The sequence below is a fragment of the Odocoileus virginianus genome, chromosome 26 (assembly GCF_023699985.2).
Source record: "Odocoileus virginianus isolate 20LAN1187 ecotype Illinois chromosome 26, Ovbor_1.2, whole genome shotgun sequence".
Taxonomy (NCBI): Eukaryota; Metazoa; Chordata; class Mammalia; order Artiodactyla; family Cervidae; genus Odocoileus; species Odocoileus virginianus.
Window position 1 is genome coordinate 42358662 of NC_069699.1, and position 1145460 is coordinate 43504121.

Here is a 1145460-nt window from a genome sequence, read left to right on the forward strand (position 1 = left end):
ATCAGATACTCTTGCTTGGGGTCCCACAACTGTGTGGTGAGAAGTGCTCCAGATTATGTGATGATGCTGATGCCACTGAAGTCTGAGAACTACTGGCCTGCTTCGTTGGGTAAACCCCAGGGCCGTTTCTACTGACACTATGCTTCCATTTATGGAATGCTTACTACCCTTTATGTACTTCATTTAGTCCTTTCTGCAACTTTTGTGGTTGGCACTAACATTTTTCCCGTTTTACAAATGAGGAAACTGACATCACAGAGGTTAAAGAGATGACTCAAGATCACCCAGCTAGTAAGTGGGAGGGTCAAGGTTTAAACCCACATCTGTCTAGAGTACTCTTCGCATGCATCACGGTCCACTCAGCACTGGAACTCCTGTCCCATTAGAAATACCCTCTTTGTAAAAGGGAACTGGAAGAATAAAGTAAAGCCTAACACAGAACATCAGACTGCAGACTTCAAACTTTAGTACTCACCCTTAAGCTTATGTATAAACTCTTTACAGCAGGGCTCTCCAAAGTGTGTCCCAGCAACCACTGGTTTCACAGAGTATTAATAGGTAGTTTTTGTTCCACAGCAGTTAAGTTTAGTAAATAGTGGTTTAAATTTTCCCAAATCAGTTTCTTAGCAGCAGGGCTTAGTACTGCTGAAGAATGCGGTTAGGTACAAGGTGATTCTCCAAGGACACAGAGTGTACGGCAAGTCTCGTTCAATTAGGTATGGAATTATTTTTCTGCTGGAGCATTTCTTGGGTCTAAAAGGTCACAGAACAAGACTTCAGAAGCCCCACTTTACAGTATGCTTTGGAAAGCAGCATCCAGGTGACTCTTGCTTGCAGGTTCTCAAGGCTGAGTGGAAACCTCCTCCTCGCTGGCTTTCTGCCATTGTTACTGATGCTTTCTTTGGCAGGACTGAGGGACACCAGTCCCTCTTCCACATCTTTGCTGTCTGGAGATAGGAAGACCAGTTCTACGTTTCCTACAAAGACTTGTTTCTCCAGGATTCAATTCCCAGGGCTTCCAGACATGCACCCACGGCTCTATTGCCATCCCCTTTAGGCTGGACTGGTGCAGTAGCCTTAGAGCTGGCCTTTTCCCCTCCTGATCTGGTTCTTCCTCTAACCCCACAGCAGCCAAAGCAAAGATACAGATGCTTGTTCTCTACATCTGTGTCTCCATTCCTGCTTTGTAAATAAGACTGTGTACACAAATTCTTTCAGTTTTCACATATATGTACTAGTATATAATATTGGTTTTTCTCTTGCTGATTTACTTCACTCTGTATAACAGTCTCTGTGGTGGCCTAAAATGGGAAGGAAATCCAAAAAAAGAGGGAATATATGAGGACATAGAGCTGATTCATTTTGCTATACAGTAGAAACTAACATAACATTGAAAAGCAACTATACTCCAGTGGAAACTTAAAATATATATAACAAAATATGTATATATATAATAAAATATGTATGTATATATGTGTGCATGATAAAATGCCTTTAAAGCCAGAAAAAAAGTAAAGATACAGAATGACCCTATCTTGTCTTGGCTTAAAATCCTTCAAGGGCTCTTCACTAAACTTGGATTGAAATCCAACTCCCTGCCCTGCGGCCTTTTCCTCCTCTTTACCCCAGGCCTCCGCCCTTCCTGTTCCCTCTGTCTTGATTGCTCTTCATCTCAGTTGAAAGGCTGCTTCCCATGACCTGTCAGGTCTGAGTTTCAAGTTTCTTTCTCATAGGCCATTTCAGAGATCCAGTCTACCTAAGAATCTTGCTATACTCTACATCATCACTGTGTCCTTTCCCCTCATGGCACAACCATGCTTCCTCATTCCATGTTTGTGTAATCATTGATTTAGTGTCCGTATACCCTGCTCAAAAGTAAAATCATTTGCATATCCAACAAAGACCATTATGCCCTGTATATGGTAGGTTCTCACAATTTCTGGACCAGCTGTTGATCTCCAGACCTTTCATATCCTTTATTTCCACCTTCTCGGATCCTGGCGTGTTCTTCCTGGGTCCGGTTACATGGAACTGTCACCTCCCATGCTCTGGATATCATACTTCCAGCTAATGTGAAGCCAAAGACCAAATTAGCTTTTCCAGTGGCCGTCTCCACACTTGGGCTCACATCAGACTTACATTAAGTCTTCAGACACACCCTTCTCTTTCCATATGTGTTCTCCTGTGGTATGATGTTCCCAGGCTAAACATATGCTCTAAATCCCGAGGCCTCAGCACATGTCCTCCATCTCAACATCTGTCATGCACTTCTGTTTTTTTCAAGCATGAAGTCAGGCCTCACACCTATCAGAGCACAGAAGTAGGCTGAGGACTCAGTCCTGGGGCGCTGTGACCTAGGTCCTCAGAGGCATCCCACTGGCTTAGCACCATCCTTCGGTGATAGTTCTCTTTCAGCTGAGGGCTAATGGTGGTGTTTCAGATAGTGTGTGATCTGATGAAAGGCGAGCTATTCGGGCAGACCATCTGCATAGACAGACACCGACGGGACCGGTTTGAACTGAGAACATCCCTCTACCATCACTGGCACTTCATTTCACCCATTTTTAGGTTGCACATATCCTTTTCTGCTGCCTATCTTGGGACATATATCCTGATCTGGACCTTTCTGAACTAAGTGGATTTTCTTCTTCCTCATAATCTTTCTAAAATTTAAAATACCCTCTGTATTGCCTCTAGGATTTACCATAGGAATTGGATTAAACTGAAAAGGAGGAATGTAGTGTGATAGCTAATGATTCATACTTAAAATTGTCATCTTTAGATCCAAACAGAACTGGGTTAGAATTCTGGCTTCATCAACCATTGACATGTGACTCCAGGGAAGGTGTTTAACCTCCTACAAGCCTCAGGATCCTTAGATACAAAATGGTCAGTTCAAACGCACCTTTTAGAACTGGGGCAAGGATCTAATTGGCACTATGCTTGGCGGGATAAAAGGGAGCTGGAACTGTTGTTGTTTCTTCTTATTATTCCTGATTGATCTCTGATATGTCTGTCTTCCATAGCTAGCTGCTCTTCAAGAAGAGTCAGTAAACTTTTTGTGGAAGTCGAGGGCTAGTAAATATTTTAGGTTTTATGGGCTATACCGTCTCTGTTGAAACTACTCAACTCAGCCAGTACAAGACAAAGACTTCCACACACAACACATAAACAAATGACCATGTCTGTGTTTCAGTAAAACTTTGCTCACAAAAGCAGGATGCAGGAGGAATTCGGTCTGCAGGTTGCCAATCCTTTGCCCTAGGACATCACTTTAGTTGCCTATCTGATTGCTTTGGAGATTGGGACTCCCAACTTCCACACCACTTGATCTTTGGGCGTGGGGGGAGGTGGGAATCCTTGTCACCATGATCATGCAATTTTCAGTTTTAACAGATGAAACCTCTGTGCTGTTGGTGGGAAAGCATGCAGATAGTCCAGGAAGAATGATTCCAATCAGCCAAGAAAATACCCTTCTTGGGTAATATCATGGAGGCAACAAAACCAGTCTGTGGAAGGAGGATAGGAAATCCGCCCACTCAGTTGAAATGATAAGGATAAGGTCCTGCAGCAAATGCAAACTAGAAGAGATTCTAACAAGTAGCAGTTTGTCAAGAGGAAGAAGTCTGATGTAGCTTGTTACGTTTCTTCGTGGCTCTAAATTCTCTCTATTAATAATGAGGGCTGTTTGTAGCTGAAATCTGATTATAGCAGCTGAATTGAATAGAGATTTAATACTGATAACCTAATGGGAAGTCTGGATGTAGCAGCCCAGGGACGTATAGCTGGACAAAATTTCAAATATCTTGGCTCCCCCTAGCTTCCTCTCCTGTGACCCTTAGAATAATGACTTGACTTCATAGTCACAAGAAGGCTGCTGTGCCTCTAGGCATCAACTTCAAATTCCAGGCTGGAGAAAGGAAAAAGAGCAAGGAGCAAAGGCCTGTTAGAGCTGCCTGTTCCAGGGGCCTTATGCTTGTGGCAAGGGAGTCTGGAGCAGTGACGGATTCTAACTGGATACACTGATAACTCAAACAAATCTAGGATTCTCCTAATGAGGAGAAAAGAAGGGTGGATTTGAGGAAGACAACAGCAACTGTTTGTCAAGCTCTCCAAAATGGCAAGTCTGGGCAGCCTGGTGGCCAAGAGCATGGCTTTAAATCAGGTTTTCTTGACCAGGTTTCCTCATTTCCAATGGGGAATCACAGCATCTCCCTTATAAGGTTGTTCTTAGGACTAGAGAAAACAATTCATGTGAAGTACCAAACATTATTATCATTATCAGTCATATTGCTGCTACCCCACTGCCCTCGAAAAACTGCATTTTTATTTGAAGTAAATTGTCTGCTTCTATCATAGCCCACCTATGAACCTATTTAAGGAGACAGTACTGTCATCACATAACCTCTTAGCTGTCATGACTTTCAATATGAAACAATAGAGAATGCCTGAAAACACTGAGTAATTCTGTTTACAAGAGACTCAAGGAAACACTTGAACCGGGTTCTGAAAAATGAGTAAGAACTTGCCAGGCAGAACGGGAACCAGAGAGAGCATTCCAGAAAAAAAGGGAACATCATGTGCAAAAGCCTGGTATCAAAAAAGAGCATTCGGCTTCATTCCATCACCAAGCGGCAACCATTTCTAACTGCAGAGTGTCAGTGGACTTTTCCCAACGGTCCCAAAGGCATGACTAGAGGGTTATTAGGCAATTACACTGTCTCTACGATCAAAGATGAACTTTTTACGAAAGGCTTATGTTTGTCAAATGGAGATAAGCATAAATTTGGGACCACCCATTCAGAAGCTTTTAGACCGCATTTTATTCTGCACTTGCTATTTCTGTCCTGGAGTCAGTTCTCTACAATTACCTTCACATTGTGCCATTTTGATAACTTCTGAAGTAGGTGTTATAATCCCCGTTTCATGTGTGAGCAATCTGGAGTTCAGACAGGTTAAACCATTGCCCAATTCACCCAAGTAAGAGCATTTGAACCTCTGCCCATTCTCTCAACCACAAATCTGTCATCTTTCCAGGCAAGCCACCTACCTCTTCTGTCATCATTTTTTATCTTTGTGTAGGAAATGGTAGCACGGTTTCTCAAGATTTAGAACTTTAGGGCTACAAGAGCCCAGAGCTGCCCTCTCTAATAGGATGGCTAACTAGGTATATGTGATTACAGAGCACTTGAATGTGGCCATGTGGCTAAATTTTAGTTTAAAAACTGACACTCATTTCAGATACTGGAAAACTTTTAAGTTTGGAAAAACCTGGGTATAAGAATCTACTTTTTCACCCACAAAATTTATGAAATTAAAAATATATAAATATGACTGAAGAAAATTTAGCCTCTGAATTGAGGTGTGCTCTAAGAATAAGAGACACCCTATATTTCAAAGATGTAGTGCAAAACACAATGTGTCATTAATAAATTTACATTGATACCATGTTGAGATGTTAATGTTTTGGATATACTGGGTTAAGTGGAATATAGTATTAAAATTAATTTAATCTATTTTTTTTACTTGTTAAAATGTGACTACTAGAAAATTTTAAATTACTGACATGACTTCTACTATAATTTTATTGAGTAGTATTGTTGTAGAGAATACATCTCACTTTTCAGTTGAGGAAAGCTGGCTTGTCTCTGTTTCAAAGAGGAGTTGACCCCTGGACAAGAACAAACTCTACTCACACCTTTGTCTCAAATAGCACGACCTTAGGAAAGGCACCATGCTTCCACAGACCCACTTCTCAAAAACTAATAGAATTCTTTCACACTCCAAGTGTCTATGATTCCATGAAAATAGAGTTCCATAGGTATTAATCATCACAGGTCTACATAAAGAAAGTCAGAATTTAAGACGTAATATAGAAAACTGTCTGGTAATGAGTTATGCTAGTATTACAGACTTGATTCAAAAGCTAAATCCATTATTAATTATCCTTATTGCATACACACACAGACACACACAGACACACACACACACACACACACACATACATGTTACATATGACTCTGTTCTTATTTCTGCATCTTAGATAGGAAAACTGATTAACTTGCCTATAGTCACTCAGATAGTAAGGGGGTGGGACTGGGACTTAGGTTGTAGTCTGTTTGATCCTAAAGGCTGTACTGGTACCAGATACCCTGTCATGTCAGCAAGAGATCCGACATAGCAAGCCTCTTCAAAACACCCTTTCCGTTTAGTATTCAGCTGTGCGCCAAAGGACCACAACTGGGTCTGTGCCAACATGAGTCTGAATGCCCTGAAATCCGTACAACAAGGTTTCAGGGAATTTCGAGGTGGGAGGTTATGAATTAGCCTCTCAGACCAAAGGAAGGGCTGCCCATTTGTTAATTTGATTTTGTTTAGGTTACTGAGCCATGATTCATCCTTAATTGCATTGTTTCGAATGACTAAATTGTCTAAGTATTAACCAACTGCTAAGTGGTTGCCCAGCCTTAGTTTAACTAGGACATCTTCAGTTTAGGACTTATTAAAATCAAAACACTTTTGGCCCTCCACTGGTACTGAGTAATCTGACCACCGGCTGATGGCCCTGGACCCTCGGGCAGCAGAGCTCCAGCAGACAAGGAATGCATCCTTTTGGTCACTTTGGTCCTCCCCCTTCATCTGGGGTTGAAGATTCCCACAGAAGGAATGCCAGAGGACAAGCTTATATGATTCAACAGCTAGACCTTCCTTTGAATTGCGGACATATGCAACATGCTTTGCCAGAAACGTTTTGAAACATGACAATGCATAGCTAGGCTTCCAGATTAAAGGTATACTCTCAGAACACACTCTACTGGGCCTCGGATTTCTTACTTATCAAATGGGAATAATGAAGTTAGCTCTACCATTTATGCCTCAAAGTATATGAGCAGATAAAATGAAATAATCTCTTAAAATGGGCTTTTGAAATGTTTTTCAGACAGCTTTTCAAAACAAACAAAAAATATGATTGGCTGAATATTAGTCTTTTCTAGCACCTTTGTAGATGTCAGTCTTTGAACATGGAGTTCATCTATGTTAAACTCCATATCACATTTCCAGCCCTATATTTAAAATAAATAATTTCAAAGTATCCCAGCAACGTGTTAAAGACTATCAGGAACTGATAAAGGATGTAAAATTGGGCTCCATTTATGGTTAAGTTTCCAGAACACATGGGTTGAAGGGGAAGGAAGTTATCATGGGAATGATGGTACCAGATCAACAGCCAAGCTTGGCTTTAACGACAGTTTGAGAGGATGGCACACCCCACATCTTAGATCAATGCTTCTCACACTTTATTGTTGTTGTTCAGTCACTAAGTAATGTCCAACTCTTTGCAACCCCATGGACTGCAGCACGCCAGGCTTCCCTGTCCTTTACCGTCTCCCGGAGTTTGCTCAAACTCATATTCATTGAGTCAGTGATGCCATCCAACCTTTTAACACTTTAGCATGCATTAAAACCACCTGGAAAACGTGATAAAACAGATTGCTGGGCTTGGTCTGAAGCCTAATGCAGTGGGTCAGTGCTGATGCTGGAGAAAAGTTAGGATGACGATGCCGTCGGTTCTCAGACTGTACCTTGGATAAGACAGTTCCAGGTGAGTTATTCTAATCAGCCTCAGACCATTTATCTACCTGGACAGCTGGCTAATGCCCCCCACGGTGCTCTTATCCCAGAAATAGCCAAGCTCAAACTTCTCCCTTTCCATTTTTCTCGAGCGAGTGCAACGGCCCCTTGAGTAATCTCCCTGTCTGTATGCTCTTACGACCACACATAAATTTACTTAAAAATAAGCACAGGCGCGAACATGCAAGAACCCGTTTAACAGGAAGACTGACAGATTTCAGAATAATGCCCTTGTACTACAAATGCTCCCACCCCAGGATGGATTGTGGAGGGCTTAGAAAGGGAAGCTGGGATGGATAGTCACAGCTGTGAGCAAGAAAGGGAGAAAGCCTCCGTCACTCCAACAGTTCACAATCTTTCGCCTGCACATTGTGAAAGGGCAGTGAACTGAACAGCGGATCTGTGAAAAGAGCCCTTTTGACTCCTTCCACATTCTGACTCCTGAGTCAGACGGCTGTGCCGCAGACACAAGACTGTTCTTAAAGGCAGAACATCTGAATGGGCAGGAAAGGGACTGACCACATGTACGGGTGGCCTGCTCCAGTTGTCTCGTAGGATTGAAGACATTTCCTTCTGGAACATCATTGCAATCTGAGCATCATGCAAAATCAGTTTTATTTTGAATCTGAATACAAGCAAATGTCCTTAATTTAAGTTGGAAACATGACTTACCATCAAAAGACTATGACAATAAAACTTGATGAGGAGGGTGGCATCTAGGGGACATTGCAGTAAATTATAATTGTGTTAGCAACATCAAGCAAGCTTGTGGTGGAGCATTTGGCTATCGGTTGTTTTAATCCAATAAGTACTAATATGCATATCGAAGTTCATTCACTATCCGGATTAGTGCAGTATCGGATTAGCCTAATACAGCACTAGACTAATTTAATACAGAAGTATTAACTCAGGGGATTTCTTTCAAGGCGAGGTACATATCCATAGCAATTTAATAGGTTATTGGTCTGAAATAAGTGAATGTGGCACCAATATGCTACCCTCCAAAAATGCACCCTAATAAACATGGGCTTCTTTGATTGCTATGGATGAAGGGCAGCCATTGGACAGACAGGGGATAAAGTCTTGGTCCCCCACAGATGAAATATTCTGTGTCTCCATCACTGTCAAGCTCCCTGCTATTGTTGGTGATCTGTTTTGCATACGTTTCTCTCTTGCCCAAGGGGAGTCAGATGGAATAGTTAAGGTCCTTCCCAACTCCCAGAACCTAGGATTGAAAAAAGCTGTAGTGTGCCCATTATATTCCAAGACAGGAGACGATTTCACCCTTCTGGGCTCCCTGGGATACCTGTGGGACTAGGCCTGGGTTTCAATTAAATGGAAAAGGACAAGCATGACGGAAAGAAAAATGTTGGTTGGGGTCAAGTCAATGTCAAGGTCCTAGAAGAAGACAGGAGGCCGATACAGTTTTCCTGAAACAGAAGCTTGCTGACATGTTCCCTGGAAGGCCTCTGCCCTTCTGCCGCTACCAAAACACAGTGTGGGACTGAGAGAGAGGCCTCAGAGAGAGGCCGTGCTGGCTGTGACGATGCGACAAGGCAGCTCCTGCAGCACCTGCCTCCTGGCAGCTTCGTCTCCCACACAGACCCCTGCACATCTCCTTCTTCCAGGCCCCTGCCCCTGACCTTGGTCAAGCCTTCATCAGCTCCTGCCCGGGCTTTTGAAGTAGCCTTTTGATCGGGTGTCTCTGCCTCCAGTGCTTTTCCTTACAACCCAGCTTCTGCCCTGCTGCATAATAACCATTTACTAACACAGTTCTGGATTCCATATATGTGTGTTAATATACGATATTTGTTTTTCTCTTTCTTACTTCCCTCTGAATTCTCTAGGTTCATCTACCTCACTAGTGTGTGTTTGTGTGTGTGTGTGTGTGCGTGTGTGTGGGTGTGTGCATGCATGCTCATTTGTGTCTGACTCTTTGTGACTCCGTGGACTATAGCTCAGCAGGATCCTCTGTCCATGGAATTTTTTGGGCAAGAATACTGGAATGGGTTGCCTTTTCCTCCTCAAGGGGATCTTCTGGACCCAGGGATTGAACTTGCATTTCTTGTGTCTCCTATCTTGGCAGGTGGTTGTTTTTTTTTTTTTTTTTTTTTGGCAGGTGGGTTCTTAACCACTGAGCCACCTGGGAAGCTCCCCCACCTCACTAGAACCAACTGAAATTCATTCTTTTTAAGGCTGAGAAATATTCCATTGTGCATATGTACCACATTTTCTTTTTTTTTTTTTCACATTTTCTTTCTCTATTCATCTGTTGATTGACATATAAGTTGCTTCCATGTCCTAGTGATTGTAAATAGTGCTGCTATGAACACTGGGGTACATGTCCCCTAATTAAAAGTAAATGTAAAAAATGAAAATATAGTTTTGAACATCTTCCTCCACTCCAAATCTTTCCATGGCTCCCCACTGCCTATAGGATGAAATCCAAATCTTTATGATTTCTAAGGCCCCAATTATGTTTCCAGCTCTCTCCTCAGCCTCTTATCTCCCTCCTAGATACACATGTGTTCTTCTGCTTTAGTAAATCCAGAGGTCTTCCAATGTACAAATGACCTGACCCATGTCTGGGCCTTTGACTATCTTGGTTCCATGCCAAAGAATTCTGTCTTGTATGCCAATGGACCACTATTCAAACTTCAAACCTAAATTCAGATTCTCTCTTCTCCAGAATATTTTCCCTACACTACCCTTTTAGTCACTTTCAGCCTTCTATTCTGCTTACATATGTACTGGTCTGGCCTGCCCCATAGACTCTGTAGTCTTATGGAAAGGGCCTTGTCTGGGTCATTTCTCAGCAAATCTGGCACATAAAAGGCTCACAGTAAATGCATGGAAGTGCAAAGCCCTATATCTGCTTCCTAGAAATTATTCCTACATGCCTTGTATGGGTTTCAGTTACTTCCCATGATCTGGACATCACCTGTGTTGAATATCAAAATCGATTAAGGCAGTCCCTGATGGCTGTTTAGAGGTATTCAATCATGGTTAGGCAGAATCTCTGAGATTATGAAATGAAAAGTTTTCTGTTATACAGAAAATACCTCAGGATAGCTTCCAACATGAAAAAGGCTTTATAGTCACTGTGTATTATTATTTATTATCAAAACATTGACCTTTGACTCTATACGAGACATGAGGGCAGTGTAATATTGTGGCAAATACTGAAAGCTAGGTAGGTCATTCCCAGTGAGACTGCCTGATGTTAAACCACAGCTTTGCCATATCATTCTACCTATGTGACCTCGCCAACTTAATTCTACCTCTATAAGCCTGTTTCCTCATTTTAAAAACGGGGCTATAATAGTATCTCCTTCAAGAGTTTTTCTGAGGAATAATGATATCATGTATACATAAAACAGAAGAGGGCTTGCCACCTAAGTGATGCTAAATACTAGTTGTTGCTGCTACTGTTAATTATTATGGCTACCATCATTAATAATATTTTCAGCTCATTCTAAACTAATGCTCACACATATATGACTATCTTAGCATGGGTAGTTACAATACTCAATTAGAAATATCCCCAATGGGCAATTTGCTAAATATCATACCACTTGATTTATTTCTAGTCTCTCATACCACTTAATTACTTGCAATCTTAGTCTTTTCTATATTTGCATCTTTGAAAAAGTTATCAGTTGTTTCCAAATAATACTTTTGCCTCTGCAGACCCACACAAGTTTAAGTGAGAGGAATGTTAGCAACACTTGGTGGCGAGTGTAGGAGATGGCATCTGGCCCTACCTCCCTCTCTGTACCCAAGGCAGATACTGGTAATCAATCATGGTGCCCTTTCCAATGACCCCACATGCAACTTTCCCATCCTTCCAACCCAGTGCTCATCAATCAGAACTGACACCTGTTTTCCATCCCCTTTCCGGTTCTCAGGGCTTCCCAGATGGCACTAGTGGATCTTCGGGGAGATCCCCTGGAGGAGGGCATGGCAACCCACTCCAGTATTCCTGCCTGGAGAATTCCATGGACAGAGGAGCCTGGTGGGCTATAGCCCATAGCATCATGAACAGCTGGACATGACTGAAGCAACCACGCACATTCCAGTTCTCAGCCCTCATGTTCTAGTTTCCATCCCCTTCTTTTTCATGGCTGGCATTGCACAGAACTTCTACTGGTGGCCCTTGGGAAAGGACCATGCTGAAGACTGAAGTTTTCTCTTCTCCTTTAGAAGTCTTCAGGAGCTAAACATAATAGATTAGACTTTCAATAGAAGACTGACTTTCTTCTGTTGAGATGATATATCTGTTTCTCCTTTCACTCAAAGAAAGCTCAGAGTCTAGTTCAGCCACTTTTCTTCATTAATGAGTCCAAAAGGAGATGGTTTGGGCTCATTTTCAAGTTTATGAGGTGGACTTGAGACCATAAATGCCATCTTAACCCTTAAAACACTGGAGACTAGGAAGCAGAGTTTTCTCCCTGGGTATGAAATTATCAGGTTTCTAATAGAGAAAGAAGCCTGTTTAGAAGAATTTTATACAAATGTTCCTTATCTTTTCTGAAAGTTTTATCTCCATGTGTGGAAAAGCCCAGTGCTCTGAAAGAGTCACTGATATCTCCAAGCACTCGCCCCCACAAGTCAGAGCCACCAGGAGGTCTGGGCACACTCACTGTTGTCCTGTTGCCTCCGAAAGTCTCCATGAAGCCAAGCTCTTTCAGGTAACATGACATGAGTGAGGCCAAAAAAGGAATATTCTCCCAAATACAGATATTCAGCCATGACCTGTGAACTGGGCTTAGACAATTCTAAAAAAAATGGCTTCCCTTTGCTTTGGCAAACTTGACAACCAAGAATCACACTCTGACTTCACTGTTGATAAACACTACATCGATTCATGCTACTTGACCCTTTGAAAGCCAGACAAGGTTTACGTGTGGGAAATATGGCGCTGATTTGCTCTAGAGAAATCCCTGTCCATGGAGAACCATGCATTCATGGAAATGAATACACGAGTAAGTGACACTGACATTCAAGGTTTCCAGAGAAGCACGAGGATGGAGGGATTCTAAAACCACTGCAATATTGCTTCCCACTGAGAGTGCATACGGGACCTTCTCTGCAAGCACGCTGGTTGGCTTCTCCTTCCCTTCCCTTCCCTTCACTCACTCTGGCTCATCTCTAAGAGTCACTCCCTTCATACCTCCTCCACGTCAGCTCCTGTTACTTCTTGCTTCCCAAAACTGGCAAGTGAGCTCTTTCCAGCCTTATACTTACCCTTATCTGCAGACTCCTCACTCTCCTTGAAATAGCACCTGTCCAGCACCCATCCTGCTGACTCTTGTCGCTCCATCACTAATAGGTTGCTGCTGAAACACTGAAGTTGCTCAAGAAATAAATCGTTGCTGGGTGAATGATTTGAGTTAAGATACTTAAAGATAACTTGAACTTTGGGGGGAAATACTAGGATGCAGATCATTGAAATATCATTCAGTTCCATCTCCCTGTAAAAGAAACACAACACAGAAAAGAAAACAACTTAGAAACACTTGACGTGAAGTCCTTTCAGAACTTTACAACGTGAATCTTGTCTTATTGCCCTTGGTCAGAACAGTCCTCTACCCTTACACAGTTTGTCTGGCCGTCTGTACCAGGCTGTGGGTTCCTCAAAGTCGGGGACTGGATACTTCATTTCACTCACAGCACCCTCTGAAGGTAAATGATCACATGTCTTTTGCTACACAGTTCCTGCATCCCTCTCTCTCCCCCTTGTCTGCACGAGGATCTCAGTTAAAAAGCAAATAAAATGTGAGCCTGCAATCCTCTGGCTGGACCTGCTGACTATGTGGTGCCAGGCAAATGGCTTGGTGGTTTTTCAGATTGGTTTTGTCTTTTGTTCTCTGAATTTAGCATCATGTGAAGACAGAGCATAGCCTAAAGGTGTACTTAAAATGTCATCCTGTTCCTGAGCTTACTCAGACAGGCAATAGAATATGGTACTCTTGATAATTAATGCCCTTGAAGAAATTTAGCAGAGGCTAACAACTGTAAACAGTAAGTTATTAGTCAGGGAACATGCTTACAACATGAGCATGAAATTCCCATGCATCTTCAGAGGGCAGGAAAGGGAAAATGCAAGATTCTCTGGATAATTTTATTACCATTTTTGCTTAATTATTTTATACACAAGCAGACTGTTCATCACTATCACCCTGATCTCTTTTGCTAGCTTGAATTCCTCAATTCATTTATAAAACAAAATTGGAGTGTTGACTGCAACCTTTAAATTAAGTCCACATCTTTGTTTAATTAGATTCTATATAAACTATTCTAGAATTACTGAAGGTACGTAAAGAAAGGATAAAAGATTATTATCTAATTAAAATGTTAATTAAAAAAAGTTTTTAAAAAATGTACATTCACATCACAAAAAGAGACTAGGTTGTAGTTGCCCAAATTCAAAAAACATTTTAAGAATGATGCCACTGTATCTGTAGAAAGCAAAAGACAAAACTGGCTGAATTTGAACATTAGATGTGAGTGGTTGAAATATGGTTTAATTTTTTTTTTCTTCTAGCCCCTTCCCCCCTCTTTGGAAACTGATGAAAGATTTTGTATTTTCTAAAGAAATTGACCTCATTTTTAGTTTATTTTCTAGAAATAGGGATGTCTTTACATGTGTTTGAAAGCATGTCTGTCAAACTTTTGGAAGACTTCAGAACGAAGAAATCTACAGTGCATATCCTACCAAATTGTTTGGGGATTTTCCACTTTTATGTGTTTGGGCATTTTTCCCTCTTAAACATCAAAACTTAATAATCGTGGTGGAAGGTTAAATATTTTCCATACTTTGTTTCTGAAATTTATTCCTTACAAAGAGCATATGGAGAGAAAACTTACATACTCAATCAATTACTAATGGTTACCCTTGGGGTCAGGGAATAGGATTGGGTTTGAGGGCAACAGAAGAGGGCTCTCACTTCTTTCTCTAAGAAGAAAACACTGTATTTGGAGGGAAAAAAAATACTTACATGGGTAATTTAAAAAGTGACATGGTGTCCTAGGATTGAACACTGCATATAGGGTTCCAGGATGGAAAGAGTAGAGAGGAATCACTATCTGCTCTGCTGGTAGCATTTACTCTCTAGAACATTTCCGTACAGAAAGATTAAATAAAAATGGGGAAGGGGAAGTGAGCAGAAGTAGAATGAAAAAATCCAATGCCTACAATGGAAGGTTTCTATTGGGAAAGCTTTAAGAATTAACACTTCGATTAGTTAGACTGAGATCACATTGAATTCATTTTCCCTAATGCTCATTTGCTTTAACTCAATATCCTTAAATGACAACAACAACTATGCCTTTATGACCATCAGTCCGTTTCTTGCAGCTTTGAAACAGAAACTTAAAAGTTAACATGTCACAACCAAAGTTCTAGAGAGCACCTTATTTAAATTCCCAAATCTCTTAGGAGCTAGGAATGAAATGTAATGCTAATTTAATTTACTAACTTGTTCTCTTTCCACCAGAACACACAATCATTGCTTGTGAAATCCTCACCCCCTTCCTTTCTCTTTTCGTCAGTCTGTGATGGGATTAAAAATTGATTTGAAGAGCAAAGTCCTAGAGGTGTCCCAGACCCTGGTTTCCAAACATTCAGGGTCAAGGGACATTTCATGACCATGGTGTACCTACCATTTTATTTTTCAAACATGATCTGTGGAGGCTGAATGGGGTGGAGCTCTTTATTCTGCCAGGATTGAAAACCATGTATACATAAAGCAGGCAGTTGGCACAAGTCTTCTCTGTGCATGTGTGTGTTAAGGAGAAGGGGTTGGATCAAATGAGTGATTTCCCGTTCAGAGCAGGACATTTCCATGAAAGGAAATATAATTGGTTCCACTTCCAATTAGTACATCAAGAGGATAGCCGGTAACTCACTTCCTCCTGGTCCCAGTTGGGGGATGATGTGACCCAGGGGAAAGGGACCCTTCACCAGGCCTGGGAGGGACCCTGGCTGGTAGGGAAAGCATACCCCCATGGCCCCTTGCCTTTCAGGGTCCCCCTGGAGCCTGTCAAAATTTGAGTTCTGTCCTTTCTCCCCTCCTGGGAGGACACACGACGTCCCTTCAGGTCCTACAGTCTGGGTTTGATTAAATAATTATAACCTCCCCGCAGCAGATCTATCATTTATGTTCCGAAACATGCCAGCATGTGTCTTTTGTGGCCATGCCAGCCAATCATCAAGCCACTCTTGTTATTGTCACTGAGAACTCAGTGGTTCAATGTTTGTGCTAGTTCCTGGGTTTTGGCGATAGAATGCTGCCCAGCAGTGTGCTGCTGGTGCCAGCATCACTACGGAGCTTCACAATAAATCCTTTCTGTATTTACTCAGTCTGCCACTCTGACACTGAAATTGCCTTTTATGAGCTTATGATCAGCGGCTCCCATTTTCCACTTCTGACTCTGGGTGACTACATATTCTAACAGCAAAGACATCAAGGCCTGTTGTCTGTATGTGCAGCGTGGTGCAGCGCCTGCTGTCTGGCTGGGGAAGGCAGGAGCCTGGAAGGGTGTATGGGCTGATCGTTCATCCCACACAAAGGAAGCACAGAGACTATCTCTTTAGTCTGCAGGGTTAGGTGTCTAAGATTTTCCACTTCCTCCACAGCTAAAGTCCAAAATAAAGCAGCCATATTTCATATTAATATGTTATCTCTTACAAATGCACAGAGAGAGGTGGGTGACCCCTAACTGAGTTTAAAGAATGTTTAAGGAGATATTTTTGGCTCTTTCCTCAATTGAGCTATAAATGATCTCTAAATTACCCTCTTTTAGAATGTGTACTATCAGCTATCACTTGAAAAATAACCAAAATACCTGAATAGGAAGTCTCTATTTTATGTATACATGAATAATTATACTAGCAATAATTTCCATGGCCAGAATTATCTTTCTACCCCACGACTCCACCAATGATAACACAAGAAGGAGCTTCTAGAAATGATGATGTATACAAAATTAGTGATGAGACATGAGCTATGTTTTGGAAATGGAAAGATGTGTCTTCTTTTGTTTGCATAATTCTGTTCAGAGGGGGTCCGAAAAACACTGATACACATGTCTCATGGGTGTTTTCATCTTTGAAAAATGGTCAAAGTCACTCATCTATTGAAAGGAGTACAATGAAACGAGATAATAAAGATTAGTAGGAAGAAACTGCATAAGCCGAGGCGAGAGTGCCAGAATCACAAAATCAAGCTCACCCATCACTAGTCCCTCAAAACTGCCTTTCCTTTGCCTTTACATGCCCTGAAATGCCCTGGACTTGATTAGTACATACAGCAAATGTGAATCTTAAAAGAAGACTTAACTTTATCCAAAGGTAGAACTGACCGAGGGTTATGTGTTTTTCGTTTTACTGCTTCCTTTTAAAGGAAGATTAAGATGTTTCCATTTAACGCAGAAGTACTCTGTCATCACAAGAACAGGAAATGCTTTAAGAATTTAATTTTTCAGGGAGTGGATTTTAGGAAAATATTAATATAAGATATTTAAAATATGTACATTTTGACATCATTTTTCCCTAATGAAAAGTCCTATTTTTAAAAAAATACATATTATATATATATATATATATGTATATAAATTGTTATTGTAGCTTTGTTGTTATGAAGATTTGAGATGTAACATTTTTCAGTGACTTAATTCCTGGTGATATCACATGCACCTCAATGTTCCTCAAATAATGATTTAGTATTTTTGAAAATGAAGCAAATTATTCTTTTAAGTAAACTTACACTTCAAAATAGATTATTTCCAAATAAAACTTAAACTATGTTACCATTCAACTGAGGCAAACTCAGATTGGAGAAAAAATGGATAATGAAGACATTCCACTGTGAAATATGTAGTAATATATCACAAGTTCTTTGGGTGAGAGTCCCTGGAGGAAAGAAAATGGTTAGGAAGAAGCAAAACCTCCAAACAGACTAGTAGTCAAGAGAGAAACAGAAATATGGTTTTGTTCTCTCTTAGCTACATAAGTAGGAGTTCTTATGTTTGTAAGCATAGAAAAGACAGAGAATTATTAAAAGAGACTAAATATTTCAACTGCATAAATTTCAGCCATTTATGAGAAAAACTGGTTTTTAAAAGTGCTTCTGACTAACAATAGTGCTTAAATAGAAATGCAGGACTGTTTCCAGTTAAGCATTTTGGATGTACTGATGAGGGAGAAAGAAACAGAATTGGTAACTGGCCACTAGGGGGCCTTCCTAGTGGTCTTTCTTTAATACAGGGAAAGTAATAATAAACTGCAGGATGTGCCACCAATATTTTCTATGATACACAGAGAAAAAGCTGGCTGGGAAGTAAAAAAAAAATCCCATAATATGGCTATTCAGATAGTATGAAACTATTGATTGATTTCCCCTCCATGGAACAGACTTTTTTTTTTTTTAATCAACTGCTGGGATTTTGTTTTTCAGTTCAAATAATGGTTGTTTTATCACACTCAGACTTTGTGGTGTCCCCTGTAATGTGTGGATGTTAACAGTGCCTGCTCCTTCTCCCTCACCAGATTTTGGGAGGATCAAATGAAGTGATTTATTTGAGAATCCTTATAAAGGGATATTCAAAAGTCATGTGATTGATTCCTCCGAACAATCAAAGAATTTTGAGTGAATTCTTGCCTAGAGTACTTTGATGGATAGGAGGCATTCTTGTCGCCAGGTTTTAACATATATAATGATTTATTAGTCTGAAGAATGTTTTGGTAAATTAAATTTAAAAAGTTTTTGCAAAACAGTATCTTTTTTTTGTATTATTTGAGCAAACTCTGGGATATAGTGAAGGACAGGGGAGCGTGGCTTGCTGCAGTCCATGTGGCCGCAAAAAGTCGGATATGACTTAGTTCCTGAACAACAACAACATATGCATAAGAGGGTTGGCAAAGATGCAATCCAAGGTTGCTACTGCTATTTGAATTATGAGGATTTAAATTTTTCCCTAACTCCCTTACTTCTTCAATTTCTATGACTTCTGGTTTTCTGCAGTGATCCTGAAATGTTTTACAGTAAAATAATATTGTAATAAACAAAATAGTAGGGAAAAGGAGATATTGCTAGGTTGGTGGAAAAATTCCATTTTCAGCCAATGTGAAATTTTTCCTAGTAAATATTTTGTTAAACATTCATGTGAAGAGACTTTCATTAAAAATATTTAGATAATTTATAAATCCCCACAAAAAACATTAGTATCAAACTATTTAAAAGATTTTAACGGAATTATCTTTTTATAACATAAATATATCTTTCACTTGTCTATTCATTCCAAAAGGGAAATTTATAAAAATAACAAGCTATTTTTGATTTAAATATGTATCTATTTGTTGGCATCCGTTTTAAAGCATATTACTTTAAGATCTATATTTAGAATAGGTAACGCTTCCAAATTACTCTGCTTCCACATTGCATTTGGTGCACATTAGGGTGACTTCTGCTAATTTTTATCACTTTCCAGAGTACATTTGAAAAATGCCCTCAATATTACCCTTTCCACATCTCTCTGATCTCATTTTAAGAGGCATTTTGTGCGTTTCCACCCCGCCTTCATAAGCCACGAAACTTTGATCTATCTCATTTTTTGTTTTAATTCTTCAGATGGCTTGAGAATTCTTTGACCTTCTACTTTAAGAACACGAGTACTGAATTAATTGTTTGGTTGTTAAAAATACAAACACATCAGATAAGCTGAGGTTTATTCCCTCCATTTTACCCTCTCCCCAGAGACTGCACAGTCGTCAGCATGTTGAATAGCCTCTAGAATGTTGCTGCTGTTGATTTTCTGTCTATTCACATTCAGAGATCTATACCTAAGGAAACAAATAATTTGGAGGTTGCTTTCTTTTTAAAACAACGTAAGTGGGATCAAATTGTAAATACGGTTTCACATTTCCTTTTTCTCAAGATTGTATCTTAGAGATTTGTCTCAGGACATATAGATCTACATAATTTTAAAATATTCTTACATTTTAAAGACTAAATCCTTATCCTTCTTGGGGTAGCTCAGGTTTGTAAGGAACTTAACTATTCAGGGATCAAAACATGTTATTTCAAATTACGTCAGAATATACTGAACTCCCTGCTTCATGCAGATCCTGAGGGGAACCAGGTGCTATCTCTGCCCTTGAGAGGAATCCAGGGTGTTTCTTACAAGCACGAAAGAGGTAATAAACCCTAGAACCATTCATTCTTCTGCCAGATCATACATTTCATAGTTGAGAAATAAGTAATTCCACTGAAGAACAAAACTTAAACACTGTGCCCAAAGACTCAGAGGCTGGAAGGAACTGCAGAAGAGGATCCATCCTCTATATTTAGACACCCTGGGATAGAAAATTAAGTCTCAGGAAAAATGAACACCCAGGTGAAACTGTGTACACAGCCCACGGGAATGTAATATGTCGCCACAAAATTTGTTATTCTGTTGGTACCATTTCTTTCTTCTGCACGTGTTTGGTATCTTCAATGTTCTCCATAGCTTCAGTAAGGAAGAGTTCTATGTTTTCCAAGAAAAGGCGTGGTCAGCATCAACCAGTTTGTGGAAATATCTGTTAAGAGTTAGAAGCTTCTGTGCTGAGAGGCCAGGCAGGGCTCTGAGACCTGCCTCACGGGGCCTCAGCGACATGCTGCCACAGCTTTAGAGGCCTGAGGTGAGTTCCCACTTTTCCCTTCAGCTGAGTCTCTGCTCACCCAGGTGTCCACATTTCTCAGGACGCCGGGTTTAGTTTTCTCTGCGTGAGACCTGCCTCACAGGGCCTCAGCGACATGCTGCCACAGCTTTAGAGGCCTGAGGTGAGTTCCCACTTTTCCCTTCAGCTGAGTCTCTGCTCACCCAGGTGTCCACATTTCTCAGGACACCGGGTTTAGTTTTCTCTGCGTGTATGTGTTCAGTCGTGTCCGACTCTTCGCCACTCCATGGACTGGAGCCCGCCAGGCTCCTCTATCCCTGGGACTCTCCAGGCAAGAACACTGGAGTGCGTAGCCATTCCCTTCTCCATGGGATCTTCCAACCCAGGGATTGAACCCAGGCCTCCTGCATTGCAGGAAGATTCTTTACTGTCTGACTCACCAAGGAAGCCCTAGGAATCCTCAAAAATGATCAAACCTTGTGGGCGTTCAATGTTCTTCTAAACTGGTTTGGTAGCAAGAGGAAATAGGACGGATATTAGACTCCAGGTGAGGAAGAAAACTGAGTAGAACCACACTCTCCATGGCAACTGTTAAAGCCCTGTAAGGAGCAGGCAGCTCCACTGTGCTCGAAGCCAGCGCGCTGGGACAGCCCAGAGGGATAGGGCGGGGAGAGGGGCTCAGGATGGGCGACACAGTATACCCATGGCTGATTCAGGTCAATGTATGGCTAAAACCATCACAGTACTGTAAAGTTATTATCCTCCAATTAAAATAAAGTAACTAATTAAAGAAATCTTATGCCTTGAAAGTCCCTAGATCCAAGCAGACCGACAGACGGTGTCTAGACCACAGCAACAAGCTGGGCAGAGATTTTTGAAAAATTCGTATCATTTCTCCAACAAGCGCTGAGCTTCAACAGAATGATGACTGGAATAAAGGAGAAAGTTTTCTCCTAGAGACAATGAAAGCAAAGTTTTAATAAGATGGTACTATCAAATAGGTTTAAAATGCAGCATATCCTAGTGCAGTGGATCACAAATGTCTGAATTACACAAGCATAAGAAGGATTTCTATTTTTTATTATTAAATTCATTTTCGATACAAGAAAATGAGTTTTTTTGGGGAAAAAACAGAAACATCAGGAACTGATTATTGACATCACAGAAAGATCTCCCAAGGGTTGCTTTAAAATATAATATCCCACTGATGCCCTTATAGTTTTTATTTAACTTTTAAAAAGTCTACACTTTTTTTCCCCAGTTGTGTTTAGGAAAATAATTTGTCCTTAGGATCTCTGAATCATAAAATATTAGGTTCTGTGGCAGGGATGTAACAGGACATCTTAATAGTCCTGGTAATTTAAGATACTTTGTTAAAACACTTGTCAACTAATAAAAAGAGGGTAGAATCCATCTCTGGCTGAGAAAATTATCTGTGAATCCATTTTTGTCTTGTTTTGTTTTAATTTGGACTTTTCTATAAGCAAGCAACATTTTTAGTCAATGCCATACTATTTGTATGCATAGTTACATTTTCGTCCTACACCAGAGACATGAGAAATCCTAATGAAAACCATGCTCTAAAGCTTACTGCAGCTCTCTTGCTTATTATGGCCCTTATATCTGAGTGCAAATGTTCCACAGACCTACTCTAGCCTCCAACCTATTCATACATATGATATGTTTTATCAAAATCAATTACTCTCATTTACAAACAATAGTATTTTTTATTTTAATTTATAAGCAGATGGTATTTATGAATTAGTTATATGCAAATAAAGCATTACTAAAATTTTACTCAAAAGGGACGATAGCTTGGTGAATCAGAAAACTTTTACCAAAATCATGTCTGATAAATTTGTTGGAAAATATGACTCTCCTTTTGACAAATCAACCCTCCAAATCAAAGATTTACAAATATGTCAGTTTGAATTTTAGCACCTCTTGCTTTGTATGTAACTCACTAAGAATTTGTTAGATACAAAACATGTTCTTGAAACAATTAAGAGTTTAATTTGAAGCAACTGAGCATTTAATCTGCATCACTTTTCAAGAATAGGGAGTGAAGCGTCAAGTGATTTTACTCCCCAGAATGCCAATGGGGCTTTCTTTAATTTGGGTTCAGCTTACTTCTCTCCGGTAGTGACCTAGGAGTTTGGAGTACGTATCTGGGCTCACACCCAGCCACCCCCTCAGGAACGGCACGTGACCCTCAGAGCCTCAGTTCTCCAAACCCCAGTTGCAGCCCTTTGGAGATTCACACAGTGCGGACAACGCCTAAGCGACCTTGTCCAGCAAAGGCGGGATTGAGACCACATGCACTGAACCACAGTCCAGGCCAAGGTGCCCTTGAGGGAGAAGTGCTAGTACAGGACTTTGATGGCTGTGGAGAATAAAGCATCTGGAAAACGCTTTGGAAAAGAGCAAAACAGTCTACAAAGATTTGAGTTTTACGTGTGTTTAGGAAAGGCCAGACAGGATGTAACTTGACATTTAGATTTAATTCTGTTGCTGATCTACAGCATTGGGAACATGCATCCTGGAGCAAGCAGTGTCACTGGGAGCTGGCTCTATGCGAGAGTTCTACTAGCTTAGAAAAGACGACCTAGCAAAACAATCCGCTGCATTTTCCTACCCTGGGTCTCAATGAAAACATCGTAGCAAGTTTGCCCGATAAAAGAATGCAAGGTTAAAAAGTAAATCGACCTAAGTTTCTGCCTTGTATCTACCACAGACAAGCTGTGTGACCTTGAAGAAGAGATCTAACTTCTCTGGTCCTGTTTCCTCAACTACAGCATGGTGTTGATATTAATAATAATGGCTTTTTTCATGAAGAGTTTAATACATGCCAAGCAGTGTTCTAGAAAGATGTATATTAACTCAGGCTTCACAGGAAGTTTTTGAGTTTAAAATCTCTACTATCTTTTTTGTCCAGTTGAGGAAACAGACTTCAGTGGGTTAAGAAAGTGACTTCAGGGGCTTCCCTCATAGTTCAGTCTGTAAAGATGTAAAGAAACTGCCTGCAAAGCAGGAAACCCAGGTTCAATCACTGGGTCAGGAAGATCCCCTGGAGAAGGAAATGGCAATCCACTCCAGGATTCTTGCCCACAGAATCCCATGGACAGAGGAGCCTGGCGGAATACAGTCCATGGGGTCCCAAGAGTCAGACACGACTTAGCAATTATATGTATGTATGTATGTAAGTGACTTCAGCTCATATAGCTGGAGTGTGCATGGTCAACCTCCAGATGAAGCTGCCTAGATCCAGAAACTGTGCTCTGAACCCCAACACTGTGAGAGGCAGGCGAGTTTCAGGTAAGGACAGGACCCTGGTCCATCAGGTCTCCGTCACTTACCATCACCTTGCCAAGGGGCAGCCTCGCTGTGCCTCACAGCACCCTTCCCTCCCCATGTGAACAGGGAAGGAGGTTTACACAGCATCTGCTTCTTGGCATTATTGTGAAGATTAAATGAGTTGATATTTGTTAAAAACTCTGCACAGTGCATGATAAGGACTGGCTAGGTGTGTGGGTGCGTGTTAAGTCGCTTCAGTCATGTCCGACTCTTTGTGACCCTATGGACTGTGGCCTGCCAGGCTCCTCTGGCCATGGGATTCTCCAGGTAAGAACACTGGAGTGGGTTACCATGCCCTCCTCCAGGGATCTTCCCAACCCAGGGACTGAACCCAGGAATCGAGGCTAAGTATCCTGCCGTGCAGACAGATTCTTTCCCCACTGAGCCGCCTGGGAAGCTCCTAGCTAGGTAGTTTCGTGCTATTATATCAGGACTCATACTCTTCAATGATGGACTGGAGTGAAGATTAAATAATACGTGTAAATTACCTGCCTGTACATAATAACCACCCAAAACATTATTCCTTTCCGGAAATTTAGTGCCAAGTGAGATGTGATTTAGATGCTAGAGAGATGCCGAGGGTAGGGCACAAGGCCCCGTGTCACAGAGCTCACAGTCTAGGGCAGGCCAAGTTTAGTTTTCTCACCTCGTGTCAGAACACTGTCTTTAAGCAGCCTAATTTCTCACCTGTCTGTGACAATGGTTCGTAACAGGATAAATGGGCTGAGAAGTGTTCATAGGTCCATCTTCCATCCCAGCCCAGAGGAGAGAATCCTATGGTGGGTCTTCCATTGCTCCCCACCAGCATCCTCTGTGAGCAAACAGAAACTCAGTTAGAAGGCAGAAGAAGCCGAGTCACTCTCCGTTACAGTACACCCAGTGTAGGGGGAGGAGGAGTGAAAAAAGGCGCCCCTCAGCGCGTGTGCATGTTGTGCCCGCATGCATGTGTCTGTGTTGTGAGTGTGTGTTTCTGTGTGTGCTGGGGCGGTGGTTCCAGTGTAGCCGCAGGGACTGGGGAGGTATAATAGAAGACAAAAAATGGGATTGTAGTTAAGTACTGTAAGGACTTGCATCTTCTTATTTTCAAAATACAGGAATAAAGGAACTCTGTTCCTTTTTATTACTTTGGATTCATTAATTGTGTTTATGCAAGGCATGCCTCTTGGAGACCAAACAGCCATGTGGTTTTATGGGGTCTGGAGCACCTCTATTTGCCAGGAGAAGGCAATGGCACCCCACTCCAGTACTCTTGCCTGGAAAATCCCGTGGACGGAGAAGACTGGTAGACTGCAGTCCATGGGGTCGCTAAGAGTAGGACACGACTGAGCGACTTCCCTTTCACTTTTCACTTTCACGCACTGGAGAAGGAAATGGCAACCCACTCCAGTGTTCTTGCCTGGAGAATCCCAGGGACGGGGGAGCCTGGTGGGCTGCCGTCTGTGGGGTCGCACAGAGTCGGACACGACTGAAGCGACTTAGCAGCAGCAGTGCTGGGTCCATTGGTTCAACAGAGGCAGTCAATTCCTGCCTGTCCTTGAACCTGCCCTCACAGCAAATATTTCAGGCCTGGCTGGCCGGGTCTCAGAGAGGCCACAGCCGGCAGCCAGAAGGACTGGCCAGGGAAGGCGGGGTGAAGACTGACAGAAGAGAGCTCAGAAGCCTAAAGAGTTTTCCTTGAAAGTCAGGCTTCATCCTCTGCTGCCTTGCAAGATCACATGGGGCTCCCTCCCTTCATGGTTCTCCTGGTAAACGCCAAGTGGGGGGGTGAGGCGCTTCTGCTGGCTCTTTCCAACAGAGATGTCACTCGGAATTGGAGCAGGCTGACCCACATGAGCCAATGGTCTTATTAGGGACAGTGGTTAGTGGAGAGGGTGGAGGATTGATGAGGAAGAACAAGAGGACAGAAGCCACGATAGAACCAGTCTGACTGGCTCCTGACATGACCACCTGCCACCTCCAATTAGAGAGGTGAAGACTGCAGCAAGGGGAACGCTACTCTCTCATGTGGTACAATCGGACACCTAGAATCACACGTATCACCTTCGTCCTATGCTATTGAATGAAAGCACGCCACAGGCCTTGCCCACATTCTAGGTCACAAACACCAGGAATGAGGATCATGGAGTCACCAAATGAGTCTGTCTTTCACAACAGTGGTGGCCAACCGGTAGGTCTGCTCAGCCCCAAAATAACAGTCTTTCTCTAAGAACAGTCCACCTTGGCAGCCGTGTGTGCACCCTGAGAAACGACACCCTGATAACACTGTCTGACCTGTAGGTAGAGATCTGGCCCCAAGCAAAACAACCCTATTCTTTCCAGGATTTTGACACTGGGATTCAGACAGCCAGTTAGTCTGGCCTAGTTTCTTTCAAGGAAGAGTGAAAGTGTTAGTCACTCTGTCGTGTCTAGGTCTTTTATAACCCCTTGACTGTAGCCCGCCAGGCTCCCTTGTCCATGGAATTCTCCAAGTAAGAATACTGGAGTGGGTAGCCTTCTAGGGGATCTTCAAACCCAGGGGTCAAATCTGCATTGCAGGCAGATTCTTTATCATCTGAGCCACCAGGGAAGCCCCTTCAATGAAAGGAGAGATTTTATTAATAGCTCTTGGGTGGCCTTTTTCCAACTTGTGCATCTGGGACACAGGAGAATGAAGTTGAACCACAGCAGGAAGAATGGAGATAAGAGGTGGAGGAAAACATTGTCTGCTTCTCCAAAAGCTATTTAGTTGCTGGTTCTTTATTTTCTCACGTCACCCAATGACTTTCAAGTTTCAGAGTTCTGCTGATATCCTGTCCATAAATTCTTTATTTTGTGTTAAGTTTGCTCAAGTTACCTCCTGTTACTTGTCAAGGTCAAGAACCACAACTAAGTAGAGACATCAGGGTGGGTTTTATTTATTCTTCACTTAGAACCTCTGTGTCATCCTTCCATCAACCTGCCATCCACTAAACAATATTTCTCTGCTTTCATCATGCACTTATCATCTAGGCACTGTCCTGGGTGCTAGGCTAGACAAGCAAACAAGATTCAGAGTCCCCACTCTCACTAAGCCACAATCCACGGAACCACTGGGCATATAAACAGAGTTACAGACGGGAGGTGCTGAGAAGCACCAAAAAGGGGCATACACATGAGCCAGGGAAGAGGTCTTCCAGGAATGCTTCCTGGAGAAGGTGCCCAAGCTGAGATCTAAGAGGTAAAGAGGAACTAACCAACTGCAGGGGAAAAGAGAAAATTATTCCAGATAGTGGAAGGGGCTGGGAGAGTGACAATTCTGAGCAGAGAGCCAACTGTTATGTGTAGAGATCTTTATGGAGATGGTGAGGAAGCTAACATTTTACAGGTCTGTCCCTGAAACATTACCTTCGTGAAGCTAGGGGCTATATTTTTAAATTATTATTTTGAAAATCCAGCTTGGCACTTGGGGATTTATTAATTAAAAATTGTGTGTGGACATATTATTTATTTTTTATTAATATATATTAAAAGTAACTCTATTTATGTATAGAGCTATGACTTTTGACAAATGCACAAAGCTATGTGTCCACCACTACTGAACAGAACCATCTTTATAAAAAATATCCTCATGCTTCCATTTTGTCACAAACCCCTCTCTCTACCCTCTTCCCTTACAGGTATTCTCTATGTACAGTAATTTGTTTAATATTTGTACCCACCTACATGATGTATATACTGATTCTTCCTTCTTTCTCTGCTTCATTCAGGAAGTTGAGCAATTAGTGTGTGTGAACATAAAGCAGCCCATTCTCTCAGATCACCACGTTAAGACACTCAGGTTTCTCAGATAAGGCACAGGAAAAATCAGTTCAGTCCTGAAAACCGTACCCTGCTTCTCAAGACTTGGGTTCTGTGCTGAAAGGATTTAAGAACAAAAAAACAGCGTTATCTGCGGGTCAGGTCTGCCTTTCCTGGCCTTTTGCTAAGGGGCGAAAGGCACAGGTTTCATGGAGCCAATAAAATGCACCTTCTCAAGAAATGTTACGACAGCTGGCTTCCAGATCCTCTGATTGTTATGTCTTTTTCAAGAGGGATTCATTAATTATTTTTAATCATGTCTTGATTTTACCAAGAAGGTCATGATTTCCATAGGCAGCTCACTGATAAACTGGGGAATGTCTTCATGTTGTGTTTTTCCTGGGGTATGGTGTAACTTTCTTTGTCATCAATGCATACGTCAAAGCAGGCTAACCAGAGTGTTTCCACAGACACAGCATATGGCTGGGTCATGCACACAGCCATCATAAATCCTTGACAATGGCACCAAATGATATCGTGACCTGGTCCTGTTGGAATCCAGATTTATGAAGATCTGAATGTGAAAACTGAGTGTTAGGAGCATGGATTTTTAAAAATGTGCCACGTGAATAGGTTTGTCTCTTATATGGCTACTTGCCTCCATATGTGGCAAGTGAATGAAAAAATACATGCAGAGGTAGTTGAAAAATTCTTGAGATGCCTCAATAAGCTTGCCTAGAGCCAGCACAGAGTAAGCACCCAATAAATATTCATGAGTGAGTGGACGAACAGATGGATGAATGAAGTGGAACTGGAGTGAGTTATAAAGTCATCTCATTTTTCTAGAGAGCAGCTCGTCCTAGGAAGCCGTTGCCTTTCCAACACCTTTTTCCCCTTTTCCACTTGTGACTACATGTTTTACTTTTGAAACCCCTGGAACCTCAGCCTCAGGGGCAAGTCCATCTTACTCCAGTCAATCAGAGGAAGGGACATTTCATGGAGATTGTGATTAGTCTGGTCATGGGCACATGACCTTTTTCAACCCAATCAGACTGAAAGGGATGAGTTTAAGTTCATGGCATGGGGAGAAGCTGCCGATTTCTTCCGACAGAGATGGGTGAGGATGCGTGTTACTCTATCTGCTGCCCTAGAGTTTTCCCTTCCCTGCCAGCAAGACCCTGCCAGGGCTGCCCTACTTATCTTATGACTTTTGAGGGGACTCACCTTTGGTTTGATGCTCTACAAAACAGAGTGGGCAAGCATCTCATCCTTGACAATATCGTTGAGCTCCTGGATCTTCCTGGAGAACATCCAGATTCCAGACCACCTATTATTTGATAGTCATTTCATTCTGGCCTCAGTCAGGATTTCTTCTGCTTTCCCTTGAAAACAAAAACAAAATAAAATAAAAGTCTAAAGTTGAGAACAGAATAATAAAGAAGGATGGGCTATTTTGTGTTGTTTCCAAAAGCAGTTAACACCAACCTTTGCATGTAGAGCACACATAAAGATCACTTCTAGATCTTGTCTTTCATTGCATGTACCCTGGGGTGTAAGTATTGTTATGCTGGTTTTACTTGCTCCCGTCAGGTAAAATTTGCCCATCTGAAAAAGAAGTCCTTTTCCTTGTCCAGTTGGGGTAACTGCACATGATCTTTCCCTTATTGGTTTTTCCTGGTTCCTCTGGTAACACAGATAAAAAGAGCTTTCTGTTATCTCATATTCCATGACTCTCCATATTTTCAGCCACTCATACCATTGCCCATCTCATTAGTTCACGAAATTCGGAAAACACCTTAGCAAATACTCCTTTTACAGTTACTATAAGCAGGGTGCCAGGCAAGTTACACACATAAAATATAAAATAATTCTTGCCTCAAAAGATCTTATCTTCTAATTGGAATGCCAGAGAAGAGCATTTCAGACAGTGATAGGAGACCTGAAAAAAAGAGAAATACCAGATTGTTAATCATTATAAATAGCATGTTATTAATTCTCGGATGAGAGGAATATAATAATAGCTCTCAAACCCAAACATTTTCAGTCTCTTTCCCCAACACTATCTTTTGCCTATAAGGTTGTGGTAGTTTTCAGATCTATCAACTTCTACCCTGTGTAACATCTGATCAAATCTCTGCATGGAAGCCTAGAGGGCTCATGAAGAAAAACAAACCTTGACATTCCTCCGATCTTTGTTTGGTGCCTTAAGAACTATTCACCTTCCTTCCAATTTCAGCTCAAGGATTATGTCCTCAGAAAACTCTTTGCTTACTTCCCCACTGTGGTAGGAGAAAACCCATCACAGACTCTCAGAGCACAGGACTATTTCTGTTGGACTTACCCCACTGGAATTCTGCAGTTGTTTGTGTCATCACTGAAATATCACCTGTCTCCTCACACACCTCTAGGTGGGCAAGGGTTTTATCTGTGCTTACCCTCTATTGGATCTCCAGGGCTTGACAAGGTGCCTGGAATGTGGTAGATGCTCAATAAATACTTATTGGAAGAATGACCGTATACATAGACTCCACACTCACTTTGAGCTAGGCATCATGTTACGAACCTAACCACATGGTCATTTACTTCTTAGAACTACCCTCGAGAAAACTGCTGTTGTGTTGCCCCATTATACAGCTGGAGCACATATTTAGATAAAATAACATGGCCAAGGTCACATACAGGTGACAATTTAGGGGTTCCAGCTAGGCATGTGACATTAGAAACTGAACTCTTTATCACTGGCCTCTACCATGTCTCATAGATGAAGAAAGTTCTGGAAGTTTACAGGAGCAAGAAGCTTAGTGAGTCAGCAGGAGTCTGGGCTAGGTTCATAAGACAAGATGGCTTTGGCCAGGGAGGTAATAAGCAGGCGGACGGGCACACAAGGATACTGCTGGCATAAGGCACCTTTGAGAGAGGTCCCTCTTCTATGCAGAGAGTTATAAAAAATGGCCCATCCCCCTGTAGATAGAGCCCAGCACCAGGAAATGAGAATGTTGGTAAGTCAAGCACTGGCTCAGCTTCTGATCTTACTTTCTCCTCAGCTGGGCAATTTTTTTCACAGTGCACAAACCACATGGCTATATGCAGTACCCTGTAGACTTTAAGGTTTGGAGGGAAAAAAGCAAGAGGTGGAGAAATTCATTTGGTTAGAGCAGATGCTTTTGGAGGGAAATGCAAAAGTCTAAGACTTGCCCTGTCTAATATAATTAGCTGCCTGTGCTGATTTAAAACTAAACTAGTTTAAATGAAATATAATTTACAATTGTGTTTCCCAATCATACTCCTTTTTCAAGTGCTCAGTAGCTATCTGTAGCCAGCGGCTACCATCTTGAAGAGCACAGATAGAGAACATTTCCATTATTACACAGCACTAGTGTAGCAAGCAAGCTAAAGCCACAGTTTGCACACACACAAAAAAAAGCTCAGTCTTTATGCCACAGGGAGTCATGAAAGGGTTGTAATCTGGGAAGCAATGGTGCTAGGAGGAATAACAGTTACCATTTACTGAAGAATTCAGATGTGCCTGGTAGTATACTAAGGCAATATCTCATTTAATCTTTACAAGGGTCCTACAGGGGGATAATATGCTTATTATCCTCAATTTATAGGTAAGAAAATTGGGATCCAGTGAGGTTAAATAACTTTTACAGTTTCAGGTCTGCCTGATTCAAGAGGTTCTACTTTATATCATGCTCTTTCTGCTCTATATCCAAATTAGTCTAATGATGGGAGTAAATTATTCAACAAATCACAGACTGAGGTCAGGGAGGCCCTCTCAGCAGCCTCAGAAATATTCTAGGCATGAGATGATAATGTCTTCCACTGGAGGGTCAGGAGCTTCCTTTGCAGAAATCTTCAGAAGGTCCTTGTTCTTTGTCCCCGGCCTGCAGTTTGCCTCCCTTCCTTCCTAACCATTCATCGCAATGGGCTGCGTTTTCTTTGGAATCATCTTTGCTTATCTTTTTGCTCCTTATGTTGGTGTTTCCAGAGAAAATTGTGTTTGCATTAGATTTTAACCTAATAAATTTTTATCCCTGGGAGGACATCTCCCGCTTCATCCTGCTGCTAGGCCTCCCTCTAGAGATCTCAGGACACAGCTGGAGAGCCTGTGTGGGCCCCACCGCAAGCCAAGCCCAGAAATCCCATCTGGAAACGTACGTGGCAGAAGCCTTCCCGCTTCTCCCCCGGTAAATGGAAATGCACCGAAGGAACCCACTTCCTGCTGGGATACGGTTTCCTTTTTGCTTCTTAGGCCTCCTGGTGTTAAAGGTAAACTTTTCCTTGGAGCAGTTCTGTCTACATTGTGAGCTCCAGCAGTCTGAGTTTGTGGCTGATTCAGCTTTAGATGAAGCCTGTCAGGCGATGGAGATGAACTGACCCTCCCCCAGTCTGGTAAAGAAAACTGGTCTCCAGTATGTGGTTTCGTGACTTATGGACAAGTGGATCCCCACTGACTCCCCTGAGGAAGTCTGCGAAAGAAACCAGTGACTACTGGTCTGTGTGTGGCAGCTGGGGAAACTGAGGCATGGGAGGATGGAGAGAATTTCACATGGGTCAGAATTAACTAGAACAAGAAAGAAAACCATGACAGCCAGGTTGCCTGGTCATGCTTTAACCACAACCCACACTTGCCTATTTAGTTACAACAAACACAAAAGAGATAAACATAGATGGAAGTTAGTCTAAACACCAAATTTTAGAAGTTTTTCCTCTGATGTCTAGTCAGCCATCCTGACCTTTATTGGAGGATAAACCAGCTCACAACAGCTGTGGACAATTATTTACTGTAAGTCAGAGACGAAAGAGCTTGGATAATGAAGGGAATTCAGCATGAGAAGGAGAGCAGAGTGCTTGGTACCGGAAAGTTATCTTTTAACTCAATTCTTGAATTCCAAAGATCAAGCTACCAAGCTCATGATAGAAGAGGTCCCGGAAAAGCCTAGGACGTGTGGGGCGGTGGGCTTTGCTCGCAGTCAAGGGGTGTTATGAAAGTGCACAGCCACACCTGGCCATTCAGCCTCCGATGGTCCAGGAAGATACTCCACGCAGATGCTACTGAGATGACGTGTCCCTTGCCGTCCATTAAAGTGATCTATAGCTGGCTGTGGAGTCACCCAACCATCTTGGCTACTCAATAAGAAACAGATTTGGGTTCCCTCACTCAGGCTGTCAGATTTTACAGCCGCCGGATGATCTCCGGCAGTGTGGCCTCTCAGCGAGACGCTGCTGAAGCGGGCTAGGAAACATTTGGCAGTCAAGAGAGGGACAAAAGCTTTGCATAATTCAGGGGTGAGTTCAAAGCCAATAACATTTACACTCTATGCCAAGAAAGATTTTAAAGCCAGTGAGGTGCCTCTAAGCCAATAAGGTGTTATTACCTTTAAGCATATCCCTTTCTACCCTTTGATAATAAGCGCTGTTTTAACATATTTGAAAATACCATCCTCAATTTAAAACAGGATATGTCACCTCTGCACTTTGAACTTCCAAGAGGACAAGAAGTCTTGCTTGAAGCTGATGCACTTTATTACAGGCACACACACACACACACACACACACACACACACACACACACACTCCCTCTCTCTCTCTCATTCTTACCTGTGATGCAAAATATATCTGGCCACCTTGAGTGTGACAAGATCAATGAGACTAATGAATGAATTTCCTCTTCAGGGGCTTCTGGCCTAGAGACCCACCCACAGTACAGAAGAAATTTTCCTGTAAACACTCCCATATTTTGAATGGGGTTCAGCCCCATGTGATGCTTTTCAGAGCAATCTCCTATCCTGAAAGAAGAAAAGCTGAAGATTCTGTGTTCTAGAATTTTAACTAAACAGACCAGAAAACCCACTTGCTCCCAAACTAAATTCTAAGCCTGAATCTGAGAACAACTGCAGTCCTTAAGATACAAATTAACAACAAGCAGGGAACATTATACTTGTCCTTGACAGAACTGTTGGGCACAAGAGCATAGAGACAAGAACAAGGCTTTAAAAAAATAAGAGCAAAGCCTAGGACTAGATGGCTTTGGGTTCAAATACTGGCTCAGCTATTTGCTCAGTATGTGACCTTGAACTTATCACTTCCTTTACATGGCTGGTGAATCCCTGTGGCTTGAAATTGTGAGTCAGAACTGGAAGAACTCTGGAGACCATCTCGTTCAACCATCATCTCACTAGTCTTACCCTGACACTCCAGAATTCCCAATTCTCAGCCCTTCATTTCTGGAATCAGAGAAGACCATGAAGGTGTCTGCAGGCAGAGAAAGAGGAAAGACGGGAGGTCTACTGACTCTTTTGCCAAATATCTTGGTCTCCTTTGGAAAACACCTGAGAGTTGCTGAGGTTTTGAGGGTGGACAATAAAATGTAAAGATTAGGAGCTCAGGAGGTTAACTGGCAGCTAAGAAACTGCTTATTATTTTCCACTCCTCCCTCCCCTCCTCAATCCAGGATTCCATCCCCTGAAATGACTCCAGGTCATCCATGCTATTCCTTCCACTTGCAGTGTCCTTTCCCCCTTTCCACCTGGGAAATCTCTACTTATTACTCAAGGTCAAGGCCAAGGTTAACTCTCCTGTAAGGTTTTCTCAGACAGTATCACTAATTCTAATGATAGAAAAGTTGAGTATCTACTAAGTGCTGAACACTGTGCTCAACACTTTCCATGATGATCTTATTTCATTCAGGAATCCTCACTACTATTCTATGAAGCAAATACTATTGCGACCCCCATTTTAAGACGAGGAAAGAAAGTCTTACTAGAGTTAAATAACTTGCCCAAGGACACAGAGCTTGTTAGTGGCAAGGCTAGTTTGAAGATCAGATCTGCCTGGTTCCATAAGCAAGCTCTTCCCCATCTGTAGGTGCGACTTCCTCAATGAACTCATGTATTGGCTACATCACTTTCCCCGTTTAACTTCACATCTTTTTTCTTCTCTACTAGATTAAAAGTCAGGCGGTGTGTTATTCTGCTTTAAATCTCTAATAGTTAGCTCACTGCTTGGCTCACAATAGACGCTTAACATAAATGTGTATACATGTGTTGAATAGAGAAATGGATAGATGGATGGGTGGAAGGAGGGAGGGAGGAAAGGAATCAAGGAAGACATTTCCAACTTCTTCAAAGGTGAATCTTCTAAACAAGCTAAACTCTTTCAAGTACACCAAACACTGTGTTCCATGAAGAAGACTGTTAGTGCTTTCTGAAAAATGTATCTAGTCAATACATATTTCACATTGACCCTGGGCCTTACTAATGGCAGAAAATTCAAAGGAAAGTCAAACCTCTACTCTGTACACCTATGGCCACAGAAAAGAAGCCTGGAAATGTTGGACAGAGTAGAAAACATCTGGACCAGGTCATAAGCTTGAAGAATGAAGATATATGCTCTCAGAGTTCAGTCTTTTTACTTACAAAAAAAACAAAACAAAACAAAACAAAAACCCCTTACGTACTTCTCATGACTTCATTGCCTTGCTTTTTGATATGTCCTCCAAGGAAGAAGTCTCACTCACAAACTTCAAATAGGTAAGCCTGAAGCTGCTACAAATTCAAGTGTTTAGACTACATCAACTTGCATTTATTAGGGATGCATAAAAAAAAATCTAGAGAAAATGAGAACAGATCTTAGCCTTGAGCAAAAATATATAAGGCGCCAAAGAGACACATTAGGAGAGGTTCAGAAGTCAGTACTTGTGGCTCAGCATTCAAACTGGCCTGCCGAGAGTGCAAGTCTTTCCTCAGAGTGCATGATCCAGAGTGGTCACCATTTGGTATTTTCAAAGCCTGAAGGATGCAACCTGAGAGGCAAACATGAGTTTCCAGGTAGGAACAGAAGTAGAATCCGAATCCTGGGTGACATGTTAAAATACAGTCTCATGGTCTGCAAGGTCTAAGTGCTTTGAAGCAGCATCACGGTTGGGACCTCACAGTCAGGCTGTGATGGGAGAGCATCCCAGGGCCCTCTCTCGAGGTGCTCTCAGTGCAGAGAGGCTGGCTGCTTGCATGATTGGTGGCAGAAGGTAGGTTTGGAAGCTGGATTAAGTGAAAGCTTCTGCCATCTGTCTTTGATCCCAAAGGGCTAAATCCAGATGAGCTCCTACAAAGAACTCAACGATTTCAGTTTTGCAACCCCTGTAGGTATCTCAGCAAAGGGTACTTTAGCTCTAAGCAGATATTCTTGTTTTGGGTGGACATAAGAAACTGTTTTCTACCTTGATTTTGCACAACTTCATGTTGGAAGAAGGGGCTTTTATACATGAGGGTGATGCCCTGTATGTTTCCACATCCTAAACATGAGAAACAATCACTGCTTCCAGTCCTGAGGTGATATTAAGTGTAAGAGACTCTGATATGGCATTGTCTCACTTAATCCTCACAAGCAGTCATGAGAGAGAGGTCCACGTTCAACTGTTCTACGGTTAGGATCATGAACCTTTTTCTGGTTATTTCACCGCAGACAGAATTACCTGGGGGCTTCCTTTCACACCCAGCTCCACTCTTGTGCTGATCAGTGTACAATGCTACCCAACTTTTCATAGTCATTCAAGTCTCCCCTAGGTTCCTGATGACTGGAACTGTGTTTCAGCCTCTTGTGTGCATCACAAAGTACAGTGGACACATGAACAGCTCAATGAGTTGAACAAGCTTTTTGTCAATGAAAAAGACATACAGAATTTTTCAGATACGGAATTTTTCATGCACTGAGTCTAACAGGAATTAATTAAGAGAGGAGTGATGTCAACAGGAGAGTGGAAGACTCCGGGGTGCAGCTGAGGTTGGAGGGACCATCTCATGTCAAGATAGGGTGAACCTGGGAGCCAAACAAAGGGTGTCTGTTGCTGGAAGATAAATGTTCTGTTCACTCGGGAACGAAGACCACTTCAAAGACCATTTGTTGGCTTGGTGAGAAGCTGTTGCCAAGGTGAAGAGTCCCTGTGTCCCAACTGCCCATAAACATGTCTTCGAACAGCAGGAAGGAGCTGCGCAAAATGGCTGTGGTTGCCAGAGCAGGGAGAAGAGCCTCAGGAAGCGGATGCGTCTCCCTCAGTAGCACCGACTGAGCCAGGAAGGGTTCCACGTGCCGATCGGCCAAGACAAACACGGCGCAGCGCTGCCGGGGGTGGGAGGGTGGCCAGGGGCAAGCAGCTGAGCCACCACAGTCACGCAGCCTCTCGAAAGCCTGTGGCTGCAAGAGCGCAACCAGGGCCTGTGGTTTCCGGCCGCCTGCCTGGTACACAGCTCGGGCTCCCTGTGACTCACGGCCAGTGACGTGCCAAGACTTCACGTCCCATCTCCAAGGGAGCTCAACCCGCACAGGGCCATGGTCATTCCCACTGTTTCGTCCTCTCAAGCAGCTTAATGGGGGATGAATGATGACCAGGATGTGAGTGGACAGCATCATAGGAGCAGCCAGCTGTAAATGTGCCCTGCCCAGGCACGCGAGGACACAGCAGAAAGCCAGGACCCGTCAGCTATGCTCAGCTAAGGCTGCTATGTCTCAACTCTGCTGGTAGAGAGCTGTGTGTGGTGGGGGGTGGGGGGGGGAGGCGGGGAGGGGGGACACATGAGAGGGAGGAAGAGAAACTAACATTTATTGATGTCAGGCCTCTAGAGAGATGGTGTGGTTGGGTGGTTAAGAGTGTAGGCATCGGATTGCATCTGGCTTCACCACGCATTAGATGAGTGATCTTGGAAAGTGGCTCAGTCCTTTGAACCTCAACATTCTCATCCAGAAAAGAGGGAAAATAGTAGTAGTCCACCCCATCCAATGGTTCTAAAGATCAAATGGAGATTATAATTGCAAAGTTTGGGAGATATTAGCTTGGTAGCCGTTAGCTTTTATCATTGTGGAACTAGGTGGTGGAGCTGAAGAACAGAATATATTATTTCAGAGGGAATTAGTGCCCATGACTGAGTAAAATGCTTTGCTTATGGAGGTTGAACACTGGGCTCCAGTTCTAAGCTGGCTGTATAGTGTGCATTCTTAAGCTTAAAGACCCTTCAGGAACTATATGAACATCGGAAGAAGTAGACTGATTAGAGTGACCATCTCACTCCCCTCTGGCAACATCGTTAACCATCCAAACCCTAAGCAAACACAAGTCTGCTATTCGATTCTGCCAAAACATACTGAAGAACTGTCACATGCCAGACATTGCACTAGGCACTGAGGTGAGGGTTGGGAGTATAACAGAGAAGAGTTGAACAATAGTCTGTTCTTGAGACACAAGTGAGAGAGACAGACGTATGTACACTCAGCTAATACTAGGGCAGGCAGATCACCATCCTGGTGCTGAGACAAACTACACAGAGGGCGCGTGGGGGAGAAATGGATGCCAAGTGGGTCACCTGTGAAATCTTTGGGAGGTGTATGCTTTTATATAAACCTCAAAGGTTGATATAATGGGAAGGAAAGCTGTAGAGAGAAAGGGACTATATTTTGCAAAAGTGGTCACCTAGAGTGAAAGGAACAGATAAACTGGAAACTAAAGTTGGAAAAGTGGGCTAAGACCACTTTTTGTAGCATTTTGACGATCAGACTGATATTTATGTTGGGAAGCAATATGGAAAGGGGATGTAAGCTCAGGCATTGGCACTCAAATGAACTTGAGCTGTGACTCTTCCTCTGATCCAAGATGTGACCTTGGAAAATATTTTACTGTGAACTTCTGTCTCCCCCTTGTAAAGTGGGGATCATGGCAGTGGCTGATTCACAGTGCTGGGTTATTCACAGACTGCTCAGAACTGTGCCTCAGCACAGTGCATGCATACGTGCCAAGTCAACTCGGTCACGCCCAACTCTTTGTGACCCTTTGAACCACAGCTCTTCTGTCCACGGGATTCTCCAGGCAAGAATACTGGAGTGGGTTTGCTATTTCCTCCTTCAGGTGATATTCCCAACCCAGGGATTGAACCTGTGTCTCTTATGTCTCCTGCATTGGCAGGCGGGTTGTTTACCACTAGTGCCACCTGGGAAGCCTGCCTCAACTAGGCTCTCATAAAAAATTAGCTATTGTTATCATCGTCAGCAATCGAAAAGCTGTGACAATAGTGAGAAATTATGAGCATCTGAACTAAGACAGTGGAAAACAAAAGGAAGGGTTATGTGTACCTTTAAGAGGCAGAATGGGGAAGTTAAGAGGCTATTGGATGTAAGAAGCAAGAGAGGAGGAGTCAGTGATGTCTCCAGGATTCATGCCCAGGAGATGAATTGGGATGGTGTTACCAAGATGGAGTCATGGAAAATGATCTCGGTTTTGGGTGTAGTGAATTAAAAGTGGCTGGTACCCGGGACCCCGTCCTGTCTCACAGGAAAAAAAAAAAAAAAGTGGCTGGTAAATTCTTCAGTTTGTTCTTTGTCAGAGGAGTTTCATATGCAAAGACTTAAATTTCAGTACAATTTTAAGGACAAGACTCAGATTAGGGTATTATATATATCGAAGTGAAAGTCAAGCCTTTGGAATGACAGGATGGTCCTCTAAGGGTATTTATAAGCAATAAAGTTTCTAGGAAATAGACTTTGAAATGTGTATTTACAAAAGAGGATAGAAGAAGGGAAACAGAAGAACTAAGCAGTTACTGTGTTCCAGAAACATCATTTGATGGGGGTTTCAAAAAGGTTATGGTGGTCAGCTCTGGAGACAGAGATGAAGTCACTAGTTTAATGATGACCATGATCATCTCTTGAAGTCAGAAGTCCAGGTTAATCATAACCTCATGAAATCTTAATAATCTAACCTACAAAAAGAGAATGCCCAATCCAGAGGAGAGACTGGGCTCCAAGGAGACGATCTATGGGCCTGGCTTTGTAAAACTGATTTGTAATTAACTAGAGTTTATTATTTTTCTTTATCATATTTGTTCCTAAATCTGTTTTTGGAACTTTGTGTTGAGTTCCAAAGTTTCAGAACTTTGACTTGAAGAGATGATGATGTCCAGGACATGAGAAAACAAAGTTTGTGCTGTGATTTATTTGTGCTCTAAGTACACAGTATATGATGTAGAAGAGACCAGGACACGTCTGGAAGTCAGCCTCTGTCAAGTGCTCTGAGAAATGTGCCACTATAACACTGGGGTGGGGCAGGGGTGGTTCATGGACTTCCCACTAAGAAAGGCCCCTTCTCCCTCAACTTTTTTTCCAGTGATGTCTCCAACATGGTTTTGAATGACTCAAGTTTTGGGCCTCCTACCACTTCCCTTGTTATGCACGTTTGCCATTTCCCAGATTTCATCATTAGGGCATTTCCTGAAATTCAGCCCAATGCATTCTTTTTTTCTGATTTCAAAAAGGATTCTGTTTCAAGCCTCAGCTGTCAAATAGGGAACCCAACTGTGAACGGTAGCGTATTTGACTGTGACATCAGAGTTTCCAATGGGAACCCGACTTTCCACCCTGAGTTCCAATTTCCCTCTTGGTTCAGGATTTCAGAATAATGCAGTCTTCTCCAGACCTCACCGAGGTGCCACTGCTGGAGCCAATAGCAGCAGGACCCCAAATTGCCTTTGAGGCTGGCAGCCTGCAAGGACTGTCTGCCAAGAACCCCCTTGGAACCTCATCACCTTTCCAAGACCCTGTTTTTAAGCAGATCAAAGTACTTTTCTCACACTGGTGAAAGCCAGAGGTCCAGGTCAAGGTGAATGAGTGTGGGATTCTGAAGGAAGCTGGCAGAACATCAAAGAAAGTTGGGCGGGGCCTGAGTCCTTTCTTTGAAAACTCTTTTCCATTGTTTCCCAGACTTTTCTAGTTTGACACATTGCTGAACTTGCCTCTCTGTTCCCACCCCAAGTCCTTTTAACTGTCCATTAGTTCAATCATCAGATGATTACATCCCTTCGGCACTTACATGTTCCAAAAGCCAATAAACATACATATGTATTGATCCATATATGTGAGTAAATGTCCATATTCACCCACACTTACTAGCCATCTCATCTGAAACCCTGAATTCCCAATTAAACTTTCTTTCTATTTCATTCTGTACTTAGTTGTAGCCCCATAGCTCTGCGGCTTCCTGCCAGCCTGTGCACAGCCTAAGGACAGCAGTGGGGTCCTCCTAGTCATCTCTGTGCTGTTCCTCAGGGCTAATGCAGGGCCTGCCAAACTTAAAATACTTGAAAATGGCCAGTGATCACCACAGGTAGTCTCAAACTTCCTCCCAATTTTAACAAGTATCTGTTTATACCACAGCAAGAACTTTTGGGGAGCTGAGCTGTCACTCTTGAAGGGCCAGGAAAAAAGATATATTCAAGGTCATCGCTTCTCAACTTAGATGGATACAAAAACCAGGCAATATGGATATAATGAACAAAATAAAAAATATAGCCATCAGAGGTAACACGCACTGAACACTGACTATGTGTCACACATGAGCCATTTGCGCTGGGCTATATGTTATCTCATTTGGCTCTTCAGACTGGAGCATCCAGGGCTCATTTGATTCTCACCTCTTCTCCGTCTGCAGTCCCCTTGGTGGTCCCACATGTCAACCATGTGCCACTAACTCCCAACTTCTCCAGACCAGACTTCTCTTCCAAACCCCAAACTCACACACCCACTGCCTCCACTTGGATGTCACAAACTCAGCACATCGAAAACTCTCTCCTGATCCGCCTGCAAAAGCTGCTCTACTTTCCACCTTCCCCAGATCAGCCTTCCCTTTGCTCAGGCCAAAATTCTTTCAGTCATTGGAATTCTACTTCTTCTCTTGTATCCCACATCCAATACACGGGAAAGCAAATACTGGTGACTCTCTCTTCAAGACAGATCCAAAATTCTGTAATTTCTAACACTTTCTCTCCATTGCAGTCCAAGCCATGACTACCTCTTTCTTAGGCTGGAGCTCTAGCCTCTAACCACGGCTTCCTTATACCCTGTGCCCTATGGTTTGATCCCAACAAAGTAACCAAAGAACATGCTCTATCAGATTTCAATGACCCTCCCTCTCAGAGAAAAAGCCAGTTTTCCCAACATCTGCATCCATCCTCTGACCCCATGTCCTAGCACTTCTCCACTGCTCTCCTGATTTCTGCTGCAAGGTGCTCCTTGCTGTTTCACAAATGTGCCAGACCCACCTCTGGGTCTTTGCTCCAGCAATTCCCTCTGCCTGAAGCATTCTTCCTGCAGATGCTCTTGGCTAATCCCTCAACCCTCTCAAGTTTCACTTAGGTTTGCCCAAGTGAAAGTGAAAGTCACTTAGTCGTCGTGTCCAACTCTTTGCGACCCCATGGACTATACAGTCCATGGAATTCTCCAGGCCAGAATACTGGAGTGGGTAGCCTTTCCTTTCTCCAGGGAACCGTCTCTAGCATTGCAGGCAGATTCTTTACCAGCTGAGTGACAAGGGAAGCCCAGGTTTGCCCAAACTACCTTCTTGATGCTACCACTTGCTCACCTTCAACACTCCCAATCCTCACTCTGCTCTACCTGTTTTTGTCCACAATGTTTCTCATCTTCTAAGATATTACATAAAGTTGGTTACATATGACTTGGTTATCTTTCTTTTCCTTGTATAATGTAAGCCCCATGAGGGTACACTTTTTGCCTCTTTAGTTTGGAAATATCTGGTTCACAGAATAGGCACTTACAGTTGAATGAATGAGTAAGAAAAAAATAGATGCTCTTGGAATCAAGATACTCAAGCTCCCTGCCTCAGAGCGCTAAGTGGCTTTAACAGCCGAAACAGAGTGCATGCTTACATCTATCATGCTCCATCTCAGACTCAAAGTCCTACACCCTCCAGTCCTCTAAATTCCCTCCCCAGAGCCTGAATCTCTGCCTTGAGAAACCATTTCCACTTGCCAGAGAGTGGCAAGGCACCATCCCATTTGCTTGAAACCAAGTAAGGATGGGGAGCCTTCTGTGTGACAAATAACTTGTTGGTGAGTGGAAGCTAATAAAATATGACCACCATGGGCAGCTCCCTTGGCAAGCAGTTCCTTGAGGAGGGAATCACAGCCTGGTGCAGCTCCTGGTAAGTGGTTCTCTTCTCTGGTGCTCACTGAAAAGCAAGCTGGGACCTGGGGTGGGCTTCCAAAGCTCTCAGGGTCATGATGGGAAAAGGATGCTTGCTTTTGGGGAGCATAAAGGAGTGTTTCCACTTTTGAAAAGAGGGACTATCCCCTATTCTAGTAACTAGAGTTCCATTAATTGGCTACAGTATTCTCTAGCAATCTTGATTAAGTAATATCAACTGAACTCAAAGACTTTAAATTCATTCGGGATGAGAATCTTCTCACAAGCTTCCCAGTAGCCTCAGAGACTCTCAGCAGACAAATTCCAAGATGAGAAAATGCCAAACCTCAGGTAGAAATTTCCGCGGTGGCTGCTACTTCTTGCTTTCTCTTCTCCTCTTACCTGCCCCTTCCCCAATCCTCCTTTTTCTCTTCTTCTTCCTCTACATACACCTAAGCATTGGGTATTATCATCCCGGTGACTTTCCTGAACAACCTGGATAGATGGCAGGGGAATTATGCTGAATTTTATTAAAAAGCCAGTTTTAAAAGTTTGCACATTTAGTTGCACATCATTGTAAATATACTTAATGCCACTGAATTACACACTTCCTAAAGAATGGTCAAGGTGGCACATTTTATGTTTTCCGTATCTTACCACAATAAAAATAATTAAATGTTACATCTTATATGCTTCCATTTACATATTCTTAAAATGGCAAATGTATAGCTATGGAGAGAAAATTAGCAGTTGCCAGGAGTTAGGGAAAAGGAGGAAAGGAGGGGGGTGACTGTGGCTATGAAAGGGTAGCACTCGGGATTCTTGTGATGGTGCTGTTCTTCATCTTGATTCTGGTGGTGGCCACACAAATCTCACAAGTATAAAATGTCACAGAACAAAATAACATGCACAAGCAAGCACAAATGAGTGCACATACAACTGGTGAAATCTGAATCAAATCAGTGGATTTCATCAACGTATATTTCCTGGTTGTGGTACTGGTTGTAGTTAAGTAAGATGCTACCACTGGGGAAAACCGGATGGGGGGTATGTGGGGTCTCTTTGTACTATTCCTTACAACTGCATGTGAATATACAATTATCTCATAATAAAAAGTTACGCAACAACAACAAAGGATTATTTCTCACTTGTGCCACATGTCCTACTTGGTATGGCTAGGCGTTCTAGTCTATGTGGGTGGCACAGGCTATTAGAGCTTCCACCATCTGGAACATCACCAGTCACCTTGTCAAGGGAAGGGAACATAGCAAGTTTCTCCCTGGCTCTTAAAGGTTTCCACCTGCAAGTGACACATCATTCTCCCTCATGTCTTGTTGGCCAAAGCAAGACCTTTGATTTCACCAGCTTCCAGAAAGTAGATAAATTCAGTTTTGCCAATTATGTGGAAAAAGGACAGGCAAAATATTGGTGAGCACAGTGGTTCTTTAAGAATATCTAAATAGTTAAATATTCACAAAGTATTTTGCATTTACCTCAGCTTCCCCAGTAGCTCAGTGGTAAAGAATCTGCCTGCAATGCAGGAGATGCGGATTTGATTCCTGGGTGGGGAGGATCCCCTGGAGGAGGGCATGGCAACCCACTCCAGTATCCTTGCCTGGAGAATCCCATGGACAGAGGAGCCTGGAGGGCTACGGTCTACTGGGTTGCAAAGAGTCGGACATGGCTGTAGTGACTAAGCACACACACACCATCACGGGACCAAGGAAGTAAGGGTCTCCTGCTTGATGATAAATCAAATGTAGGAAATGCAAATACAAATATTACACAGTTCATTGTGGACAAAACTTTGTGTTGGACTGGGTTTCACTTTTTAGAAAGAGAGCTTACTGAAAGGATAATTAAAATGCTGAAGTATAATTTTAAATGCATTCATGTAATAAAAACCATTTCTCTTTGGCTTTTGTTTTACTACCAAGTATACGTGGAAAATAACTGCCTATTAAATTTTCATGGAGGTAGTGCTTGCAAATAACCTTTAACTTTGCCATCTGAAGATACAAATAGCCAATTTAAAATGTAACTCAGGTGTGCATGAAAATTTCTGCATGGTAAAGGGAGGACATGTGGAGGGCATGGGAAAGGGTAGGCACGGGTGGGCAGACTGATAGATTTCAAAGAACATGAAGTATGGGAAGGATACCAGAAAGGCCAGGAATTTGCTAAGAAACAGGATACCACTAATCAAAAAATGACCTGATTACTCAAGGAATGACCAACTGAATGTGTGGTTCTTAAAAACTGAATCAGATATTTGCTACTTGAAAATATATAGAAGATATAGCTTTTAACTTGTACTCTGTAAGAAGATAATTATATTGATCAAAGTTGCTTAGAAGTGGAGACAAGGGCTAACCTACCCTGTTGAGCATCTATTATATGCCAGTCCTTGTCTATGCCAGTCACCTTTAAGAGGACCCTGCTCTTGCACTCTTTTAACCATTATTAGCACCCTATTTTACAAATGCATAAATAGTTAGAAATGTGAAATCATGTATCCAGAGGGGCCATTTGTGCCCAGGACCACCTGACTGCAGAGGGTGGTTCTCTCCGGTTAACGGTGCTGGATCTCTCATTCATCAGGAGCTTCCTTGGGGTGGGACAGTGAACAGCCATCCCATGACTGGACTCCAGCCCCTTTTCCAGATTCTGTTCAACTGACAGAACAGACCCCTGAGCTCCAGCCAGAGAACACGTGTCACACCTCCCCAAGTCCAACCTTCAATGTCCAACCTCTGTGCCTTTGCAAAAGCTATTCCTCTTGTCTTTTCTTCATGACCTCTGTACTCAAAATTTACCTATTCAGCAGGTGCCAGCTCATCTGCTTGATCCTTCAAGTCTTCCTACATCCTTGACTTAATATCTTTCAGATACAAGGCAAGAAAAGAATGACTACTTGCATGAACTGATGAACAAATGATATCTTCCCCTGGAGTAATGTTCCATTCTTTCTCTCTTTCCATTGCATGTATCACTGTTGTTATAGTCTACCAGAGGTTGGTAGCTATTTCTTTTCAATTCAGAAAACACTGAGTTCTTCATATCACAAAGCTCATGCCAAGTAGGGTGGGGAATACAACCGTGGTTAAGAACCAGCCCAGCCCCAGCCCCTAGGTGCTCACAGTCACACAAATAATACAAACTGTTTGTGAAATGAACTCAGATATACATGAGTTCCCCTGCCAGACTCTCAGCTCTTTGAAGAAAGAAGCACATTTTCAGAGTGGGGGACATGACTTCATGCCTGTTCGAAGAAAAGTCTGACTCACACCAACATACTTCATCAAGAGCAAAGCCTAGTGCAGAATGATCCCATTCCTGGCCAAGGCAAGACCCACCAGGCTCCATGATGAATGGCCTCATCAACCAGGATTGCAAATGCAGCTCCAGCTGGTCTGAAATGATAAGGTTAGAAAACCAAATGATATTGTCCTGAGCGTTCATAAAAATAGGCAGAAATTAGAGAAGTTTTAGAATTCTCAAGAATTATCACTTATTATTATAACCTTGTTTGTTTCAAGAGTGATCCCAGAACATTAAAAAAAAATTATGATAAAATAAGATGGTAACATAATACTATTATTTAAAATAAAATCATAGACTAATACCAGAAAACTCAAGACTATTCCATTTAACTTCGTATAGGGGAGTCTTTGAAATTAAGTTAAGTGACTCCAGGCTTTTTATTTACAGAAACAACTTGGATGTTGGTCTGAGAAGTGAGATATCCAAGTTTTCAAATAAACTCAAGTCATAGAGAATTGTAAATAATGAAGAACCATGAGGATGAAAAATAAATCTTCTAAATACCCTGTCTAATTGATAGGAAAAGCATTTCGTATTAGATAAAACCCAATAAAAAATTTAAGGACAGGATGTAGAAATTACACACACACACAAAGAATCACAAAATCTGCACCATCATTCTATATCCTGAGGGGAAAAAACGAAGAAAAAAAAGCAAATGGGAAAGACAGTTGCATTGCTACAATAAAAAGAAGGAACACCCCCTCCCCCCAAAGAGGAACTATAGAAATGAAGCTAGAGCCTGGCTGAGTGCCCAGCTAACCAGTAGTGTTCCTTTGTTTGAATAAGCAAAAGGCGCCCCCTCTGGGTGGATGCAGCATTTTGAGCACATGACTTGGCATGTGAAGGGTCTTTGTGCTATGGAAAGGTGCCTGGCCGCCCAAAGAATGCAGTCTCATTCAGGGACTGAATTTCAGCTCCCAGCTCCCTCGAGGTAGTGGATACACTGGCAGCTGACCCTACCTGCCCAGCAGCATTCTGCATAAATCGCCTGGGGAAAAGGCATTGGGTTGTAGTTCCTTCTAGTTTCTGGGCTAAACTTTACCTCTCTGAGCTCAGTGTCTTCTGCAAAGTGAGAAGGCAATGCCCACTCCGACCTTTCATGTAGGGATCAAATGAACCTACTTGTGGGGAAAGACTGGCTGAGCTGCCCCTCCTCAACACAGGAATAAAACTCTTTATTACATAAGCAGTGTCCCATGTACCTTTCAGGAAATGAAATATTTTCCCCTTTCACCTGCTAATGTATTCTTACTTGACATTTTGAAGTATATTCATTTTCACATTTGCCTTCATTTATGTTTCTTTATTCAAGTAAAAATAATAATTATTGTTATAAGAGCAATGAACCAAAACATATAAATGAGTACCATTGATTGACTACTCTCCTGTATGCCAGTCACTGTACCAAGTACTTCCTATACCTTTATGGTCTCATATAATCCTCACAGGTGGCAGTGTCATTTCCTCCAGTGCATAGATGCAAAAACAAAAAACCAAACGTTAAGGAAGTTAAAGAAAACAAAAACAAAAACAGCACAACTCGGGCTTAAATCCATATATTTATCATTCAGAACTTCTTGGCCAAACAAATCATCTCTCGATCTATTTATTGTAGACAATTTGAAAAGAGGTAAACAAAGAAGGAAATAGCAATCACCCTTCCTCTGTCATCTATCCATTAACATAATGTTATTCATTCTTGTGATGCTGCTCTGATTTTGGAGGATGAATCAATCGAAGAAATTTTTTAAATATTCAAGGATATGGCTGTTAGGAGCAGATGCAACCACCAGTTTAGGAAGAAGGGAAAAGACTAATATTGCCTGCACTGTAATTGTTTTCTCTTAGCCACTCCAAGTGCCATTATAATTCCTAATATCAAAAAAATAATAATAATTCCTAATATCATTCCTCGAATCATTTATTCACGTTAATAATTGAAGCAGTAACCATTCAGAATTTCTGCAGCTTTAGTGAAGACAGTCAAGGAAATATACAGTGCATTTAATTAAATCTCTATTGAGAGTAAGTGGCAGGTACTTAATCATGTTCATGGACCTGTAAATACTCTTTCTTATCAGAGACTCCACTCAGGAGGCCCTGTAGCTCCTTACAATTGACAGGCTGCAAACTGGGCCCTGAAGTGCACTGCTGCTGCCTTTGACAATTATCACCAGCTACTTCTGCACACCATGCCTCCAAATATGGGCTGCACTTGTAGAACCCATCATGTACGGTTTGTCCTGATTTCTGAAAAATCTTCCCATTATCAGAACATTGGCATCCTTCTTGAGTTGAAAATATCTGATTCCCAGAGGTGGGAGCAATGCAAAAAGGGGCTCGCCCAAAAGCCAAAATGCTTCTCCAGTGTTTTTTTTTTTGAGTGGTGACCAAGAGAATTTTTGAGAGATGATGGGGTGCCAGGTAGTGGATTCGGTATTTCAATTATCTATTTTAATGCTCAGACCAAACCTATGAGGTAGTCAAGACCCTCATTTTATAAACTAGAAAACAATTAGGGTGATTAAGCATTTGTCTAGAATTCCATTTCTCTTAAGCACATGAGAATCCTAGTTGACTTGACTTCTGCACATTTTTAAATGCTAAATACTATTACCTCCCAGGTTAGGCATCAGCACCAATGAGAAATAAATGGCAGAGCCCCTCCTCGATCATGCCCCACTCTCCAGTGAACACTTGGACTCCAGTGAATAAAAAGAGCACTTTTTCAATAGCATTTTCCACAGAAATAGAATAAACACTCCTAAATACGCATGGAACTACAAAAGAACCTGAATAGTCAAGGCAATCTTGAGGGAAAAGGTAGCAAAATTAAAGGCATTTCACTTCCTGATTTAAAGCTATATTACAAGGCTATCATAATCAAAACATCATGACATTGACATAAAAACAAACAATGGAATAGATCAAAGGAACGGAATAGAAAGCTCCAAAATAAACCCCCACATATCTTAATTAATTTACAACAAAGGAGATAAGAATATATAGTGTGTAAAGGATAGTCTCTTCAATGAATTATGTTAGGAAAACTGGATCTCTATATCTTAAACTCATAAACAAAAGTCAACTCAAAATGGATTAATCATTTGAATGTAAAGCCTGAACCCATAAGACTCCAAGAAGAAAATATAAGGGTTAAGCTCCTTGTCACTGGCATTGGCAATGATCTTTCAGAGTTGACAACAAACGCTAAAGCAACAAAAGCAAAAGTAAACAAATGGGACTACATCAAACTACAAAGCTTCTGTATGCCAAAGGAAACCATCAACAACATGAAAAGGCAATCTACTTAACGGGATAAATATTTGCAAATCATGTATCTTATAATATTATGGTCAAAATACATAGAGAATTTATATAACTCAATAGAAAAAGAACCTGACTAAAAAGAGGTCTGAGGAGTTGACTAGCCATTTCTCCAAATATGACATAAAAATGGCCAACAGACACATGAAATGGGGCACAATATCATAATCATTTGTTGTTGGTGGTGTTCAGTTGCTAAATCGTGTCCAACTCTTTGCAACTACATGAACTGCAGCATGCCAGGCTACCCTGTCCTTCACTATCTCCCAAAGTTTGTTCAAATCCATGTCCATTGAGTCAGTGATGTTATCTAACAATCTCATCCTCTGCCACCCCCTTCTCCTTTTGCTTTCAGTCTTTCCCAGCATCAGGGTCTTTTCCAGTGAGTTTGCTCTTTAAATCAGGTGGCCAAAGTATTGGAGCTTCAGCATCAATCTTTCCAAGGAATATTCAGGGTTGATTTCCTTGAGGATTGACTGGTTTGATCTCCTTGCAGTCCAAGGGATTCTCAAAAGTCTTCTCCAGCACCAAAGTTCAAAAGCATCAATTCTTTGGAGCTCAGCAAAAGAATTTGATTCAACTCTCACATCCATACACGACAACAGGAAAAAACATAGCTTTGACTACATGTACCTTTGTTGGCAACATTCTGATTCTGTTTTTTTTAATATGCTGTCTGTTTGTCATAGCTTTCCTTCCAGGGAGCAAGGGTCTTTTAATTTCATGGCTGCAGTCACCATCCACAGTGATTTTGGAGCCCAAGAAAATAAAATGTGTCACTGCTTCCACTTTTTCAATCTATCTGCCATGAAGTGATGGGACCAGATGCCATGATCTTAGTTTTTTGGATGTTGAGTTTTAAGCCAGCTATTTCACTCTCCCTTTTCATCCTATCAAGAGGCTGTTTAGTTCCTCTTTACTTTCTGCCATTTTAATTATATCATCTGCCTATCTGAGGATGATATTTCTCTCAGTAATCTTGCTTCCAGTTTGTGATTCATCCAGCACAGCATTCCACATGATGGACTCTGCCTTATAAGTTAAATAAGCAGTGTGACAATATATAGCTTTGTCCTACTCCTTCACCAATTTTGAACCAGTCCACTGTTCCATGTCCGGTTTTAACTGTTACTTCTCGACTCACAAAGACAATCATTAGGGAAATGCAAATCAAAACCACACTGAGATATTACTTCAGACATGTCAGAATGACTCTATCACGAAGGCAAGAAATAACAAGTGTTGGCATGGATGTGGAGAAAAGGGAACACTTGTGCACTGCTGGTAGGAATGAAAATCGGTGCAGCCGCTAAGGATAACAGTATGAGGTTCCATCAAAAAATTAAAAATAGAACTACCGTATAATCCAGCAATTCCACTTCTGGATATTTATCCAAAGGAAAGGAAATTACTAACTTGAAAAGATATCTGCAACCCTATGTTCGCTGTAGCATTATTTACAATAGTCAAGACATGGAAACAGCCTGAGTGTCCACTAGTGGATGGATGGGTGGATGAAGAAAACATGCAACATGCACACACACACAGATATTCACACACATATAGGGAATGACACATCATTCGGCCACAAAAAGAAGGAAACTGTGTTATCTGTAGCAACATGGATGGAATCTGAAGGTATTACACTGAGTGAAATAAGTTAGAGAAAGGCAAATACTGTATGATATTACTTATATGTGGAATCTAAAAGAAACAAACAAAAAAATGAAGATCATAGATACAGAGAATAGATTGATTCCCAGAGGCAGGGGGTTGGGAGTAGGGGAAAATGTATGAAAGTGGGCAAAAGTTACAAACTTCAAGCCATAAGATAAATAAATCTTGGGGATATACTATATACAGCATAGTATAACAATACTATATTGTACATTTAATAAAGGTACTAAGAGAGTAGATGTGAACAGGTTTCATCACAAGGAAAAACGTAACTATGTGTAGTGATGGACATTAATTGAATTTATTTTGATAATAATTTTGCAAGATATACATATACCAAATTATTATGTTGTACACTTCAAACTGATACAATAACATATCAGTAGTACCTCAACTTAAAAAAAAGTCTCTCTTTCCAATAGAACCCATATTACTCTATTAGTTGAGTCCATTATCTTGATATATTTCCATTCCAGATCTGAGCCATAATTCTGTGCCATACTCTGAAGGCATTTCAGGAAGTAAGAGAGGATTCACAGAACAACTGCAATCAACACAGCATGGGTTGCTAAACAGTTAAAGGACTTGGAAAGTTGGTTTTCTGCTTCCCCTCTTCCACAGTTCTGTGCTACTTAGGAACACCACCACCAGAGAGTAGGTACAACTCTACTACAGGAAAGTGGCCCCCGGCACCATTTTTCACCCTGAGAAATTAGAGTTAGCTTCTGTAACAGTCTCATTTGAGCTGACTCCAAAGGGGACAACTGGGAGACCAGGAGGTTTGCTCTTGCTTGCCTGGTCCTCCTAGAGGCAAGCAATGCTCAAGTCCTTGCGGGGAATTCAAGTGCTTGCAATTCCAGCTGTGCAACGGTGTCATTCTCACTTTGTCTTCCACTGGTGTAGGATAGCTGAGGAAATGCTACACTCGTTATCCTTACTTTCAAGAGAAAATATACGTCTCGCTTACAAGACTATCCATGGTTTTCCAATGTTTTCTCAAAGAAGGGAAAGGGGACGTGCTGAAAGACATGGCTGCTTGCGGACACTGCTGAGTAAATTTTGGCCAGTTCAGCGCAGTCATGAAGCTCCAATAATATTTTTTTTTTCCTGGTTCAAGAGAGAAGGAAATAGTTCTCCCACTCTACTAAAGAAGTGCTTGACTTGACAAAGGGGAAATCTATTCTTGCCCTTTGCTCTAACGTGTTTCCATAAGCCCAGAGTTCTAGGTAATTTTTAAGTATTATGCTTCAACTTAATTCCTTACATTCAAATTTACATAAAAAATGCCTGATCTCGGCAATGGAAAATAACTAACTCATCAACCTACTGTTGAATATTCAATAGCAAAGATCCATTAGCTTGAATGTCAATGCTTAATTACGGTATTGTTAGGTCTGCAATAAATTTTTTTTTTATTTGGAAGGTCACAGAAGAATGACCGAAATTCTAGGGATGGGATGACCAACTAAGCTCCTGTCATATTTCACTCTTTAAGTTCCTTGCCTTTATATCCTGCCCTTCATCTTCTCTAGTAATCTTCTGCTATCTTGTGAATGAATTGATTTTGCCAAATTTGAGGATCCTCGTTAGTAATCTAATCAATATGTGCATTCCCTTTGGAAGAAATATAGTAGTCTTGTGTGCATTTGCTATCTGCTCCTAATTTCCTACACTGTGAATTATGTCATCTAGTTTTCGTGCTGTTGCCTGTGGGAAAAGGCTGTCTACATGAATTTGGTCAGACTGCCTCATACCCCTAGAAACACCAGTTTGATCACCACAAAGTTGACTCATGCCCAAGAAGACCAACCCCAATTTCCTCTACCGTTTCTCATTGTTTAAACACTTAGCCTTCAGAAGGCTCTTGGATGAGTCATTTGACCCACAATGCTTCATGCAAGATCTAATACCATGGCGAGTCAGATCTGTACACATCTTGCAAAAGCAATGGAAACTGCTGAGATACTAAATCTAGGTGATCTATTGTGGTTATGGAGAGTGGACCTTGACCCAGGTGATATTTTGATTCTCACCCTCCTGAATTTCCTCAGAGCACCTTCAGATGAAGTAGGAAACTTGTGATTTACAGGTTGAAGTAATTGGGTAAGAGGTAATGTAATGTTCACATTTACAAAGCAGGGAGGAGTAAAAATACTTTCACATTAGATTACCAGGATAATTGCTTCTATTGTTCAGTTTGATATCCACGGGCAAAGCACACACTATGAAGATTTTGAGAAGTATTTTAACCAAAATCTTGTACTTTTGGTAGAAATCTAGCTGAGGGGACAAAAGATTGATTTCCAAAGCTTCCTCTGTATCGAATTTCCTAAGCAGGCACATCCACAAGCAGTCACACCATCCAGGAGAGAAACTCTGATTGCACGGGTGTGAAGAAAGAATGTTCAGACACACTCTGAAGATGAAAAGTATTTCCTTTCCTATGTCTGCCCTACTCTGTGTTAATCATTCAGTTGTGGATACAGGTCCATTAAACATTAGACTCACATTTTTAAGTTTTTGAAGGAGGAGGGGGAGAAACGTGTTTGGTTGTCCAACAGGAATTACGGAAGCTGGTAACTGCCACTCCAGTCTGGGGAGAAGAGGCACAGACATGGCCTCTTTGTGTGCGACATGAGCAGCCAGCATTCCTTATACCTCTGGTTCCAGAGATCCAGGGATGAGAATCCTGCAATTCCTGTGCCCAGACACTCATTACAGAAGCTCCTATCAATGTTCTGATCTCAGAAACCAAATCTAATGCAATGAACAACTATGGTCCCATTAATTTAAGGCTAAAGTCTGCTTTCATCTGGAATTACTGGACAAACTTAAGTTGTACCTGCAACAAGAAAAATAATTTGTTCCTGAACTGTTTCTGGGCTGTGATAAATGAGACCCAATGGTTGAGTTATTTTTACTTAATTATCCCTAACACCTAATTCTATATACCTTCTGTTCTTGTTTTCAGAGTCTCTGGTTACCATCAGGAATAAATATATTCAGTGGCTAACACAGAGTTAATTCTAGAATGATCAAAGATAACTATCTGCATACACTAGATGTCCCAGCGCACATAAAAGATGTGAGGTGCCCCCATTCAGAACCACCACTGTCATGTTTTTTTTTGCCCAGTTTAATGAGCAGGTGATTTGCAATTTGCTGGATCATAATGAGTAATGCAGAATAATAACAATCATATCAAAACCATTCAATATTAGGAATGAGAAAATCTTGGTCCCTGCCTGTGGTAGGCAGAATAATGCTCCCCTAAAGATGTCCATACCCTCATTCCCAGAACCTGTTAATTTGTTACCGTCACAGCATAAAGGGGTTTGAGGATGTGATTACAGCTTTGGACCTTGAGTTTTGGAAATTATCCTGGATTCTGCAGGTGGACTCAGCCTAACCACATGAGTCCATAACAGTGCAGAGCCTTTTCCAGCTTCATACAGAAATGAAACATGAGAAGGACTGGCATTTAGATGGAGGAAGGAGACGACTAGTCAAGAATCTGGAAGTCTCCAGAAGCTGAGAAGACCACCAGTCTAGTGGTAGCCACTAGCTGTATGACCTCAAGGAACAGAAATCTGCCAACAACCCACAGAAACAAGGAACACCCTAGCTTAACAATGTTAGACCAGTGAGACCCTACCAGACATCTGACCTCCAAGATGCAAGATAATGAGACTTGTGCTGTTTTCAGTCACTAAGTTTGTGGTAATTTGTTACAACAGCAATAGAAAACTAATGCACTGCCCTCATGCAGTCTAAAGGGGGAAGGAGAGAGAAAATCAGCAGTGACGGTAGAGCAGGGTATAGCTTATGGGGTACAAATGTTTTGACCCTCAGCTCTAAACTTGGCTTTGTTGCCCAGATGATGATTTTATGGCCATTGCATTACCATAATTGTGTGTATTAAATAAACCAATTTAAGTTTCAATAAATGATTATGTTAACCTTTTGAAGCAATTCTTTTTTTTTTTTTCCTTTTTGACACATTGTAGATCTCAGACAGCATGGTCTGAGCCTCTCTCCTAATCTCTTGGCATCCATCAGGAAGGTGTGGCTCTAGGCACGGGAAAGGATGCAGGTTTGAAAGGAGCTGTGTGAAGGCGTGTTGATGGTATCTTCCACAAGAAAGGAACGTCGCATGCCAAGGTCAGCGGTAAAGACAAAAGTCATGGGCACTGAGGGTCTGAGCAGAGACCACAGCGTCTGGGGAAGTAATGGGGCAAGGAGGCCTCAGGGTGCCTGGAGAAGCAGGGAGAGCTTGTGGGGGCTGTGCTGTGAGTTTGAATTTCATGTTATGAGCATGTTACGGGAAGTTGTGACAGGTTCAAGGGGTGAGGGGAGGGGAAGCTTATGCAATGGACACACTCAACTGTGGCCCTTCTGGCATTACTCCCCAGTTGTAAGATGTATGTTCCCATTATCTGTGGCTTTCCTCTCTGCATCTCAATCCTCTTCTGGAAAATGCTCTTATTTTTTCCCGCTGTTTTGACTTTTTAAGACTCAGACAAACAGAAAAGTAGAGCATGAAATAATGAACATCCACAAACCCATTTTCTATATTTAGTAATGTTAACATTTTGTAATTTTGAGTCATTTTTTTCCCCTGATGTTAAAGTAAATTATAGACATCAAGATGTTTTATCCTAAAATAGCTCAGTATGAATCCCAAAGAAGACCATTATTCTACACAACCACATGTCAGCACCACGACTAACAAGACTAATAATTGCCTGATATCATCCAAACCCAGTCTTTGTCCCCACTTCTCTCATTGTCCCCAAGTATCTTTTAAAAATTTTGGTTTAGTCAAAAATGAAAAACTCATACATTTTATTAGATTATTATTAATTTTGAGTCTCTTTTCACAGATCAGGCCTTCACCACCATCCTTACTTCATTTTCCTAAGGCAAAGAGACCAGGTTACTTGTCTTTTGGAATGCCCCACTTCTGGATTTAATTGGCTCTTTAAGGTGTTCATGAACTTGCTCCTCTGTCTCCCCTCCCCTGTTTGCTGTAACCTTTGTGTTAGAATCCCATTAGTTTTATTGGTTTATTTTTTGGCATGAATACTTGGTAGTCGAGGTTAGGTACTTCCCACTGCCTTCCATTAGGGACATGTCATGCCTGGTGCCACATATGTCACCATTACATATGTCAAGATCAGTCTCTACTTAAGGTCATGACAGCGATAGGTTTTTCTTTTATGAGCAATAAGTATCTGTAGGATCATATATTAGCCTCATTTGCATATCTAGTACTTCATCAATAGTCTGCCTAAAGATTTTTGTATTTATTCTTAATTTTTAGCCAAATAGGGTTATTTCATAGGCATTGCAAACTGGTCATTTGCTTTTTGATGCATAGAATGGCTAAACCATGAGGGTGATCAAATTATTTCATTTGGATCAACCAACGTGGAAAACCTCTCGTGTCCCCTATTTCCCTGTCTTACAGTTCTACCTCTCTGGGTGTCATCTGAAAGGGGTATGTTCAAGGCTGTCAGACCTCATCCCCCCCTGCAGCCAATGAACCCACACATATCACACACATACCAAGCCAACAAGTGAGGCTGTCTTTCAATTATTGACAGAACTGCTGTCAGACAGCCAGTTTCCAAGAGCACAAAGTGTCCGAGGTGGCAGGAAGCACGGGGCCCCCAGAGGGCCTCCTTTTGCATGCACGGCCCTGTCACGAGGGCAGCCAATTGCCTATCTCTTGTTTGCTTTATGGGAATCACCCAGCCGAGGAAGAACAGCGGTAAGAGATTCATTCAGCCTCAAAGTTACAGCAAGGAAGGAAGTCCTAATTTGAGACTGCAGAGATTTCTCATGACAACTAGAAATGTTTCCATTGAAAGGCAAAGAAAACTGAACTGGCAGTTCCTTCTCCTACTGGACTCCTCACCTAGTCAATGTCCTTGCCTCTCCTCCATGACACAGGCTCTTGGCAGAGCTGCTCAGCACTTGTCTTGTGAATAGAGACTTTAAACGCTACTGAGCTTCTGGGAGACAATTTCTAGGCAATTACTGACCCCCCATTCAACCCGGTGGAAATGTCCCCACATTCCTGGGAGACCTCCCTGAGACGCCAGCCTTTCCCCCAATCTTTTTTCACTTTATTTTTTTTTAACCTTCCTTGTACATTTGGATATTATACAATCCTCTAATAAAACTGAAATGAAAATAACTGGGTTCCTTGGTGGTTTCAAGTATTTGTTCCTTTCCAAAAGTGGAGACACTTTATAGTATTGGCTGCTTTTATCCTCTCTGTAAATTTAGATGTTGTACCTATTGGCTATTATTTTCTCTAGTCCCCAACCACTAAACAGTTAAAAATACAGGATGCAGCTCATGGGCTTTCATGTGGCTCTTTTCTCTGGAAAACCACTGGCTTGGCATCCATTGGCTCAGCATGTTAGTCTAATATTCTGTCTGCTAAGGTAACATTGTGGTTTAGCAAAGGGAAGGAAAAAAAATATGGGCGGAAGTGGAATGCCACACTATGGTGTAAAGACTTGTTTTGAAAATCATTAAAGATACATCAAGGTTCAGGAGGTCTTTGATTTCAGAACCATAAATGGGGGTCAGATGTCTCACAAACCCCTAGACACCATATACACCGTTTTGTGGGTCTTTGCATTTATAGTTTCCTGAGAAGAACAGTCATGACTTTCACTGGATCCTTGGAGGGGTTCAGTATTCAACAAATTAATATGATTTTCAGTGCTCAAAAAGACACAGAAAATGGGAAGGAATTAAAGAACTAAGTGAGCCCCACCATATGACCTCATCAGACACAGTCCACATTTAGCCAGTTGCCCAGGCATCGTGAGTAACACATCCTTTCACTCTCCGCAGAATCCTCCTTGGGATGTCTCCCTGTCTAGAACCCTGGTACCCACGCTGTTCGCCTAACATTCTCATTCCCCTCTGCAAACTGCTGGCACCCCCCCCCACCCCGCCTTTTTCCAGTACATCTGCTTAATGGGAGTTTTAACTAAACACAGGTCATGTCTTTTTGGCTAAAATTACCTGTGAAATAGTGATAATGCTACAGATTATCAGATTATGAAACTTGCAGGGTGAGTTGGGCTCAGGACCTGAAGCACAGACAGGATTATGGGAAGACTGTTGTATAATGCTGTCCTGCCCAGAAACCCTCTAGTGTGGGTGCAGGTCAGGCCTGTCTTGGAGCAAGTGAGAGTCAGGGATAGGTCAGAGGGAAATGAGGACTCTGGACAGGTCTGCTATTCACAGAAGGTGGCATATTTAGACCTTTACCACCATTTCTAGCGACAACCTTAGAGGCTAAAAGGGAAATGCAAGAGACTTTATGATTTCCTTTGCTGTGCAGAAGCTTTTAAGTTTAATTAGGTCTCATTTGTTTGTTTTCATTACTCTAGGAGGTGGATCAAAAAAGCCTTGTTGAGAATTCCCTGATGGTCCAGTGGTTAGGACTCTCTGCTCTCAATGCTGAGGGCCTGGGTTTGATCCCTGTTCAGGGAACTAAAATTTGACAAGCTGTGTAGTGCAGCCAAAAGAAATAATAATAATAATAATAACAATCTATGTCAGAGGGTAGCGTTCTCCCTATGTTTTCCTTTAAGAGTTTTATAGTATCCGGTTTTACATTTAGATCTTTAATGAATTTTGAGTTTATTTTTTTGTACGCTGTTTGAAACTGTTATACTTTCATTCTTCAAATGAAAAGATAACCCACAGAATGGGAGAAAATATTTTCAAACAAAGCCACTGACAAGAGATTAATCTCCAAAATATACAAACAGCTCATGCAGCTCAATATCAAAACAACAAACAACCCAATCAAAAAAATGAGCAGGAGATCTAAATAGACATTTCTCCGGAGAATATGTACAGATGGGTAAAAAGCACATGAAAAGATGCTCAACATCTTTTGCAATAAAAATGCAAATCAAAGCTACAGTGAAGGATCACCTCACACTGGTCAGAATGGCCATCATCAAAAACTCTACAAGCATAATGGGAAGCTGCAGTATAACACAAGGGCCCAGTCCAGCGCTCTGGCATGACCTAGCGGGGGGTGGGGGGTGGGAAGGAGGGTCAAGAGCAAGGGGATGTATACGGCAGAAACACAACACTGTACAGCAATTTCCCTCCAGAAAAACAAATACACTTGTAAAGAAAAGGGGAAAAAAAACTATAAACAATAAATGCTGAAGAGGGTGTGAAGAAAAGAAAACCCTCCTACAGTGTTGGCGGGAGTGTAAACTGTTACAGCCACTATGGAGAACAGTACGGAGGTTCCTTTAAAAACTAAAAATAGAGCTACCATATGATCCAGCAATCCCACCTCTGGGTTAAATATGGAGAAAACCATAATTCAAAAAGACACATGCACCCCAAGATTCATCATAACACTATCTACAATAGCCAGGACATGGAAGCAACCAAAATGTCCATCAACAGAGGAATGGATAAAGAAAATGTGGCATATATACAATGGAATATTACTCAGTCATAAGAAAGAATGAAATAATGCCATCTGCAGACACATAGAGGGACCTAGAGATTATTGTACTGAGTAAAGTAAGTCAGACAGAGAAAGATAAATATCACATCACTTACATGTGGAATCTTAAAAAATGATACAAATGAACTTATTTACAAAGCAGAAATAGCTCAGAGATGTAGAAAATGAACTTATGGTTACCAAGAGGGATGGAGGAGGAGGGACAAATCAGGAGATTGGGGTCGACACACTACTATATGTAAAATCAATAACCAATAATGACTTACTGTATGGCACAACATCTATTCAGTACTCTATAATGACCTATATGGGGAAAGAATCTAAAAAAGAGTAGGTCTATGTGTAACTGATTCACTTTGTTATACAACAGAAACTAACACAACATAAATCACCTGTATGCCAGTAAAAATAAACTAAAAAAAGAAAGAAAGAAACTATGAAAAGTTCTCAGGTGCCATGACAATCTTTTTACATTTCCAATATAAAGGAATCTGAAAAAAAATGAAAACATCCCAGGTCATGCTCAACCTCTGGAAAGCCCAAGACCCAAGGTATTTATTCACTTAGTCACTCAACAAATATTATTAAGCACCTATGATGTGCCAGACACTGGGATTTTATTGTGAGCAAAACAGATTCTGAGTCCTCAGCCTTCCAGAATTCATGGCTTGTATTTGTGTAGGGTGTAAATAGGGCTTTAGAGGTACTTCCCAAGGCCAAGGTCCCAGAGCACTGTAGGCATTCAATAGATGGTCATTATTGACAATATGTGTTCATGAAGTTAACACAGACTGACTCATTACTTTGAATACAGGCTAGTATTGTTTCTTTTATTTTTATGATCAATAATAACTGATACTTAATTACTGATGCACCTTTTAAATGAGAATTATCATAGAATTACAAAGGATTGTTTTTGCAATTGCTATGATGATATATTTAACAGGCTAATTTCCATCCTTTGACTATTCAGACAAATTAGGCATTAAGTAATTTCCTTTAATACATATAAAAAGTCAATTACAAACACACACGTACACATATGAAACAAGAGAAAAGAAGGAAAGTCAGACACCCACAAAACATTTTTGTAAGGAATATTAGCTGAGGCTTGTTTCTCTTAAAGAATGTTACAGTTACTTAAAAGAACTTGACGGCCACTACCATCAAATACAATAATTCAAGGATTTCATCCGATTTTGTTAGAAGTAACTGAGGCTGCTTAATTTACCTTCACCTTTTTAAACCAGAAGTGTCATTTTGAAAAATGGATGGACAAGGTTTTTGAGAGCATTATTCTGTGCAATTTATCTTTCTCTTTGGAAAGAGTCACTTCAATAATAAACCCAATCTGAAACGCGTTGTCTGCACTTGGTGAAAGCACTTTGGGGGGGGGGGCCACAGATTTCACAACTCTCTAATCTCCTGGAACTGCAAGATCTTTCCCAGCCCAGTGTGATAAATCAAATTAATGTCTCCAATTACAGCCCAGGAAAACAAGAGACAATTGCTTCAGAATGAGCTGGCCCCTTTGCAAATCACGACCTTTTTATTTATTGTGTATATCATGCTTGCCTTTCAGGCGTTTTTATTTGAGGTGACTGTAATTAATGATATGGTTCATTAGTTGGAGAACAGCTCGGGCAGCGTCACAGCACAGTAGTTCACGGCATTGTGGGACTTAAGTGATTCCACATGGCCCCAAATAGCTCCCTAATAGGGCCTTAGTGGGAATGGCTTGATGTGTGCATGGCAAATGACGTATTTCCAACCAGGAGTACACAGCGGAGGCATGGTGTGCTGAACAGTGTTATTTTTGGCTGATACGTAATTAATATCACAGGCTCCTTCTGTTCCGTAGGCTTCCCCCTGCCTTTAACTTCTATCAAACTTAGTTGATACAGCATTTTAGGTTCTTGATTAGAATGGCTTTGTGCTTGAGATTCAGAGAGTTAATCTAATACCTGCACCACTATGGGAGGTCTCAGTTAATTGTTTTCCTTTGTATTAAAATGTCCCCCGACCAGCAGGAGGAAAAAAGCCCACCCAGGTGTCATGCTGTGAGAGATCCATTTTTCTCAATGAATCCCAGCTCTGGCTACACATGAGAATCACCTACAAAGTGCCCCCAAATACACCTCATCACAGAGATCCTGCTTTAACTAGTCTAGGACAGGGCCCAGGCATTGACATTTTTAAAAATCTCCCCAGGCTTAAGAGCTTCTTTTGTATCTTGACCCCTGAACCATCTTTTTAAAACATTAGTTGGATTAAGCCTTGATGGCTTCTCACGTGCCCCTGAAACTCTGAATGACCCAGTCCCTGACATGTCTTCTAACTTGCCTATATCTTCCATGAAAGAAAACAATTTATTACCCTAGAGCTTTGAAGAAATTCTTGCCCCCATCTCCAGGTACCTCAGCAGTCCTGAGTCTATGTGAACATTACAGTAAAAATAAGAATTATTCTTCCTAACAATCCATGGTTCTATCAGAAAGGTAATGCATACGCTTGTCAAGGTTTTAAGATGTGTTTGCTGACTTGCATTACCCTTCTTCAGAGCTGGTACAAGTTTCCTAGAGCCCAGTACAAGGCTGACCTTACACTAGATGTTCACTGTTTCTGAACACCTAGATGTTCACTAGATGTTTACTTGTTTAAGCCTCAAGTGGCGAGTAGGCTTTGGTCTTCTCCAGCTGGGAAGAAGTGAGCGACCCTAACTCTGGTCAAGTCTCCTATTCAGCTGGCACAATCATTAGCACTCATGTAGTATTTATTTTTTTCAGATTTGAAATCTAGACTGCCTCTGACTCTCATCCTTAGCACAGTAAACAAGGTTGTTTTATCACATCCTCGAGTTTTTGTGATGTCCCCACACCTGGACATGAATAGTGTTCCTCTGTTTCAAGTTTCCCCCTGGTTTGAGTATTGATAATTGTAGGGCTTCTTCTTTAGGCATTATTAATAGCAATTACTATGACCAGTGTCATAGTAATGACATAGTAAATAGTAATAGTTCTCTTGGCAAAACTCTATTAGCCTTTGCCCTGCTTCATTCCGTACTCCAAGGACAAATTTGTCTGTTACTCCAGGTGTTTCTTGACTTCTGAGTTTTGCATTCCAGTCCCCTGTAATGAAAAGGACGTCTATTTTGGGTGTTAGTTCTAAAAGGTCTTGCAAGTCTTCACAGAACCGTTCAACTTCAGCTTCTTCAGCGTTACTGGTTGGGACATAGGCTTGGATTACTGTAATATTGAATGTTTGCTTGGAAACAGAGATCATTCTGTCATTTTTGAGGTTGCATCCAAGTACTGCATTTCGGACGTTTTGTTGACCATGGTGGTTACTCCATTTCTTCTAAGGGATGCCCGCACACAGTAGTAGATATAAGGGTCACCTGAGCTAAATTCACCCATTCTAGTCCATTTTAGTTCCCTGATTCCTAGAATGTCGACATTCACTCTTGCCATCTCCTGTTTGACCACTTCCAATTTGCCTTGATTCACGGACCTAACATTCCAGGTTCCTATGCAATATTGCTCTTTACAGCATCGGACCTTGATTCTACCACCAGTCATATCCATAACTGGGTATTGTTTTGCTTTGGCAAAACATGATCTGTGGCTTAGATCATGAACTCCTTATTGCCAAATTCAGACTTAAATTGAAGAAAGTCAGGGAAAACCACTAGACCATTCAGGTATGACCTAAATCAAATCCCTTATGACTATACAGTGGAAGTGAGAAATAGATTTAAGGGACTAGATCTGATAGAGTGCCTGATGAACTATGGATGGAGGTTCGTGACATTGTACAGGAGACAGGGATCAAGACCATCCCCATGGAAAAGAAATGCAAAAAGGCCAAATGGTTGTCTGAAGAGGCCTTACAAACAGCTGTGAAAATAAGAGAAGTGAAAAGCAAAGGAGAAAAGGAGAGATATTCCCATTTGAATGCAGAGTTCCAAAGAATAGCCAGGAGAGATAAGAAAGCCTTCCTCAGAGATCAATGCAAAGAAAGAGAGGAAAACAACAGAATGGGAAAGACTAGAGATCTCTTCAAGAAAATCAGAGATACCAAGGGAACATTTCATGCAAAGACGGGTTCGATAAAGGACAGAAATGGTATGGACCTAACAGAAGCAGAAAATATTAAGAAGAGGTGGCAAGAATACATAGAAGAACTGTACAAAAAAGATCTTCATGACCCAGATAATCATGATGGTGTGATCACTTACCTAGAGCCAGACATTCTGGAATGTGAAGTCAGGTGGGCCTTAGAAAGCATCACTATGAACAAAGCTAGTGGAGGTGATGGAATTCAGTTGAGCTATTTCAAACTCTCAAAGATGATGCTGTCAAAATGCTGCACTCAATATGCCAGCAAATTTGGAAAACTCAGCAGTGGCCACAGGACTGGAAAAGGTCAGTTTTCATTCCAATCCCAAAGAAAGGCAATCCCAAAGAATGCTCAAACTACTGCACAATTGCACTCATCTCACACGCTAGTAAAGTAATGCTCAAAATTCTCGAAGCCAGGCTTCAGCAATACATGAACCGTGAACTTCCAGATGTTCAAGCTGGTTTTAGAAAAGGCAGAGGGGCCAGAGATCAAATTGCCAACATCTGCTGGATCATCGAAAAAGCAAGAGAGTTCCAGAAAAACATCTATTTCTGCTTTATTGACTATGCCAAAGCCTTAACTGTGTGGATCACAATAAACTGTGGAAAATTCTGAAAGAGACAGGAATACGAGACCACCTGACTCACCTCTTGAGAAACCTGTTTGCAGGTCAGGAAGCAACAGTTAGAACTGGACATGGACAATGGACTGGTTCCAAATAGGAAAAGGAGTACAAGGCTGTATATTGTCACCCTGCTTATTTAACTTATATGCAGAGTACATCATGAGAAACGCTGGGCTGGAAGAAGCACAAGCTGGAATCAAGATTGCCAGGAGAAATATCAATAACCTCAAATATGCAGATGACACCACCCTTATGGCAGAAAGTGAAGAGGAACTAAAAAGCCTCTTGATGAAAGTGAAAGAGGAGAGTGAAAAAGTTGGCGTAAAGCTCAACATTCAGAAAACTAAGATCATGGCATCTGGTCCCATCACTTCATGGGAAATAGATGGGGAAACAGTGCCAGATTTTATTTTGGGGGGCTCCAAAATCACTGCAGATGGTGATTGCAGCCATGAAATTAAAAGATGCTTACTCCTTGGAAGGAAAGTTATGACCAACCTAGACAGCACATTAAAAAGCAAAGACATTACTTTGCCACCAAAGGTCCATCTGGTCAAGGCTATGGTTTTTCCAGTGATCATGTATGGATGTGAGAGTTGGACTGTGAAGAAAGCTGAGCGCCGAAAAATTGATGCTTTTGAACTGTGGTGTTGGAGAAGACTCTTGAGAGTCCCATGGACTGCAAGGAGATCCAACCATTCCATCCTAAAGGAGATCAGTCCTGGGTGTTCATTGGAAGGACTGATGCTGAAGCTGAAACTCCAGTACTTTGGCTACCTCACAAGAAGAGTTGACTCATTGGAAAAGACTCTGATGCTGGGAGGGATTGGGGGCAGGAGGAGAAGGGGACCGACAGAAGACGAGATGGTTGGATGGCATCACCGACTCGGACATGAGTTTGAGTAAACTCCGGGAGTTTGTGATGGACAGGGAGGCCTGGCGTGCTGCGATTCATGGGGTTGCAGAGAGTCGTACACGACTGAGTGACTGAACTGAACTGAATAGCAATTAACTGTCATGGTCCCCAATGTCATTTATGATCCAATGGCCCTCGATGAGTCTCTCATTAATTCTGGGAGCTTTCTTTTCAGGGAACAGCGTTGCTTCCATTGTCCCCGTAGGCATGGCTTTACACCCTTGTGAGAAAGCTAGTCTTCTCTTTCCCTTTATTTTGGGGTCTTTATCTTTCCGTGATGGTAATCCTATGATGAATATCTTCCTTTTGCTGAAGAAAACTAGCTTCTGGGCATGTAGCATTTGTCTCTGTTTCAAGGTTCCCCACCCCTTTGCAGTAATCTTTTCCAACTGAATTGGCAATATTCTTATCGTCAATGAAAACAACAAAGATTAATCATTGGTCCCTTCATGGTCTTTGGTCGATCATTAATCATCTGAGCTTCTGCATTGTGTAGCATCGTTGGACCCAACCTACCTATTTCCATGGGACAGATCAATCACTACTGCTTAGTGAGAGCACACTCGATCTTCCACAACAATGTGACTCACACGTAGCCATCTGTTCTAGGTCTGACTCTAATCTGAACAATCTCTTTCATATAAATATTCACTTGCTACCTGATATATCCAACAGAAAGAGCATGCTTTAGGAATGAATGAATGAGACACCTTTAGTAGTGTCTGGCACATGCTGATTTAATTTGGAGTTATGTGTCCTCTATGTTAGGCTTTAAGTCTTCTTAACTTTTAGACCAATTCTATTATTTTCAACAACAAGAATAAAAAGAGCTCCTATAAGGGAGGGCTTGCGACTTGCCCTTCCTCTACATATACATGTTACATTTGTTTCTGTTTTTCATGGCAGTCCTGTGAAATGTGTACCCTATTGTGTCCAATCTGCCTAGGGGGGAGTGAAAATTATGAAATGGCAAGGTGATTTTCTCCAGATCATGGAATTAGTAGTGTTGTATTTAGTTGTTATTGAAACAACAGTGATTCACAAAACATTACAACTGAAGCTGGACATTCCATGGATTGACCTATATGATTAAGGCAACTGTACTGCTCTCATATATTCCTGACCACTCCTCCCTCCTTCCTTCCTGAAGCTCATAGAAATAGCTCTTGACTCTCTCCTTAGTCTTGATGGATATCACCCTTCTCAGCTAAAGATACTAACCTAGCTGATTCTGGGCCATATACTCATGAAATTTTGTCTACTGCATTGGGCAGAAATCTTACGCACAACTGTTTCTCAAGACTTTAAATTTCATAGAATGCAATGAACTTCAAGGCTCATTTAGAGCAGCTTTGATCCAACTGTTCATATACAATTAATGCTGGAAACGGGCACCAGTCCATGAGTGCTGAAAAGCTGAGAAGATGCTTATGTGGATTTCTTTAACCCTTTTCTACTAATAAAATTTTTCATCTGTGATCAGTTTAATACTGCAATTTTTCCTTCCTTTTTTGCAAAGTAAAACCGGTAATAAAAAGCTGAAATGTCATCCGGACAATAAACTCTTTGAGCAGTCTTCAAAATCACCCAGTAAGTTAAGGAAACAGTTAATGTATTAAACAGAGTGTAGGAAGTGGACATAAATTAACTAAGCTTCTGTACTTTAACTTTAAATGATATTATGAAGGCTGTAAGCACCCAGGAAAGAAAACAGCCTGGTGAGGTCCCTTCCCCTCTATCAGCTCTGAGACCCGGTCCTGGAAGAACTTAATTAAACCCTTTTGTATGATTCTCACAGATGCTGCTTCCACCCTGACTCTGTTGAAAGAAGTTCTGCCCCAATGGTGGGTCAAGGCATGAGCAGGCATAAATTAAAGGGTAAGCCAGCCCTGGGCTCTGGAGCCTGCATTCTTATCTTCTCCTCTGAGATCTCTACTGCTTCCCATGAAAGCCCATGACATTCCAGGTAAAGTCAGCACCTGGAGGGGAAGTATAGAGTGGGGGGACACAAAGTGTGTTTGGAAAATGGGCCTGCAAATCTAGAAAAGGATGGCAAACACCTGACATCAGGCTGCCACACTCCTTCCAGACCACATGGCACTCTTGCTTCTGAAAAATGCATCAGCCCTAGACACTATCTCAATACTTCCCTCCAAATAGTGCAAATCAGAAGTTATGTTATCCTAGGACCAACAGAAGTTCTTCACCTGAGTTTCAAGGATTTCCTGGGTCCATGTTTAGAGATGACGATAAGAATATGCACTTGTACAAATGTGTCATTCTGGGGAGACATTTCATGGCTTTCATCAAACTCTCAGCAAGATCCCTGGTCTAAGGAAGATCCAAACCATTAGTGAGAAATGCTGGAGAAGGTGTGGTAAAGAAAAGGGACACTTCCTATACTGTTGGTGGGAATGCAAATTGGTGCAGCCACTATGGAAAACAGTATAGAGGTTCCTCAGAAAACTAAAAATAGAACTACTGTATGATCCAACAATCCCACTCCTGGGCATATATCCAAACAAAGGTATAATTCAAAAAGATACATGTGACCCTATGTTCATAGCATCACTATTCACAATAGCCAAGACATGGAAGCAACCTAAATGTCAATCAATAGATAAATAGATAAAGAAAATGTGGTACATATATACAATGGTATACTACTCAGCCATAAAAAGAATGGAATAATGCCATTTGTAGCAACATGGATGCAACTAGAGATTATCATACTGGTCATGTGAAGTAAGTCAGTCAGAAAAATACACATATGATATCACTAATATGTGGAATCTAAAATATGGTACAAATGAACCTATTTACAAAACAGAAACAAACTTACAGACATAGAGAACAGACTTGTGTTTAACCCTCTCCCTCAACCCCTTCCCCTTGGCAATCACAAGTCTGGGGTTGGCAGATGCAAATTATTACATTTAGAGAGAATAAACACAGTCCTACCATACAGCACAAGGGACTATATCCAATTTCCTAGTATAAACCAGAATGGAAAAGAATATAAAAAAATGTATATATGTGTATAACTGAGTCACTATGTGATACAACAGAAATTAGCACAGCATTGTAAATCAACTATACTTCAATAATTTAAAAAAAAAAAAACACTAGCTAGAATTGAAGAAAATTCTGGGGTGTATCAAGAGACAGCTGCATCCATAGTGGGTTAATCTGGAGCTTTACTCATATGCAGACAAAAAGAATGGTTTTGTTGCATGGAATTGTCATGTTGTATGTCATCGTTATGTGGTATGGTCTGTATCTGTTTTTGTCCCATAGAATGGCGTTAGCAATTGCCCATTCCCAGAAACATATCACATAAAATTTCAAGGTGTATGTTTTGATTTATATCTGGGACAGGGCAATGGTTTCTTCAAGCGAAATGGTGGTACCATCCAGCTGGTGGGATAAGGAAACATCTCATGCTGAACCAAAGTCAGAATTATGGAGGCAGAAAACTCTGTTCCTTCTGAGCCAGAATGATCGCTCATACCTATTATCTGCACTGAAGCATGTGAACATATGTTCATGCAGGCTTATGAAAGAGACAAGAGGCAATGCTGTCTGAAAATAAGTCACCTGTCTATAGCACTAATATGAATAAATAGATAGTGGTATACTTATAAAACAGAGGAATACATAGGAAAAACACTCTTTGATATAAATCACAGCAAGATCTTTTTGACCCACCTCCTAAAATAATGAAAACAAAAACAAAAATAAACAATTGGGACTTAATTAAAGTTAAAAGCTTTTGCACATCAAAAGAAGCCATAAACAAGATAAAAAGACAACCCTCAGAATGGGAGAAAGTATTTTCAAATGAAACAACAGAAAAAGGATTAATCTCCAAAACATACAGTTTATGGAGCTCAATATCCAAAAACAAACAAACAAATAAAAAAAAATCAGCAGAAGACTGAAATAAGACATTTCTCCAAAGAAGACAAACAGATGGCCAAGAGGCACATGAAAAGATGCTCAATATAACTAATTATTAGAGAAATGTAAATCAAAACTGTATATTTTAAATCAAAAGTGTGTATTTTATCAAAGGCTATATGTTGTCACTCTGCTTATTTAACTTAAGTGCAGAGAACATCATGCAAAAAGGTGGGCTGGATGAAGCACAAGCTGGAATCAAAATTGCTGGGAGAAATATCAATAACCTCAGATGTGAAGATGATACTACCCTTATGGCAGAAAGCAAAAAGGAACTAAAGAGACTCTTGATGAAAGTGAAAGAGGAACGTGGAAAAAGTTGGCTTAAAACTCAACATTCGAAAAACGAAGATCATGGCACCTGGTCCCATCACTTCATGAAAAATAGATGGGGAAACAATGGTAACAGTGACAGACTTTATTTTCTTGGGCCCCCAAATCACGGCAAATGGTGACTGCAGCCATGAAATTAAAAGACACTTGCTCCTTGGAAGAAAAGCTATGACAGCATATTAAAAAGCAGAAACATTACTTTGCTGGCAAAGATTCATATAGTTAAAGCTATGTTTCCTTTCAGTAGTCATGTATGGATGTGAGGAGAGTTGGACCACAAAGAAAGCTGAGTGCCAAAGAATTGATGCTTTTCAACTGTGGTATTAGAGAAGACTCTTGAGAGTCCCTTGGACTACAAGAAGATCCAACCAGTCCATCCTAAAGGAAATCAGTCCTGACTATTCATTGGAAGGACCGATGCTAAAGCTGAAACTCCAATACACTGGCCACCTGACATGAAGAACTGACTCACTGGAAAAGACCCTGATACTGGGAAAGATTGAAGGCGCGAGAAGGGGACAACAGAGGATGAGATGGTTGGATGGCATCACCGATTCAATGGACATGAGTTTGAGCAAGCTCTGGGAGTTGGTGATTGACAGGGAGGCCTGACATGCTGCAGTCCATGGGGTGGCAAAGAGTCTGACACGACTGAGCGACTGAACTGACTGAAATCAAAACTACAATGAGGTATCACCTTACACAGTGATCAGAACGGCCATCATCAAAAAGTCTATAAACAATAAATGCTGGAGAGGTTGTGGAGAAAAGGGAACCCTCTTACACTTTTGATGGGACTGCAAATTGGTACAGTCACTATGGAAGGTTGTCACTATGGAAGTCACTATGGAGGTTCCTTAAAAAACTAAACAGAGAACTACCATATGACCCAGCAATCTCACTACTGGGCATATACTTCGAGAAGACCATAACTCAAAAAGATACTTGTACCCCAATGTTCACTGCAGTACTATTTACAACAGCTAGGTCATGGAAGCAGCCCAGATGTCCATTGACGTATGAATGGATAAAGAAGATGTGCTACATATACGGAATGAAGTATTACTCAGCCATGAAGAGTTGAAGTTAGTTGAAGTAATGAGTAATGAGCAAATTGAGTCAGTTGAAGTAATGTGGATGAACCTGTCATACAGACTGAAATAAGTTAGAGAAAAACATGTATATTAGCACACACACACATATATATACATGGAATCTAGAAGAATGGTACTGATGGACCTATAGGCAAGGCAGGAATAGAGGTGCAGATGTAGGGAACAGACTATGGACACAGGGGTGGGGGGAAAATGGGGCTGTGAATTGAGAGTAGCACTGCCATATGTATCCCACCAAGTGTAAGACAGGCAGCCAGCAGGAAGTTGCTGCATAGCCAGGGAGCTCAGCTCAGGGTTCTGGATCTACATGCGTGGAATGGGGCAGTGAGAGGGAGGCTCAAGAGGGAGGTGACACATGTATACATATGGCTGATTCACGATGTGGTATAGCAGAAATTAACCGCATTGTAAAGCAATTACATTCCAATTAAAAAAAAACACTTGGCTTAGAGCAATAGCAACGATTTTTGATCAGGGTTGCATCTACTATATAAATCTTTAATATTAACCTCTGTAAATATTGAGCCTTCTGATCTATAAAACATGTGTATTCCTCAAGTTATTTAGATCTCCTTTAACTTACATAACATTTTATGATTTTCCACATGGATATCTTGCCTGTTGTTTATTTCCCCTGGCATTCGATGTTTCTTAATGCTACTATAAATGTAACATATTAAAAATTCCTGTAAAGGTTGTTTTTGTTTGTTTTGTGGGGGTTTTTTTTTTGGCCTCTCCATGAAGCACGGAAGTTCTCACTTCCCTGACCAGGAACTGAACCCGTGCCCCCTGCAATGGAAGCGTAGTCTTAACCACTGGACTGCCAGAGAAGTCACTATAAAAGCTTTAAATGTTATTTTGGTAATTTTTAAAATTACTTCTGTAAAGTTTTAAATTATTTTTTTTCAGTATTTCAATAATTTTATATAGAAAACAATGCATTTCTTTCCTATCTTCCTTGTATCCTGTGATCTTGATAAATTCGATATAACAGTGTGAACAATAGGTTCTACTGGATTCTATACAAGCGTACATATTTTATCCAGGAATAATAGTAGATTTGTTTTCCCTGTCACTCATTATACATTTTAGTTTTTTACACTGCCATTTTCCACTGACCAAGACACTGTAAAGAACAAGGATACAGATAAGGTACAGTCCATTTACATTTTGATAGATTAATTCCCAATTACTAAGTTTAGTTTTTTTTTAATCACTCAGTTGTGTCCAACTCTTTGTGACCCCATGAATTGTAGACTACCAGGCTCTTCTGTCCACGGGATTTTCCAGGCAAGAATACTGGAGTGGGTTGCCATTTCCTTCTCCAGAGGATCTTCCCAACCCAGGGATCGAACCCGGGTCTCCCACATTGTAGGCAGACACTTTCCCATCTGAGCCACCAGGGAATCAGGCCCAATTACTAAAATGAGTGGGAATTAATCCTGTCTGGCTAATTCCCACTCATATCAGGGCTGGATCACGCTTCTCTACTCTCATATTGCCACTTATTCCTCCTTGGTAGCACTTACCACTATTATAAATTTTAGATTTATATGGGGGTTTCATTGATTGATATGCATTTTCAGTGCCACCTTTATGCATTAATAGCATTTTAAAATAGGCCACAAGGATTAAGAAGGCAGCAGCTGGACTGTGGAGCCCATACTGTATCCTCTTCTAAATCAGCACATGACTTGCAAAATGTATACTAAATGCCAAAGGAGTGAAAAATAAAAATGGACATATGGCCAACCTTGTGAGGAAGGTACCATCATGTATTCCCATTTTTCAGATGACAAAACTGAGGCCCAGGGAGTTTATAGAGCTGGTCAGTGATAGCTCTGCAGTCTGTTGTATTGTTAAACCATTGCTCTTGGATACAGACCCCTGCTGCCATGAGGGCACTTCAGGGGTTATGTATTTGGTAAGAAGAAGGTCTGTTTAGGTGGGCACTTTCATATTAGGCTCATTTGTGGATTGAAATTGGATCTGTATGAGAGATAAGATATTTGAACCACTGCTGGCCTAACAACCACTACACAAGTCCTTTAAATGCTTCATTTTGTTTTGTGTAGGCAATACCAGCTAACAGATAAACTAGATTTATTACCTTTGTGTCACAGGGGGCAGAAAATGGCCAATTTGTCATCTCTTTCTTCTTTTTGACTCACGAACGATTGCATGTGGCAGGGGCAGTTTACATTTGAAATTTCCCTTTCACACCTGTCAGGTCAGTTTCTCAGGGTCATTAATCCCTACCAACCCACGGCAGGCACACACTGACTGCTCACTGGCGCTGTTCACAGGATGAAGTCAGTGGGGGACACGGTGAGGGTGGCCACAATGTGGCCCGGCTGGCCAGTCAGAAGGTGACAGAGCAGCTGCCTGGCCAGGCCTGATCCTAAAGCCCCCCTGACTGAAATATTCTTTCACTGAGGTTTGGCTTTGGAGTCAAAAGACCAAGCATGATCTGTGGCCATGCCTTTTACCAGCTGGGAAACCTTGAGGAAAGTTACTTAATCTCTCTGAACCTCCATGTTGTCAACTGTAACACTGGGATGGATGATAACTAATCCATCAACCTCCGAGGGCTAATTTACAGAATCATAAAACATTAAAGTTCTTGGTCTAAAGGACGGCTGTTTTAGCCTAACAAGCATCAATTCTCTCTTCTTCAGGGAACAGTGCCCGCTATTTCCTTGGAGGAGAAACATTATTCCCTGACACTCAGGCTATGGGTTTCAGCTTGGCCTCCGTCCATGGCTCCAAGGTAGAATATGTGTTTCGGGCCTGGCCAATCAGAAAATCCCATCAGCCTGGCCACATGCTAATGTGATTGCTTCCTAGACAGGCTTGTGACCAAGTATAATCAGAGTGAATCCTGGACTTAAAACTCAAAAGGATGGAAGTGGGGAGCTGCTGTCTGCCATCTTGTGATCATATGGACTCTGGTCATGAAACCAGTGGAGATGACAGCGAACTTGAAAATGGATGGCATCAGGTCCTGCTGACACTATTTAAATCCCTGAATTAACTAACACCTGAAAGCTATACCTGGACTTTTATTTAAGCCAAAAAAAGCTCCTTCTCAACTAAGCAGTGCTAGTTGAAATTTTTCAAGGAAACTTATTGTTTGGTTGGATGTAAAATATCCATTTTGGAAATGATAAAATGAGGTTCAGAGATGAGACATGTATCTAAGTGTGTGGTGAAATGTGAACTTCCTATATAATAGCCGACTGCATAATAAAATCATCCGCATGGCTAAGTACCTCTGTTCTCTCTGGCCCCTGTCTTGCTTTCTGTTTCCCTTTGTTCCTCCAGTTAAATCCACCCAATCGTATAAGTTCAGTGCAAGTTCTATTCTCTCAGGATGTCCTCACTGACTTGACTTCATGATGTGTCTCCTGCAGATCAGCCTTTTCCACAAATGCACAGCTTTCTCCCTGACCTGTTTCTCTTTTGAAGTCTTGGTGTCTCAAGGGGATGGCCAGACTTGCTCAGATATATGAAGGAGATCTGGAGACTATAATTCTTGGCTTTTCACTTTCACTTCAGGCACCGTTTCTTGCTGATGGGTCGAAATAAATCAGTCACTAATGTTAAAGTGATTCGTCTACTTCCCTGGTGGTCCAGTGGCTAAGATTCTGCGCTCCTAACACAGGCGCCCTGGGTTTGATCTCCGGACAGGGAAATAGATCCACATGCTGCAACTAAGATCCATCACAGCCAAATAAATAAATACATAGTTTTTAAAAGTGATTCTTAGCATGAAGAGTCATTCATAAATTAATTCATAAATTTAATTCATAAAGTTAATTCAGTTAATTCATAAAGAGCATAAAACCTTACTTAGCATAGTAAAAGAGGCATATTCAGCCTGACCTCTTTCCCATTACAGTCATCCTAGTTTCTCTTTCTTTTTCTGCTAGAAAGAGAAATGGTTGGACTCTGTCTTGCCTTTTGGACTTTGAAATTCCACAGAAATTCAAGTACCTTGCCATTTTTGCACTTAAAAAATATTAATGGCAAAAAAAGACTCAGGTTAATTAAACTATAAAGTATTTTCAAAGATGGAAGAGATAATGATGACCCTCTGGCCTCAGGACAAAGGAAGTTTTCCTCAGAACTGGGACATATACAGAGAAATGTTGAATTACAAAGAGGTGTATATGACCTCAGATTTTTTAAAAATGCTATAAGCAGAAGTAAATGACAATTGCAAACACATGTGAAAGGTGAAGAGTATAACTTTCTAACCAATAAGTTCTCTAACCAATAGGTGAGGAAAAAAATTGAAAACAAAATTTACAATAAAGGGAGACTATAGATAGCCAACACACAGTCAAAACATATTCATTTTCATGTGGATGCTGGTGAGGCAATCAGAAAGGCAATGTGTAGTTTTTTTTTAACCTCTAAAACTGAGAAAAATATACTAAAATGATATTTTATATGAATACAAAGGAATGAACCCACAAATAAGTTCCTGGTACAAATTGTGAAGGGTAAATGTCATGATCAAAAATGTACATTCCCTTTGACCCTATAATCCTACAGCAATTTATCCTGATAATATAACCAGAAAAGACTACTGCACAGGAATTTTACTTTCCTTACCTCAGCCCTCCATAATACCAAAAACTGAAAGTAACTTAGAAGTCCACCAATTGCACATTGCTTAATTAAATCAGGATACATGGTACATTCAAATGATAGATAAAATTATCAGAAGTGATGAAATAGACCTATATTAATTGATTTAGAAAGATGTTCATAATACTTTAGTGAATGAAAAAAAAAATCCCCCAGTAAAATAGATAATGGATGAGAATCTACTGTATAGCACAGGGAACCCTACTCAATGGTCTGTGGTGACCTAATGGGAAAGAAATTGAAAAAAAGAGTCTGTCTACATACTGATTCACTTTGCTATACAGTAAGAAACTAACACAACATTGTAAAGGAACTATATTCCAATAAAAATCAATTTTAAAAAGAGCTCCCAAATCTGCAGGATTTCAGATTAAACACATGAACAAAAAACCCTTGTATTAAATATTTGGAGAACAGTGGAAACATTGATAACAAAATGATAATAGCGTTGATTTCTGGCTTGCAAGATCAAGTGGTGATTTTTTTTTTTTTGCTTCTGTATTTTCCAAATTTCTGTAATAAATATGTAACTCAAAAAATGAGAAATATTTTAAAATTGCAAGCAGCATGTCTTTATACTTATCTTCACCAATGCATCTGATACCTGTATCTGATTGGCAGCATCCCCAAGAGGATTTATGTGCCATTGAGTTTGCGTCGTATGCCAGTATATGGACCACTTGGACCTCCTCTTTTTTACCAGGACTGGTACGTTTTGGCACAGAGAGAGATTTGTTTACTACCTACTCCATCCATTCACCAACAGGGCGCAGGCGCCATAAACATTGTCATTTCCCAAATGGAAGAAGGTATGGCTTTGAAGAGCGGAGCCTTTAATCAGACAAAACATCTCACTTTGCCCCAGTCATTAAACTGACTTCAGAGACAAAGGCCCAGGGCCTTCCATCTGTTTAGTTTGTATAAAGACAGTCAAGTGATGCTGAGCACTGGGGATACCATGTGTTTATATTAGGAGTAATGAACTGAAAGCAGGGCATCTAATCCTTTCCCTAGCCAGGAGGTACTTCCAACATTTTAAAAGTCTTTTTTAAAGAGTAATAGAACTTTATAAGCATATTGGTCCTTTCATCTCCAAGAAAGTATACTCAAGGCATAATTCAGACCTTTACATTAGATCGTATTAAGCCTAATTTGGTTCTTCAGCTCAACAAAGAGCCTGGGGGTCTTTAGGAAGTTGTAAGAGTCAGAGATGTTAAAGAACCTGCCATTTTAAACAAACATGCATCTTTCCTATATGATAATGAACATGCTGAATGTACTGCCTGGGGGGTCTTGCCAACGTACTGAAGGGTGAGCAGTTCCAGCAACAAAGGAGTGTAAGGGGAACAGCACACCCAAATGATGTCTCCCACTGAATTTCCATTCTCCTAGAAGAGCTCATCTTCCTCCTTTTTAGTTTCTAGGCAGTGGTCATGCTGAGGCTGCTCTTGGTGAGCCAACAGTATAGGGAAACTGATGGGCCCCAAATCCTCAATTGGCTTGCTCCAGGGACCTGACACTTGACTCTTAAACTGGGATGCTTCCTTTCATAATTTTGGTTTTCAGCCACATCTGGGGTCACAAATGATAGTCAGGATTCAGTTCTTTAAAATACAAATTTGATGGCATAGACCTCACTAACCGATACATCATGCGTGGTACAGTGGGCTTGTGCTCCGGTCACAGGCCTGTGTAAACCCCAGCACTACCATTACCTAGTTTGGGACAAGTTGTTAAACCTCTGTGAGTCTCAATTTCCTAATCTCTGTGGGGAGATGGGAATACTCACTCAGTCAGTCTCACAGAGTGGAGACAAGTGAGATTATGAATATGGAAATACCTTGTGAACTGTAAAAAGCTATGAAGCATGATGACAGTGCCTGAAAGTGTTAGTTTCTCAGTTGTGTCTGACTTTTTGTGATCCCATGAACTGTGGCCCACCAGGCTCCTCTGTCCATGGAATTCTCCTGGCAAGAATATTGGAGTGGGTTGCCATTTCCTTCTCCAGGGTATCCTCCCGACCCCGGGATGGAACCCGGCTCTCCCACATTGCAGGCAGACTCTGTACTGACTGAGCCACCAGGAAAACCCAGTTTTGTTGCTTTCCTAGCTTCTTATGTAGTCGGGTAGCTTCAAGTCTCAAAGGCTGGAAAGTAGTCATGAATTCACCAGAAGGATGCTCAGCTCTAAGGCTGCGAGCCCCCAAGAAGCATCCAGAGTATACAGTAAACCTAAGTCCCACCTGCTGTTGGAAGTCATCAGTCGATTTCCAAAGCAGCATATTCCTAGGAAAATGTGCTCTGTTGCATGACCTAGAGTTTTGCTGCAGTAACTACTGGTCAAGTCCACAAAAGCCAGCTGCTCCTCTGGGACAGGGACACCTCAGAGCGATTCTGCTGGCTAATGGGATCTTCTGAAGGGGTTTTACCAGCAGCCACCCTCTTCTGCATCCCCTCCCCAGGCTGACTTGGCCTCCACCAGCACAAAGAGTGGAGAACTGATTGGGCTTATATCATTCACAAGGTTGCTTAGCTGCCTTGGGATCATCTCTCTAGTGCACATATTCACGAACCCAAGGGAGGGAGGGAGGGTTGCCATTCTCTTTTCCAACGAGGTCATCTGCCCTGTCTGCAGCTTGGATATCTGGCTGAGCAGGTCTCTCACCGCAGGCTGCATGGTAGCAGAGAAAATAGCTTTTCATGTAGAAGTGACAGGTCAACTTTGGGCCTTCCTTCTTTCCCAAGTCTGTGTTCTGTTCTCTTGGGCTACGATCTCTGCTTAAGCCCAACCCTTAACCCCCAAACGGAGGCACCTTTCTTGGCTCTGAGATGCTCTTCCCCTGCATGGGCCACCAAACAGCTCATTTTGAAGCTTTGTTTCACATGTGGTATGGCTGACAGAAAGCTTTTCTTTCATTGATGGGGCTGCCTGTGACTCTCAAATGAAAACATAGGATCTGAACGAATGGGATGGTCAGCTAAGGAACCTCTGACGGCGCCATTCAAAACCAATGGGTAGAGAGCCTCACAGCCCCAGCCCTGCATGGCTCACAGACATTGCTGGGATTTTTATTTATTCACTTAACTTACATCCACTGAGCATTCTATGCCGGCACACTTCCACAGCCTGGGATATACATAGCATTGAACAAAAGAGATCAGGTTTCAGCAGAAATGAACATGCAATCACACACACAAAATTTCAGGTGCTAGTTGGGGCTTTAAAGCCCCTACAGTGAGGCAATTTGATAGGAAAGAACGGCAAGCTGGCACAACTCCTTCAGCCAGGGTGGTCAAAGCTGCCTCTGAGAGGGGACAGAGATCCTAGCCCAAGGGTGAGAAGTTAATTTAGCCATGCCACTGTCCACAGACAGCCCAGCAAACACAGAGGCTCCAAGGACTGACAGAAACAGAGAGGAGGTGTGTGGGCATGCCATGGAAGCAGGGCCCAGTGGGAAGAGTTATATTTGGAAAGGTGAGCAGAGGCCCCACCATGCTCCTGCAGTCTACAATCAGGTGCTTGCATCCTCTTCTGAGTGGGAGGGGACACCATCTCGGGGTTCAGAGTGGACCTATCTCTTGTTCTAAAGAGATCACTATGTGAGTAGGAGAGACTGATAGTTTAAACCAACCTAGGCTTGCTCCTGGATTTTAGAGTTGAGTCAACTCTTAAGCTACTAGGCAGACAATGGGAGAGAAGTGGTTTCTCAAGGAGAAACTAGGATATTGTTTTAACAGTAAAAGGTGAATGAACATTAGACAAAAAAGATAAACTAGCGGTATGTTACATTAGGATAGACACAGATACTACTTTCAAGGAGTTTACTGTATTTTAAAAAAAAGCATTGATGCCAAAGAGCATGGACTGTGTCTGGCTTGTTAATGGCTATACCTCCAGTACCTAGAAGGTGTTCAAAATACATGATGGAAAAACTAAAAGACTAGGAAAATACAAAAAATTCATATCAAAAAGTGTTCACAATCCATGGTCCAAAGATAATCTTATTATTCTTAAAATGTTGGGATCTCACCTTCTCTTTTTCCTTCCTATGTAAATACGCTTTCAGTTATTTACACTCACCAATATGTTTACTCATACTTTTTACCTTGCTTTCACTTCTCCACTGAATATTGTATCATATGCATATCTCAAGTCTTCAACATCATTTGAAAACACAATTTTTAACAACCATTTAATGTTCAATCATAAGGATTTCATGTAATTCATTTAAATAATCTTTGATTAAGAGGCATTTAGTTTGCTCCTAAAGTTTCACTACAATAAATAATGCTGCGAGGGACACTTACTGACTAAATGTAATGTGTGTGTGTGTGCATGTTTAAGAAATGATGAGTGATAGGTGAACTTTTTTGTTAAGTATTCATAGCCTTGCCTTCACCTTGCATTCTAAGGTGTTCATGGCTTGATTTATTGTTCTTGTGAGGATAATAGAGAAAATATTTAGAAGAAGAGAAAAGAGATAAACCAATTTTTTTAAAAAATTTAACTTCTGTAAAAAGTAACTAAAAAAAGAAAAGTGGCCACTCAAGAGGGAAAGTTGGGAGGAGTTGGCTGAAAGGAGACGTTGGTTTTTACAGAAGATTTGGGTGTGAGTTGCTAAGGTGATGCATAAGATTTTAGAAGATGGATGCCCAAAGGGGATTCATAAGTTTTGTTGTGTATTGCATAGTACAATCTCCCCTTTTCCATCTGTCCAAAAGGCTTGCAAACGGCAACATGTTACAACTCAGTGCTTTTAGAGATGAACTTATTTTTCTTTGGGAAGTGTAAATTTGGCTAGGAATAAGTAAAAGTTGAGAAATCACCCTCTCTGGCCCCACCTTTTCCAGTCTGATTTCAGTTTGGTACTGTAGGAAGGGTGTAAAGGGTGTCTCACTAGAAGAAAATAAAAGTGTGTTGTGTGCTCTTTTGATAAAAGCACTTAACATTTTGGGAAAGCAAATACCCATGTGAATTTCTTTCCAGGCATTCTGGTGTAGAGGATAGATTTTACTGATGGATGGTAAACTCTAAAGTAGGGCAATCACATGTTTCTTGTAGGTCTCGCTCGTCTTGGTTTGGGCCAAGATCAAGAAGGAATGTTGAGAACATATTATGGCTCCCATAGCTGATCTGAACCTGGACTGCACTGCCTTACACACTTGGGTTCAACTACTTTTATTTCCTGGGGACATTCTGGATGCTTTCTCTAAGAAGAACCACATGAAAGCAGCTTTGGGGAGGTTTTTCCAAGAATACAATATGGATATATTCTACCAGCTGTTCTCATAGTAAGAATGCAGTAGGAGGGCTACAGGGAAAGTCTCCACCTGCTCTTCCAAGAGCTCAGGGACATTTTATCATGAGTGCGCTGGTGCTGAAGAGCACAGAGCATTCTCTGAAACAAAGGCAACCACAGAAGCATCCTGAAAGTTTGCCTTGACTTGTTTTTCTGTCACTTCCATCACCTGCTCTTAAACCCAGCACACCCGAACGGCCTGATGACACCTACATATCCTTCTGTTTTTGAAAAAGGCTGAACAAGACAATATGTTCCATTTTGCTGCCTACAACATCTGCGTCATTAAATATTTTTCTAAAGTAAAACCCAACTAGCAATGTAAACCCGCTTCTAATCTGAAACAGCTTCAACTCAAGGCTTCCATCTTGAGACAAAACGCTTTGGTGCTCCTGGAGCTCTTAGCCAGGGTTCTTCTTCCTGAGTCTGCTTCTGAGCCTTGCTTACCACTAAATGCTTCTTGTAAAATATGGTAAATGTAGGGCCTCAGAAATGCATTCCTTGGGGAGGGAAAAAAAAAAAAAAGTGTTGTGCAAGATAGACAGCTGAGCACACATAATGATTGCCATATGTCAAAGGATTTCAAACCTTTAAAATGGACTTGGGCAGTACTTTGCTAAGTGTTCCCATAAAACAACTGCTTTTATAGGTTTCTGAGGTCTTAGCAATGGAAAACGGATTCCTGATCTTTCTGTATCTTGTTTAGTTTTACCATTCTTTTGTTTCAACAGCTTGGGGACTATCTCCCTTTGGCACCAAGCAGAATCTGATCTGGATCTTCCAGTAATGGCCCCTGAGTTACAAGGAAGCATTTTTCTCATGATATTCTCAATTTTAGTTAGCCTTTAAAATGTAGGGAAAATGTGAACCTCAGAGTCCTGGGAGAAAGATTGATTAAAGTCATGAGCAAATGAACCGTTTATCTGGCTTCCCATGTCTCTCTTCTCCTTTTAGTGGGAATATGAAGAAATTCATTTGATAATAAGGCAAAAATCCTTAGGTAGGGGGAATGTACATAAATTAGTAACTTCCTCTGTATCTAATTCTTAATCCTAGAAAATTCCGCATGAAGGCCTACCCACAATCTAAAATGTTTCAGGTGGCTTCTGTATCTTAGAAAGGAGCAAAGATTCTTCCAAAGGCCCCGAGGAAGAGGTTTAAGTTCTTCAAATCGAGGAAACTGGGCACTCGGAGTGCCTCCAAGCTCTCTCCACATACCTCTTTGCACATTGTAAAGTGCAGTTTTCCAGATAACAAAGACTAAGACAGGTTTTGTGTGTGTGTGTAAGAGAATCGACAAAGTCCTTGTTATCCTAAGACTTATGTCCTGGACTCAGAAATTGGAAAGTAGACCAATCAGATCACTATCTCCTTTACTAAGTGCTATTAAGGAGAAAAACTGGAGGTTGTGTAAAGGGTGATTACAGGATGACATGGAACGGTCATTGGAGGTCTCTTTCAGAAGCTCATATTAAACTCACATCTGAAACATGACTTAGCCGCGGGAAGAACATTCAAGACAGAAGGAACAAAAGGACTGAAATTCATAAAGGGCTTGGCAGGTATTAAAGAATGCCAGTTTGGCTAGAGCAGAGTGAGCAAGGAGGAAAAGCATAAGATGAGGACGAAGATGCAGAACTATGGGGCTGCTGGTGAGACCCTGACGGACTTGTTGGCCACAGAAACAAAACTGCATTTCACCAAACTCTAACTAACATTAAAGACTTCAAGGTAAACTGAATCCAGTATGGATCTCTGTGTCTGGGATTTAGAAAACCAGATGACAATAATGCAAATTTGCATCACTAGAGGTGTCAAAATTTTGAGTTTGCATAAAAAAGCAAAGGCATAGCATAAAAATACCATTTAAAATTGTCCCCTCTTATACAGTCCTCTGTTTAACATTAGCTCCTGCCCCAACCCAACTAGTCAACATCTTTGTTGGTCTGTCTCATGTTGATTGTGCAGTGTAAACACTGGACAACACAAAACATATACAAGGCAAACTGATTAGAAAATGAAATTGCAAATTTGACAAAGGATGGAAAGTTGAATCAAGTTAGCTACACTCAAAGACATGGACCAAGGAGGATTGGGCAGAGTTAAACCAAAAGAGAAAATCACTGAGGATATAATTGGAGCTTTAAGTGAGAATGACTTGAATATCAAAGAGTGAGAGAAACCTTCAGAAAATTTGTAAAATCCTTCAATAATTTTGAGAGAGATAGATACTTTATGACAATATTACAGAAGTTCAAGGAAAGCTGAATTTTGCTATTAAACAATTTTGTCAGAACTGAAAAAATATTCAATTCATATTATATTTTCTGAGAGAGTAGAGTTTTAATCAAGCCCTCTCTTTTGATCTATTTTGTTAAATATTAAATAAAATAAGCTTGTTTTCATAATTGCTGTCTTTGTTTTTAAAGCCTCAATGTTTTTTACAGTTTATTTTGAAAATCTAGTCCCTATTTTTGATGGATTTATGTTAAGTAGTAGTTTTCCAGCACAGCAACAATTATCTTTGGATAATGAAGACCTCCTGTGCACACAGTTAGGAATGTGCTGTCTCTGCATATAAAGATGACAGCCTGAGTCACTCACCAGTGCCTGAGTACCTTGAGTTACTTCTTGAAGAAGGAGATGACTTTCCTAAGTATTCATATTCTCCTCTGATCCTTCACCTTGTGTGAGGAGTTGTCTAGGAAAGGAAGAAAGCTGGGTCTAAGATCCTTTGGCTTCAGCCAAGTGAGTTAATTGACCATAGTCCAACTAGCAAATGAAAGCACTTACCCCCAGTGGAGGGATATTTCCGCTAAGCAAGAGCTTTCAGAAGCTACATTAAAAATGTCCTTGTCCTAGGAATTTTCAGATGTCTGGATAACATTGTAAAGACTTCCAGATGGAAGATGTACCCCATTCAGGAATGACAAGTATGATACAAGTACTCAAAATTCTTTCCAACACTGCCTTTGAGAATGTCTGTCTGTGGATACCTCTTCAGACACTTCCTCAAGCACAGCCAAGAGCTTGCAACATGATGTTCAAGAGACTTGGAACCATACTCAGGTTTCTCTCCTTCCTATTTGTGTGATCGTGGACAAACAGATTTACCATCTTATTTACCTCAGCTATGAAGCTGGGCATAGCAATACTAACCCCCTGATAAGGCAGATGTAAGAGTTATGGTGGACAGTGCATAGAAAGTACTTAGTACTCTGACTGGTCGGGAGTAAGCCCACAACACATGTTCTCCAGTGGTTGCAAAGCAATAATACCTTGAAAGAAGTTACACCTGACAATTCTAAACTCAGTATCACATTTTGAAAAGTGAAGGTATAAAACCACAGCTAGGATCATGTCCTCAAAGCTTTTTCTCAGCTTATATTGCACATCATGGAGTGCCTTATGTACCAAAGAAATGCATTTCAATTTTATCTAGTAGGTGAGAAAAGCCTTGGTAAAGTTTTAATTAATGGTTAAAAAAAGAACTTCAATTGCAATAATAATAGTAGCTGCCACAAATGCTTATTACATTCCAGCAACTGTTTATACCATTTTACAGATAATAATTCATTTAATTCTCACATAACCCTGTGAGGCAGGGACTATTATCATTCCCTAGTTTATATATGAGAAATTGAGGAACAGAGGTCAAATGAAGGAGTCAGGATTTGAATTAGGAAAGTATGATTTCAGAGACAGTAGTTGTAATCACTAGTATCCCATGGAGTTTAATCATTGATTTTGGACTTAGAAGAGCCAACCTGGAAGGCAAGGATATGGATCTAGCTACTAGAGAGTCCAGAAGAGACATGATGAAAACATGATCTAGACTTTGACAGTAGATGAGCAGAATTTCAAACACCTGGCTGCAAGCAGAAATGAAACATTACTTAGGTCACAAGAGGACCTGAGGTGGATAATAGGAAAGAAGATTTAACAACTTAGTGTCTGCCTTGGTTGACCAGTTGGCTGAATAGGAAAGATGTTCAAAGAAGCAGATCTGGGATAAGGGGAAAGAAGGTATGAAGTTCAGTTATGGACAGGACATAAGAGGTCTGGAATTCTTGGAAACATCCATAGAGAAACAAGGAATCATTTTGTAAGCTGGACAGATGCCAGAAATTTAAGAGTGAAGCAATATAATTTACCATTTAAAAAAAATTAAGACAACCCACAGATTGTGAGAAAATATTTGCAAATTATTTATCTGAGAAAGGATTTGTACCCAGGACATATAAAGTATTACTGCAATTCAACAATGAAAAGACAAATAGTCCAATTTCAAAAACGAGCAAAGGATCTGAATAGACATTGTTTCAAAGGAAATATACAAATGGCCCATAAGCACATGAAAAGATGCTCAATATCATTAGCCATCAGGGAACTGCAAATCAAAACCACTGTGAGATACTATTTCACATCTGCTAGAATGGCTACAATACTAATTTTAAAAAAGATAATAATAAGTATTGGAAGGACATGGAAAAACTGGATTACTCATACACTGGTGAGAAAGTAATATAGTGCAACCAATTTGGAAAACACTGTGGCAGTTCCTCAAAATGTTAAATGTGGTGTTACCATATGATCTACTAATCCACTCCTAAATATCTATCCAAGAAAAATGAAAATATATGTCCATATAAAAACTTGTACACAAAGGTTCACAACAGCACTGTTCATAATAGATGAAATGAAGGAAAAAACCAAATGGCCATGAATGGATGAATGAATAAATATGGCCAAGTCACACTGGAATATTATTCACCAAAAAAAAGAAAAGAAGTACTGCTACATGCTATGACATTAATGAACCTTAGAAATAATATGCTAAGTGAAAGAAGTCAGACACAAAAGATCATATATGATTCCATTTTTATGAGATGATTGGAAGAGACAAATCTATAGAGACAAAACCTTAGGGAATGCCTAGGGATGGGAGCAGAAAGAGGAGAAAAGAGAAGTGACTGCTAATGAATATGGGATTTCCTCTGGGGTGATTAGACTGTAGTGATAATTATACAATTCTGTGACTATACAAAAATGTATTGAATTGTACACTTTAAATGTGTGAATTGTATAGTATGTGAATTAATATTTCAATGAAGTGTTTTTAAAAATTCATCGGGTCCAACAATAGAACTAAAAATAGCATCTACATGTCTAACTGAATTATGGTGCTTAGACTTAAGTTTAATCAACACACCAAGGGCTAATTTTATTTCATCTTTTTTCCCTTCTCTCTATTATCAACTACAGTCAACTTTTGTTTTCAGCAATGGGTATGCTGAGTTCTACCCTATAGTTTTTCCAAATAAATCCTTTAAAAGATTCATGAATGATATGTATGATTACAGAGAAAGCTCCAACTCTTGTAAGTTGTTGGCAACTAGCAAGCAAATAAGTCAAATTAATTTTTAAACTAGCAACTTCAAATATTTACAAAGTTGGTCTAATTCCCATCGTGTTTGGAAGTCATGTTATGAAGGACTTACTGAGTCATGATTGCATAATGGACCCAAGTTTTAGGTTACTGGTAACTGAAAAGGACTCAGGTTGAATTAATTCTAAACCCATAATCTTATAAGTTTACAAACAAAAGGTTGTATTTTAATTCTGGTAGGTTTAGGCATTTTCTTCCAAAGGCCTTGTCCTTTCAAGAATAGCAGCACCTTTCACCTCCCCCACACCAGCTGATTTTCTATCATCAGATCTTACAATAACTTTGTCCTTTCTAAAACCAAAAGCAGTTCTAGTTCCAAACTGCAATTCATCAGGGGAGGGTCCACGGTGCTGGTCAAAGCCTTGTGGCACTAGCTTTCATCCAAATGGGTTTCATACGCTTCCACAGGGCAATGTCTGCATTCACTTAAGATGCCTACCACATGGCTGGGAATTTTTATTTGAGATTTGCAAAGGGAGCAATGTGAGGTTCAGACAATGCCTTCTCTGCTTGTACTTGTGTCTGCAGAAAGCATGGATGGGTAGCACAAGAGCTGCTTCTAGGATGGATCCCGGCAGGTTAAGGTGAACTCGAATGAAATCACATGCTAAGATTTTTGAGTTTTATTTGGTGAATCCAAGGAAGTCCCTTGATGTTTTCAAACTGAAAAAAATGGAATACTCCAAGATAGTTGTTAGTGAAATTCATTTTGATTACTTCAAGTCTACACCATGACTTCGAGTAACTGATGATATCAGTGTATGCTTCCTGTGAGCCAGGAACCATCTCTACACTTGACCTACACAAAGACATTTACTGCCAACAATCACCCTTTTATTATCCCTGTTTACAGGTGAGAAGATTACATTTCAGACAGGTTAAGAAACTGACCCTTAGTTACTCAGTTACTCTCTTTCTCTTCACCCATCAAGCCATCTTCTACTTTTATGCATTTTGAAAGATATTAGAGTGATCAGTGCACTTCCAGTGAAAAAAATAAGCAAAGTGATAAAACTTGAAATGGATCCATGTAGGAGGTGGTGGTGAAGGGCAGCACAAAGACCTCTGAGTAGGCTACTCCAGTCGTTCTGCAAAGAGAGTCTCAAGGTTTGTACTAAGGTTGGTGATAGAGATAAAACACTGTAGGAAGATTTCAAATATGTTTTGCAGGGCTAGTCTTCCTAGGGGACTGGATGCGGAGTGAGGAAGAGAAGAGTCAAAGGTGGTCCACAGCATTTGGATTACACCACTGGATCATGGTGGTGGGGCTGCTGAAGCTCTCTACCAAGATGAGAAAAGAGGGAGTGCAGGTTGGAGGAGAAAATACAGAGATATACCTGGAGTTTATCAAGATAGAGATGCATCTAATACATCCAACTGGGATGTAAAATTAAAGTAGAACAGTCTGTAAGTTAAGCTATATAAATACCTTTTTTGTGCTTTTTTGTGCTTGACAGCAAGCACAAAATGACTCAATTACAGATTGTCTGTTGTAAGCAGTAATGTCTCAGAACTACCATTGTTAAAGGTAACTTAGGATAGAATGGTATAAAGTTGTGAGCAAAAGAAAAGAGTTAAAATTACCATGTCGTTATTGTGTTACACTCAGTCGTGTCCGATTCTGCGACCCCATGGACTGTAGCCCACCAGGCTCCTCTGTCTATGGTTCTTCAGGCAAGAATATTGGAGTGGGAAGCTATTCCCTTCTGCAGGGGATCTTCCCAATCCAAGGTTTGAACCCTGGTCTCTGGCATTGCAGGCAGATTCTTTACCATCTGAGCCACCAGGGAAGCCCCAAGTTACCATAAACAATATCAAAGCAGAAGAAACTAGAAGATGTCAATGCAGCATAGGATAAGATGGCAACTTGCTTTCACAAAACTGGTTCAAATAGTTGACTGCATATTATATAGTAATATTATTTCTAAGTAGCCTACTAGTAGTAGTATTATCAGAATGAGTATGCAGTATTAACGTAATAGTACAAATAATTAAAATAGTAGTAACTAATAATTATCCAAATCACTGCATCATGTTTGATTAGAAGTATTCCTCATTTAGATACTGTCTCATTTAAACCTAAAGGCAATACTGTGAGTAGGGTTCTGTGATTAGTTCCTTCATATGGCTGAAAAACTTGAGGCTTACAACTACCAGGTATTTTGAGAAAAATCACATAAGGATTAAGTTGTGAAGCTATAACTCAAATTTATGTGTGATTCTGACTTCAAAGATTGTGCCTTATATAATAGCCACATATTCCTCTTGGTAGTGTCAGAGAAATACGTTAAATGTGACCTACTGTAGTTATAGCAACACTAAAACTAATACACTGAAAACTAAAATAACACTGAATTTTTAGCACTTTAGTGTTATTGCTACAAGTTAAGAAATAGTACATGTTATATTTTACCAGTAGCAAACTGATGCTAAATAATTGCAAAACAGCTCTATCTAATTTAACTGTTTGTTGATATACATTTTGGAGATAAGAGATTTATTATGGTATCAATGTTGGTTCTAGATCTATGGGAATAAAAGAAAACTCAGTATAGATTATTATTTACCCTGGTATTAGAAAAAGTACATTATAGAACATTAAAACATACCTGATAATAATGTAAAACAATGTAGAGCTCTTAGCATGGCACAGCATGCATGCATTATTGAGCGGTGTTTACATGCACTATATCTTACATGCACTGCATTTACAATAATAAAGAATAATAACATGGATGATGTTAAATATTGGCAGCAAAGTATGTGATACTTATTTAAAACTACAAATTACAAATATTAGGACTCACACTGTGGTGTTGGAGAAGACTCTTTGAGAGTCCCTTGGACTGCAAGCCAATCCAACCAGTCCATCCTAAAGGAAATCAGTCCTGAATATTCATTGGAAGGACTGATGCTGAAGCTGAAGCTCCAAAATTTTGGCCACCTGATTCGAAGAACTGACTCAGTGGAAAAGACCCTGATACTGGGAAAGACTGAAGGCAGGAAGAGAAGGGGAGGACAGAGGTTGAGATGGTTGGATGGCATCACCGACTCAATGGACAGGAGTCTGAGCAAACTCTGGGAGTTGGTGATAGACAGGGAAGCCTGGCAGGCTGCAGTCCATGGGGTCTCAAAGAGTCGGACACGACTGAGCAACTGAACTGAACTGAACTGAAAATGTATGGTCTTTGAGGATATTGTTTTATTACTGTGCTAAACCAAAAGACATTACAGTACCTCAATTCTATAAATATTTGTGCAGTGTATCTCTTCAGTGAATACTTACTATTTAAGTGCTAGACTGTGTACTTTTGCTAAAATTATAGATATTACACACTAGTTATTGTAGTGGCAGAATTGCTTCCGAGTTGGAAACAAGTGTGACATGGCTTAGCAATAATATCATAACAATGCTAAATTATAGTTCTACCACGTAGAGTGATGCAGCAAAGACTATTCTCAATATCAGAGCTGGCACAGAACCCAAGCGGTCGCCAAGTGCGTTGGGCAAATCACAAGCTTTTAGTGATGTGAAATGAGGAAATATGACTTCCCGAGAAGCAGGATGCTTCCTTAACTGTTTCTCTGAAAACTTGGCAGTCACAATGGTGGTTTTCCAGATGTAGGTTAGAGTCCCATATAGACCACCGGGCTCCCTATTAGCACTTGTGTTGTTTCAACTAAAACTGCAGGCTGCACCAGCATAGGAGCTGCATTGTTGTCATAACTAGAAGCAATGTAGGACTATGGACAAGGAGAATAGCCTTACTGTTGGAAAAAGTATGCATAATTGTGTTATTGTGACTTAAATGATAGTAGAGTGTCATCACTGCACCATATTGTGGAATAATTATACTGTCAAATTTCCTGTAAAGACAACATACGGGATAATACAGGAGTAATGCCAGAGCCAGCATTACCAACAGCATAATTAATATGGCTGGTGGAACTGTTCTTTTCTGGGTCTCAAGAATAAGCACGTGGCAGGAAAAGAAAGTGACAAGGGGAACGTCAACAAGGTGGAAAGTATACAGGGCCTTCCTTCTCCATCACCACCTGTGTGACTTAGCCAAGTCATCTCTGAACCTCACATCTGTCGTATGCACTGTGCCCCTTCTCACAGCATATTTTGCTTTACTACATATAATTATGGGAACATAACTGATCATATACTGTGCTGAATTACATTATGTCAGCCAGTACTCTCCCCTTACAATCTGAGAAGCACTAATGCTTGCACACTATCATGAGTTATGTTCTTTTATGTTTTTAGTTATACACATATAAAGGCATTAGATTATACTCAGGTACTTACAATGTTTTAAACAGTGCTAGGTCGGGTGACATTAAAGTCAAAATCACATGGTCATATTTGTACATTAGAAGCTCCCATATTGACAGTGCTGACACCTTCTAGCATGCATGCCTGTAAGTTGCAAGGAGATTCCTAATTTATCACATTATGAAAGCCTTAAAAATTGGCAGCAGCAATCTTCTAAATCAAGGGGTTGACCAACTATGGTCTAAGTGTCAAATGTGGCCCACTTCCTGTTTTGTACAGCTTTCAGCCTGAGAGTGATCTTTACATTTTTAGATGCTTGAAATTTCTAAAGAATAATAACATTTTGCGACATGTGACAGTATATGAAATTCAGATTTCAGTGTCCTTTAAAGAAAGTTTTAATGGGACACAAGGGGCTTTTGTGCTATGATGGCAGAGTTCAATAGTTGCAACAGACACAGACGACATGGCCCACAAAGTCTAAAATATTCACTCTGGTCCTTTACAGAAAAAACTTCCTGACTCCTGGTTTAAATCATCCTGCATTACCTAAAATGTGTGTATGAGTAAGAAGTACTGTATTTTCAATACACTACAGATATAGCCAGAGTGCCATATTACTCTGCTGTTTCTAACCACAGTTAACAAAAAATATCACTATAATCTACTATCTTATATTGCCTTTAGTGTGTCCAAATGCTGCTGAATTATAGTATCCTAAACTAGGAAGTACTGCCATCCTGACTTCGTACCCGTCTGCGGGGACTGGGGTCTGCCGCCATGTACTATAGTACATTGTACTGATGCCTATGGTACATAGTATCATAACGACGAAGGCAGAAGGTCCTGCCTCTCATCGGCTCTAGCAATCTGGGTAACTTGCTTGTCAAGTCCAGTTTCCTCATCAGTGAAATGGGAATAATAACAGGTGTAGGAAATGATGATGGAAATTCTCTGCACAGTAACTTGTAAATAGAAGGCCTCATAAACAGAATCGTGGAGATGGTTTATTCATTCCGCAAACACTTGCTGGGTGTCACTGATCTTGAGAAGTAATTAAAAGGGTGGGGAATTCAGACAGTTGAGCTCCCTCCTACAAGGTGTGGGAGGGGAGACTTGAGAGTGAACGGGGAAATGCCAGCACCCTGTGAGTACCTTGCTCTGAAGGAAACGGCAGGCGGTGAGCGAGGATTCCCTGGTGTTCAGTGGAAGACTGCTGAGGCCTGAAGGACAAGAAGGACCCCATCATCTGAGTATTTTAAGATATGATATACATGGATTGCTACTGAACTGAATCTGTACTTTAGTAGCTTACACTATGTAAGGGATTCCTAGCATTGGCGGAGCAAAGGTACACAACTTAGATGTCACATGGGAATCCAGAATGTCTGTGGCATCTATTAATTTGTTTTAAACTTCCTCTTGCCTCAAACTGTAACAACCAAAAACTGTTTACAGATATTTCCAAATGTTCTCTAGTGGGCAAAGCTGCCCAGGACTCGTAATTACTGGATTAGGAAACACTTCCTAATGGAAATGATGCCTGCAAAGTTCCTAGTAGGAACTGCAGCTGCTAAGAGCTAGATATGTAAGACAAAGTCACATAAGTAGAAATGCCCCTAACAGGCTCCCCAGCATAGGTGTGCTAATTAGAGGCATCTTCACAAAGCTCCCAAATCACACACACTGCAAATGGCCCTCGAGGGTCTGCTAAATTATTATGACCTCTAATACTGAGAGTAATAAAACTGCGCTCTTCTGCCTATTATTTTAATATTTTATTAAACTATGCAGACTCTTATAACAAGAGAAATATTATCCTCTGCAGTGCTCCACTTCTCATAATTTGAGTAATAATGCTACAGTTCCTTATTTTACAACTGCTTCATGCTTTGCCTGTCATTACTATCTTATTTTAGTGTCCTATATCATCTTAATCTAATGAATGTATAGCATGTAGAGTTGTCCTGTTGTTATTTTAGGACAGATAAAGGCATCACACAAATATTCTTGTCTATACTGTGATTTATCAGTCTAACTTCAATAACTATTACAAGTGTTCTACTATATTTTTGTGAATGTTCACATATACGAAAGTTTTCTACAGTTTAGGGAGAATACTGCTACAGTTTAGGAAGAATACTGCTAGCTCCAGGTGACTTCTGAATCCATTAACCTATTATATTGAATGCCAAAGCTTATAATTTTAGTAACTGTGCCATACAATTAGATTTAGCTGTATCATTTTGAAGTTTATCTTCTTAATTATAAGTAGCAAACCAAACATTTTATAAAACTTTCTGTGATAGGATCCCTTTGGAGACAACTGGCATCTATCATCAATACTGTCAATAGAAGTTTTCGAAAACTGGCAATGGCAGGGTAATAGAGGATGCTCTACGGCTCCATGCTCTCTCCAGTAACGCTGACCTTCCCACAAGGCGCTATGCCATGGGGACAGGAACACACCACCACCCTCTGTGCTGGACCTGCAGCTCTGCCTACTACTATCACTTGCTTACTTGCTTAAATGTTTATGGAGGGTCTGCTCTGAGCTGGACACTCTACTCTTCTCTCCTTGGAGAAGAGCATACAGCAGTGACAAAATAAAAAACAACAAATAAAATCCTTGCCTTCTTGGTGTTTATATTCACCTGGGGAGAGACAAACAATAAACAACTCCAATGGCGATAACTGCTATGGCAGAATATTGAGCAGGGAAGAGAGAAGGGGTGAAGGGGTGTGGAAGTTACAACTATAACAAGGAGGTCAGTGTGGACTGCCACAAAAGAAGGACCTGAAGAAGGTAAGGGAGGAAAGCATGCAGATATCTGGGAGAAACAGCATCCCATGACGAGGGAATAGCAAGTGCAAAGGCCCTGAGGCAGGTGTCCACTTAGCATGCTTGAAGAGCAGGAAGACTCTGTGGGTTGGAGAAATAGTAATTGAAAGATGCGTAACAATGCAGTACTGTTATTCTTATAAATACTGGAATCATTATAGTATAAAGTAGTATGATAACATCAGTTTTTTAAAAAATATCAATAGGATAATGCAGCCTTTTTTTAAAGTGTTTGATTTCTCCACGTGACTTTTAGATGTTTGTACTCTAAAGAAAGGCATTCTCATTTCTACCTAGGCACAGAAATTATTCCACTTGGAATGGTTATTTTGGAATCACAATCCAATGGAATCTATTTTCTTTGGTTCACGATCCAGTGTTTTAATGCTTATGGGTCTGAGTAGTTTCACATTCTGTAACATATAAGACAGAATTTCATCTCTTGTTTATGAGGAAAGCTAGAAGCCAAATTCTCAAGCAATAAGGTTGAGTCATTTGTAGTCACCATTCTTTCCTCCTTCAAGTCTTCTCAGAACAAATTCCTAGGGTTTATGACTTCTTTATTTCTATTCCCAAATAGTTCAACACTTAAATATTATGGAAGCTTGTGTTCTCATCCAAATTATGATTTCTATTGAAGTTTTGCTCAACAAAATTCAGGATTCTGTGTAATAAATTCTTCTGATGTAGATGATATTTTGATTTACTTCTGTAAATATTTTTAAAACAGAGTACGGCATCTAAACAATTGTTAAATGTTTGTCTAGAATCTGCTTTAGAGTAAAGTCTCTGCCAACAACCATTCTTTCTTGCTGTCTGGAATGGGTGACTTTTTCATGCACTTTTCAGTCTGTATTCTCAGCAATAAAATGATAACAAAACCCAAACCAGGAGATTATGATTTTAACATACTTTATTTAAAAAGTACACAGTTTTAAATTGGTTTCAATGGGTTTCAAGCAGAAGGGATGCTGCCCACTTGCAGTCCCATTTCTGATGAAGGATGATAATAATGTAGCAAACTCACATTTGCATGACTGGCAAAGTAAAAAGATAACTTTTCTGTCAACATATTTTTAAGAGTTTGTATCACGCACAGTTTAAAATCATGAGATGCTGATGGTTGGACTATATTTCATGTCTCCTATGTCGCACCATAGTTTGGTTCACAGTTTATCCATAATTTAGCATGCCAAGAGAACATCTCCATCAGTGTCACCTTGAGAAGAGCATCAAAAGCAGAGGGAACAGGATAAGGACCATCTTGGCCTGGAGATTCGGTGCACCCCCACACTCCCTCGCATTCTCCTACAGGGAAAGGCAGGGTTGGTTAGAGCAGAGACGGATTCCAAGATGCCTTAAACTTCCCAAGGTATGTGGCGTCCCCAGATTTCTCCCTGCTGTCCAGCATGTGAACAAAATCATGTGGAATCTAGATAGTGTCTGTGAAATGGACTTGTGTACATTTCATCACATTAGTAAAGACAACCTCTGACTTCACTTGTCAATGCATAAAATACTCAAGATGACTTTTTGCATACTACAATGCGGAACACTCAAGAGGTAAAGGACTGTTGGTAGAGATGTCTGTTGTGATTATTTTACAAAAGCAAAATATTGACCTTCTAAGTAAATGATCACATCTCAGATCATTTCAGAGACTTGGCTATGGAAGGTTTTATTAACACGTGACTTCTTTTTAATTGCAGGGAAGGGAGGTTCTGTTTTACAAAAATTAAATCATATTATTTACTCCTTTCTGTACCATGATTTTCATCCACTAATTGACAGACATTTCTCCATGTCCATTATTCTAAGTTTCTTTTATTCAGTCTTTTTTTTTCTCTTATTGATTGTTGCTCATCTTCTCATGTGTTCTCTACTGTTACAAAGAGTGTTGAATGCAAGTCCTTCCCCCAAAATGATATTTGTTCCTGCTCTGGCCTAAGGTAAAGATGTCCAGGAACAAGAGTGCAGAGCTAAAGGATATTTTTGCCTTCAAGGGCTATTGCCAGATAGTTCATTGGTACCTGTATTTTCTGATCATCCAATGACTTGTATCTTTCATGTCCTTGGTTGTTTCTTTTTTTTTAAAGATCTTTATATATATATATATGTAGTTCATTTTTAAAGTCTTTATTGAACTTGGTAGAACATTGCTTCTGTTTCTTAAATTTTGGTTTCTCGACCGTGAATCATGTGGGACCCCAGTTACCCAACCAGGGATTGAACTCGCACCCCCTGCATTGGAAGGCAAAGTCCCAACCACTGGACCTCCAGGGAAGTCTCAGAGCTTGATCTATTTTCAAATGTAGTTTTTGCTTCATCAATTTAAAAAGCTCTTTATACTTTGATTTATAAATGTTTTCAGGCTCTATAAATTGGATACTGACTCTCAGTTATCTTTTTTCATCAAAGGTTATAATTTTTATATAGTTAAATAAATCTGTTTTTCTTCCATATTTTTTTGGTCTTGGATAGGAAGGTCTCTCCAATACCTAGAATTTCTTTATTTCTTTTAAAACTTTCATTGGTATATAATTGATCTACAATGTTGTATTAATTTCTGTTGTACAGCAAAGTGTACTATATATATATATATATGTTCCCATTTTATTTTCCATTATGGTTTATCACAGAATACTGAATAAAGTTCCTTGTGCTATACAGTAGGACCTTGTTGTTTATCCATCTCATTTATAATAGCTTTCACTTGTTAAAATCAAATTTCCAGTCCTTTCCCCCCACCTCTCTGTGAGTTTGTTTCCGTTTTGTAGACATGCTCATTTGTGACATATTTTAGATTCCATATATAAGGGATATCATATGGTATTTGTCTTTCTCTTTCTGATTTGGTTCAGCTAGTACAGTAATCTCTAGGTTCCTCCATGTTGCTTCAAATGGCATTATTTCATTCTTTTGTATGGCTGAGTAATATTCCATTATATTTATGTGTGTATATATATATATATATACATACACACACTACACATCTTTATAGATTCATCTGTTGGTGGACATTTAGATTGTTTCTATGTCTTGCCTACTGTAAACAGTGCTGTTGTGAAGATAGGGGTGCACATATCTTTTCAAATGATATTTCTGTCTGGATACATGCCCAGTAGTGAGATTGCTGGATCATATGGCAACTCTACTTTTACCTTTATGAGGAACATCCATATTGTTTCCCATAGCGGCTGCACTAATTTACATTCTTATCAACAGTGTAGGAGGGTTCCCTTTTCTCCACATTCCCTTTAGCATTTGTTATTTGTACACCTTTTAATGATGGTCATTCTGACTGGTATAAGGTGGTATCTCATTGTAGTTTTGATTTGCATTTCTCTAATAATTAGTGCTGATGAGTATCTTTTCATGTGCCTGTTGGTCATCTGCATGTCTTTTGGAGAAATGTCTATTTAGGTCATCTGCTCATTTTTCAATTGGGCTGTCTGGCTTTGTTTTGTTTTTTAGTTGTATGAGCTGTTTGTATATTTTGGAAATTAAGCCCTTTCAGTTGCATCATTTGCAAATATTTTCTTCCACCCCTTAGGTTTTCCTTTTGTTTTGTTTATAGTTTTCTTTGCTGTATAAAAGCTTATAAGTTTGATTAGGTCTCATTTGTTTATTTTTGCTTTATTTCTATTGCCTTAGGAGAATGACCTAAGAAAACATTGGTACAATTTATATCAGAGAATGTCTTGCCTATGTTTTCTTCTAGGAGTTTTATGGAGCCATGTCTTATATTTAAATCTTTAAGGCATTTTGAATTTATTTTTGTGTATGGTGTGAGGATGTGTTCTAACTTCACTGACTTACATGTGACTGTCCAGCTTTCCCAACACCACTTGTTGAAGAGGTTATCTTTTTCCTATTGTGTATTCTTGCCTCCTTTGTTGAAGATTAATTGACATAGGCATGTGGGTTTATTTCTCGGCTTTCTATCCTGTTCCATTATGCATGTCTGTTTTTGCGGCAACACCATGCTGTTTTGATCACTGTAGCTTTGAGGCACTGTCTTAAACCTGGGATGGTTATGCCTTCTGCTTTGTTCTTTTTTCTTAGAACAGCTTTGGTGATCCTGAGTCTTTTATGGTAACATATAAACTTTAAGATTATTTGTTCTAGCTCTGTGAAGAATGTTGTGGGTATTTTGATAGGGATTGTATTAAATCTGTAGACTGATTTGTGTACTACGTCCATTTAATAATGCTAATTCTTCCAATCCAGAAGTATGGGTCCAATCCCTATAATTTCTTATGAGACCATCATTTACCATTTAAGTCAATTCTATGTTCTCTCCTTTGAACTGAATTTCTGTCATACATAAGAGTATCTGTTCTGTTCCACTGACTTCATCCTACTGGATCTAGAACCTTAAAGAAGAAAACTGTTTTGTTTTGTTTTTGTCATTGTTGCTCTTTTGTTTTTTAGTGTGTATCATGTACCTAGTTTCCAAAGCAATTTGTCTTATTAACTTTACAAGATTTTTACTCTTGTGAATTTAGTGCTAAGTATGCAGTTCTGGGGAGAAGGAAACAGCGACCCACTCCAGTATTCTTGCCTGGGGAATCCTGTGGACAGAGGAGACTGGTGGGCTGCTGTCTGTGGGGTCGCACAGAGTCGGACATGACTGAAGCGACTTAGCAGCAGCATGCAGTTCTGGTTTCAAATGAAGTGGCTTAATTGTTTTGGGACAATTGTTCATATTTCCATTTTACATAGACCTTTTATTAGAGGTGATCATTGGACTTTATTAAAAGCCTTTACAGCATATGTTGTTACTGAACTCTCCCTTGAACACAGAAGCAAACATTCTCAATAAACTCCAAATTCTTCTTAGTACTACACTGACTTTAAAATATTTTCTAGTATTTGGATAGTTTAAATAACATTAAAATTATTTTCTATTGACAGGTGACTTTAACACTCAGTGGGCTATGGTGGCATTTTACAAAAAATGAATATCTTCTCTGTATCCCTATAGTAATTGGTCTAGGCAAGTTTTCTATTTTTCAAGATGGAGGTGGAGTATTTTTAAATTGTAACATTTATGCTATATTTAAATTTTTTTGTCCTTTGAAGGACATAATTTACCTACATCTATGATAAGTTCACTTTTCTTAGTACAAGCTTAATTTTTTCTCTGATCATCACTTTTGGTGTAAATGTAGTGCCTTTATAGTTGTGATCTCATGTGTTATAGGGGGTTTAAAGGCTTATCCCACATTTAGATATTGTGACTCTTAATCTAACATTAGTATTGAGACTTTTCCTTTACATGAATTTTTTATAAGTAAAAGGCTGTCTAAAAGTAAGCAAGGAAAAATAAATAAATAAAAGTAAGCAAGGGAAAATAATTTTAACTACATGTTAAAATAAGTAAAACAAGATGGTTAGAGCCACTTTATGTGTAATAGTAGAAAATGGTAAAACTATAGCACATTTGTAAAAGGGAAGATAGTAAAGAGGCTTTTAAAAAATATATGTGAATATAATAAGAAAAGACTATTAAGTATAGACTAAATAAGAAGGCACTGAGAGGCCGAACGTAGAGTACCATTAGCTTTCCTGTATATTATTTCTTGGTTTGCCTGAAAGGGATGACTTTCTCAAGAGTAAACTGTTGAGCTATAGTTCTCTGATGGCTGTGAGATCCTCATGGAGAATCTGATGGGAAAAGAGTAGGAGGGGGTGTCAGATTACCTCAGGATGGAAGCCATGACAAGATTCCGGACGCCTTCTGATCTTCTGGGCCTTTAAACGTTCACACTTAAGGGATTCATTATGTTGACTGTAGTTAAGGCATATTTCCAAGATGCTCCTTTTCCTTATTCTGCATTTCAGACGTCAAAACCTGGCACTTAGCTCCCTTAACAACTTCTCTCTAACAGTGGAAAGAACATCATCTCTCCGTCTCTAAGATTTTTCCCCTAAGTCTCCCCCTTACCAGCTTCGTTAGTAGCGGCTAGACTGACACACAAAAGGATATACCTGATTTCAATGGGCGCCATGGTGATGGGGGCCACAGACTCACAGAGGCAGCTGCTGTCCACCACCACCATGAACAAATTGCTGCTCGGAATCTGCTGAATGACAAAGGACCTGTTGGAACAAGAGGCAGAGAGATGGTGAGTGGTCATTTACCATCCTGCAAGTTAATAGCCATGAGGAAAACTTCCTCCAGAGTGGGATAACGGCTATAGTATTTTGGAAAACAAGTTTCAGAGACTGGTTTACCACTCAAGTTGCCTCTTCCATGAGGCTCTTCATTTCAAAGCTGAAGCTTCACTCAGAAGACAATAGCTATGTCCATACATAGCTCATACAACTCATCTCAGAAAGACTAGACTTTTATGTGCATGAAGCAGGAGAGTCAGAGTTGGCTAAATCGCCTCAGTTTCTAAGCTCTAAGAGGTTAGACTTTTCCAAGACTCATTTCTTCTCCTAGGGCTTAAACACCATTGCAAGTTGCATTTGATGTTCTTCTGAGTATATTTTTCTCCCCTCCTAACCTCAAGGATAGACTGAAGCCATGTCATAGTAATCATAAAAGAACATGAACTTCCTAGACCTTTCCCTGAATCACTTTGCACAATGTCTGCCCATAACAGAGGTATATTGTTTAGAATGAAATCAATGCTAGTTGGTTAAGGAGCTCCAATATTCTCAGAGACCAAGTTATGCTGGCACTAAGGCCATATGGCTAGTCATGATTTTGGTGTTCTCGCAGGAGAAGATGAGTGCACATACTTCGACTCTGCCATCTTGGGCTTTCCTTCCTCACTTTAAAAAAAAAAAAGTCTTCTGGGTCAATCTGTACAGTTAGTCCAACATAAGTAAATTTAATGATACCTCTTTCTCATCTGACCTACTACACTGAAATGACAAAGTAATGTCATCATAATAATACTCCTTGAACCAGAAATATCGGACCGTTGGAGGAACAAGTTGGAGAACAAATCCCATATTCTTCTAGAGCAAATAGATTAACTGAATATTTAGTCCCAAGTCCAGAATCCTGTCACATAAATTTTTCATGATATTTTTACCAAATTCAGTTTAGTCAGTTGAACTAGACTATAATCTTAAAAAAAATGGCCAATTTCTCTATAAGTTATCTTTATTCATCTTTCTCTCAATAAATACATTCTATTCTTTAAAGTATATATAGTATAATAAGATATGACATGAATTTTTATGATCATGATGTACAAGCTGATAGAAATACCAAAAGTATTTGATGGACACATGACTTATTTATTAATAAAATTGACAGCAAAAACTTTTCAGACCTAAGTAATACAGAATATGCTATTTTCAAATGCAGGGAACTGCAACACATTCCAAAGAGCAGAAAGCATCAATTACATATTCTTTTACAGTTGGATAAAATTAGAAATTAATAGCAAAAAAATATAAACAGTGGAAATTAATATCAAAAATACATGAATTTGAGAACAGCCCAGGCTCAAACCTGTGCAGTATGACCTTAAATATTTTTTATTGGGAAAAAAATCTGCAAATAAATGAACTGTGTTTTTGAAACAAGAAGCTGGAAAAGTAAGAACATAAACCTGTACCTGTATCCTACCCTCAGTCCCCCTTGCGGTATACCAGGACTAAGGACTAATGCCCCTCTCCAAAGTCCAGCCCTCAGGCTCCTGCAAAGATGTGACTGATGGGGGAGGAAAGAGGTGATCATTGCATGTATAAGTAGTTCCTCCCGTCTTTCTAGCCATTCTCGTCAGTTTAACTTACCTTTAGCTACTACCCTGTTTCCCTGGCCTCATTTATAATACAACTCCTAAGAAAAGGTACTAACAATTGCTCTCTCTTGCTCTCTCTCCCTTTTTTCTCATTCCCTCTCTTTCAGTTTCTCTACTTCTTCACTTCTTTCCTTTCACAAATCCACTCCAATAAGGTTGTTGTCCTTACCACACTCTTGAATTGGTTCTTATCAAGGACAGCAAATAAACAACCTCATTGCCTTTCTTCTCAAATCTCTTTGCCTCCACTTCCTCCTTACCTGCTCACTGTCTGCCCCCTGACAGCAAACTGTGGTTTCCATGGGAAAAAAGTTGCCTGTGTCTGCCCATGGTCATCTTTTATCCCCAGAACCTAGAGTTATGACTGTGACAGAGCAGATGCTCAGTAAATATTCGCTGAGCCAATGACAGAATGAATTTATAAAGATAAAAGAAGAAGAAAATGCAAGTAAAAATGTGAAGATAACTACAAGAATCAAACTCAGACTTAAAAGAACAAGGACATAAGTCCACTTCTGACACTCCTAATCAAGAAAAAGAAGTTACAAAGTTACATTAAAACCCAAAAGAGACAGAGGTATTGTAAACTTTTTAAGTGAGTATTATGTATATCATTACAAATAATTTGAAAACTTAGAGCAAACACAAGTTGGAGGATAATGTATAAATTATCAACATTTGGCCAGGATATAAAAACACAAGCAAACCAGTTGCATGAAAAAAATCTGAAATGCTCATTGAGAATCTACCCACAAATGAAAACTACCAAATCACCCAAAGAACAGATATCACTGTGTTTGTAGAAAATCCATATGAACCCACTGACCAACTATTAGAACACAAAAAAGAACCAAGCAAGTTAACCAGTTACATAATCAGCATATAAAACCACAATCTTTCCTTGACACTGGCAATAACCAATGAAAAAATATTTATGAAATAAAGAACCATTGATAGTATCAATAATTACTATGAAATGCCCAAGAATAAATCTAGTAAAAGATGTTTCTTTATGAAGAAAATGATTAAACTTTACTAAACATAAAAAACCCCTAATTCCACAGTGGTAGTGAAAGGGAACAGTTATATATTAAAGGTGTCATTCTCCTTCAAGTAATCGTTTAATTCAAAGTAATCTCAATAAAATCCCAACAGGAATTTTGATGCAATTTGAGGTGATGATCCTAAGATTCCATATAAATATAGTCTGGAGAACTGTATAAAATTGAGTTTATAAGAAAAAAGAGAGAAGAAGGAAATTGTTTGTCCCTAATTAGTATTAAAACCCATGAGATAATTTACAGAAGAGGAAACCCAGATGGACAACTGATATGTAAAAGGGGTCCAATCTCACTAAAATTAAGTATGTGTAAATTAAAATGAAATCGAAATAATCAAACTCATTTTTTACCATCAGAACGGCAAAACTTTATGGTAATATCAAATGACTGAGAGTTTGAAGAAGTGACTATTATTTTACACTGTTGGTGGGAAAGTAAACTTTTATAGGCAATATATGAATAATTTGTTACTGTTTCACTGAAAATGATTTAGATCCTACTTTTCCAGTAGTTTTACTTCTCAGTAAGAGAAATTATTGTTCAAAAACCCAAGACGACATATAAAGATGCTCTTGGTAACCTTGTTCATGGAGAGGAGGAAAAAACAAAATCCATCTGAAAGTCCATCAGTAGAAGAATGATTAAATAAGCAACAGTGTATCTGTTCTATGGTTTACTTGGCAACAGATGAAAGGGTAAAAGATGTCTATTTAGTATTATGAAAGATTATCCAAAACATAGTAAGTGGGAAAATAATGTTGAAAAACTATACATAAATATTTTCAGGAATATTTCAAAATACTCATCTAACAGCATTTGATTCTGCTACAGAGAACAGGAAAAATAAATAGGATGGATAAGACTTATCATTTCCGTTAGGAATAACATGAGATAACATAGAAGGAATAAATGTACAAAACGAGTGGAACACATGTGGGTAGAACACAAAAAAGAACAGAACACATGAGGTATCTTTCTAGTGATAAAAGGAATGGAAGGACCAAGTGAAATTAAATATTTTTTAAGGCACAAATCATGTCATCTCCAGACTGACAGCTATCATCTATGTTCTCCTTCAAGTCAACCGACTGGCAACTCCCTTTCTCTACCTGAGACACACAGATAGAAGCCATGGCTGCTCAACAGATTAGGGGCAGTTTAAAAACTTGACCTTTCGTCTCTCCGAAAAGCAAGCATGTATTGGCTCCATGCACGTTCTGCCTACTGAATCCCCATCCCTATCCTCAAGTCTGATCCTCCTATCATATCATCAGTGGGAGAGAGAGCAAGGGAGGAGGAGATGGCAGGGAGAGAACAGGATGGCAGTGGTGGGAAAGAGGAGAAGCCTGGGAGTAATTGTCCACGGAAACAAATGCAATCTGTTACGCTAGAGTTCTCCATAAGGAGAATGTGTAACAGGTATTTTTCAAACATTTATAAAATGGAATATTGTGCTGGGAGCAAAGAGTACTGATTTTTTTATTTCACAAAAGAGAAAACTGGGACCCAGAGAGCACAAGTAAGCTTCTACAGAAGCTACATGAGAAAAAGACGTGATTGTGCCCATTTCAAAGAAGGGGAAACAATAGATTAAGTGACTTCCTGGAGAAACACAGCAGAGCTGCACACCCCTGGAGCCCAGGCCTGTTGGGGGACTGCAATCATAGGCAACCAGCTCTCTGTCTCATACCTGAATTACTAGTGCTCAAGCCTCTGGAGGGCAGACCCAGACTCAATAGAGATGCTTAATGATGGCCAGTATAGGACATTATTCCTTTTAACACATGACCCCGTAAGGTGAAGACTCCCCAAGTGTGCTCATGAAGCTCCACAGAACCCCCCACTTATACCTCGAGTCCTAGGAGATGAAAATCTTTGCAGGCGGCTATTGCTGCAGTGGAGGAAAACAACCCCCTGTGAAGGATTTGCCAGCGGAAAGATTAACTGCTTTTCCATATTTTAAAGACTTACTGTCTGCTTATTAACATGGTTCTTTGGAGGGGTCTGGCCAATGTTAGCTGTACATTTATGTGCACAATGTGTATTTATGGCCCAGGGTGCAGGGTTGAACTTCATAAAACACACCTCCACCCAGCTGGGCCCAGCAGTCAGACTGACATCACTGTGCAGAGGAACTGTGGCCTGGGGGGTTGGCCTGTGGGCCAGAAAAGGCGGAAGGGAAATGCCTCAACAGAGAACCACAGTGGTCGTTTCCAAGCAGAGATAGGTCAAAATGCGTGAAATAAATTAGGTCCTCAAGGGAAACAGAGTAGGGAAAAGGGAAGCAATTTTGATGTGTCCATTGCCGGAACTGAAATAACCCAGTCCTCCCTCTTCCATTCACAGCAGACAGAGAAAGAACTACAGGAAAAATGATGATGCAATTTTAAGACAGCCTTTCTTGACAAGAGGGACTGACTATCTGCCAAGGGGCTTTGCTACCCAGATGAGGAAAGCAGTTCCACTGCTCCCCCCAAATGCTGCCTGACAAGCGTGTGTGACAGTGGTGGTGGGGGGAACCTATGGCTAAGTTCCCAGAGGACCCCAGGATGCACGCTTGGGGAACTTGGTTGGTTTGCTTTTGATTAATTGGGTACAAAATAATGGCTTAAAAAATAATTGGTTAGGACAGAATCTTAAAACCTTTTAAATGTTTTTTAACTTTTTATCTATTTTTATCATTTACACATTTTCCATATTTTATCCAAAGATAAAGGACAATGAGTAAGTCACAGGGAACTGATTCGAATCTGACAATGATCATGTTCTAGGTTGTACTATTCTCTGAGTGGATCAGGTATGTGGATCTCCAAAGGACCCTACTCTTTGGAGGTGGGGAGATGCTCATTTTCTCCCAATGTACCCCTAAATGTCCTACACTGACCCAGGCCCATGCATTGTGGAGGGCAAGCAATGGGTGACAGATGGCTTAAATTTAAACTAGAAATTAAATATTGAGGCTGTCTTCCAAGCCATAGCCGTGGTATCCTGTGGCATGGAAGAAGTATAAGGGGAAGGCCAGCACTTACTCACGGTTCAGTTCAAACAAGGTGAAAATGAAGAGCAGGGCCTTCCCTGCTGACACTCAAAAGTGTCAGGGAAATTTCACAGGTCAATCACATTAGCATGTCAAGGCACAAGTAGTTCTAAAATATTTAAGCTGCTTCAGAGCACAGAGAAAGAAGAAAATACTTTGAATTCCTTTTATCAAGGTCCTTGATATAAAATTTGACCAAGATTATACAAAAAAAAACAGAAAGAAAAGCTATAGGATAATCTCTTTTTATGAATGTTGATGCAAAGATCTTAAATGAAATGCAGCAAACACTTTGGTAGGACACTAAAATATAGCACACAGCATGAGGATTAACCCAGGAATGCAAATGAACAAGCTTATTGAGTTGTCTCAGCTTAATAGAGATAGCAACATGAAACAATTTTTTTTTTTTTTTTGGCCCCATGGCACAGCTTGTGCGATCCTAGTTTCCTGATCGTGGATTGAAGCTGGCCCTTGACAGCGAAAATGCAGAGTTCTAGCCACTGAACCACCAGGGAATTTCTGAAACAATTTTTTGTCTCTATTTTCACCCCCACTGTATTGAATTATTACTTTCTCAACTCTAAATGATACTGCGTATAGATTCTCTAACTTTCTGACCACTTGAGGTTAACAAAATTAGTCCAATCAAGTTTACGACTTTAATTTCGTATCTAGTTTGAAGCTCTACACTCGTCATTCCTTCAAGGTTCTATTTTCTAGCTACTTCAGTCCTTTGGGGAAAGAAGGGGAAAATGGAGCAGCAGAGAAGCAAGTTTCTCCTATTCACCAGGCCTTGGTACAATCTCTCACCACAGCCTTTGTAACAGCTTGGCCTTTGGTGTCCCCCATGTGGCCCAGCACCCCAACGGTGGCTTTTTGTGTGTGTGTGTGAGGTCATCGTGGATTCTCCTGAGAGCCCAGAGCTCCTCAACACAGATCCGACATGACCATCCATGCAGTTCTTGCCGTCAGCACTCGCCCCACAGCCTCCTTCCCTTAGTGCGTACCTCACCTGGAGAGCCACCCTTTGTTGAGTTAAGCAAAATGGTGACAATCTTCCATACTGTCCACCTGTCCCCTGGGAAACAGGTATCTTTGCTGGCCGAGCTGTGGGCCACTTGCTCTTTCCCCTAGCCTAGGCTTCTCTCTCCAGATCTCTTTCTCCTGCTCAGACAGGACACATCATCACACCTGCCACCCAGCAGACACTTGGCCAGGGCTGAACTTGCCTTCTTTCAGATACTCCCAAAACACAGAAGACTCTTAGAGAATTTCCTACCACCCATCTGGACCCTAGCAGGAAAAAGTATTCCCTGGAGGAAAACACCTCTTTCTATGAACCCCAATCTCCTTGCTAGGCCCCTCACTCTCTTCTTGTGGTAGACTAAAGATGGACCAGTTGCTAACCTTCAAATAAACTTGAGGGTGGGGGTTGGGGGAGGGCTTCCATTAATTAGAGCCAGCTAAGTGGTTTTTCCCTTTAGAAATTGTGGTGCTCACATCACTTTGTCCTCAGTCTGGGGCGACAAGGAAAGCCCCACTTAACCTTTCCACATCCTTCCAGGAAATGTACTCATGTAAGACATCCTATCCAGAGTTGGAAAAGAGCCAGCACTGTGGATCTGTCTAATAGGTACCTATAAGACATTTGACAAAAATTCCATCCCTGAGAAAAGTCCTCAAGAGAACAGAAATAGGCACTTGATTGTGAACCAAATTTAGCATCATACTGCAGGACAGAACACTCAGAGCTGTCTAGAGTCAGAAGAAGGCATGGAGGCTCATTCTCCGCCTTTATTATTTGCCACTGTTCGAAAAACATCAACCTCTGCAATTAAACCAGAGAACTGAGGGATGATTAAATGTTGTAACAAAGGAAGTATTCATAGGTACCTAAAACATGCCCTTATCCCCATTTTCAATAATTATTCCCCCTGGTTCCCTTTATCTCTTACTGGTGCCACCATCTAATGAGTCACACAGATTAGAGATCTTGAAGTTATTCACAGGACTTTCCTCTTTAACATCACCATGCCCTGATTTGACCATTTCCTCAATACCTCTCAAACCCATCCTTTCACCTCCCATCCCCAGGGCCAGCTTCATGGGCAAGTGGTCAGTGCAGTTACACAGGGAGACAGTGACAGAGCGGTTACACTTAGAGGCCTGGCCAGCACTTCAGGTTTACCGCTCTGCAGACAGGGCTATCTTGAATTTTTTAATCTTTGAACCTGTGTTTTATAAGTGAAATCCAAGGGAGAATGGGGCCTGCATGAGGGGCCTGAAAGGTGAGAGGTTCCTAGTTGCCTGGCTCCTGCCCTGGACCACCAACCTTATCACCCTCCAGCCCTGGCGAAGTGCTGGGTGCAGGAATGGGGAGCATCAAGGCCTGGGGGGTGCGGAGGGGAGGGGGCTGTACCATAGCATACATACATAGTACCACAGCATTTTCAACCAGAGACCTAACAGGAGTAGACCTCTCACTTACCCCCTTCTCCAGGTACTAAATGTGTCTTGATGCTAAAATGCAACCCCCCCTGGGGATAGCCCATCCACTATGAGATGAAGTGGTGGGCCCATGGAGGGGAGACTGAGTCCTCTTGTCTAAGCAGGACATGCACCTCAGTCCTGCGCTGGTGGAAAGGACCCCCAGCACGAGCTGCACATCCCACTGAGTGACAGAGACAGAATTCAGGATGTCTGTGAGGACCCCACCTACCCAGCGAATGTCCCTGTGCCTGAAGGAGCAGGATATTAGATAGGTGATTAAAAGTGTCATGACAGGTCAAGAAAGACCTCGGAAAAAAGGAAATGCTTTTACCTTTCAGAACTTTAATAACACCATTTTCCTGGTTTTTGAACAAGCAGCCCATGTTTTCACTTTGTACTGTGCCCCATAAATTATGCAGCTGGCCCTGCCACCCTGCCTGATTTTTAGCATACCTTCCAAGCAGTTTCCCTGACATAGCCTCTTCTCCATTCTTGAGGTGGTGGAATCCTTCCCCCTCTTCCCATCTACCCATGGCCCCCTCGCATTGAGTCAATGGTCTACAGTGGAGTGAAACAAAGCCCTGTTTGATCCAGTGTACTCTCTCTCCATCTCCATGTGTTAACTGCCCTGGCATGTAAGTTAGCGTGCTCCTTCCCAGCAACCAGGCTTGCTGACCTACCATGGGTCCTTGAATGCACTTCCTTTCCTTCAGTACTGAGATCGAAGCAAAGCTCTATTAGTCTGGATGGCTTGCTGGAATTTCCTGGGGGAGCTTTTCACTTCACTTTAAGTGCATGCCGAGACTGCACCTAAACTAAATTACATTAGAATCCCTCAATGTAGTACCAAAGCTTCTGTATTTTTTAAGCTACTTGACTGATTCATACTGGCCTGGATAAGCATTCCTCAAACTCACCATGCTACAACTGACTTGAGGATCTGGTTGAAATGCAGATTCTGTTCAGCAGAACTAGTATGGCACCCATGATTCTGCCTTTCTCATCTGCTCGCAGAGGATTCAAAAGGCTGAGTGTTGCAGTCACTTCTTTCCAAACCCTTGGAGAACCCTGATTCATTTCTAGATGACAGACTGTTACTTTTCCTATGAAGTGCTCCTTCACACGAGGAAGTAGGTCCTCCTTTGTTCTCCCATGACCTGTTGCAGGTACCTGGATCACCCATACACAAACTTCTACATGTATGTGGAAGTGGAATCGCCTTTCCCCCCCTTGTACCACAACACCCAATAAGGCTGGAACATAGACATCAACACTCTAGGCTACATTTAGAACCATATGAACACTGTAAGTTATAGAAAATTCTCTTTTGGTAATACTGGCAAACACATGGAAGAGTTACCCTATAGAGTAAGTAAAGATGAGGTTCAACAAGAGGTCCCTCTGGCTGTCAGATAGGAGGCATTCTGGTTAAAAATGCGTAACCTGGACCTAATCATGGATAACATCATACAAACCCAAACCCAGAAACATTCTACAAAATGCCCAGCCTGCAGATGTTAAGGAAAAGTGAGGCATCTCCTCTAGATGGAAGGAGTCTGGAGAGATGTCACAACTCAATGCAATATGTGGTCCTAAATTGGACCGTCTAGTACAAAAGGCATTCCCGAGACCATTAATGAAACTTGAAGGGAGTTTTCACATAAAGGGTACGCTGGGGTTCTTTGTACTGCCCTTAATATTTTCTGCCTTTTGAAACCATTTCAGAATAAAAATATCTGGGGTTGGCCAAAATTTAACATCTTATGGAAAAATCCAAATGAACATTTTGGCCAACACAAGAGAAAGGAAAAACAATGAAATGTTTTTTTAAAAAAAAAAAAGCCATGAACAAAACAAAGAAAACAAACAATGAATCCCTATTATAAGCTCAAATCAAAAGTCATGACAACAGATGCTTCAAATTTCAGGAGTTATTTGGCCACCAAGATGCTGCTCCCCTATTGGCCCCATGATATAGCTTATTCCTGGAGTAGGAAATGGCAATGCATTCCAGTATGCTTGCCTGGGAAATCCCATGGACAGAGGAGCCTCGTGGGCTACAGTCCATGGGGTCTCAAAGCTTCAGACATGATCTCAGTGACGGAGCACACATACAAACACACACAAGGTTGGTGGCAGGAGGGGCTGATTTACTTAACAATACAGTAGGTGAGCAAGCCAGCCAGAGTCTTCTCTCCTTTCCTCCCTCCCTTTCCTTCATTTCTCTCTTCCTTTCTTTCTTCCTTCCTCTCTTTTCCCCTCCCTTCCTCATCCCTCTATCTCTGTTCATAACCAAAGTTACCTTTTTTTTTTTTAATTTAGATAATTTGGTCTCCTAGACTTCTGAGAGTGAGGCATAGATCTTCATTTTTGTTTTCTATGCATCAGCTCAGTACTAAAGCTTACTGACTAATGATGGAAAAAGAATGAAAGACAAAAATATAATCCAAAGCAGTACAAGCTCTGAGGCAAATGAGTTGTGCAGAATAAAGTACAAGGTTTAGCAGACCAGAACTGTTTATTTGAACAATTGTTCAAGATCCAAAATCCCTTTACTTCTAGCTGATTTCAGAAAAAAAGAGGTCCCCGCCCTACCCGCTAGAGCAGTTTTCTTTGATATTCAATCTCCCTTCTTTGGTACCAATACCTACTCTTTGTGCAGGAATCCACCCTTCCTCCAGGCAGTTCAGGTGCTTCTGAGGAGCTAACCTTGCCCAGACATGTTACCTGGGCCTGAAATGATTGGGACAACTTCCTCCCCTGAAAAAAGTAACTGATTCAGAGGTGGGCACTGGACATAAGGGACTCCAATCAGACTGAAAGCCTAAACTCTTGTATTCTACTCTCAACACATAAGAACAAGGAAGTTTTCAGCCTTTGGAGAAATGGGCAGCCTTCTTATGCTCATGGATGGAAAAAAGGCAAGGAGACAACCTGGGTCTTGGTCGTAACCTGTGGGAAGCTTCAGTAAGCCTACACCTTACTTTTCTGTTGAAGCTTGCTTGAGATGAATCTTCTGTTATTTGTAAATGAAAGGATAATAGATAGTGCACTCTTAAATTCCTTATGATGGTCATTATGTTGCCTGATCAAATTATAATTGGAAAACTTAGGCGCCAGGGAACTGAGCCTGAGCACACATCATGATCGCTTCTGCCAGGTGTTCCCCAGACGGCCTGCCAGGAGCCAGACTGGTTCAGGCCTACCCTGCATCATTTCACTAGAGTGGGAAATGTGCTGTATTTTCATAGTTAAGAGCTGAGATTAAATGGGACAAGCATATTGTCTTTGTTATACTTATTTATTCAAAAATGTATATACAATGGACACATTATGGCATTCCATTTGTGACTCGCTGATGGGAAGTGCACACAAAGAAGTCAAATGATGCTTTGTCTGCAGGGTAGTGTCCCACGGTGGTATTTATTATACTGTAGACAGAATGAGTCCAAAAGACCCATAATAATGACTTTCACTCATCCTCAGCCCCACCAAGGATTTGTTGAGATTTATGGTGCCAACTCAGAGCCTGAAAATCACTTGGGCAGGAAGTGATTCTTTGGCATTATCAGCCCAAGGCAGGTGGCAAGGAAAGCTATTTTGTGTTTGAAATATGGGGGAAAGAGCCTCATAGAGAGAAAAGTAAAAAGGACTCAATTTTCTTTTCTCATCTCAAAAGAAGAAAATCTCAAAAGAGCTGACAACAAAAGATATTTTTAAAACTTGGCTATTATTTTAGCTTTTTGGTCTTTTATTTATTTATATATTTTTTTGGTACTAGCGTCTTCAGTAAATCCTCTTAATTATGACATGAACCATTCTCTTCTAATCCCTTAAGAAGAGTAAGGAATTTGTTAAATATTTTCACTGGGACTATTAGTGTCTTTTCTTATAAATAATGAGAATAAGGGCTAACATTTATGGAGTATTTATCTAGTGCCAAGCACTTTTCTAAGCAGTTCCCCTTTAATCTTCACACCAACTCAAAGAATTATCATCTTAAAGATGAAAACATATATGCTTTGATAACTTAAACAATTTCTCCAAATTCTAAAACCTGTCAAATATCCAAGTATCAAAACTCTATACAATCAAACCTATTTGACTCTAAGTCTTTATTTTGATGATTACACTTTAATCACCACCATCATCATCCCTACTGTCACAGTCAACACCATTTACCATTTATTGAGCCCTTACCATGGCAGTCATTGTGTGAAGCTTTTTTTTAAATTTTATCTAAAACTGGTTTATTTCACAACAGCTCTAGGAGGCAGGTCATATTATTCCCAAGTTATAGAAAAAACGCCTGAGATTTAGCGAACATAAGTAATCTGGCCCCATCTTGCTTTAAGATAGCACAAATAACAGGTATCAGTGCCAAGTTCGGGATTTAAGCTATCAGACTTTACTCCCACCATCTTAACCTATAAAAATCAAATATTACACAGAAAAGTATATTGGGCAAATTTCACTGATAAACTGAGAACAGAGAACCTGTCTCTTGATTGAAGGATTCAAATCGACATTACCTTGGATTCATAGTTACAATCTTCCACTTTCTAGCTTTACACTATCTTCTACAATCTTCAGGTGAATGGCTGGTTTCATTCAGCAAAATAGAACAACATCATAATGAACGATCAGGAGGTCTAAATAGACTCAGAAGTAAAAAGAATTCACGAGGGAGTCAAACATCTAATTTTAACTGGAAAAGTCATATTTTACCATTAATAATTGCTTTCTAAAATGTTTGACATCTTGCATTACATGGGAAAAAAGCATTTTGTCCACCACATTATGTTAAGAGAAAATAAAACAATGAGGCTAAGTGTAAGTCTTGCATAGAAAAAAAAAAAAAAAAAAGCCTGGAAGGAAATACTGTCATTGTTATTTAGCTGCTAACTTGTGTCCAACTCTTTTGTAACCCTATGGACTGTAGCCAGCCCGGCTCCTCTGTCCATGGGATTTCCCAGGCAAGAATACTAGAGTGAGTTGCCATTTCCTTCTCCAGGGGATATTCCCAACCCAGGGATCGAACCTGCATCTCCTACTTGGCAGGTAGATTCTTTACCACTAAGCCACCTAAATACTTTCACTTATCAGAAGTTTACAGATGAAGGAACCAGGTAACTTGCCTGAAGTTACTGAACTGATAGACATGGAGTTGAGATTCAGATCCAGACTATTTGGCTTTAGAGTGTAAGCATCAACGTCTCTGCCTCAGTTCTCAGTGGTGAAATTGCAAGTGATTTTTACTTTATTCTTTCTGTATTTCTCTACTGTTAAGTTTTCTGCAATGAGTAGAAATTACATTTAATGGGAACCAGAACCATGGAATAATAGCTTTCTATTTTTTAGACTACAGACATACATATTTAGAAAACTAAATCTCAGTAATCAGCATCTGCTTTACAATCTCAGTTGCTAACAGAAAAACTAAAATCAGGTGAAATTCCTCTAAAATCATTAACTGAAAGAACACAGAAGTAACCCCTTAGTGGTCTTGCCAGTCTCTTCTATGTGACCAATTTGACTATATATCGTCGAGGTAAGTTCCCATGAAAGAACCCTCTCTGAGCGACACTATAATATCATCTTTAACACTGCCTGATCTACAACTGAAACTCAATATATTTTCACTGACTGAAATAAAGGCTGAACCCATGCTTTCCTACTATGATGCTTTCTGAATAATATATTTTGTAGCATTGAATTAGTTTCCCAGAGAGTCCGACAAGTCATGTAGTTTGGTATACTTTGAGACCTGACTTCTGAAACCAATGTTGCCCATCAGTCCCATCACTATTAAATAGTTCCTTATCACAAAATAGCACACTTATTCATTTTGAAGAATGTAAGCACTGAAGGTAGAGCCATCGGGAAATCCCAAGAGATAAACATGTAATTCAGAAATGCTGTAGCAAAGGCAATGTTGTAGGTTTGAAACAGTGTTCACAGAGATTTTTGTGACTACTGGCGAGATACTCCAACACAGAAGAAAAAAAGGTATCCCAGAATAAAAATGAGAACTATTCTTCCATATCCACATAAAAAATATCAATGTGGAGTAGATATGAAGAATAAAATGAAGGAGGGGAGAAGAGCAGAGGGTACTAAAAGCTGACTGGTTCAAAAATCAGTGGAGTTGAATCAAGCTCCCAGAGTGAAATTAATAAGAAAACCACCTTGGGAATTATCCCCTTTCCTCTCTCAGCCTAGTTTTCCTATCTCAAAAGTGATTTCTACGGTACATTCCCAGTCTAACATCTGTTAAAGTACTAGGCTTTCAAATCATTGATTCCTCCTAGGAGAGAAACTCTCAACATTTCTCTAAGCTGATACAACAGACTTTGATTAGTTGTTATTATCATGTTTTCTTTTGTTTAGCTCCCTCCACTGCAAAAACTAAAATGAAATAGATCTACATTTTTTTTTCATTAAAAAGATGTTTAGTTAAAATCCAAAAATTCTAAATGCTATATTAACCTAGGGTGACACTTATGATTCTAACTAGCGCAGAGAAATTCTGTACATGATAAAGGTAAAAAAATTTTAATGAATAAATACTACATTCCAGGACTAGGGGCAAAGATGAAATAGAGTAACCTACTAAAGCCTTAAAACCAAACCTCCCAAAGAGCAAGGTGATCCAATGGTAATTTACACTGTAATGTACAATCAAGCTTATTCTCCAAAGGAAGATAAGCAAACTCCAGGGCATGTACAATGTACCGTCCACAATACTGTATGAAAAAATAACTGTGAGTGTGTGTGTGTGTGTGTGTGTGTTTTAATTGCTCAGTCTGACTCTTTGCAACTGTAGCCTGCCAAGGCTCCTCTGTCTATGGAATTTTTCAGGCAAGAATACTGGAGTAGGTAGCCACATGAATAAATAATAAAACATGATAAAACATTCAGGAGAAAAATCAGTTAATAAAAAGACCAAGATATGACTCAAATGTTAGAATTTGTAAATGTGTAGATGCAAAAATATATTTATGTTAATGAACCTAAGACCATAGATATATTGGCAAAGAATGAAGGAATTCCAATAGAAATATGAAAACTGCATAAAATCACTAAATATAAATCCTAAAGCAGAAAGAATACAATACCTGAAGCCTAAAATACAGTGAACTTTAGCTGATAAAGAAGATGTGGTTGACATATACACATATATAAAAGAACATTAATCAGCCATAAAAATAATAAAATTTTGCCATTTGTAACAACATGGACAGATGACGGACCTGGAGAGTATTACAAAGGCAAATACTATAAGTCATCACTTACATATGGGATCTAAAAATAAAACAAATTGAATAAATATAACCAAACAAAAACAGATTCAGATATAAAGAACAAACTAGTGGTTACCTGTGGAGAGACAGAAGGAGGGAGGGGCAAGATAGGGGTAGGAGACTAAAAAAGTATAAATTACTATACATAAAATAAATAAATAACAAGGTTATATTGTGCAGCACAGGGAATATAGTTGATATTTTGTAACAACTATGTATGTATGTAATCACTATGTTGCATACCTGAAACTAATATTGTAAATTTATTACAGGTCACCACCTCCCCTCTACTACCATGGTGGTGGTTTTTAGTCAATAAGTCCTGTCCGACTCCTGTGACCCCATGGACTGTAGCCCACCAGGCTTCTCTGTCCATGGGATTCTCCAGGCAAGAATACAGGAGTGGGCTGCCATTTCCTTCCCTAGGGGATCTTCCTGACACACGAATCAGACCTGGGTCCCCTGCATGGCAGGCAGACTCTTTACTGACTGAGCTATGCGGGAAGCCAATTATATTTGAATACAAAAATAATAAAATGAAATTCATTGAAAGACATTAAAAACTGATTAGGCACAATAGAAGAAAAGATAAATAAATGTCAAGCCAAGTTAACAGCAACCACCAAACTAGAAGACAAAAAGGGGGAAAAAAGATGCAGGCAAAAATGAACAGCATCTCAATAAGCAATGACACAGTACCAAGCAGTGTAACAAACCAGAATTTGGAATCTTAGCTGAGTAAAGAGAGACTGGGCCAAAAAAATATAGATAAAAATACCAGGTTGCTTAAAATGAGAGAGAAGAATTGGGACTTCATTTTCATAAGGTATGTACATCACACACAAAACAATATTATTTGAAGATAAACCATGAGAAATTAAAGATGTATTAATATGTTGTAAACCTTAATATATTCATTAAAAAATCTACTTGAAAATCGTGTAATAAACCTGTAGCAGGAAAAAATGGAATCATAAAACATTAAATATAAACAAGGCAGGAGAAAAAGAGGAGAAAAGAAACAAAGAAGAACAACAAACAGAATACAACTAGAAGGATGGTAGCTTTTAAGACAAACATGTCAAAAGCTAAATTAAAAATTAATGGCCTAAACATTACCAATTAAAAGAAATTGACATACTGGAGTAAAAAGTGAAATACATCTATACACTGTCTATAAGAAACCTTGTAATTATGAACACATAGATAAGCTCAAAGTAATAATATTAAAACAGGTATATCATGAAAATACTAATTGTAAAAAGGTACAAAGACTATATTAATATAAAGAAGGATATCACAGAGAAATTAAAAAGTTAATTCATCAAAATATGTAATAACATATATACTAAATGCTGTTAATACCTTTAGGATTATTGTGCATGAAGCAAAAACTAATACATCCTGAAAGGAAAAATAGACAAGTCCACAATTATGCTTGGAGACTGTAACAGTCCTCTTTTGGTAATCAATACAGATAGCAGAATAAGTGGGCAGAAAATTGTTCAGGATATAGAAACAATTTTACCTAACTGACATGTATAGAACACTGCAATTAACAAGAGCAAAATATACATTTTAAAAGAATGGAAACCCTCACCAAGTTCAATCATGTTATATAGGTCATAAAGCAAATCTTTGCAAATTTAGAAGAACTGAAATTATACAAAGAATGTTCAAACCATAATGAAATTAAATTATACCCAAAATAAATTATAGAAAGATTTCTGGAAGACCCCCAAATATTCTGAAATTGAACAACACATTTCTAAATAACCTGAGGTCAAAGAGAAAGTTCCAGAGAAAATAAAATCATTATGCTGTACACTTAAAACTAATGTAATGTCATACGTCAATTATATCTCCAGTTTTAAAAATTGGCACAACAACTAAATAGACATTTCATTGAATAAAATATATGGAGGGCAAACAGGCACAAAAAAAGAACTCTAAAATCATTATCCAGGAGAGAAATGCTAAACTACAACGACATGCCAGTGTGCTGTTCTCAGAATGGCTAAAATAAAAATAAATAAATATAAATGACAATATCAAAAGCTGGCAAGGATGAAGGGCAACTGAAACTGTCATACACTGTTGGCAAAAAGGCAAAATCGTACAGCCATTTTTAAATTTAATTTGGCAATTTCTTATACATTTAAACATACAGTCCTGAAATTCAACTCCTAGGTATGCATTCAAGTGAAATGACAACTTAAGTTCATATAAACGATGTGAATGTTTACACTGGTTTTATTCATAATCATTAAAAATCCAAACAACCCAACTGTCTGTCAACTGGAGAATGGATAAACAAACTGTGATACATACGCTGGCCTACTATTCAATAATAAAATGGAATTAACTGCCGTTGTAAGATATAACAGGCTTCCCAGATGGCCCAGCGGTAAAGAACCCACCTGCCAATGCAGAAGACGCAAGAAATGTGGGATTGATCCCTGGGTTCAGGAAAGGGCAACCCACTCCAGTATTCTTGCTGGGAAGAGGAGCCTGGGGCTACAGTTCATGGGGTTGCAAATAGCTGGACACAACTGAGTGACTGAGCACACACATGAGATATAACATGACAAAATCTCAATTGTATCACATCAAGTAAAAGAAGTCAGATTTGAAAGGCTACATTCTACACGATTTACCTTACATGATATTCTGGAAATGACAAAATCATGGGGACAGAAAACATCACTGTTTGCTAGGAGCTGTGCTTTGGGGATGGTGTTGACCACAGTGGGGTATCTCAGGAAAATTTTCTAGGGTAATGGAACTGCTATTAATATATCTTGACTGTGATGCTACATATACAACTGTAAGTATTAGTCAAAACTGATAGGATTCTATGCCAAAAATAACAAATTTCATCATCAGTTTCAGTAAGTCAGCTTAGTCGCTCAGTCACATTCAACTATTTGCTACCTGATGGAGTGCAGCACATCAGGCTTCCCTGTCCAATTTTATCATATATAAATTAAAAATATGAAAAAATGCAATGAATTATATCATAAACTTATATGCAGAGCACATCATGCAAAATGCCAAGCTGGAATCAAGACTGCTGGGAGAAATATCAATAACCTCAGATATGCAGATGACACCACCCTTATGGCAGAAAGTGAAGAGGAACTAAGAGCCTGTTGATGAAAGTGAAAGAGGAGAGTGAAAAAGCTGGTTTGAAACCCAACATTCAAAAAACTAAGATCATGACATCCAGTCCCATCACTTCAGGGCAAAAAGATGGGGAAACAATGGAAACAGTGACGGATTTTATTTTCTTATTTTCCAAAATCACTGCAGATGGTGACTGCAGCCATGAAATTAAAAGACACTTCCTCCTTGGAAGAAAAGCTATGACCAACCTAGACAGCATATTAACAAGCAGAGATAATACTTTGCCAACAAAAGTCCATCTAGTCAAAGCTATGGTTTTTCCAGTAGTCGTGTATGGATATGAGAGTTGGACCATAAAGAAAGCTGAGCACCAAAGAATTGATGCTTTTGAACTGTGGTGTTGGAGGAGACTCTTGAGAGTCCCTGAGACTGCAAGGAGATCAAACCAGTCAATCCCAAAGGAAATCAGTCCTGAATATTCATTGGAAGGGCTGATGCTGAAACTGAAGCTCCAACACTTTGGCTACCTGATGTGAAGAACTGACCCACTGCAAAAGACCCTGATGATGGGAAAGATTGAAGCAACAAGGAGAACGGGATGACAGAGGATGCAATGGTTGGATGGCATCATCAACTTGATGGACATGAGTTTGAGCAAGCTCTGGGAGGTGGTGATGGACAGGGAAGCCTGGCATGCTGCAGTCCATGGGTCATGAAGAGTCAGACATGACTGAGTGACCGAACTGACTGATACCATAAACAACATCAAGAACAAAAAGGACTAAAAAAGTAAGACCAAAAATGTATGCTGCTTCCACAAGGTGCACTTAAAAATAAACACACAGATGAGTTGAAAGTAAAACAATGGTACAAGATACAACATGCAGAAGAAATCTGGTTTGGTACATTAATATCAGTTCAAGACTGGTAATATCACCAGGGATTAAGATAGCCACTTCCTAATAATAAAAATTAGATAATTAATCAACAGGACATAAAAATCCTAACTATGTGCATCTAATAAGAGATGTCAAAATAATGAAACAAATATTTATGGAATAAAGGATTTTTATGGAATATAAAATATTTATGGAATATAAACATATAAATCCACAATCACAGTTGGGATATTTCAGCAACTCTTTCTCAGCACTTGATAAAACAATTAGACCATAAATCAGGTAGGACATGGAAGATTTCAACAATGCTATCAACATCTTGACCTGACTGACATTTATGAAGTACTTCAACCAACAAGTGCCAAATACAAACTCTTTTCAAGTGCATGTGGAATATTCACCAAGATGGCAATATATTGGGATATAAAATGTTTCAGTACATTTAAAAGGACTTAACTCATACAGAATATGATCTCAAGCTGCAGTAGAATTGAAGTAGAAATAAAATATATTAAGTAATCCATAAACTTTCCAAATATTTGGAAAACTAAGCCACACACCTTAAATAACACATAAGTCAAAAAAGAAATCACAAATTGTATTATAAAATATTTTTAAACTAGAAGACAGTAAAAAGGCAACATATCAAAGTCTGTGAAATATATACTATTATCATTCTTAGAAGAAAATTTATAGATTTAAATGTTTATAGAGAAGAAAAATTATTTAAAAATAATGATTCAGGCTTTTATCTTAATTAGAAAAAATGTAAAGTAAAACCCAAAAGAAACAGAAGAAAATATAAAGTTAAAACAAAAATCAAAGAAATATAAGATGAACAATAAAGGAAATTTCTAAAAAAAAAAATCAAAGAATAGTTCCTTGAAAAAGTTAAAAGGCAAACTCCAGAAAATTATTTGCAACGTGTTTTATTTAAAAAGACAATATTTCTAAATACAGGTTTCCCTGGTGATTCAGTGATAAAGAATGCACCTGCTAATGCAGGTTAGATCTCTGAACAACCAAAATACCTATTAGTAATAGAGAGTCATGGGGATAAACTCTCATACATCCATACAGTAGCATACTATGAAGCTGTGATAAAAAAACAAAGACAATCTCAATCCCCACTCTCTGCTGCTTACCACAGTGTCTGCCACCACATGTGTGCGGAGAGAACAAATAATCTCATAAATAAATGCATTTAATAAACTATACTTACTTTCATTTAAAAACAGTACTGCTATACTCCATAGTTTTTGCTTTAAAATGTATTTAATGCTAGAAGGGGGGAAAGAAAAGACTGCTTCAAAAGAAAAAAGTCACATCACAGAAGGCAAACTATAAAAAGAAATAGGATATATAATAAAATGAGAAGAAAAATGTATGTCATGATACACTCAACAGTTAATTTGCCTCATTCTTTAAAAATCACTATGGTAGTAATGTGGGAACTCCATTCCTGTTTATTTTCTCCCCTTTCTAAACTGATGGAAGTAACTTATTGCATGCATCTTAGCTTCTGTTCATAGTCTGGCACACCTTCTTACAGGGAGGTATTTATTACCTGCTTTCTCCAAAATTCTGTAACACAAGCTCTGAAATCTCTCCTTCCAAGGTGCCAGTGATGCCTGGGTGGATTCTGTTCAGGTTTTCCTGAAGCCCTGATTCACAGTTCATTTATGATTACTCATCCCTTTTTAACTGTCAGTCATTTTCCATAAACTCAACTTGCAATACTGGGATAGCCATTTTTCTCTGAACCTGGCTGAACTATAGCCACATCTCCCTGTTGCAGCCCTGAACAAGCAGTGGTGATACACCGCCATGAATAACCTCTGAATCTTCGGGGAGGAGAGATGCTCATGTAACTTCTGGCATTGCCTTACTCTCAGTTTTCTTCTCCTTTTCTTTTCTGCTTATTTCTGATTTCTCCCCCGAGTTTATGCCAGTAAACTTTATACTGAGTTTATGCTTCTGGCAATGAAGTCCAAGAAAGTCTCTCTCATCTGGAAAATCTGGCCAAAATAAAGATTCCCAGACCCTGCTCATGGAGCCTGGGAATCAGTAGGTGCAGTGTGAGGCCCAAGAACATACATTTTCACAAGTACCACCAGCTGATTCTGATGAGCCTTGTCCTGTGTTTCAAAACAACTGCTAAATATTCGGACAGAGAAAACAAAGTAGAAAAATGACATCATTTTAAAAAATCAAATTCCTTTGCTCTAAGTGATTATCTTAAAAATAAATTACAGGACCTTCCTGTTGGTCCAGTGGCTAAGACTACATGCTCCCAGTGCAGGGGGCGTGGGTTCAATTCGTGGTCAGGGAACTGGATCCCCACATGCTGCAACTAAGAGTTCACATGCCACAACTATATTCCACACGCCACAGCTATATGAGAGCTGGCACAGCCAAAAATAAATAAATCAATCATGAGGGATATTCTAATAATCTAAGATGGGAGGTAATCACCAGATGGCCAGCTGACTTAGTATATGGTTAAGAGTCTTAGACAAATGGTTTAATGAAGCTGCTCACAAGCACAGGTGACAAGAGAACAGCCATTACCTTGACCCTAATTTACTTCTTAAACCAACTTGAGGCCATAGTTTAGGAAACACCTGACGTGACCGATGCTGTATCCACAGAGCAAGGTTAGGTGCAGAATTCAAGCTGATGTGTATTCGAGACCTTTCTTTTGAGTCAGCTCTATCACTGGCACTAACGTATTTTAACCTCTACCTAACCCATCTTTAGTAGACAGTTATCTGAATTCACCACTTTATATAACATGTAGAGACCTAGCTTGAAAGTACTGTTAGAATTGTCCAAAGTAACCTAACTGTACAACAATTCCTTTTCTAGCCTTCACAGTTTCAAAATATAGAAAACAAGTCTCTGGTTTCTTTTTGCCTCTTTGTTAAAAAACAATTCCATTTTCAGAGCTTCAGAGGCATGCATCTGAAGCCCAAGTCCTTTATAATGGACAAGTGACATAAGAATAGATGAATAGGACAGTCAGGAAATGTTTGGAATCAATAGTATTAACATAATTAATTTGAGAGATTTACTATAGACTGAGATCAGCATTCTGAAACACACAGACCTGTAGAGAACTGTGTGACTTTATACATCCTGAGACTTTATCCTGTTTTAATCAGCAGTCATTAATCTCAACGATTTTTCATATTGTTTTAATTTTCCTGAATAGTTATAGCCAAGCTCACACATTCAAAAAGTGTTTCCGAAGCTCACTTTTCTGTGACTCTCAACAAGTCCATGTGATGTCATTTCAGATGTTGCTTATTATTAAGTTGAAATAATTAACTGAACTTGGGACCCTGCTAGTAACTGGCAATAACTTTTGTTAAAACTGAACTTTCAAAAATAATGTAAGGTGATTTATAAATAACTACTAACAAAAGCACTAAATGTATAAACCTATCACTAATGTATTTTCTGTTTTTCTTATGTCTTAGGCTAAATTACAAACGGGCTTATCCTACCACCTGAATATGAGAAATAAAAACTCACACCACCGAGGTTTCTACTCTCAGTTGGCGTCATATCTTCCTGAAGAAAGTTTTTCTTGAAAATAACTTCTACCTAGTATCTGTTCTTTATAAAAGTTATAGCTTTTGTTCAAAAATAGTCGAGAGAAAAAGGAATCAAAAGAAAAATAAACATTTTTTACTTACACTATGAAACTGATTCTTACCAAGTTTTATTTTAACAAAGAATGGTTCCTAACTATTTTATTGTACTTGTAGGAATTGATATTAGAATAAATTGTTACATAAATACACACAGTTTTAGGAGTAAAGATATTCATGTATGGTGGCATTTCTTATAAAGCAAATATTACAAACAGCCTAAGTGAGGTTGCTTAAAAAATAGTAAATCTATATATTGTGTGGCTATGTTTAAAAATTGTGTTGCAGAAATATTTAAGGGCAAGAAATATATTCATGACATTTCAAGTAAAGAAAAAGCTATGTCATCAGTGTTTAAAACATAATTATGATTCAAAAAGTGTTTAAAACATAATTATGACTTTTTAATGCAATACATAGGATAAATAGTTACTCTTCTTACTATATGAGCTCAATATAAAAGAAGAGACCAACAACATAGGACTAAAAACTTCAGAGAAAAATAGAGGGGGGGAATTTATATATATATATAAATATATATAAATTATATATATATATATATATATATATATATATATATATCGGCTGTGCTGCATGGCTTGTGGGATCTTAGTTCCCCAACTAGGGATTGAATCTGGGTCCTCCACAGTGAGAGCATGAAGTCCAAATCTCTGGACTGCCAGGGAATTTTCAGCAGAAGTGAGAATATAATTAGAGTGTATACAGAAAGGGAAATATAAATGGCTTTAAGACATATGAAATGTATTCAACATACCTCATTAAAAGAAAACTCACAATGATATTCCATTTTTCGGGTATCAGAATGGCAAGGGGTGAAACATTTTGATAAGATACTGTGTTGCTAACAGTATAACGAACATATAGTCTCCTAAACAAGTAGAAATACAAATTGGTTTGACATATCCAGAGTGCATTTTTGCAGGATCTATCAAAATTACATAAACTTTGACCCATTGATTCTTCTAATAATTTATCATATATACAAATAAATTCCTTATTACCCAAGAATATTCATTTCTACACTGTCTCAAGTAGCCAACATTCTGGAACAACCTGAAAGTTCAATTAAAGTTAAATGAAAACATCCTCCAAATTGGAATCTCAGGTAACCATTAAAAAAAAAAAAAGGCAAACCTATATAATGACATGATGATAGTTTCCAAACTAGCAAGTAAAAAAGGTGAGGTATTGTATGCATAGTCAACACTGTTATTCCTGTAAGAAATGAATGGTGAAACATCTAAAGTACCTGTGTTTCTCTATTAGGTTGGTGCAAACGTAATTGTAGTTTCAGACTGTGAATTTTAAATCATTACAGGTAGGCACAGACACTTCTTTACTAAGCAAAACAGGAACCATTACAATCCACACATTTTTACCAACAAGAAATAAGTTTGTTTATTTCTTTAGTGTAAAAATTCATCCCTCAGGATTTGAGGAACTCTTGGAAAGCATTTCCTGCCTCCTGTGATTGTGGAAGCATTTTCCCTGCTAAAGTTGTCAAGATGCTTGAAGAAGTGGTAGCTGGTTGGTGAGAGGTCAGGTGAATATGGAGGATGAGGCAAAACTTTGTAGACTAATTCATTCAACTTTTGAAGTGTTGGTTGTGTGACATGTGGTTGGGTGTTGTCATGGAGAAGAATTGGGCCCTTCCTGTTGACCAGTGCTGGCTGACTGATTCGCTGAGCATACTTCTCAGATGTTACGGTTTCACCAGAATTGAGAAAGCTATACTGAACCAGACCAGCAGCAGACCACCCAACAGTGACTATGATCATTTTCGGGTGCAAGTTTGGCTATGGTAAGAGCTTTGAAATGTCTTCTTAGTCCAACCACTGAGCTGGTTGTCACAGGTTGTCTTATAAAATCCACTTTTCATCGCATGTCACAGTCCAACGTGCATGTGACATTGCACATCACAATTCTATGCTTCATTGTTGTTGCATTGTTTTTGTTTTTTGAGGCAGGGGCTTCCCCCTCCTGGCTCAGTGGTAAAGAATCCACCTGCCATGCAGTAGCCACAGGAGACGCAGGTTCGATCTCTGGGTGGGGAAGATCCCTTGGAGGAGGGCATGGCAACCCACTCCAGTATTCTTGCCTGGAGGCTCTCTTAGACAGAGGAGCCTGGTGGGGCTACAGTCCATAGGATTGCGAAGAGTCAGACACAGCTGAAGCAGTTTAGCACATGCAGCTCATAAGGCACCCACTTATCGAGCTTTTTCACCTTTCCAATTAGCGTCAAATGCCAAATAATGCTGAGTTCATCAGCAACTTCTCCTGTAGTTGTAAGAGGGTCAGCTTCGATGATGGCTCTCAATGGGTTATTTTCAACTTCCAACAACCAGCCACTACATTCCTCATCTTCAAGGCTCTAGTCTCCTTTGCAAAACTTTCTTGAACCACCGCTGCACTGTATTAGGAGTTCCTGGGCCAACAACAAATCGTTGTTGATGCTGTGAGTTATCTCTGCTGCTTTATGACCCATTTTGAACTTAAATAAGAAAATCACTCGAATTTGCTTTTCGTCTAACATCATTAGTCTAAAATACTAAATCATAAGTCTAAAATAAATTAGTTTTAGACCCTAGTCTAAAATAAATATAAATAGCAAGTAGTAAGTCACTAGCAAAAAAATAAAGCAAGAAATGTGCATTAAAATGATGTTCAACATAACCACATTTACTTAAGAATATATCCCAGTATCAAACAACAAATTCAACAATGCAAAAACCACAATTACTTTTGCACCAATCTAATATTTGCATATGACAACCCTGGAGGAATACGTTAATCTCTGGAAATGACTGTCCCCTAGAAAGATTGCAGAGGGTCACAGGTGGGAGAAGACAGTTTTCATCATGTCCATACGCACTATTTGATTTATTTACCAAGTTTGTGGGGGCTTCCCTAGTGATCTGTGGTAAAGAATCCGCATGCCAATGCAGGAGACATGGGTTCAATCCTTGGGCTGGGAAGATACACTGGAGGAAGCAACGGCAACCCACTCCAGTATTCTTATTGGAAAAATCTCATGGACAGAGGAGCCTGGAGGGCTATAGTTCTATGGGGTTGCAAAAGAGTTAGACACTACTTAGAGACTAAACAACAACCAAATTTGTGTATGATACTTTCTATCATTATTTATTTCATTTATGTATGTACTTAGTTAATAGTTATTTTTAAATTATCAGATATGGACAGGAAACATTGATGGAGAGAAAGATTCCTAAAAGGATCATAGGGCTTTGAATCTGGCATCAGCAGCTCCTTCTCCTTGGGACCTTGGGAAAGGACTCTCCTTACTCTGGACCACCTTCTCTTTCCCTAAGGAGAATCACAGAGTTCACTTTTCACTCGTGGGAATCTGATTTCTAGTTGTTTTCAAAACACATACTTGTTTTCAAATATCACACAAAATAACAGGTGTCTTAGCTACCAGAATTACACATATCCTCTCCCCTGTCGCTCACACTTTGGGAAACTGTCTCAAGCAGCAGTTTTATGAGCACTGTTTTAAACACAAGGCTAGGTTAAGTACTAGAAATATAAGAGTATAAGACATCCCAGTTATTGAATGCCAACTAAATGCCAGGTACCGGATGAGGTGTTTTTTATAATTATATCTTGTGATGTTCACATCAACCTAGTACCCTGTAGGCATTATTAGTATCTTCATTTTTACAAATGAGCAGGTGGCAACTAAGAGGGGTAAGTTACTTGCAGGCAAAGGTCACCCAATTAAGAAGCAAACCCATTGAGAACTAAAACCCAGTCTGCATGACACCAGGCCTGAGCTATTTTTTACCATAATTCCAGCCCATGGCATCTGATTTGATGGGAGAGGAAGACAAACAGATGCTTGATCAGTGATGGGGTAAGTACTGTGAAAGAATCTCCAAACACGTCTGATGGATATTTGCATGAAGCTGGCACTCAGGAAGCATATTGCTCTTTTCCAGTGGGATGTTTGTAGACTTCTTCCCATAGGTCAAGTGAATGGTGAAACTGCCAGTTTTCAAAGCAAACGTTGACAATGAGATGAACTCAGTCTGAAACGTGGCTACACAAGTGACTTGGTACCATGACAGACAGCCATTCAACTGGATGCCACAGGAATTTTCTCTGAGGCTTCAGAGTCAGGGAGACCTTGACTCAATTCACATTTGGTACTCAGTAGCTGTGTAACACCAGTCTGGAGACTTAACTCCTCTGAGCCTCACATTCCTACTTGGTGAAATGCATATGAAATGAAAAAATGGGAAGAAAAGTAATGTGGAAAAATGAACACGAAGTTCCTGTCATAAAGTAGGCATTCAATAAACAGTCATCATATTCTCATATAAGCTTGGATCTATCAAAATAATCCGAGATTCCACAGGCGAGTACTTCAGTAGAAATGGAATCATTGCGAAATGCGTAATTTGTTTCCCGAAAATCAGTGTATAAGTGTTTCGTTTGAGAAACATCTGAGATAATGCTTATAGCCTGAGAATTTATCCCACTTCCTTCAGACTTTGATCATTTACACCTCCAATAATTATGGATCATGAGTGATTCTTAGCCTCATATTGTACCCTCTCCACCCATTTTTCTTCCAAATGTACAAAGATGCCAGGGGATGCTGTGTTTGCTAAGGTTCTTGAGTAACCTCTTCTTAGGCATGAAAACTATATCGAGGTGAATGCCTTTCTTCATCTTATGTCACCAAGGGGTCTTCTTGTCAAAATCATAAGCAATCCTAAAACGAGGGAAGTGGAGGTCAACTGAGGAAAAAGAGAAAATCCAAGTCCCAAAGAAAAGCTGATAATTAAAAAATGAATTTCCTTCTTGAGTGTACAATATGTCTCTTGAAAAAGTGATTTGTGTCTAGAAGTTTTATGTCTACATTCAATATGCTGCATTTCAAGCAGCATTTCTTCTTCGATCCTTTGAGCTCCTTTAATACATCAGATGGGTTTTTAATACCCACAGGAATATATAAACTCTTTCCAAGCTAAACAAATGGAGGGCAAGCTGGAGAGTTAATAAACACACATCTATAGGGTTTTGGCAACTTGCTAAGCCACTTCAGGTGCAGCACTGGGAAGCCCAAGGGAGGAACACAGACAGCCCTTTGAGGTAGGGGAGGTGGGCGTCACAGCGCAAACAGCCATCAGGATGGAGACAATGCACCGCAGAAAGGCCGCTCGCAAACGTCAACAGTGTGGATACAGCTCTGCACTCCTCCATTCCGCATGCAAATAAACATTCTAAAAATACTCTTGGGCTCTGCTGGTCTCCTACCCTCCGGCATGGAAGAGGAAAGCCTCACTGTGCTCTGAGCCCAGGCAAACTTACATGTGCTCCCACCCAGCTTTCCCACACATTAAGAAACGTACAAATGGGAAATTGTTGTGAGACTAATTCATGTCAGGTAGAGACCTGCCTAGTCATTACAGACATGTGCCCCTCTCATTTTGCATCATGGACTCTTGAGGGAAAACAGTAATTTACAACATTTCCTGTACTAAAACCTCTCCAAACATGGCTTATCAAAGGGCAAGTAAAGATAGTAACATGTACACAACAATGGCCGTTCTATCTGGAACCTCAAAAGTTGTAATCATCGTTGCTTTTGGAAATTGGGCACTTTTCCGTCTTTAAGCATTTGAGAAAGAGAATCAGAAGTCCTGTCTCCAGTAAAGTGATTTACTGAATTGAGACTCAGAAGAATTGGTACAAAAATCAATCAGAGGTTTTAATCCCAATTATTCTAATGTTTCTGGACCACATTTTCATCTTCTGGCAATATTTCAACAATTCAAAATAAAGCTATCAAGACAAGCATTTACTTCTCCCTCCTCCCTTATAAATTTTAAAGCCAAGATGTTTTTAGCAACCAAAAATATACAGCACTAACTAGGCTGTTCACTCTAAGAGCTAATATTAAATGATTCAAGCCTAGCTCTATACTGTAATATGAAAAGAAGGTAGCTCTTTATTAAAGGATGAGTGGCAGGTCATCAACATTGTCATCAACATTACATGACACACTGCTGAAAAACTTAGATTTGATAGAGTCCTATTTTAAGTATTTTGTGATGAAAAAAATCACATCTATTTAGAATCCAGGAGTTATTCCAATATACCACCTTCTGAGATGCATGGACTTGACACTGTAAAACTCAAAGACAGGGGAACTATTTTGATTTCAGTGATATATGCTCTGCACATTGCCAGCCAACATGGTGAGATCTAAGTGAGTAAATGACACCAAGAGAAAACCTGGAGAAAAATAAAGTGCATAACCTTCAGTCTTCAAAGGAAAGAACTTGACCCTTGGTGTTAATTTCACTGTAGAGTAGGAAAGTTGTCTTGTTTGGAACTGAATTAAAGCCTGCTTAAAAGGGTTGATGATTATTTCATGGGAAATTGAATCACATTTATTTACACATTTAAAACAAGATTGAGTACAGTAGTTTGGCAAGAATCTATAGAGCAGGAGATACAAAAATATTTCAACAAATTAATGCATGCTTACAAATTAAGTGGTTAAAAACTGTTACATTTTAACGCCTACAAATTATATTATTCATGACACTAATGTACTCCCACTGGCAAAGTCTGTATCTAATTTGTGTAATGAAGTATCTGATCACTAGTGAATATGTGTAGTCCCTAATTCAGAATTCCAAGTTTTTTATGAACCGAGAGCTCAAGTAGATCCAAGAAGTGGCAAAACTCCAAGATCTACTTTATCTAGGACTGTCTCGTTGGAGCAAAAAAACCTCACCAACTACTTTTCCTGATTGAAACTATTAGTTTTACCTTCCAGGCTAAGAAATCTGGAAGAGGGGACTGACTGGAGTTCTGTGGTTTTCCTACAATGCTGTCAACACAGATGGGTGTGCTATAAAAATATTTCCCATTTATGAAGCATTTACTCTGGGCTGGGCACTGTGATAAATATGGGGGCTACAATTTTTTTCTTTTTTTACCCCACATACAGATCCTGTGAGGCAGGTGTTATAGCCCTTTCAGAGCTGAACGGACTGAAACCTACAATACTCATTGGTTAAAATCCTTGCATGCTTAAGTGCTGCAGCCCAGATGATAGCCCAGTCCCAGAATCTATTCTCTCAGTCTTTATTCCAGGAAGACACCATGTCCCCCTTGTGCAGTGGTTGTGTTTTACAGGTTGTTTCCAGAAGACCCACTTGGTAACAACACCTGCAGGGCACTCGCTGAGAACAGTCTGAAGAATTTGCGGTAAAATCGCCCACCCAGCCTAAGACCTCAACAGGAAATTGGATTCGTTTGTAGGAAAATGGAATCCCTGAACTATGGTTCTCTGAACTGTAGCCCACGAAACATGTCAACACAGCTTCCAGACCAATTACTTTCTTTCAGTTTAGCGGATAAATGAAAGGCGCGTGGGGAGAAGTGATGAGAGAAGAGAAGTGTAGCCACAGCTTTTGGGGCTTCCAGGAAGATGAGCAAAACTTGTGTGTAGATACGAAAGTGAAACTGATGGCAACATAATTCTTATGAAAAGCAGCGAGTAATACTACCCAAAAAAAGGACAGACACATACAAAGACACACAAAACAATAATATAAAAATCTAATTTGCCTTAGAAAGTAATATCTTGCCAGCACTGAAATGTGACAAGAGTTTTAAAGCTCTGGCATTAAATATGTGGCACATGTTTAATTTCATTCTGATTAATTATTTTTTAAATTGTTAAAATATTTAACTCAGCAATTGATTCAATTGATTCCCATTCCAAGGGAACCTTTGTGGATCCCTCTCTCATCAAAGGATGAGGGGGTATCAAGAAAAACAGCGATGTACTGGAAAATAGTTAAAACATCACATTCTTTTTAGATATTCAATTTTGTTAAGCTTGTTGACAGTCACAAATGCCCAGAAAATATGGGTTGAGTTGTTTTAGATTGCTGTTTGAATAACAGATTAATTTAATAATCAGTGGGATATTGAATGACGAAAATTATTGGTTAAAGCAGCCAAACCACCAACCCTAATGACATTCTTATGTAAATTCTTATTTTCTTTTAGGCTCCTGCATTCTTAATAAACCCTATATTTTTGAAAATCCCTTTTTAAACACTGCATACTGTCCCTCTGTTAAAATATATCTGTCTATGCTATAGACAGATAAATGTCCACTTTTGGAGTTGCCAATATGATGGTTTCTATTTAGAGCAACTGAGTCACCTCTTGATGGTTTTTCCATATAAAACCAACAAGGGCTTCTGGAAACAGGACACAGAGACTGAGCTAGGAGCAGCCAGTCTTCAAAGATTGTCGGAGACCAAAAAGACTTTTATAATATGGCTAGAACCACCTGACATGGTTTCCTGAGTTTTACCAAGATGTGTAGACACCAGGGTTATCTGATGTCTGACCATCTGAAGACAGTTAACAACAGCCACCAGCAAACTGCCGCATGAAGCACGTTCCCGTGGGAAGCGCACAGTGCCCTGGTTGCTCTATGGTTTGCTATTGCTTGTGGAGGAAAGTAATCGCTGCCTTGAAAATGGTTTGTAATGGACACAGTTTTCTATGTTCCATTGCGGGAGGCGAGATGTTTTTCTTTGAAAAAGATCTTAGTGCGTAATTTTTGAAATACTGTAATTTCCACCAAACTCAGTTTCCAACTCACTCATCGCCAAATGCTGTAGAATTGTGTTATTTTTGAATGTCACTGCTGCTGACCTGAAGTTACCTACGAAGCTAGTCAAAAATTAGTAACTATTTTAGAGGACTCATCCTGCAAAAGCTCATTCTTTCCAAGGCGAAAGTTGACAAATTTCTACACGCCTAGAACATAAAGCAGGAGGGCAAATTCAGCTGCTCGTTTGCCACTAAACCTATTGGCCATTGTACTGAGAAGTCTACCTGCTGTCACAAAGAGACCGTCAACAAAAGCCAAATAACAGTATTTCCGTCGTTGACATACTGCAGTCCAAGAATACAAAGCTGATACAAAATGTGAAATGCTTTCTTCATTCTCTAATAAATACATACCTCTTCTAATAAATTTTACTTCATAAAATGGAACAAGGAAAGACAGAGAGAATGAGACACGTGAAAACAAGAATAAAAGAATTTAATCCTTCAAAAGCTGTCAGTGAGACTATTCTTTATGAATCTGTTTTGATGTGATAAGAGCATCATATCAAAAATTTGTATCAAAGCCTCACAAAAATTTTTGGATGAGGGAAAAAAACTAGTCATGAATTGACTTTTCATTCCACTAGTCACCCCAGCCAACTTGTTAGTTTCTAATCCCTAAAAAGAGGAGGAGGAGAATGAAGAGGAATAGACAGCTGAGGCGGCTCGATGAGGACCAGACTGTGTGTGTGTGCTGGGGGCTACATTCAGAGGTGCAGCAAATGGCCTGTCTGAATCAAAAGTTTCTGCTTCAAAGGTTGGTCTAGCATCACCGTTACTGTTGTTTCTCCCATCATCTGAAATCTGATCATTTTTCTTCCCTTCCTTGAAACTTCTGTTGGTCCACACTGGGGTCAGGGCAGCAGCTTAAGTCCTTACAGGACCAGTGCTCTGTGAAGGTCAAAGGGGCCACAGTCCTCGCCTCCTTGCTTCTCACCTCCACCTCTGTGTCCCAGCTTCCCATGTAAAAACTTGTTGAACAAACCACAATTTTTGTTGTCTCCACAAGTCTCTTCCTTCTGTCTGGATACTCCTACTTGCTAACTCCTCTGTACTTGGCGTTCTTACATTAGATGCTACTTTTATCCAGGAAGCTTCTCTCTCTCTCTCTCTCTCTCTCTCTCTCTCTTTAATTCTATGCTTTCTTCAAGTAGTGTTCTTTTTAAAAAGTATGTATTTATTTGGCTCCACTGGGGTCTTAGTCGTGGCACATGGGATCTTTCTGTTGCAGCATGTGGACCCTCTAGTTGTGGCATGTGGGCTTAGTTGCTCCATGGCACATAGGATCTTACTTCTTTTACCAGGGATCAAATCTGCACCCAATGCACTGCAAGGCAGATTTTTAACCACTGGACCATGAGGGAAGTCCCAGGGAAGCCTCTATTGACCACTCCAAGCCTCGCTTCCATGCTGTTGTGTGAAATTTACTCTTTTGTCCTGGCCTGAAGCAAGGAGGGCTGACACTGCCTAGTTACTTCTTTGTAAACTACACGAGGAAGGAATCATGTCTGCCTCATTCACTGCTAACTCCCCACAGTGTAGCCCAGTGTCTAGGATATGACACACAATCAAGAAATGTTCACTGAAGTTCTAAGCTAGTTTTAATTTTTTTTCCTAAAGTCCTATTTTTTTTTTCCCTTGGCAAATTTCTTAGAAACCTCCTTTAAGGTAATTTATGTATCAGCTCTCATATCTTAAAAACTAAATTGTCATCTCACAAATTGGAGTCCCTTGACAGCAAGATCAAACCAGTCAATCCTAAAGGAAATCAACCCTGAATATTCACTGGAAGGACTGATGCTTAAGCTGAAGCTTCAATCCTTTCACCACCTGATGTAAAGAGCCGACTCACTGGAATAGATCCTGATGCTGGGAAAGATTGAAGGCAGGAGGAGGAGGAGAAGACAGAGGATGAGATGGTTGGACGGCATTACCAACTCAATGCACATAAGTTTGACCAAGCTCCAGGAGATGGTGAAGGACAGGGAAGCCTGTGTGCTGCGCTCCATGGGGTTACAAAGAGTTGGACATGACTGAGTGACTGAATAATAACAACAAACTAGATATTAGAAACAGGCAAAACCAATCTAACGATATTAGAAATCTAGAGAGTGGTTATCATATTGTAAGTGGAGGTTGTGCTCGGAAACGGGGAGGTGGAGGACCTCTTGTGAGGCTGGTAATGTTCTTTCACTTCTTAGCCTGAGTGCTGGTTACATACATGTGTCTCCTTTGTGAGAAAACTAGTCAACCGGCAAACTTACGGTTTGTACACTTCTCTGTATCTGTTCTATGTTAATAAAAATTTTAGTTAAAAAGAAAGAAAAGGGACTTCCTTGGTGAGCCAGTGGCTAAAACAGCTAATACAGGGTGCCTAGTTTCCATCCCTGGCCAGGAAACTAGATCCCACATGCCACAATTAAGTCCACATGCCCCAACTATTAATAAAAGATCCCTGATGCCATAATGAATACTGAAGCTCCCGAGTGCTGCAACTAAGACCTGCTGCAGTCAAAAACAAAAAAATAATTAATCTTTAAAAAAGGAAAAGCACAAGTCCTTGTTTCTCTCCTCACTCAGAATCCCCAGAATCATTACTGTTTTTTGCCTCCATAGTTTTTGACAGAGCTGCTGGGCAGTGGCCTTGAAATAAAGCTTCGAAAGCAAAATCTTATCTTTTCACTGCTGCCAGCAAATTATACATGGCCTTCTTAACTTCCCAACCTCCTATGGGTTTTCAACCCACACTCCTGTGAGTGTGGAATTTACACTGTGAAACAGACTAGTCATGGGAGGTGTCAATACCTCAGCATCTACTTCATTATCTTATCCATCCTTGACTTCCCTAAAGCACCCTACACAGATTCCAGGATGTAGCAAGAACACATTTACCTCCCAGCAAATGAAAGGTGGTCTTCTGTTTAGTTTGAAATCTTTATTTTCATCAAGCAGCGTTCATCTCTTTGGTTTCTAACTGCAAGTCAACAAGGAAAAATACTGCTTGCCCTAGCAGTTGTCCATCTTGGTTCTATTTGTTTTCTCACTTAGAATGGAAATGAGAAAGTTAACTTACTCCACTAAGTATGATCATCTATCATCTGCTAAGATATTGGTCACCTCATGGAGTTTGTAGTCATGAGGACTGGGGAGATGATACCCCTCTGCTCAAAAGGGTTCAGGAGTATTATAAAACCAATGGAGTCACTTGACAGAGCCACAGAGCCATGAATAGTCAACAGAACTTAAGTTATACACGAATTGGTCATCTGAGAGACCTCTTTCTCCAGGGAATTCTATAGACGTGAATTGATGGTAGACTATGAAAAGGCACAATGACATTTCAACAGAATGGTTTCTGGAGGTTAAAAATTTTTTATACTAAGTTGGTATGGTATTATACTTGTGTTAAGTGTGGCATGGGCTTCCCTGGTAGCTCAGCTGGTAAAGAATCCACCTGCAATGCAGGAGACTCTGGTTCGATTCTTGGGTTGGGAAGATCTGCTGGAGAAGGGATAGGCTACCCATTTCAGTATTCTGACCTGGAGAATTCCATGGATTGTATAGACCATGGGATCGCAAAGAGTCAGACACGACTGAGCGACTTTTACTTTCAGTTAAGTGTGGCTATATATTGAATACTTACTCTCTTTCAAGCACTATGTAAATTCATAGCATAAATTTTCCCACTTACATCTACAAAAAGCCAATGCTATGCTCACTATTATTATCCCCCAAATTACCCAGGAAGAAGCTGAGTTTCAGAGTTTTGGTTTTTACTCAAGGTCACACAATTTGCAGTTCATGACATTAGGACTCACACTCTGAACCCTCTGACTCCATAGGCCCTGCACTAAACCACTGTACTTCAGTGCTTTCCTGTGATGGTTCTGAAGTCCTCAGCTGATACAGTAAACTATAAGATGGTGCACTGGGCAAAGATAGAAGCTGTCTTGTTCTAAACACTTAGAGATGCTGGATGAAATAATAAAATAAAACAAGTGTGTTTAAATGCAAAAGAACTTACAAGAAAAGACACTAAGAGCCCACTTGCACATTTACAGGCTAAGTGTAAAATCCTATCTGCTGCTGTCCAGGACTCTGAATGGGATAAAGAATATTAGTGTGAGAAAACTTTAAGCCTAAACTACATGCTGCTTACGAAAAATATTTATTCTAGTTATACAATGCAGGGACTCCTAAATACAAAAACTTGCATAACAATTATTCCCAGGCAGTCAATACCAATAGGACACATGATCGAAGTCCAAGTGTAAGTCTATTGTGAGGAGAAACCCAGGCTCTAACCTTTTCCCACAAAAATAATAAATAGCAAAGATCAGTTCACAGTCAAAAATGACAAAACACATGAGAAATGATCAACCAGGAAAGAAAGCAGACACAAGAAACAACAGGATTGGTACCTTCAGAAAGTTAACTATTAAAACAATCTTAAAAGGCCTTTATTATCATGTGTAGAAACTTAAGAATAAGGTTCTATATAAAAAAAAAATACAGATTTTTAGTAAAAGCAAATAAAACTTCTAGAAACAAACAAACACAAAACAACCTTATTAAGATCAGAATGGATTCTCTGCACACCTGAAAATAACGTAAAACTGTAAATCAACTATACTTGATTTTTTTCAAAAATGCAATACTTTAAAAAAAAATCTCAGTGGACTCTTTAAGCAGACTAGACACAATCAAAAGGAAATTAGTGAACTGTAATATGCTTAAGGAAATTATATAGAATAAAGTACACAAACAGAAATACATTTAAATCTAAATACACTTCAGTGATACATCAGAACATTAAAGAGACACATTTTAAAAACCATCAGAGAGGAATGAAAAGCCAGACTACTTATAAAGATGCAAAACTAAAAGTCATAAGACAATGGAATAGGATTTTTTAAATACCAATTTGGATAGTATGAAGTTAAAGTATCACTGTAGAGTACATATTAAATAAGAATTTAAATAAAGAATGAGATAATTTATCACTCCCAGATCATTCTTGAAAACAATTTCTAATATACTGTAGAACCAAAAACAATAGTCTTAAAAAAGGCAATGGTAAGTAAACAAAGTAGTAAGCATCTCATTTACTATAGGCAGCAATAATAATAATAATAATAATAATATACTTGGTAGGTTAAGAATACAGTAGGACTAGAATGTTAGAAAATACTACATGAAAGAGATGAGATATAATCCAAGTCAGAGGTCCTAAGGCCTTGTTTGTTCTGGAGTAACAGATCTTCCTGGAAGGAAGAAATCCTGACCAACTGAAACAGAATGTATACTTTAATGGAATACACTAGCATACTAATAAGGGAAAAAAGGGAATGGAGAAAAGAGAATGAATATAATAGGTGGCAAAAAAGAAAGAAAAAAGAAAAGAAAAAACATGGGGAAGAAAAAACATAAAATGATAGTAGAAATGCATCCAAACTTACTGGTAAGCACAATAAATTTTAAGATTAAATCTGTCAATAATAGAGATAATAAAATTTTAAATCCAGCTACATTCTATTTATAATTGTAATGCATAATGACAAAAAAGTCAAAAATGTGTGTGTGGGGGGGGGTAAATGTGCCTAGGAAATATTATCTAAAGAAGTTCTAATCCTATGCTATTAGCAAACAAAAGAGGCATTAAAGCATAAAGCACTTCCATATAAAGAGGGTTAGTACACAAAAGATAAAAGGAATGGTTTATTAGGAAGCTACACCACCCTTGAACAGAAATGTCCATGGTAACATAGCTTCACAATATAGAAAGCAAAACAAAGTGAATGACATGAAAAAATGGAAAAATACATAAGCCTGGTGAGAGCTTGACATCTAAAATAGACCAAGAAAAAAAGTTTGAAACACAATAAACACACCTGATCCAATGGATACATATTAATCTCTACACTCAGCTTTTAGAGAATAAAACTTGCTTTTAAAACCACAGAGACAAATACTAGAATACAAAGCAAGTCTCCACACATATTAAAACACATTTGTTATATAGACAACACTGTCATTTAGTTAGATATTAATAATAATAATAATAAAAGATAGCCTTAAAACCCATAGATTAGGAAATCTTAAAACACTATTTAAAAATTTACAGATCAAAAAAAAAAGGTGAAAGTTAGAAAACTGTTAGAGCTGAATAACAATGAAACTATATTAAATTCACAAAGATAAACTGGAATGTAGGGAGAAATCATATATATATATATATATATATATATATATATATATATATGTTTACATACAAATGAAGCTGAAAAAGTTAAGCATCAAACACAAAATGGTAGAAAAATTAAAAAAAAAAAGAGTAAATCCCCAAAACATAGAAGATAACGATACACTGAAAAAGCAAAATAAATGAAACAGAAAGTCAAAGAAACAGAGAGAATGAAACAAACTAAATGATGATTCTTTGGAAAGAAAAACAAAACAGACATATCTGTGCCAGTGTCGAGAGGGAGAGAGAGAGGAGAGGAGGAAACAGGAGGGACCGAGGGAGGGAGATGGGGAGAGTGAGAGTGATTTAAAAGGGGAAAATCACAAATGAGGTAACCGTGTAATAAAAAGACACTATTTACAAATGCATGCAAGCATGCAATAAACTTTAAGAGTAAGATGCAATAGGCGATTTTCTGAGAAATATAATCACCAAAATCATCTAAAAAAGAAATGGAAATTCCAAAGAGATATTATGTAACCATTAAAGAAACTAATAGAGTAACTGAAAATGTACTCACACAAAAACAAACAAATAAGCAAAAGCCCATCAATCACTGATAGTTTTATGGGTTTTACTAAATCTATAAGAGGCAGATAATTTAATCTTACACAAAATGTTAAAGATATTAGAGGAAGAGGAAAGACTCTTCAAGTAAATTTGTGACAATAAAATGATCTTAATAGCAAAGTCAAATGAAAGGGAGGCAAAGTGCAGACCACTCCTCTTTATGAACACAGATGCAAATATTCACAATATAGTATGAGCAAATGAATCTAGTAATATGAATTTTGTCCCGTTTTTTATAATCAATGAAAGTCAATCCTGCAAAACCAAGTATGTTTCATATTATATAACCCATCTACTATTAAAGACATTTATAATATATATGACATAGCTCATGATTTAATTTTTTTAAATTACATTGGTGAATCAACATATTAAAAATTAAAATTATTTTAATGATGATGCAAAAAAATATTTTTTCATACATTTTGTCATCCATTCAAGTTTCATACAGTAACAACCAGAGCAACAAGTACACTTGAAGAGGTTTTCCTTAACCTAATAAATGTTGCCAAAAACTCAGCAATTTAGAAGATGGATAATAATTAAGGTTGCACAACACTGGGAATGTGCTTGATGCCCTTGAATTATATACTCAAAATAGTTACAATGGTAAATTTTATATTATTTATATTTTCCTACAATTTAAAAGCCCTATAGCAAACATCATACTTAACATGGAATTATTAGAAGTGATTCTTTTAATTAGAAATAATACATGGTTTTCTACTCTCATGGCTTCTGTTCAACAAATGTATCAGAAGTTCAGTGCAATAAAACAATAATTAAGTGTGGAGATTAGAAAGGAAAAATTTTACAAATGATATTACTATGTATGAGAAAAAGTCCAAAAGAACCTAAACACAAACTATTAGATTTAAAAGAGCAGTTAGCAGCTGGGTGCAGGAGATACAATGTACAGAAATCAGTGAGATTCTCATATGTTAGCAATTACCAATCAGATAATATAGTATTAAATATATGCCATTTCTGAAAGAAAAATCCCATAAGTTGTTTAGGCATAAATCTAACATAACATCATGAAACTGTATTGAGAAGCATGTAAATAAACAGAGATATTTAGCTTATAAGTGGGAAGGTCTAATATCATAAAAATAGCAGTTATCTACAAATTAATCTATAACTTATGGTAATTGTAATCAAACCCTAATACATCAAAATTAATAAGCTGGCTCTAAAATTAATATAGAAAAGTAAAGAGGCAAAAACAGTTATGCTGACTTAAAAGAAGAATAAGAGAAAGAGATTTTTTTTCCTCCCGGCTATCAAGTCACATCACAAAGCTATAATAATTAAAGAGATATGGTGTTGACACATAAACCATAAAACCTAAAAGCAGAGCTGCACATAGATGGAAACCCAGCCTATAACACAGGTGTCATAATAAATCTATTGGAAAATTAAAAAATACTGAGTAAAAAGTGCTGGTTAACAGGCCAACTATATGAAAAAGGATGAAATTAGACCTCTAAATCATGAAACTCACACAAATAAATTCCAGAGGCACTAAAGTTCTAAGTGTGAAAGGCAACTTTTTAATGTGTTCAGAATAAAAATATATGAGAATATATGTATTACATTAGGGTAGAGACTAGTTTCTGAAACAAGGCACAAAATGCACAAGTCAAAGAAGAAAATAATAAATTTGACCACATGAAAATAAAAGCAAAAGAAAATTTATATGCATCTAAAGATGTCTATAAAAAGTGAAAAGACAGATCAAGGAATAAGAAGACACATAACAAAGCACAGGACTGCAAAGAAATCATATCTGAAACACAAAAAGAATGCCCAAATTAGTAAGAATAGACCCACCACTCAAGGGAGAACTGCTAACAGGAAAGAAGCCAGAGACCCCAAATGATCAATAAAACCAGTGGAAGAGGTTTAACTTCATTAATAATCAGGGACACTCATATTAAGCCACCAAGAAATAATTCCCAATGTGTCAGATTTGGGTGAATCCTGAAGGCTTGGTGCCTTGAATAAACATATCTGAGAAATTTCCCCCAACTGGTGAAATAAATTGCCAACTGTTCATTGGGATAAAAAACCAATTAGGACTTCTTCCAACCATCTACAAACTGGGCTAAAAATCTCATATTCTAGGACGTATCTTCATACATTTGAATGCTTCCCAAACTCTAAACGATCCCTCTAACGAAGCCAAGTGGTGCTCCTTCCAAGCTGATGAAAACAGCGCCTCACACAAGAGGGCAGCCATGTTCCCAGCCCTCAGTGTAACCCTGGGCATGGCAGCCGCGCCGGCCCATCCGGGAAAGGTCTCTACCAAACAGAAAGGGGCGGCGGGGAGCAGGGGTGCTTACTTGGAGCAGTCTTCACAAGCAATGTTCCCTGAGGTTTCCTTGATGGTGCGCTCAGAGACGAACGCTGGATACTCAGTGTCACAAGGCTCCAGGGTCTGTTTCAATTTCTGGGCTGTAGGGATAAGGGGGAAAAAAAAAAGATAAAGAATACAAGGCACTGACTTTGTTGTGACTGGCAGCCCATAGTAACTCAGAACGCAGTTCTGCTCCTGCTGCTCTGTGATTTTTCTAGGCACAGCATAATGCATTATTTTCTAATTAGTCAAGTGATTTCATCTGCCAAGCAACTCTATAAGCTATAATTCCTCAAGCAGTTCTGTTGGCGTGATCAACTATCATTTATGCATCTCAAGAATTCTACTTTCTGGTACAACATCACTCACTGGGTCTCTGGCCTCAGACTTATGTGACCTCAGCAACAAAAACACACACACACATATACATCCAAATAAATGTATAAAATATAAGCTATACTGTATTATTTAGGGTGAGATAGAGGTCATAATACAATTGCATGGTTTTATTACAGAAACAAAATTGAAATATGGAATAGTAAAATACGTAATGTCTATGAAACACAGCCATGAACCTAATCCCACTATTGTGAAGTTCCTTGTGCAGAAAGATAGTACTAAATAACCCTGGTACATGGGTAAGCACATAGTAGGTACTTGGTAAGGGCTTGGTGGTCTATTAAATAATTTAAACAAGTTACGTCCAGTAGGAAAATTTCAAAACCTAATATTTTAAATTTGTAAATTAGGCATGATATACTTCTTCTATTAGAGGTTGATGTGAGAACTCAATTAAATAATATATGCTGAGTACTTAGGGCAATACCTGGAACGTAATGAGTGGTAATGTCAGTTAATAATAAAAGCAAAAATTTTATTTTCTTTTCTTTAAAAAACAAAAATAAAGGCAGTATTGTCATGAAGCCATTAGTGATGATGACAATGATGATAGATACCATTAGCAGAGTTAGTAAAGTAAAAGTCAGAGGAGTTTGGAATGCAAATTCCTGCTTCACTACTTTGAGCTAATCCTCGGTATTCTCATCTGTAAAATGGAGATGCCAGCAGCACAGGTACTCTTCACAGGAGGTTTACTCATGACCATTTTTCCAGTAGAACATTTGCTTATAGATTCCCAATACTCAAACTTGGTATGAAGTTTCTGACTGATGTTTATGTGGATATAAACATATATTTGTAACAATCTCTCCAGGTATATTCCAAACGCAACTGGTTTGGATGTCAGAACCACCATTAGATGTTTCATAGAATGCCCATCTGGGAGCCTGCCAGCACTAAGAGAGGCATCACAGAGTTACTGAGTGCAAAACAACCGTTTGGTAACAACCAGGTAATTGCTGGGTGATCAGAAAGCCATGTTTTAAGTGTTTATATCCTTACGTGATTCTTTTATATACAGGCCTTTTTACTGAGCTTTAATTATTCTGAGGAAATTGATTGGGGGTTTGGAGTTGAAGCATAATACATTGTAGTTTTTCTTATTTAAAACAAAAGGAAGTAGACTCAATCAGCTTTTTGTGCAAAACGTGATTTTAGGAACTGGTCGCTGACATTAAGCGGTGATTCACATACTAACTCACAGGGTTGTTCTGAGGAACAAATAGACTAATGCATGCATAACTCTGAACAGAGTGACACACAAGCATCTTTTCACGTACATTTTTGCCCCTCTCTCCCCACCTTCATGTTACCACCTACATACCATCTTCATGTTACTCTACATGCTAATTGCAGAGTAGCTACCAGCACAAATTCTGGGTGTTATGAATTCTGCTGCTGCTGTGTGACGTTAAGTGGGTTTTTAATTTCTGCACACTGTGATGTTTTCTGCAAAATGGGAAGAACAGAACCAACTCCAAAGGGTCGTTTGAGGATGGAACAACTTCATCTATTGAAAGTGGCTGGTACATTGCCACGCTTACAGCCACCACCACTTCTACTGTGAATGCTATTTCATTGAATCCTCAGACTGTCAGCCTTATTGGGCCATCACTGTTTGGTTGGAATAGCAAACAGCTGCCTTCCTGATCCTGACAGCACTGAGGGTACGAAGCTGGCAGCCATCGCGCCTGCAAAGGGCCAAGTTCCAGACACTGTCTGTGCCCTGAGCCTGCAGTGCTAGCTCTCAGGAAGTGTCCTTACATGCTTGCTGAGCAAATGAATAATTCTTTTGAATGGTGTTTTTCGGGCAAATAAAAGTGACAAAGGAAACGGGAGATTCTCAGTCCCTAACGGCAAATGGCCCGCCTCGAGTGGAAGGCAAGGGAATTTCAGGCGGCGCAGGTTCAACAGTAACAACACAGAGGCACTTGGTTGGAACATCATTCTCTTCCCATTTCTTTATCAGTGTCCTTGATTCTTGTCAGGCAGATGACTTTGATGCTAGGCAGTTTTTGCCTTTTTTTTTTTCTTTCATTTTTTCTTTTTCTCCTTTATACTAGGGAGGCCAAACATGAAGCTCAGAGGAGCTAACTATAATATGATAATACAGTTTATTTTCAGGGTTGTTATTTTTTACAATTGATTATACAGCAAACAGGACTAACTTTTAATTTGGGAAGACACATTTTTAATATTAATATTAAATATTATAGTATCAATTATTATAATTAATTATATAATTATTGTAATATAAATTAATATTAATATGAATATTGATATTTAATATTTAATTTTCAAAAAGTCAGCTCGCTGAAATAAAGATTACATAAATCAAAGCATAGATTATAAGTTAATACAGTGCAAGCATGCAGATGGCATATAATGATGGTAACAGCTAAATTTATTAAGAAATTACTATATGCCAGATGTCATTCCACTTTACGCATATTTATCTAGTACTACATGACAAAATTTAAACAAATCAAACTATGAGATAGGAGAAAGTGTTAATTCTATTTTGTAAATTAGTGAATGGAGGAGAGGATAAAGTGAACTGCCTAAATTCATGCAGTGAGTATGTGGCAGGGCCAAAATTTGAACTTGGACTGTCTGGTTCCCACACATATATATTTAACTGCTGTATAAAGTTTGGCCAATGAAAGAAAGGAAGAAAGATCTTTAGGGGGACGGGCAGGCTGACAGGTAGCACACGTGATTTAAATAACCCTGATAACCACACCATCTCTAATTGTCTGGGCCCAGTTACAATGGAAAAAGTCCAAATCTCTCAGTGAAGAGACTCATTTGGCTCTGATCCTTTCTGGGTAAATTCTTATTCCTTTCACAACTCTAGGTCACCCATAATGATGTGGTAATAAGCCCTTGAGTTTATTTGAAGTAAGACTATAGATTGGCTAGAAGTTGCTTGGCGCTTTTGGGAAACACATGAATTATCATATAAAACCATGGCCACATTTAATCTAAATAGTATGGTTTATTATGAAGATGTTTCTCTGTCTGGAGTGCTACAGGAAAACACCACATATATTTGCCAGTTGTTACTGTTTATTTATGGGATTTCAAATCAATAACTAAGGCTGCCAGTCATCTGATGGGTAATGTTTTAACTCTCAGGCATTTAAAACTCATCATCTTACAAAGGTGTTGGCACATAAGGATCGTGGAGCTCAGCTAGACTGATTCTTTTTTTTTTCACAGAAGAGAAAATTGAAGTTCAGGAAGTAGACACAGCCTGCCTTGAGCCCCACGGGAAGTGACTTATCACGATCATCATTTACCTAAACAGTAAAACCACCTTCGCAGCCAACACTCACTAAGTGCGCGCATGCGTGCGTGCGTGGGTGCATGCTAAGTGGGTGCATGCTAAGTGGCTTCAGTCGTGTCCAACAACTCTTTGTGACCCCATGGATGGTAGCCCGCCAGGCTCCCCTGTCCAGGGGATTCTCTAGGAAAGAATACTGGAGTGGGTTGCCATTTTCTCCTCCAGGGGATCTTCCCAACCCAGGGATCGAACCTATGTCTCTTACATCTCCTGCATTAGCAGGAGGGTTCTTTACCACTAGCATCACATGGGAAGCCCCACTAAGTGCCTACTACAAGCCAAACACCACACTAGATCCTTTGATGGATCGAATTTTCACCCTCTCACGGTGAGCACGGCCCTGCAGCTATCCTGTTTTACAGACGAAGAGACTAAAACTCAGAGAAATGAAGTAAACTGCTTGCCTGTCACACCATTGTATGCTCTGAAGCCCAAATGCATATGCACGGCCTCCTGACATCCTGGAGCCTTCACTCTTGGCCATCACCCCGTCTGCTTCTCACCCCAGTTACACTGGATGTCTCAGGCTGAAGCCGCCAGGACCTATCACTCACTTACAACGAGGTACCCAGTGGAGCATCCACACAATTGGATTTCTTTAATTTTCCCTTAGCAACAAATGTCCCTGATGAGAATAACTGACTTGGGTTCACAGTAATTATGTGCAGACAATCAGGAATGAATAGAGTTGCCGTTTGAAAAGCTTTCGTCCTCTTTTGTCTCTGCGAATGCACCCTCATTCATAACCGGGTGCCAGCAAGCCCCATTCTCTTTGTGCAACTTCGCCAAAATGATACCTTTGTGATAATCAAGCAGAAATGGCCTTCCACAGTCCCCTTCATTAAGGAAATGAAGCAGATAAACAGTGTAATTATGGATTCCATTTTTAGCTAAACAAAGATGTATGTCTCAGCTCAGGGTCTTTATCCAGTGAGAGAAGGGTAAATTTAGAATGCAGAAACCTCGCAAGGCAATATTGTTATGGTGCTTGGAACTTTTCCCGGCTTATACTGGGTCTGAGACTCACATTCACATCTAACAAAGATTCAGATGATAGCAGCTCTGTGAGTGAGAGCATTCCCCACTGCAATCAGTTTCTTCATCTATAAAATGGAAAAAGTCATAGCCATGCCCAGCAGAGGGCTGCAGGTCCGAATGAGACAATCAATCCACGTGCGGCAGCCTGCTCAACACAGGACTCACAGAAGGCCAGCTGCGTCTCCAGCCGCCCTCCAGCGGAGGTGGCCGGTTTTGGTTTACCATCGAGCTTATTTTCTCCTAGCTGCCTGACTTAGGTGCCTCGGAGAGGCTCAACGACACGTTCCAGCGGTCCCCACCTCTCAGGTATGTTGAAGGGATCTGAAGAGGACCCAGTGCTGGCACTCTGGAAGGAAAAAAGTGCTACATACGGGCACAGCACTTGCAGATGATTTAACCATTTGACAAGGTCTTCGTGCAGTCTGTCAATGGAGTGAGACGATTTGGAATTATCTATTAAGAGTTGTTTAAAAAGTTTCTAAGACAGAAAACACAGACCTGCAACATCACATCATTCCTCTTAGCTAAAATTTTAGCTAAGTCGGAGGAGAAAGAAGGGAGAAGAAAGGTGAAATTTCAGAATGAGAACCTCCATGAGTTTCTGAGTGCAAAGATTGTGCCCCCCCCCTCCTAATTCCTCTTTCCTACCTGACACCCCCCAGTCTACATCAGGATTGCTCAATAGTGGCACTATTGACATTCTGAGTCAGATGATTCTTTGTTGTGAGGGGCTGTCCCATGTGTTACAGAGTGTTTTACGGGCATCTCTGACCTCTACCCACTGCATGCCAGTAGCTCTCTCCCATCCCCAGTTGTGACCAAAAATGTCTCGACATTGCAGTGGCCCCTGGGAGGCAAAATCACCCCTATGCTGAAAATTACTGGTCTAAGCAGATATCCTAGTTCACAGAGACTGGCACTCAGAAGCAACTCAACAATGAACTGTCCATGTCAAGGACCAGCACAAGAGTGAGGGCAGATGCCTGTGGCAGCAGGGAAGGGAAGCCGGCCAAGGTAGGAGTGGGGTTAGTGGCAAGGAAGGTTGGCACTCACCACAAAAGCCTGGTGGGCAGGCCATGTGAATAAGAATAGGAAAAAGAGGAATGCCAGAAAGTGAAGGACTGAAGGCCACCAGCCTGCTGCCCCAGCACTGAGCACACTCCTTAGAAGGAGCCAGACAGTTAAGCCAAAGGAGCCACCAGCTCCCAAAACGGGAGCCCCGCCTGCCACGCATGGTGACTTGCCCTGCGCCATACCTTGCATGTGGGCTTTGCACACATGGCTGAATCCATTGCTCACAGCCGTATCACATCTTATCTCTGTTGACAAGCAAGGAAACCAAAGCTCATAATGACCAAGCAACTTGTCCAGAACCGCACAGCCAGCAAGTGGCAGAGGAAGGCTGCCTGACTCAGAAGTCAGGTGCTTCACCTCTAGGTGAAACCGGGCTCCAAGCATGACTGGGAAGGACGGAGGTCTGTCCCAAGGCATGCTGCCGCAGAAACGGCAGCCATCTGACCAACTACCACCCACTCCCTTGGCCTCCACTCGTCATTTTCCTTCCTTTTCTCTCATTTAATCTCATGTACCTTTTTTTTCATCCCAATAGTAAAAATCTGGACATGGTAGCCAAGTAAGAAAAGCGACTAGAAAAAGATAACAAGTACCCATTAGGTAAGTTCCTTCTCATCTTCCTTTTTCAAATCATCTATAATTTTAAACAAAAGCAGGTTCATGTTAGAGGTAAAATTTTCTTTGGGGTATCTGAGGGTCTTCTCTTCCTAATTCATATTTTGGTCCCTGTTTATTGACTCCCCAGTGGCCTGAATGCTGATCCAAGTTAATTCTATATCCTCCTTCTCCCCAGTCATTGGGGGTTTGGGGGGGCATACACAATTTTGCATATTGTTTTTCTTGCTAAATATTACTAGATTTTATAATTATTTCCTATGGCTTTCTGTGAATGGGCTATCATTTTTTGGTAACTGTAAGTTTGTTTCCTATTGTCTATTTCTGTTTTGTATATAGATTCATTTGTATTAAAAGTGATGTCATACAGTATTTGTCTTTGTCTGTCTTACTTTACTAAATATATTCTCTAGTTCCATCCATACTGCTGCAAATGACAATATTTCATCCTTCTTACAAGTCAACATCATCATCACCATTATCATAAATGAATTACAGCTACCTTTTTGAGGGCTTACTATATTTCAGTCCTACACTCAGTATACACTGTGATTTATCTTACCATTAAATGCACAAATACACACAAATAATAAGATAAATATTACTTATTATTTTCTTTATTTAGCTTACTGTGGGGGAACTGAGCCTTGAAGAGATCAGCTAACTTGACAAAGGCCAACCTCAGAGCCAGAACTTATATCTATATTAATCTAACTCTAAACTCAGGCCTCTAATAGTTTCTACTAATTATTGATTGAATCATTGATAGCTTTTTCAGCAAGGAAAATAATATGATCAGATTTATATTTTATGAAAGGTAATAGTAAAAAGGTAATGGTCGTTTATTCATTCAGCCTGAGAAAGGCAATGTGTCTGTGACCCTAAGATTTCAGCACTGCCCACTAGCTTCCGAAGAATTCACCTGTGCAGTGTATGACCTCAAAGCCTGAGTTAAGGAAACAGGTCAAAGTATACATTCAACATGCGCTGTGGAATTTCTGTCAGACTGAACGGCGCTGCCCTCAGCACAAAGGATGCCTTCTGCTAACAGAAATGAGAAATCATCACTTTGTCCTGGGTAGTTTTATGTGAGCACATCCCTGGTGAAAAGTAGCTGGTGAACCCCAGGTTCATCACTCTGAACAAGGAAAACGAAGACAGCTGCTCCTTACCTTTAGCTGTCATATCTGAGTGCCACCAACTGCAAAGGTTAAATTCCACCAGAAACCTAAGCAGGGAATGGAAAAGCCCAATGTTACTTGGTCACCCACACCCTGAATGGAAGAGTGACATTCTGTGTTATTGAACATCACTCACCTCATTTGAAAGAATAACATCATCTGATATCTGGATATATCAACATGGTAGGTTCAGTCACCACCAAATTTTCACTAGGTTTTATCTTACTAGTGAAAGACTGTTTTATCACCAATGCCAGGCAAACCCTGAAATCAGGTTCCCTTAAGACTCAGGGATTCTTTTGAGAAATATCATGCTTTATAGGGAAAACTTTTTTTCTTGTTATAGTCTGAGTCCACAGTAAAAAGTCCACATTCAAAGGGCTTCTCCTGTCTTGGTTCAGAAATACAAACAGAATAGCCTCTACTTAAGACTATGATCTGCAGTATAAAGGATGCTTTCAAAATTTACACTGTAACACAAATGCATTTGAGTGTGTGTGTGTGTACGTGTAGGGCAAGGTGGTGAGGACAATTGGAATAAACTTCTTTTTAGGAAATTATGTCCCAGTGCAACTTCACAAAAATCATAGTTTCTCAATTGCTAGTAAAGAATGCCAGTGAAAGTGAAAGTTGCTCAGTCGTGTCTGACTCTTTATAACCCCATGGACTATACAGTCCATGGAATTCTTCACAGCAGAATACTGGAGTGGGTTGCCATTTCCTTCTCTAGGGGATCTTCCCAACCCAGGGATCAAACCCAGGTTTCCCACATTGTAGACAGATTCTTTACCAGATGAGCCACCAGGTAAACCCAAATGAAAGGAAATAGATCAAAATCTAGTCATTTCCTTCTCAGGCTCATGGCTGCTATCACTCACAGCTCACAACGAAAATCCCACTATTACCTGTATTTTCTGTCTCTTATCTACATGAAGAGCTTACTCTCCACATGAAGTTATACTTAATATAGGTGACATTAAAGCAATAAATAAGACACTGTCCACGAAATAACAAGAAATCTGCCTTAAACACACAGAACTGGAAATTTAATGGGGAAAGTAAGAATAAGAGTTTGGTGCAGCTTGAATGATCTGGTTTCCATGCTGGTCCATGGAATTCCTTCCTTCTGTGTGACACAGTGTTTCTGTAATGTGTCCAATATCTCATCTGGAAGTCAAGCCTTTCATCTTTGTGCCATTTCAAGTCTGACCTAAGTCACAGATGCATCCAGCAGGACTGTAAGTTGACAAGGTAAACAATTAAATCACACCTGAGAAAGCCCCGACCCATGACTGCACAGGCCCCCACGCCCGCACATGGCAAGACATCCAAAGCAGCACGGTGGACAGCCCCGGCAATTTGTTCTTCTGACCACAGCCCACCCAGGCTGCGCTAAACACAGCCAGACATCGATGTTAAATTTAACAGTAACCACAATAAATAAATTTGGTTTGTGTACTGTAAGCTGTTAGTCTGCTAAACAGTGACATAAGGGCATAAGCAGTGACCACGATTCACCTATTAAAAGATGATCTTTCAGACTCTACGTTCACTATTTCGAGATGTTCAATGAGTTTATCGCAGAGTATTAGGAATCATCTAATGTTTATTGGAAGCATGAAGCACAATCTCTCAATTCACTTTAGAACACAGTGAAGTAATGCTTTTTTAAAAATACAGCAAATTGTACTTACAAGACAAGTTCTGTCATTATCCATTTTACTGCGGCAAGGAAGGCATTATAGGGCTGCAGAGAAGAATTCGGTTCATTAAAAACAATGTATCACACACAAAATTTGTAGTTTAACCTAAGGCTTTACATAAAGACAATGTTATTCTTCTAGAGAGATTCATATCATGTCAAAAAACAGTGAAGCTCTCCCTTAAAGATGAAAATGGTTGGATACTATATCCCAAAACTAACATTTTAAAACTTTGAACTCCCCTGTGGTAAGATGTGATTTACAAGTCAAATAAACATGATCTAATACAGGGGTTATCTCTGGGAGGAAAAAGGAAGTTCAGCAAACGATGCTTAAACCTTTACCCTCTGGGGGCTAATATTTCGCAGCCTAATGCTGAGCGGCAGGAATCATATAACTAATTTCAAATGGTAATTCTCAGGGCTGCCTTTTGGAAAGGTGATTCCCTGTTCTCCATCACTGTATGTCATTCATTGAAATAAGCAAAAATTGCACATACTTGATTTTAATGTCGCCCATGAATTATGTAGGATTTAAGCTGCCTTTTCTTACACTCACATATTCGGACTTGAAAAAAAATGATAACCATATAAACATGTGATTTTATCCTTGCAGAAAATCCCCTTCACTCTATAAAAGAAGGCATTGACAGGCTAATCTTTATTTCAGAATATTTTAATTAAAAAAAGCAGTGGGATTGTTTACCCTGTGATATTTCCTATGTGGATAATTCAATTTCCTGAATTCTGGAAAATACCAGGTCTCCCCCTCAGTCAGTTCTTTGTACCTAGGTATGCCAGATATGTGAGCAGTGGGTGGACTTGAGAGACAGGCAATGACATTGGCAAAGCCCGGGCCCCAAGCTGCAGGTCCAGAAAAGCCTCAGAACCTTTTGTGGTTTCCTTTAGGTAGCAGGGAAATGAAATGCCTAATCCTGGTTTCTGATGTGATGGCTGCTTAATCCTACCATCAAAGCATTTTGATGATAAGGACTAGAACTAGGAATGGGAGGATTATCCAGTTTCAAATAAAACAAGAACAAATTTGTATACCTCTGAACATTTTTAAAAACATCCCTATTCAAGCCAATAAGCAAATACACAGAACAACAGTCCGCGGGGGTTACTCCCAGCCCACCCAGATGGCAGACTGAATCTCTGACTCTGATTGAGTGTGTCCTCATCACTCCCTGAACCACAGGGCTTTCAGGATTAGGGTCATCTAAGGATGGGAATTATTAACTATTTCCTAAAACCAAATGCAGCCATGCCGTCCTGTGGTTCTGCCATTACACTTCTTATGGCTTGAAAAATAACCATCTCTCTTTCAGGCAATAGGACAGTTCTGGGTCTTTGTACCCACTGGGATGGGTAGTGACATTTCAGTGTGGGAGGAGAGAATTAATAAAGGGATTAAGGAAGTTTTGGAAGTGAGGAGGGGGAAGCACAAGGGCAGGATACTCAAGAATCCTCTGTCAGATTCTGGCTCAATGCAGGGTAAACAAAGGGATTATGTAAATATGGGATTAAAAATGTAAATGCACATTAACTTTCAGAAGGGCAAAGCCATTGAGCTTTTAAGCCTAATGATAAAAACATATCTTGGGAACATTTTAAGTCTGGAAATACTTATGCTAAGGTTAGGGAAACTGGGTTAGGAAATATGTGTTGATTTTCATTCTAAAAAGTGGTATTTTTCAAATCGTCCCATTTTTAGCTCCAAGTTGCCTCTCAGAAATGTCCTAGCTCAGAATTATTTCTTGCTCCCTTAGTGTAGGAGAACTGTGTTAAATATTTGGTTTTTAAATAATCCCCTTGCAAGATCTTACATCTGCAAATGAGAAGGTGTGTATTTATATTTTAAAACCAAAATGGTTCTTAAATTTTGTGTTTCAAACCAAATTTTAGGTTGATTTTTGGAATTTACAAAATGATAACATGTAAGGGTTATACTTATACCTATATGTCAGACTCTGTAGACGTATCTATGTCTGCTTTTTCTGTGTTTTCAAGTTATTGGTGGCCAAACTTACATTGCTTGCATATTGTAAATTATATTTTTAAACCAAGGGTAAATTTTAAGTTAATTTCTGGTGATCTGAAAGCCAGTTCCTAATGATACAAAGTTATGTTGATGGATCCTCAACTGTGACACCATGGATGGGCGAGCTCCAGGGAAAACAATGTTAAAAGCAGCAGGACAATTAGAGTGGAGAATCTGATCAAAATGTGGATTTGTTCACAGGCTAGCAGCCCTATTATAACCAAAAAGAAGGTTTCTATTGAACCAAACCAAAGTCTCATTTATTTGAGAATGACAGAACAGACAAAACTTCTCCCCTTTTCTGCCCATCCAAAGGGGGGCTGCTGCATTAATCCATCAAAGACTTTAGGTCTGAGTGTCATTCCAGAAATCACTGGATTTGGATTTAACAGAAATAACTTTTCTTAATCAATGAAATCAGGAAACACATTTAAATATTCATTATTTTGAAACAGATAAACTTGATGGGTCCAAGGAAAACTATACGCTCACACACCGAGACAGGAAAAAACACACATCTGTCTTCTGAGTGACTGAGCTGTACTTACATCCAGAAGACCATGGGCGCTGTCGCTGCTCTCCTTGTTGGCCCTGCACATGGCCTGATAGTCATAAAGGGTAATTCTACAGAAGAGAAGGGAAAGGAGCTTCACTAAATGGGAAAACATGAGATCCACATGGTGCTGTGGATCAACCAGCAGGTGAATAGTCACGAACCACCAGCCAGCGCAACAGTGGAGAACACAAATCAAGGCAGGTCTAACAAGGGTATTGTTTCCCAGACGGCTCAGTGGTAGAGAATCCACCTGCCAATACAGGAGACGTGGGTTCCATCCCTGGGTTGGAAAGATCGCGTGGAGAAGGAAATGACAACCCACTCCAGTATTCTTGCCTGGAGAATCCCATGGAAAGAGGAGCCTGGGGGGGGGGGGGGGGGCTACAGTCTATGGGGTCACAAAAGAGTCGGACACGACTCAGTGACTAAACAACAACAAGAGTGACAAGCGTGGGACACGGCAAAGTCCAGGACTACACACACAATCATGTCACACTCGGAACTTAAAGGTTATCAGTGGGATGGAAAAAGGGGAGCAGAACCCTCCTCCCCCAAAAGCATGATAAAATAGTCACTTGGCTTGAACAAGGATGACTTGCATGGACAAGGATACCCCAAAGGGATACACTGTTTTAAAATGAATCCTGAAATAAATAAATAAATAAACCGAATCCTGGGCCTATGCTGGAACCCACATGGACTGTCTCCAAGGCTGAGAAGAGCTGGGGAGGGTCACTTTGGGTTAAGAAATGGCAGGATCCATTGTCTCTTTTAGGCACTAAGAAATAGGCTCAGACTAAGAGAAAGCCAGATCCTTGACTATTTGTTGAAAACCAGCTGACTCCTTGGTTGGAACCCCGCTCCCTCTCTTTCATTACCACCACCGTAGTAGTGAGTATACACTTACTTTTGAAAACAATGCAGTTTATGAAACAAGAAAATGGATTTTTTTTTCCTGCCTTGGTGGTAAAAATATTCCAGTTATGACCTTTATTCAGCTGCAACGATATTTTACTTTCAATTTTTTTCCAGACATTTTAGTTTCTTATTAACACATTTACAAAGCAAAAAAGAATGGCAATTTCCAGTAGCCAGTTAAGAGCTTTAAGATGGAGCAAATACTTTATCCCACACATGTATTTCACCCCTCCCCCAAGTTCCTCTTTCCACTATTCCTGGCATCCCAAAGGAGAGACACTTAAAGTCCAACCTGAGTTATGTAACAGTTGCCAGATGACACGTTAACACTGTAATACATGAACTTCTAAATGACTAGAAGGAATTCTCCCTCCAGGAATCCCTTTCTGAAATAAGACAGTGCTTAATGTGAAACATACTTAATGTTGGGCTGGGAACGTATGCTAGAATAAAAGTTCCATACTGCAGGACTGGGGTTGGATCTGTTTCACACCAAGCATAGCACCCAGCATGGAGAAGGTATTACTACGCTGACTTCAAAGGTCGAATGCATGAAAGATCATCTGATTGCCTGAATCTTGAATAGTCGATGAGGCAACTGAGATTGAAGAGATCAACTGCAAAACGTGATGTGAAGGCTTCCACCTTTAGAAATAAATTAGAGAGATTACACACCCAGATTAACCAAAGAGCATCTATGGGCACCCAGAAGAAAACTGGCCACTCTGACCATATTGAGATGGAAACCAGTTCGTGATGAGCACCACACAGGCATTCATAGGTGGCAAAGCCAAAGTGGGTACCTGTGCCACACAATTTCCTGGAAAGTCCTCCAAAGCCCCTTCCTCTTCAGGACATTTTTAGTCTTGTTGACTGTCCTCTGACTTTTTTCCTCTCAGCAGAGCAAAGCAGAACCAGTGTACATTGAGAAAGAAATGAACCAGTGTACATTGAGAAAGAAATGAAGCCTATGAGCCACCCAAGCATCTGGCTTGGGGAACTCCCTGAATAAACTTCTCACAGAGACACTCATCACTAATGCAGCCCTGACACTGACTCAGCCATGGAATAAGCTGTAGGCCACAATGGACAACGCTAATTGGCCCCTGACTGGCCCACCACGCCGGTCTGCATCCTCAGCAGGGTATTTCTGCAGGTGCCCCCGGAAGGGTTTTCTAGGGTTTGACCAGAACTATTATTAGCTTTATCCTTTTCCTACTAGCCAACTCTGTCTCTGCAGCTGGAATCTGGATCAGAGCTGGCGAAAGGCAGCATGGGTTGAGTGGAACATGGCTGTGCTTGGCGTCTTATAGACATGGAGGAAGAAGGGCCTTGGCTTAAAAGGTCGGTTCTGCCATTTATCCAGGGTGCAATCATAGCAGGTTGCTCACCTTCTTCTGAGGCTTTATTTTTTTCACTTATAAATAAACTTTCAGAGATGTTCTGAGTTTAAATAATCAGGCAAGGATAATTTAAATTATTATTTAAATAAGCAGGAAGGATACTGAAATACACTATGCATCATGCTAGTCTCATTATAAGTCTTAAAACAGAAAGCCTGATTTTGTTCTTTGCTGGATCTTGGACTCTTAAAGCTACTCTATTCCCAGAGTACCAAGTGACTGGTAGTGTAACTTAACGATTAACAATCTACCTTTGAAGCCAGTGACCTAAGCTCAAATCATAACTCATCTACATATTACAATGCTGTTTTTATTTAACCCTCATTGTGCCTCAGTTTTCTCATCTGTAAAATAGTGAGAGCAATGGATTCCTTATAGGGTGGTCATGAGGATTAAATGAGGTTATACACATGCACTGCCTTTAGCACAGTGCCTAGTACAGAAGAGGCATTCAGCAGAAGGCAGGGCTGCAGCTGCTGTGGTAATTTATTAGTCTGGTTTTCACTGCCATTATTAATTAATGGGGGTGGTGTTAAACGCATTGGGAATTGACTCAGGCTTTATCCAGCTGGCTGGATAGGCCTCCTGGTTTTCTTAGCTCATTGGCATGTATGATGCAGTGTAAAATTCACACTTGTTACTGCAGTAACAGACATATTCAGAAGCCACGCTGGGGTTATCAAGGGATCATGTGGCAGCTTCTGTCCATGAGCTTTATAGCTGAAGACCAGATAAACAATAGCTGATGTTTACTGAAGTCTGTTTAGCAACTGTTAGCAAGGTACTCTTCTAAGGCTGTCCCTGCGAGAGCCTAATCATCCCCATTTCACAGAGAGGCAAACCAAGTCTCGGCCAGCCTAAAAACGTGCCCAAGGTCACGTAGCTAACAAGTGCAGAGCCAGAATTGTATGGGGGCCACGCTGAATCCACCTCACTCTGCCTTCTGCTCAGCAGCAGGTTCTGACAGGTCCTAGGAAATGCTTAGAATTCAGCCCTGTGTCCCACCCCAGAGTCTTACTGGAATGTCACAGGAAAAGCTACCCAAGATAAAGTCTCATAATCAATATCCAGAATCAACTTTCAACCCAAGTTGAGGGGCTGTTACGGGGTCATCAGGCCAGGCTGGACCAACTGCCCAGGCTAGTGAGACCCCTTTGCCCTGGTAACTGCCCTGACAGACAGATGGCTGGAAGCTCAGGACTCTGCGGGAATCATTTTCAAAGGCTCCAGTTTACAAGTTGGGGTCAAACTCAACTGCTCTGGGGGCAGCCTCCGGGTCAGGGTCCCTGCCTTTCATTTCATAAGGAAGCTTTCCTGATCTGATTGCCAGGGAGGAGGTTACAAAACAAACCTGCCCTGTCTTCTCCACCACTTAAGACAGCTTTAACTAGATGTTGCAGAGAGACTTCCAGATTGTTGCCCTTTCTGAAGTGATTTTGTTACTGTTTTAAATAACTCCATTTTGTGGCTACCTGTATCCTGTTCGGCTGATTATAGTTAAAGAACATGATAATTGCCTGCTTTCATTTGGCTCTAAAATAAGCCCCGAGCGCCCTGCCCAGCCCAAGGTTGGGCTGGTGCACTGCTGCTCTCAGCAGCAGGGGTTTATTCGTATTACAGATAACATGCCTTAATCTCCATGACACCACCACCAGGCCTCGGCAACCGCGGCTGCTGGGGAGACCTTATCATTAGCATCTCTGTGCTCCCAGGATGGGTCTCTTTGAAACTGTGGCGGAGGGCAGATACAGTCTCTGAAGAAGAAACTCAAAGCAATGCAAACCAAGCATAGGCAACCCTATGGGTCCTGTACTGGCTGCCCGGCTTGTGACGTTACGGTTTACTTAGAGCCGTTTTCCTGATTCTGCTCTTCTCCAACTAGACAAAAATTACGACCAACAGCACGATTTCTCCTAAAAAAACAAGGTTGAATTTCAAAGGCGTGAGTGCAGCTCATTTAAGGTTGTTACTAATGGTGGGCACCAGCATTTATTAAACACCTACTATGTGACCATGAGGCCAGGTACTTTACCTGCCATGACTCTAATTCACTTTGGCTAAAAATTTGCCCCCAAACCAGTCTTGAAACAGCTTAATGTTTACAAATATGGCCCTAAGAACATAAAGACCCACTGAGGGTCATATTTAAACAATTTTCAATCAAAAAGTAGGAAAAGCAAAGTGACTCACTAGGGCAGCATGTAAAAAATATGTATTCTTTGTTGGGCTATAAAATGTGTTCTCTGGAGCAGTTTTCAACTTCCAAGCGTCAGGGCATGGAGCAGGAACATAGGAAATTCTAAACAAAGGGATTGTCACCATGGGAAGCCTTACTCTTTCTTACACCTTAGCAGCCAGGAGAGTGGAAAGCTCCATCTGTTGATCTGAATGCTAATAGAAGATCCAAAAGGAGCTTTTCCTTCTCTCCTTTCTGCCTAGGTGGCCAACTCATCCCATAGCCTCTTCTTACAGAGACTGTACTATTCTTTAAGATCAACACAGCACATCTAACACAGCAGAGGTGGTGAGTTGAAGCTGCCTTTGAAACCTCTGATGAAAAATCACTAAAGCCTACCTAGTTAATGAGCACCCATCATTAGAACAGAATAAGTGCCACAAGGCTGCACCAACCAGAAGCCTAGTGCACCAGGCATCAGGGCCCCTCGGGGTCGAGTACAGAGCCCTGAGGGTGAGCCTCACTCTTTTATAGATTAAGCAGAGGGTTGATCAGCCTCAAGTGCTTTTCATCAACTGGTACTGAGACTATGAAAAGAAACAAAGTCACAGACATGGCCACATCAGCATCTCGCCCAGGTAATAAAAGCAGTAACAATAAGAAGTTATCCATTACTTTGCGCGATCCAAGTGTTATCTTGGATGTTGGGGCATGGAGAGGAAACTAACGCTCAAGAGGTGAAGTCCCTGTGGCTCTGGGAAGCAGCCACACCTGCTTCAATCCTGGGGCACAGGATAACATGCGCAAGTGCCTAGTAGGTCCACCTAGCCAGTTGCTTGTTTGCTCATTCAACTGGCCCATGAAAATTAGCCTTCCTTGAGACTGAAGGGGGAAAATGCAATCATGATTAATCCCATGTGGAAACGGTAAAACTTCTTTTGTTTCTTTGAGTAAGAAATAGAAGGAAATAGTTGAATTCTGCTTGTGGAATGAGTGAACGCAAAGCCCGTTTGAGGCAGGAAGCCCGGATGCTGGAGGCGCATCCTTGGGCCCAGCCAGGTTCCTGGAGCCGTGTGCACATCTCCCAGCACGGGCGCCACGGTAACGCCTGGGCTGTTCCTGGCACATCGTGGGGCACACGACCGAGGCTCGGGATGTCAGAACCTAAGGGTGCTGGTGTTGCCAGTGTCCTTGATATCGGTCAAACCCAACACGTGTTATTGAGTGCTCCTGCTTTCATTGCCTGGGGTCAGACACCGTGGACAGACGTGCTACATGGTGGCCATGACCACGTGTGTTTAGGACTGCGCTGGGAGTGTGGGATGTGGAGAAAACTAGGAGTCAGGAATCCAGCTTCATCTCTGGAAGGGCTTCAAAGTGAATATCACAGAAAGTAGGATTCAGTATTTAGAGGACTTCTGTACTCTTTAACCCTTTGATATTTTGGAATTTCCTATTACTTTTAGTACAACCAACTAACCAATACATTGGACTCCAAGTCTGAAAGACTTCTTTTACTTTCTCTTGAAACAAAACAAGCATTAAGATGAACAAATATCTTTCCAAAAATACTTTAGTTTTCTCCAACTATGGGAAAAGATGAGTGGTGATTAGGAAAGCATGGCCTGGAATTTCAGAGACAGGAGTTCAAGTTCCATCTCCCAGTTCAAAACTGTGAGCTGACTGTGGCTCAGATCATGAAATCCTTATTGCAAAATTCAGACTTAAATTGAAGAAAATATGAAAAATCACTAGACCATTCATGTACAAATTAAATCAAATCCCTTGCAATTATACAGTAGAAGTGGCAAATAGATTCAAAGGATTAGATCTGACAGACAGAGTGCATGAAGAACTATGGACAAAGGTTCATAACACTATAAAGGAGGCAGTGATCAAAACCATCTCCAAGAAGAAGAAATGCAAAAAGACAAAATGGTTGTCTGATGAGGCCTTACAAATAGCTGAGAAGAGAAGTGAAAGGCAAAGGAGAAAAGGAAAGATATATCCATCTTAATTCAGAGTTCCAAAGAATACCAAGGGGAACTAAGAAAGTCTTCCAGAGTGAATAAAGTGAAGAAATAGAGGAAAACAATAGAATGGGAAAGACGAGAGATTTCTTCAAGAAAATTAGAGATACCAAGGGAACATTTCATGCAAAAATGGGCACAACAAAGGACAGAAATAGCATGGACATAACAGAAGCAGAAGATATTAAGAAAATACACAGAAGGATTATACAAAAAAGATCTTTATGACCCAGATAACCACAATGGTGTGATCACTTGCCTAGAGTCAGACATCTTGGAGTGTTGAACTCAAGTGGGTCTTAGGAAGCATCACTACAAACAAAGCTAGTGGAGGTGACGGAATTCCAGCTGAGCTATTTCAAATCCTAAAATATGATGCTGTGAAAGTGCTGCACTCAATATGTCAGCAAATTTGGAAAACTCAGCAGTGGCCACTGGACTGGAAAAGGTCAGTTTTCACCCCAATCCCAAAGAAAAGCAGTGCCAAAGAATGTTCAAACTACTGCACAATTGTACTCATCTCACATGCTAGCAAAGTAATGCTCAAAATTCTCCAAGTGAGGCTTTAACAGTATGTGAACTGAGAACTTTCAGATGTTCAAGCTGGATTTAGAAAAGGCAGAGGAAACAGTGACCAAATTGCTAAAATCCATTGGATCATAGAAGAGCAAGACAATTTCAGGAAGGCATCTACTTCTGCTTCATTGACTACACTGAAACCTTTGACTGTGTGGATCACAACAAACTGTGCAAAGTTCTTCAAGAAATGGGAATACAAGACCACCTGACCTGCCTCCTGAGAAATCTGTAGCAGGTCAAGAAGCAACAGTTAGAACCGGACATGGAACAACAGACTGGTTCCAAATTGGGAAAGGAGTATGTCAAGGCTATATACTGTCACCCTGCTTATTTATAATTTATATGCAGAGTACATCATGTGAAATGCTGGGCTAGATGAAGCACAGGCTGGAATCAAGATTGCTGGGAGAAATATCAATAACCTCAGATATGCAGATGACACCACCCTTATGACAGAAGATGAAGAGGAACTAAAGAGTCTCTTGATGAAGGTAAAAGAGAAGAGTGAAAAAGCTGGCTTAAAACTCAACATTCAAAAAACGAAGATCATGGCATCCAGTCCCATCACTTCATAGCAAATAGATGGGGAAACAAAAGAAACAGTGACAGACTTTATTTTCTTGGGCTCCAAAATTACTGCAGATGGTGACTGCAGCCATGAAATTAAAAGATGCTTGCTCTTTGGAAGAAAAGATATTACCAACCTAGACAGCATATTAAAAAGCAGAGACATCGCTTTGCCAACAAAGGCCTGTACAGTCAAACCTATGGTTTTTCCAGTAGTCATGTATGGATGTGAGAGTTGGACCATAAAGAAGGCTGAATACTGAAGAATTGATGCTTTTGAACTGTGGGGTTGGAGGACTCTTGAGAGTCTCTTGGACTGCAAGGAAATTAGTCCTGAATATTCATTGGAAGGACTGATACTGAAGCTGAAGCTCCAACCCTTCAACCACATGATGCGAAGAGCTGACTCATTAGAAAAGACCCTGATGCTGGGAAAGATTGAAGGCAGGAGGAGAAGGGGATGAAAGAGGACAAGATTGTTGGATGGCATCCCTGACTTAATGGACATGAGTTTGAGCAGGCTCCGAGAGATGGTGAAGGACAGGAAAGCCTGGCATGTTACAGTCCATGGGATCTCCAAGAGTGGGACATGACTGAGTGACTAAACAATGACAACTGCTCACTACTGTGGGTGAACTTGAAAAAATTACTAAAACACTTAAAGCCTCCATATCCAGTTCCTCTTTTGTCAAATGGCAACAATGACAATACCTATTGCATGAATCTGTCACGAGGCTTAATTAAGGTAATGCATGAAAACTGTTTGGAATGCCTTGCCTGTATAGTTGACCCTTGAACCATATAAGGGCTGGGAAGCTGATCCTCTCTGCAGTTGAAAATCTGAGTACAGCTTGCCCTGTATATACACAGTTTCTCTATAACCACAGTTCCATATCCATGGATTGAACCAACCACAGACTGTGTAGTACTTAATATTGACTATTAAAAAAAAACCCATGTATAAGCAGACCTGCACAGTTCAGACCCGTGTTGTTCAAGGACCAAACGCAGTTAGTACTCAATAAACGAGACATGCTGCTGTTAGGATGAAGATGAGGGGCTACTGTAATTGTTGTAATTGGGGATCCTCAAGCAGCAGCTTTAGGATTTTCAAGAGCAGTTCATTGGAATCTCCATGTCTCTGCATTCCATAAAATTTGGCCCAGAAACACACTTGTCCAAGCCAATGTGACTTCTTATTCCCTTCAACGCCACCTCTGACAAACCACTTCTGTGGACATGGTCAGGTCAACAGGAAGCGAAGAAGCCATTACATTCCTTACATGAGCTGTTGAGTATTAAGACATCAGTGGGGCAGTCGGCACCAGGGAGCAGGCATCCAGACATAACAGACTTCTCCTCTAACACTCTCTGGATTCTGGGGCCAGGGCATTTGCTGAAATGTAATGCAGTCACCAAAGACAGCGAAAGTGCCAGTCATCCACCATGGAGCCCAGCGCGGTTTCATCATATGGAGACAGGGGTAGAAACAGTACAAGTCTTCAACCTACCTGGTGAATCATCTTTTTAGAAAGGCAATTTAGAAAAAGCTACCAGACTGAATTCTTACAAGGCAACTGTGTTAATGAATGTGTGTGTGGTGGCAGGGGCCGGGGCGAGGTGAGGAGGACATTCACTGGGCTCCTCGGGGAAAAGTTAAACATGGTCTTGGAGGGGTGAAATCTCAGGTGTGCTGCACCACTCACATAAAACAAACAAACAAAAAACAGAACAAAACAGGAAAGACATAACCAAGAGACTCTCAGGAGACTCAGTAGCTCCCAAGGCAAAAACAAACTATTAGTGCTGTGCGCTAAGTCATTTCAGTCATTCCAACTCTTTGCAACCGTATGGACTGTAGCCCACCAGGCTTCTCGTCCATGGGATTCTCCAGGCAAGAATGCCCTCCTGCAGGGGATCTTCCCAACCCAGGGAACCTGTGTCTCTTCTGTCTCCTGCGTTGGTAGGCAGGTTCTCTACCACTAGAGCTACCTTCATTTCTCTGCAAGTCAAGGGCCAGGTATACCCACTGGTCTTCCCTTTCTCAAGCTTCCTCTAATACACAGAGAACAAAGGAACACCGGAAGACCCTTTGGCAGAGACCACAAGGATCTTTGGTACGAGCATGCATTATTCCATTTAACTCTCACTGCAGGTATAAAAATCACTCTTTTGATTTCATTTTGCTATTAAAAAAAAAAGCCAAAATTATGGAGCTAAAGTTGCCAAGAGTCAGACAGCTTCAAAGTAGGTAGCACCTAGACTCGAACCCTGGTGCACTGAACTTCGTATTTCTTGATCCTGTCAGTACCTGCAAATTGCATGGATGCTCCATCCCCAGACTAGTTTAATATGAATCTCGTGGGGGCACAGCTGGAGCAGAGGTGTGTTCTCAAAGCTCTTCAGGGATAGTAGTGGAGTTCAGGCCCACAGACCCACCCCCAGTGCTGTACTGTGGAGGCCACTGATGTGCAGTAACTACTTTGGGGGTCATATATTAGTGATTTTAAAATGAGAGGAGAAAATTAGAAGAAAAAAAATTTCAGATATCTGGAGATCTTATCCAACAGCTAATCTTTTACCTCCTAGGTGTAGGAGCTTTGCAATTTGCAAAGCATTTTTACTTCTCTTATTTTAATTGAGTTTCACAAAAGTCCCATCTCACTGAAATTCCTATTTTGCTGACGAATAAACTGAGGCTCAGAAAGTCTGAGGAATCTGTCCAAGTCCACACAGTGGCCATTCTGAGGCTCAAACTGAAGTCTTCATGGTTCAAGTCCCATGTATCAAAGAAACCCTATCAGAAACCTGGACTCTCCTATGATCAGCTATATATATATTTTTCTCACTTTCCCCTAGATATTTGACATTGAGTTAGCATCACTGGGGGCAAGAAGGGGTGGGGAAATAAATGAATTCTAATGAAAATATTTTGAAAGCAGATATTCTTTTAGTAGTTTTGAAAAGGGCAATGTCACTGCCATAGAATGCGGCTTCTGAGAAATATGAATACAAGCTCTCACTGGACATGAGCTTGAGTTAAAAGAAAGCAGCTAAAATGAAAAGCCCTAAATGAGTCAGGGCTACTTAGGGAGTTCATTTACTTTCCATGATAAGAATAAAGAAATGTTTCAAGTTCTCTGTTTGAAACACAAAAAGCTGACCAGGAATATGGTATCTTATGAGAAAATATGTGAACCCTGGGAACATGACTTGGTTTAATGATTTATCAACTTCAGTTAAAAGAAATCTGGGTGATCTTATCATTCGGCTAGCCTCCCTTCCTGAAAGTTCTGCCCACCCAGATAAGTTACTGCTGAGCCAACATCCTCCTTGGCTATGCTTCACTTTGTCTCAGACAAAACTGAAGGAAGTGCCATGCGCTACACAATGCTACTGTATATAGAACCAGGTAAAAAGCAGAGGCTAGAAAATTCTCCCGATGCTTGCTTAGACTGCAGGGTGTTTGAATCCAGTTCTGTTACCACTCTGTTATATGGAGACAATTTCTTAACCTTTCCAAGCTCCACTTCATATATATATATATATGAAGGGAATGGCAACCCACTCCAGTATTCTTGTCTGGAGAATTCTATGGAGAGAGAAGTCTGGTAGACCACAGTCCATGGTGTCGCAAAAAGTCGGACATGACTGAGCAACTAACACACCCACACACGTGTACACACATAGATCCAGCTTCACGGGCATGTGGCCTGTGTAACTGCACACAACCCTACCACTTAGAAGGGCTGCATGCTGTGTTTACTGCTCTGCTCTTGCTGTCATGAAATTCTCAGTAATTTTTGAGCCAAGTCCCCCATTTTCGTTTTGCACTGGACACTGCAGATTAGGCACTGGTCCTGCTTATACCTGTCTCTCGAGTTGTTGGAAAGGACTGCAAGAGTTAAGATCGGTCTGCAACCTAGGCCTGGTATGTAGGAGGTGCTCCTGGAAGACAGCTACTGCCACCTGCATTATTCTTATATTGCTGAGGCCACGTGTGTTATCTGGCCCTGAGCATTATGTTTTCTATAAGCAGGGTGGATAGAGTTGAATCAAAGACTCAGCCTAAGCAACCAAGAGAGACCACTATACCTCTTAGATTGCTTGCATGTGAAGCTGAAGAACCTTCTCAAAGCTCCCTCAAGCTGGTAATTTGTTTGCACAAATCAGTGACTTCTCTTCCTCCCACACGGCACTGCAGACCACAAGCAAATGCTCTTTCCCTTTGATGGCACTGCTAAGTGGACTAGCCATCAAGACACCTGGTAAGTGGCCAAGCAACCAAAGAAAGAGTCCATGCCAAGTAGGCAAGCATCGCCTTGCTTCAGAGAGAGAGGCAGTGACTATGGACCAGTGGAGAGAGATAAAAGGAGGTTAATGAAGGGAGATGGCATTCATTCTTCACTTTGAGCTCTGCTGTTCTGAAGATGGTTTGCGGGGCTCTTGGGTATGAAAGGAGTTTCTTTAGGACTGGGTATGAGCAGACCAAACGAAGAAACTTTGTGCCAGGACATACGCTGAGATGGCAGATCAACTAGGTGAATGGACCTTGACCTTTACCAGGGCTCAGCCACGTCACCAAAGCAACTCAGCCTCCATGCACCCTGTGTTTGGGAGTGGGGTACGGTTAAATATGGTGCCTGACATCACACCAGTACTTTTGGCTACATCCTTTCAGGGCTTCTGAAATACAGACTTTTTCTGATAAAAAGGACTGTCAACCTTATTCTTTGAGTAAGCATGCTGGAAAAGGCAAGGGCATGAATGTCTGAGTTCCAAAAGGACGGCAGTACCCCAACACTGGATGGAGACCCCATCGCCAGGTGTCATGGGAAGCCTGTTGTAAAATATATGAATTAAAAAGTCATCTGGTGCAAGGTAAAAAGGAAAATCAAAGATCCACAGCAACAAAAATCATAGCAGCAACTAGCAATTATGGAGCCTTTAATATATGCCAGGCATTGTGTCAGAACTTTATGCTTATTATTATCTCCTTAACTCTGACAGGAACCTTTGCAAATAATTATTATTAGCATCTTCATTTTTCACATAAGGAAACAAAAGCTTGGGGTGGTAACATGACTAACTCTGAGCCATGCAGCTAGAAAATGTCAAGAGCCTGGATTTGAACCCAATCCATCTGACTTCAAATCTCAAACTGTAATTTCTGTCCTGGCCTCATGAGGGGGCCTTTCAAAGAGGCCTAGGAGGTTTGTCAGGTAATTCCCGGATGACAGCACTTGCTGTTAAAATCGAGGAGAGAGGCCCAGCCTTCCCCCTTTCTCAGATGTTAGCCACTTTTGTAGAAGAAAGTTCTAAATTCAAGTCATTCATACTTCACCCACAGTAACGAGAAATCTAGGAACTTAAAATACTGCTTTAACCTTTCCTCTCTCCCACCAAACTGTTTGAAGGGAAAATCCAAGAGGGAAGAGGGGGGAAGAAAGTAATTTTGTTAAAGAAAAAAAAAAAGTTGAAAAATATGCTTTCAAATGAGAAACACGTGTGTGATTATTCTCCCTCTTTTGTCTCTCCCTACCCCCACCAAGTTGAAAACAAGCTAAAACAATACAAACGTATACCATGTAAAGACACGAGAAGCCAGGGGTGCCTCGGACGGCAGACAATCCAGCACAGCAACCCCAGGCCAGCTCCATGCCCAGTTTTCAAGCTTATGTACAATGATTCCTGGCAAAAAATGTGCTTGAATTTTAAAGAGGGAATCTAGCAGGGGTGAACGCTCAGGCGGGCTGGAAAGCAAGTGTGTCAGAGGTTTCAGAAGTGCTGGAGTTATGCCATTTTAACATATCATTTCTTGTTTCCCTCTTTCTGGCACAAACAAGCTACAGAATCTCAAAAATTGGGTCATCATTTTTGAATTCCCTGCTTTCAGCACAGCGCTCAGTTGGTCTTGTTGACTAGCTTAAAAGTCTGATTTCCTGAGCTAACACTTCCTGTCCATTCAGCTGCAGGGGAGTAATAAACTCGGGGACTGTCTTTCCCACTGGCACCCAATGTGCAATAGTTCTCACAGGAGAGCTGGGTTCTATCCTTGTATTTCCTGATATTATATATTTAACAGCATCAAATATGTCCAGCAAAGTACCATTCAGAGGCCACCATTCTCCCTGGGAGGCTGAGGTGAGGAAGAATTGACTCCTGGGGGCACATCACCGGCGTCCTGATCTCGCAGGGTGATGTCCTTTCCCATCAGCTCTGGTATTCCCATAAGTATGGCTGGGCTGCCCATGGGGGACACGGGGCTGTGAGCATCACTCAGAGTCAGCAAGAGCCCTTGCAACTCAACTGAGTGGTCCCTACCACGAATTCTGAAACCTCTTGGTTGTGTTCTAGCAGCAGCTTTCAACTTATCTCCATCTGGGAGCGTGTTTTGTGAATTTTTACTTGATTTTCTAAAATTATATGGAGTCTCTAACCATCACTTTCCATCCCTGAGTTCCAGATTTCCAGCAAGTTTCACAGTTCGTCAGTGTGGGACAAGACACTCTCTTCCTTTTTTGACCAAATGAAAATGGTTCCTACTTCTCTGCAATCACTCGCTTCAGACCAATATAATCTCCTTCCAGTGCAGGCTCTGACTTCAGGACCAGCCTCTAGTAAATACTATGCTAAGGGAACAGGGAACGCATTGTGAGCTGAGTTTCTGAGACTCTTAACACTCGTGCAAAAGGCATCAAATTTCAGGAGATCTTCTGGAGCATGAACACAGCCATGGGGTCAAGTCTGGGCTTGCTTTATTTGACCTTGGTTTGTTTTATTTTATTTAGGCAACCTTTCTGGGGGCGGGGGTGGGGGGACGGCGCAAGGAACCGTAAAATCCTTACCTTTTGAAGGAGCCCATTGTTAACAACTTGTTCATCACAGCTCCCTCCACCTCACCAAAAAAGTCTCCAGTCTGTGGGGAAGAAAAGACGACCCAAGAGGAAGTGTAGATAAATAATGTGCCCAAACACCAGAGAAGAAATAAAAATGGACACAGTTTGTGTCCTGGAGCTGACAGTGGCAAGAGGAGGTTTTCAGGACTACTGTTACATAAACATGGAAAAGGTCTTAATAGTCATGAGAAGTTATGGGATTACAGAGCAAACAAATAAGCAGATGTGGATGTTTCAAATGCATGGCAGGGATGGGGGTGGGGTAAGAGTGGCATTGCATAACATGTGCTAAGTGCTGGAAACAAAACATGCACACGTGTGCACATATGTGCAGAAACACACACATGTAGGAGCACATACACTCTTGACAGGAGGCACTGGGCATTAACCTGCTCTCAATTCCTTGTGAGTAAAACACTACTTCAGACAGACAGAAACAGACTGTGAAAGCGCTTCCTAAGCAGTAATAAAAAGAACTGTTTATAATTCCTAAATGACCTGTTTAGGGATATACAGCAGTCTTCTTCATCGGCTCTATAAATTTCCTACAGTGGAAAACCCTTGCTTTCTCTAAGTCACTTTCTGAGGAACACCTTCATTTTGTCTGTAGGCAGCTAATATGTTGACCAAGAATAAAGCTGTCCAGATCTGAGACGAGAAGGCTCGGCCAGTCAGACTTCCAGTGGCTGACTCTGGCTCTGGGACTGTCTTCAGGGCACTCCCCCAGTGCTAAGCTTATGCTTCCGCAAGTCTAGTTCTTGGTGTTGGTCGAGATTTGCAAACTCTGAATGGTGGATGAAGGATTAACATCCTCGGGCATTCCTCCAGACTCCTGGAGCCAAGGGGGATGATGTATTCAATATGGCAGAACAGAGCTTAGACCAACAGCCTTCCTCTGCCAACAGACTGGAAGGGGCCAGTGCAGAGAATCCCCATCTCTACTGTGGGTGCTCTGAGAATGTGTATCTTATGTGGCGGAGAGTAGAGGGCATTACACTCAGAGCCCAAATCACATAAATTCCACATGTGCTATGTGCTCATTCATGTCCAACTCTTTGAAACCCCACAGACTATCACCTTCCAGGCTCTCTGTCCATGGAATTTTTCCAGCAAGAATACTGGAGTGGGTTGCCATCTCCTTCTCCAGGGGATCTTCCCGACCCAGAGACTGAACTTGTGTCTCCTGCACTGGCAGGCAGATTCTTCACAGCTGTCGCACTGGGGAAGCTCCTACCTAAAGTCCATAGACTTTGTATTAACTAAATCCTGATTTCCTTCTAATGGCGTGACCTCAAGTAGGCTCTTAGGAGTCTTCAGGCAGAAGGGCACATACAGGCTTTGCCAAACAGTCAGAAAAGAGGAGGAAAGAAGGAAATGACATTTCACTGACTGAAGACTGAGCATTGCCTTTTTCACTCCAGGGAAACTTGAACTTTTGGCAAACTCTGTGGGTATGTGCTGCTGTTGGGAGCAAGAAGGACATGCACATTTCCTGTGTGTAAATATGCCAGTGTCAATGGAACTGGTTGTTAGATGAAGAAGAATTAACCTAATTGGGGTACAGGAAACCAGACATCAAACAAGCCGAGGCAGGGCAGGCTCCATGGGCTATTCTACCCAGAAGTAAAGGAGGGAACAAAGACCACATGTAGCGGCTATGGCTTAGGAGAGGTCACTATTTCAGTGGTTCATTTTGTTGGCTGGTCCAAGACTCAGCACTTAAAGACATCTGCCATGTCGTCCCCCGCCCCCCACCCCGCCCCTCCCACAGGGTCAGGTTCTCATCCCAGCCCTCCATGATTATGGCAGGACAACAGAGCTCCTCCTCACAGGGGATTAATTTGGGTTCTCACCCCTCCCAGACACAGGGGTATGTTATAGGCCTCTCTATGGCCATTCCTGCTCCCAAGAAACCGACCGCGTTTCACGTGCTTATCCTTCCTATCTAATGTCCATCAACTGTCCAACATCCAGTGACGTCCAGCATCCGAGGAGACCATGTGTGGGCAGTTTGAGCCTCAACTATGTAATTATCATCGACCAAAGGTACATTTAAAATCCCACAACATTCTCACAGATAAGAGGGAAAACCGAAGCACAGTCCCACATATTACCTGGAGCCAGAGTTCACAAATTAACAAGCCACGGAGCTCAGACCCTAAGGAGCCACACTTAAGGACAATTAACTAATTTATTAGGGATTAATGGGTCTATCACACTGTTGACTATTGAAACACTTTAAATGATGTAAATGAAACCTCATTATAAAATGCTAGCATCATCAAGTATTAGAGTTAGAAGGCAACTTCTGCAGTCAACCACCCTCTGTTCATAGAACCCACCAGGAGTCCCGGCAAGTTAAGGGATGTACCCAATATCCCTAATCGAGTTAAGGAAGAAAGCTCACATCAGAAACCATCTGCCTCCACCTGTTGTTACTTTCCTACACCATACGGCTACACTGATTTGGATTTGAGTTTAACATGCTAATTTCATTTCTAACTGCAGAGAAAGCTTTCAGGCACCAAGTTTTAAAGGAGAAACTCACGTTTCTCTGTTACAATGCTATTGATTTTAACTCTTACTTTGATTTCCAAACAAAAGTGGAGCTTTCTTTGCTGAGCACCCTAGTGTGGTTTCTTTCCATCTCTCCCTCCTGCCCCCACACTGCACACGGCTGGATCAAATGAAAAACATTCTTCATCTACATGTGGATTCTTGGCCCTCAGTGTTGAGAACCCAAGTTAATCCTTGGACCCAGATAACTGACTTTTAAAAAGGAAAAACCAGAAAGAAAGCCATAAAGAATAATTATGTTGACATACATACATACATATATTTGTGTGGATGTATAAATTATATATAAAGATAAAACATCAAAATATTAAAAGGAGGAAACCTCCTTAAAATTACCCAAACTCTTTCAGGCACCTCCACACTTGAAGTAAAGAGTTCTATAAATTGAACATTTTATGTGTAAGAGAGCAGACCCTGGGCTCTGCACCCCTCCTCTCCTCCCTGGAGGTAAAATCTCTTTGGGGCCTGCTGAGAAGTAGGCTGTGACATTCTTAAAGGGGTGGAAATAATGTTTTATAATCTCCTGCTATTACCTCTTAAATACAGATCATTGTCTCAAAGTTTCAACACCATATTTCACTTCCCCTGACCCAAGCACAGTCTGGGATCCTTACTGTGAGTAGGTAGAAATTCCTCACTCACCTGAGTGTAGTCTTCAGATACCAGAATAAATCCATTATTGTCTATGAGGTAACAATTCACAGTCTAGAAAATAAAAACACCACAGTTTCAATTTTGGGTCCTCAGACTGCTTTTACATGCAATGATGTACTTCCAACTTGAGAGACACGTATTTTAGGCTGTTTTGGGGGAACTGGAAATGCCAGCTGGCTCTTGGAGTTAAGGCCGAAGTTAAGCTGACCCCAGCACTTGTTTTGCAAAACTAACAAATAAACCTAAAACACTAAGCAAGCCTTGAACATCCCAGATTGGGATAAAAAGAAAATACATTTTAAAATTATTCATTACAGTTTCTTCCTTTTTAAAAATTTATATGACCTGAATAATATTTCCCAGGAACAAAGTGTCCAGAGGCCTCTGAACCTGTATTAACAGTGGTTGAAGTGCAGGCTGTTTTGAAAGCAAAACGACAGCACAATGCCATTACTCTAATGATGTATTAATGAAAACACCGTGTCAGCTCAGAAGACCATCAGGGGACCAGGTAATATTTTTTAATTTGTTCATAGACTTAGGCAGGGGGGAAGGGGCAGACTTCTGTTAAAGGGGCCCCTCAGGCCTCCTAAAGGTTTTCAAACTGTGTTTTTAATTGGGAGCTGGATTTGGGGGCAGGGCTGTTAGCTTTTGGTAGCTCAGACTTATAAATTGTAGCAAGGTAAGCCCAAACCTCTGCTTCCCCCACACTACTTTAATCTCAAGTGAATGATTTGCTACAGGCTAAGTTTTAATTACAGTGCTGTGGAGTTTAAATTTAAGGTTTAATTCCATCCTTGATGTAACTCAGTTTCTATTTATTGCAGCTTTACATACCGACTGCAACATTTAATTTGTAACATATCTTTACCCTGAGCTAAAGTCCCCTAACTCCAGGCCACTGCAGGGTTGTATTTTTCTGGGACATTTACTTATCCATGGAGTTGATTCTAGCGAGACACAAAAGTACAGCAGTAAGCTAGTCAGAAAGATGCATCCTTTATTAGTAGGTAATGGTGGAGATTCAGCAGGAAATTAAAAGCCTTGCTAGCACCTTTCAGAAAAGAGCTGGCTGCTTTGGTGAGCAAGTTCCTCTCGGTTATTCCAAGGGGCCAGATGAAGGTCACACTCTGGTTCTTCACAGAAGCCCTTGGCTGGCTGGACATTACATTGGCCCAGCTGAGAGTCCTGACAAATATTCCCCTTTTCTAGGACACAGCACTATGAAAGCACTTGCCGAGCCCGGCTGTCCCATATGGCAGCCATGAAGTATGTGCAGATTTATGTTTAATTTTAAGTTAATTGGATCATATGAGACAAATTGGAGACATAGACCTTGATGCAAAGGGAGGTTAACCTTCATTCAACCAATAAAACTACCTGTTGAGCCTAGGAGTGGCCTCCATATACTGACTCTCCAAAGTCACCATAACTCACCCTCCATCCCTAACTATAAAATAAATTCCTACTCAAACATCCCTAGTCAACTGGTATTACTGTTATTAGACCTATAACTTTGTGGTCAGTCTTTCTCTGCAAATATTAGACAATACAGGACAAACACAAGGCAACTAAAAACCTTGGGAAAGAAGCAATATTTCCTGAAGTCTATGAGGGTGATACTGGAGATCAGCTCCAATCACACATGAAACCACATTAGTACCCATAAGAGATAAAACATGCAGGAAAAACAACATCACCACCAATAACATGAAAGACGCTCCCAGAGAGAATGATTTCAAAAGGAAGAGACTCAGAGAAGCTCCTGGGGAAACTGATTAGACTTCACTATATTTGACCTCCCTTGTGATCACTTTGAGAAAATCAAATATAAAGTGAAGGATTAACTATTTTGATTTTTATAATTTTATCTAAAATATTATACTCCCTACTCCCAAACCAAACGTATTTTTTGTTAACAGAATTAGGATATGACTGCAGTTATAAATGTATTAAGTTTAAATTTGTTAAGTAAAATAAATATATTTCACCATTTCCACTCTATTTAGAGATGAAGCTTCAATAAAATGTTTCATAATTTGACAATATTTGGTTCTTTCCCCACCCTCATTTCTTGGAAATGATGACCTCGTGCCCCTTATAATGGACAGCACTGCATGGAATCAACGTTGGAGTGGGCATTAGGAGACTCACTTCTCAGGTATCAACCTCCGTTTCTACTCTCATCCGATGTGGAAGGAACAGGAGTGACAGTATGCAACAGATATTGTCAACCTTGCGATTGACAAATCACTGAGAAAATCACAGGTCAGAAGCAAGGATGTTGTGTCACTGATGTAGAACTGGGTCCCTTAATCTGAAAGGTGTCATTTAATTTTCATTATAGGCAATATTGTTTCATTAGGGATATTCAGTCACTGTAACAACTTCATAAACATCTCCCTGCCAACAACCACTTGGATTAAATTATTGGGAAGTACAGTGGAATGGAGTAAGGCCCCTGAAGTTAAGTGAGCAGAGTGCTGCATTATGAAACAATCAGAGTAGAACTAGCCAGATTCAAGTCTGGATAAATTGTTTTCTCTATGTCTCTTTACAGTAGTTAATTGTCTTCTCCATTCTCCCTCCTCTAGTAAAAGGAAATAGAAGAGAGATTTTGTCGGCTTTCCCTCACTATGCTACTTCTGCCCCAAATTAAGCCAAACTTCTCAGGAGTCTCCCCATCCCTTTGTCACAAGGGCAGAATGACAGGCTGAAGGGCTTGGGCAAACCAGGAACTATAAGTTTTGACAGACATGGCAAGCATCCACTCCACAGCCCCCTATGACAAAACATCTAAAGATGAAGTTGTTTGAAAAATGCAGAAATTAAGAGCTGGTGACAGTTGCCTTTTTTTAAAAAAAGGCAACTTTCTTCATCTGCTTGTTGCCTTAATATTGCTCAGAGAAGTCTGATTTCAGGTCACAAAGGCAGGTTAGGTGAGATACCTGAGGTTAGAGCCCCAAACTCGGCCATGGTAATTGGGCCATCACAGATAGTAAGGAAAACTGGGGAGGGAGAGTACTTGGAAGTGAGAAACACAGCACCAAGCTTGAGTTACCCGGAAGGTGGTATTAGCTCTGAGGCTAAGATGCTAGCTTGAGAGTCAGAGACTTGGACACTCGCAACCAGTATGACTTTGGGCAAAGCCTTTTAACACTCCCAGGCTCACTGTCCTTAGCCGAATGATGGAGATAGCAACAACTATTTCAGAGAAAAGATTAAGTAGGCCAGTGAGTGCAAATTGTTGAGCATAGTGCAAGGTGCATTATGAGTCCCCAAAGAACCGTGTTTGTGTCTACTCAGCACCTACTCTGTGCCCTCTGTATAAGTATCTTAATGCTGCACATTGACTTTTTTGGAGACAGAAATTATCACACAGTTTGTAGCAAGAGGTTGTGGAGAGAAGTCCGCTGATAAGCACATGTGCTCATCTCCCCTTCTAACCAGTTAGCTCCTGGAGGACAGGGTCCATCTCTGACTCTGCATCCCACTGACTCCTCAGGGGCTGGAGGGATGTCAGGAGGGCTCAGCAAATAGGTCCTGAAGGAATGAGTGAGTGTGAGAGACACTGCCTCTCAGGTTCTGAAGCTAACAGTCCCCTTGGGGGGAATGGAGCTCCTTAAAGTCCTCAGTGAGGCCCACGGCCAGGCCCTCCACGAAGATGTATCTATAAGCCTGGAAGACATCTGGCCAGACCGACTCCACCCAGCAGCCCAGGACGCTCAAGTCAAGGGCCCAGGGCGGCCACTGCAGGGGGGTACAGAGGGACTGGATCGGATCCGAGGCAAAGTGTGTCTGATAAATGTGTGGGAGCTGCGCCAGGTCTTCAGTAGAGAGGAGAAGCCAGAAGCACGTGAACTTAATGAGCCTCCACAGCCGTTTTTAATGGGGACCTGATCACTTGAGGGCAGCTGGAGGAGTGGAGGGACATGGTCTCAAAGACTTAGTTAAAATCTACGAAAGGGAATGACACATGGAAAGAGTCTGCTGAGAGGACGGAAAGGGGCCTGGCTTTTCCTTTTAAAACTATGTCAACTATGTGCCTGAAGCCAAAACTTTAGAGTCAAAATGGGAAATGGATGATAGCTTTAAAGTGCAAAATGGGGACATTCGAGCATCAGATCAAGTTCAACAATCCTGCCTATGCCACACTAATTTTCAAAGTGTGAACATTCAAAATGATATCTTAATGAGGCTCCATCCCCAAGGCTGTTAAAGCAGACATTAGTAGTGAGGAAGGCATCCTACCTTGCGCTTACTACGCCCAAGGACTAAAATGTGTGTGTGGCTGCCACCTCAGGTTTTGGGTTCAACTGAACCACTACTCTAAGGGAAAGATGTGTCTGCAGACATTTTCATTTGATAGCTAATGTTTATTGAGGGCTTACCACAGGTCAGGAGCTCTGCTATAAAGTTTCCATGTATTATCTCATTCATCTTCACCATGTCTCTGGGGGTGTTTCTATCCCCATTGTATAGCTGAGGAAACTAAGGCAAGGCTTATTACTTTCAGAGCCACAGTGTGAAGCTACTCTGCCTCCACAGCCTGCACCTTTAACCACTATGATAGACCACCTCTGAAATCAGTCACTGAACAAGTAACATAGATTGCACTTTTCTAAGTGAGAATCCATTTCCACTTATTTTTATGTATGAGAATGCACGGAGGCAGTGTTAGGCTGTAGGAAGATTACCGCCTCTGACTTTATTCATCAAATTGTTCAACCAACTATTTGTCCATCCAATCAATCAACCAGAAACCAGTCAGTCAACCAACCAACTATCCAGAACACCATCAATCCCACTAGTCAACCAGACATCCATTCGGTCACCCAACTAACCAACCAACCGTCCTCTGTTCTTTTAACACAAACTGGAGTTAGTAGCTTAACACAGGGCCTCGTGACACTGATTAACCAATGCTACTGTTGAGCTGTGTTTGTCGTGAACTGAGCATTACAATAAGACAAGTAATGCCTTAAAGACAGAGGAGAGGTTTGAAGCCACTTGACTAGACTATGAGTGGCATTCCCAAACTTACTGAAAGGGTACAGGTCATAAAACATCACAGGGTACTCTTTCCTTCGGGAAAATTATTTTTAATCTAATGGTCAGGAAACGTGGACTTTTCTTTTACTCTTTGAATAATAATAACTCATACAGCTCTTATGATTTTTTTTCTCTTTAAACTGGCAAATATTTAAGGACTGAGCACTTTGTACTTTACCTTCACCCTATATTCCCTCTTTTATATTTCCTTACTTTTCTTTTGTTTGCCTACTTTTTGGACATACTTCTAATCCATGTTTTTCTGTGTTGGAATGATGTTTGGTTAGGATTTCTTTAATTCCTGTGGTAACCAGAGGAATATAAATGAGTGATCATTTATAAGCTCCACTTTATGTATTGACTAATGGTTTGGCTGACTCAGAGAGAGGAAGGCTGCCTGAGCCAAGGTGAAATGCTACTTCACATGTGGTTGATCTAAGATGTGGGGCAGAAGGTACATGGGACTGGATGCTATAAAAACTTAAATCTGATGGTCAAACTTGGGACAGTGGTATATCTTTTTTATTCTACTGCTCATGTGTGGAATTCAAATTTGTCTTCCCAAGACTTAGGGAGTGAGATAAGAAGAAAGAAAGAAGGGAGGGAAAGGGAGTTGTAGAAGGGAAACAGTATACTAGGACACAACATTCTGAGTTTTCAACGCTTAGATTTTTAAGCTTCTTTATTACATGGAATTAAGCAAGACATTTAATTTCCCTTATGCTCAGTTTTCCCCTTTGCAAAGTGGGACATATATTCCTATCCATTTCACTAGGTGGTTAAGAAGATGAAAAGAGGTACCACATTGGTAGAAAACTCTGAGAATTGTAGTGAGAGTTTCAAATGTCAGTAATTTGTATCGTGTTCTATAAAATGCCAAAATCCCAACAGTGCTGTTCATGGGACATTTAAATCATATTCCCCCAGCTCTCCAAAACTATCTGATTGGGAGAAGAAAGAGAAAGAAACAAAGCAAATGTCCTTGGGTTTTTGGAGACTGGTTCACAGCACTCTCTCAGATCTGGCTCTGCAACACATTCCCCCTGTGAGAAAGCACCCTCAGTTATTCAGCCGCCGCCACTGCTTCCCCCGCCCCAACTTGGTCAGCGCAGACACAGGCCCAGGAGACCATCATACCTCATCGTCACAGCTGATAGAGCATTTGCCATCCAGAGAGGCGCACTGCGAGGTGAGGGGGAAACGAAAGGAAACATGTCATTTGGACACACCAGCATCTGCTGAGGCTGCCCCCTGGTCACTGAAGGACAGCCCGTCAAAGCCCTAGCCTGTTTCATCCAGAGGGAATGCTCCAGGATGAGTCTGCCCACCCTCTCTAGGATGAGTACCAGCCCCAGACAGTAACATAAAAGACACTTTGGGGGACTTCCTTGGCGGTCTAGTGGTTAAGACTTCGCCTTCCAATGCAGGGGGTGCGAGTTCGATCCCTCGGTGGGGAGCTAAAACCCCATATGCCTTGCAGTCAGAACACCAAAAACATAAAGCAGAGGAATACCGTAACAAATTCCATAAAGAATTTTTGAAAAAGACAACTTAGGAGTAACCTGGCTCTTTTTCATTTTAATTTATGTTGTCCATGTTAATTTATGCTTTATTCAATAGTGATATCTTTTTAAGACCTCAAGTCTTTCAGTAACAATAGATATAATTAAGTATTTATTTAATTTTATATTGTTTCCCAGTGACTTTTTAAAAACTCTGTGTTCTTGAGGCATAAATTCCTAAAGTATTTTCATTTAAGAAACTATATACCATCTCAACATATAGACTTGGACAGATGGAAACATCTTATGTGTTGCCATTCCTGCTGAGTTACTGAACAAACACCACTGATATTACTCAGTACAGAATACACAGTGCAAGTAAAGAATGTTCCCAGATCATCCAAGGCAGAGAAGCCCTCGGCCAAAGAAAGCAGATGCATGCTTAGTATAACCTAGCTATGTAGAATCCTTCAAAAATAGAAAGAAAGAGATTCACAAATAATTGGGCATCATAAGATGTTTAAAAAGTCACTACGTAAATTCACAAAAGTCCCTGATATTTAGAAGAAAAACTTCTCTTCAAGGCGGTTACTATTTTGATCTCACAGTTACAGCTGTTTTCAGGAGCAAATTCTCTGCTTTCTCAGCGTGTGGTGTCTAACATGCTGTCAGTCCTTTATTTTGCACTGAAATGAAAGGTAACCTGAGCAGCCCAGCAGTTCATTTTACAAACATTCATCGGAAATCTGGCACTTTTAGGCTCTGGGTACTCAAATGTGAACACCTGTATAATAACAGTGTTGCTAATGCTTCAACATGCTGATTATAACTTACCTGTCTGCTGGCAGTCCAGAACTTCCTTTGGAAAAATTCAAGTTTCATCTGAATGCCTACAGCTGGGACAAATTATAAATAAAACAAGGCATTAGAGATCTCTTTACACAATTATTTAAGATTATCACAGAAAATTATCTGTCAAGGCAAGATGCTGATGTAAGCATATCAGATAAGAACACTTAAAAACTAAATTTACAGTGAAGCATACAACTAAGACATTTTATTGTTCAGGTAAGGAATTCTCAAGGTTACCTACACTCATATAACTTTTGACAGAACAAACTGAGCACAGAGATGTTACTTGAGTGTTTCTAAAATTCATACACTTGTGGTCAACACTCTCCCCAGCACAGCTGAAAACAGAAATAGAAATAAAAAGGATATTCAGAAGATCATGGTTTTTTCAGAGTTTCTGTTTCTGTCATTAATACGTAAACTTGTGTACCTTGTATATTTTGCAAGAGTTTTCAGATATGAAATTTGAAAAGTTAGTTGTCATGGGTTGATGTTTGGAAATGAGTCACTTGGTCATGATGTGACTTAGTTTAACTGACCCCCAGTATCCACATCTCAATGATCTTCTCTCCTCAGGAATTCTGTGGAATTACATAGTTCTTTGCTTGTCTGTGAAAAGTTCCCTAAGAGTGAAAGCTACTTCTAGTGAGAGAAAGGTACAGAAATGGAAGAGGTTAAGAAAGTGCTTTGAAATTTTGGGAAGAATGCGAGGGAACCTCAGAACTATACCATGAACAAGCTCACAATATTTCTATGAAGTCAAGACTTAAAAGTAACTCTTTTAGAAACTCTTAAAACCATTAGAGAAAGTACTCAAGTCAGGGAAAAAAGCTCATCAGATGGCGAGAAAACTTTAGAGGAGATGGAAAGAAAAAATGAGATTGTGCTAGAAACACTATATTCCCCACAAGGGGCACCATTTAGCCCTGGGAAGTTATGCAAACTTCAATCCATGCATCAAATCTTCCCAATTTTTGCCATATCTGCATACCGTCAAGGCTTCCCTGGTGGTTCAATCAATAAAGAATCTGCTAGCAACATAGGACACCTGGGTTTGATTCCTGGGTCAGGAAAAACCCCTGGAGAAGGAAATGGCAACCCACTCCAGTACTCTTGCCTGAAAAATCCCCTGGACAGAAGAGCCTGATGGGTTACAGTCCATGGGGTCTCAAGAGTTAGACATGACTTAGCCACTAAACCATCACCATTACAGTATTGTTATTTATCTTTCCTCACTTTTTTCTTTTGCTGGAATACCTACAGTAACTTCAATTCATATAATGATATCTAGTAAAAGAAATGGAGAAGGCAATGTCACCCCACTCCAGTGCTCTTGCCTGGAAACTCCCATGGATGGAGAAGCCTGGTAGGCTGCAGTCCATGGGGTCTCGAAGAGTCAGACACGACTGAGCAACTTCACTTTCACTTTTTACTTTCACGCATTGGAGAAGGAAATGGCAACCCACTCCAGTGTTCTTGCCTGGAGAGTCCCAGGGACGGAGGAGCCTGGTGGGCTGCCGTCTATGGGGTCGCACAGAGTCGGACACAACTGAAGTGACTTAGCAGCAGCAGCAGCAGTAAAAGAAATACATGATTACCAAAACCCCCCTCAAAGTTCACTCATATACTTTTATCTTGCCACCATGTTAGATGCCCTGCAACACTCCCACCTTGGGAAAACACTGCTATGCTGGCTTCAGGAACTTGAAGATTCATGAAGACCTTGGGCTATTACCCTTGTTACTACCAAGTGCATTTCTACTTCCTAAACAAATCACTGAAGCAAGACCTGAGAGTCATAGTTAAGTAGGACATGTACACTTAGAGAGACTCATCCTCTATCTTTGCACTTAGAATTTCAAGTTAAGCATAGCTGCAACACACAGAATGGAATTCTCTGAAAGGTACCATGTCAGCACTCTGGGTTGCCTTAAGTGACCATCATCTTCTGGACCATAAGCTCCCCAGGGACAGGGACACGTTCTTGCTCCCCGTTGGATCCCTGCCTCCAGCAAGGGGCCAAGCACATAGATGGCCCATTGGTAAATGCTTGCTTTTTTAGAAAAACTGTTCAGGTGATAGCATAGTCAGTACCTAGCTAGCTAGATAGATAGAAGAGTAACATCAGTGTGAATTATAATCATACCCAAGTAAAGGTTTTTCCGTGGCAGTTCTCAACACATTAGAACCATATGGGGAACTTAAAAAAAATGTTCTGATGCCTGGTACCTTCCCCTCCAGAGTGGGGAAAAAAAAAAAGTGAAAGTGTTAGTCACTTAGTTGTGTCTGACCCTTTGCGACCCTATGGACTGTAGCCCACTAGGCGCCTCTGTCCATGGAATTCTCCAGGCAAGAGTGCAGGAGTGGGTTGCCATTCTCTTCTCCAGGAGATCGCCCCGACCCAGGAATCAAACTCAGTTCTCTTGCATTGCAGCTGGATTCTCTAACATCTGAGTCACCAGGGAAGCACCCCCTCTCCCCCACCCCGCACCACCCACACACAGTAAGACCATTTAAATCAGAATTCCTGCAAGTGGAGTCTAGGCACAGCTATTTTTAAAACACCCCAAGTGATTCAAAAGTGCAGTCAAATTGAGCATGGCTACTCTACAGGTCTTACTAAAGACAGTAAGTAGTCCATGGAGGAACTACCACAATATGGACCATTTGGTCAGACTACAGCAGAATCTGCTCTTCCGAGCTCTGGAGAAAATCTCAGAGAATACCTGCAGGAAGCTGATGTTGAAGCCTGAAGATAGTCAATGCAGTTTCAAATGAATCTTGTCTTCCAAAATGCCTGACAAGCCATATCCCTGTTGGAGACGAGCCAACTGAGGAAGCTGTAAATCAAGGTGCTGGCTGGGTTTCTGGTCAGATCCACCAGCAGGCAGGGGTGAGATTGTGCCCTGGATTTAAGAAGGGGCTTGGACCAAGTATCTCTGGTTCTACTAAAGATAGGGAGGGATGGCAGAAGGCTGACTTCCTTGCAGAAGGCCTCACGACTGCTGAAACATTTAATGACTGGTACTTAATATTTTCGCAGGCCCAGGTCAGCAGTCACAGCAGGCTTCGAGACTCCACAGGATAAAAGCAGAGGCTTCCCTGAAAGAGTCACCCCATGGTGACCTTTCCATGGTGTTTCTAGTCTGAGCAACTCAGAGCTGCCCCTGGCCCACCCATCATCTACTGAGCTCCCCTGTCAGTCACCCGTGCCCTTTCTGAGCACCCTTCCCATTCTCTGAGGGAGGCCCCATTTTCACCTCTCTAATGAAGCGAGCTGCTCCCTCCTGGGTGTTTATCCATCTCACATACTTGCAGCCTGCTATCATCTGCCCCTTTCGGTCTGTACCCCAGCTCCTCAGAGTGCTTTAATCTTGCCTCATGAGTCAGTCCCTCCATCCCATTAATCATGCGTGCTGCTTCTCTCTGATCTCCCTCCAGAAGGCTGCATCCTCTCCCTGGTCCTGATGCCCTAAACTCGACACTGCTTCCCTCACTCATTCACTCCCTGTCTGGGCCGTGAGGTCGATGCCAAAGGACTCCCAGACAGTACTGACTACAATGGATCTGCACTGTTTTGCCCTGGCTGTGTTTTTGTTGCCCACATCCCCTCCAGCAACTCTGGCCCATGGTTTCCCAGTTCTGAGTTTGTAGTGTGTTCACCTACAAGTTAATATATGTCTCATAGAGAATGGGGCAGACTTGGCCCGGGGGAGTTGACAAGAACTTTGTATCAGATAAAGCGCGGAAATCTGACTCACAGGAAAAGAACAGAGGAAAGATGAGACTTAAGTGCAGAAACAGCACAGGCAAAAGGGTGGAGCCTTTTAAAAGACCATAGGGATGGGAGTGGGGAACTTGGTTGTTCAGGCTGAGGTCAAATGGCAAATGTCCCTGAATGTCAGGCCAACAAACCTGGAGAGTACCCTGTAGGTCAGGAGTTGGCCCAAGGGCCAAATTCACCTCTTTTTGTCAATAAAGCTTTATTGGAACACAGACAGCCTTATTTGCTTATATACTGTCCAGTGCAATGGCAGCATTGAGTGGTTGCTACAGAGGCTGAATAGCCAACATAGCCTAAAATGCATACTATTTGGTCATTTACAGGAAAAGTCTGCTGGGGCCTGCTTTAGGGCCTGAAGAGCCATTAGAGATATTTCAGGAGACAAGTGAAAGGACCTCAGATCCGTATTTTAGAAAGTCCACAATGAAAGCCTTGAACAAGAAGTACTAGGGAAATGGTCGTCTCGTGGGAGACGAGAGTGAGATGAGTTGAGTTCCTCAGTCACAGCCTCTGAGTGCATCTGGCTAGTTATTTAAGTACAAACGGATTTAAAGCAAAAAACAGCAAGCAAACAAACACCAAAAACCCTTTAAAAACCAGAATAAAAATTCCCCATCACAAACAAAAATGCTTAAGGGCATCCCATGCCAATTTTCTTCAGAAAAACAAATATAAGCTTATACAAACATAAATTTAGCTTCTTCTCACTATTTTCATTTTTTGTTCTTTTTTTTTTTCCTTTTTTCAACTTTTAACAGAAAAAAAAAAAATCATCATTATTTTAGCAAGTCCTCCCCCTCTTCCTCCACCCCCACACATCCTAAATGGAACCTGAGATATTTGTCATGCCCATCTATCCTGTTCTTTCAACATTTCAAGCCATAATGGTATATTCTGATTCAAGTCAATCTTGCTAATTTAATAAGAAAAACAAGGACTGAAATGGTTTTAGAGAAACCCAAGTCCCAAAGAGAATGCAGAAAATTAAAACACCATTCCTGGAGTTTGAAATTTTTTAGACAGTCCAGAAAATCATCAACATATTTCTCCTGGGATTCATGGTTCTCCTAACTTTCATCTGATTACAAAGGCTCCATGGTTCCCTATCAGGAACTTTCAACACAAGGATGGAGACAGAGTTCCCTTTCCATAACTGCATCTGGTCGTTCCTTACTTACCTCCCAGGGACAGAACAGACCTAGAAAAAAAGTGTTCCTTAAGATCCTTCCCAGCACCCTAATATTGTGTAAGTTTCCTAGGATAATGACCCTAAGATACCAGGATGGTCTTGGGAAATCAACAAAATAGCAAAGTCATTTTTACGAGAAAAGCCACCCCAAAGAGCCCCAGAACCTTTCACGTGAAATATTCATGCATCAAGAGCACTGACATTTCATAATTTGGCTTCAATTAGTCGGTTACTATTCCTTAACACACCTCAATACTCTAAAGTACACCTGAGTACTCATTTTCAGCTTAGCAATAGAGACTACAGAGCTTCCGTGTAATCCTTTCCATCCAGTCTTCTTTTTTCCCCAACTTTCTAACATCCTTTCTATCTATTTTTCCCCCCTCCCTCTCTTCCTCCCATGTTTTTCAGAAATCAAGTATGAGCTAGGTGCTCAACGGATTGAAATGAAGACATGAGAGATACAACAGCCAGGGATGGAGGCCTGGGGAGGGCAGTCAAATCACTGAAGAAAGGATCACACTTCAGGATGCTCAGAGCTGACAGACAAGAGCACAGAAACATGCAGGCACTTCATTTGCAGAATGTCAGTGACTGTTGTTCAATCACTCAGTCGTGTCTGGCTCTTGGCGACCCCATGGACTGCAGCATGCCAGGCTTCCCTGTCCTTCACTGTCTCTCGAAGTTTGATTAAATTCATGTCCATTGAGTTGGTGAAGCCACCCAACCATCTCATCCTCTGTTGCCCCCTTCTCCCCCTGCCTTCTGTTTCCCAGCATCAGAGTCTTTTCCAATGAGTTGGCTCTTCATATCAGGTGGCCAATTATTGGAGTTTCAGCTTCAGCATCAGTCCTTCCAATAAATATTCAGGGTTGATTTCCTTTAGGATTGACTGGTTTGATCTCCTTGCATTCCAAGGGGCTCTCAAGAGTCTTCTCCAACACTACAGTTCAAAAGCATCAATTCTTCAATGCTCAGCTTTCTTTATGGTCCAACTCTCACATCCATACATGACTACTGGAAAAACTACAGCTTTGAATATATGAACTTCTGTCGGCAAAATGATGTCTCTGCTTTTTAATATGCTATCTAGGTTTGTTATAGCTTTCTTTCCAAGAAGAAAATATCATTTAACTTCATGTCTGTGGTCACCATCCAGTGATTTTGGAGCCCAAGAAAATAAAAACTGTTAATGTTTCCACTTATTCCCCATCTATTTTCCATGAAGTGATGGGACTAGATGCCATGATCTTCATTTTTTGAATATCGAGCTTGAAGCCAGCTTTTTCAATCTTTTACCCTCATCAAGAGGCTTTTTAGTCAGTGGTTAGTACACTGGAATTGGGACCAACAGCTGACTTCAAAGGCTCCAGTTCTACATTGTCCAAATTGGTGGCTACCAGCTACATGTGGCTATTTAAATAAAAATTAAATAAAATTAATAATTTAGTTCCTAAGTTGCATTAGTCACATTTTAAGTGCTAAATAGCCACAGGAGACTAGTGGCTACTGTACTGGACCAAACAGAGCCAGAACATATTCATCACCTCAGAGAGTTCACCTGGACAGTCATCACTGATAACAGGAACACAGTACATGAACTGAAGACCAGTGTCCCTTGAGAATTAAAGGTAACATTCCCCACACATCTGTCCAAGCTACCCACTCCCTGGAGGTGGAAGAAATGAGGATGACTTACGTATGAAAGATCTAGAACAGACAGACCTGCCCATGCGAGAAGACCTGGATTTGCAAGGGGAAGCTGGTAATTAGTTTGAGAAAAACCCACAGAAATCAATGCAATATGCTCAATGTGGCTACCACCCCCAAGATTTATTTATTTTGCTTTATAAAATTTGAGAATACAAATTACATTTCCAGTGCTATTATATTCAAATGCATTCAAGATGAAATCATGCATGCATCTCATATCAGGTTAACAGACATGCATTCAAGTGTAATCCGAGACTCACCAAAGAACAATGTTACATGTAAAATTAGAAATAAAATAACTTTTTCATATTGTATTCATTTAGAAATAATTTTCTGTGGGCTTGGCCTCAACTTGCAACATACTCCTAAGAGCACAAATCCGGTTTGTAAAACAGTGCTCATCATGCCTGGCACGCAAGTTCACACAAACACCCCTACCTCCATTTGCCCAGTTCCCTAGCCATGTGATATATTCACATACAAATCCAGGAGACAGAAAAATAATCCTACTGCCATCAACAAATTATAACCAGGAAAATATTTACCAAGAGCTCTGGTTGTGAACTCTGCTTCTAAGACAGCTAAGTACCCTTGGGTACATCACTTCACTTCTCTCTCTCTACAAAGAAAGTCACATGAACAGAACTTTTGTGGGATGGGGATGAATAACACAAAATAAAATTACGTGTATCAAAACTCTAAAGGTTTGACAGTGTTGTCAACATTCATATGATGATTTAGTCCTAGTTTTAATCCTTTATGTGTGTATTTATCATCAAGTACACTTTTCACCCCAATATATTGATATTCAACAGAAAACTCAACCACAATGAATTCATATTGTCCACTACTACCAAGGTCCCTGAGGATGTAATGTTAGGGGGTAAACACTCTACAAAATTAGAATACATTGGCGGGGGGTGAGGGGGAGGGCCACGTGAGCAGTGGCAAAAGCAAAGAACAGAAGGTAAGGATTCTTTTGCAGCTGAGCAAGCCTGAAATGGATTTTTTTCCCTTCAGGATTAATGAAAGATGTACTCCACTCTTCAAATCCTATCACTCACCCCTTTTAGAATTGCGATCACTCGTGCATACTCAGGACAAGGTTCGCTAGATCAGCATCCAGAATCCAAAAGAGTTCTTGTCCCCAACACTGTCACTGTCAGCTCTGCGTGATCTCCTGCCAGGTGACCTGCTCACAGAGTTTCCCAAGAGACTTGCTACTGCCAGCAGTGTGGGGCCAGTCATTTCATCCCAGTGCTCAGGAAGAACATCAGGTTTCAGAGCTTTCCTGGGCTGGCTTGGCCCACATACAGGAGTGTTTTCTCCTAACCGATTCCAACCCATGGGTAGGGACATGGTAGAAAACTGTATTCTTATTAGAGAAAATAAAACTCTAATAAGTTAATAAATATGTGTAAGGATTTCCTCTGCATTTCATCACTTGGGAGTGAAACAAGTTTTCTTAAAACCCAAATTCTACAAGTGAATACTGGCCATACATTCTCTCAACCAGAAAAAGAGCGCCTTACTGGTCATATTTCTCAAGCAGGGTAGTGTCTCTTTTTACAATTTGTCCTCAGCCCCCCTCTGACAGAGTCCCTGATTTTTCCTTCCTTTGTGCCCAAGAGCAATGATTGCTAGCAGTGACAGTAACAAGGCATGGCACATTTGGATTAAAACTTGCCTTAATTAACGGTCAACTGTCATAGATGTTAGCCAAGCCACATTTGTTTAAATGTTTTCTTCTGTTTGTTTTCAAAATAGTTAATTGCAAGTAGAACTAACAATGAATCTGAATGTCATTTTTTTGGGAATATTTCATGATTAAGTGGGGGTTTGGAAAAAGGCCACTGTCCTGCAGTGTTGAGGAAAAGAACCCTAACCTTGCTTACATCAAGTACAAGCCCATTCCAGGGGTCTGCTAATGTCCAGGATAAATGACTTACCACATGAATAACCATTTAAAACTGTAATGTGAATTATGACACAACTCATCTGTTAAATATTTCATGTGAAGATTTTAATGAATTGCATGATGGAATGTTGGACAAAAAAGACAACTGAAATCCTGGGACTAATTTGGGCGAAACTGAGAACAGAGTATTCTCGTGGAAATGAGGGGGAAGAAAAGGCAGCTGCATTTATGGCCCCCTGGGTGTCAGACTGGCAAGCCCAAAGGCTTTCTTATAAGATTATAGGGAACCAAGAACGATCAGCAACAATCTTCTGAAAAATATTTAGATCAAAGCCATATTTGTTTATTATAATCTTGATAAAGCCCAAACATTAATCTCCAAGGCATGGTATTATTTCAGAAATTAGGGGGAAAAAACATTCTCACAGCAGCAGACACACCTCACATTTTAGCCTATGCCAAGTGAAGAAATACAATGATAAAAGGGGAGGAGGTATTTTAAATATAACCCCTAACCGATTGCATATTTCACTTCTGAAGTACACCCTGTGGTGCTGGGGTGGAGGGGGGTAATCTTTCTTATACATGCTTTTAAGCAACAAAGAGCTACATGATGTACGTCTGTGGTGAGAGAGAGGGAGGGGAAACAGGACTCATTATCACTCGATTGACAACGCGATAGCAGAGGACTGTCTTTGAAGACTCGTAGCTGCAGAGGCTTCTTTTAATCTGGAACCATCCCCACCCACTGTCCGTGACTGACTTCTGGGAATGTGCGTAGGAAGGCCTGATCCTCTCGCCTACACATTTCTTTCGTAATCACTTTGTTTTTGTCCTGTCAGAGCTTCTTGGGAGCAGTCACCTTCAGTGAAGTATAATAAATGACAATTATGAATGTTTCCTCCATTTAGATTCTAATTACTTGACAGAATCAATGTTGAAAAGAATTAGCAGGGCTGTGGAATGGAATAATAATTTTCTTTTCACCCCTGAGGTAATCTGGAAGCATTTTTCCAGACCCCATCTAAAGAAACCTATATTCCCTCAGCTTTCTAAGGCCACTGGAGCTGGCATCGAATAGTTTTTGTCAGATCATTTTATGCTCACAAAACTCTTTCAATAATATTATTTCAATAAGGTTTTCAAGCCAATACATTTTTAAAGTCAATTCCCATCCTTTCAAACTTTCAGAATAAAACATTTAAGCCTCAGGCTTCATTGTATTTTAATCAGGGTTACACAAATCAATGTCCATTAAGAAAATTATAAGTTTCCAAATTATAGCTCCCTAGTTAATAATTTCTTATTAGGTCACCACCTAATAACAGTTACCAAAGAGATTATAACAAAATCAAGGGTCAGATTTCCAAACATTTCAAAACCCATAATAGAATGGTCACATATATTTGCCAAACACCTCTGACCTGGATGTTGATGACTGTATTTAATGCAAAGCAGCATTAAAACATCCATATGGGAATGCAAATTGGTGGAGCCACCAAGGAGGCTCCTTAAAAAACTAAAAATAGAGCTACCATATAATCCAGAAACTCTACTCCTGGGTATACGTGTGGAAAAAAAAAGAAAACACTAATTTGAAAAGATACACGCATGCCAGTGTTCAAAACAGCACTATTTACAATAGTTAAGATATAGAAACAACCCAGTTCCATCAACAGATGATTGGTTTAAGAAGATGTGGTATGCATAAAACTCCTAGAGGAGAACATAAGCAAAACACTCTCCGACATAAATCACAGCAGGATCCTCTATGACCCACATCCCAGAATTTTAGAAATAAAAGCAAAAATAAACAAATGGGACCTAATGAAACTTAAAAGCTTTTGCACAACAAAGGAAACTATAAGCAAGGTGAAAAGACAGCCTTCAGATTGGGAGAAAATAATAGCAAACGAAGCAACAGACAAAGGATTAATCTCAAAAATATACAAGCAACTCCTCCAGCTCAACTCCAGAAAAATAAATGACCCAATCAAAAAAATGGGCCAAAGAACTAAACAGACATTTCTCCAAGGAAGACATACAGATGGCTAACAAACACATGAAAAGATGCTCAACATCACTCATTATCAGAGAAATGCAAATCAAAACCACAATGAGGTACCATTATATGCCAGTCAGGATGGCTGCTATCCAAAAGTCTACAAGCAATAAATGCTGGAGAGGGTGTGGGGAAAAGGGAACCCTCTTACACTGTTGGTGGGAATGCAAATTAGTACAGCCACTATGGAAAACAGTGTGGAGATTGCTTAAAAAGCTGGAAATAGAACTGCCATATGACCCAGCAATCCCACTTCTGGGCATACACACCGAGGAAACCAGATCTGAAAGAGACACGTGCACCCCAATGTTCATCGCAGCACTGTTTATAATAGCCAGGACATGGAAGCAGCCTAGCTGCCCATCAGCAGACGAATGGATGAGGAAGCTGTGGTACATATACACCATGGAATATTACTCAGCCATTAAAAAGAATTCATTTGAATCAGTTCTAATGAGATGGATGAAACTGGAGCCCATTATACAGAGCGAAGTAAGCCAGAAAGATAAAGACCATTACAGTATACTAACACATATATATGGAATTTAGAAAGATGGTAACGATAACCCTATATGCAAAACAGAAAAAGAGACTCAGATGTATAGAACAGACTTGTGGACTCTGGGAGAAGGCGAGGGTGGGTTGTTTCAAGAGAACAGCATCGAAACATGTATATTATCTAGGGTGAAACAGATCACCAGCCCAGGTTGGGTGCATGAGACAAGTGCTCGGGCCTGGTGCACTGGGAAGACCCAGAGGGATCGGGTGGAGAGGGAGGTGGGAGGGGGGACCGGGATGGGGAATACATGTAAATCCATGGCTAATTCATTTCAATGTATGACAAAACCCACTGCAATGATGTAAAGTAATTAGCCTCCAACTAATAAAAATAAATGGAAAAAAAAAAAAAAGAAGATGTGGTATGGGTGTATATATATACATATACACACACATACATACATACAATGGACTATTAGTCATAAAAAGAATGAAACATGACCATTTGCAGCAACATGGGTGGACGGAGAGAATATCATACTAACTGAAGTAAGTCAAATGGCAAAAGACAAACATTATATGATATCACTAATATCTAGTTTTCTAGTAGAATCTAAAAAGTAATAAAAATTCATATACAAAACAGAAACAGACTCACAGATATAGGAAATAAGCTGATGATTACCAAAGAGGAAAGGGGAGACAGTGAGGGATAAAATAGAAGCATGGGATTAACAGATACAAACTACTAAATATAGATTAAATAAGCAACAGGCTTTACTGTATAGCACAGGAATTACATTCAATATCTTGTAATAAACTACAATGGAAAATAATCTGAAAAGAAATATATATAACTGAATCACTTTGCTATCCACCTGAAATGAACACAATATTATAAATCAGTTAGGTGTCAATAAAAAAAAAATCCACATGTCTGGCTCACGGAGGTGGGGGGAGGTGTCCAATGACTGATTCTCCAGCTCATGTTCCAGGGCACAGAGAAGGAAAGGGGCATGTCCCAACACACCAAGCTCATCTTAGGAAGCCCGAGTCCATTCCAGACCCCCTAAACTCAGATCCCTTCAGGCATGGGTGGGAACTGTGGTGAATGAGAGCACCCCTGTGCTGGGGTCAAGGGAGCAGCTCAACTCAGGCCAGCTGAGGCCCCGTGGGAGTGTCTTCTGGATACTGCCAGTTATTCCAATGCTGCGTGAGAAGCTGAGAGCCTAAACATAATGCACAGACGACTCACTGAAAAAGTCACAGCACTCCGACAGGGTTACCAGATGAAATATTTCTGATTTGCTAAATCTGGCAACCCTGCACTGAGGGTCACACGGCACATCCCAGGCAATGACCTGGGGTGGCCTCTGTTGCATGTTCAGACCTGAGGGCACTGAGACAGCTTGCATTCTGCAGAGAAACATCAGGACCGGAAACCAAGGTCGCCTCCTTCAGCGCGACTTTCGTGATTTTACTATTTACTTCAGAAAATTCTTGACCAGAAAGATAAGGCTATAAACCAATAGAAGTACTTCCTGATTTACTTGAGAACTTCCCCTAAATCAGTGCATCTCAACAACAGACTGATTAAGAACGAGAGAGGGCTCAACTAGGGAAACTGCCCACTTAGCAAACAACTCTTGATTTATCAAGACTTGAGAGGCACACCATTCTTAAATTAACCCAGTCCCAATCAGATCCCCACACTGAGAGACCCACCCAGACTCCAGAACCCTATCACCTGCCCGACTTCCCTTTCTGGGATACTAGTAAGACCCTGTCAGGAAGGTGCTCTTCCTGAGATAGGGAATAAGGCTGATGTAGCTTGGTCCACGGACTCTTCTGATGATCTTCTTGTCAACAGTCAAACTGACTTTATTGTGGTCAAAGCATTAATGTATATTTGGTATTAAATTATATTATGTATTATTTACTGTGTTTTATTCCTAACTGGCTAGTGTTAAGCTCCTGGAGGGCAGAGACTGTTTGTTTACATCTTTATTCTCTGTACTCAGAGAAGTACCCAGCCCAGGTAGGTACTTATGATAAAAGTCAAAGGTATAAACAGGCAGTTGGGTTGATGTTGTGCTGAAGGTGACATCAACTATTTTCAGATACTCTTCTCTCCTTGGAGACCTACCCCTGCCATCCAGGTATATTTGGCTCTGTTTTGAGGGAAATGAAGACCCATGAATAGCTTCTCATAAAAGGATGGACATGAGATGTGAACAGATCTGTGTTTAGGACATATCTACAGCCGAGGGTGGTGGGCTATATGGTTTGTGTAAGGGACTGGTTAGGAGTTGGTAGCATTCATCCAACAAGGTGAGAGATGATGGACTTCCACCCAGAAAGCAGCGCCTGGGATCAGATGGTGAGGTGTACTCTTGTTTCTAATCTCTCCTGACTGATTGAAGCCGGGAATCTTGAATTTTTGCATTGACACATAAACTTCACCTGTGTCTTGCCAGATACCATCCACTTTTTCAATCTCAAGGGTCCATCATTTCAGCCTGGTAAATTTCAGCATGTTTTGATTTTGCTTGTAAATGAATTATTTCATGAAACACATTTCTCTGCTCACTAGGCATGTCTTTAAATTACAGAAGACAGTATTAGGGAAGTATTCAATTAAGAGGGAGAACTTATAGGGTGAAAATCTAGTGACCTGGTAAGGGTGGGGAAAGCATTTTAGGCCACATGCAAAGTTCCAAGCTGAGAATAATCTTGAAGTGTCTGAGATCTGCATGTCCAGTGCAAGTGAAAACAGCACATTTCCTCTATCTTTATCAGATAACAACCAGGACCAAACAAGGAGGTTCAAACAAAATCTGATGATCATTCTGGGCACAGCTCCTCAGAAGCAGAATTGCCCTCTTGATGGTGGGTGGGTCAATAAAACCATTATCCCAATCACTATCGAGTGGCTCCATTTCGTTTGACATGGAAAAGACAGCAACAGAAACAGTCAAGGGAAAGATCATGTGCTCATGAGTGTGCGCATGCAGGAAGGCAGCCTGGAAAGGCAAGACCAGTACACCCCTGGGCCTGGTTCCCTCTCTCCATCCAGACACCCATTCCGAAGTCAAATCCGTGGGTGGCGATGTGCTCAGCCATGGCCGACCTGGACAAGGTCCTCCCACAATAGCTGCACACAAGGTGATTATGAGCAGGGAGGGAGAAGGGAATGGGAAGTATTGATGAGCGGGTTGGACAGCATTTTGGAGTAATTAAGCCTTTTCTCCCCACTCCAACCTCTTGGAATCTCAAGAGCCTGGAATATTTGGGAATTAGACATGGGGTTAAGGATGCCAGTTTTGTCCCATAATTTAATCAGGCAGATGTTGAGGATGGAAAAACCATCTTCTGTCATTAAATGATTGCTCTCAAACACATACTTGGCAATCCTCGAGTCTCTTATTTGGGTTCCTGAACTGGCTTTTCAGAACAGACTGCACTGGTCATGTTCCGGTGCGGGGGCAGGGCGGACCGTGGGGCAGGGCGGGTGCTTCCTTCTCTGATTTGGCAGGAAGTTCAAATCTGTCTCAGCAGGGTAGATACCACTGCAGACAGAGGTCTTAGGGGTGAGCCAAGCTGCCTGACCTCAATGCCCCTCTACTCGGGGATGTATCCCTTCTCCAAAGGCTCCTTGGCACCCAGGAGCTCTCAGTAAAGGCTGACTGACTGACTGAATGACTGAACAAGCAAATGCACTGTATTCCAGGCACTAGGCAGTTAATCAGTTGCCTCCCGTGCTTTCTTTGAGGGATAACACTTTGAAACACAGTTGTTACCAACATTCCTCCCAGAGTTTCCTGGCACCCCCCTGGCTCTTCTCCATTCCCTCAGCTAAAGCATTCCATGCTTAGGGCCTCGGGGAAGGGAGGGAGGTCAGAGGAACTCAGAGAACAAAGGAGTCAATTCTGGATTTTTGATTCTCCAAAGCTGAGGCCTAGAGGAATCTCAGAATCGACCGGACAATATGGCAACTGCCTGGGCCAGTTCCTACTCTCCACCTGCCTCCAGCCCCTAAACTGACTGCATGGGAAAGATGATCTGACTGGAAAGTGAAGAGACTCCAAGGGAAGCCAGAGCGCTGGGGGCCCAAGGGAACGACCTGTGCGGGGATGTCCTTTCCCACTAGTAGCCCGGGACACTGGAACTCAGTCACCCCACCCCTGATACTGCTACCAGAGGCCACAGACAGAAAGCCCAGCCCGAGGCCCCCTGATGGCTTGTCAGTAAGGCCCAGTAAGACTGATATATTGCGCATCCCTCATCAATCTGTCTGCTAAGGAGCTGCCATCCATCTATCAGAGGCCCCAGATTAATTTCATTTCCTGGTCTGGACTCCTTATAGAATCCAAGTTACCTGCAAGGAACCTGGGCTTCAAACCACTGTAGAATGTTTCATCTTTTTTGATAAAAGTTAAAGAAGCTGGACCTGATGTAATCTTAACTACCCAGAACACTCACAACTCCACTGAGAGTTTGTAAAATATGAGGATTTGATAAAATCCTTTCAGGTAGATATTGTCACTATCACCTCTGTTTTAATTCTGAGGATGTGAAGGTTTCTGAGTCATTCACCTAGAGGACATGGTAAAAAAATTCTGATTTAGAAGATGGGAGGGACCCTAGGGGAATAAGATGTGAACCCAGATCTTCGTGACTTCAGAGAAGTTAAAAACAAAAAAACCCCTAAAACAAATGACTTAAGGGAGCCCCAAAAATCACTCAAAAAGAGTATGTATTTAATGAGTCTACATGCATGCTAAGTCACTTCAGTCATGTCCGACTCTTTATGATCCCGTGGACTGTAGCCCACCAGGCTCCTCTGACCATGGGATTCTCCAGTCAAGAACACTGGAGTGGGTTGCCATGCCCTCCTCCAGGGGATCTTCCCAACCCAGGGATCAAACCCACATCTCTTATGTCTCCTGCATTGGCAGGTCAGTTCTTTACCACTAGTACCACCTGGGCGGAGAAGGCAATGGCACCCCACTCCAGTGCTCTTGCCTGGAAAATCCCATGGATGGAGAAGCCTGGTAGGCTGCGGTCCATGGGGTCGCTAAGAGTCGGACCCGACTGAGCGACTTCACTTTCACTTTTCACTTTCATGCATTGGAGAAGGAGATGGCAACCCACTCCAGTGTTCTTGTCTGTAGAATCCCAGGGACGGGGGAGCCTGGTGGCTGCCGTCTATGGGATCGCACAGAATCGGACACGACTGAAGCGACTTAGCAGCAGCAGCAGCAGTACCACCTGGGAAGCCCTTAATGAGTCTATCCCTGTAGAAAAGATTAACATCTGCTTCATATGAGATTGGTAAAACTACGTACTTTCTCATACATTTTACTCTGTGTTTTGATTTTTCTATTTCCTGTGAACTGATCAGTTTCCTGCAGGTCAGAAAGGAGTTCCTTAGGTGCTCCTGGCAACTGTCAACACCTCCAGGTCTTTGTGCTTGCTGCCTCTTTCTGAAGAAAGAAGACAGCAGAAGTGGCTCCTTGAAAACAACGCAGCGGCCAAAGGAAACCTGTACCCACTGCAGAATGGAGACCACAGCCTTGTCTCTTAGGAGGCTGATGATAGAAGAAACGGCTCAGGACATGCACGGCTGCAGGAGCTGGTCCCAGTAACAGAAGACACGCACTGTGAGCCAGGCACCCGACAAACATCCCACTTAACTTTTCAGCAATCTCTGGGAGAAGATTTTTTTTTTTTCCTTTTTAAAGACAAGCTGCAAGCGGTTCAATGACTTAAGTAGGGCCACACAACTGCTTGGACTTGATGGAACTGGGATTTGAGCCCACAAGCCTGACTCAGGAGCCTGTTGTCCGGTTTCCTCCATGGTTCTCCACAGGACTACATCACCCCCTAGGGGACTGTTTGGGAAGTTTGCAGTTTGAGTGTCACAATAACTGGAAGGCCTGCAATTCTGGAGACAGCCCCCAACAAAAGATGGTTCCAAGCCCCTCAGACTTCAAGTGCTCTGCCTGATAAGGATGTGCTTGGAAAGCACAAGCTGCAACTGGTCCTTGAACTGAATTCTGTTTCACATCTAAACACAAAGTATGCCTTGCACATGAAAATGTTTACAAATGCAACCTCAGTCCTGTGAAAGAGAGAAATCAACACCCTCTGTCTTGCCTGAAACTTGACTATTTCAGAGAATCCCATCACCAAGGAGGCACAGTTTGTAGTTAAGGGGCCATAGAGCAGCCACTGCATTCACAGAGATTCCATGCAAGCTTCCAGACTCTTCCGTTTCTTCTTATAGTTCTGCCCAAATATTAACACACTAAAATGTGTCTTATCCTCTTAGGAATTACTTTTATTTCTTGATATTATAGTGGGAACATTATATAGATTATTTTGGGGGCAGCATGTAGGAAAACAGGCTATATTTTCTATGTATCTCATTTTGGGACAGTAAAGAGAATATTCCAAATTATGATAAAAAGGGATCCTTGGATGAGATAGAACTGAAAACTGTCCTGGCTTCATCTCCTCTGCTACTGAGTCTGGTGATTATTTCTCCTTTACTCTGCATATCTCCCCCGCCCCCAACTAGCCACAGAAACTCCCTGCTTTTGTCTGTGGCTCCCCTATCTTGTCTTGCCTTGAAAGCATAGATTTAGCTAGGCCAAACCTCACATATCGCCATGGCTTTCTCTGTGCTTCCCTTCCTGTTTATTTTGGCCTCGATCAAGGTGCAAGATATTGGTATCTGAGGCTCAGCTCAACGGATGGATTTCCCATCTTGGAGGTGGGCGGTAAAGGAACAGTTCCTTCTGTGGGTGAGAGAATCGAGGTCCTAGATAAGGAGCTGCTTCTCTTGGGGTTGCTCTGCTTGAGCCTGGAGCTGGGCGAGTGGGCTCTGTTGCTGGCAGGTTTTCCTTTATCAAGCAGAACTGTCTCTGAATTCCAGGCAGGCTGTGCAAGGGAATGAAGCTGTGCAAACTGCTCTTTCTTGCACAAAGCATCTTAATTATAATTATTGTCAGCACTTATGTCACTGCCTTGGGAGATGAAGAGGGAAGGAGGGAATACACTGCAATTTCGCAGCATACACCAGTTTTCCCTAGAATGAGGAGGAGGGTTTCAGAGAGTAAAAGAGCAAGGCACAGAGTTCCCAGTAGATTAAAAGAGGCCTTTGTAGTGGCTGCATCTGTACATTAAAATAAATCTCTCCTAGCACTAAAATAACATCTACATTCATTTGGGCCGGTGCCACGTTCAGCATTGAAGAAATTTGACAAAACACTGCTTGAGCATGTTGAAGTTTGCCAGCTCACAACAACACAAGAAAGCTACCTCAGCCGCATGGAAATACTTCTCTCGGTTCCCTACTTTCACTTATGACTCCCATTTTCCGCCTGCACTTAAAAGAGAAAGACTGCCCTTTCTTCAGGTGCCAACCACTTAACGTGGCCCTGAAATGGGCAGCAAATTGCCGCTGGAGGTGGTAAACTTCAAGAGGAATCTTTTTCTTTTCCCCTAAAGGAAAATACTAGAGAGGCTTCATGCGTGATAAAGCCTTTAATAGCTAGAGAAACATTATTTGGGGTGGCCCACAGGTAGACGAGACATGAATAAAGCCTCGTAAAAACAATTACTTCTACCCAGAGCACAGTACAGTGGATGAGCTTGGCCGGGGCCCTGTTTCTAAGAGAACTGCAGGCAAAAGAAATCTTCCTTCTATCTACGATCCATCCAACAGGATGGATTGTCTGGGGCAGAGACCACGGCTGCTTCTGTGGAGGGTGTCCCTTCAAAATCCATTCTGAATTTCTCTGAGACCCCGAACAAAACCACTGGGCCATTTTTTCCAGACTGCTTTCTGATGCTTTATAGCACAAGGAGGCCTAAAATAAGGGCCCGTCCATTTGTCGAGAATGTTGCTAATAGATCCTGATCCCAGCGCAGTGGCACAGATGGGAAGATCTGCACAGATTTATAGCTGGAATGGTGGAGCGGACCATTGAACCCAAACTACTTATTACACAAATGAGTAACTTCAAGTCCAAAGAAGCTAGCAACTTGACTGAGATGATTCAGAGATGGCCCACACTGATTCTAACTCCAGCTGGGCTGGAATAACATAAAGCTGCTGCTTTTGCCAGCTGGAGATGTGTGTCCCTTTGGGGGTGAGGGTTTGCAGAGCCCCACTCCATTTACACACACCCACTCCTCTTTCCTTCAGGGACATGTCTTGTCTCCAATTTCAGTCCATATGGTTTACATAGGGTTTGTCCCCCACCTCACAGGCACAGGAATGCATCCTCCCCCTGACCCCTACCATAGTGAACAGCACCCACCCAGCTTTGCCAATGAGAGCCAGCCCCAAGACTTCAGACTGAAACTTTCAGGAAAGAGGGGCTTTTCTCCACTGAGCTTGCCAAGCTGATCAGAAGTGTGCTGGAAGCACAGCATGAGGAGGGTCTGCTTGAGAACAATGCTGACACAAGGACAAGTGAAACAAGAGACTAAGAACCCTGGTGACTTCATCTGAGCCCTGGATCCAACTGTACCTGAAGCCAAGTATGTTAGTTCCTCAGTCATGTCTGACTCTTTGCGACTCCATGGACTGATGCCTGCCAGGCTCCTCTGTCCATGAGATTTCCCAGACAAGAATGCTGGAGTGGGTTGCCATTGCCTTCTCTAGGGGATATAGCCAGATACAGCTTTCAATTTTTTAGTTAAAAAAACAATGAAGTTTCCACCCATCCCAACCAATCAAATAATCAACTTCCTTTAATTTACTAACTTTGCTTAAATGTGATAATAAGTTTGATTTTTGCTGCTTGCAATGGATGGCAGTCTGACAAATACAGCTATAGTCTAGGTTGGTGTGTCCTTCTGATGGGAGATGGGCAACTTATCTTCATGTACAGAGATCTAGTATATAAGCACCTCCATGCACAGACAAATACAATCACCAACATAGAGGGCAAATCTGGGACATCTATGCTGCCGTTCCTGACTTCACATCAAGAATAACTAATGAATCCTGGTACTTCTTCCTATGGAACATCACCATGCATCCAATGCAACCCCCCAGGCAACCATGGCCTGTCTGGGGCCATGGTTGTGTCTGGCACCTGGCACCACAAATATTTGCGTGGTGCCAGGTCATCATGACCATGCTGGGGCTCGTAGGAGAAGCCTTACATGGTCCCTTTCCACAGACCAGTTAAATAGTCAGTCCTTTAACTGCTCTCAGTAACCACATTGGATAATGAAGAAGGCAAAAACATGCATGCCCATTAAAGGCCTGGTTGCTAACCTTTCAGGAGTATCCTTTCTTCTCATGGGCAATTATCAAGAATCTTGCAATTTTTACTGAGGCAGAGTAGAAACCCTGCCTCAGTTGATACAGGGAGAAAACCACTCAGTTTGTTGGGCACTCAGGAGACCTGGGAAGGACCCTAGGCTCACACCATACCTAAACTTTCCCAGGTAAAAAATTTCCTATCTTACCCCATCACCAAGACAATCAAAAGAAAAAGAAAAAAGTGGGCATGTGTGTTTGGAGCCGGGGAGGGTGGTGGTACAAACAGAATGACACTCTAACTTGAGGTCACAGGAAGGTCCAGGGTATTGATGGATGATATTCGTCCATCAGTGGATGATATTTAAGTTGGCATCACCATCTCCTCCTTAGGAGGCTTGTCCTGCATTGAAGAAGAAAAGCTAAGTCTGCATTTCCCAGAATCTCCCCCATGTGTGACTCTGGATTAGCGTTTGTCAAGCAGAAAGTGAGTGCTCAGTTTAGAAGGCGGAGAGACAGAGGCCACGTGGCTTTGGAGGCAGTTGCAGGCAGATGCGCTGTAAGACGTGCTGTCTGAAGCAGCTCTCATGTGAATTCTTAGAGTCATCTGCATGGATGCTTCTTGACCCTTATCTCTCCACCCTTCAGCAATTATAAAAGCTTCTGACTCCCTGTATTCAAGTCCCTTATTCTCTAGGAATACCTAGAGAAGCTTCTGAGCCTAGGACCAAGTCCTAACTGATAGATGGAAGACTTTCTATTTTCACAGGGTACAGTCAGACCTTGCACACTGCTAGGTCTCCACCACCTCCACACCATGAGTAGGGTCCTTCCCCAGGGCACCAGATCACTTGGGGGGATACTGAGCATTCAGGATGCTGGGATCCATGCTGCTATCCCATAGACACAATATTCTCCTGCAAATCTTTGGCAAAAATGTCCCAGTGCTACCCTGCATTGGTAGGAAAGTCCTACGCTGCATAGGCAGCCCAGGCTGACTTTGCAACTCCTTTGCTTCATCTCCACCAAGCAAGTCCCAGCTACAGCCTTCGGGCCTCCTTGTCGTCTGTCTCTTAGGTGTGTCTTAGCACTGCTTGGAAGGTTAGTCCACCCCTTTCCTGATCCTTCTGTGTACTGAAAAAATCAAGAGGCAATACAGAATAATGGTGGACTCAGGGTTAGAATTCAGAGTTTAACCTCCCTCGGCTTCATTGCAAAAGCGGGGATGATAAAGCTGGATCAAGCACAGCATCTGGTGCATAGTGAGAACTCAAGAATCATTAGCTTTGCTGTGATAATAACCCCTAGAATGGAAGATCACTCTCCTTACCGGGCTCCAAAAAGGATTAATGGTGACCCATTTGCCAACCATTTACTGTCCCCTCCTAAGCAACAGGTTCTCAGATCCACAAAGTCCCCTTGGAACTCTCTCTCTGTATCCCTCCCTTTCCCCCCGCTCTTGCAGACGGATCCTATAACAAAACATTGAAATCCGCTTGAATTGTCACTGCTTAGTGCAGGCAACAGCAAAGAGCTGCCTATTCCCTGCCTAAGGCTCTCCAGGTAACTCTGATCATCTTAAATGCTCTAGGTCACAGGCAGATTAATTTTTCACAATGCTTAACTATTTTTATCCATAGAGTATTACAATTACAGCTGAAGATCTTTCACCCTAGAGCTCTGTTCCTTAGGAATAATCTCAGCTGGGGACTAAACAGTCCCAGGGAATTTTTTATAAACCGCATCTGCTTCCAAAGCTGCATTTCTTACCTTTTATCTGTTCCTTTGTTTCAAGTATTTAAGAAAGGATTGGATTCTTTTCATTCCTCTGAGAGGAGAGCAAAGCAAAGTGTTTTTTCAATGTTGGGCAGAACTCTTGAAGGGAGCCAGTTCCCTTGCAGTCACATAGCCACTGCCATTATTTTTTTGGTATTCTGGAGCAAGGTATCACTGCACATGAACCTGCTTTTCTTCTTTGCTAAATTACACTTTTAATTTTTCTTATCCACTGTGAGAGTTATGTTCATCTTCTTTCCTGCTGTTAATGGATCCTCACATTGCTTCTATCCCTCACATTGTCTCTACTTTCTTCTCTTCTGTACCCCTCTTCATTCACCAGTGAGCCTTAGAGTTAGTAGAATATTCCCATTTCCCAAATTGGCTGGGATCCCATTGATTAACCCAACAGTAAAGTCCATTGGTGGAGAAATATTCAATCCTCATGTTAGTGCCTCACTGCTAAATAAGAACAAAGGCCACACATAATTGTGGGGAGTCTTTAACATGAAAAAAGAAAGACAAAAATTAACAGAAAAAAAATGAGTTTGAGTTAATAGCACAAATAGCAGGAAAAAAAAACAACTTTAGACAATATACTCCAAAAGATCAAAGAAGGCACTGTGTCCTTGGACCAACAAAAAAAGGCTGCTGTAAAAGAGGACTCTTGGAAGTTTAAAAGTGTCAAAATAAACATTTAAGAACAGGAAATAAAAAGATGGAAAAAGAAAAATATCTCAGAAAAATAAATAAAACAAACAGACTTGGAAAAATAACATAAGAAGATTTCTTAGAAGTGAAGAACATTCATTTCTAAATCAAAAGTGCTTACAAAATGCCCAGCACAATGAATGCATAGGACCCACAGCATTAAGGTATTTCAGGATCTTATAGATCCAGAGGACATTCTGAAAGTTTCTAGGATGAAGACTGGGCAAACCTGGTAATATCAAAGGAATCGGAAAGGCATCCAGCTTCTTAACAGTAACACTGGAAATCAAAAGAAAACGGAGCAATGCCTCCACAATTCTGAAGGAAAGTGATCTCCAGTGCAGAATTTTATACCCAGCCACATGATAATTAGGGCTTCCCGGGTGGCTCAGTGGTAAAGAATCTGCCTGCCAACACAGGAGATGAGGGTTCGATTCCAGGTGAGGAAGGTCTCCTGGAGTAGGAAATGGCAATCCGCTCAGCAGTGGCCACAGGAAAGGGTCAAAGGAAAGGTCATTCCAAGCCCAAAGAAGGGCAATGCCAAAGAATGTTCAAACTACCACACAAATTGCATTCATTTCACATGCTAGCAAAGTAATGCTCAAATTTCTCCAAGCAACTCTTCAGCCCTGCGTGAACTGAGAACTCCCAGATGTCCAAGCTGGATTTAGAAAAGGCAGAGGAACCAGAGATCAAATTGCCAACATCCACTGGATCATCAAAAAAGCAAGAGGATTCTAGAAAAACATCTACTTCTTCATTGACTGTGTGGATCAAAACAAACTGTGGAAAATTCTTAAAAAGATAGGAATACCAGATCACCTTATCCGCCTTCTGAGAAACCGGTAGGCAGGTCAAGTAGCAACAGTTACAACTGGATATAGAACAATGGACTGGTTCAAAATTGGGAAAGGAGTATGTCAAAACTGTATACTGTTGCCCTGTTTCAGTAACTTATATGCAGAGTACATCATGAGAAATTCTGAGCTCGATGAAGCTCAAGCTGGAATCAAGATTTCTGGGGGAAATATCAATAATTTCAGATATGCAGATGACACCACCCTTATGGCAGAAAGAGAAGAGGAACTAAAGAGTCTCTTGATGAAAGTGAAGAGGAGAGTGAAAAAGCTGGCTTAAAACTCAATATTCAAAAAACTAAGATCATGGCATCCAGTCCCTTCACTTCATGGCAAATAGATGGGGAAAGAATTAAAACAGTGAAAGCCTTTATATTCTCGGGCTCCAAAATCATTGCAAACTGTGACTGAAGCCATGAAATTAAAAGACACTTGCTCTTTGGAAGAATAGCTATGACAAACCCAGACAGTGTATTAAAAAGCAGAGACATTACTCTACCGACAAAGGTCTGTATAGTCAAAGCTATGATATTTTCAGTAGTCATGTATGGATGTGACAGTTGGACCATAAAGAAGGCTGAGCACCAAAGAACTGATGCTTTTGACCTGTGCTGTTGGAGAAGACTCTTGAGAGCCCCTTGGAGTGCAAGGAGATCCAACCAGTCCATCCTAAAGGAAATCAACCCTGCATATGCACTGAAAGGACTGATGCTGAAGCTGAAGCTTCAGCTCCAATATTTTAGCCACCTGATGAGACGAGCTGACTCGCTGGAAAAACTCTGACGCTGGGAAAGACAGAAGGCAGGAAGAGAAGGGGACGACAGGAGACGAGATGGCTGGATGGCATCACCAACTCAATGGACATGAGTTTGAGCAAGCTTCAGGAGATGGTGATGGACAGGGAAGTCTGGTATGCTGCAGTCCATGGGGCTGCAAGTCAGACAGCACTGAGCAACTCAACAAGTACAACAACCAAGTTATAACAGGCATTTGAGAGATCTGATGAAGCACACGGAGGAGGGAGGAATAGGGATGGGTTGAAGGAAAACTGAGCAAAGAAAAAGGCACAAGGATTTTTCAGTCCAGAGAAAAGTATCATAGGAAAGAAAGCACACAATAGCCTGTGATTTAACTTGTAAGCGACAAACATAGACGGGCCTAACAATGTAATCACCAATTAACCTGAAACTCTGAGATGGCTTCACAGCTGTGTTGGTGGATCAGTAAGAAGGCAAGAAGAGCTGGTTTAAGAAAGATAAAGCACCGAGCATTAAAGGAAGTAAATGAATCAGTTCAGTTCAGTTGCTCAGTCGTGTCCGACTCTTTGCCACTCAGTGGACTGCAGCACCCAGGACTCCCTGTCCATCACCAACTTCCAGAGTTTACTCAAACTCATGTCCATCAAGTCGGTGATGCCATCCAACCATCTCATCCTCTGTCGTCCCCTTCTCCTCCTGCCTTCAATCTTTCCCAGAAAAATATCTGATATTAAGTAAAACTCAGTAATCTCAATTTGCTAGTGATAGCTGCTAAGAGAGGTGGAAGCCATTGTCTCTTGGAAGTGGAACTAGAAGTTGGGACTGGAGGGGGAGTGGTGAGTCAAGGAGTCAGCTCTTTCTCTTTAAAAGCTTCTTTTCAGTAGTATTTAATTTTTAAAAACTGTGTTCATACATGACTTTGCTATAAAACCAAGTTAATTAGAAATTGAAGTGAAATGCTAAGGGGAGTAAATAATCAGCAGATATAAGCTCCTGGCACAAGTCTCAAGCCTGACCTATTTTTATCATTATTTATTCCTCTCTGTGCCCAAATAAGAAGAGGTGTGGGATGGTGGTCCAGTGGTTAAGAATCTGCCTGCCATTACAGAGAACATGGGTTCAATTCCTGGTCTGAGAAGATTCCATATAACTTGGGTCAACTACTGAGCCCACACAAGGCAACTACTGAAACTCAAGTGCTCTAGAACCTGCGTCCACAACAAGAGAAAGCACAGCAAACAGAACCCCAAGCATGGCAATTAGAGAATAGTCCCAGATCACTGTAACTAGGGAAAGTCTGGGCACGGCAACAGAGACCCAGTGCAGCCAATAGAAATAAATAAAAAGTTTTTTTTTTTTTTTTTTTTTAAGAATAAGAGATGTGTACATCTGGAAGGCAGAACTGCTCTGGGAGGTGGATGGGAGAACATAGGGAGAAGTCAGTCCCTGCACCTTAGGTCAGCGTTTGACTCTTTGAGCTTTGTCTGACTCTGCTTAGCACACCTCTGTCTAGAAAGTAAGCCTCAGACACATTGTGACCTCAGAACCCATGCCCCACACATCAGGGGACTACAGTGATATGAGATATATAGACATCACATGTTCAGGGGTGCATTTGCATGTTACTGCAGGGTCACATGAAAGAGCCTTTCCACAGATGCTCTAGAATGCCAAGCTAAGGTACAAATGATTGCTAGGTTCTTGTTAATAATCAGATGGTAAACCCCATTTGAAGTTCATACATGACTGAGGACACAGTTTTTCAAAAGAAAACAGATCCCACCAATGCCACTTGTGATTGTCTCGAGGTGGAACGACTTCCAAATAAATCAAATAGGTTTGCTGAGAGACAGCTGTCTTTGCCACAGCACCAGACTGAAGTTTATCCCATGGTGAGCAGTTTCCATTTTTACCGTAGCCCAAACAGGTGCAACTGAGCTGTGGATGCCTGTGGTGGGAGGCCAGGGCATGTCCTTGAAGTTTCTGCCCGGGGTCCCATGGACACTCAACGTAACCCTTGGCATGAGGTCCTTTCCTCTAGACATCAAAGCCATTCATCTGAAGCCGAATTGTTAAAATTCAGTTAGAACAGATCTTCTACCAAGATGCCATTAGTGGGAAGAAATTATTACCTTAATAAAACCTAATCTCATAAAGGCCCACAAGTGGTTAAACAATATGAGTTATCTTCTTTTGTCACAAAAGACAATGAAAACAATATGCAGTGTTGTGTGGGGAGCAATGATACATATTAAAAACTCCAAATGTCATCAAGATTTTATTTACTGCTCCCCCACATAATCCCAACATTAAAAGAGTGATGAACAATGAATGAAGAGGGGAAAAACCCAACAGACAAAAACAACTCTGAATGCTCTCTATCCCTGAGCCAATAGTAGTTTGAAAATAATGTCCATCAGGATCCGTATGTTTTCTGCATGTGTAAGAACACTCCTGCACAGGGGGCTTACTTCATAACTGAGATTCTTTTTCATTTAATTCAGTCATATTAGATTATGGGGCTGATTATGATCATATCCACAAATCAGTATTTTAACAGAGTTTCCATGGAAACACTATATGCCCCTGTTTTTTAACTTTTTGGACAAGGCTTTGCCTGTTTAACAACTTGAACAAGTTTGACGAGGACAACATGTTTTGTTTAAGTTACATTAACTGGGGCCAATATTTCCTAATTGCATTACCAGGAGAAACATTCACGGCATTACTCGTACCATGGAAAACCTCCCCTAGTCTCAGCGTTCGATTTGCTTTAATCACAGGAGAACAGGAAACATACCAGGATCGCCTTGTCTTATCAAGTTTTAAATGTGTTAACTGGTTTTAAATCTATGAAATAATCTCCCTTATTAAATGACAAAGTTAGTCTTGTTAAGAGGATCGGCATTTATGGCTATATCCATCGATTTTGAAAATGCAAACATATTAGCTCCCTGCTAGAGGGCTGATCTCATTGTGCATAAATGCATACCCTTATTTGCATACGATTTCAGAAAAATTCCATCCTCCCAAAAATGCACCCCCTAAAATGGTGAAAACATAATAATATCAAACAGAATATACACAAAAATGATGTACAGAAAACAAGAACTTTTCACAAAAGCATCTTTTTTGGTCTTTTTAGGTATTTACACTCACACAACCAGAGACATTTACTTCTAGCAGTCCACAATTTGTGTGTAGCCTGTAGCAAAGTTTTTGAAAATGCTGTGCTATATAAAGATATGGGGGAAGGGAACTTACAGACTAAAGTCAGAGTTCACCCTGACAGCATATAAAACATATGGCCTGAAGCTCTGTGAGATGTCTGCGTCTGAAATGCTGGTGGAGCTTAATAAAATATCAGGGAGGAATAGTTTAATTTTACAGCAATAGGCACCGAAGCAGTAATTTGAGTGGGGCAAACTGTATTTTAATACATCAAAGTATACTATACTACAGGGAAGTCGAATATATTTTTAAAAGACAAATGTTCCCTATTAGAATTACTTAACTTGAAAACTTTTCTTTCTGAAGGAGGGTAAGTAGAAAATAGTCCTAGTCTCCCCCAAGAGCTACCTGTCTTACTTTTTCAACTCTGGACACATCTCAGAAGCTAGCTGATCTGTTTCCAAGCCAACACCTTTTATTCGGGGTGATGGACACGGTATAAACCACAGTGCTGAGTGTGTGGTTCTTTCTTGACCCTGGAAAGCCAGCTGTCCAGTGGTCAGGAACCCTTCACCCTCTCTGTCCTCTTTCTGAGTCCCAGTATCCTCTCCTCTGCATGACGACTGAGACTCCCTCAGTGTGAAGTCAGGCTGTGCTTCTCTGCGAGTCTGGATGCTTTAAAGCCAGCACGGCCCAGGAGATTTGTTCACGTGGCTGTCCAAACCACCGCCTGGCAGAGGGGCAGGAGCAGGCCCATGAAATGCCATGCTTTTCCTGCTACCGGTCTAGAGATCAAAGACAGCTCTCCCCTTCCTGCCCCGTGATGGAGAGAAGGCGGGACTGCGGGGTGGCTGCAGAACAGCAGAGCAGCCATGACAAATACGGCCGAGATCTGACTGATAGCACCGTCCTGGGGGTGGACCAGATTAGCTCGAGCTCCATGCACAAAGTGCCCTGCTTTCTTCACCTCCAGCCCCAGGATACTTTCCCAGCCCGGAGCCACAGCAGACAGGCTGGCCTCTTCTCTTGGTGGCCCTTGGCCCCAAGAAGCAATGGGCAATAGGGAACCACGAGGGTAGAGGTCTCGCTGGGTTGGGGTGGGTGGATTATTTCTACCAAGTCCGTTGTGTCTGAGTTAGGACTGTTTTAGGACCCCTCATTTGCTGATGAAGGGTAAGGGGCTGGGAAGAATGTAATTCTTTAAAGGCTTTTTTTTTTTTTTTTAAGAATTATAAGGCTTTAAAATCAGGCAATGCAGGCTCAAGTCCCCACTCTATTACTTACAAACTTAGCTCTGGCTAGTGATTCACCCGTGCTAAGATTCAGGTTTTCATTCAGTAAGATGCAGACAATAATAGTTTCACTCATGGAATGGAGGAGGAATTCATGATGGTTTTCAGGTAAAGCATCCTGTGCCTGAGACTTTCTGAGTCTTCTATGAGTTTTAGATGTTTCAATTCAGCTCTGAGAATTTAGGGACTCACTGTGTCTGTCAGAGCAATCTCACTTCTAGACAGAGGAAGAACTAAACACAGAAGCTGCTGATCTAAGTGTTTTGTCGCTTCACATGTGCTAGAAGAGAGAACACTGAGAAACTACAGTCACAGTTTCCTCTTGGTCCATTTGTTGTCCGACCTTTGTTACCCTTTTGGATGGACTTCTTTAGGACCAGGTACTTCATTTTACTGGGCACAGGACCTTCTCTGCCGGGAAAGTTTCAGCAAGATAGCCCACATGCGCTCAGTCTGACCTGCCACTCCCCCAGACACTTGGTACTCACAGGGAGCTCTACCTTGGGACCACCCACATACTCAAATGGAGAAACAGAATGCCTGTGCCATTCCTGGCTCAGTCATATTTCTGGTGCACACCAGAAGTTTCTGTGCAAATGCATAGACCACAGCCTAACTTTTGTTTAAGTATGCCCTAATATTTTGTCTCTCGTTTTTGAAGTCTCTTTTAAAAAATAAAGTACTTATTTTTATCACTGTAGAAAAATTACTGTGTTCACAAGGTCAAGAAGAAAATACCAGATTTACAGATTTACCTCCAGAAGCTGGGAGGTAGCTGGGCTGTCAGTAACTTCCTATGGGGTGACTCAAATTTTCCCCTCCGCAAACTGGCCCTTGATTTTGGATTCCACACTTATCAGTCACTTCTGAGCATGCAAGGATCTGCTTCAGGAACAGTGACTAGGATTATGTTCACCGGATGCCACTGGCTTTCTGCTGTTTGTTCTCTGTTTCGACCACTGGGCTGCAAAGGATTCTAAGGCCATGCTGGGCTCCATGGCTTTGCTGGGTGGGACCCCATCTGGGCCCACAGATGTTAGTGACCTCAAGCACCTATTTGCCACCCCTGGACTGCTGGCTATCATGTCCACACTTTACTCAGGAGGGAAAGTCCTGTTCCGCCAGTGTGGTTTCAGCACCCTAGCAGGGCCAGCTCTTCCTCGACTACCTGTGTGTGTAGCTGACCGCCCACGCTGTAGCCCCTCACACACGCGTGGGATGGACTCACCCACAGCCACAATATGTAAGTAAAAGATCAGGATTTGACACGCATGTGCTGAGATTTCATAGCACTTGAGAAACTGCAGTCCTCTCTACCTCTTCCCAGAAGCACATGAAGGATGGCGGGAGGCATCTCTCCAGTTCCGGTGAGAGGTGGATTAGACAGAGAACACATTCTGTGGAGTCACAGCACCTCCCAGAGTAGGTTACGGTGCTCCGCGTTCAACGTACAGTTCAAATCCCAACCCCGGCTCCAGGAAGGGGTGTGTGGAGGGGAGGGAGAGAGAGCTTCTCAATATCAATGCTACAGCTATAATGGGAGATGGGGGCCTAGGGCATGACCACCAGCTTCTTCACCTCTTCTCCAGCACTAGCTTGCCTGAGTTCTCCCCTCACCCTCTGTGCTGTAGCCACACTAGTCCCCCAGTAGCTCCTAGATGGCTCCTTTGGGCTATCTGTCTGACCTGTTAGCTTTACATTTGACTTTACCTTGTCACCCCTTCTCTCTCTCTTTTTTTTTTCCTGCAGTCAAAGTGTAGCTCATCCTTCAGATCTCAGCTGGTTAAAACATCCATAGGAATGGCTGCCCCAACCTCCCAAGTCAGGTACCCTGATGATATTCCCTTGCAATACCATGTACTTCCTCTTCCCAGCACTTTTCACATATTTGAAAATATATGTATCTCCCTGTGAGACTGTAGGGCCCATCAAGATTGTAGGACTATTTATTTTTCTGTCTTATTTTCATGTCCATAATATCCTCAAACACAGAGATTAACAGGTAAGGAACACTCAATAGATGTCTCCTTAATAAATAAATAATATATAATGAAATTTATAGTGGACTTTCAGAGATGAGATACAGAGCACAGTGAGAGTCCCTCTAACATACTCTATTTTTATAAAAGGGTGATTTTACCTTCAGGAAAATTTAAGGTGCCAAAAAGTAAAGCAAGTCCAATCTCTAAGAAATAAACACCTACACTGCCCATTCTCAGTAACGTCCCAGTAGATTTACCCATCTCAGCTCTTCATCACACACAGCAGCAGCATGCAGCTGTATTTCCAAATGCCTTTGTGGTAGGAGCAACTTGGGGCCATGAACAGAAACTTATAAACATCAGCTATAGCAGTGGAGGGCAGTACACTGAGTTTATTTTCTCCTTGGCCCTAATTAGAATCACAAATGAAATGTTGACAACACATGAAGGAGCCTGCTTGTTGAACACAAATGTTTCCACTCCTATCAACCTCGAAACTCTGATAGTCATGCTTCATGATGAAAGCTAAACAGCCCTGGGGAGATGACTGCATGTTTTCTCTAATTACACAAGGATGGGGAAAAGGGCCTCCTACTGAGGACAGACTGACTAGAGGAAAGATTGGTAGGTATACCTTAAAAAAATAGCAACACATAGTAGGTAACCCAATGTGTGCTTCCTGGATGAAATGAAAGGATGAGACCTCTACTGTGGCACCAGAATGGGAAATAATTATAAAACTGACTATTATAAACATGGCTGGATGCTGCATCAAAGTCAATGCAAGCCCTTTATTTTGTTAACAAAAGTCCCACATGAAGGTTGTAGTCACACATCAACAACCAACTTTCTTTTGTTTGTAGAACTATTTTGATGACAAGCAGAGATACGCAGAGCACAAATTCACTTAGATTGCAAATGATTCCAGGCAAACACACACACACACACACACACACACACACACACAGATGCATGCTTTATAATCCTAAAAGATGGTGAATGCTGTCACACAAGCAAACTGCACCTTTGCATTTAACTTGGTTGTTTTTGTCCCAAACAGATTAGTGTAAGTAGATACAGCCTATGTGCCTAGTTGACCCATGTCATACAGACACACTCATAGAAAATGTATTGCTTGGATTCATGCATAAAAGTATTATTTAACCCTCCTTGCAAATCTTCCAGTCAGGTTCCTTTGTACAGATGATGAAATTGAAGATCATTCACTCATGGTCAGAGAGCCAGTAAATGTAGAAGGTAATATTTGAATCTAGACGGTTTCACTCCAGAATCCATGCTTTTAACAGGGATGCCAAAAAGAAATGGTGGGACGAATGACGGCTAGAATAATGAAAAAGATTCCTAAAGTTTGGAATCTTTAACTGGTGAGTTACAATCCTGCCTGAAACAACTGTGTTTTCCAGAACATTTTCAAGCCAACACAGAGCAAACTGTTTTAAAGGGAAAACAGCAAAAAACACTGATTCATTATTTCATCATAATATACATACACTAAACACTAACTTGAAAATATGAAGAACAGACTGTCACCTATTTCAGAAACTGGACTATTATGTTATAAAAAAAGTACAAGAGCAAATAAAAATTTACCAAGAAGAGCTGCACAAAACACTCATTTTATGTGTAACATAAGTAAACAATCAAACAAGAACATGAATTTGATTCCAATTTATATTCTTGGGGCAGGGACAAAAGTAGCCAATCAAAAGATCTAAGCAAAACAATGTGTCAGTGTGAGGCCTTGGCCAGGCTTCCCAAGCTGCCATATTTCTTGATCCTTTTGTTTCTTTCATTAGCTTTGTATCAGCCAGCATCTGCCTATGTTTATTTCACCAGCTGCATGAGCTCGCTAATTACTTTTAATCATACTTATCTGAAATGCATCTTTATCTTCACATACATCCTGTATGCCAGCAAACCAAGTGCTGGGAGGCTGAGGTTGGGAAGACAATGGGATGGGGAGTCTGTACTTCCTCTGACCTTGACAGAGCAGATGGACCAAAAAAAGCAGCGTCTAAGTCTGTCTCTGCTATTAGCCGAAGGACTTAAAAGAGCCGAAGGACTTTCTAAGAGAGCTGGGCAGTGTCAGTGTCCAAGCAAGTCATATGCAATCTTTACATAGGTATAACAGGTGCAAGGTGATGAGATGATCAGCACTGATTCTGATAAAATAAATAAAAATTGCAAAACACCCTCCAAACTGGTAAGTTTTTTGACGGCCAAGAGTCAGCCTGCTATGTGTTTTCTAGTTCCCATGGCCCTAGCTCAGCCCCGGGCTCACTAGACAAGTGGATGCTGAGAGGTAGTCTCATTCATTTTGGCCTCTCTCTGTCTTCCTGAGCTTTAGGGAGGTTGGAGGTACACATTCATATTTACTACTCCACTGATTTTATCAATCATTTCAAGGCCAGATGAAAGGAATTTAAACTCTATACATAGTCATACAAAGTAAACTGAATGCCCCTAGGTAGTCCTTGAACTTGAATTTTTTCCTTATCCAAAAGGCAAGAAAGAATGAGTATGTACACACATCCTTCCCACTTTTGTACTAGAGAACCCATATGGTAGCCTCGATTCTCCACTGAGTGGCTCAAATGAAAACCGTATTTTTATCTTCTGAGTTAGTTAGAGCTTCCAGATGATAAAATTTGTAGCTTACCATAAAAAAGAATGGATTACGTTTTTTAAAAAGGCCTTAAGACATAAAATACATAAAACGATAGGTTCCCTGAATATTTTACTCAATATAGATGCTCACAATCCATGTGTTCGCAATAAATACTCTGGAGACTTTGAGCAAGTTGTTTAACTTTTCTGTGCCTTAGTTTTGTCATTCATTCATTTACTCAGTATTAATTTAATATGCATACTACATGGTACTAGAGAAACTAAGGGAAGAAACAAAAGCCATCTCAAGCTTATAGACTGATGAGTTATTGCGCCTTTAGGTGACAGAATGCAAATAAAATGTGGAGACTACTTACGCTCTTCAACATCTGTGACTCTTCTTACAAAACACACAGCTACATTACATTCCTCAATGTCCTTTGCTATTAGATGTGATCATGTGACTTTATTCTGCCCATGGAATTCTCCAGGCCAGAATACTGGAGTGGTTAGCATTTCCCTTCTCCAGGGGATCTTCCCAACCTAGGGATCGAACCCAGGTCTCCCTCATTGCAGGCAGGTTCTTTACCAGCTGAGCCACAAGGGAAGCCCAAGAATACTGGAGTGGGTATGCTAGCCCTTCTCCAGAGGATCTTCCCGACCCAGGAATCGAACCAGGGTCTCCTGCACCGCAGGTGAATTCTTTACCAACTGAGCTATCGGGGAAGGCCCTTATTCTGCCCAGCAGAGTATAAATGCACTGATCAGTACCATTTCCAGGCCTGGCCAATGTCTGGTCCTCATCGTCTTCTTTCATCAGTCAGCTGATGGACAGAACTCTGAGAGCTAAGAGGAAGGCACAGGGGCAAGACGGAAGAAACCTGAGTTCCTGAGTCCTGAGGGTATCTGGCCCCTGTCAACCTGACCTAGACTGTGATAAGAACAAATGAGTAGTTGTGTTCAGCCACTGAGATCTGGAGGTTTACCTGTTACAGCAATTATTACATTACATTAACAATTCATAAATTACCTGATATAAACCCTTACCAATATATGGCCAACTGTAAGCACTAAATAAATGATATGATAATCATTTAAAATATATATTCCTAATTCTCTTGTTGTATGTTTCATCAGACCAAAAAGAAAAAAAGAGAAACAGGGAAGTAAGGGTTAGGAAGGGAGGGAGAAAGGAAGGACAAAATAATACTGAGGTCTTCTAAAAAGCTCTGCAAAAATTTTATACCTAGGTGCCATTTGGTCACCCACAACCCTAGGGAAATATTTTCCAAGTACCAAACCTCTCTTAATTATTAAATGAAATGTCTGCGTGGATCTGTGGTGCCAAGGGCCTCCTCCAGGCTATCCTGAGCTGCATGCAGCTGTCCCTTGGCTTGGCTGCCTCTCCCACATCGGATCCCCCCAGCACCTGCTTTGGATGGGGCTCACTGACAGGGAGTGGGGGGGGCACTTTGCCAAGATTTTACCAAAGCAGGCATTAAAACTGGGAGAAATGCTCCTATGAGTTATAAGGTCTGGTCACATGTGGCGATCATTTGGCAGAGAAAGACAGGTGTCACTTTGGGGATAATCTTCCTGGAGTGAGAGGAAGTAAACTCTAAGGATGCTCTATTTACACATATAATACAGCTAGTTACTGGGGGATAAGCCATCTCAAATATGCCAGCAAACAAAGCGAACCTCTCCTTGCTATTTAACAAAAGTCAGCTTCTTTTTTTTTTTTGACTGCGCTGGTTCTGCATTGCCGGAAGGATTTACTTGCTGGGAGTGGGGCCTACCGTCTGGAAGAGGGACGTGGGCCTTTCACTGTGGTGGCTTCTCTTGTGGAGCATGGGCTCTGGGGCAGGCGGGCTTCAGTAGCAGCAGTGCTTGCGCTTAGTTGTTGTGGCTCCCGGGCTCTAGAGCAAAGGCTCGGTAGTTATGGCACATAGGCTTAGTTGCTCTGCAGCGTGTGGGATATTCCCAGAGCCGGGATCAAACTCGTGTATCCTGCATTGGCAGGCAGATTCTTTACCGCTGAGCTACCAGAGAAGCCAAAGTCAGCTCTTCTCCTTTGCATTTTGAAAATTACAGCTGTAATACGTGGTTGTTGTAGCAAGTTGAATATGAAGTGGTAAAAAGAGAAAACATTTTTTTTCTCTTTCTTCTTAAATCACCCCGTCCCCTAGATAATCAGTATTATCAATCTAGTGTCTATCCATCCCCCACTTACTCAATCTTCAGACAAATCAATGCGCATTTTTAGAGTTAATCTTCCCACCTCTCACGTTTGTTGTTGTTCTTGTTGTCATTTCAACATAAATGGGACTATACAATGTGCATTCTTATTCAAATTGCTTTATGTAACCTAACAATTTATTATGAATATCCTCCTAGGTGGATATATTTAGCTCTAACTTATTCTTTTAAAATAGCTGAACAATATCACCTCAGAAAAAGAGCTATTACACGTTCGCTGGATTTTAAGACATCATCCATTTTGTGCTATGCTAAGTTTCTTCAACCATGCCTGACTCTTTGTTACCTTATGGACACTGTAGCCTGGCAGGCTCCTCTGTCCATGGGAGTCTCCAGGCAAGAACACTGGAGTGGGTTGTCATTTCCTTCTCCAGGGGATCTTCCTGACCCAGGTTATCAAACTCGCATCTCTTATGTCTCCTCTTTACCACTAGCTCCATGCCACATCCATTTTAAACGTTAATTTTTTTTGGAGAAAGGTAGAATGTTAAATAGACCAATTTATATGAGGAAATTTTCTGACTTAAAAAAATATAGGGAAACATTCTGACTTAAAATGGACAAAAGTGTATAGGAAATATATAAAAATATACAGAAACTAGGAAGTTCTTGAAATTGCAGTGTGACAGTAACCACCATATTCCTCTGAGAGCGTGTCTGAAGCAAGTTCTGTGCAGAGAACTGGGCTCTCAACTAGATCCTGGTACCGGGAGCCCCTCAGAGCAGTGGCCTGGCCTCACCTGTCCTGTGAGTCTTTTGCACACGCCGTTGTCTTACCACGTTTCTGTTCGGACATAGGGAGGGACAGAAGGCGCTGCAGGCATTAGCATGCCTATCACACACCCTCCCTTTATTCTCTGGGCTGAGGTCAGGTGGCATAGATCAATCAGCCTCTGCATCCAAAGCCTTTCTAGGTCCAGGAGCCCCTTCCACTCCAAGCGTGCACTGCCATTTTGAATCGCTTTAGAGTCAGCAAGAGTATAACTAAACCAAAGAGCCCCTTGGGGCAACAGCCCACAGCTTCCGGGAGCCCATCAGTTGTGGGGGTTTACTGTGTGTTCCCAGGGCATTCACATATATTAGCTGGGAGCAGTGAGTGAGGTCTGCGAAGACATGCTGCTTACAGGAGACACCACTTCTGATTATCTGCTCTACCAGACCCGCGCTGTGAATGTAACATGCAGCCCTTGATGCTCCCTGCATCCTGTGAGGCTGGCATGCCACAAATGAGGAAGCTGAGTCTCAGAGAAAGTGAATGATTTGCCTAAGACCGTACAACCTGAGAGTACAAGCACCATGAAAGTGTGCTTCCTCATTGAGCCACACAGGCTGGCTCTAACTGCAGGTATGCTCGACTGCCCACAGTTTTCCTGGAAGTGTCCTGGCCTCTGGTACCCAATTACACCGTCAATGGATACATTGTTTTCAGACCTCTGAGTCCATGAGACTTGGACTCTGGCTGGACTCTGCAGGACACCAAATGGCTATGCTGCAACCCAAAGAGACACTCAAATTCTTTATTTGTCCAAGCTCCCCTTAAGTCTGTAAGTACAAAGCCTTTCAAGCCCACTCAAGCATTCTACCAGAATGACAAGGTTTTAGACATAAGAGGATGCTAAAGATCCTCATCCTCAGCCCTCTCATCGTACAGACAAGGAAACAGGGTGGTGGACATGCCCACTGGGGTGGTGGCAGTGGGAGCAGGTGACAGCTAGCTGTGGTGGGGCAGCGACAGCGGTGGCTAGACAGTGGGAGAGAGCAGGGTTTCACCACCATAGCCTCTGGGCCCATCCAGTCCTCCACCTGCTTTGTTTTAGTTAATAAAGTTTTACTGGGGCTCAGGCACACCATTTGTTTCCAGACTGTCTGTGGTTGGTACATGCTCTAACATCAGAGTAGTTGCAACAGACACTGCATGACCATAATGTCTTAAATATTTACCATCGGCGCTTTACAAAAACGTTTGCTGGCCCCTGGGAAAGACAGGAGCACACAGCTTGTAAGTTATTGGAAGCTTTCTAGTTCTTAGAATGATTGTTAGGTTCACAGGTGTTTGTTATAGTATGACCCACTGATGACTGACTGCTACACACAGGCCATTGATGGTCATGCATCATACAGGAATAATTATTAAATCCTGTGCATCTGAAAGCAGACAGGAAAAACAGAGGGAAGGAAGGGAGAAGGAAAGCAACCCTTTAGTCCTTATTAAGATTTAAATGCCTCTTTATTGCCTATGCTTGACTTTACTGCATTGCTTTTCGGATGTTCAAAGAATGTTAGAGAGAAGGACTAAAGACGACAGACTGAATGAAGCAGGTTTTCAGGAAGGAGGCAAGATGAGTACCTTAGACTCCATGAGGCTGGAAGGAGCTTGTCCAAAGGAGCAATGGGATCCCAAATAGCAGGCCACTAAGGATAGTCACAATCCAGTTTTTCACTTCATTCCCAAGGGGCCTCTTCCCTCAGTACCACCAGAGTGGCATGAGGGGCCAGGCCTCCTGGTCTTTTGTCAGGAGCCCCGTCCTGCCTACTGAGTCAAGGATGAGTTGAATGATAGCAGCATAAGAGCCTAGGAAAGCACTCTTGGGTAATTGTGACCGTTTATTAAGGTACAATATTAATGCATTGTTTCACGAAATCCTGAGAGCAATCTTGTAAAAGAAAAACTACTGTGTTTCTTTTATAGATGACGATGAGGGGTTTTCAGTGGGCAAGTTACTTGCCCAGAGACCTCAAGCTAGTGAATGGTGAAGCTGAATTCAAATCCAGATCCAGTTGATTTCAAACCCTAAACTCAACCACTTTATTACACTGCTTGTGGCCAGATATTCCACTTCATGCTGCCTCAAGAAAAGCACGGCTTTTACCTCCTTTACACGAGTTGCTGGAGGCACGTGGGACATTTTGGCATGCTGAAGGGCAGCTTTGACACTGAAATCCCACCTCAGCAAATGGCATGGCATTTGCACATTCAAAGAAACGTTCCAGTCCCTGGTGGGAAAGTTTCCAGTGGCTTCAATTACAGAACGGTCACAGTTCATTGACGCCTGATGCTCACGAGGGCGGCTTTATTGTTTTATATGTGAAAAATGAGGAAAGGGCCAGAACCTCACCATCAGGGAAATGATGAAAGATTGAGAAGTATTTCCAAAGGCATGCAAACTGAGAGGTCAACTCAGTGGGGGCAGGGGAGGGGGAGCGGTGGGAGGAGAACAAGCAAAGAAGCAGCTGAGAAGTATTGCGGCACCAGGGAGAAGAGGTTGTGATGTCCACGAAAGGAAACCATGGCTATGAATTTCAGGGCATCAGGACCCTGTCAACACAGCTAATCCCTACGGATGCTGGCTGAATAAGCCTTTGGTGACCAAACAGTGCACTGTGGAAAACGTGTCAGCCTCCAGCAGGTCAATTTGTCCTCATGTTACACACTTTGCTGGCTCTGTTGCTAGAACCCCAGATCGAGGATCCACAGCGAGCATCTCCCAACTTGACATGGGTTGACACAGCATGGTTAATAAGTCAACAGAATTCAGAAAACAGGACCGGATTAAGAAGGCAGTTTTATTTTGGTGCCCTGGACTTCAAGCAGATTAAATAATCAAAAAGCCGGAGCCATCGGGGTCATGTTTGAATGCTACAGCTGTTCGCTGAGGTTTGACAAACATTCTTTCTGTGGCTCCTCGTCTCAATGGGAAAGGCAGCAATGATCCTGGGAAGGGCAATGCTTTAAGAAAGAAGGCGGGGAGCACAATCAAAAGATCCTCTTACGGAAAACAATCCCATCCAGATGGAGACAAGGAAAGGGCTGCTTAAATAAGTGGTCTCCTGAAAGCGACCACTGTTCCCTGTGCTGAAGAAAAGCACTGGCAGGATTCAGAAAAAAAGTGAATGAAAACCTGGACTTGGAGTCTGCCATGCCCTCGATGTGTTGACCTGCAGATTAATAAAGGTGGGCTTCGGGTTCAGCGGGTAAGCCGGTGGAGACTCAGTCATGGAAGGTGAGCCATGATTAATCCCCTCACGCCTTAGAAAGTAGGACCCTCCCCCCCACCCCCCAACTCAGGAAGGTATCTGTGGGAAGTTGTCTTTCTCAAAAGACCAAACAGATGCTAAAAATGTCTCATGTTTGTGCCATGCTGGGTCAGAGGAAGAGAGAGTGGACAAATGTACCTAGTCATGAATGGATATGCAGTTGGCCTGTTATGGGCCATTTCAGAGAAAATATAGTCCTTCAGGTTGGAGTTCATACATCATCTACTTGGCGGGGGCGGGGGAGGTGGGAGTGGCATGATTTTCTGCAGTTAATGAATGCTTGGGTGAGGCACAACTAAAGTGAGGGGTGACAACTCTCCTCTGATCAGAAGCTGCTTTGGCACTGAGATGTATATTATTTGCAAAATTATAGAAAAGAAAACAAGGTTTTTCTCTTTTACATGCTGCAAGAGGGAACCGGACTGTAATGCTTTGCATCTCTTGAGCGAAACTAAACTGAGCAAAATCTCCTTCAGAAGGCTTTCCAAACATCTCCCCACTTGCCCTAAAGAACTGTTCACAGCATCAGAGAAAGAGAATTGAAAGGACAGAGGGGGAAAGGCTCCATGCACAAATGTGTGCGTTTGACAGCCACATCGTACATTTCCCTAGTCAAGGCCAAAAACAGACAGACAAACTGAAAATCTCCTCTCAAGAACTTTCTTTACAAGTAGATAATCATCTTGAGTTTTAAATATTATTGCCTGGCCCTGTGAATTCCTCTACCAATTTAACAAAATGTCCCTGATGGATGTTTGCCATTTTGAAATTCAAGTCTCAGGAAAAAAGAAGGGAGTGATCGAGCTCCACTGGAGATTGACCAAGCAGTGCCTGAGAGAATGTTAACTCGGCGTCCTCTTCAAACCTGGCAAGGAGGCACGTATTGAATCTAGAGCCCCCGTACACATTTCTACAGGGCCAAGGAGCCCTGTGTAAGGATGCCTTCTGCTGCATCATTTGTCCTGAAAGAAACCGCAACAACTCAAATGCTCGTCAGTACAGGAGTGGCTAAATAATAAATCTGGCAAGGCCTCGACATCGAATACTCCACAGAAGCTAGAAGGAATGAATGAGCTCTCTATGCATCCCTGTGGATGGATCAGTTTTGAGTGACTAAACTGCAAAATGAAACATACCAATGATTATTTAGCTTTTTAAAAAACCACTATGCAAACCATTCTATAGTATGTGTATGTGTGTGTTGTGCATGTATGTGTGTTGTGTGTATGTATGTAAAAATATTTACAGGCAGTAAAGCACAGCAGGTAAGAACACTGATAGACTCTGAAAGCAGACTGCCTGGGTTCAAATCATGATTCTCCTACTTCTGTATGACCTTGGACAAGCGATTTAGCTTCTCTGTGCCTCAGTTTCATCACCTTTAATATGTGCATAGTAAAAGACCCCAAATTACAAGATTAGGAGGGCTAAATGAATTAATATATATATAAAGCACTTCCAAGAGTGCCTGGCTCAAAATATGAGCTATAAGGCTATTTGTGGTTTTGTTGTTTTTAAAAGGCCTGGTGGGATAGAATAGTGATGGTAGGGAAGGCGCTGGTGGGGAGTGGTTCCTGCTGGAAAACATGATGTGGGTGCTAATTAAAGGGAATTTAACTTATCAGCAATGCACTGTTTCTTTGAGTTAGGAAAAAAAAAGAGATGAAGCAAATATGGCAAGCTTTGAATAACTGACAGAACTTTGTTACAGGAACATGAGTATTTATTACGTTATTTTAATGATTTTCTTTGTTTTAAAATCTCTTGAATAAAAAAGGAGCAGAGACAATCATCATTCATGGAAGTATTACACTTGAAAGATGGACATCAGTTTGTAAGAATGCTTCAGACCTGTCCCATCTAATATGCACCACTAGCACCATATGGCTATTTAAATTTTAACTGATTAAAATTAAATGGAAAGAAAAAGTCAGTTTCTTGACTGCAGTAGTCACATTTCCAGAGCTCTGAAGTCACATGAAGCTGGTGGCTATCATATTAGACAGTAGATACAGATCATTCCCATCACCACAGAGAGCGCTATTGGACAGCACAGTCCGGAGCATGCTTCTGAGAAATGTGAGCATCTGAACTCCCTCTCATGCTCCTAAAGTTCTGCTCCTAGATAATTCTGCTTCATACAAAGGGCACATGCCCCCCAAAATATTTTTTTCACATTTTCACTTGATAACCTATGTCATCTACCTTCTGGTTACCTGTGAACTTAAAGCAGGAACAAAAGCTGATACCACTTAGAAACTGGTTCCTATCTCAATTTCTTTCTGTTTGTTGTAGGTGAAGTGTTGCTGCTTTCAAGTATGATTTTCCTGTTACCGGTGGTGTGCGGCTGCCCAGAGAGATGCCGCTGTCACTCACCTTCAAATTCTGTAGACTGCAGCCGGCAGGGTCTGGCTGAAATCCCTTCCGATTTGCCTCCTCAGACCCTAACGCTGCACTTACAAGATAACCAGATCCACCAGCTTCCGACTTCTGCATTTAAATCAGTGCCACAGCTCACAACCTTGAACTTGTACAACAATTCTCTTTCAAATCTGACCCCCGGAGTTTTCCATGGACTTCAGCACTTGAGGGTCTTAAACCTAACTCAGAACTCCCTGCATTCCCTGGAAAGCAGACTATTCCATTCTCTCCCACAGCTGAGGGAACTCGATTTGTCATCAAACAATATAAGTCACCTTCCTGCATCCCTAGGTGAGCCTTGGGAGAACCTAACCGTTCTTGCAATCCAGCAAAACCGGCTTCGGCAGCTCGATCGAGCCCTCCTAGAATCCATGCCCAGAATAAAGCATTTATTTCTCAAAGACAACCTCTGGAAATGCAACTGTCACTTGCTCAGTCTTAAACTCTGGCTGGAGACATTTGTCTATAAAGGTCAGTACCTAATGCCTATCCCCCCATCTGTGTATGATCAGTTTAAGAGAAACCTCAATGGTTTTCTGCAGTAGAAGGAATGCTGAAAAGTGTTTGAGGGATCTGTGTAAGCTTTTGCGCGCTGATGTCATTTCACGGTATGGCAAAAGAGGCAAGTGAGTCATTAAGGATGTTTCAGATCATGTATTTAAAGTCATCTACAGATACGATTCATGGAAACAACTTTCCACTTTTTTCCCCTCTCCACCCCAACTTTCCACTTTTCGATTAATACCACCATTAAGTTATTTATCTGGAAACTGCAGGCCGTTAAGAAAGAACGAAATTCAATCCACCTAAATATTGGGTTGGCCAAATTTTCATAAGAAAAGCTCGAATGAACTTTTTGACCTATCCAATAACTACTCAACTCTGAAGTGACAACAGATTCTGATTTTCAAGTGTTATCCAACTGGGGGCATGGTATTTTTCCTTAGAACTGCCCCTCCTTGTTTCTCTGCTTCTGACCATTTGACAGCTATGAAACTTCACTGAGATTACCCATTCTGCTTTAGCAGACACCACTGTTACTAAAACTGAATACAATACAGCTCCCTCTCTGGAGGGAACAAGTATTTCTTTAATCAGATGTCAAAAACAAAGCAAGAGATCCCAGGATATTAAAGATGAGGGGTCAGCAAACTATGCAGCCTAAGAGCCAGATCTGGCCCACCTATTTTTGTAAATAAAGTTTTGTTGGAACCCATTCACATCCATTTATTATTCACTGTCTGGCTGTTTTGCATTAAAAGGGTGAGGCTGAATAGTTAGGACAGAGACTATGGCAAGGCTTAAAAAACGAACTATCTGGCTCTTTATAGGAAAGTTTGCCAACCCCTCCTAACTCAAAGCTAGTCTATTATCAATGGGGAATGGACGCCCAAAGATGTTTAGTGACTTGATGAAGATCACAGAGTAGAAGCAAAGATAAGAGTAGAAGGAGCAGCTTTAGGTCTTGGCCCTACATTCCCTCCTCTACATTACAGTGCTTCTTTCCTCCTGAATTTTAAGTATCATTCATTCATTCATACTAAACGAGTGAATTTTACATGTCATGGACATTTCAAGGTGCTGAGAAAAAGTCAGTGAATAAGAAAATCCCTATCATCATGGGCATTACATTCTGACAGTAGAAACATGTTAAATAAGACAAACATATGTATCTATGTTCAGAGAGCAGTTAATGCTAGAGGCAGCACGAAGGGAGAGAGTGATGGAGCAAGGGTTCCATTTCCGATGTGAAGGACAGGGAAGGCCCCTGCAAGGAGGGAATATGGGGGAGCAGAACTGGAATAACGAGGGGAAAAGAGCCATGAGATAACTCGGGAAAAGGTCAGTAGTTGCAAAGGACCTGAGAGGGAAGTAAGCTCGGCTCCACTGAGGGACAGAAAGAGGGACAGATGAGTGGCTAGCGCAGGGGACGGGAGTGAGAGAGGCCGGGTCATGCTGGAAGGTGCAGAGCGACTGAGACATTTGGATTTTATTTTAGGCAAGATGGAAATATCTTGAAGAATTTTAGTCAGGCGAACAATATGATCTGATTACATTTTAAAAGGTCACTCTGGTGACTCTAGGGAGATCAAACCAAAGGCTGCAGAAGCAGCAGCAGGGGAATGAGGGAGAAAGTGATTTCAGTCTTCCAGGGAAGATGACGGTGGCCCAAACTAGGATGATGAGAAATGATCAACTTTGGGAGATATTTAGAATATTGAACTGATAGAAATTACTAATGGGTTAGAACTGGATATAAGGAAAACAGAGTATATCACAGGAAATGCAATTTTGTTTTGTCCTCCAGGAGTAAGCAGATAAACGGTGATGCCAGTAGCTGACAAGGGTCAGGCTGTGGAATGGGGGAAATGGTCAAGTATGTGTGGGAGGTGGTAAATCAAGAGCTCATTGTGGGGCATGTCAAGTTTGATATGCCCATTACATAGTCAAGGAGTGCTGTTGAGTTGAGGGATGTATATCTGAGCCCATAATTTGGGAAGATATCAGAGATCCAGACATGGCTTAAGGAATCAAGAGAGTCTGGATAGTTGCAGCAGTTATACAGAAGGAAGTGGAGGAGAACACATGGGTTCAAGTAAACACTATTGATTTAAGAATCTCTCTGAACAATAGAATAGTCACTTGCTTATCATTAACCAGCTAATTTTCAAGTTGACCTACAATAGATATCATGTGATTTGACAAAAATCTTTCTTAAAGGAGGCTTCAAATAAAACTGTTTACATCTAGAGGTGAAGTGGCTTTACCTACTGTGTTCTGGATGAGACAGTAAGCATAAGGCAAGCCATCACAGAGAGATGGTTTTCATCAAAGGAGAATATTTCTTGACAAAAATGGTTCTCAGGTCCAGGAAACTAGAAGCAACATAGGGAGGGATATAGCTCCCCCTGCTCTGCCACAAACTCGCTGGTGATCTTTGGGCAAATTAATGTTCCTTACTTGCCCCTAGTTTCACCAGGTGGAAACTGACAGTGTTAAGCCAGGGAGTTCCTAAGACTGATTCTGGTCCTCAGGCTCCACAATGCAATTCAACACTTCCTCATGGCAGAGCTACCCCACCCAGATAACAGCCTTCTGAAAGAAGGCAAAACTGATCTGGGATAATAAGACCTGGGTGTCAAAAAGACTAAATAAAACCAGCAAATAAATGCAAATGTAGGAGACACTCTGACTACTGATGCATGGATTAAAGGCAAAATAAGGTAATTGATATAATAAAGGCCAACTAAGGATATTGATCAAGACCTTACTTCCCTCCGAGGGGGAACAAAATACATGGAGGATGAAGCAGGGGATTTTGCAGCCTGGAAGTGTCATTCAGTGGGTCCACTGGCCAGAACTCAGTCAGGTGGCTTCAATCTGACCACAAAGGGTGGGGAAATTTCATCTTCCTCTGGACCCAACAATCAAAGGAAAAAAAAGTGCTTTGATGAATATTTAATAATGTCTCCTTCAAGAACATGTGCATAGATTTTCTAATTAGCATTCCTCTCCCTCCATTCATAAGTTAACAAATCATCTTTATGCCAATAGTTAACTGTACCAAACATTTATTCTGGGCTAGGACCTGTGCTAAACATTTGACATACTTTATTCAGCTGAGTCCTCAGAGCAATCTTGTGAAGTGAGTTTCATTATTACCCTGGTCTCTCACTTTCCAGATGAGCAAGCAGAGGCACAGAATGGTCAGGTAACTTGCTTAGGGTTGCAAAGCTAAGCAGTGGTCAGACTCGGGATGTGAATCTCGTTTTACCTCAAGACAGGGGTTAAGAGCTGCTAGCAGCCAGATGATAGATAATGAGAGTGCTTGGAAAGCTGGAACTTTTTGAATTGTCAACTTCTATGAACCCAGAAGAGATTGAGGCCCTCAAGCTGTCGTTGGCAGATCTGCCTCCTGGGGAGTGGCTGAAGAGATGGTGGAGGAAGGCTGGGAAGTGAGTCCTGGCTGAGGACGCAGGAGACCATGGAGCTTTTGACGGCCACAACCCTGGCCTTCCAGCCACATCCCAGGCTCTAGTCTGTGTATTCTCTTGGCTGTGGGTCCTGAGGCCATGCCTCTCACCCTAATATTTAAAACAGGAAGCCGGTAACAGGAGAAATGAACTTAACCCTGGAGTGGCTAGGTGAACCGCCCCAGTCTAGGTCTAAGTCAGCTAGTGGAATTGCTGGTTCCCCAGGTGAAGTACTGAAACATTCCCTGAGACGGAGATCTTCAATCACAGCCTCTTGGCACCTTGGGGTCATCCAGAGCAGGCACACCACACCTCTGGCCTGCTGCACCTCAGCTCAAGAAAGGAGAGATTCCTATTATCATTTTGCTTTAGAGTTGAGGTTCTTGCCTCAGGGGATCACTGAAGAAGCCAGATCAGGCCCAGGAGACTCTGGCAATAGGTGATTCAGTTCAAGCAGCAAAAGCCAAAAAGGCATGAGTGTTGAATTTCTCCATGGCCACCAACCCCAGTGTGACCTGGGCCACAGTAACCCTTGAACCGCAAAATGGCCCTATCTATTAATAGGGCCACAGTAGGAGTCAGCTTATAAATTCAGATAGAATGGATGTGAGAACATTCCCCAAATTGTGAAGTACTATACGAAGGAAGGTTCTAAACACTGAAGTAGCAACCTCTTGCCTGGGAATTTCTGGTATAGTTTCATAATCCACCTATGATGTGTACAAAGAAATCTCCAGTCTAAGATTAGTGTCACAACTCACGGTGGTAAGGATCTACTGAGGGTCACTGTGTTAATTCCATGGACCTTACAACATTCCAGAGAGGGAGAGGATGTGAGTCTAGTGGGGAAAACTGGGATCATAGGAGTGAGCTGGATTTCAATGTTGATCCATCCACTTTTAACTTGAATGACCCTGGACAAGAATTACCCATTTTAGCAGAGTTGTGAGGACCTATCTAACAGTGTTTTGTAAACTATCAAGACAGACACAAGTAGGATGTTTTCGTGAAAATTAGTCAGAGAAGTTTATCTGTCTGAGGTCAAATAGCAAATTGGTGGTCAAATTTGGCCAGGATGGAATCTGTTCATTCATTACTCTTTCTAGAAAAGAATTTCTAGCTACTCAAATCCCCCTTGGAGTTCAAACACCTGAGGAAATCAATCCCCTTATACAGAATGGAAATTGAGTCTTAGAAAGTTTGATACTCAAAATACTAAATGTTTTGAGGTCTGAGGAGGCACGTTAATTGTACTTAATCCCATGAATGTAATACATATTCCTGTCTAAACTTCAGATAGACAAGACACTCGCAGGACCGCTGACTTCCCCATTTGGCATCACTGAAGAGTGTTGGTAGAGACACAGGGTCTTTGAAATTAACACATAACATCACAAGAAAAGACATTTGTTTAAATTATTTATTTTTTAGATCTCCAGTGGTGATTTGGCACAATAGATTTCTTGTGTGGCAGGGCTCATTAGGGCTCGCAACAGTGCCCTCAGGCTGGCCTCCAGCGCCCCTTCCTGTCAGCTTTTGCATTGTTTTCCCTTGGCATTTATAAGGTAAAGGTGACTTGGCTTCTAATGAATTCTTGGTCATACATAATTGCCCATTTAGTGTGTGGCATTTTTAGCATGTAGCCAATTTAGAAATCTTAAAATCATAAAATATGGCTGTTAAATTCTTTGACTCCAGGGGGGTGAAAAAAAGGTGTTTTATAAATTCCATCTGCCTAAGTTTTGCAGGCTGAGGGTTTGGGAATTTGGTTGTATCAGACTCTGCTATCATTCTTTGTCTTTGTTTCTTAAAGGGGGAATAACGGACAGCATCATCTGTGTATCACCAGACACCTGGAAGGGAAAGGACCTCCTTGAAATCCCTCACGAGCTGTACCACCCCTGCCCTTTCCCTTCTCTACACCTGCAGCCCTCACAGGTGCCGCAGCTAGGTGCTGACCACCAGGCTGTCCCCAGGCTCTCCGAGAGCCACAGCACAGGGGAGCGAGGCCACCGGGAGTGTGAGATCAAACCCAAGCCGAGGCCGGCCAATCTGCGCCACGCCATGGCCACCATTGTCATCACAGGGGTGGTGTGTGGGGTCGTGTGTCTCATGATGCTGGCGGCCGCCATCTACGGCTGCACCTATGCCGCTATCACAGCCCAGGACCATGCGGGACGCTTGGCTCAAGCCAATGAGCCCACGAAGACAGGGGGAAAAGAGCTGTGTGACAGCTCACTGGCCTGAGAACTTTCATCTCAAATAGGAATAGTCATTTTAAACCAGAGAACAGTTTCTGAGTAGGGCTGACGGGTCACTGTTACTGCCTCATTTTCTTTTTCCAAAAGGAAAAAAAAGATGTGTCTCTAAAATGTGTGTGTGTGTGTATATATATATATATATATATCTTTATATCTTTAGACTTCCCTTGTGACTCAACCAGTAAGGAGTCTGCCTGCAATGCAGGAGACCCAGGTTTGATCCCTGGGTTTGGAAGATCCCTGGAGAGGGAAATGGCAATCCACTCCAGTATTCTTGCCTGAAAAATCCCCGTGGTCAGAGGATCCTGGCAGGCTACAGTTCATGGGGTCATATATATATGTATGCATATATATATATATGTATATATACTTATGGAAAGAAATTTATGTTGAGATTAAAAAAAATATTAATACCATAGTTGAAATAGATATGATAACTTGTGCTCTGTGCCTGAGAAATTATTCTATGTGGGAAAGGCTGTCCATGGAGAAAGAGAAGGTACATCTCTTTCAAGGTACTCTTCCCTGCATTAAGTTGCTTTAACAAAGCAGCTGAAACACAAACACGCATGCCAGTCAGCATTCCTGGGAGCTTTACGGTCCACTGGAAAACTGCCCAAGTCTGAGTGCTTGGGAAGAAGCTGGTGATCTTACCCAAGGGGCACTGAGTGCTTCTATAATCCAAGTTCATGCTAGACCAGTGATACTTTTAGATGCTAGGTATGTTATACATTTAGCGGGAGCGTCTGTTGGTTGGGAATTTTTGTAGCTTGCCACAAGAGTCAGATTCTATTTAATTTTCTAAATCAGAAAACCATTTGGGGCTCTCCAGGCCACAGAAGAAGAAGAGGGCTCCACGAGTGGATAATATGACTCAGGCGCAGGGTCTGGGGAAGTTTTCTGATGCAACGGGAAATAACATATAAACAAACACAAAGAGAACGGGGTGGCGGAATTCAGGGCACATATCACCAAAAGGCCATATCCACCAGGTGACTGGAACCTTCCATTTATAACTCTCACAGCAGGAATGAATTTAGGGTGGGCTGAGAGCGAGATAATGGCTTATGTGTATCTGTGTCTACGTACAGAGTGCGCAGAGTGCAGAGGCTTGTTCAACCACACCCACACATAAACACAGAGCAATCAGTTTACCCACTAATGAAATGCAGCCGCAGCAGGGTGGAAGCCAGCAGCTGCTGACCACCACCCAGATTGTCTACTCAACACTCTGGGAGAGGAAGTCAGAGGAAGTCTGAAGAGAGTGGGAATTATCAAGAGACTTGAGATATGTGGCAGCAGCCATCCTGAACATTATTTAGGCCAGGGTTTAAAAAAAATCAGGTGTGGCTTGCTTAACTCCACAGACACGGTCCTGAAGAGTTGCATGCAAAGGAAATTTTTGTAAATTGAATCATCATTTTAATGCAGTAGGGGAGCTCACTATTTAAAGGAACCTTTCATGGAATCTTTCTGTAATGGCAATAATTGACTCCAGATTTATGTATTTTGTAAATTTGCATTTTCTCAGGCTAGGATTTCTTAAAGTAGAATCTACCTGTTCTTTCTCTCATGATGCCCCATCTCATATTTAGAGTCACCTGTTAGTATTAAAATCATTACACAGAGGAGTTAAGGACTCAGCAAAAGAAGAGAACAGGGTGAGTTGTCCCTCCAGAGGCCTTGACAGACATCACTAATCAATCCCAGCATTCCTCCCCCTGAGCCCTGATGCACCACAGATGCCTTCTTAAGACAGCACTGTAGGCAACCAGAACTAATCAACTGGAGTTGGTTCAAAGGATAAAGCATATTTGCCATTCAGGGTACTGGCTCTGCATTCACTTCTTCAGGGCATGTAACAGTGTTTTGGATCGTAAATCAGTAGTCCATTCCTTAACCTGGCACAGGAGTAGGAGGTCTATACAGGATGAAATACTGTTTCCCTGTCTGATGCAGCCAAAGCCTTGCCCAGCAGTGTAAAGAGGTCAGGGGAAAGACGGATGGACCTACCCTAGCCTACCCTGCAGGACTCACACATCACAGAGAACATCTATACCGCCTCACAGTGCTTCACAACCACTGTCCCCCACCCCACAAGTTAAAGATGGGCCAACTCGCTGGAACAGCAATTTTGCTAAATGATTCTTCTGGGGGAAAACATTTACATTTGATGCTAATTTTTTCTGAATATTAAAATAAATCTGGATATGTTAAAGAGTAGACTGAAAAATTACCGTGGATTTTAAGATCAAAAAGAGATCTCAGGGAAAGCTGGCTTCTGGGATCAGCTCCATTCCAGGCCCGATGCCCCCCTTCTGCTCTCTTCATGCACTACTTCAGAGGTAAGACCAAGCATCCCGTCCAACGATGGAGGGATTACTTTCCAGGTAGAAAAAAGTCTTCCTTGCCCTGGACTATGAGTCCTTGGCTAAGAAAGCAATATGAGAAAGGAAATCGAGGAGATCTTTTTATACATTGTCCTCATTTCACCAAGTGTTTCGAGAGTTTGTGCTACGTACCATGCATGGTGAGAGGTGTTGGCATGAACACTCATGTAATCTTGACATCCAACCTGTGAGATACTTGAACAGATATTACATAAGCTGGAAACTACTGAGACCAACATCACACGCCTCTTTCACTGCTGTGACTTTTTAAAAATTTATTGATTTATTTATTTTCACTGCTGTGATTTAAGACATCTGTTGGAGGTCTGGTGACTGTGCAGGTTGACCCCATCCCCCTGCCCACAGCGATTACATGACAGAGCTTCCAATCCACCGCAGAAAACCCCAAATCTGGCTAGAATCCTCACTCCTTGACACCCACGTCCTATTAGATTTCTAAGCACAGACGATAACTTGGGCAAATAGATTCCTGCTTTATGAAATGTCTTTAAGGAAAATTATTAAAATGATGCCTTCTTATATTCAGCTGTCGATCTTTTGCCTACAGTCACCTCAAAGAGAAGTTGGCGATGAAAATACTTACCCTAAAATGTCAACAAGTCTCTCAGCACAGAAAAATATAAATCAAATTGTTTAGATTAACAAATGCAGAGTTATCATTCGTTAATAGGAGAAATGAAATGTTTTCTCTGTAAAAAACTTGCAGATGAAAGACTCAATTTGCAGCGTATTCTGTGAGAACCGCAAATTATCTTTCATAACCACTACAGCTCATGAGGGGTAATTTGCAAACGCCTCATAGATTATTTTCAGCTGTTTATTGCTGTTGTCATATTTATAGATTCTCCTATAACATGTCCTTCCATCATAGAGCCTTACTGAAGGAATACTGAAAATAAATATCACGTTTATTGTTGATTACTCTGAGAAAATTTTGTAAAATATACTTTCTTCTTTATATTTAGTGGAACAGTATCACTATTTTTGCTTTGCCAGAGGTCACAAACTCACAATAGCAGGACCCCAAAATGTGAGGCATATAATGAGGGTGTAGGAGGAATCTCTGCCACAGAGATTGTGGAGAAAGAAGACATAGTGTCAAATCTACACCTGGAAAGCTTTTAAAATTAAGGCAAATATCCCTGACCCTCCAGGAATAATCTTGTGCTTCAGATGATAAAATGCCCACAAACAATGGATGTTTCATTATTTTTCTTTCATACAAAAATGGAAGACTTAAAAGTGAGTCACAGGATTTCCTCCTGAAGGCTCTGAAATCTCATTATTCAAGTTAACCAAGTTACTCCAGAAATTAGACACTCTTGTCTTAGATCCAAAATATCAAAGGAAGCAGATCAATTTCTAAAATATCTGTAGCACTGATTATCATAATTATACAACTGTTAGAAATCTGTAACCTTCTATTGCAGATCAGGAAATAACTATTTTCACTTGGGTCAAACCCACCAGCGTATCCAATGCTAAATGCTATTAGACAGAAACCTACCAGCAAATGATATTCCAACCCCACATGGTGTCACTGGGTGTGGCTTATACACAACTTCAGGGAACTACCCTGTTTTCCCTTATGATGAAAATTACTTATTTATTTGTGTTCAAATTTTAATCAGGTCTCAAAGAAACCTCCCTCCCACTGGGAAAGGCAGGTTTGCAGTCCCTCACTTTGCTTTCAGATTCTTGACTGGAGTATCCACATCTACTTTTCACTCTAAATGACACTGAGTATTCATTTGGATGGATGGGATGTTACCCGGTTTCAAAGGCTTACCAAGAAGAGAAGAAAAAGAACCAAAGCACTGGGTATTGGGAAGGTCCTTTGAGAGCAGTTAGTTTAGGTGTGGCCAATTTCAGAATAGCTGTGACCAGCTTTCCTACCTACTTCAGACATTACTAACAGATCTCAGCAAACTTATCTACTGACCCCAGTCAAGGCCTCAGAATCCTTTAAAATCTCTTTTCTAAGTACCTGCTCCTGATCAACTGGAGTTGACTTATGTTTCATATTCTTATTTTACAAACAGGAAATAGAAGAATGGAAAATGAAAGTTTTTCCAAAGTCACACAGAAAATTAATTGCAGATCTGATAAATACAATTACAGGAGCAAGGGTTAGCATGAATAATACAACCCAACCTCTGCCATTTATTCACTCATTCTGGTGAACCACACTATAATAACTATGGCATTATTATATTAATTGTTTGGATAAGAACAATAATAGCACTGCCATCAACTTTTATTAAGCACCAGGTTGTGTGCCAATTGTTTTTAGTGTCATATTTTCATTTTTCTCTAAGTCTCAAATTAAGCAAAACATGAGAGCATTTTACTGCCATATGACAGATGAAGATAATTTATTGGGTTTGGGTAATTTGTTCAAGCTCATGTCATTAATGATTAGTGGAGAAGGAATTTGAATGAAGGACGCATGGGTTTCCTTGGGTTTCTTCTCATGCTTCTATTTACTTTTGATTATATTCAGTATTATCCATAATAAATACTTTTTAAAAATGACTCCTAACTTTTTGGACTGAATAACCAGATAACTACAATAAATTAAGCTTGGAGTCAGTTGCATTTGATGGGCTTTTGGGGATGGGATTTTTTTTTGATGGGAGAGGCAGAGACACTAATCAGACAAGAGAGAGTCAAGGGAAAGAGGTCTGACTTAGGAATCACCACCTCATGAATGGTGCTAAAAGCCTTGCGAGTGGACAGGAGCCCTGGGGCCCTCCAACATGCATAATCAAGAGATGAACAAAATCAGCAAAGGTAGGCAGTGAGGTAGGCAAAGAACCAAATAAAAAGGTTTGCAAGGAGAATGTGGGCAACATGGTCAAATGCTGCTGATAGATCAAGAAAAAGAATATCTGAAGTTCATTTTTGGATTTGGTAATGTGGGAGCTATAAATAACCTTGATGAGAAATGATTCACTATGGATGAAACCCGGTTGGAGTGGGTTCCAGAAAGCATGAAGAGAGAAAGTGAGAAGAGCACAGAAAAATAAGAAATAACACAAAATTACATAATAACAGAAATAATTTTGGCTTAAAAGAACCTTACTGTATCAGCAAAAACATGGGAATTGGTCAAAGAAGGCTAGTGAAGTACAAGCATAAAAATGCCCACGCACTGTGTTTTCATTCTGAACTTTGTTTTTTATGTTTTAAGACAATTGTATACTCTAGTCTGCCTGAGCCTGGTCACATATAATTTGGCCTTGAAGTAGGAATGACATTCAGACACTGATCTTGACCTCATGCAGATCTTTTCACCCAGAATAGAATGTGGGAGTTCTTGGTGAGTGCAAACTGCAGGAGGCCATGGGAATAAAGAGCCTTTGATCAGCACTGTCCCTTTCCCACCACAGACTGGCAAAAGCATTTTCCATGAGCAAGAGTCCACAGACTGACTGTCAAAGCATTTATGCTAGAGCCCCCAATCATGCCCTCTCTTCCCAGAGAGGGGAAATGCATGTCAGCTCATTTATCCTCTTTAGCCCTTCACTTAGCCTGAGTCGTATATATACTAGTTTTTACCAAGATCAAAATCCCATTAAGGTCACTAGGAGATTTGCCTGGATAAAGGCTGCTAAATAAATCCCCAAATCTCTCATGAGTTGGTGGGGGGAAATCCCAGAAACTGTTTTCCACCAAAGCATGTGAGGGCATTTCCAATGTTCTACCAAGCATTATACTGATTACACTGTTCAGAGGTTTATAAACTAAAGTGAAGATTAAGCAAATCACTGTCTTGACTGACAGTGAGAGCATATATTTATTTTTAGAAAGCTCAGGACCTTTGATTGGACTATCTCTGTAACCACATACATAAAAACACTAGGCACAGTGATGGATACCTTCTGATGCAGGAAGTTCTGTCTTCAACACCTACTTACACACCTTTGATTTAAATATCTTCTTCATTTTTATAAGATAAAAATATGGCAAAATAAGTGAGTGAACGAATTAGCATTTTTGGTGGCTTTTTTTTTTTTTTAAACAGACCATGACATATTTTTATCTAAAGCAGGAGTTAGCAAACGGTTTCTCTAAAGAGTCAGGCAGTAAATATTTTTGGCTTTTTAGTCCATATGGTCTCAGCTCTGCCATTTGCACAAGAAGTTGAAAACAGAAAATCTGGACAGGGATGTATTTCAATAAAATATTATTTATAAAAGTAAGTGGTAGGTATCTGACAAGGTACTTGCATCCAGAATGTAAAAAGAACTTACTTCTCAACAATAAAAAGACAAATAACCTAATTTAAAAACAGGCAAAAGATATGAGCAGACATTTCCCCAGTGAAGATATGCAAGGAGCTGGCATGTACATGAGAAGATGCTCGGTGTAGTTAGTTATTAGGGAAATGCAAATCACTTCATTCCCACTACGATAGCTAAACTAAAAAAGACAGAAATAGCAAGCATTCATAAATATGAGGAAAAACTGGAAGCCACATACAATACTGGTGAGATTGTAAAAAGCTGCTGCTGCTTTGGAAAACAGCTTGTCAGTTCTTCAAAATATCAAATCTAGAATTACCTTATGACCCAACAATTCTACCCCAATTCCTACCCAGGAGAAATTATAACATGTATCTGAACAAAAATGTGTACATAAATGTTTATATCAACATTGGTAATAATAGTTGAAAAGTGAGAACAACCCAGAAGTATCCATTAACTGATAAATGGATAAATGTTATACATACACACAATGGGATATCATTTGATAGTTTAAAATGCCAAGGTATTGATCCTTGCTACAACATGAACCTTGAAAACATCAAGTTCAGTGAAAGAAGTGAATCACAAAAGGCCTTATGTTGTATGATTCCATTTATCTGCAATGTCCAGAGTAAGTGAATCCATAGAGACAGAAAGGAGATTAATGGGTTTCTTGGGGCTGAGTAGGGAATGGGATATAAAGAATGAGGAGGGTGTGTAGGTATGGGGGGTTTTTGGGAGAATATAAAATTATTCTAAAGCTAGACTGTGGTGACAGTTGTACAACTTAAAAAATACCAAAACCCAATCAACTGTAGACTTGAAATGGTGAACTTTATAGTAAATGAAATATACCTCAATAAAACTCTAAAAAAAAAAAGGTAGCATCCTAAATTTCATTCTGTGGATTACAGTTTGTCAATCCCTGTTCTGAGAAGTAGGTACAAGAAAGTGTGACTTTCAAAATTTTACTATGAAACATTTAAAGATATTATAATGATATCCCCATGCAAGTTTTCACCGGGAACAGCACACGACAAAAAGCACTGGCTAATAAGTGTGGTCGGTGTAACATATCATTCTTAACAACAGCAGTAATAATTTACCAGCTAACCATTACTGAGCACTCAGCTATAAGTATTCACCAAGCACTTTCTTTATATAAATTATTTTTCTCAAAAGGAGCTAGAGGGGTCCCCCCAAGGCTAGGCTGAATCTGGGTGCAAGAAATAGCCCGTTATTGGTTAATTCTTTTCCTTTTCTATGATGATGAAACAAATCTCTATACTTAAAAACTAGGCTGCTAGAAATCCAACCAAAGCACCAATCAACCTCATTTTACAAATGTGAACATTCAATCCCAGAGCAAGAAGGGGGAAATGGCCCTGTGCTCACTGCTAAATCCTTGGCTTACACAGGCTTTAATGTCCAAATCCCACCATGACCTTGGAAAGCAGAGTTCTGCCAAAACAGAACTCAAAAACTGGGTATAAGGACCCATAACTCCAAAATTCTGCTGCTGATTTTGGGGTGGAGAATGTGTTGAGGCTTTTGGTAAGGTTTATAAAAGGACAGTGGCTCATGGGAGTGAGTGTCCTGGAGAGTGCGCACAGATTCAGTTTCTCCAAACTCTGGGCTATTTTTATTCCTGGAGCAATGATCCTCAGGGTGCCTGTCACTGTCTCCTGTGGTATGCAGAGCAGCTGCTATGTGGCCAACTCCAACTCAGATTCTCTTGCAGACTTGAAATAAAGCATAGTTGGTAGCTACATCACTAATCCATTTCTCTGAAGTTTGTTATTGTCATTCCTACCAGCTTAGAGCCCCTTTCGCCCCTGCAGTGCATTTGTAAGTCAACTTTAAAAAAAATTAATGCCAAATGTATAAAAAGCCCCATCTCATAGCTGACATTTAGACCACAACTTGCCTTGGGTTCCTCACTTCTCCCTGGGGCATCTGCCCATCAGTCATGCTTTTAGATTCTAGTAAATGCTACCCAAACCTGAGAGACTCATTTGTGTCTCAGAGAAACCATCGAGACACAACATGTGTGAGGAATCTCACTCAAGATTCCTGGAGAAGTTTGTTCCCTCTGCTGGAACGTTCTTCCCACAGATCTTGGCATAATGGCTGTATCTCATCATTCCAATCTCTGATCAGGTCACCTCCTCAGGGAGGCCTTCTCTGAGTCCCCATCCTCCCCCAGTCTGGAGAAGCATTGCCTCTGCCACACAGAAGCATGAACACGAAAAAAAAAAAAAGAAGTATGAACACGAGCATTCTTCCCTGCCGTTGGTACTCCCAACCACACTTCATTTTTCATAGAGCATCAACCACGACCGGAAATTCCCTTTCTTCCTCCTCCCTCCCGCCCTTCTTCCTTTCTTCCTCCATTCCTGCAACACTTGTCTGCTGTCTGTATCTCCCCCACAAGGGGAGGCTCTCCTCCATCGGCAGCGGTTTGGTCAGAATGGTTCTTCACTGGGCTGCTTCCACCTCAGCCTCAGGGCAGGAGAGTCAGCAGTGCCCACTCACCGCATCAAACATCATCCCCCAACTCGCTCCACAATGCCCTCTGGGGCGCTTGTGCTCAGCTGTACCCCCAGCAACAGGAAAACGGTAGGTGCTAGATACATACATACATACATACATACATATATACACTCATTTAATTATTTAATTTAAAAAAATGAAGATAAGAAATAAGGCCTTTTGGCAAATAAGCCTACAAGGGAAAACGCTGAATTTGAAAGCACTGAGAGTTGAAGTTTTCCTGTCAGTGTAAGCCAGCATTTCTCCACCTCACCTTTGCTGACATTTTGGACCAGATGATCCTGTGCTGTTATGGGCTGTCCCGTGTGATGTCGGATGTTCTGGAGTATCCCTGACCTCTACCCGCTGGATGCCAGCAGGACCCCTCCTAACCAATCACGACAATCAAAAATATTTCCAGATGTTGTCAAATGTCCCCTGGGGGCCAAAACTGTCCCTGGTTAAGGACAACTAGTGTGATCAATAAATATTAACTTCTGCTATAATAAAACATTCCCTTTGCTCACCTACAAACTAGAATTTTATCCATGGAGACTTGACACATAATTAATTTCTAAATACTAGTTAACTCATATATACCACATATACGAGATCCCACCAAAGAAATGTTGATGAGCTGAATATTTGCCTATAACATTTTGGCACCATTATTTATGCAACTGTAAGGAAAGCTGTATATTAAACAGTACACTCAGTTTAAATAACATGTACCTGACAATAGCTAATGGTCAGTGATATTCAGCAACCTCTTTCTTAATCAACTGGTTAAAATGAGATCTTTTGTCCTAAGATCAAACATCCCCCTTCATTACAAGGCCCAGAATTATACAAATGAGACCACTTAACCTACATTTTCCAATTTTCTCCATGAATGGATCTAACATGCTGTGTTCCTTGCAAAGGAATAGACTGCGAGATCAAAGTCTCCCAAAATTTACTAGAAATCCTTAAATTTTATACTTAAGACAGGTGATTTTAGGTATGCAAATCATTCATATCTCTATAAACATGTTAAAATATTCATTTCTGTAACCAATGCCTTTCTTTCTGGTGCTGAACAGATTAGCTACCCTAAGCATCAGGTTAGATGCTTGGACCTTGAAAAAAAAAATCTGCTAATGCAGAGACAACTACTGTGCTAACAACAGTTGCTATCAAAATGGGACACTTAACAGTTTTTCTACTCCTTAAAATATCCATATTGGTCTGCATCACTTCACTATGGTGTGGATTGGAACTTTAGCTGCTGAGTGCCTCTCTCAGAGTTTTGGTCAAGTTCTGTGTTCCTACTGTTTGGTCAGTAAACTTTGCAAGCATGTGTGCCTATGTGTTAGTCACTCGGTTGTGTTCGACCCTTTGTAATCCCATGAACTGTAGCCTGCCAGGCTCCTCTGTCCATGGAATTTTTCAGGCAAGAACACTAAAGTGGGTAGTATAGAGAACAGGTAAAAATGAACCCCACTTTTCTCAAGTCACTTAGTCAATATTCTTGACATATTTACCATATCAATTCTTACCTCGGCACCGGGAATAAAAATATAATTGGGATGGCCCTTGCCTCTGGAGAGAAATTATTTAGGAAATAAAATTAGAATACCTTAGAAGAGATTTTAGATTTTGATATGTTAAAGTTCACATTTTAAAGCAAATAATTCAGAATTTATTCTCTATTACTTTCAAAATTCAGAAATATGAGCTTATCGAAAATTGAGATTAAGTATTTTATATTTGTCAGAGGGAGAGTCTAGAAGCACAGGGAAGTCAGAAAACACTCCAAGGAGGGGAAGAAGTTCCCTGCCTCCTTGTACCTTCCAATTTTTCTCAGTTCCTCCCATCTGTGTATTTATTTTCTTCTCCTGGTTCTCTCCACCCCAGCATGATGGAAACAGTACGTTTGCCTCTTGGTTTATTGGGCCTGGTCTCTTCATTGAGAGTGTAGTATAGAATTAACACCATGATCTAGGTAACTAGATCATAACAACTCAAGTCATAACAACTAAAGACAAAGTGGCTTTCTGTAAGTTCAATCCAATGTATAGAATCCTTACTGAGTGCCTACTATACTCCAGGGGCTACACTGGGTTATGCTGTGAAGGACAAGAGGAAAAGTAGAAAGTCTTTGACCTCTAGGAGTTTCTAAATGACTGTTCAGCTTTTCAATTCACTTATCCTGTGCAGACATGGCTTTAAAAATAGCTGCTATTTTAAAGGTCTCGGGTAGTGGTGGGGGGGCGGGGAGGAGGATAGGGAGTAAGGGAGAGGCTGTCAATCACAGAGTCTGGTTATTATTCATTTCTATCTAGAGGGCTGGCAAAAGAAAGAGGTTGGGAATTATTTATTGAATAAATGAATGAATGCAGACGTATACTGCCAACTTGAAGATAAAAATAGGCCGCCTCAAATCCTGGTAAATTTTACTTCTTGATATGGATATTTTTAAAATTTATTTCCTCATTTTATCCCCAAATCAACCCAGAGTAAGGTGAGGGAGATAGTAACCCCAACCCTATTTTAGATAGAACTTCAGGGACCCAAGACCACACATTTAGCAAGTTATAGAGTGAGTGACAAAACTATGTGGCCCTTAGAATCCCAGGTTTGCATTTCCAATAACAACAGAAAAATGGATTAGGGGCCTGACACACACAGCAGGTTCTAGCACTCTAGAGAGACTTGGTGGGCCAGAGAGAAAGTCCTACCACTCCTTCCTGTGTAGTGGGAAAGCAATTAAGAAAATTTAGCATGCTAGTGGCAGCTGGAGAGTTGGCAAGTTCCTCAAGAAAAGGACTGTAAGCAATGTCATAGGCCAAGAAGATGGATGGGGCCCATTTATGCACTGAGGCTGACGTATAAATGGAACCCGGCCCAGTTTGACTGCCCTTTCTTCAAAGATGTCATTGACAGATGAGTATCTAAATGTTTTTGTTTGAAAAAGAAAACAAAAAAAGAGAGAAAGAAGAGAATAACACACACACACACAAAACGAAAACAAGAAACTCTTTCTATCCCAAACAGACACATGCAGCCAATGAACATGAGAACACCAGATCAGATCTGGGAGCACTGCAGGCTTTGCAAAGTAGTCCTTGATAATAAACTGCAAAGTTGCACACCTTTCTTTCAGATAAATTTCAATTCAGCACAAGGATTTCATTGAAATCCCAAATTACTGCCAGTTGGCTGTATCCCATGTGCTGTTGGAGGCACACTGGTTGGGGGACAAGCCTGCTCACATATTCTTCTTCATCTGCCAAAAGAAGGTTTCTTCCCCAATTAAAATGGGCTTTTTAATTTTAAAGCAGTAAACAATGTCTACTTAATTTGTAGAGAATACACAGAAGAAAGTTGCCGAACCTAATCATCCAGTGACATGACGGGTGAGTCAGAGCCAAAGAAATGTGGGGAAGTGCCGAGGAGGCCTCTCTGCTTTTGGAGACATAACGGTTCTTTTGAGGTCACTGCCTTCCTGATGCTGCATCCATGTCGGCCTTCAAGATCAAATATGAGCAATTCTGTTTTACCTTATGTCTACTCAATATACTTTCAAAAAGGAGATTAATAATCACCAGATTTAAAAGGTAACGACTAATTACAGTTCCCTGGATAACCTTGTTTTTTGTCTTTCTCTGCAACTGCCTCCTGAAAATGGGCACCAGTTGACACACATTGAGGTGCAGTAACCAGGAGGATGGTTCTTCTACCCACTCAGGGTGGGCCAACCATGTCTCATGACTTGCCTGTGGTCTCTGGCCAACTATATAACTCAACAGTAGACAAGCACACCATTTGGAAAAGTCACGATCTTCTCCAGACTAGATACACAGTGCCCAGGCTGAGTCCATGTTTTGTCCATACTCAGCCAAATAGACATTTATGAAATCTAAGTCATTTGGAAACATTTGAACATGGTTTGTAAACTTGGACAGATGTGGCTGGGGTGGGCACAGTGATCCTAGAGCCAAAACAGAGCATCCTTCATGATGACTTTATGAGAAATTCAAGGAAAAAGTTTTAGAAAGAAATTTCAAACAGACAATTTGGTTCAGACCATGTCATTATCAGGTGGTGCATGTGGCCTCAACTCCAGAGAGATTACATGCCTCCAGAACTAGCTGGCTGGGTCAGGCTGGAGGTGAGTAAGGCTGACCTTCAAACAAAAATAAATCTTGCCGAGCTAAATGATCCTGTCTCCTACTTTCCTCAAGGAACATGAGACACTAAGAACAAAATGTGAAGACAGCAGCCCTAAATTTTCACAGTCTTTATCTCCTGGCTGATTAGTTATAGGTCTGCCTAGTTGAAGATGAGCTACCGGTCAGATATATATGACTGTCTTCCTTGCCATATCCAATAGCCCAGGAATAACCAGGGCAATGGTCACCAAATGTTTCAGTCCTGCTAATATTTAATACAGTTATGATGTATAGGCTATGTCAGAAAATAAAGCCAAAGGACAACCATTTCAAACATGTCTGATCCATTTCAATTCCATCCCACAGTGTGTCAAGTCACAGAAGTAGATATTAAAAATCATTCTATGGTACAACTTATCAAAAGCCAATTATCAGGATGATACTTAGACAGTCTCACTCATTCATTAACCAAAGGCTCCAACAACTATTTATCAGAAACAAACAATGTGCCAGACACACTCTTAGGTTCCATTTTCTCAGCATCTGTTCCCAAAGGAGGGTTTATGACAGTTTCTGGCCCTATAGGCAAAATATCACCAACTGAAAGCCTCCAGTCAGTCAAAAAAATCTATTTACACTCTTAAGAGTGAGAGAGATGGGAAAAGTCAGATACAGGGTTTCTTTGACAATTCAAAACTCAATCATGAAATGGCTTTTCCCCTGGTCCCAAACCCACACCTGCAGATACATCTAACTCTAATCACCCAGGGGGATTAGGGTGATGAAAATCTCAGGTTCTCCAGAGAAGGGCACATTTCAGCTTGTATTTGCCAAAAACAAACCCACAATTTCCTTGCATGGACCCTGTTATCCCAACGACATAGAAACGGGAGATCTGAAGCTTACTTTAAATTGGCATGGCACCTACTGTCAAGAAATGATCTTCTGCACATACCAAAAATTTCCTTCTGGCTCAGAGTCTATGGATAAAAGTCCTGGGAAATAGTTCTGCTTTCACATTAAATTCAACCAGCTGTCAGAACCTTGGGTTGGAGGAGATGATGCCAAGCTGAAGAGGATATAGTTTTTAATGTTTGTTTGTTTGTTTTTTTAACCTTTCAAAGCCTTTCTGATACATGGAAGTAGCTGGTGAATGATGAATGGACATCATGCTCATTTTATACCCACTGACTGAAATACATCATTTACCTGCCACCACAGGAGATTTCCGTTCATCCAGGAGCTGGATGGAGGTGCTTGCTGTCACTACATTGCTTTTGTTGACTGTTCCTATAAGAAAAAAATAAAAGATTAGTCACCAAATCTGCACCAGTTCTCACTTCCCAGAACTCAGAGCAGATCTGCCCTGTTAGGCCCAAAGTGTGGGGTAGGCAGTCCTCTTAGCTTAAGAAATCAATGCACCAAGTTATGACACCCCCAACTGGGGAACATCTAGCTACTTCACATCAAAATTATTAATCACTACAGAGGGACCATATTTTTAAAAACTTGTGGTTACTAATATCAGTGTTTACTGTCAGTTATCATATCTACATTGCCTTTCTAAACATAGCCATAGAGAGCTGCTTGAGATAAAGTACTGAAACTATTTTACAGTGAGCTGAGAATTTTAGCTATGATTTGTTGGTTAAAACTTTACTGAGATATAAAATTTTAATTTCAAGCCAAGTTTTTCTGAGCAAAACTATTCTAAATAGGGATAGAGCTGGAATTAAATCCTTGCCCCATACTCTTATTAATGTGGTAACAATATGGTATTAGTATAAAGAGATTTTTAATTACTAGTGATGGTTCTAACACTCATGCATTAAAAGACACTGAACACAAATTCCTAATGCCCATAGTTAATAACTGTTACTCCAGTGGCTGCCTCATAAAAGGTTCAGTGAATGTGAGTTGAATGCAATTCAATTGAATTTAGAAGCAGGGAGAAGGCAGATCTGAATTTAAATACACTTATGACCAAAACAATTAAGAATTTTCTGGCCTGAGTTTAAGCCGTAATAAAAACCAGCTTCTTTCCCAGTGTGTATAGGTATTCAACACACAGGAGAAAAACCAAGAAAGCTCCACCAGAATACTTGTGTGTGGTGATTTTTAACATTTTCTCCAAGTCTAAAGGGGCCACAAAACCTCCTAAGATATTATGTCATCCATAACTTTATCATGAATAAGGTAAATTCCTTTTTATTATGTGATTTCATTCAAAGTTCAGTGAAAACCCCACTTGCCAAAAACCAATTAGACAACAGCCTTAATTAATCAGAATTCTTTTCCAGACATAATTCTTTGTCGGAAAAATGGTGAATAACAACAAAACAAACTGAACGGAGGAGCCATTACACACAAGCACGCACACACACAGACACACACACATGCGACACTTCTGGGGGACCTTCTCATTACCCACAGCTCCTCCTCCTTGTCCAGGTTTGGGAAAACCCCCTTCTGGATAATTTAATGGCTCCAGTCCAGATCTAGAAAGCTAAGTTTTAGTTTTTTACTTCAGAAGACTACAAAGAAGAAAGTATCATGGAAGTGTATGATAAAAGAAGACATTATTACTGATAGGTTTGCAGAATTAGAAAGTCCACTGTTTCTTAGTTGATATTTTCAGCAATAAAATGTGATACAGACAAACATAAAGAAATTCCTAGTACCTAGAAATTTATATTTGAGAACACATACATGTGCATGGGTGTGAGTTAACACAGGCCTGTCAGCAAAGGAGTATAGATAGACTCCAAGAATCTTGCTTCTTAAAGGAATCTAACTGATAATCTCCTCTAAAATCCCACCTAGGGAGGGAATTTCTACAATAACATTTGGTCTTTTTTTGAATATCTTCATTAATGAGGGACCCTATTCCTAATAAGTTCATTCAACTAATTATTAGACAACTCTTATCAACATGTCTTCCAAAATTTTTGAAAACTTTATTTTTAAAGATGTTTCATTTAGGGAAATAAGCAAGTGCCAAAACTCAGGAAGGAGCTCTGACACTAAAGCATTAGAGAGTCCCCATTAGGGGTGACTTGGGAATGCTTGTAAGAGATTAATACAGAAGCCTCTAATATAAAACATAAGCATATACTGAACTGTCCAGAGCAATCCAAGTTTCTAGTACTATGTCTTATTCATCTCTGAAGCTTTTACAATGCGCAATACAGAGCCTTATACAGAATGAGCACTAAAACTATCAGACACATGAAACAGAGATGGTAGGATGGCATCACCAACTCATGGACATGAGTTTGAGCAAGCTCTGAGAGATGGCGAAGGACAGGGAAGCCTTGCGTGCTGCAGTCCATGGGGTCGCAAAGAGTCGGACATGACTGAACGACTGAACAACGAGATAAGAAAAAGCCAAGGGCAACTGAAAAGCCTTTCCAGTTTCTCTTGCTTCTAAAACTGGTTGAAATAACGTAATGTTCAGTTCTCCTTTGGAGGGAGGAGACCTTAGCATTTTTTTATAATATCGTAAAACCTAAAGACTAGAAGGATCATTGGCTACATGCCTCTCATTGGTCACTGCAGCTCCCTGTCAGGAGAGCAAAAAGCTACACAAAATCTTAGTCATTACTTTTGTGTGTTGATTTAAATCAGCTCTGTTGAGGAATTGTGGGCCTCCAGAGTGATGTGACTTGCTGAAGATTCTGGCAAAAGATGTTATGACTGTGTGAATTTTCTCTAAGTAGGACCATGACCACATTTTAGATTAAAAAAAAAAAAAATCTACTGAGACGTTTGTACGCAAATTCTATATGGTACAAAATAACAGTCCTGCTTCCTGGCATGTGTTTTGCAGAGTCTGGTCAAGTAAAAATGTCCTTGCACTTGGGGTAACAACACTTACGGAGCTGGTCACTGGTTCAGGCGAGACCAATATTCAGCACTGGCTCTCCTGGCTGCCTCCAGGATGCTCCCTCACCCTCTGCATGCAACGCTCAGGCCAGCAGGACCAAGGGACAGAGCCAGCCTCCAACAAGGGCACCCACCTGTGCTGAATGGGATCGAATAGACGAAGCTCCCTGGGATCTGCTCGGCAGCTCTTCGGTACCAGAGAGGGAAATGGTCTGCATTAAAGATGTTCTCCTTGTCTCCTGCTTTCAGGAAGTCCCTTGAAATAGAACGGAATAAGAGCATGGCGCCACTGAACAAGGAAAAGCCAGACACAAGTACATCCCAGCAACTTCTGCTGGGTAAAACCAGTGTTGCTTTTAGAACGCTGACCTGATTTTTCTCTCTACAGAGAGGACCTGTGTAGCATGCACCCCAGATTACTCAGAAATATCTTGTATAACCCTGCAGTCAGACTCCCAGTGGGTGAAATGATTTTTCCTAGTATACCTGGTGAACGAATAGTCTTAGCATCTGAAGCAAGCAAATGAAGTCTCCAGAAATCCTATCAGAAGACCAAACGGTCAGAAAGCTTTCTCTTGCCTTAAAATTCAGACACATAGATACATATCTTTGAGAGGATCAACATCTTAAATAGGTCTCACTCTTCTTACAAAAAGTGTAAAGAATGTAAACTGGGTTCATGTGAGAATCTTTGCTGCTTCTTTCCTTCCCTCCCTCTGTATTGTGTGTTAGTTGCTTGGTCGAGTCCAACTCTTTGCGACCCCATGAACTGTAGCCTGCGAGGCTTGTCTGTTCATGGGATTTCCCAGGCCAGAATACTGGAGTGGGTTGCCATTCCCTTCTCCGGGGGATCTTCCCAACCCAGGGATCAAACCTGGGTCTCCTGCATGGCAGGCAGATTCTTTACCACCTGAGCCACAAGGGAAGCCCTTCCCTCCCCATTCTCCAGCAAACAGGACTGCACCTACTTCTGGATATGAGGGGCTGCTGTGGTGTTGGGTGAGACAGGTCTAAGTTTTAGGCAGAGCTGAATGATCTCGAGCGAGTTACTTGGGTTAGTTACTGAGTCTCTTAGCCCCATTTATTCATCTATATAGTGGGAATAATAAAATCGGAATCATATAACACCATGTGTGAAAGGAACTATGTAAGCTGAAAGTGGCTCACACAAATATGTGGGCAATCTTAAAGCTCAAGAGTTTCTTTCATTGTCTGTGGTTTAAAAGAAAGTTGTGAAATGGTCATCTCTTAGACTCAGAACTGACTTAGGACTTAAGGGGAGAACAGTACCCATACTGTGGAGGCTGACATCACTGGTTACTACATGTATACTAGTACGTGTGATCCAAAAGGCCACACTGAAAGCACAGAATATATGGCTAATATTTGGGATGACAGCAGGTTATAGGGGCCAGGAACTATACTAGATACACTTCCAAAATCATGTGGTGGGGATAGGAGCTAGAACCTCAGTGTAGGAGCCTAATATCACTATAGGTTAGCTCTAGCATGGGGATTTTATATTATCCAAACTTATTCCCAATACTTTGAACTCTCTTTAACAAAAACATAGAAATTTTAAACTCTTTCCAGCCCTGGCTAATAGTGTATCCAAATAGGGGGGATATCAACAAATACCATTTGATTGGAGGGGGTAGGCAGATAGAAGATCCTAAGACAATGCAAGCCAAGGTTCCTCTATATGAATCAATGATAGGTGTTTCCTGAAGACAGAAGGGTTATCATTTCATCCATCCAGATATCCAATGATCATTAACCCATTTTTCAGATGCAGTGAGTGAGGTGAGCCAGACTGCAGGTGAGCCAACAGTCTTGAGTGTGGTCCTGCCATCTTTCAAATCCATCACAATCACCTAAATATGAGATTAGCAAGGTGTTAGGATGTATTGTTGTTAGTGCTTTCTTGTTTGTCTGTTTATTTGTGTCTCAAAACACATAACAGGTTTTCCTTCTGAGGATTAGAAAGTCTACTTCTGTGTCTTCCTTCACCTCTTTGGATCCTTAAATGAGAAGAGGATGTGTATGCTGACACTTCTAGTCCTTCCGAGGAACTTGCCTTCTGGTAAAGTATTTGTCTCAGGATACAGGGGCTTTGCTGGGGACTCAGTGGTAAAGAATCTGCCTGCAATGCAGGAGATGTGGTTTTAATCCCTGGCTTGGGAAGATCCCCTGAAGAAGGAAATGGCAACCCACGCCAATATTCTTGCTTGGGAAATTCCAGGGACAGAGGAGCCTGGTGGGGTGCAGTCCATGGTGTCACAGAGTGAGACACAACTTAGCATCTGAGCATGCAAGCATGCATGCACGCACAGGTGTAGAGAGGACTTGAAAAGAATCAAGTCATGACTACAGTCAGCTTCATAAATGACAAACTTGAGGAGTTGAGAAAGAGCCTTCACGTGGGAATTAAAAGCCAGTCCACAGAACAACCACAAATCTATGGATCTGTCACTTACAGATGTGGTTTTATAAGATGACATGGTTGGTGTCCAGGACTCATGTAACAGACACAAGAGCACAGCTAAACTGGACTTAATGGTACACAGTGCTCCTGACAGGCCAACCCCTCTCAAATCACTGCACACCCAGTGCCTCCACTATTCCCACCATCCCTGCAGGTCGGGATTTGTGAGGTCTGGAATCACAAACACACACTTGGCAAACTCTGCACCTTAGACTCCACTCATCCCTGGCCTAATAATGTCTCTTACTTCAGAGAAAAGAAACTAAGAAAATTTATTAATAGGTTCAGGAAGGACTTCCCAGGCTCATACCAGCTCTGGCCAAACACCAATTTAAAGAGTTAAGACCCTGGGACTCTGAAGATACAGGGCTTGAACAGTGTTGGTTTAAATGGCATCTGGGTACTGAAGTTGGTGACACTCAGCCCACTGTCCATCTGGTCTCTTTAGAACATGGAAACACCGTCAAACCGAGGGCCACCAGAATGCCCAGTCCTGGCTGTGGGGCTCTATAGGCCCTCGGACTCTGAGCTGAGGCACAAGGGTTTACTAAGGCATACACAAATACACACCAGAATTGAAACACTGCTTCTCAGACAAGCAGAAATTCCTCAGCAGAGCTGCAAGACGGCTGAAAGCCCTCTGGTCATCTGTCAGGAGTTGAGTGAGTCCTTCCTCTGGCTGCTCCCCCAGGAGCCGCACCATCTCCAGAGTCCTTAAGTGACCCACCAGGGCGGGAGAGGACTCCAGGACAGTGGACAGATGCCAACAAGTGTGAAGAACAGAGTTGCGGCAAGGTCAACAATGGGCAGGTGAACACACACATTTTATATTTACATTTCAAGTCGCACAGTTGTGTCTGACTCTTTGCAACCCCATGGACTATACAGTCCATGGAATTCTCCAGGCTAGAATATTGGAGTGGGTAGCTTTTCCCTTCTCCAGGGGATCTTCCCAACCCAGGGATGGAACCCAGGTCTCCTGCATTGCAGGTGAATTCTTAACCAGCTGAGCCACAAGGGAAGCCCAAGAATACTGGAGTGGGGAGCCTGTCCCTTCTCCAGGAGATCTTCCTGATCCAGGAATCAAACCTGGGTCTCCTGCATTGCAGGGGGATTCTTTACCAACTGAGCTATCAGGGAAGCCAAACACACACACACTGTGGTCCCCAAAGGAGAAGAGAGAGGGAAAATGTCAACAGGTCTGAGTTTTGTTTCCACCGCTGCTGGAATCAATGAATGATATGAATGCCCCTTTCATTATCCAGCTCCCTACTTACTGATTGGTGAGCTGCTCTGCCCCAACAAACAGGTTGATTCTCGAGAGGCCTGTGCGAGTGCCAAGGAAGGCTACCTCCACACCCTTGTCTGAATTCCTAAAACAGAGCAGCACAAGTCAGGCGGATTCTGTCCGACAGTCAGCAGATAACAGCTTCTGCATTTTAAAACTCATGGAATGTTGCATGAAATAACAGCATTGAAGCCTGAAGTTTTGGTAGAAATTACAGAAACACACACACACACACATATACACTGGATGCAGACTCTGATCCCTTACAAAGGTTTTCATGGTAATTTTTGCCAGAAAAACTATGAAGTCTATGACCTAGTTTAGTGGGCATAAGAAAATGCACCCTGAAAGATAAATAAACACACCTTTATCTCAAGGTTCTGGGTGCAAGCTCAGAAAGCAGGCCAACTTTGAGGAGAGGAAGGAAAGCCTTAGAGCTAGGTTTCTGCACTTATGCTACCAAGTCCACTCTTGGTCCTGAGATCATCAGTGAAATCTGCCATTAGCAAAAACCAGCAACTGAGCCACTGATTCAAGTCTGTAGTATCCCATAGCCTGAAAACGTTTAGAACTTGAATGCTTCACCTTTCAGGGGGCACCAACATGGAAGTTTTACCCTCACCATCAACCTCAGAAGGATCAGTAATGAAAAGACTTCTGTAAAGAGTCCGACGGGAGGCCATGTGTAGGAACTCTAAGGAAGGCCTTAGCAAAGAAAACTCATTTGAAGATTCACTGAACATTTTTTTTCAACAGTCAAGGTAAATTTTATGTTTGAACATGTTCTTCAGGCTATTCTCAGTGCATACTTCTTCAAAACAAAGCAAATAGTCTTTTGCCACAAATATACAATTTTATTCTACCAAAAAAGTATGAAGAGAATACTGATTCTTGAGTTTGCTTCCTTGCCCTAGATGCCAGTAGCAATTTGATTCAAAGCTTTATCCATGTCATCTTCAATATAAGATCATTTAGTTACTTGATCTCTGATGGTTGTCAAAGTGGTCAATACTGCTTTTAAGTATTTAAGGGATGAATAAAAACCAACACTATGTATTAGTTTCTGTTCATAGCCTACACCAAGTGGGAAAGCCAGGCTGCCCAATCAGTAACAGATGTGGACTACAAAGCAAGCTACCATTTTGGAAATCTTTAGCATCTGTTAGGGGTGAATCAGCAATCTTTGCACAGGATTTTAAGTTTCCCAAGAACCTAAAAGAAACCTTTCCACTAGAGAATGCAATCACAGAAAAGGTTCTGACTCTTTCCAAATCTCCCAGGGAATAAGATTCATGCAGGTAAGCAGTCCAAGGATACCCCCCAAATATAATGAGAGTAGCTAGTTATCACTTTTGGACTCCAGATTCACGTATTAAACTACCTACCTTACATTTTTTCTTAGGAGTCATTTTAACCTTAAAATGTCTAGAAAAGAATTCTGTCCATGTCCAGTCCCAAACTTGCTCTTGCTTCCTTGTCTCCTGACCATGGAAATAGCATGACTATCTACACAGGTATTCATGTCATAAACCTGAGAATGATTCTTGACAGCTCAGCCTCCCTCCCCTCACACTGTGAACTCATCACCAAGTCCTGGGGGTTGTACTTTCAAAGCATGCCTCTCATGCATCCCTTCTCTCTGTGCCCACAGCCACTGCCTTGGTCCAAGTGACAAATCCCTTGAACTGCTACATATATATATATATGTGTGTGTGTGTGTGTAAATATATATATATACATTTACCCTCATTACACTCTATTATCTACATATCATCATAAGGATTTTTTAATGCAAATCTGATGATCTACTTCTTAAAATCTTAAAATGTCCTTAAAATTCTTCAGGGATTTTCCAATATTCTGACTATAAAGTCCAAAATCCTTAACCTGATTCCCAATGTTCTAAACCATCAGGCCCCAATGAACCCTTATCTCCTGACATCTTCCAGCCTATCCTCTACATTTCAGCTCTGCTGGCCTTCTTTAAATTCCTCAACCATCCAAATAGCCTCTTACCTCAGGGTCTTGCACATGCTGTTCCATTTCTCTGGAATTCTCCTGTGGAACACTTGAACTAGCTCCATGTCACAAAAGCCTTTCCTTTCTTCTATCTCCACTCTAGGTCTTATTACAGTCTACATGTCTAATTTTTCCTTCATAATTATCACAATTCTCAATCACACTATATATCATAGGCACCACGATGATAAGGACTATGTTTGGTTGAGTTATTTCCATTTCACCAATACCTGGCCCAGTGCTCGTCACATAACAGACATGCAATCGATATTTGATGAATGAATGAATGAAAATGAGAGCAGAGTGAATGACAGACCTAATAGAGGAGAATAAACAAAAGGGAAGATAAAAGAAGGAGAGGAACGAACAAAGAATAAAAAAGGAGAAAGAACTGAATAATATACAACATGAAGGCAAAGAACAAAAGGAACTTTTTAAAAAATTTTTAATCATTAACAGCCTACTTAAAGTAGTAAAATAATGGTAATAATAATAATAAGCTACTGAAGCACTTCTCACCCTAGTCTTTGACAACAACTTACATGGGTTGCCCTCCTCCCCCTACATCCTCCACTTCAGAAATAAAACCGCAGAGTTATATCTGACACCCTAATGGAATAGAGCTCTCACTTTCCTGTCCTCCTCACAACCTAGCCTGGCCCAGATCCCAAGTTCCCTCCAGACTGTGAAGGAGAGGGAGCCATGGCAGGGCAGGAAGCAAAATGCTCCTTCCGCCTCCCTCTCTCTCGGAAGTGTCACCCTACCTCAGCAGACCAAATTTCATGTAATGTTAAAATTCAAACAAATTATATGTCAAACTCAGGAGCTTGCCATCCAAGTCAGAGCCGCTAATCTGCTCTAGCTCTTGTGGTTTGGAGCTTTGGGGAAAATTAAAGAACTTTAACACCAGCCTCCTAAAGCAGCTTTAGTTCTTTAAACCATAACCATATTTCGGACGGCTTGTGGGGAAATGGCCATGAAAAGGGGACACGTGCAACCACTTACTCAGATTTGTTGAGGGCAAGGCTGGTCCAATAGGCTTCAATGGGAGCACTCACCACAGCATCAAAAAGGACTTCCTGTATCAATTCTTTATCACCTGTTGGGAAGATCAGACTTGAAAAGATGTCTTTGGCTGGACCCCAAACTACAGCATGAGAGGTGCTCACCAGGCTCATTTTGCAGTGTCTGCAGGCTACTACCTCCTACGGTGTGTTGCTGTGTTAACTGCCCCCCAGGTGAAAATATGAAACAGCTCTGACACCTGATACACCATAAGACAAGGGACTCCAAAGCATCGGGACAAGACGATAGTTAAGTTGAGAGTTCTGGGTGTCTCACACTTCAAGTTTCCGCTTTCCCTCCCCATCGAGTAGTTGATGCCATAGACCAGCAAGCCAACTCCGGGATTTGGAGATTTGGAGATTGGAAGGCAGCACTCCTCAGAAAGTTTGCTCTTTTCATCCCATTTCTGCCCTCTATCAAAATTTGAAATGCTTCAGGGCCCTGATCTTTATTGTAAGGGAGAGGGATATGATAGCTAATCATTTCTGGGACTCTTTATTTTGTGACTTCTTCCATCTAAGCTTTTATTTATTTATTTATTATTTTCATCTTAAAGTGGGACATCCATCCTTATCCAGATGAATTCTTGATAGAGCTCTGTGGAAGAGGATGAGAAATCAGGAGGATATCATGAGTCTAGCAGGGGTATCATAAAGCCCTCCAGCTTTATCACCTATAGCAGGCCAGTCCTCACCATGGCTGATGACCAAGAAGATGGTACAGCTTTGCTGTAAAAGCAAAACCTGGAAACAGCTCATCATGAAATAGACAGTGAATAAATTGAGACATAGTTACATAGTAGAATACCACACAGTAATTCAAGCAAATGCATCAGAGCTAAATGATCAACACCAATCTCAAAAATATAATGTATGATGAGTGAAACATAGGTTGTAAGATAATATATATTATACAATATATATAAATTTCAGTATACAAAGTAATGAACATAATGGCATATAATGGATATGGATACATAGGTATATATGTATATATTTGGTGTGTGTGTATATATATATACATACATATATATATATGTATATATACATACATATATGTATGTATATATATATATTACACAATGCACAGGAATGATGAATAAATACAAAGAGGTAATTCTCTCTGAGAGGGAAATGGGCCCACACAGGGGCACTCAGGGTCTTCAACATTATCTTTGATGTTTCATTCCTTAAAAAGTACCTGCAGCAAATATGGCAAAAAGTTTAAAATTTGACAAAGCTGGATGGTAAATGTAAGTGCTTCTTTATATTAGTATTCCACTTTTGTTTCTTAAATATATCACTCAAAAAGGCAAATAAAACAAAAAACTGAGTTCACATGATGTCCATCTGATCCTTTCTCTACCAGAGCATATCCCAAAAAGTAAATCCATTTCATGAAGATGAGGTTTGGATGTGGATAATCTTACCCCTCTCATAGGGCTGTTAGGTTTTTCTGTAAGATAACACATGCAAAGAACTTTTCATACCACTAATAAGTGGTATCTGCTAGGGGTAGGGACGAGTGCCATGCTCGTTTCTGGTGAATCCCTTGTGCCCAGACTTTAGCTACCGGAACTAACCAACACAAACCTGTGTTTGTGCAGGGGACTGCTCTTGCACTTGGTGAGCACCAGGCCTGCTGTTGCTCTCTCCTGACCCCACGCTTTCTCCCCATGCACCAGCTACTGGCCATTTCTGATTCACCGAGCTCCCTTAGAGGGCACTTGGTAGGAGGAAGGGCAGCAGAATGTACACTGCAAGAGGCAACATGTCATAGTGGCAATCCCACTCTGGACAGAAACCAGGAGACATAGAGCATGGCCTTGGATGAGACAAGTCTTATTTTCAGTCCTTGTGTCTCATTTGCAAAATAAGAGAGTAGCTGTTGATAGTCTCCTCCCAACTGTAACATTTTCATCCTACTTAGGTGCTTGACTAAATGGATTGGTAATAGGACACATCCAATGTGAAGGGTTAAATTGGGATTGGGGATCTGCATGACTCTTGACAATCCACATTCTTTCTCCTGTTCCTATAGGAGGCAGCCATTTGGCTGGATTTCTTGTGACTGATCACCTTTGTCAAAGCAAAGCTTCCTTTTAAAACTGAGAAGTATAGTTTTGAATTCATCCACACCTCCCTCCACTACCCAACTGCCACATGCACAAACATATGCATTTGAAAGCACACTCACATTGGAGCAGAGGTTCTTTGCCTTTGAGGTAGAGTTTAATAGCTTCTAGCTGAGACAGATGACGGTGCTCTGGGTGTAGGTCAGTGTTGCAGTAGGACCTAGGAATGTGACATGGCCCAAAACAAGAATGTGTACATATTTATGGCATCACTTTTCTTTGCCTTTGAATCAGGAGAACTGGTCAAGGAAGTACAGGCAACTTGAAATCAAAGAGGACAATAAATAGCAATGCTGAGAAGGACTGTTTCATTCTTACCATTCATCTGCCAAGGACACATCAGGGTGTTCTAAGTCATGCAGGCCTGGAGGTCAAGGAGAAGGGCATCATGAGTATGTATTATATGTGTGGGGCATTGACTCCCCGCAGCCTCCTCTAAGCTTCAAATGTTCTAGGGTTATGGCCACGGGGAGAGGGGGTTAAGAGTAGACATCAATCCCAAAGACATCTGCCTGGGAAAAGGGACCCTCACATAGGAAACACTTTTGTCTCAGGTAGAACCGCCCCCAACTTCCACTTCATTCAGCCACTACTGCAACTTCCCCAGACAGAGTCTCCCAGAAAAGACTTAACTCCTTGAAGATAAATGATGCACCAGTGAGTCCTGGGAAAGAAGCTTAGCACAACAGTGGAGACACCAACTTTGGAGGCCCATACAGTTCAGCCTGAGTCAGGAACTTGAGTGGGCCACTAAACTCCTGTGTGATGTCAGCAGGTTGCTTTACTTTTCTAAATGTCAGTTTCTTTTTGTGCAAAACAGTAATAATCATCATCCCTAAGGGACAGGTGGTTGTGAGGGTGCAATTTTAGGTTGAATGGTATGAGACCACCAAAACTCAACTGGTTTTAACCAGCAAAAACTGCTAGGTGATACAGGATCCTAAGTAGAAATGAGTCGTCAGTCTGGAGAGGTAGCTAGGAGCACTGAGGCTTGCAGGGAATTGGAGAGGGTTTATAGAATGCTTGAGATGCCCTAAGTGTATGAAACCACTCTTTCTCCTTGTCTCTTTATGTGACTCACTTTTATGGGTCATCAGCAGACACACACTTCTAAGTGACCACCTCAGAAACCCCACTGATTGAGAATGGCAGTCTCCCTCATGACCAATGATATCTTACTGCACTCAGGAGTCCAGTACCCTCCTCAAACACAAATGTGCACAATAAACAGCAAAATACTAGAACTGGCATCACACACTCTTGTTTGATTTCATAGTTAGTTGGGAATAAATTATACAGAATATCATGCTATATGATGCAAGTGGCCATATCCTGGCTCCAACACCTACTGGTGGAATGAGATTGGGAACGTCACTAATAGTGCCAAAGGTCACAGACTACAGGAGAGGGTTGAATGGGATAGTGATTAGTCCCTAGGGCAATCCATGCATCAATACATGCTTTCTTCCCTTTTTTGCTTCTTCTACTCCTCCCTCCCTCCCTTCCATTCTTCCTTCCATTTATTTATGGAGCATCAACTATGAGCCAGGTACTGTTCTAGGTCTAGAGCCTTGAAAACATAACAGAGACCAAAAGAAAAAGCACTGATTGTCTCATGATATTTACTTTCTAGTGGCAGAAAAGAGATAAGAAAATAAAGTTAAAATACATAACGTATCACTAGTGAGGACTATGAAGTTAAGGGAGAGAATGAAGCAAGCAGAAAGGGTACCAAGGGATGGGGAGGGATGAGGGAGTGTCAGTGTTACTGCTGGAGGACGGGATGCTTCACTGAGACAGTGACTTTAAGCAAAGACCTGCAAGAGTTACTCCCTGGGAGTAACTGAGGTGCTCGTGGCAGAAGGAATCACGGGTGCAGAGGCCCTGAAACGGGATCCCGCCTTCCTGGAATTCTATATATATTTCTAGTTTTTGTTCTCATCAGTCTTCATCTACAAATCTCTCTCTGCCTAGAACCTAAAGGGAAGATCTTTTTGACTGATTCCTCTCTGAGCTCCTAGACCACCAAGGAAATATGGCTGTTCTCTAAATCTCTCACCTCCAATTTAGATACTCCTGACAAAATCACATCTACTCTTGATTGATAATGCTGACAATAATAACATTAGCTCTAACTGACTGAACAAGTACTGTGTACAACATATCTGTATCAAGATACGTGTGTGTGTGTGTGTGCATGCATGCATGCACATGCGCTCAGTCATATGCTCTTGGCAACTCCATGGACTGTAGACTGCCAGGCTCCTCAGTCCATGGAATTCACCAGGCAAGAATATTGCAGTGGGTAGCCACTCCCTTCTCCAGGGGATATCCTGACCCAGGGATTGAACCCATGTCTCTGGCATTGCAGGCAGATTCTTTACCATCTGAGCCCCCAGGGACTGTTCTGACCATGAGCTATTTCCTCACCTTGACCTCAGATAGCTTAGATGTGAATTTTCTGTCTTCATGAGCAGGACATCTACAGAGTCACACATGGCTCATGGAGCCAGAAAATTAAAGAAGTTTTAAAAAAAGATCCCTGAGAATACATCCTGTTGAGTATCTTGGTCAAATCACAAAGTTGCCTGTTTTTTTCTTGCCTGTCTCTAGGAAGAGGGAGCACATACTTGATTACCTCTGCAGTGGGGATACTCTGAGCTTTGTCTGGATCAAAATGACCCACATTCACTCTCCCTCCTATTCCTTAAGATCTCACAATCAGTTGGGAGATAAAACCCAAAGTCCGTGAAACACTGTGAGGACACTGGGCAGTAGACCAGAAGGCCATATATGGAATCTGCCACTTCAGGGATTTCCAATCTCCTTCCTTCTCTGCTACATCACTGGAATGAATCACAAAGCAGTCCAGCTTCTGGAAGTTCACTACACTCATTTGTAACCAGCTCTAACCCATGAAAAGCTGGATTGTAACTGACCTTCCCACTCTTGGCATACTCCCTGAGGATGCCCAAAAAGAACATTGGTCTGGTCTAATTCCTTCTCTGTTAAGACACAAAATTTAACACCTGGGCAGGGCCACTCTGGGAGTGAAGCCTTTCACAGGCTAGCCCCAGTGCTTCTTATGACTGGTGATACTGGTAAAGATAACTTCTCTGAGCTACTGGGTTGTTGGGAGATGTAAAGGACAGTATGGAGGTGATAGCAGTTTTAAAGATTAAAGGGCTGTAACAACTGCTACGATTTACTGGGAGTTCCCAGAGCACTGGTGCTTTATGAAGACAAGAAGAGCTAAGAACCTCAAGATGCTCCTAATTCCTTCTGACTTAGATAAATCATTTGAATGATCACATTTCCCTTCGACCTAGGCTGCCTCAAAACACAAGTGAAATTTGTAGCTCAATGTGGAGAAGACTAAGGCTTGCCTGCCTTTGTTTTCCTTTTCCTGGGCTTGAGTTTTTATACTAATTCATATTTTTCTTGGTACTGATTTTTATGTATGAGAAGAATACAGCTGGTAGATGGATGATTCCTATGAGTTGCCTCGACAACTTTGTGAATAAAAGCACAACATAAATAAATGAAACCATAAGGAAAGCCCCCACTATCTGGGAGTCCCAGGCATCTGAAACAGTCTAAGAGAGCAAGGTAAAATCAGGGGGGTAAATGGTTGAGTCAAATGTCTAGGAATTAGAAAAAGGGCTGGATAGCTGAGCAAATTCTTCAGCTAACCCAATGGCTGGCTTCAGGGCTTTCCTCCCACATGAAAGAAGTAAGATGGATAAAGACAGCATCTTACCTTCTTCAATAGTTACATTCCCTCGGAAGAAATATTTCCCATGGCCTCTGGAGAGCGCCACACCTAAACTGTGCAGAGAAACAAAGCAGATCTTGAAATCCGTAACATTGACTGGAACAGACTTGTGAGCTAACTTTTTATTTTCCATTTTCACATTTCCATTTCATGCTCTGTAAGAATTTTTTTTTTCAAAAGTTTACTTTCAAAACTCCACTGATTAGAGTTGGTGCTGATCTTAGATTTGATCAGCTGCTTCAGTGTAATTTCTGATTGGAAGTGCAGCAACAATGGGTGGCTCTCGAGTATGTTTAAAAGAGGTGTGGCAAACTGCTACAAGCCCTTGAGCAAGCCCTTCTCTTAGATGCTTTTGTAAGAGCTACATGCCCTAATAATCTTCATTACCGCTTTATGCATACCCTGCCCTACATTTAGCCACACGAGGGTCTTTCCAGACCATAGAGTTTGAGATGAGGGAAAATTAACCCCTTTCTAATGGCAAAAATGAACACTTCTGTTGTCACTTGAATGCAACCACGTGACTGTATGGTGGGTTTCTTTGCCCAACCCTCTTCCTCGTCTGATAGATTTTTCACATTCTCACACTCTTAAAAGTCTTGATTTAAGCTCCTTCCTTTTTTACCTAAAGTCAGAGAATATGTTTTGATAACATGGTCTCATCGTTTGGCAAGCCCACTTAGCAGTCACGTGTTTCCTCAAGTGCTCTGGTACCAAATGAAATTCACCCAAGATCCCTGGCCATATATGACAACAGCACCACAGATTTTATTACGATGGATCCAGAGTCAGTAAACTCTTTTTTTCCTGAGCCCTGTGAGGCATCAGTTGAAGAACACAAAGCAGCCCTACCAAAACAACTTCTTACAAAAAGCATTATCATACTAAGTTAATATCGGGAAACTTTAGAATGCCACATAAGAAAGCAGGCAAGGGGGAAGGTGCAATTTTCAAGATTTTTAGAAAGATAAATAACAGGATTGAAAGGCAGACAAGCACAGAGCAACAGTACGGAGAAATTAAAACCGAAGCGCAACACGTAGGGATGAATATGCTGCCTCGAAGTGTGAAGGATCTCTTTTTGATCATGGAAATAAAGGGCAGCAAGTTAGAAGGTTAAGGACCCTGGTAACCTGCTGAATTTATCTCTCCACCCTTAGTTGGAACCCCCAAAGCTTATCTGCTTGATAATGAGATGCAAAGCCATGGCAAATTGAATGAGTTCTCCTAGGTGAGCCTGAACCATTTTTCCCCTTATGGAAAACAAAAACAAAAGCAGCCTGGGAAAAGCCCCTTCCTCACTCTTTCCAGCCTTTAGGCAGGATGTTTGGTTATCTTCAGATGATGAGCTCTGGGAGTGTCAGCAGGTTTTGTACAAACACAACTGATGGGTCTGATGGAATGTCCATGTATTATGGTCAGCTCTACCTGAAAGGAGTACCCTTGATGTCTGTATAATAGTAGTCATTTGTCATCACCAAAACCCGTTTCTAGATTGAAAAAAAAAAAAAAAGTCGTAGAGAAAAGAAAACATGGTTAGTCTGCTAGGTGAAGTTTTCAGAAATAAATAAAAATAAATGGACACACTATGATCAGGTTAACAGTACTACATGAATCTTGTTTGAGATAAGTAAAGACAAGAGAAAAATGAGCTCAGTGAATGATATTTACTCCAGATAGAGCTTTCAAAGCTAATTTTTCACAGTGGTTTGTTTTAAATTAAGCGGCAAGAATGTTTGAGAAAAATGTACCCCTTTGTCCACTGTCTTCTTCACCTCCATGGAAAACTTCCCGGTCTTTCTATTCACCATGGCATTTCTTAACTAAAATGATAAAAGAAAATCGGGGTTAGTTCTTCCCAGGGTTACCATACTGTCATGGACACCTTTCGCCATCTAGCTTGAATGCATATTTGGGGGCTTGTGTATGCAGGGCTGGGCCATGTCCCCATCCACTCCTGGTGTACTTGTGCAGTAAGTCGAAATTCTATTCTCAGATCTCTGGAATGCGACTTTGGAAGAATAAACAGTCAACTGCTCTTGTCTAGGGGGAGAGAGGCTAATAAAAATAAATAAAGGACCATCAACCTCAATTTGGGGTGCTCATGTAAACCTCAGGGCAACAGTGACCAAAAAAACCTGTACAATGTTAAATCCTGAGAGTCAGGGAACGAACCCCCAGCAAATGCTAAAATACTCAAGAAACAAGGAATCTCAGGGCACAAGTTACATTTTCACAAAAGGTATTGGTTTGTTATGGAGAAAATCATTTTTCAAAACACAATCAAGTTAAAGATATTTTCCTATATAGTAGTTTTTTGTTTGGTTGGTTGTTTTCAAAAGCCAACCATCTGGAAGACAGGGATTAGCTTTTCACAGCATGAACCATCTTCAAATACTCTCTGAGAAATCTGGGCCACTGAAAAGCCTGACTGAGGCTGATGGGCAGTGAACGGGGCAACCCTGCATCTGATTTTTCAAGGTCTCATCTGGGAACTGTGAGCCTTCGTCCCTTCCCCCACCCCTGGCTGATCTCTGCTAATTACTTGTGGCCCTTCTGTGAGTTCAGAGAAGGACAGCAGACACAGTGATGAAAGATGTGCCATCATGGGCACCAATAGGAGACGACTGGAAGGCCATTTAATGAAATAGGAGCAAATGCTGACATGCCACAGCCTGTCAGGAGAGGCTTTTTCCCAGCCCCATGCTTGTTTTTTTCTTTTAATTCTTTCCCCTCTTTTCTCCTTTGAGGAGCTTGAATAAGATCTGGCCGATAGAGAACTGCAGTGCTTGCAAGCAACCTAAATTTGATGCGGGGCCTGTCTAGATTTGGGTTCACATTCCCATCTTCTGTGCAAGAGAGTAAAAGCATAATTTTTAGCTGGAGGCATGTATAAAATAAAACATATATTTTACTCTAGATATTTTTTAACAACACATAATGGGCATTTCTGGAAATATTTTCCCATTTTAACTTTTGTGGTTTTGGATGGGGAGAGCTGGTCCTAATTAAGTCTACTTTCTAACTCTTAAGAACAGCTCGATTTATCTTCGACATGGTTTTCATTTTTCCTCTTTCTGGTGCCTGCCTAAAGCCATTTGGGACCTGCCCCTCTCACATTCCCCAGGCGAGTCAGAGATTAGGTAAGCTTCTCCATGCCTCAGCGCCACCCCACCCCCAACTCCCAGTAGCAGAGGATGATCCGAGCCAGGACCTGGGAGGGTCCAAGGCCAGGGTCACTAATACTTTCTGGAGGCAGAAGCTTAGATGATTAGTCTAGTCTTTCCCTGCCTGCAGTGCAGGAGACCAGGGTTCGATCCCTGGGTAGGGAAGATCCCCTGGAGAAGGAAATGGCAACCCACTTCAGTATCCCTTGCCTGGAAAATTCCAAGGATGAGGAATCTGGTGGGCTATCCTCCATGGAGTCACAAAGAGTCAGACACTGAGCGGCTTCACTTTCTTTCTTTCCCTTTCCTTCAGTTATAATGGAAATAGATTACACGTATTAAACACTGAGGCAGGACAGCACTGTAATTCAGAAATGGACTCTGGAGCCAGAAGTTTGAATGGATCACTGACCCCCACTGTGCCTCAGTTTCTCTTTCTGCGAAATGGAACTAATGATAGCATGTCTCATAAAGTTGCAGTGAGAATCTGATGAGCTACTATGTAGAAGAGTGCCTTGTACACTCTAAGCATTCATAGGTGTAAGCTGTCCTCCATGGTCATCCTCACCAGCCAGCAGCATCTTCATTATTATCCCCCTCTCTTTTCTTTCATGTCAGACTCCTTTCAATAGCTTAAAATATTAGGATTCAAACTTCAGTCTGCTTGACACAGATATGACCTCACATCATTTTTGGAAGTACATAGGGTCTATGTTATAAATGTGGTCATGAAATTCAACACAAGCTTAGCTGCCAAGAGAAGCAGGATGCTCCTTCCAAGAATTTCTCCACAGCTGGGCAGACACATGCTGCTTCTTCCTCGACTCTGCCTGTCTGGCGTTTTCGAGATCTTGACTTAAACTGCCCTCTGCTACCTTTATGCAAACCCCACTGGCAGACACATGGGCACCGGGGCACTTGTGTAGCCTTCACAAAGTGCTTTACATAGATTCCAGAATTCTCTAATTAAGGATGTGCAAATCCCTAGGAGAGAAATGGTGACTAGGGTTTTCACAATCAAGCACATTGATAGTGAAGGAATTCATGTCTCAACTGCACCTTCTGTTCAAGGAGACAAGAGACCCAAATTAAACATGCAAAACCAGAGACCTACTGGTGAAGAATAAGAGCACTGACTTGCTAGAGGTGTGGGAACTCTGATGGCAGACACAGAATCCAGTCCCGGCAATCATGTCAAGGTGAGGGACACGGATGGGAATCCGATGACAAAGAAAGAAAAGGGCAAGGAAACAGAAAGCATCTGTCAAATCATCGTTAGTTAAAGGTGGTATCAGCTCACGGAAAATCAACCTGGGCAAAGGTGATGATGACTCGACAACTGGGGTATAGATGAGCCAAGTAATAGATCTCTTCAGGAAACCTAAAAAGGATAAATGCAGGTGTCTGCCTAGTGTTTAACAAGCAGAAGGCCAGCTTCCTGGACGTGGGGCCTCCCAAGTAAGAATGAGCATCAAGTTTGCCTCCCGTGTCAATTAAAATGTAAAAAAATGAAGAAAGGGATGGAGAAGCATGATGATGACAGGGTTCAAAACTTCTTGGAAAGAAAACAAAAAGATGCAGTGGAGTCAAAATAAAGCAACTGATAGAGAGGGAAGAGAAGGCAAAAAAATGGAATGCACCCTTTAAAATTACATGATATAGCTTAGCAACAGACATACATTAATACATTAATTTGAGGGTTGATAATACTGAGAATAATACTAAAAACAGCTACCACTCAGAATGCTCACCATGCCCAAGCAACAATGTTGACACTTTTGAATCTTTCAATACCGTAACACGCTACTGCTGCTGCTGCTAAGTCGATTCAGTCGTGTCTGACTCTGTGCCACCCCATAGACGGCAGCCCACCAGGCTCCTCTGTCCCTGGGTTCTCCAGGCAAGAATACCGGAGTGAGTTGCCATTTCCTTCTCCAATGCATGAAAGTGAAAAGTGACAGTGAAGTTGCTCAATCATGTCCGACTCCTAGCGACCCCATGGACTGCAGTCTACCAGGCTCCTCCGTCCATGGGATTTTCAGGCAAGAGCACTGGAGTGGGGTGCCAGTGCCCCCTCTGAGTAACACACTGGCATTCACAATAGTTCTGTGAGGTCCTACAGCCATCATACTCATTTGACTGAGAAAAAAGAACCTATACCAAAATTGAGATGTAGAGAAGATAATGGCTTGACTGAGACCAACAGCCAGCAAATAGCAGAGGTGGGGCTTGAAACCAGGCAGGCAAATGCCTGAACTGCATTCCTCAGGACTGTGCTAGCCTGGTTCTTGGTAGGAGCAGGTTGAAAAGGTAGGATACGTACATCAGGTGTGGTACAATCAAAAGACCCAGACATGAATCCTGATGATGATGTTTAAAGAACAAGAAGATACAAAACTATACCAGGTCATTGAGCTGACATGACGTCAGGTCACCAGCACTTGGGAAAAGAGAATGGATGAGGAAATAGACTTTTTTTTTTTTTAATCAAACAGCAAAGATTTTGTCTGAGTTGGGGCTTAAAAGAGACAGCCCAGATGAAGAAGGAAATAGGATAAATGTCTAAAACAGATATGATTCTTGCATTTTACAAGCAAGGAAATATCTCAGAGATTTATGCTAGCTAAGTAACGTCCAGGTTGCAGAGGATGTGAAGAGAGGAAAAGCAAGCAGCAAGGGGACCGTGATGCTGGCTGTATTTCTGAAAGCACAGGAACCCAGCCTGTACATTTCAAATGGCTCCCCTCAACATTCCTTTGGAAAGCAAGACAGAGGGAGGGGTGGAAACAAGGCTGATGCAGTGATGAAGCTCAGGAAAGGACGTCAGACAAATCAGGGAGGGACAAGTAGAGAAACACTGCCTGGGCATGAAGGCTCCATATAGAAAGGGAAGAGCAAGGGTCCAGATCCAGACACCCGGGAAGTTAGGATTTAACCAAGGACAGTCTGCCTGGATTCACAAAAGATGGCGTGTCTAACATCTGATTTACTGAGGAAGGAACAAGAAGACTGCTGAGGCTAAATCGTTGGCATGAGGAAAACTTTTGATACAGTCCTGAAGGCTGAAGCTGTCTGGGAAACAAGCATGTGTTACTAAAGTGTGGCCTGGAAAGGGGAAAGGCTGGGATGGCCCTGGAAACAGGGCAGTCAACCAAAGAGGAGGAAAGTGGGTCTGCCAAGCCCTGGCTGGCATCCTGACAGGTAAACTCTGGCCCTGGCTGTGCAGCTGCCCCGCGAGGCTCTGGCCAGGCTCCCCCGAGGGTCGCAGGTCCCATCAATGGCACTCAGAAAGAGTCCAGATTGATCGGCTACAGAAGGAACCAGAGGCCAAATGCGGATGATTTTAGACTACACAAGGCAGGCAGGGTGGCTGGAAACCCATTCGCACGTGGACCTACCAGCAGGAGAGTTATAAAACCCCAAATGCATACAAGGGCCCATGGGCTCTGCATCCCCCTGATGGCCAGGTGTTCCTCTGGTGGGCCTCTCTTGACCGGCTCCCAGGCAGAGGAGGGTAAAACGCAGCGTCCTTCTCACCAGGCTTGAAATCAAATTGCTTACCACATCATCGCGGTCCTCCCACTCCACCTCAGACAGGTCAACACTACTGTAGTTGGGTTTCCTCCGCTTTTTTCCTTCTTCGTACTGGCGGAAGAGGAAGAGAAAGAAAGCATATGACAAACGAAGAAAATATTTCTGTGAGACCACCGGCCAGGGCAACCTTCATCATCTGAATTCCCAGTTCATGCCTGAGGACTGTGAGTGGAGGGAGAAGCAGAGGGACACTCCTGGGTTTTCAAGATCAGGAAAGCTGAACTGAGTCACTAGCAAACCTGTGAGCTTCCCAGGTGGCGCAGTGGTAAAGAATCTGGCTGCCAATGCAGGAGACGCAAGAGATGCGGGTTCAATCCCTGAGTCAGGAATATCCCCAGAGAAGAAAATGCCAACCCACTCCAGTATTCTTGCCTGGAAAATTCCATGGACAGAGAAGCCTGGCGGGCTACAGTCCATGGGCTTGCAGAGTTGGACACCGCGGAGCAGATAGAGGGGGAGTAAGTATACAAGCCAATTCTTTGTTTCATATGAATTTACCTGGTAGACTCCTTACCTCTAAACATGCCAGGTGCGAAGCAAAGTGTCTCCCATCTTTGGACATTCTATGTGTGGAATGGAGCCTTTCTCATCTAATCTAAAGCTTTTATAGTGCACACCTTCATGATACAGGATAGGGAATCTTACATAGTATGTATTCTGATCTCCATATTTGGCCTCAGCATCCTGGTAACATTTCTCAAACACATGGAACCTTCCACTTGCTATCACACTGGCCACAGCAGTGCTGAGATAAGCAGGGCTACTTAACCCAAAGAGCATGGAGACTGGGAATCTCTGCCAGATTTAATGGCCATCAGCACATCTCTCTGGAAAAGCTGATGAGTGCATTAATATCACAGGAAGTTTTTTGAGTTTGTTTTTCTCCCTAAAGCACTGTTACAGTCACCTGGCAAGCCCACTGTTTTATCAGACAGTCCTGTGTCTGGATGTTCCTGTGTCTCGGGACTTTAACGCTGTATTTATAATGTAGGAAAGTCTGCCCTCTGCTGCAGGCTCAGGATAAGCAGCCCCTTTGCCAGTTCAAAAGATATGGCTGATGGCATATTGGAAAAAATACATATGTATGTATAGCTTTTCTTTTTCTTTTTTCCTTTTGTTTCTAAATTAGTCAGCTTTGGATTTGATGGGCAGGATTCTAATTCAGCATCACTCTGGGTGTTTTAAGACTCCCAAACCACAGGTTACTATTTTGGACACTGCTCAGTTACTATGGAGACAGGTGCTGAAGCACTTGGTGTGGAGGTGAAAACCACCACTGGTGTATGGGACCAAAGAGGTCCACACTGGCCCCGCAGTGGAATCTAGGAGAGAGAGGCCAGGCAAAGCAGATCTCCCATCACTGTGGGGCCGGATGGGACTCAGCAGTTTTCTGCTAAGTTGTTTTCCCTCTGGGCTGCATTTCAGGAACGCTGGGGTGTCCTTGAAGAGTACCCGCCCTGACCACCCAGGAAGGCTGCCTCGGCTCGAAGGGGGAGTGGGCTCTGACAGTATTGGTCCACCGCCCTTCTACTCTCTTCTCTCAGGTTTTCAATGAACAGACAGTCACGGTCAGTTTTATGACATCAGATCCACTCCAGATGAAGAGGAAGGGAAGGGGTTCCCTCAGAAGCGGCTGTAAACGATAGCAGATTCACAGTTGGATCCTGTTATGGAAAGTTCACTGCGTTTGGCCCTTGAGAGAGTCAGGCTGGGGCTGAGCGGGTGGAACAGGAAGCGGGGCAGTAGGGTGGTCACCTCTTCTCAGGGTGAGGAGGTGGGACGGGGACGGGCACACGATGCTGAGAAGCCCTAGAGTCAGACATTCTCGGACCTCTGTTACCTGTACTGATGGTCCTCAGGTTCCACATTGGTAAGAATAATTCCTGGGAGCCACTAGGCAGCCCAGAAGTTTCTGCAGCTCAGCTTCTGACCAATAAAGGTAAAACTTCCATGGTTTCTTGGGTAGTCTAATGCTAGGTATATACTGTCTTTTGGAGGAAGTTCTTCCACTGGTCACTTCAAAATCCTCTTTTAATCACTTTGTCAACATACATTTATTGGACACCTAGCAAGCAGAAGGTCCTAAGAATATAAGTAAAGTCAATTAAATGGTGCTTCATTCTTTCCCAAGGACTTGTTTGTGATTTATCACTCTTAATTCTGTCTACCTATAGTCAATTTGCTCCCCATGGTGCCTATAGCAAGTTAAATAAGATCACATAGCCAGTATATCACATACCCCTAGCCCTTGACCAAATTTTCACAGCTAGTGAAGTGAAGTGAAGTCGCTCAGTCGTGTCCAACTTTTTGTGACCCCATGGACTGTAGCCTACCAGGCTCCTCCATCCATGGGAATTTCCAGGCAAGAGTACTGGAGTGGGTCGCCATTTCCTTCTCCAGAGGATCTTCCCAACCCAGGGATCGAACCCAGGTCTCCTGCATTGTAAGCAGATGCTTTACCGTCTGAGCCACCATTATTTCAACTGCCACTAAAATTTTAGAAAGTGAAAGTCCCTCAGTCATGTCTGACTCTTTGCAACCCCATGGACTATACATGTCCATGTATACAGTCCATGGAATTCTCCAGTCCAGAATACTGGAGTGGGTAGCTTTTCCCTTCTCCAGTAGATCTTCCCAACCCAGGGATCAAACCCAGGTCCCCTGCATTGCAGGTGGATTCTTTACCAGCTGAGCCACAAGGGAAGCAATTTTAAAAGACCCCAACGTCCTTCATCCTTAGAGAAAGTGTGTCCCTGTCTTTGTGAGAACAGGTGAGCACAGTGGTTCTGCCGCTCACTGGGCATGTGACATGAAGTAAGGCACTCAGCTGCTCCAAGCTTCCTTCCTTCCTGGCTCAACTGCAAAATTGTGAAAAACAGTAATGCCTCCGTAGCCAGGGTAGGCTGAGACAATTAACTAGGTACTGTATGTAAGATGGTAAGCACACTCCAAGTTCAGTGTGGAGTAAACCTTTAATGTGCACGTGGGTAGTGTAAGTCCTGAAAAAGTAATAAACTTGGTGAAGACACTAGCTCATGGTCTAATATGTCATTTCCTTGACATAAAGGAGACCCACTGAATAATTGTTGGGTCACTGTTGTGCAGACATTAGGCAGGAAGAAGATGTTCGTCGAAGATGATGGTGTCAGATAGTCACACTCATATGCCTCCTCTTCATGTGTAAGATACTTACGTACTAAACATCAGGTTGGGACTTGGGACTCTCCTGGCAGAAAACTTCACACCTGTGCTAAAGAACCCAAGTCCTTTTAGATGATACCCGGCAAAAGTGGAATCCACAGAGATGGATCCCATGACTTTTGACCATTCTTAGATATCTTCTTTCATTGTTTTAATAAAACCACTCAAGAAATTCAGTACACTGCACTATTAGCATTCAAGAAACTAGCAGAGACTAGAGAGTAAGGGGAGGAAAGGTTTCCCAGCATGCTGGCCTGAAAGTCATCATATTCCAGCAAGTCTCTAATTTAACTGCATTGAAAGAAACAGACGGGACCAGGGATACACCCTTCGGAATGCCCCTCTACAATACCTGCTAAACCAGTGAAGTAGGTATGAAACAGTCAATACTTTCTGCTTGAGTCTTTATTAATGGGTGAGGCTCTTAAAATACAAACAGAAATCCATACAGTAGTGTAGCAGAGTGACTACTTTGAGTAACAAAAGAAAAAGTCAGTGGGCTATTGCATAGATACAACGGGTCAAGGACAACGAATAAACTTCAGAATGATGATCCTAAATCCACTTTATCTTTTTCTCTTGGTAAAAGAACGCTGGCTCCCCTGGTGGTCCAGTGGTTAAGAATCCACCTTGCAATGCTGGAAACACCAGTTCGATCCCTGGTCCAGGAAGATCCCAGACACTGTGAGGCAACCGAGCCTGTGCACCCCAACTACTGAGCTCATGCACCAGAGCTCATGCTCAGCAGCAAGAGAAGCCACCACCACGAGAAGCCCGTGCACTGCAACTAGAGCAAGTCCGCACAACAAAGGCCCAGTGTAGCCAAAAACACAAATACCTTTAAAAGTTAAAAAAAAGAAAAAAACTTATTGCTCAGCTAGAGAATAGACCTCCATAAGGAAGATACCTGGGCTATGGACCACCACCACTCATCCCCCACACATTTCAGGGAAATCTCTTTGCTTTTCCTACAGGGAATCCCCATGGACCTCACACTCAGTAAATGCAGTTCTAGTGATGGCAAGACCATCCTGATTCGGAGGGAAGCCAATCAACGACCTGAGTATGTGAAGGAGACCCACAACTCTCCAGGATGTGGTGAGTAGCTCAGGACTGGGGACATAACTCATACCAACCCAAATGAGACTCAATCTGGGATGCTTTCTTGGATTTACCTGGAAAAAGTAGCTCTCTGTCTACTAGCATCACTAAGGCAGGAGGGGAACTTGAGTTCCTTGTAGCCAACTCTGCCACTGCTTGGAGAGAGCCTTCCTGAGAATGAAGCCAGTGCAGAGAAGGCAGAGAAAAGACATGAACAGAGTCCTGAAAGCACGGTGTACGTGCCTGGATCAAGCTTCGCCTGCAATCTTTATACTCTTGGGTGTTTCCTGTACCAACACATTCTCTCCACATTACCCTCCTTCTCTTTTTAAAGATGTTTTTTTTTAAAAGCTGTCTTAGGTTTCAAGCATAAGTAGTCATCAGTTTCAACCTATATATATTAAGTGCCTTTAGTTTTGTGTTTTTTTTTTCCCTTTTCAAATGAACCATTTTTTTAAAGTACATTTTAAGTGAAGTGTTCACAAACTTTACTTTAATGACTATTTAGAAACTTGTTTGTAAAACACCTCACCGCTAATCAAGACAGTCCACTGTGTTTGGCCACTGCTGACCCTCTGTACCTGTTTTTCCCGAGAGGACATATGCATGGCCATGGAGTCAGAGGGCGACAGAGAAAGCACTAAACCCTCGAACCTCTGACTCCCAGGTCCCATCTCCCCTCTCCCATGGGATCTGGCCTGGGATGGATCCCGGGTCCCCGCCGCACTCCTTCTTCCCCTCCGTGAGGATCTTGTTACTGGGGCTGAGGCATCGGATATGGCATTTGTTAGTGTATCTATAAACTGTAACTTCCTTTGAAAATGTGATTAACGAATTGCAAACGGTTTCCAAAGGTTTATAAACAGATACTTTGAGAGCCACGGGTAGGTTTGTAGTTTTTGGTGCCTGTTTTATGAAAAAAATATGTGGGGGAGAATTTAATAAGGAAAGATATTCTGTGCTATGAAATACTTTGAGGTGGAGTTTCAAATAAAGGCCAGATGTGGTGAACACACCAAACCAGCCTGTGGCCTAAAAGGACGGGGCGAGAAGGGCACCCATCTGAGGAGTCAGCCGGAACCATCGGGGGTCTGCCGTAAGTGCCAGAACCTCCCTGGCAGTGTTGAACCGTCTGGATGTGACTGCCCCTTTGTGTTACCTGCAGATAGACAGTGGAAGCAGAAAGGGATCGGCTAAGGTGATGGCCATGTTCACGTGGGTTTGAACGAAACAAGAATGCCTTTGCTTTTCTGTGTTCTTTTGGGAAAGACTAAAGGAAGTCAGTTACACACATCCATGCAGCCTCTGTGAAACAAATATTATGTGTGCTAATAATTGATAAACAGTTCGTGCTGCTCCACGCTGCCAACAGGAAGGAAGGAGATGGGGGTGAGGGGCCCACAACTGGAGAGGAAGAGGCCTTGCCCAAAGCCAGCGCCATCTGGAGAAGGGGCGTGGCCAGGGCCTGGGAGCCAGCCTTGTCTGGGAAAACCTTTCTCTCCGGAGCAGTCACGGTCCTCAGTTGCTGGACACTTTCACCGCCTCCTCTGAGGCCCTGGGTTTCCTCCTGTCTTAGAGGCTAAGTGGCCATTTGAGAAGGAAGGGCGACACGTCTTTCTCTCCTCCACGCACAAGAAAGGATGACCTTGTGGCCACTGGGCACTTCATTCCTTCACTCCTTCATTCATTCATTCATCTGTCCATTCACATATCCAAAAATACTGTTCAGTTCCGTTCAGTTCAGTCGCTCAGCTGTGTTCGACTCTTTGTGACCCCATGAACCGCAGCACACCAGGCCTCGCTGTCCATCATCAACTGCCGGAGTCCACCCAAACCCATGTCCATTGAGTCGGTGATGCCATCCAACCATCTCATCCTCTGTCGTCCCCTTCTCCTCCTGCCCTCAATCTTTCCCAGCATCAGGGTCTTTTCAAAATACTGTTGGACACTGATTGTTCATCAGGCCTCGAGCCAGGCCCAGGTGAGCCTTAGGCAAGCACTCAGTCAGAAGCTGACTGTGAAGGATCACCTCTGCCCTCCAACTGCAGGTCACGATTCACAAGGCCAGTTAGGAGAAGAGGGAAAAGTCAGGGCCCCAGAGGGAGACTGTGGTTTGAACCAGGTTAGCACCTACAGGCTGTGCGCCCAGGGCTGGCCTGCACTTCTCCCAGGGCACCGTGTTCCTCTGCAGGATGGAGGTAAGATCATTCAGCACATGGGGCTGCCATGAGGAGCAAATGGGCAAGCACCCTGACGAGCAGCGCTGGGGCAACCCGCCACTGGGTCGGCACTGGGAGCTGCTCACGAGACAGGGCAGCCCACCGCATCACGCCCATCCCTAGAGACGACCTTCACGGGGTTAAACGGTTCTTCACAGTATAGTGAAAGTCGCTCAGTCATGTCCCACTCTCTGCAACCCCATGGACTGTATAGTCCATAGAATTCACCAGGCCAGAATACTGGAGTGGGGAGCCTTTCCCTTCTCCAGGGGATCTTCCCAACCCAGGGATCAAACCCAGGTCTCTCGCATTGCAGGTGGATTCTTTACCATCTGAGCCACAGGGACGCCCCTTCACAGTACAAATTTTTCTAGTCCTTTAAAGAGGCAGTTCAACCTGGCTTGGGGGCCTATTCTTCTTAAGGTCAAAAGGAAGGGTCTCAAACAAGGACATGGTTCCAAGGGCAGGTGGCCAGGGGGGCCTGTGACAGAGTAATGGTCTCTTTCCCCTAGAATTTGCAAATCAAGGTCTCTTACTCTCATAGCATGTCCTGCCCCAGAGGAGGTGCCCCTAGGGAAGGGGAATCACAGGGGTCTGTATCAGTCCCTGCTCTATTGCTAGTCTAAATGGAGCATTTTTTTTAAGTCCCCCCCCAGCCCCTGCCACTGACTCGTCCTGGTTATACATTAACAACTGCTCATTGTAGAAATTTGAAAATAATGAGAAGTCTAAGAAATGAAAAAAGACTGTCCTCACTATCACAACCCAGGGATCACCAGGGGACACTCTATTATCTTTCCCAAAGGACAAGTATTTTGAAGCGGTTACTGTTTTCAGTTTTCTAAGTTCATTGTTTCTCTGACAAGAATTTATAAAGTGTAGCAACCAATCTGTTCTGCTTTCCAAGTGACGGCTTTCAGGGAAAAACAAAAACAAAAACAAGTTTGTTTCTTTTCTGCTGGCTAGCTTCCCTCTCAGCTCCCTATCATTCTTCCTAAAGAGGGTATGTTTCCTGTGCCAGGTATGGTGCTGAGTACTGCACCCGTCTCCTGCTAATTTTCACAACTCCACGAGGGGAGTAACACAGAGATGAGGTATGCTGGTTGCACAGTGGCATGGCTAACAGTCAGGGAAACGGGGATTCCTCCCCAACCCTGCCTGGTTTCCCAGTCTTCACCACCCTCTGCACTGCCTTCCTTACCTGGCTCCTTCTCACCAACTCAGGGCAACCACTAATAGGACTTCATGTAGCCAGCACATGAATGGTTGCAGAACCGCCTTGGGAGTCCAAGCCCACGGGCCATTCGTGTCTCTGTTAACAGCCAACTCACAGGGGCTGCCTTGAAACTAACGTTGATCGCCAGGGGTGCGAGAATCAGTTTTAGGTTAAGAACAGGTACAATATCATGCCACATGTCCAATGTATGATATCATACTCACATGATGCCTAACAACCAATATCCAACTCAAGGCCTCAGAGAAGCCTGGTAGTACCTGATGGTATTGATCAAGGATTTCCACCAGCAGTGTGACCCTTTGGTTGTGCAATCACACAACAACTCATGGTTGTTGACACATGGTTGGGTGTCATAGGCCCTATGGCAGGAGAAATTCCAATGAGTCTGTATTCAGAGCTGAACTCCTTCATGTTCCTGGGAAGATGAGACAACCAGATATACCGAGGGAAACAGGGCCATGGGGGTGTGTAAAGGCAGTCGGAAAGTAGGAGAGAGGCAACCAGGGCATGTCAAGACAACAAGCTTTTCCCTTTTCCTAAAAGGTACCCTGCTCTTATTAATTAATGTTTTTAAGTGTCTCGAAGATGAAAAGTTCTATGTGTTCTTCTAGTGTGATTACAAAATCCTTTTGATCACTCTAAAACTGTAACAGCACTGCTATTTTTTTAAAAAAAAACAACAATTAACCTGCCGCTTTGAAAACCCAGATGACCTTTATCTTTAGTGTCTTCTGAATCACTGGGAATGAGTCACACGCTGTGTGTGGGGAGGAGGTAGTCAGCCCCACCATCATCGCTTCTGCAGGTCAAATGTGGCTTACTACCTGCTGGTTGGATTTAAATTCTCCTTCTCAAAAAGCCAGTCTGTCTTGTAATAGTAAGTTAACCATAAAAATGAACATCATGCTGACTGGCTGGAGTGGGAAGAACATTTGTGCCAGCAAAGGAACAGGGACTAGGCGACTCTGATGAAGAACAGAGAGGTATCTTCAGGTCCACTGACTCAGGTGAAAGGGTGATGCTGAGGAAAGACCACCTCTCCACAGAGAAGAAATAAGGGAGTACATGAAGGCTACATACAAAATAAAGATGCATGTGGGCACCTAGGAGATGGCTGCTCTGATAGGTTAGAACATTTTTGAGACAGAATGCTCTCTAAAGCTTCCTGGGCAAAGGTTAGAGGCAAGACAGGCTTAACAATGAATTGCAAAGCTTCAAAAAGACTTGCATTGAATTCTTGAGCATGGAAATGTGCCATATCCCAAACTTGATTTTATATAAAGACTTCAGAGACCACTGAGTAATTAAGAGATAACATCTTGGGTAAAAAGAGGACCTCTATAATTTGAGAATATGTCTGTGGCTTTTGACAAGCAACTTTTTTTTTTTTTTTGTATTTACAGAACTTTATTTGGCATTATTCCTTTGAGAAGTTAATTATATATCAAAAGACTCTTGGGTATGTGGAACCTGTCAGACCATTTTGAACATGGGGTACAATTAGGCACCGCAAATTGATTCCAGTTTCAAAACAGCAAAGACAATGAATTTCCTTATTCACTCAAGTAATATCACAAATTAGTATCAAGCAGCACTGCAACGCAGTAATGTGTCAGTCTTCAAATGATGCTACAGCTAACTATTCACTGTGGGGTGAGTTCTCCAGGGTACTGGCTTCTCTGCTGTCCTCTGTAACATTCCCAGTGCCTGTAACCAGCTCAGTCACTGTGAAAAAAACCCTAGTCTTAACCCTTGTTGGAGGGATGCATTCAGAACAGAGATCTCTCATTTTCAAGGTCTTTGCGTTTATTGACATGAAGAAAAATATTCTGCAAGCAAAGTAAAAAGAAGGAGGCACGAAAGAGGGAAAGGAAGAGTTCCTTCCAAGCCAGCTGCCATTACTCTTGGCTCGGGTATATGCCTTATGCAAGTAATGGTATCACCCTACGTCATACTGCTGAGCCTACATCGTATGTGCGTGTATGAATGTTTGCATGTAATTTGGGAACCCTGCTTGGCAGGGTAGCTTTATTTTGTTTTTACTTTTTTTCTGCTAAAGAATTTTAAGGATACTTGTGAAGAAGGAAAAGACATGTAGAAATCCATTTTTGTGGCCACATCTTCCATGGACGTTTCTCTGATCCTTCCTGCTAGAGTCTCTCTCCCTTCTCACTCAGGAGGACTTCCTGTTCTGCACCTTCCTGAGGACACAGGGCTTTGCAGCATTAAATGCATGTGACCATCTTTTCCACTCACCTCCTGTCCTGACACCAAATTCAATAGTCTCATCCACCACCGGTCTACCCAGCCCACTGGACTGGTGACTGAGCAAAATGTTTAGTTTTAATTTTTTTGTATGTGATTCTCAATTATACTGATATATATTTTTAAAAGTGTTTCTGGATGTATGCTGGTCTGAGTAAGCCCAACAGACCTGTAATGTTGTTCATAACTTATAGGAAAACCAAAAGTCCCCCACAAGGCTGACTGAATCCTCTAATATTTGCCTGGGATCATGAAGACATGGGTGAAGGTTGGAATAGACAATTATAATAGAGGAAGAGGCCAGTGGGCCAGGCAAAGTAGCCAGGTTCATCAAACTACTGCATCCATTGCTTTTACCAAGTGTCTCCTAGAACTGACGGCATCTTTCTATCCCTCCCGTGTTCAGCGTGGTGTTGGTCTCCATAATACCTCTCTCTTAATGATGGTGCATGTCTCCTAAGCACCCCTGCCTGAATGGACTCCATTGTTCCATACATTTTCCCAAGTCCAGCCATGGAGGTTCATCTGTAACCCTATATATTACCATTCAGCCTTCAATCCTTGTTACGTCTCATGCCCTGCAGGATGATGCCCAACATTCCAGAAAGCCATACGTCCCCATCACACCGCCTCTGCTTGCTCCTCTGGCCTCTCACTCCTTACTCTCCAGCTAGACTGCGCTGACTCCTAAAAGTGTCATTATCATCCCTGCCATCAGGCCTCTGCACATGCCACTCCACCTGCTCCCAATACACTCCAACCCAACTCAGAGTCACGTGGCCATTCAGCACCCAGCCAAGACGTCAGCGCCTCTGGAAGTCCACACTGCCCTGTCCCTGGTCAGTTCAGCTCCTTCCTGCATCCTCTTCAGTTTCCCAGGGATCTCTATCTCTGTGACGGACACACTGTACTGCTACAGTGAAAAGCTGTTCTTCCTTCCTGGCCTATCTCCTCCCTGCTGTCCCATGCATCTTTGGGAAAAAAAGTATTTCTTATTCAGCTAGCAAAGTAATGCTCACGATTCTCCAAGCCAGGCTTCAGCAATACATGAACTGAGAACTTTCAGATGTTCAAGCTGGATTTAGAAAAGGCAGAGGAACTAGAGATCAAATTGCCAACATCCACTGGATCACAGAAAAAGCAAGAGAGTTCCAGAAAAACATCTACTACTGCTTCATTGACTACGCCAAAGCCTTTGACTGTGTGGATCACAACAAACTGAAAAATTCTTAAAGAGATAGGAATACCAGACCACCTTACCTGCCTCCTGAGAGACCTGTAGGAAGGTCAAGAAGCAACCATAAGAACCAGACATAGAATAACAGATTGGTTCCAATTTGGGAAAGGAGAATGTCAAAGTTGTATATTGTCACCCTGCTTATTTAACTTATATACAGAATACATCACGTGAAATGCTGGGCTGGATGAAGCGCAAGCTGGACTCAAGATTGTTGGGAGAAATATCAATATCAGATATGCAGATGACACCACCCTTATGGCAGAAAGGGAAGAGGAACTAAAAAGTCTCTTGATGAAGGTGAAAGAGGAGAGTGAAAAAGCTGACTTAAAACTCAGCATTCAAAAAAGGAAGATCATGGCATCTGGTCCCATCCCTTCATGGAAAATAGACGGGGAAACAATGGAAATAGTGTCACTGCAGACGGTGACTGCAGCAACAAAATTAAAGGATGCTTGTTCCTTGGAAGAAAAACTATGACAAACCTAGACAGCATATTAAAAAGCAGAGACATTACTTTGCCAACAAAGGTCCATCTAGTCAAAGCTATCATCTTTCCAGTAGTCATGTATGGATGTGAGAGTTGGACCATAAAGAAAGTTGAGCGCCGCAGAATTGATGCTTTTGAACTGTGGTGTTGGAGAAGACTCTTGAGGGTCCCCTGGACTGCAAGGAGATCCAACCAGTCCATTAAAGGGAATCAGTCCTGAATATTCACTGGAAGGACTGATGTTGAAGCTGAAGCCCCAATGCTTTGGCCACCTGTTGTGAAGAGTTGAATCAATAGAAAAGACCCTGATGCTGGGAAAGACTGAAGGCAGGAAGGGAAGGGGATGACAGAGGATGAGATGGTTGGATGGCTCACTGACTCAATGGACATGAGTTTGAGCAAGCTCTGGGAGATGGTGAAGGACAGGGGAGCCTGGCATGCTGCAGTCCATGGGGTAACAAAGAGTCGGACATGACTGAGCAACTGGACAACTTATTTTGCATCAAACTTGCAGTGCCTAAGAGAGTATTCGTCAAAGAGTAAATTCTTCATGAATATTTGAGGAATGAGTAAACAGAGTGAATGAACAAATTATAATGGGTCTTTACTTAATAAGCATGTACAACACCTACCATATGTCTGGCCTATTCTAGGTATTTTGTGAACATGAACTCAGTTAATCCTCACAGTAATTCCATGCAGTAGGCACTATTTTTTTCCTCATTTTTCAGTGGAGGAAATTGAATGGAGGGAGGTTAAGTAACTTGCCCATGGTCACACGGCTGAAGTTGACCCTAGATACAAAGCCTCAGGCACTATTCCGCTCCAGGGAGAGGTGTGTACTGATGAACCTCCCATATATAAACCTGAGGTTGCTGCTGGGTGCCTGCCTGAGATGTGTCCTTCAAGGGCATAGCAAGTTGATGATGGCACAGTGACCTGTGACTGTCCTCAACCAGCTCCTTGGAACTCCGCCTTGAGTAGAGCTGAGTTTCAAATTATTAACTCTCAAAGGAATCTTTCCATGAAATACATATGAAAGCACTATTTATACTTGTATTTGAACCTGGGTGAAATAGGTATTAGTTAAAGGCAACCAAGCCATAGTATTCTCAAACTTGCTGCAGTACTGGGAGTCAGATAAACACCTTGACCTGTCCCAGTCACACCCAGACTCTCTTTCTGGAGTGTAGCGAGAAACTTAGAAACCCCAGAGGAGGCTTTTCTGGGGCAAGGAGCAGGCATCTGAGAGAAATAGAACATTTCAACTGATTCTAATACCCAGGATATACTGCTGGGATCTCTATGGTTCTGTGCTGGAGAGAGGGGACAGTACTCCATGTGTGATACCTGTCAGCTTTTGAACATCCCAGATAAACGATTTTTCTCCTCTTTCCTCTGTTTATCCTTCCCAATCCCAGGAAATTAAGTTTATCTCACTAGGCATTTCTTTCTTTTGGGGCACATTTCTGCCAAGTGGGGTCCTTGTTTATTTAAATCTGCCTTGAGCATTCCTAGCAGAGGGTTCTTTGGGTTTTTGATTTAATTTGGAGTGTGTAAGTGTGTGTGTGTGTTCTAAATTTGTCTCCTGCAGAGTCTGGCCTCCACTGTGCCTGTGGTAAGTTGTGTGCCTCTATCCGTGGGATGTTGGTTTTGTAGTCATTGGGTCCAAAAAGAAGTCATTGTGACAATGATGAATGTCCCCTCCTCAGGTGGTCTCTGTCCTTCCAGGGACAGACACAAAGCATCAAATTTCAGACTTGAACCCAGAGCTCCCTGGGGTGTGGCTGGCAGGCCAGCCTGTCATTTGGGATTTCTGGCCCTGGCCAGCTGAGGCACAAAAGCACTCGATCTTATGAAATCCCCAGCCACAAGCCAAAGAAATGCCAGCTATTGGTACGTTTGTGGGAGTGGGGGTGGGGTCACGGATCCTGTCCCAAAGAGAAAGGGGTACGTGAGAATAACAACCAGCAAAAGCCCTGACTGGCTTAGCCAAACTGAGTATCTCAAATGCATTCGTGTTTCCCTTTGCCCTGAAAACATCCACAGAGTATGTGGAAATGGCAGCTGGGAGGTGTTCAGAAACACACGTGGCCTGTCACATGATTATAAAAGTTGAGTAAAGTGCATAATGGTCTGGGCACCTCCTCAAAGAAGGGCAATGGTCAGTTCAGGGGTGTGGTGGGGGAGTAAATGATTGTGCCCCAGAGCCCATGCTCTCAACCTTTTTATTTGCATTCTTTGCGTCTTATCATTTAGGATTATGTAAAAATGACAGCTGCTTATAATTATTTGGAGGTTTGAGTTGCAATAATTAAAAACATCTGCCTTTATCTTACCGCTACCAGACTTAACCCCTCAAGGTTGGGTCTATTGAACTTCAAAGAGGGAAGCAAAAAATAAAAGAAAACTCCACACATTACTAACAAATTTCTAGTGATTCATTTAAATGTATAACCAGCTATTCCAACAGCCTTCAAACCTTTAATTATCTTTTAAATATATATAATTTGGGACTGCTAATTAGATAGCAATTTAATGCTCTCATGGGGATTCAGATGCACTGTCTTTCTAAAATGTAAACTTGCAGAGACATCGTCACTGGCATTCAAATGACTGAATTCTTCAGTTATTCAAATGAGTGTGGGCACCTACACTGTTGAATCATTTGAATATTCTGCTGTCAGCTCAAGCTGCAGGTTTTACAGAGCTCCTCAGTACATTGAGGATAAGGCTAGGTTTCTCCCAGTCCAACTCTCTGGAGAAAAACCAGCCTGACTCCTCCCAGGGGAAGCCTAACCTCACTCACCAGCCCAGTCTGGCCTTCTCTTGGATGCAGATGGCTCTGCTTGCCTGTTTTAAGGAGGAACAAACTTTCCTGGAATTTACAGTTATGAAAGCTTTAATGCTCACTTTCCAGCATTCTTCATGCTGGTCTGCCTGCTATTGTCTGGACAGTTAACATTTTAATTAATAACTCTCTCCCCACAACAGGCTGCTGCAGATGGAGGAGGTGAGGGTTTCACTCTGCCTTGAGCTTCCACTTCCTGTGTATTCCTACCCCCGTGGAGATGGTCCTTTAAATTATATAAAGATGTGCATCACATGGAGAGAAGCAATTGATGAATTAGATGACACTGGACAATGATGGAAGCCAGCTCTCCCATCTCAGCTTCACAATGTGGCTAGGCTTTGCATTCCTGAGTCCAGGCTAGTAGCTAGCAGCTGACGCTCATTTCCCCCATGAGGGGAAGGAGGTGCAGACAAATCTATAGGAATTTTTAAGAGATCATTATTCAACACATTGCCTGTAATTACATTTTGATGAGCCTTTTATTGCTAATTCATCATCCAAGATGGGGCACTCTAGATATGAAATTAATCTAGTAAAACAAAGGTCAGAGTGCGTCCAGTGTAAAGAAAAGCTCTGTCCTCATCAAATCCTTTTGCCAAACAATAAAGCAGCAAAGAATCCTATCTCTAAACCCAATTCCCTTAAAGTGCCTTCTCCATTATTAACAGCATAAAGCTAACACTCCCTGGTGCTTCTCAGTGCAAGCAGGCTGATGTGAGGTGAATACACGCGTAGCCCCCTGAAACAGAATGGGAAATGTGCCTGATCCCAACACTTTAAAGCAATGGTCTGTATGCACACGAAACTGTGTTTGAAGCAAATCGATTTTTGCAGAGATGTATCAGCTCACTGGGATCGTGGTGCGACTCTCCTCTGAAGCAGATCCTAAGGCCAGGATTTAAGGGCAAAGCTGTTACTTTGCCAGGAAATGCCTGTAGGGACATGGCAAAGTGACTCAGAGACAGAGACAACAGGCAGGCAGCCAACACAAGCTGCATCACGGAGCATGTGGGCACCTCGAGCTGAATCCCACTGCAGGGGTCCAGGAGCCAGGTGCAGCAGGTGCCTCTAGGGAGCCGCCGGGAGGAGGGAGTGCTCATCAGGTCTTGGTGGAAGGATGCTAACTCCCCGGCACCCCTTGCCTGCTGTGCGCTTGAAATGAGTGAACTCCAGAAGTCACAGAAAGTCTTCACTAGGGTTTTGGCAGCTGCAAGCCAGCCTGGAACCCATGGAGGTGAGGGCTGAGGGGGCCTGGGCGGGCCATCCACAGAACTACTTCACTAAGCATGTTTCCAAGTAGGAATTTACCAACAAAACCTCCAGGCGCTTTCCCTTGGTCTTTGGAATTCTGCTCTGAATCTACTCACAGATTCCAGACACAGCTTAGGTCTCTCCGTGCCTCAGGGTCTTTGTATACATGGTTCCCTCAGCTGAAACTAGTCTCTATTATCTTGGCACAGCATAGTTGTTTTCCCCCCAGGGCTATAGGATTCAGCTTAAAATGTCATCCCCAAGAAGGGTTCCCTTGACCCTTCAACTAAAAGTAGGGCATGTCCCTAGTCTACTGTTTGATCCTTCCTTCCTTTGGAGAAATTATCCAGAACGGGTTAACACTTTTTATTTGCTTACTTATGAGCCTGAAAACAACCTATCTTATCCATGACCACATGAAGGGGGAGTTGTGTCAGTCTTGCTTTTATCCCTTGATCTCCAGCATATAAAGGAGTGCCTGGCACAGAAGAGGTGTTCGATAATACATGCCAGATGAGGGAAGGAAAGGTGAGAGGGAAGGTGGGCTCCAGCAATGCAAGAAGGAGCAAGTTGCACATCTAGTGTCTGAAGGGCCTTTTGTTGTTTCCAAATGTGCTGGATTGGATCACAACCTGTGAACTGAAGCTTACAGGCTGCAAACTAGCTCCCTGCAGAGTTCTTGGCCCACCCCTGTCACAGCTAGACACCACGTCCTTTTATAAATTCTTTCTTGCCAGTATTCCCACTCTGGTGCTTAATAATATACTGTGTCATTGTGTAATCAACTACCTATATATGGGTCTTCTCTCCTGTATGTTATTCCACTTCCTCTTCTAGGTATTTTTCCCTGGATATGCAAGGGTGAACAAAACACTGATTAGTGTATTCAGGCTGCTGGCAGTGCAGTGAGGGGACAGATGTGTCGAGGGATTTCTGTAATGTAGTATGGAGCCCAAACTCAAAGACCTGTGCAAGAAGCCTGGTGGGACGAGGGCATAGGGTGGTGTGGAGAAGAAGGTTTTGGGGGTGGGCGTAGGAGAGAGGGAGGGACGATAGACTGTGTGCTCCCTGAGAGCAGGGGTCAGAGACGCACCCAGCAATGGTTCCCAGACTTGGGTATTCCACAACTGCATCAGCCAGGCTGCTCTGGTTATAAGCAACAGATACCAATTCTTAAGCAAAAAAGGAATTTGATAAAAGTGTATATGGAAGCTCTCTGTTCCCACTACAATGTGAGATTAATGAATATGAGAGAATAAATAAATAAACAAAGGACAGGATGGAGGGCCTTTTCTCTTGCTTTTTCTTTTTCTTCCTTCCTTCCTCCCTCTCTTTCCTTTTTTTTAAAATTCTTCCTCTTTCCTTCCATTCTTCCTTCTTACTTTTCTTCTTCTTCCTTTATTTACCTCCCCCTTTTTTTTTTTCATAAGCACTCTTCTACTCCTACCTTCGTATCAGTCAGGACCCCAGCAGGAAGCATATGGCATCGTCAAGCTGGCTAATTAAGGAAGTTTTAATAAAGAGGCTATTGTAACAGAGGGGCAGGTGTAGGAAACTATAAGAAATGGTGTGGTACCCTGAAGTCACAAGCAGTGGGGTCCTTCTCTTCCACTCTGCATGAAGGGACAGAGGAAGGAACAATCACAGGAGCCCACAAAGAACAAAAGGCCAATGTGGCTTTAGATCGGGTGCTGCCAGCGCCAGGGGACACGGGGCTGAATATACAACCCACCGCACTCTCCTCTCCTTTCTTCTGGGTGTGAGTCCCCCACCAGCTAAACTCCATCCAAGGCCAAGATCAAAGACGCCACCCTGCGTGCCATGCAGGTGGTGTGCAGGAGCAGACGCAGACGGCAGAAGCAAAGAGGAAAACTGTCTGCAGAAGCCAAGAGAGGCCCACCAGCCCAGCTCTCATTTTATAACAGAACCTTATAACACTGCTTCGGAATTAAGGAAGTCTGTGCAACTGAATAGGTTTAACTTGATGAAAAACGACACTGTTCATAATTGTCTTTTTTTTTTTTCCCTCTGAAGACTGAGTCAAATTTGCTTTTTGACTGACACAATCCTGGGCCCAGGCATCAGTTAATCTCTCTAAAACAAGCACTAACACACAGGATGATACAAAGACGTAATGAGGCAAAACACACAAAGATGATAAGCACACAGCATGGATCTTAAAACTCTAAGGAACAGCTGCACCGTCACTGCTAACCCACTCTCTGCTAAAGCCCATCTATGCCCTAGGTGTTCCCTGTAGATACCCAGCCACTGAACTTGGGGACCAAGCAGCTATAGAGTTCTTGAGGTTTGCAGGGCAGAGAGGCAGGCACCCCTCTAACTTGCTTCATCCTGAAGCTCACAAAGTGTAAGCATTCTCTGCTCAGGGCTGCCATGCTTCCAATCAAGTGTCCAGACCGTGGCGGCTCAGACCGTTGCCCTCAACATTTCATCAAGAGGAAAAAGCATCCAAGGTTCTGTTTTCTCTTTCACCAAATGATGTATTTCAAAAATACCAGGCTTGCTCCACGGGGGTCATACAGTCTTGTTTATTTTTTTCTCCAAGAACACACTCCTCTGAGCAGATACATTTACTAAGCAACCGATGAGTCTTTCTTTTAAAATAAAACGGGATGGATTCAGACCCGACGTAAAAGGATTGTGTTTTGCGAAATGTACTCAGGGAGCGGGCACATGGCGGTGCCTGTGCGCCACCTACTGGCCAATCTAGTTCAGTTCCCAGCAGTCTGAGCAGAGAGCAGAGCTGGAGACTGAGATGAGATTCCAGACTTTAGAAGCCACAGAGTTACATAAACGATGACAGGTTCCCACCCGCTACACCCCAGCATGGCTGGGGCCAGCAGAATGCATGGTTCTGAGACCACAGACAGAAGTCAAAAGTAGTACTTGGTCCCGCATGAAGACAGAGATCTCAGGAAGTGTGTGGGACCCCTGCTGAGTCTGGAAAGAAATGGCTGTGGATGAAGCTGGTGTGCCTGCCACCTCCTCTGGGAAGCCCTCCAGCATCTCAGGGTTCCCTTCCTCAAGAAAAGCAGATGCCTCCCCTGAAAGCACATAACTCTTCTTGGCTTCTAGCAATGAGCTCCTTGTGGGCAGAGATGCTGTTCTACCTGCTTCTCTGTCTCCGTCAGCTAGCACAGTGCCTGACTTGAGGAACATCTCATGAATGTTTGCAGTCCAGCAGAGGCAGGGGCGGAAAGAAAGGAGGACTTGGCCAATTATGTGAGATTCAATGTCTGCATGTGATGAGGCAAAGACTCAGTAAGTGTTTGATGGGTAATGTGGCACCTGCACCTCTCATTTATTGTAGAAAATTGGTACCCAGATAGTTAGTCATCAGCATCCTTCAAACGCCATCAAAATCTACCAAGAAATATCTATCAACCACTCCCTCGGTGCAGCAGCAAAGTCACAAGAACTCACAAGGGATGGTGCAGGAGAGGCTGAAGACACAGACCTTTACCAAGAGTGATAAGTGACCGGAGGAAACTCAAATACAGGGTGTGATGGGGAGTGGGGGAGGAGGCGTGTGGCTCCTTTGGTCAGAGAGCAGGGAAGCTTCTCTGCGGAGGTGACAGTGAGATGAGACATGGAAGGCGAGACAAAAGCAGTCACAGGTGTATCGGGAACAAGACCACAGGCAGAGGGAAGAGTAGGCACAAGAATTTGGACCAGAGGGGGCCTGGGGGTTTCTGAGGGATGGACAAAAGGGCTGGAGTAGACTGAAGCAGAGGTGAGCACAGCGGGCAGCCACACCACTCAGGCTGGCCAGAGATGTCAAGTCAGATATGGTAGGGAGCCGGGGCCGTGGCCCGGAGTTTGGGTTTTACTCTAGATGCCAAGACAAGCCAGATCAACTGAGTGATGCCTGTGACAGCCCACACTGACTGCTGAGTGAATAATGCTGGGGTGAAGGGGGTACAAAAACAGGTGCCCAGAGCAGGGCGGAAAGGGAACAGAAGTTACCCAGGAGAGCCAAGACAGAGGGCCTGTCAAGAGTGACAGAGAGGGGAGTAGACTTAGGGTGCATTTTGGAACCAATAGGAAATGACGGTGGATGGTGTGGGGAGTGGGGCAGAAAAAGATAGTGGTGAAGGCCACACCCACACTTGTTGAATTCAAAAGAACCCTTAGCATTTGCATTGAGTGGGAAGGAGAAATGCAGGAAGACTGAGGCATTCCTCAGTCTGCTTAGCATTTAGCATATTTACCTAAGTCCACAGGATGTCCATTGCATTCCATATGAGAGGACAATGGTGTAAGAATATTTAATTTGTCAGAATGTCCTTGTGTCAATCTGTGTTTTCAATGACCTTCTACCAGAGCTGATCTATAACCCACGTTCAATAGCAAAAAGGCATGGAAAAATGAAGTGGCTGGGCATCCGTAAGAACAAAGAAATGGAATCAACATTTGGAGTGGAATGGGAACAGTCAAGGAGTGCACAGGGACTGACTGGTGACATCAGGCAGAACTCCGGCTGTGGGAACAGCAAGAACACTGACCTCCAGAGGGAGTGGGGAGATTCTGTAACAGGAAGATGACACTCTTATCTTCAGAATCTGGATTGGTAGAGAGTTCAGCTGAGTTTGACAAAACAACAGAAATGGCTTGGGGTCTGGTGTAGATAACCCGACAGCTCAGGCTTCCCACCCCCTCGCCTGGGCTGCACAGTTTGGTCACCTATTTCCTTTTTAGATATAGCTTCTAGAAAATGTTAACTTACACAGGCACCTCATGACTGTGGCTCACATTACATTCTTCCTGGACACTACTAGTCTAGGCAGAATCTCACTGTAATTGCCTGGTGATGACCCTGTTATTCATCCACATGGCTCCAAAGATCAGGTTCCCACTGTTTCCCATTTCCTGAAGAATCAACCAATATAGAAGAGTGAATTTAGTGCATCTAAACTGATCTGGGGGCTCCTGGCTCTGACTCTTTCTAGTCATTTAACTACTTGATCGCGTGGTGCCTCAGGTTCCTGTACGTAACATGAGTGTATGCACTGCCTCACGGAGATGTTCCTGACACCCTTGGTTGTCTACAATCTGACTCCAGGTTCCCTTCCAGACCCACCTTCCACACAGGCCTGGCGTCACGCACACCCTTTCCCTGAGCCTCTGAGCCTTTCCATTGCTTCTGCATCCTAAGCTTGCTATTAATTAGTTAATGATTAAAAGCTTTAACCACTTAAAACACTTTGAGCAGTGTCTATCACACAAAAAAGAATAACCAACACAATAACAGATACAAAAATGCATGTTCCCTAGTTGTGTCTATGATTACTTATCCACCCTACATATAAAATCTTATCCACCCTATTCGATTTTGAGCCCTCTGTGTTGGAGCACTTCTCTGCAGCCGCTCTGGGCAGCTTGCTTAGCCCTAGAACGTAGTCGCCATCTAGCAAATATTGAGGGAAGGAACTGAGATTTTTCTCCATCTCATCTACCATTATGCCCAGTGGCCCATGTGACTGGCTAATTTTTATCCAGAATAGAAACTCTTCAGCATCCTTCCCCATCTTCTGGGCTTGCAGACACAGAGCAAAGAGCTTTTGGCAAATGTCATCGTGGTTTCATGGAAACAAGTCCTAGATTTTGCCTGCCCCAGGCTCCTCTGTGGAGCCTTGCCTGTGCTGTGGCTGCTGGAAGGAAGCCTTTTTTGTGTTCTCTCGGTGGTTTGACGAGGTCCACATTCCAGGCCTCCATGGGGAAGGCAATCAACTTAGATGCCCCTTTTTCTAAAACGGAGGGGCACATGGATTACCAAAATCTCAAAAGAAAATCAGATCATGCGAAAGGTGGTCCCTTCATAGTTTTATTTCCCTCAATACTCTGTCGGGAAAAAGAAAAAAAGATATATTAGGGGTTCCACATTTTAAGAAAAATTCGTAAAGCTCTCAAAGAGCTTTATGGGAAGAATAAAGTGCAAGAAAAATTGATCTAGACAGTAATTCTAAGTAACTGCGCTTTGAAATAGTTTTAACCTGAATGTTAAAGAGGGGCAGAGACCAAGGAAAAAACTTCCAGATGTGTAATAACAACTAAAAAATCATGCCTCAAGGTCTGACTTGAATCCTTCTTGCTTCGCTGTTGTCCGAGTCCCCACCCATGAGATGGCCGCAGCCCACGTGCTCCTTCAACCCCCATTCTAACATATGGATTCCAGCACGCTGGGAGCCACATAAATGTTTGTTGAATCAGCATCAGTTAGTCTACCAGAAGTCACAAGCAGGTGGCAAGGAGAGAGTGACTGAGAAACACTTGGAGAAAGACTACAGAGAGCCCAGTTATCAACAGAAAAGTCCTGCTTGAGCAGCTTTGCCAATTAAACCAAAGCCAGTCTACTGAGTTAGGCTCCTACATCTGAGCTGTTTTTGGAGACACTTCATGATTCACACCCAAATCATACAAGATGAAAGAAAATACTGGATAAATCAAGCCAAATATTAAGTTTGGGGGGAAAATTTTATTGGACAAATTAGAAAAATATTGGTATTGTGCTTCAGGAAACCCACTTCTTTCCTCTGGCTTCAGGGGCAGAAACAACCTCAGTGGCAGATGGAGAGGGAATAGGAGTTATTTTAAGTGAGTCGGCTGCGTCCTCCATGCTGGTCACAATCTCCCACTCACACCCACTGTGCTAATCTAGCAGCCTTGGCCAGAACCGAGGGGAACATCCATTTGTAACAAGGATTTGACTGTATGGCTGGGCTTGGAGAAGGCCTGTCAGGCTGGAGTGAGGATTCCCTGCTAGACCTGGCCAAGGAAGCTGCTGGTGGTGGCTGTCCCCAGCTGGGGTGAGACTCTGACTGGGTCCATTTACGTCTGGTGCAGACACCAGTTATCTGGGGCAAGTGCCCCAGAAGGACCCAAAAGTAACCCGGAAGGACCCAAAGTAACCGGAAATGAAACAGTGGCTTTGGAGGATTCTTTCATTCATTCTCCTTCAAAGTCCCTCCTCTATGCTGAGTGACTGGTGGTGAGGGAGAAGGAGGGATTAAGTTTTCTGCTTTTGTTGTTCAGGTGAACAAGACAGAGACAAACAAACTATTTGTAGGCACCAGAGCTGGGTTATTCCCCCTACTGTGGATTGATTCTTAACTGTCATACTTTAGTTACTGCAGCTGCTAGTATATCCTCAGTGCTACTTTAAAAACAAACAGACAACAGTAACAAAATACTTCGGTTTCCTGGGCTCACCCAGAACTTCCCAGTACAACTACTGTTTGCTTTTCTTCTAGCTCAGAGCTGGCCAAGAAAAGTAAGGGTGTGAACGTGTGAGAGACAGACAGACAGAGAGAGAGAGACGGAGCAAGGGGGAGAGACAGACAGGCACAGACAGGCGCAGCTGAGGTTGCACAGACTAAGTTGATGTCAGATTGAAAGTAGAACTGCATGCAGATTGCATGATCCCAAGGACTCTGGCTGTTTACTCATGTGTGTGTGGATACAGTCCCTCACCAATGTTTATCATAAGAACCTGAACAAGTTGAATAATTAAAAAATGGTCTTTAAATCCACCTCCTCCCCCGCAAGCATCCACCATCACCAAGTTCTCCCAACCTTTATAGCAGTCAATAAAACACAAACAGAATGGCCACAGAACTACCACTGTCCCCACAATGTCCTGGGGCTTGATTTGCCACACAAGGCTCTTTACTAGCATTATCCCATTTACACTGACAACCTGTAATATTATATTCCTCGGTTATGATAAGATTATAAGAGAAAATGATGCTCAGAAAGGCTGTGTGACTTGCCCAAAGTCACACAGCTGGTTTATGATGGGACTAGGAATCAAGGATAACCTGTGTACTGCTGAAGTTGAATTCCTTACACTTGACTGCTGTCTTTTTCCCAGCAGGAAAATACAAAACTCAAGGGAGGGTTAATACCCACTATTGATTACACAGATGGGTTAGTTCACAGAATCCTCAACAATGGGCATCACGCCAAACCTCTTCTAAATATGTCATGGCCTCAGGGTCACAGATGGAAAAAATGGGATAGATGGTCCATTGACCTGATCATTCCTGATGTTCTTATTGTGGATCAACTTCAAAAAGCTTCATCTGGTTTGGGTCCTCACAAGTAAGATGTGCAGCATTTGCTTGGGCCACCACATTTATGAGAATTTGACCCTAGCTGCCATTTCCAGTGAAATCATTCACTGCAATGTTTCAGCAGCGAGAAGAACAGAAACAACTTGGTTTTGTGAGTATTTTCACTGTCGGGAGATGATCAGGGTTGACTGGTTGCCTGTTCTTCTAACAGCCTTTCAGCTGCCCTCTCAGTGGCTACAGTTCTGAAGTCCATGAAATGGATTATTTGCAACCAGGCCATTTGCTGCATGACCAGGAGATGTGAAAGACCAGGAAGTCTCTGAAATGACTGCGCAGATGGGAGCTGCTCACTTGCACATTATAGAGAAAGGGAAGGTACCCTGGTGACTTCTGACATCTGGTTCCATTTTGTTCCTTCTTTAAAAGCTGATAAATAGGAAAGTTAATTCATTCACTGGCAGAAGATCCAGGTTTGATTGCTTCATTTACTCTGATCCACTCCAACTTGGAATAAATAAGCACTAGGAGCCTACTGTCAGCCACATCAAACATACATCTCCCACCACCCTCAACAAGCAACCCCAATTGGAAGACTTAGAAATGGGTACTGTGCTAAGCTTTTAAAGCTTAAATACATTTTTAGACTTAAATATCCTTAAAAAGTTAGGTAGGTTTTTCAATCGGACTTTTCAGCGATTCTGAATTAGCTAACCAGCTAATTCAATCCTTTTGTGATAAAAAGCTTGTTGAAGTCAAGTATTACCTAAAGTTGCATCCTGAAGCATTCATATGGGATCCACATGATGTGGCCATGACTCCATTAATACCAGGGCGATTAGAGCAAAGTTGGATGGTGATGGAGCTAAAACATGAACTTCTTCTAAACAATGATTCAAGTGAGAAGCAAACTGATCTACACGACATTTCAGAAATAAATGTTTGTATAGCAGGCACTGCTGATATTTTCTAATTTTGATGAAAGGAAAAAAGACATGTGGAGTGGATGGGTATGTATGAGTGTGTATGTGTGTGTGTACAGCTATAGGAAATGAATTACAGTTTCTTAACATTCAAAAGCAGAGTTTGCTATATTATTCTTTATACTTTTATATCTTCTTTAAAATTGGCTAACCACAGACCAAAAGGGATGTCTTTTTGTCAACACATTGCAACTAGATCAGGGAGCGCAAACCTGTGGTGCCCTCTCTGCCGTGCCCCTCCAGAATGCACAGTGGACCAAACCTGGCTGCCCTTCAGAATCCTCCTAAACACAGTGCTCCAGGCAGCCTCTCCCCAGGGATCGGAATGGACCATGATATTCTGGACTGTCTTGGACTAGGCCTAACTCCACTCACTTCAAAGAGAGTTAAAACGATGCTGAAAGAAAATGGTTTACATGTCAGCTCACCAAACAATGCTACTGGATACAGCTTAGGCAGGACAAGGGGGAAAATCTCAACTGTTTCAATGAAACACAAAAGGTATTATTGAGTACCTTCAAGCCAGCAGGCACCGGGCTTGGGTAATGTTCAAATTCCATCATAATGGATTTCCAGGGATCTTGACTTATTTGTTGTATCAACTGTAACTTTCAATAAGTTGGTCTCAGGACTTCCCTGGTGGTCCAATGGTTAAGAATCCGCCTGCCAATGCAGGGGACACAGGTTCGACCCCTGGTCTGGGAAGATTCCACATGTCATGGGGCAACTAAGCCCATTGGCAGCAACTACTGAAGCCCATGCACTCTGGAGCCCATGCTCCACAAGAGAAGCCACAGGAATGAGAAGCCCATGCACTACAACCAGAGAAAGCTCGTACACAGCAATGAAGACCTACCAAGTTCCAATATAAATAAATAAGTGGAGAAATAATTTTTTTTTAAGTTGGTCTCAGGCTGGAGGGTGAGAGATCATTTATTTCATAAAGCTACCTATTATGTTGTATATTTCAAGCTGAAAAGAGTTTAACTTTTTACATATATTGGCAAATATGAAATAAATAAGTGTAAGACATACAGGGATTTATATATAAAAGCATGATAGCAAATATATTTACCCTATATTATTTGCATATTATATGTCAAAATGTTAGTTATAAACTATTAAAACAGCTTTTCACAGACAGTATTATGAATTGAGCATTGCAAGTGAAAGCTGCAGTGTTACCACTGTAGAACTGAAGAAAACCTTTTAAAATCATAAAAGGAGAAACACAGAAATACGCATTTTTCTTACCAGTGGTCTGAGTTCTGGATGCGTCAGGATATATCCATTATTTGTGATTGCAAAGGCATAGCCATGAATCCCTAACTGTAAGAAGAAGTGAGAAAGAAAGCTTCATTAGCTTGCTCCCTGGTGAATTCACAAAGCAGAAAGCAGCCCGACATTTAGTAATTTACAGCTTAAACTTGGCATTCATAACCCTTATCAGCACAATATTTCATTAAAATGAATGCAAGGCACTGATCCTTGACATTTGGTGGAAATGAAGACCTGTCACAGGATAAGCTCAGCAAATAGCACAATTTAAAATGTCACAGACCCATGTTAGCATCCAAAGACCTCACTTTGATTTATTTAAAACAAAAACAATTATAATTTTTAAAAAGCAAGTGGCTCATGTTTCTGGAGACCCTATGTCCAAGTGGACAGAATTTTGTCAACCTGGGTGTCTTTTCTCTACCTGAGATAGAGCAAGAGGGGCCTCCCTCTGACGCACCCTAGGCTCCCGACAATTCCACACCCCCAAGGCCATCTCAAGCATGCATCCTCCTAGGCAGTCATCTTCCATAATTCTTCAAGGAGAAAAGTGTCCCCACCAGCCTATACAGGAGCCTGCCAACCCCTTTTACATCTCTTCGTCTTTAAATTGTGAGGCCGCCAAGCTTTTCCGTGCATGCTTCCATCGACACAAAGCCTGGGTAATTTTCTATGCAGAGCCTCACTTAATTTATGTTTTCTGACTAAATAGGACTATGGGAAATAGTTTGAGAGCAATGAAATGTTTTATTAGCTTTAAAAAGTATGTAATCAAATTTAACACTGTACTTATTTAAATAATAATCCCAGCTTTTTGACAATATTTCTATTACACAGTTGACTGAATCCATTGGCTACAATAAATTTACCTACAAATCATTCATGTATTAAAATGGCCTCTGGCATAAAACCCATACTGATCTCTCTCTCTCTGAAGAGAGAAAATGTAACCCACTTTTGCCAGAGCAGTGAAAGGGGAGAAGAAAAAAAAAATCCTTTTCTTCCAACGAGTTATTTCATAGTCCTGAGCCTTCACTGTTATTTTCTTCAAAATTCTCTGCTGCTTACATTCTTGAAAATGATACTATTAAACGATCCAGACAACAGAGTTTACAAACCAAGAATGATCCTGTCTGCTTGTTAGCTTAACGTCAAGGTGATGTGAAATTAACTTCAGAGAATTTAACACCAGCAATTAAACGTTTTCCTTACATTACAGAAAGCAAATATGCATGTGGTAGTCAAGGGCAACAGACATTTTCTTCTGGAGTTACCTTGCACAGCAAGTCTTAATAAGATTCTACTTGATTCTAATGATAAAAGTATATTTCATTATGCTGTGAAAGATAAACCGAGATTTCCTATCCTTTGAGATATATATCGTCTCTTTTCATCTTGTCTCTTGGAAAAATGTCAGACACAGTCAACACTGCATTAATTACCTTTATTATGTCCCTGTTTAATATGGACTGAAGGGGTCAAAACGGACTCAGAGAGTTTGACTTTTTCCATTAAAGGCAAAACTGGTCTTTGGTTGGAAATTCAAACTCATGATGAGACCAAACAAATAATATTTTATAGCCAACTAATATATTCAGTGCCTTCTAATGTACACTCCTTCACTTCTTGGTTTGTGGGTAGAAAGTAATACTCAAAAGAAGGTAAAACTCCATGCATATGCCCCCTCCAAACCCTCTACTTTTCTTGTGTAGAACTTACCAAAGTGATAATCAATTATTTGTGAGGTTGACTATAAGTAATCAAGATATCAGTCAAGGCCTTTGATTATTTAAAGCCTATCTTCCTGCCAGAATATAAGTTCTGTGACAGCCAAGGTCATACCATGCAGTTATGGAGGGATGGCTAGGATGAAGGGAAGAGGGATAAAGAAAGGAGGAAACAGAAAAGGAGGAATAAGGGGAAGTTACAGAAACTGAATTGAGTGCAGATCCTACAAAAGTACCCTAAACTCTCTGCCTCCTCCCTGGGATGCAGAGACTGAAGTGACCTTCCCACCCAATGTCCTCCATTCATTGTTTAGCTGCCATCTTGGTTCCTCGTTGCTCACTCACATTTCACTCTACCAGAACCTGCCTCTATCATGTGCCCTCGCCCACCAAAATGCCACCAGAACTCCTTTCTTTACAGTAGTCAGTGGCCTCCTAATTGCCAAACCAAATAGAATGTACCCTCTTTTCCTGGTTGTATTAGCCTACTGCCCCCTCCTCCCTGACACTGTAATCCCTGTTTCCAGGCTCCACACTCCCGGATTTCCTCCCTTTCATAGGATCCTCGTCCTGTACTCACCCTGGAAGCAGCAAGTTTCTGTCCCCAGTGCTCCTTGTCTGCTTTAGCTCTTTCTCCTCCAACGTGATTCATCAACCACCTGGATGCTATTGACCTCCAGATGTGTGCTCCAGCCTTGGCCTCTCGCCTCAGTGGTAGACCCCAGGGTTCAAGTGTGTGTCTCTGCCTGGACATCACACAGGTGCCCCAGACTCACCCAGTCCAGGGTGGTGGCTCCTTCCCTTAGTGCTGCTCTTCCTGCACTTCTCTCTCAATTGGTGGCACCACCAACCACCCATCCAACTCTCGAGTTAAAGAACCATCTCTAGATCCCTTTCTCTCTTTCCTCTCCAACTTGTTGACCGAAGTAATCACTACGTTTTTCTCCAGAAATCATTCAGATTCAACTCTGCTTCCCCACCTTACCATTCATGTAGATTTAATATAGCAGATTTCCACAATGGTCCTATCTGTTCTTCCTGCCTCAAAGCTTGGCCCCAACAAAGTTATCCTTCAGATTATTCAAAGTCAAAGGTAACTCTGACTCTGTTGCTTCCCTTTGTAAAATCCACTAAAGACCTCTTCTATGTGCAGAAAGTTAAAGTCTCTCAGTTGTCTCCAACTCTTTGCGACCCCATGGACTGCATAGCCCATGGAATTCTCCAGGCCAGAATACTGGAGTGGGTAGCCTTTCCCTTCTCCAAGGGATCTTCCCAACTCAGGGATTGAACCCAGGTCTCCTGCATTGCAGGCGGATTCTTTACCAGCTGAGCGACAAGTGAAGCCCAAGGAAAACTGGAGAGGGTAGCGTGCCCTTTCTCCAGTGGATCTTCCCGATCCAGGAGTCAAACTGGGGTCTCCTGCATTGCAGGCAGATTCTTTACCAACTGAGCCAAGCCATCAGGGAAGCTCTCTCTCACTTCCATGTGTAAGATAGAATCTATGGGTCTATCCATCAGGTCTCCCTGGGGTCTGGCCCCTACCTACTTACCCAGCACTTCCTTCCTCCACTCATTGCCTCTCAAGAGCTCATGACAGCAACAATAAGCCCCCCTGCAGATTTTTTCTCCCACTGAGACCTTTACTCAACGAATGCAAGCTGTGCAGGGCACTACTCCTTCTCATCTCTCCCAAGCTATGAGCTCAGCCTCACGATCTTCTCCTATAACATGTCTCTCCTGTTGTGCCCGCCTTTCCATATCATGTATCCATAAAACCCTGAGAATTTTTCCATTATTACTTTCACCCTAAAGCATGAAAATGCTGCACTTACTCTTCTGCCTGCTTCTCAACCCTAGCTGGTTGTCTTTCCTTCATCTGCCTTATTCTAGACGCTCCCCCATCAGAACAGGCTCTCTGTGGGAAAGGAACCCTCTCACTCATCCTCTGACCGTTCCAGTCTCTTGCATAATGTTTGGCACATGGCAGGTGCTCCAGTTAAGGTCTGCATATATTTAAGACAGTCATCACTTTACCCAAATATTACCTCATTCATCTTTAAAATTTGAGCTAGAGTAAATATCAAATGTAAGCTAAAAAGGAGAAACTGATTTTGCTATGGGTGGTACATAGTCAGTTCTCCTCAAGCCTGTACCTGGCTTGGCTTCCAGGTACAATCCTGTACCTGGAAAGGCTTCCTGACATTCAGAAACTATCTGGCTAAAATCCTTCCCAGGAGAATAGTGAGAAAATAACATCAGAATGTATTGTTGGTTCGTTGACTGCAAATGAATATAACCTAATGTACATGTAAGAAGAGAAACAGCAAATCTCAAAACACATTCCCCATTCTGCAGATGAGTCTCTCAAAAAAACCTAAAACTTGTAGATGGCAATGTCCAACATTTGTTTAGGGCCTCAAATCAACATACAGATGAAATCTCTAATTTTTGTTTCATCTGAAATAGAACTAGCCATCCTACCCATTCTAATATGCAGTCCTGTGCTGCAGTAATAGAACAGATGGGACACAAGGCCTCCTGGCACTTGGGGCTGCTCAAGAGACCCCTCATCCTGAAGCACACTCTTCTGGAGGCCAGGAGCCTTGTGGTTCAAAAGCCTGGGGTGCTTCCATTCCAAGTGCAGAGAATCGGGACTAATGAAGTGAACCCAATTATAAAATGGCTCTTTACATTAACAGAGGTTGTGGTGTCTGGAAATTATTGCTGGGGTGTCTGGAATTCTTAATAAAAATTACAGGAAGTCTGATTGCTTGTGGGAAAATCTATGAAGCTAATGGAAAAGAAAGAATTCTATCAATATCTTCTGGGAAAACCACATGAGCCAAGAGCTGACTCATCTTTACAAGGTGTTAATCAAGAGAAAAAGGTGTGATCTGCACTCTGATCCCTGCAGCTCTATTCTCCTAGATGAGAGAGCCCCATTCACCCATAGTTCACTCCAACTGCATTGTATACCTTTTCCCAAAGCTCTGGTGGGAACCAGAAGAAGGACAACTTAGATTAAGGTATGTCACGCCTGGGTCTCTGGTTCCCAGACCCTTTGGGGAGAGCAGTTAATTTTCTGTAGCTGATCTTTTTCTATCCTCTTATTATAGTTTGTTTCCTTTATCGTTTACTTGCTGAGTTATAACAAGAAATAATAAGAAAGTTATTTCTCATATCTTCATCTAAAAATGGGAACAAGTGGTACTTATTTCATGGGAGTGTAATGAGGATTCAGCGGCAACAGTGAATATAAAGCACTTTTACCATACTAAATACACAGTGAAAAGTTCAACGAATGTCTTATTGTATTTTTTAGCTACTAATATTTTTTTAATATTTTAACTGCTACTATCACTGTCCTGTATTGTTCCTCATGGCTCTAGGTTTCAGTTCAGTTCAGTCGCTCAGTCGTGTCCAGCTCTTTGCGAGCCCATGGACTGCAGCACGCCAGGCTTCCCTGTCCATCACAAACTCCCGGAGCTTGCTCAAACTCATGTCCATCGAGTCAGTAATGCCATCCAACCATCTCATCCTCTGTCATCCCCTTCTCCCACTTTCAATCTTTCCCAGCATCAGGGTCTTTTCCAATGAGTCAGTTCTTCACATCAGGTGGCCAAAGTATTGGAGTTCCAGTTTCAGCATCAGTCCTTCCAATGAATATTCAGGACTGATCCCCTTGAGGATGGACTGGTTGGATCTCCTTGCAGTCCAAGGGACTCTGAAGAATCTTCTCCAACACCACAGTTCAAAAGCATCAATTCTGCAGTGCTCAGCTTTCTTTATGGTCCAACACTCACATCCATACATGACTACTGGAAAAACCATAGCCTTGACTAGACGGACCTTTGTTGGCAAAGTAATGTCTCTGCTGTTTAATATGCTGTCTAGGTTGCTAATAGCTAAAAGCATGGACTGCTAGTTTGAGACTTGGCAAGATATTTAAATTTTCTGAGTCTCTTGCTTCTTTAGCCAAGGATAGCAGTGTCTACTATTATTAAGTGAGATAATGCTATAAAGATCTTAGTACATTGTCTAGTAGAAGAAGCTTTGAGAAACAAATTCACAGGGTAATTGTTACCATTTTCTTTATGTTCTGGGCTCCCCAGCTGGCTAAGTGGTAAAGAACCACCTGCCAATGCAGGAGACGGGCATCCCAGGATCAGGAAGATCCCCCGGAGGAGGAAATGGCAACCCTCTCCAGTATTTCTCCCTGGAGAATCCCATGGACAGAGAAGCCTGGCGGGCTACAGTTCATGGGGCCGCAGAGTTAGACACAACTGAGTGACTGGGCACACACACACCTATATGTTCACCCTTTCTTGGTTTACTGGGCGTATATTAAATAATGGCCCTGTATTTGGGCTTCTACATCTTATATGATGCTAGAGGCTTAAGAGTGGTAAAGATTGGATGCCCTTTCTTAAACAATGAGCCAGCAATTCTGGGCCTCTAAGTCTAAGAATTTCAATAAGAGTAAAGTCCACTATCTTTAGGGGCCTCAAATAGCTCCCTAACCCCCTGACTTTCCATCTCTGGGGAGCTAAACAGTTTTCAACATGTGCTTGTGTGAGTTTGGGTCAACCAGATGTCATATTATGCTCTGGAAACTGAACTCCAAATGGAAAAGCCCTTTTGGTGAAAGAACCTGGCTGTCAGAGCTCCAGAGTGATAGCAGAAAGAAAGACCTTTGTCATCTCAGTAAACCCAATCAGAAATTTGCTTTTGTTAACGAGGCCACGTTTTGTAGCCTGGACACCTGATTTTAGCTTAGAGTTGCTTTCCTTTTATTATGAAGGTAGCTTTCTAATTTGATCACCTAAATGGAATCAGCACATGGGAACAGACACACCTTGCTTATTCAAAGAAGTTTCCTCTTCTAGGAGTAGATCAGGTTCTAAGGAAGCACTGGGAAGAACCTGACCTTATGGGTTCTCTGAGAAGCCTGGGTCAACAGGCAAAGGTGCGGCATGGGCTTATGGAAAGTGATGATGTGCTGACGTCCACAGCTAAGGGGAGCCTCAGAAGGCAGGGGTTCACACCTTGAGTCCGAACAACCCCCTATGGATCTCACTCCTCAGCCCTCTACCTAATCTTCACATGATCTATTTTGCTTTCTTAGGAAAAACACCATACAGTGAAATGATTTCAGGTGGCATGTAGACCCTGTATTTAAATTTTCCTACTCCACCCTCTCAACTATCCCCAGAATTCAAAACAAACTTAGACTTCTCTTAGTGCCATAGGTTTAATGTAGCACTAGGAAAGGAGTATTAATTTGTACCCCATTACCTTTCAGGATAAAAGGAATATTTACTCAACAGAAGCAGGGACCACCTTTATTTGTGCCTCACTGGGTTTCTGTAAAGAAGCAACAGATTTTAGGGGGTCCTCAGATTGGGGTGAGTCAAGACTGGCTTAGAAGATAATCAGAGATGTAAGACCTGTGTAGTCCTGCAGACTTGTGTAGACTTTCACAGGCCCACACAAACCTGGGTGGGCACATGTAGACCTAATCAGATCCTCCCGGACTGTTATTATTCTACCCAAACAAAACAACACAGAACCCTCTAGAAAGAGTGGGTTTCCTTCAAGCTTTTCTTGGCAATATGGCAGGCTGTGAGTTTATCTCATGCATCTGGTTCTTGACTCTTAATTAAGCAATGCATTACCTTGTATTTGGGGATGGTCTTCAGAAGTTCTTTCACTGGGACATCTGTGCCGACCACACCGAGAAGAATGCCTTTCGATCTCTATTGAAAAGAAACATTAAACAACAGAATGTTAATTTGGCAGAATAAATATAATCTCCTGAAAAGTCACACACCATAGGCACTGTCTGGCGCCTTCTTCAAACTGAGAGAAATTGAAGCTTAATCCAGATTTGCAAGAGCTAACTTCTATTCCCCTCCCAAAACATTTCCAGGCCAGAATGGCAGCTTCTCAGGCCAAACATTGCTTATTATAACCCTTAACACACACCCATACCAAGACACCCTAAGAACCATTTCCTTTTCTCTCCTGAAAATTAAGAATCTGAAGAGGCTAAGGAGTTTCAATCATTAATCAGTTTCTCTTACAGAAACTTTTTATAGGAAACACTTAGCATGCTAACTATGTTCTCAATTTATACTGCCATCTGGTGCCCAGGAGAAAGAGACAAAAAGCCAGAAAAAGATGTGAAAACCCTAACATTTTTCCAGACAGTTGGAACCAAGGACTGAGGTAAAGGAATAGGCCTCTAGGGTTCCAGGTCCCAAGGTCAACGTGACGTGCTATACGTTCTGATGTCAGAACGGGCCTTCTAGAACAAGACACACATTGCTACTATCCTGTCTGCTGTTTCCCCCCAACGCAACTGCCCCCAGAACCTCAGGCCGTCTTTCTATTTGGAAATAGGGTCTTTGTAGATGTACGTAATTAAGGATCTCAAAGTGAAATCATCCTGGATGCAGGATGGGGCCTGTATCCAACAATTTGTGTCTTTATAAGAGGAAAGGACACAGAGATAAGCAGAGAAGAAGGCCATGTGAAAACAGAGGCAGAGACTGGAGTGGGCAAGGAAGGAGTCTCCCCTATAATCGACTTCTTAATTTTGGACTCCTGGCCCCTAGAATTGCTAAAATACACTTCTATTGTAAGCCATCCCATCTGTGACACTTCCCTGTCACAGCCCTGGGGATCTAATTCAAGGCTGGGACCTATAAATGAGAGCGAGATCATCCCATCACAATTCTTTCTGGAGACTTCCTTCTTCTGGTCATTTAAACACTTGAATTTTGGAAAAGTGCTGCATACTGTAAAAAGACACTTGCTTGAATTCCTCTCATCTACTCCTGATTTCATGATTCTAACAGCAGGATTAAAAGTGAGGAAAAATTATACATCCTCCATCCTTAAATTAAATAAGTAAATAAAGGTCACCAGAGCTTGAGTCAGAGAGGGTCTGAGCTAACAACCCCCTTAGCATCAGGAAGGAAATCCAGTCACTGTACTCACAGTTTCATTCTGCTTACTAAACACAGGCATGGCGACCGTGGTCATCAGGACAGGGCCCTGATCATCGGCAAGCTGAATGGAGAGAGAAAAGCTAGTTACCTGAGGATGGTCTGGGAAAAACAGTGCCAGAGGCCATGCCTTTTCACAATCTCATCCTTTCCTGACCAGGGGCTGTTGGAAATGGACCAGTGTCCACTGAAGTCTTTATAGCATAGGTGGGAGGGCAATATTCCTCGACGTGGATGTACTGATGAGGATCCGAGCCCCTCCCCACGGGCAGGGGAAACAATGTCAGCTACTAGCAGTCACTCCAGCTGACCTGTTTACTGCATTCAGACATTTGGGTTCAAATAAAGCCCTGTTTGGATCCTAGTGATTCATTTTATTTTATTACTACAGATTGATTTTATTGTTTTACTTTACAGACTTTATGTTCAATATGTGCAATATTAATGCTTCTCCCTAATGTGGAAATTGAGGATCAGAAAGCATGAGCATAAGGGGTTTTATGAGTTGCCCCTGCTGCAAACAATGGAATCTGGAAGCATTTATTCTCCCCAAGGTAGCTGAATCACGGCCCTTCTGAATCTCTACATATATCTGCATGCCAGTCCCAGATGGAAAACAAACAAAATGAAAAAATAACTTGATCATTTCATCTTCGAATCACTGGTAAGAAGCTGAACATTCCTCCTGGAAGAACAACCCTTGAATTTGGCCCACAGCATACTTCTGTAACTCACTGAATTGCACACAAGTGCACTGAGACCCACCATCATATCTGTCTTTCACAACGGTGTCAGGAGAAAGGCACGAACCCCTACTCTGCTCTGTGAGCAAATGGGGAAACTGAGTCTTGGATAACAGCAGGCTTTGGTCCAAGACAAACCTGGTTCTAGTTCTCAGCTTTGAATCTTTATCTAACCCTTCAGGTCCTCATGTAAAATAACACCAACTATTCCTCAGCATTGTTGCCATGAAGATAAAATGTGAAACTGCCCATCAAAGTACTTGGCATCTGCAAGTGCTCAAAGGATGCTAGTTTCCTTTCTCTGCCTTCAAGATCACATGGCTAGCAAGTGGCAGAGTCTCCAGTAAGATTAAGGCATGTGGCACCGATGACAGTGACCAAAATTGGCTAAAACTGGCCAATCAGTAGGAGAGGTTTCACAACCCATTCAAGCTTCAAATAAAGCAATCTGTGAATAAGAATCCACTATCTTTAGGCTAGAGTGTTTTCTGATGTTTGGGCACTTTTGTGTCACTTTTAATTTCACAGAAAAGAAGGTGTTCCCTCAGTCTTCTTTGAAAAGACTATTCTAAACAGAAAACCTGAAATCTAGAGGGTCCTATGGACTGAAGTCCCCATGGACTGGCAGGCTTCCTGAGAACAGGTCATTAAACTTGGTCAATATTTTACCAGTCTTCTTCTTCCAATAGGTTATTTGAGCATTAGGACAGCATTTCTTGTAATGTAATGCAGAACGGCAGCACCTTCAGCACCTTCAGCCCTAAAAATGCATAATCCCAAACCTTCTCCAGATTCTCTGAATATGAATCTTTATTTTAATAATTAGTATGCATATTAAAATTCAAGAAGCACTGTTAAAAGGCAATCCTTTCCACCATCAATAATGATGATAATTGAAGAGAAACTTATATGAGTTGGGAAAACCTTTAACAGGGACTGAGAAAACCATGTTTTCATCAGTTTTACCTCTATGTCAGGATGGGCCTATTCCTTCGTGACAAGCAAAACAATGCAAAAATCTCATTGATCCCTCAAGGATTGGGAATTCATGATGTGACAGTAAATTTTATGTGGCAACCTGATTAGGCAATGGTCATTAGCTCAAACAACAGCCTAGATGCTGTAACTGTATTTTTCAAACGTAATTAACACTTTAAACTAGTTGACTTTAGAGACGGCCAAAATGATGGAGTAGGAAGACCCTGAAATCACCTCCTCTCAAGGACACACCAAAATTACAACTACTTACAGGGCAACTATCTATGAGAACAACCTGAAGACTAGCAGAAAAGGTTTTCCACAACTGAAGACATAAAGAAGGAACCACAATGTGATGGATAGGAGGGGCAGAGATGTGGTAAAGTCAAGACCCTTACCTCCAAGTCAGCATTTACAAACAGGAGGAACACCATAATTATAGAGGCACTACCCAAGGAGCAAGCGATCTGAGCTCCAGGCTCCTCAGCCCAGGGGTCCTACACTGGGAAGTCAAGACCCTTGAACACGTGGCTTACAAAATCAGCAGGACTTATCTTTAGAGGAGGCATACAGTTGTAGGACATGGAGACTCTGCTCTTAAAGAGCACTTGCAAAATCTCACACTTTTCAATTCCCAGCACAGAGGCAGGAGTTTAAAAGAAACCTAAGTCAGACATCTTACTTATACTTGGAATCTAAAAAACAAAATAAACAAGATAAAATCAAAACAAACTCACAGATGAACAAACAGATGACTGCCAGAGGGGAGGTTGTGGAGCGTGGGTGAAATTGGTAAAGCATAAAATAGTTGAAGAGGCTTAAGAGATACGAACCTCCAGTGATAAAACAAATAAGCCATGGGGATATAATACACAACATAAGGAATGTGGTCAGTAATATAATAATTTTGTACAGGGACAGATGGTTACTAGACATAGTGATGATCATTTCATAATGTTTGCAAATGTCAAATCACATCTGAAACTAAGATCATATTATAGGTCAACTATATTTCAATAAAAAATCAGTAGACTTTGATAAAGCAGATTACTTACTCTCCATAATCTGTGTGTGTTTTAGCCAATCAGTCAAGGTCTTAAGACAAAAAAAGTTTTCCCAAGGAAGAAGGAATTCTTCTTCCAGACTGTCTTTAGACCCAAAACTGTAAAACCCCATTCTGCTGGAATTTCCAGCCTGCCAACCTGCCCTGCAGTGTTCAGATGTGTCAGTCCCCAACACGTATCTAAGTGGCAATTGCTTAAAATCTCTCTCTCCTTCCCTCCTTGTATGTGTACACTTATCTTACATTTAAGGAAAAAACATACACACGCATCTCTTATGGTTCTCCTTCTCTGGAGAATTGGGAGTAATATACATTTAATCATGTAATCTATTATTTGGGGCAGCCTAATTTTGGTGCTAGTATAAATAAACTATATATAATATTAATAACCAAATAATATTAACTATGAAATAATGCTGACAATTACTGTTGCCAGGAACCAAGCCAACCAGTATATAACAGTTTCTGGAACCATGGTTCTAACACCTTGCTAAATATACTTAAAGTATACTATGGCCAACAATGGGGGCATGCGATGCCATTTTCAAAGGCAGAACCAAGCCATGATAAATAATTCCCCCAGAATCAGAAATCTTCCCACATTCTGACTCCTTGATTAAACCTTAATGCTACAAAGAAAACTGATTTGAGCTGATCCATAACCCTGGACAACTTCCACTCTGGAGCTCAAATCAAAATTTCAAGCAATGCCAATATGTATCACGGATGAAATAAAAACATAACCACTGACAATAATGAGAAATGAAACTTCTTCCTGCAAACAGTAAAAATCAGTTTTAAGTCACTGGTAATTGTCCTGGCCCAAATACAAGATCATGGTAAATGAACTTCTAAATATTAAGCCAGGATATAGTATTGGCTTCATTCAGGGACTAATTCCAAATATAATTACTGTACCATTACTTAAACTAAAAAATAAAACATAATATTGCATTTGTACAGAAACCTTTCATTTTTAAGCAGCCACAGGTAAGCAAATGAAATGCAGTGGACTCAGTCTAGCCACTGCTATGAGCTCACATGTTCTTCTTTCAGGGACACTTCTGGCTCAGATTTGCACTGGTTTGGCCAGAACCCTAACCTGTAGCTCTTCCGATGATATACCAACTCATCAGTATGGCCATGAGGGCTGGCAGCACTCTGGAAATAACGCTCGCACAACATGAAGAGGCTCTTCTGCACCCACCAGCTCCATCTTTCCCACTCTCGAGTGAGTCTGGGTTCTGTGAACCTTAAACATTTCATGGAGAAGGAACATCAAACTGAAAGTTAATTTGCACAGTAAGCACCTTTTGATTGAAAGGCATTCTGTACTTCTGCCATAAGAAAAATCAGCTTGTGGCAAAAGGTTTTTTTTCTTAAGACCACCAATCAAGAGGTAGGCAGCCGACCACAGCTAGGCACTCTCTGTCCCCACACCACACTAGGGGATCCCTGCTTTTCTGTGGCTCCCTAACCTGTAATGGCCACTGAGGCAAGAGCACTGCTTGTGATTCATAGACATATCTTCCAAGAAAAATGCAGACATAAAGTCAACATTCATTTTCCAAGGTTAGGAATGGGAGAAGGGGGTCACAGTGGTCCATCTGGGCAAAATCCCATTAACTTAAGTCCAAGTGTGAATCCCAAAATGAACTGCCATTCAATTACACTTGCCCAGGCTTTGAACAGGCCTCTGAAATGCTTGGTTGTGGTATTCAGCTGTATAAAAAGTGTATATTATTCCATATCCTTCATTTCCTATGCTACATAATGGAGACCATTCTGGTATCAAAGGAAATGATGAATAATAATACCGAACATCTGGTTTATAAAACACAAACTTGCTCAACAGATTGACTGCTTCCTGTCAGCTTCCCAAGTTAATCATGCATGTGGGCTCGTATGAATATGCATTTGGATTCATGTGCGAGGTACACGCAGTGATGCCAGGCTTCTCCTCCTAAGGCCCGGTTAGTTTCCCACTAATGGCTGTAGGGTGCGGCCCAGATAGGATAACAGCAGCGGGTTTGTGGTCTACCAATTTTGCTGCAGGTCTAGTCATTATTATTCGTCGATTCCCTCGATAAACATTCCTTGAGCGTCAGCTACGTGCCAAGCTTCATGCCACGTGCTGGGAAGACAACCTGGAGAAAGACACAGGTCTTACCCCCAGGATCCACAGGTCCACCAGCAAGGACAGGAAAGAGTGAGGCAGAGAGGCAAGAGCTGGCCGGGCCAGGCACGCTGGCTCTCATTACGTGAGCAGAAGGCTATCTTCTTCATGACCAGCCTGAACAAAAGTAAAAACACTCTTCCGGGCTTCTTGGACCAATTCAGAAGCTTTCTGAAAACCAGGTTAACAACACTAGTAACACGCTATCTGCTGCATGGCAATTTCATCAATTACTTTACTTAAGAATATTTGCAAATGTAACAACGCAGGGTAGACCTTTTGAAAAAATTGCCTAGCACTTTTTTTCTTCTGTTTGCAAATACCAACCCTGTCCTTTAGGGAAATATTCTTCAGCCTTTCCATATATAATGTTTTATTGACAGTTAACTTCTCCCACCCTGCACATGTGGCTGGGCATCCAACCAGACTGTGCCAACCACAGCCCTTCACACACACACACACACACACACACACACACACACACACACACTCACTCTCACTCTCTCTCTCTCTCTGCCCAGGTCACACTGATTGCTTTATTAATTAGACACATGGACTCAAAGTAGGCTATTTGGGAACTTTTCCTTTTTTCCATCTGGAGTGAATAAGAAAAACTCTCTACACTGCTTTGTGTGTGGCTTTAGGAAAGTAAGCCTGATAGCCATGTCCCCTCTTCACAGAAAAGCAACTGAGAAAATAAAGTCAACCCAGAAAGATGAGGAGATGTGTGTGTGTGTGTGTGTGTGTGTGTGTGTGTGTGTGTGTGTGTCTGTAATGAGGGAAAAGAAGGAGAAGGAGGGAGGAAGGGGGAAAGGATGGGAAGGCACCAGTTCTAAAAGCCTTCAATTCAACCCTAAGATCAACTCCATCCATGCTTTCTCCTATTGGGATAAATTGAGGCAGTAAGTTTTTTCTCTTGGCCCAAAAGGACATGCACTGGATTTGTGACTTTTCAAGGACATCTGCTATGTTGCCTTCTTTCACATCTCCATTCAGAGGATGCTGGCCAGGGCCAGTGGCAGAATTCTCTGTTTATCCTATAGCTGGAGGGCCCTGGTGGTGAGTGCCAAGCCCCAGAGAAAGGAGGTAAGCAGGACTCCTGGCCCTGAGAAGGCATCTGAGTGAGTCAAGAGCATCAGGCTTGGCAGCTCACTTGAGGGTTGCCAGGTGGTTTTCAGCAGAGCCTCCTGCCAGATCTGCTCAGCCCTGGAGGTTTGGGCTGAAAGAGAAGGTTGTGCACAAGAGGGGAACTCAGTTTGGGAAGAGAATGGCTCTAAGCCAAGAACAAAGGCCATCTCTCCACAAATACCATATTTCTTCTATCCTTTCTCCTATGTTTATATGTTTTTACTTTCTTATTAAAGTTGATCAACATATTGACTATGTTAATAGAGTACATCATAGAAATGTATAACATAATACAGAAATACTTTATATATGTGTACACAATTTGTGAGTACACAGCTGCATCTCTTTTGTCTTTCCTCCAACACCTGGTATGACATGAACTTGCACTCCGGAAAAAGACACTACCACCGTCTAGAGGCACTTAGGGTAAATTGCAGGCACAAGGTCCTGGGAAATAAACCATTTACAGGCCTTACCAATAAAAATGCATTTAAATTGCAACCAATGTCACTTAGTTTCCCATCAAACTGAAACACAGGTGATACCAACTATTATTTCTGCTAATAACCTTTGAGGGAAATATGCAGCTGTGTACATCTTTAAATATCAGATGAAACATTTTGAAAGGAGAACCACTGATTCTTTTTTTAAAAAAGTGTTCATGATCTGAGAACATTATGGGAATATGCAGGAAAAGGGAGGGTTCTTCCCCACCCGCTTTCTCAAACACGGATTTAAAGATGGCAGATGCCATCCATGTTCTCCAGTTTTCACACCCCGTGGGGAGGGGAGAGCTGGATAGTAGAAAGTTAACAGAATAACACTCTGTACAAATTAGTTGGTGAGACAGCACTAAAGAGAAGGTCAGGGAAACATAGATCTAGAAAAGAGGACATGTGCAGAGTACGTAGATATGTAGAGTCCCTCCTATCCACACCCCTGCCCCCACCGCACACACAGAAAAGACCCCTGGGCCTTTCCACATTTCCCAGACCAAAAAGGTGCTCTGTATCTACTCCTTTTCAATGTCTGCCTGTTTCCCCTCCCCAGAACCTCCCCCTCCTTCTACCATCACAACATCCCTTATCCTCAATATGAACACAAGTATCAGGGCAAGAGTTTGGTAAGAACGATACTCAGTGGTCTGTCTTAAATTTCTGTACTGGCTACACACAGAAGGACCTTTTCTTAGGAGAAACATACAGACACTCTTCAGAGGTAGAACATATGTGAAAAGCCACTGAAACATGGAAACTAAATCCTACTGGTGTATTTTTAAGCCTGAAAAGGACTCTCAGTATCAACACCGTCTCCTTGGCTAATATTAACATTATCTGACTCTGGCTGTGAATTTTACTCTTATATTACTTAGAGTGCCACAGCTATTAGTGATGATCATGAAATTTGCTGGCTGTTTCAGCAGTGGCTGATTTTAAACAAGAGGATTTACATACATAGGCACAGTTAAAATTAATTTACTCAATAACCTAAGAAGTCATTTTGAAATGAGAAGGGAGAGCAAGAAAAGCTTGCTTCAGTGATAAAACCAAAAGATTCCTAAATCACTACTGGCTCTGTGTGTGTATCTTTAAGTGCTTTCTAAAGAATTTATCTCCTTTCTGTATGATTGAAAATTTTAATAAAAAGAACATTCCATAAATTCTCACTTACAGAAAACATTTTATAAATGAAACCATTGAATAGAATATGCTTGCAATGAATAGTGATGTCTTAAACTAAGTAAAACAAATAAATAGTAATAATACTATTTAAATCCCTTTTTGCATAAAGATCAAAATAGTCCTTTATACAAATGATGGTAACACTCTGATATGGAAATGCTATTAGAATAATTTTTTATAGTCAAGGTTAAACATATTTGATTATCAGTATTTTGGGTATTTTTTATAACAAGATATTTAGAAAAAGCAGGCATTATGAGTTTTAATTGAGTTGATTCTTTCAGTGTGAGCAATATGAATTGTCTTTTACAATACTACTCAGATGATTTGCTTTCCTTTTAAAATCTAGACAAATTAAGAACACCAACCACTGTCTAGACTCCCATTTTGTACTGGCATTTTTCAATATTCTTGCAAAATGCCCGAACCCTAAATAACTTAAGGCATTAAGAAAGTAGCAGTGAAAACTAATAAAGAAGTAGCAAGCCTTCTAAGTAATATTTCCACCTTGCTTTGCATTTGATTGTCTTAATTGTCATAACTCAATCCTTGAAATGTTACATAAATGACACAATGCTTTTAGCCAAGACTTTTCCTTTTTACAGAACCATTATTACTTTCATCCCAGATCTGGAGATTCTGAATTTCTATGGGATTCACTGTATTTTAAGGTGCCTAAATATAAAAGTAAACAGATTTCCCTCTTTGAACTTTAACTGCATCTTTTATGAACTAAATTGTTAAATTTGTTTGTTCTCTTTTTCTCTTTTTAACAACCTGAAGACAACTTTGTGAATGATAATGCTAGATATTGTTAGAACATCTGAATGAGAATCTCAAAATAACTTTTTCTAATAAAGTTGTTGCTACTCAGGAAAACTTTTTTGCTGTTTCTCCCCCGACCCCACCCTGCCCCAGTGTTTCAAAGATCTAGGGCATTAATCAGGGACTACATTTTATGGGTAAACATCTAGACAGGGAGGATGCAGTCTTTGACCAGGGACATGTATATAAGCAAACTCATGCACAAGAGAATATCACAGACTAACATATCTGAAAGCTGTCTTAGGGAACTGCTTTACAGCATACAACAGGCTTATTTCAGGAATCCTCAAAATAAGGAAATAGGAATTATTAGGGGCACTGGATTTTGGCCAATATTCATGATCAGCTATGCCACATAACTGAACACCACCGCACCCCCCACCCCCAAACTGTGGCCAAAGATTTGTATTTTTACAAACATGGCTTAGATGTCTCCCAAATGCCTGAAAACACAGCCAACAGTCAGGGCTTCAAGGCCCTGGGACAAAATCTTTCCCCTGTTTAAAGACCCCCTGAAATGCTGCTTCCTCCATAAAACCTTCCCTAACAAAGTGGAAATGGGAACCATATGTTCTCAAACTTCACTTGTTGCTGTTCAGTCGCTCAGTAGTGTCCAATTCTTTGCGACCCCATGGACTGCAGCGCAACAGACTTCCCTGTCCTTCACTATCTCCCAGAGCTCGCTCAAGCTTATTGCCTTCGAGTTGGTGATGCCATACAACTATCTTGTCCTCTGTCACCTCCTTCTTCTCCTGCCCCCAATTTTTCCCACCATCAGGGTCTTTTCTAGTGAGTCAGCTCTTCGTATCAAGTGACCAAACTATTGGAGATTCAGTTTCAGCATCACTCCTTCCAATGAATATTTCTGATTTAGGATTAACTGATTAGGTCTCCTTGTTATCCAAGGACTCTCAAGAGTCTTTTCCAGCACAACAATTCGAAACCATCGATTCTTCAGCACTCAGCCTTCTTTATAGTCCAACTCTCACACCAGTACATGACTACTGGAAAAACCATAGCTTTGACTATACAGACCTTTGTTGGCAAAGTGATGTCTCTGCTTTTTAATATGCTTTCTAGGTTTGTCATAGCTTTCCTTCCAAGGAGCAAGCATCTTTTAATTTCATGGCTACAGTCAAAACCCACAATGATTTTAGAGCCCAAGAAAATAAAATCTGACACTGCTTCCAGTTTCCTTCCACCTATTTGCCATGAAGTGATGGGAATGGATGCCAGGATCTTAGTTTTTCTAATGTTGAATTTTAAGACAGCTTTTTCACTCTCCTCTTCCACCCTCATCAAAAGGCTCTTTAGTTCCTCTTTGCTTTCTGCCATTAGCCTGGTATCATCTGCATATATGATGTGGTTGTTATTTTTCCTGGCAATCTTGATTCCAGCTTGTGATTCACCCAGTCCTGCATTTCACATGTTGTACTCTGCATGTAAGTTAAATAAGCAGGTTGACAATAGACAGCCTTCATGTACTCTTTTTCCAATTTTGAACCAGTCCATTGTTCCATGTCTGGTTCTAACTATTGCTTCTTAACCTGCATACAGGTTTCTCAGGAGACAGGTATGGTGATCAGGTATTCCCATGTCTTTAAGAAGTTTCCAGTTGTGATTCATACAGTCAAAGATTTTCATACAGTCAATGAAGCAGAAGTAGATGTTTTTCTGAAATTCCCTTGCTTTCTCTCTGATCCAACAGATGTTGGCAATTTGGTCTCTGGTTTCTCTGCCTTTTCTAAATCCAGCTTGTACATCTGGATGTTCTCAGTTCACGTACTGTTGAAGCTTAGCTTGAAGGATTTTGAGCATTACCTTCCTAGCATGTGAAGTGAGCACAATTGTGTGGTAGTCTGTACATTCTTTGGCACTGCCCTTCTTTGGGATTGGAATGAAAACTGACCTTTTACAGTCTGGCCACTGCTGAGTTTTCCAAATTTGCTGACATACTGAGTGCAGCACTTTAACAGCATCATCTTTTAGGATTTGAAAAAGTAGAGCTGGAATTCCATCACTTCCACTAGCTTTGTTTGTAGTAACGCTTCCTAAGGTTCACTTGACTTCACACTTCAGGATGTCTGGCTCTAAGTGAATGATCACACCATCATGGTTATCTAGGTCATTATGACCTTTTTCATATAGTTCTTCTGTGTATTCTTGCGACCTCTTAATCTCTTCTGCTTCTGTTAGGTCCTTGTCATTTCTGTCCTTTATTGTGACCATCTTTGCATGAACTGTTCCCTTCGTATCTCCTATTTTCTTAAAGAGATCTCCAGTCTCTCCCATTCTTTTGTTTCCCTCTATTTCTTTGCACTGTTCACTTAAACAGGCTTTCTTACCCAACTGAATGCAGAGTTTCAGAGAATAGCAAGGAGAGAAAAGAAAGCCTTCAAACTTCACTACAAAGATAATCATAAAAGCAACCTAAGATACAATCTAAGACCAAATCCGTGCTAACGGTTAATACAGTAAAGTCCTTGAATTCCGGGGCTGGAAGCAAAGCTGGGGTTTCTGTAGAGCCTGTGAACTCTAAGGGTGGAAGCTGGGAATGGTTCCTCTCTTTATCCACAGCATGGCACACGGAGCCTGGTACATAAGAAGTGCTCAGCCAATGATCCTTGAATGAATTTATTCTAATCCTGACCTTTTATTTATTTTATAAATGAGGCTCAGAGAGGAAAAGGAGTCACTTAGAATTGATACCAGAATCCGAACATGACTCTGGGCTAGCTTATCCATTTTATATTGTGCATCCTCTACTTGCTCTTGCCGCCTTCTCTTAGGGTATCTTGCCCATGATAATGAGGTCAAACAGACTGTAACGAGGGCCTGGAGGCTGGTACCTGTGTGCTGTTGCTGCTGAGAGGGGCAAAATTTTATGTTACAGAGCTTAGGGAAAAGGACTTTTAAAAAACAGTTTAGTTGAAGACTATGATTTCCTTGGAAAGCAACACAGAGAGAAGAAATGAGCTACAGAAGCAAATGGGCCTGAATTATCTCTGAACAAGTAACTCAAATGTGTTGAGTCATTTTGTATGTATTCATCCTTCCTTCTAGCTATCCATCCACCTATCCACCCAGTCATGTTCTATTTCCAAACTTGTCTTGCCATTACTGAACACTGCTTTAAACATTTAACATCTATATAGCACTAAATGTAACGCTGGTGAAGTATCTACAGCCATCTTACAGTTGAATCAATTAAAGATAAAGGGGAAGGTACCTTGCTCTAGGTCACAAAAGACAGCAGGGTACAGGTTCATGCCTTGGCATACCTGACACTACAGTCCCTGGGCAAATCACTCTGCCCTCAGGCTCCTGTTTTCAGGGTACAAAGACAAATGATATGTTTTGCCTTAAGGATCTTAGAGTGGGGTAAAAGATGCAACAAAAGCTCATCCCTAAAAGGAGTAACTCCAGAGTTTGGGGGAGGATTAAGTAGAATTATGGACGTAAAGCACCTAATACAGTGCCTGAGACATGCAATAAGTGCAACTGATCTCATAACAACCATGCTAGGTTAGGGAGAGAAGAAGTCCTTGAACTTCTCTGCAATCCATCCATTGCTCTCCCAAATTTGAACTTCATCCATCTCTGCATTCAAATTACATATATAAAATATTTTTAAAAATTTCTCTTTTATCCCACAATATAGATAACATGCTTAAGAAAGTAGTTCGAGGTGGTGGTAGTTGTCACTGCAAATATTAAAGAAGGTAGGGAATGATGCACAATGGGAAGGAAATTGTTAGAGAGGAAGGAGGTCAGGAACGAAAGGGGAGATGCTTCAGAAGCACCCAGCCAAATCATCTAATGTGTCCCAGCCCTGGGAAAATATGGATGGGTCCAATCCAAGCACATAGGGCTCATGAGTCAGTGAGTGGTTCAATTCCATTAGTCATTTCTGGAAAAAGAAAGTCCATACCATGGCATTAGTCCTTTGCCTGACATTTTTCTACCTCATGAAACTAGGATGGGTTTTCCAAAATCCTTCCAGCTAATTTGAAGGGATAAACATCTAACTTTCTGCTTTTGGACTTCTCAGTAGTTTTGCTGTACATGATTGCACAATTGCTCCAGTTTACCCCAGAGGGTCATTTCAGTTGAATCCTTTGGCATGAGATGTGTGGAGGCATGCACAGAGCGATCCCTCCAGTTCTCACGGAACTGGGCTGTGTTGGCGTTTGTAGTGGATATATACCCATTAATTGGGGGGTGTGACCTGTGAATAATGTGACAGGAAAAAGGATCAGGTGGCTAAACTATGATCAGATCAACAAATACGTGATTTTAATACAAAAAACTGAAAAGGCAAACCAGTTTTCCAACTTTAATATGCAGAAACAATAAAAGTAGACAAATTATGTTGGTGCAAATTAGAATTGTTTGTATCAAAAAATTACGCCAAAAAAAGTGACGAAAATAAAGGCTATGCCTATGAGTATACAGTGCAAGTATATGTTTTCTCTAGAGTAACTCATGAGAATGATCTACTACACCTGCCACTCAGGAAATCCCCTAAAGTGAAGAACTACAGAGTCAGGCTAAAATCACTCATGGTGATTCACCACAGATTTAATATAGATTTGACTTGGATTTATATTTTGACATAGATTGAGCTTTCAAATTAATCACTGAATTATACTGATTTTGCTTAGTCCTGTGTTGAAATGCTGTTCATTGAGTGTTCTCTCTTCCTAGCCACTCTTGAGATAATGGAAACATAGTAACACAATCAGGAAAAAAAAAAGGTATTTCTGGCTCAAGTTCACACATTCTAGTTTGCTTAATTCTTTACTACATTAAGCTACTCCATATAGCTGTCCTTTAAACAAAGGGTCTTGACCAATAAAGTGTAGATTTATTTACTGATTTGTCAGGAAATACACCTCATATATCGTGATGGATCCAGGTGTTCTAAGTCTATCAATAAATACAGGGGTAACCTCAAAATGTCAGTCCAGTTTTGAATTCAATATCAACTGAGGATCAGTAAGAATGACCTATAGAATTGCATCTAGAAGCAAGGAACTCAGAACACCCAGTGTCCAGAAATATCCTCTCTAAGACTGTCCAAGGATTAATATGGGTTATGCTGATATTAATGGCACAATATTGCCATTCATTGGGCTTTATAAAAGTAATTTTCTCAATCCTCTGCCTTCCCTTCTGTATGGAAGGAAGAAAGGTATATAAATTTCTTTGCAGGGGGGGATGTAGGAACAATTTAAAATAAGCTTTAAAATCTCACTGTTTTTATTCAGATGTTTTTTGACTTTCAAAAGAAAAGGCAGTTTCATTTTAGCAATGCTGTGAGTAGAGTTTGCATTGTTTCAACACCTCAAGAGAATCATATTTTATAGCCGTGTTTGATTTAAATAAATAATAGAAGACATTCACATCTTAACTAAAGGGGGATTTTTTGAAAGAAGACTTTAAATTTCTAAGACACTAAGAAGTAAGTCTGGGACTAGAAAGCACTGATATATATATGTGATTTTTAAATCAATTCTCAGTTTTTTACTTTATAATATCTAGTCTTTTTTTTAAACACAAATTATACTAGTGTTTCAAAACCATTTCTGCTTTATTTGTATCCAATGTGCCTCTACTGAACAAGGTACGGCCTAGCATGATCAGTAGCATTTCACTGAGTTCAGCATTCATCATGTGTGGGCTCTGGTAGATGCTGTTCATGTACTTCTCTGTGTTCTTTTCCTTATTATAAAACAGCACAGAAATGCTACAAAAGTTCAAATATATATGAAAATGGGTACAACTTGAACATTTTTTCCCAGATACACAAAAAAAGATACATTATAAGGTTGTTTGAATTTAACAAGTCACAAATCATTTCCTCTAAACAAGAAATGCAAATAGCATCCTGCTCCCAAAATGGAGCTCTCTGGTCCCCCATTAGCCCATATGGGGCTTCAGCCAGAGCCCCAGTACACTCTTCTGAGGGTCATCCCGCCGTCAGGAAGCCATGCACTTTTAATCTGACGGTTTTGCATTCATTTCTTTCTGGTCTCAAACACACAGTTTAACAGGGCCAATGGGAAAGGGATTGGCCATGATTCACATAAGGGCTTCCTAGGTGGCTCAGTTAAAGAATCCACCTTCAAAGCAGGAGACACAGGAGACTTGTGTTTGATACCTGGGTGGGTAAGATCCCCTGGAGGAGGAAATGGTAACCCACTCCAGTGTTCTTGCCTGGAAACAGACTCACATGGCTGTGAACCTTGCAAAGTTTACCTCCTTTCACAGCAACAGGGCATTCTCTGGAATGCCATAGCTACACTCGTATTAGTTCTGTGATCATCATTATGGTGGAACAATATGTTGTAACTGAGATTTCCACAGAATCCATCACACTGACCATGGGGGGAGCTACTGTGATTGGACTTGCTCCAGTTCTTACTTCCCTTGCCTTATTCACAAAATAAATCTACTAATTTAAGTCATAGCTCATTGTACTGCTACCATCTTTCCGACTCTTGAGTTTAGTCAATTTTAACAGTCCCAGCTTGAGAATGTATATAAAAGATGCCTGCGTGTGTTCTTATAAGAGTAAATGATGAGGAAGAAAACAGAATTATCAAAGCAAAACATAATAGCTTACACAGAAAGCCAGTCAAGGTAAAAGCAAATGAGTCATAAACCAGACCCAAAGGTACGGAGTCATCACCTCTCCATCCTGCACTTCATTTGCAACCATTTAGCCGCTTACAGAGCTGTACTGAAACACTGAAATCACTAGCCCAATGGTTGTCTGAAAACAGCAGCTTTGCAAACTTTCAATTTTCCATTTTCAATGACAAGTCAACATTTCAAAGTGCAGAAGTTAAATGAGACAAGGAATGATAAATGATGCTCCACAATTGCTGAAATCTGATTACACTGAGATAAGAGCTGGCCAAATTCTACTCACATGAGTTTACACCTAACGAACAAGAAGAAAGAAAGGAAGGAAGGAAAGGAGTCTTTAGATAAATGATTGCTTTCATTTATTCCTCCTAAATATAATATAAACAAGGATATAAAGAAAATGCAAATGGATTCAGGATCCCATTTACACTTAGGGGGAGAGATTAATAAAACAGTCCCATCCTGAAAGAAAAACCGAAAATCGACCCTCATTTAAGAAGCTAATTTATGCACTCCTGAGTCCTCATACAAGTTAAGCAGCACAGAATATCACAGCAGGCATAGAACAACAGATCTCAAACCCTGCTGTGTTTGTTCAAGAAGGCAAGTTAAGCTATTCCTAACAGGAAACAAAACACATGGTCTGGCTATTAAACAGGGATCGTTTTGCCATACTGTATAGCTCTGACTCCATCAATTGCTGTTCCAAACAGGATTAGAGATGTGGTTTTCTTTAACTATGGTTTTGAGAAAAATGCTTATGCCTGCTCTGAATTTTCAAGCCTATATTAACTAATATGATGCCAGGCAAGACACAGAGTAACTTCAAGACCTTCAAGACAGTGTCTTTGAGAAACTCCAAATTTGTGTAAAGACAACACAAAATGAAGGGGAAAGGTGCACCTGAATTGAAAAGTTAATCACATAAACAGCCAAGTTTGAAATGCCCAAAAAGTATTTATTTTCTTTTAAGTATTCAAGGTTCCAAGTTATAGAGATTAAGTTAATCACACAGTGAACAATTGATGTCTAGTTCCTATAGATAGAACCTACTTAGATGAATATACAGTTTGAAAACTGGACTATTTTTGTGACCACCGAATATACATTTGCAAACAACTCTGGGCAATTCTGTTATTATTATAAAATGGAATCACCCAGACATTTTTGTAGACGTCAAGAATCACATAAGGGAAAAAATGCAAACTGTTGTACTGTTCTACAAAATATGGACCTTTCTTCATTGTTGAACTTAAGAACAATGAATCCAAAGGAGAAAGTGGTTCAATTTTCACTAAAAAGAACAGATTTGTATTGGCCTGAAGGCTTTAGGTCTGTATTGCTACATGTTTTTTAACCAAGACTTCAGGACACTGCCTATGTATTTGATGAAAATATTTATTGATCAAGTGTATAACCAGTTAGTATAATATTACTCCTACTTTGTATTAAGGGTTAAAATTTATAGAATCTAGAAATTATCTCAGAGGTGTTTAAGAATCACAGGAAAAATAAAACTTTTTTTTTCTTTTTTGCAAACCATTGTTCTAGAAAATAGCCAAAAGGGATAGAATATTTGGAAAACTCTCAAATTATTAGAGTCACAAATATGATAATTTATAGACAAAAATCATTAATTACTGCTACACATAAGAGGGATATCCAAATGGGACATTTTTAGTTGTAGATCAGCCAAGAGATTAAAATAAGCATGTTTACAGAGACATAACTATTTAAAATATTTATAGAGAAAACAGTTGCAGATGATTCAAAGAGAGATTCCAACAAAAACACAGTACAAATGTAGACACCATATGGTTCAACGTATGCACTCGTGACCTCATGTGAAAAGCTGGCCAAAGACACAGCAGCTGGAGATATCTCTCTTTTACCCCCAGAACAACAAACTCTTGGGTTTGGAAGGGACTAATTATAATCATGTACATGGATGAGTGAAATCTATGGGTAATGTCAAAGTCTTCGGGAAGAAATCTCTCAAAACAATTGTTTCTGAAAGCCTTTGCTTTGTTGGGGTTTCAAATTCAGTCTCCCTTTCTTTCTGACTTCATCTAGGCAGTTCAGGCAGGTGATACACAGTTTTAATGAAACAAGAGAAGCATCACATTCTTTCTGGGCTCTTTTGTCATATCTTGACAATTCATTAGCAAGACAATTACCTGAGGGGAACTGATGCTTCTAAGAACTTTCTACCAAAAGCCTTTGGTAACACTGGGGAGGGGAAGGGAAGGAACATGAGGGGCAGGGATGCTCATACATAATCTATTGAGACTAGTCCTGAAGGGGTCCCGGTCCTAAAGGGGAATGTTTTCAATCTGCAGTATGCCTCTCCTCAACCCACCTCATCTTCCAGCCTAGATCCCCAAGGATTATAGTCAAACTCCTCCAAAGAGCTGAACCACCCAGAAATTATCCAAAGAGTTCTGAAATCATTTCACATAAGACTCCTCTAATTTTTTGTTTAAAATAAATACCTTTCCTCTATATTAACTGAAAGAAGACAGTTTGTAGCCACAGTGAGGAAGGGAAGGCAGGGTTATTCTTTGTCATCCAGGGCTGCAGAACAAGTCTGTTGGGCAGTATAACATCTTTGGAACAGAGTCACTGGAGCATCTTCCTCACTTTTGAACTTTCTATGACCGTAAATAATAATGTGCTTCACTTTGCAGGGCATGTGATGTGAGTCAAGATATGATGATAGAAGAAGACAGTGATGAGCTAAGTGCTATTGAGAACTCATATGGCCCAGCAACATTTGTTATTACCACATTCTATGCTGGTTTGTTTTGAACTTGGTTTTAAAATTCCATGGCTGATGGCACTTCAAATTCATGAGGAATCTTTTACAACAGAATGCTTTTGTCTATGGATCAGTGGAAATTTGATGAATAAATACCAGTAAGTTGAGGCCAGTCCATTTTTAGATACTGAGTTTAAGTCTCTTTGCAAAGAAATTTCTAATGTGGGCAATTAAGCAAGCATAACCTATCAAAGATGCCAAGCCTTCCAGATACTGTGGAATTCTGACCATATATTTACCCTGGAAGCTCTTGCTCCACACAAATACTTTAACTTTTAATGAAGTGTTCAGTCCTTCTGTGATGGCACTGAAGTGTAATCAAACATCACCACAAGCCAAGTCACACACTAGCATGTCTTGCCTTGTTTAAATATCTCAAATGTATTTGAGTAACTGTGTAATGATTTCTAGGCCTCTGGTTGTCCATATGGTCTGAACAGACTGTCTTTTGTAGAGCAGTTGTGCTATCTTAGTAAGACAAAAACCAAATCATCTCTGCTCCAAACTGGAGAGCTTAGGAGGATCAGATTAAGTTTCACGGTGGTGCCCTACCTCAACTCTTGAAACCAACTCACATCAGAGCCCCAGAAATTGCTCTGTTGTCTGGAAATCTTGCTTGCATTTGTGAAATACACCGGAACAGCATACCAAGCATCATGTGACATGTCCTCTGCCACAACTGTCCTTAGGATGCAGTGACAAGCCATGGATGATACAACAAAGCCAGCACTACAACCACATGGAATCTTTCTGGACAGCAAACATTCTACATGGTGGCAACACATCATCTCAGACAGATAACGAGGACCAGTGAAAGGGTCTGACTGTTGGCAAGAACTCTGCTCTAATGCTCTCTGGGTGGTATGGGTATTGAGACAAGCAAGGTAGCTGTTGATTTTTCAATTAATGAAACTTAAGGGGAGTTTTAGGGAATTGGCTTAAGAGCTCAGAAACTAAAATGATTACTGGGCCGTACTAATTATTTACATTATATCCCTAGGAAAGTATCCCAGGGACGATCTGGAATGTTATGTTGGAAGGGATGTGACAAACTTACTCTCCACCTATTATTTGAGAATTCTTGGCAAAATGGTTGAGCATAGATTCAACCCCAAACCACTGGCCACCAAAGGGCTCTCTGGTGGGATTCAGTTGGCAAAGGGCTAGTGGACAGTCAAGTCTGTGGGTCTTTCTGCTCCTGTCCAACTTCAGGCTCCTGAAGTCCTAAGAGGAAAACCATTTCACTGGTCATGAACAATGCTGAATGCACAAGACCATGGAGGCATGCATGATTCATGAGTTCTGGGGATGACTGGAATGTGATAGAAAAGAGTTTTACCTTTTGTGCCTGAGGGAGCTGAAAAATAAGGAGAAAAGAGGAAAAAAATCATTATATAAGAAGTGAAGATTAACTGTAAAACTTCATGTGGCTGTCATTGGCTAACAGAAAGACCAAAATGGGGAGAAAAACAGGAAAATAACAACCAAAGCCAAGTCATTTCCCCATATAAAGTTATGGTGCTGTTTATTTCACCTGCTACCTTAATTCATAGTGTCAACAGATGATCTGTGACTTTGATAGTGAGTGTATTGAGTAGTTTTTGGTGGCCTTCTGCACAGCTGGACCTGAGGTTCTTCCGTCCGGTGATCGAAAGCACTATGAAAGTGTTTCCACAGGAACAGAAAGTAGCTCCTTCTTCCTGTATGCCAACAGTTCCCCACTGCTGAGGACTGTCCCGAGACATGTGGGGCTGTCAAAACTTGGGGCGGGGGAGGGAGTAAGAGCTACTGGCCTCTGGTGGGTAGAGACCAGGGATTCTGCACACTCCTAGAGTGCACGGAACAGCCCCCACTACCGTATGTCGTGGTAGAATTACACTGCCCATACGTCCACTGTGCCAAAGTTGAGAAGTTCTGCTGGACGCAGAGGCACGCCCATTTGAAGAACGTCATTTAATTTGAAGTCAGTGTTTCTTGCTTTATAGCACAGTAACTGTTCCCTTTATTGCTGGTTAAGGAAGCATGCGCAAGGATTCATGCATATGAAGTAAGGCTGATACTCTAAGAACAACGAAAAGGCAGTCAGTCAGTAAGTAAAATAAGACATAATAGCTAAGCCAATGGCACAGGGGAGGGGCTGAGATTATAGGTATGTGGGAAAAGATTGAATATTTATGAGACATATTTATCTATTTTTCTACGGTGAGACTATTAAGCTGTGGTTTAGTGTCATGGTGTTTGTAATTGCCATTACAGCGTGCAGTGTTTCGAAAAGCAATTTTCTAACCTGGAATGGAATTAACATTATCCATATATTAAATACCAAAGGTAAGAATTACATCATTTTCAAGTCTTTTCATAGAGACTAACATTTATCAAGTGTGAACTTGTCAGCCAGCACAGTGTTAAGGCCTTTATTTGCATCACCCCCCTAAATCACAATAACCCAATACCAGGTTCTCTTTAGTATCCTCATTTTACAGATGAGAAATACAATGACCATTTAGACATTATGTAATTATATGATGTTCATAGAAAATAAATTTGAGGGCAGGGTTATCTGACTTTCAGTCAGTTCGGTTGCTCAGTAGTGTCTGACTCTTTGCAACCCCAAGTACTGCAGCACGCCAGGCTTCCCTGTCCATTTGACTTTAGAATGTACAAATTCAATTCAACTCACAAGTTAAAAACGGCCACAAACACTTGGGAATTATGACAACAAACTCTCAGTGTCTCTAGGGCTTGTGACACTGGAACTGCCAGAATATGAAAGATAACTAAACCAGGCATCCTATGGTCTGAACCTCCTGCCTTCCCCATTCTTCTCTCCCCGTGAAGAATATGCTCTCCTCATAGACACTAAGACTGGGGCTTTCTGAACCCATCATAAGGCCCTGCCCTGTGGATGGAGCCCAATAAAAGATCGAAGGGATAAACTCAAACCAACAAGGTGTCTTGTATCTCAGAGACTGCTCCAGAATGGTTCAGAGAATGTCCACAAAAGGTAGACCTCCAACCTGCCAATAATCAATTTCCAAGCACTTTTATGCTGCAAGGTCTCTCAATTTAAGAAGATAGAAATACAAGCCATGATTTCTTTATTCCTTCCTCCTACTTGTAGCTGCCACTATTAAAAAGGAAGCTCACATGTTTCTCCAGCACTTCTCAAGAGTGCAGAAATGTATCAAGAGGTGAGAAATTGAGCCTAAAATGAGGAGTCACTTAAATAAGAGTCTTAAATATTAAATATCTTTTCACAACATAAAAGAAACTTTGGAAATGCAAACATTAATAGAATGACAGATGTATGCTTCCTTAGGAAAGAATCTGTGTTGAATCACAGATGATATGAAATGCATTGGGCAGTGATGAGAATTATAACTGCTTGATGAATTAAATTCCAAAGTCAAGGCCTGCACAAACCGTGGGACTTGACAGGTCTCTTAAAAATGAGAGCTGCCCTTTTTCTCTCTCTCAGGTTTATCTTGGTGGAGCAGGAAACGCTTCATTTTGAGTCACCCATTTAAAGCACAAGAGAAGAAATCCTGGGCAGGAAAATGAGAGACCAAGTTTTTGTGGTGATGTCCTCAGTTTAAGGCTGCCCTCAAGTTCTCCGCAAAACATATATTTTCCTGAAGAAATAATTCATGAGAACAAAGAGCAACTTTCCTACCAGAGCTTTTAAATAACATAAATTATAGTCTGCAATGCCACACACAGGTTGGACTTTGGAAAAGAAGCCTCAGAATAGAACACAGCAAATTGAGATGGGCTTACTGGCAGCTGCAGATGCTAGTGATTGGGAGTACATGCTCTTGATGACACATGGTTCACGCAACATTCACAGTGTGCAGTGCTCTGACCTGGGAGCCAGACCAGTGGGACACTAGACTCAGCCTGGCCTCTAGCTGGAGTCTTGAGGCACGTGCATTTTAGCCTTTGGTCAGAGCGCTTAACTGTATAAAAGGATGATCCAGGGAGGGCTGGGGAATGGGCCACTTCTTAGATGGCAAAAAAGATTAGCTTCAAGAGTCAAGTCTGACAGATTGGTAATGTATTTCCATAGGGCCATGTTGAGAAAGATTTTGAAGTTATATTTTTTGGGAAGAATCTTATAACCAATTAGCAATGTCTGTAGTGGGCTCAGAAAATAAGGAACAGCAAAGGATACTCCTGGACACAATGGTCTCTGAAGGTCTCATTGTAGTTTTCCTTTGTAGTTCAGAGAATATCTGTACTATCTATGTAAGTTAGTTTAATGTCTCTCCTCTGCCAGTTCACAAGTTCATAAGGACAAGAGGGGATCTGCTCTGTGTGGTAGTCTCTATGCATTTCTCTATCTGTGACTGTGACTGGTGCCCACCTGGTTAAAGAAAGTACCTTATTACTAGGGCATGCCCAGGGTGAATGCCAAGGAATGACAACTGGGTTAACTGACTGCAGTCTACACCTTCACAAACACATACACCATGTTGATAATCCAAGATAATGGCTAACAAGAGAAAAAGGAATATTTCTGCCAAAGGATAATCCCCATACCCTTGGTACAGATGTCTGCAGACGTGCGCATTGTCTCACTGACCCATGGATGTGCAAAAAACTAGCCTGGGAATTTCCCATCGTCACTCAGCCTGATGCAAGGCAACTTCTCTTTCTCAAGACCTCGTCTTCTCCAAAGTCACTTTGTCAGGCATTGTCAACCAGGCTCCACCTCCCTATGTCTGTTTCTTCACTTACTATTAATACATCAGGATCTGCACAAGCAGCTTCAGATTCCTTCAGACCAAATGCCCCCTAGCTGTATGACTTTATAACCAACTTTTCACATCCTCTAGTCACTTTTTTAAAGGAAGCATAAAGAAAGAAAGAAGTTGTAGTATATGGTAGGCTTGCACATTCCCAGGGAAAATTCTTGGGATATAGAATGCATTCGTGGGACACTTCACATTCAAACCTGGAAAGACTGAGAATGTGTCATTCAAGAGAGTGACAGAGATGAAGGGAAAGTAAGAGAAGCAGCCTCTCTTGAGTGACCACTCTCGACGCAGCAGTACTTGACTAAGCACTTTACCATCTTGAGCAGCTCTGGTCCCCACAGCGGACCTCTGGGTTATATATTAGCATCAGTCTCATAGATGAGGAAATAGAGAATGCTTAGTATGGCTAAGAACTTTGCCCATGTCACCCAGTCAGGAAATGCTGGAGCTGAAAGTCAGCTCAGAATCATATCTCTCTGCAGCCCTCACTTCTGCTCAGTCAGGCTCAAAGTTTTGCTTCTCATGCAGACCAAAGGTGTTAGCACCAACCCAAGATTTGGGGGAACTCTCAGGCCATTCCACCTGGGAGTCCCCATATGAGGAAGTGGGAATGAGAAATTATGGCACCACTCCTTACAGAAGAGTCTGGATGGAGGATCTAGCCTACCATGCTTCGCAGCACGTGGTGTATGTTTGTATGTGTGCTGGCTAAGTCACTTCAGTCATATCCAACTCTTTGCAACACTATGGACTGTAGCCTGCCAGGATCCTTTGTCCATGGGACTCTCCAGGCAGGAATACTGGCGTGGGTTGCCATGCCCTCCTCCAGGGGATCTTCCCGACCCAAGGATCGAACCTGCATCTCATGCCTCCTGCCTTGGCAGGCAGGTTCTTTACCACTAAGGCCACCTCAGAAGCCCATAATGTATGGTGCAGCACAGATATTTCCGTGCCTTCTCCTATCACAGACATACTTGTCCTTCCCCTATTTCAGAATGCTCCCTCCTACCTTCCCTCCTTGTCCAGAAAACACCTGGTTGTCACTGTCTCAAAGAAGACCCCGTCTGACCTCTCACAGCAAATGTCATCAGCATACCACACACTGCCTATTCACAGCACAGTTACTGCTAGTTGCAGTAACTGCCACACTGCCCTTTTCTGGAAATGGCAACCCAACTGTTAGCCAGGCTCAACTAAATGGCTCTATTAGAACTTGGTGGGATTCAGCTGTGGTCAGTGAGATATCCATGGATGTGGCTTTTTCAGACAGTACCCTTAAAAGGACTCCTTCCATCCTGCTGCAAGGAAGGCAGATGTTACTGCTGGTGCTTTACCAGTCATTCTGGGCCATCAGGTTTTCTTGGATGGAAACCACATGCTGCAATGTTGACAACAGCAATAATGGCAGTTATAATAGCTATGACATACTATCCATCATTCTAAGTGCTTTGTGTTTGCTTGTGCGCATGCTCAGGTGTGTCTGACTCTTTACTGAAAACTCATGGAAACTTTATTAGGTAAGTTCTATTATCACCCCAATTTTCCATGAAACTACAAGGTCACATAGCTAGAGAGCAGCAAAGATAGTGTTTGAGTGGGGAGCCCAGTGAGAAGACTATTGAATAATCTGAATGGAAAGAGTTAGGGCTGGTATTGGAGGTAGCAGGCAGTGGTCAGATTCTAGATCTATTTGAGACATGAGATAATTGAGATAATATGAGAACTGGCTGATAATATGAGAGAAGGAGAGACATCAAGGTTGCATCTAAGACCTTTGGGCCAGGTAAATTAAAAAAACGGAGCCTTAATGAGAAGATGAAAACTGTTCGAGAAGCATATTTGAGGAAGAAAAAAAGAAAAAGTTCCTTTTTGTCTAAAACTGACAACTTGAGGATGTCTCCTGGACTTGCAAGCAGAGGTGTAGGATAGGGAGCTTGAAGACAAGATTACCCAGGAAGTGAGTGCAGGGACCAAATTGTGGGGCAATTTTAGAGACCTGTGTGCTAAGGTGAGCCAAGGAAAACAGTTGTAAGGAGCCCTACCGGAAGTGGAAGAGATCCGAGTGAGCTCTGAGGCCCTAATGGTAGGTAAAGGTATTTCAAAAGCAAGTTCCTGCACTGAGGGGAAGGGGATGTTTTTGTTTTAACTTTTCTCATTTACTTCGCTTACATCTCAGAATCCCACTTGAGAGCCACAGCGGCAAGTGAGGGGACATTCATCACTCCAGCTGAACAGACTTCTGGAGTTGAGTGGACTCTTTTTTTTCAAAAATAAAGCTCAATTAAAGATCAATTGATCAAAACAACACATTTACTATGAAATATGTAAAGACCAAATGGGACATAAAGTATTTCCCTGCCAACTGTATAAGAGAAAACGAAAAAAGCCTGGTCTACATATGTTTATTTCATTTGTGAAACTGGCCCTTTGCCTGGGCAGTTATGAATGAGTGACAAATCCTTGTTTGCTGCAAAGGTTCTCTGTGTTCGCTGACGTCCCCCTCCCCCACTCTGTGCATGATGTTTACATTTATAATCCTCCATTCTTCTTCATTAAGCAATGTTGGTAAAGACTCCTACTCCTCTACATATCAGAGGAAGTTCTGTTCACTGGTTCAAACTCCTAACCCTACATGAGAAGCAGGTCTCTGATGAGTTAGGATACAGTGGTGGAGGTTCCGTTCACTTCCATCCATGTCTGCCACCCCACGCTAAGCCACGATTGTTGCTCATCCATCTCAGTTATACTCCTTCCCCTGATCCTTCCTCGACACTGCACCTAGAACAATCTAAAAGTATTACCCGGAGTTTTGCTGGCCCTGCTGTCTAAGCCTCACTTACCGCAAAGCCTTCAACAGGCTATTTCTTCTGATTGGCTGAGGCTCTCCCACCATTCAGTTTCCCGACACCCACTATTTTTTACACATCTATTAGATTTCAGCTCTGAAGGCACCTCCTCTGACAGCAGTTCCTTTCTCAATCCCAAGTCTTTCTATAAATGAAAAAGTGAAAGTGAAGTTGCTCAGTCATGTCTGACTCTTTGCGACCCCATGGACTGTAGCCTGCCAGGCTCCTCTGTCCATGGGATTTTTCAGGCAGGAATACTGGAGTGGGTTGCCATTTCCTTTTCCAGTGGATCTTCCTGACCCAGGGATCGAACCTGGGTCTCCCACATTGCAGGCAGACTCTTTACCGTCTGAGCCACAGGGAAGTTGTGTAGTCTTTCTATGAAATGATCTTATTTATTCCAGTTTTAAGGTTTATTGCATTCTATAATCTTCTTTATTATTATTATTATTTTACTTTTCTACATAAGAACCCAAGATCCATCTAGGGGGCACACAAATTATAAATTTATTCATCGTTTTATCACCAGGAACTAGACCTGTACCATACCTGGCCCTTAGTAAGAATTCAGGAAGAAGTATTTTTTGGAGGAAGATAGGGAAAGAACAAGGAAAGAGAAAGGAAGGGAGGAGGGCCTTAGAGTTTAGTAGATGCAGTTTCCAATCCTACTTTTATCTCTTATGAGCCATAAGAATTTAGGCAACAATGTATCATCTCTGAACTCTGGATTTCTCAACAGAGAAATCATAGTATGTACACGTGTACTAAGTCACTTATGTCCATGTGTAATAAGAGACTTTACTTGTGTCTGATTCTTTGACACCCTAGGGACTACAGCCCACAGTGGCTCCTCTGTCCATGGAATTCTCCAGGCAAGAATACTGGAGTTGGTTGCCATCCCTCCTCCAGAGGATCTTCCCAACCCAGGGATCAAACCCACATCTGTTACATCTTACATCTCCTGCACTGTCAAAGGGGTTCTTGACCACTAGTGTCACCTGGGAAGACCCCATGACCTTGTAACCCCTAGAATTTTCAGGACTGCCCCAACCTGATGGTGTGTGAGAAGTATACTAATAAGCAAGGACCTCATGGCCCACAGATAAACCCACAGACTGGAGATCACAAATCTTCTCAATTGGCCATCACCTCGTCATAGTGGGTTACATGAAGAAGTGCTCAGGCCTGAATAAAGGTTCATTAGGCAATGTGTTGACTCATTGGAAAAGACCCTAATGCTGGGAAGGATTGGGGGCAGGAGGAGAAGGGGACGACAGAGGATGAGATGGCTTGATGGCATCACTGACTCTATGGACATGGGTTTGGGTAGACTCTGGGAGTTGGTGATGGACAGGGAAGCCTGGCGAGCTGCGACTCATGGGGTCACAAAGAGTCGGACATGACTGAGCGACTGAACTGAACTGAGCTGAAGGCAGTGTGTGACTCTTATGGTGGATGTGCGTCCCTTTGCGCTCACCATTAACTTCCTCCTTTCCTAGTAGTGCCCCTAGTAGTAGGGTAAGGTTCTACTCCAAGTCCCATGATGTGGGTAGTGCCCAGATCTCAGTCGATTAATTCATCACTGGCCCCAACAACTAGCTCAGGGTGGACATGTGACCTCACCTAGTCTAATTAGGACTTTTCTAGAAGTAGCCAAATATTACACCACCTCCATCTTTCTCTCCTCCTCCCTTTCCTCTCTCCACTGAAGTCTGAGAGGATGTGCTGCTGGGGCCAGACCATCAAACGTAGCCTGAGAGTGAAGCAAGCACCGTGGAAGACAAGGCAGTGAGATGAGTAGAACTCAGCACCAGTGGTGTCATGGGAGCCCACGTCCATCCATGAGATTTAGCTTCTAGAGGCTTCCAGCTCAGTATGAGCGATGGGGACCTCCTGAGGGAACTGAGTTGTTCTCATTATTCCCATAGACAATTGCAGTTAGCCATCTCTAGATACAAACCATGGCTACTCACAACTACATTTTACTCATACAAATCAAGAGATTTATCAAAATATTTCCCTACCATTTGCTTAGCTTAAAAAATACTCAGCAATAATTTCCTCAAGATTTCCTAGGGTATGTATATTACAAACACACAGGGCATCATATTTTTCCAAAGACCAGAAGTTATCTTGGCCTTTCTGAGAATATTGCTTAAGTCAGAAGACAAAGAACATCTCTCAGAGTCATTCTCCTTCTTAAAATCTCCTCCTCCCCAGGCTTTCTCCTGAGTGTCAATTTGTTCCCATTGCTCCATATTCTTTCCCTAGCTCCTTAAATGTCTACACATGGTTGCTCCCTCTATAATCCCTAGTCCCTCTAATCCCTAGTCCAACGGCTTTATTTAGTACCTTGTCATAGCAGTGGTGAAGGAGGATGAGGAGGAAAGAAAAGGAGCAGAGGTAGAGATAGGTAACCCTGCAGGGTGGAAGACAAGAAGAAAAACAGGATCAATAAAAGAAGATAAACATAGTGACTTTTCTACTTCAAAATAACTTAAGTACCCAATCCAATTTTCCTATCATATCCTGTAAGTTTTTCAAACCCTGTTGGAAAGATCATGAAGAGAATGCTTTGTATGTATTCCAAATTGTCTTACTTTTATTAGTTTAGGTAATATCTTGCCTGACTATACATAATTTAATAGTGATTTCTCAACATCTAGTTTGGGATACAGATGGAATATTAATTTCTCGGTCCAACAGCATATTTAAAGTCAAGAAAAATAAAGACAGAAGGACACTTCTTTGCAATAAATGTGTTGTTTAAAATGTCTCTTTAAAAAATCACATAAGAAATGCATGTTTCTTATTGTTCAGTTGCTACATCACGTCCAACTCTTTGTGACCTCATGGACTGCAGCTCTCCAGGCATCCCTGCCCTTCGCTATCTCCCAGAGGTTGGTCACATTTATGCCCACTGAATAGGTGATGTTATCTAACCACCTCATCCTTTGTCACCCCACTCTTCTTTTGCCTTCAATCTTTCCCAGCATCAGGGTCTTTTCCAATGAGTCAGCTTTTCACAGCAGGTGGCCAAAGTCTTGGAGCTTCAGCTTCAGCATCAGTCCTTCCAACGAATAGTTGGGGTTAATTTCCTTTAGGATTGACTGGTTTGATCTCCATGCAGTCCAAGAGATTCTCAAGAGTCTTCTCCAGCACCACAGTTCAAAAGCATCAATTCTCCAAGCACTCAGCCTTATTTATGGTCCAACTCTCACATTTGTACATGACTACTAGAAAAACCACCTCTGTCAACAAAGTGATGTCTCTGATTTTAATGTGGTGTCTAGGTTTGTCATAGTTTTCCTTCCAAGGAGTGAGGGTCTTTTAATTCCATGGCTGAAGTCACTGTCCTCAGTGATTTTGGAGACCAAGAACTTAGATATCAAAGACAAGCAAAAGAAAACATCTAAAACCAATGATGGTCTAACATCCACTGTTTATTTCAGTTAATGTTAATTATTCAATTATTTTAATATAAAAATATTACTTATCAAATTCCTTATCATTAGCTATCTATCACCTTGTCACTAAATGGATGACTCTGTAATAAACATCCTACATACACTATCTACTTTTCAAGAAGTTTAATTATTGATCAAAGGGCACTGTGTAGTCCTGATTTATAGTCTGACCAGGATTCTCTCTTTTCAATGTCAGTTTCAACACTCCAAACCAACATTCTAAGTATTATCATCTTTAAAAATCTCCCAGCAATTTAAAAATACAGATTATATGGATGAGTCTTTTCTTTGTTCCAAAAGAGCTTAAGGCAGAGAAAATATTAAACTTTAAAATGCCTAGAGGGTCAAGAGCTCGCTGTGTTTCAGGCCTCCAGAGAACACTGTCTTGAGCACTGTACACCAGCATACTCAGGTTATTTCATAGAAAAGATGAAGACTGATAACTGAGGGCCAGGTTTTTCAAACTGAATTTTGAATGAAAAAATCCAGTGTCTTTTTTGCAGCAGTGGAGTCCTGATTAGATGAAAAGCGAGCCTGCATAAATTAGTCACTTGATGGCAGATATTTTGGGGGACATGGAAAATGTGGATTATTAATGGGTAGACCAGAACAATTCTCACATTACATATAGCTGAGGACTATCGGCTGGGGGAAAGCCCCAGACATTTTTGTTTGTTACCAAGTTCTGAAAATTCTCACAATAAGAAGTCATTTCTCATCAGCCTTGAACCTGCATTGTACTGGAAAAATACATTCCCAATTAAAATTGTCATTCTTCAGCATTATTATGGGTGGTCATTTTGCTGAAAAATTATCTGGAGTTCTGGCAATGTGGGGAAGTCCAAAGCCCTGCTGGTTCCCTGTGAGAATACAGGGTTGGTAGAATTAAAAGGAAATCTGGCGAAGTACAGATAAAAAACCACCACCATGATGTGGATATATTTCCTGCTTGGAAACCACATTGTTCCACATGGCAGGCCAGGGATCAGTGTAGATTAAGGAGGATCTGATAGGGAAGGAAGCTCTTTTCTGCAGGATTCATTTTGGAAATATCTGAACAGGATGCAAACCCACTCAGACCTTCTCCTGAACTCCCACCCTACCAGTGTCACTTTTCAACATTGTGACTGCTTCCAGTTGGATATTCTGAGCTGCTGGTTTTAATTAAAACTTAATTTGCAAAAATGTTTCATAATTTATGCATGTCATGTAATTCCTCTGAGACTGTGAACTTGGAGCCAACTCGGGGCCATATAAGGAGACACTGTGCTGAGAAGGACGGGGGAGGAAAGGGATGCAGAAAGAGAAGCACCAACAGGCTCAACAGAGCAAAGTCCTAATACTTCGCTTCAGCCTCCCACCACCTGGATCTGCAGCCACCTGGGAGAGACATGGGCCATGATGCCTAAAAGTAGAGAGCCGTTTGGCAGGTCATAGACTCAGAGAACCAGAACGGTCATCAACGACCAGAATGGCCCTCCAAGAGAGGCCTTACCAGGGGAGACGGTCAGCCAAAAAACTTGAAATCCTCCAAAATAGATGTCTCCACAGAAGGAGACAAACAAAACAAAACCCTCAGAGGAAAATTAATGAAAACTCAAGAGTCTGCAATGAAACCATTACTTCACTCAACAGATGTCTTCAAGAGAGCTTGCAAGGATCTGCCAAACCGCTGGACCACAAATCTGTGTAGCAACTTAACTAGAAATATCGGGCCCCCAAGCAAGACAACCTCCCCTCAACACACATCCTTTATTAATTGCAAAATGAATTATCTCCAGTTACCCTCCATGTCTGCACTGGAAAGAGTATATAGACAGTATTTGACATTAAAAAAAAGGGGGAGACAAATGTTCTGCCAGAAATAAAGGTAAACAAGTGTTCTGTATCCTCACAAAGGAGAGACCATATCAATGACATATTTTTTAGTGGCCAATCTGTTAAGTTATACATTTCATGGATAGATTTATTTCTATCTTTATTTCTCTCTCTATCCCCATCTCAGGGGCTTCCCTCATATCTCAGTCAGTAAAGAATCTGCCTGCAATGCAGGAGACCCGGGTTCGATTCCTGGGTAGGGAAGATCCCCTGGAGAAGGAAATGGCAACCCACTCCAGCATTCTTGCCTGGAGAAACCCATGGACAGAGGAACCTGGCAGGCTACAGTCCATGGGGTTGCAAAAGCCGGACACGACTTAGCAACTAAACCACAACCACCACCACCCCTATCTCAAAGGTTCAATTTGGTCCTTTCCACTTCCTGTCACCTATGAAAAACTTAACAAGCTGTTAAGTAAAAGCAAGAGATAATACAGTTCTTTCATCCATCAAGCCTGTATCTTATAGAAGTGGATACAGTAAAAGGTAAAGGTATGAGCTGTGGGTGACAGCTGAACCTGTGATGACACTGTCAGTTAGGGGATTCTTCAGGAAACCCCCAGCTCTGTGATTCTAGTCTATGAGAAGTTTATTTCTATGCAAATTTTCTTTACTGATATATTGTTTTCACCTTAGCACATCAGTACATATTTTTATGTTTACCTGCACATAGAAAGAATGGCCAAAACCACAGGTTGAATAATATTGGTTCTCTTTTGGTACATAAGCACTTCTCAAGTCAAGATCGGATCCTCTTCACTGACAGTGAGAGCAGGTATATGTTGAGCATTTATGCTAAACCGGGGCTAAGTGCTCTGAATGTATCCTCAGGAAGGATTCTCAAGACCACTGTAGAGGCCAAATGCAATCATCTACATTCTAAAGACAGGAGAACTGAGACGGACGCTAAACTCGGTTTTTTGTTTGTTTGTTTGTTTTAATCCAAATGGGTTAATAAGTCAAATAATCCAATTAGTCTTTTTCAAAAAACTTAGAATAATCTATCAGTGCATAATTAAGATAATATAAAGTAAACATAAAAATGAAGTGGGCAGCTTGCCAATATGGTAGAAGAGAGCTTTGTCCACCAATCAAGCCTGCTGACGTATTGATCACCATGCTACTTCAGGATTCTTTTTTGCATGTTTAGAAAAGAAGATCTATTAATATACTGGGACTGCTAATCTCTCAAAATACACTTGCTCCCCACCCCCCAAATCTGGTGCTTGGCAATCTTTAAGTACATTTTTCCAAACACATGTTCCTATAATACTGAAGTCTGTGTGTATTTCCAGTAAAGTTTTTCTTATGGTCTTGATTGATTTAGAATCAAATCATAAAACAGAGTAACTTATTGAATTCATTTCCTAGCACCTTTATTGTCCCTTTTATTTTACAGGACATTTTTTGTCTTAGTTAAGAAAGTCAGATCCTATCACTGCCACTTTGGTTCAAATCTCAAAGAGGCTAATATGCTTCTGAAGTTCATCTTTAAGAACTAGAGGAATCCAAACGCCAAAAACTGACCCATAAAATTTTGCCATTTACACTGAATACACAAGTTAGGTAACATGATAAAGAAATCAAGAGAAGCATAAGAAAGGGCTATCTCACAATTACATTGACTTAGTATAGTATCATATTTAAATAAAAATTACCTCAATGTCATAGCCAATAAACTGTCATTGTCTATCAATGTATCCAATAAACTGTCATTGTCTTTAAATGTTTACAAGATAAGCATTATTCTTTGGTAAAATTAATCTAAAAGCAACATGCTTTTAGTCTTGAATATGAATAAATAAATAGAACAATTTAATTAAATAATCTTAAAAGTAAAACAAACTAATATTCATGTTATCTCTTATTTCTATTTTTCTACCGTGGTTGAAATGGGATAACTTATACTGCTTCAACCCTCCTATCACAAACAACAAGATAACTGGATATAGTACAAAAAAGAAACAAATGTCCTTTGATATTGGTCAATAATCAGCATTGACTTCGTTCTTCAAAGAAGGCAAAACAATAAGGTGAGACTCGTGATCACTCTAATACACTACCTGGAGTCATTTGCAAGACCCCAGAGCAGGGAAGATAATGACAATTAGAAATCAGAAGTTGAGGGGGAAAGAATCAAAGCTTATAGAGGCTGAGGCGGCTGGCATTTGCAAGGTAGAGCACTGGAGAGATAAAGCATTGAGTCACTTGCATTTAAGTCTTTACAGTTAGGATACCAGATGTCCTGAAGTAAAGGGTAAGTAAGCCATCTTTGATAATCCCTGTCCAGACTCTCGACAGAGCATTCGGAGCATATGAAAATTATTGTTCCACACCACTATATTTGGGGATGTTCAGTAAGCAACAATAGTAACAGGTGGTAAATATCATGATCCTTGTTTTAAAAGGAGAAAACGACCTCATGAGAGTGACTTGAACAGATGAGCGTGGGTGGCAGTGGCAAAGGAGGGGTATAAACCTACTTTCTCTGCAAGTCACTGCACACCACGATTGAGACCCAAGTCCCGAGCATGACACTACTTCATTCACCAGGGTTCTAGCTCAGGGCTGTAAGAGGCCTTGGCCCCTTCATCACCAAAATGATGATCTGCCCCCATAACTCTCTTGTCTCAGGAAGACACTTGAGGTCAGGGTTGATATGCATGGGTTACAGAGCCAAAACTATCTCATTATGTAAACTGTTAGCAAAGATACATACCCAAGGTCTACACTTACAAAGCTCAAGCAGCTCAATCAGCCATGAATTCTGGGCATTTATACAAGAGTTGGTTGAAACGTGAGCTTAAAAAAATTCTAGGCAAACAGCTGCAAAGAGCACAGGAAGTAAAGGACTAAAACCTATTAGAGTCTTGGCTTCCCCTTTGGTGCAGACAGGGGATATCAGGGGGTGAACCAACAAGTATTTATGATAACAGAACAAAAAGTAATTGAATCATTTCCTTCCTAGAAAGATGACTAACTCAGGATGGTTGAGATGGGTAGGCATTTTCTATTTTCTGTTCTCTTGTTTTCCCTTTATACAATACCAGTTTATCCTCTGCAGAGGTGTATGTCTTATCATCAGACCTGAACACTGTCTTTGCAGACGCAGAAGAAACGTAGCTGGATTTGCTTAGATTCATAGGCTGTAAGATCTGGAAGGAAGATGGACAGATCAGCTTTTTGTCTGAACAAAATTTATCCCTTCTTCTGGTAATAGCACTGCATTTTCCTGTGAGACAAAACCCATCCCCTACACTCAGGTCTTGTGGCAAGACTGGGGCTGACTCCTCTCATCCTCTAAATCCAAGGGAGACATGTGACTCACGCCTGGTGAACCAGAATGTGCCAACCTGTTAACTACTGTGAGTGGCTCAGAAAGAGATAACACATGGCTGAAGCCACGAGAGTCAGCACTAGGGTCTCAGCTGGAATCAGAGACTAAAAAGAGATTATTTTTTTCTTCTGAGGGAAACGGGCCCCACTGGCAAAATATAAACCTGGAGCCTGTTGGTGACAGTCATAAAACCACAAGGAGAGGAGAATCTCACCTGAGAATAAAGCTGCACAGAGGAAAGCAGAGCCAAGAGATGGCAAGAGGCAGACTCCTGACTGCACTTGGGCACGTGGATCCAACCATGCCTGAAGAGATCTACACTATGACACTTCAGTTTTATGATCCAATAGATCCTCCTTAATCACACAAGTCTGACTGAGCTGGATTTCTGTCATCGTCAAAGAGACCTGATTCACTAAGGCAATGTATTATCAACTATCTACATACCAGTGGTTCATGAACTCTGCTTTGTGGAACCTCCGAATTCTGTGAACCAGAGCCCCGGACCTCAAATTAATCAAGGCTGCTCTTATTTTCATATGATGGCTGCTATGATTTTATTTGAATAAAACAGTTGTGCTAATTAGAGGAAGAAGAATAAAAGAAGCTATTCAGTTCAACTACCTAATTTTAGAGGTCTAGAAAAGCCATGTGGCTTTTCCAAAATGAGTCTGTGACAGCAATCCATCCAGCACACAACCCATTATCCCCAAATGCTGCCAGTACTTCTCACATCAGCTTTGGGTCTTGTTTCTGGAATGGACGTGGATCTACGGCTTCCAGTCACTACAGCCAAACACAGGGGAGGATCCAACGTGGACTTCCAGCCTTGGGTACCTGTATACCTCAAGGACGGAGCTGCATACCTGCCATGCTATGATCAAACAGCCCAGGTGTCACTCCTGCAGAGTGTATGAAGGGGCCATAAACATTTAGGGAACTGACTAGTGAGTAAAAGACAATAACAACCTGAAGTCATGGTAGGCTTCATTGAAAGAGTCTCTTTAACTACAATGAAAATGGTGTCCCCCAGAAAAGCACCAAGCATGCACATGTTTTTTGTATTTTTAAAGATCACAGCACTGGAGAGCTTTGTTTAGAACTATCTTCTTTGACTCATTCTGGGCTGGTGAGGAAGTCCCACTTGTTTGCCAGGGAACAAATTTATTTCTGTACCCACTGCCTGTCAGAGTAAAGGGTAGAACTTCTTTTCAGTATTCTGAAATAGTGGTTTGGTTTTTGAAAAGACTTTTGGAATCTATCATCTTTAAAACTTAAAAGAAAGCAAAATCTTGTCACTTTTGAGACAAGTCAATTAAGTCCCATCTGTCTCAATGTGGCTGCCCTCTATTTTGAAGTGGAAAAAAAAAGAAGAGAGAGAGAGAAAATCCAAACTGGCAGTAATGTCCTTTTTTAATTGAATAAACCAACAGTTTTCTCATTCTAATGAGCATAAACTGTTTACAGAAAAGATTTTATTTAAATTACCCAGAGTGATTACTTTAAATGCACAGTTTGGTTAAAACCTACAGTCATAAATAATTAATTTCTCTTTTTAAAAGAATTATGCAAATTTAAGCCAGAAGGCTAAAAATGGAAAGTGTCTAATTACATGTGAACTGAGCTCGCATCTCTCTTCCTCGTTTGTTCGGCCTCCATGTTTCTGCCTTTGTACCTGCTCTGAACACAAATAATACCTGCCCTTACACTGCCCTGCCCATGGTCCTGCGTGTTCCTACATCCTCAAATTCTTTATATAATGAGACCAAGAAATGGGTGTGAACAGCTTTGGGTCATGCCCCAAATAATGCCATGTGCATGTGAACCGTAGCAGGTTCTTGATAATGGAGAGAAGACAGAATCAATTGATCAGAACATGTTTCCTAAGCATCCATCCTATGCAGCCATTCTACTGAGTGAGCAGAGCTCAGAGGAATTAATTTTATATACGACCTATACTAATTAAAAAAAAGTTAAAACTACAAGGATAAAGACTAGATTCAAAATCTTCACGGGCCCAGAGGCAACGGCTGGTTAACGTGCTCAGGGAGAGACACGACAGAAGCCAGGATTCTGAGCATTGAGTGGGAGTTTTCAAGTCACACAACCTGAGCGTCCTTGGTCCTTCTCACCTTTCCTGCCACTGCCTAGGAACAGAGACGCCTCTGAACAAGCCAGGTGAGAGAAGTTCTCCCTAGACAACAGGCTGCTGTCTCAGGACCACAGGCCAGGGCAGTGTCAGCTCAGCCCAGCAGTGGGAGCACAGCGGCGGGCAAGGACAGGCTCCAGGGGTGTCAGCCCTGCGGGACACGAAGGGTGGGCTGCAAGCGCAAAGACTGAGCTGCGCCGCGCCCACTCTCGGGGCCGGGCATCTCGTGTACAGGAAGGAGGTGCCCTCAATAATTATCTTCAGTAATTTGAGGAGGATAGCAGATTCTGAAAGGCAGGAGGTGAGGGGCGAAGCAAATGTTGTGAGTGACATCTGTTGTTGTTCAGTTGCTCAGTCATGTCTGACTCTTTGTGACCCCGTGGACTGCAGCATGCCAGGCTTCCCAGACCTTCACTATCTCCCAGAGTTTGTTCAAACTCCTGTCCATTGAGTCAGTGATGCTATCCAACCATCTGATCCTCTGTCGCCCCCTTCTCCTGCCTTCAATCTTTCCCAGCATTAGGGTCTTTTCCAGTGAATGACATCGGTACAAACAATTTCCAGCCCCTACCAGTTTATGGCCATAGGGTATCATCTGCCCATTGGTCGTCTATAATAAAGTTTTGAAATGATTACCTTCAGGTTGTGCATGCATGTTCTAGGTCACCACACTCCCCCAGACACAACCATAATTTTCTTCTACTCAGAGTTCTCTTATGCACTTACTTCACCAACTCAGCTCCTGAGATCATTTATAGTTGGCATGGATGATCAACAGCACACGGATGTTAAAAGCATTGGCTTGCAGTAGCAGTGGAGAACCCTTTTTCAGCTGCCACAAAAGCACCCATGAGAAGGGATTAGGCAGGCACCTGGAGAGGACACTACGGCAGTGATCCCTATGACATCCTGCTGGGGCAGAGTCTGTCACTGTCCTCCTGTTATATATGGTCAAACTAGAGACACTAAAGGGTTAAGTAAATGGTCCCAGTGACACAGTTGCTAAGTGGCAGAGCCGATCTGAACTAGCCCCTCATTCCATCCCTGTGTCTTCAACCAGCATGGCATACCCCTGCCGCTTTTGTAAGTGACACACGCACTTTACAAGGAAAGAAAAAGAAGACAGTGCTCATTACAGTCATCCTTCAGTATCTGCAGACAACTAGTTCCAGCCTCCAACTGCTCCCCCCCAACAGTACCAAACTCCTAGGATGCTCAAGACCCACATGTAAAACTGCATAGCAATTGTGTATAACCTGCACACAACCTTCCCTACACTTTGAAACATCTCTAGATTGCTGATAATACTTCATACAAATGCAAATGCTAAGTAAAGAGCTGCTGGTATAGCAAATTCAAGTTCTGCTTTTTGAAACTTTCTAGAAAAAAAAATTCCATTATTTTCAATTTGAGGTTAGTTGAATACATAGATGCAAAACTCATAGATAAGAAGGGCAAATTATATACAAAAAAGTTTGAATCTTTCTCCAAAAGCTCCATTTTGCAATTCTCTAGGAGACTACATCAGGTGGATCTCAAAATGTAGAGTAATAGGCTGGGTGCCTGACACAGTCTCTGTGCCTTCTCTTGCTGGCCTCACTGAATGTGGACATCATCCACTTTTCGTTTGGAGGAGCTTTAGAGAAAGCTCTAATAGCTCATATAGCTAGAACTAAATAGCAATTTAATGAGCAATGAGTAAGTGAATCAGATGCACAGATTAAATTTCCATCCAAATAACCACAGGTTTCTCAATTAAGAGGAGAGAAAGCATGCTTGGCGAAACAGTTTGGCCATGGCCACGTGGATTTTCCCAGCCTACTTTCTGAATATAGTAGTGCACACAGATCCAGGGGTGATGATAACAACTTTACAGGAATCTCCACTTGCTTATCATAAAGGAATTTCAACACACCACTAGATGTTTACATAGAAAGCAATCCAGGGGGGTTCAGGCACAAGGTGAGTGTCTTAAACAGACAATAAATTAATTGGTTTTATTTTAATATGCTATATTCTATTGAAGAATGGACAGGTGTTGTTTTTTAAAACAAATATCTCATGTGGTGTGATGGGGGTAAGGTGGCAGGACACTCCTGACTCAGGCTGGCAATCTAGAAGCTTTCCAGTAAAGCAGATTCTGGTGCCTTCTCCTCAGACCTCGAGGAGGCCAGCTTTGTCTTGGGAATGATGCCAGGAGGATTTTTAACCCCCCGCGCCTACTGTGCACCTGGTCTATGCTGAGCACTCATGCTTCTTACCTCCAGGCCTCCCTGCCCCCAGGCAGGGTCCTCATACTTTTCCCTTTGGAAGATACCGGCTGGGAGTCACCCAGGCATGCCAGCCTGAAGGCAAAATAGACAGGAAGGACCACTGTCTTCTTCTTCCTTGGTTTACTTCCTTGTCTGGATGAAGAACATCCTCCAGGAGCTTCTTGAGAAAGAGTGCCTAATTCTGATTTTGCAGTTGAGCTATTTTGATTCCTAAGACTTTGAATTTACTTCCTCTCACTCCTACTTTTAGGACTTTCTCTGTTATCTGTTATTTATCACTTTCTCTGTGATATATTTTTAAAAAATCACAATATATCATCATGGGTCATTTTTTATGGCACTTGAGAGGTTTTTTTTTCTTTTTTTTTTCCATTTATCTTTATTAGTTGGAGGCTAATTACTTTACATCATTACAGCAGTTTTTGTTATACATTGAAATGAATTAGCCATGGATTTACATGTATTCCCCATCCCGGTCCCCCCTCCCACCTCCCTCTCCACCCGATCCCTCTGGGTCTTCCCAGTGCACCAGGTCCGAGCACTTGTCTCATGCACCCAACCTGGGCTGGTGATCTGTTTCACCCTAGATAATATACATGTTTCAATGCTGTTCTCTTGAAACATCGCACCCTCGCCTTCTCCCAGAGTCCACAAGTCAGTTCTATACATCTGAGTCTCTTTTTCTGTTTTGCATATAGGGCTATCATTACCATCTTTCTAAATTCCATATATATGTGTTAGTATACTGTAATGGTCTTTATCTTGCTGGCTTACTTCGCTCTGTATAATGGGCTCCAGTTTCATCCATCTTGTTAGAACTGATTCAAATGAATTCTTTTTAATGGCTGAGTAATATTCCATGGTGTATATGTACCACAGCTTCCTCATCCATTCGTCTGCTGATGGGCATCTGGGTTGCTTCCATGTCCTGGCTATTATAAACAGTGCTGCGATGAACATTGGGGTGCACGTGTCTCTTTCAGATCTGGTTTCCTTGGTGTGTATGCCCAGAAGTGGGATTGCTGGGTCATATGGCAGTTCTATTTCCAGCTTTTTAAGAAATTTGAGAGGTTTTTTTAAGCTAACAGTGTTTTTTCCAAATTGGCCCCCCTGTGCTTGCTTCGGCAGCTCATATACAAAATTGGTCCCCAAACCAGCACCACCAGCATCACCTGCGAGAAATGTTAGATGTGTTAGAAACACAAATTCTAAGGCCCACTTCACATCTATTGAGCCACAGACTCTGGTGATAAATCCCAGCAATCTGTACTCTGTTGTTGTTTTTGCTGAGGAATAACTGACATGTAATGATTTGATATTTATATATCAAATACACTGTGAAATGATCACCACAATAAGACTGGTTAACATCAGTCACCAAACATGATAACAAAATTATTTTTCTCGTGATAAGAACTTTAAAGATAAACTATCTCAGAAACTTTCAAACATGTAATACAGCATTCTTAACTATAGTCACCATGCTGTATGTTATATCCCCCTCACTATTTTGTAACTGGGAGTCTGTATCTTTTGACCACTTTTACCCATTTCTCCCAACCCCCAACCCACCTCCCAGCCCCTGGCAACCACCAATCACTTCTCCATATGACCTTAGGTTTTTTCACTTTGTTTTTTAGAGTCCACATGTAAGTGCAATTGTACGGCAAAAACAACCCCCCCCCCCAAAAAAAGACCCTCCAAATATCTCCATGGGTATTTGCAAAAGTTATACAATCTTTCAATGCTTCGGTTTCATTATCTACAAATTGACATAACAATAGCACCTATCTTGTAAGACTGCTATATATTTATAGTTAATGATATATTTAATTTTACATGTAAATATGATAATGAACAGAGATTCCCTGGTGGCTCAGTGGTAAAGAATCTGTCTGCAATGCAGGAGACCCGAGTTTGATCCTGGGCTGGGAAGATCTTCTGGAGAAGGGAATGGCAACCCACTCTGGTATTCTTGCCTGGAGAATTCCATCGACAGAGGAGTGTGGTGGGCTACAGTCCATGGGGTTGCAAAGAATCAGACACAACTGAACTACTAACTCTTTCACTTTCACAATATCAATGATACGTTATTTTCAGATAATTTGACATATAGTTATGTGTCAAGTTCTCTGATACACTGAGCCCATGGTAAGTATGTAATAAATGTGGGTGCAATTATTATCATAATTTTGGCTGCTCAAAAAGTACTACACAGACCCAGGAAATGGTATTTTTTTCACTTAACAGTGCTTATTAAATATCCCTTTCATACCTGATACTTAGAAGTGATCAAGGAAACTTAAATAACTGGGCACTCTTTCCAGAGGCAAATTCAGGCTACTGAGTCATTACTGGAATGGCTATCATAATGTGACTATTTTTAATATCCACGGTAACACTTAAACTTCGTGTTACACATTATAGTTTATGTAGCATATAGTCTAAACAGCAGCCAACCCTTATGAGGTTGGAAAACTGAAACTCAGGAAAGAGAAGTGATTTACATAAGGATATATGGCCAGTAAGAAGTAGAGCAAAGACCTAACCCTCAGTCTTCATATTCAAAGTTCAGTGATCTTTCCTCGATGTCCATTCAGTTGGCAGGGGTCTCAGAAACTTCTCAGAGTAGACACCAAGAGTACAGTGTTGACAGAGGCAAAGGTCAGTTCTTCAGTAACTCCAGGTTTCCCACCCCTTCTCATTCGGAGAATTTCAAGTGGCTTTTTTGCGGCACACCTGACTGATTCTCCAATGGATATTAACAGTAAGGCAGTCACCACAGAGCCATAGGCGTCTTGAGGGCAATAAAGTATCTTGGCACCCCAGCAAATGTGCACCCACACTTAGACACTGAGTACTTGAGTGAAGGTGGGACCTTCCTGAATCCGCAGGAACAAAACTCACATCCTTCTTTCAAATAACAACAGCTCCCACAACTCCACATTAGAAAATTTGAAAATCTAATGTCATAAAAGCAAGCTGAAGTCATATATTTATGAACTCATTTACTCAGTCACACAATGAACACTGAAACAAGCACTGGGTACGCAGCCCACATAAAAAGATAAAGAATCTACATGCTCTTTGAGATATCACTACCTTGTCCCCAGTTTTAATAGTCCATACATAAAGTCAATCAGTTGCACTTTTTTTTCAAACCATGACTGGATCAGACGGATGCAAAATGGGAAACTGTTTATCCACTGGATTATAATTAAGTGATAAACTCATTACATTGATTTTGGGGGGGGTACTTTTAAACCTATCAGAATAAATAATGCCATTCTCTGCTTTTCATTTACCTACTAAATATCTATTAAGCATCAGCCCCTGGGCCAGGGAACAGTGGTAGACATAAAAGATTTAATTATTACTCTGTGCTAGGATGCTACAAATGGGAGAGATATAGGAATTAAATAAAGATAACCACACTGTATAACTGGGCTATGAAGTGAGAGCAGGAAGGAATCCCCAGAGGAGGCAGTACTTAAAAAGAGACTTTAAGAATGGAATTAAGTGTTAGGCAAACAGATTCAACCACAGTAAGAATCAACTCACATTCCTTCAAGTGGAGACTATTTTGCCTGAATCAGAGTATACCAGCCCAGAATATGACACCTTGGCATATGGGTTATTTTGAACTTGAAGGCAATTAACAAATAGCAGATGCAGGAAAAGCTCTATACCCTCCCTCTTTCTGCTTAAAGGCGGGGTATAAATTTCCTTTTGTGAAGGTATCTCTCTTCCCTCTCCCACATCAGGAATAGGAAAACAACTGTTAATCATGGGAAAGGTTCTTATCACCTCAGAGACTGCATAAGATTGAATCTGCACAGAGGACCTTACTAAAGTAGTCCTTGTCTTCCATTCATTTTCCTCCATGTATCCACCCTCCCACAATTTACCAGCTCTAGAAGCCCAAACTTCTGGGGTCAGCCTAGCCTTCTGGCTAGGCTGCCATGCCCTCTCTTCTCTCGGGAAGCAAGTCCGCCTATTCATTTGTCCTATTTTCTTGTACAGAGCAATTCTGTGCTGCCCCTTTCATCTCAGGCTCTGCCCCCGGGCCTCTCTTTCACTTCTAATGGTCCCAGTTCTTCCCTGAGGAATTCTGATGTGAAGGGGAACATTTGGCAGTGATTGGGCCTAGAGGGAAGAGGTTAAATGTGGTCACCTTCTCTTAAAAAAGAAAAACAGAAGTTGATTTTGGGAGGTTAGAAAAAACAGAGTTCAGTAAAGAAATGCCTGACAGTGTCAACTGCTTTCCCTCCTGGCCTGGCGTAAAGCAGTCTGTGAGCAAAGGTTCAGACAAGGTTTTTGAGAGAGACAAACTCTTAGCCCCAAGGCTAATTGGAGAGGCTCTTACAAGACCTCCAGTGCAATGTAGGGTCTCCTAGATTGCTCAGTTTCCTAAATCCCAAGGTTCAAATGCCCTGTCATGGCATGCTTTCAGGACACTTTGTTTAGTTCAATTTTGTATTTGAAGTTTTGATCTACTTAATAGATCACTTAATACTCACTGCTTGGCTTGCATGACTACCTATCAAGGTGGCCAGACCTTCCATTCAAAGTCATGAATAATGCCTCGGAGGAGTTTGATTTGGGTCCCTCAATTTCCTTCAGAAGAGAAGCTGTATAGATCAGGAAGAGCATATCATGATTTTTGACACAGTGACAGCAGTTGGTGTTATATAAATTATAGGATATGATTACAGCGTTTGCTGTGATAACACCATCAAAATCCTTTTGTGATGTATAACACGTTCAAAATGCAAATTCCAGGATATTTTAAAAGCCCATCAAATAGAATTGTTATGACTCCAGATTTAAACCCAGGAATGCTGTGGTTTCTTGTACAAGTGTGATGAGCTGAGTTTTCCTTCTGTCATTTAATACAGCACAGAAAACTCTCCATGTGAGAGATACAAGTTACAAAATTTAAAGTTTCCTATCTTGGGTTGCCAAACTACGAGAACCAAACTAATTCAGAATAAGTCAGGCTCCCTGTCTTCATATTCCAAAGCGGTTCTGTGAGATTTTTAAAATTCAGTAGAAGCAATGTAACTCAAACTTGTGGGAATGGGAAAGACATTTCTAATCTCACATCAGGCATTTTAAAGACTTTGGCATCAGCAATGTAACCATTTGGGCTGGCACATACCTACATGTGAGATACCCCCACCATGTCCCATCAGAGAGAAAAGGCCTTACCTACAAGGAGGCAACCCAGGATCGAATCCACTTGTTCCACTAATTATCCCATCTCCTTGGGCACATTCCTCAGTCTCTCTAAACCTAGGCTTCCTCATCGGGAGGATGGAGATAATAAAGTCCATCTAACCAGAATGCAAAAGCACTTAGTACAGGGTCTGGGGTGCATTTTAAGTGCCCCACACTGAGGCATTCCACTTATTCTAACTGTGTTGCTCAAATATGGCCTAGCTAACTGCACTGTTGGGGAGGATGCGCCTGAAGGCAACCATTAGTTTTCACAGCTCCGCTTTTCCTCCGAGTCTCTTGATCCATACTTGCCAGACATAGCATGAGATTCTGGCACAGTAACTACACCTTATTCTAGTTGTTTCTAAATGACACCATCATATAGATGTCTGAGACAGTGAGGGACACTTTCTTTCCTTTCATTCCTAAGCATAGGATGGAGCTTCCCGGCAAGACAAGCTGGACACACCACTTAAGATTAGGGATGTTGCTGCAAAGAGTGAAGGTGACTCCCTTCTGCTGGGAAGGGAAATAAATGCATGACCAACTCTCTCCCCTTTCTTTTGGAGAATGCCAGAATTTGGCAGGTCTCAAACAAAATGAAGGCAGAGTTCATTTCACAAGACTCTATGTATGGAACAGTAAATAATGCTATTTGGAATTTCCAGATAATAATGATGACCATTTATGGAATTCCTGCTATGTATTTGACATGGTACTAAGCAGTCTTACAATTTTTAATCTTCGCTCTATGAGATCAGCACTATTATTATTCCCATTTCACAAAGAAGAAACCCTGATTGTATATAATACATCACTGCTATGTGGTATGCAATTTATTTAAATTTTATTTATTTATTTTTGGCTGTGTTGGGTATTCATGCTGCATGGGCTTTTCTTTAGCTGCAGTGAGCAGGGGCTACTCTTGAGTCGCAGTGCACAGGCTTCTCATCACGGTGGGTTCTCTTGTATGCAGAGCGCCGGTTCCAGGACACCTGGGGTTCAGTGTCGCAGCGTGCGCTCAGTAACCGCAGCTCCCGAGCTCTAGAGCACTGGGTCAGTAGCTGCGGTACACGGGCTTAGCTGGCCTGCTGCATGTGAAGCCTTCCCTGACTAGGAATCAAACTTTTCTCTCCTGCGTTGGCAGGTGTTTTGTTTTTCAATGACCACTGAGCCACCAGGGAAGCCCTGTGGTATATAACTTACTATAGAATACTTCAGCATAGATTGGTGTGATATAAATGTGTATCTCACTGCAATCTATATCTCAGAGGTAGTCAACTGCTCTAATCAGGAATACACATTCCAGCTAGTACATAGGTAAAAAGCAATGTAACTTAGTTATTGATTTCTAATACCAGAGGCTTTGTCAATTACCATAATGGGCATTAGAAATTATTTTATTGCTAAATTACAGGTATCCATTCTTTGTGGATTGGTTTCATAGACTGCCAAGGCTCAGCCTTTCTCTGCTTGAACGCATATAAAGGCTTTGAGAGCTCGACAGGCTCTATCTTTAGGAATAGTGCCCCATGCCTGATTATTAAACAGTCTTGCCTCCAGTTGCTGACTCCAGCTTTTCAGTCACCTGACTCCAAACAGAACATTAAACTGTATTATGCAAATAATGCATTTGTTCTGAAGAAAGATGTCATGAGAACATCTAAAAGGACAGAGAGCTGGGGCTTGAACTTTCAGGAGTTAGTTGGCTTTTGTGCATGCTTCCAATAAATGTTTCCATGGACGGCAGAATTTGTCTGAGATTTGTTTTCACCATAACCTAGAAGATTGTTGACAGGACAAATAGCCCTTGCCCTTAAATGTTGAAGGTGGCTTCCCAGGTGGTATGGTAAAGAACCCGCCTGCCAATGCAGGAGACACAAGAGACGCAGGTTCGATCCCTGGGTCAGGAAGATTCCCTGGAGTAGGAAATGACAACCTGCTCCAGTATTCTTGCCCGGAAGAACTCCATGGACAGAGGAGCTTGACAGGCTACAGTCTATGGGGTTGTGAAGAGTCAGACATGACTGAGCACACCAATCACTATGAAAAATAATCTAATAAATTTTAAATTACCTAATTGACCGGGATTGTTCACTGAAGGGACTTAAACCATATTGCCTGAAAATGAAAGCTATGACACAGTAGTGCCCACTATAGGGACTGGCCCTCAACTTAGTAGGTGTTTAGTCAGTAAACTAGGTAACCAAACATCTGGTTCCATAAGTGTCCCTAGAACATATGGCCAGAGAAGATGCTCCTATTTGCTAACAACTACAGAGAAGGAGCAACATAACTGATAAGAGGGTGTAGGGGAGTAAAACTTGCCATGCTAAAATGTCTCGTTGGCATGAGGATTATTTTGAGCTGAAAATAATAATAATAATAATAATATGCATGCTAAGTCGCTTCAGTAGTGTCTGACTCTGTGCCACCCCATAGACGGCAGCCCACCAGGCTCCGCTGTTCACAGGATTCTCTAGGCAAGAATACTGGAATGGGGTGCCATTTCCTCTAATAATCAAGCCCCAAATGACTCAGAAAGAAACTTTGACTTTCCCCCTAACTGCCAGAAAGAATTTAAATGGCCTGTTTCCAGAAGAGAGCTTCATGGGAGACGCATACAAAGAACACGGACTAGGTGTGGTGAGGAAAACTCTCAAGAGGCCCGAGTCTGCTCTATGCCCCTTGTCTCTATGTGGTGCAGCTAACATTTGTTTACCAAACATCGCCTTTTCCATCTCCATGCCACTTGTTTTCCTCCCCTCTGAAATCCCAAACTACTGCTCACCATCTTTTTTGTCTTAAGCTGAAGATGATATTTAAGGCGAGAATTTCAGCCATTTGGCAAGATACTCAGTTTTCCTGGATCTCTCCTATGCATCCCTATTATTAAACTTTCATTTGATTTTCTTCTATTAATCTGTCTCATGTCTGTTTAATTCTTACACCAGCCAAAAGAACCTAAAGAAGAAAAACTTCTTTCTCCCAACAAGGGCCATAAAGTCCATACATTCTGAGTGCTCCTAATTCAGCCCTAGGTTGGCTTATCATCGCAAGAAAAATGGGAAATTGACAAACTTTGTCTAGATTCCATGAAGTCTGGGGAAATCAACAGACCTTCAAAAATGTATGGTTCTGCCAATATAGCAAAGGGCTGCTGTGAACCTATGTATTATGGCCAAAGATACAGCCCTCAACACATTTTTGCATTTCCAGCCACTAATTTTCTTTTCCAAGTTTGTTCTTGTTTGCATTTAGTTGTACTTGGTTGAAAAATCTGTTCTTAATAATATTAATAGTTAAAATTAAGATTATTTTAACCTTTAAATAACTTAAGTTTAACAAAACCACTTTATTTTCAAAGTAAAATGACCCACATATTTTAATAACAAAATAGAGTCAGTAATCTCCCTTTAAAAGGAGAGCTTTTTTAACGCAATACAGTTTTGTTACATATGTATTGTCATGCAGTGATCAATATTTCTTAACTTGAGAATTCCATGCTTTCACATAACAGAAAACTAAATAAGAAGCAGATTGTCAAGTGCTATGATGGCAAACAGCTGCCAAAAAGCTATGATTTTTTTTTCCCCTCTCATTCCCTTAGTATTCTGTTGCAAAAGTTAAACTGAAATACTAATTCATTAAGCATTTCTCAATGTCTTCAGAAAACATACTACCATTCTATCATATCAGACTTTCTGGGAATTTTCCTTTCCAGTCTGGCCCAGAGTAATTAACTTGGCCTGAATCAGGACAGTAATTTAAAGCAGACAGCATTTATATTTTGATGGAGAATTGACTGTTAATGCTAAAGGAGTTCCACGGACCTGAATATTTTTGCTGGCCTCTCCCAATATCAGGTTTCTTTGGAGTCCACCTAAATTATGATGATGCCTGACCAAAAAAATCACATTCCACTCTTCATCCATAAACCATATCTTTAGCAAGAAAACCACCGTTAGGAACTTTTCCATCAGACCTAAGTAACGTAGTATAAACAATATGCCTAAAGCAATCAACCCTTTCCCCAACATATTGCTTTTAACAACACACACAGAAAGGGAGCACTGCAGAATCTGGTTTACTCCCAGAAGTTCCCCGTTGTTCCATCTAAAATCAGTGACTGCCACTGAGTAGCTTAAGCTGGCATTCAGAAAAACCAGCTGCTTTAGACCTAAACTCGATCATTCAGCTAGGTATTCAAAAGGAAAGACAAGTATGACCACTGTATTTCAGGAATAATATTTGAAACTCTGTCTTGGTACCGCCATCTACTTTGTAGTCAATATTCTTTATTATTTTTCCCTAGTTCTCAGTGTCTCGTACTTTAGTGTAGAGTGGAAGAAACAAACTCTAGCAAGTAGTAAAAAAGAGACTGGTGATATGACTAAAAGTAAATCTCGTATTGGCGTCCCTGAGCTAATATTGAGTGTGTGGTACTGTGTGCCAGGCAGAGAGCTAGGTTGCAGGGACACAAGACAGACTTTGTCACAGTTCTTACATTATCATTGGGAATACCAACCAAAAACAATTTTTAAAGAGGGAAAAAATGTCTAGGTACTTACTTAAAATAATTATAAGTATAAATGATCATACTTTCTATGAAGGAAATAGATAGGAATCTGAGATGGAAGGTCAATAGGCATATGAGGGGGACATTTTAGCTGAGACATAGAAAATGGGAATAATTTTTCCCCCAGTAAAGAAGCAGAATGGGAGGGCAGTCTTTCCAGTTCAGAAGAAGATTGCTCAAAAGCCCAGAAAAAGGAGAAAGTTTTGGGGAATTCAAACAAACGAAGAAAAATGGCGACCAGTATGGCTGATGTTTTGAGAGTGAGGGAGAGAAGTCGGTGATGGTGGGGTTCTGTTGCTAATGATCTTCATGATCGAGTGTCTTTACTTGGAAGTAACATACAGGAAAGTAAACTGAAAACCAGGAAATGCAAAACTAGTGTAAGACATTATTTGTAAGGACTTCCTGAATACTCATTATATATCCAACAACCAAATATAATTCTGGCAGTGCCAAAACCTTATTTTAAAATTATTTTGCATTTTAACAGTGGGTAAGGTGTAAGGACACCTCAACTCACTAAATTCTTCCATTGGAACATCACGGGAGGTCAACTGATGAATAAGCAGGGCATCTGAATCCTGTCCTTCTCAAAAGCAAGTATCCTTCCCATGGAAACATTTGCTCCTTAAGAGTGGGAGACAAACAGACTGTGGAATGAGAGTACTCAGCTTTGCTTCATCTCAGGCCGCCTCTAATTTGATCACTTCAGAAAAGAAATCAGTTATAAGAGTGATTAATAGTTGTTTCCACCCACCAGCAAACATGTTGATGTTCCAGATTTTTTGATTAGACATAACGGAAATTGATCTGAAAACATGTTCCTTTTGCCTGAATAAACTATTGTCTTTTTTTTTTCTTTCCCTTTCTTTGTTCAGAACAAGAGAGAATTTCCCCTGAGGAACTAGCATGGAGCCTCATGCTTGGTCTGAACATCTAATAGGAGGGCATATCATCAGCAGATTAAGATCAAAGGAGCTCCCAGATGCCACATTGCTCACAAGCAGGTGTGAAAGGCCATGAAGGAATAATTTTTAATGGCAAGAGGAAGCAAAATAGTGATCCTCTGACACTGTTCAACAGAAGTAGTTTAAGAGCCAAAGTCAGTTGAAATATTCTTATCTATGGTATCTTTGGGGCATGGCCTCATAGAAAATACATTTATATTTGGCACAGCAAACCTGATGTTTTAAGTGTAGAAGAATTAAGTATTTTACATGGGGAAAATCCTGTATATAGCAAGAGAAGAGAAACTGGCAGTCGATATCAAGCCACAGGCTGACTCTCTGGGATTATTTCAATTGTTCTTCATGCTGGTAATAAGAGGAATGTGTTCATTTTAGTTTAAAGCATGAGAATCAGCTCTGAGAATCTAAGCTGCCCAAATATCTGGGCCACGAAGGGGAAAAGAGCAGTGCAAATTTGGTTGTGGTGGCCAAAATACCTTCCTCAGCTCTCCCAAGGCACAAAGGAGAGAGGTTCCACATAGCAGGATGGTGGGTGGAGAGAGGGCAGGATCAAAGATGTGGGAGGCAAGAGAGGACTGGGGACATCTGTCTGGGCAACATGGGCTAAAATGAAGCCATGAGTCTAGGAATAAAAGAGGAAAGGAGACATGCTCCGAAGAGTTAGTATTAGAGCCCAGCTGGGGATGCAACTTTAGAAGACTTAGAAAGACAGAAACCTAGAAATGCCAACTTCTTGACACTCCAGTAAGAAAGAGATTTCTTACAGAATCTGCTATTCACAGCCTTGGCTCACCTGTTTCTATCACGTGACCTTTTCTCATCCCTGGTTGACTGGATGGCAGACATCTGACCTCAGTGGAGCCATGGGCTAGAGTAAGTTACACCCTTTGCTCAAAAATGAACTCGGATACACAAACATGGAGCTCTTCTCTGTTGGGTTTGAACTAAGGCACTGTGTAAAGTACTACAGCTTGGAGAAGACTATGTTTCACCCATGAATGATGGTTTCCCGAAAATATGAAAATACTATTTGGTTTTATAATAGAACCATATTCACAACCTCCTAATCTTTCCTAACTGGATGCATCCCAGTACCCTGTTGTAAAGACACAGTACATTATCTACCAAAGTACTCTGTGTCTATATGTCTGAGTTATCAAGGATCCATGGAAACATTTGATTAACATAGATAAAGGGCTCCAGTGCCTAAAAGCATGGAACCATGATGAATACCATACCACCATACCAATGGGAAATGTGATCTTGGTCATAGATTAGTTATAGATTCTACAAACAAGCCACATGCAGGACTCTTATTATTTCTCAGTCCTTCCAGTATCAATTCCCTCTGGGACTGTTTTCTTCCCCACTCTGTGAGATTCAGACCATCAGTGAGTAGCTCCATCTCTCCTCTCAGTATGGGGTTGTGACCCAAACAATCTCTTACAGGCTTGACACAGATGCTGGAAGGAAACGGACTATAAAGATAAAGAAAGTTAGTGGATGGTAGAGACCACCTTTGTTACCCAGTAAAGAGAGCCTGCTGGAAATAAGTGAATAAGAGTCACGGAGCAAGTCAAAATAAACAGAATTGATCCCTAAATCTAGTCATGCCTCAAGAGAGAACTACATAGATATCTTGACTCTAGATCAACAAATTCCCTTTATGACCTTTACTAATTTGAATTGGTACTGTCACTTGTAAACAAAGACGGCTGAATAATCTATCATGCTAAATTGTTATTCAGACTTAGTGATTTTGTTTAAGGGCTTATTTCCAGAAGCTATCATTTCATTACAGATAGTTGAAAATTATTATACCATAATAGCAGAAACAACAACAAATCTAAAAATCTAAAAAAAAAAAAAAGAAAACTTGAAATCTAAAAACTTTTGTTTTCATTTCAGTCCCAAACTTTTCTGCTAGTTGACAGTCATCCATACAGGGTGTTAGAACATCTTTCCTAAATAAAGAAAGTAATTTTATACCTTTGGTTCATAGTTTTGTAACACCAATTCAAAGTAGAAAAAAAAATTCGAGCTAACAAAATTCTATTTAATATAAAAATTTAGAATTATATGGAAGAGAATATTTGGATGAATATAAATAACACCAGAACATCACCATCCCTAGGAAAAAAAAAATTATAATAGTAATCTGTTTCAATGAAAATAAAGTACTATAATATTTATAGTCTATGCCAGAGTTATAATGACTGTAGGGCCAGAAGTGAAGTGTCACAGCATGCTCCGCATGTTTTTAACACGGTTTCTAAAGGCTCTGGAGGCTATTAAATTTAATGAACCCATCTGCTATGAAATAGAGGTCCCAACATAATCAGTTTCCTCCATGCCATGTAATGCAGATGGTATTCTCTGTTCCACAACCCAGCAGGACGGTTTATGTTTCTCTTTACGTGTGTCTTTTTGCTTTGACGATTTGAACTTCTTTGATATGCAGTGGTGTCTTGGGGAAAACACCGTATATTCAGCTTCTAAGCCCCAACAACTTCCTTATGATGGCTTCGACCCTCCAAGTAATTGCTTCTAGGCAGTAAGATACTGTCGCCTAAAGCAATCACCCAAACGACTCCTAAATGGCCTAGGTGCCATTCTGAGATGGGAAACCAAGCTAAATGTGCAATTTATCAAATGCAAAGCATTTTCTCCAAGTTGGACTTAGTAGGGGGTGAGGAGGAGGGATACATGTCCAATTTGCAAACGTAACTAAATTGGTTTGAAAGTTCCTACAAATTTCATACAGAATTGTTATTACAAGCAGAGGGGAGGGGCAGGGGGGCTTGGTAATGAATTCTCATTATTTTAAACGGTCACTTTCCCACTGTTTTCTAAAAGATTTCTTTGCTTCCCTTCTGCGCGTCACTGTGGTCTGTGTAAACTCCCCTGGAGGGGTTCATCAGGAATGCTGATGCTTCCTCAGTCTGATGCACAGCAAGTTGGGCAGCATCCCCAAGGTGATTAGGGCCCAACTGGAAAATACAAGTCATCTGCTTACAAATGGAACAAATGCCACTGTTAATGCTTTTTTGCTCTGCACCTAAGAGATAATGACTATGCAGCACCACTTGTATTCAGATAAGGAGCCCACGAATTTCAGAATTCTAGTGTTTGCTGTTTTGTCAATTAATACATGAGATCTTATTAGATTAAACATAATTAATGTTGCTAACATTAATTCATTTATTTGGGCTTTACCACGAGAGCAAATTGAACAGAACAGCCAGGCAGGAAACAGAATATTTAATCAGACCAGTGGTAATAGTCAGGGAAAATGGATCCCGAAAGGAAAATTTTGTCCATCTTGATTTTAGATCAGGCTGGATTAATTGCAACCCTGGATTCTCATGCATAAAAATCCAAACTCAGCTTCTCTTCACAAACTTTTATCTTGATCTTGTCCAGATCCAGAACTGTATAAATTCATGTATAATTAATAAGGAGGGAAAGCACTATCCCTGCAGGTCATTTCAAGCTATTCACTTAAGTATTAAATCAATTATATTATCATATTTGTTGCTGCAGGGTTTTCAACCATAACTGATGAGTCAAGCAAAAAGGAATTATTTTTGCCTTCACCACAAGATAACCAAACAGAAAGAAGATTTTAAGACTATGTTAATTAAGCAAACTTGTGGGATCAAGTGTTCAAATTTACTTGATAATCAACTAGTACCTATTTTCTTAGTATTTGGTAATATGATAAATAAATCAGTAGGTTCACAAGTCCTAATGGAATCAAAACCACCTTCAGACTACAATGTAACAAGGAGAACCAGGCTCTTGGAGACATTGCTGTTTAGCAGAAATGTTATGATGAAGAACAGATGTAATTTTGCCATAATTATATAAATTAATTCAACCTTATTGAAATTCTTATATTATGAATGTAAAAAGAAAGTCGTTATTCTGTGACTACATAAATAAATGTCTTGGAAAGACTCTAAAGAAAGTTGCAAAGGAAGATAATAAATATGTTCAAATATAAAAAAAAATTCCAAAGCATATTATTGAATGGGGTCACCATGCCAGTGCCAACTGCTCCTGAGTTTGGTCTCTTTTATTACCACAAGCTGGGACACGTTAGTGTAATCCTGGATTGAGACTGCCTTGGATGGATCAGGTGGTAATGAACTTGGAATTGCTGATTCCCACACCCTCTTCATCTGGTTGGTTCCAAAGTTGGTGGCCTCATCTTAGAATTGAGACTCTGCAGGTGAGTTTAGCATATGATTCTGATTTTGACTCCATGTAAATAACAAAGGGAATCTCCCCTTGACTTGATTGTTATAGGCCCAGAGGACTGGTTTGAAGAGGTGTTGCTTCCTTGGCCAGAGAGGCACCTGTTGGAGCAGTAGCTGCTTTTTCCTCACCCAAATAGGCCAAGGGGAAGATGGCACTCCCAATGTCCTTCCTAGATCAACAGGTTTCTCAAAACCACCAAGATGATAAAGAATCTTCAGAACATTCTACTAGGGGATTAATTTATCAGGGTTACATGCAAAGAGGGAACACATTGGCAGTGCTGAGCTATCACTTCAGGGACAAGCATATTCTGGGAGTTTAGTTTTATGTACATCAAAAGGTTCTTGAAGAGACAGAAAAAAGGAGCTCAGTCATCTTGACCTAGCATTTCAATGAATAATGAGCCACTTAAAGCATTATTTTATTTTAAAGTAAGTAAAGATGATTATGGCACAGAATGCAAATTTCATATAAATGTTTAAGATGAAGCACAAGACTTCAAAGACAATGTCTCTGCACTGTTTGCCCAGAGCTGCTTCCAGACCTTTTTCTTTGCCTCTTCTGTCTGTGCTTTAGTGGAAAAGCAGCAGTAGCAATGGGTTTTCCCTCTTTTGTAACTGGCCCAATATATAAACATATAAATGTGTGTAACTGTGTATGCATGTATGTGATTAGTAAATCTAGAGCAATTTATTTAAATAATTAACAGTACCTAAAGCTAGATGTTACATTAATACAAAGCTCTATCCTCTTCCTCCCCAGGATCTTCAGGTTATGTAACCCCAGCCTGGATACTCTATATGTGTCATGTGTCCTTCACCAAAGGCCCGATGTCCATCAGCTTCTCATTGGTGACAGTAATTTGACGACCCACTCAAGATTTTGCTGGATTCTCTCTCACTGTTTTCTTCCCCTCCCAACTAGTCAAAAATCTCTAGGGAAGCACTTTGAGACCATGAAAATATCCCACCCATCATCAAACTTTCCCCTGGGCTTAGCATCCATGGATGATGACTGCTGCCCTAACCATTCTTTACTAAAACAGCTGTTCACTGGTGATTTTCAATCTAATGACTCCCTCCCTCCACACCCACCAGGCAGCGTTCCATTGCCCACTGGACACTCCACTCCTTCCCACACACTTCCATCACCTATGTAGCTCATCTGTCTGAAATTTGTTTATTTATCTAGAACACATGGATTTCTGTTTTATTTAAGTTATAGTCCATTACTCTACTTTTTTTTAATTTTTAGGTTCAAATTGTCCCAGAGCTGACCACTGAGAGCCCATTCATGCTGATTCCTAGGCTTTTTGACATGATTTTAGTGTCTGGCACAAAATATTCCAGGCTTTTTTTCTGTTTTATTTTTAACAGTAAGACTCCATTACATCCATGTACCAGAGTTTATGCAATTGATCTCTTATGGTTGGGGATTTAGGTAACTTTCAATATTCTGAAAGTGAAAGTTGGTCAGTTGTGTCCAACTCTTTACAACCCCATGAACTATATAATATATAAAGCCCACAGGCTCTTCTGTCCATGGAATTCTCTAGGCAAGAATACTGAAGTGGGCAGCCAATCCCTTCTCCAGGTTCAATATTTTGAAATTACAAGAAATTCTGCAGTGAACAAACTTGTGCATATGTATTTTTGGATTGCTGGAGGTTTATCTTCAGGGTTAATTCCTAGAAGTAGGATTTCTGGGTCAAGAGGTGAAAGTACATCTTCCTTCCTAGAAACGCCCCATTCTGTCATCCCACAAGCAACATACGAGTGTCTCTTTCCCACAGCTGCACCAACAAAGCTTTTCATTTTTGAAAAGCTCTTATAGGTAAAAGACATGGTGTCTCACCATACTTTTATTTGCCTTTTTATTACTATGTATAAAGTTGTACATACTTCATATTTTTAAAAACCATTTTTATTATTTTTGTGTGAATTATCTGCTCATGTCTTTTGTTCATTTTTTTTCTATAGGAATTTTGGGGTTTTCCCTTTAATTTTTGAAAGTTCTTTACATATTAGAATTACTCTTTATATGTGCTATATGTTGCATATATTTTCTCCTGTTTTACCATTTGCTTTTTGACTTTGCTTCTAGTGATTTTTTTACTTAACAAAAGTTGGGTTTTGTTTATATTAGTAGTCAAACCTATTTTTCTTTATGTTGCATCTGGATCTTGGAGTCATTGTTAAAAGCCTTTCTCTGGACTCATAGAAAAATTCACTATATTTTTGTTCTACTGCTTGTATGGTTTCATTTTCAACAGTTTAGGCCTCTGATCCCCTTGAATTTCTTTCTTGGGCATGATGTGAAGAAAATAACTAATTCTATCTTTTTCTCAATAGCTATCTAGTTTCCCCAAAAGCAGTTATTCTAAGCCCATCCTAGCCCCACTGGTTAGAGATACCGCCTTTATGACATACAAAATTTCCATATGTAGGTAGGTTTCTTTTTGGAAATGGGAACCCAGTCCAGTATTCTTGCCTGGAAAATCCCATGGACGGAGGAGCCTGGTAGGCTACAGTCCATAGAGTAGCAAAGAGTCAGACATGACTAAGCAACTTCACTTTGTTCTGGAAGTTCGACTGATCTCTCTGTGTATCCAAGTGATGGTCCCATAGAGACTCTGTTCTATATTTTTTAGATAGGATGAAACAAGACGACAGACCCAACTGGATGTTCAGAGTTTGTACAGAGAACCACTGAGTGTCTGGGTCACTCTAATCCTGGCTGGCCACCCTCCTCCTCTCCTCTTCCCTGGCCTCACTCAGCCACACATACAAGGAAGAGATGAAACCATCACCATTGTTGTTCTGCTATTACTGTTAGTATGATGCTGACACAAACGGGGTGGCTTAGTTATTTCACTTCTATGATTCTAAACCAAACTGGGGTCAGACTCTGAACATGATAAAATTTCAGTCTCCCTGGTCTCTCCTACACCAGAACTATTAAATTTTTCAGCTTAAGACCCATCTCTGCTCAGGGTGATTTCTCCTGGGAAAGGGCTACCCTTTCCTGACCAGTTCGTATTTCAAAGGTCCCACTGTATGCTTTTAAGGCTTTGTGTGTGTGTGGGGGGTGCAGACTGCTGTGCTGTCCCCGAAGATGGGTTCTCACATGCTGCTCCTGCCCTGCATTTGCCTGCAGCTGCCAGAAAAGCAGCAGGAATGAGAGAATTCATGGAGAGAAAACCCAGCCCACAGCAGCCATTGAGATCACTCTTGAGGATGGCTGTGTCTGGGTTACAGTGATTAATTGATGTTAATCCTGACACGAATGATGGGAGAGGGGCCCTCTGAGAACATTTACAATCAATAAATGAAAAATGCCACTCCACCAGACTCATTATCACTATGAAAAATCACGCAGCAATTACACAAGAAACCCAGCCATTGAGCCATTACTTGATGATTGGCAACGCTACTTCTTTTAAACTAATTCAACATTAGAATCTTTTTTGCTTGGAAGTTAGATTTAGAATGAGCCCATGGCCACAGCTGCAATAATAATCGCTATCTATATAGTCACCAAGGAAGCATCTTCTCACTTGTCCATGGGAAGAAAAGGCAGCTGTGGTCTCTACGGTGGCTCCAATTCACTGTCAGAACTGAGATTTGGTTCCACATTCCCAAGTTGAGACCCAAGATTCATTCCTAGGACTGAGCTTCTCCGATGATGGTGAGGACTAAATTTAACGTGTCTGTTATCATGGCCACAATGAGAGAATTTGTACAGTTGTGAGACAGGAAATAAAGTAGAGAAGACAGAAGCCAAAAGTGAGTTTTCTGTGCTGACCAGACACCTTCCAGAAGAGCCTACTGCATTCTCAGATATTAAGATTTGTTACCAACCTCGCTTACCAAGAGACCAATGCAAACTGTACAAAAAGAAAGACATCATTGAACCTGTTATTGAGGAGAAACAATACAACTGCCAACTTTCAGAATAAACCCAAGGAAACTCTCCTATGCCAGGAGGCACCCTCAGGTTGTCCCCTGGGGCTGCCAGGTACTCACAGTGCTGTCAATGTACGCTTCGGTCCACACCACGTCGTGTTCCTGGTCGATGACTTTGGGCCGGCTGAGTACGTGGAGGTATTCCATGACATTTTCCTGCACGTCAGCCAAGGTGGAGATCTGGGTGAAAAATCCTGCCAATGGAAAAGCACCTTTAGTAAAGACAGGCAGATCTACAACTGAGGAGCATGCCCACACCTTGTCTCCGTAGCAGTGTTATGTCTCCTCTCTACCCACTTCAAGCACTGTGTTCATGTAAGAGAACAGTCAAACAGAATAAAATAAAGATCAACCACATCCTCATCTCCCAGAGTGAAAGTCACTCAGTCATGCCCGACTCTTTGCAATCCCATGGACTGTATAGTCCATGGGATTCTCCAGGCCAGAATACTGGAGTGGGCAGCCATTCCCTTCTCCAGGGGAATCTTCCTGACCCAGGAATCAAACCACGGTCTCCTGCACTGCAGTCAGATTCTTTACCAGCCCAGCTACCAGGGAAGCCTCTATCCCTCAGAAGAATCCCCCATTAATCCACTGAAGAATTTCTTTCTAATGCTTTCTTTCTGTTGTTTAGTCGCTCAGTCTATACATATATGTATACACTTTCTCTGGTAGAAACAGGAGTGAGTCCTCTTTATATGCCATTTTGTAAACCCCTTCCTAATTTCATTTTAGTGTATTTATTTCCAAATAAATTACTTACAAATTCAGGAAAAACTACAAAGCACATCACTTAAAGGCTGTTCCAGTTATAGTTACATATTGTTATAAATAGTTATAAATAATAATATCATTATAAATATTTTTTTTATTGGAGTATAGTTGGTTTAAAATGTTGTGTTACACCAGTCAGAATGGCAGCTATCCAAAAGTCTACAAGCAATAAATGCTGGAGAGGATGTGGAAAAAAAGGAACCCTCTTACACTGTTGGTGGGAATGCAAACTAGTACAGCCACTATGGAGAACAGTGTGGAGATTCCTTAAAAAACTGGAAATAGAACTGCCATATGACCAAGCAATCCCACTCCTGGGCATACACACTGAGGAAACCAGATCTGAAAGAGACACGTGTACCCCAATGTTCATCGCAGCACTGTTTATAATGGCCAGGACATGGAAGCAACCTAGATGCCCATCAGCAGACGAATGGATGAGGAAGCTGTGGTACATATACACCATGGAATATTACTCAGCCATTAAAAAGAATTCATTTGAATCAGTTCTAACGAGATGGATGAAACTGGAGCCCATTATACAGAGTGAAGTAAGCAAGAATGATAAAGACCATTACAGTATACTAATGCATATATATGGAATTTAGAAATATGGTAATGATAACCCTATATGCAAAACAGAAAAAGAGACACAGATGGACAAAACAGACTTTTAGACTCTGGGAGAAGGCGAGGGTGGGATGTTCAGAGAGAACAGCATTGAAACAAGTATACTATCAAGGGTGAAACAGATCACCAGCCCAGGTTGGATGCATGAGACAAGTGCTTAGGGCTGGTGCAGTGGGAAGACCTAGAAGGATGGGATGGAGAGGGAGGTGGGAGGGGGGCTCGGGATGGGGAACACATGTAAACCCATGGCTGATTCATGTCAATGTATGGTAAAAACCACTACAATATTGTAAAGTAATTAGCCTCCAACTAATAAAAATTAATGGAAAAAAAATAAATAAAGATTTTGAATAACTGAAAAAAAATAAAATTAAGTATTAAGTTCCAAAATAAAATAAAATAAAATAAAATGTTGTGTTAGTTTCAGGTGTATAGCAAAGTGAATCAGTTATACATACACATATTTCCACTCTTTTGTAGATTCTTTTTCCATATAGATCATAAGAGAGTACAGAGTAGAGTTCCCTGTGCTATATAGTATGTCCCGTTTAGCTATCTATTTCATATATAGAAGTATACATATGTCAATCCCAATCTCCCAATTTATCCCTCTCCCCTATTTGCTAAGGCGCACAAAACTTGCTAAATACTTGATAAGTTTAGCCTCATTTACTCTTGACAACATGATGAAGTGAGGATGACTGAAGATAAGATGACTGAGGCAGACCAAGCATAGGTATTTCACCCATGTTCTCACAGGTATCAAGTGCAAATACTGAAGGTGAATCAAGCTTAAGTCTCTTAACCTACACCTTCTGCTTCTCCTGAATTGCTCCCTTTGTGTGTTTGAGGTTGAAACTCCAGCTCAACCCTCATGTGGTACCAGACCCGCCTTCTGAATATGCTGGGTAGACATGATTTCTCAGTAACATAAAAAGTTCTAAACATGCTATCATCTTGAGGGTGAAGAGGCCATTGTGCTCAGCCACTGCTATGCTCCTGTTCAGCTAGGGATCCTGTTGGCTTTGCTATGGGTTAGGAAATGTTAGAAGAAAGGGCTGAACAGAGCACAGGTCTGGATCCCCAGGATGGGGCCCTTCATTCAAACATTTTATGGAAGGCTGTCTTGGTGCCTAGCACTGGCGGAGCAGAGGTTAACTAGATGAGCATGACTCCTGCTTCCTGGGGCCTGTGAGGTCTGTGGAAGCTGACAACTACAAAGTAGCAAAGTCAACATTATAGAGAAGCACACAGAAGAGAGAGTCAATCACTTGGTTATCCGGAGGAAGAGTCAGTGCAGCTGAATCCTGAAGGATGAGGAGCAGTTAGCTAGAGAGAAGAGGGGTTAAAGACTGTGTCCGGCAAAGCAAGGAATGTAAGTAAAGGCTCAAAGTCAGAGTTAGATCCATTCCAGGAAGTGCAAATAGTTAAGAATGGCTGGAGTAAAAAGCTGGGGGAGAGTGATGAGAGGTAAGGTGGTATGAGATCAGAAGAATGGGCAAAGGGACAGTCACATAAGATCTTAGGAAGGAGTTGAGACTTTATCCAACAGACAAGTGGTCACAGAGGCCTTTTAAGCAGGGGGACACTGGATGGACACGGATTCATGCTTCCTCCCCATGCCGCTAAATAAGGATCCTTATAGTTAAGTTTATGCCAGCTTCTACTTGCCAACAAACAAGAGAGGATATGTGTGCCTCTGAAGCCAGATCTGTCACAGCACTGGCTGTACTGTTTACAGAACCTCTTAGTGTTTAATACAGGGCTCAGGGTAAGGAAATGCCAGCCCTTTTGTTATCCAGAAAGGACCAGGACCCTCCCAGGGCATTTCCAAACAAAAGCCAGCTGGTTTAAATTTGGTGTACCAACCCCAAACCAGGTTGGGACCATGTGGCTTCTGGCTTCCTGGTGACAGCTTTGCACAGTGCTAATTAACATGCATCGTCACTCCTGTCCACTCCACCCTCCTGGCCAAGGCCAGAGACTCGCCCATCCCAGTGGAAACAGCCCAAGGGGCCGATGAGACCATACGTTAGCTCAGGATTCTGAAGCGGGGCCCATGTGCACCATGGCACTCCCTCAGAGTTCAGGCACCACCTACAGGGAGGTCCATCCAGATCGCTCTTCATGCAAGGCTTCCAGGTGGCTCCTCTTGGAGGCACAGTGGGAAAAACATGCTTTAAAGAAGATTGCTGGATGACAGCAAGCATCCACAGTTATCATCCCTCCATAAACCATGACTGTAAACAATGTCTGAATAGGAAAGAAAGCATTTCATCTCTTCTCTATAGATAAACCTTTGGCTCTGCATGAAGGGTCTTACAGAGACAAACACCACAGAGGACAAACCAAGAGATATGTTGCCATGTTGAAAGGAAGAGGAGAGAACTCCAAGGTTCTGGATCAAGGGGATACCCGCATGAGCAATTCACAGTACAGTACTATTCCTATTTTGGGTTCCTGTACTAAATGTGCAGTAGAGACAGCCTCTCTTGGGAGGAGTTTTTCTCGGTTGTCTGTGTTTTCATTCTGATCCTCAAAGCCAACAGTAAAAATCCCTGATTTGGGCTTTCCAAAATAGGGCCAAGAGAAGAGAGGGAATAAATAGAAAGAGGGGGATGGGAGAGACAGATTCTCAGTACAGAGGGGGAGTGAGAAGGAAAAACAGTCACACATTTGGAAAGGGATAGAGCTGAGGGATCATCCTCACTTGGCCTTGCTTATCATAATCAAAGTTCTGAAAAGTTACAAAAAGCTGGCTTCTCCCCAGAGCAACAGACTCATAGCCAGTTGTATACCTGACACCTCCACAGGGATGACTAGCAGGATTCTCAGACTGAACTCGTCCAAAGCCAACTCCTGATTTCCCTGGCCAAACCCATTCCTCCCCCATGGGGTCTTTCCCATCTCAGCCGATGACGCCACTGTCCAACTGGGCCAAAAACTTAAGAATTATCCTTGACAGCCATCATTTCCTCAACCCACCCCATCACTAATCCACCAGCATGTTCTTCTGGCCCTATCTCTAAAATATGCCTCAAGTCTAATTCCCCATCTCCACTGCTCTGGCCCTACTCCAGACTCCACTGTCTCTGCCCCAGGGCACGCAATAGGCCCTGGCCCCACAAATCCCCTTCCTTGTTATCTAGACGCCTGACAGCAGCCACAGGAGCCTCATGAAGGATAAAGCAGATCATCTCCACGCCTAAAATTTTAAAACAGCTTCTACTTAGAGTTAGCATAAAATCCAGATTTCTTCCCTGACCTCCAAGACTCTCCCTCACCAGGCCCCCGCCTACCTGGATGACCTCATCCCCGTCTGCTCTCCCACACCAAGCCCATCCACTCGACCCAGGCACTTGCTCTTGCTGAACCCTCTGCCTGGCACACCATTTATCCAGTTTTCTAAGGATGGCTCCTTTGACCATTCAGGGGTCAACTGTCTGAACTCATTTCCTCTCATTTCATCTGGCCATTACTTTCCATATAGAATTCTGATCTATTTGTTTATTTTGTCCTCTATCACTGGAATATTGGCTCCACAAAATGTTACAAACAGCTGGTGCCCATGTTATCCAGAGCAGTATTCCCAGAACCAGCAGACAGGTCTATGAGCGCCATCACTGAAGCGAGGACATTCACCAAGGTCACACTGTGATTCACTTGCCTCTACACTTGGGTAACACAACAGCTCAACAGGGGTGTGTGCTCATTGCATAAGGAGGAAACGGAAACAAAAGAATCCAGTTATTTGTCCTGGATCCATCTGAATCCAGATTCATTTGACTCAGAAATCTTTGCTCTTAACAACTGAAGACAACGCCTCTTCCTATAAAGGGAAGGGATATCACAGCTGCTCAAAGGCCCTCCCTGGGAAAGATACCGCTAATGGGCTGCTTGTATCTCTGTGGCTGGGACAGGTTGAGGATGGGGTAGGGAAGTATATGATTGCCCTATGAGGTTCCTGGCAAATGCACAGAAGTTAGCACCAGCAGTCTACCCAAAACAATACCAAAGTTCTAACTTACATTTCAGTATCCAGACCAGGGACGCAGATGTAGAAAAAGTAAGAAAAGCTGGAACTATACAAATAATATGAATAATGTATACTGCAAAGCTTAACGCAAATCTAATCACCTAACCTCAACCCATTAAACTGCAAAACTTTTGTGAAAGAGTCTCTTTTGTTTTCAAATGTTTTTCATAGAAGTTTTAGTTAACAAATGTACGTTTTGATGAATAACAGGAAGTCGCTAAGGACTGGACTCCGGCTGTAACCAGAGATGCTTCCCTCATTCTCCTTCTGCATTCAACTGGCCACTTTTCCTCCCCTTCCTCCACCTCTTTTTATTTCTTTTAAATCCTGCTCTTGAATGTTTATTCTCTTCTTTAGTGCCTTTTTGGACTTCATATATCATGTAAGAAAACAGAATCAGCAATCATTTGGTAATTACCAAGGAGTAATTAATGCTAAAATTAGCCACCCATTACAAATGGTCTGCTCATTTTTCTCCACAACATCAATTTATTTACCTTATTCTCTTACAGAGCCTCCTGTGAACTCTGGGTTACAACTACTCAGTGTGATAAACCACATGCAGCCTGGTGCTTTATACTTCCGATATTTTACTACCCTTACTTAAGAGATTTCTTAAGAGTTCCACATCTAAGAGCTGCCTCTGCTTGAGATGCTACAAAAGCACATCACTGAACACTCCACTTTGCAATGACACCAGATCTGAGGGACCCCAGAGTCTGGTCCTTGGTGGGAAACCATGGCTATCTACCTCGTCAGATAAGGTCCTAGTGCTACCTTCAGTGTGAATGAGCACTGCTCCCTTCGAGTCTTTTCAAAGACTCGTTTCCCCTCTGACATAAGGCAGGATGAAAACAGTGACCAAGTTCCAGTCTTCTCAGGGCAGTAAGGTGGGCAGTGATGTTGTTGATGTTACCTGGTGTGCATCCCCCTAGGGAGCAACAGTGTTCTGGGAAGATCCTCATGATAGTCTGCCCCATCTTCATTCTCTTTATCACTACACACTACTGAAAAATCACTTTTTTTCTGTAGAAAAACTGCACAGTTTATAAACAATTTTCTACCTCCACATCACCTTGGAATCTTACAAAAAAACAGTCCAAGGGCCCTGAGAGGTGAAGGGTACATGTCTGATGAACTGGAAAGGACAAACCAAGGAAGAATGACCACTCCGGCGGGGAGCCAGGGTCCTCAGTCGGCCTGTGGCATCTGAAGAAGAGGGCTCCTAAGTGTGAAACGACCAGTATCAGCCAGAACCTCTGATTTAGGAGCAAGCCTTTTTGTGTATGAATAATATGAAAGTTTTAATCTTAAATTTCATGTTAGAAAACAATTTAAAGGATCACACTGTGGAGCCAGGAATGCTGGCTTGCCTGCAGCCCCTCTTGGTCTCCTCAGACAGCCTTAATGTCTCCATTTGTAAAATGTCAGAAAATGGACCACATGCCTACACAAGCTGAAGCAGGACCATTTCTGGAAGGCTGGGTGTCAGTCCCAGCCCCAGTCTTTATTAGCTATGGACCATTAAATTCCTTTCTCAACAGCTACATTTCTTTTCCTAGAGTCTCTAAAATCACGGGAAACATTCTTCTATGAACCACAACTTTCTTTTCCCTACAGGGAAGCAACCTCACACCCTGGTGAAGAGTTAGGCTCAGACATTGGATCAACTGGGCCTGAATCTGGCTCTGCCACCTGCTAGCTGGCAACCTGGGGTAAGCTGGTAGTCTCTCTCCGTCTCAGTTTCCTTCCTTTTCAGGCACCCTATCCAGCTTTAATGAGGGTCAAAAAAGATAATATACAAAAAAGTACTCTACACTTTACCTGGCACTTACTAAGCAGTTGTCAGCCTTAGTTGTTATTAACAACAGTAACACCACCTAAATCTTCACAACTCTTACTCTTTCCACTATAATTCTCAAGTTCTATGGAATGTACACAAAAATGTCTCTGTTAATGGATAAATGAATAAAAAAGGTACCATGAGTGCATGCACACACACACAAGAATATTATTCAGAATGAGAAAGAAAGAAATCCTGCTATCTGCAACAACATCTATGGACCTTGAGTATATCTTGCTAAATGAGACAAGTGAGATAGAGAAAGACAAATACTGTATCATATCACTTAAATGTAGAATTTTTAAAAAGTGAAAATCATAGCAACAGAGTCAAAAGAGGGTTAAGCAGGGGCCGGGAATTGGGGAGCTGGAGAGCTGTTAGTCAAAGAGTACAAAAAAAAAAAAGAATTACACAAAGGTATCAGAATAAATGCCAATTGCCTTCGTCTACCTTTTCTGAAATAGCAAAAGAAATTTAATTGCCATTTTCCCCTACTCTAAACAATCATTCTGGCTTTATAAATTTGACACTTGGAAATGCATAGTGAGGTTAAGAGATTTCTAGTGGAAAAATGCTATGGGTCTGAACTTCCAAGGAGGGCTCAGGCCACCAGCTCTCTTTCAAACAAGGAGAGAATGACCATGAGCTTATTAAAAAGGGACAGGTTAAGCAGACAACCAAGAGAGACTCATGTGGCGTTTCCATTTGACCTAATGATGACGGATAGGTTGAGAACCAAACACAGAGACCCCTCTTTATTTGCACAGCTGGAAAACACTCCATTTACCATGAGCTTTGAAGGAGAATCAGGCAGTGCTTATTTAAAATCTTGGCACAATGAACATTACAGAAGGTCATCGAGGCTTCATGGAGTATCTGGGCTAGTTGGCCCCTCTTTTCAGTTTTCTCAGTTCACTTGTTTATCCAACAGTGTGAACGTAGAATTTTAAATTCCAATAAGCCATTCTACAGTGGCAATGATTGTTTTAATGTATTTAAAATGGTTTGCTGCTTTGCCTCATTAGGGCTGGTTCCCTCAAGATAGGACCTACTTATGCATAAAATGAGACAAACCGATGAGCTCCAGGCCTCTCTGGATTTTGCTAGTGGGATGGAGGAGGCAGAGAACTCCTGTAAGGGCTATGAATATGCTCAGATACTTATTTCCAGAGGTCCGCTGACTTGAGAACTGTCTCGTGGCTACCAGGCTTCCAAACAAGAAGTTTTGCGCCAATAGCAGGTCCTTGACCACTGACCCGGGGACAATGTGCTGGCGGTGACGACTCCTGCTCCTCCGCAGGGTCACTCTGGTCAGTCAGTCAACAGGCTTCTCTCTGGGCTTCCCTGGATCCGCTCTGGTCCCCAAATGCTAATGTTTCACTTCACTGAAGAACTTGGCTGAGTCAGGGCAAAAATATGTGGTGGGTGGGGAAGAAGCCTCCCTGGACCTCATGTCACTCGAGATGAAAAATGTTATGCTGCCTCCATACTATAACAATCTGAGAGTATAAACAATGATTTAATTAATGACCATAGAAGAATACTTGCTCACCGACGTTACGTGGGCTAAACCTCATAACTGACGCAACACAAAGCCGATGTTTATATGGGCACAGATGACTGGAACCTGACATTTTGATGGCAACTGCTACTTTGAAGAGTGGCAAACAATGGCATTTTCTTCTCAAAGACCTTTAGAAGAGAAGCAGAGTAGGGAGGTGGAATTATTGTGAAGGACTGACTCTGGCAGGGAAGGAAAAAACTGGATTTGGACAGGAAGAGAAGGAGAATCACAGCAGAATCAAGCGGCTGGGCCAGCTAAGCAGCTACTATTACCTCCTTGAATTTTCCAAGTGCTGCACTCAGAACTTACAAATCTATATTCTATGGCCAGGCCCTGAAATACTCTGAGCTGGCTAAAATGTCTTCAAAAGGATGCTTCAAGGATTCTTATAAACAATGACTAAAACTAAATTATGGTGTAATATTAGTTGATTAAGACAAGACTTCAACTTCAGTAATTTTCATCAGCTGGACACAGACAGTGGTAAAAACAATATCCCATGACTAAATGCATACTCGCTGATGGGAAGAATTGCAGTCTGATGTGGCAGAAATAACAGAAAAACTTTTAAAAATTAAAAAAAAAATGGAAAGGAGTCTTTTTTCAAGACCACAAAATCAAGGAAAAATTAGGGAAAGTGTAGCTCGTTCAAATGTTAACAAAGTTCCAAAAATTATTCAATGGTCTCTTTACTCAGAGGCAATCTAAGATCCATGCAGCCTTCATCTCCCTGTGCCTACTTTTTTTTATATCCCCCCCTCAAAAGAAGCCAAGTCTGAGACAATCAGAATTACTGATACTTTGAGTGAGGTGGACCAGCCAATAAGCTAAAATAATTGAACATGTTATTCTAGAGATTCAAGGAAATGTTCAAATCTTTCAAGCAGAGTTCCACTTTTTAGATGAGGAAGTTGAGACTTGCTTCAAGTAGAAGCAGATAATTAAAGACACAGTGAAGCAAAGAAAACTGAGGCAGAGGTTTACTTGCTTGGCTATACACATACATTCTGAGAAGTTTCCATATCCATTTACCCTCAGTGCTGAGTCCTGCAGAGCATATTTGTTGGCATTTTTCTCTGCGGGCTTATCTTTGCCTATGCAGTTCAGGTTGGGGAAGACCTTGCCCAATCTGGATGTCATAATTTTGCAGGGGGGAGGAAGAAGGAGGCTTGAAATCAGAATTTAGAGTTGCTAATCAGTTAGGATATTAAGAAGAGGTGGCAAGAATACATAGCACAACTATGCAAAAAATATTTCATGACCCAGATAACCAAGATCATTCACCTAGAGACAGACATCCTGGAGTCCAAAGTCAAGTGGGCCTTAGGAAGCATCACTACGAACAAAGCTAGTGGAAGTGATAGAATTCCAGTTTTACTTTTTCAAATCCTAAAAGATGATATTGTTAAAGTGCTGCACTCAATATGCCAGCAAATTTGGAAAACTCAGTAGGGGCCACAGGATTCGAAAAAGTCAGTTTTCATACCAATCTGAAAGGCAATGCCAAAAAATGTTCAAACTACTGCACGATTGCACCCATCTCACACGCTAGCAAAGTCATGCTCAAAATTCTCCAAGCCAGGCTTCAACAGTACATGAACTGTGAACTTCCAGATGTTCAAGCTGGTTTTAGAAAAGGCAGAGGAACCAGAGATCAAATTGCCAACATCCATTGGATCATCAAAAAAGCAAGAGAGTTCCAGGAAAGACATCTACTTCTGCTTTATTGACTATGCCAAAGCCTTTGACTGCATGGATCACAACAAACTGTGGATAATTCTTAAAGAGACAGTAATACCAGACCACCTGACCTGCCTCCTGAGAAATCTGTAAGCAGATCCAGAAGCAAGTTAGAACCAGACATGGAACAACAGATTGGTTCCAAATCATAAAAGGAATATGTCAAGGCTATATATTGTCACCCTGCTTATTTAACTTATATGCAGAGTACATCATGCAAAATGCTGGGCTGGATGAAGCACAAGCTGGAGTCAAGATTGCCAGGAGAAATATCAATAACATCAGATATGCAAATGATACCACCCTTATGGCAGACAACAAAGAAGAACTAAAAAGCCACTTGATGAAAGTGAAAGAGGAGAGTGAAAATGTTGGCTTAAAACTCAACATTCAGAAAACTAACATCATGGCATCCAGTCTCATCACTTCACGGCAAATAGATGGGGAAACAATGGAAAAGGTGAGAGACTTTATTTTTTTGAGCTCCAAAATCACTCCAGATGGTGACAGCAACCATGAAATTAAAAGATGCTTGCTCCTTGGAAGAAAAGTTATGACCAACCTAGACAGCTTATTAAAAAGCAGAGACAACAAAGGTCCATCTTAGTCGAGGCTATGGTTTTTCCAGTAGACATGTATGGATGTGAGAGTATCAAGAAGGCTGAGCACTGAAGAATTGATGCTTTTGAACTGTGGTGTTGGAGAAGACTCTTAAGAGTCCCTCAGACTGCAAGGAGATCAAACCAGTCAATCCTAAAGGAAATCAGTCCTGAATACTCATTGGAAGGACTGATGCTGAAGCTGAAACTCCAATACGTTGGCCAGCTGATGCGAAGAACTGACTCATTGGAAAAACCCTGATGCTGGGAAAGATTGAAGGCAGGAGGAGAAGGGGACAACAGAGGATGAGATGGTGGGATGGCATCAGCAATTCAATGGACATGAGTTTGAGCAAGCTCTGGGTATTGGTAATGGACAAGGAAGCCTGGCTAGCTGCAGTCCATGGGGTCACAAAGAGTCGGACACTACTGAGCAAATGAACTGAACTGAATCAATCTCAAATGGAGAAGATATAAGCTCATTTTTTTACACAGGTGTTATATGAACAAATGAGTATGCTAGGCATGGGATGGGAGAAGGCAATGGCAACCCACTCCAGTACTCTTGCCTGGGAAATCCCATGGACAGAGGAGCCTGGTAGGCTACAGTCCATGGGGTCGCTAAGAGTCTGACATGACTGACATGACTTAGCAGCAGGCATGAGATAGCTATTTTTGATAAGCACACGCCCTAGCAGAGAAAGTCTATGTATAGACAAGAAAAATGCCATGGGATATAGAAATAAACCAAGAAGAAAAAGAAAAACAAAAGCACAGCCCCCTTGTCAATCTTGAGATACATGAGAGTTCCTTCCCGCTCTAGGTTCTGACTCACTCTCCTCTCTCCAGTACACTCTTTAATTTCAGGGAGCAACTTTGCTTGCTTGCAACTAAAATAACTTTGTCTTAAGTTCACCAAATTAAAGCTGAGAACTGCCAGCCCTTCCTTGAGTCCCCTCTCTTCCACTAACATACACTGGAACTTTTATAAAGGATGCCTTAGCAGGCAATGTACAACGATACTACCCGTATCTACCAAAACCAATTTACTGTACAGCAGGACACAGTTCAGTACAGTTCAGTCACTCACTTGTGTCTGACTCTTTGCAACCCCATGGACACATCATCCTTTATTAGTATTGATAGTTGATTTACTCATTTTTCAAACCTTAAAGAAGCAGCCAATCTATGTACAGCAGGAGATTGTGGTGTGTCAGAGTGCTCAAGAGGAAATCAGATTGACAGGCTGCTCTCAGGAACCGTGTAGCATCACAGCAGAGATAAGACATAACCAAAGATCAATATATCACCAGGAAATCATATGCGGCATTTTTGTACCAGGCACTGAACTACCAGCTTTACCTGCATGGCCTCATGTCATGCTCACAGCATGTGTCTGGGGCAGGTATCATCATTACCCCTGTTTTTAGGTGATAGACTCAGGTAGGTCTGGTAGCATCCACTACCATAATTAGTGTTTGGTAGAAGCTGGATCTGAACTCGAGGAGTCTGGGTTAATATTCAAGGAATCTAGATTCCCCTACCTATCTACCTCCTATGTTTTGCCTTCTTTGGTTGTGTGTAGAATGAAAAGAAGTCCTTCATATATTGGAGGCCCTATTCCTTCCCACCCTGTGCCTTTCCTAAAGCTCTGTTCCAACATACATCAGAGGATCATTCATCAACTAACCTGTGAATGTAGAAAAGTCAACCATTACTGAGTACTTCCTATGTCCCAGCACTTAACTAGGCACCTAATCTGTACCATTTCAATTTTTAGCCCTTATATTCAATAAGAATCAAAGGAAAAGCTATTATTACCCTCTCCACTTTGAAAATCAGACCACTGAAGCAGGCTAATAAAAGTAACTAAGTTAGTTATGTAGGCTAAGTTATGCTATGAGAACATAGCAATCTGGAAATCTCAGTGGCCTAATACAAAGGCTCATCAAACAGACTTTGCATCTGTCATGGGTTGGCAGATGGCAGAGGACAGGGTGAGTGGAAAAGAAGAATCCTGCCGCATGTGGCCACGTAGGAACCCAGGCTATCTCATCTATCCTGTTATGTCACTTCAGAGTTCACAAGAGCAGAAGAGAGTGTAGACACCACCACATCAGCCCATATGTGTTTTAGCTCATAAATGACCCAGGTTGGATTTGTTTAAAGCCTACTGGCCTACTGAACTAATGCAAGGTGGCTGGGAATGGTGAGCACATTGATATTTGGTGCACAGTAAATGGTTCTGCCGTAGTAATTCTCCCAAAATCACTCAGCTACTAAGGAATAGAGTGGAAAGGCTTAACCGTTCCACTTTACTATAACCTCAACGTTTTACATACATTTTTGGAGAAATCTGTTCCAAATCGATCATAATCATTTAGAAACATCCAGGCCTTATCTAAGAATTCACAGCCTTCTGGTAGAAGTCTCCACTTCCTCATGACTATCTCCATTTCTGCACATCCACAGAGAAGTTATTCAGAACTGAACTCATCAGGGGACCTACCTTTGTTGGCACAGGCCATCCACTTGAGATTGTCTGCAAAAGCAGCCTCTCGTCCAATGAGGTACGTGAAGATGCGAACCTAAGAGGAAGAGGAACGCACAGATCAGTGGTTTTCACTTTTCACCCTCCTGCCCAGACCACAAGCATGGCTCACACACATGTGTTTTACCTCTTTAATGCTCCAAGCTCCCCATCTGTAGAAACATATTTAAGACATTTGAAGTACAGTCAGCTAGAAATATATTCAGAACTGGGTCTTTGATCTTTTAAACCATATGGCACTGGTGGTGGTTGTTTTTCGGTGTGCAGCTTGCAACATAGGAGAATAACTTGAAACAGGAGACTGGCAGCATTGTAGGCCTGGGTTTGCTACGCACATATGGACAGAGATCATCCAGGTCTGGACCAAATCGGCAACCATTTTCCTCATCTGTACAGGAAGTACGAAGTGTGCTCTTCTTGGGAACAGAAACATCACTGAAAGACCCTCGGCATGCCCCCCTCCCTCAGTGGTGAGGACAGGCTGCAGACACTCTCTTACCATCTGTTGTGGTAATTAATTGGAATGAGAGGCACAGCCTGTAGCCAGGACACCAAAGGAAAGCTTCTCTAGCCTTCCTGAAGTTTGGCTCCTAAAGAGTCAAGAACACATGTAAAACCTTGAATCTCTCATTTTCTACTGCCTTCTCAAATCTCTCTCATAAGGCCAGAATTATTTGAAAAGAAGCGCAACCCACTTCCCAAAGTTGTACATGAGGGTTAGATGGAAGAAAACAAGAAATAAAAAGGGTTAAAGCCTCTAGTTTAAACTTTGGGCTTCCCAGGTGGCTCAGTGGGTAAAGAACCAGCCTGCAAGGCAGGAGCATGCCGAAGATGTCGGTTCGATTCCTGAGTTGGGAAGATCCCCTGGAGGAGGGCACTGCAACCCACTCCACTATTCTTGCCTGGAGAATCCCATGGACAGAGGAGCCTGGCGGGCTACAGTCCATAGATTGCAAAGAGTCTGACACAACTGAAGCGACTGAGTCCAGCACGCAGTTTAAGCTGTAAATGGTACATGGATCAGCACCACGCAGTCCAAACAAAACTCTCCCAGCAGGTCAAGTCAGTCCTTGAACAACGGTGTGTGACTGAGTAAAATTCAGACATGGTGTTAAATGAATTATGTTCCATATGTGGCCCCAAAATCTTTCCAGGTGATGTCCCTTCCTCTCAGTCAGTCTGGGTCAGGAATCCCTACCATTCCTTCAGAGCCTTCACTGCGACTATAGTGAACTAGTATCTCGCGCGCTAACATTTGTGAGGTTGAGCTCCACTAGACCATCCAGCTGACAAGGAATAAGGGTGGTTCGGCTTTGATGGGGCACACAGCTTGGAACGTTACAACTCAGTACATGACTGGATAAAAACGTAAATACTCATAGCTGACTGTGAAAAGGAAGACTCTGTTTTAGCTATGAGCACCCTCTTGTCTGAGACATAACTTGAAGACTAGTTCTTATGGGATGGTTTATTTCCAGCTTAAAGAGATTACACACACATTGTCACTGTGCTGCCTTAGTCTGTCCTCATCTGTGTTCAGTGAGGCAGTCATTTCATCCATCACAGCACCTGGAAGGGGGCTTCCAGGGCATGAGCAGGCACACATGCCTTTGCCTCTCCCGTTTTCTTGGCTCTTTTGGACACTATTCCCAATGGAATCACACAGGGAGGATGGATACTTTTCTTTTTTTAATTGGGAGATTCTGAAGATGCAACCTCATATGCCCTAAGTGGTTACCGCTGACCTTTCTACACAGAGCTGTCCCCTCCTCACTTTTCCTGCCTGGCCACTGGTGGCTTTTAGCTGAAGATGACTGATTTGGGGGAAAATTGAGACTCAATTAAGTAAAGTGACTTGCTCAGTTTCATCAAGTCCTGATATAATAAGAGAGGTCTTCCAAGACCTCAGGATAACACTGAGATCTCCTCTTAATTTCCTGGAGATGCTGGTTCTGTCAACCCAACCAGCTGCAAGACCTAGAACTAGCACCCACAGGAGCCGAACCAGCTCTAGGTTTTTCTTTCTTTTTAAATAAATCTTCAGCTTTCATTTCTAATTCAAGTTATTTAAAAGGAAAGCTTCAGACTGATTAAAAAAAAAAAACAACTGCAGAAAGCAAGTTTTTAACAAAGCAGAAAGCACAAGAGAGAGCTCTAGAGAATGAAGCTACGAGTCCATCTTTGCAGGCAAAAGGCAAAGACCTGACGCAAAACAGCCTATTTATTGTGAGCAAATGCACTTGCAGGTGCCAAACCTCCTCTGCCATCCAGGTGCAGAACCAGAGAGTAAACTGAGTTCCCTCCTGGGGGCATAGTTAAAACCCCAAACAACGCTGTGAACCATTAGAAAAACGTCTATAGTTCCTGATTTTAAAAGATCACAGCACATCTGGAAAACCAGTAGGACTGCATCAAGCTTCAGACCAGACATGATTGTGCAACAATAATTGAGCTACAACCACAACCGTAAAAACCATCACCATGAACCCCTCACCAGCGCTGTTGCCCCTCCTGCCGACACTACCGCGGCTTCTCTAGTCAGCACCATCCCTTGGCTCAGGTATGTGCAGAGATCTATAGCATTATGCTTGTTTGGTTGGTTTGCATTTGATTGCTTAAGAAAGAAAAATCAGGATCATGTTAAATATTTCCATTTACGTGCAGTCTTTGGCTTCCAGTGTACTGGCCCCCTTATTTGAGCTAGAAATGGCATGGAAATGACTCGTTGTCTCTTTGCCTATAAAATAAACATAATCAAACAATACTGGGTTCATGCCCTGGATTTCTCACAATAATGCCTTTCAACTGGCAACAACATAAAGGGACTTTATTCCAAAATAAATATTTTGGAGCGCAGTGTAACAATAGCATTTTATATTTGTAGTTTTTTCAGACTGAGTAATTCTACTTTTAGGAATTTATCTTATAGTCAGGATAACAAATAAAATGCCTGTGGGGGCCACGCAGATAACAGAGATGACACGAAGTCATAGGAGTATGAAGAGTTGTACAGTGCATGTCTTCTTAAAGTCCTATGATTTGGTTTCAGACATTTTCACAAATACACAAAATTGTAAAAGGCTAAAGATATTCACCTTTATTATTTGTAATGATTCAGCTCAGTTCAGTTCAGTTCAGTCACTCAGTCGTGTCCGACTCTTTGTGACCCCATGAATCGCAGCACACCAGGCCTCCCTGTCCATCACCAACTCCCGGAGTTTACTCAAACTCATGTCCATTGAGTCAGTGATGCCATCCAGCCATCTCATCCTCTGTCATCCCCTTCTCCTCCTGCCCCCAATCCCTCCCAGCATCAGGGTCTTTTCCAACGAGTCAACTCTTCGCATGAAGTGGCCAAAGTATTGGAGTTTCAGCTTCAGCATCAGTCCTTCCAATGAACACCCAGGACTGATCATTTGTAATGATTAAAACCTGCTAAATCCCTAGTTTCTTTTGATAGCCAACTGTCTAAAAAGTCTTAGGACATTCATGTAGTGGAATATCATACAGCTATGTACTCATGAGAAATTAGCAAGGGGGAAAGCAAGTTGTGGAATATTGTGTAGCACAGAATCCTGTTTTTTTTTTTTCTAAAAGGGGACTTACACATTTTACTCTGTAAACTTCTATATCCTCTGAATGTTTTTACAAATGAATAAACATAGCTTTAATAATTGAAGATCATTTTAAATGAAAATAAAGTAATGACACTGCTACTTCCTGAGCCATTCTTCAAGGACATAGGAAGAGTAAATTTACCAGTGAAAATCAAAAAGGAGAAGAGATGACATGTGGAAATTAAGTTCTGTCCTTGCATCTTGCAGAGTGGGCTGCCTTACTTCCATTGCTCAATGAAATGAATGCAAAACCTCTGTGAGTAACAGTCAAATTGCTAATTTCTGCCTCTAGCAGATTCTGTAACCTGATGGATTTTATTTCCAATAATTGGAGATTTATTTCTTAAGAAGCTCCATCAAATAAACTTTAACAAATCTGCCTTGAGGCCAACTACTTTTACAATATATGGCAGGGCTCCTTAGCAGAGGCGATAGGGGTAGTTCTGAAAGCCAGGTTCACAGCAAGGATGACAATGGGGAGGGTTCATGGCAAAGATCAGACCAGGGAAGTTATCAGGACACAGCAAAACACACCAGAAAGCCAGGTCTTTGTGTTTATCATCCACAGGCATGAGGGCATCACTTTCAGTACTGCTGCAAAAAGGCAGAAGGGGAGAGGTCTGCATCAACCTGTTCATTTTGATCTCCCAGTTGAGTTTGGATGGTCTTTAAATGTTCTACAAATCCAATAAAGCTCAATAAACTGTTAGGATGTGGATATTTCCAAGTTCAAAGTCACTTAATCTACTTGGTATGAAGTTTCCCAGATGACATAAAGAACTCAGTCCAGTTTTTCCAAAACAGACTCTTGCTTCTTGCTCATATAGATGCAATTCTCTCCAAAAACATAGAGGGGTGCCATTCCTCTCTACCTTTGGTGAACATAGGGTAGCTTGACTATGAAGATGTTGTTGAATATGAAAGTCGCTCAGTTGTGTCCGACTCTTTGCGACCCCATGGACTATTCAGGACATGGAATTCTTCAGGCCAGAATATTGGAATAGGTAGCCTTTTCCTTCTCCAGGGGATCTTTCCAACCCAGGGATCGAACCCAGGTCTCCTGCATCGCAGGCAGATTCTTTACCAGTTGAGCCACCAGGGAAGCCCAAGAATACTGGAGTGGGCAGCCTGTCCCTTCTCCAGGGGATCTTCCTGATCCAGGAATCGAACTAGGGTCTCCTGCATTGCAGGTGGACTTTTACCAACTGAGCTATCGGGGAAGGCCCCTTGTGAAGTTAATGAATCAGATTACTTCCTTTCTACAGACACTAAAAGACAGGAGGGAAACTGGCGGCCATAACGGGGTAATTGCACAGCCAGCAAACAGGCTGTTGCTGCCCTCACAACTCACTTCAGCGTTGAAGCCCAGGCTTCTGAGACAGTCCAAGAATCCAACTGTCACAAGTAACTTCCGAGTACCAACTATGTGCCAGGGCCCATTCTTGGTGTTGGGGGATACAATGGATGAAGAGAAAAAAATAAAACTCTCTGTCCTCAGGGAGCATCCACTCATGAGAGTGAAACAGATGATAAATGGCAGATTCATATGTAACATTTAGGTAATTGTCAAATTAAAAGCTTATGAAGAAATAAAAGAAGAAATAATTAGACAATGAACAGTGATGACGGCTGCTATTTTAGAAAGGGAAGAAGGGAAGGTGATAAGGTGATACTTGATCAGAGATCTGGACAAAATGTGGGTGGAGGTAGGGGAGCAAGACATATGGCTATTGGGGAAGATTGTTCCAGGTGAAGGTAGCTGAAGGTACAAAGTCTTGAGATAGGGCTAGTCAAGGAATATTGACAAGACCAGTGTGGATGAAGTGAAGTCCAGTAGGAGAGTGTAGGGAATGAACTTGGACAGACAACAGGTGCCTAATCATGTGGGCCTTGAAGCCTCTGTTAAGAGGCTAGGCTTTTTCTGCAGCAAGAACAGAAGCCACAGGAGGAGCTGAGTAGAAGCCTGACAAGAATTGGCACAAAATCCTGGGAAGGATCATTCTGCAGTGTGGAGAACAGGCCTTGGAGAGCTGTACTCATTCTGGTTGTCCATTCCAATGTCCCGTGATGTTCTTACAATTTTGAATACACAGGGCCCATTCCAGACAATCAACTCAGAACCCTCTGGAGGCAAGGCCGAACTTTTAATCTCCCTGTGAACATTTTAATGTGCATCCAAGTTTGAGAACCACGGCCACAGGGAGATAAGAGAAGCAGAGCCACTAAATAGGAAGCCACCAAAACACTGAAAGTGAGAAATGGCAGTGGCCTGGCCACGGGGATGCAAGTTTTCAACTTCACTGGGCATTCGCATCACCAATCCCCAGCACCTGCTCTTCAAAAACTCAGATTAAGTTGGCCCAGGGAACTGTGGTTTTTAGAAGCACCCATGGTGAGTCTGAAACAAGTGACTGGAGTCCAACACTTCAGAAAGATACCAAAAAGATAAGGCCTGAACAAAAAGAAGCAGGAATGGGAATTAAGAAATCTTTGAAGTCGTTTCCAATAAAGGCGTTTCTACATACTGCCAAGGACTGAGGCTAAACTTCAAGGAGTTTACAATCCACTGGATGGTTAAAAAAAAAAAAAATAGAGAAGCTGGATCAAGACGGTATTTTTAAAGAAGTCTGCGTCAATCCTACAAACAGGAACATCAGACACCAATCAGACTGGGCAAGCAGGATCAGTCAACTGCACTGCTTCTTGAAATCACAATAGCCCCATTGCCGTGTCCAAATACAGAGGAAAGGGCTGCACAGGGCACTGAGGAGCCTTCAAATATACAGTCTTTACTCTTATTTTTAGAAAGGAAGGCGACCTTTTACTTTAAAATAGCATTTAACTACAAATCCAGTATCCTTAACTATAAAAACATGCAACTCATATGGATTATAAGTATAAATAAAATTTGCTAAAAGAATCATCCAGTACATATCATTGCCCACACCTATGTACATGTTCCATGTTTCCATTCAGCTAAAGGAGATCAGTGCTGGGTGTTCATTGGAAGGACTGATGCTGAAGCTGAAACTCCAATACTTTGGCCACCTCATGCGAAGAGTTGACTCATTGGAAAAGACCCTGATGCTGGGAGGGATTGGGGGCAGGAGGAGAAGGGGACGACAGAGGATGAGATGGCTGGATGGCATCACCGACTCTATGGGCATGAGTTTGAGTAAACTCCGGGAGTTGGTGATGGACAGGGAGGCCTGGGGTGCTGCGATTCACGGGGTGGAAAGAGTCGGACACGACTGAGTGACTGAACTGAACTGAACTGAACTGAAGCAGCAGCCTCTGCAAACAAGCGTGTGGACTCACCTTCTCACCTACTCCTATCCCTTTTGACTCACAGACCAACTCAACTATCCCCTAAAATATCCCCAGGATTTCTTAAAAATACTACACAACTTTGGATTCAGAAAGAAGTCATCTGACGTCTTTGTGTTTTAAAGTCAGTTTGATATTACTATATTCTTAGTCTGTATCCTCACAAAAAATAATCACAACCAATTTCTATTGCAATTTGCTCTTTTCTATGATTTCTGATGCAGGGAAGCATTTCTGAATAAAATCTTTAATCTCTAAGCAGAAAATGAGAGCTGGAACTTGATTAACCACAAAAATGCTTCATAAATCACTGCCAATATTTGTTTGCATGAAAATTCTACAAAAGTAGAGGTGGGCTCAGAGATGGTTGATGCCAATGAAAACAGTTTTATTGAGCAGGCTGCTTTAATCTAGAAGCCATCATGCTTATAATAAAATAAGAAACATCCTTATCCAGAAGGACAAGAGAGGCAAATAAGGTAGCAGTGCCCTGCGCAGCAATAAAATGGGATAAATTGAATTAAATTACAAAAGTAATAAAATTTCAACAAATGAATATCATAGATCATTTTGAAAAACAGACTGTCATTTTGGGTATGCTCTAAGAGTCTGTAAAATCACCTTCCTCTCAAGCACAGTGCCTCATATCTCATGTGAGGTATTGAAAATATCCTAATTTAGAAAAAACTGCCATTTGTAATCTTCTGGCCAGGGATGGAAATCCAGTTTTATAGCCATGTATTTTGCCAAGTGAAAGAGATGGCTGTCTCAGGGTTACCTAGAGACTGTAACCTAGTTTAGCACACTGGAAAAGAGATTACACACCACCTCATTGAGCAGTAGGAAGTCAAGCTACAAACATCCTCAAAGGTGGGTGATACAATTCATTAGGTTATCCAGCATCATTGACTTCATTCACAGGGTATTTTTGATGCTTAGATATTTGGGGCCTTATAGTTCTGGAGAAACTGTCCACACCAGGGTTAGCCAATTTTGGAAATAGTAAACAATTTGCCTTCAAGTATACCTTTGATATGCAAACCAACCAACCCAAACCCCATTGAGCTCAGTTATCTCTTTTTATCACGTGTGCATACCTTGGGCCAGTATCCACCTGCCCTAATCACTCCAGGGCCAGGCAGGTACCAGACAACTAAGGGTAGCCACTACACTTCCAGGGCCAACCGAAATTATTCAATTTTAAGCTTGTTTATCTTGTTTTGCCTCTTTCTTCCCAAGAAAATCACAGTAAAGACTTTAGCCCACCAGTTCCCCCCTCTCTCTCTGGTCACTCACTTTGTATTGGTGCTTCCCTAGGAAGCTCTGTATAGTATGATATGCCTCTTGCTTCCAGGGGTCAATGAGACTTTCTTCATGACATTCATTTCCATGTCTATGTGGCTTAATATATTTGATCAAAACAAATACTGAATACCCTTAAAATGGGTTGGGAATCAGGAGAATTTGGTTCCAGGTGAGTCCAAAATCCATACTTACTATCTTGGCAATCTTGACTAAGTTAGTGAAACCCTCTGAACTGCACTTTTTCCACCTACACATGGATCACCCATTCATTCATTTACTGTGATCAATGGCAAATGAGTTAATAAATGAAAAGACAAGTCAGAAGCAATGAGTTCCAGTCAGCTGGGGTTGCATTCCACTTATGTTTCAGATGATTGTTTACATTAAACCAAACAAGGTGAGCCCAGGAGAGCCAAATCCCCTATTCATGGATGCCTCCCTAACCATACCCAGAGGTTTAGCTGAAGAGGAAACTGACTTTCATGAGTGAAGAAGAGGATTATTTCCTGCAAAAGGGTTTTGACAAGCTAAGGATAATGAGACTGACAATTCTTAACACAATCAGAATAACACTAGAGGTATAACAATGAAACCTTCTGTTAACCTTTGCAGTCATAAGATCCACCAAGAATTTGGCAAGGGCTATGGACTTTCTCTCCAGAAAAAATGCCCCAAAGATCAACATTCACATTTCAGACAAGATTTATGAGGTTTGGGACATCTCCTCCATCGAAGTCCAAACTCAGATTCTCTGGGAACCTCTAGATTCCAGTTTAAAAACTGTTGTTTTTATATACTTCCCGTATTCTGCACTATAAATTTCTTAAGAACAGATGTTCTCTGGACAACCAAGATGGGTACTTTCAACTTAAGTGTTTGCCAAATTGAGAGAGAAGTTCATTCATTTATACGCTCCTTCTTTGCTGATTTAGTGAGTACTAGATACCGGATATCCATCATCAGATCCAGAAGAGTCACATGAGGAGTAAGTTTCTCAACATGGAGAAACAAGACATCAAGAGCCCTGAGGAAAATGGGCGTCACTGTAAACCCTGAGTTCCTAGGGCAACATCAAATCACGGAGCCTTAAGGAGTGAACTTAAAAGATGCAGGGATGGAGTGGACAGACAAACATGACTCCTGTCTCATTTGTTTCTGAATCCATAGAATTCAGCACATTGGTTGGCAAAGAGTCAGCACTTGTTGACTGGCAATGACATAAAAGTCACCTTTGGTTGACTCCTGAAAGAAACTCATCATGGATTTCTGTGGCTGGGAGGTTCCTCTCTGCCTCTCTTGCCCTCAGACCCAGAGAGAGAAGGTGGTGACAGTTATTTGCTTACAAGTGTGCCCATTCTTCCAAGAAGACTTACAGATTCAATACCGTAAACAAAAAGAAACTCATGTGTATAAAGCTGATAAATTATGCAAAACATCAGAAAATTTGCTTATGGAAAAGAAAAGCTAATTGTTCCATAAATTGGGGTGGCAGTATTTATGGTCATGAGACATCATGGGATTGTGCAACTCCCTGGGTTAGAACCCCCCAGTGTCTTTCCACTGCATTTAGGCTATACTGCAAACTCATATCACAGCTGGATATCCTGGAAGATATGGAAACACGACAAACTCCTTCCAACTTGAGCATCTTTGCTGCCAGCTTTTCCACTGCCTAGAATATTCTTCTCCTCCACTTTGCACGGCTAACTCCCTTCGACCTCAGTTCCCCTCCTTTGGATCTTTCCATTTGTCCCCTCCGTGGTGCCTGGTACATTTTGCAGCTATCATTATGATTTGTTTGTTTACTTGATTTACACCTATTTCTCCCTCCATAGAAATGTAGATGTTGTGAGGGCACAATGAAGCAACTGTGCCCAACTCAGCATCCAGCATAGAATAGACTTTTAACCAATATCAGCCACCCACCCCTCTCCATTTCTTTTCACAAATTTTGGAAGTCAAAAGAAGTCGGCATGGGATATACTAGAATTTGTCAGAGTTAGAGCCCTTTCCTTCATTACTAACTCCATTTCAAATACTTTCCTATTTTTTTCAAACTGGCCTGCTACCAATCAGCTGAAGTTTTACTTTCCCTCTGCTCAGTTCCCTTGTCTCTTTTACACTGAAGCTCAATGATAAAACAGGAAGAAAGGGAGAAATGAAAAATCTTCTGGTCTTTGTTATTACAGTCTCCACTTCTGGGGCCATAAAATGGTGTCATATTTAAGGTCTTCCATGGGTGGATGATCAGGTTTATAATATATTTTTCCTAGGTTCTGCCGCTTGATTCTAGATGAAAACCATGCAAAGATCGAAGCCACCGGTATTTTAAATAACTGCCTGCTTCAGAGATTACCTAGCAGGGAAAAGACTACATCTTAAAATAGTGATGTGACACTTGCTATTCCTAGCAACTCTGAGTAGAATTCTCTCCTTTCCCCCCATACTTTGTGACAGTTTGGACAGATGGCATCACTTCATGAAAAATAGAGATGACTGGGTGGGCAGGTTAGCAGAATGCAGTGGATACAAGACAAGGCTAAGAACTGGGAATTTGGCACACCTCATTTTAGAATCTGTCTTCTCTGAAGGAGCTGAAATTCTTCGAAACCTCCATTTCCTTACTTGTAAAATATGATGGTGTTAACAGGACCTACTTGGCAGAATGGCTGCTAAGTGAAACAAAGTAAAATAGTAGGGGCTGGATGGGAGGTAATCCTGCAAGTGTGTGTGTGACAAGAGATTCTTTCTAAGAGAAGACCTCCAGTGGTGCTCCTTGCCAGGACCCTAAAGAGAGTTAGACTGGGGAAAAGCTCAGGAGGGCAAAGCTTGAAGACCTGACCTAGGACTGCCTCTCTGGACCTTAAAGAAAAGCTCATTTTCCCTTATTATCCCTCCCTGCAAGTTTGTCTTCCTTTGCTTCCGTCTACCTCTGGACTGGGGAGGCTCCAAGAGCCCAAATCAAGGTATGGGAGCAAGGACCATTTGGCCTTGGTCACAGGTGTTGCGCTCGTGTGTTCTCACTGGGATTTGTGGCTCAAAGCCCATGAAAGCAGCAGCATGATACAGAGAGAGCGCCCCCTCCACAAAGCATCCTGGTCACTCAGTGCAGTGGCAGGTTACAGGTCAAGGATTTAGGAGTCTGGAATTCTGCCCAAATCATTCTCAAACTCATTAAAACCAACAGCTGTTGTGAATGCTAAGCTAGCACAGTTGTTTTCTCCCAAGATTCTTGTCACTTCTATTTCCCCAACCAATCCTTCCTGTCACTAATAATTAGTCCAAAATAGCAGCTTCCGCTGTCATCTCACCTACTGCCTTCTGGGGCTTAAATGTCAGTAAGAAAAGTCAAGGGCTTCTCAGACATCTGCAAGGATATTGTTGAAGACAGTGTTCATTCCATTTTACCTGTGATTCTCCAAGAGGCAGACAGGTAGGAACCTGGCTCTTGGGGACAGCTAAGGAATGTGTGTATATCAGAATCACCTGAAGGATTTTGGCAATATATATGTGTTCATTATCTATATACCAACCTCGCCCCTCTCCAGAGGTTCCAGTGCATCCCAAACCTAGAATCCCCACTGAGAACAAGTTCCCGGGTTCTGAAGACCCTACCCTAGAGAGCCACTAAATTGACATAAATATGAGTATAGGCCTCATGTGGATGGGAGAGGAGAGTAAATTAAAGTTCCAGAGGGATTTGGAGGGCCATTGTCTTCTTCTCTGGACTCTGGAAGGCCATTGTCTTCTTTCTAAGAAACTCCAGGGGAAATTTATTGTCTTCAGTCAGTAAGTTCTATTTTATCCTAAGCAACTGTTACGTTTCAAGTCTTACAGCTGTCCTGGGCTCCCTCAAGAAGAGGGTTCCACTCTCAGAGATTAGGTGTTTTGGGCTCTACCTTTATAACGCTCACTTTGACCCTCCTACTGACCTCTAATTTGTATTACCATTTTTGCTTTATATTTCCCATCTACCCACACTCCTATCTACTCTTCCTATCGAGTATTAACGGTGCCTGTGCGTTAAGTCGCTTCAATCATGTCCGACTCTTTGCGACCCCATGGACTGTAGCCCACCAGGCTCCTCTGTCCATGGGATTCTCCAGGCAAGAAGACTGGGTTGGCATGCCCTTCTCCAGGGGATCTTTCTGACCCAAGGGTCGAACCCAAGTCTCTTATGTCTCCTGTAGGGAGGAAAAAACCATATGGTCTCCACTCTCACTGAAGTTGTAAGTTTTGAAAATACTTTTCATAGAACAAGGAAGGCAAAGAGATATAAAGAAAAAAAGAGGAGATGGGACTGCTTTTCTGTTATTATTGCCGACTTCACAGAAGTTACTGGTTGGAGATCCTCCTCATTGTTTTACACTCTCTCTGTCCTAACTTTGTGACCAAGACAGGACACAGACTTCTTTTTCTCTCTGGTTAAGGGGAGCATGGTAGAGCCCCAAAGAGCATCACCTTCTTTTAAAACTGCATCATTTCTGCACTTTCTCCCTCAAACACCTTGGTTCCCTGAACAGGATGCAGGCCATCTTGAACTCTGTAGCCCAAATGCCAGTTGATAAAGAGGAACTTGTGTGTGTGTGTGTGTGTGTGTGTGTGTGTGTGTGTATTTAATTGGAGTGTAATTACATTACGATGTTGTGTTAGTTCCTGCCTCACAACGATGTGAACCAGCTGTGTGTATACATATACCCCTTCCCTCTGGAGCCTGCCTCCCACCCCTTCTATCCAACCACTCTAGATCATTACAGACCACCTACCTGAGCTCCCTGTGTGATACAACGGCTTCCCACTAGCTATCTATTTTATACATGGTAGTGTGTACATGTCAATGCTTAAAGAAAGGTACATTTATTTATTAACAGATTGATAAAATAAGCATTTTAAAAGTGTTAAATTATTCCCCCTGATTTCTTGAGATATAATTAATGCATGGCCCTGTACATGATGATTTGATATGTGGATATATTGCAAAATGATATCCACAATAAGGTTAGTTAACACACTCATCACCTCACACAATTACTACTTTCTTTTCCTAGTGAGACATTTATGATTTATTTTATGCAACTTTCAAGTATTTGATACCACAGCTATTAACTATAGTCACCACACTCAGTAACTGAGATTCCCAGAACTCATTTATATTGTAACTAGAACTCTGCAGTCTTTGACAAGCTCTTCCCCACTCCCCACACTCGTCTATTCACAGCCCCTGGCAACACCATTCTATCATGTTTTTGTTTTGTTGTTTTCAGATTCCAGGTATAAATAAGATCATGTAGTACTTGTCTTACGCAGTCCAAATTATTTTACTTATCATTACACTCTCAAGGTCGATTCATGTCACAAATGGCAGGATTTCCTTTCTTATGACTGTGTTACATACATTAATATATATATATATCATGTATATATATCATGTAAATATACATATATATACACACATATATTTCCATTCATATATAGATGGACACGGGTTGTTACTATGTCTTGGCTATTGTGAATGATGCTGCAATGAACATGGTAATGCAGCTATCTCTTCAAGATAATGATTTCATTTCCTTCAGAAAAATTCCTTCCTTCAGAAGTGGGTATCTATTGCCAGATTACTGAATTACATGGTAGTGTGCTTTTGATTTTTTGAAGAACCTCCATGCTGTTCTCCATTGTAACTGCACTAATTTACATTCCAACCAACAATGCACCAGGGTTCCTTTTATCCACACCAATACCCCTGCCAACACTTGTTATCTCTTATCTTTTTGATAATAATAATAAATGTCTTACCATAAAAGTTTCTACCCCTGAAAATCTCTCCCTCTTAATGTTATCTAAAATAAGTCCCCCTTTTATTATATCTCAGCCCCTATTGATTTTCTGCATAGTATTTAGTACAATTACAGGTATTTTATTTTTCTGTTACTTAGCTATGTTCTGTTCCCTATACACATACACAGGAGTATAAGTTTCATGATGAAAATAACAATGTGTTTTTTTCACTATTGCTGAACTTCTAACCTAGCACCTGACCCATAGCAGATACCCCGAAATATTTGTCAGATAAATGAATTAATGTGGTTACTGCAGGCAATTAAAAGATATAAACACAGGTTAAATGGGGATAATCCATCATGGCATATGGAGTAGGAACATGCCAAGAGAAATAGAGGGATTAAATGACTATTGATGAACTAAAACTTGAGGATGATGAGCACTGGCCCCTTGCCAGATACCATACATAGCAGGATTGCAATGGGAGGGCACTATCATTATTCTCATTTAACAGATAAGCAAAGTGAGGCCTAGAAAGGGTAGAAACCTGTTCCAGGTCACATAGCAGCTAAGTGAAAGCTATTGGACCCTTTTAAGGACTCCAAAGCTCATTTTCTTAATTGCAACACTATGATTTGAGAACACTAGCAAAGGACATGAACTGCCAGATCACAGAAGAGGAAATACTCAAGGCAACAAAACAAAAAACAGATCAAAATGTCCAACCCTACTTTCATGCATAAATACAAATATAAACTAAAATAAAAATAAGAGTTTTGAGGTGTTTTTGTTTTTTGCTATTAAATTGGAAATGATTTGTTAATGACAATAAAAATATTAGGAAACAGTCTTTCTACTGGTGGGAATATAAATTGTTATAGCTTCCTGAAAATAACTTGGCCATATGTTTCAAATATGTAAAATGCACATGACCTTTGACATGGCAATTCCATTTCTTGGAAATCACTTCTAGGAATTATTTTTTTACCACCAAGTTGAGTTTTTTTTTTTTTTTTTTTTTTGCTAAAATGTTCAAATAGAACCAATGTAACAATCCAAATTCCATGGCATCTAAACATTTAGCTACTGATGATTTCAGTAAGATGATGTTGTCCTTTCTATTTTAGAAAAAATTCAGATGCCTTATATTCTGTGAAAGCGTGATTTGCCTTTCCTTTCTACCCACCAAATTAATTTGTCTTTTCAGAAGCTTTAATATATTGGATACCGTCTTTGTTTGTTTCTCCATGTTGCCCAAGGACACCATCAGAGAGTGAAGCAAGGATTTTCCATAAAGGACATATGTTCATTAGAGAACATATTATTGGAAAACACTGTTCATACTAGAGAAAAAGTATAATCTAAATGTGCCCTCAGAAAGGGAGTGTAGCATGTTCATTCAGTTCATTATTAAATGACTTTAATAAAGCCATTACAAATAATGGTAAAGTTGATCACTTAATGACTTGAAAAGACATCACTAAACAGACAAAATGGGTTCCAAAATGCCATGGACATAGCTTCTTGGCTTTATGGCTAAGATCCAGTACAGTGTCTGTTCTTATCAAAATGCCATGGACAGTCTTATCCAATCTATAAAAAATTAAAAGTATGCATACATAGAAAAAAATAATGAAAACATACATGTAAAAAGTATTTAATGCCAGTGATACTTCTTTCCTATTAACTGCTTTTTTTTTTTTTTACAAATTTTCTACAGTAAATAGAAAATACTTTTGTTAAAAAGAAAATATTTTTCAGTAAAAGATAATCAGAAATTTCCATTCATTTTCATTCAGCAGACATTTACATAGCATATACTATACATCAGGCTTTATGTGAGGCACTAGGGGTTCAATGTTGACACAAGACCTGACTTCATACAGATGACACTCAGGTAGGAAAATGCACAGTTGAGGGCTTACATGTTAGAGATGAAACGCTATTAAATAGGTCTCATAAGTATGTTCCACTGAACACTGGAAGCAGTACCATTCCATAGGTCATCAGAAACAGTCTGGGCCAATGGCTACTTGAAGGGTCATTCAGAGCTGTTGAGAACAGGCAAGCTCTGATTCATGTGAATATTTGCAGCTGAAAGCTTATTTCCATGGATATTCAACCATCGTTTCATTTTATGGTTCTCTCTTTCGGAAACTGTAAGTGCCTGAGTCACTATAGCGGAGCCTCCCAGACATCATGCCCACCACCTACATTTCTTGTTCTAGGGGAACTAGAGAACTAAACCTAGTATCCCAAGAGGTGTTGGGAGGCTCCACCAAATTCTGTGACTACTGAAGGCTGCCCAGTAGGCATACCTGCCATTAAGAAACCAGACAAATGAATAAATAAGTCATTACAGCTTTGAAGCTGACCATGGTTAAAGCAGTATACTTCGATTTTCTTTAGACGTGGAAAACAGAGAAGAAATGCTGGTGGGCTATTTGTCTATCTCCTTACTAGGGCAGAGAAGGACTGGACCCAGTGGGTTATAATAGTTACAACCCAAGCCTTGCATGCCCAGGCCTGAGGCCAGACTCCTGCCTCAGCAGATAATGAGTTTGGCAATGTCTGATGGTCTTTTCTGGATGCTAATCCCCATCACAGAACTTCTATAATGCATGATATAATTTAATACACCTGGCAGACTCACCACCAGTTCATTCTTTTGTTATGTAATAGCCCAAAGAGAAGTCGAGAGTGGTTAATGCTCTGACAACCAGCTATTATCCCCAATAACAGGCGATTTTCAAAGGATTATTGCCGTCAGAAACCATTTTATAATAACTGGCAACTGGAAGCCAATGTAGCAAAGTAAGATGGTCTTTGAGAGCTGCCATTTATTTTACACAAATCTGCAAAGATGTTTCAAGCATCACCCAGATGAAATAACCACAGTTGTGATGGGATTCACTGGCCATGATAAATCACCTCCCTGGAAAAGTCAGAGAAATGCTGTCATAGATTTACTCTTTGGAATCTTTCTATTTTTTGAAGACTTCTCGTTATTTCCCTTCACGGTCACCCTTTCACAGCATTCTGGCATCCTAACACCCTGCTTCTGGGTAAGTTACAGGAGTCCTGGGAGCTATCCTATGAATGGATTGCACGCTGAAGATGCTTTGCCCTTGTGTCAGGCCCTGGAGAAAAGATCAATCATGGGATTGGATCTGAGGGATTTCTTTTAGATATGCACGTCCTGACTTAATTGAATCTAACTTTAGGAAGATAATTTGGATCAGGTTATGACAAGAGAAGAATGACTTATGGTCTTCAGCATGTAGGAGTTTCAGTGTCAGTTTATGGCAAAGTCAGACTTTATTCCACACAATGCAGTCCCATTTCCACAGGGGTCCTGCCTCACAGATTTCCTCTCAGGGAGCAATTTTATTAGACAAGAGTTCTTTCTTAAAAGAAACACCTATGAATGATATATCTCCTTAGGATGGTTACCAAACACACACTCATTCAAACTCAAAATCCAAATTCTGAAACATCCAAAAGGTAGTTTTGTTATGTCACTGATATGACAGAAATCATGGAATTCTTTGCATTTTACGCAGATGGCATAAATCCCAGTTGTTTGAACTTGAGAAACATGTTGAGTGATGAAATTAAATTGACATCATCTTCCTTTATCTTGACAGTTCAGATGGCTAGAGGCAATTGCCACTCTGGCTGTCGGGTTAGGATCATCAGTGTTAAAATTATTATACTGCCTTTAAGTTTATCTTTGATTAAAAATTAAATTTCACTTCTCTTTATCATTTTCCATACCCCCAAAAACATGCATGTGTTCTGCAAGTTAAATCAAGATGGACTAAATATTTAATTCCCTGTGCTAATTAGCTACAACTGTTACCTGATTTCTCTCTGTAAATGAATGTGAAAGGACCCGGGAGGCCTAACGTTAACCTTCATCCACTCTCGTTCTAAAAGAGAAATTACGGGCTCTAATTAGATGCTTCAAATTGCAAAGAAATAGAATTTTCATAACCAGCTTATTAAAATCCTAGGGCCCCTTTGGGATAGGGAAAATTGCTTCTACTCTGATCTGCTTATCCTGGTACAACACCATACAGAAGACTCATGTTGTCTGCAGTACACAGCTCATATTTCTCCCAAATTAATGAGTACTCAAATTATTCCAGCTGCCCTCTTGGCACAAGGAAAAACTGAAAATCTATAGCTGCCAAGCGACGTGGATAACTCAGCTGCTAAATAAAATATGCTTAAGGGGACACAGCTGCTGGGGTGCCTATTTACATTAAAATTACTAAATCCATGAACAGAGAACAAATGTCCCAAGACAGCTAAACAGTGTTGAGCACTTGGATTAACTCTTTTATTGGAGCAGGACCCTCAAGGTGCAACTGTGCCACACAGCACGACAGAAACAGGATGTTTTTACCAGATGATGTTTTTCCACCAGGATGAATCCCTAAGCATTACAGTGGGAGAACCAGTGAGTCCCTACTTTTGGAAGTTCTAATAAGTTTTACTTCCCTTGATGCTTTCATACAAGTCAGTTCAAGCTTTTATTCTTACTGAAATTAAACAGATCATATGTTTGTTAAACTTTGACATTTCATAAATCTTCAGTAAGATTCTCTCTTCTATGCTCTGACCTCTTTATTATTTAAAGGGTCAGACAAAGCTCGGATGACCAAGACATGGAGGTCATAGGAAATGATGCCCCAACTGCTGCTGTGAAAAATATTTCAAACTGAAGTACTCAGTCATTTGGGCAGTTTTAAGTAGGCCCCTGAATAACCAATTTAGAAAAAAAAAATGTGACATTATGGGAGAGCAATGAAAAATAAGAACAAAGCATGAAGGGGAAGTGACCTGTGTATATATTCATCACTTGTTAACATGAAATTAATATGACCATCTATCACTGTCTCAAAATTCCAAACACTAAGAGATTTTATTCAAATGTCTCCAAAACCCCTGATCGTTGATATTATCAATGACCTAGTCCAGATCAAAACTGTTAACACAGTGTTCAAAGACTGAACCTCCATCCAGATCCAGACTTCAACCATACACAGCATTCAATGCAATGAAACACTCCAAAAAAATGTATCAGTTATGACCATGTTCTCTGGTTGGATTTAGACATCACCTGCCTTTGTAAGTGCATTTTTTAAAAAAGAATTACAAGCTATAGCCTGGGTTCTCTGGCTAATGACAAAACCACATTCTGTTTACTGTCCTGAACATTCTACCTATGCACTTTGCATTGTCCAAATCATGTAAAATTACAGAATGATGTCATCAAATAGATCAGGCTCAGAGGAAACAGATGAAGATTCTATAAACACTTTTCACCCTTAAACACATAGCCTAAACATACTTCCTCTCTATGTAAGAGAAAATGGCAACAAATGAGACTTGAAAAACAGAATGGGGACATTTGAACATCAACTGAAAAACATTTGAAGATGATTAAGGAAATATAGACCTAAGTGAAGATAAGACAGAACATGCTGCTTTCAGAAGGAAAAAGAAAGAGCCTTGACACTGAAAGAACCCAGTACAAAGTCAGCTGCAATTACACAGCAATGTTTTGATCCATGCCATTGCCACGTACACTTTTGCTTATACCAAAATGCTTGCCTATATACATGAGTGTCTCCAAAGAAGACATCACCTGCCTTTATAGTTCTGCCTCATCTATAATCTGAGGACTTGGCCATTTTTACAGTCACAGAGTTCTGGATCCTGCACCAAAAAATTTGGAGATGTGGGTTTTGCAGTTATTTCCCTAGGACACAAGTCATACTCCCCATCAAAAGACAGGATTTTCTAAAATCCTTCACTGTTACTCTCAGCATGACACTTCTGACTCTTTCAGGGCCACTATAAGCCCTGGACAAATTCTAGATGAAATGCAAAGTCAGCACACACAGTGTGACCCTGAAGAAAGAGCAGAGGAAGTCATGACTGTGACATAAAAAAGCATATTTACATTTCTATCTTGCCTTAACAACTTATAGCATGAACACAAAAGCAGTCCTCAATAACTTTGGGGGTTACATAGAGTCTTAATAAATAGATCTGATAAATGGGGTCAGGCAAACTCGCTAAATTAGAAAGACAAAATCAAGTGTCATTTATCCACACTGATAACAGGAAGAGAACAATGGATAGTATTAATGTCAGAAATTCTATGTGTCCATTTCAAAAAGCAGTATGACTTGCAAAAAGGTGTATCTTTCCTAATTATCTAACAGCCAGTCTAGGAATGTGAAAACAAAGTATGTATACACAGGTGTATGTATGTCTATATATGCAGTCATTTAGATGTATAGCTACATAAAACCACAGGACAGATTTACATGCACTCACTAATTTGACTCTTCAGATTCTTTATTTTTTTGCTGATTTGACTCTTTCAGGATAATTGCCAACTTAGTTCTATACGGTAGATCAAATGCACTGATAGTGTTTAGCCTAGTTCCCTATCTTTTGATATAATGACACTGTTATTTGATCTCTTGACGGTTTCAATTTAGAAAATCAAACCAAAAGATGTGTTTAAAGAGAACTTATATTAACTTTATTTCAGTAATGCTGCAATGCTTGTTAAAAAGTGTGACAATGCATAGCTAAGAGTCAGACTCACTGCTATTATATGTACTGTTTCAATCTGATATATTCCTTGGAGGAAACAAAACACCCCAAAATAACCATAGCTATTATATAGTCTTTCATATCTACATGTTCCTGCTAGCCTTTGGAAATAGTAACCACTGGAAGCAGAAATAAGGTCAACAGATGTCCACAGAAACTAGTCTAACACAGTGTTCTACAAACGTGTTCTACGATGGTGCTCCTAGTGTGGATTTCACAGGAAATTTCAAATTTCAATCCCTTCAAAGGATGTTGTTCATTACTTACTCTCAACATCTAGAATAGTAAACCCGAGTGCATAAGTGTGAAAGATGCTGGTCTACACATTTTTTTAACATGTGTTTTTTGTTAATTTGGTTGTGCCGATCTTTAGTTGCAGCATGCGAACTGAGCTGTGGCATGTGGGATATAGTTCCCTGATCAGGGATCGAACCCAGGCCCACTACATTGACAGCAGGGAGTCTTAGCCACCAGACCATCAGGGAAGTCCTGGTCTGTGTGTTCAATATGCTAAGACTACAAAGCAAATTTGTTTTCAAGCGAAAACTTGGGCTTTTAAAGCTTTTCCTAAGCTGCCTACACACAGTTTTAAAAAAAATAAAGCTCCTATGAAGCTTCTATTAATTTTAAAGATGTAGAGCACCTTTAAGATTAGCATTCACAGAACTTCATATTTTAGGAAGAAGTAATTCAGGACTGTATTGAGATAAAGGCAATATTCCCACCAATAAAATATGAATTGAAGGACCAGGTATTTCTGTGCTGAGCATTTCATCAAGAAAGCTGCATCTGTATGCTCACCACTACTTTGTAACTCTGTACATAATCAAATACCAATAGCAGATTGAGTACAGCTTCATGAATGAAAGAAATTTTACAACTTTTAAATGAAAAAGAAAGTGTTAACTGGGGAAATTCTATTTCTAGCTATGATAAACTAGCTACTGAAAGATGAATCCTAACCCTGAGAACATCTACTAAGATAGGATAAATTACAAACACACAGCTATTTGGAGGCATCAGAGAAAAACGGTGGAAACTAGGATTTGAATGTACTAGATCCTAGAGTGAAGAGAACTACATGGAGGAAAGTTCTATATTCACACCATTTCTCTCATCATGGTATTTCCCAATTCATGGAGCAGGGCACGTAAGACAAACAGAAAAGAGAAACCCAGAGTTGGCAGCCTCACCAAGCAAAACTGGGTTCAAGTCTAGTGGCCAGGCTTCAGCGCTTTCACCACCACGTCCCAGATTCATTTCTGGATCAGGGAAGTCTCTCTTTTGGAGCTTTCCCAGTGGCTCAGATGGTAAACAATGTGCCTGTAATGCAGGAGACCCAGGTTTGATCCCTGGGTCCGGAAGATACCCTGAAGGAGGGCAAGACAATCCACTCCAGTATTCTTGCCTGGAGAATCCCATGGACAGAGGAGCCTGGCAGACTACAGTCCATGGAGTCACAAAGAGTTGGATACGACTGAGTAACTGACACTTTGAGCTGCCCTGGCAGATCAGTGGTAAAGACTCTGCCTGCAATGCAGGAGACCCGGTTCAATTTCTGAGTCAGGAAGATCCCCTAGAGAAGGGATAAGCTACCCATTCCAATATCCTTGGGCTTTCCTAGCGGCTCAGATGGAGAAGGCAATGGCACCCCACTCCAGTACTCTTGCCTGGAAAATCCCATGGTCAGAGGAGCCTGGTAGGCTGCAAGGAGCCTGGTAGGCTGCAGTCCATGGGGTCGCTAAGAGTCAGACACAGCTGAGTGACTTCACTTTCACTTTTCACTTTCATGAATTGGAGAAGGAAATGGCAACCCACTCCAGTGTTCTTGCCTGGAGAATCCCAGGGATGGGGGAGCCTGGTGGGCTGCCGTCTATGGGGTCACACAGAGTTGGACACGACTGAAGTGACTTAGCAGCAGCAGCAGTGGTTCTGATGGTAAAGAATCTACCTGCAATGCAGAAGACCCAGATTCAATCCCTAGGTTGGGAAGATTCCCTGGAGAGGAGGATGGCTACCCACTTCAAGATTCTTGCCTGGAGAAGTCCATGGACACAGGAGTCTGGAGGGCTACAGTACATGGGGTCACAAAGAGTTGGAAATGACTGAGTGATTAACACTACAGAGAAAGTCATAATATAAGGGGAAAAAATCCCAAAGAAAAGGAGACCCTAGAGAAGTAATCATACATTCAACAGGAAATTTCTCCTGAATTAAAGCACTTGCTGGAGCAGGAAATGGCAACTCACTATAATATTCTTGGTCTGGAAATTCCATGGACAGAGGAGCTTGGCGGGCTACAGTCCATGGGGTTGCAAAGAGTAGGACAGTATGGAACGATTGAGCATAACAAAGCATTTGCTAATTCCTAAACTGTGCATGTGTTAGATGAGACGCCACATAACTAAACAAAAAGCAGCTGCAAAGAGATTGAAACATTAAGTAGAGAATTTTGAAGTTGCAAAATGCTGGGAAAAATAAATGAAGCTAAGGATTCAGCAGGAGGTAGAAAGCAAAGACTTGCAGGTGAAACCTCTGAAAAAGCTATTCCTCCAAAGTAAGGACAAATCATAAATAAACAAGTTGTAATTGGTTCAAGGTACTCAGCCTGCATTCATTCTATCTTCCTGCCAAAGAATTTATTCCTCTCAAAAGGAAGAGTCTTCAAAGCCTCAGAAAAATTTTCATATATACTATCACACAAACAATCAAAAATTGCTAGGCAAGTCAAGAAACAGAATCAAATAACTAAAAATGGAGGGAAAAATAGACTTACAGGTGATCTAGATATTACAGTTATCCAGGCATGGACTCTAAAATGTCAATGACTAATAATAAACATTGGGCTTCCCAGGTGGCTCAGTGGTAAAGAATCTGCCTATAATGCCAGAGATGTGGGTTTGATCCTTGGGTTGGGGAGATCTCCTGGAGAAGGAAATGGCAACCCATTCCAGTATTCTTGCCTGGGAAATTCCATGGACAGAGGAGCCTGGCAGGCTACAGTCCATGGCATCATAAAGAGTCAGACACAACTTAGTGACTAAACAACAAAAATATTAAATATTAAATAAATGAAAAGATGAAGCATTAAAAAGAATCAAATAGAATCCCTAGAACTGAAAACAGTGACTGAAATTAAGAATTCAACATATGGGATTAATAGAAGACAGACACTGTAGAAAAGAAGATTAAAGAACTGGAAAATAAATAAGTAGAAAATACCCAGACTGAACTACAGAGAAGAAGATGATGAAAAATAAAGAAAAAGTAAAAAATAGATATGTGATCTGGTCAAAAGGTCTGATGTAATTGGAATGTCAAATAAATTAAGAGAAGGAATGGGGCACTGACAATATTTGAAAAGAAAATAAGACAAACATTTTATAAAACTGATGATACACATCCAGCCATAGATTCAAGAATATATGTGCACAGCAAGTGGAATGAATACAAAATAAAACATGCTTAAGGACATACCATAATGAAAACTGTAAAAACTAAAGATAAATATCTTTAAGTCAGATAAACGAAAAAAAAAAAAGACACTACTCTCTAAGGAACAATAATTAAACTGACCACTGTCTTTTCAATAGAAATAAAAGGCAGAGACAACAGAACACATCTTTAAAGGGCTAAAAGAACCTAAGTATCAAACTAGAATTTCATGTTGAATAAAAGTATTCTTTAAAATGACAATAAATTCAAAACACTTTCAGAAAATTTGTTATTAGCAGAATTCCAAGAAATACTTTAGGCAAAAGGAAGATTGTCCCAATAGGAAGCATGATAATGCAGGAAGGAATTATATTACTAACAGAAGAAGAAAAACTGTGTGAGTAAATCAAAGTAAATATTATCTGATTAACTTTACAATAATCATGGTTTGAGGGTTAAAATAACATGAAGGACATGGTGCTTAAATGGAGCTAAACTGTTTGAAGGTATGTGAGTTATATGAAGTAGGAAAGAAGTAATAATTTAAGGTAGATTATAATAAATTAAGGAAAAATGTTTTAATCTCTAGGATAACAACTCCAATATATAATACAAAATTTACTACTAGCAAGTTAATACAGAAGAAAACTGGGTAATGAAACATTTTTGCCTTTTTTTTTTTTCAGATTAATCAACTAAAGGAAAAAAAAAACAAAGAATAGGTGGGGCAAAAAGCATCATGATAGGTGAGCTCAAATATATTAATAATTATATTGAATACTGACTATATTTTAGTACCTTTTGCCCTATCTTACTTTCAAATCTTGTAAGCACACTGTAATTATAAATAATACTATTTGTCTTTAATAGATATAATAATAAAAAGGCTAACAACAGGAAAAATGCCAACCTGAAATATGTATATCAAAAATAGGAAAGACCTAACAATACATAAAGTAAAAACTGATCAAATTAAAAGGAGGAAAAGAGAAATACAACATCACAGTGGGGCATTTTGACACAACTCCCTGTAAGTGATAGAATAAGGAAACAAAATAAGAAGTAGAGACCAAGAATGTCTGAAAATTACTATTAGTCAATCTGATCTAATTGACATGTAGAACACTGTATCCACCAAATGCAGAATGCATTTTGTTTACAAGTGCTCAAGGATTATTGACAAAAACACATCATATGCTTGTCTACAAAATAACTCTAGATGAACTTAAAAGAATGGAAATCATAGAGAAGTTATTCAATATCTCAGTGGAATAGGCTAAAAATCATAAAATATTAACTAGAAAATTTGGAATCCAAATTACCTCAAGAATAAATATACTTAAAATATTCCCTGGGACAAAGAAGAGTTACAATAAAAAATTAGAAAATAATTCTCATTCAATAATAATGAAAACACGATATTTAGAAGCATGCAGGGTATCACTAAAGCAACTGAAGGGAAATTGATAACCCTAAATGAATTTAACAAAAAAGTAGGAAAGTTAAAAAAATCAGTGCACTTTAACAACCTATAAAAATGTCAAATATAACCCAAAGAAAGTGAAAGGAAGGAAATATAAAATAATAGAAATCAAAGGTACAGAAAACAGATGCACTGTGCCAAAAATTACTTCTTGAAAATTCAATAAAACTAAATCCTTAACAATGTAGATTAAGAAAAAAATGAGTGAAAATTACCAGTTCATCATATTAGGAATAGAAATTGGAAAGGTCTGTAGATCTATTATATATTTTTAAAATAAAGAGACTTTATAAACAATTTTAAGCTAACAAGAAAATCTGAGAGATATGGACACATCCTTTGAAAAGCACAACTTACTAAAGCTGATCTACAAAGAAATTTTAAAATATAAATAAGACTCACATACATTAAAGTCATTGAATATATAACTACAATAACAACAGAAAGTTATCTTCAAATTAAACTACAATTCCTTGTGTCCTCAATGGTGAATTCTTACATACAATTAAGGAAGAGATAACAATCTTAGATAAATCCTTACAGAGAACAGAGTAAGAAAAAAATACTGCCCAACTCAATTTGAGGCCAGCATACTCTGATCATAAAGCTAAAAAAGGCATTACAACAAAGGAAAAAGGCATTACAAAAATAAAAGAAGTATCTTTCCTGAACAAAGACTCAAAGATCCTAAAATCATAGCAAATCAAATTCAGCGAAATGTAAACACTTAGCATATTATGACAAAGTTGTTTTTATGCAATGAAAGCAAGTTTAGTTTAACAGTTGAAAACTGAACAATGTAATTCACAGCATCAAAAAAACTAAAGAAAAAATAAGATCACTTCAATAGATGCAAAATAAGCACTTGATAAAATTCAACACCCATTCAGCTAAGTTCTTACCAAGCTACAAACAGAATATCACTTCCTTAACCTTAAAGAGAATATGCATAAAAATCATCATCAACATAATACTTATTGGTAAAATCATTAAAAGTGTTTATCCTAAGATCATTGAAAACCATATCAACTAATCCTTATCCTTCAATTATACTGGTGGTCCTAGCCTGGCAATAAAAGAAATAAAAGACATACAGATAATAAGGGAAGAAATAAAATAAGTCACTATTCAAACAAAAGTGATTTTGCACACAGAAAATCAAGAAGGATATATAGATTATGAACAATTAGAGTTTATTAACAGGTGAACTTGGTGAAATCACTGGACACAGGTCAATATAAAAACTATTTTGTTTCCATATATTAGCAAACAAAAATTTAAGACTATATTCTAAATGATTATCAATTTATAGTTGCAGCAAATCCCTCAAATACGTGTTGGTAAATTTTAAAAAGATATGTGTAGGACTTTCAACTAAAAAGACTAAAAACTTTTAAGGAAAGAAAACTGAGTGAAGGGAAGGAGCCAGTTCATGGATTGGAAGACTTAATATTTAAAGATGTGTCAATTCTCCTTTGGTTGATTTTTACACTCAACTCAAGTCCAATCAAAGTTCAAGCAAATTAGTTTTAGAAATCAACAGATGATTCCAAAAGCTTTATAGAAATCTAAACAACTAACAAGAGAAAAGACAATTTTGAAGAATCAAAATAACATTAGAAGACTCACATTATCAAATAACAATACTTATAAAGCTCAAGTAATTAAAACAGAGTAGAACTGATGTAAGTTTAGACAAACAGATCAAGAGAGTAAAATAAAAATATCTTTCTTTTTAAAAATTGCTATTACAACACAATGAGGAAAACTGTGATTTTATAAATGTTGCTGGATCAACTGACTATACATGTTGGGAAAGAATAAACCTTCATCAAATGCTAGATGAACCTTAACAAAGTGTAATAATGAAACATAATAATAAGGCTTCTAGAAGAGAACATGGAGAATATCATCCATCTTTGTCACAGGAAAATGTCTTAAATTGTACATGAAAAACAATCACTCACAGAAGAAAAGCCTGATATAGTAAACATTATCAAAACATAGCATCATAAGAGAGAAAAAGGAAGATATGCAGTGGGAGAAGATACTTGCAGCATATACATCCAATAAAAGATTAGTATCTAGAATATATAAAGAACTATTATAACAATCAATAAAAAATGACTAATTTTTAAATGGGCAAAAAATCTTCTTCACGTGAGGATATCCAAATAGACAATAAACATATGAAGAGCTCATCAATATTACTCATCATGTAAATACAAGTTAAAATCACACACATACACACACACACACACACATACACACATCAGAATGGCTAAAAATAAAAACATTGAGAATTCAAGTGTTGACAGAGAGGAACCAGAAATCCCATTGCTGCAAACACTTTGAAAGTTTCCTTGGCAGTATCTACTAATGCCTAACATACATATATGCTATAAGGCAGCCTTTCTATGCCTAACATACATATAACTTATAAGGTAGCAATTCTATGCCTAACATACATGTATCTTAAAAGGCAGTGATTCTACTCCTAGGTATATCTTCAACAAAAACGCATACACAGTTATGCCGTAAAAGACATGTGGAATAATTTCTATAGCTACATAATTTGTAACACCCCAAAGAGAAAATAATCTATGATACAGTCATACATAGAGGACAACACATCAATGATAAGAACAAAGTACTTATTGGCACAAACAGCAACCTGGATGAAAATTAGACATAACCTCGATCAAAAGAAGCCAAACATCAAAGAGTATATACCAGACGATTCCATTAATATAAAGTTCAATAATTAGTAAAACTAAACCATGGTGATGGAAATCAGAAAAGCAATTATACTGGGGTGACACAGTGACTGGACAAAGGCATGACAAGGGAAGCTCGCAAGGTGCTGGCAGGTTCTACTTGAACTCGACAGCATTCCCATAGGAGGGGTCACCTGGTAAAAAAAAAAAAAATCACAGAACTGAACACAATTTTTTTGTACCTTATCATAGATGCTTTGAAACATTCCATAGATAAGGTCTTTAAAAAGTTAGCTGACTTCTGTTGCTGCTGTTCAGTTGCTAAGCAGTGTCCAACTCTCTTGAGACCCCATGGACTGCAGCATGCCCAGCTCCTGTGTCCTTCACTATCGCTTGGAGTTTGCTCAAATTCATGTCCATTCAGTTAGTGATGTTATCTAACCATCTCATTCTTTGATGCCCTCTTCTCCATTCGCCTTAAGTCTTTCCCAGCATCAAAGTCTTTTCCAATGAGTTGACTCTTTGTATCAGGAGGCCAAAGTTTTGGAGCTTCAGCATCAGTCCCTTCAATGAATATTCAGGGTTGATTCCTTTTAGCATTGACTGGTTGGATCTCCTTGCAGTCTAAGGGACTTTCAAGAGTCTTCTCCTGCACCATAATTTGAAAGCCATCAATTCTTCAGCACTCAGCCTTCGTTATGGTCCAACTCTCACATCTGTACATGACTAGTGGAAAAACCACAGCTTTGACTTTATGGACCTTTGTCAGCAAAGTAATGTCTCTGCTTTTTTAATACACTTGTCTAGGTTTGACATAGCTTTTCTTCCAGAGAACAAGAGTCTTTTAATTTCATGGCTGTAGCCAACATCTGCAGTGATTTAGGAGCCAAAGAAAATAAAATCTGACACTGTCTCCACTTTTTCCCCTTCTATTTGCCATGAAGTGATGGGACAGGATGCCATGATCTCAGGTTTTTGAGTGCTGAGCTTTAAGTCAGCTTTTTTACCCTCTTCTTTCACCCTTAGCAAGAAGCTCTTTAGTTCCGCTTCACTTTCTGCTAGTAGTGTGGCATAGTCTCCACATTGGAGGTTGTTGTTATTTCTCCTGGCAATCTTGATTCCAGCTTGTGATTCACTCAGCCTGGCATTTTGCATGATGTCGTCTGCACAGCAGTTACATAAACAGGATGACAATATATAGCCTTGTACTGCTTTCCCCATTTTGAACTAGGCAGTTGTTCTGTGTCTGCTTCTAACTGTTGCTTCTTGACTCACATACAGGTTTCTCAGGAGACAGATAAGATGGTCTGGTTATTCCCATAATCTCTTGAAGATTCTTCCACAGTTTGTTGTGACTCACACAGTCAAAGAATTTAGCATAGTCAATGAAACAGAAGTAGAAATTGTTCTGGAATTTCCTTGCTTTCTTATGAGCCAACGGATGTTGGCAATTTGGTCCCTGGTTCCTCTGCCTCTTCTAAACCCAGCTTGTACATCTGGAAGCTCTCATTTCACATACTGTTGAAGCCTAGCTTGGAGGATTTTGAGTATTACCTCACTAGCATGCAAAATGAGTGCAACTGTATGATAGTTTAAACATCCTTTGGCATTGCACTTCTTTGGGACTGGAATGAAAACTGATGTTTTCCAGTCCTGTGGCCACTGCTGAGTTTTCCAAATTTGCTGGCATATTGAGTGTAGCACTTTCACAGCATCATCTTTTAGGATTTGAAACAGCTCAACTGGATTTCCATCACCAGCACTAGCTTTGTTCATAGTGATGCTTCCTATGCTTCCACTTGATCTCACAATCCAAGATGTCTGGCTCTAGGTGAGTTATCACACTGTTAAGGTTATCCAGGTCAGTAAGACACTTTTTGCATAGTTCTTCAGTGTATTCTTGCTACCTCTTCTTAGCCTCTTCTGCTTCTGTTAGGTCCTTGCTGTTTCTGTCGTTTATCGTGCCAATCTTTGTGTGAAATGTTCCCTTGATCTCTCCAGTTTTCTTGAAGAGATCTCTAGTTTTCCCTACAGTATTATTTTCCTTATTTCTTTGCATTAATTATTTAAGAAGGCCTTCTCATCTCTCTTTGCTATTCTCTGGAATTCTGCATTCAGCTGGGCATATCTTTCCCTTTTCCCCCTGCCTTTCACATTTCATCTTTCCTCAGCTATTCGTAAAACCTTCTCAGTCAACCACTTTGCCTTCTTGCATTTGTTCTTTTTAGGGATGATTTTGGTCCCTGCCTCTGGCACAATGTTATGAGCCTCGGTCAGTAGTTCTTCAGGTACTCTCTCTACCAGACCTAATCCTGTGAATCTATTTGTCACCTGAATGGCCTAGTGGTTTTCCCTACTTTCTTAAATTTAAGGCTGAATTGTGTAATAAGGAGCTCATGATCTGAGTCACAGTCATGTGCCTATGTAAGATTATATCACTAGATGAAGTTGGAAAAACACACATGGGAGTACTCAACACTATTTATGCATTTTTTGTGAGTCCAAAATTATTTTAAACTAAAGAGTTTTTTTTTTTTTTTAAGTTAACAGTCTCTGTGATAACCCAATGCTTACCATTATCCTCATGACAATAAGTACAAATGATTGAGAGGTAAGAAGCTGGCCTAGTGAGGAAAGAATATTACAATATTTTTGCCAAATGTTGTGCACATATCTGGGCACCTGTAAAAATGGGACTAAATCACAGTAGCTCTAGCTCAAACCTGCCAACCTGTTCAATTTCTACTTTTCAAGCATGGCCACTGTTCTTACCATTATAAATCTAAAGAAGCCTGGGGTGCCCCAAGCCTATGAAGGAATCCTGAGTGTGGCCAAGAAGCAGAGAAAGGTGAATTCTAAGGCTTGTTCTCTAAAAGACAGCTCCTCAGAGAGATGCCTTGGCCACTGAGCACAACACCACTTCTCCTTCATCTCAGAGTCAGTACAACATGCTCATCAATGAAACAGCTTCAGCTTTGAAGACTTTCCCTCTGAACTATAATCTTGAATAAATTAATGCCACTGCTAATCTCACAGGGATGAACAAAGGCTGTCTGCAAAGAATAGCACTCTTGTATGTAGGCCTAGAGACATTAAAATATCATCTTGTCTTTTATCATGTTTATCTTTAGTTATTCCCACTGTAGGATGAAAACAGCACAAGAGATTACTTTGCTGCATTCAGAACTTGCAACATATCTCTTTCCAACCAAGAAATCATGACTCTCTGCTGTCTCTCAGCCCAATTGTCATAATATACCTCAACCAATAAATCCAGCCTCTAGCCCACAAGGAAGATTCAAAAACCATCAATGCACATACAAAAATTGAACAATGGCTACATTCACTCTCTAGACAATATTTTCATCTCCTAATTACATATCATGCAATCTGGGGAGGGCCGTTTAATGGAATAAACATTACTCTAACATTTAACTACATGATAATAGGCTTTTTAAGATAACACTCAGAATCCTGCTAGTTTGGTCCCAGATTATCAAGAGAATGGCTGTCCCGACTCCAATTATTTTCAATGAGGTCCTTAGTGCATATAAAATATGCCAGAGCTATTCATATCTAGCATTTACTGCCAGACCCTCCCTGTGGCAAGCATTACAGCTGTGTTAGCTCATCCCATGTTAAGGTAGGCATTACTTTTCTCCACATCTGTCACATGAGGAAACAAAGGCTTGAGATCTCCCGATTAGTGAGAAAAGAAGAGAAAAAACTCCAACTCTAGTGTCCATTATCTTAACTACACCTTGAACTCCAGCTTCATCACAAACTAATAAAATGTGATTCCAGGCAGGGCAGTTCACCTTTCTACTGTTCACTTTTCTGTGAGTATAACACTATCTATTTGGATCTTGTCCAGTTTATTTCATTCTTGTGACTCATAAAATTGGCCATACACACACCATATGCTTTCTGAAGAGAGTCACATAATTCTGAAAGGATTTCAGACCTTGAGCTTTGGCTTTGGAAAATAAAGTGCAGGACTCAAGGAGCAATTGGCTCTTATTCTTATGTACATCCTTTTATCATCCCTTCCAACAGTGAACAAGGTAGCAATTTCTTCCTCAAGACAGAACCTCCAGCACTCTGTCCCTCTGCAAAACAAATTCAGTAAACAGTCTGACTAACGGGGTCATGTCTGACATTTATTGAGCATTTGCTTATGTGACTGGCACTGTTCTACACCATTATAAGAGTCATCTCATTTAATCATCAAAACATTCCTATGGAATAATATAAAGAAGCAGAATAACACTGCTGGCCCGTCCCCACATCATGTCTACATTCTAATCTCTGGAATTTTTTATTATGTTGTTACATGACAAAGGGGACTTAAAGTTGCAGATAGAATTACGATTGCTAATATGCTGATTTGAAAACATACCATCTTGTATTATCCCCTATCCCCGTGGGCCAATGTAATGAAAAGTTTCTTTAAAGTGGAAGAGGGAGGTGGGAGGGGGGATCGGGATGGGGAATACTTGTAAATCCATGGCTGATTCATGTCAATGTATGACAAAACTCACTACAATATTGTAAAGTAATTAGCCTCCAACTAATAAAAATAAATGAAAAAAAAAAAAAAAAAGAAAGTGGAAGAGGGTGGCAAGAGTCAAGAGTACTGTGATCTGAAAGCAACTCATTTGGCCATTCCTGGCTCTCCAGATGAAAAGGGTAAGTGAGCCAAGAAGTGGAGTAGTCTTTAGAAACTGGAAAAGACAAGAAAATAAAGTATCACTTAGAGTCACCAGAAACCATTATAGCCGTGCTGACATTTGGCCCAGTGAGGGCCATGTCAGATTTTTGAACTTAAACTGTAAATTAATAAATTGGAGGTATTTTAAGTCAATATATTTTGCAGTAATGGTACTTTGTTACAACAGAAAATTTTTTAAAAACTACTAAAGGCAGGTTTTATTATGATGATGATCTTCATTTTACAGATGAAGAAACAGGCACTGAGAGTTTTAGAATCTTGCCCATGGTCATCCAACTAGTAAGTACAAGAGTCAAAATTTGAGACAAACTGTCCAGAGCCCTTGCTCTGATTATACTATGCCTTCTCTCCAAGGAAGCTCCTCCTATCAAAATTTTCCCTATTATTCCTTTCATGAAAACAGAGGCTCTGTTTAACAAGTTTAATATTTCTTGTCTAGCATTTGAAAGGGAACAGAGAAGACAGAAATAGTCCAAGTCTTTCATCTCTTTAGTTAAATTCATTTCTAAATATTTTATTCTTTTTTAAAAAAAATTAATTATTTTTATGGCTGAGCCAGGTCTTAGTTGCAGTACACAGGATCTTCAATTTTAGCTGCAGCATGTAGGATCTTTAGTTGTAACATGCAAACTCTTAGTTGTGGCATGTGGTATCTAGTTCCCTGACCTGGGTCTCCTGTATTAGAAGCATGGAGCTTAAGTCACTGGACCACCAGGGAAGTCCCTAAATATTTTACTCTATTTGATGCTACGATAAATGGATTATTTTCCTAATTTCTTTATCAGATTGTTATTGCATTGTTAGTGTATAGGAATGCAACTGATTTTGCATATTGATTTACCAAATGATTTTGATACTGATATATCCTGCAACATTACTGAATTTATTACTTCTAACAGTTTTAAGTCTTTAGAGTTTTCTACATATAAGATCATGTCATCTACAAATAGAGATGATTGTATTTCTTCCTTTTGGATTTGAATGCCTTTTATTTCTTTTCCTTAGCTAGTTACTCCAGCTAGAATATCTAGTTCCTTGATTAAAGGAAAACCTTTCACTTAACTCACTATTAAGTGTGATACCACAAAACTGCACTCATCTCACACGCTAGCAAAGTCATGCTCAAAATTCTCCAAGCCAGGCTTCAACAGTACATGAACTGTGAACTTCCAGATGTTCAAGCTGGATTTAGAAAAGGCAAAGGAACCAGAGATCAAATTGCCAATATCCGCTGGATCATCGAAAAAGCAAGACTGTTCCAGGAAAAACACCTACTTCTGCTTTATTGACTACACCAAACTCTTGGACTGTGTGGATCACAACAAACTGTGGAAAACTCTTTAAGAGATGGGAATACCAGATCACCTTACCTGCTTGCTGAGAAATCTGTATGCAGGTCAAGAAGCAACAGTTAGAACCGGACATGGAACAACAGACTGGTTCCAAACTGGGAAAGGAGTATGTCAAGGCTATATATTGTCACCCTGCTTATTTAACTTATATGCAGAGTACATCATGAGAAATGCTGGGCTGGAAGAAGCACAAGCTGGAATCAAGACTGCCGGGAGAAATATCAATAACCTCAGATATGTAGATGACACCAACCTTACGGCAGAAAGCAAAGAACTAAAGAGCCACTTGATGAACGTGAAAGAAGACAATCAAAAGGTTGGCTTAAAACTCAACATTCAGAAAACTAAGATCATGGCATCCTGTCCCATTACTTCATGGCAAATAGATGGGGAAACAATGGAAACAGTGACAGACTTTCTTTTTTTAGGTTCCAAAATCACTGCAGCTGGTGACTATAGTCATGAAATTAAAAGAAACTTGCTCCTTGGAAGAAAAGCTATGACCAACCTAGACAGCATATTAAAAAGCAGAGACATTATTTTGCCAACAAAGGTCCATCTAGTCAAAGCTATGGTTTTCCAGTAGTCAAGTATGGATGTGAAAGTATAAAGAAAGCTGAGTACCAAAGAATCAATGCTTTTGAACTGTGGTGTTGGAGAAGACTCTTGAGAGTCCCTTGGACTGCAAGGAGATCCAACCAGTCCATTCTAAAGGAAATCAGTCCTGAATGTTCATTGGAAGGACTGATGCTGAAGCTGAAACTCCAGTACTTTGGCCACCTGATGTGAAGAACCGACTCATTGGAAAAGGCCCTGATGTTGGGAAAGATTGAAAGCAGAAGGAGAAGGAGACGACAGAGGATGAGATGGTTGGATGGCATCACCAATTCGATGGACATGAGTGTGAGCAAGCTCCAGGAGTTGGTGATGGACAGGGAGGCCTGGCATGCTACAGTGCATGGGGTCACAAAGAGTCAGACACAACGAGTGACTGAACTGAACTGAACTGAGTATATTAGGTTTGAGGTTTTCATATAATGACTTTATTATCTTGAAGTATGTTCTACACCCAATTTATTGACAATTTTTTTAAATCACTACAGTGTGTTAAATTTTGACAAATGCCTTTTCTTTATCTACTGAGATGATCATATGATTTTCATACTTCATTCTGTTAATGTGGCATGTCATATTAATTCATCAAGTTAATAACTTATCCTTGCATTCCAGGGATAAATTTCACTTGATCATGATATATAATTATTTTATTGTGCTTCTGAATTTGGTTTGCTAGTATTTTGTTCAGGATTTTTCACCAATGTTCATTAGGAATACTGTCCTGTTGTGTGTGTGTGTGTGTGTGTGTGTGTGTGTTTGTATGCGTGCGCACGCGCATGTGTGTGTGTGTGTTTTCCTTCTGTAACCTCTGGTTTTGGAATCAGCGTAATGCTGGCCACATAAAATCAATGTAGAAGTGTACATTCCTCTTCATTTTGGGGGAAGAGTTTGAGAAGGACTGATGTTAATTTCTCCTTAAATACTGGTAGAGTTCACTAGTGAACCTACTTGATCCTGATCTTCCTTTGCTGGGAAGTCTTGGTTACTGATTCAATCACCTTACAATTTATATTATTGGTCTGTTCAGATTTTTTATCCATGATTCATTCTCAGTAGGTTGTATGATCCTGGAAAAGGATCTGTTATGATCCTTTTTATTTCTGAGGCATCAGTTGTAAGGTGATCTCTTTCATTTCTTTTACTTAAATGTCTCTTCTTTTCCTATCTAGCTAAAAGTCAATTTTATCTTTTCCAAAAACATAGCTCTTAAAAAGTTTCCAAAAACCAGTTGATTGATTTTTCCTTCAGATTTTCTAGTTCTTTTATTTCTGCTCTTTCTTTTGCTAACTTTCAGCTTAGTTTCTTTTCTTCCTCTCTAGCTCCTTGAGGTGTAAAGTTAGATTATTTATTTCAGATCTTTCTCCTTTTTTAATATAGGCATTTAGCATTATCAACTTTCTTCCTATAACTGCTTGTATTGTGTCCCATAAGTTTTGGCATGTTGTATTTTCATTTTTGTCTCTAGATATTTTCTAATTTCTAATTTCTCTTTTCGTTTCTTCTTGGAACCCACTGGTCATTCAAAATTGCACTGTTCAGTTTTCATATATTTGTAAATTTTTTCAGTTTTCCTTCTGCTATTTATTTCTATTTATTTATCTATTTATTTATTCTATTTCTATGTATTGCCATTTATTTCCATTGAACTGTGGTTGGAAAAGATACTTGGTATGACTTCAATCTTCAGTCAAAGATAACACAAACAGATGAAAATATCTACTATATTCTTGGATTGGAAGAATCAATATTGTCAAAATGACTATACTATCCACGGCAATCTATAGATTCAGTGCAATCTCTACCAAATTACCAATGGAATTTTTCACAAAACTAGAACAAAAACTCTTAAAATTTGTATGGAGACACAAAAGACTCTGAACAGCCAAAGCAATCTTGAGAAAGAAAAGCAGAGCTGAATGTAAGCAGGCTCCTTTACTTCAGACATACTATAAAACTATGGTAATCAACCAGTATGGTACTGGCACAAAAACAGGAATACAGATTGATGCAACAGGATAGAAAGCACAAAAATAAACCCATGCACCTATGGTCAATTAATTTATGACAAAGGAGGCAAGTCTATACAATGGAGGAAACACAGTCTCTTCAATAAAAGGTGCTGGGAAAAGTGAACAGCTACACATTAAAGAATGAAATTAGAACATTCTTTAACACCATACACAAAATAAGGTCACAATGAATTAAAGACCTAAATGTGAAACCAGACACTATAAAACTCTTAGAGGGAAACACAGGCAACACACTCTCTGACATAAATCACAGCAATATCTTTTTTGATCCATCTCCCAGAGTAATGGACTCAAACACAAAAATAAACAAATGAGACCTAATTAAACTCAAAAGTTTTTGCACAGCAAAGGAAATCCTAAACAAAATGAAAAGACAAACTGCAGAATAGGAGAAAATATTTGTGAATGATGTGACCGACAAATCTAGATATTGCTGCTGCTGCTGCTAAGTCACTTCAGTTGTGTCCGACTCTGTGCGACCTCATAGACGGCAGCCCACCAGGCTCCCCTGTCCCTGGGATTCTCCAGGCAAGAACACTGGAGTGGGTTGCCATTTCCTTCTCCAATGCATGAGAGTGAAAAATGAAAGTGAAGTCACTCAGTCGTGTCCGACTCTTAACAATCCCATGGACTGCAGCCTACCAGGCTCCTCCGTCCATGAGATTTTCCAGGCAAGAATACTGGAGTGAGTTACCAGTGCCTTTTCTGAATCTATAGATTAGTCCTCTAAATTTACAAACAGTCCATGTGGCTTAATAGCATTAAAACAAACAAGCAAATCAAAAAATGACCAGAAGACTTAAACAGAAATTTCTCCAAAGAAGACATACAGATGGCCAAGAGGCAACGAAAAGATGCCCAACATCATTAATTATTAGAAAAGTGCAATCTAAATGACATTGAGATATCACTTCACATCAGTCTGAATGGCTACTGTCAAAAAACCCACAAATAATAAATGCGGGAGAGGGATTGAGAGAAGTGAACCCTCCTACACTGTTGGTGGGAATGTAAATGGGTATAACCACTGTGGAGGACAGTATGACAGTTCCTTAAAAAACTAAAAGTAGAGCTACTATATGATGCTACAATCCCATTCCTGAGCATATATCCAGAAAATAAAAATGGTCTGAAAGGATATATTCACCACAATGTTCATTACAGCACTGTTAACAATAGCCAAGACAAGGAAGCAAACTAAATCTCCACTGACAGAGGAATGGTAAAGAAGATGCAGTAAATATACACAATGGAGTATTATTCAGCCATTAAAAAGAATGAAATAATGTGATTTGTAGCAGCATGGATAGAGAAGAAGAGTGTCATACTGAAGTAAATCAGACAGAAAAAGTGAAATATCATATATCACTTACATGCATAATCTTTAAAAAAATAATGCAAATGAACTTATTTACAAAACAGATTCACAGACTTAGAGAACAAACTTAAGGTTGCCATGGGGAAGGGATAGTTAGGGAGTCTGGGATTGACATGTACACACTACTATATTTTAAATGGATAACCAACAAGGTCCTACTGTATAGCACAGGGAACTCTTCTTGATATTATGAAACAGCTTAAATGGGAAAAAGAATTTTAAAAAGAATAGATACATGTATATGTAAAAAATATTTTTAATAAAAAATGGACTGTGTTTCCCAATCTCACTTAGGTTGGGTTCATGTGGTTTGGTTCTGGCAAATGGAATATGAGCAAAAATGATATACCCACTTCCTAGCTGCTCCAAAGCATGACTGTGTAATACTCTTCAATCTGTCTCTCCCTCCTCCCAGGAATATGGAGATAACATTTTAAAACTGCAAGTACCAATGATGGAAAGAAGTTGGACAGTCACCTCCCAAGAGAAATAGTCAATCTGCATCACATAGGAATGTGAAAAGAATGAAACATTTGTTTTTGTTAAGCCATTGATCAATACATTTATTATTTATCATTATAGAAACAAAGTCTAGCCTAACTTTATTAATACAAATTCTATCATCAAGACATTTACTTCTGCATCTACTTATCACAATTTGTGACGAAATATATTTGGAGTTTCCTTGTTTATTTCCTGCCTCCTCAGTAACCCCTGTTCACCTATATTATCCACTGGCTGGATGCTAGTTCAGTTCTCAGTACACAATAGATGCTCAAAAAATACTTGTTTAATGTAGGAATAAAACAGATGTGAGGGCTGGACCATAAAGAAGGCAGAGTGACAAAGAATTGATGTTTCTGAACTATAGTGCTAGAGAAGACTCTTGAGAGTCCCTGGGATAGCAAGGAGATCAAACCGGTCAATCTTAAAGAAAATCAATCCTGAACACTCATTTGAAAGACTGATGCTGAAGCTCCAATACTTTGGCCACCTGATTCGAACAGCCGACTAGTTGGAAAAGACCCTGACGCTGGGCAAGATCAAAAGCAGAAGGAGAAGAGGATGACAGAGGATGAGATGGCTGGACAGCATCACCAATTCAATGGACATGAACTTGGGCAGGCTCTGGGAGATGGTGAGGGACAGGAAGCCTGGTGTGCTGCAGATCATGGGATCACAAAGACTCAAACACGACTTGGCAACTGAACAACAAAATGGATGTTTAGTAAGTGAATGAATCTACTCTATGAGTTCTGCTCCCATACCTCTGCCCATTTTTTGTGTGTGAAAACCAATGGCATATTTTCCTTTTGAAAGAAAGCACCTCTCCCACGTGCTAGGAACTGGATTTTCATTTTTAAGATAAGATCCAAAAAGCAGTCTGCAACTGGAGTTTAAAAACTGAGGAAACCCCACTGAAATGTTGTGAAGTAATTAGCCTCCAACTAATAAAAATAAATGAAAAATAAATAAATAAATAAATAAAAACTGAGGAAAGGTGTACAGAGTCATATTTTAGCACTGACAAATAGATGTAAAGAATATTTAAAATTAGTCTCATCTTATTATTGCAAGATTAGTGGAAAATTAGAGAAAACATGTCTTTTCGATTGATGGAGTTACCAAAAAAAGAGGGAACTTAAGACCCAAGATTTAAGTCAAAACCAAACTGGGCTGGTGGAAAGTAAATGAGTAACTAGAAGTCTATGTAAGCTTGCTGGGACATCACTCATCCATCATGAACTCAGGTGCTGGAGGAAATTCTAGGGTCTCTTGGGATTTGAACATTTAAATTATGGTCTAACTTATAAATGTGCATTTTAAAGCATTTTTCTCTTTAAAAAATTTTAAGAAAAACTTAGTTATCTGTCTTTTTTTCCAAATATGTCCAGCCTTTTACCTCCCACATACTTGGACCAAGACTGGGGCTACTCAGCTTTCATATGTCTCTGCTCAGTCAACAGGTACCTATTATAAACAACCCAAAGTCCACTTCAGCAGTAATCCCAAGGTTTCCAATCAAAAGGATCTTATTCAATTCCATCCTTCCGATAAAGCGTTTATTTGGGTTATTTTTCTGTCACTTTGTCTTTGGTAGCTCTATAGACTGTTAGTAAACTTAGTCATCTAAACCTTAAAATTTATCCCACTGAATTGAAATTTCGATTTTTTAAATAGAACACATAGGCAAAATAGTGTTGGCCTGCCATCAAATTAGATAGAACCTTTGCATATATAATGTGATATTGCACAATTACTTCTCACTCTCAGAGATAATAGATCAGTGAATTGGAATATATTATTTACTTGCAAACTCAGAAACGTTTCACTTGATGGCTTTATATGCTCTTTGACTCAATTGAGGCAAAGAATATAAGGTCCCTGAGCTCCTTAAATTATGTCTCCTACATCTCTGACTTTTGGCTTCAAATAAACAATTAGTTTTTCAGGCCATAAGTCTTGTTCATTGTTCAACATGAAGAGTCCTTCAAAGCTTTAAACAATGCATATCTATAGCCTCTCTGTGGATATAGATGAACTTAAAGTCACACACCCAAGGCTTGATAATTATAGCTGGGATCTGACTCCAACAGAAAAAAGGAAATGAAAACAGGATTTGGAAGAGCCTTTCCATCAGATGAATGGTTCCTCTGATAGATAAATAGAACATGCTATTCACTTCCCTGCTGAAGTTAGACAAGCAAATTAAAATTCAACCAGCAGCATGCCCCAGAATTCCCCATTCCCTCCAGCTATCCCACACAGTGAAATTCTGAGATGAGCAGACCATGGAAATTCAATAGGTCAGCAAGAATTCTATGGAGGGATGCTTTTATTTCGAAGACTTTTTTTTTATAATACAGCTTCCATGAAAACTTTGGAGACATTAGCCACGCCCTAATACTAGGACTGTAAAGTAAATTTTCCAACTGAGTCAGGATTCTTTTCTAGCCAACTAATCAGTGTCAATCTTAAGCAGAGTCTCTTTCCCATTCAAACTCTAGATTGCTCTGTGAACCGTTTCCATATACTGGGATAACTGTGTAGATGTCTTCTGCCCTGAGGCATTGGATTGATTGTATGATGAGCCTTAGTTGTCTAGTTGATCTGACCTCTGTCCAGAAATTAAAAGGCAATGGGTACATCCAGTGAATGTAATAAACAAACTTAAATAGAACATATGGGAAACACACATGAGAAGCTTCAAATAAAATCTCTCCTCTGACCTCCAAAATGCCAAGAATGCCCTCCTTAGAACTGGACTGGACCATGGCCAATTAGGTCTGAATTCATTACATATGTTTTGGGAATGGGGTTTTTGCCTGGACTCACCCTAATGAATCACTGGGCCTTCATGGAAATGCTCTAATGATAACAATTTTCAGGAAGTTGCTGGCTTTTGCCTCCTTTCACTTGTTACCGCTTAATACACCTTCTATGCATTATTTAGATTAAGAACTTTGTAAAGGAGGCCTTTGTGAGAGAAATAACGTGGGCAACAGTGCAACAGAGCATGAAATCCCAATCTGGATGGTTGGCTGCTTCATAAAATGTGCCCAAGAATGGAGAAGCCAAAAACAGAGGTAGAGAACAGAGTGATAGAGCTCACAGTAGCTGACGGAAAGCTTCCCAACCATATCATGACAGTTGGCTTGTGCAGGACTCTGAATGAAATCCATTATGCTGCATACAGAGCACGGGATTCTGGCATAGTTAGTGAAAAAATGTTTCCCTCTGTGAGCTTTAAAAGTTATCAAAGCCTCCCACTGCCCTCACCCTGAGAGTAAGGGTCTAAAACTGAAGAGTGTCAGTTCCCACAGTGCCCCTGAAAATCAGTCACAGGAACATATTCTAAGGGAACCAGACACACAGCGTTTCAGGAAACATTCACTCTGCAGACACAGTGTCACTCAAGGGCAGCTGGTCTCAATGGCGACCTGCCAAGGGTCATGGGAGATTAGGAACTAACAAAAGTCCAAGCACCAATGTTTAGGAAAAGATAATATTTTAAATATAGACAGATTTTAATCATACTAGTAATAATGTCAGCCCACTCACCTGCATTCAAAAGGATGTTCCTGAATGGAAAGGAAAGAGGTGATTGATTTACAAACTTAGGCAAGCATTGGCATGTTTCAAATATGGCAATGTCATGCATTACTATGGACAGAGGTTTGTAACACTGTACAGGAGGCAGTGACCAAAAGCATCCCCCAAAAGAAGAAATGCAAGAAGGCAAAGTGGTTGTCTGCAGAGGCCTTACAAATAGCTTGAGAAAAGTAGAGAACTGAAAGGCAAAGAAGAAAGGGAAAGATATATCAACTGAGTGCAGAGTTCCAGAGAATAGCAAGGAGAAATAAGAAACCCTTAAGTGATCAATGCAAAGAAATAGAGGAAAACAATAGAACGGGAAAGACTAGAGATCTCTCCAAGAAAACTGAAGATACCAAGGGAACATCTCATGCAAAGATGGGCACAATAAAGGACAGAAACGGAAAGGATCTAACAGAAGCAGAAGAGATTAAGAAGAGGTGGCAAGAATACACAGAAGAACTGTACAAAAAGTCTTAATGACTCGGATAACCATGCAGTATGGTCACTCACCTAGAGCGAGACATCCTGGATTTTGAAGTCAAGTGGTCCTTAGGAAGCATTGCTATGAACAAAGCTAGTGGTGGTGATGGAATTGCAGTTGAGTTATTTCAAATTCTAAAAGACGAAACTGTTAAAGTGCCACACTAAGTATGCCAACAAATTTGGAAAACTCAGCAGTGGCTACAGGACTGGAAAACATCAATTTTCATTCCAATCCCAAAGAAGGGCAATGCCAAATAATGTTCAAAGTGTGAAAATGAACGTGTTAGTTGCTCAGTGGTTTCTGACACTTTGCAACCCCATGGACTGTAGCCTACCAGGCTCCTCTATCCATGGGATTCTCCAGGCAAGAACACTGGAGTGGGTTGCCATTCCCTTCTCCAGGGGATCTTCCTGACCTAGGGATCGAACCCAGGTCTCCTGCATTACAGGCAGATTCTTTACCATTTGAGCTATCACACAATTGTGCTCATTTTGCATGCTAGCAAGGTAATGCTCAAAACCCTTCCAGCTAGGCTTCAATAGTATGTGAACCAAACACTTCCAGAGGCACAAGCTGGATTTAGAAAAGGCAGAGGAACCAGAGATCAAATTGTCAACATCCACTGGATCACAGAAAAAGCAAGGGAATTCCAGGAAAACATCTACTTCTGTTTCACTGACTATGATAAAGCATTTGACTGTGTGGATCACAACAAAGAGTGTAAAATTATTAAAGAGATGGAAATACCTGACTACCTTACCAGTCTCCTGAGAAACCTGTATGCAGGTCAAGAAGCAACAGTTAGAACTGGACATTGAACAATGGACTGGTTCAAAATGGGAAAAGAAGTATGTCAAGGCTATATATTGTCACCCTGCTTATTTAATTTATATGCAGAGTACCTCATGAAAAATGCCAGTCTGGATGAATCACAAACTGGAATCAAGAGTGCCAAAAGTAATATCAGCAACCTCAGATATGCAGATGATACGATTCAACAGCAGAAAGTGACGAGGAACTGAAGAGCTTCTTGATGAGGATGAAAGAGAAGAGTGAAAAAGTTGGCTTAAAATTTAGCATTCAAAAAACTAAGATCATAGTATCTGGTTCCATCTCTTCTTTGCAAATAGAAGGGGAAAATGTGGAAACAGTGGTAGATTTTATTTTCTTGGGCTCCAAAATCACTGTAGATGGTGACTGCAGACATCACTATGCCAATAAAAGTATGCATAGTCAAAGTTACGGTTTTTTCGGTAGTCATGTACAGATGTGAGATTTGGACCATAAAGAAGGCTGAGTGCCAAAGAATTCATGCTTTCAAATTGTGGTGTTGGAGAAGACTCTTGAGAGTCTTGTGGACAGCAAGGAAATCAAAGCATTTCAATCTTAGAGTAAATCAACCCTGAATAGTCACTGGAAGGACTGATGCTGAAGCTTCAATACTTTGGCCAACTGAGCAAGGAGCAGACTCATTGGGAAGGACCCTGATGCTGGGGAAGATTGAGGGCAGGAGGAGAAGGAGGCAACAGAGGATGAGATAGTTGGACGGTATCACCAACTCAACAGACATGAGTTTGAGCAAACTCCAGGAGATACTGAAGGACAGAGAAGGCTGGTGTGCTGCAGTCCATGGGATCACAAAGAGTTGGACATGCCTTAGTGACTGAACAACAACAGAATGCATTACTTATTTCATTGTTGAAGATGTGTTAAGAACTGCCACTTCTTTAAGAAGAAATATTTTCTTTGGGGGTGAAGAACCCTATGCTAACCTTCTGCTGACTTCTCAATCCCAGAAACAAAACAAGTACATGGTTTTGTTTCACTCAACTTCCATGATAGCTGAAGAAAATCTTCAATGTCTCTGTGTATTAAAAGGTTAACTTGGATTGAATGAAATGGTACACTCCTGGGTATTGAAGAGCATGCTAATAGTCAAAGAACCACTGAATCCCTGGAAGAACTAGACTTAAATGTGCAAATGAGGCTCTAGATGATACGGCTTTACAGTGTATAATTAGCATGGTGCTGAAAACATAGAAATGAGCTGGTGATGCTTTCATGAAAGAGGCAGAGAAACCAGAACAGGTCAGTTTACTCTTTCCTTAGAAATAGGTGATGAGAAAAGAGGCTGTCGTCATCATTTCATCATCACTTTTTTAAGGGTGAACTTCATTATTACTGAAGTACTTGTTTAGGACAATGTCCATTTTCAGGTTTGAGCAAGACAATAGTCTTCAGACACAAGTCCTCATACCAAATAACAAATTCATTAAATTAGGATTAGTACATTATTGTACCCAGGAAGATGTCTGATTATTTTATAATTATATTAGATAATCCAAACAGGGTTAATTCAAAGGTTTTAGCTATAGGAACATTATTTGGGAGGCTCAGACTATGGAATTAAATCGATCTATGATTCTATGCTAAAGCTCTCATTAAAAGTACTGGTCATCAATGAGAAGAGAGACTGCCTATGTGTTCTCTGAAACTCATATGTTTACTGATTTTTCAAACTCCAAATCATCTACTCACTCAAAACAAACAAGAAGCAACAACAAGAAAAACTCACAAGGGCCAACTGCAGGGCTAACTATGTCACCAGGGGATAGGGACAAAGCTGAAAAAGGCCACATTTGTTTTCAAAGAGTGGGGAATCTGGAGAGGGCTACAGAGACATTATCTTATAAAACTAGCTCAATAATATAACTCCTAAGACATTAATACAATAAAATTTGGCAGCACTAAGAGCTAACTTTGCCTGGGAAAGGAAATAACATGACCCCCACCCCACCCCAGAGGAGAAAGGAAGTGAGGACTTAAAATAAGGCCAAAGAGTTGAAATAAATATGGCAAAACGTGAATATTCGTTAATTTCAGGTAGTGGGTATTCAGTACCTTTGAAATATTCCACAGGTTAAAAACAATGAGTTCATCATTTGGAGAATGATCCACATTTATTCCTTATAAATAGAAATAAACAGGTAGGAAGACCTGTACATGTACAGGTGACAGTGAAATGGTTGTGCCAGGGTCCACGATAGCCTTGTGCCCAGGAGAGCCCAAAGGACCCTTGAAGCCCACAAGAAATGCACGTTGCCGTGACTTCAATTCACTTTCCACTCTCTCAGGGATGTTCTCCCTTGAAAGATATCTTCCACTTGGCTCAAGAAAATAGATGTCCAAAGGTGAGGTTTGGAGGCGACTATCATCCACATCACCACCAATCAGACTCGGGCCATTTCTCTCTAAAGGTGGTGAAATAAGAGGTTTTAAACAAATCAAAGGGAGGCCCATGGTAGGGTCACTGCCTTACATTGGGTGAGTTTTGTTTGTGTCTTCTGGCCTAAACATCTCTTGTAAAAGGGATTCCACTGGAATACAATTGTATGTTATTTCTGTTCACCAATAGTAGGCTGATCAGAAGACTGTTCTCTACCAAGTCAAAAAAAAAAAAAAAAAAAAAAACAAGACTAGTTTAACCAATTTTTATCAAGACACACAGTCCATGGACATCACTGAGCCTGCAGCAAGCAATAGAGGGAAATGGCAAAAAACCCATTTACCAGGTATTGAAAAGTAAGAAAAAATAAAGAAATGGAAACTATTTATGGACTGGGGATACAGCATCCCCCCAACAGAAGATTTTAGCTGTCCTTACAAGTCAGTTAGAAATGTTTAAGGAACATACTTAGATTGCAGCATTTCTAATGTGGCTGTCACACTACATTTAATGCAGAAAAGATGTATTTTTAAATGATCCGGTTACTCTGAGGGCCTTGGCTTATAAAAGCCTTTTTTTATTGAGATTCTAAATTCCAGTCTGAATAACCTTTCAATTTGTTCCAGTAATTTTTTCCCTCCTGCATTTGCATTGGCAATACAGCTGGAGTGGTTTCAAAGCCCAGGCCCTGAGCACTGAGTCTTTTGTACCAAGTCTCCCCCTCAGCAGAGACGGTGGGTGCCAGATTTGACATTGCTGTGAAGCTGTTTGCACAAGAAAACCACTTGCTTTTCAAAGATCAAGATTAAAGTGAGCTTAGGGAAAGAAAGGGAACATGTCGCATTTTTCATCACTCTTGTGATTACCTGGGGTTGAGGCAGGGGTTTGAACCAGGAATTAAGTCACTTCAAGATTCCTTGAGTAGTTAAAAGTGCTGCAAACAAATGTGACTCTTGGCTAATATCTCCATCTACATCCCAATGACTGTATTTCCTTATCAAACCAGTGCTTTCCTTTGGGGTCTATCCTGAGCTCTGTGAACTGAACATTTTCTGATTTGCAATGTGAGTGACAGTCAGGACAAAACTTCAGAGATGTCAACAATGTGTGACCTCTACTGCTTTTCATGATGTGAAAAGTGAAAGTTGCTCAGTCATATCTGACTCTTTGTGACCCCATGGACTGTGTCCATGGAATTTTCTAGGCCAGAATACTGGAGTGGGTAGCCTTTCCCTTCCCCAAGGGATCTTCCCAACCCAGGGATCGAACCCAGGTCTCCCGCATTGCGGGCAGATTGTTTACCAACTGAGCCGTGAGAGAAGCCCAAGAATACTGAAGTGAGTAGCCTAACCCTTCTCCAGCAGATCTTCCCAACCCAGGAATCAAACCTGGGTCTCCTGCATTGGAGGCAGATTCTTTACCAACTGAGCTATCAGGGAAGCCCTAAGCCCTTTCATATGGTACCTTCTTCCTAAACACCAACAAGAAAAATAGACCCTTGCAGTGATGGGAAATTTGCATAGAAATTCTAGGTAATTTCAATCAAAACCTGATCAGAGGATAACAAATGTTTATTAAATCCCTGCTATATGACCAGCACTGAGCTTCAAACTCTTGGGAATATTTCTGTCTAAAATTAAACACCTGAGTAACAGGTCATGATTACAACTGTGAGGACACTATAGTTTAATACCACTATCACCCAAGAATCTAGGAACTATTTTAATATTTAGTTTGTTGGAGTAGGATTAAGCCTATCAAATTCTTAAAGATAAATTGTAGCCCCAAATGGCTGATATGAATCTTGGGCAGGTTAGTAAGAATAATGCAAATTCCATGGCACCACGTCCAATCGAAAACTCTTCAAAGACTTTCACGAGAAATAAATGTTTATTTTTTACAACATACAATCCAATCCTTTAAGCCCATCCTCAAGCTAGGTATGAGGGAATGGGAAAGGAAATCCAGCAGAATTCCTACAGTATTTTTGCAAACAGTTTTTAGACTTCTTGCACAAAGTAGGGCTCATATTATTTTCATTAAAATCCGTAGTTTTAGAAACCTTAGTGATACAATCAGATTTTCCTATAGTTTGTTTCTGATTCATTTTTGAACATCAGATGATCTCTGTTGGTGGGCTGTCCACAATTCATTGGTACTGATAAAGACAAGTGATGATTTTTAAAGCCTGGAAGAAAATTTCAGCTCAGTTGCCAAGTTGGTTTCTTTCAGGGACCAGAGACACTTCGGCAGTATAAAAAGAATCTGACTTCTTTCATCCACTCTAGCCCAATTCCATTTAAATTTAGAAGAGAGAATTCTGCAGCCTTGGCCTTTAGAATAATTACTGACAATTCATACTGTTTGAAAACTTGCTATGACTTTTGGGGGAGGCAGGGCAAAGGACAAGTATTGCATAGGCCCATGTTTCTCCATTAAGAGCAGGTGATGTTTCCACCCCATAAAAAGGGACTGGTGATAACTTCTATGGCAAGGGACTACTATGAGAATTACATAAGACAACTCCTAAAAAATACTTTTAATGAAGCCTAACACATAGTATACAGTCAATTAAATCAAAATGTATAGTGTAACTACTATTCTTTTACCAACTGCTTATTCAATATCTCATAAATGATAAAAACCAAAACTATGTATGTTAGACAAAAATTCAGCATTATAGCTATTATTTATTGAAAGTAGACCATGAAGCAGCATTGTCTGATAGTATTTTCTACCATGAAGAAAATATTATACATTTGAGCCAATATGGTTGCCATAGGCTAGATGTAACTATGAAACCTTGAAATGTGGCTAGTACAATCCAGAAACTATATTTTGAATTTTATTTAATATTAATTAATTTAAATGTGAATGTAAGTAGTCATATGCGGCCTGTGCCACCATATTAGACAGCACACTCATCCCTGGAGTGAGAGAAAATAGGCTGAAGAACATAAATAGACAAACAAATATCAGTGGGAAAAAGCAACATTTGAATGACAACTATTACTTAGCACTTACCCAGCACATCTGGGGGATCACATGGGTTCGAGCAGATGAGGGTGAACTGGGAGTTAAAATTCTGAATCTATTGCTCAAAGGTTGTGTAAGCCTGGTCAGATCTGTCAGATTCTCTGACCCTTGGTTGCCCACAGCTATGCTGAGGTGTTGGGGATAGAAAATAAAGCCTAGAAATGGGTTCTGCTACAATCGGGAAACCCAGCAGTGACAATCTTTATGTGTCTGTGTCACACACAGGTTATAAACACACAAGCACCCATGCAAATACACAGTGTAACACCATGGTTAATAGGATGGTTTGCTTATTTTTGGTCATTCATTTACCAAGAGTCTAAACTAATAACCACCCTTGCTGGGTGGTGGGATCTACTGGGACGGAGTGAAAGTTCAACTAACATTACTCAGCATATGCTAAATACATGCACAGCTTGAGGTCAATGTTGTAACCTTCATTTTATGGAGATGATGAACTGAGGGATGAAGCAAAGGCCCAGAGGAGAGCAGGAACTTAAATCCAGCTTGATAAAGTCTCAGTTCAAAAGAACCACTGCCAAAAACTACAACAGTAAATGGAGTATGCCTATATAATAAAATGCTGCTAGTCTAATGAGGGTAAGACAAACATAACACACAGGAGAAGAAAAGAGGCCACAAGGCTAGCTTCTAGGTAACTTGGATGTGGAATAAGTGGTCAAGTGAACAAGCAGGTTGTTTTCCAAGGAATGGAATGCTTGTGGTTCCGAACAGCAAAAATGGGACTTTCTGCCCTGTTAAACCCGTCATCAGCCCCCTTTCGCCTCGCTCCTCCAGCATCCTGCCCAGTATTCTCTCCTTCTGGTCTTCTCCCACCTGCTGAATTTCTCAAGCATCCTATCGCTGTCTTGCTCTATCAAAGACTGGCTGTCATGGGGTCAAAAGGGAAAAGTCAAACTGTAAAACTGGTAACTAGATACCATCAACTCTCTATGACTTGAGCTACTTTTTTACACCCTTCAATTTTGTCATTTCCCTATGCCTTATTTATCTTAGAAAAGAGAGAAGCAACATAAAGTGATATAAATATAAAATACCTTATATTTATCTTAAGTCTTTTGAGCAAGTTCAGCATCTTTTATGTTTCTAATGAAACACACTGTCAAATTCATTTAGTAATCATTAAATGGTACCAGTAATTGCACCCTAAATACCTTTCAATGGTCTCAATAACCTTTCATATCCCAGTCTTGCTGAACTGCCTGCACTTACATGGTTTTGGTGATTTGTATAAGCTTTCACTCACTCTCCCACACTTTCTTGTATTTGTATAAATGGTTATATTTTTTGGAAAACACAAAGGGTAGGAGAAGAATATATGTGGGCCATTGCCCATGTATCAATTTATAAAATGCATCATAAGAGATGAAAAGTGTTAGGCAAACGCTTTTCTTATTTCTATGCTGTTAACATTTTTCCCAGTCATACTGCATCTCCTTCCCCAAATGTTCTAATCATGTTTTATTCTGACTGTAAGAATTCTGCTTACTTGAACGTTTTCATCTCCTCAAAGATGATGGCAAGCAAGAGGCAGAGGTTCTGTTTTAATCTTTTGCTTGCCCTCCTGAATGTCAAGTATTTCTGTTCAGCATTTTAAAAATCAATAGGGACTGAAAACATATCAAAATTAATATCAGATAGTTCAGAGTAGAATATTAAACATGTCTTATGTTTTTCTAAGATGACTTTTAAAAACAGGACTGGCAACAAAGCAAGTTGAAAGTTTATGAAAACGGACAACTCTCGCTGTATTCTATTTCCCTTTGTCTGGAAGCCAGTTCTTTTTAAAGAGTTCAAAGGAAAACAGAATTGTGACTCATCTTCTAAACAAATACCACCATCCTGGTATGTCAATAAGTTAAACTTCCCCATAGCTCCTGATGTCCAAACTTATCCCCCAATTTGCTATTCACATTCCTGAGACTGCTCCTTGGTTACAAACCTCCTATTGTTGCTATTTAATTCTATATCCATAAGGCAGTTTCCTGAGAAGCACCGTGAGTAATCAATTGTCACTGTGATCTGACAACAGCTTGAAAATATTGTTATGCAGATTGCTTGCAGTTGACTGTTTTAAATGACTGTAAGGAGACAACAGCAACCACGACAGCAGAGAGTCAAAAGGGGCAACAACATAATTTTCTGTTTGTAGAAATTGTTGCTAAGATAACATATTGATTGTGCATAATTTAAAAAAATAAGAATGACTGACATGCCAACAATGCAGACCACCACACCTACAAGCAAAATGAGACCCTGGAAGGAAAAAATAAAAGTTTAGCAAAGGGAAAAAGGCTAAATGAATTACCTGTTGCAGCATAGATATTTAGCAGATATCCTCCCTTCTTTCCTCCCTTACCCTCTACTCAGCAGTATCTTTACTGTCCATTAAAATGAGTGATGTGAACCCATGGAAGGCAGTTAGAAAAGGCCTAGAAGTATCTTGCCTCCAGCACTCTCGCTGCAATGCCCTCTCTCTGGAATGCATGAAAAATCAGTGTGCGAACTGCTCCATTCCCTTCCCAGGCAAGGGAGAGTGGGGCATCATGTAGTCAGGGGGAGGGAAGAAAAGGAAAGAGAAGAGTCCAAGAAAGGGTAATGGACATGTATAACTGAGAGCAAGATCTCTATGCAAATGGTTGGAGAGGGACTTTTCCCCACAAACTCAGAATCTTTACTTGTCCCTTGAAACTGGTGGGATTAGGAAGAACTGATGCTATTGCTACCAAGAGTCCCCCTTGGAAGAGAAGGTTGTTATTCCCAATTAAACTTGGAGGAAATTCAACTGAGGTTGTCAAGACCCTCCCTGGAAACACAAAGACTCTTTTGAGTCTCACAGAAGGATGTACGGAAGATGCCAGGGGTCAGGCTCCCAGAGAAGGTGCCTCCATCACTTGTTAAAATTGGAGCCCTCGCTCCTGTGAGGTCCAAGTCCAGTGTTCTAAGGCAGTCCAGGTGGACTATGTGAGAAGCTGTACTGACCAATTAAGCTTATCCATGTAGGCACCATGCCCACGAATTGGTCCCTTGACTTCTTTTATGGTTCTGTGTGTGCATGCATGCTAAGTAGCTTCAGTCGTGTCCAACTCTTTGCCACCCTATGGACTGCAGCCCGCCAGCCTCCTCTATCCATGGGATTCTCCAGGCAAGAATATTGGAGTGGGTTGCTATGCCCTTCTCTGGGGAATCTTCCCATCCCAGAGAATGAAGTAGTGTCTCTTAATTCTCCTGAATAGGCAGGTGGGTGCTTTACCACTAGCGCCACCTTGTATAAATGCTGAAAAGGAGGCATGAAGAGCCACATGACCCCAAAGTGCCCCAACCCCTAATTGCCCATACATCTGTCCCCTGTGTAAGGGAAAAGCAGCATGGTCACACACCAGCTTCAGGCTGGGATGGACCGGAGCCTGAAGGAGGGGCCAGTGGAGTTACTGCAGAGGCGGGCGTGGTCCTGCTCTTACCCACATAATCTTCATGAAGATATGAAGGTGAGGAAAACCCTGGAGTTGGTGTAGCTGACCCTGCAGTAGTAGGCTGGGGAGGGAAGGGCTGGCTGGCTCTCTATGCAAATGAAACGGCTTCTCTAAAGCAGTGGGTCTCCTCTTTATTGTGAATAATTATCACTTTGGGTGCGTTTTAATGCAGAGACCTGGGACTGACTCCAGATACGGAGTTAGAAACTTTGAGGCTGGGGCTCTGATTCTGATTTTTAAGAGACCTCCAGGAGACTCCCAAGCCAGAAGGCTTCAAAACAGGTTCAGAAACACTGCTTCTTACCAATGGGTTTCACAAGCAGAAGAACTCTGTGGACATCCCTGAATTTGTGGAAACCAGTCCAAGAGATAATGGAAAGTAAGAAAGGATGACTTTCATCATAATCTTATTGGCTAATTTAGGAGACTACACTTACTTTAGCATCCTTTAAAAATGCTGTCTGGAGAGTTTAGTCCTGGGGCAGAGAATCAGAGATTTTCATGAAGTAGAACCACAGAGAGACTGGGTGTGCAAGTAATGTGGTGAGGATAGGTACATGAATTCAACCTGGGAAACAAAATAATCTCTGAAGGAAACATCCTATGACAAGGAAAAGCAAACAATGTGAATTATAAAATCAGCCGATGAAGGATAGCAAATGCATTTCTATGCACTGCAGATAGAATCAAACCTCATAGGTATCTAGAAATAGTTTCTGGATGTCAGTGTAGCAGGAAGTAACCTCCTCCCCTGCCAGGCAGAATGCCACTGTGCGCAGAATAGGGACCTTCTCACCAACCACCTCAAGATGAAATGTGAAGCCTGAAGCAGTCCCCTGCTGACTCAGGGAGACACTGACCCAAAACACAGGTAACACTAGTAATTATTGTAAAGTTACAGCTGTCAGCAGCTGTAATTGAAGTTTTGAAGATTTTTATGTGTATAATGATGGAGTCACTACAAGCTAGAAGCACAGAGATTTGAAAAGAAGCAAATCTCAAAGCAGTGGAGGAGTCAAATGAGAGAGAAAAATGGCAAGCAGGAAACACACCTGCTCCTGGACTTGGCCATGTCATCCACCTCTCTAGCCAAAAGTGAGGAGAGAAAGAATGAGAGGCAGAAAGATGAGGAAGCACGAAAGCAAAGTCCTTTTCAGAAACTGTAGCCAAAGCAAAAGCCATAAAGGAAATAATTGATTTTCTGACATCACGAAATTTTTAAATTTTGACATGGCAAAAGCCACCATAAAAATCAGAAGGCAAACAAAAAAAGTGAGAAAAATACCTGTGGATGATGACAAAGGTTAATATTATTACATAAAACAGCCTCTTACACACTGGTAAGGAAAAAGATGACTTTTCTGGATTTAATCCCTTGATTTCAAAAAAAGGAGGCAAAGAGTTTGATAAGTCATTCACAGAGAAAGGAAAACATATGACTGTACAAAAACATATTAGTAATAAAATAACTGCTAATTAAGAGGAGGTTTCACTTATTCTGTAATTGGATTGGCTAAGGGATTTTAGTTTAACAGCTTTATTGAGATATTGATATACAAAAAAACTGCATATTTAATATGTAAAATTTGATGAGTCTGGACATATGCAAACACCCATGACACTATCCCCACAGTCAAGATAATAGACAAATCCAACAGCTAAGGTTTTTTAAAGCTGAGGTTTCATCTCTAGGAACAGCTGGTGGGCAATGGAAGGTGCCCATAGAAAGAAGGCTAGGAAAACTACATCAGGATATTTTTTTCATTTATTTTTATTAGTTGGAGGCTAATTACTTTACAATATTGTAGTGGTTTTTGCCATACATTGACATGAATCAGCCATGGGTTTACATGTGTTCCCCATCCTGATCCTCCCTCCGGCCTCCCTCCCCATCCCATCCCTCTGGGTCTTCCCAGTGCACCAGCCCTGAGCACTTGTCTCATGCATTCAACCTGGGCTGGCGATCTGTTTCACCCTTGATAGTATACTTGTTTCAATGCTATTCTCTCAGAACATCCCACCCTCGCCTTCTCCCACAGAGTCCAAAAGTCTGCTCTGTACATCTATGTCTCTTTTTCTGTTTTGTATATAGGGTTATCGTTACCATCTTTTCAAATTCCATATATATGCATTAGTATACTGTATTGGTCTTTATCATTCTGCCTTACTTCACTCTGTATTACATCAGGGTTTTGACTAATTAATAAGGGAGCAAGCAGAGGAGAGAGCGGACAGAATGTATCCTCTCAGACAGAAGGTTCCGAAACCCAGCAAGAAGAACCTTGGATTCTTTCTTAAAGTAACTCCTTGAGTCTGTGAATTATGGCATTTTGAGTATAAAGCATCCCCCACCACTCTGTCATAGGATCTGAGCAATGGGCTGACAGAATCCTCTCCCTAATTCATCCTGCAGCCACTGAACAGTAACAGGCAGGGCAGCCAGTCTGCGAGAAGACATCTACAGCAGTCCAAGGGATGCAAGGAAAATGGCAAGAGCATACAGAGTTTTCCATAAAGTTGAAATGTATTTCATTCAAAGAACTGTCTTGTATTATGATAGAATATCTTGCCTACATTTTAGTGCTAAAATGTCCATTCTTCTATGAGATGATAGATAGTAGATGATAGTTATTCTGTCTTGTTTTTCTTAACATTCTAAGCAAAATAAAACACTGCCAATTTTTCTTTTGACATTTTTCTGATCTACGAAATCCAGATAACTAGTACACAATTGTCCAGCCTATAAGCCCTGATTAAGAAGAGTCGGCAATTTCATTTGTGGGAGCAAAACCTTAATGTCTTTTTCCTTCAGGCCCTTGCTGGGTAAACTCTCAGCAGAGGATGATAAAAAACTGCCTTAACGTTGAACAGGTTTGGCCAAGCAGAACATCTGTGAAACAAGAGCAAGTCTTTCCAAAAAGGGTGTCACAACACAAAAATCTACTTGCAGAATGAAACAGGTAGCTGGGCTATAGTGCATCCTGCTTGTTGGTGGTTAGAAACAGGTAACCGAGCTGAAGTCCATCTTACTTGTTGAGGGGTTGTATCAAGAGCTGAGGCCTGGGAGTTTCAAAGAAATGCTGATAGGATACACAGCTGAAATAGAAGCTCAGTTCTAACTACTGTCTGGAGAGGCGTCTGACCCTGACCAAGGAAGAAAGCAAGCGGGGAGCTTATGAGCCTGCAGCCCTGCACCCAGGCTTGCATCTGCTCATGTCTGCTGCTCCCCCTGCAGGCGGCGCTGGTAGTGCAGGTGCAGTAGGACCAGGGAGGTGGTGCTCTCCGGAAAGTCTCCTCGAGCGAAGGGCTTGGTTTAAAAGAAATTCTTAGAAGGGGCGAAGGAAAACACATCTGACCAGAGGATCAACAGAAATTAATCTTGCTAATTTAACTAATTATCAGCTGTTGTGATGACTGGTGGCAGCTTATTAAAAGATACAGAAAGATTGATGGAGACCTTTACTGCAGTTTCACCCAAGAACCAACTCTTGAGGCTTAAAAAAATTCCTGCTCATATGAACATATTACTAAGCACACAGTAAATAAGTGTAAAAGTGTTCTACACACAAAGGCAGCAACACCATCCACTCACACATACCCTAGAACTGCCCCCTCTCCTTACCACCTGGGTCTGAAGGAACTCAGCCTTTGCTCATTTTCATGTTAATAAACTAAGAACTTTAAGCTAGAGATTAGTATAATTACTTTTCTTTCTAAGCTGTCTGCTGGGAATGTACTTTTGGCACCCTCCTTTGGAGTTCTGATAACCTCTTCCTGGCCAGGCAGGCTGAAGGCAGCCAGGCCTCCATCACATATCCCTTCTTCCCCTTCTCGTTGAACTGAACAATCCTGCCATTGTGACTGGAAGCCAATCAGTGAACCCCCAAATGTGCTCTTTTGTTGATTATATAATCGCACTACTTGTGTGGCATCTTGGAGCCCTCACAATATCACTTGACAGCAGAGTGCCCAGCTCCTGCTGAAATCTGGACAGAACACTCCATGGAGGGGAGCAGAAGAGTCAGCCCAAGGTGGGACCACACTTTAGCTGAGAAGGAGGCTATTTCCATGGCCTGACATTTATTCACAAGTATTTCAAAGCCCTGTGATGCAGCTTTCATTTTCTTTCCTTCAGAGGAAGCTATCACAAGGCTACAGAAGGTTTTGCATGGTTAGAACCCAGTCCCTCTTCCTAAGAAATGGCACAGCCCAAGCCATTGGGATAGAGGGTTACAGTATTTTTAAGTTCAGTTCAGTCGCTCAGTCGTGTCCGACTCTTTGCGACCCCATGAACCGCAGCACGCCAGGCCTCCCTGTCCATCACCAATTCCTGGAGTTCACCCAAACTCATGTCTACTGAGTCGGTGATGCCATCTAACCATCTCGTCCTCTGTCGTCCCCTTCTTCTCCTGCCCTCAATCTTTCCCAACACCAAGGTCTTTTCAAATGAGTCAGCTCTTCACATCAAGTGGCCAAAGTATTGGAGTTTCAGCTTCAGCATCAGTCCTATCAATGGACACTCAGGACTGATCTCCTTTAGGATGGATTGGTTTGCTCTCCTTGCAGTCCAAGGGACTCTCAAGAGTCTTCTCCAACACCACAGTTCAAAAGCATCAATTTTCCGGTATTCAGCTTTCTTCACAGTCCAACTCTCACATCCATACATGACCACTGGAAAAACCATAGCCTTGACCAGATGGAACTTTGTTGGCAAAGGTGATGCCAACCTTTGGCATCATCACTGGCAAAGTGATGTCTCTGGTTTTTCATATGCTATCTAGCTTGGTCATAACTTTCCTTCCAAGGAGTAAGCATCTTTTAATTTTATGGCTGCAATCACCATCTGCAGTGATTCTGGAGCCCAAGAAAATAAAATCAGCCACTGTTTCCCCATCTAATTGCCATGAAGTGATGGGACTGGATGCCATGATCTTAGCTGTAAAGTCATCTTTCATTTTTTTTTAAAAACGCATCAAAAAATAGAGAAAAGCTTAATGGACAAACTTTATAATTTCTTGTCATTTGTAGGCCACGCAATATCATGAAATAGAATCAATCACAGAGTAGGAAGGACAGGTCCTCAAATGAGTTAGGTTTTGCTGTATTACTCCTAAAAGGTAGCCTTCTCCAGAAGACAAGCCAAAATCCTTCCAGAGATTCTATTCTAGATGCTGTGTAAATGAAAAAGCAACAAACATCAGAAAATTATTTCACCAGGCAGTGATCAATAATGCACGAGAAAAAGGAACTGAAGACAGGCTGAGCACAGCAGAAAAACCAAGAGACCTGAGCGTCCTGGCAGCCAAGTAAAGAAAATACCTCAAGGAGGGGAGAGAGCAACTCTGTCAAGTGTTTCTGCCAACAGAAGGAAGAGAAAGTCACCAAACCGCATGGTTTAGCAACTATCACTGTGATTATTAGCATGAGTAAGAGCAGCTGACTTCTGAGTGACCTCTGCGTCAGGAGCTCTGTCACATGCCATACATCTATGACCGCATTCAGCCTTTACAGCGATCCTTAGAACCCATTCTACTGTCACCATAATGCAGGCTGAAAACTGAGGTCTGAAATACAGTGTGTATGCAGCCAAGTGAGAGAAAACAGAAATACAAACCTCACTGATTCCAAACGTGGTGCTCTTAACAGTTGTGCAAACTGCCTTCCTCTTTCTTTTCTTCCATCCTTCCTCCTCCCTCCTTCTTATTTTTTCCTGGACATCCCCAGGAAAGAAGACAAAGGGAAGAAGGAAAGGAGAAAGTAAAAAAATGTAACCAAAAAATGAGTATGGAAAAGAGGGAGGAAAGAAAGAAATAAGAAAGCGCTCTTTATGGATACAAATGGCTTCTATTTGGGCTAACCACAGCAGGTAATTTGGAAGACGCAGGACATTTATAATGAATATCTGACCAATTAATAAAAAGTAAGGAATAAGAATTCTGTGCTCTTAGGGACAAACAGCCATGTAAGGCATTAATTAAGGATTTACCACTAGCCCTTGTCTTCTGTTTTTAAAGGCCATGGTGATTCTTATAAACAATAAGAAAATATGAAACATCAAAAGTTGCTTACATAACATGAAAGATAATAAAATTAGGAGGGAAATCAAAGTATATCATTAAGTGAGAGCATTCTAGTTAATGGCAATGCAAAGACAAAAAATTTCACAGAGTTATTCTTATGGGGTAAAAAAAAAAAGCTGTCAGACAAGGTATAGAGACAAAGGGTGCCTATAGGCAGAAGAATCGTTCTCAGTAGAGGTTTTCTAGTGATTACGTGTATCTAACACCAGTATGACTTCGAACGCCTTCTAGGTGCTCTGCCAGTGTGGAGGAGCAGCTTGTAAAGCACTGCTCCAAGTATCTCCTTGAAAATCAAATTCAGCTGAGTATGGGGTGTAGGGGCTTCCCTGGTGGCTCAGAAGGTAAAGAACCCGCCTGCAAAGTGTGATACCCGGGTTTGACCCCTGGGTCAAGAAGATTCTCTGGAGAAGGGAATGGCAACCCACGCCAGTATTCCTGCCTGGAGAATTCCATGGACAGAGGAGCTTGCTGGGCTACAGTCCATGGGGTTGCAAAGAGTCGGACACGACTGAGCAACTAACACACACACACACACACACACACACATGGGGTATAGGGCTTCCCAGGAAGCGGTGGGTGGTAAAGAATCCACGTACAATGCGGGAGAGAAGTGGGTTTCATCCCTACATTAGGAAGATGCCCTGAAGAAGGAAATGGCAACCCATAGAACAGTCTGGTGGGCCACAGTCCATGGGGCCACAAAGAGTCATACACAACTAAAGCAACTTAGCACAGCACAACAGATGGGGTATAGGAGACTCGCGGCGCCTAGAAAGTCAAGTTGCTTTCTGAAAATGATTCCCATAGTGACTCCTGTAAAAACATGCTTTTCTGCTCAGTGTCATGTCTCCACATACAACAAGCATTAAGTTATTATTTATTGATGAATCGAAGTGATTCCTTTTGGTTTAGTTAATTCTTTCCAAAATTTTTGGATATATTAACCAGCTAATTTTAAGTTGATCCACTTCCTGTTTTCCCTTCTATCTACCACAGTTCTGATTTCCTTAAAAGAAAAATTTTGGAAGTTGTTTTTCCCCAGAAAAGTCCCATTTGAATATCAGAATATATCGAATGTTTCTTCCTATAGCATTTATAAAGACTATAGATCAGAGATGCCAAAATCTTCTCAATTCATGATGAGCCTAGGTCAAAAGAAAAAAATTCTACTATTTTCATTTATTAAATAGTTATATCCCAACAGCTTAATAGACATTGGAAAAATAATATTTTATATCACTCTTCAACAGCTGTATATTTACTTCTGAAGAACCAAGCACAAGTTTGTAAGTCTTGAAATCAGACTAGGTAGTAACACTTTCCTTTCCTTGATTTTCACATGTGAAAATACCATATGCAAATACCATGTATTTGCTTTTTCAGGTTCAGTAACTGCAAAAAACCCATCCTCACAAAGATATGACATCAATGAAAGGAAAGTAGCATGATCCACTGAAGCTGATCACTCAAGAAGTGTCAGTATTGACTGTTACTGTGCTTTCTTTGGAAATTTTAAATATCCAGCAGAGCTCCTGAGATTACACTGGCACGCCCTGAGATGCCACGGCACACAATTTGGGACTGCAGCCAAATACTAAGCTTAACTTTCTGTGTGTCTGAAAACCAATACAATGTAAACTAGGAAGACATTTAAACCTAAACCCAGTAATGGAAACTTTCTTTTATTCCCTGCTGGTCTGTAGATTCAATCTATTACTTTAACACTTGACTATGAATTTTGATATTGGCAGACAACTTTATATCTAATGTGCATGTAAGTCTCAAGTACTAGGCCTGAACCACCTGCAATTTAATGGCAGCAAGTAGGTACTAAGGAAGTGTTAGCCTGAAGTCAACAAACTTTCTCTGTAAATATCTTGGGCTTAGAGGGCCATATAGCCTCTATCCCAATTACTTAACTAAGCCACTTTGTGAAAAAGCAATCATGGACAGTGCATAAATGGACGAGCATGGTGGTGTTTCAATAAAATTTTATTTACAAGAACAGGCGGCAGTCCACATTTGGCTCATAGGTTGTATTTTGGCAAACCCTGGTCTAGCTAGATAGGGAGACAGCTCTATTTCCTGATTTGAAGTAATACAGCCCTGCTATGAGAAACAGGATACTTCACACCTTAGTAAGAAGTGTTTCTGTAACAGACAGGTAATTAAGCAAGTTCCTGCTGATTACTACTTGGGGCAAAGGGACAAGAGGGCTCACTTTGTCCTCTAGAATCACACAGACTATAAGGATACCCACCAAGTAAGATGATAATTGTAGCATGAAAGCAGAGAAGAGAGTGTGGTGATTTCACCTGAGGAGACAGAGGAAATATTCAGGTGGCAGCAACTGAAAAAATCCCACAAGACACAAAATGATCCAGAGGGTGGTGCTGACAAACAAGAAGTCATTCTGAAATTGTCTATAGTCACAGCTAACTGCGAACAATGATTAGGTAGTTATAATGAGTCAGCCACCATGCTAAGCATTTTATATGCATTATACTATCTTCCCAGAGGAGAAAACAGAGCTTACAATTACTTTTCTAGTCAACAGCAATGGCAGGATTTGAACCCTGGTGTTCTTTCTCTAGAATTCTTCTCCTAATTGCTGTACTGTATAGTTTCTAGAAAGCAGTCCATGGAATTCTCCAGAGCAGAATCCTGGAGAGGGCAGCCATTTCCTTCTTCAGGGGATCTTCCCAACCCAGGGATCAAACCCAGGTCTCCCACATCACAGGAGGATTCTTTACCAGCTTAGCCACCACAAAAGTCCAGGTGGCCCTAGTGGTGAAGAACCTGCCTGACGATGCAGGAGACATAAGAGATGTGGGCTCAATCCCTGGGTCAGGAACATCTCATGGAGGAGGGCATGGCAACCCACTCCAATATTCTTGCCTGGAGAGTCCCATGGACAGAGGAGCTTGGCAGGCTATGGTCCATGGGGTCGCAGAGTCGGACACGACTAAGGCAACTTAGCACATGCACATAGTTTCTAGAAAAAGGAAGGAAATAAGATTCTAGGTGGCAGAAGAAAATAATAGGAAGTAGCGTCTAGAAATCAGAAGGAAAACAGTCAAGTTGACTGATTCATTCCAAGAGCTGGCAAACTATGGCCCATGAGCCAAAGCAGGCCTACCGCCTATTTTTGCAAATAAAGTTTCCTTGAAGACTGCCATAACCGTTTCTTTACATATTGTCTATGGCTGCTTTTGTGCCACAACAGAGAGTTGAGTAATTGTAGCAGAGACTATAATGGTTCAGAAAGCATAAAACATTTACTATCTGGCATTTTGCAGAAAAACTTTGAGGATCTCTGATGCATTCATTCAATTCAAGGATTTTGTTTGTTTGCTTGCTTGCTTGTTCACTCCAGCTCTTTTAGTTCTTTCTCATTTTTGGAACTAGTCCATGACCTCTCAGTCTCCCAGAGTCCATCCCTCTTCACTTCCAGCTCCTGAGTGGTCCATAGGTCTTTGTGCTCCAGAACATCATCATTTTCCACATTTGGCCCAGCTACCAAGACACACATGCAGGAACTGATAAATCATAAGGTGACATTTATTCAAAATCAGGGCTTTCCCATCTTATTGACTTTGAAGGTGAAAAGAGATCTCTTCAGATTCCCGTACTCCAAGCAGGTGGAAAGCATGCATCACAGCCAGCAAAAAGAACAGACTGAAGGACAAAGTGACTTTTCAGACCTCTTCTTATCTGGCTGAGATGCAGACCATCCAGCTAATGCTCACCCTTATCAGACTGAGCCCACTGGACTGCTCTCACCATTTCTATGATCAGTTGAGAGCTGTTCAACAGAGAGGAACATTTTTAAACATGACAAACATTTAATAACGGTTTTTAATTTCACATGATGTCTCCTGGGCCTCACAGGAAATGAGGAAGGTAAGAGTATCTCCTGCTCTTTCATCAGGTATCTACAATAACTATTGAAACTGCAAAATGCATCAAAGGAAAACAAGACAGAACAAGTCTCATGAAGCAACTGCTAAGGAAATGTTAACACCATTGGCAAGGTCAAAGAGAAGAGAAGAAAGTACAGCAGAGGGCAAAGCAGGTGACTTTTGAGGATGTGACAGATGAAGTCAAGGCTCTCTTGGGCCTAAAATTAAGATACGGTTTGTTGCTTGCTGATGTATGTGTCCAAAAAAGGTATGCTAAAGTCCTAAACCCTGGTATCTGTGGTCTTGGCCTTTGTTGAAATCGGGGTCTTTGCAGACATAATCAGGTTAAGATTAGTTCACAATGGAGTAAGGTGGACCCTAATCCAATGAGCGGTGGACAAAGAGGGAAACTTCGGCACAGACACACTCCAGAAAGACAGCCACGTAAAGGCAGAGGTGGAGACTGGAGTTATCCTGTCACAGGCCAGAGAACACCAAGGACAGCTGACAATTTCCAGATGACAGGAGGGAGGCATGAACAGATTCTTCTCTAGACCCTTCAGAGAGAGCATGGTCTTGCAAACACCTTTATTTTGGACTTCTAGCCACCAGAACTGAGAGAATAAATTCCTATTGTCTAAGGCCACTTTGTTTGTGGTATTTTGTTATAGCAGCCTAGGAAACTAACAAATGCTGACAGTTGTGGCAGTCATAAGACTGGGAAAGGAGGAAGAAGGTCAGCAATCACTGAGGGAGAGCTTTCCATTCCTCAAACGCCACGCTGGGTACATGGTGTGCATTACTTTAATCCTCACCACTTTTGACATAAGTACTGGTTATTTCCACATTTTAGTTGAAGAAATTCCTCCTGGAGTACTTGTCCCTCGTCTCTGGGTTAGCGAGTAGCAAGGTCTAGATTCAAATGCTAGTCACTGGACTCTGAATCCAAGCTTGTAACCCATATATCCACGTCCACAGGGAAGGTTTTGGTTTGTGTGTTTGTTTCTGTGATTTTTATTTTGGGACCTAGCAAGCTGGCTGACACAGAGAAGCTCTTCCCAAGAGTCCTTCCCCCCGGGAACAGAGAGCTTAGAACTCCTCTCTGTAAGGAGTCCACATCTCACACAAGTTATCATCCAGGAACTTTAGGCAGGAGTAGGTGAGTGGCATCTAGGAAATGCATGGAGAAATCTGATGCTGAGTGTTTCATTTCAGAAATGAAATTCTAGTTCTTCTTCCTTTTTATTCATGTCAGAGAAAAAACTTTCTAGAGAGAGTGCAAAGGAAGAGGATACAATCTATATTGGTTTGTTTATAAGAACCTTTATCTAGTTGCTTTTGCAAGATAACTAGGATTCAATTTTCACTTTTTATATTTTCACAGCACTGCCTTGACATAAGCTTAATCAGCTCAGATGCTAAACTTAATAGCTCGGCTTCAAAGATGTCACCAGGGCTGACCCAGCTGGGCAGAAGGCAGTGGGCCTTGAGGCAGTAAGTACACGTTTAGTGTCAACTTGTTTTCCCCAAGCAGAGACTAGTCAGCTGGTCACCTCCGGCTCCTCCCTAATCCTGCTGCTTTGGGATGAATACTGACAGTCTTGCGAGAAAAAGACACATCTACCTTCTCAGGTTTCCAGGCATGGTTATAAAAAAGGGCATATTTAAAGTCCATGCTGAGTGCATTAACAACATTTGTTTTTTGAACTTCAAATGGTTTAATCCTATTCCTTATCATTGCATTCTCAATGTTCTAACAATATAAAACAGAAGAACTTTTGGTCCACACACATAATTATGCTTTTCCGTTATCTTGTATCTTATATTATATTGTATGAAATAAGCTTCTTTTTCATTATTATATGATTAGGGTTTGGTGTGTGCTGTTTTTGTTCTGTTTTATATAAACAAGACCCAAAAAGGAGGCAGTGCAACATAGCAGAATGTAACACTTTGCAGTCATGCCATCGTGGACTCAAATTCAAAGTCCCCATATATTAGTGCTGTAACCTTGGACAAGTCACTTAATTTCTAGGTCCCTAGAATTTTATGAACTAGAACACAAAGGGTAAATTTCACAAATAAGAACTTCACATAGCTGTAAGGTCTGTGGGGAGAGGGAAGCCATTATATAATAATCAAGCAAACAAACAAAACAGACCCGTTCTCTGTCTGGACAGCAGAGCGGAGCTCTCCCACCTGGAAGACCAAGGCACTACCCTTCCTCTGGGCTGAAACCTACGGCCCTCGCGGCCAGCACAGCTTCTGGACAGAGAGTGAGTGCTCACTACACACTGGGAGAGTAACTGACCCAGAGGAAGGGCTCGAGCATCTCTACATCCTGTTGATTATAATTCCATTTTTAAGATTTAATAAAATGGTTATAACTTCCCTAAAATTCCCAAGCATTCAAAGGTCCTGACTGTAATTTGTTACGTGAATGTTTTTTTCTGTAGAAGATGGCATAATGAGATGCACACTGAGGATCACTTCTGCTGTATCAATTTTTGCCAACCAAGAGGAAAACCATCAAGAATGAACCCAGTGTCTTGTGGTCCTGCCACTAAATTCCTAAATGTCATTTTTCCATTTTCAAATATTTTAATTATAGTAGCATATAGAGGCACAGATCAGGGAAATGCAAAGGATACTAAGACAGTAGAATAAGTTTCCTCAGATAAGACCTAGATTAGGGGTAGGGACAAGATGAAGAAGCTTTAGCACATTTTTACTATCTGAAAGCTACATATAAATTCAATAAAAACTCCATTCATCAGCACAGCCTCAGAAACTTGCAAACATATAAACACACCAAAAAATTAAAAACATCTGTGCAGCCAACAGAACAAAACCTTAAAATGAAAAGAAACGTTGTTGAACTATGTAAGATTATCAGCTTCTCTTTTTCCACAATTATGTGAAGGCGTATCTTTGTGAAAGATATCTATATATTTGATCCAGTGATATAATTGATTTTTCTTTTCTGGTAAACAATTTTGTGGTCTCTAAATGAATTTGTAGGAGATTTTACAATTCCAGCCTCCCCCATTCAGGCCCTACAACCTACTCTTACAAAATCAATTTGCATAATAAAAGTATCTTTTGTTCCCACATGAAAGATGAAGGACTAAAATATCTCTTTACACTGGTATCGGTGTTCGTAAAGTATAGGTTTTAGAATTTAAATTAACATCAATAAAAAATTTCACTCATATCTATCACACTGATTCAGGGTCAGAGAGGCAATAAAAGATTTGATTCTGCAGTTTAAAAGTTTCAAAATTTAAATTAAGACTATCCCTATATAAAAAGGCCAGAATTTAATTGGGTCAGACTGACAAGTAATTATTTCCCCAGGGCCCTGTAAAAACTAATAATTTTCAAATTTGGCAATTGCCCAAAAGGTCATTTTACTCACTACAGGAAGTATTTAGATTAGAGTTGCCATATTATTTAAAAATGAGAAATGGTTTCTCCTTTGAGTCCAGCTGATCTTCTTAATGTCTGTTATTTTGCTGACCTTGAACCCACTATGAAGCACACTTTCAAGGAATGGTCTGCATGGACTTCTGAATCCAGTTCTTAAATTAGCAATTGCCAGCACCAAGAGTTTTCTCAGTGAGAACTTGTAAGATGAATAGGAATTTGAGAGAGAGATTAGGGATCATGCTAGGCAGAGGGTATGGCATTGAACAAATAATTGGAGGTACATCACATTTTTAAGAAACCAAAGGGATTTGACCATGGCTAAAACTCTTTGCTACTCCAACTCCCTTGGGACTGATGCATGTAAAGAGGCTCCTCATCCCATATTTGGAGTCCTCAGTCTGACTCAGCAGTCATTGAACTTCCTATTTCCTCAGCCTCTCTCCTTGGCTATCTATCTAAGGTAGGATAAGAAGAGTGCACTTTAAGAAGATCGAGGAAGAAATAAGCCTCTTTGAGTGTAACAATACCCAGAAGCATGCTGAGAGGTGGCCAGCTCTGGCCGTCTTCTGGGCAGATTGTTTAGCAGTATTTATACCCACAGGATTCAAAGAGCCCCAAAGCCCCTCTGCTTTCACTGTGGAGTTCAAAGGAGCATCAGGAAGGCTATATGGAGAAGGAAATGGCAGCCCACTCCAGTATTCTTGCCTGGGAAATCTCACGGACAGAGGAGTGTGGCTGGCTACTGTTGCAGTTCAGTTCGGTTCAGTCGCTCAGTCGTGTCCGACTCTTTGTGACCCCATGAATCTCAGCACGCCAGGCCTCCCTGTCCATCACCAACTCCCGGAGTTCACCCAAATCCATGTCCATAGAGTCAGTGATGCCATCCAACCATCTCATCCTCTGTCGTCCCCTTCCCCTCCTGCCCTCAATCTTTTCTAGCATCCCAGTCTTTTCAAAAGAGTCAGCTCTTCGCATCAGGTGGCCAAAGTATTGGAGTCAGTCCTTCCAGTGAACACCCGGGACTGATCTCCTTTAGGATGGACTGGTAGGATCTCCTTGCAGTCCAAGGGACTCTCCAACAAGAGTATTCTCCAACACCACAGTTCAAAAGCATCAATTCTAAGGCACTCTGCTTTCTTTATAGTCCAACTCTCACATCCATACACGACCACTGGAAAAACCATAGCCTTGACTAGACGGACCTTTGTTGGCAAAGTAATGTCTCTGCTTTTTATTTTATTTTATTTTTATTTTTTTCCATTTATTTTTATTAGTTGGAGGCTAATTACTTTACAACATTGCAGTGGTTTTTGTCATACATTGAAATGAATTAGCCATGGATTTACATGTATTCCCCATCCTGGTCCCCCCTCCCACCTCCCTCTCCACCCCATCCCTCTGGGTCTTCCCAGTGCACCAGGCCTGAGCACCTGTCTCATGCATCCAACCTGAGCTGGTGATCTGTTTCACCCTAGATATACATGTTTCGATGCTATTCTCTTGAAACATCCCACCCTCACCTTCTCCCACAGAGTCCACAAGTCTGTTCTATACATCTGAGTCTCTTTTTCTTTTTTTGCATATAGGGTTATCATTACCATCTTTCTAAATTCCATATATATGTGTTAGTATACTGTAATGGCTGTCTAGGTTGGTCATAACTTTCCTTCCAAGGAGTAAGCGTCTTTTAATTTCATGGCTGAAATCACCATCTGCAGTGATTTTGGAGCCTAGAAAAATAAAGTCTGTCACTGTTTCCACTGTTTCCCCATCTATTTGCCATGAAGTGATGGGACCGGATGCCATGATCTTAGTTTTCTGAATGTTGAGCTTTAAGCCAACTTTTTCACTCTCCTCTTTCACTTTCATCAAGAGGCTTTTTAGTTCTTCTTCACTTTCTGCCATAAGGGTGGTGTCATCTGCGGGGTCACAAATGAACTAGATGACTATATGATGTTTTTGCAACTAAAACAATAGAGATGCTAAGAAAACGACTTAAGGGGCTCAAGTGGAGGGCATCCCAGAGACAAGAGAGACTTGGTCCCTACTGGAGCTTGGGTACATTCTCTACAGAGCATAACTGGCAGGTAAGTGTTGAGCACTTCAACCCATCTTCTCAGCTCTTATTATTCAACATAAGTGTCCTTCATCCTGACTCATGTCACTGTCCACTGTGACGAGACTTATACTTGAACTCTGAATACTTATGTTTAAGAGCCAGTTTCCTCAGGATTCCAGCACAGTCCCTTACTTGAGCCACCACTATATGTTTTCCCCATCTGATCGTAATGTCAGTGTCTTTGTCTTCAATTCCCTGGAACATTATCATTTATATTTTTAAATGTGAAGAAAAAGCAAATTTCCCCAAATGCGGAAATCTCTACACAGTTAATTAACTTGTTCATCTACTCTTAATTTTGTCTTTTCCCTAATGTGTTATTGGAGTTCTGGGATTTCCTCTTTGTCCCTCCTCTCTTATTAAAAGCTCTCCCTCTTGAATTCTTCAGTGGTAGTCTCCCTTCTTGCCACCTTTATTTTTTTCACAGACAGCAACTTGAAATCGCACAGTCACTGAATGTCAGAGGAGAAGGCAATTTAACTTCTGCTATGATCAGATCTCTTTACTCTTAGAAGTGAAGTGATAGTAGCTCAACTGTGTCCGACTCTTTGCAACCCTGTGGACTGTAGCCCACCAGGCTCCTCTATCCATGGAATTCTCCAGGCAAGAACACTGGAGTGGGTAGCCCTTCCCTTCTCCAGGGGATCATCCTGACCCAGGGGTCGAACCTAGATCTTCTGCATAGGCAGGCACATTCTCTGTGGTCTGAGTCACCCAGGGAAGGTTTCACTCTTAGAAATCTCTAGCCAAATCAGAAGGGCCCATCTAAAATAGGAGGCAAACCTAATGTCCTACGGCCCCCTTGGGTCCCTCTCCCACAACGACCTAAGCCCTGAGACATTTTTTCAGATCCTCAGATTCAGATAATCATATTAAATAAAAAGTCCTCAAAAACCAGGCCCATCTAGATCTACCTACACCTACTCCTTCCTTTTTAAAAATCATCTTTTTTCCTGAAAAACTTAAATTTTTACATCTTACTTCATTTCTTTCCCGCATCACAAATTTATCACTGAAGATTCTAAAGGTAACTCAACTTCCACTTCTAAATACTGTGGCCCATCATCCTTACTCTATCTCTGATAAATATCTATTTTTATTAATAATACTAAAATTCCTCTCTCTTCTCCCCCTATTCCAAGGCTTAATCAATTCAACTCTCCCACTGTAGTGTTGGACACTGTAACACAATTCCAGGATTCACTTTGGTTCAGAGACTTGACTTTTTCCCCTCCCAAATAATGAATTGACTAGGATAAAAGCTACAGTATTTCATAATAAAAAAACATGATTTTTAACATATCCCTGGGACAGAAGAGTAAAAAAAAAAAACTTTGGCTACAGAAGACAATTCTTCAAATACCATTACTATAATTGTTTCAACCATTAATTGAATTTTCATCTAGTCACACTACACAATCCATAATTAATAACACATCACTTTCAAAATTATGTTAAACTTTGATGCTTATTTGAAGTGAATTTACATCCATTTGTCTTGAAATAGAGTCCAATTCTTTTTATTGACGACCATGGTTTGTAAGCTCAGGTGATGAGAGCTAAATTTCTCTTAGTTCAAATGTCAAATTAATCTTGCCATTTATAGTTCTTGGCCTTGAAAAAAAAGGAAAACTTGGAAGATACCATACATACTCAGGTCTGCCTTTCCTTTTTACTTTCTCCTTTTGTAGAACTACCAAAAGTAAGTTTCCTTGTATAAAATAAGCCAGCTAAGTTTACTTTTTAGCAAGTGGCTATAAGGCTCATGATAACCAAGTACTTATACTATTTTCCATTCAAGAGCACCCAACATTTCAGCAGTTTTAAGTTTAGCATGTAAAGTTAAATATTTAGGGGTACAAAAAAGAAAAACCAAGTTTTATATTTGTCCATATTCACCCAAAGTAGATCAGAAAAGTTTTGTTCCTGGGAAAACATATATTTATTTAACAGGGGGCTGTGTTCAAGGGCATGCATATGTATGTGTCAACTTCTTCCTACCTCAAAAATCACACATCATTAGAGTTTAAAAAGCAAAAACAATTACATAACTCCCTAAATGTGATGAAAAAGAACTAATGCAGTATGGACATTGACCTACCAAAAGCCATTTCTCTACCTCGGTCATTTTAAAGGTCACAGTTAAATGCAAGGGAGATGGCCTCAAAATTCTTAGCTCTGGCCAATCTATCTTCCCTCCACCTACAAGAGCAATTCCAGTCAAGGTTTATTTTTAGTTTTAATTAATTCACTCTGCCCTCTCTTTGGCAGAGAGCTGGCAGCACTCCTCTGACCTTCTTTGGTTAACAGAATGTCAGGAGTACTCCTTGGAGAAAATGAGTTGGGTCCCTGCTCATTGGAATTCTTGCCAGCCCATGGATCCCAGTGACCTAGACATTGAGATGAAGCAAAAGGTCATTTTCCCAGATTTCCACTTCCACCTGGCTCATTTATCTGAACTCCTCTGTTCTGCAAACAGTCCAGCATGTAGGGCCCAGCACACACCCCTGTTCACCACCCTACAACATACACCCTGTTGCAAGAGGTTCAGAGCAATACTACAGTGCCTAGGTATACAGTCAGTATCTAGAAAGGTCACACCAAGACTTAGGCACAAGTTGGCAATGAAACCAATGCATCCATTCCAACCCCCAATTTACTTTTCCTTCAATCAGCTCTATAATGTGTAAGGAGCACAGTTCCTTTAAAGTGGTTCTATGGAAGAAAGAAAAAATGAGTCAAAGTCTAGGATGTAAGCAAGGGAGTCGGTGTTGGAAGTGGAGAGAGGAGACCATCTTTGGGAGGGATGGTGTTAAGGAATTCAGAAACCAGATGATACAGCTGTGTGGATGCCAATGTCACCAAGAATGAAACAAAATGGCAAGAAGGAGGCAGTGAGCCCAATGTTAAAGTATTCATGAGTGGTCAGGAGGTCAGGAGATGGCATCAACAAGAGGGCACATAAATGGCACAGCCTGATGAAAAATCGTGACCACTGTCCATACTTTATTACTGCCAATACCAAGTTAACTCCACAATCTCAATTTTATGTATTCAACTGTCAGACCACCAGCTCATCTCCCTCCACTGGGACCTCAAAATAGCTGATCCTCCATTGTTTATCACCTGTCTCTTACCCTCACTTCCTTCCTTACCCACTTGAGATTCCAAAGCTCATTTCCTTTGAATCCACTCTCAATTACATTAACTCTTTCCATCTAACTGGCACCTCAACCCTGATTACATCCAAATTTCTACTTCCGCTGTGTTGCTAAGCAAGCAGCTAAATACACCTGGAGAAAAATGCACAACTGTGTTGACCAGTCTCACTTTAATTCAGTCACTAAATATCGCACATGGAATCCTATTCTTTGATGGCATCCTTTCACTTTACTCTTGGTCAATTCTTTGTCCAACTTTCCAGAGGCAACAGTTGCCCCTGTTTCTTTCCTCAAACCTCCATCCCTCTAACTTTTTCACTCTTAACCTCTAACATTCCCTTCTCTTCTTTTACTTATTCACTCTGGGGAAATAATGCAGCAGAATAAAGGAACACCAGCGGCTATATCTATGTCCCAAGCACATTCTAAGGTTTTGCTTACTAAAAGAGGCAAATTACCCACAGTCACTGCATGGGATTATTGCTACCAAAAAATTGTTTTCAACAATGTTTAGGCATAACACAAAGTGAAAGTTATTTATTAATGAGAAATCAACACAAACCTTTAGATTTCCAGTGTCATCGTGGCCACTTCCCTTGCTATTCCTCACCTACCATGGAAGACACAGATGCTGGCCTGGCAAGGGTAAAGGCAGACTGGGGTTTTTCTTTGCCTCTTGGGCAGCCTAGACAGGTTGAGCAGGCAAATGGAGTATAAAGTGAAGAGAAGAAAGTGCAATGTCAATCTGTAGACAGGTCCTCAGAGCAGACCACTCCAGATAGGAATGTCAAATATTGAGAAAGAAGTGACTGAGCTGAAGTGTGAGCCAAATCCATCAGAATGATTTCCAACTAAAGTTGAGATTCTAAATGAAGAGTTTATAAACGTTAAGGATTAAGGCTTTACCAAATATTACCTTTGGTATTTTTCAAAGTTGTTTCAAGCCATGAAGAGTCATCATTTAAATGTGGCTCTTCAGAAGGAGTTGCATTTCAGTGAAGGTGAAAAGTTCGTGGTGGGGAAAAGTAATCATTAAATTATCTGAACATTTTCAAGAAAACTGATCTGGCCTAACCTTCTCATGTTATAGGTTAAAAAAAATAGGTCCAAAAGAGGTGAATTTATTCTTATATTACACAGCTATTTAAAGCAGCAGTGAAACATCAGCGATGACACCATCACCCTTGATTCTCTCTCTCATTAAGCATATACCCCTGGTTTCAGTGTTCTCTCACTGAACCCATACACAGCATTGGAATCTTGCTCAACACAACAGAAGATAGTATCTGAAGGTAAAATTATCTGTCACCTGTAAGCTAGCTTCCAGGTCTTTGGACTCCAATTTTCCAAAGTAGCAGTGTTGTCACTGTCCTCATCAACACAGTTATCATCTATTGAGTAGTCACTCTGTGTAAGCCACCATGCCATGGCTTTACATGCATCATCTGCTTTAACCTTCACCATAACCCTGGGAGAGTTAACAAAGCCATCCTTATTCACACACAGGAGACCAATGCACAGATGCCTTATGCATTTGCACAAAATCACCTGGTTTGAAAGTGGCTTAGCTGGCATATTGGCTATGCCAAGCTGTCATCTCCAGGACACATCCACAGTCTTGTCCAAGCCATAAATGTGACGTTGAGTTACAAAACCAACATGCTCAGGTCTGGGATAGCACAGACTATTCCCAACAAACCCTTTGTATCCTTCATTTGTATTCTAGGGTGAGGCCAGAGTCCATAGCAGTGCATTTTAGAGACTAGAAATGTGATATATGAGCAAGTTTTGGTATCTGCCCAGGATCTCAGGGGAAGAAAAAGCCCTTTGTGGGGTTAGAACTTGCATGGTGGGGTTAGAACATGGCAGTGGGGGTGGGGCACTGAACCAAGACCCTCTGGGTGTTTTCTCAGCTTGGCCTCATCCCCAGGGACACATAGCATTCGCTCTTCTCTCTGTAGGCTTCCTTACTAAGAACTACCAAGTGGTCAACCTGAATAAGAATCCAACCAGTAAAGTGCCACATGTTCCAAGAGCAAAGGTGCTAATTACCTGCTATGGCTCAGTTGATTTCAAATGGAAACCTTAAAAAAGAAAAAAAGCAGCCACGTGTGTTCAAAATCCTGTACCAAACGGGGTCTCCTGATACAGACTCAGCAGCCCCAGAGCCAAGTCACAGACAGAGCACGTGCCTCATTTGCTTCTGGGATCTTTTTAAAGCAGGACAACGAGAGAACTTTCCACTTACCTGGAGACTCCCTCTGAACGGTAGGCTCTTTTTGCCCTCAGCAGAGCCCAATCACCTCAGTCAATGCATTAATGTCCTTCTGTGACCCCATCAAGTCTCACTAACTTTCCCATTATAGCAGAGCAGATGGGCAGACTCACTTGTAGTCAGTTACTGACTCCTCAAGGATTTGACTCTCTCCCCAAGTCTTGGGGTACTGGGCATTAGCAACCTCCCGACCTGCAAGCCGCCCTTGGCACCGAGTCCACATTTTCAGGGCCTCTTTAGTTGGGGAGTGACTTTGCCTCCTTGCCTCTTCCTCCCTCCCTCCGTGCACCGTTGTGCAATTCTGCTGGGAGATAGCCCAAAATATTCCCCGTGCCTGCCCCTTGCAGCTGTATTTCCATGCAGAGTCGGTGAACCCCACCTGACCATCTGCTGGGGAAAACTCTGGAAGGAAGGTGTTATGTAAATATGAGGGGAGCTCAGGCTGATGGAGGAGCTCTGTTCTCCTTGTCACTTTTGATAAATCGCGCACTCCCTTACTTGCTTCTCCTCTGCCTTCCCAGCAGCGAAGTGATTACTTAAGAGGCACCAAGCAAGTCTTTGTGGAATAGAAATAGCCGGATATACTCCCTTCCCCAAGGGCTCCCAGAAACTTCTCAGTAAACACAAACAAAAAGCCCAGGCACACTCAAAGCTCCTCCATATCCCTGCAAAGGGTAGGAGCTCAGACCAGCTAGGGTGGCAAAAACAAGGTAAATTTTCCTCCAAATAAAAAGAAATTCCAGTTACTAGGAACAAAGGAAATGATAGATAGATGAATGAATGATAGATGTTTACTTCCAAAATGGAGGATTGGGTTCTCTTGTGAAAATGCATAAATGATCAAAAACAAATTCCTCACTTATTTCTAGGCATGGCTTTTAATGTATAAAATGGGGATGCCTGCCATCATAACTCCATCTCTGTTTTTCATAATACATCTAGTAAACCTCCACTAGAGACAAATTGATTTCCTAACCACATAACTAACAATAATTTTCAATATTTACTTGGCTTTCATCACACATCTCCTTGCACTGGCAAGGGAAGGCAGAGAGAGAAGGTGATCTCCCCTTACTCTGCTTGGCAACCATTTCCAGTTACCTGAAAGCCCACCCTATTAATATAACAGGATGTAAGTCAAAGGCAAAGTGAATGGGCCCACACGCCATGCTGGCTGGCGGTGTGTGTCTACTTGTACTGCTTCAAAACATCCAACAGGTCTGGAAATTAAGTGTGAAAAATCAGTGAAGACCCGGAGCCCATCACAAGAAGGGAGAACAGGACCCTGACAGGCCAGCTAATGCCTATAATCACAGTGATAAAGGCTCATAAATGGCTTCATTCCACCTTGTCACTCACAGTCACCCCTTGCTCTTGCTACCGGCAGTGACCTTTGTCATGCTTGAGCAAACAGCTCCCGCTGTGAGTTCTCTCTTACTGAGTGGCCAGATGGGGCGGTTTTGCTCCATTATTTGTTTCTGTAAAGGGAAAATGCCAACAGAAAGATTCATTATGGTCCAGCCCATCTCTGCAAAGCTTCTCTGATTTATTAGGGCATAAACTGCTGTACCGGCTGTAATGAGACATAAATGTTCTGGAAGGCCTATGAACTCCAGGAGGAAACGCCTTGCCATCACACTTCTGTGCACCTAATTTATTAACAGCTTGTGCCCGCACAGCCTGGAAAATCCTGCCAAATCTGCAATCTGTGGCAGTCACCTATGGGGTGGGCAAGGGAGAATGGAAAAAACGTGTCCAACTCAGACAAGTGACAGAAAACTTATGGGCACACTATGTAAAACGGGGATGCCTGCCATTTCTCCATGAACTCCTCAGCAGATATTTGGCCAAGCTTACTGTATGGGAGAGCAAGATCTCCCCAATTATGTGATGCAAAGATCAAACTGGACTTTTTTTTTTAAAATTTCAGGGATTTCCTTGACCTTGCATAGGGGAAAGCATTATATGTACCACACAGTAACCCCAGTCACTGTTTAAACTCCCTCTATCATTTGAGGGATATTTTCTTCAATGCAGTGTTTGTTCCAGCTTATTACAGCACTCATTGCAAGACAATTAGCGTTTTGGCTCTCTAAACATCACCCTTTAAATTCAAATATAGAACAAAAAATTAACAACAGACCAGCACGTTTTTATACTTCCTTTTATATAATCAATTTTTTCTTAGATCATATTATGCATGTCTTTTAAATTCAATTTTGGTTGCATTTGCCAAACTTTATGAAAAGAATAAGATTAAGTAGTGAGCTGCCAAGGAAATATATAGCATCCTGACTTGATATTAGGTATTAGGCATTTTAAACTGCACACACTAATGAGAGGAGACCATCTTTTGTCACTGAAACATTCCTTTACAAAATATGTGTCGAGCATATACCACATGCTGGAAATCTGATAGAAACACATGGCTCCAACCCAGGACCTTCCATATGATTTGCAGGGCCCAGTACAAAATTAAATTGTGAGCAGCCTTGTTCAGAAAAGCATAAAGGATTTCAAGATGGTAATAGTAGAGCATTACAGCCATTCTGAACGAGAAGCCCTGAGCAATTGCCAGTCCAGTAGCATGCCCACGAAGATGGTCCTGCTCTACCATGTGGAACATATAGTTTAATGAAGGAGTCAAATAGTGAGACAGTTCCACTGATAAGAATGTAAGAAACAGACATTAATGCTCAGAAGGAAAGAAATACTACCCTACATAAAAGCAAGACAAACGAATACAAACTAGCACATATGGTAAAACCTCTTTTATTGAGTAATGAACAGGAGGATCTCCTGAAATGGAGTAGTAACTGCAAATGCCCTCTTAGGAACAAAGAGAGGTGTCTTGGCACAAAAAAGGCCATGTTTGCAGTGAAGTCTGGGAGAGAAAGATGCCAGACCCCTTCAGGGTCTTGCAGGCCATGGCAGGATTAAAAGAACATTAACGGCAAGCACACAATGGAGTGGTTCCTTATCAATTGTCTAAGTTCCCTTCCAGGGTCCTCCTCACTTGCATCAAGTGGCTCAAATGACCACTGCAGCAATCTGGGCAGGCTCTCAGAAGATACTTACATTTGTAACATCAGAAGAAACAGAATGATTTTGTTTGTAATCTAAAAGACAAAGAATTCCTCTTGATGCAAAGCAAATGCCAAGAGTGAGCTCAGAGTACAATTCTACACCTGAGAAATAAATCTTGGTAAACAGTGGCTGAGATTTTGGTACTGTAATTCAACACAGCAAAAGGCCAAGGATGCCTCCTTGAAAAATGGTGGAGCCATATCCACATCCTAACTTTGTGGTTCTCCATCCCCAGAATGTAGGACCAAACACCCTAGAAGCACTCCTGCTTGTAGATTCTGGCCTCCTGAACTCTTCAGGCTGTTCACACTTGATTAGATACTACTATTAACATTTTTGTGTGAAGAAAGAATGAAGACTAGGGTATTTTCCCTCTTAGTCACATGCTGATGACTCATCATGAAAAAAAAAGGAATTCAGGATATTCTATGTTTAATTGACTCACTCTATTTTTTAATTACATCTAATTTATTATTATAAAGCCCCTCTTTTTCCTCATAATTTTCTCTAACAATCAAATCCATGATAATATACCCAAAAGTAGACTTTTCTGAGTTAGTTCTTTTCTATCTATATCCCTTCCTGATTAAAAATGCATCCATCTGCTCAAATACACATTTGCCATCTCATCCAACCATCCACTCACACACCCATCTATCTATCCATCCATCACTCCAACTCTTTTACTAAGTATTAATGTTACAGATAATGATATTCAGAGTCAAACAACTTACTCCCTTTGGCCTTTTCCCTCTGTCTCTGGCAGTTTTTGTGGGATTATGAACCATAGTAAGGCACTGGGGAAGAGGGTGAATCAATGTTTTGGGATTATTACAGCTACTTTACACGTGGCTATTTATGCAGTATAAGGAAGGAAGCTTAGGAAGCTAAGGAAAACTGATTTTCTTACAGGGAATAAAAAAGAAGTACATGATAAAATAAGTTTGTATTTCACTTCCAAGTTCTGCGGCTGTAAATAAAGCTTCGTTGGTCGAGCTAGGAGAACCCCAGAGGACTGATTCAAGAGCTCAGTACTGAGCGACAGACGGCTTGCCAGAGAGATGAATGCATTTCATTATCTTGTGCTTATTCCATAGGCATAATTAGAACTCCTTTGAGAAGTCAACTAATTATGTAACAGCCAACAAAATATGTGAGGATTTCACTTTGGCATTAAGCTGAATCTATCAAGCTCTGTTTTAATTTATGATTTCCCATTAGAAAGGGACCAAATAGGGCAAGCTGTTTCCACAGCAATGGTTTCTGATTAGTATCACTGGATAACATAAAGATAGAGTATATATCTTCCCCTTGGGGCCTCACTGAAGAAAAGACAGCTTAGATTATCCTGATATATTATTAGATGTCCCTATTGTCCCACAGAAACACAGCTGCGGGTATATTATTTCTGGCTGGGGCAATGGTAATATGAGGTATCAGCAGAGACACCAAATGAACAACCTGTACTAGCTGGCTTACTTTTTCCCGTTTCTATACATTGTCTGTATGAAGCAGGGAGATCAAGTCCCAGCACCAGGGACTCCAGCTGAAGCCTCACACTTCCCAGCCTACAGCCAGCACCTCCATCTCTAGCCAGCCCTCCATGCTGAGCTTCCACTCCGATAAGGAACATCAGCGATCTTGCTGTCTCCAGGAGAAAGCATCAGTTTCTGGACCCTCTTATCTGCCTTTTCCCATCTAAAGGGGATTGCATCTCCCAGTCCAGGCCCAGGAAATGACTTTGGCACTTTTTTCCAGAAAGCAAGGTAAGGAAAATAATGTTGCATAACTCTTCAAACGGCAACCCAGAGTGTTTCTCAAGAAGGGGAAAAATGGGGTAACAAAGACATTTTTCAACAAGAGGAAAATGAAAGGCACAACCTCTCATTTCATTTGCAGGTAACTTATAAAACGAATGTGACATTTTCCCCCAAAGCCCAAGTTACTCCTGGATAAATTAGCTTCAGATGATGCTTTAAAAAAAATAATAATAATAAAAGGTGGGGAAGTAAGTCATCCAGCTGCTATGTGACTGCCAAGCAGCCAAAAATGGTTCAATAGACTTTTGAAAATTTCTAATGACAGTCTATTTTGGAACATGTAGATATGGCTTTCCAAGTCCAGAAAGGAAAGGTAGGGCCTGTGGGATACAGAGAAAGCACAGAGGAAAGGGATGGCAGACATGGGCGTGGGGGCCACCACTGGCCTTCTTGTGCCCAGCAGTCTGCCCATTGGTCTTGGCCCTGCCCCTTTTTCAGTCAGATGGGCCCATGCCATCCTTCTCTGCTAGCAAGCCAGAGAGCTGCCTCCAAAGGCCTGGAGCTGGCCCTCGACACAGAACCTCCTTGCCATCTGGGATTCAGCGCAGGCAGCTGGAGTTAGTGAAAGAGTTAACGTGATTTTCCACTCTCCCCACTTGCTTTGAGGGACTCTAGTGAGAACTGGCCTGATCAAATCACCTTTAGGAAATGGAAAAATCTAACTCACCACAGAGAAAGGCAAGCACAGCAAGGAATGCTGGAGATGAACCAAGGACGGGCTGAACAAAGCTGCACCATTAAGGCCACAAGAAAGGGAAACACAGACCCAGAGAGAAAAAAAGGTGGCAGCAAAGCAGCATCTTCCTGTGTGTAGACAACCCCCTCTCTCACATGTCCACCTTCCCATCCTTGGGGTACGGAGTTCGAGGCCTGGCACGCACATGGCAAGGAGGGGGCTCAGCTGCTATTACCTTATGCATCTCACAGATGTGTCAGCTGGTATGAGTTAGCCAGGCAGTGACCACATTTTGGGGAGAAATCATTCATTGATTTATCACAGGGGGCATAAATCATAAATGCATTTAGTTGTCTTCATCGCCTTTCTTGTCATCCTGCCCCTCTGAAGTGAAATTAAGAGGCAGATGTATTATCTGAGATCAATTCCAGATCCCACTCGTGTTTGTAAAAAAAAAGGGGAAACCAGGATGGGTTTCACACAAACCTTCTGCCACAGGTTGATCAAAGTCCCAGCACCTCGAAGGCCAAGTAACTGCACAGAGAATGTGGAGAAGCTGGGTGATGAGAAGGGTGGTTAACTCAGTCCACTCTTACTCCTCAGTCTCAGCTAGGCTGAGGACAACAGGAGGCCCTGCACTGTTCCTACAATAAGCCAATCCCTTCATGAGTGCAGGACTCGGGGGCTCACAGAGCTCTCCTGTCCACCATGGACTGGCAGATCTCAGAGGCAATGGGAGAACAGACAGTGGTTGGCTGCAGCTACAAGTTTTTTAATTAAGTCAGTGAAGACAATGGCCACAACAAAGCAGACAGACACTCTTCGAGAAAGGCCAGGAAGACTCATCTCAAACACTTTTGCATTCTGATGTCTCAGGTCCCATTTAGATCTTTTCAGGGATCCTGTCTCATTCACACTGTCTTCCTGGAGAAGTTTGTAAGGTATTGTCACATGCCTGTTTTAATGGTTCTTGCAAAAAACTGGGAAAGAGCTACAACAGCTACAAAGCTATTTTATAAACTAGAAGCTTAAAGAGTTCCATCTCTTTCTCCTGATGTCAGAGGGCCAAATGTTCATTCCTAGATCAAGATTACTTTCACTGGATTTTTTTTTTTTGAAGGGCAAGTTCCCCTTTAAAGTCTATTTTTTTATTGCTTTTAATGAGAAGAATGCATAACAGGCCATTTCTAAGTCAGAGGAAGGGAAAAGATTAGTACTTTCAGGAAAGTTGAGACAATTATTCCGTGGGAGTAAAAACACATTTCAGTATCTCTTTGGCTCATATAGACATCCTTCCGTTTGAAGTATAAACTGGAAAAGTCTCCTTCAAAATTCTAAAACCATCACTTCTTGTCTCTGTCCCACTGAGGCACAGAAACAAATCATGTGAAAGCAAAATTAAAATGATCCAAATCTTAAAAGCCATGAGTTCTGAGGATCAGATTCACAAAACCAAGGATTGAGAGTGCCAAAAATTCAGGCTCTGACCCAAACAGCTCTAGATTCCTGCCTCTAACCAGGTTAACCCTCTTCAAATCAGAAGGCACCATTCCAGGGCTTGATGTGGCCCCAGGAGGCTGCGAAGCCACATAACTATTCTTCCCTGTACATCTCTAGTTCTGTCGGCATTCCAGTGTGATTTCCACTTAAGCCTCTTGGCTTTCTAATACGGCACGTCAGGCAGCAGCCTTCCTGCTAGACAGTTACCATGCAGTTTATATAAGTCTCCCATATCAGTCACCATCATCAGCTGTTCTGTTTTGTAGATGAGAATCTCCAAGGAGTGAAGAAGATAGGAACAAATCTTTTAATATGAAGACCTTGGGAGGGAGCAGAAAGGCTCCTACAGAGGCTCTGAGCCAAGAGAAGGTTCTAAAGTGCAGGGTTGTAGTGATGGGACATATTCACTAAATCCTATAAATCTCCTCCCATTGTACTTTTTATAGAAACGATTAAGGTAGTCGGACAGATGGGCTTCCCTGGTGGCTCAGTGGTAAACAATCTGCCTGCCAATGCAGGAGACATGGGTTCAATCCCTGGATTGGGAAGATGCCCTGGAGAAGGAAATGGCAACCCAATGCAGTATTCTTCCCTGGGAAATCCCATGGATGGAGGAATCTGGTGGGCTACGGTCCACAGGGTCGCAAAGAGTTGGACAAGACTTAGTGACTAAAACAACCGTTGGAAGGATAACAGGTCAATGGCCAAAATCATTTGGCATTGGGAATCTCAGGTTTTATCCCCAGATGTTTGACGGGGTAATGCAAGGGTCAGCCAATGGAGAATATTGGATTTCAAAGAATCTACTGGAAGAAGGAGTTTCATTTCTGAGGCATAAAGGTGATTTCTTTGTATCAATAGCTAAAAATGCAAAGGGCTCCTCTGGGATAAAGACCTATCAACATAAAACAAGCAAAAAGTACCAGGAGGCGCAAGGCTCAGGCCCAGGTTTGGGATTGAGAATTCTTCCTGTTGGGTTGTTGGGATCAAGTTCTGCTTCTAATGGATGGAACAATTACCAGAGTTACTTCATTTCCTTGTGATGTTTACCTAATATAACACAAGATGAAAAACCTATCACTGAAAGGAAAGTAGTAACTAAGACTGCTGGAGTTTAGGGCCATGGGTAACTTTAAATCAAGTAGTCAGGGTAGCTCTCATTGCAAAGGTGTGTCTGGGCAAGGACATCATGAAAGTGAGGAGTGAGACAATGTGAAAATCTGAGGGACAGAGTCCCCCAGCCTGAGGGCATAAGAATTGCAGACATCCAAAGGCCAAGAGCAGCGGGCTGCGTGAGGAAGCGGAGTGGAGCCGAAGCCAGAATGAACGGGAACCCACCCAACCAGGACTGAGGGACTCCACTGCCACTTTCGCTTAAGCCTGGCAAAGAGTGGGGAGTGAGCAGGCACTCGAGGCTTCACTGGCACAAGCGGCCTCCAGGTTCCAAAGTGTCTGGCTGCTGTGTAGACGATAGGCTCTGGAATACCTACTTCCAGTGAAACCAATCTACCTGAGGATTAAGAAGAAATGTCATTTGACTGTAATTTATATGCATGTATGAGAGCAACAGGGGTGGAGAAGCATGCTGGCCACCATGCTGCGTTGCCTCTAATCCCAGCACACCAGAGCGTCTCTTCTTGATGTTGCTAAGTGCCCTGCCTGGCTCAGCCTATTAAGGAAATGAAGGAAAGGGGGTAACAGCTCACGGGTGAGCTGATGAACAGGCAAGATGGGCTCAATCTGGCCAAGGCTTCCCCAAGTATCTCTAAGCCAGTGTGTCCTCCTCGGAGGCCTGGTCCCAGCCTTCTGAATCCTTTCTTCCAAGTTTCTAAGTTTTAGTAATGACCTTCTCTTCCCCTTCCCACTCCTCCCATCCCCCACCTGCCAAAGGGGAGTTGTGACTTCCATGATACCCTAAACTGTTTGCCCTTTCTGCTTACTAATTCTTAATGTTAAATGCTCTTGGCTAAAATAACTGGTGGATTTCTATTCCTGATTGGACCCTGCCTGATCCACTGGGCACACAAACCAGGTAAGTGGCATTTCTCAGTGGGCCCAGCTTCTCAGAGCAGAGGCGGGTCTATGAGCCACGTATCAAAATGCCAATTCTAGAGCTGGGCTTACAGAGAATGGAACAAAGGAAACATTTTTAAAGCTCCCCCAACCACTCAACCCTCAGTTTTCAAGTACAGCTGTGAACAATTTTATGTAGATGATGATCAAGATCCCCAGCTTCAGAGTGGTGAGCTCTGGGGCCAGTGACTTAACCCCTCTGAGCCTGAGATCCCTAACCTATGACATGAGGATGGTAATAAAGCAGAACTAAGAATTAAATGACGAAACCAAGTCAAGTGTTTGACTCTGCATTCAGCATGGGGAGCAGAGATGGACTCCCTGAAGAGTAGCTCCAGGACAGCCATTTTCAGGAGGGTATGGGGATTACTTGGGAATGTGCACTGACCACCCACCTGCCTTCTGAAGGCAGTAGTGTCTGGGCGGAGGCCAAGGTCCCCACCCTGAGCCCACACAGAGAAACAGCGCTGGTAGCAGTAGGGGAGATGCCCACACAGCTGTTCTGAGTCCCTGACAAGAAGACCTTTCGCAATGGCCGGCAGCAGGCATGCATCACTAGACTTCGTTCCTAACTTGTCTCATCATGTTCTTGCTGGAGTCACAGGATGTCTAGTACCAGCAGAAGTAATTAAAAATAAACTGGGAGACACTGAACCGTTTCGACTCTCCCTTCAGCAGTGAGGAGGGCCTGCATGAGCTCTCACCACGGTGACTAGAAATGTCTTTCCCTGTCATACCACACTGACTGACCACGAGAAATGAATGTTCCTGCTATTTTCCCAAGACAGCTGTAGGACTGATCACCCTTGAGAAAATACAGCAACGACACAAACTCACCCAAAACGTTCAGACCAAATGTTACTTTAGTCAGGGAGGGAGGGAACAAAGAAATGTAACCACCCAACCAAGTCCTGAAGTGGAAAAGCAGTAAGAAACAGGAGCAGCTGGGAACTCTCATAGGAATTTTTAAAAGTCGACTACCTTCATGGACATCCACTCACATTACTTAAGGTGAGGAGAGCCAGTACCCAAACTGCATGCCCAGCCCATGTCCATGCCTCGTAGACTGACTCCCACCCAGTAGCCAGAGGAGGCGTCTGAGGACAACCAGAGCGTGTCTCTCCTCTGCCCAGGAGCCTGCAGTGACTCCCCACTAGACTTGCAGCACAATCCCCACTCCCACTGAGCCAGTCCCAGGCCAGAGCAGCTGGCCCTGACACGTCCTCCCAGTACCCCACCGCCGATGACACAGCCCCAGCCCACAGGCTCCTTCCGGCTGCTCTTCATCCAGCTCCTCAAACACACACACACAACTTCGCCTCATCAGGGCCTTTGAAACTACTGCTCTTCTACCCTTCCCCACGCAGCTCCTCTCCCGACACGCACTCTGCTGAAGAGGGTTGGTCCCCTTGGCCACCCCATCACTCTGTCTCTGGCCCTTGTTGGTCTCTTCAGAATATGTCTAGTTACTGGTCTTCTCACTTTTTATCTGTAATCTGTTATTTGCTCTCTGAGATCTCCTTGGAGCTATCGTGTCAGTCCCATACTTCTGGACTCTGGTCCAATGGCCTGGGACACAGAAGGGCTTCAATAAAAATGAACTGCTGCCCGCCCCCTCCGCCCCCAGTATGGCTCCTCCCTGTTACTTTCCCTTCAAACAGCCCCTCGCCACCCTAAGCCCCCATGTTAAGCTGGTTCTGTGGGATAAGGAATGACAGAGCCAGAGTGCAGGTGGGGTGGGAGGAGACGTTGGGGACCACTCCTCTAAGACAGTGGGATTTAACTCCTTTCCCGGTTGCCTGTGCTTTCAGGAAAATCCCTGCTCCTCTTAATGGGCTCAAAGGAAGGCAAAAACAGATGGGAGGGGCTTTGTGAAATCATTTGAAAGTCAAGGGGAACAAAGCAGTTTAGGAAAAAAGAAGTAACAAAACCTTCCTTACAAATCACTTAAGATTAGTTCAGGGCTGGCATTCTTAAAAGGATAAGCCCTCATGCCTCACTCGGCTCAGGAATTCTGCTCTCCAGACTGGCATCTGCTCCCCACCCCCCACCCCAAGAGGAGAGAGGGATTCCTGAGCTTTCCAAAACCACCCCAGAGGTACTGAGGCAGAGCTAAATCCTTCAGCTCCTCCAAGACCACTAGGACCCATATGGTTGAGGCGTTAGCTCCCAAATTATGCCAAAGGAGGGAGGTAGGGGGCAAAACTCCCGAGTTCCATGTGACAGACACCAGCTCAAAGAAGATGGATTTCCAACAGTTTTCAAAAGTGTTCCAAAGCCAGGTCCCCAAATCATTTTATGATCAAGGGCCTCCCATCACCCTCAAGCCAAAAGCTGCTTGTGCCTATACCTTCCTGTAGCCCCACCGGGCATCCTTGAAGGACCCTGAGTCCTGGCTGTCTCTGAAGGGGCCTCACAGCTACCACCTCCACTTTTGTTCTGGTAAAAAATAAAACACATGATACTCATAACTGAAGCAGCAGTCACATTTGAGGTTGCCCTGTGCTTTCAGAAGAAGAAAATCATTTAGGTAGTACAACCAGACAGCCTCTTCTGAGGCTGCACAGCTGGCCCTGTGCTTAACTTTCTGCCTGAGGCCCCAGTGGGCTCTGAGGTCCCCAAAGCTCTGACACTGTGCAGATTCTCCCACACGTGGGGATGGGAAGGCCAAGGAGACAAACCCACTGCCCTGATGACAGAGTCCTGAGTGTGGACAATTCTTTCTCTGACGTGAGGGCATTTTGTTGTATTTTTGCCTTCAAGTTGTGTGCTTAAGGGCTCAGCCTGAGTGTTCAACCGCTGGGTCGTCATTTCGGCTCCATCAGATTGGTTATGGAATCCTGAGTCAATTATGTAGCCTCTTGCTGTCTTGGTTCCCCCAGTTTTGAAAACAGGATAGTAACTGTACCTACCTTATGGGGTTTCTGTGAAAATTAAGTACACAAGAAGTATTCAGAATGGTACCTGAGAGCATTCAGTAAGAATTCATTTTGTTTTATATATTTAAGTACAGGAAATTGGTTTAAAACATTCTCTTATTGATGGAGACCTGGGAAGGGGAAGTAAATTGAGCAACCTGTGTTTCTCATCACAGACTCACATGAAAGACAGATGGTATGGTGACACCTACCACATACAGAAGGGTCTGCACTGCACACCCAGGCAGGGTTTCACAGCTTACCTACAACAGAAGTGAGTTAAGACAGGGTCTGTCAGGTGACAGTTGCAGCCAAATCTTTCTCCCTGAAGAATAACACAGAGCAAAATAAGAGATGTGAAACCACAGTGGGTGCATTCTGACCCCCCAGTGTCAGCGATTCCATGAATTCCATTTTATCTGGATGCAGGGAGTCTCTAATTTCCTGGGTCTTGGTAAAAGGGGAATCTGATTCTCTCTAGGGTGTCCCCTCTTGCTTCAGTGACCCAAAAGATGTGACACTCTGCCATGCGCCATGTCACCACCAAAATAGGGTCTGAGGGGCAGTTCCATGTCACATTTATGAAGATCTGACATTCTGGGCACCGGGTGCAGTCCCAGGCTGTGTACCCGCCACTGGCTCGTCTTCTAAACCACCAGATCACAGTGTACTGTGCCCCAGCCCTGGGCAGCACTGAAGGAGAAGTCAGGAGCAAGGAAGGACAGAAACAGCTCATGGCAGAAAAGAAAGGGTCGCATCACATTTGGGGAAGAGATACCTACAGCACAGAGAGAAGTATTTGCCATCAACTCTCCTATCACGTGGTTCATCTATTTGAGTAGAACAAAAGCAATGGAAAGGCAGGAAGAACTCGCCATTATCATCTTCTGTTGAATTCAGCCAATGCGTACATTTCTAAAGGCATCACAACGACTCTCAACCATGTACCCGCTGGTCTAAATTTCCTCACAGATTCCTTCAGATCAACGATTGGAAAACATATTCTTAAAAGGCCAGGTAATGAATATTTCAGACTTTGCAGGTCAGATGGTCTCTGCCACAGCTATTCAACTTTTCAGCAACAGATGATGTGTAATCAAATGGGTATAACTGATACAACAATACTTTGTTTACAGATTAAAAAATGTTAATGTCATATAATTTTAACAAATCATGAAATATTCTTTTTCCTTAGTAATTTTTTTCCCATTTAAAAATGTGAAAATCTTTCCTAACTCAAGAACCTCCCAAAGCAGGCAGTTGGCCACAGTTTGCCAACCTTTTGTTCAAATCACTAACTTCCCATTTTCTTACCTGTCCACTCTGTCTTATGCATCATGGGAGGTAATGACTAGTAATTCCATGACCTTTTTCTTTTTTAAAAAAGTTCATTTGGAAGAGCAAATACATAGATGTCAGGCATAGCCATTTTTCTAATTTAAATGTAGAAATGTAGGCAGCTTTATTTCTTGAGCAGATCCTGGAATGAGTCCCATTCATACTGAAGAGTTCATATTTTATTCCAAGTGTGTAAAGCTGCCATTAAGCCGCTAACCAATGGATATTAGCTAAAAGCAAATGGCATCCAATAAATGGATAAATAATTCCTCATTTCTGCTTCCAGAAATAACACACTGGCAAGGGACACATTGCATAGGCAATCATGATGTCGCCTTCATAGGCTTAAGACTAAATCACCATTAATGCCTTCCTTCTTCCAATTCATTCTATAATGTTTTCCTAAGCAGCTGCCTTGCACAAGGCCCTGGTTAAGAAGAATTAAAACGTGACAAGCACAAGTGCATCCCACTTCCTTCTGCTTTTCTTTCTTGGAATCTGACTGCCATACGGTAAGCAAGCCCAGGCTACTGTACTGAAGAGAGAAGATGCACCGTGGAGAGGAAGCCCGCGGGGAGAAGGACCAAGGCAGCCCCACCAAGCTCACAGACGGACACAGCTTCCGCAGGGACCCCGCCGGACATCATGGGGAGCAGAACTACCACCTGATTAACCCACAACATTGAAACGAACGATAGATTTATTTGCTATTTTAAACCATTAAGTTCGGGGATGTTTCACAGCATTGCTACCATGAGATGATTCTCTTTCCTTTCTCCCTTCACCTTGCTTCTTCAAATAGCTTTCTATTGCTACATAATAAGTGACCACACATGCAGTGGCTTAAAATAGCAAACATTGGTAATATTACAGTTTCGGTGGGTCAGAAGTCTGGGGATGGCTTAGCTGAATCTTCTGTTCATCATTTCACAACGCTACAATCCAGGCATTCATCTGGAGGCTCCAATGGGGGAGAATCTGCCTCCAAACTCAGCCAGTTGACAGGATTTATTTCCTCGTGACTAACACTGAAGGCCTAGATTTTTGCTGGCTGTTGGCCGGAGGCAGACTGCCCCCAGTTCTTTGACACACAGAATTCTCCAAACAGCTGCTTACCCATCAAATCAGCAAGGGGAGTCTCCTGCCCTTAGGGAGTGTCCAGTCTCTCTCTTGCTGCTGCTGCTAAGTCACTTCAGTCGTGTCCGACTCTGTGCAACCCCATAGACGGCAGCCCACCAGGCTCCGCCATCCCTGGGATTCTCCAGGCAAGAACACTGGAGTGGGTTGCCATTTCCTTCTCCAGTGCATGAAAGTGAAAAGTGAAAGTAAAGTCGCTCAGTCGTGTCCGACTCATAGCAACCTTATGGACTGCAGCCCACCAGGCTCCTCTGTCCATGGGATTTTCCAGGCAAGAGCACTGGAGTGGGGTGCCATTGCCTTCTCCGGTCTCTCTCTTACGGGTTTTCAATTAAGTTAGGCCCACTCCTGATAATATTCCTCTTAATTAGCTGAAAATCAACTGGCTTGAGACCTTGATTATATCTGCAAGATTCTCTAACCTTTACCATATTCTATTGTTTAAAAACAAGTCACAGGTCCCACTCACACTCTAGGTGAGGCACTTAAACAGGGCATAAACACCAGTGGGCAGGAATCATGAGACTACTTTAGGGACTCAATGCCACACTTCTCCACAGGGAAACGATAGAGTACATGGTGATGGGACTGGTCAGAGATTCAGAACTTCTCCTTGAAGACTTATCAAACCAACGAAGATGAAAAAACAGGCCCAGAGGTGATTACAGTGTTGGATTTGAAGCTATACACTTCCCTTATATGGTTCTGAGGGAGTGTCACCTGTAAAACTCAGGCAAAGACAAGATGGCATCTGGCTAGAGAAGAGAAAGGAAAGTTTATGGCAGGCCTAAGAGAAAGGAACAAACACCTAAAGGCTGGGTACTCTAGACCGTGCCTGTGTTAATCCAGAGTAGTGGTCCAGAATTCTACACCTGTGGGTATGCAAAGCATTCAAGTGAAGTAGGTGAGAGGAGATAATGGAGCATGATGAAGACCATGGCCAAAAGAACCAGACATCTGCTATCGAAGGGGGGCAGCCATTCTTCAATTCCAGTCATTTTTTTGCCATATGAGAATGTTGACTCCAAAGTGCCATGTGTACATCTTTGTGAAACTAAAACTTTAATATTGTGAATATTACTGTTTTGTCTCCAGATTTTGAAATGATAATCAGTAACTGACAATTTTTTAAACAAAGTATGAGCCAAGAAACACATACCTGTGCACTGGATTTGACTGAGGGAATAGACGCTTGTGGCTGGATGAATCACAAGTTGTAATAAAGACTGCCAGGAGAAATAGCAACAAATTCAGATATACAGATGATACCACTATAATGGCAAAAAGTGAAGAGGAACTAAAGAGCCTCTTGATGAGGGTGAAAGAGGAGAGTGAAAAAGCTGGCTTAAAACTTAACAAAACTAAGATCGTGGAATCCAGTCCCATAACTTCATGGCAAATAAAAGGGGAAAAAGTGAAAGCAGTAAATAGATTTTCTTTTCTTGGACTCTAAAATTACTGCAGTGGTGACTGCAGCCATGAAATTAAAAGACGCCTGCTCCTTGGAAGGAAAGCTATGACAAATCTAGACAGTATATTAAAAAGCAGAGACATCACTTTGCCAACAAAGGTCTGGATAGTCAATTTCCAGTAGGCATGTACAGATGTGAAAAAGGAGGAAAGTGAAGTCGCTCAGTCGTGTCCAACTCTCTGCAACCCCATGGACTGTAGCCCTACCACGCTCCTCTGTCCATGGGATTTCCCAGGCAAGAATACTGGAGTGGGTTGCCATTTCCTTCTCCAGGAGATCTTCCCAACCCAGGGATTGAACCTGGGTCTCCTGCATTGTAGGCAGACGCTTTACCATCTGAGCCATCGGGAAGTCATATGGATGTGAGAGTTGGACCATACAGAAACCTGAGCACTGGAGAAATGGTGCTTCCGAATTATGGTGCTGGATGGAGGAGACTCTTGAGAGCCCTGTGGACTGCAAGGAGAATGAACCAGTCAATCTTAAAGGGGATAAACCCTGAGTATTCATTGGAAGGACTGATGCTGAAGCTCCAATACTTCGGTCACCTTTGCAAAGAGCTGACTCACTGGAAAAGACCGTTTTGATGGGTGAGATTTGAAGGCAGGAGGAGAAGGCAGCAACAGGGGATGAAATGGCTGGATAACATCACTGACTCAGTGGACATGAATTTGAGCAAACTCTGGGAAAAAGCAAGGGAGGACTAAGGACCCTGGCCTGTTGCAGTCCACGGGGCCACAAAGAGTTGGACACAACTTACTAACTAGACAACAACAAAAGGCAAACATAGGGAAGCAAAAGTGGCAGAGCCCACTGAGTAACCAAACCCTATTCCTTGGGCTATTTTTACAGCACTAGTTCCCCACTGCGGTTTGCCCACTAGTGCCATCCATATCACCTGCAAACTTGTTTGAAATGGACGTTCTCAGGCCCCACCAGCCCAACTGAATCAGAATCTCTGAAGCTGGGGTGAGCGATCTGTGTTGGAACAAGCCCTCCAGACAATTCTTATCCTCACCAAAGTTTAAGAATCACTATGTTATAGGAATCAGGTTCCAGCCTTAAGATCATTTTACTCTCTCCTGAATCATTTCTTGTTTCTATAATTTTGAAGATAGCAAACAACAGCACAATACAACCCTCTACTAAATACCTAACATTCAAAATAATAGAGAAGGATGACTGCTTAGACATGATGCAGCATCTCACTTTAACACAGTACTAAATCACATTGCATTTTATACAAATTTATTACCTGTACCTTCACAGAGAAGTCATCAAGAAGATGAATGCATATGCATATGAACGTCATGGAATGCTCCAGAATGGAGCAGGAGGAGAGGGATCCTGCTATTAATTTCTAATCATAGATTAGAAAGGCCCTCTTGCTACATACAGAAATAAAGTCTGCCTCTGCTTGATAATACTTCATAAGTAGATCAAACTGCTTCATGGAAGGCTGAAATTTGCAGGACCCCAGTTCCAATTAATCCAAGAAAGCATCTGGCCTGATGTCAACACTATTTTTTTGGAAAGATATGTTGAAATTCCTGTTTTGTCTGAAGAGTTACAATTTTTCAGCCTTCATTCTATGCCTCTCCCAGCAAGTAAGGATAGGATGTTTAAATTTCAATATTCCTGGGCTACAGCTATCCATCACATATCACCAAGCAAGAGGGATTCATGTGATTCAGCATATAAATCTCACATTAATACATTTGCTGTTAATGGAGCTGCTTATTAATAGGCCCATTTACTTCATTCTTTGATTTAAGATGGCCCCAAATAATGTAAATTGCCCTTCAACATGCTGTGAGATGTCAGGGCCCCTGTGAACATCTTATTTGATGACATCACACCCACAGCCCTACCATGTTTACTAGTGTTGTGCCCCAGGCCCCGCAGTCACTCAGCCAGCCCTTAGGGCTGTGCATTCTTAGGTAGTGGCCATGTGCTCAGCAATGGGCTCTGCGCTGTGGGGGTGCAAGTGTAAACAGTATGCTCCCTCCTCTGCATCCTCCTACATTTATCAGGAATTAACTCTGTCCTCTACCTGTCCCTGGAAATCATCACCTGAAACATCTCACTTAAAATCACTTGTCCAACAGTGAACTTCCATCTTATTCAACTACTGAACTCTAAAGTCAGTGCTTATTGTGAGAGATGCATTCAGCAATACTTATTCCTGGATATCCCTCAGGCAGGTGCCTGGCCAGAGGCCCACCTACTCTCAGCAAGCCCAGAACAGCTAGTTTTCCCTCCAGCTTCAGAAATGATGGCTGTCTCTAAGGTTGAGCAACAAGGGAAGGAGATGTTATCCGTTTGGGGACCACATTCTACAAAACACATGCATCTTAAAGCACCAGAGTCGTGCTTGGTGAGGTGAGACGACTGTTACCAAAGACACAGGAGGACCAAGGATGACTAAAAGAACAAGGAATGGCAGCTCACAGGGCCTCAAGCGTGCATGCTTTCTGGATACAGTTGAGTGCACAGTTGTCATCTGTCTTCTGTTTCTTTTTGCCATGCATGTGGTTAGCTCAATTCCCAGAAATTAAACATACAAAGTGGAAGAAGCAAAACAGACTTGGTCTAAACAGTTGCATGCCCCTAGAGACAGTCAGAGTAATGCCACTGACAGGAAAGATAGGAAAGGGCCTTTGTGATAGATGCAGGCTAGCACCCTCTCTGATGAACCTCTATTTCTTGCTCAGACCTCACCATTTAGTTGAGATAGTGATCACCAGCTACCAATCTGCTAACTGGTGTCTACTTGAGGTACTTATTAAAAACATGGAATCCTGGGCCACATCCTCGGAAATTCTGATTCTGTAAGTGTGCAACAGGATCCGTAATTTAAAAGCTCTCCACAGGAAATCCAAGCTGGCTAACAGCTTGAAGAACCTCTGGGTTAAGGCACTCAAAAGACACCAAAAGCATATCTTGATATTGATATCTTTCACTGACACCCTAACATATGGGTTTATCAAATAAATAAATGTTAACTTGGAAATAAAAAAAAAAGAACTTGAATAGAGAAGAGACAAGCTTTGACAAGGGTAAGGAATGACACTGGGGGATGAAGAGGAGATTCTGGATGGTAATGGGGGGACAAGAAGGAACTACAGGAACATGGAAACAGAGGAAATGGCTTCAAGGCCACATGGTTGCCTTCCACATTCTATAGGTGCTGAGTTCACCAAGCAGCTCTGGCTCCATGGAAAACAAAAACAAAGAGAAGCACTGTCCATGCTGGACAAAGCATACCTCACAGTGACTCTTCACTCAACATATTGAACACTTCTACATGGGTTTCTTCTCGCTACCAAAAAAGTTTCATTTTGAAAACAAGGAAAGCCATAGTATTCGGTTTTGGTCAACCAGAAAACACAAGGCTGAGAAACCATAGGTCATTATGAGATGAAGTCCACATGGGGTACTTATCCATGGACAAGCTGGAGGTAATAATGCAACAGAGATCCTCCAGAGATGATGGCACCATGGTGCCATCAACATCGCCTTACCTTTCGATCTGGCCAGTTGTACTTGGCAAAGATAGTGTCATAGGTGTCCACTGCCCCATCGGTGACGAGCATGATGGCCTGGCTGCAGATGCTGCCTTGTCCAGTGTGGTTGAACTGTGGAGAGAAATAAGTGCAAACTGAGAAACACCCCAGAGGGCTATGTGCACCCATGAGACTTCGGAAGCATGAGATCTTAGGTTCAGGAAGCCTCTTAACATGAGAGTTCATTATGCACCACCAGAAAGAACCTACAGGATAAGGCTTTGCCCACTTATGGATCTCCATATTTACTCTGAGAAACTGCAACTAAATACAGGCCATAGAAGAGATTTCCTAAATATGCACACAAGGTAGGCAGTGAGATTCTAGGATAGTTAACCTGTCTTACCTTCAAACATGGATAGTGCTTCAAAATATAAGCCCAAAGGAGTTGGCAGAGCAACCTTTTAGAAACACAATTATGGGCAACAGAATACGTGATGAGTAACATCTCTTTCAAAATCTAAATGAATATAGTTTGAATGAGTCTAATGGATACAGATTGTGCCATGTAATAAAATCAAGGAGGTTTTGTACACATGGAGAAAAAAAAAGTCAGGAGCATGCCAATTCAGAATATACTGTAAGCACCCTTTTTAGGGTTTATTTTAAACGTGTATTTGTTTATAGCATGTAACACTATATATTATGTATGTTAGTATGTACAGCTAGCTGAAATCCCAAGATTGTGCTCACTGTGATACTAATTCTGTACTTCAACTTTCAGTTTCACAGAGCATTTCAAAAGTGCCCAGTCTTTGTGAGTGGTAGCTTGGGTGACCAGACGATGGCTGTCAGAGGTCTGTGTCCTTCCCTTGGATCACAGGTGAAGAATCCCATTAATGAATGCTATTAACGCTACAAATTCAAAGTAGTGCCCTTTAAAAACCCTACAGTGACATACCAATGAGGGACACACAGAAAGATTTTAACCTTCAGTAGTGAAAACTCCCACCACTACAAACTGTGAAGTTGTTTTGTTTTGACTTTTTTCATTTATTTTAAAATTATTTGCTAAGTGCCCACACAGTGCTGAGGATGAAACACAGAAAAATCTCTTCCCTCATGTAATTTATATTGTTTGATGAGATACCAAGGTAAAGGAGTAAATTATGTTTTAATGTTTGAAAATGGTGATGCAAAGTTAAAAAAAAAAGTAGGGGGATAGAAAATGCAGAGGGGCAACTTTAGAAAATATAGTCTGGGGAGCTATTAATGAGGTGGTAACTTTTGAATAATACCAGAAGGAGGTGAGCATCTGGGGCAAGGGCCTTTCAAGAGAGGGCAAAGAGCATATGCATAGGCATGAGTGACAATGTATAGGCATGTTCTATCTACTAACCATGACATGGGGGAAGGATGATGGTCACCCTTGGATTTGCTGCTGACTAACAAACAAAGCTAGTGAAGGTGATGGAATTCCAGTTGAGCTGTTTCAAATCCTGAAAGATGAAGCTGTGAAAGTGCTGCACTCAATATGCCAGCAAATTTGGAAAACTCAGCAGTGGCCACAGGACTGGAAAAGGTCAGTTTTCATTCCAATCCCAAAGAAAGGTAATGCCAAAGAATGCTCAAACTATCGCACAATTGCACTCATCTCACACGCTAGTAAAGTAATGCTCAAAATTCTCCAAGACAGGCTTCAGCAATACGTGAACCGCGAACTTCCAGATGTTCAAGCTGGTTTTAGAAAAGGCAGAGGAACCAGAGATCAAATTGCCAACATCAGCCGGATCATTGAAAAAGCAAGACAATTTCAGAAAAACATCTATTTCTGCTTTGACTGTGTGGATCACAATAAACTGTGGAAAATTCTAAAAGAGATGGGCATATCAGACCACATGACCTGCCTCTTAAGAAATCTGTATGCAGGTCAGGAAACAACAGTTAGAACTGGACATGGAACAACAGACTGGTTCCAAATAGGAAAAGGAGTATGTCAAGGCTGATATTGTCATCCTGCTTATTTAACTTCTATGCAGAGTACATCATGAGAAACACTGGGCTGGATGAAGCACAAGCTGGAATCAAGATTGCCGGGAGAAATATCAATAACCATAGATACACAGATGACACCACCCTTATGGCAGAAAGTGAAGAGGAACTAAAAAACCTCTTGATGAAAGTGAAAGAGGAGAGTGAAAAAGTTGGCTTAAAGCTCAACATTTAGAAAACTAAGATCATGGCATCTGGTCCCATCACCTCATGGGAAATAGATGGGGAGACAGTGGAAACAGTGTCAGACTTTACTTTTTGGAGCTCCAAAATCACTGCAGATGGTGACTGCAGCCATGAAATTAAAAGACACTTACTCCTTGGAAGGAAAGTTATGACCAACCTAGATAGCATATGAAAAAGCAGAGACCTTTTGCCAGAGACCTTTGCCAACAAAGGTCTGTCTAGTCAAGGCTATGGTTTTTCCAGTGGTCATGTATGGATGTGAGAGTTGGACTGTGAAGAAAGCTGAGCACCGAAAAATTGATGCTTTTGAACTGTGGTGTTGGAGAAGACTTTTGAGAGTCTCTTGGACTGCAAGGAGATCCAACCAGTCCATCCTAAAGGAGATTCCTAAAGGAGATCATGGGTGTTCATTGGAAGGACTGATGCTGAAGCTGAAACTCCCAGTACTTTGGCCACCTCATGCAAAGAGTTGACTCATTGGAAAAGACCCTGATGCTGGGAGGGATTGGGGGCAGGAGGAGAAGGGGACAACAGAGGGTGAGATAGCTGGATGGCATCACTGACTCGATGGACATGAGTTTGAGTAGACTACGGGAGTTAGTGATGGACAGGGAGGCCTGGCGTGCTGCGATTCATGGGGTCGCAAAGAGTTGGGCACGACTGAGTGCCTGAACTGAACTGAATGAACCAGAGCTACCAGAGCACTCACACTGAAGTGTAATGCCCAGTCTCCATGAACTTAGGTTTCTAATGTGGAGTGTGAAGTTGCAGTGACTTTAAAGAAGATTGGATGAATGGATGGATGGATGGAATGGATGGCTTCGAGGTCATATTAGGACAGAGTAAAACCAACTCAAATCATGGATGGAATACCATAGTATAATGGAAAATATTCAATCTTATTTCAGCACCACAAACTTGTGCCTAGTATAAATTATCTTTTGAAAATATTTTTTCTAGAGACTAGCTTGGTGGTCCAGTGGCTAAGACTCCACACACTCAGTGCACAGGGCCTGGGCTTGACCCCTGGTCAAGAAACTAGATCCCACATGCCATACTTAAAAGATCCCAGATGCTGCAACTAAGACCAGGTGCAATCAAATAAAATTTTAAAATAAATAAGTAATAAATAAATATTTTAAAAGAATATCCTTTTCTTCATTTATAAGATGGGAATAACATGCTTATAAGGTTGTTACAGCACAGATTATATGTCCATTATATGCTGGGCTACAAGTATGAACTTACTTAATCTTTACTAGTCTCTGAGGTACATATTATCATTATCCCCATTTGACCAGCGAGGAACAGAGGCATGGAGATTAGCTAACTTGCCCAAAATCACAAAGCAACTATCTGTCATAGCCGAGATGTGAACCCAGGCAGTCCAGCTCCAGAATCTATTCTTAGATTCAGTATACTCGACCTACGGCCTCCCAATAAAGAGATGACGTTCCTCAATCTGATAGCTCCACAAGTGTTCATTTCCTTCTCCTGTTCTTCCTTGTTCTATTCTTTCTAGTGTTCCAGGGTCACATGGCAGACACCAAGGTCACTACCCTGAGAGTGAGTGCTCCTTAAATTCTGTGCCTTTAGAATGTGGCTCACTTTAGTCCTGACCCTGGCAGTCCATTCCTGCAACTCCGACTGGGCAGGTGTCCTTAAATTAATAAACACACAAGGCACATGATCCAGTATCAGTAGGTAGAAATATCTGAGAACTAAGACCATTGGACCACAAAACTTTTCACATAACTTCTTTTTTACTGTCTTTATTGTCCATAACTTACTATTCTAGAAAACCCATCAACTCTTGAACAGAAAGCATCAAAGGACAATTCATAGCGTGAGACTCTTTGAACCTCTGACCTCAAAATCTTCCCTGGCTGCATCCACCAATTGTAAACTATAATTTAGGATTTATACCCTGTCTTAACCAAGTGTTTTCCCTCTCTTCCACCCTGAGGACCCACTTTCAGCTAGACTTTCATAGTCTCAATAAATGACTTTGCCCTTTCTACTCTGAGATGCTAAGATTCTATCATAGCACAACAAGAACAAACAGTCTTGCAGCCTTGTCTTATCAACAGGTTGCTCCAGAGATATTCTGGAGAGCCTGAGATTTGACATAGCCTTCATGTCACTGGATAAACTCAGTAATGTGCCACCAAACACAAGTGATCTATTCATTTGACCACAGAGGCTGCAAAAGGGAAAAAATCAGGACACCACGAGACTGTTGTTCATGTAACTCATTTGAAAACACCCAGGAAAAACTCTCCCAAACAAAAGGCAAGAGGGAAGAGAGGGAAATAAAGATATCTGAATACTGCACACTGGAAGAAGGGGTTGCCCCAAGCTGTTTATTTAAATCCATTACTTTCTTCCATGGCTGAGTCCCTGGTTTTTCTCTGCAGCAATCTGCAGTTGGGAGAATTTTGAAGAATGCAATTAAATTCAAATGCTTTGATGAGTAATATCTCTTCTCTTCATACTTGTCTAGAACTTTTTTTTATTGAATAGCAGGAGTGATGAAAGTGTTTTCCATAATAATAACAATGACAAGGGCCTGATGATGAACTACAATTAGCTCAGTGATTCATCAGTTAGCAGCAAAAATTTCAATGCATCCTGACATTTAGAGCATTTGGTTGTGATTAACAGTCTTTGAAATGTCACCGAATTTTATTTAATTGGCTAAGAAAAATTTTTAAAAGGTAATCACTGCAAAGATTGTATTCATCGCCAAAAAAGATAATTGCAGTTGTCACATGACAAGGTAGATGCTAACTACTGTAGCAAACTGGCTCTGTGTTCTTAAGAGAATCTAATGAATGCAGCAGAGATCAATAGCTAGAAGGGTCTCAGAAGTTTATTTGAATGCTCCTTTCAAAGCCATTTGTGCAACAACTGCAAGCCTTTAAATCATCTGAGCAAATACTGAAGCTGAAACGTAGGTAAATGCAAAACAGAATTAACTTCATTTAGTTACAGTAACTTCTGAACCATTCTAAGCCATAACCACAATTGGCATTTCAATTGTGTGTGTCTAAGAGGGAAAGAGTGTGTGTATTTGCGTTTGTGTGTTCAAGAAATAGCTTTTTATTTCATACTGGCTTGCAAAAGCAGACATAATACACAGGAAGAGAATTATATCACTAAAGGTCATATTGATGAAGTGGAAAATAGCTAAAGCTTCATTTTCATGGGAGATTAACCGTCTCTGTGTTTTTCAAAGTGTTTGGCTATTTAAAAGCCCCGTGGCAAGAAATGGGATGGAAATGCTTCTCTCTCTGGGATAAATGTGCACTCAATATGGTGCCAACTGTCAACAAATCTCAGGGACATTTTGAAACGTTTTTGTTCCTTCCATTTCTTACTTTCTGGAATTTACACGCGACCCCTCAGACTCCTAACTGGCCAGACCTCAAAGGCCTTTTACCGATAAAGGTGATCAAACAGGTGTGTGGAGGTTTCCTTGCTTCAAAAGTACTTCTCTCACTAGGATTCAAGGGAAAAATCCACCATGTATTGGTGATCTTCTGGTTCTTGGAGGTATTGGAAATACTACACCCTCTTAAAGGATAAAAAAATATTATGCCTGAAGGGGTGCCTGGGGGAGCTGTGAGTTCTACAAATTCTATCCTGAGGTTATAACATGAGGCAGAGAGCTCCTGGGTCAATAATTTGAGTGCTGGTATAGACATATTTTAAAAGGTCTGTTCACTGTAGGACTGCTAAGGCCCCTAGTAGCAAATGAATTGTGAGTCTCCAAAAGGAGGATGGCATCCCACACCTTGACCACAACACCTATGTTGGAGCCTTGAAGCAGACAGCATTCCACTTGGCATTCCAGAGGATCACTGGCTTAGGAGAGTTTTAAAACAAATTTGGTAAATGAAAAGCATGGGGAGAGGAAAAAGTACCAGGGCAAGGAAAAGAAGAGAGGGGGATGAAGGGAAGCAGATATTCCTGAGGATTTGGGCAGGAAGCAGGACCAAAGCATTAAGAGTAGGAGCTGCTTCTAGAAATCTCAGGCAGCCTGGCAAAACTTGAGGCTGCCTAACATCTCTGTGGTCATGGTGATGGCACTTCCTACCCAACCCAGCATGACTGAGAGGGAGCTGGGTGCCACTGCCTCATGCTGAATCCTCAACCCCCATCCAGCATGGCTGGATTCACGACGACATGTGATGTACATAGCCACACAGGGCCCCACACTTGGTTGAACACTCTGGTATCACTCTCCTAAAATTCTTATTTACTTTTGAACAAGCACCTGCATTGTCATTTTGCACTGGGCTTCATATATTAAGTGACCAGTGTTGGGTCTATTCCTAGCCTCATTTTAAAGATGAGAAAAATAAAGGTAAAACCAAGCAGAATTTTTTCAAGGTCACACAGCAAGCTCTGAGTGAGTTAGGCTTCTCAGCCCAACCTGCCTGACTCCAGAAGCCACAAACTTCAACACAAGCATCTCCTAACTCTCTACTCCTTCACCACCTCTGTCAAATGTCAGGAAAACAGAAATCTGCAAGCACATTTCCAAGCAAGGGACTTCCTCCCCCCATCTCAGAGTAGTCTCCCCCTGCACTAAACACCACGTTGTTTGAAATAAAGAAAGCCAGTTTCCCAAATGTGGCAAGTCCCTTCAATATCACCCTCTAGAAAAAGCCTGCTAAGCTGTGGAGATCAGCATCTCCAAGCCCTCTAAAGGTGCCTATTCAGGGTTCAAAGTATTAGTCACTCAGCTGTGTGTGACTCTTTGCAATCCCATGGACTGTAGCCTGCCAGGCTCCTCTCTCAACGGAATTCTCCAGGAAAGAATATTGAAGTCAGTATTCATTCCGTTCTCTAAAGGATCTTCCCCAGCCAGGAAATGAACTCAGGTCTCCTGCATTGCTGGCAGATTCTTTACCATCTGAGCTATGTCAAAAGCTATCCAAGGTTCAAAGTAGAATAGAAAGATGTGGCTTGGTCCTTGGCTCTGATCATTCATATCTACTAATTATTAATACATTGTTAATAGGTATGTGCTGTCCCAAACACTGAGTTGTCCATAAATGCTAATTATCTGTAGCCAGCTGAGTAGGAAGGGCCTCCGGTTTGTATGACAGAAGCTAAAATGACACCCTCCCTCCTTATTTTTCTCTCCTCTGCACTGATATACCAGACTGAGATGTAAATAGCCTTCTATGTGCCAGCAGATATTATTGGTAAAAAAAAGAGTATAGAATTAGGACCTATCCTTGGCTTGAGAGCCACTGTAGCTTAGTGGTAGAAACTCAAATTATGGAGTCAGACATAACTGACCACCAAAACAAGCCACGCGGTGCTAGGTGAATTCTCACCTGGAAACTGATGGCTGGTAGCCTGCAGAGCTACCTGGAGGAGAAGCCTTTGAACATCAAGTTGCTCTCCCAGTTCCTGTGGAACTTCAACATAGCTGTCACCCCATTCAGGGCTTGCTTGCTCTCATCTCCACCCCATATTTTTTTTCTGAAAATCACATTTCCCAGACTGGGCGATAGTTTTGACAAGTTTTGTCTTCAGGTGAATACTGAAGGACTCAAGGAAGAGGCCAAGGTATTTCTAAGCCATTTCTCCTTTTCTCTCTGCTTTGGGGGCCTGGGCATTTTCCAGCAATGGCAGCATCACCTCCAAGGCACTAGTTTCCACAGCACAGGCCCTTCCCTAGCATTCCAGCTCCTGCTGGGCAGGCCCCTCAGTGGTTTTGTTCTGCTCTGAATGGCCACAGTGATGAGGCTCTGATGGCAGCCCTCCCTCCTGTGGTCCTTCCCGACCCAGAGGGGAGCTGCCTCCTGCTGGTGTTAATCCATGAATTGGTTCACTCTCTGTTTGATTTCTCAGCTTTTTCATCCCCTGTGCAACCAACTTCCTGAGTTCAACTCCTGCTGTTTGAAATACCTAGAGGAGCTTCTATTTTTCTGCTTCTTAACATCTAAATCCCTACCTCCTTGGTCCAAAGCCACCACTGTGTGTCACTCAGATAATGGCCTTCCTGCTATTGTCTGTTTATCAATACAACAGCCAGCGGATGCTGCTGAAATCCAAGTTGGACTCTGTCATTCTCTGCTCAGACTCCAGTGACCTTCCAACCCACACAGAGCAAGAGCCAAAGTCCTCCCTGTGTCTATTAGGCGCCACATGATGCTGCTGCCTCTGCGACCGCATCTCCTGGTACACTCTTTCTTTCCTACTTGCTCTTGTCATGATGGTCTCCTTGTACCATAGATATGCCCTCCCTCAGGGCCTCTGCATTTGCTGTTCCTCTTGCTGAAAACTTGTTTCTCAAGACACCACAGAGCTGCTCCTTCACTTCCTTCAGGTCTGCACTCCAACATCACCTAACCAAAGAGCTCTTCCCCTAGCCAGAGAACTCTTGACCTCACTGTATAAAGGAACAAGCCCTTATCATTTTGGAACAGTAGAATTATTGTTCTCCATAAGATTACTCATTTCATATGTCTCCCGTCATTAGAACATGGGTCAGCAAACTTCTTCTGTAAAGAGCCATATAGTAACTGTTTTATTTTTTACAGGCCATATGGTATCTATTGAAAATAATCAACTCTGCCACTGTAGTACAAGAACAGCCATGGACTATATGTAGTCAGGTGGGCATGTCTGTGCTCCAATAAGCCATTATTTACAAAAACAAGATGGAGGCTGATTTTCCTCTTGGGACATAATTTGCAGACTTTCTCACTAGGATGTCAGGACCATTAAGGCAAATACTTAGTCTATTTTGTTCACTGGTGTACTATTCCCAGTGCCTGACATTTAAAAAGCATGCAACCTATAGTAGTTAAATAAATAATAGAGAGTCTGCATTAATAAAGATAGTTATTTATTTTCCTACTGCCCTCCCAGAGTAAAAAGAACACAGAAGTCGCATGATGTTTTAGCTTAACACAATTGCATTCAAGGGGCAGAATCACCAGCCCCAAATTCCACAACATATTTCACAGGATGTTAACGGGTGCTATTAATGTTTGAAATTATCTGTTCAGCAAAGCAGGAGAGATAGCAGGTGCAGTGGGGTTTGTTTTTGCAGTACTTACTGAAGCCCCCAGTGTGCACCGCACACTGTGCATCTCCAGGGGGACGAGAGGAAGGTTGGGATAGGTAGCGCCTGGAACACTCCCTAAACACAGCACACAGAGAAGGCCTTCTTCCTCTGAACATTACCACAGGCAGGGATTCGGTGTGACTCACAATAAGGAATCCACTCCATGAAGAAACTGAGAGTTTCTCAGATGGAAAGAAATCTGTGGGAGATGGTGCTCTATTATTGAGACACTGACGGCCTCAGTCAATAACAGTGGCAGGTGAGTCCCCTGACCAGACTGTACCATCGACTCTGCCCAGCAGGGGGCTGGGATGGCCTCCCAAGTTGGACCTGGCTCCCCAGCCTTACCCTCTTATCTTATGCCTGGCTAACAATAATGCTGGCCCATGAAAATCCCATCTATTCTCTTAGAGGAGAGAAAGGGAAATCAAAGAGGAGCTTACATCACTGAGAATGTTGAAGGCTTCATTCAGAGCTATATCCAGCATTCCAATTCCTTTGGCAAAAAGTTTGTCCAGATGCTCCCTGAAGTGCTGAAACAACAAAGCAAAAAAATCCATTAGCATCTGTCCTGTTATATGAAATATCAACCCTGAATGAACAAGCACATGCCAAGGCAAAACCCATGATTCTCAAGCCCCAATGGGCATAATTTAGTTTTTGCCTTCCAAATTCAAAACATAAGAACTTAATATAAAATTTACCTTCCATATGTATTTTTTTTTTAGCTTTGATTACAATTTAGGGGAAAGAAAGTTAAGATTTTGGTGAAAAGTATAATTTGTTGAAAATTTCTGCCTCCCTCTCCAGTTTCATCTCCTGTGACTCTCCACTCTTCCAGGGAGTGCTATGCGCTCCACCTTCCCCTCCCTTCCCCTATTATCCCACTCAATCATTTTCTAAGACTCCATACATACTCCCCCTCCACTGGGAGCACACTCTCCATCCATCTTCTGTCTTCCTCTTATCTACTTCTGTCTTATCTACTTCTGTCTTATCTACTCAGGGCGTGTCTGTTTAGACACTCACCCCTTCTTGCCCTAGAAAGCCTTCCCAGAACACCCACCCCTGAGTGTGTGGAGTGCTTCCTTGCAAGCGCAGGCTGCCATACCAGGTTCAGATCCACCGTGCACTTAGCACTCCAGGTGTATAATCACCTGATTAGATTCCGTCCCCACTCAAGACTGTGATGTTTCTAAGACAGGGAACGTCTGATGGTCTTTTGTTTTCCACATTGGTGCTCAAAAGCCACCTCCAAAGAGCCAAAAGTGAAAGTGAAAGTCGCTCAGTTGTGTCCGACTCTCCGCGACCCCATGGAATTCTCCAGGCCAGAATACTGGAGTGGGTAGCTTTTCCTTTCTCCAGGGGATCTTCCCAACCCAGGGATCAAACCCAGGTCTCTCGCATTGTAGGCAGATTCTTTACCAGCTGAGCCACAAGTGAAGCCCCCAAAGAGCCAAAAAGTGAGGCTAACGACTGGATCACAACATGAGACCCACGCCTATGGGAGGTGGATCCAGGCAACAAATACAGAGGGCTTCGAGGAACAGGCAGATGGGAAGGAGGCTCTTGAGGAGCAGCCCCAGGCCTTTCCACTATGTCAGTTCCACAGAAGCCCAGCATCAGCTGGAAAATAAAGGGGACAAAGAAACTGACTGTGAAACCCAAACATCTCCGCTTTCCAGAAAGAGACAGGAGCAGGTCCAGGCCTCTGCCCAGGTACACGGGAATGTACATGACGGTCAACGGCCCAAAGCCCATGTTGACAGCATCACAGCACTTGGCAACGTTTTCCAACTGACCCAACCCAAAACCATTTGTTTTCTACTGAAATGGATTATTCTGTTCCCAAAGGCATCCAACCCTTGTCTGCTGGGGAAATAGCTGGAGAAGTCACTAAAGACACTAGGAGGAAGAGGGACAAGAGGGGTGGGTTAGAGAAAAGGCGTGCTAGTGACTTCCTGGCCTAGGAGTGGTTTCATTTCTCCTAGTGTGCCTGCGAACCAACAGTACTCCAAGTATGCCATCAGAAATCACATGGTGAGGCCCACTCATAATGTGTCTGCCTTGGGACTCTGAAAGTGATCAAAGCCATCATAGACACTGATCCTAGGATATGACTTATAGTTCTAAGATGCTGTTCTGCCTGGAGCTCTGGTCATCAGGATGTGCTGCAGATTTGCTGGCAAACTGGACTGGAAAGCTTGAGTGGGATCCTTAGGGCAATCAGCTTTAATGACATCCAAGCTGAACATGAATCAAGGCTGGATGTGAAGCTGGTAAATCACCCTGGAGATACGCATAACACCACAAGACCTTTCCCCTGGGCCACCCCTCCCTCATAGCAACCACACTGTGATGCTCACCAGAGCAGCCTTGGTTCTGGAAGCCTGCTTGATGTTAGGTTCTGAACAAAAACCAGTCAGTTGTGTCCACATAACAACCCTGTGAAGTTCCATCATTCCACTCTGCAGAGAGTAAGACTGAGGTCCAGTATTGCACCTAAATTCACATACCTCAAAGCTGCCTGGCCCAGGTTCTACCCAGGTAAGTTTCAGCTGCTCTAATTCTCTCCTTTCTACTACACACTCACTGCTGTTTATTTTGTGTGTGTGTGTGTGGTGGGAGAGGGGGTAACCTGAATGCCAGGCACTGGCTATGAACTCGACTGAGACCTGGCCAGTGTGTCTCCAGTAGGCCTGCTCTTAGTCTCTGCACTCAACTGAATCTACAAGTGATTATCAAGTGGCATGTGGAGGGTCAGAGAACTAGGCAAACGACACAGCCAGGAACCAAGTTTCCTGCTTCTCTATTCTTGCTGCCCTTGACTGGCAGCAGGATGCCAAACTCATGGCATAGCCTCTATGAGCACTCAGCAGATAAACCCAGAAATTTGACTGAATTTAGGAAGCTTATGGGTCCCACTGTGGGTAGGTAAGTAGTCAGAGCAAATCAGTCTGCCTTCTCCGAGAAACTGTACCCTTGGAAACCTGACTTGTGAGTGAGTGGTGGCCACCAAGAAGACTTACGTTTGGTAAGTGTCACCCAAGGTGGACCCAACACATCTTATAGGACACAAAGCAGGATGGCAGGCTGATCACGCAAACTGTGGAAAGTGTGTTGTTTAACCAGACCCAGGTTCACAACACACTGGCTGGACTCTGCCTCGACACGTTAGTTCTGTTCATCTGATGTCATTTCTGTCAACTGCATTTAGTTGTGCTCAGTCACACAAGTTTACACAGGACTTTTTTTTTTTAATAACATAGCAATTTTTCTTTTAATCCTTGTGTAGCTGCATGTCATGTGCAGAATGATGTTTCAGGCAATGGCTGCTTTTATTGTTGGACACTTAAGAGCAAAATGCAATAACATGTCATGGAATTCCCCTCAATTTGCTATTATAACAAGGTCAATTGTGATTTTGTTTCTTCCTGATAGAAACTGAGCTCCTACATGAAATAGAAAAAAATATTTCTTTATGTTAAAGGTTTCTAAATGATGTCACAGATAAAGGATTCTTTGTTTTTTCCTCCTGGTCCTCTCTCTCACATTCAAACCCCCTTTCCTTCTACTCCACAACCTAAACAACTCAACTTCATCATTCTAGTCAACCAGCCTCTGCATTTAACCCTCAGTCCAACCCTCCTCCAAAGTGGGGACAGGGGGTCCTGCCTTCTAGGGAACTATCTCCTGTGATGTGACCTCCACTAAGAGCTGCTCTGCCCTTTACAGTAGTCATGAGCTACGTGTAGCTGTTAATATTAAATTTAATTAAAATTACCTAAAATTAAAAACTCAGTTCCTTGATCACACAAGCCACATTTCAAGTTCTTGACAGCCCCATGTGGCTAGTGGTTATTGGACTGGACTGTGAAGATTAAATACTATCTCCATCATTGCCTAAAGTTGTGTTGGATAATACTAACCTGGAGACACAAGAGCTAGACTAGTCCTTCCTCTTACCAATCCATCGCCTGATGGTGAGTCAGAGGAAACTCTAAGGCCAGTGGGTATGTATGATTTCTCCTATCCAGAATTCTTTTCCCTTCTGCTGATTTTCCCTCTTCCCCAACACCCCATAATTTATATGAGTTGAACAGTGCTAACATCTCTCTCCTTCCCCAGTCAAGGGTTGGCCACCCTGATCAGCCCTGTTCAATGTGTGATTTCTATCCCATCAGCCATAGTTGGGCTTCTACTGAAACATGATAAAGAAGATTCTCTCTCCACTGAGATTACTGAGAAGTCAGTGCTGCCAGCAGCCATGAAGCCACTACAGGAAGAGCTCATCTGAACAAAGGTAACAGCCAAGGAGAACAGAGCCCACAGCGCAAGGGGGCAAGACAGAGTCACGGCAGCGTGACCCCCTAAATCCAGCCATGCTTACTTTTCTCGGGTAAGTGAGCCAGCAAATTTGATTCTTTGCCTGACTAGATGTATTGGGGCCACTCAATTCAAAGGACCTTGATGACCATGCCCATCACATAACCCTGACTGAGGCAATATATCCCCAAAGACCTCCCTGCGTTACAGTGACCTTTCTCACCTCACCTATGCCCCCTCTTTCCTCTTCTTAATCACTGTCATTTCACTGCCTGATTTACACATTGTCTGAGTGCCCATGCGGACAGAGCCAGGCACTTCATACACAGCACACCCCTAGTGCACACGGATGGGACAGCCATGGCCTTCCCTCCCCATGGCCTGGGCTAATTTCTTGAAGATGATCTCTAGTTGTGTGCATTCCAAGGGTAGTGTCCGAAAGGGAACGGAGGGGCCTGGCTGAATGTCCTGCAGCCTCCTGAACAGATATTTTTAAATCTATTCTCAGGTATGGCTGCTTACTGTAAGATCAAAAATGTTTATATTTAATGCAATCATATTATATGAATACTTGTATGTTAGCAACCAGTAGATGGATCCTATGGACTCTGCAAGAATAAAACTGAATTAGGATCCAGGAGACTGAGCCCTAGTTTTGGTTAGACTGCTTACCAGCTATGATATCCCAAGACAAGTAGCTTTGGTTCTCAGGCCTCAGTTTTGCTACCTATGAAATGGGGTGAGAAAACTTCTGTTTATTTGGTAAAAAATGAGAGCATCCGTGCCTTAGAGCAGTAAGCAGGAGCCAGGTGGCTTGAAGTCCAATTTCCACTCTGCCACTCACCCTTCCTCTATAAGCCTTAGTAAGATACTTCCTTCATCGATGCCTTCTTTTCTGACTTAATTCAAAAGGCATCAAGCTGACTTCTCACTATTATTACAGGAAAAAAGAAGACATCTGAAAGAACCATGATGACAGAAACATGTGAGCATCTTTTAATTTCATATTTGCTAAAAGAAATACTTGAAAAAAAAATCCTACAAAACTTTATGCCTCAAACATCTATGCCAACTTCCTGGTTGCAACTTTACAATGTAACCCACCTTGAAAAATGACTCATTTCACCTTAAAGGGCTAGGTTTTATTAAGTGTAGAGACATGCGGTTGATTTTACTGACACCGAGGACTGAGTGTCTTCTAGAGCAAGCTACTGAAGGACAGTATTTGGCTCAAAATTAGCTGAGCCAGGAAACCGGTCCTCAACAGCTGTGCCAGGAGGTGGCCAGTTTCCATTATTTTTCTAAATTAAAATAAACAATTTATTGGGAATGGTGACAGTTCCATTTTATTATTAAACTTCAATAAAGAAGGAGGAGGGTGGCTTTTTATCTTTGCTTCAGGCGCTCATGCAGCATATGCTGCTGTCCGGGAGAAGGCCTCCCTTCCAAAGCAATTAGCGCAGCTTAACGCCTGGGGAGATGAACCAGCACGAGTGCCGCGGCTGCCCACGCCCGGATGCCAGCAGGCGCAGCGAGGCCGCTTATCTCTGCGAAACAGTCACAACATCCAGGCCAGCGGAAGGTCCTGTCGACACAACCCTCTCTCTCCACCAGCATTTGATTTAGTTGAATCAGTCCTGATAACTCTGGGATAATAGTGATCATGTTTTTTCCTGTGTAATTATAATGAATGTCTGAGTCCTCCCAATTAAGAGCAAGGGATTAATATAAAAAGTGGACATCAGGAGACAAAACAATCCCACATCCACGGAGTTGATGAGAGTCAGTGGTTCTGACTGGGGTTACTTGGGGGAAAGGCTAACAGCTACCTATCAGTGATGCCCATCCAGGTCACTAGAGTTCAGCAGACCTGTATTTTGTGCCCATTACACCTGGACAAGGGATGCCACGCGAAGGCTTTCAGAAACTGCCTCACCCAATTCCTCCAAAGGCAGCCAATGCTGGCTGGATGGTAACTGTGTACTGGGCACTGGGTACTTTTCATCCATAACTGCACTCCATCTTCCTAAACACCCCTAAAAGGTACTATTAGGTTCCTATTTAACACACAGGCAAATGGAGTCTTCGAATGGTGAAATATTTGTCCAGGATGGCAGAGCAAAGTATGAGGAAGGCGGGCTTCAAAGTGCAGAGCCCCATATTTAAATTCATATTCAGTCAGCCCTTCCCAATGCACAGGGTGCAGCTCTTGACATCCCTGATGATGCAGCATACACAGCCCTAGGGATCTCACACAGGCCTGGTTTCAGGGGCATGAGACGGATGCTGCCACACAGGGCCCCATGTTCAAAGGGCCTGTGCTTGGTTTAACACTGTGCTGTCACTGCCTTGAAATTCTTAATAATCTTACTGTGGAATCTATTTTTTTTTAATGAGATCCAGTGGAACAAGATTATGCATGTGAGCAAAGAAGATATGGGAAGTGTGCAGGCCCCTGTTCCTTGCTGCCTGGGTCACACCTAGCATCTGGCAGTGCCCATGGAGTACAAAATTCTGATGGACAGCTACAGAGCAGGTGTTCCTCAAATGTGCCTGGCTATGTTAGGCTGTTTTGTACTGTGGTCATCAGATGACAGACTAAAATTAAGGAGCTAAAGGTAAGAGTGCCCTGTGGAAGCTCTCCAATCTTCAGCTCTATCAGTAACAAGACATGGTACCACTCACCTTCTCCTAAAATAGTGATACTGCTCACATCAACATAAAATCAGCCTGAATAAATAAGCAGTATTCCAGGGATCATGACTGCCTCATTCTGACGTCAAACTCCTCACGGAAATTTCCAAACATGCCTTCACACATCTCAATGGTCCCATTACTATTGAGCTCCAAACCCAAACCACAGAAGCCCATTTGCCAGAGACCCAGATGGCCTCCATACCTGATACTAGGCCACAAGATGATTTCATATAAATATGGCCTCTTCATCATGATATAATTCCTCCTGGCAACAAACCCTCCTTCACCCTCATCTCTGGGATAATTCTCTCATGCTCCAGTGAAGTCTGAGAAATTCCTTGGCTGAATTTTATACCATCTTTTGGGAATATATGTCATGGATCTATGGCATGAGTGCTGAAGCCAAGGCTGGTATACAGAAATCATCTAATAAACACTGCGACCGTCAGTATCACCTTGCCTTATCTTGGGAATGCTTTCTCTACTAGGCCTCAAATGATTCCCATGGACTACCTATTTTCTAGGAACCTTTTTCTATAATTTGTTAGGGGCACATTGTGATTTTTTCCTCTGGGGAAAGCTCCTCTGTGTTTTCTATCTCTTCACTACACGTGTTTCCCTTCTACATGCTGCAGAGAGAAGCACTTTGTACACTTCTTATGACACCACTATCTCAAAGTGAATCAGACTGTGATTAGATCTGGTGGGGAAGGCAGGCTGTGAGATGGTGTTTCTCAAATGTGAAAACACAATGACCCAAAAAAGCTGATATTAAAGAGGTAGGTCCAGATGTTTGCTATTTGGGGGGAAAAGTACAGACCTGATAGAACTCTGTCTGAGTCAGTCCCCGTTTGTCCTTAATGTTGTATATTACATACTGAAGTGTCTGAAGGTAGCAGATGTTTAATAGTAGTGCCAAATTAGAGACCAGATAGATCTCCTGGATGTGAACAATGAGTACTAATTCATACTAGGAAGTCAGCTGCACTATAACTGCATTTCAATGGCAGAAGCACTTACTCTCCCATGTTAAGATGATGCGGATGAGCCCAGAACTGATGATTCTCTGTGACGTGGAAATATCTGAAGTGGAACTGGTGCCTCCACGGAAGCTTTGCACAGAGGGACAAGGCAGGGTTCAGGAGGACTCCCTGCTGATCTTATCAGCTCACCATCCTCCTTGTGAGGCCCCTAAGGGAGCCAGCTTTGAGAACCTTCTAGCCACTGAGGAAAGTCACAGTCCAAACGCTACTTATACAGAAGTGCCTGCTTTGTGTCTCTCCTGACAAGATGCCATGTGTGTAAACAGGCAGATCTTACCCTTCACAATTTTCTGGTATTTCTGAAGGTCCAAGTCCGTCCTTCATAAACTTTATAAAAACCTTGATTTGACTCAAGTGAGCTTCTTGGAGGAAGGAGGCTTTCATCAGCCTTACTACATGAGAACAGATACAAGTCACAACTTCAGTTCATTCCAAACACAGTGCCAAGCTCTGGAAACTTTGGCTACAAAGAGATGTATATTGATAGCCAGCATCTCCATGAAAGAAAGGAGATGTCTCATTTCATCTGTCTCACTCATGTTATGGCTCCAACACCCTTACGGTACCTAGCCAACCCAAGGCAAACACTCAAATACTTGTTGACTCAATGGACAAACTAAAATATATAAAAGGCCTTACATTCATGCAACACTTAAATATGATTTGACCCAATTTCAATTCTATGAATTTATTATAGGGAATTAATCAAGCAAATATGCAAATATTTATACAGATGCTCATCACTGTACTGTTTATAAAAACAGGGGGGAAAAGGAAACCAAACTGTATTTTCAACAATAAGGAGGTTGAAATGTTTTGTAGTCATCTGAAATATTTTAAAAGAATATTTCAGGGACTAGAAGGGTTATCACAATTTGTAATAATTTTAAAGGACATTTAAAGAAGTAACAATCTACTTTTTTTTTTTTTTAAGCACAGTTACCTGATAAAGGGCCTTCAGGATAAATACAGCAGTATAGTTGGTTCTTTTTGTTAAGATTACATGCAACTTTTAAAATTTTCTTCCTTTTGCTTATCCATATTCTTTATTATTTGGTATAAAAAGAAATGTTAAAAATGAAAGCATCATTAGACAGACAAAGACTGCTATAAATGAATCCCCTCCCTCTTCCTAACATGTCCATATTTGTAGAATTTCAAATTTTGGGATCTTAGTCACAAAGCCACCTTTCAACTTGCAGAAATACCAGGTCGCTCCACATAACAGACAAGACACACTACCAAGCGGCCACTGGGTGCCTGACTCGGGGCCTGGAGCGCTGGGGACAACGGAAGGAGAGAGAACCCCTGCCTTGAAGGGAACCAGAAAGATCCACACAATGACACCTCAGAGGGGCAGGCCTTTGCAAGAAAAGAAGAGAGTGGAGAGATGAGGCACAGAAAGCCTGGAGGGCAGGAGGAATTCTTGGAAAATAAAAGAACCGAAAACGGTTGGTTGGGTGAACTAAGCAGTCCTGGAGCCTCATTTACGATAAGGCCAGCGACGGCACCTATTCCTCTTGGTGGAGCCAACAACCCACACTCTCCGCCAGGGGGGATGGCAGGGCCCGTGCTGTCTCCTAGCCCAGCTCCCTAATTGATTCTGCCTGTGATACAAATGCAACCGACTCGCCAATTAAGGCAGAGCTGATTGAAGCTTGGCTGCATCTGTGGTTATTTCTTCTTTCCACACGTTTGTTGAGAGTGACACCGAGCAGAGAAGGACCACACACAAAAACCTTCAACTTCAGATAATGGAAATGTCTAAACAACAGCCGACACTGCACTGCTTCAACTCCAGTTTGCAATCTCAGATTCTGGGGCTGGTGTTTTTTAAAAGGTCCCAATGGAAGCTCCTTCTGAGGTGGTAGTAAAGAAGAGATACCTTCTGTAGAAACAAATTTAACACTGGTTCAAAAAAAAAAAGAAAAGAAACACTAAAACTCAGCTACCTACCTCAAAAATCTCTACAATAATTCAGAACTCTTTTCTCCTTATTATTGTATGAATGATCTTTTGACATCCTCTTATAAAGAGATAAAAAAGAGGAAATATTCATTTTCAGAACTAAATAATTTGAGACCAATTCCAGGGACTGGCTTTGCACAAGAATACATGTTTGGAAGGGCCCAGATTTAATGATCTGATGACACCATCCTGTAATTCTTACATTTTGGACAAGTGGCCCCTCATTTTCATCTTATACTAGGCCCTGCAGGTGATTTAGCCAATGCCGATGGCGGCTGTGGCTTGGGGCAGACACATGGACAGGAACTTGGCACTGTATTGGAAGACTGTCTCCGCTCACAGACTTTTGTCTCTACATAAATGTCTACTAATGTTCATCAATGCCTGGTTTTATTTCCCAGTGTCCTAAAAGGATAAAACAAGAATACAGCATTTTATCCTTAACTTAGGACTGTACATGGAGTCCTTCACAACTATTAGTTTGATATGCTAGGTATTAAAATCATCTAGTGTCAAATATCAGGAAAAATGAAGAGATTCAGAAGGCATCTCATAACCATGAAAATATTTAATATTTTCACTAAAAATAACTCAAATATTTAAGTCAGGCTCCCAAGGTTTAGAATGGAAACAGTAATGAGAGATCAGAAGATCCATACTTAATAAGAAGCTTCCACATTCAAACGAATCCAAGGAGAACAGCTAACTTCTGTGGGGTAACTCAAGCAAAAGTGTTGGGGTTGTACTAGACCCCAGTGATGTCTAAATAATATGTTCATGAACAGACTGCAACAGAAGTACCAGCAACTTGTTAAAAACATCCTGTGACTCCAGGCTGACAAATTCTAATCCAGTAGATCTCAAGTGGGCTCAGGAATCTACACATTGTTTAATATTGTTCTTGGGATTCTTACGCCTAGCTGCCAAGTTTTAATCATTCACCACCCCGAGGACGAGAATGGGAATTTCGAAATTATTTAAGTCGAAATGCTTTTAGCCAAACATGACCAGTCTCATCCAACATGATGTGTCCATGATAAAAATTTGAGTGATTGGTTTTGGTCAGCTACTCTGGATCACACAAATCCAAGTGCAAGACCTCAGGCACACGATCTGGGCATCATCAAAAAATAATAGATAGATAAACATTTGATTATCAAGGAAAATGAGTCCCAAGTGAAGAAACCTCTGGGCAAGGAGGTCCAGAGCAGCATCCAGGGAGCAGAATGACAGGGAGGGCCCCAGACTTTATGTCAGAGCTGCTCTCAGTGAACTGCCCCTTCTAAGACCTGCAGCTTCCACACATGGCTCATTAGATGTACACACAGTGAAGCCAGGGTATGGAAGGCTCATGCAGCTGGCAAGGAAGGAAAGCCAAAACCAAGTACCACAGGAGGCTCCATTTATGAGTTAGCTCCCTTGGTGCCTCACAGCACATCCCTTCATGTTGGGTATTCAGTAGTCTGTAGTCCCTAAAATCAAACCAGTCCTTGAGACAAAGCCAGGCATGCAGCTTTCTGACTTCCCTAGTGGAATTATCATGAGATAGCAGTTTCAACCAAGGCACACTGATTTGTGCTAGATACTCCCCTCCAAGACCCAGCGAGCTGCTAAATGAGGTCAATCCAGCTCAATCCAGTAAGAGTTTACAGCAAATGCTCTAGAAATCTGCTAGACTTAAAGCAAATCTTTTTAAGTATTACAGATGGAAGAACATCTTCTCTCTGTAAAGATAAGAGGCAGCTACAGAAGCAAAAACACCTTCCGCTTTGTGCACTGAATGCCTTTAATGGAGAGGAGTGCTCTCGAATTAGCAACAGGGCACACACAATGTGTGAAGCCAGCTCAGGGGGCTTAGGCTGGAGGGAGTAAGGCTGCAGAAGCTTCCTACTGTTAGTTGTTGCGTCCTCTAACCAAGTGTGCCATTGTACCTCCGACCCCCTCCACCCACCCCCGCGGAAGGGACAGGCTGCATCAGACAATGCTTGACGATGCAGAACTGAAGTCAGATAACAGCTCCTTCCTGAGAAATGCCTTCAGCGCCAATCCAATTCCAAAGTGTTTCAGGCAACTAACTGGCTGCAAACTCGAGGGCTGCACACAGCCTGTGCCAGCTGGCTTTCACCACCAGGGCCTTGGCAGGCAGAGTGGAGGCTCTGGGCCTGGCATCTGGATGGTCCTCCCCAGGCTCAGTGGCGGCAGCTGAGGCAGAGACCCTGGCAGCTCCCTACTGTCCAGGGGCTCTGCCCGAGTGGCCAGAATACTAGTTAATGATTGGATGGCCTGACATCCATACACAGACTAAAGGAACAGCACAAAGTGAAGTCACACAGCTTTAAGACTTTCAGGGGTTTCTCATAAGTCACTTTAACCAAATCTGGCGAAAGTAAGAGGTTTAATCCCTCAGAAATAATCTAAATTAGAGAGCAGACTGAAGGGCCATGTTTTCACACTGCTGGGGTAATCTGCATATGAAAGTCCATTGTTCTGACTGCCAGATTGTTTTTGTTTTTTTCTTATTAATTAGTTACTTTATTTGCATCTAGGTTCCTGTACAGTTAATTTATACAATTAACAGTGATTGAATGAATCAGCCGTATAACCTATTGGGAGCAGACAGGCTAATGGGGGTACACCTAATGTTGCAGCCTAACTAACAGGCACTGTCCATAATAAATAAGTGAAATGCTGAACTATCAGACTATTTTTGGCCTGCAAAAATAGCAATTTAATAAGGTTGCTCATAATAGCTTTTTATTCTGATCAAGTTGCTCTGAATTCATTTTGTCCAAAATAAAATATGATATGGCAGGGTGAGACTTCCTGTCCCAGAATCAGTGCTGATCCGGTGAAAGGAGAGAGAAGATGAGGCTTTGGAAATTAAGGAGTAACAACTGATGTGTTGATGTGTGAGGGAGGCATGACTGGGTTCCCATCACCCTGATATTCACAATGTTGTAGTAGGTTACAGCAGAATAGCTAAGGTGGCTGAACTTGCCACTCAAAAAGGCAGGATTTTACAATGTGCTATAGGACCTCATGCCATTTGTACTTTCTTTTCTATTTTCACATCAGCGACACTTGCCATAAAAATAACTTAGGTTGCTCTGTTTACGATGATGGCCCAGCCCATACGTGTGCCTCCAAGTGCTGACCTGTTTCTATGCCACTTTACAAGGTACAGTTCCCATGATTCTTGACTAAATACTTGTGAAATCATGGACAGCACATTCTAGCTTAACCGTTTGAGTGTTCCCATTAAAAATGTCAAAAGGTGGATAAGCGTGGTGGTATGTATGAACATGAGAATTTCATGCAGAAGGGCTGGTCACTCTGGGAGAGATGCTCTGGGAAGTGGCTTGTTCTGAGAACCGCAGTTTATTCTTTATATACTCTATCTTTCTATACGTTAAAATTTGGGGCAGGAAAACTTAACAAATCTTTAATAATCATTATTACTTAAGCAAATAATCAATTACTCAAATTTGTTAAGATGCCGGCCCTGCAAAACACCCTAACGCCGTTCTCCCATTAAACCTTCCCAGCATCCTATGTGATAGTACAAGAAGGAAGGGGACAGAGGATGCTCACCTGTGTGACAGAGGTGAGGTCACACACACTGCCTGACAGCTGCTCACTGTGGTCAGACTCATAGCCACATTCATTTGGTTCTTAACAATTAGGCATTTTTACCTCTAACACTACTTCTCTCTCCAAAACAGAGACTATTGATCTGAACTTCAATTCATCCCAACAACTCAACACTTTCATGCTAAACAGTAACTCTGGTGGATATAAGTATACTGCTCTAACTTTTATCAAAATCCTAGACACTCCAAGCTGTTGCTTATATACTCACAGCTGTTTTCATCTAAACCAGCCTTGGCCTTTTTTCCTTACAAAATCAGGCTATCATCTTCCATTTTTCAGCTGCCAGTTTGCCTACCTCTAGCTTTTTCTTTTACTCTCAAGACCTAAGACTTCATTTTAAACTATAGCAGGATGAGAAAATGAATACTCCTTTCTCCATTCATTCACCTGTTTAGTCAGTAATATCTGAGCACTTGGCCAAGGGCTCCTTATAAGAGACTCAGCAGTGATGAAACACAGAGCATGTGTCCACAGAGTGGTCTTTCAGGTAGTGAATGACAAATGAACAAGTAAATAAAAATAAAGGAACATCTGTCACAAGGGCTCACATGAGTCAGAGTAAGGTCACATGGAGGAGGGGTCAGAGAAGGTGACCTCTGGACTAAGATCTAACCAAAAATGAATGCTTCTACTTCTTCCAGGAGGAGTTGGTGCTGAGACCCTATTGAGGTGGTAATGGGCCTGGTGTAGAGTGTGATGACAAAGAAATCTACCCCATGCCCTGAGTGGATGAAGAAAGAGCACATGGTGGTCAGCAGGCATTGCACTCACTATAAAGGAGGTTAGGTTTCATTTTAGGTGGAATAGGAAGTCTTGGAAGGGCTTTGATCAGGAGACTGACTTGATCTGATAAATCAAGTGCTTCCTCCATTCAGTGCCCTTTATGGATGGCCTGGCCCTATGCTGGATGCAATAGAAACAGTGGCAAATACAACATCAGCAAGAAGACTCTGGCCACTGGGAAGGGAAGAGAGAAGCCAGATCACCACATGGCCTCATGGGGAAGCCACAAAGGGCACTGTTATTTTATCTGAGGTCAGAGGGTGAAAAAGTTAACTGGGCACAAGAGATGCGGGAGAATAGGAAGGGGAAAAAAACCTGTATGTTCCAGACATGGAAAACAGAACATATGTAAGGTTTTCGAGGGTTCACACTGACTTCTAGGCTATAGAGGTTTTAATATGACTAGAACTGGAAGGAAAAAGGGAAGGAAGGAGGGAGGGAGAGAAAGAGATGATGGAGAACAGGAGTGGTGGGAAATGTCATCATAGCAAGAGAAGAAAATGGATAGATAAATGAGAGGCATAGGATGGAAGACAATAAGGAGGAAACCAATAGTTCAATATTTCAAGATAAGTTCTAGAGATCTGCTACTCATCATGCTTGTAGTTCACCTAACCATAGACTAGACCACTGTCAGTCTTTTGTGGTAAAATACATAAACCCACCTTATTCTTGTTCAGAGCTGCACTGTGTTAAGTTATACTAGATCTAAAATGTTTGCTTCCATTTAAATTATTCTGAAATTTTCTCTGGATTTTTAATGTAACGTGACATTTTTAAAGCAATGCAATTCTTACTACCTTTTATTAACTCTGAATTGAATAAAACTGGCTTAGTGTGTGTTTACTCTGCAATTTTCTCTCCCTTGGTGTTTGGGCAGCAGAGTTGCTTTGCACTTACAGTTAGTTCATAACATACACCTCACTCCCATAACATTGGTAAATTTGTACAATGGACACCTACTTGCCCACTGGATGCCCAAAAAGCCACGAGAAGTGGGAAGTTTCAGAATCCAGGATACCTCTTTAGACAAAGTTCAGGCTGGCAGAAACAACACTAGGGAAAATTCAACAACTCTGATGTGTATTTTTGTTAATTCACAGAAGTTCAGTGTCTCCTGATCTCATGGGAAAAGATCAAAACTTCGGAGAAAGATGAGAGTGACATGGGTTTCTAAGATCAGCTGATTTAGAAATAAATAGAAATGCATCTTAAACAGAACCATGAAATTCAGTGGATTTCAGAACATCTTCATTATAAAACCAGAGAAAAACCATATCACTAATCTTCCTTCCCATCCCGGAGAGAGACCACAGGAGGTTCATTTTAAGGTCTGATGAATGGTTCAGAAGGTCTGAAGTAGATCAGGACAAGAATTTACTCATTTGAATGCTATATTTAAATTCCAGGCTCACGCAATTTGTCATGGTTTCTCTTTCCTTAAAGAAAAAATATTTCAGTTCTTTGGTACACAAAGCAGCAAAAGAAAATTCTCTCTAGACAGTAAACAATGCCTTTAAAAGACAAAAGCTTAATAGAATCTCAAGATCACTTGTTCAGGAATGATGTGTCATGGGCCATGTCAAGCAAAATCACAGGAAATCTGTGAAGCAGAACTATTCAGTCTGTCCAAGGCCAGTGATTTTTGCTCTAACATTTTCTTTTATTTCAAGACATCAAGATGCTCTCATTCCTCTTTTAAATTTCTAAAGTGAATTTTATCAAATACTGCTTTAATTAAAATTACCCAGTTTTTATTTTTTTAGGAGGTCATCTAAATATTTGGAAACCAGAGTTAGCTGTCATTGAACTAAAGGTACATGACATAATAACCCCAGATGTCACCTTGTAGAAGCCCTTTCATTAACTGCAAGTAGCATTTCAGTGGCCATCAGGGAAATAGTCATAAGATGAAAAGGTAAGAAAGAATCTGTTATTTCACTGTCATGAGAACTTCTCAGGAGGTAAATGGAGTTTCTGAGTGAAGAATGAAATATTCCAAAGGATTTGACACATTTTAGTCAGAATTATTGAACTAAGAGGATGGAAGGCTAGCATCAATGTGTATGCACAATGCCAGTTATACACAGTTTATACAGGCCATAATCCCCATCCCTATTTCAAAAAGAAAAAGAGAAAATGGCATCAAATTTGCCATTCAGGGGACTGGACTGAACTAGACAGAGTAGTAAGGAATGTCAACCCCGGAATCAGATAATTTCATTCACAATCAAGTTCAGAATGCTTTGATTATACTCAAATGTAATGCATTTCATGCTTTTGTTTTCAACGTTTGTGGATCTTCTATTGAAATGAAAGAAAACTTATTCAGTGAGAATCCTCTCCCAGGTAGCTTATCTATTCATACATTCATTTACCCATTCATTCATTCATTAATACTTCTACTGAGCATCAACCTCATAGGTACTGACCTAGTTGCCCAGCCTTTTCATTCTGGAAAACCAAGTAGATCTGTCCAGCACAGGCCTGCCTCCTTTCCACAGCTGTAGACACCCAGACTAGGCTGCTGGTTGGGCTGTTCCACACACTGGAGATGCAATTATGGATCCAGAATGGGCACCTGACCTTGCAGAATCAAAGTCCGCAGAAGACACACGGGGCAGGCACTGGGGACAGTGGGGATGACTCTTCCTTCCTTTCTTTTCAAGACTGTTTATTATTATAGGGCCTTTCTGTGCAAACTTTAGAACCTCCCTGTCTATGTCTACAAGAATCTCCTTGTCTATGTCTGCAGTTCCTTGCTGGAACTACACTAAACCACAAAACATTTGGGCTTCCCTTGTGGCTCAGCTGGTAAAGAATCTTCCTGCAATGCGAGAGACCTTGGTTTGATCCCTGGGTTGGGAAGATCCCCTGGAGAAGGGAAAGGCTATGCACTCCAGTATTCTGGCCTGGAGAATTCTGTGGCCTGTATAGTTCATGGGGTCGCAAAGAGTCAGACAAAACTGAGTGACTTTCACAAAACATTTACTGACCAAGTTCGCCATCTTAAGTGGGTCCAGTTTGTAGTGTCACAAAACAATCAGATCACTAACATCAAAGATCACTGATCACAAATCACCATAACTGTTGTAAAAGCAGGGCCAACAGACTTTCTTGATGCAGGGATGCTAAAGCTGCAATATTATTACAAAGTGCAACAAATTGAAGCAAAATAAAATGAAGTATGCCTGTAACTGATTTCTGTTGTTGTTTAGTCACTCAGTTGTGTCTGACTCTTTTGCGACCCCATGAATTGTAGCCCGCTGGGCTCCTCTGTCCATGGGACTTCCCAGGTAAGAATATTGGAGTGGGTTGCCATTTCCTTCTCCAGGGGATTGTCCCATCCCAGAGATCAAACCTGGGTCTCTTAGCAGAATATTTCTGCTCTTTATTATCTCTTTCCTTCTGTTTGCTTTGGGTTTATTTTGCTCTCCTATTTCTAGTTTCTTTCGGTAAAAGTTAAATTATTAGTGTGAGGCATTCCTCTTTATTGTAAGAATTCAGTGCTATAAATTTCCCTCTGGATGCTGTTATAGCTTTGGCCCACACATTTTGATATATTGTCGTTTCATTTTCATTCAGCTTTATATTTTCAAAATCGCCTCCAAGATGTTCTGTGACCCATGAATTATTCAGCAGTATATTGTTTAATTTAGAAATGTTTATAGAGATTTTCCTGATGTCTTTATGCTAATGATTTCTAATTTGATTCTGTTATAATCATAAAAAATACTCTGCATCATTTTAACTCTTTTACAATTGCTGAGGTTTGTATTATGACCCAAGGTCTATCATTTCTTTTACTTTTGTTGACTGTGTGACATGTGGGATCATAGTTCCCCAACCAGAGATCCAACCCGGGACCCCAGCAGTGGAAGCACAGTCTTTTACCTTTTGAGTTTTGGTCATGCCCCATGGCATGTAAGATCTTAGTTCCCTGACAGGGGTTGAACCCACACCCCCTGCATTGGAAGCATGGAGTCTTAACCCCTGAATTGCCAAGAAAGTCCCAGAAACCCAGAGTCTTAACTGCTGGCAGTGCGTTCTAAGTCACTTCAGCTACGTTCGACTCTGTGTTACCCTATAGACTGCAGCCCGCCAAGGTCCTCTGTCCACAGGATTCTCCAGGCAAGAATAGTGGAGTAGGTTGCCATTTCCTTCTACAAAGGACAAAATGGACAAAGGGAATTCCCAGAATCTCTTTTATCCTCACTAATGTTCAGTGCTTACTTGAAAGAATATACATTGGACGGTTGTTGGGTAAAGTATGCAATGAATGGTAGCGAGATTTTAGTGATTGATGGTGTTGCTCAGTTCCTCCATATCCCCGCTGATTTTCAGTTTAATGGTCTAGCAATTCACAAATGTGAAGTATGTAAGTTCTCAATTATAACTGCAAGTTTTTCTATTTCTACTCTCAACTCTTAATTTTTGCTTCATGTGTTTTGAAACTCCATAGTTTGGTCCAAACATACTTAAAATTGTTTCTTCCTGGTGGATTGACACTCATCATTAGATACTGCCCCTCTTTGTCTCCAGTATTTTTCTTTGCTCTGAAGATGACTTTACTTGATATTAATACAGCCACTTCTATTTCTTTTAAAGCTTGCCTAGTGTATCTTTTCCCATCATTTTACTTTTAACATACATTTGTCACTGTATTAGAACCAAATTTCTTGTAGTAAGCATATGATTGGCTCATATTTTTTTTTAGATCTTACTTGGCCAATCTCTATCTTTTAATTGGTATGCCTAGACCAATCATGTTTAAAACAATTAGTGATATGTTAGAGATTAAGTCTTCCTTTTTATCTTTTGTACCTGCTCATTTCTTCTGAATTTCTCATCTCTAATTCTCTTTTCTTACATTTTTGTCAGCTACTTTTTTTTTTAAGAAAAATAACTATTAGCATTTTGAGATATAAATATAAGCCTTTTGATTTTCCTAAAAGAAGCAGCTCATTTTTGCAATACAAAATACAACATAACAATATTTGTGCAAAGCATATGTTAAGATTATAACACCATCTTCTGAATTTCACCAAAGCATGAGAAATTTGACAGGCCAATATTCACATCAGGCTTCTTTCCCCCTGAAAATGCTATTTATTTATTGACTTTTAATTACTTTTTAAGTATTCTTCATTTTATTGTTTTCACAATGGTTGCTCTAGGAACTATAATATAAATATGCAATTTATCACTTTCTATTGATATCAGCATTTACTACTTCCAGTGAAATGTAGAAATCTTATTTCTAATTAGGTTCCTTTACCTTCCACACTTTCAAATATAACAAGAATTTCCTGAACAGATATTGGGCACCACATCAGATGAAGTTATAATTCCTGTTTCAACTATCAAATATGATTTGAGAGTCTCGGAAGGTGTGGAGAAGGGGACCCTGTTACATTGCTCGTGGGAATGTAACAACAGTATGAAGGTTTCTCGAAAACTAAAAACTGAGTTGCCATATGATCCAGCAATCTACCCCTGGACATATACCCAGACAATTATAATTTGAAGAGATACACTCACCCCTATGTTCGCAGTGAGACTGTTTACAATAGCCAAGACAGGAAAACAACCTAAACGTCCATTGACAGATGAATGGATGAAGGAGACATGATACACACACACACACAAAACTGAGTATTACTCAACCATTAAAAAGAATGAAATAACGGCATTTACAGCAACATGGATGGACCTGGAGATCATCATACTAAGCAAAGTAAGTCAGAAAGAGAAAGACAAGGGACTTTCCTGATGGTCCAGTGGTTAAGAATCTGCCTGCTGAGGCAGGGGACATAGGTTTTGATCCCTGGTCCAGGAAGATCTCACATGCCACAGGGCAACTACTGAGCCTGTGTGCCTAGAGACCATGCTCGGCAACAAGAGAACCCACCACAATGAGAAGCTCACACACCACAACAAAGAGTAGCCCCCCTCGCCGAAACTAGAGAAAACAACAAAGACCCAGTGCAGCCATAAATAAATAAATAAATTTTAAAAAAGAAAGACAAAGACAAATGCCACATGATATCACTTATATGTGAAATCTATAATACAATACAAATGAACTTATCTACAAAAGAAAAACAGGCTTACAGACATAGAGAACAGATCCGTAGTTATCCAAGAAGCGGGGGATGAGGGAGGGAAGGATTGGGAGTGTGGGATTAGTAGATGTAAACTATTATATATAGGATGGATAAACAGCAAAGTCCTACTGTATAGCACAGGGAACCATAATTCAAAATCCTGTGAGTACACTATAGTGGAAAAGTTTATATATATTTATACATATACATATATATGTGTGTGTGTGTATATATATATATATAACTAAGTCACTTTACTGTACAGCAGAAATTAAAACAACATTGTAAATCAATGATCGTTGTTGTTTAGTTGCTAAGTCATGTCTAACTCTTTTGTGACCCCACAGACTGTGGCCCACCAGAGTTCCTTGTCCATGGGATATCCAAGGCAAGAATAGTGGCCATTTCCTTCAACAGGGGATCTTCCCACCTCAGGGATCGAACGCACATCTCCTGCTTGGTAGGTGGATTCTTCACCACAGAGCCACTTGGGAACTTCAATAAAATTTTTTAAAAAATCTCCTGAGAATTAAGATACTATATTATACTTACTCCTATATTTAACCAATTCAATATTCTTTCCTTTCTGAAGTTTCAAGCTTTTTTTCTGTTATTTCCTTTCTGCTTGGAGAAATTCTCTAATTATTCTCTAATGGCAGGTTTGCTGGTAAGAAAATTCTCATAGTTTTCCTTCATCTGAACATGTCTTTATTCCTCTATTCATGAACAATTTTTTCACTGAATATGGAACACTGGTGGACAGTGCACTTTTTCACTATTTGAAAAATGCTATGGTAATTCCCTCTGGTCTCCATGATTTCATATGAAAAATCTGCTGTTATTCAAATTGGTTAATTTAAATAATATGTCCTTTCTCTCTGGCAGATTTCACTTTTTTTCCCTTATGTAGGATCCCTGGGTGGGGAAGATCTCCTGGAGAAAGAAATGGAAATACCCTTCAGTATTTTTGCCTGAAAAATTCCATGGACAGTGGAACCTGGTGGGCTACAGTCCACAGGGTCACAAAGAGTTAGACGTGACTGAGGCAACTTGAGAGGAAAACATCTACTTCTGCTTTATTGACTATGCCAAAGCCTTTGACTGTGTGGATCACCACAAACTGGAAAATTCTTCAAGAGATGGGAATACCAGACCACCTGACCTGCCTCCTGAGAAATCTGTATACAGGTCAGGAAGCAACAGTTAGAACTGGACATGGAACAACAGACTGGTTCCAAATAGGGAAAGGAGTACATCAAGGCTGTATATTGTCACCCTGCTTATTTAACTCATATGCAGAGTACATCATGAGAAATTCTGAGCTCGATGAAGCACAAGCTGGAATCAAGACTGTTGGGAGAAATATCAATAACCTCAGATATGCAGATGACACCATCCTTATGGCAAAAAGTGAAGAAGAACTAAAGAGCCTCTTAATGAAAGTGAAAGAGGAGAGTGAAAAAGTTGGCTTAAAACTCAACATTCAGAAAACTAAGATTATGGCATCCAGTCCCATCACTTCATGGCAAATAGATGGGGAAACAATGGAAACAGTGAGAGACTTTATTGTTTTGGGCTCCAAAATCACTGCAGATGGTGACTGCAGCCATGAAATTAAAATTGCTCCTTGAAAGAAAAGTTATGATTTAATGTAGAGAGCATATTAAGAAGCAGAGACATTACTTTGCCAACAAAGGTCCATCTAGTTAAGACTATGATTTTTCCGGTAGTCATGTATGGATGTGAGAGTTGGACCATAAAGAAAACTGAGCACTAAAGAATTGATGCTTTTGAACTGTGGTGTTGAAGACTCCTGAGAGTCACTTGGACAGCAAGGAGATTCAACCAGTTCATCCTAAAGGAAATCAGTCCTGAATGTTCACTGGAAGGACTGATGCTGAAGCTGAATCTCTAATACTTTGGCCACCTGATGAGAGGAACGGGTATTGTAAGTAGGCAGCAGGCAAAATGGCAACAACTGAGGAAGTAGAGCTATCTCCTTATTTTCTCCCAATACCTGTCTGTGAAATTTATACTGTTATACACTCATTTCCAAGTGTCACGAATCTCTTGAGGCTTGAAGAGCTACTTATCAAAATGTAAATAACTCTTGTGAAGGAACGGATCTTAACTATATGTTTGATATACTTTAATTAACAATTAATTAAATACATGGAAATCAGTCCTGAATATTCATTGGAAGGACTGATGTTGAAGCTGAAACTCCAATACGTTCACCACCTGATACGAAGAACCAACTCATTGGAAAAGATCCTGATGCTGAGAAAGATTGAAGGTGGGAGGAGAAGGAGACGACAGAGGATGAGATGGTTGGATGGCATCATCTATGCAATGGACATGAGTTTGAATAAGCTCCAGGAGTTGGTGATGGACAGGGAAGCCTGGTGTGCTGCAGTCTATGGGGTCGCAAAGAGTCAGACACAACTGAGCAGCTGAACTGAACTAAACTGAGGTGACTTCACACACATACACACACACACACACACACACACACACACACACTATTATATTTAATTATATTGTCTTCTCATGAATTTACTTGGATTCATCCAACTTGTAATTTGCTCAGCCTCTTGAACATGCACTAATTTGGGGAAGTTTTCAGCCAATATGTTTTAAAATATCTATCTAGTCCCACTCTCTCATCTCCTGAGATGTTTATGACATAAATTCTAGCCCTCTGCTGTCTCACGCGTCCCTTAGACTCTTGTCATTTCATTCCAATCTGTTTTCTCTCTGTTGCACAGGCTGGATAATTTCTATTGATCTGTCCTGAAGTTTACTGATTCTGTCTTCTGTCATCTCCAGTTGAGCTAATCCAGTGAGCTTTTTATTTTGGTGACTGTATTTTTCAGTTCTATAATTTCCATTTGGCTCTTTTTTATCATTTATATTTCTTTGTTGAGATTTTATATTGTTTGCATTTATTTCAAGAAAGTTCCTAACTGCTTTTGAAACATTTCAATTTTTTAAAAATCATTTTTTTAATTTAAATTTCAACATCAGATTCTTGTTAATACTGGCTACTGTTTGTGGGATTTTTGTCTGTACCTGTTTTTGGCACAGGCAGGAAACTTCTGGAGCACTCTATTTGGGATACCTGGGAATCAATAAAAAACCGAGGGAACTTGCCTCCAAGTCTTTAAGTCTTCGCAGCTCACTTTTTTTCCACCTTGCATGTCTTCCTATACTCACTGGTGGTGTTATATCCACAGTTTTTCTGTTTTAAGGGGAGGGAGCTGATTAAAATATGGCTACTCTATACTGGCTGAATCAAAAGCCTGGGTTAATTTTAATAAAAACTACTTCGAGTGTCAACATTCAAAAGTTGACACTTTTAAAAAAGTGTCAATTTTAAGGCAATTTTAAGTGAAGTTCTTTTCTCACATTCTCTAATAATTTTTCATTCTAAGACTTCATATCCCCAAATATCACACTGCCTGTGCACATCTAGGAATCCACTTGAAGGAAGCATTTTAAGCGTCTTTTCTATTTATTGTTGCAAGCACCATCACTGGACACCTTCTTAAGACTCTGGAAGATATTCCAATGCTAGAAAAATTGGCAAGGGGGTGAACTCTAGACCCAGGCAATGGCCAACAAAAGAGAAAGTCTCTAGAGAAATTTGGCTGTAAGTTTATTTTTTCCTATCTTACCCTAAAAAATAACCATAAACAAACAGTCCCTGGATACACTTGTTCTTTGAACTACAAGGTACTTGCTTCTCTCTCCTAAAAGCAAATTTATTATAGTGTGCTTCTCCCTCAGACTGAAGGTTGGATATTAACTCTGGCATAACTTCTCCTTCTCACTCTGTGTTCCAGTTGTAATGAATTTCTCCCAATCCTCTAGGCTCACTCCCTCAGAGATGCCCACACTTCTACTCCCTGCATCTAGCATAGCACCAATAGCACTCGCTCCCCAACTGGGCCAGTGGTTCTTCCTACAGCACATGCACAGAACGTCACAGAGGGCTACCCTGGCCATTGCCTAAGCCACGCCTACTCTCTAGGGAAGGAGCATTACTTTATTGTAACCACATGGCAGGTACAACCAAATAAAGTGAGTGGCGGCAGTGTTGAGGCCCAGGAGGTATGATATTGTTGCAGCCACAGCTACACTTTCAACCTAAATTGCCACCTGGCCCTGTAGAGGTTACTGGTGATGGCTGTGATGGTGGCACTGACATATTTAAAGGTGGCCAAAGGAAAACAGAATTTTATAGAAATGTATCCTGGAAATTTTCCAGGAATGCTCCAATTGTAAAAGAAACTTTTATTCCATTAACATACCTTTATTTTGTTTCAGGCAATATATTTATGGAGCAGGCAATGCCCAGAGCATTAAGGATACAGTCAAGAGTAACATACTCCCTATCCTTGTAAAGCTTACCTTTTAATCCATGAAGTTATCCCAATCCAATATTAGGAAGCAACAGTTAGAACTGGACAAGGAACAACAGACTGGTTGCAAATAGGAAAAGGAGTACGTCAAGGCTGTATATTGTCACCCTGCTTATTTAACTTATATGCAGAGTACATCGTGAGAGATGCCAGGCTGGATGAAGCACAAATTGGAATCAAGATTGCCGGGAGAAATATCAATAACCTCAGATATGCAGATGACACCACCCTCATGACAGAAAGTGAATAAGACTTAAAGAGCCTCTTGATGAAAGTGAAAGAGGAGAGTGAAAAAGTTGGCTTAAAGCTCAACATTCAAAAAACTAAGATCATGACATGCAGTCCCATCACTTCATGGCAAATAGATGCGGAAAAAGTGGAAACAGTGGCTGACTTTATTTTCTTGGGCTCCAAAATCACTGCAGATGGTGACTACAGCCATGGAATTAAAAGACGCTTACTCCTTGGAAGGAAAGTTATCACCAACCTAGACAGCATATTAAAAAGCGGAGACATTAATTTGCCAATAAAGGTCCATCTAGTCAAGGCTATGGTTTTTCCAGTAGTCATGTATGGATGTAAGAGTTGGACCATAAAGAAAGCTGAGCGCCCAAGAATTGATACTTTTGAACTGTGGTGTTGGAGAAGACTCTTGAGAGTCCCTTGGACTTCAAGGAGATCAAACCAGTCAATCCTAAAGGAGATCAGTCCTGGGTGTTCATTGGAAGGACTGATGTTGAAGCTGAAACTCCAATACTTTGGCCACCTGATGCGAAGAGCTGACTCATTTGAAAAGACTCTGATGCTGGGAAAGATTGAAGGCGGGAGAAGAAGGGGATGACAGAGGATGAGATGGTTGGATGGCATCACCAACTCAATGGACATGAGTTTGGGTAAACTCCGGGAGTTGGTGATGGACAGAGAGGCCTGGCATGCTGCAGTCCATGGGGTCGCAGGGTTGGACACGACTGAGCAACTGAACTGAACTGAACTGAACTGAACTGAACCCCAATATTTCCCAACAGTTACTTAATCACTTTTACTAAGTGCAAGAAGAGATATAGCAAGTGGGTTCAATTTTCTTTGAAATCTCATCAAGAGCTGTATGCTTTCAATGGTGTCAATATGGGTGAAAAGTACAACAAAGGGTGTGCTTAGAGCAAAAGAAAAAGAAAATCAATGTGAATGTTTCATAACCAGTGAGCATCTAAACTCAATATATTTCACTGCCATGATTTTATTTAGGTCTCTTCATAAATGTTCTATACACTTGGGTTCCAAGACCCTCAGTGAAAAGGCAGTACATTTGATGAGTTTCTAAAAACTAGGACAGAATTGTAAGTGATCACTGTGAGGGAGGTGGGTGTGCCAGGCACCTGCCCAGCAGCAGGCCTTACCTCTTTGTTTGTCCTGTCGGCTTGCACCAACGTTCCATTCAGGCAAGGTTCCACGTAGTGAAGCTCCTCATTATACTGCAAAGGGAAGAAACAGTCAAGAGTAAACAATTAAGCATTTGAACAGTACACAATAATTTAAAGATAACATATACAAACAAAAAAGCAGCATGATCACACGCTCAATTCATTTCTGTTAGGTGACTTTCTAAATTGGTGGCCCTATTTAAAAAATTGTGTTTAAGTGCAAAGACAAACTTTATTCATTTCTTGTTTGAGCGGGAAACTTATTAAGCGCATGTCGGTGGATGGCAGTGACCAGAGTGTGCACAGTTAACTGATAATCCTTCAAGAGTGACTCCAAACACAGGGGTTCCCGGGGTATGGCTGACAGCATGTGGTCCAGCTGAGATCTAAAGAGCGTTCCAAACTTGGGTGGACAGGACTCTAGCTCCTGCCTTTGGTTTCATGGAGACAAGACCCATGTGCAGGTCACATATGAGTGAGGACAGAAGGTTGGAAAGCAGAGATCTTGATGTTCCCCTATAGGAGGCTTTGTGGTATTGGTCAAAGCAGTACACACGTGTAGTGACATCACTATCCACATAGGCCAATGCCAGGAATCATTTTTGATTCCAGAATACCCAGACAATACAGCTTTGTTTTTGTCCAAAACTCACAACAAGGAAGAGGACATTTGAGTGTTCTTATTTTAATTTTTCTCATCAAGCATGGTACTCTGCACTGTAGCTAAACTGGAACATTTCAAAACACAAATCTAATCATGCCCTCTCTTGTCAATGCCATTCAGAGCTCCCCATTGCTCTGCAGAGGAACATTGCTAGGGCTTGGCAGGGCTCTGGACACTTGGGCCCATTAACCTTTCTATCATCTTCACCTATTAGCCCTCCCCATCAACTCAGCACTGGTCAGCCCTAATTCCCTTCCTGTCCTCCGAGATGACCCATCTTTACCTTCATACCTTCCACCACTGGGCCTCCAGCCTGAAGTTCTCCTTTGGAATCTCCCAAATGGTGCCTATTCATCCTCTGGGCCACCTCACTCTTACTTCCTCTGGGAAGTGGCCTCTGTTGATTGATTTGGTCTAAGGTGATGCTATGTCCATTCCTAAAGCTTAATTCCTTTTATTTTTGAAGCATAGTTATTCTTAGTCAATCACAGGAATTTGGACCCCCCAGTTGGATACAGGACTTCATAACATGTCTTGCAACTGGGAGTGGCCAAGTAATCCATTCCTAGCCAATAAAACACAAGAGGTAAGTTTTCTGAGCAGTTTCCATAAGCTTTTTTTCTTTCCATTAAAGGAAAACTCAGAATACTATATCCACTGCTTTCTTTCCCTCTTGGGATGCTACTGTGGAGCTGTAGCAGCTATTTTGCAACCATGAGATTGCAAAAGTTGACAAGGTTACAAATGGATAGCAAGGCCCAAGGAAGACAAAGCAGGAAGATAGATCTAGTGTGGGTCCTTGTTGACACTGTTGAACCACTGTACCAAACTGCAGTTGCCCTCCTTGAGGCCTTTTCCATGAGGTTATGAGATGTCTATATAGCAAAACAATTTTCATTCATTCATTTCATTGTTCCATAACTTACAGTCCAAAACTTTTCAACTATATTCTTCAGGTAAATTTAAAAACTTTAAGTATATTTTGCCTGAAACACATTCACAATATTGATTTCTTAGTGTTACATAATCTGAGGCATGAGTCAGAACTCTTGGGTCCAAGTCCTGATTCAGTCATACACTACCTGTGTGGTCTTGGGGAAATCACTAAACATCTCTGATCCCAGAGTCTTATGTATAACGTGCTAATTCACCTTCTGTTAACCCTCCATAGGCCCCTGTGAAGATTCAACAAGGCAAAATACCTGAAATTGCTTTGGTATGTAAAGGTCTGGATATGTGGGGGGCCGCAGTGGGGGCTTACAAGTAAAGAAGACCAAGAAGTTCTTGCCCTCATCAAGGAAGAACATGTGTGGTAATCAGAACCATGCTCACTGTCACTGTACAAGTCGTGGCCACAATGGAGGAATCTGCTCTTCTGAACCCCCGCCAGCTTGTTAGTGGCATCATCCAAGCTTGCAGTTAACTAATTTCCCTTGACTGCATCAGGACAAAACTATGCTGAGCAATCTGGACTGTATCACCAAAGGGAGCTGGGCTCAGCTGTCCATGTGAGGGAACAGCACACGCCAGGCGGCTGTGCCGAAGAGGCCCATGGGCTGTGCATGCTCACCGTGCTACCCAGCGCTCCTCCAGAGGGGACAAGAGTGCCCTGCGTGCGGAGCAGCTGCCAGGCTCCCAGCAGCTCTCCATTTGGAAAACTTTCCATCTCTGCATTTTTAATGGATGTCCCCTATATCTCTACTTTGTGAAACAGTGATGTTAGATGGCAGAGTCAATTTACGATAAAGATCTGGTCACCACCACTCCTAAGATACAATGGCTTCCTTCAGTTCTCCTTCGTCTCTACTTAAACAATTAGATATCAATGGTCTTATAGAAAAGGATGCAATGCACATAATCATTGCCTGCGTGCATACTAAGGCGTTCCATTTGTGTCTGACTCTATGTGACCCCATGGACTATAGCCCTCCAGGCTCCTCTGTTCATGGGATTCTCCAGGTAAGAATACTGGAGTGGGTTGCTATGCCCTCCTCCAGAGGATCTTCCCAACCCAGAGACTGAACCTGTGTTTTCTGTGACTCCTGCATTGCAGGCAGATCCTTTACCACTGAGCCACTGAATAAGCCCACATAATCATTTGCCAGAGCAATAATGTTTTGTCATTTGCTCTGGCTCCCTCCCATGACTAGGAGTGAACTCTAGGGAGGTACTCAACGACCTCCCTCTCTCCTCGAACTTTTTAGTCTTTCCTGAACATTTCTGGAAAATGGAAGGAGTCTCTAGCAGGATAAGCGAAAGTCAAGGCATCCCTAGAGATTGTCCACCCAGCCCACTAATCACATGGTGAGAAGACAGACAAAGAACTTTCACTCTTTAAAGAACTTAGAATCTGCCACACAGACTCAAGGTATCAGTCGCTGTCAGCTTCCTTCTTCCTTCTGCCTGGCTGGTTGGCCTTCTCCTCTGACTGACACAGGGTAGAGTGCAGAGCTAAAGCAACTGGGGCAAACAGGGTGGGTTCAAATCTGGGCTCAGTCACACACTGGCTAGGTGATCTTGGCTAAAGCATCTCTGCTCTTTTAGAGTCAGTGTTCATATTAGGGGAATGGGGATTGTTAACAACATCTCTCATGAACTTACTGTGAGGATGAAATGAGATGATTCAGTGAAGAGTCAACATGGAACCTTCATGTAAGAAAGAGAAAGAAAGTGTGTGGGTGCATGAGACCAAGAAAGAAAGAAAATATTTATGTGACTGTGCTGCGTGCTTCGTAGAAGACTGACAGATAGACTATACAGGAGGTGGTACTTGCTAAGCAGGAACGAGGTGGGGCAATGACCATGACCTACTCTTGGAAACAGGGCTTGCATGCCCCTGCCCTCCCCAGAGAGCACAGACACCGTCTTTGTTGGAAAAAAGCACTGCTCCACTACGCACATGTGACCCTAAACACCTGAGGCAGAATCCACCACACTGTGCGTCTGCATGCTGCCTTACTCCTCGCCAAACTCTGAACCCTCCCAAGAACCTGGGTCTTTGGCAGACAGGGAGCCAAGACAGTTCTGGTGGCCTACTGCCAAATCCCCTCGTAGGAAGGTATCTGCCATGAAATCCTTTGTTCGTTTCCCTCCTGAATATTAACTAAGCATTTGCCATGTATCACAGATATCAAACACTGGCTAAATTTGTCCATGATCATCACTGTGCAGTAATCATGGAAACACTTCCTCTTACCTCTATTAGTAAAAGAACATGCTCAGTAATATAGGCTTTTCCTTCTCACAAGAAAAAGTACTTATCTGTGATGTTGTCGTTAAGTTAGTAAGTGTTAGTTGCTCAGTCGTGTATGACTCTTTGCGACCCCTGCAAAGAAGCCTGCCAGGCTTCTTTGTCCATGGGATTCTCCAGGCAAGAATACTGGAATGGGTTGCAATTCCCTTATCCAGGGGATTTTCCTGACCCAGGAATCGAACCCAGATCTCCTGCACCACAGGCAGATTCTTTACCATCTGAGCTACCAGGGAAGTGCCCATGGTCCACCCCCAAAAAAAAAAAAAAAAAAAAAAAGGCGGGAAGCAGGGAGAGTTACTCAAAAGAAACCCATGTTACTCTTTATATGTTAGGCTACAACCCACTACTCTCTCTTCAGGCCAACCACCAAACTCTACACTCTGGAAGAAAGGGATACATCACTATCTGCCTTTTCTTTCCTTTTTACCAATCTCTGGAAGTACTCCCAAATCTCTCATTTTAAGGACACAGCAAAATCCTCAATGGGAATTTTAATGATGATCTAAAAGAGGAAAGCCAAGTTTCATTCAATGAATGGCCAGAACTTTGGGGAGAAGAATCTAAAAACAAAGAATAAATGGGTTGGGTTCACCAGCCAAGATTCATGGAAGCTTTAGCATTGGTGGAGAATCGTGTCACATGCTGGCTTGTGTAAATTTCAGCCCAGAGACTGAAGAGCAAAAGGCAGGTTACTGTGGGCTCTGCATGATACTGGGGATTCAAAACCCTGTTTAACATTGGAAGCTGGAGGTGATCAATGAAAGCAATGCATCTCTCAGGCCTAACAGAAAAAGATGATCAGCTGCCTATAAAAGAGACTGAGGAAAGACCTCATGAAGAAGGGAAAGACTTTAGGGAACATTTGGACATGTCACCCTGCAGCTCAGACTTCTTCCATGTCTTCAGGGGATGCGCTAGCTCCTTTACCTGGCTGAACACACAGATTGATCTGGACCGACCCTCTCAACCCAGTATTATTCTTTTCAGCATCACCTCCACTCACCTGTTCTCTCTGCTTCCCACATTCACCCCCCCAGTCCACTACATCCAGTCACTGAACTCCTTTCGGTCAAGCCAGCTAAGTCTACACTTCCTGAGGGTGGGAGAGGATTTATTACAATCTAAAAACAGCACTTTCCTCCTCAATTGTTTGCTATTTTTCCTGCCCTACCTCACTGCATACCGTTGGTTAATACCTATCTGTCTTAAAGTGTTCACTTCATCATCGCTTATTCCAAGAAGCCACCACTGAGTCCCTAGCCTGCTGCATGTCCCAGCTCTCTGCTCTCTCAGCCTCCCCACTATCCTGCCCCTCTCTGAGACTGCTCTGTCTACACTCAACTGCGAGCACCTTCTTTCTTCCTGGTTGCATCCATACCCAACACATACAAACCCAAAACCTTGAAGCTCATGTGGGAAGAAAACCTGTCTTCCTTACCTACAAAAGCAGCCCCAGTACTTAACTCATAGCACTCAACACATTTGCTGAATAAATAAATAACCAGAACAAAGAAATGAAAGGCAAAATTAAAGATTCCTGATGGAAAAGATTAGAAACAAAGCCTAAAGAAGAAAAAAACTTGACACAAAGACAAAAAAAATTAATTAAATAATATGATGAGAATCTTTAGACTCTTCAAAAAACAGATGATAAAATGCAAAGGAAGTAAATCGGTACATTTTAGAGAATCCTAAGTGGCACAAAACAAAAACCAAACTTTAACCATAGAGTTAAAATCCTGGCATGATTATACAATGTGTGATGCAGAACTGCTGTAACTCTATTAAATACTTTTATGGCTTTATTGATGAACTTTTGATTAAATAACCTTTAGAATGAAAATGTGTAGAGATTATGTAATGAAGCAGACGAACCCACAATATTTTCACCAATGCAAGGCATCCCAGGGATCTTTTGCATTACAAAAGCTTCTTGTGTAATCTGAAACACAACTGGACATAATTAGCAATACAGAACAAATGAGCGCCGAAAGAAAATACCATCCTTATACTTTTAATACGGAATCGATTACTTTAAAAAGCAAATCCACAGCAAGCAAAGCACAGGAGAAACAGCTCTGAAGAAAATCTGCAAATTAAAACCAGGGCACCAGAAAGTTCTGAGCTGAACTAACAAATGACGCTCTTCTCTATTCAACTCTGCACAAACACGGCCTACAGGAGGCATTTAAATTGATTTAACAATATCTGCCCAGTTAATACTGTGTTCATTTAATGCATGGCTTAGGCTTCTGTAAAATCATTTTTCAAATTTCAGCATGGAACAGAATTAGCACTCTCATTTTTATGATAATATTGTTAATTTAATGCATGGCTTGGAGTTAGACTTCAAAGTGAATCAGAAAACTATGGCTTTTCTCTTGTCAGAAACATCTCTTTTCATGCACCAGTGGTTTAACCTTAAATTTTAACTTCAACTGCACAAAATCACTCTCATATTTCAACAATTTTTTCATAATTTAATCATTTAGTTCATTGATCTTAGAAGGATTTTGCAATATCCTGCTCAGGAAAACTAAAACAAGTTTTAGCATTAGCTTTTCATTTTTATTCTCTGGAAAGATCTGGAAAGAAATTTTCAGTATAACATATAAGATGCACTTAGCAATGAAGGTAATACAAACATGAAAATATGTAAAATGGCTGGAATGGGCAAGGAAAATTTTTTCCACTATTTAAATTCCCTTCCTCCCTTCCCCATTATGGCACTGAAAATCAAATGGCAAGGAAAAATTAGAATTGTACAAACAAAAAGTCTATAAAGTACAAAACCTTCCAACATTATTAAGATTGTATTTTTTACTTTCTCCCCAGAGGTTTGTGACATCGTACAGGAGGCAGGGATCAAGACCACCCTCAAGGAAAAGAAATGCAAAAAGGCAAAATGGTTGTCTGAGGAGGCCTTACAAATAGCTATAAATAAAAGAGAAGTGAAAATCAAAGGAGAAAAGGACAGATATACCCATTTGAATGCAGAGTTTCAAAGAATACCAAGGAGAGATAAGAAACCCTTCCTCAGTGATCAATGCAAATAAATAGGGGAAAACAGTAGAAAGGGAAAGTCTAGAGATCTTTTCAGGAAAATTAGAGATACCAAGGGAACACTGCATGAAAAGATGGGCACAATAAAGGACAGAAATGGTATGGACCTAAAAGAAGCAGAAGATATTAAGAAGAGGTGGCAAGAATACACAGAAGAACTATACAAAAAAGATCTTCATGACGCAGATAATCATGATGGTGTGATCACCAACCTAGAGCCACACATCCTGGAATGTGAAGTCAAGTGGGCCTTAGGAAGCATCACTGCGAACAAAGCAAGTGGAGGTGATGGAATTCCAGTTAAGCTATTTCAAATCCTGAAAGATGATGCTGTGAAAGTGCTGCACTCAATATGCCAGCAAATTTGGAAAACTCAGCAGTGGCCACAGGACTGGAAAAGGTCAGTTTTCACTCCAATCCCAAAGGAAGGCAATGCCAAAGAATGCCCAAACTACTGCACAATTGCACTCATCTCACATGCTAGTAAAGTAATGCTCAAAATTCTCCAAGCCAGGCTTCAACAGTTCTACATGAACTGTGAACTTCCAGATGTTCAAGCTGGATTTAGAAAAGGCAGAGGGACGAGAGATCAAATTGCCAACATTCCTTGGACCACAGAAAAACAAGAGAGGTCCAGAAAAATATCTACTTCTGCTTTACTGATTATGCCAAAGCCTTTGACTGTGTAGACCACAACAAACTGTGGCAAATTCTTCAAGAGATGGGAATACAAGACCACTTGACGCGCCTCTTGAGAAACCTGTATGCAGGTCAGGAAGCAACAGTTAGTACTGGACATGGAACAACAGACTGTTTCCAAATAGGGAAAGGAGTACATCAAGGCTGTATATTGTCACCCTGCTTATTTAACTTATATGCAGAGTACATCATGAGAAATTCTGGGCTTGATGAAGCACAAGCTGGAATCAAGATTGCCAGGAGAAATATCAATAACCTCAGATATGCAGATGACACCACCCTTATGGCAAAAAACAAAGAAGAACTAATGAGCCTCTTGACGAAAGTGAAAGAGGAGAGTGAAAAAGTTGGCTTAAAGCTTAACATTCAGAAAACTAAGATCCTGGCATCTGGTCCTATCACTTCATGGCAAATAGATGGGGAAATAGTGGAAACAGTGACAGACTTTATTTTCTTGGGCTCCAAAATCACTGCAGATGGTGACTACAGCCATGAAATTAAAAGATGCTTGCTCCTTGGAAGAAAAGCTATGACCAACCTAGACAGCATATTTAAAAACAGAGACATTATCTTGCCAACAAAGGTCTGTCTAGTCAAGGCTATGGCTTTTCCAGTAGTCATGTATGGATGTGAAAGATGGACTGTGAAGAAAGCTGAGCACCGAAGAATTCATGCCTTTGAACTGTGGTGTTGGGGAAGACTCTTGAGAGTCGCTTGGACTGCAAGAAGATCCAACCAGTCCATCCTAAAGGAAATCAGTCCTGAATATTCATTGGAAGGACTGATGCTGAAGCTGAAACTCCAATACTTTGGCCAAATGATGCAAAGAACTGACTCATTTGAAAAGACCCTGCTGCTGGGAAAGATTGAAGGCAGGAGGAGAAGGGTGACGACAGAGGATGAGATGGTTGGATGGCATCACCGACTCAATGAACATGAGTTTGAGTAAACTCCAGGAGTTGGCGATGGATAGGGAGGCCTGGCATGCTGCAGTCCATGAGGTTGCAAAGAGTCGGACATGACTGATAACTGAACCGAACTGAACTGGAAACACTGAAAAGTCTTCTGAAACATCTACCCAGCAAGCAAGAGAAAATTGACAGTGTAATGAAGGGTGAAATGATAATGTCCCTTCCCGTAAATGGAATGCAGTCAACAAGAACAATGCATTCAAACAGATTTGGAGGGCATCCTGATGGAGTTTCAAATATCACAGCCCCCTATACTCATAAGAGCCTGCAACGGGGTCTTCCTCTAAACAGCCAAGTGACCACTTTAGACAGATAAAGGGAAACCATACAACATACTACTAGAGCAATTCTGCCACTGTAAAAATTGGAAAAAGAGATAGAGGAATAAATCACCACATAATTTGTCAAGGTAAAATTGGTGAAATACATTTAGGGTTGGAAGAGGTGATTTAAGGACATGCAAATGAAGACTTGCCAATTATAAATCTAGTGATTAGGACCCTCAAAATACTGTTGCTATGGATTGAATGTTCGTGTCCTTCGTATGTTGAAGCCCTTTAACCCACAGTGTGATGGTATTAGAAGATAGGACCAGGGGGAGATATTATTACGGCCATATATAATATACAATTGCAGTTAGATGAGGTCAGGAAATTAGCACTCTTGTGATGCGACTGTGCCCTGATAAGAGGAGATATGAGAGAGCTTGCCCTCTTTCTCTTTCTTTCTGCATAAGCATAGGGAGATAAGGCCATATGGGCAGACCAGAAAGTGACTATGTGCAAGCAAGAAAGAGAATTTTCATCAGAAACTGTCTTGCCAGACCTTGATTTTAAACTTTCTAGCCTCTGTAACTGGGAGAAAATAAATTAATGTTGTTTAAGCCACTCAGTATTTGGTATTTAGTTACGTCAGATCAAGCTGACAATACAGTTTCTAAGTATGTAAATATTATACCCTACTTAGTGGACATTCTGATAATTCCTAACTCTGTGCAGACCCTCCTTCAGTGAAGCAATTTAAGTTGCAGAGTTTATTCAACAGAAGCATACCCAGTCTTACAAAAATACATGCATGAGTCCATGGATTGTAGCACTCTTATGTAGAAAAGAGATTAGTAACTGTATAGTGTCCAACAAAGGGGGACTGGTTAAAAAATTAAGGCAAACTATAGAGGCTGCAGTCCATGGGGTTGCGGAGAGTCGGACACGACTGAGCGACTTCACTTTCACTTTTCACTTTCATTCACTGGAGAAGGAAATGGCAACCCACTCCAGTGTTCTTGCCTGGAGAATCCCAGGGATGGGGAAGCCTGGTGGGCTGCCATCTATGGGGTCGCACAGAGTCGGACATGACTGAAGCAACTTAGCAGCAGCAGCATAGAAGATGGGATTCTCTGTTCTGCAGATACACTTGATACAATATGAGTATAAAAGCAAGTTGCTGAATATTCTGTAAAATAGGATTCGACTTTTTTGGGGAAAATATGTGTTCATATATACAGAAAAATTTGGAAGAATATGTGCCAAAAGAAAGGGAATGGGAACATTACAGAGTTGTTTAAAATTTTTATATATGTTGCCTACATTAAAAGCAATCAGTATGTTAAGAGTTACTTCTAATTAGTGGTTCCTTTTATGACCTCAGGCTTTTAAAATAAATTTGAACATATTTGATCCATCCCCTTATCCATTAAGGGAACAGAGTTCATAATTTTACTATAGAGTCTTCAAATAAAAAAACTTCAGAGAATCCTTATAGATGTCAAAATAATTATGCAAATAGTCTTGAAGCTGATCATTTATGTAGAAAACTAATAAACAGATGTACAGTGAGGGTTAATGGGCCCTCTAATGGGTTTCTTTATAAAAGGGACCAATTTGGGGTAAAAAAAATAATTTTTTTCCATAACTGTTCTATAATAACTGGCATGTCTACTTTTAATTATCTTAATCACCCTCTCTTCATTATTGAGCTGACACTGTTTGTATATCTTAATGAACTTACAGAGATTATTTCAATCGATTGGTTTTGTTAACAGAACAATAAATCCTGACTGATAAAGGATTCACAATGTAATTAGTTAGCTCTTCTTATTATGCAAATTTCTGATACTTCTGTAATGAGTAATTAAAGATTAATAAGAAAGATAGTCTCAAATTAGCTGCTTCTTATCTGTAAATGCTTCAGGATGTGTGAGGATCAGGCCACGTCTGCATATTAACAATGAGACTGGTAACCAAAGTAACTTTTCTTGATTTGGAACTCCAAAGTTCCATCTAAAAAATCTTCAAAGAGCTATTCCTGAGGCCACACAGTTTCACAGTAAGACGGCTGAGTGGTTCAACAACACTGTCTTCATTTCTGCCCAGGAAAGAGGATGTGGGGAACCTGGGCAGTTTCTGAGTCTTCACTGTGTCATCTCCTGGTACCTCTGTCTCCATGTCAAGCAGTACAGAACTGGGGTGAAGATCCAATAACATCATCTACATGGGGACGCTTAGCAGTGGTACTCCATGGAAAGAAAATGCTGATATAACTCATTCAATAAGGATTTAAACTACTATTTGCCAGGGACTGTCCTGGGCACCAGGGACAGTTCAATGAATAAATAAGACTAACCTCTGGTCCCATGGAATTTATTATTCTCTTTCTTTTCCTTTTCAGGGTTTTTTGAAATCTGAAGCTATTAAATCATGGTGCCCTGTTGTCATGCCTTTCTGCTCCAAGTCTCATCAGAAGCAGGCAGGACACTAATCAAACAATCCCATCTGCAAGCCCAGAGTCACTTCAACACCTGTGCCCTCTGGCTGGCAAATAAGAATGGATGTCATGCCCATGCAGAAGACTGCCCAGAAATAGGGTTCCATGATGATACACTCTGCTCAGAGGCCCAGAGAAGCCATGCAGACACAGCAATAATACTCTCGGGAGCATGTCCTTGCCGCTCGCTCTTCAAACAGCAGCCCTTCTTTAACACCTACCACTGGCTTCCTGAGCACCAGTTCAGGCCATGTTGGCAGGGACCCTGTGGACAATGACACTGCACCTGCCACAGCTGCAGGTTGAGGTGCAGACTCAGGTGGTTCATCCCAAGACATGCCACTGTGTGTGGCAAAATTAGGATTCAATACTAAGTCCCAACTCTGAAGCCAAGCTCTGTCCCCCTCACCACACTGCCTCCACTGCGTGCTGCATCCACTCCGTGTCCCAGAGAGAGGTGATTCGGCAAAGCACAGGTAACCACCACACAGGATCACCGAGCTAAGTATTCAAGTAAAAGAATCAGGCTCATGTGGCTGTCATTTTTGGAAAAGAGTTGGAGGGAAATAAGGGGTGTATATACATGACCCTTAAAAAGACTCATACCAGAGAATTGAGGAGAAGAGGAAAAATAACTGGAGACAGACTCTTGAATCAGTGCTCCTGCCCAGGCAGCATGTTCCTAACTGGGCTCGCTTCCCAGATCTCTCACTTTTCAGCTACCAAGATACAGACACTCTCAATCCCTGCAATTTCACCTGAGAAAATCTCAAAACCACCCCCTACTCCTAGAGCCCCTGTGAGGAATGAGGATAATGCAAATATGAAACGTAAGCAAATGGCACACAGTAGGCACTTAATAAGTACCATTTTTGCTTCTGAAGCTAAAGATGGAATACTCTCTGAGCCTTACCCTGCTCTCTGCATTTTCAATATCTTATCATCATGATTGCTATCACTGTTATCACACAAACCTAGCTTAAAATTAATTTCCATATAAGAAAATCTAGTAGTTTAAGGAAAATCTCCCTAAGTCTTATTCCCCAAGGTTCTAAAAGGTTTGGTTCCCAAATCTGGTGCTACTCTTCCAGATGACAGTGCCTGAGTGCCAGGTGAGAAAAAAATGTGCCCAACTGCTTTCCCAGACCCCAAAACTCCTCCAACATCATGATTCAGTGAACTCACATGGGAATAACGGACCCTCGTCCTAGGGCATCTAATGTTGCGTATACAAAAGCAATAACAATGTTAACTGCTTGCTGCTAAAAGATCAAGAGAACTCAAAGTGCAAAGAAAGCACAAAACAGCTGCACTCACAGCAATTATGTTGAAGAAGTCGTCATCCCCCAGCGTATCCAAAATAGACGAGACTGTTTGCTTTGCAATCGTCATACGGAGCCCTTTCATGCTGCCACTGACATCCACTAAAATGACCACATCTTTTGGAGAAGTCGCTGCCTGGATGTACCTATGTCCGAGGAAAATTAAGCAAAAATGAATTCTGAATCTCTCTGCAAATGTTCTCTTTTAAAAAATAACTAAGAGGCTTGACCATTTCCTACCATTTTCGGTTCCTGCAGTCAAATGCAATGACTCCATTCTCATCTGGTTCCCATTTAATCCCTAGAAGAAAAATGGAGTTATGAGAAACCCAGAAACTTCAAATATTTATTCATAGCATTTCAAGGCTGTTCTGCTCTGCTGATTGAAGGAACAGGGTGAAAAATCACATGCAAAGACCAACCCTGGGGCTCATCACTTGCTCCATCACCAACTCTGGGAAGGTGCTTTAGAGCTGGAACACCATAGCAAACACGGCCTCAGCTCAGCTGCTCCAGATCTGCTAGGGAGTGGTGACATCTTTAGTAACCCGCTGTCCATCAAGAAAGGACATGACTGCAGCTCCTTCCTAAGGCTATTTAAAGTTTGCCAAGGCCATTTCCCACTGTTCTACAAGTTGCTGGATGTGGCTGCATCGTTTGTAGATCTCTGGGCAGAGTCCTGCCCTGTTTCTGGACCCAGATAGGTAATGTTTAGAGCATGGTGGGGGCGGGGCATTAGAAAGTATTCAGTACGTTTCCATCTCAGAATATACACAGTCTGTTCTCTTGTCAGCCCTGTTTTAGCTTGGCCTCCTACTTTGAAATGAAATAAAATGGCCCTAATTATGCTGCATAATAAAAGTTGAATTTCAGTCTTTGAAGCCTGGGGGGTTTTCTCCATACATAAAATGGGATCCAACATCTTCAGCCTTGTGGCTTGCAGGCTGGTCGGGATATATCCAAACTTCACATTCTCTATTTAAAACCTAGTTTTTAAGAATAAACTTTAATTTAAAAAGAAAAGTGTTTGTTGCCTAAAAGTAAGATAGAAAATCCTTGTTTTCAACCATCAGTGTTGCTCAGGGATGGAGGATTTTGCAGTTAAGAAAATAAACAAATGAAAATTATTTTCACAGGAGAAAGGCCTGAGACTGTAGTATTGAGATTCTCCTTTCCAATTAATAAGTGCCAGTTCTCTGGACCACACTGGGCTGATAATAGATATGTGCTTAAGATAACACTGCTAAATCATTTCAGAAATAACTATGAGATAGAAGTTTATAAACTGAAGAGTCATTTTGTTCTGTTCTCCTTATATCTACATCTTCCTCCCACAAATGGACCTAATTTAAAGATTCTCTATAACAAATCAGAAAATAGAAGTAAGAGACGCCACTGCCAATTGAAGGTTATTAGGTAATGAAGATAAAATAGAAGTGACATGATAGTGTACACTATAGGAGAAGAATATAGTTTATTTTAAAAACATCTGATACACTGCATTTGTATAAAGCCAAGTATCGCTAGGTTGACAGTCTTGACACATAAAATGAAATTATATTCATAGGGAGGCTAAGTAATACTCCAGTGTATAACTCCACCAAGAACTGGCTTGAGTCCAAATAAAGAAAATTATTTTTAACGTGTGACCCATAGTAGACACTCAGTGGACATTCCTTGAATTGAACTGTGGCCAGTGTTCTTAGACCATAACCCTACCTGCTCATCCTCCACCTCACCCTCCTCTGCCACTCCTCCTTCATCACAGCCCCATCACTGTGTGCTCCGCTGGAGAAGAAACATGCAATTCCGTTTTACTGCCCCAGCATTCAGGCCAGGGCCTAGGGGAAAGTAATTAGTGATACTCTATATTCTCCTTTTGGACTGAGATCCTGTCCCAGAAAATGGGCTTGTAATTTCACACCGGTAATGCTGAAGCTTGGTGCTTTTCAAAAAGGCTCTAGGGAAGAATCTTTCCTTGCCTCTTCTTAGCTTCTGGCAGATCCCAGTAACACTTGGTGTTCCCGAGTTGCAGCTGCATCATTCCAACTTCTTCTTCCATCTTCACATGGCTGTCTTCTTTCTGTGTCTGTGTGCCCTCCCTCTCTCGTAAGGACACTTGCCACATGGGATTTAAGGCTTACCCAGTAGGATCACTTCCCAACTATATTAGATCTGCAAAGATCCTATTTCCAAGAAAGGTAACAACTGACGTTCCAGGGGCACATGAATTTAGAGGGACACTATTTAACCCACTACACGTAAAACATGTAGGACTTGTAAAATAAACGTGAGGAGTGGCCACAGGGCAAAGAAGATTATCTCAGGCAGAGAGAACCACGTCTGCCAAAGTCTGAGAACAGCATGTAGAGTTCAAGGAGCCAAAGGAAGGCTGGTGTGGCCGTGCAGAGAGGTGTCTACACTGAGGAATGGGCTGGGTGACAGTGGGGACCGAGAGGTACGGGCTTTTCCTGGCTAGGAAAGGAGATACGCTATTGACATGAGGACCTCAACACAACTCTACACACAGCTGCCCTGATGTCACAGCAAAGATAACATCTCGACTCAAATCAGGGCTAGATGGGCTCTGAAGGATGATCTTACTCACACTTGACCTCTGGGCCCAGATCTTCATTTCATGGCAGGGACTCCAAGGCTCTCAAAGTTTAACAGGTTTTCCTGAGATTTCCAGCCAGGACTAAGACTTGATCTCCCAAATTCCATGCCACCATTCTCCACCTTACACAGGCAGTGTAAGGCAGTTCCATGAGAATTTACTGGATGTTAGCAAGAGTTAAGTGAATAAAAGTAAAACTGGTTTCTACACCATGGGAGGAACATCTGAGGGTCTTTAATCTGCTTAAATTCATTTTCAACCTCTGCTGCTGGGACAGCAAGAGGCAGCAGTTACCAAATTAATTTGAATATTGAGCCCTTCTGTTCCCAAGAATCTCATAACAAAATGTTTTAGAAGACAAACTTCAGGAAACCCTGTCCCAGATGGTACTACCTCTCCTAGGATATTTCAACATTTTAGTGTATTTTTTGTACACAGCAATATTTTTAAAATGCTCAAGTAATCAAATTCTCTTCAGAGAAATAATAGGTGGTTCATCTTACATCTTTGAGATCCAGGGAACTGTCACTTAACCAAGAAGCACCCCTAGGAACCACATAATTTCTGGAAGTGTCAATATGCCTATGAGATCCCACCCAGGCTCGCTGGGGCATGCATCTCAAGATAGAAGGAATAGTGCTGTTCAGCAGCAGATTTCACTGCCATGCAGCCTTCTCTCTATGGCACTCCAGACTTCATGGCCAGTATCAGTGATGCCTAGCCTACCTTCCTCAGCTTTTATAGGACTATGTCCCTAGAATATTCAGTATATCCATAGGAGAAACTAAAAATAATGTTGAAACCTCTTCGGCAGATTCAATGCTCAAATCTGATTTAATATTAAAATATTGCGCAATATTCCAATATCCTATTGTTTGTCTCCCGAAGGTATTAAAAACTAACATTGGAGGGAAATTAATTTCATCTAACACAACATAGTCTTCCTGCCACATGAAAATGAAGAGTAGGGCAAACAGGGCAGAGCCTAACTCGGGCATCCTCAAAGGTCAGAAGGTTCAATAAATGTGTTCCCTTCTGGAATAGGTTGGAACTGAGTCTCTTTCACTGGTAACCAAAATCTCTGATGAATGCATTTCCCCACAAGAGGGAGCTTCATGGGGGCAGTGACTTTCCCTCCTTAGGTCACCATTTTATCCTCAGGGCCTCACATGGGGCTTAGAACAAAGAACTCAGGACACACTTTTGTAAGAATGAAGAAATATCCTTTCTGCCTAAGGGCAAGTACATTTACCACTGATTCATTCTATTGTACCACTCTAAACAGGAAAAGAAGCATCCTAAAAAGAAAAAAGGATCTTAGATTCAAAAAAAAGAAAAAAACATGGATCATTCATCTAACAATCATTTTACATCCAGGAGACAAGAGGTGTACTCTGTTCAACACCAGGCACAGAGTGAGCCCTGAGATGTATCAGGGTACTGAAGCCCTTTGGAGGACTATGACACATGTCTTTATTCACACAGAAAATATGCAGAAATTTTACAAAGTCAGAATTCTGCCACAAATGTCATAAAAGAACTGTAAGCATTTCTGCATCAATTTTTCTGATTATGACTGATAAAAATCTTGTACACAAATTAATCTCTCCTAGGAACATGAATTTGAGCAAACTCTGGGAGACAGTGGAGAACAGAGGAGCCTGGCATGCTGCAGTCCATGAGGTCATAAAGAGTCGGACTTGACTTAGCCACTGAACAACATTAGATAAACCCTTTGTAAGGATTTTCTTTTGTTATGGACTGAATGTTTGTGTCCAGCAACATTCATAGATTGAAGAACCCCTATTTCTGATATTAATAGATAATTGTCTTTGCAAGGCAGTTAGGTTTAGATGAAGTCATGAGACTGGAGCCCCCATGATGGGATTAGTGTCCTTCCAGAAAGAGTAAGAAAATCAAGAGCTTCTTCTGTCTCCCATGTTAGGACACAGGGAGAAGCAGCCATCTGTAAACCAGAAAGAGGGGTCTCATCAAGAATTAAATCTTCATCTTGGTCTTCCCAGCCTCAAAAACAATGAAAAATAAATGTCTATTGCTTAAATCGTAAACACCTAGTCTGTGGTGTTTTGTTAAGGCGGCCCAAGATGACTAATACATCTCTATTATCAAATTTCAAATTTGAAACTTTCAAATTCAGTTTGAAGACTTCCTGCTGGTGGAGACAATAGATAATCTGCGGTTTCTTCTTATTTACTCCACCTTCATTCAAATGCCGCGTTGTTAAGTTGTTCCTGTGGCTTCCTGATGGATCCGCCCCCCCACCATGCTCTATTTTCACATCTGCATTAAATTTACTCGCTGTTGAGTGTATCAGAGCAGATTGCAATTTGGTGACACTGGAACTTTAATAGACCACTGTTTATTATAATGTTATCTTTAAAAGGATGCTTATTGTTTAAATTTCTGTGAGCTCCAGGAGGAACCATGCATGCCCTGCTGAACACAGCTCTTGGGAAATGTTGACTAATCTGGCAAAGCAGGCACTCGGCAGGCAAGTCTCAGGGGACAGATGCTGTGTGCAGGGCAAACAGCTCCTGCAGGCAGAGGCTGGCAGTCTCAGAGCCTCAAAGTGAGAAGACATCAGGTGCCTAGTCTTACTTAATGAAAACATAAAAGACTCTACTTAATTGCTCCAAGATTATGCAGGGCATTTTTTTTTTCCTTCTTTTAGGTTGAGCTTGTTAATTTCTACAGCTGTGATGCTGGCACAATTGCAGCCTCGAGTCCTGTTTCACAACTTGTAAGCAAAATTAAAACTTCCTTTTTTAATTACAATTTAAACCTAGCCAGCATTACATTCCTATTGCAAAGCAGAGGCCTGGGGAGGCCACAGCAGGAACACTTGTTCCAAAGTCATGGTGGATTTTTTGAGGGTGCTCTTGGTGGCACTGACATCAGTAGTGCTTTGGCCATTTCAGCCTCTTCCTCTCAGCCTTGGACTGGGGAAACCTAAGCTCAAATTTTTCCATTTCTTACATTTTTCAGTTGGAATTTAACTCATGGCTTTCTCCTCTCCCTGGTAATAACAACACGATAACAGTAATAGCAATAAAAGCAATCTCTTGTGCAGAAAGATTAAGTATGCAATGTTTCACACCCCAATTCCTCACTTTTGGTGGTGAGTCTATGAACTCCTCTATTGAGAAAGATGCTGAAATGACACATAGGTCCTTATATGGGTGTGCACACATATGCAGATGCCACACTGCTTTCCTATCCTGTACTCTGTCAACAGATTTAAAATATTTGAATTTAATCTTTCACTTTCTCCTAAGGGAAGAGAAAAAAACTTTTAACCCTGAACCCTAAAGGAAAATACCACAGAATCAGTAACTTGAATTGTAATTCTCAATGCAGGGATACTCACCTGGATACTGCCTAAAAAAGCCCTTTGCACTTCCAAAGTACTGCCATATGAGACTTGGGTCACGATCAAAGTTATCTACAAAAACTTTGTTTAGGGATTCGGACCAGTAAACTCCATTGACAATTGCTGGATCTGGAGAAAAACAGAGGTGGGAGAGAGAAAGAAAAGAAATGTTATAAACCAAAGTGAAACTGAACCCGGCTGGCATTTCATATAGCTGACAGATATCACCACGGGGGCTATCCGGCAGGAAGATGTGAAGAAAGTTAGACCTCCCAAAATGGTTAGCTCCTAGGAATTGCATACATTAGGGCTTCCCCATCCTGCTTGAGCCTTCCAAGCCACCCAGGAGCCTCTATTTATAACTCCTTGCTTGAAAGGCACATCCCTTTTTGGGCAACTTTGAATCTGGCTGAGCAAATAGTTCCTTAGAAAGAAAGAGAGACCTTCTCAGCACTCTCTTCTGTGTTTTGGCTCCTGAGTCAGAACTCAGCATTAAAAACAGGAAAAATGTGTTTTCTGCCACTGCACTCACCTAAGTCAGCACAGCCCTGTTTCGGTTCTCTCCATCTCTAACAGAAAAGTTTGTTTCAAAAATAAGTAAATTGGAATTACACAACTAAATCTCTCTACTTCTTCTGTTCAGCAGATTATGAGCTCTGTAAGGGCAGGAATCATCTTGCTTTGGTAGCCTGCTGCACACCTTTAACCAGCACATGGCAGAAACACCAAAAATGCTGGATGGATAAAGAAATGAATGGATGGATGAATAAAACAGAGGTTGTTCTCCAATTCCAGACAACTGCCTACTCTTCTGCCCTGTGAATCCATGAGTAAATCTCTTTTCCTCATCCTTAGCAGTCCAAAGATAACCCCTTGCCTTTTGTCTACAGATGAGAATTCTGAGTGAAGACAAAGACAGAAAATAAACAAATATTTCTTGTATACTGGTCAAAGATCATCCTCTGATCCCACAGAGGATGCTCTTTAAATGGCCATTTTTCTTTAACCTTAGAAGGTTCTATTTCAAAATGATGACACACTCGGCAAAATGTTGTCATAGGGGAATAGATAACTGTCCACTCCCAGTCTGATGAGGGTTAGGATGAGCAATTAAGCCGGTGTGACACAACTAGTGAGTCCATGCTCTAGAGCCTGTGAACCTCAACAACGGAGCCAACTCGCCTAGAGCTGTGCTTCACAGCAAGAGAAGCCCACACACAATAATGAAGAGTAGCTTCAGCTCATCACAACTAGAGAAAGCCTTTGTGCAGCGAAAAAGACCCATAATGGCCAAAAAATAAAATAAATAAATCTTAAAAAAAAACCACACACAAACATTGACATAAATGGATTAATGGTCACAGGCACTCACAAAGCCATCAATGGAGCCAACCCATTCCCCTGGAGTCCAGCACCCTCACCAGAAGTCCTATGGGACTGTGAATCACAGCAACCCCACTGTGGCATCCTCATTTCAAAATCCTTCCATACTTCGCAGACAGGGGGAAAGGGGACAGATTCCATCAGTCCAGTCAAGTTACACAGCAAGCCAACAAGCAAAGCAACTCTAGAAATGCTTATATAAGTGAAAGCTCACTGTTGGTACTGGCACTCACTACTCCTCCTCCCCAGCTGCCTGCCTTTGCCAGCTGATTCCCTCTAAGAGGTTGAGGATGAGCCAAAGCTCATGATATGAGTCTGACTCAGTGGACAGACATGGCACCTTGTCTTACTGTCTCACCTCCAGCCTATCTCATTCTTTTAGACCACTTACCCAGATTAAACAGGCCACTGGGATTCTAACTTTCATCTCAAGGGTAAATACTCTAACTCTTGTAGACTATAATAAACCACATCCTAGACTAGGAGAGTGAAAACAATCAACATTTTCCTGCAAAGTAATTTTGAGTAAGACTTTATCCTCACCATTTTGGAAAATATGGTGCATTATTGTTCCTGTCCAAGCTTGACAATAATTACTGTGACTCACTCCTTGCTGTGAAAGCCACTTAAATTAATCCACAAAGGTGCAAATGCAATAATGACATTGAAAAATCCACAGTTCTTTGTCTCGTCCATCAATGACCTCAATTATAAAAACCTTCCACAAATTAGAAGCAAAAATTCCATTTCAGTAGCTCTCTGTGTTTCAACATGTTAAGGAGTTCACCATCTTCCAGTTAGACAATTTTTTCTCGAGCATGGTTTCTCTGGTGGTAGTAAAAGGCTTCCCATGTCTCCAGGCAGCCCTAGTAACCTAGTAAGATTGCTCCTCCCTCTGGGAACTGTGAGCAACTTCAGAAATGCAAAAAGAATTGTAGTATCTGAGGATCATTTCACCCACTTCATTTGAACACCACAACTTGCACCGAAATTATGCCTCTTTAAGGCGGCTTTGGTTTTCCAAGGATATGGTGAACAATGGGAGTAGAATCACTAAAAAAATATAGCCTAGTTAGAATAGAGGCTGTGTTACACATGTCTATATGATTAAATATTTGAAAGAAGACTTCCTCGGGCTTGTGAAATAATCAGTGTATTGATTTCACAAGCCTGTTTAGCAAGTAATATTAATAGAAGGGAAAATCTTGAACTGCTGTCCATTGCTACAGTCATCTAAGAGATGGAAAAAAAAAAAAAAAGGAAAACTGTGACATTATTAAATGGAGACTTCATCTAAATATTTAATTTTTTGTTTAAAGACAAGTTAAAAATGATTTTCTCAATAGCACTGACTGACAGAAAGTGAAAGTGAAGTAGCTCAAAGCAGCTCAGTGCTACACATTGTACCCAGTGTAGCCAAGCCCCCAGATCCTTCCACGGTCTACAGAGGAGGACGGGAACACTACATTGGGGTGCAGACTGGCAGCCGATTCAGATGTTCCCTCTCTGGGTGCTGAGCCGATTTGCTTTCTCATGGCCACCTGTAAAAGGGACAGCATCCTCCTAAGCAAGCAGCTTTGCCTTTTCCCTTGTTTGTGTTTTGTTTCAAAATTTGTTAAAAGTTCCCTTTGCTTCAGTTAGGGTTCTTCAGGAGTCTTAGATTAATCTGAGTTTGGGGCTTTACCTTCATCCCTAATCTATAGGGTTTAATGGACCGTATTAACTTCCCATTGCTGCTGAAAGAAATGACCAGATATTGGGGTGGGGGTAGCAGCAGGGGCTTAAAATAACAGAAACCTACTCCAGAGGTCAAGACTCCAAAATCAAGGTGTCTGCAGGGTTGGTTCCTTCTGGAGGCTTGGCTTCCTTGCCTCCCTCCCAGCTCCTGGTGGTAGCCAGCAACCCTTGACATTTCTTGCCTTATAAACGCATCACTCCAATGTCTGCCTCCATCTTCACTTGGCCTCGGCAGGTCTGTTTCTGTATCAAATCTCTTTTTTCTTTAAGAAAACCAGTCACTGGATTTGGGGTCCACCCTAAAATTCAAGATGATCTCATCTCAAAAGCTTTAGCTTAATTACATCTGCAAAGACCCTATTTCCAAATACGGCCACATTTGCAGGATGTACCAGAAGTTAGGACTTGAACATACAGGCCACCTATAGAGGCCACTGTTCAATCCAGTGCATGTACTCATACTCTCTTAATTCTCCTATACAACATACCCATATTCCATGGTTGTTAATGTACAGTTTTTAACATCTGAGTTTGATACGTGCACTCTTCTTTCCTAGTGAAGGATGTTTAAAGACCTTCTCCCTTTTCCTCTTTATGGGAACAATCCAGATTTTCATGTCGGCATTATAATTTTATGAGCTTACGATTCTTCCTGACCTCTTACAATGGGTCCTATCTGTAGTGCACCAAATCGAATTCAAATCATTTCCCTTAATGTTTAGTGTTGTGTCAATGCCCAGGCTCTTAGCTCAATTCAGTGAATTCCACGTAACATGTTCATTTTCTCCAATGTTCCTATCCATTCTGCATCAATTTATGATTCATACTGGTCAATATCAACTCCAGGAACAGCAATTCTTCCTCCTATTTCCTCTACTTTCTGAGAGATTAAAATACTTTTGATGCCAGTCAAAAATTTATCAGATGTTCAGCTTTTAGTAAAACAGACTACTAGCAGATGTTTAGAGAGTAAAAGTCCCACACCACACTGATCAATTTGCAATTTGTATCTGAAAAGCATTCACATATCCCTGGTCTGTCTTTATAATGTATCATACAACCTATCAAAAATCATATTTGTAGCTTCCTTTATTAGTTTCCCTAAATAACTGCTCTCATAGGTGCTTTCCTCTCAAGCTTGCACATTGCTACATAGAGGTCACCTCATGTTGCAGATGGCTTTCTTTCTGCACACTCCCCTTACACACACACACATTTCCTTTCAGTTTTAGTTCTGTAAATAAGTAGCCATCACATTTCAGTCCCAAGTTCCATCTTCCTGTGTCCTGAGACGATCAGCCTCAAGCAAATTCATGTATGTACAGCACTTAGCATAGCAACTGGCACATATAGAACACTTCATAAATAGTGACCATTATTTTCTCCATGTCTTAGCAAATAAATAAGGTTCTGAGACGACTCCCAACTTTCCTCCCTGTTCTCTGCAGTGTGCCTCTGAGCAGTACTGCAGTACTGGTGCAGGCATAAGCCTGGAACTCAGGCTCTAGAGCTGGAATCTCAGGTTTAAGACCTCACTCAACACTTGTGAGCTAATGGTTTGGATCTGGGACTTAACTTCCCTGAGTCTCGGTGTCTTCATCTGTAGAAAGCAGATGAGAGTAGGCCTCCCTCAAGAATTGGTGACACAAAGTCTCAGCAGCAGGAGGACTCCAAAACTATCAGTGGGTACAGCTGCAGCTCTGTGGTGAGCCCCTGACACCCCACCCAGGGTAGTCCAGCTGTCCTAGGACCACCAGGTAAGGTTCGACCTATGTATCTTCCTATCTTCCTTAAATTATCGGGGCCAGGCACTCTTGATGACTCTTCTATTTGTTCAGTTGATGAATATTTATTGAGCATCTACTATCTCAGGCATTCGGCACTGAAACAGACAGATGATAAAGCTAACATTTCAATCTGAGGAGGAGGGATAAGGAAAAACATATAAAAATTCCAAATAGAAATTGGTGTGATGAAGAAAATTAAAAGGGATGGTAGATTTGAGAGTTACCTTATGTGATTAGTCAGGTGAAGAGGAGTTACTCAAATTGGGTGGCCAAGTATTACCTCTTCGAGGAGACACCTGAATGCTAAGAATGAATCAGATCAAAACCTCATTGGGAGCAAAAGCTCTCCAGGCAAAGGGAATAGCAAGTTCTAATGTTCAGAGCAAGTTCTAATGTTCTAATGTTCTATCAAGTTCTGATAGACAGAGAGCCTGATGAACTATGGATGGAGGTTCATGACACTGTACAGTAGACAGGGATCAAGACCATTGCCATGGAAAAGAAATGCAAAAGGCAAAATGCTTGTCTGAGGAGGCCTTACAAATAGCTGTGAAAAGAAGAGAAGCGAAAAGCAAAGGAGAAAAGGAAAGATATACCCATTTGAATGCAGAGTTCCAAAGAATAGCAAGGAGTGATAAGAAAGCCTTCCTCAGCAATCAATGCAAAGAAATAGAGGAAAACAACAGAATGGGAAAGACTAGAGATCTCCTCAAGAAAATTAGAGATATCAAGGGAACATTTCACGAAAAGATGGGTTCGATAAAGGACAGAAATCGCATCGACCTAACAGAAGCAGAAGATATTAAGAAGAGGTGGCAAGAATACACAGAAAAACTGTACAAAAAAGATCTTCATGACCCAGATAATCATGATGGTGTGATCACCAACCTAGAGTCAGACATTCTGGAATGTGAGGTCAAGTGGGCCTTAGGAAGCATCGCTACGAACAAAGCTAGTGGAGGCGATGGAATTCCAGTTGAGCTATTTCAAATCCTGAAAGATGAAGCTGTGAAAGTGCTGCACTCAATATGCCAGCAAATTTGGAAAACTCAGCAGTGGCCACAGGACTGGAAAAGGTCAGTTTTCACTCCAATCCCAAAGGAAGGCAATCCCAAAGAGTGCTCAAACTACTGCACAATTGCACTCATCTCACACGCTAGTAAAGTAATGCTCAAAATTCTCCAAGCCAGGCTTCAGCAATACGTGAACTGTGAACTTCCAGATGTTCAAGCTGGTTTCAGCAAGGTCAGAGGAACCAGAGATCAAATTGCCAACATCCTCTGGATCACCGAAAAAGCAAGAGAGTTCCAGAAAAATATCTATTTCTGCTTTATTGACTATACCAAAGCCTTTGACTGTGTGGACCACAACAAACTGTGGCAAATTCTTCAAGAGATGGGAATACCAGACCACCTGACCTGCCTCTTGAGAAACCTGTATGCAGGTCAGGAAGCAATAGTTAGTACGGGACATGGAACAACAGACTGGTTCCAAATAGGAAAAGGAGTACATCAAGGCTGTATATTGTCACCCTGCTTATTTAACTTATATGCTGAGTACATCATGAGAAACACTGGGCTGGAAGAAGCACAAGCTGGAATCAAGATTGCTGGGAGAGATATCAATAACCTCAGATATGCAAATGACACCACCCTTATGGCAAAAAATGAAGAAGAACTAAAGAGCCTCTTGATGAAAGTGAAAGAGGAGATTGAAAAAGTTGGCTTAAAGCTTAACATTCAGAAAACTAAGATCATGGCATCTGGTCCCATCACTTCACGGCAAATAGACGGGGAGACAGTGGAAACAGTGTCAAACTTTATTTTTGGGGGCTCCAAAATCACTACAGATGGGATTGCAGTCATGAAATTAAAAGACGCTTACTCCTTGGAAGGAAAGTTATGACCAAGCTAGATAGCATATGAAAAAGCAGAGACATTACTTTGCCAACAAAGGTCCATCTGGTCAAGGCTATGGTTTTTCCAGGGGTCATGTATGGATGTGAGAGTTGGACTGTGAAGAAAGCTGAGCTCTGAAAAATTGATGCTTTTGAACTGTGGTGTTGGAGAAGACTCTTGAGAGTCCCTTGGACTGCAAGGAGAGCCAACCAGTCCATCCTAAAGGAGATCAGTCCTGGGTGTTCATTGGAAGGACTGATGCTGAAGCTGAAACTCCAGTACTTTGGCCACCTCATGCAGAGTTGACTCATTGGAAAAGACCCTGATGCTGGGAGGGATTGTGGGCAGGAGGAGAAGGGGACGACAGAGGATGAGATGGTTGGATGGCATCACCAACTCGATGGACATGGGTTTGAGTGGACTCCGGGAGTTGGTGATGGACAGGGAGGCCTGGCGTGCTGCGATTCATGGGGTCACAAAGTTGGACACGACTGAGCGACTGAACTGAACTGAACTGAACTGAATGTTCAGGGCAGAGAAGAAGCCTGTGTCTTGGGGAGCAAAACAATAAAGTTAGGAGTGTTGCTGGAGACATGAGAGCAAAAACGAGAGTACAGGATGGGATGGGAGAGGTGGGCAGGGTGTGGTGAGGATTTCAGCAGCTTGGTAAAAGTTTTCTGCCAATTATACATTTTCTAACAGATATAATCTGTGCACCACCAGTGCCAAGGCCCATCACGCTTTTATTTGTGGTTCCAAAATCAAATTTCTTTTCTTCTAAAATCTATAGCCAGCATAGCCTTCTTCCCTTTTTCCAGGACACACCCTTCCAGCAATCAGGATCTTTATGGATGCCTTACTATTTGAGTTTCCTCTCCAGACCTCAAAGTTACCTGATACTCCCACCATCCTTTTTTTCAGTATCATTTATTCTACAGTGAATCAGCAGTACTGTGTGAACCTTGCCATTTTCTACCACAAAATATGTGTCCATTTCTAGAGAATCTGAGCATACGTGAACAGTTAGAATTACAAACTACTGTTACTCAAAAGTCATTATTAAAAGGGAAGGGACTGAATTCACGTTCAACTGTGTTTCTAAAGCATGGCCCTTCTAAAGAAGGTATTTATTTCCTGCCTTGAACAAGCTGGAGGAAGGATTTTGAGCTTTCCTAAAGGTCTTTGAAGGTGTGTGACTCCTGGATGTGAAATTATGCCAGCATGGGAACTGCTAGGAACACAGTCCACACAGCCTTCCTTAGCACTGCATGTTGGACCAGATTCAAGAGGAGAATGGCTGGAGAGGTTTCATGTCTCCCATTTCAGCAAGCAAATGGCATCTCTGGTTCATTCTAAATAGATAAGAGATTAAATAATGAATACTTTTGATGCTAATTATCAAGCACTTAATATGTACTGGAAAAGAGCCCTTAATGTGTGTTGAATTATAAAATAGATTTATTAGCCAAACATTTATGCTTCCTCTAAAACTTAGATGTGTTACGATATTAAATGCACCCTGCTTTTCACAAATCTGGAGGTATTTTCTGGCAGTCCTGGGATGAGATGGATAAGGAAGACTCACGGTCCAGGGCTGAACCATCTGGATGGAGTTGGGGAGCAAAATAAGTAGGGGACGCACCTACCAGTTTGGCAAAACCTAAACTCCAGACTCGCAGTCTGTTGTCCTGCTAGACTTCAGGGCTCATTCCCCAGTGGGATTTCACATTAATGACTGAAATTGTTTGTTAGGATTTTTTGCCTTAAATATAGCAACTTTAAATAGTCCTCCTTTAACATTTAAATTTTTGTGGAGAAATTTGTGTCTCTTCCTCCTTGTCACTTTTTATCCCCCCTGGAATAAACCATTCCCAAGTCTTTGTCAGAGATAGAAAGAAAAAGCAAATTATGAAATAGAAATATTATAAGATAGAAATCAAAACAATGATGATAAGGACAGCAGCAGAGACTGCCAGGTCTGGAACATCTATAACATGCCACGCACTATGCTGGACAGTTACAAACTCTTTCTAGTTCCATATTAAAGATAATGAAACTGATTCTGAGAGTCCTGAAGTCCACTATCTCAGTATATCACCTGCCCAAGGTAGAGATCAGCTAAATCCCATGTTGTGTCGAAGCTATTAAATGGAAGAAGAGTGGAAAGAGGCCTTGAACTCTATTTACTACCCACCAGACAGTATGAGGTAGAGAGGAAAGGTAGCCTGCGAGGTGCAGTCTCGACACCAGGTAACACTGAGGCACAGAGCAGACTGTCAGCCCCCAGCTATCACCAAATAAATGAAGTGGGGGGGGCTGCGTTCCTAGGAGGGGGCTGGGATCAGGCTTTCTTGGGGGCCCTGACAAAATATCATCACACCTAGTGCTCCAGGCATGTGAGAGAGCTGAAGAGGACATGGTGGATGAAGATAAGGTAGAGATCATCAGTAAGGGTCTCCAACGTGTCCCCTTGAGACCTCTGCTGCGGAGCCACAGTGAAGCTCTTTCAACACCATCAGCATTTGGATTTGGGGGCTGCTTGCAGAGGGGATGTTTACAAGGTATAAAATCTTAGATAAGACACTCTAGAGTGAAGATAAGCAGATCTTGTGGGGCTTTGGATTCTAAAGTGGCATCTGATAAACTGTAGTTAAGCTGGTATCATCCATGTAAAACACCTCATTTGATATGTGATCTTGTCCCATTAACTAAGTCTCCCTTGAGGCCTCTAACAAAAAGCTGAAGATTTGCTCTGATTGGAAAGGGAATAAAACTCACCTCAGGTTCAGACACAGGGTGAACACTGTCACCCATTCCCGACCAACAAGTACTAGCATAACGCCAGCCTTGCAAGAGCCTTGCTGCAGCTCCCTGGACCTCGGCATCCTGACTGCAAATCTGTGCTGAATTCCAAGGCCAGACTGTACAGCCTGACCCAGAAGTTTCAGTAGTTTCTGCTAATCCATCACTCAGAGACTACATCTCACTGCCCAGTGCTCTAAGATGCTCTGGCCTGGCCCAGGAGCCGTTTCCAAACCCAGTTCCCCTTCAGCTCCCAACATATACCCACACCCCCATCCTGAACAATCTTACTGATGCTTTTTCTCTTGTTACATTTATAGAAGCTATTCCTGCTGCCATTGGACAACCCATTTAAAGGGTATAAGTCATGTCATATTTTCTAACATTCTCCAAAGCATTTAGCTCCCATACTGGATGCATTTATTCATTCATTAATTCATTCACTCAGAAAAAGGTGGTTGAATAACTACTATGTGCCAGGCATTGTGCTACGATTTGGGAACAAAGCAATGGGGAAAACTAGGCAAAGCCTTAACTCAGCAGCAAGTACAGTCCAGTGGGGAAAACAGAGAATCCAATAATTATCTAATTAAATATAAGAGTATAGTCATGATTAGTATCAGAAACGGCAAAACATGATGCTAGGGAACATGTTCTTAGGCAAGGTCTCCATAATATATCACTGATCAAGCTGGAATTTGAGGAATAAATAGGCACTGAAAGGGGGAGGTGGCAGAGTGGCCCTGCCATTGTCAACTGAAATTTAAATACCTGGAATTCAGAGGACAAAAAGCTGGTGGGGAGCGGGGGCAGTTCGGGATGAGAACCTAGCAGGACCTTGAAGACCCGAGGCTGCAGTCTGTTGGTAATCTCAGGAGCAGTGGAGGCCCCTAGAAGGTCCGAAGAGAAGGCAGGCACAAACTACTGCCATTTGGACAGCAATCAAGCAGAGGCAGGAGGGTGGGGGTGGGAAGGCTGTGTAGAGGCTCCTGCTGCCCTTCCAGGGGTAGAAGATGGTGCCTGCACTAGGGTGACAGAACGGCAGAGTGAGAGAAGGCACTGACACAGAAAGGACGAGCTTTGTGCTCTGAAGCCAGGTACTTATTCCAGAGGTAGCCGCTCTCCTCTGCACTGTCCCAGCATCCAAGCAGGGAGTCCTCAACGGCAGGAAGCATGGAGGACAGTGCCCCAGAGCACTGCATCCTGGGGGCACTTGCCCCAAAGGGAGCTGGCATGTTCCTTACTGCACGAGTGGGGAAAATCTACTGATGGAAATGGGGAACAGTTTGTCCTCCAGCAGCTGTATTGTCACAGATTAGCTAACACTGATTTCTTTGCTGCAACAGTCCTCAGAATGTACATGCCTGCCAGCCATTCTTGCAGCGTGTCTCTAACTGATAGAACTTATTCATAAGAAACATGGAAAAGAAGAAGCAGCAGCCCTGGACCACACATTTGGGTTTGGAAACCTTCAGCAAGACCCTTTCTGAGCACTGCTATAGGCTCACATGGTGCCAGCTGCCCTATGTGCCTGCGCCTTACGTTCAAAGCTCCTGGAAAAGCACATGCTATTGCTGAAGGATGGGAGAACCGAGGTTCTGTGAGGGGGGAGCTACACAGTCTGAGATGGGCTAGGTGGTCCTTTTCACCTAAAGTGTCCCTCAGTGGAGGCGGTGCAGGGGATGTGGGTAGAGGGTTGGGTGGGGCTCACAGACACTTAGTCCTGGGCCTCTGCCCCAAATACAGCCCCTCCGCCCCCGCAAAGTAAAGCCAAATAAACTTACCCACTCAGTCAACAAGCATTTAAAAATACCTGGGGTACTTGAATTCTTGTTCTATGTTCCATGGTGGGGGGTGGCAGTACAGACACACAAAGAAACAATTCTGGAGAAAACTGATGTTCAAACAAATCATACGCGATAAAAGACAACCCCCAACTAGAGAAGAGAATCCATGGCTTTCATCAGCTGGCATGAGCCCGTTCCTGATACTCACTCAGGAAATCTACTCATTCTAACCTTTCAGAAGACAGAAAGGAGTTTAAACTCACTCCCTTCCTTCCGTCTTGTGGCTCCCAGTAAAATATGATTTTGTGAGCCTGCCATTTGCACTGACGGTATCAGGTTTTTATCGATATTTAATATAAACACAGCCGCGAGGCTAGCAGGTACCCTGACAGGGTCTGAAATACAATTGCCAGGGAACTGTACAAATGCGTATAGCAATTAAGGAGCTGTCAGGGACATTGCCGGTGTGAAGACGCAGGGCTGCGGGATGGACAAAGGAAGGCGCTGGATCAGAGGCTGAAGGAGCAGAGGGCCGCAGAGGGAACAAGGCAGCAGATCACCAGGCGCTGCGTCCGGAAACCACAGGCAGGGAGACACGTGGACTGGGCACACTCAGAAAGGCAGACAGAGCCAAGCGGAACTTGGCTGTTTGTTTTTAACCTCCAAAGGCAGAGAGCTGACTCTCCTGCATTTGCTTTGATTTATATGGAGAGATGACAAGCAGCCTTGAGTCTGGCTTCTGAGAGGGGCCCAGGTTGGGACACGGTAAGGAATTAATAATCTGCACTGCTTTTAAGACCTGTCACAGGTACCAGCCTGAAAAACTGGCTTGTGGGTAGGAAAGATGGAGGTGAATATGGATGAAAGACGACTTCTGAGTGAGGAAGAAGGAAATATGAGCCTGCTGGGAGACAAGGTACAGCAGAAGGAAGATTTGAGCTGAGCCCTGAGGAGGACCACAGAACTTCTCTGACCTGCATTTCAGTGCAAGTCCTGCCCACATCTACCCTGTCACCGATTTAAGATGCCACTCAGTGGTAGTAGGGATGGGTACGGTCAAGATAATGGAGGTGCATACACACTCTCCTCTCTGTACCAGGATCACATCATCCTTTGAGATGCTGGAAACCGTGGTCTTTATAACTGGATGAGGTAGGGTGAGGAAAGAGGATGCGGGGCGGTAGGGTTGGGAGGTGGTTCTAGTTAATGGCCGGGGTTTGAAAATCAGAATGACCAGCTCTAGTAATACAGTCTTCTGTGCCTTCATTAACCTTCAAATTCCAAGGAGAGAGCATCCTTTCTCAAATTTGGAATGCTACTGTTACATATCAGAGCTACATATAGCCACTGAAATAGCAAAATAAAGAAATTTTAATCTTCTTTTTTCAAACCATGGATGGGAAGGGGCTTATGCCTTGCCCTCAGCTCCTTCTCAAAGCAACACACACACACACACACACACACACACACACACACACACACACACACCCCATATGCCATCCCAGGTAAGTACTTTCAGGCAGAAGACAAAGAAATCTTTAAAGACTTTGGCCTTTGTATATTTCATTACATCAGAGTAATTTTAAGCAAAACATCAAACCCATAGATATGCAGATTATTACTTGGAACAAGGCTAAATGTATTTAGATAAAATAAGGAGAGTCGGTTTAAAGATAAGCACTAAGTAATCAAACAGGCATTGGGCAGAAACAGATGAAGATGTGAGTATGGCCCATGAATGACTGGGACTGGGGAAATGTAGCTCCAGTGGTTCAAAGTGGTCAAGTTCATCACCTCCTCCCAGTTTCCTGCCTAAGTAACTCTTACCCCAACCTTAACAGCATCTACACCAGAAGGGTGACAGGTGACCTGTGAACACACTTCTTTTTTTTTTTTTCATTTATTTTTATTAGTTGGAGGCTAATTACTTTACAATATTGTAGTGGGTTTTGTCATACATTGACATGAATCAGCCATGGATTTACATGTATTCCCCATCCCGATCCCCCCTCCCACCTCCCTCTCTACCTGATCCCTTTGGGTCTTCCCAGTGCACCAGGCCCGAGCACTTGTCTCATGCATCCAACCTGGGCTGGTGATCTGTTTCACCCTAGATAATATACATGTTTCGATGCTGTTCTCTCGAAACACCCCACCCTCGCCTTCTCCCACAGAGTCCAAAAGTCTGTCTGTACATCTGTGTCTCTTTTTCTGTTTTGCATATAGGGTTATCATTACCATCTTTCTAAATTCCATATATATGTGTTAGGATACTGTAATGGTCTTTATCTTGCTGGCTTACTTCACTCTGTATAATGGGCTCCAGTTTCATCCATCTCATTAGAACTGATTCAAATGAATTCTTTTTTAATGGCTGAGTAATATTCCATGGTGTATATGTACCACAGCTTCCTTATCCATTCGTCTGCTGATGGGCATCTAGGCACATTTCTTGTATAAAGAAAACTGTGGGTTATCTTTAAAAAAATATGTAAATGATATATCTTCTATGTCCTCTAGCTCTGAAACTGAAGGCATTCAGCCTCAAGAATAAGAAAATATAGTTATGAGCACATAACCAAGGGCATTTCTAGCTTAACACTGCTAAAAGTATTTTTAAAAAGTCAGAAGTAGGCCTGAGAAAGGGCTGAAGGATGCTCTAAGATGCAGATAATGTTCTCTGCAAATAAGCTGCAGGGACGATCCACCCCTTCAAGAGCTTCATGGAAGAAGCCAATTTCATGCCAAGGTGGTTTTGATGGATATGGCACCAGGGAACTGGGTTCATATGGCTAAAACATTATAGGAATTTTCTTCTGATGCTCAATTTCATGTGAAGATATTGAGGTCATAAGCTCCCTTCACTCCCACCCCAACCCCTAGCATTGGAAGTTCAAACTTCTCCCAAACAGCATGATGTCCACTAGGAATAATGCCAGCTTCTAATAATGCTGGCAAAGAATTAATAACAAGGATGTACCAGCCATCTTTCCACCAGACTTCATTTACCGCACAAATGCTGGTATCCACTTTATTTATTTATTTATTTTGGCTCGCTGAACAACAGCAGTGGGCCAAATTAATTGAGACCAAATGACTGAGTTTATGGATCTTCAGAGGCTAATACACACTGGATCCTGAGTGGCAGGGATGGGTGCTTGATGCTGCCCTTCTCTTGTCACATAAGATTATAAAAAATCAAAGGCTGTAGGTTTAATTCTATTTCATGATTTATAACTAGCATGAGCATGTAATTATTCAAACTGGACCACTTTTGAGAGGAATTATTTTTACTAATATATAGAGATAAATAGTGTAAGTATATTGTCAGCAGGACATAATGGAGAGACACTCCATTTATAACTCATCCCATTCCACAGGGAATGGAACTCAATGACTCTGTGTGTGTGTGTGTGTGTGTGATCTCTGATATGATCATGATGCACACAATCAAATAGGATTGGAGCATGAATCATTTTGTAACAATACATCAAACACCTTCTTTTAACACTTAGCCAATCATTGTACATAAGACCATGGCCTTTTGAGTATCGGGAGCAGATGGCTAGCTGTGAATGTTCAGCCAAAGTGTTTTATTGATGGGAGGAGAAATGGAGAACATTAATTAATCCACTAAATTGCTTAACTGGATGCTACTTAAGACAGTTTCTACTGTAATTATGTCAATATATCCTCTACTTCTTCAAGCTGGGAATCTCTCCAATTTAAGGAACCAAATAGCCAAATTAAAATACCTTTAAAAATTCTGGCCCATATAACTGCTTAGGGGTATAAACTGCTTCAAGGGCAGGTTAGGGATAGGAACTGTTTCAAGGGTAGGTTGGTCATCCAGAGATTGCCAACGGTTTCATAAAGGTTCTGGTTTCTGTCTTTCTATTCTGTATCTCACTGGGCTGGCTCCATCCTCAGACCCTATTTCTCACACACCCTAGCCTTGTACCCTGCAGCCCTTGCCCCAGCATCTCCAAGCTTTCCTCTCATGGCCAGAGAATTGCGGGGGCACTTAAATCATGAACATTTTCCCACCCTACTCACAGGTGGAATGTGAGATTTTCAAATGTCTTATTTTAATTGACTTTGACCACTGTACGCCCGTCCCTGAGCTAATCAAAAACAGGAAGGGAAAGGGGGAGTGGGATGAACTGGGACGGACACACATACACTATTGATACTATACATAAAAGAGGTAACTGGTGAGAACCCACTGTACAGCTCAGGGAGCCCTACACAGTGCTCCGTGGTGACCTAAATGGGAAGGAGGCACAAACAAGAGGGATATGTGTACACAGACAGCTGACTCTCTCCACTGCGCACAGAAACTAACACGACACTGAAAAGCAATTATACTCGAAAAAATTAATTTAGAAACATAATAAAGTGCACTAGACATAAAGGGTTAAAAAATGAAAAAGAAAACTTGGAGAAGAATGAGGCATACTGATCGAATCTGCTTCAACACACTAAGTCTTGGGTCTGATTTAAAGCCCAGAAGCCATGAAAGATGGTTGGGATGGCACTGGCAGGAAGAGGAAAGACAGGGTGACAAACCAGAAATATCTCCCCCAAATTTTCAATATGGTCACAAACACCTAAAGAGTCATCACAGAGGCCACAAAGTCATGTGACTTGGGATTTCACCAAGCACTAATCCTGTTAAATAATTTAAATCTGGCAGGATCATTCCCCAACTGAAGCATTTTCATAGGTACATAAAGTTTGTTCAGTGTTCTAAAGGTACATGGTAGACAGAAGAAAGTTAATCAAGGAAAGTTTAATGCAAATGATAGATCTTGTGAGATACAAGGGAAAAAAAAAATCAAAGACGGGAGAAAGAAATGCTTTGTGGGAAATAAAGCATCAAGTTCAGAAGATTACATGCTACAAATAACAATGAAAAAGAAAAAAAACTGCTATTGCTACTAAAATAAAACCAACCAGACCATACATATTTAACAGCAACTTCACTAAGGAAGAAGCCAGCTGCTATGAAAATGATGTATGACAAGGACAGTCTTCAGAAATGGAAGTTGATCTCTAAAGCTTTCAAGGACAGACCTACTTACAGATTTTAGTTGGAATTGTTTTAATAAGAGCATGCTCTCAAGTCAAAGCATGAAAAATCTTTTCTTAAAAATTTTAGTTGTCCAAACTTTGTTATTTTCTTATTTGTGGAAATATTTATTCTGGAAGGTCTTCTAGCAATAAAGATGCTAAAACTTATATATAGCGATGGTGGAATTTATTTAATCAGTTTGATTAAACAGTTTCAATGTATTTTAAACTGCTAGAAGTAGAGTAAATCAAAACTCCAGTAACTTTTTGGAGTCCTAATACATTTGATTATAATTTTAGTATAAAAGGTAACTAGAAAAAAGACAAGCCATCTATGCAAATACAATAGAATTCAGCTTAATCTACCATGATTTCACCCTTTGCTCTGTTTGATCATTGTTAAATAGCTTGTTTCTATTTTGTATGTAAATTAAAGGGAATGCAAATGTAAAGCTGATGCTATTTCAACAGCATTTACATGATTAGAATATAACAAAGTATGTGTAAGAATTGAAAGTCATGTTATTCATGGAATGTCCCAAAGCAAGGACCATCCATGATGCCAGGTCAGAATTTACAAGGTCAAAACAAAAAGGGCTACTTTGAGACTTCTCTGGCGGTACAGTGGATAAGAATCCACCTGCCAATGTAGGGGATATGGATTTGATAACTAGTCCGGAAAGGTTCCACAAACCACGGAGCAACTAACCCCTTGTGCACAAATACTGAGCCCGCGCTCTAGAACCCTCGATCTGCCACTACTGAGACTATATTGCTAAAACTACTGAAGCCCATGTGCCTGGAGCCTGTGCCCTGCAAAAAGAGAAGTCGCCACGATAAGAAGCCCAAGCACAGCAACTAGAGAGTAGCCCCTGTTCCCCGCAACTAGAGAAATGCTGTGTGCAGCAACGAAGACTAAGCACAATCAAAAAAGTAAATAAACTGTACTTTTTTAAAAAGGCAAGCCAGTCACTGTGAGGTCATGAGATGAGTGGACTCCACAACAAGAATAAGAAAAGATGTGAAAAGAGGATAATAAAGTTTGTTTCGGAACAATAGTTTATCATCAAATATAGAATTATTTAAGAGAAAATATGTTACTCAAAGCAAATATTTAATTTAATTTCAAGTTGTTCAATATTTGCTCTCTAAAACATTATGTATTTACCATGTATATATGGAGGCCTTCTCTCTCACAATTGAATAAAGAATAAGACACTGTTAATTAGCATATGGGATCAATACAAATTCCTACCAGAGGGTCAATCCAATCCTTCAGAATAACACAGTCTATATAAGAAGAAAAGGAAAGAAAAGAAATACAGGAAAAAAAAGGGCTCTTGTATTTTGAAAGCAGTGGACTACAGGGCACCAAGGAGTACGAGAAAATTAATAACTTTCTGAGTCCTTAACTTTCTCCAGACACTGTCTTTAAAACAAAGGAGAAAAAAAAAGGTTCAAATGTTTAAAATCTCTCCAAAACTATTAGCAAAAGCAATATGGAAATACATAACAGATGCACAAAGGCATCTTGGGATGAATATATTACAGACCCACAGCTACAAATTCTAAAATCTACTTAATTGTGCCAAAGAGAAACATACGAAAGACCTTTTGATAAACAAAATACAGACAGCATTTCAAAAAAAAAAAAATTATTGAGGTCTTGAGCCAAGGACTATCCTCAGTTGGATACCTCAGACTCTGACTAGACCACCAAGACAGGCTCCGCTGTCATGCTGGCCAGCTCTGAGAACAGTGACAGCCCAAGCCTTGGTTCTAGATGGTGAGAGAGCAGAACAATAAATGAACTCTGTAAGAAGATTCCACTTGGGGCTTTTAATCTTAGACCAAATATAGAGCTATTTTCTTGGGGGAGAGAATGGAAATCACCAGTTTTATTCTTTCCCTTAAAAAATAACTTCTCATAATTAACAAAAATATCCTCAATATTTGAAAAAATCATATGATCAGAGAGAAAATTGAAACCACTCTAATTCTGTTCATAACCACTGCTGACATCCTGATGTTAAAGCCATCTATTCCCTTCTCTGTACATTTTGCTTGTATAAACTGGAATTGTGCTGCATGTACTCCTTCACAATTTAAACCCTTCCTTTTTGTTCCATTTATCAGTTTACCAAAACATACACACCACCCTCATCAGTAACAGCAGAACAGCATTCCACTGAAAATGGGGAGAAGTAAAGAAGTCTGTTTTCCTGAGTGGTGTTTTCCATACCTAGAGCCTTTGGAGGGATTTGCTTTAAGACAAATAACTTCCTCACACGTGTAAGAAGAAATGTGTCAGTGCACAGAGAAACAAAGCCTGTGTTTCCACTACAGAATGTACATGCATAAGTCAGTTCAACAGCTCACTGTTCTTGACATGTCCAAAATGATCCCCCCAAACCTTTCTCTCTCATCTGTCTCCTATAAACAAACAGTATCACTGTTTCAACTTTTCATTATGAAATACTTTCAGACTTCAAAACATTTGCAAAAATTGTGGGAAAAAAAGAATCCCATATACCCTTTATGTACTTTACCCAACTTCCCCAAAGGTCAACCTCTTACTAAACCACAGCCCAATAGTCAAAACCACACCTCATATAATACTAGCACCTCATCTACAGATCTTATTTAATTCCATCCACAGTCCCAGATCCAATCCAGGGCCACACATCACAACAGCTGTCCTGTCTCTTTCTGTGCTCAGCCGCATCCAACTCTTCGTGACCCACTGAACCTTAGCCCACCAGGCTCCTCCGTCCATGGGATCTTCCAGGCAAGAATACTAGAGTGGGTTGCCATGCCCTCCTCCAGGCGATCGTCTCAACCCAGGGATTGAACCCAAGTCTCCTGTGTATCCTGCATTGCAGGCAGATTCTTTACCGCTTGAGCCAACAGGGAAGTCCATCCAGTCTCTTTAGTACCCTCTAAATCACATAGCTCCTCAGGCTTTCTCTGCCTTTCATGATGTGGATAGCTTCCACCTCCCCTGCAGTCCTGCAGAAAACTGTCTATCAGGACCCAGAGAAGTCCTGATGAGCCTGTTGTTTAACACAGCGGCCACAGCAAAATCCTCCAGCTGAGCAGCTCAATACAACAGAAATTACTTCCCTCACCCTTCTGGGGACCAGAAGTGCAAAATCAAGGTGTCAGCACGGCTGGTTTCTTCTGGAGGCTCCAAGTGAGAAACTGCCCCGTGTTCTTCTATTAACATCTTCTAGTGATTACTGGCAATCCCTGGCATTCCATGGCCTGTCTAAGCACAACTCCAATCTCTATTTCGGTATTTACGTGGCCCTCCTCTATGTTTGTCTCTGAGTGGCTCTTCTCTCTTAAGATACTGGTCACTTAAGATTTAGGGCCCACCCTAAAATCCAATACAATCTCATCTCCAGATCCTGCAAAGACCCTATTTCCAACCGAAGCCACACAATCTGAGGTGGACATGAATTCTTGAGGGAACATTATTCAATCCACTAAAATGTTCTTCAACTCAGTTGTTTAAAATGTGTTTTTTGGACAATGACTAGGTTAGGAGTCCTGTTAGATAATTTTTCACATTATCTTTTTATGAGACAGTTTGAGTACGTGAAAAGGATCATTTAATCTCTTTTTCTTTCTCTTTTTTTGGCCATACCATGCAGTTTACAGGATCTCAATTCCCTGACCATGTACTGAACCCCAGTCACAGCAGTGAAAGCCTTGAATTCTAACCACTAGATAATCAGGGAAATTTCAGGATCATTTAATTTCTTAAGATAGTATCAAACAAACTCAAAACACCCTTGGTATCTTGGGAGTGATATCTTTAAATCATACTTAGTCTTCCCTTTGGTATTTGAATTATAGATAAAACTCGGCAGCAGCTTCACAGTTCACTAATGTTTGTCACCCCAGGTGAAAATGTACTCATAAACAATCTGTTGACTACGGGAGAAATGCAAACACTTCTGCCCATAAAGGCAACAGGAGCTTGAAGCTGCTACTAAATTGGATGTTCTTATATAAGGTCATTATTTCCAAGAACTGCCAAGACTAGCTCTGCCTCACAAGCCAAGTGAAAAGGACAGCTGGGACAATCGCCATGCTCAATAGCCCGGCTGCCACTTGATTACAGACAGAGATGAGGTTCACTTGCAGGATCTGTGCCTGCAGAAATTCACCAGGGGAGAGACAGCAGCTTGTCCTTTCCAAGATGACTGCAAATGGAGTCAGTGGTAATTTCACTGCTACCCATAGGGTTTCCAGGCGCCACTCTTTTACTCCTTCTGAGTAGAACTGATAGGTGTTCACCTCTTTCAGTCCAGCAGTGAAGCTGGCTCCTCACAGGTTGTTTTGTGCTGAGATGCCTGGCCCCAAACTGGTGAACTCTGAGAATATTCCCTAACAATCCTCATCTCACTGGGCTCACAGTTCAATGTATTTCTTTCTTCACAATTACCTTAATCAAAAAGAGGAGGCCCCCTCATGATCACAATTCATGAGCTGCCTTCCCCAGGATCAAGTTTACCAATTTCAAAGAGATAAAGCTTTGGAAATATCCAAAGCATGCACACACACTTAACCCATGTAAGCACTGTTCTACCTGTGTGACTGCATGGAAGTTATTTTGGATTGAGAAGTCTTTGGTCAGGGAAGGCAAAGAGATACCCAGTCTTCATATGGAAACAGGGTACAAACTTCTAATTTTCCAACAAATAGCCTTTGCTTTGGCCATTCTGCCTGGGGGCCACTTCATCTGCTCTCCAGACAAGAATGAGTACAGAGCTGACAAAGATAAATTGATCAGTAGAAGTCCTGTTCACACCAGACATTAGTCAACATCCTGGCAGGTGACCTGTCCACCTGCCTCTACTGCTAGCTGGGCAGTGAGGCCTGATATAAATGTTGACTTGGGTCAGTAATTATTCATAATTTGGAGCTGTCAATATTTTGTTTCCCTAATAACAACCTTACCAGAAATGTAAATCAAGGTGGGCTATACCTTTTAGCTTCTGCATAAAATAAAGTTGGCAACTATGTCAGAGAGAATAAAACCATGTATTTTAACACTGAATCCTCACTAAGTCCAATATCAAAACAATGACATTGTTACAATGAAAATGTTTTATAGAATAAAATTTTAAGGTTCTGAACCAAGAAGGTAACAGAAAGTAGACATTATAATACAGATTGGCACTGATATTTGTTAATTTATTTAAATATTTCTTAGCACTTATCTTATGTGAGGCACAATTTGAAAGCAGTGATTTTCAAACTTTAAAATGCATTAGAATCAATTGGAGGATTTGTAAAATACAGATTCCTGCTCCTTCTCCCTGACCTCCAAATAATTGATTCAATAGATCTGGGAAGGACCCAAGAATCTGCATTTCTAACAAGTTCCCACATGATACTGATGCTCCTATTCTGGGACCACAATATAAGAACCACTATTCAGGTTATGAAAATACAGCAGAGAATAAATAAAATCCCCTCTTTCCTGGGGCTTACATTCCTTTGGAGTGATGACAATTCAGTGTAAAATAATTTCATTATTATTCTCCCATGAAAAACAAAGTCAGAAGAGAACTGAGAATAATGGAGGAAGTAGGGATCATTTTCTAAAAGAATATGGTCAGAGAAGGCATCTCAGAGGAGGTAACATTCAAACAAATGAAATGGATGAAGAGAGGAGAGTCCATGAACAAAGCTGAGAATAGAATCCAAACAAAGGGAGGATCTCATGGAAGAATCCCGGGTGGTAATGAGCTTTCACTGCTTCAGAACAGCAACCAGTGAAAAAAGAGCAGAGAAAACATGGAAGAAGATGAATTCCCAGTAGGCAGAAGGGCAGATTAGATTGATAAGATTTTTATTTTATTGGAAGGTGATGAATGGAGAAGCGTTTTAAAAAGAACCCCTTGGCTATTTTGAGACATGGATAAAAGACTGCCCAATAACAAGATGGAAGCATGAAGCCCAGTTAGATAGGAGGCAATTAGAGAAGACGGCAGCTTGGATCAGGCTGGTGGTGCCAGATCTGGCAAAGAAGTGAGAACAGAGGACAGGATGATTTCCCAGGGGAGCAGACAGACTTCCTGTGTGATGGGTTGTGGTGTGACAGGGAAAAAAGGCTCAAGAATGACCACAGTGTTTTGTCTTATTTTTATGGGGGCGGGGGGAGTGGTGGCAGGTAGAAATAAAACATTTATTTAGAAACATTTTCAAGCCTACAGAAAAGCTGAAGGGATAAAAAGAGCATGAAGAATACCCATATTCACTTTTAGATTCTCCCATTGCTAACAATTTATCCCACTGCTTTAACAACTTCACACTTTCCCTACAGAGATACACACAAACACAACACACACACACTTTTCCTTTCCAAACTACTCGTGGACAAGCAACACACAACACAGTCCTTCCTTCCTTAATATCTTAGAACTACAATGTCCTGAGCTTGATATGTCTGTTCATTCTTATGCAGCATCTCTTTTGTGTGGTCGTAACACTGAGCTCTATAGAACACACAGCAGCAGCCCATGACATGATCTAGATAGGAACCAGTACCACCACAATGACACAATGTGATCTATACATACAATATAACATTCAGTCAGTCAGTTCAGTTGCTCAGTCACGTCCGACTCTGCGACCCTGTGGACTATAGCACGCCAGGCCTCCCTCTCCATCACCAACTCCCAGAGTTTACTCAAACTCATATCCATTGAGTCAGTGATGACATCCAACCATCTCATCCTCTGTCGTCCCCTTCTCCTCCTGCCTTCAATCTTTCCCAGCATCATGATCTTTTCAAATGAGTCAGTTCTTCATATCATGTGGCCAAAGTATTGGAGCTTCAGCTTCAGCATCAGTCCTTCCAATGAATATTCAGGACTGATTACCTTTAGGATGGACTGGCTGGATCTCCTTACTATCCAAGGGACTCTCAAGAGTCTTCTCCAACACCACAGTTCAAAAGCATCAATTCTTCGGCGCTCAGCTTTCTTTACAGTCCAACTCTCACATCTATATATGACTACTGGAAAAATCATAGCTTTGACTAGATGGACCTTTGTTGGCAAAGTAATGTCTCTGCTTTTTAATAAGCTGTCTAGGTTGGTTGTAACTTTTCTTCCAAGGAGCAACGTAACAATAGTCAGACTTTAAAAAGGAAGGAAATGAAGAATTATGCTATAATGTGGATGAACCCCGAGGATATTTTGCTAAATGAAATAGTCCACCACTAAAAGACAAACACTGTACAATTTCATCTACATGAGGTAACTGAGTGTATTCAAAACCTTAGAAAGTTTTTAAAAAGGTGATTGCCAGGCTTGGAGGAGGGGTGATGGGGAGTTATTGTTTCAAGGGTAAAGAGTTTCAGTTTTGCAAAATGAAAAGTGTTTCTGAAGGTGCATAAAGGTGACAGAAGTGATAGGGTTAAAAAATATGAATATACTTAACCATTAAATTGCACTCTTAAAACAGTTCAGATGATGTATTTCGTGTTATGTTTACATTTATCACAATTTAAAAAATTAGGAAAAAAGTCTTTAAGCCCTGGATTGCATGATTCCACCAACAAGCCGCACAAGTTCTCTGAGGAGAGGCCATCAGGATGCGGGAGGCTTTCAGGAACATGGCTGAGCCCAACAGGAGGTGAGGTGGCTTTGCAAGTAGGTGGGATGTAGACAGACAGGAGAAAGCACAGAGGAGATGCCAGGCGGGGGAGACCACTCTGCACAGACCATAAGGAGAAGATGGGTATCTTCACAGAAGTGACACAACAGGCCACCCTGTACTGGGAGGAACATGATGGCTGGGGTAGAAAATGAAGTCAGAGAGGCAGGATGGGTACATCTGAGAGAAGGGGCACCGGCAGCCCAAGAACAAACTGACAAAGGAGGCAGCTCAGGACCCACCATTTTCATGCATTCTGATCATCTGTAGAAGGATTTTAAGTTTTGGACCGGAAAAAGAGACAGAGACAACATATCAAACAAGTGGACCAAAATTCCCTTTTGTACATTTGCCAATGTTGCTGATTTCTAATATCATCTCCTCTGCCTCAAAGCCCTCCTTGACAGGGTTCCACCTCAGCAATTTAAGTTTTTTACTCAGTGACTAGCCAACACTTCTGCATGCGTTTGAATGATGACATCTGACATTCCCACTTGACTTCACAGAAATGCACTCAACTTTGCTTCCCTTGAATTTTGCAGCACAGCAAGTGATGCTGTCCTCCTCTGAATGACATTTCCAGAGCTTGACTCTCACCGCCATGCTCAGAGACAAGCTTATTTCAGTCAAAGTTGATAAAGGCCGGCAGTAATCGAAAGTTTTGCTTGCAGGGGTTGGGGGGCAGGGGGATTCTTCTGAGGCTACAGAAGCAGCTCCAAATGAGACTGAAGACTAATGAGCCACTTCCATCTTTTTTGATTAAGTAGGGTTTTTCACTTTGCCATTTAAAGGGAGCTATGAATATCCTTCTATCATATACCCCTATCACCTTTGTCCAAGCAGCAGTTGGGTCAAGTGTACCTTTAATTCTGAAGCACTGGAAGTCCCAGCCCAAGTTAATCCCAGTGGGTATGCAGAGATGATAATCTACCACAAGCAGGTATGTAAGAATCTTCTGGAAGGTACAGAGTACAAAAATCAGAATCAGACCAATAACTAGAGTATGTCATCCGTTTCCACAGCTTCTGATAATCCATCCTTGACAAGAACACAAAGCAGAACAAACAACATCTTGAAACCACTGCAGCTGCCAGCCTCTCTCTTCTGTACACTTTCAAGGGTTTTAATTTTGATATCTTGAATGCTATGTTATATAAACAAAAGGGGCTCTATCCCCTCAGGATTATACACAGGAGGAAAGGATACTCTGGCTGGTTAAGCCTACCTGGGCCCGTCGAGGCAGTGCTAGCGTCTGTGTCTGGGAGATGGACCACAAAAGGACACATCTATCCTGTTCTCAGCTCAGTCAACACAGAACAATTTTCCAGGTGTCCATTTCCCACAAAGAATTTCACATTCAGGCAATAATACATGGGGTGAGTACATCAGGGGGTTGTGCAACCCTGGAAATTTGCTCTATGTTTCTGAGCTTTAATCTTTATTTTGTGATTCAGTTTTTATTTTCAGATTACACTCCATTATAGGTTATTACAAGATACTGAATATAATTTCCTGTGCTTTACAGTAAATCCTTGTTGCTTATCAATTTTATGTATAGTAGTTTGTATCTGTTAATCCCATTTCCTATATTTTTCCTATCTTTCTACCTCTACCCTTTGGTAACCAACCATAAGTTTATTTTCTAGGTCTGTTAGTCTGTTTCTTTTTGCATATAGATTTATTTGCATTATTTTTAGATTCCACATGTAAGTGATATCACATAACATTTGTCTTTCTCTGACTTACTTCACTAAATATAATATTTTCTGGGACCATCTATGTTGTTGCAAATGGCAAAATTTTCATTCTTTTTCATGGCTTAGTAATATCCCATTATGTACATATATATATATATATACATATATATATATATATATGTCTTAAGCCAATAGTCTGTTGATGGGTATTTGGGTTGTTTTCATGTCTTGGATATTGTGAAGTGTTGCTAGGAACACTGGTGTGCATGTATCTTTTCAAATTACACTGTTCATTTTTTCATAAGTAGGATTGTTGGATTACATGGTAGCTCTATTTTCAGATTTTTATGGAACCTCCAAAAGTGTTTTCCAAAACAGCTGCACCAATTTATTAATAGATTCCCACAAACAGTGTATGTAGATTCCCTTTTCTCCATACCATCTCCAGAATCTTCATCTATAAAATGGGGAGCTGATATTCATAGGGTTTCTGTGAAGACTAAAGGAGATGTATATTCACCTGGTGCATAGTAAATGCCTCTAAAATGTTACTATCAACTGTTGGACATGTAAACAATCTTAGTCTTCCTAGATATCTATGAGGAGGGTTACTGGAACCATTAAGAATTTCGCCTAGTCGTCTACTCCTCTCTCTCCATTGAAACAACATTTGATAAAGACCCCAAATAATACTTTATCATGACATGCAATGAGTCTTTTTCATCCCTTTTAACTTGGCCCTTCTCTTTCTTTTAAAAAGTGCCTGCCTTTTAGCATAAATGTCACTACAATTAGTTTTGATTTCTAGGCAGTAAGTTGGAGAATGTAGAAAAAGAAGGCAACATCCAGATCTTCTAATGTGCTTTATGAATATATCATACATCTTTATTTAGAACTCCTTGGCTAGAACTATGAAGACCTATCTAGCTTCAAGGAGTTCTGGGATATAAAATCTTATAGCTGGTGGCAAAATGCTTATGGAAAGAATGGAGTTCTGCTATTAAAAAAAAAAAAATGAATGACTCTTTTGAGGTTCCTATCAGTTTCTGCCAAGAGATTATGTTTGATGTCTTCAACTCTCTTATAAAAGGGTAAGTAGATCATAACTACTTAACACAATGAGTATGTGGAGTAAGGATGTGATAACATATCCTAGATTGCTGGCTTTACAAATAAATTCACTATTCTTTGCGCCCCCTTCCCAGCCAAAAAAAAATACTACAAACACATACATGTGCTAAGAAAACATAAAAAAAAGAGAAGAATTTCACCTATATTTTTAAGAACCCAACCCCAGCCTCCTCACCACTTCATCATTTCAACTTCCACAATACTGTCGTCCCCCATCTTGGTGTTTTAATTTTCAACTCTGACACACCAAAACATTATAGATGTGTTCAAAATCTTTGCTTTACATTTTGGCTAGCACTTCCCTGGCCCCGGGTATCTCTGCACCTCCATCTGAGGCTGGACAAGCCCACAGTGGCCTTGATTTAAGCCATTCAATGCCAGCATATGGTTGCACTTCTCACCAATGACGTTAATTATCACTCACCCTTTAAAATAAGATCATGGTCTCTATCCTCTGTCAACAGAGCATTTGACTTCGATTTCTGTCAGCTAAGCTAGTATAAACCACATGCCTGCAGAAATAGAGTATCTTTGAAACAATTCCTTCTAGCTTGGCCATCCATTATACAGAAACATATGCCACAGGCCTGGAAATGGAAGATAAAGCTCTTTCTGGCACAACCTGAAAGTGTATTGCGTGCCTCCTATGACTAAGCTATTTATTAAGAAACAGGGACACTTAAAATGGGAAAAGCATATTATCTCTGCTGCCGAGTTTTCTGAAAAGGGGCCAGAGCTCAGAGCAGACTTCCACTGTTCAAAGGTCTGACTTCTTCATCCGCAAGTCACTCTGGTATGGTTCTGCTGGTCTTTAGATTTTGATTCCATGAAGATTTTGATTCCATGAAGATTTTGATTCCGTGGTCATGCCTGCCTTCCAAATGCCGGTATGTATGAACAAGAGCACAGTGAGATCCTGGCAGATGAAGGGAAGTATCCGTTTGATCATATCTGGGCTGAAGGCAGGCCAGGTCCAGTCCCATCTCTGTGAAGAGTGCTCCTTCCTTGGCAAGAGTCACTGCTGTTAGCACCTGGAGATGGACCTCTGATTTATTACCCGGTCCCTGAGGACCACTTTTCTTTAGTGCTGAACTTGGTGAGTGTGCAATGTGTCACCATCACAACAGACACACCACAGACTGTGCTGGTATCTCTTTCTCACCACTCATCCTGCAATGAAAGCTAGCATGCAGAGGGCCCCCTGCAAATACTCGGGGAGCCACTAGTCACCCTGTCTTCTGTGAAGGCAGCATTAGGGCCCCCACATCTGTGAAGGCTCATTAGTTTTCCACTCTCATCCCCCAAGTCCTTTTCTTTGCTCAAGTGACAACATACTTGTTAATTCCTAACATCAGCTAATAAATGTCATTTTCAAATATTTTATGTGACTGAATGTGAAGGATGAAGATGGCTTTTCCTACGAAAGTAAAAAAAAGAAGAAGAAGAAGAAGAAGAACCACCAAACTCCCAGTCCTGTTTCCTTTTTTATTAACTCAAGTGAGACTTGGGAGGGAGGGGGAAAAAAGGTGAAAAGGTGTCAAAAGATATTTCCTAATTTGACAGCTGAAACAGCTTCTAATCAAATCTTTTTCAGTGAACTCCTTAGAGTGAGGTACAGGGGGAAAGAAATCCAAAACTCAACAATGAAATGTGTCAGGATAAGTAGAGAGTGTTTCTGGAGTCAGGTTTGTTTCTGGAGTCAGGTTATCAGTAATACCAGTCACAGAAGGAACTGGCCAGTGGCTGAGGCCCAGAGGAGTCCCTCCCTGCCCTTCTCCCCTCTTCCCTCCTTGCCCTCCCTCCTCTGTCCCCATTCACTCTCTCATCTTCTCTCTCACCTTCCCTCCATCAGTCTTTTCCTTTCACCACCCTTCCATTCTTCTCTATTCCTCCCCATTTTCCCAGGTAGCTTCTCCCATCCTGCCACTGGGATCCCAGACCTGACAGAAGATGACTAACTCTCACAGAGGTGAACGAACTGGATGAGTCTGACAGTCAGCAGGTAGAGGGGTGGGGACTAGACTCCAAGCCGTCACTCAAAATCCCTGGGGATACCCCACAGGCTTAGTCCTGGCTCTACAAGTGAGAGAGTTTACACCACTCCCAACCTCACCCACCTTGGTTTAAAACAAGTCTCCACAGAGCCAGTTACTTCCTAAAAAGATTCTACCCAGTACAATCACGAAAGCTTATTGTGTTTTGTTAGAAGGATGTCAGGAATTTCTACCCTCCCTCCCCCAAAATGAGAACCCCAAGGATTCTGAGGGATAGAAAGCTGGGGTGTACACAGCCATCTTCACTGCTCTCTGCTAGGATGTCTGGGGCAACCCTATGCTCATTCCTGGGCCAAGTGGGGTCCTGGCCCACTGGCCATAGGAAAGCCCTGGAAGGTCTCCTCAGCCAGCTCCCAAAGTGTGCGGACCAAGCAGAGTGACAGAGCTGGAGACATGCAGAGCTGAGGCCATGGAGTGAATCAGGAGTGAGGAGACAGAAAGCCTGGGCCCACTGTGAGGTTCTCAGGATTCAGTTCAGAGAAGAGTCAGACCATCAGGGGACAGACACATTTACCCACTCTGAGGTCACTGCCAGTAGCCTTGTTACGTTATAGCCAACGGGATGCAGCACTAGGCAGTTCTTAGGGTCTACAGCCTATATGGCACATGCTGAGCAGCTATTATGCACACCAAACTCAGCCCTCCAGCAGGACCCACCTACAACGCCAAACTCTTAGTTTTAAGGAGATACTGGGGTGGACAAGGGGCACTGGAGAGGGGGCCTTGGAGCACTGGCTATTCATCAAGGAAACACATTGTTTCAATATTTCAGCCCCTGATTTAGCCACACCAATGCTTCCTAGCTGGAGGATGGTCCAGGCAGCAGGAACTGCCATTAAGAACTAGCCATGGAGACTCTCTAATCAGGTTATAATCAGGCTGACCCTTATCGTGAATGAGGAACAGTCTGGGTGCTTGGCTTCTCCCATGACCCTCTCCTGGGAGGCTCTCGTTGCTCATTAATAAGGCAACTGTCATGGCAATCAGGCAGACCTGGGTCTGAATTCAGACTCGGATGAGTAACTTAACCTCCCTGAGCCTCAGTTTCCTCACGGAAACTGAGCGTCAGAGCAATGGAAATAATGGTGACTAAGACTTTATGTGCCTTCTCTATGCCAAAGTATCTGTCTCTCTTTAGTCAAGCACCCCCCTCCAAACTCCACCTGCTGAGTCGGGTACAGTTATTCTCCCCCGAGACACGGAGTGGCTAAGTATTTTGCCTGAAATCACACACAGGTGAGCGGTGGCACTCTGATTCTAACTCAGGCTGTCTGGTTTCAGAGCCCACCCACTGACCCACCAGGTTTGACTGCCTCCTCCTCATGGGGGTGCTGAGGGCATACAGGGAGACAGTGCAGATGAAGCATTCACCGCTACAATGTTTTTAAGCACGAACACAATGGCTGCTGTTCTAATTAACTATTGTTATCCTTTCAGAGACATGAAAGTCTCAGTGGATTTTATGTTAATACCTGCTGGGTTTTTCCCTCAAAAAAAGTGAACACAATGAAGCTTCTCTGTGAGTTTAGTGTTTCTTACTCATAAAACTGTTCTTTAGTATCCTTCTTTTCATTCAACATGGTAGCCCCAAACAGTACTAAAAAAACAGTGCCTTTAGGATAAATGAATATGAATATCACTCAGCTGTTGGCTGGACTCAGTGCACAAGAGGGTAGAGCAAGAAGGACAAAAGAAGAAAAGACTATCTGGCCCGGTGTGGGGGCAGGAACAAAGTTGATCTGGCGACCTTCAGTATGCCCACGCCAAATCTCCTTTGAAAGGAGAATAAACTGGCAAACAGGAAAAGAATAAAATCCTTACAAATTAATATACAGGGAAATTATGTCTCAAAAGAGAGATATTCCACTGATGAGTGACTAATGGGGAAGGATTTTGAGACAAGTGCTAATAACAAAACAGAGAAAACTACAGAGACAAGCTTTCTTAAAGAGACAACAAACAACAAAACTACTATGACAACCTTTTTTTAAAACCCAAGAGAATATTCCAGAGCACTGTAAAACTTTACTAAGCAAAGTCTCTAGTCAGTCTTTAAAGCCTGGTTTAAGAAGAAGCAAACCACCACCACCCAATTCTGTGCATACTTTAGGAGGGAGGGCTCAGCCAGGTCTGTCTTTCCTCGAGGTTCCAGCACCAGCTGAGAAAACCTTCCCACTATCTTACCAGTGCTGGCCCATTACAGACACCTCTTCATCTGGGTTCCTGAGGCACTTGGTCTACTACTTCCCCTCTTTCATTTTTCCTTTGATGTCAGTGAATACATAAAAACCCACCCCAGAAAAGTCTCTGAAGGACAAGAATGGTCCAACTTTCTGGCACCCATCACTGGACTGTGACTAAAGTAGACCCAAGGGAAGACGACACCACTTGGATTCAACTATGGAGGCTCTGCTTTAAAGCTCTAGTGGGAAAACCACATATTTGAAGCCAGAAGACTTCTAACTCCAGTCTGAGTTTCACGATGTAGAGTTCTACGCCTTCAGTCTCTCTGTGTGTGTGCTTAGTCGCTCAGTCGTGTCCAACTCCTTGCGACCCCATGGACTGTAGCCCGCCAGGCTCCTCTGTCCATGGGGATTCTCCAGGCAAGAATATTGGAGTGGGTTACCATGCCCTTCTCCAGGGGATCTTCCCAACCCAGTGATCCAACCCAGGTCTCCCACATTGCAGACGGATTCTTTACAGTCTGAACCAGCAGGAAAGCCAAAGAATACTGGACTGGGTAGCCTATCCCTTCTCCAGGGGAACTTCCCAACCCCAAAATCAAACTAGGGTCTCCTGCATTGCAGGCAGATCCTTTACCAGCTGAGCTACCAGGGAAGCCGCAAGTCTCCATGAGATGTCTATTAATCACCTGCCAGAAGATAAAGTCACAGTGTGTTGCATTTATCTGCATATGGAGCTAGAAAATACCCACCAATGTAGGCATGAAGAAACACAGGCATAGCTGTTGAGGCAGAGGCCACTCGGGGGGGTGGGGGGGTCCCACTGCCATGGAGTAAGGGGTGAGGGGCAAGAGAGAAGATCAGCAATGCTCAGAAGTGACACTCCCCCTTCAGAATGGAGGGAGAATGATGATGCTGGTCCTTTGGAGATAACAAAATGGAGCTGCCCACACTGTGCAGAGAATGACATCCTGGAAATCAAAGTAAACATGTTGTTCCTACTAGAAATCTACCCCAATAACTGAGCCATGAAATTCTGGGTGTCACCGGACTCACAAGCAGGCACATGGAGGAAGTGGCAAGCCCTGAGCAGAGGTACACTGGCACAGATCCCTGTACTGCCAGTCACTCTTTGGGTGCTGGAGGTGAGCCAGGCATCAGGAGTGGGCCTGAAACAGGGGACAGAGCAGAAGGGGCCAGAGGCCTTAGCCTCAGGCCTCTGTCAGACAACCCCTCACCTCCAGAGGGTCCAGTGAGGCTCAGGAACAGCTGCTTCATCGAAACCCCTTGCAAGGTACCTGAGACTGCCAGTGAGAGCACAGCAGAATATACCTGGCTGCCTGCCTTTGGCTGGAGACCAGAAAACCTAACTTCTAATCATGGCTTTCAGTGTGACCCCAGGAAGCAGTGACATACTCTTTTCCAAGTGCAGAATATTCTCCACAGTTGAAGCAGGGCTTCCCCATGTCTTGAAACGCAACAGCAGGTGATTAGAGCATCATGGAATCCCTTTAAAAGGAAACAGATTCTCTTTTTCCAGGCAAACATCATTTGTATGAAGATAACTGCTGCAACCATAAGGATAGATGACACTAAATACCATCTCCAGTGAAGACAGAGTCCACTTACTCCATGGTCCTCCCACCTTCAACAAAACCACTGTCAGCCACATCCACGACATGCTGAAAGGACTAACAACTGGAAGGCCATCAACAGTGAACACACAGATACGCTTCCTTTCATTGAATAGATGTGTGCCTGGAAAGCACTTTAGATAAGTAGCTTTTGTAAAACAAGTTCTTTTGTTCTTTTAATTCCTAAAAAATCAACATATTCCTGGCACTACATTCAAACTGAACAGAAGGATAGAAAGTGGAAAGTAGGCACTTCAATTTCCTGTATATCGCCCTAGAAGTAAGTGATCAGTATATTCAACAATTTATGTGTATCCTTCAAACACACACACACTCATGCAGTCACTATGCATTTTCTTTTTTATCCTTACCTTTTCCTCTGTCACATACTGGCATATCATGGAGCCCTATCACCTGAACACACGGAACTATAGTTCTGAGTTTTCCGGTTCCAGAAAGAACAACACCTTCTGAGATGCTAGTGGTTCTTCTAAGATAAAAGGACACCCTAATCAAATAAGTTTGGGGAAAGCTGTCTCATACTATTAAACAGATTTCTCTCTGATAGAAACTCCAGTTTCTTGAATATCTCATGGACACCATGGACTGTCAAGAGTGACAGATTTTACATAACACCTCCTTCCTTTATTTCATTCCAAACCATTTTTTCAAGGACTGCTTACCTACATCCTGTGCAGTGTGATCTCTTTGCGTGATATTCCCAGCCTTGCCCTAGCTCTCGGCTAAATTATTTCCTACCCTTCCTCAGGCATCAGACAAGCTTATCTTCCTCAGGAAAACATCCTCTGACCATGGTCGTCCCTCACCCCTTGGTTCACCCCTGGCCCAGGCTGAGATACTCTGGGACATACTCTCACTGGACCACAGCCCCCTCCACTTCATTCCTTCTGGTTGCATTAAGTGCTCAGTGGTGTGATTGGTTCCCATCTGCCTTCCTGCTGGTCTATAAACATCAGGAGAGCATGGGCAGTGTCTGAACATTCATCACCACCCATAATGCCTAGTATCTGCAACACCAGAGGTGCTCTATGAACATCTATTAAATAAACACCTGATAGTGGTGTCCCTAGAATCCAACTCTAGGAATGTCAGTCCATTCCCTACTGGGGGAGAATTCACTTCTCCTAAACCTGCTGCAGTGACCATTCTGCTGAGGCAAAGAGCCTTTTTGCATGTTGGACCGCCATCTCCTTACTCACTGCTCCCTTATGTATCTTGGTACTGCAGGTTTTCAGGATTAAATGTGGAACTGCCTCATATCTGACAGAAATATCCTCAACACTTGAGCTATTGGGATGCATTGATATTCTGATGCAGAATTTGCTTTATATTTTTAAAAAGACTTCCTGCTGCAACATTTATTCTGATCACGGGAAGAGATTGAGAATTTATGCAAAATAAGATGAGTTTTCATTTATGATAGATTTTCACGCAGTGGGAAGAAAATAGCACTGTTTGGCAAAAACTGGGCTTTCCATTTGCCTCACATAAGAGTGTGCATGTGAGCAGGTCTGACACAGCTATCTTAACATTTAAGCACAGCCACAGGGCGGCGGCATGAAGGACAGTCTAAACAAGGTATCCAGGCAGGGCTAAAGTCAGTGTTGGGGATGCAGGGCTGACTTTCCTGTTTTATGAGATGAGTCACAATAAGCAAGTCTCTAAGCCTCAGTTCTCTCATCTGTAAAATTGGAATAATAATTGTTTCTACTTCACTGAGTTGTAGGTAGAATTGTATTATATTAGATCATGCTGTGCTTACAAGTTGTAAACACCACATAAGTGTTACCTAGAGAAACGAAACTGAGAGAAAGGGATATGGGTGGACTAATACACAAGTGAGTGTCTCCAAGGAAAATGTCTGGTGTGTTCTGGAGAGAAGAGTCCATAAGCTTGGAGATAGGAAGAGAGGAAAGAAAATGAGAAGTGAAAATGAAGATTTCCTTTACTCCCCCTCTCCCCTACAAGAGGAGGCTCACCAAACTGCTGAGGCCCTCAGACACTTCTGAGAGCCCTGAGTCCCGTACAGAAGGAAAGCAAAGAGTGCTATTTTAAACACTACAGCATCAGCCATGGATTTACATGTATTCCCCATCCCGATCCTCCCTCCCCCCTCCCTCTCTACCCGATCCCTCTGGGTCTTCGCAGTGTACCAGGCCCGGGCACTTGTCTCATGCACCCAACCTGGGATGGTGATCTGTTTCACCATAGCCACTACAATATTGTAAAGTAATTAGCCTCCAACTAATAAAAATAAATGAAAAAATAAAAAAATAAAATAAAAAATAAAATAAAACACTACGGCATTTAACTGACAACACCACCAAGGATCTCAGCAGCTGAGCAGCCGGGCATGAACACAAAAGAGCTATCCCCATGTCAACCCAATCACGATGAACACGGTGAAGATATCAGGGATTGGCTGCCTGCAGAAGACATTCATGGGCCTCCCATGCCCAAGCAACTCTGGCTCCACACAACTTTCTGTTCACTGAGTTTCTTGGTGTACAACTCCAGTGATAAAAGAGTTTCCAAGGTGCAGGAGGAAAAAGAATGTTAACTTTGTTCGGTATCATAGATACTGCCAGGCATAGGCTATGCCATTGTGGGCTTTTCACTTATAACAGGACTAACAAAGGTGGCTCTTAGTAAGCTCTTACCACACATTACCCACAGGGCTAAAGATTTAATACATAACATTTCATTTAATTCTCATAAACCCTATAGATAGTTGCTATGGTAATGACTGCTTAACAGATGAGCAACAGCAAAGCCTGAGCCCTGTGGCAATAAGGGTCAGCATCAAAGCAACAAGCACATACCACACTCACACTCACACTCAGACCCCAGGCCCTTGAACAAGCCCCCGACCAATCCAGCACACCCTGCGAAGAGCTGCTGAAGAGGCCTGGGGTCAAATGCAGAACTGTCTGCATGTCTTCCTTGTTTCCCCAAAATTGTGAAGCCCTACCTGCATTCCTTCAGCAAAGCAATCTCCTTCTCATTTTGGGAGACCTATGGTGTAACAATCTTTAACTATTTTCCCCACTGGAACACATCTGACCGTCAGCCCAGGCTGCAACATTCACTGCTGTCGTTTCCAGAGTGCTGAAGATGGACCCTCCCTCCCAATCAAAACACAGATCAGAAAGGAAGTGCCTAAGTGTGATGTTAGCATGGGAATGACCTTCAGTTTCCTCTAAGCTATCAAATAGGAAAAGAATAATAAATCACCTACAAACTCTGACTCTCTGCTATTTACTGTGACATTTCACAGATATCGACAAGACACCAGGTTGGAAAACAAAACAAAACAAAACACTGTTACTCATCAGTTCTACTTCTACATTATCTTTTATTGCTCTGGTCCCTCGTTTTAGAATTCTTCTAGCCTACATTCAGCAAGGAGATCAAACTAGTCAATCCTAAAGGAAATCAACCCTGAATATTGATTGGAAGGATGGATGCTGAAGCTGAAGCTCCAATACTTTGACTATCTGATGTGAAGAGCCAACATACTGGAAAAGACCTTAATGCTCAGAAAGACTGAGGCAGGAGGAGAAGGGGGCAATAGAGGATGAGATGGTTCGATGGCATCACCAACCAAAGGACATGAGTTTGAGCAAACTCCAGGAGAGAGTGAAGGACAGGGAAGCCTGGCTTGCTGCCATTCACGGGGATGCAAAGAGTCGGACACAACTGAGACACTGAACAACAACAAAGCCTAGAATCAGCTTCCACCAATTACAAGCCTCCAGCCTGATTTCTGGGCTTCCCTGGTAGCTCAGCTGGTAAAGAATCCACCTGCAATGCAGGAGACTCTGGTTCGATTCCTGGGTTGGGAAGATCCGCTCGAGAAGTGATAGGCTACCCACTCCAGAATTCTTGCACTTCCTTGGTGGCTCAGCTGGTAAAGACTCCGTCTATGATACAGAAACCTGGGTTCGATCCTTGGGTTGGGAAGATCCCCTGAAGGGAACAGCTGCCCACTCCAGTATTCTGGCCTGGAGAATTCAATGGACTGTATAGTACATGGGGTCGCAAAGAGTTGGACACAACTGAATGACTTCACTTTATCCTGATTTCTATTATTCTGAAAGAAAAGACACTAAAAAATAAAAACATATTAAAAGATCCTTAGAGTAATATTATCTCATTAGACATACATCTAAGACTATTATCTTCAAAAGGAACCCCATCCCCCAAAATAAAATTCAAATAGAAATAGAATTAAGAAATCAAAAGCAGAAAAAAATCAGCAATCTGTTCATGATAACCTATAGTAGAGCAGGACTAAAGTACTCATGGAGTAAAGCAGGACTCAGTTCAAGAAACATCTGTGGAAAATCTTTTCCATTCCACTCCTGCTAAGTTCCAAAGGAGATAAAGAAAGCACCACCTCTACCTCCAAGTCCCCTCTCTTGAAGGGGAAAGAAACCACTACACCAGGGGACAGAGAAGGACAGGTGACTCTTCTGGAGAAAAAGGCTGAGGCCAGACAGCAAGACACGGTTCCAAGAATCTAAGATGTCAGGAAAGGGTAAGCCTACCTCTGCATGAGGAGAGCAGGCTTGGGGGCGGGAAAGGCCCAGTTCAGTTCAGTTCAGTCACTCTGTCATGTCCAACTCTTTGTGACCCCATGGACTGCAGCACGCCAGGTTTCCTGGCCCATCATCAACTCCCACAGCTTGCTCAAACTCATGTCCATCGAGACAGTGATGCCATCCAACCATCTCATCCTATGTCATCCCCTTCTCCTCCTGCCTTCAATCTTTCCCAGCATCAGGGTCTTTTCAAATGCATCAGTTCTTCACATTGGGTGGCCAAAGTATTGGAGCTTCAGCTTCAGCATTAGTCTTTCCAATGAATATTCAGGACTGATTTCCTTTGGGATGGATTGGTTGGATCTCCCTACAGTCCAAGGGACTCTCAAGAGTCTTCTCCAACACCAGTTTAAAAGCATTAATTCTTTGGTGCTCAGCTTTCTTTATGGTCCAACTCTCACATCCATACATGACTACTGGAAACCATAGCCTTGACTAGATGGACCTTTGTTGGCAAAGTAATATCTCTGCTTTATAATGTGCTGTCTAGCATGACGGTCATAGCTTTTCTTTCAAAGAAGCATCTTTTAACTTCATGGCTGCAGTCACAATCTGAAGTGATTTTGGAGCCCAAGAAAATAAAGTCCCTCACTGTTTCCATTGTTCCCCCATCTATTTGCCATGAAGTGATGGAACTGGATGCCATGATCTTTGATTTTTGAATGTTGAGTTTTAAGTCAGTTTTTTCACTCTCATCAAGAGGGTCTTTAGTTCCTCGTCACTTTCTGCCATAAGGGTGGTATCACCTGCATATCTGAGGTTAATGATATTTCTGCCAGCAATCTTAATTCAAGCTTGTGCTTTATCCAGCCTGGCATTTTGCATGTTGTACTCTATATGTATGCTAAATAAGCAGGGTGACAATATACAGCCTTGACGTACTCCCTTCCCAATTTGGAACCAGTCCGTTGTTCCATGTTTGGTTCTAACTGTTGCTTCTTGACCTGCATACAGATTTCTCAGGAGGCAGGTAAGGTGGTCTGGTATTCTCATCTCTTAAAGCATTTGCCACAGTTTGTTGTGATCCACACAGTCAAAGGCTTTGGCGTAGTCAGTATATCAGAAGTAGATGTTCTTCTGGAACTCTCTTGCTTTTTCTAAGATCCACCGCATGTTGGCAATTTGATCTTTGGTTCCTCTGACTTTTCTAAATCCAGCTTAAACGTCTGGAAGTTCTTGGTTCATGTACTGCAGAATACTTGCCTGGAGAATTTTCAGCATTACTTAGCTAGCGTGTGAGGTGAGTGCAATTGTGCAGTAGTTTGGACAAGTTTTGGCACTGCCTTTCTTTGGAATTAGAATGAAAACGGACCTTTTCCAGTCCTGTGGTCACTGCTGAGTTTTCCAAATATGGTGGCATATTGAGTGTAGCACTTTAACAGCATCAACTTTTAGCATTTGAAGTAGCTCAGCTGGAATTTGATTACCTCCACTAGCTTTGTTCATAGTGATGCTTCCTAAGGGCCACTTGACTTCACACTCCACGATGTCTGGCTCTAGGTAAGTGATCACACCATCATGATGGCAGGGCCCAGGGGTAGGCATTAAAGAAGTCAAGTCCTGGTCTCATGAACCAGAGGAGGAAGAAAAAGGAGGCCAGTGAAAGAGGGCAGGAACCAGCATCTGTTTGTGAATATTTGCATTTCTTCCTACAAACACTACTGAAGGGAAGGCCCTGACTTGGGCAGAGCCACATGGAAACTCCACATCTGCTCCCTCTGGGAGCAGGGAGCTGGAGATAGTTTGGAGTAAGAAGTCAGTGTGTACCAATAAAGTGTCCAATGTCCAGGCGCTGTGCTGGGTCTATACCATTACCTCCTTTAATGCCCAAGAAGACCATTTACACCTTACAGATGGGGAGACTGAGGCTCAGAGCATAAAATGCTTTTCCCCAATCCACTGAACAGGCACTCACAGAAGTTCGAAGCAAGTCCAAGCCTGCCACACTCCAGCACCTCCTTGATGGTTCTAGAAAGAGCCTGGAAACAAACCAGGACAGGGATGATGGGGACTATACAGGTCAGTACCAGGGTGAAAGGGGACAAAAGGGACAGGAAAGTGTTTCATAGAGCCTTAGGTGGGAGGTATAAACTCCTTCCCATTTGCTTTTCAGGAAACCATCCACCAGCACCAAAAGTCATACATTTGAGTTTCACCCATTTAACAGGCTAGACCTGACTCTAGAACAGAGTATGGGAGATTGGTTTTGGTATTCTCTCACAGGAGGTTCTGGAGGATGGCAATCCTTACTTCCTGACTGCAACACACTGGGTAGTGGTGAGATACTACAGCTAAAGTGCTCAGTGCAGAACATGCCTCTCAATAAGTAATCAGCTCATTCACTCCATTCATTCATTCATTCATTCAACAAGTGCAACATCTGTGTTGAACATAAGCCTAAGGAGAGGGCACAGTGAGGTAAAGGACATCCTTCTTTTACTAACACCATGTCTGAGATAATAGGGGTTAGAGAGACCCCACCTACGTGTACACATGTACACATCTTCACAGACCTGTTTGTGCTATGCACACACACACATAGTCAGAACTGTGAAGAAGCTGCCAAAAGAACTCAGCCACCACCCAAATGGTGAATTTTAAGACAGAGACAGTTACTCTGTGACATAAAAAGATAACTTCCAAACCAAAAGAGAAAAACAATGAATCCTTTCGAATGACAACTGTGGGGTTACTTCAGAAGCATTATCTTCTGTGTATCTGGCCAAACACTCTTGTCATGCTCTCCCTGATGACACAGGGTTGGGGACATTCACTTGGCCTGCAGGGGGACTGCAGATGCCAAAGGGCCACCTGATGGTGAAGGATCTAAATGTCCTTCTCTCGAATGAAGCAGTGTGTGTAGTGTATGTCTGATCCTCTCATTGTGACTCATGGCCCCAGGACCATCACATACAGTTAGTGCTGTAAACAGATGTAAAAGCAGGAGTCTAGCCTACTCCAAATGTTCAGCTCTGAATTCCAAGGAGAAAACAAACAATTTAGGAGTCCACATTTGTTTCTGACAGCCTGGAATCACTTTCTCTCTTTCTCTTTCTTTCTCTCTCCCTCTCCCTCCCTCTCTCCCTCTCTCTCTGTCTCTCTCTCTTTCTCTCTCTATCACACACAAGCAAAGGGAAAAGAAACAAAAAAGAAAGAAATTTTAAACATAGCTTTTAAAAAGGTTCATAAACCTTCTTGCACATCAAATTTCTCCTAGAAAACATCTTAATGATTTCTGTGTAAACGAATCAGAAACATATGGATTAAATTTCCCTTAAAATATACACATGTAATTAAGGGGAAAAGTGCTTGGCAAAATGCTTTGCATTTTATCAAACCCAACATCTGAAAAATAGGTAGAGACATCTGACAAATGCAAACCCAGCAGTCCTGCTCATCCCTATGGCAGCCCTGGACTCATGTCCACTGGGTGAGACCTTCCCCTTCCCTGGGCTTTTCAGAAGAACCTACTGGATTTTAACAGACAAGCTGGTTTCTCAGGCTCTGCAGTGACAGTTATGGGTCTCCCTTTTCCTGGACCTGTGTTCATTTTCAGGGGCCAGGCCCCCCATATAGGAGAGCTTACAGTCCACGATGGCCTCACTGGGCAATCACCTCGGATGTCTAGATAAGAAGAGGCCCGTCCTACTATTCATACCTCACCCCACCTCTGCCAGCCAATGACTCTCTCTCAGGTTCTCCATCACCAGTGGAGTTTCGAAAGGGAATTGAGACTGAGAGCTATTTTCAGCATCTTCTCTTCAAGATCTTCTGTGTAAGAAGCACAGTATCTTCTGTGCAAGAACCAAGTGAGAAGTTTTTCTAAAGTGCTCTCTTCATTCATTTGCTCACCTGGAAATAAGTATTTATTGAGAATCTACTAGGTGCAAGGTATCATGCTGGGGTGGAAAGTCACCAGAGAAGAATACAGAGAAGGTCCCTGCCCTGGTGGAGCCGATGCTCTTGCTGGAGGCTCATTCTCTGGGGCCTCAGACCCGAGGGCTTGCATCTTCACCATCCAGTCGGGGCTGCACACCATTCATCTCCCTTAGGCCTTCTCCGAACCAGGCCCTGAACTCTTCCTCTTCTCCTTATTCCCTCTCCCTCGGTGTCTGAGCCTACTATTCCTCTGTAAACCTCTTCCCAGAAAAACTCTCAATCACAGTTTACCTGTCCCTCAGTTTCCACAAGCTTCTGATGGCTTTCACAGCCTCTCACCACCTAGCCAGCCCTTTCAGGCCCCATAGCCTAATGTTTCTGACTATTCCCCACCCCAAACCCAAAGGACACCACACTTTCTCACTGTTAGTGTTCCAGTCCCCCTACTCGCTCCCCCCCACAACCCCCGCCAACACCTGCTCACTGTTTACTTCTTATGATGGACACACTTCCCTCCCAACCATGCCCTGCCTGCCTAACTCCTTCTCTACCTCTTCTCAGGGAGGCCCTTCTTGAAGCTGCAGGCCCAGGCCCAGCCCCTGCTACAAGTCACCAAGCATCATATCCTGCCTTGCATTTACCTGATTATGACTTGTTCAGCATCCATTTCTCCTCTTTGCTCAAGGAGCAGGGCCCAAGTCTTTCTTAGTTGTGGATATATCTCTAGAGCTCAGCATAGTCAACATTTGATGAATGAATGAAATAAGAAAAGAATGAATGAGTAGATGAGCAAATAATTACAGGCAATACTCTGCCTGTCCTCCCTGCTAGGTCCTACTTTCTGACCCAAGAAGATGGCCAGAACCTTTGTACTTCTTGCATCAAGGATATGCAAGGCTGATATGCAAATACTAGGTGAGTCAGTACTTCTCCCCAGCTCACGTGGGGACCTTAGCTCACTGAAGCATGTTACTGGGTATCATGTAGAGAAGAGGAGGCCTGGCTAGGGAAGGGTCTGGGTTCTCATTACAGGGAGCAGGGCCCAGGAAGAATCCGAGCTTCAGAAGGAAGGCTGGTGATGGGTCCAGGATTGAAGTTTCTCAGCCTGGGCAAACCCAGATCCCAAGGTGACTCAGAAGTAACTGAGCCCCAGATACCTATGAGAATAAGTCCCCATCCTCTTAGAGCTCATGCCCAGAGAGGAAGCCAAGTAAGATGCCGAGAGAACACACTGGTAATAGAAAACACCCTCTTCCAACAACACAATATATGACTCTACACATGGACATCACCAGGTAGTCACTACTGAAATTAGATTGATTATATTCTTTGCAGTCAAGATGGAGAAGCACTATACAGTCAGCAAAAACAAAACCAGGAGCTGACTGTGGCTCAGATCATGAACCCCTTATAGCTAAATTCAGGCTTAAATTGAAGAAATCAGGGAAAACCACTAGACCATTCAGGTGTGACCTAAATCAAATCCCTTATGATTATACAGTGGAAGTGAAAAATAGATTCAAGGGGATTAGATCTGATAGACAGAGTGCCTGAAGAACTATGGATGGAGGTTTGTGACATGGTATGGGAGGCAGTGATCAAGACCATCCCCAAGAAAAAGAAATGCAAAAAGGCAAAATGGTTGTCTGAGGAGGCCTCACAATTAGCTGAGAAAAGAAGAGAAACTAAAGGCAAAGGAGAAAAGCAAAGATATAGCCATCTGAATGCACAGTTCCAAAGAATAGCAAGGAGAGATAAGAAAGCCTTCCTCAGTGACATACAAAGAAATAGAGGAAAACAACAGAATGGGAAAGACTAGATATCTCTTCAAGAAAATTAGAGATACCAAGGGCATATTTCATGCAGAGATGGGCACAGTAAAGGACAGAAATGCTATGGACCTAACAGAAGCAGAAGATGTTAAGAAAAGGTGACAAGACACAGAAGAACTATACAAAAAAGATCTTGATGACCGACATAACCACGATGGTGTAATCACTTACCTAGAGTCACACATCCTGGAGTCCAAAGTCAAGTGGGCCTTAGGAAGCATCACTATGAACAAATCCTAGTGGAGGTGATGGAATTCCAGTTGAGCTATTTCAAATCCTGAAAGATGATGCTGCTAAAGTGCTACACTCAATATGCCACCAAATTTGGAAAACTCAGCAGTGGCCACAGGACTGGAAAAGGTCCATTTTCATTCCAATCCCAAAGAAGGGCAATGCCAAAGAATGCTCAAACTACTGCACAATTGCACTCAACTCTCACGTTAGCAAAGTAATGCTCAAAATTCTCCAAGCGAGGATTCAACAGTACGTGGATCAAGAAACTCCAGATGTTCAAGTTGGATTTAGAAAAGGCAGAAGAACCAGAGATCAAATTGCCAACATGCGTTGGATCTTAGAAAAAGCAAGAGAATTCCAGAAGACCATCTACTTCTGATATACTGACTACGCCAAAGCCTTTGACTGTGTGGATCACAACAAACTGTGGCAAACGCTTTAAGAGATGGGAATACCAGACCACCTTACCTGCCTCCTAAGAAATCTGTATGCAGGCCAAGAAGCAACAGTTAGAACCAAACATGGAACAATGGACTGGTTCCAAATTGGGAAAGGAGTATGTCAAGGTTGTCTACTGTCACCCCGTTTATTTAACTTATATACAGAGTACAATATGAGAAATGCTGGGCTGGATGAAGCACAAGCCAGAATCAAGATTCCCAGGAGAAATATCAATAACCTCAGGTATGCAGATGACACCATCCTTAGGGCAGAAAGTGAAGAACTAAAGAGCCTCTTGATGAAAGTGAAAAAGGAGAGTGAAAAAGGTGGCTTAAAACTCAATATTCAAAAAATGAAGATCATGGCATCTGGTCTCATCACTTCATGGCAAATAGATGGGGAAAAAATGGAAAGAGTGACAGACTTTATTTTCTTGGGCTCCAAAATCACTGCAGATGGTGACTGCAGCCATAGAATTAAAAGATGTTTACTCCTTAGAAGAAAAGTTATGACCAACCTAGATAGCATATTAGGAGAAGGCAATGGCAACCCACTCCAGTACTCTTGCCTGGAGAATCCCAGGGATGGAGGAGCCTCATGGGCTGCCGTCTATGGGGTCGCACAGAGTCGGATACGACTGAAGCGACTTAGGAGCAGCAGCAGCAGACAGCATATTAAAAAGTAGAGGCAAAAAATAAAAAAAAAATAAAAAGCAGAGACATTACTTTACCAACCAAGGTCCATCTAATCAAAGCTATGGTTTTTCCAGTAGTCATGTATGGATGTGAGAGTTGGACTGTAAAGAAAGCTGAGCGCTGAAGAATTGATGCTTTTGAACTGCAGTGTTGGAGAAGACTCTTGAGAGTCCCTTGGACTGCAAGGAGATCCAACCAGTCAATCCTAAAGGAAATCAGTCCTGAATATTCATTGGAAGGACTGATGCTGAAGCTGAAGCTCCAATACCTTGGCCACCTGATGGGAAAAACTGACTCACTGGAAAAGACCCTAATGCTGGGAAAGATTGAAGGCAGGAAGAGAAGGGGATGACATAGGATGAGATGGTTTAATGGCATCAACAACTCAATGGACATGAGTTTGAGCAAGCTCCTGGAGTTTGTGATGGACAGGAACATTTTGTGTGCTTGGGGTTGAAAAGAGTTGGGCACAACTGAGTGACTGAACTGAACTGAACTTTGATGTATTTCCAGTTTTTGGATTTCAACCACTTTAAAATAAAAATATTTGGGAGCCAGAATATTGCCTTTTCCCTTTATAGACACCCTTGCGAAAAATGGCTCACAGACCACAGTCTAGACACTGGAGTGGCGTGTAGTCCAGAGAGGAGACGGTTAATGAAAATGCTGGGTTTTGATCCTGTTTCTACCAGCTGGGGAACATGTAACCTCTTGTTACTCTTAGTTCAAGTTCTTCCTTTCTTAATCATCATTGCTTATAAGAATCAAACAAGCTAATATAGTGATAATCACAGCAGAAAGCACTGGCCTTCATCAGATACAGACTCTCTTCCTGTGCTATTTGACTGGGACATGGTGACATGGGTCTTATTTCCCCTCCAGCAGGTGACAAGAGACAAGGTCAGTGGGCTAGCCACTGCACCCCAACCTACACAAGCATTATTCTTACCTCATTCATGATAATTCTATAAGGTCAGTACTGTTATGACACCCATTTAACAGCTAAGGATGCTGAGGACTGGAGGAAAAGAGAAAGTTGCCTACGCTCAGGTACTGGGTGGCCTTCTAAATCATCACCATAACCCCCTAAGAATGTCACTGAGATTATCACCTCTGGTTTCAGAATGTGGAAAATGAGACAAAGCCATTTTATGCAGTTACAGACACATGGGGTCAGCCATGGTGGCAGGTGGTCCTCACCAGACTGGCTCTGGGTGTGGCTCTGGACCCTGGCTGTCCTCTCACACAACCACTGTCTAAAACCTTATTCTCTAGCCTTCTGGGAGAGTCTGTGAGCCACCCAGTGTCCTTTCAAAAAGTAACTTTTCCATGTAAATCAGCCAGGGTATGTTTCTACTGCTGGTAGATACCATGAGAACATGACAGCCTACGTGGCATCCCCTACCTCACCCATCGTGGAAAATCCATTATGTAAAGAGCACAGTGCTCAGGGCAAAGGAGGGCACCAACAGGCTGAATCAGCAAGGCCCCTGCCCTCAGAGAATTCCAAGTGGGGAAGGAAAATAATGCATGGAATTTACTTCTGGAACAAAGTGATACTGGAACAAAGGACCAAAGTCACTTACAAAAGAGTGAAGGAATTAAAGAGTTTGTATTGAGCTGATTTTGAAGAACAAGCATTTGGAAAAGCAATAAAGGGGGAGGCAGGGTAACAGAAATGGAGTGAATAATAAGATATAATGGAGGAAAGACAAAGGTACACTCAATGAATGAAAGGGGTTCTCAAATGGGTAGACAGAGGTGAGAGGTGGGGATGAAGGGGTAGGTTACCAGCAGAGCATATTTCTTTCAAAGACACATATATAAACACACATACCCAGATATACACACACGTATATATTGTGTAATAGGTACATATGTGTATATGTACCTACATATCTGCTTGTGTAAATTTTATACCATTTCAGCCCATAAATTACTTAAAAGAGTTCAGCTTTATCTGAATCCACTGTCAGATTATCCTCAGTAGTCACAGAAGCATCCTGCACCCTGCTTTATTCATAGAGGAAATGGAGTTGTTCATGGGTTTGAATGGCAAGGGCAGCTAGTCTCCAAAGACGTCTCAACAGATGTAGCAAGACTAGTAGGCTGGAGATGCCAGAGGAGCCACTCAACAAACATCAGCTGAAGAAGTTTCAGGAAGAAGCTGCTGCACATTTCTAAAGACTTTAGGAATATGGTTCTTTGAATTCTCGTGGCTGGTAGGTCAGTTTACTGTCATGTCACCAACTCTGAACCTGCAGTTTCTATCAGTGCCTTCAAGAAGGGCACCTCAAGCACAGAGGTGAACAGTGACCTGGCTGAACAGCCTGGTAGCAAAAGGCCCAGTCCCGGAGGCAAAAAGAGGTAGACTTCATCAGCAAGTTTCATCTGTGCCTAGATGTTATGCCCAGGAACACAGCACACAGCAGCGCATAATCAAGTATTGAATCACTCTGCTTGTGCACATGGGGGTTCAAGCTGCCAGGATAGCATGGCCCCCTGTACTGGTTTCCTTCGGTGGGGGCAAGATTTCTAACCCAAGAACATCTCAGCCAGTGACCAAGCTTTGAGCATGTGTTTTTTGTACATGTCATCAATAACTAGATCTGAGCTGGAGGGCACTCTAAACATGAAATACATTTCTGCAACATGAAAAGAAAAAAGACTATTTGGGGCTGGTTTGAATTAGGTAGAATGAGACAGGAATTTTCCCGAAGACTCCTCGTTTTTTTGGGCAGCTTACTCACTGCCTGGCAGAAACAAGACACAGGGGACTTTAGTCTATGACCCACAGCCTAGCTGGGGGACCACTGAATCTGAATGCTGGTGGTAAGCAGACACCATAAGGGCTGCTGAGGATGACTTTAAATAAAATTATATACCTCCATGACTCAAGAATCTGACTGTCTACTAGCATTCTGCCTAGCAAGCCCTGCGGTCTGTGATCAATGGCAGTGCGAGTCCCCGATGTGCTGTCACCATGGAAAGGTACAATTATTCCTTTAAAGCTCAATGTGCAATTAAATATCTGTAATGGTGCTAACAGTTCAAGCAACCTTCAAGCAGCTGCCACATTTTAAAAGATCATTCTGAACTGTTCTACGTCGGAAACTGCTCTGCAAAATCTGAACTTTTCCTCTTCCATTGAGAATGAATTTGATGCTGACAGGATGGTTCCCTTACAGCCACACTGTACAAAAGGTGGTTTCCTTCTCAGCTGGCAGGACGCCTCTGGAGGATTAAACTCCACCTAACAAAGCTAAGCTCAATTCTCTAAGGCTTGCATTCTTAGGAATTTGCTCTCTGAGGAAGAGTCCAAAGTGAAGATTAGGTCACAGGATACAGTTCAATCCACAGCCCACTGAAGGCTACTTGGACTGACATCATTTTCTGTGAGAAAGAATGAAGACAAATGTGTGGCTGCTCACAGGAACAAACGGTCAGGCCCCCTCTTCAGAGCTCCCACTGTCCCGGGCTTTTAGTAACTGTGGCCAGCAGATGACACACAGTATTCTATGATCTCTTTACCTGTCTGGTCCCTAAGTTCACTGTGAACCTCTCAAGGAAGCGGCTGCATCTGGTTCACCACAGGGGCTCAATTAACCATCAGAATAATTAATGGGACTTCCCTGGTGTCACAGCGGATAAGAATTTGCCTGCCAGTGCAAGGGACAGGGTTAGATCCCTGGTCTGGGAGGATTCCAAGTGCCATGCAGAAACTAAACCCATGAACCACAACTACTGAGCCCCTGTGTCACAGCTACTGAAGCCTGTGCGCCCTGGAGCCTATGTTCCTCAACAAGAGAAGCCACCACAATGAGGAGCCCATGCACTGCAACGAAGAGTAGGCCCTGCTCTCTGCAACTACAGAAAGCCCATGCATAGCAACAAAGACTCAGAGCGATAAAAAATAATAATAAATAAACAAATAAATACTTTAAAAAATTAATGGACAGGGTACTGCTTCACAGAACATCAAGGATGGATAACAGGTCAACTAGGAAAGGGAGATATTAGATATCCAACCTCAAATGACAGGCATGAGAAGAATGCTTCAGAGATGGTGAGTGGGAAGTTCTTTAATCATTGACCACATTCTTTAAACAGTAACCTAAAACAATTTAGAAATGTATATTCATCTTATTTCCCAATAATAATGATGACAATTAAGATGCACTAGGCACTTTCTATGAGCAACCGTTGAGCTGAGACTGTTTAGGCATCATTTCATATTCTCACAATAACCCCCCAAAGGAGGCAGTACACTTAGCCCTATTTTACAAAAAGGGAAACTGAGGCTCAGGGAGGCAAAGTTGCTTGCTGAGGATCACAGAGCCAGCAAGAGAAAGAGCAGGATCCAAGCCTTCTCCTGACCACTGCATTCCTGAGATACTGAAACCAGATCCCAATATTTCTGAAACATCAATGGGACATAACAGTAGATTTTTACTTTAAAAATGCCATGTCTTCCTGATTTATTTTGGGGTGAAGACAGTTCTTTGCTTAGGCTCCTCCTTGGTATGACAAAGCAGAGCAAACTCCTACTCAGTAAAGGTGAAGAAGAGGAGGGTGATATCCTCCCTCAGTTAACCCCTTTGGACACATCATGTGTTTCATCCCATGATGTAGACACAGTTATTGTCCATATCCTAGATACAAGAAAACTAAGCTCTAAAGAAAGGAAGTGGTCTCAGCCTTTCAAGATCACATCCAGTAAGAAGTGGAACTCAGGGTCTAACCAGAGGTCCTCTGTTGCCAAAGCCCAATCCTTGGCTACTATTATCCCAGTTCAAAGGGGCAGATGGTAATTTGGGGAAAGGAACTCTAGAATCTATGAAAAAACTGGATTTGAGGAACACAAGCCAGAAAACATGGAGCTTCATTAAGATTCATCCTGCTTTGTACTCTAAGTGAAAGTCACTCAATCACGTCCAATTCTTTGCGTACCCATAGACTGTATAGTCCATGGAACTCTCCAGGCCAGAATCCTGGAGTGGGCAGCCATTCCCTTCTCCAGGGGATCTCCTCAACCCAGGGATTGAAGCCAGGTCTCCTGCATTGCAGGCGGATTCTTTACCAACTGAGTCACCAGGGAAGCCTAAGAATACTGGAGTGGGTAGCCTATCCCTTCTCCAGGGGATCCTCCTGACCCAGGAATCGAACCAGGGTGTCCAGCATTGCAGGCAAACGACAACTAATTCCATGGTAATACCAGGAGCTCCAGAACCCTCAAAACCATCATAAGGAAGGGAGGAAGAAGAGAAAAGGCTCTGTACACTAGAGACTGCAGGTCCAATGTAGCTAACTGTTTCTGTAGCTTAAATGTTTTCTGAGAACACAGTCAATTTATATATTATCTACTGATTTACATATTATCTATGGTTGCTTTTGTGCCAGAACAGCAGAGCTGAGTAGTTGCAACAGAGGCTTTAAGGCCTGTAAAGTCTAAGGAATTATTAAATATCTGGCCCTTTAAAGAAAAGTTTGCATATAGGGTTATCGTTACCATCTTTCTAAATTCCGTATATATGTGTTAGTATACTGTAATGGTCTTTATCTTTCTGGCTTACTTTGCTCTGTATAATGGGCTCCAGTTTCATCCATCTCATTAGAACTGATTCAAATGAATTCTTTTTAATGGCTGTGTAATATTCCATGGTGTATATGTACCACATGTTCCTTATCCATTCGTCTGCTGATGGGCATCTAGGTTGCTTCCATGACCTGGCTATTATAAACAGTGCTGCAATGAACATTGGGGTGCACATGTCTCTTTCAGATCTGGTTTCCTTGGTGTGTATGCCCAGAAGTGGGATTGCTGGGTCATATGGCAGAAAAAGAGACTCAGATGTATAGAACAGACTTGTGGACTCTGGGAGAAGGCGAGGGTGGGATGTTTCAAGAGAACAGCATTGAAACATGTATATTATCTAGGGTGAAACAGATCACCAGCCCAGGTTGGGTGCATGAGACAAGTGCTCGGGCCTGGTGCACTGGGAAGACCCAGAGGGATCGGGTGGAGAGGGAGGTGGGAGGGGGGACCGGGATGGGGAATACATGTAAATCCACGGCTAATTCATTTCAATGTATGACAAAAACTACTGTAATGATGTAAAGTAATTAGCCTCCAACTAATAAAAATAAATGGAAAAAAAAATAAAGAAATGTATCTATACAAAAAAAAAAAAAAGAAAAGTTTGCCAACCTATAGACTGCAAGTTAAGATGGCCTAATGCAACATGAACCAGAAAAATAGCAAGCCTAGATCTCCAAGCAGAAGAGGCACACACTTCACCTATACTGCCAGTGCTTGAAACACTGGGCTTATAATCGCATTTTTCAAAAAAGCACAATATCTCAAACCAGCCACCCCTGCCCCTCATACCCTGCCCCCTTCACCCTCTTAAAAGACCAGCAGCAGTAAGGCTTACCTTTGTTGTACATGTTCGTTGGCACTTGGACATCACTCAGACTGATGTTCACAGGCAGATTATTAAAATGGTCATTTGGGGCTAAGATGAATTCCTTCCCCAGCTCCAAAAAATTCCCGTCTTTGTCCCTTTCATTTATTAGCACGGCATTGAAGTATTCATACTGAAAAAGAAAGTGAAAAAAAAAAAAAAACAACACAACATGTGGCTTAGAGGAGAAGGCTGTGAACTCAGACCTGGGTATGGCTGACCTGTACAGGCCATCCCCTACACTTGTGAATCTTACTCTAGTCACATAATCTCTTTAAGCCTTTCACACCATCTATGCTGTTTCTGCACTAGTGTGATATGACAGCACTAGATAAATGTTTCCCAATATCATTAAGTACTCTTGAAAAACAAATTTAAGAAGCTTCTCATTACTTCCTTATGTAAATACAGAGAAAACTGCACAAAAACATTTCAATTCTTTAGTTTCAAGACTTTAAAGACTTTACAGACTCTGCCCTTAATCAGCCTAACTTTAAGTAGAAGGAGACTGGAAAACAACAAAAATTAAGTAAATATATAATATGTTAGATAGTCATATTTGCTATTCTAAGTGTTTCCTATATGCTAACTTATCCACTTCTCCTAACAACTCTAAGAACTAGGATTTGAGTATTTTCAATTCACAAATGAAGAAATTGAGGTAGAGAGAATTTCTGTATGTTGTCAAAAATTACACCACTGAGAAGCAGAAAGAGAATTAAAATACAGACAGTCTATTTCCAAAGACTGGGCACTTATCTGTTGCACAGTATTGCAAGTTGGTGGATGGCAGGGATGGTTGTAACTATCAGATCAGCAATTTAAAACAAATGTAATTAATATGCTAAGGGAACTACTGGAAAAAGTAGAAAACAGGTAAGAAGAGATAGATAAGTAGAGAGACAAATATTCTAACGAAATCAAAAACCCATAACAGAAATGAAGAACACCTATGGCTCACTGCCAGCTGAGACACAGCTGAGGAAATAATTCAGTGAGCCCGAAGCTATATCAGTAGAAATGTCTCAAACTGAAAAGCAAGGGAAAAAAAAAAGGAAAAAAATAACAGAATCTTCAAAAACCACGGAACAATTACAAAAAAAGTGTAACAGATATGTAATGGGAATACCAGAGGAGGAGAAAAAGAAAAAAAGAACAGAAGAAATATTTGAAGTAATATTCCAAAATTAATGACAAACAACAAACCCAATCCAAGAAGTCCAGGAAACATCAAGCACATGATGATTAAAAACAAAAAACAAACAAACAAAAATATACTATACCTAGACATGTCACATCCAAACTACAAAAACCAAAAAGAGAAACTACTAGAGAAAGCCAGAAAGGGGGGAAAGCCTCACCTACAGAGGGACAAAGGCAAGGATTACATCAAGGCTTCTGTTCAGAAAACAGAAAACAAGAGGAGAGCAACATGAACACTCAGTGCTTGAAGAAAAGGCCGACCAGCCTAGAATTTTTATCCAGCAAAATTATCCTTCAAAACTGAAAAATAAGTAAAGACCTCTTCAGACAAATAACAATTCAAGAAATTTTCTGCAAACAGACCTGCCTTGCAAAAAATGTTAAAAGTCCTTTAAAGGGAGGGAAACTATATACATCAGAAACCCTGATCTACATAAAGAAAAGACAGTTTTACAGAAGAAATAAATAAAAGTAAAATATTTAATTTTCTTATTCGTAACTGACCTCTCAGATAATAGTTTGATCAAAATAATAATAGCAACAAATTACTGGATTATAAACACTCATGGATAAGTGAAATGAATACCACAGTGTTATGAAGAATAGCAGGGAGAAATTGGGAATATTCTATCATAATGTCCCATGCCATCCATGAAGTGGTACAGGGTTATTTGACAGTGGAGTTTTATTAGTTATAAATGCAAAATATAAAACAACCTCTAAACCAATTTTTCAAAAGAAGTATAAATGTTTAGGAAGGAAAAAATACTAATATTATAGTAAAAATATGATATGCTCAATTAAAACCAGACAAGGCATAAAAAGAGTAGAAGACAAAAAAAAGGGCAATGAATAGAAAATGGTTACAAACATGGTACATATTAATCCAATCACATCAGTAATCACTTTAAATGTGAATGGTCTAAATAGATTAGTTAAAAGAGACTGTCAAAGTGGATAAAAAAATAAAAGCTGTCTACAAGAAACTCACCGTAAATATAAAGGACAACTTGATTAAAAGTAAAGGGATAAGAGAAAATTTTACCATGCTAACATTAATCAAAAGAAAGCCAGAGTGACCATATTAACTTCAGACAAAGTAGACTTCAAAGCAAGGAAAATTATCAGGAAAAAAACACTGGCATTACATAATGTCAAAGGGGTCGATTCTCCAAGAAGGCATAACAATCTTTAATGTGGATGCACCTAACAGAATATTAAAATATGTGAGAGAAAAAATGGCAGAACTACAAGGAGAAATGGCTAATCCTAAACACTACTAAACCAGCACTACTAAAGTTGGAGACTTCAGTACCCCCTCTATCAGTAACTGACAAGTCTATCAGGCAGAATATTGTCAGCGACAATTTGAACTGAACAGCACAACTGGACCAAACTGACTGTAGGCTACTTCATCCAACAATAGCAGAACAAATATTTTTGTCCAGCTCACATGGAACATTCACTATGAAAGACCACATTCTGGGCCATTAAACACTCTTTAACAAATTTAAAAGAATAGAAATCAGACAAAGTATGCTTTCAGACCACACTGAAATTAAAGTATAGATCAACAACAGAAAAATAGCTGGACAAATCCCAAAATATTTGGAGACTAAACAACATATTTCTAAATAACACATGGGCCAAAGAATAAGTCTCAAGATAAATTTTAAACCAAATTAAAATCAAAATACAACTTAACAAAATTTGCAAGATGCAGCAAAAGCAGTGCTTACAGGAAAATTTACAGCATTCAATACATTTATTAGAAAAGAAAACAGATCTAAAATAAATCATCTAAGCTGCTTCTTTAAGAAAGTAGAAAACTAAATCCAAGGCAGAAGGAAAAAATATTTGTTTTAATTTTCCTAAATATAAATCAATGAAATTGAAAACAGGAAATCAATTAAGAAAATCAATGACTCGAAGAACAAGATGGCGAAGAAGTAGGTGGATGTGGAGTAAATATCTCCATGGATACATCAGGAATACACCTTCAGACATAAAAGTGCATGCAGAACACCAGCTGAGAGTGGCCAGGAGTACCTGGCCAGCAGAAAAGAATACATAGACCCACTCAAAACTCTGTAGGATGAAGGAACTATGGGAAAAAAGAAGAGTGTTGGTAGGACTGGACCTGCCCTTGGCCGGTGGGTGAACTGAAACAGGGTTCCCATCCCCACATCTGGGCAATTGTCTGAGTCAGAGGAGAAATATTTAAGGCTGAAAATCAAACTACTAATCTTTGGCAGCTTAAATGGAATGAGAATCAGACAATCCTTGCTGCAGCCATACATACCCCAGACAGGGACGCAGATCCCCTGGAAGGTGCAGCAGCTGGGAGCTGGAGTTTAGGAATTATGGATCAATCCCAGGCAAGGGCTGCTGTTGACTGTGGAGAGATGGATCGAGGGAATGTGAGGGAGGAGACTCTGGTGGGAAATGCCTGTGGAGGAAACCTGGGCAGCCATGGAAGCAAGGTGATACTGCAGAATCACGCATAGCGGATGGAGCCATCACCATAGCCTCTCTCCCCCAACACACCAGCATTGAGCACTGAACAATAGAGAGGCTGGCCCATCAAATGCCTGACGCACTGAACTACAGAGTAGGACCCCACCCAAGGTGCTCCTTTAAGTGACAGATGCACCGAACTATAGAGTAGGATACCAACCGGGGGGGGGGGGGGGGGGCCCTCTATGTTCCTGATGCACTGAACAGCAGAGAAGGATACCAGGCAAGGAATCTCCCTAAATGCCTGAACAGACAGAGATACGGAGAAAGACTGGCCAAAGAGGCCTTCTGATCACCAACTACAAGAGGCTTGAAAGAAGACTCTGATAGGGCCATAACTCCTGCAGTGGAGGCAGTCCATGTCCCTACACACTTGGCACTGCCAGGGTTCCCAAAAGCCAAGCAGCTGTGCAACCTTCACACTCAACTCTCACTGGGACAGAGCTAGCACAAGCTAAAAAGGTCTTGTGTGGGTCACTTGGGTAGTAGCTGGCTCTGCAACCCTGTAGACTGTGGTCTGCCAGGCTTCTCTGTCAGGGAGCAGGTAGGTGGGGGCGGGGGGGTTTCCAGGCAAGAATACTGGAGTGTATTGGCCAATACTGGTTGCCATACCCTTCTAGAGCACTATATTTCCTGCTGCCCTAGCTGCCAACTCCCCTGAGTACCTGGTGCTGCCAGAACCCCTGTGACCCAAGCAGCTGCACCACCTCCACACCTGGCCCTCACAGGGGCAAACCCAAGTCCTCCAGGGCAGCCTCAGGAGCAAACCCCAGTGGACGACTCACATGCAGAGGTGGGAATAAAACCACAATTGAAACCCAGGGGCAGTGTGGCTAAGGAAGAAGACCCAAAACCCTCTCACCAGCTGCACAAGCTGCAGATTAAATCCACAAGATCAACTAGTCAGACTCTGTGTCTACGGAATATATAAAAGGTCACTGAGAGCTCCTACAAAAGAAAATGCACTAGTTCTGATAGCTGTGGACATTGGAGGCAAGAACACAGAGGTGTAGAACCAGATTAGAATCTGAGCTGCCCCCACAGCAGGTCCAGAGATCAGCACAGTGGTAGGGGGCATCCTAGGGAGGTTGAGGTAAACTGACTCCCAGCAAGGTAAACAACTCTGAAAGCAGAGACTGAAGAAAAACATTTATTATTCTTATGTTTTGACTTGTTCTGTAGATTCTTTTGGATTTTTTTCCTCCCCCCCACCCCCGTTGTAGTTATCGATTTTGTTGGCACTATGAAATCTAACTAAGCTTTCGAGCTTTTTTTTTTTTCCTTTTTTTTCTCAGTCACATTTTTAATTGTTGTTACAAACCTCTGCCTCTATGTTGAGCTTTTGAAGTTCTGGGGGGTTTTCCTCTTTTTTTTTCTTTTCTTTTTAATTTTAATTTTTAATTTCTTTTTCTAATCTTAATTTTTAATTTTTAAAACCTATTATTATTTTTTCTACATTTATTATTTTGCTTGCTTTTCCTACTGTTCTTTTCCCTTTGCAGTTAATCTTTAACTGCAAAGATAAAATCTTCTTTATCTACTTCTACTTAACTTTGCAGATCTATTCTTTTTTTCCTTTCCTCTCAACATATTTGTTAGTTTTATTTTCATTGCTGTATTCCACAATTGGCATCTTGCTTTAGTTTTGTTTTCCAGTTTGTGCTTCAGTTAGTTTTGTTAAGGTAGACATAACTTTTGGTTCCCTTAGTTAGTTTTGTTCTTAACTGGTAAATATGATTTTTTTATTTCCTTTGTTCACTGGGTCATTCACATACATGTACATTCAGCCACATGTAAAAGAATGAAATTAGAACACTTCCTAACACCATATGCAAAGATAAACTCAAAATAGATTAAAGACCTAAATATAAGACCAGAAACTATAAAACTCCTAGAGAAAAACAGGCAGAAAACTCACACATAAATCAAAGCAAGATCCTCTATGACCCACCTCCTGAACAGGAGAAAATCAAATAAATAACCTAACTCTACACCTAAAGCAACTAGAAAAAGAAGAAATGAAGAACCCCAAGGTTAGTAGAAGGAAAGAAATCATAAAAATTAGGGCAGAAATAAATGCAAAAGAAACAAAAGAGACCATAGCAAAAATCAACAAAGCTAAAAGCTGGTTCTTTGAGAAGATAAATAAAATAGATAAACCACTAAACAGACTCATCAAGAAAAAAAGGGAGAAGAATGAAATCAATAAAATTAGAAATGAAAATGGAGAAATCACAACAGACAACACAGAAATACAAAGGATCATAAGAGACTAATATCAGCAACTATATGCCAATAAAAAGGACAACTTGGAAGAAATGGACAAATTCTTAGAAAAGTATAACTTACTTTCCAAAACTGAATCAGGAAGAAGTAGAAAATCTTAACAGACCCATCACAAGCACAGAAATTGAAACTGTAATAAAAAATATCCCAACAAACAAAAGCCCAGGACTAGATGGCTTCACTGCTAAATTCTACCAAAAATCTAGAGAAGAACGAAATTCTAGCAAACAGAATCCAACAACATATTAAAAAGATCATACATCATGACCAAGTGGGCTTTATCCCAGGGATGCAAGGATTCTTCATTATTCACTAATCAATGTGATACACCATATTAACAAATTGAAAGATAAAGACCATACAATTTTCTCAATAGATGTAGACAAAGCCTTTGACAAAATTCAACATCCATTTATGATAAAAACTCTCTAGAAAGCAGGCAAACAAGGAACATACCTCAACATAATAAAAGCCATATATGATAAACTCACAGCAAACATTATCCTCAATGGTGAAAAATTGAAAGCATTTCCCCTAAAGTCAGGAACAAGACAAGGGTGCCCACTCTCACCACTACTATTCAACATAGTTTTGGAAGTTTTAGCCCCAGCAATCAGATAAGAAAAAGAAATAAAAGGAATCCAGATTGGAAAAGAAGAAGTAAAACTCTCACTGTTTGCAGACGACATGATCCTCTACATAGAAAATCCTAAAGACTTCACCAGAAAATTACTGGAGCTAATCAATGAATATAGTCAAGTTGCAGGATATAAAATTAACACACAGAAATCCCTTGCATTCCTATACACTAACAATGAGAAAACAGAAAGAGAAATTAAGGAAACAATTCCATTCACCACTGCATGAAAAGAACAAAGGGAATAAAGCTACCTAAAGAAACAAAAGACCTATATATAGAAATGTATATACAGAAATATATAGAAAATTATAAAACACTGATTAAAGAAATCAAAGATGACACAAACAGTTGGAGAAATATACCATGTTCATGGATCAGAAGAATCAATATAGTGAAAATGACTATACTACCCAAAGTAATCTATACATTCAATGTAATCCCTATCAAGCTACCAACAGTATTTTTCAGAAAACTAGATCAAATAATTTCACAATTTGTATGGAAATACAAAAAATCTCAAATAGCCAAAGCAATCTTGAGAAAGAAGAATGGAACTGGAGGAATCAACCTGCCTGACTTCAGACTATACTACAAATCTACAGTCATCAAGACAGGATGGTACTGGCACAAAGACAGAAATATAGATCAATGGAACAAGACAGAAAGCTCAGAGATAAATCCACACACCTATGGACACCTTATCTTTGACAAAGGAGGCAAGAATATATAATGGAGAAAAGATAATCTCTTTAACAAGTGGTTCTCGGAAAACTGGTCAGCCACTTGTAAAAGAATGAAACTAGAACACTTTCTAACACCATACACAAAAATAAATTCAAAATGGATTAAAAGTCTAAATTTAAGACCAGAAACTATAAAACTCCTAGAAGAAAACATAGGCAAAACACTCTCTGATGTAAATCACAGCAGGATCCTCTATGACCCACCTCCCAGAGTAATGGAAATAAACGCAAAAGTAAACAAATGGATCTAATTAAATTGAAAAGCCTTTCACAATGAAGGAAACTATAAACAAGGTGAAAAGATAGCCTTCAGAATGGGAGAAAATAATAGCAAATGAAGCAACTACAAAGAATTAATTTCAAAAATATACAAGCAACTCCTGCTGCTCAATTCCAGAAAAAAAGTGACCCAATAAAAAAAAAAAATGAACCAAGGAACTACAGACATTTCTCTAAAGAAGACATACAGAGGGCTAACAAACACATGAAAAGATGCTCAACATCACTCATTATCAGAAAAATGCAAATCAAAACCACAATGAGGTACCATCTCATGCCGCTCAGAATGGCTACTATCAAAAAGTCTACAAACAATAAATGCTGGAGAGGGTGTGCAGAAAAAGGAACCCTCTTACACTGTTGGTGGGAATGCAAACTAACACAGCCACTAGGGAGAACAGTGTGGAGATTCCTTAAAAAACTGGAAACAGAACTTCTATACGACTCAGCAATCCCATTGCTGGGCATACACACCGAAGAAACCAGAATTGAAAGAGACACGTGTACCCCAATGATCATGCAGCATGTTTACAATAGCCAGGACATGGACGGAACCTAGATGTCCATCGGCAGACAAATGGATAAGAAAGCTGTGGTACATACACACAATGGAATATTACTCAGCTATTAAAAAGAATGCCTTTGAATCAGTTCTAATGACGTGGATGAAACTGGAGCCTATTATACAGAGCGAAGTAAGTCAGAAAGAAAAACACCAACACAGTATATTAACACATATATATGGAATTTAGAAAGATGGTAACGATGACCCTATATGAGAGACAGCAAAAGAAACACAGATGTAAGTTTTTGGACTCTGTGCGAGAAGGGGATGATTTGAGAGAATAGCACTGAAACATGTATATTATCATACGTGAAACAGATCACCAGTCCAGGTTTAATGCATGAGACAGGGTACTCAGGGCTGGTGCACTGGGATGACCCAGAGGGGTGTGATGGGGAGGGAGGTGGGAGGAAGGTTCAGGATGGGGAAAACATGTACACCTATGGCTAATTCATGTGAATGTATGGCAAAAATAACCACAATATTGTAAAGTAATTAGCCTCCAGTTAAAATAAAGAAGGAAAAAAAAAAAGGATATCTTCCTCTCAGGAAAAAACAATAAAAAGAGAGAGAGAATAGACTTATGGACATGGGGAGAAGGGAGGAGAGGGTGAGACATATGGAAAGAATAACATGGAAACTTACATTATGATATGTAAAATAGATAGCCAACGGGAATTTGCTGTGTGGCTCAGGAACCTCAAACAGAGGCTCTGTATCAATCTTGAGGGGTGGGATGGGGAGGGAGACAGGAGGGAGATTCAAAAGGGAGGGGATATATGTATACCTATGGCTGATTAATGTTGAGATTTGACAGAAAACAAAAAAATTCTGTAAAGCAATTATCCTTCAATAAAAAATAAATTAAAACAAAAAAAGAAAGGAAACAATGAAACTAAAAGTTGGCTCTTTGAAAAGATTCATTACAGTGAAAAGATATGAAGAAGCAAAACCATTAAAGGAAAAGAGATACACGCGACAAAGTCCAGAAAAATCCAGATGCAAGCCTTCAAGATTTCTCTCCCACTACAATTACATAAGATGTAAAAATTCTTCCAGCAATGAACTGTAACAACCCATTTGAAATGTTGCCTACCAGGGAGGCTCAATAAATACTGAGTGTTAAGGATTTTTACTGGGTGTTGGTCATGTAGCAGCACTATTTACCAACTTAATGCTAATTGAATTTCAGGAGTTCCACACCTAACAGCTACAGAGCACACCTTCTTTTCCAGATGATAAAAATGGGAATTCAGTATATGATAAAGATACAAAAAATATCAAGAACATCTAAGAAAAAATAATATTTAGAAGAATCTTAAAAGATTTTGAAAGTATCTTAATACATGTGTAATGGAAGAAAATGACAGAAAAAATTGTAAAATATTCTGAAATAAATAATAATAAAAAGTAAATATTTGTAAGATGTAACTAAGAAATTAGAGAAAATTTTGTAGATTTTAAAGTTTATAATAGAAAAAGAAATTTTTAAGATGCACAAAGATACTACCTTAAGGAAGAAAATAGAAAAAAAAAAAGTCAAAAAGAAGAAGTAAAACAATAGAGAAAAAAGCAGAAATCAATTATACAAAACAAATAACAGGGAAAAAGTCAGCAATATCGAAAGTTGGTTCTATAAAAAGATTAATGAAATCATAAAACCCTACCTAGACTGATGAATAAAAAATAAGAAAGCACAAGATACTAGAATCAGAAATGAAAGAGAAAACATTATTAAAGAGCCAACAGATAAAAAGAGAATGTTATAAACAACTTTACATCAAAATTTTATGTAAAGTTAAAATTTTATATAAAGTTACAGTCAAATTGCTTGAAAAACTGGAATTACCAACATTGACAGAAAGAAATATAAAATATGACTGGCTCTAAAAGAGAAACTGAATTCACAATTTATAGTCACGAAAAAACAAACAACTCCTGGTTCAAATGCCTTAAATAATGAATATTATCAAATACATAAGGAAAAAATATAAATTATCTTATACGAAGTGAAACTGAAAGTTGTGTCTGACTCTTTGCAACCCCATGGACCACACAGTCCATGAAGTTCTCCAGGCCAGAATACTGGAATGGGTAGCCTTTCCCTTCTCCAGGGGATCTTCCCAACCCAGGGATTGAACCCAATAAACTCTTACAAAAAATTAGGAGTAAGGAATATGTCCCAACTTATTTTATGAGGGCAGCATAATACTGACAGCAGAACCAAAAAAGAACACATTTTGTAAAAATTATATGCTAATGTCACTCATTAACCTAAATGAAAAATCTTAACAAATTTAATACTGCATCAAATCCTCATACCATGACCAAGTTGTATTTAACCCAGGAATTCAAGGTTGGTTTAACATTTCAAAAATCAATCAACACAGTCCATCATATTAACAGAATTTTTCTTAAAAAATCTTATGACCAAATAAATGCAGAAAAACATTTGAAAGAATCCAATTTTGTTCATCATAAAATCTATCAGAAAATTTAAAATAAGATAAAAAGTCCTCAACCTGACAAAAACCATCTATATAAAACCCACAGCTAACATTAAACTCATAACAAAACACTCAATATTTCTCTACTAAGATCAGTAAAAGGCAAGAATGTCCTCTCACTTCAATTCAACATTGTACAGGTAGTTCTGGCAAATACAGTACAATGAATGAATAAATGAATGAGTAGAAGAATGCCATAGGTATTGGATAGGAAAAAAAAAACAAAACTATCTTTTTTGCAAACAATATGACTTCCCATAAAGAAAACCCTAAGGAATGTACATAATCTACTATAACCACTGAGTTTGGCAAGGTCACAGGATATAAGGTCAATATACCATAATCAGTTATATTTCACTATACTAGGAATTTTTCCTGCCTGAAAAATTCCATGGATGGTGGAGCCTGGTAAGCTACAGTCCATGGGGTCGCAAAGAATTGGACACGACTGAGCAACTTCACTTTCTTTTCCTTTCTTTTTACACTAAGAACAACTGGAAGAACAAGAGTATTTACAAATAGCATAAAAAGTTGGAAATACACACTTTGGTATAAAATTTAAAAACATGTGCAATATCTCTGTTTATAATAGTCAGGACATGGAAGCAACCTAGATGCCCATCAGCAGATGAATGGATAAGGAAGCTGTGGTACATATACACCATGGAATATTACTCAGCCATTAAAAAGAATTCATTTGAATCAGTTCTAATGAGATGGAAGAAACTGGAGCCCATTATGCAGAGTGAAGTAAGCCAGCAAGATAAAGACCATTACAGTATACTAACACATATATATGGAATTTAGAAAGATGGTAATGATAACCCTATATGCAAAACAGAAAAAGAGACACAGATGTACAGAACAGAATTTTGGACTCTGTGGGAGAAGGCAAGGGTGGGATGTTTCCAGAGAACAGCATCAAAACATGTATATTATTTAGGGTGAAACAGATCACCAGCCCAGGTTGGGTGTATGAGACAAGTGCTCGGGCCTGGTGCACTGGGAAGACCCAAAGGGATCAGGTAGAGAGGGAGGTGGGAGGGGGGATCGGGATGGGGAATACATGTAAATCCATGGCTGATTCATGTCAATGTATGACAAAAACCAATACAATATTGCAAAGTAATTAGCCTCCAACTAATAAAGATAAATGAAAATAAAATAAAATAAAAAATTTAAAAAAATAAAAATTAAAACACGTGCAATATCTGTATGGTGGTGATGGCTTAGTCACTCAATCGTGTCCTACTCGTTGAGACTCCATGGACTATAGCCTGCCTGGCTCCTCTGTCCATGCGATTTCCCAGGCAAGAGTCCTGGAGTGGGTCGTCATTTCTGTTTACAGGGGGTCTTCCTGACTCAGAGATCAAATTCATGTCTCTAGCATCTGCAGGTAGATTCTTAACCAACTGAGCTACCAGGGAAATGCTATAGTATCTGTATGCTGGCAACTATAAGATATTGCTGGCAAAAAAAAAAAGATATTGCTGGCAGAAATTAAAGAAGCCTTAAATGAACTGAAAGAAATGCCTTGTGCTTAAGGATTGGAAAACTCAGTATTTAAATGCTATTTCTTCCCAAATTGATTTAAAACTCCAAAGAAACCTCAATCAAAATGTCAATAGACTGGCTGTAGTAACTGTTAAGTTTAAATTTTATAAAGATGAAAAGAATTGAGAATATCAAAAATAATTTTTAAAAAGAAGAAAAAGGTCCAATGATTCACATTTCCTAAATTTAAGTCTTACTCTAAACTTAATTATTCAAAATGGTGTGGTATTGGCATTAGAGCAGAAAAACAGATTAATGGAACTGAAGAGAGTCTGGAAATAAAGCCACGTTTATACAATTAACAAATTTTCAATAAAGGTGCTTAGATAATTCAATGGGGAAATGATTTCCAACAAGTTGTGGTGGAACATGTGTTCAACCAGAGCTTCCCTGGTTACTCAAGATGGTAAAGAACCCTCCTGCAATGTAGGAGACCCGGGTCCAATCCCTGGGTCAGGAAGAGGCCCTGGAGAAGGGAATTGCTACCCACTCCAGTATTCTTACCTGAAGAATTCCATGGACAGAGGAGCCTGGAGGGCTACAGTCCATGGGTCACAAAGAGTTGGGCACGACTGAGCAACTAACACATATGGTCAATCATTTGAAAACAACATCCTCAACATCTTTTACACAATAAACACATATTCATGATAGATGAAAGACTTGGATGAAAAAGATATAATACTTATAAACATTTTTTAAATGATGAATACCTTTTCCTGCCTTCAAGTAGGCAGTGATTTCTTTAGGTTATAGAAAGCACTTAAAATTCGTGTACTTTATGAAAAGTGAAAACTTCTGATCATCAAATTTACCACTATTAATAGTAATCACACAGTAAAGACATCATTGAGGAAAAAGTATTCAAAGTACGCATATCTGACAAGTGGCCTGTACCCAGAATATGTAAAGAACTCCTATAACACAATTTAAAACACAATTAAACTACAAGCAAAAATGTTAAACAGACACCATAAAAAAGAAAGTGTACAAATGTCCAGTAAGCAAACCAAAAATTTTTCAATATTATTAGTTATCAAGGAAGCACAAAATAAAACTCCATCATTGCTATCAAATGTGATTTTATACCCACTAGAACAGCAAGTATTAAATATTCAGACAATATTAAATGTTGGTAAAAATGTGAAGAGGAAATCCCATATTTTTCAGACACTTTGGAAAACCATTTGCAGCTTTTTGTAAATTTAAACATACTCTATGATGCAGCAAATTGCATGTCTATGTATTTACTTAAAAGAAACAAAAACATATAAATTAACAAAGTCCAAACTACTTAGCTAAGACCAGTGCCATCAATGTTCACATACAGGCTCTGCAAAGGCAGTTTCAAAACTGCCATCTAATTGAAATACTTGCAAAACCTAAAATGCAACCAAAGGAAGGATGAAAACACACGCAGGATTTTGCTCAATGCTGCCCCATTCTTTACCACAAATGACTATGTTCTATTTATCCTCCCTATATCCATTTGTCCTCTTTGTACTGATTTTGAAAAGGCTGATGCTTTGTGAGTATATCTCATCACCTACCAAGTTTGATGCGGCATAAATGAAACTAATCCAGGGGACGAAATGTGGCTAAGAAAACACCAGGGACAAAATGGTAGGTGTGCTATTCCTCCAAATCTGGCTTGGCATCAACTTAGGATGCAGCAGCCCAATGTTGTTGTTGTTCAGTTGCCAAGTTGTGTCCGACTCTTTGCGAACCCATGAACTGCAGCAGGCCTGGCTTCTCTATCCTGAACCGTCTCCCTGAGTTTGTTCAAACTCATGTCCATTGAGTCAGTTCAGTTCAGTTCAGTCGCTCAGTCGTGTACAACTCTTTGTGACCCCATGAACCACAGCACGCCAGGCCTCCCTGTCCATCACCAATTTCCAGAGTCCACCCAAACCCATGTCCACTGAGTTGGTGATACCATCCAACCATCTCATCCTCTGCCGTCCCCTTCTCCTCCTGTCTTCAATCTTTCCCAGCATCAGGGTCTTTTCTAATGAGTCAGCTCCTCGCATCAGGTGGCCAAAGTATTGGAGTTTCAGCTTCAACATCAGTCCTTCCAATGAACACCCAGGACTGATCTTCCCTAGGATGGACTGGTTGGATCTCCTTGCAATCCAAGGGACTCTCAAGAGTCTTCTCCAATACCACATTTCAAAAGCATCAATTCTTCGGTGCTCAGCTTTCTTTATAAAGAAAGAAAGTGTCCAATTCTCACATCCATACATGATTACGGAAAAACCATAGCCTGGACTAGATGGACCTTTGTTGGCAAAGGAGTATCTCTGTTTTTTAATATGCTGTCTAGGTTGGTCATAACTTTCCTTCCAAGGAGTAAGCGTCTTTTAATTTCAAGGCTGCAATCACCATTTGCAGTGATTTTTAGAGCCCAAAAAATTAAAGTCTGACACTGTTTCCCCATCTATTTGCCATGACGTGATAGGACTGAATGCCATGATCTTAGTTTTCTGAATATTGAGCTTTAAGCCAACTTTTTCACTCTCCTCTTTCACTTTCATTAAGAGGCTCTTTAGTTCTTCTTCACTTTCTGCCATAAGAGTGGTGTCATCTGCATATCTGAGGTTATTGATATTTCTCCTGGTGATCTTGATTCCAGCTTGTGCTTCTTCCAGCCCAGCATCTCTCATGATGTACTCTGCATAGAAGTTAAATAAGCAGGGTGACAATATACAGCCTTGACGTACTCCTTTTCCTATTTGGAACCAGTCTGTTGTTTCTAACTGTTGCTTCATGACCTGCATACAGGTGTCTCAAGAGGCAAATCAGGTGGTCTGGTATTCCCATCTCTTTTAGAATGTTCCACAGTTTATTGTGATCCACACAGTTGAGGCTTTGGCAAAGTCAATAAAGCAGAAATAGATGTTATTCTGGAATTCTCTTGCTTTTTCGACGATCCAGAGGATGTTGGCAATTTGATCTTTGGTTCCTCTGCCTTTTCTAAAACCAGCTTGAACATCTGGAAGTTCACAGTTCACGTATTGCTGAAGCCTGGCTTGGAGAAATTTGAGCATCACTTTACTAGCGTGTGAGATGAGTGCAATTGTGCAGTAGTTTGAGCACTCTTTGGCATTGCCTTTCTTTGGGATTGGAGTGAAAACTGACCTTTTCCAGTCCTGTGGCCACTGCTGAGTTCTCCAAATTTGCTGGCATATTGAGTGCAGTACTTTCACAGTATCTTCCTTCAGGATTTGAAATAGCTCAACTGGAATTCCATCACCTCCACTAGCTTTGTTCATAGTGATTCTTCGTAAGGCCCACTTGACTTCACATTCCAGGATATCTGGCTCTAGGTTGGTGATCACACCATCATGACGATCTTTTTTGTACAGTTTTTCTGTGTATTCTTGCCACCTCTTCTTAATATCTTCTGCTTCTGTTAGGTCCATACCATTTCTGTCCTTTATTGAGCCCATCTGTGCATGAAATGTTCCCTAGGTATCTCTAATTTTCTTGAAAAGATTGCTAGTCTTTCCCATTCTATTGTTTTCCTCTATTTCTTTGCATTGATCGCTGAGGAAGGCTTTCTTCTCTCTCCTTGCTATTCTTTGGAATTCTGCATTCAAATGGGTATATCTTTCCTTTTCTCCTTTGCTTTTCACTTCCCTTTTTTTCACAGCTATTTGTAAGGCCTCATCAGACAGCCATTTTGCTTTTTTTGCATTTCTTTTTCTTGGGGATGGTCTTGATTCCTGTCTCCTGTACAATGTCATGAACCTCCATCCATAGTTCATCAGGCACTCTGTCTGTCAGATCTAGTCCCTTAAATCTGTTTCTCACTTTCACTGTATGATCATAAGGGATTTGAATTAGGTCATACCTGAATGGTCTACTGGTTTTCTCCACTTTCTTCAAATCAGTCTGAATTTGGCAATAAGGAGTTCATGATCTGAGCCACAGTCAGCTCCCAGTCTTGTTTTTGTTGACTGTATAGAGCTTCTCCATCTTTGGTTGCAAAGAATATAATCAATCTAATTTTGGTTTGGACCATCCGGTGATGTCCATGTGTAGAGTCTTCTCTTGTGTTGTTGGAAGAGGGTGTTTGCTATGACCAGTGTGTTCTCTTGGCAGAACTCTACTAGCCTTTGTCCTGCTTCATTCTGTGCCCCAAGGCCAAATTAGCCTGTTACTCCAGGTGTTTCTTGACTTCCTACTTTGAATCAGTGATGCCATCCAAACACTGCATCCTCTGTCACCCTCTTCTCCTCTTGCCCTCAGTCTTTCCCAGCATCAGGGACTTTTCCAGTGAGTCAGCTCTTTGCATCACGTGGCCAAAGTAATGGAGCTTCAGTTTCAGCATCAGTCCTTCCAATGAATATTCAGAACTGATTTCCTTGGGGATTGACTGGTTTGATGTCCCTGTTATCCAAGTAACTCTCAAGAGTCTTCTCCAGAAACACAGTTTGAAAGCATCAGTTCTTCAGTGCTCAGCCTTTGTAATGGTCCAACTCTCACAGCCATATATGGCCACTGGAAAAATCATAGCTTTGATTATATGGACCTTTGTTGGCAAAGTGAAGTCTGCTTTTTAAAACACTGTCTAGGTTTGTTATAGCTATTCTTCCAAGGAGCAAGTGTCTTTTAATTTCATGGCTGCAATCACCATCCTCATTGATTTTGGATCCCAAGAAAATGAAATCAGACACTGTTTTTTCCACATTTTCCCCATCTATTTACCATGAAGTGATAGGACTGGATGCCATGATCTTAATTTTTTGAATGTTGCATTTCAAGCCACCTCTTCACACTCTTTTTTCATGCTTATCCACAGGCTCTTTAGTTCCTCTTCACTTTCTGCCATTAAAGTGCTATCATCTGCCTATCTGCAGTTGTTGATATTTCTCCCGGCAATCTTGATTCCAATTTGTGATTCATCCAGTCTGGCATTTTGCATGATGTACTCTGCTAGAATTTAAGTAAGCAGGGTGACAATATATAGCCTTGACATACTCCTTTCCCAATTCTGAACCAGTCAGCTGTTCCATGTCCAGTTCTAACTATTGCTTCATGTGGCTCAGATCATCAGCTCCTTATTGCAAAATTCAGGCTCAAGTTGAAGAAAGTAGGAAAAACCACTAGGCCATTCAAGAAAGACCTAAATCAAATCCCTTACAATTATACAGTGGAGGTGACGAATAGATTCAAGGGACTAGAACTGGTAGACAGAGTGCCTGAAGAACTATGGATGGAGGTTTGTAACATTGTATAGGAGGTGATGATCAAATGAGTAAGTGTCTAAAACTGATTCAGTGGGGCAGGAGTAGGCATAGTTTTTCTGTAAAGAGTCAGACAGTACATATTTTAGGCTTTACATGCTATACAGCCTTTGTTACATCTATTCCACACTACTGTTGTAGTATGACAGTGGCTAGACAATACATAAAATAATGGATCTGGCCGTGCTCCAGGCAAACTTTATTTACCAAAGATTTACAAAACTGCAAAAAGGATTTGGCATGTGGGCTGGAGTTTGCCAACCCTTGTAGGAGGGTGTTATGAGATTTTCAATAGACAGAAATAAAAAACCTCTGGCTAGAAGGAATCAAGCATTATTTTCACTAAAAAGTATTTGAACATAATATTAAACAAGAAGAAAAAAATTGAGGAGTGATGCTACCCCACTTCAAGACTTCCTGACATCAATATAGTGCTGTACTGGTTAAAGAATAAATAATAGAGAGCTCAGAAATGGATCCCCCCCAATAAATACAGTCAACTTATCTTGAAAATAGGAACAGATACTCTCTTACCAAATGGTGCTGGAATAACTAGACATCCACATGCAAAAATAAGTGAATCTAAACCCAAATCTTTCATGCATGCCTGCTAAGTCACTTCAGTCATGTCTGACTCTATGTGACCCTACAGACTGCAGCCTGCCAGGCTCCTCTGTCCAAGAATACTGGAGTGGGTTGCCATGCCCTCCTCCACAGGATCTTCCTGACCCATGGAGCAAATCTGCATCTCTTACATCTACCTGAACTAATAGGTGGGTTCTTTACCACTAGCACCACCTGGAAAGCCCAAACACAAACCTCACACCCTTCAAATTTAACTCAGAATGGATCATAGACCGAAATATAAAGTGCAAAACTATAAAACTTCTAGAAGACACCAGAAGCAGAAGAGATTAAGAATAGGAAGCAAGAATACACAGAAGAACTATATTAAAAAAGTCTTAATGACCCAGAAAATCATGATGGTATGGTCACTCACCAAGAGCTGGATATCCTAGAGTGTAAAGTCAGGTGGGCCTTAGGAAAGCATCACTACGAACAAAGCTAGTGGAGGTGATGGAATTCCTACTGAGCTATTTAAAATTCTAAAAGATGATACTGTTAAAGTGTTGTACTCAATATGTCAGCAAATTTTCAAAACTCAGCAGTGGTCACTGGACTGGAAAAGGTCAGTTTTCATGCCAATCTGAAAGAAAGTCAATGCCAAAGAATCTTCAAAGCTACCATATAGTTGTGCTCATTTCACATGCTAGTGAGGTTATGCTCAAAATCCTTCAAGCAAGGCTTCAGCAGTATATGAACCAAGAACTTCCAGATGTACAAGCTGGATTTATAAAAGGCAGATGAACCAGAGATCAAATTGCCAACATCCGCTGGGGCACAGAAAAAACAAGAGAATTCCAGAAAAACTTCTACTTCACTGATTATGCAAAGGTCTTTGACTGTATGGATCACAACAAACCATGGAAAATTCAAGAGATGGGAATACCAACCACCTTACCTGTTTCCTAAGAAACCTGTATGAGAGTCAAAAAGCAACACTTAGAAGCAGACATGGAATAACTAACTCGTTCAAAATTGGGAAAGGACAAGGCTGTATACTGTCACCCTGTTATTTCATGTATATGCAGAGTCCATCAAGCAAAATGCTGTTCTGGATGAATCACAAGCTGGAATCAAGAGTTCTGTGAGAAATATCAACAATCTCAGATAGGAAGATAATACTAATCTAATCACAGAAAGCGAAGAGGAACTAAAAAAGCCTGTTGATGAGAGTGAAAAAGCTGATTTAAAACTCAACATTCAAAAAAATAAGACCACGGCATCTGGTCCCATCACTTCATGGCATGTAGAAGGGGGAAAAGTGGAAGCACTAACAGATCAGTGTTTGACAGGGATAGGTGGGGAGAAGAATAAATTGGCAGAACAGAGAGATTTTATTTTTGTAGGACCATGAAAATAGTCTGTGTGATATTATAATGATGAATACATGTCATAATACATTTGTCCAAACTCACAGAATATAAAACGCCAAGAGTGAACCCTAGAGCAAGTGGGTAAATCATGGACTTTGGCTGATTATGTGTCAATGTAGGTTCATTCTTGGTGTGTGTGTGTTTGTGTGTGTGTGTGTGTGTCTGTATAATGTAAAAGAAAAAAAAAAAGCACCATTCTGGTGAGTGATACTAATAAGGTGGGAGGCTATGCATACACAGAAGCATATGAGAAATCTCTGTATCTTCCTCTGAATTTTGTTGTAAACCTAAAACTGATCTAAATAAAGCATTTTTTAAAAGATTTTGAGTAGCATCTCATTCACTGAGGTCACGTGTACTACCTATCAACTATATACTAACATGTACATACTGTAAGGGGCTTCCCAGGGGGCTCAATGGTAAAGAATTAGCCTGTAATGCAGGACACAAGAGCTTGATCCCCGAGTGGGGAAGAACTCCTGGAGAAGGAAATGGTACCACACTACAGTATTCTTGCCTGGAAAATTCCATGGACTGAGGAGCCTGGTGGTCTACAGTCCATGGGGTCACAAAAGAGTTGGGCATGACTTAGTGACTAAACAATAGCACGCTATAAAGTAAAATTTAAAAATCAGAATAGAAATAAAATAAAATAGAAATAGAATGTATTCTTCTTGAGCATCCCAGTGGCTCATTTTGTGTACCCCCAGGTGCAGGACTTCTCCAGTGTCCCAAAGTAGCATTTCCAAAGTATGATCTGTGCAAGAGAAAGCCATTCCATGGAATACTAACAAGGAATAATTTTTTTTTGAATGTGTGCCATTGTAAAGGTTTGGGGGAAAGTTGGGGTTTAAGAAAAGGCAAGGAGATTTTTCATTTCAGGAATCCTCAGGGCCTTTAATTCACTTCGAGAGTACCCCATGTGCACTCTGAGTATCTCAGGGGAAGGGTGTTATACACAGCCTTCCTCAAATATAGCTGATCATGTAGCTGTCCTTCTCAGCATCCACTGTGGGAACTACTTGACAGGTACTCACAATGCAACTTCCCTATGAGATTAGTTCTGCAAATGCAGGAATTGTGTCTCTCTCTACTCACTTTGTACCCCCAGCCCCTGGTACTTGTTGGTTGACTAACTGATTAAAAGGACCAATATCCAAATCCTTGTGGTTAGCCATGTTCCACAAACCTATATTCAAAGTTAACTCTTCAAAGTCTTGTGGCAGCAGGAAAAGTTCCCAACAGGTTAGAAGAATCATATTGTTAGCAGTGCCTCCTATGGCTTGGAGAAGGGAAGCTGTAGGAGATCAAGATCTTATTAATACTGCGTGACCTCTGTCACAAATCCAGACAGATGACTGCATCCAGAGAAATGGGTAATGTAACTCCAGAAGTGGCTGGCATTGCTGGTCTGTGCTAATCACCTTAAGATGAAGAATACAAGGCAGGAACTCTGTGATACCTCCTGGGCATCCCCTTGCCATGAACTCCCTCTTCTTCAACACCACTGTCACAGAATGTGTCAGTCTTCAGTTCTGATGGGAATGCTACCAGGGAAAAGAATTCACTGCTCTGCCCCTCCACCAACTTTAGAATCCAACAGCTCAGGTCTTCTCAATGACTCAGCTATACTACTGTCACCACACAGGTTAAGCTTCAGATTCAAAAGGAAATATCAAGAGATGGCAAATAGGTTTCAGTCTGTGCCCTCCTTAATTGATTGGTGGTGACTGCCTGTAAGTGTTAAGACTTCTGAGGTAATATCTCAACCTAAGGAACAAATGTATGCTCTCCTTTAATGGTGGCTGAGCCTCTCCCACATCACCCACATCCCTGAAAACTCAACACTTCCTGGTTAGTGGCTGGCAAACTGTTTCTGTAAAGAGCTAAGTTAGGTTTTGCAGGTGAGACACTTTCTTTCACAACTTTCAATTCTGTTGTTTTAGCCAAAGTAGCCAATGTGTGGCTGTGTTCTAATAAAGTTTTATTTACAAAAACAGGCAGCTGTGTGGCTGTGTTCTAATAAAGTTTTATTTACAAAAACAGGCAGCTGGCAGGAAATGCCTGCAGGCCTTGTTTCCTGAACCCTACCCCAGTTCCCTCTTTAACTCTTTTCAGGTGAGTGAGTGAGTGAGTGAAAGTTGCTCAGTCATGTCCGACTCTTTGCAACCCCATGGACTGTCCATGGAATTCTCCAGGCCAGAATACTGGAGGGGGTAGCCTTTCCCATCTCCTGGGGATCTTCCCAACCCAGGGATCGAATCCAGGTCTCCCGCAGTGCAGGCAGATTCTTAGGTGAGAGGCACCTAATTTCACAAATCACAATGTCTTCAGGCAGTGTTTTTCAACTCAGGCTGCAGAGTTTCCCAGCAACCAGATGCCCACATCAAACCTTGGAACAATTAAATCTTAATCCCATGGTGGTATTTTTTTCAGCCTCCCCCCACCAGTGATTCCAATGAGCAGCCCAGGCCAAAGGCACTATTTTCATAGGCAACTGTTGCTTCCCCTTCCTGCTGGGTAAGCTGCATAAGAGAACTGCATGGCTCCACCACAGAGGTCCTGCTTCATGGGTGGGAAGGATCTGCTCCACACATTTTTGGCTTTAATGAAATCCTGCCTGTGAAGTTATCTAATTGGGGTGTGTGTGTGTGTGACAACCAACCACTGTGGCTTTAATGAAATCCTGCCTGTGAAGTTATCTAATTGTGTGTGTGTGTGTGTGTGTGTGTGTGTGTGTGTGTGTGAACCAACCAACCGTGAACTTCCCAGGAGGTGGGCCTGTGCTCTGCTCGCCTAACTCCCCAAGGGACCCAAAGACACCTCTGACTTGGAAAATACAGCCCCAAGGGTTAGATCCAGACCATATGGACATTTACTGAGTAAACTGATTATTTACTCAGTAAATAATCAAACTGGTCAGAGTTCTCCAGAGAAACAGATCAGGGAGGAAGGGAAAGAGAGATGTATTCTTGATTATTGATTAGAGGAACTAGCTCATTTGATTTTGGGGACTGTCAAGTCCAAGTCTATAAGGTAAGCTGGCAGATTGAAATTTAGGTAAAAGATAACATGGCAGTCTTGAGTCCAATTCAACAAGGCTTGCCAGGCAAGATAGAAACTAAGGCAGGTTTTTCATGCTGCAATTTCAAGACAGAATTTCATCTTCCTCAGGGAATGTTTTTGCTCTTAAGGCCTTCAGCTGACTGCGAGATACCCCTCATTATGTAGAAACAGCTACTTTACTGAAAGTGTACTGCTTGCATATGTTAATCACATCTAAAAAATATCGTCACACAGCAACATCAAAATCGGTGCTTAAACTCAAAAAAGGGCAACTGGGGTTAAGGGCTCAATCCCAGACGCAAGGCCCAGGGCTCTCCCATTTCCCAGAAGCTCTTCTCTCCTTTCCTGTTACCCTGCCTCCTCTGATCTCCCCTCTGCTCAGAGAATCAGTGGGTTCTTTTACCTTTTCCATAATGGTATTCCCTCTCCTGGATCCCTTAGAGGGCTTGTTTTGGATGGTGAGCCACTCTAAAACAAGCGGACACTCAGGCATTCCTAGATTTCAGGAGCATAGGTCCTTCCCAGAGACACTATGTCTTTCTTACTCCCACATCCCTGGCACTGCACAGTACCTGGAGGTCTTCAGTCAGGCGATAGGATAAATGATGTATACATCAATCCTTGTCTGTACCACTTAGGGAGAAGTTTTCATGTTTCATCACCAGCTGGGAAAACTCTTCCCACTTCTTGCCCAGAAGTTAGTTCTAAGCCAGGGGAGGAATCTGGGTGGGCCTCCTGATTTCCAACATGGTATCTCCCTCTGCCTGGATTTCACCCTGCAGGGAGCTCCATTCATGAAGCAAGAAACCATCTGGTATGGCAATGAAAAGAGGGGCTTTGGAGCCCAATGCCCAGAGAGGATCTGTGCTTGCTTCCTAATGGCACCCTCTCTGTGACTCACCTTCTTTCCCTATGAAAAGGGGATGGAGATGCCTATCTTTCTAGGTATTTAGGAAAACTGAATGGGATAAATGTACAAAACAATAGGCACAGTGCCCAGGGCAAGCTCTTAATGTGTTCTGGTTCTTTCCTCTTGTCCTTATTTTTTTCTCCTTCCCTGCTCTGGGATGACAGCCAGCTTTTTATAACTTAGATTAAAAAATAAAAATTAATAGGAGTGTTAGTTTCAAATGAGCCAAGAAAATATCAAACTCCCCATGCATGTGTATCCTGTGGGGAAGTGACAGAGATTGCCACTCATCCATGCCCTTCTCCAAAGGTCTAGTGCTGTCTGGCTACTACTGAGTAATCTCATTTTCTCCTAATATGTGAAAATTGATCTTTAAATGATCTGTTCCAGAATATTTCTAGGTATTAATGTTATATTAACTCATTTATAATTCCCCAAGTGTCACAGTTCCTTTAAAAACCCAGATAATGAATACCCCTCTCCCAGTCATCTGGAATCTCTGGCCTCTGAGAATTCTCAAGTCTGAGTATTAAAGGCCTACTTAACAAGCTACTTATGCAGGCCTCAGACTTCAGGTTCCTAGAGGGCTAGCTAGCCACTGGCATTCCTTTTTAAGAGCTGTGGAGAAGAGTGTTTAACTTAGCATGCTGGGTTCAAATCCATAAAATGGGATCATAACCACCCTATAATGGTGCAGTCACCATGAGGAATAAATAGATATGGACAAAAAGAAAGAAAAAAGCACTCAGTTTATTACCTGACTCATAGTATTAGGTTGAAGCATATAAGGTTGTCCATTTTGTAGGTTAAAAATGGTTGCATATTGGTAATTTCCTATGGTTCTACCTAACAGGGTTTTGACAAATGGTAATGGCCACTACTGAGGTGGAACTGAGGCACACAGATGGCAGAGGGAAATGTTTCAAAAGACAAGGCAAGATGATCATCTTCCACTCACCAGCAGGGGTTTCCTCAGCACCCACCTTGCCCACATCCCACCAAGCACCACATCACCTCTGCCCCCTCCACCCAGCCCTTACTGGTCTCTTGTTAGTCCCTCACTGCTCCTGATGCCCGGGCCACATGGCCTCCAGCCACACTGTTCTCTCTGAATGAACACTTTTTCCACCTGCCACCTATGGAATCCTCATTGCTCCTTAAATCCAGCCCAATTACCACATCTTCAGGGCAGCGACCTCTGACCTTCCAGAATGGGGACATCCCTAACAGGTGCTCCTGGAGTATCATGAGACTCTGATGCAGAGCACTTACTGCAGGGGTCATCACACACTTATCTGATCATCTGGTTGACACTGCCTCCACTCACAGTGTGGCATACATGTCTTCAGGGATCAGAGATGTTTCTTCTCGTGCCACTGTAATCCCAGCACCTAATACAATACCTAGCACACAACAGTACTCAGTAAAGATAAATGAAGGATTATGAACATATGAATATGCCACTGCAGCAGTGCCTGGCACTGTTTCCCAAGACATAGTAGGAACTCAGAGAGGCTGAAGGCAGCCAACAGTGAGCCAAGCTGTGGCCTACAGAGGAGGGTATGATGAGCGTCTTAGCTCCTCTGTGGCTTATCTGGTTGATTGTTCAGTCAGCCACTAGATTAATGGACCTCTCAAGGCAGCTGGGAACCCCCTGTAGGTTCCCAGACACACGGACACACCAGCCTGGCTGGGCCTTCCATCAGTCTTTTCATGAGTCAAACGATTTCTGAAGGCATACTAAGGGCTACCTCTAATCTTGTCACCCAACCTCTTTATCAGCAGTCAAAATGATTCTTTAGAAATTAAATAAAGCTGTCAATATTCTACTTATTAGGCTATGCCTTCCCATTAGCATAGAATAAACTTCAGGGTCATACCTGATTTGGCTCTTTTCTGCCTCTCCAACTCATACACATGGGCCATCTTTGGATCTTCATACAGGTCAAGCTCATCTACATCTCAGAGTCTTTATATTTACTGTTCACTCTGAGTGGAATGGTATTCCTCAAAAATTCTGCATGGATGGTTTTAGGTCTGAGCATAAACATCAGCTTTGCTGAAAGACTTGCCCTAAACCCCTCCAGCTGTATCTTTCCCAGTCTCTAAAGCACAGTGTGACAGTACTTTGTGTAATAATAGTCATCTTCTATATCTGTACTATCTAAATGCAGTAGCCATCTGCGACTTGTGGTTATTGAGCACATGTAATGTCACTAAGGTGACTGAAGAACTAGGTGTTTAAATTTTATTTCATTTCAATAAATTTTAATTTAAACAGCCACACATGGCTAGTGACTATCATACTGGACACCACACCCAATGCCCTGTTGTATCTTCTTTATTGTAATCAATATATGAATTCCTTTTATTTGTTCATAAATTTATGCCAATCATCCCCCATTAGAAATCTGAGCTTCATATAAGATGGGCTTTTTTCCCTTCATAGCTGGAACCCCAGTGTTTACAAGGGTGCCTGGCTGTTGGGAGGCACACAAATGTGCTTTGAATAAGTAGACTTGTATCAAAAGATGTGTTGATACAATTATCTTCATAACATCCATTCAAGACCAAGCATTTGTGCCCCAAGCAATTATGAGATGTGTCACACTTGTTACTGTCAATAGTGGAAGTACTCACATTTGCAAAGGACTGTCTTTTCTAAGTCATTAGAGTGTATTTAAGGTTATCTGAATAAGAAGATCATACCCAATCATTTGTATCCAGATTGATTTTCTTAAGTGGGAGACAGAATAGGTGATTAACAGCTGGAAGAGCAAAATTACAATGAAAACATCAAAATTGGTGCTTAAATTCAAAAAAGGGCAACTGGGGTTAAGGGCTCAATCCCAGATGCAAGGTCCAGGGCTCTCCCATTTCAGATGAGCATCATCTGTCATTTCCACTCTAGAAAAAAGCAGCAAAGATTGCTTTGGCCTTGTCAGCATCTCTTCTCCCTTGTTTGGTAATGGAACTCCAAATCCCCCATACAGGGAAAGATGTCAATCAAGGGGGGAGGAACTGTCAATCAAGGCAGTCCGTTAGTCACATTCCAGCCTGTGACCCAGGTTGGCCAATCAGTTCTTTTTCAGGCAATGCTATGAGTTCTGGGAGATAGAGGTTCTTGTGCTTTTGGTCAAGGATCACAAGTTACAATGTTCCTGCTCTGGGCTGCCAATGGCCATCTTGCCCCCAACACAGAGATCATTCTTCTGAAATCAAAACTTCATAGAAACAAACAGAGCTGATAAGTAAGGATAAAGTTTGATGAAATGACTCTGGGCAAATTCTTGACTCTAGTAAAGCTTAAAGGCAGAGTCACACGTTGGAATGCCCAAATTGAATTAAAAAAAATCCCTTTTGTTTTTTATTCTAATTTGCCTTGGGTTGCTGAAGTCCTGACCAAGAGATCAGACATTGCCATCAACATTTGCCATAAGACTGGCTTTCAGGAACTTCAGGGTTTTTCACTTGTGAAAGAGGAACAAAAACTTCTACTTCTGTTAGTTATTAGTCTAGAAATGATGAAATTTATCCCAAGATATAGAAGTGCTTGATGGAATTCAAAGGACCAAAGGAAGCCAGGCCTCAGGAAAGGCCTGGTACCACAATCAAGAAGCCATCAGGATCCTGGGCCCAGTTTCCTCACTTGTTTCTGCTTCTTTCTCAGTGTTTGTAGCAGTGTCCTCTCTACAGGCTGGCTCTCTTGGCTCACTGGTTCACAGAACAAAGAGAGATATCAGAGGTTCTCCATAAACTCAACAGTGGCCACAGGACTGGAAAGGTCAGTTTCCATTTCAATCTCAAAGAATGTTCAAACTACTGAACAACTGCACTCATTTCACGTGCTAGCAAAGTAATGCTCAAAATTCTCCAAGCTAGGCTTCAAAAGTAAGTGAACTGAGAACTCCCAGATGTTTGAGCTAGATTTAGAAAAGGCAGAAGAACCAGAGATCAAATTGCCAACATCCACTGGATCATAGAAAAAGCAAGAGAATTCTAGAAAAACATCTACTTCTGTTTCTTTCATTGACTATGCTAAAGTCTTTGTGTGAATCACAACAAACTGTGGAAAATTCTTAAAGAGACAGGAATATCATACCACCTTACCTGCCTCCTGCGAAACCTGTATGCAGGTCAAGAAGCAACAGTTAGAATCAGACATGGAACAATGGACTGGTTCCAAATTGGGAAAGGAGTACGTCAAGGCTGTATATTGTCACTCAGCTTATTTTATTTGTATGCAGAGTATGTCATTAGAAATGCTGAGCTGGATGAAGCACAAGCTGGAATGAAGATTGTCAGGAGAAATATCATTAACCTCAGATATGCAGATAACACCATCCTTATGGCAGAAAGCAAGGAGGAACTAAAGAGCCTCTTGATGGAAGGTGAAAGAGGACAGTGAAAAAGCTGGCTTAAAACTCAATATTCAAAAAACTAAGATCATGGAATCTGGTCCCATCACTTCATGGCAAATAGATGGGGAAACAATGGAAGCAGTGAGAGACTTTATTTTCTTGGGTTCCAGAATTACTGCAGATGGCAACTGAAGCCATGAAATTAAAAGACCCTTGCTCCTTGGAAGTAAAGCTATGACAAAGCCAGGCAGAATATTAAAAAGCAGAGACATCACTTTGCCAACAAAGGTCCTTATAGTCAAAGCTACTTTTTTTCCAGTAGTCATGTATGGATGTGAGAGTTGAACCATGAAGAAGGCTGAGCACCGAAAAACTGATGCTTTTGAACTGTGGTGCTGCAGAAGACTCTTGAGAGTCCCCTGGGCAGAAAGGAGATCAAACCAGTCTATTCTAAAGGAAATCAACCCTGAATATTCATTGAAGGATTGATGCTGAAGCTGAAGCTCCAATACTTTGGCCACCAGAGGGGGAGAGCCAACTCACTAGAAAAGACCCTGATGCTAGGAAAGATGGAAGAGAGAAGGAGAAGGGGATGACAGAGGATGAATGGTTGGATGACACCACCGACTCAATGAACATGAGTTTGAGCAAACTCTTGGAGATGGTGAAGGACAGAGAAGACTGGAGTGCTGCAGTCCATGGGGTTGAAAAGAGTTGGACACAACTGAGGGACTGAACAACAACAATTCAGAGATTTGGCCAAAATACATTGAAATTTTTGATCCAATTCCCAAATCCTAAGAGAGGGAATCTAATCAGTTCACCCTTTGTGAGAAGATCACTGATGATCCAAACAACAAGAATGGAGAAGGTGGAAGGGTACTGGGGTTAAGTTGAACAGATACTGTTCTTGGGCCCACTCTCATGAATGAAGGAGCTACAGAGCATTTTTATATGTGCTTTACTGAGCTAACATACTGTACATGAAGTCATCAGTAAGAAATAATGGATGGTTACATGGTTCACACTCAAGAACTAGAAGTTGGATCGAACACATGGCCTCTGGATACAAACCAGAAAGCCAATTTATAAGACTAACCATTCTATAATGTGCTCCTTTTGCATCTAATAATGAGACTTACTTAGTTTAAGTAAACAAACCCACCTATGAATCTGAATCCATAAATAAGTGGCAAAATGTGACAGGACAAGTCTCAATTAAGGCACTAGGGTTTTAGAGCATACTGCTTTATGCATGACAATATCCCTGACCCTAAGGCAAATCCAGATTTTGGATGCTACATATTAGTAGTATTAAATTATATTTAAAATAATCTACCCAAGTTGTTCTTCAAAGGGAACTCACAGTTACCAACAGACTAAAGACTAAATAGAATAAATAAGCTTCTTCACAAAGCCCAATTTAAGAAATAAATCACCCCCTAGTTTCTATATCTTAATAACTTGGTCATTCCCACTTAGAAGAGTTAAGAAGCAATTAAAAGATAGAAACAGACTACTTGGACTTATTATCATGATTATTACTGCAATTTAGAATGTTCCAGCACTTAATACTGCAGTGGTCCAGTTGCTCTAGTGATTTACTTCTGCATTTCTCACAGGATGTTAATTAGGGGAAGAGACATAAAGGCCACAGCATACACCACACAAAAGGAAGTGACATCCATCTCCAGTTACCAAGGTAACAAATCACACTATCTTTTCCATCATTACCTAGCATCTTAAGACACAGGACTGCTTCTCTGACAAAAGAAAAAAGAGCGATAACTAAGCAAGTGTTGTTACCAGTACTGTGGCTACCGTGCAGTGCTGGGTTTCCCAAAGGCTAACTCATCACACGCTTGACGTGGGGGTCACATGCACAAGGTAGAGAATGGAACAGAAAAGAAATATAAGCTTTTCTAGATATACCAAAAATATCTAGAATTTTGCAAAATCTAGAAAAATGGTGTTTAATTTTCAACATACAGTAAGTTCTGTATCATTTCATAAAATACCAGTGTTATTTGAAGGCACATTGAGGGTGACGTGCTCAGGTCCTGTACTATTCTCTTGCTTAGTTCTTACTCCAACTCTTTTTCCCATCTTCCTCTATGAGGACACTGCAGCTCAGCATGATTAAGAAACTGTCTGAAGGTCCCAGCGAGGAGGTGGCAGAATCTACACTGGAAACCTCATGTGAGCAACTCCAACACCTACTCCACTTTTGGTTGTTCTGGGCTGCTTTCCAGAACTGTAGCTTCACAAGATATCATGGAAAAGCAGTCATCTATTACAGCATACCTATATAATACATTTTCTTTTTTTATATATATTTTTTATAATACATTTTCTTGCATTTAGTGAGTATTCTGAATACGTCTGAGTGAACTGACCTATTATCTAAATCATACAAAGGTACAGAAATGAGATGTCATGAATTAGGAAAACAAAAACTAGAGATTAAATGCAATGATATTCCATAAGGATTCTGCACCAACTACTCAGGAATAGATGGGAGACTGGGAGGCTGTGATCTTTTTCTCATTCAACTTCCCCCATTTATTTTTGTGTCATTGTTTTGACTTCGTATGACAATAAGTGGGATAAAAAAATTTAAACATCAAGAGAAAAAAGTAATACAAGATGGTAAATCCATTGAGTGCCTTGACACCTTATTTGAGATAATGCTCTGGAGAAAATGGATAAACTCCTCTGTGCTGACAATACAGATTGGGAACTACTCTGTGGCAAGAGGAAACGACTTCAATTTTGTCTTGTCAATGGAGGTTAACCTCCCCTGTAACCTTAACAAGGTCCATCCCCACTGTGCACACAGTGAAGGCTCTGCAGCACTTCATTTAATCAACTGCAAGATGCTATTTGCTTTAGAGGCCTTTAAGATCAGAAAATGGAATTTTTTAGGTTCCATGTGTCAGGACCTTGAAAAAAAATCACTGTGTGGCATAGCACAGACATCTAGACTTAAACCAGTAACAAGCTCTTACAGCTGTCAATGATGTAAATATACACAAAATCCCTCCAAGCTGACTTTTTTCTTCTAATTTGGCTGTGTGGGATCTTAATTGCAGCATGCAGGATCTTTGTAGCAGCATGTAGAGTCTAGTTCCCTGACCAGGGATGAGCCTGGGACCCCTGCATTGGGATGGTAGAATCTTAACCACTGGATCACCAGGGAAGTCCTGAAGGTTAATATTTTAAAGTCATTTTCAATCCCTCTTCTATCAATTTAAAACAGTAATAGCATTCTCTGAGAGCTAGGCTGTTTAACATGATTTATCATTCATTCATTCATTCTTCAGTATTTGCTAGGTTCCTGCCATGTGTTGGGTAGTCAAAGTAGTAGTGTGAAGTATCTCATGTAATCTCATATATTTTTAGCATTCCTCATAGCTGGTGAGAGATGGGTAACTAATTTGTCAATGGGATGTGAGCAGAAGTGGTATGTGTCACCTTCTATCCAAAGTCTTTGAGAAGGGGCTTTGAATACCCTACACTGTCTTTCCTCTTTGTAGCAATTCTGGAAGCCTTGCAGCAATTACAGAAGCAATTCCAATTCCCTCCCTGTCATATTCCACATGACAGAATGGAAGATGCCTGGGTCCCTGAGTCACCCACTGAAAGAGAAATGCCCAGGAAAACTCCTGATTTCAAAAAGGCATTCATACAAGCAATAAATAAACTATGTGCTAATTCCTTGAGGTTTCAGGTTTGTTCCTTATACTGACTAAAGCAATTGGGCACTGGGCTAGGCATGTGAAAAGGAGAGAGATAATACAAATCCCTACTCTATAATTTATTGAAATCAAAGAAAACCGAAAATAAACATATAAATTATGAGTAATAGTCTTTTATAAAAATGTTTTCTTACATTAGTTTAAACCACCTCAATTCACATTCAGATCTCCCTGCTCACTAGTAACGAAGGCATTCTGTTTGGTTGAAAGCCTTCCATTAGTTTAAAAGCTCCAATTGTTGAACCATCAACATCTATAAGAATGTAATAAAGGACAGAATAACTAAGTGTTATGTAAGCGGAAGCTATAGCCATATTAACATTCATGAGCTTACCCACCACAGTACCATTCAGTCAATTTAGAAATACAAATACAATAATAAAAATTTCAACTTACAAAGAAACCAAATGCTTCCCCTCCTTCCCCTCCCCACTGGCCCCCAAACAACAACTAAGTCTGGAATATCAGTTTCTTTTATGACATCTCAATTTGGCTCTAATTATTACAGGAAGAAATACTATTAGAGGGTTACCAAACACAGCAAATGCAATTTGTTGGGAACTGGAATTGTAACTTACATGCTATTGATATAAATTTCTCCCAAGTGTTACCCTTAAAAGAGAAAATATATTTATCTGCCAACACAACCCAAAGAAAGATAAATAGCTGACTGTTCAAAAGGAAAAACTCATTTTAGAAATCCCCATGTGTATATTTTAGCATCACTTAATGAAAATTTTGTATAAACTAATAGAGGCAATATGGTAATGTGCTGTGAGTATGTTTTCACCCATAAAGATCCACTTATATAAGCTAACACTGCTTAACCCCTCAAAGCGTAACTTCTCTCTCCTTGAAAGCTACACATTAATTCAAATTTATTCACTTCATAAGGTCTAGGCAAATGGAATTCAGATAAACTCATCTAGTGATAGAGTTGCCTGTAGTTGGGAGTGGAATAAAATGAGAATGTCTATTAGCTTTTCAACTGCTTGAGAGAATGACTGCCATGTACAATTTTCGGAAAAAGATGTAAGGCTGGGCTTGCAAGAACATATCACTGTGGAAGAACGAAGCACGATTACCAATCATTTAACATGCTCAGACTGTTTTGAAGTCTTTGATCTCCCCCAGAGAAGCCACAGAAGCCAGGTCACCAAGAATTCACCCCAAATTCCAGGGACATTGTGAAATATTAGCCCAGGTTTTCCAGGGGGTGATCATGGAGATCACACCACTTACCCACCTGCTTCAGGTTTCCGAGAAATCTTGCAGGAAACCTAGGAACACACTGAAAACACAACTCCATTTTGACTGTGCATCTGAAGCATCAAAAGGGAGTGAAAGTTTGGGAGAAGTTGAGGATTCTCCCAGCGTTTTGGAAGAAAAAAATGCATATGTGGCTTCTCACCAAATATCCTTCCTTTCTGTTTCATTACCCAAGGGCCATGTGGCTAGAGGCCACCCTTTCAAGTTTGACCTCTACATTCTCTTCCTAGGAGCAATGGCAGAAGTGCTGTCCATCTCCATGGAACCTGGCTTCCTGGGGCCATCAGAAAATGAGCATCTTAGGATTTTGCTAGTTCTCCACAACAAAGCAACACACAGGGTCAGACAGTGTCCCAGGTGCCAGGGATTCCTGTAGTCATCACAGAAAGGAATGATCTCAGGTCTATGAGTCATAAGGCCTGGATTCTCTCTTATGTATTGTTTTTCCACCCAGACAATTCTCCAACTTTCAGAGAATGGCCTCTGTCTCGCCATCTGTCAGGAAGGCATTTCCACCAGATGACCCAAGGGGTTCCCAACCAGCTTCCATAAGCTTCAGATTCTGGAGGTTGTTCCCAGGCTTTTCAGGCATTTAACACCATCCATCACACTAAATATGGAAGCACAAATCCACAGTTCCCACTTGAGTGTCCCAAGTGGAGAAGAAATTAAAATATCCCTAGAAATCAGGAGACAGTCCAAGTTATCCAGCCATAATCATTAATTTACTGAAAGCTCCATGTTTCAGCTTACATTTTTTAGGCACATTTTATATGCTATAACTTATCTCTCTGTGACCCTGAATTCATTTTTTCTTACTATAAGACCCCACGTTTCTACAACAGGAACAAGGATTTACTACCATCCAGGAACTGGTGGCTAGTAAGCACTGGTGGTGGGCCAAAGCAGTAAAATAGGAGGAGAAAGCATAATGAAGTGACCCAAGGAGTAGAACAATGATTTTGATTGTGGAATGCAGGCTCCATGACTGCAAATCCGTATGGCTCTGTATCGAGCAACAATCTCAGGGAGGAAAAAACATTTTATCTTCACAACTCCAAAAAGAGGAAGGATGAGAAAAAAAAAATTTAATGCATGTTTAGAGTCAGAAATTCTCAGTGCAACTGTTTCAGGAGGAGCACCTGCATATAACTTTAGGATTTAGCAGGAAGTTCTAAGCCCTATTATGGACTCTACTTGTATGAATCTGTACAGGTATGCAAAGTTTGGGAATGAAGTTTCCTGTGATTCTCAGAATCTGGTGAACAATTGAAAGGAGAAAAAATTCTCCTGGATTTTTTATAGATTAACTCCAAAAGGATAAGACAGTCTGCTAAGCAGTGGTGGGTTTCCCAGATTCTAAAGATAGTATGATGTTCAAATGAATAAATAACTATAAAAAGCTTAACAGCTTGCCCACTGAGCATGTATTACTGTAAGATCTTAAAATACATCATCTAATCATTTGCTTTTAAGTGTCTGGCCACATGTTTTATAACACTACTCAATTTCTTTTAATGAAAGTCTTTAGTAAAATAATGCCTCTCAATGACAGTTCTGTGGCTTCATGACATGTGGAGTAATAGTTCTGCTATTGAATTATGACGTTTTCCAAGGATGGCAGGAGAGAGAGGTAGGAGCCATCTCACAGCTCAGGACTCTGTCAATTTCAAGAAACAAATTCAAAATGTAGGAAATATGGGAGAACCAAAGCTAGCAACATAGGTAGGGAGTGGGTTCCAAAAAAATTCTGTAAGGTTTCCCAAGTTACAGCCTTTTTGTGCCATGATCAATTTTTACTTTCCTATATCATCTGTTATTTTCATTAATTAATAAATTGTATGATGCTGTTATTTTAAATTTTAAATAAACTCCTTTTAAAATGTAACTCTGTATTGCAACTATAACTGGGATAACCTATCACAAGTCATAGAGTAGAAAGAAACCAAAAAATACAATAAAAACAAGAAGGGGTATTAAATTCTAGTTAACCATAACCGCTTGCTCACTCTTGGTTAAAAATTGGGATAATCAAGAATTAGGAAGATGTTGAACATATATCAGTTCTAAATTGAGACTTTCTTCCTGAGGTTGCCAGGGGAATTAATTGAAAAACAATAACAATATGATTGTTGGGCCAATGTCCTTCCCTGTGAAAGTCTACTCAAATTTCTCTTGGGTCCCACCCGTTAAGTGATCACATATAAAAGGGGATACTACAGGAAAGATCACACTGTGTCACAGGACGGAGAATCCACTGAGGAGTTTTAACTTCAGAAAGGGTCAGACCTGAAGTCCAAAACTCTCAAGGGACTATGTGAAGATCAGACTAGAAGACAGACAACTACAAGACCATCTAGAAGACAGACAAAATCCAGGCAAAAGAGAATGAGACTTAAACCAAGATAGTGGCCATGGGGATGGAGAGAAACAGCAGATGAGGGAGATCCTGGGGGTGAGAAATTTGACATAATTTGATGACTGGTTGATGGAGGAAGCATGGGAGGAGGCAAGTCAAGAATGAGCCTCATATTTATGGTTCATGTAAATGAGCTTTCCTTGGAGAGAGGAAGCACAAGAAGAGAGCAGGTTGGGGTGGAGGAAAGGACCTATGCTTGGCATCAAGGTATAATGGGAGACAGTCTGGCATGGTGGATAACCATGCACGGCCAAGAGTCCAGATGTCTGGCCTCAGAACGCAAGTTCTGCCACTTCCTAGGTTTTTGTTTTTGTTTTTTTAATGGCATTGGTCAAGCTACTAATCAGTTTGTGCCTTTGTTTCCCCATCTCAAAATACTGAGGATAGTTCTTCCCTCATAGGACACAGGTACTGTATTCCAGGTACCTATCTAAACACATTACACAGGAACCAATCAACATCCTATGAGTATCAGCTGTCTGTCTCATTCCTAAAAGAGAAATCTACCCTGATAATGCTGATCAACAACCATCCCTAGAGTGATCAACGTGAGCTAGGCCCTTGGCTAGTACCTGCTGAACGTGTTCAACAGGCCCAGCCCACCTGTACTCTCTAACAAACTTATCCAGGCACTAAATTGTCATCCTATCTACTGCTTCTTCTATGGCAGGCTTGAGAGGTGGTCATGTTCCTATTTACTACCCACTTACATCTGGAAGAGTGAAAGGAAGAGTTGTTGAAGTCTTAAAAATTATGAAAGTGCTTCAAATCTAGGCACAGTTATAAACTAGAATGCTCTGTTTTCTCTTTGGTTTGATTCTCAAAGCAGGATTGAACTAGAGACAAGCTAGAGGTAGAGAATAACAGCTGATCTTGGTGGGGCTAGGGCCTCTGATCTCCCTCATGACCCCAAGAAGAGCCCAAGGAAATCTATGACACTACCCCAGCATGGTGGTCAACTTTCTTGATATGAGATTTTTGTCTTTGTTCTAAATAATTTCAGTACTAAAGTCTCAAAGCAAAACAAAGCAAAAAGAGCTTTATTCCTGTTCTCCCCCTTGCTGCAACCAAGACTTTGCATTTTTCCATGCCATTTGCAATTTCACAGAGGAAGGTAATTCAAGTATTTTATTCTTCAAAAAACAGAATCACTGGCAAACCTTGGGATATTCTGCCCTAAATTAAATTCAGATTCTGATGATCACGAAAATGTGTTCTTTCCTTTGTAAATGACAAAGAGGACAGTCACTCCTGAATATCCAGGAGCAAAGCTCAGCACTGAGCAAGGCTGTTGCTCTTTAGTCACTAAGTTATGTCTGACTTGTTTGCAACCCCATGAACTATACAGCCAGGCTCCCCTGTCCATGGGATTTACCAGGCAAGAATCCTGGAGTGAGTTGCCATTTCCTTCTCCAAGGGATCTTCCTGACCCAGGGATCAAACCTGCTTCCTGCCTGGCAAATGGATTCTTTACCATTGACCAGAAGTACACACCACTCTCGGCTCTCGGGCTCCAGTGGGACACTCTATCTCCTGAGTTGCTTCATTCATTCTCAACTTGCCATGCTACTTAAGGGAATATTTTACTTAGATTTCAGTTCCCCCAAAACCTGGAGAGCTGGCTTTGCTCAGAGCTGGAGAGAAAAGTTTGATGCCAACATCTTTGCGAACAAAAAGCCTGGTGGTTACAAAATATTTCCTAGGCTCTCTTAGTATTAACACTGATTACAGACACATCCTGTGGGCAACCTTAACCAGTTTCTTAAAGCTTCAGTGAAAGGACAGAGAAACCTAGCATCTCAAATGGATGTAAGCAACAGTGTTCATCATGGAACTCAACTTTACTGGGACAATGAAATATTTCAATTTCAACTTAAATTATTCTTCTAAGTAGATTGGATCTTGGTGATCTAGGACACTCTCCTGCTTCTGTCTGCATCTAGTAGTCTCCTTCCCCTCTTCCCTTTCATCTTTCTTTTATTTCTCTGTTCTTTCTTCCTTTTTCTCTCCCTCTCTTCCTTGATTCATTCAATTACAGGCAACATTTTCTAAGTAGTTGTATGCTGGCTGCTCTGCTAAAAGCTTTTTATTTTTGCATCATTTAATACAATCATCCAATGATAAGAAGTACTGTCTTGGTCCATTTGGACTGCTATAACAAAATATGTTTTATAACATCAGGTGGCTTATAAACAATAGAAATTTATTCCTCACAGTTCTGAAGACTGGGAAGTGCAAGGTTAAGGTGCCAATAGATTCAATGCCTGATGAGAACTCACTTCCCAGATGACTCTCTTCCCACTCTCATATGGTGGAAGGGGTAAGGGAGCTCTCTGGGGTCTCTTTTGTGTTTGTGTGTATGTGTGTGTGTGTGTGTGTGTGTGTGAAAGTCGCTCTGTCATCTCCAACTCTTTGTTCTTAGCTTGAATAAGACGTGAGCAAGTTGTTGTGAGACTCTGGGCAAGATGCCTTATCTCTTAAATTCTCATGTCCTCATCTTCAGAATAGAGATAACAACAATAATAGTAATCTCTGATATGGACTGAATATTTGTGATCAGCCAGGATTCACCTGTTGGAATCTAATTCCCATCTATTCGGAGGTGAGGTCTTTGGGAGGTTATCTGATCATGATGGTAGAGCTGTCATGAACGGGATTAGTGCCCTTTTATAAAAGAGACCCTGGGCTTCCCTGGTGGCTCATTTGATAAAGAACCCGCCTGCAGTGCGGGAGACCTGGGTTCAATCCCTGGGTTGGGAAGATCCCCTGGAGAAGGGAAATGCTACCCATTCCAGTATTCTGGCCTGAAGAATTCCATGGACTGTACAGTCCATGGGGTCTCTGACTGATCAAAAATATTCAGTCCACATCAGAGATTACTATTATTGTTGTTGCTGTTATTGTCATCTCTGTTTTGCAGATGAGGACACTCGAGTTTAAGGGATAAGGCAACTTGCCCAAAGTCTCACAACAACTTGCTCACGTCTTGTTCAAGCTAAGACCTGAAGCCTAGGATGGCTGACTTTATAACTCTTACTTCTCAACCACTGACCTGTCTCTTCCTTACCTCTTCCTTCTCCCCTGCCACATGCCTACGTGGGTTCAGGCAGCACTGAGGTATTTCCAAGCCTCCTCCCAGATTTACAGTTAATGGCACAGAAGGGAGCCCACACGGGTTGTCAGCCCACAGAGTTGGTGCCTCTTGCCAGTTCCAATTGGTTAGACCCTCATTCAGATGCCATTGGTGCTTTGTTTTGAACATATTTTCCTGGAGATGGATCAACTGAGGCAGTGGTCTATGTCCTTTTGCCAGCCAGAACTCCTATTGTTATTTATTTGATATGGGGAAAATCCCATCCTGGACCTCTCATTCTAAAACAACACACGCAAAAATATTTGCTTTTCAATTTAAAAGCTAATTAAGGTTGATTTTTTACTACTGAGAACTTTATGGTGCTTCCAGCAAATAAGACTACAAGCCACACTGTGGCAAAATTCACCACAATTCTCTGAACTTTTCTTTTTGGATGATCCTGGTTTTTAACCCAAAGATAACACCACAAAATGATGAAGCAAACCTTTCAACACTGGATTGCCTACAAAATCCCAAGCAACTGTCCCAAACTTTTCAAGAGCACCCACTTTTCTAGTTATAATTATAGTGTTGGGCAACTAATGAAACTCAACACGGTTGAGAATCACAACATTATAATGAAGTGGGTCACTTTTTACAACTATTTTATATTGATTGTACTTCCCTTCTTCTTTTAAACTTTTCCACATGTTTAAATCTGTTTTTTAAAAGTAACTTTGTTGCCCAGGACCCCAAAAGAAATAAACACTATATATGAATAACACTTGCAATGTTACTGAGCAGTGCCAGCCATTGAGGGGAAAGAGTTGGCCAGATCAGCAAATTTCTTTTCCTTCCAAAAATAAAAAGAGCAACAACATCAGCATAATTACTGGTTGTTGTTTTTCTCCTCTGTTAGATTCTGATTTTCTTATTTACAACGATGAGCAGTCTAACCAGAGTAACACTGATAGAATATTGAAGGAATTCTGCAATTAGCAGAGTAAAACTCAATATTTTATTTAAAAACTTCTTACTATTTTTTTTCTTGATTCAATACCAAAGTAACAGTGATAATAATATGTACACAATACCTACTATGGCAATCAGAATTTTAAAGGTAGTCTAGTCCCATCCAAATTGCCTGTCCCTGATTATTCAATTAAACATTAATCTGGGGGTGTTTTGTAGATGGAATTGAAGTCTTGAATCAGATGACTTTAAAATATGAGATGGGGGCCTAATTCAGACAGGCAAGCTCTTAAAAAAGCAGAGTTTTTATCAGTTATTGGCAGAAGGGGAAGTCAGACAGACTCAAAGCACAAGAAGGATGCAGACCCCTGATGGCTTTGAATAAAGAGGGGCCATGTGTAAGGGCCAGAGAGCAGCCTCTTGAAGCTGAGAGCAGTCCCCAGGGACAGCCAGCTAGGCAGAAGGGACCACAGTCCTACAACCATGTGGAAATGAACTTTGTCAACAACTTGAATGAGCTGCAGAGTAGCTTCTCTCCAGAGCCTCTAGGTAAGAACCCAGCTCAGCTAGCCCCTTGGTTTTAGCCTTGTGAGACGGAGAAAATCAGCCAAGCCTATTGAGGTTTCTGACATACACAACTGTGAGATAATAAACTGATGTTATTTTAAGCTGCTAATTTGTGACAGTTAATTATGTAGCAATAGACAAGTAAGCACCTACCATGCGCGTGGCTCTGTGCTAGAGGATTCCAAGTCGAACTGTACACTTTGACTGGTTAATCTAAGCAGTTTTCCTCCCAGAACATATACTAAGAGCATCCCTTCCTTCTACAAGTCCAAAGAGCCATTTGGCATAAAGTTCTTTAGTAAGGTTATGATAATATAGACACAAGCGTTATGTCTTAAAGTTGATGAGATAGCCAAAAGCAAATGGACAACATGAAAAGGGCCATTTAGTTGATAACAAGCACACTGAAAACCGTCAGGAATCTTGCAGATTGGAGGATGATAGAGTGTTCTGGAAGAGTGACTGTTAGTTGAACAACCAGTATTAGTCAGGCACAATAATAAGAATTAATTTAATAGATCTATTTTAAGGATTAAGTGAAAATAAATAAGGTTGCATTGGTAATCAACAAGAATCAGAATTTCTGGGTCTAATTGGCTTAAACGGTAGAAAAATGTATTAGGTGACACGACAGGCAGTCCCAACCTAGGGCAGGAAAATCTGGTTCATTAAGTAATGACTCTGAAGACCCAGATTCTGTGGGTCAGATTCTGTCCATCTCTCTGCTCTGCCAATCTGTGTTGATTTTGTTCTCCAGTTGGTAGTAAGATGGCTACAACTGCTTTGGTCTTTGGATTCGGAAATGTTGCTTTGCAGGGAAAGAAGATTATAATCGTAGGAATATTTTCCCAGATACCTCCTAGTAGATTTCCTCTCAGATTTCATTGGCCAGAGTCTGGTCTCATGCCCAAGCCTGGACCACACATGCAAAGGAGGGAAAGAAAGGATAAGCTTCGCCCAAAGTGAAGAGACTCTTGGGAATGCATACAGAGCTTCTTGGAGAAGGAATAAATTCCTAAACCAAATCAGAGTCCCATTAGGATGAAAGAGATGGGTAAGAATGCTGGGTGGGTGGCCAAGTATCTTCTGTAGAAGCTCTGGGTCTAGCATAAAATACACACTTGAATGTTGGCCATAATGTTCGTTATTTATGCCATATTTCATTTAATGTTCACAATGATTCTAAAGAATTATTATTATTTACTATTATTGAAAATATTAAAGATAAATAAACCAAGTTTCAAAGAGACAAAGCTATTCATCCAAGGAAACACTCCTAATATGTAGCAGAATCAGGATTCAGATCTGGGATGAAGGGACAGTAATTCAGGAAAAGTGTGTGCTCTGCTGAAAAATCATAGCTCTAAGAACCTAATGTAAATTTTACCAGCCTCTTTCAAAGAAGTTTAGTGACTGTGACATAAATCTGAATGAGAATTAGGACTACTAAGTGGGGACAGGATTTTCCTAGAACCCCTCACATAAGCCCAGCTTCAGCAGGAGAAGAAAGTGCTAAAACAACTGAAGGGGGAAGAAGTCAATCTTTGTGGGCACAAATCACTCCCAAGTGGAACCCTAGGGCTTCCTTAGACTATTTCCTTGACCCTTCTTTGTTGCTGTTGTTTAGTCCCTCAGTCATGTCTGACTCTTTGCGACAACATGGACTGCAGCACGCCAGGCTTCCCTGTCCTTCACCATCTCCTGGAGCTTGCTCAAACTCATGCCCAGTGAGTCGGTGATGCCATCCAACCATCTCATCCTCTGTTATCCACTTCTCCTCCTGCCTTCTATCTTTCCCAGAATCAGGGTCTTTTCCAATGAGTTCGCTTTTCACATCAGGTGGCCAAAGTATTGGGGCTTCAGCTTCAGCATCTGTCCTTCCAATGAATATTCAGGGTTGACTTCCTTCAGGATTGACCGGTTTGATTTCCTTCTTGCCCTTATATTAATAAATAGGAGATGCAAAGTTCATAGTACCAGATGTTCTTCTTTCCCCACCTATGTTTCAATGTTTCTTAAAAGCAAGTTTATAGCTTAAACTACAGACTGAAGCAAAAGAATTTTTTTTTCTTTGAAATGCTTGTGTCTTATCTTAGAAAGTGGTTAGTTTTCTCTTCATTAACAGGATGAACCAAGATAGAAGATTTTCTATTGTTTCAATTAAAAAGAATACATTCTCACAACATTTTTGGTTTTGATGTCTGTTGAGTCATATTTTAAATAACTAATTTCCAGAGGCAGGATCATACACATATCTGCTTGGGATGGCATTCTATAGCAGACAGGAATGTTACCCATGTGACAGGGAAAAAAAAGTTCAACTGGTATAAGCAAAGAACAAGAATGTACTGGCTCATGTAACTGAGGAGTGCAGAAATAGGTCTGACTAGAGCTGGACATAACAAAGACTCATACAGTGTCATCTGGATCCTGCCTCCTCTGTCGCTCAGCTCCACTTCCTTCCCGTGAGGCTCTGTCAGGCTTTCCCCACAGAGCAGCAGATGGGACACCACAGCCCTGGGCTGACACCTTTGCTGTAGAAGACAATGTCCTCCCTGACAGATCCAGCAAAGGCCCAGGGCTGGGCTCTGACTGGCTCTGACAGGGTTGTGTAAATCACACTTTGACTGACCAAACAGATCAAAGCATGCAAACCCGGTGGGCTGAGTTGGGGTCAGTGGGTCCCCAATGAAGATCATGGGTAAATTTCTAAAAGAGGAAGAAATGCAAGCTGGCTAGAGAAACTATCCTCAGTATGAGACTTCTGTCCTACAGTGATAATCCACTCCTCCAGATCACCACCAGCATGGATGACAACCCAAAGTGCCATCACCAAGCATGAGGCCACATGAATTGAATGAATAAAAAACAAAAGGGACAAAGAGGTTCCACACCAAATTCCCTATGCACTAACCACTGGAATAGTTCCTACTCTTATCAGATTGAACACTGAAAAGGTATCATTTTTCATAGGTTAAAAACTATTGAACATCGGAAATTGCATATGATTCATCCTAAAATGAGGAAAGGTTTCTGCGTAATTTCACCAAGCCCGTCCACATTAATAAATCATAGACAATAAAAAAAATAAATAAATAAAAGTTAATGCTTACTTACACTTGTACCAGACCTTTAACTCTAGTGCTATAAATACTTTAATAAATTATAATTTTAAAAACCCCTATGCAGAGATGCAATATTAGAAAACAGATCAGTGGTTAACAGGGTGAGGGACTAGGGTGACGAAACTATCAAGGGGCACAAGTGAACCTTGGGGGTGAAGGAAGTGTTCTATACAGTGATTATGGTGGTCATTACACAATGGAATGCATTTGTCAAAACTCATCAAACTGTGCACTTAAAAATCAGTGAATTTTATTGTATAGAAACTTCACCAAAAGTTGGTCATCCAAAAAATTAAGTTATGAATTTAAAATAAATTATTTAAATATACAATTTTAAATTATGAAATTAAATTAAAATAATTTAAATTATGAAGTTATGTTTTACTGACAAAGAAACTAATGTCATCCTATGTAACTATCTGGCCGAGAATCAGCAGAAGGTGTATAGTGAGATTCATTGCAAAGTCAGAGCTGAAGGGCCCTTAGAAACCTGCTAGGCTCCTTAGTGTGCTGACTGAGATGGACACATATCTGTGTTAGCCTGGCAAGCACTCACCATCCCCTCTCCCCACTTTTTGGTAATGATAGACGGATTTCCGTGATCTCAGTCCAAGTATTATGACAAATATATTTTTCTCCAAGACATCAGCAGTTGAAAACCTAGTGGGGACAAATACAGCATAATTTATCTGAGAGTGAAGACAACACAACAAAATAAGGAACTGAGAAGGAGTTAAGAGGGTGCAGGTCCTGATAACATTGTTCGAATCCCTGGATGAGGCCATGCCTGAAATCTGAAGTAGCCATAACTATACATCAGTTATGGGAGACAAATAAGCTCATTTTGCCTAAGCCAGTTTGTGTTTTCTGTCATTTGCAATTAAAAAGATCCTATTTGTATAAAGGTGGAAACCAAAAAATCTCAGATGGATAGCACCATGGTTGTACCATGTCCCTCAAAAAGGCATGCTGAAAAAAAAAAAAAAAAAGGCATGTTGAAGTTCTAATCTCAGATAACTGTAAATATGTCCTTATTTGAAATATGGCCGTCTTGAAAAATTGAAAATAGGGTCTTTGCAGATGTAATAACATGAGGTCATGCTGGATGAGGGTGAGCCCTAAACCAAACATAACTTGTGTCCTTAGAAGAAGAAAAGACACAGCAATGTGGACCAACACAGAGAGAAAATGGTCATGTGAAAACAGAGTCCAAATTTGTGGAGTAATGCAGCTGCAAGCCAAGGAATGCCAAGGACTAACTGCCAGAAGCAAGAAGAGTCAAGGAAGAAGTCTTCCCCAGAGCCTTCAGAGGGAGATAAGCTGTGCCAGCATCTTTATTTCAGACATCAAGCCCCAAGAATCATGAGAAAATAAGTTCCTATTGTTTTAAGTGATCAGTTTGCGATATTTCATTATGGCAGACCTAGAGAAGTAAGAGATTCTGCTTCCAGGAAGAGGAGTACAGCTTAATAGAGTCCTAAAACAGTGGAGATGGTTTGTTATTGGGTAATGGTTATGGGTGGAAGAATTCAAGGCACATGATAGAAAAAACCTAAGAGTGCCCTGAGATGACTGCTAGCGGAAACATGAAAAGCAATTCCTGTGAGTGGACTCAGAAAGAAGAAAGAATTATAGAAAAGATTCCTATCATCTTAGAGAATGCATATATCATCATCAACAGAATGTTGCTATAGACAGGAATGTCAAAGAGGACTCCCAGTGAGAACTTAAACGGAAACCATAAACATATTATAGATACTGGAGGAAAGGTGATCATTGTTATAAAGTGGCAAATACTTGGCTGAACTATGTTCTACTGTTGGGTGGAAAGTAGAATTTGTAAATGATGGGCTTGGATATTTACTTGAGGAGACTTAAAAGCAAAATGTGGAGGATGTGACCTGGTTTCTCCTTGCTGCTAACAGAAAAATTCAAGAGGAAATAGATAAAATGAGAACAGAATTGTTAAACAAAAAGCAACTAGCACTTGGTGATTTGGGAAAATTTTAAGCTATCCAGATAACAAAATCTGAGAAAGCAGGCTTTAGAGGGAAAACCAACAGTGCAGGCTGGACAAACCATAGCTGGAGAGATTATGTGTGTAACTCATGGACCTAATCAACCATGTAAATAGAAACAGGAATAAAGATGACATTATTGAGGAATCTGTGCAGAACCACCTTGCCTATTGTTGTGCACCCTCTTGACATTCTTGTAAGACTGACAAGGTTTTGAAGGTTGCTATACCAGTAGACATAACAGCTGTTTTCAAATAAAAAGAGACAGACCTGGGATGAAATGAAGGAAAAATGCCTGAGCCACATCTGCAGAGGCCAAAGAAGGTGGAACCAATACAGTGGGGTTGTTACCTGGGGGCTAGACAGTGGAGTCTCAAGCCACAGAGTATTATTCTCAGGCCTTGAAATCTATGGAACTTCCACTGCTGGGCTGCAAACTTGCTCGGGACTCATGATCCCTTTATTCCTTCCTATTTCTCCCATGCAGAATGAGAATATCTTATCCTATTCCTGTCCCCCCTTATATTGCGGGAAGCCAAGAGTCTGTTTCACAGGTCCACAGATGGGAGGGATTTTGCCCAAGGATGGAATATACCTGGAGTCGCACCTATACCTGATCTAGATAGATTAGAAGATGAGATGTGGGAAATTTTGAACTGATTTAGGTGAGATTTTTGATATAGAGTTGATGCTGGAATGAGTTAAGATTTGGCAGATGCTGACATGGAGTTGAAAACATTTTGTACATGAGGAGGATATGAATTTGGGGAAGGGGTTAGGGCAGACTTTTGTGGGTTGAATTGTGTCCCCTCAAAAGGTATGTTGAAGTCGTAATGCCAGGTATCTCTGAATGTGACTTCCATCCTCCAGTACCATGAGATAATAAATTCTGGTTGTTTTAAGCCAGTTTGTGGTACTTTGTTAAAGCAGTTCTCAGAAATTAATAGAGGTAAAGGCTCATCCAGTTGCCTAGAGTCACAATGGCAAAACTGTGAACAGTGAATCTGATTTATAGATTCATTTAGCTAACAAAGGGGAACAAACAGAAATTAAATAAATAAATAATTTAATAGCTATTTTTCCACAAACACATGGTTGTTCCAATTACTGCATTTATAGATAGCATGCCCAAGAGAAAGGAAAATATTAGAGCTTGTGGGTATATATTTATTTAGAACAGAGAGATATAAAATTGGCACTGAGGTTATTACTTTTCCTTAATATAAAGAAAGGCAAATTTGAAACAAAATTTAAAATGCAAAATTTGCAAAACTTTTTCACTTACAATATGAACATGCTATATTTATTAAATGAAGTGAACCTGACTTGTCCTATATATTCAACTACACAGAGAGACGAATTCCTATATTTAGCCAATTCTTCAATATTAGCCAAGAAGAGCAATTCTTTCCTTTTATACTGTTTATATCAAACAAGGCAAGAACTCTCTCTCCTGTGTTTTGCATAATCCACTATATAAGAAATATTAACTGAGTATAATTAATAACAGAACATGTACTTATTCTTGGATCCAGCTCTTCTGCTCCACGTTATTCCAATGTAGCAGGCGGAACTTAAGGATTCAAAAACACAATTTAATTATGACATTAAAAAGTAGGGGTTTTTTTTTCTTGTTTTTCATTGAAGGATTGATTGATACTGACGACTTTAAAATACATAAATACAAGATGGTGTCTCACGTTTCCAAAAAGCCCATTACTAAATTCATTTTGAGTCAACTGAGACACAAAGAGATGAAGATGAGTCAACCTCTGCGGACAAAATGGAAAGACATAGGTCATCTTGCAGTTCAAACTAAGACACTGTACTGATGATGTACCTAATACAAAGATCTCAGTTCTGGGCAAGAGAAACAGCTGAGTCCATCCGGTTCACAAACAAACTGGAAGTCTAGGGTGGTTTGATACACGGTTTCAGTGGTGACCACAGAGGATGAAGAGCATGAGGACTTGTTAGTGCACTGGCACTCATCTGTAACAGATGTCATGAGATGTGGGCCTTTCAAGCAGCCCTAGTTCTACTTCTCGTTTCACCCACCAGGACCCTCCAAGTTTGTGGTGGAACCAGACCTCTCCTACTTTCTGTTGGGGACCTGGCAGGGACATAACTTATCTGAGAGTAAAAGACAACATATAGGAAGAAGAAATCAAAATATAGGAAAAGTTTCCAAGTCTTGATGACACTGTTTAAACTTCTTGGATGGAACAAGGTCTAAACTATGGATCTGGAGGAGATGGTTTCTCCTGTTTCCAGTGAGAGGCTCCCAATCCAGGACTCAGCAACTGGTGCTCAGTGATCAGCTTAGACTGGGCATGTGACTTAGGCTGAATTTGTTCAGCGGATCTAGGGTGAAAGAATCTCAGTTCTGAGACCCTTGTGTTCAGCTTCCAGGGAAGGAGATACTTCCCTTTCCATTTCGCTTTTGCCCTGGTAAGTTGAGTGGTGCCTCAACCCACCTGAGACTGGCCTAGGAATATGGGGCTGAGTAATGAACACATGGATGCAGGAGTCAGGTGTTCTTGTAACATCATCTGAGTCCGTGTATTCATCTTTGCTTGAAGCCAGACCACCCCTTGAAACTTTTTGTAAATGTCCTTGTTGCTGTTACTTTGAGTTGGGTTTTCTGTTATAACTAAAATAGACATAATAAAGTCTTTTCTGTATTGTTAAATTTGGTATAAGCTGATTCTTTCTAGAACTCTCTTCCAGAGGTATTACTGAAGGACCGAATCCATTTATTAAGGACTCAAAAGATAAGAATGATCTATCCTAGCATGACCAGAAATGTCACCTAAAATAGCTCAAAGGTAGGTTCACAGGACTATGTGTCATTGTAAAAAAGACTAATCCTTATGGCTATCTTCCACCATTGCCAAAGCACCATTTGTAAAAGAATAGGGAACTTGGGCTCCCTGGCTCAAAACTGCCCTGGTATCTAACTATGACTTAGTAAGAGCCAAGCAGTGTCTTGCCTGAATGTCAGTAGAAGAACAGATGAGTGCCCTCACATCATTGTTCAAGGCCAAGAAGAATTTAAACAAACAAAAGCTCTATATTACTTGCCAGCCACAAAGGCCTCAGCACACCACATGAGATGGAGAGCCTTCACTTCTGTGGTCTGGCTTACAAGCCCTGTGTATTCTACATTTGACTGACATGAAAACAAAACACTGGAAATAGCTCATTTTCTGGAAATTTCTTCTTACAGCCATTTGAGGTTCTTAGATTTGAACCAGTCAGGACCCCTCCTGAAATAGCCTTTGAAGCTACTGATGTGCTCCTCAGACAAGTTGCTTTTAAAAGATTTCTCTTTTATTTTCATACTTTCCCGATTTTAATCATCTTGGCAAAGAATCCATTGTTAATACTTTCACCAAGAATAATACAATTTCTCAGATTTTTTTCCCCCTCAGATAATTTTTAAGAAAAACAAAAACCTACAGCTGCCATTCATGTGGCAGTTTTAATCTATTTAGAATTGGAACAGATTAGCACTCAGAAAAGTTGTGTAATACTGATCAAAGGAAAATGAGCTCAGAATGTCTGGTTCACAACACTGAAAAACAAGGACAGTCTTGTTGGCTGAAAAAAGTGTCTATTGTGTAATTAAGCGAGATGTCAGCACTAGGCTTGAAAAATGTTTCTCCTGGGGTGCCTTCCTCCCAGATCCCACCTTGAAGAATCTGGAATGTGGAAGAAGCCTCATCTGTGGAGCAGACAGTTCAGAGACATCCCATTCCAGGAGAGTTGAAGGTGCAGAGAGCCCTCGTTCTCTGCTGAGGGGGCTGAGGATGGAATGCCAGGGCAGACGTGTCAGACTGCACATACTGCAGGTGCCCCGGCACTGCAGGAAAGAGAGAAAAGTCATCCACAGCCTAAATTCTGGGATGGCTTGGACATCAATGCCATGATGCTTCATTTTTTTTAAAAAATCTATTTTTACTTTGTTTCTTTAGCTGTGGCACACAGGATCTTTAGTTGCTGCATGTGAACTCTTACTTGTGGTATGTGGTATCTAGCTCCCTGACCAGGGATCAAACCTGGGCCCCCTGCATTGGTGGTGCGGAGTCTTAGCTGCTGGACCACCAGGGAAGTCCCCATGATACTTTCTTACATATCATCATTTAGGAATTCCATCATTATGACTACATACAAATATGACTTGATCAAAAAGATGCAGTACTCTGTAAGGACATGAAACAAAAGAACACCCCAGAATGTGAAAAATGACAAAAAGTGAGCATTCATTCATTCTGAGTGATAATCTTGGTGTTTGTCATATTACTCATTGTCCTTTTCTGAAAGTTTTTAAAGACAAAGCATTAGCACAGTATGGAAGAGGCCTGTCTGGGGCCCAGACGCTTGCCTCTTACCTTTTCCCTCCGCCTCACCACCTGTGGGACCTTACCTACAGCAGCTGCCTTTGACCCCTGTTTCATCTGCGCAGAAACAGCTCTTTCTTCTCCATGCTCTATGGATTTGTCCCTCAAGAAACTTTTTAACCAAACTGGCCAAAGTTTAGAAACTGAGAATCTGAATAATTAAGGCATTGATTCTGAATGTGTGTGGATGTAAAAAAAAAGACAGATTAATCAAAAGAGATGGAGGGTGTCAAACTTGAAGCATCCTATAAAACTGTGCACTGGCAAAGCAAGACATACAAATGTCCCTCTCTCATGAGCACAGGTAACAGGTACCACAGGTACCATGAACACATGATTGAGGCGCCAGCACAGCCCAGCACTGAGGCAATTATACAATTAACACAGGAGGCCCAATCCCATTCTGAAGGTTGTTATCAGAGCTGCTTCTATCAACCTACTTCACCGCTCACTCAGTCCACTCAGTGCAAATATACTGACAGTCACCTACGTGCTGGAGCAGCTTCTACGGCAGGCACTGGAAATGAAACAAAAGTGAGATGTTTCTTGCCTTCAGGGAGCTCTGAGATAAGGATGACCAGACTTACAAGGCAGTTGCTGGTGTAATGGTACAAACACAGCACTATCAACCCCGAACTCTTCTCCTCCCATTTTAGTTGTATTCCTTTTCTTTCTGACTACCCAGGCAAGATGTCCATCACCAAACAGTATTCATACATGAATAGTGTGTATGCATGTATACACTGTATGTATATATACACATACATATATAGATAGCTGCAGCTGTATCTGTGTCTATATCTATATACAGATAGATGTAGATATATTCTATGCATGATCTTTTGCCAACTGTTTTTCTCTATGAATTACTATTGCTCAAGTTTGGTTCCTTAAAAGTATAGAGGTCAAGAATTCTTGATACCCCAGGCTAATATTAGTCTGCAGGCATATTTTGTTTGGCCCAAGTAGTGAGGTATGCACAATGTTTTGAATTTCAATTCATCACCAACATTTCTTTTTAATGGGATGGTTCACTGCAAAACCAATTTCCAGCTCTGACAACAGTGGGCCTACCTTTCCACATGGCAGCAGCAACTGGAGATGAGCAGTGGTGTCCTAACACGGCGGAGAAGGCAATGGCACCCCACTCCAGTACTCTTGCCTGGAAAATCCCACGGACGGAGAAGCCTGGTAGGCTGCAGTCCATGGGGTCGCTAAGAGTCAGACACGACTGAAGTGACTTAGCAGCAGCAGACCTAACGCGGGGCGATGTGATGTACTTCTCCCACTCTCTCCCACTTTCTCCCACTCCCGATACAAGACTCGGAATCACTACTGTTTATCATATGACACCTGGTTTACTAGACTTCTGCTACCTGCCTGGCTCAGATGTGTTCTGGAGCTTGCAGTCTCTGGAATATTTAGTTCTAACTCATTCACAGACAGCAAAGGTTCATTTTGTTCAAAGTCGGGGGAGAGGGATGAGGAGAGAATGATTTCATGGACAAATAAGAAACTGTGAAAGTCCTTTTCCTTCCTAATCTCTTCTATCTTGTTAAAGACAAGAGGTGGCAAAAAACAAGCATGAAGTCTGAACACAGTGTTACTGACTCCATAAGGAGAGGACACTGTATATGGAGAGCAGAGCCCTGTACCAGGCTGCCTGTGCAAGATGTGTCTGTTCCTTGTGGTAAGTACTGAGTGGACAAGCCAGGTGAGGAGAAGAAAGCATCTCCTATGCTGGTCCTTCCCCCTCTCATTTGCCTACTTCTTCCTAGCAAAGAAGTCTCAAAGAATTAAAAGCAATAGACTGGGATTCCCTATACGACAATCCAGTATATGTAAACTGGAGCCTACCAGCCATGAGTTTTGCAACCAATTAACCATAACGTAAGACACTGCCTAAAGGGAACCGTGCCTGACTATCATGCCCACTCGCTGGCCTCCCCACCACACAGACACGCATTCACTGAGACAACAAAGTCAAATAACCAAGAGAAAAGGCAGACAGCTGGTGACAGAGAAGAATTCCTGGTCTAGTCTGAATTCCCCAGACTCAGAGACTGGTTCTGGTGTACAAAGATGCCCCTTATCCCCCCCTCACTGTATGTTGTCTTTTTCACCAATAAAATAAGAGGAATTTATTCAAGGTGCTTTTCTTCAACAGTTCCTCTTCGCTTTCTTCCCCATGTGCCTTCATCCATCACTTCTGTGCGCCAGGACAAATATTCCATCTTTAAATGTTTCAAGCAGCCCTTCTCTAAAGGCAGGTATTAATAGCCATTTGTACAGACAAGGCAGGGTCAGAGAAAAATGGATCACAGTCAAGTTCCCAAGCAGTCAGCAAATACAGGGATGGTTTCACATCCACCAAAAGCCCAAGCTCTTTCCTTGTTCTGTCTCTGACCTTCATCTCAGCAACTCGTAAAGCGCCTGACCACAAGTAAGATGGGAACTCTGTTCCTCGGAGGACCTGGACCAGTTTTGCACAGAGTATGCCCTTGCCTTGTTCATATATATCAGATGGACATTTAAATGACTAATTAGATTAATGAAGGATGGGTTCATGGGTGCAAAAATGCTGATTCAGGGAGCAACTGAACTAAGCTATTTTAACCAAGGGGCATGATTCTTAATATTCTTCAGCTATAGAATTGGCACTGTTGTGTGAATGTCAGTTCATGACAGTGCATTCAACTCGAGGAACAAAAGAGCCACTCAACAACAGCTAAAGAAAAAAAAAAAAGGTCTATGTCCAGAAGTAGGCAGGTACAGCTATTCAAGAACATTCTTTGAGGTATCAGCTTCTCCCATCTTGCTACTCTACCATCCTCAGCCAAAGGCTTTCATCTTCATGGTACAGTATGGCTGTTGCAACTCCAGGTATAGCATCAGTGCCCCAAACAGGAAGAAGGCACAAGGGGAGAAGTTCTTTCTTCACCCATCTGTTTAAGTGATGGAAGAAATCTTCTCTAGGAATGTCTGCCAATATCCCATTGGCCAGAGTTAGGTGACATGGGCATTCATAGATGAACGGGAGCCTGGGAGATCGAGGAGAGGAAAACAAGGGAAATAAGGGTTGAAATAGGCTCTGTGAATTATCCTCTAGTGTCTACCATAATGGGTTCATTATATAAAACATCATTGAGAATTTAAGCAGATTCAAGCAAAAAGAATAGTTCTTTGTGATTTTCTTTGTTCAAGAGCCAGTATAAAACAGAGAGAGGCAGCCTGAAGACAGGAATGAGTATGGTTAGGGTGAACTTCCTGAGGAGGATGAGGATTGATCTGGACCTTAAAGAAAAACATCTCCTATACTCACATCACTTCTACCACCACTGTCAGCCCCAAGAGCAGGGTTCAGAGAAGACTGCTCTTCACGTCTATTCCTCAAGCCTCAACACAGGTATAACCCTTAACCCAGGTCCACTTGAACTGCGCTGAATCTCTGGAATTGGAGAGAAGAGAGGTGGGGGCACCCCAGACAAGGAGAACAGCAGAAGCACACATCCAGGGTATGGGTAAGAAAAGGGAAGGTCACAAGCCAACCCTGCTGGGTGCAGGAATAGCCCACAGAGGAGTGAAGACAAATCTGGCCAGGCAAGATCTGAGGGCCCTCTGAATACCAGGAGGTCTGGATTTGCCAGTATCAGGGTATCAGAAAAACCCTCATTACTAAGTGTAACAGTGATGTGGTACGAATACTACACTGAAGAAACACACCAGACAGCTGTGTGACAGGGAAGAGGGAAAAGGGCAGAGGGGAGGGGAGGAAAACAGTGGGGGAGCTGGTTCCATTTTTCCTGATTTCAGAGGAGTATTTGGTCTCCCTTGGAGAGGAGAGCATATATCCCAGAGGTAAAGGCACACTGACTCAGGGAGTTTGCCAGCCACCAGTCTTCTCTAACTGCCTTGCTTGATACATGTTTTATGACACAAACTTGTCCCGTGATCATGGCTTATTGAACCAGGGGTGGGTACATGATGAAGACACACTTTCTCCCTTCTAGGAATTTGGGATCAGGACTCAAACTCTCTAGCCCATTAAATGCCAGCACTGGCCTCAAAAAGGCATATCAATTCCGGTGTGGGGCCCATGTCCCTGCAAAGCAGAAAAATCAGATTTGCAAAGAGGGTGAAAAGTAAGCAGTAGATGCAGTGGGTGGGAGAGAGGCTGCCTTGTTTGCTAAGAACTCTCCTCTTCCCCGCCCCAGGTATTCTTGGGAGTCCTGGCTATCTTGATGCCCTTGGGTTCCAAAAGCCAATTCTCTACCCTGATTTACATAAAAATCAAACAAACAAACAAAAACTCCTTCATACTGGCTAGCTTGAATGGATTTCTTTCACTTCAAGCATAGTAGTCCCAATGGAGACAGATATTTAAAAATAAGACATGAAATGGGCTGAACAAAGGTGACCCAGGCTGCAGGTATGATATCCAGAAGGGAGGAGGTGAGCAACTCCAATGGCCATAAGAGCAATACGATGGGAGGCACCAGGGAGAGTGATGACGCTGCTTCATAACTATTGATCTTGAAACAATGGCAAGGTTTCTCTACCACGCCAGGTGGAAACAGGGACCCAGCCAGCCAATGTGACCACCTCATACTGGTCAAAGATTGGGTACTGGTATCCCCAAGTTTCTAGTGCAAAGTTATACAACAGGCACAAGATGTATGTTTGCTCATTCATTCCAATATTCAATTCTTAACAGAAGCTACCAGAAAACTGAAACAGGAGAGCATGGCAGCTCCCAGCCTTTTCCCCACATCTTGCCCTACACCTCTCTCCCATCTGCCTGCTCCAGAGTTACATATCCTTTCATAATAAACCATTTACAACTCTGTATTTTACCAGCTTCAAACCTCCTCAGTGAAAAACTTAAGATAATGGGCATGGAAGGAAGCAGTTTTTAGCAGGAGCAGGTCTCACCTTGCACAAAGGGGTCAGTCAATCAGAAGTAAACTCGGACTGGGGATGTAACCCGGACCCTGATCAGAGTCCCTGATATCCGGGTCAGAGACGGCACTGATAGGTCTAGAGCCTGCCGCCCCCCACCCCCCGCCCTGACCCCACCACCACCGGGTGCCTCAGACTCATGCTCTGTCCCTCTGGTGACTCCGTGACCCCGAGGAGCCCGGGACAGGAAGGTCGCCCCTCAAGCGACTCTGAGGAGCCAGGGACACGATTCCGGCCCTCAAGCAACTTCCAGACGCTGAGGAGCTCAGGCACGACGGGCACCCTCAGGTGACTCCACAACCTCGAAAAGCCAGGAACAGGATGGCCGACCCTCAGGCGACTTCGTGACCCCAAGAAGCCCGGGACAGGGCGGCCACCCTCAGTCGACTCCAAGGAACCCCCTACAGGACAGCAGCCAAAGGAGGGATTGGAGACAAAATGGCGGAGAAGGACCTTACACTCATCGGAAGATTATCTCGCGAGAACACCAGAAAACAAAACAAAATGTATTTTACCAAAGTAAAAATGGCAGATTAATCTTTTTGATATTATATAAAGCTTAAATCAAGTACATCATTTTTAAAGATGATCACCAATCTACTAGTGCCTCTCTTAATGATTGTTAAATTACCCCTTTAATGGATAATTAATGCATTTAATGTCTCTCACTATTATGATTTCTTTTATGCAAATTTAGAATGATAATAGCTAACAAACACAATACTCCCTTTATCATAATTTAGCCATCTAAATGCCCTTGCTAGGAAAGACAGGTCACCTTTTTTTTTTCTTTTTTTCTTTTTTTTTTTTTTTGACAGGTCACCTTAAATGCTTTTAGTAATAATTCAATTCAGTCTTTCTTTTAAACAAGCAAATATGCATTAATTATACATTGATTTTTCAAAGACTTTCCCATCTTCCAGGAAATTTCACTGAAAATCAACAACAAGAGGTCATCCTGATTTCCTAAAGCAAAATTTACTTCGGACGATTTTCATAACTGAAAATTTTAAGTCTTCATGTTCCTTATTTGGAGGCTGATAAAGACAAATCACTTATCCTAAGGAGTATCATAAAACACAAATTAGTAACTAAAATCCCCTACATGTCAGCTTCCAAATTATTTTTCCACCACATTTTGGAAGTAACTCACAAGACAGTTAAGGGGGTAAAAAGATTTACTTAGAAACCAACAGATTTTCCATTCTCAAAGAGCATTAGAAGCAGAAAAGGAGTGATTCTGCCCCTCTTCCTACTACCCTTCCCTTGGAGTTAACAAAGCCTTTCTTGTCCTCAGAGGAATTTTAGTTAGCCATTTGATCATCACTAATTTATCATAATTCCATTTGTCTCTAATATTTTCCTTAATACAACCCCTACAAAACTCATATTTACAGTGTGTGTACATCTATATCTCTTTCCCACACCCCACCAATATGCTGTCAAGCATATACAATGTCTGTCTACTTCTGGCCAGTGAGTGACAGTATACCAACCTGCAAACACCCTCAGGCAGAGATCATCTGTCTCTCTTGTCACCTGAATACAGTGTTAGCACCTCTGTTATTCACTGGGCTTCCAGACTACCTGTGTTTACTCATCTTAAATGACCAAAGAGATGCAAGGATTCATGTCCATCCACTCTGTAAAAATCAAGGAAGAAAAGAATGGAGCAAGTTTTGTATTGGCACCAGGAATCCTCAAGGAAACCGATCTGTAGGCAATCAGGGATCCTTGAATATAAAGAAAAAATTTCTTAAACATCCGTGTGGGCTGGGAGGAGTGATCAGTAATGTCTGAATTCCTTGGCTGAAGGCATGTCATGATGCAGGAGCACATCTTCTGATTCTCTAGAGCTTGCATTTCCAGGAAAGCTATCTCCTGCAAAGTGGGATCTCCGAGAATCTGATGTAGTATGTGGGCTACTATGCGCCAAGGAAACAATACAGGGGGAAATACTCAAGGGGTTTCATTTCGATTGGAAAAATTAAAAAACAAACACAAATGTACTCAAGGAACCTCCAACAAGCATGACCATTATGCACTGTTTATAGTGGCTAAAGCCAGGGAAAAAGTCTCTCAATAAAGGAATAGAAAACTAAAGTGGTGCATTCATATCTAATACAAGGAGTGTATTAGATACACTGCAATTACTGTAAAAAAAATATATAAGCAATTATTGTAAAAAAAATGAATATAAAAAAACAAATTACAGAGAAGGGGGCAACAGAGGATGAGATGATTGGATGGCATCATCAACTCAATGGACATGAGTTTCAGCAAATTCTGAGAGATAGTGAAGGACAGGGAATCCTGGCATACTGCAGTCCATAGGGTCACAAAGAGTCAGACATAACTGAGCTACCAAGCAAAAACAACATGCAAAATCCTAATAACACTCAGAATTTTGTAAAGTATGTGTATAGTCATGTAATCATGTTTTGAAAAATGCCATTAAGGAGAATCACCAATTTAAAGAACTGGTTTGTTCTAGGCATTACAGTACAGATGCATAATTTATCACAGTCTGCTGAAAGAGATGTTTCTAGTGACATGTAGAAAGTTTACATGCATTTAGGCCCCTTTATACTCCCCAATTTGTAACTGTAATTGTCTTGTTTTTTGCTATATAAACAGAGCATCACATTAGGTTTTATAATTTTTGCTTCAATGATAACACATGATTTAAGAAACTTATAAGAAGAATAGTCTATTATAGTCACCTCTATTGTCATACATTCCAATGTTCTTCTTTCTTTTCTGAACCTCTAAGTCTTCTGCTATCATTTCCCTACTATTTAGAGAACTTCCTTTAGCCATTCTTTAAAGGGAGTAAAAGATTCTCTTATCATTACTTACCTGAGAATGTCTTTATTTCCCTTTTTTCCTGAGGGATATTCTTGCTACAGTTTGAGTACTGAAAAAATGTTATACTACTTCCTCTGGCCTCCATGGATTAAAGTAAGAAATCTGTCATATTTCATAGGTGTTTCCATATAAGTAACAAGTTCATTTTTTCCTTTAGTTTTCAGAAGTTTCATTCTGATATATCTTCATGTAAATTTCTTTGGGTTTATCCTATTTTTTACTCAGCTTCAGCTTCTTGGACCTACAGTTTGTCTTTCATCAAATTTAGGAAGTTTTCAGCCATCATTTCTTTAAGTACTTTTTTAATCTCCCTTTCTCCTCTCCTTCTCGATCTTTGATGATATGAATGTTAGGTCCTTTTTTATTATCCCACAGATTCTATACTCTGTTTATCTCCACTTTATTACTGAGCCCATCCAGTGAGGTGAGTTTTTCTTTTATTTTGGTGATTGCATCTTTCAATTCCATAATTTCCATTTTTTTATAACTTATTTTTCTTAGTTGAGATTATCCAATTTTCATTTGCCTAAAGAAAATAAGTAATTGTTTGTTGAAGTATTTTTATGATGGCTTCTTTAAAATTTTCATCAGATATTTTAGATAAAATCCAACATCTGATTCATTCTTGATTCATGTTGGTTGTTCTCTCATTCAACTTGGGATTTTTCTTGATTCTTTGTATGATGACCTATAAGACCTTTTAGAACTAATACAAAAAAAAAAAAATGTTCTTTTCATCTTAGGGGAATGGAATGCAAAAGAAGGAAGTCAAGAGATACCTGGAGTAATAGGCAAGTTTGGCCTTGGAGTACAAAATGAAGCAGGGCAAAGACTAACTGAGTTTTCTCAAGAGAATACACTGATCATAGCAAACACTGTCTTCCAACAACACAAGAGATGACTCTACACAAGGACATCACCAAATAGTCAATACCAAAATCAGACTGATTATATTATTTACAGCCAAAGATGGAGATGCTCTTTACAGTTAGCAAAAACAAGAACTGGAGCTGACTGTAGCTCAGATCATCAACACCTTATTGCAAAACTCAAGCTTCAGTTGAAGGAAGTAGGGAAAATCACTAGGCCATTAGGGTATAATCTAAATCAAAACCCTTATGATTACACAGTGCAGGTGACAAATAGATTCAAGGCATCAGATCTGGAAGACAGAGTGACTGAAGAACTATGGACAGAGGTTCATAACATTGTACAGTTATCAAAACAATCCCCAAGAAACAGTAATGCAAGAAGGTAAAGTGGTTGTCTGAGGAGGCTTTACAAATAGAGGAAAGAAGAAAAGTAAGAGGCAAAGGAGAAAGGGAAAGATATTCCACACTGAATGTAGAGTTCCAGAGAATAACAAAGAGAGAAAAGACAGCGTTCTTAAACAATGCAAAGAAATAGAGGAAAACAAAGACTAGAGATCTCTTCCAGAAAATTAGAGATTAATATGTCTCACTCTGATTATATATATTTTTTATTTTCCCTTATATTTCTTCTGATCTTTGCTTTATGTATTTTTCTTTGTTGTTAGGTCTCTCATGATTTATAATGTCTATCTTCGTTGTGAATAGTACTTTTAGCATTAAAAATATTCACCTTTGCTTCATTTAAAAATTAACTAATTAATTTTAAAGTGAGAGAATTAGAGATACCAAGGGAATATTTCATGCAAAGATAGGCACAATAAAGGACAGAAACTGTTAGGACCTAAAAGAAGCTAGAGATTAAGAAGAGGTGGCAAGATTCACAGAAGAAATATACAAAAAAAGTTTTCATGACCCATATAATCATAATGGTGTGGTTAGCCACATAGTGCCAGATATTCTCCAGTGTGAAATCAAGTGGGTCTTAGACAGCATTACTAAGAACAAAACTACTGGAGGTGATGGAATTCCAGCTGAGCTATTTAAAATCTTAAAATATGATGCTGTTAAAGTGCTGCACTCAGCATGTCAGCAAATTTGGAAAACTCAGCAGTGGCCACAGGACTGCAAAAGGTCGGTTTTCATTCCAATCCCAAAGAAAGGCAATGCCAAAACATGTTCAAAATGCCACACAATTGCACTCATCTCACATGCTAGCAAAGTAATGCTCAAAATCCTCCAAGTGAGGCTTCAGCAGTACATGAACCGAAAATTTCCACGTGTACAAGGTGGGTTTAGAAAAGGCACGGAAACCAGACATCAAACTGCCAACATTTGCTGGATCAAAGAGAAAAGCGAGGTTAATTCCAGAAAAAAATCTACTTCTGCTTCACTGACTACACTAAAGCCTTTGACTGTGTGGATCACAACAAATTGTGGGAAATTCTTGAGATAGGAGTGCCACAGCACCTTACCTATCTCCTGAGAAACCTGTATACAGGTCTAGAAGCAACAGTTACAACTGGACGTGGAACAGACTTGCTCAAACTGGGAAAAAAGTAAAACAAAGCTGTATATTGTCACCCTGATTATTTTACTTATATGCAGAGTATATCATGTGAAAATCCAGGCTGGATGAAGCACAAACTGGAATCAAGATTGCCAGAAGAAATACCAACAACCTCAGATAGGCAGATGGCACCACTCTAATGGCAGAAAGTGAAGAGGAACTAAAGAGCCTTTTGATAAAGGTGAAAGAGGAGAGTGAAAAGGCTGGCTTGAAAATCAACATTCAAAAAACTAAGATCATGGCATCCAGTCCCATCATTTCATGGCAAACAGAAGGGGAAAAATAGAAACTGACAGATTTTATTTTCCTGGGCTCCAAAATCACTGAGGACAGTGACTGCAGCTATGAAATTAAAAGATGATTCCTCCTTGGAAGGAAAGCTATGACAAACCTAGACAGCATATTAAAAAGCAGAGACATCATCTCGCCAACAAAAGTCTGTAAATTCAAAGCTATGGTTTTTCCAGTAGTCATGTATACAGGTAAGAGTTGGACCATAAAGGAAGGTGAGTGCCGAAGAATTGGTGCTTTCGAATTGTGGTGCTAGGGAAGACTCCTGAGAGTCCCCTGGACTGCAAAGAGAGCAAACCAGCCAATCCTAAAGGAAATCAACCCTGCTTGGAAGGACGGATGCTGAAGCTGAAGTTTCAATACTTCGGCCACCCTATGGGAAGAGCTGACTCACTGGAAAAGACCTTGATGCTGATAAAGATTGAAGGCAAAAGAAGAAAGGGGCAGAAGAGGATGAAATGGTTAGATAGCATCACTGACTCGATGGACAGGAGTTTGAGCAAACTCCAGGAGATAGTGAAAGACAGGAGAGCCTGGCATGCTGCAGTCCATAGAGTTGTAAAGAGTTGGACGTGATTTAGCGACTGAACAACAACGATGGGTAATTTTCAGTTTTATCACTGGGCATTTTGGATATTATGAGACTCCGAATCCTATTCATTTCCTCTCCTTTAGCAGTCTCTCTCTCTGTTGAGTTGAGCAGGAGAGCTGGGGTGAGTGTGTATGTAGCTTTCCACTAGGCCCTGTCAACACTATCACAGCAGAAGTGGCACATTGAGTCACATCATCTTATTGCATTCAGGTGGGACGGCAGTTCAACTCCGCTCTCAGCCCTGCTGATATCTTCCCAGTGAAGGTGGGGCTCCAACCCAATTCACTTCATCTTTTAAGCTCTGTGTAGATGTGTAAGTTTAGCTTCCTGTTGAGCTCCACTGCCACCAGCGGAGTGGGCAATGAGAGATGTGACATAGTGTTTTTTTACTGCAGACTGGACAAGGAAGCCCAGCTCCCCACTGGGTCCTACTGACCCCAAGGGAGAGGAGAGGAGAGTGCTAACTGGTCCAACTCCCACACCTTCATTCCACTTTGTTGATGTCAGTGAAGGTGGAGGCTCAGCTGCCCTCTGAGTACACTCACATGGATTGGGGAGACTGGAGTGCCAGCCACCTCACATCAGCTTCATCAGTCTCCCTGATGCCACAGAGGACCCCATCAGCACTAGTGACGTACCAGAGGGCCAGCTATCTCTGCTTTATACCATCCCATTCAGTATCACTGCTGCTTTTTGGTTGGGAAGTACAAGGTCAGCTTCCCGCTGGGGCGGGAGAAAGAACACTGATGAGCCCCAACGTGCACTGCCTCATTCAGTCCTTTGTTTCTTCCCCTCCCCTCCACACCATGAGGCATTAGGGGTTCCCCGACCAGGGATCCAACCCATACCCCCTGCAGTAGAAGTGCAGAGTCGTAACCACTTGACTGCCAGGGAAGCTCCTTCATTTAGTCTTGTTGACACAGGGCAGTGGTGGAGCCTCAGCTCCCCCTGGAATAGGAGCACTGTCTGTGTCCCCCAAGCAGGGCCTGGAAGCTCAGCTTCCCATTCAGTCACACAAATAACACACAATGCATGCAGCTCTCAGTGCCTGCTTCAGTCACGCAGTGAATAGAGACCAGCTTCCTTCTTGGTTCTGTTCACACCACCAGGTGGGAGAATTGAAGTTCTGCTGCTTGATTATACTGGCTGGGAGCATGGGGTGGAAGATCAGCTCTCTGCTTGCCCCTGCTAAAACCATGGGGGGGGTGAGACAGGGCCGGGTGGGGTTGAGGGACTATTTTTTTCATAGGTATTTGTCTGGTATAGAGTGAATAGTGCCTAAAAGGGTTTTTGCTCTTAGGCCATTCTTTTTCCAGTCCTCTGTCTAGGGGAAGAAGATTTTCTTGTAGTCTGTGCTTGTTGGCAGTCCAGGTGGGAGGCTTCTGGCATGCTCTGTTCACAATGCATGAGAAGTAATGAAGAAACCCAGGGGGTTCACACCCAGGTGGTTCCTCAAGTCTGAAGGTCCTCAGGCCATCCGTCTTCTTCCTTCTACCTTTCAAAGTCTTCCTAAGCTCATTCTTTATGTGATGTCTAGAGGCTTTTAGTTATAAGTGGGAGGATCTGGATATAATGAGACTACTCCATCTTTCCTAGAAGTGGATGGAGCAGTAATGTTCCAACGTTTTTGTTAAGGAAGAATGAGTCCAGTATTACTTTGTACAATTCAAATATTACTTTTATATAAGCCTGAAGAATATTTGGGCAAAGGAAAACTAACTCAAAAACGAAGCATCTGAAGACAACTCTACCATGTCCAGAACATTCATTCATTTGATATTTATCTATTGAGCATATACTAAGTTATAGGCACTGGCTAGTTGCTGGAGTTACAAAAACCAAGAAGAAATAACAGACACTGTGTCCATTCTCACATAGTGTACTATTTGAAAGAGAGACAGACATTGAACAAGTAAATAAATACCTGGCTACTTACAACTGTGATAACTGCCCCATAGAGCTGTATTCACTCCTTCCCTTTTCAACCTCCAATGCTCAATACAAAGTCATTTTATTATCCATTTCACAAGAGGATTTGTGTTCATTTTTTGCTTTGAATCAAAACATCAAAACATCAGCTCTATAATATTCTGATTAAAATGTGCAGCCTACCTAAAATAAAACATTTTTATTATTTTTAAAAAGAATTCCACTACTTAATCAATTCTGCCCAAGCAAAAGGCAAGGTTAAAAAAAAAAATACAGTGTCAAGCAATACCCAGTAATTCCTGGTCATTATTTGCAACTGGAACTCAGAAGATACAATGCAGATAGCATGAATGGGGAATTTCCACACTGTCAACTTCTACTATAGCCTCACTTTATATTTCCATTAAAATAAAATTAAATCCAGACAAGCTTCCTTCAAATTAATACCTGGAGTCATTTAGAAAAAAAAAATCCCATAGTAAACAGCAACAGCAATATGCATATGTTGAAAGCCTCAAAATCTTAATATATTTGTAATTTTCCAATAAAACCTTTACAGAATCCTAACCAAAGCTCACGAGAAGAAAGACATGAAAAAGTGATTTCAATGCTTTTGTTTTCAGGGGCAAACTCAGAGATAAAGAGCATGTTTTTACTTCCTCCTTTAAAATGAAGTTTAGTATTTTGAAGAATGGTATTGTGTTCTAGAATCCACTTTGCTACAGAAATCCATCAGCATTTTTTGCTATAGTCACATTTTCATATCAGCATCTGAAAACACACAATAAATTCAGAGATCCAAAACAAACACCTTTGTTTGTCTCCAATAAGAAAAGGGTTTCTTATTTATTTTCTGATAATAAAAATAATAAAATTTCATCATAAAAATTAGAGGGCGCAGAATGATCAAAATTTTTAAACAGCTATACTTCTACTATTCCAGTGATAAATAGTCTTTTACATGATATCTATGAACACCCATGTTTGTAAAAATGGGACCACAACAGTATGAGAGCATTTTGCAGTTTATCTTTTATTTTGTTTTGCCTGAGAATGTAGTATGGCCATCTTTTCACAGTAATGAATATAGACCTTCTTCATAGTTTTGAAGACCATAATTTATCTCAATCCCCTACAGGTAGACATTAGAGCTGAACAACCAACTTTAGCAATACACTTTATATGTTCCTATGTTCATGAAGCTACAAGGTTGTTTAGTTGAAGGACATAAATTTAAATATATAGTATATACATGTAATATTTATTTATATTATATATTAATATATTTAATGCATATATTTATATGTATATTAACATATATAATATATATTATATTGTACTATGTGTAGTACTACACATATAATTACATATAATGTTGTACTACCTATTGTACCATTATTGTTGTTGTTCAGTTGCTCATTCGTGTCAACTCTTTGCAACCCCATGGACTGCAGCACACCAGGCTTTCCTGTCCATCGAGTCAGTGATGCCATCCAACCATCTCATCCTCTGTAGTCCCCTTCTCCTCCTGCCTTCAATCTTTCCCAGCATTAGGATCTTTTCCAATGAGTCAGTTCTTTGCATCAGGTGGCTAAAATATTGAAGTTTCAGCTTCAGCATCAGTCCTTCCAATGAATATTCAGGGCTGATTTCCTTGAGGATTGACTGGTTGGATCTCCTTGCAGTCCAAGGGACTCTCAAGAGTCTTCTCCAACACCACAGTTCAAAAGCATCAATTCTTTGGTGCTCAGCTTTCTTTATAGTCCAACTCTCACATCCATACATGACCACTGGAAACACCACAGCTTTGACTAGATGGACCTTTGTCGGCAAAGTAATGTCTCTGCTTTTTAACATGTTGTCTAGGTTGGACATAGCTTTTCTTCCAAGGAGCAAGCATCTTTTAATTTCATGGCTGCAGTCACCATCTGCAGTGATTTTGGAGCCGAAAAAAATAAAAGTCTCTCACTGTTTCCATTGTTTCCCCATCTATTTGTTGTTCAGTCACTATCATGTCTGACTCTTTGAGACCCGATGGACTACAGCACTCCATGCTTCCCTGTCCTTCACTATCTTCTGTAATTTGCTCAAACGCATGTTCATTACTGCATGAAAGAATTAATTCTCAAGCAAATTTCCACAATAATCAAATAAATGTAAAGAAACCCTTCACTGACCGTATCTTTATAGATTTAAGATTATTCACTCTAGTCTGAAAGTGCTGATTGTTGAAGTCATTACAGTCTGGTCTGGAGGAAATTCAAGAGGCAAGCTGGTTTCAGACTTTACTGCAGGATAGACCCTGAACAAATGTGAGAGACCCACAATTTATCAGTAGACCCTGAACATACCCCAAGAACCATAAGGAAATCAAACCATGTTCAGGACTAGGCATACTTCTGAGAATGTTGAGTTGGAAAAGGAGCTTTAATCAAAGATATAAAAAATGGTTACTTAGTAGTTTAAATTCTAAATGTTGGCTCTGGGACAAAGAGTTATAAATTACAAAAGTCAAACAATTCATTGGGGATCTTATTAATATACACACAAATAATTCTAAATGAGCCCAACAACTCGATCAAAGTTATATTAGTGATCCAGCCCCCAATACTTTTAACACTTTGATTGAAGGAGGGGAAATATTTGTAATTTTTCCAAAAGTGAAAAATAGCAATACTGCATCTTGGTAAATCTGCAGAAGCTATCTAGCAAATAACAAATCACATATATAAGCTCATTATAAAACTTGCTTGGGGCTTGGAAATGTTTTCACATTTTCCCACAATTTACACAGGAAGTTGTTGTGTAGCAAGGACACAATTAGTATCAAATATGATTAATTCATACTATGAGGAAACTCAGGAAGTATTTTATGTTTTGATACTAAATCGTGGCTTTTTTCTCCCCAGTCTCCATCCACATTACAGTAAAGTAGACATTTATAGGGTTTTCATTCCTTGAAATTCTAAACAGAATGTCAGATTACAATCAGGGAACTTGGGCCTTTTTCTTCCAAAGGCTGGGAAATCTAACTTTCTTATGATTACATTATTCTTACTTCATGGATGTTACATTTTCTGCAATATAATGAAATCCAAAGAAGATTATTAAAAAAAAATAACTCAAGCAAGTGCTTCAGTCCAAGAAAAGTCTATGGCAAAAAAACCAACCACTTCATATTTTAAGGAGCTTCAGTTTGCTGGGTATGAAGGTAGGCATGGTAAATGAGCAGGAAAGCTTGGCAAAGGGCCATTCACTCTGCAGTTGACAATAAAGTACCACCACAGGGTAACCCACAGGAAATCTACTAGTCCCTTTCAGCTCTTGCTGAAATCCCAACTACAGCTGAGAAGTGTAAGACCACTCTTGCAGAAGATACTATACCACCAGAGCTCCGCTGTGTTGAAAACAGGATCTAGAACAAATCTCCACTCTAGTATTGGGCTCTAACAACTCTCCCAATACACACATTCACACCAGATGGCTTGTTGTTTAAAAAATAGGAGATTTTCTTTCCTCTTTAATGAAAAAAAGAAAGAAAGAAATAACCTTTGCCATTGTAATACAAAATAACTTTGCATGAGTCTCAAGCTTTTCTGAAGATCAGTTTGATGATTTTGTTGTTGTTGTTTGATTAAAGCTATCCTAACTCCCTTTTAACATTGTTTTTTTAAATTTGAGGATCTCATCCCCTATTAGCCATGCTCTGGGGGAAGAAATGTAGCTCATTAGGAGTGGAAATCTACAGCAGCTGCCAGTTTTTCTACTTTTGTTGTTCTTGTCCAGCTTAGAACTCACTCTGTATACCAGAGGGACTGGCTTCATTACCTCCACATCCAACTACACGATCTTTCTCTAGGAGCATCCCTCCTGCTTGAATCTTTAAGTCAGAATGACTGACCAAAGGCTCAGTCTCCTTGGACTACAAGCATCCAATCCCTCCTATTGTCAGGGGCAAACAGCCAGTGGTAAAGAAATATTTTTTTCCATTTTCAAAGTAAATCAAGCATAGATCTGTAAAAGGCACATCAACTTTACTGTCTTGAGGAAATCTACAGCAACTAGATAAGTTGTGTTAGTACACACTAACCAAATTCATCAAGGAAATGAAGTCTGAGGAGTCTTGCAAAAATTAAACAAAAGCAACCTACACAAAGAGTGAGATGGTTTAAATGAAAGAGCTTTCCTTAACCTCTTCACTGTCTTTTGCTAAAGTGAGAGAGAGATCACTGAAAGGAGAAAGAAGATCCATTTGGATGAACACAAAGAAATACTAAAAAGTAAAAAGTAAAAAAAAGAAATACTTGGAAGTGCAGATTTTTAGTACCAGCTGGACATTTTTAAGGACTTTTTTTAACATCCAGAAATGGGCTCACAGTTGCACTGGTGTGAATCATCAGCGACATCTAGTGGATAGCAATATTGACGTGTCTGACTACAGCTTCAATTCAAATCAGATCTCAGACCTCAGTACCTCACCCTACCTTAACATTTTTCATTGGCGGGGGTTGGGGGGTAGGGTGGGGACACACACACACACACACGTATGTATATATAAGTGACCTCCACTTACTTTAATTCAATAAGTCTGTCTGAGTTTAGTCTGAAGATAGGAACATGGAAGAAACTGTTAAGTTGCTTAGTCAGCCTGGCAAGGATCATGCTTAGGAAGAACCAGAGAAAATCTGACTGTTGTACAGGCTGAGACCTGGGTTTTATAAGGCTGCATAGCTGCTCAGATTGATTTAATTCGAGTGGAAGAAAAGAGGGCTGCACGGTAAACAAACACCGAGGTAGTAATTACGTGACTATGGCCAATGCTATTTCACCCCTGTCAAGCACATTATGCTTCAGACATTTTTCAAAATGACTTGACATTTTTTCTGCGTGACATGTTTCGGGTTTGGTACAGTGAAAACAGCTGGTTGCCTCCTGCTGCCTGTCCGATCCAGCAGTGGAGAAGTAGCCTTGAAAACTCTTCACTTTCCTGCAGGATCTTTTAAAACCTGAAAAAGGAGCTCACTGATATCACATGCTAGTTGGAAGGCAGAAGGGTGTGGGGCAGACAGTGTACAGATTTTGCAAGGTCGAAGGATCTAAGGAGCTGGTCCTGACTCCCTGTTTCCTAGTTCACCCTGCAGGTCCTAGCCGTCTGACCTTGGGGATGTTATTAACCTGTTAATCATCCCCTGTAAAGGGGGAAAGCACTACCCACCTCCCAGAGTTGTGGTGTGTGCTAAGTAATCAACTGGGTGCCCGAGTTTGATAACCTGGTTATGATTACTGGACGAGAAGCACCATGCAGGCAGGAAGCACATTCCACGTGTTTATAAATACAAACAGGGTTTTCAGAATAGCAAAAACACCGCACTTCTAGTTACATTTAAATTTCAAACTCAACAAGGTGTTCTATATCTTATCTGGCAATCTTAACTATCCTTTTGCCTGGAGTAATCTTGGTTTACAACTCTTGTCCAAGAGTATTTTAACAAGCTTCTCTTTCACTTTTAAAAGTGTCCTGATTTGAGCAAAACTACTTTTGGATTCCTAATTCCAAGCCTACACCAAGCACAATGCCATGGATGTAAGAGGCCCTGACGCGCATCTTAAACAACCAAAGGAACAGTTATTTTCTGGAAAGGAAATCCAAGAGAAGCACATGGACCCAAGATGTTTGCTAATTTAAAATCTTCTCTCTGTTACACACTTTGAAAAATATGCTTTATGAAAAATCTCATTAGTCTATAGATATGTATTGATCATCCAAAAATGTCAGGACTCTCCAACACTCTATAAAGCCAAATGACCAGGAAGAAAGCATTTCCGGTTCATCCTAGGCTGAGTACAGCATCCTGACTTCTGGAAACACATTTCAAAACAAAGAAAGGGAAAACAGAATAAAAAGGAAGGAAAGAGAAAGGGGAGGAGAGAGGGAGGGAGGGAGGGAAAGGAGGAAAAAAGGAGTTAAGAGAGAGGAGGAGGGAAACAAAGCTGGGGGCTTGGAGAGACAGAAGAAAAGGAAAAAAGTCAAGAGTAAAGAAAGATACAAAAGTAATAGACAGTACAGACAGACGTTAATAAGGAGATATACAGCATAATATCTTTGAATCTAAAAAGGGATTCTCTGATTTAACAGAATGGAAAGGAATCAAAGGACAAGATTGTGCAAACAGACATCACCACCAACTGTGGTTACAAATTATTTTGTAAATGGGGGGAAAAAATCAAAGAATGCATTTTTATACAAAAAGAACTATTAACCATGCAGATTTGACAATTGAGAAAATTCAGTTGTTCCACACAGCATCGACTCTTTATCAGCTGCACATACCTTTCACTCCTGAACTGATTTCACTTCTGCATGATAATTGGGACTGGTATTTATGACGGGTTAATAACAAAGACAGCCAGGAAAGCTGAAACACTATCATTAATATCACTAGGGAAGAGTAGCTTAGCAGAGGTGTGCATCATAATTAATGTCACCTAAGAAATTATTTTCAATATTCAAAATATTTAAGTAAAGAACTGATGCTACATTTAACATGAGAAACAAAAGCACTGTGTATGAGGTGAGCAGAAGTAACGCCATGGCAGGCAGCTTAGATTAGGATTAGGCCTTCCTACTTCTGGGTGGTAAGATTATCAGGTCACCTGGATACAACCAATCAGCTTAACACTGACCGCTGTTTGCCAATCAGGAACGGGGCAGAAACCCCCAGGAACGTCCCGCACGTGCGAAAGTTTTGAGTGTGTTTGACCAATGAAATTGCTTTGCAAACTTGTAATCAATCCGCTTAAACCAACTACCAACGGCGTGTGCTCACCCTATAAATTTGTGTAACAGCTTGGGCTTGGGGCTCTCTGACCTTGCACCACTGCGTTGGATGCGGCAGGAGCCCTGACTCAAGTCAGCAATAAACTTCCCTTTTTGAGAGTTGCATTGTCTTGGAGGTCTTCTCTCTTCCCACTCGGGGATTCGGGCATAACACTGTGTAATTGATTCCAAAATATCCTGACCCACCAAAAGAAGTGGAAAGGCAAATATTATGACAGACATGTGAAGTGCAGTTGTTAACAAAGATGGAAGGCTTGGAAAGATCACAACAATTTGGAACTATACAACTATTGCTATTTTATGGCATTTTTGAAACATAAATATATTTATATAAGAGTTTGATGCCCGAACTAAACTTTGTACACATCCTGTATCTTTAAAATATAAATAAAAATGTGTCTACCAATGCTCTCCAACTAGAAGATCCAAGATACACACATGCTCCTGGTCTCTTCTCTTGCCCACTATAAGCCAGAGACCAGCATCTGTCTGAAACGTTATCCAGGATACACACTTAATAATCATTAAATTCAATAATCAGTAAACTGAATTATCTGAGTAGGAGAAGAAACTCAACTTTCACTTAAACCAACCAACTTCCTTGTGTCCTAAGGTGGTTGAAGGCTTCAAGGCAAAGAATACTCTGGTTTGAACTGCTCAGATGAAAGTTGGGCTTCCAAAGATCTGATGCATCCATTTCCAATCTATATTCATGGAAGAGCATCAAGATCATTCAATGAACCAGGTCTCCCAAAGGCTTTGAAGTGAAGTGTCCGACTTTTTGCAACCCTATGGACTGTAGCACGCCAGGCTCCTCTATCCATGGAATGCTACAGGCAAGAATACTGGAGTGGGTAGCCATTCCCTTCTCCAGGAGATCTTCCCAACCCAGAAATGGAACGTGGGTCTCCTACAATGCAGGCAGATTGTTTATCATCTGAGCCGCCAGGGAAGCCCTCCAAAGGCTCTACTCGCTGATAGTTAACAAGGCGGAGCTGTGAGACGCTCACGGGCTGGAACTGGCCCTTCCTGGCATCCTCAGCGCCTGAAATGGGCCTGGTACCTCAGAGGGACTTGCAGCTCAGTACTCCTTCCCTGAAACCACAGAGAGTGCTGAGGCTCCCCAAGTGGTAACAGAACATGTGTAAGTATATTAACTTTATCTGCGTTTCAGAGGAAAATCCAAGCCCACTCTTCTTTGGCCATTTCTGGTGTCCCCAGAGCTATTCAGATGGGATAGAGAGTGGGAGAGGAGACAACAGGGAAGCTAGTGGAAAATTCCAGAAAAGAAGAATAGCAGCAGAGTGTGAACGTGTTTAAACAACCCTGAGTCTAGTGCCTTAGGTCCTGTTTTCATATAATCCTCCACTTGTGGCTCAAAGGAGCTAAGTAACTTGCTTAAAAACTTACCCAGCTATCAAATGGCCGTGGTGGGCTTTGAAATTAGACCTTACTCCTAAATCTAAATTCCTTTATTAGCTAAACTCCTTTAAGGAAGAGAAGAAACAGCTATGCATACTTCTCATCTCCTCCTCCTATATTGCCAGGGCCGTCTCTGAACAGGACAAAAGGAATGCCGAGATACAGGGATGTGGGAGATACAGAGATGCCAGAATGAAGGGATGCAGGGATACAGAGATGTAGGAATTCAAGGATGTGTGAGGTATAGAGGATGATATGAGGATGTGGAGAGAGGATGGAAATGATGAGGAGAGCAGTGTGGAGAAATCCAAGTGCTATGGACCACAGCAAAGCTGCTGGACAAGTAATAAAAGCTGCCTCCCGGCTACTTGCTCCATCACCCAGAAAGCGGAGCCCACCAGAGATCCTGGATGCATACTCAGGATCTGACTAACTGAAACGCAAAACAGTCATCTACTAGTAGGATAAAAACCTCATCACCGTCAGCAGTCAGTGATAACCTCCCTTCACAGAATGCAGGCCCATCAGGAAATGTGGTCTACTGTGCATTCAGGCACAAAAGGAGGAAGTGGTTGTTGCCCTCTGGGCAAAAACATAAACAGAATCCAGTGGCCTCCTTTGAGGAACTTGAAAGTCCACACTGTTATAAAGAGCTGCTTTTGTACCTGGAACATCAGTACCATCTGCTTTTGCAGAGCCACATGCCAGAACCTTCTCCTCCCATCAGCCTCCAGGGTTCTCGCTAGCTCTGAAGCTAGTCCTGGATCTATTGCTCTGAGCAAGTCAGACTAAAGCCTCAGGCGGGAAGGGCTGAGGCCCCTCTCTCACACAGGCTGAGGGCCATTCTGCTCAAGGAGACAAGTGGAAGCTTAAGGAAAACCAGAGCCTGTGTACAAGGTCCAATTAGAAGCTAGGACACCTCTGAATGTAAGGCAGATAATGATAATCTATCACCAGCTGCATGCCTGCAGGCAGTCAAGAAAGCACTCCACACCAGATCTCCAAGTTTAATACCAACTCAAAGCACATTTATTCAGTGCCAGCTTCATACCAGGCAATATGCTTGGGGCTGAGGATGGAGGAGAGACCAAAACACATGGTCTCACTTAATCTTCACCAGAAACCCTCTGGGCTTGATAAGAGAATGGAAGTGAGTGGCTGCAAGCACCCTACTGTGGGTGGTTCTGATCTCTGCTTCCCCCTATGGAAGACAAGTAGCAGACCTAATGGGTACTTACCCACTAACTCATCTCTTCTTCTCTTAAAAAGAAAAAAATTTATAAATTCAATTTTAATCATCCCAAATAATTTCCATGTAAAATCAGAGAAGCATCCCAGATAGGAATCACGTCCCCTTTGACCACACTGCTAATGCCAGGGCCTGCCGCAAGTGCCACCAACAGACTTTTTCCTCGGTAGTAACAGATATACGTAGACATTCACTCAATATCTTAAGATAGTTTTCTTTCTAACCTAAACAATATCACATTGTACAATTAATTTTAAATTCTGTCTTTGCTTTTTAAAGTTAAAAATATGCTCTGGGCATTATCCTTGCCATTACCTGTCAATGGGTGTCATCCCTTTCGGCTACTACCTAGAATCCCACTCCATGGACACACTACTGTTTCATGAGCCTTTGCTGCACAGGCAGACATTTAGGCAGTTTGTGGACTTCTGTTAAATCATATAATGCTGTATTCCGGTGCACAGGTGCTAACGTTTCTGTAAGCAGGTACAACATGTGGAGTTGATGGTTCCCAGGGTCTGTGCATTTTCAGATTCACAAACTTCTGCAAAGCTGGCCTGCAGTAGGGCTGGACCAGTGGAGACCCATTTCCCCAGGTCTTACCAATATTTGATATTTTTATCATCACCATCATCATTATGATTTTGCCACTTGATAGGTAAAAATGGTATTTCACTTCTTTAACTTACTTTTCCACGATTGCTAGTGAGACTGAGTACCTTCTCTTCATCCACATAATTCTACTCCTCCTATCAACTAACTGTTCATATCGATTGCCCATTTGTTCACTGCTTTACACAGTAGATTGAAATGGAGGATATTTTATTGTGAAATTTTGGTGACAGCTATGGAGGAGTTCTGTCTCTAGCCTAGATACTAGTCCTTTGTCTGTCGCCTGTATTGCAAATGTTTTATCAAACACTTCGAAATTGAAAACATTCTCTTCAAGAAGTCCCTAGAAACCAGACTCAGAAAAGATCACTAAAAGGACTGCAGTTGGGGTCTGCAGTACATAAATTCCAATCTACTGTTTCCCTGGGGCAAACCCTCAGTGTACTTGCATGCTAGATACTGGAAACCCCTACGAAGGACGATGCCTGGGGACCAGGACTTCCCCCAGAGATTTCTGACAGTAATCGTTACCAGGTCCAATTAACTGCTTTACAAAAGCAGGCTCATTCCCTCTCTAACCAATGAACCCTGACATGCTGACACTACAATTAGAAGCAAAGAATAAATTAAAACCATGTCCTTACTGACACGTGGGATAATGCACACAAGGACAGCCCTAATCGTATTTTTAAAGCTGTAAGTGAATTATAAAAACAAAGACAATGGAAAAACCTAAGAGGTGATTTATATGGCTCCCAGCAAGGTGGACACCTTCCTTGCTGTGGGAAACATCAGTCAAGACACATCTCACCTCAATACCCCTTGAACATTTTTCCTTCCACGATCACCTGAAATCTATGCCCATAAATATCTTACCATCCTGAAATGGGAAGTGGCCTAGAGCAATACTCTGCTCAGTGGCTTGAATCTCCTCTCCTCATATATATTCATTAAATCCTTATTGTCAATGTGCCCTGTGTTCCCAACCCCCCAACAGGATAATCATGCAGCAGGAAACGGTTACCTCTCTCAGAAAAGCAAATCCACCAACAACAGCTCTCCCTCCTGTGGAGTCCAGGTGAACTTCTCAAACCCAGAGCTAATTTCTGCCACATTGAAAGAATAGACATCAATAACTTAAATCCCATCTACTGACACTCCCATGGGATCCCTAAGGCCCTCGGTGCTCAAGACCAGGTGTCACCTGCTCTGCCTTTCCCCATCTTTTGTCTACTAAACTTAAAGAGAATAGAAAAAGGCAGAGGAAGCAAATAAAGAGAGCACAGCATGTCTGACTCACTGTATCAGGCACCTCCAATTGTTGCTGACTTCTTGGCCTCTGTCCCAAGTCTCAGGGGAAATATTCTAGAATCTTTTCCTTTGCAGGTAGAGCCAAGAAAATAATGAATAATGAATAAATGAATGAATGAGTACTCAGGACCATTAGTACAGAAATGCTGCAGATGACAGATGATCCCATACCACCACCAAGCTCATTGTAGGATCATCTTGCCAGAGGTGCTTCTTTCTTCATCTGGAAACAGAGGCTCTGACCTAGAAGAGCATCATGTGTCTTGTAAAGGGTGACTTCAGAAAATATTAGGAATAATAGCATCAAATATTGAAGGAGACAATGCTGTAGCCCAATGAGACAAGAAAATAAAAACAACAGCTATTGACAACTGGATTCAACCTGCACCTTTGGTAATCTGCTTTCCAAATTCCTTATCATTTCCAACCACTTATCAACACCAGGTCAAAGAAAGACCTGTAAAACAAATACTCATAAACAAATTTTTCTTTAAGGCATAAACTATTCATGGAACCAAAACCAGTTAGTTTCTGATCCTAGGGTTCATCTTGCCCTCCTGTGTGGAGGTATTTATTTAATTTATTAGAGTAATTTATTTAACTTCTTTAAATGCCAGTTTTATCATTCTTGAAGTGGGGGTTTCATAGTACCTACCCTTACCAGGGTGTCCATTGGAAGGACTGATGCTGAAGCTGAAACTCCAATACTTTGGCCACCTCATGCGAAGAGTTGACTCATTGGAAAAGACCCTGATGCTGGGAGGGATTGAGAGCAGGAGGACAAGGGGATGACAGAGGATGAGATGGCTGGATGGCATCACCAACTCGATGGACATGAGTTTGAGTAAACTCCGGGAGTTTGTGATGGACAGGGAGGCCTGGCGTGCTGCAATTCATGGGGTCGCAAAGAGTCGGACACGACTGAGCGACTGAACTGAACTGAACCCTTACCAGACTGGTATGAGGATTAAACGCAATGGTCTAGATTTTAAGGCACTCCTTTTAATTCTGAGTCAACGTCTTATAACTCCTCTCAAATAATAACCTGAGACTGGATGTGGATCCAGCAGAGATGTGACTGAGATTCAGAATCAGAACCCATGTTAGGGTTGGGATGTATGAGACCTATAAAGTGTAATGTATGGCTCCAAACCAAAAAGAATTCTGCTGATTTTTAATCTGATAGTTATGCTGTCTTTCTAAGAGCATGGTGGTGATCCTGGAAATTTAAATGGGAGGGCATGCTCCCAGAACCACCTGCCCTACAGTTCAATGTTATTATAAATTCAGAAAGTCCCAGAAAAAATGGCACAGAGTCAAAAAGAAATGTAGAATATAGTAAATAGCTGGTATTTAATAGTGAAAGACAGAATGCTTAAGGCAATCACAAAACAGATTTCCTTTAAAACCATTAATGAAACTGGGAGAGGAATATACAATATGTCCTAACAGCAGTCTTTTATTTATGTTTGTCTTCTGACGGATAAAGGAACCTTAAAAAAAAAAAAAAAAACAGTGAAAGCAAAACTGAACAATTAGCTAGACCAATTCTCCAAAATTGACTGATGATTATGAAGGGAAATTGTTCCAGGTCTTTCGCTCTCTCTGTCTACTTAGACAGGGGCCTCTCACCATTTGCCACAGACACTCAGAGAATGAAGGCACAGGTGCAACCAAAGAGAGTTTGAGTTCAGCCCCTCCATGAATACAGAACACCCAATTCTGTCACCCACCAGGGTCCCCAAAAGGCTAGAAATGGCTCAGGCTCTGAGTGTGCACAGCCCTCCTGCTACAAAATTACCACCAATTCTGCTAGCACCATCACATTTATTTTTCTCTTAAGCAAAAGATGCCTAAAGATAACCTCCTTCCTGTTGGGGATCTAACTCTTGAGATAATGCTTCATTTTTTTTTCCTTTAGTCATTTAGCCCTTCTCCAAATATTTATTGAGTGTCAGCTGTGTGCCTAAGCCCACATGAAAATGCTGAAAACAGATGTGGCCCCTGCCCTACAGAACTCATAATCCTCAAAAGAGGCAGAGACTAAATATGCAATAACAAATGTAATCAACTTCATTGTATTTCAAGAGTATTGGTCAAAATAATGATCACAGTAATGATAATGTTTCCCCTGAACTGGGATTGTGACCTGTACCAGATAGTGTGCTCAATACTTCATGTAGATCAATAAGCCCATGGAAACTGGACATCCTTACAAGAAAAGTATCATCACCCAAAATATACAGAAGGAGAAACTGAGGCTCCAAAGGGCTAGGATATTCTCCAGGAGTCTCACCACCAGTAAGAAAAAAGAAGCCAGCATTCAAACCTGTGTCTTTCTGTCTTCGGAAAACATTCTCTCATAGCCACCTCATCTACCTCATCCAGAATATTAATCAGCAAATAGAAGCAGACATAATTGAATCCTTTTCTATTTCCTTGCAATCAAAACAGCATTTTGACCAGACAAAAGCTGTCTGTGGTCCACTGTTCTGACCTGTGCTTTCGACAATATTACTAAGAAGCTCTAATTCTACCTCCTCCTATCCAATCTTGCCCCTTTTAGTCAGAACAGCCTCTGCATTGCAGCCACTCTCATGGAAAATAAAAGGACAAAGGGCTTTAAAACCTAAAGAAAAAAAATTTTTTCATGGTGTTTGTATGTTCTCAGCCACTTGAAATCTTTCAGGAAGAAGGATCAATTATTATTATTACTACATGCACATGCACAACGTAATCACTGCCAAATAAAGGAAAGCAAAGCTTTAACTTAGTCCTGAATTTCTTTAGCGGTACAGAAACTAAGATTTGGAGCCATTTCCGTTCCAGCGTTAAGTTCTGAAAATCACACACACACACACACAAAGTTCTTTATATTATTCAAAAGAACCCCGTTAAATCTAAAATGATAGAATTATTTATAGGCAACTGTGCATGATCCAATCAAGCAATCTTTCCTTGAAATTTCTCTCTTTCAGCTTTAAAGTAGAAAGTTCATATCTATTTGTGAGGAGGAAAGAATAGAGACAGGATTTTCTTCCTAGAGATATTTCCCTTAGGACAATGCTATGTCTGTGGAAATTTCTGGATTTCCTAAAATAATACCCGCACACTCTACGGAACAATAACTGCTACACTTCCCCTGTAAAAAATCACAACCTGGGGATTCCCTGGTGGTTCAGTGCTGGAGAGTCCACCTGCCAATGCCAGAGACATGGGTTTGATCCCTGATCCGGGAAGATCCCAATATTGCAACTAGCACCATGCACCACAACTACTGCGCCCACGTGTCCTACAACCCATGCTCCGCAACAAGAGAAGCCACCGCAATGAGAAGCCCGAGCACCCCAAAGAAAAGGAGGTACCGCTCGCCACAACTAGAGACAACCTGTGGCAGCAAGGAAAATCCAGAGTAGCCAAAAATAAAAAATAAATAAAATTTTTTTAAAAACATCACAAACTCACAGACAGGCAGTTCTAGACCAGGCAGGAAAAGCAAACCAGACCTATGCCCTCATTTACCCAAGGTAACATTAAATACGAAAGGAAACTTGACTTTCTCAAGGTCACATAGTTGATTAGTTAAACTTCAGGGCCCTTAGTTATTAACCAAAACTCCAAGGAGAAAAAGTTACTTTTCCCCCTCTATTAATGCCTGGTGGCTCCCAGGTAAAGAATCCACCTGCAATGGGGGAGACCGGAGTTCGATCCCTGGGTTGGGAAGATCCCCTGGAGAACAGTATGGCAACCCACTCCAGTGTTCTTGCCTGGAGAATCCCCAGGGACAGAGGGGCCTGGCAGGCTGCAGTTCATGGGGTCGCAAAGAGTCGGACATGACTTAGTGACCAAGCACAGCACCATGACAAAAGCTGTCTTATTTTGAAGACTGTTTATTTATTTTGTTGTTGTTTTATTTTGCAATGAACAAGAGAAATGTAAGATTGAGGATTTTCAGTAAGGGACTGACTTTACGACTTTAAAGGTATTCTAAGGAGATGATAATGTTAGAAGTTCGAGTTTTGGTAAACACAAAGACTCAGATAAGACCTCAAGTCACAAGCATTTTTGCTGTCAAATACTCATTCTTAGAAGATGATTATGTCTCTTCTGAATTCCTACTTATATTATTAGAGGCTACCCCTGCCACAGACATAAGGTGTCTTTGCTCTGACAATGGGAGCTGGGAAGGTGGATGGGGACCTGCCCAAGAGAGACAACTGAGTTAGAAGAGTCTGTTTCCCTTATAATTTATTTCTTTCCAATTTTAAATGTGTTTTCTCTATAAGAACATATCTGTTTAATAAAATAACAATAAATACTCAATATAATATTCATTAAATGTGATTAATCAATTATCCCATGTATAATTAGTATACTAATAAATTTGTAACTGCATATTAAACAGCAGAAAAATCTCATTTGGATGAAGTTAGCCAATTCATGAATTTATTATAAGTAACAGCAAAAGCCAACTGTTTCAATAAAAACTGTTATTAACATACAAAAATGTCTGAATATTACAGCAAAAATTAAATCACTTCTGGTCAAACCATAAATATTTATTTTAAGAAAGAATTAACTTTTCTAATTGAAATAAACAGATGACAACTTCGTGAATTACTAACAACTCTGGTTAGCTGTGGGTTTTAGTGACTGTACCACCATTATGAATTTCAATTAGTTCTAACAAATATTTGTGGACATATGACTAGATGTCAGATGCCTGCTCTTATGAGGCTTATGTTTTGCTGGAGAAGACAGAAAGTAAACAAATCCTATTCAGGAGCTTAAAAAACAGATGGATTAAGCCAGGACCTAGCAGACACAAAGGAAAGGAAAGTAGCTGCTAATTCACTTGTAATCTTGAGAAAATTGTGTGGCACTCTGCAAGGTATGTGGGGTCATCCAGACTTTGTTCTTAATAAAAGCAAAGTGTAAGTGTAAGCAATAAGTAACTTGTGTTTTAAAAAGTCACAATGGTTACCATGTAGAGAATAGACCCAATTGCCAAATGAGGGATGTCTCCCTTATGTTCATTTCTAATAATGTCAGTAAAGTGGTGCTTAATCATTTTTAGTAAATCATTATATCATATTAAGAGACTTTTTTTATTACTTAGGCTTATGGTTCAAAACTTACCATTCTAGAATATATTTTTGTTATATTTTAAATAATCCATGATAACTTGCCTCCTAAATTTCTTTTTAAGATTCTGTCCAGTGCAATCGAAAGTCAGTGTTAAAATTTGTGATCCCAGAGTTCAGTTCAGTTCAGTCACTCAGTCGTGTCCGACTCTTTGTGACACCATGAATTGCAGCATGCCAGGCCTCCTTATCCATCACAAACTCCTGGAGTTTACTCAAACCCATGTCCATCGAGTTGGTGACGCCATCCAGCCATCTCATCCTCTGTTGTCCCTTTCTCCTCCTGCCCCCAATCCCTCCCAGCATCAGGGTCTTTTCCAATGAGTCAACTCTTCGCATGAGGTGGCCAAAGTATTGGAGTTTCAGCTTCAACACCACTCCTTCCAATGAACACCCAGGACTTATCTCCTTTAGGATGGACTGGTTGGATCTCCTTGCAGTCCAAGGGACTCTCAAGAGTCTTCTCCAACACCACAGTTCAAAAGCATCAATTTTTCGGCACTCAGCTTTCTTCACAGTCCAACTCTCACATCCATACATGACCCCTGGAAAAACCATAGCCTTGATCAGACGGACCTTTGTTGGCAAAGTAATCTCTCTGCTTTTTAATATGCTATCTAGGTTGGTCATAACTTTCCTTCCAAGGAGTAAGCGTCTTTTAATTTCATGGCTGCAGTCACCATCTGCAGTGGCTTTGGAGCCCCAAACAATAAAGTCTGACACTGTTTCCACTGTCTCCCCATCTATTTCCCATGAGGTGATGGGACCAGATGCCATGATCTTAGTTTTCTGAATGTTGAGCTTTAAGCCAACTTTTTCACTCTCCTCTTTCACTTTCATCAAGAGGCTTTTTAGTTCCTCTTCACTTTCTGTCATGAGGGTGGTGTTATCTGCATATCTGAGGTTATTGATATTTCTCCCGGCAATCTTGATTCCAGCTTGTGCTTCTTCCAGCCCAGTGTTTCTCATGATGTACTCTGCATACAAGTTAAATAAGCAGGGTGACAATATACAGCCTTGATGTACTCCTTTTCCTATTTGGAACCAGTCTGTTGTTCCATGTCCAGTTCTAACTGTTGCTTCCTGACCTGCATACAGATTCCTCAAGAGGCAGGTCAGGTGGTCTGGTATGCCCGTCTCTTTCAGAATCTTCCACAGTTTATTGTGATCCACACAGTCGAAGGCTTTGGCGTAGTCAATAAAGCAGAAATAGATGTTTTTCTGGAACTCTCTTGCTTTTTCGATGATCCAGAGGATATTGGCAATTTGATCTCTGGTTCCTCTGCCTTTTCTAAAACCAGCTTGAACATCTGGAAGTTCTCAGTTCACGTATTGCTGAAGCCTGGCTTGGAGAATTTTGAGCATCACTTTACTAGCGTGTGAGATGAGTGCAATTGTGCAGTAGTTTGAGCATTCTTTGGGATTGCCTTTCTTAGGGACCGGAATGAAAACTGACCTTTTCCAGTCCTGTGGCCACTGCTGAGTTTTCCAAATTTGCTGGCATATTGAGTGCAGTACTTTCACAGCATCATCTTTCAGGATTTGAAATAGCTCAACTGGAATTCCATCACATCCTCTAGCTTTGTTCGTAGTGATGCTTTCTAAGGCCCATTTGACATCACATTCCAGGATGTCTGGCTCTAGGTGAGTGATCACACCATCGTGATTATCTGGGTCATGAAGATCTTTTTTGTACAGTTCTTCTGTGTATTCTTGCCACCTCTTCTTAATATCGTCTGCTTCTTTTAGGTCCATACCATTTCTATCCTTTGTTGAGCCCATTTTTGCATGAAATGTTCCCTTGGTATCTCTAATTTTCTTGAAGAGATCTCTAGTCTTTCCCATTCTGTTGTTCTCCTCTATTTCCTTGCATTGATCACTGAGGAAGGCTTTCTTATCTCTCCTGGCTATTTTTTGGAACTCTTCATTCAAATGGGAATATCTTTCCTTTTCTCCTTTGCTTTTTGCTTCTCTTCATTTCACAGCTATTTGTAAGGCCTCCTCAGACAACCATTTTGCCTTTTAGGCAACATCAACTGATTGATCTTTGGAGCCAAACAGTCTTGGGTGTGAATTTTGGTTTATCCTCGTCCACCCACTGTCAAATAACCTCGGGCCCCTCATTTGGCCTCTCAATCTTAGTTTGTCCTTAGGGAAAAATGGAGATAGTAAAGTTATCTATCTCATAGGATTTGGGGGAGAAGAATTAAATGAAATAATGCCAGGGAAGCATTTTAAGTCAGTGCCTATACACCTAATACATTTTTAATAATTGTACCTACTACTCTCATCATTGAACCTATATTCTATTAGTATTAATTAACCAACAAAGAGAACTACCCTAAAAATATTGGTCACAAATTTTTTTTTTAATTTGAAGAATTAGGTTTACTACACCAAAGGCATGAATTTGGAGTTATTTATGTTATGAATATCTATATCATAAACTAAACTGAAAGTGGAAAAGGTGAGAATTAATTCATGTCTACTTTATGCTTAAATGAGAATAAATGAAATTTTCTGCTGAGTTTCTGCATTGTCACCAGATTCAAGTTTTACCTTAAAAATTCAATAACAACTGGCAAATTCCTAGACCATAGGCCTCTGGTGAAAAATCAGCAACGTAAGAGCATTTCTAAGGGTTTTCAAAGAATTAGCTGGAGAAAGATCCCAAGGTAACTTCTGAGATCTGCCAATGACCTCCGCAGTCAGCCATCTTAATGAAACACACTAAAGTTTCTGGAAATGTACTGTGGGAACTCTGATATTATGATTAACAGAACCACAATGTGTTTATCTAATGTAACCACAGATATGCCAAGAGGGCCGTGACATCCCATAATGTCCCCTTTCCAAACTGGCTGATACCTGAAAGATGACAATCACACTATGTGTGTGGAAACAACAAACCTAAACTTTAAAAGTATTTGTTTAATTGGAATGTTTAGCAAGTTTGAATTGGTAGTGCTTTTGCTGTTGCTGAGTCGCTAAGTTGTATCTGACTCTCTTGCAACCCCATGGATTGCAGCCCACCAGGCTTCTCTGTCCATGGGATTATTCCAGGCAAGAATACTGGAGTGGCTTGCCATTTCTTTCTCTAGGGGATCGTCCCCACCCAGAGATGGAAACCGCATCTCTTACATTGGTAGGCAGATTCCTTACTACTGAGCCACAAGGAAGCCTTAGTGTTTTACTGTGTTTAAAATACATTTAAAACAAATGCTTTTTATTTGTTTAAAATTTATTTTAAATAAATATTTCTAGTTTTAAGAAAACCAATTATGAAATTTCAAGATTAAAAGGAATCATAAAAGAACCAATGACTTTGAAAGAAAAAAAAAACGGCTTTCTAAAGCAAAATGCCAGATTTCTCTAGCCACTATTACCTAAAAATTAAGCTGTACATAATCATGATAGACAAAATACTGGTGTAGCAAGAAAGATTAGACAAAGAAGAAAACACATAGGAGTTTTATAAGATTATTCATTATTGATAAAAATTAAACACCCAGGGCTCCTAGCACATAAGTAGTAAAGGGAAAAAAAGGGTCACTAATGTGAAAATGTTGCATAGACAGATAAATGACAACTCTGGAAAGAGAAAATAATGTCATTTTCCCCCTCTGAACTATGAAGTACAGTGACTATTCAAACAAAGCTAAATCAATTATCACTGCCATAAAATGGCACTTTTTGTCTTTATATTTGTTAATATTAAAATCTTTATCTGGACTGAGAACAAGCGATGGTCCTAATATAATTAAGCTGTAGAAATTATAATCTTTTGTGAAATAATATTTGTAACTGAGATTCTATAACAAAAATGCATTTTTCTCTTTCTTTTAGCTAGAATATGGCCTTGTGGTATTTTTGGAACAAGGAAGTCTATATTGTACTCACTATTTATGTTGTTAGAATGCAAAAGATCAAACCACTGGAGCATTCTCTCTTATGTACAGTTTATCATTCTCTTCTCTTCATCTCTTTAATAATGGTTTCCTAGTTCCAACTTAACGGGATTCAATATGGTATTTTTAGCACATCTACTATACAGATGGAACTATGCTAAGCTACACTGAGGACATTTATAAAAATCATTCAAAGACATAATAACAACGCCCAAACTACCATAAAAATTGTGTGTGTGTGCTCAGTCATGTGAGACTCTTTTGGACCCCATGGACTGTAGCCCACCAGGCTCCTCTGTCCATGGAATTCTCCAGGCAAGAATACTGGAGAGGGTTGCCATTTCCTACTCCAGGGTATCTTGCCAATCCAGGGATCAAAACCATATCTCTTACATTTCCTGCACTGACAGGTGGATTCTTTACCACTGTGCTACCTGGAAAGCCCCACAACAAAAATCAGACATGTGAAGAAGCAAAAAAAATTTAGAGTTCAAAGGGAAAATCGCACTCAACAGAAACAGAAATGACCTAGATGCTGGAATTAGCAGAGAAAGAATCTGAAACAGCTACTGCAGGCAATATTTGAGAAATCATGAACATAATGGGTGCATAGATAGGGAATTCAGCAGGAAATGAAAACTATTTTAAAAGATTTAATAAACAATAAGGTGCTACTGTATAGCACAAGAAACTTAAAACCTATATTGGAAAAGAATATGAAAAAGAATTTATATGTGTGTGTGTGTAGATATATATATATATACATATATATGTGTAGATATATATATATATCACTTTGCTCTAAACCAGAAACTAATATAACATTGTAAATTACCTATAATTCAATTTAAAAAAAACTTCAGTGAAACTTTTAGAGCTAAAAGTACAATATATGAAATGAAACATTCCTGGGGTGAGTTTAACAGTAGATTGGAAACTACAGAAAAAAAGCAGCTAGTAAACTTGGAGACCAATTAATAGAAAATATATTAGAAACAAACTAAAACAAGAGCCACAGTAACATGTAGGATGATATTAAGGAATAAAACATAGATGTGACTTTAAAAATGTAAAAGAAAATTTCCAGAAAAACGTAAAGAGAATGCTGCTGTTCTTGTTCAGTTGCTAAGTTGTGTCTGGCCCTTTGAGAGCCCAGGGACTGCAGCCAGCCAGACTTCCCTGTCCTTCACTATCTCCCAGAGTTTGCTTAGACTCCTGTTCATTAAGTCGGTGATGCTATCTAACCACCTCATCCTCTGTCGCCTCTTCTCCTTTTGCCTTCGATCTTTCCGAGCATTAGGGACTTTTCCAATAAGTTGACTCTTCACATCGGGTAGCCAGAGTACTGGAGCTTCAGCATTAGGATCAGTCCTTCCAATGAATATTCAGGGTTGATTTCCTTTCGTACTGACTGGTTTTATCTCCTTGCTGTCCGAGAAATTCTCCAGACTCTTTTGCGGCACCGCAGTTTGAAGGCATCAATTCTTCAGTGCTCAGCCTCCTTTATGGTTCAACTCTCACATCCACGGGACTTCCCTGATAGCTCAGTCGGTAAAGAATCTGCCTGCATTGCAGGAGATCTGGGTTGATCCCTGGGTTGGGAAGCTTCCCTGGAGAAGAGCATGGCAACCCACTCCAGTATTCTTGCCTGGAGAATCCCCATGGACGGAGGAGCCTGGCAGCTACAGTCCATGGGGTCACAAAGAGTCAGACACCGCCGGGCGACTAAGCGCAGCACAGCTCACACTCATCATGACCACTGGAAAAGCCACAGCTTTGACTAGACAGACCCTTGTCAGCAAAGTGATGCCTCTGCTTTTGAACGTGCTGTCTAGGTTTATCCTAGCTATCCTTCCAAGGAGCAAGTGTCTTTTAATTTCATGGATGCAGTCACTGACCACAATGATTTTAGAGCCCAAGAAAATAGTTTGCCACTGTTTCCACTGTTTCTCTTTTATTTGCTATGAAGTGATGGGACTGGATGCCATGATCTTAGTTTCCTGAATGCTGAGCTTTTAAGTCAGTTTTTTCACTCTCCTCTTTCACTGTCAAGAGGCTCTTTAGTTCCTCTTTACTTTCTGTCATTAAAGTGGCATCATCTGCATATCTGAGGTCATTGATATTTCTCTCAGCAATCTTGATTCCACCTTGTGATTCATCCAGCCTGGCATTTTGCATGATGGACTCTGCATGTAAGTTAAATAAGCAGGGTGACAATAAACAGCCTTGATGTACTCCTTTCCCAATTCTGAACCAGTCAGTTGTCCCATGTAAGGTTCTAACTGTTGCCTCTTGACCCGCATACAGGTTTCTCAGGAGACAGGTAAGATGATCTGGCATTCCCATCTCTTTAAGAATTTTCCACAGTTTGTTGTGATCTATGGAGTCAAAGGCTTTAGCATAGTCAATGAAGCAGTAGCAGATTTTTTAAAAAGTTCCCTTGCTTCCTCTATGACCCAACAAATGTTGGCAATTTGATCTCTGCTTCCTCTGCCTTTTCTAAATCCAGATCTCTGGATCCTCTGCCTTTTCTAAAGAGAACTGGGCAGGTAAAATTTTGAAGAACTGATTGTTAAAAAAATCTCAGCAAGCACCAAGCAGAATTAATATAGAGAAAATCACATCTAGTTATATCCTAAACCTATCGTACTATATAACATACTGAAAATCAAAGATAAGGAGAAAAAATCTTCAAAGCAGCAGAGAAAAATGACTCACTATATCCAGAGGAACAAAGATAAAAATGATGGCTGACATTTCATCAGAAATATTAAAGATCAGAAGAGAACAGGATCGTATCTTCAAAGTGGTAAAAGAAAAAACTGTCAAGTAAAAGTTCTATATCCAGCAAAATTATCCTTCAAGAATGAGAGTGAACTACAGATATTTTTAAATAAACAAAAGCTGAGAGAAGTGACTGCTACCAGACATTCAATGCAAAAAGAAAAGAAAAATACAATGAGTTTCTTTAGGTCGAAGGGAAATCGTAACAGAAATCTTTATGAAAGAATAAAGAGTGCTAGAAATGGTAAATGTGTGGGCATATACTACCTTATTTCTTATTTAACTTTTTAGAAGACAGTGGTTTAAAGGAAAACTAAAACAAAATTTTAAAAATCTTACAGTGTTTATAACACATGTCACAGTAAAATATACGATTACACAAAGATAGTGGTAGGTAGACATATGGTATTCTTATTTCAGTAAGAGTGATACTTTGGATAGTAAAGTAACTCAAGATAAACTGTGCACTTAAATTAAAGATACCTATTGTAATCCTTAAAATTCAAAACTAACAAAACATTTTAAAAGGGAGATTAGAACTTTCTTGGAGGATGAGGGTAACATCTCAGTTTATGGAAGTCCCACAACCTAGAAGAGGGACTAACAGGTGCTGAATTCTGAATAAATTTAAATTAAGCAACAAATGTAAGTTCAGTTCTGTTCAGTCGGTCAGTCATGCCTGACTCTTTGTGACCCCATGGACTGCAGCACACCAGGCTTCCCTGTCCATCACCATCTCCCAGAGCTTGCTCAAACTCATGTCCATTGAGTCAGTGATGCCATCCAACTATCTCATCCTCTGTCATCCCCTTCTCCTCCTGCTTTCCATCTTTCCCAGCATCAAGGTCTTTTTCAATGAGTCAGTTCTTTGAAGCAGGTGGCCAAAGTATTGGAGTTTCAGCTTCAGCATCAGTCCTTCCAATGAATAGTCAGGACTGATTTCCTTTAGGATGGACTGGTTGGATCTCCTTGCAATCCAAAGGATTCTCAAGAGTCTTCTCCAACACCACAGTTCAAAAGCATCAATTCTTTGGTGCTCAGCTTTCTTTATAGTCCAACTCTCACATCCATACATGACTACTGGAAAAACCATAGCTTTGACTAGATGGAATGGAGCTTTGTCAGCAAAGTAATGTCTCTGCATTTTAGCATGCTGTCTAAGTTGGTCATAGCTTTTCTTCCAAGGAGTAAGTGTCTTTTAATTTCATGGCTGCAGTCACCACCTGGAGTGATTTTAGAGCCCCTCCTCGCCCCCGCCAAAAAATAAAATCTCACTGTTTCCATTGTTTCCCCATCTATTTGCCATGAAGTGATGGGACCAGATGCCATGATCTTAGTTTTCTGAATGTTGAGTTTTAAGCCAGCTTTTTCACTCTCCTCTTTCACTTTCATCAAGAAGCTCTTTAGTTCTTCACTTTCTGCCATAAGGGTAATGTCATCTGCGTATCTCAGGTTATTGATATTTCTCCTGGCAATCTTGATTCCAGCTTGGGCTTCATCCAGCCCAGCATTTTGCATGATGTACTCTGCATATAAGTTAAATAAGCAGGGTGACAATATACAGCCTTGACAAACTCCTTTTCCTATTTCAAACCAGTTTGTTTCACATCCAGTTCAAACTATTGTTTCTTGTCCTACATACAGATTTCTCAGGCAGCAAGTAAGGTAGTCTGGTTTTCCCATCTCTTTAAGAATTTTCCACAGTTTATTACGATCCACACAATCAAAGGCTTTGGCATAGTCAATAAAGCAGTAGATGTTTTTCTAGAACTCTTTTGCTTTTTCAAGAGTAAGAGTATATGTAAACATATGAATAAAAAAAGTAACAGGATAGGCAGTGATAAGCACCATAAAAGAGCCAACAATAAAGTATCCTCAGAGTTCAGAGGTGATGAAGACTACATTATATAGAAAGCAGACAAAATAATTGTAATTTTACGCTTATGGAAAAACACAGGTATTATAGGTTCTCTGTTGTTACACACACACACACACATAGATACACTGTGCTATCGTTTTTGTTCCCCAGGCTAGAACACTGTTACTCTGTGGAGAGGTTTCTTCTAGCTGTGGAGGAGGTGCATCTAGAATCTCCACTCCATCAATACTTCCTCTATACCCATTAGCAGTCACTCCCCATTTCTTTATTTTCCAGTCCTGGTAACTACTCTACTTTCTATCTCTACAGCTGTGAATATTCTGAACATTTCATATAAATGGAATCAAACAACATGTGGCCTTGGATTTGAAAGGAAGTGGGGGTGGCTGCAAAGGACACACGAGGGATCGCGGTTGTGATAAGAACATATTGTGTCTTGATTGTGTCAGTGTCAGTATACCGGTTGTGACTATGTATTATAGATTTGCAAAGTGCTATCTTTATTTTTTTATTTTTTTTATTTTTATTTTTGCAAAGTGCTATCTTTAGAGGTAACGGGGTAAAGGGTACATGGCATATTTTTATCATACTATTTCTATATTACTTCTTACAACTGAATGTGAATCTACAGTTATAAAACTTTTGCTAAAAAAAAGACTTAATCTTCAGGGATTTGTAGCAAGGTCCCTTGAGCTCCCAGACTAGGCAAGGTCTCCTTGTCCTGAGCTGTGATAATACCGTGTACTTCTGTTTCATGTCATTCATCATGATCAAAATTTGAGAATTATTTCTGTTGTCACGACTTTAACATCTGTCACTCTTACAAGATTGCAAATTCCGTGAGAACAAAGACAGCATCTGTCTAGCTTGTGGCCATAACCATAACCTAGTAGCTGACCCATAGGACATCACTAAAAACTATTTGTTGAATGAATCCTGGCATATCTTAGAAGTCATCGAGATATTACAATTTGTCTTTTTTGGATGAGCAATCAGTTCTTTGAGCATGTAAATAGTCCAGTTGGACCAGAACTATCAGAACTTACTTTTTCAGACCTCTAGACTGAAGTACTCTCTGTAAAAGTTATAACGTTCTAGCCAAATACACAAAAAAAGACTGTGTGTAACAACAGAGAAATGACTTTGACTTTTAAATGCTCACACTTAACGATTCCTCAGAAACTATTTACACATCAGTCTAATTAAGAAACACCTAATGTAAGATCTTAAAATGCATTTTAAGATCTTAAAAAGAAGAAGGTCACTTGGCTGAGTGACCCTTAGCCAAGCTAAGAAAAAGAAAAAGAAAAAAGAAAAGCATGCTCTGATAAATTAGATCAGAAAAAAAAAGGTGCTTATAAATTTCCTTTTCATCTATTTCTCCTCTAGATGTGAAATGAACCTTATCTTCCTTATTTAGTGCACAAAAGTTGATGAGTTATCTTTACAAAAACTTCTAATTCCAATTCTAGTTCCAGTTCTGGGGTCTGGGTCTTCTGTGTTCCACCCTGTTCCTCAGGAAGGAGCTCAATATCTCATTCCGTCCAAGAGCACAAAGACAGATTGGGTCTTGAGAGAAATACATGAGAAACCCCATAAGGGCAGTCATTTCCTCCACTCAGGAAGTACTTCTGCTAAACCTGTCCTTTGCTCTCCTTCACAGCATACAGTTTTTCCCCAGGGCAAAGCCTTACTTGCCAGCAGGGAAACACTGCTCTGGTCTGCTGTTTGCTGGATGCCCTTCCTAACCCTTCTGAGAAAGGCTTCCTTCTCCCAGTGGCTCAAGTTGGAACTTCTAAAGGGGCCTCTGGGCCTCCGGAGCCACCCTCTCTACTCCCTGGGCTCTCCTTCAACACAACCTCCCAATGCAACAGGCAGTGGTAAAGAGGTGGAAGGAGATGCTCTAGCAAACATCACAAGCCATCCCCACCCCAAGATATCCCATTAGTGGTCTCTACAACATTTCCAATCCACACCCCTCACCCTGCTCTGAAATCAGGACACTGTGTATGCAAAACAGGTGACAGCAGCTCGGCAGGGACCAGGAAGGCATCTCCCCAGTTCTTTCCACGCACAGTTTGTTATCCTTCTGAATGGCTACAGGCTTTTTTTCCCCAGTATTACTTACAAAACAATAAAGAAAAATTATTATAGAAAACCGTGTAATCAAAAGGTTTCCACAGGATACACAATTCAAAACCACAATTCTTTTTTTTCCCCCACTGTGCAACAGCTCTGTGCAATTGGCACTTACTTAAGACAGCTTTCAAAGAAAATATGTTTGCAGTTCAAAGATAAGTAAGTTTTTAGTAAACTGTCAAAAGGACGTTTTTTTTCCTTCTTTGCTGCTGGTGGAAAAATCCAAAAAGAAAGAGTATGTAAGAGGAGAAGGCTTATTTCTGAATTATACTATATGTGCAGACCTAGACTGCCAGAAATTCATTAATGACTAGAATAATCAGGGTGAGAGGCTATTCCTCACCATCCCACCCTTGTCCTGAGTTAGGTTTTGCCATCAAAATAATGAGAATGAAACGCTAAAATTATCATATGTGATTAATTAAAGTTATTAAACTGCTTTCTTATAATTTTCAATCTCACACAAGCTCTACATTAAAAATCTATGTTAATTCAAAGTATGCGATTAAAAATAGGGAAGATGCCATTTTAACAAGGTGTCCTTTTGCATCAGTTCTAACTGAAAAGTGCCCAAATGACAATATCAGGCAACAAAGAACAAAACCAAGAAGCCAGTCTGGAACCCATAGGACATGAGATAGCAGAACAAGCTCAAGGGCTAAACCAACACTAGTGTCCATAAGAAAGTTTTCCAGCTAGTGAACCCATGCAGCTCTGGTTTGTGCGAAGGATGCTGCACTGTGGGTTGCTCACATATGCCATCCTTTCAAGGTGTATTTTACCTGTTGCCCAGCATAGTTTTTGTGAAGAACTAACAATTCAGTGCCGCATTTAAGGACCTACAGAAAGGATTAACAATATCAAAGCTGTAAGTCCATAAGGAAAGAGTCAAACCTCTGCAGAAACTGTAAGAGGAAATTTAAATGACAAATAAAATTACAAAATGATAATCCTACAAATGAAAAACAAATTATTCACCTTTAAAGCACAAGATGGTCCAAAGACATGAAGACTCCAACCTAAAGTGAAAGAAGAGGAAGACCCAGCATTTCTTTTTCATTTTGGAAATGGGGAGGGGGAATAGGGGCTAACATTATAGAACCTGAAGCTGCAGTTTAGGAAATTTCACAAAAACACTTTTTTTTTTTTTTTTTTCTGTAGGAAAACAGATTCCCAGCTCCTTCTGCTCCTCCTTAGTTAGCTAACAGCACGGGAACCTCCTCAGCATTATTTCATGGTGAGCAGATGGTAGTCTGAAATTTCTTTGATAAAAACAATCTACTGGCAGGGGTTGGAGAGAGGTCAGCGGAACGCAGATTAACAATTGATCAGCTCTAATGAACCATCATAGCAATAAACTCAGAGACTGTACACAGACAGACCTGCTATTACAGGAAAAGCAATGGGGCCGACACCCAAGCTGTTAACAGACTTGCATGTAACAGCATCAATGTTTCACAGCTTCAGAACCTTCATCAAAGCAGACATACATTCTTGGATGCACGTCTATTTTCTCAAAGTCTTCTCTCTTCCACTTTTCCACAAAAGTGCATGTGATTTACTCTGACCCAGAGAACATTCCGTCATGGTCCAGATACTGAATGACACTCTGTAATACTGACAGATTATTTCAGCATCTACTCTGTGCTCAAACCACAGCTATAGCCTCTGATATTCGTCTTGTACTTATACAGAACAGATGACAGTGGGAGAGAAAAAGCTGAGCCCATCATCTTTGTCCCCAAGAGAATAAAAACTCTAAGAACCCAGAGACCTATTCTCTCAGTCTCTATACTTTCGGAGAGAGATGCTCATGCTGCATTTGAGTTTCCATCACCACATTCAACAAGGGAATCAGTATGCTGCACCAGAATTTTATTGTAAGGGTTCAATCATAGGAAGGAAGTCAGAGCACTCTTAGAAAATCACAACTGCTTCAAAAAGACAAAAAAAAAAAAAGAGAGAGAGAGAGGGAGAGAGCTCTTGTTAAACTAAACCACAGAACATTTTCCTCTCCTGAAGGAAAAACAATCCTATAAGTCAATTAAATCATTCCTTCACTCACCCAATTACTTTTTGAAGACAACTGATCTCAAAATAAAATTGACTAAATGAGTCATAAACACCTGACTTTCCAAGAGTCCTGAGTTCCAATAATCTTTTTCAATCTCTTACAAACTTACTTCTTCCTTTGGGACCAATGAATCCAAATGTTCAACCCAGAAAACCTCAAGAACAAGGACATTCTCTTGCATAAGCACCATACAGGGGTCAGAAAGAAGAAATTCAAACTTGAGACAATATTAATGTCTAAAGCACAGTCTGTATTCAAATCTTTATTTCTGGCTCCAGATCTTATTTAGGATCATGTGTGTTTGCATTCAGTTGTCATGTATCTATATTGTCCTTTCATGTTCCACAATCAAAATTTTGATGATATTTTATCATAGTTAGATTCAGGTTATCAATTTGAGTCTGCACAAGCAATATTTTATTTTTCCTGGCTATCACATCTGAAGGCACTTTGTCTCTTTGTGCCATTATTGATATTAACTTTGATTACCTGTTTAAGATGATGTCTGCCAGGATTATCCATAATAATGCTATTTTCCCTTTGTAATTACTAATAATAAGCAATTTGTGGACAGATACTTTGAAATTATCAATGTCTTGTTCTTCATCAAACTTTTACCTGCCAATTTTAGCATCCGCTGAAGATTCTTGCCTGAAGCAATTACTAACATAATTTTATAATGCCATCATTTTTTCTGTATTCAGTAGTTGACAATGTACTATAAGGGGCTTCCCAGGTGGCTCAGTGGTAAAAAATCCACCTGCCAACGCAGGAGTTGCAGGTTCAGTCCCTGGGTTGGGAAGATCCCCTGGAGGAGGAAATGGCAATCAAATCCAGTATTTTTGCCAGGTTAATATCTTGAACAGAACAGCCTGGTAGGCTATAGTTTATGGGTCCCAAAGAGTCAGACATGATTTAAGTGACGGAGCATGAGCACAACTGTATTATAAGATCAGTACTGGTCCATGGCCTATTAGGAACCAGGCTAAATAGCAAGAGGTGAGCAACAGACAAGCAAGTGAAGCTGCATCTGTATCGATAATGCTCCCCATTGCTCACACTATCTCCTGAACTCTGCCTCTTGTCAAATCAGCAGCAGCATTAGCTTCTCACAGAAGCATGAACCCTAAATGCAATGCACTTAAATGATACTGAAACCATCCTTCCACCTCGCATCCATGGAAAAATCATCTTCTATTAAACCAGTCCCTGGTGCCAAAAAGGTTGGGGACCACAGCTAAAAGAGCTTTCCCTTCTCTGTTATTTATGTGTTTGTCTATTTATCCATCTGTTTGTTTATTTGAGCTTCCCGGGTGGCGCTAGTGGTAAAGAATCCACCTGCCAAAGCAGGAGACACAAGAGATGCAAGTTTGATCCCTGGGTAGGGAAGTTCCCCTGGAGAAGGAAATGGCAACCCACTCCAGTATTCTTGCCTGGTAAATCCCGCAGATAGAGAAGCCTGGTGGGCTACCATCCATGGGGCCACAGAAAGTCAGACACTACTGAGCAACTGAGCACGTGGATTGTTTTTCATTTATTATTAGCTTGGACTCACAAATTCTCATCAAATTAAGTTGATTTGAGTTGACTCTCTGTCAATTACAACCAGAATATTGCTGAAAAAAACTTCTGGAACTCCCAAGAAGAGATAGTTTCCTTGGAAAGGCACTTAAAAGGTCCATCCAATTGTCACACTTGCAAAGGTGCTTCCTAATGCTTCCATTAAATCCCTTCCAGTCCACTCTAGAAAGTTCAAACCCTTGAAGAGGAGGCACACTGCAGACAAATGGAGCCAACAAATGCCCCCTGGTTCTTCCTGGAGCCACCAAGCAGGTAAGGCTATAGGAAGACAAGGTGCTTCTTGCTATCTTCAGCTGACTCTGCCCTTTGTACCTTTGCTCAAAGAGCAGGACTGTCTGCCCCATTCCTCTCCAGGTGTTACCGACAATCCCCAAGGCTTTTCCCACCTCTTCCTGGAGCCTCTGATGCTTAACTGCATTCTTGGTTCTATTTGCTTCATACATTCAGTATTATGACTAAAAATGATTGTTTCCTCTCCAGACCCATTCTTCAACCTTCTCCACCAAAAGTCTCAGAAACTCTGAACCAAATCAACTACACCAACAGTTAGGTTCAGTCAATGGTGGGTTACAGCAAGAAATCAGAAGACTAGAGACAGTTATTGGAGGTATCCTTTCCCCCAAATTCTACCCTTATCACCTCACCATTTCACTACCAAGTACCCTTTCTGTACGGCTACCATCCCTGGGTTCTAGAAACCACACCCTCCCCTTGCTCCTTCAGGCCAAGTGTGTGGCTTGCCCCAAGAATATAACACCATTGCTTGCTGGTTTCTTTTACCACGTATTTGTAAATATTCTCATTATTAAACTTGCCTCTATTACTCCATTTGAGTGGGCATTCTTTATCCACAAGGCAAAAAATATAGATGGAAGCGATGACAAGAGGGACATCCAAGGGACAGAGACACAGTCAAAGGCTATCTTTGGTATCAACATCTTTTTCTGTGCTTGAAGATTTATCTTTTCCATATGAGTGAAAACATGGCAAAATAAACACTATTTCCTAATTGTGACCACATGGCACTAAAAGAAGTATGTATGTTCTAGCAAAGCACAGCCTTAAGGAGTTAAGATTCACTCCTGTTTTGCCAGCAGTAAGGAAAAGTCACAAACTCAAAATGACAATACAGATAAAATTTCCTTCTGGAAGGACCCAAAGGAACCTCAAAGTATCATTCAATTCACTTCTTGCCTTTTACTATGTTTTCTATATACATGGCAGCATTGAAATCCTTCCCAACCAGATACATGTGTGCTATGAGTAGATATTAGATTCACTATAAGAAACTTATTAAGCAGATGTTCAAATCCAGGTCTGTGAATGATGTAATTTTTAAATATAATTAACAGTAAATTCAAAGTTAGATCCATATGTTCTTTCAGTCACTTAAAATGCAGTCATGGAAGAGGGATTTGGATATATTCTGCCATCTATCTTATCAATTTATCATTAAAAGCTCTGGTGATTACTGTCAGTTGACTGATTAACTCCCCCAGAATTAGGAGTTCACTGAAACCTGGTTACATGTGTGTAAGTATGCATTATCACCTGTAATTTACACAGTGGAAAATGGTTGAGGATCGTTGTCCTGTCTTGTTAAGAAATAGGTACATTTATTTCAACTCTGTACTATACTCTAAAAAGCCTTCTCCCCAAACATCGGAACCCTGGTATTCCCAGTATACCTAGTGTTTCTCCTTTAGCAGCAAGCACAAAAAGCAGTTTAACTCAAACTAGAATCAGTTACCTGCAAGTCGGCATCAAATTCATGTTTCAGGTGTGCCTCTTCCGCAGCCTCCACAAGACGCTGGAAAGATAGAAAGCAACACAAAGAATCAGAAGTGTGACCTGGACCCATTTCAACATTGTGAAAACACTGACATTTCTTCATTGCCCCAAAATGACAGATCATACCATGAGTCCAAACTGTGACCTAGTGCCTATGCTCCCACGAAACTGAAAATAACATCAGTGTCAAAATCTAGTTTTTGCTTTCATCATCCAATCATATATGTATATAAATGCACACATGTTCTGTATCCACTTTCACAAAAATTCAAAGACACTGGCTCTTGAGGCCAGATATGGACTACAATACCTACCTAGAAAAGTATATTCCTTAAGCATAGAAAGCCCATGGTCAAGATTTATTGAATTGAACTGAGTCCAACTCTAAGTGGGCTTTCTTTCCCAGTGGTTTGGAAACGATATTTATTTTAATTCCCTCAATCATTTAAGGTCAACTCTTTCTGCACCCAGCTCTGGTGCATAATTATCAGGTAACATTTATTTGAAGTTAATGGTACATCAATGCCATCTTGACAATCTGCATCCCAATAAGAAAATCACTAAAATTAAATCAATAACTAACAACTATAAATACACAACTGTCGTTTCTCTTCTTTGCCAATGAAATTCAGCCAACACGTATTGTTATGAAACAATTTTTATAAAATTCCATTTAATGCCAATCATTTATTCTTTAATTTAAAGTTACCAACAATAAGTTATTTCTCCTCATGAAAATGTAAGCTACAGGATATTGCAGAAAACTCATTTAGTGAAATAATATTTCATTGAAATTTTATTGAAGTTAAAGAAAAACTTCAGATCCGGGTAAAAATGAAACCATTTATATTTTTCCCACAGTTATTCTTGTAGCCTACACTGTCTTTAGCTTGCTTTTTTCACATATTATAGAACTGAGTTTAACAAGCCATGTTGCAAAAATTATGACATTAGATTAATCTCTAAATGATCACAAATCAACAGATAAATGCTCCATGAATAATTATTAAACTGGACAAGGGAATAGAGAGGCTGAAATATATTTGGGTAAGTTGGGCACCGGTAGAAGCCCTAAAGCCCTCTCTCCAGAGGACATTTAAAGAAAGTGACAGGTCAGCCAGAGACAATGCTGCACACAGAATGGAAACTGGGAAGCGTGGCCAATCTGGTTTCCCAGACTCTCTTCAGATAGTTGGGAAGAAGCTTCTCCTTCTCTGCTCAGTCAAAGAACAGATCCCAGGAAAATATTACAGGGCCAGAGCCAGAAGATCCAGGGCCGATTCTAGGGAAGGTACAATCTCCTACCATTGGGAAATCTGGACAAGCCCTTCCCCTCTCTAATTCTTGGGATGGTTTCCTCATCCCAAACTTATGAAACGACAATCCCAGATCAGTGGTTCTCAGAGTGGAGTCCCCCACCAGCAGCATCAGTTTCACCTGATAACCTGTTAGAAACTCACATTTTCAAGTCCCATCCCAGTCCTACAGAATCAGAATCTCTGGGGCTGAGCCCAGCAAACTTTTTTTTTTAAATATCTATTATTTTTATTTATTTGGCTGCACCAGTATATGGGCATGTGGAATTTAGTTCCCCAACCAGGGATAGAACCTGGTCCCCATGCGTTGGGAAGCACAGAGTCTTAGCCACTGGACCAACAGGGAAATTATCCTAGCAATTTGCTTTAAGGAGCTCTCTGGATGGCTCAGAAACTGCAGAAGTTTGAGGGCCACTGACTACAAATAGCACTCATCCCAGATCCCCTTGTAATGAGCTCCACCAACCTTCCAAGGACAACCTCATTTTATCTTTTTAAAACTCTGTGTCTGTATATATACGTATACGTATAGATGTCTTTTCACTATAAGACATAAAATACTTTATAGGAGAAGGGCATAAAATAAAGATGATGAGAAACAGAGAAAAAGAAAGAGACACTATCTATGTAGACTGGACACACTGGACCCAACTTTCAGTGGGCCTTGGTCTTTTTGGAAACATCCTGGTCAATGAAGCTTATTAACATCCTGTGATGACTTGATACAATTTGCATATGTATCAATGTGGACCCTGAAAGATAAATGACTGACAGTGATTTAAGAAATCTGTGTTTGTGTGAGCTTAATTTTTTAATCACTGCAACAGATTTAGAATGTATATGCATGTATCATGAAATCATTTACAAACTGTTATAAGGTATGTGTAATAAATATTATACATCTTTGAATACTTACATATCAAAAAAGCCATTCATTTTGACTGTGTATTTACAGTCATAGAAGTTGTTTTCTCATGGTGTCTAAGCACTTGGAGAACCCAGAAAAGAAATCGCAATGAAATGGACAAATGATCAAAAGACAAAAACAAAATAAAATTTCTTAATGAATGAGACAGATAATATTGAAAAAAGTGAAGAACTGGAAACCCAGAAAACAATAAAGCAGTATAGGACGAACAAATAAGAAACAGGGAACTTGAAGTTATCAGGAAACAACACAGCATTAAATGCATTTCATCTAATGTTTTATTTACATTTGTATTTATGTATATCTCATATATGCCACAAATTTGTGTATAGAGCTTCCCTGGTGGTTCAGTGCTAAATAATCCGCCTGCCAATGGAAGAGATACGGGTTTGATACCTGATCTGGGAGGATCCCACATGCCACAGTGCAGCAGCTAAGCCCAGGCACCACAACTATTGAGCCTGAGCCTGAGAGCCCAGGAGCGGCAACCACCGAGCCCACACGCCCCAGCTGCTGAAGCTGCCAGCCCTGGAGCCCGTGCTCTGCAACAGAAGAAGCCACTGCAATGCGAAGCTTGAGCAATGCAACCAGAGAAAAACCCACAAAGGAACAAAGACCCATTACAACCAAAAATAAAGTAATTAATTAAAACATCTTTTAAAAAATCTGTGTATGGCATAACATGAACAGTATTTCAACTCCAAATACTGCAATACAAGCCACAGGGCACAAGAAGATAACACACTAGAAACAATTCTGTAATACTGTACAAACCACTGACACCAGCCAGAACACTGATCTTTGTATGGAGCAGTTGAGTCCATGAGAATTTGAATCCTGCTGGCTGGTTTTTACGTTCATTTTCAAGTTAAATCTGTTGCATGCCTTTTTTTAACTTAATTTATCTCACACATTTCTTGTTTCCATAAAGATATTTTCCCATCATGCTCACTACAGTGCTTTAGGAGATATGATTCAGAAAAAGTTAGTTAACTGGCAGTCACACATAATACTGTCTCATGTGAAGCATGGAAGTACTTTGGAACAGGGCTCTTTGAAAGGACATAACCTTCTTGTGCTGGAGTTATCCGTTTGTGCTCTGATGCCAACAGGAGACAGGCTTACATTATATGAGAGAATTCAGGGAACCCCTGGCCTCTCCCACACCAACAAGAATAGACTCAGTTGCTATGCACAGTGATAATGACAAAAAGCACATCAAGAACCATGGACACCTTTTGGAAAGAACAAAACATTGTTGATCTTTCTCAAAACATTCATATAAAGATAAGTGAATTATAAGAAATGTTATTTAAGAAAGAAATCATGTGCCATGAATTTACCTAAAACAGAGCAGTCCTGGAGACAGTGTTCCCATTGTTAATAAAATAAAAATAAACTGAATCATTATTAACAAAATCAAAACCACTCAACTTCAACTCATGCTTGCCAGCAGAAAACAATAGCCCAGAGTGTCCTTTTCTGAGCAAATATCCTTATCATCTAAGTCAAATTAGGTATCTTATTTAAATAATTTTTATTATTACTTGCAGGCAAGGAAAATCATCTAAATGTGCTAATATTTTAGTTATTATATAAGGGACCGCCACTGAGCCTGAGGAGAACTGTTACTCTATCGTATCTATTAGAAAGGCAGTGTTCTTTTAATAATAAGTTAATTTTCTCTTGTATGAATTCCTCTTTTGGCTTTGCAGATGGGACTACAGAATTGTGTGTTTGTTAATTAAAACTACACACTGGAAATAAAAATGGTTTTGAAGACTGGTATTCAAAATTGAGATTTGAGAAAGCAGCAGTTTTGTCCATAGGTACCCTTTCCCCCTTAATAACCAAGCATTTCCTTACTAAATAAAAATGGTAGCAATTTAGTGGAATATACATCCTGGCCTTGAAACAAAGCACCTACAAGCTAAAAACTTGCAATTCATCAATTGATACATACTACATTGGCTTTTAAGATTTCTAAATAACTCTTCCTTTTTAGTGGAATAAACACAGAAGTTATCTTTATATATACAAAATGCTATAAGCCATGGACCATAGATAGTATTTATAGCTCTGGTGAACGCAAAACTGCCAAGGGGAACAGCAGGGGTATTAAGGTATTTCATTTAAAATCATATCTTATTTCTTGTTACAATGACTCCACATGTATCATGCGACAATACAGAATGCACAGTCTCCCATCTCCTCCCCTGAAAACACTTAAATCAAGGTTAGCGTTAAAGACATTGGAGGTGTCACATTCTCTGTCATGGTCCAGAAGGGGGAAAATAGGACACCAAGTTAAAGTAAAAACTGGATCAGAAGAAGAAAATGATTTTTTGTTCTACTTTATTTCATTTTTTGGTTCCAGATCTTTTTGGCTTAAAAGGAGAAAAGATGGAAAGAAATATGCAGTGAAAAGTGGGGAGAGTAATGGAAAATACACTTCCACAACCAAAGTAACTTATTACTGGAATCCTACTGATTCTATCAGGTGAACAAATTGTGCACAAGTGAAAAAAGTTTTTAATAAATATCCCTAAAATTGGAGCAGGGACAACTATGGTCCAAAAGCCTTAAAACAGAAATATAAAAACCATATGCAGGACTTCCCGGGTGGTACAGTGGTTAACAATCTGCCTGCCAATGCAGAGGACACAGGTTTGATTCCTGGTCGAGGAAGATTCCACATCCTGAGAAGCAACTAAGCCCATGAACCACAACTATTGAGCCTGTCCTCCAGAGTCCCTGGGCCACAGCTCCTGAGCCCACGTGCGGCACTACTGACACCCGTGCACCGACAGCCTATGCTCCACCAACAAGAGAAGCCGCCACAACGAGAAGCCCAGAGACCAAGAGCAAAAAGGAGACCTCACTCGCCTCAGCTGGACCAAGTCTGAGGGCAGCAACAAAGATCTAGTGCAACCAAAAATAAATATGTCAATAGATTTTTTAAAAAGACACATGAAAAGCAAATAAAAATGTTATTTTTATTTCTCATGTTAAAGATAAAAAGCTTTGGCTTGTAAATTCTATGATCATGGGATACAGGAATTTTAATGAAAATTTCAAACTATTTAATATGACTAGTGATTTCACTTTGTGTTTTACAAAGACATTTAATGCTCTTTTTCACTTTGTGTTTTACAAAGACATTTAATGCTCATATCCGGTTTTTATTGCCCTTTTTCTCTGAAATGAGTGCAAGATTCTTTCTCAAATAATGCTTAAATTCAACTGAAGGGATTCTAAGGAAAATCTGTGGTCATGTTAAGATAACACTAGTTATTAAATTGTCTTTAATACCATTGAAAAGATCACATGACTCTTCCTTCAAATCAACAAGAGCTAAACTTGCAGAAAAGCAGCTAAATGGAGCAAAGAGAAGCAACACTCACTATCACAACCACACCCAGCGTGACACGGTTCATCTTCTCCTTACACAAAGGGTTAGCAGCTTTTGTTTTAGGGACTGCCGATGAGTGTGATGGAGTAAAAGCTACATGCTGTGCGGATCAGTGTGTACAGCAGGTGATTATTATCCTAGTACCACGTTACGGTCATGTCTTAAACTTGACATGCTGACCACCTGAACAGATAAGGACAGAGGAAACCCAGGTTCTCTCTATAGTCACAGATTTCAAACTCAACTGATCCTAGAAATAAAAATGAAAAATCTCTCTTCTCATTAAATGCCACCAGTTCATCAAAAGGTCTGTCCAGAAATCTGGACAAAATGAGACTGATTTGTCCCAGGATTAGTTCCAAACACTGCATCCTGTATGAAGAGTCAGAAACCAAGAGTTTAAGAACTGTCACGTTGGGGGGAAACTAAGATACTTAAATTTACATTCTCACTCCATCTGGTGTTAATCTCTTCTCCAATCTGGATAGAATTTTTATCACTCTGTAACAGTGTAGATTAGGGCTCCCCAAGAGACTCAATGGTTAAAGACTTCACCTGCCAATGCAGAAGACCCAAGAGATGTGAGTTCAATCCCTGGGTTGAGAAGATACCTGGGAGAAAGAAATAGCAACCCAATCCAGTATTCTTGCCTGGAGAATCCCATGGACAGAGGAGCCTGGCAGGCTATAGTCCGTAAGGTCACATAGTCGGACACAACTAAGCGCAGAGGCAACAGTGTAGATTAATCTTTGATGCTTTTGTAGCTAGAGTAATTGAAGGACTTGTATCACCAGTGAACCATGGAGCATCATGAGGTGGTTTACAGAGGGTGGAGGACATGCATAAAGAAAATAGCTATTTCCCAATAAAGAGCTGGAGGGTGGAGGACATGCATAAAGGTGGAGGACATGCATAAAGAAAATAGCTATTTCCCAATAAAGAGCTAAATGACAAATCATGGTAACAATAAGCCACGAAGCTTCCCAGAAAAAAAATTACATTTAAGTTGAGCTCTAAGGAAAGCGGATGTTGCTAAAAGAGTGTTCCAGCCCAAAGAAACATGGCAAACAAAGTTTTGGAGACAAGAAAACATTTAGGACTTTGTTCTAGAAACAGCTGGATCTCAAAGAGCTATGCAGAGACCACATCAATGGCTAGATTACCATCAGGTAGTAAATCAGGGCAAAAGGAATAACCTGGAGAGACGGACACCAACTAGACAAGAAATCCAAGACATCTTTCCCTCCTACTCTGAAACACTGAGGCTGAAGTTAGAGTCATATCTGAGTCTAATAATATTCAGTAATCCTTATTGATACGAATGTTTTTGCTTTTCAACTCCAATAGAAAAGGCACATATAAATCACTAGCTATCAAGATGATCGTTCCTTTAGAGAAAAACAACTTTTAAGGAGCCTTCATTATTTCTTTGTTCCTGTAGAAGAAATAAGCTTTGTTGCACACGAATGAACATTTTGTATAAAATGACCTTCTGCTTGAAAGCTACAAAGATTGCTTCTGCTTTAAAAACAGCAAACATTTCAAAGTAGATTATAAAAGCTAATCTATAAAGTTTCCAGAGAAAGCAGGTAACAGAACAATAGAGTAAACACTTCATGTGTATGTGGGGAGAGTTTTCTTTCCTTCCTCCACCCCCTCTCTTCCTGTCTCCTTCAGATTGCATAAGGCTACACCAACCTTTTACAAGACAAAATAACCCTGGAGTTTACAACAGAAGGCTGGATCACAATCAATAACAAATTATCTTTGTTTCCACAGGAGATACCTGTTATCAATTTGAGGCTGATTCGATTAATAACTGTTATCAACATGAGTGGCCAATTTCCAAACCAAAGCTATCTCATTTTACACCTAAGGCTGCATTTGCCAAAATGTAACATTTGCAAAACTATTGAACATGAAAACAACCAAACTGCTCAAAAGGCTACCCCAGGGCCAGAGCAGCTGGGAGGAGACAGAAAGAAAGACAGTCTTACATTTCAGCCCAAGCAAGTTTTTCCAAATGATCCAGCATTTTAGAATGTGGTCTTCTACGTAGGTATCCTCCTGACAGTGGTTTATAGAGTTGGATTATCAAGATCAAGGCTACTTAACCATGAACCTTGTTAACTTCCCTCTGAATCCTTCAGTTTTAAGATAACTGAACTCTTTCCTTCATGGACAATGGAACTGTCATTAACTTCCTGAGAGGATATAAGTCCAGTGTGAAAAGAGCTATGATATTAAGTCAATTTAAGGATAAACATATCTTTTTTACACAATGGAAATCACCTATCACTTAGGGCTCTGACCGTGTTGAACAAAATTTTGTTCCAGCCCTTAATTACATCTTTCCAGGGCTGACTCAGAGGTTCTGACCAGAACCCACAGTGGCAGAGCATTGAGGGTACTGTCCAACTAGCTAAGGAAGATGGGAGCATCTGCCTAAGATAAGAAAGATAAGATAAGGTGAGCCAAGTTAAAAAGGCGATAGTCCTGGAGAGAATGTCTACGGTACAGAGTTTCCAATCCTGGCTGTAACAACAAGTTCCCATCACTTCTATTCAATTTAGTTTAACAAGTATTTGTTGAGAACCTATTAAGTAATCAGAACAGCAACAAGAACTGACTGGGACACTAAGAAGGAGATGACTTAATCATGGCTCTAAGCTTTTGGCCTTTTAAATATTACAGCTCAATAGAATTAGAACAGTCTCAGAGCCCAAGAACAAAGGTTTGAATCCAGATCTTTCCGCTCAGTAGTTACTTGACTCTGTGAAAACCTTAACTTCTCTGAATTTTGGTTTTCTTACCCAGTGAACTGAAATAATACCATTTTTAGTCTGTATCTCCATGTGTGAATTTGATGAGCATGTACATGCAAAACATTTCCTGAAGAATTCCACACAAATGTAATTAAGCTATCATGGTAATGGGGCAGGGGAGGAGACAAAATTTTCAAGCACAACACAGTTTGAGTGGAACAAGAAAAGACCACAGAATCTATGACTCCCATAGTTGGCTCCCATGTGGGGAGAACTTGGAACAGCAATGCAAGTTCACAGTTACATGGAGGTTATGTGAAAGTTAATTCTGCTGCCAAGAAAAGGACTCCACAATCTGTGTTCTCAAATACAAGGCTGTGCACCTACTCCTTAAGCACTGGCTTTCAGAATCCACCACTCTTTTTTTAGCTTCAACCGCAAAATCTGTGATCAGTGGGGTGGAAATGAATGAGGCAAGGGCCTTTATAAAGTTTTGACTGATGTCCTCAAAATGGCACAAACACAGAAATTAAGGTGTTTGCCAAAGCAAGCTCCTTTGACAGATGGTACCAGTGAGACACAGAACAGGATAGCGAATGTGGCAAGCAGCTCCCAGCCCCTGGGCCCCAACTATAGTCCGGGAAGGAAAATTCCCTTCACCCTTGAAAACAGAGAGACACTGAACAATTTCCATGTCTAATCAGATTTTACCTACTCAGATGGATTTTTATGTAAATATGATGCAGGGGAAAAGCTATTTCAATTCTGTTTCTATTCTCTCCTTGTATCCATCCATCCAGATGTTTACCAGGCAACTTCAGTTTGAAAGGGAACATATTATGTTGGTCCAAGAGTAGGCTCCGGGGTCAGACAACCTGACTTGAATCCTGGCTTGAGCTACTTCATCAGAGTACTCTGGGCAAAAGTTCTTGGTACCTAATGAATGTCCATTAATGTCAGCTCTTATTATTGTTGATGATGATGACAAGACGATGCTGATGATAATTAAGTATATGAGAAGAATTACACTAAAAGCTGGGCCATGAAGATGACCAACACTTTCACAGTTCAGCTCTGAGGAGCAGCAAGTATTTATAATTAGACAGTGTAGTGTGGGCTATTACAGGAGGCCCCACAAGGAGATAGATAACAGCAAATTATTTAGTTTCACACTTTCTATCCCAGTGCCAAACTGTTCTCAGTACTTTAATCAATTAATCCAGTTAATCCTTACAGCCATCCTATAAAGGAAAGCACATACACTTATCCCAACTTTACACATGGTAGAACCACAAAGCAAAGAGGTTTAAGGTGTTATGACAACTCAAAGTAAGATAACTCTACCAGGGAACGGGGTACCAGTGTGGGGAAGGTTTCATAAATGATGTGACAGTGAGTTTGAGTTAAAGGCTGAGTGGAAGTCAGCCAACTAACTGGCTAAGAGAAGTGACGGGAAACTGAGCAGCAAAGGCTCCAAGGAAGAAGCCTCATGAGTCTGCAGAGCTGTAGGTGGTTTGGAATGGGGAAGGCCAGTGGTGTGGGGAGAAGGGTACAAAGAGGCAGGCAAGTGGGGTTCAGATGAGCAAGGGCAAGGAGCAAGGCCAAGGAATACTACACTCTGCACTACAGTCAGGGTGAGGAGCAAAGAGGTCTGACTGGGCATAAAAGCAACATGATCAGTTCTGAAACTGAAGTCATCTTTAAAGTAATCTGGTAGCAATGATTTAAAAAATAGATTAGACTCCTATATCTAGACTGGAAGGAAAGAAGGGAGGAGGAAGGAAGGGATGGATTTGGGGCATACCAGGAAAGGAATGCAGGGTGAAGGAAGGTTTTAAGGTGAAAATATGCTCAGTCTGTGAACAGTAATAAGCAAAAAGCAGTCATAAGAACTGTCATGAAAGCTCCGTGCAGACCCAGGTCAGGGCAGTATTCAGATACTTCTTGAGGACCAGAAAGCAATTAGCAGGCTTCCAATTCAAAGAGCCTTAAACTTAGACTTCCTGCATTAATCTCCTAAAGAGAGCACAGGTATAGTCACAGAGAAACCATAGCACTGGAAGAAGATGCATCTCTTTCCTGGACCACACAGCCTATGGTGCATATAATTTTTCTTTACTGTATCTTTTACTTTTTGGGAAAAATTAAATCACATTGTATAAGCACTCTTTGCTTAAAAAAAAATTAATGTGTTAAATGCAAATATTTAAAATATACCCCAGTTCTCAACTCTGTTTTGTCATCAGGTCTGTATAGTCAAAGCTTTGGTTTTTCCAGTAGTCGTGTATGAGTGTAAGAGTTGGACCATAAAGAAGGCTGAGCGTCAAAGAATTGATGCCTTCAAATTGTGGGGATGGAGAAAACTCTTGAGGAGCCCTTGGACTGCAAGGAGATCAAACGAGTCAATCTTAAAAGGAAATCAACCCTCAACATTCATTGGAAGGACTGATGCTGAAGCTGAAGCTCCATTACTTTGGCCACCTGATGAGAAGAGCTGACTCAGTGGAAAACACCCTGATGTTGGGAAAGATTGAGGGCAGGAGGAGAAAGGGGTGACAGAGGATGAGATGGTTGGATGGCATCACTGACTCAATGGACATGAGTTTGAGCAAACTCTGGGAGACAGTGAAAGACAGGGAAGCCTGGTGTGCTGCAGTCCACAGGGTTGCAAAGAGTTGGACATGACTGAGCAACAACAACATTTCTTAACAGACTGGGAAACTTGAAAAATGAAAACGGCCTGGGTCCCTCTTGATTTTTGAAAGAACTTGAGTTATCAGACCAAGTTGGCTTTTACTTTTCTAAGGTAAAGTCAACCACACATACATATGTGTGAAGCTGACTTAAAATGAAATCAAGAATAAATAGTGAAAAATAAGACCATTCCCATGATCTTGGTCCCCAAGCATTTTATGTAAGTCCCTTGCTTCAGTGTGCACAGAAAAGGCCCTCCTCCAGGTAAAGAAAGAAGATCCTAAAGCCAGCATTCTAAACCCTGCCTGATACTTTCCCCAAAAAATGACTGCATCAATTTAAGATACTGGGCAACAAGGGGAGCAGTTCTGGGGGCAGGATCCTGTCTATATATGAGCTATACAATATATATGAGCTTTTAAGTCCATTGGAAGCTGAGTAAAGCAAGGGGCTGGTTCTGAATGAAGTGTGTGTGCCTTCAACTCATCTTCTGTTCTCTTTCCCTTCTAATTCTTATATGCCCCTTTTGTATTCAAGGAATGACATTTTCACCATTTGGAATCAGGCTTACCATTTTAAAACCAAGGATGAGAAGCCAGCTTAACGGATAAGCTGGCTCTCCCTTTTTTAATGCCCAGGTAATGAACTGAAATTACATAGCAGATTTGAATTTTATAGAAAGTTATTCATAACTTTATTCTTTCTCCTCTGTCAACTTTTAATTATAACTTTATTTCAAAATGACAATCAAGTAAGCAGATATATGAACACATGTTAGTGGTAAAAGATTGGAGGATTTTTTTTTTTTTAATGAAGAAAAGAACTAACAAAGGACTGATTCCATAGTACCTAAAAGTAAACTAAGACCAAAAACTTAAATTCTTTCAAATGTTTATGCAATTCATTTGTACACCAGACTTGCTTTTTTTTTTTTCTTCTTGACATGAAACATTTTTCAGTCTTTATTGAGCTTGTTACAATACTACTTCTGTTTTACCTTTTGGTTTCTTTGGCCATGAGGCATATGGGATCTTAGATATCTGACCAAGGATTGAATCCACACCGCCTGCATTGGAAGGTGAAGTCTTAAACATTGGACCGCTAGGAAAGTATCATCGACCTGCTTTTGACATTCATCATGCTTTGCTCACACGTACTCCCTCCTGATCGGTCACGCCCTTCAGTCTGGAGTCTTATAACTTTCCAATGCTCTTACAGGACTCAAACAAAATGGACAACACACTGACAAGTCTATGGTTGCCTTTCTCCAAACACCCAGCCCCTAGACACACACAGCAGTAGTAAATTCAACCACTTAAGATGTCCACTCTGTGAATCAAAAGCAGTTAAATCTCAGCAAGTCTATGCAGTTTTAGCAAATAGATTTGGCCTTTAGTGGGCTTTAAATTCCCTTTAATAGTCTAAAGGAGCAAAACTATTTTGAGCAAACTAAGAGTTCGACGAAGATATAGAAGATGGGAATGAATACAACAGCGGCCCTTCTTTGTGCCCAGCACTTTACACTGTTTGCCCACTTAAGCTTTACAATAAGCCCCTGGGGAACTATCCTTATCACATGGATGAGAAACAGTTTTAGAAGGTGAAGGAACTACCCCCAAAGTGATCCAGAAAATGAGTTATAGTGTTAAGAATGATGCTCATTTTCCAGTTACTATGAAGATGGGGAGATCCTGGCTGGGAGAAGGATGTTGGATTTCATTATCCTCCCAGTCTTTTGACCCTTCCCCAAAGTCTTTCAATAAAATGGCTTGATTCCCTCCCCCAGCAAAGAAACTCAGGACACTCCCACTTGGCTAAGCTGTTATAAACACTTGGCTCATCAGTACCAATGTGGACACCCTCTATCATGACATGGATCCTTGGAACCATGGCCACTAGCAGCTGCCTCAACTAGTCCTTAAGCAAAGACTTAAGTCTAACAAACAAATAAACTGATGACATGATGTCTTGATTGGATCCTGACTGTCATGAATATTAAGCTTCAAAACGGGGTAGAAAGAGGCATAAGAGCAGACTGGAGGAAATGATACACCCTCATATCTTTTGCACTATATCAGAAACTGTGCCTGCCATCTAATTATCTGGTGAAAGAAAAACAGACTGATATCCTGGTCACAATTTTTATCGTGCCCCAAAACAAGGATGCAAATCTATCATTGAGGGGAAAAAAAACACAATCTGATGGGTGACCATTACCTATTATCTCTCACAGCTCAGTGATCCTCCCTTTCTGGCCTGGAGACCTTTTAGAGAACTCATCTCCATGGTAACAAGGAGTTGGTACAAGAGTCAAGACCAAACATCTGGTTCTTGATGTGATGGGAAAGGCAGCAGCCTTATGTGGTCTGAGAGCAGCTGCTCATACGTGTCCTTTAGGCCAAGTTCCACTTGATCCCCACAGGGAGCCTTGCAGAATCAGCTCAGTAGGAGCAAGACACTGAGCAGGAATAGGCTGCTGCACTGGGAAAACACGGTCCTCCCACCGCATCGTCAGTGCCTTCCAAGCACGAACCAGCAGACAGGACCCCAGCCTTCATGGGCTTATGTTGGAAGAGACAAAGAGGACAGGTGCAACCAGAGAACGGATGCAGTAGGCCACATCAGGTAAGAATGAGTGTCGTAAAGATTATAAAACAAGGTGGCATGGTAGAAAGCGACAGGGGCAGGAATGTTTGCGGTAGTCAGAAAAGAGATTCCCACAAAATCAACATGTACCTGAATAACAAGAAGGAGCCCAGAGGCTATCTGGGCTAAGAGCCACCCAGGTGTAAAAACAGCAAGTGCACAGGCTCTGAGGTGCTGGCTACTTAGCTCAAACACAGATCCACAATCTGAAACCCGTGGTGACAGGTGTGCCTAGTTCAGGATTATTTGAATTTTAGAAAGGTAAAATGATACACATATCACATATTTGTTACAAATCACCCCCAGTGAGGGCTGAGGAAGTACTCCATAATCAGTATTAATATTTCTATAATAAGACATATCATTATTCACATTAAGGAGAACAAATAAATATTATACATAACCACCTGTTAATTCAGTTCATTTCCACCAAATGAGTTATGAAAAAAGTTTCAACTTTCAGAGCTATCTGTATTACAAAATTGGAGTATGAGTTTGTGAACCTACTCAAACTTTAAAAAAATTAAGTTAATAGGCATTTCTCAACTTTATGTTAGCCACAAAGTATTCTCAGCCCTTTAGCTTGGCTATCACATGAGCCAACAGATCACCAAATTAAATGAGAAAGGACAGATCAAATAAATGCAAATGGAGTAGTATAGCCATTTTGACAATATTGATTCTTCCAATCCATGAACACGGTATATTTCTCCATCTGTTTGTGTCCTCTTTGATTTCTTTCATCAGTGTTTTATAGTTTTCTATGTATAGGTCTTTTGTTTCTTTAGGTAGATATACTCCTAAGTATTTTATTCTTTTTGTTGCAATGGTGAATGGTATTGTTTCCTTAATTTCTCTTTCTGTTTTCTCATTGTTAGTGTATAGGAATGCAAGAGATTTCTGTGTGTTAATTTTATATCCTGCAACTTTACTGTATTCATTGATTAGCTCTAGTAATTTTCTGGTAGAGTCTTTAGGGTTTTCTATGTAGAGGATCATGTCATCTGCAAACAGAGAGAGTTTCACTTCTTCTTTTCCTATCTGGATTCCTTTTACTTCTTTTTCTGCCCTGATTGCTGTGGCCAAAACTTCCAAAACTATGTTGAATAGTAGTGGTGAGAGTGGGCACCCTTGTCTTGTTCCTGATTTCAGGGATGCAATCCCTATCAAACTACCAATGGTATTTTTCACAGAACTAGAACAAATAATTTCACAATTCGTATGGAAATACAAAAAACCTCGAATAGCCAAAGTAATCCTGAGAAAGAAGAATGGAACTGGAGGAATCAATCTGCCTGACTTCAGACTCTACTACAAAGCCACAGTCATCAAGACAGTATGGTACTGGCACAAAGACAGAAATATAGATCAATGGAACAGAATAGAAAGCCCAGAGATAAATCCACGAACCTATGGTCAGTTTATCTTCGGCAAAGGAGGCAAGGATATACAATGGAAAAAAGACAACCTCTTTAACAAGTGGTGCTGGGAAAACTGGTCAACCACCTGTAAAAGAATGAAACTAGAACACTTTCTAACACCATACACAAAAATAAACTCAAAATGGATTAAAGATCTAAATGTAAGACCAGAAACTATAAAACTCCTAGAGGAGAACATAGGCAAAACACTCTCCGACATAAATCACAGCAGGATCCTCTATGACCTACATCCCAGAATTTTAGAAATAAAAGCAAAAATAAACAAATGGGACCTAATGAAACTTAAAAGCTTTTGCACAACAAAGTAAGCTATAAGCAAGGTGAAAAGACAGCCCTCAGATTGGGAGAAAATAATAGCAAACGAAGCAACAGACAAAGGATTAATCTCAAAAATACACAAGCAACACCTCCAGCTCAACTCGAGAAAAATAAATGACCCAATCAAAAAATGGGCCAAAGAACTCAGCAGACATTTCTCCAAGGAAGACATACAGATGGCTAACAAACACATGAAAAGATGCTCAACATCACTCATTATCAGAGAAATGCAAATCAAAACCACAATGAGGTACCATTACACACCAGTCAGGATGGCTGCTATCCAAAAGTCTACAAGCAATAAATGCTGGAGAGGGTGTGGAGAAAAGGGAACCGTCTTACACTGTTGGTGGGAATGCAAATTAGTACAGCCACTGTGGAAAACAGTGTGGAGATTTCTTAAAAAGCTGGAAATAGAACTGCCATATGACCCAGCAATCCCACTTCTGGGCATACACACTGAGGAAACCAGATCTGAAAGAGACACGTGCACCCCAATGTTCATCGCAGCACTGTTTATAATAGCCAGGACATGGAAGCAACCTAGATGCCCATCAGCAGACGAATGGATGAGGAAGCTGTGGTACATATACACCATGGAATATTACTCAGCCATTAAAAAGAATTCATTTGAATCAGTTCTAATGAGATGGATGAAACTGGAGCCCATTATACAGAGCGAAGTAAGCCAGAAAGATAAAGACCATTACAGTATACTAACGCATATATATGGAATTTAGAAAGATGGTAACGATAACCCTATATGCAAAACAGAAAAAGAGACTCAGATGTATAGAACAGACTTGTGGACTCTGGGAGAAGGCGAGGGTGGGATGTTTCAAGAGAACAGCATTGAAACATGTGTATTATCTAGGGTGAAACAGATCACCAGCCCAGGTTGGGTGCATGAGACAAGTGCTCGGGCCTGGTGCACTGGGAAGACCCAGAGGGATCGGGTGGAGAGGGAGGTGGGAGGGGGGACCGGGATGGGGAATACATGTAAATCCATGGCTAATTCATTTCAATGTATGACAAAAACTACTGTAATGATGTAAAGTAATTAGCAAAAAAAAAAAAAAAGGAGTTGGAAAATTTAAAAAAAAAAAGAAACTGCAAAAAAAAAATGCAAATGGAGGAGAGATCTTATTGGAGTGATGAAAATGCATGCACAATGTGATGTTAGTTATACCTCAATAAGGTTGTTAGTAAACACCCTCTTCCAACAACACAAGGGACAACATAGCAAACATCCTCTTCCAAAAACACGAGAAGACTCTACACGTGGACATCATCAGATGGTCAATATCTAAATCACTGACTATATTCTTTGAAGGAAACGATGGAGAAGCTCTATACAGTGAGCATAAACAAGACTGGGAGCTTACTATGGCTCAGATCATGAATTCCTTATTGCCAAATTCAGACTTAAACTGAAGAAAGTAGGGAAAACCACTAGACCATTCAGGTATGACCTAAATCAAATCTCTTAAAATTATACAGTGGAAGTGACAAATAGATTAAAGGGATTAAATCTGATAGAGTGCCTGAAGAACTATGGAAGAAGGTTCATGACACTGTAGAGGAAGTGGTGATCAAAACCATCCCCAAGAAAAGGAACTGTAAAAAGGCAAAATGGTTGTCTGAGGAGGTCTTACAAACAGCTGAGAAAAGAAGAGAAGCAAAAGGCAAAAGAGAAAAGGAAAGATATAGTCATCTGAATGCAGAGTTCCACAGAATAGCAAGGAGAGATAAGAAAGCCTTCCTATGTGATTAATGCAAAAAAATAGAGGAAAACAGTAGAATGGGAGAAAGACTAGAGATCTCTTCAAGAAAATTAGAGATACCAAGGAAATACTTCATGCAAAGATGGGTTCAATAAAGGACAGAAATGGTAGGGACCTAACAGAAGCAGAAGATATTAAGAAGAGGTGGCAAGAATACACAGAATTACATAAAAAGATCTTAATGACCCAGATAACCACAACAGTGTGATCACTCACCTAGAGCCAGACATCCTGGAATGCCAAGTCAAGTGGGCCTTAGGAAGCATCACTACAAACAAAGTTACTGGAGGTGATGAAATTCCAGCTAAGCAACTTGAAATCCTAAAAGATGATGCTGTGTAAATGCTGCACTCAATATACCAGCAAATTTGGAAAACTCAGCAGTGGCCACAAGACTGGAAAAGGTCAGTTTTCTTTCCAATCCCAAAGAAAGGCAATGCCAAAGAATGTTCAAACTACCGCACAATTGTACTCATCTCACACACTAACAAAGAATGCTCAAAATTCTCCAAGCAAGGCTTCAACAGTATGTGAACTGAAAACTTTCAGATGTTCAAGCTGGATTTAGAAAAGGCAGAGGAATCAGAGACCAAATTGCCAACATCCGTTGGATCATAGAAAATGCAAGAGAGTTCCAGAAAAACACATACTTCTGCTTTACTGACTATGCCAAAGTCTTTGATTGTGTATCACAACGAACTGTGGCAAATTCTTCAAGAGATGGGAATACCAGATCACCTTACCTGCCTCCTGAGAAATCTTTATGCAGGTCAGGAAAGAAAAAAGGAAAGTGAAGTCGTTCAGTCGTTCCAACTCTTTGCGACCCCATGGACTGCTGCCTACCAGGCTCCTCCGTCCATGGGATTTTCCAGGCAAGAGTATTGGAGCGGGTTGTCATTTCCTTCTCCAGGGGATCTTCCCAACCCAGGGATTGAACCTGGGTCTCCCCACATTGCAGGCAAAAACTTTGAGCCACAGGGAAGTCCTAATGCTGGTCAAGAAGCAAGAATTAGAACCGGACATGGAACAAAAGACTGTTTCCAAATCAGGAAAGGAGTATGTCAAGGCTATATATTGTCACCCTGCTTATTTAACTTATACACAGAGTACATCATGAGAAATGATGGGCAGGAAGAAGCAAAGCTGGAATCAAGATTTCCAGGAGAAATATCACTAACCTCAGATATGCAGATGACACCACCCTTATGGCAGAAAACGAAGAGGAACTAAAGAGCCTCTTGATCAACATGAAAGAGAAGAGTGAAAAAGCTGGCTTAATACTCAACATTCATTCAGAAAACTAAGATCATGGCATCTAGTCCCATCACTTCACAGCAAATAGATGGGGAAACAATGGAAACAGTGAGAGACTTTATTTTCTTGGGCTCCAAAATCACTACAGATGGTGATTGCAGCCATGAAATTAAAAGATGCTTGATCCTTGGAAGAAAAACTATGACAAACCTAGACAGCATATTAAAAAGCAGATACATCACTTTGCCAACAAAGGTCCATATTGTCAAAGTTATGGTTTTTTACAGTAGTCATTTATTGATGTGAGAGTTAGACCATAAACAAAGCTGAGCACTGAAGAACTGATGCTTTTGAACTGTGGTGTTGGAGAAGACTCGAGAGTCCCTTAGATTGCAAGGAAATCCAACCAGATGACACCTGGTTCAATCCTAAAGGAAATCAGTCCTGAATATTCACTGGAAGGGCTGATGCTGAAGCTGAAGTTCCAATGCTTTGGCCACCTGATGCAAAAAACTGACTCTAGAAAAGACCCTGATGCTGGGAAAGATTGAAGACAGGAGGAGAAGGGGACCACAGAGAATGAGATGGTGGGATGGCATCACCGACTCAATGGACACGAGTTTGAGGAAGCTCTGGGAGTTGGTGATGGACAGGGAAGCCTGGCGTGCTGAAGTCCATGGTGTCGCAAAGAGTCGGACACAACCGAGCGAATGAACTGAGCTGAAGATTGTTAGAAAAAACATCAATGAGAGAAACTCAGAAATGTTAATTAATATACTCACAAGTCTGCAAAAACCCTTTTATCTATAATGCAATCCATTTTCTCACAGTAAAAGTGTTCCCAGTAATGTAAAATGATGTATCTATTTTGGAAAACAATCTGGCTGTTACTAAAAGGTTAAACACAGGCTTATCATACAACCCAGAATTCCACTCTTTCATTTTTCAAGAAAAATGAAAAATTAGGTTGACACAAAATCTTATACACAGATGTTCACAACTGTGCTTTTCATAATGGCCCCAAAGTGAGAATAACTCTAGAGCCCAGGAGCCGATGAATGGATAAACAAATGCAGTAAATCCATATAGTGGAATACTAGTCTGCAGTAAAGAGAAATGAAGCACATCAGCACACAATATGGATGGAACTTGAAAACAGCAGGCTATGTGAAAAGAGTCAGTCACACAAAATCACATCTTATATGATCCCATGTATATGAAATGTCCAAAAAAAGGGAAATTCACAGAAACAGAAAGCAAATTACCAGATGCAGTGCTGGGGAAGATGGTAAAATTGAAGGACAGGAGCTAAAGATACTGGGCTTCTTTCCAGGATAATGAAATTGTTCTAAACTTAGTTCTGGTGACAGTTTTACAACTGCAAGCATTTAAGATTTAATATATTTACTAAATATATATAAATACATATATGAGATTTAATATAAATGTTGAATATTGTTAGCATATATTAAATTTAGTTTATATAACATTTAATATATATGCTATATATTAAATATACATATTTAGTATATATATTTAATTTAACATATATACTAATATATAAATACATATATGCTAAAATTTAGAGTGAATTTATACTTCATATGGATAAATTGCATGGTATATAAGTTAGATTTCAATAAAACTATCACCAAAAAACACTGTGTTTGGTACATTAAGATGGAATTAAATATGCATTACTGTCTGATGTTCCTCAAAGCACAAATGACTCCATGACATCTGCCAGATTAGTTAGTATAACCCATCTTCATAGAATGTGACCTGTGACTGCCAATCACCATTAACAGTGGGAAAGTTCTCGTTTTCCAACTATGACATTGGACAAGCCTGTGAAGAGATTTAAATCTCCTTTAAAGACTTACTTACTTACTTGGCTCTCAATTAGGATCTCTTATGCACCTTTAGCATGACAGCGCATTTCAGATTAACTAGTTAAAGTATTATCATTTGCAATAACTGTGACAAGAAACAATAAATATCATTGAGATAAAAGTAAGGTAAGGATATTAAAGTGATCCTTGGAAGTGTGTCCTAGTGTGAACATTCAACCACAGCAATCTAGAAATTAAAACTGATGGTACCTAGGAGGGGCTTCCCCAGTGGCTCAGTGATAAAGAATCTGCCTGCAATGCAGGAGCTGCAGGAGACCTGGGTATGATTCTTGAGTCAGGAAGATATCCTGGAGGAGGGCAAGGCAACCCACTCACTCCAGTATTCTTTTCTGGAAAATCCCATGGACAGAGAACTCTGGCAGGCTACAGTCACAATGAGTCAGAAATGACTGAAGTATCTTAGCGTGCACATACACCTGGCAGGATTCTAGGTCAATACAGAGTTATCACACATAATGCTAACTAAAAATTTTCTTGCTTCTTGAGAGAGTAAACACCAAATGGAGGAAAAGCTCATAGACCAGCAACAACATTTTGGAAGGTTTATAATAATGTATTACTATTTATTTATATCTCATTGCACTCCAAATAGATTTTCTCCTCATTTCTATGATACATCAAGAAGAAAAAGTGAAATAAAACCTCTATTATTAAATTAATTTAGAACATTTGATCTTAAGGAACATTAAACAAGTTAGTCAACAAATATTTATTAAGCATCGACTATATACAGAAAACAGGGCCAGACACTGAAAGGACCTACAAAATATTTATGGTAGTTTCTGCCCTCTAGGAATTTGTAGTCACATCTTGAAACAATAAATAACAATCCCTAATGCTATTTGTCAGATTTCAAATAATGTCTCCAGTTAATAAGAGGTATAAGAGATGAATGGAGTGATGACACCCAACCTCTGAGACCACCAAGAGACTGGAGATGAATTCTGAACTAACTTTAAGAGGTGTAAAATTTAGGCAGGTTCCAAGTAAAGAAGGCAGATATCATAAATAGGAAAAGCTGTGAAAGGTCAAGGTGCACTTTTGGGGATGGGGGGCACATCAGTCTGGGCAGTCAGGCAAGGACACTGTGCACAGGTGGAAACTAGTGTGGGGTAGAAGCCTGGACTAATCTGTGTGAGCACTGCACTTCATCCTCAATCAGTTCAAAGAGATGCTAGAGGAAAAGTGACCCAAGACAATTAGGGGCCAGGGTCCACTGGGGATGGCAACGGAGCAAAGGAGAAGAGACATGAGAAAGCAGAGGGCTTTGGTTCACCCATGCCAACCAACTGAAGCAGTGTGTCCAGCACTGAACACCACACAGATGGTCCCCTAGGACATACATGGCCCCATCACTGTCAAGTCTAATCACACCTAACAATAGAACTTAGTCTTATTCTCTGTCAGTATTTTTAAAAAGATTTGTGTCTTTAAATTATTTAATAGGTTTCTTTAAAAAGAAAAATGCTCCTTTGTAAAGTCTTAGGTCAGGAGAAAATAATAAGACAATCCTTTTGGTGACCTTCTATAACCATGGAGTATTGATATATCATATGTATACATATCTAAGATTATTTCTATTATGTTCACTAAGCTTTCACAGGGGGCGAGATGAAGTAAGCAGGGTGATTAGCATATCAAGTAAAACAGGTTAAAATGTAAATACACCTGAATATTAATTTCAGGACACATTCACTGATTATTAAACTGAATATATCGGATATGCTGGTTATATACTAAAAACAAAGCTTATATGAACCAGAAGCAATCAGGGACTCATCTTGGTTTTCTCGCCCTGTCTGTCTGTCTCTCTCTCAAAAGAAGTTAAGTTCAAATATTATTTAGAAAGTAAAGATTAATGAGACACAGTCCTCCTCAAAGATTGCACAAAATAGTAAAGGAGATAAATATGTTATCAAATCACTGCTATTTAATATGATGAACATTATATGTAATTCAGATTTGATATCTTTAAAATAAACACTAAAATAATACCTGTTAATAAAAAGTTAAAAAAGGAATACCAACTTGTGTCCATGTATTCTAATAAAATCTTGCACCTTATAGAATTTCCTTCATTTACCAATATTTCACTAAAACAAACCACTTCCTTAATGCTGTCTAATAGAATTTTTAATATGCAGATACTCAATGAAAATCATCAATAATGCTCTTCACTTTGATGATAACTCATATTATAAGCAATAGTCAGACAGTGGGTGGGGAGTCATAGGACACACCACTAGTAGAGGTAAAGGTGGGAGGCATCTAAATTATGCAAGTGGTAGGTAATGTTTCAGAGTCAGGGACATGGAAGGAGCAAAAGAGTGTTACAAAGGCCAGAGTGGCCAGTGGGCACATAATCCAGGATACTCTGGGAAAACATGATCATGGATCCATTAAGATAAGTTTATTGGGAAGGCAAGTTGGCAAGCTTAAAAGAAGACTACTATAGGTTTCCCTGGTGGCTCTGGGGTAAAGAATCTGCTTGCCAAAGAAGGAGACACAGGCTTGATCCCTGATCCAGGAAGACCCCACATGCCATGGAGCAGCTAAGCCTGCATCACAGCTACTGAGTGCACATGCCCTAGAGCCCATGCTCTGCAACAGGAGAAGCCATCACAATGTGAAGTCAGAGCACCACAACTAGAGAGCAGCCCCTGTTCCACGCAACTAAAGAAAAGCCCATGCCGCAGCGAAGACCCAGGACACTCAAAAATAAACGAATATTTTAACAGAAACACTGGCTAGTCCTATGAGTTTCAAAAACTCTAAGCAATATGACCGGACAGTCATTAGAGAGGAAACACTAGAAAACATGTTAGTACTAGAAGGTAGCTAGAAAACAGCAGTGTTCACAGGGTTCTCAAAGCAAGCATACTACAGTGGGTTGCCATTTCCTACTCTATTGGACCACATTTTGTCAGAACCCTTCACTATGACCCAACCATCGTGGGTGGCCCTGCAAGGCATGGCTCATAGCTTTATTGAGTTATGCAATCCCCTTTGGCACAACAAGACCATGATCCATGAAGGGAGAAAAGGTCAGTTTTCATTTCAAGCTGAAATAAGGGCAACGCCAAACAACGTTCAAACTACCATACAATTGCACTCCATTGAACACACTAACAAGGTAATGCTCAAAATCCTTCAAGCTAGACTTCAGCAGTACCTGACCAGAGAATGTCCAGATGTACAAGTTGGGTTTCAAAGAGGCAAAGGGACTGGAGATCAAATTGCCAACATCTGTTGTATCATGAAGAAAGCAAGGGAATTTCAGAAAAAACTCTACTTCTGCTTCATTGGCTATGTTAAAGTCTTTGACTGTGTGGATTATAACAAACTGTGGGAAATTTTTAAAGAGATGGGAGTACCAGACCATTTTACCTGTTCTCCTGAGAAACCTATATGCAGGTCAAGAAGCAACAGTTAGAACCAGACATGGAACAATGGACAGGTTCAAAATTGGGAAAGGAGGACAACAAGAATGTATACTGTCACCTTATTTATTTAACTTACATACAGAGTCCATCATGCAAAATGCTGGGTTGGATGAATCACAAGCTGGAATCAAGGTTGCCAGGAGAAAACAAAACCTCACATATGCAGATGATATCACTCTAATGGCAGATATATCACTTCTGATGAGGGTGAAAGAGGAGAGTGAAACAGCTGATTTGAAGTTCAACATTCAAAAAACGAAGATCATGCCATTTGGTCCCATCACTTCATGGCAAATAGAAGGGAAAAAAGTGGAAGCAGTGACAGATTTTATTTTCTTGGGCTCCAAAATCACTGTAGACAGTGACTGCAGCCATGAAATTAAAAGATGCTTGCTCCTTGGAAGGAAAGCTATGAAAAACCTAGAGAGTATATTAAAAAACTGAGACATCACTTTGCTGACAAAAGTCCATCTAGTCAAAGCTATGGTTTTTCCAGTAGTCATGTAAGGATGTGAGTGCTAGACCATAAAGAAGGCTGAGTACTGAAGAACTGATGCTTTCTAATTGTGGTACAGGAGAAGACTCTTGACTGCAAGGAATCAAACCAATCAATCCTAAATATTCATTGGAAGGACTAATGCTGAAAATGAAACTCCAATACCTTGGCCACCTGATGAAAAGAGCTGTCTCACTGGAAAAAACTTTATGCTGGTAAAGACTAAAGGCAAAAGGAGAAGGGGCAGTAGAAGATGAGATGGTTATATAGTATCACTGATTCAATGGACATGGAGTTGAGCAAGCTTCAGGGTGTGGTAAAGTACAGAGGAGCCTGGCATGCTACAGTCCATAGGGTACAAAGAGTCACATATGTCTTCACGACTGATCAACTACAGCAAGTTGGTACTAAGAGAATTAGACCTCACAGTTTATCAAATACAAACAGGAGAGGATGGATGAATTCTCAGTCAAAAACCATTTTATCACTCCTTACAACTTCGACCTGGCAGGTGCCTGGATTCCTGCCACAATATTTACTTGCAAAATATGTTTGTTTTGTTACCCTTGTTTTGTTTGCTCTCTGCTTTAAATCTGTAGCACCCTTCTATTTTGAGACAGCTCTTCTCTTTTTAAGCTTTGTAGCCCCTTCTAAGAATATGAACCATAATTATAAGATCACACAGAATAATGCAAATATGTATGGAGTTAAACAGCTGCCTTTTTCATATCAAGTAATCTGGGAAAAGAAGGAAAAGGAAGGAAAGCTAAGAAAAGCTCAGTCTAAAATGCAGACAAAGAACACAATTACTGAAATTAAAAATACTCCAGAAGAAGCCAATAGCAGAATAGCTGAAGCAGAAGAACAAATCAGTGAGCTGGAAGATAAAATGGTGGAAATAACTTCTGAAGAGCAGAATAAAGTAAAAAGAATGAAACGAACTGAGGATAGTCTCAGAGATGTCTGGGACAATATCAAACGCATTAACATTTGAATTATAGGTGTCCCAGAAGAAGAAGAGAAAAAGAGAGGGTATGAGAAAATTTTTGAAGAGATTATAGTCGATAATTTCCCCAGCATGGAAAAGGAAATAGTCAATCAAGGCCAAGAGGCACAGAGTCCCATACAGGGCAAACCTAAAGAGAAACACACTAAGACATGTACTAATCAAACTAACAAAGATTAAACACAAAGAAAGAATATTAAAAGCAGCAAGGGAAAAGCAACAAGTAACATAAAAGGGAAATCCCATACGTTTAACAGCAGATCTTTCAGCAGAAACTCTGCAGGCCAGAAGGGAAAAGCAAGATATATTTAAACTACTGAAAGGGAAACATCTACAACCAAGATTACTCTACCTGGGAAGTATCTCATTCAAGACTGATGAAGAAATCAAAAGCTTTTCAGACAAGCAAAAGTTAAGAGAATTCAGCACCAACAAATCAGCTTTACAGCAAATATTAAAGGGACTTATACAGTCAAGATGCAAGAGAAGAAAAAGATCTACAAAATCAAACACCAACCAATTAAGAAATGGCAATAGCAATATATATCAATAATTACTTTAAATGTAAACAGATTAAATGCTCAAAAAAAAAAAAAAAGACACAGACTGGCTGAATGGATACAAAAACAAGAACAATATATATGCCATCTACAAGAAATACACTTCATACCTAAAGACACATATAGACTGAAAGAGGATGGAAAAATATATTCCATGCAAATGAAAAGCAAAAGAAATCTAGAGTAGCAATTCTCCTATCAGACAAAATAGACCTTAAAGAATATTACAAGCGATAAGGAAGGACACTACATAATGATCAAGAGATCAATCCAAGAGGAAGACATAACAATTCTAAGTATCTAAGCAAACATAGAAGCACCTCAATACATAAAACAAATACTAACAGACATAAAAGGAGAAATCAACAATAGCACAATAATAGTAGGAGACTTTAACACTCCACTCACACCAATGGACAGATCATCAAAACAAAACTAATAAGGAAACACAAGTCTTAAATGATACATTAGATGAGATGGATCTCATTGATAATCTTCAGGACATTCCATCCAAATGCAGTAGGATACACCTTCTTCTCAAGTGCACATGGAACATTCTCCAGGATAGATCACATCTTGGGTCACAAATCAAACCTCTGTAAATTTAAGAACATTAGTATCATATCAAGCATCTTTTTCCAACCACAATGCTATGAGACCAGATACCAATTGCAAGAAAAAAACTGTAAGAAGCAAAAACACATAGAGATTAAACAATACGTTTCTAAATAAGCAACAGGTTACTAAAGAAATCAAAAGGGAAATAAAAAAATTTCTAGAAACAAAAATGCAACAACTCAAAACCTATGGGATACAGCGAAAACAGTTCTAAGAGGAAAGTTTATAGCAACACAATCCTACCTCAAGAAACAAGAAAAACACTGAATAAACAACCTAACTTTACACATAAAACAACTGGAAAAAGAAGAACAAAAACACCCCGAAATTAACAAAAGGAAAGAAATCATAAAATGAGAGCAGAAATAAATGAAAAAGATATGAAACAATAGTAAAGGTTAATAAAACTAAAAGCTGGTTCTTTGAGAAGATAAACAAAATTGACAAACCTTTAGCTAGACTCATCAAGGGAAAAAGACAGAGAAATCAAATTAAAAAATAGAAATGAAAAAGGAGAGGTTACAACAGACAACACAGAAATACAAAGGATTATAACAGTCTATTATGAACAACTATGTGACAATAAAATGGATAACCTAGAAGAAATGGACAGATTCTTAGAAAAGTTCAATCTTCCAAGACTGAACCAGGAAGAAATAGAAATTATGAGCAACCCAATTACAAGCACTGAAATTGAAGCTGTGATCAAAAATCTCCCCAAAAACTAAAGCCCAGGACCAGATGGCTTCACAGAAGAATTCTATCAAACATTTAGAGAAGAGCTAATGCCTATCCTTCTAAACTCTTTCAAAAAATTGCAGAGGAAGGAACATTTCCAAACTTATTCTGTGAGGCCACCATCACCCTGATACCAAAATCAGACAAAGACAACACAAAAAAAAGAAACTAGAGGCCAGTATCACTGATTAATATAGATGCAAAAATCCTCAACAAAATTTTAGCAAACAGAATTCAACAACAAATCAAAAAGTTCATACACCATGGTCAAGTTGGGTTTATTCCAGGGATGCAAGGATTATTCAATATATGCAAATCAATCAATGTGAACACCATATTAACAAATTGAAAGATAAAAACCATATGATAATCTAAACAGATGCAGAAAAAGCCTTTGACAAAATTCAGCACCAAGTTATGATCAAAACTCTTCACAAAATGGGCATAGAATGAACCTACCTCAACATGTTGTTTAGTCACTGAGTCATGTCCAACTCTTTTGCGACCCCCATGGACTATAGCCTGACAGGCTCCTCTGTCCATGGAATTTTCCCAGCAAGAATACTGGAATAGGTTGCCATTTTCTTCTCCAACCTCAACATAGTAAAGGCCATATATGATAAGCCTACAGCAAACATCATTCTCAATGGTGAAGAATTGAAAGCATTCCCCCTAAGATCAGGAACAAGACAAGGGTATCCACTTTCACCACTATTATTCAACATAGTTTTGTAAGTCCGAGCTATAGCAATCAAGAAAACAAAAAAAAAATAAAAGGAATCCAGATCAGAAAAGAAGAAGTAAAACTCTCACTGTTTGTAGATGACATGATACTGTACACAGAAAACCCTAACAATACTATCAGAAAATTACTAGAGCTAATCAGTGAATTTAGCAAAGTTGTAGGATATAAAATCAACACATGGAAATCACTTGCATTTATATATACTAGCAAAGAAAAATCAGAAATAACTGCAACAAAAAGAATAAAATATCTAGGAATAAACTCACCTAAGGAGACAAAAGAACTGTACACAGAAAATTATAAGACAGTGATGAAAGAAATCAAAGACACATAAACAGATGTTTATGTCCTACCATAAACCATGTTCCTGGGTAAGAAGAATCAATATTGTGAAGATGACTATACTACCAAATGCAATCTACAGATTCAATCCAATCCCTATCAAATTACCAATGGCATTTCTCACAAAACTAGAACAAAAAATGTCACAATTCATATGGAAACACAAAAGACCCCAAATAGCAAAAACAATATTGAGAAACAAGAATGAAGCTGGAGGAATCAACCTTCCTGACTTCAAATTATACTACAAAGCTACAGTCATCAAGACAGTATGATACTGGTACAAAAACAGAAATATAGACCAATGGAATAAGGTAGAAAGCCAAGAAATAAACCCATGCACCTATGGGTACCTTATTTTTGACAAAGGAAGCAAGCAGATACAATAGGGCAAAGACAGACTCCTCAATAAATGGTACTGGGAAAATTGGATACCTATGTGTTAAAGAATGAAATTAGAACACTTTATAACACCATACACAAAGATAAACTCAAAATGGATTAAAGACCTAAATGTAAGACCAGAAACTATAAAACTCTTAGAGGAAAACATACATGGAACACTCAATGACATAAATCAAAGCAAGATCCTCTATGACCCACCTCCTAGAGTAATGGAAATAAAAACAAAAGTAAACAAGTAGGTCCTGATTAAACTTAAAATTTTATGCACAGCAAAGAAAACTACAAGCAAGGTGAAAAGACAACCCTCAGAATGGGAGAAAATAATAGCAAATGAAACAACTGACAAAGGATTAATTTCCAAAATATACAAGCAGCTCATACAACTCAATAACAGAAAAACAAACCACCCAATCAAAACATGGGGAAAAGACCTAAACAGACATTTCTCCAAAGAAGACATACAGATGGCCAACAAACACATGAAAAGATGCTCAACATTGCTCATTATTAGAGAAATGCAAACCAACAGTACATGAGATATCACCTCACACTGGTCAGAATGGCCATCATCAAAAAGTCTACAAACAATAAATGCTGGAGAGGATGTGGAGAAAAGGGAATGCTCTTGCACAGTTGGTGGGAATGTAAATTGATACAGCCACTGTGGATGACAGTATGGAGATTCCTTTAAAAACTAGGAATAAAACCACCTTATGACCCAGCAATCCCATTCCTAGGCATATACCCTGAGGAAACCAAAACTGAAAAAGACTTATGTATCCCATTATTCACTGCAGCACTATTTACAATAGCTAGAACATGGAAGCAACCTAGATGTCCATTGACAGATAAATGGATAAAGAAGTTGTGGTACATATATACAATGGAATATTGCTCAGCCATAAAAAGGAACTACGTTTGAGTCAGTTCTAATGAGGTGGATGAACCTAGAGCCTATTACACAGAGTGAAGTGAGTCAGAAAGATAAAGACAAATATCAGATACTAACTCATATATACAGAATCTAGAAAAATTGTACTGAAGAATTGATTTTCAGGGCAGCAGTGGAGAAACAGACATAGAGAATAGACTTATGGACATGGGGAGAGGGGAGGAGAGGGTGAGACATATGGAAAGAGTAACATGGAATCTTATATTACCATATGTAAAAGAGATAGCCAATGGGAATTTGCTGTATGGCTCAGGAAACTCAAACAGGGGCTCTGTATCAATCTAGAGCAGTGGGATGGTAAGGGAGATGGGAGGAAGGTTCAGAAGGGAGAGTATGTATGTATACCTATGGCTGATTCATGTTGAGGTTTGACAGAAAACAACAAAATTCTGTAAGGCAATTATTCTTCAATTAATAAATAAATAAACTAAACTGCAGGAACTATGTCTACTGAACAGTTAAGCTAGTGGTTTCCGAGGTGAAATGCATAGATACTTCTATAAGAATTCTTAGTTTTTCAGTTGTATTGAGAAGCCTTACTCTACTTTATGGGCAAAATGCCTTTATCATTTCCAAAAAAAAATCTAGTACATATGGGAGTTGGCATATCTTCTGTGAATCCAATTTAAACCCCTAATCTTTGCATCCTAATAGATTTAAACATTTTCTGGCCTGGGGGGAAAATGTATTTAACATTTTCCTTCCAAGATTCAGAGTAAACTATTTTCTAGCCCAAGGGTAATTGTCAAAAGTAAAGCCTAACTCCTCTTTAATTTCCAGGAGCTTTCTAGATAAAGTGCAGCATAGTTGGGAAAGTAATTCCCATGCCAAAATCATTGAATATTACACATTATCTAAACCAATAGCAGGCAGGTGCATCTTTTCCATATATGGTGTCACTGGCTAAACTCATTTCAACCCTGCCCAACCCTATTCCTCCGTCAGCACCGTAATCAAATATCCTCTGTACTGTGAAACCTTTGTTAAACACTCCAAAGCAAGGATTCCTTAGTCTGTGGGGGCGGGGGTGGGGGGGAAGACCCTTTTCACTGCAATATTTGACAAACTTGAATTAAGCAGAGAGCTATGCTTCATCTACAATGTATTGTAAACACCACCCACAGGGCAAATACTTCCCTGGATACTCTGGGCTTGTCCACAACTGTATGCATAGGGCTTAGCTGAGTACCTCTTCCATAATGGTGCTCCCCCAGCATCTGTTAAACAAGTAGTGATTCTTCTCATATTTCCTGGCTCATCCCTCTCCCATTAGGCTGAACTTGAGGATGGTGGACTGTCTTATCTACCTGTCTTTTTACACCCTCTAGCACAGTCATTGCCCAGTAAATATGGGCTAAATGTATCAGTGAATGAATGAATGAACAAAAGAAAAGCAGACAGTGCCCAGTCCCCTTAAAGCATTCAACACAGTTGTTCAATTAATGGTTCCTGTCTTAGAAATTCCTTATCTGTGTATCCTTCCTGTCATGCCACGTTTTCTACCTTGTATTTTATAGGTTCATAGACACACTTCTTATAGGTTCACACACACTTCTCCTGGAATGAAAGCCCCTTGAGGTCCAGAACTTGCTTAATTTCTCAATGAACACAGTGGAACCTATTGAGCCCAGAAGTTACTCAAATGTCTGTTGCACAGTCAGTCAGCAAAGACTATGTGGGATTATAGAACATCTGAGGTGACTCTAGTTCACTCAGTGAAGGTCCTTTTTCTGAGGCATATCAGTCTCATAAACACAAGCTGGTGAGTTGCGTTCATTTTCAGAAACACAAGATTTCCTAATTTCAGACCACAAACCTCTGTGATTCCTGTCAGCCATTTCATTGACCCATTTCTCCTGTATCAGACTGAAATGACCTAAAATGTCTTCAACTTCCTACAGAAAATAAAGGGGAAAATGCATGAAATGGTGCATGTGAAGAAATTTGAGTTCCTCTGACAATAGAAGTTCAATAGGTTATTAGTCAAGTATGATGCTTAGAAAAGCTAAATATAACTATTTATTCAATGCTTATTCACTCATGTCAAAAAATGCTACTTTTCATTCACCCCTATCCTCACTCTGCTCCCTTGCACTTATTTTCAGTTTAGAACAAATGCAGTCTGTGAATTATGATCTATATTGTAATAAACAGCTGAAGAGACTCACTGTAATCAAGCAAAAAATAATCAATATTGGGAAGTGCAATGGTCTTACTTCAAAAGTCTGAAAATTGTTGTATAATTGACTTTCCTCCATTTGCTATCCATTTTATTCACTTTTTTTTCAACTGAAGGAGTAACTTGACCTACATGTGTTAAGAGGAAAAGAAATCACTTAAGTAGCAGTAAATGAGATACTATTATCACAGTTCAATATAAAATTGCCATCCATCATTTAAACAATTTGATCTGTGGCAGGGACAGGAAATTTCCAAAGACATTCTTAAACACTACAAACATTTTTCAAGCTATCAAATTAAGAGACAGGAATAATTAGACATTACCCAAGGTCTTTCTATTCTGAAGGGAAAGATTTTTCAGGAAGATAAAATTGTTTGTCTCTATTGTTTTGATATTTGGTCTCAATGAAAACAGGGTCATGTTTTAGACAGTGATTGAGCTACAAAGTGTCAAGAAGGCCCTCACTAATTATTTTTTTAGAAAGCTAATCAACATACGGTACATGTAAAGAATGTTAATGTTCCCCAAGGTCTACACATGGGTCCATTTAAAAGGCACCCAGCAGCGTCTGCCCAGCCCACAACCCCTTTCTCTGAGAACTGCTGAAAACGCGGCTGAGGGGCCTAGATGTCACTTTGTACTAGTCTCAAGAGTGGACATCCGAAGACGAAGAAACTGGGATCCTCAGGCCCTCTTCCCTGAGAATTTGGAACTGGAGGTTGCAGATGTTCATCAGCATCTATAGGACCTTAGGAGTAAAGCATGTGAGCCTGGGAAAGATGTGGTAGCCGCCATCAACAACAGTGCATAGAGACCCAGAGAAAGCCAGGTGCCGACGGGAGAATGAAGCAGGAGGAGAAGCAGCAAAGGTGAGACCAGGGCAGCCGCCTCAGCTCCTACTCACTGCCCGGCCCCAGCCTCTCTGCCATGCTCTGTCACACACCTCCGCTGCTTCTCCATGAAATCCTCACTTTCACTATCCAATCCTCATTTTTCTGTTGGTTTTGGTGACTTGTTACCAAAAGAACCTTGGGGCAACCTTGTTAACTAACCTTGACTGCTTGGCAGGCCAGCAAGACAACTTCTCTACAAACTCTAAAAACAGTGACATGTTAATGACTATCAGGGGCTTCTGGACATTCTGATTCAAAAGTCACTGCAAAAATCCTTGGAAATTCAGTAGGAGTATTTTTAGGCTTGGCTTCACAAGAAACAATGTGCTAGAGCAACTGATCAGAAAAAGTTGTCATAGACTCAGCTACTATTTCAGCCCAGGAGGTGAATGTAATCATATTTCCCAGGTGGATTCTACTCTTCGCTCTAAGAACAAGAGGCACTGGGCCCTATTCAATGACAGTAAGATTGATAAACTGTTCTACACAAGGGCTCCTCACCCTATAAATGGTGAAAGGCTAGCTTTTGGTTTATCAGTTTTGTTTTTATTTTGTTCTGTATGTGTCTTCCAATTTATTGGAGTGCAATACTTTTATAAAACACAGAAGTAGTGTGTTTGATGTCACACCAATGTCATATTGTGATATATAATTCTCAACACTTGCTCTCAATTTCTGTTCATATCTCACTGCAACAATAAACAGTTCCTAAACCACACCAGCCCATGGTCCACACTTTTAGAAGCTCTGGTCTACACTACAGCTGTCCCAGTGCTCAATATACATGGCTGCTCAGTTGTCCCCACCCAGAACTTTCTTGCAGACACTGTGATAGCCTAGCTGGTACAAAACAGAGGTACATCCTGCCTGGTAATAATCAAGTCCCTGCTTTGTAATTACTGGCACTGTGATTCTGAGCTAGGAATGTAACCTCTCTGAGAATTCCTCTGCAGCTGCAAAGTGTCAGTGTATGGTAGGCAGAAATCTAAGACTGCTCCCCAAGTGTCTCCATTCTCAGGAGCACACCTCGCAAAATTCTTTTCCCTTGAGTGTGGGCAGGGTTTGTGAATATGATGGGAAAGCCACTCCCTCGATGAAATTACATTGTATAAGATGCTTTATAAGTAGAAATGGGAGAGATTGATTCACTGTTGGGTTGGGGATTTTTTGTTTGTTTGTAATATTTGTTTATTTATTTTGCTGTGCCACGTCTTAGTTGCAGGAGTTGAGATCTTCAGCTACAGCATGCAGGATCTAGTTTCCTGATCAGGGATCGAACTCATGACCCCTGCATTGGGAGCCCAGACGCCCAGCCACTGGATCACTGGGGAAGTCTCCACTATTGGTTTTGAAGAAGTAAGCTGTCACACTGTGAGAAGGCCATATGCCTAAGACCTGCAGGTGGTTAACAGAAGCAGAAAACAACCTCTGGCCAATGGCCAGCAAGAAACAGGGTCTTCAGCTCAATTCCCCTCAAGGGACTGAGTTCTATCAACAACCTGAATGAGCCTGGAATAGAGCCCTGAGCCTCAGATGAGCACATAGCCCCTGAAAACACTTTTGTTTCAGCCTAGTGAGTCCTGAGCAGAGAACTCAGCTCCGCTCTGTCCAGACCTCTGGCCTATAGATAATAATACTAAATGGTTGTTGCTTTGTTATGCAAGAACAGAAACTATTACAGAGTGCCATACCTACTAATGCTGGGGTTGCTGCAAGGATAAGAAATAATTTATGGGAAGTGCTGAATATGCCACAATCATTCGGTACACAGTAGCTGTTAAGCCCATGTTGGTGATTAGTTTTCATAACCCATTTAGGCCTATTTATATAGGTACTAAAGTATATGCATGTACAAACACACACATTGACACACATAAAATTCTAACAGACTTCATGAGTCTCCCTACAGAGAACAATCTGCCTATCATTTTAAAAAATTGGCTTAGATCTGTTGGGTCCCTCTCATATCTCTCTTGATATTTGTCGTAAGCCTGGGAAGTCAATAAGGTAACACCACCATTTTTATTGCACCAGAGAAAAATCTGATGCTCAGACTCCACCCAAGGTCACATAGCCAGTTGGCTCACAGCAGAACCAGATCATAAGCCTATCTTTTCAAAATAATCCACAGAAGTCTCATTTTTAAATGTAAAGATTTGTTTCACTACAATAAGTCGCCTCCTATGGTTTAAAAAAAATGTTTGCAAACATCACAGATGTTATTGATTACAACAAGGTCTCTACCCATCTTAAATCACACTGCAAACTGTATTTTCTGGTTCTCAAATTAAAAAAAAAAAAATAGATATTCCCACAAGCAAATGGAAGTTGAATTGGACCTAAAATTCCCAATTTTTAGATATAGCTTTTTGCCATGATAATTAAAAAGCAGACCAACTGTGTTGGGGATATGAAGACACAGTGCACCGGCCAGATTTTTCCTCTTTGACCTGCACATGACTCAGAGCTTCTAGCTAGGTACACAATGTTTTCAGTCCACTTTACAGGGTCCATATCAACTTTTGCACTTCATTTATAACCCCCTATTTTATAAGCTGTGGAATTCTTTTCTGGTACTTAACTTTCCATAAAAGCAAATATTCAAATCATGATTGGGGTGAACATTTTCACTGGCAGATTTCACAGCTAAGAAAGATTATATTTTTTATGTTTTGTGTGCAGCTCTCTGAAAATATAGGATTCTCTTAAACATTCGCTACCACAAATAAAGTGACATATATTAGCAGTGCTTATATATCTTCCTGTTTCCCCGCTTAACTTCAGTAGATTCTCGAAGGCATCCACACCACTGAAAAATACATTTTCAGATTCTTGAACAGCTGTATAGATGATACAAAAATAAAATAAAACATATACTGGGTGTTGGGTAGCCCAGGCCTAGCCTGGACCACATAAGTCTGTCCTGTGGGCGGAATGGAGTTAAATGGCTCCACTCAACCTTTTGGGGCAACCACATACTTTATCATCACAAGACTTTACATTATAAATGGCGTACAAATATATGTGCCCCAAGAAATATGTGTATAAAGTTGCTCTCCATGGGAGAGAGGAGACAGTGTCTGCCAGTATCAACAGTGTGTGGAGGAAACTGGGCTCAGAGGAACCAGAAACTGCAGCTGGATTCCGAGGGAGGTGTGACATAGACTGAGGCAGTGCCAAAGCTAATGATTGAGAGCTTACAGCGCTCAAAATCCGAGGACGAAAGTAGCCTCTTGATGAAAGCCCCTGCAGTCTGGGTCCCACCGTGGAAGGCGTAACAGCCCACCAGACATGAAGGCAGGTCTTCGGTTCCTTCAGAGATGAAAAGGCAGGTGACAATCACTGTCTCTACCACTTGTATTCAACATTTGAGTTAGGGCTAATTCCTAGAATTTAGTATTTGAGATTTTGAGTTTATATACCTTTTTTTCATTCATCTGTTAGAAGAAACTGGAACTAAAAAACCCAGATAGTCCTCTTACGCTGGCAAGACTGAAACCAATCCAACCACCCACCCAGATCAGCAGTCAACAAACATTTCTAGAAAGGGCCAGATGGTAAATGTTTTGGCTTTGCAGGCCACATGGTCTCTGCTCAACTCCTCAACTCTGCTGTTGTAGTGCAAAGACAGCAACATGTCAGGGAGTGGGTACAGCTATTTTTCAATATCAGCTCAGTTCAGTTCAGTCGCTAAATCGTGTCTGACTCTTTATGACCCCAGGGACTGCAGCACGCCAGGCTTCCCTGTCTATCACCAACTCCCAGAGCTTACTCAAACTCATGTCCATCGAGTCAGTGATGCCATCCAACCATCTCATCCTCTGTCGTCCCCTTCTCCTCCTGCCTTCTATCTTTCCCAGCATCAGGGTCTTTTCCAATGAGTCAGTTCTTCACATCAGGTGGCCAAGGTATTGAAGTTTCAACTTCAGCATCAGTCTTTCCAATGAATATTCAGGACTGATTTCCTTTAGGATGGACTGGTTGGATCTCCTTGCAGTCCAAGGGACTTTCAAGAGTCATCTCCAACACCACAGTTCAAAAGCATCAATTCTTTGGTGCTCAGCTTTCTCTATAGTACAATGTATGTTCCAACATAACCTTACTTCTAAAAACAGTTGGTGGACCAATCAGACTGGGCCCATGGGCTGTCATTTGCAGACTCCTGACTTAGGTCTCAGAAAACACAGCCACCAGGTCCCTCATAATTTCTGCACTGGCACAGCCTTCAGTTTCCTGGACAGTGTTCCAACACATGTCCCTCCTCCCACTCCATCCTCCAGCTATCTCCAGATCCCTATCCCTCTGAGCATGCCCTTCTCCTGTCAAACATTATGTGCCTCCCACTAGCTAGAGAAGCACCCCAAATCTACACCCAAAATATTCTGGTGTTAGTTCAGATACTCATGAGTGAGTTATGCACAAAAGGGTACTACTATCTTCAATACCATTTGTATGAGAAATGCCCACTTTAGCTTTGACAAAGTTAAGGAGTCCTTTACTGAAGGACTTCTGAGGACTGTACACTAAGCACTAAGTGTATTAGGCAGTCTCAGGGAACAAGAATCATTTCCCAAACACTTTTGACCACAGAACCTTTCATTCCCACAGAGTATCACTTGGAACTTGCATCCCAGGGGATGTACCATGGGAAATACTCCCACGTGATACATTCTTTAGCATGACATAAGTAATCCTTTATAATCTAGCCCACAACTATACAGAGCTCCCATTTGGCACTTGCCAGGACCCTTTTAGTGTATCCTCCACCCCGTTTCCTTGAGCTGCACATTAGGGTTTTTTAATCTCTCTTTAGCATAACATATGCTGAAACACACCCATGCTTGACAAATTCTATACTGCCGGACCAGCTCAGCTTTTAAACATTCTCCCCCATAAAGTTTATTCCCCAGGCCTTTGTGCCCAGGGAATATTTGAAATAATAACTCAATCATTCCATGCAGCTTGGTTTATTCTAAACCTGGTGCTAAGCAACAGAATCCTGGAGGAAGCTAGACTTCCCATTTGAATTTGTGACCTTGGATGACTAATTTGAGGATAGACCCTGAATCCTTTCCTATTAGCTTTTCAAATCTGGTGCAATACATTCAGTTTAATAGAAGGTTATTTCTCCCATAAAGCACATATTGTGAATATACTAAATATACTCCCACATCTCTCACTACCCCATATTATTTAATGGGGACTCTTGAGAGAGCATAAAGGGATGATTGAGTGGAAAGATACAGGGAATGTTTATGGGAGGACAGGAAAGAGGGCAGGAGGCAAGGAAATTTTCCTAAAACATATCCCACAAACACCAAGTATAAACCATTAAAATTAATCATCTTATTGGCTTCCCAGAGTTTTCCTTCTATCTTTTGACTTTTAATAGCTGAACACTGGTCCTCTTACTTGCTTCCGGTTGATACCCAATTTGCCGTGTTGTTGACTCAACTCATAGGCAATTTCACACACTAAATATCAGCACAGGAATTACTGAACACCAGGGCCAGAGGGAACAACGCGATCATTTTTCAGATGAGGAAACCAAGGGCCGGCAGGGAGGCGCCTCGCCCCAGCAGCCTCGCATTTCAGGAGATTGTTCAAGGGCCACGAGGCACCCCTCTTATGCTTCCACGGGCCTCTGATTTTACGTATCTTCAGGCATTATTGTCCTAATTTTACAGATGATGAAACCAGGGCAAGGGAAAATTGAGTGGCCTGCCCAAGCAACTCACTTGAACACTAAATGTTAATGCCAAAATGTCACAATCTGTCCTTCTTGCAGCTGTGGCCTCAGAGGGAGAACGTTTTCCTTAGTTAAACGAAACCACATATTCTTCTTCACAAAGAAATAATTTAATGAATTCTGGCTTAGACATAAATAATGCTTTTTTTAAAAAGCCAAAGAAAAAAGGTATGCTCAATTCTCTCCTTTCAACCTCTTATGTTTGCACAGCATTTTACGTTTTTAAAGGTAGATTTTATTTTTTAGAGAAGTTGTAGACTCACAGAAAAAATGAGGGGCAAGCACGGGGAACTCCCATATATCACCTCAACCCCACTCCCAATTTCCTATATTATTAACAGCTTGCATTAGTGTGGTACACATGTTACGACTAATAGGCCAATACATTAACTGAAGTTCATAGTTTACGTGAGGGTTCATTCTTTGTGTTGTACATTTTATGGGCTTGGACAAATGTGTGATGACATGCATCTACCATACTGTATCATATAGAACGGTTCACAGATCGAAAAACTCCCTGTACTCCATCTATTCATCCCTCCCTCTCTGCAAAGTCCTAGTAATACAAGATCATTTTACTGTTTCTATAGTTTGGATTTTTCCAGAATGTCAGATAGCTGGAATCATGTGATATGCAGCCTTTCCACAATGAATTCCTTCGCTCAGCATATTATACATTTAAAGTTCCTCCATGCCTTTACATAGCTTAACAGCTCATTTTTAATCACTAAATAATATTCCATTATAAGTATATACCACAGTTTACCCATTCTCTTACTGAAGAATCATCATTGCTTTCAAGTTTTGGCAGTTACAAATAAAGATGTTGTAAATAATTATGTGCATGTTTTAGTGAAGACATAAGTTTTAAGCCATCTGACTAAATACCAAGCAGCATAATTTCTGGATTGTCCAGTGAGAGTATGATTAGGTAAGGGAGGAAGCAACTGTGATCATCTTTCATGGTGAGCCCTCAATCATGCAGCCCTGAGGAGAGGGCCCTATACACATCACTAAGATGACAGAACAAAGGGCTTACACTCCTCACAACTGTGTTTTTGAAAAGTTGCCAGGACAAATTTGCTCTGCCAGAAAATCAAGGGAGAAAAGTGACAGAAAAACTTAAATAAGGAAGTGCTGGCGGAGGTTTCTGAATCAAGAGTGTATATCATCCCTGAAAGTGTTCTAACACAAATGCTGCAGGAATGCAATCTTTAAAAATTAATACCACAGTTTTAGACTTGTTAGATTCATATAGTCCACTTTAAATAAACTGCACCAGCAATCATTTCTCAATATTTGAGGGAGGATATTCATTGACATTTAGTACTGAATCCTCCTTGTATTTTAAGGCTACCATCCCATCCACCCCCTAACTCTTTAACAACACTCACAGACCGTTGTGGTGGTTGCATCTCTGAGTCAGCCCACATTATTACTTACAAAGGGTTTCTCAGGGACAGAAGAACAGGGCCCGAGAGTGGCTGCCAAGGCATAACTCAACACACTGTGTCAAGGTTAGATCTCAGTGTCAATAAAGATTTATTAGGTTCAAAAACCTGAATCAGCAATGTCTTTGCAGTGACCTGAGCACTCATGTGGGCACAGGGTTCTGGAAGTTCTCAGTAAAGAGAAAAAGTGAGACTAAAAGACAGCTTTTCATTCTTATACAAGGCAACAAAGGTAGAGAATAGCAGCCTAAACACAGATGACCAAAAAAGAAAATGAAAATTATTTTAGGAAACACCATTAGCTCAGCTCAGTTCTCTTCTATGAGCTCTCTCTCTCTGGGGACAACTAACCTACACAGTATTTATCTTAACCTTGGAACAAGCTGACCAGATTTGATTCTGGGACCTGGCCTCCAGATCTGGACACTGAGGAACTGTCATCACACAGCACATCGGAAGGGACCACTGCAGTCTGTCAGGAAATCATACTGGGATAACCCAGCCAGTCCTTGTGGACCTCCAAATATTCTACTGACCAACAACAAAGCAGTTCCACAGGCACTGGCCTTAGCCTTTAGAGCAGTCAATGGAAGGAGAGCAGTGAAGAGTCTCGGTACATGTATACTTTTAAAATGGAGTTTCCAGTCTAACCAGGGTTAATGAGGTAAAAAGGATATGTAGGCTAATTGGGTTCTTTTCCTCTTTCCTCCAACCATACACCCTTCCCAGTCACATGACTTAATACACAACTATACGCCAATCAGCCCAAGCCTCTTATCTTTAGCCCAGACTCCTGCCCCGGGCTTAAGCCTCATAGAGCCAATGGCATCTTTTACATCTCCACTTGCATGTCTGACAGATATCTCACACTTGGGTGGCCAGAACAGAACAGGGGATAAAACAAAGACTAGGGTTTCTCATTTGTTTCTCTCCTTCCCTCAGCATTCCCACACAAACTCCCCTAGGGCCAATCTATGAGCAATTTCCAAAGACACCAACTTCAAATGTACTCTGACCGTATCTCTCTCCATCTCTACTGATATAACCCCATTTTCGCACTGTTTTGCTGATGAATGTAGACATAAGTTCTCAACCCACTGAAAGTTGATGACCATAGGAGCCCTCTAGCTAGCCTAGTTCCCACTCTCACTCCCTCCAGACTAGTCTCCCCACAGCAGCTGGCATAATCAAAATATAAATCAGATCACATATCTTACTCCTTGAAATCTTTCAATGGTCTCCATTTGTACTCTGAGTAAAATCTACCCCCATCAGCAGAGCTGTTTATAGCCTAACCCTTGTTTACCTCCTCAACCTTATCCTTCATAAAGACCCCAGTGTCATACTATCACATCTGCAGACTTGAGAGACTACCACCCAATCACTTTCTCATATCTTGTTATTTTCATTCTCCTTATCATAAATTTTTGTACGCACCTGCATGCACATACACATAAACACCTATAAAGTTTGTTTACAACAGTATCTCCACTGCCCAGATGTATATCCAGGACAAGAATGTCCTCAATAAATACTCTGTTGAAGAAATGGAAACTGATAAGCCATATCTCAGTAAGCACTAGGCAGTCATTCTCCTCTCTGCTTTGGCAAATGATTTTTGTTTGAGTTTTTGTTGTAGAGTAAAAGATTAAGTAATTGACTTGCATTTGTGGACCATGCTGTACAAAAGATATGTATCACTGAACACCGGAATCCCTCTCAAACTCAGGGAGAGGCATGTGAGAACCATGTAGCCCGAGGACACAGGTCTTAGATCTCACATTCTAGCCACTGAGGAGAATGACAAGTGGAATTAAATGTAATGTTTAAATATGTTTGCCTTTTTTTTTTTTTTTGGCTGATTTTTCATGAGCTAAATTTGCTCGGTTTTAAAAAAGCTTTTTAAAAGCGAAAGTCTTGACAGAAACCCTGAATGCACAATAACGAGACTCAAAGATACTTCCGAGGAGCCCATGGATAGAAAACACTGGAACCCCACTAAACTTGCAGCTCACCACAGCACTGTTTGTCATGTTTTATTATACTTGGTGTTAGGCCTTAAAAAATATCCTTCATAGCTTATAAGTCTTAAAGTAATGGAAACACTAGTCATTGTTGACTTTTGCCCATGCCTCAAATTCAATTTAAAGAGATATCATCAGTGGGGCTAAAAGGCCCTGTGCTGTGCTTAAAACAATAGCAAACTGGATCATGTCTCCTTAATTCCCTGTGTGAATATGTTTGTGGCAGACTTATAAAGTGCACACAATGCCAATAATTCTAAAGAGAAAAATTCCTCTATTTCCATGATCCAATCCAAAGCAAACACTGCACAGCACGTTTGGGTAGGTGTTGAAGGGCTGGAAGGCTGAGATTTATGTGCAGAGATGAAAAGACCTTGAACATGTATAGCTTGGCTAAAGAGACATGATAACTGCCCTTAAACAATAGACAGAGTAAACACCAAAGGGCAAAGAAAACAATGGCCCAAGCTAGACAAAGGAGGCAATCAGGAGTAATGGGAATCTTGGGCCAGGGTGATAATAAAGCATCCTGGCAGGAAGATTTCTAGATGAAAGAATAGTTCTTCTTATTCCAGGATAGAGCACTACCTGGAGAGGCCTTTTCTGGGGGCCCCACCACTTCACCTGGGGCAAGATGAGTTGGCCTGACTTTTCTACAAGGACAAGATGGCAAAAAGCCCAAATCTGGGGGAAAGTGGCTTGGCCAATGGCTCCAGCATCTCATCACCCCACTCCACAGCCCTCCCTGAAGTTTTCCAGGGAGAGGGGAATGTTTCCAAAGGGTCATTTCAGGTTTTGGAGCTGAGGCTGGCATCTTCAGACACCACTGGGGTCTAATGCATTGCTAGGGGAGAGACAGTGCTAGGTTACTCACCAAAATGTCCTGCCACTGAGATCACCTCTGTTTAGAGCTGTGATCCCCAAACTCAGCTGATAATCAAAACCACCTGGGAAGTGGGGACAGGATGGTGGCTTTATAAAAACACCATTCCTGGACCTCCCCACACCCATACCTGCTCTCCCAGGACCACACCACCGGCAGGGGCAGAAGGGGGAAGTGAAGGGAAAGTCGCTCAGTCACGTCCAACTCTTTGCGACTCCATGGACTATGGGGTCCATGGGATTCTCCAGACCAGAATACTGGAGTGGGAGAATACTTTCCCTTCTCCAGGAGATCTTTCCAACCCAGGGATTGAACCCAGGTCTCCTGCATTGCAGGCAGATTCTTTACCAGGTGAGCCACAAGGGTAGGGGCAGAGGTGCGAGTCAAACCTACATCAGCCTGGCTCCAAGACTGTACGCAGCTGCTGGTCACCGTCCGGGGGGAGCAGCTACCTTAACATATCCATCTCTGCATTTCTTTCAGAGCTACAAAGAAATTCCGCTGCTCTCACTGTCCAACTGTTTCTGACTTTGAGGCAGCAGCTGTATCAGTAAGTTAACCATATGACTTAAATGAGGTGACTAGAAAACCACCAGATTTATTGGCCAGAACTTATTATGATTTACTACCACAGCTGTACTCCAAAGCTTCTGGAACTTGCTGTTTCTAACATTTATGGATACCTTTGAGCAGAGTACCACTGCCTTCATACCCGCTCACATTTGAGAGTGACATATTTGGGAGCTATACGGTGATTTCTGGAATAACACCACATTGCTGGAGCTGCGTGCCAGTCTATCCAGGGTGGGCTCCACTGTTGCCCCAGGGACAAAGATATGCCTCATTTGGTTGGGAGGAACCTTTAAAAACCTTAGAGGTCACCAATTTTTTTGTGGTCTTTTCTCATGTTGGCTTATGTGTTAGTGACCCCATAAGTTACACTCAAAGTTTCCCAGATTTTTTTCTGTGATTGGCACAGACCAATTTGCTCATATTCAAATCACTTTAACAAGTATTGATTGAATATCTTGTAGAAGTATAGTAATACTAATGCTAGGAGTAGCAATAATCATACAATCAGCAGTACCACATCCTATCTTTAATTGCACTGACCTTGGACTCTATCCTTACAACTACCCTAGTAGGGAGGTGATACCATCTGGCAAATGGCTCGACAGTGGCTCATGAAAATGAAATCGCTTACATAGTGAGGGGCAAAGAGGCAGAGGCGGAACTAGAAACAAGGTGCCCCTGCTGTGCTCTGACCCCTGTGCTGTGTGACCTTCCATTACACCAAGTGCAAGGGCATTACAAGAATAAAGGAGAATGCCCAGGGCTCATAAAGGCCCTGTCCTCAACTGGGGAAATAAGAACAGCATATGTATCCATGCAGCACAGGTCATCAAAAGCAAAGTGCCAAGAGACATGAGGATCAGAAGAAAAGCGACTAAGCTCCAGGCTCTGAGAGAAGTGCAGCAAATAGGAAATTAGACTTTGAAGAGGAGAGAGGCCCCATGAGTTAGCATGTATAGGATGAGTAGCTGAAGACCACACTGTGGGAAGCTGAGAGGGGGCTGAACAAAGGATGATGTAATCACGATGTGCCTTAGAAAGTCACCTGGCAGCAGGCATGGCTTTGAATACAGGGTGGTGGACAGGCAGCCAGTGCTGTTTCCAAGAACTTTCTTCACAAAAATTAATGTGCTCTTGGTGGTGACAGTGAGTCCAAAAAGAAGGCCACAAACTGGCTACTGAAAGAGTTTCTTACCTTGCAACACAAGGTAGAACCACACAAAATGTTGAGATTAATTAACTTTTAATGTTGTTACATCCCAGCTACCATTTGTTACCTAGAATGTTCAAACATGAAGACAAAGCTGAGAGCTAAAGGGTTGTACACAGCAGGGAATATAAATGTGTGAAGATCTTTCAACTTCTTGTTTGAACATCATTCTTTAAAAAATAGAAAATGGCAGCAAGAGCAGCAAGAAGCCACTAATGACTCTGACAAGAAAAGGGAACAGAAAAATATTTAAAAATCAAACTCATGAACTCAAAATTCATACCAGTCCAGAAACTTTTGACCCAGATGCAAACAACCTTGGTCTGCCTTAACAAAATGATTATGTCACAACCAAGGGGTGTTAAAAGTCATTGGTGAGACTACAAAGGAAATATTAAATTATAATACCATGCAGGTAGGCAGACAGGTAGAGAATACATTCAAGACAGAGGTCCCACAAAATTCACATCATTTTACAAGGCTTGATGCTTCAAGGAAGTGGAAAGCTCTTTCCTGCAGATCATTTACCTGGGATGTGAACAAGAAGATACAAAAGGCTAGGCTGAAAGCAGGAAGCTAGGGATTCCCTAGTAGCTCAGCTTTAGAGAATCTGCCTGCAATGCAGGAGATCCTGGTACAATTCCTGGGTCGGGAAGATCCACTGTAGAAGGGATAGGCTACCCACTCCAGTATTCTGGCCTGGAGAATTCTGTGGACTATCCATAGAGTTGCAAAGAGCCGGACATGACTGAATGACTTTCACTTTCAGGCTGAAAACAAGTGTTGAGTCAGTTATTCCAAAGCGTTTAGATGTTTCTGACTGTGCTCCAAGAAAGAATGAGCAAAATGTGAATTGTTTTTCTGCTTTGCTTGAAAGTGAAGGTGACTAAGTCATGTTCAGCTCTGTGACCCCATGGACTGGAGCCCGCCCGCCTCCTCTGTCCATGGAATTCTCCAGGCAAGAATACTGGAGTGGGTTGCCATTCCCTTCTCCAGAGGATCTTTCCAACCCAGGGATCTAACCTGGGTCTCCTATATTGTTGGCAGACTCTACTATCTGAGCCACGAGGGAAGCTCAGCTTAGTTTAGAAGAACCTAAGATGCTCCACGCCTCTGTGGTACAGCCTCTGTAGGCTTCTCCTAATGTCATAAATAACACTGAGTTCCCAAACACCCAGACCTTAAGCTCAATGAGGGAAAGACCATGGCTACCTTGTTTATTTCTCTATCTCAGGGCCTAACATGGCATCTGAAGTATAATGGATGCTTAATGAAGGTTGGATTAATTTTTAAAAATGAACAGAGAAGTGATAAGTTTCAGTCAGGAAAATACAACACTTATTGGAACTATCTACTGAAACAAAATAAGAACTAAAGTTAAATTATGCAACCAGAAGCCCACTTGGAGTTTCTAGCAAGAGTGCAGCTATTTGAACACCATTTTTAAAAGACTGGAGGGGGTTGGGGGGAGAGGGCAGTCCACTTTCTTTTCAAAGGCCTTTCTCTTCACTCTCACTGAAAAGTTGTAAAGATTGAACAGGTATGGGGAAGGGAATCCGGCCCACTGGGCAGATCTGTTAACTCCACCCGGATGAGTGATCAGAGCTGAAAGTGCAACTGAATTCAACTACTTTGGTCATAAGATATTAAAGCCTTCATTAAGAGCCAAAACATAAGACAAGTGCACAGGCAATTTCGTAACCCAAGGGCTCTCTTTCCGGGGACTGTGTTAAAGGGAATGTACATCACGGTGGCTGGCATTCAGACACTTCTCAGAAGGCAAGCACCTGAACAACAGGGCAAATAACAGAGGTTCCTGATGCTGAGATGCAGGAAGTACTGAGGCTGGAAGCAGAGGTTAGGATTTAAGGAAGACATGATTAAACAGAAGGGGACATCCGTCCCAACAAAGAAGCGACTCTGGGACCGGGCAGAACGTCCCTTAACAAAGCCAGGCTACCAGCTGCCACGATGGACGCCTGGGTGGTGTGATTTTCTAGGAAGCTTTGTGGACAAAAGAGGCTTAAGCCTAATTAAAAAGAAAAAAGAGGCTCATTGATGATTTTAGAGATAAGGAAGCGAATAATGAGAAGTTAGACAGGCAAAAATTAAGGAAGCATAGTGAAATAAAGATAAACACAGCAATGCTCTGGGAAGATAAGAAGCAAACAGCTTGGTGCAGTCAGGGGAGCCATTAAGAGTAGGGGGAGGAGGAGGGACAGATGGGCTGGTACCGCTGATGGGCTCCAGGAAGGCTTTGCTTCAGAATTCCTAAAAGGAGTTGCCTCTGAGGAATGTCTCTTAATGAGAGATTCCTAATGAGAAAGCGCAATGTTCAGAACGAATGGTTGCGGGAGGCCAGTCCTGGGCAGATTCAATCCACAGGCTCAGTGGGCTCAGGGTGTGGGCGCTTCTTGCTCTGCTTCATACCATCCTCCTAAGTCCCTCTTCTTTAGTCCTGCAGTGTGACCGTGGAAATGAGAGTGCCAACTGTGAAACAGCTCAGAAACTCAGTCCCTTGCTCCCTGAACTGCCTTTCTTTCTGCCCCGCCCCATCACCCCATCCTCATCACCACCCCAGATCCATTTTTTCTCCCCCTCCCTGGGACAGAGTCACAAGCCTCTTACTTCCTACTGCGGGATGCTAATCGAAAAAGCCACAGTGGCAATTAGGTGTCTTTCTAACACAAAAATCTCTCCTTTTTAATAGAAAGAGGATGAGCAAATAACTTTCATGCCATCTGCAATATCCACAGAATGAGAAAAACTTGAGTTATGGGTAAAGAAGTAGAAGCATTTCTTCTGTGAACAAGAGAATCCTGATAATGTGCCTTGAATTTCCATTTAAAAGGAAATAAATGTCTATGAGTTCAGAGGATCAAGCATTTTTGAACTAAAACATAATACTGTAGGTATCAGAGCACTGGCAATAAAATTACCAGAAAATTACCCATTATGACTCGTATATGGAGATTCTGTCAATTAAAAAATATTTTATCTTGCAGTTAAAATGTTTCAATGAATCATGATCACAGTTCTTTCGGCCACAATGCAAGCCAGTAAAATAAAAAAGAACTCCACCAAAATGAGTCACTACTTACTATGGGAAGGTCAAATTCCAAAACAAACAACTGGCTATGTTGAACCCATTCACAGGCAGCAAAGGAGTCTATAGTTATAGGACTGAGCTACAGTCAAGGTGCAGATCCTGGCTGACACCTTGGGTGTTCCTGATCAATCAAATTTTGTGCTGCAATCAGCTCATCACTCCAATGAACCCAAGAGGAAAACAATCCCAGAATTTTCTTTCAAGAAGCATTAACTTCTTTGCATTGACACATGAGAGTTGAATAAATGTAAGATGTGACTTTGTACACACAGGCCTGCTTTGACGAGCATATAGCCTTTTATTTAATTACATTTATTGACTATGCCTTTCCTAAGTGCCTACAGTATACCATGCCCTGAGAGGGGTTCCTGCTTTCTAAGGGCTGAAAGTCTGGGAGAGAAAGGCGGGCCCACAGACTGGTCAGTGCATGGAACAGCCCTGAGGTCATCTGTGTATACACAGTGGTGGAGGAAGTAGTGGCTCCACCTTGGATAGGGCAGAGGGAAGCCTTGGGGGATCTGACCAGATCCATGGGGCCACCTGGTAAACAGACCGCAAAAGAACCTTCTACAAAGAAGTCGGTGATTTTAAAAACTCAACTAAAAAATTTAAAAAAATAAAAATGAAAACCCAATCAAAACAAGTTATTTCTGATTTTTTATCTGTGCCCACCAAACTTCTGATGTTTAACATAGAAATGAGCAGGTGCCGTGTTAAGGGTGTTTATTACAAGGCATATATCAAATCTGATAGAAACATAAGCAGCAGAAAAACTGAAGCATCTTAAGTTATCCTCTAAAAAACTTAATAAGGCAGAATAAAGATCTCTATTTCAGCTGATGAGAAGAGCATTTAAATCACTTCTTCACCTAGAGCCCATGCCAGCAGGAAAGTGAACTGATGGAGAGAGGGATCTTTGGGGTTGAGCAGATGGGGATTTAATCTGATCTTTGCCATATGCAGGCTCAGCTACTAACCTCCCTGCCTCTCCGTCCCTATGTGTGTTTTGATGGGGAGAGGGATTGAAGGTGACCCCACATGGAAAATATACAGCAAGGCTCTCCGTCAGTGGTCAAGGATCCATCAACACTCCACATAAGACAAGAAGGCACAGGACTTCAGAGACACAAAATCAAGTAGATTTAACCGCAGTTCAAAAAAAAAAAATTATAGGAAAAGACAAAACTATAGAGATAGTAAAAAGATTGCTGGTTGCCAGGAACCCAGCAGAATTTTAGAGCAGTGAAACTATTCTGTACAACATTAAAATGGTAGATACATGACACTATTCATTGGTTAAAGCCTGCAGAACTGTATGTTAGGAACAGAATGCTTCTATCTACAAAATTTAGATGTTGACATCTAATCCCCAGTGTGATGGTGTTTAGAGGTGAGGCTTGATGAATTATTAGATCAAGAGGGTGCAGCCCTCATGAATGGGATGAGTGCCTTTATAAGCAGAGGACTGACAGCCAGCTTTCTCTTTCCACCATGTGAGGATACAAGACATCAGCCTTCTGGAGGCAGGAAGAGGACACTCATCAGAACCCAACCATGCCAGCACTCTGATCTTGGATATCCGACCTCCAGAACTTGGAGAAATAAACTCCTGCTGTTTACATACCTGGTAGTTGATAGCACATTTTTATAGCATCCCAAACTGAGACCCTGCACAACACGAAGAATGGACCCCAGTGTAACTATGGACTTCAGTTAAAAATAATGTATCAATATTCATTCATTGGTTTTAACAAATATACCACAGTAATGCAAAATGTTAATAAAAGGAAATACTGAATGCAGTTAGGGGGAAGGAAGAGGCATATGGGAATACTCTATTTTATGCTCAGTATTTCTATAAATATAAAACTACTCTAAAAAATATAGTTTCCTTTCTTAAAGTTTTATTTGCTTATTTATTTCTGGCTGCATTGGGTGGTCCCTGCTGCTGCTAGAGGGCTTTCACAGTTGTGGTGTGGGGACTCCTCCTTGTCATGACCCCTCTTGTCGCAGAGCACAGGCTCTCGGGCGCACAGGATTCCACAGCTGTGGCACCTGGGATCTGACACGGGCTTAGCTGCCCCAGGGCATGCTGAATCCTCCCAGACCAGGGATCAAATCCATGTCCCTGCATCGGTAGGCAGATTCTCGATCACTGGACCACCAGGAAGGGCCAAAAATAGTTTCCTCATTTGAAAAGATACATGAGGAGAATCCTTGAGGAAGTGTTCAGGAAGACAAGTCCTTAGGAGAGGAAGAGAGTATGTTCAAGGCAGAGCGTGTGTGTCAGTCACTCAGTCGTGTCCAACTCTACGACCCCATGGACTGTAGCCCACCAGGCTCCTCTGTCCATGGAATTCTCCAGGCAAGAGTCCTGGAGTGGGTTGCCATTTCCTTCTCCGGGGATGTTCCCGATCCAGGGATCGAACCTTGGTCTCCCACATTGCAGAGGAGAATAATAGGTACCAATTATTCAATGGCAAACCAGTTCACAGAGATCCCAAGTACAATTAGTATCTAAATATTATGAACAGGAAACAAAACTATGGCAAAAGCCATTTCGTATTTGAAAGGAGAAATCAGTTCCATGCTGTGCTCTTTTATGCAGGCTATTCTGACAGCCCCAAAGGATCTTCAGGCTGCTGTCCTCCCTGGTGTCAGGCTGGACCAGATGCTAGATGAGACATGTGATACCTGTTACTCAGTGCTCTGTGTCCGGTCATCTCTCCCCACTGCCATGCATTTTATCATCATCTGAAAAAGTGACACTTACAAAGGGATCACTATAAATCTGGCCTGAACTAACAACAGCCCAACTTCAAGGCAGGGTCCTCAAACCTCTTGAGCCAGGATATGGCTTCCCCCTCCTCCAAGAGGGGAACATTTATTTTAACCCTCCTTAGCCCCCAGCAAGGGTCTAAGGAAGGAGGTCTGCTCAGTCCATAGATACAGGGCAGCATCCTATAAATCCTGGCATAGGAGGACAGATGTCATGATACGAGTGGGATCTTTCCAAACCCCTATACTTATTTAAACTGAAAACAGCTGTAAGAAACACCTGGTTTCCTGGGAAGCTGTGATTCAAACACTAAACATGCAATTTTGGAGGAGGGGGAGGCAACATGAGAGACTCAGTAACTAATCAGCTCCTAACTAAGGTAAGAAAGGCCTGGAATCCTGGGATCCTCCAGGGTCAGAGGCAGAGGCCAGTGGGGATCACGCAGGGACTCCGGTGCTTTGGGAAGTGACAGTAGGTAGTCACTAGACACCATATTAAATAACACTGAACCTCAGAGAGAGAAAAGTATTTCTTTTCCTTCTTTCCTTCTCATGATTGAGACAAGGAAAAGGGAAGTCTCAGCCCAGCATTCTGAATCTCTAACGCCTTTCCAACGTGGACTCATCTCCCGCTCCCCACAGGCCCCTGGCTCCAAGCCCTGCAGGCCAAAACAGTGAGCTAGAACTGAGCAAGGCTGTTCCCGGTCACTATACTGCCTTATGGAGAAGGAAATGGCAACCCACTCCAGTATTCTTGCCTAGAGACTCCCGTGGGCAGAGAAGTCTGGTGGGCTGCTGTCCATGGGGTCGCACAGAGTCGGACATGACTGAAGCGACTTAGCATGCATGCGTGCATTGGAGAAAGACATGGCAGCCCTCTCCAGCATTCTTACCTGGAGAATCCCAGGGACGGAGAAGCCTGGTGGGCTGCCGTCTATGGGGTCGCACAAAGTCAGACACGACTGAGGCGACTTAGCAGCAGCAACTACTGCCTTACACGTCTTCTTTTATGGCCAGTAGGCTTTATTCTAGTGATTTGAAGGCAGCTTTTTAAACAAATTTAAGGAATTCAATGTAAAGAAAAAATATAGTTCAACATTTTTATAGGTGACACTCAGATGAGGCAAAAATGATGAAGGCAAAAAAACGAATCCCTGGAATTTGGGTCACTCCACTCCCTTATTTCACTGATGGCAACACAGAGACATCCCTCACTCCCCAGAGGAGAAATAATTTATATGAAGGTTACAACCCAGTCAGAACCCAAACCAGGTCCTGTGAGTCTATGTCTCCATCCAAAGAGAAGCTCCCTAGGGAATAGAGACCTTCTGGTCAGATGGCATACTAGACCGAAAAGAACTGTATGGGGGAAAATCGTTCATCTCTACCAAAACACAATTCGCTCTTGTTAATGGTTCCCACTGGGCTTCCCAGGTGGCACAATGGTAAAGAATCTGCCTGCCAATACAGAAGATTCAATAGACTCAGGTTCGATCCCAAGGTTGGGAAAATCCTCTGGAGTAGGAAATGGCAACGGACAGAGGAGCCTGGCAGGCTATGGTCTATGGGGTTGCAAAGAGTCATGAGACAAAAGGAGACATGACTGAGCACACACAGGGCTCCCACTATGTCAAGGACAGTGACAGAAAGCAGAGAATAGCGTCCTTCCCCTCCTCTCATCTTCATACAGTGACCAAACATTGGAGGACCCAGATGCTGTGGCAGACACAGAGAAATAAAGCCGAATAAGGACACACTGGCTCTGCCTTGGAGGAACTCATAGTCTCATCAGAGGGCCAGCCACCAGGGAATAAGGCACTCCCTGGTAAAACCACAGGGAGATGGGCTCCTGGAAAGAGAGAGGTGAGTGAGTGAGAGAGAGAGAGAGAGGCAGGGCAAGTATTACTCAGCAGTGTACCTTAATAATACTGCTTATTATTCAGTAATTATAAGTGAAGTATAATACCCTGCTACTACTTTCTCTAATTACCTGTGACACAGTAGGCCTGGCCTATTTCAGCAATATAAATCCCCCAGATTTCCTTTAAACTGTCTGAATTTTTCACATGCATATTCTTAGCAGCAAAAAAGTTATCACATATCTGCAAATAAGTACATTTATAAACAAACGACATAAATATTACTACTGTGTACATTATCTTAGTGTATTATTTCTCTACTATGTACATTATAAGACATACACAAAAATAGCATCCTCTAATATTTCCTTCCTGCACAGTAGAGGTATATCTGATATACCCTCCTTCAGAAATTTCTGCTCTGGCTAAAGGCTTTTCAAAATAAGATTCCACAACCTCTCTGGCTGAAATCCTTCTGGCAGGTGGAGGTGGGAAGGAGAGGTAGGGATGGTTTTAAAATTTCAGCTCCCCAGTCCTCCTCCAAGTTTACCAAATCAGTACTCCAAGGAGGGCCCACGAATCTGCATTTAAAAAGCTTCTCAAGTGAGCCTTAAATTCACTGAAGATATGGAAGTACTTCTCTAGATTAAACACATTTTCCCAAGAGGAAAAAACAATTTAAGAATGCCTTTAATGCAATAAATCTGTTTCAAGTGCTCACTATCCAAGAACACTCACTCCAAAGAGCATGGACAGTAAACTGTTCTCAGGCGTGCAGGTGCCTGTGAACACACAGCTACATGGGGCGGGGGGTTCCCCAGACCCACTCCCAGCCAGGCCCCAAGGCTTCCTGCTCAGAGCCCCAGACAAACAGACAGCCAAGGCCTGATGCCTCCTCTTCCAAGCAGCTTCAGCCCAGATTAGGCTTCAGAGGCACCAAGTCTGCCCAGAGCCAGGTACCCACCTTGTCAACCTAAAACCAGTCCTGGTCAGCCATCTTAGACACTCTCTTTACTGATGTCAGTTTCACCTCCTGGGATCCAGGAGGTATTTTAGAAGTTTAAACTATTCAGTAATTTCTTCAACTCTGTTCTTATCAATGCTTTGTCATCTAACCTACAAGTTAGGAAGGAACACAAGGCTAGGGGGATGCCCCCTTCCTAAGTCATTGATCACATGGTTTTCCCTTTAATTCATCTGCCTTTTCCACCTCTTCTCAGAGCCCTCTCTTGGCAGAGACCAACATCAATCAAGATCTCCTATACATTTCTAGAGAATTGTAAGTCTCTATTATAACACTCAGTCCCATCACCTCATAGAACATCTTTGTGCATAGGTTTCTATTCCAAGTGTCTCAGATTCTGAAACTACCCATCCATCTTTCAATCTCTCTAATACCTATCATTTACACATAAGCATGGTTCAGTAAATGTGGAGTGCATAAGCAGCCTATGACATTCTTCTTATAACCAATCTAACATATGTTTAGGGGACACAGAAAAAATGTAAAACTACTCTATTATTTTTGCATATTATTAAAGTGAATATTACACGAATACAGATAAGCCCAAGTCCAAGCTCTTCCACTTGTCAACTGTGTGATTTCTGGCTAGTCACTTAACAGCTCTGTGACCCAGTTTCTTCATCTATAAGTCAAAGAAATAGTACTAACTAGCAACAGGTAAATTTGGCCTTGGAGTAGAGAATGAAGCAGGGCCAAAGCTAATAGAGTTTTGCCAAGAAAATGCACTGGTCATAGCAAACACCCTCTTCCAACAACACAAGAGAAGACTCCACACATGGACATCACCAGATGACCGACACTGAAATCAAACTGATGATATTCTTTGCAGCCAAAGATGAATAAGCTCTATACAGTCAGCAAAAACAAGACCGGGAGCTGACTGTGGCTCAGATTATGAACTTCTTATTGCTAAATTCAGACTTCAATTGAAGAAAGTGGGGAAAACCACTAGACCATTCAGGTATGACCTAAATCAAATGCCTTATGATTATACAGAGGAAGTGAGAAATAGATTTAAAGGGACTAGAGCTGACAGACAGAGTGCCTGATTAACTATGGATGGAGGTTTGTGACATTTTACAGGAGACAGGGAGCAAGACCATCCCCAAGAAAAAGAAATGCAAAGAAAACAAAATGGCTGTATCAGGAGACCTTACAAATAGCTGTGAAAAGACTGGAAGCGAAAAGCAAAGGAGAAAAGGAAAGATATTCCCATTTGAATGTAGAGTTCTAAAGAATAGCAAGGAGAGATAAGAAAGCCTTCCTCAGTGATCAATGCAAAGAAATAGAGGAAAACAATAGAATGAGAAAGACTAGAGATATCTTCAAGAAAATTAGAGATACCAAGGGAATATTTCATGCAAAGATGGGCACAATAAAGGACAGAAATGGTATGGACCTAACAGAAGAGGCAGAAGATATTAAGAAGAGGTGGCAAGAATACACAGAAGAACTGTACAAAAAAGATCTTCACGACCCAGATAATCACGATGGTGTGATCACTTACCTAGAGCCAGATATCCTGGAATGTGAAGTCAAGTGGGCCTTAGGAAGCATCACTGTGAACAAAGCTAGTGGAGACGATGGAATTCCAGTTGAGCTATGTCAAATCCTGAAAGATGATGCTGTGAAAGTGCTGCTCTCCATATGCCAGCAAATTTGGAAAACTCAGCAGTGGTCACAGGACTGGAAAAGGTCAGTTTTCTTTCGAATGCCAAATAAAGGTAATGCCAAAGAATGCTCAAACTACTGAACAATTGCACTCATCTCACATGCTAGTAAAGTGATGCTCAAAATTCTCCAAGCCAGGCTTCAGCAATACATGAACCGTGAACTTCCAGATGTTCAAGCTGGTTTTAGAAAAGGCAGAGGAACCAGAGATCAAATTGCCAACATCCACTGGACCATCAAAAAAGCAAGAGAGTTCCAGAAAAACATCTATTTCTGCTTTATTGACTATGCCAAAGCCTTTGACTGTAGGACCACACTAAACTGTAGAAAATTCTGAAAGAGATGGGCATACCAGGCCACCTGACCTGCCTCTTGAGAAACCTATATGCAGGTCAGAAAGCAACAGTTAGAACTGGACATGGAACAAGAGACTGGTTCCAAAAAGGAGTATGTCAAGGCTATATATTGTCACCCTGCTTATTTAACTTATATGCAGAGTACATCATGGGAAATGCTGGGCTGGAAGAAGCACAAGCTGGAATCAAGATTGCCAAGAGAAATATCAATAACCTCAGATATGCAGATGACACCACCCTTATGGCAGAAAGTGAAGAGGAACTAAAAAGCCTCTTGATGAAAATGAAAGAGGAGAGTGAAAAAGCTGGCTTAGAGCTCAACATTCAGAAAACTAAGATCATGGCATCTGATCCCATCACTTCATGGCAAATAGATGGGGAAACAGTGGAAACAGTGTCAGACTTTATTTTTTTGGGCTCCAAAATCACTGCAGATGGTGATTGCACCCATGAAATTAAAAGATACTCCTTGGAAGGAAAGTTATAACCAACCTAGATAGCATATTAAAAAGCATAGATATTACTCTGTTAACAAAGGTCTGTCTAGTCAAAGCTATGGTTTTTCCATAGTCATGTATGGATGTGACAGTTTGACCATAAAGAAAGCTGAATGCAGAAGAATTGATGCTTTTGAACTGTGGTGTTGGAAACGACTCTTGAGAGTCCTTTGGACTGCAAGGAGATCCAACCATTCCATCCTAGGGAAGATCAGTCCTGGGTGTTCATTGGAAGGACTGATGTTGAAGCTAAAACTCCAATACTTTGGCCACCTGATGCAAAGAGCTGACTCATTTGAAAAGACCCTGATTCTGGCAAAGATTGAGGGCAGGAGGAGAAAGGGACAACAGAGGGTGAGATGGCTGGATGGCATCACCGACTCAATAGACATGAGTTTGGGTGATCTCCGGGAGCTGGTGATGGACAGGGAGGCCTGGCATGCTGTAGTTCATGGGGCTGCAAAGAGTCGGACACGACTGAGCAACTGAACTGACTGACTGACCCCCTTAATATCATTATGAAGATCAAATAAATTTACATATGTAATGGGATTAGAACCAAGTCTGGTCACTGTAAACAGCCAGTAATTGCTACTTACTGGTCTATTAATTTGAAAATATCAACTGTCATAATTGACAGTTAGAATTGTACATGGAACAACAGACTGGTTCCAAATGGGAAAGGAGAACATCAAGGCTATACACTGTCACCTTGCTTATTTAACCTATATGCAGATTACATCATGGGAAATGCTGGGGTGGATGAAGCACAAGCTGGAATCAAGATTGCCGGGAGAAATATCAATAACCTCAGATAGGCAGATGACACCACCCTTATGGCAGAAAGCAAAGAAGATCTAAAGAGCCTCTTGAGGAGAGTGGAAAAGCTGGCTTAAAACTCAACATTCAAAAAACTAAGATCACGGCATCCGGCCCCATCACTTCATGGCAAATAGATGGGGAAACAGTGGAAACAGTGACAGACTTTATTTTGGGGGGCTCCAAAATCACTGCAGATGGTGACTGTAGCCATGAAATTAAAACATGCTTGATCCTCGGAAGAAAAGCTAGGACCAACCTAGACAGTGTATTAAAAAGCAGAGACAGTACTTTGCCAACAAAGGTCTGTCTAGTCAAAGCTATGATTTTTCCAGTAGTCATGTATGGATGTGAAAGTTGCACCAATATGAAAGCTGAGCGCCGAAGAATTGATGCTTTTGAAGTGTGGTGTTGGAGTAGACTCTTGAGAGTCCCTTGGACTGCAAGGAGATCCAAAGAGTCAATCTTAAAGGAAATCAGTCCTGAATATTCATAGAAAGTGAATATTCATTCACTGATGCTGAAGCTGAAACTACAGTACTTTGGCCACCTGATGTGAAGAACTGACTCATTGGAAAAGACCCCAGTGCAGGAAAAGATTGAAGGCAGAAGGAGAAGGGGATGACAGAGGGTGAGATGGTTGGATTGCATCATGGAGTAGATGGACATGAGTCTGAGCAAGCTCCAGGAGTTGGTAATGGACAGGGAAGCCTGACATGCTGCAGTCCATGGGGTTGCGGGAGTCGGACATGACTGAGCAACTGAACTGATTTTTGACTGAGGCCCTATGCCACATATTTAGACTATAAAAACAGAAAAAACAAAACAAAAAGGCCCCACTGTAGCTTGGAAAGCAGAGATAGTACAGATAAATACCCTACACAAGTGTCATTTCAAGAGCTAAAACAATGTAAAGATCTGCATCTATCTGAAGGATCGGCAGATGGATGAATGGAGAAAGTGCTCCAGACCTATTAGCTATCAATTGCTGAAGAGGCTCTTAACATTTCCAGATTCTCAGCACTTTGAGCTCTTACAGAAGGGGATGCTAGTGGCAATAACACTAGGTCCCCTTCCCCAGACTTTATATCCCTGCCATGCTGTCCCGTGTGTGTGTGTGTGTGTGTGTGTGTGTGTGTGTGTGTGTGTACACCAAATGATAGGGTTTAACAACCTTAGGGGTCCCTTCAGGTCAGAAGGAAGGTGGCGTATTCTGACTCTGAATTTGTCTCTACATTATACTTCTAGGCACATCATCTCTCTGCACAGCCTCCCACTAAATCTCCGTTGAGTTACCTGGCTGGGAGCAGACAGGCACTATAGCGCCAGCTCAGGCCCATGTCAGGGTCTACCCCAGGGCTCTACCTCGGGGACCAGCCCCTGGTGAGTCTGGAGTGCTAGGACCTAGACGCAGAGAAAGAAGAAACACTGGAGGAGCTTGAACAAAAGCAGCATTCCCATCTGGACTCCTTTACCAGTGAGGAACAGAAATCTAACTCAAAGGTTGCTTACACAAGGTAGGATGTTATTAGCTCTATTAGCTCATGTAAAAGAGCCAGAGATGCTATCTTAGTGAAGGTGACAGGGAATGCTTCTTTCAGAATTGACATCTGAACTGGGACCAGAATGAAGTACAGGGCAAACCATGTGGCTGTCTGAGGAAAGAACAGGTCAGGTAAAGCAGACAACAGATACAAAGGCTCAGAGGTGAGAAGTGGAAATCAGTGAGTGAAGGAGAAAATGGCAAGAAGTGAGGTCAGGGAGATCATGAGGTCAGAGCACCTCGGACTTTATACCCTGTGGTAAGGACTGTGCTACCTACTGAATAGACAAACCAAGGCCTCATACTCAGGCCTAGAATCTCCTCTATCCAAACCTTGTGGACTGACAGTAAGGAAGGGGCAGATTCCATGGAAAACCAGAGAGTACCAGGAAGTAGATTAAAGGATGTTGCACAGAAAAGAAAGGTGGGGGAGAGAGGGAAACACAACATCTATTATCAGAAAATCACAGACTTCTTATAATAAACTAACTTCATCTGGAACAAGTCCCACTTTCCCAATCACATCATATTTTACAATTGAACAGCCGGGTGATGAATCGAGGGTCTTGGAATCATAACACTAACACAGCTTTCCCTCTATGGAATGCAAATCTGAGTGAACCAACTCCAATGCACAAAATGGAAAACACACACATACACAGTCTGATAAAAATGACTTGATGAAAGAGACATTAATAAGACCACACAGTGATTCTCTCACAGCTTTGTTCTTGCATGCCTGTAATTACTTTGCAACCCCCCTATAAAGGACTAGGAAGCAACACATATTTATGTCTATTTCAATTTAGGCACTGTTATGATATGATCTGATCATGGCCAGGCTTCACACTAGAGACTGGAAATTAACAAGTGATTTTGTTTGTGATCTGAGCCTGAGGCATCAAAGAGGAATAGGCTGGTTGGTCAACAGTCATATTAGCTCAGTGTTTACAATGTAGCCAGGATGTACAGGAACCTTAAGCAAGTTCTGAGGCCAAGGTGGCCTGTGCCAAGGACATTGTGCAGGTGAGGGTCAGGAGACCCCCAACTTTTATGGAGCTTCAATCGGCCACAGCCCAGAAGTAAATTCTGAAAGCAGAGAGAGGAGCTATTTATTCATTCAAAGTAGACTTAATTCCCTCTATGGAGAGCTGACAGTTCTATAAGGTACTGAAGCTAAAGGTGCCAAGTCTGCTTTCAGGGGGTTACAGCCCAGATGGATACCAAAAGGGAAGGTGGGGTGGCATCTAAGTCCAAAAGAGGTGCCCTATGGTAAAACTATAGAATGGGCTCCGGTTCTTGGTTTTTTAAATGAATGGTATGTAAGACACACTTGGGACAGATATAGCAAACAGGCTCAACTTAAAAAAAAAAAGTGGGAGGAGAGAAAACTAATTGGCACATAAAAGTAAAATACACAGCCTAATGCCAGCTGTAACCACAGCAGGATTCAGAGTATCAACCTTGTCATCGTGTACCTCCATGTCTGCATGTGTGAGCCTGAACGCATGGCCTGTATCACTGATGGGCTTTGTTCTCAATAAGCACTCCCCTTATGGAGCTAAGGGAACATAGCTGTGGCATCTCCACAGTATATCCCAGCAGCTGAGCTACACTTATTTTTCTGAAGAAGTCCCTAATGGGGTTTCTTTGGGCTGACCCAAGTCAAGCACTTATCCTGAGATAAATGACTGTTAGGGGAAGAAACACACAGACTGTCCAGACCTGGGCCATGTGTCACACATCACCCCACCCCACTATGGCCTAGAATGAAGAAAGAAAGGCAAAACGCAGCTGCCTGAGCTGGGGAGTTGGATACTTGGAAGGCAGGACACAGCAGACATCCATGCCAGAAGGGGCAGGTGTCCTTTGAGCTCAAATCTGTCCAAAACATGCATTAACCTGATTATGCAAGTCTAACATGGAATCCTGGAGAGCCCTTGGGGGTGGGAGCAGGGCCATAAATGATTCCACAGGGCTCCAGGCCAGGCAGTCCTTCCCAGTAAACACAACTCCATGCTGTGTCAGTCCATCATTTCCATTTTATTCCTCTGCACTTTGGAAAGATTCCCATCCTTGGCCCCTTAAGAGGCCACTTGAAACATACACTTTGCTGATGCATCATTAGATAAGCTCATTTTCCACCAATCATTCATTCATCCACCCAAACATACCTGTTTGGTCAGTGTGAATCTATTCAAGTTCAATATGACAGGATACAAGTCATGGATTTTAATTCTAAACATTTCCAATAGCAATAGACTATCATTTGTATCAGCAAATGACACTAGAATACTGTACATATTCCATGAAAAACTACTGAAGTGGCTAACTACTTCTCTTAACAGGCCAGGTATAGAATTATATGTATAAAATTTCCTACTAATAAATACACTTGTGCTTATTATTGGTATCCCTTATAGCAGAGGCTTGTAGCCCAGGTACTTCATTTCCCAGTATCCTCCAGGCAGGGTACAGGTTGGATTTAGAAAGTGAGAGGCCTCCTGGGAGACCTGCAACAGCAGGAGAAGCAGAGCAGTCATATTGACCCTAAAGCAATGAGCCACAGGTATTTGAGCTTCAACTGGAGGCTTTTTCAGCTGGAGGGCAGAAGGAGACTTTGCCAGAAGCTTCCAGCATGTTCTAGCAAATCTACCTCAGTACTGAAGGCAGCTGAAATTATAGGTGATATATCACCTGGTATCCCCAAACTTCCTGGTTTCCTAAAAATAAGAGTTGGCTTTCTCTGATATTGCTTCCCTCAGCCTTGAATTCTCTGTGTTTAAGCTCTTCCTGTTTGAAACACCTGAAGAGATTTCTGTATTCTTTCAAAAGTTTAAAATCTGTCAGCAGTGTATCTGTCTAACACAGTGCACATGATAACAGCGTATCATTTCTAACCTAAGGAAAGAGCCCAGAAAGACTTTAGCTTCTGTTTAATTAGGCTGAAAACTTCACTAAACTTCACTTCGAACTTTTGCATGCAAAATGTTAGACTTAAATATCAACCCAACCTCCATAAAACATCTTTCTTTTCCAATGAAAAAATGAATTGCTAGCAATATTACCCAAAGCCTACAATTTGTTTTGAAATGCACCAAAAGTAAGATGTATTAATATATGGGATGGGTAGATGGACAGATATGTGTGATAAGTATACAGATAAGTATAGTTTTGGGGAGCAAAACTTTCAATTTTGCTGTATGTTTGAACTTTTTCAAAACAAAATGTTGTTGGGGGAACACTATAAGCTCAAATTAAAGAATAACATTGGTGGAAGTAATATTACTAAGTATTTTTTAAAAGTCAATAGGATTTTGCTTGCCTATAACCTGAATGTTCTAACATCATTTCTCTTGCAATATTGTCACTTTTCTTTGTCCTTTGTCACAATCAAAAACGAGTTAAGCACTGTTACTTGTCACCCTTGAGGAACTATTTCCTCCAAAAAATAACCCTATAGTATCATTAAATACGTGCATGTAAAATTCATAATTAATTATTCAGTAAATATTTACATGTCATCACAAATTATACTCTTTAAAGCCATGAGAAAATTAAGGTTTGACAATTATATTGCATATTATTTTCCACCCTGTAATTACCAGGAACCAGTGGTGTCACTAGTAGTTTTAATTCTACCCACTAGAGTGCATCTTACAACTCACTCTCCCCCCAAAAAAAAAAAAAAAGTTGTTTCTACTAGTTTAAAAGGCTATTAATGAGGATTTATTTAAATTTAGTTTCCAACATTTTCATAGGTAAAATATTCCAATCTGGTCTCCTGCACATCAGCAAACATTCATTCCTCATTCAAGGGATACCTTTGATTTATTTGCACTATAGACAGCACTGTCCTCGGTGAATAGGTTATACGTTCCTCTTCTTGGGGCTTAAAATCTGGTGAGGAGGAAACAAAAGCCAGATACATTAAAAGGTAATTTCAGATACTGATGAATTCCATAAGAAGAGGCATAAACCAGCAATGAGAGAACAATGGTTAGGCTGGAGAGTGAGGGTGGTGTTTTGCATAGGATAGGAGCAGATTCTATCTTAGGCAAGCTTACCAAGGAAGCCTGCCTTAGAAGGAGAATCTGAGCTAAATCCTGAATAAAAAAGAGGAACCAGATCTGCCAAGGAAGATTCCACTCAGAGAGGACCCCACAAGAAGGGGCACTGCAGAGAGAACTGGGCTTGGTGAGTTCATAAAACAAGCAGAAGGTCTGTGTGCTAACTTGGCAGGAGTGGGGCTGGGAAAGGCGGGCAGGACCAGGATCTTGCAATAGCCTTGCCAATGAATGGGTTTTGGTTTCAGTGTAAATAAAATGAGAAATAATGGAGGGTGATAAGCTCTCTGCAATAACAAAATGAACTTCCAGAGTTAACACAGTTTCTTTTATGTATAAATTCTAAAGAAGGCAACATAAGGCCAGTACAGCCACTACAAAGGGATGCCTGAAGATCTGTGGTGATGCTGCTAATCCTTGCTGCTGCTGCTGCTGCTAGACAATAATAATGAGAAGAAACAATTACTAAGCACTTCCTGTGTGTGCAGAATTGGAACACATGCTTTACAGGCCCCCAGGAATGACCTTAAGTCCCTTCTCTCATTTTGCAGTTGACGATCCTGAGGCTCAGAGAGAGAAATGAACTTCCCTAAATTACCCAGCTTCTGAATTCAGGGAGTTCCCAAGTCCCTCTTCTTCACCACTGAATCAAGTGATGCACCATATGCAAGTCCTTTTGATGGCATGCTTGGGAAACTTGAGAAAGACAGCATCTGTAAGCTGGTCATCAATGAGATGATATTGCTTTCTGGTTTGTTTTGTCCTAGCTCATCCTAGCCCAAATAGATATAAACACACACACACACACACAACACACACACACACACACAGAGGTTGAGGGGAGGAAGGGAGAAGGAGAGAAGATACAGAAAGAAGAAAAACAACTGGAAGTTGTCTTCCAGTCAAGTTTATCATCTCTCTCTGTGGCAACAGCAACACACTCATAGCCTGTTCAGTACATAAAAGAAAAAGAGAGTGTTCCCTTGCAGTGGGCAATAGTTCATATTTTCCTTTCTGGCCCAGGTAAACAGGTTATGGTGTTTTATTCCTGCACACCCATCACTCAAACCTTAGAAGAAAAACATTGTTCCCAAATGTTTTCTTACTGCAGTGCCTTTGTGCGCTGGTGATTGCTGTAATTTAACCTCCATAATAAAAGAGTCATCACTGGATGACAATTTATAGCACAGTTTCAGGACTGTTTGCTTCTTTGCTTGTGCTGCATTGTGATTACGATTTACCGATGTTGCCTGCCCTTGGGGTACACTCCCAGAGCCCTGCCAACAGCCACTAGGTCTGACAAGGCTCTCACTTAAGGCACCCAAACCCTTTGGAGGTAAAAGCCAGACTACATCTTAATGACCAGGATGGGCTTCATGTAAACAATGAAACAAATTATAAAGCATTCCGGGTGATATGGCTGCCCACTGTATAGTGCATCTTCCTGGTAAATTACTTTGAAGACACACATACAGATGTCCAATCTTATATAATTATTTGCCTGGCTGATTCATGGGATGGGGGGAGGGGGTGGTAGTGCAGGGAATGGCATTGGGACAATACTGCCAATGACAAACAAAAAAATAGGAAAAGATAAAATGATAAAACTTGGGACTTCAGAGGAACAAAATCAAGTTATTAGAAACAGCAAAAGGGCTGCAGCAACAAATCTTCCTCCACCCAAAAGATCTAACCTAGTGCTCCCCACAGGGCCTGCAACTTCAAACAGTGGGGAATTAGCTCTGTTTTCTGCTAATGTAGAGATGGCACAAGTCAAGCAATGCAGGCACTAATTAGCCAGGTTGCTAAAGGTACACTCACTTAAAAGGAATTCTTAAACTAAAGGGGGTTGTGCAGCTACAGAAATGACAGACAGGGGCTTTGTCAGTCGATCAACTCTTTGCGATCCCATGGACTATAGCCCGTCACGCCTCTGTCCATGGGATTTTCGAGGCAAGAATACTAGAGTGGGTTGCCATTTCCTCCTCCAGGGCATCTTCCTAACCCAGGGATTGAACCGATGTCTCCTATGTCTCCTGCATTGGCAGGTGGATTCTTGACCACTAAGCCACCTGGGAAATCCTATATGCTAGCATACCACCATACTATTCAGTTTCTCAGTCTATCATCCTGTGGACAGATAGCTCACTCTGTGTGTGTGTGTGTGTGTGTGTGTGTGTGTGTGTGTGTGTGTGTACCTACAACTCAGACTGAAGATTGAGTTACTCATACTCCTATCATTGATCATCATGCAAGGCCCCCTCTTGATTTATACTTCCCCCTTCAGCTCTGACCCACACTCTTATCCCTTGTCCCCATAGACACCCACTCTAATAAATACGATAGACATCCTTAACTGTGTGTGTGTTTACGTAAAATGCATGTTGTTTTACATGCATTTAATTTATACAAATACTATTGTATTATGCTATAAGTCTTGTTCTATCTTTTATGCACTGTTTCACACCAGGTCAGCATGGGTTGCTCTATTTATATCTGGTACATCTGACCTGTTCCCTTCCCTAATGACAGGGTCCTAAAGAATCTACAACCACCACCCCCAAACCATGCCACAACCCATCTCCTCATCTCACCTTTCCTGACTACATTTCTTTAAATCAACACACATAGCTTAGATAAATTAGTTTTAAAGGGCACTTACATCTGTTCTTTGAAGGATTAAAATATACATATAACCATTAAAATTGTCAGGCAGTTATGTCTGTGTGATTCCTGGGCTCCCCTCACTTCATTAGACGCTGGCCTAGGATTGCCCGCGCTGGACGCCAGCCTATACCCTCCTAAAAGTCTGGGGCTGACAAGCTCAGGTTACCAACAGAGTTCTCTTCCCCAAATGTTCTCTCTACTCTGCATCCTTGCCTTCCCTCAGACAAATCAGGGCTGTAGGAGGACCAAGTGAAACCTTGGAGCATTGCCTGCTGTCCCCTGGGAGAACACTGCAAGGCCAGGCATGACCCACATCACCTTTCTTCTGCAAGGAGATGCAAAAGGGGCGGGTCAGACACCCCAAAGTCAGACAATCCAGAACCAATTCGTCTGCTAAATGCAGCTGAAAATAAAGCAATGCTCTTGGCTTCATTCTCTCCAGCCACCGAAGCACAGTTGGCTGGAGGAGAGGGACAGAGGACAAAGGAGCCAAGCCTCCCACTGAGATCTGGAGGAGCCCTCTCCCAGTAACGCTTCTGATTACTGAAAGGGTTGTATACTTTCCTGAGGTAAGGGAGGGTGAACATAAATGAAAAACAGAGAGAAAAGTGGGTAAGATGACAGAGTTGCCCTCCCCACAAAGGGGAAGGTAGACAGCAAGTGAAAGTGATGCAGAGACAAAAGTGCAAACCCTCCTGCAGCTTCCCGCATCCTCAGGAGGACACTCCAACCTCTCAGCAAACACCTACTGGATCCTCAAGCCCGGTAGTGAGCTGCTGCAGGAAGGTGGGGAGCAAGATGAACCCAGCCACCGCCCCAGTAGGGGGTATCAAGAGAAGCATTTCAAATAACCACATAAATAGATCACATTTATCCCACTTCAACAGGCCCTGTGCTGCCCATCACCCCCCAGATCTCCCAGTGTTCCCTCGTCTTGTTCCCTCCAATCCTATCCCCTGTATCATCCTTCTTTCAACTTCTTCAACTCGCCATGTGCTCTGCTCACTCTCCAGCCTCACACCTGCTGTTGCTCCTGCCCAGAGCCCCTTCCCTTTGCCACTTCACGGGACACAGCTCACAGTCCACAGCGGGAGTACGATGTTAAAGGATGCGGGGCTGAGGACAGACACAGCAGGCGAGATGGGTGCTCGTACTCACACACAGCCCACACAGGAGGCTCAGGCAGAAGAGGAGACAAATAAATCGAGCCCCTATTCCCAAACCTTTATTTTCTCCTCCTTGAAATCACAGGAATTCTCTTAAGAAATGAGTATTTTATCCTACTCTCAACAGACATTAGCTGGAAGCATATGCTCACCCTGCCCTGCCCACTTCCCTCATAAAGTAACCTCATAAATGAGGAAACATGAACAAACTTGATTTAGAGGGACTGGGACCCCACATCCCAATTCTGTCAAAGCAGCAAAAAGTGAATACCTGAGCCCAGGTCCCTAGGCACGCCACAAGAGAACAGAGCCCTGGCATGGGGAGGGTTTGGGAGGGGTTCAGCAGACCAGGGGCATTGAATGACCCTCTCCTTCAGGAGAGGGGACGTCACCCCCTCCATTGAGGGTCCCTTACAAATTGCCTTCAGAAGGGAAGCCACTGCAAGGTGTGAATGCAAGAGTTAGAAGCTGGACTTAGACCTGAACTAAAATTCCAGCTCTTCTACTTAGCAGCTGTGTGACCTTGAGCAAGTCAGTCAGACTCAAGTGACTACCCCTGGAGCTCACTGCAGGATGAGACGACACTACTCAGGCTGCACATTAGAATATCCTGGAGACTTTATGAAAACCCTCCTTGCCGAGGCTACACCCTAAACCAAGTCAATGAGAACCCTGACAGACCAGTCAGCCATAAGTATTTTGTAAGCCTCCAAGTGATTTCAATGTGCAGTCAAGTTTGAGAAGCAATGGGTGAATCCCTTTCTGCCTGAAATATGGCCCTTTAACCACCAGCAGCAGCATCACCTGTGAGCTCATAAGAACTGCAAACTCAGATGACTGAAACGCCATCTTCTTCCAGGTTATTCTGATGAGATTTATGCTATGAAAAGTGCTGAGATCATTCACTTTAAGTGCTTAGCATAGTTACTTGCCCCTGGCAGCCACTGTTGATGAGATCTTATTAAGAACCTAAGGACAGGGAGTATAGGACAGAGGTTGAAAAAAGCCTGTCTAGGTTGCAATCTCAACTACCTACAGCCGATAGTGTAATAGGTTTCTTATAATAATAAACTGAGCCTCAGTTGCTTCACCTAACACATGGGCTAATAATTGGTGATGAAGGTGGTGAAGGTGAACTCGCTCAGTCGTGTCCAACTCTTTGCGACCCCATGGACTGTAGCCCACCAGGCTCCTCTGTCCATGGGATTTTCCAGGTAAGAATACTGGAGTGGGTTGCCATTTCCTTCTCCAATAACTGGTGATAACACTACCCAACTCAGAGAAGATTCTGAGTATCAAATCAGATAATATGGAAACATAGCTTGTCAGATAACATAGCTTATCAGAGTCAGCAGCCCTGTTGTGATTGCAGCAGTAAGGATACAACTTTTTAGGTGATAGCAGTGGGTCGGTTAAATGTCACAGCTGAAAGGAACTCACCTTAAATTGCAAGGATACTTTTAAACAAATGATGGTGGGACAACTGATATTCACATGAAGAAATGAAGTTGGATCATCAGTTCAGTTCAGTTCAGTCGCTCAGTCATGTCCGACTCTTTGTGACTCCACGAATCGCAGCATGCCAGGCCTCCCTGTCCATCACAAACTCCTGGAGTTTACTCAAACTCATGTCCATCGAGTCGGTGATGCCATCCAATCATCTCATCCTCTGTCGTCCCCTTCTCCTCCTGCCCCCAATTCCCTCCCAGCATCAGGGTCTTTTCCAATGAGTCAACTCTTCCAATGAGGTGGCCAAAGTATTGGAGTTTCAGCTTCAACATCACTCCTTCCAATGAACACCCAGGACTTATCTCCTTTAGGATGGACTGGTTGGATCTCCTTGCAGTCCAAAGGACTCTCAAGAGTCTTCTCCAACATCACAGTTCAAAAGCATCAATTCCTCTGCACTCAGCTTTCTTCACAGTCCAACTCTCACATCCATACATGACTATGGAAAAACCATAGCCTTAACTAGATGGACCTTTGTAGGTAAAGTAATGTCTCTGCTTTTTAATATGCTATCTAGGTTGGTCATAACTTTCCTTCCAAGGAGTAAGTATCTTTCAATTTCATGATGCAATCACCATCTGCAGTGATTTTGGAGCCCAAAAAAATAAAGTCTGACACTGTTTCCACTGTTTCCCCATCTATTTCCCAGGAAGTGATGGCACCAGATGCCATGATCTTAGTTTTCTGAATGTTGAGCTCTAAGCCAAGCTTTTTCACTCTCCTCTTTCACTTTCATCAAGAGGTTTTCTAGTTCCTCTTCACTTTCTGCCATAAGGGTGGTGTCATCTGCATATCTGAGGTTATTGATATTTCTCCTGGCGATCTTGACCCCAGCTTGTGCTTCCTCCAGCCCAGCATTTCCCATGATGTACTCTGTATGTAAGTTAAATAAGCAGGGTGACAATATACAGCCTTGACGTACTCCTTTTCCTATTTGGAACCAGTCTGTTGTTCCATGTCCAGTTCTAACTGTTGCTTCCTGACCTGCATGCAGGTTTCTCAGAGGCAGGTCAGGTGGTCTGGTATGCCTATTTCTTTCAGAATCTTCCACAGTTTACTGTGATCCACACAGTCGAAGGCTTTGGCATAGTCAATAAAGCAGAAATAGATGTTTTTCTGGAATTCTCTTGCTTTTTCGATGATCCACTGGATGCTGGCAATTTGATCTCTGGTTCCTCTGCCTTTTCTAAAACCAGCTTGAACATCTGGAAGTTCACGGTTCATGTATTGCTGAAGCCTGGCTTGGAGAATTTTGAGCATTACTTTACTAGCGTGTGAGATGAGTGCAATTGTTCGGTAGTTTGAGCATTCTTTGGCATTGCCTTTCTTTGGGATTCGAATGAAAACTGACCTTTTCCAGTCCTGTGGCCACTGCTGAGTTTTCCAAATTTGCTGTCATATGGAGAGCAGCACTTTCACAGCATCATCTTTCAGGATTTCAAATAGCTCAACTGGAATTCCATCACCTCCACTAGCTTTGTTCATAGTAATGCTTTCTAAGGCCCACTTGACTTCACATTCCAGGATGTCTGGCTCTAGGTGAGTGATCATACCATCGTGATTATCTAGGTTGTGAAGATCTTTTTTATACAGTTCTTCTGTGTATTCTTGCCACCTCTTCTTAATATCTTCTGCTTCTGTTAGGTCCGTACCATTGTCTGTCCTTTATTGTGCCCATCTTTGCATGAAATGTTCCCTTGGTATCTCTAATTTTCTTGAAGAGATCTCTATTCTTGCCTTGAGAACCCCATGAACAGTATGAAAAGGCAAAAACGACAGGATACTGAAAGAGGAACTCCCCAGGTTGGTAGGTGCCCAATATGCTACTGGAGATCAGTGGAGAAATAACTCCAGAAAGAATGAAGGGATGGAGCCAAAGAAAAAACAATGCCCAGTTGTGGATGTGACTGGTGATAGAAGCAAGGTCCGATGCTGTAAAGAACAATATTGCATAGGAACCTGGAATGTTAGGTCCATGAATCAAGGCAAGTTGGAAGTGGTCAAACAGGAGATGGCAAGAATGAATGTTGACATTCTTTCAATCAGCAAACTAAAATGGACTGGAATGGGTGAATTGAACTCAGATGACCATTATATCTACTACTGTGGGCTGGAATCCCTTAGAAGAAATGGAGTAGCCATCATAGTCAACAAAAGAGCCAAAATGCAGTACTTGGATGCAATCTCAAAAATGACAGAGTGATCTCTGTTCGTTTCCAAGGCAAACCATTCAATATCACAGTAATCCAAGTCTATGCCCCAACCAGTAATGCTAAAGAAGCTGAAGTTGAATGGTTCTATAGACCTACAAGACCTTTTAGAACTAACACCCAAAAAAGATGTCCTTTTCATTACAGGGGACTGGAATGCAAAAGTAGGAAGTCAAGAAACACCTGGAGTAACAGGCAAATTTGGCCTTGGAGTATGGAATGAAGCAGGGCAAAGGCTAATAGTTTTGCCAAGAGAACGCACTGGTCATAGCAAACACCCTCTTCCAACAACACAAGAGATGACTCTACACATGGACATCACCAGATGGCCAACACTGAAATCAGATTGATTATATTCTTTGCAGCCAAAGATGGAGGAGCTCTATACAGTTGGCAAAAACAAGACCAGGAGCTGATTGTGGCTCAGATCATGAACCCCTTATTGCCAAATTCAAACTTCAATTGAAGAAAGTGGGTAAAACCACTAGACCATTCAGGTATGACCTAAATCAAATGCCTTATGATTATACAGTGGAAGTGAGAAATAGATTTAAGGGACTCAATCTGATAGACAGAGTGCCTGATTAACTATGGACGAAGGTTCGTGACATTGTACAGGAGACAGGGATCAAGACCATCCGCATGGAAAAGAAATGCAAAACAGCAAAATGGCTGTCTGTGGAGGCCTTACAAATAGCTATGAAAAGAAGAGAATTGAAAAGCAAAGGATGAAAGGAAAGATATTCCCATTTGAATGTAGAGTTCCAAAGAATACCAAGGAGAGATAAGAAAGCCTTCCTCAGTGATCAATGCAAAGAAATAGAGGAAAACAACAGAATGGGAAAGTTGGATAATCACTTCAAACTAAATCCAAAAGTTAACTTAGAATGGATCAAAGACCTAAATGTAAGAACTAAAAAACTATAAAACTCTTAGAAGAGAACACACACAGATCATGGATTAGGCAATGGTTTCTGAGATATGAGACCAAAAGTACAAGCGACAAAGAAGGAAAAATAAATTATACTTTGTCAAAGTTATAAAGGACTATCAAAGGAAAGTGAAAGTGAAAAGACAACCCACAGGATGGGAAAAAGTATGTTCAAACCATAAATCCTGTAAGGTACTAGTATCTAGAATACACAAATTACTCATTAAAAGACAAATAACACAATTTTTTCAATGGCAAAGGATTTGAATATAAATTTCTCCAAGGAAGAAACACAAATAAGATATACAATAAGCACATGAAAAGATGCTCAACAGTATTAGTTATTAGGGAACTGCAAGTCAAAAACACAATGAGATACTACTTGACACTCACCAGGATGGCTATAATCAAAATGTCAAATAACAAGCAAGTGTTGTCAAGGATATGGGGAAGTTAAACTCTCATACACTAGTGGTAGCAATGTAAAATTACACAGCCACTTCAGAAAAGTCTGACAGTTCCTCGAAAGGTTAAACATAGAGTTATCATGTGAGCCAGCAATCCCTCATATATACACAAAAGAAATCAAAACATATGTCTATATAAAAATGTGTACACAAATGTTCACCACCTTATTACTCATTATAGCTAAAAAGTGGAAGGAACTCAACTGATTATCAACTGATGAATGAATAAACAATGAACGGATGTGATATATCCATATGGTGGGATAATACTTCACTGTAACAAAGAATGAAGTATTGATACTTGTTACATATACTATGGGTAAACCTTGAAAACATCATGCTCAGTGACAGAAACCAGCCACAAAAGACCACACATTATTTTATTCCATTTACATGAACTGTCCAGAATAGGTAAATCTATAGAAATAGAAAGGAGAATAGTGTTTTGAGGAAGAAAGAATACTGATAATGGATACAGGGTTTTCTCTTCGGGTTGATGAAAATATTGGGGTGATGGGTGTGCAAATTACATGAATATACTAAAAAAAATTGAATTGTATACTTGAGGTGTGTGAATTGTATCATATGTGAATTATATCTCAGTAAATCTGTTAAAAAACTGCAAAAGCAACTGGACGCTGTATTTTGGGGGCTGAACCAATGATTAGATAACTGTTTTTTAAATGCTAACAACTCACTTATTAAAACAAGTTATACACATGACAAATATCAGAGAGGAAATGTGAGAATCTAATTTAAAATCATTGACTATGCAAATGTGAAATTTCAAAATATGCAAATGAATCACACCGTAATAAAAAGGAAGGATACATGGGGCTAATTTCTTCCTGTTAATTCTGCTAAAATAACTCCTTTATTGTTCCATTCCTGCCATGGTGAGCTCTTGATGTTGTTGTTGTTGAAGGCTTAATACTCTTTTTTCTTGAACAAAGTCTGATGAATTATTTTTTCTATAAGATGCCTGCACAGAGAGATAAGTGCTCCATATTCAAATGTAACCACTTTGAACATTTTTCACCCCCTTCTTCATGTGAGATATTATCCCAGTCATCATTCTAGTAGCAGAGTGTATGCTGGGGGGAGGGGATTTAGGGAGAGAGGGTATCACTTTGATTTCTGTTTCCTGATTCTGGGAATGATAACAGATCAGGAATTATTTACATGACTTTGAGATGAGAGAAAAGGCACAATGAAACAAACCCAACCCACGGATAAGAGCCCAAAACAAAAGCTAAAATTAATGTTAAAGGTGAAGAAAATCCCAGTCAATCACAAACTTGAAAAAGAAAACCTTTGTCTCCTTATAGGGCTTTCTTATCCTCTTTCTTCTGAACAATCTTTCTTTTGCCTTCAGCCAAGAAGTTCTTTTTAATCCAAAACAAAACTAGTATTTAAATGAGACAATAGGTGTGGAGCATAGCAGACAGAGAATAGGTAGTGGCTTAGCGAAGAGAAGCCCTTCAAACTGTGTCAAATGACAGTGATTCCTGCTTACTTCTTGCAGATTAAACTGGAAATGCTGCAAATATCCCACCTCTAAGTTTTCAGACCTCATACATTCAAACACTCTGCCATGTTCCCTAAAACAGGCTGTGGCCCTGATCTGACTGATCCAAGGGTTGCAAACTCAACTCTTTTCGGGGGGGCGGGGAGGGCGGTGCAGGCAGAGTGGCAACAGAAATGACAGGGAAGCAGCATGGAAATCAACCAACTGGACAGTTCATTTAGACTGTTAACTATGTGGGAATGGGGGCCTCGGGTGTCTATACCTCTCAATTTTTCAAGCTTTAAATCTGGACATTTTTTATCACTTCATATTTCTATATGTGATTTCATTTTTTTCTCAAAGCCTACAAAGATCAAGCAAAACCTGTCTATGACCTTCCCTATTACCACAGAAGCAATTCCTATGACTGTGAACAGCCACCCGCTCGCTCCACTCTATGCTCGTTTTGCCAAAAGAAGAAGGCTAAGCACAGTTTTCTACAGTCAGTTCATCTCTGCCATGTCTGATTTACCCCTGCGGTTGTAGTCTAGGCACTGAGAGTCAGTGACAGACTCTCAGCACAGCAAGAGGAAAGGTTCCCTGAGCCCTTTGTTGGGGGGTATGGGGAAGTTCCCAAGAAGACTGGCTGTTCGGCTCCAAAAGCCCAGAGGCCACCGTGTAGCCAGCCAAACAGCTGCCTACCAGCGTCGCCCCCTGCAAGTCTGTCTGTGCTGCTGCCTGGCCGCTTCCATCACCCCTCTGAAGCTGCACCTATCTGCTCACCTCCATCTGCTTGCTGACGCCACCATGTCCTCTGGCGTCCCTGGAGAAATCCCTCTCTACAAAACCAACAAACACCCCGATGAGATGATGCTTGGGAATCACCAGGTGTACAGCGAGGGAGGCCTCATAAGTATATTCCGAAGGATATGATTTTACTCCCCAACTGACATGCGAAAACATCAGTTAAAAACCACACACACAAAAATCCCCATTCGTCCTTGATTGTACTAAGCGCTATTTGTCTGTTCAAGCAGCCTGTACAGCTTGGGATGGGCAATCAAGGATATCCCAGCTGATTTTTAACAAAGACTCTGATTATTTGAAAGGGCTGTCAACCCTCCCCTGAATGCATTGTAAATGAAACGCCATTGAATTCCTAACTACCTTTTCATCTTCCCTTCATAACCTAATTTAGAAAACGTAAATAACTTCACTGTGTTTACAGGACCAGCTGCTCCTTACCTCCATATGGGAAACTGAGCAAAGAACGAAAAAAGACAATGGATGCTGGCAACACATCCCCAGTTAAACATCCTAAATACACATTCAAAACATTCCTAAAAACCTTTCATTCATTCCCAGTAATTTGTACAATTATAGCTAGTGGTCTTTTATTATTATTATTAATATTATTGCTTTGTTCTGTCATTCAGATATATTGATGGTGACACTTCAGTGATTCAACATAATTTCATCCCACCCACAAACCTTTTAAGATTTCTTTCACCTTGCCTGGGTATAAATTAAGTGGCATTATTTTCTACCTGGTCTGTTTTGTTAGAACAACCATGTAATATTCCGGAAAAAAACAGAAGACTTCTGATGCAGTACTGTTGTGTTCAGCTCTCCCTGACCCAACCACTTAGCTTCAAAGTGTCACGCATGTCATCCATCTGCACACGACACGATGTTCTTCTAGCTGCAGTGAGCAAGGCAGTCAGAGCATTGCAGGGTGAGCCCAGCATCTCCACATGGGCTCCCTGATGGGGTGTAATTGCTACTTGGTTAACAGAAGCGGCCAGCACTGTAATTTCACACAGGGTCTTCGTAGCCATGAGCCCCTCTTCTCCAGGCTGCTTGACCCACTGGGTCTTGACCAAAGTGACAGGAAATCTTTCAAAACAGATTTTGTAAGCAGAGAATAAAAATAGGCAATGAAAACAGGAAACATGATTTTAAATGACATTTTACTTTGAAAGGAAAATTTTTTTTCTTTGTTGTAAAGAAACATAATATAAACCATGCACAACATAAACCAAATTCAAATTTCATATGTGAGTCAGGGGAGAAATGGATCACTTGGTGGGGAAGAGAGGGCAGAGAGGGCACAAACACACAGGAAATGCTTGAGACTTTAACCAGCCCTGTGTCCTGGTGACCAGACACTCATCCCAAGCAGGAGGTGCTGACCCCAATGACAGCATCATTATCAGTGTGACCAATTCATTCATTCAAAGACACCCAGGTACCCTGCTCGGGTCCTGAAGATTTATAAAAGGAAGCATGAGCGTGAAGGTCCTTGCCTGCATGATAATGGGGTTCTACGGTGCAGGCTGACAATATGCAATAGCCAAAATCGAGATACACAAAGCACAACTTTCTAAACATTGCATAAAAGTAAAAGCAAGACGCTGTGACAGCTAACTGACAAGGGTGGGGCAGGGCTCTACATGGGTGCCCTGACCCAGACAGGCTACATATAGCTGGGACAACAAGCCCAGATACAGGAAAGGAATTTGGCAACTGCTTTTAGCATCACTCCAAATTTTCCTTCATGACATCACTCTCTGATTTATGAAAACCCTCTTGAACTTGCTCATAACATCAGTTTGTTCTATTTCTCGGGGGGTAGTGAGCTGCTCATGTTTACCATCTGCTACATGAAGAGAAACATGTGCCGGGCCTGGAGGCACACACCCTAGTTCGAGCACCGAACCTGTGCATTACAAGCAGGAGCTCCTTCAGCCAGGCACAGAGGACACCAGGAAAAGCCGTGGTTCTCCTGCTAAGTCACGGCCTCACCAGACTCACTTTCTCCTTGTCGTATCTAGAAATCAAGTCTTCCTTCACCAGATCCAACAAAAAAAGAAGGAAAGAAAGAAAGAAGAAAGGGAGGGAGGGTCGTATGGCCAAGATGGCTGAGCTCACCTCCTACAGGCACACTAAAATTACCACAACTTACAGAGAAACTATCTACAACGACCTGAAGACTAGCAGAAAAGATTTCCCACAACTAAAGATATAAAGAAGGTGCCGCGATGAGATGGGGAGGAGAGGCAGAGAAGAGTACAATTCAGTGTCACACCCCCAGATAGGTTACCCATAAACAGGAAGATAATACAGAGGTTCTTCCAAAGGACTGAGAAGGCTTGAACCCCAAATGGGCTCCCAGGCTGAAAGTCCTGCACCGGGAAAGTGGTCCCGCAGAACAACTGGCTTTGAAGCCCAGGGGGACCCGTGTGCAGGAGAGTCAGAAGGCTACAGGAAACGGAGACTCTTCTCTTAAAGGGGTGCAAAATCTCACGTTCTCTCAGTCTTAGCATGGAGGCAGTAGTTTGAAAGAAGCCTGAGTCAGAGCCACTTGACTTGGTTCAAGAAATCAATCCATTTGAAGGACTGATGGTGAAGGTGAAGCTCCAACACTTTGGCCACCTGACGCAAAGAGCTGACTCATTAGAATAGACCGTGATGCTGGGAAAGGTTGAAGGTAGAAGAAAGAAGGGGACAACAGAGGGTGAGGTGGTTGGATGGCATCACTGACTCAGTTTGGACATGAGTTTGAGCAGGCTCTGGGAGATGGTGAAGGACTGGGAGGCCTACGTGCTGCAGTCCATTGGGTTGCAAAGAGTTGGATATGACTGAGCAACTCAACAACAACAAAAAACCAATCAATGTGATATATACCACATTAGCAAATTAAAGAATAAAAATCACATGATCATCTCAATAGATGCAGAAAGCACATATGACAACACTCAACATCCATTTATGATAAAAAACAAAGTGGGTATAGAGGAAACATACTTCAGTATAATAAAAGCCATATATAACAAACATAAAGGCAACATCATATTCAATAGTGAAAGGTTGAAAGTATTTCCTCTATACTCTGAAGAACATAAGACATTGATGGACAATACCAATCGAGTGCCTGGGCATCCTTCTCTGTGAGATGATGAGGGATTGGCATGTGGGCCTTCTCTATGTTGTGGCACTGCACCCACTCTCTGTGACTTTGTCTCAAACCTCCATGCAGTGCAGGAAGGGAGCCAGAAAGGACCCACCATGCCAAATGTTAGTTGTTAAAGAAAATAAAGTAAAATGAGATACTGCTTTTTGGTTGTGAGATTGACCAGGACCAAAAGACTAACTTCCGATAAAAACCCATATATGATTGATCTTTCTAGCAGTCATGTATGGATATGAGAGTTGGGCCATAAGGAAGCCAGAGCGCTAAAGAATTGATGCTTTCAAACTGTGTTGCTGGAGAAGACTCTTGACAGTCCCTTGGACTGCAAGGAGATCAAATCAATCAATCCTAAAGGAAATAAACCCCGAATACTCATTGAAAAGACTGAGGTTGAAGCTGAAGTTTCAATACTTTGGCCACCTGATACAAAGAACCAACTCATTGGAAAAGACCCTGATTCTGGGAAAGACAGAAGGCAGGAGGAGAAGGGGATGACAGAGGATGAGATGGTTGGATGGCATCAGAAATTCAAAGGACATGAACTTGGGCAGACTCCAGAACATGGTACGGAACAAGGAAGCCTGGCGTGCTGCAGTCTATTGGGTTGAAAAGAGTTGGACACGTGACTGAACAACAACAAAAACAGAGGGGAAAGCAGATAAATAGTATCTTTCTGACCACAAAGGTGGGAGCACAAGCATGAGGACAGTATCTGGAGGACAAGCTGGCAAGGCATACCAAAAGCCTTGATTTACACATCCTAATAAGTGCATCAAATAAATGGAAGAAAAGTTTCTCTCCAAGAGAGTTTATCATATTATTGCTTCTAATCCTGAAATGTTACATGACATCAATGTTCGCCGAGAAAACTCTTTGATTGATATCCACAAAGCAGATGATGATACAATCATCTGCTATAGAATAGATATTCATTAATGTGGAAAAATGTCTACAATATGTAAAATTTTTTAAAAATCTGGTTAAAAGAAAGAATAAGCCAGTGTTTTGGAAGTTTATATACACACACATATGCATATACACAAACACATACAGGAAGGAAACATCTAGAAGCATAGAAATTAAGATATTTAAAAATAAAAGATATTGAAAGATGTCAAATGTCTTTCGATACCTCCTGAGGCTGTGACATCTAATTTCTCCTTTATATTTTCTGCACATTTTTTTTTCTTTTCCAATGAACACATACAGTATAATCAGTAAAATACAGAGCAAAAGAAAAAAAAAAAGCTAAGAAAACCAACATGGTGACATGAGCTACATAGAAAACCTAAACCTAAGTCTTTCATAAAGCTTTGAAAAAAGAGGTCTTAAGTTAAATATTTGGGAATGGGACAAATAACCATGAAGTTGGGGAGGGTTTGGCACAGTTGTTCTACCCACAAAGAAATCTTTCTGCGGCCAACGGCCCCAGAATACACAAGAAAGCTAGGATGCAGTTCACCAAGCCACCCAACTCCCCATACAGGCTTGAGAAAAAATGAAGGGCTTGAGGAGACTGGAGGGGAAACGAGACAAAATGCCCAGCCATTTTCCTTCCATCTCTTTACAGGAAGCACATCTCCCTCAGGAGACAGGCTGGGGGCTTACTCTCACTGTGGGCAGGAAAACAGCCTCCTGGGCCTCTCTGTGAGGCTCAGGTTGATACAATCTGAAGTATGTTAGCGGAAACCCCAACCCAATTTGGGGTGAAACCCACGAAGACCACGCATATCCATGTGGTTTTGCCCTCAATCATTAAACAAGGATGGTTCGCTGACCTCATCAAAACTGGTGAATCCAGACTGTTGCTATTTTTTAAGTTTCTTCTGGTTTGAGGTTTCTGCTCTAAATTTCCTTACGCATATGTACGGAATTGTGCAACCCAGTTTGCCAAAAACAAAAGAAAGAATGAAGGAAGGAAGGGAAGGAGTGCATGAGGGAAGGAAGGAAGAAAGGAAGGAGGGCAAATAGGTCACAAAATCAAAGTGAAAGAGTTAGTCAGTCATGTCCAAGTCTCTGCAACCTCACAGACTGTAGCCCACCAGGTTCCTTTGTCCATGGAATTCTCCAGGCAAGAATACTGGACTGGGTAACTATTCCCTTCTCCAGGGAATCCCCTGACTCAGGGATCAAACCCAGGTCTCCCTCATTGCAGGTAGATGCTTTACCAGGGAAGCCCAGATCACAAGATCCAACAACAGCAACAATAAAATAATAGTCTTTTCCATCTCTGTTGGTGACTCAAAACATTTTTTTTCCTGAAACAAATTCACTCCTTTTTCAAGGAACAAGTTTTAAAAGTTTGAGATGAGATCAGAAATGAACACAAGACAGAAAAATATTTTTAGATAAGTACAGCTACTTCCATTGGCTGATAACTAAAGTCTCTCTTGGCACTGTTTGGTCTATTCAACTCCTAAGACCTCAGCTAATTTTGGACTTAGCATCTAAAGAGTCTTTATGACCTAAGAGTCATTTTGTACAGGGAGAATCAGTTCTGTCTTAATAATCTTTCCTTAATTTAGAAATCTGTAAACAAAATGGTTGATTTCATTTCCAACTTAATGGGTATGCTTTTGAAAGCACTCCTCACCAACAGTTTTCACAATGCCTGCCAATATAGGTGAGTTTTTACACCAAAAGTATTCGCATAGCCCCTCTAAATATGAAATGCTTCTGCAACATATATTTTTGATACATAGCATGTCTCCCTTGGGTGTATCCTGCTTTTCATGCCTCAGTGTATGTATTTACATAAAAACATAGATGTGTTTTATGGTCATACATATGTAGACATACACCAGTCAAAAAAACAGCTAGAGGAAGTCACTTTAATAGTACCCTCTGGCTTTCTGGAAAACTGGCATAAATCTCTTCTGCAGGAGAGAAAAAAAATCCATTTCTTCTGAGAAGGTAAATGTTTATTAAATGCAAATACTGATATTCGTTACCTAAGAAAAATGTCTTGCTGCATGTGGAATTTCCCGATAAAAAGCTTTCAAGTCCCAGGTTTCTCCAGATAAGCCCCTATCGGTGAACTGATGCGTGAATGCACTGAAATTGAATTACTGTACAACAGCAATTACTTTCCACAGCACAGCTATAATGGGAATCAGTTCCGCAATGAACAGCAGGTAGCTATAGGAAGGGGGAAAACCTTAATATATAGTCTAGTCTCCTTTAGCTTTTCCCAAGAAGCACAGATGCTTATTTTTAAGCAAAACACTCTTTTTCAAGGGCCCCAGTTTATCATTTTATCAATATAAAACAGAAAATAAGAGTGAAACAGGATTAAATTTATTTGCAGGTATAAGTATCAGAGTATAAATATAATATTTATACTTCATGGTATAACATAAATTCTAAAAGTTATGAAATAGTTACCCAAAGTTTGGAAACAACAGACTCTTCACTTATTGAGTTTAGCTGCAATTCGCTTGCTATGTCTTTTCACAGTTTCCAATGAAGTTTCTTCATTTAGACACTTCTAATTAATTGTGTGGGAGAGAAAATAAGTTTGAACAGCAAATAAAATACTTAATGCTTTGGCTAATGTGCTACCAAACTAGAGACCATCCTAGAATCCTTTCTGTTTCTTTGAAGTGTTTTAAGTTTGTGGAGTCCTGAACTCAGTACATCCTGGCAGAGAAAGCCATGTGGATCAGAACCCAGAAACACCAGGGAAGCCAGAAGGATGTTATAATTTGGATGCAAATCAGTGTGATAACCCCAAAGTTGCGCCACACAATGAAAGGAAAAAAGAAAGAAAGAAAACATGCTGGGGAATTCACCCTTACAAAATCATTCTGGAGAACAATAGTATAAATTCATAAATTCTCTGAGAAGTCATTCTTTTTGTCATTTCTTTGTTTTACCTACATTTTTCAGGGTGTGCTGCTCATCTAGCTTATATGGACCGTATGGAAATCAGAGGATCATTACCTCCCCCTAGCTGTGCTGGAATCTGTCCTAAAAGTCTGTCTCTATAAACAGAGATGCCCACCGTTACTCAGATCTACTTCCTACAGAGTCTCCTCCAGCCCCATGTTTCGCTGTGCCTGCTCGGAATTCCCTGGAGCCTCAGATGATCCTTCCAGCTGTGTGATGGTTTGCGCTACTCCTACCAGACGTTCAGATTTAAAGACAAAGGAAAGGCGGGGGCAGCTGTCTGAATGCCACGGAATGCATATCCTTTGCCTTCTCCCTTCCCTCAAACAGAGAACAGAGTTTGCCACCATCAGCAGGAGAAAGGGAAGCTGTGTCAAATCTGCCTCCCATCAGACAAGCTCTGACTTGTGACACAGCCAAGCATTTCCAAGTGTCACTCGGGAACAGACCCACAGGAGGACCCAGCTGGCAGAGGACATATCACTTCTTCCAAGTCCAGCATATGAAATATCTCCCTCGAAATGCTAATGAACTGAAAACAAATTGATTCCATTTCTGGTCCATTCACAGGGACTTAAAACTTGATAAAGTGCTCAGCAACATTAATCGAGGGCTTGGTAGCACAAATATGTTTGAATAAAGAAGCTGGGAAATGATTCTTTGGGTGTAATCTTTATACACAAAAGCAAAGAGCAGCACTGCTGCATCAAACCTATGTGCCTTCATGTTAAAACAACCTACATCAAGTCTCCGAGTGGAAACGAAAAAATTATTTAAACCACCAATGGCATTAAACAGTGCTAGAAAATATTAGTTACGAAATGGTACCATAATGATGGCTCCATTATGTTAATGGCAATTATTAAAGCTAAGGTTATTTGTAATTTGCTAGCCTGGAAAAAAAAGATCACATATAGTCCATTACCCACTAGATGACAGAGGTTATGTAATGGGCAGGCCACTCTGGGTTTCACATTTACTTCAGGCATCTGACGGGGAGAAAAATAGGATTTTCTGTGATAGGATAATTGCATAGTGGAGAGTAATTCAAATAGGGGATGAGTATGATAAAATCACTCTGATTCAACTAATCATTGGGAAGAGTGATGGGGGGAAATGATGAAATCAAGTCTGGAGAGAAAGAGAAAAAGATCAACACTGTTTAACAGCTAAGAGGTGACAGACATGCTAAAGGACTGGGTTACGGTAGTACTTTTTTCCCTCCCAGCACTAACTGAACCTCTCGTCATCAGACTAAAGGTATTATTGCAGTCTTCTAAATTGCTACTGCCAGTCTCATAAATATTTTATATACACCAATGGAAATTTTAATAATCAACATTGCTTGTGAGCTAGTTTTATTCCTGTGTTCTTGAGTCCTCCTAGCCATCCACCATCGATGAGCACTTGGTGGTAAGTCAGTTTTGGGCAGGAAGGCACTAGAGGAGGCTCTAGAATCTCTGACCTGACTTGGCTTAATGGGGATCAGGGCAAATGGGAGGCTGCTAGGCATAGTGCATCACAGGGATGGAGCAAATTCTAAGATCCAGTGTTTTCCTGGGACATTTGGTGGCATGGACTGGAAAGGCAGGGCCCTGGTGCAAAGTGGTGCATTCTACTGTACTGTGGCAAAAGACGATTCCACAGCAAATGCATTGGCAAATTGAAATCTGAAGTCTTGGCACTTCAAATGATCACAAGTCTCGTGGGCAATAACAACCTTTCCTTTTAGAGAAGAGAGGTGTCACTGTACTGTAAAAAACAGTCATACCCAGTGCTTCCCTGGTCTTAACATAAGCCAACAACATCCAAGAGGCCTGTCAGTGGCCACCTCAGCTCATTCCAAATGTCACATGGTCCATGACTTGCCAATAGAGAGACAGAGATCACAACAGGGCCCAGGCTGATCTCAACAAAGAAACTGTCTCCAAACCAAACCCAATTTGACATACAAGCCCTCTTTCCTGTTTAACAATTGGGAGCAGGGGAGAACCACATATTGCTGGACCAGTTACCCTAAATTTTATGGCATCAAGTATGCGTACAAAGGCCCTTGTCCTCTGTTTTAAACTACATAAAACACACAGTTCTGGCTAGCTTTACTCTGGGAACATTTCAATTCAAATAGAGCAAAAATAGCTTTTTCCTTCTCCAAGGAACTGTATCAATCATATCTGTATTTTTTTTCATCTCACTAATTTAAAGCAAAAAAAAATTCAAACTTAGATTCTCCTCCTGTCATCATCTAGTGACTTCCTGAAGCTACAAAACTCATTATTAAATGTTCACAAACTGGGAGGTCCTGTAATCAGCAGTAACAGCAAACATCTACTGAACTTTTACTGCTTACCAGGCCTGTGCTAAACACTTGACACAGATACACACACTCCCACAGCCTGGGTGCCAGTAAAACTCTACTGAACCTGCCCAAGTAACCAGGGCCAAGCCTGTTGGCTCATCTCTAAACTTATGATAATAACGTGTCTCATTCTCAGAGTTGATTTAAGAATGAAATGCGATGCCATGTGCAAAGTGCTTAGCACAGGACCGGGTGCATTGTTTTTGTTCTTTAGTCACTAAGCTGTGCCCAACTCTTTTGTGATCCCGTGGACTGCAGCCGCCAGGCTCCTCTGTCTATGGGATTTCACAGCCAAGAATACTGAAGTGGGTTTCTGTTTCCTTCTCCAGGGGATCTTCCCAATTCAGGGATCTTGTATCCCTGCATTGGCAGGCAGATTCTTTACCACTGAGCCATCAGGGAAGTCCTAGACCTGGTGCATAGTGAACTCAACTTAAGCAACCTATTTATTAGTAAGTCACTGAATCCTAAAATCTCCAGAGCAGCGAACAAAAAGACCTCTACTGCGCTTACTCTGCTTTTCTCACCAGTTGCACACCTTGGGACAGAACTGAGATTCAGAACAGTTCTCTCTACTCCAGAGCCCAGGTCTCACCCACCACGTGGGCTCCTGCCTCTGAGGGCCCAGGTCCAGGGTCTGGTGCTGGCTGGAACTCTGTATCGTGATAGCATCACCCACAAGTCTCCCTGCCTCCCCCCCCACCATCTCCCTGAATTCCAGACACCAGGCCTTCCTTGTCTGTCAATTGCAGAGACAGAACCTAAGGATACTTATTTTTCTCTTTCACTCCAAAATTCTTTGATTCATGAAGAAATCCAATTTGGGACAATAATAGCATTTCCCTCTCTCAATAGACAATGTTGTTACTAGTATTTAAAACAAAATAAAACATTAATATTCGTTTGTCGAGGATTAGGAAAATGTGCATTTACACACTATTCCTGCTGGAAGGACTGTGGATTGGCATGATCTTATTTGGACAGAAATGTTTCCATAGGCATAAAGAGCCTTAAAGACCAATTCAGAGCCTCAGAACTGTTTCTGTGTTTGGGAATACATCTTAAGGAAATCAGCATATACTGAAGTCTCCTGAGAGCATGGAAGTGATGAAGGAAGTGGACTCTGGGTCCCTATGCCTGGGGCCCATCCCTCATTCCCCATGTGACTACAGATAAGTGACAACTTCTGTTCTGAGTCTCTTCTTTTGTAAAATGAGGATACTAATAGTAACTTCTATTGTTGTTATTGTTATTGCTAAGTTGTGTTCAACTCTTTGTGACCCCATGGACTGCAGCATGCCAAGCTCCTCTGTCCTCCACTGTCTCCTGGAGTTTGCTCAAATGCATGTCCACTGAGTCAGTGATACTATCTAATCATCTTATCCTCTGCCACCCTCTTCTCCTTTTGCCTTCCATCTTTCCCAGTATCAAGATCTTTTCCAATGAGTCGGCTCTTCTCATCAGGTGGCCAAAGTATTGGAGCTTCAGCATCAGTTCTTCCAATGAAAATTCAGGACAGATTTCCTTTAGGATTGACTGGTTTGATCTCCCTGCAGTTCACGGGGCTCTGAAGAATCTTTTCCAGCACACAATTTGAAGGCATCAATTCTCTGGTGCTCAGCCTTCTTAAGGCTCCAATTCTAACATCCATACATGACTACTGGGAAAACCATAGCTTTGACTATACAGGACCATTACCTGTATAAGTGAGTATATGTCAAGTCCTTACAAAAGCACCCAACACACAGTGAATGCTATGTCCATTGATCTATTGTTAACATATAAGAAGATTTACTGCAGCATTAATTATTTATATCAAAGTTTACAAAGAACTTAAAATACCGAGATAGAGAGGAACAGTCAAATCAGTTGTGACACACACACACCCACAGATTGGAATGTTATGTAGCCACTTAAGAAAATCACGAGAGGCGGTCCCAAGATGGTGGAGGAATAGGATGGGGAAACCACTTTCTCCCCCATAAATTCATCAAAAAAATCATTTGAATGTTGAGCAACTTCTGCAAAACAACTTCTGAATGCTGGTGGAGGATAGCAGGCACCCAGAAAGGCAGCCCAATCTCTTCAAAAGGAGGTAGAACAAAATATAAAAGACAAAAACAAAGAAAAAAGATTTAGGGATGGAGACTTGTCCTGGGCAGGGAGCCGTGAAGGAGAAGTTCCCACATAGTAGGAAACCCTCCCACAGACATGTTTGTGGGGAGTTTTGGAATTTTAGTGAAAGTCATTCGGTCATGTCTGACTCTTTGTGGCCCCATGGACTATATAATCCACGGAATTCTCCTGGCCAGAATACTGGAGTGGGTAGCCTTTCTCTTCTCCAGGGGATCTTCCCAACCCTGGGATCGAATCCAGGTCTCCCACATTGCAGCCAGATTCTTTACCAAATGAGCCACAAGGGGAAGCCCAAGAATACTGGAGTGGGCAGCTGGGAATCTCAGAGGGCAATGTAACAGGGAGAAAAAAAAAATCCACAGTGAGAGAGTCAATTCCTAGGCAGGCTGATAAGAAGTCCAGGGTCTCTGAGGAGGAGAAAGGGGTATGGGGCTCTCAAGGAGGAGATAGGGGTCGGGAATTTTCAAGTAGGAGGAAAGGACAAACTTCTTTTTTCTATATTCCTTAGTCTTAATCACATAAAATGTTTTTTTCCTTAAACTGATGATTACACATCAACACAATTCAGCTTAAGCTCTGCACTAAGGATTATATAACAACAATGTATCCTGCTTGAGGACAGTTTCTCCTTGTTGAAAACCTCCTGACTAATCCTATTATCCTAAAATGTATACTATGGGAGTGGGTCTGGTAAGCCAAAAAATTGATGCTTTTGAACTGTGGTGTTGGAGAAGACTCTTGAGAGTCCCTTGGACTGCAGGGAGATCTAACCAGTCCATCCTGAAGGAGATAAGTCCTGGATATTCATTGGAAGGACTGATGCTGAAGCTGAAACATCAATGCTTTGGCCACCTCATGCGAAGAGTTGACTCACTGGAAAAGTCCCTGATGCTGGGAGGGATTGGGGGCAGGAAGAAAAGGGGGCGACAGAGGATGAGATGGCTGGATGGCATCACCGACTCGACGGACATGGGTTTGGGTAGACTCAGGGAGTTGGTGATGGACAGGGAGGCCTGGTGTGCTGCGATTCATGGGGTCGCAAAGAGTCAGACACGACTGAGCGACTGAACTGGTAAGATCTTTCTATTATTAGTTCTAATCCTGTTATCTTAAAATGTAAATTGTGGAACTGGGTCTGGTAAAATCTTTACAACATTGAGACATTCTTTTGATTTATTGTTATAACTAATTAAAAAAGTACATAGCTCCCTTGTCAAGACAAGCAAGTGGGGCATTCTCCATCCCCTTTCTGGTATCTATGTCAGAAGCTTTCACTGTCCCTTTTTATTCTTTAATAAACCTCTGCTACACAAAAGCTCTTGAGTACTCAAGCCTGGTCCCTGTTCCCAAAGCTAAATCTTCTTCTTCAGAGATCAGGAATCCGACATCGTTCACCTATCATCGTAAGCTATCAACAGAATGCCTGCCTAAAACACAACTACAAGCAGAGACTGGGAAGTGACCCAGACACTCACATCTGTCACCAGCAAGTGGGGGTTGGGCAGGGAGGGGTTTATGCTGCATTTAAAGTACATTAAAGTTCTTATGCTCTGGTTGTTAGTAATAATTTAAGAGTTAATATATTTATATTTTATACATCCCACATCTTCCCAAAATGGATATGAAGCAGTTTACAATACAATATTTAAATAAAATAATATAACATATTTTGTGTTGTGTTGACTTGTCCATTTCTTGATTTTCAGCCCAGTAAGAATTGTTTACTAATAAATGTTATATTAATAACAATTTTGAAAAACATTATTATGCCCTATATCATTTATAATTCTGTACAATGTATTCCTAAAACATAAAATTATAATGTTAATTTAATAATAAATGATAAATGAAGTAGTTGGTTCTTTAATGCTAATTTTCTTCTTAATGCTAATTTTCATTTTATTATCTTTATATGTGGGATTTTATTTTAGGTATTGTCTCTTAATATTCACTGTATCATCGGTCCTTTAGGGTAAGGACCAGACCTGAATGCCCTGAGGACAATCTGAGGGAGCTAATGTGAGATAGCAACCCAAACCATGGGACTGCCAGAGAGAGAAAAAAAAAAGACCTTTGCCGCAAAAGGCTCTAATGCAACACAGTGACCCCTGGCATGCTCCCAAAACAAAGGATTGAGCAAATATCAAAGGAGAGCAAGCCGGCTGCCACATAGGGCCCTCCCTCCCTGGAGGCAGAGATGCAGGCTTGTGACAGCCAGAGCTGGAAGGCAAAGGACTGCTGCAGTCCAGGCCCCAGAGACCACATCTTCCACCAAACTGTGAGCAGGCTCCCATTTGCTAACCGTGTCTTCCTGGGATCCTGGACAGCTGACATCTGCCAGGAGTGGCACAGCCTGAGATCAGCTCTCCAGAGGAAACACAGCGCACCTGGGACTGTGCTCTTGAGCCGCACCCAGGAAACTGAGTGGCTGAGACCAGGGAGGTGAATAAGACGCATGGACCACCTGGAAGAGTGCGCTCACCAAGCACCTGGTCACCTGAGATGCTAGGATCTGGGAAGAGCACAAAACGCACAGCCCAGCCCATCCTTGCCCCTGTGGAGCACCCTGGAACCTGAGCAGCTCAGACCTGAGAAGGGCATGAAATGCAAGGTCCACCGGGGACAGTGCCCTTGCAGAGCACCCTGGAACCTGAGCGTGTGGACCCTTGGGCTGCGGCAAACCCAGTGTGGTCCCTCCATTGGGAGCACTCCCCACACACGCCAGCAATATTTCTTCGCAATGTCCCTCCTTCCCCACAATACAACGGAACAAGTGAGCCTAAATAAGGGGCTACTATCGCCCCCTTGTGTCAGTGTGCAAATTAGATGCCGCAGAGACTTGCAAACAGAGGAAGCCAAAATAAACAAAGAAGGGAAAACCACTTTGGAAGTGACAGGTGCAACAGATTAAAATCCTGCAGTGAATGCTGAGAATGTGCATTTGAGTGGCACCTATAGACCTTGAGAACAAGTACAAGCCAGAACAAGGGACTATCTGACACTGAACTGACCCCACACTGCCCATAACAGTACTAGAGAAGTTCCTACAGCTTCAGTATTTTTAGTATTATCACTTTTCAATTTTTAAAAAAATTTTAGTTCTTTATTACTCCTTTAACTTTCATTTTTATAGCCTACTATTACCTTTCCCAAAAAACCCTGTTTTTTAAAAACAAATTTCATATATATTTTTTAATATTTCTGATTAATTTTGTTCTGTATTTTTATACTGTATTTTTGGAAGTCTAACCTCTACTCTACGTTTTTAATCTTTGTTTTTTGATATTTATTATCAATTTTGTACCTTTAAGATTCCAATCATCAGTATCCATTTTCACATAGGGACTTGATTACTGGCTTAATTGCTCTCTTGTCTTTTGACTCTCCCTTTTCTCCTCCAGACACCTCTATCTCCTTCCTCCTTCTTCTCTTCTCTATGTATCTCTGTGAATCTCTCTGGGTGTTCTGGGCTGTGGAGAGCACTTAGGGATTTGATCACTGGCTAGATTGCTCTCTCCCCTTTTGACTCCCCTTCTTCTCCTCCTGGTCACCTGTATCTCCCTCCTCCTTCTTCTATTCTCTATGTAATTCTGTGAATCTCTCTGGGTGTTCCTGCCTGCTGAGAATTGTTTTACCATTAACGTAGGGGTTTTATCTTCTGTGCTATATGGATAGAGAAGTCCTGAGGCTACTGTCAGAGAAGGACAGGAAATCCAGAGGCTTAGCTCCAAAACTTTAGAACATAACAGAACTCCTGACTCCAGGGAACAGTAATAAACAAGAGCTGACCCAAAAGTCTCCATACCTACAATGAAACCAAGATCCACCCAAGAGCCTACAAGTTCCAGTGCAAGACATACCATGCTAATTCTCCAGCAAACAGAAACACAACCCTGAACATTAAAAGACAGGCTGTCCAAGGCCATGCCAAACCCATAGACACTCCAAAACTCACTACTGTACACATCACTGTGCTACAGAGAGAAGAGATTCAGCACCACCCACCAGAACACAGACACAAGCTCCCCTAACCAGGAAACCCTGACAAGTCACTAGTCCAACCCCACCCACACAGAGCAGACTCCACAATTAAGGGGAACCATGAACTTCCAGCCTGCAGAAAGGGCACCCAAAACACAGCAATCTAAACAAAATTAAAAGGCAGAGAAATATTCAGCAGGTGAAAAAAATATGATAAAAACCCACCAAACCAAACCAAAGAAGCAGAGATAGGGAGTCTACCTGAAAAAGAATACAGAATAATGATACGAAAGATGATTCAAAATCTTCAAAACAAAATGGAGTTACAGATAAATAGACCAAACACAAGGATTGAGAAGATGCAAGGAATGTTTAACAAGGACCTAGAAGAAATAAAGAAGAGGCAATCAATAATAAACAATGTAATAACTAAGATTAAAAGCACTCTGGAGGAAATCAACAGTAGAATAACTGAGTCAGAAGAGAGGATAAGTGAGATGGAAGATAGAATGGTGGAAATGAATGAAGCAGAGAGGAATAAAGAAAAAAGAATTAGAAGAAATGAGGACAACCTCGGAGACCTCTGGGACAATGTTAAATGCCCTAACATTTGAATCATGGTGTCCCAGAAGAACAAGACAAAAAGAAAGGGCATGAGAAAATACTTGAGGAGATAGTAGTTGAAAACTTCCCTAAAATGGGAAAAGAAATAGCCACCCAATTCCAAGAAACCCAGACAGTCCCAAACAGGATAAATCCAAGGTGAAACACCCCAAGACACATAGTAATCAAACTAACAAAAATCAAACCTAAAGAGCAAATATTAAAAGCAACAAGGGAAAAGCTACAAATAAACACAAGGGGATCCCCATAAGGGTAACAGTTCATCTTTCAATAGAAACTCTTCAAGCCAAAAGGGAATGGGAGAATATACTTAAAGTGATGAAAGAGAAAAACCCACAACCAAGATTACTCTACCCAGGAAGGATCTCATTCAGATATGAAGGAGAAATAAAAAACTTGACAGACAAGCAAAAGCTAAGATAATTCAGCACCACCAAACCAGCTTTACAACAAATGCTAAAGGATCCTCTCTAGACAGGAAACACAGGAAAGGATTATAAAAACGAACCCAAAACAACAAAGTAAATGGCAATGATCGATAATTACCTCAAATGTAAATGGGTTAAAAGCTCCAACCAAAAGACAAAGACTGGGTGAATAAACACAAAAACAAAACCCCTATATAAGCTGTCTCTAAGAGACCCATCTCAAACCCAGGGACACACACAGACTGAAAGTGAAGGGCTGGAAAAAGATATTTCATGCAAATGGAGAGCAAGAGAAAGCAGAAGTAGCAATACTCACAACAGATAAAATAAACTTTGAAATAAAGGCCGTGAAAAGAGACAAAGAAGGACACTACATAATGATCAATGGATCAATCCAAGAAGTAGATATAACAATTATAAATATATATGTACCCAACATAGGAGCACCTCAATACGTAAAGCAAATGCTAATAAGTATGAAAGGGGAAATTAACAGTAACACAATTGTAGTAGGGGATTTTAACAGCCCACTCACACCTATGGATAGATCAACCAAACAGAAAATAAGCAAGGAAACAGAAGCTTTAAATGATACAATAGACTAGTTAGACGTAATTGATATCTATAGGGCATTTCACCCCAAAACAATGGATTTCACCTTTTACTCAAGTGCACACGGAATATTCTCCAGGACAGATCACATCCTGGGCCATAAATCTACCCTTGGTATATTTTAAAAAACTGAAATCATTTCAAGCATCTTTTCTGACCACAATGTGGTAAGATTAGATGTCAACTACAGTTTAAAAAAAAAGTTATTTAAAATACAAACATATGGAGGCTAAAACAACACACTTCTGAATAACCAACAGATCATGGAAGAAATAAAAAAGGAAATCAAAATATGCAAAGAAACAAATGAAAATGAAAACACGACAATCCAAAACTTAAGGGATTCAGTAAAAGCATAGCAATACAAGGCTATCTCAAGAAACAAGAGAAACACCAAATAAACAACATAATTTTACACCAAAAGCAACTAGAAAAAGAAGAAAAGAAAAACCCCAAAGTTAGGAGAAGGAAAGAAATCATAAAAATCAAACAGAAATAAATAAAAAAGAAATGAAGGAGACTATACCAAAAATCAGCAAACTAAAAGCTGGTTCTTTGAGAAGATAAATAAAATAGACAAACCATTAACCAGACTCATCAAGGAAAAAAGGGAGAAGAATCAAATCAATAAAGTTAGAAAAGAAAATGGAGAAATCACAACAGACAACACAGAAATACAAAAGATCATAAGAGACTACTATGAGCAATTATATGCCAATAAAATGGACAACTTGGAAGAAATGGACAAATTCTTAGAAAAGTATAACCTTCCAAAACTGAACCAGGAAGATATAGAAAATCATAACAGACCCATCAAAAGTACAGAAATCAAAACTGTAATAAAAAATCTTCCAACAAACAAAAGCCCAGGACCAGATGGCTTCACAGGTGAATTCTACCAAAAATTTAGAGAAGAGCTAACATCTTTCCTATTCAAACTCTTCCAGAAAATTGCAGAGGAAGGTAAACTCCCAAGCTCATTCTATGAGGTCACCATCACCCTAATACCAAAACCAGACAAAGATGCCACAAAAAAAGAAACCTACAGGCTGGTATCACTGATCAACATAGACACAAAAATCCTCAACAAAATTCTAGCAAAGAGAATTCAACAACATATTAAAAAGATCATACATCATGACCAAGTGGGCTTTATTCCAGGAGTGCAAAGATTCTTCAATATTGACAAATCCATCAATGTGATACACCATATTAACAAATTGAAGATAAAAACCATATGATTATCTCAATAGACGCAGAGAAACCTTTTGACAAAATCCAACACCCATTCATGATAAAAACTCTCCAGAACATAGGCATAGAAGGAATATGCCTCAACATAAAAAAAAGCCATATACAACAAACCCACAGCAAACATTATCCTCGATGGTGAAAAACTGAAAGCATTTCCCCTAAAATCAGGAACAAGACAAAGGTGACCACTCTCACCACTACTATTCAACATAGTTTTGGAAGTCCTAGCTACAGCAATCAGAGAAGAAAAAGAAATAAAAGGAATCTAGATTGGAAAAGAAGAAATAAAACTCTCACTGTTTGCATATGACATGATCCTCTACACAGAAAACCCTAAAGACACCACCAGAAAATTACTAGAGCTCATCAGTGAATATAGTAAAGTTGCAGAATATAAAATTAATACACTGAAATCCCTTGCATTCCTATACACTAACAATGAGAAAACAGAAAAAGAAATTAAGGAAACAATCCAATTCACCATTGCAATGAAAAGAATAAAATATTCAGGAATAAATTTACCTAAAGAAACAAAAGATCTATATACAGAAAATGATAAAACACTGATGAAAGAAATGAAAGATGACACAAATAGATGGAGAAATATGTCATGTTATTGAATTGGAAACATCAATACAGTGAAAATGAGTATGCTACCCAAAGCAATCTATAGATTCAATGCAATTCCAATCAAGCTACCAATGGTATTTTTCACAGAACTAGAATAAATAAGTTCACAATTTGTATGGAAACAAACAAACAAACAAAAAACCTTGAATAGCCAAAGCAGTCTTGAGAAAGAAGAATGGAACTGGAGGAATCAACCTGCCTGACTTCAGACTACCACAAAGCTACATTCATCAAGACAGTACGGTACTGCCACAAAGACAGAAATATAGAACAATGGAACCAAACAGAAAACCCAGAGATAAATCCATGCACCTATGGACACCTTATCTTTGACAAAGGAGGCAAACATATACAATGGAGAAAAGGCAATCTCTTTAACAAGTTGTTCTGGGCAAACTGGTCAACCACATGTGAAACAATGAAACTAGAACACTTTCTAACACCATACACAAAAATAAACTCAAAATGGATTAAAGATCTAAATGTTAGACCAGAAACTATAAAACTCTTAGAGGAAAACATAGGCATAACACTCTCTGATATAAATCACAGCAAGATCCTCTATGATCCACCTCCCAGAGTAATGGAAATAAAAACAAAAATAAACAAATGGGACCTAATTAAACTTAAAAGCTTTTGCACAATGAAGGAAACTATAAGCAAGGTGAAAGGCAGCCTTCAGAGTGGGAGAAAATAATAGCAAATGAAACAACTGACAAAGAATTAATCTCCAAAATACACAAGCAGCTCATGCAGCTCAATATTAGAAAAATAAATGACCCAATCAAAAAGTGGGCCAAAGCTAAACAGACATTTCTCCAAAGAAGACATATAGACAGCTAACAAACACAAGAAAAGATGCTAAACATCACTCATTATCAAAGAAATGCAAATCAAAACCATAGTGAGGTACCATCTCACACCGGTCAGAATGGCTGCCATTTCAGTCTACAAACAATAAATGCTGGAGAGGATGTGGAGAAACCCCCTTACACTGTTGATGAGAATGCAAACTAGTACAGCCACAATGGAGAACAGTGTGGAGATTTCTTAAAATACTGGAAATAGAACTGCCATACAACCCAGCAATCACACTGCTGGGCATACACACTGAGGAAATCAGAACTGAAAGAGACGCATGTACCCCAATGTTCATTGCAACACTGTCTGTAATAGCTAGGACATGGAAGCAATCTAGATGTCCATTGGCAGAAGAATGGATAAGGAAGATGTGGTACAAATACACAATGAAATATTACTCAGCTATAAAAAAAGAACACATTTGAGTCAGTTCTAATGAGGTGTATGAAACTGGAGCCTCTTATACAGACTGAAGTCAGAAACACCAATACAGTACATTAACACATATACATGGAATTTAGAAAGATGGGGGAACACCTGTACACCCGTGGCTGATTCATGTTGATATATGGGAAAAACCACCACATACTGTAAAGTAATGAGCCTCCAATTTAAAATTTTAATTAATTTTTTTAAAAAAAGAAAATCACAAATCACAGGGAGACAAGATAATGCTCACACTATTTAGGTATAAAGAAGAAAAAAAAAGCGGGATACAAAAGCAAACAGGCAATACAATTACTAATTTGATAAAGAAAAACACACACAAGGATATGCATATAAATGTAAAGAAAAAAGACTAGAAGGAAGAAAGCCCAAAAAAAACAAGTGTTGTTTTCCTGCTAAGTAGGAAGAGTTTTAGGTGACTTTTTTTCTCTTTTTGATACTTCTTAATACATTCTAAAAGTTCCAACAAAGAAGGTGCTCATTTTATAAACATAAAATAGTAATTGTGTTTTTTAAATGTTTACCTCAGGGTTCTCTCTGTGATGTGCCAATGCCTGCCGTGCCACCATGTCTGTGAAGAATAGACTACAACTTGCTCTAAGGCACTGACATAGACACACACCAGAGGCCACCATGCAGCTCCAGGAATGGCGGTCAGTGCAGTGTGTCTACAGCACATAAAAGCACTTTTTTCCTTCCAAGGCACTTCAGAGCTTCCACCAAGAAGGCTCACCTTATTTAAACTGATAACCATAGTAGCAGCAGAAGTTAACTGTTCACTAAGCACTGCTCATGTGCCAGGGTCTGTGCTTAATGGCTCAAAACCACAACTGTCTTTGATCTTTAAACTCCCTGTGTGAGTTTTTCCTATTTTACAGATGGGGAAATGGAAGCTCACAAGGGTTGTTCTGTTTGACACTGAACCCAGGTCAAGATCATGCTTCTACCTACACTGCAGTCCCTTCTTCCCTAAATCAAAATAGTACAACATATTTTAGAAAAAAGGAAATGTATGGGATTACAGGGTCTAAGGCAGAAATATCTTGTGGTAATTTGGTTTGGCCAATTAGGGATGATAAAAACTAAACTAGGAAATGAACTTTTATAACAAAGCCATTCTGGAGATAATAAAACAAAAAGGTAAGTAAACTACACTACAAGGAGATCCAACCAGTCCATCCTAAAGGAGATCAGTCCTGAGTGTTCATTGGAAGGATTGATGTTGAAGCTGAAACTCCAATACTTTGGCCAACTGATGCAAAGAGTTGACTCATTTGAAAAGACCCTGATGCTGGGAAAGACTGAAGGCAGGAGGAGAAGGGGATGACAGAGGATGAGATGGTTGGATGGCATCACCGACTCAATGGACATGAGTTTGGATAAACTCCGGCAGTTGGTGATGGACAGGGAAGCCTGGTGTGCTGCGATCCATGGGGTCGCAAAGAGCGACTGAACTAAACTGAACTGAAAATAAACTACAAGTTAGAAATAAAGAACTCTTTAGATCAAAATTCTTTCCCATAATCCTGTGCCAATATAATATTAAAAAAGGATATTGTAACATTCACGTGTCCTAAATCAAGAATTCAGATGTCCCATTTTGTTGGCAACAAAGAACAAAGTCAGAGGCAATCTTGGAAATCTAAAATAACACCACATGTGCACTGCAGTTCCATGCTTCCTGCTAATACAACATTTCAGGAATAATGGCCTATAAGGGAAAGAAATCTTAAAATGAGTGGATATATGTATGTGTTTAACTGCTTCACTTTGCTGTACACCTAAAACTAAAACAACATTGTAAATCAACTATACTCCAAAAAAACTTTTAAAAAAAGATTTCAGGGAGCTCTTGCCAGTCAAGATAAACATTATAATTATAGTAATATTCCAAAAATAGTAAAAACAACTTCAGACTTCATCTAGATTCATTTACTCCATGGAGATTTTCAATTCCATATTTTGGCAAACACTGATTAACTTTTTTTTTAACAACTGCTTAGTTCAACCACAACGTACCCTTGAATGTACTTTGGCAATTAATGGGCAAACAATTAGGCAATTTGTTTGTTTAGCAAGCAATCAGGGACACCTCCACTGAAAGTTCACTATCATAAGACAAAAACTAGCACCTAAACCCTAGTTTACCCTAGAAAAGGGGTGACTGTGCCCCTAGTACCTGCTTATCTTCATTAACTAGACTTAAGAAATTATGTATATATGGGTGAGTCAACTTTTAATTTCTGAGAGTTGGGCTCATCAATGCCAGTTACCTGTGTGTCTTTGGGCAATACAGAGCAGAAACCAGAAATACTTACCCGCACTGCTTCAGACTTCTTGTGAAACATCTCTTCCATGTTCTTTGCCAGCTTTTTCACCAGCTGGAGACCATCAATTTCTTCTATGGCAACATCCTTCTCATACTCTTTGTATTTCTGTAAGGAGGATGGACAACATTAAAGGCACAAGAAACCATAAAACACAATGCCCATGATGCCAGAGCACATTTACTTAAAAGGAATAAGTAAAAATAAAAATTTCTGTTGGATTTGGGGAGATTGGACTGTATTTCAAAATTATTAAACTAAAGAGAAAAGTGAAAATTGGCTCTGGCTCTCTTGAAGCTTAACTAGTATCCAGAAGAAAAAAAAAAATTCAACCCTAAAGCAATCAAAGTAGAGCACCTTATACACATTTTATAGTCTGAGAGCCCTTGCTGTCAAATTTTAGTATTTTGATTCAATTCAGTTACTGAGGACTTCCTATATATCTTTAAGGAACACGCAAAAAGAAGCATGTACACAAACAACAGTAAAACAGCAACATATATTAGAATAACCTTGATTTCATGGTTTGTGAGTCTGTTCATGAGCAACTAATTTATCCCACAGTATGCTCAAATTCTCAAGGACAACTTGTCATTTCAAGTGAAAGGAAAGTGTTAGTTGCTCAGTTATGTCTGACTCTTTGCAACACCATGAACTGTATGTAGCCCACCAGGCTCCTAAGTCCATGGAATTCTCCAGGCAAGAATATTGGAGTGGGTTGCCATTTTCTCCTCTAGGGGATCTTCCTGACCCAGGAGTAGAACTCAGGTCTCCTGCATTGTAGGCAGATTCTTTACCGTCTGAGTCAAAACCCACCGAATAACTCAGAAATTTATCTGTCTAAACCAGCAGTTCTTAAAGTGACCCTAGAACACCTGTAGGGTTCCTAAGACCCTTTCAAGGGTCCACGAAGTCCTCCGTTTTTCCAACAGATTATTTATATGAAGTCGTATCTTCTTACTTGATTTTAACAAATCACAGTAGATTGAACACAAAAGCAGATAAGAAAATCTACCTGTCTTCTCTAAAACCAAATCTTCAAAAGATTTTCAAAAATGAAAAAAATGCCACTCCTCTAATTTGTTCTTTTTAAGTTATTTTTAATAAAATATGTTATGTATGTTAACATGCAATGAGTCTTTTTTTATTTTGAACTTGTTAATTTTTAAATTAATGAATTATTGGTTTTAATTTCTAATGTGGCAAATATTTATACATAAAACTTTCATAACAACAGAAGCTCTAAGGGTCCTCAGTATTTTCTAAGTATGTAAAAGGGTCCTGAGGCCAAGAAGTTTGATATAACTAAACACTTAATTTTGTTCCACTAAAAAGAAATATTGCTTATTAACTTAAAAAACCGTCTAAATGGAGCTCAAAATATTTTTAATATCAAGAAGAATCATTTACATTTATGTAGCTATCAAAAGTCTAGAGAACTAAACATACTGGGGTCCTTACATTTCCCCTCATTTAGATGAAAAACCTGAATCAGTTACTCACCCTGCCAAGTTTCTACTTAAGGAAAACACAAGGATTCACATGTAATCTGGACTATAGAGACTTTAAGTGTAATTTCTAAAATGGAAGATAAACCAACTTTTTAATGCAGGATAATTTCAAGATACAAATTTCTGTTTTCTCTCTATGTCCTCTCCATCTCCTTCAAAAGTGTAAAGCAGGAGGAGGTTCAGTCTTTCCTTTCCCCAAGGAAGGGAGTGTGTGTATGATCTACTACTACAAATGATCTACTACATCATTTAAAACATGCTCTGAGAGCTCTGCATGGTCCTATAATACAAGGGTCCCCAACATCCAGGATCTAATGCCTGATGATATGAGATGGAGCTAATGTAATAATAACAGAAATAAAGTGCACAATAAATGTAAGGCACTTGAATCATCCTGAAACCATCCCCCACCCTGGTCCATGGAAAAATGGTCTCCTATGAAACCAGTCCCTGGTGCCAAAAATGATTGGGGACCACTGCTATAATGGACCATGAGTTGTAAGTGACTTTCTTCTCCCTGCTCCCTGAAAATGTCCATAAAAATCTTAGATATTTGTATTGAGTCCTTCACTTCCGTGGAAAACCATCATTTCTTCTTCGAGCCTTCCCTCACTCTTTCACAAGACTCTCCTCGTTTCCCAAACAAGGAGGCTACACCTTCCCTCCAGGTTCCCAGAGCATTCTGTGCTCACCTCTCCCTCACCTCTCCTGGCATCAGAGCTTGTGTGGTCCAGAAGTTAAGGACAACTCCCCGACCCACAGCAGACACTCACATAACTTCTCTGGATGAAGCCTGTTGCAGCACAACTGCAATGCTACAGTACAAGAAAGATTCAAGTAAGGATGCAGCTGACTGATGCTCCTGTAAGGGTGACCTCCCCACTCCTTGGGAGGTTGGCTGGCTTGGCCCCGGGTGTGGGACTCTAGCCAGCCCAAGCCTGGCTCAGGCTAACAGTGTCCTCTGGTGTATGAATAAAACTTCAATGACAATCACTGGAAACTTTCCCTAAGTTCAAATGCAAGCCAGTGATATCTTTGGAGCCAAAAATTCTGGGGGTTCTCTGCTGCCTGCCAGATGTGCTCCAAAAGCCAAGAGCCAAAGCCAGCTTAGACACAAGGTTGATTCACTACCCAAAATACAAAGTTCAAGAAGCAAGCAAAACAAAACAAAACTAATGTCAGTCTAATATTTACAGTCAGGGAAATAAGTCTCTATCATAATTCTGAACCTAAAGGTGATCTAGAAGCTTAAGATAAAGAAAAAGAAAATCAATTTCATAATTAGCCTTTACCTAAATCTTTTGTTTTTAACATTGAGTCCCATTATTCTGATCATATCTGTCACTTTCATGTTTTCTCCTCCAAACAGACTTCTAGAAGGGAACCAGTTTATACAACTCTGACTTATGCACCAAGTTCTCAATGAGACCTTCCTGCATCCTCTCTTCTTCTCAATCTTCTCCATAAAAAGGAGCCACTGATTTTATGAAGGTCTGCTTGTATCCCGGGATTCCTTGTGCCTTGTGACCTAGCTAACTAAGCTCAACATGAAGCTCTGTGCCGGCCAAGGATTCCAGATCTGGGACAAACTTAGCAGGTCACTGGTTCTACTCCTCTTCCAGCATAAGCTCTCTCCCCTTAGGACATGCAACAATGGGTCCTCTTTGCCAATGAGCCAAGTCTCATACTACTTTCTCACCAACCCAGGGAAGTAATCCCGTAAGCAAAAAACATTCTGCTTTTCAAGGTGTGTTAATGCCTATTGGAATCAGGTCAGAACAATGTAATGTCTTACTCTCACTAGGAAACATTACTCTTTGCTGGAATCAAAAGATTTTGAAGAACAGAGAGAGTAACCAAGTGATAGCCATTAATCAGCTTCAAACCTTTAGCAGCTCAGAATGGTGATATACACCAAAAGGATCAAAAACGTACCTACGGTACAAAACCAGGCAACATGACTCTGGCAACTGAACAGAGTAAGCTGCAATAGTACAGCAAACTCCACACAGCCATCCCGAATTGTGCAAAAGAATGTAGGAAACTTGTATACAGAATGTTACAATTGGTTACAGATAGTAATCAGTGACTTTTTGCTTTAAATTACTAAACTGCCTACACACACACACACACACACACATGCACACGCACATGCACACACAACACGAACATTGTGAGGACAGATGCCAAATGCTCACAGCTGGCTGGGCTATTACAAATAATTATTTTTCTTTCTTCTTTCTGTTCACCTGTATTTTCTAATTTTTGTAATGAGCATACTATTTTGGAAACTAGAGAATGTATACGAGCCGTAGCTATATGCAGAACAGAAGATGGGCACTTACTAACAAATTTCTGTAGGGAATGCAGCCCCAATTAGAATCTGTGTAGTTAAGCAGCATGTCTTCATTAGCTGAGCCTAAGGAAGTTAGCAAAATTAGTCTTCCGTGTGTCACAGGCCCAGCACGGCTCCAGGAGCTTTTCATGTATCAATTTGTCTAATCCTCACAGCTACCCTCCAGGGCAGGTATCATCCCCATGTTGCAGATGGGGAACTGAGGCAAAGAAAGACTTAGTCATTGTTGAAAGTCAAATGGTTAGAGAATGAGTTTTAAACTTAGCGAGGTCTGACTTCAAACTGCTTGGTCTTTTAAACTTAGCAGGTAGAGGGTGAAGGGCTGATAATCTAAATATTTGTGATCTTGTTTCAGCTGGCCCATTTCACTGCCATCACAGAGGCTGTTTCATTGATTCATAGCTTTTAGTGGCTTAAACTAACCAAGAGACTCAAATACCTAAAACCAGAGACATCGTCAGTTAAGAAGGGAAGCATCTGTTTACAAGTCTCCTCCAGGCGAGCAAAAGCCACATGGCCAGGGCTGGCTGGATGTCATAGGAGGAGATGCTATCCCTCTATTTGGGGGATGAGCTTAGAGCCTGACCCCAGAGAAGCAGACACAGGTCTTGACTCTTGAAAGAGGCCCTTCTGCTGCTGCTGCTAAGTCGCTTCAGTCATGTCCAACTCTGTGCGACCCCATAGACGGCAGCCCACCAGGCTCCCCCATCTCTGGGATTCTCCAGGCAAGAACACTGGAATGGATTGCCATGTCCTTCTCCAGAAAGAGGCCCAGAAGCCTTAACTGTATTTTGCGGGGGGGCCAGTCACGTCAGTCATGTTCGACTCTATGTGACGTAATGGACCATAGCCCACCAGGCTCCTCTGTTCATGGGATTTTCTGGAATAAGTTGCCATGCCCTCCTCCAGGGATTGTTCCCAACTCAGGGATTGAACCCGCATCTCCTGAGTCTCCTGCACTGCAGGTAGATTCTTCACCGCTGATCCACCAGGGAAGCCATCTTAATTATACTGAGTCGGCCAAAAGGCTCATTGGTAAGATACTATGGAAAAACCCCAATGAACTTATTGGCCAATCCAATATATTACTCCACGGCTGTGTTTTGGCTTACACATTGTCCTATTCTCCAGAGTATCAAGAACAACCGGAAGCCACACAGTTGTGATGGCAGTAACACTTTATTTTCTATAGCCTCAAGGGTTGCTCTGGAAATTACTTTGTTTTGTGTAAAAAACAGCCATTTGTCAACTGGGTAAAGGAACACAGAAAGTATCAGCACGTCTCTGTCAACACACACAATGAAGGCAGAGGGCAAGACCAAGGTGGAAGAGACACTACGCCACCTGATCAAAGATTCAGGCCAGTTTGGATTGGATCTCTGACTCCAAAACTCCATTTATTTGTTCCACAAGCATCTATTTTGTGTCTCTGGTATGCCAGGCAAGGGTGGGTTACCAAGCAGAATATGATGAGTAAAGCAAAGCTGAAGAAGGCTCATGGTCTAATGGCCAGGCATGTTCTGATGACTAAACCAGAAAAGAAGACACAACATCATCATGACTATCCTGATGGGGTGGTCAAGGCAGTCACTCCAACTTTCTGGACCCCTAAAGGATGACTAGGTTAAGAAGAAGGGAGATGAAACAGAGGATGAGCAGAGGGAATGGTAGGTACTGATATCCAAGACAAGAGGCTGCCTGGAACACAGGGAACTACCCCTGTTCCACTTTCCTGGTGCATGGACGGCTAGGACAGAGGACTCTGGTGAGAGACGAGATCAAAGAAGTGAGCAGGGCCAGGCCATCAAAGGTAGTATGCTAGGATGAAGAGTTTGGACATTATCTTATCATGGGTAGGAGGCTGAGGGTATGGATTCATCCAACAATCAGAACCACTGAAGGATTTAAGGGTAGAAGGGACCCAATGACCAGATTCATGGTTTTGAAAAAATCTCAGTGTGCAGATGGGAAGGAGGAACATAAAACTGGCAAGAAATTGGGAAACTGAGATAACCAGGACTTGGGAAATAGCACTGGAGAAAAGAAGAGTCAGGGAATGAGAGGTGGGCTCCTTGGGAGACATCAAGCTGTCTGATGGCCAGACACAGCAGCACAGTGCCTACACAGAACAGGCCACTCTAAATCTTTGTGTTCTCCTGTTTTGCCCTCTTTGAATTTCTGCTATAGAAAATTCTGGTATATGTAATATTTTCATACGAATGCCTTCCTGACTTTCTAATGCAGGAGACAAATTCCAATGAGGTGGTTGATGACACTGATGTACTTCACTCTGCCACCCCTGACCATCCTCCGGGCCTCCCTCTGGCTTGGGGAAGAAGCTGCAGACACCTGAGCAACACAGCCTGTGTGCCTTTAGCCAAGGCCAGGGTCAAGGCAGAACACAGTCCTTCATAAGAGCACCTTCCAGCATTCATGACACAGAAGGAAGGCAGTCCAAGAAACTTTTTATCCCTGTCACAGGAGAACATCTGAAGCTTCCATTCCTTCTGTTAGCAGAATCAGCATTTGGCAAGAAATCTTGTGATGAGCCAAGAACATTTATCATTTGAGAAGGGAGACACAGAAATGCATTATTTCTGTAGCATCTATTTTGCCAGATCATTTCACACAAACACCAGGAAGAGAAAAGCACTACTTCACTGTCAGAACACTTAATGTTGCTCATACCTTTGGGTCATTTTTTTTCTCCTACGTGATAACTGCATATCTAGGAGTAAGTCACCTAGAACAGCCCCCAGAGACAGGGCTTCAGTCAGGAGGCTTCTGACCAATCACAATTAATTAGTATAGCAGCCAAACACTGAAGAGGAGCTCTGAGTGTGTTCCACATCAGCACAAAAGACCCTTTTGCAGAGGATGGATGGAGGAGTACCATTAGCCAAGAGCTGGAACATCTGAACATGGTCTCTTGGCCAAATTTTCTCATCACAAACTGAAATTACATTTCTAGAGTCAGTATAATTAAATCACTAGATGAGGGTTGACAGACAGTCCAGGGGAGAAGACGGTAAAGCAAAGACATGCTTGTCCCCAAGTGAGAATCTGGAGAGGTTGCCTAAAAGACTAAAACTTGAGAGAAACTGGCCTCTTCTTCATCCCACCCCTAAGCCTCCAGCACTTCCCCTAAAACCTCCTGTCCCAGTTTCCCAGTAAACTCTGTTACTGGGAAAGCAACCCACACAGGTTAAGCCCAGACCAGAACCCTTCAAAGGGGCTTGTTATGTAAAAGCGGAAGATGCCTCATGTTCCTACCTGAAGATTCCATTTTTGGTCTAATTCTCACTTCTTCAAGCTCTGAAGTAGACACAGAACAGGAGATAAAATCATTAAACTATTTAGGTAAAGATCACACCAATATTAGAAAGGAACCTAGACTGAAATTACTGCTATTTTCATTTATTCAACAAATATTTACAAATTGCCTGCAACCCAGGGATTGAATCCAGGTCTCCAGCATTGTAAAGAATCTGCCTGTAATACGGGAGACCTGGGTTCAATTCCTGGGTTGGAAAGATCCCCTGGAGAAGGGATAAGGCTATCCACTCCAGTACTCTGACCTGGAGAATTCCATGGGCTGTATAGCCCATGGGGTCACAAAGAGTCAGACACGACTGAGTGACTTTCAAAAAACCACGTACAGGCAGGTGGGGGGGTTAGTGGGGAGCCACTGACAAATATACATATTCCCTTGGATATGAGAAGGCTAATTTTTTGTTCTTTTTATTAACAATAAATAATAAATAAGCTGGAGCAGAGCTGCACGAGTTACTTCAATCAAAATCTGAGCTGTGATGTCCCACACAGATGTTACACGGGTGTCTCCTCCCAGGGTCACACCTTTCGTGCAGGTATGTCACTCTCACCAGATGTGGGGAGAGCATTGTGTATGCTCTAGTAAGTGCAGAACAGCCTATAAAGCACAGACAAGTATTCCTCCCTGAGTAGGGAAGGGTGAGTAGCAGGAACTGTGGGCAATCCAAACTGATGTGTAAACACTGAAAAATTGGCCAGACAGTCAACAGGCAGGAAGAGGGTCTCAGGAAAGAATGTAAAATAATGAATTGTCCAAGGGTTGAAGAAAAGATGACTGTGCCACATACGTAATTCCCTGGCTCTGGGAAGATGAAATTTACAAAGTATCCTATTAGTGTAATAAGATGGCCATGAGCCATCACAAGGATCACAAGGTAGTTGGTCAGTAGAGGCAAGATATCTATGACCAAGGCTTGAAGAACACTGGGAACAGGGGTGGGGGTGGGGGGGGGGGAAGGGGAGAGTGGGAAGGGATAGTCTCTTTGGACTGCATGTAAGCTTCTCATATGGCCCTCTGTGCTCATGATCTGTTACTCAATCACGTTTGACTCTTTGCAACCCCATGGACTGTAGCCTGCCAGGCTCCTCTGTCCATGGGATTTCCCAGGCAAGAATACTGGAGTGGGTTGTCATTTCCTTCTCCAGTGGATTTCCCAACTCAGGGACTAAACCAGTATTTCCTGCACTAGCAGGCAGATTTTTTTACCATCACTGCACCACCTGGGAAACCAAGGTCATCACCACCTATCTATAATTTCTTTTAATAAAATACATGTAAGTGGGAAGATATTAAATATTACTCTATCATTCACACATTTTAAAAAGGTGCACATATTAAATAGATACTGTTTAAATATACATATTAAATAGATACACATATTAAATATTTTTTAGAAACTGTAATTTTAAAAAGCATTTTAAAAATCAATATCATTAAAAATTTTTGGTTTATAAATATAACCTTAAATGCAGGGTGACAAGAAGCTTAAATAACTATGTATTATGATGGTCGGCCACATATAAGGTACATATACTTTCAAGTTTAAAGTACCTCTCCTAAGAATTGAGCTAAAGTTGATTCTTTATTTTAGTTCAACTGGGATAAAATGACAACAGGAGTATTTTCCTGTATAGTACAAAAAATATAGCCTAAAGGCCAAACAACCCAGAATTTAATAAATATTGAGAAGAATCCAACAGTTAATAATACCAAATCCTACCCAGCATCTAGTTTTGTGCAAGTATAAGATTATTATATAGAAACTTGTTCTACTAAAAGGATCTTAACTAGAAAGAGAATAAACTATAAAGAAACAGACTATGTCAGAGACCCAGGTAAGTGCCCACCTTTTACAAATTAGAGACTGAGACTCAATAAGTAACTTGTCAAAGACACATCTCAATGGCAGCACCAGGTAGAATCACCTCCAGTGAGGAGAAAGTAATGGAGTTCCTGTTCTGTCTCCTCTGCCTTATGGGATGGGTGGGAAAAAATCTGCATGGATTTTGCTGGCATGCTATTGATTTGGAGCCTGATAAGCAATATTTACTTGGCTTAGAATCATTGGCCAGGGTTCAAATCAGAGGAAAATCAACCATGTGCATCCCGCTTGTGGGCTGTTTGGCGTGGGGCTAAGACCAGGATTCTCCATTCTGATATACTAAGTGCAAGTCCTAGCAATGTGACAAGTTGCTTAGCCTCCATCAGCCTCATTTCCTTCAATAGTAGAGTGAGTGATACCAGACCTCCTGCTGTTCTTGGGCTGGTCAAATGAGGTCAAGTGTGAAGACCCCAGCAGGATGCTAGGGACACAGAGTAAAGCACTCAAACAGTGTCAGTGGTTCTTGCAGAAGTGGTAATGAATGCCAACATTTTTTCTTTAAGGCTTCCCTGGTGATTCAGACAGTAAAGAATCTGCCTGCAATGCAGGAGATGCAGGTTTGATCCCTGGGTTGGTAAGATCCCCTGGAGGAGGGTATGGTTCCCCACTCCAGGATTCGTATCTTGAGAATACCAATGACAGCGGAGCCTGGTGGGTTACAGTCCATGGGGTCGCCAAGTCAGACATGAGTGAGTGACTTTCACTCACTTCACTTTGTCCTTTAAGTTCTGAAAAATGAATTCTCTTACCTCAAGACAAAAACTTCCAACCAAGGTGCATAACCTAACAGATGAATTACCTTTGAATGCTGCTGTGGGCAAAGGTATTTTTCAAATACATTCCCAAGGCCTAGGGGTTCTTCAACAGTAACTGTTTGGAGATAGTTCCCTTCTGGCGGAAACTGGATGGTAGAAGTCTTTATTTGTGTAAAGGGTGAATGACAGTTTTCAGATATGTTGCTAAAGATGTTGCAATAAAAACTAATCATCTACAATTTCTGGATTTTCTCCTTATAGGCAGTGTCATTTTCTTATTATGACATAAATGTACTTAGTATTCCTCTCAACTCAATTATTGCATGTGGAAGTGTCACTTCAAAATACAACACTCCAAAGCAATTATGTTTCCAAGTAAATATATTTCTAAATCCTTTAAGCTGATGTTAGAAACACTTCTTAACTATAACAACAACAAACCTAGATGAATTCATGAAACTCAAGGTCACAGGAGAGTATTTTTCTACTGGAAAATGGAAAAAGGTATTTTGTACAAATCATTCTGTTTCACAGAGGTATTCCGATCAAGTGTCTCCAAGGTCAAAAAAAAAAAAAAAAAAATTATTACTGCAGTGCTCTTCCAGATCTAGTTAAGTCTCAGGAACATTCTTGAAGAATGAAGTTTTTCTCTGTCAAAGTCATCAGAGTAAGAGACAATTTGCACAAGAATTAGAAACCCTTTTTAGGAATGACAGAAAAGAAAGGAGGAAGAACACCCAATTACCACCAAAAAATAAGTAGAGAGGAGGCAGGGAGCAGCTGGACTCTCACTTCTTCAGGGCTGCAGGAAATGGGGACCACCTGAGGAATGCGGGATTTTACCCATAGGCAGTTGTTGTTCCATGGGGTGAGAAGCATGAAAATGGACCACCACTAAAGGCAGTGGTTTTCCTCAACATGGTTTTAAGAACTTTCAGCTAGAGGGGCAGGGGAGCGGGGTGGATCAGGGGAAGGAGTGGTATGGTCTAAATTACTTCTCAAGGCACCTTCTGATATTCACCTCAAGAAAGCACTGTCACAGAATTATCAGGGTCCCCAGCCCCACTGGGCCGGGAGCACTTGTTCCCAGTGAGCTGTCTGGAATGTCCTTCTAAATCAGAGTTCCAGAGAGACTGCTCTTCAGAGCAGCTGGCTCTGCTGTGGGTGGTCTCTGACAGATTTCTACTACTTTCAGATTGTCAGGTCCTGAATTAAAGATGGATATCTCTTCTCTCCCTGTTTTACTGTCTATAATCTTTTTTTAAAAAAATCCTGATAAGTCTCATAAGCTTTTACTGTTCCACACAGTCAACTGGACAAATGCCACTGATAAATTTTAGCTCTGTAGTGATAAAATTGAGTGTGAATGCTGCATTAGATTTTTTATACAAGGGATGCTGTTTTATACAAGGGAAATTAAGTCAGAGGCAAGCTATTAAACCTGCTGTTGATACAGCTATCTCTGTTCTAGCATGGGAGTGTAACATACTGCTTTAAAATTGGGAAATTCATCTGTCTACTGAACAAACAAACAAAAAAAATATGGTTCCATTGCGTATCTAAAAAAAATTAAAACTCAAATTTCTGGGTGTTTTCTGGATTACTGCATGGGGATCTGAGGCTACGAAATATGAATATTTATGCTGTACATACCTCTATACAACATGAAAAGCCAAAATAATGATTACAGATCCATGTGTGTTAGAGAAGAAAAATCTCAATGTATGCATTTATGAGTGTGTTTTATGTATGGCAACAAATTTAACTACAGCCAACTGCAAATAATAAGCTATTACTTTACAAAGCCTGGACCACTTATACAGATTATTTCCTGCAGCTTACATTTTTCAAACACATTTTTCTGATGTTCCAATTTAAAATAATTCATCCTTCCTACTCCCTAAAGATCAGTGGGAACAATAACAACAACAATAATAATTTATTATTAATAACAGCAACAGCATTTATCAAGTACTTACTTTGGGTCAGGTAGATATTATCTCCCCCACCCCCATTTTACAGGTTAGGGAAGTGAGGCACAGATAAATAAGGTAACTGAGCCATGGCTGGACCAAGCAAGTGATTTTATTAATTTAGGAAATACTAGCTACTATAATAAAAATATCCCAAAACCTCAGAGGCTTAACACAACAGAAGTTTACTTCCTGTTCAGGTAACCCTCCCAGGAGGGGGTTCTTTGTCACCAGTCTTTTCCACATAGTTATTCAGGAACCCAGGATCCTCTCATCAGCTCCTCAGGCTTTGGGGTCTTTTGCATTCAGCCATGAAATACAGGGGAAGGGATAGAGAAGATGCACCTGCTTCTTGAACTCCTTAACCCGGAAGTGACATGCATTAGCTCTACTCATGCTCCACTGGCGGCAACCAGCTCCCAGTCCAGCCCAAAGTAAGAGGGCTCTGGAAATCGAACTGGTGGCTGGGGAGCCATCCAGGCTCAAAGTCAACACGGTAGAAATGGGAGCTTAAATCATCAGAGGAGTTTTAGCTGTCTGGATTTGAACCCGGGCGGCATCGTCCCAGATTTCATGCACATAACCACCACACTTTAAATGCTTGATATAAACTGCTGCTAGATGAAACTTCAGATTAAAACTTAGCTGGGAACCATCTGCAAGATGGACACTTTAGAGTTGGTGCAATCAAGTCATAATCTCCGGGAAGGATAATATGACCTGACCACTTGTATGTGTAATTACGGTCAGGAGTCAATGGTAAAGGCCAAGATCTTACACACAGAAAGGAACACATTATAAACAATTCTTAGATCTTTTGTCCAATTTCATTAATCACAGCTCAAATAAAACTGCTATTTGAATAACATCAATGACCTTCTCCAGTACAGGATATTCGTTGCCCAGGCGCCACAGAAGTTAATTGGCTTACCTAAAGTCTTTTTAATTCTATATCCAAAATGTCCTGGAAATCGAAGGCAATCAGTGGATAAGTCTGCAAGACCTGTAACAAGCTTAGAGCTAATACTATTTGCAGCTGCTCAAGTAGTTTCTGTACTTACAAAGTCAAAAGCTAGAAAAGAGTGTTAGGACCCTGCATCTGAATGAATCCTTAACTCTGTCAACTCCAGACTAACTACAAACTGAATATGGAGATGATGACTTATGCCACAGGTGAATCCTAGTTTTTCTTTGGTGAGTGTAGAGAACCAAGGTGAGCTGTTACTTAAAAGTTATAAACCCACCCTCCCTCCTGTTCAAAGGAAGAGATGAAGACTTGGTCTCCCTTCTCATGTTTAAACCTTCTTTTGTAAACCTTCTTCTGTAAAAAGATTCTGGTATAGAATTCCCTGCCACTAATATCAGAGACTAAGAAAGATGACCCATCACATGAGCATCCTTCATTGAAACATCACCTTCCTCCACCTGCCCAAGTGTGCCTCAGGAATTTGCAGTGGGTGACTCCCTCCAATTTCACCCACCATCAACAAAAGTGAAGACTTTATGCAGGGCTTTCCATAGGCTGAGCTGCAAAAACATCACCTGAGCCCTCTAAAAATTTAGATGTCACCAACTTCAGAATCGGATGATTTTCTCACAAAGGACTTTCCTCAACAGCTTTAAAGTCACAGTGTTAGAACCCAAAAGGACCTTATGAATAATCCATTTCGGAAGCTATAATCCGAATGCCTCCGGAGGCCAGATGGGTCATATCAAGTGAAAGACCTGGGCCAGTCTAGAGCCTGCAGTGAACAGCAGAGCCACTGTCTCATCCTAAATGGTGGCCACTTTTTGGCTCCTGCTCATCTCTGTGAGGTAAGGGGCACACTGTGATTACCCAATCTTCCATTTGTCAAAAGAAGCCAGAAATCTATGTTTTTCTGTGAAATCTCCCACTGAGTTCATTTCCTTGAACAGTCTGGGGCCCAGATACAAAATGTCTCTAAACATCTTCCTCCTCATTCATCTTCACATGAGGAGACCAAGACAGAATAACACAGTCTCACATCTCCCACAGGGCAGTGATGGGCTGGACAATGTGTGGAAGGTTTCCAGGCATCTCCTGCTAATCCTTGAAGCAGGCACTGCTATGAGCACCACCACGTGAGTCTAAGGCATGGAGAAGGCAGCAGCCAGCCCAGGTCAATAAAGAGACAGATGCTCAGCAGGGTCTCAGTCAGTGGGGAAAGAGTCTGGGCCCTCTTTACCATTTGGGGCTCCCTGGCTACACAGGGGCTGAGGACTTGAGGATGCCCTCCCCTAGAAACCGCAATGTATGACCAAAAGCACTTTGACTCCTCACGCATTCAGAGTTGCTAGGCATGGGATGAGACTCTCAAGTTGAAGAATCTATAGGCATGTTGAGAGAAGCCCACACATTACTGTTGAAATGGGGACTGATCTACATCAGTTTGAAGAAGCCTAGAGTCCTAAGAAAGGTTAACTAATGTTCCTCTCTCTGTCTTTGTCTCTGTCTCTGCTCCTCTCTCTCTCTCTACACACACACACACACACACACACACACACATACACACACACAAACAGGGTCATATGCTACCAATATTTTTCACCTAAAGTGTATTTAGGAAAATAGAAGGAAATTAATCAACACATTCACCTCACTCTTACTATTCTTACAGACATGCTACATTATGACTTTAAGATGAGAATTTGTGGGTAGGGGGTTTGGGTAGTAGCTGCTCTCATCTTTAAGATGAGAATTTTTGGGTAGGGGGTTTGGGTAGTGGTAAAGTCCATGGACCCCTCACTTCTCAAAATATTTTCAAATGCCAAAAAGAAAACACAAAGGAAAGTAACCAATAATACTGAAATTCAGTCTTCAAACTGTTTAGAATATCAATTTGTGATAGGGTCATGCAGATGTTACTTCATTAGCACATTAAATAACAAGAACCAGTGGTGACACTGTAGCTCTCATAGCCATCTGTGGCGAGGATAAGCATCAACAGCAAAGAGATAGCTGCATCGGCTATGATACGACATGAGAATATCTGTGATTTCCGTTGGTGACAAAGCCATAGGAACTGTTGTGGTTTGTTAACTACATTTGTAAGCTAAAATAATAAATTTCAGTTGGAGGTTAGTGAAAATAGAAGCTGCTATTTTTTTCCCCACCTAAGTTCACAGCCTCCTGAATTTTCTCCATGGAGTGGACACAGGTTCATCACCCTGCCTACTCCCCAAGAGTTCTCAGAAAAGATCACCCGATGTGTGAACATTGATAGGGCATCTGTCCCTGATGCACCTGCCCCGAAGGGATGGACAATGCTCATTGCTGACTGTTGGTGTACGTCACAAGAACTGTATGATCATTAGCTTATATTTACAATCCAGTGTAAGATGCATGTACATTAAACATACACACCAAATTATAGAAATTTCCTGTAATAATTAATTCTGGAAGATGGTTCTGCTGTCTATGTAAGCATGGATTACAGCTTATGAATTTCCCTGGGTGCTCTATCAATAAATGATGATTTCTCAAATGGGTAAGGGAAGGGTAAACATCAAACTGGAAACAGTATTTATCTCAGTCCATGTTATTCAAGCAGAGCTGAAGAGAACTATAATTTTTTCCTTGTGTAACCACTGGGTTATTAGAATTCTTCACAAAGAGTGTATATTCATGTATTATTTGTATGATTAAAAATACATAAAGTGTCAAGTTCAAAGAAATTTAGTAATCATTGGTATAAAAATATAATAAATGCCCCATAATGTGAAAAGAGAAATTGTCTGGCTCAGAAGCCTTATACTTGATACATGAATTAAACAACCCATTGAACAAGCCTGATCTTTGTCCACAGCCACTAGATGACTGTGTCAAAAAATATTTCACTGCATACTATTAGAGAACTCTGCTCATGAAATATTGCTAAGTAAAGTACATTATGTCTATAATTAAAGCCATGTAAAAACACAGAGCAAAGGACACTGTGAGGGACCCCAACAAAATTCAAACCATGGCTGGTTAACTTAGGGTTGCAGAATTTTGGATGAATTTTTCCAGTTTTCTAAATGTGTTTTGCAAAGTTGCTTTTCAAATGGCAAACGTAAAGTCTAAGATGGAGAAAAATAGAACAGTAAGGCTGGAATTCAAGTCCAGGCAGGCTGGCTCCAGAGTCCATGCTTTGACTTCCCCTAAAACGCTCCTAAAATTCAGTTCAGTTCAGTTCAGTCGCTTAGTCATGTCCAACTCTTTGCGACCCTATAGACTACAGCAAGCCAGGCCTCTCTGTCCTTTATCAATCACAAAACTCATGCCCATTGAGTTAGTGATGCCATCCAGCCATCTCATCCTCTGTCGTCCCCATCTTCTCCTGCCTTCAATCTTTCCAAGCATTAGGGTCTTTTCAAATGAGTCAGTTCTTCGCATCAGGTGGCCAAAGTACTGGAGTTTCAGCTTCAACATCAGTCCTTCCAATGAACACCCAGGACTGATCTCTTTTAGGATGGACTGGTTGGATGTCCTTACAGTCCAAGGGACTCTCAAGAGTCTTTTTCAACACCACAGTTCAAAAGCATCAATTCTTCGGCGCTCAGCTTTCTTTATAGTACAATGCTCACATCCATACATGACTACTTGAAAAACCATAGCCTTGACTAGGTAGACCTTTGTTGGCAAAGTAATGTCTCTGCTTTTTAAAATGCTATCTAGCTTGGTCATAACTTTCCTGCCAAGGAGTAAGTGTCTTTTAATTTCATGGCTGCAGTCACCATCTGCAGTGATTTTGGAGCCCAAAAAAAAATAAAGTCTGACACTGTTTCCACTGTGTCTCCATCTATTTGCCATGAAGTGATGAAATCAGATGCCATGATCTTAGTTTTCTGAATGTTGAGCTTTAAGCCAACTTTTTCACTCTCCTCTTTCACTTTCATCACAAGATTCTTTAGTTCTTCTTCACTTTCTGCCATAAGGGTGGTGTCATCTGCATATCTGAGGTTATTGATATTTCTCCCAGCAATCTTGATTCCAGCTTGTGCTTCTTCCAGCCCAGCATTTCTCATGATGGACTCTGCATATAAGTTAAATAAGCAGGGTGACAATATACAGCCTTGACGTATTCCTTTTCCTATTTGGACCCAGTCTGTTGTTCCATGTCCAGTTCTAACTGTTGCTTCCTGACCTGCATACAGGTTTCTCAAGAGGCAGGTCAGGTGGTCTGGTTTTCCCATCTCTTTCAGAATTTTCTACAGTTTATTGTGATCCACACAGTTAAAGGCTTTGGCATAGTCAATAAAGCAGAAATGTTTTTCTGTAACTCTCTTGCTTTTTTGGTGATCCAACGGATGTTGGCATTTTGATCTCTGATTCCTCTGCCTTTTCTAAAACCAACTTGAACATCTAGAAGTTCACAGTTCATGTATTGTTGAAGCTGAGCTTGGAGAATTTTGACAATTACTTTACTAGTGTGCGAGATGAGAGCAACTGTGTGGTACTTTAAGCATTCTTTGGCATTGCCTTTCTTTGGGACTGGAATGAAAAGTGACCTTTCCCAGTCCGGTGACCACTGCTGAGTTTTCCAAATTTGCTAGTGTATTGAGTGCAGCACTTTCACAGCATTATCTTTTAGGATTTGAAATAGCTCAACTGGAATTCCATCACCTCCACTAGCTTTGTTTGCAGTGATGCTTCGTAAGACCCACTTGACTTCACATTCCAGGGTGTCTGGCTCTAGGTAAGTGATCACACCATCGTGATTATCTGGGTTGTGAAGATCTTTTCTGTATAGTTCTTCTGTGTATTCTTGCCACCTCTTCTTAATATCTTCTGCTTCTGTTAGGTCCATATCATTTCTGCCCTTTATTGAGCCCATCTTTGCATGAAATCTTCCCACGGTAACTCTAATTTTCTTGAAGAGATCGCTAGTCGTTCCCATTCTATTGTTTTCCTCTGCACTGATCACTTTGTACTGAGGAAGGCTTTCTTATCTCTCCTTGCTATTCTTTGGAACTCTGCATTCAAATGGGAATATCTTTTCTTTTCTCCTTTGCTTTTCACTTCTCTTCTTTTCACAGCTATTTATAAGGCCTCCTCAGACAGCCATTTTGCTTTTTTGCATTTCTTTTTCGTGGGGATGGTTTTGCTCCCTGTCTCCTGTACAATGTCATGAACCTCCGTCCATAGTTCATCAGGCACTATGTCTGTCAGATCTAGTCCCTTAAATCTATTTCTCACTTCTACTGTATAGTCATAAGGGATTTGATTTAGGTCATACCTGAATGGTCTAGTGATTTTCCCCACTTTCTTCAGTTTAAGTCTGAATTTGGCAATAAGGAGTTCATGATCTGAGCCACAGTCAGCTCCCAGTCTTATTTTTGCTGACTGTATAGAGCTCCTCCATCTTTGGCTGCAAAGAATATAATCAGTCTGGTTTCGGTGTTGGCCATCTGGTGATTTCCACGTGTAGAGTCTTCTCTTGTGTTGTTGGAAGAGGGTGTTTGCTATGACCAGTGCGTTCTCTTGGCAAAACTCTATTAGCCTTTGCCCTGCTTCATTCTGTACTCCAAGGCCAAATTTGCCTGTTACTCCAGATATCTCTTGACTTCCTACTTTTGCAATGCAGTCCCGTATAATGAAAAGGACATCTTTTTTGGGTGTTAGTTCTGGAAGGTCTTGTAGGTCTTCATAGAACCGTTCAACTTCAGCTTCTTCAGCATTACTGGTTGGGGCATAGATTTGGATTGCCGTGATATTAAATGGTTTGCCTTGGAAACGAACAGAGATCACTCTGTCATTTTTGAGATTGCATCCAAGTACTGCATTTTGGACTCTTTTGTTGATTATGATGGCTACTCCATTTCTTCTAAGGGATTCCTGCCCTCAGTAGTAGATATAATGGTCATCTGAGTTAAATTCACCCATTCCAGTCTATTTTATTTTTCTGATTCCTGAAATGTCAACATTCACTCTTGCCATCTCCTGTTTGACCACTTCCAATTTGCCTTGATTCATGGACCTAACATTCCAGGTTCCTATGCAATATTGCTGTTACAGCATCAGACCTTGCTTCCATCACCAGTCACATCCACAACTGGGTGTTGCTTTGGTTTGGCTCTGTCTCTTCATTCTTTCTGGTGTTATTTCTCCACTGATCTCCAGTAGCATATTGGGCACCTACCGACCTGGGGAGTTCAGCTTTCAGTGTCCTATCTTTTTGCCTTTTCATACTGTTCATGGGGTTCTCAAGGCAAGAATACTGAAGTAGTTTGCCATTCCCTTCTGCTAAAATAGTTGAAAGTAAAATGAGACTATTTTGTGATTCTAAAAGCTAAATGTTCTCACTGTAAGAAGAGCAAACAAAAGGTGAATATAAGCAAATAGAAGAAAACAAAAAAACCCAGTCCCACTGTCAAAATACCAGGGGCTATCCTGTGATTAAAATCCTTACAGATGTGTGGCATAATCTAAGAAAAGCATTCTAACAGAATAAACGTTCTCAAGTTCTAAAACTGCAAAAAAAAAAAAAAAAAAAAATCCTTACAGCTATTTTCCATTTTTGAAATGTAAGATCATAAGTGGAATTGTTTCTTCACACACAAAGTGAGACCATCCTATACATGTCAGTGGAATATATTTTCAAATTGTGTCCCCAGGAATCCTAGGTACAAAACAGTTCATCCCTTAGGCCACCAAAATAAATACTGAGAGAAGAAAGAGGTCTGGCAGCCTTTCTATAGGATATACACCATTCACGTTCATCAGCATTTCACTGCGGGCATCGCTTCACGGGGTAAAAACCAGCAACAAAACACTTTCAGGTTTCAATTACCAAATATTTATCTTCCAAATAAATCTCATGTCTTCTCACCCTTACAGAAAATCAATTTGTTAATTCACTTCTATTTCATTCTATAATGTCTCCTTTTGTTAATCCTCTTTCCCTAGGGGGACTCTTTTCAAATCTTGTCACTTATCCTTTACTGAAAAAGTTCCCTTTTTTGAATTCAAGGTGAATTGTACTTAATAAACAAGCCTTGAATTCATGTGCCTTTCCTTGCCTTCATTTTGTGTTCTGTGGTCTCTCTCATTAATTGAAATGCTTTTTCAGCTGTTCCATTTCCTCATTATCAACATGTTTCCTTTAATTCATTCATCTTTCATTAAATACTGTGGTGGGCTATAAAAGGTTAACAAGAAAAAGGAAAGGAAAAGGAAATAATTGGGACAGCAACCAAAAATGGAAAGAGAGAATTATTTAATAACTTTAAAAACATGATGTACATATTAGTTGAAGAAGCACCCAATGAAGGCACCTGGGCCAACACTCTTCTTGAAACAGAATGCGGGGGGCGGGGGCGGGGGGCAGTGATTCCCCAGCCCTGGATTAGGAGTGTGGTGCTCATCTCTTTAGCCTCATCCTCACTGGAGAAGGTGCCTCAATGGCACCCCACTCCAGTACTGTTGCCTGGAAAATCCCATGGACTGAGGAGCCTGGTAGGCTATAGTCCATGGGGTCGCTAAGAGTTGGACACAACTGAGTGACTTCACTGCTATGATGTTTTAGTTAGGCTATAAAGCACTGACTTAAAAACAATATGAAACCATGTATCTCAAGATAAAGAAGCATGAACTTCACAGTGAAACATCCAAAGGTACATGTCACAAATGAAGACTCGGAGAATCACAGAGTCTACCAACTGGCCCAAGCTCAAAATCCTGCAGCCATGAAATTAAAAGATGCTTGCTCTTTGGAAGAAAAGCTATGACAAACCTGGACAGTGTGTTAAAAAGCAGAGACATTACTTTGCCAAGAAAGGCCCATATAGTCAAAGCTATGATTTTTCCAGTAGTCATGTATGGAGATGTGAGAGTTGGACCATAAAGAAGACTGAGCCCCGAAGAATTCATGCTTTTGAACTGTGGTATTGGAGAAGACTCTTGAGAGTCCCTAGGATTACAGAGATCAAAGCAGTCAATCCTAAAGGAAATCAACCCTGAGTATTTACTGGAAGGACAGATGCTGAAGCTGAAGCTCCAATACTTTGGCCACCTGATGCACAGAGCTGACTGCCTCACTGATAGAGCCCCTGATGTTGGGAAAGACTGATGCTAGGAGAAGGGGATGACAGAAGACAAAATGGCTGGATGGCATCACCAACTCAATGGATATGAGTTTGAGCAAGTTCTGGAGGATGATGAAGGACAGGGAAGCCTGGCATGCTGCAGTCCATGGGGTCACAAAGAGTTGGACAAGACTGAGCAATTGAACAATACCTCCACCACCAACTGGCCCAAGTTTCTTCCCACAAATGGCATAGTCTGGATCCAATCCCAGATGGAGGACTTTGAAGCCCACTCATACACTTTCCTTCTTAGCCCCAAGGAATCAATCTGAGAGTTTAGTCATCTCTTTGCCAAGTGGTAATACCTCTGCATCTGTTTTATGAATTCCCATTTTATATATCAGAGTTTGGGAAGCAAAGTGCTCCTATGCTATTCAAAAATTATTTCACATGACCCAAGCACATGTCCTGCATGAGTGCTAAAAATGACTCAGCAAATGAAAAGTAATAGCAGCAGGTCACACGATCTTGCCATCATGGGCTTTGTACATCCAAGTTTTTCTTTTAGAAGCTCATTCCTCCTTCTATTTGCTCCCACCCATCCTTCTCCCCAGCCAACTCCTGATCTGAAGTCAACACCTGATCAAGAGTCACCACCTATAGGAAGTCCCCTCATTCCCCCGGGTAAGACTTTGGTCCAACTGGCTTATTGATCCCTCTTCCAAAAGAGAGTGAGATACCACAGCACTAGACGTAGTTTAGTATGCACGTGACTCTCCCAAGGGGAGTTATTACAAAGCAAATTCGGATTCAGATCAGGAGTTCTAAAAAGATCCCTCAAGATGATGATGCAATTGGTCCCTGAACCACAAACTGAGGTCTAAAGGAAAGAGACTCTGGGTTTCATCTCCACATTTTTCCATATATAGAGCTGCAGGAGAGGAGGTGAGGAGGGAGGCTCAATGAGGGAATAAAGAATTCCTACATGGGTAGGTCAGGAAAGTTGTTTCCTATCATATTCAGGAGATTCAAAATATGACACCATCTTCAGCATCTCAGGGAGTTCAGAAGTTAAAAACAATAGGTGAGAAAACACAACATTCTGAGAGAAAATAAATGAGGTTGTCAATGTTCTTTGTAATTTATGGCCCCAACATGCTGGCTCCCTTCCCCTCACTACAGACTGGGTTATAAAATAACAATACTATGTCCTAAACCCTCTGCTAGGACTATCCCTCAGAGGCTAATAATAATAACCACAGAGGTTGCAGAAACCCCACGCTTAACTGAGCACTCACCCCGTCGCATGCACTAAGGACCTCAGATAAAAAGTAAGTATTTTAACCCCACAAAAGGAAGGTACCATTATCACCTTCATTTTACCAAAGAACAACCTTGGTTTATGAGGAATAATTTGGTTTGCCCAAGGACACAGAGCCAGTTCACAGAGGGTAGGATGGAAACTTGGGCTATCTGACTCGTAAGTATGGTGTCTGAGAGACATGTTGCCAAGGTCATTTCAAGGTACAGTGAAGGAAAGCATGACCCTAAAGACAAATTCTGAGATCTGGATCACAAACTCTGGATGGGAAGCAGGAGAGGGATTCCCCTTGGGATGTGCAGAAAGGTCCCCCTGACCCCAGAAGATGCTGAATTCAGCCCAGACACAAGCTTGGCTCTGTCAACTTGGCCTGATCACTGGGCATCCACTGATCTCCCATTCTACTCATCTGCCCTTTATTCTGCATGGAACACATTCCTCTCCCATTTCCTCACAATGCAATTTGTCTCTCTCTCACTTGGCTTTTTAGTTAAAAACAAGAGAGATGGAGCTTGAAACCTAATTAAGGAAATGGCCCATGTACAAAGAAAACAGCCAGGGATCATTATTCAAACGGCAGCCTCTCTCTCTGCTTCTGAGGGAAACCTAACGACTTCTCTGCAGCCCAGCGGCCTCTGTATCCTATCGTGAACACATCCCGTTATTAGAGGGTAATGCCAGGGACTGGAAAACACACCAAGTAAAAGCATTCACAGATCCTTCTTCTTGCTTCAATGCTGCTTTGATGATTTAAAATAAAGACAAATGTTATCCTGGGAAATGTGCAACTCCCTGTGGCCAAACCCATTCATCTTATGTTAGTAAGATTCCCTGTCCAGCAGACCTGGGTCCATGCAGTGGGGGCCAAGGGCAAGAAATGAAAACAGCAGGACAAAGCAGACCTTCCTGTGAAACTGCTGTAGCAGGAAACGAAAGGAATAGGAGAGGGAAGGGAAAAGTCAAAGAAATTCTCTGAGAAAGATCTGGTTGGATCATTCCCTTGGATTTTTTTAAACTGGGGTGCAGTTACTTTACTATGTTGTGTTAGTTTCCGATGAACAACAAAGTGAATCAGCTATAAGTATACATATATCTCCTCCTTCTTGAACCTTCCTCCTGCCTCCCTCTCCCCATCCCATCCACCCAGGTCACCACAGAGCACCAAGATGAGCTCCCTGAGTTATACAGTGGGTTCCCACTAGCCATTTGTTTTACACATGAAGTTTGCTAAAATCTGTTTACTTCCAACCATCCCAACCACCAAGTCCAATTCACACCCACTCTGCTTCCAATACTTTGGTCACTTCATGTGAAAAGTTGACTCAATGGAAAAGACCCTGATGCTGGGAGGGATTGGGGGCAGGAGGAGAAGGGGACGACAGAGGATGAGGTGGTTGGATGGCATCACTGACTCGATGGACTTGAGTTTGGGTAAACTCCGGGAGTTGGTGATGGACAGAGGCCTGGCATGCTGCGATTCATGGGGTCGCAAAGAGTTGGACATGACTGAGCAACTGAACTGGACTGAACTGAACTGAACTGCTACCCTGATACTCCAGGTACCTTCCCAATAACATTACGTACTCAATGGATATGAATCTGAGCAAACTCCAGGGGATAGTGAAGGTCAGGGAAGCGTGGCATGCTGCAATCCACGGGGTCGCAAAGAGTCAGACACGACTTAGCTATTGCATAACAACAACCTTCCCAATAAGCTAACTAAAAACAATGATTTGTATTTGGCTTGCAGCCTGCCAAAATGTTTTCTACCCTCCTGTGTGTGTGGGTACATGTTTTATTTACATACTCCTTTATGATCTCTTTTTCTACATAGCCAGAACACTATTAAAGTCAAATACATTCAACATTGTTACTGCCGCAAAGCATTCCAGGATATTGAAGGGCCTTTGTTTATTCAAGCAATCCCTTAATTTGGAACATCTTTTACTTGTATAAATAATGCTGCAATGAACATGCTCCTCTGATTCTGACTTTAGCAAAACTGCTGAAGCAGGCAATCTGATGACTGTTTTTATTAATAAGTTCAGATATTGAAGGAGCTTTCTTTCAACCAAATTGACATTTTATACTCTATATTCTCACACTGAAGTTGGTTATCAACACTGAGATGTTTACTGTTGAGTACATTAGATATCATCCTTATAGTTAAAATATTTTAATAAAAAAATTTCCTAATTAGGTTTATTTTGAAATAGTTCTAGATTTACAGTAAAGTTACAAAGGAAGTTGCATTCCTATAGATCCTTCACCCAACTTCCCCAAAGGCAACATTATACCTGACCTGGCACATTTATCAAAACTAAAAATTAATATTGGTACAGTGAACTTTAAGGGTCTATCTCTTTCTATTCTGAAGAAGAATTATGACCCCAGAAAGGGAGAGATTTGTTCCAGAGAGGTCAAAATAGAATTAGACCTGCCAGAATCAGAACTTGGGACAGCTGGACTGTTTTTTCAGCTACATGGATACGCCTTCTGTATTAATTCTCTTTGGACAGAGAATTTCTGTCCACGAAAACCATGCAATTTGTATCCTATAATTATAATCACATTTCTAAGTCCTGCTAGCTCAAAGTCTAAATCACTCTCTCTTTTTTTTAAGGTAAAAAATAACCTTAGAGTCAATAAAGCTACATCTTCCAGCACAAAACTACTTCATCACAAGGTAAATTTGCCTTCAGGAAATAAAGACCTATTTCTCATGTACATTGTTCTCCATTTGAAAATAGACTTTAATTTACAAGCACAAACAATATCATGTCAGGATTTGTGATCCTTCTAATAATAACTGTATTTGATTGAAAAAGTCAAAAGTGATAATTTACACTCATCTTAGAGGCTAATTCCTAGAAAAAGTGATGTTTCTTATTCTATCACCTTGCAACCTGTTTTTCATGACACATCACAATTATTAATGCTTCATATTTATTCATTTAATGTCTTTTAAATCATAACACCACACTTATGAAGGTATAAATGACCACGGCGTCCTCAGAGCCCAGGGCATAGATTGATGACTTCAGATCCCTGAGAGCAGTACATCCTCCACAGTCACTCGTTTCCTTAGGTCACTTCAGACACCTAGAAATGTACGTGATGTTAACACAAAGATGGTAAAGCTTCTACTCCTCATCTCCACAAGCAGGTATGTCCACTTATCATAAGGGAACTGGAGCCCCAGAATGCCCCACACAGTACCTCTGTGTCCCTATACTGATATTTCTATTCTTCACATCTAAAGGTTTATTACTTAAACCAATGGCTACTATCCAGGAAGGCGATTACTATGTAAACCTAGTCTTGCTGCTGCTGCTGCCGCTGCTAAGTTGCTTCAGTCTTGTCCGACTCTGTGAGACCCCATAGACGGCAGCCCACCAGGCTCCCCAGTGCCTGGGATTCTCCAGGCAAGAACACTGGAGTGGGTTGCCATTTCCTTCTCCAATGCATGAAAGTGGAAAGGGAAAATGAAGTCAGTCAGTTGCATCCGACTCTTCATGATCCCATGGACTGCAGCCTACCAGGCTTCTCTGTCCATGGGATTTTCCAGGCAAGAGTACTGGAGTGGGGTGCCATTGCCTTCTCCTAGTCTTAGAGGTGATCTAAAGAGCTCATTGCTTAGCTAAGTTGCTAGGTCATGTCCAGCTCTTTGTCACCGCATGGACTGCAGCATGCCAGGATTTCCTGTCCTTCCCTATTTCTAGGAGTTGGCTCTAATTCGTGTCTGTTAAGTCAGTGGTTCTATCCAACCCCATCTCATCCTCTGCCACCCTCTTCTCCTTTTGCCTTCAATCTTTCCCAGCATCAGAGTCTCTACCAATGAGTCAGTTCTTAGCATCAGGTAGCAAAGTATTGGAGCTTCAGCTTAGTATCAGTACTCTCAATGAATATTCAGAGTTGATTCTCTTCAGGATTGACTGATTTGATCTCTTTGCAGTCCAAGGGATTCTCAAGAGTCTTCTCCAGCACCACAATTTGCAAGCATCATTTCTTCAGTGTTCAGCCTTCTTTATGATCCAACTCTCATATCCGTACATGACTACTAGGAAAAAACCATAGCTTTGACTATACAGAACTTTATCTGCAAAGTGATGTCTCTGCTTTTTAATATGCTGTCTGGGTTTGTCATAGCATGAAGTGATGGGACAGGATGCCATGAGCTTAGTTTTTTGAATGATAAATTTTAAGGCAGCTTTTTCAGTCTTTTCTTTCACCCTCATCAAAAGGCCCTTTAGTTTCCTTTTACATTCTACCATTAGAATGGTATCATCTGCATATCTGAGGTTATTGATATTTATACAGTAATCTTGATTACAGCTTGTGATTTATCCACTCCAGCATTTCTAAGTAGGATGACAATATACAGCCTTGTTGTAGTCCTTTCCCAATTTTTAAACAGCCTGTTGTTCAATGTTGCCTCTTGACCTGCGTACAGATTTCTCATGGGATAGGTTAGGTGGTCCGGTATTCCCATCTCTTTAAGAATTTTCCACAATCTGTTGTGATTCACACAGTGAAGCACCTCTGGGGAAGGGAAACGCTACCCACTCCAGTATTCTGGCCTGGAGAATTGTATAGTTCATGGCGTCGCAAAACGTAGGACACAACTGAATGACTTTGACTTCACACAGTGAAAAGACTTAGTGCAGTCAATGAAGCAGAAGTAGACGTTTTTCTGGCTTTCTCTTTCTTTCCCTATGATCCAGTGAATGCTGGCAATTTGATCCCTGGTTTCTCTGCCTTCTCTAAACCCAACTGTATATGTGGAAATTCTTGGTTCACATACTGCTGAAGCCTACCTTGAAGGATTTTGAGCATAACCTTAATAATATGTGACATAAGCATAACTGTATGGTAGTGAACATTCTTTGGCATTGTCCTTCTTTGGGATTGGAATGCAAACTGATCTTTATCAGTCCTGTGGTCACTGATGAGTTTTCAAATTCTGCTGATATATTTGTGCAGCACTTTAACAGCATCATCTTTTAGGATTTGAAATAGTCTCAGCTGGAATTCCATCACCTCCACTACCTTTGTTTGTAGTAATGCTTCCTAAAATACACTTGACTAAACACTCCAGGATGTCTGGCTCTAGGTGAGTGACCACACCATCGTGGTTATCTGGGTCATAAAGGCCTTTTTTGTATTTCTTCTGTGTATTCCTGCCATCTATTCTTAACTTCTTCTGCTTATGTTAGGTCCTTGCCATTCCTGTTCTTTATTGTGCCCATCTTGGCATGAAATGTCCCCTTGGTATCTCCAATTTTCAGGAGGAGATCTCTAGCATTTCCCATTGTATTTTTTCCTCTATTTCTTTGCATTTTTCACTTTAAAAGGCTGTTTTCTCTCTCCTTGTTATTCTCTGGAATTCTGCATTCAGTTGGACATATCTTTTCCATTCTCCTTTGCCTTTTGCTTCTCTTCTTCACTATTCGTAAGGCCTCCTCAGACAATTATCTTGCATTCTTGAATTTCTTTTTCTGGGGATAGTCTTGGTTACCACCTCTTGTATAGTGTTACGAACATCCATCCATAGTTCTTCATTCAGGAACTCTGTCTACCAGATCTAATCCTTTGAATTTATTCATCACCTCTACTGTATAATCATAAGGGACTTGATTTAGGTTATACCTGAATGCCCGAAGGGTCTGCCTACTTTCTTCAATTTGAGCCTGAATTTTGCAGTAAGGAGTTCATGATCTGAGCCACAGTCAGTTTCAGGTCTTGTTTTTGCTGACTGTATAGAGCTTCTCCATCTTCAGCTGCAAAGAATATAATCTATTTGATTTCAGTATTAACCATCTGGTGATGTCCATGTGTAGAGTCGTCTCCTGTGTTGTTGGAAGAGGGTATTTGCTATGACCAGTGTGTTCTCTTGGAAAAACTGTTAGCCTTTGCTCTGCTTCATTTTGTACTTCAAGGCCACACTTGCCTGTTACTCTAAGTACATTTTGACTTTCTACTTTTGCATTCCAATCCCCTATGATAAAAACAACATCTTTTTTGATGTTAGTTCTAGAAGGTCTTGTAGGTCTTCATAGAGCTGACCACTTTGGGCTTCTTCAGCATCAGTGGTTGGGGCACTTGAATTACTATGATATTGAATGGTTTGCCCTGGAAATGAACAGATCATTCTGTTGCTTTTGAGATTGCACTCAAGTACTGCATTTCAAACTCTTTTATTGACTATGAGGGTTACTCCATTTCTTCTATGGAATTCTTGCCTACAGTAGTAGATATAATGGTAATCTGAATTAAATTCACCCATTTCTGTCCATTTTAGTTGACTGCTTCCTAAGATGTTGATATTCACTCTTGCCATCTCCTGCTTGACCACGTCCAACTTACCTTGATTCACTGACCTAATATTCCAGGTTCCTATGTGATATTGTTCTTTACAGCATTGGATTTCACTTTCACCACCAGAATCATCCAAAACTGAGCTTCATTTCCACTTTGGCCCAGTTGCTTCATTCTTTCTATAGCTATTCATAATTGCCCACTACTCTTCCCCAGTAGCATACTGGATACCTTCTGATCTCAGGGGCTCATCTTGTTGTGTCATATCCTTTTGCCTTTGCATACTGCTCACACTTAATTCCAAAGTCTCCTTCTCTATGTCTTTGTCAGTTTGTTACTAAACTAATAAATGTCTATTTTAAAAATTACAAGTAATAAAAACAGAAAATCCAGTGATTATTCCATCAACCCACTAGCCCCACCAAAATATTTTTTAAAACTTAATATTTTGATGTGTGACCTTAATTTTTCTCTATGCTGAAACATATTTTAACAAATTCAAATTGTACCATATATGCCATTTTATGGAAGTGTTTTTATGCATTATGTGATGAAAAGTTTTCTATACCAATAAGCACTTTTGTTGTAAATATTGTTATTGTTAATCATACTCTGATTTGCTGAGACCACATAAGGAATCAACCCTTTTTGTTCAATATTATAAATGTCGAGAGAGTGATTAGTTGACATTAACACATGCAAACAAGCCTCCATCCAGTGATGTTTGGTGAGCAGTGTTAACTCAGGTCAGGATGACACGGTAAAAACCTCCTGTCAAACAGTCACATCAGAGACACTGGGACTGCATGCCCTCCAGAGGCAAATACCCATTCCTAAGTGACAGGAGTGAATCCATCCATTCATTGACTGAGATCCACTTCACCTCCTGATACCTGCTGTAATACAGAGCTGAGGCACTTCACTTGGAGCTTTATTTTACACAACAAATAGAATTCATTTATTCCCAGAAAGAATCTGCAGAGGAGAGGAGACATCAATGAAACACAGCCTCACCAACTGGATGTTTCATGGGTTCTCTGAGTGTGTGAGGTGCCAGGTGACCGCCATGGGCACACGCCTGTGCCGCTCATGGTCAGCAGTCTAAGGAAGGAAGAATCACCTCATTACACGGCTGCCATGCTTGAGGGAGCTCTGGGGTCTGGGGCCTGCGTTCCTGCCTCAGTGCTTGGCCATCCCCTCCCCTCAGAGTCCGTTGTAACGTGGGGTGCGGAGAGGGGCAAGTTGGCCAGGTCTGTCTACATGCCCCCTGCCTGGTCACACACAGTTAGGTCACCATTCACCTTTCGGCTACCCACAAGTACAGTGGAAAAGATGAGGAGTTACAAAATGTGTGAGAATCTACACAACAAAGATGATTCCTTCCTTTTTCAGAAATCGTGCAACATTCCTACCAGTTTCACACCACTGGGAAGGTCACTGTTCTTGGTGCTGTCTTCTTCTGCAGTGCCTTCCATCCTAACTGAGATGGGAGCTATGAGCATGCACTCTCATACTCCCTGCTGCCCCCGGGAAGCTACCTTTCTCCTCTCAGCTCCATGTGTTTCAAGGGCCACACAGCCTAAGCATACCAGACACTCAGGGTGGCCACTGGAAATAGAGGAATGAATGAGAAACCTGCAATCTTTACTCTCCTTGGGGAAAACAAGAAAGCAGTGTGCTCAGCTTTCTTGATAAGGGATGTAGAGGATGTACAATCTCTGAGAGCGGCACCCACTGCAGACTGGAGGATCACAAAGGGCTGTCCTAGGAAGGGGACCTAAGGTGAGACCCAGAGGATGAGCAGCAGTTGGTTAAGAAAGATGAGTGTGAGAGAGAATGAGACAAAAATGCACAGGGAACAGCAGTGCAAAGTCTAAAAGGCTAGAGCTTGGAGGCCACAAGAGAAAAAGTCATCTCAGAGGACAGTTATCTGGGAGATCAAGGGAGAAGTGGGCAGCATGAAGTTGTAAGGTAGGCACAGCCCAGAAGGGAACTCATAAACTTCTATGTCACCTCCTCTCTGAGGCCCACCCTGACTACCCCCACCTTCTCTCTCTTAGTGCAGGGTTCATGGACTTCATAGCACCCCACAGTTTGTATTTACCCATTCACTGGTGCCCCCGCCCCCACTATATTAGAACTTTTATGAACACTAAAATTTTTGTGTATGTCCCCACTGCACACCAGCACCAAGCCTGGGTCCCAAGAAGCCCAGGTGTTCAACAAACATGTCAAATAAACATGCAAGTCATATTTGTTGGTTTCATTTATGCCTCGTTGTTCCACTATTGAAATTGTTGAAATTCTCTGCAGGTGGAGGCAACACTGCATCACATCTACTGCTGAAAACTCAGAATATAAACTGGAATGTCAGGAACCTTTGCTTCTTGTAAAAATGACAGTGCAGGCTGCACCAAATGCAAAAATTAAACAAATAACTAAGTCATATGCTGATCACAGCCTCTGTGATATCACCTCTGTGAATAGTCAAGGAAGCTACTCAAAGCACCAGCTCCCCCAGCCAGGGTCCTCAGTCCTTGATTTGAAGGCACAGACAGTTCTGTACACAAGACACTAGGGCTCAAAAGAGTTTCAGTTATTAGCACTAGCCCAGAATTTCGCACCTGTAGGTGCAGTGTTGCTTGCAAATACATAGTGCTCTCCAGTAGCTAAGACAGCAAAATGGAGAAGGAAAGTTCTAGAAAACCAAACATCTTCATGCCACATGTAGACAAGGCCTCTTGCCAGGTGTGAACTGAGCACAATCTTGGCACAGCCCAGGTCATCTCTGGGTAGGCACACTATCAGAGACAGGCGGGGACAGAGCTTGTCAGAATTCCAGTATTTCATTAATCCACTGCCCCTCAGCTCAGTTCAGTCACTGAGTCGTGTCCAACTCTTTGCGACTCCATGCACTGCAGCACACCAGGCTTCCCTGTTCATCACCAGCTCCAAGAGCTTATGCAAATTCATGTTCATCGAGTCGGTGATGCCATCCAGCCATCTCATCCTCTGTCGTCCCCTTCTCTTCCTGCTTTCAATCTTTCCCAACATCAGGGACTTTTCAAATGAGTCAGTTCTTCACATCAAGTGGCCAAAGTATTGGAGTTTCAGCTTCAGCATTCGTCCTTCCAATGAATATTCAGTACTGATTTCCTTGAGGACTGATTGGTTTGATCTCCTTGCAGTTCAAGGGACTCTCAAAAGTCTTCTCCAATACCACAGTTCAAAAGCATCAATTCTTTGGTGCTCAGCTTTCTTTATGGTTGAACTCTCACATCCATACATGACTACTGGAAAAACCATAGCTTTGACTAGATGGACCACTGCCCCCGGTGTTCCCATAATAGATGGCCATCCCATTTGGTCCACCCTCATGCACACACGGGAAAGGTCATCACCACCTGCCTGCAGTCTTGGTTGAGAGGAGCTGAGAAAATGGCCTGTGATGTTTCAGTTCCTTAGTCAGAATTCATGCCTTGCCCTTGCCTTGGACTTGTATATTCCACTCATGTCTCTGGAAATTAAGTGAGTCATCAAGGTGACACAGCCAATCTCTTCATCATTGGAGCCTCTCCGGGGAGTGGACGAAGCTTTGGGGAATGAGGAAACAAGTTCATTTATGGTGGTGAATTAGATATCTTTCCAGTATCCGTGTACATTAAAGAATGCTAATTTGATTCTGTCAGCTCTGTAGCTGGGCTGTCGATACCAGCATGTTTGAAAGAGCTAAGGAAAGTGCCGACGTCTGTTAAAACGGCAGTGGCGCAGCCTGCAGGGTGGATCTGTGCCAGGGCATGATGACCTGAAAGACAGCAGGTACAGCAAGTTCCCCGGGGACACCCACTTGGTGTTCGTCTCTAAGCACCACCTCCAAGTCGTGCAGCCGGCCACGGTACACCAGCGCTGGTCCACAGAAATAACCACAGTACAGACCTTCCTTGTTTTATTGCACGGCAAAACTGGTCTCTGTGTGCCTACCTCGAGTGCAAGATGCATTAACTGACTAAATTGTGGAGATCAGATATGAAGGTGATTGAGTGAGACTCTGCACAGGATGCCACTCAGTCCAGTGTGCAGGAGACCGTAGTCTACTAAATAAGCCTGTCTGTGGTAAGGGGCTTCCCCCAATAGTCCCATCCTGCTTCCTTCCCATGAATGTGACTGAATCAGGTGACATCTTTCTGTGAATAGAATATGGCAAAAGTAAAATGATGCCACTTCCACAAGATCATATAAAGTCTGGCTTCTCTTTTGCTTGCCATGTTGTGAGCTGCTCTACAGAGAGGCTCACGTGGCAAACACCTAAAGGAAGCCAACAGCCAGCAAGGAGATGAAGCCCTCAGTCCAACAACCACAGGAGTGAACTTACAAGTGGACCCTCCCCCAGTCAAGCCTTCAGTTGAGGCTACAGCCAGGCTGATATTTGACTGAAGCGTGTACAAGATCCAGAGGCAGAGGACTCAGTTAAGCTGGGCTCTAGTTCCTGACCCATGGTGAGATAACCAAGGCTTGCTATTTTAAGCCACCATGCCTTGAGGCAATCTGTTATATGAAGACCCAGATCACACCCAGTAAGGAGCAGGAACTCTTAACATTCTATGGATGCTGAGGAAGACTGTATCATTTAGCTGGGAGTGATTGTACAAAAAGTATCTGAAGATACTTACACTTGAAGTGGCCTCAGAAATGAGGATATCACACAGACACTCAAATGCATCAGAGTTTAAAAAAAAAAAAAAGTCAAAAGAAAATGACACAAAATAATTACAGCCAGGTGATAAAGGGTTTTTCCTTTCTACCTTATGCTTTTCTGTATTTGCTAGATGCTCCTATTAGATGGAAATAATTCGACAAATACAGAGATATATCTTTCTATATTTTCAAGACTGTCTAGAATTTATACATACTGCTTTATATGAGATATTTTTAAAGAATGGGGAAGATTTTAGATTTGGATGCTTCAAGAGAAGGTCTTTTCCAGTGGACTAAATACCACAAAGAGAGGGAGAAAGAAGGAACAGAAAGAGATGTAATTTATGCAGACAAAAGGAAGCTTGAAAAAAGCAATGGGAAGTAAATCAAGGAGGCCAGAGTGGGATTGGAGGATAGAGGTGCGTGGTGTGTGTGTGTGTGTGTGTGTGTGTGAGAGAGAGAGAGAGAGAGAGAAATCTATTTTTTAACTTATGAACAGTTGAGAAAAAAAAAGGGGGCCCAGCAGCCAAGAGTAATGAGACGAATCCAAACCTTTCTTTCCAGCCAATAAGCACAGCTGGATGAGAGGAAAGAACAAACCTGAGACCTTCACAAATTCCACAAGTTTCCTCATCAAAAGATATTCTTGTGTTGGGCATGTGCAACCACAAAAATCTGCTCTGCTTTCTCTATAGTGACATGTTTACAATGAACAAGACAGGATGAGAACTGAACACATGATGAAGAGAGTCATATGCTAATGTACTAACCAGGAAGAGAGGCTGGCTCTGCTCACAGCCACAGAAGGACTCAGAGCAAGGGAGTCCAGGGCCTGGCTTTAACTTCTCAAGCACAAAGCTCAGAATCAACAAGCCTGGGAACAGTGAGGTCAGAGGCACTGGAGTCACTTCTTCCCCATCAGCCAGCTCACCCATGCTCACCAGTGCCCATGGTAAGGGTTGGTCCACTGGCATTTGGCTGATTTTTCAGCATGGTGGCAGTTCCCGAGAATGTCATGTGCCTCAAAACCAGCTTGACGTAAAGTACTGAACACATCTGTTGTCAAAAAAAGTGTGCAAAAGGCATAGGTGTGTGGAATAGGTGGGTAGAATAGACACAGCCCCAAGCCCTGGGAGGGACAAGGAGAACAGAAAGTTTCCCCACTGGCTGAGAGCAGCTTGAGCAGAGCATGGAGAGCTGGCATCCTGCTCAGAACTTGCAGATAGGATGATAAAATGCAGAAACTACTCAAAAGGAATCAACAACTGTGGTAGCCACTGGTAATGCTCGCCTGACATCCATGTGTCAGTCCATACACATACACATTATTCAGCTTCCTGTGGTTGGGTGCGTTCATGTGTCCATCCCTGGCCAATGGAAATGAAAAAGTATGGGTCATATCCTGATCAGTGCCTTTAAGACCCACCCAATGACCTTCCAGCTCTCTCTTCCCTACCTGCGTGACTAGAAGCGTCATACTGAAATAAGACAGAAACCGCTAGTTCCTTGACCACTGTACAGGTGAAAGATGCCATGGAAAATTACCCAAGTCATGGAGGACTTTGCAGACCAAGAAAATACCTCATGCATCGCTCAACTTTGGAGGTTTATATGTTAACCCAACCTTTCTTGAACAAAATCAGACGACCGTTAACAAAGATGTCTCACAGATGCCATCACAGGCAGGTGAGAATGAAGTGCCAGCAGCCTCCACCTCCAAGCCTGGGCTCCACATGGGTCCGTGGGACTCAGACAACGCCTGGGAGAGCCAGAGGGTGTACCAGGACTTGACTGAGATTTCATTTCAACAACTTGACAGAATAGGGGCTCAACCTAGAAATGAAGTTCAATTAGAGGGAAAGAAAGTGCCTTTTCCTGCACACCTCAATTTGTGGTTTGAAAACTGAAACCACTCCCCAGATGTCTGTATAATAAGTAAAGCCAAGGCCAACTGGCTCTTCTCTGGCTGCCTGCAATTTGGCCAAAGGAGCTGATAATTTCTCATTTCAGAGAATTGCAGCATTTAGGGATGAAACAGGACCTCCAAGTGCTGAGATGACACACACGTTTCACCTCCAGTGCCAGCTCCACTGGACTGCTGGTGACTTCCTGGAGGGCCACGTCAAAAGGATTCTAGGACTGTTTCCAGGCTCAGTGGGGAAGAGTAAGGATAGATGATTAATGAGAGCTGCCAGGGGAAGGCAGAATGAGAGCATGTGAGCAGGGGGAAAAAAATAGGAAAAAAGAAAACTGAGCTGACCCTAAGAGCCCAGCTATCTCATTTTACAGATGAGAAGTCAAGGCCCAGAAAAATGAGCCCAAAGCTCTCCAGATACATGGTCTCAGAACCAAGACTTGAATCTTCATCTCTGAATTCCTATTTATTGTCATTCTATTATCACCAGCTGTGGCTCAGAAAGAATTGCTTCTAAAAATGCAAATGAGATGCAGCCCTCCTGCGCCTTTCTCCAGTGTCTCTTGGTAGCTCATTGTTTCTGATCTTACATAAAAACAATGCATAAAACTAAGTAACTTCTTAAAGGCAGGAAACTTTTTCCAACTGATGACAAAAGGGAAAGTCAGAGACTGGAAGCTTGCGAGGGCCTCAAGGGACCAACCTTGTCTTTGAAGATGAGCAGCCTTAACATGCTGGAAAATGTCTACGACTCAGAGACAGCCAACATAGAGACTTCAGTCCTACCACTGTGAGGGATGGAGTCCAGTGGACAACCTGATTGAAGACTGAATATTCTTCCTGGAGCCTCCAGATCGCAGCCTAACCAAGATGGCATCTCGATTTCGGTCAGTGACACAGACACACTGGACCGCTGACCAATGAACTGTCAGATCATCAATGGGAGTGGTTTCAATTGCCAGATCGTAGGTAAACTGTCATGCAGGAATGGAAAGCCAGGCAAGATGGCAGCTGAAACATGTCTCCTGTGGGCGACTGGCAAAGCCGCATTTGAAGAATGAGAACTATCAACATGTTGTGGAGTGGTGGCAATGGTAGAAAGAGACTGACATGGTAACTCAAGAAAAGCATCCAGGTGATGGCTGGACCAGGTCAATGAATTCCTGCAACATTCACTATACAATATTTCTACATTTTATATTTAAATAAAACAAGATTTGTATCATAACAATAGCGAAAATAAAATCATCTCCAAGTAGAGGCTAAACAAGCCAGAGAAAATAAATTCTTTTTCTCATTCATATTTGCAAATTCAGCACAGGAAAGTCTGCTGAACGTTGTTTTAAAAATTAAATCTGCAGTATGCTTGAGAAGAATGCTAAATACAGGGAGAATAAGGTGCTTCCAAGCTCAGGATCACAAGGTCTGAATTAAATTGTGTCCACCTATGACTCTGCCCACCCTTGAACTCAGACCAGTGGCTTCCAGTTCTGGTATAATACTTCAAAGAAAGTTTTTACTTGTCTGTTTGCTGGGGCTAAAATCTAATCAATACTAATATTTTTTAAAATTTTTTATTGAGGTATAAGTGATTTATAATGTTGTGTTAGTTTCAAGTGTACAGCAAAGTGAATCAGTTACATATACACATACATCCACTCTTTTTTAGATTCTTTTCCCATATAGGTCATTACAGAGTACTGAGTAGAGTTCCCTGTGCTATATACTAGGTCCTTATCAGCTATTAGTCATCTATTTTATACATAGCAGAGTATATGTGTCATCTATCTCTCCCTGCCCTTACCTTCTAGATGTAGAAGATACTAATATTACTATTGCTAAACAAAGACAACATAATAGACACCATGTATTGAGGTCTTTCCTCACGTGCCAGACACTCTCCTAAATATTTGACATAGTTTTAGCGTCTTTCATCAATCAAATTCAAGAAACCTAAAATGATTTCAGAACCAGTGCCTCCAAGGTTCCCATTCCCAAGTGCGCTGCTTCTTTTATCTTTTTATTAACAGTTGGAATACAAAGAGAAGCCTGGGTTCAAGTCCCAGCTCTGACATTCACCAGCTGAGTGACCTCACATGAGTTCTTCTCCCCTTCTCCAAACCTTGGTTTCCTCATCTCTAAAATGCTGACAGTAAACTGTCCCTCCTGCACAGGGCCACTGTGATGGCAGAGTGAGATCAGACACACATCTCAGGGCGGTGACCAGCAGACGCTCAGCACTGGCAGGCATCAGCCATGACATCAGCCAGAGTGACATGACCCCTTGAGTGGTCGCTACATGAGGATTCTACCACTCAGGATAGACTAGCAATACTTCTTACACGCGGGCAGCAGCTTCTTTCCCGCGAAAATTTTGTCCTATGAGCTCCTTCTATAAACTTCACCAATTCTCATGCCACAACTCAGAATATCAGAATATTAAGATTTCCTGATTGCCAAAGCCAGCATTCTGTTCCGATTCTGAATAAATACCAACCACACGTTTCAGACCATCAACTTCCTTCCTTTTCCTTCTTTTTATGTTATCATTTCTAACTTGGAGCAACCAAGGAGATTTGTATTTTAAACATTGTAAAAACATCCCCAAAACATCCTTGCTCCCAGGATGAAACCTTTTTGTGCCATCAGCTTAAGCCCAAAAATCATTATATCAATGACCTGCAAACCTCTGAAAACCATACCTGTTTCGGATGGAAAAAATAACTCAGAGCCCTGGGCTCTGGAATAATCACTTAGAATACCTTACCCCACTGACACCAAAACATTACATGTTACCTCATCTTCTGTATTTCAGTAGGATATACTTTCTCAGGTTTAAGAAAATCTTGAAACAGCTAGGGATTAAGTGTTCTTTGCCCTGAACATCAGCCTTCAGTGTAAAAAGCATCATGATTTTACACTCACATCCACCTCTGAGCTTCTGAAAACAGTGACTAAGTTCTGTCTGGTTCAGAAAGGATTCTTTCAATTCTCTTTTTAAAAAGTACTGAGTATCTGCTATATGCTAACCATGTTGCTGAAACTTGACAAGCTCTCATCCCAATAACTATGGGAGAGAGTCTACCCTGTGCCTCCCATGAAGACTTATAAATGTCTTAAAACCACATTTTTTTTTTTGGGGGGGGGTCCTTTTTTAGTTGTGTGGCATATGGGATCTTAGTTCCCTGACCAGGGATTGAACTCATGCCTCCTGCAGTGGAAGGTCAAAGTCTTAACTACTGGGCCACCACGGAAGTCCTAAAACCATATATTTAAATTGGCATGAGGGGGGACTGGGATGGGGAATACATGTAAATCCATGGCTAATTCATTTCAGTGTATGACAAAAACCACTGCAATGTTATAAAGTAATTAGCCTCCAACAAATAAAAAAATAAATAAATAAATAAATAAAATTGGCATGAATAACCCAACACTGGAGGTCCTGGCTTGTCATTGCCTCCACTGCAACTCCCATAAGTCACTGTCTTGAAAGAGTATTCAAGGAGGGTTATTTAAGGAGGCTGAGTACACATTCCACACCAAAAATATCACTTTGCAAGACCCAAGCTGTGAAGAGTAAAGATACACAATGATTATCAGTGAGTATGCAAAGACAGTGCTTCCTAACTTCCACTATTTGAGTTGCATGGCCACAACTGAAAAGTCTGAACACCATCTGCCACACTTGTTTTTTAATAAACTCATATTTTCTTCCTACTGGCTACTTTAGCCTTACCCTTAAGCCCAAATGACAGTGACATAGTGGTTGTGCTAGTGATTGTTTTCACATTAAGATAAACACCAACCCGTCTTTGGTCCATGCTCAGAGCAAGGCTGAGATGAACTGTATAAAGGACCAGGCAGAGCCGTTGAAAATAAAGCTGTGGACTCTCTCCACACTCTTCTTACGAGGGCTGTTCTGTCTGTTCTTGTGAACCACTGAAATCAAGTATCTGCTGATTGGGTGGCTTGGTGCCAGCAGCCACTGACATGACAGGGGAACAAGCCAGGCACAGATTCGCGGTAAGGAGAGCGAGCAGGCAATCTGGTCAGGCTGCAGGTCACCCACGTAGCCTCCTTGCCCTTTACCAGTGGTGGCTCTCCAAACTGGAATCTTCCTCGCTCCAGCCTTGAATTCTGCTCCTTACTGGTGCAATCACTTACTCAGTCACCTACTCAGTCATTCGGCCAGTAACATTATTACATGAAAGAGCTTTGTGTGAGAACGGAGACCCTGACGGCAACAAACTGGCCATAATGCCCCGTGCGGTGCGTGTGCAAGATGTTTCCCTGGGCCCTTGTGTTTGGGTTCCGGAAGGGACAGCCAACTGTGAGCTGGCAATGCAACAACAGGGTCCTCTATTCTCCATAACTATAATCCAACACTTTCAGCCAGGAGGCACAGTAACCAGGTAACATTAAACCCCAAAATCCAAAGCCTCTCAATTCAGGAAACCGGCGTTCTTAGGAAAGGTTGAAAGACTCTTGATGTCTCTCAACCTTAACTCCATCTTCAGTTATCTGGAATAACAGCCAGAAAAATATCACTAAATACATTATTGACGGCAGCTAGAGGACTATCCCATTCCAATTATAAGAAGTATTACTGAGATCTCCTGTTCCAACATCTCTCATATTCATTTCATGTATCATAGCGATGGCTAAATAACTTTCCATTTTTGTAAGGCTTAGACCAGACCAAACCATTTTCTGGATTTGGCAACAACCGAAATTTTCCAAGAGTCACTGATTTAAGCCCCAATTCTCTTAGACCTAAAAACTTTTTCCACTGTTTTCAAACATGATTATATATAAGAAAAAATGGCTCATATTTTTATAATTCCAACATCCTTCATTCATCAAATGCTTTCACTGAGACCTTTTTGATATCCAAGAAGGTATGTGAGTATTTTATAAGCCTTTAAATTTTCCCCCCTCTTTGAACTAGGAAGCTGCCTTTTTTGCTAAGGACAAACCAAACTTGAACCTTAAAAGGTTTTAGGTCGGTCTGAAATTAAACCTCCTCAAAGTACAAGAGGGTTCTAACCCAAGAGAAAAATTATGCTTTCTTCTCTTAAGTTATGTTTTTTCCATTTGTCCCTCATGTGGATATCAAAATGAGAAAGATGTTACTGAGAAAGATGATGCAGCTCTTAAAAATGTGCTCTTTAAGCAATGAAATCTTCAACAGACTAAGAAGTAGAAGGCTGTAATTTAATTTGCCCAAGTGTTCCCAAATAAAGATTTAAATAAGAGTCATGTATCTCTCACAGCAGCTGGTATAAATCCATCAGCACATTGAGCCCATTACAAACTAAAACACTGGATAGAAACTCTGCTCAACATCACCTACAGGCTTCTCTTCCATTTCACTGTTAATAGGAAAAAAATCTGAAAAAAAAAAAAAGACAAGGACAAGACATTAAACCTTTTCCCCTCCTAAACTGAAAGACTATTCTAGGTCCAAATAAAGAGAAAAAGATGAGTATGCCCCCTTCATATCTCAGTCTGCAGAACAATTAATGCATCTTAGAGTTCAAAGCCAAGTGACTTATACTTTATTCTGTCCTAAATGGTTCTGATTCTCAAAGGAAAAAAAAAATCACGGGCACCATGATTATTCTTCATCATTACATATGACAAACTAAATATAAGAGAACCTTTCCCTTGCTTCCTTTTCCAACACAAGGGCAAAAAGGGGAAAAAAAAAAACCAAAAAGCTCAAAAGTGATAGGAGGACAGGAAGTAAGAGCAGTTTCCCAAAAAGCTGGAACTACAATCTTTGTAATCAGCTGAGGACAACACCCACCACATCTGGGTAGGCACCAGAGCCGATTACACTAATTATGATTGAGCTGGATGAATAGCAAATCTGTTATATTGTGGCTGGGCAGCAAGTGCGTAAGAAACACCAGCATCCAGGACACGCTGCTGGGTCCTTTCCTTCTGTCTGTACAGACGTACATAGAAGGAAGGCAGTGATGTCACTACAGAAAGGCTAGTCTCCTCCAAATACGCCACGGCATTCACGTTAATAGCACAATTTAACAAATGTCATGTAACATGCAAGAAAATTAAACAAAACAAAAACAGGGCAAACACCATGTAATCCCACGGGGGCCACGATTCCTGCTCTACCAGGTGCAGAAATCACACACGCCTCGCACACAAAGGTCACGCAGTGGCACCCTGTATCCCTGTGAGTTCCATACGCCAGGCCTGCGTCCTAATGTGCTGTTTCTGGGGACTCGCATAGAAGGCACCCACAGCTGCCTGCTGAATCAATGAACTGGGAAGCGTGAAAACCACCCTCTCCGCCCCTGAGTGAGTCGTGTACCATCCTATCACCTCCTGCTTCACTGACTGAATTCAGCACCTGAAGTCCTAGAGACCGCAGGTGCTCAAGAGAGCCAAGAAATCTCAGTTGCACTACCTGGCTTCTAACCTTGTCATCACTTCCTAGTTGTGTGACCTGAGACAAATTACATTCTCTCTCCATGCCTCAACTTCCCTCTCCTGTGAAATGATGATAAAAACAGCACTAAGATGCTCTCATACATAACTGAGATAATCTACAGAACAGCCTGGCAAACATGAAGCACTCAATATATGCACACTATTTCTATTTCTTGTACTACTCTGGGTCAGACAGTCACCAACAGTCACCAACAGACAAGCCTCCAAGAAGAGGCAAAACTCTTAGTAACTAAAATTAACCAACCACATTCCCAGGGATCAATGTGAACTAACGTAAAAATAGTCTATGGCATAAAAGAAGCAAGCTGCATGAAGATATACGCGTAGCATGTGCTGCCTTTATGTCAGAACAACAGTAGCAGCTCATACACAGGGTGTGCGCACATGTGGAAGTACAAGAAAAAGTCTGTGCGAAGTCAAATTTGACACAGTGGGACTGGAGTCAGAGAGGTATAAAGGAACTTTAGTTTTATCTGTGATATTCTAAGTATAAAGCAAGTGAATTGTTTTCCTAAATTATCATTAAAAAGTTAAAACAAACCTTTAACATGTATACCCCCCCCCCAAAAAAAAGAAACAAAAAAGAAAAATTGCTTCCTCTGGCAACACCACTGCAAGGGAGCTCTCCATGTGCTTGCTGGAGCAGGGAGTTGTAATTACATGGATAATGACTTCTTGGCCGTATCACAGGCTCAGCCTGGCAAGGAATCCTCCTGCCTTGTCATTAGTCTTGTGTCCCCAGCACTGATCAGAACTACGCACACAGTAGGTGCTCAGCATGTGTCTGTAGACTGAAAGAATGCGTTTAAGAAAGATTCCAAAATCCTTTCAGCAATCTGATAAGGTCTTTTCGTTTTCAGTATCTTTTTTGAAAGCCTAAGCGCATTTAATTATTTAACTTTCAAAGTATGAGTTCTGATTAGTCAAGAGTTTAACCAGTGCATTTAAATCATAGATATTTGGGAACTCTCCCTGCCAAAACAGGGCTCCTTTTATTATGCACCTCCCCCCATCTCACATCGTGACCTTGAAGGCACAATAAATAGCCTTCTTTCCCCATCCCATCGAGGCCTGAGATTGGGATATGATATGCAGACACGGTCGACTGAGTCTTGCAGGCTGAAGCAAACACGTCAGCAAAATCTACCCATCGTTGCTATAGATTTATGTCGGTCCAGCAATTATACAGGCTGTCACGGGCTCTGGGAACATGCTAAAGTGAAATATAGAAGAATTCCTTAGAGAGCAGCAGCAAAAAATCGAAACTTCTGCTTCCTTACACCAACCCCCTCCCCTGGACTAAGGTCACAAGTCCCAAGTAGACCCCTATGGGCTACAAAGAGCCACCCATCTTAACTGCTTGTTAGGGTGAGTCATATTCAAGCAACATGAGGGATCTGTGCAATTTCTACGGAGTAAGAACAGGACATGTCATACATTACAGCATGTTGCCCCTTGAAGTATGCATTTTGAACCATAGACCTGACTTTCCCCCTCCTTAAACCAAGGGTAGTGTGGTGCTAACTCTAAGAACCAGTCTCACTAAAGACAAAGGAGCCTTCTGAACTCACGCTGCCTATGCTGGTGAGAAAGACTTTACATTTTCCTCAACTTCTGCAGAACAGGTGAGCAAAGAGTTTTTAAATGCTCTTCCAGCCATAACGAAACAGAATTTACTCAGAAGAATTTTTGTGGTTGAAAAATCCTGTGTCCAGACCAGGCAGAGTAAGGGTTTCGGTCAGGAACTTTCCTCCGCTCTTATCATTAGGCTCCACGACATGCCTCGAGTGCCCACTGTGTGCCAACACATTTGCAAGACTCAGAGGGTTCAACAGCAAATACAGTAGTCTTAGGATAGGCTAAAGGGTCCAACAGAGGAGAAAGAGAGTACACATGAAATTAAAAATTCAGCTAATTCCACGGTAGCAAGTGCCTAGAAGAAACCTAGGTGCCAAAAAACAAAATCAGACTCAAGCGATTAGTAAGAAGATAAGCTTGAGTCGTGTTGGTTTCTAAGGCTTTTATAAAAATTAAATGAAATCATTAAAGCATCTAGCTTAATGTGAAGTCTCAAACTTGACTATCTCATTCCAATTCCCCCTGTAGACCAGAGATCTGGAGAGAGATGCTGAAATAAACTGCTTAACTTACTTGAATGAGCTCACCGCTCAGAGGAATGGGTAAATTACTAAGCCATTTATTCTTCCTAGAAATAAAACTGAACATCTACTATGTGCCAGGACACGGATGCCAAAAATACGCTCTCCCTCATGCCACTTATATTCTAGTGGGAAGACAGACAGAACACATGGGAAATGAGTTCGGGTTTCAGACAAAGTTACTATGAAGAAAAAGATGGAGAGTTGCATGATACGGACTTAGTCACTAGGCAAAAGACACAAGATTGCCTGGTCAGTGTGAGCTCCTTTACAGTGATGACATATGAGCTGAGACCTGGGTATGAGCCAGGTCGGGGAGAAGAGTGGTCAAGACAGAGGGAATATGAGAGTGAAGGTCCTGAACAGAAAAAGGTTGATGTGTTTAAGGAAGGAAAAAGAGTGTGGCTGAAACCTTACCGAGCAAGAGGGAGAATGACCAAGAGACATATGGAGCTTTATAAGCCAATGGAGGCATTTAAGGCACTCAACTCTAGGGAACTGGTCCCCAGAGGAAAAATGACATCAATGTGAAAGGTTCCAAAGAGTGACATCTCAGCACAGATATGATAAATACAGATTCTGTTAGAAGACAGACAAGTTTGTCACGTGCTGGTTCTATATAAGAAACAGCACAAGCAAGTCAGTAAATGCTATTGGATTCAATTCTTGTAAGAAGTTAGGGCTAAAACCCAGGATACTCAAAGAGGGCAAGGAGAAACCATATTCATTCAAGACCGCTTTGCCCATATATTACTGAATCTAAGCAGAGCAGCTGGTTCTGAAAATTTCTGAGCACTGCAAAAGCTGAGTGGCTAGAAAGCAGCTCTTTGCTTAAGCAGCTGCAAATTTTGTCTTTTCTCAGAAGACCCTGTTTTGTAGCTACATCAATGTATCGGCAGGCTTCTGTTTTACTAAATGGACTTATAATTTTGTATGTTTCCTCCACAGAAAGTCTTTATGCTATATATTCATGATGCTGACATTATAAAAGTTACTTGAGAGGACTCTCGCAGTCACTCCAAGTGCTTCCAAAGGCAACGGCTCAGGCCTCATAAGACCTGAAAACAAGCGGCTGAGTTTCAGCTCAGCTATTCCCTCTGGGAGGACATTCTGCAATCATGCTGCATAGTAAAAGCACTTCTGGAGCCAGCTCTCTGCACAGCAGAGATGAAATCTCACTGATGTGGCTTAAGTGGAAGCATATTTCAATTTTTTTGTTTTGGATGATTTTTTTCCCTACTTAATCCATATACTGGTCTAAACAAGATAACCAAAAGAACCAAGGACCCACAATTATGGGTTGTGTCTACATCTGCTGTGTTTGTTTCTCTTTCCATTACAGCTTTCAGCTCTGGCTGATCTCCCTCCATATACACGGGCCATTCTGGGGGTCTATTAGGTCCACATTACCATGCCAGACTCTATCCCATTAGCTTATCCACAGGGCAGAAAGGATATCTTCCTCACCATTTTCTGGACAGAAGTCCAGGGTAGGCTCTGATTGGCCTAGTCTGAGTCACAGGTCCTTTTCTGAGGCAATTCCTGTGTCTGGGGAGATCTAGAACCTTGGTAGACCAAGCCTGGGCATTCTTCCCATCTTGCGCTGGAGCTTAAAGGACTCCAGCATCAAAAGGAATGAGGAGATAATCCTCCAAGAAATGCAAAACTAGGAGGCAGGAAAGCACAATAATCAGGTTAATACTTCAGTCACTCAGTTCACTAAGGTGGACTGTTTAACAAGGTTATGTGCTGCATCTAAACATATGCAATTGAGTACTGTGGAATCCTCCTCCCTAGCCAGCCTCGCCTGGAGCTTTGCAATTCTCTGAGTTTTGCTTTCATAGGTCATTTATTATTAATCACTCCTGGTCCCTCCAGGTGTTAGGAAAGTGTTCAATCAATACTTTCAAACCCTTACACGTCTGAGCAGAAATGGAATCACTTACCTCTAAAGCCATCCAAAACATTCTCAATCAGGTATTTTATACAGGCTCTTTCTCCTGCATTGAATGCTGATAGAGTAAACTCTCCTCCTTCCAAAGTGTAAAAGGAAAGCTCTACTACGAGACTGTCTCAAAGGCAAACCAAGTTTAATGGTGAAAGTGAATGCAAGCCACGAGCTGGGTTAGAGTCTAACCTACCTTACTTACTCTTTCTTGACCTTGAAATTCAACATCATTTGTTCCTTCTGTCACCTGCCATCCCAAACACTGTCTGACATATTTGAGGGTACACTACTGCCTGTCTTCCCAAGCTTTCCATGAAAGTATAAGCTTCAGAGGTCCAGGAGTTCATCTACTTGGGTAATCCCAGTCCCAAATAATGCTTATACAACACAAGCACTTAATATATATGATTTGGGTATAAGATTAGTTGTCTGTAGAATCCCTGTTTCTGTAATCAATTCCGGTAAGATCCATGTTGGAATGCTATAATAAACAACTATTAAATTTAAAGGCATTACCATGCCTAGAAGTACTAGCTTCTGATTTATTCCTAGAACCTAAGAGATTTCCACCTCCAAGTAAGATATCCAACTAACCAGGCCATGAAGGTTACTGTGCTTTGATGCTCCTGTTTCTAAGCACTTCCACAGTCCTGCACCCATTATAAACTTATGCACTTGATTTTCTCATAAACATATTTTATAACACTTCCCTCGAGTTCTACTAAGACCACTCTTTCATCCAACTGCTGGTCAGCTGGTTCATGAGGACTGAATGACAAGCCACTGTTGGGACAGTCCTCATCTTCTGATTTCCTCAAGTTGCCCTTGACTCCCCTTCTGAAGTGCTCTAGTCCGTTCTCCCGTTAACACCCTTTTGAAGTCAAGCTTTTGTATTCAGAAGAATCTCAGGAAAACCTTCTCGCTTCTACTGCAACCAGAGAAGAACAGGAGATCCACTGTCATTTACCTAATTATTTTTACACAGTCATTGAGATGCTTTGAGGTCTTCTTGTTTTCCTGTTGGCCAATAAACCCTCTCTTTTTGTAAGCAAGCTTTTCATGTAAGAAATTTACTCTAGAAGCAATCAACCTTTCTAGAAGGAAACTATTCTCTCTGACATGACAAAACCCACTAAAAAAACAACAGCAGCAGGAACAGCAGCTATGCAACATTGCTGACATCTAAAAGAGTAGGGGAAAAAAATAGCTGGTGGGGGAAAAAACTTCAGTCCATAAACATTGCAGAGAGGCAAGGTTCCCCCAGCTCTCACGCTACATGCGGCAACCAATTACTCTCTCAAAAGAAGAATGCAGGTCTTACATGAAGTGGAACAATTAATTTCACGCTTGTCATCCTGGCCTCAATAGTAAGTTGATTTGAATCAGATATTTGCAGTACATTACAGCTTGCAGGGGACAGTTCTGGTGCCTCCTGAGCTGATGGACTGCCTTGATGGCTACCATTGTAAAACAATCCATCAATAAGAGTAATTATGGTATTGATCAAAGTGGTTGGCTGCTTCAGATGGGAATCAATTCTCAGGAGTTGCTGGGAACTGAAATGTCTAATGGACTATTCCATCACTAGTCACTGCAGCAACTGAAACAGCTAATATTCTGGAAAGTTCTTAATAATTACTCATTGAATCTGCATTTCTGCTTCGGTGGTCATAACTAGACCCTGTTTAGTGTAGCCTGAAAGTCACTCCAAGTGGAAGAAGGAAGGGCCAAACACAGATTTATAAAGTGCCAGGATGGGCCAAAAGGGGTTAGAATAAATTTCTTTTCTGGCCATGCCACACAGAATGGCATGTGGGATATTAGTTCTCCAACCAGGGGTTGAACACATGCTTCCTACTTCGAGATCACAGTGTCTTAACCACTGGACTGCCAGAGAAGTCTCCAAATACTTTTAGTAATTTTACCGTGTCCTGTTAATCAGAGAAGCTCATTATTGTTACTATTTTTTACAGAATTTCTGGGTGAGAAGGTGCGCCGAGAAGAAAACAGCTTATTTAACAGATGCTGCTCTTACAGGGATGCCGGCCAAGAGAAGACAATGCTGCGTTTCAATGCTGACGCCATCAGTAACAAAGAGTACAATGTCACTGATTTAAAATTCTCATGTATGTACCATTCACTATATTCTAGTTTATGTGGAGAAATTTTGACTCTCTGGGAAGTAGAAACTTGGAAAGACCAAAAATAGCACATGAGCCTAATAAATCTTTTCTCTTTTCCCTCATTCAAATGCCCACTGATTCACAATCAGGCTCTATATTTAGGGCAGCCTCTTCATGGAAACCTTTGATCTCCTTGCTTTGACTGCAAGGAGATCAAACCAGTCAATTGTAAAAGAAATCAGTCCTGAATATTCATTGGAAGGACTGATACTGAAGCTGAAGCTCCAATACTTTGGCCACCTGATGCAAAGAATTGATTCATCAGAAAAGACCCTGACACTGGGAAAGACTGAAGGCAGGAGGAGAAGGGGACGACAGAAGATGAGATGGTTGGATGGCATCGTCAACTCAATAGACGAGTTTGAGCAAGCTCCAGGAGATGGTGATGGACAGGGAAGCCTGGCGTGCTGCAGTCCATGGAGTCGAAAAGAGTCAGACACGACTGAGAAGCTGAACTGAATGAACTTCATGGACTAGGGACTCAGAAGCTGCCACATGTCACATCTACCCTTGATTAGAGAAAGTGTACCTATTCAATCCTAGGACTCAGCAGAAGGCTTCCTACCACACACAGTAGGGGATTCACACTCCCAGTGACATCAAACCTCAAGCTTAGGGATTTCCCTTTCCAGGATACAGGAAAAGAGTATATAGTCCACTGAGGAGGCCTCATAGATCCTATTTTTTGTCCCTGTATTTGACAATGAGCTTCTCTTTCCAGCTCTGCTTTTGCATTTTCATTTCTTTTTCAGGAAGGAGTTTGTTTCCCACTCCAGCTGGGACACTAAAGACATGTGTAACCTGGGGTACGTTACTTAACTTCTCTGTGCCTCTATACGTCCCTTTCCACTCCAGTAAAGGAGGAGGAAATGATTAATTCTGATGGTAGAGTGTCTGGAAAAGGCTCCTAAAAGACATTTGAGGGGACTTGAGGGACTCCCCAAGCGCCAGAGTGCTTCGCAATGGAGGTGGGGAAGTGGTCCTCAGGCAGAATAAACAACTTCAGCAAAGGCTTTGAGGATGAACAGAGAGTATACCATGTTAACTTCAGCACAGGAGTGTTGGGGGAGAGACGGCCAAGTACTGTGGATAGCAGATAGGGAAGGACATGGAACACAGAGCTCCAAGGTCTATACTTAATCTGTCGACAGTGGGAGCTACCCTGGATTTCTGAGCAAGGGACTGAGCTGATGGAAACACTTTTAGAAAAGGTATCCCAAGAATCATTTTACAAGATGAACTGAAGGGAAAAGGAGCATGGAGCCCATTACTCCTAACGGAGTATTGCCACAATCATTCAGAGGAGAGATGATGATAAAACACCAAATTCTTCTTAAATAAGCCTTTTGTAATTGAGACATGATTTCAAACAACAGATTGATAAATACTTGTGTGGACATTTGCTGACGTACATCTTTATGCCAAGTTTCATTTTGTTATATGCAAGCTGCAAGAGTGGCCACAATGTTATTAGGAACTTACAGGGTCATTAGTTGTCCTTCTCTTATATATCAAAGCTCTATAATGCCTGAGCGAATTCCAAGTGCAATTTGGAGAGTTTCAAGATAACAAAAATTTATTGAAAGGCTTAGAAGGTTTTAACATCAGAATGACTCAACTCTCCTTAGTGCTCAAAGCTCTACCATTAAGTCAAACATGATTCTATTTTTAAAAGGAAAAACTGAGTTTAGATAGTTTTTAATCTGAGAGAAAAATATGGGCAATAGAAACCAAAGAGATATTCCAGAAGGCAAAAATGTATGGATGTTTGTCTTCCTTCAGCAACCAAATATTAATTTCACTGATGATGAGATTAAGGAGGCAGACAATAGTCAACTGAGATTACTGCAGTGCTTTTATCTGCAATTGACAGCACCTTTGAGCTGAGCCTGGGGCACAGGAAAATTTCCTGGCAGTGCTCTACACAGCAGATGCATTGATAAAGCCTCCACATTACAGATAAGGACCACAATTATTCCAGATATTGCACTCCCTTAGAGCACACCAGCCTGCATGCAAAGGGTTCTCCCAAATCTTTCTTGTTGACATCTATGAATTACTGACAAAGAAGATTTTTCACTTTAATTCCAATAAAATAGCAACAAAAACAATAATACTAACAGCAACTAACTCTCATGTAGCATTTATTACATATGCTAGGCTCCACTGCTAGCATTTAATCTTCAGAACAACCTGTGCGCTGGGTACCATTATCGTCTCCATTTTCAAACAGGGAAACTGAGGGTCAAAGGGGTCAAGTAATTTGCCTGAGTCTTATCTTCTCCCCTTAACACACAGACACATTCACCTATCACAGCCAAGAAGCTACCAGAAGACTATATTTGGTGGATACACCATTACAGTCCTCTAAATACACTGTGTTGTTCCAAAAAGCAACAGTAGTTTATTAGCAACTAACTGACAATTCTCAGTGGTCCCTACGTGAGCCCCTAGAAGAGGAAATGTGTAGGCTGGAAGAAGCAGTGAACTGTGAGATAAAGATGCCATTAACACCAGTTTCCTCTCTGAAAGTGGAAAATGACTTTCGAGAGACTGGACACATCCCTGCAAACCCAAAACTATCATTTTATGGGTAAGCATCCCTCCTTAGGGAAGTACCTCTCAAGTGACTCCACCAGCATCATCTAGGAATACGGAAAAACTCATGTTCTTGAGCCCAGCCTAGACATAGCCCAGTGCCTCACTGTGAAGAAACAGGAGAAAACACATTTAAACAAGATCCCTGTAATTTTAAGGGCTTCCCTGGTGGAAGAACCTGTGGTAAAGAATCTTCCTGCCCATCCAGGAGATGCAGGTTCAGTCCCTGGGTCAGGAAGATCCCCTGGAGCAGGAAACAGCAACCCACTCCAGTATTCTTGCCCAGGAAATCCCGTGGAGAAAGGAGTCTGGCAGGCCACAGTCCATGGGGTTGAAAGAGTCACTCATGACTTAGTGGCTAAACAACAACCACCCTGTGATTTTATAAAGAATCCCTGGATTAGGGACTGAAGTTATCCCCATCCAGCCATCCATGGAATCCTCCCAAAGGCCACACACAGATATGCAAACTCACAAATGTCTCTTCCAAATCAAAACATGGGATAACAGGAATAAAGAAACCCAGCCATAACCTTTCACTCTCAAAAATGAACACACAAGGCTTGCTGAGCAGAGCGAAGAAACACCGTTAAGAGCACAGTGACTGTATTTCAAATGTCACAGCAACACCAAGATGCTCTGAGCAAGAGTGCCTGTGACAGCCGGCCACATTCAGGGTAGCCTGAAAGTCCAGTATCAGAGCCACCTGTAAATCAGAGAGGCACAAAAGTATTCAGGAAATCCTGACCTTAATAGACCAGCAGAAATCACAGGGTCATAGAAAAGGGGAAATTTGTGTGACTGTAGGGTGGCCAACCAAGTCTCTGGAAATGTGGACACAATGCTGAGGCCAGGAAAGGATTTAACATAAGAACCAGGACTGATGCCTGGAAGTTAATCCACTTTGTTTTCTTAGGTCCACATCCTCTTGTTGGCTCTGCTCCTCCCGATACCCCCAAATTTCTCCAATTCAACAGCCTTGGGATGATAGCAGACTCCAGGATGGAAGATACAGGAAGCGTCATTCTCACACCCTGGCACAGATGAGCTGGGGGGGTCACTGACATCTGGTAGGGGTCAGGTGGCAAACGCCTGGTCCCATGAGAACAAGTAGAGCAAAGAAAGGCCGTTCTGGGTCCCAGGCTAGGCAGCCGGCACGGAACACACCAGAAGGAGCAGAGACAATAAAACTCCTGGTGCAGAGCGTGCAGGACCCCAGACAGAAAAATGTTTAAGGAATCGTAGCCAAGTCCTAGTGACAGTCTCTATCCAGTTAAGTCTTTACAGAAGCCCCTAAAACACCTCTGAGACAAAGGAAAGAAAGAGTAAAAATAAAACGTAGTGAACATGACACAACCCAGATACAAGCCCACCACCCTTGACCACACAACTGATCCATAAATGCCATCACGTTTCTGTAACAGGCAGGGTTGACATTATCTACTAGTAAGTCTATGTATAACCATATTACGATTAAGTTTCCTTCAAATAATTTTTAGTGTGATATCCAATACAGAGGCTTAGCCTAAATCCAGAGCTAGTTTTCCAACAATCTCATCACCAGACCATCCTATAAAAAGGCAGAGAATTCTCCTTCAGGGATATGCTTGTCCTTTAGCAAAAGGGAATTTTGTTTAAGAAATGAAATAATCATGCCCAAAAGGCAGCTTTGCAAAAAAAGAAACTGAAATACTGGGATCCAGACATTTTACATAGATGTATCTTAGGACCTCAATTAAGGAGAATATCTGGAGAGATTACTGCATGAATAAAAAATTTCAAAAGCTGCTAATAGTACTCAAATACTGGAACCAAGCAGAGTTTAACAGGAGAGCTCAAACAGTAAAACACCAGGGTCTCGCTATAACTCTGTGGGTCCTCAAATTTCACAGTATTGTTCTGCCTTATAAATTAAATTATTTGATGAAATATCATTTTGATATTTATCTAACTAGCCCCTTGGAGCCAGGACATTTAATACTAATTCTGCTCCATATCAGTGTCATACCTATGTTCTAAAGAAACAGTACTCATTTGGACTTAAGAGAAAGGTTCCAAGTGTTGGAACAGATGAAAGGCAAACGTTGTTCAGGGAGGCAATACCGCTACTCTATCTCCAAAACTGCCTTAAGAGATGGACAAGATGGGATCAGTGTAAAGGAGACCAAAATAGGTTAACATTTGAAATATATACTTATTCTCACTCACTACAATGTGAGTCTACAGATTCTAAATAAACAGTGGCAGGAGGCAGCAATAATCTTCCACAAAAAAATCCTGGGATGGTCATCTTATTCCATTCTAAATAATCTATGGTTTGAAATTAAGTTGGTTATGCAGATATACTCAGTATCTTTTAACTCCATAATACAAGTATATTGACTTGCATTGAAGAGTTGTACCATGAGGTCCAGCTAACAATACTAAAATATTATCACATAAATGTTAATACATAAGGTGCAATATGACAAGGGGGTAACAGAGGGCAGAAAACAAAGATATTTGCTATACACATATATTCATAACAAAATAGGCAGAAAATTCTCAGGACAGTCATGGTCCTCCTTTCTGTAGCCAGCCTCAGGGTCATACCTGGTATTTTAACTACCTTCCTCTACCTATTCTGTATTCCTTTCACCTTCAGCAAACACCTTAGCTGGTGGTGGTTCTTTATTTGATGGGGTGACACAAACTTTAAAATCTGTATTAGTCACCTAGGGTTGTCCTAAAAAAAAAAAAAAAATACCACAGGCTGGGTGGCTTAAACAACAGGAATTTATTTCCCAATAGTTCTGGAGGCTGGAAGTACAAGGTCAGAGTGCCAGCACAGTAGGTTTCTAGCGAGGCTCTCTCTTTGGCTTACTTAGGGCCACTTCTTACTGCATCCTCACACGGCCTTTTCTCCGTGCCTGAGCATCCCTAAGAAGGATATCCATCCTATGAGATTAGGACTGGTGCCCTCATTTAATCTGAATTACCTCTTTAAAGGTCCTATCTCCAAATACAGTCACATTCAGGGTTAGGGGTTCAACTTATGAACTGGAATGTGGTGAGGGGAACACAATTCAGTGCATAACAGCTTGTGATAATATTCTCAATCTCAACCAGGATAATATAGAGCAAGGAATAATTAAGGAAAACAAGGTTATCACATTTTCTAAGCATTTTAGAGCATCTTTATTTTATTCACCTAACATGAATGCATTTGGCCAACTGTCTGAGCATCATCTCTGCACCAGCACTGTTCTGAGCATGATGGCAGATATAAGCAATGATCATATAAGACACCAGAGTATATCTTGGGTGTTGGTCATTGTAGGCCACTCTTTGCATATAAGAAGTCCCAATGGGGAATTTCAAATCTTTTTCATTTCAGGTGATTTTTCTTGAAATACAATTTTAGTGCTGGTTCTGTCCTTTGATCTAATTTTCTTTTTCAGGGGCTCCAATTAGTTATATGTTAGATCTCCTTTGCTTCTTTTCAATGTTTGTCCCTTTCTATTGAATTCTTTTTTCTATTTTTCCTGTTTTAAATGTTCCTAATTTTCACCTTTTATTCACTTTAAGGCATTATCTGTGTGTGTGTTCCTTCTAATTTAATCTTTATATCTAACTTCTTTTTTTTAACTTCCAATGCTTTCCTCACTTCTGTCACCTCATTTGGTAGATTCTTCTATTTTGGTTTATGCTGTTCTCTCATATCTTTGATTTCTTTCTTAATGAATTTGGTTCATTTTAACAATAATAAGATAGTTCTGTTCGGTGAGCATGTCTACTTGGTGAGTTTTGTGTAGACAGATTACTCTGCTCCTTACTCTTTTCAAACAGTTGTTTTTTTTTTTCTGTACAGGATTTTATCTCCATCCTTTTCTATGGCTTATATTTATATGAAATTAATTTTCCTAAACATTCAGGGAAAAGTACAATTCACAATAGTCTTTCTAACTTCAGAGCTCCCTCTTCTGTTGTTTTCCTGTAGTGTTTAAAAATATATTGGTTGCTTTCTAAGATTGTTGTTGTTGTCTAGTCACTGCGTCATGTTCGACCCTTTGTGAACCCATGAACTGCAGCCCCCCAGGCTCCTCTGTCTGAGATTTCCCAGGCAAGGATACTGGAGTGGGTTGCCATTTCCTGCTCTAAGGGATCTTCCCCACTCAAGGACTGAACCCACATCTCCTGCATTGGGAGGCAGGTCCTTTACTACTAAGCCACCAGAGAAGCTTGCCTTCTGAGATTTTCTGGCCCCATTTCTACCTCAGCAAACCACTTTCATTACTAAACCTTAAGAAGAAAAAAAAATTTTCAGAGCATATGAGAAAAAAAAAAAAACACAGAGACTTGTAAGGGAAAAAAGTATTACAACTAGACTTTGAAAGCAACATTTTTTGCAAAAGAAAATAGAGTAACATATTTAAACTACTCAAATTAAATATGAGTCAAGGATTTTATACTCAGCAAAATAATTTTCAAATATAAAGGACACAAGTAATATGTAGGAACTTAGGGAATATTGTGCCCTTGAGGCATTTCTGAGAAAAATATAAGAGAATAAATATCAGGCAATCAAAATGGCTATTGAGCAGAGATTAGGACTGGTGGTAAAGACTAATTATATAACTTTTGGGGAAATTAAGACTAAATGAAGGTTAAAAGTGAGAGTATAGTGTGTAATGGCTATATGCCTCAAAATGTAAATATGATAAAACTATTTTTAATAGGGATAATTGGGAAAATATGCAAAAGAAGTGTTTTAAGTATTTCTAATAATCATATTCATAGGGTTAATATTAGTCTGAAATGTTTTATACATAATGCGAGACCAAGCAAATGATTTATTATGAGTTCTGAGATATTCAAATGCTATTATCCCTGAGTCCTTAGAATTAAGTTGCTTGATATTATAGACAGAGATACAGATACGATACACAAAAGGCTAAAAACTATATCGTCTCATATTTGAATTGAAAATATCAATATGAAATCATAAAGTACCATATATGTGTGTTATATGTGCATGCATACATATACGCCTCCAGATTTATGCCTGTTTCAGGCTTGAACTGAATTTATGAATTGAGTCAGGAAGGCTGGGCAGGCATCATGATCCATACTGAGAGCTAAGGAAAACTGGCTCAGACGGATCAGTAACTTGTTCATGGTCACATTGCTAAAAAAAAGTGGGAAAGCTCGAGAACTTTCTGGTAGGCTGTTCAAAGCCTAGAGTGTGAATCCAGGTAATTTACAACTTCTAAGGCCCCACCTCCCTAAGGGGTGCTTTATGTGTATGGAAGGGGATGTTTTACTTTGATTTTGCTTCTCCCCTTTCAATTTTAATTTACCAATTATTTTTAGGAAAACTATCAACTGCTTCTTTGACCTGAAGCACGAGGTTATTTGCACAACATAAAAGACACACACAGCTCTCTGTGCAATAGGAATAATTTCCAAACCTTCTGTTTTAGTCCTAACCCAAACACAGCTTTCAGATAGTGGAGATGGGTCAACACCTTGACTTTAGGAACAAGAAAGCAGTGAAAAAAATCAAGGACTTTTCTCAAAAAAAAAAAAAAAGAGTGCTGAAAATAAAGTGGAACTAGGTAAACTTACAATAGAAGACTAAACACTGAATATAACTAAAAGAATCCATTCAATTTTTTAACAGATTCTTCTGGCATCACTTGGCATTTGCCAAGCATCTGATGGCCCCCTAGGTCTCAAGTCTTCCCACACCCCCGCCCCCTTGCCTTCCCAGGTAGTAAGCCCTCCCTCTGAGCAGCCTTGGGTGTCCAGGTGTCCACAAGGACACAGGATGAAGGGAAAAGCACTGCTGAGCTACAGAGCAGACAACTGGAGGCAGAGGGCACAATCTTGGGGAATACGTGGAACCGGGGGACCCTTATTTTATGATCTGAAATCGGGGTTCTGGCCAACTTTGACTGCAATTCACCTAAACCCCGATCTCCTCCAGTATTTCTGATGTTAGGAAAAATGTTTTCCAAAGAGCATTTCCATATTTTGACAGTGGGTGGAAGGTGCTTTATTACTGTCAGTTATCTTCAGAACCCCTCCCCCTTGCCCTAGGACCAGCAACCAAACAAAAGCAATCACATCCACCAACTGCACACTTATTCTGTTCCATGCTCTATAATTATATATAGCTTTTACTCATTTCTCTCCCACTAACCTCAAGGTAGCCTTACTTCATAGGTTTTTTTTGTTTTTGATGTTTTTTGCCTCATTGAACAGCTTGTGTGACTTCAGTTCCTCAACCAGGGAATGAACCTGGGTCCTCTGCAGTGAGAGTGTGGAGTCCTAACCACTGGTCTGCCAGGGAATGCCCATTCATAGGTATGCTTGTTATCATATTTCAGACTTATTATCAGACAAATATTATCATATTTGAGACTTAAGAAGTTGATATAACTTCCCCAAGGTCACACTGGAAGCAAGTGTTAGAACTATTGACCAACTACCACCACTAACACTCAGCATTAGAAGCTGGCTGCATGGTCCCCACAGGCCAACCTCTTAATTACTGACCCACACAGAACCTTCCGAGATATTGCCACCTGCCATGCACTCCGTCCACCGTCCACCTCCAAAACAGTCACCAGAGCAGCACCCAGGTCTTATACCAGCTTAATCCAGCCTATATCAGCCTAATTGCTTGTAATCTCGTAAACAATTAAGAGTTGGGCGTGTCCAACTGTGTCTCCATAATGACAAGTTGGCTCAGACCTTATCCTGCAGCCCATTTCTTCTTCTAAATGCTGCCTCCAAAGTCTCTTTGTGATTAATATGTTTTCTTCCTTAGACTTTGAACTCTGGAGACTGGTGGCCGGGGGCTGAAACCTAGCTCCATCACTTAGGAATTGTGTGACCTCGGACCACATGTATAACCTCACTGTGCTACCTTTTCTCATTTCTTACGTAGGTACTCACGAGAGTAATTAGACCGACCTCTCAGTATGCTATGAGAATTATATGAAGTTCTGCTTGTGAAGAGTTTATATTAGTGCTTTAGACAGGCAGGAAGCCCTCTGTCATGTTCCCCTAGACAACAACCATGTGAGATTTTCTGATTAAATGTTTAGATTTCTCTTTCAAACTGAATGTTTGGAAGGAAATAAAAGCAAAAATACCAGAGTTACTCCAAGGGGGCTAGATCTTAGTTGTTTGGTCCATGTGTCACTGGATTCAAGTTCCATCTGAGGTCACCCAAGAGACAGCAGAAGTGGGCAAAAAAAAAATAAAGACTCCAAACTTTATTTTTAGATAGCTTTCTTTCCAGGGGGTTGGATGATAACAACTGGCATTGAGTTTTAAGGTCATTTTTTCTCTGCACAAAGTTATTTCCAAATGAAAGCACCTCCAACGTTTCAGATAGAAAAACCCAGCTTTCTCTCTGCTGTGGTTTTTCCCAGCACCTCTTTAAAAGATCAGCAGATGAGAAGAATTAAAAGCCTGAAATCAACGTAGAGAATCACATCATGAACCATAACACAGGTAAGTCACACTCTTCCTCCTCCTATTTCCTTTCCTGTGTTCACTCGCTAGAAAGAAATGCATCTCTCAGCTGCTGATCCATTTTCCTTTTACTTCACCTAATTAGCATTCTGCCTGGACGCCTCTCACAAGGAAAACCATCCTGCAACTTCTGTCGTTCTGATTATGCTGAAGCAGCAGAGGGTTTTCAGTAACCGCTTTTGACAAGCATGATTATATCTAGTAATGACTGTTCTCGTGGGTAGGTTGGAACAAAACAGACTTGCTTATCATCACTGATCTTTCAACACAAGCTGCTGGGCTTCTGACCTGCAACAACCAACCAACAGGATCTGCCAGTACCCTTGGTGGCCCCTGTTTGGGGCCACTTAATAAGACTATCACTAGTTAATTCCTCTCACACATCTTGATGTGTTGAAAATTCCAAATTCACTCTTACTTGGAGAGCTCCTCCAGCATCTTGGAACACTCAAGGCAGTTGTGGACAGTCTAGCATAAATGCCAAAAGAATATTTCATATTAAAAATTGGAAATTAAGTCATTTAACAATATGTTTCTATTCCCTATTCTGTATTTCTATTTTCTATTCCTGGTGCCAAATAAGATTCCACAGGTGTTGTTACAGCAATTCTCATAGCAGGTGATGTTTAGTGAGACTTTACCAAGTGCCTGACACAGTGTAAAGTGGTTTTATTTTTGAAGTATTGTCTGACTTTACTCTTAGAGAAACTCTGTTGGTAGTTATTATAGTCGTATTATATTTTCACTATACCTATTTTAATGATGAATAAAGTGAGGATCAAAGACTGCGACCCCATGGATTATATAGTCCATGGAATTCTCCAGGCCAGAATACTGGAGTGGGTAGCCTTTCCCTTCTCCAGGGGATTTTCCCAAGCCAGGGATCAAACCCAGGTCTCCCACATTGCAGGTAGATTCTTTACCAGCTGAGCCACAAGGGAAGCCCAAGAATACTGGAGTGGGTAGCTTATCCCTTCTCCAGGGGATCTTCCCAACCCAAGCATCAAACCCAGGTCTCCCACACTGCAGGGAGATTCTTTACCAACTGAGCTATCAGGGAAGCCCGAAGATTCAAATAACCTGCCCCAAATGCCACCTAAGTTAGACCTGAAGCCCTGACATTTACCCACTATACTTTATCACCTCCTATGCTGATATTTTGAGCAGGACTCAAATTTTCTGCTTTTTCGGGAAGTAACATTACAATTCTAAACTATGGCAGCTAGTAGAATCACATTTGTCCTCCCCAAACCTCTTCCATACATGATGATCTTTCTTCTGACCCAACTCTTCAGTCTGGACTACTCATTTGGCAACTGAGATCATAACAGACACAGTAATGTTTTTCAAATGCAGTTACTGAAAGAAAATCTCTGGATACCTCAGCATTCTTTGATCCTAACATTGGCAATGAACTCTGCCACCAAGTTTATGTCTTATCTCTCTAAATGAATTGCAAAATCACTGAAGACTCAAAGAGTTGGGTTTACTGCTCCGCATCCTTCCCTTGGCGTACTGGTTACCCTATAAATACCTACTGATTTATTTCCACATTAACTAGTACAATAACTGCCTTCTGGCTTACAGGGTTGAAAGCAAAGCATCTCAAAAATTCCCTACATAAATTCCCTACTCAAAAAAATCCCTACATTTTCCTGTTCTTCAAGAGCCTTTCAAAGGTCTTGATCCCACTCTAATCAAGTCCTTCCCCCAGAGCCAAAGTGTATAGTGATTTTACACTTTATTTACTTAACTGACTTAATAATTATTGTCCAATACTTCCTTGAGTCCTTTACTTTAGCCACAGGGCCAGATTCCCACTGCTTTTTGCATAATAAATAACAACATTTTAACAAATGTTAGAAAGAATGACTGATAATGGATTTATAAGCCTCACATCCTCAATATGTTTGCATTTTACAACAATAAACACATATGTTGGTTTAAATGTTGCTAATGAATAAAATACTCAAAACAATCTAAAGACCTCAAATGGTTTATTAGTGCTGTGATTTACATTCTGGTAAGCATTTAGAAGGCATAAGAAAATTAATATCCTTGAACCACAGGAAGAAAGAGAGTTGATTTATACGAAGTCCCAGTTGACCCCACGATGGGCAATTCAGACCAGAGTAGAAAGGTAACTCCCAAGTGTTTTGGGGTCTTCGTCTCAACAGCTCTTGTAAAACCCTTTTTACATTATTTAGACTTAAATCAGAAATGATCTTTAGTGTTTTTCCTTCTTAGGAAAAGCAAGATATATTTGCTCAGTTGTATCTACTTCCCTACCATGTACTGTCACGTATAAAAACTGACATCATAAAAACTACATGACTTGAAATTTACTCTTTTGTCCTTAATGGAAGACACATGATGAAGATGGAAAGGAAATATCTAAGCAAGTGGGACTGCCACAAGAAAACAATTAAAAGACTCAAATTGGATTTTTTCATGATCATTTGAGGTGATTTGCTCTTCCTCTGGGTTCAGCAGCAACTTGATTATGCCTTTTTAATATGCATAGGTGAGTGACAATTCACTAATGCCAGTATAGGAGCTTATGTGACTAAAATAAAACCTGAAGTTCTATAGAGGCTCAACTATCCTATTTAAAAAATTACATACATATATATTAGAGCAATGATATGGAGGAAAAATTTAATAGTGTGTAAATTATGCTACAGATGACTTATGGACATAAATGAAGACTGATGAAGGCAAAGAAATTGAAAAAAAAATAGTATAAAACAGTGTTTTTCAAATATGCACCTCTAAGACTATTCCCTCAGCAACAGGCTCCAGAGACACTATCAGGAGGCAGGTTTCACAGGGGTTTGGGGATGAGACCATACACAGTCTTAGAGGCGCACATCACAGAAAAGTCCTGCAGTAAAGAAACTTGCTTAGCTTGGATTAACTCTGTAGAGCTGTCCCTCAGCACCCCCAGAGTTTCAGCACCCACAGGTTGCAGGACACACACAGACTCCAAAACCCACAATCCACACAAAACAGTGTTAATATTTGCATACAACCTACAGCATATTCTCCCATATACTACAAATCACCTCTAGGTTACTTATAATATATAATATCTAATGCAATGTAACTCTTATGTAAATAGTTGCCAGTGTGCACCAAATTCCAGTTCTGCTTTTCGAAACTTTCTGGATTTTTTTTCAAATATTTTCAATCCATGCTTAGTTGAATCCGAAGCTATGGAGCTCACAAATACCGAAGGCTTATTTCCTAAATCCATCTATGCATGAAGCCATTTTTTCCCCCACTTAACATCTATTAAACTAGCTAAACTCAGGTAGCTTTGGGGAAATTCAGCACTGGAAAGGGAAGAAAACTGGGAAATACAGCAGAGGGGGGTACTGAGCCAAAGCCCTCATGCTATGCTGTGGCACATGTCAACTGCAGAAATACTGGAGTGTTCAATGGGCATAGAAGATGTTGACATAACAATTCCTGAGAGGCAGGAAAAAAGAGAATTACAAAGTTGAATCCATTAAATGAAGTCTTGGTAGGTCAGCCAGCATTCCTCTTCATAAAAGTCAAGTTCCAGAGATCAAGTTGCTTGGGTAAAGATTAATCTGTACCATGAAAATGTGTAAAAATGCTTTTGACCTACATTTCATTTGTACATCTTAGATAAATCCAAACTGCATGGATACTTAGATTAGCTAGGGATATAAAATACTAACTTCCTCCATAAACAGCAACAGGGCCATTGCTGGCAGATGTAGGTGGATTTGGGAAATAAGCAATGGGGCTTCAGCCTCACTCATTTCCCCCTCCAAGCCCCTGCCTCAAAGGTTCCAAGGCTCTGGTGTGTCTGTCTCCCCTGCAAAGCAAATCTTGTAAGCCCTTTCACACCAGATGTGTTATTCCTCCTAGGGACATGAGCAGCTTGAAAGAGATATGGTAATGTTTAACACAAATTATTTAACACAATTAATTCTCCCGAGGGGAAATAGAGGTGTTGACGACAGACACTTTCTCATGATTAAAGTGGCGTTTATGGGTTTGGGGGAAGAAGTGCCACTCTCATCATATCACATGACTTAATCACTGTTGATGTTAACCCTGATCATATGACTGAGGTGGTAATTGTCAAGGTTCCCACTGTAAAGTTACTCTTTTTTCTTCTCCCTTTCCATATTGTATTCTTTGGAAGGAAGTCACACAGCCCACAGCTAAGGAGTGGGAGTTGTGCTCCATCTCCTTCAGGCCACAGTAGCTATACACATGATTTGGAATTCTTCTGCATGGGAAACTATTTTACTTTATACTTTGAGTTGTAATACAATACCACTTTATTTTGTTATTCAAATTATTCCAGTTTGGCCACTGGGAGCCAATAGCCAGTTGATTCCTGTGTCTTTTTGGCATATACTCACCATTCTATTTTTATTGCTTTTTTTTTTCTTTGAGAAATTGCTTATTACTTTCTGACACTACAAATGTTCTGGGCTCATCTTATAAATTCCCTGCCCCAGTCCTAAAATCTACCATTTCTCCAAGGAGCCTTGGTTCTTTCCACCGGAAAATGGTATTAGAAATCAAGATTCAGGAGAGTAGGTTTTTTCTTTCTTTAATGTTCGTAAAAAGCTGCTTGATTCTATTTTTACCAACAGTCAACCCATCCTTAGTCTTTTAAACAGAATCCATTCCTGTCTAATGTGACCATACAAGAGAACTGAAAAGAAACTGTATGATGATCATATAGAGAATTTAAGTCCTCCATGCCTAATAATTCTCAACTTCCCTTTGAGTTGAGAAAGGATCCAGACCTCTTGCCGGCAAACAAATCTTCCTGGGGTTACGCTGTCAAGTAGTTCACTGTGTCCAGGTTGCTCGTTCCCCCAGTGTTGTGAGAATTCTGTCCCCACACTGTTCCTACACTCTTCCTGAAAATGGAGCACAGAGGGCCACTGTTCTGCTTTATCAGTGCTCTGTCACTGGATGTGCTTCCAAAGGTACAGAGGCCACAGAAGTCAAGAGGCAGCGTAGTCTCTTTAAAAACACACACTCAGGATACATTCATCTGCGGTATTCTGAGACACTGGGCCTTTGCATAAGCTGCTCCTGTGGCCTGACAGTCCCTCTCCCCATCCCTGTGTGAGACTCACACTTGTCTAACCACAACCTCTTACGCACTGTCCACAGTCTACAGATGACTGCTCTGTGGCTCCATCCGTCATCCATTCATTCCACGCGGTACCAGGGTAGTCCAGGCCCTAGACCTGGGATACGAGAGTAAGCAGAATGGATATTCCAGGGGAGTGCAAGGGGGACAGAAAAATATCAGATGGTGGTTACGCGCTGAGAAGAAAAGTGGAGTGAATAAGGAAGGAGACAGCTAGTTTGTACAAGTGTCTCCTCATCAGAGGGATCTTCCTGAGCGTGCCACCACCACACGCCCCTCCTCAGCCACTGTATACATCTTTCTAGCACACTCAGGTCATTCACTATGTGAATATAACTATTTGTCTGTTTGTCTGTCTCCCCTAGTAGACAACTCCTTGGGAGCACATATAAATTAGTTTTATCTCATCCATACAGCATTTTACAGAGAGCCAGCCTCCAGAGAGGATCCATCAAACCCCAATGCAACTGACTGGCATGAGATCCTGCAAACAATAGGGGCATAGACTGCAACACATTTTGTACCCTAATTACATAATTTGAAGTCTGCCTCTTGTGCTATCATCAATCAAACTGCCCATGTGTTCCACATCTCTATTTACAGGAATAAGCTATTCAGTATTAGGAAGAGCCATGCAGGGAAAAGTCCAAACAATGGGTGTAAAAGAAACAAATCTTGAAAGCATGGTGGGGAGGGGCAACATATACAATTTGGGAATGGTGGTCAGAGATTATCTGAAGATGAGATTTCCTTTTTTTTTAATTAATTTATTTATTTTAATTGGAGGCTAATTACTTTATAATATTGTAATGGCTTTTGCCATACATTGACATGAATCAGCCATGTTTCTTAAAAGGAAGGTCTTGGGGTCAAAACAAAGAAACACAAATCCTCGTGTAAATCAGTGCCTGTGATACATTTTCTTTTGGACTTAAAAACCCATCTCATAGTATTGTTATGAAAATTAACAAAGATTATATGCATTAAGAGTCACAGCCCAGGACCCAGCTCCCAGTAATCCCAGTCAGTACCACTGCTATGAAAGCAGCAACGAACAACACTCACTCACACTTTCAACCACCCAACTTGCTAAAAGCTTGGGGACACTAACTCACTTACTGCTCACAGTAACCCTATGAACCTGGCGCTCTCACTCCCCTCCCTGCAGCTGAGAACCCAGTGGATGACCCAGGACTGCACCCATGGAACTGTTTGACTCTGCAGCTAAGGTCTTCATGTCAGGCAGACACACACTCATATGTGAGTCTGAACAGTGGAGGCCAAGCCACCACAGCACAGAGGGGGTCATTCCAGGGAATATGCCTGAGCTTGGATAACAAAGTCACGGACCCCAAAGTAAGGGGCAAGGGGTCACATCCAGTGCACAGCCTTGGCACTACCAGCTGAGTTCTTGGGAAGTCCCCTCCCACCCTGCCCTAGGACCACCCGCCATTCCTCATGCAGCAGCTTCACTTTAGGCAGCTGCCTGTCTCTGTGGAATACAATACAATAAATAAGCCTCTATAGTCATGAAACCTATAACCCTGACCTTGACAAAACCACATGCTAATAACTATAATGCCTATGCAAACTATCCATTCATTCAGTTAATCATTAAATGAATTTTATGGAACCATGAGCACATGCCAGGTACTCCTTTATACACTGGAAATATACATGGTGACCAAAATGGACAAAAATCCCTTTCAACCCCAAGATGGCATTCTAGCAGTTTCTAAAAGCATTCTTACAACACAACTACATGTTAGTTACATGCATGTGTGGGCCTTCTGCTCACAAGGCTGGTCCTGACAGGACAGGGCCTACATCTCCAGAGATACACACAGAGCATTTGAAGAATCAACAACACAGTAAATCAACTAACATATTAACTAGCATACTGTTTTTGATTTTTCAAGAAACCTTGACAATCATCACTTCCAAGGGCTCTATACATTTATCCTTTAAAGTAATACTTCAAGAAACAAGTAATATTGCCCCTATCTTACAGATGATGGACAGTTCCATGTGGTTAGCTCTCAGAGCAAGGACCAGAAAATGGGCTTCCTAATTCCTATTTAAGAACTTCATCTATTGAACCAAGATACAACATCAGATTTCAACAGAAACCCAGATATTTGACAGCTATGACATTTGTGTCACCCATTTCCAAAAGAGCCAAAACCCCAACTACTAAGCATTCCCCTTTGTCATCTCAACGTGGTGGCACCCTAAAGATGTCAGGCAAAAACCACTGACCACTTAGCCCTGGGTTACATGTTGGCAGAATAGATCATTTTTGTAAGCCACAGCCTGTGGCCAACATACTCAGGCAGAAGCCAGGGATGGAATCTATCCAAGGCACCATGTGTCCCTATCACCATCTATCGTGTTTACCAGAGCTGGATATCTTTTGGCAACGAATTCAATATACACAATTAAAAAGAATCTTGGAAATTTTTGATCATTTAATTAATCTTTATGTATTTTGTTCTATTAAGCAGCAAAGAAAATGTCTATAGCTCAATTGAACGAATTAGCATTTAAAATTCTTCTTTTTTACAGAGAGATTTATTTATCTATATCTATCTATATAAAATATTGTAGAAATTAAAATGTCAAATCTAGATTCTTTGGCAAGAATTTTATATGACTGTGGAGGTGACATGTGGCCTGAATAATCTCTCATACAAACGTATTTCATTTCCTGAGTAGTAAGTATAACATGTTTAATGAAGCTCCGCATTTGCAACCTGTCTCCCACAGAGTCCAGCAGAGTTTGCCTTTAGAATCTCCTGTGTCTAACTGTGGCTCAGAGACTATTTCCTAAGATGAGCTCATTCACAGATGACAGGACATACTCCAGAATAATATACAAAAATCATTATCCCTTTTCAGAAATTAATGACCCTCACAATTTACTAATTTAAACACGTACTGGCTTAGATAATTCTTATGAGATTTGAGAAACATTTTCTTCAATGTGAGTATGGTTAAGTCTCTGTCAGTTTGGGATGCTGTAACAAAATCCACCATAACATAATCCACAGTTCCGGAGATTTATTTCTGACAGTTCTGGAGACTGGGGAGTCCAAGATCCAAGAGCCAGCACAACCAATGAGGGGTAAGGGCTCTCTTCCCAGTTTGCAGGCAGTACCTTCTTGCTATATCCTCACACAGCAGAGAGAGAGACCAGCTCTCTTGCCACATTTATAAGGTCACAAATGCCATCATGAAGACTGCACCCTCATGACTCCATCTAAACCTAATTGCCTCCCAAAGATCTATCACACTGGGGGCTTGGGTTCTGACACAAACTTCCAGGGAATGCACAATTCAGGTCATAGCAGTCAGAAAAAAAGAATTTCATAAACTCTAGGATCTTCATCTTTTGTGGTGTCCAAATAGGCTAGAAAATATTCCACTGAGAAGAATGGAGGGGAAAAAATGAAATGTGCTATATTTTTCCTACAACAAAACAATTGTGGTGGTTGTTAAGTTGCCAAGTTGTGTCTGACTGTGACATCATGGACTGCGGCACACCAGGTTCCTCTCTCCTCGACTATCTCTCAGAGTTTGCTCAAATTCATGTCCATTGAGTCAGTGATGCTCCTAACCATCTCATCCTCTGGGCCGCCCCCGCTCCCTTCTCCTTTTGCATTCAATCTTTCCCAGCATCAGGCTCTTTTCCAATGAGTTGGTTCTTTGCATCAGATGGCCAAAGTATTGGAGCTTCAGCTTCAACATCAGCCACTCCAATGAAGATTCAGGGATGATTTCCTTTAGGATTGACTGATTTGATCTCCCCACAGTCCAAGGGACTCTCAAGAGACTTCTGAAGCACCACAATTCAAAAGCATCAATTCTTCGGCACTCAGCCATCTTTATGGTCCAACTCTCACATCCCTACATGACTACACGAGAAACCAAGGCGCTGACTATATAAGCCTTTGTTGGCAAAGCAAAGTCTCTGCTTTTTAATACACTGCTTAGGTTTGTCATAGCTTTCTTTCCAAGGAGAGAGCATCTTTTAATTTCATGTCTGAAGTCATCATCAGCAGTGATTTTGCAGTCCAAGAAAATAAAATCTGTCACTGATTTCACTTTTTCTCCTTCTATTTGCCATGAAATGATGGGAACCAGATGCCATGATCATCGGTTTTTTTAATGTTGAGTTTAAAAACAGCATTTTCATTTTCCTCTTTCATCCTCATCGAGAAGCTCTTTAGTTCCTCTTCACTTTCTGCCATTAGAGTGGTATCATCTACATACTGGAGGTTGTTGATATTTCTCCTGGCAATCTTGATTCCAAATTGTGATTCATTCAGCCAGGCATTTCACATGATGGACATTGCATATAAGTTAAATAAGCAAGGTGACAATATACAGCCTTGTACTCCTTTCCCAATTTTAAACCAGTCCATTATTCTATGTTCAGTTCTAACTGCTGCTTCTTAACTCACATACATGTTTCTCTGCAGAAAGGTAAGGTGGTCTAGTACACCCATCTCTTTAAAAAGATTTTCCATAGTTTGTTGTGATTCACACAGTCAAAGGCTTTAGTGTAGTCAATGAAGTAGATGTTTTTCTGGAATTCCCTTGCTTTCTCTATGATCTAACAAATGTTGGCAATTTGATCCCTGGTTCCTATACTAACCTATGCTACCTCTTAAATTCATGTCTGTTTTTAAGACCAGAAAATACAAACAGTAATAAATTGAAAATACTTTAAACTACAAGGCAAAACAGACAAAAATTTTTATAGTCAACACTGTGACTAGGGCTGATTTTACTTACTTATTTTTAACTATTTTGCTTAAAATTAAATCCACCTTTGGCAAAATTTCCAACTTGCATAATACTTTGTCAAGATTGATGCTTCTTCTATCCAGGTTATTTAGAAGCATCTTAAGTTGAAGTGGCAAAGAATACATGACAGTCTTATCAAAATGACAATGGAAGCAAGATCTCTGTAATCTGCAGCCATCCAAAAGATTAAAATTCCCTCTCTCTTGAAATGAGTGCTCTGAATAAGATATAATAAAACGTATCCAAGAACAGTAAATTTGGTGCATTATATGAAAAGCTTGCCAAGGCAATTGATACTCAGGGGGAAAATAGGAATTTTTATAACTGGGTAAATGCCACGTGAGCAAAACAGAGCATAAGAAGGAAAATGCAGAAATGAATCCAGCAAACTTCGGGAAGGATTCAAACTTCCTTAACTTATAACAAACTTTCAAATCCTGAATAGAAATCACTAGCCCTTCAGGCCTTACAAACATCAGATAAACTAGAATCATCTGTTCCGTTCAGTTCAGTCACTCAGTCATGTCCGACTCTGCCACGACATGGACTGCATGGGGTCAGCCCCATGGATGCCAGGCTTCCCTGTCCATCACCAACTCCCGGAGCTTACTCAAACCATCAAGTTGGTGATGCCATCCAACCATCTCTTCTGTCGTCCCCTTCTCCTCCTGCCTTCAATACTTCCTAGCATCAGGCGCTTTTCCAATGAGTCAGTTCTTCACTTCAGGTGGCCAAAGTCTCAGCTTCAGCATCAGTCCTTCCAGTGAATATTCAGGGCTGATTTCCTTTAGGATGGACTGACTGAATCTCCATGCAGTGCAAAGGGACTCTAAAGAGTCTTCTCCAACACCACAGTTCAAAAGCATCAATTCTTTGGTGCTCAGCTTTCTTTATAATCCAAATCTCACATCCACACATGACTACTGGAAAAACCATAGCTTTGACTAGATAGACCTCTGTCAGTAAAGTAATGTCTCTGCTTTTTAATATGCTGTCTAGGTTGGTCATAGTTTTTCTTCCAAGGAGTAAGCGTCTTTTAATTTCATGGCTGCAGTCACCACCTGCAGTGATTTTGGAGCCCAAGAAAATAAAGTCACTGTTTCCACTGTTTCCCCATTTATTGCCATGAAGTGATGGGACTGGATGCCATGATCTTCGTTTTTTCGAAGTTGAGTTTTAAGCCAGCATTTTCACTCTCATCAAGAGGCTCTTTAGTTCCTCATTACTTTCTACCATAAGGGTGGTGTCACCTGCATATCTGAGGTTATTGATATTTCTGCCAGCAATCTTGATTCCAGCTTGTGTTTCATCCACTCCAGCATTTCTCATGATGTACTCTGCATATAAGTTAAATAAGCCAGGTAACAATACATAGCCTTGACATACTCCTTTCCCGATTTGGAACCAGTCTATTGTTCCACCTCCAGTTCAACTGTTGCTTCTTGACCTGCATACACATTTCTCAGGAGGCAGGTCAGGTAGTCTGCTATTCCCATCTCTTGAAGAATTTTCCACAGTTTGTTGTGGTCCAACAGTCAAAGGCTTTGGCATAGTCAATAAAGCAGAAATAGATATTTTTAAGGAACTCTATTGCCTTTTCTGTGATCCAGCAGATGTTGGCAATTTGATCTCTGGTCCCTCTGCCTTTTCTAAATCTTGCTTGAACATCTGGAAGTTCAAGGTTCATGTACTGCTGAAGCCTGGCTTGGAGAATTTTGAGCATCACCTTGCTAGCATCTGAGCTGAATGCAATTGTGTGGTAGTTTGAACATTCTTTGGCATTGTCTTTCTTTGGGATTGGGATGAAAACTGACCTTTTCCAGTCCTGTGGCCACTGCTGAGTTTTCCAAATTTGCTGGCATATTGAGTGCAACACTTTCACAGCATCATCTTTTAGGATTTGAAATAGCTCAACTGGAATTCTATCACCTCCACTAGCTTTGTTCGCAGTGATACTTCCTAAGTCCCACTTGACTTCACATTCCAGGATGTCTGGCTCTAGGTGAGTGATCACACCATTGTGGTTATCTGGGTTGTGAAGATCTTTTTTGTATAGTTCTTCTGTGTATTCTTGCCACCTCTTCTTAATATCTTCTGCATCTGTTAGGTTCATACCATTTCTGTCCTTTATTATGCCCATCTTTGCATGAAATATTCACTTGGTATCTCTAATTTGCTTGAAGATATCTCCAGTATTTCCCATTCTATTGTTCTCCTCTATTTCTTTGAACTGATCACTGAGGAAGGCTTTCTTCTCTCTACTTGCTATTCTTTGGAACCCTGCATTCAAATGGGTATACCATTCCTTTTCTCCTTTGCCTTTCACTTCTCTTCTTTTCTCAGCTGTTTGTAAGGTCTAATCAGACAACCATTCTGCCTTTTTTTATTTCTTTTTCTTGGGGATGGTCTTGATCATGGCCTCCTGTACAATACAGGTACTTCTTCCATAGTTCTTCAGGCACTCTGTCTATCAGATCTAGTCCCTTGAATGTATTTGTCATTTCCACTGTATAATCACAAGGGATATGATTTAGCTCATACCTGAATGGTCTAGTGGTTTTCCCTACTTTATTCAATTTAAGTCTGAATTTGGCAATAAGGAGTTCATGATCTGAACCACAGTCAGCTCCCAATTTTGTTTTGCTGACTGTATAGAGCTTCTCCATCTTTGGCTGCAAAGAATATAATCAATCTGATTTCTCCACGATGGTGGAGTAGAAGGACATGCACTCATCTTCTGCAAGAACTCCAAAATTACAACTTGCTGCTGAACAATCATCAACAGGAGAATGTTGGATCCCACCAAAAAAAGATATCCTAATTCCAAGGGCAAAGGAGAAACCCAGAAAGATGGTAGGAGGGGCGAAGTTGCATTTAGAATCAACCCCATACCTGCCTGAGATGCTCGGAATAAACAAACCTTGTGTGCACCAGGACCCAGAGAGCCCACACAGACTGAGCCAAACTGTGTTTGAGTGTCTCCTGCAGAGGTACAGGTCAGCAGTGGACTGCTGCAGGGGCAGGGGCTCTGGGTGCAGTAGACCTGGGTATGGCATAAGCCCTCTTAGAGGAGGTCACCATTAACCCTACCACTGAGCTGCCAGAACTTACACAGGACTGGGGAAACAGACTCTTGGAGGGCACAAACAAAATCTTGTGAGCACCAGGACCCAGGAGAAAGGAGCAGTGACCCCACAAGAGACTGACCCAGACTTGCCCATGCGTGTCCAGGAGCCTCCGACAGAGGCGTGGGTCAGTGGTGGCCCGCTGCAGGGGTGGGGGCCCTGAGTGCAGCAGTGTCTGCATGGGACCTTTTGAAGGAGGTCACCATTATCTTCATTAACTTCATCATAATTTGGCCTCAGATAAAATATCAAAAAGGGAACACAGCCCCTCCCATCAACAGAAAATTGGCTTAAAGATTTACTGAGCATGGCCCCGCCCTTGAGAGCAAGACCCAGTTTCCCCCTCATCAGTCACTCCCATCAGGAAGCTTCCATAAACTTCTTATCCTTCTCCATCAGAGGGCAGACAGAATGAAAACCACAGTCACAGAAAACTAGCCAATCTGATCACACAGACCACAGCCTTGTCTAACTCAATGAAACTATGAGCCATGCTGTGTAGGGCAACCCAAAACAGACGGGTCATGGGGGAGAGTTCTGAGAAAACATGGTCCACTGGAGAAGGGAATGGCAAACCACTTCAGTACTCTTGCCTTGAGAACTCCATGAACAGTATAAAAAGGAAAAAAGATAGGACACTGAAAGATGAACTCCCCAGGTCGGTAGGTACCCAATATGCTATTGGAGATCAGTGGAGAAATAACTCCAGAAAGAATGAAGAGACAGAGCAAAAGCAAAAGCAAAACCCAGCTGTGGATGTGACTGATAATAGAAGTAAAGTCCAATGCTGTAAGAGCAATATTGCATAGGAAACTGGAATGTTAGGTCCATGAACTAAGGCAAATTGGAAGTGGTCAAACAGGAGATGGCAAGAGTGATTGTTGACATTCTAGGAATCAGCGAACTAAAACAGACTGGAATGGGTGAACTGAACTCAGATGACCATTATATCTGCTACTGTGGGCAAGAATCCCTTGGAAGAAATGAAGTAGCCCTCAAAGTCAACAAGAGTCTGAAATGCAGTACTTGGATGCAATCTCAAAAATGATAGAATGATCTCTGTTCATTTCCAAGGCAAAGTATTCAATATCATGGTAATCCAAGTCTGTGTCCCGACCAGTAATGCTGAAGAAGCTGAAGTTGAATGGTTCTATGCAGACCTATAAGACATTTTAGAACTAACATCCAAAAAAGATGTCCTTTCCATTATGGGGGACTGGGATGAAAAAGTAGGAAGTCAAGAAACACCTGGAGTAACTCAAAGGCAAATTTGGCCTTGGAGTACAGAATGAAGCAGGGCAAAGGCTAACACTATTTTGCCAAGAGAATGCACTGCTCATAGCAAACACTCTCTTCCAACAACACAAGAGAAGACTCTACACATGAACATCACCAGATGGTCAATATCAAAATCAGAATCATCTGTAGTGGAACAAAAGTCCCAAAAAAGACAGAATCATGTCTCCCCAGACTGGATGCCAGCAGTGTTGCTAGTTTAAAAAACGTCTAATTCATTCCTGATGCTTCAATACAATGCACAGGAAGCTCCGACACAGTGGGCGCAACAGCTGGGAGGAGTCCCAGACCTATATGTCTGCAGGAACGCGTCGCCTCCAGAAAGATCTCCAGGCCTTTCATGAAAATGAATGTGAGCTTCCAGGGGAGAGAATAGAATCACGAGCACATGTACCTAAATCAACACACTCCTGGGACATCTGAAATCCATACGTGAAAACCCAAACTCCACCCGTGAAAATATAAGCAATAATGTGGCACCTCTACCCTAATCTGTGAAACAGTTATCTCTCAGTTCAGATTATGAGGATATTATCTGGTCACCACAGTGAGCATCTTAATAAATACTGATAAGGATCTACTGAGAGCAATAATGGGGGCAGAATAAAGCTGCAGGCAAAATAGGTCACAGGTCCTTGTTCTCAGGGTTCTGACTTCAAGGTCTGAACTCAATGTGTGAAATAAAAGGACTTCTAATAAAAGACTAGAATCTCTATGAACCTGCTAGAGAGATCACTGCCGGACTGTGGCCACCTCCTCAAAGACAGGGCCCATGCTCCCACCAAGGTGTCTGGCCAGTGTCAACAAATATTAGATCAGTCATTTTAACAACACTCAGTAGTATTGAGGGTTGGGTGATTTATATACACTGAGTCTAAATCTTACTGAGAGGCAAGTGTTATTCCCAAGGTACAGATAATGAAATCAAAAGTTAAAGAAATAGACCTCTGCATAAGACCCCACTCAGTTAAGGGCCAGAGCTAGGTTGTGAATCCACGTTTCTGCTGCCCCAATCTGCTAAGGAAACCAAACCTAAGACCAGTTAAGACTCGAGATACAGATTTCTGAACAGGTCTCAGTTTTCTAATCAGTAATGTTAATAGAATGAATCAAGTCTCTTCTGAAAGTCCAGTATTTGACTTTCCCTGGTGTCTGAGCTACAAGGGAGAAACTAGGTCATGATCACATCCCTCTTCTCATCACAAAAATCTTAAATTGAAATAAAGGATCCCCCACAAAAAGTTCCTGGAACAAAGTGGGCCCAAGAGCATGGAAGTCACTTCCATTGCATCCAAGAGTCACTGCTTTAAAAAAAACAACTTCTCTCAAGATTGGTAAAAGGGAGCAGGGGAAATGCCCAAAACAGGCCTGGGAAACAGCTGATTTGTTTGCAACTTGCCCCCATGCAAAACTTCAGCCTGTATAGCTCTGACTCAAGCCAATGAAAAGCCCTTTTGGAACCAGATGTCGCATTTGAGAATGGCTTGATTTTCTAAGCTAATCATTAACCATTCTTTTTTGGCTACAAGAGTATCAGAGCTTTTGTAAATTTAGCAATATTTTGGTAAATCTTCATTATTTTAAAAAATCTATTTAAAAAGTCCTCTATAAAGGGAATGTTAGACAATAATTGCATGCCTAATTAATGAGGCTTTACCGAAAACCTAACTGATAAGAGCAATTATGTACCAAACATGCTTGCAATCTGCGTGATGAAAATACTATTCCTATCAGAGGACACTGACTGAAAACTAAGTTGGAAGAAACATTCATAGCAGTCACCAGGAAACAATTAACTAAATGTGGACATCAAAGGGGAAACACTGTAATTTTTTAATATTTTAGATAGCTCATTGCATGAAAGGTCTTGATCAAAAAGCTGCTTGAAATTCCATTAGAAAAGAGAATAGCAAACAATTTCAGAGATTCAAAAGACAGCATGCTAAAATGACAAGTGCAAAATCAGACTTCAGGATTTGTTAGAATATTTCCTCAACGAGAATCTTTCAATTATTAAGGAAAGACATTTCATTAAGCAAATTCTTTAATTAACTGCCACCACCTTGCCAGCATGCTTCAAGATGCACCATATTCTAGGAGGATCTGGGGATCAGCAAGGAGCACAATCACCAAGCTTTCAGTGGGACTGCACACATCCATCAAATGTCAAAATACTACAAGGGATACATATGATACCCTAGCCGTGGGATTCAGAAGAAATAAGGCCAAAGTGCTTATGGAGGGAGAAGGTCATCTGTTTAAAGCTGGAAATTATTTATTATTTCCCTTGCTCAAGAAAAGGAGAATTGTAATGCCAGCTAGAAATGAGAAGAAAAAAAAAAAAAGGATTTCTCTGAAAGAAGGAAAATATAAAAAGCACATGTTTATTATCCAAACCTATAAAGTTCAAACAAGTGTTAATTATGGCCTCCATACCAAGATCTCCATAATTCTTGTTATCCATCCATATCCCTCTTTCCAAATGTACAATGACAATCCATAGAACAATAAACAGGATGTCCCCAAAAACAGGAATCTCAGCCCAAATGAACAGGTTAGAGGAGGAAGGTAGGAAAGCATGAACTGTAGCAGTTGATTTCCATGGTGTAATCATGTAAACTCTACCCTGGCTGATTCCAAGTTACCTACGTAAAGTCACTAAACATGAAACCAAGAAAAGATGCTGCCTCTTGAGATCTGGTATCAGCCAGCTCCAGCACAAGCAAGAATGGATGAGAGAGACAAGGTAGCTAGGGATTTCTTATATGCAGGGCATGGAAATGGAAGGCACCGCAATGGCCTCTCAAGAATGTCCATATCCTAAAACCCAGGACTTGTGAGTGCCTTTGCTATTGTTATTCAGTCACTAAGTCATGTCCAGCTCTTTGCGACCCTGTGGACTGCAACATGCCAGACTTCCTTTATCTCCTCCAATATCTCCTGGAGTTTGTTCAGATTCATGTCCATTGAGTTGGTGATGCTATCTAACCATCTCATTCTCTGATGCCCCCTTCTTCTTTTGCCTTCAATCTTTCTCAGCCTCAGGGTCTTTTCCAGTGAATCGACTCTTCTCATCAGGTAGCCAAAGTATTAGAGCTTCAGCTTCAGTCCTTCCAGTGAATATTCGTGGTTGATTTCCTTTAGGATTGACTGGTTTGATCTCCTTCCTGCCCAAAACATTCTCAAGAGTCTTCTCCAGCACCATGATTTGAAAGTATCAATTCTGTGCTGCTCAGCCTTCTTTGTGGTCCAACTCTCACATGCCTACATGACCACTGGAGAAACCTTAGCTTTGACTCAGCTGGACAGGGCAGGGAACAGATTTCCCCTATAGCCTAGAGCAGCAACACATCTTTGCAAATACCTTGATTTTAGCCCTATAAAGTCTATTTTGGACCTTTGACCTCTAGAAATAAAAATAATCAATATGCATTGTTTTAAGCAGCTAGGTTTGTGGTCATTTGTCATAACAGCAATAAGAAATTAACACACTGACTAAAACCCAGTCAGACCCTTAAAAATGAGGGTGGAAGTTAAAATGCTGACTTCTGGGACAAATAAATACTGTAGGACAGAAGTTACGAAACAGAGCCCTTCACTTCACCCTATAGTCAAATCAGACCTGCAAACTAAAATGCTTGAACCAGATTTCAACGCCAGGAAATTCTATGTTTAAAAAAAAAAATTTTAGATGTTTTTCAGGTTTGTACAGGAAACTAGGATGTCTGAACCCAATGGCCCACATCCGACAGGGCAACATCAGCTGAGGAGCAGCGCAGCAGTCCCGGCCTGCGCCAGTCCAGATTGCCAAACTCCCATCCCAACCACCCTCATCCACAAAGTATGGCCAGTCTGGCTGCTGGACATATGAGGGTGGACAATCCCGTCTCCAAACTGAGCTCGGTTGTAGTGTAAAAGAGGGGGGATATGAGTGGGCAGTCTCACAAAGAGGGAGGGTGGGTTTTTCCCACCCATCTTCCCCCTCCATCACCACCCACCGTGCTGGAGTTTGCGGAGGTCCAAAGAAGAGAGGTGCTAACACCCCTCCATCCCTCTCTTTCTCCTGTATTAGGACCTGCACTAGCTTTCTATGGCTGCCACAGCAAATTACCACAAACGAGTGGCTTTAAACAACAGGATTCATTCTACCACAGTGTAAGAGGCCGTAAGTCTGAAATCAAGATGGCCCTCAGGAGAATCCATTCCTTTTCTCTTCCAGTTTCTCGTGGCCATTGGCATTCCCCTGTGTTCCCTGGCTCTGTTTTCACCTCCTCTTCTCCTCCAGCTGTCTGTACCTGCTTTGGCCTCTCTCTGATAAGGAGACTTGAGAAGGCATGTAAGGCCCCCTCCAGTAATTCAGAGTAATCACCTCATCTTAAAATCCTTCCTTACGCTTGCAAAGACCGTTTTTCTCAACAAAGTGATGTCTACAAATTCAAGGGATTAGCACTTGGTCTCCTGGGGTGGCCAATATTCAATCCTCTTCCATTTCCATCACCAGCTTCCCTAAGCCAGGGCACTGTCTGGGGCAGAAAAGACACAAGAAGGGACCCCAACACTGACTGGGGCTGTGGGAATGAGGGGGTATGGGACACTCAGAAGCCATGCTTTCTGTGCCCTGGCACCCCACCTGCCCTCTACGTCACTGCCCTCCTGAACAACCCTCTGGTTTCTTCCCCACTGCATCAGAAAAGAAATCCACCTGTCTCTCAGACTCCAGGGTCACCAGCCCCCTGTGCCCCATCCCCTCCTCCCAGTCAGCCCCCTTTGACTCCCCAGCAGGGCGGGCTCCTCCCATTCCCAGCCCAGATGAGACCTCCTTCAAAAGGCCTCTCCATCACCTGACCCAACAGCACCACTGGCTCACCTTCCCTTTTTCCAGGATCTGTCACTTCCTGAATTACTCATTTCATGCCATTTCATTCTCCTTCATCTCCCTCCACCAAACAGAAGCTCCAGGAAACCAGGGAGTTTTGCTGAACTTATTTCCACAGCATCTTCAAAGCCCACAGGGCAGGTGCTCAGAAAAACCATAGCTAACTGAAAGCTTGCCCCACTTCACACCAAGGATGATTTTAAGTCCTGGCTGGACACTGCTTTCTTCTACCTGGGCTTATTTTTGACAAACACGAAACAGGTAATGCACTTTTTTCCTGGGTTACCTTCAAATGTACTCTGTTAAATCATTGATGTTAAAAAAATTTTCTAACCAGACAACTATATTGTGCTGCCTTCCAGCAGGAATTCAAGAAGCCATTATATTTTCTTTAAAATGCTTTTTCCTCACCTAATTAGTTTAAAATGTTGATAGTAATCCAGAAGTTTAATTGCAGACTGAGCACTTTGGTGCTCTAAGCCCACCCCCACATGCTTGGGCGAAAACCTGGATAACAACCTGTTCATGCAAACTCAGGGTATCCCAACAATTATATGAATACTTTTTGTTTTTTATTATATGAAGTACATATATATGGAATATTTAAACATTTCCAAAACATAAATTTTTCAAAATCACTGAATTGCAAAAAAATGTATTATTGAGATAAGATTGCTATTAAAAAGCCTATTAGTTCGGAATACAGAGATTTAATCTTTCAAGGCCTCTGCTTCATCAGTTGTAAAATATCTTCTGCAAACAGTACATGCTGGCTTCTTAAATTGTGCCACCTCCCTGAAACTCAACGTGGGAACCTAGGAACAGAGGACACAGCTCCCAAAAGACTCCATAACCCCAAAAAAGGAGAGGATCACCTAATCTGAGGGACCAGCACGAGACTGTTGGGTTTTTATTTAACAAAGTAAGAAAATTAAAGAGGAAATAGCCACATATGTGTGTGTGTGCACGCACACACATACACACACACACACTCCACCATCTATTACCACAGTTACTTCGTAAAGGATATTTTAAATCAAAAAAGAGGAGCAAGCTCAGAACAAAAAAGCATAGCCCTTGAATGGAATATATTTATGTATATGAACACCTCCCTGCACTGCTCTTTTTTCTCTTTGGTCAACTGAGATCAGAGTAAATAAATTTAACACCCACAGACACTGGGGTGTGGACCCAAGTTTGGAAATCATATGGGAAAGGTAAAGTGATATATGAAAAGCCAAAGAATATGTTGGCCCACCAGATTTACTCACTTGGAAAAGAGGAAGTTCCCCCGGGCAAGGCATGGCAAACCTAGCACACAAAGACAAGATAAACCTTAGCTTCTAAAATCAAAAGTTCAAGTTCACATGCACAGAAGAAAATCTGAAGGGAGATGAAGTGGGCCAGAACCTTTCACTACCCCATTAATCCAAGGCCCCTGCACTCCATGGCTGGTCTGAGGAGCTGACCTCAGCTGAGAGAGAGGAGAGGCATGCTTGGGCGGGGACCTGCTCGAGGGGATGGGATGAGGTCACAGCCGTGTCTCAGCTGACAGACACTTGGCAAGAGGTCACGTATGAGGACACCTCCTCCAGGGCACTGTGTTTAATGCAGGACAGTATGCTCCCATCAGACTTGTGGGAAAGACCTCAGCCAAATGACAGAGGATCTGGGTCCTGCACCCCAGCCATCGATGGTGTCAATATCGGCATATCACAAGATGAGAACCACGGTAACTACTTCTCACACGGTCTCTGATACTGATGTTCAGGTATCATGAGACACTGAAGTGCTGGTGCCACCATCTTTGTCTGGTCTTGTCACCTCTAGAATGGGACATGAATCCATCAGAGCTGCTTCTTCCTGAGTAAGCGGGGTCAGCCTCTCCACACCCTAGGTTGCTTCATGGCACAGAACCGTGAACTGTTTAGAACAAGAATGCTAACCATACCTTTCAACTCTAAAGTAGACATCTTGAGTAGCTCCGTATAAGCCCTGCAGTGGAAGCACTGCGTCATCCTTGCCAAAAGCCACAGCACAAAAGTGTGCTTTAGTGGCAGCACACTGGACACTGACCAACACTGCCCCTCAGCTCCAGATCTGGTCCCTTGGAGACCAGAGAAAAAGAGGTCCCCACTTGTCTCAGGAGCTGTGATGTAAAGGTGAATTTTAGATCTCCTCTGTGTTTAGTCATCAAAATAAAGGCCTGTGAGATATTAACAAATACTTGGAAATACTTGCTAGACAAGATGTTAATAGTGGATGCATGAGACATGGTAAGTGACGGATCTAACAAATTAAGTTAGTCAGAGTCTTCTGAAATATGAGAATTTCCCCAGAAGACTTTTTGAATGCCAGTTTTGTTTCAGCCAGAGGCATTTTGAGTCTTTATGAGTCGTCAAGAAGGCCCCATTCCCACAAGGCTTGAGCTCCAGAGTCCAAGAGGTCTCAGTAAATGCCTTCATCCCAGTATTTCATGTGAAATGCCAAGGCTCTGAGCATCCCCAGAGTGGCAGGGCTGCCCCTGTGGTAGACCAGTTACTTGCCTGACTCTTGTACTGGAAGAGCTCTATCAGCAGCAGGTGCTGGAGAGGAACTCAAGGCCAGAGGCAGCAAACCTTTAGGCTTCCTTTTGTCCCCTGGTTGTGTGTATGCTCAGTAGCTCAGTCATGTCTAATTCCTTCTGACCCCATGGACTATAACCCAGGAGGCTCCTCTGTCCATGAGATTTCTCAGGCCAGGATACTGGAGTGGTTGGCCAATCCTATTCCAGGGGATCTTTCCGACCCAGGGAGTGAACCCAGGTCTCCTGTGTTTCCTGTATCGGCAGGCGGATTCTTTACTACTGACTCACCTGGGAAGCCCTCTTTTGCCCCCTATTCCTATCCAAATCCCTCAACCCAAGTAGCCAGCAAGATAAATAAGTCTCTCCACTTGACATCATTTTTACTTCTATCCTAATGTCATCTTACCACATGTCCTTAATTATTAGAGGACAACATGCTGTTTGACTCTAGCTACTATTGACCCCATGGTGTAAAACAAGTCTGGGGATTCTGTATCCAATCTCAGCATTTGGCAGCCTGAAGGCATCAGGACACCCCTTAAAGTGAACAGCAGGTCACAAGGAATTCCTTGACTCAGTCTCCATCCTCTGAGCTGTGAAAGGAAACAAACCATCCTTGGGGTGAGGACCACAGAAGAGAGAGAGTGCTGTTACCTTGCACAAGCAGACACTGACAGAGGCATCCCGAAAAGAAGAGTGAACTACAACCCAGGAGAAAGACCAAGGTAGGAATTGTTCCGGTATTATCTTGGGGCAGGGGCAAAGGTCTTAGGGCAGGAGGGGGCCATCAATGACTCAAACCCTCGCTGGTAAATAGCTGTTTTAACATAATAGCAATGTACTAATTAATACAGCCAGACAGGACCAGAAGAAAAGAGGTTTTATTATTTCTATTAACATTTAAAACTATCCCTTGAACAACCTTTCAAAAGGGTGAAAAATAAGGTTTTCAGGAAGCAAACACCTGAATATCTTCCTAAAGGAAGGAAATGTGACCCAGTTTCAGGGACCAGGAGCAGTTTATGGAGGCATTGTTAGCTCTGCACCTTCATCCTGGCCACCGAAGCAGGTTATCTGGAGGTTCCACAAGGAACAACTGACAGTGGATATTCAGACCTTCGATCCTCACAGGTTAAAGGCTGTTTGGAGGAAACATGAAAATATTTACAAGAGTCAACGTGTAAGGCAGGGTAAAAAGGAGCCATGGAGGGCCTCCAGAGCCCAGGCGCTGCATGTACTATGTCACATAGCATCTCATTATTCCGAGTAGAATATCCTAGGAGGAGGGTATCAAGCCCATTTCACAGAAACTGAAGCCTCAAGCCAGAGGCTGAGCACTCCATTCCCTCCACACCTAAGTACAGAAAGACACTCAACTTTAAGCTCACCTATTTCATGAGTACTGGTGAGGCTTTCCTTCATTCCCTGAGCCTTAAAAAGTAAGGCCTCAAAGTGTCTGGGGGATGCCTTGGCAAGACATGGAATCAAGATTTTCATAACATCCCTTGCAGTCTTCCTAGCTAAATAAATTCAATTCGGTTTCAATGGCGCCTTTGCTTCACGGCACACCTCAGCCTCTCTTTTTGAAAAACAAATCTAACATCTAAAGACCTAAAATGTAAAAGAAGAGAAAAAATGAAATCATTTACATCTTCTGAAGATAGCTTTTAGAAAACAATTTGCAAGTATCTTTAAACAGCAGAATCTCTTTCATTAATTAGGCATTAATTCATAGATGACTATCTACTGTGGTAAGGAAGCTAATGACATAGAAAATTAAAAGTAAATAATTGAGTTGCTGCCAACCAAGACAGCATTAAGTACATCTACACAGGGTGGGGGGAAGTATTTGGTTTGTAAACAATAAAACGGGCCTGAGTTTTACATACAAAGACAAGGAAGACACGCAGTGCCCAGTGGATTATGGCTTCATCCAGGGATGTGGTTCCCAGGTGCTGCTCTCCTGGGAGGATGCAGAACACAGAGAAGCTGGCAATCCAGGAGGTACAAGGCGACTCAGGAAAACTCTTCTTCTCAAAGCTGCATCTCCTCTGGTGGTGCAATTGGTCCACCACTTCCCTGGTGGTCCAATGGCTAAGATTCTCTCTGGGCTCCCAATGCAGAGGGCCAGGATTTGACCCCTGGTCAGGGAACTAGTAATAGATCCCACATGTCACAACTAACAGTTGGCAGGCCTCAACCAAAAAGATCCTGCATGTCAACAAAGATCAAAGATCCTGCATGCTGTGATTAAAACTGGGTGCAGCCAAATAAATTAATTTAATTAAAATAACTATATCCTTTTTTTATCTATCAGGTGAGCAAAATTTCACTAGCACATCATCCTGGCAAGACTGTGGGGAAACATGGTGTTACAGGGAGGAAGTGACTCCATGTTGGATCTGTTGCTTTTAATTTAACTTTTGCTCCCCACTTTTTTTGTTCACTAAAAGGATACTGTCCATACATAATGGCCTGCCTTGGGGAACCTTGCCTCTCTGCCTAAATGTTAAACCAAAGTGCCTTTGTTCAGGACCTTGCCCACCTGCGGATGGCTACAGGAAGAAAGAAATTAGTACATTTTGCCTTCAGGCTTGCCATTCCAGGAGATATCTGTAAGATTAATGGCCTTTTTACTTTACTTCTTCACCCTCCCCAATCTCTGTCCTATAAAAGAACCTAGCATTCAGATCCCATCAGTTCAGTTTAGTGGCTCAGACTATCCAACTCTTTGCAATCCCATAGACTGCAGCATGCCAGGCTTCCCTGTCCACCACCAACTCCCGGAGCTTGCTCAAACTCATGTCCATCAAGTTGGTGATGCCATCCAACCATCTCATCCTCTGTCGTTCCCTTCTTCTCCTGCCTTCAATCTTTCCCAGCATCAGGGTCTTTTCCAATGAGTCAGTTCTTCACATCAGGTGGCCAAATTATTGAAGTTTCAACTTCAGCATCAGTCCTTCCAATGAATATTCAGGACTGATTTCCTTGAGGATTCACTGGTTGGATCTCCTTGCAGTCCAAAGGACTCTCAAGAGTCTCCTCCAACACCACAGTTAAAAAGCATCAATTCTTTGGTGCTCAGCTTTCTTTATTGTCTAACTCTCACATCCATACATGACTACTGGAAAAACCATAGCTTTGACTAGACGGGCCTTTGTCAGCAAAGTAACATCTCTGCTTTTTAACATATTGTCTTGGTTGGTCATAGCTTTTCTTCCAAGGGGCAAGTGTCTTTTAATTTCATGGCTGCAGTCACCATCTGCAGTGATTTTGGAGCCCAAAAAAATAAAGACTCTCACTGTTTTCATTGTTTCCCCATCTATTTGCCATGAAGGGATGGGACCAGATGCCATGATCTTAGTTTTTTGAATGCTGAGTTTTAAGCCAAAAAAGTTTTTTATTTTTTTAATTAAAAAAAAAGTGAGTCTTTCACTCTCCTCTTTCACTTTCATCAAGAGCCCATAAGATGGTTATTTTGAGACATTAGTCTGCTATCTTGTTGGTCAGCCAGCTTTCTGAATAAAGTCGTATTCCTTGCCTCAACACCTTGTCTCTCAGTTAACTGGCCTGTCGTGAGGCAAGCAGAGTGAGCATAAACTGGGTAACAAAAGGATTATTGTTCATTCATGACTCATGGGGGTGTACAGTCATGTACAGCACTGGTACAAACACTCTAAAATTAATTGAGCAACATCTATCAACATTACCTGGAGAAGGAAATGGCAACCCACTCCAGCATTCTTGCCCAGAAAATTCCATGGACAGAGGAGCCTGGCAGGCGACAGCCCACGGGGTCACAAGGACTCAGTCAGCCACGACTGAGTGGCTGAGGACAACATGAACATTACCAACGCATACAGACTTTATCCCTACATTTCTGTTTCTAGAGATTTATCCTCAAAGAAGGAGCCCACAGGTAAAATGATGTCTGTGCAAAGTTTTATGATAGCATGTGGGAAGAACAGCAAAAAGGATGACCTCTGAAAAGGACATGGCTAAAAGTATAATGATCCAGTCATAAAATCCCCTACTGTGCAGCTGTAGAGGGAATCAGGGAAGTATCTGGGGTCTAATATGGGAAGATTTCTGAAATATATTCATAAATTTTTAAAAAGGAGGGCTTAAAAAAAATAAAAAGGAGGGCTTGTAGCACCATATATAACATGCTGGTTCTATTTACAAAACAGAAGTTGAATCACAGATGTAGAGAAACAAACCTATCGTTACCAAGAGGGAACAGGTTGGGGAGGGATGAGCTGGGAGGTTGGGACTGACATACACACACTACTCTATATAAAACAGACCACAAATAACAACCTACTGTGTAGCAGAGGGACCTCCAGTCAATACTCTGTAATGACCTATGGCAAGAGAATCTTAAAAAAGACCGGAAATATGTATCTGTACAACTGATTCACTCTGCCGTACATCAGAAATGAACACAATATTGTAAATCAACTATACTCCAATTTAAGTATATGTAGATATAAACATGCTATCACTTATATAAAAAAAAGAGGGAAACAAGAACATATATTTGGAGTGACCTGTATCACATAAACATCTATCTAGTTCTATTAACATGTTATTGACCAGACGATTTTTGCAGAAACCAACGCCTGTGACTGGCAATTTGCTATGTAAGTGAAAATTGAAGTGTCTCTAGTCAATAACGTTCGGGTATCAAAAGACGTATTAATTAACACATCTTTGGTCAATAAGTTGTTAACATATCCCTTTATTAAATCATTAGTACACAGCCCCCTTTCTCAGGATGCATTCAATCATCATTTACACACTATCAAGAATTAGAATTCACTGCCTCCCTCCTCTGCCTGACTCATCGCCTTGGCACAGGGTAGAGACAAGAGGGCAAATCTGATGGACCTGTGTCGGGGGGTTAGGCAGGCCTGGGAAGAGGAAACATGAAGGGAACATTAAACAGCAGAAAGCCCTGGAGACAGGAACCTGATGGGTTTACTAACTCCTCCCCCAGCAGCTGATGTGAATTAGTGTGAATCCCAAGTAGATTCACTCCAGGATGGAACGAACGACATTTCACAGAGCCTTTTCATGTCCATTTATTCCTCTGACACCCAATCCATGTCTGACAGAGGAGGAAACTGAGTCTATAGAAGTCTAATGCCCTTATCAAGTTGACATATAATGTCATATAAAAAACCACAGCTCTTTTTTAAGCCAATATGAGCTTTCTTACACTATGAAATATGTATTTTTGCAGAGTATGCAAATTGTTAAAACTTACTTGTTAATTTTCCTACAAAGAAACACTCTAAACAGGCTTATTACCTAAGAAACAACAGCTGTTTAGGTAATCTTAGAAGACGATTTTTAAAAAGTCTACCTCTTGCTCAAAAACCATTTCTCAACATTCCAATTTTACATAATAGAAAATGAAGGGGTGATGAGCTGGGCTATAGGTGACACCTCTGGATAGTACACTTCAATCTCTACCACCCCTACATCCCAGATACTCCTAATCTTCCTAACCTCTCTACTTTTTTCCATATCATACGCTAACAAACTTTATGCTTTTCTTACTTGTTTATCTTTAATGTCTGTCTTTTGCTTTCTAGACTATAATCCCCTATAATGGATCCTCTTCTGCTGGCTAATGAATCCTAAGGGCCGAGAAAGTGCATGGTGCATAGTAGATGCTTAATAAATTCTTGCTGAATACATCTCTGATTCAGTAATTAAAAATCCCCATAGAATAAAAGAGATATACATGCAACATTCATCTCCGGGGGGACTTTTGGTTTTTTTAAATAAACTGCTTAGATATTCAGTGAAGTGATGGAGGCAAGAGCACAGAAAACACAGCAAAATAAAAAGTTTAAGATCAAAAATACTTACAGAGAACTAACATACACTTTAGCTTATCCTCTGGAGAGGTTTATTAAGGTTACATTCCATTAATATAATCCAAGAGACTGCTGGAGTCCCAATTTAAAAAAAAAAAAATCTTTGTTCTTGGAACAGACGATGAGATGAGAGATTCTACTATTACTGACTAAGGTTCCTGTCTTTCTTCCATCAGAGTTAAAAGCCTTTCACATTATGCTTTCTTTAAATAAAGTTGTAAAGGAGCATACATTGGAACAGAGCACTGAAAATGTAATTTAATGGGTGAACTCCTTTCAGCCTCACTCGGTATATAATGGATAGAGGAATAATTATTTTTGACCTCTATTTTCATTAGCTAAAAGTTCTGCAGAAAGTTCTTTCATATCCCTCGAGTCACAACCCCAGTCAGAGTTTTAGTATGCAGGAGGATCACCAGGTGCAAACAAAGGGACCAGAGGGGGAGGCATAATGGACAACTGGCCTTATTAAAGGGCTTTTCCAAGGGCCAAAATTATGTCCCAACATTATTTTGCTACATCCTCAGGGGTCTCCAATTATTTCAATGCATATCTTGAATTCTCTAAAATTTCTGTGAACCCTTGGTTCAAATATCTTAGATTAATTAGAAAAAAAAAAATTTTCAGTACCACCCACACAGTGATGCTCTACATCAAGGAAAGGAAACCTAGAGGGGGCAGAACTGATACCCCTCTCCGAAAATGAAGCAGGAAGGACCCAAGTTGCCAAGAACAGAGACACTGGTGACTGACAGGGGCCTGGCACACGGACACAAGGACCAGATACTCCCAACCTGGAGGGGAGGGGAGAGGAGGTGGCACCCAGGTCCCCAGACAGGACTGCAGGCTACCCAGGACCTAAGGAGAGGCCACACAGAACCCAAACCCCCACACACAACAGCAGCCTTACCCAGCCACTACCTGGGCCTGCTGGGTACCCAGCTCCCCTCTAGAGGCCTCTGGAGCAGGCCAACATGTTGAAGGGCAGGGGGCAAACAAAGTGAGCCAGTTAAAAAGCTCCAGAATACACTAAATTCTCTACTTTTTAGAAAAAAAAAAAAAAAAGTAGAGAAAAGGCATCACCAAACCAAGTCAGTAACACTAAGTATCCCCAACTTAGTGGGGCCGTGAATCACTGGACTGGACTGACAGGATATGCGCTAGACAGGCACTCGGCCAGCTGGGCTGCAGATCACCTTCCTGAATGATGGATAAGTGAGAATAGATGCACCCAGGGAAGCTAATCCCAAGTAATCTTGTGGAAATGCGTTCTGTCAAGCAGCTACATCTCAAGGCTCCCATGATGCAGTTACAGGCAGAAGAGATCTGTCACTTTCCCTCATGCCATCAGCACTGTCCTCATTGTCTAGTGACCACGGTCCATGGCCTATTCCCCATACGGCACAACGCGCAGAGGGTGGTCCCTCACATTCCAGAGGTAAGGCAGACAAATACGAGTTCCCCGCCTCTGCTGGGCTGGAAGACTGCCACCAGGAATCTTACACCAATTTCCATTCATTCCGAAAGGTAAGCAGCAGGCTTGGGCAAGGGAGAGAAGTACCTAGTTCTAAGCCTTAGACACAATAAGGAAAGAACATTAGGATGGATCCAAGAGGGATTTTAAACATGATCTTAAATTTGCTCATGGTGTCCCTTCTTTTTAAATAAATGATTAAAATGCAAACAGAGGACCACTCAGGATACAGTGGTACCAGATAACGGGCAAGTCCAACTCTCCCACTTGCAGCTGCATGACCTTAGTAAACACAGTATCTCTAAACTTCACTTTCTTGGTGAAGAAGATGGGAATCTTAGAACACATTTCCCAGGATTTGTGAGACAGTGTATGTATATGAACAACTTAATATGTTGACACAATTACAGTGAGTTCAGCACATAATAGCTCCTGTGGCAGACACTGCCTTCAGGCTCACCTAAAGCACATTCTTCTCCCTGGGAACTCAAGATTACATCTTCCAGCCTCCCTTGTGGGGACAGTGGGGTCACAGGACAGAATTCTGGCCCGTGAATGGGGGCAGAAGTGACGGACATCACATCTGACATGCCCCTAAAACATGCGCCCCTACCCATGTCACTGTTTGCTCGTGGCTGGCTGGCAGGGTGAGTCCTGTCAAGTGCTCTACAAGTTCTGAGGGACAGAGGAGCCTCAATATGAGAGGGGCCCAGGTGCCCCTGTCACTCCAGGGAAGAGAACTGCACTAGACTATTAAGAAAATGAAATAAATTTGTTTTATATTAAGGCCCTGGAATTTCTGGGTTACTTCTTTCAGCAGCCCTGACTAATTCAGCTATTACATGGATCTTCTTTTCAGAATCAACTGAAAACCCATACCTAACCAGTACAGCTCTACCCAACGTGGTTGCTGCAAAGCTCAGCATTAGTTTTATACTCTCTCTGTGCTGGGTAATGGCCGAGTTTCACTGTTTTCTTTTCAAGGCCAATCAATATACCTCAGAAGAATAAGAATGAGCCATCACAATTTGGAAACGTTAACAGCAATGCGATCGTCTTCACAGGACAAAAAGTCTCCAATGTTCTTCTAATGCTGACACGGTCTCAACACAGGCAGTTTTCATCTTCCTGGAGGTGACCTTGTAAGAACCTTGAGCTGAGCTGAGACTTTTCCATTAAGCCTCCTTGACCTCACTTCCCAGTCCATAGACAGCCGCCCCTTCTCACGCCCTGTAGCTCTGAGAACACCCTCAAGGCAGGCACATGCCCCAGTCAGCACTGTCACTCTGCTGAGTTTCTTTGACTCCTTCTTTATTCCTCAAAAGAATATATTGTTTTTGTTTAGTCACTCAGTCATGTCCAACTCTTTGTGACTTCATGGACTGTAACCCACCAGGTTCCTCTGTCCTTGGGATTTCCCAGGCAAGAATAGTGGAGTGGGTTGCCATTTCCTCCTCCAGGAGATCTTCCTGACCCAGGAATCAAACTCAGATCTCCTGCATTGCAGGTAGATTCTGTACCGCTGAGCCACATATATGCTTGCAGTAAAACAATTCAAATATGAAAATGAAAAAGAAGAAATTGAGGTCATTCCTCTTTCCCAATGACACACCCTAGAATCAGCTACAACTAAGTTAGATGCATCATCTTCGAACCTTTTGTTATCTGTATATAATTATACATTCTATGCATTGGGCTAGCCAAAAAGTTAAATTTGGGATTTTCCAACCCAATATTTTTATCAAGCTAATACATACACATAACCTAGGGTTGTCTGATTAAGCAACAAAGGATATAGGTTGTCTAGATACACTTGAGTGCTTTAATTTTATTATTTATTTGTTTGGCTGCACCGGGTCTTAGTTGCAGCATGCAGGATCTTTAGCTGCAGCATGAGAACTTTTTATTTGCAATGTAAGAACTCTAGGTTGTGGCATGTGGGATCTAGTTCCCCAACCAGAAATTGAACCTGGGCCCTCTGCATTGGGAGCATGGAGTCTTAGCCACTGGACTACCAGGGAAGTTCCGACATTGGAATTTTAGATAAACAATGAATAAATTTTTAGAATAAGCCCATCCCAAATATTACATGGGCATACTTATACTTTCAGTGTTTATCTGAAATTCAAATTCAATTGAACATTCTGTATTTTATGTGATAACCCTAACATAGCAATGTTTCCTATTTAATAAAAAAGATATCCTCCATCCCAAACCTCCATACCTCACTTACTGTCTCCTGCCCCATTCTAGCACCAAAAGTAACTACTGTCAACTCTTTGAGCTTTTTCACTCTGGCATTTTCTTCCATGTTGCAAAATATCAAGAAATAGCAATATTAGGCACATTATCAATTACAGACATTATCAGTTGATGACCTGTTGTGACAAAGATTTAACTCTCATCACAATCCTCTGCTTTCCTTCCCTCCCTCCATCCTCCCAATAGAGTCATCATAATTTTGAAAACAGTCAATGATGTAAACACTGACCCTAAGCATACGAAGCTAAGGATATGCCATCATCACATGTCCTCTCTTGTGGAACATTGTTTTTCCTAATGTTAAGAGCTGCCTTGTATTTTCATTTGCTGACCGTTTATACTCCCATCACCTTAGATGATCTACTGGCCCTGTTTCGTTTTTCCTTGGAGTCCTCACTCTGGTTCCCCCCTTTCTGCCGCTCCAGCAGAACCAGAGCTTCCTGACCAGTTGTCACGCTGGGACTTTCCTGGGGTGCACAGTGGGTTATCTGTCCTACAATGGTTATCTCCCACTTGGTGAAGAAGAAGGAGGAGGAGCCCACGCCCTAGTTAGGTCTGAGCATCATTTCTCTACTCTCACTCGCGACTGAGAGTTTATCAGGGCACCAAAGTCTAAACCAGAAGCTATAGTTCCATCTAGACCATCTGCTAGCTGCCACCATTACTGTTGAGAACTTTGATGACAATTGGATTCTTCATTCTTCTTCTGGATGCTTTAGGAATGTCTTGGGCCTGGTGTTCCCAATCTCACTCCTATGTGCCTAAGTAGGGGCTCCCCATCTACAGCCATCCCCTACTCTGCTAGGTGAGACTTTTTCATCGTAAGACTCCAGTTTGCAGTTCAAGAAAGCTGTCTTTTATATTTATGACAATTTCCTCCCTTCTATTCATTTCATTGTGGAGCTGTGGTTAGTCAGCTGTCAGACCACCTAGGTTAATCTCTTGGCTTTCTCTTCTTCTTTTACCTGATCCTATATCGTTGCTATTTTAGCCTACTTATCGGGAATGTCTTTAATTTTCTTTCAAATCATCTATTGAACTTATTTTGGCTATCACTTTTCATTTCCGGGTACTTTTCCCTTCTCTTCCATATTCTTTTATAGCTTCCTAGTCTTACTTTTATCTTCAATATATCCTTTTATGTTTGAAGGTACTGTAGGTTTCTTAAATGTCTTGTCTTCCATTTCTACATTTCCCAGGATTCCTTCTTTCTGATTGGTTGGCCTCTCTCTTGCATCCCAGCGTCTTGCTTTAAGTCTGGTTACCCTTGGCTATCTGTTCCTATAGGACTGGGTGTGTTACTGCCAGGTTTCCCCAGAGCCAGTCATTTTCTCCAAAGAACAATTCTCCCATCTCCTATCTATTAATATGTGTTTCCTCCCTGCACTTAATATCCATGCTCTCCTAGGCCTAGCTTAACCATGTAATTTCCTACCAGAACAAAGACTCTTTGGAGAATAAAGTTTGGGAGGAGAAGAGGGACATTATTAATAACAACAGTTAATAACTATTAATAACTGCTGAGACATCAGGCATAAATTGGGATTGTCCTAGGACATACAGTCTTCTTACCTACATCCATTTCCCTCATCTTCTCGATTGCTTGCCAGGAACTGAAGAATCAGAACTCTCACTGTGTACATATTTTTCTTTCAACAAAAATGAATCTGTGTATTAACTGGATAATTAAAATATGTGTTCTGATTAAGGCTGCTTTTCTATTAATGACAGAAACAAGATTCATGAATTTTAAAAGATGGTACAAAGAAGATGTCGTAACTGGGACCTGGGGCTGGATCCCTCCACTCTGATAACCGCCTGCACCATGAGGGAGCCTTGGGACACACAGGTGCCCCATAGTCCAGGAGGCAGAGATGAGATGCAGGGTTCATGAGGGCAATTAATTGAAATCCTTTTTGCAGGGCAGTCAGACCCCAGGTTCCTCTCCACCAAGACCAGCCATGTAACCACTTAACTCCTGGCCTTCCTTCTCCTTCTGCATAATGGGGGTTGGGATTCCCAAGGTTGGATTTGCCAAGTAAAACACAGGATGCCCAATTAAACTAGAATTTCAGATAAACAACAAATTTGTTTTGGTAAAAGTATGTTCCAAATATTGTTTGGAATGCAATTACACTAAAAATTACCTATTGTTTATCTGAAATTCAAATTTAATTGGATGTTCCATATTTGTATTTGTTAAATCTGACAATCCTATTAATGAACAGAAAACTGGCAAGGATAAGGCCAGTTAAATTCATAGAACTCTCGTGTCCATTAAATGTGGTCTTCTGAACATTGTATCTTCAGCGAATCAGAAGTTTAGAAGAGTTTCCTGTTTTACAACTGGCTTGCTCCAACTTTTTAGTTCTATCAGATTTCTTTTAAGGAATAAAACTAGATTTCTCTGTGATCAATCTCTTCCTTTACAATTTCTTCTACTGCTTTTATTCTGAGATCAAATACACATTTGAGTAGATGATGCTTTACTTCTTTTTGATATCTTCATTTCCTACATTTATTTTCTCAGTCTACCTGGCATTTATTTGGGGGTATAACATAACAGTAGGTTCAAACTCAAATTTTTTAACAAATAGTGAACGAATTGCAGACTGTTTATGAAATAATCTCACATGGCTGTAAGCGATCAGAGACCACCTTTACATTTACTCAATACAAACCCTAGAGTTCGTTTCTAAGCTAGATGGTTTGTTCCATCAATTGATGAGTGCTGAACCAATGCCCACTCCTTCCAGTACTGCAGCTTCAAACATTATAGCAAGTCTCCAGCATCAAATAAATCAAGCTTCCTTGTTATTGCTCTAACTGTTCAAAATTTTCCTTAATTATTTTCACCCTAACATACAGCACTTTCCAAAATAAATATATAATTACACATATAAGTTTAAATTTTCTAGTAGTGACATTAAAACATAAAAAACAAATAACTTCAATACTAAAGTTGGCTTAATCCAATATATCCAAAATACTATCAACATATTATCAATATTTTTAAATGATGAGATGTATTACATTCTCTTTCTTGCACTGTATTTTCAAAATCCCATGTTTATTTCACATAGCATCTCCATTGATACCAGCCATATTTCAAGTACTCAACGGCCAAATGTGACAATGGCTATCAAATTGGACAGTAAAGTTCTAAGTAAACCACAGAATCATTTTAGCAAGTTGCCTATACCACAAGAAAATAATAATAATAATTTTGAATTATAAGTAAAGAACAATATTTTTACCTCAAAATCTTAAAACCTCAACCAAAAAAACAACTTCCTATTTTTTTAAGCACTTGTCTAAAACGTAGGAAAATGGGAAACATCAGAAAAATCTATGGGTTGATACAACCTCATGGCTATTTGACCCTAAATAAATGAACGGTACAAAGCATAATAACATTTGTGCCTGTAGCACTGCCCCTACTCTGATCATTACAACAGAAATGGATACTGAAATGAGAAAAGCATAAGTATCTGCTAGAGAACTCTTTCACATTTTATTTTTCCTTGATGCTTTCCTCCCAGCTAGACATTTGCCACTAAAGCTTAAGATGAAATTGCTATCCCTGAGTAAAGTCAGCCTTGTAGTCTATGTTAAGAGACCTTCAATCTACTTTATTTGGTAGTAAATTACTCAACTTTAAAAATATTCTTTTCATGTCTTTGAAATTGTCTCCTAGTCATTAATAATTTGAGGCGCTACACAACAGCAAGCTTATGCAAAGCATTTTGTGCTATAGTACTAAAAATTAGAAATTATTTCGATCTGGAAAGAACAATGATCCAGCATAAGACCTGGAACCAATGTGAAATGCTTAAACATGTTAGTGCAAGGTCTGGAGCAGCATATTTTAGGGGGAAAGCCCAAGGATGGAAGGTAGACAGAATCAGCTACAGGATGGACTTACCACTTCCCAGCGTGTGGCCCAAGGCAAACCTCTCCCCCCTGGGTATTTGTAGCTCCATCAGCTACAAAGCAAGAGATTGGGTCTGATTGATATTTCTCAAACTTCAGCCACTCATGTGCCAACATACGCTCCATCCACGAACTTCCTATTCCGTGGATCAGCAAACATTTTCCCTTGAAGAGCCATACAGTAAATGTTTTCTACTTTGTAGGCCAGACAGTCTGTGTCACAACTACTCCACTCAGCCACTGTCACACAAAAGCCGCCATAAGTAATATGCAAGCAAATGAGAAAGGATGTGGTCCAATATGACTTTATTTACAAAAAATAGCAGTGGGCCAAATTTGGCCCTCAAGTCTTAGTTTTCTGACCACTGCCCTATACTAATACTTTTATTTTAAAATTTATTCACTTTACTAGTGTTAGTATTATCATAGTCTACACTGTATTTTGAGAAATACTGCTTTCAATGACCATTAACAGCCTCTGAATAATCAAATTTCTGTATGCTCTCCTTTAAGAGTCGTTTGTCTAAAGGAGAAGTCCTTCTCTTAAAGACACATACTGAAATACTGAGAGAAAAGATGATATGATGCATGAGAACTGCTTCAGAATAATCCAGGGGGCAGTGCAGCAGATTAGTTGATAATGGTGAAACCAGGTTTAGCCAAGATTTGGTAACTGTAGAATTTGGATAATCTTATTATTTTGAATATGTTTAAGGATGTCCATTTTTTAGAGTTTTCAAAAAAGAGAGAAATCAAAATAGAGAATATAGGGGCTTTCCTGATGTTCCAGTGGTTAAGAATCTGCCCTGCAATGCCAGGGATGCTGGTTCAATCCCTGGTTCCAGATCTCACAAGACACAGAGCAAGTAAGCCCATGCCCCACAACTACTGAGCCAGTGCTCTAGAGCCCGCGAGCCACAACTACTGAGCCCATACACTGCAACTAGTGAGGCCCAGTGCCTACAGCCTGGCTCTGCAACAGGAAACTCCACCACAAGGAGCCCACACACAGCAACCAAGGGTGGCCCCCCTCACTGCAACTAGAGAAAGCCCACGTGCAGCAACAAAGACCCTCCACAGCCAAAAAATAGTACTAACTAAATAAATAAATCTAAAAAAAATACATGTATATATAAATAGAGAATATAATAATCCTTAGCCCTAGAAGAAAGGGGTCAAGTACAGGGTGAGGAATGAAAATAAGAGGAGCAGAAATAAGGGCTTAAAAAGGAAGAAGAGAGGGGGAAAAAGAAAACACAGGATGCCAGGAAGAAAAGAAATTTATAAATTTTATGAAGCCCATAGCTTTCTATTCCATAGCAAAGTAAGGAACCAGGCACAAAGAAGCAAATGGCAGTAGCCATTATTCAGTACAGGAAAGTCAACTGAAGAATAAAAGCCCTGGTGAATGACCCACGCAACCAGATCTGTGCACTCAGGGCCCAGATGCAGGGAGGCCTCACCACGCCCGGGGCTGCAGATGATGCCACCAGGTAAACGCACAAAGCCCGTCACCACCCGGGGCCTGACGAGCAAATCTATGGCCTTGAGCTGACAGCTGGCTGTGAAACCCTGAATTCCACTGGGCTCCCAAGCTAAGAGTCTTCCTTTCACACAATTCCACATGAGGCTCAGTGCCAAAGCAGGAGAACAAAGCCATTTAATGTGCTACAAACGGGCCAGTTTAATTTTATTATCCAGACATACTGGAACTAAAGCATGAAGGTGGGCAAATAGTATAAATTAGCAAATAGAGCCCCACAGAGCACCTGGCCCATCAATGCTCTATGGAGGAAGCCTGGCCAGCAACTCCCAGCTGGTTTACAGAAATACGCTGTGCCATGGGAAGCCAGAGGCTCTGGCCTAACATCAGGCTGCTAGCCCTAGATCATCCACGTGATGAGGGTTCAAGACACATTAAAATCCCCTTGGAGAGGCTGAGTTGACACACACAAGTCAGGCCTTTATGGCAATGGCGGGTTCGCTGTGTCAGACCTCTGGGGGTCTGACTGGCAGAGCCACAAGCAGCCTATTAGGAAGGGGGCTCTTTTAGATATTACAAAGACAAAGACACACAAAGAGATACAAAGACAGGAGCTTGCCCTCATCTTTGTTATGCACAGGTAAAGAACAGAGCTAGTCTTTTAGCTCTTTTAGGTTAAAAAAAGAAAAGTCTGATAAGAAGAAGGCATCAGTTTAGCTTCTGACATCTTCCTTTCCTTGGAACTTCACACATGCTATTCTGACTTTCACCGTGAGTGTGTCCAAAGATACAGCATCACTTCACTAGTCAAAGCCCAAGCCCAAGATTTCTCTTTCCACACAGAGAAAGCGGTTCCCTAGGGTATCTCCAACACACAAAGGCTAGAAACTTTTAGCGTCAGGTTGGAGATAATGAGGAAATGGAGAAGGGGGAAATGCAGACGGGGCTTTTCAAAGAATATGCTAAGAAATGGAGGAATGAATATGGAAAGGATGGCTAGTGACCCTCTCCCGTTCAGCCCTGTTCCCTCCAGGGCCTGTACCCACTCACAGTTCAGCTCCTCCCAGCAGCCAGAGGATCAGAGAGCTCACATACAGAAGCAGTTCCGACACTGTAAGATCTCAGACAAACGTAAGATGTTATTGTGATGACCTGCCACGAAAAAGCAACACACACAACTCAAGAAAGGAATTTAATCTGTGGGCTCATTCTCCTTGTTTCCCTCAAGAGATAAGTGTAAGACCACAGGGAGGGGAAAAAAATGGCACCAAAAAAAAAAAAAAAACCCACTTCTGAAAAGTTTTGATCAGGAGAAAATGCTGAAGGTGGATCCACACTGGAGTTAGGCATTACTTACTGCCCTGAGTATCAAGAAGGGAGAAAGACATGCTGTAGATGGCAACTCCTTCCCACAGATGCTCAAATAACCATGTCCAGGACGAGAAGACGTGAAGCCGCAGAAGAGACATCTCCTGCCAGCCCCAAGTTCAGCTTCTCCTTGACTTTGCTCAGGCCCATACAACCAAGGTGCATAACATTTTGAACAGAACAGCTCGTGGATAAAGAGGAGGAAGCCTGGGCTAGACTGCCTTTCAAACTTGGTCGATTATATGATAAATTTTAAAACTGTTTACTAACAAGTCCTACAATGGCTTTTATGTAAACGTGAGTGGGGGAAAGAGAAACACAGTTTACACTGGATCTTATAAATAATGCAAAAGGTCTAATTTACCATAATCATGTCTGGCATTTTATCTTTAGTCAATAATGTATCAGGCACATGCGCTATTTTATATGGAAGCAATTGCAGGGCAGTAAGCCTGCCTGTGTGTTTGGAATTGGGTATAATCCAATGCCCCCCGAGTCCAAGTGTGAAAACTGCTGTCTCTGAAGACATTCACCTAGGCAAAGGCTGGAAATGTCATTATTTTCTGTGGGAAATTAAGTGAGAAATTACTGAAAATGCAATTTAAATGAGGAATTTTTTTCCTGAGACATAAATATTCATAACTTGCAACCGACAAAGCCCTGCAGATACCATAGGAACCACTTTATAAGAAGAGCTGATTCTTCCAGATTTCGTTTGTCAGTGACAAGATAATTTTCCTAGCAACAAATTAACATCTCAAAGAAAACCGAGAGGGCTGTGATATGTGGGCAGGAGGCAAGCAGAGGTCTAGCAAAGGCATTCCAGACTCAAGCTTCCTTTCAACAACTTTCCTGTGAGGATCCATCCATTAGGTTTCCCTCCTGAGAACCTGCTGCCCTCCCACCCCTTAACAGGCTTGATTTTGTAGAGCAGTGGATCTTCACCTGATGAGACTAAAGACTCTTTTTAAAGCAATCATTTAAAATAAATAAATAAAGCAATCATTTTGCAAAGTCGCCTTTATTACCTTAAAATGAAATTAAGATAATATCAACTTATAACATTAAAAAAAAATCAGCATGCATGACCTATAATATAATAGAAAATCAAAGGCAAGTGGTTTGTAATAATGTAATAGGTATTTTAGTAGATTAAAAACTTAGGCACAACTACACTAAAACATAAACAGTCAGATGTCTATACCTCGATACAGAATCACTGAAAATTCAACAGCTACAAGTGCAAGCACACACAGGTATGTTTTAATGTCTATTAGCATTGTCCTTGGTGATGTGATTTTTTCAAAATATTGAATAACTGATAACTTACAAACGTCATGCTCCAGGCAAGTTCAGTGTTTATCATAACAATGGAAATTTTATTTATTTTTTTTAATTTTTTTTCAATTTATTTTTATTAGTTGGAGGCTAATTACTTTACAATATTGTAGTGGTTTTTGTCATACATTGACATGAATCAGCCATGGATTTACATGTATTCCCCATCCCGATGCCCCCTCCCACCTCCCTCTCCACCCGATTCCTCTGGGTCTTCCCAGTGCACCAGGCCCGAGCACTTGTCTCATGCATCCAGCCTGGGCTAGTGATCTGTTTCACCCTTGATAATATACATGTTTTGATGCTGTTCTCTCAAAACATCCCACCCTTGCCTTCTCCCACAGAGTCCAAAATTCTGTTCTGTACATCTGTGTCTCTTTTTCTGTTTTGCATATAGAGTTATCGTTACTATCTTTCTAAATTCCATATATATGTGTTAGTATACTGTATTGGTCTTTATCTTTCTGGCTTACTTCACTCTGTATAATGGGCTCCGGTTTCATCCATCTCATCAGAACTGATTCAAATGAATTCTTTTTAATGGCTGAGTAATATTCCATGGTGTATATGTACCACATGTTCCTTATCCATTTGTCTGTTGATGGGCATCTAGATTGCTTCCATGTCCTGGCTATTATAAACAGTGCTGCGATGAACATTGGGGTGCACGTGTCTCTTTCAGATCTGGTTTCCTCGGTGTGTATGCCCAGAAGTGGGATTGCTGGGACATATGGCAGTTCTAATTCCAGTTTTTTAAGAAATCTCCACACTCTTCTCCATAGCGGCTGTACTAGTTTGCATTCCCACCAACAGTGTAAGAGGGTTCCCTTTTCTCCACACCCTCTCCAGCATTTATTGCTTGTAGACTTTTGGATAGCAGCCATCCTGACTGGTGTGTAATGGTACCTCATTGTGGTTTTGATTTGCATTTCTCTGATAATGAGTGATGTTGAGCATCTTTTCATGTGTTTGTTAGCCATCTGTATGTCTTCCTTTGGAGAAATGTCTGTTTAGTTCTTTGGCCCATTTTTTGATTGGGTCATTTATTTTTCTGAAATTGAGCTGCAGGAGTTGCTTGTATATTTTTGAGATGAATCCTTTGTCTGTTGCTTCGTTTGCTATTATTTTCTCCCAATCTGAAGGCTGTCTTTTCACCTTGCTTATAGTTTCCTTTGTTGTGCAAAAGCCTTTAAGTTTCACTAGGTCCCATTTGTTTATTTTTGCTTTTATTTCCAATATTCTGGGAGGTGGGTCATAGAGGATCCTGCTGTCATTTATGTCGGAGAGTGTTTTAAAACCACGTGTTTAGATTAGATTCTAGGCTCAAATCACAACAGTCAGGTTTGTCACCTGTAGGAAAGCCCAGCAAACTACCTGCTGTTGACCTACACAGTAGATTCCCCTGAGCCTTGCACACCGAACACCAACAGTTTCCTCCAATCATCGTGATTTGGGACAACCCAGACAAGTGCCACAGAAGTCCACGGGAAGGAGTCCCCATGCACACAGCTGCCAAGACCTGGCCTTCTCCCCTGCCTACCGGCCACCAGCCCCGCAGCAAATTACCCAGCTTTCCCACACCTCACTTTCCACATCAACCAAAGTGGGGACAACATCTGTACTGACCTCACAGGGCTAAGAGGAGTAAATGGCTCAATATATGTAAAAGCTTCCCCAGCATATGATGAATCTTCAGTGAGCGAATACTAGATACTATGATGGTTATCTCTGCCACTATCTCTTCATGTTAGTCCCTCTCAAAGCTAAATCTTAAAACACAGAAGCCAGGTCAAAAGGGAAGCAGGGGCAGGGGACAGAGTGTGCAGCCTAGTAGAGACAGAGAAGCAGAAATCAGCCGGGCTGAGGAGATAGGTAAAGGAACCTGGACTGATTCTCATAGATCAGTTTCAGTCCAGATCTCTTGGGCCAGAACCACCTGCGACAACAGCTTGACAGCAGATTCCTGGGCCTAACTTAGACCCCCCAGGGTGTGGGACTCCAGAATACGCATACTAATTGCCTTCCTCAGGTGAGTCTAATGACTGTGAGACTAGGGAACTGGCTGGGAAGCACTCAGGACTCTTTAGCACAGAAGTGACCAGGTCAGGTGTGCCCTTCTGGCAGAGCAAGCTGGGGACCATGTGGGAAATGGAACAGCCAGACACAAGGAGGCCAGGCAGGAGGCAGCCCTCTCAAAGGAGAGCATGGGGTAATCACACGGAGAGGAAGGAAGCCAGGAGAAATACTGGTTAGAAAGAAGGGGACGTGGAAGAGAGGCAGGAGCAAGAACTGGTGTCAGTGTCTGGGTTCAGCAACTGGGGGATTGTCCCACCTAACATCCTTGCTTCTCAGTTGTGAATTTAATGCTAGCTCCCAAATTCCGTAAGTTGACTATGGGCCACACTCTGGGCTCTCCACGTCCCAGGGAGGTAGATACTCTTCTCCTGTCTTACTTTTATAAAAGGAACAGGCACAGGGTAACAATGACTTGCCCATAGCCACATGGTCTGTAAGTGAGGGAACCCAAATTTGAACCCAGGTCTCTCAGGACATGGAGCTGATGCTCCCAGCAACACCCTCAATCAGCCCTGATGAACATTCTTCCTGAAACAAAATCTCCCAGGTTGGGGGTCCCTCTCAGGAGCACACAGCCCAGTGGTTATGGGGTGGAGCTCTAGAGACAGACAGTGAAGGTTAGATGGTCACCCACTGGTCCCAAAATGGCAGGCAAATGACTCAGTTTCCCCATCAGGAAAATGGGTCTAATCACAGTATCTATTTAATAAATCAAATGAGATAATGTTTGAAAAATTCTTACAACAGTGCCTAGAAACTAGGGTTCATATATTTATGCCTAGAAACTAGGGTTCATATATTTATTATCATTATGTCATCTGATGCCATCATTGGAGAGAGGAGAAGCCTTAGCTAACATCAGGAAAAAACTGGACCTTGGAAAAGGCATGGGCTACAACACACAATTTGCAAGAAGATGTGCAAAAGCCCTGCTGGCTGCTTTTTCACATGTGTGACTGTGGACAGCACAATGCTCATTCAGAGCAGCCTTACATCCCATGGCCTCAGTTTCAGCATCGAGGCCAAAGACAAGGATCGCAAAATCCTACCACCTGGGCTGGAACCAGTCTCCCCAACTAACCTCGTGACAGGGAGTGTCACTTCACCCCTCCAAGTCTCATGCCCTCACCTGAAAAATGGATTCCATGAGAAAAGCCCCTCCCTCAGAGGGTTGTCGTGAGAATTAAACATGAATCATTTAGCACAGTGCCTGTCAAAGTCACGGGCAGAATAAAGGTTAACTAGAATCACAAGCAGTCTCCTCAGCTCAGTAACAAGAGAAAGAACCTTTGAAGGACAACCTACCCAGCCCTAACAGGGCTACAACTAACACTATTTCATTGCCCCTCATTCTCAGACTGCTCCTCCCTATCACAGTTCTTCTATAATGATAGACTCTCTGAGTCTCTCTGAGGCTCCACAACACTCACTCAGTTAAAAGTCGATCTCCTTCGCACCAGCTGGAGAGCCCGCAGTAGGCAGCTGCTGTCACCTTTACCCCCACCGAGTTACCTGGAGATGCGCATCAGTGGTCCCCAGAGGACAGCCTATAACCAACAGTGTGTGCACACAAACACGCACACACACACACGCACACAGAGCCCTTGAATGTGGTGGGAACAAGCAGGTGGGGAGCTGAGGCAGCTTCATGCCTCTTGTGTGACTTTACTGAGAAAGAAACACACTCAGAGGAGAACCATTTGCCCCAGACCCCAGAGCAGCGGCAGCCCTGGGACCTGATGTTCGGACAAACAAAAGCATGCACTCCCCGTGGGCTGCTGGACCCCCCCCCCCCCACTTTAGGTGTCTGGTTTTTAAATGTCCCAAGAGTCTCCTGGAGCACTGCTGTGCTTTCGACGTTTTTAGCAAGGATGAATGGACCTATCACACCAGTCCTGCCTCCGTCAGGAGTTATCTTCCCAGGTTGCATGGGGGACTTGGTGTCAATGCCCTCTTCGCAGAAGGAAAAATAAGCACAGTTTGTAAGAGCAAGCATTTCCCCTTTAGCATAAACTCACCACGGTGATATATTTTTGTCAAAACCCATCATTTGTGTTAAAAAGAAAAGTCTTCACCTCCACCTCCAAGCAATCTTTAAAAGAAGTTTCTGGAAGTGGGAAGATGAAGGGCCACCCACTCTTGAGTCACTTGGCACTGCTGACTGACAGGGAATTAAAAAAAAACACTGCATCCCAGGTTCTGTCATTTTAGATGGCAAAAGACATTCTGAAGAAAACTCACAGGGAGAGCATGAATGCACGAGAAGGCAGCTGGCAGATACCAAACATCCAAACCTCCTCCAGACAAATCCAATGTCAATATATCTTAGGATCCTCCACTTCCAAGTTCAGGACAGAAACAGAGAACTAGCTATCATGGTACAACAGCATCAGCAGCAGCAGCAGCTAAAACCTGCAGAGCCCTTCCTTGCCTGCCAGCTCTGTGCTCTTCATACATTCTCAATCTTCAGCAGCACTATGGAACTGGGTACCATGATCCATCATTATCCTCAAGTATCAGGAAATGGAAGCCCAGAGAAGTTACACAGCTTACCCTACCTAAACGGCCCTGACACCCAAACGCCACTCTGCCTGACACCAAAGCTGAGCTTTTCCAAGGCAACTGTCCACAGAGGGGCTGAACATGCCACCCACTCACCTACCGCAGGGACAGAGCGCATGCTAAGAAGTTGCACATGCTTAGTCAGCTCAATGAGAATACAAGACAAAAAACTGCCTATCTCCTTCTAAGGAGCTCCCAGGATACCAGATTATGAAGTCCATTCAACAGTTTAGACTGCTCGGCAAGGTTATAAAACCAAAAATACTAAACTGAGTAGTCTGATAATGATGATGACGATGCTGTTGATGATTTAAAAAAAAAAAAAGGCATTAGAACATTAAATACAGCCAGAAGGCAGAAAAATGCTCATTTTAAAATCATTAATCTGATGAGCTCTCCCATTACAAAAAGACATTGAAGATTACATTTGTCCCCAAACACTGCCCCTGCTCCTTCAGGCTGCCCAAGTTCTGCTTCCTTTTTAGAGGATGGAAAAAGCTATTCCATCTAAGCCTCAAGGTTGTCCTCCATTTCCTCAGAGCAGGATGCGTTTTGACTCCATGTGAGTCCTTCACAACTGTCTTAGAGTGAGTTCACCAGGACTAATTAAAATAAATCCGACTCAACAAAGGGAAGGGTTTCTTCAGCTTCCCCCAACACTGGTCAAAGTAGCAACCACACTGAACACCATGTCAGGCTCTGATATTTACCCCCTTGGGGATCCCAGTGGCAATCCTTGGGAGTTTTTCCTTTCTTCTTCGGACAGAAACTCCCAATTTACAGATGGGAAAACTGAGGCACAAAGAGGTTAAGTGTTTTGCCCAAGATCATATGAGCACTGAGCGACAGGGTCAGGGTGCAGCCAGCTCCACAGATCCCGAACCTGTGTTTTATCCACAACACCTGGACAGCTCTGCAGGTGCAAGAGGATGGTTGGAAAATATCTCTAGAATATTGTACTTATAATCCTATATAATCTTACAAGGAGAATCAGAAGAAAGAGATTCGCTTTCCCTGGAAGAAAAATGGCTTTCTGCCAGTGCCGTCATTGTGAAAGACGAGATGAGAAACCACACCAGAGGGATCGCTTTGAGCTTCACTTTCAAAGCTTTCTACAGACAGAAACTCTGATAGTGACATGCTTAGAGATTTAAGCTGGAGCTAAAAATCAAAGGTTACAGGGATGTGAGGTTTTAAATCTCTAGATTTCAGGAAGGGGGAAAGTGGCAGTGAGCACTGACGGCAGGGCAGGGAGAGGTGTCACTTGTCTGGAACATAATCTTTTAACTGTCAGCAGTTGGTCCTAAATCCTGTATTCTCCCGTTATCTCTTTGCCTTCTATTCAGGGAAGAGGTTTTAAGAAACATTTAAGAAACACACCTCCCTTTCCCTGCTGCTAACACTTGGTCATAACCCTGCCTTCAATGAGGAATAATGGGGAAAGCATTTATGAGAATGGCTTGTTACATGTGAAGACTAAAAAGGAGAAAACTGTGTGTTTTCATTAACCTTAATGACATAAGAATTAAAACTTTCCTTTAAAAGCATCTAAGATGAATGCACAAAGGGCCTAGAATCAGCTGCCAGGGAAGACAGGCCTGCCTGCAGTGCCCCTGGCTAACCCTGCCTCTCCTTCATGCCCATGGGGCTGAGAAAGACTTTCCAAGAGAGCTCTTCAAACTCTCACCGCTCCAGACAACTTCCTCCTAAAGCTGGGCGGGAAGCATCCTGCATCCCAGTAACTCGTCAATCCTACACCCAGAGATGTTCAGCCCGCCAGCTGCTCCAGCTCACTGAGGACGTTAATCCAGCCCCACCCAGCAGGACTGGGAGCCCTCCCCATTGCCTCCTGGCTCTCCATCTCAGAGGACAGGCTGGGGGCTGGGACAGAAAGGGATCAGTCTGCTTGGACAGACACAAGGCCACTGACCGCCTTTGTCTTTGACTTTGGTTCTGTCCCTCATTGGCCTTATGCTAAAACTATCTACCACAGAGGATGGTTACGCAACCTTTATTAAGGAACAGAACATTTATTAAAATTCCTTCTACCTTCTGTAGCCTCAGAACTCCTCAGGTCTCTTAAAGGTCCTTGTACTCTAATTGCTATACTCTTTCCACATCAGAGTATGCCCAGGACCAGCTATGTAATTTACGGAACTGAGTCCAAAACAACAATGTGGGGCCCTCTGTTAAAAAAGTGTAAGGAATTTCAAGAAAGTGGCAACAGGTCACTAAACCAAATGCAGAGCCTTCTAATCTGTGTGACTGAATAGAACACATACACACACAATGCTGGTCCTGGCATAACCAGTTCCATGAGCACAGCTAACTCGAGCATGTTTTGAAATAGTCATATGAACATTTTTAAAAAGAAACCATCTTTTTCAGACCAGAGACACCACACACATGATCAGTGGGCCAGTTCCATGCAAAGACTCTTGTTAATCCTTCTAGCTATCACTATACAGACAAATAAGACTCTCCACTGGATGTCTTTAGGGAGCCAAGCCCACACACAAATGTTTCTCAGTCAACAACTTGGCTAAGAGGGAGTGGAAAAATCAGGACCTAACACCACAAAACCCAAAAATTCCTTCAACAAAGTTGAGCCATCATTTCCAAAGTAAATGTAAAGGGGTTATTTTAATGCTTCCAATACAATATGCAGAACCATGCTGGAGGCTCAGACACCTCAGCTTCACTTCTGGTTGAAGCTGGAGTATTGGGGAGAGGTGGAGAAAATTCTATTGATTTGTTAAAAGTCAGTCAAAGGCCAAATTCATTATCCCGAGTTACTGAGGGACAAATACCACAAATGATACTGGAGTGGCCTGCCAAGTTCTAAATGAGTGACGCTTTCTGTGCTACATAATTTGGCAGCTTATATCACCACTAATAGCACTCTACTGATAAACAGAAAAACCAGCTATTCTGGAAATGTGAGATCTGGGGGTCTATTAGAGAAGGGGCCCTGTGTTCATAACCTATGACCTGGAAGACATGGAAATTTCTCATGCATGAAGGAATTGAGAACAAAATTATAACCTTGGGCCAACTGTCTGGCAGAAAACATAGCAAGCATGTCCCTCCACTTGTTTCAGGAGCAGAACCCTTGAGATCTGATCCCAACTCCAAGGGGTCTGTCTATACTAGGGAATGCGGATTTAGATACTAACAGAGGGGTGTCATAACCTAACCTATGACAGGCAGTCAAGCTTGACTTGGGTGCACCCCTGAGGGCACAGTGAATATAAACTCTGCAATGAATGCTATTCCTTATTACATCCAAGACCAGGAATCATCAACAGAGGAGTTAAGGGGTCCCAGAGCTGGGCAGGCTGCATGTCACTGTCCTTGGTGCTGAACCATGACTGCCCGTCCCAGCAGTGTCATCTGTTCAGGGTGATTCCTGCACAGTTTCTCCTAGATACTCACAGTTTTTCTTGGTTCATCTTTTATACTTGATAAATGCAAGTGTAACAATGGAAAAGATTAAATAAGCACAACCATGACCTATGTTCAGCGATCTATACCATGACTTTCATGTGCATATATTCTACAGTTCAGAGCATCTGGCTGGAAAAAAAAAAAAAAACAAGTTCCTGTTATTCCGCTGATGCTGTGTCTGTGGATCTGATAATTACAGGAGAGTTCTTTTTTCTTTACAAGGAATGCTCAGCACCCTGGCCCTCTATATGGTGGATACCACTGAGTACATGGAGGTTTATTTGTTAACATTGAAGACAACCCCGGAGGCCACTTGATCACTCTAAACACAAATGGAGTCATTCGGAGAAGACCGAGATGTCAAGTGACTGCCCCAAGGTCACCCCATTCATCAGCAGCAGCACAGAGTTAGGAGTACTCTGCCTGCCAACACCTGAAAGTCACCATACCCTGGAGCGATCTCCGAGAAAAACTGTTGATTCTCAGATGCCCAACAGTGGACTCCAGGACAGTCACAATGCCTTTTCTAGATGAAAAGTCCCTCTTCCAGGGTCTTCTCCAGTCCCTAGAAACATCAGGCCAGGCTGTCTTTTCATCCTCTTCAGGTCATCTCAAGATCGTGGCTACACCCAGAGCTTAGTGGGGCTTCCCATCAGTAAAGGCAAGTGAGAGCAGGACTCTCCTGGTTTCAGAGATGAGGAGCCCAGCTGTTCAATGAGCGCTTGGGTTGGATCTGAGACTTTAAAGGCTCATTTCCTTTTAATTCACCTATCTTATTTTAGCATTAACTCAGTTACTTTTTTTCAGCAGTAAGGAAGGAGAGATATCATAAATCCAGACAGAGCAGAGAGCACATTAAAAATGCAGTTCTATTATCTTAAAACTAGAGATGTAATTAGAGCAGTCATGTAATATGAAGAGAAATTACCAGAAAAAAATATTTTAAAGGCCTGGGTGAAAAGAGAAAAAGGTCTATATCATTTAATCTCTAATACATGGAGAAAGAAGGAGAAAAATATGCCTTCAGATCTTTCAAATACCTCCCCGTTGCCCCCTAAATTATCATTTTCACTTGGCTTTTCTCTTCCACACGCATAATTTACCACAGTTCACAGCAGCCTCATTTCTTCCTTTACCCGAGAAGCATGTATCCTGGGAAGAGGCAGGATTCATCTTCAGATTCATCCAAATGAGCCGTATCTTTGGGAACATCTGAAATTTTTATTTGGAAAGAGCATTTCCTCTTGCTGTATTTACTATTAACTCTAAGAATTCATCCAAACAAAACAAGATGAAACACTGTATCAAGTCATATTATTCATCCAACAAGCTCCCAGTGAGTGCCCGCTGAGTGTCTGGTACCTCCTCCCTCCTCATGATCAGAGCTGGAGACACACTAGAAATAAGGTCTCTGTTACAGAGCTTGCCATGGGGTAGGGCAGGGAAGGAAATGAGGGATGACAGCACACTGCTTAGGGGCAGGAGGAGGAGAGCCATGGGAGGACAGAGCAGCAGGTGCTCGAGCTGTCCCGGGAGTCCAGGAGTTGCTAAATCAAGACATGCATGACAGCCAGAGGCGATAGCTCAGAACCTGCAGCAGAGTGATCTGGGGACCCAGAATCTAACACAGGATGGGCAAACTGTGACCCACAGACCAGCAGCCTACCACCCATTTCAGCAAAGTTTTATTGCTAGCACAGTACAGTGGTTGCAACAGAAACCCCATGGTCTGCAAAGCCCAAAAGATCTACTATCTGACCCTTTAAAGAAAAAGTTTGCTGATTCCTGGTATTAAGGATTTGACCTTGAATCTGTAGACTATCTGTCCATGAATAAATATACTGTAACCTTTAGATGTTACAATGTAATCTTTAGATGTGAGATAGACCTCTAAGTACCTAGAACTCCATTTCTAGAAGTATGCTGTGGGCAAATTAAAATTCAGGGTGCTAAATAAGGTTGCAAAATGCCATTAAGGTTGGTAAATTCAAGCAGGCTTCTTTCTCAGGCCTTCTCAGAGCCTTTAGTATGCAAATACACAACTGCCAAAGGGAAAAATTGTTGAGAAAGCAGAATTTCCCAAAGTTATTTGTTCAAATGACTTCGCGAGGAGCCTCTCTTCTGTAAGAAAGTCATTTAATTCTAAGGTAAGTATTTCCTTTTGTATCCTAAAAAGGTCAGGCTAAAGCAGAGCCTGAAAGCCTCTGGACTCTGAGCCATTTAGAAGAGCTATAATCTGAAAAAGTACAAGAATCCTAACTTTGTGGTGCTGAAATAGGTTTTTGCATGATTTCACCTTCTAAACCAATGGGCTCATCACTGCTCCATCATCAGAACAATTCCAACATTTATGAACAGAATCTACAGGAAGTGCAGACAAACCGCTCCTGCTGCCACTCAGGCCCTCTGGGTAATAACACAATGTGACTGAGTTCTCTCCATTTAGGGCTACTGCCTCAGTCACTGGTAACTGAGAAGTCATTCTCCTCCCAGGAACCTGGCTGTGGTTGGGATTCTTGCCTCAGAACGTTGCTGACAGAGACAAACTCTGCAGCCTTCTGCTATTAGCTCTGGAAAACTCCGGAATCCCAGTTCCACAGAAAACCTTCATTTCGCCCACGTTCGCTACTCTGAATCAAAGGAAAAACAGAAATCTGAGCCAAGAAGCAATGAGAGCATGCAGCATGGTTAGGGAAGGAGGCCACCTCCCAAAATGAGTTCAAGTTGCTCAGGTTTAATAATAACCCGTGTAAGCCATAAAGAGCTTCCACGTGTGATGGCTTATCACCAAGAGGGCAAACAAAAGATGAGGTGGGGAGGGGGAAGGGGGATGGGTATGCTGCACTGGGGGGCTCCAAAGCTCTGTGCTCTGATCGCCAGTGCTGAGTGTAACCTGGGATGGGAGCCAGACCCAGGGACTCTGGGCTGCTGACCTCGGGCAAATGACACACACTCTCAGACCTCATTTTTTTGCCTCTAAAATCGGAGAAGGGAGGTCATAAGGCCTTAGCATAGTCAACAATCACAGAAGTGGATGGTATTCACTCAAACAGGTCATGAATACCAACCACATCCTGGGGAATACAGCAAAGACCAAGGCAGTGACAAGGATTTGACTAGTCAAGGATTTGCCAAGTGTGCAGCCAATGTTCAGACAGAAACTTTTAGGGCCTTGGCTTGTCCCTACTGGCCTGAACCTCTAATTGTTCTATTTCCCCAGCTCCATAAAAGCACATGTTTTCAGCACTCAGAGAGACTGACAACTACATCCTTCTGTTCTCATGACAACTATACTGCCTTTGAACTTGACCTCTGACAGTTGAGTCTCATCTAAAAAGTTGGTCACAAGCACATGGGGACAGATGCCCTGGAAAAAGCAGGTGACAGTTGAGGCAATTCCACAATTTCTTAAATTGAAAGGAAGTGAGTCCAAGAGGACAGAAGTGCACCCCACCAGTCACTGCTCAAATCTATGTTGAAGAGACAGGTATTTTGTGGCTCCTCTTAAATGCAAACAGATATGAATCGACAAACCAAGAAGGCTACCCGAAAGTAAGGTTGCAGAGAGGCAAAGGGCACACTGGCAAACAGTTCCCTGAGAACAGGGTCCAAGATGCAGATTCCACCTGAACCAGCCTCGTGACTCTCAGCCTGCCTCTCTTCCTAGGCTCCAGGCTCCTCTCAGCCAAACCAAGGGCGGGACCACCACAAACTCCACTCTCAAATACACTCTGTGCTACGAAACAGAAATGCGTGCAAACTACTACGAAATTATGGGGCACTCCAGCATCCCCTTCGGTATATTCATTTTTTGAATAGCAAAAGAAAAAAAAAAAAAACCCTCATTTTTATCCCTGATTCTCCCAAACCCAAATTTACTTTCTTGCTCACTGTTAACTGTAAGGAGTTTTATTCCAATTTTGTTGGGGTCAAGTGAATCACATTTCACAGTGTGAATAAGATTTTTTGAGGAGTCAAGGTCAGCTTCAAGGGGGAAAATAACAGTCAAGTTTTATCTCTGATTATTTCCCAGGAGAACATGCAGATTATATCTTTTAAATGGAGATGAATTGTAATTTAAAGAAATGTTGTCATAATATGCTGTGAAATAAACTTAGAAATAGGCTTTCCATCCAGTGCCTGACAGATGAGTTCTTCTGTTTGCTAACTGAATTTGTGCCTGAGCTTCTAGTCCCTGCTCTGATTGCTATTTTCAGATTGTCATCTGAGCTGTATGGTGCTTCCAGGATTTATTCTCTGTCCTGGGCCATGATAAGCAGATTCTGCCATCCCAAAGGAAACCCACAGTGCGGAAGTGATTGCCTAGGGCCCTTTCCCAGTGATCATCCACTGCATGACTAAAGCACTCAGCTACAGCACAGTGAAACCCAACCAGAATCAACTGTCCAAGCTATCTAATCATAGCCACTCTAAATCAAATAAGGCAGTAACAGTCATTTCAGTTTCTGGATTTTCAAAGGCAGCATCAAATTTCTTCAAAGTTACCATCAACACCCTCTGCCTCTCTGTCCAGTAAGAAGGGATGTATTTATTTATGCCAAATGACAAGCTGACTTTGAGCATCTGATTTTATTTATTACACCATCTCATTGCAGAAAGCTCTTTGTTACCTCTCCCTTACACTTTTAATAAAGGGTGACAATATTTATCAGAAAACTCATTATTATGTGAGACAAAAAGCTAAAATTGGATTTTCAAAATAAAAATAGCAATCCAGCAGAAATCTCATTTAAAGAAAACAGACTTTTCCACTGGGACAAGGCTGTTGAATGCTGATGAGGTCTCCTCCGTGAATGCTGGAAAAGGTAGCACTGCTAAGTGGCTTACCCAAAACACCCTCATTTGTCATCAGTCCTGGCATAGAAAACACAAGAAATTTCATTAAAATTACTTTATGACTTCAGCTTTGGGGCAAGATAAAACTTAACTCTGATAAATATTATTGCCTGTAAACACATTTCCAGAGGCTATATTTATCGATCTTTGAGCCCACCAGATTATTTAAGGTATTAAAACCAGCTTCCAAATTTAGATATTTGCTTCAAACCACTAAAGATTATCATTTTAAAAATAGCCCATGTGTTAGCACAATATGTGCCAGACTCTGAACCCAGGACATCCACAGTTTCATTTCCCCCCACAACCATGACAGGAGGGACACCTACCATAAGAACACTGAGACAGAAGACAGAATCCACTCCAAAATTTGTGTCCACAGACAACCCTTTTCCTCTTCAATACAAGTCATGTGAGACTTGGTCCAGCTCACAAGAACTGTCTAAAAAGTAAGTGACATTGTTCGTGGCAAAGCACTTAAAAAGCATTTTGAAGTTCAAATTTTAATCCTGCTGAAACAGCTGTGACCCTGGAGCAAGTGACATGCATGAATAAAGCATTCTTTATTTAGTAGAGGTCTAGATTATGACAGATTTTAATAAAAGCATACATTTTAAACCCATTAATTTATTTAAAATTAACTGAAAGTAATTAGCAGTGTCTCCTTCTGTTGGTATGCCTAACCATAACTATTGTTTAAATACAATAAAAGGGTTATTACTAAATTTTTAAAAAGTCTAATTGTAAACAGCCAGTGTTCTTACTGAGGAGTTAATCATCAAATGGTATAATTCATCCTTGGTTAAGTTAATATACTTTTACAATCCCTCATGGTAGCTGTTACTGATAAAAATGAATATCTTGATTAATAGCAGCAACGTAACTAGTGTCCAATATCTGTTCATCTCCACAGCTCAATTTCTTCATAAAGTACCTCCTTATATAATAAATAAGACCTTCATGTTTTACCTGAAAGCTTGATTAACAACCCTTCAATCAAACCCTTTCACACAGTAAAGAGTGAATATTGTAAGTGTCAGCTGTTCTGCTGTTTCCACTCAAGTTTGAACCATCATCCACTGTTCTCACAGAAGAGAGCAATTCTAGGTCTATATCCTCTAGGATCCTAGGGATCCTAGGAAGCCTTCTTTATTCATCATTACGGGGTCAACCAGATGGTCTGCTAGCTCACAGAATCCACTCAGCTAACATCTAGAGGGTACCCTCCTTCCACAAACATCTGCTGAGCACCTGCTAGATGCCAGGGTGGAGGATGCAGCCCTGGCCCTCAAGGATTTGCTAGGCTGGGAGGTCAGACACACAGTACAGGCTTAGAGCAAGCAACACACCCAGCTCTGGTCTCTGACTGAGCACATCCCAGGACACCAGCAAGGGAGCAGTCAGGCCTGCTGAAAGTGGAAGTGTTAGTCGCTCAGCCATGTCTGAATCTTTGCCATCCCATGGACTGTAGCCCGCCAGGCTCCTCTGTCCATGGCATTCTCCAGGCAAGAATACTGGAGTGGGTATCCATTCCCTTCTCCAGGGAATCTTCCTGACCCAGGGATTGAACTCGGGACTCCTGCATTGCAGGCAGACTCTTTACTGTCTAAGCCATCAGGAAAGTCCTGCTGAAGCAAGAGGCAGACATGGTTCTTGGACGACTCTACAGAGGAAGCAACACATACACCAGGCCTCCAAGGATAAGACAGTTACTACACTAGGAGCTACTAACAAAGGGAGCAGCGGCTGGTGGTCAGGAGGCCTGGCTCCCAGTCTCCTTGAACTGATGTAAGAGTGGGGTGAGACTCCAGCCCAGCAGTGCGTTCAAGTACTTCCGTGGCTGTGGGGCTCTGAGGTTTATAGCACTGGACTGACACCAGTCGTGAGCCTCAGATTCCCGGTCTATGAAATGCAGACAGTAACTGCATTACTCACTCACTGGACAGATCTTTGCCACAAGCCCACTCAGCGTCACGGCAACTAAGCAAGGTCACTTGGTGTCCCACCAGGCACAAAGCCAGTGTGCAGCCTGGGCTGTGCACAGTCCCACCCGGGAAACTAAGGGCCGCATGCACTCTCATCCACCTCTTCGCATGGTTGGACTAGCGTCTCTGAAATGCAGTCGCTCTGTCAAGCTAAGGCTGTTCTTCATATTGCACTTGTTTCTGGAAGATTTCCCTTTTTTTCCCAATTATGGCTTAACAACAACAACAACAAAAAAAATTAGTGAAAACACAGAATTGGGAAAAAGAGGGGGTGGGGAATATCTTTCAGAAACTAAAGCTAGGAATATCCAAGGTACAGAATGAGATAGTCCCAGCCATAAAGAAGTCAATTCTGGAGGATCTCAGTAAAATCCCACCAAGTGAGGTACCTCCACCATCAGGCAGGAGGGGTGGAGGTGCAGACAGCTCACCCTGAAGAGTCAAGATCAAGCCGGGTGAGAGTTGAAGAACAGAGGACAAATACCCCAAGGGCAGCAGCAGGATGTCCCTAAAAGGGGCTTCCCCGGGGAGTAGGGCTGCATGAAGGCCTGGCTTTCACATCTTTCTCCTCATTGTTAACCCACATCCAACTACTGAGATGCCAGCAGAAGATGCAAGTGGTCACATTCCCACTTTGGGCCAATGAGTAGAATCCTCAGTAAATCCTTGGTTATTTCTCATTCCCTTTTTATTCTTTTGAAATAAAAACAGTGTGAATCTGTGAGGAGGGTCCTGACCTTCCCAGGATGAGCTAGATGAGCTACAGCCTCTCAGGAAGTGTCAAGCCTCTACAGGTGCCATAAGCCACCAATTCAAAGCAATCTGGTGCTGAAGTTTAAGAGACATGTTGGCTGTGCCAGTGAAGCTTCAAGAACAACACCTGAACTACCTCCCGAACAGAAACCTGGAGATTCTGGAAACCAACCCCTCCCCAGGCAGCCTCAACCCTTCCGGTCCCACACTCTACCCAGCACCAAAAGCTGTGGGTCCAGAGGGGAGAAATCCACTCAAACATCCCATTTTATTTCCATTTATTTTTAAACTACTTTTTTCAAAAGACATCTTTTTTTATAAACAGATTATTTCTGTCAATGGTATCAGTTATCTTCTGACCAATTTTTTGAGTAAAGGTGCAGAGTGACTGGATTTAGGTCAAAGCAGGCCAAGAGGAGATATCCCACGTCCAAGGTCAGGACCAGCGGCTGTGAAGAGATACCCCAGGTCCAAGGTCAGGATTGGCAGCCAAGAGGAGATACCCCATGTCCAAGGTAAGGAGCAGCTGCTGCACTTTGCTGGAGCAGCCATGAAGAGATACCCCACATACACGGTAAGAGAAACCCCACTAAGACAGTAAGCACTGAGAGAGGGCATCAGAGGGCAGAGAGAATGAAAATCACAATCACAGAAAACTAGCCAATCTGGTCACATGGACCACAGCTTTGTCTAACTCAAAGAAACTATGAGCCATGCCATGGAGGACCACCCAAGACAGACGGGTCATGGTAGATAGTTCTGACAAAATGTAGTCCACTGGAGAAGGGAATGGCAAACCACTTCAGTATTCTTGCCTTGAGAACCCCATGAACAGTATGGAAAGGCAAAAAGATAGGACACTGGAAGATGAACTCCCCAGGTCGGTAGGTGCCCAATATGCTACTGGAGATCAGTGGAGAAATAACTCCAGAAAGAATGAAGAGACGGAGCCAAAGCAAAAACAACACCCAGTTGTGGATGTGACTGGTGTTAGAAGCAAGGTCTGATGCTATAAAGAGCAATATTGCATAAGCACATGGAATGTTAGGTCCATGAATCAAGGCAAATTGGAAGTGGTCAAACAGGAGATGGCAAGAGTGAACGTCGACATTTTAGGAATCAGGAAACTAAAACGGACTGGAATGGGTGAATTTAACTCAGATGGCCATTATATCTACTACTGTGGGCAGGAATCCCTTAGAAGAAATGGAGTAGTCATCATAGTAAACAAAAGAGTCCAAAATGCAGTACTTAGATGCAGTCTCAAAAATGACAGAATGATCTCTGTTCGTTTCCAAGGCAAACCATTCAGTATCATGGTAATAAGTCTATGCCCCAACCAGCAACGCTGAAGAAGCTGAAGTTGAACAGTTCTATGAAGATTTACAAGATGTTTTAGAACTAACACCCAAAAAAGATGTCCTTTTCATTATAGGGGACTGGAATGCAAAAGTAGGAAGTCAAGAAACACCTGGAGTAATGGGCAAATTTGGCCTTGAAGTACAGAATGAAGCAGGGCAAAGACTACAGAGTTTTGGCAAGAGAATGCACTGGTCATAGCATATACCCTCTTCCAACAACACAAGAGAAGACTCTACACATGGACATCACCAGATGGTCAACACCGAAATCAGATTGATTATATTCTTAGTAGCCAAAGATGGAGAAGCTCTATACAGTCAGCAAAAACAAGACCAGGAGCTGACTGTGGCTCAGATCATGAACTCCTTATTGCCAAATTCAGACTTAGATTGAAGAAAGCAGGGAAAACCACTAGACCATTCTGCTGCTGCTGCTACTAAGCCTCTTCAGTCGTGTCCAACACTGTGCGACCCCATAGACTGCAGCCTACCAGGCTCCTCTGTCCATGGGATTTTCCAGGCAAGAGTACTAGAGTGGGGTGCCATTGCCTTCTCTGAGACCATTCAGGTATGACCTAAATCAAATCCCTTATGATTATACAGTGGAAGTGAGAAATAGACTCAAGGGACTAGATCTGATAGACAGAGTGCCTGATGAACTACGGAGGGAGGTTCGTGACATTGTACAAGAGACAGGAAGCAAGACCATCCCCAAGAAAAAGAAATGCAAAAAATCAAAATGGCTGTCTCAGGTGGCCTTACAAAGAGCTGTGAAAAGAAGAGAAGCAAAAAACAAAGGAGAAAAGGAAAGATATACCCATTTGAATGCAGAGTTCCAAAAAACACCAAGGAGAGATAAGAAAGCGTTACTCAGTGAACAATGCAAGGAGAGGAATATAATAGAATGGAAAAGACTAAAGATCTCTTCAAAAAAATTAGAGATACCAAGGGAAGATTTTATGCAAAGGTGGGCACAATAAAGGACAGAAGTGGTATGGACATAACAGAAGCAGAAGATATTAAGAAGAGGTGGCAAGAATACACAGAAGAACTGTACAAAAAAGATCTTCATGACCCAGATAATCAAGATGGTGTGATCACTCAACTAGAGCCAGATGTCCTGGAATGTGAAGTCAAGTAGGCCTTAGGAAGGATTACTAGAAACAAAGCTAGTGGAGGTGATGGAATTCCAGTTGAGCTATTTCAAATCCTAAAAGATGATGCTGTGAAAGTGCTGCACTCAATATGCCAGCAAATTTGGAAAACTCAGCAATGGCCACAGGACTGGAAAAGGTCCGTTTCATTCCAATCCCAAAGAAAGGAAATGCCAAAGAATGCTCAAACTACCACACAATTGCACTCATCTCACACACTAGTAAAGTAATGCTCAAAATTCTCCAAGCTAGGCTTCAGCAATACATGAGCTATGAACTTCCAGATGTTCAAGCTAGATTTAGAAAAGGCAGAGGAACCAGAGATCAAATTGCCAACATCCACTGTATCATCGGAAAAGCAAGAGAATTAAAAAAAAAAACATCTATTTCTGCTTTATTGACTACGCCAGAGCCTTTGACTGTGTGGATCACAATAAATTGTGGAAAATTCTGAAAGAAATGGGAATACCAGACCACCTGACCTGCCTCCTGTGAGAAATCTGTATGCAGGTCAGGAAGCAACAGTTACAACTGGACATGGAACAACAGACTGGTTCCAAATCGAGAAAGGAGTACATCAAGGCTGTATATTGTCACCCTGCTTATTTAACTTATATGCAGAGTACATCACGAGAAATGCTGGGCTGGATAAAGCACAAGCTGGAATCAAGATTTTGGGGAGATAAAGTAATTAGCCTCCAACTAATAAAAATAAATGGAAAAAAAAAGATTCCTGGGAGAAATATCAATAACCTCAGATATGCAGATGACACCACCGTTATGACGGAAATTGAAAAACAACTAAAGAGCCTCTTCATGAGAGTGAAAGAGGAGAGTGAAAAAGTTGGCTTAAAGTTCAACATTCAGAAACCTAAGATCATGGCATCTGAATCCCAGCACTTCATGGCAAATAGCTGGGGAAACAGTGACTGACTTTATTTTTGGGGGCTCCAAAACCACTGCAGATGGTGACTGCAGCCATGGAATTAAAAGACGCTTACTCCTTGGAAGGAAAGTTATGAACAACCTAGACAGCATATTAAAAAGCAAAGACATTTCTTTACCAACAAAGGTCCGTCTTGTTAAGGTTATGGTTTTTCCACTGGTCATGTATGAATGTGAGAGCTGGACTATAAAGAAAGCCGAGCACCGAAGAATGGATGCTTTTGAACTGTGGTGTTCAAGAGAAGACTCTTGAGAGTCCCTTGGACTGCAAGGAGATCCAACCAGTTCATGCTAAAGGAGATCAGTCCTGGGTGTTCATTGGAAGAACTGATGTTGAAGCTGAAACTCCAATACTTTGGCCACCTCACTGGAAGAGCTGACTCATTTGGAAAGACCCTGATGCTGGGAAAGATTGAGGGCAGGAGGAGAAGGGGATGACAGAGGATGAGATGGTTGGATGGCATCACCGACTCAATGGACATGAGTTTGGGTAAACTCCGGGAGTTGGTTATGGACAGGGAGGCCTGGCGTGCTGTGGTCCATGCAGTTGCAAAGAGTCGGACATGACTGAGCGACTGAACTGAACTGAACTGGGAAAGCCAATTTCATAATTTCCAGGCAAATAACCAAGACTGTCCTCAGAAATAGCAAAGCAGGGTTCGTGACAAAGCCACTCAACCTTGCCTTTTTGTTCCTATGTCTGCTTACTAAAAGTAGATAGAAAATCTGAAGGCTTCTGCCAGTGTATGGACTCAGGGAGATTGAACCGGCAGACAAAAACCAGCTTCTGCCCACTTGGGAGACCGGAGCTACCCAAACCACCAGGCAATCAATACCTGACTGTCTCAACTGCTTTAGAGTCAACACCGAGGAGGCAGGGGTAAGTGTCCAGGAAGGCTGAAGCTGTCTCTGAAGATGATTCTAGGAGGCAAAGTGTGGAAAACAAGAGAGCCTCCCATCTTAGGGCCAAGGTCCGTTTCTGAGTATTAACCTCTGAGCTTCCACCAAGCACTAACATCACAGAGCAGTCCTAAGCAATCTGACCACACTCTAATCTCCAGGGCAGAGCCCAGACCACAGTCTACACGGCACCTCACTACTTTCTGGAATCCTTTTTACCCTGTCTTCACCAGCGTGCTTCCATCTCTATGGAAACCAGAGTGGGAATCAGGAGCCAGCCCTGAAAATGCTTGTCAGAAACTAACTCCTAATTCTATTTCCATGGAAACAGATGACAGATCAGTGGAAATAAGGTAATGTTTTTAAATAAGGTAATCCTTTCTTTAAAAAATTTTTCCTTACCTAAAATTTTCCACCAATTTCACAGAGTTAAAATTTGAGCATACATTGCTCATGAGCTACAAAAGCAACAACATTCTCTTGAGGTTACAGATAAATGTTGGGGACAAAGAAGCAAGAATACAACCACGGGAAACCAGGGAAATTAAGATGAGTTCGTTTCAGCAGCAATCACAAGAGCCTGAAGTAGAAGGTTCCACGCTCAGCATACAAGCTTTAGCTTAAGCCCCTCATCAACTCCTATAAGCACTACCACCATGTGATGATGGTTTTCACTGAGTAAAGATGCTTCCTGAAAACTAAACTCTCATGGAAGCTTTAAAACAAGAAAGATTAAGTGTAGGGACAGGATTAGAGTCCGAAACCAAGAATTCTCCAAAGCTAATTGCCCCATTTAAAAATAAAAGCACAAGGAGCCTCCACTGTCCAGTAGGGTTAAAAAAAACACCTCCAAGGTGACCAGGGCAGCAACCTGGATGTGAAATATACCTGTTCCGCCTACCATTCTGTTACAGGCATGAAACTGAGGAAACTTAAGACATGCTGCCAAATCCTTCTTGTGAAATAATTGTGGGTCCAATACCCAAAATAGCCAGCCACAGATAAAGAACCTGAATTTGCAGAATTAAAATATAAAGAATCACAGCAATTCGGGTTGGAAACACGGCTTGTGGGAACTGGCATATTCAGATAGATGGTATTTCTTCTTAAGTGGATGGGCAGGGATTCACGCTGTGAAGTAAAGAGAACAGATTTGTCCATCTTTTCCTTGTTATCATGGTAACAGCTCCTGAGTTTGGGGACTGGCTCTCCCACAGGCATATGCAAGACATTTTACACTCACGGGATACAACCCCGTCTCAGGGAGGTACTGTCATCTCCATGTAGAAGAAAAGGGACCTGAGGTTCGAGAGTCTGGCCTGTGCTGGATATCCAGGCCCCCTGACTCCTGCCCCCAAGCCTCCTAAGCCTTCATGAGGCTGCCCGAAATGGTCCCTGCAAACACCGCCAACCAAAGGAGAAAACACAATCTCCAGAGAGCTGGTTAATAAGCAAAGTCCATGTAAATGAGTGGAGGGGGACTTGTCTCATGGTCCAGTGGTTAAGAAACCTCCTGCTAGTGGATGCAAGTTCAATCCCTGGTCTGGGAAGAACCCACATTACTCAGGCTTATGTGCACAGCTACTGAGCCCACACTCTAGAGCCCAGTAGCCACAACTAATGAAGCCTGAGCGCCACAGAACCTGTGCTCTGCAACAAGAGAAGCCACCTCAATGAGAAGCCCCTGCACTTTAACTAGAGAGCAGCCCCGACCCTCCACAAGTAGAGAAAGTCCATGCACAGCAACAAAGACCCAACACAGCCAAAAATAAATTAATTTTTAAAAATGAGTGGAGGAATATTTGTTGCCCATAGAAAGCACTGGTTAAATGTTTTCTGGACAAAAGATAAAAATACACTGGAAAGAAGAAATTAAAAACCAAAAATCAAGACTGAAAATGACCAAAAAAAAAAAGCAAAACATAAATTTCCATATTTAAAAACTATGTAAAAGTCAAAGTTTAAAAAAAATAAATAATAATGAACAAGAGAAGGCTTTAAACCACCTTTTGATAAATGACTACAAAGTAGTTTTCAAAGTGGATATAAATGCATCAAAAAAAAATGTTCCTCTATTTGATAACAGTGAGATGACAATGACACTGCAAAGCTACACAAGCTAATGATACCACAATATACAGACACAAACCATGTGGGAAACAGATTTTAAGGCTGAATCAAAGAGAACAGCTCAGGTGTGCATGCCATTATGTTTGCAACATAAGCTAGAGTATGAGCATAACTGAATTAAAACATTATAAAATGCACAAATTGGCCACCATCATTATCCCTTCAAAAGAAACCAGAAAATAAGATAATAACAAGGAATTGCTGTGACACAAAGAAGAAAGGCTTCAAGGATGTGAACAGAAATACACTCTGAAAGCAGCATTAGTTGGTGCATTCATGGCTGTGGTCCAGAGGAATTATTTCTTCCTTAAACACATAAAAAGAAAATTCCAAACTGAGCAAACTATTTGGAAAAACAGGATACTGGAATAAGGGAAGCAGAAAAACTCATAATCTGGCTGGATGTATGCAGTTAGGACAATCGAACCCCGCACAAAGTGTAACACAGCAAAGCATGGAAGCATACATTCTCTAAGGCTTAGTATTCCAACCCTTGGAGAACTGGGCTCCCTTTCACTTCAAAACCCTTTTAAGAGCAACAAAAAATTAGCTACAAAGAATGTAATACAGAATGTGGCATTTGAAGACTGCAAGAAAAACTCAAGTCGCTGAACTTATCTGGACTCCCAAAGACAAGTTCAATGTTCTCTGAAGTCAGGGCATAGAGGCAAAGCCAGCTCTGAGGATGGGGGCCTTTGGGTGACTCCAAAGGCCAAACCAGAGAGACAGAGTACGATTCAGCAAATAGGGCCTAGACAACAAGTAGAGCAGAAAAAAAGAGGGGGAAACAGCACCTCTAAAGCCAACCCCCCATCACCACCAAACTTCCATCCCCTCTTTCAAGAAAAACCTGAGGTTTTTCCTCAAAACAGATCCAAGTCCATCAATTCACTTCTAGCTACCAGATCAGGAAATTGCCTTTAGTCATCATCAAAGATGGAGATTCCAACCCATTTTAAAACTCATCTCAGCAACTATGATTGTCAGGAGAACCACTTAACCGCTAAATCATTCAAAACTCACTTCCTCCCCACCCCAAGTAAAACCATAACCTCCTTTTGCCTTTATTCAAGCTGGCCTGAAGGAGGTACCTGGAAACTTGGATGGTTTTTAGCACAAATGCATTTGAAAGCTGGAATCCATTAAATGGGCAGGACTGTGCAGATCCTATGGCAAGGGTCAGCAAAGGACAACCAAGGGGCAAATTCAACCACTGCCTGTCTGTAAAGAGAGTCTGGAACACAGCCTCGGCCACTATTTTACATATTGCTTATGGCTGCTTCTACACTATGTGTGTGTGCTTAGTCGCTCTGTGGTGTCCAACTCTTTGTGATCCCATAGACTATAGCCAGCCAGGAACCTCTGTCCATGGGAATTCCCCAGGCAAGAATACTGGATAGAGTTCAAAAGCCTAAACTACTAATGATCTATCTCTTTAAAAAAGTTTGTCCTGTCCTACAGCAAAACTAACACCAGTAAGCAAACATCAGACTCAGCCGGAGTGCTTGTTACAGAATCAAATTCCAAGACCAGCCCAAAACGTTCTGTCTCAGTGGATCCGTAGAGAGGCTGAAATCTGCATCTTAACAAGCTCAAAGAGGGTCACCAACCACACTCAGAAACTCTATAGGCTTAAGAGATGTCTTTAAACATTTAAATTTAAAAAGCCAATTACCATAATATTAAAGGATGACTTTCCTTTTTGAAGTTAAAAACTCCAAGCCTCAGCCAGTTCAGCTCTATCCAAAATGAAATTTTCTAGGGCTGTGAAGTGCAAAGGCCAAGAAACACCTGTTCAATCTTTTAGGCTTACCTGTGCTTTGCAAAGATTAATCGTTACCACTGAAGTTTACTCAGCTATGCTCTCTAATTATTAGCAAGGCGCTGTTCTCAGGCAGGGGAGATGGTTTCCGTTTCCATAACAACTTGGTTAAGCCTTCAGTGCAAAAAAAAAGGCACTTGCAGAAAGAGGTGCGCAAGTAGCCAGCCTGGCTCTATGTGCATCAGCCAGAAAATAGAGCCCTCTGGTACTTGCAACCCTCCAGAGCACATTAGCAACCCTTCTGAAAAACCTTTTCATCTCAAGGTTGCTTTATTATTAAATTTTCTTGTGGTGGGCTATTTTGATACTAATTGTCGCCCAACTCATGGACAAGACTAATACTATACGGTAATAATATGCATTTTAGCATAGAGAACAGTGCAATTTTCCCCAAAGGACAAAGAGGGGAGAACCCTAAGATGCTCACAGAATGTTAAGTGCACAGAGTTCCCAGGTCAAGTAAGTTAGCAAAATCCTGGTTGCACAAATTAAACAGCTTTCTCTGCTGAGACTTCCCACAGCCTTTATTTTTCCAATGTGTTTCTTGCCTCTCCAAGGATAAATGGGTGGGCTTTCTTTCCAGTCCTAAACTTCTTTAGCTCGCTCTTTTTTTTCCCCCCCCCAGAGAGCCATAACTGCCACTCCCCATTCCCCCTACCTCTGGGCCTTACCATAATCTAGTCCTAGTTTGCTCAGGACTTTCAGTGTTAAAGTGAAAGTGAAAGTGTCAGTCACGCAGTCGTGTCCGACTCATTGTGACCCCATAGACTGTTGACCAACCAGGCTCCTCTGTCCCTGGAATTCTCCAGGCAAGAATACTGGAGTGGGTTGCCATTTCCTTCTCCAAGGAATCTTCCCCACCCAGGGATCGAACCTGGGTCTCCCACATTGTAGGCAGATTTTTTACCAAGTGAGCCACCAGGGAACCTTATGCCAGTGTTAAAACTGGGACAAAACAAGACAACTGGTCATTCCACCATGCCCTCAGCACACTGGCTTTCCTTAGATCACCAGACATTTGTATTAGAGTTGGTTGAGTTTATCTTCCTGCATAGAGGACAGAGAACAGACTCAATGTCTCTTTGGAACCCCAGCATCTACCAAACTCCTCCACAGGTATGTCTTAAATAAACGAATTAAATAGAAAGTAAACAGTCCTTCTAAACAGACCCACTCCTTTTCTTCACTCAAAACTACTATGAAATTGCCATTTTTATAGGTCAAAAATGGTCAGATATGGGGAATTTCATGTTTCAACCTAACACATACTTTTATTCTAGAAGCAAGGTTTGCATATGCAAAAATAGAGAGTTGGTAGCCACCTTCTCCATTTGGTCAGGATTAGATACCCAAAACCTTGCTTAACGACGTGTGAAGTGTAAGAAAGTGAAAATGTTAGTTGCTCAGTCATAACCACTCGTTCCCACCCCATGGACTGTAGTCCACCCGGCAGCTCTGTCCCTGGAATTCTCCAGTCAAGAATACTGGAGTGGGTTGCCATTCCCTTCTTCAGGGGATCTTCCCAAGTCAGGAATGAAACCCAGGTCTCCTGCATTTAAGGCGGATTCTGTACCGTCTGAGCCACCAAGAAAGCCCCACCCAACCATGTGTACATCGTACATCACCTTAACCCATATTCAAAGGGCCATTCAGACAGTGAGACCAACCTTCCTACACAGGAGAGAAGGGCACAACCTTGAAAAAAATGACAGGCCCTGAGGATACCACGTAAACTACTTAGAACCAATTAGGCCCCAGATACGGTGGGAGAGTCACTTCTAGACCTCAAGCCTCATTATACCCTCACAGCAAAACATGCGCTCCATGCCACACCCACAGGCACCGAGCCAGGTTTCCATCAAACCCCAAAACGCCAAAAAGTGGACAGTGACCCAATTTCAGGAAACCCCAGACCCTTCTCCAAAATAGTTGGAAAAACCCTACCACTCCTTAGCCCATGAAATTACCCAGCCCATAAAAAATAACCACCAACCCCCACACCTCGGGGGCCTTCCTCACCTTCAGAGATGGTGCACCATCTGTCTGCAAAGCTGATCTCTCTCAGGGCCGCACTCTTGCCCTCCGAGGCTTTCACACTCTACAGAACAGGTTTCTCTCAGGGCCCTTGCTGCCACTGAGACGCGCACACTCTGTGGAGGGAGTTTCTCTCAGGGCCCCTCGCGCCCTCTGAAAATTCCATTTTATGGTGCAAATGCGCCTCTCAGCGCTGCTCAGGATAGCTGAGACGTCCACACTCTATGGAACGCGATTCTCTCAGAGCCGCTCTGGGCATTGGCCATTCTATAGAATGCTTTTATTTCAGGGAGGCTCTGGATGTCTGAGACGTCCACTCTGTGGAACACGTCTCTCTCAGGGCCTCTCTGGTCATCTGAGACGTCCACTCAATGGAACACGTCTCTCTCAGGGCCTCTCTGGTCGTCTGAGACGTCCACTCTATGGAACGCATCTCTCTCAGAGTCGCTCTGGACATCTGAGACATCCACTCTATGGAAAGCGTCTCTCTCAGAGCCGCTCTGGTCGTCTGAGGCGTGCACTCTATGGAACGTGTCTCTCTCAGGGCCTCTCTGGTCGTCTGAGACGTCCACTCTATGGAACGTGTCTCTCTCAGGCCTCTCTCTCTGGATGTCTGAGACGTCCATTCTATGGAACGTGTCTCTCTCAGGGCCTCTCTGGTTGTCTGAGACGTCCATTCTATGGAACGTGTCTCTCTCAGGGCCTCTCTAGTCGTCTGAGATGTCCACTCTATGGAACATGTCTCTCTCAGGCCTCTCTCTCTGGATGTCTGAGACGTCTTCTCTACGGAACGTGTCTCTCTCAGGGCCTCTCTGGTCGTCTGAGACATCCATTCTATGGAACGCGTCTCTCTCAGAGCCGCTCTGGTCGTCTGAGAAGTGCACTCTATGGAACGCGTCTCTCTCTCTCTCTCCCTCTCTCTCAGGGCCTCTCTGGTCGTCTGAGACGTCCACTCTATGGAACGCGTCTCTCTCAGAGCCGCTCTGGTCGTCTGAGAAGTGCACTCTATGGAACGCTGCACTCTATGGAACGCGTCTCTCTCTCTCTCTCTCCCTCTCTCTCAGGGCCTCTCTGGTTGTCTGAGACGTCCACTCTATGGAACGCGTCTCTCTCAGAGCCGCTCTGGTCGTCTGAGAAGTGCACTCTATGGAACGCGTCTCTCTCTCTCTCTCCCTCTCTCTCAGGGCCTCTCTGGTCGTCTGAGACGTCCACTCTATGGAACGCGTCTCTCTCAGAGCCGCTCTGGTCGTCTGAGACGTGCACTCTATGGAACATGTCTCTCTCAGGCCTCTCTCTCTGGATGTCTGAGACGTCCATTCTACGGAACGTGTCCCTCTCAGGGCCTCTCTGGTCATTGAGACGTCCACTCTATGGAACGCGTCTCTCTCAGGCCTCTCTCTCTGGATGTCTGAGACGTCCACTCCATGGAACGTGTCTCTCTCAGGGCCTCTCTGGTCGTCTGAGACGTCCACTCTATGGAACGCGTCTCTCTCAGGCCTCTCTCTCTGGATGTCTGAGACGTCCACTCCATGGAACGTGTCTCTCTCAGGCCTCTCTCTCTGGATGTCTGAGACGTCCATTCTATGGAACGTGTCTCTCTCAGGGCCTCTCTGGTCGTCTGAGACGTGCACTCTATGGAACACGTCTCTCTCTCTCTCCCTCTCTCTCAGGGCCTCTCTGGACATCTGAGACATCCACTCTATGGAACGCGTCTCTCTCAGGGCCTCTCTGGTTGTCTGAGACGTCCTCTCTACGGAACGTGTCTCTCTGAGGGCCTCTCTAGTCGTCTGAGACGTGCACTCTATGGAACATGTCTCTCTCAGGCCTCTCTCTCTGGATGTCTGAGATGTCCATTCTATGGAACGTGTCTCTCTCAGGGCCTCTCTGGTCGTCTGAGACGTCCACTCTATGGAACATGTCTCTCTCAGGCCTCTCTCTCTGGATGTCTGAGACGTCCATTCTATGGAACGTGTCTCTCTCAGGGCCTCTCTGGTCGTCTGAGACGTCCACTCTATGGAACGCGTCTCTCTCAGGCCTCTCTCTCTGGATGTCTGAGACGTCCATTCTATGGAACGTGTCTCTCTCAGGGCCTCTCTGGTCGTCTGAGACGTCCACTCTATGGAACGCGTCTCTCTCAGGCCTCTCTCTCTGGATGTCTGAGACGTCCACTCTATGGAACGCGTCTCTCTCAGGCCTCTCTCTCTGGATGTCTGAGACGTCCATTCTATGGAACGTGTCTCTCTCAGGGCCTCTCTGGTCGTCTGAGACGTCCACTTTATGGAACATGTCTCTCTCAGGCCTCTCTCTCTGAATGTCTGAGACGTCCATTCTACAGAACGTGTCTCTCTCAGGGCCCCTCTGGTCGTCTGAGACGTCCACTCTATGAAACGCGTCTCTCTCAGAGCCGCTCTGGACATCTGAGATGTCCAGTCTATGGAATGTGTCTCCCAGGGCTGTGCTCGCCTTCTGAGATGGACTGTGCATGGAATGTGAAGCTCTCTAAATAAACTGGCTTCTACTTTACTGTGGGCTTCCCTGGTGACTCAGCTGGTGAAGAATCTGCCTGCGATGTGGGAGACCTGGGTTCGATGCCTGGGTTGGGAAGATCCCCTGGAGAAGGGAACAGCTAGCTACCCACTCTAGTATTCTGGAGAGTTCCATGGGCAGAGGAGCCTGGCGGGATATAGTCCATGGGTCGCAAAGAGTTGGACAGGACTGAGCGACTTCTACTTTCACTTTACCGTGGCTCACTCTCGAATTCTCTCCTGAGTGAAGCAAAGGACCCTCAGTTGGAGGCTTATCAGAGGGACTCACTTGAGACCTGGGACATGACCATCCCCTCGGCTCCATTTTCTGGCAACACTTTCATGTACAATGTATGGAGAGGAGCTCTACGTTTAGAATCCAAAGGGGAAAGTCCGACAATTCTCCCACATCCAAGCTGCACAGAGCACTGCCGTGTGTAGGACCAGGGCTTGCCAAAGACTACCTGTCAAAGACTCAGCAGAAAACACACACGTCCGCTCAGTATGAATAACATGTTTTCTGCCAGCTCAAATGAACACCTTTCCATGTGGGCTTACGTGGGCAGCCCAGGGAGAAGAGACAGCATTTCTATGTTTGGAAGGGAATGGTGGAGGTGGCAGATGCCTGGAAAGAGACACAGGGAGGGTCGAATTTCAGGATCACTCAGCTGTGCAAAGGCATGTGGGCAGTAGGGATGTTAGACCGGCCCTTTCTCGAAAAAGAGGCCATCTATGAGAGAGAGCTTTCTGATGGACCATTGAGAGGATACAGGAGAGCAGGAGTGACACAGTATGATCTGCTTTGGACTCTTGGTGAAGGAGGAAGGACACTAAAGACAAAAATGAATGGCACAGGAAAAAGCAGGCAAGAAAAGCAGAAAAGAGGGAGATGGAGAGAAATTTTTGTGAAGAAGCAGACAATAGATGGAGAGGAAGAGAGAGAACCAAGGTCTTCAGCCTAGAATATTTCAAAGTTCAATGGAAAGGCACCGCGTGGTAGTAACGTGCCATTTCTCCAACAGCCAACATGGTCATGTCAGCCAAACACTCTGAACTGGAGACAAAGGGCCCTCATCAACTGGCTGGCGGCTTGAATGGGTTAAGCTTTCAAGTGACTGAAGTCCCACCTTTCCTAATCATTTGTCCTTCTAATTATCAAGAGACCTGAATTTCTTTGATCAACCTTTATTTTAGATGACCATATCTCAACAGTTCAGGACATAAAACATTTCATGTCTGGAATGTGAAAATTTGTTAACAGTCTGTGTGCATATGTCAGAGTGGCATATGTCACTCGGACATAGCAATGTGTGCATATGTCAGAGTGGCTCCTGAGGGCTTGGAAGGCGTCTTGGTGTGAACCATCCCACCGCCAGAGGGCAGCCCTGTCCCCAAGAAGTTGCAACCATGCAGATTTCAGGGCCAACCAGATTGTAAACCAAGAGCCTTCAGTTTAAGAATCACCAGATATCTTCCTTGGCACCTCTCACTGTAACTCACATAGATCACTTCAGCATGGCAGACAAGTTGGTATCTCAGGACAAATATCAAAGTGATTGTTATAACACAGCTACAGAATTCAGAAAAGCCCTCAGCAAGTAACTTCATCACTTAGCTATTCCTAAGAAATGGTTATAATCTCTAAATTAGTGTCTGTTTGGTTTAAAAAAAAAAAGCCTCATTAAACAGTTCTATGAAGATGCCTAAAATAGAGAAGCCTCAAAGTTCAGACTGTACCGTTCTTTAGTAACCTTCAGTCCACACACCACCCTCTCTCAGCCCAGCCACACTGTCAGATCACCTTTGCAAGAGTCTTTCCAATAACACACAAAGTCTCTGACTATTCAGTCTAAGGACATTTTTACTGTATAAAAATTATTCCATCTATATTTTTCGTTTAAAATATCTGACAAAGCCTATAGAAAGGCTGAAGTCTCTTGACATGGCAAACATAATAAAACTTACTCATCTTTCCAGTTGAGTTCAAGTTTCACAAAAATTAGGTTTCTTAAATAGAAGCTTTAAAATGTAGATGTGCCAGATCTCATATAGAAAGCTTTTACTGAAGAAAATTGACTCTGGTAGAAGACAGATTTACTCACTGATCTGCCTTTGGTTAATACTGCTGGACTGCAAGGACAGAGGCAGGGTGGGAGGGATGCTTCTTGACTCTCTGGGGACACAAGTATCAATATAGTAGTGAAGTGTTATTTGCTCATCCTTGTCCGACTCTTTGTGACCCCATGGACTGTAGCCCACCAGCCACCTCTGTCCATGGAATTCTCCAGGCAAGAATGCTGGAGTGGGTAGACATTTCCTTCTCCAGGGGATCTTCCTCACCCAGGATCAAACCTGGGTCTCCCACACTGAAGGCAGATTCTTTACTGTCTGAACCACCACGGAAGCCCCATCAATACTAAAAAGTCCACAACTGTTGATATTCTGAAATTCCAAACTGTGTCCCAGAGTGTCCTAAAATCTGACCATTAACAATTACCTGAATAAGGAATGTTTTTTCACATACATTGTTCAACTGCTAAGTGTGCTGTGAATTTTACTGGCTAATCTTTTTTGTACTAGAAAGCAGCAAGCTTCTGCTTCTAATGGGCCTGATGTGGAATCCTCTACCTGAAGGGCGCATTGTCCTGGTTCCCTCCTCACAGGGTCTCTTGGCAAAGCCTGTTGCTGAGCTGGCTTATTCCCAGGCCATTTCCCCCTGGACTTTTTATCTGAAGAGCTCATTCTCCTCACTCACTTCTTGGCTGAAATGTCACCTCCTTAGACAGAAGTCTTCTTTCATTGCCTTGTATAAGAAATATTTCCATGCTCAACACCACTAATTACTAATATTAGAAAAATGCAAATCAAAATCACAATGAGATACCACTTCACACTGGTTAGAATGGCCATCATCAGGAAGTCTACAAATAATAAATGCTGGAGAGGGTATAGAGAAAAGGGAACCCTCCCACAGTGTTGGTGGGAATGTAAACTGGTGTAATTAATATAGAAAACAGAGTTTCCTTAAAAAACTAAAAATAGAGTTGCCATATGATCCAGTAATCCCACTCCTAGGCATATATCTGGAGAAAAGTCTAATTTAAAAAGGTACATCCACCCAGTGTTCATAGTAGCACTATTTACAATAGCCAAGACATGGAAACAACTTAAAGGTTCATTAACAGATGAATGGATAAAAGAAAATATGGCATCTATACTAATATGTGCACAATGGAATACTACTCAGCCATAAAGAATGTGATAATGCCATTTGTAGCAAGATGGATGGATCTAGATTATCATACTAAGTGAAGTAAGTCAGACAAAGAAAGACAAATATATGATATTGCTTACATATGGAATTTTTTAAATGTTACAAAAGAACTTATTAGCAAAACAAAAATAGACTCACAGACACAGAGTTTGGTCCAAACCAAACTTATGGTTACTAAAGGGGAAAGGTGGGAAGGGATAAATTAGGAGCTTGGATTTAATAGATACACACTACTGGCAACCCACTCCAGTACTCTTGCCTGGAAAATCCCATGGACGGAAGATCCTGGGAGGCTACAGTCCATGGGGTCGCAAAGAGTTGGACATGACTGAGCGACTTCACTTTCACACTACTATATATAAAATAGACAAACAAAAAGGACCTACTATATAGCACAGGGAACTATATTCAACATCTTGTAACAACTTATAATGGAAAGAACCTGAAAATATATATATATATATAAATATACATATAAAACTGAATCACTTTGCTGTACACCTAAAACTAACACAACATTGTAAATGAACTATATACTTCAGTAACAATTTTTTAATTAAAAAAGAAAAAAAATTAAGAAATATTTCCCCCATCTACCACACACACACCCACACCCACACCCACACACACATACCAGCCCACATGCACACTATTTTTTATCACTGTTTCCTGTTTGCATTATTGCATTTCTCACCATTTCATTTTTTTAATCTATTTGTTTAATTATTCTTTCTTTTCTGTTTCTCCCAGTACACTGGAAGCTCCTTGAGGGCAAGTGTCTGGCACAAAAAAGTAAACATGCAATAATAAACTGAAAAATAAATGGAGGAAAGGGAGTCAGAGGTGAGAAGCTATGGTCCACTCACAAAATGTAACCTGGGTCCCCACCCATTCCAGGGACCATAAGGCATTACTCTCAGTCTTGCAAATAGACCTGACTTGGTAACATTTGGAGTCTAGGAAAAAGTTCTTCCTGCTAAAAACAATTTTCCTTGAGCTGGGTGTGTCTAGCCTCACCACCCAGAAGCCATCGCTATTTTCTTTATAAGTTCAGGGTCAGAGCTTCATGATTTTTCCACCTGGACACCTTGAAAGAAATTTGAAGAAATGTATTTCTGTTTGCTTTGCAGCTTTTCAGCTTTATGTTCTTGAGACCACCCCCTATCCTTACTCAGGGCGTCTCTTACATCCACACCCTAACAGCTCACAGCCGGTCTCCTACAATAAGCAACACCCCTGTCTGCCGGTTTTGAAGTTTATTCCTGATCATATTCCTGGTCATCCTGAAACGTCCATTTCAGTCTCACAGCTTGGGCATGACTCAGCGCAGACCTAAACTGGCAGGGAACTTCAAGCCAGCGGACAGAAGAACGTCCTGGCAGGATGGTGAGCATTCAGAATGGAAGCTCTGGGCTGAAATGCTTACAAGAGCAGGTTTCCTGGCACTGGGTAAAGTTAGGGAATGCCGCAGAGGGTGCTCTCCTGAGCCTCTGGGCTTCGTGGAGCTTGGGGCCAGGCCACCGGAAGGGGACTTCCTTTTGCCTCTTATTTGCATCTATTTATGCATTTATTTGCATAAGCAAACTCCAGAGAGTCAACAATAACACTCTGGAGTAAGGCCTGAGCAAGGTGCCCTGGGGGCAACCGCAGTAATAGAGGCAAGAGTGCAGAGAAGGCTGCAAATCCTCAGCAAAGATGCCTGGAATCTCATCCAGATGGTAAACAGAACACAGCCAGCCTTCCCGGAGGAGCACCTCGGCAGCTCCCACCGCACAACCTGGGAGGAGAGCGTCCTCGAATTCCAAACCAGGCTCTCCATGTACACCTGCACACAACTCCCACCCCAGCTCCTCCCGACTCCTTCAACCTCACCCCACAGGTTGTTCACTCATCCTCATATTTTAAAAGACGAGTACTTCAATCTGGGAGAAATCTCAATGGATATTTTTGCACGATTTAACAAAACAAAACCAACTCACCATTATGCAAATGCACAATGAGGCCAGCAGAAGTGAATGAAAGTTACTCCCTCATTCATTCCACCAGCCTTTCTGGAGAAGGCCCGGTGTCCCAGACTGTGGGTGGGAGGCTCCCACTGACCTCATTTTCTGCACTCGTTCTAGCTCTTCCTATTCTCAAGATCTAGTCCTTCAATCAGAAGGACTCAAAGATAGCCTTCCTGCATTTGTTCTATTAGAGGGCTCACTTAGAAGCAAATATAGAAAAGGAGAGAAAATAAGAGTAATAGAGGTAAAAAATAATGTAGAAAGGAGTGAAAGAGAGGGCTTAGGACAAAAATGAGGATAGAGAGAGAGGACTGAAGAAGGGGGTCCTAGGGAAAAAGGAAGACAACAGAGAGACTGCTATTTAGGGAGGGGAGAAGGTGAAAGCAATGAAGAATGTGTCAGCTACAAATGGGCACTTGCCATCTCCCTCTCCAAGGGTTATCACGAGCTGTTGGGGTGCTGACCTTCAACACCCCCCGAAAGGACTTCAGGGTGGAGAGCAGAATGAGGCACTCTGTGTTCAGGGAAAAACTGGCAGGACAGGTCTTCAGAGAGTTAGATATTCTCAGGAGCCAATGTTATGAGCTTAATTCTTGTATCTCTGAATCTAGAAAAACACTACAATCCTTCATGGTGATGACTGCTCCTTGTGACTAGCAGAAACCTTCTGGAAAAAAATATGTGCTGGATTGCACGTATTCCCCCTTCGCCAAAATCACATATATGGTGACCGGTCCCCTGCCTCTTGGGAGCATCTCTCAGAGCTCTCTGAGGCGCTGTTTCCCAGGCTGCAGTCCTCATTTTGCCCCAAATATAACTTAACTCACAACTCTCATGCTGTGCATTTTTTTTTTAAGTCAACAAATGTATAAACCCAGCACTCATCCCTTAATCAGGCAAGACTCGAGAAAACTGTTCAAAATCTAAAGAGCCATTTAAGTTCCTCTCCTCTAAACCCCCCTCCCACAGACTGCCCCCCACTCCCAGGATACAAAGGCTCCCAGAACAGTCCTTACAGAAGGGGCTTCTCTGCCTGCACCTCTCCAGTGAAGGAAGTTCCATCTTGCACAAGGTGGCCCTGCCCACCAGGTCTACAGGGGGCATTCACTCCCCTCACCAAAGGCCCAGCCCCTGTCCCCCATACCCTTTAGTTCTGAAAGTTGGGTCTGCACTTAATCAATGCCCCCCCCAACCCCAGATCTGGAGAGAATGGATCCATGTATCTGTATGGCTGGGTCGCTTTGCTCCCCACCTGAAACTTATCACAACATTGTTAATCAGCTCTACCCCAAGACAAAAAAATTTTTATAACTTAAAAAAAATTAAAAATTATACTTCAGTCCCCCCTCAAAAAAAACTAAAACAGATTTGAACATGGTCCTCCTCAACCTCACCAAGGTTACTGAAGCCCATCATCTTGAACTTACTTTCCCAAGGTTGAGCTGTCACTGACCATCTTCACAGACACTGCTGTGTGTGCCAACAATACTTGGTCCAGGGGTGTAAGGAACCCACTGGAAGATGCTGTGTCTTAAAGAGAGAAAAGCAGAAAGCTTGGGGATGAATAATCAGAGTACAAGGGTATCAGGCCCATTCTGATGGCTGGTGCAAAGCAGTGTCTCTGAAGAATTAAAGAAATCACACATTTTTCCCTTTGACAAACCTTTACTGAAAACATTCTACTGCCAGTCATCTGTATGCCCCATTAGGAGGCTTCTAAACACCCAGTACTTTGGCCACATGATGCTAAGAGCTGACTCATTTGGAAAGACCCTGATGCTGGGAAAGATTGAGGGCAGGAGGAGAAGGGGACAACAGAGGATGAGATGGCTGGATGGCACCACCGACTCGATGAACATGAGTTTGGGTAAACTCCGGGAGTTGGTGATGGACAGGGAGGCCTGGCGTGCTGCAGTTCATGGGGTCGCAAAGAGTGGAACACGACTGAGCAACTGGACTGACTGACTGACTGAGACACCCAATGGACAGCTTACACCCTAGTGGGGAACTCTTCAGCAACCCATGGACTATAGTCCACCAGACTCCTCTGTCCATGGGATTTCCCAGGCAAGAATATTGGAGTGGGTTGCCATTTCCTCCTCCAAGGGATCTTCCCCAGCCAGGGATCAAACCCAGGTCCTCCTGCATTGCAGGCGGATGAATTACTATTGAGTCACTGAGGAACACAGTTGTCTCAATAACTCAGACAATGGAATAACTCAATAAGAACACAAGCAGAAGGAATTGACTGCAAAACACACACACACAAACTGGCATATGCTGTGTCAGTAGAAATTCTTATATATAAGAATATATTATATACATATTATATTATATATATATAATATAAGATTTTCTGTATATATACTATATATATACAGGTAATAAGAGAAATTTCCCCTAACATCCAAAGACTGGATCACAGTCCTTTTCCCCAAAACAATCTCAGCAGCCTTTTTTTTTAATTTACAAAAACTGTTATCCAGGTAATATTAGAACTCTAAAAATCTTCCACAGAGTGTTAACTTTCATCAGGATATCTTTGCTAAGAGAAATGATGTAAAATCTCTCATCAGTCAAATGTAAATAAAGACGTCAGAATTTTTCAGACCATTAAATCAGCAATCTTCATCTCTCTGTGCTAAAGAGATACACAAAATATTGTCACAGAAAGTCTCATAAAAACTCATTACAAATGTTCCCAAAGGTTCATAAAATTATCTGATGAAGGCAACAAACTCTTCAAAATTCATCTTCTATAAACTGAGCACCACAGAGTCAGAAGCATCACCAACATCCTTTTAACTAAGATGCTTAAAATGAAAGGAACAGGCGAAGAAAGGCAAGCCTTCCCCCAAATTAGCAGATTTAAATAATTTAATTAGATGAACATCCAGGGATAAAATAAAAATAAAGGGGGACAACAAACTCCCATATCTGTAAATTAATGGCACTCTCTGTGTTCTTCTGCCACCTGTTCAATTAATAAGGGGCTCTAGGACAGTAGGGCAATTTTCTTCTGTATTCACAGGATTTCAAGGTGAGCAGCTAATAACTTGCAGTAAGTTGCTTGCTTAAGATTAATGGTATTCAGCAAGCAGCATTATAATTTAGGACTGTCAACCTCTGGAGAATAAATGGGCAAAGGGACATGATGGACTCGGGCTGCCAATGGCCCTGGAGACCACAAAGCACAGAGGTCCACCAGGGTCAAATTTCCAGCCTTGGACTTTCTCTGAAATGCAGAGACAGTCTGGAAGGAAATGCAGCCAGCTCCACAGGAATCCATGCTGCAAATTTTCAGGATTTAAACAAAGCCCCTGTCCATCTGGATGGTTCTTGGCAAACAGGTAGACAAGAACTCCAGGAGCGCAGCAGTAGTCACCATGCACTGGGATCCTCGCTTAGGGTGCTCATGACACAGTTCTTTTTCTGGGTGGCAGACTTCAACCCTCCACACCCCTAGAGGTCAAAGGTATTTCTGGTGGCCACCATTCCAGGAAGACACCATAGATCAACAGCCAAGAATGTGAGTAGGAGCCACAGAGGAATCCTGAGAACAAAATCAGGTTTGGTTTTCACTTGTTAGAAACCCTTTCCTTCCTCCATGCCTGTGGGAGCCGAAAAGCTTCTGCATCAGAGGAAATTAAGCGGTCTCAGAATCACAAGGGCAGAGGGACCCAGTGAACAGGTCCCCGTCCAACCACCCCACTGGATTCTCAGTCCACCACCCAGCCCAGGTCAGATGGGATCAAAGTTCAGGAGGAGCTGCTGGCTTAGTGGTTTTCAAGCGGTAGCAGTACCATCACCAGCTCCCAAGGACATTTAGAAATATTTGAGTCGTCACCATGCAAGGGAACATTGAGTGTGGACATATGCCAGAATCTGTCCCAGCAGATACAGAATGATCCTTCCCCAAATGCCATTCAAGTTTTTTATTTAAAAAAAAAAAAACTGATTTCCTTCATTCATCTTGGACAGAAAAGGAACATAATATTCAGAGGAGTGGTGCATCCTGCCCTTGCTCACCCCTCTAGTTAAGAGGCAGAAATCCGAGCTTCCTGGCTTCCTCTCTCTACTCCACCATCAGGAAGGTGGAAGCAGCTGGAACAGAGGTGATGGGTACTATTTACTGAGCCTTCGCCATGGCCCAGGCCTGGGTTAAGGGTTTTGCACACTTTCATCGTATCTGCACAAGGACCCTGATAGGAATCTAGGTCTCAGAGAGGGTAACTAACTTGCCAGAAGCCACACAGCCTGAAAGTGGCAGGCTATGGCTCTCACTGACAGGCCGGCTCTGCCCAGAGCTGGGCACCACCGTGTCACCACACAAAGGAATGATGGACAGAGGCTAAGGATAACACCAGGCCACGCCTCCCCTCATCACAAAGTGCCCGCCTCCTAAGGCCCTTCGGGAGACACATCAATGCTTTCCCTTCCAGAACTTTCAAGCGACCAGAAAACTGACCCAGAGGAGCATCACCGTCTGTGACTAGGACGCCTCCAGGATTTCTGGGGGTCAGTCTGCCTCAGAAGTGGCCGTGGCCGTGAAGGCGACCCCAGATTATGAGTCCACGAACCGCCGTGTCCCTGGCTGGGAAGCTATGAACACAGAGTGGCTGGCTCCTCTCTGAGGAGCAATCATCACTGTCTTCATGTCGGGGGGTGACGAGACCGGGAGCCCCTCCCCGGCTGGCCGCGGTTCAGCCTTTGCCGTATTTCCTAAAGGAGCCTCTGGTCAAGGCGCACAACGGAAACAGGATGGCCGCGGAAGAATGATGTTTTTCATATCATGATATCCTTCAGGCTGAGAGCCTGCTGCCTCAGACAGTCATTTCTCATGTAATGAAAACAGAAGGAAAGGCACAGACGTTTGAACCACTTCTTAAGGTCCCGAGGCTGAAGCTTTGTCATCAGTAGCTCTTTTATTCCCTCTTAAGCTGCAATCTGACCAGCGCACATGACATTTCAGTTACTAATTCCTGCACTGAAGCAGAGGTTCATTGACGAACTGTGAAGCAAAAGAGACCCAAAGGATGCCCCTGGTGGCCCGGTGGTTAAACACTCCGTGCTTCCATTGCAGGAAGCACAGGTTCAATCCCTAGCCTGGGAACTAAGATCCTGCATGCTGTGTGGGGCAGACAAAAAGAAAACTGATTTTATTAAAAAAAAAAGAGAGAGAGAGAAAGAGACCCAAGCTTCAAGACCTGTCCCAGGGGTCCCTCCCAGGGACCCAGCATTGTGTTCACATGCATATGTTTTTGTCTAAATAACAAAAGTGAAATATTTTAACTTCAGTTGGTTAAGACCACTGTCTCCTTCACTCCAACTTGCCCTCTGTCACACTTATCTCACTGTCGGGGGACACTGGTGGGCCAGGGGCTTGTAGGGATGTAGGGAAGGGCAAGCTCAGTTGGGGAAGTCCATTCAGATGGGGAGTAATGGGGTGTGCTGTGCTGTATTTAGTCGCTCAGTCGTGTCGACTCTTTGCAATCCCAGGGACTGTACCTCACCAGGCTCCTCTGTCCATGGGGATTATCCAGGCAAGAATACTGGAGTGGATTGCCATGCCTTCTTCCAGGGGATCTTCCCAACTCAGAGATCCAACCCACATCTCTTGCATTACAGGCAGATTCTTTACCATTTGAACCACGAGGGAAGCCCCCGTAGAGGGGTGTATATACGTCTTATTTTCCTATATAGTCAATGTTAGTTCATAATTAGTAATGTTTGGGATTCACACAAAGCTTCACGTGCCTCTGAAGGGAGTAACCCCAACGCTCCTGACCCCTTATGTATGGCAGGTGTGCCCCCTCCAGCACTTGCGGGTAGGAGGCACTCTCTCCCCTGTGCCCAGGTTCCCTATCCAGTCACCTCGCCCATAGCTACCCCACCCTCCACTGCCCTCCATCCACACTGGCCTAGCTGGCTCCACCTCGCCTCTGCTCACTTGCCTTCTTCGGCGAAAATGGTCTCAATCACATTTCCTGAGGTCATTTAATTTCTTATTCCTTTGATACAAAATACTGATCTCAATGAAAACCAGCAGAAATCTCATTAAAATGCCTGAAAAAATGAGGACACCAATGACAAACTGGTTAACGAGTGTCTTCAATTCAAAGGACATTTAAGATTAGTCACTGCACAGAAAATGCAAAATGCCCCGAAGTCTCACAGCTCCTGTATGAAAGCAGTCTGATGGGAGTTTTCCCAAATTTGACACACCTAAAAATATACATGACAATACCAGTCACAAGGAGTGAAAGTTTTCTACACTACCAATAATAAAAGTCAAGTTTCCATTCTATTCCAGAGCGGTGGTTCTCCCCCAGTGCTTTTACAAAAGGCAAATGCCTGGGTCCCACTGATTCTGATTTAATTAGCCTGGGGAGCATCCTTAGCTTTAGGATTGTAATAGTTCCCAGATTATTCTACTGGGCACCCCATGGGCAGGACCACTGCCAAAAAAGAATGAGTCATCTTTCTATTTTTTCCATAGAAAATGATATTACAAAACCATCATCATGTGAAAAGCAGATCAATGAGCTTTCAGCCAAAAACTGTAGGGAAAAAAAAAGAGAGAGAGAGATTTGGGAACATGTTAGGCAATGAATTAAAATAATAATAATAGTAATAATAACTTTATGTTGTTTTCTGGATTTTGTAATGTTTATGGTATGTTACATAAATGATACAACTTTTAAATCATGTGTTGTGATTTCTTTTCTATTCATAATTTTTTGTTCATAAAGTGAAGACAAAAGTTCATAAAAATAACAATTTTGTGTTCATAAACTTTGTATTCATAAAATGGACTCCCCAAATGTAGACGCTTGAGTTCTCCTCTGGGAAAAGAGGAAATTTTGTGTGTGTTTTTCAAAATAGGTAGATTCCATTAGCCAAGGAAGGCAAAGAACTTGGTGGGTAACAAATGCAAGGAGATTAAAGATAGCATCAGCATTCATCAGCACCAGCCCCACAGAACTTGATAATTCTGTCATATTCGCCTCCATGTTCAGCGTAAGCCTGGTACATGGGAGGTACTAGTGAGAAATTTGTTAATTTTTTTTTTTTTACTTATTCCTTCCTTGACTACAGCTATGAAAAATATAAGGCTTTTTTATGATTTTGAAGTTTAAAAGTTTTTCATTTAAATGTTTGCTTAATCCTATTACACAATCATTAAAAGGAACTCTTAGGAAAAGTTTGGATTAATAGCAAGAAGGATAAAGGACATAAAACTGTACATCCCAAATCACTGAACTCAAGTTAAAAAAAATCTGCACTGAGCAAGCAAAAAGTCTAGAAGAAAGAAATGACATGTTAATAGCAGCAATACTGCAAATAAAATTATGGACTTTTTTTCTCCTCTTACTATCAGTTCAGTGGCTCAGTCAAGTCCGACTCTTTGTGAGCCCATGGACTGGAGTACGCCAGGCCTTCCTGTCCATCGCTAACTCCTGCAGCTTACTCAAACTCATGTCCATTGAGTTGGTGATGCCATCCAACCATCTCATCCTCTGTCATCCCCTTCTCCTCCTGGCTTCAATCTTTCCCAGCATCAGGGTCTTTTACAATGAGTCAGTTCTTCCCATCAAGTGCTCAAAATACTGGAGTTTCAGCTTCAGCATCAGTCCTTCCAAAGAATATTCAGGACTGATTTCCTTGGGGATTGACTGGTTTGATCGCCTTGCAGTCCAAGGGACTGTCAAAGAGTCTTCTCCAACACCACAGTGCAAAAGCATCAATTCTTTGGTGCTCAGCTTTCTTTATAATCCAACTCTCACATCCATACATGACTACTAGAAAAACCATAGCTTAGACTATTTGGACCTTGGTTGGCAACGTAATGTAATGTCCCTGCTTTTTAATATGCTGTCTAGGTTGGTCATAGCTTTTCTTCCAAGGAGCCAGTGTCTTTTAATTTCATGGCTGCATTCAAATATCTGCAGTGATTTTGGAGCCTAAAAAGATAAAGTCTGTCACTGTTTCCATTGTTTCCCCATCTATTTACCATGAAGTGATGGGACCAGATGCCACGATCTTAGCTTTCTGAATGTTGAGCTTTAAGCTAACTTTTTCACTCTCCTCTTTCACTTTCATCAAAAGGCTCTTTAGATCTTCTCTGCTTTCTGCCATAAGGGTGGTGTCCTCTGCAAATCTGAGGTTATTGATATTTCTACCGGCAATCTTGATTCCAGCTTGCACGTCATCCAGCCTGGCATTTCACATGATGTACTCTTATGTAAGTTAAATAAGCAGGGTGACAATATATAGACTTTACATACTCCTTTTCCTATTTGGAACCAGTCTGTTGTTCCATGTCCAGTTCTAACTGTTGCTTCCTGACCTGCATACAGATTTCTCAAGAGGCAGGTCAGGTGGTCTGGTATTCCCATTTCTTTCAGAATTTTCCACAGTTTATTGTGATCCACACAGTCAAAGGCTTTGGCATAGTCAATAAAGCAGAAGTAGATGTTTTTCTGGAACTCTCTGGCTTTTTCGATGATCCAGTAGATGTTGGCAATTTGATCTCTGGTTCCTCTGCCTTTTCTAAAACTAGCTTGAACATCTGGAAGTTCACAGTTCACGTACTGTTGAAGCCTGGCTTGGAGAATTTTGAGAATTACTTTGCTAGCATGTGAGATGAGTGCAATTGTGTGGTTGTTTGAACATTCTTTGGCATTGCCTTTCTTTGGGATTGGAATGAAAACTGACCTTTTCCAGTCCTGTGGCCACTGCTGAGGTTTCCAAATTTGCTGGCATATTGAGTGCAGCACCTTCACAGCATTATCTTTTAGGATTTGAAATAGCTCAGCTGGAACTCCATCACCTCCACTAGCTTTTTTTCGTGGTGATGCTTCCTAAGGCCCACTTGACTTCACATTCCAGAATGTCTGGCTCTAGGTGAGTGGTCACACCATCATGGTTATCTGGGTCATGAAGATTTTTTTGTATAGTTCTTCTGTATATTGTTACCACCTCTTCTTAACATCTTCTGCTTCTGTTAGGTCCGTACCATTGTCTGTCCTTTATTGTGCCCACCTTTGCATGAAATGTTCCCTTGGTATCTCTAATTTTCGTGAAGATCTCTAGTCTTTCCCATTCTATTGTTTCCCCCTATTTCTTTGCACTGATCACTGAGGAAGGCTTTCTTATCTCTCCTTGCTATTCTTTGGAACTCTGCATTCAAACGGGTATATCTTTCCTTTTCTCCTTTGCCTTTTGCTTTTCTCCTTTTCTCAGCTATTTGTAAAGCCTCCTCAGACAATCATTCTGCCTTTTTGCATTTCTTTTTATTAGGCATGGTCTTGATCCCTGCCTCCTGTACCAGGTCATGAACCTCCATCCATAGTTCTTCAGGCACTCTGTCTATCAGATCTAATCCCTTGTATCTATTTGTCACTTCCACTGTACAATCATAAAGGATTCAATTTAGGTCATACCTGAATGGTTTTCCATTCAGTGGTTTTCCCTACTTTCTTCAATTTAAGTCTGAATTTGGCAATAAGGAGTTCATGATCTAAGCCACAGTCAGCTCCCAGTCTTGTTTTTGCTGACTGTATAGGGCTTCTCTATCTTTAGCTGCAAAGAATATAATCAATCTGATTTCAGTATTGACCATCTGGTGATGTCCACATTAAGAGTCTTCTCTTGTGTTGTTGGAAGAGGGCGGTTGTTACGACCAGTGCGTTCTCTTGGCAAAACTCTGTTAGTCTTTTCCCTGCTTCATTTTGTACTCCAAGGCCAAATTTGCCTGTTACTCCAGGTATCTCTTGACTTCCTACTTTTGCATTCCAGTCCCCTATAATGAAAAGAACACCTTTTTGGGGTGTTAGTTCTAAAAGGTCTTGTAGGTCTTCACAGAACTGTTCAACTTCAGCTTCCTCAGCATTACTGGTTGGGGCATAGACTTGGATTACTGTGATATTGAATGGTTTGCCTTGGAAACGAACAGAGATCATTCTGTCATTTTTGAGATTGCATTCAAGTACTGCATTTTGGACTCTCTTGTTGACTATAAAGGCTACTCCATTTCTTCTAAATGATTTTTTCCCACAGTAGTAGATATAATGGCCATCTGAGTTAAATTCACCCATTCCAGTCCATTTTAGTTCACTGATTCCTAAAACTTCGATATTCACTCTTGCCATCTCCTGTTTGACCACTTCCAATTTTCCAAAATGTTGTGAATGATCATGTACTAGTTTAATGATGACTGAATCAACCAGGACCCCAATAGAAAATAAATGACAAAAGGAAACTGCAATAATTTGAAGGGTGTTTGGTTACAAGGGATGATTTTAAATGGAGGGGTTGACAGTTTTACCCTCTGAAACACTGCAGTTGCAGGGTGAGCAGACACACGATTCTCACAGGATTCTTGTGCCAGAAATAACACATCTCACCTCCACTCATATTCCATCAGCCAAAAGCAAGCTACATGACCACATTTCAACAGGATTTAACATGACCCCAGAGGGAAGACAAAGGAAATATTCATGAACATCACTAGTGACCATCACAGGGGGTAGATCGAGAGAGCCAATTTTCTTTGCATTTCTGCAAATGAGTGAGTCTGACCCAAAGCTCCGAGCAGCACAAGGTCCAAAAAGGCATGCTGGCTGAACAAATGAAATCATTGCCCCAAGAGGAAGTACCCTGTTTCCAACACCTCAATACAGAAACATCACAGTGGGTGAAACCATGTGGGATCTTGATCAAATCCTCAAACGGAAAGACAGCAAAACACCACCAACCCTTGAAAACTGAGCATGACCATTCAATTTCAAGAAGCCAGTTCTTCACTGACACTTTTTTTTTCCATTTATATTTATTAGTTGGAGGCTAATTACTTTACAATATTGTAGTGGTTTTTGCCATACATTGACATGAATCAGCCATGGATTTACATGTGTTCCCCATCCCGATCCCCCCTCCTGCCTCCCTCTCCATCCCATCCGTCTGGGTCTTCCCAGTGCACCAGCCCTGAGCACTTGTCTCATGCATCCAACCTGGGCTGGTGATCTGTTTCACCCTTGATAGTATTGACACTCTTGTTATTCAAGATTTGATAAAAGATGAATGGATAAAAATGATGTGATCGATATATATCTATCTATAAACACACACACAGAATGGAATCCTTGTTGTTTAGTCCTTAAGTTAAGCCTGACTCCCCTGCGACCCCATGGACTGTAGCCTGCCACGCTCCTCTGTCCATTGGATTTCCTAGGCGAGAACATTGGAGTGGATTGCCATTTCCTTCTCCAGGGGATCTTTCCAACCCAGGAATCCAACCCTCGTCTCCTGCATTGGCAGGCAGATTCTTTACTGCTGAGCCACCAGCGAAGACCAGTGGAATACTACACAGCCATGAAAAAGAATGAAATTTTGCCATTTGCAGCAACATGGGTAAACTTGGAAAGCATTATCCTAAAAGTGAAATGAGTCAAACAGATAAAGACAAAAACTATATGACATCACTTATGTGTGGAATCTACAAAATGCAGCAAATTAGTAAATAAAACAAAAAAGCAAAAACAAACAAACCAAAAAAAAAGCAGCAGACTCACAGATATAGACAATGAGCTAGTGGTTTCCAGTAGGGAGAAGGAAGGGGTAAGGGGCAAGACAGGTATGGGGAAGTGGGAGGTACAAACTATTGGGTGTAAAGTGACAGTCAAAGTGTTACCCACTCAGTCATTTTTGACTCTTTGTGACCCCATGGGCTGTAGCCCACCAGGCTCCTCTGTCCAGGGATTCTCCAGGTAAGAACACTGGAGTGGGTTGCCATTTCCTTCTCTAGGGGATCTTCCTGACCCAGGGATAGAACCTTGGAGTCTGCCACACTGCAGGCAGATTCTTTACCATCTGAGCCACGAGGGAAGCCCCAATTGGGTATAAAATAGGCTCAAAGATGTGTTGTATAGCACGAGGAATATAGCCCATGTGTTGTAATAACTGTAAATGGAAAGTAACCATTTAAAATTAAGTAGTTTTTTAAAAAAGATTTGATGTCCAAAGGGAAAGTCTGTTTGTCCTGGAGAGAGGATGCCACACGAGATTCTGCCTGGGAGGGGTCAGGTGCAAGAAGCCCACCCCACAGGGCTCTGGCGGCTCAAGCTGGTCTTCTTCTCTCCTGGCAAGCAGTGAACTCCAGGATATTGTTCAAAGGCAAAATCGATACTGAAAACATTTCCAAGTTGGTCTGGAACAAAACTTCCACAGAAGGCATCTGAAATAGAATAGCTCACCAAAGGATCTATATTAACAGGTAGGAGGATTTCTGTAACTGCACCCAGGATAACCTCAAAGCTGCAACTGGAAGAGATACCTCCTAGAGAGCCAAATAGAAGCCCACAGAAATAGCGGGCTAGGGGGCTCCTAATAACATCCCCAGCCCCTGCAAAGAATCATGGAGCATTAAGTAGGCAGACTGCAGGAGGCAGAGATTACAGACAACAGAAAGACAGGACAGTCTCGCGCGGTACCGTGGAGCTGCGATGCCTCCAGCCCCGGCTGGCAATTTCCTTCTGAAATAGCGCAGCGCCTTTTAAAATTATATGTTGCTTCTCCCCAGCCTCAAAGAACTTCTGAATGTAATGATTACAAGGAAGTTGCTACATGAAAAGAGCCTCTGCACGGAGAATTTATCCTCTTTCTTCTCACTGTTCCCACTCAAGTCATCATCTTCGTTCAACACATTCGTCATCCCTCACTGGAAAGGGAAATAACTCCAGCAAAGGCAAAGCACGCGAAGGCTTCACTGAGTGTGTTAGTTACAGACTGCTGTGTAACAAGGCACCCCCAAAACCTAGTGACCTAAATGTTAAGGGTCATTTCTTATTTCTCATGGTTTCTGTGGGGTGGGAACTGGGGAAAGGCTCAGCTGAGCAGTTCCCCTGTGGGGTCTCACAAGTGACTACCATCAAGTCTCAGTTGGGGATGGTATCGCTTGAGACCAGGTTAGAGGATCCATTTTTTATTCCAATGGTGGCAGTATGCTTTATTTACTTTTAATTTTGGCTGCATCTCGAAGCATGCAAGATCTTAGTTCCCTGACCCAGGATCAAACTCACACCCTCTACAGGGGAAATGCAGAGTCTTAACCACTGGACCACGGGGGAAGTCTCAGAGGATGCATTTTTAAAGTGGCTCACTCACCTAGCTAACAAGTTGGTGCTGGCTGTTGGCCAGAGACCTCAACTCCTGTCCACGTGGGTCCCTCAAGACACGGCAGCTAGCTCCTGCAGAGCGAGGGATCCTAGACACCAGGACAGAGACCAAGCCTCGGAAGTCACAAATCGTCAGACCTGCCTGGAAGGACCAGCCCTGAGCCAGTGAAGGAGAGGACTATACAGGAACAGGAAGACCAGGAGCCATCTTGGAATCTGGTTCCCAGGGAGTCTAAGACACTGACCACTAGGTGCCACGGGGTGGAACAGATGCCCCACACCCGCCCACCTTCCCATCTGGCCGGAATTTCTGAGGACTGAGTGCCTCCCAGGAGCAGCCCTCCTCAGTGACTGATGGACCTCCTTGTACACAGGGAGCAGACCCCGCAGGCTTAGAGTGGGAACCCCCAGTGAATTACACTGCAGTTGCGCCATGGCAACTGGCTTAACAAAAACACCCTTTCTCACTTCCCCACTCCCCAGCTGGCGTTTCCCGGGTTTATCTCATACATAAACCATATGCACTGAGATTACTAACTCAGGTTCTGCTTCTGGGAGCCAACCGAAAGCCGGGAGGTTACTGACAAGCTTCCTGTGTTCATGGAGCTTTCATTGAGCTGGGAGGCAAAACAAGCGCCTATAAATCAGGCTCCATGGCCTCAAAAACAAGCTGTAGGCTAATAATTAGGTTCTTAAAGAAAATACTATGTTTGGCAAAACCTCAGTTGGCAAGATCACATGAAAAACAGAGGGGTGGTGGGGTAACAATAAAAGTGGCATTCTACGTATTTTTCAACTATGGTAAGTAGGGACTTCCCTGGTGGTCCAGTGGCTAAGACGCTGCACTCCCAATGCAGGGGGCCCAGGTTCAATCCCCGGTCAGGGAATGAGATTTCACATGCCACAATTAAGACCCACTGCAGCCAAATAAATAAATTTGAAAGTAAATAAACTACAGTAAGTAAAGCTTCTGGAAGGCATCTACAAAAGCAGACAAAATGTGTCCAGGTTGAACATTGGCTCCAAGAAGTGGCCCTGCTCCTAGATGAGCTTCCTCACTTGCCCCACAGTCATGGCTCCGGTGCTGGGACCTGCTGATGAGTTTTTTAATAGACTGGACTCAAGAGATGCTCTCACATGAAATAGCGTTCATCCACACTATGAGGGAGTTCTCTCTACAACCCGCTTTTCATTCCTTGGATCATGTTAAGAAAAAAAGGAAAGAAACCTCAATGCTGGTTCAAGGTTATCTTTAACAAAACACCCGTTGATCCTCCTTCTCTCCCAATGTCCCTTGCCCCTGGACTGAGCCATGTAACTGGACGTTGACGGCTGTCTTTGGGAGAAGATTCTAGAAGAGAAAAATTGCAGAGGTATATTGGCTGCAGTTGGGGGGGATAATAATAAGCTGGGGGAATAAACAGTAAGAGGCATTCAATATACTACTTGAGATGTGCTAGCAAAATAGGACAACAGTGAAAGACACAGGTTCCTAAACCCAAGAGTTCTGGATAAGAACTGACCCAGTCCTTGATCTTGGGCAAGTTACTTTACCTTCCTAGGCTTGGCTCCCATTTGTGAAATGGGGATAGTAAGAATAATCAGGTTACCAGGAATATTAAAAGATTTTTTTACCCTAAGTGCTTAGATTAGTATCTCATATTGGGTTGGCCAAAAAGTTCATTCGAATTCTTCTGTTACAGCATATGAAAATATCTGAACAAACTTTTTGACCAATCCAATGCATAACAAATGGTACAGAAATATAGCTATGTCTTATTTTTTTACACCTGGTACAGGGTAGAACCTTAGTAAAATTGTTTGATTTAGAATGAAAGAAAATAATGATTTGTATGGGGAATAGCATTCAAATTAGCTAGTGAGATCAAAAGAGCCATTTTGCTCAACTACCCTGGAGACTTTTTGTAAAACAGGTGCCATTCCAATCATATTGGAATATGCATATCCTGATACAAATCCACATTGTTGTTGTTTAGTCATTAAGTCATGTCCAACTCTTTGCAACTCCATGTACTATAGCCTGCCAGGCTCCTCTGTCCATGGAATTCTCCAGGCAACAATACTGGAGTGACTTGCCATTTCTTTCAACAGGGGATCTTACCAACCCAGGGATCGAACCCATGTCTCCTGCATTGACAGGCAGATTCCTTATCGATGAGGCACCAATGAAAAAGTGAAAGTGAAAGTCGCTCAGTCATGTCCAACTCTTTGCAACCCCATGGACTATATCATGGGATTCTAAAGGCAGAATACTGGAGTGGGTAGCCTTTCCCTTCTCCAGGGGATCTTCCCAACCCAGGGATCAAACCCAAGTCTCCCGCATTGCAGGCAGATTTTCTACCAGCTGAGCCACCAGGAAAGCCCCCAAATCCACACAGTTTTCAGCTAAAAAGCTATGAACTAGCTCTAGAATTCAGCGTGTGATTGTCTTCTGCCACATTACTTAGCCTCTCATTCTTCACTGGCTGAGTGCCCATGCTACCCCAAACGGGGGTTCTGAAAGGGTGTTAGATTGCATTTCACTTTATCATGAGGACACACCAGCCAAGTCTCAAATCCAGCAGAAAAAATCTCATTCTACAACCTTTTTCAGCCTGCAAGTAATAGCAAGCCAATTGTAAGAAGTAATATAATTAATTTAGTGGGTTGGAACTGCCATTTTTAAATAAGTAGAATAAAAAATTCAGTGCAATGCACATTTAAGAAAAAAAAAATTGAAACACACAGACACACCATTTAGTCATGTAAATATGTTTCTTAGTGTGACTTGTGTTAAAAAGTTCAAAAGATGGACTATAGCTCCTTTACGGTTTCTTTCATTAGTCATTATATCTATTCCTTTATTTAGCATCTCTCCAGCCAGAACCCTCAACCACATTCTCTGAGACCACATTTGTCTTGTTCATTGTTCATAAACAATAACACAAGCCCAGTGCCTAACACACAGCACATATTCAACATGTTGATGAGATTTACATTATTCCACAAGCCCCACAAACCTTGAGTCCATTCATTTTTCAGTATATTTATTTTGACTCCAAAGTATCACGTGTGCATTTCTCCTTTCCTATTTCTTTCCACTATCTTGAACTCAGGGATTGAGGTAGGCTGCTGGCATTGACTGGTTTCCCTACCAACTGTGGCCAGTGGTCAGTGCTTACATATGTGACCCAACCTTTCCCAGGAGAACATTTTCCTCATCTTACAAATGTGGACCCTGAGGCCCAGAGTAGTGACTTAACCTGCCCAAGGTCACAGAGCTGCCACATGTCACTATAGCCCGACACCCGCTGCCCTGCAAAGGCTGTGGATACTCAGTACAGAGGAACTTGTCTACGTTCTCCTCCAAATGGAGACTGGGGTCCCAAGGGACCTCTGACCCATTTACCCGATACAATGAGCTCACAGGAAACTGAGTGTGGGGACGCTCTCCCACGATTCTCAATTCCTGGCTGCAACCCCAGTGTCACCTATACGGGTCCAACTGAGATAAAACTCCTTCCCAGGAGACCTCTTTGCTTCTCCGGCAAGTCTGTAAAACAAGAGCGGCTGTCTCGGCAATCTGGTCACAATAAATAAGACTGGAGTCACACAACCGCACACTTTCTCTCATATTGAGATAAAAATTCTTCTGGTATTAAAAAGATCAATCATAGCTTGCACTTCAAAATATCTATAAATGTCTCTTTAAAATATTTTACCCATGTGTTTTTGTTCTATAAACACTATTAAAAATTAAGAAGGAAAGATGGAACAATTACATTCTGAGGTTTCCTTTTGTCTTTGCCTCTCCCCTTTCTGGGGCCCTAAGTGATTCACTTCTTTCTCAGTTTGTCCACTTCTTGGGCCACAGTATGGACAAATAACCAACATCTGAGAAACATGCATTTATTCCTTAAAAAATATCTGAGGCACCTACTAAGTGCTAGACTGTGTGAGACTTGAGTTCGCATGCATTTCATCAGAGAAGGTTTTGAAAAGAAACCAAACTCTCTCAGGAACTCTTTTAATTAAATGAATGATTGGATGAATGAGTGGATGGAAGAATAAGCACCATTTAAAGTCCTACCAAATAAGAGGATCTGTCAATAGAAACGCAGCTTTTAAATAAAGAGGCACAAGCTCAACGGCCAAAATATTCCAGGTGTGGCATTGAGTATGAAGTCAGCTTCAGGATAATGTCCACTCTCCTGAGATGAGAAACTTTCATTTAATATCATTTGCTTCAAGTATGGAATATTAACCACAGCCATCCTCTCATGTACTCATTCATCCATCCATTCACCATCGATTCAACAATCCATCCATTCATCCACCCGATTACCCACCCATTCACCCATTTCTCCATCCATCAACCTACCTACCCAATCATCCATCTACCCATCCTTCTATCTAGTCCTTCACCCAATCAACCATCCATCCCTTTATCCAGCCCTCCCCTCCTTCTTCCCTCCCTCCATTCACCCAACCACTGATCCAATCCATTCACTCATCCCTCCATCCATCCATTCACCCATCCATCCATCCACTCATCCAATCCAGCCATTCATCCCTCCGAGCGCCACCCCCACCTCTTTCTCTTTCCATCCACCCATCTATATCCATTCATCCATCATGTATTAAACACCAATTCTGCAGTTACTTCAGGAGCTATCTCCTCCCAGAATACTCCCTAATCCTGGCTGAATTTTAATTACCACCTTGTTTATTCCACTACATGGTTTTATTTTAACACACGATTCATGTCTCTCCCTGGAAAATGTGACACAGCTCTATCATTTAAGAGAATTAAGTTCGGGTACCTATAATAGAAATAATAATGATGTTATCATTTATTGAGAATTTACTATGTCCAGATTATTTGACAAAACCTCACGATGGCTCCCAGAGACACCACAATCACCCCCAGTTTAAACCCCATGGACGCACTGCTACAGAAACAAGGCCAGAATGGGAGGTGCAGGTCTGCCCAGACCCTGCCCCTGATCGCAGGAGAGGGGAGGGGTGTGGGGAGGGATGCCCAAGTCTCATTCTGTTCCATTCTCCTCCTGCCCCTGGAATAAGACTATCCCATCTGTCTTTCATTTTCATTTTCCCTTGAAAATCCTCTGAGCATCTCCCAAAGTTTAAATCTCTAACCCCTAAAGTAAAAACTAAATGGGGGAAACTGGAAAATGACAAAATCAGTTCCCAGTAGGTGAACTGCATCTTAACTCACTGGAGTTTTAGGGGCTTTTTGTGTTTTTGCTTTTTCTCCCCAGGAATAACCAAAAACTTTATTTGCCTCCCTTTTGAACTCAGTGATGCCCAGCTGCCCCTCACTCTGGGATACAGCCTCTACTTGACAAATCTGTTCCTGCTGCCAAGTCCTGGCTGGTTCCACAGGCCCCTCCTGTTTCGAGGTCTCCTGCACCCCAGGATGTCATGTAGTCATAAGTCATGTCCAACTCTTTGTGAACCCATGGACTTTAGCCCACCAGGCTCCTCTGCCCATGGGATTCTCTAGGCAAGAATACTAGAGTGGGTTGCCATTTCCTTCTCCAGGAGATCTTCCCCACCCAGGGATCCAACCCGTGTCTCCTGCATTGCAGGCAGATTCTTTACCACTGAGTCACAGGTGCGAAGTGCTGACTCGTTGGAACAGACCCTGACACTGGGAAGGACTGAAGGCAAGGAAGGCGGCAGAGGATGAGGTGGTCAGAGGGCATCATCAACTCAGAGGACATGAACCTGAGCAAACTCTGGGAGACAGTGGAGGACAGAGGAGCCTGGCAGGCTACAGTCGATGGGGTCGCAAAGCATCGGGTACAACTCGGCGACTGAACGACAAGCACCCCTAGGAGACTGAACCAGGCAGCCACGCGCTCTCTGGGGCTGTGGTCTGTACCAGCAGGGGTTACTGACCATCCTGAAGTTTCATTCTGTGTCCAGCTGTCCTGCTGCACTGTGAGTCCCTAGCTTCGTCTCTGCATCCCAGCCCTGAGTGCAGCACATACTGGGGCCACGAGAACGGAGGATGCATCTAAGGGCACCTCAATGAGCATATCATGGAAGCCAGTTGTAGAAGAACCACCCAATCATAACTCTTCCTGTGAAACCTTTGGAAAAGTTCGCCTTGGCCCTCAGTCAAGTAGATGGTCAAGCCGGACAATGAAGGCAAACATTAACCCAGTGCTCCCCATGTGTCTTGACACTGTAATCCCCACAAAAATCTTAGTTATCTCCACTTCACAGATGAAGAAACAGAGGCACAGAGAGTTATGTAGCTTGCCCAAGATCACACAGAGTATAGAAGAGTCAGGACCTGACCCAGTCTGGCTCCAAAGTCTGTTGTCTCTTCTTCCTTACAACACCATGGACTGCAGCAGAGAAGGATAAAGAAGGAAGGGTCTGTTTTGTGCTCTCTTACCAGAAACTAGGAGGAAATCCTCCAAGCAAGGGCTTCCCTGATTCCATTCACCTGGTAACGCTCTGTACACCAAGTTCAGTTCAATCGTTCAGTTGTGTCTGACTCTGTGTGACTCCATGAACTGCAGCACGCCAGGCCTCCCTGTCCATCACCAACTCCTGGAGTTTACTCAAATTCATGTCCATTAGTCAGTGATGCCAACCAACCATCTCATCCTCTGTCGTCCCCTTCTCCTCCTGCCCTCAATCTTTCCAGCATCAGGGTCTTTTCAAATGAGTCAGTTCTTCGCATCAGGTGGCCAAAGTATTGGAGTTTCAGCTTTGGCATCAGTCCTTCCAATGAATATTCAGGACTGATTTCCTTTAGGATGGACTGGTTGGATCTCCTTGCAGTCCAAGGGACTCTCAAGAATCTTCTCCAACAAGAATCAGAGGAGCTAATGGTTCCTCTGTCCCAGGCACTGTGGTGATTGCGTCAAATGCATGAGTTCCTTGCTCCTCACAATGGCCTCATGAAGCTGAAGCTGTCATTTCCCCATTTTACAGATGGGAACACTGAGGCCCCCAAAGAGTGACACCACATGCCAAAGAGACAGAGCAGAGGGGATTCTCAGCTACATCCTCATCCCCAGCTCTTCCCTCACACTTTTTGGGTAGCTGTGCACGGGTTCTCCTGGCAAAGTGTGGGTTTTTAATGCAGAAAGAACCAATTAGAAATCAAAGTATATTATTAGCATTATGCCCTAAAGAGGCAAAATTTTCATTCCTCGCTGAACTGCCACGCAGGCAAGAAAAGCCCATGAGTGACGCTGAGCTTCATCCGTGGCCAGGCCTGGGATGTGGTAAAGATGGGTCACTCCTAAAGAGAGGAGGAGCCCAGCCACAGTCTCGCATCTGACTACTTGCTGCCACCTTGTGACGAACTGATGCAATCGCAGGAGGGGAACACGGCGCCCATCCGCGGGGGCGAGGACGGCTGGGGTCCCCAACAGTGATTCTCTGGGAGAATCCCTTAGGCTTGCCCTCTGAGAGATTCAGAAGCCCAGGCGGATGGGACGTGGCGCCAACCCACAGGGAAGTAGATCCCAGTCCTGGGTGAACGAGTTGGTGGCTAGTGGGGTGTGGGGACCCAGGAAGACAAGACGGTGACAGCTCCAAGGCAGCAGTCTCCTCTTCTGCTGGGGCACCCAGGCTAAAGTGCCCCCGAGTGGTGACGTCCTAGAGCTCCCAGGCAGGATCCTGGGTGCACAGCCAGACACTCTGCCCGAGACCTTGGAGACCCCGGGACTCCATCCCCTTCACCCCACGGGGGAGCAAGGAGCGCCCACTGCCCTCACAGGGGAGGTGGTGGGCACAGAGTTCCTGCCTCAGTCGTGGTCTGTACCATTTTGGAAGCTGTTCTCTTACCATGCTCTTTCTTAAATATACTCTGGGCCGTGGGTTTATTTTTCTGGGAGCTGAATCAGACTGTATTTCCCTTGGAGTCAGAGTAGGGAGTCCACAGCCCCCAGGGTCAGCGAAACATCTCAGGTGTAGACCCCGAAGAGAAGAGCATAGGGGCTGAAGTTCCAGGTTTGGAGTTGGATGGATCCGAGTACAAACGGCCCCCATGGATCGTGCCCTGTGTGACCTGGGCCGGCCCTTCCTAAACACAGCTCCTGTCCGTACCGTGGAGATGATCACACCTGGCCCCTGGGTCATAAGGAGAATTCCATGAGAAGAACGTGGGTCCTTCTACAGACTGCTGAGCAGTCAGGGGCTCCGAACTGTTTGCTTTTACCGTATTTACTGTGTCTCCCTCAAATCCTCAAGCTCTCGCTACTCTCTCCCCTCCAGAATCACTCAGTGATGGTAGAACCTCGAATGAGTTACTTGGCTGCTTGCACTTAGGACTCACCATCCAGAAGACAGGCAAAGCAGGAGCACAGGCATCTCAGGAGGATGTGGTGAGGATTAAACCAAACAGTGTAAGCTAGGGTTGAGCACACTGCCTTGCCCGGAGAAAACTCTCCATAAATGCTACCTCTGATAGAGAACGCTTGCCCTCGCTGAAATTCAGGGTGGTGGAGAGGAGTCCAGGGAGGGGGCGCTCAAGCTGCAACCCTTGCCGGTGGCGGAGGAAGAGCTTTGGGCCAGAATTTCCCTGCACAGGAAATGGGGCTTCAGCTTCATGTTGGCTCCAAAGGGGCTCCCACCAAGCTGACAACGGGGTCCTCAATTTGCCCTCGGCTGGAGAAAGGCGAGCAGTCTCCCTGCCAGGCTATAAACTGTTGCAGCCTGATTTCCTTCCAGTGGAGAGAAGGGATTTACATAACCGAGCAGCAGAACATGAGTGGGCAGAGAGACGAGTCAAAAGCGGATGCAGGCAGCAAAGGGCATCAGTCACCTGGAGGGACCACAGGGCAGGAATCCAACGAGAGAGGAGGGCCCAGCATGGCTTTGCCCCGTCTGTCTCCCGCTCTCCTGGTTTCTCATGCTTAATCCACGGCAGCAGTGTGAACACAAGCCACACACCCTGATGGTGGGTGTTGCCAGTTACAGTTTGCAGAAAAGGCTAGGGCTCTGAGCATGATCTGGGGAGCCTGGGGCCACCTCTGAGTGTCTCCCCAGGGCAAAGTGGCCACTCAGGTCCCTAGAAGACAGCATGGTTGCAGATCTGCACAACCACCAAGAGGTCTGAGCCCCCCAGGACAGCTTATAAAGCACCACTGTGAGCTGTTTCATCCTGTAGTGACCCCCTTCCAGGCAGGTGCAATATCTTATTCCTTGAGATCAGGGTAAAAAGGCTGAGAGATTCAGCAACTTGTCTAAAGACAGACCCCACCCTCCAGGATCACCAATCGCTCCCTGAGGCCATGCTGGATGCACGGAGGGCGCTGTGGTGCAAGGAGCTCACCATGAAGAGGGACCATTTGAAGGGACAGCATCATCACCTGACCACTCTCCCCACAGCCTCACCCCTTCTGCCTCCTAGGGAAGTCTAATCTCTCTTTCTATCGATGTTCTCTTGCTCTGTTATGTCCATCTCTTCCCTGGAGAGTCCCCTGAGACCCAGAAACATTCAGTGTAAGGATGAGGGTTTGCTGTTTCAGACCCTGACACACACACTCAGAAAGCCCCTGGGAATTGTTCCTCTTCTTCCTGATACGTTCTAACAATATTAAACAGATAAGGGGACACTTCCTCAAAAGAAAAACACAATTCTTAACAGTGTCTAGAGCCCCAGGTTTTCAAATCAGCAGTAAACAGAGTCTAGTTTGGCAACCAGGATGCAGAAGTCCATGCACACACATCCCAGGCACTGTCTTTTTCAAAATGCAACCCCTGGCCTCCTGGTATTATGCGCAGCACAAGTTGCATCTGCAAATATCTCCACTTACTCTGGGGTTGAGATACCGCTGCATAATTGGCAACATACCCCATTTTATAATTAGCTGTTGGTAATTCCTATTATTACTGTTACCCTTAATTTATTTGACTGCAAAAACAGTTGCACTGGGGAGACTACAGAGGCAGCTTGTATTCCCCCAGCCAACACTTAGCTCCTCATCTGTCTTTTTCAAGCCAGGCTTCTAGAGTAAGAGCCAATCCAAAATTTCAAATTCTTTTAAAGTAACATCTGACACCCTAAGATCTCCCGCTAAACTACACAGAGAGCAGCTAAAACACACACCACTGCTCCATAGAATATTCTACCTCTCTATTTGTACAGACAGTAGCAGTTTAAAAATGAGTCAAATTCCTATAGCCCTGAGGGATGAAAGTTGGAATAAATAGTAAAAAATAATAACATTTGCTCTTACTGAGCCCTTACGATGCATTCAATTCTATGCTAAGCACTTGACATGTACTATTTAATCTAATACTCCTAATAGCCCCCACAAGTAGATATCATTTTTCCCTTAGCCCACTGAAACTCAGGGAGGTCGGATAATTTGCCTCAGTCTGCATATCTAATAGGCAGCAGAGCCTAGGTTGGAACCCAGGGACACCTGACCTCCGAGTCTTGCTTTGAACTCCATGTCAACTGTCTTGCACATATAAAGAAAAGTCAAGGCCGTTTAGTCCAATCAATGCTGTCTGCTCTCCCAGGCAAGACTGAGCCATGGAACAGAGCTGGATGCTATGGGAGAAACAAGGAGGGCAGATGAGCATACAGGTATGCACGCGCAGGTGTGCACTCACGCTCACACCCACCCACACCCAGCAGCAGCAGCAGCAGCAATAGGAAAGAGGTGTGCTTACAAACTTCCCACCCTCTGGCCCAGAGACTCTTGTGGTGAGACTGGCTCTGAGGGACGTGATCAGAAATGGAACAGAAACAGACAGGGGTGTGCATCAAAGCCTTGTCCACACCAAGGGGAAACTTGGGCTTCAATCTTCGTGTCCAACAGTGGGAGAAAGGTGAAGACGTGACACTACACCCACAGAGTGAAATGCTTTGTAAAAACAAACCGTTTTGAAGAATACTTAATAAAAAGGAGACACGGTCATGAGATAAACTTAGGGGAAAAAACAAAATAACTTCATGTAGACAGTTTGATTCCAACTTCAAGCAGCCCAAAGGAAATGCCACGAAATTTTGATGTGCTTATTCCTGCATCACGGGCTTCCCTGGTGACTGACTCAGTGATAAAGAATCTGGCTGCAATGCAGGAGACACAGGTTCTATCCTCGGGTTTGGAAGATCCTCTGGAGAAGGAAATGGCAACCCACTCTAGTATTCTTACCTGGGAAATCCCATGGGCAGAGAAGCCTGACGGGCTACAGTCCAAAGGGTCACAAAAGAGTCAGACATGACTTAGCGACTAAATAACAACTCCTGCATCACAGGATTAGGATTTTTTTTTTCTTATTGTGTCATTCGGTACTTATCAGTTATTCAACTGATTTTATTTTTCACAGGAAAAATAATTATTTTAAGTGGTCCCTACCCTGCTGGGATCCACTCTGAGATGTCTTATAGTTTGTACAATATGATCTCATTTATGTAAAATAAATATACATATGTGCATACATATACACACATATTCAAAGGAAGAAACACACCAAAAGATTAACAGTAATCAGGCCAAGATAACGCAATAGCAGTTTGTCTTCACTTTCTTTTTACTTTTCCATATTTCCAACATTTTCTTTTTTTTTTTTTTTAATATTTTGGTGTGGCTGCTTCAAGATTTTATTCTTAGGACTGTGTATACCTTGTAAAAAGTTCAAAATTAGAATTAAAGTTTTCTAGATCCATTTTGGCTCAGTATAACTTGTTTTCCCCATTTTTAAGTCTTCTTTTACATCATGCTAAAAAATGGCACCGAAGTATTCCATGTGGATAATAACATAAGTTATTCCATCCCATTATTCAGTCAGTCAGTCAGTTCAGTCGCTCAGTCGTGTCTGACTCTTTTCGACCCCATGAATCGCAGCACGCCAGGCGTCCCTGTCCGTCACCAACTCCTGGGGTCTACCCAAACCCGTGTCCATCAAGTTGGTGATGCCATCCAGCCATCTCATCTTCTGTCGTCCCCTTCTTCTCCTGCCCCCCAATCCCTGTGAGCATCAGGGTCTTTCCCAGTGAGTCAACTCTTCACATGAGGTGGCCAAAGTATTGGAGTTTCAGCTTCAACATCAGTCCTTCCAAAGAACACCCAGGACTGATCTCCTTTAGGATGGACTGGTTGGATCTCCTTGCTGTCCAAGGGACTCTCAAGAGTCTTCTCCAACACCACAGTTCAAAAGCATCAATTCTTCGATGCTCAGGTAGACCTAATTCTCATTCAGTTTTGTTAATACCCCTCCACATTAGGACACTGTGGTAGGACATAAATATTAAAAGAAACAAGAACTCCATAAATGCCACTAGTTTTCATGCTGTCTTGTAAAATAACTAGTGCTGGTTAAGAATATGATGAGAAAACCCACATCACTTTTTCTGACACATTATACAGAGAACCTGACTTGTGAATTTCCCGTTACAAATGCATGAAGGAAGTACTGGAAATTCCCCATTGACCTGTAAAATTTGAAACCTCCTTTTTCTTTCATTGAAGTAACCCATCTATGATAGGTAACTTCAGTTTTTTCCATGGTTACAAGAAACTTCTCAAATCCTGATTTGTAGATAGTTTGGTCCTATGAGCTTCTTAAGGTACTTGATGCTTCATATACTAGTTAGTTGAGCATTTCTCCCTCAGTTTTTTTTTTGCCTAAATATTTTATAAGTGTTCAACACTAAGTCAGGCAGCTGTAGTGACCTGTGGAAACCTGAGTGATGCTGCTTTGCAATCTCTTAGATAGACATTCACAGTACAAATATGGCTTCTCTTGAACTGAAGAGTTCTGTGCTTCTAGGAGTCAGAGTTCTGAAACAGAGAAAGTAATTATAACTGAGATGGGTCAGCATTTAATACATGCCTCCTATTCAGGACGGCTTCCCGCGTGGCATGGTGGTAAAGAATCCGCTGCTAATGTAGGAGTCACCGATTCTATCCCCAGGTGGGGAAGATCCAACAGAGGAGGAAATGGCAACCCACTCCAGTGTTCTTGTGTGAAAAATTCCATGGAGAGAGAAGCCTGAAGGGGTCACAAAGAGTCCAACGTATCTGAGCATACACAATACTCAGAACAGGCTGACATGGAGGCGTGATTATAATGTATTGATGCTTATTATTCTTATTATTCTTCTATGAAGATAACACTGTTAAATTATTTGTTAAATTAAATTATCATAATTATCATTATAACATTATCACCAGGCCGGTGTTTTTCAGACATGGTTCCTTATTGCCCTTGGAATTCCAAATATACCTGGGGGTACATGTGAGGGAGGAGGGCAAGACTTCTGACCTCGAGCAGCTCTGCTTTTATATGTTTTATGTAGTGAACTTCCACAAAGTTTTGTTTAAAGAAAGCTTTGTTTACTTCCTCGAGGAAGTAAAGACTGAGAATCATTGTGGTATAGAGAACCTACAGAAGTAAAACCTACAAAAGTAGACCTACAGAAGTAAAAAACCTACAGAAGTAAACCTAAAGTAAAAAAGCTAAAAAGAAGTAAAATAGATGTTCACAACAGTGTTGCTTCCAGTTTTTATCATGCCTATAGTTCTCTTGTAGGGACACAGTCCGTCTTGGATTTGGTGCTTAACCAGAGGCCTTCCAGTTGGAATTCCTACAGACTGACCTGCTGGAGGAGAGTGGTTTCCCTAGAGGTGCCTTAGGTTAGGAGAGAGTTAGTTCTAAGGTTAGGAGAGACAAAGGGATAACCTTACAGTCATTGGTGGTTGAAGGTAATCTTTGGTGATGGGGCCAATGAATGGTGCTAAGTGTAATGCCTGAAAGTTGAGCCCTAGGAGACTAGTTAGCCCCCTGTATTCTAGTTGATGTGGGTAATACAAGGTTTTCTTGTCATCAGGTAATGTGGTAGTGAAATTGAGCCTGACATTCTGTGAAATCTTCATCATCTATTTCTAGATTCTTTTAAAACTTTGTGAGTGGGCTGTCTTAAATTGAAGATGGATAGTAATGAATCACAGACCTGAGCCTTCTTGAATCAGGCACTTTAGCTATGTTTGTGTTACAGCTCAGTGGATTAACTAAAGAATTTCCCTAAAGAACAGCTTAGTAATTTTTTTAAAATAAAACTTTGCTTCTTTTCAAATCTTGCTTTATTGAGATATATTAAGTACACTTATTTCATGCTGATAATTCTAGGATTTCACGTCTTTTTAGATCTGATTTCATTTGCCCATTTCATGTTGGTGCTCATTCATAGTACCTTACTTCCTCGTGTTTATAATTTACTGACTGCGAGCTCATGTTCCTTGAAAATTGTATCTGTGCGAGTTCTTTGGGGTCAAGATTAAAAGAAGTTTTTCCAGGATTTGTTTATATTTGCTTCTGCCAGGTACCTCTGTGAAGTCACTTAGTCGTCTCTGACTCTTTGTGACCCCATGGACTGTAGCCTACCAGGCTCCTCCGGCCATGGGATTTTCCAAGCAAGAATACTGGAGTGGGTTGCCATTTCCTTCTCCACCAACATTTTCTACAGTGTAATAAATAGACAACACTTTGTAATTTTAAAAACTATAGTTTGTCAGAGCCATTACGTCTTCCCAGGTGGTCACCAAAGCGTCTAAGTTCAAACCCTGCAACGCAAGGCCACTCTTGTCTCTGGTGCCTTTTGATGCCCACGTGTTCACACAGAAAACCCATACCTATAATAATGAACTTGGCATTTCTGTTGAGGGGAAGTCATTCACACAACAACTTGGACTGGTCTAGGGACTTCTTCAAACCTGGGAAGGAAAGAAACTAGGGAAAAAGGATCTGCTCGGAGTCCAGCAAGGCTCCTGGCATGAACCTTGCTCCTTGCTTGCTGTGATGGGAACAAGCTCTCAAGCACAGAAGGCGACTCCCGCCCCTGCCTCTCCCGCTATCTGAAGGGCCGGCGTCAGCCAGTTTCATCACTCAGGGCGGCTGCACGTGTGCACGGTCTTGCAGAGGGCCGGGCTGTACCTGTCAGCACCGCACACATACAGCTCGCCTAACGCGGGCCAAGCTAGGAAGGAAGTGTGCTGCACTGGGTACCAACCCAGACCCGGGAGTCAAAAGGCCTGAGCGAGAGTCCTGTCACTTCCCAGCTAAGTGACTCTTGGAAAGTCACTAACAGACTCTGGGCCTCAGTTTCTTCATTGGTTAAACAAGGGTAATGAAAGAGCAACTTGCTCTTGTGGGTTGTTGTGAGGATTAAATGAGTTAATACGTGTTAGGTGTTTTGAATCTGTCCATCTCTTGGTAAACATTCAACAAGTATCTGTGTGTTTTCATCGTCATCATCCCAGGGCTTTGCCCACTCAAGGAAGCCACAAGGAACTCGAAGATGATAAAGACAGAGGGCTTCAAACAGCTTGTGGAGTTGAGGGGAAAGGCCTAATGAGGGTATGACAGGAATAAGAATCCAAGGTCAATTATCGTGACCATAGGGAGGTCAACATGGGAGAAGGCTTCCCAAAGGAAGCAGCAATGGAGGACTGAGCCCCTGGCTTAGCAGAAGCTCAACTGAAAACTCAACAGGCAGCTCTAGGGACAAGGGCGGGAGTTTAGGGGAGTGGGAGCAAGAAGCAGCAAAGGTTGAAAAGAAAGTGGGGAATGGCTTTTTTGGGGCCAAGAACCTCTGCAAGGAGCTGAAGCATGGGCCCAGGCGAGGCAGTGAGGCTGGACAGGATCCATGGTCCCCTCTTCCGTCTCGCTGTCATGTTCATTCCTGCCATCCCTCAGTTTTCTGCTGAAGCTCATCCCCTCGGCAAAGCCCGCTCTGGCCCCGGACCAGAGCAGGCCCCCTAGCGACACACTGTCAGTACACTTTGAGAGCGCTGCTGGGACACATGCACACATTAGTCTAGCTCTTTGAGGACCGCCTCATTCCCGCACTAGACTGTAATCTCCACGAGGGTACAGGCTACTTTTCATTTCTCTTGTCCTCTACCCCCAGCTGAAGGTAGTATCCAGGACAAAGTAGCAAGAGGTAAAAATGTTTGTTGGATAAATGAATGAATGATGAATGAATAAACAAAAGAAACTATCAAATTAAGAATTTTTCTCATGTTCCTGCTAAGGACCAGCCACGGTCCGAGCAGCAGTGATCTCTCTGGAAATGCTCTCTACCTCCCTCCTACACATGAAGTGGGAAAATGGAGAAAGAAAGTGTTATTGATATATTTTGACATCCTAGACTAAAAGCTGTTATACAAGAAGCAAAGAATTAATAGCCATCATCTCTCAAATTTATACTGCACTACTCAAGGGCTGAATTCAAGGACTTTTTAAAACCAGAAGCAAGTACTCCCCTTCACACTTCAGCCACTCTGCCTCTCCTTCTCCTCTTCTCTTAACCTAGAAATCTTGCCCACAAAACGGATCTGAAAAAGAAGAGAAACAGTGGAGCTTCACAGCCCATTGCAATGGGAATCTTAGGGGCTAGGAGGTGATCTGGGAGATTTAAAATCACCACTGCAACCTACAAGAGAAAGATGACACGTACACATGGAGCTCAAAGGAACAAGCTTTCCCTTCCCAAGATCCAGAAAAAGTACCTCTAGTGTGGCCTTGATGGGTATAAACTATGTCAGCATTCCAGTGGGACTTTGCAATATGTCAGAACATAGGAGCATTTAAGGAGTTTTTCCCCAAAGAGCAAAGGGTTACCAGTCTGCTATTTTGCCACAGAATAAAAATGACCAATTAGTTTCTAAACAACCAGGAGGCTACATCGAATACGACCTATCTTCTTGGATGCTGTCCTGGAAAATGCACACACACACACACACACACACACACACACTTCACCTTTAGATCATTGGGAACGAATGGGACAGCTCCTAGGAATTTAGGTAAGCACCAAGAATGGAGCCATCAAGTCACCAGTAGCTTATGGTCATGGCTGAGGACACAGCAGAGCTGGTGGGAATCTCTATGCTGTCCCTTATGATCCAGCCAACCTCCCTGAGCCTCAGTTCTTTCCACCTGTAAAGTTCATTCATTCCCTGCAATCATTCATTTATTCCCCAAATAGTCACTGATGGAGACTATTGTGGGAACCAAAAATAGAGCCATGAACAAGCCAATGGTCTTTGTTTTGAGAGTTGATGGCCTCCAGATCAGGCAATGACAACGACCTCAGATGGTGGGTGCGTGACTCCAAGACAGTCAGAATAATGACGGCTGCCACTCGTTGGATTCCTACAACTGCCAGACCCCAAGCTCGATTTGAGACTCATGAACTAATGGAATCTTCACAACAGTTCAATGAGATAGAGATCACTTAAAGAGGGAGAAAATATGAAATAAGAAGTTAAGCAGCTCTCGAGGCCATATACTAGTCACAGGTGGAGCCAGGATTCAAACCCAGAGCCAGCTTCTAGTGCTATGAACTTAAACCCCAGCCCCACTCTATGTCTGGCCCAAGCAGCCGGTGTTCCCAGGATGTACAAGTCCCTTTTCCTGAGCTGCTCAGGTTACATCCCACCCTTCTCTCCCCTAAGACACTTCAGCTCTTCTTTACTGGCTTCAGCCAGAAAAGATCACAGCACACTTGTTGAATGAATGCTGGCTTACTTTTTTTTTTTTCCAGTTTGGCAACTTAAAGTAATTAACGTCATTTAGTCAGGCATGTTATTAAGTCAACATTCAAGGGAGGATGGATCAGGGGAAATGAATATACCAGGTTATATAAATATCAATTTACTCACTGACTAAAATATCACAGAACTTCATCATATGTCAAATATTTCAGTCCCTTTTATTTTTGCTTTTCTACATTCAAAGATGACTCTATTCCCTGACACAAGTAGAACAAGTCTGTGGTACAAAGACTCCTGGGAAATAACATTAGCAAAGACGTAGGGGAGACTTTAGCAAGATGGGATGTGTTTTCTGCCTCCCCCAGCATGGATGCTACTCTGTCTTCTCTTGGCCATGTGGCTGAGTCCGCCTTGTCTTCTCAAGAGTTTGCCCTCACTGCTCCTAAGAGACTCTAAGTACCTAAAGGTGGAGGCAGCAGTATCTCCCTACCTCCCTCTAGTCCAGCAGGGGCCTGGTTCAGACAAAGGAGGAGTAACAGATCTTGGGAGGATGGACGGTCAATGGCAAAATGGTAACAGTACCACCATCTCATGGTGGAGCTGACAGGCAACGTGTAGGATGGGCCGTCCTTGGGAACCATGCTGAGTCTCAGCGCCGAGGGTCGATGGAGCTCTATGGAGAGCAGCAGGCTCAGGGAGAAGTAGATCCCAGAGCTCAGCAGCATCAGAGCCAGAGCTGGAACCTGGACCTCAGACTCGAGCCAGAGTCCTGCCCTCTCTAGACCTGCAACCCTTTGGCCCAGCCCCATCACACCCAAACAATCAGAAACACCCAGGAAACCAAGTCAGCAAACCCACATCCAGAGGGTAGGAAGACAAATTCTTGAAAGGAGATGGGGTCACCAAACTGACCTTCCAAAAAGAAATAAATATGAATGGAATAGTCACTTTTGCATCTGGGAGTTGGACTGGCCCTCCACCTGACTGTCCCAGCACTAGCTTTGTGATCTTGGGCCCAGGTTCCTCAAATGCAACACAGGACGGAAAACTACTCAGGGCTGGTTGTGAGGATTAAGTCAAAGGGTCTCTTCATGCACTTGCTCATTCAACAGATGCTCAGGCAGCATCTCCTTGGGCCAGCCCCTGGGCATGCCAAGAAGGACCAAGGCCTCATGCCTCCCCTCTGAATGATGACCCCTGGTCAGAGAGGAGATGCGAAAACAAATAACTGCCCACTAGGTATAACAACAAATACCAGATGCAGCAGCTGCTCTACGAGGAGGAGACCCAATGTAACACAGGTACAAATATTCTTTGCAAATTCTGTAAGTGCTAAGCAAGAGATCAGGTATTTTGAAGACTACTGCTCATCTGTGCTTCCCAAACTTCCCTCTCACATCTTCTCACATCTCCTCCCCATTGCCCCCATCACGCCATCCCTACATTGCCACTAACTGGGTTTCCTATGCCAACGGCAACACTTGGGACCAATTAAGGTGGCCACTGGCAATAGGAAGAGGCAAATGCAAACACGAGTAATTAAGACTACAGGCGTCACAGTCAGATGGCCCTAAGATCAAGAACCAATGCCACCAATTATACTAGCTTTGTGACCTTGGATAAGTCACTTCACCTCCCAGAATCTAAAGGTCCCCATCGAGAAAATGGGGCTCTCACAGCACCCATCACATGGAGTTCTTGAGAAGATGAAATGAAATTTGCACAGAGACCTTAGCATCAAAAGAGGCTGATGGACATTAGCTATCACCATCTATTATTGTTATTGTGGAAAACACAACTTTAGTCTCAAAGATGAATGCTACACATTCCAGAACAAAATTAATTCAGCCAATCATTTACCCTGGTAACATTTAGACCACTTTTCTTCCCTTAACACATTTATTAGGTTATGAAATCAATTTATTGCTCACAGCCAGCCCTCTAAAATGAATAGAATAGAATAGGTTAGGGTAGTCTAGATTAGGGTAGCATAAAAGAGAAGAGAAGAGAATAAAATACAGTAGGGCAGAGTGCAGTCAAATCAAATAGACCAGACTGCACTGCAGGAAATAAAGCCTAGTGGATTCATGAAACTGGTGTTTCCCATGTGAAGCTGTGCGGAATGGGTTCATTGAACCATGTTTTTCTCACTGTGGACCATGGCCAAAAAAGTTTGAAAGCCACTGACTTAGAAAAAATGCAGTTGTGTGCCCAAGGAGCCCCCAGGGGAGCAATTCTTGTACCAGGGCGATTAGGAGTAGCCTTTATGGGAAGCAGATGGCGTCTTTCATAGTGATGTTCACCAAACAATTTTCTGTTACAGGGTTGGTAACCACAGGTCCCAGGAACCTATTTGGTAAGAAGAAAAACCATCGTTGACAGGTCAACAAATTTCTCCCCATCTTACAAATTGGAGAATGGCCGCTGCAACCCCACTCAGTGATTTATAAATAAGCTGCTTCAACAATAGACATGCTCCTGGGTACCTTCTGACTAAAAAGAGAAAATGCCTGACAAAGCCCCCATATCTATTGCAGAGAAAATCTCCAGTCACGCTGTGCAGGCCACAGAGGGCTGCGCCCAGTGCCAGCTTTAGGCTGGGCTCAGAGGCTGAGTACCACCCGCCCAGGCCCAGGATGGAACAGACTCCACATGGACACACAGACACGGAAGCAAACCATGGCAGAAAGATGTGCATATTTCCTCCCAGCAGAAAAGAGAGGGAATAACTGGATCTCTAGGGGAAGCCAGAGCCTTCCCGGGGTGGCATAAAATAGCATTTCTCAAAGCATGGTCTCTGGAACCCATCAGAATTAACAAAGACACTTGTTAATGCAGACTCCTGGGCCCCGGACCAAGCTTACTGAGTCCAAATCTTTTATGATGGGTCCCTCGGAATCATACATTTTAAGCAGCTCCCCGGGTGGTATTTCTGCACATCGAAGTCTGACATCCTCCAGAGTCGGGGCCCAGCAACCAGACAAGAACAACAGGGTCAGCAGTGTCGACGGCTGGAATGGCCTGGGCCGAGGCAAGGAGGCGTGACCCAGCCTGACGTGTGTGGGACTGTGCGCAGTGTGCTGTCACCGAAGCGTCTGGGGCAAGGATGCCAAAGGTGACCACAGCAGGAAAGCGACTTTGGCACCCCGCACAGCCCTGCACGCCTCATTGAGTATTCCACAAGTGCTTGTTGAAGCAGGAAGGAAGGAGTGAGGGAAGGAAGAAGCAAGAAAACATTCCCAACATTTGGTCAAAAGCCAATGGGTTCTTATAAGTCTGCTAAGACAGCTAACGATTTTTCCTAACCATGAGATTCTCCCCCAAAAGAAGCATTTGGTCCTGTGAACCTCTCTTGTGGAAAAGCAGAAGGTTGAGACCTCAGGTTTTCAGACGGATTTATTAGTAATATATAAACACTCAACTGTCAGGCTTACCAGGTGACTCAGTGGTAAAGAATCTGCCTGCCAATGCAGAAGACGAAGGTTTGATCCCTGGGTCGGAAGATCCCTTGGAGAAGGAAATGGCAACCCAGTCCAGTATCCTTGCCAGAAAAATGCTATGGACAGAAGAGCCTAGTGGGCTACAGTCCATGGCGGGCTAAGTCCATGGGGTCGCAAAGAGTCAGACACAATTGAGCAACTGAGCGCACACACACACACTTGATTGATGAATCATTCAGTTTCCTACTCACTTCACTAATGTAGATCCCATTACTAAGGGGGCCATTCCCCGATGATGCATTGGGACAAGATATTTTGGCTGTTAAAAAAGAGAGACCTTGCGGGAACAGTTTCTCTAGGTGAAAAGTCAGGCTTAAATGTGATGTAATCCAAAGAACTGTTACAAAGGCCCCTCTGCCTGGAGAGTAGAGAAGACTTCCTGTGGAGGGCGGCAGGGGAGCTTTGAAAAGCTGGGGCAGGGAGGGGAGGCCACGGGGCTAGAGGCTGCCTCCCCTGGTCCTGGGAGAAGCCAGCACAGGGTCATGATGCCTTCCTCCCCTCTATGGCCTCAGTGCCCTGATCAACACACAAGCGAGCGGGCTGAGAGGGGAAATGTCAGAGGTCATACATGGCCCATCCCTGATGCACTGTGACCCCTGGGGCATGCCACCAGGTCCCAAGCACGTACCCCCAAGTTGGAAGGCCTAGGCCGGTTCCTACAACCTGGCCCAAGTAGGAGATCTCACCCCCTTCTGGGTGAGTCTTCAGGCTCAGTAGGAAGGTAGGCGATGGCACCAAATTCTGATGACTGTGGGGTGTTGATGCTGTTGCCGTTCAGGCGCTCAGTCATGTCCAGCTCTTTCTGATCCCATGCACTGGAGCCCACCAGGCTCCCCTCTCCATGGGACTTCCCAGACAAAAATACTGAAGTGGGTTGCCATTTCCTTCTCCAGAGGATCTTCCCAGCCCAAGGATCAAACCTGTGTCTCCTGCTTTGCAGGCGGATTCTTTACCACTGAGCCACCACAGACCACACAGCAAATTCCTGGTATGATAAGACACGGAGCTCCACAGAGCTCTGCTCCACAGAGCAAAAATCACCTGGCAAGCTTCACCAGACTCCATGGACTAACATGCCAGCGAGGAGCCAGACTCAAGACTCTTCAGGAACCTCAAAATGCCAGATTCTGTGGACCTGATACTGGGAGAAGGCGGGGCTGGAGCTAAACGTCCCCCCATTAAACCCATATCATTTAGTTCTCTCCTCCCAGCCAGATGCTCCAGCTCAGCTCAGAGGGGCTGTGCTGGGTGCAGATTCTCAGCGTGTCCAGGGGCCAGGCCAGAGGAAGAGAAGGGACAATTGAGCTCCCACGATACCAATGCAAATCACCCAAACTTGCTTTCTGGCTTCTCACAAGGTCTCATCCTGGTGGAGGTGCTGGAAGGAGCCTATGCAGAGAGGCTGCCCGGGAGCGGGGAGCGCTGCACCGTGGATGCTGCAGCAGACGAAGACGCAGTTCCCGAATGCCTGCAATGCACAGACGCAGAAACACTGTCCCCAGGATGTACAAAATAACCAAACAAAATACCTAAACACTTGTAAAACAAAAGGAAGCCACACAGGGAAGGTGACATGCTCAGCAAACACCGTGCGGCATCTCGAGGCCAGCAGGGTGCTGGAGAAGGCCAGGTAATGACCCCACGCGAAGGTGAAAGGAAGGGAAATTAAAATTCACATTTCTCCCTAATGTCACCAGGAACGTGGCGGTGGAGCACTTCGTGGAATTAGCTGCAGCAGCTTCCTAATTGCCTTTGCCGAGTTGCCGCCTCCAGGTTGATGGCGGCGGCTGCAGCGGCCCCATCAGTCTCGCCTGGTGCTCCTGCCGCAGCGGCTCAGCTTGGCGCTGCGGAGGTGCCGCCAGGACCCCTCTGCTGGGCTGGAAGGCTCCAGAGTGGGGAGACTCGGCCACGTTTTCAGGGGGCTGATGGAGTTGGGCTGGGATGCTCCCCAGGGAGAAGGAGAGAGAGGGTCGTGGGCTGGAAGTGAGGACCAGCTGGCTGGAAGGTCTGGCAGTCCCTGCTGGCACCAAGCAGGCTGTGGGCAAGGGACCCATCCCCAGGGCTTCAGGGTTGGAGAGCTGGAGCTGGGAGGCAGCCCTGACTTTCTGCAGCATCTGCACCTGATGATGGGGGCTCAGAAAACCCAGTGTTGGAGGGTAGTACAGAAAGGAATGTGAAGGACCTTGTTTTGGTCTGTGCTCAAGAGCGCTGTTCCCATCATCAGCGCGTGAGCACCAAGAAAAGGCTGCTTTGTTTATCTGCACATTCATGCGTTCCACAGACAGCCCCGGAAGCCCACCCCAAAGGCAGCTCTGCCCTAAGTGCCAAAGGAAGACCCTCTCCCTGAACGAGCCTGCCCTGGGAGATTTCAGGTCCAGCTTACCTGCCTCCTTCTCCATATCCCCACCCCCAGTGAAAGAGATAAGGGTCCTCAGGATATCACACTTCCCCAGAACTGCCTGGGCTCAGACAGATCCGCCAGACTCTTTCCATGCAAAATACAGCTGACCCTGTGGGCCCAAGGGCTGGAGCCTTCAAGTTAGCTGTCAATCATGCAGAAAAACATGCATGATTCTCTTTTCCCAGAGAGAAAAAGAAAAAGAAGCTCAAACAAATATCCAGGAAAGACAAAGAATGGGGATGACAAAAAAGGGGAAGCTAAAATTTACTGGGCACTTTCCAGATGTCCAGTTCTGTGCTAAGACTGTTACTGCATATTGACAATGCTCACCACGATCCCATTTTACGAATAAGGAACCTGAGGCCCAGAAGTGAAACTCACGAGAGCCAGGCTGGATCTCAAAGTCAGATCCATCATGTATTGATACCCGGGTCCCAGAGCCCAGCCTGGCTCTTCCACATCATGGGATATACACAAAGGGAAACTTAGCCAAATTCAATGAGAGCCTCAAAAAGGCCTCTTAAGAGTCAGCCCTCAAAAGGGGAGGGCTGGCTGACCCTCAAAAGAAATCAAAAGACAAGCAATATTGTTTTAGTACCCCAAAAAAAAAAAAAAAAAGGAAAAGTATAGAAACCTAGAGGGCGAACTGGGCTCATCCCTCTTTCCAGCTCCTTTTTCATTCTGTACTATGAAAGTAGATGACAGTTCACCAAAAAGACTAAGAATTCTGTTGGGGAAAGGATTAAGAGCATGGAAGAAATTGCCATCAACCGCCCTGATGAGTCACTAGCAGGCCAAGACCAAAGCGTGGGGAACTTTTCATCCTAGGAGTACCCAGATGTCCCTCCTCAGGCCCCAGCCCAGGCCAGGCAGCTGAACAGGACTCACAAGACACAGTTCCATGCCTGCCTGGGTCACTTGGAGCTGGGCATTCTTGGACCAAGGAATATTCTCTGTCTTGGTTTCTGCATCTCTAACATAGAGATGATGACAGAACCAAACACAGGAGTGGTTGTGAGAAATTAAATGAAACCATACAAATAAAGCACATGGCACCACACACAAAGTACCTGCATCATTATTATGATTCCTGCCTAAGAAGACCTTGTGGGGCTCAGTGGTGGGCAGCTCTGGTGGAGGGACTGCCGAGTGGCCTGATATAAAGTTTCCCCCCTCAGTGCACAAACTAGTGTCTTCAGCAGCCAACCTGCCCTGATATGTGGAAGCAGCTCCTGAAGAAAAATAATAACAACAGCAGCAGTCGCTTACCTTTTGTAAATATTTCCTCTGAGCCACTTATTGTCAACCATCCTGTGTGCATCTTCTCACTTGCATCTCTCATCACCACCCTAGAAGTTAGTACCATTGTGCCCATTTGACAGATAAGAACACTAAGGTTCAGCAACTGACTTGTCAGGGGTCTGAGACTAGTCAGCAGTAGCATTGGACTGTACCCTGGGGAGGCGGGTCTCAGATCCAGACTTTTACCTCTATATGGTTCTGTCTTCCCAAGACCAACTGCTTCTCTTTAAAATAAAATGTAAAAAACCCATAATCCTCTAATTTCTTTCTCAGTTTATATATTTTTCATATCACTCATAAGGCATTTGTTTCATGCAAAAGTAACTGAAAATCTTGTTGTTTAAATAGGAATTCCAACTATGTTCCATAATTCTAAAATTCCTATTCCAGGAAATGTGTCTTGCTGGCTTTTTTCAATAGATTAGTGAGCTGTGAGCCCTTTCCTGAGCAGATTACATCTTATTTTGGGGTGACCAGATGACTTCTGATGTTCTGAAATACTGGAACCTAGCTACAGACCCTGGAATTTTAAAGTAGCTACTAGTCTTTAACAAAGGGAAGACAGCCTGTGTATATCAAAACACGCCAATACACACACACACACACACACACACACACACACGTCTTTTACTGGTTGCCTGATGATGATTCCTTCAACGTGTGCCCTCAAAAGCACAGCTTCCTGAAAGAAGCCCAAGCCAATATCAAAAAGAAATAACATTCGAACTTGAGCCTGAGGGTCCCAGAAATAAAACAATCATCACTGACATGACTGCATGCGTGCATGTTCAGTCACATCCAACTCTTTGTGACCCTAAGCACTGTAGTCAGGCTCCTCTGTCCATGGAATTTTATGGACAATGCTTGCCTATTCTTTAGGCAAGAATATTGGAGTGGGTTGTCATTTCCTACTCCAGGGCATCTTTCTGACCCAGAGATTAGACCTGAGTCTCTTGCGTCTCCTCATTAGCAGGCAGTTTCTTTACCACTCAGCCACCTGGGAAGCCCCTTCATTGATGTCAAGGGGGGCAAAAACCTATGCTCACTGAGCTGTTTGGACATGATGCAGTATATTGAGTTAATAGAAATTTCACTGATGATGGAAACTGGTAGGAGGCTAGGAGTAAAGCCATGTGTTATGACTCGTGGCCAAAGATTACCTACCTCCAACGATTTACTGCCTCCCACACCTATTGTTCTTTTTACACTATTTTTCCGCCTCTGCCTTGACAAAGCACAATGGAAACGGTATTTCAGATGGCGCAGGTACAAACAGCCAAACGCCTGCCCCGTGTTTCTCTCACCTTGCTTTGCAAATTACAGTACACACGGATAACAGGAACAAAAGTGACTTCCACAACTGCCCACCTGTACTGTACAAGAGACGGGATGGGAAGAATTAGGAAAAGAAAGCAAAAAATAAAAACACCCACCTCCATGGGAACATAATGAATACTTCTGTTTGCCTTTGTGCCCCATCACATAAATGTGCGAGACATATATGGCCTTATCCTATGAACTCATTGTGGGATCAAAGTGACTAAAATTCCAGAAGTTTCTCTTGCTCTTCATTAATAACAAAGTTGAAACTGTAAGTGAGAGAGTGGCCCAGAGAACTAAGGCTTCCCAGGTGCCACATACTGTTCGAAGCTACGTCATCTGTGTTCTACCATCTAGCCCTCCCCAAAGTCCTATGACACAGGAGCTTTTATTATTAGTTCTATTCTGTCAATGCATAAAGCAAGGCCCAGAGAGAGAAAGTTAGTGACTGACAGAGTGGAATTCAACTCCAAAGCACATGCTTTGAAAAAAAAAAATCTCTTCAGGGTCTTCCGTGGTGGTCCAGGGGTTAAGAGTCTGCTTGCCAATGCAGGGGACACAGGTTCAACCCCTGGTCCAGGAGGATCCCACATGTTGTGCGGCAACTGAGCCCATGTACCACAGCTACTAAGCCTGTGTGCCCAAGAGCTTCTGCTCGGAAACGAGACTCCACCACAATGAGAAGCTCATGCACCACGAGGAGAGAAAGCCAGGTGCAGCAACAAAGATCCAGTGCAGCCAAAAGTTAAAATTAACACAGTTTTAAAAATAAATAAAAGTTTTTTAAAAATCTCCTTTCAGCTGTGCATGGCTCACTGCAGAAATCTAGACCCTGCTTATTTAACTTATATGCAGAGTACATCATGTGAAATGCCAGGCTGGATGAAGCACAAACTGGAATCAAGATTGCTGGGAGAAATATCAATAACCTCAGATATGCAGATGACACCACCCTTACGGCAGAAAGTGAAGAGGAACTAAGCAGCCTCTTGATGAAAGTGAAAGAGGAGAGTGAAAAAGCTGGTTTAAAACATTAAAAAAGACTAAGATCATGGTATCCAGTCCCATCACTTCATGGCAAATAGATGGGGATACAATGGAAACAGTGACAGACTTTATTTTCTTGGGCTCCAAAATCACTGTGGATAGTGACTGCAGCCATGAAGTTAAAAGACACTTGCTCCTTGGAAGAAAAGCTATGACAAACCTAGGCAGTGTATTAAAAAGTAGAGACATTACTTTGCCAACAAAAGTCCGGCTAGTCAAAGCTATGGTTTTTCCAGTAGCCATGTGCAGACGTGAGAGCTGGACCATAAATAAGGCTGAGCTCCGAAGAATTGCTGCTTTTGAACTGTGGTGTTGGAGGATTCTTGAGAGTCCGTTGGACAGCAAAGAGATCAAACCAGTCAATCCTAAAGGAAATCAACCCTGAATATTCACTGGAAGGACTGATGGCTGAAGCTACAATACTTCTGCCACCTGATGTGAAGAGCCAACTCATTGGAAAAGACCCTGATTCTGGGAAAGACTGAAGGCAGGAGTAGAAGGGGATGACAGAGGATGAGATGGTTGGATGGCATGAGACTGAACAAACTCTAGAAAATGATGAAGAACAGGGAGGCCTGACGTGCTGCAGTCCACGGGGTCACGAAGAGTCAGACATGACTGAGCAACTAAACAACAACAGATTCTTTCCTGGGAGCGCAGAGTTCCGAAGAAGGACATGCAAGGTCACATTTATAGCATCGGGGGGGGGGGGGGGGCTTGTCTAAAACGTGGTGGCATCTCCAAGGGCAAATTTTACCACTGATTCCATTTTAACACACAACACTAAAGTCTCAGGAAAAGGAATCAAACCATCAAGTGTGAGAAACACACCCTCAGGAGCCAAACTCAGGGACCTGAGCAAACAGATAAAGAGCAGGTTTGACTTTTGGAGGAAAACGTGATGGGAAATGCTCCCTGCTTTTTGCAGAATGGCTGAGGCCTTGTGCCTTAGCCAAGACTGAATCCTGCTCAGGAGCTCCGCAAGGTTATTCTTTTCCTTGGCAGCTCTGGTTGAGCAGACGTGTAAGGTACTCAACAGCCCCCCTTCTGCCCTGCCAGCCAGGGCCCCTCTAGTCAACCTGCCCTGTCTCCCTTCGGAACTGTTCCTGGCCCATCATGGCACAAACTCCCATGGAACAAGGGAAGTCTTCCCCCAACTTGTGGGGGCCCATCACCCACAAAGTCAGTCTTTGCTGCCAACAGAACACCTCCTGAAATCCCACCTGCGGAAGCACATCTAGAGGAAAGAAACCAGAGAGGCTGCCAGCATCCACCCACCCAGCCCTTCTCATCCTGCTGAGGTCCTGACGACCCCACTGAAGCTGTGCTCGGTGGGAGCAGCCCACACAGGTGACCACACTGCAGAGAAGTCAAAGGTTGGGGGTCAGAACGCTCCCATCTGAGTCCAGCCCCAGCACGTGGCAAGCGCTCCATCTCCCTGAGCCGCAAGCCACCGGTGACAGGTAGAAAGCACAGGCCATCTCCCGGTGCAACTAAAGACCCCAGCAGACGCCTTGCATTATCTACTTTAATACGAAGAATGCTTGGCTCATGAAACTCTCCCCCCAGAAAGGCCCTTTCCTTCCTGTCTAGTCCCACTGAACAGTCTGTTCTCCTGAGCTGGTTAGAATCTTGGTAGATTTTAAGAAGCCTCCAGGGCAGTCAGACTCTCTGGATCCATCAGTCCCGGGTACCAATGGTTTGGGGGTGATTTTCTAAACTATGTGGTCCTTCCTCAGTTGACCCACCACCTGCCCAGCAGGACAAGCCAGGAGCGGAGTACCAGGAAGCCCCCGAGATAGTTCCTCAACCCCGATATCTCATGTGGGCAACACCCCAACTTTAGGAGGAAGTAAGCCGACCTTGAGGAGGAGAATAAAAGGTCTGGGCAGAGGCTGGGTCCACTGTGGCCTCCTCCTCCCGCTCTGCAGTACCTGGCTCCTCAGACTCCTCCCGTCAGGTGCCAGGTGGGACCACCTTCCTCCCTGCCGGCACCCGGCACCCACTCCCCCGTTCAGGCACTCGCTCACTTGCATCTATGGAGCTGGCCCCACAGATGCTCACTGAAGGTTATCTGAAGAGCTCGTCTCTGTCTCATGCCACCAATAATGACTTTCACAGCTCAATCGCGGAAAGCTTCTACGTGCCAGGCACCGTGCTAAGTGCTTTACGCCTTTTATTTCATTTAATCTTCATCACAGCCTGTAAAGTAGAAGATACCGGTCTCCTCTCACATTGGAGGGAGCAGGTTCAGAAGCATCATGCTGCAAGGTGACCCAGCTAGGAAACAGCAGATCTGGGACTCAAAGCCAAGTCCATCTGACACCAAACCCTGTCCTCTCAGCTGTTTTCTTAGGTTCTAATTGTTTTTGAAGTAATTTCCCAGATGTTATCTCATTTAATCCTCCAAAACACCCAGGAAGTAGGGAAATGCAGGTATCACTCACATTGTTTTCAAGCAGGAAGGGGAGATAAAAAAAGGTCACACAAAGACAAGAGAAGACAGCAGCACTGCGGCCAGGCAAGCAGACTCCAGAAGCCCAGCTCAGTCACCTGGGGGCAGCTGCTTCATTTGCATAAGCCTCAACTTCCAAATCTGAAAATGGGCGAATGGTAGTGCCTGAGTCACCAGGCAGCCGAGAGAATTCAGTGGGATGACACACGTCAGGTATTTATCCGGTACCTGGAATGTAGGAACTCCTGAGGGAATCTACCTGTTCTTACTGTTACATTAGACCGTTTGCCCAAGGCCATTCAGGAAATACCTACAGAAAAGACAAGAAGACAAACACCACAGCTCTTAGACTCCTAGGCCAGTGACCTTTTTCTATGCTTTAACAACACTGCAGCGTCCAAGATGTATGTCTCTGAAAACGCTCCAAGCTCTGCACCTATTACAGTGATGAAAAAAGATGGGCAAAGGATGCCTCCCCAGCTGACTGTGGCCAGAACATCAAAATAGAATGAGAGGATGAGCTACCCAGCAGGGAAAAGAGAAAGCCAAAATGAGCACGACCTGTCCTGCAGGGGGCTTCACCCGAGTCCCAGTGGGCCCCCTCCTTGCTGTGATGCTCGGCTATCATCATCATCTTGAAATTCTTCACAACTTTTTAACAAATGGAACCACATTTTGCTTTCCCACTGGGTCCCACAAATTATGTCAGTGGTCCCCAAGCTTTCTGGCACCAGGGACCCTTTTCATGAAAGACCATTCTTCCATGGGATCGGGGATGGGGTGGATGGTTTGAGGATGATTCAAGTGCATTACATTTATTTTGTAATAATAATTCAAGAGCAATACTTTATTTCTATTATTAATACATTAGCTCCACCTCAGATCATCAGGCATGAGATCCCGGAGACTAGGGACCCCTGATGTAGCTGGTCCTGGCCTCAGCAGGCCCTCCACTGCAGCTGCCTATAATGTCTCAGATGCCAGACAAACCTGAGCCTAGTGGACTGGATCATTCGGTTCTGTCCTAGCACCCCAGTTCACCCACTCAAGCCGCACTTGCTAGCAGCCCAAGAGGACAAGGACAACCTTCCCCATCATCAGGCAGCATCTGGCACATTCTGTGATGAGCAGCCTCTGTTTCTACTGGCATGCGTGCACATGCATGCACAAACTTAATAAGTGGTAAGGACATGTACCAGCCCCAAATATCATCTGGCAGTTGCTTCACCTAAAATGAATAACCAGCAGTCTGGTCTGCGAACCCACAGCCATACATAACCATGTCCAACTTGCCTGTCCAGATTGTTTACGTGGTAATAGCTCTCTTAACCTTGGGAGGGTACTGTTTTCCAATACTGGATGCCAAGATGAATACACGGGAGGGCACAAAGTGAAGAAAGAGGCATCTATTTCTTGTCAAGAGATAATGCTCTCCTTTCCAATATGGCCTTGAACTGCCATTAATAGGTGGCTACCGAGTTGTTTATTTCCCTAATCTTGACGTGGGATAACCGAGAAGCTCAGCAACATCTAACCATGATACACCTTATATGTAATGCCTTATTTAAACAGCCTCGGAATGAGCACCCAATGAGTGTTGTACCGTTTGTTAAAGACACCCTGCACCCTTTTCAAAGTTATGCCTGTAAAATTACTTTCTTCTGAAAAGTAGACACGCTGGCTACACAAAGAGAAATCCCTTAAAACACATCAGCTGAGCAGATGCCTCACCTGCAGAGGGTGAGCTGTGGTCCAGGTGGTCCTGGAGCAGATGTGGTCCAGGTCGGACAGTCAGGAACGAGTCTCTGAGGCTGGCTTCGCATTTCAGGGACCACCGGCTAAATGTGCTGGTCACTAAATACTCAGGGAAAGCAAGCATCCTCCCCCTTCCTCTCCATTTTCTTCTCTTGAAGGAGAAGCTCACTTTTGCTTAATGGACCAGAGAGGGCTGATGAAGATTCTATCAATATTGCTAGGAGCCTGACATGAGGAACTTTTCCTCTCGCTACATAATACACAAAAGCCTCACTGCAGCCACTGGAGATGAAGCAAAGGCCATTATGTCTCTTGTATAAAAATTACATTAAAAGAGGAGTGGGGGAGGGGGCTCTCATATGCTAATTCATAGGCTGGCATTTACGACATCTATTTCATTTTTTCTCAGTCTCAGCCGTAGCAAATCTCTAAGTCCAATCAGAGTGTCCCAGGGAACATGAAAGCTGTGAAAAGTCTCTGTCTGGAAGATGCTGTGGATCTCAGTTTGGGAGGCTGTTCTGACAAGCACTGTGACTGCAAAAGATGGGGACCCCTGAAATAAACACCACTCACTTCTGACAGAGGCCACATACTTGGATAAAGAAAAAGCCATGAGTTGGTATCTGTAATGAGAGATCCGGACTAATGATAATCTGGAAACAAAGGATCCTTGAGAGAATGTACACCTCTTTCACTAAGCCCAACACAGCAAGTCATTTATTGCTCTAGGTATGCAGGAGCATTAAACACCTAGCAAGGGTCGATCGATGACTGAAAAACCTAAACCCCCAAACTTGACTCCCACAAATGTGTGCTCCAAAGTGCAGGACAATGGGATATTCGGCAGGGCCACAGGTGCCCAGGGCACTGTTTCACATTTCTTTTACTTTTGTTCATCCTGATACATGGCTAGTGTGAGTGAGTGATAGTTGCTCGGTCATGCCTGACTCTTTGCAACCCGTGGACAGCAGCCTGCCAGGCTCCTCTGTTCATGAAAGTCTCCAGGCAAGATGACTGGAGTGGGTTGCCATTTCCTTCTCCAGATACATGGCTATGTCTTCTTCAAAACTGGAAACATTATTTGTGCTTGCCCCTGCCCGACAGACTTTATGAGGTAGCTTGGTACTCATGTGTTTGCCTAAAAGCACATTGGTATTAGAATAAATAAGACAAGATAAAACTAGCCTGAGAGCACCAGAGCAATTGATCAAATTTAATAACTACATTGGATTAAAAATCTGAAGTTTACCTCCGATGAGAAAACCATGCCTACGTTTTCACCTCACTTAACTTTGACTAGCGTTGTAAATCTGAGCAATGCAGGCTGCAGCAGTTCCTAATAAGGGAAAAAGCAAAGCAGAAATATTTCTGGCAGAAAAGAAACTTTGAGAAAAAGAAGGAAAGAAAAAGAAAAGAACAAAAGAGGCTCAGGCTCAGCAAAGTCGTACAAAAAGAACTTTATCTGGTCAGCAAGTGACCAAGTATGAGTGTATAAATGCAGTAAGATACATGCGTGGGTAAGATGCATGAAATGAATTCCAACTGGTTTAGCCTGCTCTGCTGATGTCCTGGTGATTGGGCTAATGAGACCAATAAACTGCCCTGAAAGACTGAAAACTGTCATTTCCAAGATTTCAAGACTTTGAAAAATAATCTGCCAGGAAGAAGTCCAGTAATTGAAGTGGTGCCATGAATTAAAACATGGGCAGCATAGATTGAATGCATTAATCTCGCAGGATGACAAATAACTGTGTTTATTCAACAAAAATGTTCAGCCAAGTAGCGCCTCCCCAGTAAAAGCAATCTGTAGAGTGTCAGGCTTCCTATAGGCAGCACAGCGCTGCTACCTAATTCCTGATAAGTGAATACTCCTATTTAATTATTTAAAAGACCATCGATTTCCACATTGATGAAAAGTCATAATTATCAAAATGGCATAAAGACCCAACCTTTCACTTTGCTGACTCTGTCCTGTGGAAAGAGACATCACATTCATATATTAAAGCCGCCCTCTCAATAAATAGTTGATAACGCAAAAAACTGGTTATGCATTCCAAGGAGGGCACATTTGATAAGTGCGGCACGAGGTGTCCAAGGTAAATGTCAATTCTTTTCTAGCATTAATGGCAGAGACATACAGTACCTGTATTTCCGCTGTGTATTTATCACCATGATTCTGGAAAATGTAATTAGAACCCTTCATTCCCGTGAACATACATTCCCTGAATGCAGAACTAAATAGAACGACAAATCCAGCTCCTACCAAATTCTCCCAGAGAGGGATGAAATGAGAATCACATCAGTTTAATACCTTTTATTGTGAATGTTAGGGGTGTGGAGCCCAAGTGTTTAACAGCCTAGGTTACTGGACCTACTGGAATGCTTCTCACTGAATCCCAAAATAGAAAGGTAATGAAATAGTGCCTCTCCAAGAGAACCCACACAAAGCGCATTCTCTGGGGAAAATGAAGCAAGATAGAGGCAGCTGAATATTGGCATGAATATGTCAAATAGGAAAGTTAATTAAAAGTTGAAGTGAATGGAAACCCCTGCAGTATCTGCCAGCTAAGGAGGGCAGGACACAGGCACACAGCCGCATAAGAGCACTTCGCTTTCAGGGGCCCGAGGTCCTCTACCAACCAGAAAAACCTCTCAAAATTGACTCCAACTCCAACATACAAGTCCCATGTTCTTCCATTCTGCATTGGAAACAGTCTACTTTGCTAAAAGGCAGATTCTTTTTTTAATACAATCAAAAATATCCTCTTTATAAAGAACTAATAGATTGCTATTCCTGCACTAGGCAAAGAAAACAAAAAGAGAAAAAATAGGAAGTCTGGCACTGGATATCAGATAAATTACTGCAAGCTAAAGCCATGGTAATGAACAGAGAGACAACTAATTAAATATTCTCCTTTCTAAATCCGTGACAATGAGGCACATTATTAAATACCTATATTTATATTGATAAAATCAGTGATAATACTGCTATCTTGAATTATATTATCTAAAAAAAAACCCGTTACCCTGTTACAAAAACGGCAGCTTTCCCAGTCTCCAAACTCCTTAAAATAGGTGGCCAATTATTATTTAACTTACATTCACAAAAACTATTTTGCAAAGTTTTTGCCTTAGTTCAAAAATTACTAAACTCCCATTCTAAAAATGAACACCTTGCATCAATTCATAACATAAAATGTCAATTAGAAAAATTACATAGAGTACATAAAATTGTTCAGTGGTATACAATATACCTTACTTAACTGAAATCAAGTTTAAATGTCCATGCCTTAAAAGTATAATTACAATGTATCATGCAACACCCTTGAATCCTCTTACTGCAGTGTTAATGCATTGTTCAACAAGTTTCCAAACTCATTTCGAGAGTATCTTAATTGTCAAAGATGCAATGACCTGACAAAAGGGTATAGAAAGTTTTGACTCAGAGGAGTAATGTCTCATGGCCAGAAACTTAAAAAGAAGAGAAAGGCAACAGTCTCCTTGCTTTTCCAAATGATGCTACACCTCGCCACACTCTGAGCACCTCACATCTTTTCTCATTCATACTCTGAGCTCTCTAAATCAATCTTCTTTGTTGATTATAAAGATACAATCATAATGAAGGGCAACGGGCCAAGACAGCCAAAAGATATCTCCCCAAGTTGTCTACCATGCCCTGACCCATGGAAGTCCTTGCCTAGCCAGTGAAAGCCACGGGTATCGGAGGACGTCATGGTCGTTGATTGCAATCCAGAGCAGAAGAAATGCTCACCCCAGCACCTAATGCCCAGCAACACCTCACCTTCCCCTTGGTGTCAGATTACAGACTGCCAGGCAACAGTAAGAAATGACAACAAAGACATAAACAGCTGGAAATAATTACCCAATTGTCCAGCAGTAAGCATGACAAAAGCAAAGTAAGGCTTGTGAATTCAGTATCAGAAAGGATGCTGATGAGAAGGTAAGAGAAGGGTTTTAGCTTTTTCCAATTTGCTTTCAGAGAGTAGCCAATAATATGTTTGGTTGATGGGATTTTGTGTGGTGTGTGTATGTGTGAACTTCAGAGAGAAGGAAAAAATAAATTTCATGGGCTCCTACAAAATGTGAGTACAAGATATGTAAGCACAAAAAAAAAAAACCGCTCACAGGCTCTGAGGAGATACTTTCAGAGTTGCTATAACTAAACTACAACAGGCAGATGAAAAATATTTCTTCAAAGTTATACAAAATATTCTCTTCTTTAAAAGCATAAGCTAAATACACAGGCAATGCAATAGGCCAGAACTCTTCACATAAAACATCTGACACACAGGCAAAATGCCAAAGCAGCCTACAGACTGGTCCAGATTAAAAGAACACGAGCAAAAGAAGCAACCCCTATAAACTGAGAGGCAGGTCACAGGTATGTGAATTATCACTGTCCATAAAGGCACATCATAACCTCAAGGTTTTATCAACTGCCTATAATTCAGTGAATTCCATCCCCAAATAACAGGTGAGAAAACAGTCTTTCCAAGGTTTCAGAGAATATGGCTACTGACAATTTTTAAGCCAGGCTAACCTCTGTCATTCCATTGTGGGATGATGCTTCATTACGATACTTAGATTTCATGTGACAAACTGTTTCATACAATGTCCCCAAAAATGCTACTCTCTAAAGCAGAATGCCATAAATAAAATACGTACTTGGTTACCAGGCAGCATGCATGACACATATGTTACATTGGCCCAAAAAGCACAGCTTTAAATGCTTAAAAGTTAACTTAACAATTTAAGCTTTGTACCCATTTTCAGAGAATTACCCCGAAAGGGCAATTTTATTTTCTATCTTTGAGAGAATTCTTGGATTAATCCTATTGATTTGTTAACTTGAAATTCTTTTTTATCCCCTCTAATCTCTCCTCCCCAGCCCATTTCCCCCACCCCTTTTTTTTTTCCCTTGGAGGGGAGCGCAAAGGACTATATATTTCACAGTGTAATTTTAAGCATAATGCTGCCTGTTTGAATTAAAATTGATGCAGCTTCTGATAAAAGCCTAATAATCAATTCTCCATTCTCATTACTCTCCAGAATATATGGACGCGGACCAATGTCTTAAGTTTGAGGACTACTCTCATAGGTTATTACCCAGCAGTGCAGCTGAGTGGAAAGATAACCACATTCATTCTCCTTATCTGTAATGATGTAATGCATGCTAGCCCTGGGTCTAGATGATTGGGGAATAATGGGATTGTACAACTGCAGGGATGACAAACAATAGTGCAGCGTCTTTCTCCGATACACTGAACCCCAGTCTGCAGCGTAGGCAAGGTGAAAACCATCATAACATAGGCACTGATTCTGCCCCTTGCAAGAAGTTAGCATTTTTTGGCTAGGGGAGCATCTGCTCTCACACTGAAACAGCAATACCGACACAGAGAGAAGAGCCATGCAAAAAACACTCAGTTTCCGAGCCTCGGCCAGGACAGTGCCACTGAGTATCCTGCTTTTCTTTGTGTTTAGAATCAAGTGTCATCTAAAAATAACTGGTTGGTAGGGAGAAGTCACTGGCACAGTACATTGCCAAGACACCGGAGGATCAGAGACACCTCTGATAACTGATGCTGCTCTGGGTTCACGTTTGTTTGGAAAACTAAATCTGCCTCCATTTTCTGTGCTGGAAAAAAATCATCGCTTCCTGCCACCACAGAAATCTTACCTTTTGCAGAAGCTGGGAGCCGGAGTACTTCGCGGCGATAGATTTTATCTCTCCACCAAAAGCAGAGGCCCAGAGCTTCACCCTATAGGGAGAAAGGGCAGAGGAACAAATGTAACAGCGTGTCACAGTCAACACGCACGCACACGCACACACGGGGGCTGTGGCTGAAGGAACCGGGAGGCATAACACTGGAGGAAAAAAAAGAAAAAGCGCCTTGGTAGAAACTGCCAGCACCAAACTGCAGAGCGCACCGCGGGAGGGGGCTCGAGGGGGGGCTCATATAGTTCAAAATGCGCAAAGTGCCCCCAGGCTCTCTGGAAAGATCACTAAATTTTATGGGAATCATTGCCTGAGAACTTGACCACCCAAACTGGGCATCACCTGGCAAAGATTAGTCGGAAGAAATTCACCCACCCTCTCCCGCCCCCCAAAGAAGTGAGACGGCAAGATAGCAAAGACCCCGGTAAATAAACGGCCCATGGAAGTTGGATGCGGTAAACAGGCTTCAAAGTTCGTGCTGTCACTGGCGGTGAGCCTCTCCAGGTCTCACTCGCCAGCCCGGGGAGGGGGCGAGGGACTCCCACCCCACCCTGGCCGCCCCACGCGGGCGCGGGCCGGCAGGTGCTAGAGACGAGGCCGACGACAGCGGCAGGTCCCGTCCGGCCGCACCTGCAGGAGCCCTAACTTGGGCACAGCGGGTCACGGGCGGCCGGGATCCCCTCCCCGGGCGGCGCAGGACCCCGCACTTACACGGAGAGAGGGATCTGCTGCTCTGAGCGCACCACGTCCCCCAGCGCGGCGTAGAGAAGCGCGGCGGCCAGGAGCGCCCAGGGTCCCCGGGACGCGCGGCGCTGCCAGCCCAGTCCGGCCATGCTGGGCTCCCTCCGACGCGCCGGCAGCAGCGACAGAAGCGGCCGCGGGGAGCTGCGCCGAGCGGGCGGTGGGCGAGCGCGCTGGGCTGCCTGCTCCGCGCCGCCCCGCCTGCCTCTCGCGCGCCGGGCGCACTTGGGGAGCAGAAAAAGGAGCGGAGCGGGGCGGGGTGGGGGGCGGAGGGCGGAGAGGAGGAGGGAGTGGGGAGAGGTGGAGAGGGAGGCAGGCGGGGGAGGAGGCAGGGAGACGCGCCTCTCGCAGCGGCGGCCGCCCGGCCCCGCCTCGGCGGCCCCGGGAGTCCGGCGGGCCGCGGCGGGAGGGCGGGAGGCGCCGCGCGGGCGGGGACTTGCAAACTCGCGTGTCCTTGGCCGCGGCGGAGCGCGCCCTGCCCCGCCCGGCCCACTGCGGCCGCCGAGTTCTTTACAACTCCGCAGTCCGCCGCCGCGGGCGCCACTCTCGGGCTGACCCCCAGCCGGACCCAGCGACCCCGCACCCCGAGCTGGTTGGAGATGGGGGGTGTGGGGAGCCGCGCAGGCTGGAGGCCAGGGCCCCCTGGCTGGGTCACAGGGTGCTGAGGAGGGCAGAGGTGGCGCGACCCCCGGCCCCGCCGCGCAGTTTTCCGGTGGGCAAGGGGTGCGAGGAAGAGGCCAAAGTCTGAAGCAGGGGCCGGGGCTCGCGGCGGAGTACTGAGTCGCGCGGGGTGGAGTGCGGCGGCGATGGCAGCGGGGCTCCGCGGTCAGGCGCGGGCACTGCTGCGTGGCCGCCTGCCTCCGCTCCTCCGGTCGCGGCGCCGACCAGGGAAGGCGCGGAGGGCGGCGCTGCCGGCGCGGCGCGGCGCGGGCTCACGAGCGCGGGGCTCCGGGCTTCGGGCCGCGGCGGGACCGGCTTGGCGCGCCCGAACCCGGGCCGGGCTGCAGAACAGCTCGCGCTCTGACCCGCGGAGGCCCGGGGTCCGCGCGACTGCAGCGGCCGGCGGGGCGGGGAGGGGCGGCACTGCGGCTCCGGGTCCATCCTGACTGGTGGACTCCCTAGATTTCGGGAATGAGGGAGTCCTCCGAAGCTCGGGGACTCACCATCTCCCCACTCGGACCCCCACCCGCTGGGTAGGAGGCGCGGTCGCGCGGGCGGAGGCAGGAAGTCGGGGAAGCCCCGGGCGCCTGAGGAACCAGGCTTCCCCGCGGCCTCTCCCGCCGCCACCCCCAGCCCGCGACCCGTCTCTCGGAGCCCCGGCTCCGGCTGAGGTCTGGGTGTGTGCCTGGGAACTTTGTGGGGCCCTCGCGCCGACCGGCTGTGGAGACCGACCCGAGCCGGGCTGAGTCATCCTCGACTCGCCGAGCGCAACTCGACTGACCCCGGGCAAGCCGCGCGCTCCTGATACCGCGGGGTCTCCGGGGGCTTCCGCCGCCTGGGTTCGCCTGGTTTGCGGGACTCCCCCTACAGGGCTTTGGGCTCTTCCCCGTCACCCGCCTTCAGCCTCACCGCCCTCAGCTCTCCGGGGAGAGAGCGAGGGTGGGCTCCAGCTTCCGCCTGGTGGTGTCGGGCGACAAGCCAGGCGGGCTCTCCTGCCCAGCACCCCCGCCAAAAGTTACCCCGGCAGACGTGGGTCTGGCTCTCACAGTTGGCTGCGCAGGGGCCTTGGTGTCTGCCGAGTGCGGAGGAGCCCCGGCTCTCGTGGGCGGGTCGTGCCCCCACCTCGGGGAGCAGCTCAGGGAACAGGCCCCACCCGGGAAGCGCCAGGTGCTTCCCGCCCACGGGCGGCGTCTACAATCTCCACGGATGACTAACCGGTTATAATGAATTCTCCGCTTCTGTGCACACCTCCGATCTATGGAAGTGTGCTGGCAGTTCCAAACCGAGAAGAGCGCGGCCTGACCCCCGGGCGAAGGGTCCGGATGGCTTTGACGCTCGCACTGGGGCAGGGAGAAAAATAATTTTCCTGTTATATACCAGGCGCCTTCTTTCTAAATGAGTAAGTGTGTAAGTGAGTGAAAGCATACTGGCCCTTATTTGTAAGCCTACAATCCACTGCCACTGTAATATCTATATGATAATGGCCTTCAGGCATTCCCTCATTCATCCAGTGAATAACTGCCAAGCATCTGTGATAGGACCATCGGGTGTACCAGGGACCCAACGGTGAACGAATCATACACATCCCTCGAGGATTTTATACACTATCAAAGGGAAAAGGCTTTACTCCAAAAGCCATAATGATAAATGCATATAGTTTGACAAGAGGTCAACGGTAGTATGCATGAAGAAAAAGTACCTGAAATGTTCATATTATTGCTATCCCTATTAACTTGGGAGAAAATTGAGGCACCCTAAAATAATACAGCTTAGTCAAACAACCACTAGACTGCTGGACTATATGGAGGACCGCTTGGGCACCAGGGTCAAGACAACAATTTATGATGAAAGCCAGTCGTATGCAGGTGAACACTGCAGCCATTTCAGGGCAGCTGGAGATGAACCAGGAGAGGAACCCTGGCATAGGAATCCACAGTCCCACAGAATCAGAGCATCTTCAACCTTTGTAACTTACACACGGACCATCTTAAACAGAGCATTGCGTCCAATGCTTTTAAAATAGATCCCACTAAACACTTCCTGTTGCTGCTGCTGCTGCTAAGTCATGCTAGTCGTGTCCAACTCTGTGACCCCATAGGTGGCAGCCCACCAGGCTCCCCCATCCCTGGGATTCTCCAGGCAAGATCACTGGAGTGGGTTGCCATTTCCTTCTCCAAGGCATGAAAGTGAAAGTGAAATCCCTCAGTCATGTCTGACTCCCAGCGACCCCATGGACTGCAGCCTACCAGGCTCCTCAGTCCATAGGATTTTCCAGGCAAGAATACTAGAGTGGGTTGCCATTGCCTTCTCTGAAACACTTCCTACTCTCTCTCTCAAAAAAACAATATTTAAACTATCTGATATTGATAAGAATTGGAGCTCAAAGTGTCACAAATTTGAAGTCCTATCAGTTTCAGACTCTATCATCCCACCCAGAATCATAAAAATGAATGCCAGCTGTCTAGCCCCATATTCTGATTTAACAGAGGAGACCCAGAAATGTTTAGCCAATTATTCGAAAACACACAGCCACTTAAAGGAGGGTCTCCAAACCACAGCAGAGGGTTTGTGCAGCCACATCAGGACAAGGGACCAAGAAAGGCTTCAGATATGCCAAGTGCAGCCCCAGGCATCAGGTCCTACTTGTCATTTTCACCCAAAAGCCTATATTTCCACACCCAACTCTCCATGACGCTTTGAATCCAGCCAATAAACATTTCATTGACAGACCTGCAGACTCTTATTTAAGGAGGGTTTAAGCAGAAGTGGAACATGATGAAATGCAAGAGGTGCGAGTTTTAGAAATGCTCACCCAGTCCTGGTCTAAGGAATGGATTCCAGAGGAGACCCAAAAGCAGCTGTTCTTAGAACCGGAGAGGGCCTATTGAATGGTTGGGACTTTCTCTATTTGTCACAGTGACTTGGAATCCTACTGGCATTTCTTGGATGAGAACAGGACAGTCCCACACAAGGAGGAATTATTCCATGTCCCACTGGACTCTCAAAGGACCCACTGGACATTCAGGTAGGACAAAAATCTGCTTATAATCACCTGATTCTAGAACTTATTTAATATATAAATATAAAGAAGTTTTTGCATGGTTTTAAAAAAACAGTGGATTTTCCAGGAATGCAACTACAGTATAAATAAAAAGAACATTGTCTTCTGTTTTGTTCAGAATCTTAGCACGAGGGCTTTGGTTGGTTGGTTGTGTTTTACCATTTTGGAAAAGCACTTCTCCAACTGTAGCTGTGCTCAGGGTCCCAGGTCACCAGTAGAGCCCCTCTATGTCAGTCTACACTGGGGTGTGGAATTCCTAATCAGCCTGCGTATAGGGGCAAGTCCATGAGCACTCATAGTGAAATGCTTCTAATTTTAATATAAATAATATTTATAAATATAAATAATATTTAATAATAATGTTTGATATAAACAATATTTTATTTACCTTTGATATCAGATGAAGCATCATATTGATTTTTTTGTTTTTTAAAAAATAATTTTATATATTTCTGATTCTGCTGGCTTTCTCACATTGCTGTGAGCTGGCTTTCTGTAGTTGCAGCGAGTGGGGGCTACTCTCTAGTTGCAGTGCACAGGCTTCTCATTGCAGTGGCTTCACTTGTTGCAAAGCATGAGCGCCAGGGCAAGCAGGCATCAGTTGTTGCGGCTCATGGGCTCTAGAACACAAGCTCAGTAGCTGTGGTGGACGGGCTTAGTTGCACCACAGTACGTGGAATCTTCCCCAATCAGGGATCGAACCTGTGTCCCCTGCATTGGCAGGTGGGCTCAACTATTGGACCACCAGGGAAGACCAATTTTTTTGTTTTAATTGTGACCTTGAGTAGTTTATATTGTCTCAGAATTTCATATCAGAATGGTAAAAGGGGGTGAAGATCTACTGCGCTATATTAGAAACACAAGGGAAAGGCTGTGATGTTGCTGGTGGTGATACAAAATGGTTCACCCTGAAGAAGCAAAATGACAAATGCTTTAACCTTTGACCCAGAAGTCCCTCTTCTGGGAATTTATCTTACAATTGCTAAATGATGTTCATATGAGGTTATTCATCACCGCATTATCTCTAAGAGCAGAAGTCTGGAACCAACCCAACTGGCTATCAGTACATATTTGGTTAAAGAAACTGGTGCACCCACACAGTGGAATATTATGCAGTTTTAAAAATGAGAATGCTTTCTACATGTAAATGTGAAAAGATCTTGAGTATATTAAATTTTTTATAAAAAGCAAGGAAAAAAAGAAAAGGCAAGGTACATAGCAATGTGTATGACATTGCCTTTCTGTAAGAAAGAGGGAAAATAAGAATAGATATTTTTATTTGCTTCAGAAAACAATGGAAGATACACAAGAAACTACTAATAGTTACTCCCTGTTGGAAATTAGGAGGAACAGAGTAGATGGGGACAGGATTCAGAGTGACATTTCACAATGTTTATCACTTTAAACCATTTTGATTTTTAAGCCTTGTGGATGTATTACTTATTCAAAACACTAAGAAGACAAATATTAATAGCTGTTAAAACAGTTTAGACACTGGGGCCAGGGCTGGAGTGGAGGAAGTAGTTGTTGGGATGGAATGTGAGAGACAGTTAAAGTCCTTGATGCCCTACAGAGGTGGTTCTCAAACCCTCAGAGGTTGCGATTCTGTAGGTTTAAGTTGGGTTAGTAGGTGGAGGAGGATCTTTGTTTCTAATAACCCCTTCAGAGGATTCTGATGCTGATGCTGGTGGCCATGGACCACCATTGGCAAGCATCCAGTTTCTTTTACATGAAATGTAGTGTGGAGCCTGGTGGCATTATGGACTTTGGGTTCAAACAAACCTATGTTCAAGTCGTGGCTCACCCTCACATCAACAGGGAGAATTGGGCAAGTTACCCAACCTCTCTGAGCCATGCTTTTTCAACCACAAAAGATGGATAACGATAGCACCAGAGAGCAGACCTCACACAGACATAAAGATGCACTGGGACAATGCAGCTAAGAATTCAACAAATGTTCATTACTGCTTCCATTCTGCAAATACAGCAAGATTTCCACACCTGGGCCATTTCCCTGGCTTACCAAAAAAAGTGTGCCTTATTCTTACTCAGAGTGTCAAAGCTTCCTGCTTCACCATCACCATCCACACATATACACTCACACAGAACCCACCTCTCCATCGCTACCACGCTGCCCAGCCCACCGTGCTCTCCCCATCCTCCATAAAGACATCCCTTCCCTGCACCCCTCTCAAATACGCTCCTTCTTCCCATGGTAGCCAAAGCTATCTTTTCAAAAACAAAAATCAAACCATAGTCATTCCCCTGCTCACAATCCTCCAGTGGTTTCTGTTTTTAATTAAAATGCAGGTTGCTTGCCAAGGCACCCAAGGCCCTGACTGCCGCCCTCCTTTCTCAGCCTCACTTTCATCTCTCTCCCCATTGCTCACTGTGCTCTAGCCCATCTCCTTGGGGTGACTTTCCATCTTGGGCCTTTGCATATGCTGTGACCTCTGCCTGGATGAGCTTCCCTTCTGGCTCAGCTGGTAAAGAATCCGCCTGCAATGTGGGAGACCTAGGTTTGATCCCTGGGTTGGGAAGAGCCCCTGGAGAAGGGAAAGGCTACCCACTCCAGTATGCTGGTCTGGAGAATTTCATGGATGGACTGTATAGTCCACGGGGTCGCAAAGAATCGGACACGACTGAGCTACTTTCACTTTCACTGCCTGGATGACGGTTTCTCACTGTATTCAGGTCTGGGCTTGAATGTCATTTTTCTGGGGAAAATTTCCCGGACTCCCCCACCCCCATAAAGGAGGAACACACACACACAGACACACCCATCCACACACTTGTCCCCATCCACACACACTCGTACACCTCTGTGCTCTTAGCCTCGCTTCAGTCTTCTTCCTAGCATTTATCACTAATGATGGAGTGATTTATTTGTTTACACAGTGTATGCCCCAGGATGGGACATGCCCACCTTTATCATTAATATTATAATGATTTCAGCAAGGACTTTGATGTCATGGGGGCTCAATACACATCAACTAAATGACAAGAACATGTGTCCTCTTGAAATTCCTTTCTCCCTGTTTCCTTCTTCCTCAAGCTCTTGCATCCACCTCACCCAAGACAGATCCTTTGAAAAAGCACAAGATTTGCCAAGCAGAGAATCAGGGAAACTGTTTCTCTGGGGAGAAGTGCTCGGTCACATCTCTGTGGGAGGATATTGGTTGGAGGAAGAAAAGAGAGACAGGAAGACAACTTGAAAGTTTAAAAACAATATGAGAATGCCTTCCTGAATGCTGTTTTTTGAGCTATTAGAGGAAAGCAATGTACTTTCATCTTGAAAATTCTATTTACTGTACACTGGTGACATTATTTCCAGCTCCACAATGGTGTTCAGGGTGTAGACGTGTCCCAAGGAGACCACTGTGAGCCAGAAGTATTCCACTCTTAGAAGATATATTCTGAAGATGTCTGAAACGCAGCCCTTGAAAAGATAGCCCCAAAGACAGTGTCGGTTCTCTGTGCCAAACCTCCTTGCATAAAGCAAGCATTAAGGCAGCTTCTGGTGAATCCCACCAAACTAGATGACCCTTTGAAACATTTCTAACCCTTCCCCTGAATGGAAAAGAGCTCTTGGGTTCCCAGCATAGGGGGAGGCAATGGGTGTGTATGTGGGTACTTTGTGATGAACATCTCCTCTCTAAGATCTGTCCCCAGCTCTGGGAAGGTTGTCCTTGGTCCATGTCAAGGACTATCCCAGATGAAGGACCTGGAAGGACCAGCTGGCCACGGAGCACTTACCCAAACCTGGCGAGGCGCTGGCCCACACACGTCGGAGGCGGCTGTTCCCCTCCTTCTCGGGTGGGGACTGAGTTTCCCTCTTCAGTAAGGCTAAGTTTCTTTTCTAAGTCTGTGAGCCTGTTTTTGTCTTGTACGTAGTTCATCTGCACCAGTTTTTCAGTCTCATCTATAAGTGTATCAAGGACATTTGTTTTTCTCTGTCTGACTTACTGGACTTAGTGTGATCATCTCCTAGTCCATTCATTTTTGCTACAAATGGCATGATTTTATTCTGTTTTCTGGCTGAGTGATATGCATTGAGTACATGTAGCACATTTCTTTCTCTGTTTAACTGTCGATGGACACTTTGGTTGTTTCCATGTCATGGCCATTGTAAAGAGTGCTGCAACAACCCCTGGGATGCATATGTCTCTTGGAAGGATCGTTTTCTCTGGGTATATGCCCAGGAATAGGATTCTCAGCTCCTGTGGCAGCTATATTTTTCATTTTTTAAGAAACCTCCATACTGTTCTCCGTGATGGCTATTGCCAATTTACATTCCCACCAACACCACAGTAGGGTTCGCCCAGCCCTCCCCTCCCCATCCTCAACCCCAAGCTCTGGCATGCTGTGAACCTCAACTTGTTGTTCATGGAAAGCAGGACAAATGTTTACTTAAATGATTCAGTGGGTTTTTTTTTTAATTGAAGTATAGTTGATTTGCAATGCTGTTATCCCACAACATTTTATTGAATAAGTGATTCTCTATGTGTATGTGTGTGTTCATTGTATATATTATAAATATATAATTATATACTCCTATTGAGACATTCTGCCCATATATACATATATATGTATATATATACATATATATACATTATGACTATATATATACACATTTACACATGTATATTATACACATATGCACACTGGCACATGTATGTATATGTGTGCAAAATATCTCGATGTGAATGTATGACTGTGTGAGTGGGTGGGTGTGCAAGTCTGTGTATGTGTCTGTGAGTGCCTGCATGTGGGAGTGACTGTGTGTGCGAGTGTATAGACGTGATGCTTTGTGTGTGTCTGTGACTGTGCATATGTGTGCATGTGAGTGCAGCGCTCATCACTTCGCAGTTACCTGGTCTGCAAAAGAATCTGTCCTAAGGCAAGGCAGGTCTGGTGCTCAGTTGAGGGGATTCCTTAAACCAGCTCTGACTTGGTCCTTGGCGAACAGTGGCCTCACACCCACACTCACACACTCAGTGACACAGCTTCTCGGCAACCATTCTCCAGGCAAGAGAAGAATGCTTGTATGCAATGAAGAGCCCTTAAATGAACAGCTGCAACATATGCCAAGCCTACTATTCTGGTTTTGTTTTACATTTAAAACATCAAGCCAAGTGGAGAAAGAGCAGAAAGTGTTCACGCATAGCACACCTTCTAATTATCTGAATCTAAAGTTGCCTATTTTCAGAGAGGGCAGCGCCGCCTTCTGGGGGTTAGAGATGTAGGAAAAGGTCCTTCCAAAATTGAATCCATTTCTTTGTGAATATCTTAAACACAAGGTTTCTGAGTGTCCATCAAAGAGAACTGGTTAAATTAATCACAGTTCATCACATAATGGAATTTCATAAAGCCATTAAAAAGGGTAAAGTCTGACTTCCATGTACTGCCATGCCCACATGGCAAGTGGTCCATAACAAGTGAAAATGTTAAGTGGAAAAAGCCAACAGGTTGTAGAACAACATGTGCAGCCTAAACCCATTTCTGGTTTTTAAAAATATGCGGCTGTAAGGTATAGGTGTAAGTATGCGTACATGCTAAGTCACTTCATTTCAGTTCAGTTCAGTTGCTCAGTCGTCTCCGACTCTTTGCAACCCCATGAACTGCAACACGCCAGGCCACCCTGTCCATCACCAACTCCCGGAGTTTACCCAAACTCATGTCCATTGAGTTGGCAATGCCATCTAACCATGTCACTCATCCTCCATTGTCAGTCGCATCCAACTCTGTGACCCCATGGACTGTAGCGTGCCAGGCTCCTCTGTCTATGGGGATTCTCCAGGCAAGAATACTGGAGTGGATTGCCATGTCCTCCTCCAGGGGATCTTCCCAACCCAACCCAGGGATGGAACCGAGTCTCTTGCCCTTGCATTGCAGGTGGATTCTTTACTGCTAAGCCATCTGGGAAGCCCCTTAGGTGTAAGTGTAGTCAGGCCATATCATACTGGATACCATCTGAGTGTTACGCATGGAACAAACTGGAGAGTCATATGCTACACTATCAACGCTGGTTCCCTCTAGAAGACAGGATTGGGAAGTGGAACTGAAACATTCCACTTTCTACTTTCAGCACTTTGGCACAGTTTGAATCCTTACAAAAAGCACAGAGAGTAGAAGCATGAGGAAGGAGAGTATAGAAAGTGAGTGCAGTGTGTCTGGAGGTATTAGCCCAGGCAGCATCCGAGCAACACAGATGTTCCAAAAAGATGATATGCGTGTCATCGCCTCTTTTCTTTTTTTCAGCTGGGTCTTCATAGCAGCACACAGAATCTTTTTTTAGTTGTGGCTTGAGAACTCGTAGTTGCTGCATGTGGGATCTAGTTCCCTGACTAGGGGTCAAACGCCAGCCTCCTGCATTGGGAGCATGAAGTCTTAGCCCACTGGATCACCAGGGCAGTCTCACCCCATTGTTCAAAATCATGATGTGGTGGGAAAGGAAGATCCATCAGTGCTAATGAATGAGCGTCTGGTGGGGCAGGCGGGGAGGGAGGTCACTCCTCAGAGCTGGAACGGATATCAAATCAGGAGGAACTGATACATGTTTTCTGAGTTGAGAAAACGACCACATCAGCAGGACCAGATGGCAGTGTGGCCGGCGAGTGGCCCCCGATGTTCTTACAGCAAGTTCATTTGTGGCTTTCCCTTCATTGAGTTGTTTTCACTGATGACAACATTTTTTTAAAATGTTGAATTGCAGTTGTGTAAATATCTCTCACATGTTAAAACATTTATTTTCATGACTGTGTTTGGGAGATAAAATGTATATAAACTCTAGGAATATCAGTAATTAAAAGGTAAATGGTTTTCTGCTATGTTACATAATTAAATATATTATTTAAAATTTTGTATGAAATAATCAGGTTTCAAATACAGTAAACTCTCTGCTTGAAGCCAATTTTTGGATGATCCACCCTCAGTTACTCATCCCAGGTCAGCTTCCCCCAGTGCCAGTCAGTAACCTCTCACAGTATTCAGTAAGGTACACTTTGGAAAATAAACTAACTTTTAAATAGGATAAAAATCATTTAGGTTCATGTGTGTGGGTTCAGTCATGTCTGATTCTTTGCGACCCCATGGACTGAAGCCCACCAAGCTTCTCTGTCCATGGGATTCTCCTGGCAAGAATAATGGAGTGGGTTGCGGTTTCCTTCTCCAAGGTTCATATTGGTTTGGCCAAAATAGTCCATGGGGTCACAAAGAGTCGGACACAACTGAGTGACTTTCACTTTTGGACTTCCCTTGTGGCTCAGCTGGTAAAGAATCCGCCTGCAATGTGGGAGACCTGGGTTTGATCCCTGGGTTGGGAAAATCCCCCGGAGAAGGGAAAGGCTACCCACTCCAGTATTCTGGCCTGGAGAGTTCTTGGGGTTGCAGAGTCGGACATGACTGAGTGACTTTCACTCACTGGGTTGGCCAAAATGTTAATTTTTTTTTTTCCATAACCTAAATGAACTTTTTGGCCAAGTCAATACTTGATCTGTTTAAACACACATACAAATGTGTAGGCATACAAATGAAGGCAAATGTAAGTGTGGATGAGATGAGCCGTTTTAAGCACTCTTTGTCAATCGTTCTCTGCTGTTTCACTCTCACCATGGACTAGACTTGGCAGGAGGCACTGAGCATAACTTCCTGTTGGGAATAGAGGACTCTGCATCCTCGGCTCATTTAGAGAGTGGAGGTGGAGGTCGATTAGTTGCTGAGTCGTGTCTGACACTTTGCAATTCCGTGGACTATAGCCCGCCAGGCTCCTCTGTCTGTGACATTTCCCTGGCAAGAATACTGGAGTTGGTTGCTGTTTCCTTCTCCAGGGGATCTTCTCGGCCCAGGGATCAAACCAGCGTCTCCTGCGTCTCCTGCTTGGCAGGCAGATTCTTTACCACTGAGCCAAATGGGAATCCCCTAGAACATATAGAGGTCCCTTCATTGGATGACTGTTTCGTTCAATCATGATTTTGCATCTACACATTTCCAGTTACATGGACTGGTGAGGAGTAGGTCCCTCATCAGGTAATAGCCTGATTAGTCAAATATTCTGAGTGGTCAAATAAACTTGGTCATTTTTTCTGTAGTATATTTTTACAAATCATATATTTAATGTTTGAAGTTAAGGAGCATGAGACCTAATCTCTAATGAACTTGAATAATTAACATTAATTTGACAACATTGAATATTTTCCCCCTCAACTGAAATGAAATATATGTATATGTAAAATGGATTCACTTTGCTGTACTGCTGAAACTAACATAATATTGTAAATCAACTATACTCCAGTAAAAATTTAAAAAGCAGTACATTCATATCCTGAAATGCTACTCAGCACTAAAAATGAATCACTAATATATACAACAGACAACATGAATGAACCTCAAAAGCATTATGCTTGAATAATATACAAAACAGTGTACACTATAATGATTCCAAAACATGGAAAAAACAAAAACTAATCTATCAGAAAATGTTTGCCCAGCCAGGAGGCATTGGGTAATTGTCTAGAAAGGGCACACAGACACTTTCTGGGATGATGCAAATGATCCACATTTTTGTTTTGATTGGTGTTTGCATAGGTGAATACTGTTGCTAAAACTCATAAAACTGAGTACTTAAAACCTATGCATTTTATTGTGTGTAAAGTATGCCTCTATTTTTAAAAAAAAATATATAGTTATTAGATTTTTCTGTGCAATATCGTTGCCCAGCAATGATAGTGTTATTATCAAGAGATGCTGATGGACTATGTTGCATTGTTCATAACTGCTTTTTTGTATTACAGCTATTTGTAACTTTATGAAATCTTCATCAATACGATCAATTGCAATAATAAAGTTATGGAACACTTAAAAATTACAACTGGTGGAGGGAAGTATTTCCAACTCATCTCTCAGATAAAGGGCTAATCACCTATATAGGCTTCCCCACTGGCTCAGCAGTAAAGAATCTACCTGCAGAGAGGAGACACAGGAGATGAGGTTTCGATCCCTGGGTCGGAAAGATCCCCTGGAGAAGGAAATGGCAATCCACTCCAGTATTCTTGCCTGGAAAATCCCATGAACAGAGGAGCCTCGAAGGCTAAACAGTCCATGGGGTCACAAAGGGTTGGGCACAACTAAGTGACTGAGCACTCACGTGTGTGAGATTCCTTAAAAACTTATTTTAAAAATACTGTAAGCTACTGAAGTAAAGATGGCTTTTTTTTCTCAGAGTGAAGTGCTTTAGAGTAGAATCCACACTTGGATGAAGCCACTTCTCTTGTTTCTGGTTTTATTTCCCTGTCTAATGGTGGTTTGGGAGAAAAGGAGGGAAAGAGTAAGAAAGAGATCAGCAAGAGAGCAGGAAGGATGGGAGGGAAGAAGCAGATAGGTACATACCCATGCTCAGAAAATGAACTAAATAGAAATATATCAACATATTAATAACAGGCAGTGAAGCTATGGGAGATTTGTCTCTTCTTATGGATTATCTGTGTTTTTTACAATGACTATATACTACTTTCTGTACGTTTATAGGAAATGTTATCATGCAAATGAGAACTATTTCTGCTGAACCTATTATACTTACAAGTACTTTAAATAATTTTCATGGAACTCAATTTATGAGTTGAAATTTTTTTTCCTTCTACAGGCAAAGCTTTTATTATTCATTTATCCCCACCCACCCACAGAATATGGGTGAAATAAGAGAGCTTCATGAACTTTTACTTATAAGTGCTGCATAATTTTATATTCCAACAGCAGAGAATATATTTTAAAGCTCATTTAAATCTACCTAACATATATTTGGAGTTTTCTTCTATAGTTTCCATCAGAGATGGTGCCCATATTGGTTTCTTAAAATAGATGTAGGAAAGGAATCTGCTGACGAGTTATTTATCCTTCAAAAAAGCCTTTGTATTATATTTCAAACATGCATTAAAAAATAGAGAATTATTTAGTGAACCTTGTATAACCATAACCTAGATTGAACAAATATTTTTGCTTCATCATTTTAAAAATAAATTAGTAATCGTGACATTTCATCCCTAGATTCTTTAGCAAGCACTTCTAAAAAATAGACATCTTAACTCAGACGGTAAAGAATCTGCCTGCAATGCAGGAAACCTGAGTTTGATCCCTGGATCAGGAAGATCCCCTGGAGAAGGGAATGGCTACCCACTCCAGTATTCTTGCCTGGAGAATTCCATGGACATAGGAGCCTGGTGGGCTGGAAGAGTTGGACACCACTGAGCAACTAATGCTTTCACTTTCACAAAACCACAAAGCCATTTTCACATGTAACAAAATTACCTATAATTTCTTAATATCATCTGATATTTAGACCATATTCAAATTTCCCCTATTGATTCCCAAAATGTACTTTTGCAGTTATTTGTTGAACTTAGGGATCCACCTAAGGTCCAACTAACCATTTCTTTTCTAAAATCTAGTCTTCTTTAAATCCAGAACAGTTTCCATCATCAACACCACTTTTTTCTTTTTAATGTTTTTAAAGATATTTTTTGATGTGGATCGTTTCTTAAGTTTTTATTGAATTTGTCACAGTGTTGCTTATTTTATGTTCTGGTCCTTTGGCTGTGAGGCATGTGGGATCCCAGCTCCCTGACCAGGGATTGAACTCTCACCCCCTGCATTGGAAGGCTCAGTCTTAACCACTGGACCACCAGGGAAGTCCCTCTTTTTAATTTTTAAAATAATGTTATTGCTTAAAGAAACTTGAGCTATTCCATTAAGTGACAGTTTAAAGAATGATTTGAGAAAACCACCAAAGAACTCACTGCAAAAAGTGTCATCTCTAAACACAATGCCAGATTCACAGTTTAACATCTAAATTTTGCAAATCTTGATCTTGGACATCAAGAACATAATGCATTTGGTGAGGAGGGAAGTGGGGAGAGGAAAGATTGCCTTAAAACTAGCATACAAGTTGACTGATCTAGATCTTATTTTTTGTTATTAAAACCTTGATTTTAGGAAGAAAGCTGTGTTGCCTTTGGAACCTCTATAGTCGGGAGAGACATTCCAATTTCCCTTCTGGCCTGGAGGAACACAAGCTTAATGTAGCTTGCAGGAAGCCTGATTTCAGCTAGCTTTAACACCCCCAGAAGGAGTTCAAATGTGAAAGAACAGCACTTTCCCTTTTAGGAGGCCCATCTTATCACAGACAACAGGGGTAAGAGAAAACATTTTAAGCTAATGATGTTTACAGCTAACCAGATTTGGTTGAAGCAATCCAGTGGACACCAGTCTGCAAGTCTCATTTCTTATAAGGTTCATTTATCTTAGAATGCTCAACCACCAAAAGTCCCCTGCTTTCACATATCTCTGAATATTAAGCTAGACAATGAATTCTTCTCCCAGCTGGTTTAACTATCTTTAACCCCCAAGGCTGCTCCAGTACTGTGTGTGTTAATTCAACTGCATTACAAATTCTCTAATATTGAAAACAACAACAAAAAGAGACAAGTATTAAGCATAATGAAATAAATATTGTTGCTAGGGAGCTTTTTACATGATGCAACCAAGAAAGTCCTCCACATATAGAAGACTGAATTCTTAACCCATCCAAAATACAGTAATTGAATGTCTACTGACTGGGGCGTGCACCCATCTCTATACTAGCCTCGAAGAGTGTACTGCTTTCCTTACCACGTCTGGGTCACATGCCCAGCCCTGAGGTCAGAGGTGAAGTCACCTTTGCACATATGTGCTAAGTCGCTTCAGGCTTATCTGATTCTTTGAGTCTGTGGACTGTAGCCTGCCAGGCTCCTCTGTCCATGGGGTTTCCCAGGCAAGAATACTGTAGTGGTTTGCATGCCCTCCTCCAGGGATCTTTCCAACACAGGCACTGAGCCCGTGTTTCTTATGTCTCCTGCATTGGCAGACAGGTTCTTTACTGGTAGTGCCACCTGAGAAGGCCAAAGTCAACTTCAGTTTAGTTCAGTTCAGAGACTCAGTCGTGTCCGACTCTTTGCAACCCCATGAATCGCAGCACTCCAGGCCTCCCTGTCCATCACCAACTCTCGGAGTTTACCCAAACTCATGTCCATCGAGTCAGTGATGCCATCCAGTCATCTCATTCTCTGTTGTCCCCTTCTCCTCCTGCCCCCAATCCCTCCCAGCATCAGGATCTTTTCCAATGAGTCAACTCTTTGCGTGAGGTGGCCAAAGTATTGGAGTTTCAACTTCAGCATCAGTCCTTCCAATGATCACCCAGGACTGATCTCATTTAGGATGGACTGGTTGGATCTCCTTGCAGTCCAAGGGACTCTCAAGAGTCTTCTCCAACACCACAGTTCAAAAGCATCGATTTTTCTGCGCTCAGCTTTCTTCACAGTCCAACTCTCACATCTGTACATGACCACTGGAAAAACCATAGCCTTGACTAGATGGACCTTTGTTGTCAAAGTAATGTCTCTGCTTTTTAATATGCTATCTAGGTTGGTCATAACTTTCCTTCCAAGGAGTAAGCGTCTTTTAATTTTATGGCTGCAGTCACCATCTGCTGTGATTTTGGAGCCCCAAAAATAAAGTCTGACACTGTTTCCACTGTCTCCCCATCTATTTCCCATGGAGTGATGGGACCAGATGCCATGATCTTAGTTTTCTGAATGTTGAGCTTTAAGACAAATTTTTCACTTTCCTCTTTCACTTTCATCAAGAGGCTTTTTAGTTCCTCTTCACTTTCTGACATAAGGGTGCTGTCATCTGCATATCTGAAATTATTGATATTTCTCCCAGCAATCTTGACTCCAGCTTGTGCTTCTTCCAACCCAGCATTTCTCATGATGTACTCTGCATATAAGTTAAATAAGCAGGGTGACAATATACAGCCTTGATGTACTCCTTTTCCTATTTGGAACCAGTCTGTTGTTCCATGTCCAGTTCTAACTGTTGCTTTCTAACCTGCATATAGGTTTCTCAAGAGGCAGGTCAGGTGGTCTGGTATTCCCATCTGTTTCAGAATTTTCCACAGTTTATTGTGATCCACACAGTCAAAAGCTTTGGCATAGTCAATAAAGCAGAAGTAGATGTTTTTCTGGAACTCTCTTGCTTTTTCAATGATCCAGCAGATGTTGGCAATTTGATCTCTGGTTCCTCTGCCTTTTCTAAAACCAGCTTGAACATCTGGAAGTTCTTGGTTCACATATTGCTGAAGCCTGGCTTGGAGAATTTTGAGCATTACTTTACTAGCATGTGAAATGAGTGCAGTTGTGTGGTAGTTTGAGCATTCTTTGGCATTGCCTTTCTTTGGGATTGGGATGAAAACTGACCTTTTCCAGTCCTGTGGCCACTGCTGAGTTTTCCAAATTTGCTGGCATATTGAGTGCAGCACTTTCACAGCATCATCTTTCAGGATTTGAAATAGCTCAACTGGAAGTCAACTTCATCCAAACCTTAATCTGAGAGCAGTGAACACAGCTTCCCACAGGGAAGATCAGAGAGCAGCGACCAGCAAAAGATGGAATGGATCCCAGGCAGACAAAGCCAACAGATGGATATCGATAGATCCAGGTCTAGATGAAAACAGGGCTCCACAAACACAGAGAAGGGATCCTCATTGGCGTGTGTTCTCTCTTTTCGTTCAAATGCCCAGGCCACTGATGCTTCTGAAGTAGCTAGCCTCGGCTCTTCTCCCAATGGCAACCCAGTCTCTTAGGACTCTGGGTCCCGCAAGCTTGTTGGCCCACTGGGCAAGCTTCCTAATGTCCTCTCCCGGGCAGATAAACCTTATCTCCAGTTAAATGCATGTTATAAAATCCCTGATGGAATGGCCTTAAGGGAAAGAGTGTTTGGGTCGAATCCCTGGAAACACATCATAGTCCAGCTATCTAGACTGTTGAGTCCAGCCTTAGTGGGTAAAATCATTCATTTCATGATTTGGTTCTTCTAGCTGTTGAGGCAACAAAAGAAACAGTCATTCATTTTTTCAGTGAAAGATGAAGACAGAAGGCTTGTTTTTTGTTGTTGTTGCTAAGACTTTGTTTTTAAGAGCAGTTTTAGTTTTACAACAAAATTGAAGGAAAGTTCAAGTATTTCCCCTATAACCCTTGTACCCACACATTCTACCCTTGTAGCTCCTCCTTTATCAATATCACTTGCCAGAATGATACTTTTTTTTTTTAACCAAGAATGATGTTTACACTGAAACATCATAATTATCTAAAGACTGTAGTTTCCCTTAGGGTTCCCTCTTGGTGTTCATATCCTATGTTTGATCTAAAGCGTAGTGCTGTCTGTGTGTGAGAGTGCTCAGTTGCTCAGTCAGGTCCAACTCTTTGCAACCCCATGGACTACAGACCACTAGGCTCCTCTGTCCATGGGATTCTCCAGGCAAGAATACTGGAGTGGGTTACCATTTTTTCCTCTAGGGGATCTTCCTGTCCCAGGAATAGGACCCACATGTCCTGAGTCTCCTGCATTGGCAGGAGGATTCTTTACCCCTGAGCCAGCTGGGAGGCCCATAGTGATATGTATCCATCGTCATAATATCACACAGAGTATTTTCACTGCTCTAAAAATTTATGTTCTGCCTGTTCATCTCTCCTACTTCCCTTACCCCAATTCCCCAGTGGCAGGAAGCTTTCACATCACAACGCAGACACATCTTTATAATAAAAAGAACTGCCCTCCCCGCCCCCGCCCCGGAGCTTTCCTGGCCCAATGAGGTTACTTGATCCTGCCTTGTAGGTTTTTTTCTTTTTTCTCTTCCCCCTCTATAAGCAACTAAAAGTAGAGGGGAAACTCTCAACATGGGCATAAGACAATCCTGAGGATCCTCTGGCTCTTTCCCAGAGTCGCTTATCAGAGCCTGCCAGTGAGGACCACATGCGTGCTGAAAGATGGATGTTCAATAAAGGATAATAAATAAAAAATAAAAGGAAAATGAGTAACATTTACAAGTGAATTTATGTTTACACAAAATCTTTGTGGAAACATGCCTTTCCACTTTGGAGATTCTGCTCATACATCACGGTGACACTAATGTTGCAAGAAGCACATCCGTCAGGCGGTGGCGACCATTACTTTTTAATAGACCACTCCATTTTCAGCAATCACACTAACAAAATCAGGACAGAGGCCAGTCTGCTTGCAGGAGATGCAAACTCAAGAACACTTGACAGATGTTCCCCTCCACACACAGAGGGCTTCCTCACGTGTAGTCTAGATGCTGGACAGAAGGGGAAAGTCAAGGGAACATCTGACTTAGGTGGATTCTTGCAGAGCCCGGCTAGCATCTGTGTGTTGCCTGAACAGCCAGCGCTGGGTTTTGCATAAAACTGTTCTCATTTTGCCCAGAGGTTTCTGTTCAAGGCCTGGGTATATGGCCTTTGCTCATCAGCTTACCTGAGATGCTGAAACAGATGATATGGATCATGTAGGCCGGAGTATATGACTTTACCACTGCTTACCAAAGGACAGTAAGAGAGAGTGCTTTTTTATCTGTTTGTTTCTGATATATCTGTGACTACAATTCATTCATTCACTCATTTGATGAGTACCTCCTCAATAGTGGGAACTGTCTTAGACTTAGGGAATGTGGATATTCATAAGTCATGGTCCCTGCTCTCAGATGAGAGGAAAAGGCACAAACAGCTATGCTAAATATTGGAACTAATTAAGTGGGACACCAGAGGTATAAGAAAGGACCTATGCTCTAGCCTCATGTGAACCCAGAGAAACTTCAGGGAGGGGATATTTTGGACCTTGACTTTGAAGATTAGCTACCAGTTATTATTTATTGGTTTTATTTTTTTTTTTTTTGCCTTATTATATCAGTGGGCTCCAATGATTGGAGTAGTGGAATCTTGGGAGCTATTTTCAGAATTCTTCTTACAACAATCATTTAAGTGGGGACAGAAGGAAAGAACATTCCAGGCTACATGAAGAGGATAAGCAGAGATACAAGAATTACAGGGCAACAAGTGACTGGGGATCAGCAACACGGAAACCTACTTCAGTCTCAGCTGTGTCCGCCTCTACTTCTAACATCCCAGCTGAAACCAGACCAAAGAAAGTGTGTGTTTGTGTGCGTGCTAAGTCGCTTCAGTCATGTCCAGCTCTTCGCAGCCCTATGGACTATAGCCTGCTAGGTTCCTCTGTCCATGGAATTTCCCAGGCAAGCATACTGGAGTGGGTTGCCATGCCCTCCTCCAGGGGATCCTCCCGACCCAGGGATCGAACCCACATCTCCTGTGGCTCCTGCACTGCAGGGAGATTCTTTACCACTGAGCCACAGGGAAGGCCCAAAAGAACGTGAGGGAACATGAAAAACTAAATTATGCTGAGCTGCCTAAATATTCTCCCCTTATATTGCCTATTTCCCCAGAGAGCAAAGACTTCCATTTGGAGAAAGAATGATATAATGATATCAAAATGCACCCACTTTTCAGCCATTCAAGAAGGAAAAGATTTGAATGAGAAGTCCCAGTGCTAACTGGTAAAATTGACACATGGTCAAAAATTGCAGTGTAAATGATACAACTCATTAAGGATACAGATTTGGGCTATGCTAAAGACCTTGATACTGAAAAAAATTGAGGGCAAGAGGAGAAGGAGGCGACAGAGGATGAGATGGTTGGATGGCATCACTGATTCAATGGACATGAGTTTGAGCAAACTCAGGGAGATAGTGATGGACAGAGAAGCCTGGCATGCTGCAGTCCATGGGGTCACAAAGAGTTGGACATGACTTAGCAATTGAACAATAACAACAAAAAGGGTAAAAATATTCATATTCTTCTCTTTTACCTCATTTTGGGCACTTTATACCAAGAAAATAATTCAAAAGAATTTTTTAAATTATGCAATAAAAATATTCTTTATAGTGACATATATATATATACTAATATCTATATGCTTTATTTTATCTAAATGTTCAAAATTGAAAAGTGATTAGGTGAACTGGGGTCTCACTATATTCAAAGGAATATTATGCAGACATTAACATTTGAATTGTGAAGAGTAAAATAAAGTGTGTATGACCCCTTAAGTTTAAAAGTAAAATGCAAAGCCTTAGCTAGCCTACTACTATAATTCTGTGAATAATTACTTCTGGAAATAACCGGGATTTGAGAGGGAACTTGGAAAATGAAAAAAGTTTGAGTAGGTCTGCTTTTTCTTTCATTTTAATTTATATTAACAATGCTATAAGGTTGCTTGTGCAATAAAGAATGATAGTAAACTTTAAAAAAAAATCATTTATGAACTCCTAACAACTCTGACTACCGTGAATGTCACTGCACTCTCACTGGCTTTAAAAGGACCAGAGACAGTTAATCAAACAAACAAAATATAGATTACAAGTCAGGGCCATTGCGAAATGAGCCCTCACCCCTGAGCTCAATGCCTCGAAGCAGCCTGACAACATGGAAACACAAGTACATTTCCCTTTTATCCCTTCTTCATTTTATTTCAAGGGGAAGAAAAGAACATGTGCTATTGAAAATTGTGTCTTCTGCCTTGAGAAGCCATGGAGGATGTGAGGAGGTAAAGAGAATCAGTACAATTGTGAATTGGAGAGAGAGAGAGAAAAAAAATCTTGCTTCTTTGCAAAACTGTCTTACAAAAGACCCCTCGTGTACAGAGTTATTAATTAAGAGATGCTTTGTTTTTCATTAATCACTTGAGTTTGGGAGTTCTGGTTAAAAGCATCTCTTAAATGAATTTGCATTCCTAACCTGAACTGGGCAGGCCTTCTATTCAACTGCTGCCCAGTGATTTGAAAAGCTAATAAACCCCCAGTCAAGCCCTTTAGCCAAAAGTTAAACTAACCTGCCACATCTACTGTATAAACTCCTTTATTTGCAAATACCCAGTCTCACCTGCCTCCTGCCTCCTAAGATGAAATTGGTTTTCATACGGTTTTGCTGGGGATTCCCTCTTTTTCATAATGGGACTCTCACTGTGGAGGTCCACTGGAGGGGATGGCCTGCCAGAATGCAGAGAAAAAGGCAGTGCCCATTAAGGTCAGAGACTGATCTCTCACCTCTGTTGACTTCTAATTCCCTCCAGTTTAACTTGCATCAAACAAGCAGACATTGTGAAGAAGTAGTTCTATTACCGTATTTAAAATTCCTCTGCTAGTCAGTAGCACTCAGGAAGAATTCCTGTCTCAGCTCCAAGGGATCTATTGCAAATCCTTTAAATTGTCATATTATCCTCTCATTTGCTGCTATTCTAGCAAAGCAAATGATTAAAAATTAAACTTTCATTTAGAAGCATAATTATTTTAAAGGATGTCAAGGCTTCATGTTAAACAAATTTACCTCAGCAAATAGAATGAGGATTTGGAATTCAATTGAGGAGTTAATGAAATAACCATAATTTGGTTAGGTGAATCAACCTACATCATCTTATTTATTTAAAAATTTCTCCCCTTCTTTGCCTGTCATGTATATAGTTGTGTTTTTCCTTTAGTAAATGCCTTAGCTTCACAGAGTGAATCTGAAACATTTTTGTTTTTCATCAAAAAGAGAATTTTCTGAAATTCTCTGAAATTACATGAAAATGAGAATTGATTAAAGTGATTCCCCTCTGAGAGAGTGGGGATTTATAAGTCGCCAACGTGGTGATAATACTAATCTGAATTTCTAATCCTTAAAAATTCCTCATGTTACCTAAAATTTTGTACTAGGTAACTGAGATGAACTAGTTTAGTGTATGAGTTGAAGAAGGCCAATGCCCAGTGCCTAGAAAGCTCTAGACTGAATGAGTGAATGGATAGAACTAATTAACTGGGAAAGGCAGCCCCCTCTTATTGTTTCCAGTAAACTCTGCTTTCCGGAATTCATAGTCTGTGTAATCTCCTCCCTTGGGTATGGACAGGACATAGTGACTTCTTTCTAAGGCATAGAATGTGGTTAAAGTGATGGCATGTCACTGCCAAGACCAATTTACAAGAGACTACAACTTCCCTTTGGCTCATAGGCCTCTCCTCTCTGCCTCTGGTGGACTAAGACTGCTGCCTGTCCTATCAGTAAACAAAGGCTGCTGCCGCCATCAAACCAGCAGTCCCTGCTGCTGCCCTTAGTGGTGCTCCCAGAGGGGATTCAGGATGGGGAAGAAAAAAAAAGGCAGGATACTGGCCCTACACGGTTAAGGTGCGTATCAAAGGAATTCAATTAACCCAGACTCTTGCATCTTCTCTTAGGTAGAAAACTGCTAAATTCATTAACTTGAGATGTCTGGTTTTCTTTAATTAACAGTAATCTTTTGATGTTCTGACTACCTGGTTTATGTTGCAAAACTCCTCTGTATCCTGGCTCCTCCCTTGCCTCTTCTGAGCGAGGTTCCTCAGAACTATGTGAGAGGTTGTCTTCAGGGCTTGCGTTCTGAGTTTTGTCTGCCAAATAAAAGGTAATTTTCAACTTTTAGGTCATGCTTTCCTTTTTTTCAGTCGACACTGATCAAACAAGCTGCCCTGGAGACAGACCCACACAGCAAGGAGCTAAGGATGTCCTCTAGCCAATGGTCAGCGAGGAACTGAGACTCCTCTCAGTAACCCACAGGAAACTGAATCCTCCCAACCACCATGTGAGAGAGCATGTGAGGCGGGACCCTCTGAGTTGCAGCCTTCAGATGACTGCAGCCCCAGCCAGCATCTCGGTTGCAGACTGGGAGAGACCTAAGCTGTGCCTAGATTCTTCACCAGCAGAAACAATGAGATGAGACAGTAGATGCTTTTTTGTTTGTTTCCGTAACTTATTTATTTTGGCTGTGCTGGGTCTTCGTTGCTGGGCGCAGCCTTTCTCTACTTGCAGTGAACGGGGTTGGTTCCCCCTTGCCGTGTGCAGGCTTCTCTGGCTGCGGAGTGTGAGCTCTGTGGGCATGGGCTTTGGGAGCTGCAGCATCCAGCCTCAGTAGTCGTGATGCATGGGCTCAGTTGCTCTATGGCGTGTGGAATCTTCCCCGACCAGAGGTCGAACCCGTGTCCCTTGTATCGGCAGGGGAACTCTTACCACTGGACCCCCAAAGGAGCCCCGATAAATGTTGTTCTTTTAAATCACTGTGTTGCATGAAAAGATGCTCAACATCACTCATTATCAGAGAAATGCAAATCAAAACCACAATGAGGTATCATTATACACCAGTCAGGATGGCTGCTATCCAAAAGTCTACAAGCAATAAATGCTGGAGAGGGTGTGGAGAAAAGGGAACCCTCTTACACTGTTGGTGGGAATGCAAATTAGTACAGCCACTATGGAAAACAGTGTGGATATTTCTTAAAAAGCTGGAAATAGAACTGCCATATGACCCAGCAATCCCACTTCTGGGCATACACACCAAGGAAACCAGATCTGAAAGAGACACGTGCACCCCAATGTTCATCACAGCACTGTTTATAATAGCCAGGACATGGAAGCAACCCAGATGCCCATCAGCAGACGAATGGATGAGGAAGCTGTGGTACATATACACCATGGAATATTACTCAGCCATTAAAAAGAATTCATTTGAATCAGTTCTAATGAGATGGATGAAACTGGAGCCCATTATACAGAGCGAAGTAAGCCAGAAAGATAAAGACCATTACAGTATACTAATACATATATATGGACTTTAGAAAGATGGTAATGATAACCCTATATGCAAAACAGAAAAAGAGACTCAGATGTACAGAACAGACTTGTGGACTCTAGGAGAAGGCGAGGGTGGGATGTTTCAAGAGAACAGCATTGAAGCATGTATATTATCTAGGGTGAAACAGATCACCAGCCCAGGTTGGGTGCGTGAGACAAGTGCTCGGGCCTGGTGCACTGGGAAGACCCAGAGGGATCGAGTGGAGAGGGAGGTGGGAGGGGGGACTGGGATGGGGAATACATGTAAATCCATGGCTAATTCATTTCAATGTATGACAAAAACTACTGTAATGATGTAAAGTAATTAGTCTCGAACTAATAAAAATAAATGGAAAATAAATAAATAAATAAATAAATCACTGTGTTGTGTTCATCGCTCAGTCGTGTCCGACTCTTTACAACCCCAGGGATTGTAGGCCACCAGTCTCCTCTGTCCATGGAATTTTCCAGGCAAGAATACTAGAATGGGCTGCCATTTCCTTTGGGGTAATTTTTTTATACAGCAATAGATAACTAATACGCTAATAAATTCATGCATGGCAGAGCATCACTCCCATGGACACATTCATATTGAAATGTGAGGCTCAGCTTAGCAGGTGACTCAGAGTTGTTTCAGATGATATGGTCTCCATGCTCAAATATATGTGCTAATCCAGTCAGCTGTCCAGGCAGTTGGTACCAGGAGCTGGAGGGGAGGAGGTCACATTAGAGTCACAGTGGAAATGCCACTTCTTTGTCTCTTCCACCTTAAGGTTATACCTCCTGGAAGTTTAAGAGGCCTCTTAGATTTTATTGGGGGCGGGGGATAAGGGAGTGGTGGTAGGCAGCCAGATTCCTAATGTATGGGTGTAAACCAAGAGTACAAATGGAAGCCCATATACTAAATGTTTACGTATTTGAAAGTTACAATCAAGCTACACGTACAGCAAGGCCCATGTTCTCACAGAGAGCTCCTTCTCTCCGCAGCCACATAGCCTCTTCCCAGGAGCCAAAAGAGTCTGCTCTCTATTTACCCTGTGAGCCTGAGTGGGGTCACAGGCTGGGGCCGTGCAGGGTGGAAGCCAGGCTGGACTCTTGACTCTGGCCCCTCTAGGGAAGGGGAACAACCCAGTCCAGCTCCCCAGGGAGCTGGGTCTGGTAGGGAATCCAATCACAGTTCTTAACGATGAAAGACAAAGCAACCAACTGTGGGCTGAAGCTCTATCAGCTCCTAGAGAGATTTATGCAGATCTTCAGCAGTTCTTCGCCTTCCCAGGTGGCACTAGTGGTAAAGAACCCGCCTGCAATGCAGGAGACAGAAGAGATGCAGGTGAGATCCCTGAGCGGGGAGGATCCCCTGGAGGAGGGCATGGCTTACCCACTCCAGTGTTCTCGCATGAAGAATCCCATGCATGGAGGAGCCTGGAGGGCTACAATCCATAGTGTCGCACAGAATCAGCAGTTCTTAGCTAGAGGAAAGCAGGTTCAATGAGCTCGGTTCACCCTCACAGTTACCATGGAACCATCATCCACAATTAAATGGCCAAAACTAAGGAAAGCCTGGGAGAGTTTCACCACACAGCCACCAGTTGCTTAATAATGCAGAGTACAGAACAGCAGTGTACAGTCTGCTGCGTCCTGCACCTGTCAGGCAGGTGTTCTGAAGGACCTATGCTTCCAACCTCCAAAGTACCATGTGCAAAAGTCTACTTTTATTCAAGACAAAATAAGTTTTAGAAAAACAGTAGCAATAGCTAATGTCTACTGAGCGCTTACTGTACACTGGGCTGCCTGCTTCCTCAGTGACCTCACCAAGCCCTGGGGACAACTCTGTCGTGTAGAGACAAGTGCTGTCAGAGGAAGCAGAAGTCTCCAGGGGTTGATTCCTTGTCAGGCGAGCAGCCGAGCAGGAAAGTCAGCATCATTCAAGAGTCGTGTGCTCTTGGCCTGCAGACCCCTTTGGCCAACTGCACTTCAGAAGAATGAACTGTCCTTCGGTGTCCTGTGCTTGAATGAAAGAATCTAAACCCAAAGAGAAGTGACTTGTCCTAGGCCACACATCTCCCTTACCTTTATTCTCTCCATCTATCCTTGCCCTAGCCAGGGGACAGAGCAGAGCCTTTGACATTGAGACCACCCAAGCCTCGTGCACATCCAACCAGCTGAGAACTCCTGGAAAGGTTATTCATCCCCCTTTTTCTCGCTTTCTTACTTACTCATCTGTTTGTTTATTTATTTTACATTTGGCTACTCTGGGTCTTCGTTGCTGCACACAGGCTTTCTCTAGTTGCAGCGAGTGGGGGCTGCTTTCTAGTTGCGGTGCATGGGCTTCTCACTGTGCTGGCTTCTCACTGCAGAGCACAGGTGCAGGTTCAGTAGTTGTGGCACAAGGGCTTAGCTGCCCCACAGCATGTGGGATCTTCCTGGACCAGGGATCAAACCCGTGTCCCCTGCATTGGCAGGTAGATTCTCAACCACTGGACCACCAGGGAAGTCCTGTCTTGTTTTCAATTTCTACCATTTGGGTACGGTGGGATTATGGACTGATTCATCTAAAATGCCAGTACAATTAGTCTTTGTGCAAATGTACATTCTCATTTTATAGAATTATTTGTTTTACTTTTGAGCACCAAAAATGTGTAATACAGGTTTAAATACAGTTTCGCCACATCACTCAATATTTAGCATAGGCTACTAGTCCATAATTCATAATATACAGAAGAGGGATCTATGTCAAAGGAGCTAAATCACTTTCCTAAAAAAGTTAACAATACATATTTGTGTGGGTTTCCCTGGTGGCTCAGTGGTAAAGAACCCTCTGCCAATACAGTACACATGGGTTTGATCCCTGGGTCAGGAAGATCCCCTGGAGAAGGAAATGACAACCCACTCTAGTATCTTTGCCAGGGAAATCCCATGGACAGAGGAGCCTGGTGGGCTACAGCCTATGGGATTGCAAAAGAGTTGGACACAACCTAGAAACTAAACAACAACAAATATATTTCTGTCTAGTATCTGGCAGTCATTATGTAAAGACTCAATGAATGAAAAAAAACTTCAATTACATACAAGGATCTATCTAATTAGATTATCTACTATATAGTAAAATATGTATATTTTATTACTTTTACTATTTATATAATATTTGATTAATATCACTTTCTCAATAAACTCTAAGCTCTGGCAAGACCTATTTGCTTTGTGCACCAGGACTTAGAACAGTGCCAGACACATTAAAAAAGAAAAAAAAAACTCAGTAATTGTATATTCAAATATTTATTGAATGTCCCTAAATATCAGGCCCAGTGCCAGGCACTCAATTGTTATTCCAATGAATCTCTCCTTTTCCCAGGAGGAGAGAGTTTAATGAAAAGAGCATTAAGGGTCATGATTCTATTCCTGCTTCTGCACTAGCTCTGTGGCCTTGAGCAAGTTACTTAACCTCTCTGAGCCTTAGGGAGGAAAATTCTTATCTCCTGTAGATCCTTCATAAAGCAGTCTTTCTAGAACCTCCCGGGTTGAATGTGTTTCTTTCACTTCTACTGAGTACAGATAACATCACTTCACACATAGGAAACATACCAAGAGCAGCTGTGAGGTAATTTTAGTGAAAGGTAGGCATGTTATTAAATTGATTATCTTTCAATTCTTCTTATTACTTCAGGAGAAAGCCTCATTTGACATCTAATAACTCGCTAGAATCTGAAGAGAGAAGGAGCCTCAGGCTCAACGGCTGTAGCAAAGCAACACAATCAAATGAGAATTTAATAATATGGCTTTACTTTCAATATACTCATTTAAGACAAACAATGCTGTTTTGTCATTTATGATAAGGATATTGAATTTCCCTCCATTTAAAAAAGTGGGTGGCTTTAAATAAAATTATTCAGCCTTGACTGTCACTCGGGGATGGCCTTCTCCCCACCAACCTCAGCCTCCCTCTCAATATTTCCTAATTGCCTCTCCCGGTTAGGTCAAAGGAACCTTTTCTGCTCCAACACTGGGGCCATTACCCTGGACCTGGTCCTGATTGGCCTATGCTGATCACACTCCTTCCTTGACCCAATCCCTTTGGCCAGGGGTGGGGTGTGTTGAGGGATTTAGACCCCTGATCAGGATGCAGTAACTTCCATGTCCATGCCAACCTGCTGGGAGTAAGGGAAGGGAATTCCCCAAGAGGAAAATCTAAGAAATGGTCCCCAGGGAAGCCCGGAGCTATTGCTGACCTCCCTGAACCATTTCACTCTGACCCCGAGCTCTAATGCACTCCCCTGCAGGAGTGTGAGAAAAACACTAACCAGTCACACTCCCGTGGCTAAGGCAGAGTGATAGCTCAGCAGTTCAGAGCCGGTCAGAGCCTGTCGCCCATCAGGCGCTCAGGAAGGACGTGTTCCCTCCGTCAGAGAATGCAGGAGAGTCCAAGGCTGGCGGAAATCGCCCTGCTGCCCGTCTCCGCGTTCTGTGGGGTGTTAACAGCTCTGCCTTCCTTCTAATAAAACCAGGGGTGGTGCTTCCAAGTCTTCTGGAACTGCTGGGGGACTTCCTACACACCTGCTGCGGGAGCCCGAGACCCGGGGACGAGGGGCGGGCCCCGGGGCGCTCCCAGAGAGGCTCGCGGCTGCCATCAAGGGGCGCCCTGTGCACCCCGTCTCCGGGGTCCTGCGCCCGGCCTGCACGGCAGCCGCTCGTGTCGGGATGCTGGGGACCGGGTCCCAGAAGCCAGGTCTTCGACCGAATGCGGAAGAGGCGGAGAGAGTCGGGATGTGCCCTGTAGGGAGGAGATGGGCCATTCCTCCTGGGGTCCCAGATGGCGTGGAGAAGAAAAGCTATTAACGAGGAAATAAAGAAAACAGCAGGTCAATTAGCGCCACTCGAGCAGCCTCAAGGGACCACCTGCGGCTGTGCCCCGATACCCCTGGGCGCGCACCCCCGCCCTCCCTTAACCCCACTCGCCCGGCCGACTCGGAGCGCGGGTGAGGACGCGCTTCCCCTCTGAGCCCCTAGGGCGTTGAGGGTCCGGCTTTTTCTTTTCTTTTTTGTAAGTGCTGGTCCGCCTGGCATATGCCTCCCCGCCGCTTCTTTTCACTGTTTTTCTCATTGCAGTACCCTTTGCCTCTGCCCCGACGCCCTCTCAAGTGCATTTAGTTGAAGGAAATATTGACCCCCTAGAAGTCTCTTTGCATTGTACCCAAGACAGTATTGGAACATCCTAATGGCCCTAGGAATACCCTTGGGGCCCTTCTTCTCATGAACCAAACCTCTGAAGTGGAAGAAAACCGTTTTCCGATCCTGTCAATCGCCTTTAAACCTGAGACTCAACTAGAGGGACAGGCTTGGACCTTCTAGCTCATAACTCTGCCTGCAGGGCTGAAACCTGTGACACCCCCCTCCCCAAACCCGAGCTGAGTGAGGTTAAGAGGGAAACCAGCTCCCTTCTGTTGAGCATCTACCAGGCCCAGGTCTGACCAGCATCCAAATGCCTAGATGCTGTTACTGAACCCATTTTACAGAAAGGAAGTTGAGGTTTGGGCATGAGGGACTTGCCCAACGTGCCCTCCTTTGTAAGATGTAGATTTAGGTCAGGAATCCTGGTCTGTGGTTCTTCAAATGCTCTCGAACCTCTTCTCATGCCCCATCTGATTCTCACTGATTACTAGTGATTTTAGCCACCACTCAAGTTAATACAATCAGCTACAAACAGAGTGACTGCTGTTTTCTGTTGTGGCTGTGTTAACCCTTTGTAGACCGCTTGCAGCTTCTAAAACTCCACCTTAAAGAAGACTGTATTTCATTTCCTTGACTAGGCAATAGAGGTGTGGCACTTGTCAGCTCTCCTGCCGGCTGGTGAATCTAGGTGCAATCTGGCATTCACGTGCGTGCACTTTACATAGAAACGCATCTGCCCACACTGATATCAGAATCAAGAAAGCATATTTCCTTGCTTACATTTTCTGATGCAGATTTTTCTCTTTTTCAGTGTCCTTGGGCTTAAAGCCTACCTAAAGCACTGTAATCTTAAGTCACAGTGACAATGTGTATTTCCTCTTCAGATGTGAGAAATGAGAAAAAGCCATAGTCCTAGATTAATGCCATAGAGTTTAAAATGGAGTGTCTGTCCAAGTCTGAGATTTAGAGCAACATCTTTACCAATTCTCCAGTTTTCCCCTTGAAGAAAAATTTCCATTCTCTTAAGACCTGCTTATTATGTCAGAAGAAAATTCCTTTAGCTGCATCTCTCCTTTTATTTTGTCTTAATGATGTAGCAAAAACTAAATGTACTAATAAAAAATACCTGGATGTCACAGAAGCAGCACAAAAAGAGGACCAACAATCTAAGTTTTAAAAATTAAATTAAGACCTATGCTTTCTAGTTGTTGTTTAGTTGCCAAATTGTGTCCTATTCCTTTGTTACTTCATGGACTATAGCCCACCAGGGTCCTCTCTCCTTGGGGTTTCACAGGTAAGAATACTGGAGTGGGTTGCCATTTCCTTTTCCAGGGGATCTTCCTGACCCAGAGGACAAACCCCCATCTCCTGCATTGGCAGGCAGATTCTTTACCACTGAGCCACCAGGGAAACCCCCAAAATATGAAACGCTTCACGAATTTGTCTGTCATCTTTGCACAGGGGCCACGCTAATCTTCCCATATACCTTCTAGGCTGTGAGAAATAGAGCTGTCTCCCTGTTTATGGAGTGTCTATCATGTGCCAGGCCCAGGGCTAGGCCCTGAAAACAGACTCGGTCCTAGCTTTCCTGGACTCACAGAGTCACGGGGGAAACAGACTTGAGGTCACTAGTTGCTAATTAAATCATTCAGGGGGATATGGAAACATAGCAGGAGAATCAAATCTAATCTGGGGCCTAGAAAGTTTCCTCAAGGAAGGAAGAACCCCAGCTGAGTTGAAAAGGAGAGAGCCAGGCAAGGAACATTTGAAGCTTTGGAGAGCATGCGTGAGGACCAGAATTCAGGAGAGCCTGGTGGGATGGAAAAACCGAGAAGATTCCAGAATGACTGAAGGGGAAAGATAAGGAAGAGAGTGGTGACAGGTGACGTTAGAGAAATTCTAGCATATTACTGAAAATGACTTTGCCAGGGAATCTACCCGCAGTGCTATAGACCACATAGAGAATAAGAACCATGAGAACAAGGACCAAGCTATACTTTTTAAAAAATATATATTTATTATTTGGCTGCACCAAATAAATGGCACATGGGATCCTCTATCTTCATTTCGGTATGCAGATTTCTAGTTGTGGCATATGGGATCTAGTTCCTTAACCAGGAATTGAACTCAGGCCCCTTGCATTGGGAGCACAGAGTCTTAGCCACTGGATCACCAGGAAAGTCCCTTGTTTGCCGAACTTGCTAGCACAGGGCTAGCACATGGGAAGTTCTCATAAAACAGCATCTATTTCTACATTATTGTCTCAAATCCTCATGCGTAGTCATCTCCCTTTGTTTCCTTCCCTCTCTTCAAGCTAAATGTTTCTCTCGTTTCTCCCGTTTTCCTCTTCCCAATTTGAAGGTCATGGATTCTACCTTCTGTATTCTTCCTTCTTCTTTCTTCTCATTTTGTATAACATATTTAACAATTCCTTGCAGTGCCAAACAGAAGAGGGAAGTCATCCAGCTAGATTACAAAGGGAAAAAATCCAGGATGCTCTTGCCTCTTAAACAAATATCTGTTTACTCCTAGGATAGCTCAAATCTGGGTAGGGCTAGTGGACATTTGCACAATCAACTGGCAAAATAAAGAGGACTTTCTAGTCGAGACTTTAAGAGACAGATTATTTATACCCGAAGGGAATGTTCTAATTCATCATTAAGCTCCTCCTCCTTGATTTCCATGCCCTGGCTTTATCTGGTGCATGGAGACTGTTATGTGCCCTGAGTGCCAAATTGGTCCCTCTGGGACTGGAAAAGCATTTTGGAAACCATGTTCACTGCTGCCATACACACAGTTTTGAGCTGTCAAAGCTCATCTCTCTACTGTGGCAGAAATCACCAATAACCTTGGCTTCTCAAAAAAATTGGCACAGTGTACTCTCCAGACACTCATGCATATGTTGCATTTTGTTTTGTTTTGTTTTCAAGTACTTTGGTTTCCAGGAGATCTTCTTGGAAACTTACTCAATAAGCAACTTATCCTGAAGTTGCATTTGAATTTGATTATTTGAGTTCTTCAGCCTTCTGGGACAGTCACCCTTGGTTTAAATGTCTGACTGAGATGACTTACATTGTCTTCCCACTGTTGGTGACAGGTCGAAAGTTTTCCTCAATAGCTCAAGGACACACGTTCCTGAACCCTCTTGCTCTTTTTTTTTTTTTTAAGATTTTTTTTTTATGTGGACCATTGTTAAAGTTTTTATTGAATTTGTTATAATATTGCTTCTGTTGTATGTTTTGGTTTTTTGGCCAGGAGACACATGGGATCTTAGTTCCTCAACCAAGGTTCAAACCCCCACCCTCTGCATTGGAAGGCCAAGTATTAACCACTGGTCCACTATGGAAGTCCCCTCTTTGGCTCTTGAATTCCTGTCCAGAGTTCATGTCCCCAGCCCATTCTGCTCAAATGCAAGCAAAGCCACCTCCCTTTCATTTCCCCAGTGCCACCAATCAAGGCTCTGTACGTGACTGGCTGTATATTAACAAAATCTGGAGTCAACAGAAAGTAATTGCAGCATAGGGCAGGGGCTGAACACTGGACATGCGTATTTCCCCCAAACCCACCGACTGTCCCCTGGCCAAGACTGTCTCTTCCTGGCTGTAGTCTCTTTGGGCCCTTGGGTCACTGGCCCCTTTTCTCCAAGAGGTTTTTTCTCTTTCTTTTTCTCCAGATGAATTCCAATATTACCCTGTCATTCAAAAAGCAACTAGAGAGACATGTTATCTTCTCAAATAGCAATTATTTCCCCCCTGTTGTCCTTTTACTGGAGACCCTTCAAGAAGAGTCTGCCTTTAAAAGTCAAAACCTACAAGTTCTATTTCAAAATTCAACAGCTCCCTTAGGCTTGAGTCTTCCTGCACCTCCGTTTCTCTTGTGTGCATGCTAAGTCTCTTCAGCCGTGTCTGACTTTTTGTGATTGTATGGACTGTAGCCCTCCAGGCTCCTCTGTCCATGGGATTCTCCAGGCAACAATACTTGAGTGGATTGCCATTTCCTCCTCCAGGGGATCTTCCTGACCTGGGGATCGAACCTGTGTCTCCTGCATTGCAGATGGGTTCTTTACCACTAGCGTCACCTGGGAAGCCCCTCCATCCCTTACCCTTTGAGAATGCTATTTCTAATAGAGAGAAATGGCCCTAAAACTGCTATTTTATGAGAACTTTCTATGTTCTTAGCCATGTGCTTAACAAGTCTTAGTTGATTTCATCTTTATAATGGCCCTATATGATTGGCTCAGTCTCTCTATTTTACTGATTATAATCATAATAAAGCTAAGTGTTTTTTTTTAATTTATATATTGTGCAAGTTTATCTCTCACAGTTCTGGAGACTAGAAAGTCCAAGATCAAGGCACCAGCAGATTTGGTGTTTAGTGAGGGCCCCCTCCTGGTTCATAGATGTCTTTTCACTGTATTCATGGAGCTAAGATGTTTTGAGTGCCTGCTATGCCTCCAGTTCTGTGCTAAGCAATTTGCACAGATCACCTTGCTGAATCCTCACAGCTCTATGAAGTTGGGATCATTACCATCCCCATTTCACAGATGAGGAAACTGAGGCTCAGGGAGGAGAAATGATGGGTGTCAGCAGCATCCAAACAAGAATGGAGCCCAGGTCCCCATGACTCCAAAGCCTGTGATTTTTTTACTATACCATAGGGCTTCAGTTTGACTGAGTCCTAAGAGTTGGAGAAAAATCCCTTTGAAGACCATGAGCAAAGAGCTTCCTGAAGCAGTGTTGAGCCAGCCCAGGGTATACCTCAGAACAGGTCTTCAGTGATTAGTTGTCAAATGAATGAGGGAGACTGGTTCTGGATTCTCTCTGCGGAGACTCCTGGGAGAACACTGCTTGGTGAAGGGGGCTAGATCTTCTCTAAATTATCATTTGGCTTCCCCTGAGGTGGTTCAGTAGAGGGAGTGCCCATCGATTAAGAAGAAACCTCCATGCTGAGAGTGCAGCATTAAATTTTCATGGGAGAAAGGGGGAAAAAGAGGAATTGTGGCTAGAAGAAACTAGGCTTTTTTCCAACAAAGCTTATGCTCTAATCATCCTTGATTTCCTGGGAACTTTGAAAGGCTGGTTGGCCTGTGGTGTGATGAGAGCCCGAGCTGCCACTGAGAGACATGGGAACACCTAGTTCTCTCCAGGCTGAGAGCAGGACCTGCCTTTTCCCTCCTCCATCTCCACGTGTGCCAGGAAGCTAACATCCAAAGAGGTCAGAGAAGCACTGGCCTGGGACTGAAGGGAGAAGGAGGTAATTCTTCTGGAACCTGAGACTGAAGAAATGAGGTCTCTGGTGTCTCTAATTCTAGGAGTGTTCTGCTCAGACCCATGTCCTGGAGAAAGGTGTCCTTGTCAGGAAGGTATATGGAAAGGGACAGGAGAGACCAACATGACCTTTGCCCCACGCTATTGCCAAGGCTACACCTCCTTGCCCTTCAGATGGGCAAAAGAGAAGGAACAATGATAATACCCAGTACTGGAGAGAGAGTAGAAGCCTGGGCTTTGGGGAGGATAAATACCAGAAGTCAGGCTAGTAAGGTGTGTCACAGATCTTCAGAAGCATGCATTTCTTTGGACCCAGCAGTTCCACTTCTAGGAATTTATCCAAAGGAAATAATTTTAAATGTGTAATATTTTCACTGTAAGGATGTTCATTTCACTCAGTGTTTTTATAACGGCCTAAAACTCTATTTGACCTAAATGTCCATCAACAGGAAATTAGTTCAATTAAGTTTGGTTCATCTCTGCAATGAAATACTCAGCAGTCATTAAAACAATAATGTACAACTCTGTTGACAAGGAAAGATATGACCCAATGTTAAAGTGGATTAAATCAGGATGGTTCTGTGTGTGTTTTCCGTCATGTATGTCTTTTGGTGACCCCCCCATGGACTGTGGCCCACCAGGCTTCTCTGTCAATAGGATTTCCCAGGCAAGATTACTGGAGTGGCTTCCCCTTTCCTTCTCCAAGGGATCTTCCCCACTCAGGGAGTGAACCTGCGTCTCCTGCATTGCAGGCAGATCTTAACCACCGCACCACCTGGGAAGCTCCATGTGTGTTAGCAGTGATTATTCTTAGTGGTAGGATTATGAGAGTTTGCTTCTTCTTTATATACGTGTTTATCCCATATAAGTTTTGTGAGAACAGAAAAATTATGATCAGGAAAAAAATCAATAATGATTTTTCTATTTCTTTAAAAAGACTACTTATCAAGAAACCTGAGGACAAAAACCAATCTAGGAAGTTCCCATACAATCTAAAGGATAGAAATCAGTTGGCTGCTGAACATGCAATTTGAACTGAGTTCACACGTCTGCCCTTAAACAGGAAAGCCTCCTCTTTTCCACCAAACCAGCCAGCCAGCATGAATTATGGGCAGGGGTCCGTGATTTCCCACCTTCCTGCCTGGAGGCCTGGCTCAAGGGTACAGTTCATCTATTTCTCAGTGTTACACCCTCCACAAAGCCATCCATCCTTTAAGGATTTACTGAGCACTCATCCCGTGCCAGGCGCTGAGCTGAGCATCTGGGACTCAGAGGACAGGAAGATACAGTCCTGTGATTAGAAGAGAAGCCTTTCTTCAGCGTGAGCGTTCCCCCCTGGCTCCTGCTACCATATGATCTACATCTCTTGGGGCAGCTTCCCTTCCCACCTTGTTTTACCCTTGTCTTCTGCTTCAGATCCTCTTTCAATCAGGCCATCTGTCCCTTGAGGGCTGCTTCTGAAACTCCCGCAGCACGTAGGAGAGTGAATGGCACATAGCAGAAGCTCAATAAATATTTATGGAATGAAAGACTGGACCAGAAAAGCATATTTCCTCTATTTAGATTTATGTGAGTCTGATGTCTGATACCCTGGGTCAGTTAGACTTCTTCTCAGTTTTAAATGACAAAAAAAAAAATATAATCCAAATCATCTTAAGCGAAACGGGAGATTCATTGTCTATCACAGCATGAAGTTTCTAAGCATAGCTTTGGCTGGGTTCAAAGCTCAAAAGTCTTGGTTTTCCACTGCTTCTCAGCTCCATCTTATCCTTGTTGGCTCCATGCTCAGGCAAACTCTTCTCTTGTGAACGACGATGGCTCCTAGCAGCTCCAGCCTCTCACAGATTCTAGTCTAAGGGGAAAAATGAAAGAGTACCTCTCTTTTGAAACCCAAGCAGAAATCTCCAGATTGGATGATGGGACTTGACTGGTTGACTTGGGTCATGTCTTCATCCTGCATCCATCCTTGAGCTGGGGATACTGTGTCCTCATTGACAGGCCTGGGTCACACGTCTGTGCCTGCAGCCACTCCTACACCTTAGAAATGGGGCGGGGGTGGCTCTCTCCCCTAAACACCATGTGCTGTTACCAGAATAAGGGAGGGTGAATTGGGGGAATAAAAAAATCATGATCATTAAGTTTCCCCTCCTAGCAGAAAGCACATCTTGCCTGTTTCTTGAGCCCAAGTCAAGTCATTCCCTTTTTAGCACAAACATCTTTGTTTTCTACCCCCGCTTAAGCAGTAGAAATACATCAAGTCCACTTAATGGAGACAGAACTGTTTCAAACCGAACCTCCTCACTTCAGCCAGGGGCTGCCCATGGATCTGGGTTAGCATCTCCCAGGGTCATTCTCCATCAACCCCAGCAGCATGTGGGGTCACCTTGGTTGAGGAGAGCTTTCTTTTTTATTATTATTATTTTTTAAAATCAAACTTGTTTTTTAATTATACAAAATTTTAAAGCTTTTTACTTTGAAATTATTTAGGTTTCCATAAATATCACAAGAATGGCCCAGAGAGTTCCTGAATACGCTCACCCAGCTCGCCCTGTTAAAGAGAACACATTACTTGCTCAGTTGTGTCCAACTCTTTGCCACCCCAGGGACTGTAACCACCAGGCTCCTCTGTTCATGGGATTCTCCAGGCAAGAATACTGGACTGGGTTGCCATGTCCTCCTCCTGAAGATCTTCTCGACCCAGGCATCAAACCCGGGTCTCCCACACTGCAAGCAGATTCTTCACCATCTGAGCCACCCAGGAAATATATATATATATATATATATATATATATGAAATGATATAACTGCTCCTCAGCTTTTCCCTATCATTCATGACCTTCAGAGGAGGCTTTTAAAAGCAGATGTCTGCGTGTGCCCCCACCCCAGTTCTAATTCAAGTGGACTGGGAGGGGGGCGTCTCGATGTCATCCAAGCACCACCTCCACTGTGGACTGTAGCGCAGCTGAGGAGAGATGTCCTCAGTTTTATATTGAGACAGCACCGAGAGTAGGACCCTGCCCTGCCGCCTGTGACCCAAGTCGTAAGTGGACAAGCTAACTGATCTCTCTGAGCTTCACCTTCCTTTTCTATGAAATGGAAACGGTTTTTTAAAAAAAGTTTTCAACCAAGTAAATTTTAAAGGTCTCATTGTCTATATTGAATGATTCATGACTCGGTCATCATCTCATGTAACAAGTAAAGAGACTCAGAGGTGTTGTACAAAATGAAAAGTCTTTATAGGCGGAAGGAGGAAAACAGTGGATTGTTTCCAGGCTTAGGAAACCTACCTATGGAGGACAGAAGGGGGCTATGTGGCAGAATACCTTATTGGTGCTGACCAGAGAAGTCTAGACTGAAGCGGGGAGGATGTTAGGTTAGTTTAGGTTAGAATGCAGTCAGGTATTAAGTCTTAGTCTGCTGTTGTGGCGCTTAGCACAAGTGACTCCATTTTAGGCCTGTCGTTTCCTTTTCAAAGCAGAATGATAACCCCTAGCTTGCAGGGATGCAGTAAGGATTAAATAAGATAAGGCAGACAAAATTCTGGCACTAATAGGTGCTTTAAAATTCTTAGACTGTAGGCTCCAAACAGGATTGCCAGGGGGCATTTATTACTCATCAGTGCAGAAGCAAACTTTACTCGGTTCCCAAATAATGTGTTTCTCAGATGCCAGCCACTCATTCTTTGCCTCACCAAGGAGGATCAGTTTGTCAGGATGCTTAATTTAGGAAATCCCTCTTAATAGTGAAAGGATTTTTTTTTTTTAAAGTGAGTGTGTGTCATGCTCAGATAGCATGAAGTACAAAAGAGACATGCATATGCAAATTACCCTTACAAAAGAGGTACTCCAAAGATACTTTCTGAATAATGGCGAGAATGTTGGCTACCCAAGCACCAAAATCTGTCTCGGAAATGTTCAACATTTATTTTATATATTGTTGACATTATATGAAAGGAAAGGTCACAGGTGAAATGTAAAGAGTTTTTGGTTTTTTTTTTTAGTATTTGAGACTGTGTTGGATGAACAGCCTCCCTCCAGGAGAGGAATATCTAGGAGGGTTTAAATGTCACTAACAGTCTCAAAATTATTGCAGTGGATTTGCAGGAAAAAGGGTTATAAAGGGCCTTTTTCATTAAAAATGTTCTTTGATTTTCAGTTGTAGCTTTGGCGGCGTTATTGGCAAGAGAGCCGTGGTGGGGGAAGGTGTCTCAGAAGATGGTGGGGGCACAATGTTGGGGAGGCATTTGTGGCAGATTGTGCATGAAAGAACTTTCTGCTCAAAGAGAAAGTGCCGACCAGCCAATTGAGTGCACGTGTAGTCATTTCATTAATTTCTATACCGACAGGAGATTGAGAAGAATGCTTTACAGCAGTCTCTCCTACAAGAAAACCAGCTTAAAAACACTCTTGAACACCACCTCAGCCTTACAGACTGCACCTGTTTACTCATCCCAGGCCGCAGGGCGTGAGGCGGGTCTAAGGCCCTGAGCATAGCCATCCTCACAGTTCCTCAACTATAGGGCGTGTAAAAGATGGAAGACCCCTCACATAGGATGCTTTATGTAAAAGCATCCAGCCCAGTGCTGGGCATAACTGAGGTCCCAGATCAATACTGCAGAGAGAGGTCTGAATCTGAACTAAATAGCACGTTACTTTATTTTCCTAATGAAATTAAATCTTACTCCACGTTCCCACTCACCAGGATGAATCTTTCCCCCAGCACTCTCCTCCCACCAGCGCTATTTGATGGTGCAGACCATATTGGTTCTGGAACATGCAAGGTGGGCCTCTGGCCTTCGGTCTCTGTGGTCACTGCTGCTACTCAAGGCCAGGCCAGTATGGTCCGTGGAGGCAGAGGCTCTTCCCCTCCTCCGTCTAGGCTGAGGATCCTATCACAGTGCCTGGGGCAGGATGGGGTCTGCCGATCACCTTCCAGGAACTGATGACCCTGGAATTTAGCCAGCCTGCAGAAGAGGCTCAGACTCAGCCCTGAGTTCTGAGGTTCCTGCTGGGGCTAGTTAGTTGCAGGGGTTCTCCTCCCTAGAGACCACCTTAAATATTGGCTGAGAGGATGGCAGACATGGGACCAGAAGAACAGGCTCCATGCAGGATCTCAGACCATAGGCTTTACACTAATGGGGGCGGGATTCAAACTTACAGAGCACAACCACATGCCAAGCAGAGGGTTGAGCCCTCATCTTCACAAACACCTCATGATGTCAGTGCTATTTTTACCCCGTTTTGATGTAAAATGAGGTAAAATTATTCTTTACCTAGAGAAGGAGTTTTATGAATATTTCACATCCTTTTCCCAATCCAGTAAAACTCTGCTTATGTAGCATTATTTTTTTCACCTTAAAAAAGAAATAGGTATTATAAACACATAATCTTAAAAAATGGAAGCAATAAAAAAGATCTTTGTGTAAAATGTCCCTCTCCCATCCCTGGCCCCAGCCCCAATATTAACTGAGTACTTTCAAGATGTCCGGCCCGCTGCTAAACTTTCTTTGTTTTTTTAATATTTATTTATTTTGGCTGTGTTGGGTCTCGGTTTCAACATGTGATATCTTTAGTTGTGGCATGCAAACTCTTAGTTGTGGTGTGTGGAATCTAGTTCCCTGACCAGGGACCAAATCCAGGCCACCTGCATTGGGAGCTTGGAGTCTTAGCCACTGGACTACCAGGAGTGTCCCTAAGCTTTTTACATTCTCCATTTAACCTTCAAAACAACTCTAAGTGGCAAGTGGTATCATTCATATCTCCATTTAAGGTGATGACATGGAGGCTACCATGGTAAGGACAGACCAGGACACCAAACCTAACTGTTGGTCTCCAAAGCCCACCCCCTCGACCTTGTCTGCATGCCTGGCCCCTCCCATTTGAGCCAGGACTTCTCCACTGCAGATTCTGTTTGCAAAAGTTACCCCTAAGCCTCAAAGTCACTTGGCTTCCATGGGTTTATTTCAGGTATGAAAGCATGTGGTTTCCCAGTGCACCAAAAAGGTACCACAACTCCAGGCTCTTTACTACAAGCTACGTCTGTGCCCTTCCTCACTCAACAGCATTCCCAGGCTTTCCTGTCCACTGCTTTGGGGAAGATTTTGGTCTGCAGTGATAACTGGGGTCTTGTTTTAAAGCTCCCTCCCACTTTGCTACCTCTACCCACTCCGACAGCCCAGGTGTAGATTGGGAGATTGGAAGAGGCCAGTTGACTAATAGTCTCCGGGATATTACAACTAATTCCATCCCATCCCTCTGGGTAGAGGGGCCAGCAGGTGGAACGCCTTCCATCCCTCCAGTTCACAGCTGGCGGAGTAGAGATGGGGTTTCAGCATTGTCTTCTTGGTAGGGGTGAAAGGAAGTGTGGAATCATTTCGCCACAAAGCCCAGATCATCTGTATGCCATCTGCCTTTAACAGCAAGCGCCCAAGCACCGAGGACTTCTGTAGTGTGCTTAGACAGTGCCTCAGGCAAGTGAGGAGAGGAAAGAGAGAAAGAAAAGGAGCATCTTGGCTGCTCCATATTAATTAAATTGTAAAGAGTCAAATAGGAATGCAGTAATGATAATAGGCCTGTGGGTGAATCAAGTGTATCTGCCTCTTAGGAACAGGCTGGGAAACTTTTGCTGGGAGGAAATTGTATTAATAAATGGGTGACAAATACAGAATAGCTTCCAGCCTGCGGGCCATGCTGACTTGCTGGTGGAACTGAGTGTGACTCATGTGTTCGCCAATAATGCTCCTTGGGGAAGGCCGCCTTCTCCCAGTGCCTACGGGCAGTGGGGAGCTGGCAAAAGTTTCACAGCCAACTCTTGGAGGGGGGAAGCCTTTATTTGTAACATCTGCTGATTTCTGAGTTATAAATATTCCCACCATGCCTGATTTCAAGCTACCAACATGAAGTCACTGAACACAGAGTTGGAAAGAGCTGTGCATACCAGTGTATAGCTCAAATAGATGCAGATAATCTCAAAAGCATGGCTATGGGTAAAATGTATAAGATAACTAGAAAGTGATGAGATTCAAATATTTATTATCTTTGTTTTTAATATAACATTTAATTGCAAGTAGTTATAATTTGATGTTTAATAATTGCTTAATAACTGCTTAATAACTAAATGCTTTATAAGTAAAACTTAATAAATAAATGCTTAATAACTGCCTCGAGTTGTTTAGTCATTAAATCGTGTCCAACTCTTTTGTGACCCCATTGACTGCAGCCTCCCAGGCTCCTCTGTCCATGGGACTTCCCAGACAAGAATACCAGAATGGGTTGCCATTTCCTCCTCCAGGAGATCTTCCCACTCAAGGATCTGAACCCACGTCTCCTGCATTGGCAAGCAGTTTCTTTACCACTGCACCACCAGGGAAGCCCAATTGCCTTATAGAATTCCCCAAAATCTAACAAATCAGCTCTGACAAGACAAAATGAGCCAGCCCAGCACCCCACTAACAGGTCAGGAAAAGCAACTGTATTTGAGCTGCAGCTATTTCCGAGAAGAGTAGACATGAATTATCCTAGAGATGGGGGTTTAGCATAAAGAAGTCCTCAATGGGAACTTCCCTTGTAGTCCCCTTTGAGTAGTTAAGACCCCATGTTTCCAGTACAGGGGCCATGGGTTCAATCCCTGGTGGGGGAACTGAGATCCAGCATAGCATGGCCAGAAAAAAAAAAAAAAAAAGTCCTTAACAAATGGTTTTGGAACAGCAGTGGATCAACGCAGAGCCTGAGACAAAGACTACCTCAACTTACAAAGACCGGAAGAGTTAGTTCTGACTTTCCAGGAGTCTCTCTGCCAGAGTAGAAATGATATGATCATGTCAAAGACAGATCTCGTTCATTTGAACTTTTCCCATGTGCCACCATTTCAGAGATGGAAACAGTGATGCCCAGAGGGTCTAGGGATTTCCCCACAAATCACATAGTAAATGGTAGAGCCAAGTAGGAGTCCAGATTCTTTAAGTCTTACTATTTTCTATCTCACCAGCTGTAAGGTCAGGCCAACCAAGGTGGGTATATTCTTGCTTACTGTACACCCCCTGCCTGCTTCACCTACACCCTCCTCACCTGATTGACTTTGCTACATACTTGCCCTGACCCCCACTAACAGGTGGGCTGGTGATTATTCTTTTAAAGCTTTATTTATTTATTTATGTTTGGCTGCACTGGGCTGTTTTTATTGCCGTACACCGGCTTTCTCTAGTTGCCTGAACCGGGCTACTCTTCGTTGCAGTGCGTGGGCTTCTCATTGAGGCGGCTTCTCTTTTTGTGGAGCACAGGCTCTAGAGGGTGGGGTCCAGTAGCTGTGGTTCGCCAGCTTGGTTGCCTTCAGCATATGGGACTTTCTTAGACCAGGGATCGCACCCATGTCTCCTGCATAGGCAGGGGGATTCTTTACCACTGGACCACCAGGGAAGCCCTGGTGATTGCTCTAACCTTTAAATCAAAACACCAGCACCAGGATAACTTACCACAGGGGCCCTTGAGGGGCGTGTTCCTCTGCTGGTTTCCTAGCAACCAATGAACCAATCAGACGCCAGGTCACTTCCGCCTATAACCCGTAACCTTGGCTTGCAGGGTGTGAAGATGGCCGCTGTGTCCATGCTGCCGTGTCCAGAGGCCCCCGTTCACCACACACAGTGGGTTGTCACTCCAGGACCTTGCTTCACACAAGTAAGCTCCCTCTATCCATGAACCTTTGATGTCTCTGTCACCGACACCGGGCTGTTTGTTCGGTCTTCAAGCTGACAGCTACAGGGCGTGTCGGCCTGCAAGGTGCGTCCAAACGATTGGTGAAGCAGCTGGGAGTGTGAGGAGACTCCCCAGAGTGCCAAGACGTTGGGAAGTCAGGACGGGGAAGCTTGGGGGCCTGAAAGTTAGGGATGCAATCCTGAGTCAGTGGCTGGGGCCAGAGTTGCGGGGCCCATTTGGGGCGCAGAAGTCGCGGGGGTGATCCGGCGGTGATTGTCCACTAGTATGTGAGACTCTGTGGTGGCTGTCCTTGGTGAATGGCGGCCGCCGCGAGAGTACAGCGAACTAAGGCTTCTGTGGTGCTATTGGCCACAATTACAGTGAGAAAAAAAAAGTTGAATCGTAAGGCAGCAGCCACATCTGTGGACTGGCCACTGCTTTTTGTTTGTTTTCTTTTAAAAGTAAAAAATAAAAATGTAACAATTTTATTAATTATGTTATATTAACATTTATTAATCTTGTATTTTCCCCTTTTTCTTAAATTTGAGAGTATTTTCAGAATTTTACTTTTTAAAAATTAATATATAATTGATTTGTAAATGTTTTCAGGCATATAGCAGTAATTCAGTTATAAACATATTACATATATGTGTATAAAATGTATTTTTTAATATTCTTTTACATTAGGTTATTATAAGATATTGAATATAGTTCTCTGTGTTATATATAGTAGAATCTTTTTGTTTGTTTATTTTATATAGTAGTTTGTGTTTCTAATCCCATGACCCAGATAATCACAATGGTGTGATCACTTACCTAGAGCCAGACATCATGGAATGTGAAGTCAAGTGGGCCTTAGAAAGCATCACTACCAACAAAGCTAGTGGAGGTGATAGAATTCCAGTTGAGCTGTTTCAAATCCTGAAAGATGATGCTGTGAAAGTGCTGCACTCAATATGCCAGCAAATTTGGAAAACTCAGCAGTGGCCACAGGACTGGAAAAGGTCAGTTTTCATTCCAATCCCAAAGAAAGGCAATGCCAAAGAATGCTCAAACTACCACACAATTACACTCATCTCACATTCTAGCAAAGTAATGCTGAAAATTCTCCAAGCCAGGCTTCAACAGTACGTAAACCATGAGCTTCCAGATGTTCAAGCAAGATTTAGAAAAGGCAGAGGAACCAGAGATCAAATTACCAACATCCATTGGATCACTGAAAAAGTTAGAGAGTTTCAGAAAAACATCTACTTCTGCTTTACTGACTATGCCAAAGCCTTTGACTGTGTGGATCACCACAAACTGTGAAAAATTCTTCAAAAGATGGGGATAGCAGACCACCTAACCTGCCTCCTGAGAAATCTGTATGCAGGTCAAGGAACAACAGTTAGAACTGGACATGGAACAACAGACTGGTTCCAAATCTGGAAAAGAGAACATCAAGGCTGCATACTGTCACCCTGCTTATTTAACTTACATGCAGAGTACATCATGAGAAATGCTGGACTGGATGAAGCACAAGCTGGAATCAAGATTGCTGAAAGAAATATCAATAACCTCAGATATGCAGATGACACCACCCTTATGGCAGAAATCAAAGAAGATCTAAAGAGCCTCTTGATGAAAGTGAAAGAGGAGAGTGAAAAAGCTGGCTTAGAGCTCAACATTCAGAAAACTAAGATCATGGCATCCGGTCCCAACACTTCGTGATAAATAGGTGGGGAAACAGTGGAAACAGTTACAGACTTTATCTTTTGGGGCTCCAAAATCACTGCAGATGGTGATTGCAGCCATGAAATTAAAAGATGCTTGCTCCTTAGAAGAAAAGCTATAACCAACGTAGACAACTTATTGAAAAGCAGAGACATTACTTTTCGGACAAAGGTCTGTCTAGTCAAAGCAATGGTGTTTCCTGTAGCCATATATGGATATGAGAGTTGGACTATAAAGAAAGCTGAGCACCAAAGAATTGATGCTTTTGAGCTGTGGTGTTGGAGAAGACTCTTGAGAATCCCTTGGACAGCAAGGAGATCCAATCAGTCAATCCTAAAGGAAATCAGTCCTGAATATTCATTGAAAGAACTGATGCTGAAACTGAAACTCCAATAATTTGGCTACCTGATGCAAAGAACTGACTCATTTGAAAAGACCCTGATGCTGGGAAAGATTGAAGGCAGGAGGAGAAGGGGACAACAGAGGATGAGATGGTTGGATGGCATCACTGACTCAATGGACATGAGTTTGAGTAAACTCCAGGAGTTGGTGATGGACAAGGAGGCCTGGCGTGCTGCAGTCCATGGGGTTGCAAAGAGTCGGACAAGACCGAGCGACTGAACTGAACTGAATGTATTTATTATAAATATGAGGTGTCTCAGCCTCCAAATGGTATTGCCAAGATTGCTTTGTGAATGAGTGCTGTTTAACTAGTATAAAAGAAATTATGTGCTTAGGTGAATTCTCAGAAATATAAAGAAACTGGCCAGAATGAATTTCAGGTGATCAGGAAAATATTCAGTATTGAATCGATATCTGGTATTGAAGCTAGCTTAAGCTTGCTGGTTTGATTAATGTAGACATGTTTTTAGAGTTATCAGGGTTAAGTATAATATTGTTGTTGTACGTTGGTTTACTAGAGATCAAATAAGACCTCATTACAGCTGTTGCAAACTTGTCAGCAAGGAAAATAACTTGATAGGATGGAACTTTAAGCAAATGTTAAATGAGATTAGAGCTCTTAAATAAGCTCTACTGCAGCCATGAAAGTAAAAGACGCTTACTCCTTGGAAGAAAAGCTATGACCAAACTAGACAGCATATTAAAAAGCAGAGACATTATTTTGCCAACAAATGTCCATCTAATCAAAGCTATGGTTTTTCCAGTTGTCATGTATGGATGTGAGAGTTGGACTATACAGAAAGCAAAGCTGAGCACCAAAGAACTGATGATTTTGAACTGTGGTGTTGGAGAAGACTCTTTAAAGTCCCTTGGACTGCAAGGAGATCCAACCGGTCCATCCTAAAGGAAATCAGTCCTGAATATTCATTGGAAGGACTGATGCTGAAGCTGAAACTCCAGTACTTTAGCCACCTGATGCAAAGAACTGACTCATTTGAAAAGACCCTGATGCTGGGAAAGATAGAAGGCAGGAGGAGAAGGGGACAACAGAGGATGAGATGGTTGGATGGCATCACCGACTCAGTGGACATGAATTTGAGTAAACTCCAGTAGTTGGTGATGGATAGGAAGGCCTGGCATGCTGCAGTCCATGCAGTCGCAGAGTCAGACATGACTGAGTGATGAACTGAACTGAACTGATAGAAATTATTATATTTTGAGAATGTCTATCTAAAAAAATTAGTCTCTGGGGTAACTTGAAGCTAAACTGTATTAAATGAGAATTCATTGACTATTTGGGTCATTTCAAATAGGATAATATTGGAACATTAATTTCTGGGCACATGTAAGTTTACCTACCTTTGCCTTCTTAGGAGAGGAAGACTAAAACATAAGTTTTCCAATTGAAAATGCTGGTATGACAAGCAGTGCACAATTACTTGCTTCTTGGTTTTTACCAGAGATTAAAGTTTTTAAGGATTAAGATTATAATCAGTCATAATTCTAGTTATTGTTACCAAATTTCTTTATTGGTTACATTGTAATAAGATGTTTAACTAGTCAGTTTAAGTCTTTTTGTCATTTATAGGCAGTTATGTTTGTATTCTGATACTCTTGCAAAAGTTCTTCATCTTCAAGAAGATTCATAGGAAGGACTTTTGGCAAGTACGGGTCTCTGATAAATTTCAGATCATACTGCTGAACTGAGTAAGAAATTAAAGAATCCTAATGGAAAACCTTCAGAATTTTCCACAGTTTTTTGTGATCCACACAGTAAAAGGCTTTGGCGTAGTCAATAAAGCAGAAATAGATGTTTTTCTGGAATTCTCTTGCTTTTTTGATGATCCAGCGGATGTTGGTAATTTGATGTCTGGTTCCTCTGCCTTTTCTAAAACCAGCTTGAACATCTGGAAGTTCTCGGTTCACGTATTGCTGAAGCCTGGCTTGGAGAATTTTCAGCATTACTTTACTAGCGTGTGAGATGAGTGCAATTGTGTGGTAGTTTGAGCATTCTTTGGGATTGCCTTTCTTAGGGACTGGAATGAAAACTGACCTTTTCCAGTCCTGTGGCCACTGCTGAGTTTTCCAAATTTGCTGGCATATTGAGTGCAGCACTTTCACAGCATCATCTTTCAGGATTTGAAATAGCTCAACTGGAATTCTGTCACCTCCACTAGCTTTGTTGGTAGTGATGCTTTCTAAGGCCCACTTGATTTCACATTCCAGGATGTCTGGCTCTAGTTGAGTGATCACACCATTGTGATTATCTGGGTCATGAAGATCTTTTTTTGTACAGTTCTTCTGTGTATTCTTGCCACCTCTTCTTAATATCTTCTGCTTCTGTTAGGTCCGAACCATTTTTGTCCTTTATTGAGCCTATCTTTGCATGAAATGTTCCCTTGGTATCTCTAATTTTCTTGAAGAGATCTCTAGTCTTTCCCATTCTGTTGTTTTCCTCTATTTCTTTGCATCGATCGCTAAGGAAGGCTTTCTTATCTCTCCTGGCTATTCTTTGGAACTCTGCATTCAAATGGGAATATCTTTCCTTTTCTCCTTTGCTTTTTGCTTCTCTTCATTTCACAGCTATTTGTAAGGCCTTCTCAGACAACCATTTTGCCTTTTTGCATTTCTTTTCCATGGGGATGGTCTTGATCCCTGTCTCCTGTACAATGTCACGAACCTCCGTCCATAGTTCATTAGGCTCTCTGTCTATCAGATCTAGTCCCTTAAATCTATTTCTCACTTCCACTGTATATTCATAAGGGATTTGATTTAGGTCATACGTGAATGGTCTAGTGGTTATCCCTACTCTCTTCAGTTTAAGTCTGAATTTGGCAATAAGGAGTTCATGATCTGAGCCACAGTCAGCTCCAGGTCTTGTAAGGGTCGTGCAGTATATGTAGGGGTTGGGGTGCATGGTCAGGCCACCCAGGATGGCTGCTCCCTTGCTCTCTGTATATCCCTGGCTCCACCAGAGCCTTCTTCACCTACCCTTTACTCACATGACTTCCAACATACTTGACCCTGTCCCAGCTCATTATTGTTCTAGCATAATATCAGAGCATCTTCACTGAGATAGCTTATTTCCTTGTTTCCCTGGTAACTGATGAGCCAACCTGACACCAATTCCCACTGTAACTGTAATCCTCCTTCTCTCTGCAGGAGCGAAGACTGCCACCATGTCCTGCCCAGCATCTGCCGGAGTGGTTGGGGGTTGCTCCAGGACCTTGCTTCAGACATGTAAGATCTCCCTATCCATTAAACCACTGACATCTCTGTCACTGACTCTGGGCTCTTTCTTTGGTCTTAAAGCTGGGCAAGCACAGGGCTTGCAGGCTTGCAGGGTACAGCACAGTACCTGTAACAAGTGTAAAGAGAAAGGACAGGAGGCTAGATAAAGAGAACAGAAGTTTCCATTAGTTGAGAACTTCCTGAATGCCAAGCCCTTGGTTGAACCTTTTGCATGAATTATCTCATTTAAGCTGTATCACAAGCATGATTATCATTTTCATTGTACTGGTGAGAACTTCGAGGTTCAGAGAGACTGGGTAACTTGCCCAAGGTTGCATGGCTGGTCTAGCCTCACCTAGCCTGGGTCCGAGCCCTTGTGCTGTTAACAGCTTTTGAGAAATGGAAAAGCAAGAGCTGAATGACATGGAAGTGCCACCCTCAAGGAAGGCGTGGGGCCTTGGAGGTGGCGTTCAGATTAGGCTAACTACAGTTGGATCCAAGGATGGCTAGAGAGCAGTAGCTGTGCTGCCAAGCCAGATGGGTCGAATCACGTTGCTCGCTCTCTCTCTCTCTCTCTCTCACACACACACACACACACACACACACAACTGAGAGGAGCCAATCAAAGCTTGGTCACATGCATGTTTTTCTTCTTGATTTTTTTCTTTTCCTACCTTTTCCCCCCATTGGCTTCTCTCCTGCCCTTTCCCCAGTACTGATGGATCCTCCTCATTTCTGAGCTAGGATGGTGGCCTCATGTGCAGAGCATCTTCTAGAAGGATGGCATCTTCCATCTCTCACTTCTTTTTTCAGCCTGTGACTCCTTTGTTCTTCTGGTTGAAACTTAAATCCTGACTTGAGCATCCATCACATTGCCCCTCTGTATAGCCGTGCTCAGCACCTTTCATGGAAGCTCCCAGGCCATCTTCCCTTTGCTACAATGACCCTCCGTTTTCACCCCTATCACTGGGAGCACGGGATTTCAACAGCCCTTCTTGTCTCATCGTCAAATCCTTACTATTTACGAATCTTGGTGTGTCAGTGCTGATATGATGGTCAAAACAGCCTTGCATAAAATAAAGTTACTCCAGCCTTACTAAAGTGTTTAAGAGGGAAAATGTCCCCAGAGATATTTCTTAGCACAAAAATCACTTTTCTGAATTTAAGAACTTTGCCAGGTCCTTGTATCTGAAATAGAGCCATCCTACCCAATGAGGCCGTGTGGTAAGCTGACCCCTTCTAGGATCACATGTTGTTTTGGTGAAGAGGCTTTCATGACTCAATGAATTTATGAGCCATGTCATGCAGGGCTATCCAAGAGGGATGGAGCATAGTGAAGAGTTTTGACAAAACATGGTCCCCTGTAGGAGGAAATACTCCAGTATTCCGGCCTGGAGAACCCCGTGGTAGGCTGACAGTTTAATCTGGTTCTGCCACCTCCCACCTCCCAGCAGTGTAGCCATAGAAAAGAAGCAGTTTCTCTGTGCTTAATTCTCTCATTTACTCAATGGGGTGATCACGTCTGCTTGGCAGGACTTTATGAGGACGTAAGGTGATGGCCAGCACAGGATGGGTTCTTAATATCTGCTCTGGGGACGTTCCTGGAGCTCCCTGGTTAAGACTTTGCCTTCCAATGCAGCGGGTGCAGGTTCAATCCCTGCTGGAGGCGTAAGAATCCCACATGCTGCAGGGCCAAGAAACCAAAACATAAAACAAAAGCAGTATTGTAACAAATTCAGTAAAAGACTTTAAAAATATCCACATTAGAAAAATCTTTCAAAAGAGAGTTGCTCTGTGTACATGCTTATTCCCTAGTGACTCAGTGGTTTTTTATTGAGGGCACTATGTACTTTATGTTTTTAGGGCAACTTTACTTCTACTATGCAACTTGGGCCCATAAACCCATCAGGGTCTGGTTATAGAGCATAAAATACATTGTAGCAACCATAGGCAGAAGGCATTTAGTTCAAAGTATTATGTGGCCTACAGAATCATTAGAGACTTGAAGAAAATGACTCTAGCTTAAGTTTTCTAAACTGGCAGAATTGGACCTTTCAAAAGTCTCCTGCCTTTTCTATGACAAGAAAGCTTTGACTGATCCAGGAACTTCTGTTACAACTGTTGGCCGCATACCCATGCAATTACTACCATGGTCAGAGAGGCACCTAAGTCAGGAAGTCTCCATTGGTGCCTCCAACTCCACACCCTCACTGCCTGCTACAATCTGCAGTGCCAAAAATGGGTGCCCCGTCCACTACTTACCACCCCCCAGCCCTCCACCCGCTACAGCCCTGTCACTGTTAGTGTCAGCAGAAGCTGTAGAAACATGGCCTCTGCCTCATTTTCTATCTCCTGATTCCCTCCTGAGCATATACGCTTAGCTGAAGTTGGAGCACCTCTGGAAATCTAGATGCAAAGGAGTCTGGGAAATTCCATCTTCCCCTCTTCAGCCTTTGCAGAACAGGAGGCACTCACGACGGAGGCCAGAATTGATGCCAAACACTTGCCTTCCATTTTTCACAAGAGCCTGACAAATGGTTTCCTGGTAGAAGTCCTGTGGTATGACTCGCTGGTGCCTTTCTCTTTCCCTGGCGACTGCGCTGCCTGGTCTGGTATCTTAAGGAATCTCTGAGCACCACCTGCTTCTGAAAGCTGGCTGTTCCTGGGAGCACAGATTTCCTATAGGTCTCTTGGCTGAAAATTGATTGATGCCCCAAAAGTGGGGTCAGTGTCCTTTTTGCTCCTCCTTGCCACATCCAGACCACTTCTCTCTCAAAAATCCCAACTTGCCTCCCTGGGGGATGCTGCCCTTCTTGCCAACCTCAGGAGTACTATTTCTTCCCAGAGACATTCCAGATTTAACTGGATACTCAGGGTCACCCACAGAAGTACCTAGGGGGCTCCAGTCTCTTCTGGAGTCCTCTCAGCAGGGGGAAAAATGTTCACAGTCTCTGGGAGCCTTCCTATTCAGTGCAAGCTGCCAAACCAGCGTCCCTCTTCGGGCACAACCGTAAAGCTATCTACAAACAAATGGATTTTTAGAAAGTGGAAATGTCAGTGGCTCAGGACTAGAAGAGGCTTTGGGGACCATCCAATCTATTCTCTTCTTTCAGAGAAGGGACATGAGGCCCCGAGAGGTAAGGGACTTGCCCAAGGTCATACAGACAAGGTAATACTGCTTCTGTGGCAAGGATGCCTTCAGTAAGTCAGCAGACTTAGCAGGGGCCCACTTTGTATAGTGAATGTCTTTGGTCAGGCTTCCGAGAAGCAGAGCCTGAGAAGGGATTTGTATAAAACGCATTTATTTGAAAGAGTGATCTGAACCTGCATGGGGAGGAAGGAAGGAAATAGGATAAGGAAGGAGAAGTTTTAAACAAGTCTGTAGTTTCCAGTGACATCTAACCATAGCTTGATCCTGCGGAGAGATCTAGACCACACACTGCCTTACAGAACTTGAGCCCCCTTAGACAAGGGTGTTATTGTTTTATACTTCTGCACCAGCTAGTTATTAGTTATGGGCTCATCCAGTGTGGGGGCCATTATTCTCAGGTTCTTCCAGGCAAATCGGCTCTAGTCTCTGAAGAGCAGTGTTCCCAGCTAGGCATCAGGAGTGAACTGTTAAAAAGACCACCTCCAGCAGTTGGGTGGGTGGGTTCCCTGAATGGCAAGAAGGGCCCCTGGAGGTCTAGGTGGGGCGCCAAGGTGGCTGCTACTGGCCTTCAGACGAAGTCCCCTGGATCCCAGCCTGACAACTGGGATTCAGTGTCTGCTCTGTGATTTCAAACAAAGTCACTAAACCTCTCTGAGTTTCAGGTGCCAAATCTGAAAATTAGAAAAAGAATCTTTCCTCTTAGGGTTGTTTTGAGCATTCAGTGAGCTTATGCATGTGCCAAAGTACTTAGTCCAGTGACTGCATTCAGTATTATTGTAATTATCAGTACTTTTTATTAATTACAGCAATATAATTATCATATTAAATTAAATATATAATAATTAGAGTAGCATAATTATTGTAAGCAATTACAATGATGATAAAAATTGACAACCCGAACAGCAGAGCTATATGAGGTCACCATCTACCACTTACCATCCAGGGGACATGGGAATGCATTGTCCACATCTCAACAACAAAATCAGGATCATCCAAGGAATGGCATTATTTTTATCCGCAGTATGAATGTAAATGTGTGCTTTTGATGCTCCCATCACACCACTGAGATAATTAACCAGAAGCAATTACAGTGCACTTGGCAAATTGCAGCTTTGCCCTCTTTGCAAGGGACATGTTTTATTTATACTTCCTCCCTTGTGGCTTGCTGATTGATCACATTCCAAGTCCAGTATTTAAAGGTGAGATGCTGACACGGACTTCACCTGAGTTTCCCTCAAAGTTCTCACACACCGGGTCCAGGCAGGAAATTTCCTTGTGTCTTTTCGGATGCAGCCATCTCTCTGACAGTCAGCACATCTGGGCAGATCCCAGTGACCCCACCCCAGGGACAATTGCTGAGTCCTCCTTTATTGAATGTCACCAGTGAATCAGTGAAACACCATGAGCTAGACACCTCATCTCCCCAGCTTAGTCTTCTCCAATTTCAAACTGCGGTGAGCCAACTCACTTTTAGAACATTGAACTCACAGAAGCCTTTCAAAGATGGACGTGGAAACTGGAGATCCCACTAATGCTATTTCTGATAATCAGTCTGGAGGACAAAATCTGGCATGTGGATTTATGCTGAGATGGTCATCTGAGCTTTACTTAAAAAACAAGAGGGAGAGGGGATGAAATGTCTTAATCTAAGATTAGAAATGGTATTTTCAGACATAAGAGAGTAGGCAGACACTAAGACAATGTAAACAAAGAGTGTTTAAAATACATGGGAAAAAAAAAATAAAATACATGGGAAAAATATTAACCAGATGGTTTTTCTGTATGAAGTGGATTTCTTCTATATATTACCTCCATGACCATTTGTGTTAGTGTTTTTATTGATGTTTGATATTAATTCTCTGAAACCTAGTGAATTACTAGCATTCTAGTAAATAATATTCTTCATGTATATTAAACATTTGAAAAAACTCTTTAATTTTTTAACACCTATATTTTTTCATTAGATGAAGCAGGAAAATACTACCCACAGGAAACTATGTATCATGACTGTATTAATTCTCATTGTGATTTATATCCATGGTGATCTCTTTTCTCATAGAAAAAAGGAGATTCCTCAGGTGACATTAACCAAGGGAAAAGGGGATATGAGACGAAATTTCCTCCTAAACAATCCCATGAGATCTGCCACAATAATGTGGGAAGTTTTCATTTAACTACCTGGTATTGCCAGCAGTTGGTACATCCTCTCCAGGCCCTGGCCTCCACATTCTAAACACCTCCTGTAGGTGTCAGCTCTAAAGCACCATCCTATTACTCTATAAGAAAATACTTAAAACAGAGATGAATAAGAACTGACTTTATGTTTTGAACATTAAATTTCATCTTGATACACAGGCATCTAATCTCTTTAAAATTAGCTTCAGTTGCTCAGTTTTTATTTAGAAATTATTTATTGAGCACTTTACACGTTTCAGACTCTGTGTTAGGTCCAAGAAATAAAATGGTGAGTTAATCAGAGATTAGTAAGGAAATTAGTAATTTTCTTACTAGAGTTAGTGAGAAAAAAAATGGTAGCCAAGAAAGGGGAAAAAAACACTATTCACTAAAGGCTAAACACTAACAGTGCTAGCAAGGAGAAGAATAAAGGATTTGACCTCATCAGGGTGAGTGCTGAGATGATGCAAGAAGGATGAGTAGGAGTTAGCTAAGAAAAAAAAGAGGAGAGAAGAGCAGCCCAGGAATAGGAAATAGCATGTGCAAAGGCCCTGAGGTAGAGAATATAACCACCTTGTTTGAAACTGCAATCAAGAAAGAGGTGGGAGAACATGGTGGAAGGTAAGACTAGAATATGACTAGGATAGCAGACATTGTAAGGGGCTTTTTTTTTTTTTCCCTCAGTTCCAGGTCTTAGTTATGGCATGTGGGAAAATCTAGCTCCCTGGCCAGGAATAAAACCCAGGTCCCCAGCATTGGGAGCATGGAGTCTTAACCACTGGACCACCAGGCATTATTCACCATTTTTGCTGGATAATGTCAGATGCCTATCCAGCATCTTTCCCAGTAGAATTTAAATTTCTTTAGGTATTCTACCTTCTCCATGTTAGCTTAAATGGTGCACTCTCACCTCTAAGGATGGGTTCCAAGAAATCTAAGTCAATCCTTCCCAATCCTTGGTTTAATCCCTGCAAGAGACAACTGCTAATTGTGCCAGGTAACCTAAACTGGATCAACTGGACCCTGAAATGATGAGAGGAGTTTAATTCCATGACAGGGAAGAGGTCTTTTGCTCTCCTTCTAGGAATAAAGCAGGAAGCCTGTTGACCCATTGCTGTTGTCAGTTCAGTTAAGTCACTCAGTCGTGTCCGACTCTTTGTGACCCCATGAACTGCAGCACGCCAGACCTCCCTGTCCATCGCCAACTCCCAGAGTCTACCCAAACCCATGTCCATTGAGTTGGTGATGCCATCCAACCATCTCATCCTCTGTCAGCCCCTTCTTCTCCTGCCCTCAATCTTTCCCAGCATCAGGGTCTTTTTAAATGAGTCAGCTCTTCGTGTGAGGTGACCAAAGTATTGGAGTTTCAGCTTCAACATCAGTCCTTCAAGTGAACACCCAGGACTGATCTCCTTTAGGATGGACTGGTTGGATCTCCTTGCAGTCCAAGGGACTCTCAAGAGTCTTCTCCAACGCCGCAGTTCAAAAGCATCAATTCTTCAGCACTCAGCTTTCTTTATAGTCCAACTCTCACATCCATACATGACCACTGGAAAAACCGTAGCCTTGACTAGATGGGCCTTTGTTGACAAAGTAATGTCTACTACCTAGGTTGGTCATAACTTCCCTTCTAAGGAGTAAGTATCTTTTAATTTCATGGCTTCAGTCACCATCTGCAGTGATTTTGGAGCCCCCAAAAATAAAGTCAGCCACTGTTTCCACTGTTTCCCCATCTATCTGCCATGAAGTGATGGGACCGGATGCCATGATCTTAGTTTTCTGAATGTTGAGGTTTAAGCCAACTTTTTCACTCTCCTCTTTCACTTTCATCAAGAGGATCTTTAGTTCTTCTTCACTTTCTGCTATAAGGGTGGTGTCATCTGCATATCTGCATATTTAAACTTTGATAATTGTGTTTAGTTGCTGTTGTTGACCATGGGATAAAGCCAGGTGGGTGGATAGTGAAGAGGAGAGATGGGAAGAACCTTGGTCCTTGACCATATTGTTGTATCACTAAACCAAGCAAGCCTGAAGCCCAAATTGCCTCTAGACTTCTTATAATGCAAGATAACAAAGATTCTTTTTGTTCAAGCCAGTCTGAGCCAAGTTTTTAACACTTGCTCCCAAAAGCATTTTGCTGGATACATATCATGCATAAGAATTGTTGCCTTTATTCCAAGAAGAACAGTGGTCTGAAATTTGGGTGCAGAGTCCATAATTCTGAGAAAAACATTTTTGAAACAGGACCTGGTACATTCCTTGCTACCACCACCACCCAAAATATTCTAGTGTTAAATGAAAAATGTTGGAAATAGAATTCCTCATACATGATCTCAATGGAGTTAAGTGCCTCTGAGTGCACAAACACAGAAATACACACACACACACACACATTAAAGGCAAGACTGGTAAGAAAAATACTATGTTAAATGCTGGCTTCAGGTAGGGAGATTATTATCAGGCTTTTAATTTTTTTTTTTTTTTTTTGTTTTGCTATTTAGGTACTTCAGTATTTCCTGATTTTTCTACAATGAATATACTTTATAATTAAACATCAGTTCAGTTCAGTTCCTCAGTCGTGTCCAACTCTTTGACTTTAACATCAAAGTCAACATAAAAATGTTTTCCACCTAAATTGACATCACCTACAATGGTAAAGCATCTGCCTGCAATGCGGGATACCCAGGTTCGATCCCTGGTTTGGGAAGATCTCCTGGAGAAGGAAATGGCAACCCACTCTAGTATTCTTGCCTGGAGAATTGCATTGACGGAGGAGCCTGGTAGGCTATAGTCCATGGGGTTGCAAAGAGTCGGACATGACTGAGCAACTTCACTTCACTTCACTTCACCACCAAAGAGGCTACTTTAATTTTTTTGAAAAATATAATGGCCAAAATAAAACTAAAAAGTAGCATATCTAACATAGTCTATTGGAAAAGAGAAAGATTTCTAGTCTTTATGTACTGTATCCAGACAGTTAAGGATTTATCTTTGGTCTTATCATAGAATAAAATATCTTGAGAGCATGAGTATGTCCAATTTTCATTTTAAATCCTCAATTTATAAAATAGTTACTCTTATTCATTTCAAAGTTCCATTAAATAAAATAGAGACACTTGCAAATTTTGAGACCCTCAGGAGATATCATTTAGCATCTTTGGAAAACATAATATTTAATTATCATAGCATGAGGTACTCTTAATGGCACATTTCAACACTGCTATTGAAACTGATTTCTGAGAGGAAAATTAAATGATATTTCCACTCACATGCCTTATTTAAATACAAACTACATGCATAATTATCTTTGATCCCCACTGCCACTTAAAAATAAAATACAAAAGTGAAAATACAAAATATTATGGAAGTTTTTTTGTCCATAACTCAGTTACCAAAAAATTCGTAATTACCCAATATCCCTAAATGGTCCGTGTACCTCAAACGATTTGGGATCCCTGTTTGCTGACCAATACCTATTACAAGATTCAAATTCTAAAGCCTACCTTCCTACTATCAGAGTCATTTGAGATAAGCTCTATTCTAGGATGGAAGATAGTATCATTTTTATTAATTCGCTTTAATTATAAAATTTGCATTTTAATTCAATCTTTCCTCCACTATGTACTTCTTCCTTTTTTCCCCTAAAGTAATAAATAGACCTTGTTATTTCACACTAACCATTTTCTTTCTAAGATGGCAGGAGTATTTTTGGATAACAAAGCCAGACAACCTAACAGATACATCAGAGGCAACACCTCCCACTTCAGTTTCTGCCTCTGTAATGAGTGAGAGATGATAAAGGAAGAGATAGTGGGCCCCAGGGCTGGCCACAAACATTCCAGTTCTCCCCTCGGGGAGCTTGTGATAGGGCTACCCTTCTTTGAAATTAGGAAGCCTGTGTTACTTTCTGTGGCCAGTGGTTTATGGATACAAGTAATTGTGTCACTTCTAGGTTGACATTTAGAGAGCTGAGTGTGAGTCGTTACACCTCATCCCCTAGCCAGGGAGATGCTGGAAGCACATATCAAGGTCATACTTCCATCAGCCTGGGCCATTAAGGGCCCATCAAGGGCAGAGGCCCACTTCCATCCAGCACAGGACAAGTGCATTTTGTTAAGTCACTGCACTTTCGGGGCTGGTTGGTGGTGCAGCACGTGTGCGCTTAGTCACTCAGTTGTGTCTGACTTTGCAACCCCATGGACTGTAACCCACCAGGCTCCTCTGTCCCTGGGATTCTCCGGGCGAGAATACTGGGGTGGGTAGCCATTCCATTCTCCAGGGGATCTTTCTGACCCAGGGATCAAACCCAGGTCTCTTGCATTGCATGTGGATTCTTTACCATCTGAGCCACCAGGGGGGCCTAGCACAGCATAACCAAGCCTATACTAATTGGACAGAAGGAAAAAAAGGGAATGGGTGCTTGAATTCCTTCAAAGGCCTTTTGTGTTTCTGTTGAAAAACGCATTCCCTATTTGGTAAATGATAAATAACCTCAACAATGTTCTTATGAAAGTAAAAACCATCCTGAAAAATGTTCTTGTGTTATAATCAAAACCATTTCATTCTAAGCTTGAGTTGAATAGTTTAACTCTAAACCCACATATTTACTGGGTTACTGAAAAGAATTTATGAGTACCTATGAACTGTCTAAAGGGGAGTTTTCAAATTTGGGGCTTTCAGGTTAAAGATAAAAAAAATCAATATGAGCATATTCTGTATCACCTAGATAGCCAACCTATATGTAAAGACGGACCTATACACCTATGTCAGTGATGCTAGTGGTAAAGAATCCGCCTGTTGATGCAGGAGAGACCAGAGATGCGGGTTCCATCCCTGGGTTGGGAAGATCCCCTAGAGTAGGAAATGGCAGTATTCTTGCCTGGAAAATTCCATGGACAGAGGAGCCTACAGTCCATGGGGTCATAAAGAGTCTGGCATGACTATGCACACAGCCACACAGCCATACACCTATATACAAGGCAATCCCAGCGACCAAATTGCTTCGTGGTTACATTTATCTTGGCACCCAATAGTATTATTAATAGTTTGTCAAAGGCTAGGCAGTAAAGAACCAAGTTGGACATAACACTGAAGGGCTGCCTTTGTGCCCAGAAAATTTCCCCAAAAGCAAACATGGTCAGCATCTTGTTTTGAGTATAGTGATTTAGTTACAGAAAAACTATGTCATCTTCCACATTAATGTTGTGAATTTGAGTTTTATTGGTTTGACTGTTTGGTTTTAACCTGTAAATTGGTTTTTCCTTTTATAGTTTATAAGAATTACAGACATAAATTTATATCTATTTTTCTGCAATATAAATTTAAGTAATATTGTAATACATATAGTGAAACTCCTCACTTTGGGGATGGTAAGAGTTTGGTTCTCAGATCATTTTTCCTTCAAAAGGCCCAATAAACAAAAACAATAAAAACTTAAAAATTAACTGTAAAAACAATTTTTCAATATTTAAAAGAAAAAGCCTGCAAACATTGTTTATTTTAGAACAGTCTCAAAGCAGCTCTCTCCCTTGGAATAAGCTATTGAGTTATATGAATTTACTCACCCAAGTTTATCCAAAAGAGTCATCTGAAAACACAAGAGCTGGCTTCGGGACTCCATAAATCTCTTCTTTATGCTTTTGATGGAAGAAGACAGAGAGAGTTGTTTTTGTTGTTCAGTCACTCAGTCGTGTCCGAGTCTGCAACCCCATGGACTGCAGTACACCAGGCTTCCCTGTCCTTCATTATCTCCTGGAGTTTGCTCAAACTCATGTCCTTTGAGTCGATAATGCCATCCAACCATCTCATCGTCTGTTGCCCTGAAAGAGCTCTGAAAACTAGAGAAGCATCAGAAATGATGAAATAAAGGCATTTGTGGCTCTTTTCAAAGGCAAGACCCATTGCTGCAAAATGTATCTTTCTTTGCGCTGATGGGACGTTTGCTCTCACCATCAGTTTTTTGTGACCATGTCTCACCCTGACCACACTCTTATATGCTCATGGAGCAAAAATCTCACAGCCCCCACATTACTCAATCTTTGATTCTGGTTTCCTGTTAAATTGTATGTTTTACCTCTTTGCAATAAGCAGTAGCTGTGCACTCAGCTTCCTATTCTGTCTCTTCAATGTCGCTGGGTTGGGAATTTCCTCATTGCAGGACGAATTTTTTAAAGTCAATTTTTATTGACATATAGTTGCTTTACAGTATTGTGTTAGTTCCTAAATCATACAGCAAAGTGAATCAGCAATACATATACATAAAGGCAGGACAAATTAATGTCACACATTCATCAAAATTTGACAGCTCACCCGGAAGGAACTTAGGTCGTGCACACCAGTTGAGAAATACTGTCCTACAAGTACAGAGGGGCAGATTTGGTCCATATTGATTGCCACTCAGTACTCTGGATTTGAAGAGCACTTTTACAAAACACTTCCCCCACCACCTTAAATTTGTTCAACTCTGAATTTTAAAGGGAAAATGTAATTCATCTGATCCTGATTTGTTTGCACTTAACTCATCACAATGTTGTTTTGAAGAAGCTGATGTGCAAAAAGGCTTTTCATTAGCTCTTTGAAGAGCTTTTCTCTTCAAGGGGAACAAAGAATCAGACAGTGTTTACCAAAGGTAAACAAAGCAAAGTCGTGAAAAAAATTTTAAAAACCCAAGTTTGTTTCTAAAGCTTGAACTCAGTAGAGGTCAAGGAGGTTTGAGACCTGCTGCCTCACTTGGAAAAAAGTGTGGCCCAGAGTGAACGGCCTGGCCATCCAGGCAGAAGCTGATGAGGCCTCACTGAACTCTCCAGAGCCGCGATATGAGTTTGCTGCAGCCAATAAACACCCCTAATGATGCTCTCAACAAAAGCCCATGTTTTGAGCCTTTTCTCTTTTCTTTTCATGTTGTTTCTCTCAGTGAAGGGATCAAAGCCGCGAGGCTACTTTTTCTTCCCTCAATCAGACAGGAGTTCTTTGAAGTAAATGTGTGTTGTTTCTCTTTTTCTTTTCTTTTCTTTTTTTTCTTTTCTCCTTAAGGAAGAATCTTTATAATCAGAGGCTGACTTTGTAAACTTCCACAACACTAGTCCCTCAGCAGGTGCCTGTGTGTCTCTTGCTTGGGTTTCCCCTTCTTGTGTTCCATTTGATGAAAGCCATCGAGTGGATTTTAATGTGCCCAGGATGGTTGAGAACATCTGAAGACAACATCATCCATTCATCAAAAACAGATGAAGACAGACGCAAGAGCGCAGCCAAGCAGGAAAATAAATCAGGGAATTTTGAAAAAGCATTTGTAGTTACAGCTTAAGGCTGTCTTGTAAAAAAAAAAAAGTATCAAAATAACTCCATTAATGATCATTTCAGAAGCAAAACGAAGCTGAAAGCTTGTTACTATGGTTCTTGCTTCCACAGGGAATTCAAAATATCTTATAGAAAATAATGGGACTTTTTGGTGAATAAAAAAGGGCTGCAGAAGTCAAGCTGAGCATGATTTCCTCAGGAGCCTTTCGGGGCATACAGTATAAAAATCAGTGATTCTCCAAGAATGGGTATTTTTCTAATGGAAGATATATAACTAATGATAGCAGCTAGCAGGGATTAAGCACTTATCAGGTGTTAGTCATTGTACTAGTGCTTTCATGCATTATCTCTTTTAATCTTCATTCTAACCCTATCAAGTGGGTCTGTTAATCGTCCCATTTTGCAGAAGAGAAAATGGAGGTTCAGAATACTCAAGGTCAGCATAGGTTGAAATTGGCAGAGCCACAGCTCAGCCCCAGATCTGTTTAATGCCAAAGCCCATGCTCTTAGCCACAGTGTATGTGGTTTATCTGGAATGTAGTACTTGTGGTCATCCTGGAGCCTAGAAGTACTCTTGCTGCTCAAAGGCTAAAGTCACATCTGTTCTGGCCAAGCAAACTGAAATGTTAATCTAGCCGTTTTGGCCAAATTCACTCTTCTCTATTAATTAACTCAAAGAAAGACAAATTGCTTTACAGAAGTTTCTAGACATTCCCTCAACATTCTTCTTTGTATAGTCGTAATACAGACCTGCTTCCTTGGACATTTTCCTCATCAAAAAATGTAATAAGGTTGTTAAAACCCATCAAGCTATATACCTTAAATGCCAACATTTTATTGTAAGTAAATTATACCTCGGAAAAGTTGTTTCAAAAGTAAAGATACACGAATACTCAAAGGGAGTTACTCCAGTATATTTTCAACTTCATCGTTTTCCTAGATTTCATGTTGAATTGTTACTAAGTAGAACTATGTGAAAATGCAATTTATGCATGTCAGCTCCATACAAATCAACTTTTAAAAGATTTTAAATAATGTTAGCATGCTTGTCCCATGTAACCTGTAGCTATTCTCACCTATTGTCTTATATATATATATATAAATTTAGATAAAGATTTTCTTTATCAGCATATGCACTCAATGAATGAAATTTCTTTCATTGTCCTTCCTTTCCTTTTTTATGACTTTTTTTTTTCCTGACACTTGGCTGGACTACATTTCCCAGCCTCCTTTGCAGTGAAGGCATGGCCTTGAGACTGAGTTCTGCCCAAAAGAATGTGAATGAAGTGATGTGCATAAAAACTTCCTACAGGCCATTCTCCACTCTTTTCCCATCTGTCATCTGGAATTGAAGACTGCTGAGGTCTTTGACTGAGGCAAAAGACAGAAGAAACCAGGATTTCTGAATCACAGTGTGATAAACCACCTGGCAATCCATCTCTTTCAGAGGAGCAAGAACTAACTTCTGTTGTGTTCAGCCACTGAAATATGGGAACATTACAACAAGTATTACTTTTCCTGATGGGCTTTCTTTAAGTAATGTCTATTGTGTAATTTCTGTGTCCCTTGGAGACCAGTTCAGTGGACCAAAATTAAATGGCTCTTTAGAGAAATGCTATCAAATTTTGAGATATGAGGATATTCAGGTTCAGGGAAGAAAATAAACTTCCCATTTACTGGGAACATCTTTATCTCCTACTCATCACTCATTCGCCCTCTTCCTGGGAAGCCATCCTCCTTCCCGCCCAGCCATGTGATTTAGGTGAAGCTGAAACTCCAGGTTGGCTTCGGTCAGCCAGTGTCCCTCACTCTCTGGCTACAGTGAAACACGAGGGCATGAGGTGGCATTGCTGAGTCTGTCCAGCATTAAAGTATTTCTGTTCCTCTGCAAAAGCTAGTCCAAAAGATCTTCTCTCTCACCCTTGAGAGTACATTGCAATGATGTCAAAGTATGGAACGCTGTAGCTATCTTATTTTTGAAGAGTATTTTTGTACAACAGTCTTCAGTTCATGGCAACAGAAGAAACTAAGATTTCTCATATACGCTTTGCCCCATATATGTACAGTTGCCCCTCACTATCAGTATCTCACTCACACCAAAGAGAAACCCAGATTTCTCATATACACTTTTCCCCCCACTATCAACATCTCAGACCAGAGTAGTACATTTATCACGATCAGTAAACCCACACTGATACGTCTTTATCACACAACGTCCATAGTTTACATGAGGGTTCACTCTTGGCGTTGTACATTCTGTGGGTTCAGACAAATGTACAATGGGTCAGTGACATGACAATTACAGTGTCATACAAGTAATTTTACTGCATCCTAGCCAGCATTTGGTGTCATCAATGTTACAGATTTTGACTATTCCAATAGATGTGCAGTGGTTTATCATTGTTATTTTAATTTGCATTTCTCTGATGACATGTGATAGGGAACATATTTTAAATTATTTATCTATTTATTCATTTTTGGCTGTGCTGGGTCTTCGTTGCTGCACTGACTTTTCTCTAGTTGCAGAGAATGGGGACCACTCTTCGTTGCAATGCGAGGTCTCCTCATTGTGGTTGCTTCTCCTGTTGCGAAGCAGAGGCTCTAGGGTGCAGGGGCTTCAGTAGTTGTGGTGCACAGGTTCTGGTGCTCCATGGCATGTGGGATCTTCCCAGACCAGGGATCAAACCCATGTCTCCTGCACTGGCAGGTAGAATTCTTTACTACGGAGCCACGAGGGAAGCCCTGGAGTATCTTTCTTTTTGCTTATTGTCCATCTGTATATCTTTTTTGAAGTGTTCTCTATCCATCTTTCTGTTGCCCAGGAGAAAGCCGGCCCATCAGGATTGTGCTGTGTGAAGTCTACTGATGCAGAACTGCTCCGTGAGGGAAATCGGAGGCATTAATTGGGAGAAATGGTTCTTAAAGGATTGCAGTCACTTATTATCTGGATCAATACTGACCTCACATCTGGTCTTCAGGACTTCACAGTTTCATGGGGCTATCTTCTGGTAAGCAACCTGATTTGAGTTTTCAGTCCTAAATTATGCAACTTTGCATAAAACCTTGCATCACTCACTCATTTATTCTGAATTTGGCCGAGTAAGGAAGTATCACAATCCATATGAATTTGAAAATGAACCAAGGAAAACTCAATACAGAAAATACTTACTGAAATGTATATATTATTTTCTGCCTCATAGAGGCCATTTTTTCTCTTCTCACAATTACTAAAGCTTCCAAACCAAGCCTAACTATAATTGTACAATCACTCCTGCAATGATAATTGAGCCTCATCATTCAGAAAGAGTTTAAGGCAGACCACTGTGAATTGTCAAAGAAATCCATCAAATAATTTACAGGTTTTGCATTTATTTGTACATCCTGTATTATAATGCATACTCATTAGGTAACTTAAAGTTATAATCATTTATTCTAATACATCACGTTTTCAAACATTATATAGAAAACAAGTGATGTAACTTTAAGACCTTTCACCAAATGCCCTAGTGTTTTGGCTGAATCGTAGTTAACTCTGCCCATGACTCCAGCCTCTGTGGCCATTCATTCACTCACTCATTCTGAAATTGAGTGGGTGAAGATGGATTATTTACAAAATGTAGAAAATTGACATTCCTCATCTTTACTACCTGTATAAGTCAATATTCTTTTGGTCACAAGTGACCAAAAAAAAAAAAAAAAAACCCAATCCAAGATAACAAAAGGAGACTTTATTGGCTTAGGCAACTGAAGTAACCTTGGGCAGATCAAGTGTGACTAAACCCAGGGACTTAGGCAGTGTGTGCAGGTCATCCCAACCTCACTCTCCTTGTCTTTTGACTCTGTTCTCTTCTAAGGCCATTCTTTCCTCATGTGGAAGCCCCCAGCATCTTGTATTCCAATCACAGCTTCAGATCTAGCAGAAAGGCCCTGCTTGGCTCAAATGCCCATTTTGAAACCTGTCACTATGGCTGGGAGGATGACCAATCATGCTATGCTATGATTGGTCAGGCCTGTATTACTTATATATCTTTTGGAGCATATGGACAGGGAATCATGCTCTGTCCCTCAGAAAGAGAAATGGATACTGGATGGCCATGTTAGTCAAGTGTGGAGAAAGTGTCAGCTGCTCAGTCATGTTATACTCTTTGCAAGCCCATGGACGATAGCCCACCAGATCCCTCTGTCCATGGGATTTCCCAGGCAAGAATGCTGGAGTGGGTTGCCATTACCTTCTCTAGAGGATCTTCCTGACCCACAGATTGAACCTGGGTCTCCTGCATTCAGGCAGATTCTTTACCATCTGAGCTATGACAGGATGGATTGGAAGATGTGCCCTGGGATTATCATTTGACAATCACGTTAGTCAAGGTGATTAACAGTAGCTACTGTGATAAGCAACCCCAAATATCTTAGCAGTAAGATACTTAAAGTTGCCTTTGGTTTCACATTAAGCTGTGTTTTTCTCTCGCACGGAATCTAGTGCAGAGTGTTCTGGTTGGGCAGCTCCCTTGGCAGCTGTCTGCCAAGCCCTGACTCAGGAATCCAAACTTCTTCCATCTTGGGAATGCTGCTGTCCGCGTCACCTCCAAGGTTGTGTGGAAGGGGAAGGGCGAGCTGGGCAAGGCATAACTGCTCTCAGCTGCCTTGGCCTCAGGATGACACATCAATCTGTCCTTGCATTCGCTGATGAGAACTTAGTCACACGACCCCATACAGATGCAAAGGGGGCTGGGAAATACAGTTCAATTGTGTGCCTAAGAAGAGAAAACAGACTTTCTGGCCACCTGGCCAATCTGTGATACTAAGGCAAACCCAACCCATACCTGACACACAGCCAGAATGGCTCACTGGTTCTCCTCTGGTCAGGCAGACATTAAGTCAGTGCCAGCAGGGTCCTGAGAGGTGATCTGGTTCTACTGTCTCTTGGACAGATGGGCATAGTGAAAAAGAAAGGGCATTTCCCAGGTCACTCAAAACTGAAGTAGTGAAGTGGAGATTTTTGATCCCCAACCCCCTCCCAAAGAAATAATGAAAAGGAGTTCCTCCCTCCCGAGATGCCAGAAACATCTTCCTGTCCTGCCCCCCGCCCACCATAGCTACCAATTTGCTGAAGTTTGCTTTTGTCAAACATGGGACAGTGGAAATGTGGCTGGTTTTACAGCCAGGTGGACCTGAGTTCAAACTCGAGCTCTATTTGTTTCTAGTTTGGGCAAGCAGTTAAGCTCTCTGAGCAGTAGGTTACTCATCTGTTCAGCCTAAACTAGTACTCAACAAGCATCTCCTGGGGGTGTCAAGAGTATGGTACATGTTCCTGACGTTTTGTGGCTCGGGTACTAAAACTAAGTATGCATCCAGGAAAACTGTACAAGTTCTGAGAGTGAGTGAAACTAACCCTTTTTAGAGGTAAATTCACTTTCACATAGGAAACATGTTGCTCCCAGAATGTACTTTGCTGATTCAGTCTTCATAATTCTTCAACTTGGCTAGCTAAGCAAGAGATGGAGACAGACTAGTGCCTCTCCAAGATTCAAATGAGGACAGCATCACTTCCCCTTCCAGGGAGGGAGTAGCTCCTTTTTCAGAGGTGACTGAATTCCAGGTGCCTTGCAAGCCCTTGTCAGATAGAATGACACCTAGCTGGAGACTCAGATTTTGTCATTTGAACAGTAGGAGCCTCACTCACACTCTCTGGATCATAAACATCATGCATGAAGCTTAAAGCAAACTGTCTAATGTCAGGTTTCTATGTACTTTCAAGGAAAACTAAGCTGTTTGCAAAGAAAACTTTGACAAGTCCCAATAGGGCCAGACCAGGAGATTAGCTTGGTTTTCAATACTCCAATCATCCACTCCAGCGTTGCTCAGTGCAGAGTTTCCCCTCACCAGGCAACCTCCCCAGCCTCAGGACTTTTGTTCCCTTCCTTAACGTGTCAAAACTTATTTGTGGGATATCTCATTCCCCCAGATCTTTGCCAAAAACCACTCAGCAACCAATCAACTTGATCATGTAATTCATGGTTAACCATGATAGCATTTTCCAAATAACATTTATTCCTTTAAGCAGATTCAGCAACTTTAAGCCTCTTTGACACAAACTACCATGAGACAAAACACAAAAAGTAAATCTACAGATTCTAGTGGAGTAAGACTAGTGGTTGAGAAGACATTTCTCTGTCCTGGAAATTCTTATCAGTTCCAGTGTGGTTAAAAGTGGACCACACCGTAAAACTCGACCGCCAGTCTTGAGGCAGTTACAATGGCACAAGGAACGTGGCTGCAGGCTCTAAGTTCTCACCACACTGCAGTAAGCTTCTGGGTAAGGAGCGCTGTAATTGTAACACTTTCATTATTTGGTGCATTGGCTCTCCAGGCTACAGAAAAGATCATTATAGAGATTTTTAAAGTTTCATTTGAAAATTTCCTGGAGGAGGTCTCCATTTTATCAATCCACCCTTTAAAAACATCATGGTTTTGTCTCCCTAGTACAAGCCTTTTTCTTTTTTTTTTAAAGAACTTCTTTTTGTCTCCTCTGTTTCTTTTAGCTGACCTTCAGAGATTAACCCATAAAGTGTGCCTGAATTTCAGAAAGCTGAAACTGAAAAGAAGCATGCATTCATGTCACCTTGGATTACTCTAATACTCTAACTCCTGCTTTTAAAAAGTATATAGTGGCATTATTACGACTTGAGACTTCTGTTCAAGATCCTGTCTGATAGACTATAATTCAAGACTTACTGGAGAAATATTTAGGAAACACTTGCTCCTGGAGCTTACCACCCTCCCACAGACCCAAAACCTTAGTGATTTGCACCCAAAATAGATCGACACACATACCTCACTGCTGCCTAATATATGTTCCAGTGACACCTGGATCTTACTTGTATTTCATACACACTTGAATATGGGGGATGTTTCTTAGCAACAGACCTCTTTAAATTTCTGTTAGGCTGGCCAGAGGGAAGTTGCTGGCATGGCTGGAGCTGAGGCAGCCAATTCTGAGCACTGACCTCTAAACAGCAAGAACCTTTTGTCAGTCCAGGATAGGAGGGCTGGAATCACTGCTAGTTCATAACTCTGCCCCCCTGTGCCTTGAGTCAGCTCATACAGTGGAGAAAACCCAGGCTGAGGCATCAGGAGACCTCAGACTCTGCCGAGGACCAGATGGGGTGTGACTTTGTACAAACAGCTCTGAGCTTCAGATTCCCTGCTTGTGGAATGATGTGAGGTGGTGAGTTTGGCCTGGGTCAGACCCAGCCTTTTCATTGCTGGCAGTTGAGAAGGGTGAGATTTTCCCTTCCAAGAAACAGATGAGAGGTATGGATCTTCTCCCTAGAAAATATACAGAGATCCACAATGGCACCTGGAATTGATGGCTTGGGTGTACCAGCTGAAAACTCCCAAGCAGGGTACCCTCAAAATGTCCTTCTCCGAGTGAAATTACAACAGAAGAAATAGTTGGTTTCTCTTCCCCCAAATCTGACGGTCATGCCTGAGTCTTCTCTCCCTCTTACCTCTGCCCCCTCCCTACCTCTCATCCACCATGATCTATCAGTAAAAACACCGCAAGATGGATCCAAAAGATCTACTTCTCTCCACATCCACCCTAGTCCAAGCTGCCACAGCATCGTTCACTTTGACCTCCTACAATCCATTCCCTCTCTCTGTCAGGAGGAGCTCCTTCACACTTGACTCCTTTGCTCACCTGCTTCCTAGAACCACGAGTATTGAGGCTCCACCATGACCTCACAGTGGGTGGCCCACCATTCTCCACCACCAGCCTTATCCCCCTCCATTCTGTTCCCTGAGCTTCACATGGCTTTAAGGTCTCAGCTCACAGTCCTTTCCTAAGAGAAGCCCATTGGCAGACACTGACTTCCCCACCCTCCTGTGCCCGTCTCTTCATGGTGTTTATCGTTGACTAGAATTGTTCTATTCTTGTGTGGTTTCCTTGTTCACAGCTGGTTCCCTCTTCCCTCCATCCTCATTGCCACCACCAAAATGTGAGTCCTACTAGGCAAATAGGTCCTTGCTGGTCCTATTTAATCTGTATCTGGGCCTTTGCAGCTGCTTACTATGTATTTGTTGAGTTCATTACGTAAAATAATATTTAAATCCTTCCTTTGACATTGTATAATAAAACTAGCAGACTGGTTCCTGCTTTTAAAATATTTTAATTGATTCTCATGAAGACATCAGTGGTATGCTATTAATTTTTCCCCTAGAATTTATTTCTCCAGATTAAATTACTCTTACTCCTCTGAGCCCTCTCACCAGTCTTGCTCTCATCCTCTTAATCACTTTCCAGGACCCTGGAGGCTCTCCAGTTTCTCCTTGTCCTCCTGAGAGGCTGAATAACCTTGTTCTTAGCGGGCCCATTGTGAACCTTCAGAGGACTTAGGACAATCATTCTGCATGAGTTTGGGGTTTCTAAGCAAGGGTGGCTTCAAATTCAGGCCCTTCCTAGGTAATCTTGAGTGAGGCCCTCTCTCAGCCTGGGTTTCCTCCTCTGTAAAACAGGGATGGCAAAAATATCTTCTTGGGCTTATATATGCTGAAGCTTCCAGGCACTTTATCCTGCAAAGCTTTGAGCACAGGGTCTGGTGTACACTATGCATGCATGCTAAGTCACTTCAGTTGTGTCCAACTCTTTGCGACCCTATGGACTGTAGCCTGCCAGGCTCCTCTGAACATGGGATTCTCCAAGTCACAATACTGGAGTGGGTTGCCATGCCCTCCTCCAGGCGATCTTCCCAACCCAGGGGTCAAATCCTCCTCTCTTATGTATCCTGCATTGGCAGGCAGGTTCTTTACCACTGGAACCACCTGAGAAGCCCACTGCATACTAAAAATCTCAGTTAATAAAGACTATTATTTTAAATCATTAAGCTAAAACCCTAACCTCTGGAAACACAAACAGGAGAGCCTTGAAAGGAAACTGAGCTGTACACAGAAATCACATCATATGATTTTGGATTTTGTAGGGGGAAAAAAGATGAGAGAAAAGGTTATTTATATTAAAACTCTAAATAAAGCAAAGGGGAAACGAAAGAATATCTGCAGCCTGTTATTGGGGTGGCGCACATGAAATAGACTCCGGTAATTGTAGTGTGCTCAGAGAAAGAGCCAGCTGAACATGAAACAGAAGCAAGTGTGGGGGCAAAAGGTGAGGCTGCTTGAAAGGAAATAGCACCTCCTTTCATCTGGTAGGAGATGAGCTAATAGCGGGAGGTCAGCCAGGGTTTCACACACCTGCCTCTCCTAATGCACAGAGTCCTTCCTCCTTCCCAAGAGTGGCACAGGCTTGGCTGTGTTCCCTTCAGTGGCCCCAGGACCTCCTCAAAGACAGCTGGGAGTCATCCTCGTTAATGGAAGGTCTCAGAAGCCCATTTTGGGCCCTTGGGGGATACACATACACCAAACTTGGAAAGAAGTTTTTTGAGGAGTGCAGACTTCCACAATGACACAGCCCAAGGGGCCCACCTCAAGGGCACTCCACAAACTTCAGACAAAGGCAGGATGGCCTCCAAAGACCTACAGCTCCAGTTCTATTAGGCCATTGATGCTGTAGAATACTAAGCACCCAGAAAAAAAAAGGATAAATCAGATCCCTGTGTTCTAACAGAAAAAGATGTCCAAATGCATGTCTAGTGATAAAAGCAAGGTGCAGAACTCCCTGTCGGACATGGGTCAGGGAGAACCTCACCTCTCCCCCTTCCCGCCACTGTGCACATGAGTGGAGAAGACCTGCAGCCAACACCTCCCCTCTCTCTCTCCATCCCTGACTCACACTTCCCCAGGAGGACCACCCCTTATGCCATTCTTTCTAGAAGGCAGTGAAGTTAGGAAGGACCCGAGGCCTCCCAGACCTTGAATCGCCTGCTTCCGGGTGTGGCAAGTGCTTGTGCCATCTCTCAGGCCCCTTTCCCCAGGTTTCCTGTCCCCAGATGGGAGACAAGTGGCACAGGGGCAAGAAGAGGTGAATAGATCCGGGCTTCTGTCTCTGCTCCAGCTCCTGCTCCTGCATCAAGGTGTGGGGATCAAACCATCCCTGCCCTGAGCTGTGAGGCTGGCTGTCTCCAATTCAGCGTGCCATCTTGGTCTTACCCGAAGCCAACTGCTCCAATCCAGCTACTACCAGAGATTTGTCAAAAATATGAAAGTGAAAAATATGAGTGATAGGGCAGACTCTAAAAATGATCCTTGATGATCTCTGGCTCCTGGAATTCACAACTTGTGTAACCCTCTCTCCTTAATATAGGCTAGTTTGGGGAATTTTCCAATCAGTAGAATATGGCGAGTGGTGAGATGTTTAGGTTACATTATTTAGTGATCACCATCTTTCTGGCAGACTCCCTCCTGTGCTGACTCTGATGAAGCCAGCTACCCTGTTGAGAACTGCCCACATGGTGAGGAACTGGCCAACAGTGAGTAAGGTTCTGAAGCCCTCAGTCAAGAGCCCACAAGGACCTGCCAACAACCATATGAGCTTGACAGTGGATCCCATCCCAGTCAAGCCTCAGAGGAGTCCCTGCCCAGGAACCTCATTAAGGGCCCAGGGTCTGGAGCTTGACGGCTTGGATTCAAATCCTGCCTCCCTGCTTAACCTCTCTGTGCCTAAGTTCCATAATCTTTAGAATAAAGGTAGAAGTAATACTACCCCATGGCCTTGTGGATTGGAAGAAAAGTTATGACCAACCTATATAGCATATTAAAAAGCAGAGACATTACTTTGCCAACAAAGGTCCATCTAGTCAAAGCTATGGTTTTTCCAGTGGTCATGTATGGATGTGAGAGTTGGACCATAAAGAAAGCTGAGCACTGAAGAATTGATGCTTTTGAACTGTGGTGTTGGAGAAGACTTTTGAGAGTCCCTTGGACAGCAAGGAGATTCAACCAGTTCACCCTAAAGGAAATCAGTCCTGAATATTTATTGAAAGGACTGATTCTGAAGCTGAACTCCAGTACTTTGAGCATCTAATGTGAAGAACTAACTCATTTGAAAAGACCCTGATGCTGGGAAAGATTGGGGGCAGGAGGAGAAGGGGATGACAGAGGATGAGATGGCTGGATGGCATCACCGACTCAATGGACATGAGTTTGAGTAAACTCCGGGAGTTGGTGATGGACAGGGAGGCCTGGCGTGCTGCAGTCCATGAGGTTGCAAAGAGTCAGACATGACTGAGATACTGAACTGACTGAACTGACTGGCCTTGTGGAAAGAACTCAGTGAGTTAAAACTGTACGAGTTTGGTGTCAGTCACTATGTCACGTCCATCTCTTTGTGACCCCATAGACTGCAGCATGCGAGGCTTCCCTATCCTTTACTATCTCCTGGAGTTTGCTCAAGTTCATGTCCATTTAATTGGTGATTCTGCCTAACCATCTCAACCTCTGTCGCTCTCTTTTCCTTTTGTCGTCAATCTTTCCTAGCATTAGGGTCTTTTCCAATGAGTCAGTTCTTCCCATCAGGTGGACAAAGTATTGGAGCTTCAGCTTCAGCATCAATCTTTCAAATGAATATTCAGGGTTGATTTCCTTTAGGATTGACTCGTTGGATCTCCTTGCTGTCCAAAGGACTCTCTAGAGCCTTCTTTAGCACCACAGTTCAAAAGCATCAATTCTTCAGTGCTCAGCCTTCTTTATGGTCCAACTCTCACATCCATACATGACTACTGGAAAAACCATAGCTTTGACTAGATGGACCTTTGTTGGCAAAGTAATATCTCCACTTTTGAATACCCTGTCTAGATTTGTCATAGCTTTCCTTCCAAGGAGCAAGTGTCTTTTAATTTCATGGCTACATTTGTCATCTGCAGTGATTTTGGAGCCAAGAAAATAAAATCTGTCACTGTTTCCATTTTCTTCCCATCTATTTGCCACGAAGTGATGGGACTGGATGCCATGATGTTAGTTTTTTGAATGTTGAGTTTTAAGTCAGCCTTTTCACTCTCCTCTTTCACTTTCATCAAGAAGCTCTTTAGTTCTCTTCACTTTCTGCCATTAGAGTGGTATCATCTGCGTATCTGAGGTTGTTGGTATTTCTCCGAGCAATCTTGATTCCTGCTTGTGATTCATCCAGGCTGGCATTTCGCATGAGGTACTCTGCATGTAAGTTAAATAAACAGAGTGACAATATACAGCGTTGATGTACTCCTTTCCCTATTTGGAACCAGTCTGTTGTTCCATGTAAGGTTTTGTTGCTTCTTGACCCACATACAGATTTCTCAGGAGACAGGTAAAGAGGTCTGCTATTCCTGTCTTTTTAAGAACTTTTCCACAGTTTGTTGTGAACCACACAGTCAAACCCTTTGGTATAATCAGTGAAGCAGAAGTAGTTGTTTTTCTGAAAGTCCCTTGCTTTCTCTATGATCCAACAAAGGCTGGTAATTTAATCTCTGATTTCTTTGCCTTTTCTAAACCCGTCTTGTACATCTGGAAGGTCTTGGTTCACATACTGCTGAAGCCTAGCTTGAAGGATTTTGAGCATAACCTTACTAGAATGTGAAATAAGTGCAGTTGTGCAGTAGTTTGAACATTCTTTGGCATTGTCCTTCTTTGGGATTGGAATGAAAACTGACCTTTTGCAGTCCTGTGGCCACTGCTGAGTTTTCCAAATTTGCTGGCATCTTGAGTGCAGCACTTTAACAGCATCATCTTTTATAATTTGAAATAACTCAGCTGGAATTCCATCATCTCTACTAGCTTTGTTCGTAGTAATGCTTCCTAATGCCCACTTGACTTCATACTGCAGAATGTCTGGCTCTAGGTGAGTGACCACACTATCATGGTTACCTGAGTGATTAAGACCTTTTTAACATAGTTCTTCTGTGTATTCTTGCCACCTCTTCTTAATCTCTTCTGCCTCTGTAGGTCCTTACTATTTCTGTCCTTTATACATGTTTGGTAAGAACCAATTAAGTTTAATACTTGCTGGCTTGTACCTGCTCATGGCCTTGCCTCCAAACTATAGAGAGCAGTTATCCCTAAAGAGCAGTATTAGAATTTTCACATTTGGAGCCATACAGATACATATATATGTTCACTGGAGTATATATATACTCCAGTGAACATTCTATAATTTTGTATTTCAAAAAAATTCTTTTAAAAATTCATACTCGCTTTCTGTTAGGCCCTTCTAAAGCTCAGATTTCCTTCAGGTTCCTATAAATAACAAAAGTCCATGCAAACCAGCTTAAATGGAGGAGTGCTCTTCTCCCCAGGGATCGAACTCAGGTCTCCCGCATCGCAGGCGGATTCTTTACCAGCTGAGCCACCAGGGAAGCCCAAGAATAGTGGAGTGGGCAGCCTATCCCTTCTCCAGCAGATCTTCCCAACTCAGGAATCGAACTGAGGTCTCCTGCATTGCAAGTGGATTCTTTACCATCTGAGCTACCAGGGAATCCATATATATATGTATAGATATTACAATGAACATTTATAATTCTGTATTTCAAAAAATTCTTTTTAAAATCCATACTCGCTTTCTGTGAGGCTTTTCTAAAGATCACATTTCCCTCAGGTGCCTGTAAATAACAAAAATCTATGCAAACCAGCTTAAATGGAGAAAGAGTTACAGGATGGACTCTGAATTGTGACACAAAAGAGGAGGTTAATAAGCATCCAGCAGCCTTGGAGGAAGCGGGGCCGGGGCCAGATAGTGTGACAAGTCACAGCAGACAATGCCTCAGCATCCTCTTTGGCCCATGTGGTCTCTCTTCATGGTAGGAAGTGGTGACCCACACTGTTTACATGACCAGTCATCTCTTTATACAAAAGATAGTGTTTTCCTCAAATACTGGAAACCACTAGAAATCTCTCATTTGAAGAGAAACTTAGCAAGTTCTTTCAGTTGGTGGACTTCACCCTTTTCTCCTTGATACCCTGATCCATATGAGGTTGCTGCTTCTCAGGCATAAAATATCTGAGGTGTAAGAGGGTGGCTCTACCCGGCTGATCCTCTGCCTCAATGTGGGATCTCCGGCAGTATTTGTGGGACCACAGGAATTTGTACTTACAATGCCAGTTAGTGCACCCCACGGTGTAAGTTGAGGGCTTCACTGGTAGCTCAGACATTAAAGAATCTGCCTGCAAAGCGGGAGAGCAGTTTCGATCCCTGAATCAGGAAGACCCCCTGGAGAAGGGACTGGCTGCCCACTCCAGTTTTCTTGCCTGGAGAATCCCATGAACAGAGGGTCCTGGTAGGCACAGTCCCCGCAGTCACAAAGAGTTGGGCACGACTGAGCAACTAACACACACACACAACAGAGTGCGGGTTGTCTGTTGGTATAATCTAACTCAAAGGGACTATGTCCTTCCTTGCTCTGTCTTTGTATAAGTAGCAGTTACAAAGTACAAATTTAAGTCCAACGCAAACTCTTGTGTCTCACTAAGTGATGCTAAAGATTAAAAAAATACCATTCAACTTCAAATTATACCTCACTTAGTAGAAACAGTATCTCCAGTTAGCATAATTATCTAATGAACATTCAAAAGGGAAAATCTAATTACTAGAATCACAGATTCTTTGGGTTGGATGGAAACTCACAGGCCAGTGTGAATGCCCACCCTCTCTCTCCACCTTCCACAGCCCTCAACTGATATGAGAGTCCTCCTTATGATGTCTCTACCAGGTAGAAGATAATCCTGCTTCATGTCTCCATAGAAGCAGCACCTTCTATTTCTAAGTAACTACAGTTTTCGGAATATCTTGACCCTGGTAGGACTAAAAACTGGCTTTCTTATAACTTCTACCCATTGACACATATTTGCCTGGATTTTGTGTCTGGAGCCTCAGAAACCCTTTTCTGCATCCCAAGAGGAGATATCTTCTCTGATTTGAAAAAGAAGCTCCGCCCAGTGACAGATACAGTTGGTTGCCCACCCAACAGCCATCCTTCATTCCTCCTCCTTCCTAGCTAAAAGAACGCCAATACTGTTTGGTTATGAGATGGACAGAAATACTGTTTGGTTATGAGATGGACAGAAATATGTTCAAAGAAAGATATCTCTTCCCCAGCCCCAGGTCTAGTTAGTCTTTGAAACTAAAGAGCTGAAGGGCCAGTAACATGACACAGTCTGGTCAATGAGGTATAAGGGAAATGTGCTAAGGAACTTCTGGAAAAGTGTTTGCTTCCAGATAGAAGGTTAAGATGTTTGAGATGAGCTCCTAGGCTCTGCCTCTCCCCACTTCTCCTTGCCTCAAATGTGGTCGTGTGAAGCCTGATGCTTGGACCCGTGGCAATCATCTTTGCACCATAAGGCGACAAACCTAAGAAGCCAACATGCCAGGGATGCAAAACATAAAAGTAAAAGGAGCCTGGGCCTTGAGTGGTATCATTAAGCCCCTGCTGCTCACCCTGGAGTGGCCTCCCATCCAGACATCTTGTTCTCTGAGATAATCACATTTTATCATCTAACCACTGCTAGCTGAGCTTTCCCTAAAGTGTAAGGAATATGTTTCCACCTGTGATGGCTCACAAGAGCCTCAGGTGTCCAGGCTCCTCTGCTGAGTTTCATATGACATTTCAAGTCCTGACCGCAGCCCTACCATCCTAACCCGTCTCCTCAGCACCATCCCTGTGGTGTGGTGAGGAAAACAACACAGGCCCCCAGTGACAGCCACTCAGGACAGAGCTGTTCCCTCTCTGTCTTCATATCCTCCAACTTCACTTTCTTGGCAACCACCTCACACCTTCAGGTCGCCGTTTGCTACATCACATGACCGTTTTACAGATGCTTTGGCGGGTTCCATCACCTGCAGTCCTCCTGCAAGTTGTCATTTGTACCCAAGTGCTGGGCTTTGCATTGATCTGGTCTCTGTGATGGTCCAGGATGTTTCCTAGGCTGTTACCATTGCTTTGGCTCACCGTACTTTCATCCAGTTTATTAGCTCTCCTCACAGAGCCATGGCAGCCTGGAAGGCTGATCAGCATGCCATCAATGTGCTCACCCACAAAGCTCTAAAAAAAAATCCACTGAATAAGACAGCAACCGGAGACAAATGTAACACAATACTAGCAGTTGGTCTGACAATAACAGACATACCAGTGTCTCCAAAAATACACCAACTCGATACCCATTTGGAGTGAACCTTTTCTGGTGTACTAATATAGCAGAAGGAGGAGAAGGCTTGATTCATCGCACAGGAACCAAAAGTGCTGAGGAAGGAACGGTGATGGGAGGTCAACATATTCCATGGTCGTTATTATGGCAATTATCAGTCTCCCCTACAGTGGTAGCTTGTTAGGTCATGTGCAACAAAACACGAGTTGAAAAAAGTCTGGGAAATTGAAGAGCTTTGCTCTACAAAGCCTGCATTTTATAGAACACGGGCATTTGTTCCATAACAATAGAACACAGCCGTGATTTATAAAGCAAAGCAAAGATACTTGCTCTGCCATCCAATTTTTTTTTTGTTCTAGACATAATCAGCAGATCTGAAATAAGACAAGCTCCTAGATGAAAGCAATTATCTGTAATACCAAGAATGTGAGAGGTAAGAGAAGAAGAAAAAACAAGGAAAAGAAAATTACATTCTGGGGAAGTAACCAAAATAACTGCTTTTGCACTTCCTAAACTATGACTTTTGCTTTTGGAATTTTCTGGAATTAAAAAAAAAATATTTTCCATCTGGATTTGGTTGAATCTGCAAACGTAGAATCTGTGGACATGGAGGGCCAACTGTCTACAATAATGACTGGGTGAATGCAAATCCTCTTCTCTGCATATCTGCTTCAGATACAATCTGAGGGGGGGATTTCTGGTTCCAAGTCCCCAAAAAATTGCCCTCAAAAGCAAAAAGTTATCCAAGACAAACATCCCAGTAACTAACTGTTCAGATATCCCCACAAAGATTGTACCTTTGCAAATTTCTGCCAGCACCACTGCCAACTCCAGCATATTAATCATTACTATACATCTTTGACAATTTGGTGGGAGGAAAATGGCATCTTTTTGTTGCTTTCCTTTGCATTTCTATCTTCATTAATAGACTTTTCCCCCCTTAATCCTCATTTTAAGTAATGTTTCTCTGACTTCCACTGAGAAATTATAAACTCGGTGAGTTGAGCATTCATAAAAGGGATAAGCGCCACGTATTTCTAACTTAATTACTACACCATTAAAATGAGCTCTGCACAACATATCTGGAAGTGGCTTTTGTTTGAGAGACAAGGAAGATGTGTGTGGTTTCTTTTCCAAATCAGACAGCTGAGAGCTTTGCCTGCAGAGCTGTGTCCTAGAAGCACAGACGACCTCTATGCCTCGACCCATCCAGGGTAAAGATTTGCTAAGTGGCTCTTCCCCAGCTTGTGGCAGTTTCCATCCTAATGCTTTAAAGTACTGTCGTCGTTAAGATAAAAAAAACAAGAAACAGTTCTCCAGAATTTTCCTATGGCTAATCCAAGTTATAGTAACACAATAATAGTTTTCACTTGAATAGCCTTTAAGATTCATTTTGAAAACAGCAGTAGCTACCTTGAGAAATATTTATTGAGTTTTCACACCAGTGCACCAGTGGGGGTGCAAAGAAAAATTCTAAAATAGCTACTTATAAAGTTTAAATGAATTTAATTAGACTGTTCAAAATGGGAAAAAAATGCTGAACTATAAACCATTGTAGACATGATTAATTACATTTGCATTATGCGCCAAGTACAAGAATGAGACACCCCCACCCTACGCCTGGCTCCTCCCAGATTCAGAGGTATATGTATTGTTGCCAGCAAGACACCTCCCGGTGGAGGCACACCTAGAGCGTGTCTGCAACCAGAGCAGGGAGAGTCTGATCAAAAGGGGCCCTGTGGCCCCTGCAGACTCATGACTAACCTTACTGATGAGCCAGCCACCCTTCCTTCCTGGGGTTGGTCCCTGAATCCTCCCTGCAGCATTCCCCAGTTAGGTCCCAGCTGTCCCCCACAGCAGGCCTGGCCTTTCATCATTCCCCCCCAGCCTCTCTGCACCCAGACACACTACTGTCTTTGTTCTGTGCTGCCTGACTCTTGCTGCAGTGAAAGTGAAAGTCGCTCAGTCGTGTCCAGCTCTTGCGATCTCATGGACTATACAGTCCATGGAATTCTCCAGGCCAGGATATTGGAGTGCATAGCCGTTCCCTCCACCAGGGGTCTTCCGAACCCAGGGATCGAACTCAGGTCTCCTGCATTGCAGGCAGATTCTTCACCATCTGAGCCACCAGGGAATGTGAGCACTTACCATCACAAAATAAGTGCAGGATGAATGAGTGAATAAACAAAGGCAGAGTGAGCTCCCCTCTGGGGGGCAGAATGACAGACAAGTCAGGATGGCCATGACATAGTCAGTGGGAAAAAGCAGATTTTCAAATGTGTCTAGAGAGGATAATTCAATGTTAAACTGTATAAAAAGTATGGAAGTGAAAAGGAAAAAATTCTGAAAAGATGCCCTACATGTCAACACTTAAAAGGTGAGAAGCTAAGGGTAGATGCAGACAGGACACTCATTTCTTCTCCTAAGAGGCCTCTTTCTTTTTTACTGAGGAATTAACATTTTACTTAGAAACTTCCTGGCAGCCTGGTCCTATGGGAGACCACGACTGAGGTAAACTGGGAAAGTTGAGAACCTGGATCCTCAGCTCCCTCGTAGGAGGTGGACATGGAAGAAGGGAATTGGGAGTGATCAGCAGTGTTTGCCCCATACAGTCCCAGTCATTCAGTGGGCAAATATTTATATCTTTTTCAGTTTTTTTTCTTTATATTGGAGTATAGCTGATTAACAGATATAGTTATGATTGTGATAGTTTCAGGTGGACAGCAAATACTCAACCATACATACCCATGTATCCTTTCTCCCCTAAACTCTCCTCCCATCCAGGCTGCCACGTAACATTAATCAGAGTTCCCTGTGCCATACAGTAGGTCCTTGTGGGTTATCCATTTTAATATAGCAGTGTGTACATGACATTGGACAGTTATTTACTGAGTACCTGCTATGTGCCAGGCATTATTCTTGGTGATGGGCCACAGCAGTGATAAGATAGACAAAATCCTGGATCTCCTAGGGCTTACATTCTAGTGGAAAAAGCCAGGCAGTTTGATAAAATAATAAATTATATAGTATAGTGTATTGGATAAAGAAATAAGGCAGAAATGTAAGGTGTGCCAGGCAGGGTGGGATTGTTTCCAAACAGAGTGGCCTAGGAACACATCCAGGACAGGAGATTTGACGGATGAACGGAGCTTATTGGGAGGCCACATGGGGATGGGGCTTCTGCAGGTGCGGGAACAGCAGGTGTGGTCCTGGCACGTCTGGGCAGAGTAAGTATACAGTCAGGAAACTGAAGGCCAAGGTACCAGGGGCCTTGCAGGGTGACATGGTATGTGAGTATTCAGGAAATCAGGGACCATCCTGGAGGGTCAGAGCAAAGAAATGACAGAGTTTAATTTACATTTTTAGACAACTTTATTAAGATATAATTTACATATAGCTTAATTCATCCATTTACATTATGTAATTCAGTGATTTTTAGTATATTAACAGGATCATTCAACCATCACCATTATCCCGTTTCTAAAGATTGTCATGCCCTTCTCTCCCCAAAAAAGTGCATACCTGTTAGCAGTCACCCTCTAGTCCCCCTTCCTCCAACCACATGCAACCACAATCTCTTCTGTCTCTATGGATTAGCCTATTCTGGACATTTTATACAACTGGAATCTTATAATATGTGGCTAGCCTCTTTCATTTAGCATAGAGTCTTCAAGGTTCATACATGTTGTAGCCAGTATGAGTACTTCATTCCTTTTTATTGTCAAATAATGTTCCATTGTAAGGATATACCACACTTTGTTTATCTATTCCCCAGCTGGTGGATATTTGGGTGGTTTCCTCTTTTGGCTACTATAAATAATGCTACTGTGAACATTTATAAGACTTTATGTAGACATATGTTTTCAGTTACGGAGAAGGCAATGGCAACCCACTCCAGTGCTCTTGCCTGGAAAACCCCATGGATGGAGGAGCCTGGTAGGCTGCAGTCCATGGGGTCGCTAAGAGTCAGACACGACTGAGCGACTTCACTTTCACTTTTCATTTTCATGCATTGGAGAAGGAAATGGCAACACACTCCATTGCTTGGAGAATCCCAGGGACGGTGGAGCCTGGTGGGCTGCCGTCTATGGGGTTGCACAGAGTCAGACATGACTGAAGCGACTTAGCAGCAGCAGTAGCATGTTTTCAGTTCATTCTGAGGAACTGCCAAACTCTTCAAGGCAGCTGGCTGCACCATTTTGCGTTCCCAACAGCAGTGTATGAGGATTCCAGTTTCTTCATATTCTCACCAATGCTTGTTATTTCCTGGTTTTTTTATTATAGCCATTCTAGCAGGTGTAAAGTGAAGGTGAAAGTCGCTTAGTTGTGTTCGCCTCTGCTACCCTATGGACTCTACAGTCCATGGAACTCTCCAGGCCAGAATAGTGGACTGGGTACCTTCTCCAGGGGATCTTCCCAACCCAGGGATCGAACCCAGGTCTCCTGCATTGCAGGCGGATTCTTTACCAACTGAGCCACAAGGGAAGCCCAAGAATACTGGAGTGCGTAGCCTATCCCTTCTCCAGTGGATCTTCCCGACCCAGGAATTGAACTGGGGTCTCCTGCATTGCAGGCAGATTCTTTATCAACTGCACTATCGGAGAAGCCCAGCAGGTGTAAAGTGGGTTTTATTTGCATTTCTCTGATTACTAATGTTGTTGTTCAGTCACTACGTTGTGTCTGACTCTTTGTGACCCCATGGACTGCAGCACACCAGGCTTCCCTGCCCTTCACTGTCTCCCTGAGTTTGCTCAGACTCATGCCCATTGGGAGAAGGCAGTGGCAACCCACTCCAGTACTCTTGCCTGGAAAATCCCATGGACAGAGGAGCCTGGTGGGCTGCTGTCTATGGGGTCGCACAGAGTGGGACACGACTGAAGTGACTTAGCAGCAGCAGCAGCAGCAGCATGTCCATTGAGTTGATGATACTATCCAACCATCTCCTCCTCTCTCACCCTCTTCTCCTCCTAAGCATCTTTTCTAGTGCTTACTAACCATTTCTATATCTTTGAAGAAATGTTTACTCAAATCCCTGCGCATTTAAAAAATGTGGTTATTTGTCATTTTAGGACTATGATATAAAAGGCTTATTCTGACTGCTGTTGAGATAATGTGTACAAAGAACACAAATTACTTTTGAAAACACAAGAAAAATTTTTTTAATTTTTTAAAGGTTTCCAGTTTTGAAAGCAAAAGAGCTCAGTACATCCTCTGACCCTCAAAGTTCATCCTTGACCATGGCTGGAGCCCAGAAAACCAGATCCTCTGTGAACCGCAGTGTGTTAATTTATAAAATAGACCTGCTGGGTCCTAATTAGAACATAGTGCTCACGAAATTCTCAAGATGAGGAAACTAGGGTGCTGGGGCTTTGCATGTCATAGCACAAGATGCAAGGATAGGGTTTCATGCTTACACAAAATAGAGAGGCGACTGCGTTACCCTATAGTCTGAAAAACTTTGGACATACTTGACAGTACTGTGAGAACTGGATTTTGCCCCACTGAGGGCCCAAGACAGAAGGTTTTCTCAAATCAGAAGAGGTCGGGAATGGGTGGCTTATATTTGGACCATCCTTTTTAATAAATACTGTTTTGCAATTAGGCAGTGAACCTGGACTCACTGATCTGAGAGAGGACCATGAAATGTGAGGAAAAGAACTCCTCAGAGGACAATTAGAAGGAAGCATACCATAATATTCAGAGAAAACCGCTGTAACAGAGATGCAGCAACACAGTGGCCAGAAAAACGAGAGCTGTATTTCCCTCTTACACCACAGTGTCAGAGTGGGTGCTGCAAGCGGTGGGTGCCTCTCCTTGCACTGTGTGCCCCGCCTTGGCAGTGTCGTCACAGTCACTGGTTGACACTGGGTGGCTGCGTGTGCAGGTCCAGCCATCAGGAAGGAGAAAGAGTACGGAGGACTCGCCCCCACGTCTCCCCAGGCCTGTGGATGCTCCAGTCAGCTCTGCTCATGTCCATCATGTCCATGATGACGGCCACATCACCTGCTCACATCTAACTTCCGGGGAGGTGGGGAAAGGCTGTCCAGAGGGGCAGGAGAGGCCTGGCTATAATTCCATCCCTGTGGAAAGCAGAAGAATGGCTTTGGTGAACAGCCCACAGTGCGTGCCACAGACACCAAAACTCTCACACTGCTTTGACTATGAAGTCGGCTTAGTCATATTTATTTCCTTTTTTGTGTAGGTATCTGGATTTTTCTGAAAGTTTCATATTGCTCTCACAACACCGAAAGTGATGGTTTTAATCTTGGGTTCTGGAGTCAGACTGGATGCAAATTAGCCTTACTAACTGGGTGAACTTTGATCCATGACTTCTCCTCTGTGATCCTCTGCTTTCCTCAATAGTAGAACCTCCTTCCCTGGTGGCTCAGATGGTAAAGAATCCACCTGCAATGCAGGAGGCCCAGGTTCAATCCCTGGGTTGGGAAGATACTCCTGGAGAAAGTGAAAGTAAAGTTGCTCAGTTGTGTCTGACTCTTTGCGACCCCGTGGACTGTAGCCTACCAGGCTCCTCCATCCATGGGATTCTCCAGGCAAGAATACTGGAGTGGGTTACCATTTCCTTCTCCAGGGGATCTTCCCAACCCAGGAATCGAACCGGGGTCTCCTGCATTGGATGTCTGAGCCACCAGGGGACTCCTGGAGAAGGGCATGCCAACTCACTCCAATATTCTTGCCTGGAGAATCCCATGGATAGAGGAGCCCAGCAGGCTACAGTCCAGGGGGTCACACAGAGTTGGACACGACTGAAGCAACTTAGCATACACGCACTTCTCTAGTAGTTGTGAGAATTGAAAGAGTGAAGACCTACAGCGTGCTTTGCCTAGAGCCTGGAACACAGACGCTGCTGAATAGTGTTGGGCATCATTGGCATTACCATAATTACAATGGTGATTATTAGCATCAGACCACCTAATACACAGGGCCCGATTATATTTGGAGCATCACTTCCCATGAGCTGCTGCCTTCTCTTTCTTCTGTCTCTCCTTTCTCCTCCTCAGCACCTTCATATGTTCCTTAAACACTTGAGGCTCATCTCTCTCATCTCTCCCACTGTCTTTATGATCACTCTCTAACTCTGCTTCCTCCTCCACCTCCCTGCAGACCCCAAGGGTTAGGGGGTGCTCATGGGTCCTGCTTGGAGATAGAAGTGGCTGCCTTTCAAGTCACTGCATTATTTAGATCTGATCCCAAGGGTGCAACAGCAGTTGCATTTGCATCCCTGGGACACCCTGTAGGGTCGCTAACCCTTGAGCTGGTCCCCTTCCGGTCCCCAGTTAGCAGGACCAACCGCCCCCCCTCTTTCCGGTCTACTGCTCATTCCCCTTCCTCCTTCCTTTCCTCTCTACTCCCAAACATGTGCAAGCTTGGATGAGCACAAGTTGAGGAGCCTTTTAAACAGCTCATTAAAACTATTAAAAGCTGAAAATTGACCTTGGGAAATGACTGTGCAATAGCTTTATTAGATTTCTTGGGTGAAAAAAAAAAGTTAGAAAGTCTGGCTGTCTTACTACTGATTTCTCAGGGCTCTCCATACAAGCTTCTAAATTTGGATCTTGAGAATTATTGAGCTTCTATTGGGGAAAAAAAAAGAATCTGAAGTCCTGCCAGAGCCCAGAGTAATTGTCCAGTTCTTTTTCCCAGAGCCCTTGGAGAGGGAAGAGATCAGATCTTTAGATTTGGGGGGAGGGGGTAGTTGTTACTGAGTTGTTGAGTTTTTGTTGGAGAAGAGGTGCGTGGAGTCCTACTAAACTGACTCCCCTCTTTATCACCCTGAAATGAATATTTGCAAGCACTCATGATTAATAGGAAGTGGGGGAGGGGTGGATAAAGTACCAAAAACCCACTTAGTAAAGAAAAGCAAATCATTCAAAATATGTTTTAAAGACAAAGGTGCAGATGCAGCTCTTTGTTCTGTTTTCTGAAAGATGTGTGTGGTAGGGCTGTCTTAAGCACAGTGGAAAGGAAATGGGAATGACCAGTGAACACATACATGTGTTTGAATGGTCCTGAGCTGGCCTGTGTGGCAGTGAGGGCCTAAATCACATGTCAGAAGACTGGTACCAGGGCAAGCCCCTAATCAGAGCAAGGCACAGCACAGTGCTCCTTACCCACGACTGCCAAGGATAATGAGAATGGATGCTAGCCCTCCCAGGTCCTCTCACTTCTAGCAGTCCTGAGGCTTACAGGATCAGCTTCCATCAGGGTTTCCTGAACACTTACTCTGCCCCAGACACTGTGCTAACCATGTCATCTGGCCCTGCTGCATGCATTTCATTTTGTCTTCACAGAATCTCCATGACTAAAGCATTATCAACCCCATTTTTCAGAGGGGGAGACTGAGGCTTAAGGAGGGAAAGTGACTTGCCCCAAACCATCCAGCCGTGAAGTGGCAGCTCCAGAGCTCAAACCCACCTCTTTCAAGACTCAGTCGAGCTTTTGAACAGTGCTGGGTGAATATGCATGTGTCCACACATGTGGGTTAAGGGGACAGAGACTGGTTTGTGATTTTCTTTTTCAGTCACTTAATTGTATGCCTCCCTCTCCTCTTCTCTCAGCTCCTTGAGGGCCCTGCACATTGATCCCCATGTAGTCCCCAAACCCAGCCTGGTGCTGAGGAGTGAAGAAGACGGAAGATGGAAAAGTTGGGTTCTCAGCCCTCAGGGTGCTAAGGGAAGCAGATGAGGACCGTTCTTCCTAAAGTTCAAACTTTGACCAAAATCCATTTTGTAGAGGATCCTTGCTAACATTGCCTAAAGGAACTGCAGTCTTTTTTTTTTTATTAAGCTTATGGCCACATCACGCAGCATGTGGATCTTAGTTCCCCAGCCAGGGATTAAACCTTGTCCGCTGCAATGGACGGGTGGAGACTTAACCATTGGACCACTGGGGAAGTCCCAAGAACTGTAGTCTTGGTCCTTGCTTCTTCTGCAGCCTTGTAGAGTCCCTGACATAACCTGTCACTCAGTCTCCTCCTCTGGAGAGGGGCTAGAATGCAAGTGGCCATCATCACTTGTTGGAGTAATGTTGAAAGGCTAAAAACAGGTTTTCTGTTCTTGCAGTGAATTGTGCAAAGCAATATTTCAGTAATCAAACGGTGTTTGACAGAAGGATGCTCACTTTGAAGTCTGAATCTAGTAGGTTCCTGTTTCTGGACTCCACCTCCCTTGAAGAGTTGGGAGGATTAAGTACAATAAAATAATAGATGTGCTGAATGGTAGTTGGCAATAGTATTATTTCTATGCAAATTACTCCTTTCCTCTACAAACTCAGAATTTTCCCTGAGCTCATTTTCTTTTGAAACCTAATTTACAGAAGTGAAGAGTACACTGAGATATCATTTCTCATCTATCAGATTGACAAAAACCCAAAAGTTTGATAGAATAGTCTGTTGGTAAGTCTCCAGGGGAAACAGCCACCCTCACCCATTGCCAGTGGGAATGTAAATGTCCACAACTCTAGCAAAATTACACATGCCCTTGACCTTTGACCCAACATAGTCACTTCTAACAATCTGTCCTGGAGATGTGCTGTCAAAAACACGTAAAAAAGACATAAGAGACATATAAACCAATTGCAATGTATAGGGCTCATTTGCATCCAGATTGGAACAGTCAATTGTAATAACAAGAAAAGGAACAGTGAACACTAGTTGAGTATTTAATAAATTCTAAGAAATTATCATTATTACTTTTATATGTGACCATGGTATTATGGTTATGTTTTATTTAAATGGTTCTTATCTGTTAGAAAAATTATGAATGGGATACAATGAATGGAGTGTGCTTTAAAGTAATTCTGGAGGAAGGAATATGTGGATTGAGAGGTGCTTGGGAGCTTACAATAAAATTATGACATTACAGATAAAGCTGAAATTCCCCTTGACCTCACCTAGTGGTCCTAACCCTAATCCTAGGACTCTCCTTATGTAACCACTGTTTCCAGTTTGCTTTGAACCCTTTCATACATTTTTCTGGGCATTTAGAACTATATATAGGGTGACTCAGTGCTGAAGCAATGTGGGAGACTCGGGTTCAATGCCTGGGTTAGGAAGATTCCCTGGAGAAAGAAATGGCAACCCATTCCAGTATCCTTGCCTGGGAAATCCCATGGACAGAGGAGCCTGGCGGGCTACAGTCCATGGTGTTGCAAGTGTTGGACATGACTTAGCAACTAAACCATCACCACCATGTACTCATAAGGGGCGAAGGGAAAGTATTTTTTTCCATTTACCCAAATGACCAACTGTCCTGCCTTGTGCTTTCCTGCAGTCATATATCTTGGAGAGTTTCCATGCAGCACCAGATTTGTTCTGTTCTTCCTTGCTGTACAACATAGCATGACAAGGGTGTAGCATAGACCACCCATTCCCACAATGATGGGCATTTAGGTTTTGTGATTACAGCCACTGCTTCTATGAACACTCTTGAATGCGTCTCCTCCTGTATGAGAGAGTGTCTCCATAGAGTGTATAGTGAGAGATGTGACTGTTCGGTCCTAGAAGATTTCCTGCTCTGTGTTAGTAGACACAGACCTGCCTTCCCTGCACCCTGTTTTCTGCCTCCAAAATCTCAGAGCCTTGTTTCCTCCTTGGTCAGATGGGGATGCTATTTTTTGATTATCACCAGTTTGCCTATTATTTTATAATATTGTCCCCAGCTCACCTCCTGCATCCTTCATCTCTCTGAATTATGGCTCTAGGCTCACACTCTACTTCTTGCTTTGTCATCCACCCAAGCTGGCTCTTTCCCAGTCCCACCCTCACTTCCCTTCCTCTGGAAAACCCCTTGCCATAGACCTGAACCTTTTCCCATCATTGTGTGTTGCCCACCTTCCCCTACTCTCAGACAGAAGAAAGACAAATACGAAAGGAATGATGGAATTAGAAGATCACTGTTTGGCAAACACTGTATTAAGAAATTTTGAGGAAGAATCATCAATAATGACAATGCTACTGGTTAGGAGTTTGGGGAGTAACAGGAGATATCCACAGTCTCCAGTAGCATCAAGTAATGAGATGTGCTTTCTGATATGATGAAAAATGAAACATTTCTTCTGTGATGTTTCTGCTAAAGAAACAAGAGTCTAAATCTAATCATGGGGAAATATCAGACTGATCCAAACTAAGTACCATTCCGTAAGATAACTGGCCTGCTTACCAGGAGTGGGTAGATTGTACTGTATGGAGATTATGCCTTGGCACACCTGATTTTTTAAAATATAACTGATCCACACTCTTTAAAACTATCAATATCAAGGGTAAAAGACTAGGAATTATTCCAGATTATAAGAAACTGAATAGATAAATGAATGTACCCTGTGAAAAACAAACTTCATTTTGTTATCAAGAACATTATTGGGATGATGGGCAAAATCTGAGTAAGATTTGTGCATAGACGATGGTGTGTAGATGTTAATTCCCTGATTTTGATAACTATATTATGATGATGTAAGAGAACAATCTTATTTTTAGGAGTACACTCTTCATTATTTAGCAGCAAAAGGACATTCTATCATGTCTACAACTCAAGATCAAACAACTGATAGATTGGATGGATGGATGGATGGATAGATGGATGGATGGGATAGATGGGTGGATGGATGATGTTAAAAGAAAACAAAATGGAGACCAGGCTTGAGGATCCCTCAAACAGACAAAGCCAGTTAAGCAAAGCTTATTCTAGCTAATTTCATGAGCATAAAGAAAAACTTTACCATATTTCCTGTAAATGCCTCTGATAATCATAAATAAAACTTATCATCTTTCTAAAATGATATCAGATAATCACTTTTAACCTTTTAATTAATTTTAAATTTTAATTTTTAGTTAATCACTCTTAACTTTTAATTAATTTTAACTGTGGAAAACTCTTAGAGAGATGGGAATACCAAACCACCTCACCTGCCTCCTGAGAAATCTGTATGCAGGTCAAGAAGCAACAGTTATCTTTCTGGCTTACTTCGCTCTGTATAATGGGCTCCAGTTTCATCCATCTCATTAGAAGTGATTCAAATGAATTCTTTTTAATGGCTGAGTAATATTCCATGGTGTATATGTACCACAGCTTCCTCATCCATTCGTCTGCTGATGGGCATCTGGGTTGCTTCCATGTCCTGGCTATTATAAACAGTGCTGCGATGAACATTGGGGTGCATGTGGCTCTTTCAGATCTGGTTTCCTTGGTGTGTATGCCCAGAAGTGGGATTGCTGGGTCATATGGCAGTTCTATTTCCAGCTTTTTAAGAAATCTCCACACTGTTTTCCATAGTGGCTGTACTAATTTGCATTCCCACCAACAGTGTAAGAGGGTTCCCTTTTCTCCACACCCTCTCCAGCATTTATTGCTTGTAGACTTTTGGATAGCAGCCATCCTGACTGGCGTATAATGGTACCTCATTGTGGTTTTGATTTGCATTTCTCTGATAATGAGTGATGTTGAGCATCTTTTCATGTGTTTGTTAGCCATCTGTATGTCTTCCTTGGAGAAATGTCTGTTGAGTTCTTTGGCCCATTTTTTGATTGGGTCATTTATTTTTCTGGAGTTGAGCTGGAGGAGTTGCTTGTATATTTTTGAGATTAATCCTTTGTCTGTTGCTTCATTTGCTATTATTTTCTCCCAATCTGAGGGCTGTCTTTTCACCTTGCTTATAGTTTCCTTTGTTGTGCAAAAGCTTTTAAGTTTCATTAGGTCCCATTTGTTTATTTTTGCTTACTAACACATATATATGGACTTTAGAAAGATGGTAACGATAACCCTATATGCAAAACAGAAAAAGAGACTCAGATGTATGGAACAGACTTGTGGACTCTGGGAGAAGGCGAGGGTGGGATGTTTCAGGAGAACAGCATTGAAACATGTGTATTATCTAGGGTGAAACGGATAACCAGCTCAGGTTGGGTACATGAGACAAGTGCTCGAGCCTGGTGCACTGGGAAGACCCAGAGGGATCGGGTGGAGAGGGAGGTGGGAGGGGGGACTGGGATGGGGAATACATGTAAATCCATGGCTAATTCATTTCAATGTATAACAAAAACTACTGTAATGATGTAAAGTAATTAGCCTCCAACTAATAAAAATTAAAAAAAAAAAAAAGAAACCAAAAAATAAAAAAATAAAAAAAAAAAAGAAGCAACAGTTAGAACTGGACATGGAACAATAGACTGGTTCCAAATAAGAAAGGGAGTACGTCAAGGCTGTGTATTGTCACCCTGCTTATTTAACTTATATGCAGAGTACATCATGGGAAATGCCAGACTGGATGAAGCACAAGCAGGAATATATCAATTACCTCAGATGTGCAGATGACACTACCCTTACGCAGAAAGAGAAGAGAAACTAAAGAGGCTCTTGATGAAAGTGAAAGAGGAGAGTGAAAAGGCTGGCTTAAACATGTATATTATCATATGTGAAACAGAGTGCCTGTCCAGGTTCAATGCATGGGACAGGGTGCTCGGGGCTGGTGCACTGGGATGACCCAGAGGGATGGGATGGGGAGGGAGGTGGGAGGGGGGTTCAGGATGGGGAACACATGTACACCCGTGGCTGATTCATGGAAATGTATGGCAAAACCACTACAATATTATAAAGAAATTAGCCTCCAATTAAAATGAATAAATTTATTTAAAAAAACTTAGCATTCAAAAAACTAAGATCATGGCAGCCAGTCCCATCACTTCATAGCAAACAGATGGGGAAACAATGGAAACAGTGAGAGACTTTATTTTCTTGGGATCCAAAATCACTGCAGATGGTGACTACAGCCAAGAAATTAAAAGATGCTTGTTCCTTGGAAGAAAAGCTATGATCAACCTAGATAGTATATTAAAAAGCAGAGACGTTACTTTGCTGACAAAGGTCCACCTAGTCAAGGCTATGGTTTTTCCAGTAGTCAGGTATGGAAGTGAGAGTTGGACTATAAAGAAAGCTGAGCGCCAAAGAATTCTTTGAACTGTGGTGTTGGAGGAGACTCTTGAGAGTCCGTTGGACTGCAGGGAGATAAAACCACTCAATTCTAAGGGAAATCAATCCTGAATATTCATTGGAAGGACTGATGCTGAAGCTGAAACTCCAGTACTTTGGCCACCTGATGGGAAGAGTTGACTCATTGGAAAAGACCCTGATGCTGGGAAAGATCGAAGGCAGGAGGAGAAGGGGACGACAGAGGATGAGATGGATGGATGGCATCACCGACTCAATGGACATGAGTTTCAGCAAGCTTTGGGAGTTGGTGATGGAGAGGGAAGCCTGGTGTGCTGCAGTCCATAGGGTCACAAAGAGTCGGACACGACTGAGCACCCGAACTGAATCACTTTTAACCAGTCCTCTGTATCTGGAAAACCCCACTGAAACAACCAGTCATTGTAAGATCAAGCAATGTCCTCATTTTCACTTTGTAAACCATCCTGTAATGAGCCTCTGAGTTTCTGACAGTTTATGAACATTTTGTTTCTCACTCAATAGAATATCCATATCTAGTAAAGTTCTTTGAATTTCCTTTTGACAAACGATGGGTGGATGGATGGATGGATAGATAGAAGATAGGTAGATAAATAGATGGTGGTAGCATGCATATAAAATATATCCCTGAATACATTTCCAAGCTGTATAGGAAGCTGAGGTCTTTCAGCAGGCAAACTATTATATAACAATTGATGTGGCCATCGTGAACCCCTGTGGCTCAGATAGTAAAGGATCTGCCTCCAATGTAGGAGACCCAAGTTCGACTCCTGAAGGAGGAAATGGCAACCCACTCCAGTATTCTTGTCTGGAGAATCCCCATGGACAGAGGAGCCTGGTGAAATACAGTCCACGGGGTCGCAAAGAGTTGGACACGACTGAGTGAATGACTATAGAGATTTCGTGAACCAACTTGGAAGAGGCTCTGACCTGCAGGGGGCGCCAATACACACCCGGTAGCAGAGACATCGGGCTGCCGAGGATCCACTCCCTCCTCCCTCAGGTCACCCTGAGCTCTGGCACGTTCTGAATCTCCACGCAGGGGCTCCTGCCAGCCTTCCCTCACAGTTTCCATACCGCCTGGTTCCCCCGCCCCCTCCTCCGCAGTCAGTCCTAGCAGAGAACACTCTGAACCCCCAGCTATGCCAAACTGGGCACCGAAGTGATGCCACCAAACCTCTATTCACTCGTGACCTACATTGCCATTGGTTCTGTGGACTGTGCATTCTGCAAGTGGAAGGGGGAAATGTTACTATGACAACAGCTCCTAGAGCTGCAGGGAGGCAGAACACCTACTTAAAACAAGTTCCCTTACCCATATGGCAAGTGGACTTCATCAGTTGTTTCAGAATCAAATATCCAAACCAGGTGAACTGAAAAGAGAATATTCTTAGAAGGGCTCATTCAGAGCATAGCCCAGAGCTACCTGCTGAGATATCAGAGTGAAGAGAACAGCAGCTTATTTAAATATTGTGTTTTTAAAGACAAATATGAGTACAGATGAGCAGCGTGCTCTCTGGCTGTGATCTTGCCGGACTGAGAAGGCAGCAGATATCTACAAACAATGGCCGAGTCCGTCCTAAAATCTCAGCCTTGGTTGGTTCCTATCATTTTCCTCTCATAGCTGCTGGGGCTTGCTAGCTCTTTCTACTCCTCCTTCCAGTAAATGCCGTGTGTGTGAAAGAAAGAGGATAAGGTTCTTAGGTCTGATCCCCAGCTTTGCTATATATGAGCTGTGTCACCTCAGGCACATTATTTCTTTTCTGAGGCCCAGTTTCTTCATCAGAGACAGTCATGTTTATTCCCTCATCAAATTGTTCATAAGTGCTTCCTGAACACGGACTGTGTGCCAGAAGGAATAATACAGCTCCCATCCCAGGAACTGTATGGCTTTAGACCACTTGATATTCTTTTCAGATTTTTTTTTTGATGTGGGCCATTTGTAAGTCTTTTTTTGAATTTGTTACAATATTGCTTCTGTTTCATGTTTTTGGATTTTTGGCCATAAGGCACATGAGATCTCAGCTCTGAGACCAGGAATCTAACTCACCCCACTGCATTGAAAGGCAAAGTCTCAACCACTGAACCACCAGAGAAGTCCCTAGACCACTCTTTTGGGTTAGAATCAATGTTCACTAGTTGCCTTTGCTTCTTTTCCCAACCCCATTCACCAGCAAAGTGAGTAATAGCCTCCTCTGACTTCCACAGCCCTGGGCCAGGGCCCCCATCACAGCCCAAGTTGATGGTGTTACATAATTGACTGCGTGTCTCTGTCACCACTTGGACAGAGAAGGCTCCTCAAGGGTACGGATCGGTTTCCAACCCAGCCCTGTCTCCCCAGGGCCTGGCACCCAGTCCTTGTAAGTCAGATCCTATATAATTAATGATGTCAAACCCTGTGCAAGTAAATGGATTTTCTTTTTCTCATGATCCTTGCAGAATCAATGAATTCAAGTCACAATCACCTTTCAGTGGTGGTTTCAGGAGCGTGCTCTGTGAGGTGCTTAGGAGGGGCACCTAGTCGGGGGCTCGAGCAACATGTGATGAGCCACCCTCTTGTTTTTTCTCTTTTATTTTTTTTATTGAATCATCTGGACTTGGAGGCAGATAAACTCCATGCTGGGGCTCTGGAAGGGCCTTCCAGAGTGGGAGAGGTAACAAACTACTTCCTTAGGGGCCTTGTGAGAATGTGCATGTGTGCTCAGTCACTCAGTTGTGTCCAACATTTTGCAACCCCATGGACTGTAGCCTGCCATGCTCCTCTGTCTGTGGGATTTCCCAGGCAAGAATACTGTAGTGGCTTACCATTTCATTCTTCAGGGAATCTTTCCAACCCAGGAATGGAACCCATGTCTCCTGTAGTGACTTGAATTCATTGATTCTGCAAGAATCATGAGAAAAAGAAAATCCACTTACTTGCGCAGGCTTTAACATCATTAATTATATAGGATCTGACTTACAAGGACTGGGTGCCAGGCCCTGGGGAGACAGGGCTGGGTTGGAAACCGATCCGTACCCTTGAGGAGCCTTCTCTGTCCAACTTGGGCTGTGATGGGGGCCCTGGCCCAGGGCTGTGAAAGTCAGAGGAGGCTATTACTCACTTTGCTGGTGAATGGGGTTGGGAAAAGAAGCAAAGGCAACTAGTGAACATTGATTCTAACCCAAAAGAGAACCAGTGTTCTCTACTGCTAAGCCAGCAGGGAAGTCCCATCCTCTTGTTGTAAGTGGATTGCACTGGGGAGCTTGGAGCTGCATTAGCATGGTTAGCACTCAGATTTTGTCTGAATTTTTTGTAAAAAGGGTGACTAGGACAGAGTCAGACACAACTGAAGTGACTTAGCAGCAGCAGCAGGGCAGAGTGTGCATGAAGACTGTAGCTTGACCCTCCCATCACCTTGACAGTCCCCAATCCTTAACACTTTTCAGTTGCTTGTCTCCTTTCTGAGTCTAGTGGCACTAGTGGTAAAAAACTTGCCTGCCAATGTAACAGATGCAGGATCAATCTCTGGGTTGGGAAGATCCTCGGGAGGAGGGCATGGCAGCCCACTGCAGTGTTCTTGCCTGGAGAATCCCATGGACAGAGGAGCCTGGTGGGCTACAGTCCTTAGGGTAACAAAGAGTTGGACACGACTGAAACCACTTAGCAGACATGCATGCACACCCTAGAAAGTAACATATGATGCCCCTCACTAGAACAACATCTTCCTATTATATCATTGAGCGGCCGAGAGGAGGTACCCCATGGCTGAGAGGAAATACCAGACTAGATCTGACAGACATAGTGCCTGATGAACTATGGATGGAGGTTCATGACATTGTACAGGAGACAGGGAGCAAAACCATCCCCAAGAAAAAAGAAATGCAAAAAAGCAAAATGACTGTCTGAGGAGGCCTTACAAATAGCTGTGAAAAGAAGAGAAGTGAAAAGCAAAGGAGAAAAGGAAAGATATACCCATTTGAATGCAAAGTTCCAAAGAAGAGCAAGGAGAGATAAGAAAGCCTTCCTCAGTGATCAGTGCAAAGAAACAGGAAAATAACAGAATGGGAAAGACTAGAGATCTCTTCAAGAAAATTAGAGATAGATACCAAGGGAACATTTCATGCAAAGATGGGCTCAATAAAGGACAGAAATGGTATGGACCTAACAGAAGCAGAAGATATTAAGAAGAGGTGGCAAGACTACACAGAACAACTGTACAAAAAAGATCTTCACGACCCAGATAATCACAATGGTGTAATCACTCACCTAGAGCCAGACATCCTGGAATGTGAGGTCAAGTGGGCCTTAGAAAGCATCACTACAAACAAAGCAGGTGGAGGTGATGGAGTTCCAGCTGAGCTATTTCAAATCCTAAAAGATGATGTTGTGAAGGTGCTGCACTCAATATGCCAGCAAATTTGGAACACTCAGCAGTGGTCACAGGACTGGAAAAGGTCAGTTTTCATTCCAATCCCAAAGAAAGGCAATGCCAAAGAATGCTCAAACTACCGCACAATTGCAGTCATCTCACACGCTACTAAAGTAATGCTCAAAATTCTCCAAGCCAGGCTTCAGCAATACGTGAACTGTGAAGTTCAGATGTTCAAGCTTGTTTTAGAAAAGGCAGAGGAACCAGAGATCAAATTGCCAACATCCACTGGATCATCAAAAAAGCAAGAGAATTCCAGAAAAACATCTATTTCTGATTTATTGACTTTGCCAAAGCCTTTGAATGTGTGGATCACAACACACTGTGGAAAATTCTAAAAGAGATGGGAATACCAGACCACCTGATCTGCCTCCTGAGAAATCTGTATGCAGGTCACGAAGCAACAGTTAGAACTGGACATGGAGTAACAGACTGGTTCCAAATAGGGAAAGCAGCATGTCAAGGCTGTATATTGTCACCCTGCTTATTTAACTTATATGTAGGAGTACATCATGAGAAACGCTGGGCTGGAAGAAGCACAAGCTGGAATCAAGATTGCTGGGAGAAAGATCAATAACCTCAGATATGCAGACGACACCACCCTTATGGCAGAAAGCAAAGAAGATCTAAAGAGCCTCTTGATGAAAGTGAAAGAGGAGAGTGAAAAAGTTGGCTTAAACCTCAACATTCAGAAAACTAAGATCATGGCATCTGGTCCCACCACTTCATGGGGAATAGACGGGGAAACAGCGGAAACAGCGGTTGACTTTATTTTTTTCTGCTCCAAAATCACTGCAGCTGGTGACTGCAGCCATGAAATTAAAAGACGCTTACTCCTTGGAAGGAAAGTTATGACCAACCTGGACAGCATATTAAAAAGCAGAAACATAAAAAAAAATAAAAAGCAGAGACATTACTTTGCCAACAAAGGTCTGTCTAGTCAGACAGACCTAGTATAGTCAGTAGTCATGTCCAGTAGTCATGTATGGATGACTACCTAGTCCAGTAGTCATGTATGGATGTGAGAGTTGGACCATAAAGAAAGCTGAGTGCTGAAGAATTGATGCTTTTGAACTGTGATGTTGGAGAAGACTCTTGAGAGTCCCTTGGACTGCAACGAGATCCAACCAGTCTGTCTTAAAGGAGATCAGTCCTAGGTGTGTTCATTGGAAGGACTGATGTTGAAGCTGAAACTCCAATACTTTGGCCACCTGATGTGAAGAACTGACTCATTTGTAAAGACTCTGATGCTGGGAAAGATAGAAGGCGGGAGGAGAAGGGGACAACAGAGGATGAGATGGTTGGATGGCATCACCGACTCAATGGACATGAGTTTGGGTGAACTCTGGGAGTTGGTGTTGGATAGGGAAGCATGTCGTGCTGCAGTCCATGGGGTCACAAAGAGTTGGACACAACTGAGCGACTAAACTGAAACTGAATTATATCATTTCCTTTCTGAGCTGAGAACAGTCTCTCGGGAGCTCCCACAGAGAACGAAAAAAATCAACATAAAACAAAACATCAAAACTCTGGGGACGGGCTTCCCACGTGCCTCAGTGGTAAAGAATCCACCTGCTAATGCAGGATATACAGGTTCCATCCCTGGTCCGGGAGGATCCCACGTGCCTCGGAGCAACTAAATTCATATGCCGCAACTAATAGAGCCTGTGCTCTAGAGCCTGGGAGCCGCAACTCCGGAGCCCACGTGCCTCAACTACTGAAGCCTGCTCACCTGGAGCCTGCGCTCTGCAACAAGAGAAGCCACGGCAGAGAGAAGCCCACACACTACAACTAGAGTGCAGTCCCCAGTCGCCACGGTTAGAGCAAAGAGCCCACACAGCAGCAAAGACTCAACACAGCCAAAAATAAATTAAAAAAAGCTCCAGGGACATGAACCTGAGACCGTGTCACCCTTTCTCAATTTCAGGGTCTTGGCCCCCGAGGGGCTTAGAGAGAAATGTGGAACATCACTTTGGTAATCCCTTGTGGACACAATTATGTTCTAGTTACTGCCTGAGGGGACCTACTTGGGATTTCTCATCTTACTCTGATTGCATTCAAAACTAGATTAGATTCTATTGATTCTGTCATAAAAAATAAAGGCAGCCAGCTTCTCCCTGCTTCTGTAATCTTCTGTTTGCTTAATATAAAAAATCTGCCCTGTGCCTCATAGGCTTCTACCTGCCTTTGTTTGTTCTGCTCCACTTCTAGTCCTTGCCCTCCTCAACACCCACATCTCCCCCTCAGTCTTGTGCATGGACTTAAGTTTTTATTGCTTTTATTTGCTGGGTCTCTGTTACGGCTGTTCACTCTCCCAGCTGCCAAAGGGGAAAGGAGAAATATTTCTCCAGTTCCCGGGTAGTGTTGTTATTGGCCAGACTGTTTTTCAGTGAATTCTTCTATATTTATTGGCTCCAAGAGTTATTTATTCCCATTGTAAGCAATTTCCCTTATGATAAAGGAAAAGCTGACTGTGACCCACGAGGAGGGTCAGATCCCTTGAGAGATCTCTGTGCGTAAGTGGGTGTGTGCTCAGTCATATTCGGCTCTTTGTGACCCCATGGACTGTAGCCAGCCAGGCTCCTCTGTCCATGGGATTCTCCAGACAAAACTGCTGGAGTGAGTTGCATGTCCTCCTCCAGGGGATCTTCCCAACCCAGGGATCAAACCCTCACCCCCTGTCCACTGCGTCACAGGTGGATTCTTCACTGCCTAGCCATCAGGGAAGCCTGAGGTGTCTCTATATTCACTATTGTTTTTTTTTTTTTACTTTTTACTTTTTTATTTTATTTTTTTTCACAAGTATTATCTTTTATTATTATTATTATTATTAACTGATCACCAAGTATTTCCATATTTTTTTGTTTGATGATTAGCCAATTGCAAGATTATAATTATACTATTATATATATACATATTCACTATTATATGGTAAATGCTCACACCTTTTAAAGCCCAGCTAGATGTCCCTACCATGTGAAGTCTTTCTTGGGTCCTCCAGGAAGGTGAAAGCAGATGAGAAGGAAGAGAGAAAGCCAGACTGAGGACCCGGAAGAAATCCATTAATGAAAATCATAGAGATACTGTTGTAATGATCTCACACTGACCAGGGGTCAGGAGACCTCGGTTGACTCACTTTTTCCCTTAAATTCCAGTTACTTGTCATTATTTCTTTCTTTTTTTTTTTTCTTGCCATATCTGAGCACCACTATTTACTTATAATTTTCCTTGATATCCACTTGCTTATTTTGCTTTCTTTACTGACATTTATTTTTAAAGAAATCTTATCATGATCTCACGCCATAACTAGGAGATAGCTATTTAAAAGCATACAGTGAAACAAAACATGGGCACTTCCCTTGTCATCAGGGGAAGTTAGAGGGTATCCCAGCACCCGACTGAGACTAGCTCCTTAGCAAACATCAGGAAGACCAAACAAGGATTGAAAAGGGAATATCTTTCTCATGATGTGATCTGTGCCCATAGAACACCCCCTAAAAATCATCTTCTTCACCCTCTCGAATCCCTCCACACACCAGTGGGGCTTATCCCACCATTTAAGGGTGAGGTTAAATGCTCATAGAAAGGTTGATTTCACACTACTACAAAATGCTCCCACATTCCATGAGTTTCCTAACATTTGTCTGAGGATCTATACCCACAAACCCCAGAAAATCTGAGCTCAGCAGTCTCAGTACATCCAAACTTCTCTTGGAGTGGCCAGAAGCTAGACCAGAATTCTGGCCACCAGATACACAGGTTTAAATTTTTTTTTAATTTAAAAAATCCAATTTAACAGTAAAAGCATCCCTTTTTTCTACCCTTCTACTCTTACTGTTTATTCTTTCTTTCTTTCTTTTTCTTTCTTCCTTTCTTTCGTGTTCCTGGTCTTTTACTAAAGGTCAAAAAAATAATAAACATTTATGGAGAATCTGTGCAGATACAACTCTTTAGGAAAACTGACCTTCATGTGGTAAGATGTTTAAGGGAGTGAACCTTAGTTAGCAGTAATGTTTATTCATTATGAGAGACAAAGATGGGAAAAATCCAAATCCCTAACAATAAGATTGATTCCAAAAGCCATGGGACCCTTAAACAATAGAATTCTTTGCAGCCATTAAAAATTATATTTAGAAGTATGTAATTGACATAGATATTTACACCATAGAATCAGTTCAGGCAGTCTGTCATACAATTATATAGATTAAATATGATCTGTAATAGAATTTAAGCCCAATATTCCTCAGTTTCCTTGTCTTCCAGAATAACTTGCATTACTAGGTCCTTTAGCTATAGAGATTAAAGATTCCATGCCCAAGTAAATTGGAAAAATCTTGATTAATCACGGTGAAATGAACTTTGCTATTAAATTTCTCAAATCTTTTTGAATATGCCAGTGAGCATCATGGATTTACAAGAGGAGGTGCTATTGTGGGTCATTTTCTAAAACCTATTTAATCATGAAACTGGTGTCCTGAGGGCCATGCTTTGGAAAGATGGATAAATAATTGAATGTATGCCTTAATGAATCAATATAGAAGTCTGTAAGTACATACAAAATGTTAACAGTGATTCTGTCTGGCTATTAGAAGTATGGGTGGCTTTTATTTGGTGATTTTTCCCACAATAAACATTTCTGTTTTGTAATATTTAAATATCAAGCTGATTTGTAATTGTTTAATTTTTAAAAGATGACTGGAGAGGGGATGGAGATGGAGGGAGAGAGCTCTTGTTCTCAAAGTCAGCGTGTACACATGCCAATGTTAATCACTGCTCTTCTAAAGCAATGAAGCAGGTTCACTGGATGATTTTACCACAGTTCCCTTTGACCATCATGGAAAACACTCTCTCTTCAGTTATAGCCTAGTCATCCCCATCACCATTATCATCATCAAAGTCATTTAGTCACTGATATGCTTTTCTTTTAATTTTTTATTGAAGTAAAATTCACCTAACAAAATTAATCATTTTAAAGTGACATTTAGTTCTTTCACAAGGTTAGGCAACCATCACCTCTGTCTAGTTCCCACTGATGCATCTGATGAGGATATCTACAAGAACTGAGGTGGGCTGTCAAAGAAATAGATACATAGTTACATTAATAAAGCAGAAAATCAGGGCCATAAAAAGGAGAAAGGGATAAATATACCAAGCAGGAGGTTAATATGATGCTGTGACTAAGTATCAAGAGTATCTCTGAATTTCCTGGCAGCCTGGGCAAAATAGGAAGCATAAATGGCTATCATCAGAAAAGAGAAAGTTTGGTATAACTCAAATAAACTAGATTGTTTTTCTGTAACTTAATTCTAAAACTTTTCATGTGGATTTCATACATAGAACATTAATATATATTAATATGCATAATAGACAATGCACTTGACTATAATTTTATAGCAAATGTAAAAGTAATGATTTTCATATAGTTTTCCAATAAATATTTACTAGGTTAATTAATAAGAAATAAGTTATGAATAAAAGATAAATCAAGTCCATTGCATTCTTATCTCACACATCCTTCATAGGTTTGTCAGTATGAAAGAACTAAATGCCAAACAAAGAATGCAATCATCCCAATAAAAAATTATTTTTTAAAAAACCTAAACTGTATTGAAGCTATTAACTGTTTCAATCATATGAAAATATTGGAAAATTAACACACAGAAATCCCTTGCATTCCTATACACTAACAATGAGAAAACAGAAATAGAAATTAAGGAAACAATACCATTCACCATTGCAACAAAAAGAATAAAATACTTAGGAGTATATCTACCTAAAGAAACAAAAGACCTATACATAGAAAACTATAAAACACTGATGAAAGAAATCAAAGAGGACACAAACAGATGGAGAAACATACCGTGTTCATGGATTGGAAGAATCAATATTGTCAAAATGACTGTACTACCCAAAGCAATCTATAGATTCAATGCAATCCCTATCAAGCTACCAACGGTATTTTTCACAGAACTAGAACAAATAATTTCACAATTTGTATGGAAATACAAAAAACCTCGAATAGCCAAAGTAATCTTGAGAAAGAAGAATGGAACTGGAGGAATCAACCTGCCTGACTTCAGACTCTACTACAAAGCCACAGTCATCAAGACAGTATGGTACTGGCACAAAGACAGAAATATAGATCAATGGAACAGAATAGAAAGCCCAGAGATAAATCCACGAACCTATGGACACCTTATCTTCGACAAAGGAGGCAAGGATATACAATGGAAAAAAGACAACCTCTTTAACAAGTGGTGCTGGGAAAACTGGTCAACCACTTGTAAAAGAATGAAACTAGAACACTTTCTAACACCATACATGAAAATAAACTCAAAATGGATTAAAGATCTAAATGTAAGACCAGAAACTATAAAGCTCCTAGAGGAGAACATAGGCAAAACACTCTCTGACATAAATCACAGCAGGATCTTCTATGACCCACCTCCCAGAATATTGGAAATAAAAGCAAAAATAAACAAATGGGACCTAATGAAACTTAAAAGCTTTTGCACAACAAAGGAAACTATAAGCAAGGTGAAAAGACAGCCCTCAGATTGGGAGAAAATAATAGCAAATGAAGCAGCAAAGGATTAATCTCAAAAATATACAAGCAACTCCTCCAGCTCAACTCCAGAAAAATAAATGACCCAATCAAAAAATGGGCCAAAGAACTCAACAGACATTTCTCCAAAGAAGACATACAGATGGCTAACACACACATGAAAAGATGCTCAACATCACTCATTATCAGAGAAATGCAAATCAAAACCACAATGAGGTACCATTACATGCCAGTCAGGATGGCTGCTATCCAAAAGTCTACAAGCAATAAATGCTGGAGAGGGTGTGGAGAAAAGGGAACCCTCTTACACTGTTGGTGGGAATGCAAACTAGTACAGGCGCTATGGAGAACAGTGTGGAGATTTCTTAAAAAACTGGAAATAGAACTGCCATATGACCCAGCAATACCACTACTGGGCATACACACCGAGGAAATCAGATCTGAAAGAGACACATGCACCCCAATGTTCATCGCAGCACTGTTTATAATAGCCAGGACATGGAAGCAACCTAGATGCCCATCAGCAGACGAATGGACAAGGAAGCTGTGGTACATATACACCATGGAATATTACTCAGCCATTAAAAAGAATTCATTTGAATCAGTTCTAATGAGATGGATGAAACTGGAGCCCATTATACAGAGTGAAGTAAGCCAGAAAGATAAAGAACATTACAGCATACTAACACATATATATGGAATTTAGAAAGACGGTAATGATACCCCTATATGCAAAACAGAAAAAGAGACACAGATGTACAGAACAGACTTTTGGACGCTCTGTGGGAGAAGGCGAGGGTGGGATGTTTCGAGAGAACAGCATGTATATTATCTATAGTGAAACAGATCACCAGCCCAGGTTGGATGCATGAGACAAGTGCTCGGGCCTGGTGCACTGGAAAGACCCAGAGGGATCGGGTGGAGAGGGAGGTGGGAGGGGGGATTGGGATGGGGAATACATGTAACTCCATGGCTGATTCATGTCAATGTATGACAAAACCCACTGAAATGTTGTGAAGTAATTAGCCTCCAACTAATAAAAATAAATGAAAAAAAATATTGGGAAACTCTGGTCTATCTTCTGATAGTACTAATAGTGGGCTTCCCTAGTGTCTCAGATGGTAAAAAATATCTGCCTGCAGTGCAGGAGATGTGGGTTTGATCCCTGGTTGGGGAAGATCCCCTGGAGGAGGGCATGGCACTCCAATATTTTTGCTGGGAAAATCCCATGGGCAGAGGAGCCTGGCCAGCTACAGTCCATGGGGTCACAAAGAGTCAGACATGACTGAAGTGACTGAGCACAAACACGTAGAACAATCATAAAGCTTTTGGCAATATCTAATTGCTTTATAATTTTATGGTAATATTAGGATAAAGTGGTCTCCATTCTTCAATAAAAATATGCGTAAGTTTAAAGGTCAAAACTTAAAGATTTTTCAGGAGTTCCTAAAATCTGTCTACTCCCTAGACAATGGCAATATGAGAGTTTGAACAGCCATTGTGCACAGCGTTGCCCTTCTGTCAATGGGATAGACTCAATCCATCCAAATCGCAGTTCTTCAGTCGTTCCTATCTTAGATTTCAAGAGAGGAAATTCTGCCACCCAGCAGTAATTTTATGAGTTTTCTAGGTGCTAGCGTTTCCCCTGGAGAAAGGAGATGGCAACTCACTCCAGTTTTCTTGCCTGGGTAATTCCATGGACAGAGGAGCCTGGCCAGTTACAGTCCATGGTTCGCAAAGAATCATATAAGGCTGAGCACACAACACTCACTCATTCAGTCTAAAGACTAAGGCTTCAGACATACACCCCAGTGTTCATAGCAGCATTATTTGCAATTGCCAAGTTATGGAAGCAGCCTAAATGTCCATCAACGAATAAATGGATAAAGAAGATGTGGTACATATATATTATACAATGGAATACTACTCAGCCATAAAAAGAATGAACTTTTGCCATTTGCAACAACATGGGTGGACTTGGAGAGCATTATGCTAAGTGAAATAAGACAGAAAGAGAAAGACAAATATGTATGTCTATGATATCAATTCCATGTGGAACCTAAAAGAAAATACAACAGAATAGTGAATATAACAAAAAAGAAGCAGACTCACAGATATAAACTAGCGTTTACCAGTGGGGAAAGTGAAGGTGGAAGGGACAACTTAGGAGTAAGGGATTAAGAGGTAGAAATCCCTTAAAATAAGCTACAAGGATATATTGTCCAGTGTGAGGAAGATAGCCAATATTTTGTAATAACTATTTAAAAATTGTGAATCACTATATTGTACACCTGTAATTTATATAATAGTGTATATTAACTACACTTCAATTTAAAAACAGTCAACAACAACAACAAAAAAGACTTGGGGCTTCCCTGACCATCCGATGGTTAGGACTCTGTGTTTCCACTGCAGGGGGCATGGGTTTGATCCCTGGTTCGATCCATGGGTTCGATCCTGCCCGCCGTTGTAGCATGGCCAAAAATAAATAAAGTGTACAACTCGAGGGCTTTTAATATATTCCTAGACTTGTGCGTGCATCACCATAATAAATTCTTTTTGAAAGGCTGTGGTTTAAGAACAAATATTCTCCTTCTTCTCTACCTCTCAGATGGGCAAAACATATCAAAGGTCCTCGTGAACCATTTACAGGAGGATCACAGTGGCTGCCATGAAAGGAAATGAATTAGAAGGCATGTCCAACGATTGACAATAGACTTCCCAGGTTTTGACACTCAGAGTAAGTTTTATCTTAAAAGTTTTTTTCTTTCTGGTATTCTCTAATTATTCTATAATTTAAGTTTGTATGATTGACTCATGAAACATTTTTGGGCTTTGTTTTGATAAGAAAGAGGCAGTGGGTAAGAGAATAGGTTGAAAGTGACAGGAGCCATGGTGCAGAAGGCCACTTGACTGCCCCTCAGTGGCTTTGCCACTTGGCAGAATCCTTCCCTCTCTCGCTGTGCACTGGGGGTGAATACCCCCACCTCACAGACATGCAGGGAGGATTCAGTGAGCCGATGCAGAGCTCCGTGCTTCAGACTGAGCATGCATTTATTTGTACATTGTGAATATAATATTAGAAACGGTAGCTATTAACATTACTAATTGAGATTTTTACTTTGCATAATAACACAACATTTACACAATAGTTAAAAAAAAAAAAGAAGAAGAAAAAGTTGTCTCTAATCCTGTCACCCCAAGTCAAGCTATTGTCATTTGCCCCAGGCCTTGTCTAGTCCTGACCCACATGATTCATACATAGTTATAATCATATTGTAAGTGCAATTTCATATTCTGATTTTTCAGCTGACATTATATGATAAGCACTTTCTGCCACATGTGAATCATTAAATGGCGATTTTAAAAGCCATACGTATTCAGGGACAATAAGATGCAGTGACCCTCTATAGCACAAGCAGTGTCCTTTATATTCTCTAAAATAAAATCCCTCAAGATGACCGGTGCTGGCCCTTGAAGTAACCAAATTCAGTGCAATAAAACCAATATCACAAGAAGGCAAGCCCATCAGGGCACTTTGGGTGAGGAGGGAGCGTTAACCTTTTATAAACTTGAAAGCTGATGGGCTTCAGTTGGCGACAGTGTGCAAAGGTACCTCGGAATATGATCCGAGGATGTACTGCCTTTCTGAGTGTGAGGATAGAATCTGACCTCCAGAACCAAACCAGGGGTCTTTGAAGCCTGAAGATCAAGAAAGGCCAACCCTGGTAGCTGTGGCTCTTCCTCCCCTACAGACTGATGCCTAGGCAGGCGGAGGCTGGGAAGGAAAGGGCCAGCCAGAGCACGGAGGTGAGAGGGCAGGGAACTTGCTTAGGACCAAGTGTGGAGCAGGAAACGGTGTTGTCAGAATTGCTGGCCTGGAAAGTGGAAGGCTTGAGTTCTGCTAAAGAGCTTTGAATGTAATTGGGCGGGTATTGGCCAGCCCTGGAGAGTTGCTGAATAAGGAAGCAGGCCAGCCAAGGTGCTGAGAGAGAAAGAGAAGAGAATAAAGTAGTACTCATGGGCAGAAAAGAAAACAACTCCGACAGGGGTGCAGAAGAGGAAGAAATCACAAGCGAGACGGTGGCTGATGGGTGCTATGTGCTGTGTTCTGGTCTCTGTTCTGGCTATTTTGTGTGTACTCACTGATTCAGTCCTTATAGCAACCTTCTGATTTGGGCATTGTTATTATAACTCCTGTTCACCAGAGGAAAATTATTAGGTGATCTGGGCAAGTTGCCAAGGTCACAAATAGTAGTGACAGCCCCAGCACAGAAATCCAAGTGGGCTGGTTCTGGAGAGAGGCCACCAGGCGAGTAGGGGAAGCACTCCTGGTAGAGCTGACAATGTGCCTCTTATGGAGGAAGGCAAAAGCTCCAAGATGCAGATGGTGGACAGACCAGAGAAGAAATTCTCAGAATTTCTGTGACTGGCAGTGTGGAAGGGCCAGTGACAGGGTCTGAGAAGCTCTGTGCCCCTTCTTGTCCCTGGCCACAGTTGTCCCCTGCAACCTGCACAAGGACTTGGCCCAACACACTGTTTACAGATCGGTTAGGATTATTTTGGTTGAGGCTGCCTCCATTCTGTCCGGTCTCAGCACTTATCCATCTAACAAACACGTATTGTGTTCCTCTCAGTAAAGGGTGCTAGCTTGACAGAGATTAGCAAAACTGGCACAATGCCTACACAAACCCACTCCTGAGATGAGCTTCCTTCCACCCAGTATGTAACTAGTTAGGACAAAGGATCTCCCCATGTAATACCTCAAACCTCTTTGTTCTTTCTTATGAAAATCTCATCCTACAGAGCTTTGAGCTTGAAAAAGCTGCTTCCTGCTGGAGAGATCAGGTTTTACTCGTCACTGATAAACAGCTGGCATAAGTGATTTCATCTTGATTACAGCAGCCTGGGAGCCAGATGATCCAAGCTGATGTCTTTGTTGTTAGAATTCTTCTGCCCAAAGCATTCCCAGGAAGCCAGCCTCTCCTTCCTCCAGGTCCTCAGGGGAAAGGCCACTAAAGATGGTACCCAGCATGAGCTCCAAAACTGGAGATGCTGGAACTCAGATTCCTCTAACTCTCAAGGGTGTTTCGTCTGGGAGAACTTGGAGGTCCTCTCAAGGATGAATTTAAATGGGGATAAAGATATGTAGGTGAATGGGTTTTCCCTGGAGCTGGACCATCCTTGGGGGCACAGCTTGAACTTGCTTTTGTTCAATCTCCTCACTGCCCCATGTTGTGAATATCCACTTGTCTGTTTTCAAAACCCACTGGAAGGGTTACAACCTATCTCAAGATGCTACAAGTGGGACTACAATCAACTTACACTGAGCGGGGGGTATACTGAGAATTGCTGAGCATCGTATAAGCGGCTAATGGCCCAGGTGCAACTGGACACCCCCTTGAGCCATTATCATGGATATAGAGAGGCATTTAGGAAAGTATCAGCAGCAACAGCAAATTTTGTCTAACACAGGTTTGCGAAAGGACCTACATCTCTACTCAAGAAAGATTGCTTCTTACGCAGTTAAAATAAATCCTCCATCTGTCTAAAAACCACTTACATAAAGCGCCCCCTTCTCCCTCGCCTCCGCTGGTTCTTCATCTGTGGGCCAGGTCAGGCTTTTGGCCAGCTACACCAGGCCCATGGCAAATGTGTGCACAGCCATGCAGAGCCCAGAGCTAGCTGCTAGGGAGCAAAGCCCTTAGTGGATAGCTTGCTCTAAACATACAGAGAAGCAACAGTCACATGGGTAGCTTGCTTCTCCCATATCTGTTAGCATAGAGCTCTATTTGCACCCCTGCTGCATGCAGTTTGGAAGTAGATAGAGTCTGAAAATATTACATGTGTATTACACTCACCCAGAGCATGATCCTGAGCAGAATAGAGCAGTGGCTTCCTTGAAAAGGGCTTAATCTTCCATCCTGCTACCTACACACAGACACAAGCTCGTTTGTTCCTTTAAAGCTTGAAGAACCTGAGAGGGTTGTTTCCCAGGATGGATTTGCAGGCTCCAGGATAACCCTGGGGGCTCTTGGCTGCCTACACCCCAGAGGCTCCGGAAATGATAGTGGGAAGTGGCTGGCAGGAGTGAGAGGGCATATGTGTCCCGGGTCATGGCAGAGCTCCCCCAGACACACAACCTTCCAGGCTGACCTCAGGCTCACACTGTACCACTCCTCCTCTGCGCTCTGCATCTGCGAGAAGTCACAGAGTGAGGACCAGAGTGGGACAGTGAAGGCATCAACCGCCTGGGCTTGGGCACCAGGCAGAGATGAACTCCATTTGAGCTCTGCACTTACTTTGGGACCTCCACACTGATCGTTTAATCTCTCCAAACCTCGTTTTCCTCATCTGAACAATAGGGACAGCAATGCCTGCCTCCGGGGTTTGTTGCAGGAACTGAATGAGATTATGCATATGCAAAAACCTCCATTCAGTTCGTGAGCTCACTGCACAAATGCTGACTCACAGCCCTGGCCCTGCTGGGTTTTCTTATCTGTTTAATTACCCATACTAGACTGTCAGTTCTTTGAAGGCAGGCTTAATAACTTCCTGACTGCTGTATTCTAATGGATAAACATAATTCCAGGCTAGCAGTAGACCTGTGTTTAATATTCATTAAATACTTGTTGAATTTGTTGAATTCATAATTAGTTATAGACTTGTAGTACATGTGATGGTTAATTTTATGTGTCAATGTGTCTGGGCCATGGTACCCAGATATATGCTCAAATATTATTTTGGATGTTTCTTTGAGGGTGTTTTTGGATGAGATTAACATTAACTGGGAACATTCTCATTCTTGGTCTGCCATTGCCAAGAGAACATGTGCAGGCTAGCATGCTGGAGGGTGGGAGATATGGGGCACAGAGTCAAGACACCCCATTACCCCAGGCTAGGCCATCCTAGGTCGGTGGTCATCTAACCCCCCATGTATGTAAATAAGCTCATTAAGATCAACAAAACTGCCTAGCTGAACACCCCGAAGCATGAGCAATTAATGCTTTGTAAGCCGTGGAGATTTTGGAGGGGTTTGTTCCACTGAATCATTTTCACAATAATTATTTTCACGTAGAACCGAGGAGTCACCTGTCCAATTCTGTTACTTCCACAGTCTGTGCTCTGCCCCGTGCATCACACAGTAGTGTGTGTCACCTGAAGGCAGGTCTCCTGGCCGGGACAAAACATTTAAAAAGTAGAGAAGAGATTTTCCTTTGCAACTTGGGCATGTGAGGATGGCATGCCCACCGGGCACCAGGCTGCCCAAGAGGCGGTCTAAGCACAGGTGCCAGGCAGAGCCTGGAGAATCAGGGCAGCAACACAAAAATGAGAAACTTTTTTTTAAGAACTTGATATTTCAAAAAATAAGCATTGAAGTAGTCATCATAACTTTTTCAGAATTCCTTATGCTGGTTTATGGCTTAGGTTATTTTATTTTATTTTTTTTGGATGAGGATTACATCTTGGGAGGTGGATTTGCCTGCAGAGTCTGTGATAGGCTTAGAGCCTCTAAACTATCCAAGGACCCCCTGCTCTACAGGGATGGGGGGACCTAGGGCTGCCTGGAGCTGGAGCAACACTGCGGGCACGCAGGAAGCAGCTTGGGGGGCGGGGCATGGGGACACCCAAGTAACGGAGCTGGGCTTCTGCAATCTGTTCCCAACTGTTTGTGCCTATGAATCATCTACATCCACACTCCCTCACAACCCGCCTGTTACATAAATAATATACAAAATGAGCAAAATTCAGCCACCACCAGGATGAGCTTTGACCTTGGGTGGTCACAGAGGAGTTAGGAGAAAGGGCTGTTTAAGAGAGTTGTGGGTGGTTCCCTCCAGAAGGGCGAGTTTTGCTCCGTTTCTTGACATCACTAATAGCTTTGAAAAGTCAGTCACCTTTATGGCCCAAGCCCTTGGAAAACTGTCTTCAACGCACCCAGTAAAATCTCTGAAAGGAAAAATAAAAGTCGGCCTGCATTCCAAGAAGGAAAAGGAGTTCAGAGGGAATTCCCTGTGGTCCAGTGGAGACTCCATGCCCCGCTGCTGCCCAAGACAGGGAAAGGAGCAACCAAAAAAAAAAAAAGCAGGGGTGGGGGCGGGTAGCTCAGAGCAATCCCAGAGGATTTGGAATGCTTGTGAAATCCAACTTGGGGAGAGGGTAGGAGTAGGTGGGAATACTCACTAAATAAATGAGCAAACATGTGAGTGCTGGACTCTTCATGAAGTCTAGGTAGAGACTTCCCCTGGTGGTCCAGTGCTTAAGACTTAGTACTTCCAGTGCAGGGATTTGGACCTTGGTTGGGGAACTAAGATCACACATACCTTGTGGCCAAAAAAAAAATTAATTAAAAAAAAAAAATCTGGGGATAGATTACTTTTTTCCTCTCCGAACATTCCAAGATGATACAAAATTGTTACTCCCAGATAGGGCTGAATAGTGGCCTTCAGAAACTGTTCCTAGATACTAACTTGCTTCCAGGCGAGATCAGCAGAGGCCACACCACGCACAGGAGACATTGGCAGTGCCCAGGTTAGTCAGCAGGGGACAGATGAGAGTGAAGAGGAAGAGGAGGAGAATTTATTATTGAACACTTGGCTTTGTAGCAGGCATTGCCTCATTCAGTCTTTCCCACAATCCTATGAAATTCATTATTAATACCTCCATTACATAGATGAGAAAATTCAGAGAGCTTAGGTAACTTAGCCAAAACCAGTATGTTTTGAGCACAGTTGAGTTTAGACCCCAGGCTCTTTGATTTGAACCCTATTGGCTAACTCAGGAATCTAGACTTCCCTGCTCGCTCAGACAACCTGCCCTGCTCTTAACAAAGAGCTCAGTCACCTTGACACTATTTAAATGTTTCTCATTTGGAGAAATGCCTCTACAGCTGCGAAGCACTTTATTCTTTATCAGTACAGGAACTGGTTTAGTCCCCAAACTCAACATTTATTTTTGAAATAAACTTTATTTAACAGAGTCTTCTTTGCATGCCTTAAATGAATACCTTAGGAACCTGTTTTGGTAGAGGAGGCCTCCTTTTCCATTTTGGAAATGCTGTTTACTCATGTGGTCCTTCATTCATTGTTCATGAATTCATTCACTCAAGAAACATTTATTGAGCAACTACTAAGTACCAGATACCTTGCTGATTCCTAGAACTCTGCTGATGAGTTTATCGCCATTAAGGAGCTTATAGTCTATACCTAGGGTTGTTCAAAATGAGGTGTCCAGAACTCACAGACTACTAGTGGGATTTTAGGTGTCAAAAACAGATTCACAGTGCAAGAAAAAAAAAATCACTAGATTCTCTAGATCTGGGGTCTTAATAACTGAATATAGCTGTCACTAAGTGACCAAATATCATCAGACCTCTAACCAAGTCATTCATCTTAAAGAAAAATAAAAGTATTGTGCTCAAAAAATCACTGCTTCCTCATTTGACTCCACCAGTATAGCACACTCCTTAAATAAAACAAAAAGAGTCAAACATTTCAGCTTTCCAAAACTGGACCAAAGCCAGTACCCTGGGCTTCTGCTGTAGAAGAACCAAGACCCTTTCTGTAAACCTATAAATAAATTTCAGCAGATGCTTGGACTCAAAGAGTCCAAGTGGAAAGCCAACCCTCTGGTCCTCAGAAACATGCATGCTGCCTCTTTTCCTGACCCCTCGCCAGCTTTAGAAAGCTGTGTTTTGGGAAGCTATTAGTGCAGAAAACAGTATTTCCAGAATGATGAGTTACCCCAGAAAGCTCTTCAAAAATAGGTAGCTCCCAAAAGAAGTGAGTGAGTTCTGCGTCCTAGTTCTGAGATGTTTCTTCTATCCTGAAGTTCCAAGGGAAGTTAGGAGTGAAAGTCTCTAGACAGGCCTCTTTCAGGATACTGTGATGAAGTCCTTGTTAAGCTGGCTGGTCTCCATCACTGACCACCCAGAATGCCAAGTCACAGTTCAAGCCAACCTCATCCCACAGCAAGATTAGAATGGATATCAAGTCATCAATTTCCAACTCTGATTTTTATCCATCCCTGAGGGGACCACATATCTAAAGGATGGTGCATCATTTTCAAAACAAGTAAATTTTAATTCCTTTCATTTGAAAAGGTAAAGAACCAGAAACTCTTTTAGGAGGAAGAGGAATATAAAGAGACCCAATAATGAGAGTAGTAAATAATAGTAGCAGTTAGAACAAACTAGAATATAAGCTTCTCATGACCAACCTGGATAGCATATTAAAAAGCAGAGACATTACTTTGCCAACAAAGGTCTGGCTGGTCAAGGCTATGGTTTTTCCAGTGGTCATGTATAGATGTGAGAGTTGGACTGTGAAGAAAGCTGAGCGCTGAAAAATTGATGCTTTTGAACTATGGTGTTGGAGAAGACTCTTGAGAGTCCCTTGGACTGCAAGGAGATTCAACCAGTCCATCCTAAAGGAGATCAGTCCTGGGTGTTCATTGGAAGGACTGATGTTGAAGCTGGAACTCCAGTACTTTGGCCACCCCATGCAAAGAGTTGATTCATTGGAAAAGACCCTGACGCTGGGAGGGATTGGGGGCAGGAGGAGAAGGGGACGACAGTGGATGAGATGGCTGGATGGCATCGCCAACTCAATGGGCGTGAGTTTGAGTAAACTCCAGGAGTTGGTGATGGACAGGGAGGCCTGGCGTGCTGTAATTCACGGGGTCGCAAAGAGTTGGACACGGCTGAGCAACTGAACTGAACTGAGGAACAGAGGTTTTTGGGGACTTCCCTGGTGGTCCTCAATCTTTCCCATCATCAGGGTCTTTTCCAATAAGTCTGCTCTTTGAGGACATGAGGAGAAGGGGGCAACCAGGGATGAGTTGGTTGTGTGGCATCACCAACTCAATGGATATGAATTTGAGCAAACTCCAGGAGATAGTGAAGGACCCAGAAGCCCGGTGCGCAGCAGTCCACGGGGCCGCAAAGAGTCAGACACAACCGAGTGACTGAACGACAACCCTGGTGGTCCAGGGGTTAAGGCTTCAGTGAAAGGGGTGCAGGTTCGATCCCTGGTTGGGGAGCTAAGATCCCACATGCCTCAGGACCAAGAAAACAAACCAGAGAAGAGAAGAAATACTGTAAAAATTTCAGTAAAATACTTTAAAAGTGGTCCACATTTAAAAATCTTAAAAAAAAAAAAAAAGGAGAAAGAAACAGAGGCTTTTTTCTCATCGTGTTCCCTGCTGAATCTGCAGTGCTTAACCACTCAGGAGCTTCATACACGTCTACTGAGAGAACAGATGGGTGATGCTCCCGGGAGTGTTCACCACGTGCCGGACTCTGTGCGTCATCATCATGACCCCACCCACAGACCCTGTGCGTCATCATCATGACCCCACCCACAGACCCTGTGCGTCATCATCATGACCCCACCCACAGACCCTGTGCGTCATCATCATGACCCCACCCACAGACCCTGTGCGTCATCATCATGATCCCACCCACAGACCCTGTGCGTCATCATCATGACCCCACCCACAGACCCTGTGCGTCATCATCATGATCCCACCCACAGACCCTGTGCGTCATCATCATGATCCCACCCACAGACCCTGAAGACCACGCCTGTGCGTCATCATCATGATCCCACCCACAGACCCTGTGCGTCATCATCATGATCCCACCCACAGACCCTGTGCGTCATCATCATGATCCCACCCACAGACTGTGCGTCATCATCATGATCCCACCCACAGACCCTGTGCGTCATCATCATGATCCCACCCACAGACTCTGTGCGTCATCGTCATGATCCCACTGAAACCTCTCGACTTCATCACCAGGAATCCGTACATCCCTGTTCTGTTTTGAGGAACCTGAGATTCAGAGCATGCACTTCACCTCTTCAGGATCATCTGTCTATAGGGCAGATCTGCTTTTGGGGAACCTGAAACGTGTACAACTTGGAGATTCTTGCTTTAAGGAACTGAATACTGCATAAATTTAGGTGTGTAAGTGATAAATTTAGGGATTTAAGTAAATATCTATTGAGAATCAAGAAACAAAATTCAACAAATTACAAATGTAGAAGTATTACAAATATCATAAAAGATGGGAAAAGATCAGTCACTTTTATCATTTGCCTGACATGCCTCTTTTATTTGTTGGCTGCATATTGGTTTCTACAAAGAGAACAAAAAAGCAATTTATCTTTCCTTATTGTGGTTGCTCAAAATTGTTAGTTAAGGAAGTATCTTTCAGCTTCAAGACTCAATATAGATGATAGCAGGTAAGTCCTTAGGGTTGTCATCAAATGTGGGTAAAAACTCTATCAAGTTTCTTTCGTATCTGAGCCTTAAGACTTCAGGGCACTTGAAGTTTTCTTGTCAGTGATTAGTCCTGAATCAACATCACACTAGACAACACTCATTAACCTGTTTGCTGTCAACAGACATCTTCACCATACTGACTTTGACTTTATCTTTGTTCTGTGTCAAATTACCACTTAATTTAAATCTTTTCTCAGTGTGCTTGTATGACTCACTCCCCATAGTTAATTGGATTATCAAAGCTCCAAGTGCTTCTTCATTATTTCTAGTCAGTATTTCCTTCCTGCTAAATGAATGAATAATTTTTTCTATTAATTGAGAGAGTTTGATACGATCTGAAAAATTTTTGTTATAATTTGTTTCTCAGTGTTTCCTGGTTTTATTGCTCATCTTTCTCAGTTCTAGTTCATGTTTTCATCTTTAAATGAATTTTCTTTCAGTTCTTTAATGAGCTGAAAGATGGACACAAAAAAGGATCACATACCCATATTCAAATCAGGAGTATGTAATTTCTTGATTATTTTATTGACACATTCCAAAATGACTCTCCAAGTTGTAGTTGAAATGGAATATCCTCCACTTAATTTCCCCTTACTCATATTCCCAAGATGCCCTTGGCCACTCCAGTGCCACCTTATACACAGTAAACAGAGACCAAGTGGGAATCAGAGTGGAAAGAGACAGTAGTTGTAACTGATTGACAGTATTAACTAATTGAGTATGTTAGTCACGTGGCTATGGTCTCTAGGAAGGAAGCAAATCTGATGAAATTTTATTGTCACCAGCTTCACGGTAAACTGGCCTCTGCACAGTTAGTGCGTGATGGATCCCAAATTCAAAGATGTTCTGGCTCAAAACAAATATCATATACTAATGCATGTGTATGAAATCTAGAAAAATGGTACTGATGAACCTATTTGCAGGGCATAAACAAAGGCATAGAGAGCAGACTTGTGAACACGGCAGGGTGGGTGAGTGCAGAAAGGAGAGGGTGGGATGAATTGAGAGAGTAGCATTGACATATATACACTGTGGTGGTTTAGTCACTAAGTCGTGTCCGACTCTGCAACTTCATGGACTGTAGCCTGCCAGGCTTCTCTGTTCATGGCATTCTCCAAGCAAGAATACTGGAGTGGATTGCCATTTCCTTCTCCAGACATATATACTACCATGTGTGAAATAGCTAGCAGGAAGTTGCTATATAGCGCAGAGAGCTCAGCTCAGTGCTCTGTGATGACCTAGGCGAGTGAAATGGGAAGGTGGGAGGAAGGATATGTATACATATGGCGGATTCATGGTATTGTACAGCAGAAGCTAACACAACACTGTAAAGCAATTATACTCCAATAAAAAAACTGTTCTGGCTCTGGGCCCTGAGCACCTAACCTATACTCCCTAGGCTGGCTAAGGAGTTCACAAAATAGAGTACAGAAGACCAATTCAGTCTTTCTCTAACAGGTCTTCCATGAAGTCCCAAAGGAATATTCAAGATTCTTTCTGTACAGTTACATACACAATAAAATTTCCAAAGAATCCTTGAGTTCCAAGGGTTAAGCTAAAAACCACATGAAGAGCCCTTAGACAAATTCACAATTACCAAACACCAAAAAATAAATCCAGAAAGGAAACAGGAACCATCTCTGCGTTCTCTAGGTCTCTCCTTTGGAGCAGTGAGGTTGGGAGGGCTTGCTGGTCAACAGGGCCACAACCAGACCTCCCCTCTCCCAGGTAGTTCCTGCCTGTAAGTGTGAGCAGGCCCCTGTCACCAACTTCACCCCTTGAGAGCTGTGATCCCCAGCCCTCTGGGAACAGCAAACCTTCTACTCCATGCTGGGAACACATCTGTTCCCCTCCCACAAGGGCACCGTGGCATCTCCACCCCTTTCAGGGTCTCTGTGTGTGTGTGCCGGGATCAGGGACACATCTGTCCCCTGTGTGTGTGTGTGCCGGGATCAGGGACACATCTGTCCCCTGTGTGTGTGTGCCGGGATCAGGGACACATCTGTTTCTTGTGTGTGTGTGCCAGGATCAGGGGCACATCTGTCCCCTGTGTGTGTGTGTGCCGGGATCAGGGACACATCTGTCCCCTGTGTGTGTGTGCCGGGATCAGGGGCACATCTGTCACCTGTGTGTGTGTGTGCCGGGATCAGGGACACATCTGTCCCCTGTGTGTGTGTGTGTGCCGGGATCAGGGACACATCTGTCCCCTGTGTGTGTGTGTGCTGGGATCAGGGACACATCTGTCCCTTGTGTATGTGTGTGCTGGGATCAGGGACACATCTGTCCCCTGTGTGTGCCGGGATCAGGGACACATCTGTCCCCTGTGTGTGCCGGGATCAGGAATACATCTGCTCCCTGTGTGTGCCGGGATCAGGGACACATCTGTCCCCTGTGTGTGTGTGTGCCGGGATCAGGGACACATCTCTCCCCTGTGTTTGTTGTGTGTCGGGATCACGGACACATCTGTCCCCTGTGTGTGTGTGTGCCAGGATCATGGACACATCTGTCCCCTGTGTGTGTGTGTGCCGGGATCAGGGACACATCTGTTCCCTGTGTGTGTGTGTGCCGGGATCAGGGACACATCTGCTCCCTGTGTGTGCCAGGATCAGTGACACATCTGTTCCCTGTGTGTGTGTGTGCCGGGATCAGGGACACATCTGTCCCCCCCACAAGGGCACCGTGGCATCTCCACCCCTTTCAAGGTTTCTGTGAGTATGTCTGTCTTTCACATGTGCCCTGGGAACCATAAACAAATACAAGTAACTAAAGAAAGAAAGAAAGAAAGAAACTGGTTTACAGCTGAAATACCTTTCTCTCCCTACAAATTATTAGAGATATAATTGTATTCTCCATCTCAGGGTCACCAAAACATACATCCCCTCTGAAAATTTCTCATTAATTATGATGGATTTTGTAAACTCCAATTTTTAAAACCTACTCTTAAAATAACTCCACCTACTCATGCCACCAGGGAATTCACTGTTGATAAAGCACATATAAGTATAGGTCTACTCAGTAAATTTACAGCCAAACAAAAGAGTGAAGGCATGGACACAAATATTACTAATATTATTAATATTACTGTATGAATAATATATGAATAATTACTAACAACACAAATACTATTAACACTGATAACAGCATGTAGAAAATGAGGAATGTCAGAGTGGACCTGACACAGGGCTACAGGGGTTCAGAAGAAAGATTTCCAAAGAGGGAATACCAGAGGCATTTAAAGCAGTATCAATCATCTAAGTCAGAATTGTACTTTTTTAAAAAGAAAGATTAATATGGTTCAGAGAACTTGAAAATATCTTGAAAAACAGAAATGAAAAGGAAAGATGACAAAGGACCCTCCTTTTTTCCCCTTCTGTGGGTGATTTTTACACAAAAGTCGATATTATATTTATTCCGTGTAATTGTGCTTCACTAATCAGAGATCCTGTTCTATCATCCTCTCCATTATCTTGTTTTCTTGCCTCATTTGCTTCCTGCTTCCAAACTCTGGCAAATATTATCCTACAACATTATCACAAAGTAAATTTTAACTGAATTTGCAATTTGAAATCATCGATTTTTCTAAGTTTAAACAAACAGAAGCAACTGCCAGATATTTCATACAGAAAATCTTCTGAAAGAGAGTATTAGTTTGTTTCAATGCATTCCATTCTGGAAGGAGAAATGCTAAAGAATAAGCAATGTGGAATTTTTAAATGTGTGAAAAATGATCAATGAGCAGATGGATGTGGAGAAGAGAATCTCCTATAGCAGAAGAAATTTGAGGTGACCCTCTTTGCTGGTGGTGTTTTTTAAATTAAAGTATAGATTGGCAACGTTGTATTAGTTTCTGGTGTACAGCAAAGTGATTCAGTTATCTGTGTATCTGTACCTATATATTAATGTATTCTTTTTCATATTTTCTATTATGGTTTATTATAAGATAATGAATATAGTTAGTATAGTTCCCTGTGCTACACAGTAGGACCTTGTTGTTTATCTATTTTTACATATAATAGTATCAGCTAATCCCAAATTCCTAATTTATCCCTTCCCCATCCCCTTTCCCCTTACATAACCGTGTTCGTTTTCTATGTCTGTGATGTCTGTTTCTGTTTTGTAAATAAGTTCATTCATTTTTCAGATTCCACATATAAGTGATATCATGTGATATTCATCTTTCTCTTTCTGACTTACTTCACTTAGTATGATAATCTAAATTCCATCCATGTTGCTGCGAGTGGTATTATGTCATTCTGTTTTATGTCTGAGTAATATTCCATTGTGTACATGTGTTGTTGTTATTGTTTAGTTGCTGAGTCTCATGTGATTCTTGCGACCCCATGGACTATAGCCTGCCAGGCTTCTCTGTCCATGGGACTTCCCAGGCAAGAATACTGGAGTGGGTTGCCATTTCCTTCTCCAGAGTATCTTTCTGACCCAGGGATCAAACCCATGTCTCGTGCGTTGGCAGGCGAATTCTTTACCACTCAGCCATCAGGGAAACCTGTATATATGAGTGTGCGTGCGTGCGTGTGTGTGTGTGTGTGTGTGTGTGTGTATTCACACATCTTTCTCCATTCATCTGTTGATGGTCATTTAGGTTGCTTCTGTGTCCTGGCTATTGTAAAGAGTGCTGCTTTGAACATTAGATGCGTGTATTTTTTCGAACTGGGCTTCCCAGGTGGTGCTAGTGGTAAAGAACCCACCTACTGATGCAGGAGATTTAAGAGATGAGGGTTCGATCCCTGGGTCAGGAAGATCCCCTGGAGCAGGAAATGGCAGCCCACTCCAGTATCTTTTCTTGGAGAATCCCATGGACAGAGGAGCCTGGCAGGCTACAGTCCATAGGGTTGCAAAGAGTCTTAGCACACGGCATGCATTTTTTTAAATTAGAGTTTTGTTTGGATATATGCCCAGGAGCGAGATTGCAGCATCATCCAGCAACTCTATTTTTAGTTTTTTAAGGAAATTCCATACTGCTTTCCACAGTTGTTGTTTTTCAGTCACTCAGTTGTATCTGACTCTTTGTGACCCCGTGGACTGTAGCACACCAGGCTTCCCTGTCCTTCACCCTCTCCCAGAGTTAGTTCAGGCTCATGTCCATTGAGTCAGTGATGCCATCCAACCATCTTGTCTTCTGTCATCCCCTTCTCCTCCTACCTTCAGTCTTTCCCAGTCTTTTCCAATGAGTCGGCTCTTCTTATCAGATGGCCGAAGTATTGGAGCTTCAGCTTTAGCAAAAGTATTTCCAATGAACATTCAGGGTTGATTTCCTTTAAGATTGACTGGTTGATCTCCTTATAGTGCAAGGGACTCTCAAGAGTCTCCTCCAACACCACAGTTCAAAAGCAGCAGTTCTTTGGTGCTTAGCCTTCTTTATGGTACAACTCTCACATCCATACGTAACTACTGGAAAAACCATAGCTTTGGGTATGCAGACCCTTGTCGGCAGAGTAGTGTCTGCTTTTTAATACGCTGTCTAGGTTTGTCATAGCTTTTCTTCCAAGAAGCAAGCGTCTTTTAAATTCATGGCTGCAGTCACCCCCCGCAGTGATTTTGGAGCCCAAGAAAATAAAGCCTCTCACTGTGGCCATTGTTTTCCCATCTATTTGCCATGAAGTGATAGGATCAGATGCTGTGATCTTAGTTATTTGAATGTTGCCTTTTAAGCCAGCTTTACGCAGTGGTTACACCAATTTACATTCCTACCAACAGTGTAGGAGGGTTCCCTTTTCCCCACACTCTCTCCAGCGTTTATTATTTGTAGACTCTTTGATGATGGCTGTTCTGACTGGTGTAAGGTGGTACCCCATTGTAGTTTTGATTTTCATTTCTCTAATAATTAGTGATGTTTAGCATCTTTTCGTGTGTTGTTGGCCATCTGTATGTCTTCTCTAGAGAAATGTCTACTAAAATCTTCTGCCCATTTTTTGATTGGATTGTTTGTTTTCTTGTTATTGAGTTGTATGAGCTATTTGTGTATTTTGGAAATTAAGCCCTTGTCAGTTGCATTATTTGAAGATATTTTCTCCCAGTTTGTAGGCTGTCTCTTCATTTTGTTTATGGTTTCCTTTGCTGTGCAATAGTTGATAAGTTTGATTAGGTCTCATTTGTTTATTTTTGCTTTTATCTCTATTGCCTTGGGGGACTGACCGAAGAAAACTTTGCTACGGTTTATGTCAAAGAGTGTTTTGCCGTGCTCTCTTCTAGGAGTTTTATGGTTTCATGTGAGATGACCGTCTTTGACTATGAGTGAACAGGGAACTCTCCCATAAGACATTTTGCAAAACTGTTCACATGTCTTGCAACCATGCTTGGCATTAACTTGTTCTTAAGTTCATTGAACGGGGAGGCAATAAGTACATTATTTCGAAGAGCAAAAGAGCCAAATAAAAGTTTAACTCTGATGGAGAGAAAGCACCCTCCCTTGGCAGGGATGGGTTTGGCATCAGGGTCTATGGTGGTAGAAGCACCAGCGTGGATGGGAGAAACTGGAGTCAGTGCAAGGGGAAAGAACAATTAGGCAAAGCAGCCAGTACATAAGGAAAAAGGAAGAACGGTGAGAAAGAGGTAGCAGCCCTGAAGGGGCAGGTGGAACAATTGAATGACAACCGGAGGAGAATTCCAGAGTGTGTGCTGGATTCCACAAAGAACAGTGAATGAGGGCTCAAAACTGTTATCATTGCTGTGTACTCCATACTCCTTAGTTCCTCTCCTTTTTGATGAAGGAAGAGAATTCAAAACAGCCTGAGCTTCCCAGGGCTCTGTGACAGTCGTTAATAGCCCAGATTCACTAGATCTTGTCCCACGCACAGTCTCGTCTAGTTACTTCCGAGAGAACCTGAGATTCACAGACATCCCTTTGGTGTTCTTCTTGAGCCCTGTGTGTGTGTGGGGGGGGGGGTGTGCAAGTGCACGCACTCAGTTGTGTCCAACTCTTTGCAACCCCAAGGAATGTAGTCCGCCAGGCTCCTCTGTCCATGGAATTTTTCAGGCAAGAATATTGGAGTGAGTTGCCATTTCCTCCTCCAGGGGATCTTCCCAACCCAGGGATGGAACCCACATCTCTTGCACCTCCTGCATTAGCAGGGATTCTTTACAGCTGTGCCCTGGGAAGCCCCCATTTGGGCCCTTAGTTGATGTCAGCTCCTTACGAAGCCAATCAAGGGCTGAATTCTTCCATGCCATTGATGCTGGCCACCCTCCATGAGAACACTCATGTCTGAAGGCAATACCAGAGCGATACCTCTCTCAGTGCCAAGGCCAAGCCAGTTCGCTGGAGTTCCCACTACATCAAAGCAACCCTCTGAGGCACTCCTCTGTCCTGAGTCTCCTGGGCCCTGAAATGCCTCTGCTGGGCTGCCACAAGCCCCTGTCCCAAGGAAAACTCCTGCTCAGCTTGTGGCTGCTAAGGTCTCCAAAGGTCTCAGATGAAGTTCAGGGTACCAGCAGGAGAACTCATGCCTGAAACACACAGCTTGCTCTTCTCCTGTCTGCCACATTCCCATCTCTTCCTGGGTACCCAGCTTCCTCTCTGAGCAAGTCTCTCTTATCCATATAAATTCATTCCTGCAGAGGCTGGCCACCTGCTCCTCTAACTTCAGCAAATACATCCTGAACCATCAGAATTCCAACCACAGACCCAGTCTGGGACTCCTTCTCTTGGGCTAGCACCATCACTGTGAGGCCAGGCACTTTGATAAAATGTAGGAGATAGGGATGCAAGGAGAGAGTGGTTTCGAAGGTCCCTTTCTGCAGCACAGAGAGGGAACATGAACCTCAGACTGTTACCAAGAGCTTTTGACCCTATGCATCCCCAAGGAGGGTCTAGAGATGGTGGAGGGGAGCAGGTACTATTAGAGTCAGGATGAACTAAACCAATTAAGCTGCTTTAGCATTCCAAAAGTATAAAGGAGCCAGAGCATATTTTGCTAGTGCCAGAGTAATTTTTTTAATTCTAAATTTATTAATAAATGTGTGAGTCAAACTATTTTCCCAGCATGCACCACAACCCACCCACTTATCACACAAACATGCGTTATATGAACTTCCCAGAGAGTAAACAAAAGCTCCAGAGCAGTGAATTTCAGAGATGAAATTATTAAGGGTATTTTTGCTTGTAAGTTCATGGAACTTGCCAGGCCCAGATGGATAATTGGTAATTAATGTTTGTGAACAGTATCCCCCCCAGCTGGGGGAATTTGGCTGGCACGTGGTGGGTTACCCACTCCCAACAAACCTCACTTTCACACTCCCTCCACACCCGTCTCAGCAGTAAGAGCCCCATAAATGGTTTTCCTGAATCCTCAGGCTGGCAGTCAGTTCATTTACCAGAAGCCCATGGGGACTTTGGGGCCTGAGTAGCTCACCATGCATCCCCATTTTGTCCACAGCACCCAGATTCTATTGATGCTTCAAAATCTGAATTCACAGGAACACCCTGCACCGGATTCTTTGGAGTTCTCAGAGATCTGGGATGGAGCGTCAGCTGTGCTGCCAAGACCTCAGAAATAGCACAAACTGAAATCTGCCAGCAGTGGCTTTAAAAAGTCTGCTCACCTTTCTCAAGAGAAATTAGCACATAGCAAATGAAAATCACTAATGTTCCTATTAATCTGGCATATGATTCCCCTTGGATACGAAATGGCTCTTCTCCAGGCTGCAACTAATGATGTCTTGACCTCAGCCGCTCAAACTTGTGAGCAACTCATTGTGTCCAGGCATCAGTATCGAAGAACTGGGAGAAAGAACAGCGGCCCTGGCACTGCAGTCCTGGCTGACTACGAATTTTACACAAGCCTGTTCTTCCTCTGGACTTCAGTTTCTCCAGGTCTGGCCAGAGCATAAGCAAAAAACCCCTGGCCCTCTACTCCTCGAGGGTATCAATGTCCCACTCAGTCTGTGAGATCTCAACAACTTGATGGTCCGACTACCTGCCCTTTGCTGCAAAATTCCTGTGTATCCTAGCCCCTCAGAGCAGTTCTCTCAGGGTAACTTGAGATGCTGCCTCCTGAGCTTGAAGTCCTAAACACTCCTGCCAAATAAAACATAACTCTCCAAGAAAAGAAATCTGAGCAATTTGAAATCTTAAAAGTCAAGAGAAGGAATCACACGTGGGGCTGATACCTGGCTCACTGCCTACTAACTCTTTGTTGTTAGTTGTTAGGGGCCTTTGTTGTTGATCAGTCACTCAGTCATGTCTGACTCTTCATGACCCCGTGGACTGCAGCATGCCAGGCTTTCCTGTCCTCCACTGTCTCCCGAAGTTTGCTCAAATTTGGGTCAATGACACTATTTAACCATCACATCCCTTCTCTTTTTGCCTTCAATCTTTTCTAGCATCATCATCTTTTCCAGTGAGTCAGCTCTTCTAATCAAACGGCCAAAGTATTAGACCTTCAGCTTCAGCATCAACCCTTCCAATGAATAATCAGGGCTGATTTCCTTTAGGACTGACTAGTTTGATCTCTTTGCAGTACAAGGGACTCTCAAAAGTCTTCTCCAGCACCACAATTCAAAGGCAGCAGTTCTTCAACACACAGCCTTCTTTATGGTCCAACTCTCACATCCATACATGACTACTGGAAAAACCGTAGCTTTGACTATATGGACCTTTGTCAGCAAAGTGATGTCTCTGCTTTTTAATATGCTATCTAGGTTGAATATAGCTTTTTTCCCAAGGAGCAAGCATCTTTTAATTTCATGGCTGATACACTTAAAGTCTTCAGTTTCTTGGCAGGTTGGGGAAACATCTGTTGATGGTCTCCAGCACCATGAGCTCGTTATGGTGCTAGATGCTTTCACATTAATTATCTCCTCTGATCCTTTTAGTGTCCCAACACAACGAGACCCATCCAGGTCATGTAACCTGCCTAAAATTCTGTAAGTAATAAATGTTGGTAGGATTTCAACTCGGGTTGTTTCACTTTGAGGCTTATGTTCTTCCTACAATTCCATGCTGTTTCTCAAGCACAAGAAGGCTCCATGTGAACTTAGTTAAGTGTTTGGTTTGTAACACAGTTCCCCAAGATTTTTGTTGTTTAGTCGCTAAGTCATGCTAACTCTTTTGGGACTTCATGGACTCTAGCCCCCCAGGCTCCTCTGACCATAGGAATTTTCCAGGCAAGAATACTAGAGTGGGTTGCCGTTTCCTTCTCCAGGGGATCTTTTCGACCCAGGGATCGAACCTGCATCTCCTGCCTTAGCACACAGGTTCTTTACCGCCGAGCCACTAGAGAAGCCATCCCTAAGATGAGGCATAACCTAAGTAAAAGGAAAATAGGATTCTAGTGAAGCAAATATGTTATTTACATTTCAGTCATCAGACTGAAATGTAACCACTGAGATGAAACCTAACCACTGCAGGTGAGAGTCACTTTCATTGCTTTATTGTTGGAACAAATTTTCCCCCTCAGCTATCAGCACAAAGCTCTGTGCCAGGAGAAAAGAAAGGTTACTTCCTCACCGATTGCCTATTTTAATCGCTGGCTCTTGGCACTGTAATTCCAAATACAATTTGAGAAAATAAAAAATAGTTTATTTCTTTAAGTGTTAGCACCTACACCAAAGGGACAGCCTTAAAGAAAAAGATTAACACATTTGAGTGTATAGTTTAAAATTTTTACATTACAAAAACACTGTAAAATCAACATAAAAGAAAGTGACAATTTGAAAAAGTATTAAAACACATAGTAATTATCAAATAACTATTAAATATATGAGCCCTTTTAAGTTATTTTTAATGAGTACCCTTTTAGAAAAGTAAGCAAAGGATCTCAAAAGGTGAATAATCAAAGTACAAATTAATATACTTCTTATTAGATTAGTTGATGTGACAACAGGGCAAGAGGGAACCGGTAAAAATACAGGGAAATTGACCCCTTTGTTCACTCTAATTAACATTTCAGAGTAGTACCATGTATGAAAACAGCTTATATTTCTACTATTTTGGATATCTTTCAGCAAACATACATTGCTTAGCAATAAAAAAAATAGTATTTTTAAAGGTGTTCACCTGACACAGTTATTTCCTCAGCATAAATTCTAAACGGAAACAACCATGGGTGTGTAAAAGTATTTAGCTAGAAGCCATACATGACAGCATGGATTATAAGGACAAAAATTGGTGTGGCAGAAACCACTAGTTGCTACACATTACCCATTCTTCCCCTTTTTGTTAACAATAGAACTCTTTTGAATTCCCTTCAAAGCCTCCCTAGCAGCTGAATATGGCCAACTACAAAAAAGCAGAAGTGTTGCATAGGATTTCCAGGGAGGCTACTTAAAGGCAGCTAATTTGGCTGGGGAGGAGCCTTTTGAACCCTTCCTAGCTTTCTCTTCTGTACTACCTAGAACTTTTCGGGGGGGTGAGGGGTGGGTGGCTTTTGATTCTTAATTTTATTGAAATATAGTTGATTTACAATGTTGTGTTAATTTCTTATGTACAGCAAAGTGATTCAGTTATATATATATTCATATTAACATATACATACATTCTTTTCCGTTGTGAACATCATTCCCTATAGTATACAGTAGGACCTCGCTGTTTATCCATTCTGTATACAATAACTTGCTAATCCCAAATGCCCATTCTTCCCTCCCTAACCTCCCCCTTGGCAATAGCAAGTCTATTCTATTCATGAATCTGTTTTTGTTTCATGGATATGTTGATTTGTATTGCATTTTAGATTTCACATGAAAGTGATATGGTATTTGTCTTTCTTTTTCTGACTTATTTTAATTAGTATGATAATGCTGTAAATGAAATTATTTCATTCTTTCTGATGGCTGATATATATATATGTATATATGTATATATATCTCATATCTTTATTCATTCTTCTGTTGATGGACATTTTTGTTGTTTCCTTGTCTTGGCTATTGTCAATTGTGCTGCTTTGAGCATCGGGGTGAACGTATATTTTCAAACTAGAGTTTTGTCTGGGTATATGCCCAGGAGTGGGATTGCGGGATCACATGGAAACTCTATTTTTAGTTTTTTAAGGAACCTCCATACTAATTTTCATAGTGGCTGTACCAACTTACATTTCCACCAACAGTGTAGGAAAGTTACCTTTGTTATTTGTAGACTTTTTAATGATGGTCATTTTGATGGGTCTGAGGTTTATCTCCTTGTAGCTTTGACTTGCATTTCTCTAATAATTAGTGATGTTGAGCATCTTTTCATGTGTCTGTTGGCCATCTGTATGTCTTCTTTGGAGAAATGTCTGTTTAGATCTTCTGGCCATTTGGGGGTTTTTTGTTGTTGTTGTTGAGTTGTATGAGCTGTTTGTATATTTTGGAAATTAAGCCCTTGTCCTGCACTACCTAGAACTTTGATGTGATGTTCAGAGCTCCTGTAGTTATTTTGGGCCAACAAGTGATCCTGAAAATGGAATATCTCCATAAAAATGGTGGAGCAAAAAGGTAGAAGAAGCCTTAGTCTTTGATGACTGATATACCAATCCTAGACTGCCCACCTCTGAGTTAAAAATAACATTAAGGAGAAATAAACACCCATCTTATTTAAGCCACTGCTCTTTGGAGTTTTCTATAAATAAAGCTGAACCTAACTTTAGCTACTACATAGATTAGGTAACCTAAAAACCCAACAGTTGAAGGCTAGATAAATAAAATATGTGAAATCCATATGATAAAAACTAAGCAGCCATTTACAATAATATTGTGTGAAAAGATGTTCACAATATATTGGTATCTGACAAAGGCAGAGTTTTTGAGAGTATATATAGTATAACCTCATTTTTGTAAAAGATAAAAATTGTTGTTCAAGTATTGAAAAGTTTGGTGAGTTATACACCTAAATGTAACTAGTTATTTATGAGTAGTTGGACTGTGGTGATTAGTCTGAGTTTCTATACAAAGTATCTAGTTAATTTCATAAAAGGGACAGGTATTAGGCATCCAACCCTGGATGAGACACTAAGTAACACTAGAAAATCTATTTACTTTAAGACAAACAGAGAGCATGCATCAGGGGACATAGAAGGAGCTAAGCTTGACTTTTAAGAGGTGCGTTCACTCTTGGAGATGACTAGGGAGCCACCAAATACATTCTGCTCCACAAAAGAATTCCTTGAAAGACTCCAAGGGTTAAATACGAAGGCACATTATTTTTTAGTAGCCATATGTGTCTCAAGCAAAGAAAGGAGCCTGCAGAGATGTTTCCAAATGTTCAAAGGACACATTTCCAGGTTCCATGGCTGTGTTTTATTAGGGAGCTACAGTCAATATCCCTAAGAATTTGGCGTAAGCTTATTCTAGAAAATGTTCACGTGCACTGAAAGCAGATTTCATGTAAATGGGGAACGGAGGTTGGTCATCCACTTTATGGAAGACAGAAATCAGTCTGGCAGATGTGTTTAAATGCTTTCTGTGGGTCTTTTTCACCTTTTAGGTTTCTTCCACTGCTTTCACCATGGAACTCCATTTCCCCTTTCATGACACAACAGACAGGGACATTCAGCAGAGGGGGGTTGTCCGAGAGGCTTGTAACGAGCATGTCACCTCAGCAATGCCATTATTAAAGGCTTCCTCAGAGGCTGCGAACACAACCACCCCATTTTTAAGGATTATGCATTTTTGCTCTAAAATATCTCCTCTTTTCCTTAAACTGCAGCCTAGGAGCTGGCAGCAACACTTGGGCAGCTCCTCTGTCCTGTGGTCAAATCTTTTTCCAGTCATGTGAAAATCAACCAGAAAAGACCGTTGGGGTTTCAAACAGCTTTATGTTCCCATCTGGCATCCAAAAAAGGCTCATTTAACTTAACACAGACACATTTTTCAAACACCTGGTTCTTCATTGGCATTCTGTTGAGAAAAAGTTCTTCCAGAACAAGAACAAAATCTCAGTTATGATTTAACCACCCTTCAGTGTGTGTGGTGAGAAATACTCTTCCTGTGTTTAAGTTTCTGGTGTGGAACTTGAGAGCTAAAGAGAGGAATGACTTCCTACCGTGGTTGTCGCCTCCACATCTACTGAGTGCTCATACTAGGTGCTAAGTACAGGCTCGGTGATTTACATTCTACCTACCTAGTGAGTCAGGCGTTATCACCTTCGCTTTTAAAGTGAGAAAATGGAGGCTCAGAGACTTTAAATCATTTGCCAGTTCACACAGGTGGGAGGCAGGTCAGGGACTCACACTAAAACTGCTTGACTCTTTTCATCATGCCAAACTTTTTTGTGAATTATGTACATAACATAAAGCTTACCGTTTGACTGCTTTTGTGTCATTAAGTATATTCACAATGTTGTACAAGATTGCTGTATAATGTTGTTCACCACATCTAGTTCCAAAATGTTTTCACTACTCAGAACAGAAACTCTATACTCCAGTAACTCAACATCCCCCTTTCCCCAGGACTTGGTAAGCTCCACTCTACTTTGTGTCTCTGTAAATTTGCCTAACCAGGTAATGTAAGTGGAATCATACAGTATTTGTCATCTTGTGACTGGCTTCTTTAACTTAGCATGATGTCTTCAAGGTTCATCCACTTGGTAGCATGTGTCAGAATGGTATTCCTTTTTATGGCTGAATGATATCTGTGATCATGATATATATATATATATATATATATATATATATATATATATCACATTTTGTTTATCCATTCATCTGTCAATGTACACTTGGGTTGTTTTCACCTTTTGGCCACTGTAAATAGTGCCACCATGAACACTGGTATACCAGTATCTGAGTTCTTATTTTCAATTATTTGAGTATATACATAGGACTGGAATTTCTGGGGTAATTTCATGCTTAATGTTTTTTTTTAGAAATTCAGACTTTCTACTATAGATTATAGTAGCAATTTTATGTAGATATAAATATAGATATTCCACTCTCATATACTCTCTTGTTGATTCAGAGTGGAAAGAAGATGCACTTTGAATCAGAGAGACCTGGGAATAAACCGTGGCTGTACAATTTCTAAATCTTGGGGAAGTCACTTCACCTCTCAGAGTTTCAGTTTCCTCTTCTGTAAAAATGGGAATAATAAAATGTATCTTGAAGATTTGATTTCAAATGGGGAAAATGACTGGCAGAATGGGCAGTAGATAAATAGTTTTCCTTAGTTTTATGAAACAGAAGAAGAAGCTCATATTTTTTATGTGTAAAATTAATGCCTCTGTATGTCCAATTTATGGGTGATGAGTAAAAGCAGAGCCATATTAGATAAGTCTGGGGATTTTAGATGCCTCGAGGATATCCATAGTCCACCAGTTCCTGCCCGGAGAGACCATGAGTTGGATGGATACACTTGGCTGGCCCTTAATAGCTCTCCCTTGTGACTTTCTTATAGCCAAGAGATTGTGAATCAATCAATGTAATTATTCAATAAAGTTCCCTGACTACATGTGGCTCAAAGCACTAAACAACAAATTCAATTTGCCTAGAATACAAGACATGTTACATCTCCCCAGATGAGATGAAAGTCCTTTAAATACAAAGGTTATTTTATAATGTATCTGTGAATCCAAATTGATTGGAGTCAGTGGAACCGCTAATCTCTTGAGCAACATAAATGGAATCCATGTGGTCAAGGATTCTCCTCTCTCCTTCTCTCTCTCAGCCCCAAGCTAAAACAGGGCTGTTCCCAGCACTGAGTCTATTGCCCTTGAAGGGATGAACAGCTAGTGTCCAAGATTAGTGATAACTTGTACCCAGAGGTACAGAAACGTGACTTAATGAGAGTGATTAACTCTTGCCATCAATTTTGCTTTGAGTTCATAGGCATTTAATGACTTTTTATTCCATTTAATAATAATAAGGCTATTAATGCCATCACTGTTCCTCAGTGTCAATTTTGCAACTTTGATCTTTGTCCTGACTTTCCTAAAAGATTGCTATGGATGAGTCTTCCCTGTCTTTTGGTAAAACATGAAGGCATATTAAGAGATGGAAAATATACTTAGGATGTAAAGCTAACCACAAATCAGGATTGTCCAGTTCACTCATTACAGCTACAGAGAGAAACCATCTTTGAAAAATCCAGTTTTCATCTGAAATCTCGAGGGCTGTTTGTTTCCATTTGAAATGATAGTGCTAATCAGACAGATTGGTGAATTTCTTCAGTAACTTCCTCTGTATAGGAATCCACCTGACCTACTCCTCCATCAATGAGGCCAAGAGAGGAATCAAAGTATCCTTTAGAAGCTGGGTGCCCACATTTGGGATAACAAGGTTTTGTCTTTTCTTCCCTTCTCTAAGTCTAAAGCTGCAGGCTGACATTTAAAGCATGTGAGTACAATTCCAACCTCCATCTGTAAGCAGAAAATAGTTCATTAAGTAAATTGTCTGTTGGTAGTGCAGCCTGAACATAAAGTCTGGTGTTTTGTTCGACCCTGAAGTTTTGTAAAATGATACGAGCTGCTTCTCAAGCACCCTCCTTATGTTAATCCAGGTTCTTTCAGGAGTGACCAGGAGAAAAGCTGGGGCAGAAAGAACCTATTGGTGGATGAACATGTGAGTTCTTGCCCTCACACGTCTGCAGTGCATGTTGGTGTGACCAAAATCCTTTTTTCCTAAGCTTTTGAGCTGTTCCTTCATTAAACATGTAAAGCTTGCCCTGTCTTCATTTGGCTGGAAACAGCATGAAGATAGTTTGTATTTTAAGAAGAGCAATGAGCACCCAGAAATGTGACTGAAATATTATTGCTAGGCTGATTAGAGGAGTTACAAAGCTGCCTATGCGTGCCTTGGACAATTGTAATACAGTAATTGCTCTTGTGTCGGTGCATTGAGTGGCTGGCAAGCATGAAGAAAAGGATCAGAGCATTTCCAACCCCTCAATTGTAGTTTCCCTCCCCAAACTGGTAGGAAAATGCTAAGTAAATATTGTTCTTTGGGGGAAGATTTTGATCTCTGAAGATTTGCAAAGAGAATTACATTTATCATTTCCTTGACTCAAGGATTTCATTCTTTAATTACACAAAACCAATTTATTATTTAAGATCTTTTTGTTCATTCATTAACTCAAAAATATCATTCTACTTCAAAACTTGCACACACTAGAGATACACCAGGCACCATGTTGGATGCTAAGAATAAGATAAGAAGGTCACATATTCTATTCCCAGAGCTGTTACAGATCTGCAGTTGAGAAAAATAAGTAACCAGGTACAGAAGAAACACAAATGCTGTGACAGAGGTGTTCGTGCATGTGTGCTCAGTCACTTCAATCGTGTCCGACTCTGGGACATTATGGACTGTGGCCTGCCAGGCTCATCTGCCCATGGCATTCTCTAGGCAAGCACACTGGAGTGTGTTCCCATGTCCTCCTCCAGGGGGTCTTCCCAACCCAGGGATCAAACCTACACCTCCTGTGTCTTCTGTATCACAGGCAGATTCTTTACCACTGAGCCACCGAGGAAGCCCATGACAGAGGTGTACACCTACAGAACGTGATGAGGCATGTGAGGCACACTAACCCAGAAGGGGTCTGAGAGACAGGGGTCAGGGTGGGGGGAGGTCAGGAAAAGCTTTCCAAAAGGAGTGAAAGCTGACCTAACTCTCCAGGAAAAGCAGGCTTGTCTCTGGGATCTGCAGAGCTGGGAAACCAGAACTAGAAGGGCAGGGATGAAAGCAACAGCATGCAGTCTGGGAGCCACAAGTGAGGGGGGTCTGTGGCTGGACATGCAGGAGGACATGTGGACATAGTGCAAAACTGCCTGTATCATGAAGGCTCAAGAGACTCAGTAAGAAGGTCTGCATATGGGAGAGAGGACCCTGGCTGATGCTGCAAGAGCTAAAACCAATAGATGAGGCTCTGGGCAGCCAAACTAGATGCTGCCAAGTCCCTGAAATGATGTTTCCCCTTACACCATAGGAGAGCCCTCTAGGGGTCTTACTTCAGTCTAAGCATGCAAAGCAATTCAACTTTCTAGTTCACAGACTGTGAGAGGGAGGAGGAAGTGAGCAGGGTCAAGCCTGAGCAGTAGCCGAAACGCCAAGTGCCATTTCTGGAACAGCGACCTCGGGTCCTGAGTGCTACCTCCTCTCCACAAACACTAGGGTATTATGATTCCTTCCATTAGACAGACGAAGAAACTAAATTTCTGCGGGGTGGGTCCTGAGTGCTGAGTCCTACCTCCTCTCCACAATCACTAGATATTATGATTCCTTCCATCAGACAGATGAAGAAACTAAATTTCTGAGAGAAGTGATTTGTCCAAGGTCATTTGGTTGGGAAATGATGTCAATGGGGCTGGCACTAAGAAAACCAACAGCTGCATCTTCACCTTATATGTTACTCAATGAAAGGAAAGAGACAGCTGGAACACAATGGAAAACAGACAGCAGTATGCAGAAGGCAGACACCAGATACTGGATAAAGATGGAAGACTGAACACACCTAATTTTTCTCTCTCCCAAGACCCTACTAATATTGCTATTAAAAAATTACTACTTGGATCTGGAGAAGGAGAGAGGAGGCAGGTAACTTAGCCTAGAGAATGCTGATTCTTAAGTCAGCAGAGAGGAAAGGAGAGAGCCAAGTCCATTTACACGGAGAATCCTCACCGGAGAGACCCATCTAGCACATCCTATGTCCAAATAATGTTTCCAAAAAGAAAGTACAGAGGGGAAAAAAAGGAGGGAGAATAAAAGAAATTATTGAGGAACATTTTCAAGGAATAAAAAAGCTCACAAGTGCCCAGTTCAATGAATGTAAGTCAATCTATAATGTGTGAAACATTTTACAAGCTTCCAGGAATAAAAACAGAGGATGAGATGGTTGGATGGCATCACCGGCTGCATGGACATGAGTTTGACTAAACTCCGGGAGTTGGTGATGGACAGGGAGGCCTGGCATGCTGTGGTCCATGCGGTCACAAAGAGTCAGACACGACTGAGTGACTGAATTGAATTGAGGAATAAAAACAGGTCCCATAAAAAGAGTCTGGAGTCCAAATGGTCTTCAACTTCTTAACAACAACTATGGAAGCTGGAAGACAAGAAAGTTTTCTGAAGAAAAATCAGTTCCAGTCAAAAATTCTATACTCAGTCAAACAAGCAGTCAACATTTTCATTTTTTGACATTGGGGTCTCAAAGAATTTCTTTTCCACACACCCTTTTCCAGGAAGCTGTTGCGGGATGCATGCGTGCGTGCTAAGTCATTTCAGTCGTATCCAGTTCTTCGTGACCCTGTGGACTGTAGCCTACCAGTCTCCTCTGTCCATGGGATTCTCCAGGCAAAAATACTGGAGTGGTTTGCCATGCTTTCCTCCAGGGGACCTTCCTGACCCAGGGATTGAACCTGCATCTCTTAAGTCTCCTGCATTGCAAGATATGCTCCGTAAAAACAAGGGAGTAAATCAAGAATGAGGCAGGCATGGGAACCAGAAAAAAAGGAAGACAAAGAGAAGCCTGATACTTAAGGAGGAGAAACCAGACCCATTAAAAACTGTATATCTTGTATGTAAGCTTCCCAGGTGACCCTAGTGGTAAAGAACCTGCCTGTGGGTTCGATACCTGAGTTAGGAAGATCCCCTGGAGGAGAGCGTGAAAACCCACTCCAGTATTCTTGCCTAAGGAATCCCGTGGACAGAGGAGCCTGGTGATTGGCAGTCCATAGGGTCTCAAAGAGTCAGACATGACTGAAGTGACTTACCACACATGCATACGTACCTCATATACAGAAGGTAATCAATTTATAGGGACAAATAAGAAAGCACCAAAAAGGCTTCTTTAAGAGGATGAAACTGACAGAATACTCAATATGTTTTGCTGTATTAACAGGTGATCTGACAGTGCCACATGAAGTATGATTGGTTGCTTGGGGCTATCCGTGAACTGTTCTAGAAATAAATTTTTTTTATATTTTATAAAAGCATCTGTAACAGATTAGACTTTTTTTAAAAGAAAAAGCTGGTCCTTCATCCTAGATTGCTTTAGAAGCACTACTAAGCTGAAGCAGAAATAAAGACACAGAAAATGGAATCAATTTTTTTAAAGGATAAGTATTAACTTGAGAGAAAACAAAGTTATTCAGGAAAAGAAAAGTAATTCTTGTTTTCTACATGGTGAGCTTTGAATTGTGTATTGGATCACAATATGTAAACACTGAATACAGGTGTAACTAAAATTATGATAAATCATCTTCAGAGTATGGAAAGTGAGCATGTATGATAGGAGAGGGAAAATGCAAGAGTTAAATCCTCATCTTCCATAGTGGGAAGTCAACAGATAAAGCCACAAAGACAAAAATAAACAAGGAGAAACATGACCATGTTATTCATAGATATGGAAAGAAATTTTTAAAAATCAGTTTTAAAATGTAAAGGAGAAAGAAAAAAAGATGCAAGGCAGAGTGTGAACTACTCTTTTTTTTAATCAGACCTAAAGAACTTATCTCTTTGAACTACTTGTGAGAGCATCAATTCCTAGGCAGGTTGATAAGAAGTCTGGGGGGTCCCCAAGGGGAGAGGGATCTGGGATTCTCAAGGAGGAGGAAAGGACAAATGCTTTTTTTCCTCTACATTCCTTAGGATTATGTAACAATAATGTATCCTGCTTGAAGACTGCTTCTGGAAAAATCCTTCTGGCTAATCCTGTTATTTTAAAATGTAACTTATGGGAGTGGGTCTAGTAAGGTCTTTACAACCTCCAGATATTCTTTTGATTCACTGTAATAACTAATTAAAAGTATATAACTCCATTGCTAATACTAGTGAGGGGGCACTCTTTCTGCCCCCTTCTGATGTCTATGTCAGAAGCTTTCTCTATCTCTTTTGTGCTTTAATAAAACTTTATTACACAAAAGCTCTGAGCAATCAAGCCTTGTCTCTGGCCCCGGATTGAATTCTTCTCTGGAGGCCAAGAAGCCCAGCGTCTTTCATGGTTCAGCAACAACCTTTCACTTGTGCCTCTGTAACTCTAATGAAACCAAAATCTGTAGTCCAGGGACAAACAATTCTGCATATAGTTCATCTGGCAATAAGATTACCTGGGCCTAAAGATTATTACAACAGAATGGGAAAGACTAGAGATCTCTTCAAGAAAATTAAAGATACCAAGGGAACAGTTCATGCAAAGATGTGTTTGATAAAGGACAGAAATGGTATGGACCTAACAGAAGCAGAAGATATTAAGAAGAGGTGGCAAAAATACACAGAAGAACTGTACAAAAAAATATCTTCACGACCCAGATAGTCATGATGGTGTGATCACTCACCTAGAGCCAGACATCCTGGAATGTGAAGTCAAGTGGGCCTTAGAAAGCATCACTACGAACAAAGCTAGTGGAGGTGATAGAATTCCAGTTGAGCTTTTTCAAATCCTGAAAGATGATGCTGTGAAAGTGCTGCACTCAATATTCCAGCAAATTTGGAAAACTCAGCAGTGGTCACAGGACTGGAAAAGGTCAGTTTTCATTCCAATCCCAAAGAAAGGCAATCCCAAAGAATGCTCAAACTACTGCACAATTTCCACTCATCTCACACACAAGTAAAGTAATGCTGAAAATTCTCCAAGCCAGGCTTCAGCAATACGTGAACCATGAACTTCCAGATGTTCAAGCTGGTTTTAGAAAAGGCAGAGGAATCAGAGACCAAATTGCCAACGTCTGCTGGATCATCAAAAAATCAAGAGAGTTCCAGAAAAACATGTATTTCTGCTTTATTGACTATGCCAAAGCCTTTGAATGTGTGAATCACAACATACTGTGGAAAATTCTGAAAGAGATGGGAATACCAGACCACCTGACCTGCCTCTTGAGAAACCTGCATGCAGGTCAGGAAGCAACAGTTAGAACTGGACATGGAACAACAGACTGGTTCCAAATAGGGAAAGGAGTACATCAAGGCTGTATATTGTTACCCTGCTTATTTAACTTATATGCAGAGTACATCATGAGAAACACTGGGCTGGAAGAAGCACAAGCTGGAATCAAGATTGCCGGGAGAAATATCAATAACCTCAGATATGCAGATGAACCATCCTTATGTCAGAAAGTGAAGAGGAACTAAAAAGCCTCTTGATGAAAGTGCAAGAGGAGAGTGAAAAAGTTGGCTTAAAGCTCAACATTCAGAAAACTAAGATCATGGCATCTGGTCCCATCACTTCATGGGAAATAGATGGGGAAGCAGTGGAAACAGTGGCTGATTTTATTTTTCTGGGCTCCAAAATCACTTCAGATGGTGATTGCAGCCATGAAATTAAAAGACGTTTACTCCTTGGAAGGAAAGTTATGACCAACTTAGACAGCATATTAAAAAGCAAAGACATTACTTTGCCAACAAAGGTCTGACTAGTCAAGGCTATGGTTTTTCCAGTGGTCATGTAAGGATGTGAGAGTTGGACTGAGCGACTGAACTGAACTGAATTGAAAGATTATTATTGGAGCTTCCCTGATGACTCAGTGGTAAAGAATCCACCTGCCAATGCAGGAGATGGAGGTTTGATCCCTGGGTCCGGAAGATCCCCTGGAGGAGGAAATGGCAACCCATTCCACTGTTCTTGCCTGGGAAAACCCCTGGACAGATGAGCCTGGGAGGCTACAGTTCATAGGGTCACAAAGGAGTCAGAAATGACTTAGTGACTAAACAGCAACAACAAATATTTTGTTATTGTTCAGTTGCTCAGTCGTGTCCCATTTGTTGCAACCCCATGAACTGCAGCACACGAAGCTTCCCTGTCCTTCACCAACTCCCAGAGTTCACTCAAACTCATGTCCATAGAGTCAATGATGCCATCTAACCATCTCATCCTCTGTCATCCCCTTCTCCTCATGTCCTCAATCTTTCCCAGCATCAGGGTCTTTTCCAGTGAGTCAGATCTACGAATAAGGTTGTGAAAGTATGGGAGTTTCAGCTTCAGCATCAGTCCTTCCAATGAATATTTGGGGTTAATTTCCTAAATGATTGACTGATTTGATCTCCTTGCAGTCAAAGGACTCTCAAGAGTCTTCTCCAGAACCACAGTTTGAAAGCAGCAATTCTTTATGGTCCACCTCTCACATCTGTACATGACTATGGGAAAAACCAAAGCTTTGACTATATAGACCGTTGCCGGCAAAGTGATGTCTCTGCTTTTTAATACGCTGTCTATGTTCATTATAGCTTTTCTTCTGAGGAGCAAGCATCTTTTAATTTCATGGCTGCAGTCACCATCCACAGTGATTTTGGAGCCCAAGAAAATAAAGTCTGTACTGTACAGGACCAGATGCCATAATCTTCATTTTTTGAATGTTGAGTTTTAAGCAAAGATGATTACTGTCATTCAGTTCAGTCACTCAGTCATGTCCAACTCTCCGCAACCCCATGAATCACAGCACAACAGCCCTCCCTGTCCATCAGCAACTCCCAGAGTTCACCCAAACCCATGTCCATCGAGTCGATGATGCCATCCAGCCATCTCATCCTCTGCTGTCCCCTTTTCCTCCTGCACCCAATCCCTCCCAGCATCAGGGTCTTTTCCAATGAGTCAGCTCTTCACATCAGGTGGCCACAGTATTAGAGTTTCAGCTTCAGCATCAGTTCTTCCAATGAACACCCAGGACTGATCTCCTTTAGGATGGTCTGATTGGATCTCCTTGCAGTCCAAGGGACTCTCAAGAGTCTTCTCCAACACCACAGTTCAGAAGCATCAATTCTTCAGCGCTCAGCTTTCATCACAGTCCAACTCTCACATCTATACATGACCACTGGAAAAACCATAGCCTTGACCAGTCGGACCTTTGTTGGCAAAGTAATGTCTTTGCTTTTTAATATGCTGTCTAAGTTGGTCATAACTTTCCTTCCAAGGAGTAAACGTCTTTTAATTTCATGGCTGCAATCACCATCTGAAGTGATTTTGGAGCCCAGAAAAATAAAATCAGCCACTGTTTCCACTGTTTCCCCATCTATCTGCCATGAAGTGATGGGACCAGATGCCATGATCTTAGTTTTCTATCATTATGGGTTCAAATAATTCTTGAATATACATATTTATTAAATATATATTTAATATATACATATAACTTACAGTTACCTGTATTCAAGACTGTTATAGTTTACATAATATATATGTATTGAATATACATACTTTATATGTATATATTCTGATATTGTGTGAGACATGGATTCTTGGAAACAAATTCCCTAGTCATCAAGTGGTTAAGACTCCGAGCTTCCACTGCAGGAGACGCAGGTTTGATCCCTGTTTGGGGAAATAAGATCCCACATGCTACACAGCACTGCTTTAAAAAAAAAAAAAAAAAAGAGGCCTTGATAATCCAGAGGGAAAAGAACACAGCAGCTAAGGAAGGCAGCATCATTTTTATCCTTGTTTCTTTGTAAGAGACGAGGTGATTTGAAATGCCAATGAGGGCCTGTCTTTGATCAGAGAATCATAAAAATCAGAGGTGTTTCTGGGTTAGGAAGATCACCTGGAGAAGGGAATGGCTACCCACTTCAGTATTCTTGCCTGGAGAATTCCATGGACAGAGGAGCCTGGCAGCTACAGCCCAGGGGGTCTCAAAGAGTTGGACGCAGCTGAGTGAGTAACACTGTCACAGTCACTGTAAGAGCACAAAGGACTTCAGAGGGTCCCCTCCACCTCTGACCGGGACAGCCTCTTAACCTGGGTCCCCGGGGAGGTTGTCAAGCAAAGTATATAAGGAATCCAATGGGATGATAAAGAGATTAATCCAACCAAGTGGTGAAAAGAGTTGAAGTTAAGGGAAAACATCAGTAATACTGAAAGACTCCCAAGAGAAATTGAATGTGCTTATTTGCAATAAATCCCAGTGCAAGGAATGGCTGGGAGGCATCAGCCAACAACAAAAGACAGAAAATGATGCTAACCAAGGGCCCGGTATGTTTTCTGGTGACAGGGGTAGAATTACCTAGGAAGATGTAGTATCAGGTCCCAGGTCACAGTCTCAGGTATGATTGATGAGTAAGAATATTGCAATCATAATCTTTTTTTTGTTTGTTTGTTTGTTTTTACTTAGTACCCTTAGCCTGCCTGAGATGGTAAAACTGCTCTTCTTATTTGAGGATGTGACTTCACAAACTGAGATGGTTTACAGGTCAGTACGTGCTAAGTCTCTCAGTCGTGTCTGACTCTTTTCGAGCCCATGGGCCGTAACCGCCAGGCTCCTCTGTACATGGGATTCTCCAGGCGAGAATACTGGACTGGGTTTCCATGCCCTCCTCCAGGGGATCTTCCCGATCCAGAGATAGAACCCATGTCTCTTATGTCTCCTGCGTTGGCAGGCAGGTGCTTTACCACTAGCGCTACCTGGGAAGCCCTCACAGATCCGTTCCTTAGCTTCAATGTAGTACTGTTCATTACAGAACTAAGTTTTGTAATCTTTAGGACAATCTGTGTACATTTGCTCTTTAAAAATGGAGCAGTTAGTGGCATGTTGGTGAATCTATACGACTTTTTCAGATTTGGAATTTTTAAAAAGTTTTTAAAGATGTAAGTCCTCCCAGTCAGGGATATGGAGTACTTTGAAGAAGTCGGATATATTAAATAAATCTATAAATGCAGTAAAATGTGGCTTAGATCCTTACCATTAATTGACTAATAATATACTTAGGAATAAATATTTAGGGGAATTTAATACATGTTAATGAAAGTGCTCCTATTTGCAACTCTTATTTAAATACCTGCAACCATAAATACTGTAGTTCTCCCTGCTGATAATAAGACTCAAGCTTTCCCCTTTATCTGTTTTTTAATATTTATTTATTTAGCTGCACCAGGTCTTAGTTGTGACACTTGGGACCTTCGGTTTTCATTGTGGCACGCTAGATCTCTTAATTGTGACATGTGAACTCTTAGATTCAACACGTGAGATACAGTTTCCTGACCAGGGATCAAACCAGAGCCCCCTGCATTGCGAGCATGGAATCTTAGCCACTGGACTACTAGGGAAGTCCCAAGCTTTCCCTTTTTTCAAGCCTTAAAGCCTTCCCCCTCCTCTACCTGCCTTCGGGTCTCTGACAAACCATAGGTGATGGTGGCTAACTCTCTTGTATAGCAAGCTCAGAGTCTTTGCTCATTCTTGTTTGGTTGGTCTTCATTTATTTCCACAATAAATGCTCCCTTGGACATTAAAAATCCAAACCAACCTAGGGATTGGCGTCTCCAATTCACCGCCTGTGCTGCAGTCAGTCACCTTTCCTGTTTCCCTTCCCCCTCCTCACTATCCACTCCAAACCCCTCCATGTAGATAACACAGCCTCTGCCCACCTGCCTTGGCCAACCTCCCCACCATCTCTTCCTGCTCTGTGACTTCCTGTCTAGTCTCTGGCCCTCCTGGATTCTGGATCTTTGTACCTAGAACCCCTTTCCCATCTGTACTGCCTGACTACCTCCTCCCCGTCCTTCAGGTTTTAGCTCAAACATCACTTCTGCTCCTGCCCTGTGCTCTTACCAGAACTTACCACGCTGTTGTTATTTCTCATGCGTCTGCCTTGTCCCCTTGACCGTAAGCTCCACAGGGGCAGAAACCCCATCTGCCTCGCTCACTGTACCCCCACCTACTAGCTCAGCGCCGGGTACGTGATAGACTTTCCATAAATGAATTCATCAGCAGGAAACCAGACTTCCTATGGATAGCCTATGGCCAGGAACATTAAATAATTGTTTTAATGGGCTATACTAATGAGAGGAATTTTACAATTACAAAAGTCCATACTACTGTCGAAGAGGAAAACTTGTAGTTAGCTTTTTCAACTCAAGAAACATTTTCTGAGTGCCCCTGAATGCCAATTTCAAAATTAGGTGCCAAGGATAGAAGGAATTAATAAGATATGAACCCAGCTGTCAACAACCTTGTCAGATATTGGAGATGCCCACATAACTAAGGTGTGCTTCCTGCCAGCGGAAGACTCACATTCGAATGGCAATAACAAACAGGAAGACAGGTAATCACCACATACAGAGTAATATAGAGCAGATCACAGGGTGCGCTCGAGGTTTGGAAGCAGTGCACACCTTGTGCCCTGCAAACCACACGTGTCTACCTTCCTCTCTACACACTGTATTTTCCTTGAAAAGTTGTGTGCAGATTAAGTGTTTATAAATCAAATAATTTGAAATGCCTGCAAGGTACCTTTCTGTTTAAAGAAAGCTCTTGGTGAAGTCTTTTAAAAAATCAGTTCCTAATTTCTTTTGTACATTTGACACTTAAATAGAATAATCTTTTCCCACAAAGCAGATCATAGTTATATTACAGTCTAAGGAAAGATTGAAGGCAGGAGGAGAAGGGGACAACAGAGGATGAGATGGTTGGATGGCATCACCGACTCAACGGACATGAGTTCAAGCAAGCTCTGGGAGTCGGTGATGAACAGGGAAGCCTGGCATGCTGCAGTCCACGGGGTCACAAAGAGTTGGACACCACTGAGCAACTGAACTGAACTGAAGAAACCAGAATGACCATTAATTGGGGGGGGGTGGTGTACAATCAACTTTGTGCGAGCTCAGTCACTTCAGTCATGTCCTACTCTTTGCGATCCCATGGACTGTAGCCTGCCAGGCTCCTCTGTACATGGGATTCTCGAGGCAAGATTACTAGAGTGGATTCCCATGTCCTCCTCCAGGGGATCTTCCCAACCCATGGATCAAATCCAGGTCTCCTGCATTGTAGACAGATGGATTCTTTACCTCTGAGCCAGTAGGGAAGCCCACAATCAACTTTAAGAGGAGGACTTTTCCTTTTGGGGGCTTCCTTATCTGTTTTTAAAAGTACCATCTTAAAGAGGCTGTTGAATGGATGTGAGGAGGGAGTTGGCAGTACGGGGTCTGAAGGCTCTTAGTGCCAGCTCTGGCCTCATTCAGTCACCTTCAGCAAAGCATGTGCCTTCCCTGTCTTTGGGGACTGTTTTGAATACCTGGATGCCTGCTCCGAAAGCACAAGAGCGCTCTTACAGTACACCTCCCAGGGAAAACTGAAATCCCAAAAGCTGTTTACTAAGGCTGCGGTAACCCTTGCTAGGGTCTTAAAGTCCAGTGACCAGGAAGCAGATGGTCTTAGTCTGCAGACTTAAGCATTTTAGGTCTGGCTGGAGCATCTCACAGGAGAAAGAGCATGACTGGCCATATGCAAGTGAGGAGGCGCTGCCCGACTTCAAATGAAATGACTGGACAAAGTGAAGAGCATGGCTCGGGTATCCTGGTCTGATGCAGTGCCTTACAGAGCATGTTGACAACTGGGTTCATGTCTTTTTAATTCCTTCTATCCTTTCATTCCACTGGCACTCAGAGCACAAGACATGAAGCAAAGCACATCCCTTCTGTGGTATGCAGTAAACTCAGGGCTCGTGGGGGATCTAGTTCTGCATATGTGCAGTGCCTGCTTCTGTATTGTTGAGGCTGCTATCACAGAAGTCTAGAGACTGCGTGGCTTATACAAGAAACATTTATTCCTCACAGTTCTGGAGGTTGGGAAGTCTAAGACCAATGTACTAGCTGATTCATTTTCTGATCAGAACCTGTTTCCTGGTTCATACCTCTCCTCACTGTAACTACCCATGGTGGAGGGGCCACACTGCGGTCTCTTTTAAGGGCACTAATCCCATTCATGATGCTCCACCCTAATACCTAGTGACTTAATTTCCTCCCAAGAGCCTCAACTCCTAATACTATCACCCTGGGGATTAGGTTTCTACATGTGAATTTGGGAAGGACATAAGCATTCAGTCTGTGTGCTACTTTTGTAAAAGTGGTCAGGAAGATCTTGCTGAATTATGAGCAGAGCAAAGTGTCCAGAGATAGAACTTTTTTGCAAAATACTTTTCTACAGAAGATACCACCAGCTATTCCACTCTCTGTTTTGTAGAAACCCATGGGCATGTTTTCAAAGGCTGGGAGAAGGCTTAGAAGAACATACACCCAGCTGCTCTCAGTGTTCATTTCTTATAAAGGATAATTAAGTAGGGGATGAGGAATTTGTATTTTTTAAACTTCTTCATGGTGTACATTTTTAATAATGTCAGTGTTACTTTCATTCGAGTTGGAGTCCTGAGAAGGATCTTTCTGCCTGGTACTGCTTGCATCAGTGGAGTGAGACTAAGTTCAGGTTAGAAGCAAAGGCAAGTTTTATCCTTTGATGCAACAATGGAGAGACTGAGCTCCCACTGGAGAGCACAGGGACCTGCCCATCAGGCGGTGGGCGGGGCTGCTCTCTAGGGTGTGGTCGCCGGGGGAGGGGGCGGAGTCTCACCGGGCTCAGCTCGGATCTCAGCGCCGGGACAGCGTCTCTCCTGGAGCTCTGCCACCTTGAATGGAGGCACCGTGTGCAGCACTTCTGCACAGTAAAGCCGACCTGGGGGTCTTGGGAGCAGGGGTTCTGTGCTGCAAACTTTCATCCACCATGTCAGGTGCAGGATCTCCGCAGACAGCCCCCTGTAGTCACGTGAGACTCCACTAAGCTCAAAAGGTTAGACCTTAGCACCTCGCTTCCATCTGATTTTTCCTGGAGACCCCACTGGTGACAGTAGCCAAAGAAGTGCAGTGGCCACGGGCCCAGCTCTGTTCTGAGAAGAACGGGCTCTTGTGTAAATGAGGGAGCAGGGAGCAGGTGAAGAACCCAGCCTGAGGAGTGTGGGTTCAAACCAGACACTGCTTAGTTTGGGGCAGTTATTTTCTTTGTGCCTTAATTTCATTCTCTTATTATGTAGGAGGAATATATAATATATATAATTTCATCCTACATAATATGAGGATGAAATTAAGGCCTACTTAATCCGGGTATGTGTGTGGGGAGGGGGTGTGAAGATTAAAATGAGCAAATCAATGTAAGAGAATTAAAACAATGCTTGCACATAGTAAGTACTCGTAAATATTAGTGATTTTTATTTGTCGTAAGGGATGTAGGAATCCACTCTTTGGAGAACGACGGTCCCTGGAAGGGGTCAGATATCCTGAGCTTTCTTGGGGGAAAAGAACCAAAAACATCTCTGAGGTTCAAAGTCACTGGCACCTGTTTAGGCCCGAAATGGCTGTAGCCAAAACTGAGCGCTAGGGAGGGGCAGTGAGATTAATGTCAGATTGACCCTAAGGGTCCATAGAATCAGGTCCAGGAGGCTGGCTCTTAGGCCGTGAGCGGAGAGGCATCACATGAAGCCATCACAGGAGGCCCCGGCTCCCCTGGAGATGGAAACATCACTGTCCAGAACAGGACCGTCTCACTGGAGATCTGTGACCTGGCTCCGTGCTGCCCCCTTGGCCTGCAGTGCACACAGCTGAGAGGACCCCTGGCAGGGGAGAACACAGGCTTCCTCCATCCCCCAAACCCTGAGAAAACTGGCAAGACCAGAGACAGCAAGGCGCTGCTGGGCCTCCACGTGCCCCCTGCACTGGACGGCGGCTGCCCGGTGTGGTAGGAAGAGAAAGCTTCCTTCTACCCTCTTAGGATCCCTGTCTGGGCCTGAAAAGTCAACTGACAAAGACAGATTAACAGGAGCAAAGCATATAGGTTTATCTAGTATAAGTTTTACAAGACACAGGAGCTTTACTTCATAGTGAAATGAAAACCCAACAACAACAACAAAAAAAGCCAGCTTGACCTGTGTATTTTTATGCTAGGTTTGATGATAAATGGACAGTCATGGAGGAATAGGATAGCTTAAAGCATGTAAGTGCAGTAAACTGGGGGGAGCTTAGCAAGGCTTGTTTGTTCAGATTCTTCTTGCCATCTGTTTGTCTTCAGAGGTAATGATGCTCCTTTCCTACAAGTCTAGGGAGGGCACCTCTCACAGGAAGGTTTTAGGATCTATTACAGGGAAGAAGGGCAAGGGAGCGGGATGTCAGAGTGACCCACCTGCTTGAAATATTCAATATGCCAAGGTGTCAGATTTGGGATAGCATGTCCTGAACTACCGGCTTCCCTGGTGGCTCAGTCGGTAAAGAATCTGCCTGAAATGTTGGAGACCTAGGTTCAATCCCTGGGTTGGGAAGATCCCCTGGAGGAGGGCATGGCAACCCACTCCAGCATTCTTGCCTGGAGAACCCCCATGGACCGAGGAGCCTGGCAGGTTGCAGTCCTGAACTGTATCATCAAGACTGCTGGACTTTGTGCAGTGACACCAAGGAAGTGAGTACTGAGCTTTTTGGACTGAGTCAGTCCTGGGGTTCTTGACTTAGAAGAAGGGAGCCTGGCAGAGTGGAGTGCCAGACCTCATCCCCACATGGGCCTGTGGGGATCGGGCCCTCCAGTGTTCTCATTTGTGACACAACCTCAAGTCAGTATTCAAACCTCAAATTGTAGAGCACAAGGTCCCAATTTCACAAGTCAAGCCACTACAATCCCACCTGAGGGTTTTCAGAAATAGAAAAAAATCTCACCACTTGAGATAGTGAATTCTATCTTTCCCATTTCATAAGTCAATTAGACATCACGTCTATTGATTCCTTCTTTTTAACCTGGACAATATGATAGGTGATTGCTTTCTTACTATTATATGCTCATAGCAACATACACACACACACACACAAAAACAGCTTGCGAAGAGACACTTTAAAGATGTAGCTGGAGTATAAAGAGGGGAGAAAAAAGCATTCACCATCCATCTCTTTGGACTCAGAGGCAGGTGCCAGATGTGCTGTGTTGTGGAGCTGCGATGCCAGCACCAACAGCAGCACGTTTTCTCTCTGCCCCATAAAGTACCAACAACAAGTCTTTAATCAGAAGGCCCCATCATCCGAGAGGAGGCTCACGCCTTGACGGGCACCTGTGATTACAGAGCCTCTCCACTCACAATGAATGCCTTTCTGGGAAGGAAATTGGCACTTTTTTCAAGGGGCTGGCCCGGCAACAGCAGCAGGGAACACCTGTCTGCTTGCTGGCGCTCCCCCGCCCCCTCCGCCGGCACTCACAGCGTGGGGGAGGGCGTTCAGGAGGAGGACTTGTCCACGTGCTGTCTCCCTCCTTCAGCCAAGCGCTCCTCAGTCACTGTTTGCCCCAGAGTGCCAGTGATGGTGCTGGCACGGGGATCTGCCTCCTTTCTTCCCCTCACTGAGTTCAGAGTCTAGTCAACCCACAGGCAATTAAAATGAGGCTCTGGGAGAGCCTGTGTGCCCACCAAGCTTTGTGCTCTTCCGTCCACGTTGTCACACTGTCACTGCGACTGCAGCCGCCCCAGGGAGCAGCATGACATTATGTTCATGCCAATGGAATCAGGTGGAGGGACAAGAGAGGCCCTCACATTAAAGCAGTAAGGGGCACATGGGCCTTCCTGCCCCTGTCTCTCCTGCCCCAGATGCATGTTAAGGTTTTTGAGGCCCTCAGTTCAGTTCAGTCGCTCAGTTGTGTCTGACTCTTTGCAAGCCCATGAATCACAGCACGCCAGGCCTCCCTGTCCATCACCAACTCCTGGAGTTTACTCAAACTCATATCCATCGAGTCGGTGATGCCATCCAGCCATCTCATCCTCTGTTGTCCCCTTCTCCTCCTGCCCCCAATCCCTCCCAGCATCAGGGTCTTTTCCGATGAGTCACCTTCACATGAGGTGGCCAAAGTATTGGAGTTTCAGGTTCAGCATCAGTCCTTCCAATGAACACCCAGGGCTGATCTCCTTTAGGACGGACTGGTTGGATCTCCTTGCAGTCCAAGGGACTCTCAAGAGTCTTCTCCAGCACCACAGTTCAAAAGAATCAATTCTTCGGTGCTCAGCTTTCATCACAGTCCAACTCTCACATCCATTTTGAGGCCCTAGAAGAGTTTATTTTCTTGGGCTCCAAAATCACTGAGGATGGTGACTGCAGCCATGAAATTAAAAGATGCTTGCTCCTTGGAAGAAAAACTATGACAAACCTAGATAACTTTTAAAAAGCAGAGACATCACTTTGCCGACAAAGGTTCGTCTAGTCAAACCTATGGTTTTTTCCAGTAGTCATATATGGATGTGAGAGTTGGACCGTAAAGAAGGCTGATGCCAAAGAATTGATGTTTTCAAATTGTGGTGCTGGAGAAGACTCTTGAGAGTTCCTTGGCCAGCAAGAAGATCAAACCTGTCAATCCTAAAGGAAATCAATCCCAGATATTCATTGGAAGAACTGATGCTGAAGCTGAAGCTCCAATACTTTGGCCACCTGATGTGAAGAACCAACTCATTGGAAAAGACCGTGATGCTGGGAAAGATTGAAGGCAAGAGGAGAAAGGGACAACAGAAGATGAGATGGTTGGGTGGCATGATCGACTCAATGGACATGAGTTTGAGCAACCTCAGGGAGATAGTAATGGACAGGAAAGCCTGGTGCCCTGCAGTCCATGGGATCACAAAGAGTCAGACATGACTTAGTGATTGAACAACAACAGAAGATGGCAAGGCAGCAATATGGGAAGAACTTGGAGCCTTGAGTCAGCCTGGAGAGAATCACTTAACAGCCAAGATCACCTGGCTTGGATGGTTAGATGAGGGAGAAATACAATTCTGTTGCAAACAGAATTGAAAGCCACTGAAATGTTGGGGTTTATCTCTGCAATTGGCATTTTCCTAACACAGTGTTATGTTGGAGAAAGCAATGATTTCCCCAGAGCACCCAGCAGCGGTACCTCCAGGACCACTCCCCATAGGGATTAATTTCTGGGCTGTCACCTGAAATAGAAGTAGGCATGGGTCAGCTAAAAAAGCAAAAATGTGGACATCTGTAGAGAATAGGTGGTGACAAGCACAGAGGAAGAGAAATGGAGATAGTTGAGCATGAGGATCTGCTTAACCGTACTCAAACCTACAGCTTTATCCTGAGGGGCATGGAAAGAATGGGCAGGTTTTCATCAGGGAAGTGACATGATGAGATTTATGTTTTAGAAAGATCACGGTGACTGTAGTGTGGAGAATGAATTGGAGTATTTTTGGAAGAACACATGTTCATTATTTCCTCTTCCTGCCAAAAGTGTACAAGGACAATGCTGCTAGAAAAAATGTGAGTGGCCCACTGCTGGAGCCTGGAGGGGTTCCCAAATCCCGCTGAGGCCTCAGGAGTTTTTGAGAGGCAGGTGGTGGGCTGCTGGGGACAGCATCAGCAGTCTTTGTTTACAACATGTCAGGGAGCCAGATGAACACCCAGAGTCCCGGAGGAGGTCTGCTTGTGGGAGGGAGCCCCAGATGGAGACAGATCCCCCCTGATGGCTGAGGGGTCCTAGCCAGCGAGCTTGAGCTCACAGGGCACCATCAGGGTCCCCAACACACAGATGGGGCTCCCTCTGCCCAGTGACTCCTGGACCCAGGCGCCCTTGAAGGCAATAGCATAAAGAGTTGAACTGCTGCTGCTGCTTTTTTTGTTATTGTTGTTGTTGTGCAGCATGCGGAATCTTAGTTCCCCAGTGAGGGATGGAAACTGTGTTGTCCGCTGTAGTGGAAGTGAGGAGTCTTAACCACTGGACAACCAGGGAAGTCCCAGAGCTGAACTGCTTCTGCTGCCGGGAGGGGACCCTGCCCATCCTGGAGAAGCCTGAGACCAACACCACCATCACTCCACGTCCCACCCTTTGTAACACATCCCATATATCCCCACACCCTTCCTTACTTCCTCCTGGCATCTCTGCTGGCCCTTTGGAGTTCCACTCTAGAACTCCCAAACACAGAAAAGGGAACTCTTTCCTAGGTCTTGAAGTTCTCTGCAAGCGCCTTGACTGTCCACCCTTTCACTGAAGCAGAGAGAACAGCAGACACTTTTAACTCCTGCAGGGCCCAGTTGAGAAGAAACGGTGTTTCCAGAGGATGCTCATCCTGTTCCTCTAAACACTCTTACCCTCTACTTGGTTAAACCAGCATCACATAGAGTACCTGGAAAAGTCCCTGTGATCCCTGGAGAAGGTTTTCACTGAATTCTTCGGGGGATGACATCACAGTCCAGTACTAAAGGATGTAACAAGACATAACCCTGAGGAACTTGTCATTTCTTCCCGGTGGAGAATTCTACAAAGGTCCTCTTTTCAGAGCCACGTGAGAGAAATTGCTCTCTCGTCTAAATTCCAGGGATTATTGTTCTGCTTCTGATCAACTGACTCATGTTACTAATCACTTTCCTTCACTTAACCTGGCTGTTTTAGAAAGCCAGGGCCAAAATTGGAATCCACCCCTGGCAAAGGCTCAGAGTCTCAGGGAGCACATTTTGTGCTCCTAGTTTCTTCTTTTTCCCACCTTTATCCTCCTTTTGCCTGAATTTCCTCATTATACTAATCTTTATTTCATCTTGCTGTGTTGCATGCATCTTTGCAACCCACCTTAAATTCTTTTTGGAACAGGGCAGGAGTGAAATAAATAGATAATAGAACTATTAGCTATCTTTTGCCATTGTTATTGTAAAGCAGCTACTAATGACTGGAATATAGCACTCTAGAGTAGAACAGGGCTCCTGGTAATTAGGAGTGGAAGAGGGGAGGGGAATAATGGCAAGTGGCATGGGTTAGTGTAGACAGAAAGGAGCTTAGGAGCACTTCTTACTCTGATCAATGTAGAATTTTAGCAAACAGGATAGAAAAGGGAGCTTTTATATTGGGATTTGGTAAAAGATAATGATTGTTAACTACCTGTCTAGTTGGGTGTCTACCATTGCTGATTTGGGGGGCCATTCATTGAACAGTCGTCAACAGTTATTTATGCTAAGCCAAGTTCTTGTCTGTCTGTATGTACTCCAGCTGCTGGTTATTCTAAATAGCAACTTTGTTGTATTTTACATTCTTTGGGAATCTTTTCAAGGGAATGAAATATGTGCTCTATGTATGTTCGTATATATAGAGCCTGGAGAGTCACTGTTTCGTCGTTTAGTCACAATGTCCCCTCCAACTCTTTTGAGACCCCATGGACTGTAGCCAACCAGGCACCTCTGTCCATGGGTTTCCCAGGAAAATACTGGAGTGGGTTGCCATTTCCTCCTCCAGGGGATCTTCCCGACCCAGGGATCGAACCCAAGTCTCCTTTATTGGCAGGTGGATTCTTTACTGCTGAGCCACACCCCTGTAGAGTCATGCATTAAACACTTTTTGTAATGGCACAGACAGTAGTCCTTGGAAACAGGGAACTTTGCCATTCACCTTGGCTATACCCTAGATTCAGGGTAAACTAGTTGTGCACATTATCCATAATCTTAATCTTTCATCTAACCAAAATAAAGCATCATTCAGAGTCATCTCCTAGTGTTACCAACCTCACCCATCACCTGTTCCATCCATCAGTCACTCCTCTGAATACTTGCTGTGCCCTGGCACTTCTTCTGGAGAAGGCATGGACCATGTTTTAGTTTCCTACTGCTGCTATAATACATTACCATGAACTCAGTGGCTTAAAACAGCACCAGTTTATTATCTTATCCTCTAGAGGGGAGAAGTATGACTCATTAGGACAAATCAAGGTGTCAGTAGGACTGTGCTCCTTCTGGAGGTTCTATGGGAGAATCCATTCCCTTGCCTTCTCCAACTTCTAGAGCCTACCTAACCTGGGCTATGGTCCCCTTCCTCCATCTTCAGACCTAGCAATATTGGCCCAAGTCTTCCAGGACTGCCATCTCTCAGTTCTGACCTCCTCTTCCTCTTTAAAGGACCCTCATGATTATTTTGGGCCCAGCCAAGTAATCCTGGATGATCTCTTTATGTTAAAGTCAACCTGATTAGATTCTATCTTCAACCCTGACTCCTCCTTGCCCTGTAACACAGCTTATTCACAGGTTTCATGGACTAGGACATGGATATTTTTAGGGCACCATCCTCTGAGTCCTCTAAGAAGTCCAAATGTGCTCTCCCTTAAGGGATTTAACAAGTCATATTTCTGAAGATATCAACATATATAGATTACTAATACTAGTTACTTGTAATTTTTGTGATACAGTCAATGATCTGCAAGCATTTCCCACATTTATTTCATCACACTTATAGTAAAGAAAATCTTATTCAGGGACCTTTATTTGTTTTCCAAGCTCACTAATCAAACAAAAGATAAAAGTTCTTCTGAGTTTTCTAATGCTCTGAAGTGAGCCAACAGGCAAGCATCCTGTTCATCATTGCTCCAACACATCTACTTCCAGGCTTACGGAAGGATGAGCTTACTCCCTTAAAGATGAACATGGCCAATTGACTTGCAGTCCTTCCATGAGCCTTGGAGTAGCATGCATCTCCTCTGCTACATTTTATTGGTGGAAGCATTTAATGGCCATTGCTCCACTCTTCAGTCTTCTGTTTCCCTGATGCAATAATCACAGAAGAGCAGTTAGCATGGATGTGGCTTAAAATTAAACACACAGAAATCTCTTGCATTCCCATACACTAACAATGAGAAAACAGAGAAATTAAGGAAACAATACCATTCACCATTGCAACAAAAAGAATAAAATACTTAGGAGTATATCTACCTAAAGAAACAAAAGACTTATACATAGAAAACTATAAATCACTGATAAAAGAAATCAAAGAGGACACAAACAGATGGAGAAACATACTGTGTTCATGGATTGGAAGAATCAATATTGTCAAAATGGCTATACTACCCAAAGCAATCTATAGATTCAATGCAATCCCTATCAAGCTACCAACGGTATTTTTCACAGAACTAGAACAAATAATTTCACAATTTGTATGGAAATACAAAAAACCTCGAATAGCCAAAGTAATCTTGAGAAAGAAGAATGGAACTGGAGGAATCAACCTGCCTGACTTCAGACTCTACTACAAAGCCACAGTCATCAAGACAGTATGGTACTGGCACAAAGACAGAAATATAGATCACTGGAACAGAATAGAAAGCCCAGAGATAAATTCACGAACCTATGGTCACCTTATCTTCGACAAAGGAGGCAAAGATATACAATGGAAAAAAGACAACCTCTTTAACAAGTGGTGCTGGGAAAACTGGTCAACCACTTGTAAAAGAATGAAACTAGAACACTTTCTAACACCATACACAAAAATAAACTCAAAATGGATTAAAATTCTAAATGTAAGACCAGAAACTATAAAACTCCTAGAGGAGAACATAGGCAAAACACTCTCTGACATAAATCACAGCAGGATCCTCTATGACCCACATCCCAGAATATTAGAAACAAAAGCAAAAATAAACAAATGGGACCCAATGAAACTTAAAAGCTTCTGCACAACAAAGGAAACTATAAGCAAGGTGAAAAGACAGCCCTCAGATTGGGAGAAAATAATAGCAAACGAAGCAACAGACAAAGAATTAATCTCAAAAATATACAAGCAACTCCTCCAGCTCAACTCCAGAAAAATAAATGACCCAATCAAAAAATGGGCCAAAGAACTAAACAGACATTTCTCCAAAGAAGACATACAGATGGCTAACAAACATACAAAAAGATGCTCAACATCAGTCATTATCAGAGAAATGCAAATCAAAACCACAATGAAGTACCATTACACGCCAGTCAGGATGGCTGCTATCCAAAAGTCTACAAGCAATAAATGCTGGAGAGGGTGTGGAGAAAAGGGAACCCTCTTACACTGTTGGTGGGAATGCAAACTAGTACAGCCACTATGGAAAACAGTGCGGAGATTTCTTAAAAAACTGGAAATAGAACTGCCATATGACCCAGCAATACCACTTCTGGGCATACACACCAAGGAAACTAGATCTGAAAGAGACATGTGCACCCCAATGTTCATTGCAGCACTGTTTATCATAGCCAGGACATGGAAGCAACCTAGATGCCCATCAGCAGACGAATGGATAAGGAAGCTGTGGTACATATACACCATGGAATATTCCTCAGCCATTAAAAAGAATTCATTTGAATCAGTTCTAATAAGATGGATGAAACTGGAGCCCATTATACAGAGTGAAGCCAGAAAGATAAAGACCATTACAGTATACTAACACATATATATGGAATTTAGAAAGACGGTAACGATAACCCTATATGCAAAACAGAAAAAGAGACACAGATGTATAGAACAGAGTTTTGGACTCTGTGGGAGAAGGCTAGGGTGGGATGTTTCAAGAGAACAGCATCGAAACATGTATATTATCTATAGTGAAACAGATCACCAGCCCAGGTTGGATGCATGAGACAAGTGCTCAGACCTGGTGCACTGGGAAGACCCAGAGGGATTGGGTGGAGAGGGAGGTGGGAGGGGGAGATTGGGATGGGGAATACATGTAACTCCATGGCTGATTCATGTCAATGTATGACAAAACCCACTACAATATTGTAAAGTGATTAGCCTCCAACTAATAATAAAAAAAAAGATAAGAAAATAAATAAATAAATAAACACACACACACATACACACACAAAAAGACTGACACATCCTGAAACATTTCTCTGATATCTCCTTATCTGCCTAAGCACATATCCTCCAAAAGAAACTAAATTCCTGTAAGTCCCCTGCCAGGGAAAACCAACTCCTATCACAGGAGAGAAGACTAGAAGTCAACAGTATGCCCAAACTTTGTGACAAAGTATCATAGCTCCCATCTAGTTTTCTAATGTCCCATTCATCTTTCCCCCAAATTATTACTCTTCCCTAATAGGCCTATATTTGTCCTTACATTTCCCTAGTCAGATGGCATTTTATCCTGAATTCTAAGCCACCTGAATTCCTCATTTTCCCTGGGTATCTGCTGTATGTACCTGTGGTGCACATATTTATAAACTTTTGTTAGTTTTTCTCTTGTTTGTCTTTTATTACAGGAGTCTTAGCCAAGAGCTTAGAAAAATGGAAGGAAAATTATATCTTCTCCCCTACAAAACATAATATTGCCTATCTTGACTGGTGCATGGCCCATCTATGAAATAGAAGTATCCTTCTCCATGCTACCACCAAAAGAAGGAAAAAGCATATAAGGACATCACTGGCAGAACCCCCAAGCTGTAGTTTATCCAACACACTTCCTAAGCCATCAGATTCTACTCTTCATATATTTATGAAAGTCCATTGCAGTATGGTAAGGAACAAATAGTAATCTTTATGTTCTTGTGTTGATAAAAATGAGCTTTGAAACTCCCGTTATATAAGAAATATTCATGGGCTTCCCTGGTGGCCCAGTAGTAAAGAATCTGCCTGCCAACACAGGAGATACAGGATTGATCCTTAGGTCAGGAAGATCCCCTGGAGAAAGAAATGACAACCCACACCAGTATTCTTACCTGGACAATTCCTTGGAGAGAGGAGCCTGGGAAACTACAGTCGATGGGGTCACAAAGGGCTGGACACAACTTGAAAAAAGTATTCTTTGCTTATTAATAGAATATTGATGGTGAACTTAATTGATAACCATTGTTGATGATGAACCAAAGGTTCAAAGAACCCCTTGATTAGATGACTCATTATCAAATACTGACAAATATCCAGCAACCAGGGGGTTTCAAAGCATTGACAATAGTCTGTGCTTAGAGTCTAGAAACCAATTTCATGTTAAAGTGGAGGTAAATTTTTAGTTTTTTTTCCTGCATTCCTAACAACCATTAGAAGTATCTAATACAGGTGCTCTGGACACGGTGGTAGGTGCACTGTAGGAATCTAACAAATATTTGTGGCATGACAGAATGATCTTCATGGTACTTGGGATTCAGAACAAGTCTGTTATTGCAAAAGCATCACTAAAATATGAAAAATATGTCCTTGTAGCCGGCCTCCAGCCCTGGCCATGAGAGCATCAGAGTATTGATAACAACCCAATTTTTTATTCAATGGCAGCCCAAATTTCTGCTCACATCAGCATTCCACCTCCTGTCAACTTAGGCTTACCTTACATGATCTGAACAACCATATGGAATATTAATTTCACATGCAAATGAGGCATTCGTAATTATTGACTAGTGTGAGCAATGAGCCATTAATTATTTATCAAACACAACATTAGCAGGCAGATTAGATCAAAAGTCCTGTTGTAAGGAATTTACTTTAATAAAATTCTAATTGTCAAAATGAAAGAGAATGAATTGGCCAGTCATTACCTGCCTTAATTGCCTCAGGAATTGAGCTGTCCTGAAAAGTGCAGGTTGGGCTGCCAGGTCACCTTAGAGGGCAACAAAAGAGAAATAGCTGGCAGCTCTTGCAGAAGAACACAGACAGCATGCTGAGTGCATGAGTGCACACCTCTGGGCCACACCTGCAGCTTATCCGAAGTTCACGAGTGGGCAAGGCAGGAACATGCACACAGAGAGGCCAGTCTGAGGCCTGGGGCCTGGGGCCTCCGACTGGCAGGGGCTAAGACTAGTGTGACTAAGCCCAGGGTGGGGCTCTACAGGGACAGGGACAGGGCCCTGGTGGTGGGTAAGGCAGAAAGCATCTAAAAATGAAATGACTTTTTGATCCTTTTCTCTCCATTTCGTATGTTAATTTCACACTTTCTCATGCCTTTTCCCCACAGTCTAACATCTGAAGAGGCTGTCCTTGGGGGACAGAGTCTCACCCCTGCTTCTCCTCAGCTTCGTTCCCGTGGGTGTCAGAGGAGACTGAGGACGTCTCCCTGGCAATCTGGTGGTTAAGACTTCGTGCTTGCAATGCAGGGGGCACAGGTTCGATTCCTGGTCAGTAAGGTCCCACATGCATGCAGTATGGCAAAAAAAGAGAGAGCCTGAGAAGGGCACAGCTAAGGAGAGACAGAGGGGGTCCTGTATCCCTGGGTGTTAAGTCTAGGGGATTGCCAGCTGTTGAAAATCCCATCTAAGGTCAGCAGGGTATGGGGGAAAAGGAGAAAACATACCCCATAGCGCCCAAGTGCCAACTGCCTTGACTGTGCTATCTGAGAGGAATCTAAGGTCTTTCTTGGTATATATGGCATGAGGGTCAGATTTATTTCCCCTTCCATACTAAATGAACCCAAGTCATCAAACTACTCAGCAGCAGTGAATAGGCAGGGAAGATCTCCAAAAAAGATGCCAGGCCACTCATCTTTCCATCTGCCACAGTGCGGGGATATGGTGATGAATTTTCATGGGGCAGAAAACATCATCTACACTATATGCTGGGAGGACAGCAAAGGGTCAGTGAGAAATCTGTTTCAAAGCAGAAATTTGGGGCACATTTACACTGAGCTGACAAGATCCTGCCTAAGTGTCAGCTGTTTCACAATCAAGTTTTCTTCATGTCATGTTCCTTATATGTTGTGGTTAATTATATAGTTAGTTGTTCAAACTTTACCAATGTTGTATTGAGACAGCAATTTGAAAAGTAAAAATCTCTGCCATTAATTAACTGTTTTTATTTACATTATGTCCAAAAATAATGTGGCTGTCTTTTTGAAAATTGAGCTAACTGCTTTGAGAGTTGAATTGCCTACACTGGCTGGATATGCTGTTAATGTTTGGTCAGTCCTGGAATTTTGATAGGTGTCCTTCTTGTAGCAGTTGACAGTATAAACAGTTACCTGGGGCTCTGGATTTCAAGGGGTTCTGAGGCCACAGGCAGGCTCAGTGACCCCAGGAAATCCATTTGCTAAATGATTGGTGATGGCCATCACAGTTGTGTGGCACAGGGGTGGGGGTGATGGAGAAGGACTGGGGGGACAAGGATAGACAGAGGGTGGGAGTTGCAGTGGAGGGTGTGAGGAGCAGCACTTGTGCCATATATAGTGTCATATTGCCCTGTTTTGGGCATCAAACCATGATAATACATATTGGAGAGAGGGTACTGGATTATTATTACATATTATTACACAAGGGAATCTTTGGCCCTTTGATTTTTTTTTTTTAATCTGTTTCAAAAATACAAATATTTGGGGACTTCCTTGGCAGTCCAGTGGTTAAGACTCTGAGCTTCCACTTTAGGGGGCACAGGTTCAACCCCTGGTCGGGGAACTAAGATCCCACATGCTATAAGCATGGCCAAAAAAAATTAAATAAAAATTAAAACAAAAAAATAAATAAAATTTTAAAAATTCAAATGTCCTATTTACATGTCTCCACTGAAGGGCAGATATTTTTTTCTAAGTAGATAATTTTCTCAGTTGTTAAATTAAATTATTAAATAAATATGACCAGGAACACAACCACCTCATTCCCACCATGCATGATAATCAGGAGTAGTGCTGCCGAGACTCACAATCATGAGTAGTCCTGACATCTGCAGCTGAACCGGCTCTTTGTGTAACTTGACCTTTTTCTTCCTACAAGCGGGTAAAGTTGAAACATTAAGAAAATAGCAAAATTCATAAAAACTACAAGTCAGAGTCCCTCTTTTTTGAGATGACAACACATTTAAAAAGCATCAATTGTAATTATGAAGCTATTATAAAAACATTTTGAGGATGTGGAAGTACATTAAATCTACTCAAGAAAGCAGACAAGATACACAACCTAATGTCATCTCTCAGAAAAAATTTAATGTGTTGAAAGTCACTTCATTTAAAAATAATAAAAATGTCCAAAATTATATAAGTTATTATGTAAATTATTAAAGTTTGAAAGCCTATGCTCAGGAAATAAACATACTTTTTGGAGACTGCCTTAATGACTAATACAAATTATCAGATAATTGGGTCATGATGAGTTAGGAGTCAAAAATGAACAAAAGATTCTTCCTCATACAGGCATAGAACAGAAGCTGTGATGACCTAAAATAAAATGTTAGTTGCTTTTGTCCACCTCCAATTCCATATTTTAAATTGCTTTTGATTCTACAAGGAATAATAGAAAAATGGGAATTTAATCCTGAACCCCTCCAAAATATTAATAACAAAGGTGGAGTGGCATTTGTAAGTCCTGATGATGTGCCAAGCACTGAGCTAGACATTTTATATATATTACTACATTTAACTCTCTCTCAAAATAATCCTTTAAGGCAAGGATTATTATTATCCTCAAATTAGAGATGAGAAAAAATCCCCTTTCCTTCAGTGGCTTTCCCAAAATTCCCACAAGAGTAATGAATATTGTCTACTAATATCTCAGAATTACACAGGTCTGGGCTCCACAGTGTACACTAGACATGGGGCAGACCCTCAGGCTGGGTTCAGCCCTCATCTGAATTTGTTTGGGCACCTGCTGGAACTCAGAGAACACCTCAGTGCCAGTAGTTTCTTCTCAATGCATTTGGACACATGAGTTATTCTCTTGTGTTTATCCTCTCAAAGACTAATAAAGTACCATTGTAACAATTTAAACTCTCCCAACCAAAATCATCAATCTTTAAGTTTATCCACTTAGACTCCTTTTCAAGGTATTCACATATATACATACATACTTTTTTTGCTTTTACAAAATTGGAATCATACTATGCATAATGTATGGCAGCTTTTTTTTTTTTACTTGATCGCAGGTGTGTCTATCTTTCCACATCATTATATATACTTCTACCTTGTTCTTTTCGATGACTGCTTAGAATTGCACTGAATGAATGTTTATTGTTGTTGTTCAGTCACTAAGTTGTAGCCAGCTCTTTCTGACCCCATGGACGGCAGCATGCCAGGCTTCCCTGTCCTTCAGTATCTCCTGAAGTTTGCTCAAATTCATGTCCATCGAGTTGGTGATGCTATCTAACCATCTCATCCTCTGCCACACCCTTATCCTCTTGCTCTCAATCTTTCCCAACATCAGGGGCTTTTCCAGGGAGTCAGCTCTTCTCACCAGGTGGCCGAAGTATTGGAGCTTCAGTTGTAGCAACAGTACTTCCAATGAATATTCAAGGTTGTTTTCCTTTAGAATTGACTGGTTTGATCTCCTTGCTGTCCAAGTGACTCGCAAGAGTCTTATCTAGCGCCACAATTCAAAAACATCAATTCCTCAGCACTCAGCCTTCTTTATGGTCCAACTCTCACATACGTACATGACTACTGGAAAAACCATAGCTTTGACTATACGGACCTTTGCCAGCAAAGTGAGGCTCTGCATTTTAAAACACTGTCTAGTTTTGTCATAGCTTTACCTCCAAGGAGCAGGCATCTTTTAACCTCATGTCTACAGTCACCATCACTGTCTGCAGTGCTTTTGGAGCCCCAGAAAATAAAATCTGTCACTGCTTCCACTTTTTCCCCATCTATTTGCCATAAAGTGATGGGACCAGATGCCATGATCTTAGTTTTTTGAATGCTGAGTTTCAAGCCAGCTTTTTCACTCTCCTCTTTCACCTTCATCAAAAGGCTCTTTAGTTCCTCTTCACTCTCTGCCATTAGAGTGGTATCATCTATATATCTGAGGTTGTTGATATTTCTCCCTGAGGTCTTGATCCAGCTTGTGCTTCATCCAGCCTGGCATTTCACACGATGTACTCTGCATATAAGTTAAACAGCCTTGTTGTACTCCTTTCCCAATTTTGAACAAATGTACTCTTACCTATTTAACCATTTTCTTACTGTTCAACATTTAATTTGTACGTAGTTTTTTGCTGTTATAAACATGCTTCACTAAGCACCCCTGCATATCTACATGAGTATTTCTATAGTATAGATACTCGGAAATATTAATAATACTGCTGGGTTAAAGATTTAGGCACATAAATATTAGATGGACACTGTAAAATTTCTCGCTAAATGACTTTCTTAATCAACTTCATTTTCAGTGTGTGTTCCTCTCCTGCTTTGAGGGATGGTATTTAATCTACATCTCCCTACCCTTCTCCCCTCATATCTGTCTTCCTCACCTTTGCTGGTCTACTTTCTGCTTCTGTCTACTTACACCTCACCATTGTTTTTACCACCCTGTTTAACTGACTATAAAATGACATTTAAAACATATTTTCAGTTCCCACTTGCTAAATAAATAATCAGGTAGTTTTATCTTTTGTATAGATCTCTTTGTTAAGAAAAGGTAATAAAACACAAGAATTAAAATAGTTTCATGTGGCCCCTGATTTTAGTGACCCATGGCAGAAGAAAATACCCCACTTTTGCCCTAGGTGCACAACTCTACTGTGCAAAATGTCAAAATCCATCCATGTCAAAAAATTTAAACTTTAGTTCATTATCAGGATTTATTTTTGGTGAATAAACCTCAGGTTTTATTTAAATATTCAATTTTAGTGGTTAGAACAAGATATAGGCAATCATGACTGCAGAAAGCACTTGCAGGAATTATCCTTTTCCAATGAATCTTTGAATAGCAGAGTAAAGATCATGTCCAATCTGCTTGACTTGACTTTCTGCATAACCAGTCTCTTTAAGAGCAGATCTCTGCTGGGTCTGTTATACTTATTTCCTTTTAGGAATCAGTAAATGGCCCTAGTACAAACACAGAGGGCAGTTTAAGGACTTAGAATACCATGAGAAAGAAATATTGGGGGCTTTCAATTTATTTATCCTGGATAAAGAAAACTTGATTTTCTATTTCCAAGGTAAACACTGTAGAGACAAATACAAAGAACTAACTATGATGGGGAAACAGAAAAAAAAAAAAACAACTATGGTGTGCAAAGCAAACAGCAAAGTTAAAGGGAAAAAACATAATGAATAGAAAAAATGAAATTTCCCTTAAACTACATATAGGACAAGACATGAGAAATTACATAAGCATGTGTGCTAGGGTAGAGACGCTGTTTATGTTCATTGAAAAAGTCTTAGAAAGACAAAGGCTAATATTGGTTATCTCTGAGAGTTGGGTTTATAGGTAGGTTTTTTGTTTGTTCTTCTTGTCTGAACTTCCTAGTATTTGTCCAGTGAATACAGATAAGTTATGTTAAAAAATCAATAGAAGTTAGAAATGTTTATAAAGACTCAAGACATTTAAAAGTCTTTGCAAAGTATATCTAGGGCTCTATCAGCCTCCAGATACCTGACATTTGACTTGATGAATTTTTTTAGACCCCAACTTTCCTAACTTTAATAGGAACTGATACAAAGAAATGAAAACTCCTGTAAATACTGAAGATAGTTAAACAATTTGGTTGTAGGCATTAAGCAATCCAGTATTTACATACGATGATCAATAAGAAATGGCATCTGTATCAAGGATTTGTTTTGAAAACGCTTTAGCTTAGAAAGATAATTTCAAAGTGATTCAAAGCAACAGGTAGTCCTGTTGCAGGGAATTTCATCACAAACAGTATTGGATCAGTTATATAAGCCATAGTTAGTTTGGTTTGCTAAAGGACAGACTCATTCAGGTGCCAAGAAATGTTGATAGTTTGCACCTTTAATTTACTACAACTTCAAGGCTATGCGTTGCAGCATTATGTATACTATATTTAAGACAACTTAAATATTCATCACCAAGAAACTGGCTGAAAATCATGGTGCATTACACAGTGGAGGACAATGCCACTGAAACACAGAGATCTCTGTCTGTCACCTGGCATAATCACAAGGATATACTGTGAAGTGAACATAAGAAGCAGGGAGACAAGCTTTATCTTTGGTATCTTTTGGTCAGAAAGGGGATTTCCTTATAGTTTAAAAAGTAAAAAACAGAGAGTTAATTGCAATTCCACTCCCCCCCCCAAAAAAAAGGATTACCTGTAGAGTGAAGAAGGAACTAGGTAGAGGGAATGAATATAGAAGCTAGACTTCTTGATGTACTTTATTGTGTAATTTTGAATTTGGAACTATAAAAACATTTCACATACTTAAATATCTTGAATAAAAAAGAAAAACATTTACTGGGTCTTGATTGACGTTCACATCAGCTAACAAAATCTTTCACTTCTACCAAGCTGGAATTTCATAAAAAGAAATGACAAAGTATTTCTACTTTTATTATCCCTTAAAATGAATTATTTTTGCCTGTTTGACCTGTTAAGCCAAATTTTCAGTTTCCCACAAGTTTGTTTGTTTTTTCTTTCTTTCCAGGTTTTCAATGCTACAGATAGGGAATTTAGGGTTGGAAAAGAGGTAAGTGGGTTTTTTAAGTAATTATTAAGACTTTGCTGTTTTAGAATAATTGAAGTTCACAGAGAAATTGAGAGGAAGGTATAGAGAGTTCCCATACACACACCTTGCCCTCACACATGCATGGCCTCCTCCATTGTCAACATCCCCATCAAAGTGGTACCTTTATTATGAATAAAGACCCTACACTGACACATCATTAGCCAAAATCTGTAGTTTACATTACAGTTCACACTTGGTGTTTTATGTTTTTATGGGTTTGGATAAATATATAATGATATGTCCACCATTATGGTATACAGAGTATTTTTACTACCCTAAAAATCATGTGTGCCCCTCCTATTCACCCCACACCTCACACCCAGCCCCTGACAACCACTGATCTTTTTATTATCTCCACAGTCTTGGCTTTTCCAGAATGTCATATACTTGGACTCATATCATATGTAGCCTTTTCAGATTGGCTTTTTGCACACAGTAATATACATTTAATAAGCATTCATGTCTTTTCAAGTGGTTTTTAATATATCAGTATATTTTATAAATGAAACAAATGTCTCTTATTTCTTCAGACCTTTTTTTCTGATATTTCAAAATAATTATAGAAACCCAATATTTCATTGATTGATTTGTATCTTTCCAGGAATTTTTTCATTTCATCTTGAATTATCAAATTTGTTTGCATAAAATTGGTCACCAGAGTCACATGGTTTTAAGGAGTGGATCTGGGGTTGAAACAAAAGGATGTCTTATTCAAGCCCCCAGATTGTACTCAGAGGCAGTTGCAATGACCCGAGCCGTCAATGAAGGTCATGATTTTAAAATAAACTGGAACATACACTTTGCAAATGAGTCCTTCTAGTTTTAAAACTCTTCCTAGATGTTCCCAGATGTGACTTCTTGACTGCTTGTGCGCTCACATAAAAAGCCTAAAGATAAAAATCATTAGGGTCCTTGCCACCACGTGGGTGACCCTGAGCAGGAGCAGACTGCAAACATAATACGTGCAGTGGTGGGCAGTCTCTGATGGTAGCTTTCCATGAGCAGCACATGCTCTGATTTAGTGATTTTGTCCATTCTTATTAGCCTAAATAGAAAACCATATTTGTGAAATGTATTTTTTTTTTTAAACATAAAAATTCGAATTCCAGGGACGTCCCTGTTCAGTGGTTAAGACTCCGAGCTCCCAATGCAGAGAGCCCAGGTTGGATCCCTGGGCAGGGAACGAAATCTTATATGCTGCAACTAAGACCCAGTGCACCCAAATAAATAAATATTTTTTTAAAAAGATATGAATTCCAGAACTGTGTGGCTAAGGCCTTAGAGATCATCTAACCTAACCCCATCTATTTTCTTATGGGGAGAGAAACAGAAATCCCATGAGGGCAATAGATTCAATCTCCAGGGCAATGAAGGCCTTCACTGACATGTAGCCAGGTTGGTTGGGGAACAAATGTATAGAAGAGAAGAATAAAAGAAAAGGAAGGTTATTTAGGGTGACATAGTTATTTTCTTGGTGCCTCAGTATCTTTTAGCTTCAGGATGACTTAAACATAAATCTAGAAGTATTTAAGAATCTCAAATGTGTAGTATTAATATTTTCAGGTTAAGGAGTCTGTGCATTTTTGGCGTTTATATACTTTAAATTCTCTTATGTTTAAGAGAATTGGCCTTATGAAGCAAGAAGTCATCTTTGTGATTCTAATTTTAAATATATACTGGATTTAGACTTGTGATTTTTAAGTTCAAATCTTAATAAGTATATTACAAGCTGAGTAATTTAATAGAGCTAAAGGTTTATCATATTTATAAGTTTAATGTGTTAGGTTTACAAGAGTTAATGAAATATGCAGTACTATTAAGTCAAGTTAAGTCAAGACTATTATAATACTTAAATGGAAACTGAATATATTAAATTTATGAAAGCAGTTTAAAAGGAGTTCAATCAAGTTTGTAAATGGAATCCAATATTAATCAAAGTCCACTTAAAAGTGACTGTTAGAACTTGCTGGGCTTATAAACAAAATAAATAGCTTAATAAATGCAAGGCTTTGTAATGTTTTTAACTTTAGTAAATCAAGGACTAATTTAAAAATCATAAAATGTCACACTTTTGAATAATCTATGTTTTTCACAAAAACTACCATTGAGGACCTTAAAAATCACCTTTAACAAGTTGGAGCAGGATAAGATATCCAGGCTATCTCTTGGATGGGGTAGGATATCATAAAGAGGCGTGTATGAAACTCCTGCTGGGTCGCAGGCAGACACCGCGCCGGGTGCCAAAGACTGGAGCGCTGTGGGCTCCTTGTGCTGGACCTCACACGAGGATCCTGAAACAGCCCCCTGTGCAGGTGGCGGCCGGGCAGCCCAAGCGGCTGAGTTGCTTAGCTTTCTCCATCAAATAAAGCCATGTCACTATGGCAGGGTACTGTTTTGAAACAGGGAAACATAACACATATAGGGATCAACGCTTGGCTTTTGAGTTTTAAAAGCCTCTCCTTAAATTAGTTAGTGAAGTCGCTCAGTCATGTCCGACCCCTTGCGACCCCATGGACTGTAGCCTACCAGGCTTCTCCATCCGTGGGATTTTCCAGGCAAGAATACTGGAGTGGGTTGCCATTTCCTTCTCCAGGGGATCTTCCCGACCCAGGGATTGAACCTGGGTCTCCTGCATTGTAGGCAGACGCTTTACCCTCTGAGCCAAAAAACAAAAACAGTGTGGTTGTTTTTGTTGTTTAGTCGCTAAGTCGTGTCCAACTCTTTGCAACCCCATGGTCTGTAGACCGCCAGGCTGCTGTGTCCATGGGATTTTCCAGGCAAGAATACTGAAGTGGGTTGCCAATTCCTTCTCCAGGGGAACTTCCCAACCAACCCAGGGATGCAGAAAAAGTATGGTAGGAGACAGCTTTCCTGTCTAATCACTCCCTCCCCGCCCCAGGGTAGATAAAAAATCCCTAGGCTTGGTAGGAAGGAGCTAGTGGGAAAGAGGGGAAGTCAAAAGAAGAAAAAAAAAAAGAAAACCATAAATCTAATGCATCCCTGAGAAGGTTCCTGCGTCCTTTCGCTTGGCCAGATTCCTGGTGAAGAAGAGCATAGACCTGGACATTTGAGAAAAGGAGAGCTATGCCCTTGTCCCCTGCAAACCTGGTCGGAAGCAAGACCCAGAGTTCCCAGAGCCAGGGTGGGGATTTTTGTCTAGTCAGAGAAGTCCCAGGTAGCCTCACCAAGTGTCGCAGGAATAGAAACACTGTCCCAGTGGCCGTGAGGAGCACAGAGTGGCATTGCCCGAGGAGCGTCGGCTCTGGGCCAAACACTCTCATGCCTGTCGGATTCCAGCTGACTGCAGTCCTAGGAGGGAGGCAGTCTCAGCATCTGTGCTTTCCAGATGAAGAAACCAAGGCTCTGAGTTAAATCTCATGCTCAAGGACACAGGGCTCCACAGACTTAGAGCCAGGACTCAAAGGCTTCCTCCTCCTGCAAACTGTGTTGCTCCTTATTAAAATACGTATACCATCTACCACCCCTCTTATGAGATGGACGAGGCAGAGACCTGTCTTCATGCCTTGTAGCATGCAGAGAATGGCAGCAAGCCAGGACAAGAATCCAAGCAGAGAAGATCATTCAGGTCCTGACTCAGCATTGTTCTTGATGACAGTTAAGCTAATGGAAGCTATAAAACACAGCCAAGAAAATTCTTTTTTTTTCTGCCTTTGCTGAATAGGATCTGACTGTTTGGGGGTCATTTAAAGGCCCTGGCTTGTTCCTTTAACAGTGAGTTCCTTCCACATTGCTCGTGTGCTCTTCTTAGCATCAATCCTCCCAACTCTGCAGGGATTATCTTAAAAATGAAGATAAACTTTCAAGGATATTGCTAAGAGAAAAAGAAATTACTAAACAGTAACACCATAGGATCCAGTTTTGACCTCGAGATGCACATGGATACATTTGCACAGAGAATGAGTTCTTTCTGGGCAGCAGTGTGTGCATGCTAAGTCGCTTCAGTCGTGGCCTGCTCTTTACAACCCCATGGACTGTAGCCTACCAGGCTCCTCTGTCCTTGGGATTGTCCAGGCAAGAATACTGGAGTGGGTTGCCATGCCCACCTCTAGGGGATCTTCCCGACCCAGGGATCGAACCTGCCTCTCTTGCATCTAACCTGCATTTGCAGGTGGGTTCTTTATCACTAGTGCCACCTGGGAAACCCTCTTGAGCCGCAAATGAGAGGTAATTCTATTAGCTTCAGGGTTGGAGAGCTAAGTGGCTAAGGAGTAAGTTCCTAAGCCTGGTGGCCTGGGTTTGAATCCCTACTCTGCCACTTGCTGCCTGTGGGACCTTGGGTAAAATGAGTGACACTCTCAGAGTCTCAAATTGCTCATCTGTGAAACAAGGGGAGAAGCGGAACCTCCCACAAGGCTGTTGTGAGGGATGATCAAATCACCCCTCAAGTATGCTCAGCATCTTGTTTGGCACATGGTAAGTACTCAGGTCTCATATGTGGAAAATGCCTCCACGGTCTGCCAGCGGTCAATAACCCAGCTTCGGGCTTCACACCTGCTCGAGAGACCACCTGGTCCGACCTCCTTGTACAGATACGGAATCCCAGAGCCTGCAGTGGCGGAGCACCCACCCACCTTCCCAGCCTCTCTCCCTGCTGTCAGGAACTTCTCCCGGGAGCATTCTCTGCGTGGGGGTCTCCCCATCCTCTGTTCTCAGTCCCACAGGTTCTGGGCTCTCACACCGGGGAACCTCTGGCTGTAAACAGTTGCTTCAAGGGAATCGAAACAAACCCTGTCAGAGACTCATAGTCTGAAAGGAATTCTGTTCCACCTAATTGAAGGCACTGACAACTCAGACTATAAAGAATTGCAGAAACTGTTGCATTGTTACAAAACTCATGTCAGCAATGTATGCTCTAATGAGAAATATATTAGATAGAGAGTGGATGGAATCTAAATACAGAGACAGAGACTCATCTTAATGTGAAAGTTTGTTTGTTTTTTACTTTGGGTCGCATAGGTATCTAACCAGGAGAAACAACTCCTTGAGACAAATTTTGAGGGCCTTTTGTGGAACTGCCTTTGAACCTGTGTGCCAGCAGACAGTTTCAGGATAAACAAGACAAGACTGAAGATGACTAGAAGTTCTTCAAACCTGTAAGTCTGATACTCCAGAAGTAGACAGACCTTGGTTTAAATGCTATGCAATCCTCCACTTGCTGTGCAATCTTGGACAAGTTACCTAACATCCCTGAGTCTTGGTTTCCTTGCCTGAAAGACAAAGGCAATCCCTAACTGACAATAAATGTGAAAACATAAAAGACCCAGCACACAAGAACCCAAGAATGCACTGAAATCAAACAGACAGTGGTCCCTTCGTTACTTAGAAAACTACCTCTTAAAATCAATTAGCAGTTTCTGTTTAAGGCTTATAAATTAAGTTTTGTGATGCTTTGCCTCAGAAGAAAAGATATTTACACAAAATTTGGAAATTGAAATTATCCAGACTTGAGTTTAAATCCTATCTCTACCATTTACTGGGTTTCTCTGGTGGCTCAGAGGTAAAGAATCCACCTGTCAAGGCAGGAGACGTGGGTTCGATCCCTGGGTGGGAAGATCCCATGCTGAAGGAAATGGCAACCCGCTCCAGTATTCTTGCCTGGGAAATCCCGTGGACAAAGGAGCCTGGTGGGTTACAGTCCACTGGGTCACAAAGAGTCGGACATGACTTAGTGACTAGATAACAAAAAGAACAAACCAGTTACCCTCTTGTAACCTTGAGTAAGTTGCCTCAGTTTAATCTCAACTATAAACTGGAACTGATCATAACTAACTCAAAGGGGTTAATGATAAACCTTGTGAAGTGCTGGGCACAGCCCCTAGTGTTCTAAAAATATTGGCTATTTATTTTTGTTTTTATTTTGGCTTCTCTAAGAATTATTCCTATAATTGCCTCTCAACTTTCTTCAATTTATGCTTGAAGTCAGAACCTCAGATTTTGCATTTTACAGCAAGGCACGTTTCCACTGAAACAATTTAATCCATATAAAACTTAGACAAAAAAATATGGAAATGTTTGCTTAGATAAACATAAGAAACTGACATGAAAACAATACAGCCAAATAGTTGTTTTCCAAAAGCACTGTGACCCAGTCTAAGACAGCTCAAAGGGTCCATCTGCAGACTAAAATGGAGACATCACAAATATGTCCAGTAGGAAATGACTGCCCAGCCTGCTCAGAGTCTGTAAATCCCCTGGCAGCCCATTTCCCATAAGGAGGGAATGAATGTTTTAGTAAGTATATACTGTGTGTCAAGGGTTGCACTTATGTGCTGTCTGCTATCAGTTACACCACTGCAGCCTTCACACACCCTGATAATGAACCAGGCACAGTGGGGTTCTTTGTTCTGTTGTGTTCTTTTTAAATGTTTCATTGAACGCTGAACACATACCAAATGGTCCAGTCCTTTCAATAACCCTTCAATGTAGGATTTACCATCACTTATTAAAAAGGGAACTGAGGCACAGGGAAGCTAAGCAGATCTGCCATAGGTCACACAACTTATAAGTAATGGAAGCAGGATTAAACTTCAGTGCTAACTTAACACGATCTTGTCAGTAGTGGAGTTGGTCTTGGGGCAAAGCTGCACCAAAGTGAATCAGCAGTGGGTTCAGCTGTGCTGTGAGAACATTGTATTTTAGAAAGCTACTGTGATTCTCATGTGTTTTGGGTGGGGGGACTTTTTAGGGGGAGGGCAAGTGGGAATCTGACTATTATTAATAAGACTATTTTTGTTGCTATTAGATTAGGTAATACATTCATATTGTTCCCTGATAGCTCAGTTGGTAAAGAATTCGCCTGCAATGCAGGAGACCCCGGTTTGATTACTGGGTCGGGAATCTGCTTGAGAAGGCATAGGCTACCCACTCCAGTGTTCTTTGGCTTTCCTGTGGATCAGGTGGTAAAGAATCCGCCTGCAATGCAGGAGACCTGGGTTCGATCCCTGGGTTGGGAAGATCCCCTGGAGAAGGGAAAGGCTACCCACTCCAGTATTCTGTCCTGGAGAATTCCATGGACTGTATGGTCCATGGGGTCACAAAGAGTTGGACACGACTGAGCAACTTTCACTTTCACGTAGTTTACAATTGAGAAGGTGCAATAAATATCGAGTAGGTGCCCTCTATCCCTGCCCGTGTAGTCAGTACCTTGGCCTGGAGGCAGACAGTGTTATTGGTTTCTTAGGTATCTTTCCAGGAATTTCTTATGCATATACAAGGAGATGAATAAACACACCCACATACACTCACTCAAGATACCCTTTTATTCACACTTTTCTGCACCTTGCTCCTTGCCTGGGCCCCTGTATCTGCCTACCATTCCATCTGTGCACAGAGAGCTTCCTCATTCCTGGTGAGAGCTCCCAAGTGTTCCCTTGTGTGATTTGTCCTCTATCAGACATTTAGGTTGTTTCCAGTTTTTTGCGGTTACCAACAAGGCAGCAATGACTAACTCTCATCTACAGATCATTTTTCATATTTGAAAGTACATCAGATAACATGCTAGAAGCAGAATTGCTGAGTTAAACAGTACCTCCATTTGATAGATATTCCCTTCTCCTCTTGCACAGAAATTACCCAAATTTCAAAGTCTGTGATTCCTGCCACTCTTGTCTGTGAGTGTCTGGATCTGTCTGATTTCAGATGTTTCTAAGATTTCAGTTGCCTATCTGCATGATCTGAGATGCAGCCGAGGGCAACTTTCAACCACAACTCACAATTTCAAAGTTTAATTTTAGTCAAAGGGGTATTTCCCACTGACTGGCTTTTAGATAAAGATTCAAAATTAGAACATACAATTTTACCTCAATAAAGTACTGATTTTATTTGCTTTATGTTTGGGAGTGCTGCCCAGGTACCACCTATGGTTACACAGAAAACATCACAAATGGCACCCCCTCGGGTGGTGCACGACTGCATGTGGCAGCTCTAGTTTTGCCTGTTTCATATAGAAGTGGGGAGGGGGAGGTGTTCTCTTTCAAGTAAACACATTTGAGATTCCCCCACAGCCATACTGAGTTTAATAGTTTATAAATGTTGTTTAGTTGCTAAGTCATGTCTAACTCTTTTGCGACCCCACAGACTGAAGCCCACCAGGCTCCTCTGTCCGTGGGGATTCTCCAGGCAAGAATACTGGAATGGGGTTGCCATTTGGAGCTTTGCCATTCACCAGGGAATCTTCCTGACCCAGGGATCGAACCCACACCTCTTGCATTGGCAGACGTATTCTTTACTGCTGAGCCACCTGGGAAACCTGCTTGATGTTAATAATGGCAGCTGAACCTCATTCTTCTTTCTGAGCGCCTGCTAACTCCCAGGACACTTTAACAGCAATCTCGGGTGACCTAGCTGAAATGAAACTAAACCTGGTATCAAAAGGAAAGCCAGATGTCAGTGGCATCTTGTCTTCGTCAAAGAACAGAACACAGAGCAATCACTGACCCGCCAGCTTCTTGAACCCTGGATGCTGAATTATTATCCACAGGAAGTTAGATGGTGGTACCCAGGGAGACCTGCCTGGGAGATGGAAGGGGTCAGCCTCATGGAACTAAGCTTCGTTAGATTTAGATACATTCCCAAGTGTTTATCACCCATCCTCTGAGATACATAGAATTTGCTGGGCTTTACTTTCCACCAAGCATCCTGATATCCTAAATTAGGTCTGAGATCAAGCTGATAATCGTAGACCTGGCTTTCAGAGGCTGTTTGATGTTAGGGACCAGGAAGAATGTTTATAGTACCAGCGGGACAGCTCAGCAGCTAGGACATTGGAAATGAAATGCTGCAGAGGCTGCCACGTTCACTTGCCCCTTATCTCTGGCATCTTATCTTCGCCGTCACAGAAGAGTGACCACAAAGGAGACACTAGGAAGAGGAAGGATGTGAGAGCGCCGTCAACAGAGAAGGATCATGTCTAATCCCCAGCAGCCGCAGGAGCTCAGCTCAAGTGATAAAGGGATCTAGCAGTAATCCAAGCTCTCAACAAAGAGATTTAATATCCTGCAGGGTGAGATCCACTCAGCCTTTGCAGGGTCATCGGCTGATTTAATTCAGCCAGGTTTTTACAGACAGAGTGACGGTAAGCTCCTCTCTGCTTGGATTTCCAGGACTGATAGCATTTTAAGAGAGTGAACGAGTAACTTACTTTCTGGCCTGATTATGTATGATTTTCATTCCTTAAAGACACAGCTTATTAAATAAACTAATTAGGCTCGATTTGCCGATAGCCATTTCTCTACAGTCCAGAAGCCCATCACTTAGGTCTTTTCCCTTTATTACTGTGTAGTGTGGTGACATCTAGTGGGAGCAAGAAAGGGAGCAGCCAAGCAGGAGCCTGAAAAAAAAAATTGCATTTTTGGTGATCCTGTTTCTGTGAAGTTCATAGAACTTGGGGTGGGCAGAGGCACCTGTTCCTATTTAACTCTTGTGTGTTTCCTTGATTGCCAATAACAAACATATCCTTATATCCTCTTTAAATGTTTGTAACCAGATCAGGCAGAGAGGTGAGACATTAATAAACACTGTGCTGTCCAAAAACACTTCTCCCACAGAAAGGTCTCTTGTTTTAGGCCTGAAGGTAGACATTCAAAGACGGAAATAACTATGTCACTTAAAGCAGGTAGTCCCACAGCTGATCAGGGAACTTTAAGGATGGACAGACTAGGAAACAGCATAGTCCATCTGATACTAGGGAAGCTGGAAAGACTTCTCTGCCTTCCACATGCTTTCTTCTGCACCGGTATCAGTGTCTGGGTTTCCTTCACTTTGCAGCCCATTACTTTGACCCGGGGGAACTTTCTGCAGGCCTTAGTAACACATTGTTGTTGCTGTTTAGTCCTTAAGTCGCATCTGACTCTCTTGCAACCCCATGGCCTATAGCCCCCCAGGCTCATCTGTCCATGGGATTTCCCAGGCAAGAATACTGGAGTGGGTTGCCATTTCCTTCACCATGGGGTCTTCCCACCCAGGGATCAAACCTGTGTCTCTCATTGGCAGGCGGATCCTTTACCACTGAGTCACCAGGGAAGGCCCCCTAAAAACACATTCTAAGAGTTAATCACTCTGACATGGATCGTAGTTTAAGCTTTGCTAACATTACATTCTGAGGAAGGAAGGTAAGTTAAAGATGGGACCACCTGATTATTAAAAGAGTGAAACTGGGTAGTCACCAATTAGATTTATTATACCTGAAACCTTCCTTCACTGATCAAACTGACTTTCATTGTTGATTCAAAAAACAAAACAAAACCTTGCATGTCCTCCAAGCAGCCTGGAGCCTAAACTGTCAGATGTTTGCCCAAGTTGTTTTCCAAGAATTTGGAGGCAGACCTCCGTGGTGGCTCAGATGGTAAAGAATCTGCCTGCAGTGCAGGAGACCCAGGTTCGATCCCTGGGTTGGGGAAGATCCCCCGGAGAAAGGAATGGCTACCCATTCCAGTATTCATTCCTAGAGAAACCCATGGACAGAGGAGCCCGGCAGGCTACAATCCATGGGGCCGCAAAGACTTGGACACAGCTGAGAGACTAACACTTTTCACTTTCAAGCTCGAGCTGGATAAGGCTGGTTAAGACAGCCGACCTTACCGTTGGGCATGTGCAAATGTCCACTCAGTGCCCTTTAAACATTAGAGGGCCCGAAACGCCACCCTCAAAACATGTGAGCCCACCATTTTCTGAACAGGTGTCCCATGTAGAAGCTTGCAGCTTACTACAATGATTACTTCCCCTTTCTCTTATCTCCAGTCACCCTTCCCCACACCCCTTTGCCTCAGACTGCCACGCTTCTTTAAAAAAAAAAAAAATTATTTATTTTATTATGTATTTGTCTGTCTTGGGTCTTAGTTGCAGCATGTGGGATCTAGCTTCCTGACCAGGGGTTGAACCTGGGCCCCCTGACTCGGGCACACTGCGTCTTAGCCCCAGGACCACCAGGGAAGCCCCTGCGCTCTGCGTAGTTGCTCAGTCTGTCTGACTCTTGTGACTCATGGACTGTAGCCCTCCAGGCTCCTGTGTCCATGGGGATTCTCCAGGCAAGAAGACTGGGGTGGGTTGCCATGCCCTCCTCCAGGGCATCTTCCCAATCCAGAGATCGAATCTGCATCTCTTACATCTCTTGCATTGGCAGGCAGGTTCTTTACCATCTAAACCATCAGGGAAGCTCAAGAATACTGGAGTGGGTAGCCTATCCCTTCTCCAGGGGAACTTCCCAACTCAGGAATTGAACCAGGGTCTCCCACATTGCTGATGGATTCTTTACCAGCTGAGCTACTCGGGAAGCCCAGGGAAGCCCCTACCTCGCCTCTTTATCCATAAGTACACAAGCCCTCTTGTCTTCATGGTGGTGGATTTAAGGCTTTTTCTTCCATCTCCTTATTTGGCTGCAAATCTCAGTGTCATCAGCATTTTGGATGGCTGCTCACTGGGCAAAGGGACCGGGTTCATTAAGATGTATGAGAAGGGGAATGTATATATTGGATCAAACTAAATGACATTGAGAGTTCCTTGTGGGGTTATGACAACCAACTGGGATCTAGTATGTGAAAGTCACTCAGTCGTGTCTGACTCTTTGAGACCCCATGAACTGTAGCCTGCCAGTCTCCTCTGTCTATGGAATTCTCCAGGCCAGAATACCAGAATGGGTAGCCATTCCCTTCTCCAGGGTATCGTCCCAAGTCAGGGACTGAACCCAGGTCTCCCGCATTGGCAGGCAGGTTCTTTACCATCTGAACCACTCAGGGAAGCCCAAAAATACTGGAGTGGGTAGCCTATCCCTTCTCCAGGGGATCTTCCCGACCCAGGAATCAAACCTGGGTCTCCTTCAATACAGGCAGATTGTTTACCAACTGAGATACCAGGGAAGAGCTGGGATCTAGACCTTGATGAAAATGGAGTAGGTGCAGTTACAGGGAGAGAATGGATCCTGGAAAGGGAGAGACGGGAAGGAGAAGAAAGGAAGGAAGAACCCATGATGGTTTTGTCACTTCCAAGCCATTTGAACTCCTGATGCTGCTGACCCCTGATAAAGAGTAAAACCACAGGCCTAAACGGGTCACTTCTGCTAAAGGGCTCAATTCCAAACTTAGGTTTAATGTCTAATTGCTGTTTTAACCTTCCTTGGGAATGTAATCTTAACTGGGATTTTCTGGTCAGCACCAGTAAGGTCATCTGCATGATCGCCCCTAAGCCTTCCCCCCAAATAAGGTGACCAGGCCTGAAACAATCCTTCCTTTTCTTTGCTAATAGCTTCCTTGCCACACCCTTCTGCTGCCTCTGCACAGTGTCCATTTTGGACAGCCTGCTCAGACCACTCTTCTGTTTACTGGGCTGGATGCTGTTTGATAAAGGGATTTCTGAATCAAACCAATGAGATCTTCAGATTTACTTGGATGAATCTTCGGTGTTTTTTTTTTTAACCCACCAAATGTATGATTTCTTTTCTAGTGCTTCTCCAACTCTTCAAAACCAGCTGAGCATCCTACTGTTCACTTTATTTATCTACTTTTTCCATAATTCACCTTAATTCTAACCTTCTACCTAGGGTTAGTCTCGGATCCCACCAGTTTAGGGCTCAGTCCTCAAGACTTCCCCCTTCTTCACAAGTCAGAGTTCCAAGACCTAGGTTGTCACTTCTGACCAACCAGCTGTGCATTTAGGAGGTTCTCACACCCCCACCTGAATGATTCACCAGTCTGACTCATAGAACTCAAGAAAGCACTGTACTTACTATCACCAGTTTATTATAAAGGATATTATAAAGGATACAAATCAACAGCCAGACAAAGAGGCACATAGTATGAAGTGTGGCACATAGGAGCTTCTGTCTCACGGGATTGGGGTGGGGCACCCTTCTGCCTCATAGACATGTTCACGTATCCAGAGGCTCGCTGAATTGTGCCAGTTCAGGAGTTTTATGAAGGTTGTGTTACAGAGGTGTGATCAGCCCATCTCACCTTCCTAGAGATCAAGGAGGAAGGGTCATGGACTTTTCTCCCTTAATATCTTAACATTGTGAATTACACTGATTAGTTTTTGTATGGTAAGACAACCTTGCACCTTAAAAGAAACCACCCTTGATCATAAAATATTATTCTTTTCTATATTTTCTTACTAAAATGTGACATACAATTCACAAGTCCATCCTTCAGATAGTGAAGGCAGGTTTTTCTCTTCTTATAAAAAATTAAATGACTTAGTTGAGTCGTTTGGGAGGGTGGACAATTCTTGCCTGGCCCTTCTGCTGTGTTTCTGCCCCGATCCTAGGAGCCCCCAGCCACCAACCATCTCATTAGCATACAAAAGGCACTCTTCACTCCTAAGATTCCCAGAGCTGTAGCAATAGTGGTAAAGAACCTGCCTGCCAGTGCAGGAGATGTAAGAGATGTGGATTCATTCCCCGGATTGGGAAGGTCCCCTGGAGAAGGAAATGGCAAGCCACTCCAGTAATTTTGCCTGGAGAACTCCATAGACAGAGCAGCCTGGCAGGCTACTGTCCTCGGGGTCACAGAGTCAGACACGACAGAAGCGCCTTAGCACATGCACATGTCAGGAATTGGGAAATAAGATCAAATAGTTATTTTTATTACAGCACCCACCTTCTCATCTTGCTAAGTTCTGACTTTAGCCTCTCCAGGTAGTTTTTTGTTTTGTTTTTTTAAAGAAAACCTTCCTCAATAAACTTTGCCAGGCCCAAACGACTCAACTGAGTCATTTAATTTTTTATAAGAAGAGAAAAACCTGTCCTCACTATCTGAAGGATGGACTTGTAAATTGTATGTCACATTTGAGTAAGAAAATATAGAAAAGAATAATATATTATAATCAAGGGTGGTTTCTTTTAAGGTGCAAGGTTGTCTTACCATACAAAAACTAATCAGTGTAATTCACAATATTAAGATACTAAAGGAGAAAAATCCATACAACCATTTGAATATATAGAAAAAAGCACTTGGCAAAATCCAATTCAGGAAATTAGGAGTAAAAGGAAACTTTCTCAATCTAGTAAGAGCCTGAAAAACCTACAGCTCACATTTTTCTTAACAATGAAATATTTTTTCACCTTTTTATTGAAATATAGTTGACTTACAACATTGTCTAAGTTGCAGTTCTGCAGGCTAAGCTCCTCTGTCCTTGGATTCTCCAGGCAAGAATCTTGGAGTGGGTTACCATACCCTCCTCCAGGGGATCTTCCTGACCCAGGGATTAAACCCACATCTCTTATGTCTCTAGCATTGGCAGGTGGGTTCTTTACCACTAGCTCCACCTGGCAAAGTGATTCAGTTATATATATATATATTTCAGATTATTTTCCATTATAGGCTATTTTAAGATATTGAATATACTTTCCCTTGTTATGTAGTAAATCCTTGTTGCTTATCTGTTTTATATATAGTAGTGTCTATCTGTTAATCCCGTATTCCTCATTTATCCTTCCTCTGCCTCTCTTTCCCCTTTGCTAACATAAGTTTGTTCTCCATGTCTGTGAGTCCCTTCCTATTTTGTAAATAAGTTCATTTGTTTCGAATTCCACATATAAGTGCTATCATATGATATTTGTCTTTCTCTGTCTGACTTCACTTTAATATGGTATTCTTTCGGTCCATCTATGTTGCTGCAAATGGCAATACTTCATTTTTTATGACTAATATTTCATTGTGTGTGTATATGTACACACATGCACTCACACACACACATATATAGCAAATCCCCTTTATCTTAATAGTGATATATTCAATGCTAAAATTGTGAACAAAGTACAGATGTCCCATTTCACCACAAGTACTCACCAAGCAGCAGAGGTCCTAGCCAGTGTAATGAGGAAAGGAAAAAGAAATTAAAAGGCATAAATTAAGAAAGAAAAAATAAAATTATCTCTATTTACAGATGACATGCTTGATTATGAAGGAGTTCAGAACACCCCACCCCAAAATATGCTGCTTGTTTATTTTGGGCTGAAGGCATTTGACAAATTGCAGATACAGAAAGGGCTCTCTGACCTCCCCTTTTTCTACCTCAAAGCAGGTCATAAAACTTCCCCTGTGAAGAGTGCACTGTCTGCACCAGGAAGAGAACATTCTTATTAACAGAACTGGGATTTTTTTTTTTTAACAGAACTGGGATTTGATGCCAGAGAGGACATGTACAGAAAAACTACTAACAAAGGCCTTATCTTCCATCAGTTTTCAGCAAATATTCCCTAGACACTGTCCCACCATGTCCTGCATCTTGATCAAGCCTCTCTATCTTGTTACATCCCCACAGTTTATTGATTTTGTTTAAATATATATATAAGCCTTGAGGCCTAATGGCCTCTTCGGGTCTTTATTTTCCTCCTGAACACTACTATGTACATGTAAGAACAGTAGGTAAAATGTATATATTTTTCTCCTGTTAATTTGTCTTATGACAGTTTAATTCTTAGGTCTAACACAGAACCTAAAAGAGTGGAATAAAGTTTCTTCCTTCTACATTTACATAGGAAATCCGAAGGAATCTACAAAACAACTACTAGAATGAATAAGTGAATTTAGCAAGATGGCAGGATAGAAGGTTAATATATAAAACTAAATTATATTTTATATGTAAGAGCAAACCATTGGAAGATAGGTGTTTAATTCCATTAGCAGTACTATGAAGAAGAAAAAGATATTTAGGGATAAATTTCACAAAAGAAATGTAAGACCTCTGTACTGAAAACCATGAAACATTCTGAGAGAATTTAAGGTAACCTAATTAAATGGAGCCCATGTTCATGGAATGGGTGACTCAATATTATTAGCATGTGAATTCTCTCCACATTGATCTGTAGATTCAACATAATTTCTGTCATAATTCCAGAAGCTTTTTTGTAGAAACTGAAAAGGTGGTTCTGAAATATTTATAGAAATGGAAAGGATCTAGAATATCCAAAAAGTATATTTTAAAAAAACTTAGAAGTTTGAAATCAATCCAAAAAATGAATATTGATAGATAAGAAGACAAAGCAAGTACAATAAACTGTCAACAGGCGAAACTAGGAGGTAGATATGTGGCTATTCACTATAAAAGTCTCCAACTTTTCTGTACATTTAAAAAAAATATCATAAAATGTTGGGGGAACCCTTGTATAAGTCTGTCTTGAAGACCTTTTGAAAAGGACAGCTTATGTCACACAGCACATAGCAAAACCTAAAAATTATCTGCTCATCTATTTCCTCAAAGGCTCATATCTAGCTTATCATTATAAATATGCATTATTCTTCTGTTCTAGAATGTAAAGAAATAAATATGCATTATTCTTCTGTTCTAGAATGTAAAGAAATGTGTCTTCCTTTTTCAATAAAAAGGAGATCTCAAATGCAGAGATCAAGGTAGAGGCAAGTGAAAATATCCCAGGCAAGTGACAAACTGCATTCTTACTTGATAATGACAGGTTGTTTCTGACCCCAGATGGTAATTTAGATTTGGTTCCAAATGACTACAAGGTATTTCCAAAAATCAAATTTACCTTCAAAAGATGGGATCTTCCCCCACTAAAGAAATCTCAGCTAAGGCTAAGTACAACATTCATTCATAAGAAAGCGTTTCAGACATGTTGTACCAGTAACAGCACTGTTAGAATAGTATAATAATCCCATGAGTTAACTCTTTGGAAAAGGACTATATCCTAGTGGAGGTATACGTTAAAAGAGCCTTCTAAATAAACTACATTTTTTTCATGATCTAGCACAGAACAATAATGGATGTTCATAATGATAAGCTTATTTATCAAGATTAAATTACAAGTAATATATACTGTTTACCACAGGCATGATACAGTTCTATTTGAAAAACTTTCAATAGAAAGAATATAAGTCATATATAGCTTATATGTGGAATCTTAAAAAAAATGGTACACATGAACTTATTTACAAAACAGAATCACAGATGTAAATGGGTGGGGGTGAGGGGAAGCTGGGGAATGGAATGGGGTGGGGAGAGAAGGCATAATTGAAAGATTGACATGTACACATTACTATATATAAAATATATAACTATTAAGGGCCCAGTATATAGCACAGGGAACTCTACTCAATACTCTGTGGTGACCTATATGGGAAAAGAAGCTGCTGCTGCTGCCAAGTCACTTCAGTCGTGTCCGGCTCTGTGTGACCCTATGGACAGCAGCCCACCAGGCTCCTCTGTCCACAGGATTCTCTAGGCAAGAACACTGGAATGGGTTGCCATTTCCTTCTCCAGGAAAAGAAGCTAGAAAGGAGTAAATAAATGTATATGTGTAACTGATTCTCTTTGCTGTGCAACAGAAGCTAACCCAACACTGTAAATCAACTATACTCCAATAAAAATTAAAAAAAAATAATACACCAGCTATGAAACAAACAAAGAGCAAAGAATAAGTCATTAAAATCTCTGATGCTTGAGTATCAGTTATCTGAAAAATTTACTTCTGTGGGATGGCTCAGTCTCTTTCAGAATATCATATATTTCTAAATTCACTTATGGATATATCTTGACACTTTGTTTCTTCTAGTCTGGGATGGGACCTTCAAGCCAAAACTCTGAAACGTTAGTTATCAGTACAGATGTTCTGAGAGACATCTCGCTGTGACCATCAGAGATCTATTCTCTAGCAGCGACAGGATGACTTAAAGAGAAAAAGACAGTTATATTTATTCCTGCTTGAACAACTCATCAAATTGATAGTAAATCCAATGAAAAGACAGTATTTCCAAATGATGTTCTGTGGAGTTTCGTACTTGCAACGTATTCCTGAGAATAGAATAGTGGATGCAGTAGCTGTAGATCATATCAGTTCTCTAAAGGTCACCCTTTTTCATCCCAAGGATTTTGGTAAGGATTGAAGGGGAAGTGCTCGCTTCGGCAGCACATATACTAAAATTGGTAAGGACTGAAGGGGAAGACATTTGTGATACACTTAACACAGTGCCCAACACATTAGGTCAATGCTTAGGGAGTGAAGGCTACTATTACTTTTTATGGATTGTGGAGATAGTATTTTAAGAAGTGTAACATAAGAGTCAGGAAGGAGAAAAGAAAATTATGTTTCTGTTAATCAGTTCACAACCACTTACCATTTTCCCAAAAAAAGCACCAAAACATTTGGTGTTAATTACCCAAGTATTTTGGGTTTTGTTTTCAGTTTAGTTCAAAATTTATATTTTTACCTTCACTGATAAAATGAATACATAAGGGACTTCCCTGGCAGTCCAGTGGTTAGGACTCTGTGATTCCACTGTAGGGAGCAAGTTAACCCCTGGTTGGGGAACTACGATCTCACAAGCTGTGTGGCGTGGCCAAAAAGAAATAATAATAATATGTAATATAATTATCCTCATTTTCAAAGAAAAACTAAATTGAAACATGTAAGATAAACTGTGACTGTTTCCCTACTGCCTCCTACTCTTGGTCCATGTCCTCCAGAAAGATGTCAACCTGTATCTGTTTGACTACCTGTGAAACTCTGTTCACATTTATGACATCATCGTGGGCATTTCAACATTAGCTTTAGTTGTCTTAGTCATTGTATAACCACTTCAAGTCCTCCCACAAGTCAAGTTCCCTGTGTAGCTTTGATAATCATCTCAAAACATTTGAAGGGATTTGACAAGCCCACACACCTCCATCCTCACAAATACACAAGTATCTCTGGGTTAATCTAGGGGTTCAGGAGATACAGATATGCCAAAAGGTTTTGGAGACCCAACTCCATCAAAAAGCCTGAGGAGGAGACTTGAAAGCTCACTGCCATAACCAACCTGGTGAGTCATATAGTCAGTGGGAATCAGTTAATTTCTTCAAGGCCTGCTGTCTGTCTGTCTGTCTGTCTGTCTGTCTGTTCTGCTCCAAGGACTCTAGTAAAAGGTGGGCTACAATTTAATAAAAATATCCCAGAAAGATTCTGCAAGACTGGAAGGCCTCCCTTTCTCTAACTCCAATGCAAGTTACCACACAGGCCATTGAAATGTAGAGTGAGTCTTTCAAAATTCAATGATAGCATGGTCAATATGTCACGTAGATGATTCAAATGCAGCAGGTTACATTTGCTGCCATTCTCCAGGTGGTTTTCTAGGCAGTCATTATATTTTGTGGGCTGTCTGTCCTGTAGCTTTTGATATTCCAGAAAGATTGACGACATCCATTTCTTTCAAATAGGGCAGTTTTCAATTTAGCTACGTTCAGCAACCTACAAATCAGTCTGCAAGGCACTATGAGGAAGACAGCTTTCAGACCTCGGCTATGTTGCAGGTGATTCTGCCAAGAACCGTGAAGTACAGATGCTCTGAAACCTTTGATGAGAACAACATCAAAAGTGAGTTTCCCTTTGAGCAAGATACATGAAAGCAAAAACTTAGCTGATGGCATCATGTCACAGGGTTCTTTTTAAATAATGAAAAGAAATGAGGCCAAGGCAATATTTATTTCCTCATTGCATGAAATTAGATCTTCACTAAGAATAGATGCATGACAGAGAAATAATCTGTAAATTCTTGCAAACTTGAAAAATCGCAAAATAAAACAGCCACAAAATACTCCCATTTCTATAGTTTGTTGTTGTTGTTGTTGTTGTTGTTCAGTTGCTAAGTCATGTGCTACTCTTTTTGACCCCATGAACTGCAGCATGCCAGGCTTCCCTGTCCTTTACTATCTCCTGGAGTTGCTCAAATTCATGTCCATTGAGTCAATGATGCCATCCAACCATCTCATCCTCTGTAGCTCCTTTCTCTCCTCTTGCCCTCAATCTTTCCCAGCATCAGGGCCTTTTTTATTTATTTTAAAATATTTCTTTCTTTCTTTGGCTGCACTGGGTCTTGGTTGCAGCAAATAAGATCTTTAGTTACAGCATGTGGGATCTAGTTCCCTGACCAGGAATGGAACCTGGGCCCCCTGCATTGGGAGCACAGAGTCTTAGCCACTGGATCACCAGGGAAGTCCCTGTAGCTTTCTTAAAGAGTTGGCTTTCTTTAAAAAAAAAAAAAAAAGTATACAAGTAATATATTCATTTGCTGGGGTCACTATAACAAAGAATCACAAATTGAGTGGTTTAAACCATAGAAATATATTGTCTCACAGTCCTGAAAGCTAAAAGTCCAAAATCAAAGCGTCCTTAGAGTTCGTTCCTTCTGAGAGCTGTGAAAGAAAGATCTGTTCCATGCCTTCCTTCTGGCTGTCTTCTTCCCATGTCTGTTCATGTTATCTTCCTTTTCTGCATATCCCTCTGCCCAGCTTTCTCTCTTTATAAAGACACCAGCCATATATGATTAAGGCGTGATAATGACTCACTTCAACTTGAGAACTTCTGTAAAGACCTTATCTCCAAATAAGGTTTTGCTCTTGCCCTCCAAGAGTCTCTGTTTCCCCAGACCCATGGAAGTTCTGTAATCAAATCCTGCTGGCCGTCAAAGTCAGGTTCCCTGGGGATTCTCAGCCCCTATGCCGACTCCCTAGGTAGGGAAGTCCATTGTGGGGCCCAGAACTTTTGCAACAGTGTGAGAACTTCTTTGGTATAATTGTTCTCCAGTTTGTGTATCGCCCATTTTGAGCTTCTGTGGTGGGGCTAATGGCGACCTCCTCCAAGAGGACTTACGCCACATGCCGCGCCTCCCAGGACTGCGGCTATCAGAGGCCCCCCCATCCCTGTGGCAGGCCACTCCTGACTCATGCCTCCACAGGAGACCCTCAAACAGTCACAGGCAAGTCTGGTTCAGTCTACTGTGGAGGTCACTTCTTTCCCTGGGTCCTCATGAGCACAAGGTTTTCTTTGTGCCCTCCAAGTGTCTCGGGAGGGTATGAGGTTTAATTTTAAAAGTGACTGCACCCCTCCTACCATCTTGCTATGGCTTCTCCTTTGCCCTTGAACCTGGGGTATCTCTTTTTGGTAGGTTCCAACATTCTCCTGTTGAAATGAAAAGATGCTTGCTCCTTGGAAGAAGAGCTATGACAAACCTAGACAGTGTATTAAAAAGCAAAGACGTCACTTTGCTGACAAAGGTCCATACAGTCAAAGCCAAGCTTTTTCCAGTAGTCATGTATGGATGTCAGTGTTGGACCATAAAGAAGACTGATTGCCGAAGAATTGATGCTTTCTAACTATGGTGCTGGAGAAGACTCTTGAGAGTCCCTTGGACAGCAAGGAGATTAAACAAGTCAATCCTAAAGGAAATCAACCCTGAATATTCATTGGAAGGATTGATGCTGAAGCTGAAGGTCTAATACTTTGGCCAGCTGATGCAAAGAGCCAACTCATTGAAGAAGGCCCTGATGCTGGGAAAGATTGAGGGAAGGAGGAGTAGGGGTTGGCAGAGAATGAGATGGTTGGATGGCATCACAGATTCAATAGACATAAGTATCAGCAAACTCCGGGACATAGTGAAGGACAGGGAAGCCTGGTAGCTGCAGTTTGTGAGGTCGCAAAGAGTCAGACATGGCTGAACAACTGAACAACAGCATATCAGAACCTTAATAATAAATCTATAAAATAGTGATTGGATCCCGTGGAATCAAGCAGGTTCCAGCTGACTACAAACACTTCATATCTCCCAGCTGTTTGTACAAACATAAATTATTTGGATGCATTGGCCTGTGAACATTTTTTTTTTCTGTAGTTTGAGGGTTAAATATGGCCATGAATCACCAGTTTTTTTCTGCCAAGAAAATTGCATGAGACCAGATGAGAGGTAAATTTTGTTCTGTTAATTGTAGTTGAAAATGCATGGTGCCACTTAAATCATAAAACTTAAGTTGAGTATACCAGAGTGAAAAAGAAACCTGTTAACAAGTCCAAACTTGGTCTGCTCGCCACACAACAGGCAAATTAACTGAGAGACAAGGTTTTGAGGCAAGGACTACAACTTTATTTGGAAAGCCAACTGACCAAGAAGATGGAAGACTAAAAAATAATAATAATACATTTTTTTAAAGGAAAAAATTTTAAAAAGAAGGAAAAAATAGCAACAAACAAATAACAATCTGCAATAAAATTGATCACAAAGGAGTTTCTGATCATCAGGAAGGAAGAGGGTGAGGGGAGAAGAAGAGGATACTAATTAACTGAGCCATGAAAGTTTTTATAGTGGCCAAAAGCCTCCCAAACATTATAAAAGACACAAATATAAGCATCTAAGAAACTCAAAGAACTCCCAGTTGCTAAAGAATACCACATCAGGAAGGCTTCCCAGGTGGCACAGTTGTAAAGAATCAGGCTGCCAGTACAGGAGATGCAGGAGACACAAGAGACACCAGCTCGATCTCTGGATTGGAAAGATCCCCTGGAGTACAAGATGGCAACCCACTCCAGTATTCTTGACTGGAAAATTCCATGGACAGAGGAGCCTGGCAGGCTATAGTCCATGGGGTTGCAAAGAGTCAGAAAGACTGAATGTGCATGCATACACATACCACACCAGGAAACGTTATAATCCAGCTGATGAAAGGCAAAGACAAAGAGAATTTTAGAAGTAGTAAAACAGAAGTTACTTATCATACACAATGAATCCTCAAAAAAGATAATCAGATTTCTCCTAAGAAATTTGGAAGCTAGAGGTAGTGGCTAATATACTAAACATGCTAAAAGAAAAAGAGAAAAAGAGAAAAACTGTTAAGATTCTTTAGATGAGGATTATCTGGCAAAACTGGACTTCAAGAGAGAGAGAGGAAACTAAGACATTTTCAGGTAAACAAAATCGGAGGGTGTTCATATACCACATTTTGTTTATCCATTCGTTAGTTGAGGGACATTTGAGTTGTCCTTTTCGATTATTATAAAAAGTTGGACCTTTTCGATTATTATAAATAATGCTGCCATACACATTTTTGTATAGACATTGTTTTCAAGTCTCTTGGGTGTTTTCCTAGGAGTGAAATTGCTGGGTCATTCTGGGAAATCTGTGTTTAACTGTTCGTAAAACAAAGTGTTTTACAGAGTTGTACATTCTCATCAGCAGTGGTGTGTTCCAGTTTCTCCACATCCTCATCAACACTTGTTATTGTCCATTTATTTTTTATCATAGTCATCCTAGTGTGTGGTATCACTCACCTAGTATGAGATATTTCTTGTGCTTTTGGTTTGCATTTCCCTGATTATTAAATGTTGTTGAGCATCTTCTCATGTGCTTATTAGCCATTTTTGTATCTTCCTTGAAGAAAGGCCTATTCAGATCATTTGCTCATTTTAAAATTAGGTTATTTGCTTTTTATTGATGAGTCTTTATATATTCTGAATACTTTCATCAGATATATGAGCTATAAAAAAATTTATCCATCCTGTGTCTTTTCATTTTCTTGTAGTGTCCTTTGATGCACAAAAGGTTTTAATTTTAATGACATCCTGTTTTATTCTTTGGTTGCTTGTGCCTGAAATATCATGTGTAAAGATAACACTGCTGAGACCAACATCACAAAGGTTTACACCTATGTTTTCTTTGAAGAGTTTTATAGTTTTAACTCTTAGATATTTAGAGCTTTGATTCATTTTGGGTTAATTTCTGTGTCTGGTGTAAGTTATAGGTCCAACATCATTCTTTTACATGTGACTATCTAGTACTGTTATTGGAAAGGCTATTCTTGGTCTGCATTCAATTGTTTTCACTCTCTGGTCAAAATCAATTGACAACAGGTTTATAGGTTTATTTTTATTTACTTATTTAGTTGGGTTTATGTTTGGACTATGAATTCTATCCCAATGATCTCTGTGTTTGTCTTTTTTTTTCACTTATTTTTATTAGTTGGAGGCTAATTACTTTACAATATTGTAGTGGGTTTTGTCATATATTGACATGAATCAGCCATGGATTTACATGTATTCCCCATCCCGATCCCCCCTCCCACCTCCCTCTCCACCCGATCCCTCTGGGTCTTCCCAGTGCACCAGGCCCAAGCACTTGTCTCATGCATCCAACCTGGGCTGGTGATCTGTTTCACTATAGATAATATACATGTTTCGATGCTATTCTCTCAAAACATCCCACCCTCGCCTTCTCCCACAGAGTCCAAGTCTGTTCTGTACATCTGTGTCTCTTTTTCTGTTTTGCATATAGGGTTATCATTACCATATTTCTAAATCACATATATATGTATTAGTATGCTGTAATGCCCTTTATCTTTCTGGCTTACTTCACTCTGCATAATGGGCTCCAGTTTCATCCATCTCATTAGATCTGATTCAAATGAATTCTTTTTAATGGCTGAGGAATATTCCATGGTGTCTATGTACCACAGCTTCCTCATCCATTCGTCTGCTGATGGGCATCTAGGTTGCTTCCATGTCCTGGCTATGATAAACAGTGCTGCAATGAACATTGGGGTGCACGTGTCTCTTTCAGATCTAGTTTCCTGGGGGTGTATGCCCAGTAGTGGTATTGTTGGGTCATATGGCAGTTCTATTTCCAGTTTTTTAAGAAATCACACTGTTCTCCATAGCAGCTGTACTAGTTTGCATTCCCACCAACAGTGTAAGAGGGTTCCCTTTTCTCCACACCCTCTCCAGCATTTATTGCTTGTAGACTTCTGGATAGCAGCCATCCTGACTGGCATGTAATGGTACCTCATTGTGGTTTTGATTTGCATTTCTCTGATAATGAGTGATGTTGAGCATCTTTTCGTATGTTTGTTAGCCATCTGTATGTCTTCTTTGGAGAAATGTCTGTTTAGTTCTTTGGCCCATTTTTTGATTGGGTCATTTATTTTTCTGGAATTGAGTTGCAGGAGTTGCTTGTATATTTTTGAGGTTAATCCTTTGTCTCTTGCTTCATTTGCTATTATTTTCTCCCAATCTGAGGGCTGTCTTTTCACCTTGCTTATAGTTTCCTTTGTTGTGCAGAAACTTTTAAGTTTCATTAGGTCCCATTTGTTTATTTTTGCTTTTATTTCCAATATTCTGGGAGGTGGGTCATAGAGGATCCTGCTGTGATTCATGTCAGAGAGTGTTTTGCCTATGTTCTCCTCTAGGAGCTTTATAGTTTCTGGTCTTACATTTAGATCTTTAATCCATTTTGAGTTTATTTTTGTGTATGGTGTTAGAAAGTGTTCTAGTTTCATTCTTTTACAAGTGGTTGACCAGTTTTCCCAGCACTACTTGTTAAAGAGGTTGTCTTTTTTCCATTGTATATCCTTGCCTCCTTTTTCAAAGATAAGGTGTCCATAGGTTCGTGGATTTATCTCCGGGCTTTCTATTCTGTTCCACTGATCTATATTTCTGTCTTTGTGCCAGTACCATACTGTCTTGATGACTGTGGCTTTGTAGTAGAGTCTGAAGTCAGGCAGGTTGGTTCCTCCAGTTTCATTCTTCTTTCTCAAGATTACTTTGGCTATTCGAGGTTTTTTGTATTTCCATACAAATTGTGAAATTATTTGTTCTAGTTCTGTGAAAAATACCGTTGGTAGCTTGATAGGGATTGCATTGAATCTATAGATTGCTTTGGGTAGTACAGTCATTTTGACAATATTGATTCTTCCAGTCCATGAACACGGTATGTTTCTCCATCTGTTTGTGTCCTCTTTGATTTCTTTCATCAGTGTTTTATAGTTTTCTATGTATAGGTCTTTTGTTTCTTTAGGTAGATATACTCCTAAGTATTTTATTCTTTTTGTTGCAATGGTGAATGGTATTGTTTCCTTAATTTCTCTCTCTGTTTTCTCATTGTTAGTGTATAGGAATGCAAGGGATTTCTGTGTGTTAATTTTATATCCTGCAATTTTACTATATTTGTTGATTAGCTCTAGTAACTTTCTGGTAGATTCTTTAGGGTTTTCTATGTAGAGGATCATGTCATCTGCAAACAGCAAGAGTTTCACTTCTTCTTTTCCTATCTGGATTCCTTTTACTTCTTTTTCTGCTCTGATTGCTGTGGCCAAAACTTCCAAAACTATGTTGAATAGTAGTGGTGAGAGTGGGCACCCTTGTTCCTGATTTTAGGGGAAATGCTTTCAATTTTTCACCATTGAGGGTAATGCTTGCTGTGGGTTTGTCATATATAGCTTTTATTATGTTGAGGTATGTTCCTTCTATTCCTGCTTTCTGGAGAGTTTTAATCATAAATGGGTGTTGAATTTTGTCAAAGGCTTTCTCTGCATCTATTGATATAATCATATGGTTTTTATCTTTCAATTTGTTAATGTGGTGTATTACATTGATTGATTTGTGGATATTAAAAAATCCTTGCATTCCTGGGATAAAGCCCACTTGGTCATGGTGTATGATTTTTTTAATATGTTGTTGGATTCTGTTTGCTAGAATTTTGTTAAGGATTTTTGCATCTAAGTTCATCAGTGATATTGGCCTGTAGTTTTCTTTTCTTTTCTTTTTTTTTTTTTTTTGGCATCTTTGTCTGGTTTTGGAATTAGGGTGATGGTGGCCTCATGAAATGAGTTTGGAAGTTTACCTTCTTCTGCAATTTTCTGGAAGAGTTTGAGTAAGATAGGTGTTAGCTCTTCTCTGAATTTTTGGTAGAATTCAGCTGTGAAGCCATCTGGTCCTGGGCTTTTGTTTGCTGGAAGATTTCTGATTACAGTTTCGATTTCCTTGCTTGTGATGGCTCTGTTAATATCTTCTATTTCTTCCTGGTTCGGTTTTGGAAAGTTATACTTCTCTAAGAATTTGTCCATTTCTTCCAAGTTGTCCATTTTATTGGCATAGAGCTGCTGGTAGTAGTCTCTTATGATCCTTAGTATTTCAGTGTTGTCTGTTGTGATCTCTCCATTTTCATTTCTAATTTTGTTAATTTGGTTCTTCTCCCTTTGTTTCTTAATGAATCTTGCTATTGGTTTGTCAATTTTGTTTATTTTTTCAAAAAACCAACTTTTAACTTTGTTGATTTTTGCTATGGTCTCTTTAGTTTCTTTTGCATTTATTTCTGCCCTAACTTTTAAGATTTCTTTCCTTCTGCTAACCCTGGGGTTCTTCATTTCTTCCTTTTCTAGTTGCTTTATGTGTAGAGTTAGGTTATTTATTTGACTTTTTTGTTGTTTCTTGAGGTAAGCCTGTAATGCTATGATCCTTCCCTTTAGCACTGCTTTTACAGTGTCCCGTAGGTTTTGGGTTGTTGTGTTTTCATTTTCATTCATTTCTATGCATATTTTGATTTCTTTTTTTATTTCGTCTATGATTTGTTGGTTATTCAGAAGCGTGTTATTTAGCCTCCATATGTTTGAATTTTTAACAATTTTTTTTCCTGTAATTGAGATCTAATCTTACTACGCTGTGGTCAGAAAAGATGACTGGAATGATTTCAATTTTTTGAATTTACCAAGACTAGATTTATGGCCCAGGATGTGATCTATTCTGGAGAAGGTTCCATGTGCACTTGAGAAAAAGGTGAAGTTGATTGTTTTGGGTTGAAATGTCCTATAGATATCAGTTAGGTCTAGCTGGCCCATTGTGTCATTTAAAGTTTGTGTTTCCTTGTTAATTTTCTGTTTAGTTGATCTATCCATAGTTGTGAGTGGGGTATTAAAGTCTCCCACTATTATTGTGTTACTATTAATTTCCTCTTTCATACTCATTAGCGTTTGCCTTACATATTGCGGTGCTCCTGTGTTGGGTGCATATATATTTATAATTGTTATATCTTCTTCTTGGATTGATCCTTTGATCATTATGTAGTGTCCTTCTTTGTCTCTTTTTACAGCCTTTATTTGAAAGTCTATTTTATCTGATATGAGTATTGCGACTCCTGCTTTCTTTTGTTCTCCATTTGAGTGAAATATTTTTTTCCAGCCCTTCACTTTTAGTCTGTATGTGTCTCTTGTTTTGAAGTGGGTCTCTTGTAGACAGTATATATAGGGGTCTTGTTTTTGTATCCATTCAGCCAGTCTTTGTCTTTTGGTTGGGGCATTCAACCCATTTACATTTAAGGTAATTATTGATAGGTATGGTCCTGTTGCCATTTACTTTGTTGTTTTGGGTTCACTTTTATACCACCTTTCTGTGTTTCCTGTCTAGAGAAGATCCTTTAGTATTTGTTGAAGAGCTGGTTTGGTGGTGCTGAATTCTCTCAGCTTTTGCTTGTCTGTAAAGCTTTTGAATTCTCCTTCATACCTGAATGAGATCCTTGTTGGGTACAGTAATCTAGGCTGTAGGTTATTCTCATTCATTACTTTAAGTATGTCCTGCCATTCCCTTCTGGCCTGGAGGGTTTCTATTGATAGATCAGCTGTTATCCTTATGGGAATCCCTTTGTGTGTTATTTGTTGTTTCTCCCTTACTGCTTTTAATATTTGTTCTTTGTGTTTGATCTTTGTTAATTTGATTAATATGTGTCTTGGGGTGTTTCGCTTTGGGTTTATCCTGTTTGGGACTCTCTGGGTTTCTTGGACTTGGATGGCTATTTCCTTCCCCATTTTAGGGAAGTTTTCAGCTATCATCTCCTCAAATATTTTCTCATGGCCTTTCCTTTTGTCTTCTTCTTCTGGGACTCCTTTGATTCAAGTGTTGAGGCATTTCACATTGTCCCAGAGGTCCCCGACGTTGTCCTCATTTCTTTTGATTCTTTTTTCTTTTTCCCTCTCTGCTTCATTTATTTCCACCATTTTATCTTCTACCTCACTTATCCTATCTTCTGTCTCCTTTATTCTACTCTTGGTTCCTTCTAGAGTGTTTTTAATCTCATTTATTGCATTATTCATTTTTAATTGACTGTTTTTTATTTCTTCTAGGTCTTTATTAAACATTTCTTGCATCTTCTCAATCTTTGTCTCCAGGCTATTTATCTGTAACTCCATTTTGTTTTCAAGATTTTGGATCATTTTTATTATCATTATTTTAAATTCTTTTTCAGGTAGATTCCTTATCTCCTCCTCTTTTGTTTGACTTGGTGGGCATTTTTCATGTTCCTTTACCTGTTGGGTATTTCTCTGCCTTTTCATCTTGTTTAGATTGCTGTGTCTGGAGTGGGCTTTCTGTGTTCTGGAGGTCTGTGGTTCCTTTTTATTGTGGAGGTTTCACCCAGTGGGTGGGGTTGGACGATTGGCTTGTCAAGGTTTCCTGGTTAGGGAAGCTTGCGTCAGTGTTCCGGTGCGTGGAACTGGATTTCTTCTCTCTGGAGTGCAATGGAGTGCCCAGTAATGAGTTTTGAGATGGGTCTATGTGTCAGGTGTGACTTTGGGCAGCCTGTATGTTGACGCTCAGGGCTATGTTCCTGCGTTGCTGGAGAATTTGCATGGCATGTCTTGCTCTGAAACTTACTGGCTCTTGGGTGGTGGTTGGTTTCAGTGTAGGTATGGAGGCTTTTGGATGGTCTCTTATTACTTAATGTTCCGTGTAGTCAGGAGTTTTCTGGTGTTCTCAGGTTTTGAGCTTAAGTCTCCTGCCTCTGGATTTCAGTTTTATTCTTCTAGTAGTCTCAAGACTTCTCCAACTATACAGCACTGATAATAAAACTTCTAGGTTAATGGTGAAAAGATTCTCCATCATGAGGGACACCCAGAGAGGTTCACAGAATTACATGAAGAGGAGGAGAGGGAGGAGGGAGATAGAGATGAGCAGGAGGAGAAAAAGGGGGACTCAAGAGGAGAGAGACAGATCTACTCAGTTGTCTGTTCCCAAAGTGTTCTCTGTAGCCCAGACACCCACAAAGATTCACAGAATTGGATTGGGAAGAGAAGGGGAAAGGAGGAAACAGAGGTGTTGTGAGGTAGAAAACGGAGAGTCAAAAGTGGGAGAGAGTAATCAACACACTCCTGAATAAAAATGGGAACTGAATATTGGATTCTTAAATGTCCAAAACTTATATCACATACTGAAAAACAAAGATTAAAAATCTAGAGTAGAGGTTAGACTCTTAAAAATACAATAGTAAAAACAAAAACACAAAAAATTTTAGAAATATATATGAAGTTCAGTTTAAAAATAGGGCTTCTCTTTTTTTTTTTTTTGCAAGGTTATAGTGAAATGAAAATTAAAATTAAGGAGTAGTAGAGGAGTAATAGAGGAATTTAAAAGAAAATAAGAGAGAAAAAAAAGAAAAGAAAAAACAAAATAGAAAAAAAAGGAAAAAAAAATTTTCCTAATTAAAAAAAAATCGTAAAAATATATGAAAATGAAAGTTAAGGAGTAATGGGGGGGTAATAGGGAATTTTAAAAGAAAATAAAGTAGAAAAAATAGAAAAGAAAAAAAAATTTTTTATTTAAAAAAAAAAGGTAAAAATATATCTAGGAATTTCTCTGGAGCTGTTGCGGTCCATGTGGGTTTGGTTCAGTTTCAGATAGCTCCTCGTTCCAGCTTACACTTCTCGGTATCTATAGACCCTTTCTGGTGTAGTCAGTGTTACCTACCGGGATTTAAATCTGTTGCACCGGTCCCTTCTGAAGTGGTTCCCTTTGTTTATTTGGCTTCTGTTTGCCAGTCTCTTCAGTGCCTAATTTCCGCCCTGACACAGGCAGATGGAGGTGTTCTCTTGCTCAGGTTCGCTAGTTTCATCGCGCTGCGAGGAGGGAGGGGCGCTGCTTTCCCCGTCTACGCTGCTCAGGCTCCCCGCTGCTCTATGTGGAGCGTGCCCTGCATTGCATGTGGTTCCAGTTTTCGGGTACTCCACAAAAGCGCAGACTCAGTTGTGCCTGCGTTTTGTGCCTTCCCGGGCCCGAGCGGCTCAGGCAGCCAGGAGCTTGACGGGCGCATTCTCCCCCGGTGTGGTGCGCCTTCTCCCCTCCACGGCCCCAGCCTCAGTTTCCACCCACGCTGGTCGGATGTGTGCACCTTGAGTTTAGCTGCGACCCTCCCGGCGGATGTCGACCATCCAGAACCTCAGGAAGTCTTTGGATAGAAACTGGAAGCCTGTTTGCAGTGTGGTAGGGGATGCCGCCTCTGGGGCCGAGCCTGCCCCTTTCCCCTCCTCTCTGCCTCCTGCCTCCGCCGGGGCTGGGCCGGTCTGCAGCTGGCTAGCTCTTCTCTGGACTTGCTCAGACCCTTTATTCTGCGAACGGCCGGCAGTGTGTTCGGGCCGGTTAATTTTCTCTCTCTCTTTTGCTATCCCACAGTTTAAGTTGGAATCTCACCAAAGCTCCCTCCGATTGCCCGCAGGGCTCTCAGGCCTGGTCCTTACCCTAAGCAATGCTGCCCGCTCCTCTCCGTTCCGGCCCCATTTGCTGGTGGCAGATGCGGGCGTCTGGGATACTTTTCTGCTGGGAGTTGCTTTTAGGCACATAATCTGTGGGTTTTATTTATTTTTCCTTCCAGTTAGGTTGCCCTCTGAGATTTGAAAACTTCCCCCGGACCCGCCAGTGCGAAGGTTTCCTGGTGTTTGGAAACTTCCTCTATTAAGACTCCCTTCCTGGGACGGGTCTATGTCCCTAGTTCTTTTGTCTCTCTTTTTATCTTTTATATTTTGTCTTACCTCCTTTTGAAGACAATGGGCTGCTTTTCTGGGCTCCTGATGTCCTCAGCTAGCGATCAGAAGTTGTTTTGGGAAGTTTGCTCTGTGTTCAATTGTTCTTTCGATGAATTTGTAGAGGAGAAAGTGGTCTCCTGGTCCTTTTCCTACGCCATCTTGGCTCCTCCCCCTCTGTCTTTGTTTTTATGCCAGTACTGAATTATCTTGATTACTGTTGCTTTATAATACATTCTGAAATCAGGAAGTGTGAGTCCTCCAACTTTTGTTATTTTTCTAGACTAAAGGCTATTTAGAGTCCCTTGAATTTCCATATGAATTTTGGGATTCCATTATGAATTTTGCCAATTTCTATAAAGAAAAACTGTCTGAGATTTTTGATAGAAGTTTTGTTGAAAGTATAGATCAATTTGGGAAGTATCATCATCTTAATATTTAGTCTTACTGTCCATGAACATGATATCTTTACACTTATTTAGGTGTCCCTTAATTTCTCCCAACAATGTTTTAGAGGCTTCAGTTTACAAGTTATGCCCCTTTTTTTGTGAAATTTATTCCTATTTTATTATTTTTAATGCTATGATAAATACAATAGTTTTCATGACTTCACTTTTGTATCATTCATTGCTAGCATGTAGAAATACAGGGGATTTATGTAGATTAATCTTGAATCTTTCAATCCAGTTGGATTCATTTGTTATCTCTAAGCCCATATGTGTATATGTGTGTATGTATACATGCATGTGCATGAGTGTGTATTCCTTAGGATTTTCTACATATAAGAACAGGTCATTTGCAAATTAAGAGTTTTATTTCTTATTTTTCAATCATAACTCCTTTTATTTCTTTTTCTTGCCTAATTGTCTTGGCTAGATAATCCAGTATAATGTTAATAGAAATGGTGAGAGTGAACATCTTTGTCTTGTTCCTGATCTTATGAGGAAAACACTTTTTCTTTCACCCATTAAATATGATCTTGGCTCTGCTGTTTGGTTTTGTTTTGTAGAGCCCTTTATTGGGTTGAGGGAGTTCACATCTATTCCTCATTTATTGACTTTTTTATCTTTAAAGGTTTTGGATTTTGTCAAATGCATATTCTGCAACTATTAAGACAACATGTCATTTATGCCTCTATTCTGTTAATATGGTATATTACATTGACTAATTTCAGATGTTAAACCAAACTTAAATTCCTAGGATAAATTTGTTAGTCATAGTGTATAATCCTTTAATATATGCCTGTTCATTTTGTTAATACATTTTCTAAGGATATTTTAATCCTTATCTGTTAGAGATTAGAGAAGGAAATGGCAACCCACTCTAGTATTATTGCCTGGAGAATTCCATGGACATAGGAGCCTTCTGGGCTACCATCCATGGGGTTGCAAAGAGTCAGACATCACTGGGTGACTAAAGCATTTGTCAGAGATATTGGTCTGTACTTTTCTTTTGATGTCTTTATCTTGTTTTGGTATCGAGATGGTGCTGATTTCATAGAATGAACTGAGAAGTGTTTCTCCCTCTTCTATTATATTCAAGTTTGTGAAGAATTGTTATTAATTCTTTAAATGTTTGGCAGAATTCACCACAAAAGCCACCTGCTTCTGGGCTTTTATTTGTAGAAATATTTTTTATTACTAATTCAAGAAGACTGTCCAATTTTTCTTGCCAGTATTGAAAGTGGGATATTAAAGTCTTCTACTATTATTATTGAATTGTCTATTTCTTCCTTCGATTTTACAAGTTTTTGCTTAACATATTTTGGGACTCTATTAGGTGCATACATATTTATAATTGTTCTATATTCTTGCTATAGTGACACTGTTATCATTATAAAATGTCCATCTTTTTCTCTAGTGATAAATTTTCTCTTAAAGTCTATCATGTCTGATATTAGTATAGCCATGACAGCTATCTTTTGGTTATGGTTTGCATGGTTTATCTCTTTTCATTCTTCTATTTTCAACTTATTTGTATATTTAAATCTAAATATGTCTTTTATAGATAGCATATATCATGAGTTTTTAAAAAACCCATTCTGCTAAACCGTTCTGGTTTTGAGTGTTTAATCCACTTACACTTAATATAATTACCAATAAGGCAGGATCTATGTCTATCATTCTATTTGTTTTCTGTGTCTTATGCCTTTTTTCCTATTCCTCCATGAATAACTTCTCTTGTGTTAAATAGATATTTTAATTCCATTGTTTTTTTTAACAATATATTTTGAGTTACTTTCTAATTGGTTGACATGGGAGTTATAATCAACATTGGATAGGCTTCAGTAGTTGCTGGGCTTCCCTGGTTGGACCCGAATGAGTGACTAACACTTTCACTTTCTTCCAGTAGTTGTGGCACGTGGGCTCACCTTGTGGCTCCTGGGTTCTAGAGCATAGGCTCAGTGGTTGTGGTGCATGGGCTTAGTTGCTTTCCATGGTATCTTCCGGGATCAGGGATCAAATCCATGTCTCCTATGTTCTTCACCAAGGAGGCGGATTCTTCGCAACAGAGCCACCAGCACACAAACCTTGTGCATACCAGGACCCAGAGAGCCCAAAGAAACTGAGTCAAACTGTGTCTGAGTATCTCCTCCAGAGGTACAGGTCAGCAGTGGACTGCTGCAGGGACAGGGGCTCTGGGTGCAGTAGACCTGGGTATGGCATAAGCCCTCCTGGAGGAAGCCGCCACTAACCCCACCATGGAGCCAGCAGAGCTTACACAGGACTGGGGAAACAGACTCTTGGAGGGCACAAACAAAAACCTCCTGTGCACCAAGACCCAAGAGAAAGGAGCAGTGACCCCACAAGAGACCGACCCAGACTTGCCCATGAGTGTCCAGGAGTCTTCAGCGGTGGCCTGCTGCAGGCTGGGGGCACTGAGTGCAGCAGTGCGTGCATGGGACCTTTTGAAGGAGGTCACCTTATCTTCACTACCTCCACCATAGCTTGGCCTCAGGTCAAACAACAGAGAGTGAACACAGCCCCACCCATCAACAGAAAATTGGATTAAAGATTTACTGAGCATGGCCCCGCCCATGAGAACAAGACCCAGTTTCCCCCTCAGGCAGTCTCTCTCATCAGGGAGCTTCCATGAGCCTCTTATCCTTCTCCATCAGAGGGCAGACAGAATGAAAACCACAGTCACAGAAAACTAACCAGTCTATTCACATGGACCACAGCCTTGTCTAACTCAGTGAAATCATGAGCCATGCCTAGTAGGGCTGCCCAAGATGGACAGGTCATGGTGGAGAGTTCTGACAAAACATGGTGCACTGGAGAAGGGAATGGCAAACCATTCAGTATTCTTGCCTTGAGAACCCCATGAACAATATGAAAAGGCAAAAAGATAGGACACTGAAAGATGAACTCCCCAGGTGGGTAGATGCCCAATATGCTACTGGAGATCAGTGGAGAAATAACTCCTGAAAGAAACGGAGCCAAAGCAAAAACAACACCCAGTTGTGGATGTGACTGGTGATGGAAGTAAAGCCCGATGCTATAAACAGCAGTATTGCATAGGAACCTGGAATGTTAGGTCCATGAATCAAGGCAAATTGAAAGTGGTCAAATAGGAGATGGCAAGAGTGAACATTGACATTTTAGGAATCAGTGAACTAAAATGGACTGGAATGTGTGAATTTAACTCAGATGACCATTATATCTACTACTGTGGGCAAGAATCCCTTAGAAGAAATGGAGTAGCCTTCATAGCCAACAAGAGAGTCCAAAATGCAGTACTTGGATGCAATCTCAAAAATGACAGAATGACCTCTGTTCATTTCCAAGGCAAACCATTCAATATCACAGTAATCCAAGTCTACGCCCCTACCAGTAATGCTGAAGAAGCTGAAGTTGAACAGTTCTCTGAAGACCTACAAGACTTTCTAGAACTAACACCCAAAAAAGATGTCCTTTTCATTATAGGGGGCGGGAATGAAAAAGTAGGAAGTCAAGAAACACATGGAGTAACAGGCAAATTTGGTCTTGGAGTACAGAATGAAGCAGGGCAAAAAGGCTAACAGAGTTTTGCCAAGAGCACACACTGGTCATAGAAAACATCATCTTCCAACAACACAAGAGAAGACTCTACACATGGACATCATCAGATGGTCAATACCAAAATCACACTGATTATATTCTTTGCAGCCAAAGATGGAGAAGCTTATGCAGTCAGCAGAAACAAGATGGAGCTGGCTGTGGCTCAGATCATGAACTCCTTATTGCCAAATTCAGACTTAAATTGAAGAAAGTAGGGAAAACCACTAGATCATTCAGGTATGACCTAAATCAATCCCTTACAATCATATAGTGGAGATGAGACATAGATTCAAGGGATTAGATCTGACAGACAGAGTGCCTGTGAACTATGGATGAATGTTCATGACATTGTACATGAGGCAGGGGTCAAGACCATCCCCAAGCAAAAGAAATGCAAAAAGGCAAAATGGTTGTCTGAGTAGGCCTTACAAATAGCTGAGAAAAGGAGAGAAGCTAAAGGCAAAGGAGAAAAGGAAAGATACACCCATTTGAATGCAGAGTTCCAAAGAATAGCAAGGAGAGATAAGAAAGCCTTCTTCAGTGATCAGTGCAAAGAAATAGAAGAAAACAATAGAATGGGAAAGACTAAAGATCTCTTCAAGAAAATTAGAGATACCAAGGGAACATTTCATGCAAAGATGGGCACAATAAAGGACAGAAATGGTATGGACCTAACAGAAGAGGCAGAAGATATTAAGAAGAGGTGGCAAGAATACACAGAAGGACTATACAAAAAAGATCTTCACGACCCAGATAACCACAATGGTGTAATCACTCACCTAGAGCCAGACATCCTGTAACATGAAGTCAAGTGGGCCTTAGGAAGCATTGCTATGAACAAAGCAGATAGAGGTGATGGAATTCCAGTTGAGCTATTTCAAATCCTAAAAGATGATGCTGTGAAAGTGCTGCATTCAATATGCCAGCAAATTTGGAAAACTCAGCGGTGGCCACAGGACTGGAAAAGTTCAGTTTTCATTCCAATCCCAAAGAAAGGCAATGCCAAAGAATGCTCAAACTACTGCACAATTGCACTCATCTCAAATACTAGCAAAGTAATGCTCAAAATTCTCCAAGCCAGGCTTCAATAGTACTTGAAAACTGTGAACTTCCAGATGTTCAAGTTGGATTTAGAAAAGGCAGAGGAACAAGATAACATTGTCAACATCTGCTGGATCATTGAAAATGCAAGAGATTACCAGAAAACATCTACTTCTGCTTTGTTGACTACACCAAAGCCTTTGACTGTGTGGATCACAAAAAATGTGGAAAATTCTGAAAGAGATGGGAATACCAGACCACCTGACCTGCCTCTTGAGAAATCTGTATGCAGGTCAGGAAGCAACAGTTAGAACTGGACATGGAACAACAGACTGGTTCCAAATTGGGAAAGGAGCATGTAAAAGCTGTATATTGTCACCCCGCTTATTTAACTTATATGCAGAATATATCATGAGCAGAATCAAGATTGCTGGGAGAAATATCAGTAACCTCAGATATGCAGATGACACCACCCTTATGGCAGAAAGGGAAGAACTAAAGAGCCTCTTAATGAAAGTGAAAGAGGAGAGTGAAAAAGTTGGCATAAAGCTCAACATTCAGAAACCTAAGATCATGGCATCTGATCCCAGCACTTCATGGCAAATAGATGGGGAAACAGTGGAAACAGTGATAGACTTTATTTTGGGGGTGGGGGGGGGCTTCCTAAATCACTGCAGATGGTGACTGCAGCCATGAAGTAAAAGATGCTTGTTCCTTGGAAGAAAAGTTATGACCAACCTAGACAGCATATTAAAAAGCAGAGACATTACTTTGCCAACAAAGGTCCATCTAGGCAAAGCTATTATTTTCCCAGTAGTCATGTATGGATGTGAGAGTTGGACTATAAAGAAAGCTGAGCACCGAAGAATTGATGCTTTTGAACTATGGTGTTGGAGAAGACTCTTGAGAGTCCCTTGGACTGCAAGGAGATCCAACCAGTCCAGCCTAAAGGAGATCAGTCCTGAATATTCATTGGGAGGACTTATGTTGAAGCTGCAACTTCAATACTTTGGCCACTTGTTGCGAAGAACTGACTCATTGGAAAAGACCCTGATGCTGGGAAAGATTGAACGTGGGAGGAGAAGGGGATGACGGAGGATGAGATGGTTGGATGGGATCACCGACTCAATGGACATGAGTTTGAGTAAACTCCAGGAGTTGGTGATAGACAGGGAAGCCTGGTGTGCTGCAGTTCATGGGGTTGCAAAGAGTTGGACACGAATAAGCAATTGAACTCAATTGAACTGAACATTAAAATAGTGGGAAATTCAGTTCAGTTCAATTCAGTCACTCAGTCATGTCTGACTCTTTGCGACCCCATGGAATGCAGCACGCCAGGCCTCCCTGTCCATCACCAACTCCCAGAGTTTACTTCATGTCCATTGAGTTGGTGATGCCATCCAACCATCTTATCCTCTGTCGTCCCCTTCTCATCCTGCCCTCAATCTTTCCTAGCATTAGGGTCTTTTCAAATGAGTCAACTCTTCATATCAGGTGGCCAAAGTATTGGAGTTTCAGCTTCAACATCAGTCCTTCCAATGAACACCCAGGACTGATCTCCTTTAGGATGGACTGGTTGGATCTCCTTGCAGCCCAAGGGACTCTCAAGAGTCTTCTTCAACACCATAGTTCAGAAGTATCAATTCTTCAGCGCTCAGCTTTCTTTATAGTCCAACTCTCACATCCATACATGACTACTGGAAAAACCTTAGCCTTGACTAGAGGGACCTTTGTTGGCAAAGTAATGTCTCTGCTTTTTAATATGCTGTCTAGGTTGGTCATAACTTTCCTTCCAAGGAGTAAGCATCTTTTAATTTCATGGCTGCAATATTTTAATGTACCCTATACTGTATATTCAATATTTAGCCAATCCCTCTTTGTTGCGATTATATGACTTTCAGTTTTTCTTTTCATTTCAAATAACACTGGGGTAAATATTCTTGTACCTATGTCTACAATCTCTCATTGTTTCTTTAGACTGAAATCTGGAAATGGAAATGTTGGATTAAGGATCTGAACATTTTCAAGGCTTATGATAGACAATGTTCTTTAGTGGGATTTTTAAAAAAATTATATTTCTAAAAACAGTGACTGAATTGAAATGGCTAGAGTTCTATTCTGCATGGCATCCCCAGTGCCTGGTTACCTTATAAAATGCCGGTGTGAACTGTTCATCCTGTCAGCACCATTACAGCAGTCAGTCTGAGCCAGGCTCATGTGGCTGCCCTTTTGGCAGCCTCTGAACCTGCTCCCCTCCCTTGCCAGCTGGCTGGTTATGGCACAAGAACTAGAGAGACCAAACCGGTCAGCAACCCAAGGTGACTCTAGCCATTTCCACTCACTTCTCCACTTTTCGGCACATATGGTCTTCAACACACTTGTGAAATGTCTCAGTCTCAATGTGAAAGACTGGGTGCCACTAAGGAGTAGCTAAATCCATTCCAAATGAAAAGAGAAAATAACAGCAAGCAACACTTTGGCCGCTGCCAGATTCCATTTTCAGAGTCCCCACTTCATACTTCTCGTCAAAACCAAGTGAGAGTGTGACAGCAAAAGAGATGGATTACTGATAAAAAAAAAAAAAAAGATGATTCTTTTGAAATTAAGAACCATGTTTGATCTTGGGCAATATTAACCAAGGTCACTAACTGTATGCTGTGCCATACAGTTGGTAAGAACAAATAAGGTGATGTTGAGGCAACACCTAGTTGAGGCAATGGCAGCCCCCGTTTAGAGCCTTGGGACAATCTTCCCAAGGACCAGTCATCACTGGACCACAAAGAACTTTCCTGAGGACACCACAAAGTGAATCTGTTTTCATTGAGCCTTTAATTAAAAGGACCACGAATATCAAACCAAAGTCAGGTTTTATTCATCTACTTGGTTGTGGAAAGATTAAAAGCAGAATGTTTATTTGCAAAATATATTTTAAACTCACTCACAGTTTTTACGTTACTATTTTTTTGTATCAATAGCATACTCTTTTTAGTAAATTACTTATAATTTACTATTTATAATATTTATTTACAATAACATTATTACATATTATAATACTATTAGTATAGTACTAATACTGACAATAATCTTTCTGTTCATAAGTAATAATGTGTTTTGACTACATTTGAAACACGCGGAGTTGTTCTGGAAATTTTGTACACAAATAACATAATTGTTCAAGTGAAAGGCAAAATAGTACTTAATCTAAGACATAATCTAAATGGCCATGTTGATTTGGTTAAATAGATACATCAACTTCCACTTCATTACATAGGAGGAAGTAATTTGCAGTAACTCTTCCTCTGAGCACAACTTTAAAAACCTGGATAAAGTAGAGGAGAAAACATTTTAAGTACATTAAAGATGAGGAATTTCTTGGCCATGATCCCAGAGAAGATGGGACTTCAGGGAGGTGAGTCTGTCATTGAGGTTACTGCTGCTCAAGAGGAACTTGCCAAGCAGGGCTGTTAAGGCCTCACTAAGTGAGGGATGGGCGTTTAGAATCCTGGCTTAAGGGGAAACAGTGTGAAGACAGGGGACTTGTTCTTCATGGGATATTATTTGTATCTTTTGACTTTTATATTCTATACAGGCACCACATTAAAACAAAACAAAAAGACCTAAAGGACTATGAAATTCTCTTCTCCAAAACATTTAGAGAGTAAGTTAATAAATTGTATGTTTCTTAAACTTAACAGGCACTTATCTATATTCTAGTTTTTCAAAATATAAAAATCAATGTTACTTGAGACTTAACACAGCGATAGAATGTACACTTCTGTTATATTTCTTTACTGCATTTTTTAGGAATCTAGACATAAGGCTTTAAAGCAATACTTTTTTTGGTACTATAGAATATAATTCTAAAAATAATAAATGTGTTTTTAATAATCAGTTAATGCCACCCAGATACAATACAACCAACACCTAAGTCTCTGATGGTTTTACTTTACAAATCTGTACAAGTATTTCCTTCCAGTTACCATTGTACCATTATAGTACCACGTTCCTAAAATCTGATCATGAATTTAAAAGGTTAGAAATTATAATTGAAATAGTATTTCTCTTCCTGTAACAGAATCACAGGTAGACTCTATTCATTTAAAGAGATGTGTTTAAATTTAACCACACAGGCTCACTAATGAAACTGATAATATAATTAACTTTGTGATAAGCCAAAAGGAGAAGGATGAAGGAGGATGAAGTGGTTGGATAGCATCACCGACTCAATAAACATGAATTTGAGCAAACTCCAGAAGATAGAGAACGACTGGGAAGCCTAGTGTGCTGCAGTGGATGGGGGCACAAAGAGTAGGACATGACTTAGCGACTGAACAGTAACAGTAATATATTTTAGAGACTAAAGATGAAATCCCCAACTTCTTAATCCACCAAATTCTCCCAAGAAGTTAGTATTGTTTCCATTTTTGATGCAGAAAATGAGTTCAAATAGTTTAAAAGTGACTGGTACAGCAGTAAAACCATCAGTTCAACTGAAAGGATGACGTGCTTATATATTGGTTCAAAAAAGTAAGCCCCTGATTTGCACCCATGTCCAGTCTGAGCTTATATAACTTAAAAGGAATTTTAAAAAAGTTACTGTGAAAACATCAGTAAAGAATATAAGGTAGAAATAAAAGACAAAGAGCTGAGACATCTGAGCCATGATGAAATAAAGAATACAAAGGCAGTAATAAGAACAAACTCATAAAAAAGTTAATGAAGAATATAAATGCCATCTGTTTCCCATGTTCCTTAAAGGCAGTATTGAAGGCCTCTTATTGTTTTGATGTTACGCAGCATTCCTGCACTGTTGCTGTTTAGTTGCTAAGTTGTGTCTGACTCTTTTGCGACCCCGAGGACAGTAGCC

The 1145460-nt window shown here is 41.8% G+C and overlaps 2 protein-coding genes, 4 long non-coding RNA genes, 2 other non-coding genes and 1 pseudogene across 11 annotated transcripts; 4 read left to right on the forward strand and 5 right to left on the reverse strand.

Moving 5' to 3' along the window:
- Window positions 1-90976: 90976 nt before the first annotated feature.
- On the reverse strand, window positions 90977-92995 carry LOC139031304 (uncharacterized). Its single transcript, XR_011483789.1, has 2 exons — window positions 92505-92995; window positions 90977-91205 (listed from the first exon to the last, which is right to left on the reverse strand). It is a non-coding gene; the product is annotated as an uncharacterized lncRNA (long non-coding RNA).
- A 724-nt stretch (window positions 92996-93719) lies between these two features.
- On the reverse strand, window positions 93720-942663 carry CACNA2D3 (calcium voltage-gated channel auxiliary subunit alpha2delta 3). 3 transcript variants are annotated; one of them, XM_070455900.1, is made up of 38 exons: window positions 941761-942662; window positions 941011-941092; window positions 759459-759575; window positions 662985-663044; window positions 567705-567867; window positions 516719-516850; window positions 510954-511014; window positions 510709-510859; window positions 497955-498029; window positions 472002-472091; window positions 462246-462359; window positions 368942-369020; window positions 355307-355440; window positions 316884-316901; window positions 297470-297541; window positions 296143-296223; window positions 288717-288791; window positions 262502-262585; window positions 257525-257596; window positions 257202-257263; window positions 255759-255826; window positions 252317-252362; window positions 252061-252158; window positions 249805-249898; window positions 246770-246865; window positions 243142-243263; window positions 240332-240412; window positions 177186-177247; window positions 175987-176031; window positions 169786-169848; window positions 166516-166586; window positions 151987-152062; window positions 149387-149439; window positions 147684-147739; window positions 140026-140137; window positions 98814-98929; window positions 98531-98610; window positions 93720-94132 (listed from the first exon to the last, which is right to left on the reverse strand). In XM_070455900.1, exons 1-38 carry the CDS (start codon window positions 941880-941882, stop codon window positions 94040-94042), a joined length of 3276 nt encoding a protein of 1091 aa, XP_070312001.1. In that variant the 5' UTR covers window positions 941883-942662; the 3' UTR covers window positions 93720-94039. The 3 variants fall into 3 exon arrangements, with proteins under 3 accessions (XP_070312001.1, XP_070312003.1, XP_070312002.1); XM_070455902.1 differs by lacking the exon at window positions 246770-246865 and having other exon boundaries at window positions 941761-942663; XM_070455901.1 differs by lacking the exon at window positions 316884-316901.
- On the forward strand, window positions 219432-225828 carry LRTM1 (leucine rich repeats and transmembrane domains 1). The gene is made up of 2 exons (XM_020892026.2): window positions 219432-220011; window positions 225328-225828. Exons 1-2 carry the CDS (start codon window positions 219438-219440, stop codon window positions 225759-225761), a joined length of 1008 nt encoding a protein of 335 aa, XP_020747685.2. The 5' UTR covers window positions 219432-219437; the 3' UTR covers window positions 225762-225828.
- On the reverse strand, window positions 459000-459072 carry TRNAC-ACA (transfer RNA cysteine (anticodon ACA)). The gene has a single exon. It is a non-coding gene; the product is annotated as a tRNA-Cys (tRNA).
- Window positions 473958-479178, forward strand: LOC110140977 (uncharacterized). Of its 2 annotated transcripts, XR_002314944.2 has the most exons (4): window positions 473958-474105; window positions 475743-475957; window positions 476828-476869; window positions 478288-479178. It is a non-coding gene; the product is annotated as an uncharacterized lncRNA (long non-coding RNA). The 2 variants fall into 2 exon arrangements; XR_002314943.2 differs by lacking the exon at window positions 478288-479178 and having other exon boundaries at window positions 476828-477153.
- On the forward strand, window positions 904843-904915 carry TRNAG-CCC (transfer RNA glycine (anticodon CCC)). Its single transcript has one exon. It is a non-coding gene; the product is annotated as a tRNA-Gly (tRNA).
- Window positions 942664-972666: 30003 nt separating the features above from the next.
- On the reverse strand, window positions 972667-972760 carry LOC139031367 (U6 spliceosomal RNA; annotated as a pseudogene).
- A 12327-nt stretch (window positions 972761-985087) lies between these two features.
- Window positions 985088-1126867, forward strand: LOC110151912 (uncharacterized). The gene is made up of 9 exons (XR_011483733.1): window positions 985088-985291; window positions 990485-990562; window positions 1005998-1006183; window positions 1019597-1019670; window positions 1046799-1046927; window positions 1104106-1104147; window positions 1109164-1109300; window positions 1123351-1123507; window positions 1125078-1126867. It is a non-coding gene; the product is annotated as an uncharacterized lncRNA (long non-coding RNA).
- Window positions 1024975-1050364, reverse strand: LOC139031260 (uncharacterized). The gene is made up of 2 exons (XR_011483734.1): window positions 1050049-1050364; window positions 1024975-1025317 (listed from the first exon to the last, which is right to left on the reverse strand). It is a non-coding gene; the product is annotated as an uncharacterized lncRNA (long non-coding RNA).
- Window positions 1126868-1145460: the final 18593 nt, after the last annotated feature.

What these genes read in the sequence shown, in the direction of transcription:
- LRTM1 (XM_020892026.2), top strand. Translation starts at nt 219,438, where the DNA reads ATGATTTTCCTGTTACCGGTGGTGTGCGGCTGCCCAGAGAGATGCCGC. An exon ending in GGAGACATTTGTCTATAAAG is followed by an intron (nt 220,012 to 225,327) that starts GTCAGTACCTAA and finishes TGTTTCTTAAAG; the next exon opens with GGGGAATAACGGACAGCATC.
- CACNA2D3 (XM_070455900.1), bottom strand. Translation starts at nt 941,882, where the DNA reads ATGGCCGGACTGGGCTGGCAGCGCCGCGCGTCCCGGGGACCCTGGGCG. An exon ending in GAATGTAACTATTGAAGAAG is followed by an intron (nt 252,363 to 255,758) that starts GTAAGATGCTGT and finishes CTTGACCTCCAG; the next exon opens with GCCTGCATGACTTAGAACAC. An exon ending in GTGTCCTTGGCAGATGAATG is followed by an intron (nt 252,159 to 252,316) that starts GTAAGAATGAAA and finishes TCACATTCCTAG; the next exon opens with GTCCTACTGCAACACTGACC.